Source organism: Cygnus atratus, chromosome 1 (assembly GCF_013377495.2).
Source record: "Cygnus atratus isolate AKBS03 ecotype Queensland, Australia chromosome 1, CAtr_DNAZoo_HiC_assembly, whole genome shotgun sequence".
Classification (NCBI taxonomy): Eukaryota; Metazoa; Chordata; class Aves; order Anseriformes; family Anatidae; genus Cygnus; species Cygnus atratus.
This window is the reverse complement of record NC_066362.1, coordinates 65,177,736-66,251,180: the sequence shown is the minus strand read 5'-3', so window position 1 is coordinate 66,251,180 and position 1,073,445 is coordinate 65,177,736. Positions and strand designations below refer to the sequence as shown.

Below are 1,073,445 nucleotides of genomic sequence, written 5' to 3'. Positions count from 1 at the left end.
ATTTACTTTCTATAGTTGTAGTTCACTTCCTTAGTTTACAGTACTGGCGTGAGCCCTGGTATAGTAGAGTTCAGCATAACGAGGAGTGAGTGACACCGAGTGCCTCTCTGCTGACTTCCCACTTTGCTTTAGGCCTCCACCACTGCATGCCCTTGCTTCACCCGCCCTGTGGCAGCTCAGGAAGGTCAACTAAGCTCTACGCAGCTCCAGAGCGGTCTCTTCAACAGCCTGGAAGGATTCGGAGGTGAAACCTCACCAGCGGGTGTCAAAAAAAGCCGTTTTACCCAGGTATCTCCTGTTTGAAAAGAACAGATGTTCAGCTCGAATGCTGGGTGTTGCATCCAGTGAATGCCAGGAGTTTAAAGCCCAGAGGAATTACAGCTGCTCCACGGCACTGCTGTGATCGAGTATGTGAGGCAAATCATAAGACTTGTGCCTTTTATTTAGCAGGCAGAGAACACGCAGGATGTGGGAAATCCCGGCCGGGGAAAACCAAAATGATGAATCTTACTTTCCTGCCCGCCCACCCATCTTCAAAACAAAGGATAAACTCTGGTGTTTGTAATGCGGCTGTTTAAAAGCAGACCTTCCAGGGCACCAGGAAGGGGATGAGGGGCCTTAGGGATTCCTCGATAGCGCGCATGGCCTGGAGGCTAGGGATGGCAGGCCGTGCTGCGGGTGGCAGCAGTGACATGGTGCTCGCCTTCATTTGTGCACCTTGGTAGGTGGGTGGGCACTTCTCTGAGGACATTTCAAACCCTGCAGTTGTTCCCCTCCTTTTTTTGGTCTCTTGTTTTCAAAAATAATGAGAGAAAGCTGAGTTACCTGGGAGGGATCTCTGGTGGCAGAAGGCCGTGATTATTTCTACTCTGCGCATGTCTCTCCCTTGTTATCTAATAAGAAGTGGGTGTATGGGAAGTGACCACTGGACCCCCAGACACAGGAGCTCAGCTCCCGTTTGTGGCTTAGGGAACACGACATCCTGCCTCTCTAATTACACTGCCATCTTGACACCTCAGGGGCTTCCCCTCAGCCTATGTCCATCAAGCACCCAGGAAGGCTGTCTGATTGCAGCCAGATAGCCACAGGTGCTGCTGTTTTATGAACGAACAGCCAGGCCCATGGGGAGACCGTCCTGCCTTGTTTACTCCGGCCAAGAGCTATGCTGACCCTGGAGAGCCCTGAGATGAGCAGGGTCATACTTCCCGTACAGATTAGCCATGTGTGGGTAGGAAATAACACCAGAAAAAGGCTCTCTAACAAAGCAATCCTGTCTCGGGAGCCCTGCACGGTTGCAGCTGTTGCTTTCAGTTTCCATGTCTGATGAACATAGCCCTCAGGAGCCCCGGCCCTTCCACACGTGGCCTTCCTTCCCTCGAAGCTGCCTCATGCTCTGTGCAGAGAGGGGTGAGCCAGTGGTGGGGTGGAGAACTGGGACCCTCCCCAGATCCTCGGGCCTAGCACCGAAAAGCAATGACCACAGAAGGAGCATGAAAGCACTGCTTTCTTCGAGGAGCAGCATGGGAAGGAAGATCTCAATGGGTTCGTTAGGAACACACAAAGTCGAGATGTGGCAGCGCCTTGTTTTGGAAGCAGAGGAGAAAGATCATGCAATACAGCTACTTTGCCTGGATAAAGGCAAAGATCTTTTTTTTTTTTTCCCACTTCTGTGTATTTTTCTCTATATTATACAACTTGCCACAAAAAAAATAGCTAGAGGGGAGTTGTGTCTAATAGTAAGAGAGAACAGCAGGTGAAAAACCTAGCATTCTGGCCTCATATTGAACAGTTTATGGAAAAAATGCTGCAACTGCTGCCTACATTAGCAACTGCACTTGAGTGCAGTTCTGCATATATAAGTTCTGCATATAGGAGAATGCAAACCTAATCCTCCCAGTATGTGACCTGCCTGCACATCTTTCCAGAAAATGGGACTGGAGGAGATTCACTTTAAAACTTTGAGCACGGCCTGAGCGTGTCTTCCTCCCTCAAATCCTAAGCAGCAGCAGCAGCAGCAGCAGCGGAGCTGTCACGAGAGAGAGAAGGGTCCTACAAGTGGCAGCGGGCAAAACCCGCAGTGCTGGCATGTGGGTGCTCGACCGCATCCTCCCAGAGAGAGGGAGGGGGCCTTCTGCTTCTCGTTAAGAGACATCACTTGATGGAAACAATGAAGTTGCCTCCTTCCTCTTACACAGCACTCAAAGGAAGAAAAAAAAAACCTGTCCAAACCAAACCTCATAAAAAGTACCATTTCTCTTGGCGTGTTTGCTGTAGATGCCTGTAGGCAGCAAGGGAATGAGTAAACAAAGATTTCCAAACCTGCTGAGTATGTGGTGCTTTTCTGAATGTCTCAGATGCGGAACCACGTGGTTTCTTTTAAATGAAAGATAACATCACTTTATTATTAATACTTTGTATAAAAGTACATGAAATAATCCGAATTACTCAGATGCCAGAAACCAAAAATATGCAGATTTCTGAGGAGAAATATACAGCTACTTTGACTAAGAAAAAAGAGAAAATAGGAGTTTTGCCTACGTGGGGCTAGCAGTGCTTCCTTTCCAAGAGCAAGTTCAGCAGTTTGCAAGAAGGAAATCTCCCTGCAGATCTTTGGAATTTAGAAAACTCGGCAGAGGCCTGGTCCGGTTTCATTTCCCTGCATAATTCCTAGTAGGAAGCCATCCAATGGGTGGACGAGCACATTACTGAACCCTGACTCAGAACCCGTTTGCCCCTGATTTTGCAGGAATCTCGAAAATACCGAGCCCTCCGGCGCCGCAGCCTCGGGATGCCCCGCGTCACAGAATCACAGAATCACCGAGGTTGGAAGGGACCTCCAAGGTCACCGAGCCCAACCTCTGACCTAACGCCAACAAGTCCTCCACTGAACCATACCACTGAAAGCGGTACACAGGGTGACTCGGCACGCTGGGATGGAGAGCGAGCGTGACAGGAAAACTCTATGAGAAAGAAACGAGCTTTATTTACAACGGTGCTAAAACCGCCGGGACGGATGTAAGCGCGGCGGGACGAGCTGCTAACAGCGGCACAGCCCTGACGGCGACCTTCTGTCGGTGCCCGTTGTTGGCCGATGGCGCCGGCCCAGCGCCCCCAGGGGCGGTCCGGGGCGGGGCGGGGCGGAGCGGGAAGCATGAAATGGCGGGCGCGCGGCGGGGGCAGGGCGAGAGCAGCGCGGGGACGGAGCCGCGAGGGCCGGGGCTGCTGCTGCTCCCGCGGGGTGAGTACGGCGCCGTGCCGCCGCCTCGGGAAGGGTCATCTCCGTACCCGGGAGGGGAGGGGAGGAGCGGGAAGACGGCGGGGCCAGCACCGGCTCGGGCCATCGCCGCTCCCACGAGGCTTCCGCGGCCGGGCCGGGCTGGGCTGGGCCGCCCCGGGCGGCCGCCGCGGTTCTCGCCCGACCCCCTCGGGCCGCTTCTCACCCCCCCCGGTCCCTGTCCGGCGCCTCTCTCCCTGCGGTTCTCCCCCTTCCTTTGTTCCAGCCCGCTGAGCCCTGCCTTCAGCCGCTTGTTTTTATTTTTATTTTTATTAATAATTCAGCCCTCCCGCCGCGTGCTGCCTGTCCACCCGCTGTCGCCGGTATCGCGATGGGGCTCCCCCCTTGCTGGCTCTGACCGGCCGCCAGGTCACCCCCGCCCCACTGCTGCTCCCGCAGCCCGGCTTTGTCCACCTCGGCTGCCCTCTCCCAGCCCGTGTGGGGCTGTGCCGGGCGCTCTGAGAGCGGAGGGCTGCTTACCGGGGAGTGAACCCTGCGGCAGGGACCCCCGAGGGGCCGCTGCTTTCCAGCAGGAGGGGTGGCTGCGGGGACGGGGGTGGCAGTGAGGGGGCAAGGGAAGAGCGGTCCCTGCCCGCTCCTGCCTCTCGGAGCAACAGTTTGCAGTGACTTTATTTCTTTAAGAACAATATTCTATAGCCTTAACTAAAAATCGGGGCACCAGCGCCTCAGAACTAGTTAAACTATGCCAGTCTTTGTGCGGAAGGCCCGGACTCCTTTCAGAACAACGTGCCCACTGCTCTGATGTTTCCTGGGGTATCTGGGTCAAAATCTCGTAGTACGCTTCTTTCACGGTCTCTCCGAGTTGCTTAAAAGCCCTTTGGTGGAGGAAGGAGCAAGGTGGTTCCCCAGCAGGAAATTATTTCTAAGGTGTGCTTTCTCTTTCCTTGTAAAGGACTTTTTGCAAAAGTCCACTTTTGTGTGTGTGTGTGGGGGAAATGATTGGGGTTCTCTTGTGAACTTTTTTTTGGTCTGTAGTCAAACTGAAACTTTTTTTCACCTGCTTATGAAAACATAACATTATGAAAGATACTGGTTGAAAAGGAGGTTTTTCTGCATGGTCTTTTTTTTCCTGGCTTTTTTTTAATATAATCTTAAACCTTTTAAGAGCCTTCTTTAGGGTAAAGCAGCATCCCCTCCTTGTCATCTCCTCTGGGCTGATGGTGATGTACAAAACCGCTGGGGAATGCACTGTATAAAAATAAGTCAAATTAATAGTTTATTCGCTGGAATTTCTGCAACCTGTCCCTTCCCATTTTCCTGCCTTCTCTTCTAGCTCTCCTCTGTCACTGAGTAACTGATTGGCAGTGCTTAAGGACCAGCCAGGACAAACTCCCATTGTGTAGGTGGAGAGTGTAAGATTTGACTGTAAATCTTCTGAATAGGTTGCCTCTTACTAAGAAAGATGTGAAGATCTTGTGTTCTTACTTGCTTTCTTCTTCTAGTATATATCTGGTCATATCTGCTGAATTTAGGAAGGGAAAACAAGGCCATTTAGTGAGGTGGCTGTTGGGTTTCCACTAGCCCTTTGCCAATTTCTTATGACCATGTTAGGCCAGCTGGAGCTGGCACAGCTGGGCTTGCTGTGAGTTCAGCTCCATGCCTAACCACACACCGTCAGCAGGATCATGCTGCCTGTGCAAGCCTTGAGTCTCTGTTCTCGGGACTCACGTGCTTGCACCCAGCACTAGAAGGCTGTGTTTGAGTGATGTGAGTGCCTTGTAGAGGTGCTCAGTGTGGCTTTTGATCTCCGTTAACTCCAGAGCAGTAAGAGCTGTGGTAATTATAATTAGGGAAGGCTGGTGTGTGTGTGTGTGTGTAGTCTGTGAGCACTCCTAACTGGGGTTGGTTAAGCCAGGTTGTTTCCTGGTATTGTTTTTCCTGTGTAACAGGATGGTGGGGGTCATCCTCACTCCTCAGAAGTCTAAGGAGCTGGCAGATCAAACAGACTATTCTGTGATAGGATGAAAATGCTTTATCTGGAAGCAGGCAGGTACATAAATCCTGTGACTGCCACCTCTGGAGACCTTTCCGGAGTGGCTTGGCATCTAGAAGTTATTGCTTCCCTAATTGCAGGGTGCATGGGTGAGTAGGACATACTTGTTACAGCCTTAAGCTTGTGATAGCTCCACACACGGCCTGCTGACATAACTGCGGAGTCGTGGCTGTGAGAGGTAGGTTCCTTGATAAAGCTGCTCCTGTTGCCCCTAGATATGAACTAATAAGCAGCAGGGGGTTAGGGGAATCAGTTCAGCCGATGGTTTTCTCTATTGAAAGGAATTGACTGCGAAAGAGCAGGTTTCATTTTGACCGGTTAGCAGTTCCTCAGTTGAATTTACCAGCAAATCTGATATTTCTTTGCATAGCACCTTCCTCTGGTTTTCTCTTAGCATGCTGTGGCTTTTTGTCTGTGTCAGATTGCACGTTATTTGGAGCTGGAGTTATCTTCATATCTGTGTGCTGTATCAAGCCAAATGCATGCAAATATTTCTAATTAGGGAGTTGAACTTGTAGATTGACTGAAGGTGCAAAACTCCTACTTGAAGTTTGATCCCATTTTAGTTTTGGATGGCTTATCTTGGGATGAGGGAGCTGGGCTAGTTAAAACTCATCAGTTAATGATTACAGGATGGATATAGTTGGTCCTTTCCCCAAAGATTTTGAATCTTTTTGACCCAAGCCAGAGAAGGGTAGAGGAAGGTAAAATGTAGAAAGAAATACTATGAGATGTGTGGAGCATCAGGTCTCCCTTTTGGGATTTGAAAGCAATCCGTTCCATAGCTTCTGTGATTGCCTTGATTTGTACCAGATGTCTATAGGGGAAGGTGTCCTGGCATCCTGCTGTTACCCTGACTATAATGGGAAGTGAACAGGACTCTGTAGCTGCCAGTGCCAGGCATTAGACACCTTAAACCAGGATGAGATGGCATGGGTTGTTCCCAGCATGATTTTTGGAGCAGTTGCTCGAGGGTAGGGCACAGTAGTGTGATAATGTCTTTTTTTTTGTACCCATTTTTGCAACAACTACTCTTAAGAGTCCTCTAGTCCCACCTCCCTTTGGTAGACCCCTGGCTTAGTGATAGTGTTGGGACTGCTTTGGGTGTGTAGTAATTTCTGTTTTTGATCCAGTCACCTGGTTTTCCTCGCTTTGCACCCATACAGCACTTCTTGGAGATGACAAAGTGTGCCTCCTGGTCATGGTGGGGTTTGGCTGGGCTGTCGTTGGTGGTGAATAAGAGGAAAAGGTGGTACGCTGCAATATATCCTTATATGTGACACTCCCCACAAAAGGGGAGAGGGGTCACTGTGGCTCTAAACACCTTTTACGTTGAGTGTTTTGCTCAGAACTTGACTTCAAAATCCCAGGCCTCTTACTCAGCTTTGGCTAAGGTGTGAGCAGGGAACCTGGGCTGGATTTTTGTTAGTGTCAGCAAGCCTGCTGTGTTTCCTGTCAAAGCACCCCAACCTTTGGTTAGTTCCTGCTACATCCTCACTGGTGAATGAACAGGCAGTGACCGTGTCTCCCTAACTTACTGGGGCGTTTCTTTCATCTCCTTAAAGGAGGAAAATAAGTTAATTTATCAGTGTAACCCCCGGTGGTTTGGTTTAACTCTTACTATACCCTTAGATTACCAGCTGTACAAAGCGAATTTGCTTGGATCAGCTAGCTGCTGTATTTTGGTTTTGTTTTTACGTTCACTTTTACATTTGGATTTGGTTTTGCATTCACTTTCTGGGACAAAACATTAATCTGTTTCCTCTTAAGCTAAAACTGAAAGTGAAATAGGCTGCGTTATTTCGTGCACAGTCATGCTTTTTCTCTTAGTAAAATCCACGCTTTTCCGCAGCGCTCACAGACCTACAGCCAGAGAGCCTGAAGCAGTGTCAAGGAGAAGATTGATGCGGGTGCCAAGAAGTCCTGTGTGGCAGTAAGAAATGGTGTTCCCCGGGCAGCTGCTTGGTAGTCCTGCTGCTGCAGTTTCTAAACAGCTCCTGTTGCACTCCTTTGGCAGAATATTCTCTTAGCTGTGTGTTCTTGTTTAAAGGTGCTTAACAGAGATTACGCTTTCTTTGTCCTCACAATGTTGATGAGGAGTTTCTGTTAAAAGGGTTTAATTGGATCTGTGAGTGCTGTGTTGTTACCATTGCTTTTGGTTGCACAGTTTGATGAATGGTTTGCTCTCTGAGGTTCTGGAGGATGCCTTGGCTCCTGTCTTAAGAGATTCCATCGAGGTGACTCTTTTTTTTTCCCTCTTCACCTGTTTAATTTCTGTGACAGGAGTGAGAGTTGGAAATAAAACACAAGCGGAGAGGGTTCTGAGGACCAGCACACTTCATATCACCAAAGGAATGTTGTCAGGCTTCTCTGAGGATCGTCTGCTTGTACTGATGCATGGTTGCTTTCTAAAAGACAGAGGTGTTTATAGCTGTGGTGTACTTGACCTTCAGAAGGAAGGAAGCCCGTTTAAAATGCATCGTGGTGTTTTGCAGAAGTTCTCAAATACTGAGATGGTGCTGTGCATGCCGTCAGAGCAGCTAAGCGTGCCGTTGTGAAGATCTGTCTTTGTACCTCTTTTTCTGTAACTGCTTAAGACCCTCTCTTTATAGAGGGCTTTCAGAGCTGGGTAAGGTGAATGGGCTCCACTTAAATTGGCCTGGGGTGTAGCAGCTGCTCTGCAGGAGGGGTGCTGAGAGGAACCTGTCCTGTGCTCAGCACTGTTGTGCAGTATTTTGGCCAGTGCCCTGCTGCCGATTGCATCAGCAGGCTTGTTTTTGTTCAGCAGGGAACTTTGGTCGGGTTCCCTTACGACGTACTGTTCCTTGCACACCTAGTCCCAAATGTCCCCTGCTGATCCAGCATTTAAAATTCTGTGCTGGAAGCATCTTTGCAGCTTCTGTTTTTCAGGAAGCACCGTGGATACTCCTTGTACTCCTGGGTCTGGAGTTCTTGTCTGGCAGTATGGTCTGGAGCGTGCCACTGGTAGTGTCCCTATGTCTGTCTTTCCTTACCAGTTCCCTTCCTTGCTCATGTGATGTCGCAGTTAGGCAAAGTCAGCTCACTTGCATTCTTTACTGGCGGTATCAGCTGTGAAATGTCCCTAAGTCGCAAGGTGAAGCGGCATTGCTGACTTTCTGACTGATCCGTGCTCATGCTGGCACGTGTTAACAGAGTATGGGTGTTCAAAACGAGGAGGTCTTGTCCTCTAGTTGGCATGACAGTTTCTGTGTCCAGTCCTCCTTTCCAAGGTCTCTTGGTTGCCAGCAATTGTCTGAGCTTGCCCAGGTGGCACCTGAGTTTGTCAGAGCCATTGCTGCCAGGTGGCAGAGGCTGCCTGCTCTGTCCCTGGGGCTGGGCGCTTTGTCCCTGCTCGGTTGCAGAGGCAGGCTGGAGCGCAAGCAACTGGTGCTCGTGCCCCCAGCAGGGCCATCTTCTAGATCTGGAAGAAAACCTCTAACCTGACACCACCATCTGCACAGGCTCAGTCTCAGATCAGCATAACCACATGCGCTGCAGCAGTCAAGATCCAAATCTTGCACCTTCCTTTTTGGGTGTGGAGGTCCCCAAAACACCGAGACCGCAGATTCCCTTTGGGTCCAGCTGAATCCAGGTTCTGGCTCTAAGCGTTGGGGCAGTCCAAGCTGCAGACTTTGTGCTGACTAAACCCGGCCCTGGTGCATCCGTAGGCTGGCTTCTGAGAAATGCTGAACGGTGTTGTCATGCTCCCTCCAGCACTGGTCTGATAGAAAAACCACAGTCATCACAAGGGCCTACTTCTTCCTTCTTTTCCTCTTTAAAGAGGACTAGCAATGCGGCAGTGCTCCTTCCTGTTCACTGACGGTGCCACCTAGGGACTGGGTGAGAGCATTTTGAGCTGAACGAAAATTAAGGCTGATGAGGAAGTGGGATGGCTTTTCCCACTAGGAAGTCACGGAACTGCCTCTGACAACTAGAGGATTGCTGTAACTCGTGTAGTCAGCATAATCTCCAGCCAAAAGCACAGAATTAAAAATAATGCGAAACCTCTGGGAGACTAAATGTATCTCTAATAAAAAGGTCAGTCTAAAACTGCTCTTTAGAAGGTCTCCAGTACAGCTTTTCTTTCAAAAAGTGGAAGAAAACCCCCACTGAGCCAGCTGCAGTGTGTCTGAGCCCACCTGCACAGCCGGGGATGCTTACTGTCCAGGCTGAGGCGTGCCCTTAGTGCTGTGTGAGAAGAAAAGAAGCCAAAGAGAAACTGTTCCAGCTAAGGAGCTTCTGTTGGTGCCAGGCCTTGGTGTCCCATTTACAGCACCAGCGCCACAGACTGCTGGGAGGTAAGTATGCAATGAAACTGTTAGGAGCAAAAGTATTCAACATGTTTCAATGTATTTTTTTATCAACAGCGTTATGGGCAAACAGCAGGCTTCTTCTTTTCCTTTCTTTGCTAGAGTGCTTGGAAGTGGTGTTGCTCACAAATCTTAGAGGAGGAAGCAAGCTGAAGCTGAAAGCGAGAGAAACAAAAGCCGACAATCTCAAGCAGTTTGCACTCATGCTTGGGAGTGGGAGGGATGGATGAATTTAGGTGTCTCCTGTGTTCCTGACGGGCAGGGTATCTTCCCAAAGAGCCTAGCAAATAAATCACGAGTCATGGGGTTTGTCCCGTGCTGTGCCACAGACTTGCTGGCATTTCAAAGTATTCTGCCCCATGGCTTGCCAGCTTTACCACTTCTGAAATGAAGCCAATGATATATCCTCCCTCTGAGACATGTGCATGGAAAACGCCTGTAGTTTGGAAGCTGCTGCCTATGATGGGAAGTTCCCGAGAAACCCGAAGCCAGTAGCTGCGGTATTAGCCAGAAGGTACCAAGCAAGTGATTTGGTTTCGTGGTAGCACGTGTACAAAGAGGCTTGTTCAGCCCCTCCTTCACCTGGCTGATACTTTGCGATATCTGTCTGCCCTCCCCAGCCCCTCACCTGAGCTCTTCTTTCCGAAGCCTTAATGAAATCCTTACTTTAGGAGGACAGCAGGTCTCGGGGGGTAAAAGCTTGGGGCCTTCTAAGAGCTGTTAGAGGCTGGCAGGTGCTTTGCAGGCTGAGCAGTGATGAGGATAGATCTTTGGTGGTCAGGATAACATGACTTGTTAAACTTGGTACTGCCTCATTTAAACTTTTTTTTCAGATCGATAATTTTCCTTTTTACTGTGGATTTTCTCCCTCTCCCCTTGCAAAGCCTGAGGTGCGTGTGCAGCTGCTCTGTGAGCAGTCAGGCTTCTTCCACAGCTAGAGTTACGGGGAAGGAGCCTGGTATCAGCTCCTAGCTGGGCCGTGCAGTTCCTGTTGGATTCGTGTGCTAGAAAGTGTGTGTGGCAGAGTGGTGGGGGATTCCTGGGGACCTTGGGCTGTATGATGTGGATTTTGTTTACACAGAAATGGCTCTGGAGGCGTAAAGGACAATAGTCTGGCACAGCTCAGAAATCCTCAAATAAGGAACTTGGTAGATCTGTGACATGTTTCTGACTTCGCAGCACTGACTCATGTAAAGCAGTCGTGCCTGTGGCATGCTTTGGGGAGTGTTGTGAAATCGAGTGGCAAAGGTTTGAAACGTGGATTTAAAATGTCAGGAGACAGGGCAGGTTGCATCAGCTCCAAGTGCCCCAGTGTCCCTGTCTGTAAAATGATCCCTCCTTCTGTAAAGGGCTCTGCAGCTCAACAATGAAGCGTTTGCCTGCCAGACAGGTAAAGGCCACCAGGTCCAGAGATGGACAAACAGGTACTGTTCCCTTTACTCCACAATGATGTCATCCTGACTGCCAAAAATAACTTCCTTATCTCCAGCTGTCAGGCAGAGAAATCAATGCGCAGGCTGTAAGCTCTCCCCTTCTTAATGACTGATGCCTTTTCACAGCTTCTGCTTTGGAGGCTTGAATTCGCTCCTAACCCAAACGTGAAACAAAGATAAGTATCTTGACAGCTCGCACAATAAGTGCTTTGACTGATGGCGGGGCAGTCTGGGCGTTTGTACAGGATGTGTCCTGGCATCTAGACAAGCTGTTACAGGAGTCAGTGCCACCGACTGCGGCTGAGAAGTGTTTGTAACCAGGCGGTGTCTGGTACAGCTGGGGGTGGCTAACCACAGGCCAGGCTGGGAGGAGAGGTGAGGGATCCGAGGGAAAAGTGATGGCAGGCAGGGGCATTGTTCGCGGCATGGATTCCTTTCTGCCTCGTCTTAGGGGTGCAGTGAAAGTGTGGAGGGGGGATGAAAGCTGATTTTGCTCAGCGCTATTGCTGTGGGGGTTCTGGGACCTATTCATCTTTATGGCTGCCCTGAGAATAATGGCTGCTACTGAGAATTTCCCCCAACAGCAGAACTCCGTGCTGCTCTTAGAGCAGGTGAAACCTTTGTGTGCTTTGCGGCTGTATCATGTCTGTGCATAGCTCCTCACCTGGGAAGAGGAAACCGTGTGCTTGCAGCGGTTGCTCTTGGATTAGCTAATGTGTGGCAGTGTACGACCCCTCAGGATGCACACAATACCAGCTGAGAAGTGGCGTTTGCCTTGGAAGAAGCCTCAGAGGCTTGCTGTGGAGGAAGCCACCACAGGATTCTCTTGTGAAAGCTGGGATGTGTGAGGTGACGACGTGAGCTCTGCCATCCTGTGCTGGCAGGCAGCTGGTGATGGATGTGCTGCTCGGCCTGCAGTCGTGTTCGTGTAGTGCTCAGCCTGTGTTGCGACAGACGCTGCTTAGGTGGGCAGGAGAGGATCGAATGTGGAGGTGTGTTAGCAGGTTAACAGTTGTGTATTTGTGCTGGAAGTCATCGTGGGACTTAAAAGAAAACAGAAGTGCCTTGGGAAAGTGATCACCGTGGTCATTTCCAGCTGTCGGATCCCAGGAAAAGCCTAGGGTGCGTGCAGGTACGTTTACATCCACAGAGGCCCATGCAGCAGCTTTTGTGCAAGAGCTACAGGGAAGCGATGCCCTTGCTATTTTAGACTCTGAGTTTATCTTTTGAGGTCAGACCCCTTGTGGGAAATCTGTTAGTCTTTCAGCACGTTTCAGTTAGGAGAAATGCTTGTTGTGTCATGTCCTTCATAGCCCCGCAAGAGCACACAGTGGCTTTTAAGAGGAATTTTGAATAACTTTGCCTCTCTATGCCCATGTGTTTTCTCCTTTTGAGCAGTGAGACTCCTTGGATGCTTTGCTCTGTGTTAACACAGGACAGCTTTTTCTTCTGGTGCACAGTTTGAATAGGAAGGGTTTCTTATGCTATTTTTTTAATGTTTTTGCTTGTTTTGTTTTCCCACCCGGAAGTTACCTGCCCTCAAGTTTCAGTGATTCAGCTCTACTGGTCTGGCACCGTTTCAGTGCGCAGCTCATAACTGAGCAGGCAGTGGCCACTGAGGTATGGAGGGGAAGGAAATAAGGAGATGAGAGAGATTTGCCACTGCATAAATGGTAACAAGGAAGATCAGCAGACTTACAACTGCAGATCTGTTTATCAGTGGCTGTTCTGCTGAGTGTCTTCTTGACACAGTGCTGAGCTGCAACAGAGACTGAAAGAGTAATGCATTTCAAATACATTGGTATTTTAACTCAAAAATCATCCTCCATAAAATACTTTAAGACTTCTAGCAGTTGTAAAGCAGCCTTAGCAGGTGATCTAGTTTTACTCTGAATCTGAGTACAGATGGAGTTTGTAGTCTCCATCTCTATCTTATTTTCACTTTCCTACTAAAGATACTGTTCATCCCATAATAGGCAACTTCTTCCATCCATTGGGAGAAGTCTTAAAATCTTGATCTACAGCTACCAGGATTCAAAAGCTTTAATGAATTAAAATATTCAGATGGCATTGGTATGATTGCATTTGATTGTTCAGGGGGTTGCTCTTTAAGGGTCTGATTTTTTTTGAGATGCCACTAAGGAGTTTGACTTCTCAGGATGAGCTCTGTGAATATCAAAACCCCTTGTATTGATTCAAGGGAGTTACCTAAAATTTGAGGCCTCTGGAACTACTAGTTAATTATTTTTTAAAAAAGCTTCCTATCTCTATAGTAGAGAGCCATTTTGTGGCAGGAAAGAAGTTTTTTTCCTGTTCTCAGGTGTGTTTTTGACTGCCCAAGTGAAACTTGTTTAGCCAAAGGCTGGAACCCCTCGGGGGCTTTCACTGCCTGGGTGGTGATTGCTTGATGTGGGAAGAGCTCATGAAAGTACCAGCTTCAAGCTTCTTTGTCTCAATTTTTTACCATATAAGTACTCGAGCGCAGTGGGGGGATTTTGTTTGTTTTGTCTGTTTTCTTTTCTCTTTATGGCAGTCCCTTGGCTCAGCCCAGTGGACAGGAGTGGACAACCTCTCAACTTGCAGTTAGGACAGGTGATTTTACTTTTGTGTTTTTTAAATATCTTTATTTTTGTGGGTTTGCCCTGATGAGCGTAACTTAGATAAAGTGGAGATGACTCCCAGAGGGAAAGGGGATGAGATGATCCTCCATGTATTGCAGGTCTCTCCCTGGGAGGAATGCCAGGGCAGGGGCTGCTCAGCCCTCTTCCCCCTGCATTGAGGCTCCTGTCCTTTCTGCCATGACCAGCTTATGTGCTTTGCTTCTTTGAAAAGCACAAAGAGCTTTCCAAATGTGACGATAGGATGGTCAGAGCTGTAGCCAGGGAAGCGAGGCTTGCTGCAGCTTTCCAGGAATTCATGCGAGCAGCGTGCACAGGCCAGCAGGCTCCAGCGCCCCTTACTGGCTTTGTGCGCTGACGAGGAGCGGTGCAGGCAAGGTACTTGCTTGGGCATGCCCCAAGCTACTGTGCCCTGCCTCTCCAGCCCTACCCAGAGAAATGCCTATGGGCATGCTCAGGGGGGAAAAAGTCTGTGTGTGTCCAGAACAGATCTTGGTTCTGCTAGATTTGTATTTGCTGATTTGGGGGTGGAGCAGGGTGCCTGGTTTCCTTTCCGGACTGGAGTAGTCTGTGCCCACTCTCTTTTAGAGCAAGGAGTGGGGGAACACAGTAGTGCGTTTCTCTCAGGCTGTCTCTTTTTTATGAATATTTGGATTGTGCCAAGGGGCTTTCCTGTCAGTGTGAACTAGCGTGCCAAAAACAAATTAAAAAAATCTAGGGAATCCAGATTTTTTAAAGCCACAGTTTGAGCTTTCCGTAGAAAGTTGTGACAGGTGACAAACACCGCAAGGTGTCTCGACTCCTATTTCCATTCCATCCTCCTTTTATAAGTAAGAAAGATGGTTTCTGTTCGGGCTGACACCTTATTTAGTCTGTTTATCATCTCCTGACTGTACTCAGCTGACCTTCCAGCAGATTTCTGGAATTCCTCTCCGTGGGGAAGGAGCAGGTCATCCTGTAGCGCTTTGTCTAGGTCAGGTGGAAGCGGTCTTCGTGTAAAGTTTTGCAAGAGAAGTCCCACTCAGCTAGTTTCACTTGCACATCTGGACGCTTACTTGTGCACAGGCTGTAGCTCCCGGGGCTTGAGTGGCACCGCACGCCTGTCGAGCTGCAGGACACCTGCCCTGCATCTGCACTGCTGTGCCCAGCGAGGATGGCCTCGCCTCTCCCCTCTTGAAAGAGGGGGAGATTTGTTCAGCATGTACTCGTATTCCAGAATTAGAACCTGAGCCCAAATTAGTCAGCGTGGGTTAGTCTGACCAGTTGTGCAGTAATGCTGTGGTCCCACGTGAAGCTTTTGGCATCAGCCGGAGCTGGGTGGGGATGACAGTCCTGGGGGAGCCCACGATCACTGCGGGTGAATGTGGGATTTGAGGCAGATGTGATGTGGGCAGCACAGGCTCAGTACTACTTCAAGCCTCCTGTGGTCTCAGCCATGATAGTTCAGGAGGTGGTGTTTAACTCGGCAGGCCTTTGTGTCAAAGGATATCCTCTTTTCCCTAGTGGTAACACAAATGCCTCTGTGGGCTGAAATGCTTTGAATGGAGAATGTTACATAAAAAATCTGCAAGTTGAGGCTTTGCTCAGCTTACAGGTAAGTTGCTAATCTGGATGACTCCTGAGGAGCTTGCACAAAACCAAGGTCCTGCCGCTGACTTAATGCTAAATTCCCAATTTCCTCTTGATTCTGGGGATGCTTTATCAAATTCTCCAACCGTAATCAATGTCTCTCTCTTCCAGCAAAGACAAAGCCCAGGAGAAGGGTCACCCTGTCTTGTTGCAGAGCTCCTGTCAGGTCCCAGGAAATCAGAGGGGACTGCGTTCTAACCAGGCAGCACCTCTTTAGGTGGTAGAGGTGAGTGGCAGCAGTATGGATTTGAACCGAGCAGAGAGAAATGGCGTGGTGCAAAGCGCTCTGTTTTAGGAAGCCAGAAGTTTAGCATAATGATTAAGTGAAAAGAAGAGACGATGGCTAAAAGGCTGATGTGGGCTACTGTGTTTTTTAAAGCATGTTTGAGGTTGTGTTTTGGTTCTGGGGACTTCTAAGAGTCTTTGAAAAGCTGGGAAATTCCTGGTCTCTAGAAGCTGTTACTGTAGTTTCCTTCAGAGTTTGAATTCATTTCTGCTTTCACTTCCTCCCTATTTTCCCACCTGCACACTTACCCCTCCACAACTGTGTTTTAAATAATTACTACGATAAATTAGGGTCTGTCGTTGTGAGTCCAGATTTTGGTGGCTAGCTGGTGATCTGGTCGGGTGGGCTCTTGGGTGCTTTCACCCTGTTTGGGGTCAGCAGGTACCTGTGCAGCAGCCAGGCTATTGCCTGGGGTGAAGAAGGCTGGGTGGGAATGCAGTGCCTGTTTTCAGCCAGGCCCTGCTCGATGAGAGTCAGAATTAATTCTGCATGTGGTTTTGGGGCTGTTGCACATGAGGCAGCAAATGCAGATTTCAAACTGCATTCCTCCCCTCTTGTCTTGGCCTTTGCTAGGTAGTCCTGTGTGCCTGGTGCTTGCTGTGCTGCTCCAGCACCTCTCTGCCCTGTGACTTGGGCTGCCAGGTGTGGCTTCTTGGGCTGCTGGTCTGGCCAACCAGCAGCCACACCTGTCTGGATGAGAAGGGAGCACTGCGCTCTTACCAGGCCCCTTTTTTTGGCGGGTGAGGGAGGCCACCCCTGAGCATGCTCTGAGACCCCTCCCTGCATGCCTCTTCCCTTGGCACTGCCTGGGTGTAAGACAGACTGAGGGCTGTCAGCCCTGAGCACCCACCGTGGGGGCAGGGGAAGTTGTGAGCTGTTGTTTTTCCCACTTCTGCCAATCAAACCTCTCTGGAGGCCTAGCAGAGTTTCGTTGGTGTGACTAAAAGCCTTTGACACTTGATGCCCTCCGTGTTCCTAGATATTTGTTGGAAAAGTGTTGAAACAAGCCTGAGTATATGCATGTATCTCTGCGTGTGGGGCCTTCTTCATAGGCAGCGCTTTCCAGAGGCGTGGATGTGTGACTGTGAGACAAGGGCGGACCCATAAGCAGGACTTCAAGATATGTGTATGTGGGAGTTATTTCTTGCCTTTCACCATTCATTCTCACTCTTGCAGGGCAAGGACTTTGATCTGAAGCAGAGGGTGACAAGAGTTGCTTTGTTTCTGAACCTATCATGGAACAGGTTGGTTTCAAATGTGACTGAAATCATTGGTTCTCTTGTATGCTTGTTCTGAGATGCCTTGAAGGGGATGAGTTTCAAAAAGCATGGGCTCATCTTCCTCAGAGTTCATGCTGGGGTTTCTGGTGCTGCTCCTCTCCGTCATGAATACAAACAAAAAGCAGATGGAAACATCTAGTTTGCAAGCTGCTTCCTCATCACCTCAGTGTGAGACTTGAGATGCAACTGTCTTTAAGAGCCTACAATGTCTGATTAAGCAGCAAATTATGAAAACTAATAAACCAACTGACACGTTGCTGCGATCAAGTAGTGTTTTGTGTGATATTAAACACAATCCTGAAGCTACTATTTATCTCACACAAGTCTTGCTAAACACTTAAATAAACCACTGTTGAAATGTCTGCCACTGTCTGTACCACACTTAATGTTAAGGTACAATTCTAGCCCTCTTTCTTCTGCCTTTCCTTAACTCTTCTGACCATAAATCTGATGACAAGTCCAGTGGGTTGTTCGGGGGATTGTTGCTGGTGTCCCAGTGAGCATTGCTGCTGTCTGTAGACACCCATGCTCAGATCATGGAAGGTGTGCTTTCTCTTGATACTTGATCGTGCACCTTACTTTCCATTTGTTTCCATTTCCAGATGTGTTGCCCTTGTCGTTCCACTTCTTTGCCCAGTCTCCTCCCAAGTAAATATGATGCCACAGGCATCTGAACGGGTTTATTGTGGAGCTTGTCTAGATCCCTTTCAAAAGGGAGAAGAAATGCAAACTGTAGATTTTGGAGGCTTATGCTGTTCTCTCCGTTCCCCACCTCGTTACTGCTCTGCTCTGATATTTAAATGGGGAGCTGTTGGCTTCCTTCAGTACAGGAAGCAGAATGCCCAATTCCCAAATACCTTTGAAATGCAGATCTGTGAAAAGAAGCGGGTGACTTGTACTGAGTACACAGCTGTGGTTTAGAAGAAGAGTTCTGATCAGGGATTTAGTCCATGCCACTGCTGGAAACATGCAGGAAGAGGTGAGCTGATGCCTCCACTGCGGGTTGGTAAGAACAGAGCCATCTGGTGTTAGCCATCAGACAGTTCTGTGTGCGCGCACATCCAGGAGTTGGCATCAGTTTGCTCAAGTCTTGTCAGTTGGGCATCATTATGCAGTGGGCCCAAAGGAGGCCAGAAGAAGGTGCTCACCAATTGGAAAACAGAATCTGCGCAGACCTACTGAGTGGGACATGGGCTTAACAGTGATTCCTTTATGTTTAGGATATCCATAGCGATGGATTTAACCAGATGGAGCGCATGCTATTGTTTGCTTTCCTGGAGGAGTCCTCTGGTTGTGAGTTTAAAGAGCAGCTGCCATCCCTACGAAGCCAGGGGATTGTGTACCCTCTGCAAGACATCCTCTACTGTGACGGTGATGGCGAACTTCAGACTGATGGGAATCGGAGTGGCCACTTTCAGAACGGTGAGCAAGGTGAGTGCTCTTTTCTCCTTCCTACATGCCTTCTCTGAAGGTCGCAGGCTTTTTTTCCTTCCCCTCTTTACTCTTCTGCAACCAAACCATCAGTAACGTTCTCTCCACTGAGAAACTTCAGAGTTGATGGTTGTGTTGGTTGGGATTTTAATCCTTGGGGTTAGACAGCTAGTGCAGCGTATCTCCCTGTGGATTTCAGGAGCACCTGTCACCCTGGGCAGCCTGTCTGCAGCACATCAGACAAGGGGCACAAAGCTGGCACTAATGATTGCTGCCCTTGCTGTGATCTTAAGCAGTTCTGCTAGCCTCACGCTGCTCCTCAAGGAGTTTGAGCACTTGAGCTAGGCTTTTGGAGCAACTCTTTCTGGTACTGAATGAATCCCTTTGTGCTGTACCAGTGTGGCAGAAATGGCTTCTCAGTTTCTTGTGCTGCTCCTGTTTCACTAGCCATGAGCAGCGTGGCTGTTGCCCCTTGCCCAGGATGTGTCAGCTGGCACACTGATCTCAACCCAAGTAGCACAAAGAGTAACTGCTACAGTAAATATGCGTCCATCATGTAAAACTGTATTGATTTCACACCCCAAAGCAACAACGGGAAGCTCTGCCAAAAGGAGATGCTATGTTTCACACTCTGTTCCCTTTCCCTCCCTAGACAGGGTGTTGGCTGTAGCTGTCCTGCACAAATCTTGGCTGGATATGTTCTGACTCCCCTCCTCAAGTTTTTTGTTTAGGGTAATGCAGCACTTTGCTTACACTACACCTTAAAAAGCTATTTGCTTCTTAAGCAAATGTCTGGCAAATGAGTTGTTGGCTGCACAAGCGACCTGTAGTACAGGCAGCTGTCACAATAAGGGAGAAGACCGGAGGTGGGTGGGGAGGAGGCTGGTAATGGCGATGGGCAAAATGCCATGGGTCAACTTACCTGCACTGAACCCAGTCTGACTGCAGCCTGTGAACTAAATCCTGCTGTCTGTGTTGGCAGTGTTTGACCCTGAGGTAAATGAAGAAATTGTCCGGACCATTGCTGCTCAGCTTGCTGAGATTGGAGACCAGCTGGATAAAGAAATCAAAGCAAAAGTAGTAAATGATCTAGTGCAGCACTTCCTGAATGAGAATCTGTCTAGAGAGGTGAGTGGAAAAACAACCTGACTAGTAGATCCACTTCCAGCTTGCAGATCCTTCCTGCTGTAACTCAGAAGCATCAGGCTTGTAACGTATCTATTTGCTGTTCTTATGCCTTAATTATTGCAATTTTAACATGCAGCCCTAACACTAACCTTTTGATGCGAAGATTTTACTCGAGCTGATGCTGTGATGGACCTGTATGCTGTGGCAGCCTTTGCCCTGCCAAGTGGGTTACTTGTGCTCTTTGTCCCCTTTCTGCAGATGGGGAAACAGAGGTAGTTGTGGACAAGGACTGACTTTCAGAGGTGGCTTGTCCTTTATTTTGTTGTCTCAAGGGTTTATCTTTAAAAATCAACTGTCTGGTTAAGGTTCAGTATTTGTCCTTAAGATCTTTGAACTCATGCTGGGGCCTGTATGTCTGTTGCTTGTCACATGGGCAAAACTTGAGCACTCCTAGAAGCTTGGTTTGCGTTTATTACGGTACACTGTGAGACAGCAAGTAGTGAAACCCAGTGCTTCCTTCTATAGCGCCTTAACCCTTTAGCTTACAGGCTGTCAGTGTTGGGAGTAGCACTGGGTTTGGCCTAGATGGGTGACCTGCTAAAGAGGCCTCTCTGGGCCGCACCTCCACCACTTCAGTGCCGTGTCTGTCCCACCAAAGGGTGTAATGTGGCTTGGTCCTTGGCCCAGCATCTACCGTGCCTCACTGCTCTGCACGGGAAATAATTGGAGGCCTGTGGTATTAAACCTTCCTCTTAAGGATTGGATCCACATCTGGATCCAGAAGCACAGTTTGCTTCCCCAGAGCCTTTTTGGCATCTTCAAGATATAACTGGTTATTTGGTTTGTTTGTCTTTCTCTGCCTGTGATGAAGTTTCCTATGCTCCAGAAGCTAGTGCTGCCTTTGATTTGAGGGTATGCCTTTTCTGAAAAGGCAGGACTGAATTTTTTGGGGTGTTTCTTTTGTTCTGACCCTAGCACTTGGAAGTACACAAACTGATAGCATTCCCCACTCCTTGGGTCTTGCTGTCCACCCAGTTAGGTTCCAGGCTTCATCTTTATTGCCTAAGCTTTCAGTCCTCGATAAGGCAGAGACAAACATGACCAGGCAGACCCTGATTTTTTTCAAACAAGTGGTGTAGCTTGATGTGTGCATGCACACGTCCTGCTTGGGAAACTGATCCTGGGAGCAAGAGAGTGTTCTGTGCCTGGACCCTGTCTCCAGCTCCTGCCTGTTTGAAGGCTTTTCTTTGAAACTTGCCTTGTTGTCCCCACCCGAGCTGGTGCTGCTGATCTTCCCTCTGTTTAAGGTAGGTTCCCCTCACCTGGGAGCCCAGGAATCCTGGGTCACTTCAGGACCAGGCAGGCTAGGCGCAAATCCTGGGAGGCGGGGTGGCTGTTCCTCCCTGAGCACCTGAGGCGCTGTCTGAATCTTCCAGTGTTGTTTCCGTTGTTTTTTGTCTTGGGTGAGCAGCTGAGCTCTGAGGTACCATCCTTACTGCCACCAGGGGGGTGCCTGGGAAGGAGCACAGCACCTCGTGGGGTGCCCCTACAGTCATGTGGGTCACTGGCATGGTGCTGGCTGTGCCAAGGCCCCTTTCTCCCACAGCTGCTGCACTGACACCCTCTCTTCCCTCCACACAGGAGATAACCCGGTGCCTGTCACAGGCTGTGGAAGTGCTTGCGAGAGCCATCCCCTCAGATCTGGAACGAGAGAAGGCCATGTTGGTGCTAGCAATGGTCTTAACTAAGAAAGTGGCAAATAAGGTGCCCTTCCTTCTACAGCGTGTCTTCAGCACCACTGTGAACTACATCAGCCAACACTTCCATGGCTACGTTGCCAGAATGGTGAGTGCTGTCACACAGCCCTGCGGCTCTGAGAGTTACAGCCAGGCTTGAATGGCTTAGGTCGTGTCCCACGGGAGTAACCAGCTGCCTGCGCTGGGCTCTGGAGGCTTGGTGGGGAGGAGCTGCCCGTCCCTTGCAGAGCTCTGACAGCCTGATGCGCTGAGCGGGGTGTCACTTCTGCTTGCCCCAGTCCCGCAGCACCAAGCAGGCAAGGGATTTATTTTGTAGGGCGGAAAGATGTGAGGGGTTGCCTCTCTTGTCCATGCAGTCACCCTAGTGGCAGAGAGGTGGCCTGGGTGTGGAGTGCTGCAGGGCAGTGGGACAGCAGCCCCCAGAGCGCCTGGATCGTGTCTGCCTTGCAGTGCTCGTGTTACCTGCCCGGCAGGAAGGGGCAGCGGCACTTCAGTGTTGCTTGGTGCTGCCCTCCCCTTCGCTCAGCTTAGCCTGAGGGGGCTGAGCTGCTGCAGGAACCTGTCGCTGCTTTAAGAGACCGGCCCCTGTGCTGCCACGGAGCAGGGCGGGCAGGCAGATGGCTGCGTGTTAATGGGGAAACAGAAGCGGGGCCCGGGTAGGGTCTGCTCCCCTGGGACTGCTGGTGGCCCCACACCCCTGCCATCACAGCAGAGAGCAGCGCTGGGGTGATGGCAGAGGCGCAGCACAGCAGGTGGCGGAGTTGAGGCAGGCTTCGTGGAGCTGGAGAGGCAGCGCTGCAACAGGCCCCTGCCTGCTCCCCTGCAGCACAGGCCGTGCTGCTGCTGCCTTACCCTCCCTGGGGGCTGCAGGCACAGGGCTTGTGGCTGGGGCGAGGCTCTGCAGCTGCTGATGCTGGTTCTGTTTCTTTCCCTCCAGCTGCGCGAGTGAGAGATCTCCAGCCCTTGGTGTGGAGAGTGGGTTTCTGAAGACTTTAACATCTGGATTTGCTCAAATTACTTCTGTTCTTAACTTCTGAAATACAGCTGTGAAAGGGAAGGCAGAGCTTTGTAGATAGGCTTTTGTAGACTAGCACGGCAATGATGGTAGTGTGAGCTGCATGACAGGCCTGCCAGTGCCTGTAAGGTAGAGTGCTTACCCTTGTCTATCTCACCAGCTTGGGTTTTTTCTTCTCCTTTTTCTTCCCCTGTCCCTGTTGGTAGCAGATGTAGTGCAGGGAGGGGGCGGGGGGCACTGAGCCATCCCTCCCTGTGTTTCTCCTCGCCAGCTGATGGGTTCTGCCGGCTGTTGTGCTGCAGCTGGGCCCTGCCATGTGCGAGCCCTTCCCAAGAAGGCAGCGAGCTGTAGAAGGGGTGATTTATCAGCACAGCCCACCGTGGCCTGCGTGTGTGTGGGGGATCAGCTCCATCTCAGAGGGGTGCTGGCAGCAAGCAGCCTTTAAGAAAGTAGGGGTGTCTGGCTGGGGATGGCTAAAGTGAAGGTGCTACATAATCAATCTACATCAACCCATGGTTGCTTGAAAAATCAAAACAAACTTTAGGTACAAGGGTGAATTGTCGGGGGGAATGCAGTCTGGCTATGCTGGAGGAAAGGTAGTCTTTAGCTTTAGCGCAGCTTGCCAGAAAGAGAGAGAAGGTAACAGCCGTGTGCCCGGCAGTGTACCTGGCATCTCTTGTCAGCAACCTCTTGTGTTTTGTGTCTCAGGTTCAGCTAACAAATGTGGACTCAGGGTCTTTGATACTTGTAGCAATCACACACAAGGTGGCTGAGGTTTTCCGGGTGATTCAGCTGCCCCTGAAGAAACTATGTAAATACTTTAGTGTTTTTGCTCATTGTTTTTTTTAAATAAAAATTGTCTGTTCTCATGGCAGTACACTTCTTAAGAATGTGAATTTCTACCTGTTTCTTTCTCAGGAGCTGTCAGTCTTTTGCGTGTGTTCTTGTGCCATTCTCCTTATGATGCTGCTAGTGGTAACACAGCTGCACTCTGGTCATGACCTTGCGTAATGAAAATGACCTTTATTGTTCGTTAGTGTCTGCACTTGAAGAGGGGGAAGGAGGAAAAAAACAACCTAGGTTTTGTTTTTGAAAACTGTACCATTTATTAAAGTGCAACCTGGGGGCATGGTCTTACAGCAGTGTCCCAGTGGCAGAGGGAAAAAGGTACATACCCCTTCCCTTAAACTGAACCTAGAACAACGAAGCTGGAAAGAACTTTCTTTTAAAGGTGGAAACACTTTTATTAACCAAATGGCACAAGAAGCTTTAGACAGTTTTCCCTAAGAGGGCTGCACTTGCATATTAAAAGGAATAATACGACCGGTTCCTTGGGCAAGGGGTGACGTCAGGCCCCTTCAGGGTCTCTTCCCCCAGGCAGTCCTCTTGGGAACAGAACCTGACATCCCTTAAGTCAGCCACTGCCTGCTGATACCCAGCAGAAGCCTAGAGGAAGATTTCCCCAACATACACGCAGCAGAGTCAGTCCCATTACACTTTGCTACTTCAATCAAGTGGGTTTTAGCTTGATACTTGAATAAAAGCTTATACTGCAAGTTAAAAATGGGGAGATACCCCCTAAAGGTATAGCAATAAGATGCATCCTCTGCAGCTTGCTCTGTCCAAATCAGTAGTGTTTCCTTGCCTCCCCTGCAAATACTGCAGGGAGATCAAAAGCAGCTTCCACTGGAAGCTCACTGTAGCTCCCTCTCTCCTACAGCATACCCATAGACTTCTAGCTAGGAGGAAGCAAGTCAGCCTACCTAAGAGACCGAGACAGGGTCAGCTCTGATTAGAAAAAAAAGCGATCAAGTCATCTGAGTGGGGCGGTGAAGCTGAGCGGTGTGTTCTGGTTCCCCTGGATGGGTTGGTAACACCACAGCCCATCCCTTCCGAGCTGCTGCAGGTTTCACTCCCCAGCCGAATACACAAGCTGAGAGTGTTCACAGCAGCAGCCCAGCCCAGGAGCCATGGCATAAAGCCAGCCCTGTGCTCCCTGCTCTGGAGGGGGCTCATGAGCTGGTGGTACTAGTGTGAATACTGGTGGATTAAATGCTAACCCTCCCCGCCCCCCTTTCCTTCTTTGCATGGCAATACCTAGCTCACACTTTGAAGCGCAGCACAGATGCACACAAAGCGCTGCTGCTCCTGTAACCGCCCTAGGTCTGAAACTAGGCAGACCGAGCCACGTGGCAGTCCTGCACAACTTCCACCATCAGCAGGCACAGGACATAACGTGCCTCCCCTCGCCATGTTTCACTGGAAACACGCTCTCCTCTTGTGCAACCTGCTGGAGTACAAAATGCATACAGGTGGGTCACCTTTCACTGTGGGTCATGTCTGGAATGAGGTGTCCTGCTGAAGGCCTGTGCTATACATACCCACGGCTGCTGTGGGGGGAAGGGTAGGGGAGGTGCTCACTTCTCTCCCGACCCCCAAATGTTTCACAGCAAAAGACTAAAGTACAGGCTCAGATACAAAGTTTGTAGCACGAGCGTGTGCTGGTTCAGTGAACGAAAGCCTATGCTGCCAGAAGCACTTCTACTTTAGCCAGGATACCAACATCTACCTTACTAGGGCTTTGCTACTCCTACCACCCCACTGTGGCTAAAGGTAGGGAAGGCTTTATGCTCTCGGATTGTTTTTGTCTACTACAGTCATTACAATGAAAAAAGACTAAGCTTCTCAACTTCAGTACTTTTTTTCCCCCCCCTCCATTTGTGCCCATCAGAAAGCCTTGGTTAGTTTAAAAATACAGTCCACATCGTTAGGCTAGCTGCGATCAGAGCTACATGAAAGGAAAACAGGCTTCCTGCAGCACAACGTGCCCTATGCGAAATTGCTCAGCACTACAGCTGCCAGCCTGCCCTTGAGCTGCAGACCCCAGAGCACAGATCCCCCCCCCCCCCCCAGCCCAGAGGCGGCTCAGGCAGGTTGGACAAAGCCAACTGCGAGCACCACACCAGCAGGCACAGCATCATCCATCCCACACTTAAACCGGCATCCAAAACCCAGTACGACACAACAGCAACTGCACTTCTGCTTCGTCGGCTGCTGTTCAGGCAGGTAAGTACCGGGAGCAGGCAGGTGCTTAACGGGTCAAAGCTGAACAGTCTGCAAGCGTGTGCTGCTCGCCTGGCTCTAGCTCGCGCCTTCATTGGGCCAGCTCCAGTACTTTAAGCAGCAGTTCTCTTCAATATTTAGGCAGCCACGTTATCCCTGGGAGCCTCTCCTGCCCTATTCAAGGGGCGCAGGAGCCTGCCTTGCGCTCACGCAGCGCACAGCTGCCCGCTGTGCTCCTTACGTCCCTAACTCGGGCCATGCTCCCAAGCCGAGTCTCGGCTGTGTCCAGAGGCACTCCAGAGGGCAGCATTTCACACATTTTGCAGCTCCAGCCCTTTGTTTTATTTCAGCTCGATGTGCTGCAGACCAGGATAAGGTGAAGAAGAAAGAACGGGTCTAAGGTAGATAATTCGTTAAGGTACAGGCCACTCAAGGACATAATCGAGGCACTTTTGGGAAGGGGATAAGTAACACAAGTGGGAGCAATTCTATATGCCTTTTCTTAAGTATATAGCTACTGCCTTTGCCAGCTGCAAGAGAGGTTGCATCATGAAGTTCATGGTAAATAGACCGTGCCATTTAGGATTACTTTACTATACTCAAAGATAGGAAAAAGCACTTCCATTTTCTAGTTCATGCCTGCAACAGAGCACGAAGCCTGGCACTCAAGTCAGTAAGAACGCTGCTGTCTGAGCCTACACAGCCCCGCTGGTGACTTCCAAAGGGCCTGTTCCAGCTCTGACCACAGGACTCCAACCTCAGTAGAATCCAAGTTCATAACCAACCCGTCTAGCTAGTGGAGTGTTCCTAGAGGAAAGAGAAATACATGACAGATTTTCTTTCTAAACACACAGGGACAGGGGAGGAAAAGGTACAAACGCTTCTTGAATTGTCAAATCTATAAGACCCTAAAGATGGGAAGAAAACAAGAAGAAGGGGCCACTCAACCAAATTACAAAGCAGTGCAGCTGATGCAAAACACCAGGTACTCAAGGCTTTCACACCACCATGAAAATGCTTAACAACAACCACAACATTTCTTTTCCTTACTACCGCTGCTGCCTTCTGCAAACTACTGCGTACAGAAAAAGTACAGAAAAAGATGCTTGCTTAATGTCCCATCAGGCTCCTCACATCAGTAAGCTAGGGACTTTTCCCTAGCAGATTTATTGTCATCTGTCCTGTACTCATCTCCTACACTACTAGTAAAATAACCGCATACAGAGAAGAGCCAAAGGAACAACTTGCCCCCCCCCCAAATTGCACGCAAGTTATCCATCATATCCAAAAAAAAACCATCTCTGCTTCAGAGCGGATTTAGGTACTTCTGCATAACCCACTGAGCAGCTGCAGACAGGGCATTTCCCAAACAGGTGCCTCACCTTCAGTAAGGAGATGGGGTTAAGAACAGCCCCATTCCCAGCAGCAACATGCCCGGCAAGGACACAAAGCCACCAGCAAAGCAGCAGGAGGGGAGGCCTCTCCTGCCTCACCGGGCAATAAAGCAGCCCTTGCCACCTGGCACCAGTCTCCTACCCTCAGAGCTCACACCACTCATCAATAAACACTGTTGTGACACGTGAAACGAAGCAAAACTGTAAACACTTGCATGTCTGTGACAAAAGGAGCATAAAGACGCCTCTCCCCAGAGAGGAAAGCCCCCATGAGGTACCAGGAGGGAGAACTTCGATGGAAGAAGGCCGGCACAGCACAGCAATGAGAGAGCACATGAAAAGATGCAAAAAAAAAAAAAAAAGCCAATTCTATTTTGCAACCTAGTGTATGTTTAGTTTTTATGCTGATTTTTTTTTTGTTTTGTTTTAAGGATAACCTGCTACCTCTTACGCGCAAGCAAAAGAGCCACCTATGATCAACAGTGGAGTCCAGAACACCCGAGCGAGCAGCAGTACATATGTAACACTCCCTCCTCTCTGCATTCAACCTCACACAGTTCAAAATCCAAGTTTTCTACAAAATCCACTCTCAAAAAAGCTAAACAAAAAAAATTCCCTAAACTCTGCCAGGTTCTTACTGACTTACCAGCATACTGGGATACGGGGTGGGATAGGAAAATGTGGCAAGGATATGCTAAAATAGAGAATATGCTAAAATCTCTGGATTATCAGATTACTTAAGAAACAGGCTCGTTACAAGAAATACTCTAGACAACGTTGTTTAGAAATAAAGTACCTTGTGTTTGTGCTTTATGAAGAGTAAGCTTATACAGGAAGCTCACATTTCAATTTCCGTATTATCCCAAGTCCCCTTTCACCTACCTCCATCTGTTCTAAGCCACAGTGCCAGCATAAACCCTCAGAGATGCATCAGTAATTCTGCCTGGAAATCTAAGCTCCGGCCCAGAGAGCTGCAGTGCAGACAAGGACAGACACAGACGTGCGCTGGAAGAGGACCACTTGCAGCATGATCTGATGTGACTTGTGCATGGTAACACGTCCCGGATTTCTCTTTACACACATTGGAAATGTTGTGACTGCAGGAAGAGGGGGTTGTATTTTTCCAAAGCAACTTCCTCATCATTTGTGAACCTGCAAATTTAGCCAGTTACAGTTTGGAATCGCGAAAGAAATTGCACTGAACAACACTGCAGGTCAGCTCGGGAACGGACAAACAGGAGACGTTTAATGCTGTTCTGTGTAGTTACTAGAACCCACTGCTCTGTGTGCCTGGGATTCCGTCACAGCCAAGACCGAGTTAGGACTAAACACACTGCACTTAACCTGGGAACGACAACACAGACCGCAGCAGGATACGGGGCAAAACAGCGTTTAACCTCTGAATTTCACAGGGGGCACCAGCGCCCCTTTCACACATAGTTTTCCAAATCTTTGCTAGATATACTCTGGTGTCAAAGCACTCATCAGAATGGCACCGCGTCCAGCATGAATTTGCATCTCTGGTAACTCGGGGGTGGCAGTAAGGTGGGCAGGCAGGAGCATAGCGAATGGATTCTCAAACCAGCGAAGCGCAGCGCAGCGTCCCTCCCGCCCTCCTCAGCGGCCGGAAGCGCCCTGCTGCGCCTCTCCCCCAGGGACACCAGGGTGCTCGGAGAGAACACAGCAACAGAGGCAGCATCTTTATAGGACGGGGGCTTCAAGAACTGTTAGGGGCCAATCCAGGTGTGAGCAAAGAGGTAAGAATAAGCACTCTCCCACTTGGGTTTAGGGGGAACCTGCGAGGTTACGAGGAGCAGTGCAGTACCTGAGAGGAAGCCGAGACAAAAGGGAGACCAGCCTCTCGCTACAGGACTCGGGTTCACTAACGTTTTGTTAGGGAGGGCTCGGGGCGCAAAGGGAAGTGACAAGACAGCACAGCTGCAATAGCGGTCAGTCTGAGAAGCCAAAAACTCCAGGGGTTGGCAGCAGCTGGCTCTCCCCTTCCCCTGGGGATTCTCCGTTCCAGTTCCTAGAGTACAAGCACCCCTTTCTTCAGCACCTGCACTTAAGTTCTTAAATTTGCAGAATTTATTATTATTATTTTAAAAATACCCCTGTACTTTAATCACGAAAAACCAGTCCCCGCCCCAATTCTACTAAAAACATGATTGTCCATAGCTGGAGGCTTATTGAATGACCTCACCCCGTCACCATTACGTTACTCAAATGTCCAATTAAACAGCAGGCGGCTCAACCTTTAGGTAACACAACTACAAAAATTGGATCGTGCTCTCTTCTCTCTCCCTCCTCCTCCTCCTCCAGAGAGCTCTGTTACTTTTTTCTAAGCGCCAGCGCTACTCCGACCGCCACAGCTAGTATCGCCACTGCAGCAGCCCCACCGTACAGCAGTATAGATTTCCCTTCTGGCAATAAGATAGGCTTCTCCTCTGCAGCGGAAGATTTCTCTTCTATTTCTTCCAAACGGCCCTCTTTCCCCACTTTTTTTTCCCCTGGTAGCAGTATTTTCTCAGGTTCTGGTGCAGCCTTTTCTTCTGATGGGGCTAACTTTGGGACAGGTTTACTTAATATGGGGATTTCAGGTTCAACAAGCTCTTCAGCCGCTTTTCCCTTTTCCTCCTGTTTTGTACGCGGAAGCACGGAGGGATGTGCTTTTTCAGCCACAACTTCAGCTTGAGGTGGTTTTACTTCCTGTAAAGAAGCAGGGGGTTCTGGAAACGCTGCCTGCATAGTCTCCGCAGCAACTGCAGACACCACCGCTTCCTCAATCCCCTCCGGTATCTCTTCCTTCTCCACGTGAACAATATCTGAGTTGGAAGAGTTGTTCTCGCTCCTCTCTTCGCCCCCTCCGTTGCTGTCCAGGCTTTTGACTTCTTCAGGATCCATGGCCACTTGCTGCCAGGACTCGGGTCCCAGGGAGACGGGCAGGCTCTCCGTGTGCCAGCTCTGGCTCGCTGACAGGGAGACGGGCAGGCTCTCTGACTGCCACGACGTGGTCACCGTGGGGGACTCCGGGGGGCTCACCTGTCCTGAGTTGTCGCTGGTCAGGATGTAGATGTCATTGCTGTCCTCTGCGATGAGGCCGGGATACTCCTCCTCCTCCGATTCCAAACTGAAGACCGTCCCCTACGAATGAAAAGGAGGAACAACACATGAGCAGTGGCTTCAGCATCACGTGCCCTGCACGGGGAGGAGGAAGACACCTGGGAATTTAGTAAGGCTGGCAGAAAACTGAGAGGGCCTCTGCAGGAGCGGGATTTGTCTGACCTACGTTACGGAAGAGATTACAAAACCCAGCCGGTGCAACTGGGACTTGCAGGGAATGGAACCCCTTTGAAGAGCTTTGCTGTGAGCTCCTCCTCGCCCTGCAGTCACCTCATCACTGAGTACATCACCAGAACACACCATTTGGGCATTATTGCTCAGAGAAGAAGAAACTGAAGTCCAACAAGCATGTGAGCAGAGCTGAACACCACTTCCCTCCCCGTTTTGTGCACATGCTCTGTATTGCTTCTCTGTCTAACAGGGTTTCTGTACGTTAATTTTATTGCATTTCCTGTGCTATCTGAAGCCTGCATCCCTAATTTGTACCAGCAAGCTGCAATCTACACTAATTCTAGTAATTTACTAAGAACTGATTTTGCTGTTCTTAAAATGTCACTTTCAAGTCTGACATTACAACTCTGGCCACGCAACTTAAGTTAAACCAGACAAATGAGCACAGACATCCTAACATGCAGACAGGGTTTCTTTGATTTTATTCAGCTAGGTGAAATCTGTAGACACCCTAAAAACCGGGCTCCAGTTAGAGAAAATGCAAGTGTAAAACACTGACTGATTCCCTCCCTGTAGAAGGAACAGCATTGTTGAACCTAGTCATGTATAGACTGCTGAATTTGTAGCATGGAAGAGATATGCCTTAGGGGGAAAATTAAAAGTGGAAAAAGAATTATGTGCAGAAGAAGAACCTAAGACGTGCACGATACCAAGAACATAAAAACAACAGCTAGGGGCCAAGAGGAACCCCAAAGTTTGATATGCCATATAGTCAATGTCTGTGAAACTAGAAGCAAAGGTTAGATTACTCCCTTGTTCCTAACAAAAATGATTTGAACATTTTACCAATCGCTGCAGTACTGGGAGCCTTTCCAGTGCAAATTCCTTTTTCAATTACCAAGCTTTCCTGTACAGTCCCATCATAACATGAAGCACTGGAAAAAAAATCCATTATTTTTCTTTCTCCCTGATCCCTTCTGCAATTAATAGTTCTCCTGTGCAGTTGTCCCCCTCTTTTTTAAACCCTTCCTGACACCTATGTATTTGGGCTTTGGTTCCAGTCCAGTCTCCTACCACTGGTCTTCCTGTTCCAAGATACCTCGTTGGATCTCCCACAACTTTTTTTGTGGATCCATGCGGTGATCCGTATGAGGAACTGATCCAAATTAAACATACTATTTATTTTGGTGAGTTGTTTTTAATCCTGATCACCTTCCAGTTAGGTTTGCTGAGATACCCCAGTGTGCTAGCATGAGGGTAGAAGGCAGCCAGCAACTGCTCTTGCTTGCACTGATGCCAAAAAATGCTGTATTTATCCCCATGCCCGGCTTCCAGAGTAGAAGGAAAATGTATTTCGGCTTTGGAAACTCCCGGTTATCACTTTGGTCCTAATATGCTAAGAATCTAGTGCCTACAAGGGAATGGTTTCTAGCTTTCAGTAGGCATATCAGCAGGGCTGATAACGACCAGGCCAGAAGCGAAGCGCTCTTCTCGCAGGGAAGCGCGAGGGGCCCAGGCTCTGCACAGACAGTGGCACACATTCCCAGGGCTGCCACACACACTGCACTTCTTCGCCTCCCTAGAAGGGAGAAGGATCTCCACACAAACGAAACAAAACCAAGTATACAGGCACAGGACAGAAAGTTCATCACTTGCACTAACTGAAGAGCACATGAAGCAGGAACAGAGCCCTGGCAAAAGCACTGAACTGGGACTTGAGAGATCTGTGGAGCTTATGGGCAGTAACACTTGGCTCTTTCACAGTGTAGGCTATCACTGTATCAATAAACTTGTGTTGATTATGGGAGCGAGGTTTCTCCATTCATTCCCCCCAAACACACTGACATTTTGCAAAACTAGACGGACTCATTCCTGGACGCTTTAGTACAACAATGCTATCCTGCACTACAGCCTACACTGGGAACATAAAGATTTCATAACATGTTTTGTCAGGGGCAGGATCTGAATATCCTCAGCCCATTGAGCTTTGGAAGATATTTGGAAGATATTTACGCACTAGAAGAATAATCTTGCATAATACTTTGAAAGGAACTTCTCTTCATAAAATCTCTTAAATTGCTTGGATATGGATACTGGTCACTTCAATACCCTCTTGAAAGTCATGCTTCACTACAAAAAAATACTTTTTTCAAATGCACCACACACCATTAAAACAAAATGGAGCTCTGTGACCTAGGAAGATGCAACAGGCATCGTACAGTAAGGACAACGAAAGAGAAGATCCAAGAAGTAAATGCAGAGGCTACTGTATCTGCAGAGACTGAACGCTGCAGGCGAAAGCTGCCCTGCAGTGTGCAAGGACAGAAACCCGCACAGCACCATCCGGTCCTGATCCACCAGGTGCTCAGGAGCAGTGGCACTGTGGTTAGCTTCTTGCATGCCGCCTTGCGCTGAGTGTGGAAAGGCAGCTTGCTGCCTGGATACACTCTGAGATCGTACACTTGCTCTTCTGATCATCCAGATTTTCTCTGGATGTTGATTAAGAAAGAAATATTCTCACTGTAATGCAAGCTGCTAACAAACACCTGTGATAATGGCATTTTTTTTTTTATTTCCACAGGTGATACAGACTCAGAACCACCACAATTAAACAACAAAATAACTAAGAGTAAAACCTGCAGTCTCATGAACCTCTGATGTTCCCCTCCTCTCCCCTCAGCACTACTCTTCAACAAATCAAATCAGAGTCAATGATTCTTTCCTGGCCTGCCCTCAGCACAACATGACAAACAGACTGCATTTGTAATCTGATGCTAGCAAAAAGAATGGGGAAGAAACCCCACACGATTGGTAACAGCTCTTAACATACTGCTGGAAGGGCACAGACATTATTATGACTGGTCAAATATGAAGCACAGATAAACATTCTGAAACCACACTCTCCTACAGAATTGTGAGCTGAGTGGTTGTGACAAACTTCTTTTCAACAGCAAACTAAAAAAAAAACACTAACTAGGCCTGTATTCGGAGGGCCAAGTTCCCCTGAAGTCTCTGTCTAGATGATGGCGGAAAGTCAAGTGCCTTTGAGCAGTGACTCAGCAGCCCACAGCAGAGATGAGGGAGCCGCCTGTAGTCCACAGGCACTACAAAGACTAAGGTGAAATTTAAGCTGTTCTAATGTTCCTCAGTACATGTTCCTCTAACCCCTTGGAGTGGGTTTACATGGCAAGGTTGTGGTAGTGGGGGGCTATAGGGGTGGCCTCTGTGAGCAGGGCCCAGCAGCTGCCCCATGGTAGATTAGGGCCAGTTTCAGTTGTCTCCAAAGGGTCCTGCTGCTGGCCAGAGCCAAGCCAATAAGTGATGTTGTTTGCACCTCTGGGAGAGCAGATTTAAGAAAGGGGAAAAAAATATGCTGCACAACAGCAGCTGGGAGAGTGAGGAGTGAGAACCAGCCCTGCAGCCCCCAAGGTGAGTGCAGCAGGAGGGCAGGAGGTGCTCCAGGCACGCAGCAGCAGTTCCCCTGTGGCCTGTGGAGAGGCCCCTGGTGGAGCAGGCTGTCCCCCTGCAGCCCATGGGTCCCACACGGAGCAGATCTCCACGCTGCAACCCGTGGAGGAGCCCACATGGAGCAGGTGGATGTGGCCTGGAGGAGGCTGCGGCCCATGGAGAGCCCCCGCAGGAGCACGCCCCAGGCCGGAGCTGCAGCCCGTGGGAGGGACCCCACATGGAGCAGGGGCAGAGTGTGACCAAGAAGGAGCAGCAGAGACAAAGCGCTAGACTGACCACAACCCCCATTCCCCCACTCCCCTGCACTGCTCAGGGGGAGGAGATGGAAGAGGGTGGATGGGGGAAAGGTGTTATTAGTTTTTCCTTTGTTCCTCACTTGTCTAGCTTGTTAGTAATAGGCAATAAATTTTACTAATCTCCCTATGCTGAGTCTGTTTTGCCTGTGACAATAATGTCGAGTGATCTCCCTGCCCTTATCTCAATCTTCGATCCCTTAATGTATCTTCTCCCCTTCCCCTTTGAGGAAGGGGAGTAAGAGGGCAGCTGTGGTAGAGCTCAGCTGCCCACCTGAGTAAAACCACCACACCCTTGCTTCTGCTGTTCCTGATCCACCACTCAACTCCCCTTCCTCTCATGAGGAAAATCAGAGTTGTTCTTTGATGAGAAAGAAAAGAAAACAAGATCAAAGATGTTCTTTGGAACCCACAGATGGGTTGATAAAGATAAAATGAACAAATGATATAGACAAAGCACCACCACAGCTACTATGTGGACCAGTAGCTTCCCAGACCCAGCAAAGTATCTTAGCTCAGCATGATATGATGCCAGGGGAGTCAACACTGATACACAAGGATCAGGCATTAGTTATTCTAATTATTCCCACACATCAGGGCAGTTTCCAAATGTGATGCGGTTTCCTGGAGCACTATCACTGGAGAGGTACTTCTTACAAAATACAGGTAAGATCTTGGCATGCGTTGAGGGCAACACGATAAACTCTTCTGGAGAGGGTAAGGGAACGAAGGGAAGGTATATGGGAAATACGGGCAATTTTCAGCATTTCAAATTAATGCATGTGCAAACCAAATGCTACACACCCATCCTACCTTCAGCAGAGTGGAGGGCCCAAGAGGGTCAAGCATTGTTCCTTTCCCACACTGTACAGACTGGACTGACCTCAAAAGAGTTATCTGTCACTGACTCCCCTATAAACCAGGCCCTTATAAAGCCCAGGTGAGCCTTTCGGTAGCAAGTCTTCACAGACAATTTAACTTCCACTTCAGTGCCTCAGGGACAGAACTCTACAAGCTTAAAGAAACAGACTGTCCAAGGTTGAAAACCAGGGGGAAAGCTTACATAATGAGTGTCAATGCATAATTTTGCCATGTTTACCATTGAAAGCATATGAAGTTTTAATTGAAAAGCCAAACAGTAATAGGCATTATTTAAAATAGATGACTTTTCTTGAGCTGAATTAAGAGTTAATTCAGAAAGTCAAGAGGACAAAGCTGTGCTTTCCTGCTGATTTGGTTGAGGTTTTATTTTGTTTTGTTTTTCTTTTAAAGCAGCTGCAATAAAAAATGAACGACATTTAGAACAACTCTCTTGATTTATCTACAGATGTGACCCAGAAGCAAAGCTTCCACAGACAGATTAATTCAGGACAGGATGGAACATTTGGGAGGATTTTTAGTAACCCGAGGTCTTATATAAGCCATACTCTTTAGATTTAATGGTAACTAAGGAATGTATGTATTTTTTTATTTGCTTTATTTATTGTAAATAGATAGTCTACTGCTCTAGACCAGAAAAATCAGAGTTGAGTTTTCAAATTTGGGACGGGACATTTGCAAACTTGGAGTGCTTTTCTTATTCTTACAGAATACCCATTATTCTTACAGAACTACATCACGTTTGCCCACAAAAGCAAGAATAAGTCCTTCACTGCACCACACTGCCACTTCTGACTCCAACCACTGCCACTTGAGGGAAGAGTTGGCACAAGTCATGACAAGAGGAAGGAGAAACAGATAGTTCCCTTCTTAGCCAGAACACAAGGATGGTCCACAGCACATGCGGCTGTCTTGAGGAGAAGGTCAACTTAATTCTGTTGAGGTGGCATCTGCAGATAGAAAAAACAAGCTCCAGAAGTCAATCACTGTCTTCAACCTACTGGTTGTAGAACTTTTCCACAGGACTTCTACAAGTGACAGAAAGCACCTTCAATAAACATGCTAGACTATTCCTCAGGACAGGCCATGGCCATTATGCTACAGGCCGAGCTACACTAGTCAACTGTAAACCAGTAACAAAGCAATGATCTAAGACCTCCTTCTCTAGGCAGAACCTATCAGTTTGGATTCAGCCATAGCCCTACTAGCATCAGTAACCTGAACTTTGAAAATCAATCTCAGCAGGGAATTCAAAACATTACCAACCTTTAACATATAGTCAGAGATTGCTACTTAACAACAGTTGTCAAGTTTCAACCATGACTTAAAGACAATGAAAAGCAAAAATATAAAAAAAATTAAGATTTGGAAACTGACGCTCGTGACAACTATACTATTTTACAAAGTTTTCTAATAGGTCTGTTATTAATTTCATACAGACAAGCTGACTTACTAACTAAAGAAGTTATTTTTGCTATAGAACAAAATCTTTAACTATACATAATGGAACAAAAATATTCAATAGAATAAAAATTACATTTGGACATATGTGAAGCTGCTTCTGATAGAAATAGGTATTCAAATTAAAATTCTGAATGCCTCAAAATACAACTTTTTTTTCCTACAAACGTAGTGTTACATCTCTAACAAAAACATGTTGATATCTGGGTTTACAGATTATCTCTGCAATTAGCTTGCTGAGTTGAGCTCCTCAAAAGTCAAGCTAGTAGACAAGGAAGTGCATCTCCCTGCTTCCAACTGAACACATCCTCTGTTTCTCTCCTAACACATCTCCAGAACAACCTGTTATATGATGCTAAATGAACTCTATGAGTAAGAGTTATCTAGATGTTAAGGTTTGCTCTAAAAACATATGAGGTTATAATAAAAGTCTTCCAAAAACAGAAGGTGGGTGGTGTTTTTCATTTATTTATATTTAAGTGTTCTGAAAAGTGTGACTGGTCTCTGGTTCAGTTCTTACAGAAGTTTAAGCAGGCAGGTAACAGCTAACTGTTCACACAAGGAATGATTTGAATAGGCAACTCATTCAAAATTAATATCTAATGACACAGACACAAAAAAGCTATACAGCCAAATGAGCCAGCCATACACCCCAGATCTTGATTTTGTCTAGAAAAGGCAAAACTTCTGTACACCGGTCAGAGAGGAGTGCCACCTTCCAGCAAAAAAAAAAAAAGTAAATATATGCTGCCTGAAACTTTTTTCTCCTGCAACTGAACAGACTCACATCAAATGGACTGAGAGCAGCCCTGAGGAGAAGGACTTGCGGGTCCTGGTGTATGAAAAGCTCACCATGAGCCGTCAATGTACGCTTGCAGCCCAGAAAGCTGACCGTACCCTGGGCTGCATCAAAGCAGCGTGGGCAGCAGTGCAAGGGAGGGGATTCTGCCCCTCTGCTCTGCTCTGTGAGGCCCCACCTGGAGCCCTGCGTTCAGCTCTGGGGCCCCCAGCACCAGAAGGACATGGACCTGTGGGAGTGGGCCCAGAGGAGGCCACGGGGCTGATCAGAGGGCTGGAGCACCTCTCCTGTGGAGACAGGCTGAGGGAGCTGGGGCTGTTCAGCCTGGAGATGAGACGGCTCCAGGGACACCTTACAGCGGCCTTCCAGTGCCTAAAGGGGCCTGCAGGAAAGCTGGGGAGGGACTCCTGGTCAGGGAGAGAAGCTGTGGCTGCCCCATCCCTGGAGGTGCTCAAGGCCAGGCTGGATGGGACTTTGGGCAACCTGGGCTGGTGGGAGATGTCCCTGCCCATGGTAAGGGTGTGGAACCAGATGGTCTTTAAGGTCTCTTCCAACCCAAACCTTTCTGTGGTTCCATGTAAATCCCCAAGGAAACACCTTGAAATACAGGAAGAAACGCTGACAGAAAGTGGAACATTCCAGAATAGCAATATTTACAATGATAAGAAATTCAAAACACAACACAGCCAGAAGTTTCTTAGGCTAGAGTACTCAACTTTACCTTGTAACATAATCTGTCTAAGACAAATGAGGCTCAGTCATTTCTTTCCTCGTCACAGCAATGAAAAAAGTACTAGGAACCCATTAAACACTTTTGTGCTTAAAATCTAGTGTCTGAAAAACAGGAGGCAATGAATTATGAACTGGCCTGCATCCAGGAATCCCAAAAGATCTCCCTCTAAGGAAATACACAAGTTTCCTGCAGTAACACATTTCCCCAGAGCTGGGAGTACACTTGTCATATGATTTCTGCTGTAACAGAGGTGTAGCCGTACACTGGTGAACCACTGAAGTGCCATCCATGCCGAGGGCTGAGCAGGAAGGGCTGTGCCTGCGGAGTTGGTGCAGCTTCATCCCCACCCGAGCCAAGAACTCGGGCGACAGACTCCATCCTCTCTCTGCATTCATAGCTGTGCTATGTCTCTTCAGATCCTTTCTGAATTCAGACTTAACAGCATTACCGTGCTCGTCCTTCAGAGGAACAGATTATTACAGAAGGGCAGCTCACAACACCCAGATCCAAAATAGTTCCAAAATAATAAAAATCCCCCAGTCACTCACTGTTGCATTCATCTTTATGAAACTCAAGATAGGTGGAGCCAAGAAAAACAGAGAAGAATTCACAAATAGGACTGTCTGACTTAAAACTTTCTATCAAAATACAAGAATGGAAAAAAAAGAACGCATTGTTCATCTGAACCAAATCATATCACGCTGATGTTACAGCCATTGCTCCTACCCCTTCGACGCCTGTTTGACTAGAACACTCTTCAGAAATTATCCTATTGATTCCCCTGTCCTCCGGCATAACCTCTGCTACCTGCAGAGTGGCAATTCCAAAGCAATACCCTATTAGGTTTTAGCTGTAGCAGTGAAAATTGAAGTAAATTCATTAATTTAAAGACCATTTCGTTAGAAAGACCGATCTGAACTTGTTGAAGGACAAATGAAAGATCTAGTTGCTCAGTCATTCACCGTTTAAGTTCCTTTTCCTTCAGCCACAGTGCCTAAAAAAAAAAAAATCTATTACTGTACTAAAGAACTTACATACACAAAAAAGTGGATATTTCATTGCCATTTTTCATGACACAAATACAGAGTTTTCCTTTCAAAATAATTATACTCCTTTATAGAACTTCTTTAATTAGGTTCCCCTTTCTTGCACCGCTACCGTATTAAACTTACTTATCTTTCCTCCAGTGTAGCAAGTCTGTCTATTTTTGCATTGTCATTCTTGAGGCAGACACCTGGACTGCTGCAGAAGATTTTGATCTCCAGTTGCGCATACTGACTGCCTTGCTTGCACGGGATGACAAGTGCCTCTTTATCCTTTCTCTCCAGATTGTTAACAGACTCTAGTACGTACATTATTCAATAAACAGCAGCAAAGAAAATGTCAAAGAGCAGAAAAGCCCAAACCAAAACACTGGAGATAAAGAACAGCCCTTCTGAAGCTGAGATAAACTGTAAACATTATGCATGCTTCCAGGAAATTTACTTTATCCTCTTCAACACAGGCAAATGACTAGTTAAATTCAAATCCAGGTCTGAACATCCTAAGACATGAACCCTGGGAAGGCAGAGTCGATTTCAGCTATGGGTCATAAATACAAACACAAGCCTCCTACTGAGAGAAGAAAGGTTACTGATTCCTGATAAACACCAACTGCATACATTTATTTCACCCCTTTCAACGATATGAAAGGCAGATGGGCTTGTAACATGAGAGTGAATCTGAGAAAAAAAGAAACATCACCTAGCTTCCAAGTAATCTTATACTTTTTCCCTTTTACAGACATCCCCAGACAGATGAAGTCTAACCACTGAAATCAGAATATGCAGAGCTTGAGAAGAAATAAATTACTTAGGAGGAGGGATGGGAAAGGAAGAGGAAAAAATCCTTACCAACTGACTGGCCTTACTGTGCACTTCTCCAGGAGATCAAGAATTGCTTCTGATGCAGCAACATTCAGCCCTGGAGAAGTCAGACAGAGGGAAAAGGGAGGGGAGGTAAGAGGAGGGGAAGGGAGGAGACAGGAGGAGAGGGGAGGGGAGAGCGTGTACACCGCACGTCAGTTTGTTGAGCCCTAACATTGCCTTTGGGAAGTACAATGAAATTACTGCCAAATCAAACTGGGAACGGGCTTGTGATGCTTCAAAACAATACAGAAACAAGATCCTAGCGTGACCACTGGGGTTCAGAACAGAATCAGAAGGAAGAAATGTGTATTCTCACATGTAGCTATTCAGAGCACTTGAAACACCAGACATGCTTTTTGCTCCAATGAGAGATCATACTAAAATTTAAAATCAAGCAGAGTAAACGTAAGAGCTGCAGCAAAACCTGTCACTGCAATTAGTGAAAAAGGGAGACCATCCAGAAGAAAGCAAGATTACCTTGCTTTCCTAAAGTCTTCCAAACTCAGCTTGCAGCTACTTGCAAACCTATGAGATTGTAAACAAGATGGAATAGTTATTTCAACTCTTCATACACAGACATTTCCATGACAGCTGCATCCAAACACAGCATGCAACGCGCTGAAGGCAGACATCCCTCTTCAGAAGACTTTTACCCTAAAGCAGTACAGCAGACTAAAAGGAAAGGGATCAACACACATTTTGATAGCATCAGAATATGATATACACTTTCACATGCACAAATATGACAGCGATTCTCCTACCAACCAATCATTACAACCCAGTCCCACTCTACCATTAAAAGCTAACAGAATTAAAATTTTAGAGCCTGAAGGAAGAATGGGAGGGGAACATTCATTGTTCAACTCATCTCATCACCACATCTCGACAGAACAGAAAAAAATCCAAAAGTTACTTCGCACCTTAGAGGTGCTACCTTTAGTTTAGTATCCCAAATTCCCCATTCCTCACAAGCCTGCTGATTTCCTAAAATACATTGCCTCACTATCCAATTTCTCAACATTTATTCCCTTGAGCTGGCAATTTTGCTTCTAATAATTGTTGTCTACTGTCCTCTATCAGATGCTTCCCCAGACCTACAAGACGCCCAAGCCCACAAAATAGTTTGAAACCTTGTAGACTGGCAGAATCTCCAGAGCTCTACAAGCTGTACAGTGACAGCACAGCTTTATGCAGCAAATGGTCCCACTGCATGATGCAACACCATACAGTTTTGACTCCACAGAACAGCAGTTTGTATAGAGGAAGGGCTCATCTAGCCCCTGCTCCTCCAACTGACTACTTTTCTTCTGGCAAAGGTAGGCTTCAATCCAAACACCAAGGAGGATCCCAAATTATACAGTGCCAAGGGAATAGACAGAACCTTAAAGACTACAGATTTTATTCAGGTTTAGCACTGAAAACCAGGCTCCTGTAAAGCTCTCCTCTTCTGCTGATCCACAGAACACCAGACATGCTGTTCCGATACCTTTTCAGTTTTAAATAAAGAGCTCTTGCCAGCTGCAGGAAAAACTTATCTGCACACCACTCTGGAATAACAAAAACCCAACCTCTTAGTGTCCTAGCAGTGTAATTCATGGAGACTCTTAAGTTTATAGATCACCCGTGGCTCTAACAAAGCATTACTGATAACTTGATCTGGCACACAGCACTCCTGTGGCAGATGCTTATCTTAAAAAAATGCAAAACACTTGCATGATAGCTAAAAGCCTGCCATGTGGCTCTCCCAAATCCTTCTAAAAAATATGAGTATCTTCCACTCCCTGCTCTCAGCATTGCCGTCCCCAGAATACCATTCCCAGTAAAACCACAAGCAAAGCAGGTCCCCCAACCCCAGCCCCACAGCAACTCACAAAGGGTTAGCGCAGCTATGCTAACTCAGTTGGAAAGGATTTTTGTCACCTTGCCTCTTTCCTCGCCTCTTCTGCTGTTTCAAAAATAGCTCTGGCTTGTTTGCTGTACCGCTTATGTCAGTCTGATTTTATGCCTGAGTGGATGTATACAGACAAGTTCGTAGCCCATTAAACACTGGCTACCCAGACCTGTACATACATGCACAGTCACACAAACAAAGCACACCCCCTCCCTTGGAGGCCATTCTGAAAAGCTGCTTGTTTTCAGAGGCTTTGCGCTGTATTAAGTATGTTTATAGCAGGCCTCAAATAGGGGCTAGAAAACAGACCACAGCCTCTTCTGAGGTTTAAAAAAAAAGAAAAATAACTCTGACATCTATCCCTCTTAAAGTTGTAAGTAAGGGCCTTCCCTGTGATGAAAAGGCTTTGAAATGGAAATGTATTTATCAAGTGACCTAAGGTCATTTGGATGCATGCTGTTCAGTGTTTCTGTCCATTAAACACAACACACACACCCCCGCCCCGAGGTTTTGAAAACCATTATCCACAATTGCCAGGAAGTGAAAGGATTTAGGTAGGTGCAGAAATACAGAAATTCTGGAACTACTGCTAAAGAAAATTTCAGGTAACATCCTGAAATCCGAGAATTCCTTTGAATGAGATTTTTCCTACTAACACTTTCTAATCACTAGGTTTTACTGAATAGCTTTTCTTTTTACAATAAATCAACTTGCATTTCCCTAATCCCAGATTAATCCCATTCAAATCTGGTATTCTTCCCAAACACAGTAATCTAAAGATCAGCATCCTTTACCAGAGCTCTGCCTTCAAGACCCAACTCATCACCTGTGAGTTAACTGATACATTTTTGATATATCTTGCTCAGTATGCCATGACTCAGGAATATTGGTTATCATGAATTTAAGATTTCCATAAGGAAATGCAGCACAAACCAATTTTGCTTTTTCCTATATAAAAACCAATATGCATTAACTATTTAATAACAAATAATAATAAATTAGTACCTACTGACATTTCTGTACTACGTGCTCCCCAATTACTTATCTGCTAAAAACCCTTTGAAATTTAAGAGAAGAAAAAATAACATTTCCAGCAGTCACTGTAGCATGAAGACAAGATTAAAAAGACGACCCTCTCAGACACTGTATCTCTTTTACTACGAGTCTTTGCATGTACATGTAATTCTATATGTATATTAACAGGAAAGAGCATTCAAACAAAAGCTCAACCATTAGCATACACAAAGTATATGAAAATTAGTTATTTTACTTCAGAGGACTTCTATTTCAACAACAGTCCAACACATGAGACATGCAAAGAACTGGAACAGACCAGCTGGGGAAACTGTGGGGTCCAATCACATAGGTCTTCAATACCAACATCAATAACAAACAGGTAAAAGTCAATTATGCCTTGGGGTGGAGAGGTAAAATACATTATTGCCCAGCATCTCTTTCCAAGTATATGGTCCTGACCTCCTGATTCTTTTCTCCCTTTTCTGAGGCATCCCTTCTCCCACAGGCTTAGTACTAGCAATTCCTCTTAGCTTTCTGCTTTACATAGAAATAGCTTTTCTACTATTAAGACCAGTATTACACTTAGAAATAAGCTTTGAACAAAATATGGAAATTAAACTTTGTCTTCTTACCCATCCTCCTTGTTGAATGATATAGTCTGCAGAATAGTCTTCTAGATATGTCACCCCAAAGTTCACAAGTGCACTCAGTGGTTCCTGGCCTCTTCTGGTTAACTCCATAAGGAATTGCTGTAGCAGAACCAGGGGTACCAAGACCTTAAAAAAAAAAACCAAAAATTATGAGTAAATACAGAAAGCCTTATCAATACTATTGTGTAGGTAAAACGAAGAACTCATGAGGTCTATGGAAAAGGTCTGAATCTACAAGTTCAGAGTTATCAGAGACTATACACTGTTTTTATAAAAAAGAGGCAGAAATACAATACAAAACAGTAGGAAATGTGACAAGCAAAACACCACAATGTAACTTCGGAGTTTCATAGAAGAGAACTGCAGTCATTTCTTGAGCCCCGTGTTTCCCCAACATGAGATACAGGTAAAGAAGCACAACGGGTCCAGAACTTACTACCCCAGAAGTGACAAAATGCAACATTAAAAGTAATTTGAAGGGATATGCATCAAAAATATATTCAAACAGCAAACTCGTTTACAATCTTTAATAGATGCACTGTGTTTTAGAAGTTCACACCCTGCTTTTAGACAGGACAGAAGCAAACAACTTGGGCTTAATGGGTTATAATAAATGGGGTTACAACAGGCTGGTCGGCAATCACTAGTGGGGTTCTGCAGGGCTCAATTTTAGGATTAATTCTCTTTTGTGTTTTATAAGTGAATTGGACACAGGACTAAAATACACATTAAGTTTGCAGATGATACTAAATTAGGAGGAGCTGTTGAATTCCTTGAGGGTAGAGAGGCCTTGCAGAGAGATCTTGATAGATTAGAGTACTGGGCAATCACCAACCCTGTGCAATTTTATCAAGAGCAACCACTGGATTCTGCACCTGGGATGGAGTAATCCTGCATCCATACGATACGAACTTGGGGATGAGAGGCTGGAGAGCAGCCCCACAGAAAGGGATCTGGGGGTTCTGGCTGACAGCAACTTGAACACACGTCAGCAGTGTGCTATGGCAGCCAAAAGGGCCAACCGCATCCTGGGGTGCATCAGGCACATCATTGCTAGCCGGTTGAGGGAAGGGATTGTCCTGCTCTGCTCTGGGGCAGCCTCACCTCGAGTACAATTTATAGTCTGGGGCACCACAATATAAGAAAGGCAAACTATTAGAGAGTGTCCAAAGAAGGGCTACAGAGGTGGTGAGAGTCTGGAGGGCAAGATGTATGAGGAGTGGCTGAGGTCCCTTGGTTTGTTCAGCCCAGAGCAGGCTGAGGGGAGGCCTCATGGCGGCCTGCAGCTCCCTCACGAGGGGAGCAGAGGGGCAGGTGCTGAGCTCTGCTCTCTGGGGACAGCGACAGGACCCCAGGGAATGGCATGGGGCTGGGACAGGGGAGGGTCAGGCTGGGGGTTAGGGAAAGGTTCTGCACCCAGAGGGTGGTCAGGCACTGGGACAGGCTCCCCAGGGCAGTAGTCACGGCACTGAGCCTGCCAGAGCTCAAGAAGCATTTGGACAACACTCTCAGACATAGGGTCTGGTTTTTGAGTGGTCTTGTGTGGGGGTCAGGAGTTAGACTTCATGATCCTTGTGGGTCCCTTCCAACTCTATATATTCTATTATTCTATGAACTCCCCACAGCAGCATAACATTACAGGCATGGTTAAAGTGATAAACACGTACCCCTCTCTCTGTTTAAACTCTCTCTCCTGCGCCAAATTTACCACATACAGGATTTCCTGCCTCTGTTCTTACTCCTATTTCTCCTTCCAACTCTTTTAACTGAATGTTCAGCCTTAACCCAAATGTGAATTGCTCTGGAAAATGCAGTAATCTGTGAACTCACCTCCTTTATATAACATAGTTCTAGACACTTCCTTCTGAAATTATGGTTTTGTTTGCCTAAACAACATGCAGTTGAACTTTTAAACTCTAAATTTATTCTCCTAGAGCAAGCAAGTGGCCCTCTGGGCAATGTTTATATGCAGTACTTTGCCAAGTTCAGAAAAAACTGGTATGAATTGAAATCATTAGCATCTGAAAAAAACACTATTATAACACAAGAGAAAAATAAATATCAATTTTACTGCATCTACTTTGTGACAACTGCATTGCACTTCTATTCTCTGTAGAGGCTGAAGGTCATTAGAACACTGTGCAAATCAGACCACTGTTTCCTGCCCACACAAGGTAGATACAGGTTAATACTACTGCACAGTTTGAACTCTAAATGCCTCCTTTCTTTCCCAGTCTTCTCCTCCTTTAGCCTGATCTTCTTTTCTGTAAATACCCTCTTACTATTCCCAAAAATCACACCTTAGGAAGCACAGCTAGAGGAAGAAGCATAGGAAAAGCAGTCTGAGTTTGCAATTAGTACTAAATCCATGGTGAAGTCAGACTCAGATGGACCGCTAAGAACAGACAGGGTCTTAAAAATGCCTGCAGTCTGATAAATTTAAAATGTTCTAGTTGATTAAAAACAGAGTCCAATACTATGAAAAACAGATTATATTACTATTCTGGGAAGAACAGTAAACACTTCATTCACTTAACTAGAAATGAGATGGTGCTTGAATTTTAAAAGCCTTGTGGTTTTTTGAGTTTGAGTTTCTTGTAATTAATTGCAACCCAGAGGCAGAAAAGATGCAAACTCAGTTACATGCACAGGCATAAGGAACAGGTCAAGGTGAGATAAGTGTCAGAGGAAATTGCAGTCTTTTTGGATTAAAGAAAAAAAAAATCTGTCAAGACTAGGTATCTTTCAAAGGCTTTGAACACACCCACATAATTCTACAAGGTGAACATTTCAATCTCATATTTGACATTTACTTTAAGATCAAGGGAGAAGAAACAAAGGCAAAAAAGAAGCTGCTTAAGAAATGGAGTTCAAATTATTGCCTTCTTCCTTTGCCAATTTAAACATCTAATCCATCTACTCCTCCCAAATTTAGCATGTCTTGCTGGTCCCTTACTCTTAAGGCCTAATTCAGATGCTGACATTCAGTTCCATGCAGACCAACAAACAGCCTGGTTTTTCTTTCCCACTGAAATTACAGACTTCTACCTTTGAGATCAGTAGGAGCAGGACCAGGTTTGCACAAAACTATCCCAAATTCAAGAAAGAAAACAAGTTCACAGTACTTCCATTAAGGCTAACAACAACTTTTTGTACTTAAGTGTAACTACAAGAATGGTGATAAGATTTAAACTAGACATAAGTAAAAATACAGCCTTAAAAACTCAAAGCAACTGCAATTCACTCCACCATTGCGCATAGAAAGGAGTAAGAGGGACCCTTTTTACTTTGACCGAAGAAAACAAATACAGTATCAAGCAGAGCATGCCAGAAAATAGTTCATGGGAGAAAACTTCTAAGGAATAATTAAAATATTTTATGATCAGAAGATTTCTAATTGTGTATATGAAAGATTTCTGCCAGTTATACTATTGCAATCCCACACTACAATATTACAATTTTGAAGAGAGACCTTGAAGTTTTTTTTATTTTGAAGTTATATTGAAAGTAATTGCCATTTCTGTGTAACTTTTTACTACTCCAACACAAAAAAAAATTCACCTATTTCTTTACATGATTAGTTCTTACATTTTTGTTTTATTGCCCTTTAGCTCCCATTAATCAGTAAAAATGGGACACTAAGATAACTGCTAACCTACCTACCAGTTCAGTTGGCTCTCAGTATCGGTATTTTTTATCCTTTTATCTGATGTACAATAGTGGGATTATGTACTTTTGGAGTATTTACATAATTTTCAATTTCAAGCAAAGCATAAAAAACAGTGAAGTATTTTGTTACCAGATTTTCAAATATATTCATTACAAAAATAAGATCCTGTTTAAGCTTGTTTTTAGCAGTTTTTAATTTGGTTTGTTTTAAACAGAGCCTTATCCTTTTCTTTACAGAATCCATCATATCTATTATTCTCACATCACAATTTCTGAGAAATACATGAAATATTTTTTTCTCCTGTAATTTACTGAGAACCAACACTTCAAATATCTACAGGTAAACTTTGCTTCTGTGGGATGTTAGTGGAAGAACTGATGTTCCTATGCATTTGTTTACCTGGCAATACTTTCTTATTCACATGAACGTTGACGTTTGAGTGACAGAAAACATTCTTTTACATTCCATCCCTCGTAAGTTAATCATATCTCTTCAGCAGTTCAAGCATACCACTGCACTCTAGAAAAGGTCCACATTTTTAAATGGAAAAAATACCAGCTACATTTAGAAGTGTCTTCTTTCTGCTTATGCTTGCATAATGAACAGGTTCTGTGAAAACTGGTGTGACTAAAAAATTGACACCTTGCCAATTGTAAAACAGATAGATCAAGCCCTTGTCCATATTAACTTGCAACCAGCTAACTTCACTATTTTAATCCAATACTTACCCAGAATTGTATGCTTACCTGTGTCTCATATACACCTAACTTCAAGCAAGATTTACAAAGACTGCTTTGAGTCTGCTTTGTGCCACAGAAGTACTGCACCATTAGGGGATCAGTGACACTCTCTGAGCTCACGTCATTCAATATATTAAATAGGTGGAGCTTTTATATATACACATATATGATAATAGATACCTATATACACATACACACACACACACAATATGGATCTGATAACTTGTCAAATGTGAAATCAGAGTAGAAAAACAGTTCATTCTGACTTGGGCTCCTCACCAATGTCCAGGTTGCTGAAAGGGACCATGGAACTTTCCCTTCTACAGCAAGGACTCAGAAATTTGAGGTGAGATCTTATATATTAGTTTATAGGATACTAAAAGTAAGAACATCTTGCTGCATGAGGTGCCACTACTGAGCACAAGAGATGCAGCTTACCTGAAACTAAAATATATATTTAATCTATTAGATTTAGTAATTTTATTTCTTCTAGTCTGGATCAAACCACAAGCCTTGATCACAGATGTACCGGCCAAAAGTCTGTCTGTGGGAAAGCACTTCTACATTTTTAACCCTTCATATCTGACAATTGCTGTCTCTTCTCAATTTCTGCTCCACCCAAGCAATTAAGGATGTGTGATGGCCAAAGCATATAACAGGGAGCGATTTACTATTCTGCTTAGCTAGCTCAGCTTGTTGTATGTTTTCTTAACTTACACAGTTAGTCATCATAGGACCTAAGCTTCAATTCAGCAATACTTCTCAGAGGGATGGAAAGTCTTCCTTCATCATTCTTAGCAAACTGACAAAACCAAATTCAGTAAGAGACATCTTTATGGAAAATCTGAGAGTGTCAAGAAACTAACCTGTTAAAGAGCTATCTATGGAGTATTGTATTTCTTGCTTTCTCTTGGGTTTTTCATTATAAAGTACATTTAACAAATTTAATTACTAAGTATATTTAGCAAGGAAAACACTTTATTCATTGTAAACTACTATTCTTATTAGTTTGTCTTTCCCCTTTTAAAGTAGTCACACCATGGGCATCTTCACTGCTTCCCACAGTCCTTTTTTCTTACAGAAATATATCAGCAGATTTATATATCAGTAGATTTGCAGGAGCAGACAAGTCTTCTGATAGTCAATTTAAATACAAATCCTTCATGAACCTGAGGCCAGCATGGCCCCATTTTGCTGCATGTCTGCTAGTTAGACCTAACACTGTATGTCTATTTATAGCCACTTTTAAAAATTATTTTACAAACAGCTTCTTCTTAGAGTGAAAATTAAGTTAGACTGAGGCTGGAGGAGAGATACCTAGATCTCTTTTGTTATAAAATATGATGCTGGTTAAGACGATAAAGGAATTTAAAAGGAAATGGAACTAACACAAATGTATTCCATCTCCTCAAAACAAGTATTATTAAAGGAACTGCTAGACATTCCTGAAGTATCAAGCTACCATAAAAACAATATAAATGGATGCTGTATTATTATACAAAGTTTCTGTTCTGTTTTGATTGTGGACTAAAAGTTTTGTAGCAACGAGTATTATGGGTAAGTAAAGATGATGGCAAAAGACAACATCTGACTGATATTCTCACTCAAAAGCTAATGGGGACCAAAACCCATTAATCACAGAGGTTGCACAAATGTATCAGCAATGGAGGAATAATAAAACTGAATCATAAAACTCTCAATATGGATGATCGATCTACCCAGTGCTATAGCTGCAACAGCTGTGTACCAACAGCACATGGAGATGCAGTAGAGAATAGATCTCCATCCATCTCCCCCTGGCCATCTGAGCCATAATGTTTAGTTTTATGCCCATTTATAGTTTACACCAACTGAAAAGAAAAACATACAATCTTAAAGAACCTTCTTGATAATCAGATTTCATGGTTGTTTAAGCTAAAACACTATGAGTCACAATACAATAAACCAAAAGCAAACACCAATTATAATTGACATAGCCATGGGCAGTAACTTGTCAAGAAACATTAACAAACTGCTTTAAAAGTGCCCCACACCCTTGCTTAGATGATCAGTTTCTGAAGCACGCAGGGAAATCTAGTTAAGGAGATGAAATATTTCTTTTAAAAAATTAAAATAGGAGAAAAATACTTTAAATTTAAGACTAAATTTTAAACACTGAATTTATGATTAAATTTGCAAATATTTCATTATTTTTCTGATGCATACTGAACCTGTCAGAGAATGATTAAGATTACAAATTTGAATGGTTAATGAAAGATTAATTTTGGGGGCAGTAATTCTACTCATTTTACATTAAAACTATTACAAGACAGGTCACTTACAAATTTACATGCTGTTCTACAATGAAGCTTCATACCATTTGAGACAACTACTTCTGAAACCAGGTATGCACACCCTCCTCATGTTTTCTGAGCAACTGACGCAATAGATATCAAAGTGAAAGTCACTTATTTGGTACCTTGTTCCATCCACTGGCATGAGCAGCTGTCTCTTGTGTGCGCTCGCGATATTCTTGGTATGTCACTGGCCTGCAGAAGTTAAATCAACACTGAAAGTTATAAAGGGAAACAAAAGAACAAGAATAAAATAAAACTCTCAGTTACCAGAGAACAAAATATTTTCACATATATTAAAGCAAATAATTTTCAAGAGCAAACAAGACTCGTATTTCAGGGCATAAAACACCATCACCACACAGGGGAAGGAAGATACCACCTTTTCCCAGGTACACAATTTCAAATAATTGGTTAAGTGAATTTTATAAGAATTTAATAGTCTACAAATTGAAGGACATTAGAAAAGTCGGTTCTCTGACATACAGACAATATTTCTGATCTCTTGCACATCGGTTTTTATAATCTAAGACTTTGAAGATAAAAAATCACTACGAAATTCAACTGTGAGATGGAGGTCAAGGCAGGGTAAAATTTTTATAAACAGTACAGACTACGAACCACCAACGTATGCTTAATAGTGTTAACATTATTTTAAAGCTCAAGCTTCTAGTTGCAAGAAACAGTACTTTTGATCAAAAAACTTTTTATTTTAGTAGACATCTCAACAAGACTTCTCATTTTAGAATTATCACATCTCTACTTCTCTGAATTCAGATGATAAAATTCCTCTTCCATATTCTTTCTTCCAAGATCTAATAATATCTTACAGTCAGTAACAATAAAGACTTTCTGACAAGTGACAACAGAAAATACACTCTTTCAAAAGCAGTTGTCCTGAAGCCAGACCATGACAGCAAACAAATTTAGACTTTGGCTTAAGGGAGAAAGTGGTAGCTGGTGTTGGACAGAAGAAACTATAACTGCTTATTGAACTTTAAGAATCTGTCACAATTTAGTAGACTTGCTATACTGTAACACAAAGATACTTGTCTATGTGCATGTAAGAGGAGAAAATATCAAATATAAGCAATATAAGTAAGTATTGTGCCAAATAACACTACTGTAGGAAACATGAGTGAAAGAACAGAATTAAAGGACGCTGGGGGAAATATAATTTGGGCTTGTCATTTTAAGTGCATTCTCTTAACTCCCTTGGTATATTAGTTCCTTTGGAATGCAAATCCAAATGAATCAGTAGGATGAGAAGAGCAACAACAGCTGGAGGAAGGATATTATCAAGAGATTAAACAGCAGTTCTGCTTCACCTTATAAAAAGGCATGCATGTCACCACATTTACATGTATACACACACACACACACACACAGAATGACAAAGTTTTCCTATAGAAAATACAAAAAACCTAGAACATCAGGCTACTACCAGCCATAACCACTTCATTTTCAAAGGCCTCGTCTCAGGAACTCTCCAAAGAGATCAACCTAGAATGCACCAATACCTGCAATGGGCAATACCCCATTATCTACAATGTATAAGACCTTAAAATTTTAAATACTGTTATTTGAATTTATTACTTTAGAAACACAAAACAGAGAGGTTGCAAGGCTTACTGCTGATTTTCCGACTTGTTGCCAGTATGTTTTTTTTTTTTTTTTTTAGTGTGCAGTAAGGTATTTTCCAAACCCTTCTCTCTTTATAAGATACTAAGTACAAGTTTAAGGTCACATGGGACAAATGCCTGGCTTGTAAAGGCAGATAAGCTTCCATCCCTTTTGGAGGAACATCTTTTGCCACTTAGGAAGAAATTTGTACCCTACATAGTATTTTCTGTGGTTACATAATTTTTAGTTTACGCAACACTGAACTTACTGTTTGACCCTATGAAACCTGCATATAGAAGCAGACAGTATATGTATTTATTTCTGAAAGCTAAATGGTGAATTGGCAAACTATTTTTCCTGTGGATAACTCATAGAGGAGACAACTGCCTCCATCAGTCTGGCCAGATGTTACACAGGACCTTTGATATCGAATGCAGGTTGGAGTTCAGTCTTAAATAAAAACAATCATACAAAGTCAACAACCATTATAGTTTCTATAAGAAGACGAGCTAGTTAAGGAATCACAGGATCACAGAATGGCTGAGGCTGGAAGGGACCTCAGGAGGTCATCCGGTCCAACCTCCCTGCTTAAGCTGTATCTCCTATAACAGGTTGCCCAGGACCATACCCAGGCAGCTTTTGAGTATCTCCAAGGACAGATGCTCCACATACTCTCTGGGAAACCTGTTCCATTGCTCAGTCACCTGACAAGAAAAAAGTGCTTCCTGATGTTCAGAAGGAATGACTTCCACATTCATAATCCCTCAGAAGTCTGCCATAAATGGTATTACCTTCACGAGAAGGCGAGATGCCTCTTCAAAGCCTGCATGGAATGCTTAAGCCCCATCTATGAGATCAGAAAGTTTTGCTAGATGCTGATATCTAGGCTTACAGTGATTCTCAGCTTCCTTAGAGCCATATTTATTAAACCAATCCACAAAACAGATTCAGATTGCTATTTGCTAATACTGTCTTCACAACTGCATGTATAAGTGTCCGTAAAGTAGCACTTTGCAACTCGAGCTCTCTACAAATACACTTTGGAGGTCATTTATAAAAGCCAGAAGTGACTCCACTAAAATCAGACTAGTAATTCATATCAGAAAAACAAGCAACCAATGCAATTTTACAAATTTACCGAAGACATTGAGACACTAGCATGCCAAGTACTGTGTGCTATTTAAACAAGAAGCTTAAACTGGAAGGACAGCTCCTAATACACCAAGGTTAGCCCAGGGAGCTACATTTGCTTCAGATGTGTGTCCTGAATGGTGGCCATAAAGTATTCTACCCTACCTTCCCTTCAGGGAAACTCTCCCACTCATCTTGGGTCAGACAATAATCAAACCTCTAGCTCTGCTCTTAACTATTAGGTAAGACAAGCTAATTTGTCCACAGCACAGCATTCATTTAGTTGGCAATGGCAATTGGCAGCTCTCAACTGCTAGCTTCACCAGCAACTCAAACTACTTAAATTAGTCTCATAAGTTCAATGATAAAAGCTTAGAAACCTTTCAGAATTTACACTTGTTCAAACAGAATAGCACAAAAAAGTATTCACACATCACAACACAAAACAAGAAACCAAACAGATAAAGGGATACTGAAAAAGAAAGAAATGCAATACAAAATGTTGTCCTGTCTTTAGCATTTCAGCATCAGTCACAACGCAAAACAGGAAACACCTTCCCTTACAAAAAGGAAATGGAAACTCACTTGCTAAGCAAGATCTCCAATGCTTTGTGCAGATGCTCTTTCATTTCCTGGGACACTTTCTCCCCCAAATGAGCCAGGCAATCTTCTATTGAGCTCTCTGGATTGGCAGGACTGAACACTGGTGAAGTGTGGCAGTCAAATCCTGTAGTGGTAAATGCTGAAAGAAAAAGCATACAAAATAAAGTAAACATACATATGAACAATCTCAAATTTCTCATCCCAACAGTTAAACACAATTCACGTAATGGAGGAAGAAATCACAACTCCATAGTCAAAGTATGCTATGAAGAAATTTTAGTAAAACAAGTATTTTCCAAATATATTCTGGAAGCGGTACTTAAAAACTAGAGATGCTGTTGAGCTACATTTCCCCCTCTAGCTCTTATCTCACAACTATATCTTAACCAGCAAGTTAGCCGATTGTGCAACTGTTCTCAATTATAAGCTAATTTTTAAGCCAACCCTGATGGAGCACCAAGAGACTCTTTTCTGTGGTAAAATTTGCTCATTTACGGATGTGTCTGCAGCAGTACTACAGCATCACTTAAAAACTATATTCTGTTCATACAATCTTTCCCTTCTCTGTTTAAAATTTCTCAGAAAGGTCTATATGGATGAACATAAACAGATCTAGAGTTGTTCTGCTTTGTATTTCCAGTCCGAAACACACATGCAAAGCAAAGATTATTTCCAAATTGTCCCTTGCTGCCAGTCCCACAAAAGCCACATCTATTGATCAAAGCATGTCACAAAAAATAAAACTGGCGAAAGTGAGAAATCTGATGGTTAAAGTCCACACGACTCTGAATGTTAGCTGCTTGAGTATGTTTCCACTTCTGTCATCAACCGGAGCAGCTTTAAGGCCTGCTTACATTTCATTATTTATAGTAGCCTATTAAATGCAGTTCAATTGCTTGCTTTGGCTAGACTTCACCACTCTACACCATCACATTTAACTATTTTACTTCATGTGACAATGGGTAGAAATGCTAGCTGGGGTGAGGAGGGGAGAAGATATTCAACCCATCCAAATATATCTGTAACTAGAGCACCTGCTACAAATTAACCACTATTATATGGCACAGAAATTCTCAAGTGAAATGGGAAAATCTGAACAGCACCTTCCAAGATCTCTTCATCAAGACGTTTTAGCTCCTCCTCGATTTCTATTTTAATCTTCTCCAAAGCCTCTTTCTCTGAAGCATGTTGTGCCATAGGCTGTTGAGTCCCTAAAAGAAATCAAAGAAATGTAGTATTTCAAGTAAGGTAGATAATGGAACACGCAATTTAAATATTAACTGTAAAGGAATTCAAGGTGAATATTTTATTTCAAAAAGCAACATGAAATGTGATCCCTTAAGCGCATTTATTATAGAAGTTTTATTATATGAAACCAGAAACACAAAATTCTAGGCCTGTTAAAGACAGAATACGTGCTTTAAATGCTAATATTAAAAAAAGGTCAGAACACTTAAATTTAAGATGAATTTGTATTTAAAGCTGTTAAGACCAAAATCAAACAAAAGGTACTTAAGCAAGCACTAAAACTAATGCACTCGTTAACAAACTACTTCAAAACAAAGTAGATGTCTTCAGAACTTACAATACCCAATCTTAAGATAGGCATAAGGTTTATTTTAGTAGGAAAATAAAAAGCTTATATTGAAAGTTTATACTCTCTGCAAAGTCTACAGAAGTACTCAGAGTAGCTACATCAACCAAGTGTCCTGAAATCTATTAACTGCGCATCATTTCATTGTTTGTGGGAAGCCTACAGGCCACAATTAAACCACTTAAGACAGGGTTCACAAGTGACAGCAGAGACAAAGGACACCACAATTGTCAGCCAGCTGTCAATTCTCATTTCCTAACCAAGTCATTTAAGAATATGAAATGGCTGCTATTCCCAGAAGTACACATGCTCTGGTTTGGGATCACAAATACACCTTCTGTGTGCTGACTCTCAGAATCTCGGCACAATAAATTGTTTCAGCCATATTACTCAGGATTATCTCAATCATTTTCGTTATTACACTGTAGAAAAAAAGAGATACAGACCTGTTTCCAAACAGGGAAAGGTATTTAAAGCATTTGAATCTTTAAGGTAATGCCTACTGAATGTCAACCTTTCCAATACAGGGCAGTATGGCAAGTTACTCAAATGCTCTCTAGGACAGGTACTGGTGCAAAGGCTAGACGACTGGGACAGTTCCAGCTAAAAACTCTTGCATCTAATAGATGCTTTTTCTTTAGGTTTGCTCATCTACAGTGTTTGCCTGGGTTTCTTCCATCAGCTTTCAAGCCCGTCTTTAAATACTGTTGTTAAAGTACACTACAGAAACTGTTCCACTAATTGCTCTCTTATTTTCACTATGTATCACTAAGTAAATAGCGTACCACTGAAATTTTCTTCTTTCTTTCAATTCCTTAAAATGTTCTCTTTAGAGGTAAAATAGAACTCTGTTATATCAACAAGTATATAACAGTGAGTTTTGCATCAACTTACTCCTTAAATACTTCAATAAAATTGGCCACGGAACTTCCCTTTGCTAATCCCCTTCTGGCCATTTCCTTCCCTAACTTTTGGGCCAATTATCAGTCCTCACTAGCCCTGCTCTCTGCTGCTTTCAGCAGTATCGGTGACTTGGTTACCCAAAGCACAGTTTCTTAGCTCTCCTACTTCTGAACATTCCTTAGAATTCTTTCGGGGGGACCTCACATCCTCTCACATCTGTGCTTTAAACACCACCTCCTGGCTGAATTTCCGATAATACTGCTCACGACCACTGTTCCTCACCCAACCACTGACAAGCCTCCAACTTATCTAACCCTTTCTACATCTACACCAACTGCCTGGAGCTCTACCTGGATGTAGAGACACCATTCCACTGTACACTAAACCATGATCTGGTGCTATATGAACAACCACCTGTTTTCTTTGATTCGTCTCTGTTTAAATCCACTTAAATTCACTATAGGCATTGTATCACCTTTCCCTTTTCTCCATAATGGGCACACTGTGTGAAAACCATAAAAGCAGTAATACCAGTTAACACACAATATTGTTAGTTTTCACATCAGCAAAGTCTAGCTTGCAAGGTCACCTACATTTGAAAAATAAGTTAAAAAATAAGTTAAAAATCTACAGAATCAACCCACCAGATGTGTACTAATGTTTACACATGCAATGTTCTCTCTAACAAGAGATTTGTGAGGCAAATTCTTGGTCAGTGTAAAATGTTTACATTTAACTGAACAGTTTAAAGGAACAACAGATAATCAGTCAAATTCCATTTTCCTTAACCACACAATTTTATCATTGTCACCACATGCAGAATTACTTTAGCTTCTGAAATCCCCTCCCAAACAGTCCGTCACTGAACCATAAATTCCAGAGGGGAGCAAAGTGTTCCTCTTTTTGGTTAACAAACAGAGGCTTACTAGCGCCTTGTCAATCCCCTTAAGGCTGCCTCTTTGAAGGACCGTACCACAGCTTCACAGCAAGCGCAACATGTATACGCAAGCACTAACTCTGATCTTAACCTGCACTTCACCCTGTATATGAAAGGGGTGAAGGTATTCAGAAGAGTTCCCGTTCTCACAGGACTGATGTGACGATGATCACACATGACAAGCTGTCATACTTGATAATAAGCCACCCAGAAAATGGGAGGAAGAGAAATTCCATTGCTACCAGCATACAAAAGAGCTGTTTAGATAATCAGTGCTGCAGTCAATGGTTTCCATCTCGTAACACCCACAACTTTGCAGCTGCTGCTGATTCCAATAGCACCTGACTATTCAGACGTGCCAAAACATCAAAAACCTACCCCTCGTGGATGAGTGACTTTGCACTGTTTGTCCCCCTAATTATCAACGGACTTGAATTTGCTGCATCTCCTGTACATTGACCCCTGGCAGCAAAAATTGCACCCAGTATTGGGAGAATAGTGTATTCCAAGAGCAAAGTTCCTAAGTGGGCAGTATCTTTCTCCTCCTTTATACATCCTCAAAGTCTGTTGGCAAAAAGGTAGAAGAAGACAGTAAAAATAGCTTCTAGTAGGTAAAAAAATCATACGTTCATTCTTTAATATTGCAAATGGTCGCACCAGAAATGATACTTGTAAGATACACAAGTGCTGAATGTTTTCCTACGCTGAAAATACAGGTTTGCCCATTAAAAGCTTTTGCTAAACTGACTCTGAAAAGCCTCTTCCCAACCCAAAGACACAAACTTGTTACACATTCTTACAAGAAGTTAATTTGTTCTACTTTCTATTTATGGAAAAAATGTTCTGTTTTGCACAATTTTGTTTTGTTAGGATTTTGTTTTTCAGGTATATGGAGGTAACCTGCAAAGTAGGGGAAAATGTCTTCTGAAAGTCCCTGTCTGTGCTTGATGATCACTGACGATCAGACACTGTTAGCAGCACTAAACAAATGCAGTACTTCAGTAAGACTCCGCCACTAGGGCCCCTACGGGTCAGTCCCAGTTCAAGACTGACCTGTTCCCCAACCTTCAGCCTCCGAGGAGGAGGGATGGGAAGCCATGCATCACTTGGAGAGCCACCACACCTTATTTGACAGTTTGTGTTGCACTAAATCTCACAAGAGACAACAGGAGCTACAGTGAAAGACTATAATGGTGTTTGCCTTTTTTTTTTGTCTTTCAACAAGAAAGCCTTTGATGTCACAGACTGCTCCCAATTTTTTCTTTTACGCCTGCAATTGTAATGTACCACTATCTCCATTCTCAAGTTTTTCCTGATATTTCTACATCAACTTCTATATAGTAGACATTCAATTAAAAACGTATTTTCAGCATGGCTCCAGCATTTCTCTAATATCTCACACTTTTTAAAATGACAAGAAAAAACACACAATTTCTGCAGTCACTGAGAAGTGACAAAAATGTAAGAAATCTCTTTATAAATGTATTCACTTTTTTCTTTTTAAGGAAAATATTTCCATTACCCCTGCAAACTCCAGAATCCAGACTGCCATACACAGAGGTAGCCCTTGATTTTAAAAGGTGTTTTAAAGCATCCCTTTATAAACCGTAGGAAGGCTTTGCTTTAAATAAACTGAAAGAGTTCAAAAACAGTAAGAACCAACAAGAGACGAGACATTGCCAGCTAGCAGTCTATTTTTCTTGTGGACAGTGAGGAGGCTTAACTAAGTGGGAATTCACATTCCTATCAGGACTAGCTCTTTCTTGTCCAATTCCCACCCCAAGACCTCCCTTTTCTTGCCTGAGCTGAGGAAATAGCTCCTCCATAGCCATGGAGTGGATTGCTCCCACATACAACATGTGGCATTTCAAACTGTGACTTTTCAGCCTAGGTACATATGTTTTGCCATAAGAGTGAAGTTTCTAAGGAATGAAATTAAACACTTAAACTTAAGATACTTCAAAAATGCCTTCATTTGTTACAGACCAGCAATAGGTGCTACGAAGGGTAATATACTCTCTGACAGCCACTCCAACAGTTACCTGAAGATGGAAAATTGCGCAACAACAGCTACCCCACCCGTAACAGTCAAACCACATAAAAGAGATAAAAATGTTACTACATTTGGGATGGCCACCAATGAGTCTTGAGATCACCTAAAATGCACAAATCCTGACCAACTCTGCATACAACAACAGTTCTGGAAAAATAACAAAGCATCTCTTTGCAACCTAATAGATAGGTAAGAGCTTCTACACATTTTAAATGAGTAGACTCCTCTGTTGCCTCAGACTGAATGAACTTGCACAGACGATATCTTATCATGTACATTACATCAGATTTCTCTGACCAATTTATGTTACTCACCCGTCTGAAAATCAACCAAAAAGGAACAGAATTTACTGGTAACGGACTTCAACTTAAAGAAGCTGAACTGGGTGCTATGCAGAATCACTATTCTGCCAAAAGTAGAGTAGAAGTAATCTCTAAAACTATTCCTCAGTTAAGCGTGCTGGATTTTCCTCCAGAGGCACCAAAATCTGCTGCAGAAGACTACCTGAAATCAACCATGGGATACTCTAAAGCTGTAATGTCAAATGATTGTGTTGTCCAATAAATCACTTTCCTTCAAGAGCCTAGAAATCTGCAGATGGTTCTCTCCTTAGTCCCTGCACTGAACAGCGGTTATCTAAATGAAACTTTCAAACTAGTAATCAGATGTTAACTTAAGGATCAGCCTTCTTTGTCTGAACTGTGTTTGTAGCTGTTGTAATTGAAGCCACATTTCTTGCAACAAAATCAAGACTGAGCAAGAGAGCCCAAAGGAAATACAGTGAGGTAATTCTCCATGTAATTTGTCTGAGATTTCTCTTTACTAAATGAAATGTCTCTGGAAACCGCCACTCTAGTAAACTGTATCATGTCTGCAAAAATTGAGCAGCAAATCTTAAAGATTTTACTCTTAGCTGTGTTTTGGAACAGAAAGACATGTCAGAAAAAGCACTCTCTAGCACGAAATACAAGAAAGCAGAGGTTTTAGGGAAATGCCTGTAGCAGGGGAAGGCAGGTGAATGGACAAAAGCATTCGATTTCTCCTACCAGTTCTAGCAGAGATAAAATAACACCACTGTTCTTAGGAAAGACATGTTGTTGTTGGCTTTTTGATCCAGATGCATTCTGTAGTTTAACTGGATTGTATAAGTTTCACTAAAATCTGGGAGACTGCTGTAGGAGGAGTCTCAAGAGAGGTATACAAATACTAACTACACCTGGTGTATCTCATTTCCCCATGTTTTAAATATATATGCAATGGAAAGAGAGAAGATCCTCAACGGGTGATTCAAGGTGGCTATAATTAGGATCCTGCTCTGAACCGCCCTCTAGAGGAGTCTCTTACTCTCCAATAGGGAAGGAGATTGAAGAGATTAACATAATAAGAGTAAAGCCAGCCTTTCTGAATACTCACCATAAATTTATTATATGATACAGAAATCAGACAAAGAGTAAAGACTTACTTGGATCTAAAAAAAAATATACGCAAAAAGAGCGTATCATGTACCAGAGTCAGTATTTCATACAAACGACACGCATAAAACAGAGGAGCATTGTGCAGCTAAACTGGAAATCACCAACAGTCAAACATCACTACTTTGTTTCCCATGAAAAGTCTATCAGCACAATAGCAGACTAAAACTAAACAAGGTAAGTGACAGGTACTCTGTACCAGAATCCTCTCAACTCATAAATCAGCCACAAAGAAAGAAGCACAAGTGACTGGAGTTTTAAAGTGCCACAAAAAAGCATTAAAAAAAAAAGGAATTAAGGGTCAGTCAAAATTTCGGTTCTATGGTAGATGACACCACATGAAAAACACACTGACAAGAATGATGTAGTGTCATATTACTGTTATGCCTCATGCCTTCATTAAGAAAAACAGAAGTTTTCTCTTCCCAATGGGATCCTAAACAACAACGATTCATTTTCATTTACTGGCTTTCACATCTCTTGCTCCAAGCAGGTTTCCCATACCACCCTTGTTACTGTAATACCCAACTACCTTCCAGCAGCACATTAGGCGGTGCAGGTAATATCCATTACAGGCTGCTTGTTCTCTCCCTGCCTCTCCCCAGGGGAGAAGCACGCAGCAGACTGCTTTGGTACAGCTTTCACCAACTGTGCACCAGCCACGTGCTAGGCAACAAGGAGACACGGACTGCATGTAGCTACTTAATATTCAAACAAGATGCATACAGCACTTCAAAGCAAACACATGGCTGCTACCACACAGAGCCTGAGAGTGTAGCTGACTGCTCAATTACAAGCGATGAGAAAAGAAGCAGGCAAAATGATAAAAAGTAAGTGGTGGACAAATTAAAGATGTTGGAAACAGGCAAAGCAGAAAAGTAGCAGGGAAAGTGAGTTTGGAAAGAATGGAATAAATCCTTAAACAGAAGGGTAGTCTTGGCATGGAGTTCAATAAGAGCCTGAAGTCTATCCAAGTCATTCAAAACAGAACGAGAAACAACATGGAAGATGAAAAGTAAGGGAAAATCATTTTATCCACAGTTGTTGATCATGAAGTGGTGAAAACACTGAAAGGGAGATCTAATTACAGCAAAAGATGACTAAGGGAGGAAAGGTTGCATTCACTTTCCGGTCTGGGGAACGAGGGTGGGGGGATATACAGAATTTCCTGTTTAGAAGGGAAGGTTTAGAGCAACGGGGATTACAGCACATTTGGAAACAATTAATACTTTTGAGTATTTTAATTGTATAGTTGTAACATATATTGTTGCAAATTGTATAGTTGTAATATATATTATTGCAAATGCAACTATATCCTGCCGTTACACAAGCAAAAAAATCTAAATAGTATCTGAAAAGTATATTTGTTATCTTTACTTAAGAGCTTAAAAGTCCTCTTAACTGATAATAAATTTTTTATTTAGGCATTTGTAGCTTCGTCTTTATAGTTTTATTATTGCTCTTTAATTCAAATATTTCCTAGAGGTTTCAGTACTAAGGAACTGTCAAAGTGCTTCCTCACAATTTTCAAACATTTCAAAGGTAACAAGAGCCAAATTATAAAAAGAAAGCCTTAAGACTAATTTTCCTTTCTGAACCTTGCACTTACAGAAGGAAGCAGACTCTTCCACAATGTAGCTCTGTACTTACTTGATACATTATCAGTTATAGACCACTTATCCCAGATAGGCTGTTCAGAATGAGATGTTATTACTAAAGTGAGTACTTTCTCCAGCAAATGGTTTTATGAAACAGCATGCTGGCACGAAGGTGCCTCTTCTTTCATGGACTGCAGATGCAGTCAAAGTGGAAGAAACAGACATTTCTTAAACGTATAAAGTTTAGTTTTACACTATAAATAATATAACCAGTACACACTATATGCTATAGTGCCAAACTGATAACATTATTTCTGTCATATCTTTGATGCTCACTTTTCAGGCATTTCTCAGTTCATAACAGATAACTTCAGTAAACGACAGCATACTTTCTCAAATGCTTGCTCAAGAAAAAAATATTCTGAAGACTGTCTTTTTTTCCTTTTTTTTTTTTTTTTTAAATATGCCTTCATCAGAATAAGTTCTGAATCACAGGAACTAGTAGCAATTGAAACATCATCAAGAACTGACAAGCAACCAAAACAATCTTGACAAACAACGTTGTTTAAGTGTTTGCCAACACAAAATAAATGAAGTCTTACTACCTAGAATATGAAACACCATCTATCAAACTTCTTTTATTCTGCTTAACCTCCTGTATGTATAAACTAGTTCTGGAAGAAACATCTGACTCCATGCAGTCCTTGACTCCTTAAAAATAAATGAATAAATAGATGGAGTGTAGGCCAGATTAAGTCTCACATCTCTACGCTACCACTGACTGACAACAACAGAAGCGTTAACATAATTGGGCAAAACTATTTAGTACATGAGATTGCTTAAGTAGTCACTCCAAGTTTATGCTGGTAAACACCACCTCACCCCTGTTTAATTCTACTTGCCTCCAAAAAAGCAAACATGGCCTGATTCTCAAAATTGCTCAATAAAGATAATCCATATCTATCCTTCCTAATCTGAAGACAACTAACAAAACCACTTATTTGCTTCATAAACACTGATCAGCCCTGGCATAACTCAAAATAAAACAGCAATCTAAATAAAACATCTGTTTCCATCAGCATCTCTTCCCATTATTTTAATGGAATAACACAATTAGGAACTAATTGCAAAAATAGTTTATGTAAATAGGTACACGTAAATGCATAAATATGTAGATATTACCTTGAGTTGAAGCAGGAGGATGCTCCTGTGGCTTCTCTTGTGATAAAAGCCCCAGGTAGCTGAGAACTACATATTTTGTTTCATAGTGAAATCCTACAGGCACAGCAGTAGAGGACGCCATCAGGTTGGCTTGCAATGTGTCAGTGCTCTTATTGGGCACGTAGGGTTTTCTCTGGGTTACTGATGAAAACTGTAAGGAAAAAATACAGTGAGGTCTTTTTTGGGTTGTTTTTAAAAAAGTTGCAATGGGTCATGAACTCGTACATAACAAGGAATTACGTAACAATCATGAAGTAATATCCAGAGTTTTGCCTTGATATCCTATGCATTCTCATTTTAATAAGAACTATGCAGAGTAAAACCAAATGCCCTCAAGTCTAGGGCCCTGTCTGACTGCTGTTAGCAGTGGAATTTCTCACTCCTGCTTGGCATACATACTCTCACATTAAAGCAAATTAAATAGTTCCTCGCCATGTGTTGGCCTTTTAAATGCCTCCCAACTCAACCACATACAAATATATGCACGCAGCCGTGCAAAGAGGTTTTAAGGATTCTGAAGCCTCAGTTAACTACAACTGAGAGTAAAAACATCAGCTTCAGGGGAATCTCCCCTCCCCTAAGCCTCAGATGAGTACTTTTCCAATTCTCTGTTTTCTCAAATTCTGTATTATGATGCTCAAGCATTTTAACGCAGAAAAAGTGTCAATTATCTCAACCACGATTGTCTCCAATTCATTTTATTGTTCCAACAGCAATGGAAAACACATGGTCAACACAAGAAATGCCACATTCATTGTAGGGACTGGAAGAACAGATGGTCATGTGTCCTGGATTTCTCACCCAGACATTAAAACTCTTAAAACAGAAATCTGTATCTAACAGCAACGTCTGGTCAAAGAATTTCCCAGTTTCATTATTTGTTTAGTTGCTTCTTCAGACATGCAAATAACATCAGGAAAAACTAAGGCAAAGAGAAAAAAGTAATAAAAAATAATAATTAAAAAAAACATAAAAGACAAGGGGAAAAAAAGAAAAAAAACTCAGAAGCCAACATAAGTGAGGAAAAAAAGCTATACAATTGACCGAAACAAAGTTTGAGACTAATAAGGAGCTAAGGCATGTTGATATTAGGAAGAGTCTGGATAACTACTTCCAACCAACTTGGTACATCAAGTAACAAACAGTAACTGGATCTTGCAGATGAATTTTCAAAATTAAGTTCTCCGTCACTTCAAAGAGTCAGTCCCAAACAAGTAGTAGTAGCTCACACCTGGCCATCAGAAGGGATGCCTAACTGAAAGGCCAACACAAGTGTTCATTCTACAGAGCAGATACTTCACACACACAGAAAGAGCTACAGAGTTTACAAGTGTCAGAGTGCAGCTGTGTTTATAAGAAATACTTAAGCCAAGTTTACAACTTAAAGCAGTGAGGATGAGAAAAACCCTATAGGTACATAGAACGTAAACTGGAACATCCCAAGAGGGCTCCTGATTATACTGGAAATGCCTTGATATTAAGAGAGAACAAGGTTCCCAAACCAAAGTGCAAATGGCAAATGAAACCTCAAGATGAAAAACAATCATAATAATAAACAGAGCAAGCAAAAGAAAAATATTGATCTGTTCAGCTATGCAAAATTTGTAGGCTAACTTTTAACTCCCCTCCTCCCTGGAAAGGAATCCAGCTTAACAGCAGCACAACTCCTTACTGAGCATAAACAGAGCCTCAGCTACACTGCAGCATCATTACCTTGTGAGTAGGTAGCTTGGCACAGAAAAATTGTCTGTCAAACTAAAAGCTCTAACAGGAAAAGAGTTGGTGGAAAATTGGCTAAGCATTCCTTAATCTTCAGTAACTCTACTTTCTGAAACTCATTCAGTATTGAAAACAGGAGGACTCTTTCATGAAGACTATGCTTTGGGAAGCTCTGCCTCTTCTCATGTATTTCAAAATGCTTGAAATGCTTCACCAGGAAGGGTCACTTCAGTCTTTGCTACAGCTTGAACTGAAGTAGTCATTCACACAGGAAAGAACCAATGTTAAAACTTTAAGCCAACGCTCAATGTATCATGCTTCAGAAACATAAGCAGCTATAGCAGAGGATAAACACAGCTTTTCTACAATATACAGCTACCCTTCAGCCGCTGTCACAAACTGAGATTTTAATAAAGATGGGAGATTTGGAAACAACAACTGCTTGGGAGACGATAGGATCATAAACAATAGATGTGTTCTTCAGAGCAGATCAACAGCTGTGATCACCACAGCACCAGATGTAAAAGATACCATTCAGCAAAAAGCGAAAGCTCCCCACTACAGCTTTGTTTTGTTCAGCAGAGATCCACAGTCCTGAAACCAAGGCACTTCCTGCGATGCCTACAAAATGAATGGGAGCCCTTCAAGGCAACTAACAGACCTATCTGGGAAGAGGCAGCCTGTGGGTGGGCCACAGAAATCCAGACACTACGCTGTGCATCAAAGAACAGGTCTGAATACATAACAAACACCATTCTTTAAATCAGAATTTCAAATCAACACAGAGAATGAAAGGAAAAAAATACAGTCTATCAAAACAAGAATGAAACTCCGTATCAGCACAGTGATCCACGTACAACAATGAGGCCTAATTCATGAAAATTTTGGCATGCTTAGCTCAGCACCTCTGGGGGGGGGAGCAGGAGGGAGGGAGGGGGAGAGAGAAAGAGAATCAGACCACAACTTATTTAAATAGTGTCTAATGTTTCCCTGGGAAAGAGTGGAGAAAAAAAGCTTCAGACGTAAAAAAAAAAAAAAGCGACCAGTTTGGTTGATGTATTTGGAGAGGTACTTTTATACTGAAATGACAAGGAAGACTTAAGGAACTTGAATGGAAGAACTGTCTTAAGCTTCACGTAAAACCATATCAGACTGGAAATGTACTTCAGAATTGCTGATCTTCCTTTGAGAGGAGCCCACAATGAAATAACTGAATTACTCATTTTAAATTGTGAATGATTATTTTTGTTTTCAAAAAGAAGTAGACAAATACTGACTCAGATACTGTAAATATTGCAGAAAAGACCATTTTTCAGGAATGAGTGGGTTTAGAACAGGACACACACAGCTTGAAACACCAGACCAGAGGAAGGAGAGCTTTCCATTAGTGGAACAAAATGGAAAAGAGTCCAGAAACTGTTTAAGAGAATAAGACAAACGCTTGTCTGGGAGGTGTAATGGAGCAGGGGAAACAAGGCACCGTAAGAATACATAAGCCTTCAAACCAAGTACAAGGGAGCTACTTCTGGTTAAACAGATTTATTTATTGCCTCTTAAAAAAAAGCTCAAAAATATTATTAATTATTTACTACAAAAAAAAAAATCACCTTTCTTAATTCCTGCACCCTTGGGGGAGAAGAACCTACACTTGTTTGAGATCACTTAGCTCTTTACTCCTCCAGCCCTGCTGTTATTTGTTTTATGTGGGCTGAGCTCCTCAACTGACCCGAGCATGGGAGTTTCAGTCAGACTGACATTTCCTCGCACAATCTGTCACATCCTAATCCACAGGAGAGTTACACGTTGGATAAAGGGCAATGCAAATCTACCAATGAACACGGTGAATATAATCCCTTAGTGAGGGGGCCCAGCTGTGTTTCAGTCCTCTCCTGAAAAATCCTAGTGTGCCCCAAGCTACGCTTACTGTGCATCGTTCAACAACCAAAATGCAATGACGCTGACCAGCGGAACAATTCGCCGACTGCCACTAAGGACTACTGCACATCTATTTGACTGCAGCAGATGAGGGACTTGCTTTATGAGTTTGGAGCTGTAACCTTACAAATTATTTCGTTTATACGCAAAATACCAGGTGGTCAATACCGCTACCAGTTTCTATCGGGTGCACTAAGACCAGTTCCAAAAACAACAGCACAGGCAGAGATTGCCTTCTTTAAAACACCACCACCACATCATCATGACTGTAGCGAGCCCCACTTGAAAACAGTCATTCCAGGGCTGGAAGCAGTTCCCATCTATGGCCCGGGACACTGAGCCTCACTTACCAGCTACAGACTCATGCCAGACCGCTGCTCAGAGTACGTCCCGCTGCTGGAAAGTTATTTCAACGTACGTGTGTTCTCGGTCAGCGAGCGTTCACCCAAGCACAGACAGCAAGGTTGAGGGAGGCAACAAAACCGCCGGAGTTCAAATTGTTTTAGGGAAGCATGCCACTGAAACACTCCCGGGTTTGGGTCATCTTCCTGATACCAGTCCCTGTAGCAGGTAACCTCACTCCCGCTTCTCTCGGTCCACCGTATCCACTCTCCCCTACAGCCTCACGTTCACACGGTGCTCTTTATTCACACGCACCCCATTTCAGAGAGTCGCTTGCAGGACATGCAGCTACATAACCACACCCCGCACCAACACCATGGGAAACGCTCGGGCGCCCCGCAGCCTTACCAGGAGGGCTGTGAAGGGATTCGGGCGAGACCTGCGTGCGCGGGCTCGTCCAGCCGCGCAGCACTTTGCCTCCCGCCACACCTCACAGAGCAGGTAGGGCTTCCAGAGCACCCGACCGCGACCAGGTTGGCAGACGAATCCCTCGGCGTGCTCTTCCAGCAATACACGCCGCTATGACTAAGAGATTGTTTTTAATAAACCGAGGACGACGGGGTTGAAACGTGCCAATCCCTGCTGGAAAGGGATCGATAACGTGTCCATTACTGATCCTCCAGCGGCACTTAACGGGCGCAAATACTGGAAAACAACGCAGCCCTTGACCTGGGCAGGGGCATTAGCTGACTGTAAAAGGAAACGTTAATTAAGCAAGTTTCTAGACAAATAGCTCCATGTCTTTCAGGAACTAGCCCAGGAGTGTACGGGTTCCCCATTTTCCCCAGCCGCCCCGCCCCGCCACGACACCCCCGAGCCCCGCAACACCCGGGCACCGGGTAATGGCCGCCCCCCCCCCATAACCGCTGCGGGAGGGGGCGGCAAACACAGAAATAAACGCACGCCAATAAACCGCCCCGCCCCCGGCCCCTGCTCACCTGCGGCGGCGGCGGAGGGGGCGGGGCCGGGCCGGGCCGGGCCGGAGGCCGCCTGCGGGGGGCGGGGGGGTGAGGGGGCGAACGCCCGCGCCGGGCGGTGAGGGCTCGGCCCTAATTTGCCGCCGCCGCCGCCATGATGGAGGGGCGGGGGCCGCCGCGTCACGGCGCGCGCGTCCTCTGCGGCGTGGGGCGGGCTGCGCGGCCGCGTCATGCGCCGGGGGGAGGGGGGGAATGACGCAGCGGCAGCGGGGCCGGGCCGCGATGGGGGGGCTTGCCCCGGGGGGGCGGCGCCTTGCGTTACTGCGCTGCGAGCGGTTACGCGGGTGGGAGTTAGAGGGTTTGGGGCTCGCTGAGATGAAAGTTACGGGTGTTTGTGTAATGCGTGCTTCATGCCGAGGGGAAAAGGGCTCGTGAGAAATTGAGCAAGCAGAAATAAGCCGGGGGAAGCGTGGATGTGGCGCACACGACGCGTGAAGCTGGTGTGTAAAGCACAGTGTGGTTTGCTCCGGTGAAATGTGCCCGCAGAATGCAAACAGAAGCGTCCAGCCAGTCAGAGTCAACATGTACTATTTATTACAGGTGACAGAGGTTGCTTTAAAACTTGTCATAAAGTGAACACAGAAGCAGTAACGAAACCCAGATGAGTCAGCACATCATGTGGAAATGGTCCTGAGTCGTTCTCGATCGGAAAATGGCAGGAGGCGATAATACAGAGGCTGTGACCCCCCCCAGTGTACTGTAATGAAACTGGTGCTGCAGTCGCTAACCCTAGAAAGTGCGCCCAGCCCCAGAGGCCCCATCACAACGCTTCCCATAAAACACCCCCAAAGCCCCTGACCTCACACCCCACTCAGTAACCCAGTCCTTCCCCTCACGAGGACTCCCTGTGGCCTTGGGGTTTTCTCTTTGTGCTCGTTAATCCTACACCGCATCTCAGGCACACATGAAGGACAGCTTTGCTGCCAGTCCAAACCTGAAAAATGCCAGTCCAAACCTGAAAAATGTGAGATTTCATAAATAGTATTTCCCAACTTTACACAGCTGGCAGCTGAAAGTGACCTTGAGATACCGAGAGCCTCCTATGATGAGCCTAAGGCATTGCAAAAAAATAAAAAAAAAACACATACACACAACACTTCAGGGTTTTCTAAGCACGCTTCTCTCAGTGTTTAATTTGACTTGAGAGACTAAATTAATTTTTCTCGGAAGCAGCTCGTTTCTTAACGGAAGCACGGTAAATATTTCTGTTCCGCCGGCCACGAAGCGCCCCCAAGCCGGGAGCGGGGCAGGGCGTCCCGCACCCACCACAAGATGGCGACCGGGAGCCGGCGCGACATGGCAGCGCACGGCCGCAAGCCCCGCCCCTCCCCGTGACGCCAGCGGGCTCCGGGGCTCCAATTGGCCTGGCGGAGCGGAGCGGGCGGGGCGGAGCGACGCGGCGGTGGCAGCCGTGACCCGAACCGGATTCGATTCGATTCGGTTCGGTTCGCGTTGGCCGCCGGCTCCCCGCAGCCCCGCCGGCTCCCCGCCGCCCGCCGCCGCCATGGCGCTCAGCGATGCCGACGTCCAGAAGCAGGTGGGGGCCTGGGGGGCTGCTGGGGGCGGGGGGACGGGGTTCGGGCCCAGCTCCGAAACGGGGGCGGGGGGAGAGGTTTTACACGGGGATCTCGGTGGGAAAGGGGGGTGATGAAGAAAGTGGGTTTTTATTTTATTTTTCCTTGGTGGGGTTGGTTGGCCGTCCACTGATAAACTTCAACTGAAGCCTTTTGAGGGTGTGTTATTGCCAGATCATAACGAGAGGGCACGTGAGTGGTCATCTGTACCATCCACAGTGCTTAACTGTGCTTCCAGGCAGATAAATGCACTACCCTGCATACATACCATCTCGGATATTTCTCTTTAAGGCTTTTTCACCTTTTCTACACATCTATCCTAAACCAAATTAGCGGTCGCTTAGCCCTTTTGTGTGGCCTTCAGCTCTCAGATGCCCTTTTCAGTTCTGTGTCCCAAGCAGAGCAGTGCAAAGCAGCTCCTGTGATGGAAACTTCCAGGGCTGAAGGCCGGCTGCGGACGCTTCCCCCTGGGTGAGGGCACTCTGTCCTTATTGACAGTAAACAGGGCCCCTGCCTAAAAAACTGCTCCTAGCCAGGCTGAAGACGGCGTGCGCTGTTAAAGGCTGCACGGATCCAGTCGGTGCTGGCCAGTGGGGCTCCTGCAGGTGATGGGCAGATCTGCCAAGTTCTACATGTCCTTTGCATCAGAAGTGCTTCGTGTCTCACTTTCTCATTCAGTAAACATAGTCTCTTGGCAAGGAAGCATCACATTGAAAGTAAAATCAGTAGGTCATCTATCTCCAAAAGGAGAATTGTGGCGTTACATTCCCTTGCATTTTATTTGGAACGCTTGCTGCTTGTATTTTTTTACTTCCTCTCCCATGAAGATTATAAAAATAAAGGTGACTTGCTGTGGTCTTGCTCAGCTGCCGTGGGTGTGAACTTCAAAGGTTATTTCAGGATCTGTGGATACACTAAACACCCAGTGCCAATAGAATTTCACACCTGCAACTTGCCTGTTGTTGCACTATTGAACCTGGGGTGATCCTGTTGACTGGAAAAGAGAATGCTGCTGATAGCACCACAGTTCTACATGTGCATAAATCCCGGTATGAACCTACCAGATGATCCTCTGAAGTCTTAACTACTGACCATGGTGCTTTCACTAATTTTCACATTGAAAATCATCTCTGTTTATCACTCTTAGATTTACTTGCTTTCTTCCGTCAACAGTGTTTAATCGATTGTTACATCTAATATCTTTAGGTCTGGAAGCCTCACTTAATATCTCTTTTCATTCCTATGAAGAACAAAACGGGATTTCAGTACAACAGACTGCGAAAGGAATAACAATGTTCGGTCTCACCAGACATGGCAAAACAGATGACATACCACCTTGCTTCCATCCTATTCTGCTTTGTTATACAGAGGACATTTCTTGAACATCTGAAACTGTTTAAAGTACTCTTCCAAAATTTGGAAACTAAACTGGAGGAAGTCACTCAGTAATAGAAGGGTTACTGCTGCTGTAGAAAAGTCCTTAGTTTCCTTCCACACCAGGGTATTCAGTGAAATTATTTACATGTTTTATCTGCCTCTCTTGTCATTTCTGAAATGCAGATAGATCTAAAGCTTGATTTGATCAGCCATCAGATCAGACAAGTGGGATAAGAAACTGACCTTGAGGTAGACTCACACTTAGAAGTGTTGCAAACTGGAATTAAAATAAAAATTGTTCACCTGATTTTGAGGATGTAGATACTATTATTCACTTCTTCCACTGTACATGCCTAAAATCTTCCGCTTGTCTGTTCACTTCTGGTTTTTAGTTTATATGGGCATGGTGCTGTCAGCGCATTGGTTCAGTAATCAAATTGGCACCTGTCTTATCTCTTTAAAATGTCTCATTTCAGATTGTATGAATTATATATGAGATTATATGAATAGAATCTTTCATGCAAGTTTATTCAGACCAGATTGAAAAGTGTCTCACCACTAAGTGCGAGCAAAAAGGAGGGTTTCATGGTCCACTTGAGTGTACGGTTCGCTCCATCTGCACTTGGAAATGGCTGTACAGTTAAAAGTTGCCATTTGGTTGGGCAGTGCTCTAGGTTTGAACCTAAATTTAAGCCTGGTCACAGAATGGAATAAGATAAATAAGCAGAACTTAGTATAATTGGTTTCCCTGTCTTTGAGCTCTTTGACCTGTGCTTTATAAAAGTGTTTCAGGATGCTTTCAAAAAGTTTCTTCAAGCTGAACTTGTTAGTGTGTATCTCTCTCTAAAGCAGCATGTGATATACTTGATGTGGTCTTGATCAACTGGTGCTGCAGGGAATATATTTCTTCCCATCAATATCCTTTCCAACAGAAAATGTTTTCTCTCTTATTACAGATCAAGCATATGATGGCTTTCATTGAACAGGAAGCCAATGAAAAGGCTGAAGAAATAGATGCAAAGGTAAAAATGGAAGTTCAATGTCAGTAAGTGCAAAAGGAGAACTGCCTCTGACATCCTGGTTTAATAGTTGCAGTCTGAGCAGTCTTAGAACATTTCTGTAAAGTACAATTTACTTTGCATTCAGTTATTATATAGCAAAAATGGTGCTACCAGATAAAGTTAATGTTTGCTAACTTCTGTGAAATCAGAACAAAACTACTGAGTTGGATCTGCCCTTTTGTCCAAGTTTTCTTCGTGGTTCTTAAATGTGAATTTATTCCTATCCACGTTCACTCACTGTTTTCACACAACCAGGAGCACTGAAGGGTAATGTGAATAGACTAAAGTAAGTGGAACACCTTTCCCTACCTCCTGTTTATAATTCTAATTTTTGCTTGATTTCCATAGCATGTTAGGCAGAGACATTAGTAAGAAATTGAAGCGAGGATGCTAATAATCTAGCACAAATGTTCGTTCATGCACAAAAATGAAAAAGGTGAAAGTTAAACTGTCTGAATTGTTTTGATGAAAGCTTGTTTTGTAAACTCTTTCATAACTGTACCTGAACCTGTGTAGCCACCTGCAGACTTCCTTCTAGGTGTGTTTTAGTAGGTGTCCTGGGAAACTACATCATAAATTTATATTTAAGGCACAAGTTGAACTCTTTGTGGAGTTCTTCACTTAGGCTAAACCACAAGACAATGAGTTTGATATTAACCTGGTGATAGAATATGGTTGTTCATTGAAGTAGGAGTAATGGTGCCTTATGACCCTAACAATCTGCATTATACTGACACTAAAATATATGCTGAGTCCAGTACAAGCAAGATGTATTACTATTAATTTTTATCTCCCATAAACTTTTTGATCAGCAGAACTGTTTAATAAGTTCTAAATCAGGTATTGCTGTTTATCTCCAAAGACAAGTCAGAAGTTGAGATTGGATACTACGGTATAAGAAAACTTCCCATGTGTTTGTGGTTTCATATGCTAACGGGCTAGGTTTTATGAAAACGTAATAGCTATACTGTCAGTCTCCTTGTGTAAGAATTAAGAATTACTTATAGTAACATACTTTGTGGACTCCAAGCGCTGGCTGGGTTATTTTAGGTAGAACCTCTTGTGGACAGAAATGAGACTAATTCTGTTTAAAAAGAAAAAAAATCATGCCTGGAGCTCAGATAGAATGAATTGTATTTCCTGACAGTGCATACTGTATCTGTTTTGTAATTGTATGCCTGAGGAATAAATAGTGCAAGGAAACATGTTAATCAACAGAGATATACTGATGAAAAAAGTGTATCTTAGCAAGGTTTGAGCTCAGAAGTTCAGTGGGACACATACTGAGTTCCCTTTGGCTTGCGTGTTGGTTGAAATGCTTTGTTTATGTGGAACCATAAATTGTATCACCCTACCTTATCTGTAAATGCATTCTTAAAGCATGGCCATTTCATTTGATTCTGTTTTTTTCAGCCCAGGGAATCAATTTCCGCTTCAGTTATTTAATTTTTACTGTAGGCAGAAGAAGAATTCAACATCGAGAAGGGTCGCCTTGTTCAGACACAGAGGCTGAAAATCATGGAGTATTATGAAAAGAAGGAGAAACAAATTGAACAGCAGAAAAAAATGTAAGTTACTTCGGTTAGATGGTTGGCTTCAGAGCCTGAGCTCTCATTTTATTACTAATTTCATATAAAACCATTTTTCCCTTGCACATGGGCAAATTGTAGCTAATGTATTGAGCTCTAATTGTGAGGTTCTAATTCTTCTGGGGAGTAATTATCCAGGGTGAGCTACAATAGTATAACTGGTAGGAGGTGTGGTGAAAGAATCTTTCATTTTTCTTTGTGTGGTTAATGTCTAAAACTCTACCCTGGTTTATTACTGTGGGAGAAATGATTGTGTTAGGTTTAGTTTTGGTGGGTCTAGTGCAGTATGGGGTTCTGCATTATAATCGTTTGCATGGATTCGGAAACAGGTTCAGACGGTTGAACAGGCTTTGTTATTAAACAGGGTGGTATTGTTATCTTTAAATGTAAAATATACAGTTGAACACTGACAGAACTCCAACATTTAAAGTCTGATGGACTGATTCAACTTTGTCATGAAACTTGCAGTCAGATGTCCAACCTGATGAATCAGGCAAGACTGAAGGTCCTCAAGGCAAGGGATGACCTTATTGCAGTGAGTATCTTTGTAGTAAAGACACAGAGGTTCTATTCCTACCATCTGTTGGGAAATGATCTTATCCATATTCTAAAGAAAAATATGATTTGTGATTGAGTAATATTTGCTTCAACATATGTTAGCTAGCTTTCCCAGTTAACCTGAAAAGTCTTTAAAGATTTAGTCTGGCTTTACTAATCTGCTTTAGCTTATTTTCAGTTTCTATTGCCTGTTCTTTTTGGGAAATCCAGCTCTCTGCCAAGAGCATTGCACTTACTAGTTGTATGTATCATTTAGACAATAGCTTATTTCATTAAAGAACAGAAACCTCTTGCACGGTTTGTGGAACTTGAAGTTCTGTTTGCATGATGTAACATCTGTTCATTAAAGCTGGTGTGGCTTAAGCAAGTAGGTTTAAAACACCACTCACTGTTTTTTTTTCTGTCACCTTTAGTGGCCCCTAGTATATGGAAAGGTTTGCTTCTTGTTTTAGTGGGTGACTGATCTGTGTGTGCATGAGTAGGGTGAGTGATCATTTACCAGAGCAGGCTACCTTTAGTCTTAGTTTAGCCTTACACCACGTGTAGTGTATTCTCATTTTGCTTATTATACAGCTTGCAGGTTTCCTGTCACTGCTTTTCTTATCCTGTCTCAGAAACAGTTTGAGTGTTCTGTATTTTAGCTAGATGGTGCTGTTGAGCTGTTGGAAAAACTGCAAGACCTGTAGAAACCAAGTATTAAAAAAAATGGTAATGTTGCTCGAGTCAATGCTGCTATGAAAAAGGAGAGTTAGCAAAAGAAAATGGCCAGTTTATTGGTTCTTCAAACCTAGTTTCAAATTTTTAATTGTATTTACAGTGGGAAGAAAAGTGGGTGGCTAAAGAGCTAACTCTATTGTGATAGTCTCTGCTGGGTAATCTCTTCCTCATTTATCAGCTGACTCAACCTCATGCTTCTGAGTAATGCATAACACTCTTCCTTATTTTAAAACCTTTGAAGTCACATGCTGCTACCTCTTTCTTCCCTTATCAGATCTTTCGCCTCCTTTGTGAACAATAGAGAGGAGCACTTCCAGAAATGCTGTGTTATTCTAGAGTGGACAGTATAACTAGATTTGACCGCGAAGTTGAATTGTGATAGTCTTATATTTTACTGCTGATTGTGTTAACATGCACTCTTCTCTTAAACTCCACAATACAGGACAGTAAAGAAGGGTTTATACCAAATTTTAAAATTCCTTTATCTGAAGTAATTATAATTATGGTTCAGTTCTAGGAGCTTTCTGAGTCGATTCAAATTTCTTCAAAATTCAGTCCCATCTGATGTTGATTTGCAGAATAAAGACATTCAGAAACAACTACTTCAAATTAAAAATAAGCTTTCAATTTTGAGTTTCTACTTGCATTTACTTATGATTAAAAATATCAAACCTGAATGTTGTTAGGTGTAAAGATAGGTTAGATTTCTTTACTTGACTACAAAGCTGAAAAGGTTAGTTATTTGGACAACTATATTAGTTAACATTAGGCAACCATTTATAACGTATTTAGTTTGTGTGAATTAATGTTATAAATACCATCATTTTACTACCGAGGTCCCCCTTTTTCATGAAGAAAGAATTGTTGTCTGGATATATTGGGTTCGGATCAGGGCAGGGAGGGGGGAACTGTTTGGAAAGGATGTTGTGCCATGCACATAGATGAAGGTCTAGCTTGGATGAACACCAGCTGGAGTGTACGTTTACGTGTTGGCAGGGTGTGATAGCTATAATAGGAGTACTGAAAGTTGGTAGGCATGAAACCAAATGCCAAACAGATGGGCTCTGCTGATCTGATTTTCTTCTGAATGTAGGATTTGCTGAATGAGGCCAAGCTAAGACTTGCCAAGGTGGTGAAGGATACTGCCAGGTACCAAATACTGCTGGATGGACTAGTTCTACAGGTAAATATTTAAATCGTACCAAATAGATGATTGCAGCTCTGTCCTCCCGTGCATCTTTCTTCAAACATAACCAACTGTAGATGTTACAGTTGTATTGGAATCTAGATCAAAAGTTGCTGGATGATCTTTGAGTTTTAAACATCACTTCTGCTATATCTTTTGATCTTAGATTCTGAGCAGATAAAGCTGCAGTTTATTTTGTGGTATAGAACCTAGTAGACCAAGCAGCTGGCTCCCATTATAAGAATGGTTGCAGATGTGCACACATACGTTGTAACATGCACATTTAGGATGCACACTTTAAACTTCTGTCGTAATTAGTTGGAATGAGTCGCTCAAATGCACCTTTGACTAAAGCTGTTCCTTCAAGCCTAGAAGTCAGTAGTTACCTGCAAAGCTAGTCCTGGCTGTGACAAATTTACTACATTATGGTGTGCATTCATGACACATACAAAGATAAATCTAAGCTTTGCTTACCAGTCCATCCTCTAGCTCTGGAACTTCACTGCTGGAAATCTAGTAAGTGTTGGCTAGGGTCACGTGTGCAACCACTAGTGCCACCCTCTGGTACGATCAAGTCCTTTTGCCATAAACTCACAGAAACCAGCCACAAACTCTCCTGTCTGTAGTTTAATGACAGAATGTTCTTAATAGTGTTCCCTTCCAGCTGGTGCTTCCAATTCAGTATTTTTGTTTCCTTGTCACACTTAGGTCTGCTGCTGCTGTATATCAAAAAAACCTGTCTTGTTCGTGCAAGCTGGCTGTTTCTGTCTTGGCTCATTAGATTTGATCCACTGTAGTACTCGCATGTTGCTACAGGAACTGCAAGGCTGGAATTATTAGAACAGGCACCTGAAATTGCAGCCTGTCTTCTCCAAGAATGAGCAAGCTGGCAAGCTGACACTCTGGTTGGACAGCAACGATCCTTACACACACATGTACATTATCTGAGCAACTCACTCCTGTGACAGACACGTTTAGTTGCACTTGAATCCCAGACTTTAAGCTAACACAAGAAAAACGTGATCTGTAGTTGCAGGCTCTCCCAGATATCATTGCCATCCTCTCAGAATGTCTGCATGGGGTGCACTTGCAAGCAAAGAACTCATTAAAATGAGTTAACATTGTCAGGTTTTGTTTTTCAAATTGATCAGCTCCTTTCCTTTCTTGGAGTTAAATAATTCTAAGACAATTAAAATGTCAGTTTTCTGATACTGTAACGGTTATCTTTTGTACAGGGATTCTACCAGCTGCTTGAGCCCAAAATAGTCGTTCGGTGCAGGAAACAAGATCTCCCTATGGTTAAGGTAAGACACCTAGAATTATGACAGTATCCTTGCTCATGAAGGCTGAGACCTGATTGCAAATATTTGCTGCTCAGATCCCATCTGTGTGACAGGAAAACAACTGAAGCATGTTTTCAAGCTGCACTTCTGTTGCAGGTACAATGCAAGACAGCAAGTATGTGCTTCAAGTCAGGGATCATTTCCTTGCTTGGGTATTACTTAGGAAACTTTAGACATTGCTACAGCATTAATAACAATTGTTTTTGGCTCAAAAGCTGTACTAAAATTTGCTTAATTAAAAAAAAAAAGCCCCAATTCCTTCATTTTAATTCCTACAAATGAATAAGCAACCAAATCCAAGCGATGTGCTATTGTTTATCAATGTTAATTGGAGGTTTATCTTGTGTCGTAGGCTGCTATACAGAAGAGCATTCCAATCTACAAAAATGCCACAAAAAGGGATGTGGATATTCACATTGACCAAGACAACTTCCTGCCAGAGGAAATGTAAGCAAAATGGGAGTCCCTTATAGAGAGTGCTAACTTAAATTGCAAGCTACAGCTCTTACTAGGACAGTCTTGGAAAATTATGTATGTAATATCCCTGCAGTGTCTACTGCTGTTCTAGTGGAATTTGGCACTTCTTTCTCTTAATCAAGTACAGATTCTGTAGCTTCCTCCAGAGAAGCACTGTCTCAGTCAAAACTGTCAATAAAAGTTTTGTGCAACCTCCAGCCTGTTCCACAGTATTGAAGTATACAATAACTGTGTGTAGAAACTTAACTAACTGTTGTTTTTCTTTAGAGAGGGAGAATGCAAATGTAGCTCTGCTTTCTGTCTCAAGAGGAAGCAAACTGAGTCATAAGGAATTATGTTTGGTGTTGCAGCATAATGACTTGACGGGGTTTGTGTCTGTTAGGTCTCGCAAGGCTTTATTTCCATATAGTATGATAAAGAACGTGGAACAAAACTGTATATTCTGAAAGTCAGGGATCGTTTTTTTATGTATGAACAAGCAAACAAAGCTTCTAGCACTCTTCTTCACTTCCCAAAACCTAAAAGTGTTCTATTAATAATAAAATACAGAGTCTGAAGCTGTTTTGATGTGACAAATTTCATAGCGCTATTTGTATTTAGATCATGCTAATGAGTATCCTCGTATGTAGCTATGGTACCCAGTAACTGAAGATGCTCTGCACTACTACTTTGCTGCATCACTTTGTGCTTACTCTCATTAAGGCAGGATCAAATGTATTTATTTATTTAACAAATGAATACCTACACCTCTGGCTTTTCTATAAGAACTCATTTGGGGTAATGTCTCTGCCAAATTATAGCTTTGAGACGTATCATAGCTGTCATGACTTTTATGTTTACTTTCCCTTTCTAGTGCTGGAGGTGTTGAAATTTACAACAGTGATGGTAAAATTAAGGTTTCTAACACCCTGGAAAGTCGGCTGGACCTTGTAGCTCAGCAGGTGAGTTTTTCTCACAACCAAGGTGAACAAGATGTAATTAGCTAGTTTTGTCTTGTAATTAAATCCTTGTGTTTTCAGTGCACGGTAACAGTCCCAATAGTGTGTGGGGTCAGATTTTCAGTATGGGTGACAAGAAGTTACTTTTGAATGGAAAGAAACAAATTACCTGCTGCTTGTGCTTCTCTACAACAAACATGGCTTTTCCCAAAAATGATACCTTTTGGACTAAGCATCAGCATAAAGATCTAGAAGTTATGGTACCAAAAGACACTGATGACTATACTGCAGTCAAGATGTTGAAATACTGAGTTTAACTTTAATTTCTGAATTCCGCTTGAGTACTAGAAACGTTGGCTGAAACCTTGTATTATAGCTGAAATTACTAGATCTTGCATCTCTTCCTTGTGATGCAGTATAGGTAGTCCTTTAATTTATAGACTAGCAGGCAATATGTGATCAGATAAAGGCTTCAGAAAACACAAATGAATTGACTTCTCAATTTAGAAGACTAGCCTAGCTATCAAACTGCCCGCAACAAGGAATGCTCGGCAATAGTATTGCATATAACTGATGTATTCTTCCTCAACAGATGATGCCAGAAATCAGAGTGGCTCTCTTTGGTGCTAATGCCAACAGGAAGTTTTTGGACTAAACCTCTATAAGAGAAGGTGGGATCTGTTCCACTGCCATACCGAAGGGATGCAAAAGCATCTGCTAATTCGAAGTCTTGAAATGTAACATTACTGTGTCATCCAATATCTCTTCTTCAGTGGAATAATTTCGCGTACCTGCTGTGCTTAGCCTCTCCACTTGTGGTTAGAATGTATAGCTTAAAGGATGTGAAGACATGTATTCATCCAAAAGTGACACTAGAAAATGGAGGCATTTGGGCTCTTTGCTTTCCTTGCGCTGTTGTGGCCCTGTAAAGACCAGTGGTCCGTTTAGGGTCACTCTCTTTGCTTTGGCCTCACCTCTTTCAAGTTGTCCAATCTGTGACGTAAATTACTGTGCTGCCCATGGGAAATCCCTTTTCATTTAAGGTCTTCAGTGTTACAGAGGGCATGCATTCCTTCCCAGGGTTAGTAGTTTGATTCATGTTACTTGATCAGGCAATTTTCTGTTCTGTATATGTGATTTAAAAAAAAAAAAAAAAAAGCCTGAGCCTGTAAAACTTTATTTATTAAAATAAAAATGCGTGTGTGTATGGAGTTCCTTGTAGTTTCTCTCTGGAGGATTGGCAACAGCCTTTGAAAAGTGTGCTTGTGTGTATAAGGACTTACTACTTGTAGGTTCTCTGTAATAACTATTCTGTGAAGCTAGAAGTCAAGCTTGTGGAGACTGTAAAGCTAATTGCTTGAGTAGTGTTGGACTGGAGGCAAGTCTTTTGCATAAGACTCTACTATGAGCTCCAGTCTTCCTAAAAATGAATCAGTAGTTTTGCTATGTGATCCCTCAATCGTCTTTCACAAGAGAAATACAACTGCACTATTTTCATACAACAATCTATTTACATACAACAATCTATTTCCAGTTACAAGTTTGTTGATTCTGTGAAAAAAAAATCCAAACCATACTCCTGTAGTAAGTATGACTGAGGACTCAAGGAACAGCAGCTGACTCTGTCAAAACTATTCTCTTAATTGTTAACCTTTAATACCTTAAAGTTTAAGTAACACAACTGTCTTCACTACCTAAACTGTTAAGATTTATTAACGCTTGTCCTTTGCTTCTGCAGTGATGACTAGTGTTGTCTCCACCTCCTCTGGCGTAGGACAGAAAAATTCTCTAGGTGACTTTCCACACTACAAGCCTCTATCAGAGTACCTGGCTCTTCACCTAGTGTTCAGTTCTGAGACTTGCTGAATGGAAATAAGAAACTGCACAAACAAATTACTGCTTGAATGTGTTGCAGTCATCTTCTCTAAATACAGCAGTGACGTAGGAATTCTATATTGTGCCATGAAGAGTACTTGCCAGGTTGCAGCACCACTGCATTATGCAGTGTTTTTAACCTGAGGCCCTTTCCTCTTAAGCTGAGGTGCATGCTCTCGTGTAAAGTATGTTAAAGACACTCGATGCTAGATAAACCGTTTACTGACGCTTCTTCAAAATGGTGATTTGACTGGTATGAAAATCCTGAATCCTAACTTAATTTCTTTGTGAAAGAAATGCTTTCAATTTTTCTTACAAAACAAGAAACATTAGCAAGTTGGTTGGTTTTTTTTCTTTGCTTGTTTGTTTTTTAATTCTTGTTTATTTTGTACTGCTCCTTACTTTTATGTTTAGTACTTGTTTTCCATGTAGATGGTTGTGGTATTCATTCTTTCAGTGCTGTGCCTTCTGTTGCATGGTTCTACGAGTAGGCACCGAGTATATAAGAATAGAGGCGTACTCTTCCTAGATACTTGGATAACCATTACAGCTTTCATCTTTGCACGTCAGTGATCAAGCTCTCTGACTAAGTACTAGACTGGGGTTTTGCCACACCTGTAGTGGAGGAAAAGCCTTCATGCATGCATGCTTCACTCTTTTGTGTCTTGGTTCATGTAGCACCGTTCAGAACAGATTTGTTTCAGTCCTTTCTGATGGATTCATCCCCCTCACCAATTGGCTGTCTACCAGTGCTTAGAAAATGCACTTGAACTTATCTGGGTCCTTATTTTATCCACAGCTAGAGCTAGAAAGAAATACTCTAAATGTTGGAATAGAGTGCAGTGTATGGAAATAAAATATGGGGCTAGACAAGAGGAGGTTATTACTTTCTGGCAGGTGATGTGTACTGTAAAGATTTGCTCCAATACTCAATGAAAAGACTTCAGTCCACAAGATCATCTCCGAAGAAGTGAATGGCCCACATTTTGCTGTCATGGCTGGAAAGTAGCTTTAATGTTGTCCTGGTGCTATTGCTTCCCTTGGAAAACTGATACAGGCAATAGTGTAACGCATGTAGATGAAGTCACAGGCAGAATAAACTAAAAGTCAGCACACACAAGAGACAGATGGCTCTGTTTGTTGTACATTATTCCACAGTTATGGGAAATGTTGAAATGTGATCTTCAGGTAGGTTTTATTCAGGAAAAAAAATGTATTAGCAATTATCAAGACTTTCTGTGATACCAGTAACCTAAACATTCTTGGCAGTGACAAAAAAGGATTGTTTATACAGGGTCTGATGGTCTACTTCTTTCATGAAGGAGTAAGACCTTCACCAATCTCCATCTTGCATGTTTTTTGAAAAGGAGAATAACAACTCACTGTCTGACTCTGGAGCTCACAGTGGAAGATAGTGGAGTTTCTATTTAGCGTGCTTTCCTCTGTTCATTTTTCATCTCCTTTTTGTATTTCCTATGCAGATAAGAGGAATAAGAAACCACTGTCATACTTGCATACGAACATTAGCAACAGTAAGAATGTTTTTAGTTTGGGGGAGTGTGTTTGTTACTTAATCATGCGGGTAGCAGTGGTTCAAAACAGGTCCTTAAGAAATGGTCTGAGCACTTTGTGTGTATTGCATCTGAAGTCTGAGACTAGTGGTTTGGTGCCCCCCACCCACCCGAACTAAAGCACTTATGCTTACCGAGTTTGTTAGCAGAACTGCATGCACTCTTAGCTTTAGCAATGTCAGCTATGACAAGAACTTCTGTCTGCGACAGCAGTTCCCTGCAAGTGTGTTACAAGAAAGCGCTGACTACCTTTAATATTGAGATAACACCACATGAGAATTCAACTACAAAAAAGTGGCGTCTGCATTACCAGGAACATCTTTATCCTTCATCTCGAGCAATAGGGGCAGTTATTAAATTTAGCACCTTAAAGAAAAGGGGGAATATCCAACCAGGCTTACCTAGTATAGTTTGCAGTCCTGTTGGGTCTTCGTCCAAGCCTCTCTTCAGTGTTTGGATGCCGGTTTTTAGAAATAAAAAATGAAACAAAAGCTGCATTTCAGGTGGATTTCAGAGTTCCTGCTGGGGTGTCACTGCAGCGCTATTTTATTAATTGAACGGTACTACTGATTTCAGCAAACAAATTAGGATATACAATTTTTGTTGGTGGTGGTGATTTACCAGCTGACCTTGGTCAAATCAATGAGAATATTGATCTTTATCCATCTCAGTATAAGCGTGCAAAATAATCCAGTTGTGTACAGTAAACAAGCTGCATCAGCACATTAAGAAACTGGACAAATACAGGGAACAAAGGAGGAGTTAAATCAGAGTGCAGGTAAAAGAATAAGTAGTGATGGCAGAAGCAAGCGTTGCAAATCAATGGAGAGTGCAGAGCTGGCTCTGTCTAGTGTTGGAGAAGGAGTTAGGGAAGGAGGTAATGTTGCACGTGTTCTGCACAGCTGGCAATGGAAAATTTAAGAGCAGGTTAGACGCTAAGTGATCAGCAGAGGACTTAAAATGTTACCGCACATCTGAGTCACAACCCTTTTTTAGTATTTAGTTTTCACACTGAGAGGTATTAACGTTAATCAGCGAGAGAGACGCTGTATGAAGGTCCCCGGAGGTGTGCACAAGTGTCAAGGTGAGAGAAAGACTGGAAGAAAACAACAAGAAAGTACCTGAGAACTGAGGCCTCGGTATCTTTATTATGGCAGTAAGAGATGATAGAACTATAGCTTTTGAAAGGAAGCTCTGAGGGTGAGTGCTGCCCACCAGAAAACGGGTGGTGAAAGGGAAGGTTAAGTGCCCAGCACCCTTCTGAGAGGCCGTCTCAGAGGAAAGCACGGATGTATTTTCCATAACAAGCCTTGTCTAAAAGCTGAAGTTGAGAATCCAGCTTTTGGGTGAGTCCTGCAGTGACAGCCTGGCTGTGGCCCCTCGGGTGCTCGCTGTCCCCAGGGGTCGGACATCTCCGTGCACTGCCAGAGATGAGCTGGCAGAAGGGGGGGTGCCTTATGCCCCTGCCCTGGTCTGCTGATGGTAGCAAGCTGTGGGAAATAAATAACAGAGAATGCACATCCCTGTTGGAATATAGACGGGTGTTAGGTAAGGCTTTACACAGGCCAATAGTGCATGCAGTACAGCAGGGCTGGAGCATCTCCACGGTCCCAGAATCTGCTCCTAAACCAGTCTGGGAGATTATGAGAAAATTATCTATTTAATTCCAAAGAAACTGATATAAATGAGAACAGAAACATTTGGAAATAAAAGAGAACTACCCCAGAGGAAAATTCAAAGCAAAATATTTTCCTTGGTTAAGTGGACTCTGAGCTGCTATTCTGGGGGGGGAAAGACTGAGGCTGCAGTAAGGCAACTTGGCAAAAGGTGTTTAGCCCTGAGCTAGAGGCCAGGCGGGCTGCAGCAGCATTTGGCCATGTTTGGCTATGTTTGCTGTTTGATATGGGCAGCTCAGAGGTGCAGGAGAAATGAATGGGGGCCTCAAACATGTTTGCAGGAACAGGCTGTGCCGAGATGGCCCTTCCAGAGCGGGGAGGTTCCTGCTGGCTTCAGCCAAAGTAGAGCGGGCTGGGAAAGCCAAAATCTGTCTTTCTAGGCATCTCTCAGAGCATCCCACATTGTTGCTTTGGCTTTGTTAGAGAAAGTAAGAAAAACATCTGTAAATGAGCAGTCTTAGGTTAAAAACCGTGCTGAACTGTGCCAAAAATGTAATTTCCCAACTCATGTTACACTATAGAAATAAAAAGCTGCAGAAATCAAGGATCCCAACATTGTTTTAAGTCGTTGAAGGCTGATGTCTTGTGAGAGGCTCAGGCTGCGTAACGAAACTGTTCAGGGTGGTCCCTCATGAGCTACTCATGAGGGACCGTGCGTCTGCTCTTGGCTCCAAATACTGTGAGGGCAAACAGTAGCATTGCTGGCCAGGATGGGGATGGGGGAGTGGGGAGGCTCCCCTGCACCAGCAGGATTTGTGCCAGCACCAAGTGACCGCATGGAAGTCTCTGCATGCATACACCGAAGCAACTGTCACCTCACCCTCCAGGATCCTGAGCGCTGAATTTCCAGCATCTTCAGGGAACAAGCAACTGCAGAGCATCAAGTTGTGACTCCTCTCCCCGGCACTGCTGTCTCAACTGTCTGCAGAGGGCAACCCAGGCACGAACACACAGAGCACATGGTGCTCTATGGTACATGACAGCTGCAAAGACACCGCTGCCCAACCAGTGCTCCCAGTCCCAGCCCTGCTCCCCAGTTCCCTGCTCCCAAAACACACTCTCACCCATGCACACCAGACTGAGGCTGCCCAGCAGTGGTGTTTCTTGGCTAAAGGCACACAGGGAAAAAACAACCTCAAAGTGGTCCTGAGATTTGGCATCACAGAAAGAAATTCCCTCCTGACTTCAGCTCTGATGATCAGCTTTAAGCCATGGTGCTCGAGGTACCTCTGTGAGTGTTTTTAGCAGTTTAAAATACAGAAGCATTGCCTTGTTCAAACACAAACAAAATGGCTTCACAGATGTCCTGCAATGACTGCCACAGATTACTTACATACTAGTTAAAAGGGCTTCATAATAAATATGTCTACTGGGATCATATCATTTGTTGACACTTAGCTAAACCTGTGTCATTAAAGCAACTATTTAATCGTGTACCTTCTAAGTTATCCTCTTTATTTAGGTCTAAACATTATCCAGACAGACATGACCCTCACACCCTGAGCATGCAGCAGCCCCACATAATCCCTGTGTGCTCGTGTCCTGATCAGCATGAATCCAGTACTCTGGAGGGAGACAGACACTGCAGGTGATACTGTTGGGGCCACAAACCAGGAGACACCCCAAGATCCCTACACACAGCCCAAGATCCCTACATGCCACCTGCACAACTCACAAACTCACCTGTGCAGCCAGCCACGTGGCTGTACAAGTGTCGTTGCATATACTCGCTATGGCACACTCATGGCACAGACAAAAAAAAAAAATATATGAATTTGTGCAATCTCGTTCTTCTCAGGAGAACAAGCACCAGCAGAGCGGGGAGGTCTCCCCGGGTCCTGCAGCCCCACTGGAGGTTAGGGATAGGCACATGAGAGCTGGTTCCTGCCAGAGGACACCCACAGCCTCTGCAGCAATAAACCAGGTGGAGGCAGCTCTGCCTTGCTGTGTCCTGCAGGAATCCTTCTTGAATGAGCGTATGATCATCACTCATGGTCTAAATCCTCGCACTTCTGCTCTTTTCATCCCAGAACAGCTGCAACTACCGCTGCAATGCAACTAAAGGTGAAAACCTATTAAAACCAATTAAAATCGTTATTACTCTGGCTTTGTCAATGCCATCCTGCAGCAGGACATCCTGCAGCCTCGTACGCATGAGGTGGGAAGGCACGAAGTGTTTGCTTTCATCCAGCCTGAACCATTTGTCTTTCAGCTCCACTAAGTGACCTCTTGCTAAGTCATCTGGAGCTGTAAAGTAAATTGGCGCAACCATCTGGCTCGGTCCTGTTCCTTATTTAATATATTGCTAACATATCTGCCTGCATCTGATCGCTTTTATTGCTCTTTACTAATTGTTCCTTTTTCAGCCTGTGTTTCCCTTTCCCATTAAGCGCCAGCTACACACGGCAGCAGGGAGTGAGGGCTGGCACCGGGCTGGGTCCCGTTTTCCACCATGGCCAGGGCATTACCCAGGAGGAGAACTCAGCAGAGGTGGAGGTCAGGGGGGCTCCCGGTCACTGTGTGGGGTGGGAGGTGCAGGGAGGCCACAGAGCCGATGGGTCCCTTCACCTCTGAGCCCAAGGAGGGGCAAATCCAGAAGGGATGCAGGAGGGAAGCCCCCGAGGCACCCCCTGGGTGCTGCCAGCCAGGGCAAAGGGTGCCTTCCTGCTGCGCCAAAGGGAGCAGGGCTTGGAAAGCAAACAAAGGGAGCGAGGGGAAATATCTTGGAGAGGAGATAGAGAGCGTGAGTTATAAGTCTGAGGGGATGTGTGTGCGCGAACAGGGGCTGCAGCGAGCGGCAACTTTGATCTCCCAGGACATCTGGCATGTGGGCATCCGCCGTACAGCTGCCTACAGGGCAGGCCCAGGGACATGCGTGACTGGGAGAAGGGGCTGAAAACCCACAGCAGGAGGGTGGCTGTTTCCCATGCTCCACGCTTCTGATCCTTCAAAGCAGGCAGGAGGCATCAGCCCTGGAGAAAACGCCGGCGCTGGTGGGCACAAAGCGGTGTCCGGCTCCACTCCCACGGCTGCCAGGGCTCCGAGCAGACACATCGAGGAGGCACCGGGGTGCTGGGCTTGAGGGAGATGGTGTGAAATGGCCACCGGGACAGGCCTGTGGCGGTGAGGGGCTTCCCAGCCCTGGCGGTGGTGCTTACCATCAATCAGGTGTCAGGCCCACCTGAACCTGTCTCACACCCATGGGCTCTCGCTGCTGGAAAATGCTTGTTTGATCTAGCTTTGTTTCTCTTTTCCCACCCCAGCACGCTGATCCACACAGTGGACGAATCCTGTGGCTGCCCTGCTCTGGACACAGCCGGGGGTTTTGGGGTGAGGTCGGTCTCCTATGGACTTTCCAGGGGGCTCATGCTCCCCCCCCCCTCACAAGTTGGAGGAGCTGCTCCGCACCGTGGTCTGCTGGGGCTGGACGTCAGCACATGGCTCCTTCACAGGCAAAAAGCACCCTACCTCCTGGGCGGGTGGGTGGGCTGAGAAGGATGGCCTGGGTGTTGAAAGCCTGTGTGTGGTGTTACACATGGGACCAGATGAAATCCTGAAACCCTCCTTCCTGACCTCAAAATCCAGGGGCTCTCCCAGCGCTCGACCAAGGGGCGCTTGCAAAAGAGGCGCTTCCCAAGGGAACGTGCGTTTGGAGGCAGGGAAGCGCAGCGGGACGCGTTTCCCTCGGGAAGCGGAGATCAGAGCAGGGGAGTGGAGGCGGGCGGCCAAGGGAAGCGGGGAGGACTGGTATGCACAGGCTGCGTGTCCTCGGGGGAGATCTGTTTCATATGCAGGTATGTCTTCAAAGGGGACACCTTGGCGCAGGGGAGCGAGTGCTGCCGGGATGAATTTCCCCTTGGGAACCTGAGCTGAGAGGCAGGCGCCTGCGGGAGCTGTGTCCCAGGGCATGGAGCTGGGTTGCCGCTTATTTTCCTAAGGAAATGTAGTGGTGCAGGATCTTCCAAAAGCCCATGCAGCCGGGAAACATCAGGGACCATTGGCAAGCAGGGCCATAGAGGTGATAAAAGGTGCCAGCATCTCCCATTTTGCCCACGCTCCTGCTGGAGCACGGCCCTGATGCTGGCTGCAGGCACAAACCGTGCAGGACGTCTTCTAGCACTCTGCCAAGCCAGCACACCATCGCCCTGCAGCCTTCTCAGGAAGGGCAGCTTCAGCAAACTCTGGCAAATCCCCTGGGCAGGAGCACATTGTGCCCCAGCCCCCGTGCCAAAAATCGCTGTCTGCAGCAGCAGCTGGTGCCCCGTAGCTTTACCCGTCCAAGGCCATGCGGGAAGGAGCCCTGCCCCTGCCCCCAGCCCGCAGCAGGGTGATGGATTGCAATTCTCCTCCGCCATGGCCAAAACAAAGGTCACGGCCCGAGGAAATTGCAAACAACTTTTGCCCACTGGCCCCGGAAGGATCCGTGCAGTCGTGACAGGGGGGTGAACTTTTTATGATCCCTCCATGCTGGCAGTCTCGCAGGGAAAGGAATTTAGAAACCACAGCAGGCGCTGGGCAGGGAACATGTGGCCGCCTGGTGCTGACAGAGGAGGAGCAGCCTCACCCAGGGGCAGGAAACACCGTGGCAGGCCTGGCCCCTGCCCACCGCCTCTTCTCCAGCAGGGCTTTCTCCATCTCCTCCCCGAAACATCCTCCTCCTCCATCAGGCACCCCAAAGGCCCCTTAGCTCCAGCAAAGCTGTCCCACCCTGTCGATAGAAGCTCAGTGCATGAGCTCTCTGCTGGAGCTGAGTTTGTTTTCAGGCGCTGAGCTGATCCCCACTGCAAGCCCCCATGAGGCAGCTAGGTGCCGTGATATGGCTGGGCAAAAAGGGAGGGAAGCAGCCTAGTTCTTGGGGAAAGAGAGGCTAGAAAGGAAGTCTGGAGTTTCAAGCCTCATCCTAGGATCTCAGGAAAGCTTTCTCAGGGTCAGCTTTCCTGATCCATGGGAGGAAGGAAGGAGCAGAAGAAAGGAGAATCGTGGCCAGCAGAAGATAGGAAAAAAGGTGAAGAATGAGGGGGAGACGTGGGCTGGCCTGACGCTGCCCGCCAGGCTGCTGATAGCATCTTGTCAAGGTTGGGACGTGGCATTTCCTCCAGCACAGATAAGCTTTGTCCTAGACGTAGCTGCGAGGGCGCTGTGAGCGCAGCGGCTTCCCGCCCCCTGGGACTGGTTCCAATTAGTGTCAGCGCCGCGCAGCGCCGGCTGCGCCCCAGGATTAGAAATCTCGCCCTGCCGCCAGCCCCCTCCAACCCACGCTTCCTGGGACTGGAGGAACGGCTGAAGTCCAGCCCTGGCACTCCCCAGCCTGCCCCAGGAGCAGGGATGCACTGCGGAGTCACCATCAGCTCCTGACCAGGCCCTTTATTTTGTCTTTTTCCTGTCCTCGTAAAACTCTGGCAGCCTGACTCGCTGCTTAGGGCACACAGGGGAAAAGAGGAGCTGCAGGAAGAAGATGAGGTCCTTGGTTTGGCCAGCAAGCGTGGGGTCCCCCCTCGCACGTGTCTTTCGTGAGCATCCCTTTGCAGAGGCAGCCCGGGTGCCCTGGATCTGGGCGCAGGAGGCGCAGATGGGCCCCGTGGCGCAAGCTGGCTACCCTGTGAAGCTGTTTTGGCAGGAGAGGAAGATGTGAGCAACAGCATCTGCTACCAGCCCGGGAGGAGACAGAGGGAGCTTTCACCAGCCACAGCCCAGGAGGGCAGGGGGGGCACGCAGCGTGCCGCCGGGAGCCCCCGTGCCCCCGCCTTCTGCCATCCATCCCCTGTTCCACATTTGCTGGCACCAACTTTGAAAGAAATCACATTAATTTTGCCCTGATGAAAAGCTGCTGGATCAGCAAAACGGAGCCACTTATTCAGGGAGCAGCTGAGCAGGAGCCAAGTGCAAGTCACCCCTGAGCACCTCCAGCAGCACAGCCAGGTCCTGGTTTTGGTGCCGAAACCCCTGTGAGAAAGGGCTGGGTCAGCTCTCAATGCCCCTCTGCTCAGAGGGCTGTGGCCGCTGCCACATTTCACACAGGAGGTTTATTAAACAGCAAATGGTCTCCATAGGGATGCGGAGCTGGCCATGGGCTCAGGCAGCTTCCCACTCCTCTGACGGCCCCCGAGGGCCTCCATCCCCTACCCTGCCTGGCACTGAAACAGCACAAAAGGGAACCACACCGGCTCGATCAGTTCGTCCTTCACAGCAGCGTGACACCATGGGCTTCACCCCGGGGCAGTCGCCCTTATTAAAGTGAAGAGAGGCTGGGGGGTGAGCGCAGGGCACCTGTGGGAAACCAGTGACACCACCTCGTTCCCACAGCCGGGCTGCTGGTAGGCAGACAGCTGTGCTTCAGAAGGGGAAGCGATCCCAATTAGCTTCCCAGGTGCTCTCCTGTAAATAGTTTTCAGGTGGTCCGACTACCTCTGACCACAGCCCAGGGCTTTGTCTCTCTGAAAAAGACCTCTGTGTTCCCTTCCCGCCCCTCTCCAATCCCCCCTGCAAAGGAAGAGGGAGGACATCCCAGAGACAAGAAAACACACGCACAGCAAGGGTGATCGCTATTTTAAGAATGTACTTTATACAAAATAACCAATTCATATGGAAATAAAATCTACAGACCTCCAAGGATCAAGCTTTTAAAAAAGTTCTTTAAAAAAATTACCCAACACACAGTATTAAACTAACTATTGAGGTAACTGTCGCTCTTGGGGAACAAAGGTAATCAGCAGACCAAGACAAAATATACACAATATAAAAATAAATAGCATTCCCCTTTCCAGTATTGACCAGGAAAGTTCACACAACTTTGCAGCAGCAGGAGAGAGAAGAGGATCCCTGACACTGTGCTCTACGGGACGGGGAGGGAGGCAGAGGGTGAGAGCAAGGAGCAGGGTGATGGCAGGGGCAGCGGCTCCAGCCCAAATTTGTTCTTGCACGCAGAAATGTGCGCCTCCCAACCTGGCCTTTCCTTGGCTCAGCAGCACGGGCAGCTGGCCAGCTGGGTTTCTACCTGAGCCGAAGATGAGCAGGACCAGCCCTCGGGCGTGACGTCCCAGCAGCCAGAAGATGACCCCAGGTCAGATCCCCCCGCCGAAGGATGCAGGCAGGGGTTGTTTTCACAGCTTGGGGGGACTTGTCTCTGCTGCAGCGCCTGCTCACCTCCCTGGTGCCCCGGGATAGCTGCGATCAGTTGATGGGGTCAAGCTTTTTCCCCCGTGGCTGCTGGGCCCCTCCCCACCAGCAACAAAACCCACAGCAATGTAAGAACAGCCTCACCCCAAATGAGAAAGGCCCCCATTTCCTCCTCAAGCCCCTGACAGACAGATTACATTCTTTACAAACTTACAATAATACAAAACAAAAACAGCAAACCCAACCACCCAACATCACCCAACTGCAGAAGAACAGACGTAGTGGCACAGGCGCCCGCTGCCTCCTGCCCAGTGCCAAGTCAAACAGCAGTGGGTCGCTCCGGGGTGCGCCCACCCCTCTCCTACCTGCTCTGAACCCAGGCTACGGACAAGGCTCAGCTCCAGCTTGCTCCCTTCCCACCCGCAGGAGAGTGACCGGCTCTCTCCTGGCCACCTAAATCAACCTGACAGCCACTGGGAAGGCAGCGGGAAGCACCTTGCTCCCCCAGAGAACTCGGGAGTCCCGCAGCGCATTTTATGGCTGTCCTCTCCCTGACACAGCAGAGGAAGGTCGAAGCTGCACCGCTGCACATTATTATTGCTCACGAAAATCAGGCAGCAGTGTTTGTTGAGCTAGCAAGGAAGAGAGGTAACAGGTTTCAGGGCTGTACACAGTGTGTATTTTTAACCAAAGCCACCTTGGAGGTAGACATGGCAGGGTCCCGTGCCACAGCGCCACTGCACGCGGGATCCCCGCAGCGGGGCCGGGAGCAGGTCCTTGTGCTGGCAGGGGGACAGACATCGCCATTCCAGGGTGGTGAACCCCGGGGGCACGCAGGGGAACGCTGCTTAGCCACCGAGGACACCTTCACGTCACAAGGAGGGCAACGTGTGCTCCCCGCCTGCTTCCTACATGCATATGCAGAGACAGCTGGCAAGCTCAGCTGCCTGCCCTGCCCTGGACAGCGAGCTCTCAGCTCCGCATCTGACAGCCACTGACCGCAGCAAAGCGAGCAGAGGGGAAGAAAGCGAGGAGAGGGGAAACGTCGGAGCATGACACGAAGGGCGACCAGAGGACTTTCCGGAGTAAAAGCTGAGGCCCAAGCTCCTGTGGCTGCCTGACTAGCTTGGGAAGGGGAGGTGGCTCCTCTGACGTGCTAGGCAGTGCTCGATACATGAGGTGTCTGCTGCCCCTCACTCGTCTGAAGGCCAAAGGAGCCTGTCCCAGCCACCTGGCTCAACTTTGTCCACCGCAATGGAATTTTGCCCACACACTAATAAGCGTCACTAAGTGTCACTTCTACCTAGATTTTTCCAATTCCTACCTTTCTGCCAGTGAGCCATGTGTTTCCAAATAAAGAGGCAAAGGACAGAGGCACCTGCTAGAACCGGTGACAATCCCAATTATTCCTTAGCCCTAATTAGTCCTTCATCCCCTCTTCCACTGCTAGATGTAGCTCTCTCTCACTGGCTCCTGGATGCACTGTCCTCTGATATCCTACTTTTCAAAAAGAGGAAGACTTTTTCCAAAAGAAAATCTAGGCCACCATTGCAGAATAAGGAGAAAAAACCCAAGTGAATACAAGGCCAGCTGCAGTAAAACCACAAAGCGCTCCATGGTCTCTCAAATACCGCATGTGAGCAAAGGCAGGACAGCAGCCAAGAAGGGCACAGCATCACACAGCTCACTACTCCTGTGCTTCGAAGGAGCATTTGGATGTTACCTCCTAGCTTCAAATACATACACCATCCTGAATTATCTTCTCTAGGGGCAGACTGAGCTTTGCTCTCGCCATCCCAGCAGCTCCTATCCAAAGGGTCCCCCCAACGCCTTTTCAGAGCAGTGTGCTGGAGGGAGGTGGGCAGCAGAGTGAACACCAGAACGCTTAGTTCATTATGTGCTGGTTAAAAGCGTTTTCCTTCCGCATGGGCGGCAGGGGTCCTGCCAAGCCAGAGTGTGCTCTACCCCCATCTGTATGTTAAACAGGTACAGATGGGGAAAGGCTGGAAGGTCAACGTTTGAGATGCTTTCTTGGTTACAATAAGCACATGCTCTTAAAGCTTGTCACATGGCCTGCAGCTGCAACACCACTTTCATAGCCTGCTATCTCAACCTCGGCCGTGCAGAAAGGATACGGCACTCACACACCTGCTGTTCAACCACCAGCACCGGCCTTAAAGCAAAACAGGAATTCTGCCAGAGCTGACTCCTCTGCTTCCCCTCACGTACTGTGGCACCTTCTCCAAAACTCCATAGCGCAACACCGAGGCGTCTCCTTGGGAAACAAACACCGAGCAAAGCCACAGAGAGCAAAGCAATAACCCTGGCTCCATGCAGAGATGCACAGAAGACTGACAGAGATCAGCAGAAGAGAAAAATGCAGGTTGTTGTCTAATTATACTTTCATTTTAAATGGAGAAGTGTTGGGGTGTAAAGAGAAAGGAGTTGCAGGGAAACTGCCTCAGTCAGCAGAATGAAAGACAGCCTCTGTGACTAGCTTTCAGATAAGACATCAAGCTGATAGCTCTCCAAGACCCTGAGAAACCACACTTACAAAAATATACACAGGAGATTTGCTTCAGAAAGTCTGCATGGGAAAGGCATTTGGCAGACGAGAAGGAATTAGAAGCTCTTCCAAGAAAAGTGTCTTCATGTACTTTAGAGTCACAAATCAAGCCAGTTGGGCCTTGAAACTTCAAATTTACTTTCCTCTTTTGTCCTCCTCATTGCAGACTGGTGTCTTGGACTGCTACCAAGTGGTTTGGTGGGTCACACCATGGAATTTATAAACTGCAAGCTTCTGCTGGACACAGCTAAAAATCACTGTGAAGCCTGAGCTACTGACCTTCTTAAAATACTTAGTTGAATTGCCAGGGTCTGTAGTGCTCAAGATGTCAAAAGCCACCAGAGTCCCAGGGGAAGCTTATACAATGGCATTTATAATGACAATCGAGCACCCAGGGAGCCTGTGAACACCACACGCCACTCGCAAAGACAGAGGTGGTGGGAAGAGCGAGAGGCTGAAAAGCCAGAAGACAAGTACAAAGCTGCTCTGGGAATACTGGGAACTTTTGGCATGCTCAGCATCGTATTTGTTCTTCCTATTACACAGCCTTGTTTAACATGTATATCCATAATTACAGCAAAACACATCCTCCATATGGGAAAAGTAAGGAAACTTTGCAAAGTCACTAGCTCAGTATGCTTTCTGAAAAGGGTCCAACTGGTAATATACTATATTACAACAACGCTGGGGGATGAGAAAGAGGGGTTCCAATCAGAGTCCAGAATATCTCTATATTCTGTTAAAATGTTATTTGAGAGAGTGATGCAAATACAACAGTCAAAAGCAAGGATATTTTAAAACGCAGTTCCCTTGTTCCTGCACTGTAACACTAACTTATGGGAAAAAAGTACCATCCTGCGCCTAAAGGGCTGCCATTCCTCTCTTCTAAATCTCTACTTAAACCTGTCTCTTTCACAATATCTACAAATCGTCCTGCACAGCATAGGTTAGGAAACCATAAACAATGAAATTCATGTTTTCTGCTTCTCTCCAGGTACTTTTGCTTCTGTTCTACCTTAGCTATCTGCTCCCAGTCCCTGGGGGCTTTGAGGAGTGCAAATTTTCAGTGGTTTGTTCAGATTGTACCTAGCGAGATAGAGCTCTCATTTTTGGGGGATGCCTCAATGTCATCACAAAATCACAAACAAACAAAACCAACTAAACCAAACCAAAAAAAACAAACCCACAAAACATTTATGAACAAAGCATTTGAAAGTCTGGAAACTCAGAGCTAAGGTTCCACAAGCAGCTCTTGATCTGAGCATGCCCTGTCCCCAGGATGTCCCCACAGCCCAGCCATAGTTCCCCCTACGCTACATTAGTACTTTTCTAATACAAACCATGTGTCCTCCCAATAGCAGCTTGTTAGTCGCTTTAATAAGAATTACCAACTACATCAAAAGCCTTTTACCTAGAAAACCTCCCAAGGGGAGGGAGTCAGTTTCACTACCGTTTCACCTACCCTCTGCAAGTCACCTCCTCCCCAGTCTTCCATTAGGTCAGGTAAGGGACTATACCTTCACATCTCATACTCCACGTAGGATCCTCACAGTATCTATCGCTGTCTAACACTCCACTACCCTCTCTGCACAGGCCACAAGCAATTCCTGCCTTCCTTATTCCTCCTGTTTTGATCTAGGGTTGGTACTCATCCAAATGCCATGACCACTAGAAGCATGTTTTCAGTGCTGGTTCCAGCTGAAGACCAAGAGTGCTTTGGCTTGTTCATTTTGTATAGCTTCAAAACCTCCTGTTCCACAAAGCTGACAACGAGCTGAAAGGCACTTCAAATATTTGAGTAGCTGTCCATGATACAGAAGACACAGGCTGAAGTATGGCAAGGGTTGTTTGCAGAATCTATGTTCACATTTCCAGAATTTCAAATACTTTGCTACAAGCTATATTTCACAGTTCTTCCGTTTTTAATGAAAATGAACCAAATAAAGTAAAGATTGCTTGAAAAAGAGATGCAATAGTTTCCTCATTTGTCCCAGGTTTATTGGCCTGAATAGCAGTTATACTTGCATGCCTTTTCATAAATACCTATTACTGCTTCAGTGAAGGAAAGGCTAAACCCAGACTTGCATTTCCTAGCAGCTGGGGCCCCTCTGAAAATCCACTGCCAACTGATAAGCCAGCAGTAGACCCTCAGATCTGGGACAAACTCAGATCAGCCACAGCATAGTTCTTGGCCGGGTAGAGCAGTTACCAGCTTCTCACTCCAAGGACAACCTTCAGGATTATCTATTCCAGTTTATACCAATCCACCAGTGACAGCTGTTCCCTGACTGATGAACACTAACAGGGAAAAAAAAAATCTCCTTTTAGTAAAGTAATTGACATTATGCTGAAGTCTTCTTTTTGGGAGGAGCCTGCTAAGCCAGGCAACTCACTGGACTGAACAGAGAGCAGCTGTAGTTCACAGGCTAGCTGCAGCAGTGAGTAAGGAGAAGTGAATTTATAAACACATTTGTGGGACTAGCATGAAGAAGTTTAACTCCTCTTAGGCTTGGAAAATGCCTTGGCTCTACACAGCTCATCAGAGGCAAAACTGTAGCAACAGGGACTGAGACTAATTTGTAAGGGTGGCACTAATATATCAGTCTTTCCTATTTCTTTTTCAAGAAAGATCATTTCTCATCTTCTAGGCCTTTTGTGTTTCCAGAAGCTGAGGACAGAAGGAGTAATGGCTCAGTCAGATGCTACCTACCATTTGCTCGAACAACTGTGCCAGCGCATGGTCGATATACACAGCAGGACAAAGGTGGTGTGGCCGTGCATGCTAGTGCAATCCAGCTAATTGGGGTGAAAGCACCATCCAAGGTGTTGGAGCAGTCAAAAATTCTCCAGAAACTTGGAGAATAAAACCTTCCCCTGGCTGGTACTGCTGACCAAAGGGCATACTGCTTTGTCCTCACGTGCTCACTTCTGCTGCCACTTGTGTTCCTGCAAGCACAATATGGCCAGCACATTGGCATGTCCTTCTTAACTATATATATACACCGCTGTCCTTCCAGAGCCAGCCTGCACTAGGGCTCTGGTCCAACAGACCTTGTTGCCCAGTCTTACAGTGTAGCAACTCCATCTTGCTTTACCCTGGCTCCCCCAAGAATATTCAGCTGTGCTAGTTTCAAGATATAGATAAATAGCTGGAGAAATACTGAACTGATTTGTCAATGAGGCATTGCCCATGCAGTGCTGCTGCTGGTGAAAAGTGCCTGCAAACCAAGTATTGCCTTTGATGGAAGCTGCCACTGGCCCCGTGGTACTTGCTGCTGCAACATCAAAAACAATGGAGGTAAACTGACTCAACTCAAGCACACAGCTCTCTCATCACTCACTGCCCAAGCTATTCCACCTCAACATCTGATTTCAAAATCAGTGCTTTCTGAATCACTGGCTTCTTGTAAACACCAAGCCCAACTATGCTGGCCAACAAACAGCTCACACTAGCAAACAAACCATTCCCCCAAAGCAGCCTTATGCTCCAACTTTCACAATCAACTGAGAGCTGTCAGGAATCCTGGTGTGGTTTCTGCTTTGCTGCTGCTAAGAGGTGAAAATAGGCAAGGAAAGAGAAAGAAAGGAGGGACTTGGTTCCCCTCCTCGGGCAGGGAGAGGTACAGACCTGCACATTTGTTCTGCTGGACAGGTGCTGCTCCACACCCAGCTGCACTGGTTTCACTGAAAGAAGTCTAAGATGACCAATTGTGCCATTTTCTGTTTTCTAGAGCATAAATTACTCCTACAAGAAAGGCAGGGAGGAGGGTACTACGCTAACAGAAGGGACAATGCCATGAGTGTCCTGTCCTGGTTTCAATTCCTGGTCCTGGTTTCCTTGTTCCCCCACGATGACAGGGAGCTGGAAGTGCACTCAGGCCCTGGATCCAGAGGGATGGAGGCAGGGGTGAGAGGGGAAAGAAGAAGAGGAGAAGAGAAAGAGGAGGACGTGTTATGCCCCTGAGCAATTCCTGCTATTCAGTCAAACAATTACCAGTTGGTGTCTCAGTTGCAGAGGACAGCAAGTCATCCATTGCATGTTCCCTCACCTCTCCCCACTCCCACGAAACCCTCACCCTTATCCTGAAAGATTTCAGTGTGATATGATTGTAAACAGTTAAGGATTCCTCCAGTGCTAAGCCCACTACAAGCTGGGCCCACCCCCTCCCCCATTATGTACAATACATTCACCAACAACAGAAATTTATTTAAAAAGGCAACAGGTTAAATTCTGTAAACTGGATCCAGCTCCAAAACACACACGTTAATACTACAAGTAAAATTCCATCATCGTCCTCTTCCACCCTGAAAAATATACCTGAGTTTAGCAGTCAATGAAAGTTTCAGCCCCCACCCCCGCCCTCCCCACCCCAAAAATCCCTCAAACCCTGAACGAGACGCAGTCTTCGGTCACGGAAAGCCACTAGTTTGGCGATGCTCGCCCTGTGGTGGCGAGCCAGCTGCTCGGCCGGCTGGGGCCCTGCACCGCTCCAGGTTTCCAACACAAAAGCCGCCGTGGCACCATGCTCCATCGACCTGAGAAGCTACGTGCTGCTTGGGTGAGGGGAGGGTGGGAGGAAGGCCTGCCCCTCCTCCCCCTTGTCCAAATCACGTGTGGCTTTCGTCTTCATGAGGTCCTTCCTTCCTTGGACTAGCTCTAGAAAAGGAAGAAGAAGAGTTGGAGACACTAACTGGCAGCTTTAGGACAGAACAGTCTCACGATTTCATGCAATTACTTCAAAGCTAGCACTGTCAGCCCAGGTTGCGTTTTACAGAGACATCCCCAATTCCTCTACCTAACAGAGGGCTCACTTCCCAGCTTCCTCCAATGCTTCCCACTCTTAGGAAATATTTTAGTCCTTTAACTGTCAGAAAGGAAAAAGGCTCTCATCTGAGCTCTACTCTCCTTGGTGACCCTTACTTGATCCAGAGGCAACGCTGATGGTTTTTGTGGCGTCAGATCTTCCCGGGACATGGTTGCTGTAGGCATCTTCGGGAAGGGAACTTGAGCCTGATGCATTTGCATTCTGGAGCCAGGTTGAATGGAGAGAGTTTTAGCACATGAACATCAAGAGCAAACCTCATCTACTTGACCGAATGCATACACACACAACTTTCACATACAAGTACGCATTTTGCATGTTTCTTTTTTAAGGCTTCCCCCCCAAACACAAACGTTAATTCCTGTCCCCCTCCCTCAATGACACAGCTGTAACCCCTCAACACTAGAACACTAGGAGAAAAGTCCTTTGGGTCCTTTTTCTCCATGTCTGCCTTACAAGATTTACTGCTCAAGTCACGATGGAACTATGGCAAAACAGTAACAGCTGAAGCACATTTATGAAGTCTGAACAAGGAATTTTTGACGTAGCAAAATTTTCCTTTTGGGAATAAAACATAATATGCAAAATCTCTATGAGAATTGATTTTCTTTAAGGGAAATACGAGACAGAGAGGAAGGGCAAAGAAAGAAGAGGGTGACATTAAAGTAGAGGAGTTCATAACAAGAGGCTAACTTCCACTTCAGTTAAGTACTCTGTTGCACTATGAGAAAGATGTAATAAAATTCTTGCAAAGAAAATAGTATGAGACCCTTTGATTAAGGGATGCACAACACTGGACAACACATTAACAAAATACTGTCAGATAAAACAAAGCACTGGTGTGGAGATGGACAGGAGAGGCTAACAGATCTCCATGATGGCTAAAATTGTGTGTTTTAAAAAGCTGCAGCAAGACTCTCTTCGTTTCCCAGAAAGGTCTAAGGGACCTCTTACTCCAAGAGTCTAAGAGTAACCTGTTAGCCTTTCATAGCACCTGCCAGCTCCTCCGACTTCAGCCTGGGCCTTTCAAGAATACCCAGCACACATTGTTACCCAGGCATCGCCCCCTCCCACCTTGCCTTCTCACAGAAAACACGCTCTTACCCCGATGATCTATACAAGTCCTGGGGTGGCCCCCCCATGCCACCTCCACTGCCTCTCTGCTCCATCAGCAAGGCCTGAAAGTGACCTATGTTCTCCTCCCGGCAGCGGTACAGGGGTCCCTCCTGAGAGAGGCCGTTGGCCTGGCCAGAGGCTGGATGATGATGAGACAGGTGGGCATTCATGGGCGATCCATATGTCCTGGGTTGGAAATGGCTGGCGGGATGCCGGGATGCATAGGGAGAGCCAGTCTGTAGCATTACCCCGTGGGGAGGGAAAGCCGATGGCCCAAATCCCATTCCCGAACCCAGGTGAGGCGGGGGAGCTCCGTAGAGGAACTCTCCTGCTGCCACTGAGCTTTGCCTCTTCGTGGCCGCGTTGTGGTTGTCCAAATCAAGGAACTCTTTGGGACTCTCCGGCCGCTCCTGTGATTCCTCGGACTTCTCATCTTCAGGCCCCAGATCCTGCCCGTCGCTCGGAGAAACCTCTTTGGCACTCGCTATGTCCATGCGGTTGGGAGAAGCCAGGGCAGCACTCAGTGCCTCACAGCCCTGCAAGCTGCTCACATTCCCCCTGTCGGAGAACGGGGGTCTGGCCAGGGGCGGGTGGCCACTGGGGCTGGCCTGGGGGTGCAGAGGCCTCTGCCAGTCCGAGTAGCCCTGCGGACAGGCGTAGTAGGGCGGTCGCTGGTAGTGGTGGTAGGAAGGTTGAGGCTGGGGCTGGTAGGGATAGGGCATGCCCTGGTGGGGCCGATAGCGGGGGAAGACCCCGGGGTGGGCATTGCTCGGCTGGAAGCCCCGCGAAGGAAAATGCTGTGGGTGGGACACAGGGGGAGGCTTCCCGCCCATCACCGGGCTGAAGCCTTGCAGCCCTGGGTTGATGTGGTACCGTGCGGCCGAATTGGGATACTCCAGACCAGGCATGTAAAGAGGGTGGAACTGGTTGGGGGCAGCCCCCACGGTGCTGGTGTCCATGGTGGGGAGGCCAGTGCCCTGCCCCATACAAGGCACTGCTGCTTCGGGCAGAGCCTTCCCCCCACCGCAGAGGGGCTTCTCCATCAGGCTGGCGGCCAGCCCCTTCCCCTCCGCCGGCCCCTCACCCACTGCCCCGTTCTCGGGCACGGGCCCCCCTCGCTCAGAGGCGGGCGCCAGGTCCCTCACGCAGCCCTGTGGGCCAGCATAGCTGCTCTCAGCCGACCAGGCACCCTTGCTCTGCCCTGCCTTCAGGTCGCTCTTCAGGCCGGAGCCATCCCCCTCCTCTGGGGGCAAGGCATGTCGGGTGCATTCCATGGGCAGGGGGGGCTTGGGATGAGGTAGGAGTTTGGCATAGGCCCCGTCGGGAATGCCGATGCACTGAGCCTTCTCCTCCACGCCCGCCTGTGGCTCCACTGGAAAGAGAGGGGGGAAGCATCAGGTGCTGGTCTTGTTTTGCACGTCAGCCCTCCCCACCCCACATGCACGCTCACCCAAGGCAAATTTGCCAGAGTAATTCCTGGTAGCTTAGCCAGATGTGCCAAAACAACCTCCTACCATCTACTTTTGACAGCAAGAACAGCAGCCTCAGTCATGCTGGGTCTCTCTCCACTTTGGCTGCTGACACAAAGTCCCAGCCCTGATAAATCTCCAACATTTGGATGGAGAAAGGATGGAGAAAGTACCCCATCTTGCTGAACTATTCAAAAGAAGAGGAGTGACTTTCTAAACCAAGAAGCTGATTCCATCAAAGACTTTGAAGTACTCCAAAGCCTACAACATCCCATCCTCTACTCAGACCTCTTCACAAGATGGCTGGAGCAAAGCATCATGCTAACTGTGGGCTTTGTGGGGCTGTAGTCCCCTTCTACAGCCAACACAGAGTTGCTCTTTCAGAGACCCATAGCAATTCCAAACTTTGCAAAGTTGGCTGATCTTTTGAAAGAGCTCTTTTAAAAGTTACTCACAGGGTTGCACACCTCTCTTAAAAAGATGGGGCATGTGAACAGAATCCTTATGATTTCCATTAAGATACAGCCCCACTGTAGTTTGCAAACCACTTCCACCAGAGAAACGTGGCATATGCAGGTTTGCTCTGACACATGGGTGTACAGAGGCTGCCCCATGGAGAGGCAGCTTTGGGAAATACTGCAGAATCCACATGAGAGCAAGCTAAGAGACAGGGCTTTTTTGACTTTACACTGTGTTGCCCCCCCTTCTGGTCCACAAAGCCTGCTTGCCCACAGTTGGGCAAAAGCACTACCACATAGCAAGGTACTGTGAAGCTGATCACAGCCATATTTTAACCAACTGTGATTTGGAGATGCAGCCACTCTGCCCTGTAATCACTCAATGTCCTCTTGCGGTCTCTGTTCTATATCCAGCACAGTTAAATGATAATGAGTTTTAAGCAATGCCACACAAGGAAAGAGTTTCCTCTTAGTCCAAGGCACACAAGGGATCGATAAAAGATACAAGGTTTTTGATCTCTAGTTTACCAGCTAAAATTAATGAAAAAATTTGTTTTTGATCTCTAGTTTTTTTTGGTCTCTACTTTAGGTTTGTTTGAAGTGTTTTTTTTTTTTTTGATCTCTAGTTTACCAGCTAGAATGAATGAAATTCAACTAGAAAGAAACTTGTGGTGGCACACATGACACGCTGCCATCTCATCTGAACTGACATGACTTTTCAGTGCCTTTCTGGCAGTCCTGTTCTGTGAAGATTTTGAGATGTAAAGCTCACAAGGCACATGTGCATTTCAGAGGAGAAGCCATATTGACATATATTCAAGGAAGTGTATTTAAACCATTTATTCGCATAATGTCTTCTCTCCTTACCTAACTCTTTGCAGATTCAATTTTTATATTAAATCCAAGTGAGTTCTAGAAGCATTACAGACTGTGCACCCAAAGGCAAACTGATAACTTGCAGGCATAAGTGGGCTGGAGGGGACCTCTTGCAGGTTACAGTAAAATGAAAAATCTTAGAAAAATCTAAGTGATGGCTGGAGCAGAAAATATATTCTGATTTAGAATTTGAAGGAAGAAAAGATGTGTATAAACTATGTGCCGCACAACTATTTAAACAAAAATTTAATCTTTTTCTAGAATAAAACCTGCTTTTGTTGCAGATCTTCAGCCAGTGTTTAAAATGGACCCCAGTGAGCCTGGAAGTTAGAGCATCTTTCACACTTCTCTAGTGGTGCAAATCCAAATAAAGCCATGTCTGCAGATACAGGCTTTGTGCATCTGCAACACAGTTAAGCTTAGAACCCCAAGAGTCTGGAGCAGCAAAGCTAAACTATGGGGGTGTTCCCCAACTCCTCACAAGCACCCACCCACTACGCGTGAACTCCCAACCCCAGGGCATAGCTCCTCACTCCCTGTGGCTGCTTGTGCACCCTTGATGTGTTCAGGACAGGCACAAGGCACATGGCTGCATTCTCTGTTGAGGTCCTACAAAGAGCCCAGCAGCAGCAAGAACTGGGGAGAAGCCTCTGGGTGGCTTCTACTCAGTGCCACGGGGAGTTACCTTGGTTGCTCTCCGGCTCCATGGTCTGATCCTGTGAGCTCCCGTTCCCCATGACCAGCTTGGGGGGTGGCATGCCGGCAGAGGCAGCGTGAGCCAGCTGGGGAAAGGGTCCGGGGAGGTGTGGCGGGGGCGGCTGGCGAGGGTGGTAAGGCACGCCCGGTGGGCACACACGGGAGGACAGCTGCTGCATCGCGATCATCTCTGGGCTGTCCATCATCGAGTCCCCACCCTGGCACCCTCTCTGAACCTGAGCCGGTCCCCCGAACAGAGCAGCTGGTGGCTGTGGCATCCTCTGGCCTGCGGCTTTTCCGGGTGGTCTGATATACCCTGAGGGAGGCACCCCGTGAGGTAGGAAGTTTGATTGCTCAGTCCACTGGCTGGGAGGCAGAGGAGGCCGTAAGGCCCGGGGCTCCATCATATGGCTGATGGCACGGGGCTGGAGCGAGGGCGCTGGCCCCATGGGTGCCTTCTCCTCTGGCCCCACAGCACCTTGGCTGGCAGCACTGTGGCTGCCATTCCACAGGGCTGGGTGCCCGCGGTTCAGATACTTGTAGGGCCGGTACATATGTCCAGGGGGCACCTCTGAGCCTTCTGGTGGCCTCACCGGAGGCCCGTTGTGCCTTGGAGGGAGGAAGCCCTGCTGGAACTGGGCTGGTGGGTAGACGGTGTCCGGAGGGGGGCCGCTCACACGCCCCAGCTGCAGGGTGCCAGGACGGGGTCCGAGGCCGGTGACATGGGTCGGCCCTGCACACACCTGCTTCTCAGGGGCAGCCAGCCTGTGCCCACGGTGCTCGCTCAGTCCCACGGCCGGCTGGGGAGAGAAAGAAAGAGGGGTGGCAGTGAGAGGGAGGTGGTGAAGGGCTGACACTGGTGTGCCAGCAGGTTGATCTGAGGAGAGGCAATGCCACCGCTGTGGCCATCGGGGCATCCCCACACCATGGGGAGCAGAGGGGACTTGCAGGGCACTGGGTGCCTTGCTTTGTTGTTATGCTGCTGTCTGCTTTCATATCTGGAAGCTTTTGTTTGTTAATTACCTGCATGGCAAAGTGCTGGTGCTGCTGAACCGGGTCTCCAGGATGGGGCTCTGGCACTCGCGGTGAGCCATACAGTTTTGTTGGATCTGATCCGCGCAGGGGACCAAACGTTCCTGGTACAGCTGGTCTCTGGGGGACAGGGAAGGGTGAAGGAAGGAGAAATAAACCCATTTGTGAGATGTAGAAAAGCAGCAGAGCTGCTTCAAGCAGGGGGTAAGCCAAAACCAAAAGAGCCACACAGAAGAACAGACAGGCTTTTTTTAGAGATACCATGAAAAACCTGTAGGCCTTTCTACAAGATGACGTGGCTCCCCTGCCAAAGTCTATCATATATCCCTGAGCTCAGGTTGTGATACACTCACCTACCACCCAGCTATTCGGAAGCAAGCAAGACAACTGGAGGGGACAGTGGTTTATTCCTGTCCTTGGAGCAAACCACAAGAGCACGTGAGCAGAACAATGGGGAACATGCTGGATTTCTTTCAAAATACTTACTGGCTCCAGCTCTCCTGTTGGCTTCTGCTATCTGCATCACAAGAATCACTCTAAAATGTTTGATTTCCAGCTAAAAAAGTGAGGAGTAGCCTGGATCTCAGAAAAGCAGCTGTCACACTACACCACAAGACATCATGGGTTAAAATGGAAAAGACTGTAAAGGATGGGTGAGGAACAGCCCATAGAAGAGGCAGAACAGGTGGCCCTCGGAGAGGAAACATCAGGCTAAAGAGAGGTCACTGCTGCAGCCCAGGGTGGCCTTATGTGTGGTTTTGTTTACTGCTTTTATAAATATCAAGGCACAGAATGCAGCAGTATGCAGATGGCACAAAGTTACCAGGCATCTGCAAACAATTGAGACAAAAGAAGGCTGGCTTGTTCAGCATCATAAACTGGAGGTTAAAAGAGGAAACGTGACTGCTTTACATGCACAATAGGGTACCTCTCTCCAGGGAAAGAAAGAACTGGGGGAGCCAGGACTGCCCAACCACACATGGGTACTTGCCTGTCAAAAATGTTAGCAGACCATTTCTAACTAGTGTGGTAGCGATCTAGTACAGCCTCCAGTTACTGAAGTAGCTACTCTTCTAGCTCCAGCTGCTCTTAACGTAGAGTATGTTATTTCCAATCCTGTCTCCTCAGCCAGCTACACAAAGACCAGGTAACACTGAACTATATTGGTTTAAATTTAAGGGCTGAAAAGTTTCAGTTTGAGAAACCACAGCTCCGACCCTCAATCTCTGGGAAAAGATCCTTGCCACAAAGTAGGGATTCCACAGGAGAGAGTTTAATTCCCTTTTTCCCTCCCTGCCTCCCTCCACAGGCAGGATTGATGAACAGCAGAAACTACTCCTTACCATCTGGCTGGGATGTGGCACAGGGCTGGGCATGCTGCTGTACTGCAGTGAGCGGGGGAAACCTCGCCCATTGGAAGGGCCCACTTCTCGAGACGGCTGCATGGGGTTGCCACTTGGATCCTCTGCAGAGGACGAGGAGAAGGAGGAGGAGGAGGAGGAGGAGGAGGAAGCGGGAGCCCTCGAAGTAGCTCGATATGGTGGAGGTTTCCCTCCATTTTCCAGGCGCTGCTGCCTCTTGCCTGTTCCCTCTGGGTCTCGTGACCGAGTCCAAACACTGCCAGCACTGGAGCGACCAGCCCGCCGGCTCCTCTTCTCCCGCCTCCCGTCTTCTCTGATCCAAAACTCCTCATCTGTGTCTCCATCTTCCCCAGGGAAGTGCTTCATCATTGCTCGGTGGAAACACCTCTCCAAGTTGTAAGCCATCTTGGTATATTCTGCCATCAAAAAAAACCACACCCAGCAACATCAAGGACAGAGCCTTACAGAGAGAAACAGTTAAGCAACACCAGACTTTCCTCGTTTCAACAGGCAAATCATCTCTCCCCACAATTTTTTTTTTTCAGGGAGGACTTTGTTCCTAACTAGTTGACAACTGGTCTATACTCTTAAACTCAATAAGCAATGCAGCATCAGATTTGTTCAGTAACCCCACCAGAGGACAGGCACACAGGCATGACAAAGTACCATTAGCAGCATGGCTTGCACAGTCAGCATTAACCTAACATCCCAGAATAGTACCAAGAATTACATTACGGCAAGCACCACCTCTGCTTGCAGAGATGTGCGTCCTGCACTGTTAGCCAGCAGTGCTGAGAAAAGAAACGTTAAATTCCAGCAATGTTATTTGATTCTGTTCAAGAGGCTTTTGCTGTACTGGTTCAAGTTTCTGCTGTATGTTACAAGACAGAGGAAAAATCAGCAAAGATCATTTATCCATTTACAGTTTTTAAAGCACTTGCTGACCATGACAAAAGCTACTGCAAATACCAGGGTCACGATTGTGCCATTTCCACGGGACAGTTCTGATCAGAGGGGCTCCTACTTTTCATTGGGGTGGATAAGAAGGAAAATACATGTGAGAGGTGTCAATCACAAAGGCTTGAAGCAAATGACTTTCCAGTTGTTTCCACTGAACTAAAAGTTCCTTGGACAACAGAGTTCTCCCACTGGCAGTGCAGAAATGCTTTACTTAGGGCCCACTGTGACAAGCTCTGTTTTCACTTTCAAAGCGGTGCTGTTGAGACATGGTCTGCAACAGTGACCTACCATATGGGGAGTGACTTCTTACCTAAGCAACGTGCAGAATTTTAATCAGTGTGGCAATTAAACCCAGGGTTTCCCATTTGTGGGTTTATGCTATTCATTCAATAGCCAAGGAACCTAAAAAATACATTTTCCACCTAAAAGGCTACAGACGTGGCTCATTTTTCACTTTTATGGGGGGTACTCAACAAATACTGGGGGCTGACCAGACTCTTATGTTCTTTAAAATGTGTTAGATATCATGAGACAAAGGAACACAGACGCATGCAAGCTCACAAAGGAATGAGCTTGTAAAGAAACGGAATTTCTTCTCTTTGTATGTCCTGCCTTCACCACCTATCAACATGGGAGTCCCTTAGTATGACAGGCCACATGTATCAGCATAACAACTGTGCTAAAAACCTGGCTAAATCCCCAGGCCTTATTACTCAGGAGCTTTCCTCCAGCCTCTCAAAAATATCCTGAAAGAGTGTAAGCACAAATCAAGTTCTGGTGAGTAGGTAGAGATCAGTGCCTGCTTTAACTCAGCACTGGAAATAGATGAACTTAGCATCTTACTGCTCTTACCACTGCCTTCACCATTGTACTTAAGACAGTTCCTGAACATGGTCTTCATATCGCCCACAAATTCTTCCTTGGTGCAGTACTGACCTCCATTCAACTTCTTCTCCATGCTAGAGATGTCCATGGGGGCCTGAAATTCAACAAAACTTCCCTTGAGTTACAGCAAGAGCAATGGGACTTACAAAGGTACATAAATTACTAGCTTCCTCACAGAGAGGCATGCAGAGCAGAGGCTGCTCTCCTGAGGGGCAGCCTCTCTTCTTGCATTTCCTACACCCAAAGGGACTACTGCAGCTTGACTGTGAGGATAACACAGCTCACAGAACTTCAAAACACTTACAAATAATTGCACCCCAGTCAACAAAGAGCATCGGTCAAGCACGCTGGGCTGCTTTCCCTACCTTAATGATCTGGTAGTAGTTAGGAGCATATGATTCATCAACAGGTTCCAAGAAGGGCCAAGAGTCCTTGTGAGCCTTTACCACATCTAGAACTGGTAGCAACAAAAGACAGGCAATTACACACACATGCCTGGGGGACTGTGTCACTTTGAAGAAGTCATGCAAAGAGGAAAACTGGGACAGGTGGACTAACCTTTGTACATGGCTGTGAACTCATCATCCAGTTCAAAGCTGTAATTGGAAGAACAACAGTGAATAACAGAGACTTAGGACATATAAGGCATTCCCTCTTACCTCATCCTCCCTTCCATGCCACATGCAGTGCCACGAAGTTAACAAACAGGCCTCATCACAAACACTCCTCTAGCGTGGACCAAATCCAGTTGTTTCTCAGCTTACTCCTTGCTGCTCTCCAACCTCACTTATCCCTCCTCATTCCTGTGAATGACCACACTCCTCTCCTCCCCTCCCCACAAAGGCTTCACTGCACGGGTGTGCTGCGTGCCCAGCTGTACACTCACAGATCCTTGGTCCTTCGCTCTTCCCTGGTAGGGGAACTGGGATCCAAGTGGGAAAGCTCAGGGGGCAGCTCCTTCCCCTGTGCCAGCAGCCAGGCCCGCTCTTCACGAAGCTTCCTCCTCCTGGCTCGCTCTGCAGCGGGAAGGGGAGACAAGCAGAAAAAGCCATTCAGCACTCCTTGTCAACATCATCTTGCAGAAAAAACTCAGACAGCTCCTGCAGCTCTCAAGAACTCTCTGTAAAGAAGCAGAGGATCTAAGCATACACAACAAACACACCTCTTCATTTTCCCTTGACTAATCCATCAGTGATTTTGGAGCATTACTGTGATGCAGATGCTCCCCATGCCAGCTTTCAGACAAATTCCTGACCACAGTTTGGTACAAAGAGAGAAGTTCAAAGCAAAGACCAAGGCATAGATCAGTTAAATGGAAAGAGATGACTTATTAAATTACCATCCTTTATCTGCTTGCCACCAGTCCCCATGCTGTCAAAAAGGCACAATAATTCCTCAGCCAGGTGAACTCATGGCAGCTGGTTTTGCACTGAGGTTGATGAAGAACAGTGCTGAAGGAAGGGTGAACTTTTACCAGCTGGGTGGCAATGAGTAGTTGGGGTCAATAATATCCTCCATCACCACAGCTAGCTTTGGGAAGATTGTTCAGGTAGGCCTTCACAGCCAGCAGCCAGAGAGAGCAAGCTACCACACAGGAGGGCCACTGGGACAGCTTTGGTTTAAGAGGTGAGAGACAGGAAGAAGCAACATTAGTAATATAACCTGTAGGTTGCAACCAGACAGCTGGCTAACAGATTGCTTCATAATAGAAAGTTTATGGACTCTTATGAACCTCATTTCCTTTTTGTTATAGGAAATCTGAATTCATTTGACTTGCTAAACACCTGTACCAACTTTCTGTTGAAGCAGAATTCTGTGAAAATGCAGCTCAAGGAGAGATGTCATAGATGTAACACCCCAGGAAATTGGCCACAGGGCCACACCAGGGAAATACCCAAGTGAAAGAAAGATTGGAGAGACTTGGCCAAAATCCTCTAACAGAGGCTCCATCTCTGGACAATGACATGGAGTTGAGAAGTACCTGATCTGGTAGAACAGTATTAATATGCTCTCCTACTCTGCCAGTCAAAAGAAAGCCTGTGATGAGGAGTAGGAGCACAAGAAAACCAGGAATGAGCATCTCCAGGATGAGATCTGTATGCATTTAGTCTTTACTCTTACAAGAGAATCACCACTCAAATAGACATTCTACTGCTAAATAAAGCCTTCCATGCTTCTCCTGTAGATACCGAGGAAAATGCAGGTACTCCTTCCCTGAAGAGGAGTTGACAGCCACACCTCATGCCCAGTCAAAAAAAGTGATGGATTTCTCTTCTGGAAAGGAACCTGAGATGTCAGAGTCACCAATGGCACCACTGCAAGTCATGGTTTTACTCCAGGAACAATACCCACATCTGAAAGCATGCTCTAATAGGATAATGGATATTGTTTAGCAATAGCTACAAGGTGTATGTTTTCCAGAGAGGTCCATGGCCAGATATATCAAAGATTGGTAAAAAAAAAAAAAAAAAAAAAGTCCAGATTTTCTGTTGCAAGACTCTGGGCTTCACCTGAAGTTGGGACTTTCATTTAAGATGTTGTACAGACATAAATCAGCATCTGTTACACCATTTAATAAGGAGAAGTCTAACATCAAACTACAGTTAGCAGAGATTATCAGTCAGTCCAAGCACAGTTCAGTATTGCACACTTCTTTAGTAAAATTAACCTCACTTAGATGACATTGTTATGGATGCCTAAATGAAAAAGCTGAGAAACACATATGGTAATGACTTGGGCAGCAAGAGGAAAATATCATGCCAACAGCAACCAAGAGGTAAGGTCACGTGGATATTAGAAATCCATCAATGCCTGCCAAGCATCTGACGTGGTAAACTGACAGGAATTGCAAAGTGCTACCCCATTACCAGGCTGGAGCTCAGTCGGGATTTATGACAGGTCCCAGTACCACAGGGAGTAATTAATACAGCATGTTAAAGGTAGAGTTTGCTGCCATACTGTTGGCCTGGATTGAGAGGCCGCCAAATACCAAAAGCTAACCAATGCCCTAAAGGAGTACCTCAAACAGATAGAAAGTCATGTATGTGAGAGGTAATGTTACAACAGCATCTGGAAGAGAACTGGAAGATTCTAACCTGCTGTTCTGGAAGAAATCTAGAAAGCTGCTTTAACTTGTAAATTCAGGAAAGTCCAGATGGGCCCAGCAGGAGGGTCCCTAACTGGGGTGTGCATTGGAGTGAAGGAAAGTGAAATCCCACACTGGAAAGAGGAATGTGATCTAAAAACAGGCATACAGTCCAAAACCAAGATGCAGGTGAAGTGCTGATAAAGTCACAGAGAGCACAGATATTCCACCCTGTGTTTCATATTACCTCTCGACAGAATACCTTACAAAATTGTTAAATCCTAAGCAGAAGGCAAAATACAGGAAAGTCTTTGTTACCCTAAAAATTTGTCAATGGATGTCCAGCTTTAACAAGTCTGAACCAACCAAAACAAGTGACTTCATTTTCAAATCACTTTCTGTCCATCATAAGAACTATCACAGTAAGTGTTAACAGAGGGTGTGCTTGACAGTCATAGAATCATTAAGCAATAAGGAAAGGTGGTTAAGAAGCCAAAGTCTTACCCAGATAGCTGCTGTTTCTATGGATGAAAAATGTAGCACTGATTTAAACGGAACAGATCATCCATTTAAATAACCTTTCCAAACAGCTTTTGCACCAGTTTAAAAGCAGACTTCTCTTGACTTAGCCTAAACTGACTGGGAACAAGTTTGAAGTAAATTGAAAGAAACTGCTCAAACCAAAATAAAAGCATGCCTGCCAAGAAAAGCACTAATGTATGCAAAATGGCTTTAAAACAGCTTATTGCCCAACCCCATGCCAGTTTTCTGAGTGGCTCTGGTACGTTTGTATCAGATGACATAGTTATTGTATTTACCCCAAAATTGACAAGGCTTTTATCAAAACAATACCTGACCAACTCTGAATACTAGATTTATCTTTGCAACTCTTCTGGATCTTGAAGATTAATTTTGTCTATACAGATGGAGAGTTAAAGCACAGAGAATACGCAATTTGCCAAGGTGATACAGATATCTGTAGCAGATCTGGAAGCTGGATGATTCTGAGTTTAAACTACCAGATTAGCCAAGACCGGCAACCAGAAATATCCAAGGGCCAAGCAAGTAATTGGATTTTCGAAAGGTTAGAAAGTAAGCAGGTAAAAGAAACTATTCTTAGATAACATCTGGTCTGCTACCAGACATCCGGTAGCAGACTTGTTTCATCTTGGAAAGTTTACAGGGTTTGAATGAGCTCTTTTTTCCCCCCCCTCCTTTTCTGATTCTTTCTCCACCTAAGGATTCACAATAGTGATACTGCCATGCATTGTGAGAACAGTTTTCTGACAATATTCAGCATTTCCCTGGAGCTGCAACAGCCCAGTCAGCCACTGTGGCAAAAGCAGCAAATAAAGAAATCTCTGTAAGGGAGGCTAAGAGAGGTGGTGGCTAGATATGAGACACCAGTACCTACATGTACAGGCTGAATGTCTCCAGTCTGTGTCTCAGACTTATGTATTAAATGCAAGACCATTGTTTCTTGCAGAACAGCCTATATTTGTGTTAAACTTAAAAACATGAAAAAACAAGGCCAAAACTTGAATTTGCTGCCTGCCAGTGCTCTATTTAGTCTGGTTCCCTCACCTTGAGTTCTCCAGCTGATGAGGTCCAGAGCGATACAAAAATACTACTCACTACTCCCATGTTGTCCCCTTCCCTTTCTCCCTGAAAGGAATCCTTCTTTCATCATGCAGTAGGCCAAAAGGACCAAATACTATTCAGTAAGAGTTAAGCCAGCTAATCCCGCGCAGAGGGAAATCTATGAGAACCCCAGTGAGGAGACAAAAGAAGGAAACTGAGGAACAATATGGATAGCAGGAGAAAAATACAGCTATGGCAAGGAAAAAATGAGTACGACTTGAGGAAGAAGACAAAACTGAAGGGAACACTAGAGAACAGCCATCAACACAGAGAGGTGGACAAGGCAAAAAGAAAATACAGTCAGGCCAATTTATCTAAGCCAAGTCCAAGAAGAGTTATTCCCATTAGCTTGCCTGGCAGGGGAGGGATGCAAATAGCAGATCTTAATTCAAGATCTCAGACTCAGCTTTGAAATCTCCCGCCTCTGCTTCACACTGGCCGCACATACCTTCCACTGCTTTGACCTTCTCCTCCATCTCTCTTTTTCTCTCCTCCTTTAGCAGCTGCTCCTGCTCCCTCTTCTGCACTGCTATAAGGATTTGGCGCTCCTCCTCTTCCTCCCTGCGCCTCTGCTTCTCCATCGAACTGAGCACATTCGGGTTTACCTGTGACAAAACAGTGCACAAAAAACTGTAATGCACTGGCTTATTCAAGTCTGAGCAGAGGCAGGTTTACTTTGTGCAAGTATTAAGGTATACCTACAGGGAATAGCTGGAACAACAAAGATGTACATATGAATTCTCAGATAATAAGCAACATGTGAAGGAAAGTTACTTGCCAAGCAATGAAACCCTACTGATTGAAAGGCAAAGGAAGGAGAAGTGATTGGTTAGGCAAACTGCTGCTCCACCAGGGATGTACCACATGGACTTCCCTTCTGGGCAAAGGAATCTGGCTGTTGTCACCCCTATGCAACACCTACACCCCTTCCAGCTAGCTGAGTCCCGAGTTACAAGTGCAAGCAGAAAGAACTGCTATGCTGAACCTTGCTCTGCTATAAAATACCCAGCACTTAGGATAGAAAAGGAGACCGGTACAGCCTTACGTCAAGGTATCATTTGGAGTGTTTTTCTTTCCCATTCAAACTAAGGCCCACCATATTTCTATGAGCTAATCTCCCATGAACTAGCTCTCAGTCATTTGTTTTGTTTCCTGCTGGGTCCCCTGGCCAGCTTTCTCATTCAAGTACGCCTGGCTCTTTATTGCCCCACTTCCTTACCTCCCCATGCCCAGCAGACTGTAAGGCTGTGTTTGATCCCACTTAGACTGCACGCTTCTCAGACCAGGAATTGCCTGCTCCTGTTTCTCCAATAAAGTGAGAGGTATGTATATGGCAGTGTGGAATTACCTTTATTGGCTTAATTTAATTATAAGACAAATGAATCAGCCATCTACTTCCACCTCTTTGACTTCTGCAAGATCAAGGTATGTGTGCTTTATCAGCAAGGAATACTGACCAGAAAAGAACAATGCGCATACAGTTTTGTCCACCTTCATTTCAGGGACTAACCGGCAACCACCACTTAAGCAGAAGGTATTTCCTGAGGATTAGCAATCAGCTGGGGTCCCCTGGCTGCTGCTCAGACCATCAACTTCCCTAGGCCTATTATTAATCCCCAGAAAAAATCTGGCACTATGATTACTATTTTGTCCTTGTTTTGTTGCCTAGAAGGGGAACCTCGGGGTGTTTTGATAAATGCCTAGAAATGTTGTCTGGTTTTACTGCACATTCATTCCCTCTCTGCCTTTCCTTCCCCTACACAATGCTGCCCTACAATCTCCCCCTGCAGCTCTCCGTGGACAAACACCACGTTATTGTCCTGTCCTCAGCAGCAAAAATACATTAAGAGAATTACACTTCAACCACCAGCAGCTACAGAAAAGTGTCCAAGGGAGCGCTATAGGATTCTTCACAATATCAAGTCCATATCCTGCCTTTAGAGACAGACTGGACAGCAAAAGCACCTATTCTGTGCCATCTTTTTAGGTGAAAGCCACAGCATGATGTCACCACAAGGGAACTCTGCCTATGTTCTTTTCCTTAGTTCTTTGCCAACTATTAGCACTTAATGCTTCCACTGCTTTCCTAGGGAAACCATTCTGCAAGTCCACACTCCTTTAGGTTAGCCAGCACCTCCTCACATTCAGCCTGAAGTTAATTTTTCATCCCCTCATTCCATCCAATTATTCCTAGTTACTCTTTTCTAGTTCAGCATAAATTCCCCTCTTCTTCAGTCACATTCCAATGTTTATGGGCTTCCTCAGACACTTGCACAAATCTTCTGTTTCTGTAATTAGGTTAAATGTTTCCTTACAAAACAATCCTTCCAGCTCCCTAATCATTCCAGTTGTCTTTCTCAGATATTTCCTTCAACTAATCAATATCTAAGCACCAGGATGCCCAGGACTGACACTGGTATGTCAAGTAGAAGAAGATAACTTAAAGAACTGGGTTCTACATTTTTGCTCTTTATTCTTTTTCATATCCCTTTCCTATCTTATTTTCTACTCATGCACTACAAACTTCTTTTCAGGCCTGATCCTGACAGTCTTTAAACATCTTTCGTCCTAACTTTCCTGTCCAATCTTTAAACTGCAATAGAAACCAAACAAAACCATCAACAGGAAGAGAAAGAGGTAAGCAGGAACCAGCCCTCAGAAGTCAGCAGCACACTAGATATTTAATTGAGGATGCGACCATCAGCCTTTGGACTCTCCAGCCAGTAGATCTAAGCCAACCTGACATGCCACACTAATTTGTGCAAATGTTGGTGCACAGGTAAGACCTCCCCTTCCCTTAGATTCATGCAGCATCCACCATTCACGACCTACATAAACACGAACACAACACCCAAGTCACAGTGGTCACACCAGGATCTCTCCAAGCCTACTGGGTGCATCGAGCACCCCATATATACTGTAACGGCGCAAGACAGAATCCATAGCATGTTCCGCATCAACCCTTCACAAATATCATGCTGACAAGACAATGAGACGATTTTAGCAAAGGGGAGAATGTCAACCTGGCAAATCTAGGAAGAGAAGGAAAAGGCAGAAACCACAGACTGCAGCAGATGCCCGTAACAACTGCATTTGCTCACTGTGGTGCTTGCAGGGCAGTGGCAACGCTGGGTGGATTCTTCAAGACACATCAGACACAGAAACAGCCTGAATTTCAGAGGGACCTACTGCCTGCTGCTGCTGTCCCAATTAAAGCCCATTGGAGCTGAGGGTGTTCATCTCAGGGTTAAAAAATAAGCAAACACAAACAAAAGATAGATAGCAAGTTTCAAACTCCTACTAGATGTGATGGAAGCAGACACCCATTGGCACAACAAAAGCAAGAAACCAACACAAGTTAAACTTCCTTCTTGAATGAAGAAGCAGCAAAGAGAACATTTCTCCAGCTTCATTCCCACTTGCATGAAAAAAGCCAACAATAAGCAAACCAACTCTCACTTCTGTGACCACCACCTCCTTCCCTCCGCCAGAGAGCACTCCAGGACACAACATTGCTGCCTCCCCCCGGACCCCAAAAGGGCCAAATTTCTGCCTTTTACTTTGCTCTCAGACAGCAAGTATCAGACTTCAGGAGCAGGAGGCATGGGCACCCTGGCCCCTCGCCCTCCAAACCTTCCCTGCTCCGGTTTCCGCAGCACTGCCCTAATGAGGGTGCTGCTCAGGCAGCTCTTTAATGAGGAGCTAATCTGAACCACCTGTTGAGAAATCCCCCACAGGATTAGGAGCCTACGGAACAGTTGCATCTCGGACCAACGCGGCATCCATCTAATGGGGCCGGGAGGCAGGGGTCACCCCTGCACGGGAGACAGTTTTCTCCCGGAGGCTTGCCTGCTGCCCAGCCCTCACTCAGCCAACAAGCCATCAGATGCCTGGCACCATCGCTGGCTCCCCTGCGTGCTGCATCCCGCTGGGTAGCCGGCACAACCGCCCAGAGATTCCCCATCCTCACGCTGGCTAAGTCCCCACTCCCCACTGCAGCAGGAGCCAGGAGGGCCCCCCGCTCACTGGAAAACGTTTCACTGGCCCACAGGCAGCAATTAACAGCCCTCTGCCGCCACAGACCTGGAGCACCTGCGGTACTGATTAGCATCATTCAGGCTCCATGTGTTTCCCACTCCCCTCCTCCCCTGGGATTTCTGCTGCCTGTGAACAAACACATGGCCCTGCGCTTCCTGGACAGTGGGCTTTGCAGAGGGCAGCGCTGGCCCCAAACTGACCATCGCCAGGGTCTTATTTTCCTCTCTGCAGGCTTTTATCTGCAGCATGATGAGAGGCTCTTCCTTCCTCTATGTATTTTAAGTAATCGTGTTTATTGTGGGGAACTGTACTTTCTCCTTTGTTTTGCAGGAACCCCTGACTCACGTGGAATATTCCCTGCAGTTCAATTTCCCAGGGTTTGACAACATTCTGGGACAAAACAACAGGTAACTATGTTTTCATTACATCTGCAGTGAGGGATTATACCATGGCCTGATAGAATCAAGCCATTTTTTCCTCTAGAGCTAATCCTGTGTTGCCTGACCAATTTCTTTGGGTAGCAGTTGCCAGTTCAAAGAACCCCCATCTCCACCGCACCATGCCCCTGGCTGTGCCAACGTGACTGTTGGGGGCTGTGTGGTGAACTGGATCGGAAAGCTGATCTATGTTCAAAAATAACTGACCAAAGAAAAGGGTTATATTTAACTCTAGCCGTTTTTCTGGGTCTGGTTCACTGCACAGACCCGCAAGTAGCAGCGCTTTTACACCAATGGGGTAGAGAGAAGATGAGGGTGAGGAGGCATGGAGGGGCTGTTTTAGCAGACAATACTACAGTTTGATGAGCATTTCTTTAAGCAGCCTAAATTGCGACTTCCATTTCCATCTGACCCCCTCCTAGCTCAGCTCTGTACTACATCAAGTCTTTCTTCTCTCTCTCTGCACTATCTACACCCTCATGTGTTTGCAGCCTCACGTTTTCCCCTTGGCTGAATTTCTGTCATTTCCCTTTGTAAGCCAGTTCTTCTAGCCCTCTCATCCTTCTTCAACTTTTCTTTGAACTGCCTCGAATGTGCCAGCACTTTCATTGAAGTGGAATTCCCCAGGCTGAGTACAGATTTCCATATGCAGCTGCACCAGCTTCTGCGGCAAGGCCGGTTACCTCTGCGATCCAGAGGGCAGCACCTCCCTGCTCGCCATAGAAACCCCGAGTGTCAGCCTGCGTTTGACGGGCATTACCACCCATCTCTCTTTCAGCACAAGCACTTTCAAACTACTCCTTCCCACTGAATAGCGATGCTGCGGTTTATTTTTTCCCCCAGGAGGCATCTGCTCTCGCCTCCCTCCGTTGTCCTCCCCCTCGCACCCCCCCTCACCTCCTGCTTGATTGGTTTGATGGGCTGATGGTCAGACATCCACCTGGGAGAAAACTCTGTCCGCTGCAGACGCTTCTCCTGAAACAGGGTTGAGAATTGAGGGAAGGAAAAAGAGAGTGGAGGAAATTAGGGCACATCGGTGATACTGGCAGGAGAAACTCTGGGGGCTAGAAGCGACCATGAAATCCCTATTAGCTCTACAAGGGCAGCAAACAAACAAATCGAACTCACTCCAAGAATATCACGCTGACTGCAGAGCCCATTTTACAAAGCCATCCAGACGAAGGATCCTGTTCCTGCTGTCCCACCTGAAAACGTTCCTTTGATGGACAACACCCTTTGGAGTCTAAGGGCTCTGACATACCATCTCAAGCAGACTTAGCTAGGACAGCTAAAGCAGCAACTGCCCCTTTAGCAGAGCCAGCCAAGAAACTGCAGTAAAAGTGAAATCAGAGGCAGCTTGCATAGAAAAGCCAGGCAGTAAATCGCAGCAGTTCAGAAGCAGAGTTTCCCTGCTAGCAGAAAAGGGACACACAACATGGATGAAGACAGTAACCCCTTCAGCCATCCTACCCATGCTACCGTGCAATCACCAACCAGATCTCTAGCCCTACCACTCCATGGGGAGAATCCTTCTCCCCATGCGTAAGCTAGACAGCCCCTGCATCCAGGGCACTTGCAGGCTGGAGAGGGGAGCAGGACGGGGTGACAGCTGCTTGGATTTAGCTCTCCTTCAATCAGCAAACGTCCATGCTCTTGGAAGCAGTCAAACAGAGGTAAACAGGATGTCATGTCTCCTCACCTTCTGTGCAATCATGTTGCAGATCTCCGGCAGGAAGTCTTCACTCAAGAGTTTGTAGAGCTGCCGCTCTCTAAGGGAAGTCCTCTCTCTGAAGCTCTCTGTGACCTGCCTCCACTCCTCTTCCGTCTGACACAGCAGCCACCATGTCCCACGGCCTGGCCCTTGGGACCCTTCAACAACATGAAAGGATGTTATCTCCACAGCAGTTATGACTAAACTTTTCTTTATCCCTTCTCTTCTCCTGCCCTCAGGGCTTGGGAAGAGGAAAAGATACTGCCCATGGTCACTGTTATGGGAAACATGCTCTAGCAGGGGAAGCACTGTCAGTGTGCCTAAAAACTGCACTGCTAGAGACCCAAAACTCTCAAGCTACCACAAGTATGGTTACTTCCCCTGGTGACACTGAAAGTGATGCCAAGACAGAGGAATTACATAGGTGAAGAAGTAAAGGTGGTGTGACATCCCTGCAGTAACCCTCCACTCCAGTTATGATGTACCAGAGGGAAGGATTTGTTTCTTGTAATGGAGGCTGTCAGCCAGAGCAGGACATAGGGCAATGCAAATGCCTGATTTAGTCTGGCAGCAGAATAAAAACAATGAAAATGAACATTATTTGAAAAAAGACTTTTTTTTTTGTACTGCAAACCTTTGCTGCGGTGAATAAAACCTTCCATTCTACCCAAATGAAACATTTTGTTTGCAGGCACTTGAAAGAACTGAAGAGGAAGTGAAGGATGGGGTTCATCGGGCTGCCAGATGCTGGGGAAGTTGCAAAAGTTCACATCCCATCCCTGCTTGATCCAGAGCTGGATCTGAAGCAGATCTCCCACCACTCTGAAGCATGTCCTAACTACCAAGACATTCAGAGCTGTTCCACTTTGTGTGAAACATTTGAATATTAATGGTGAAGGAAAGGCGCTCTCGCATGGTGGTTGGAACACCCACCTGGAAAGAGGGAACGCAGTTCCTGCTGCACAAATGTTTACACAGAGCAGAGAAGCCTCATCAGTTGCAACTTGCATGCTTTTGCCCCAGGATGCTCTCTAAGCAGAGAGCTTGTGGCTCACTTTTGGAGAGGGGAAGACGTTGGCTCAAATCCTTTTGGGTTGAGGGGTTCTCAGCTGCCTCAAGAAAAGTCAGGCTAAACACTGTCTACTGGAAAAAAGCAATGACCTCTCCCCCCCCCCCCAACAGCAAATGACATGCAGCTTCTCACTGCATTTTCAAGAAAATGAACAATGAAAAATAAAAACAAGCGAAAAAACAGAGCCCCTCTCTCTCTGAACATGACCCCAGGCCCTCTGTGGATTTGAGCTACCAGTGGCTCCTGCATGTGAGCTATCAGGTTGCCCCAGGAAGGACGGAGAGCTGCAGCCTCCCTCCGGCCACCTGCCCTTGGTCGGGAACCTCAATGCCATGGTAGCTGCAGGTCACAGGCCAGCAGACAGCTTAACCTGCCATCGGCTACAGCTCATGTTAACATACCAGGGACCAGAGAGGGCAAAGCAGCAACCATGTGCTATAGCTTCTGTCGCCCTGGCTCTGTGATGCTGTCTCCTTTGGCCGAAGGAGGCATCGGATAGCTAGGGGCTGTGACATCACAAGTTATTGCAGCTAACCCTGCAGTGGGGAGCTCACCTGCACGCTGCCCTGAAGCCTGCCCCCTCTTTTTCCCTTCCCCTGCCAGCTGCCTGCGGCTGACTGGCTTCAAAAGCAGCCAGGGCTAATGCACTGCTTTGTGCCACCAGAAGATTACTCCACAGCTGAAGCGGCACAATTTGCTAGAAAACAATGATCTGATAAAACCCAGTGTCTCACGCGCGTAGCTGCAGCTCTGCCTCCCAACTCCAGAGCAGCAGCCAGGAAATCTGAGCACAAAGGCAGAAGGGAATGAGGCATGGGAAAGACAATGCCACAGTTGCCTTTTATTGTGGAGGAACGGGCAGGCTGAGCCCGTGAGTTATGTGGAAGCCAAGGGATTCGCATGTATGACAAATGAGCCCTGGCCTCCTCGGACTCAGTTGCACATTATGTTGCCAACTCTCTTTTCCTGCTTGCCTCATTAACCCTTAGGTGGGTATCCCCAATCCCACAGCACCAAGCTCAGCCAACAGACACTGGAGGGAGAGGTGAGGAGAATCAGAAAGGTCCTTCCCTATCTTGGCATCACTGACCCAGCTCTCTTCCCAGCCCGTGCACGCGGCATGAAAGAAAAAATGTGCCTGCTACAAACAGGGGCTTGTGTTCAACTCCCCCCCAGAGAAGTGAGGGCCATTCACAACCCATTTCTATCAACTTTAGTGAGTAGGTGGGCCCCTAAGGCTTCATGTAACCCAATATGTTGCGTTTGTTCATCCCAAACTAATCCAGGATAAGATAGGAAGCAGGCAGGTGCCCAGGCTCCCAGCTGCAGGGCAGCCTGTAACACTAACCCCTCCTTCCAGACTCAGCTGGACCACTGACAGACGGACTCCCCCTTTCCTGAGAAAGGCAACTCCCTGAGCTTTGATAATTTCGGAGTCGTGTTAGCTGATAATATCAACCCTGACCCCAGAAAATCTCTTTACCATTTCTTATCTGAGTCTCACGGATTAGCATGTTCTCTTCTGCCTTCTCCCTACCAAAAAGAAAGAGAAGTGATACAATAAATACAATACTTCACATCACTGAAAACAAGACACTTCTGAGAAGAATGGGGATACAGCAATCACTGCACACAAAAAACATGCAAAAAGCCCATCCATTATATTTATGTACATACAAACACACACTTGTCATAGCTTCATAAAATTTTAAGAAGTGAAGGATGCAGGCTAGAATTTGGCAAGGACAGTATCTCAATTCTCATGGGAAGTATCCCAAAATCTATACTGACTCAAGCAGCCAAGATTTTGGCTTCAAGCACTGCACACTGAAAGCACTCTTTATCAGGAGCGTATCCCCTAGCACTGCACAGAGGAACTGCATCAAGTGAGGCAGTTGGAAGAGCGATACCCAGTGTTTCACCAAGCTTGGCATCCATCTCAGTCAGAATTTTCTTTGGAGAGCAATCAAAGCACCTACCAAGTCTGAGCTTGCTTCACTTCAGAGATGCATTGAAATTATGGCTGCATGATATATACATACTTACTGGGGGAACCCCAGAAGCACATTATATTATTAATTGCGAGAAATATCAGAGAGACTTCCCTCTGGGAACACATGCATCCTATGTCTCTTGCAGGAACCACCTTTCCATACCTCAGCAAATTTTCCTCCAGTAGTTTTTTCCGCTTAGGGGGTCGCCCTCGTCTCTTGCCTGTTTTCCCAGGAACATTTGGGGTGTTTGTCTGCCCCCCACACCCCCTGCAAAACAGCAAAACCACCATGAAATATCTACTGAGCACAGGAACCGCGGCTGGCAGGGAGGGAGAAGGGCAGGGAAATCAGAACAGCTGCTAGGAACCAAACCGAAGGAGGGATTATATCAGATGGGGAGGGAGGGGAAAAGACGAGGGCTTCCCCCTTGCTGGGAGCCTGCTCTGGGAGCCGCCGGTGTGGTGCGGGGCAGACAGCGAGGAATGCGGTGGGGCAGGCAGCATCGCTCCGCAGCAGGCTCTCCTGGTGCCACAAAGGCTGCAGGCTGGCTCCGGCACAATGCGCCACGCGGGGCAGCTCACAGTCTGCTTGGCAACTTCGCTCTCACCCCGCACCACCGCGGCCTCTCGTTCCCAGCCGCCCCCCCGGGACAACAGCAGTCAGGCGGAGTCCCCTCCGGTCGGGATGGCCTTGCCGCCCCCCTCCCACCATGCCCCTGCTTGGGCACAGGGGCATTTGAGGGGCTGTTACCTGTCTGGAGCCAGCTCTCCGTTGGTTTTCGCCTGCACCGGGTCCTCCTTGTACATCCGCGTGCCGTAGAAGTACCAGTACAGGGCACCGCTGCTGTCCTCGCCCAGCGGCTCCACACGGAGGCTGTCGGCGTCCAAGCCCTGTGCCCACAGGGAGCCCCCCGCCAGACAGTGACAAGTTGAAAAGCGGCCACATTGTCACACAAAACACGATGACACCCCTCCACAAACACCTCCCTCCCTCCCACCATGCCACAACAGCAGTACAGCTGCTCCTCCAGGCCGATCTGGGAAAATGTTACTCCAGGGGGAAGGCAACGTTCGCTCTCCGTCTAAGGAGGGATTGAGATTGGCATCTCTAATTTGAATGGCCTCCCTCGTTTTAACATTTCATCTCTGGTGCTCCTGACAGCGAAGGTCTAATTAGCTCTGGCGACAGTCACGCACAGCCCTGAGAAGCTCCCTCCCCCTCCCCACCACCCTTCCCCCAGCCCCCGGTGCACTTCAGCCCCATCCTTTCATCTCACACCATCCCTCAGCGGCACAGCCCCAGCTCGCCCAGCCCTGCCATCGCAGTTGGAGCATCTCCAAATTCAGTCTTCTCAGGAAGAGTAGCCAACGAAACCAATTTACTTGTATTACAAACACATCCCTGTAGAACAAGAGCCCTGGGAGCAGTCCTGCATGTTTGCCTTGGTTCACCTGCAAGGTAAGGGTTGGGGAACGAGATGGGGAACCCCTTCCCTACAGCACCACCAAGTACCTGGCCTAAAAATTCACTTAACAGTGGCATCCTCTCCCTTCTCAAGAAGATTCCCTAATCTGGCCCAGCTCCTGCAGCCCCATGTTTTTCTCCAGCTGCCCAACACACCTTGAGGAGGTCGAAGACATCATCTGCATCGAGCCGGTAGTCACAGAGGCGGTGCAGGATCTCGACCCGGGTGCGCAGGGGCAGCTCCTGGAAGGTGGACTCCCGCAGGGGGTTGGGTTTCCCTTCCTCCAGCTCCCAGCGGTAGTTGATGATGTCCTCCAGGTAGCTGTGAAACGTCTGGGATCTGACCAAGGAAACAAATGCCCACACACACTCACTGTAGTTTGCCTGGAGCAACTCGAATACATGCACTGCAAAGACAGGTAGTGCTTGAAGGAGAAGCGTGCCCTGCGATGGTTACAGTTAACTGCAGCTCTGTAACTCAGGTTTTCAAGACAGAGCGATCTAGTTGCAACACCATGGGATTTCACATTATACACAGACAGCTTAGCTTGCAGGACTCAATGACTTATTTCTTTCCAAGCTGAAAGAACAAGCTAAACATGATCCCACCCCATCCTCTTTCCGTTCCTGCAGGCCCTGCCTTGTGCTAGCACCAACATCGACCCTTTGCTAAACCAGGATGCAACGAAGCGCATGAGTCTGATCCCCTTCTGCCTCTCTCCATCTCATGCAGATACCCTTATCTTCACTTTTCCATTTGCTCCTCACATCTGCCATTGCTAAACCCTGCTCGTCCCTCTCCAATAATTTTCCATGCCCTAGTTCTGTGGTTTGAAACTTCTTGTAGCTGATCTTCTCTGCCACCACCACTTCCTCCCTGCTCCATTACCATATGCTTCCCACACTCCTGTAGCAGCCCCTGTTCCCCTCACCCTTGGTCCCCAAATGTGCTGACATTTTCTGCCCATTCCACCACCTGTGGCTCTGGCAGGACAACTGCGCAGTTAATGCATTCGGCTCGGGCCCTGCTACACAACAAGGTTTGCTTCCAACATGAGTGGACCTCCTGAGCAGGGTTCAGCCTAGAGGACTCTCTTCTCTCAAGTCTCCCAGGTTATCAAATTGAACATTTGAGCTCTTCAGCACTACCACGAAAATGGTCTCTCTCATTTGCCAGCTGGGCCACATTAAATCCTCTTTTCTTTGCCAGCAGTTCACCACATAACCCAAAGAAACACATATTTCTTACTCTCATCTGACATTGAGGATAAATGTTCCTATCTGACATATATCAAATTGCTGGTGGAGCTTAAGGCTAAAAGAGCTCCTGCCTATATTTTATGGAGAGCTTATTCTGACTGCTGAAAGTTTCAGGGGAGGGTATGAAAAAGGGCTGGGGATATGCATCCCTAAACATAAAATGTGTCCCTAAACATAAAATTTCATGCCAAGATCTTTCCATATGACTTTGACACCTGAGACTTTCCAGTCTCTTTTAGTCTGCTAGCACTGTGCCCTGAGCACAGAGAAGGGGACCCCCCCATACCCCAGCCATTCCTGCACACACGGGAAGTCCATATGCCAGCAAGAACACCACTGGGTACACATTCCCACCAGCTCTCAAAAAGGCAGCTCAACTTGATAGGTTTTTGGCACAAACTGATTACTCTATATGATTAATGGAACTGTGCCAGCACTACAGAATTGCATTTGCCTGAGAAATTGCTAACTACCACAAAAGCTATTATTTTTAAACAAAGACATAGAGGAGCGTGATCCAACTGGAAGAAGATCGTCAAAGTCAATATGAAGTTAGCTATTAGACAGGGGGGTTCACACGTTTGGTAAAGACTGGACTTCCTTTACAAGGACCGTGACTGGACAGTGAGACTGCAAGAACGAGGGAACAGATGCCACATGATTCCTCAAGCCACGTCCACCTGGCAGCGTTTCCCTTCCTCCTCAGATGGAGAGAAGTTGATGTTACCACCCCGCAGATTGCTCCCCACCAACCCGCTTCTTTCTGACGTCAAATGGAAACTTACCTCCCAGAGCTAACTCCTCTCACCGGATGAGTTTTATCACCCCCTGGTTGTATTTAACAACAGATGCTCAAATGTACCTGGATCTAGTGCCTTTTACAGCCTGGAGTTTGTTCTTTTCTGCATGACACGAGCAGATTGTTGGTATTTCCAAGTGTCATTGTTTTGCCCCACTAATATCAGCAATCAAACGCAACTTGAAACAATTCACAGTATTTGGTCACACAATAAAGACGACTGCTCCGTGAAATGATTTCTGTGCTGTCTCAAGTAATAATTTTAGGGAAAAAATACAGAAACTATACTTTCTCAAATGAAATATTCAATGCACAACGCATCTACCTTAAGTCGCTGTGCATTTCCACAGTGACTTCCTCATACCTCAAGACCTAATCCAACTTGCCAATGACTTCAACTTGGCAAAAAGCGTGATACTAGATTCTCTGTATAATCTTTTTGTCTTTGGGAGTGCTACTCGATCACAGAGAGCTTAAATACAAAATATTTACTGAAACCATCGCATATATGTATAAAGACACATTTGACTCAAGCTTTCAGAACAGAAACAGTGAGAATATCCTTTCCTGAAAGAAGGCCAACACCCATATTCAGATGCTTAGCCCTTTGTGGAAAGGGTATGTAGTATCTCCAACAGCATCTGAGTTACAGCACCCTGAGCTCATTTTGGCAGATCTGATACAGAGTGTCTGTTTATTTCCAGTAAAACAGACTGCAAAAACAGTTTTCCTAGGATCCTGAAAAACTAGTGGTGACATGGGATGCCAGGAAGAAGCAACAAAGGGAACAGAGCTTTGACCTGTTAGCCTTCTGGCTAAATCTTTTTCTACAAAAAACAGGGGAAAGGTATGCATCAGACAGATACTCTTACCACTTGCATGAGTTCACTGATCTTGCTCTACCATTTCAACTACTCTCAAAGAAAACTGATCCAGGAAGCCCCTCAATTCCAGAAGATCATCTGAAATCTTTGCCTATGTAACTCTCATTTCCCCTGGGGACAGGCTCTGTTGACTTAACCAATTTGGTTTGAGTTTGACTTTCACATAAGTGGCTAACACTAGAAATTTCCGCCATCCACCCAGTGTCCGATACATTACAAGCTCTGTTCTCAAGAGTACTTTGAGTTCCTACCCCCATCAATTTTCAAAGACTGCTACTGTGCATTTGTCGCTTTGAATAAGGATAGAAATGAGAACCAGAGATGGGAACCAGATGTCTCAAGGAATTCCCAATCACTCTCAATCTTACCCAATTTATATTTTCACTCTTCATGGGGGCTGGCTTCTTTTCTCCAGACAAATGCGGGGTGCTCGTCTTCAACCTCTCTGCCACACCTACGGTTAGTCTCACTTGGCTGGTCTCTATTAAATTTCCCTTTGAAAAGGGTTTCTGAAACAGACCCCCTGGTTTGGAGGAGAAAATCTACAGGAAGCATAGCAATCTGTGAGAACTCTGCCCTTGGGGTTCTTCCCCATACAAAGCAGAAATGCTTGCGACTAATTGTTTAGCATTAGCCATAAAATCTAAAACCAAGAACCAGACAGACAGGGTCCTGGAGCGGAATGACGTGGATGCAGGCTGTCAAATACTATTTTTCAAGCTCTCAAAAAAGACAGTGACACACCTGCATATTTGGCCAGTCCCACAGAGTCTCTGCTGCAGTTGAGAACCTCCAAAAACCTTTTTATAGGCAACAAGAAGGCAGGGAGGAGATCGCTGAGATGAGACAGAGGTCTCTCTTCTCCCAGGGTTCTCAGCATCACTGGGACTTTTAACAAGATTCAACCAACAAAAGCAATGTTAAACAAGCAATATCTTTTCTTTTCTCCGCAAATCACATGGAGGAATGGGTTGGTGCATGCACACATTCTGTCTCAGGAAACATATCCAAAGGAAAATCAACTCTTCCCTGAAGTAAATTGGAGTTCCTAGAAACTACTTGAGAGACCATGGCCCACAATGACTGTCACTGTTTCTCCCCCTTCTCTCTTCCCCTGCCACACAGCAATAACAATCTTCCACACAGCTCATTAGCAAAGGAAAACTATTAGAGAAATCACCTCCAAGAGGTCAGAAGAGTTACTTCAGAACATTCTGTGACTGAAATTTCTTCCTTCCCCCAGAGAGGTATTCTCCCCGTCCCAACTTCACTAGCCTCTCTCTGCACCTTTAATGTTTCAGAAAACAAGGCAAGGTTAACCTCACTTGTCACTGCATCGCCTACTTTGCAGTTGCCACCCAACACACAAAGCAATTTGGATAACTGCAGTGGGGAAGTGGTGGGATGGTAAATATGTATCTATGCAATACATCTGAGTGGATGCAGCTGATTTCTCTCATGAACCCAACATAATTTTCATCCCTGACTGTGAAACCACTGGGCTGTTGTCATAGGTCCCTACCTTTTTTGCAATGATTTTCAAGGGGCTCAAGCTGAATTGTACCTGTAGTTGAAAGTTTTTATCATACATTGTGGACCTCTATACATATAAAGGAAATCTGGGACACAGGGAAGGACACGACCTAGCACATCAGTGTCAAAGGGGAGAAATAACTGCAGACAATTCACAAGAGTACTGGCGAGGCTGCGGCTCAAGTTGCCTGTGATCTTTAGCAGCAGCTGCAAAAAAATCAGGGCATAAAGACGGCAAGAGCAAGGCTAAGGAGGGGCTCCTCCCCAACATGGGTATCAGCGTCCAGAACGGTCGGAGAAATTATACACCCCCCGAGAGCCCAGCGCCGCAGCCCGACCATCTGCCGACCGGCTGCCTCTCCGAAGAGGGAGGTTTCTCTGCGCTCCGGGGAAGGGGAGCTGGGGACTCCTCCCCCCTGGCCATCCCAGTTCTGCAGCCTGTCTCTGTGGCTTGCCCTGCTCTCGGAGGCACCCTTCCCACCGCATGGGGTTCTGCTGCTCTGGGCCATGTTCTGAAAAGCGAGGCCAGCGCATGGAGCAAGCCCCCGTCCTGGTGCTTACATGCCTCCCCGAGGGCCTCCTTTGGAGGCTGCTGAAAGAGTGAAAACCTCACGGGGTTGACGAGATACGTAAGAAAAAATTGTTCGGAGCTTCTGGTGAGCTCTGTTGGGAGAAGACAGCTGCTCGCAGGGACTCCAGCCCCACAGATGCCCTGTAGGGCAAATGCGACGTGAAATTCCTCCTGAGTGAACCCAGTACAGCTAGGGCTACAGCTACGCACATACACGCACGCACACTTGCTTGTTTGTTGCTTTTTTTTTTGTTGTTTCAATCCTCATGCTGAAAGGAAGCAAAGTCACTTGTGCTTTTAGTTTTAAAGTCTCCAAAGTACATCAAATCTTGGCTAGGAAACTGTAAACAAAATCAAGCCAAAAAAACAAAAGCAAAAACAAACACTGATTCAGTAAGAGAGTCCCCGTGTCAATCTGCACTTCCCGCAGGCAGGGTGCCACGGCCCAAGTATGGAATTACTGTCACAGCATACTTCCCTACGCGGTCTACTGCTGCCAATTTTGTTACAATTTTGTTACTCCCCCCCCTCACCACTTCAATTAAAAAACAAAACAAAAAAAGAAAACAAAACTACAAAACAAAAACAAACCAAAAGAAAACCCCACAAAATCCCCGACGCCATGAGAACAAATATTGGATAAAAAGAAACATTAGGATAAGGAGCTGAAAACACTGGAGACAAAAATCTCTCACCGATGCTCAGATACTGCTGGCACATGCAGATAAGCCTTCTGAAAGTTCAGATGCCATATAATTGCCTGGACCCACTAGCAAGAGTATCTATCATGTTGACAGTGTTTTAAGTTTCGTTTCATTTAATTTACAAAATGCAACGGAAGAGTAAATACTGGAACGCTCTTGAGCTAAACCTGCTGGGAAAATGGCAAGCCTGACCTATGTCTTATCCCAGACAGTGCATTGTTTTGCACTGAGATTAAAACCAAGAACCCTGACCAAACCAGAGGAGGAGAGAGAGCAGGAACAATAATAGGCCACCTCCACCTTCTACCTAAGGTATTTTCAAAGTAGTATGTGGGAGGGAAATGGAAAACAAGACTGGGAGAGCTCAACCTTTCTCTGAAAGACTATTTATTTGAACGGGAATAGAATTACTCTTGTAGTTCCCTTTACAGAGTTCACCAGTAAGAAAAATAATAGAGGTGATACATTTATCCTATAAAAGCTTTAAAAGCTAAAAAAGGCTTGGATTCCCTCAGCCACCCAGAATAACCAATGCTTACAAGGGTCTCAGTAATATGTGGAAAAAAGACTTATAGGGTATCTAATTCACACTGCATGAGAGAACTGTTTTTGCCTCTGTGATCTCTCTAGTTAAAAGAAACAACAAAAAAAATCAAGGTCTCATCAGAACAGACGTTTTATCACAGAATTAATTTTACGGACTGAAGATATTTCACCTTATGGGCTGGCACCTTTTAAGTTCTGAATTGGCAAGAAGGCACCAGCTTGGTGTTGGGAGTCACTCAGGTGTTAATGAGAGCACTAACTGACAGATGGCATTCAGGATATTCCCCCCTCTCCAGTGAAGACAGTTTCTTTGCTACAGTAGAGATTGGGAAAGCTTAATTCTTAACAAGCATACAATGCTTCGGCACAAAGGCAAGCCCACTAGAAGGTAATGGGAAGGATTCAGGGTTTGCTGGGATGACCTCAGTCAAACATCATTAACAGGGTCAGGAGAAGCAAAGCCTATTTCAGAAGAAAAAATAATGTAAGGGCCCCCAAGATCAATCTATCCTGGCTTGTCAGAAAGAGAAAGCTTAGGCTGACCTCAGAAGCAATATGAGTTACTACTACCAGCCTGACCTTGAGCTCTCATGTAACAATGGAGACTTTTTTTTTTACTGTATTAATGAGCTTTCTTATCTGAGGTGGGGGGAGGAAGGCTTATGGACCGGTTTGTACTTTACCTTCAAACCATTTACCTTACTCAGAAACTAAGTCAGGCATGATGCAGGGGGGAAAGAAGATACTATCTCATCCTTCTGGTAGGGAAAAAAGGGTTGGATAAGGTATATTCCCTATTTCCTTCCAAGCCCTCTGCGTGCAGCTCACTTGGAAGGTGTGCAAGCCAACATAAGGCACGTACTCCTCAGTCCATGGGCCAGCTTGTCACCAGGGCAATCAGACTGGCAGAGACTCAAGGGCAATAAGCACCTTGAAAGGCCTCTCCTCAAAATGTTTCACCACAGCAGAGCAAAGTGACCGAGGAGATGGAGTTCCAGGACCCACGACCTCAAGCTTTAACAACCATGTTTCGTTTCCAATCCAACCGGTGGCTTTCTGCATTGCTGGTGGGGACAGACCTCATGAATTCCAGCCAGGGAAGGAGTAACTCGTGGCCCCACCAAACCTGTGGCAGACCTCGGCAAGGTCCAAGCCTGACAGAACCCCTAGGATAGAGGAAACAAACACCCAGCCTTGCCCTGCTTTTTTCAGTGTCCTCTTGAGTCATACCTTGAGAAAACCAGCTGACCTACAAGGGGCTGTGAACAAAAGGAGGACAATTTACATTAATGGGCCCTGAATAAGACCACAAAATAGGAAAAAATAAAATAAAATAAATCAAACTGGACTGATCAAACCTCCAGAGTGAAGCTGCTTCTCCCGCAGTCAAAAAGAGAGCAGAGATTGATGGAGTACAAGGCCATCACAGGCATGTATAGGCTTGCCTCCTCTGCTTACTTTCAGCTAGAGCTAGTTTTCTGAATGCAGACACTGCCCAAACCTCGAGCAATTCTGTGGCTTACCTGTGTGGCCATTCAGGAGCATTGGCAGTGAGGGAGAGGAGAAAAAATATTGAAGAATCGGAGTATGGATTGCACTGAGCTCTAAACACACTGGTCTCTGTCCTCACCTTTGCTGAACATGCGAAGACATTCTTTCTACATTAAAACCACAATTTTGTCTCAAACCACAGTGACAAAAAGTAGCTGGTTAGTAAACACTATGTAGCAGCAGCTCTTCTCTAAAGTAGTCTGGTTTAACCCTGTATTGGGCAGTCTGAAGTATGAGTGATCAGAGGTTTCCACATCACCAAAAGATACAGCTAAACTTTCCACAAAAATACAGGACAGCAGAATAAACTCAGCATGTCCTGTTCCCTGCCACTCACCTGTCCATCTCACAACCTGCTCAAACGCGGCACTGAGACCACCACCATGAACAGGCTGAAGAAATGCCTAGAGGTGACATCACGGTTCTCGTGTAACTTAGGACCTTTCCTCCAACGTGACAACACAAAGCTAGGACAGGAGGCTCTCCAGCAGAAGGGCTGCTTGATCTTAATAAGGATATCTAATTGACGTGGTTGGATGCTATGGAATCCACCGTCTTCCCAGGTGAACTCAAAAGCTATTCATATTCAGGAGAAGAAAGAACATGCTCAGAAAAAAAAAGCTGTCAGCAGCTATAAGTACTCCAATCCTGCTCCTCATCTTCCTCCATCTTACTCTGAGCAATCTTCCATAGAATAAGCACTGGGGAAGCTGGAAGGGGAGCTGGCAGATATGCCGTATCCCACAGAGAAGCAGAATAGGAACAGCTATGGAGCGAGGCAGTGTCTCCAGGGAGGCTGAGAGAATGGAGAGCTGATGTGGGCTGTCTAGTCTAATAAGGGATCACACCACAGGAGCATGTGCTGGCTTGACAGAAGCAAGTGCAGCCACTTAACCTGGATATGACAGCAGAAGTGGGGGCGTTGCTTTGCTACCCCCTCAAAAAGGGGAGCACAAAGAAAGAAGGAGAAGCCACAAGGTCACCCTAGCTGTTCACCCTTCAGGGAGGTTCCAGGTCTGCATGTACAGACTTCTCCTCACAGCCATGACAGGGAAACTGAGCAACCAGGGAAATTTCCAGCTTGGCCTCTTTAGCACTACACTCACCAACACCTGGATTAGATGGAGATGTCCCTTACCTGCTGTGAGACAATGTGTGCTGCCTTCCATCTCATACAGACCTATTTTCCCCTCGTGTGAGAACCATGAGGCAGTAGGTCCATCCCTCAAAAAAGAAGCCAGATCTAAGAACTGAACTCATCTCACAAGCCAATGCAGCAATAAGGCATGCTCCTCAGCTGTCTACAGTCCATGCTTTTCCTGTGATTCTGCCTTTATCTAGCAGCCACCCTATGCGCAACACAATGGCCGAGAGTGACTTGCTTGTTGTTTTGCTGAGGGGAGACAGAAAAGCAACAGAGATACTGGAGCTGATATAATGCTGTCCCATATCAGCGAGCTCTGAAATGGCCCTTCCCTTCGGCTGGCAAATGCTGGGACAGGCAGGAGTGCTGAGATAAGTGTCTATTTGATCTTCTCTCCCCCATTCACCCTGGATTTCTCACTGCTTTATGTTCACAAACCGCCAAGGCAGCTAATCAGTGCTCTGTGACCCCTGTTAATTGGGCTGTGAGAGAGAAAGGCAACACCGGCAGGAGAAATCACACATACCTGTTACTTTGAACTGTCCTGCCATTTTCCGTCTCCCTGCTTGCAGCGGCTCCAAGCACCCTCCTGTGAGCCAGGGCTGCTCTATTTTCATTGCCAACCCCAGGAGCAGCAGGAGGGGCCACAAGCATTATGTGTAGTTGTCCTACCTCTAACATCTCAACGTACAGGGAGGCAACAAAGAGGCATGCTCTATCTCCACCCCAGCTCCTCCTTCTAAGTGAGAAGGTGAAAGCGATTTTTGGTGAAGGAAACAATCCAAAAGGCATTGACAACTCTTATTCCACCTATGCCAAGTTGCTCCTCACCTATGCCAAGCTGCTCCTTACCTGCATCCTTGTTGCTCACCCTCTCCACACCAAAATATCAGGAAGAAATGACTAGATGCCCGGCATCCTTTCCCTGCCTCAAGAGAACAGCAGCCTATTTGGTCAAGTAAGCCACAGAAAGAAAGCAATTGGTTTGAAGATGTGAAACACTGAAGGACAGATGGGGTGGATTTGCCAATTCCAGTGGATTACACAGCATTTGGAGGATGAGGAAGACATGTATGGCTAACTAGATGCACACTGGCTGTGGGGGGACTGCATTTGAATTTTAAAGTATGAGCAAGGGTTGCTTGCACGTTTTTGTTGTTTGGCTAGGGAAGGGAAGAAATACAAATATGAACAACAACAAAACCAGAGCAGCCAGGAACACCCCAAGCAACAACTAAAAGCATTTGGTGGCAAAGGAAGAGAAAGTCCTGGGGGCAAAGGGGATGAACAGGAAGATGTGTACACTGCCCAGACAGAGCAAGAGAACATTAATGAGAAAATAAAACATAATGACTGTTTTTCACTGCCAGCTCAACCCTCCACTCAGACTCAGTGAGTCTCTGCACAGTCTCCACAAAGGGAAAATTTGTGCTCTCAACTTATGCAGGATTTTGGTATAGAGCTATGGACAGAAAGTAGTATTGACCGTAACTGAATACAAAGAGATAATTTGAGACAGTTTTAAAAATATTATTTTTCCTTAATTGTAACAACTGCATAAACATGGTCAAGTGTGATTATGCTATTTTCCACAGGTATTGCTGGGTTTGATTCAGGATGACTATGTTCAACCCAAAGGCATGTCTAAACTCACCTGCCCAGTTTTGCTAGCATACTAACCCTACATATATTCTGTACCTCACAGTTGATTCAAGTTTACCTTTAAGATACCACCCTGAAACTATTAGTCAAAAGGTGCAATAACAAGTCAGTTGCATTCAAGCATGAAGATGTACAACCCATGAGAGGAGCAAAGAGAGGTTTAAACTCCAAAAAGGAAATCAACTCTGTAATCAGCCACTAATACGCATTTCCCTACCACCCAAAAATACAGATCTCATTTCCTTGAGATATGGCTGAAATTCTAAAATGTGCATCTGGAAAGTCCTAGGAACCTTCAGAAAACTCCTGGTAAGATGGTCTGTCAGATATCCTGCCTGTCTGAGAGGGAAGACGACTTGAGTGCCTGCCAAGCAATGAAAGGTTTCTGCTTCTTTATCAGGGTTTGCACTAAGAGCAAAGATCATTCCCGGAAACGAGCACTGGATATTATAAAACAACAGTTGCCAAAAAAAATAAATCTAGTAATTGATAGAGGCAGGATACTAGGCGTTGAATAACATGGGATGCTCACTTTGATGGACAGTCCATCAGTCACAGGGAAGACGACAAGATGCACATCCCCAACAGTGTCTGATGCACTTTACCAGCCTTAAAGAATCAATCTGTTTAGCCAAGGGAGCCCAAGAAAGAGGCAATATCAGTTACTGAAGCTTTACCCAGAAAGGGAGGCAGAGCTGATACTAGAACAGGGGGTTACCATCCCGCATTGTGTTCAAAGTGGAAAAGGATCAAGGAAAGAAGTTATCTCAGCCCAAGCGCCTATAGCAAGTTAATGACAGAATTGAAAATTTCTTTGTATTGTGCCTGAAGGAAGTTTGTTGTTCAGGTGGCATGTAATACTGAGGAATATCCCAAGGGAGATGTCTAAGTGTATGTCATCTCTTACTATGTGAAGACATGGATCTTGGCTGGGAAAGGGCCCAGGAAAATGGCTTTCATTAAGCAATTAATTCCCCGGTATGCTAGCAAATAGGGTTGGAGAGATGAAGAGAGCCAGAACCCAGTGCTTCCCCACCTGAACAGATCCATCACTGCAGCTAGACTAGTAACATAATTTTTCCCTGACAGTGTGGCAAGATAAAGTAGCAAGAATCTCCTGAGACCCTAAAGTGCAGAGTTTTCTGCCAGGCTCAAAATCAGAATATGAGTAACAGAATGGCAGGAGGAAGAAGAGATGTCCAGAGGCACAGCATCAGCACCAGGATGCGTACTGGAGGCACTGGTGCATATACTGGTACTGACGGACAGGAAGGTAATGGTGCTGCGAAATCACGATGACCAATGCTGAGGTTAGTGACACTGGTGCACAAGGCAGAGGTACAGAGTAGGAGAGTGAGCTGAAGAGAGAATGCACTAATCCGTAGGGCACAGCTGGGCTCCTGGTGAAACATTAGATCACCAAAAGAAGATTAAGCAATACTGATGCCAAATTGGAGACTTTACAGGCGCATCAGCAGGCAGTAGGCTTGACAACACTGACAGACTTAATGGTATCAGTAAATTATGTCACTTTTGGATGCAACTGAAAAGCAAAAGAACCTAGGTTCTCCTCAGAGCGCACACACACGAAGCAATAAATCTGAGACACAGCAAATCCCAGGGTCAGTTTTAGAGCTTAAGGAGCAATTCCTAGGCTTTGAAACAAAACTGTCCGACCTGGACATTTTTGAGCACAAAGTAACAAAGGAAGGTATCTTCCTTTTGCAGATACTAGGCCAGATTTTTTTTTTTTTTAAGGGAGTCAGACAAAGGCAGAAAGGTCCCTAAGCAGAGTGAAGTTCTGATCTTGAAAGGCCCTGAAGCAGCAGGTGAGAGAGAAACTCCTCCAGTCTCAGCATGGACGGATGCCTCCCAGCACCCCCCAGGAATTCGGAATGCTGCGTTCTTCTCTGTGCAGCTTATCAGACACAGAGGATGGGAATCACTTATAGGCAAAAGTGATGCCACCACCAGGACAGTGTTTGATGCCTGGGGGCTTCTGCATTGCTTCTCTGTCAAGCACCTTGGGCTTCGAATAACAAAACAGTACCTTGAGGGATCAAAAAGAAAAAAGGGGAAGAAAGAACCAGTGTTAGAATCATTTATTAATCAACCCAAGAATTATTTATAGGTTATTAGATACAATAAAAAAGGAGAGAGAAGGATCTGGGTGCTCAAGAGGCAAACAACAAGTACCTTGGAGAAAGCTAGCTCTGTCCATCAGTGTTGGGGTGATGGATAATGCTGGGGTGGAATGGGAGGCCTGGTAAGATGCAGCCTGACAGCTACCACCTTGAAGGGTCCTGCTAAGGCAGGCTTTGACTCATATCCTGGGTGTATAGCCAGAGCATACCGAGCTGACTTGGAAGAGATGCTCAGTCCTTAAGGGAAGGATCTCTGCTGCCACACAGACACAATTACATGTGAGAATTGCTGTTACACAGTCTGCTCTTCTTGCACTGCTTTCACGTGCATGCTTTGACTCTTAAGGCATCAAGTTATTTCCTCCTTTTTGTGTCTTACTGTGTTTGATCTTGACAACCAACCACACGCTGTGTACGCCCAACAACAAGCCGCTCCAGAGGTTATGAAGATTAAACCATAGTAGTTTCTATCTCAGGAGGGATGAACACAGCCTTCTGGATGGTCCAGGATAAAGGAACATACCAGGAACATACCTAAAACCCGACTTTCACCTGCTGACTTGATATGACAGCAAAGGCTTTGGTCCATTTGTGATTTCTCTTCTCCTACCGACTACCTTCACCTGCACCTAACCATGCTTCAGCTCGTGCTTGCTACTTTTTATCTGTATACTTCTTTCTTTCTACAACTGTTATTTGATGGTGACACTCTTTGCAAAGAAATGCAGATCAACTCCTTGGAGCTGATTAACTGAAGACCAACCCAAACACATCTCCTATATTCTGAAAGAGCAAATAAGAATAAGGCTCACTGTGCTCCACATTCAGACTGTAAGAGGATCATTACTTACTATTCATTCCTGGATCCTTGAAGAACAAGTGAAGCCAGCTTAATGCTGCATTGTTTATTCTTAGTGCCCATCAACAGAAAGCATGCTCCCAATTCATAGCCATAAGGAAACACAACAGTACTGCTGCACCATAAGCTCTTCTGATTGTTTAGGGGTTGTAGAGAGGACCTTAGGGTGTTACAGTGGATGGAGCACTGGGGGGAAGAAGCTGGAGTTACTGTGATGATGACGATGGGGAAATAGGACACATGCGTGTATTATGGCACAAGTCCATAGGAAACAAATCATTATTTGCCTTGCTGCTCATAGAAAAATATGCTTAATGTAGGAGAAAAGAGTCTCTTTTGGGGCAAAATTACCTAGCATGGGGTTGCCTTGTAGCAAACAAGCTTAACAAATTCATTTCCTAGAACCAGCCAAACAGATTAATGATTTTGGGGGACAATGAGTAACAACAAGCTTTTACAGATAAACAAGTGGGTCCTCAAGAAAACCCGTTCAGGATTTGTTTCAGAATGGGTTTTTCCTCTTCTTTTCTCCAAAGTTTCAGCTACTACACTGCTTGAGCCAGAAGAGAACTGAGTAAGGATGGAAGATAAAATGAGATAAAACTAAAAGCATAGATGACTTGGAACAGAGACTTGATGTGACACATCAAATCACTGTAGCAGCTTCACAGCTAGGCAACACCCATCCCAGCTGCTCATCAAGCTCACTGAGGTTAAAAGCCTTCAAGAAAATCTCAGAACTCCTCCAATATTCAACCTTGGGCTAAAGATTGGTTTCAGAACCTGGCTGAGGTACTGGGAGGTGGTCTGCAAAAACACCTGTGCACAAAGCAAGGGCAAAGGTTTCACATGGAGAAGACTTCCACATCTTGTCCCTCTTTTTCCATTATTCTTTTTGTCTTTTCCCTTCTGCCTAAGCAGCAGTTGTTTTCACATGCTTTCTCAATTTCCTTTTGTCATTGCTTTCTTCCTCTTGTCAAGGGTATTTAGTTTGCAGCATCAAGAACTTAAACATACAGCTGTCCATTTCATATTTCAAACAACGACAGCAGCATAATGACATTGCAGTCTTCAAGACTCTTCACTGACTGTTCTTTATTCATCCTTTTAAGTTTAGCCACATATTCCTTCTAGTCAATGTTCTGCATAACTCCCTCTCCCCAGCTATCCAATCTATTTGTCTCTCATCCATCCATCCACCCTGACAATAACAGAGCTTTCACACACACAACACTGCCTTTTATTCCATTTTCATTCTTTATTCTCCCCCCTACCTATGGAATAGCACTTCCAGAACGTGCCACCAACTTTTCTTCAAATTCTTCTTTAAAGATTCATTCTATCCATCTGAGAATCAAAGACATTTACTTAGCTTTATTTATACTTGAACTGTATAATTTTATTCCACTGTGCTACTCATTAATCTCTGAATGACCGTGTTGTTTTACTGCTGTAATCTCATCCTTCCTTTCCCAACACCTGCCAGCTGCCTCATTTTCACTTTTTACCCTTTAAAAGGCTCACCTTGCATGGCTTGGCTATTATTATAATAAATATTAATATTAGATTCAAGATGAGCAATGTAGCCACTTCATCTCCCTTGCCCCCTCAAGATATCTCCTGCACTGATGATACTGGGTCGATTCAAGGGGCCATCCACCAATCTCCATGATGTATGAAAGGCAGCACTTGTTAAAAGTCAGACTGTAAATAATGCTGATCTTGTTGATATTCACTTAGCATTCATGAATATGATTCTGAGTTAGTGAGGTGGTTTGTGACTGGGCCATTGAAACAGTTATAATCAAGGTCACTGGCACAAGCACAAGCGTTGGATCTTAAAACTTTTCCCAAGAGGTATTGCTCCCCAGGTCTGCTGTGATGGAGCTCAGGCTGTCTGCCCCAGATGCTATGGCACTGACTAAGGTGTTGGATCCGCTCAGACTGTCACGGTACCTTAGCTCAGGTATTTCTGCAGCCTGCTTCACCCCAGTATCCATGACACTGAAAATCTGTCACTGGTCTGCCAGCTATCCCAGTTAACCTGCAACGTTATTCCCTACAGCAGATCAATACACAGCAGTTCTTGAAAAGATGCAACTCAGAGTCATGTGCAGAAAGACAACTTCAAGATGTTAACCATTCTATTGAGGGCAATTTTACCAAAACACAAGACCTGGGGTAATCCTCAAAATACCCTTGAAAGACACAGTGCACAGAACAAAGAACAAGGATGGGCAAAAGTGACAAAGTAGAAGCAGGAAGCGAAATAGAGCTTTAAACACAGTCCTCAAAAACAGGCATTCTGCCTGGATGGGCTGGCAGATTTCAGATTATCCCTTCTCTCTTTCTAATGATCACTCAAATGAGTGATTAGAGAACAAGCATTAGAAAGTAAGCAGAATAGAGGCAGTATTCTGGATTGACAATTCAACAGATAGGGAATACAGTTCTTCAGAGGTCACACTGGGAATATTTCTCAACACCAGAACTAAGGATAGGAGAGAAATAATTAAGTCAAATGGGGGCGGGGAAGGAGTTAAGGAATGTCCTCTTGGTATTTACATTAGAGCGAAACAAACACAAACTACAGGCCAAAGACTGCAAGGTTAGTTTACGGATCCAGAAAGAGCCTAAGGTAGGCACAAAAGAGATGGTCCACTTGGGAAGAAAAAAATCCCAGGGAAGAAATGACAAGAAAAAAAATAATTGAGGTTCCTAAGTAAGCAAATGCCTTCTGTGATGCCATGAAAGTCAATTAGACAGTTTTCAGCTACAGCGATGGGCCAATCTCCTGAGATAAAAGAATCAATGTCTCATGGGTCATAGGCAAGAAAAGAGAGATTGTTTTGTTCCTCACTTTCTGGCACCTTTGTCCATGTTGAAAAAATCAGAAGTAAAACGTGTTATAACAAAAAGTAATTAAAATGTTTTTTCAAGAGACAACAGCAGCATACAAAACATTTCCCAATGAGAACTATGATAAAGTCACTGAAACTTTTTATGCCATCACATTAAAAAATAGCAAAAACACAATAACAGAGCAGTGAAGAATGAGTTTCACCCAAAGACATGCTGAACAGCAGGAGCTTTTCTGGATTATTTTAGTTGAGTGTACACATCCATGTCACACCATCACTTCTTACTTAAAAACAGCTGCAGAAGGCTCCTGCTGTGGCCTTTGCCGTTAGCTGAAGCTCTGATCTTCCTGTCTTGATATAAGTCATCAAGTCGCATTTCCTGCTGGAATTAAAGTGGCAGCCCCTAGGGACTATGCAGCTGCCCAATTTATATCAGAGAGATTCTGAAGCAAGCATGAGTGTTTTTTCAAACTACTTAAAAAAAATTGTGTATAAACCCAAAATTCTATAGAGACTTCTCTCCCTTGTCACTCCCCACTTTCCAGGCAGCTGCATTTTGAAACAATTAAAAGAAAACAGACACTTCGAAGTCTGTGCTTAAGAGCTAGAGGTTGGAAAAATGTACAGGTAAACTCACTGACATCAAACCAAATTGTGCCTATAGCACAAAACTGAGCAGAGAGATTGTAGAAAAGCTTCAAGGGTATTAGTTATTACATGGTTAGTAGTTAAATGATATGGATGGTATATGAATCCTACGAAGGACATTTAAAAAATAACAAAAGCTGAAGATCATGGCATAAAATTATTTGGATAGGAATGAAGGGAAGACAGCAAAAGGGAAACTGATCTGGCCAAGTCCTCTGACCACCCGGTGCCAGACAAGAACAGCCACTGGGTCATCACTAAAGATGCGGGAAACCAGAAATGCAGACTACCATCTTTAAGGTTCTTTACTTCTACAGTGCTTAACACACCAAGAATCGGGTCAACAAAGGGTGCTCCTAGCTGCTATCGTTATGATAAGTAACAATTTGGAGAATAACATGTGGCATCTCATTAAGGAATCTCAGTAGTTAAAAGCAGATATCCATAACTCAAATAAAGCTCTAAGCAGACAGTCAAGACGCCTTAACCATCAAGCAAGGCAAAAAAGTGTCTCTCTCATATGTAATTCCTTTTTAAAAAGTCTGTCAAAGAATATCAAAACCAAGGCAAAGCTGCAAACTACACTGCTCTACTTCAAAACCAAGAATCACAGAACCCTATAGAATTAATATTTTTTTCCAAGTAATAGGCAAATCAAATTAAAGTATGTTAAATTGTGCATTAGAAGGGCTCTCACAGTTAGGTTCCACTTCCAAAATTACTTGAGAGCACATTATAATTAGCAAAGGTATGTGACAGTTTTATACCCCTTTATGATGCATGATTAAAGCCAGGCAACCCAGCTCAGCCGTAAGTTCTGCATGCCGTCAAAACAGATGTGACAAGAACTGCAATCTACCCTCAGACAGACTGTGAGAAAGCATAGACAGATAACATTTTGGCCATCAAAGAGGTAAGATGCTACACAAAACTAATTAAAACTCAAAAACCCTCTGAGAAGTAGCTAAACTGTATTTTATATGGAAGTTATATTAAGCATCTTGTGCTTGAGCCTCAGTGCCCCAGCCCAAAGCCAAGAATGAAAACAAGCTCCTACTTTCCCCTCCTAGGTGCAACAAGGAACAAAGTTTACAGCCTAGAGGCTAACAGCTCACAGCCTCAGCATAAGGATACAGAGCACAAATGACTGTAGAAATTGCTCTTGTAATGCCACTTTGATGGTCTGTGAGATTGCTGATTTTTCCCACGCAAGAGAAATACCTACCGTTTGCAACAGAAAAATACATTGAGTCCTGGCCCATCTAAAAAAAAGCCAGATTTAAACTCATCTTCCACACAAATTCTGCCTCTTACATTTGCACATCCTTGTCCACTGAGTACTCACTCGAAGCTCAGTTAGAGGCTCAACTGCTTACCATTAAAGGAGGACAAATTTAAGAGTAGGAAAGCTGTACATGAGCCAAGGCTCTTGAGCTCAGCATAGAGGGAAAAAGGTTGTTAGAAATAAATGTGTAAGGAACAGTGAGAATTTTAGGCTTTAAAAATGCACATTTATTTTGGATAAATACTCCATAGCTGGTTGTGTAAGCATGAAATAAACAGCTGGATAAGTATGTTTCTGAGAAACATAACCACGCCATCATTTTCACTTTCATTTATCTACAGATTTCTGACTAACAATTAGTCTAAGCTTAGACTAACTAGACTAGGATTAAGATTCAGACCAAATCTTAATACTACTTCTTTCATAACATCCCTCTGCATACGATACCTTTCCTTCTGTTTCCAGGTACCCCTCCTATTGCTTTCATCGCAGGGCTTCCAAACCCACCTCCCCAGAGTCCCAGTAGCTCCAGACAGTTTTCTTAATACATTCCTTCAGCCATTCCCACCACACTGCTCCTGCTGTGCTCTGTTCCCATCTCCTCTGGGGAAAATACTCTTCTCATTATTCCCCCATCCATGGGTTTGTCACCTTCTGCAGGAGGTGCTGTTGAAAGGCTTTTGCTGGTTTCGCCTTCAGGGACCCTCATGCTTTCCCTAGCACAACTTTTTGGGTAAGGCATAAGTTCTCTGTAACTCTGCACTCCTCCATCCCCTATACGGCACCTCTCATACTTGGACAGACATGGAGCAACAGCTCCGTGGGTACCTAGCTACGCTGCACACACACTGCCTAGGCTGCACAGAAACACGCTTGGGTTACCATCTCTTCCTTCTGCAATGACATTATCTCCTTGCATCTTTTGCACCTCATTGTTAACCAAGGCTGTATTTACACACACACTAACTGGGACCTACACACAATATTGAATAACTACACACTGCTGAGCTGCTGGGTGAGTCATGTTACTCTGCATGAGTGCATACGCATGTGTACGTGTGCAAACTTCCCCAAAAGACAAACAACTCGCCAATGCCTAACAACTCACTCATGATTCATGCCTGATTTTTCTTAATTAAAACAGCTTAGAAAGGGGAGGCAATTAAACAGTGCAACTGCTAAATGGACAGTCTTAAATCTCAAGAGTTAAGGAGAACCTGATAATGCTGAACTTATCAAATTCAAATACAAATCTTCCTCTGCTTCTACAAGGGTGAGCTGGCTGGTTAAGGTTGGGAAAACACTTAAACCACTACCTTTCTGGTGTTTCCAGTGTGAAGAAACAAACTCGGCATGTTTATAAGCAGGTTTGTATTGCTCTGTGGCTATCTCAATGAAGAAGGCATATACATGATTGTATATATCGTGATACATCACTTTACAATCAGGCTTCTCATCACATCAATTTCATTCACAGACACTAAATGCAGTGCAGCTGCCTGGTTCAGGCCCTGATATACACTCAGGATGACTGTCAACACATCAATGCAAGAGAAACTACTTAATTGGCAGATATATATCTTTTTTGGTTCAATATCATCTGTTAATTCCAAATTGCATTTTCAGTGCAAGCACCTATGGTTACATCTACGTACCAGCCTAAGCCCTGCACAACAGGGGAATGTTACACAGCAGAATTGCTTAACACCTCTTCTAAGCAACAGCAACTGTTGCCAAGCTGTCTTCATCTCCCCAGTTATGCTTTGCTATTAACATGATTCACAGGAGAAGAACAAATGAAAAGCACTGCAACAGGCCTTTATCATCACTGGAAGCACGTTGCACTGTGTGAGCAGTGACCCTCTAAAGAATGATGTTCTACAAATGTCTCATTTTGGGAAACTACTTAGGTGGACACTAACAAAGTGTCTCTGAATGTTGAAACATCAAGAGAACATGTCAAACCACTTTCCAACATCCTGCAACTGAACTGTTTTCAATGCTTATTTCCAAGAAAAAAACTACAGTTGTCTCTCTGTAAAGCAGAGAGAACTTCCACGCAAGCGAGGTGGCTGCACAGCAGCAAGTGTTATTCTACACAACATATATAAATTGTTGAAGACACATGATAATTTAAATTCTTACTGTGGCATCATTAAATTGACCAAATAGAATTCAGAGCATAAGAGCATTTGTGAATGTTCTTCGTATGCTTTAGTGCTACATCAGAGCATCAAATAGATTTGCATGAGATACGAAAAATTTTTCTCTCTCAGAGAAGTTTGCTTAACAACGCGTCTGTAAAATTGAAAAACTGCAACTCAGCCCAGGAAGAGCTGGAATTCCCTTCCACTTAATAAAGAATCTGGCCTGATTGCTGGTGACTGCCGATCACTGCTATGTCATCACTCCAAAGCTGTGAAACATCCCCACGACTGTGTTAATTAGCTCCCCTTGCAAAGCGCTTAAGCCACAGAGCGAGGTTACTCACGTGATGTCCCTGCGCTGATAGCAACCTTGAAGAAGGCAGGCGATCAGGTCGCTGATAAACTCCACATCATCCCTGTGAAGAGCAGCTTCCAGTTCCTAATGAGCAGAAAGGAGAGAAAAAAATGCCACCCATCAAACTAATTCCTTAGAATATGCTCTTAGTTTATTACGACCAAAAAGAGCCAAAGGGCCTAAAATACATGCACAGCAGCAGGGCGTATGCTGGGTAAGCCGACCTTCCCCATCATTAAAAATACTGCTATTACGTCCTCACCACAAGAGTTTATGGGGAGACCTTGAAAAGCTTTTACTGAATAACACTCTCCAGCTTTTGTCCGTAAACAGAAAAATATGGTTCACTGAGGTTAAGATACTATACCCTAATAAGAATCGCATGATTTCTGCTGTGTTCAGCTGACAGGCAGGAACCAACAGTTTCATTCTCCTTTGTTTTCCACTTACTACAACTAGTGAGTTCATTTAAAAGATTTGCTCAGAAAGCGCATCCCAAAAAGCCACTCACACAGAGAAGCACAAATTTAGATGGGTACGCAGAAATGGGTGAAAGCTAGCAAGCAAGTGCCTCAAAGAAATAATCAAAATTGCCTGCTTTTAACTTATTTCTCTTCATTTTTTTTTTTCAATAAGGGAGAAAGAAAGGGTGGAGGGATGTCAGACCTCATGACCTGGCCCCAAAGCCTCAACCCTTCACAGAGCAATGGAGAATATTACAGCTTATTTCAGCACAACAGAGTTTGTATAAAGGTGTGATACAGAAACTCATCGACAAAAAGAATAAATTTCTGAAATGTAGTTGTTCAAAGTTATGCAAAGTTTGTGTTTTTCAGTTAGCAATTTCAAGCTTTTCATTTTTCATAATGCTCATAGATTAGCTACAGTTTTATTCATATTCAAGAAGAAGCACTCACAGTAAGAAAATCTATTGCCTGTAAGTGTGATCATCAGCAGTTACCTTCATAATAAGATTTAATATGGATAAATAACATAGCCATAAGAAGCTATTCTTTTTGGGTTTCAGAGTAAATAATGGATTGAATACAAATTCCTACTTGAATGTTACTCCACAGACTGTTACACAAACGGCTAAGCTAATGGCTACAGAATAAAGGTTAATGGCCAGAGAATAAAGGATAAACGTTTTGGCACTTACCCAATAAAGAAGGGAAAGTGCTTTTTTATTAGACCGCAGTAACTGCGGTAATAAAATTATTGATAATAGATTGCAGATTAAATGCTGCTTGTAGTTTTTTTTATTGGAAACATATTAATGGCATATTTTCATTATCAACAACACTCTTATTTACCTCTCGCATAGTACCCAGAGCAATTCATAACCAGAAGCCTGGCACCTGCCCTGTGAAGAATGTATTAAACATATCTATTATAAGGGAAAACTTAAGGCAGAGAAAGGACAAGGGGCAGCCCTGACACAGCATCTCTGCCACAGAGGTAGGAAAAAGGTAGGAAAAGTCCCAAAAATCTCAGTTCTGGCCTTGAGATGACTATCCCGCCTAATAAGAAGTTAACGCAAAAACTACAGTTACTGCTTGCCATCACTTAGGTAGAGTGATGTTATTGCTATACAAACAGCAATCATGCTATGTAAATAATAATTACCAAGTGAATTCACTTGGTAAGCAGATAGTATTTTGGAGGCATTGACTTCTTTTGTTTGTAAAGGACTTTGGTGGTCATCTGCACTCTAACAAAACATACCCGACAGAGGGGGAAGAAAGGTATATGATGTGCTAAAGCACCCCCGGTTATGTTCAAATAAGTTATCGCAATGAACTTTTGCAAAATGACACACAAGGAAACAGAATAAAGGGGAAAACAGTAAGCCTCCAGTTCAGGATATCCCTCCCCCTTTCCCTCACCCGCAGTACATTTGTGCACTAAAGCCGTCAGTCACCAGCCTGCCTTTGCCAGGATGTGACAGCCTTTTGTACGAAGGGATATTTAAATTGCTTCCCGTGAGCCCTTTCAGCCTGCTGTTTGACTAGCACTCATTAAACAGCAGCCACAATCCCCTCAGATAGCCCTGTATCACCAATGATTGTTTTCCAGGCCCGGGGGTGACCTTTACATTTTGGGAGCCTGCAGGTCGCTCGGGGAGATAGGGGACATGCCTCGGGCGCTGGGCAAGGATGGACACACAGGGTGGACCGGCCTCAGCTGCCTCGCCTCCCCCCGGCCACCTCTGGGTCATTATTTGGCTGGGGTGGTTAATTGTCGTAGAAAATGGTGCTGACACACCGTCCTGTGAAGCTTCGGTCTACTTCTCTTGGGTTGCTACTTGTGATAGGACAGGAGCAGAGAGGTGCCTTCATTTCCCAGCGATGGGTCCATTGGTTCCATTCAAATCAGTGCCAGCGCCACCATTTTCTATCCACACACATTTCTCTGGCTTTCTACCCCAAAAAGGTCTAAATGCTGAACTTTTCCCACATGCCCAGGGTGCTGCGGGAATGCCGTAGAGCATGACACAATGCAGACCTCAACATCTCAGGACCATGAACAAAGAGTTGGGATCCTCTTGCTTGGGTTCGCAGCCCAGATTGTGGAGGAGGAGGGATAAACCTTGTTTTTCCAGTCCTCCCTCCAACAGCAGCCAGCAGAGTGGCATGGAGCAGAGGTGGGCAAAGGACTCCCAGGAGAAAGAGACGACCAAGCTCCAGGTCCTGAGGGCAAGGCCTGCCCCTGGGCGCGAGTCCCTGCGCTCTGGCCAGGCCCGGGCGAGCGCCTGGGCTTCCTCCCTGCCACCATCCCTCCCCCCGGCGCCTGCAACCCTTTTGTTTTTCCCCTTTCTCTTTGAGCACTGAGCTGTGAGCGCAGAAATCTGAACCTTGCCAAAACGCTTTGGGGACAGAACAGAAAGGAAACAGAAGAGGCAGCAAATCAGCGGAGGAAGGGGGGGACACATCTCCTCCTCCTCCCTTAGCTGGAGAGAGCAACAGACAGGAGAAAAGCAGGATTCTCCCCCTCTCCAGCTGGCGTCACACCTCATTAGGGAAAAGCCTGTTTAACGTCTTTCCCTCCCCCAGCCCCGACTAAATCCCCTCTGAGTCATGCAATGGCTGTTGGGAAAAGGCGGCCGCAGGAGCAAGGGTGACCACCTCGCCCGGGAGGAGCGCTGGCCCACAGCAGGGTGAGCCGGGCCGGGCAAGAGGCCACGAACCCGTCCCTCTGCTCCCTGGGAAAGGAGCCGGCAGGGTGGGCTCCAGCTCCTGGCACGCTGGGGAAGGATGGCCTCACCGAGCTCCCGGCCCCGCTTTCAGAAAACAGGCTCCAAAATCGCAGGGAGGTCCGGCACGTGTCGTGGCACAGCTGGGCATGGAGGTGCAGGGCCACGGGTTTCAGCTCTGTGCTGGAGCTGAATCATCCATGGCTGGATCTGATGGACATAAACAGTTTAAGCATGGCTAAGCCTCGTCCAAGTTAGCCACCAGTTTAAAAGCCCAATCCCCTCAGCTCTATTTCTATACAGCTGCCATTATCAGCTTTCCATGGCAATGCTCCCAAGTGACTCAACAAGCTTTTGCTGAGGGGTTTAGCAGATCGCCGAAAGCCACCCGTGTGGCCATGCTGAGACAGCCCCAACTCATGTGCTGAAATTTCTGCATTGCTGCTAAATGAAGCCAGGATGTCCTCTTCCCCTCACAGATAATTAATGAGGGCAGGTACCCAGGCAAGAGTCTGGCAAATTCATGGCTTTCAGGGAGTGTGAAAAGAAGGGTACAGTAACCTAGATGGTGCAAGGAGATGAGAAGTCAGCTGCAGGTCTGAAGCACTTCCAACAAGCGCCACGTGTCCCTACTGTCCCTGAAGAAGCAGCAGCTCAAGATGCAGGATGCAGGGGTTCTGGGAGGGACTGACTGTCCCTCCTCAAGGCATCCCAAAGAGAAGAGCATGATGCCCTCCTTTTGGTGCGAAGGGCACCCAACTGATCCGCCTGAAATGGCAGCAAGAGGTCAACACAACAGCAACCAGGATGCAGTCCCAAGGCTGAGGTGACAGGCTTCAGCTACACCACAGGCTGCTTGCTGCGTCAGCCCCATAGCAAGCCTGTTGGTCTATCCATGGTGCTTGGTCCCTGCAATGTACTCAACCTGCCTAAACCCCGCACCCCCTGCAGCCAGATCCCTTTCTGCAGCCCAGTACCATGCACTCCTTGGATGTGATTGCTGCCGTTGTATGGAAACAGTGCTCAAAATATGGACCCTGTTGAGGCTGCCAGCCTGAGGTGACAAACAGAGAGGGTGTTGCACTCTGCCCCAGGAGTGCACACAGCGGTGGGTTTAGATGGCTGCAGTAAAGCAGCTACGGTTTCTGGTCCTGATGGAGTCTCCCAGCCACATTATCTTAATTTCAGCAGCTGGTTGGAGGCATCATCCGTTATTCAAGTATTTGAGAGATTACACTCCCAGCCTCACCAGTCCTGGGCACAAAGACGCTGCAGAAACCTGCATGGCTCCCTTTATGTGCGATGCCCTGGGGCTATATGGCTTCCTGAGCAAAAAGTGCCTCTGGCTCCTCCAGTCTGTATTTGTATCTTGGGGAGAGGGTTGGCAGCTCTCCTCAAGGAAACATCATCATCTACTTGTCCCCAGGGGGACCACAAGCCAAGCTGGTCTTCTATGGTAGCTTCAGGGGTGCAAGGTGAGGGGATTCAATGATACTTGGCACTGCAAGCAGCCTCTTATCTGAGACATCATGGTGAAAAGCACACACCTGATTGAGAAGAGCTGCCCTGCCAGAAAGGGACTATCATTTAGGGAGGGGAAGGCAGGCACAGCAAAGGTCTTTCATTTTCCTCTTTCTTAGGTCAGTCCTTAATGTCTGCCAGTGTCTTGAGAGACCTCTCTACGTTCCTCCCTCACCTTTCTGTAAGCAGACTTTGAAGGCTATTTCAAGGCCCTTGTAAATAGGAGCATAATGTTACGCCAGGGCCAAGCAGAGGTGTGAGATGACAGCTTTATACTAGGGAGATGGTTATAAACAGAAAGCCACAGAGAATTTCTCGTATTGCCTCCACATTATGGCTCCTTGCAAAGACCAAATCCCAGGGTGCTGGCAGGGCAGTAGGTAGCCATAATCTTCCTTTCCCCTAACAGCTCCCTTTGGCTAAGGGCAGGGCTGCACAAACACTGAATTCCCTTCACTTCAGCCCAAGTAGGTTTCAAAATACAACCCCTTTCCAATTCTGATGAGCATATTTGGTTAGGCTACAGCTGTCTAGGTTTGGTTTTCAGACATACCCTGGTTTTGTCCTTTAGCCTTTCTATCAGGATGCTTAAAAATCTGGGATGAGCACTAGAGTGCTGGTGACCCGAGACCACTGAGCTATCATCTATCCCACAGCCCCAGAATGGTGGTGTCATCTTGTACTCTGTGTCAACCTGCTTGCCTCTGATCCCCCTTGGGGACTGGGACTCTCCCCTGTTTGCACAGCACACTACAGCTTGCTCTGCAACTGGGATTTTTCACTACTGTGCAATACAAACAAATACGAACAGCTCACACTGGGTGGCTAAACTGTACTGAAAAGAGATTTCAGAACCATCAGTCCTGTCTCCCTCACAACCCAGCAGCCTACTGTTTATTATTAACACTTTCCTCTCCTCCTAGCTCACCTTGCCTGCAGGGTAACTGATTTGGGACAAGAACTACATTCGTTATGAGTTTTATGCACTGTCAGCACTTATATGATGTAAAACTGCTGCTCATTCAGTTTCTTCAACCTACAAAGTACCTTTTCAGATGGACAGGGTATATCTGAAGGTCTGAAGTAACAACTGATTAGTTTCTGCTTAATAGTTACACATTAGTACTTTATGCCTCCAGAGTAGCTTTCATCCTAGAGCATCAAAGCATTTCAAAAACATTTAATAAAGCTTTACAGCACCTGTGAAGGAAAGGGGGGCACACACCCACATACAGAGCAATTTTACAGATGGAGAAACTAACACAAAGCCCAGCATCCTTACCAGGGACACATTTCATTCAGCAGCAAAGCTAAGAGAGAACCCATAAGGTCTGACACTTGATGCCACTGCCATCTTTCTTTTTGATCAGTTGTATTAGCAGCCAACGCATTTGGAGATTGTGCTATTTTCCTCCACAGGATCATTTCTCCTTTTCAAAATAATCCCCTCTTCCTTCAGAGCAGATAATCTACATCATTTACCATAAGCCAGTTATGCTGGCTGAGGGGCAAGCATCACACAGGGCACCAAACTGGCTTTAGCATTGTGGAGAGACAAATTTCAGCCTCAGTAGAACAAATGGTCACCAGCCTGTGGTTTGCAGACCCTACAGAAAACTTCCAAGAGGCCCATGAAGGGCAATTAAGAAAAGCAAGCTCAACACCAGCATGCTTAAATTTCTCATCAGAGATCTGAGCCTTTATGGGAACGGTACTGGGGTCATGCCCTCAAACAAAACACAACACGAACAACCACCAAAAAAACCCCATGCAACACAAAACGCTCCCACATCGTAGCTGACCACTACGGCCCAAGCCACAAGTTCAGCTCCTCTAGCTGAAAATAACCTCCAAACACAACAGCATGAGAGGAAACCAAGTCCACTCAAATTGCATCCTGTTTGTCTCTCTGTAAGAAAGGTACCATTTGTTACTGCCTAAAGACTCTCTCCCGGTAGCTGCACAGGTATGGAATAACATGCATTCAGATTGCTAACTTACTTGTAGACTTCACCATTTTAGGCTTAGAATTCCCCCCAGATGGGATGTTTTAGACACCCCTGACCCCCTCTCTCCATAAACGCTGGATTTAGTGTCCCCATTTACTAAGTACTACCAGTGGCACTAAGTACTACCAGTGGCTGAAGACTAAAAATTTTAGTAACTGATATCGTGCCTTGGCTGAGTGAAATCAGGTAGGCAGGAACAACGCCAGCACAGCTACCTGCTCTTGACATTGTTTCTGGAAACAACATCGCCAGGCTGGCTATGGCACCTCCCCGAACAATTCTGCCGCACGATAAATAAAGAACAGCTGATCCTGCGATGTCACCGTCTCCTAGGGTAAGAGGCTTCCTGGGCACCTAGTGGGAGTTCTGCTAAGCTTTTAAGCCCATTGGCAACGTGGTGAACAGTCTGTAGCTCCAAAGCCAAGAGGCTCGAAGTAATAATCCGATTTCAAAGCTCCTCCTCTTCTCCAGCCAAAGGCAACAAGGGAGGATGAGATCAGACTGTAGATGCTCTTCATTTTAGGTCTGGCCATTGCGCTCATCTGCTCAGCATGAGCACAGGGAAGAGAAAGGACGAACGCCAAAATCTGGAATGGATTGCTTGGTGAAAGTTTCTGCAAAGATGTCAAGACTGACTGGGAAAATAACTTTTTTAAGGGAATTTTTGCCACTCTCAATACCTCTAGACTGAGGCATTTAGGGCCAACCTCCACTTTTCTAGTGCACAACCATCCAAAACTCCCGAGCAATTTGCTCTCTGCCAGCACGCGCTGCTAATGCATGGCATTCAAGCTATGCAGCTGTTTTGCACTCGTGCCATCAAAGTTTTCCTGTAACAGTGAAGAGTGATGCTCCGGCACTCACATGGCTCCCCCCACCCGCCAGGACGCTATTAGCTGCTGCTAGATAAGCACATCATGGAAAAAAAAAAACCACTATTTTCTTGTGTGCTGAAGCAAGCAAAAAGCACAGATCATCCTCTAAGAATTCAGGTGATTCCCTCCCAACCCTTTCACCCCTCTAGTGAAAACAACAGCCTGGCTTTTGAATGGGGAAAAGGTTCCTGCTCACCCTTGCCTGAAAAAGCGGGATGAAACGGTGAAATGCATTAAGATAAAAAAAAAAAAAAAAAAGGCTGTAAAGCCTTGCTTTTCTCTTTAATCTGATCTCCCCAGCCAGCCATTCTTCTGACTCCCCTTCAGCTGCTGCGCTGAGTGCAGTCCACAGAGTACCCATCGCAAACAAACCCTGGCTTGTGGCTCAGCGGGGAGATCGGCCTTAAAGTGCTATCAGCACGAAAAATTCTTCCTCCTCGCTCCGGGTCAAACAAAAGAAAAGCTGGAGAGAGCCTGTAGTGACACACAGATACTTTGTGGATTTCTACCAGTGCACGTGGTTGAGAGACGAATCTCGCAGTGGTGGTATGCTGAAATCCAAGTTCCAGCATTTTGTTATTCATTAAGCAAAGAAAAAACGGCAAAAAAAGAAAATAGCTGCCAACTGATATCCATCCTGATGATGTGGTCAGCCAGCCACCCAGATGTATAAACTGCCTGTTCGCAACAGGCCTAGTCTCAAGTCTAAGAATAAGCTTTAAAAATACACATCTATTCCTTGGCTTATCAGTTTGTGGAAATGGAACAAACAGTCCGCGTTTGTATTCTTAGATAACAGCCTACACTACTCTGGATAGCCAAAAGCAGCACCTTGCTTGTCTGTCAGAATCCAGGAGTTTCTTCCAAGCTTGCACAGTGCAGACACACTTCAATAAAAATTAATGGCTTTTATACATTATTATTATTATTATTATTGTAAGGAACACAGATGCTACTGTCTGAATGAGAGCTATATACTCCAGGGGATAGGCTTGTCACAGGAAATGGTGTTCCAAGTCTGTTAAATATCGCAGTGTGAGTCACAGCTCCTCACGCAGCGCCGTCTTTGCCATCTTCGTAACGCATGGCGCCGCAGAACCAAGTATCAACATAAATACAAGAAGTTACCTCTTTCAGTCCTCATAAACTTCAGTCCTGTCCAAAAACTGTATTCCATCAGACATGAGGAAAAGCACCCCCAGAGCTTTTAAAGCTCAAAGCATCCCTCCCCAGCAGCCGCTACCTAGCCCCCATCCAGCATTCGCTCCCAGCCGGCCGCCCAGCTCCGACAGGAATCCCACGCTCCCCGGGCACTCCTGCTCAGCACACAGACCTGCCCTGCTCCACTGAGCCCTCATCTTCCAGAGGATGCTGGTGAAAAACCCAGGGGGACCCAGCAGCGTTGCCTAGTGACCAGGGCGGCTGCCTAGAGCAGATGAGACGAGAGCCCCGGACCCACAGGAATTCACATCCCACTCGTGCAGCTGGGGGAGAGGCAGGAGGGAGAAGGGCCTGCTTGGAAAAACAAAGCCAAAAGCTGGGAGCATGCAGGGGTTTTAAGTGGAAAGTCTCAACAGCTGTTTCTTGCGACATACTCCGAATAACTCAACGCTAGTACAGATGGGAGAAGCGCAACCACCCCGACCATCGCCCCTTGGCCAGAGGTGGCAATGAACTACCAGGTCTGGAAGGAGCCCAGCTCAGGTTCGTGTTTGCCGAGGGCAACGAAACAGAGCCCATCGTGCCTTCAGGGGACGGACGCTCCATGTTTTACTCCACATCTGGCACTGCTGCGCTATAAAGAGGTGATGGAGTGTTTGTAGCTCTGCCTTTCCAGCACACAGGATGAATATCGTCTTCAACATACACACCATACAGGAATTCCTCTCTAGCTCAACTTGATGCTGCATTTACAGCCAATAAATTTGCGGACTGTTACAAACACTTGGCTATTTATGTAGTAATTGTTACTAGCCAGAAATGGCAAATTGTTGCTAATGTTAGTAATAATTATGTATATAAACGTTAACACTAACTACACTATTAAAACATATTATAAACAGTGCCAAATAGTGTCATAATTGGAGAGGACAGTAAACCATTGCCCAGATGCACAAGAAACTATGTCTATCGCTGTAACACTTATCCTACAGACCGTATTTCAGAGTACGTTTCTCCTCTCCCAAATTCTTTCTTCACATTCAGAGTAAGAAGAAAAATGCAGACTTGTTCCATCACATTTTTAAAAATGAAACAATGGTCTGTTATCTCTCTTACACCTAATAGCCAGCTTTGTTCCTGAAATTCAGTGATGACACTGGATTATCCAAAGATCCGCGCAAAACGCTTCAGTTGGATAAAATAGCTGATCTGCCTGAAGCGGGGAAAAACAACGGTAACAGATAATTACATAACCAGCTTGTAAAAGTGTTATTAGTAGAGGATGGGATCAGGAAAGCCCTGGCCTTTATTCTCACTTCATGCATTCAGTGATGAGAGCTAAACTTGTCTGTCTGTCTCTCTCCTCCCCCTCAACCAAAAGGCTGGATAATCTTTACCCAACCCTGTAAAACACTTGCAATCTTTGAGTAAAAGCAATGTTGAGATTAACTTACTGCTACTTCTCAAATACACTGTGTTCGATGGAGATAACAGAACGATACTGGAATTTTTTTCCTCTCTGCAGTGTGTTCAGATAAGGTAGCTCTAGTACTCGGGGGTAAACCCTGAAGTTCAACGTTTTGGTTTGAAAGGACATTTCCAGTCACTGGCTACTGGAATTCAGATCTTCAGATCTCGACTGAGTGATAAAATACAATAAAAAGAGCTTTGCTGGTAGGTGTCTCTTTCTTTCAAGGAAGGAATGGAATCATCAGCCATTCTGTATATTAACTAGGCAGAGCAAAAAAACACATGTGGACCTTGTTCTCGGTTATCTGCAACTGGACATCTCTGGAAATCTTTCCCCATGAGTACAGCTGTTTCCTCCTTTCTTAGAAACGATAGACAGAGGCAAATCCAAGCAGGAGAAAAATTAAACTAGTGGCAACAGACCTTGAAGGTCTGACAGTGACCTGCAGCACTAAGGTCTTCGAAACTGCTTTCATTTGCCAGAACATAAATTAGATTCTTCACTAGGTACGGCACCAGGGTTAATGGGAGCTTTATAAAGCCTTCTTTGAACATACAGATTATCCTTTTCAAAAAAGACTAATCTTGTGGTTTAAAGTACAGTACTGGGAGCCAGGAAACCTATTCCCATCTTTGTCAGGCTGGGTGACTTCAGGCAACCCACTTGACTATTCTCTGCTGTATTTCAATACACACAAAATAGGGACAAATACCTAAGTCTCCCATGAGGCTTAATATTTGTAAGACAATGAGAACCACCTTAACTATTCACAGATCTCCCTAAGCAAGAGAGGATGGCAGGCTCTCTTTTATACAGGCTTGCTCCAAACTCTCCAAACAGCAAGTCCCACAGATAACAGCGAGGACAGCTGCACCAGGCAGTTCATACACTCAAGAATCCAAAATTTCAACATTAAAAAATTAAGATCTTTCAGCAATCTCATCCTGTTCAGCACTTCCATCCAAAGGAGATACTCAAAGGGAGCAAAACAGGGGAACAAAAAATCCTAGTTTAGAGAAAGCCATGCCGGCCAAGCAACTCTCAGAGAACAGCCTTCCTCTGTGGGACCAGATTTCACTGCGAGCACATTACAAACAGCTTAAGAAGACAAAAAATTCAATTTTTTAAAAATCAGGAGTTTCAAAGGAAACGTACAGAAAAATACCAAGAAATGCAAGATGAAGCAGAGCATTCAGCACATGGAATACCAATCACTAAGTTTTGGAGAATAAATTCATCCCAGACATGTCCACTATGAAAATCAATACTGGTTTAGAGTATCCTTGCAGAAGGCACATAACATTCCTCCCCCAAACTTCCATAGCCACATACTCTTTGTATTGTGGTTTTGATACATTTGTGTCATTTAAACTCTTAAATAAAACATGGGAGTCTAAGCCATTCATAAAGCTGGTCCACATAAATACTGTAACTTTGTCACACTACCTTGCTTGTTTAAAATTAGACTGTATGCTGCATGAGCTGGGATTGACTGAAATATGACAGAGTGCCTAGCAAACACTTTGGTATAAAGAAATCCTACGATTTCCTTAAAAGAAAGCTCCTTAAAAACTCCTTAAAGGAGGGCATGCACAGAGCCTTACTTGTGCTACACACCACAACATCTGAAAGACTCACATCTTTCAAGACTGACTACACCTGTATTCTGCATACATCAACATTTTGATCAATGCATTTGTATGCTGCTAGCATTCAAAATATCTACTTGCCCATGGGCACAGGTGACTGTGACTTGGTCAGCCCCAGAGGACTGAAGCCCAGTGAGGTGATGGGTAAATCCAATCCCACTGCTGATGGACTTTGCATCTCTTGTAAATCAGCCTCACCAGTAAACCTTTAGCAACACAAGCTCCAATGACTGCTCTTACCTCTTCTCCCTTCAGAAAGATACAGAAGTCTCAGGAAGCCATTTTAACTCGATAACCTCCATGCCACTTCCACCCAATTGAAAAAGCAAAGGAAAAAAATCACTTTGTACTCCACAGACCACAGAATTTGCTCGTTGCAGGATGATTCGTACAGAAGAAAGTTATCAAACCACAGCAACAAAATGTCACTTCCTGTTCCTCTGAAATAAGTTTTGGGAATAAAAATCCCTCTTATGCATTTACTGTGGGCAGCCTTAATCAACACAGGAGCATATCCACAGCCAGCAGTCAAGAAACAGCATCCAGAACTGTTTCTGTACTGATTCCTACCCCGGATGCAAAGAATTTGCTTCCCCCAGCCCATAGACCTAAGAAATAAAAATCCCCCAAAATCCAGACTAATTTTTGTGTAAACTGAGGTATCATAGCTGTTTTACAATCAAAAAGCAAACTTTTTTTTCTCCTAGCAGCACTTGAAGAAGAGCTAAAGCAGATGCGGTGCTATTCTTTCTTTCAAACACACACCCAACCTTCCAGCCCCTGTGTGCTTATTGGCTATGTGGAAGGTAAAGCAGTGAGGGACACTGAAGGATTAATTCTCACAATAGCAGAAAGCAGGAGTCCCAGCTCCTGGGGAGGGGTCGGGGGGGAGAAGGATGAGCATGTCAACTGCATCACCCGTCTTCGGACTTCCTTTCTGTGATTTCGTATCTTAAAGCTACCTTAAAAGGGAGCTATCCAAGGAAATGGTGCCCCAATGACTCAGATGTAAGAGTGTTATGGGAGTTTTGTTAAACCCGCAAAGACCTCGAAAGGGTATTATATGTGAAATAAATGCTACGCGCAGAACAGCCTGGAAAAGAATAGCTAAGGCACAAACAGTTTGCAGTCTGTTTGTTGGGAGTCATATAGTATTGGAACAGATTTATGATTTAGGTGTTTCAGCATTAGTTAACACTGATTAGCTCAGACTCTTAGAAAGACAGAGAAAGATTAAGCTTTTGTCCACCCCCGCCCCTCTCATACTTCCCTTGCCTGGCAGCAAGGGTTACCAATTGTTTCTGTCCCTTTCTTAACATCAGAATGGCTCTGCACCACATGTATTAGAGGCAGATCACACTATCAATACAATCATAAACATTAGATTCAACAGATAATAATTTAACTGTAACATCAGATACTCAGGTACAACATTTGCAAGCGTTTTAGTGAGATATGGTTAAATAGGATTTTATTTGTTTATTTATTTGCCCCCACCAATAAAGATTATTTGGGGCACAGAAAAGCTGACAAAAGGCTGAACTTGTTAACTTGGTCTTCAACCTCCATATAAGCCTGGTAACACACGTACAAGAGGACTTCATGCATCTTTACAGCATGTAAGCTCACAACCACCACGTGGGCTTCTCACAGATAAGTGACTTGCCCAAGATCACACAGAAAGCCCAACGCAGAGCTGTAAAACTGTGTCTAACAGCTCTCAGACCAGACTTCTGACCATCGCAGCATTAATCTGCTTCTAATTCAGTTTCATTTAGCTCAGCTAACGTTTATTCCAATGGACTACGGTACATGGAATGAAGCTATACATCAGGGGAAGACATCTGATTTGGACTTTTCTACGAATCACATCTCTAAATGTAAATGTAACGATGCAGCCTTACAGGCAGTCATCGCCCTCAACCAGGGCGCTTGAAATACTGCTGACCTGCCAAACTGCGCCACAGCTGAGCTTGCTGGTCATGGAGGACAGGGGAGGAGGACACTGATCCTGCCTCACTGCACCTGCAGAATGCACACTGCCAGCTCCAACCAAAGTCCAAAGTCCACAAGGGAGCACCTAAACACAAAACCCAATTTTGCAAGCACTCATAGCCCATAGAAAACCCTTTTTGTTGAAACTGTAAGGGATGCTACACTTTTAGAGGACAGAGGGAAGGAATCAGAGTAGTTTTGCCATTGTAACGGGGATATAGCAACTACAGGTTATACTGCTGTGAGCAGAGCTCCCCTGCAATTCCTTGCTTGTGTTTAAAAGACGTGGCAATACAGGACTAGTGCAGAAAGGCACCCGATAGCAGATTCCTTTACAACAGACCCAGCCAGCACCACTCCTCCAAGACAACCCTGGACAAACACTTCTGAGCTGACAAAACGTACAACGTAGGTAGCAAACATGATGCACTTGGTACCTCTCCAGCACTGTGTGTGTTCGCCACTCGCAGAGCCTACGTACAATCAAGCGCGTCTGGAAGGCAAACACGCTGTACATCTGCACATCAGTGGCGCAGCGGGTCCAACACAGACAAGGAACAGGCTTATTATGCATAAGTTACACAGACCATCTGAGTGATTTCTATCCAAAAACTCCCAGACAGGAACACAGGAGGCCCCAGACTTCCCTGGACTGTTTCTTAAAAACCTGCAGTATTGCTTTCCTTGGGATGCTACTCACACTGTGATCAGATTAAGTTCTGTTAATATAAGACACTTAAACAGTGCAAACTGGAGCTAAACATGGAATTATCTGCACTAGTGTAAAATTATACCTTAATGCACACAGAAACCAGATTAGAAGACAGATGGTGAAGACGAAAAGGAGAAAGAAGAGTGGATTGGATATACATATGTGGATTTTCATTCTGTGAGCTTGGCACAAATCTTGGAGGCATTTTTTATTTCCAGCATAATAGAAAGTTGCCTGACAGTGCTGGTACACTAGATAAGGGGAAAAAAAGACAGCAGATGCTTTTGAATGGCTTTGTAGTAGTATGAATCTGGCAGGAATTTAGAGATCAAGGTGGGTAGAAGCAATGGAGGAAGGAAGCTCTTTCAGATAACAGTAGAAGCGTAAAAAGGGAGAAGCAAGAGGAAAAAGGAAATTCTGGTGAAGCAAGAGTAACTCTGAGTCCAGATCATAGGCAAAAGTGCATGAGAAATGCTCAGCAGAGATGCAGCTTGGGCAACAGTGTGCATAACTCTGAAAGGGGCAATAGAGTGGAAGCTGTCAAAAATGAATTAATAATAATAGGCAAGCCTAGGAAAGACTTGTAAAATAGCATTGTACCTCCGTATAAACAGAGTGTATCCTACACCTTGAACACCACATACAGTTCTTGTCCCCGCATTTGGAAAAAAAAAAGAACTGGAAAAGTTAGAGCAGGGCAGCAACAGTGATCAAAGGCATGAAAGCTTCTGCAGGAAAAACAATTACACAACAAAGATTATAAAACCAGAAATGGCATTGAGAATGAATGCTTGTAGTCCCTTCTGAAAAATGAGTGGACAAACATCAGACGAAATTATCAGGTAAAAGAGACACACTTTGGATGAGCAATAAACCATCTATCTGTTTCTTTGCCATGGAATATTATGGATGCTAGAAGTGTATTTGCTTTCACAGAAGAAACAGGAAAATTATCAGAATAAAAAAAAAAATCCATCAAGGACTGTTAAATACAAAAGGCAGTTGCTGAGCTGCAAATGTGAGCCAGAGGCTGAGAGCAGTCTAGGGAAGTCTCATTGCTCAACTGCCCTACTCTGACACTCTTCTCTGGGTATCCGCTGTACAACAGGAGACAGGATGCTGGGCTAGACGGACCTTTGATCTAACCCTGCGCATCCATTCTTGTGCACAAGGCAGAAAAGGGTTTGTATTCCATGCAGAATCAGACTGGGCATAGCAAAGTTCGAGCAGGAAAAAAATGCAATTTAAATGGCAAATGCAGAAAACACTGGCTGTCTGGAGTTGAATGTCACAGGGGAGGAAATAATGTGAAGGTCCTAAAAAAATCTTATGGCATTAAAACTGTAGGAATACAGTTTTAATAGGGATGAAACTTTTCATGGCAAGTATATATATGAACATAGAAAAATTCCTTTCAGATGTAGAAGGGAATAGAGATTTGATTTCACATGACTTGGGATGTAAGCAGGTAGAGGGGATAAAAGAACGGTATTGAAGAAGACTCCCAACATGTAAAAACTCTACTCTTCTCCAATGCCTCAAGCTATAAGCAGAGACGAGAGAAAGATGAAAAATGCAGTTTGACACGCTTGTTCAACTTCAAGAGATGAATTTCAGATGAGGCAGTGGAGATGATCATGTAATTAAGGTACTGGACAGGCACAGAGAGATCAGAGTTCATTTCCCAGCTGCACCACAGACTTCCTTCATGATATTGGGCATTCCCCTTTGTTGTTCCATAAAACTAAGAAAATATTTTCTTAATGCAGAGGAAAGCTGCGAGGCTGAATTCTTTAAACATCTGAGATGCACTGCAGTGTCTGAAGGAGCATAGCTGGGATAGCAAATGCTGAGCACTCGCATTCCCAGGACCTTGTCTCACCAGCTACGGGGACCATGTGCAGCATGGGATGCAACCACAAGGGGTGGAAGGACAGGGGAAATAAGGGCATCTCAAGGTGTCAACTCAGGGAAATTACACCTCCTGAGGTATGAGGGGATGGGATATTGAATCCAGTTAAATTATAAGACACTGAAAGCCTGTTTATGGAGCTGAAAAGTTTGCAATGCCTCTGAAAAACAACACTGCAAACAATGGGAAGGAGTCAGTGCGACAGCACAAGAGTGGGAGATGAATAGGATGATTGGGCATAACGTGACAAGTACTGTAACATCCAAGTCTACACTCAAGATGCCCTTGAGTACCTAGCAATAAAGAAACAATGCTCTGCCTAACATTTTCAAAGCTTTCTGGTTATTTCTCCTCACCCCGTACAATCTAGAATATAAGCTTTAAGTCATTTGAATATTAACCATATCATTAAAGGAAATATAAATAGACTCTGACTTGGGATAGCAACACTGGTGTAAGTTTATAAAAATCAACAATAGTCTTTTAATCTGCTGAAGCACTACACTCAAACACATAAGATACAGTAATATCTTTAAAACCATTATTATCTAAAATGAAACTTATCTAAAATGAAACTTGAAGTGACTACTAAACAGTAAGAACTGAGGTTTTCCCCAACTTTACCAATCATCTAGATTATATTTAAAAACAGACAAAAGAAGCATTTGCCAAGAGGCACAAAAAGACTCCCAGGCTGGCAGGGAACACAGGAGAAGACCCCAGACCAGATCTTCCCAACTGGATAACTGAGCCTTGACACGCATGGATCCCATCTGCGAGCAGCTCAGAGTACATTTCTTCATTTCTGCTGATTCCCCTCACCACGGATGAAGTTTCACATGTAACTTGATGGCAACACTGCCAGGCTGGTGCCACCTTTCCTGCCGGCGTCCCCCCTTTCGGCTTGTTGGCAGCTCTGCAGCAGCTCCTCCCCATAACTTGGTGCAACACAGCAGATCGGCCATTTCGTTGACCCTAAAACTCATCGGCTGGTTGAGTTTTCTTGGCTGTGCTCCTTCACAAATGGATCAACCTTTCTCCACCCAACTCGTGGTCAATGGTGGCAAACCAGCACAGTGCATGGGAGCAGGTGCCGGCTGGCACCGGAGCTAACTCCAACCCAGGCACCACACCGAATGCACAGGAGAGCACTGAGCTGCAAGCTGAAAACTTACTGCTTTCTTCCGATTTCTGAGTAAATACTTTATGTGAGAAGCTGAGATGTTGGCTTCCTACAGATCTGAAGGTCCAGAGGATCCAAAAGCAAGCAGGTCAACTGACTAACTCCAATGCCATCCTTTTCATTCCAATTTTACCCAACAGCACTTCCATACAGATCACAAACAAATGGTTTATGCTGTAATTATGAAGAAATGGTTCTGATTTTGTAACTTAAGCTATTAAAATGAATCCAAGTAACTGTACATTAACGCCATAAATTGCTTAAACATGTATAAAGAAAAAAATTGAGTTTATATAAAGCCTGAATTGGGCTATAAATCTGCAGTTCTTAGCAAGATCTGGAGATAATGGATCTTTGACTAACGTAAATGGTAAAAAAAAAAACACATTAAAATCATATTTAAATGAAGATTTACTGCTTGCTTGTTTAAATTAGGAAAAAACCCTACAATTTTAACAAAACTGCTTATGCTTCCCAAAAGCTTGAAGACGTGAAGGGGTTATAAGGATACTCAGAGAACCTTTTTAAAGCGTATCCAGAGTGAGTACCTTCAGAGGAAGGTGGCGCTGGCTGAGCCCCACAGGTCAGCGTGGGATGCAGAACCCACCGGTGCCGCGTGCCCTGGCTCTCCCCACTACTACAGCAGGCGCCTGCAGCCAGGGGTTGTAGAGCAGGCGCTGTAAGCACACAGGGCACCCTGCCTCTGCTGCCTGGAGTCACATAAAATTAATTTAAATTGGAAACAAACTGGCCCAGGTAGCAATTGCCTGGTTTTCAAGCAACGTAAGAGCGAAGCGACATATTACATATTTTGCTGGTAGCCCGATCGTTAAAATTAAATAGGAGGTGGCAAAGCTGCAGGGCAAGGCAACGCTACAAGTTCGTGAATAAAAAGCAACAGTGAGCCTGGGAATTATGGACACATAAACCCTACTTTAGCACCTGGTAAAATGGCTCAACTGGGTAGTTATAACAGTTATATTAATGTGATACAGGAGGCCCAGATTAGCATGGCATTTACATAAGAAAAATAGGTACTTCCATATTTTCTGTAGGGAGTATCAAGACCAGTTAGAGGAAAACCGGTAGATATAATTAATTTGAATTTTTCAAAAAGCCTTTGGTAATATTAATCACCACAGCCTATTAAGGAAACTAGTCATGGGGTGAGAGGTAAACATCTGTCAATAGATTAAAGCTAATTTAGAAAAAACGAACAGCATGAATAAATGGCCAGTTTTCAAGAGGGTTAATGGGGGAAGTCCCAGGGGCGGATACTATGATCAACATTTAATATATTAAATGATCTGGAAAGGGGCACAATATGAAACAGGGAAAAAGAAATGTTGACAATACTGCTCTATGCTAGTTAAAAGCAGAGAGAATTGTGAAAGAGAATCTGAAGGATCTACCCAAGTTAGAGCAAATAAATTTTAGTATATATAAGTGCAAGGTTATGCAAATTGGCAAGAAGAGTTTGAGCTAATTGTAGACATGGACGGGTTCTACATTAATTGCAACCATTCAGAGAAAGATCTAAGTGCTCTCGTGGACAACACAGGGAAAACATCTGCTTAGTGTCCAGCCATTGTCAAAACCACAAACCAGATGTATAGTTTTGTATTAGAGAGAAATAAAAAATAATATGGAAAACAATTTCAGTCTCAAACATGACATTCGATCCCTTTGTCTTTGTAATGAAACATAATATCAAAATTGCAGAAAGAGCTGACAAAAATTAGAGCCCCAGAAAGGAACTTGTCTAAGGATTTATTTACAAAATACATGCATTACAAAACAGACCTGCTGGACTCCAGTGAATTTGGATGGCCTACAATCCATAGAAGAAGGTTACTGAATAAGAACCCTAATGATTTTCAAATTTCTGGGCTATGTTCAAGGGTGATAAGTAAGAGGTGAAATGATCCAAGCATACGATACATAAAGCAGGCAAAGAAAGCCATCTGGATGCACTTATTCTCCATTCCCACCCCCCTTTTTCTCCCAATAAGACAGGAGCAAGCAGTTGTCCAACTAAATAAGAGACAATAGATTTAAAAGTGATCGAAGAAAATACTGCTGCACCCATACAGACAGAATTCTTCTCTGCAGGGTACTTACTGAAACAATAACCTCAGTAAGACCAAAAACCACAAAACATCAACAATGCCAGCAATTGGAGTAGAGAATTCTGTAGTTTTCCCACTTGGAAGAAAGGTAAAATCCCACAAAGACAAGGTATCTAATATTAGGCATTACTCAGGACAGGAAACGAGAACAAGCTGGGCCAGTGGTCTCTTCCAGAACCTGCTTAGAAGGTTCAATGCGAGGAGGCAGACAAATCCTGGACATGAAAGTACCTCAACGTGAAAGAGGAAGGAAATGCAGAAGACGTGATTTTAACTTCATTGTGTGAGCAGCATTCAAGGAAAAGATGGTTTAAGTCACCAAAAGAACAGCTGAAAAAATGCTGAGAAATGGAGCATTTCATGTCCAAAACCTTCAGCCTTCTCTAGGTTGGTAGGAGGTGATATTAACCCTTTCTGCTGTCACCCACACTTCCATCCGAGCCAAGTAGAAGGCTTTTTTTTGCCTAGGTCTTGCCTATACCTGCACATTTATTCAGATCAACGAGAGGACTTTCAAGCAGCTGTTGCTGATCTGCATCATGCACGGACAAAATTTGGAGTGGACATGGTCACAGTGCTAAAGGGGTGACGGGCTGCCTAGGGCAGCAGGGAGGGCTGTATTTCTGCCCCGCAGGTCACTAACGTGGCCCACATCACATGAGTTTAGGCAAGGAGAAAGCTAGCCTGCATCCTTCACAACAAACACGAAGGACTCTCTCACATAGGAGGATCACTGGACATTTGCCATCTAATCCCTTCTCACACCTTCCAGTAAATCCCAAGTCACTTGTTTAGTACTTAGTCCACTTCTGCCAAAAGAAGACATGCCCAAAAAGTGTGCCCACTCTTCTACTTTGTCAAATAATCCTGATGGCTGCTGAGATGAACACACTGCTGGTTCCTAACACTAACCATCCCCTGCTTTCCAACTCACTTTATTATGCATAAAACTCAGAGAGACAGAAGGCATATGAGATCCCATTTCTAACCCCGGACCATTTGGGGGATATTCTCTGTTACTTCTCTAACTATTTGCCTAGTACACATGCCTCGAGCTTCCTGTATCTGCTTAGGAGCACTTCCTTGTGTTCAGAATCACTTTTCCCCCACTTTCAGCTCAGCCTATGATTTCCATCACCCAATTTCCTTGGCTCCCTTGGTGTGTCCTTTACATACAGTTAAGCACTGAATATATCAGGGCCTTACAATCTTTCTCTACAATAGGATCATTCTTCTATTATTATTATTTTTAATACCCTATGACTTCCAGTGAGCTTTTAAATTTTTGGTATGAATGTTCAGAAACAGGCACATCACAGACAGGTGTAGTCACAGAAAAGGACAGGGGTTACTGCCAGTCTTAAATAAACTTTATGGTATAATATTCCTTTATATGCAGCCAGTAGCTTTCCTTTGTATTAACAAATATTTAAGATTAAAACATCATGCAACATATCATGCTGTTACAGCCTATCTTGAGCTGCTGGTCCGCTTTACTGCTCTAAAACATTCAAAAATAAAATGTCAGGCCCACAACAAACATGACCTATTAGATTCACAAGATTTTTTTTTTTTTTTTTATCTTTTAATGATAAACACTGGGTTAATTTTGATTCTCTACACTAGAGATAGATTTAAATCATAGTTTCAAAGTATCTTCAAGAACTGAAATTTCAAGTAAAATAGTAACTACTGAGAGATTTTGGATAAAAGTCACAGGACGTGGCACACTTGTTCTCACTTCTTGAATATCCCCACCAACTAGCTCTGGTTTAGATTATTTATATCCAAGTAGCACAGACTTTCCAACTTGAATTTCTTTTAATTTTAACTTTAAAAAAAATAATTTCTAAAAACAATTTTCTAAAAAAATTATAAATTTTTCTTTTTTTCTAATTTTTAATTTCTAAGCTCTTACACTTCTGAGTAATACTCCTTCAGCATTTTAAACATCCATGAATTTGATTAATACACTGTCAGTTTCCTTCTCTGAATCATTAGTAAATTTAAGAAAAACTAATTGTCATCCCTGTGACACCCTGATGTATATCCTCTCATGGTGCAGCTTGGTTACAATTACAGGTTTGCCAGGGTAGGGAGGGAGGACCTGAGTTTTTTTTGGTTATTGCTTTTTCAGTTCAATATAAATTAGGCAACATTGAGACAAAACAAATGCTTTCCAGTAACAAAGTAGCATGCATTATCTACCTTAAATGACAGCACTAAATACAATGTCATATTAACACTGCTTTACTTACATTTCTGGACCAAAGGAAACTGCACGAAGCATAGAACTAAAGGAAAGGCTACAAGCCAAGTTATTTTCCATCTGAAGAATTACTTTATCTATCTACATACTATTAATCAACATTAAGTCTCATTTTAAGTCCATTATAAAAGGCACTGCTTGTGCTTCGAACATACCAGAGAAAGCAGTTGGCAGACGAGGGCAGGTTACTGGAAGACGGGACTCACGCAGACACGCATTTTCTGGAAGCACACGAAGTGTCTGCAGCCCGTCCACAAACACCATACCACGCGCACTTTGCGTAGCATGTGATGTGGCAGCAGGACAGAGGTTGAGCAGCCCATTTTATTTTACTTGCCTTCCCACTGCTCCCCTTGCTCTCTGCCTCCCTTCCTTGTGAGGGCAGCTCTGTCACCAGAAGACCTTGCCCTGATTCTGCTTGCTGGAAGACTCCACAGGGACACATGAATCCCTACAAGCTGTTAGCATTTCCTTAGTAAAAACGTAGCACTGCATGATTCGTCTACAGCACAGCAGATACACTGCCACTGAGTCAGACCAAAGGTCCATCTAGCCCAATATTCTGTCTTAGACAGTGACTAGCAGCAAATACTTGGAGGGTGTGTAAGAATGGTACAAGCATACCATAAGGCTCCCCCCCCCCCAGCTTCCAGCAAGCTGTGGCTTAAGACTTCCTGTGCCAGAGATTGTATCTTTGTGTTTAATTGCCCTCGATGAACTTCTCTTCCATGAATTTGTTTAATTGCTTTCTGAACCTATCTAGACTTCTGGCATCCACAACATCCTGTGGCAATGAATTCCAGTTTAATCATGTCTTGCATGAAAAAATACTTCCCTTTTGTGTAGGAAATTACTTCCTTAAAAAACAAAACAAAAAAACCCTACCACTAAGTAAGTCTACAACTTCTGGTAAAATACTGCATGGGCTTGAAAAGAAATCACTGCATTCAGCTGTCCTCTCTGGCCCTCTGTAGAAGGTTACTGCCTGAATATTAGACAACGCTGCTGGTGAAAAAGGTGAAATGTTGCATGGTGACAGTAGAGCCCTATATGAACTGGGAACCTACAGTCAATGAAAAAACAAATAGGTTGCCTGCGTTCCTGACTGTTGAACTCACTTGCAAGAACCAAGATGTGTTCCTTACTGGATGGCAGGAAAAGGTCTACATTCTAAAAAGTTTCTGGTGTTACACTTTTATAACTCAGGTGCTGCAACGCGGTACAAATGATCATGAAGAACATTGCTCTCTGCCTTGCTTGTACTGTTATTCACCATTGTGTTCCCCCCCATTAATTACCAATGTTTCAGGCCCACAAGAAATAAACTGAAGTATAGAGAAAGAACATAGAGACATTATTACATGAAACTTCTTCCTATTTACCCCTTCTTTCCCAATAACAACTCAAACAGCACAGTCTTTCTACACACTGGGTTTTTCTAATACAAGGCAAGGTTGGCAAACTGTACCCTCTTTCCAAAAGTGAAGTCCGAGGATGCTACCAGGGCTGATGATCATCTCTATAACAAACCAAAGTGATGATGGTCTTTGCAGGACTGAGGAGACACTGTCATCAGCAGTTCCTCCTTTCTGCTAGGTAGAGCATTAAAAGAGTTGACTAATTCCCTATCATCTATCTTCCTAATCTGCAACATTGCTTGCACCAGAAACCAGTTCACTCAACACTATAAATAGGTCCTTACTTATATCAGCTGAACATTACTTCACTTAACGCAAAATGAGCAAGTGGCTACCCTGCAAGGTTACACACAAATTGCTGGATTCTTGCAGGGTCACCTCTCACAGGTCTTATGCCATACATGCTGCTGTTCCAAAATCATTTCCCTATAACCTGAGGGAGAACTTGTTAATTTTCTGTAGACACAAGATGAACATGGGGAGGTGCTGGGAGGCTTTGAGCACTCAAGTTCTTTAGCCTCTACCTTTACTGCCAAGTCAGAGAGTTAGCAGCCTAAGCGAATGCAATGCTTCCACCATAGGTGAGTCTTTTCTAAATGCCCTCCTCACAAGCAGCCTCCACATTTTAGTTCCTTTTGATAACACGCACTGCCAACTTGCTGCAAGAGTGAGACATGGGGCCAGCTTCTGCTTGGATGGGTGACAGTAACTCAATAGCCGGAACAAGAACAAAACTCAGCCTTCAGTTCTCAGGAACCCAGGCCCTTCCCCTCCATCAGCTGGAGGCAGAAGTACACCCCAAACCCATTTTATTTATAAGCGTGGCTGTGTTCTCTATTCCTGACAACTGGTGCTCGCGGCCGGTGGCCTGGGACAGGCTGGAGCAGAGCTCCGGGTCACCTTGCAAGTGGTAGCAGCAGCTGCCTCCTGGATCAAGCGCTTGCTAACCAGCAGCTCGGGACCGCTCTAAATTAAGTCCTCTGCTCCAGTCCCACAGCGGGGAGGGACAAAACACCACAGCCACTGCTGGCATCCAGCAGGGCTCGCTGACGTGTCCCCTCTGCCTGCTCCTTGTCAGGACAAGCCACCCAAGCCTAGCTTCCCTGCGGCAGCCCCTGGACCACGCTTAGGCTCCAGCTGCCATGATTTCCCACAGAAATACGATGTAGTAAATCAAACCCTCGGTAGGCAACTGTCTCTTTTTGTGGTAGTGGCACTCAGCTTCTTTCTTGGGAGGCATCCACACCTCCAAAATCCCTGTGGGCTGGGCGCTGGGGGTGCTGCAGGCCCGAGTGAGGAGGCCGCGCCGACGGCTGGCGCACACATACCCCGGCGCACACGTACCCCAGAGGAGCAGCAGGGGAGGGAGGGGAATGTGAAGTGTTGGGCCCCAGCTGCGAGCTCCTCTTGGTTTTGTTTTAGGGTAATTAATGTTCCCTTGAATAGCGCCAGGCCCTGGGCTCCTGTTTCTCTAGCTTTCAATGCTATCAGCCAGGCTGGGGCGGGGGGGGGGGGGGGGGCTATGTTTCCTGCCACCCCCATTACAGGAGGCAGAGGGGGCTGGAGCCCTCCCGCAGCCCCTCACTCTGCCGGGGACCGCAGCCCTCCGAGGGCCACCAGCCCCTGCATACTTATCGATGTCGCTGTCCCCGAGACAGCAGCACACCGTCCCCGATCCCGCCGCCCCTTTCTTCTCCCCTCTCCCAGCCCGAGCTCCCCGCGCGCCTGAATTGGACGCATTCCCCCTGCGCTCCCAGACGTCTCCATCCCCGCGTCCCTTGACAGAGCAATCATTTATCAAGTTGTTTCACGCGTTGTCGGGGAGGGGGGCCCCGGGGGACGGGGGTTTGTTTCGTCCCTTTGTTGAAGCTCCACAGGACCGTCCAGCTTAGTCTCCAGCCAACTGCTGAGAGTTGCCGGAGTCCAGGAGCAAATGTTAAAGGGGCTGCCTTTCATCTGCGTGCTGATCCTGCTGCCTTTTCATTTTATTCTTCCAGCTTCTGGGATGTTACTTGCTTGCACGCCCCCACGCCCGCCCTGCTATCATTCCGCATGCATGTTTTCAAGGGAGCAGGAGTTTATTTTCTGTGTGCTTGTCTCTTCGCCCCCCTCCCAGACCCGCAGTCTCTCCTGTCACCAGCTCGCTCAGGCTCTGGGAGTAAAGATTTACCACCGGCCCTTTCCTCATCCCTGAATGTAAGATATCATAAGCCAAATTTGGTTAAAGGCAAGTCCTGCCCAGGCAGCTCATCTCTTCCTTGAGTGCGCTTAGGACTACTGCAGGCTTTTATCCCCTCTCTCTCCTCCCATGTGCCTGAGAGATGAGCAACTTTCTAAGCAGTATCATCAAAATACTTTTCCTTTTTTTTTTTTAAAAAAGGAAAAAAGAAGAGACTTCTGGCAAAAGAACTAAGTAACACTACAGAAAAAAAATGATGCTTCAAGCGTTCTCGAGCTGTAAAAGCTCTTGTGTTTTACACATGTAGGACTGGAAGGCAGATGATCTGGTTTGCATTGCGAACTGCCCAAGGTCACACAGGAAGCCTGCGGCAGGGGTCACGTAACCCCTCGGCACAGCACCGCACCTCACCTGCCAAAAGAGAGCCCTGCCCAGCTCCCAGACCGTGCCTGCACTCATTAACCAGCCACCAACACCCACAGCATTCCTGGGAGGAAGGAAACATGGAAAGATAGAAGTGCATTAAACCAGGGACATCTACCTGTATCCTGAAACAGGGTTCATCATTACCTGCCTGCAAACAGATGAATAAGGAGAGCGGTGCCCAAAAAACCATGAATCCAAACAAACCGTTCCTGTCCTTACACCAAAATGCATATGAAGTGCTCGCAAATGTTATGGCTGCATTCATTTTTGGACAACTGTAGTAGTTAGTTACAGTTTGTTTTCTAGCAAACTCCCAAGATTGCCCTCTGTGCTCGAGCATCAGTATTTCCCAGCTATACCTTACTGTTGTCCTTAATTTAAAGGCTTGACAAAACCTTCAAGGCCAAAAAAAAATAATAATCTTACTTCCTTAGTAGCTAAGTAGCCATTGTAAATTCCACACATTTCACAGAAGAGAGCAGGAGCTGCCCAAGATCTGATGTATTCCTCTCACCACCTTGCCACCATAACTCACTCTTGCGGAGGAGAGCTGGATTCATTTGCTTCCCAAGTCAATCAACAGAGTTCATGAGTCAGCCAAGGGAATGCTGAAAAGCAAGAGGGTATGCTCCTGCCCCCAGGAGCTGATTACGCTGCCTCTTAATTGTTCCCAGATTCTATTATTCCAAGGAGACGGAGCAGCTCCAGCACCAGCCAGCTTGTTGAGAACATCCACTCCACACAGCCTACCTCATCAGGCATACAGAAATTTGCATTTTTCCAAACCGCAGACCTATTAAGACTACAACAGTTATTAAAGAGAAAAAGTTAGGTCTGAGGTATGCCCGTCAGAAAAATAAAGCCATCTGTCTTCTGAATCAGTGCTGCATATTTTATAAGTCTGAGTCTTTTGGTTATCATATGATCAGAAAGCAGGACAGTTCAGATCTATAATCAGTATGATGTCTAGATCAGTGATATGCAGAGTAATTCCCTCCATTCTCATTCTCTACCAATTCCAGTAGCTTTAATGATTATTTTTCCCCTGTTCCCTCCTTTTCTCACCTAAATGAGCACACCCTAAGCTGCATTTCACTCTTAACTCATTGTTAACTGGAGTATTTTTGGTTTTTACATTGCCATACAGCCTCACTTATTACTATTACTTTCACATCATCCCTGCAGGCTTTTGCCCCTCCATAGCAGTTCAGGTGACAGTGTGTGAAGCAAATCCTACATTTAGGACTGCAGAAACAACCTGAGGTCTGCCCTATTATTTATACCATTTATAATAGCTATTAAATGAGTAATCACATACTTCTCCATTACACTTCGTTCAGTACATGGGAGAGTGTGACTAGGAAGGAGAGACAGCTGTTCAATATTGATTTTTATCCTTCTCATTCTTTATGTATCCCTATGTCTAATTTACTAGAAGCCCTGCCACCAAATAAGCTATTAATTGCTTCATAGACCTTTTCCTGTGGTGTTCCTCTACATAGCATCTCAATCAAACGAGCATGAACTCTTTTCTCAACCTATTTACAAGTTAATGATTTTTAACCTGATTTGACGGATGAGAAATCAAAAAAGATAATGACCAATTGCTTGCAAAATTCACCGCTCAACATAAACATCCATCAGCTGCACCTCAATTTGAGATTGGTCCTCATTCCTTCAGCCCCAAAGAGTCCCTAAAACACCATGTGTGGGGGTTTGATGGCAGGATTTAGAACAGCACAGACTTTAAACTGTTGGTCTTCTCAGGACTGCGGGAGCGTGGGAAGGTAGCAGTATACCCCAGAAACAGGGAAAGTAAGGAAGAGAAAAGCACCCTGACCAAAGCTGCCAGGAGGACCTGTGCTACAGGCAGGCTCTTTCCTGTGGCATCTGGCTATCGTTACCAACTTCAGCAGCAAGACCTCAGTGCTTTCTAAAGCTACAACATCATTAATACAGCTTCAGAGAGTTTAACACTGAACCTTAAATGCCACCAAGCACTACCTGGCATAAACTCACTCTGCCATTTTAAATTAACAGGTCTCACCAGTTCAGCTTTGTACTGGCAGGTACCCACTGTTGTTCTTCAGCAGGCATAAACACTGGCTAATTCAGCAAACAAAAACCATGCCCTGTGCAGAGGGAACCACAGCCCCAAACTTCTGCAGCACAGCTGGGGGTGGAGGAGTCTTTGTCCTGTCTTCAGTTGATGCTGTAACCTGTAGGGCACATCCGTGATGCCACCTGGGACCCCTTGCCAGCCTCTCTGGGCACCCCCTATTCTCTCCCAGCTCTCACAAGATCTTGGTAAACAGCAGTGTTACCACAGCTGGGGTGGAAGCACACATCCAGAGCTGTTTCAGAGAGCACTGCCACCAAATACATGTAGTGGGAATACACCTTCAAGAGCGTGAAGTAGGGCAAATGAAGGTTTCTTGTCGGAAAACTGGGCACAAAGCCAGACTCAGAAGTCAGTCTGGGTCCCTGCAACAGAGATGAGTGCTGAGACTGAACATCAGTATGCTTCTGTCAGCAAAACCCTCCCTTATTCTTTTATGCCTCTTCCATTCCTTTGAGGGCTTCATTGTAAGACTAAAACAGACCACCAGAAATATTCCAGTTAAAGAACAATCAAACAGGAATTTAGCTTGAAACCTGAATTATTTTTTTCCCCACTTCATAAGCATAGCCCCACAAAGTAAAACTGGTGGACAAAAAGGGGATGTAATCTCTTGGGTGAGGAGCAAGAGTAAAAGAGGGGAGAGCCAAGGACCTCAAGGCTGCTTTGCCACGGCACTACACGTGCACTTAACCAAAAGACAGCCCTTTCTTTTCCTGTAGCAGTCCCAGTCTCTCATTTCCTGCCCACCTTCAAACTTCTTCAGTAAATGAGGTGAGAACCATATAGCTAACAGCTTCATTCAGTGCTCAGCCTTGATTTATACTCTCAGCACCATCTGTCCTACAAAGTGAGCACTGCCATTCTCCCATGGAAAAAGCATGTGACCCTGCAATTAAAAATGATCATCATCTGCAGGTACAAGGCGATGGATTAAAGGTTGCACAGGCAACTGTAAATCTATAGTTTCCTGTCAAGTAATTGAATTTGTAATCGTTTAGCATCAGATTCAACACAGAAAACAATAATGCACAATAAAACCCTCACTATCGAGTCACAGCAGCGTTTTGAAACAGACACCTTCTCTACCACTGCTACCACTTGAGCTCAAGTACAAATTACATTAGCAGGCAAGCAGAGAATATTGCTCTTTGAAGCACTCACTACAGGCCACAAACACTGAAAACCATTCAGGAACAGCTCCATTTTATGGGCAGCCTACCCAAAGGCAAGTAGTTAAGAGACTTCCCCCCCCCCCGAGAGCTAACAGTTAGTGCATCATGATATAGTTAGCAGTTGGATTTTCATGGTTTCAATACTGCTTGCACCTGCCCTGTTAGAAGTTTGGGATTCTGTTTCTAGCTGGTGACATTTTCTATACTTGCAACAGCAGTGAAGGAGAAGCATTATGGACATTAATTAGGCATGCTGATATTTTCATTTTTAAAACAGAATCAAAAAGCAAGGTTTAAGTTTGGTGTCTTGTGTGAGCTGGCTCATTCAGTTCCTCTCCATCATCCACGCAGAAACACCTTCAGAGTGATTCATTCTAGTCTAAAATAGACTCCTCTCATCTCTCAAAGATCAATTTCTCTCCACTGACAATGACGAAACCCTGCACAATCAGTCTGACATGACAGTCCACTTTCAACACTAAGTTATTCTTGCTCATTTTCTCATCCCCACCACTTAGTCCAAATCCTACACCATGCCATGACTGGCACAACTGTTTGCTGGGCCACTCTATAAGTCAACTCATAAAACTAACCCAGGTGAAAAATAAACTGGAGGGAAGGGAAGTTGAGTGGATTATTTATTTATTTTAAATCCACTAGCCAAATCAGCTCCCGACTCATTTGAGTGTGGCCCCACAAATATTTGTACACACCTAAGAGGTCCCACTAGGGATGCAAGGACTAAAAATTAACAGCCAGAACTCCTGGGCTATCTGTTCTCAAAAAATAAATAAAATAAAAATCTTCCTGTCTAGTCTAAGTTGTTTCTAGCAAGGCAACAGCTGCTGTTTCATGTGCTCCTTACCCACAGGTCCCATTTCAAGTGCTTGCATGGTGACTCCTGAAGTGAGGTGTCAATGCACAGGCAACAACTGTCCCTCAAAAACGAGTTATTCCCTACAGAATGAGAAAGAACTGGCAGTTTCCAACTGCCCCTTATTACCAGTTCCAGTCTGAGGCAAGTTTCAAGAATCACCAGTCAAAGGTGTACCACCACCTCAGAACTAAACACCCTTGTTTCCCAGCTCCTCCCCAGCCTAACCTGAACTTTAGCATTGTTTAGCTAGTTTTAGACCATGCCTTGCTAAATGTTGTTTTAAAACAATTGTTGTGACAATTCTGCTCTCTTTTTGGGGAGGTGGGAGAAGGGAAAAGAACAGAGAAAAGCATTATGCATCCTCCAGGCCGCGGTTAACCTGATCTACTGTTGGCAACAGTCTTGATCCAAGCAGAAGGTTACACTAGAGACTTCCAGATATCCTTTCTATGTATTTTTCATGATTCTACATTGGAGTTCCCTTATCAGTCTTTCCTAAAGTCATCTTGACAGGCTTTCCAGTCATAATGCTCTTCACAGATTATTTACACCTTCAACATCTCAGTCTCCATTTAGCATCACCCCTTCCTTGCTCAGCTGCCTCCGCTCTCTGTTCTCCATGCTCCACGTGTGACATAGCACAAAGCCAGTGGCACACTGCAAAGGGTTAAGGCCAAGCGACAAGCACAGCCGTTACACCCAGGGTAGGACACCAGTGTGACAATACTACACTCCATCACGACAAGGAGTGTGATGAACAAGCATTTGGAGTTGGATGCACGTGTCTACATGAATGCTAGGAGGTTCAGACAAAAGTATGGCTCAGTAATGTCCAACGCACCTTGAACCTTTTGATGGAGGAAAGGCACAAATGTACCCAGGCTGAAACAGACCCAAGCTGCAGCACAGGGTACTCCCCATCCTGCTTGTTTTTGTAACTGGAAAGTAAGAAAAAACACATCTGGAAGATCAGGGTGGTCCCAGCTATGTCTGACAGAAAGGCCAGCAGGGGACAGGATTCCTCCTCTTCAGTGGAGGAAGAGCAAGCTACTCTTCTGGGGACACACGTCAGGCCTGTACGCCCTTCCTGCAGGGTGCACAGAGACTCTTGCTGGCCCTCACTCTGGGCAGGAGTCCCAGAGTACAAATAAGAGGTTGTATTCGGCAGCTGGGTATTTCTCCCACAGAAGGGCTCTGCCCTAGATAATGTCAAGCATCTGTCCATTAGCCAGGAAACGTCACAGAAGGAAACATCACCCTGGTACATTTGCTCCTCTGCTTCTAAGGAAGCCAGAAACATCCCCAGGCAGTTCAGCATCCCCTAGCCATCCTATGCTCCTCACCCTGCCCTTGGCAAGCCACCAGGCTGGGCAGGCCAGGGTTCACAAGTGAAGCTATAACTATCGTGCAGCCAACTCCTCAACATCCAGGCTCATCCTCCTGACTCAACCATGTGCAGCGCTGCTCAATTTTTTTTTTTATTTTTATTGGAGGGTGGTAGAGGGGAGATGCATGCTCAAGAGAAGATGGTGGAACTTGCAGAGCCCCTACCATTTGTTTAGCCCAGGCACAGCTTCAAGCACTGCTGCAATTGTCTAGAAATCAAACAAGTGGCTGATAGCGCCAATTAGCACCTTCCAGCAGAACAATACCTCCATCGCAGCTCGCCCCATTCTCTCAGGAGCTTAACATATTGGCACCCTGAATGACTTCTCTCGCAGACAGCAGACAAACAGCAATGTGGAGGGAAGAGAGGAATCAAGGTGTACCCAGTGCTCTACCACCAAGAGAGAGGCAGCAGTTAACAGTTATAAGATCGCATACTGGAATAAAAACTTGGGAGTTGACTTCGGACAACGAAGAAAGCAAAACTAGTTTGCAGAAATGCTTTTTTTTTTTACTCAGACTTGAAACTTTTTTTTTTTTGCTAATAGCTACAAGCTAAAGAATTTTTCTGAGATGGACTTTTCACCAAAGATACAGTGCCCCCTTCAAAGAGGTGGAAAAAAAACCACGACCAATCTAATCAAACAAATGGGAAGATTTAAAATTTCTTCTGCCGAATAAAGAAGCAATAAGCATAAGAAATTACTTGCCTGTAAGTCATCCTCTTTAAGCTTCTTATGTAAACTTATATTTGCAAGTTCAACCACATGCATTACAGGGCCATACAGTACTGTTTCTACAGCACTCCGTATTCAGTATACGGATTGGGTACCACATCAAGCAGAAGTCATCTCTAGTTAGCAAATGGGATATCAAAGATAAAATTCAGCTTCAGATGAGAGGCTGTTTTCTGCAATTACAGCATGAATCTGGAGTACATCAGCTTGAAACTATTGGACTTACTCCAGATTTGCACCACTGTGCAGCATTATGCCTCACAAAGAGCAGAAAGGGACAAAATCTGTTATACTCAATATCTTGTTTTATTAAAGTAATAGGATCGTGGATTGGAGATTCCAAGGATTAAAGCAAAGGCAAGTCTGCGGAGAGTAATATCTGGTAATATCTTCTACTAAATCAGCAGATTCTGGATCAGAGCCTTTTTTTTTCTCCCACTCAAAACTTGTTCTACCTTTTAAAACAATAAAAGTTACCCTTGCCCGAGAATAAGGCTAATTACAGTTCAGGGTGACATTGCCCATCTACCCTAAGACTTTGCATCAGTGCAGCTGGATTGATGGCTGCAATTTGGGCACATTCCCAACACAGACAAGGCCTCGGGCTTTGCTCCTCACCAGATCCAGGGAAGTACCTCTGCTAGGACAGACCAGTAATCCCAAACCAGCTCAGCTCCCCAGCCTTCCACCACACCCCAAGGGCCTTTGCCTCAGAGGTACAACATTGAAATGCTAATCCGACTTTGTAAACCCATAAACAAAAACAAAGAGGAGGACAGAAGAGGTAAAAAGCCTCCCTGAGCTCCATCCCCAAAACAAATCTCTGGCATTCAGGCTCTGCCCGGTAGAGCAGGATTTTCCCCACATGAGGATGCCTCAAGGACTGATATCAAAATTGCTGGCAGGCAATATCTTTATGGTTAGATGCATTTAAATGGCCACTTCTACCACACACAACAGAATATTCTTTGTTTCAGAAGATCTCCTCAGAAAATATATTTTTTTTTGCAACAACAGACCAGGCACAGACCTGCTAGCCTTACTCACTGCTCTTTTACAACAGAATGACATCAAATATTAATAACACTAAAACCTAAACGGTTTCTGCAGCTGGGCTCAAGTCTGACCCCACAATGTGCTAACACTTTTTCTCCACCTCCCCCAGAACCCACACTTTTCCTTCCTATGCCTGCCCACAACTTCCCAGGGCCCCAGGCAAAGAGTAAGAGGTGGATACTGGGGCTTGGGGTCTCCTTTGGATGGCGTGGGGTGCATGGAAAGGACAGGAGAGGTCAGCCCAAGAGGCAGGCAGGTCTGACAGCCTCCTGTGAAAGGGGAGTATCAGGGATCTGATAATAGGGACGTGCTATCTCCAGGCTCTGTAGCCGTTCTCTGGGCTTACTCTGATCTTCTTTCAAACCAGGTCAGCATACCCAAACCTGCAGATAGTCAATGTGGGGGGGATCATTTCTCACAAACAAATGCTCCCTACTGGACAGGTCATCGCAACCATCTAATTACCCCAAAAGCTGTCCTTTTGTTTTCCACCATCCCTGTTTTCTTCTGTCTCCTGACCTGCTTTCACAGACATTTCAGGCTGCCTGTCGTGTGGAAGCCAGGTTTTACGGACAAAACAGTGCCTCAGATATTTATCCTTCCACCGAGAATTGGACAACTCTGAGGGCACCACCGGTACCACCGGGGAGAGGAAGAGGACAAGTCCAGCAATGGGGACTATAGGTAAGGGAAAAGCCATCCTACGTGCCCCGAATGGAAGAGCAGCGATTCTTTACTGGGGTAGCTGAAGCCAGCCATGGTTAACTTGGGCCAGAAGGTCCAAGGGCTTTTTACTGCCAAGTTAAGTCTTGGATGACAGTGAAATGTGCTTAATTTGACAGTTTCATTTTAACATGTATGGGCAGAGTCTAGAAGGCGACAGCAGTAAGGGAGCAGCACTGCATTACTATAAGGTGGCTTTCCTGCTGCATCAACCTAGCATTCAGGGCTACAAACCGAAACAAAAAATTATTATTGGTGTTCACTATTCACCCTAGTAATGAAACAATCAGTATTCAATGGTATAGCAATATTCTCACACGTATAGGCAATAGTTATAAAACATTAGCATTTCACTATAAATTTCAAACTGTGCCACACCTCTGGCATTACAGAAGCTGAGAGCTCAGGTACTGCATTGGGGTTGGAAAATGCAGGGAAACTCTCTTTACTACTCTTTGCACATTCATTTTTAAATCTTCAATAAAATTGTGGTACTAATATGACTGCGTCCTCCTCAAACAATAGGAGATACGCTTGCTTGTATTCCTGTAAACTTGAGCAAAGTGCAGTTCTTCAAGCATCCACTGAAGAGGTAGAGAAAAATAGTTGACCAACAACAAGTTTAATTAGTGGAATCCTGTCAAATGCATGAGATACCTGGCTTGCTTGGGGCTGCACATCAGTAGGTGGGGTGGGGGGGAAGACCACTTTGGAGATGCAGGAGACCATCTTCTGATCTCTACTTGACTGTTTCTCCTAAAGAACTGCAAAGTGCATCATTTGTCACTGATCCTTTGCTCTTCATCAGGTGAGACAAAGCTGTGACTGGTTTACAAAGCATGCCTGGGCACCAACTTCCATAAACCCAGGGCATTCTTTGGTCTGTTTGGGGTTAAGAGCTTTCAGAAGAACACTGCCATACATACGAACGGATCACTGACCCAGTAGACCAAACCCCAACTAAACTGGAGGGTAAAACTGCCTATCATCTTCTCTTTGCAAGGCTATTGATAAGAAAGGACCACCTTGGCTGTCCAGCACTGACTGCATCACAGCCATTTCCCCCTTCTGCTCACTGTCCCCCCATTGGAGAAGCTGCCCTCTCCATTTCACACAAGTGCACCCCAGGCATGCAGGGCAGTGAAGGGTTAATTTAATTAGTTCTCTGTGTTCTCAAAGAATTACAGGCAACTTCATTTAATTATTAAGTAGCCAATCAGGTAATCTCTGTATCTGATTAGCACGCTAATGAAATAATGTCTTCCAGTTCAAAGCTGTCATTCCAATCAGGAGACAGCCCTTCAGCTAGAAGGAAAAGCTGGCCAGGTTTCCATGGGCTCCAGGCTTTTGGATTTTGGGGAGGGGATGGGAGCAGGGAGATGGAAAACCCTTCCACCTTCCCTCTCTCGCCTCTGCCTTTGCAAGGAATATAGCACAGCTCTCCCTTCCAGACAGGCGAGCACATTTGCTCCAGAGAGGCTCCCTGATGCTCCAGGCAAGCGTCCAGCGTCACCACCACGCGCCCCTTCCCTCGCGCTCCCTGATGCCCAAGAATACCCCAGTTGGTCAGGAACCAAGAGCCCAGAGAGCACAAGGCCATTCGCATAGCGCCTAGGCACTGCCAACCGAGAGATCTGCTAAATATGTGGGGCATGACTCTGCTATGGTCCACATGGGAAAAGAGTCACACAGCAAAGCCATTATAGCACTAAGAGGAAGCCAGAAAGCCTCCTCCCTCCCTCCCCCACACCGCTCTCTGCTCCTGTGTCATATGCAGTTATTTCCAGCCTGGGGAAAAGTGCAAGGCGGCAGCTGTCACACGAGGCAAGGACTTGCCCCTTTTAAACAGGGATTTCAGGACTAAATGACCCATTACAATTAACACAGCTGCAAGAACTGGGACACTTCCACACAGCCCGAGAGGGGGTTTGGCGGTGGGGGAGGACAGGAGGAGAAGCAGAGGGTTAGGATCATACTCCCAAGACCTGGCATGGAGTCTCCGACCCCTCTGCTTCTCACGTATTAGCTCAGCTGTCCTCTCCCAACTGCTGCGGCTCAGCCTCTCCCCGATGCCAGCAGCCCAGCTACGGCACTGAGCCATGGTGAGCAGCCCAAGCCCAAAACAACACTTTCTGGAATGGCCCCCTGCACTCCAGCTCCTGCTCAAACCCCTTCCACTCTACTGGACTGGAGTAGCACGGCTGCGCCCATGCTAACTTTTAATTAGACAGCCCAGGTTTATCACAGTAGCTGCAGCAGGATGTGGTTCAGCACAACCAACCCACCCGAGTATTTACCCGAGGAGCCCAGCAGACGATGCTGTCCAAGCTCAAGCCTACGCTGCTGCAAGTGTACTTCTGCATGTCCTCTGCTGCCAGTTTAAATGCTAACTCAGCTAATATTGTCACAGCTGCCAGCACACCTTTGCTTTGCAGGGCGAGCATCCTCATTTCTGAGAGCAAGATCACCTTCCTGGTGACACTTGCCCTCTCCCGGCGCACTTCCCAGGAAAAGAAACACAGCCTCCAGAATGCTCACACCAAGCAGCAATAGTTTTGTTAAGCCACCACACCGAAAATGAATGTGCTTACAGAGAGAATCCCAAGAGGGAGCAGAAAAATTGCAGGCAGTCTCCAGACAGCCAGCTAGACAGCTGGCTTTCTATGAGAACGCTGAAGTGTTGACACTTTTTGTTGACCCTTTTTTCCCGAGCATACCCCATGAACAAGAAATAGGACTGCCAAATGGGAAGATGCATCTCCCTCTCTCCTCTCTGCTGACCGCAGCCATTCCAAGTGAAGGAAACTGGTTAGATCAAGAAATTCAGGCTTGGACAGCACAATGAAGCATCCACTAATAATCAATCCCTTCACAACAGCCTTCCTGCCAACTGGCTACAGACTAGGCAGTGATTATAAATTGTAGTTACTTCTCTGAGGAAAAACAACAACATCATATGGCGATCCTTTAATTCTGAAACCAGTCCCGCTCGCAATTACCAAAAGACAAGTTTTCCTAAATACCCATTCTGAAAAAAAAAAAAAAAAGCCCTGAAATCCAAAGCTGGGATCCTCCTGGCTCATGCTTTGCTAGCTACAAAGAGATAAAACTTGTGTCATTAACATTAGCCAAAATTTCTGAAGATGCTGAGGGGGGAAGTTTGTTGGCTAGGAAGATACCATCGTTATCCTCGTATTCCTGAGGTCCTGCTACCTCAGGAAACACGCACGACAGGGCCTGCCGAGGCGGTCCCACTTTACCACTTATTAACCAGCGTGCAGATGCAATTCGAGCCCGACTGAAGCACAAGCAACTGCAGCAGCCACCTGGGGACCAGCGTTCCCTGGCAGCCGGTGGCGGGGCACATTCCAGCCCGGGTCCCCCGGCGCTGGAGTGGGGCGGCACAGTGTGACCTGATCTCCACCTCCGATAGCACCGAGCCCCTGTACCAGCCCCTCTCGCCACCCTTGCCACGGTTGGGCCACGAGGAGCAGGATGCAGATACCCAACCACACACATGAAGGGACTCCCTTGCAATGCCATGGCTATTTGTGGATCAGCCGCCATCCAAAACTCCCCAAAATGAGAAAGTCCAGGCGTTTGGCAGGTCAGACACTTACTACAGCGAGTGGTTTGTTCTGCCGAGGGACTCGTAACACCCTCCCAAATTACACATTGCCCTTTACAGGACACCGCAGCAGCTGGAATCGGCTCCCTTCTCACATTCCTTAATAAGCACTTCCATCAGAGAGCAGGGTGGATGTAGGGCATCAGCTGCAGTTAATCATAACCAAGCACTGTGCTCCCTTTCTCCATGCTCCACAACACTATCTGCAGTCTAAGAATATCCAGCACCACCCTGCCGGGGCGGGGGGAGTCGAGTGCTCCGAGCTCCCCAGCACTGCAGGTCTCCCTGTTACAGGAGACTTTCACTCTGCCTCCCCCAAGCAACAACCTTCAGCAGGGCCCCCGATAGCTGGTTGAGATCCTACAGATCATGGAAAGATAATCCATTGCGGTACTAATGCACTACTGCAGCTGTCCATGGAGAAAATCCCCTTTCAACCAAAAAACCCCTCAAGCCCTTTGATCCTCTCCAACACACAATTATCTTAAGGGCAAAATAGTCTTCTGTGCCTCGGTACCTTGTATCAGGCTGAAAGAAAAGAAACCGAGACTGCTATTCCGTGTTTATTCTACACGACTGCCCTGTCCTACAATCAGGCTCCTTCAGCATGGGCAAGCAAATCCCGATGGATAGATGCCTGCATATGCTGGATGACCAGTGCCTAAGAGAAACTTTGGGGGGGAAAAATAAAGTGTGGTTTGTGTTTCTTTTTTAAAAAAAGAAAAACCTGAATTTCTAAGAAGGACTATCAGACAAACTTTTCATGACTGTTTTTGTGCGCTACAGTCAGCTACACTGAGATTAAATTAACTGATTTCAACTACATGGTCAGGTCTGACTTTAGAAGGAGCAAAAAACCACCATCAACTTTTAACTTAAAAACTTTTTTTCTTTAAGTTAACATTCTGGTTAGAAAAGAAATACAGCAAGCTTTCATTTAGTGCCAAAAACCAACCCCCAAAACCTTTCACAGAGGCTTGTCAGGGCTCTTCCCCAGGTGCCCCCTTTGCTGCGTGACCTCTTGCTACCTGTGCAGTTTCGCTCCACCTGCTACCCCCAACTGCAGGGTGATAAGCATTGCTTTCAGCAGAAGGGTCAGCTATAAAAAGCCCTTCCCCTCCCCACTGCCTGTTTCCATTCCTGTGCCACTGCTTCAGCCCTGCTGGTGCAACCCTTTGCAGGGCTATGCACCAAACCATCTTGGGGAACTGACCCCAGTTAAACATAACTCAAAGAAAAGCTGTTGATTTTTTTTTTTTTTTTTTTAACCCCAGTGAGCCATTTTACCATCATCAGTGAAGAATAAGGGACAAATGCTTGAGAATTCACATCATCAGCTTTTAACAGACACCATGTGTGAGCCCACACTAACAAAACAGCGAAAATGGCCATCCACTGAACAACACAAAAATAGAAAAACAATACAAAGTCCGTTCTCTAACCCCCTGAAATCCTTCAAATTTCAAAAGGTACTCAACACTAGACTTTATGTCAAGATTTTCAGAAAGCTTGTCTAAAAATCCCAAAGTATTACTGCCTGTGCACATTTCTCCATCCATCAGCCATTAATAACTTCTGAATTCGTCTGACTCAGCCATGAGTGATGGGAGTGCAGAAGTCTTGAACACAGTTTCTATACAGGTTGCTCACTGTATCTACCCCCTGCGCAATCACCTCAAACACATGTACAAGCCCGCTTGACTGCTCAGGGCTTGGCTAACAGGTGAGTTGCATGGGATGAGTAATGAGCTTTACAGGAAAGCAATGGAAGAGAGGAAAAGCAAAGAGCATTGGAAAAAGTTCGTTGTGGGGACGTACGAGGCTGTCCAGACTGGGAACCTGTATGAAACCATGACAGATTTTACTTTTAAGTGCAATGTCATTTGCCTTTCCCTTTTACAGTGCCCTTATTACTTATTCGGGTGTCTTGATGCAAGCGATATAGTGGGCCTAATTCAGCAAGGGTTAGGCCCAAGTGAGGTCTTAAAATACCACAGAAAACACGGCAGGGGTCTTGCTTACTGGGCTTTCTTCCTTATTTTTTTTGTTTGAACCTTCACAGCACACCAGAAGAGGGAGCCTTTCACTCCTGTCCCATGCTCATCATTTGTTTTATATTAGCAACAATGACAAGCTCTATTAAGAGTCAAGCTCTTAAATTAAACTCTTACCCTTTGCCTCCTAAAACAAACAAACAGAAAACCCAAGCAAGAAAGAAAAAGGTCTTTGCTTTATGTTATGGATATATAAATATTTTTTGCTGCCACAACTTGCTGAGTACAGGGTTCACCAGAAATGAAGAAGCCAGCTTTGCCTTCCAGTCCTTTGGCTGCACAAAGCTCTATCTCCGTTAGAGCAGGCTTCACTGGAAAGAGCCAGATAACTATCTAATGGCTTTACCAAAGAGGAGGAAAAAGACTGTCCAACGATCCTTCTGCATCACCAGCCCCAGGACCGAACTAAGCTAAGGCTGCAGTTTTAAGAGCCATGGTGGATCCACCTTGGTAGCTGATGGCCACCAAAACCATGAGGTCCCGCTTGCTGCTGCTGTGTCCCAGTATCATTCCAGAGCACCGGAGAGCCACAGCACCAGAAGCAAGAGCTTGAAAGGCAGCAGGATCTCCCTTCTGGCAGCAGAAGCCCACGGCACCAAAGCTTCAGGTCCCCTGGCTGCCTTAGCGGTGCCCATGCCATCCTTCCTGCAGGGCCTAGCGCACCAGCTGAACCACAGCAGTTACAAACCAAAGGCCTCATCACCCTGTCACTAAGTCACTACTTCAACACAGTTAAGAGCTGAACCAGTTTAAGTACACCTAGCATGAAGAGGTTGTGCTGTTCAAACCACCCTTAAGATGGTGTTAAACTGGTGGCCAGTCCCACAACAGAGGTGGTCTAAAACATACCCCTTGTGGCTCACATCTTTCGGTATTCGCTACCATGGAGTATACTAGCAGCATTGTTTTTTATTGAGTGGAAGGCTGGCATTTCAGCTAGGCATTTATAAAATGTAAAGAGTTTGTAAAGGAGTTGCCTGCCGCGTGTGGCTGTTGGGCCACCTCTGAGCAGCGCTCACAAAGCAAAGACCTGGGCTGCAGTAGGCCTGTAGTGTCGAACTACTCCCCCATCCCCCATAAAGGCCAACTTAAAAGCACACACATACACAAAGTGCATGAAAACACAGTAAAAACGCATATTCTGGAAACAAGCAAAATGCACTAAAATCACTTTTCCCTCTCAGCTGTTTTCTCCTCCTCACACAAAAGGCTGAAAACCCCTCCTAATTGCAGGAATACTCCACCTCGCAGAGCCTGCTAGCCCAGCCCTCCTTCCAAGGAACTGGGGAGAACTGGGACACAATAGGAAGGAGACTTGCTAAAGGGAATAGATCTGTTAAATTAACACATTTTCTGTCAACCAAATCAGCTGCCCCCAGTGCCATTGTTGGTGAAACAATGGAGACCCCAGGAATGGGCACCCATTAAAAGGAACAAGCCTGCTGAAAGGATACACTCTAAGGCACAGTGTTGTGTGTTTAACAGGATTCTCTACTGTAAGGAAGGAGAAATCACTGGGCTGCATTGTTCTCACCATCACAGCAGATGCTGTTTCTGCTGGTAACGAAGGGGAAAATTAATTTTCATAAATACCTACAATAAGACTTAAACTATAAACTTTTAATTCAGGAACTTTTAACTCCCTGGCTGTTGTTGTTTCTCCCCAGCCCTTTTCTTGCAGAGATTTTGCCTGAAAGAAGTCTATGAAAGCATCCATTGCCATTACAAAAGTTAATTCTTCACCCTTCATGCAGGCACTTAACAGATGCCAGGGGCAGAATGGCACAGCTCTGCGGTATTATTTGTAGGGAGAGAAAGACCACAGTTAAGCAGGTCTACACATAAAGCTGCAACACTTTTAAGGTGTTACTTTTAGCTGGTTTAGTTGGAGCAAATTCCAAAAAGAACAAACTCGAGGCCTAATTTAGATGCGGTATGCAGAAGTTTACATCAGCTTCATTAAATTGGTACAGGTTTGTGGTAGTCAAGACTCTGTAAACAAAGCAAACCGCTAAGTCAGATTTAAGCTACTACACAGAGCATATTTTTTTTTTCTAGCAGGGAAAGATTTACACCAGATTATCTTAAATTGGTTTTAAAACAAATTCAGCTTAAACCATTTAACTTGTAGGCACACAAACATTTCAGCTAACAGATACAATTTCCAGTCAGCGATGTTGATGGAAGAGGTAGTTAGTTGCCTCCAACTAACATCACCGTAGAAAATCTGTGATTATCAAACTCTACGTACTCTATCCAAATCTCTGAAATTTATACTCACTTCCTCTTTCTCTCTGCCTTTGACTGCTACAGTCGTTCTCTGACTTCCCTGTCACCTATCAGATCCATTCAAAATGTTGCTGTCAAAATAACCTTCCTTACCCATTGTTCAGACACCCTTTTTTCTGTGCCCAGTCACTTCTCATTTCTTTTCAGGGGCTTAAGATAATGTTTTAACTCATGTATCAGCCTCCTAAACCACCTATTCCTTTTTTTTGTATCCAATTATAGTAGAGTCTCATTATACAAAATGTAAACACTTGTTAAAAAGTTCAAGATCTACAGTTGTGAAAAATGTGACTTGCATTTGAAATGTAAACTGATATAATGCTTTCCAATTTGCAGACCACTTGAAACAACAGCTCTGAGAAGTATCTCTCTGCCTCCCCCTCCATTAATCTCAATGAACTCTAGAGCCCAATACTGACATTCAGAGTGCTAATGATTCTATTATGAACAGAATAAGTAAGGCAGCAAAAGCCAAGACCAGCAACGTAAGAGCTGCTGCTAGAAGAGATGCGGTAAGAGGGATGAGATGTTGCAGAGTCGTCAAAACCAAACGTCAATGGGACAGGTAGGAAGAACAATAAAAACAGTACTCACCGTGCATTTCATTCATTTTTTCCACTTGATACTCAAATTTCTAAGATGCCTACCACCGATGGGCAGATGGCAAGAGGCACATCCTGATGCCTGAAATACTCTACAGAAAAGGTGCTTAAACTAGCTCGGACTTACCTTGTACAAGTAGAGCTGACCTACACAAATTCACTTACATTTTAGTCAGCTTGTTACACCTACTTCTCACATTTATCTTAATTAGATCCTAAATTCTCCCGATCAGAAACTACCTGGCCATCTCAGCCATCATATGACATAAGGCAACAGTAGGTTCTGTAGGTGCTACTGTAACACAAAGAACAATGCAGTACTGGGCCAGAATAGCCACCAAGGAGCAAAGGCTTAGCACTCGGTTTCGGTAGCACAGTGCATACACAGTTGACTCCATACACACCACTGACAGAAGAGGAAGGCTGTGCAGTTGGTGCCATGGATCTCAAGGGACCCACACAGAGGACAGAAAGCGAGGGGCTCCAGAGAAGTTTCAGTAGGACCTAACAAAACAGGACAGCAGAGGTCAAAGCGCATTTGGCCATCCTCTCCTCACTAGGAAAAAAGGGCACATTTTCCAAAGCACTAAAATTTGAGTGCACCTAAAGGTTAGTGAGTTAAAAGTTTTTGGCTTTCCAAGCTGTATCTGGTTTGCGGGGGTAGAAGAAATCCCCTGTTCTGTGCTTACTCCTTCACACAGCCACAGCCTGCAGGCAGCAGCACAGATCCCCCTTCTCTCCACACTCTTCCTCCTCCCCCTGGGGACCCACGGGAGCAGTAGTAGCCACTGGTTTGTAACAACCACATCATATTCCCCGACAGAAAGAGCCTGTTCATGGGCTGGTATGGCAGATACTGCGCTGCAGGAAAAAAAAAGGTGTGCGGATACTGCGCTGTAGGAAGAAAAAGGTGTGCAATAGCAGCAGTGCCCTGTCGCTGGGCAGCAGGAACGTAGCTAAAGGTAGAGCTAGAGCCTGAAGCATAAGGAAGGGAGAGCAAAAGAGGAAAAGCATCTTAGAGCCACAGCGAAGTTAGCAGCAGAGGCAATTTGCCCAAAGGCGCTTTTAAAAACCACAGGAAAAGATTTATGTTTTCCCTACGTAATGTGGCTTTTCCCCTTTTCCAAATAAACTGAGTTAACAACAATGTTTTGACTATTTTCAAGCACGTTCTCAAAAGTCACCTCCCCTCGACCTACCAAGGCAGAAGTTCCCAAATGTTTTAGCCCAGAGCTCCCAGGAGCACATGCCAGAGAGCTGGGTGGCCACGCCACGCTGGCTGCTCTCCAGTTCTCCTGTTCTATAAGTTGTGCTGAAACACAGTTGAAAACGTTAAATTTTCTCCTAATATTTTTCTACCCAAACAATCCCTGCAGCTGCCAGGATGATATTTCTGTCACAGAGGGAAGGGCACGCGTCCAGGAGACACTTTGTCACGAGAGGTGTCCCGCATTACAGCCCGGTCTTGAAGAGGAAAACAAAACACTTCCTATCATCACATGCACCGACCTGACTGTGGAAAGCATCCTTTCTGTCCAACAGGGCAGGCCATACGAAATAAATGTATTTTTTAAAAAATGCCCAGTATGAACAGACCCTCTCCCAGCTGGAGCAGGTAAGGACAAACCCACCCCATCTAGGTTTCCCAAGGCACTGAGAAGGAAACCACAACCGAAGCAGCACGGCAAAAAGTCCACTTTTGAAGTGGCGTGGAAGTTTTGCATGGCAGATGGCTGACACGGCGGCCATTTAAGGGGGTGGCGGCGGGGGGAGACTTTAAAAAACGAGTCTGATGACAGCAGCACTCTCTGCCACCCGTGCAGACCCATGGGTGGACCCAGCCACGTCCTGGCACACACGCGTGTGCTCGCGGCTGTCCCACTGAACTTTTGACCCGGTGTCGGCTGCCCCCTCCCCAGCCCACCGCTGCGGCCAAGGTTTGAAAAGCGCAGGAGCCCTGCGCCTCCTCGCCAGGCGCCTGCATCTGCCGGAGCCAGCATGGGGGCCGCCTGCGCCCACCCCCTCCCCAGAACAATGCCCAGCGCCCGGCCTGATGGATGCGCTCCTTTATTCGAGTTTTGGACACCCCTTCCCTGGCCGCTCGCTGGTCCAGGGGAAAAGAAAAACAAAACATCTGCTTCCCAGGTTTCTGCTGCGTGCAGCTGCGGATGGCAGGCCACATCTGGAAGCTTCACTTTCTTTCGGACCAATAAGTGTAGGGCAAAAGGGCTGCGTTTAAAAAGGAAAAAAAAAGAAGAAAGAGCTCCGCGCTGCCTCACTGTACTGAAGTCCCCAAACTTCTCAAATACCATAGGCAAATCTGCTTGGTATGAGAGGGATGGGTCCAGATGGCCTATCATTACCGAGCCTTGCAACAAAATATGGGCAGACCTACCAGAAGAGAAATCAGAAAGAGGGAAGAAAGAAGAAAAATTAGCTACAGCTTCTTTTTATTTTTTTTTTTTTTTAAACATATGGAAGATCAGGTTTTGTCTGCTCTGGGGACTGCAGTGATTGCGGCTGAGACACTCTTACAGCATACTAACATCAGCGCAACGGGGAGGGCAGGGGATACTTGTTACAAACAAATCAGGGTTTGTTTAAAACTTTTGCCTTTGCAATAATGTTTTTAAGAGTTCAGAACCAAAGCCACCTGAGATACAGTAATATCGGCAAAAAACAGATCCACCAAGCAGGTTTTAACTAGAGAGGAGAGCTCAGCCCTCCCACCATCAGCAAGAGCTGACAGCACCCATCGATAAGTCATTAGAGATGAGGGACACAGTCAGACAAGTATTTGCCATGAACCTCCAGCAGTCTGAGCATCAGCACCCTTCAGACGAAACCCCCAGCTGCGTGAGCTTTCCATTTCCAGTTCAACATGGAAAACAGGCTTGCTCAAGCCACCTGTTTTACTTGGCATTAAAGCAGACCGGGGCTTGCACCCCTCGGTTGCCCTTGGGGGACGGTATCTTTTGAGGGAAGGGGCAGCAATGTCTCAAACCACTTCCCTTCAGCCACAAGCGGTCCCCTCAAGAACCAAAGATAAACCAAGAAAACTCCATTTGTGCACACAAGCACAGCTTGAAGCCTGTTGGCTGGCCGTTTTGTTTTCCAGCACTGCCTCAAGTTGTAGCATTCCCTAAATGCCCAGAACAGCCACCTCCATTTCATTCGGGCACCCCACAACGTAAAGCCCATCTCAGACACCAGCGTCCCCAGCTCCGAAACCAAGTGGGGAGCCTCCTTTCCGCAGCTGAGCAAAGTACAAACCAAAAGTCTCCCACAGCAGCGCTCTCAGAGAAAAGCAAACAAACAAACAAGAAGCATTATAAGTCCCTTTGCTGGCCACCGGTTTCATGCCACAAACTGTTGGTGTACGCTCTCTGTGGAGCATGCTGTTCCCGTATCCCCGAAGCCATGGATGGGACTGGAAGAGACACCAAGATGGTGAACTTCGAGAAAGAGCAAGCCCTAAAGCCGCCCGTGGTGGGCTGCTGGCGGCATGCGGGGAAGAGGGAGATTCACTCCCCATGCCTTTAGATGCCAGCTTCCGACAGCTGAATCTCTCCTCTCAGTGTATCCCGATTTTAACCGTGGTTTCCACTGTCCGTTGCAAAAATCCCATCTTTTAAAGCCCGTTTGTGCAAACCACCGCAGGTCATCACAGGCGCGGGTTCTGGCGATGTTGTCGGTGGGCCAGTTATGCTCTGCAACACCCTGGTGCCAACCTGCGCCCACTTCTCGTCCCCCAAAAAGCAGGCACAATTTGTTCCAAGCGATGGCAACTCCCCCGTCCTAAGCATGCTCCAGGAACCAAAGGGGAGCCCACATTTACTTCGCCTGTGAAGCAAGCCAGATGCTAATTGCCTCCAAAGGTGAAAGGCTAGTGCCTCGGCCCTTTTATCATTGTAAATTCAGGTTCCTTCAAGACTTTGCGCTGCTGGGCCCGGAGAGCCTCCCCCTTTAATGGGTTTGCATCAATAGGAGGGGGAGGGGAGTTCCCTTTCGCAAGAAGTTGCATCATTGAGAGACCTTATCCCCTTTCAAGATTTCGCACCGCATAAGGGATTCCCCCTCTTCAGAAATTCACATCCTGCTCCAGGAGTTTTGCTCTTTAGGGCTTCGCACATCCTATTGAACTTTTAAGCATCTTTGGAATTCGCATTCAGGGGGCAATTACTGTCTTAAGAAACACACGCCACCATGTTATTCACCCGGTTTATTGCCAATGTGCCGGCAAGAATAGCTTTTCACAGCCAGCACAAAAGACTTCCCACTACCAGGACGCACTTTGTTGGTAACATTTGCAGCCGGAGCAAAAAACACTCGCGGCGCGCGTACCCACACGCGCAGAAATTAACAACAACCATCCCAACAAAACAAAAACACGCACTCGCGGAGGAAAGTTGGGGAGGAAAAACGCGCAAAAGCGCCCCAAAACGCGCCGGTCCCTCGGGGCGGAGGGCGGGCGAGGTGCCCGAGCCCCCGGCACAAAGCGCAGCCAGGCGGGGACCCCGGCCCCAACAAAGGGCACGGCCCCTCCGCACCGGGGGGGCCCCGGGGAGGTTGGGGCGGGGGGGGGGGCCCCGTGCCGTGTCCTCCTCCCGCCTCCAACGTTTGGGGCCGGGCACGAGGACCCCCCTCCGGGCACGGGGACAACCCCAGCTTTGTGCGGCCGGGTGCCCGGCGGAACAATGCGGCCCCGCCGGCACCGGCACCGGGCGGGGGGGCTCGGGGAAAGTTTGCGGAGTTGCGGCACGGGGACGGGACGGGTCCCCCCGGGGGGGGCCGGGTGGCGGGGTCTCACCTCTATCTCGAAGTCGGGCAGGCGGAAGGCGGTGCGGAAGAGCGAGCAGAAGTGCGCGATGGCCGGCACTTCCCACCACGAGCGGAGCTCGTCCAGCGCCACCGCCGCCTCCGAGCCGCCGGTACCGGCCACGCCGCCGCCTCCTCCTCCTCCTCCTCCTCCTCCTCCTCCGCCGCAGCCGCCGTCCTCCTCCGGGCACATCTCAGCCGCCCGCTGCCTGCCGCTGCCTGGCTCGGCGGCCGGCTGCGTGCCGCCGCCGCCGCTCGGCGCTGCGCTGGGCTGAGCTGAGCTGCGCCGCGCTCCGCCCGCCCCCCGGCGCCACGCCGCTCAGCGGCCGCCCCCCGGCGGCACCGCGCTGCCCCCTCGCTGCCGCCCGCGCGCGGGGCGGGGGCGCTAGGGCCGGCGGGGGCGCTGCTGCTGCGGGTACTGCTGCGGGTACTGCTGCGGGTAGCGCTGCTGGTGATAGCGCTGCGGGTACTGCTGGTGATAGCGCTGCTGGTGATAGCGCTGCTGGTGATAGCGCTGCTGGTGATAGCGCTGCTGCTGCTGCCCCTGCCGCGGGCGGCCGCCACTCCGCGGTCCCATCCTCCGCCGCCGCCCGCCCGCGCCCTGCAGGCAGCCGCCGCGCCGCCGGGAGCAGATGGGCGCGGGGAGGGGGCGGGGCCTCGCGCGGGGTGAGCCAATGGGAAGGCGGCGCTGGCCCGGGGGGCGGGGCGAGGAGGGCGCGGAGGGGCGGGGGCGTGGCCAAGGGGGGGCAGCGCACGAGGAGGGGGCGGAGCCGGCGCTCATCACAACAACAGGGCACCCGCGCCCGCACGGCCACGCCCAGAGGGGGGCGGGGCTAACTTTGGGTGGGCGGGGCTAGCCGCGGGGTGGGCGTGGCTTCGGCGGGTGCTGGCAGCACGTGGCGGCGGGGCTGGCGGGAAGGGCTAATTGAGGGGGCGATTAATGAGGAGCCGCGCTGCCCGGGGGGGCGGGCAGCCCCATAGCGGCGTACGGCAGGGCTCCCCTCCCAGTGGGACTGGGAGGGAGCACGTCTGAAACGGTGCAAGGAAATGGTTGTACTGCATGTAATTAGCACAAGCGTTCGTTAGCACGAGGCTTCGTTGAGGCTGGGGGACTAGCAGCGCTCAGGGACGGATGAGGCGCGGGTACGGGCACCAGGAACACCATGGTCGCATTGAACAGGACACCCACGCGTTATTTAACACCATGGTCACGTTAAACGGGACGTCCGTGCGTTATTTACCTAAGTACAGCACCTGTGCCTGTTTCCCCAGAACTACCTAAATTTCTGACAGAGCAATTTATTTTGTACGGGATGCCATACGTTACACCAAAAGCCTGACTCTTGCAGGCACGGTGACTCCGAGACCTGATGCCGAGCAAGGCAGTGCCTGATCCCACAGGCAGCGCAGCAGCTCCAGCTGCAACACTGCTGAGGAACAGCGTGCAGGCTGACTTACAGCACTTTAACACCACATAGGAGGATCCCTGCAAAATGCCAGAAATCTCCGAGTGACAAATCCTCAGGCACAGCTTCCTTTGGGCCAGCCACAGCGCTCTGCAGCATTGCTTGCCGTGTAAATAAATGCCTGGTTCTCCCACGGAGCAAGCTTTTTTGTCCTATTGCCATGTAAGGGGAGTTTGTGTTGCCTTTGCTCGCTCCCTGACATTCCTCCCCGAATTCCTGCAGCGCCCAGCCGTGGCTTATCTTACTGCTGCATCGCTGCTTGTTCTTGACACTGGGTCAAACAGCTTTGTAGTATCCCCACTCTCTAGCCCGTTAAGAATTTTGTGAACCTTAATGAAGTCTCCTAATCTCTCGTTTCATCGAAAAGGCTACAGTCCTGTTTTTTTTTTTTGAATTAATTTGGCTCCCTCTATCGTCCCTATTACTTCTGACAGGCTGTGCTTTCTCTGATACTATTCTTTTTATGCAAGGATGCTGGGAGCTGCCCAAGATCACTTAAAGTAACTTAACATTGCCAGATTCTTGCACTGTTTTTAAAGTACTTCCCTGAATTTATTATTCAAACACTACATTCTTTGCTCTCTGACTGCTATTCAACAGAAGGCAAAAGACCTGGTGAGTACAATACAGCTTTTCCTCCTCTTTAATAAATATCTCCATTCACAAATCTGTGTGCTTCTCCCCTTCCATGCCACTTCTGGCTGAGTTTCCTGTTCATAACCAAACAAAACAGCATACTCTAAACACTGTCCTTTCCCAGCATGCTATATTCTTCCTCTCGACCATTATTTTTCTAGGCTATTGGTGAGACGTCACCTACACACTGATTATTCAGCTCAATATCCAGTCCTGGCTGCTTGCTTCCCTCCATACATGCTCTCCTCCCCTTGTCTCTTCTCTTCCTTTGCTGCCAACCAGGCTATAAATTGAGTGCTTGCACCACATACAGCCATTCTGGGAGGCTGGTGTTCCAAATTAAAGCCTCATGTTTTTGCTGTTTGAGATCATCTCTGGGTTTCTGAGCTCATTTCCTTAAGAAAAAATGCCAAATTCCAGGTGCCAAAACCAAATAAAAATATTGTAGGAGATAGAGGTTCCCATTCCTGTTGGACAAAACCTGTCACCTGGAAGCTAAAAGAAGGGAGGAAAGCTCTCCACTTCCTCCCAAAAGACCTGAATGATGTGTCTAATTTAGCAAAGATGAAATGTAAAACTTGGTTAACAACAAGTAGATTTCTCATAGCCTGCCTCTGGAAGAGAATGGATTACTGACAGTACAGGTCAGTTGCAAGGCAGCCAAAGTGACTGTTAATAATGATCTCTTCTTAAAACAAAGAAAACTCTTGCTGGCATTTCCATGTCACAGCTTGAAGCTGAAGCCCCACTGACTAGGTTTTTACAACCAAGGTAGAGGAAGACCTGCAGTCCTCCCTCACGAGGACTCAAAAGCACTTGCAGAAGGACCAGCCATACCTTAGACCCTATCCTCACTGGGAGCATGTTCCCAGAAGCTTCAGGAGTTCGTAATTCAGGGGAAACAAAGAACAGATCACACCCAACATTCCTTCAAAACAGGACTCCTGCGCTTCTCTGTGAGAATTGCTTCAGCTCCCTTCTGTAGCACCTCTGAATTTTAGAGCTCCCTTTCTTGCTCCCTCAGTAGTCTAGCACCTTGGCTTCTTTCCGCTCTCTGAGTTAAGTACTGATTTAGTCTCCTACATTCACCTCAAGCTGCTTCTACCTGTTAGGATTCTTCCCATTTTGCTCCATCTTGAAGTTCCTCTTTCCCTTTTGAAGGCCTCCTCAGCTGAGGGATTTCGTGGTTTGTGTAGCACTTGCAAAGCCTCCCAGAGCAGAGCAAAGACTGCAGCTGAAGGGGAGTGCTTAGCAGCAGGGGGCTGGCTTTTATCCCTTGATCTGACCCAGGCAGCAAGTCAAGGAGATCGAGGCATGCACAGTGAAAATCAGGGCAGGGGTTTTCCTGGGTAGTGCTGGGGCTGGGGTCATAGAGGCAGCTGGAGGAACGCAGAAAAGGTGTGAAAGCGGATGAGAAACTTGCCCTCCTGTAAGTAAAGCAGGAGAAAAGAGAGAAGAAAACCATGCTGGGTTTCTTATTTCTTACTTATTTTAAGCCTCTGCTTGTGATTTTATGGGTAAGGACAGCAGCGGCCCACAGGAGGCTGAGACAAGATGCACAAAAGCCAAGGGAAGGGAAGCAGCAGTAAATGCTGCGGGAGGTGCTACATGGGAAGGGGTCTCTGTGCCTGCTGCACGGTTTGGAGGCAGCGAGGCAATTTGTGCTCGCAACCACTCAGGGCTTGGAAGCAGTGGGAATGCTGCCAGTTGCTGTAAGTGACAACCCGGCATTACTGCTTATTACACTTACTGCCATCGGTGCTCCTTGCAGTGTCCCAGACAGTTACTTCACGACACACCAGCAGTACTTTTGGCTAAGCAAACTGTTGGAAAGTGTGAGCAATACCACTTACTACTGAAGAGCAGCCACCCTTTCCCTGAGCGCTACAGCAGTCACACACAGCACCGGAGGTTTAGGCAGAAAATTAGCAACATTGTGCTACTTTCGGCTTACGATGTCTCTCTTAGGTAGTTGAAAAGCATCTGCTTGCTGGGAATTTGGCCAGCACTGCTGTGGCAAAGCATCTTCCACCAAGGCTGCTCCCCTGTATGCTTTGCTGAGCTGCGTATCAAACCCGGAGATCTAAGCCTTAGGTCTCAACACATTTTCTGCTCTTAATCCATTGGGGCTGAAAACCACAGGTTGTAACTTGATGTTTTGTCCCCTGGAGAGCAATCGACAGGAGCAGGATAATCTGTGGCAGTGGATTTAGAGCTGGGGAACCTGGACCTTTCTAGATCTTCCTCCAGGAGCAGCACTGGGGGCTCCAGCCGTGTTTGTTTGGGGTCGGCTAGGTGCACAGATGCTGCAGGGCACCCATGCACACATCCGGCATGGGGCTGAGCTGGGTGCTGGCTGCTCCTGCAGCCACAGAGCGAGACGGGGAGCAGGTGGTCCTTGCAGGAAGCACAGTGCAGGACACATGAACTCAAGTGCTTTTGAGGCCCTCCATCCCCGCTGTCTCCACTCCTGCAGTCCGCAGCTATTCGGCAGGCAGTGGTGCTACAGCACAAACAGGTATGGTAATCGCAGTCAGCAATGGCACTGCTGTGCATGCTGTGTGCTCCGGTGCTGGTCCCTACAGCTGGCTTCCAAATGCCTGGCAAGGGGCTCACAGGTGCAACAGGCAGGCACGAAGAGAAGTCCCAGGATGAGGTGCAGAGGGTGCTTCATGGCAAGGCAGTGCTCTGCCAGGACGAGCTCTTCATCACTCACTGCAGGAGAGAAAGTCTGTGTTTCTTTAGGGGCATTAAGGGAACAGTTTGCTTGCAACCTGTAACCACTGGGTTCTCTGTCTCAACACCTTCTTGGATGGGGGTTTGAGTTATCAAAGCAGCTCTGGCGGTGCTGCTGAAATTTCCTTTGTCACAGTCTTCTCCAGTCGGGACCTAAAGACCTGATATGAAGGAAACCTCGATTTCTTATCTGCACCAGCTAATCTCAGAGCTACTAAAAGTTTTGTTCGGCACCTACCTGTGCAAAGCAAGAGGGCTCCTGTTCAGCCCCAGTGTTGCAGACGTGCTGCTTCCCACGGAGGTTTCTGGGCCAGGTCCAGTGTTGATACAAACTGCTAAGGCTGTGCAAACTAAAAGGGGGGGCGAGCACCTGCAAAGCAATTGCTGCAACCCTTGTGGGGGCTGGAAAGGCAGGACACGGGATGGTTTAAGCCAAGGCAGCTCTCTCCAGCACTGTGTTTGGTGCCCACCTGTCAGCTGCTTTTCCTGCTTCACGGCTTCTGTGGTGAGCGCAGCTCCTGGATGCCAAGTTGCTGCAACTTCACCTGCATCCATCCCTAGCCTGACCGGTACCTCTGCCTGTTGCTACTGAATTTGGCTAGGGAGGCAGGGATGCCCCACTCCTTCCATAGCAGTCAACAAAAATTAAGAACATTTCTAAATCCTACTAAGAACGGGATGCGAGGTTACACTTCCTGAAAACAAGGCAGAGCCTCGAGGAGGACAGAGCCACCATCCAGGCATCAGCAGTGCTGAGCTGTGATTCCAGCTCTTTCTCTGGATTGCTCTGTGCCTTGGAGTAAATCAATTCAGATAGATTTTCCTTGTCTATAAAATGGAAACCATCACATTTAGATACCTCAGGGAAGTTGCGAGGCTTAATTAGTTAATGGTAGTGCCTTGTCAGCTCTCATTACCATGGTATCTTAGTGTTTATTGCTTTGAAATTATAAAATGCTATTTATACGCTAAACATTATTATTCTAGGTAAGATGGAGAGACTTAATCCCATTTCTCTGTAAATACAGGGAGCTGACATTCCCAGCAATGCCATTGGTTTGAAGCCTGTCCCACTTGGAGAAAACTTTCCCTGGCATAGAGCAAAATTGAGTTATTTCCAGATCCCTGATGTAGATGCTCTCGAACCAGTTTAAGCTGCACTTTTACCAGTTTGCTCAATTCAGTACGTGCAATTAAACTCACCCAGCATAAACACAGCTGAAACAGGAGCACCTGTGTCTGGTGAGGGTGGGGCATGCCTGGGGGTGCAGGGCAGCGTGGCTGCTCCCATCACATGTGCTGCAGGGGACAGGGTGTGCTGAGTGGTGCCAATGGCCACGTGGGGTGCTACCGGCTCCCCAGGTCCCCTGGCTCACCCTTCCTCTTGGCACCACTGTATTGTATGTGCACCTGCCAGCTAATGCTGAGTCTGAGGTGCTTGGGCCACTGGTAAGGTTTTGTGTGTGCTTGTGCAAGGTTTTGGCTCCAATAGCCACAAAAAAACACCTTCAACACAGGCCACACAGTGACAGCTCCTGGTCATCCCTCTTAGTCACCAACCCAGTTCAAACCAGCAGCATGGAGGTGGACATGACAGACCTGTCTGAATAGGATTTGGGCAAACAGCCACAGCCAGGTGGGAGAACACCCCTGCCAACGCAAGGGAGACACAGCAGAGCACCTTTCTTCTCACCTCTGTGGGGAGATGTATGGTGCACAGCCCACACACCACAAGACCTTCTCATCCTGCTGCTCCTCCGGGCAAAGCTCCACAGACAGCAGAGAAGCAAAAGCCACCCTGCTCTTTGTAAGCATCACCTGCAAGAAGCACTGCCCAGCTGCCAGCCACATGGGGCATTCAGCTCTCTTGTGCTCTGCTCTCAGCCCCATGGCTGCAAGCAACACCTTGCCCACGAGCTGTAGGCTGAGGCGACCACCTAAATGATTTCTGGTCGTGTGCTCAGCTTTCCAAGGCCTCAGAAAGGGGCCCCACGAGAGGCCACCGTTTCCTGAGGAGCCTCTTTGGTTAGAGAGGCAGATCTTCACTTTTGCTTTCCTTGCCCTCCCCTCTCTTTCTGATGTAAATAGAGTTTCTAAATACCCATCACAACTCTACCCACACCTTACCAGAGCAAGCGCTTTTCTCAACTAATTTTTCTTTCCCCACAAGAGACAGGTACTGTTGTTGTGAAGCAGCATTACAGCAGTAAGGTTAAAAGCAAAAACAAGCAAGAATCCATTTAGCAAAACATTCAGATACCATTACAACAGTAATATTACATATAAACCAAAGTGACAGCCAGAATTCCCCTGCAGCCTTCCCAACCCAGACTTTGAAGACCATGGTAGGGAAGACTAACAAGCAGAGAGAAAGGGAAGGATGACTTGAAATAAAACAGAACCAGCCAGATTAATTCCTTTGATCCAGCTGAGGAAAAAATACAAGAGTATAAGTGCTAAACCCTTTTTTAATCCTGTCAGGTTATGTAATCCAAACTGTTAATATGTGATCTCTGTTCCCCAAGATCACTGTCTGTGAAATGAAGATACTAACATTAGTTACAGCTACCTGCAGTTTTATTAACAGGTCTGAGTTAAATGCCCTTAGCTGCTGCAGGCAGACTACAGACAGAGGCAGCATGTGCTGTGACAACCTGCTCGATACGACACTGTCCACTGCAAGAATTGCTTCACTGTGTGAAGTGGATCCATACCTCTAATAGCCGTGCTTTGGATGTCGGGGGCCTCATTGCTGGTTCCTTGCTGGAGCACTTCCAGCCAGTTGTGGATCCCACCCTGGGGAACTCAGGGGCACCTCCTGGGCTCGTCAGCACCCATTGCAAAGGATGAAGGGGAGGCAGAACAGCATATAGTTGGTATTCCCAGTATAATTACCAGTCCTGGGATAGGTGTTTTCCATGCCAGACTCCATCACTACCTTTCTCCTCCCCGTCCTCCTCCTGCCTGCAGGCTGGTGGGCACAGAGGCAGGCAGCACTTCTCTCATCCTTCATGAGGGATTTTAAGCCCCTCTCCATCCTTTTGCTGCATCCTCATCTGCTGCAGCTGCCATGCCCCATGCTGTTTCTTTGTACCAGGAAGCAGGGCCAGGGAGAGCAGCAATGTTTTCAGCACTCACTGCCATTCCGCACGCATCACCACCTCTGGTCTGCAGCCACAGGAGTTGCTCCCATTCCTCTCCTGTCCTTTCCCCGATAGATGCCTTCTGTGGTTTAGCACCAATTTCCTAAAAACAATGACCTTTGCTGGATGAGGAACCATAGGCTTATTTCTACTCTCCTACTGATTCAGAATGGGCAAGCAGGGTAAATCTTATGTACAAATGCCTTTACTTAAAGGCTACGAGCCGTCTGAGGCAGTGATTGATTCGTCTTGCACATATGTGCAGCACCCCGCTCCCTGGGCTCAGCTGGAAGCGCCTCATCCAAGAGAAGCTGTGACACAGGGGGAGAGAAATGCTTGTGTGATAGCACAGGGAGTAGTTTTGGTGCTCACTTACCCCTTGTGACCTAACATTAACAAAAATGTATCTAAGATTTTATGATTATTATTAAGCCAGCAGCTGGCTCCCTGAAGTTACAGCTACAAAACATCCAATCAGTGCCAAACTGAAGTTTGCTACTGTGGCTGTCCCCACCGTGCCAGAGCCTCCCTCTGTTCGCATGCAGAAATACTCTGGGATGCTGAAATCACAGCACTGTGCTTAGCACTACTGTGACACATCTCTCCCCTCCCAAATCTTCCCCACAGCCAGTGACACTACCCAGGGAAAGCATGCTCGCCATGCCAACAGCCCTCCCAGCACAGCCGCTGCCAAAGGCACCCTGCTTCAGGGCCAGGCTGCCTGGATAGCCAGCCCCAGCACAGCCATGCCCTCCGCCTCTTTATTCTGCAGCCGTGTGGGGGTTAATGCTCTGCTTTCCCAGTTGCAGAGTGACCCAGGTGGGGCTAATGAGCACTTGCCTTGCTTAGCTAATTAGAGGCGCTGAGAGCAGCAGACTGCACTTCTAGGCGTGGGGTACTTGCAGAGGGAATATGAGTGTGGGTTTTATTTCCAGCTTTTTTTTTTTTTCTTTCCTCCTTTGGTCAAATAAAAACCTCTGGCAGGAGTAGCACAGCACAGATGGGAAAGAGCAATGAGATGAGGCTCCATAGCACCCTTCTCTCCCTCCCTCTCCTAATCCGCATTGTTCTGGGGTTTCAGGAGGAGGCAGGAGCACAAGATTAGGAAGGCTGGGCCATTTGCTCCCCTTACACGTTAGATGCTCGGTATCTGATCCAAATAAGCACAATCCTTTGGAGTCTAGCCTACGTCTCCCCACTCCCCAAACTCTCCTTTTTATCACCTCTGCAGTGTCTAGCTGAGCCGCCCCGCTGTCACCTCCACCAGCTGGTGGCCGCCCCCTCTGTGCCCAGAGGCACCCCAAGCTCAGCCTTTGCTTAGGGCACTTTCAGGTCCCAAAGAGCAGGCAGGCCGCGAGGAGCTTCACCCAGCCACCTGCCTGCAGTGCAGCTGCCCACCAGCCATAGCAGGACACTTCCTACCTGTGAAAGCAGAGCCTGCCCCCCAAAAACAGAGGGCGATGCCCAGCAATCCCTGATACAGCTGCTGGGGTCAGCACCCCTGCCCTGTCACTCTCCCATTTGCACACCCCGGACAGAAAGACAGACAGACAGAGGGATGGGGTGTGCGTACACCTGCAGCTGGGCTATCCTTCCTTGCCTGCCCAGCCCCTGACACACAAACTGGAGTCCAAACCAGCTGCTGCTGGAGGGTGCTTGTTTTGGCTCTGTCTTGCACGAGCTGCATTTCCCTTGCCTCGTTCTCGCTGGTGTTTACTTCCCTGTGCGTTGTTTTCCCCAGGCTTTTCCTTTGTTTCTTGCCCAGGGAAGCAGCACATCATTACGGCCGGTCCTTCTCCAGAGCGCTCCTCGCCCAGGTCATTACTTGGCCGGCGAGCCCCAGCGAGGCTGCTGTTTGTCTGGGTGTGAGCCCTGGAAAGAAGCAGCTAATCAATTCAGCAAATCATCCGGGTGGTAACCCCACTGTCAGCTTATTTTCTTCCCTTCCACTTAGACATCAAACCAGCTGAAGAGGGCTCTGGGGACCATGGCGCACACAGAGAGCCGCTCCTCTGCAGGCACATCTGTGCCTTTCATCAGCGGGGCTCGGGGAATACCACTCACCGGCGCTCTTTGGAGCCGAGAGGCTCGCAGCCTCCATCCTCACCATCTGCAGAGCCTCTACCCAGCGGGGAAGCGAGCATTTGAAAGGTGGCCTGCACGCCAAGGTCCTTTGGCAGAAACCTTCAGGTTGCACACAGAGCTGAGGGGACAGGGGCAAAGAACACCTCTGAGGCACCAAGCAGAACCTGGCTGCAAAAATAGGGTGGATACGTGGGGTTGCAACTGGCAACATGCAAATGGTCTTCTGCCGAATGCACTGACTGTGGTTGCCCTCTGCTTTCACCCACTCCTTTTCTGCTCTCTGTCTCCATGGAACGCACGCTCGGAGCAGCAAAGCTTTACCTCCAGGTCTGGCAATTAGAGGTGTGGATGCACAGCACTTTGTGTGCTGGGACGCGGTGGTGTCACGACCGGTTCAGAGAAGTTAAGTCACATCTGAAAGTCATTCCTTGTCACCAGCTATCCCTTTGAAGGATGGGGGCAGGGGGTGTGCCTGTGTCCTACCCGTGGATTTGGCCAGCAGTCTGGAAAATGTCAAGGTTAGGAAAGGCTGAGCTTCATTTGCTTTTCACAGACCTGGGTAATGAATTTTTCATTTTAAAGTATTGTTCTCGCCTGAAAAGCCAGTCTGTAGCACTGGCATCCTGGGGTTCCACATCTGCCTCTCAGTTACTCTGGACCACATTTCCTCAATTCTTGTGTTTTGCAACCCTTCAAAATAAACGAGAGGCCTGAGACTTTAGTAGGGTTTTCTGCTTCACATGCCTTTATCAGCGTGGCAGATTTTGCTAGACACCCTTCATATTAACCTCTTACACTGGTGTTGCTTTTGCAAGGGAGACCAGGCAAAACTGAGGTGTGGGAAGGGGGAAAGCATCAGGAACTTACTTTTGTCCTGAGACAGAGTATTTGTAACTCTGAATACAAATAGGAAGTATAACCATGCAGTAAAAACAAAGGCATTTTCCTCCCCGGCCATAGCTGCATCAAAGGCCCTTCTCTGTGTTTGCAGTTTGATAAAACTCCGTAAAAGAATGAGCAACTTGAAAAAAATCATTGAAAACTCATCTCCCTTTTTCATTGCGTGAAATCCAGAGATGCTCAATTATGTTAGAAATAATAGCAGAACAATAAAAGGCAATATTCTTTCACACTGCTCCCAGTTTGCTCATGGATCTTGCCTCTCCTGTGTACGATGGAGACTGAGTCTTAGTCTCTAAGAAAGAGTCTTTCTTAGATTCAGAAAACACTTTTACAGACCATATTAAAAGCTATAATTAAAGCAACAAAAGCTTCTAGTGATGCAAGCCCTGGTTATCAAAGCTGTGGATTCGGGGCAGTTTTTCTTCAGCAGGCGTGCTTCCTTGCTCCTACTTGCAGGAAGCTTTTCTGTCCCTGACTGCCATGCTGACCTCTGGCAAAAATAAAGTGCTGGAGGAAAGGAAGAGTCGATGTGATCCAACCTGAAGCCCAAAGTTTGTCTGCTTCTACTATTCTTAGTCCACATCGCCCTTGTCCACACTGCACCTTCCTTTTGAGCTGCCCACTTGTCCCCCACCCAACCACTCGGCCAGCCCCGTGGTGGCTGTAGGGACTGAAGGCACTGGGGAGGAGGATGCAGGTGAAGGGGCACCCTGACAGGTGGCCAGCGGTATTGATCTCTTTTGTGCCTTGCTGCTTTTCATGTGGCAGGGAAATACCACACGGAGCTTTAATTTGTCCAAATGGCTTTAGACAAGGTTAATACAACTCATCGATAAATGCCACTTTTTATTAAGTTTTAATTACAATGTCATCTCTACACTGGACTTGTCCTGCCTCCTCAGCATAGGTAGCAGGGTTTTTGCTTCAGGTGTGCCCCCTTGAGCTTCGCTGACTGATTTCCATCACGGACCTAGGAGGTGGCACACAGCTGGAGAGCCCGATGGTCCCCAGTGTATCCCCGTTGGCCCCAGTCCCTGTGCTGGCAACTGGAGCTCAGATCTTTGAACTTCTCACACTGCTGTCCCTCCTATGTCCCTGCCTTGATACATCTTCACCTTGGCCCTAGAGAAGAGACCAAAAAGGCCGCTGGTGGCTGCTTGCACCTCTTCTACTCAGAGAGTGACTGAGAATGAGCTGAATTTTGTTTAACCTTCCTGCCTCTTCCTAAAAGCGGGCTTTAAGCGTCTGAGAGAGGTTCAGAGAGGGCCTGGTCCTGGTCCAGCTCACAATAGGAAGAATAAACAGAAACTGTTAGAATCACTGGAGTCAGGTAGAAGTTCAGCTTGGTTTACAGTGAAATCAGGAACACTGTTTTAGCATAAGGAGGTGCATGCATGCACATGCTAAAACACAGTTCCTCCCTATGCACTACGCTGCTTTCTGTCCCTAGCACTGCTTCAAAACTTTGCTAAAACATGGATATTTTTATGCTGTTGTCAGTTTCTCTGCTCACTCCCTTTTTCTGAAGCAACTTGCCATTCTAGCGAGATCTTTAGAGCAGCAGAGAACCTCATTGCTACAGAAGGCGCCATAGTGAGGACCCAGTGCTTGTTGCAAGGCTACAACCCACCACTCCCTCCACTGCCCTCTGCCTTCAGGAGGAGATAGGGAGGCAGCATCAGTGTTACCCAGCCTTTATCTCTGCCTTGCACAAAGGGGCAGGCAACTAGTGCTCTAAGCTGCTAAAATCCCACAGACATGGAAAAGAAATGACAGCCAGCTTTAAATGGTACCTACTCCCAGATCAAAAACAAGAGGTTAAGAAATCAGAAGCAAGGCTTGATAAAACCAACATCCCCAGTTTTTGCTGTGTGGTTTGCCTCAGGTTGCATTACAGCAGGGTCCGGTGCTGTTCAGGAAGGCAGAACCGAAGAGGAGGGTGCTGTGCAAAGCCTGGTTACAGCATGGCCCCATCCCAGCCAGGCAGTGAGCTGCTGCTGGGGCATTTCATTAAAACTGCCCATTGCTGCTATCATGGGCATTTGTGCTGGTGTGGTGCTTGGGTCTGGAGACTGTCAGCAGATGCATGAACTCCTGACATCTATACCTGCTTTGGGCAGGATGGCGCAGCGTGGCAACGAGTGGCAGGGCAACGGGCTCAGGGCTGGCCTAGGTAATGGTGTAGGTGTCTGGTCTTCCTTAAGAGCTCTCTTCAAAAGCCCTGCTGAGGGCCTGTCCTGCTGCTCCCTTTCAAGCTGAGGGTCTCAGCTTGGTCCCCACCTGGGCTATGTCGCAGCTGTGTTGCAGCCATGCCTGTGCCATGGACCCTTACGCAGAGCTTGGCCTGTGGATGTGAACCCCTGACCCGAGCTGGGATCCATCTTGTCATCAGGGACTTGCCTGGTGATGACAGCACCCTTGGATGGAGGTGGCTGTGGTCACCAGACCTGCTCTACTCTTCGAGCTCAGGTTCAGTGGGACTCTGCCTTCACCCGTTCGGCCACCGCCCTGGGCCTGCCTCGGTGCTGTCCTCAGCTCCAGGCTGTGTGGGCGGTAGAGCCGCCCTCAGCAGAGGGCCTGTCTGTCAGGATACAAAGGAAGCTGCTCTCACATATCATAATGCATGTGGTAATGGCTCCCCGGAGCTCCCGCCACATCCCTCTGGAGGGGCTATGCTGGATGTGGGGTAGGACGCCAGGATAAGCCAGAGGGATCGGTCCCTACAGCCATGTATCCTCCTGCAGCTAACAATCCAGGGTAGGCAGCGGGGCTTGTAGCAGCACAATCCCAGCGCTGTCGTACGGTGTGTTCCTCAGACAGGAGCCACTCCGAGAGCTGGCAGTGAGACTCCCAGGGTGTCTGCTCCCAGGGTGGGGAGAGACCTGGCTGTATCCCCTTGCCTACCCGAAGGCACGGGCTGTTTGAAGACCCAGCACAACATATCCTCAAAGTCTCTGTCTGTGCCTTATTTTGTGAGGTCAGCGGTAATGTTGCATCTTGCTGCTAAGGGGCTTCCAGAAGCAACTGTGGGCTTCATGCCCTTCTTTTTGCCTTTGTCAGGATGGGAGCATGGAGGACTTCTCTGCTAACTGTGGTGGTGCAGGCAGTGCTGTGGTGCCTCAGTGAGCAAGTGTATGGCAGGGTGATGTAGCAATTTAGGACAAGGTAAGATTGCACCTATTGCACTTGCAGGACGGGGCTGGGAGTTGCCAGGGGATAGCAAAGTGCTATGAGCTGGGCCACAACATCTCTGAAGAACAGGACGAACAAGTATAGGCATTCAGGAAATGCCCTGAGCTTTTTCTGTACTGATCCTGAGCCTGCTGGCCTGCTGGGCCTGCATGTGCCCTGCACAGGTGATGACTGCCATGGTGAGCACCCCTTGCCTTGATTTCAGCTCTGGTGCTCAGGTGCTGCTGTTCGAGACAGCAATATGGATCACTGTGCGGTGCTGCCCTGCCTAGGAAGCTGGATAAATGCCCTGGGGGGTGATGTTTTACGCCAGTGCTGCTAGCACTAGCTGGCTTGAGGCCAGTGTCTGCATTTGCTGTGAGGGTATATGGAGCTATTTCCAAAGGGAGCGAGGCAGAAGCCTTGTTTTGACATCTTGAGGCTTTAATAAAGTCTGGAGGATTGCCTAGGCAGGACAAAGCTTGGCTACAAGACAGACACTTTGGGGAGAGCACTCAGACTTTAACTCAGGAGCTCCTCACTGCTGTTAGTTTTGCAATATACACCTGCTCTAGATGTGGTCTTGCTTGCCTCACGCACAGGAGGAAAAGAAACCAAGGGTGTGTCATGGCCAAGGCCTTGTGTTTCTTACTGATCAGGCTTGGAGGCCGCTTGATGGTGGAGCAACACAGGTGATGTGGATGCAGAGAAATTGAGAGACCGTGAGACGAGGAGATGGTTGAGGCTGTGGAGACACTGGGTGTCCTGGCCGAGGTGACACTGACAGTAGCAGAATGACCAGGGACAAACTCAGCTCCTCTGCACTATGGCATGAAGGCCTCCTGTGGCACAGGGCAGGATGATGAGTCTGGGCAGAGGTGTGGTTTGCTTCAGGTGGTTGATGAGAGGGAGAGGCAGAGAAGAGAGCAGGCCCTGGTTTGGGAAGCCATGTGGATCGAGTAGGAGGCAGGGAGTGAGGGCATGGACTATGGCTTTTAGGAAAAAAATTTTGCACTGTGTGTTGTTGTAGGGCTAGCCCACTCAAAACCAAGCTGATCTGTGGGAGGCAATACAGCCTGGTGATGGACAGACACCCCAAGGCAGTCAGGAAAGCCGGTGTACCATTGGTAACCCAGGACGTTTCCATTGCTTGGTCTGCACTCATTTCTGCTCCTAACAGGTAGGAGAGGGAGAGAATCCAAATAAGAGACTCAATTTATTGGAGAGCTCAGCTCAGCAGCAGCGCAGTGCCAGGCCGGCCTGCGTGCAGGCTGCTGCAGGTGAGTGCTGCCAGCTTCACTTGCTAGCATGGGTAGAGCCATGGGGCTGCCGGAGCTGTGAGACCTGCTCTTGGGACCAAGAGCTGAATTCTTGTGCCTGTGCTGGGAATAGCCCAGAGCTCCTCGTCTCAGTCGCTGGTCAGAGGAATTCATGGCTATTCTATTTGGGAGGCAGGCAGTGATTGCAAATCAATGACTCCACTCACCACATGATTCACTGGTAACCTGGGAGCTGAGCTCTTTCCCTGGCTCTCCCCATTACCAGATCCAGCTCTTGGGGCATCTTGAGAGTCTTCTTGTTTTAAATCGTCAGAGAGTTGCAGATGTAGCCGAGGAGGAAGGAAGGACAGATGGACAGAGGCATGGCTGAGCAGCTAAGGGTAAGGCAAGTTCCTGAATGCAGATGGGGCACCTTGTGGGTGAGCCAAGTTTGGCTGTAGGCTGGGGAGCTATGCTGCCAGCATGACCCACAGCAGCCCAGCTTCCCCTCTGCTGCAAGTCTCCAACTGACCTCCTCGCTTGGCTGGTAAATGGCCCATATTTTTGCCTGGCTGGGCACAAAGGGGAAGAAAAAAGGCAAATAAAAAACAAATACCAACATGTGCCCAGCCAGACCAAAGCTGAGGTTATTTAGCAGGCCAGTGGGGAGGTTTTAATCATCCCAAACAATCTGGGCTGGTATATTCTTAACAACAATTTATAGCACTTAGCACTTTTGCATGTCACGAGCATTCACAGGCATCAGCTGGGGGCTGGAGACCATGTGCTGGGAGCAGGGACTGTCCCGTGAGCTCACCCAGCTCTAGCAGGGAGGATAGGGTGCCAGCAGCACAGGCTGCCCCTGTTCAGCACTGTCTGCTCACACACAGCCATCTTCCACCTCCTCGCCCCACTGCACAGTTTTCATTCAGAATTACAGGCAGACCATTGTGCCTACTGGCTTTAAAACTGCGGTCATCTGGCCGCTGGCTGCAGGAGTGTGGCTGTTTCACCAACAGATACTGTAAGTAATCAGTGCTGTGATCAAGCAGGGTAGCTAGGGAGCTGACTGCTCCCTTTTTACAAACGAGGCAGCTGGCACAGAAAGGATATCTAACTGGAGAGCTGGGAGCGCATCTCTCGGCTCTGACCTCCTCTCTCTGGCCTTACAGTGATATTTCCACCACACAGCTTCGATGTCAGCAAGCTCAGGAAGGCTAAGGAGCTGCGAGGCACCCTGACCCTCTGGGCTATCAGATATGCTCCCTGTTTTGGATCTGGCTTGCGCAAAATGCGTTGCCCACACAGGAAACAGCTGTGCGTGTGCTGCCCTTGGTCCGCTCCTTGGCTGGATTTGTCACTACTGTAGCTTTTGAAATCACCTAAATGTGTTGTAGGACCTTAATTTGGGGAAGGTAACTGCAGTGGCACACAGCAAGCAGAAGGGTGGACTTCACAGGATGCTGCAAAGCACTGTGTGATGTGCTGAGCTGGAAGATGGAGCGAGAAGCACGAGTCCACGAGCTCAGTGCTGCTGCTGCCTGTGGTCCTTCCCCTCTGTCTGCACCCCAGGGTCTGAAGGGTGGGAGCAGGCAGCCAGATGTGCAAACGGCTGGGAGGGTGCAGGAGGGACCGTGGGGAGACACGGGGGAGGAGAGCGTCAAAGACACTCGGGAGGTTTAAAAGAAACTGGTTGGAGTACAGAACTGAAACTGCACCAGGGAGAACTCACTGTGAGCGCTGCGTGGTGGCCCCCGGCTAATTAAAGCCCCGCATGCACCTGATGTGCAGCTGGGCATTCAGGAGCAGCGTGCCTGCATCTCACACTGCCATACCCACAGCAGCTTTGAGAGGGGCTTTTGAACCCACCTTCGCACGGGAAAAGCCTTCCCCCACCACGCCTTGGTTCCCAGGGAGGCTGAGCAAAGCATCCCGAGCACCTTCTTATTCCTTGGCGCAGTGCTCCAACATCTGTGCAGCACTCTCCTGGCAGTGGCTGCGGCTGCTTACGTGGCAAAGCCCCATTAAAGAAGCGTTCTAGCACCGGACCTCAGTTTTGTTTCTCAAACTTGCTTTGACAGGATGAGCCTCTGCTGCAAAACAAGCAAATGTCTGAGGCCCTGGCAGGCATTTCTAAGACTACCGCCCAGCTATCAACTGCTGCTTAAGGCCCTTCGCACGGCATTTTAACCCTTCTCTGTGCTCTTCCCCTGCAACCTGTCTCCGGTGCCCGCTTTCTCACTGCAGAGACAGCTTTCCAACTGCCTAGCCTGAATTTAGTTTTATGGCCCCAACTCCAGGCTTTAGTGCTCTGAGATAATTTGAGCAATTCACTTCCTTCCTTTATATTGTTCCTCTAAGGCATTTACAGGCAGAACACTTGTCCCTGCCAAACCATCCCTTCCCACTCCCCGTCCTTTGCCCTGCCCTCTCTCCCCAAACCTCTCACCCTTGGGTTGTTTAAATCAGCTGATGGTGGCTGCAGAGCATCGTGTGGCTGGGCTGTCTTGCTGCTCCTCTGTCTCCCTTGGAGAGCATCAGCATCTCTGGGCTCCAGAAGAATCCTGTCCTGCTGGAGGGGGTACTGCACAGCCACCCCCTGGACATGCCAAAACTCTGACCACGTGGACAGAAGCAGCCAGCCCTGTGGTGTTTTTTTAATTTTTATTTTATTATTATTATTATTTTATTTACCACCAGGGATGATGTTGATGACAGAAAAGGTGAGCAGATCGGAAGGGGCAGGCAGAGATCATGGGCATCCCACTGGGGTGCTGGGGGACCTGTGCACCCCGTGACTCAATCCATTGCAGTGGTCCCAGCTGATAGAATGGCACACGTCATTGACCAGATTTGACTTTCTATGCCTTGGAACCAGTGTCTCTGATTGCTGCAGGTTGTTTTCAATAGTTCTTGACTTACAAGATCTTTCTCTTATTATTAAAAAATTAAAATAGAATTTGGATTAAATTAAACCAAGTGGACTTCGTTCTCCACTGGAAGCTGTTTATGTAACATCTGTTTCAAATAACTTTAAAGCTCAGTCCATTCAACTGTGAGAAATAAAACGGTGAAATCACAGTATTTGTTGGGATTTTTCAAAAAATCAGTGCATACGCCCCCCCCACCTGACATAGCCCCCCAGCCTGCATGCCAAATGCAGCCCTGGTGAGTCCGGTTGGGCTGAGGCCAGCCTGCTTTGCACAGCTGGCAGAGAGCAGGCAAAATGACTTATAACTACCTTTACAAATATCTATATAACTTTTTTTTTCAGTTAAAAAAAACATTAAGTACAGCTTGCAGTGCTGTTGGCACTATACGTGTGGCGCTCTGCATCAGGTCAGGCAAGCCAAGCTGGAGCAGCCCAGTGGACATCCCTGTGTTGGGAACGGGTGGCCAAGAGTTTCTACGAAGATATTTAAAAGCCATGGAGGCATTTCATGGCGTGCAGAGGGTCTGCCCAGGCCAGCCCCGCTCGCTCGGCAGGGAGGGGTTAATGAGCCCACCGTTGCAGCAGCTGGAGGGGCTTGGTGGGCAACCCTGCTGCCTTGGCCTGCCGCACGCCTGCGCCCCGCTTTCTGCTGGCCTCCCCGCGGCCTCCCTCCTCTTTATATATTCATGAAGCAGCAGGGAGACAGCGGGTGGGGCGCGGGTAAATAAAAGCTGAGCAAGCTGAAACTGCAGCACAGGAAGAGGAACTTTCCGCGCAGTGCCTCGCCGGGACACAGCCCGCTGCTTATCGCGGCCGCGCCGGCTGGCCGGAGAGACGATAACCCTGCCCTGCTGCCTGCACGCTGGATGCGAGGAGCAGGAGAGCTGTCTGTGAGTGAGTCAGCCTGCCCAGGGACAAGATAATGCCTTTCGGGGTGGCTGTTGCTCTCGGTTCAGAGCCAGGCCCAGCAGATTTCTCCCCCGGTACCTCGGGACGGAGGCATCCCAGCGGGAGAGGCTGGGAGCAGGGGGCATGCGTGCAAGCGGGGAGATGATGTGGGATACATGCAGAACTGCTCCAAAACATTCAGACTTTTCCAGCCCGCTTTGGTCTGGAGGGATGGGCGTGGAAGGTCACTGAAGCCTGGCATTGAAAGATTATGTTGCAGCTGTGCTTTTTTGGGAAGCGCAGGGCTCTCCAAGTTCACATGTGCCTGCCTCCTGTGATCCCTTACTGCTCCCATATTCTCCCTTTCTTCCGGGACTGCAAGGAAGGGACATGCCTCTGTGGCTGCAGTGGGGCTTTCTGCCTGCAGATTAACCCCTCTGATAGCTGGAGTATACTATAAAGGCGCAACAAGGTCTTCTCTCAATAGCAGAGATCAGCCCTACAGTTTTGTGCACCCCATGTGATCACAGGCTCACCTTGAGCACTGTGGCCTCGCTTCCCCTTATCGGGCACTGGCAAGGTGCTAGCATTACTGCCACCAGTACCCCTTGCTCTGAGGTGGCTCCATCCCAGCTTGCAAGCCAGAGTCCTGACCTCAGCTATCCCCAGCTCCAGGGTTAGACCTTCCCCACCCCACAGCTCTGTGTGACATGCTGACAGCCTGATCCAGGGACTGGTATCTTCTCCTCACCCTGCCCACAACCTTGCCCCCATGCAAACAGCATCACTGGGGTGTGAATACGGACGCTGTGTATAGGGGACATCACCACCAGATGCTCCCTCCATTGAGCACCCAGTTAACCCACTTTTGCAGGCTAGGCCAGCAGTTTTATGTCCCAGTGGGTCACTGGGAAGATGGCACCTCCTGGCTTATGCTAACACACTGATTTCCTTCCCCACATGCACCAGGTGCAGCTACAAGATGAAGCCTCCATCTGGGCAAAGCATAAGGTTGGCATGCCTTCTCCTGAATTTGGCTTCCCTCTGCCTTCCAACCCCGCTCAGGGAGAACCGAGACTCCCTGATGGAGGAGGAGAAAGCCCACCAGACAGGTGGCAATTTGGTGCTGAGCAAACAGGAGCAGCAGCTCAGCACAAAGCTTGTCAGCCTCAAGAAGAAGGAGGTTGCAGCAGCCATGAATGTGGGGCAGTTCCCACCAAGTATGCACTTCTTTCGGGCAAAAAGCCTCATTGACCAGAGCACGGTGTTCAGCATCTTGAAGCACATGCCGAAAGGTAGGCATTGGCTTAACAGTTGCTCGTCTTACCCTCCTCTTGCCTTTTGCTTTCTACGCCAGAGCAAGATGCAGCAGACCTCTGCAGGCAAGCTCATGAACTGGGAGTAGTGCCGGCTGGGTCGCAGGAAGAGCCCTGCCTGTCAGCTGGGGGCAGGGGGAGAGAGGAAGAGGGGTGTAGGCTGGATGAATACATGTTTCCAGCAATTGTACATTTAGTGTGACCTGCAATGTGGATCTTTCAGCCTTTGAAAAGTGAGGCAAGCACAGAGGAGGTGAAGACAAGACACCACAGAGGTCCATGTTTGTTCAGCATGTTTTAGCCAGGGCCTTTCCTTTATCCACACAAGCCACAGCCATGCTAACAACCTTACCTTATCCCACATCTCAGCAGGAAGTGCCATATACCCCAACATGTTTTTCTGCAGGTGGTTCTGTACACACCCGGAAGACTGCAGGCACTAGAAGAGGAAGGTGCTGCCTCTAATACTGCACAATTTTTACTTGTTGAATGCAAGCCATAGCCTGTGTTATGTGACCCATAGAATACAACACAAAAGACTATGAGGATACAATAAGCTTTCTTAACCAGGCTCTGCTCTGTGCACTTGCATGAGACTTCTGCTTATAAAGGCAGACATTAGTCCTTTTGTCTTTAGTTTTGAGACCTTGCCTCTCCCTCATCATTCAGCATGCCCTGTGATGATGGGCTGCCGTGCCTTATACCGGAAGAGTCTCTTTGTACTCTGCAGCACACACTAGTTTTAAATGCATTTTGGAACCATTTACCTTCGATAACAGCATGAGATTGTCCAGTACCTTCAACATGCTGTACTGTGCATCCTCTGACAAGCAGCCTGGGACACAGCAGCATTCAAAGGCTCAGTTCTCTGGGTTGCACTGGAAAGGGGGAGAAGAGAGGATACTTTAGGCAAGTGCAAATCCAAACCACCTAAACTGGGTAGCAGCAGCAAGCCCTATGTCTCCACGTCTGAGCTGCTGACAGTTCAGTGGAGAGGTTGAGGTGATTGCTGGAGAAAGTCATTGACTCCTAGCTGGCTGCTTTCTCCCTCTGCATCTCTGGTTCAGACAGAAGCATTGAACAAGGTGCCTTCTTTAACTGAATGTAAGAGACAGTTGCAGTGAAAGTTGTCCATACCTCCATATGGCTGAACAATATATCCACCTTTCCAGTTGGTCCCTTTTTAGATGCTGAGGCCCATGACCTTGCCCACATGGCTGCCTGGAAAAGGTTGGTGACTCACTTGAAAAACTCTTGCATGGTGAAGCTGACTGCCAAATCTTTCCATTTGCCAGGCTGTGACACCAGCACATAAGAGCTGTCCTGCTTACCACCCAGCTTTTCCCTCCCAGTTTCCAGTGTGGGATGAGGCTCCTTGACCTGCAGCTCCTGAACAGTTACCATATGTGATTGGGATATCAGAGTTGCCCCATATCCCTTCATTGCTGAGTAGTAAGGAATTGAAAAGTAGTCCCCTCTTTGCCTCAAATGGGATATCTTTGATACTAAGGAGGAATCAAAGCAAAAATTTAACACCTTTCAACCCAGAATACAGTAAAATAGTTCTCAGAATCTTTGCAAGCACTCTAGGCTTCTAGGGCCAAGATCACGTCCTTATAATTGCTTGAGTAGGACCTCAGTCTTGATCACAGCTCCTAGGGATTACTGTTGGTTTCAAGCACTATTGCCATTTCTACTGCTCCTCACAAAGGAAAAAGGTACATATTGCAAGTGGCAGGAGAATCCAGACAATTGTGGCATGCCCGTTCTGTCACACCTGCTCTGGTCAGAGCATTATTTACAGTTGCTCAGCACCTTAGCTGTCAGACCCTCTATAGTGAGATATTATAGACACTATAATATATATTAGTCTCCTGTAGATTAGAGTCTTGTCATATGCATATCAGCGCTTATTGTTCCTGTTAGTCATATTCTCCCTTTACTCCTAAGGGCATTAAAACTATTTAGATTATGACATGTCCCTTAGACTAATAAAGCACATACCTGTGAGGCTTGAATTCTCAACTTCTTTCCTTTACAAAGGAGAAATTTAGTTCAAGCACCAATAGCATAAAAAAATCTCTGCAAAAAAAGATTTCACCAAAATGAAAGGATGGGCTGAGGAAGGTGAGTATGCAGAAGCTTCCTATGCCAGGAAGACTGGCCAACACACCACACAATAACAGAGCATCCCAAAAGCCCACGGTGCTGGCCAGCAACAGTTGCAGAATTTAAGTAAACATACATTTGGTAAGAGAGAGAGGTGGGTGCTACTTCTCTAACTGACTGCAGTTCCCCACTGTGGCATGGTCTGTGATTTTGGTGTATGCCACAGTTTCAGAGAGGAAGGAAGACACACAGACTAGATGCAAGAGTTGAGGCTGGGAACAAGCCAGCTAAGATGCAGAGGCTTGCCCCAGGCCCACCTTGTAGACTGCTGCCCACTGTGAGCGCACCTCTTTAAATCAGGTTGGTCTGAGCCAGCTCTCAGCAACACCAGTCTGAAAGAGCATTTTCCATCCCAGCAGGAAGCAGAGATCCCTATTGATTCCCCTTTTGCTCCCAGGGAGCCATAATGCTCTGCTTGCCCCACGCTTCGTGCAGAGGGGCCACATCCCCAGCACAGGGAGGCAGTCTCTGCTGGGAAAGGTCAGTCACAGCCATCTGGAAGCATCCTCAGATGCCCCTGGCTGGGCAAACTCAAGCTCTCATCACATTAAACCTCCTTTCTGCTCCAACTGCCTTGTCTCAATAGGATCGGTTCTCCTCTCCCCAGGTGCTGTCTTACACCTGCACGACTATGCCATGCTGAGTGTGGACTGGCTGGTGTACAATGCCACCTACCTCCCAGACTGCTACGTGTGCTTCACCCGCATGGGCACTGTTCGCTTTCGGTTTTCCAGGCCTCACCCTCCTCATCCAGTGCCAGCCCAGTGCTCCGAGTGGGTTTTGCTAGAGACTTACCGAAAACAGCTGCACAACGTGACTGAGTTTGATAACAGGTGAGTGAGCATGAGGTGTGAGCCTTCCAATACTCTGTGATAGCACTGCCAGGCCAGCAGGACTGTTCTGGTCCAACTCCCTCATTTGCTTGCTGCTCTGGAAGCAGGGAGCTCCTTTTAAAGCTGTGCATACAGAGCAAGCAAATAGCAACGTAAGAACTTGAAGGTTGTAGCATTAAGTACACCAGAATTACAGGCTGCCAGCATTTAGGTTTTCTGTGCACCCTCACTGTGGTCCATTGCACAGACATGCTGAAGACAGTGGTTTAAGCTGTATTACATAACCTGCCCCACCCTTCCTCAGCACCCAGGCTGGACGTGCTCCCAGCATGGGACAGGGTTGTATGGCGAAGGGCCTTGCCTGATCCGTTGAGACAATGAAGAACAGGATGAGAAGGTCAGGTAGCTGAGGAATTCATTCTCAACAGGGACCTCAGGCACCAGGGGCTGAGGATTGCCCCCAAGAAAGGGCAGGGGGGCACATCTCAGCCTGGCACCCTCCTTCACACTCACCAACTAACAGAGCTCCTCTCCCTACGGGGCAGACCTCCCATAGCCACCTAGGAGCTCACACCCCAGACTGCTCCCCAAGGCATCACCCTCCATCCTGCAGGAGCTCCCTCCCTGCAGGCAGCTCCTACCTCAACTGCTGGCAGCCTTTTATCAGGACCAGGTGTTAGCTGGCTGCCCAACAGCCACCCAGCATTTAATTACTTGCAGGTGGGTGGGAAAAGCCTGGCTCCCTCTCCAGACGGTGGTGACAGGAAGACCAAGCCCTATCTCCCCATCCAGGGGCCATTCATCCCGTGACAAAGCCCTGCTGAAAGGCCGGGGGAAGCGTGTGGTTCTGCGTTGTGTTCAGGGGCTTGATAGCATGCACTAAATAATGCATGAAGTCAGACACTGAGTGATGAGGACAAAGAAAAATATTGAGTTGTGATCTGTTCAGAGAGTACCACTGTCTGCTGAGCTCCGGGGGGCTGGGGTCCTGTGGAAAAAAAAAAAGCATGTGGTGTAATGTAGTTAAATCAGTGTCACGATGCTAACGTACACGGAGAAGGCGGGATGAAGGTGACGAGGGTGACCCTAATTGTGGCATTTCCTAAGAGAAACTTCATGGTTTGGGCTATGGTGCTCTGCAGCGAGAGCGTGTGCATGTGTCTCTAAATAAAGACCTCTTATCTCTGGTACCGCCTGCACATGGAAGCAGTCTGGGCTCCGTGCCCTGCAGATCTAGGAAGGAGGTCGGGCTGGGAAGCTGAGGAGCTGTCAGATCGTTGGCATGGTGTGGCCTTCCCGGCCCGACAACAGCAAGGGGAGCTCTGCCCTGCGAGGGCACACCCAGAGCACCCACTGCTCCTTCCCTGCAGAGGTATGAGCACTTCCAGAAGGGAAGGAGAAGGCAGTGCCAGGCCCAGGGCTCCCAGCCTTTCATACCCTCAGGCACCATTGCGGGATGGAAGAAATAAGATCCAGTGAGAAATCACTTACCCACTTCTTTCAAAGAGAAAACCGGTTCCCCATTATCTCCCTTCCATTCCTACTGGGAGCGATGAGGAAAGACCATGGCACCAGCACTCTTCAGCCCCACCAAGAGACCCATAAATAATGTGCAAGAGATTAGATGTTGAAACAGCTTCACTTTCTTAAAGCACAAGCAATTGCACTGGGCATTTGAGGCCCTTGTCAGGAGCAACCCATCACTGTATTTGGTTTTAGTTGTATTTACATAGTGTGACATCCCCTCCTGGCTGAGCTAGAGGCGATGGCAACCTGTACTCCTGTGAGGGTGGGGCTGTGCATGGCTTTGTTCCCAATAGTCCTATTTGGGAACGTGACTTCTCAGAAGCATTGTTATCCCATTCCTCTCCTTTTGTGCTACTTATCAGATGATGCCACAAGTCAGAGCAGGGCTTCTGAGACACAACACAGACACAGCTTCAAAGATCTTACAAAGGGCTGAAGGGGAAACTGAGGCAAAGACCAATGAACGGATTTTCCTCAGCAAATGAGTTCCAGAGCCAAGTACAAACCTAGATCTCTTACATCCTGGGTGCTCAGACTTACCTACTTATATTGTCCTTCATTCCTTGCCCTTTTGTGCTCACCACAAAATTGCAGAGAAGTCATTGCACATAATGTGCAAACACAGGAACACCAGCCACGTTGAGGCTCTTCCCCTCCCTATTTTCATCTAATCCCTGGGTACTAGTCTAAGGGTTAGGAATGTTTTTTGGCTGCCTGGAAATAGGTCTCTAGCCAGGAATCGGCCCCAATCTGTTCTGCTTCTCAGTTTCTGGAAACTCTCCCAGTCTCTTGAACATGTGCATCCCAGGCTACCTCTTTTCCTGCACTCCTCTTTGCCCTTGAGCACTGACAAGCTGAGAGAAAGCAGATGTCAGAGGGAGGAACGGATGGATAGTTGGGTGGTTTCAAGGAAGTATCAAGGGAGTATGGCTGCAGGGAAGGGTTCTCAAACAGGATAGCGTGGATCAGCAAACACAAAGAGAACAATGAAAATGTTTCCCAGGGGCTGCACCTCTCTTACCTTACCATGTTCCTGACTGGGAAGGCAAGAGGGAGGGAGATAACTACATCACGTTTTTGCTGTTTGTATATTTATATATATATATACATATACACACACATTTATATGTATATGTGAGTGCATCTGTTGGAAGTAAGTCTTTTTGTTCATTCACCTCAAAAGAAGGTTTTATCATTCATATCCAAAACACAAATTGTATGCGCCAAGACCCTGGAGTATCCTCTTACTGGTAAGCTTCCAAATGATGCTATTAGGAGAGTCAAGAGACCATGGGTTAGGAGACAGAGAAAGGCAGGGAACTTTGCTTTGAAAGTTTAAAAAAAATAAATCCTCACTTATTTACTTGGCCACCAATTATGATACAGAAGAATGCCATTTTCTTCCTCAAGGAGCAGCATAATTGCCACAGCCTCTAAAGCAAGGGCTCCCAATCAGCATGACCCCCGATATTTAAGGGAAGCAGTGCTGACATTCCAGATATTTGTAAAACCACCCCTGCCCCGATTGCCTGGGGATGGAGGCCATGCCCCGCAGCGCGGCTCCCACGGTGGCAGCGCTCCTTGTCGCAAGGATGAAGTCATCTGCGAGCGAGCTGACACTGCGGCTGGCTGAGTCCCCAGGCACCAGTGGACCTCCATCACCTTCCCCTCCCTGTCCTCCGACTGCCTTATCTAATGGGAAAATAGGGCAGTAGGCACATTGCGCAAAATATATTAAAAACCCCAGTACAGAAACAAAGCGCTCCACTCCCTCTACAAGTCTCCCCTTGGGGAGAAGAATAGGGGAAAAGAGAGAGAGAGAAAGCAAATGAACCACATGTGACAGATGTTAGTCACACTATTTAATGCACCACTGGAAGACATTCAGATACTATGGTGAGGAGCGGGGTATAATTACCCATAGAGGACAGGAAAAGAAGCAGGAAAAAGATACTCTTTAAAAACAAGACAAGAAACCGTTCACTTTTGCATTATATTGTGCGAGAAAGCAAAAGAGAAAAGAAAGCTGGAAAAGAGAAAAACAAAAGCATGGTTGAAAATAAATAATCCTTAGCTGGTCGTTTTCGTTGTGCCCCTTTGGGCATACGCATTGCAATAGCATTGTTCACTGCATATATGACATGACATGGAAGGCTATTTGTAGTCTGCACCTGATCACTGGCTAGGGCCCATTCCAGAAAATAAGCAGAAATGCCTTTATGAAGCTTTGCTTCATCTGCATGACCTCCTCGTGGCAAAAAAATTACCAGCCTGAGCCCTTAGGAGATTATCAGGTTATCAAGGCTGGATCACCGCTACACAATAAATCTCCAACAGTTATAGGGATCAATAATCAGTCTTAAAGGAAAGGAGATTATAAAAAAATGTTATTTGATTTATGTGCTTTTAGGAGCAGGGTGGTGTGTGGATTTATTGCTGTATCTAGCCCAAGAGCACGGGCTAGGTAAACAACCTTGTGTTCATACGGCTCAAGTTTAAAACAGGGCATGGAGCAGTGTGCGCGCTCCTTGTTGAAGGATACAGGGAGAAAAGCACTGGGATCCCCTCTGGATGCTGTTTCTTATCCGAGGCGAAGCTGTGTGTGGCAGCGAGCATGGGCTTGTGTGGCCTTTTGATCCGATCTGCAGGGAGGTTCCTCCTGTGGTGCCGCGGGCTGGGGCGAGCAGTGGCGGGGAGCTCCCCTTCGGCCAGGGCTGGGGCGAGCTGGGTGGGATGGTTGGCTCAGGTGGCACTGCTGCATCTGTTTTCCTAGGGGCTTGCTGCGGAGCCGGGCTCTTCCCACGCCAGATCTCCTCCAGCACACCCTCTCGCTGGAGGCCACTGGTAAATAAGCTCCTTAGAGGTGCCCCTGGCTCTTGCATTCCTGGTTTCTGCGGTGATGCTCCAGTGTCCCTTCCCATGCCGCGATGCAGATGAGATGCTGCATGCCACAGCGGCATGGAGCATTGACCCTGTGCCTCCCTGGACACAGCTGAGCTTCTCCATTGGGTTGCGTTGTTTGCTGGACAGTATCTGGGGGTACCCAGCCTTGCATGATACTGCAGAAGAGGCCCCTTTGTAATGTGCAGAAGGGCAGAGATGAAGATGGTGTGGGAACCCGAACTCTGAATTCCCTGACTGGCCAGCATTTAATAACTCATCCTTAACGTGGTACAAATATCTTTGCTTATGTACAGTTCTGTTTCTGAAATTGTTTCCAGCAAAGAAATTAGCTGAGTGAAGAAGAAATGAAACTGCAGCTGCTGGAAGAGGGCCTGCGGGGAGGGGAGTGGCAGCCCACAGGCAGGTGCTGGGGGAGCTGGCTCCATGGCATGGTCAGGATGGAGGGACGCAAAAGGGATGTCCCTGCCCGGCATGTCTCAGTTTACGGGTCTGGACCAGGTCACATTTTGAGTCTGTGGGAGGGAGGTTTTTAATCCCATCCACAGAAGCCTCCTGGAACAAGATAATAAGAGCTCAAATCAAACCCACATCTCCCGTATAGCAGGAGGAAGTACGGCACTAGGATGGGGGGGCAAGACTTCAAACACCAAACATTATTAAAGATCAGTAGCTTTATCAAGGGAAACAACATACTTGGACGAAAGATGAAGTGTGGCCAAAGGTATTTCTATCTGAACATGCTTAGCCTTCAAGCCTAGATAAACATCAGGCCTGGTCGGACTGGCAAGCCCACCTGTCTGCAAGCACCCAGCTCCACACCTCGCTGTGGTGGCTTCAGGCTGTCCACCGAGGAATGAAGTTCATCACCCCCTGCTCTGCCATTCAGATGTTGCCCCCCAGCCTGATAAACTTATTACAAACCCTTCTTTGGGTGGCCAGTGAAGGAGAGCTGCTGCCAGAGGCAATGCTTTGCATGGGACAAAAGCTAAAAGCTGGTCAAAAGACAGCCGTGTGGTTGCCCTGTCCTGAACACAAGCTGTCACCGCAGCAGTACCCGCAACCATGTGGTCTTGCAGTTGTTGACTGCCTGAAACTCTGCTTGATAAAATGACCTGTTGCCTCTCTGGGTTTCTTAAAGAGGCTTCCAGACCAGCAGATTCAGTGAAGGACATGCATGTTTCCGTCCCAGTGAGAGAAAGCCATGACCTGCGATTCCTACCTGCTGTTTCCCAGCAGACAAACCTAAAGAAGTTACCAGCAAGGCAAGCAGGATGCTAGGTTTGTTTCACTGGGGAGGGGGAAAAGGCTTCTGATTCTCAGTCATTTCCCCTCTGCCCATGTTAGATGACACATTTTGACAAGATGAAGATACCAGGGAGAGTTACAGGTTAGTAATCACATTGGTGGTAGCCCTAGCATCTCCTGGAGATCGTCTAGTGGTGAACAGAGGGACAGGTGTCAAAATCTCTGAGATGTATTTAAAATGTTTGGGAGAATATATTGTCTGTACGAGTAATGTATTAGCCTACTTCTGGATTAAGTATACTCCTGGATAGCAGAGTGTAATTCTTATGATGTAAAAATGTCATGATTGCTTTTCTAAGTCTCATTACTTCTCAAGATTTTGTCCGCAAAATGGTGGGCACTTTGAACATCAAGTCTTACCCGCCTTATAGCTTGACATGTAGCCTATGGCTTTTTACCTGTCAGAGGATACAGGTATTATCTGTACCAGCCATTAGAGGAGTAACTATAGGTGGCAAAAAAATGACCCGCATGCTTCCTAGTTGCACCAGTCGTTACACCTATATGTATTACCCTGTCATTGGTCTCTGGGTTAGATATTGGGCCCCTGTTGTGGCAGGCACTGCTCTGCTCCTGCTCTTGGTCCTCCCCAGAGAACATGACCCTCTTGAGCACAGCTGGGTACTGCTGCCCGACATCACCCCACAGCATACAGATGGGAGAGTGTCACATCTGCAAAGCTTGGCCTCCGGGAGCAAAACTCACAGCGACCTTGAGGAATCCTGTTTCCTTCTGTACCAAACACTAAGCTGCCAGCTGGTGCCTTTCTGCATGCTAAAAACCAGTAAACTTTGCTCTCCTTATTCTTCCTCTTCCTTTTACCCTTTTCTGCAGCTTGATGAGGAACTTGACTCTGGTGACGGATGCCCCTGAGCTGGCCTACCCTTCCCAGACTTTCATCTGGAAAAGGTTTGAAGAAGTCTTTCTCATTGCCTCTGGACTTATCTGCTATGCACCTGTGTTCAAGGCCTACTTCTACCAGGGGCTGCTGGAACTCTATGAGGATAACGTACAGTATGCTGAGATAAGAGCTATCCTGCCTCCGGTATGTATTTTTTGGCTTCTCTAGTATTCCTTTAAATCCTTATTTCTCCCAAAGTTGTCTCAAGCCCTAGCTTGAATTCAGTTTTTGGATGTTTGCATACCTTGCCTTGTAAGGATGCTGGAAAAGCTTGATCGTATTCAAAGGTCTCTGCTGGAGATTTGCATGCTCAAGGGCTTGAAAGCAAGAGACACTTTGTTCTTAACGGCTAAGGAAGGTACTGACTGTGGCACCAGTACAAACTGCCTTGGACCACCTGGCTGGGAGCCATGTCTAATCTTGTTGGTTGGGAAGATGCACCTCAGCTCCGTCTGCGCCAGAACCACCTGTTGTGCTGTACCTGCTCGGGAGTAAGTTCCCACCTGGAGCAGAGACTTATACTGGAACAGATGCATTGTTTTAAACCCACAGCTTATTTCAGGATGACTTCTCTGACCAGCATACTATACTAACTGCTCCAAGCCAGGGAGTGTGGCCGTGGGGGCTCTGCAAGGCTGGGACAACAGCACCAGTGCTGCAAAAGCTTGCCTTGCAGCAAAGCCCGCCAGAAGCGGTCACCAAAGTAAAGTAAATGAAAGCTGGGATTTAACACGAAACAGCAAACATTGCTGAAAAGCACCCTGGCCCCAGCTGTGTTTGCAAGTTCATCTGTGCAAAGCCCCAGGTTCCTATGAGCGGCAGTGGTGGAAACATCCCTGCGATCATCTGCAGCTGCCCCGTGGCCCCGGGTGCTGGCAAGGGGACACCAGGAGGTGACGGAGCACGGGGGCTTAGCCAAGGGCAGTGCAAGGCAGCAGCACCCAGGGGCAGCAAGAAGGTGGGCTGAGACTGCTGGAGGGTGCAGGGGGAGGGCGAAAGGCAAAGAAAGGAGAGAAGGATAAAGGGAGAGAGGACAGAGCGATTTCAGCCTCTGTGATGGATCCAGGCAGGGCCTACATGGGTTAGTATCAGCTGGGTCATGCAGAGTCTAAACCCTGCAGGCAAAACCCTGCGTGTAACCCTGCTAGCAAGGAACTCACAAAGTAAGCTGATGAGACAGAGTGTGCAAAACAGATTATTTTCCCCAGTTTGCAGCCAGAGAACTGGGAAACCGTGGCAAGACTAAGTGACTGATGGAAGGTCGCACAGCACAGCCCTGGCCTGGAGCTGAAGCTCAGCCCTTGCACACGCGGTGGCTGCTCTTCTCCAGCATGTGTGAGCAGCCACGTGGCTGGGAAAGATGCACCAGCATCTGATATGGACAAAAGGCAGAGGCTGCAGTCTCCTTGGGATACTCAAGAGCGCTTGCTTGCCGTGTCTGAGCATGGGGAAACTTGTTTCTTGCAGTGTTTCTAGGCAGGAAAACTGCTCCTTGCTCCTCACCAGCCAGTAAATGCTTCAAGAAGAACATGTCCTGAACAGTTTTAACTGCTTTTGCTGCCCCGTTGAGAGGACTGCAGAGCACTGCTTCTCCAAAGTTTTTCTTCAGTTCCTTTCTCCCACCTGCTAACAAAACTCCTCTTCTAACTCCTGCTTGCCACGTGCTCTTTGTCCTACAGGTGTACGAACTGGATGGCACTCGGCACAATAAGTCTTGGTCGGTGGCGACATATCGGGAGGTGACGCGGCGCTTTGTGGAGGAGCACCCCGACTTTCTCGGAGCAAAGATCATATTCACAGTGCACAGGTAGAGGCTGAGCACGGCTGTGCGTACCTGGCTGTCCAGTGGTGGTGGTGGGAAAGGTGTCCAGGCGGTGCCAGGAGAAGCGGAGTTTTCTGAGGGGCGGGCTAGAAGCACTACCATTGCTTAGCCATGCCTGTGCACGTCATCACACCTGGGGTTTTGACTCCTAAAGCATTTCCCTGGCACGTGGTAAAGGCTGGGGGTGAGAAATCATCTATATAGATCTGCATACGTGTGAAACGACTGGGGTCAGCTCATGGCATATGCCCAGGAGACAAACATCCACGTTAAGCCCCTGAGTGCAGGAATGAGCAAGGGGAAGGCATTTGCTTGCCCCAGCTCCCATGCCCAGACGTGCTCTCCCTCCTGGCGGGGGCCGAGGCAGGGACAGCAGCTCCTGAGCGTGGGCACCGAGCACTGCGGAGGTCCTCAGGGGACCCTGCAAACGCCGTTCCCCCGACAGCCTTTGTACGGTATGTTCGTGCTGCTGTTCATGGGCAGACACAAGGCTGCTCTCCAAGTCAGCCAGATGCCACAAAGTCATGTGAGGTGATCCTGAGCAAATATAACATACCTCTCAGCAGTACTTGCTCACTCTGGCCCGGCACGGCGTGGTTTCCAGTTCAGAGCTTGCCTCTGGCCGGCTTGGGTATGGACAGAGCCTGCCTGTGAAACACACTGTGATGTTCAAGTCCAACAGAGCTGGGGGAAAGCTAAATGTAAAACGCTATTGAAATGCAGCGGCTGTCCCACCCCTCAGTGTAATGGTAGAGAGGAAAAAAAAAATTGAAACATTTTCTCTCCATGCTGTTGCATTCCCTGCTTGGTGTATGGGAAAGCCAGCGAGTCTTAGACAAGCATGCCTCACCTCAAGTGACTGAATTGTCTAGCCAGGCATTTCCTGGTCATTCAGGGGTTTCCTTTCATAATATCAATTTTCTACTGCCATTACTCTGGAGACCTGAAGCTGGCTGTCAGATTCAGGAGCAACTTGCATTTTGGAAATAACCCTGAGGGCCCCTGTTCTCAATTCAAACAAACCCAAAGAAGGCAGGCCTGTGGATGCGAGCCTCTGCACTGCTTTCTCTCTCTTGCTTTTTAGGATGCTGAATGTTTCCCAGATTAAAGAAGCCATCGTCACTGCCATGGCACTCAGAGCCCGCTTCCCAGACACCCTGGCAGGGTTCGACCTGGTAACTGGATTTCTTCCATGGCTTTGAGTTAACCCCTAGAGGTGAAATATAACTACACGCATATATGGCATGTGTTATACCAGAGCCGGATCTGCTGCTGTCCTGAAATCAGTGTGAAAAAATCAAAAATCCTCTAGCTAAGGATTTTACTGGCAGTAATTAACCACAAAAAATAATTATAATAATAAAATAAAAAAACACTACCCCATCCTGAAATAATCATCCCCTTATCCGACACCTGAAACACAGCATTGTACTTTCAATGCAGTTGGCACTCTGTAGTGATTTCTCACTGTGAGACCCACCATCTTCCAGAGCGTGTTCAAAAATACTCTTCCTCCTCCCCAGGTTGGCAATGAGGATGAAGGTCATTCTTTGTGGGAGCTGAAGGATGCTCTGACCATCCCATCTTCCCTGGGGGTCAAACTGCCATACTTTTTCCATGCTGGAGAGACCGGTAAGCATGAGGGCTCAAGGCTTGTTATTGCTTACAGAGGTAGGAGCTGAACTCTTGCAAAGCACAGAAGCAGCAAGTCTGGCCACATCAAGATGATGGGGGTGCATGGTCTGTTTTCCCTGTGCTTCTCCCAGCATCAGCTTGTTGCTGCAGCTTTCCTACATGGCACCTCCCCTACTTGCTCCCTGCTCCTCAGTGTAGGCTTCATGTTGGTCAGCATCTTTGCCCCGTGTATAATATGGAGTCATGCCACAAGAGCTGTTGCTGCTGTGGGTCCCAATATATAGTTCAGTCCATATGGGTGCGATTTATCTTGAATATGCATGACAGTTATATCTGACTAGTGTGTTATGCTTATTAAATTTTGACATCTACAGAGAAAATGTCTAAATCTGAACTAGTTACCCTGGGCTCCCTTTATAGCCATGCTGAGTAACAGGCACTTCTAAGGTATGCTGCCTCTCCATCGAAAGCACAAGCTATTCCTCAGAAATGATTACTTCTCTCCCTTGACTATGAGCAGAGACCAGCAAGGTTAGCTTAGCTGTGAGAGCAATACTGCAGACACCTACAGCTAGGTGAATGAGTGGCTATCTCCATGCTGAGCAATGTCCTCAGCAGATCTGGATTCCCATTTCACTGAAAAAATGAACTTGGAACATGAGCAATCTTCTTACCTTGCAACTGAGACACATATTAACAAAACCATTTAGCAGTTTGAGAAGACGTGTTTCCCTATAGCACTGCAGTGATTCTCATCTGTCTTTGCTCAGACTGGCAGGGCACCTCTGTAGACAAAAATGTGCTGGATGCTCTGCTGCTGAATACCAGTCGGATTGGACATGGACTTGCCCTCATTAAACACCCAATAGCCAAAAAATTGTCTCTGAAGAGGGATGTTCCTGTAGAAGTCTGTCCCATCTCCAACCAGGTATGTTGGTAAAAGCTTTGGGACTGGGACATTGGAATGGGATCTGCTTTAGCAGCGAGGAGCAGCAGGGAGCTGGGGGGCAGCAAGATGTTTTCTTGCACCCAGGCTGGCTCAGCTTCCTTTGCACCACATTATGCTGCAGTCTGCTCTGTAGATGCACACTGCACGTGTATAAGGCTTGTAACACCAGTTAGCTCAAAATCATTTAAATTCTTATCCAGGGAAACCTGGGAAGGCAGTCCTCCCTAGTGGAGATGAGGCCCAGAGCCAGGGAGGTGCCTAAAGAGACATAATGAAAATACTTTAAAGCCAAGAGGGCCAGAGGCTGAGAAGCTGGGATGGCAACTGAGAGTCCTTTTGGTTTTGTAGAACTCTTAGCCAGGAGAAACTTTTGCAGCACATTAGCGTGGTGCACATTGTCCCCTGGGCACAGCAGGATGAATGCTCTGGGGCAGAGAAGCACTGGAGTGGGCCTTGAGGGAGAGAACCCTGATACCAGCTCCAGGTGCCCTGGGCTAAGCGTCAGGGCAGAGATGTAAACAAGAGAACACTACTGAAATGCTCAGTTAAATTATTATACATAAACAGATGTTATTTGCACCACTGGCCTTGATTTAGGTGATTAATTTAAGAAACCAATCTCCTTGTATAGTCAGTGGAGAAAAGTAGGCTCCTCCTGCAGCAGTTCAGAGCATTATGCCCTAATGTGCTCCTAACAGCCCTCTGCTGACTCTTTCCCCCCTAATGACTACCTGCTGGCCCAGGTAGCTATAGCAGGTATACAGAGTGATGGGTGCTGTAATGCAAACGTGGCTACAGCAATAACCTGACGTGGTGTTGTCTCCTGCCCTTCCCCACTGAGGTCCTGCTGTTGGTATCTGACCTGAGGAGCCACCCCGCAGCCAGCCTCATGGCTGAAGGGCACCCCATTGTGATCAGCCCCGATGATCCCTCTGTCTTCGGGGCCAAGGGCATCTCTTATGACTTCTACGAGGTATTCATGGGCATTGGAGGGATGGATGCCGACTTGAGGACCTTAAAACAACTTGCACTCAACTCCATAAAGTAAGTCCCTCATCTCTCTCATCTAGCCATAGCAATGCTAAGGGGAACATTAGGCTGCTCTCTGAAAATCCACCTTATTTGTGTCTCCTCGGCCACATAAACTGGGCTTCTGTTTACCCAAAGCCTGCTCTGTGTGTGTCTCCTCTGAGAGCAGGACACAGGACCCCAGATTCTTCTCCTGTCCATGCCCTCGAGTGCCTTTCTCTAACCAAGTGTCTCAGTTTTCTTCACCCTTTTTCATCCCTTGCAAAGTTGCCTCCAGTGCCTGACTCTGCATAGGAGAGAAACGTTATGTCCTCATACCATTTGCCTATTTCTGCCCGAATTTGACTTTTTCTGGTGTTTGCCATGGCCCTCTTGGGAAACACAGGATTTACTAGCATGTAGTTCTAGTGCATTTAACCACTTTTTCTGTTTACCCAGACAGCTATGAATGACCCAAAAGAGTTTAGCTACGGTGCCCAGGGAGTTTCTCCACATTCCTAGAGTTCTGACTGTTTGCCAAATCCCATGCCAATCCCAAATCCCTGCATGGCCAGGGAAACAACAAAAACTCTTATTTCTTACCTATTTGGACCAAGTCCATGGGGCACCTCAAACAACAGCAGAGTCTTCTCTTCTATACTAGGCACTCGGTGCTCCTCAGCGAGCCCCCAGTTTAAGGAGGCTGAGCTGTTTTGTTCTCACAGTGCAAGACTCAGTAGCTTTTGGTATGCTGGGATGCTCAAGGCTCTTTGTATGGTGGTACTCTGGGCAGCCTAGGTATGTCCTGAAAGAGTTAATCTGTTGCTGCTTCCTGCCTTTTCATTGTGGTCACTGATCTTGAAATAGCTGCCCCCTTGTCTCCTGGCTGATACAGGCTTTTCTTCTCCTCACAGATACAGTGCCATGCTACCGGATGAGAAAGCCAAGGCCAAAGAGGTCTGGCAGAAAAAATGGGACCAATTTGTGGCTGACCTCTCTGATAGCTTTCTGAGGGAGCTTTAGAAGGGAGGAGACCCGTCTCAGAAGGCATTTGGCAAGCCAGAGTGAGCCAGGCTTATTGCTGAGAGGGAGCCTGCTTCTTCCATGTGACTTGAGCAGACGAACAAACCCCTAAGTCTCATCTGGCCATGGGTTACTCAGGTAGCTAGGCTTAAAGCTAGGAATGAGCTGCATTACCCTGTGAAAGTCTAGGACTGGAGGTGAAATGAAGCAGAGAGCCTTTGTAACAACAACAGCAGAATACACTGCTCAAAATAGTCAAAACAATTAAAAATTGCCAATGACCAAATCCTGACATCCTCATTCAGGAAAAACATGCCTTCTAATTAGACTTAGTGGGAGATTGCCAACATGAGGATCTCTGAATTTCGCCTTATCATTACAAAACGCAGACCTTGTCCGGAAACAGCTAAGACAAACATCCAGCCATTTGGGCCACTGACCTTCAGGAAAGCAAGGACTGAAAATGACTCTTGTTATGTTTAACCCTGGGCCTGCTGCCAAAATAGCACTGCTGGGTCGAAGAACCAGTCATAGGTCTGATGTCTGCTATTTCAGGACCTACTATGGCTGGAAACAGGCAGATGGACCCGTACAAATGTTCCCAGATTGTCTAAGCTTGGTCATACAGAGATCACAAAGCCAAAAAGAGGTGCCTCATTTGATGACAGTTGTTTCTTTTTCTTTTTTTTTTTTCTTTTTTTCCTTCTTCCCTGTGCTGAATCCTTTCCTGTCCTCTGGTCATAGGGAAATTAAAACAGTTTTCAGCTGAGAAAAAAACTCCCTACCTTCCCAGACCCAGCTTAATTAAGCTCTCAGCCTGCCCTGGGATGTGCTAACATAGGCCTCTCTGTTTATAGGAAGCACCTTTTGATTCTAGGGGGTTCCACTACCAGCTTTTGTTGCCTAGCTCAGCACACAAACGTGCCCTTATTCAGCACATCAGACAGATACTCACCTTGGCGGAGAACCACTCTCACACTATGGATATCCAATATATCCACTCAGACCTTTGTAGTTACCAGTTCTTTCACAAAAAGGTATTGCAACAGCTGCATGATAAACAGTGCCTAGACAAGCAGATTCCCTTGTTTAACAAGCCCAAAAACATCAGGGAAACATCTCATTTCAGGGAGATTTAAAAATAAATAAAAAAAATCTTAAGTGGGGTGCTAAATAAATTCAGCAAAATCCATCAGCACACATAGCTCAAGCACACAGCCAGGATCGACCAGCACCTGTCTGACGTCAGTGCAATTGCCCTGGTTACATCAGCTAAGGGAGAACTTGCAAAAGTTCTTGCTGAAAGATGTCCCTTCTTAACATGGGCTGTCATTTCCTGATCTGACCATCTTAAGCAAATTGCCTCTCTTGATGTTTCCTGCTAATTTTCCCAAGCTGCCTGGTCACAGTGCTTATTTCCACCAACCTCAGTTAAAACACCTTAGCAGGAGACAAATGTACTTGCTACAGAAGTGGATCAAGCTTCACAACCTGTGCATTCCTTGTGTGCCCAGCATTCAATTGCCCACATTTCACAGCCTGTAAACTTGTGTCTGGTTATCCCATGCAAAAACAACAAAAAGACACAGCAAAATGAAGGTGTTTGGATTTCAGAAGCCAGCAACATAAACCCGAGATAGCAGAAGTGAGAAGGCAGTCACACACCTCAGACTCAGTGCCACGCTCTGCTTGCCCCTTCCAGCTACAGCTGCCTTCACTCTAGCTCTCTGCCCACACAACCCACACCTTCCTCTGATCTGCCAGCAGCTGCTCTTTGCTGGCAAGCCTTCCGTGGGCCTTCATGCAGATTTGGTAGTGGGATGAGCTTTATACTGGAGGAAGAGCCAGTGTAAAAGCACCTTACCTTTCCTTCTCCTCCTCAAGTACGCAGAGCTCAGTCCCTGATGTAGGCATTCCTTGCAATCCCATAACCACTGACTGACAAAATGCCTTACGTGTAATCCTGCTGAGGAAAGCTGCTGTAAACAGGTAGGATGAATGACTGCTAACCAGTGACCTAAAGCCAAGTCTCTCTGAGTGTGTCCCGCCCCCTCCCCGATATTTCAGCTCTGCTGTATGTGATCGGAAGAAGATCTTGTGTTTACCATGTGTTGCTTCTCCCTTAGTCAAGCCTTTGTGCTGCCAAGGTGAAGCTAATCATTAGAGAGTTGGTGTGGGAGGAGCTGAGTTCCCTAGCACAGGTTGATCTGTGCCTCTTCCTTTTCTTCCACATTAGAAAGGTTTCAGATGATCCTGCATATGGTGTCTTGATGGCTTGAAGCACTGGTGGCCTATTGTTTACCTGTAGTTCTCCCTCCTCATTACCTGCAAGTGTTAGCAGCAAGGATAGCTCCTCTATTTGCCAAACACTTGTTGGGACCAGTATCACCTTCCTAGAAAGTGCCTGTTGTGCATTAGGTCATTCGCCTACTTGGCATCAGCAGCTGTGGCGTGACATGGCCCAATATCTGGAACCCCCAGTGGGTGATGTTTGGGATTACAGCACAGAAGTCACTGCGGGTTTCAGATTGTACAGGTCTGAAGAGATCTGCAGAAGAGTCATAGAATGGGTTGGGTTGGAAGGGACCATTAAGGATCATCTATTTCCATCCCCTTGTCATAGGTCAGGGCACCTCCCACCAGGTTGGCTAAGGCCCCATCCAACCTGGCCTTGAACACCTCCAGGGATGGGGCAGCCACAGTTTCTCTGGGCAATTTGTGCCAGTGCCTCACTACCCTCTGAGTGAAACATTTCTTCCTTATACCTCATCTAACTCTACCCTCTTTTAGTTTAAAGCCATTCCCCCTGTCCTATCACTACACTCCCTGACCAGGATTCCCTCCCCGGCTTTCCTGCAGGCCCCTTCAGGCACTGGAAGGCCGCTGTAAGGTCTCCCCAGAGCCTTCCCTTCTCCATGCTGAACAGCCCCAGCTCCCTCAGCCTGTCTCCATAGGAGAGGTGCTCCAGCCCTCTGATCAGCCCCGTGGCCTCCTCTGGGCCCACTCCCACAGGTCCATGTCCTTCTGGTGCTGGGGGCCCCAGAGCTGAACGCAGGGCTCCAGGTGGGGCCTCACAGAGCAGAGCAGAGGGGCAGAATCCCCTCCCTCGCACTGCTGGCCTCGCTGCTTTGATGCAGCCCGGGGTACGGTCAGCTTTCTGGGCTGCAAGCATACATTGACGGCTCATGGTGAGCTTTTCATACACCAGGACCCCCAGGCCCTTCTCCTTAGGGCTGCTCTCAATCCATTCTCTGCCCAGCCTGTATTTGTGCTTGGGATTGTCCTGGCCCAGATACAGGACCTTGCACTTGGCCTGGTTGAACTTCATGAAGTTCACACAGGCACACCTCTCAAGCCTGTCCAGGTCCCTCCAGATGAAGCCTTTAGAAAGGTGAAACCTGACCCTACAGGCCTACGTTCAGACTTGTGACTCCCCTTCTGCTGGAGGTATATGAGGGCTGGCCAGATGGAAGAAACTTTCCCATCCTGATCAATTATGTTTAAATGTGAACCTAAAGTGAATGGAGGTCTCTGACTCCACTGGTATAGCCTTCCTCACTTCTCTTCTTGAACAGGGCATTGCCTTATGTGGGGCTTCCCTGGAGTCCTCTTGGAAGATGTGCTGTAACCACTTTTAGGGCTGTAGAGAGTCAGACAGGAGGAAAGGCTGGCCTGTTTTACGGCTAGGGATCAACTCTTCTTAGGGCTGTGACTCATTTCAGAGGAAGGTGATAACAGCAAAACCCAGACTGCATCCTCACCTCTTCAACTCTAGGTGTGCAAAAAAGGAGGGACTGCTGCAGTTAAGAAAGATGAATCCATTCAGATAACCTCAAAGCTTAGGGCAAACTTGGCTATGGGACTTGGCTGAGACTCAGCTTTTAGAACTTGCAGTAACATTTTAAGGATTTTGCTGCCAGTGCATTTCCTTACTCTCAGTACCTTAGTTCCTTAGTTCCCTGATCACATTTATTGTGCAAATACATCATATATAATGCTCTCTTCCCCATTTCCTTCAGAACATAGGACTTATTTAAATCTTTAAGCCTGTTTTCATTATTGGGTTCCATTATTCTCCTTTTTTTTTTTTTTGGGTGGCAAAAGTGCTGGGGATACCAGTACTTCATGTTAAGTTTTTATTCTGGAATGTGCAGTGGAGGGGGGGATGTTCCACATCACCCAGTGGAGTATGATTACGAGGGAGCCTGCAGCATGGTGCAAAGGGCAATTTGACCCACAGGGCTAACACACTGTGGAGCTAAGCCTCGGCCACCTGGCAGAGATGTGACACAGCACTCCCAGAAACCTTTCCCCACTCCACACGGTAGCTGCACTCAGCTCTGGGCCACAGTTTCATACAGCGATCACCAGATGGATGTGATCTGCCTGTGCCACCTCTCCTCCTGTTATGGCTTTGTACCATCTCTGTGGTAGCCACAGCATGAGTGGCTAAAAGGAATTACTGCAGGTCATTTTACTTGCTTTTAGCATGATTTTAGCAGAGGAAGGCAAGGAGAAGAGTAAATACTGTGTGACCATCCCATTCTTTTCAAAGCTGACAAGTGCCTGCTAACTACATGGTACAGTCTGGGGCTCTGTTCCTCATGTCCTAGTGGTGGGCATGGGAAGAAAGGGCCAGCCAGAGAACCTGAAAACACTGAGATGAGAGAGGCATTGGGATGAACAGGTCTAGAGGCAGCCACGAGGGTGGTGGGAGGCTGCACTGAACAGAGCAAGAGCTAATGGTGCAGACAGAGACCCCCTTCCATGTCCATCTGGGCTCAGGAGCAAGGAAGGAGAGCAGAAAATCCCCAGAAGTTTCTGTACTGTTTACTTCAAGTGGTCAGAGGAACATACCAAGCCTTATGCCTGCTCCCTCCCCCACCAGTCACTCCCTGTGGCCTCTTCAGGTTTGATTTGTGTAAAGGGGAGGTGGACGGAGCTTTGTTAGCAGCACACCCTGTCACAAATCCATCGCTGTTTTGTTCCACAGCAGTTTAGACCACCTTTGGGGCACTCCAGTAAATGAAATGTTTACCTCCTGCTCATTCACTGGCAGGAAACGGCTGATCCAGCACTAGAGGTTGCCGTCAAAAATCACGTCAACAAAAACAGAGAAGTAAAATAGTTGGTTGAAAATAGAGGTAGGCCCAAGAGTGCTGCTGGGGCTATATGTCACGTGAGCCTCCATCACCGCAGTGAGACCACGCAGAGGCCAGGTGCAAAGCCCTCTATCTGGCCATAAAACACCACGCTGGAGAAGCTCCTGCTGCTCAGCCTGCTTTAGGTTCTTCTCCTGCAAGTCTCTGAATTAGTCTTCTTACAGGTAGCAGAAGGACGTTTCCTTGGCCAGAAACTTGTAGCTTTAATCGACTAAGTACTTAATTCCTTTCTTTACGGGCTTGCAGCAGTTGCAATCACGGCAAGTGGATCAAGCATTTTCTGTCTGCTGAGGAAGAGGCAGGTGAAGGGTCTGGCTCGCAATTCTTCTGGCTTGTCATTTTTATCAGGCTGTGTCCTCCCCCTTGGTCATTACAGGATAAGAAAGGCATTTTACTGTATTTTCTCAACCTTTAGGTTGTCCATCATTCCACGAGCAGGCTGTAGCAGGGAAAGAAAAGAGATAAACTGGGGGGAGGGTTGGCTCAGGCCACCAGAGCCTCTGCAGTAAGAAAAGAGACTGAAGGTAGGGCTGCTTTCGAGGGGGATGTTAGAAGGTCAAGAAGGGGGGTGGGTGGGAGGGGGTTGGTGATGACAAGGCTAAGAGTCCAGGGAAAACAGAGCTGCAAAGTTTACACAGGAACCCACAGGAGAAGGCTGCTGGCAACTGGCTGTTTTGCTTGTCTTTAAAGCCAGCTCTGAAAGGGGGTGGGGGAAACTCTGAGGTCGGGGTAGAGAGAGGAAAAGAGAGTCTCCTGTGGACTGGTGTGAGAAGGGCAGACAGGCCGTCCCTGGGGCACTGGGGGTGTTAGGGGATGCAGCTGTTTCCAGATGCGATGTAGAAGAAATCAAAAGGCGCACGTATAACATGCAAAACCTAGTAGCGTTGCCGATGAAATTTTCCTTTCTTGAAGGAAAATGACATGGCTGGGTGTTTAGCACAGGGACGAGTTGGCTAAAGGCTGCCTGCTGGTGCTGGTAGTGCTGGGCTCAGCAGCCAAGGCAGGCGCTGCGGGGTGCAGTGCTTGGCCGCCCTCAGCTCCTGCCGCGTGTGCCAGGCTCAGCCTGTGCCTGACCGCTGGCAAACTCCCTCCGCGGTGGTTTAAAAATAAACACTTGAGCCTGTTGGACGGCCTTCCTCGTAAAAATAAATACGGCATCTCTGCCAGCCCCCTGGGAGCTGGGGCACATGTGCTCTTTGGGGGCACCTCTTCACCCGCCTGGCCTCCGCCGCATGAGTCACCCCATGCGGGGAGCTCAGAGGCCGGGTGGGTGCAAAATCCCCCCACTGACCCCAGCCCCAGTGCTCCAGGAGGGCAGGCAGCCCCAGCGACATTTTCTGCTGATTCACAGGAAGAAAACAGAGCCCACAAACCAAACAGCAGCAGCAGGGGCAGCAGCTCACCCCCAGCCAGGGTGTGGGAAACCAACTCTCCCATGCACTGGATCTCCAAAAGTTCACTCCGGTTCCCCGCTATCCTCCCCCACCCCTTTTTTCCCTTTAAAGCAGAACAAGCCCTCCCTCCAGCGAGGTCCCCCTGCTCCCCCCGTGCCGAGAGCCCTCTGCCAGCCGGACAGCAGCGGGCCCGTGGAGCAGCGGGGGACCCCTGCCGGCCTCTGCGGGCGATGGGGGCATTTACACGCAGTTGTGCTGCTGCAAGCGGATTTAAACCCGGTGCTGCAGGGCCTGCTGAGAGGCTGCTGGAGCAGAGTACTTTCCGTAATGTCTCCGGGCCGGCATAAGTTTTGCCAGGGCAAGGAGGAGCTGCAAACGCTTGTAGGAAACTAAAGCGGTGCTGGCAGGTTGTGGAAACGAGGTGAAATAAACAGTAGGTAATTCAGTTAAGGCAAAGGCACTTAAGGAGGTATAACCATCTGTACAAATGCATAACCCTGTATTGCCAGTGCTTTAACAGTGCTGCAGAAAGGGCTCTGGGTGCTAAAGCGGGTCAAAAACTAACAGTGATATTTGTGGTGATGGAAATGAACACAATTCCAGTCTTTGTATAATTGATGCTTAAAGTTGTATGTGTTAAACCTGCCGCACTGCAAGAGTTGGGAGATCTTACACCTATCCAGAAAGCAAGCAATCATTGTTTCATCTCCACGGGCACGGAGTGAACCTTTTGCTTTTCTCAGGTTTGAAAAGGCCTCAGCAGAATTCAGCATTGAGATTTCTGTCCCACGCTGGAAGAAAGAGGGAGCCACTGGGACACATCATCGGAAAGCAAGGAAAATGATCAGGGCTTTAGAAGATTTTATGATCTGTAGGCAAAAGACCATAAGACTTGGGTTTCTATAGAAAAGACTGAGTGAAGGCAGGGCAGCAGTTCTCATAGGTGTAAAAAATGGTCATGGAGCTCCTCCTTTGCATGTGCACTGCAGACAGGGTAAGTGGCAGCAACCTCTGACTGAACTCAGGTGGAGTGAAACCTTTGTAACCCACAAGACCAGACCACACAGCGCTGGAATAGGCTCAGCAACAAAACCAAGAGCCTCCCACCACCGGAGCGTTTGGGAAGGGGTTAGACAAACCACCGTGAGACTCGGTATAACTGATGTGGAGGGGTCTAAGCCTCTAGCTGTCCTCCTGCCCTTGTGACTTTGCACACCTCTCCCACAGCTGGCGCAGGCTGCACCTCTGGCTCCCCCGCACATCCCCGTATCACACCCAACCCCGGACCCCTCCCGCACTGCGGGGCCGCGTCCGCCGCCGCCCCGCCCCGCCGGCCCCGCGCCCGCCGGGAGCTGTAGTCCGGGAACTACGAGCCCCGGCGTGCCCCGCCGCCGTGCCGAGCCGAGCCGAGCCGAGCCGTGCCGTGCCGTGCCGGAGGCAGGCAGGCGGGCGGGCGGGCGGTCAGGCGGGGCGGCATGGCGCTGCGCGGCTGCCTGCGGGCCGGGCGCGGGGCGCTGCGCGGTGCGGGGCCACCGGGGCCGCCCGGCCGGGGGTGCAGCGCCGGGGGCCGGGTGAGCGGCGGCGGCGGCGGAGGAGGCGGCGGGGGCCGGGCTGTCCGGCGGCGTCCTTCCCGGGGCCCGCGGAGGGCTCGGGGCGGCCGCTGGGGCTTGGGTGGCGGCCGGGGTCGGCAAATGGCGGCTTGGCGCTGACCGCACGCTCCTCCGCTCGCCTTGCAGCCGCCGGCCTTCGGCTTCCTCTTCGACATCGACGGCGTGCTGGTGCGGGGCAGCCAGGTGGTGCCCGCCGCCCGGGAGGCCTTCCGGAGGCTGGCGGGCGCCGGCGGGGGGCTGCGGGTGCCCGTCGTCTTCCTGACCAACGCCGGCAACTGCCTGCGGGCGGCCAAGGCCCGAGAGCTGTCCCAGGCGCTGGGGCTGCAGGTGAGGGGCGCCCGGGAGAACCTCGGGGCTGGGGACGTCGGCCCTGTGTGCCCCCCGGCAGCCTCTCCTTGCCTCTCCTCTCCTCTCCCCGCAGGTGTCTCCGGAGCAGGTGATCCTGTCCCACAGCCCGCTGCGGCTCTTCAGCCAGTTCCACCAGAAGTGCATGCTGGTGGCCGGGCAGGGGCCCGTGGAGGAGAACGCCCACAAGTATCCTTTGCTGTGCTTGTCCCGCTTCTTGCTGCTGCTTCCCCGCTACATGCTGCCATTCCAGCTCTGCCCCTACACATAACATCTGCTTGGTCAGCTTGTGGAGGTGCAAGGAGACAGAAAGGCCTCCACTCTTGTCTTATTGGGAGGCACCCGTGTGGAGAGGCTCACATGTAGGCACTTACTGTCGATCTCCATCTCAGGCCCTTCTTGACTTTCCTTGGTCAGCGTTTCACTTCTCATGCTGATTGCCTCTCCTGTGAGCTGTGTTACTCTTCTTGCTAGCAAGATGTCATCGGGGGCTCACAGCCTTTGGGTCTCTCTCACTCTTGAGATAAAGTTACGCTCCTTCCAATTCTGGCAACATGCATTATAGATCAATCCCAGCACTTCCACAACAAAGGTTTTCCCCAGCAATTTAAAAGCAGTTGAAGCATCTCAAGTATCACTAGAGCCAGAGCATCGCGGTACAAACATGGTTTAAAAGACAATCCCACACGCATACTGCCTTCCCAAGGTAAGGGTCTGACATAGCTCATACCTGCAGGGAGGTAAGAACTGCCTGCAATATCTACAGCATCTTGGTCCATGCACCTACTCACCATTTCAGCCCGTCAGCTTCATCACTGAAGTGCTTTGGGCAGCTTCCCCTCATTTGCACAGCCCTGTTCCCTGGGCCTTTGAAGGCATATCACCTTCGACGCCAGGGTTAGCTCTGGAAGGAGAACCTAATCCTAACCTGCTCCTGCTTGCTTAGCTTCTCTGAAGGGGTGGATTTGGATCATGGTTCTGTCTCTCTAACTGAGGGCTTTAATGGCTTCTTTGAGTTAGCTTAACAGGTCCCACAGAGAACAAAATGAACTGGAACAGGGAACACACAGAACAGACCCTCCCCTTTTGTACACGTGTGCAGTCACACCTTGTGCTTAACCTCTGCCTGCATTTGGTACAGAACTTTGGCTTTGCTGTGCTTCCCCAAGACAAGCAGGATGAGCTAATGGAAAGGTGTTCTGCAAGCGAATGCAACTTAGCCTTCCCTTGTGTCTTTTTACCAGCACGCACCATTGTCTTTTCACCAGCTAAGCTGACCAGAGCTTCACTGATTCTGCTTCTAGCCAAGAAGCCTGACCTGCAGTGCCTCAGTACTAGAGCGCTGGCCTTAAAGGTTTCCTGAAGCACATCCATTCTGTCTTGGAGCCACCTCTGTGCTCTTCCTACTTGCAGGTGTTCCTGATTACAAAGTAAATCACTCCAGTCTGTGCTTTTTTTTTTTTTGGTAAACCTTAAGGCCACCTTTAGGTTGAAGCATAACCTACAGTTTGATTGAAAGCCCTGAAGTTATGCATTACCGGGTTTATGTAACTGCTCTGCTACTAGGACTAGCATTTCTTAATCCTATAGATGCCTTTGCTAGTAACTTAAAAAAAATAAATAACAAAACATAACCAAACAAACAAAAAACAGAACTCATGTGATTCCTTGATGAACGGAAATAGCCTGGGGTTCAAGCATGTGGTCACCATAGAGGCACTGAGGAAGGCATATCCCTTATTGGACATGGTGGATCAGAGCCGGAGGCCAAAGGAGTTGGTAATTTCTCGACACATCGGTGGAACAAGTGGTCTGGTGTGGTGTTTCTTAAAGGATACAACATGAGGTGGAGAAGCTGCAAAGTCGCAGAGCAGACTTCGGCTGCTCGTGACCTTTAGCGAGAGCCTGGGATTGGTGCTGTGCAGCCAGCATCTCTCTGCTGTTCCCTGTGTTGTCTCCTGCTGGAAGGACAGTCTGTTTCCCCCTTGCTTACTAATGCCATGCCTATGTTTCACTACTATTCCTTGCAGTGACTGGTAAAATGGCTTGGTTGACACCTCCAGGTCTGAGAGACAGGAACGCAAGATCTGCGAAATCCAATCTGGGATGGGAATGTGGGGGAAATCTTTCTTGGGATTCAAGGTGGCCTTGTCCTGACCCTTTATGGGACTGCCTTGGCAGTTTCAGAGGAAGCATTTTTAGTTTTGTTTTGGAGACTGCATTAGACTTTGCATTACTAACCTACTCCTTTTTTTTTTGGCAGCCTCCTCCAACCACTGGCTTCCCCACTATAGAAGGTAAGCAGTGGCCTTTGTTTACATATGAACAGCAAGCAGAAATAACAGTAAGGCAAGCCAGCTGGGATGGGAGCTAATGACGTGCTGTCAGCTTGTCGGTATCTGCGGGCAGCTTATTCAGAGGGTACAGCCAGGTGGCAGCCAGGCAGCCCTCATGCAACATGAAGCACAAGCCAGTAAGAGTAAAGCCAGCTTTTATGTGTACTGTGCTTCAACATCTGGAAGCAGTGGTGAATGTGATCCAGTGCCATGCAGACTAGCACTTTGGCATCAGCTGCGTTTTGATGGTAGCTGTATGAGCCAGGACATTCCAGCAGAGGGATTGTAGTGGGTAGCTTTTGGTAGCAGGTCGTGTACATGGACACTGAGTTTCCAAGCATCTCTTGACATCTTCCAGGGGTGATTCTGTTTGGTGAGCCAGTGAGGTGGGAGACAAGCCTGCAACTTATTATTGACGTACTCTTGAGCAATGGGAGCCCTGGGGCAGAGCTGGAAGAAATACCATACCCCCACCTGCCTGTCCTTGCCTGCAACATGGATCTCCTGTGGATGGCTGAGGCCAAGATGCCCAGGTAAAAAGCACATTTAAAAATTTTAGGGTGGTTCGTACAGCTCTCCTGCAGACGGCCTTTTTTGACACAGTATTTTTTTTAGCGTTAGTCTGACTGTGTGACATAATTAGCAGCAGAAACACAAAAATTGCATGAGAAACTAAGACAAACTTTAAAGAAGCAAGAACCAGATCACTGCATGTGTAGGAGTCTGTGGGCAGATGCCACGTCCAAACGCTGCAGTATCCTGGTTACAGCAGATGGATTGTCCTCCTCTCTGAGGAGTGTTTGCCATGCAAGTGGTGTGACTGGGGACACTGATGACCTTTCTGGAACAGGTTTGGCCATGGCACTTTCCTTCTCTGCTTGGAGAACATCTACAAGAAGGTGACAGGCCGGGAGCTGAAGTACGAGGCCTTGATTGGCAAACCCAGCACAGTCACCTACTGCTATGCCGAATACCTGATAAACGAGCAAGCCAAAAAGCAGGGCTGGAACTCTCCCATCCGACGCCTCTATGCAATTGGGTAAGAGACTGATTTACTTTCTGGTTTGCTTAGGGAGTTGCGTACTGATTTAAGTGGTTTTATTTAACGGAGATATCTAAAACAAATACCGAAATCCCCGTGGTTAAGTGTGCAGCCTCACATCTCAGAACAGGGGATGTTATCTTTTTGCACCCTACACTTCTAATTTGAAGGGCACTGTCAGCCTAGCAAAGCTGTTACTGGGGGTGCAGTGTGCACGTAGCATGACTCGTTTAAAGAACAAGGTAAAAGACCCAAGTGTAGTACCATTAGCCCAGTTAGGCCAAACACTTGGGATTGTAGGGAATACATGACAGTAATGGCTAAAATTGCTTTGGACATGACCTTTTCCCTTTGAAAGAAGATATTTATGAAGCACGTGGCCTTTACCACAGCCGAATGGGACACACCAGTAAGTGGACTGCCTAGGTGGCTCTCTAGGTGGCTAGTCTAGGTGGCTCTCCTGGTGTTAGCAAATATCTCGTACCCCTTCCTCCCTCAGTGCTGCCTTACTCCCAGACTGCCAGAGCCAGAAATCGTTGTGTGGGTTGGTTTCTCATTTCTGTTTCATGCTGTGACCTTACCCAGGGACAACCCTATGTCTGATGTCTATGGGGCAAACCTCTACAACAACTACCTCAAGTCAGCTCAACGGAACCAGGTCCAGGCTGGGCTGAAGAGGAGCCCACAGGCAGCCAGTCCCCAAACCGAGGACTGCCTTGCAGTGGAGAGCTGCAAGTCAATTCTGGTCTGCACTGGGGTCTACCGCCACAACGCAGAAGTTCCCAGTAAGCCAGAGGAGCGCAACACAGAGACTGTGTTCCACGGCCATCGGGACTTCGGCTTCGACCCCAGCCTGGTGGAGGCATCATACATTGTGCAGGATGTGAATGAAGCTGTGCAGCTTGCTTTCAAGAAGGAGAACTGGAGCTAGGGTTGAGACAGGTGTGCCTAAAGGTCTACTGTCAGGAATTATATATAGTGGAGAGGGGAGGAATGGGGAGAGACCTGGGGCGATCTTTTAACCTAGCCAACATGAAAGAGAACTCTCCATTTCAGCACTAAAAGCCCCTCACTTTTATTGATACTCTTCTGCAATCTTGCCAGCAGGCTTTTAACTGTGAACTTAAATTGCTGTAATCACAAATTGAGCCATAATGGAAACAGGATACAAGGAGGACTCTTGCCCCAGCAATCCCAGTTTTGTTCAGCTATGAGAGTTCTTTCTTTTCCCCCACTTTGTCTGTGAGGCTCAGGCAAGCCCACGCTCTTCCTTGCAATCTATTTGGGGATGAAGCTCTTCCCTGTGCAGGGAGCCACCATCAGTCAATGTGCCATTCATACCATGTGCCATTTGTCCAGCCAGAAGTTGTGTTGTGGCACTCTGCCAAGGGAAGGCTTTAAGTCTTAGCATTCTCTCTATAAAGAATAAGTGCCTGTGGACTTTAACAAATTCTTGCTTGGGGATTTGCCGCTGTATCACTGTCGTTCTGAAACAAAGTCCCATTTTGCAGTCCTCCAGCAGCTATGGAGGGGCTGGGCCCCTTGAAGCAGCAGTAGCCAGAGCAGCTTGCTGCAGGGCCACGTGGGAAGTCATGTTATTCCCACCCCCTCTTTGGCACTTGTGAACACTTCTGCTGTGTTGCATCCTGCCTAGGGAGCCATTAGCCTGTTCTCAAGAGCGGAGGAAACCACTGCAGAGTCTGAGTTTCCAGAGGTGTCCTTGCCCAGTACTCAGTGTTGAAGAAAGAGGGTGTTGTGGTGCCCACCCTGTCCCCAGCTGGTGCAAGGGACATCCCCCTGCTCCAGCTGACAGCTTCCAAAGAGGGGCCCCTGAGAGCAAGGGCCAACCAGCACAAGTCACAGCCCAGCCGTGTTCCTTCTCTGCATGCAAGGATTGAGATAGGAGATCATCAAGCCAGGACAGTACCTGAACTCAAAATCCCCGTTCTTCATCTCTGATAGTACAAATTTATCTGTCCCTCACTTTCTTTTTTCCTTTCTTCCCTCATGTGGTTTGCAACTCTGGAATACCCCATGTGGTCTGATCCCTATTCCCTCCTTTTCCTGTAGCATGCAGGTAGAGTCCCCCTAACATGAACTGGGACTTCCCTGCTGAAGAACATTTCCATATCCTTAATGGCATGCCCCTTCTACTGCCTCTGTTTTCCTAGCTCAGGCTATCCAGAGGAAGATCAGGCCCTGTGTTTCTTTAGACAATGCAAAGACGTTAAGCAAGTACTGCTCGGGAAATCCATGTGAAAAATTGGATTAGCAAGGAGCGTCTTAATTCCAGAGGAGCATCATGATTTTAGAAACATGTCAGTTTTGCATATGCAGTAGAAAGCCTTTGGAGCCAGCACAAATGAGTCAGTGTTCCTAGTTATATCCAGCTCACACCACGCACAGATCAGAAATAGGCCTGCTCTGCCCTCACTTCCCTTCTTCCTTCTTAGCCAGGCAGCTCCAAGCACATGGTACAAGCAAAATGTTCTGTGCAGAAGAACTGTGTAGATCTTAATATCTCAGCATCCATCTGCTTCAGCAGCTTTCTATCCTCTTGATACTGATGTGTCTTCCTAGGAAGGTCACACTGCAGAGCAGGCTCTTTTCTTAAGTTATGGCAGGCTCTGTGTCTGAAGGGGACTGGGTGCACTCAGCGACCCAGGCAGAGAGGCCCTTTTACATGGCTTATTTCTCCAGGCTTTATGTTCTGAATAGGAGCAGAAAAATACCTCTTGGGGTGAATTTACCTCTTGTGAAATCATAACAGAAAAGAGCCTCTTCACTAGCTGGGATTCTTCTCCTTTGTCTTACCAGGACAAGAATCATTTGGCTGCTTCTAAGAGCAGCTGTAGTGTGTGAAACACAAATTTAGATTTGAATCCTTTGCCTTTCACTGGAGAGGAAAAAATAATTTCATCATCTTGCACAAAACAAAGGCTTATCTACAGTTCCCAGAAGTATAAATACAGGGAGGGACTTGGCATATAACTTAGGGACATCTTTTAGATTTCAGAGCATCTCCAGAGTCACAAATGTGCTGTGGACCCACTGTGTAATACTGGAGGCCCAAGTCCCATTTATTCATAAACTAACTGTTGCGTCCCTCAGCTGCACTTTTCACAGGTGATATCCAGTGCAGGAAGAAGAATGCTCCTTTTCCTTGCAATATTTGCAAATTTGGGTGATAACTTTCATAGGATTAGTTGGGAACCGTCTTTTAGGCCATAATTAGGTAGACCTCAGAGAGCTGATTGCTGGTGATAGCTCCTGGCCATGCCCTCCAATTGTTAGGTACTCCTCTGCAGAAATACTGGGGTCTGTCCATCTGTGTGCGCAGTGGCCTTTGGTAGAGCTCTCTTACTATTCATTAAGACCAGGTGCTGCTGAACCAACGTTCCCTGAGGGGTGTAGTGCTACCGAAATTGCTGTCCCAAATGGAATCTTGTACACTGGTGGCTGCTGATGCCAGTGATAGCTTGTGGAAGGAACACACAGAGGGATTTTGAGAAATCACAGGCAGTTTGTAGTCTCCTTTCAACATGTGTGGCACTTAGCTGGAAGTGGAGTAGGTATCAGGAGGAAGGAGGTAGGGCCCTGTGCAACAAGGGAACAGGTTTGCATTTGCACAGAGAGTGAGAAGGCACCTCCATCTTCAGAAGAGTAGCGATGGAGATCTGACTGATGTGAATCTGCTTTGGATTAGCTCCAGATTTTTATTTTTTTTTTTAACTATGTTAGTGTTGAAGCAGTGCTCTGGGAGTCTTTAAAACGCGTAGGAGGAAATTCACTGGTAGGGAATTCAAGCAATATTTCACTTGCAAGTTGAAATCGGGCAGAGGGGAAGAGAAGAAATCTAGAAAAATCTTGTAGCCTTTCTCCAATTCTTACCAAGCAAGGTTGTATCAAAGGCTCTGCTTGTTGGTCTGTGCACTAATTAGATAGGCTACCCGTGGTCTGAGCAAGAGACCTTGCCCTTCTTCCCCTGCTCACCCCTTGAAACTGCACTTTGTCAAAGTCATTTCCCAGGAATTGTATAGGCACAGTGGATGGAGTAGGAAATCTGGGTTCTCCTGCCGCTGATACCGACTTGGTTACTTCTATTGAGGAAAGTGCTTGCCAGATCTCTGTTCCATCAGTGTTGGGGTAGGGCGCTGTGCAGGCTCCTAGCTTATCTGCAGTTCATCTACAGGACATGCTAGTGCTAGAATTCAGTGAAATCCTTTTTCCTTGGAAATGCAGTTTCCTGGAATTAGCTTCAAGTTTGGCTGGAACATATCCTTTCGTTTTTCTCATGTATTGCACAGATGTGGCGTTTCAGCAGCTGTTATTTCTCTGGTTCAGAGTAAGCATACTTCGGTGCAGATTTTTGGACCAAGAAGGAGAGGGGACTTCACTTGTTCTCCTGATTCCTTAATGTTTATATGGTGCACTACCCTATGCAATGAACAGGGTGAAGTCCTGATCCTAACAACTCCATCTTCCACAGATGGATCGCTTTTAGTCAAGCTTAGAGGGGATATGTGGTAAGAGGAGACAACTGAGAATAGCAGGGAGGAACAGACTTCATTTTGGATCTGAAGCAGAGAGCTTTTACATCATGTAATAACATGGTGGACAAAGAAGACAATTCCTTTATTCGACAGGGCACATGCAACTATTAGCCTGGCATTCAGGGAATCATATAACACTACTGTACCCTTCCTTCTAATCTTAATCCTGGTGTGTCTTTCTGCCCTTCCCTCCCCTTACTCCCCATAAATGGATAATGGTTCAGATTATGTCATGTGCACTGTAGCAGGGTGATTATGTATGGTACAGAGAAATCACAAGCTGTGATTGTTTTACCTTTCAAATTAAGTTTAACCCAGTTCCAGAGCTGCTTCTTTTAACTAGCACATATAAAAATAATAAAAGAGGTTTTCTTTGAAATAAATTTTAGCATGTGGTGTGTGCATTTCATGAGTGTTGTCCTGGCTTCTTTCATACCTTTGCCCTAGAAGATTATCAGCACCAAACTGTCTTTTGTTCCGTTCATCAAGGCAATATCAGATTGTCTTGAGGGAACCACCCTGAAAGATACCCCTCCAGCAATGCTTTTGATAGGACTGATCTGTAATTCCCTGTAAACTGTACGTCTGCCATACTCAGATGAGATGAGCGAGACTTTGACCATTCCTGCTCTGTAGGGAGGAGGGGGGAAAGGACATGCCACGTCGCGTGATGGCCTGATTGACTCTCCGCAGTCGATTTTGGTATGCCACCTGTATGAGGTGCTTTCACACTAGGCACTTAGCTGTGACCTGACCTAACCAGTTGTTTGTAATGATAACTTCTACTGGGTGGGGAAGCAACAAGCTAGATACCACCAACTTTGTCTGCTATTGCAGATGAAGAAAAAGCCTGAGGGCATATTAAAGCCATCCTTGCCCTTAGAAGCTTCCTTGGCACTGTGTGTTAAACCCTTTGTGATCACCTAAGAAACCCACCCTGTTTGACAAGAGCTCTGCTCTGGTACCTTTTGAAGAAAGTGAGTGAAGTTGAGACAGATACTGAGAGAAAGTCACGTTAGAGCCTAAAGGTTCCACTGACTTCAGCAGATGGAAAACAAAAGATCCTCCTAGGTGAAAACTATCAGCTTTAATGGTCTAGAAACTACAGATGTGCAATAGTTCACTTGTGAGCTTTTCCACCAGAAGGTTTTTTATCTACAAAGCTCACTGCTCGCAGGAGGCACATTAGACCACAAAACATGCACGCACGACTCACAGCCCTGAGAACTTGATGTTGAAAGGAACAATCGGTTCCTTGCAGTAAAAGCAGTTGTGGAGGGAGAGGACAAGAATTCCTGTTCTCAGCAGGGAAGGAATAGAGTAGTAGTCCACATCCTGGAGAAACGACCTATGGCTTGGACTTCAAATAAATAAATAATAATAAAAAACATGGACCAATCCCCTCATTTTATCCAGTACTCTAGTAGCTGGAGCATTCACCAAATGTAGGGCAGACCAAGGTTTAGAGATCGAAATCCAAACCTCTCAAATGCATGCTATTAATCACTGTACTGTTGTTAAAACACAGGAGCAGATCAGAGCAAAGGTGTCCCTTCTTGAAGGAGACAGCTTAGCTGCCAGCTAGGGTCCCACAGACACCCTTAACCAACATAAAGAGCACAGTTAAACATTGGCATTAGGAAACACTGAAGAAGGAACAACTCAAACAGGAAGGACTGAGTGCACTGTTCAAGTTGGAGTTGCCTCCCAGGTGGATGCTGTGGGAAACACCTACTAGAGTAAGCCCTGAGAAATGCTTAGTCTGTAGATTTTGGTGGGCTGTGAACACAGACTAAGCAATTACCTCCTCATAGACCTTGGCCTTTCAGGGGCATGCCCACACCCTTTGTCCACTGAATCTAACTTCATTTATAAAAATGCAAGTCCACATGGACAAATCATGCAGCCACACAAACAACGTAAAGACGTTTATGGATCCGGTCTGCAACACTTTAAAACCCCACACCAGCAAGACAGCTACACACCCTCTCAGAACCAAGCTGCCTCCATCAAGTAATGCCTTTTTCAGTGATTCACTGTAATAAACCAGTTCAACTACTAAGATATTTCACTTTCTCCTCAAGGCTAGTTCCAATACACACTGTATGCTAAGACCTATTAAGCACAAAATACTGAGAACAACCCTCAAATTCTCTTCACACCCCTAACCCACTACAATAAGCATGAAAAGAAAAGGTCTCCACATTTTATGCTGGTATCAAAAGCTCTTTGAACTGAAATGTAATTACCAGTAACAGATAGTTACACCTTTATCCCTTTTTGAAGAGTATCTGTATTCCTCAAATCATAATTCTGGATCAGCAGTTTAGTTACAAAGACTCAGTGTTTGGAGGTGGAGAAGCTGAGGAATCTTTGAATTTTGGTGCTGGCCAGGTGAAACTGCTCTACACTCACTGTAACTTCAACCCTGAACATCTGAATAGACTAAGTCAGTGCAGTACAAAGCCTGTGTTGGAGAATCCCAGAACCTTCCTTTCCCACACAAAAGGCGTTTTAACCACGGTTACAGCAGATTATGCTCAAACTCACTGAAATCAGCTTTGCCTCTTTCCCTCCCTCCCACTGCTGCCAGTTTCTGACAGCTTACTGCAGGGTATAATTAGGGTTTTAGCTTCTAGTCTTTCTTTCAGGCATATATTTGTCCCCCCACTCCTTTTTTTTTTCCTACCAAGCAATTGAGTCATTAGTTTGTTTACTCTTGAGTTCTGCCCTCAAGAAGTTTTTGTCTTTCCCCCAGCAGGGGTATTTTTGAGGGCACACTACTCATTTCTGCTGGTAGTATAAACTAGAACCAGGAGCATTTTAGATACTCACTACAACTATTTCACAAAACTGTTGTCTGCTGCTTGCCTTTAAATGTATACATACACACACACACACCCTCTATGTATTTACTTAAATGTATAAAGAAGCCAGAAACATAGCTTTGGAGCTGCTGAAGAGTAGAAGCTATTTATAGTTTAGCTTTTTAATGTTTTAACAGTAATGGTTAAGCACTAACACTTCCAAGGGCTGCACATTGCATTAAGTAACTGGATCACACGGGAAGCATCAGCTTGTCATATCTCAGCCTACAGTGTGCTACAAAAACTCTTCAGTGCTTTCTCACGTAGAAGACATTTCTCTCTTCACTCCCCTTTTAAGGTACAGGCACAATTTCTGCTTCTTTCCACACAAATAAGCTCTTTTTTTGTTATTGTTGTTTTTAATTCTCTTTGTTTGGGTTTTGTTTGCCCTGCTGAAGCCATACTCAGCCCTAGGAAGCCCTTGAACTCCCACCCTCCTTGCCAGCACCCCCCATCCCTGCTCACTGCAGGGCCCCCTTCCCACTTGCCTACCTTCAATGCCGGGGCCTTATCCAGTCCATCAGGGATCCCTCAGTCTCCCAAGATCTGTTTCCAAAGGCTCCCCTTGCCCTGCTCACACAGCCCCAGGCCCAGCAGGCCCAAGCTCACAGGGAGGACACGGTGCAGGTCCCTCCACCTTGCAGGTGCTCAGCCAGGTGGGTCCACTTAGCACCCCGCTGCCCCACTCCGGGATGCTCAATTTTCATTCCATGTCCTGTCACAGAGGTTGAAAATCTTTCTTGCGGTGGAATAGGAAGTGTGTTAAAAGCAAGACTGATACACTAATCTTCAGGACTGACCAGTCCCTGTCACATTAATCATGCCAGTGACTCAAATGTTGGCTTACCCTGAGAAGGACCAGGTGAATGTACCCACCTTAGATAAAGCCCAGGATTCAGTACGTAAGAACGTGACTTCACCCTCCGCCTTTGATCACACACCCTTACGCTGCCACTGAACCTAGTGTGTAAACCAAAATGATGAGGCACAGCTGGCGACATTGCCAAGCCCTCATGGCCTTGCTGAGGCCGAGCCAAATCAAACTGTGAGCCATGGCCGCAGCGAGGGAGCTCCAGGTACTGCTCACAGAGGAGCAGCACTGGTCCCTACCTGAGCCAGGAACAGCAGCGCAGACAGCAAACCTCCCCTTTGCCCATGGTCTCAGGACTCATGCTCTGTATATAGCAGGATAGCCACAGAGCCCTAAGCAAGCTGTTTGTCCACTTGTACAAAAATTGCAGTCAGAGAAATCATTTGGACATCATTTTCTTCTTTGGCAGGCAAGTCTCTCAAAGAGAGAAAGCCTTGCAGGTGAAACAGTCAGTGCCTGGTGTTGGAGCCCAGACGTGACGCTTTCAGCTCCAAAGTCACACACCTTGAAGGGCCGGAGTGCAAACATGGTGGGAGCGTATCTGGCAAGGGAAGGAGAGGCGTCTCTCTGCTCGCTGTCTTCTTGCATGTTGAAAGCCCTCAGAATAAGCTGCTCAGCTGAAAGCAGCACTGCATTATTTCTGCCACTTAAAAGTGAGCGGTTTTCCTGCTGGGGCCACCGGCTGCCTGGCCTAGATACGTGTGGTGATGCCCAGAGCTGTCTGGGGCCTGCTCTGAGAGCCCTCAGGCTCAGAGGGCCACGCGGTTCATCGCCTGCTGGAAAACGAATGGTGACAGCCCTCTTTGGGCTCACTGTGAATGCCAGTGACACTTGTGACAGTTACAAGGCCAGGGGTGCCTCCTGCTGCACCCAGGCCCTCTGTGAGCAGCAGCACGGGTGTCGTGCTTGTCCTGTGCTGGGATCAGGCCCCACGTCCTCCATCCTGGCACCATCCTACACACAAAACGTCCTACTCACACACTCCAGGCTGGACTGCTACTTTGAACACTCCTATTTCACATGATATGCTACAGTTACTGACCTTCTTAAATGAGTATTTTTTACTTGCCTATAGAAATGTGGAATTAGAGAGAAAGGGCTCGTAAATAGCACCCGTGTGCATGCACGCTTGGTCTCATCTCACACTATGCACTGTGACAAGGTGAGTTAGAGGAATGCAATGGACACAAGTAGCACAGGTGCAACGATGAATCCTGGCAAGTGTACCTGAGCACTGAAAACACAGTGTGAGCACAGCAGAAAACAGGTGAAAACAGGTGACCCAGCCATGCAGGTAAGGGCAGCAGAGGTGCGGTAGCATGGACTTTAAAGCAGGACAGCAAAGTGTGGGAGACCATGGGAACACCTGAGGGTTGCTGGCCCAGTTTAGAGATTGTACCACCTCTGTACTGTGCTGCCAAGGAACTAGACTAAAGCTGCATGGCCTACAGTTATCTTAGCTGGTTTTCTTTTTCTGCTGTCTTGACCATGCTTTTAGAAAACAAATTTATCTGTGCCCCTTTGCTCCAGTCTCCATTGAACGTAATACTTCTGCTGTGATTCTTCTTCTTCCCCTCCTTTTTCTCTTGATTATTGTCTGTGTAAAGAAATCTTCCTGTCAACCCACCCCAAATTCTCCCCTTCCCTTGCTCATTTTTTTTTCCAGCATCAATACTCCTGGAAGCCCCAACTGGTTTTAATTTGTCATCAAGAGCACCCACTGGTATTTACTAGGACAGATCTCCTCAGGGAGCCTGCACCGAAGTGTATTAGATGGCTGTAACTTCTGTCCTGGCTGCCCTTTCCCAGTACTAAGCACTGGGGTCTTGCTCGGCCCCACACTTTGATTAGCATTCACCTGCAAAAGTCAAGCCACTTTGGCTCTTTATCAGAAATCATAGTTAATACGACGTTTGTGGGTACAGCTTATTCAGGAAGCTTCACAGGGCTGACAGGTGATGGCATGGGGAGGAGTGAGGGGCTAATGATGCTGAGCACCAGGCCACATTGGGACGTGGTGTGCCAAGCCATCAGTACTGGTGCTGTGGCAGACCCTAGCTCATTTCGAGGACACTGCTAGTGGTTCAGTAAAGGCCCCGAGAGGTGCTTTCAGTAAAGTAGGAACTTGAGGGCTATTCACATCAATTTGAAGCAACTGCCCCATCAAGGCAAGCTGGGCAGAGCCCTCAGTACTTGGCTTGGCTGAACTCAAGAAATCCGTGCGGTAAAAGCCACTTACTTTGAAGCTCAATTACTCACGGCAGACTGAAAGCGAGCACCCAGCACCCAGCACCACGGACGAGGAGCCTCAGCTCCGTGCCCTGCTGCAGGCTGTGCGTGCCAGGCCTCGTCTTAGAGGCACGGAGGGAGGCCAGCGCCACTGGAGCACCTCCAATTTTTGGGGGGGCCGGGGGCTGTGGCGTGTGGCCCTCCCAGGGGGCTCCGCTGGCGGGGGTCTTGGGGCAGGCACTCCGAGATCAGGCGGAGAGGGGAAGCCTTCCCCCTCCCCTCTCCTCCCCTCCCCTCCTGGCCCCCCCGGCGCACAGCCGCCCACCCCTCGCCCCCCCCAGCCCCAGCCCCAGCCCACCCCCGCCGCCAGCGGAGACGCCCGCTCCGGCTGCCGCTGCCGCTGCGGTTGCGGCTCGGCGCCGCCCCCGGCCTCCCCCGCCGCCTCCCGGGCTCTCCGCGCCGCCGCCGGTGCCGGTGCCGGTGCCGGTGCCGGGGGCGGGCCGGGGGCGGGCCGGGGGCCGCGGCTCGTCCGTCGGTCCCGGCGCGCCGGCTCGGGGGCCGGCTCGGACCATGCACCGCGCTGCCTCCAACCAGCGCTCGGTCTCCTCCTCCTCGGGCTCCTTCCAGCCGCCGCCGCCGCCGCCGCCGCCGCACGCCGCCGACCGGCAGCCCCTCTTCCCGGGGGGCTCCAGCAGCGGCGGCAGCCGGCGGGACTCGGGGTCGAGCTCGGGCTCGGCGCGGGCCCGCCGCCCCCGCAGCCCCCGCAGCAGCCCCGGCGAGGAGGAGGAGGAGGAGGAGGAGGAAGAGGAGGAGGAGGAGGAGGACAGCATCAGCATCAGCAAGCCCCTGGTGCCGCCGCCCGCCGCCCCGCCGCCCGCCGCCGCCTCGCCGCTCCCCAGCAGCAGCAGCAGCAGCAGCGGCAGCAGCGGCAGCAGCAGCGGCAGCAGCAGCAGCAGCGGCAGCCCGGGCCGCGGCATGACGGCGGCGGAGCTGTACGGGGCGGCGGCGGCGGGCGGCGGGGCGGCGGGCGGCGGGGCGGCGGCGGGGGCGCTGCTGGGGCCCGGCGGGGCGGCGGGCGGGCGGCGCTGGGGCTTCCAGGCGCTGTCCCTGGTGCTGCTGCTGGGGCAGGGCGCGCTACTGGACCTCTACCTGATCGCCGTCACCGACCTGTACTGGTGCAGCTGGATCGCCACCGACCTGGTGCTGGCGGCCGGCTGGGGCATCTTCTTCTGCCGCAACAGCCGGGCGCGCCGCCGGGAGCGGCCCCCGCCGCCGCCCCCCCCCGGGCCGCCGCCGCCGCACCCGCTGCTGCTGCACGGCCCCCCCGGCGGCCGCGGGGCCGGGGGGCGCGGGGCCGGGGGCCCCCCCCGCGGCGGAGACTTCGCCTACGCGCACCTGGCCTGGCTCATCTACTCCATCGCCTTCACGCCCAAGGCGGCGCTGATCCTGGGCACCTCCATCCTGGAGCTGATCGAGCTGCGCCTGCCGCTGGGCACCACCGGCTTCCGCATCACCCTGGCGCTCTCCGCCCCGCTGCTCTACTGCCTGCTGCGGGCCATCGGCACCGAGGGCTCCGGGCAGCTGCTGCTGCCCCCGCAGCCGCCGCCGCAGCACCGCGCCGCCGCCGCCTTCCTCGCCACCTGCCTCGACCTCCTCGACAGCTTCTCCCTGCTCGAGCTGGTGCTGCAGCCCGGCCGCCCGGCGCCGCTGCCCGCCCCGCTGCGCTACCTCCTCGTCGCCGTCTATTTCCTCTGCCTGGCCTCGCCGGTGCTGTGGCTCTACGAGCTCAGCGCCGCCCGGCCGCCCGGAGCCGCCCGCCTCGCCCTGCACCTGCTGCTGCCCGCCGGGCTGCTGGACGCCCCGCTGCTGGCCCTGCGCTGCCTCCTGCTCCTGCGCTACCAGCAGCCGCTCTCCCTCTTCATGCTCAAGAACCTCTTCTTCCTCGCCTGCCGCGGCCTCGAGGCGCTGGAGACCTGCTGCCTCCTGCGGCCTGCCGCCGCCCCAACGCCCGCCAAGTACGGAGCCCCCGCCATGCCCCCCGCCGCCGCCGCCCCGCTGGCCCACGGGCTCTCGGACGCCGACGTGGGTCCCCACGGGTATGTCAACGCCTTGGCGGTCACCGCCCAGGGCTGAGACCCCACCACCGCCGACAATCCGCTCCTCACCACGAGGCTTCTTCCAGGCCTCCTGCCCCTCCGCGATGCTCGGAGGAGCCCACCCTTTCCCCCGCCAAGACACCGGGTTGCTGCATGACCATCGGGGTCCAGTTTCCCTTTCCTCCCCTCAATGGCAGGGGCCGTTGAATATTTTCCCCCTCGTTTGGGAAATCCTGCTGACTGTGGCGATGGGATGCGAGTGGGGCCCAAACGACAGCCACACGCCTTTGGGGTGCACGCAGGGCAAAGAAAGCGCTCCCTGGTTCCAGCAGGTCTCCCAGCACCGCCACCTCTGCTTCAATGCAGAGCCTGAGGGGGTTGGGGAGAAGCAGCAGCCGGGGAGCCTCTGGAAGCAACCTGCTCGTTTCAAGCCTAGGAGACCCTTCCTCCTAGCTGAAAAGTCTACCTCTGTGCTCCAACCTGTCACGTCTTATGTTGACTTCACACGCTGTGGACCAGGTCTGGGGCTCACACCCCATTTCACTACCCCCGAGACATTTACTTCTGGTGAGAACAGGGTTTTACTGCAGCCTACTGCTTATTTCAGACAGCAGCACCCACTCGCTGGGGCTCTCATTTCTCTGTGAATATGCATGTTTACAGGATCAGTGTCGGTTTTCTTTTATGCAGAGTGTAGGGGTTCATTTGATGTAGGCCGGGAAGGCTGGAAAGATTTCCTCCGCCCCCTCTTTCCACGTCTGTTTGAGTGCATGCTGAGCCTGCAGGCTGCCCCTCTCTCAAACCAGGGGCCGGGTGCTGCTCAGGGTGGCCCTGCGCTCGATGCACCTCGCAGCATGGAGAGCAAAGCACTACAGGAGTCTCTGAGGGGCTCATGAGCCTTGGCGAAAGCCCCCGTACCAGCATCCTGTCCTCCATGTGCATGGCCTTGGGGGGGACAACAGTTAATCATAGGCAACGTCTTGTAGAAACAGAGTTATCTTTGGTTTTAAGCTCCATGGATGTTTGGTGCGGGTTAAGGCCTGCTCTTCCGCCTGGCTCATGCAGCTCCTGAAATCCTGCGTGGAAGCAGGAGCACAGAGGCCACGCTTGGAGGAAGGACTTTGTCCCTCACAGGCTTTTATTTTGTTATCCGGGCAAGGCTGCATGCATTGGAAATATGGCACAGCTTTCTGTCCAGGGCCTTTTTTTCAAGCTGTCCTGATGGCAAGGGGACCACGAGCACAACCAGCTCCTGTACAGGGCCCACAGCAGGCCCGCAGGCCCTGCCTGGAGCTCTGTGCCCATACCCACCCTCTTCCAGGGCTCCAGCTTCAGCGGGACAGAGCCCCAATCCCACCCCCTTCCCCAGAGCAGGACCACCACCACAACCTGTTTACAGCCTTGCCAACTCCCAGCTCCTGCGGGCACAACCATGGCTGCCGTGGGGCTCTTCCGCCAGCCCTGGGGGCTGGACAAGATGGGGCGACGGCGCTGTCCTGCTCAGAGCTGCAACTAGGAGAGCTGGCTTGCTGCTCTCCCGCTGCCAAACAAAGAGCCGGCAGAGACTGGGCTTAACTTTCCCACCAGTGCTTTATTTTTAACCTGAGCCCTTGAGTGGGCAGTTGTGTGAATTTTGGCCAGTGGCCATCTCTTGTGTAACTTCTTTTTGTCTGGACAATCTTGGTGCTGTGAGTGACTGTGATTGTAAAACTAAGTACTGTAAACTTTTCCTATGTGATGTGAGCTGTGTCTAGGGGATGCTAATTTCCTGGCCAAAGGGGGTGTAGTCACAGGTCTGTTATGGCTGTACAGATACTAGTTTCCTCACACCTTCCTTTCTCGGTGTTAGGCAGGTAACAAAAACTCAGAGCTACAGTACTATTCAAGAGAGAATGAGATGCTACCTGCACCTAGAAGTACTCCCTGCTTCAGTCAAACAGCTGAATGATAATGATAAAAATATGTGCCCAAAATAAGGTGAAGCAAAAAAAGCTATCCACCCCCAGCTATGTTTTGCTGCTCCTATGATGTGGTTTGTGATAGCACCAGAAGTGAGTGAAATCCCTAATACACTGAAGCATAAGCATAGTTGAGACACTAGAAGAATCACAGCAGAATTACTAATGAGTAATTCATGCCCCTTCATAGCGCACAAGCTGCCGTTTCAACAGGGAGTGCCTTTTTTTTCATTTAAGACATTAGTGAGAAAATTGCATAACAGAAACTTACGTAGCCATGGCATATTCAAACCTTTGACTATATTGAAATTAGAGTTCAAACTTGTCTCCAGATACAAAATTTGCCTGGGACAGATGACGCTACAAAACAATGCTTCTATTGTGTCAAGTTCCTCTGTAGTAGTAGTTCTCTATAGCCCCACAGTTTCTAGGTTGTTAGTAAATATGTTGTTTGGAAAGCATAAAGCTCTTGTAGCAGCTGGCTGTACCAAAGCCTTCCCCTGCAATTAAAAGGGCAGCGCTGCTGCTACTTCAATTACTTATTACAGGGAAACATTTAAAGCTCTGCAATTCCCAGTTTATAAGCCTGCTCCACCTTTTGAATTCCCTTCCCTTTGGTAATTGAGCTCTCACTTCCATTTACACCCTTCTGCCACAACATAGATCTGTCTGTAGAAGAAATGCTTAGTGGCACTGTCCAAGTGCAAACAATACCTCACCCAACGCACCTTGCACACCTACTGTAGATTCTGCCCAACATTAGTTACTGGTCCAGGTCAGTAACACTTTGCTAAGGTTGTGCCACACAAAGACATACGTCCCTTGGAGTCCTGTTACAAGGCCTGTAGCAGAACTCAGCTCTTTAGCATTTTGTTGCTGTTTGCTATCCTGGCAAAAGAGATGGCTACTCCCAGAATGAAAAAATGAAATGAAAGATGAAGCCTGTGGCCAGTGCACATTTGGCATCCCCTGGCATTAATCAGAACTTGTATTTTTTAAAAAGCAAGATTGTTAAAATAAAATTAGAAACTTGTGACTGATTTTGCGCTTTTATTCCCTCCTTTGAGTCTTGCTGAGCTTTTCAATTTTATGTTCAGGGACCAACAGATGCATTAGAGTTACTTGCTTTCCTCACATTGGATTGCTAAAATAATGTCTGGATTTTTCCGTCAAACAAACTTCTTGCAAGTGAAACCGAATCCTAAAAGCTGCAACACCACGGGGACTACTTGAGAAGGGAAAGACAAAGGCAAAAAAATCCAGATGACACTTCTGAGCTTCCTACTTAAATGATTTACAGAAGTGAATACCACTTGAAAAGGGCTCATGGAAGAAAAAATATATATGAATGCTAATTGCTGCAAGATAAAAAATTTCAAGAACTGGGATCAGCAAGATGACAATTATTTACATAATCTGAGAAATGGGTTCCCACTGGAGAAACACCGAGCTCACAGTTGTCACTTGCTGAGCTCCTGCTGGATTAGGTCTTGTGTAGACATGAAATGAAGGTGGCACCGAGTCTGAACTTTGGATGTGTGCAGAGACTGTCCCTCTCTTTGTTTTTCTAGGCATTTAGCTGCAGAGAAAGCTAGCTCTCTTAACAGCCCTGCCTCACTGACAAGCCCTGCACAGAAATTACAAACATTCCACTTCTGTAACACCCATTTTGCAGGGACACACACTGCCCTCCCACAAGAAGGTCTGCAGCTGTATTCATAAGCGCCTTGCAGGCACGGTTTGGTGTTTGCCAGCTGGTTCAGTTATGGTTCTGCCTCAGGTTTGTCTCAAATTTCTAGAAGAAACACTAACCTAAGGAATTAGGCAGCATTGAGGACATGAGAGTAGTTAAGTAAATATATCAAAAAGTATTCTTGTTTTTAATTTAAGAAACAAAACACAAGTTATAAACAAATACAATTACAAAATATGCATAATACAATATTGGCTGCAAGTCAAAAGAGCAGATTATTTTCTGAGATCAGACTTTCAAAATCTGAAATAAAAAAAAAGCTCACAAGATTTGACAAGTAAACATAGACAAGAAGACAACAAGCTTGTCTGAATGCAAGGCAGAAAGGCTTTGTGTTCAAACCATTATCCAGCAGGCTGGACTGCAGAAACTGGTAACAAGTAAGGTAAATGCTTGCCTCGACTAGCCCACTGCCCAGTCAATGCTACGGGGGCCAACGTGCAATTACTTGCAGGGAACAACTCTTTTTAGTGCATCCAGCCCAATCTTTTTGAAAGATTGGGAGTTACCATCACTGCTCCGGGAAGATCAACCCCTTAGTCTATTATTAAGAAGTTTTCACAATGGTTAGCCTGAAATACCCGTGCTTGAGTCTATACCCACACAAGGAACATCTCACTCATTTTCGCTCAGCCACTGCTAACTCCGCTCTCAAACAGTATCTGCTCAAGGTACACATTCCCCTATCCTAGCATCCCAGGGAGCAATACTGGCTCCAGTCCTGTTTAAAATTTTCATTAATGATCTGGAAGATAAGGCAAAGCTTACCCTCGGCAAGTTTACAGATGACACAAAACTGTGAGGAGTGGCTGATATACCAGAAGGTCTTGTTGCCACCCAGAGGGACCTCAACAGGCTGGAGAAGTGGGCCGACAGAAGCTCATTGAGTCCCACAAGGAGAAGTGCAGAGCCCTGCCCCTGGGGAGGAACAGCCCCAGGCACCAGGACGTGCTGGGGGCCGCACAGCTGGAAAGCAGCTTGGCAGAAAAGGGCCTGGGGGTCCTGGTGGACACCAATTGAACTTGAGCCAGCAACGTGCCCTTGCTGCAAAGAAGGCTAATGGCATCCTGGGCTGCATTAGGCAAAGCATTGCCAACAGGTCAAGCTTCCCTCTACTCAGCACTTGAGAGGCCACACCTTGAACACTTATCCAGTGCCAGTCTCCTCAGTACAGGAGAGACGTGGACATATTGGAGAGATTCCAATAAAGTGCCACAAAGATGGTCAAGGGCCCTTAGCACCTCCCTTATGACGGGAGTTGGGACTGTTCAGCCTAGAGAAGACTTGGGGGGGATCTTATCAATATACATAAATACCTGAAAGAAGGGTACAAAGAGGACAGAGCCAGGCTCTTTTCATTGGTGCCCAGTGACAGGACAAGAGACAGAAGGCACACACGAAAACAGGAAGTTCCTTCCGAACATCAGGAAACACTTTTTTATTGTGTAGGTGACTGAGCACTGGCACAGGTTGCCCAGAGGTTGTAGAGTCTCCCTTCTTGGAGATATTCAAAAGCTGTCTGAACATGGGACCTGTGCAACCTGCACTAGGTTGCCCTGCTTGAGCAGAGGTGTTGGACCAGAAGACCTCCAGAGGTGCCTTCCAACCTAAACCATTCTGTGATTCTTTAGAGACAGCCCCAATCTAGCAAGTTTAAGGCACGGATCTTTAACACAGTATTTACAACAAAATATTTAAAATATTTATTAAGTTGGCAATGCAAAGTTTGCCATCCTATGTAAATCTACTCTCTAACTCCTGGCCTTGATTTCTGTCCAAGTACAATAAAACCAGTACAGTCGTAGGGAGTTCTGAAGGCACAAGTGGATGAACCGCAATAATTTTTCTGCAGTCAGTGAGTGAGGATTCAATACAACACATTTCTCCATGTAAACTGCCTCTGCTCTCACAGTGATGGCTAGTATTTGATGCTTCTCTCCATACAGAGACTAGAAGCAGAGATTGTTGCCCACGTGCCAGGCCATCCTGCCTCCTGGCAGCAGACAGGAAGAGCCCACCGAGTCATTTGTAACACCAGGACAAGAATGGTGCTGGAAATGCAGTTTCAGCATTGTGTGCGGTACTACCTTCCATCTGTGCATTTCAAATGGAGCAGATCTCAGATAAAGCCTAACAGCCTTCTGAAGACTGGCTCATGTCTATCAGCTCAGCTGGATAACCCCACTCAGAGCTCCGCTGAATGTCCTGGAAAAAAAGCTGCTGCTGGAGGCTCTTTAGACTGTTCAAGACCTCTGAAGAGAGTTCATGAAAGGCCACCTGGTTTTCCTGATCTTCCTCTTCCTCCTCCTCATCCTCCTCCTCCACAAGGTCATCGGGAGGCAAAGGAGAACATCTAGAGATGTAGCCCTGGTCTGACTGGACTGACTGTCTTTGGTCTTTGCACTGGTCATCGAAGACCAACTGGTGCTGCTTGTCAGCCTCCTCTTGGCAGAAAGATGGATCTGAAGGAATGACGTTCTGCTGATAAAAAGAGTACATGAGTCCATTCAGACGGTGCCTCAGTTCACCTGAGAGGTTTGCATGACTCTGGTCATCTCTTGCTGGAACTTCACAGTCATCATGGAGGATGACGTTATTCCTCATTGGAAAACTTGCCTCTAGAAGAGGAACTCCTTCCATGCAGTCCTCGTTACTCAGCACATGATGACCAAGTATATTTTCATCTTCCATGGAAGAGAGAGGCTCCACTACGTGAACTTGAGGGGCCTCATCCATAGGAATGACCATCATCTGAGAAGTTGGATCTCCACACAGATTAAGCTGAGGCTGTAGTTTACAGCCCCTGCTCTCACCTTCATGCATGTGGAGGTTGACGACATAACAGCAGTTAGGGTCAGGCTCCCGTAGGTGCAGCTGCTGTTTCACAATTCCACCTGGTTCGCTTAGCAATGAATCCACCTGGCTCTCTCTGTTTAGGGACTGCAACTCTTCTTCATTATCCAGGCAGATGCTTTCAGCCTCAAACCAGTTTGGGTGCTCCATCTGCCAGTTCCTGAATTTTTGTACCGCTTCTTTCAATTTCCTCCCACTAGGGGTATCAATGTAATTTTCAGCTGTGATTTCCTGGATTCGATGGATGCGCCCAGGTTCAAACTTCTCTAAGTCCTGAATCCGAAAATAAACATCCTCAAACTTGTCCATCAGTTGGTACCTGGATGTGACGTTGAACAGATCAGGTATATCCTTCTCACTACTTATCCCATCAAAATAGCAGACTATATACATTCCAAAACAGGCTGGCTTCTTGAAATCTGGCAAGATCAAATTCAAGGCAGGGGTGAACAGATCTCCCGTTGGCTTTTGCTGATCTTGCTTGAGACAAACAGGCACACTCCCAAGCATGGCCTGCCATTTGGCCTGGGTGCCTCGTGAGCATAAGACGATGATCTTTGAAGATAGGTCTTCCATTTCCTTCTTCTGTCGAGTAAGCCAGGGTAACGGCCCCAGCTCTGAGATCTGATGATCTTCTAGCAGGTCTAAGGCTACAGCGGTGCCACAGACAGTCATCAGAAACTCAGCAAACTTCAGTACCACATCCACATACAGCAGGTGATCGGCAGAGTACACAATCCAAACTTTTCGAGGCTTTAAGGGTGGCAGAGGAAGGTCAGTAGATGGTACTGCTGAGAGACAGAAAAATATCAATCCCAGCCACATTCTTGAAATTGTAATGATGCAAACCAGTAGCAATCAACACAGGAGGATATTAACAAAAGGTTCTAGCAACTACCAGTTTTGAAGCTATTTTAGTAACATATGCAGGCAACACCTCATTGCGGAACTTTTGTATTAAACCCCAGACAGTGGAGCTATGATTTATAATAATGCTTGGGTGGTTCATGGAATTTCACCACACAAAAGTAAAACACACTGGCTTCAAGAGGCTTGAAAATATATGTTCCCTGCTGGAGAGCTGAGTGCACCCCAAAACAATCTCCTGTTTCTATTGCTTAAATGATTATCAAGGGTTCTTTTGCCAGTACAGCCTCAGATGTGTCAAAAAACCCCATCACTTTACAAAACAATTATCTCAAATCTGCCAAAGACAGCATTCCAACTTCCATATCCTCTGTCCAATGCTACAGTAGAACCCCTTTTTAGACAACTGCCCAAGACTTCCAGAATATATTACATGCATGTGATAGCACACAAGCAGGACATCTTACCAGTTTGCAAATCACGGTGGCTGCATTTCCCTTGCTGGTGTCCTGGAAGAGAGAGAAAGTCACTGTCAGTTCTGAAAACAAGAAATAAAATTAGCCCCTTCAAATGACAACCCCTTCCAAAGGCTACTTTCAAAAACCAAACTCTTTAGCAGCATGGGGATGAAGAAGACATGGGGAGGGAGAAGCCTAATAAGTATATTAAATGAACAAAGACTCTTCTACAGCCAATTTTACTTCATTACATTTTCCCTTGGAGAGGAGAAGGAATGCACACACAACCCATTTTCTCCATCTTCCCCAGATCTGGACAGCCTCTCAAAAAGTACAGAACCTCCAAACATTCTCCTACTTCTCGTTAAAGAGAAGAGGCTTTTTTTTTTTTTTTAAGAGAGTTTTTTTCTTAAGAGGCTTCTCTAAAGAGGTGACTAAAATGTCCCCAGCTAAATGTTACAGTTAGATTTTATACTAAGAATTTTTCCAAAATATCTCCAATTACTCCTCTCAGGTAAAAGCACAGTTGCGCAACTCGCAGTTGTGAGTTGCACAGTTTCCCTACAATAACTGCCCCATAGTTACAGCACAAAAGACTAGGAATTAGTTCTTAATCACTCAGTTTTCCAGCCTGCACAAAGCATATCTTTGTGACCTATTATTCTTCTTCCACATTCACTGAAAAACATTACTTAAACTCAAAATAGTATGAAAATGAATTTTGCAGAGACTTTGGGGGACAGGGGAAAGACCATGTTCTGGACAAACAGGAAGCTTCTGCCTTGCAAAACTCTTACAAAATGCAGAAGAAAAATAAATGGAGAGGAGATTTGTAGCAATCTGCAGGAAACAAAGGGCTGAACTATGAAGTTTATTTTTCCCCTTATGAGCTCTTAAGCTTTATGAAAACGGAGTATCAGACAGCATAATTCACTGACAGCTTTACTTAACTCGGTGGATGGTATTAGGCTGCTACAAGTCCCACGATATAGAACAGAATAAAGTGTTTACATAGGCATTATTTTAGTGGCAGTGCATCAGAATGGCAAGGAAGAAAATAGTAAGAGGAATAATTACGGAAGTAGGAAAAATATTTTTAGCACTGAGTCTTTTGTTTCTAGGTGGTATGAGTCTTACCTGCTCGCTTTTTGGTCATACAAATGACACCTGTTATGACTGATCCCACAAGTAATACACAGATCCCAGTGATACACCAGTAGAGCCATATAATCATATCATCTGTGGTACAAAAAGAGCACTCAGACATTGTTTTATACAAATAATGAATTTCACTCAGGAACAGAAGCTTCTTGAACAGCAGGGGCCAAGGCAGAAGGACCACGGCTTTGCCCAAACCAATGGGTAATCCAGTACTTCACCCTTACAACATACCGCAGGTGGTATGACATCCTGTTTTCATGATGATGCTCTGCACCACAGACTTGCTCCACAAAGAACCATATGTGCAACACATTGAAAACACAAACCAATAACCTTCCTCTGTACACAGCAATCAGTGTTTATCCAGCTTTGACAGGCATGCTGCCCATGTCCTGCCTGTTTCACGTAATACATCTTCAAAAAATTTTTATGATTTTAGGTGAAGCATTTTTTTTTTCAAACTCAGGTATTTTTTCCTTTTTACATCTCTAGCAAAACCAGCACCTTACAGGTCTTGGTGCAGCCAAAAAAAGATGTTAAATCATTATGCATATGATTTATCTTGACATTCATAAAAATGAATATATGCAAGCTATTCTCTCCAAGAGCTGCTTTATATTATGCAAAATTTTTAACACTAAGCAAAGTGACAGATAGTGCTTCATATTAAGACTCTTCTTGTCAAAAGTGTTTCTCAAAGAATTTTATGCAAGTGAAGTACCTCTGAAAAAAATTGCTCTCAGATTCATGCTGCATAAAAAAATTCATGCTGCATACAAATACTTGCCTTCTTCAAGCATGGCGAAGTAACTCTAATACAATTCATTTTGAACTCAGTGGTACAAGGGAACATTTCCTGCTCATTGGGTCAGGGAGGATCATTTGGTACTCTATATGACAGTAAAAGAGAAGCAAGAGAAGTTTCAGGGTACTGGAGGAGCTTCTTACCTGATGGGTCTGTACCTGCAAAAGATTAGAGTTTCATTAAAAATCCAGCTCTCATCTGTAAAACAATTAGAATCTAATTTAGAGAAAAGAAGTACTCACTTGGAGCTGGTGTACATGGGATGAAAGTAGAGTGTCTCAGGCAGTCTGTGCCACAGTTTGCAAAGAATGGCTGAATCTGCAGTCAAAATAAATTCAGAATACAGAAGCTATTCTTAAAAGCAATTCTGTTATAACTTGACTTTCCCCTTACCTCTGCAATCCCTGTGTTTTAGCACAGGTACACAGAATTCCCATTTCCACTTCAAAAACAAGATTAATCAAGAATTCTTATGTTATTCACTATACATTAACAAGGCAGTGAGCTCCTGGGGTGGCACACCTGCCATTCCCTGACTTGGCAACCCTACACGAAGAAAGGCCACTATCTACAGAGAAGACATTTATATATAAAAAATAAAATCTTTTTGATAAAATCATTATTTTCCTGATGTAGACAACGGCTAATCTCCAAATCTCAGAACAAAACACTGGACAAAACCGTAACATTCCTAAACTGCACACTGCCTTGCTGAGGAAGGAGGGACATAGGGACAACAGTAAGACCCCACCTGTACTTCATAGTTGCAGCAAGCTTTTAAGTTCTTCTCCATTTTGATTGTGACATTCACTTGTGATTGTAGTTCGCCCTGCAGAAATCAGATGTGAGTTAACAGGTGCAAGAAGAAAATGGGATGAAAGCAGGAAAAAGAAAAGAAGTTGAGATGAGAACATGGAGTGTTACAAAGAAGCATAAATTTCTTTCCTTTTTTTTTTTTTTTTTAAAAGGGAACGACAGACCCACAAAGAATGAAACAGATAAATGGTCTGGCCACCATCACTGCAGGTGTCACATATGACTGATATGGTTACGCAAGTGAGAGAGCAGGCTAAGGCTGCACAGGTAACAGGAAACATAATTAAGTTTATACACTGCATAACTTCAAATATGTTAAGCTTACAGTTTCTTAACAATGTTAATGTCTTAAGTTTTTAAATGTGTAAATGTATGATTAACAAAGTTCCTCATGTGTTTAACTAAAAAAGCTGTCAACACTGATGCCTCTGGACACTTGAACAGAGGACAAGTTGTCCTTGTTACCTGCAAAATAACAAAATAATAAAATGATAATGTAAATACATTCTTTACAACGCTTCGTAGAGATACTCAAAAATGAGGCATATTACTCTCTGCCAGGGAAACGTGCACACAGCAGTACCTGCTTGTGTCAGTAACACCACCACCTATCAGTACATGGAATACGAAAACTTTGAAGTATGGAAGGAATGGAAAGATTAATTAAGCTGAATGCCAGTTTATTTGCCCTCCCCCAAGGAAGGGTGGGGACTTGTAACAAATATTCAGTATCCCTCCTCCCTCAGATGCCTGAAAAGGGAGTTTTATGTCAGAAAACTGCATCTACTTTGAGCTTCTCAGCAACACAGGCTGTAAAACCTGCAGGAATTGATTGTCAGTTTAAGTGAAGCACCTGTTACAAATGCTCATTCTTGGTCCAACCTCGCTGCTGACAGACTGCTCCATGCATTAGAAAACATATCTTTGAGAACCTCTTTTTCATCTTTTATCCACCAAATTGAAAGAAATTTTCCTTTTCCAAAGGCAAGATGATAATCTGAGAAGAACACCTTGAAAATTGCAGTTCAAGTGCATTCAGTAGATTTTGTACACCTTGGCTCCAACTCCTCGTTTAGCAACTCTTACAGAAATGCTTAAATTACCACAGAAGATATAATTGATATCATTTATAAGGTAATTACCTGTGTGACTTCGTGTGTGATCATTTTACATTTCTTCTCATTCAGGAAACTGGTCACATGAATTTGGTATCGGGTTGACTCCATCCATGGGTTAAAGCTCACAAGCAGAGTCATATCATCTAGACTTTTAGCTTGGATCCTGGGCTCCCACAGGCTGCCTGGAAGTGGTGCAGATATTCCCGTGTTTCTTAACTGTCAGAAGCATTTCAGCAGGGCACTCATGACTACACGACTCAGACAAATTCTTACCTGTCTTTATACACGGGGTGGTTCTTTTCATCAGAGAGTCATTGCAGTCTGCAAGACATAACACCAGTGACCAGTCAGAAACATTGTACTGCCATTTAGGAAAAACACCCATTTTCTTATCAGAAGCCAGACACCTAATTGAGCCTTCCTTGATGAGTAGACCTTTGTTTCAAAGCAGTAGAAAAATTCTACAGCAGAATAATATCAGTTTCCAATGTATAAACTAGCCCCTCCACTGATTTTTTTTCCTAAATAGAGATATTAATAAGAAAAGTCTAAAAACATGCAGTATTTATTAAGACAGTAATATTTGACAAGCCCTGCTGATAGAAGACTCGTACAGAGAAAGTCACAGTGGAATGAAAACTTCATACTGAACTCTGGACCCTGAGTGTTGCAGCCATAGTTTCCTCTAAAAAGCATTCTGCCTCAGGAAAACCATGAAGTTGGAGTCTTTCTTGATCCCAAAATACTTTTCCACATTTACAATTCTGAGCTTAATTTAGCAGATTGGCCCTGCTCTTCGGGACCTTTTTCAGATTCAAATCTGGAGTCACACATTCAACATTTAGCAATGTGGGATTTACAAGTCTAAACTTAAACTGTGTCTCTCCTCCAGGGCTTGGACACAAAGGAAAAGAAAGAACTCCCTACAATGGCTTGCTTAAACAGTTGAAAGAAAACATTACAGATCTTAGTTTCCAACTTTCAAGTTCATGCCCCTGTAATTCACAGGTAAGCACTAGCCAGCAAAGCTCCCTGCCACTGCTGACCTTGACACAATGCATTAGGTTTCTGAGGAGCAGCACAGGACAAAACCAGAAAGCTCAGTATGACCATGTATGATAAAATACAGGATGGCTGAAAACTGAGTGCCCCCTTCTCCTTTTCCAGCTGACACCGACTGACACACCACATATACTGTCATTTTATAATGAAGTCATGTTGTCAACTATAAGCGAGAAGAAAATTATGAAACATTTTTTAAGCTGTATATTGAATGTATTGATAAAGTAGTCAGTGCAGCCAGAGAGCACTGCAGATGCTCAGCATCTTCAGGGAAAACAAGGTCTTCTTTAGTTACAAGAAAATTTTCATATACACAAGAAAGGGTCAGGCAGTCAGCTCTACCAAGTTTCTCAGTAAGTCATGGCCAATTGTGCCTTTGAAGTCAAAATTCACATGCCTAAAAACTGGTATTAGGAGCCAAATTTAACTTATTCTGATTTGGACATTTTGGTCTGTACTTTCAGTTTCTACAAGCAGAGGGGCAAGTCTGAAAGATTTAAAATTAAATAAAAGCAGTGATGATAGTCTGCAGAGAACATGAGAGATTAGTCTACAGCCCTACTCACGTAGGCCAAATATCTTTGTACCTTTTCAGTAACAAAATTCAGGAGATGTAACCTATCTTCAATGAGCCCTTCAACGTGGCACCTGTACTAGTTTTCAGGTTTACTTACGACTTTCTGTTTAGACATAGCTGTAGCAGAAATCTTAATGAGCTACAAACACAATGTCTCAATTCAGAGCCCCAAGTCCACAGCTTTGTCTAGCTTTCTATAGAGCGTAACACATTTTTTATAGCAGTATCTTCCATGCAGGAACTACTGTCAAACAGAATCAAAATGTCTCGTCTTCACAGTATTGTCCTTCCATGTGCACCTTATTCCAAGTAGAGATTTGACAAACTGCTGGACACAGGATCCCAGAAAAAAAAAGGACAGTCTTGTAGCGCAAACGATACATGCACTTTGGATATAAAACAAAAGAGTATTGTAGAAATATTAACACCACAGACATTCAAAACAGCAGTATTCAGAAAGGACGCCAAGTTCTTATAACATTATCACCTTATTACCAAACTTGCTCACAGTTCATGGGCTTGGTCTGGAAAAAAACAGGTACATAAACTATCAAACAAAGCCCTAAGTTCAAGGCCCGGGAAAACTAGAGCATCTCTTACCAGGCATTGTGAGAGATGTGGACTTGCAATTGTAGTCTCCATCTACGCTCAATTTGGGCAGGTGGTAGACAGTCACTTGATAAGTTTGGCCGGGTTCCACCTCAAAACGGTTAAAAGTGAAATTCCACTGAAAACAAAACACATTCAAGGATGTAAATTGAGAATGCTGCGCTATCAAGGCACCGAAATTAACAGCTGAGGGTTACAGTCCCATCGTGTTGCCTCATCTTATATGATCTTTTTTCTAAAGCTTGACTGTAAGAAAAAAAAAAAAAAAGGAACTGAAATTCATTAAATGTACCAGTCCTCTGGTCTGTCTCAAATTCTTGTGTTTGGAATGAGGAGGGAAAAAAAAAAAAAGCAAACAGCTATCTCTGGGGATCCCTGAGCTGATACAAGGGTCTCATGCCAAATAACTTTGTGCAGTTCCCATTGAACTACATTCTGAATTGACGTAAGGAGATTAGGCTAGAATATGCAGTTTTGAGACTAAAAGTTTAGTCCTGTATAAATCTTGCCGTGCTGTGCAAGTGCTAAGCATTTAGAATTGCACTTGCACATGCACTGTTCTGTACTTGGCCTTTCCATAGATATATATTGTTAAATTTATATTGTTTTCCATGTATCAGCAGTGCTGTGCAAATTCTGGGAGAGGCAATGGCTCCAGTGGGTAAGCCAACCTTCATCCACTTCTGGGTGGTAAAGACCCAGCTCCAAATTCCTCTTGTTCACAAGGGGAGCTGTGGATGCTCAGCACTTTCCTAAGCATCCATAAATCCTTCCAGCTTATGCTCTCTCCCTAAAGAGAGCATAAGCTGGAAGGACCAGGTTGGCACTTACTCCACAGCAAGAGAGTACATGAGAGAGAGGATAGTAAAATGAAAGACTGAGTTACAGAGGCTGTTAAGTGTCATGATGATTAAGCAGAACACAAAAACTTCCACAATCGTTTGCTTTAAGCAACACCTAGAACAGTGACACATACTAGGCACCGAGAGCAACAATACTTAAACCCTGAGAATGGTAAAAGTAAAAGAGAAACCAAGGTAAGCAGGCAGATTGTACATTGTTACATGCAAGCATAAAACAAACTGGAAATGAAACCAGGTCTCAAGGCCAATATCCTGATCGTTACATCAGCTCTTCTGACTAACCAGCCTGTACTTAATGGAAAAAACAAGAGGTAGCCTTGCTATAAAATAGGGAAAGCAGAACCAAACCCCTGGACTAGAATTAGTAGTTTGAGGTCCTTGGCACTCACCCGGCCTCCATCCGGACGGACCTGAAGTGGCAATTTGTTCTGAAACTCAAACTGGGCGCAGATCTGTTGATTGCTGCTCACTTGCATCACAGCCAGCTCTGCCCCTCGGAGGTACCGGATGCTAGCTGCAGGCACAGGGCAGAGAGAGAAGTTTTCCTTTTCCTGTCAGCTGCACATGTACAGGTTGCAACCCCCACAGAGACCACCACCGTGCTTACTCTTGTCACAGTCTGACTCCTTTTGAAGCGCTGGGAACCCCAACACAGAGATAACTGGCCATGAAAACAGCGAGCGTGCAGGGCTGACTGACACCACTGCTGGTGACTAACACCACTACAGGTTGTCCTGCACAGCAAGAGCTCCACCCTGGCAAACAAAGGGACAGAGCAGAAAGCAACTGCATCTTCCAGATGCTCTGGCAGTTCACAGGTTTGGTGCCCTGTTTAGCTCTGCCTCTCAATACTGCTTTACACAGTTTTGGCACCAGAGCAAATATTGGGATTGTTTGTACCAAATAAAACAATGAGAAAGTTCATAACCATGGCTACTTCAACTGATAGTGTTACCTGAGTCATTCCTGCTTCTGTGCTACTACAGCTATACTGAGATAACTCTATACCGCCCTCAGACATAGGTCCTGCAGAAGCAGGAAACAAATGTGCTTAATTCTGTCTTGAATCAGTGCAAAAATTATGGATGAGAGCATGCAAGCACAACACCATAAACAAAAAAGCATCAAATTTATTTGGAGATGTTGTGGTTTAGCCCGGCTGGCAGTCAAACACCACACAGCCGTTCGCTCACCCTCCCCCCTCCCTCTCCGGGATGGGGGAGAGAAACGGGAAAGTGAAGTCTGTGAGTTGAGATAAAGACAGTTTATTAAGACAGGGAAAAGAATAACAACAACAATAATAATAATAATAGTATTAATAGTAATAATGTGTACGAAATAAGTGATGCACAATGCAATTGCTCACCACCCGTTGACCGATGCCCAGCCTATCCCCGAGCAGCCGGCCCCCCCCTCCACCCCGGCTAGCCACCCCTATATATTGTTCAGCATGACGTCAGATGGTATGGAATACCCCTTTGGCCAGTGTGGGTCAGCTGTCCTGGGTCTGTCCCCTCCCAGCTCCTGCTGCACCCCCAGCCTGCTCACTAGCAGGACAGAGCGAGAAGCTGAAAAGTCCTTGGCTTGGTGTAAGCACTGCTCTACAACAATTAAAACATCAGCATGTTATCAGCGCTCTTCTCATCCTAATCCAAAACATAGCACCCTGCCAGCTACTAGGAGGAAAATTAACTCCGTCCTACCTGAAACCAGGACAGGAGAGTAAGAAAACTTGACCAACTGGTACTTGTTAAGCCTCCAGTAAGACAATTAATCCTTTACCAAGACACATGCATATAGGAAATTTAGAAGTTACAAGGACTAGATTGCCCTAAATGGGAGGCACTTGCACTGGGTTAACAGCACATAAACTACTACAGGCATGCTCTCAAATGAATTGTCATTTGTTCAGTTTGTAGATGTAATTCAACTGCATGAGAATGCTGCAGTCGCTATTATTGCCTTGAAAGGGCACAGCTTGCACTGCAAACCTCCTTTTTCCCCTTACTACTGTGGGAAAGGTACATGCTGTTCTTCATTTTGTTTTTATCAGCCCTTCCCATTTTAAATGTCATTATCCCACATGCATGGGAACATTTTCAATTCTTGAATACCCTGCATACTCAAAGCTCAGATTCAGTCTTCAAAACAAAACACAACCAAAAACAAAAACAAAACCACTCCTCAAACGAAACCAAAACAAATCAAAGCAGCCAAACACCCAAATTTCAAAGTTGTCCTTCCACAACTGGACCAGTGAAAAAGTTTTCACATCACAGTTCTCCTCCCTGTCCTTACTAGACCGCACCTCATTGCTCTGCTCCACATCCCACAGCCACCTCTTACCATCGGTGGCCACTTTCCACTCTATCCGAAGCACGGGGAGCAGCTCTCCATCCATCTGACGGAAAACTTCAGAGGAGACACGAAGACTGCTGGGGGCAGAAGGTGTCCAGGTCTGATTCTGCAGCCAGCTTCTTTCTATGCAGGTACCTGCCCAGCAAGCAAAAGCTGTTATTCAGAGCAGGGCAGAGGGAAGCCTGCTTAATTGCAGTTATTGTCTGCCCTTTTGGTGAGGGCAACACGGAGGGTAAATCTGCATGACAGACTGCTTCACTGCTCAAAAAAGTAGTTTTCAGCATGCAAATACTTTATAAATTACCTGTAATATTCTGAACTCAGTGTCTCCTGCAGCAAGTCAATATCTCGTTGCTAAAACAGATCTGTGTTAGAAGACCAGTGCTAATTTCAAGCCTTCCAATGATAATGTCAGATGCCCAAGCAGTTTTTAAAACAATGTAATTAATTTTTAGAACCTTCCAGTGACTGCTCGTTACACCTCGCCTAAACTAATGAGCCCGCTGGACAGAAAAATGATTTATGTCCGTCTGTACAGTACTAGGGAAAACAGGTCCCGTAATCTCATCAGAAATCAGGTATGACAGGCATTAGACAGACACGATCTACTTAGACTTTTGTCAGACATTTCACTTATTACCAGAGCACATTAAAAATAGCTCTGCTGAGTATCAGTGAAGCACAAACACAGGAAGAACCAGGCTGACAAACCAAGGAGGAGTTGCAAGTGGGAAACCATTACTGTTTGGATGTTTTAAATAGCTCTGTGGAGGCGAGCGTAGGCCCAACGGTATGCATTTTTCTAAAAAAAGATTTAAAAAATAAATAAATCTAGAAATAAATAACAGATGCTCCATTATTAGGTATTTGATAACTGTCAGGGTGGGAGAGGGGCAGAACTGTCAATAAAAACATATCTGCGTCATTTGGTATACAGGACCATTCAGACAAAACGCTTCTTGGTGTACATCTGAGCACACGTAGGGTAGGCCACATCTACCTAACAAGAATTTATAACAGTATTTATTTATAACAGTACTGCTGAAAGACTAGCAGAAGAGCTACTGAGCATGAGCTGTGCCGTGTAGTCTATGAATCATACGAACAGGCAAGTGTCATCACTGAATATATCAAAAAAGAAAAAAGGTAAGAGGTGAAATGATTATAGAGGCTTTGCAGAGCTCGGTATGTAATTCTTTAGCTATTTCGTGCATCCACACAAACACTAACCTTCTCATGACAGCCTGGCTTTAGGCTAAGGAAATAGACAATCCTCACACGCTCATTTTACCAAAGAAGATCTAGAGAAAACCTGTTAAAATTGAAGTACCTTATGGAGAAGTATGTTAAGCACTAACAAATCTTTTCCCTACAGGAAAAAAAACATAATATGAACGAAGAGACAGAATTTAAACCAAATCCTCAATTAAGGCAGCATTTTAATGGTGGAACTGCAGTTTGGCTTCGCTGTTGCCAAGCTGTATTCTTACATCTAGCTGCCAATGGGAAATATGACCCAACCCAATCCCACCCAACCTCTCTCCTGCCTAAAACATTAAAATCTGGTTATTTTCAGCAGTCAGCTCCCCGGTCTGGAATGCCAAGCATGGCTCCAGAAATACGCGTGCCAATACCAGAACACCAAGGAGTTCTGCCGCGCCCCCAGATGCCTCCACATACCTAATGGAGGAATGCTGAACAGGCTCTTTTTTTTTTTTTTTTTTTTTAACATTAACAGAAAAAATATAGTGAAGTGTGTATCAGGTCTGTGCTATTGGTAAAACTTGACCCCTTATGCCTGGTATGTCCGCTGACACCTGCGTTCAGGAGGACCTACAATAACTCCGTTCCTTTTCCAATTCACTGTGCTTCATGCCTGACGATTTACTCATTGCTCTCAGTTGCACCCCTTTACACCCCCTTTTCATTTGAGTTCATACCTTAACTTTCCATCAAGTACTAACATACATGTAGTAGTTTGTAATGAACATATACTGACAAATTTGTCCTAAAATTCCCATTTCTTTACAAACGGACCGTCCTTCTTTTAAATACAAACTAAATGAGTTGGGTTGTATGTTTTCCACACACCCCAACCGTACCCTGGAAAAGAGACTGAACTCCCCATTCTTCTTTTAGCTGGAGCTGACCATGGATCAAACTGAAAACTCCCAAAGCCAGGCACGACAGCAGTGCTGTTGCACAACAGCGACAGAGTCACTTTATATCTCCCCAACTTCAGTAGAAAGAGCTTGCTGTATGAACCCAGGCAAAAGAAAGAAAAAAGCATGATCTGATAAGAAGACATTAACAAAGAAAAATCGTAACTTACTATTTTCTACGAGGCAGTTTAAATCCTGTTGGGGAAAAAAACAAACAGGAATATTACTCGCAGAATAGAGACTGGGTTGACAATAATTTGCTTCTGTTTGGTGGCAGAAACAATTTAATAGCAACGCTCCCTCTCAAACCTTGAGCAAAAGCTGGCAGATGTGGCATTAAGGTCCTGGTGCTTATAAAACAAGTGTGCCACCCAACCAGCCAACTCCCCCTGCTCCCCAGGCGTCAGCAGATCCCATGCAGAGCCCCCGCCTTCTCCTGCCCCATCTGGGCTCACAGCCTGCTGCAGGACCCCCAGGACAAGTGGCACTGACAGCCCTGCAACCATGCCCTGCGTTGGGCGGAGGAGCTGCCGTGTAACCAAGAGCAGAGAGCATCTGCGTGCTTGCTGTCGGCCTGTGAGAAACACACGGGGAATGTGACTGGTTTTGTCGTGTTCAAAAGGTCACAGCAGCCACAGCCAACCTGACAATTTGAATATCAGGTACCAGGTTGGTCTGAACCGTACTCTTTCAATTACACCCCACTTAACCATTGTGGAGAAATCCTCCATCGAGCATTTATATCCTGAAGCACTGAAAAACAGGTTATGCATGTTTAACAGAAATTAAGAGTCGCAGCCTCTGCCTTCCCAACTAGCTGTCACACGTGATGAGGCTGTGCTTTCCTGGAAATGGATAAACATCTGCCTGCCGGGGGAAACTTGTGAACAAAGTCCTTATTTTGCTTTGCTTGCTTTGATTTACCAATTAATCTGTCTTTATCTCAGCCCAGGATTTTTCTTGCTGTAACCCTCTGACTGTCCCCCATCCCGCTGTGGGGCTGAGCCCACGGCAGGCGACAAAAATAATGGGCTACTAGCCATGTTTTTTTGTTTGTAACTTAATGACTTCTGTTAAAAACTGACAGTATTCAGTCATTTTGTCCTTCTGCTGTTTCAGTTATCAGCAGTTATTGTAAACTGCACCACGATACAGCCCTTACATAAATGATGAGGCATTATTTGCCTGGAGGGCAGCAGTATCTGCTTTCATCTGTGTGTCAGTGTCTCTGTTTATTAGCAGACAAGACAAATAACCAAGCAACAGTTACAATTCCTGCTTTTTGTTTCATTATCAATGTGAATACTGAACCAGCACAGCACACCAGTGGATTCTCTCTCCCTCCAGGTGTATTGTTCCAGGTGGGGTGTTTGCAGTGATGTTCCCAGCATAGATGAGACTCTTTCCTTGCTGGCCACATCTGCCACCAGAGGCGGAAAGGATCCTCCCTCCACAGGGCAGCTTGCACCAGTTCAGCTGTTAGCCCACTCCCTTCCCAATCCCCAAAGCCTCACAGGGGCGACCCAATGACTCCAAACACCTAGAAGAATAATTAATCCAGCCAGGAGGTCCTCGCCGTTGGCATAAGGAAACCGAGCGAACAGAAGATGAAGCGACAGCGCAGACACAACTTTACACCAGAAAATGTAACTCCAGAGAATGGCAGCCAGAAAACAGGAAGGAACTATAGACAAAGACAAGCCAGTTTTGCAGTAAAATAAGTCAGTTACCTCTAGATTTGCACTGGCTACCTCCTTAGCGCTGGGGAGAATATTGCTGACTTTCCCTGGTAAAGGTCCACCCGACCCACTATCTGATGCACTAGCTCATTTAGGCTACATTAACAAAGCTGTGGTCAGCAGAAACAATTAACCTAGTTTCCCTCCTTGAGCAAACACAAATTTAGATGATACAACAGAAATCAAGTTGCAGTGGTGATTTTCTGCTCGCCCACGTAGAAGTGGAAGCATGTCAGAAGCATTGACAGAGTCAAGACGTGTGCCAGGCCGCACACAACAGACAGGCGAGCTAATGGGAAGAAAGGGAACAACAAATGCAGAGCTCTGCATAAAGGCTGAAGATAAAGCCCACAGTCACACAGCGTGCTTGCTGTGCACGTTGTTACAGAAGAGGCCTGAAGCGAGATGTTCTCTTCTCAACATTTTCTTATTGTCTTTCAGGCCCGACAAGCAAAGCTACAGACATAAATATGAGAGCAAGAAGGTTGTGAGGCTGAAACTGTTACTGGTAGAAAAGGACAGGCACAGTCAACTCCTCTCAGTTACTTGTTTCCACAGAAAGCTAAACAATTGTTTTGTTTACTTTTTGAAGCCTTTTTCTTCTTTTTGACATCAGAGAAGAACAGGCCATATGTCGTAGAGATCATACGAATGTGGAAAAAAAAAAAAGAAACCGATTAACAGCACCACGTCATAACAATTCAATTAAATTAATTGGAGGCCAAGATTTCCCGGCAGGATGCTGTGGTAACTAGCAAGAAACTGAAGTAAGCTGGGCAGGCATCCAATTTTCCTTTAAAGAGCAACTGCTGAATGGGAAGGGCTCCAGCTTCCCAAAATCTGCCTCTCACCTAGGAGCCATTCTGCATATCTCCCGAGGCTTGGCTGATATGAAGTTTACTGAAGTTTCCTTGTCCGGATTGATCGGTTCAAAGAAGCAGAGATCAATAGGACATGAACACATTATATTAATAATTACTGGAAAATGATTTGTTTAAGGCAACCATCTTCTGCAAAAATGGTTTGTGGCTTTTTTGTTTATTTGCTTTGTTGTTGTTTAGTTTAGAAGCTATGGAGAAAAATGCCCTCTCGTACATGTTCTCAGCAAAATAAAAACCAAACTCAAAAGTTGAAGTTCCTTCACAAAAAAATATAAATAAATAGGGTTTTCTTTATCATGTTTTGGTAACTTTGATCGCTAATCTTTTTTTACGCCACGAAATCCAGAAATATTTGAAAGTTTGCAAAAATGGACCAGGAAAAGTCTTTCACACATATATCACCACCACTCATCTTCGTGAAAGATGCTGCATCCATTCTTCTCTAGACTAGTAGCGAATACCCACCAAGGCAGCAATACCGACTTCCAAGACCAAAGCAGGCACACGCCTCGCCAAACCCTTGAAGCTGGCGGGGCTGTTACAAACACGGCATCCCTCTGGGACGTGAGGCATGCCCCGTCAGGAAGCGGTTACAGCCCAGTGGCTGAGCACCGTGATTAAACACTTCACAGTGAACAACCAGATGGGTATTTAAGTGTGGGTTGATCTTCCCTGTGCCTAGCAAGAAAACCCAGCCCCTCCTCCCTGGAGATGACACATCCAAGTAACAGTTACTGGAAAGAGCTGGGTTTGCAACCGTGTTATTCAGCCTTACGGCTGGGCAGGTTTGATGGCGCAGTAGTGAATAAGGCCCATTAAGGTCATTTGCTGGTGTTTTAATAAGATGAGCTCCTGCTAACGAACACTTTGTTTTACTTTTGTTACAATTACAGGTGTCTACTGATACAGACACGGCACTTTCACTCCTCAGCCCCGAAACAGCCTCTGCCACATCAGAGTTTGGCTTGAAAACCGCTGCTGCTTGCCCTGACCTACCCCGAGGCAGCGGGAGCAGGAGGGAGCGGTCTCACCGCCCCTCGCCGCAGCCACCCGGAGGGGGCCCAGAGCCTCCCCGGGTGGGGCGCAACCGTCGGAAAGGGAAGGGGAAATGGGCTCTCGGCTGTCGCAATTTGGGCCGATCGCACTCTTTCCAACGTGTGTCTGCAGCTGTGCTGGTCCTTTCACAGAAGCTGCTAGAGGGTTTCTTTCTAAGCCGACACATTTCTCACACGCCCGCCTGCATTTTGGAAGGCGGCCTGTTGAAATAACGAGCACAGCAGCTGGCTGACATCGCCACTGATCTGCGAGCGCACCCTGAGTGCGGGGCACCGTGTTTCCTCAGTGAAAGCTGGTGATGTACCGGTGAACTCCTCCCTGAGTTACAGTGGTTAACGTTCCCTTTAAAAGGGAAAGGAACACAGCCAGGAAGAGAGTGTCAGTCAAAGCCCAAGCACCAGGGACTCGCAGGAACTCCACAACGTGCGACTGACAGGCTCCGTGTGACGAACAGTGTTTGGGATACCCACTGTTGTGTTAAATGCCTAAGCAATTTTGTAATATCCTCTCTCCCCTTTGCTAAGATCTTGCACTTGGTAATTTCACAACACCCAGCCTTAAGTAAAATTGCAGAAGTGGAACACATTCTGGAGGCGTTTTTAAATAGGATTGAAAGCAGCACTGGGGAGGTCAGGTAAAACCAGCATAAGTACGTGGCCCAACTTTAGGGGAGCGGACAGAGTAGACAAAGGATAGGAAACGTGTACAGGAAAAGGTTGTAGAAAAAGAGTGTCACAGTTTAGGAGGGGTCTTGGCCTCTTGCAAGGACAGGCAGACGGCACAGGACACGCTTGTCAGCTCAGCACCCCGTGGGTCAGAGCTCACCAGGAAGGGAGGTACTTCTCTGGCACGCTGCCCGACAGCAGTAGTGCCCTAGGCTTCACCCCGTCACATATGTACGGGACTCTGAAGCGGGAGATGTGCCAGCTGGGATTCGTCTGTGCTCCTAAGCATCACATTTCCTTCACGCAGCTGGCCACGCACACCCCGATTTCACACAGGGGGAAATTCCTTTCTCAGGAGAGCTCGGAGCGCTTCCAAGAAGCGAAAGCAGGCGGACTGCGCTACACGAAGCACACCACTTCAGTGCTCGTTTACAGCTCCACCACCCCACAGCGAACAAACACTTTGGGTTACACACACGCGCGCAGCCACAGCTGAGCGGTGCCCCCCGCACTGCTGGCAGCGCACCGTGACACGGGAGGCTGTCCAGCCTGGGAGAGAGCTGCTTGTTGTCCAGTCCTTACGTACGCACTGCTACTGTTAGTGGGGAAAAAATGGAAAAAAAGGCAAAGGCAGACCTTCCCCTCTTGTACGAACTCTTCACGGGCACCGTAGCTAAAAGGGAAGAAATAAAACCAGAAGAGCAACGAGCTGTGCTGGCAGCCAGCTCGGTGGGCTCACTCCCCACGCCAACACCTCCCCGGCTCCCCTCTCGCCCCGCAGCGCCTCCTCCTGCCTGCCGGGGGGCAGCAGCACCGGGGGCCGCCCCGCGCCCTCTCCCGCTGCCCGGCGGCGCCCCGCAGCCCCGCTCGGAGCCCGCCGCGCCCGGCCCCGCCGAGCCCCGGCCGCTCGCCGCGGAGGCGGCCCCGGCGCCTCGCCCCGGCCCCTCGGTGCCGCGCGGGGCCTTGCCCCGGCCCCCCGGCGCTTACCGGCTGGGAGCAGCTGAAAGGCGGCGCGGCGGCGCCCAGCAGCAGGCGCAGCGCGGCGGCCGCGGGGAGGACGAGGAGCAGCAGCAGGAGGAGCGGCGGCCCCGCACCCGCCATGGCCCCGCCGCCACGGCCTCGGGGCTTCCGGGCTCCGACCTGGGCGCGGGGCGGGGCCGGCCCTCACCTGAGGAGGGGCCGCGGCGGCGGGGCGGGGCGCTGGGACGGCCGGGGAGCCCCGCAGCCGGCCCCGCAGCACGCCCCGTGCCGCCCCCGGCCGCGGGGAGCTCGCCTCGTTCTGCTTCGCGGCCCCCGCGGGGCTCTCGCACACAACCCGAGCCCGGCCCGACCCGTGTACCTGGACCAAGTACTCTCTGATTTACAGTGCTCTGGCAGGAAATGCGGCGCTCAGCCGGCACTACAACGTTATTGCTTGATAACCGTGTTGTGAGAGCAACTGTAGTCAATCGAGAAGTAAATGTGTGATAACATTACTTATTATTGTCCCATTAGCTTCGTGGCTTACGTAGGGACTACTGGCGCTGTGTTTAGGCTGCAGGCATTCCTGTTTTTGATGCACGCAGTTAATAAAAAAAGAATCCTATGGAGAAAATGGTAACTGGCTACACGCGAGTCACGCCTCGGACATCGTTGCAGGGTAGCATTTTTGTGGTGATAACAGTACAAAGAGTGACTGGGTTTTCTAAGTTACTGTTTAGCAGGACAGTCTGTGACTATCCGAGGCTGTTCTGCAGCCCCTTAAACACAGGAGAGACCCCACGAACTGCGAGGGGACCGCCGCTGGGAAATGAGGGGCTGCAGGATGCCGACTTAGTTTGCAGCCACCGCTGAGAGAAGGGAGCAATGTCAAAGGAGCTCTGATAACATTTACAATACTAAACAAATCTGGACATTGTTTAGAAATTTATTAGCAATTTTAAAATAACATCATTCCTTAGATAAAAATGCAATCTTACAGGAATATACATTTGTCCCACACAGAGATGACCCTATAGCTCGCTTGTGGGCCATTCGCTCTAACTTTCCTCTGTTGACTTTAAAACGTGCGAGAGGGCAAGACGGACTCTGGCACTGATGACAGGCTTACATGACAGTTACAAACTGTACAGCATTATTTACAAAAGCATTTCTGTGGGTTCATGAAAACTAGATATAAAACTGTGGAAGGAGGTAAAGACTTGAGAGAGGAACAGGCTCGGGTGGAGGTGCAAGGGAGGGCTGGGGCGGGCAGGGGACGTAGGGAAGAGTGGGAGAGGAGGTTTATATCTGGACTGCTTTATACTTGAGAGAGGTCATTTTACAGCTCTGGGCAATTCAAATGAAGGCAAAACACTTATATTTATCAACAGTTATAGCTGATGATCAGAGCAGGAAATGATGCTCCAGGGCCTGAACTGAAGAGGTGCTGAGGAACCCCATCTTCCCTGAAGTCTCTGGGAAACGTAGGTGTGCAGTACCTTGCTGGGCCAGACCCGTGCCGTACAGATAAAGGCCGGATACGGCACCCCCCATGCCTTAAACAGTTTTGATCCTGCAGTGCTCAGTCATAGGTGCAGATGTGAAGTCAGACTGAGTGAGAGATCAGCTCCTAAGTTACATTTTCACTTCCAAACTTGGACCAGATTCCAACCACTTCTTCCCAGAATTCACCCAAAGTGCCTTATCCCTTGATCTACCTGTTGGCAATCATTTGGAGGGAGACTCCATCATTCGGAATTGATTTTTAAGGCAGTTTTAAAAGTATCTCCCCCCTCTTTTTGTGTGTGATGCAGCAATGTTTGTCAGAGATATTTACAATCCCACTCCTCCTCCTCCTCTGAAATCTTCCCACATTCAAACTGTCAAGACTGAAGAATCCTGAACCAATCACTCCTGTGAGCGATCATGAAGCTGATGATGTTTAGGTAGTATTGGTTGCCAGTCTACCTGCTTGAGATGGGAGCGGACTGGCTTAGGATGCTTAAAATATTAAAAGCATTACAGCCCGTTTGGGGAAGAACTCGCTTTTTGCCTGACTGGACAAAATGCAAAACGGAATGGAAAAACGCAGGTATTTCACCACCTGAACAATGAGGCTAATGAATGGTGTCTGAGCTTGTGGGTCTGTCTTGAACAGGAAAATGCTTTGGAAAGGGGCTGTGTGAACACTGGCAGAAAAAAATATCGGTGGTGGGGTGGAACCACGCCTGGGCTCACCGCGGCCCCGTGGGGCTTGGGGTGCAGGTCCCAGCCCCTGGACATGAGGGCTGGGCTGCAGAGGTTACCCACACGACGTGGCACCGGAGAACAGCGGCATGGGGGCGTGGGGGTGGGCTCCTGATCACGCCTCCCTAAGCCCTTGGTAATGCTAGAGAAGATTCCCTTATTACTTCAGCCATCGGTGCTGCTCCTCTCAATTAGCCCTTTGGAAAGGGACTTGGTTAAGTTGTCTAATTGTCCCCTGCCACCTGAGGTCTGTGCCACCTGTGTGGGGCTGGTATACGAGACACCAGCCCCAGGGAAGAGCTGCGTCCTTCTGGACCTGCGGCTGCAGGCCAGGCAGAATACTGTAGGGTACCTCAAATGGCAGGAGATGCACAGTTAGGCAACTGAATCGAGCCCCATGCCCCTAAAGAAGGCCTGTTTTTTATGCTCAAGTGTTAACAGTTAAGTCAAGTTCCCCGTAGGGGGTAGGGGAAGAATGGAGGATTGAACTAGAACACTAAATTCTATCTCAGAAGAGTTTTTTTTTTATTATTTTATTATTTATTTTTTATTTTGTTCCCCATTCCAGTGTGATGCTACTCCTCTGAAAGCAATTGCAGCCCAGTGTTTCCAGTACAGGACATCTCCCTCCGCTGTGCTTCTGCCCTCACCCACCCCATCTCAGGTGCTGTAGCAGCGAGGCCACAGTGGTTTCAGCTGTCCAGAAGCAAAGCAGCAACAGAGAGCAAAGCTCAACAGAGAGCAGACTGAGAATCCATTAGAAACCTCCTGGGCCCCGGGCTTGCTAACCCAGAATAACACTTTAACAACTTTGCAACATTCAAAAGAAGAGAAAATAAACCCTGTGCAGCTATTTAAATTTATATTTCTTAGTCTTCTTTTGAGAAGAAAATAAATGCAAGAAAAATATAATCTTTTTTTTTTTCTTTTTTTTTTTTTTTTCTGCGCCTAGTTCTGTTTTCCACATTCTTTACATCGACAAAACTTCCCTGGCCACTAGTGCACTCTATCCTTGTGTTAACAAGATGGGAACTGGGGCTTCTGATGACCAGGCATATTTTCCTCATACGCACTACAAATTTCATTATCAGAACTAACAAAATCTCACTGCTACCAGAAGTCCCCGACTGTATTCTGCTTATTTCAACAACTTCATTGAGCTCCAGATTTCCAATTCAGTGTTTCCTCTCCCCCCCGCCCCTGCCACCAGGACAGTCCCAACGGGACCGTGCGTGTATCTCAGGATACTCAGTTCTGTCCCAGGGGGGCTGCCTTACTTCAGCTCGCTGGTTGGGGTTTCTCATCTAGACGTACGAAGCAAGGCCTCCAACTTCATCTACGGCACAAGGCAACAACCCCACGGGCTCGTGGTGCTGCCACCTTGTGCAATTGTGTCTGTGTGCAAACGTGCATACATTTCGTACAGCGATCTGAAACTATCAGGCAGAAAAGACACAGGAGCCTGGCTGAGACCCATACAACTGTTATATTGGCGTCAGTCTAAAGAAAGCAATGATACATTGCTTTGGAAATTATCAAGAAATGTAAAAAATGCATTTGCCCTTTTTTTGTTGTTGTTGTTTTCGTCATCGTTGTCATAGTCATCGGGGGCAGGGTTCTGAGTCAGAAAACAAAGCAGAAATAGATGCGATTCTGTACATGGCGCCTCTCTGGCTGTCCCTCCGTGCTGGGGTATGGTGGGCAGGGTGACAAACCAGGTTGGACCCCTGCAGTAGCAGCAGCAGCATTGAAACCATCATCATTCATGTGTCCAGCTGAAAGAGGCAGATGATGCAGAAAAGGTCTGTGGATAACGAAACTCCAGCTCCGGACCGTGAGTTCCACTTTCTTCTCCGTCACATCAGCCACACAGAATAAGGAAGAAAAAAGAAATGCACCCAGCGTGGCTGGCCCAGTACTGCCTGGAATAATGAGCAGGAGTGATAAAGGGAGGAGGTTTGTTGTTTTGTAAGAAACGTCTTTAGTCTGCAGCATACTCTTGCAAGTCAGAGATGCTCAGTGACAAACAGCAGATCATTTTCCCGTTCTTTCCTTTCCTTCCATGCCACTCCTCGGCCACCGGTTCCTCCACAGCACAGTGATCGAACCCACCGTCGGCTCCCAGGCACGGGGAAAGGAAGGACACTCCAGGAACTGCACCTGCCCCCTGGCCTTCCCACTGTCCCCAGGCTCCACCTCACCTACAGGAGGCAGTAGCTCTTTGCTCAGGCTTGTCACAATGTGCATGTTGGAAGTACCTCAAATGGAAAACAAAAACAAACAAGCAAACAAAAGCCACCCTCCCTGGAAAGAGGAATTTGCACAGCTGGCACCAGCAATTGCTGAATTTAACACCTGTCCCTCAGACCCACAAGGCATTGGCATGCTCTGCTAGCCAAGTTTTCCCCACTGCAGGGCCCAAGCGATCCTCCAGTGGAGCGGGGATTGTCCCCTGCCACTGCTGGCTCTCATCCCTTAGGGAGTTACAGCTTTCATGGGGAATGCATGGGGTGTAATCCTTTCCACCCTTTTCCTTCCCACCAGGAAAAATCCTAAATGATGACACGCACCATCAAACATCCAGAACACCCGTTGCCTTTGCTAATCTAGATCTGTACTTTGTTCATCAGGTGGAAGAGCACCTCTGTCTCCTCCTGGAAGGGTCCGGGGGGCTTTATAGTGGAAGAAAAAGAGAAAGGGAGCCCTTACACTGCTTCCATTTTCAGGCATGGCCAGGCACAGCGTTACTTCCTGCCATGCTAGCTTTGGAGCACTGCAGCACTACCAACAGCCAGCTCTCAAAGGGATAGAAAAGAAAAGAGACAGGCTGACATCAGGTGGTTGCTTTCTCCAGGGAAGTCTTGGATTAGGACTTTGATGCCAGATTGTTTAAACGGATTCAACTTTCCCTAGTTTAAAAGGATTTGTTTGCGAGGCATCTTGAGCTGCTACTGGCCAGATCAAAGTAACACTGAAAAAAGAACACCGTCAAAAATATGTTTCACTATTTCTGCTTTATGGCCCCAACGGAATCAAGAAATAAACCCAAGGGCATTACAAAAATAATGTAATCAGCATATGTAATAAATGATGTTCTCAAACATCTGTGAAGCTCAAGATTGGAACGAAAGTTTAGCTCTGAGTCAGATCACACCTCCTAACTCAGCATTGATCTGCAAGTTTGTGAAACAACTTGAAAAGGGGGAAAAAACAGCAGTAGTCTAGACAGAAATCAGCCGCGTAAAATCTAATAATAGCTCCCTGTTTTTCAGCCTCTGCCACTGGTTAGGGCCATGCACCAGCGTGAGGAAAATCAGTAGAGGTTCACGCTCAGTGGTGGGGAAATACGTCTGGGACACGCCGTGCCATCAGATGTTTTGTGACTTGAAGCCTGGCCTGTACACTAAGGTCTGGGAAGAGGGAATGGGACCACAAAAAAGTCACTTCACATCTGCATCTTGACCTGAGGTCGGCCATTTTCCTAAGCAACAATCCAGAGCTCCCTCCCTCACTCCCCCTGTGATTTCAGTCCAGAATTAGGTAATTTTATTTTGCTAACGGTTCTGCTTTTTGCATTTGCTTATCCCAGGATCCTGTTCTAGTCCATCAGGATGAGCTATTTAATAACAGCAATTTGAAAGCAGGTATTTTTCCCCACTCCCTGAATTGCTGGTGCCAGCTGAACATGCAGGATGGATCTGCCAAATGGGCTTGGGGATCTTGCCACCCTCTAGTGGGAAGAGACCTTTAGAGAGACTGAGCAATAGGATAGAGGACAAAGCCTGAATAAAATGTCCTGGTCTCAGGAAGAAAGATTCTCTACCAATAAAGTCATCGTGCATGTTTAAAGGGGGTGAGGAGGAAGGATAATGAACACAAGATATGCAAAATCAGTAACGTTCAACCTGTCAGTGGATTGCAGAATAGTTACTTACACCAGGTACACTTTGTTCATTGTACAAATTAAAAAAGGAAAAAAATAAAATAGTACCCCTTTCCCCCAACCACACGTAGAAAAGCACTTAAAAGTTCAAAGGTAAAGCTTGGCACATTCCAAATACGAAATGATTCACTTGACATGCAGCAAAATATACAAGAAGTGATTCTGGTTTTTGTTGTCTTTTTAAACAAACTTAATTCGATTCATTATATTTGCTTGGCACAATTGCAATTCATTTTAAAAAAATATTTGAAAAATACTGAAACTGACCTGAATTCAAGTATAACGGTTTCTTCAACAGAAACATTATCAATGCAATAAAACATCACACAGAATATATCGAAGCGTAACGCCTTCTGTTTTTTTTTTTGTCCCCCCCGCCCCCATAATTTTTTTGTCTATACAGTTTTAATGCCAACACGACTTACAATTGTATTTTTAAAATTAACATTATTGCATTGTTTTTGCATATCTTGTGGAACAGAAAATGCAAAGAGTTACTGATTCCCCTTTCAAAGCACAGACAGTGGCTCATTTTCGCATCTGGACGGCCCCGGGTAGGGATGTCCCGTGGCCCAAGCCAGGATGCGGAGAACTGCCCGACCTTACACATGCGTGTGCACGCTCGCTCGGCACTGCTCCCACGCTCACAGCCACTAAGCGTGGCACTAAGAGGAACCCAAACCGACCACTCGGATGTGCAAGACTACATCAAGTGCATTGCCTACTGCCGTTAAATTACAAAACAACAACAAAAAAAGGAGCTGCCGCTTGCGAGCAAATCAAGTTACAAACTCCCGGTGTACATAATGGTTGGTAAAACGCAGCTATCCTTATACTTCTACCGAATGCCAATGGAGAAAGAAAACCAAACCAAACCCAACCCAACCCGGTTTAAATAACACAAGCCGGCGGAGGGCGCGGCTTGGGAGTCCGTGTGTGGGGCGGGCGCGGGGCGTGCGAAGGAGCTGTACAGGCTTGGGGCGGTGTCCTGCCGGCCTGTGGGCAGGCGGCGGTCCTGCGGCAGGGACTGGGAAAAGGGGAGCTGCCTCTCCTCCTCCTCCTCCTCCTCCTCCTGGCTCTTCCTTCACGGCCACGTGCCGGGGATATATCCGCTCCTGCAAAGCTCTCTGACACCACCCAACTCCGCGACTCGTCCCAACAGAAATGAATGAAGAACGCTGTTCCGGTTACTCCAGGTCACGAGAACAGTGAGGCACTTCTGAAACAAACCCATTAGGAACATTGAAACAAATAAAAAACCAGCATCGCTTCCAGCCCTGGCAACTACAGGCTGCTGATATAAATCCTGCTGTCCTTGAGCTCCTCCTGACTTTTTCTACAATCCGGGCTCTGCACCTCTTCCTCTTCCTCGCCTGCACTGTCCTGCCCTGCGTCCCTGCAGTTAACAAAAGGCAAGAGGTTGCCATTGGGGCTCTGCTTGCTGTTACCATTGAGAATGTTGTCTGCTGCATTTTCCATCTCTTCTATCGTCATGTCGCAGGCGTCTGCGAGCTCCTGGGTTGTGACCTCAATGAATTTTGGATCTTGAGCAAACTGCATCAGTCCTTCCGAAATCAAGACCTTCAAAAGGAGGCGGGGAACCAGAGACAAAGACATGTTAGCACTGTGCACCACCGGCCCCGTCGCGCCCCTGTCATGCACACCCCTCCGTGTTATCTCCGGTGGTCCTCCTCCTCCTCCTCCTCCTCCTCCTCCTCCTCCTCCTCCTCATCTTCCTACTCTTCCTCCCAGCCACCCTGCAGACCCCTGCATTGAGGGGGCTTCCCCCCACGCCACCCGTGTCCCTCCTGCCGCAGCGGCCTTACCGCTTCCACCAGGCTGCCGGCGCTGCCGTGAAACTGCCTGCTGCTCCCTGCGCTCTGGCTGGGGACGGTGAGGGAGACCGGCCTGGCTCTCCTCGGGCTGCTGCAGCCGGTGCCATCGGGGAAGCCGGAGCTGCAGTGCACTGATGGGAAGCTGCTGTTGAGCTTCTCACTGGACTCTGCCCCCTCGAGACGCAGTGTGGGGATGGCCTGCTGCGGCCAGCCGCGGCTGCAGGGCGTGGCGGGCGGCGTTGCGCACAGCCGGGAGAACATGGTGGGGGAATGGCTTCGCTGCAGGAGGGGGCTCAGGCCGGCCACCGCTAGCGCCTGCGGACACAGAGGAGCAAGGCGAGTGAGGGACGGCTCCCGTGGCAGGGCCGGAACCATGAGGTGACGGAGAAACAACCCGAGAAAGGCCTGGAGGGCCTTGAGGCCTGGGAAACAGCTTCTGGAGTACCTCAGATGTTTCTCGTGAACTCATTTCGCAAGGCTGCCTTTAAGCGGTGTCGACTGCGCTCGTGCCTGACCTCATGCCAAGCACCAGGCTGAAAACTCTCAAGGCCTCTTCAGCCCTGATCCCACTGCCCTGGCAGGAAGGACAAAGCCCCGTTCCCCACGGCCCTGCCAGAAACACCACCTTTCCTCCAGCAGATACAACAGCCATTCAAGTGATTCCTTCTCCCACCCCTGCCACCATCTATGCCGCTAGCTTTTACTGCCAATTGCTGTTTTCTCTAAGTATCTGCTGTAGAACCTGAACGGATACCAGATGTGAATTTTAGATGTGTCTGCAGCTGGTGATAACTGTAAATCCACCACTGGATTTTAAGGCATCTGCTGTTGGTGGGAGGATCAATATCTGATGGCTATGCATTAAGCCATCCGCTCCTTCCCAAAATCATGCACACAACTTCTTAGTCATCCAGCCTCCTTTGATAACGTAAATTTCTCAAGAAGCCCCTTATTGCAGAGGGATGATCGGATGCCTCATTCATGGCAACCGCTGCCTTGTTCTGTAAGCAAAGCCATCAGAGTTGGGAGTTCATCTCACAGAGCTCACGGTTGTCTAATATGAGCAAAGAAATAAAGGCACAGAAAACACAAAAGTATGTGGATGTGTTGCAGAGAATCGTCGTGTTTGGGTTTGGTTGTCTCCCCCAGCTTCAGCTATCTACAAGCTCTGTGTTTAGTCTCAGCTAACTGTGCAGAGGGATACCAGCAAACCTCTGGCCTCTTCTGGATACTTGAAAATGCTCTCTGGAGGATGAGACTTAGACAAAACTCACACTTGCCTTTTGGAGATGCTATTTCCCTGTTGACCACAGTGGACTGAGCTGACCAGTTGAACTAGACAGCTAACTTTTAGATACCTGAAGTTCAGTGAAGCTCAATCCATCTGCCACTGAAATTCTGTACAACCGCTATCAGCATGCTGTGCTGATAATTTCAGTGGCAGGTGAAAAAAAGAATAAGCTGTTGGTCACCAACAAAATTCACCAAAATTTTCAGAGGAATTAGGTGTCAGACTCCTACCAAATTTCAATGATGAAGAAAGCCCTTAAAAATTAATCTATATAAGTCACACCCTGCAGGCTACGATGGCCTCAGCACATCCCTTAAACTGCTGGGACTTCAAGGAGAGCCTTAGATCTGTCAGGCAGGACAACTGAACCAGTTTTTCAGCTTGTTGGTAGAAACACATACAAGGTGTTTATCCCAAGTGTAAAGTACTGAGGAGGCTGAAAGAAGCTCGTAGATATTGCTTCAAGCTTCAGCTGCATATATTTACATATCATTATGTATGAGTATTTCATGAGTATACCCCTTCAAACTCTCCTGAGCAACTGAATTCATTGCGCTTAGCAGAGGCAACCTTTCTGCTTCGTGTCCTCATTTTAAGCAGTGTTGTAGGCTGATGATTTTGTAAACGGACTGACACTGCTGGGTGTTGCTGGCCAGAGGCCAGATGCCTACTTCAGGGTAACCCTGCAGTCCAGCTTAATGATGCTGGGGTGGGTAGAGCCCCGTCCCTCTAGGCTTGGGGCTTCATGGTGGGATGAGGAAGGGTGTAGCGACTCCATCCTCTTTGTACAGGTTGGAAGGAGATGACTCTGACAGCTGGGTGGGCTGAGAGGGTAGGAGGCACATGTCCCCTCTATCTGCACTACTGTGGGAGGGCAGGAGGTCTCAGGAGGGCTGTTAGTGCTATGGGGAGGGTGGGAAGCTGTTCACAGCCCTCGTGCCCCAATACATTCACTGCTTGTCCCTGCCACAGCTGTAGCTCTGCGGATCACTGCTTTCTGGAGCTTGATCCTTACAGTATAACTGGCTGCTGCTGCTGGGAATGGAGGTGAGAAAATGCAGAGAGTCTCAGGCGTGCTCATCTCTCACTCCTCCAGCTGCTATGACTTCTCACTCCTAGCACCCCTGCCCTGTGGCACTTTTTGCCCCTGTGCCACTGTCCTGCCCTGCCCTGGGGGACTGCACAGAGCAGGATGCCCCATGTTGCAGGACTGGTGCTGCCACAGCACCTGTTTCTTTTATGGTGACAGTGGTGCCATCCAAATAGAAGACATAAATCTACTTTGGACCATGACAGCTGGTTAATCATCTAGATAGGTGCCAAAGCATACATTTGGTAGGCTGCTGGATGCAGTTATAAAGGGCTTAAGAGGTTGATTAATTACATGTAATCAGCTATTTTTTAAATGATTAATTGCCGTTACTGGCTACCTTCAATTAATATAAAAGTAGACCCTGCACATTTTATTCATATGTGTACTACCATCAAAGCCAGTGTAATTGCACTTTAGAGTGCAATTGCAATTGCAATTTGAGTGGTTATTTTTATCCTATAGATAGGTTTTTATTTTGCTCTTTCATGGACATCAGGTAATGATAACTCCAAAGGACATGTCCCTGTAGCATTCTTCCGGGAATGATAAAAATCCTGAAATCAGGATTGAGTGTGATGGCAAATACAGTTTCTAAAAATTGGACCTTTGATATGGGTGAGAAGCTATCTTAAATGGCGTTTCAAGGTTGTCTGGGATGGAATGGGAGGGCAGACAGTAGATTCTCAGTTGCATTGCCAGGCCTTTTGATGTTATTAATGCTTACCTGATGATGTACCAGATGTAAAGGCAGAACTGTCTTCTGCGAGACGTCTACGCCCTGGTTTTTCTGTCTTTTCAGACACTCTAAGTGAAAAGATGCTCTTCGACCTGAAACACCAAACACAAACAACTATGTCCATCACTCATACTACACTACAGGTAATCTGACCTCAATTTCATTTAGTGCAGTCCTGCTGGAGAGACAGCAAAGACACCCACATTTTAAGCTCTGTCTGCTTCCGCTAGACACCTTGCCCTTTCCAAAGTACTTGTATTTGCAAAACAAGTTGAATATTATGGACCAACCAACACTATCTTGCAAGCAAGCTGCGAGATAAAACTCTGGATGATGATTTTTATTTTTCTCCCTTAAAAAATGGACCTAGCAGATATTGTGCAGCTGACTTCCCTCCTAAGCAGTGAAAGTGTTCTCAAACCTTTCTGGTTCAGGTAAAGCCCTCGGCAGGGCTTATAAGGGCAGCCAAGGTTCTGGCACTGTACCTGGCTGTACCCAACATGCAGGAGGAGATGTTGGGTTGCTCAGGTGACATCAACCTCCCACATGCATGTGATCTGGGCCCTTAACTGCCAGACATACCACAGTTTTTGAGGCTGTGTCTATACCAGGATCAAGCGGAAGTGAATTAATTAATGGTTGCATTCATTGGTGAATGGAGGCTTGGGTGCATACACATGTGGTGCTTTCAGAACTTTGGAAATGGAAGCAAAAAAGTCATTTAAAAAAAAAAAGGGAGGAACTATTGAAATATCCACATTGTTTGCTTGGTATGAAATTAAACTTAACTTCTGTAAGTATGAGAAGTATACTCTCTATAAAGGAATTTAAAAGGACTGCAACGTATATTTATGAAAAATTGCACAGGCTTTTCTTCTGAAGAATGGCAAATAAACACATTATTAAAGATAGAGCTGCATGGCACATGAAAATATTTTGTCTACTTCTTGATCCCATTGACATTTTTGTAAAGTAAGAAAGAAAATTCAAATTCTGAAAATAGTAGGTATATTATTGACTTGTTGAGAAAAGGGCCTCTCAGGGAATGGACGAAGTATCTGCTACAGAGCAGCGAACCGATGCTACAATGCAGATAAAAAGTATTTTCTCCATCTTGAGGAAAAAAAAAAAAGTATTACATCATTCTACTAATATTCATTAAAATGTAGTTAATGCAGCATTGTATCATGGGCTGACTGCAAATCTGACCTTCCAGATAGATATAGGAATTCTCATTGCCTAATATTTTAAGTGTTGGAATGAAGTAAATGCTTTTAACATACTCAATTGCATAAGCATCTTGAAGAGGATTTAAGAGGTTTTAAGTCAAGTCTCACTTTAAACAATACACTACATAGACTGTCACTGTTTTTTTTTTTGTAAAAATCAACACCTTATATACACGATTCTTTTTAGCTTTTCCCCCAAATGTCTTTTTTTTTCTTTTTTTTCCCCCCCACAGGAAAAAGGATGAAAAGTTTGTCCTGATACCTTCATAAAATCTTGTAATTCATGGTTTCCACCTGAGCATACTTGCTCACTTGAAACGCTTGAAAATCTTCAGGTACAATCAAAGCAGAAAGCAAATTTGCATTGTGTTAACCTAATCTGAAATTCACTGTTTTCCTTGTAGCAGACAAAAGAGACAACCTCTCCTTTTTCCCCGCTGAACACACACGGAACAGAACACCATATACCCAAGGCTAGTCAATACAGTGACTCCCTGGTGATTGTTTGGAGAGCCTACAGTGCTCTAATAAACTCCCCTAATCAACACACAGGCTTAATCAAACAGACCACATGGACTATCCAAACAACCAGGGATTATCCAAACCGCCACAGATTCATCTACTGACTGAGCATAAAGTCAGTAGAGTCACCTGCCTGGTCAGGATTGCATGCACACCATGGGATTCCTGGTTTCATGAGCTAAATGCAACAAGCATCAACACCCAGGCCCACACACCCTGGGATTTCTCCAGCAGGATGTGAGAACTCAGACAGGGCAGAGGAGAGCACAGCCCACATGTCACACTGAGATGTTACCTAGTGCTGAGGAGCGCAGAAACCCTTTCTTTGGAGAGTGCCGGGTGTCCTCTCCTTTGTTGTTTTCTGGTGGAGTAAGTTGTCTGTTTTCATCATCTTGGTATGAAAGCCTGCAAAGGAGACAACACAAGGATTCTAGAAAAGCAGCTCGTGTTGGACAGAATAACCCCTCTTCCAGCAGGAAAGCCAGGAAGATCATGCTATCAAATGGATGCAGCTACTGAGCTTGCTAACGGGTCCAGGAGAAGCAACTGAGACCATGAGACAGGAGATCTGGGAACATTAGGCCGTGGAAGTGAATGTGGAGTGGGGGCTGCACATCCAGATGTGTCATTCAGAGAAGCAAAATCCTAGACAAAAGATCTCCCTTTCATTTTTTTTTTCCCTCAGGGCTGAACTGCTTTTTTTTCTTTTTTCCCCATTATTATCTGATATTTGAGTTGTCTGACTAAAGTGTTCTGGCCTTATCCCATAAATTGAAATAATTGAAATTTTTGTAGAGAAATGTCACCTCTTCCCACCTCTCCCCCTTAACTCAAGAACCACCCAAACACCTTGACTAAAGCTGCAAAGCTCACATTTCAGTAGAGAGCAGACTTGGTTCACTACAGTACTCAATGTCTTCATTCAAATTTTCATCATAAGTCTCATCCTGAGACACTTCCTCTTGGCAAACAATTGCCAGCTGGCTGTCTCTGGAACTGGAGCTAATGAGCAAAAAAGACAAGTCAAGATACAGAGATGGTAAAGAAAATCTGTTATAGAGACAAGAATGACAGGTTCCATCTGTCTTGGTTTATTATAATGTTGAAGAGCTACCATAGAAAAATCAATGACTGAACAGAACTGCAGAGTTCACAAATACAAAAGCAACAACCATTGTCTGTGCCCTCTTTCAAAGGAAGTTTCTTATCAATGTTGAACAATACTGGAAACATATTACCGTCATTTGTGACTATATGTACTCTATAAATGTGCACATCACAGTGCCAACTTTCCCAAAGTTGTGAACTTGAGGTAAAACTTGAGATGGGCTCTTAGAAATACAGCTGTTTTTTCTTGTAGCAAAAACCTTGGTTACAGATTTCAAAGAGAAGCTTCCATGACACCGATAGTACCCTCTCAGCTCTGTGTAGCATGGCCTCTGCCTCCCAAATCCTTTATTCTGCACCATCTTTCCCTTCTGTTCCTGTTCATGCTCTCATTCCTGTTCATTCCTTCCTGTGTTTTCCACCTCTGGTCCCTTTTTTCTCATCAATAACTGCAGAATGCTTCTGCTGCATTCAGCAGGATCTGTTCAAACTCTTAGGCATGACTGCCCTTATTTCCCTGCTTGCCTTCTCCTTGTCCCTCTGGTTCAAGCCTCAGCCCTCAGAATTCACTTCATTCTGAGTTTGTGTTTTCTGAGGAGTAGAGTGAAAACTGAAGGTAGCACAAATCTTTGAAATAGTGACATGAAGGTATTAGAGTCATTTTGCTACTTGCATTCACAGAAGAAAGCAGTGTGACAGAGTTTTATTATTATTATTATTATTTTAATCTTTCAGGGACCTGATAGAAAACATTATTTTCTCATTTGCTTCAGGCAAAAAGCACCTGGAGGGGTGTGTATACGCATAGTATAAAACAGTCTGAAGGACAGTGCTGGAATGACCTTCCTGCTGAGATGGGAGACAAGTAAAACTGCTAAGCTGCAAGGTGAAGAACTCGCTACATGGCAGCTCCCCCTTTTCAGCAACCTGTGTTTAGCCAAAACTATACATAATTTTGTGTGAGCATGCCAGGGTGTACTGCTCTGTGCTGTGACCAGAGAGTGCCTAGATGTGTAAGCCCAGCTAGAAACTCTAAAAAAACTCCACAAATCAAGAAACCAGCTAGAAATGGTCTGTGCATCGCTATCTGCCAATGGGCAGAAGAGCCCTAAATTGGGAGTATGTCCTGGAGATGTCATGGCAATCATTAAAACTCTATTCCAGCTTACTGACACCAAAAAGAAGAGCTTATCTTCAGCATTAATTGGGATTTGGACTTTCAATGGGACGAACAATGGGTCTACACCCAGAGAGTGTTAGAGCATGAGAGAGAACACATACCGTCCCAGTGTTTCGTAGTAATGCGTCCTAATTCGAGGAAGGTGCCCAAGGAAGCAAGGAGAGAAAAGAACACCATGTTAACAGTGTCACAACAGCACGAATCAGCATGTGGGGGACAGATGATAACACAGTGTGTTATCAACAATTCCTGCAGCCTCCCTAAGGATGGCAGGAAATAAAAAAGCTATTGGTTTGTTTACTTGAGTAATGCTGCACCCACTGAATTTCCTCCATCTAATTGCCATATTCTGTCCTATCCTGGAGCAGCATTTCTCCACCTTTTCACATCGCTCACTGTCTGCATTGGAAACAAATTTCCATCTCAATCCTGCTTTTACTGAAAGGGTTAAAAAAACATCGCACTGATAAAAGTGATATTCCTCTTATATTAGTCATCTATGTGTAGACAGCCTGAAGGATGTCAAGAGAAGGGGATTTTCTTTGCTTTACGTGGCATTGCATGTCTGAAAGCCTTGCCCCCCTTCTCCCAGAAAACCTTATGTGACCTCCTTATGGATGTGACGCACTAAATGAAAAACGCTGACTTCCACAGAACTCTCAAGTGGGCTCTTAAGAGATGAAATGCAGTTGCTTTTCCTTTCAATTACCAGTTGATAAAACCTGTGGTGAAGAAAGGGTAAATAAGACTTCCTTTGGTCCTTATAAAAGGTTTTTCAGGATAAAGCCCCAAAAAATCAAGTATGCTGGTCAGTGAGAGTGCTGCTTCTTTGCAGTGGTCAGTGCATCTGCCACACCGTGGGCTTTGGCACCAGTGGAAAACCAAAAGGCTCAGTCCAGGCTTCAGGCAGGGCAATATCTGGTGGGTGACTTTAGCTAGGCAGCTGTGCTTTGGTGTTTGCATGCACGTTCCCCTCCCTGGTCCCTCAGCCAACGTTCTGCTGTGAAGCTTACCTTTTGGAGGGTAGTTTCCAAGGAGCTTCCTGCACACGGATGGTGGGTGACAATGGGGCCCCGTGGCCTTCCACTGTGCTGACAGTGCTGGGGTAGCTGGGTGGGCTGGGGAAGCGGCACAAGGCAGTGTTGTTGGCATTGTTGATGTTGGCATTGGAGCCTGAAGATGAGTAGCTGCTGGGAGTGAAGGTGGAGTCCACCAGCTTCTCGTGAGATGGAGACTCAGTGTCTCCCTGGTTGTTGCCAGACTTATTGATGTGCAGAGGTCGCTGGGTGGTAAATGTCTGGGGGAATGCACTCCTGCCATCACTTTGGTAGTAGCTGACATGGTTTCCAAACAGGCCTCCAGCTCTCTGTCAGAGAAACACAAACTATTTTTTCCCTTTGTCAGTATAAAGGTATGTGGGGTGTTCCCTGTCGAGACTGTTGAGGGAAAGAAAATGTGAGAACCAAAAGTGTGGACTATGGACTGGTGCTCTCACTGCCAGAAAATGCAGTGCATAGACTTCTCTGTCAGAGAGACTAGGTACAGGCAGGCTGTGAAAGCTTCATCTTTCTAAGATATTTCAGAGGACTGGCCTTAAAGAAATGAACAAGTGGATAGGTGAGACAATCGTGTCCAAATAACTCCCACCAGCCCTGGGAGTGTATGACTGGGTGAGGTGGCAAGAACGAGGTTACTGCTCTCTGGTCTTCACAGTGCAGTTGCAAAACAATATCTAGACATAAGAGGGAATTTGAGAAGAGCACCAGAAGCTATTAATCACCTGGAGGAACAAATGAAGAAAGATTTAATAAGCCAGTTATCTACTGTTTGGATGATGAGTTATGAGAGGGACAGACAGCATCTTTCTGTAGATGATTTGAAGGAGAGAAATGCCAAAGGAGAAGAAATATTACCAGAGGATACAATTAGTAGGAACAGGAATGAAATAAGAAAGAGAAGATTTAGGCAATTGCCCTGGAAATTTCCTCCAGGACTATAGGGTCTCTGTTCGGCTCTGGGGTGCTTTTTGAAAGGACACTACTTGTGCCACTGAAAGGAGGACTGAATAAAAAATTGAAGTGTGCCTGGCTGCTGCTCTATGGACTGGAAGATGGCTTAACTTTGCAGTTCTTCTGACTCTTTGGCCATTGCCATTATGATTTTGTTTAGGTTTAATACAGGGCAAACATCCATTGAGAAGAAAATGGGATAAAAGTCATGTAAGATTCTCAGGATCTGGCACCCTGACTCCAACAGTCTGTTTTCCAGTAGGGTGTAGAAAACAAGAAGGAGGGGCCAGCTGAAATACAGAGTACATGCAAAAAAACATAGGACTCTTTGAGCTAAGCTACTGATCTAACCTCAGCTTGTAAATTTGTTCTGCACCTACCCGGAAAATATCATCTTCAGAGGCAGCAGAAACAGCTTCTTTCATGGCCTTATCTAGCTCTTCTTCAGCTGTCAGGTCTCCCGAGATCGCCCGTCGGATCTCTGGCCCGATGTCGTGAAGTGTGCGCAAACCAGCCTGCAAAACAGCAAACTATAGAGCTTCATATCTCCGAGTGGTTATGTGAGAAACAAAAGCGATGTTATTCTCCTAAGAACAGTGAGGCCTTTCTGCTTAATATAGCATCCACAGCTCCTAGAAAAATACTAACAAATTCTGCTCTTTCATCTCCAGTTTAGAGAGGGAAAAACTCTTAGTAATCCAACCCAGGAATGCTCATTGCTAGTCCCTCGGCTTCTTCAAAGCAGGTCATAGCCATAAATCCATGGGCCTGACTGTGCAAGTCTGCATGCTTTCAACTTTGGGTTCTCAGATCCACTACCAGAAGCCCTAGAGCAGCCATAATTCCTGCTGAACAATGTACTCAACACCTCTGAAAAATATGTTCTTTTTAATCAGCATCTTAAATACATATTTCATAGCTAAACTTCTGGCATCTGGATCTGGACAGTCCTCAAACCCCTCACTGACTGGAATCCACTCCAGGGAGGTATGCTGTGGGTATGTGGAGACCTCAGCCTGTGTCTATGTCTGTGTCATGACACTTCTTGGCTTGCTGCAAATCCAGAGTCACCCTTCTTCCTTACTCTACAGTTGAAGGACAGAAACGGACAGCCTGTACAGTCAGGGGGGATTTCTTATTGTTTCACACAGCCTGGCAGTCCACCAGTGAACCTGTAGCACAGTGATGAACAGATCCCAGGCACTGGATAGGTTTGGCATCCAGGTATGCTTTTTGCTTTGTAACTGATTTTGCCTCCTGGCAACATGCTCTCCCTGGTCCTGTTATAGTGACTCCCTCAGAAAGGGTCAAATGAATGTGGTAATAAAAAAAAGTCTGATGGACACTTCATACCAGCTCTCCAAAAGAAAGCCAAATTTCAAATATTACCAGTGGATTGATAAACAGTGACTACACCTCACGTGTGCCTTCCACCTCCAGAGCTAAGGGATGAGGCCCGTGACAGATAACCACCTATCCAAAAAGATTGATGTGGTAAAAAAAGTCTACAAGCTCCTTTCTAGTGAGAATAGCCCATGGCAGCCCCCAGAATGGCTGAGAGGGAAGTGGGGTCAAATGCCTCAACTGTACCACCCCTGCCCATCCTGTGCCCATCTGTCACCTGTAAGGAGAGGGCATTGCGCTGGGACGGCTTGCCCACCAGGCCCTGTTCTTTGCGTTTCTTGAATTTCCGGAAATATTCTTGAATCAGGAAAGTAGCGTAGAACTTCCCGACGGTCACCTCATCATCTGGAAAGGGGTATTTAAAAAAACAAACACAACACACAACAAAACAAATAAGCAAAGGGTTTTAAGCAGTGTGTTTGCTAATGTGAGACTTGCAACTCAAGGCAGAAACACTAGGCACCACAGTACTTCTCTGCTTTTTATGGCTTCAGTACACAGGGCTGAATGAAGGAAGGGATTGCTCCACAGCCAGAGCTTGCTGTAAGTAGTCCGGAGGTGAGGTACATGTGGCATTTGGATAGACTGGCTCCGCTGGCAGAGAACACCTATAGCTATGCACCTCTGGATGCACTTTGGTTTTGGCGAAGTGCCTCTATGCCTCTAAGCTTTGCAGTGTCTGGTGCTGGTTTACTCATGATCTTGCTATAGCAGTAGCCTCCCAGTCTGGGTCAATGCATGCTGCATTCTCTTGTGACAGCCTTGGGTAATGCATACTCCAATTCTGGTCTCACTAACATCACATGACTGACTATCCACCCCAGATGTGATCTGGCCCTTCTCTGCACTAAAATTCTGTCTGGTTGTGTCTAGCATGGGTGTGAGAGGACCAAAGTGATCACCTCTCCCCAGAAGTGCAGTTATTGCTCAGTCCTTGCTGTATTCTCACTCAATACAAACTGTTGATGAGCCAAAATGTGCACCCAGCTTTTATCCAGGTAACTCTCCTCGCTTCTCCAAACCTGCTGTAATACAGCGCTGTGATACTGTCCTCTGACTTCAGAGGAGGCTGAGCAAGGTTTCAAGGTCTGGCTGCAGCTGTTAACTAGCTGCCAAGTGCTGTTTTGTGCAACAGTCCCTAGAGCCACCTGGAAGGCCAGTGAAGGTCCCACTAGATGCCCATGCATCTGGGCTTCTAAGGAGCATAGCAAAGAAGGAGCCTGCAGGCCTGGTAATTACAGCCCACCAGGGACGCTGCATAGAAATCTACAGCAATGAGACAAGGGACAACCCTCAGCCAGTCTGAACTGGTGTAACTAGTTGCTGGACAGTATCTTACAAAATTTCTACTTAGACAAGTAGAAAGCAGTTATGCGAGTAAAAAAAGGAGTTATATGCCATATATGCCCAACAAGGCACTAGGTAGTGTCCAAGGGAACAAATCCTACAGCTGAAGTGGGTGAGATCTAGGAATGAAGATTTCTCACTCCTATTTAAACACCTTTTCTTCCTCCCCTGATTTTTCAGCAGTAAGAACATGATATATATGTTCGTACAGGCAAAAACAGATCTCAGCCTGATGAAACATCCAGCCAGGTAAACAGGTAATAACAGCTTGTGGAAGAAAGCCTGTCCCCTGTACTCCACTTGATGTTCACGAGGTGCAGTAGGACATGTCAGGTGGGGAAAAGACAGACATTCACAGACTGGGACAGGATCCTGCACTCACCACCTGCGGGGGGCACCACCTGGTCCAGCAGCTTCATGCTGGTGCGCTTCCAGATTTTCTTAATTATTGCTCTAAGCTCTTCATTGGCTTGCTCCAGGTTACCTGCAGGGTGAAAATCATCAGAGACAGGAATTAAGCCAGAGCCTGTAGAGGAGCAATTTCGCAAGTCTAGCATGGCAATCTCAGGAGGAAAATACCAGGGCTTTTGCAGTAGTGGAAAGTTTTGGGCAAACAGGAACTCAGACCATTGCTGAAGTCCCCTCACAAAGAGAGTGACTAAATATGCACAGTCATCTCAGAGTAGGAAGGTGACTGTGTTACTGTTTGTCTCCAGAAGCCAGAAACTAGGCAACTACAATGCTACTTTGTCCTGAAAAGTGAAAATCTCATCCAGTACTTACACATTCTAACTGAGATCCAGTGAAGGTTAAATATGATGAGAAAAGAGGTCAGTTAATGGGAAAACACTGCTTGGGGAACAGAAATAATTGTTGGCAAAGATGCAGCTAGAAATCTGAAGACCTGGGAGTTACCTGTCGCAATCCCTGCATCTCAGCATACATCAACTTCTTCACATGGTACTAAGAGACTTCCTTGGAGAGAGTCTGCACAGGCATGTGAGGCACATGCAGAGCTTCCACCCTCTTGCTCAGAGGGCTGTCCCAGGACATTTGTGTTTAGTCTCTCAAGAACAGCATAGGCTATAACAAGCGTTATATATAACCATTTGAACTTAGACATTATGTGTTCCTCCATGGGGCTCTAATCTACTGAGGTATTTATTAATCAAGCCACACCACCCCTTTGAGAGTGAATGATTGAAACAGATTCAGTTTATATTCTTTCTTTCTAGATACATTTCCTCTCAAACTAGTCACCTTTGATTTCTTGATTTATGTACATTCAAACCCCTTATACTTGAAGCTCTCTTCTCTCTGGGTGTACTACACCATTATCTTCTCCTTCCAAAGGTGCTGTTTCTCCAACTTTTCTTATTGCTCCCCAAGCACTAAGGCTCCTAAATATGCTGCACAGAGCTCTGCACGCCAGTAGCTCTCTTAATATGATGCAGTGAAGACGGTGACATTAAACAACTTGCTGAGAATGAAACAGCTGGAAAGCATCAAAGGCAGAAATATGACTCAGGAGGGTGAATTCCAAACTCCTGCTCTAACCACTTACAAGATCCTGCAGAGGAAAGAAACCAAGCAGTTTGAGGCTTCCCAGGAAGGTTGATGGTTTCCCAGCAGTTCACTGGCAATGACTTTGAGAGTTTGAGGCTAAGACAAACAAGAAAATCTTGTCTTTTTTGGGTCTCTGTTTCACAGGACACAAGATGTTCTACAGGGTTGCAGTTGGCTTTCTTTCTCAGGAGAGCCTCTTTGGCTCTAAAAAAGAATTTTAGTGAGGTGAGGCCTTCTAGTCCAAGCTCTTTTGCCTTCCATGGACTGGAAGATTGGTGGTGACAGTGGCGAAAAATCCACCCAGCTCTGGAACCAATTTGCACAGGGGGAAGCTTCTTTGCCCCTCTTACTTCCCCTGATTGCCATTTCAAAGGATGTTGGTCTAAAATGTTTAACTTGCAGCTCATCATAAAGAACATGATCAATAATCTGAGATGATACCATGAGAAGCACCAGCTTTCTAGATGATACTCAGCTAGAAACACTGTTCTCTTCCTAGGACACTTTATTCCCCCAAACATCTTTACATTGATTTTTGTACCATGTGCTGCATGTTAATAACTGGTATCATTTTACACAAAATGTCCTTATTGTTGCATTCCAGGTCAACACACTTGTGTGTTGAATGTCACTCAGCTACCCGTGCACTCAGCAAGCTTGTTACCTTCTGTCTTGATCCTCAGTGCTGTTCTGACCAACGCAAAGAGAGTGGCATTGAACATCACAGTTCCATCACTGTTCAGTGGCATATTCATGGAGACAAGGCGCTGTGGAGTAAGGAGGAGAAAGACAACAATCACACTTCATCAAGGACTCAATTTTGTTCTTCCTTACACACTCATGATATTCTCCAGATCTGCCACCCCTTTCACCTCAGCATTTGTGACCTGTGGGTTTGGTTACACAACTTTAAGAGTACTTCTCATATCCATCATTTGTCCCAGCTATGGTGAGAGATTGCCCTGGGGTCTCTCTCCCACTGGTAGATACTCTTTCCTTCAATGCGGCTATCACTTTCTAGACTTTGTTTTCCTAGTTGCCAGTAAGCACTTGAGCAAACTGATTTTTCATACCTCACAAGGCACTTGCAGGCTCATCTGCACTAAATATGTGACTGCTGCAAATACATATAGAGTCAGAATCTTTCACTGAAAAAGGGGGCAGCCTTGAACAAAGGGGATTGGCTGGACCTGAAAGCTGGTCTGCTTTATCCAGCTATTCCTCCTCTCCCTTTTAATACAGGGCTGTGTCCACCTTGCAGTAATTCGGTAAAGCCAAGGGCAGGGAGTGGGTGCTCAGTACTGTTGCAGCTGCAGGGTGAACTTCATTGAGACCAAGGACATATACCTGAGGCAAGATGTAGCCATTACCAGATCTTACATCCTTATTTCTGTCTCAGGAGGTGACAGACACCAGGGACTTGGTTTGAGCTTTTATGCTTTAAGGGGCTGATTTTGTCTGAGCTCTGCCTAATGCCACTTTCACGCAATGGGCCTGCTTCTGTACTAAAGTGGGGAAAGGATGTCATCCCCCATCACTATCATTGCTTTCATAGACTGTGGGGTTTGAACCAGACTGAGACAACAGACAGACAGTTCCTAGACAGCAGACTGAAAAGGATCGGCAGTAGACCACAGAAGTCACATATTTCTGTGTATATGCCCCATATGCCCTGGCCTTTGTGTTTTGCTCTGAGATTGATAAAACAACTACATGAGTCACATACAAACTCTGGGACTTGTGAGGAGGTGAACAAAGAACTTCAAAGCAAGGAAGCGTAAAGGTTATAAGAATGTCATTATTCACTAGAGAGAGTCTTTTTCATAGCTGGAGTCTCACAACAGAAGACATGAGTGAGACATTTTCACAGAAAATGTGTACTTGTTCTTCCTGTATTTTAATATTTTGCTCACACTAGGATTTTTTTGTGTGCACTATTTAGTCAGAAGAAAATCTTAGAGATATATTTGCTTGCCCTGTTATTTCTGTCCACCCTGCTTTGTCTTGGTATGTGTGTTTGATACCACAACCACGACTGCTTGTGACTCCCAGCCTTCCCTGAGCCGCGGTGTGCCTTACTTTGCAAGCCACTCGGTGGGGGCAGAGCTTCCCAAAGCCCAGGGGGGGCTGAATGCGCCGGAGCAGTGTCACCACGTCCAAGTGCTTGATCCGCCCCCTAAGGAAGAAAGCACAGTGAGGGTTGCATCCTTACCACAGGGTGACCTGCTGATCCCTCTGCAGAATGCAGTGCTAGAAGTCTCACTTAGATCTTTCCAGGCCTGCCACTCCCTGTAACCTGAACATATCTGAGAGGGTATTTCAGACCTCTTATACTTGGTGCATTCCTCAGGATTTGCCCTATACTCACATAACTCACTAGCTCAGTACAGAAATCACAGCTGTCTGTGATTCACAAGTCAATACATTCAAGAATTGACATCGGTGTTTTGAATGCTGCAGTTCCCCTGTGCACGAATGGACACTTTGGGGTTGTCCCCCCACCACTGACATTCTCAAAATCTATGTCTGCTTGTTTGCCTCTTGGCCACAGGGCTATGGCACAGGTACAAAGGGTCTTTTTTTTTTTCCTTGCCACTTTCCCTCCCATACACATAGCCCTGAGCTACTGTCTTTTGATACTTGTTTATGTTTTGGTCTGTCACTGGAGCCAGTGCAAAATAAAGTCCTGAAGTTTCTCAGCTGAGACAGCAGCAGTTGGATTTCTTTTAAATTTTATAAATGTTATCTCAAAAGAAGAATTCTCTCATGGAGGGAGGAGGGGGTTCAACCATGGGACAGTGATGGGGAAGGGGAAAGAAAGAGCACATTTATAGATGGGAAGGAACAGAATGTTATCTGGAGTGAGGGGTTATCTATTATATGGCTTCCCCCACTGCAGTCTTGCCTTCAAACCAACACAAATAGTAGCATCTGTTTTGTTATTTAACTGCATATTTATTAGAATGCTGTGCTTACCCCCTATCTATATTAAAAGTCTCTCTGGACAGTCACCCTGAATGGGAAGAAGGGTTTCAATTTAAGTATCATTCTGATAAAGTGATATGGCATCACATACTGCAGAGCCTGAGCCCAGATTAACCTTGACACTGTTTCCAGATCCAGGACTAAAGAGACTAACTATAGAGACTAACTAGAACTAACTGCTTTTCATTCATGCTAAGGTCTCTTTCCACAGTTTTTGCATTATGAAGGGAGTTTTGCAATTATCAACTAGACTGTAATGCCAGAGGGATCTAAACGTACTTTAAGCCAAAGCATGTGTCAAGCAGAGCATATAATACTGGATGTCAGTTAAACTCTTGTGTGAGTTGTTCTTGTGTAACTTTAAATCCCTGCAAGTCTGCTGATGTGAATAACCTTGCAGAGCATGTAAAGCAGTCATGTGAAGCTGCAGGTTGTGATGGGTCTATATGACACATGACAAAATGGAGATATCAGCACAGCAGCTCTTCTGTGAGTAGAAAGCCAAATAGAAGAGTCACAGAATGGATTAAATATCCCTAAGACATGCAACAATAAAACAACCTGCTAACCTCCTTCTCTAAATTTTCTCCTGTCCCCTCCCTAAGCAGTCTATACTTGACTGAAAGTGAAGCAATGTCCAACCAGGTAACAGCGCAGCCTAGATGCTGTGATTTTTGTGTGTATCCTTGCATTGCTGGCCTCTGGATTCACCAGTAATACTTTGTGGAGGTATCTATTGTAAGATATTTGCAGAAAAAAGGTGTTCCTACAGGAGGAACATGGCACTTACTGCACTGGGTCTAGAGAACAGAAAATAACAGGCCTGTTCTCCTGAGAGGCTCTGCTGTCCAGGCTGGGTTACTTACTTGGCTTCAGGGTCATACTCTGCCCAGATCCTTTTAAACTCATCCAGGTGGTGTGGTCCTAAAATGGACCAGTCCCGCGTCAGGTAATCAAAGTTATCCATTATAACAGCTACAAAAAGATTGATGATCTGCAAACAAGGATAAAGATGACTTGGTGGATGAGGCAGGTAACAGAATACTTTACCGTGTTCTCAGTTCAGAGTCTGGATTTGGACTCATAAAACTAGAAAGTCATGGGGGGTGGTTTCTTTGTTCCCCCATGTCAGCCCCACAGTTTAAATTGGAAGATCACAGAGGCAGGATGTCCTCAGCTGGTCGTATTTTTCTCCTTGCAGCTAGATGGCTGAGGCTCAGGTTTGCTGTAGGTGTGCTGTGATGGCTTTTTATTTACCTGTCTTTGCCCACCAGGATGGTATAGCAGTTGGAGAACCTGGGATTTATCCTCTATGGGCAGTGGGACTGGGATAAAAGTCCTTTCTTCTGGCCCAAGACGAAAACTTTTAAAATTTTGCTGCTGTTCACTGGGAGAGTTTTGGGCACTGATGCCAGCTGCAGAGCATGTGCTGTCGCTCTGAGCAATGCCGCATTGCCAGCACGGAGCAGATGCAATATGTGTATTCTCACAGTCATTGCTGCTGGCAGGGGAGGAAAAACCTTCTCAGCAGCCAGAAGGAAGGTAGGAGGGAAGGTGGGAAGTGTGGCTGAGGCGTTGCTAGCCTCAGCACAGCCCACAACACGCTAATTTGGTTTTCTCATTCAGGGGGAGGAGGGAAGAGCACTCCTTTGCTGTGCTCAGAGGACTGGATTGGGAGCAGAGCATCCCCCAGAGCTGCAGGGAGAGGCAGGAGCTGCAGAGACTGAGGGGCTGTTGTCACAGAGAGGGGGCTACTGGGGAAGGCCCCATGGGGAGATTTCCCATCTTTGAAGCCATCCTTCTGCTGTGCAGCGCTGAGGCAGGGGGGCAGTGTAAAGGGGGGTGGGTTTTGGGTGCTGGGGTGGACTCACCAGGAAGGCACAGAGCATGTAGAAGCTGATGAAGTAGAAGACGGCGAAGCTGCTGCCGCAGGAGTGGTCGGCTTCGGTGGAGTTGGCTGGCTCCGACTCCGGGTCGCACTTCTTGTCTGGGAGACATGCCAGCATGATTTCCTGCCAGGCCTCGCCAGTGGCACACCTGGGCACAGCAGAGGGTGAGGGAAGACAGCAGTGACCTTTGATGTAGGATGGCAGGGACTGGCACATTAGCAACTTGCTCCTGCTCCACTGAGGTTGATTACAAGCCTGTCAGGCTGACAGACAGGCTCTGACATTCACTGGCATGTCTTGCTCCTCTTTGTTAACTCTATTGCCATTATTGGTGTGTACTGACTGTGCCTAGTCTGGGTATGGGGCTGTTGTGGTCTGGCCAGTCAGAGTCACTGAGATGTGTGTGACATGGCTACGGATTGCAAGAAAAACCTCCATGGAAAGAAGGAGCATAGACTGTTGCATTTACGCCAACTCCCTGCCATCCTCTCACCACCTTCAGAACCTCTCCCTGGCGCTGGCACACCTGGCCACAGCTGGAGCAGGATGATGTGCAAACTGAGCTAGGCCAAAGCATGTGTGGGAGTTCATGCCCCCCTCCCTGCTAAAATTAGCTGGAAGTCATACTGCCTCGATTTGAAATAGAGGAGGAGTTCGGGGTGAGTATCAGCGCTTGAAAGCACTGAACAACTGGCCACCTCTCTTTTGAGTGGGAGGACTTGCCTCCCTCCCTGGGGCACTGAGGGCCGGCCAGCATTAGGTGGCAGGGCACGAGGCTTAATGGACTATTTGTTCCACCTGACGTGGCTCCTAGGCTCTCCTACTACGGGACAACATGTTTCCACTCACCTCGCGAGCATGACATGGTAGAAGGAGATAAGCTGTGCCCAAGAGCAGAGGAATCACGCTCGCGGGCTGACACAATGCAGAGCTGTCAGACACCCACCTGAAAAGCAGCAGCACTGCTTGGGGGAAGGTCTGGAAGTTGTTGTTGCGGTTGATTTCTGTGGTATCGTTCAGTGCAATTTTACCAAACACCTGGCAGAAAGCAGAGGTCTTTTCAGGTTAGCCTTGCAAAGTCCCCAAACCTCTTGTTGCCTGTAGCTCTTGGCCTCACCCTGACTTTGGAGACCTGACATTTAACAGAAACTGCTCTTCTCTTAAACTGTCTTTCATATTTACCGTTGCTTCCCTTGCTTGTGCTTTATCACCAGAAAAGCACTCATATTTTACAAGAACCCTCTTTCCTTATTTCATATACTGTGAATGTGTGATATGGGGTCTTATGTTAACAGGCACTCACAAGGGGAGGGGGTCCGGCTGAAAGAAGCTACAAACACAGAAGGAAAGTCTCCTTCCCTCTTCGCTTATCTGTTTGCACCAGGAGGAAACGATAAGCAGAAGACCAACAGCTGCAAAGCCTTGAGGTCTGCGTGATGCCTTGCATCTTCCCAAAACAATGTAAAGCATGTTGCCTTGGATCTGGAAATTATCGAAATGCCTGCCCTTCTAATAATCATGCTCGTCACCAGGAGGTGTCTCAGGGCCACTCAGAAGGCAGCAGTGTGAAGATGATGACTAGAGTTGTCCAGAGAAAAAGGGAACGGAGCATTGGAAGCGAACAACAGATGAGAAGTAATCATGTGAGGTGTATGACAGAGAAGATCTAGTTTAAAAGCTTTATAATCTGACCGAAAGAAGTGGCTCTCCCTGCTGGAAGTGAAACAGACTGGTGGCTTGTGTGCTGTAGAAGCGACGCTTTTGCAGAGAAGGTAACTTGAGAATTACAGCTTTTGTGGGGAACTTGGTCTTAGGTACAAAGTGATGGTAACAATTTTAGTGACTGCATAAGAAAAAACTCTGCTGGCTATTTCAGCCTGCTTGGGGCTCTCTCGGCACCATGCCTGAGCTGCTCTATATTATAATGGTGATCTGACAGCCCTTTCCTTAAAGCCACGAAAATGGCATACAGCTTCCTCCCAAGCCCAACCAACCACTGCTGCACCAACTCATTCATCCATCCACAGCATGAAGCCTGCAACATTGGCCAGACCTTTTAGAGTCTGCCCTCAGATGCAAAGCCTCCGGTGCAGCAGAGTTTCAGGCTCCTTTGAAAAAATCTTACATCGCTTTTGTACTTGTGGGCACTGGGGCTAAGAGCTTAACAAACCTTGCCCGGCAGAATAGTCTCTGCCCAGCACAGTCGGTCAGGACTATTTATTGCCACTCGACAGCAATGTGACAGAGATCTCAAGGACTGAGCTCCGTTATCTCATAGCCAAAATGAGCAACAGGAACAGAGCAGCTCTGAGAGAACGTGGAGCTTCTTTTCAAGCAAATGTCACCAATAATTAACACTCCAAGACAAACAGCGATGTGGAGAGGAAGCCTGTGCCAAGAGGGAGGGAGGGTCTGAACGTGGCAGGCTTTCTGTAGGGGTTCCTCGTGGACATGTGGGCCTTCCTCAGCCCCGACCGCCCCCATGCCGTGGGTAGCAGTGACAGCCCCAGCTGCACTAAGGAGGAGCAGGAGGACAGCTTAAATGCTCAGAGGCAGTTCGAGCTGAGGCAACCCATATTTTTCACTTCAGGCAAGCGTAGGCAAGGGAACTTCCCATGCTGGAAGTCTGATTTTTCCTTTCTTCCCTGCTGCTTCCCTCACACTTGATGTACCAGCAACAGCTTCCATGGATGTTTTGCATTAGTCAGCTGCAAAGAGCTGCAGGTAGAGGTTCCTCTCTCATAGCCTCTTCAGCCTGCGCCTCTTGAGCCATTATGTTAGTGGCTCCATCTGTCACCATCACTTTGGATTTTTCCCCTTGGGCATGTTGGATTACAAGGCTCAAATGTTGTTAGGTTCCAAGTCAGGGGAGTAGCTGAGATAAAATGGAAGGTCTTGTTCATGTGGGTAATTCTTACAATTCCATCAGATCTGGTACCTCTCAGCCTTCAAGGAAGCTGCTCAATGGAGTGGGGAGGGAGTTTCCTTCCTATGTGTCCCTGTGTGTGAAGGAAGTCTACCTGTCTGCAGGTTCAAGAGAGCAGCACACAAAATGTTAAAATGCCATTTTGACAAAAAATATAAGTAACAGGCCTGTGGGCTACGAGCAAAGAGAGGAGATGAGAAGAGCTGGTTTTCTTGTTGGAAGGCAGGAGGTCAGGAAGCAATCTAGTGACCTAGATCCATGTGAAGGAGAGATGTATGATCTTCAGGCTGATGAGACTGTTAAAACAGAGGTTTGAGCATTTGCTAAGGATTAAATAGCCAGCTCAGAACTTGCTGATAGAATTACAGAATTACAGAACAGTCTATCTAGCTCTGGCAGTGCCATGATCATTGTAACCCTGTCTGGGTAGGTGCTGGGAAGTCATTTTTAATGTTTCATGTAGCTACGTAACACTAGCATAAAAATCTCAAGTGATTTTCTGTATAGCATAGGTAATCCTGTAAAGATCTTGTCCACTTGAACAAGTTAGGTATTAAAGGCAAACCAGCAAGTTTAAAGAATGAGCCCAGTAGATTAAATGACAGCTGTAATTACTAGGGGCAATTGAGATAACCTATGATAGTTCAAGAAATGATTAGTTTTATTTTTCAGACTGGGGGAGGGTGGATGGAGTCTGTGAAAAGATGTGATTATAATAACAGGAAACAAATTAAAATAAGGTCACAGAGGTGAGATGAATTTTGTTACAGATTCTTTCTGAATCGTGAAACTAAGAAGCCTGTCATGTTTAAAGGCCTCTGGAAGTAGTTATGCCTTGTCTTTCTATAGTTTGGTCTCTCGTCCCAGATGGCTGACTTGTCTGAGATCTTTGATTAACACAGAAGTGGAAACTGAAGCTTAGTTTGAAAAGCACAGCAAATGAGGCTAGGACTGTCACAGACTGCCTGCATCGCATGCTGTCTTCAGTGGTCTGTATGCAACATCAGTTCCTTGCACAGATGAATGCTCGGGCTGGTTCCAAGTTCATTTTGCAAACTGAATAGGATATTGTATTGATGCAGCTTCCTGAAGAACTGGCACAAACACAGGGTTGGTATGTTGGTTCTGATCCCATATTTACCTTCACGGGTGTAAATCAAACGCTGCTCTTTACAACCCAATGGAGTTAGGCCAGTGTGAAAGTGATGCAAGAGAAAAATGAGGTTTGTTCGTTGCAGCATGGCCACGAGCCCACTGAAAAAACTCTTCTAAGCCAATGAGCAAGGCACTAATTCACCTTTGCCAGAGCTGCTGGGTGTTCCTTTGTGAGCATGGAGGGCTGGCACATTCCTTTTATTGTTTGCATATTGTATTTTGCCATTAAATGGATCGATTTTTTTTGGTTTTGTTGGAGCGTGTTGTGATCCTTTTGGCAGTGCATAGGCACACAATGCATTCCAACCAAGTAGCTGCCTTCTTACCTTGCTCGGAGAAAATGTTCTTGTAAACCTTTATAACCACACATTGATCAGTGACATTATGGATCACCCCCCCAAAACTCTAACAGGAGGAGAAAGACACAGTTGAACCTTTAGTATCACTTACCTGCATCCCTATCACAGCGTAGATGAAGAATAGCATCACTATTAAAAGAGCCACATAGGGGAGAGCCTAGAAACGAAAAAAAGAGAGCACCGTGTCTCCACCAAGCCTGGCATTACGGAGCCGGGTTCTTGCTCCTGGCTTTGGGAAAACTGGGCAGACTGACCGAAACGTGGAGTCTGTAATTCATCCAGGTGGCCACTAGATGCCTCTACAGGCCCATATTTGCTTGCCCTCCGCGCCACCACCCTGCTGCCAACCAGCCCAGCCAGACTCCCATTCGCGATGCTGTAGCTCTGCCTTTCAGGTCGCTCCTGCCCTCGGCAGTGAGGAAAGCCAGGGTAGAAACAGCGTCCACAGCTGCTTACCGTGACGAGAAAACTATTGTAACTAGTATGATTCTGTCCCAAATGGCAGTGCCCTTTGACTGTGTTTTTCCTGGATCCAGTCTGGTGAAATTGAAAATGCAACAGCTGCCCAGATCCAAATTCAAGGCTTCTACAACGGCTGGTGCCATCCTAAGTATCTAAACCAGCATCAGCTTTGTCTTCTGCTCAGTGTTAGGTGTCTGTGATGGTGTCTGCAACTCACTAAGTGTCTGTGATCAGCTGTTGAAGAGGAAATGCAGAACCCTGATTTGCAGAGCTGCCTCAGGAGGGAGAGGCCAGTGCAATCAGCAAAGTGTTGAGTGCTATCAGTTCCCTCCACCACTATCAGGAATCAAGGGGACAGCTGAGGGCCTCGCTGTCTTGGGTCTTTGAGAAGGAATTTTCTACTCTGTTGCTTTTGAAATATAGTGCTCAGGCCAGAGATTTCCAGACCTTACTTCAGAGGCAATGGGCAGAAGTATTCATCCTGAGAATGCCAGTACAGCCCCTGGTCTGGATTTTGAACATCGCATTTCATGGAGTATAAAAAGCCTACAACATCATCATTATTATTTTAAAATATGATGTTATTTATACATTTCCAGTTTATGTCTAAATTGACAATTTTCACTGACCACCATGGGGATTTGACTAAGACATGCAGAAATCATCTCAAAGAGATCTGAATATCAAAATGGCCATAATTTAAACCTTTAAACAGCATCTGTAATAATCATCTCAAGACCCAGAGGCAGATTCCTCTGTGTTTTATATGGTCAGATGAATCTACATGGTTACCCCACAATGCCAGTGGAGATGCACTATCTCAGAACTGGGCTCCATACATTTTGTGATGATCTAGTTGGAACTTAATTCACAGAGAACCTCAGTAGAGCTCCCAAGGTAGTGTCCAGACAGGACCTCAAGGACATAACCTTACCAGTTCTGTCTTTCACACGGGGCTTGGAAGAGCATCTTCCCTCTTGCCCTCCATTTTCTTTCCATGTTTTTCTGTTCAACCTATTGATGCACCTTCCCACTCATGTCAGCTCCTTATTCCCCGTGGCTCCTTCAGCTCCCCATCTCCCACATTCCATTCTCCTGTCAGTGTCCTCCTCCAGCCCCATCTTTCCCTGGTTTTACCATTCTGTCCTTTCGATTCCCATGGCCTCGCCTTGCTCTCAGCACCCCTCTCGCTTCCTACTCCTCCCACTTGCCAGCCTGCTCTTTGCCGGCGGAAACCCTGCCGAGTGTTTTCCCACCACATGCTCCCCTGACCAGTGCTGCAAGCTACATGTAGGGCGTTATGTGCACAGAGCACATGGCAGTTACGATGGGATCTGAACTCCTGCATGAGTCCATTGCTTATGAGGCTGCCCTGTGTGAACGACGACATTTCCTGGACATGGGAGAAAAGCTTGTGCCAGACACAGTCTGCAGGGATCCCAGATTTTCATGGTGAGAGTGGCCGAGTTGAGAGCTCTGTGCAGGGGCTATTCTTAGCTACTAAAGCAACCTCCCAGAATTTGCAAGAGGAGGAGCTTTAAGCAGAGAATACCATGTTATAAACAGCTAAAGGCTTTAAAGGGAAAAGACACTTGCTCGCAGTGCTTTTTTATTTTTTATTTTTAATTCCCCCCTGCTGTGGAAGATACCTCCCTTGATACTTTCTCCCACCACCTTTCAACCCTGCCTAAAAGTGACTCTCCAATCAAAGAGGTCTGGAGGTCACTGGAGGGAAGTACCAGGCACTCCCTTTCCCATCCATCTCATCCTCTCCAGCCAAGAACCCTGGCAAGATGAGCTCAGGATAAGAGCGAGCTATTGCTAAGGAGGCTGGAGAAGCGCAGGGAGCACGGGGAGGGGAAGCAGGAACTGGAAAGTGTGACTCTGTCCCCTGCATTGGGGATGCTGAGCTGTGCCAAGGGAATCTCATTCCTATGCATGCAGACAAAATGGTTCCCACTGCAGCTGCTCAAATAACATGAAAGTTAGCAACCGTGTGAGCAATGGAAAAATGGCCACATGGTGCAGCTGTGTCAGAAAACTGCTGCGCCATATCAGATCCTTTGGCAGTCAAGGAGTGAGCAAAACGAAAGTCATTTGCACAAGCCCAATGCTACAGCTACACCTGAGAACTGCACTAGAAAAGGTCCAGATTTGATCCCCGGTGTAAACATGTGCTGCTCCTGCTGACAGACAGAAGTCAGGGTGATCCACAGCACTGCAGGCTCTGGTCTCAGCTTGTGTCATAGCTGGTGAGGTTCCAGTTTTAAAGTATTGGTCAGTTGCTTTCTCATTTGAGTCAATAAAAATGCAATCAACCATTTAAAGCCTGAATCTGAGGGATATGTGGTAGCTCTTTCAAGATTGCTGAGTTGTGCAAATCACTCTTTCATGGTTTTGTAAAGTGGTGTGTCCCTACATCTTTCCTCATGTTTAGATCACCATTTGTATTACTGTGCCATCCTTTCCTGATGCTTCCCCCAGATCTGCCCCAGCTCTCGGCCAGGTTGTGCTGGCCCACGGAGTCTGGTTCAAATACTTGCAAAATGCAGGAACATGCCATGCTTCATCTCTGCCTAGCATTTTTCTGCAGGTTAGTGGCTGGTTTAGAAGCAGTTTTTTCTAGAAATTAGCTATCTCTTGGTGTTAGTTTCATCTCCAGAGGTGATGATTCTCATCTTGTCTGGATTCCTTTGCCTTCTGCTATCTACTCTGGTACTTCACCTAGCACTGAAATGCACCTGCTGCCAGGGCAAAAGCAGCATCAATTTAATAATTGTCATTGTTACCAAGGCTAAAGGTTTAGGGCCAAAAAGGTTTAGGGCCAAAAAGGTGAAATTCTTCATCGATGAAAACACGGGGGCTGCACACCTATAATATCAACTGGAAAGCCTCAAAACAAGGCTTAACGGAAATTTAATTGAGGCCCTTGCCTTCCCCATAGCTGTGAATTTCACTTAAATAAACAGATATAAAATACAGCTCAAATGAAAAAAAAAAAAAAAAGATTGAATGGTTACAGTCAGACAGTAATTGAGCTGAACAGAACTATCAAGGCAGTTCAGGAAGGTCTCAAGCAATTACTCATGCTTTAAAGATGAAACACATCCACCCTGAGCCCCATTTACTTGAGGCTCACTCGTGCCATGTGCAGCACTGATGAGCGTCCTTTCAGCTCGGGCAGTGGCCACGTCAGTGAAAACCCTCCCCAAGGGGCAACTGAGGGGAAAAAACAAAAGGGTTATGTCCGACTCCGAAACAAGTGAAGGGATACCTGGAAGGACTTGATGAAGGTCCAAAGCAGCGTCCGGATGCCCTCCCCTCGGCTCAGGAGCTTCACAAGACGCATCACGCGGAAGAGTCGGAAGAAGGTGATTGAGATGCGAGAGTTTTCCTCTGCGTTCTGGAAGCCATTGGCACAGAGGCAGGAGTTACAACAGCACGGGAGGAACAAGGGCCCTGGGCCACAGAGGACGCTACGCCGAGAGCTCACTGCACTGTTCCTTGTCCTGGTAATGCTCCCTGGCCTTGCACTGCCCCAGCACGCCAGGGATGGCCGAGGCCGCTCTCTCCTGCCTTCTCTCCCACGGTGGTGAGGCTACCTATGAAGGCTACCAAGGCCATCGGCCTCTCCCTTCAGCTTGCCTGGACTTCTAAGGATCAGGGGTTGATCATGCTCCCTCCTCTACATTCCCCCTAACACGGGAAAGATGTGTTTCTCCTTGATATTTTACTGGAGGAGAGAGACACTTTCTTTTTGTACCTGCCTTGGATGTTTTACCCCAGCAAGACCCTGATCCAGCCACTCTGCTGAACCTGCTGTGGGCACCAGCCACGTGCTGCTTGCTCTGCTGGGAAGCAGTAGCAGGTCCCAGGCCTGCTGCGGGGTGCGAAACCCCACCAGGGCCAGCCATGTGCTGCCCCTGGCCCCGCAGCCCTGCTGTCCCTGTGCCACCGCGGGCGTGCCGCTGGGGGCTGAGCTGTGGTCACCAGCTCCCGCTGCTCTGCTTCTGGGCCTTTCGCTTTTCTCATGACCCCTTTGTACTTCCCACAGTCTGTGCACTGCCTTTTTTTTTTTTTTTTTTTTTTTTCTAAAGAAAAAACACAAACGTTTTCTTTTGGCTTCACTGCTACTGTTCAAGTGTGTGGTATTTTTAAATACTCTTTTTTTTCTGGCTTGTTTTTTTTTCTTTTTTTTATTTTTATTTTTTCCTCACAGCATCTGCTTTGTCCCTATGCATTTTCCCTTGGGCTTGCAGCCGGCCCTGACATTCCTCAGACTGCACACGTGTGAAGGCAGTCTCCTCCCGAACGCTGAGCTGCCAGCCCGTGTACCTGGGCCTCTGCAGAGGACTCACTGTCTAGCTTGAGGGGAGGCAAGGCAAAGAAAATGCGATGCTTCCCAGTTCACTAACCCCCTAAAATGCTGTGCAAAGCCTGTGGAGCTGGGGGTTTCCGCTAGGAGCACTGTGGGAATGTAACCTTCTGTCTTGTGGGGAGATAACACTGTCACCCTGCCACTTGACCTGCCTGTGGAGCAACGGAGTGCCCAGAGACCTCCTTCTGTCCCCACCCAGGCTGCAAAGACCAGAGTTGGAGTCTAAACACCAAAAGAGCAATGTTTCGGAGGAAGAAACAGTGCAGATCACCCCCTGCTGTTAACTACTCACCACTGTGTAAACCAAGAGAGAACAGACCCTTGGGATTTCCTGCCATGGGGCAGCAAAAGCTGCATCTGCCTCTGCATTTCTGATAAAATCTGAGGCACAGAAACTGCCCGGATGTACATTTCTGGAATTAAAACTCCAGCTGTGCAGATGAGGATGTGTACCTGTGCTGTAAGCGTGCTCCCATTTCCCACCTGGGACATGCAGGTTTGTGTTCGGCTCCATCTGCCCTGGCTGCATCTCAGGCCTGTCTGCTGATGTGTGTGCCTGTAATACTTCAGGACTGCACTACAGCTGCAGTTTGTCTGTCTATCCATGTGAATCACCAGTGGATATTTTGGGTAGCTTCCTCCAGTCTGCAGCAAAGGCTGACGCTAGCTGCCCACGCAGTAGCGGGGCGAAAAAGATTAGGGGAACAGGCTGTGTCACAGAAAAGCCTGAGTGTTCCCTAAATCTCACATCATTCTTATTTTTCTGACTTGGACAACAGTCTGGAGGCTTCAGTGAACTGGAAGGAATGGTTCTGAGGTAAAGGAGGGAATGTAGCTACCAAGAAATCAAAACTCTTGGCAATTAATATCCTCAGAACTACAGTCCTAGAGGGCTGGCTGTAAGGTCTTTCCCAAGCCTACAGAAGTTTTATGGCCACCTTTTGACTTTCCCTAAGGAGCTAAATTCCAATACTACCTAAAAGAGAATTGAGGTTGAAATTTAAAAATTGTGTGGGCGTCACTACTGCTATGGTTGTGACAAAAAAAAGAAGTTTTTTCTTATTCTACCTGCTGCTTCTCCTCGTGGGCTTGACCCTTCGGATGGCAGACAGTTGGGACATGAGTCTGGACAGATGTTTTAGTATTGCTTTGTCTTTCCTTGCTGAGAGGAGGCAGGAGATGTACACAGAAAACTTCCCATGCCCTCCAAATGTCCTGTGATAGACAAAGTCTACACAGTGGACAAAGTGAAGCAAATTCCTCCCTGACACATCTCTCTGCAACTCGCTGGCATCAAAACTCTTAGTCAAAAATATTCAGCGATGCCTCAGGAGATTACAGTCATTTTCAAACTAGGTGGCTACACATTAACCACTGTCCCCGTAGCTTACTTTCTCCTGACTTCCATCCAGCTTTTTGAAGGCACATCTTTGCCAGAGGAGGGAAGTTCTCCAAGGTGGCAATCAGAGAATGGAGTTACTGCAGTGCTGTTGGTGTAGCTTAGGAACAGCCTTGTACACCAAAGCAGCATAATTTGTGTGTGCCATTGCACAGCTTATTCTTATTTGTGCAAAGTATGAACTCAAATGTTACATTGACAACATCTCATTGAAAAGGAGCTTTGGAGTTTCAGTCCTTTCTAGTCTGTAAGCTTGGATGTGAAATCGCATTGCAAACTCATTCAGCATCACGTTGGTCGTGATGTAGTGTGTTGCTAACAAGAAATCTTACCAGGTCTGGTTCTCTCTTGGTGATTCATTAGAAGGCAGAACGACAGTTAACTTGACCAAAGGAAAGCTCAGGATGCACAAGAAGTACACATGTGCAGCATATTCACAGCTCATGTGAACACCAGACTCAAACACCAATACACAACATGGCAGCTTCATGCACAAATAACTAGGCTGGGCTTGGAGAGAGAACTCGTGATCGGGGGAAGAGAATAAAGGAGTGTGTTAGAAAGAGTGTCACAGAAGCTGGGAGGGTGGTCTGTATTTTTGGTCTTACCATAGAGGAAGAGCATTGGGTATGTTCAGCTGGCTTTAAAGAAAGGCAGACAGAAATAAGCTGTAATAAGTCTCCAATCAAGAGCCCTAGTAAACTAGGTCTTGGCTAACACAGGAGCAACAAAATGGCAGAAGAGGGCAAAAGGGAGTGTGAAAGAAATGCACAAGAGGCTGGGCTCATTTCCCTGGGATGCCCAGGATCAAAGCTGGCCATGGCATTAGTAGGTACAACTCCCACTGAATTCAGTGACGTGAGCTGTATCCACTAATACCACACATGAATTTGACCCAGTATCTTCTGAGTGCTAGACATCCTGGAATCCAGGCAGTGGAGGCACTTATACTATTAAAATGTTTCTTGTATCACTACTACCAAGTTCAGTACAGGGGTTGATTTAGCTCCTCAGCTCAGATCCAGGCAATGCCTGCATAGGGAGCAGCCAGCTTCTAGTGCATCAATCTGATCTGTAAACCCATAATATCCTGGTACTAAAGCAACACTTTCTATTTATATACCCCTATTCCTCTACACATAGTTCTGGGTGATTACGTTGTTGTTACTAAGAAAATGGGCTGGGACAGTGTAATCAGCTCTTGGCAACCCTTCAATACCCACCACCGGCTGTGGAAAGTGTGTTGGTAAAGCTGGTTAGCGTGCTCTACCTTCACCCACCTCACACCAAAGCTCCAGGGACCCATCGGATGCATCCTTTGAGGCCAAGCGGAGCTGAACAGAGCCCCAGTCATCCCTGAAAGGGTCTAGTTGCTGCAAACACTCTGCCTGACACTCCCTGATCAACTTCTGGGGGCCACTTCCACTACTGAAAGCAATTCTTAAAAACACCCAAGGCAGCAAATACCTTTAAGTTTAAAAAGCAGAATTGAAAATTAAATAAAGGCAATGTCATCAGGAGTCCTTCAGTTCAATGGTAGTGTAATCCTTCAGGCTTAAACCTCAGTCATATGCCAAACTGGTCTGACATTACTTGTGACTATGCTACCAAAGCTGAAACTGATGTACTTCTGCCAATGGCAAAAATCACTTCTAGTGCCATGAAGGACTCCTGCAGTGTGCTTCTGCTCTCCAAGGACACTGTACTAACTAAGCTGGCACTGTACTACCTAAATAAAACTGTATGTTGGATGGCTAGCCTATTTGGTGATATAGGCAAATGAGACCAGCTAAAAACCCAAGCTATTCCTAACCATGCAATATTTGTTTGGATTAACTCATTGGTTGGTAGTGTCAGCTTCCACTGCTTTTATCCTCCTCTTTCATGTGTTTGCTCTTACGTTTTCTTTTCAGAAGAAACTTTCAGGCAAGTGTTGGCTTGAATACCAAGTAAAGGAGCAGTGTCCATAGGCATGTTTCTTACAGATTTTGATTTTGTGTTGCTGGGCAAACCTCTCCTTTCCACCAGTGTGTTTCTCTGCCCCATCTCCCTTCCTTTTTCTATGAGTTTTGCCAATCATCTTTTCTAACAAAGGAGGATCCTTATTCTGCTGGTTTCTGCTTTCCTGGTACAAGGTACAAAGCTCCTTCAAGCTGACTGAAGGAAGTCAAACATTTTTCAGCACGTTTCAGGATTCAGGATCTTTCCTGGCTGACAGTGTCGGTGCATCTGTGACCGATTGTTTGAAGAAGCCTTGTAAGTTACTGTGGAATACTATACCTTAATTGTCACTTTGATATTCGCAGTATTTCATCAGAAAGGGAGGATAATAGTAATGTAACAGTAAAAAAAATCTGTATAAAACAATATGTCTGTGTAATGAGCTAAGATGACACTGTTGATATGAGATGCTCAACTTGGAGCAGTTGGCAACATGTTGAAAAACTAGGAACCACTGTTAATCTTTGGCACTACTAAGAAAGGGAAGTAGAGGTTGACTTACTCCACTCTTATTCCCTTAATTAACTGGCCTATATTTCAAGATGGGGTCAGATATGTAGCATGTTATATCACTACCTACAATAAAGGCTCAAAAGCAGTGCAGGAAAGTTTCTGCTAATGTTGGCAGGTGATAGCTGTACAAAGTCAAGCAAAATGGGCAGAGGTTCTCAATGTGCTTGTGCTCATACAGTATTTTGTGCATGAGTACATGGGGGCAAGGGGAATCAATCCCCAGTTGTGGGTTGCTGAATACATTTTCTGATGTCCACAGTAGTCTGAAAGAGGAGCCAAGTCCTTCCATTTTCCATGAGTGCCAAAGAGTCACCATTCAGACCTGAGCACAGTTATCTGGGAACTTCTTACTGGGACTTTAAAGTGTGGCCATTCCTAATGATAATACAGAGAGCTATTGCTAGATTTTCTGAGAATTTGTAACATTGCAAATGATGAGGGTATGCTAATTTAAGGACAAGGACAGGCACCTGGCACCTGAGAACTTAGTAGGTCACATTTGTTCACAGGGATAGAGACATGGTGATAGGTACTTGGATTTGAAGTCAGTGTCCATTGCCCACCTGAAGTGGATTTCATTTTTACAAATCTCAGAACAATGTACAGAAGCAAATCCTCATCTGTTTATTATATTTGAAGGAGGCTTTATAGAAGCAATACCACTTAACAGAAGGTGGCTTTGGCTGTACTGTTTTACTTGCAATCACCTCTTCCTCTGCATGTGGTTCAATCTGCCAAGGAAATTCACCTATTCTACCCTGTTCTTGTCATTTGGGGCACAAGTAGCATGCACAAAACTGAATTAAGAAAAGGCAACAACAATAACAGTGAGATCAGCCAAGAGATGATGCTCTGAGCAATTTCTATCATAGAGGAAAGGGACCTGAAGTATATGTCACAAACACATCCAGGGACATGGTAAGACTGATATAGAAGGGGACCTACAGGTTAAGATGGGTAAGAGGAGAAATATCTGAGGAACGATGCTTCTGTTTTTTTTTTTTTTTTTTTTAAATTCTTTATGTTACCATATTTAAAAAGGTAACAGACATTAAGGAGCAGAAGAGGTCAAGAAACAGAGAAGCAGGTACTAGAAGCCAAAGTAAAGATTGAGTAGGACAGTGACTGAGGGATCCCTGAAGCATGTCTGGAAAGCTCCTCAGATTATTGTTGCCCACATGTACCTCATTTTAACTATGCTCAGTGTGTGTCAGAGAACACACGGACACATTGCGTGAGCTGCTGCTCACCTGTTCACATCATTAAAGCTCCTGCAGGCACAAAAATGAAAGGTACAGCTTATGCCTATCATGAATTCAGGATCCCAGGTAAGGAGGTTTCCAGGAAAGAAGACATGCTTATTCAAGAGACAGATACTTAAAACCTCAGAGGACACAGCTCAGAATAAGGTAACTGTTCTGTCTTCCCGCCAGTCTTGCTCTCTGGTTAACCAATAAAGAGTGCTCCACCTGGGTAGGTGGGAGTGAGTCTTACTGGTGGCTACTCCCAAAGAACATACCACCTCCAACTGGGTACAGGGAGCATCAGTCTCCTGGATATCTACACTGACTCACATATGAGTCATATCTGATCATGCCACAAGTCAAGGAAATATCGCTTAACAGAGGTAAGAGGACTGCTGTGTTTAGGGGCTTTCCAGGTGCTGAATATAACACAAATGTTTTGAAAAATAGGAGAGGATAACATTTACACTTCAGGAGATCCAATGGTTTAAGGGTGATGTATAACAGTCAATATTGTACTACAAAATGCTGTTCTGTAATCCATTTTGAAATTCTGAAAATTTTTGAGAAGGGGTAACTTGGCCATTCAGAGCCATAAAGGCAGAAGCCAAAGCATAAGCAAAAAGACCAAAGATTGTACCATCGTGGTGTTTTTGAATTCCCTTGAAATAGCCATGACTTAGAATATCTTCTGGATAGATCACGATTTGGAAGATAATAATAAGGTGAGTTAATAAATTCAAATGAAATTTTCAGTAGAAAAATCCTGAGAAGAGGCATAAATCCCTCCTTGTCCCTGTGGAACACTAGAGATGGAGGACCAATTTGAGAGGTTTGAGCTCCCTGTTTTTTTTTTTTTTTTTTTTTTTTTTTGGCTGGTTTGCTGACAAATACAGGTCTTTTCAGAGAAACAGCACCTAGAAAAAGGGAAGCTGCACAAGGTTGGTAATTAATAAATCCAAGGAGGCTCCTTAAATGCTCAGTAAGTATGTTTCAGTACTTGTAGGAGCCTGACTATCATTGGGATGACAGGCAGGTGGCATTCCTGTTACCAGCACTGTTGATGGTATTGATTTTTTACACCATAGGACACACTGAATCTATTGAGCACAGTCGCAGTCTGTGCTACGAAGTCCATGATGAATATTCCCCCAGCTTTGAGGAGTAAAACTTCCTACTTTCTAGTAAGACTCATTCTATGTGTGGGAAGGAATCCCCTTTTTTGTAATTTTTGTAATCCCCTGCAAGGCAGAATCCAACGTTAGGCCTGGCTTGATCTAGGGAACCTATAAGCAACTCGAATGCAGTCACTATTGCTTTGTTTGCCACAGTTGTCTCAGTCAACACAGTGCTATAATGGCCACATCCTGATGTTGCCTGGTAGCCTTAGATCTGAAGAGATGAGAGGAAATCTGTTTAAGACTTTAGCACGATGATATGATAGAGCATCTTCATATGCCTCAAGAAAACAAGTTGGTGAGATGCTTACGTTGCCTTTTGTGACCAACAATTGCTAATGGGATTTCTCCATTGAGGAAACCATAGCTTGTGGATGAAGCTCCTAAGAGACCACTTGCAGTAGTTGGCTGTTGGTGACAGTTGTCTCCTGTTTCCTTGATTGGTGTTGATGATTGAAGAATGAAAAGTTACCCATGAAGATGCTGTATCTGTTGGAAGCTTGTCCATTGGTTCTTCAATGAGGAAGGGGGTGATAGGTGATAACCTCTTGTTTTTTTCTACGTATTGCAGGAAGGATGCCTCTGAGAATCTGCATTGTAGAGTTCATGTGAGCAGGCTGCAGTGCTGTGTAACTCATTTGCCATTCTAGGATATCAGTCTTTTCACACTCGAGTTCTTTGTATCTTGAAGTCCTCCAAGACTGCTGCCTACCATAGCCATACTGCAGCTGTGACATTCTTGGACACGAGGTGAAGATGACCACATCATACAAACATGGATAAGATTTTGAGGGGAATTAAAAGCAGTTTCATTAGGAATAGCTGGTGGGCAACGGCGCTTTGATTTTGTTGCTACAGGGAGTGAGAAAGAACTGAAGGATTGTTTCAGATGGTTGGCTACTTTTATCTTGACTGGGTGTAGAGGCCACAAATAGGGCAACTGCAAGCCAACAGCACTGCTATTCTGGGGATTTTTATTTGACTCATGTGGGTCACTTACAAGCAGAGACAGGATCTGCAAGGCCATGAGCTTCAAGGAGAACAAGACTTTACTAGGCTACAGGAGAAAGAGAGATTTAGAATTTATCAGTGCCACAGAGATGTGATTAAAGACAAGCCACTAGACTTTGTCTTGTGTTTGTAGTGTCAAAAGGCTGAAGGACCTCAGGAGGCTGAGTAACACAAGTCTTTGTGGAGAGAGAGAAAAAGTTAGGGTTTCAAAACAAGCTGGCTGCTGGCAGTACACCGTGGAGTTACCACAACCCCCCCCAGAGTCATCTGTCTGCCACTGCTGTGTGTGGTTTTATTAACAAACACTCTAGAGATAATCTACCTGCCACCAAAGTCTGTGAAGTTATTATAAGGCCAGGCAGAAATGTATCTGGTATTTCTCTGACAAGGAATACTATTGGATTGCAGATGGCATAATTCTCAGTTCCCACAACCTTACAGTGAAACCAAATTATTAGCTGGAAAAAAAAAAGCCAGGCAAGCTGTTCAAATGCTGCATTCTTCCATTAAGTGTGCATTTCTTGAGAATTTCTGGGAATATTTTGAATAAAACTAGACAGAATTATTTTCTTTGCTACAAAAATATTTTCTGTTAGAAAAATGCTGATGCTGAAAGTGAAATGTTCTGTAGAAACATGTCAACTTTGAAAAAAAAAACACATTTCAGAAATGTTGGTAAGACTGCAATCTCACATTTTATCCTCGCACATTTCAATTTGAGTTTTCATTTCAATTATAAATGTTATATAACTATGAAAATAATCAATCCTGGACTGAACTGTTTTTACTTTACTGAAACAAATGTTTTGATTTTCCCCATCTATTTCTGCTGGAATGTTCTTTTACTGGAAATCTTGTAATTTTTCATTTGTATTCTATTTTAAAACAGAAAAGCATATTAGAATTACAAGGAGATTTTGTGAAACAAAGAAAAAAAATCAAGCCTCCTCATAGCTCTAATTTGGGTGAAGCAACAGAGGGTTTTTGGATAATTTCCATAAGTTGAAGTTTGGTTTTAGCATCTATTGGAAAAGCGCACCATCTTACAGGAAAACAGGGAATCATAGTGTATGACACTGCCTTTACTGGGGCAAATGGTGAACACCTTGCTGATTTCCCTGGGAAAAGCAAAGTAACGGGCTTCAGACATCTCTGCAGAAGAGACTAAGATCTCTTGCACTAGGGGATTAAATTTTTCTTTGGTACAATGTGGGGAATTAGCAAAAAGATGACACCTGCAATGAAGGTTATCATTACATTTCTGCTGGCACTAAACCATGTGGGTCAATACTCATTCAGGGCTAGTTCATGCAAATACAACTATATATTATAGTTTCCACAAAAACCTCAGATCTTGGAGAAGACATTAGCATCTCCAAGTGAACAAAAGCCTATTCCAAAAATAGTTAATAAGTTCAAGGTAACTTTTACAGCAAGCGAGTCTTGCAGCTATTGTGCGTGTTCTTTTTTTTCCTTCATTTCCTATGTATTCTAAGATTTTGAAATTCTAGAGCTTGCTTTTCTAATTAGCTTCAAATATGCAAATCATACCAATTTGAATAGCTTATTAATTAATTTCATATATATATCCATGAAATTGTGAGATAGTAATCTTATGGTTTCAAGTGCTTAAGGTAAATATAAGGGAAGTCAATTGCATTAATTCGGTTATGCAAATTACCTTAGATTGACAATTACTGGACCATTAATGAAAGAGTCCCTTTTTATACAGCTGAAAGCTCTATTTTTTTCATGACTTTCAGAGGAAAAGCAGAACAATTGGTAAAGTATGTCTATGCAAATTATTCTTAATTTTCAGGATGTTTTAATAATCCTTCTCATTAGCTCTGGGTAAATGATGAGTTCAAGTCTTATGGTAATTAGGCCTAGGGGGTTGTTCCTGAGAAACAAGTAGATATTAAACACTGTCAGAGATGCAGTGCTCATCTCCAGGCACAAGGACTGGTCTGACTCGGAGAGGCAGGTGCGGCTTGCCTGTGTATTGTTATTTGCATTTTATGGGACGGGTAATCAAAGAAAGGCCTAGAACATACAGATAATGAAGGCTCCGAAGATAGTGAGCCATGAAAATAAATGTTGAAAGGCCAGCTGTGTGAAGGACTTTTTACTTTTCACTTTAAAGGTGGCGTGATTTTAAAATTTTTCCAGTATGAATATCAGCTGAGGAGAGGTTTTGCTGATCTGAACACCATGGCCAGGAGCCATGTTTGACAGAGTGGACTTTTCCCATTCTTTGCATTTACCCCATCCTTGATTCACAGGACGAGGGTTTCCATGGAAGGCAGTGAGGCTGTCCCAGCCCAGAGCAGACTGAGGGGGATGACCTTGGGAGCAGACCAGACCACTGAGCAAGACGGAGACAGTGCGAGTGTGAAAACATGGAGTTCACAGGTCTCCAGCTTTCCTCTGCTCCTTTACCATCAATGCCAATGGTTTCCTCATTGCTGTTTCTAAGTAGTCCAGCGGGTCTCACTATCTTTCCTATGGCAAAATTAATATGGCTTTTAAACACCAAATTCATCACTCTGATGGAAAGGACAGTCTTCTTTTCCTGCACCTCTTTAGGAAGATTTATGTTCTCTCTTACATTGATCCTTTTTCTCTTTCTTTTTCTTTTTCATTGTCTGGGAGAGAGGAAGGAAAATCTGAGGCTGGTATTCCACACGGAGCACAGCCTGGTTCTGGTTTTGACTCATTCCTAAGGACAGTTCATTTTAATCTCCAGGTTCTCCCATCCCAAACACCCAGATAAATCCATCACCTCATCTTCTTCTTTGTAGCAGTGCTGTGAAAGCACTGCTGCTCTAGAGGGCTGCAAGTAGAGAGAGGACTTTCTGACATGGCTTGTCTGCTAAGGGTCTTGTAAGACCATGCCACTGATTTTGATCTTGAACTGAAAAAGAAAAGACTGTTCAAAGCATTCGTACCAGTCTTAGCTACTTTAAAGAGATGCTGTTGTGTACTGTAAAAGATGTGGCTTTTTCCATTCTTCATACGCCTTGCCTTGGAAAGGGTAATAGCAGCAGAGTTCTTCTCTGAGATGAATTTGCTGAGGAGCTTTCCTTGTCTCCAACACCTTGCGATACTCCACAGCATTGAAAACATGCGTATCATCTACGGACTTCATATTCCTTGGGGGATGATGATCTGATGAATTAAGCAAATTCCTAAAAGCATGTCCATCTTCTGTCACAGCTGTGCTTGTCTTCAGTGCACTCAGCATTTCAGCCACTTCTTCTACAACTATTTGTTAATTATTTATTTATTAGCTGATAGGATTGCATGGTGTGGGAAGAGGATTAGGAAGAAGAAATGATGAAGAACAGATTGAAACTTGATGCCTTCTGCATAATGGTGTCACGGGGGCTTCTCTGAGCAGCCTCAACTGCATATAGCAGAAAGGAAGAGACCTTCGTGGTCTCCATCTGTGAAAAGGTTTGCTGGAAGCTCAGTATGAAGGGTTGGTTTACTGAGGTGTGCTTGGCAGGAACGCATGAACCCAGTCGGCTGCATCTTTACAACTCCTGTGCAACTGATGGAGAATTACACTGATGGTGTTAAGGCCAGAAGCAGACCTGTGGTTTGCAGCAAAATCTCCAGTTCCTTCATATGGTAACTCTTCCGTGCACTAATGGAGACAGATGCAGACTAGATCATGAGTAGGTTTTCCTGAAGAGGAAGGCAGACAGTCTACCAGCTCCAAGACTCTGCATTGTTGCCAGGATCCTTCCTTTGGCAAGCCCAAAGGTTCTTGGGCAGGGTGAAGATGAATGACCAAGTTATGCTCTGATGAATGTGCTGAAAGAAACTGCACATCCCATTGACACCAGGAGAAAACCCAATCCACCTTTGTTCAAATGCAACAGGACTGTGCATTGCAAGAGGCAGTGGATACAGGTGAAAGGGCAGCCCCCGTTACTTCTTAGTAACGAATCTCTGCTCAAGGGATGCTAGCCAGAGACACCAGCAGCCCAAAGAAACACCAGCAGCCCAAAGAGAGAGTTTGTTATGGACCATTTTCATTCGAGATTTGTAGCAGTTAGTATTTAATTCACAGGCTGTGCCTTTTCATTGCCTTTTCAAATAGAAAGTTATTTAATGTTGATGCAGAACATGCAATTTCCTAGAAATGTGGTTTCCAGAGGCATACTGGATCTCTGTATGTTAATGTGTGATACAATAGAGCCTGTGAACCATTCTGGGATAGGAAATGCCAATCACAGGCATTATCAGAGCATTTTAGAGGTGGTCATATGGAGATTGCAGCTAGCTGTTACAAAACTACCGAGAAACATTTTTTGTTCTGCACCTCTTTCCAAGAATAGATGATTATTGATTTTATGAATTTGTCAGTTAAAAAAAAAATAGTAGGGATGGTTTGGATGAAATGCAATGCTCACTGTATGTGATTTACTATGTTCAAGTCTGAGCAAACTGATGAGACTCAAAATCCCTAGCTCCAAATATCAATTTGTTTCAGTGTCTTTGTATTAACAAGTGCTCCTTTACTGCTGAGGCATCTTTGCCTTCATGTCTGTTCAGCTTAGGAAAAGAAGACACTTGAACTGGCTTTGGGTGAAGCAGATTTTCTCCTAGTCACTCAGACAAGGCTCAGCAGATAGCACCGATGACTGGCATCTCCCAGTTTAAAAATGGATTTTGAGACAAAAGACTGGGATGGGACCAGCTGGGATGTCCCACTGCTCTGCGACATGGTCAGTTTTACTAGTAATTAGAGCCAGACACACATTTTTGGCTATCAGTCTGCTGACCATAAGCAGCAACCCAGCATAAACAGCTAGGTCATCTGGATGCAGCTGGGAATGGGTCCCATTTAGCAGATGTCTAGGAAGATATATAAAGCAGAAGTCATTTTGTTGGCATGTTGTGCCAGACAGTCCCCATGAAGAACAGACCAGTGAGGGAAGGTAAGAGCACAGCTATTTTAAAAACAGTTGTCTAGTGAGAAATAAAAAAACAACATCACCCTTATGTTTGTCTGGTTGGTACATATGAGCATGCATGGAGGGGTGTTGGAGCTAAAAGAGTGTTATGTTGTCTACATTAGAAAGAGTAAAACTAGTTTAGGTATGTTTACCTTCGATTACAAATCTGGCTGGGAGGTCACATTCTCCTGCCTACCAGCCAAAAAGCACAGTGACAGCTTTATATAATGGGAACCTCAAAAATTCCTGTTGATCTGGGCATTTGGGTGTGCAGAATGGTACCCATCACCATGCTGAACTGCTGCCGCGTGCCTGGCACAAAAACCCTCACAAGGGGCAACAGCCTCTCCTCTGGACTGATCGTATCTTGGCTGAAGAAAAACAGGGAAAATCACTGATACTGTAGGCAGAGGGGAACTACTTACTGCCTTAATGAAAACTGATCCCAGTGCTCCTGAGAACGGGAAACATGATCTCTGCTACCCAACATTTTACCTAAATCTGGGGAAAGTAGCTGGGTAAAAGATGAGGGAGAAGAGAAAGTTAAAGAAGAAAACACATAAAGTGCTTTTTTTTTTTTTTTTCCTTCTCCCATCACCTTTGCTGCTTTCATTGCAACTGGCAGTGCAATCTGGAACCAGTTAGCAGATCTCTAGCTATGCATAATAGTAAGAGATAGTGCACGCAATGAGGTCTTGGAGAACTGATGTTAAAAGCTCTTGTAAATTGGATGAAAACCAGAAGCTTTTACAGCAAAACTGAATGAGTAAAATACAGGGGATTGTGCAGCCTTTAGTACTGCAATCTGTATATGCAGATCAGCAATGCTGAAAAATTCCTTGGGTGTTCTAAGCAAAGTAGGTGTTAGAAGAAGGAGAATAAAATGCCAGAAAGCATCTTTCACTGCTTCAAGAAATTGCCTTAGATGAGAAAACTAGCTGGGTCTGAACTCAGCCAAGCACCTTTTTGAACATCTAGCTTATGGTGCTTATAACATGAGTATACTAAGAGAGGATCTAAGGAGTCAGAGATTTTCTGTGGTTTCATAGAAAGATACAATCTCTATGAGAGTTCAGTCAAAGTTAAAAGAAACTTCTACGCAAAAGGAATGATTTATCCTGGCTAGCAAAACAATGGAAAATATAACGAGTTTGGGGTAGTTCTAATGTTATTTACTATTTTTTTCTTTTGAACATTTTAACTAGCTTTGTAGAAGAACATATTGGCATTAAAAGGAAAATGAAATATAAGCATATCATATTGCAAATGTTGATACCAGAATAATGTAGAATTTTTTTTTTTAAAGTGATGTGATAGAAAAATTACAACAAAAGATAAATATTGGTCAGAAAATCTGGATATAGCTTTTTAAAGAGCTCTTTATACTTAAATACATGTGCCACACACTTATGTCACCATCGAGCCAACAGAGGACAAGGCCTCTAGTACTTTGTGTTCCACCATTAGCTATTATTGCTATTGTAACACTAACTTGCAGTCAAATATGAAATCAGGACTCCTTCCCTAAAAGCTTTAAAACCCACAAATGTTTTGAGTATGTGAAAGCCTGCAGTAATTAAAAGCATGACCCAGTCCCCAGTACAGCCAATGAGACATGGTGCCCCACCATTTTAAAGTGAGCTCTGAACATTTTTACTCAGAAAGATTCCAGACAGGATTGTGCATCAGGCCTTACAACTATAGGGCTATCTAACTTTCCTTTTACTGCTTTTACATTTAGGTTACAAGGATTTGTCCTCCTATGTTCTGTATCTTCTGTTTCTCATATTTTAATTAACTAGCTTGTGTGTGGTTATATTTACACAGCAAGGCAAACTTAATTTTATGCTGCTCTTATAAGCAGCATTAAAATATGTCCTGATTATTCCATCTACCTGGAATAATGTTTAAAGCAAGTATAACTAGAAGTTTTGTGGAAATCACAGTATCAAGGTATTCCCTCAAAACTGGGTCGTAAGGAGAGTCTTTCAAAGTGGGAACTACATGCTTTATTCTTGTGCATTGCTAAGATTGGTAGTCACTAGTAACAGCTTGAATACTCAGGTAAACTGAGGAAGGAGCCATTGGCATTCATTACTCCCTTTTCTGCAAAAAACTCACATTTTTATCTTTTTGCCCATATTTCATATATTTTTTTTTTAAACAGAATTTATGCAGTTACCAAAAGCAGTCTTTTGAAGGGGCAAATCATATTATAAACTCTGGAAATGCACTCAGAATACCAACATTTTTTAAACCAAAGGAAAAAAAAAAAGGCCCCATGTTCATGACAAAAATACATAAATTAAAAACAAAATAACCTTGTTCAAACATGGTTGTGGTCAGACAGTCTCACCATGCTTCTTTCTCACCAACACAGGGTGAAAAACATGCACTGGAATTGTTGGCTAGACATGGAAGGTGGTCAAATTTTAATTGATGTAAGTCTAATTTAGGAAGAGCTGAGGGCACCTTTCCTGATGCTCACCAGAGGCAAAACAAAGCATTGTGCACCAGCATTTGCCACTGCTACAGCTCACAACCATGCTTCAACCTGGCTTCCTACACAGAGAAGCTGGGGCCACAGTGGTGTGTTACCTGCATTACTCTAGTGATAAAGAACACCACCAGACATTAAAAAAGACAAACCTAATCCCTCCCACCCCCAATCCATTTTATCAGTAGTTTTCCCCAAAAGAAAACAGGTCATATATACATACATATACACGCACACAGGGATAGCTCAGGACTACATACAACTTCTAGGATGGCAGCAGTAAGGGTATGACAACACGGATGTCAAAAGAAGCCGCTGTGCTTCTCCAGCCCTTTGCTACATAATTTGGAGGCCTCTGCTACCCAGATGGCATTTGGGAAAGAGAGAGAGGGAAGGAGAGAGGGAAGGAGATCTTTTCTGCCTTTTCCAGAAGGCAAATGAACTTGCAGGTTCTAGGAACTGCAAAGGTTTGTGTCTGGTGGCAGCTGACGGCCAAAATCTGAGCAGCAAAGGGCGTGGAAGCGAAGAGAACCAGACAGGCAGAGACAGAAAGACAGACAGACAGACGCAGCGACAGAGATGAATGCCAGTCCCAACTGAGGTGCAGGCTAGATGTATGTCGTCCTTCCACTGATCCTTGCTCCCATTGCGGGGTGTGTGTGTGTACAGGACCGTGTCACTGGGGCTGCCTGCTCCAGGCCTTGCGCAGGCCGAACGCCCTGCGGCAGTTCTGCCTGGATAAGGACTGCAGGGTTAAAGCCACTGGTTCTCTGCCTTCAGACACATTGATTGAGGGTGAAAATGAACTTGTGAGGTTTAGTGTGGCTGGAGATGAGGGAGAGGAAAGCAAGGGAGAAAAGGAAGAAAGGAGGGGGGCGGGTTAAAAGGGAAGAGTGCAGGAGAAGATGATAAGGAGACTTAAACATAGGCTGTCAGATATTCCAAAGAATGGGAGCAGGAGCCCATGACAAATCATATGAAGCCTCTTGACACCAAAAGCAGGATGACTGTAAGGAAAGGCCTCATGCGTCTGGTTTAAGCCTGAGCTGTTTTACGTCAGAAATAAAAGAGACTAACGGGAAAATCAATGTACAGGTCTCCAAGTATCCTTGGGATCTGAACACCCTCCCTGGCCTTACTTCACCAGTACTCAGGAATCAACAAAACTGCAGCCCTCGGATGACTTCCTACCAGTAATTTGGAAACTTCTACAGAAATGCAATGTATAAAGTATTCAACCCTCATGAACCTGATGCATAAACCACTACCCAGCAGGCCTGGGCACAACAGACCTGACCAGCATTATCCAGGGGAAGAAATACAGCAAGAAGGGTTTTGGATCTCTCTAACCTTCTTCATAGGGCTGCAATTTCCTGAAACCCCTAGGTACTACGTCTCCCAGATGCCACCATGGATCAGATCACACACAACATAGTACCTCCGTGTTTTCTCCTCCTGTCACCTCATTAAAAAAATAAATAGAACCATTTCTATTGACCCTGACACCTGATGCAATGCTCTCTGTTCAGAAAACACGTACTGCTTCAACAGGAGGGCAACGTACACAGGGAAATACTCCATTATTTCACACAAGCCGCAGGTCAGCAGTTCTTTATCCCCGGTAGTGCTAATCTTGTATCTGTGCTCACCCCCTGGCTCTTGTCACATCTGCTGTATCACACTGGGTACCTGTCATGCATACATCCTCCTCTGTACATCCTCCAGCATCCACAAACACACTCAAAACACACAAGTACTTTTATGGCCACTGAATAGCACAGGTGGGATGTATACCAGTCCAGATATTCTGGCTCAGTCATCCTCATGCACTCCCAGACATACACAGCTGATGTACACAGAGGTACCCATAGATGCAGACACACTCAGAAGCACTGGCAGAACCCCTTGGCAGCAGGCTCACAGATTGGCACAATACCTCCCTCCACAACATCCTTTCAAGACAGACAGAATCAAACACAAGACATCCCCACTGTCACTGGTATCCACACTGGTGCTCTGGAGACACGCATGCTCCCACCCGACCATGCCTCTGTAACTCACACATCTGCATGGGAGCTGCCCGCTGCAGACTTGGCTGGCCACAGGAACCCATCCAGCTCAGCAGGCGCTGCTATGAGCATCACTTTGGTGGCAAACAAAGATTCAGCCACAGCGAGTCTGGTCTGACACTGGCAGGAGAAAGGATGAAGGAAAAAGAACCCTATTGACCAGAAAGGTGTTGGCTCCTCTCTCCAGCTGAGAGGAAGGACGTTGCATTAGCAGCTTTCTCAGTGGCTCAGGGTCTGGTCATTTTTCTCCCATCACTTTGGGCACAGTCGTGCAGAGCAAAAATCAGACTTGATTTCCCCCTCTGACACAGCACAACAAATTGGAATGAGAAACTTTATTTGCCTGGAGGAGGGGACAGCAGGCTGTCAGTCAGCTTCACAGTACTGAACTCTGGGCTGTGTCTGCTGATGTGGAAAGGAAAGAAATGCAAGCCTGTGCTTGGGGCTACTTCTGGGATGATATAATATTCCAAATTTGCTGTCTTTTATTCAACTCCTGTAACATTTTCACTGCTATTATTGTTATAATAGATAGTAATCATTTTTTTATCACCATAATGTTTTCCTCTGAGGAACTTAAAGTGTTTTGGAAACAATAATGGCAATCTTTTCTTAACTGAGGGAATAATAACAATCTCCAATTTACTGATAGGGAGACTGAGGAATGGGGATCTAGGCAGAGCCCAAGGAATGCAACCCACAGGCCCTACCTCCCAGGCTCTATATATTACATCATCTTTAAATTTATTATCCAAACATCATGCTTGGTCTTAGCACTTAGAGAGAGTTGAAGCATGGTAATGTGCCTCAGTTTTTTTTTTTTAATAGCAGATTAACACCCTCCCCTTAATTTACAGAAAATTCTCAAAACTCTTCATTTTGTGGCTAGGAAGTTAGATGCACAATGCTTACTGAGAAGCAAAGTTCTGAAAATGCAATTATGGAGCAAGTTTGAAAATAAAGCAACTTACAAGTGAATTTGGCAGAAACTGCATCACTCTGAAATTTTCATATCTGCCAGATTTTAACCTGTGCTTTGCACATTATCAGTGGTGTGAGATGAATCTCTGTGTGCCTGTGGGGCTGGCTGGAGGGACCTGGGAGGTGTTCCCAAGTTGCTGTAACCAAGTGGGCCTAATGTGATGCAATTGGACTTACCATAGTTCCATGCCATTGAGGTGTTAAAAGTGAGAGCTCCCCAAAGGACTCAGAAGTGCTGAAGACAACCTGGGGACCTGCCTGATCAGTACATGCCTTCTCACTGTGTGTGAATGCACAGCCATGCTAACAAACATATGCTGAGTTTGACATGCAAGTCTACACTCACCCACAGGCATGCAGATGAGCATGCCTGCATACAGAAGACTTTCAGATATAAACACCCACCCATGAACAAATTAAACTTGCGCATTAGGACAGCCACAATGGCTGAGAAAACATGTTCACACTCAGTTATATACAAAACAACTCGTGTTTCCACCAGCAACTGCTCACAACACATATACGTGTGCTTGCATACACACACTCTCACATACAAACATATTCATATCTGTACACTCTCCTATGGATTTGTAGCCCATACACAGGCATCCAGACACATTCAGGAATATGTACTACAACCAACAGAGTACACACACAAAGACCCACACATGCACACTCACATATATCTTAACGAAGGTTTTGGTCTGGGAAATTCCTTTTCAAGAAACAGAAATAATTGTCAGAAGGAATAAAGGGGAACTGCACAATAGATGCAAATGCGTACCTACGCACACACCGTGGTGCCTGTCAGTCAGGGTTCCCATCACAACTACAACTATGGCAGCTCAGCACCAGCTGGGCATGCTTCCTTTTAGTGCAGATGTCTGATTAACCTCATAGAGATTCCTGTCAGACAAGCCTGAGCCAGGTGTCTCTGTCTTTGCTGACTGACCTCAAAGAAAGCTGTCCCTTAGCTCCAAGAGCAGCATCTTCCAGGACACTACCACAGATGTCTGTCAGGTTCTAATGCATTGGGCAGAAACATCTTACCTGCACCTGACCAGGCTAAACATCTCCAATTAGTGGAGTTTGGTGGCATTTTTTTTTTTCCAGACTCCAGGTCTACTGGAACAAGACAAGACAGTGTACAGAAACACAATGCAGGGTTTGCTCAAACCCACAAACAGCAAGAAAGCAACAAGCTCCTGAGGAGAAGGGGAGAAGTGTGTCTGATAAACTGCCTCACACTGCTTGGGAAGATGACAACTGTCCATCCAAGATGGGCTGCTACTTCCAAAGCCCATCTGCCACTGATGTAACATATCAAGTGCTGCTAGCAGGAAGGGAATCTGACAGGACAAACCAACATACAATACATTCTCTTATTCAATAAGGGTTATAAGTGCAAAGGGATTTCAAAACATTTCAGAACAAACTACATCCATAGCTGCTGCTTATTTATCAGTGCATCAAAAGATTGTGCAAGTTTTTAGTAACAAACGTTAGAAACTAGTAGCAAAGGATTTGCCTAGATAAAAAGAGAAGATTTAAACATGCCAGGTAACAAAAAGACGTGTGCAGAAATCTGTAAAAACTGTATAGAAGGAAAGGATTCTTTAGAGGAGACACAGGGACCATTATGAAATGCTGTTCATAACCCCTATTAAAAGAGTCAGGGCCTCTCCTGCTGCCTTCTCAACTAAGACAGGCATTGGGAGTTTAGACAGAGGCACACCCTCATTCTTCCCAGACATCCGTAACCAGACACTGGGTTCTGGGCTTTGGTTGACATGAACTTGAATTTAGACAGGGAATGGAAAAGAGAGGGAGTCTTGCCAGTGGTAATTAAACACACTAGTATGGATAGCCCTGGAGACTGAAGACGTGAACATAGCACAATTAGCAGCAGCGCGACCTTCTTGACAACATGCCGAGCATGAGTGTGACTTATCTTGCTTAAATTTAATGTCTGAGAGCTGGGCGTCTAGACAAACCTAACAAACCTAGACAATCTCGAGTCACTGGATGGGCACCTCCAGAAAGCAATTCATTTCCCCTGTCATAGACGGGGAGGAATCAGTTGGCCTGGGAAGGTGTATTTCTCTCCACAAACTGCAGAAGGTGACAGTCATCCTCTCAGATGACTGAATATTAATGGGACGTATATCAAAGTGATTTAAACCATGATATAAAAAGTTCTTGAATTTACACAAAATTACTGTGAATTTCTTCAAAAGAATCCATTAGATTTTCCTGCCATCAGGTTGCCCAGAGAAGCAGTGGATGCCCCATGCCTGGAGGTGTTCTAGGCCAGGCTGGATGGGGCCTTGGCCAACCTGATCTGGTGGGTGGCATCCCTGCCTACGGTAGAGGGCTTGGAGTCAGATGATCTTTAAGGTCCCTTCCAACCCAAGCCAATCTATGATTCTATGATAGGCCCCAATTTATTTGGAAAAACAAAAGGATTTCTCTCCTTTCTACTTGGAAGTCTTTTCTACAGACTCAAATATGAGGAGACTCAGGAAAATCTTGCTGATGTTTACTGTCATTCATCTCCTATTAAATGTAGTTATTTCCTCACCTACCATGTACAGTTCTGCCTGTGTGGATGAGAGCTGAACATTTCCATAGTCTGAAGGCTACTAGCAGGTTCCCTGTTTAGTTTTCTTGCGACAAGTGTGGCATAAAAAGACTTTTATGCTGTTCTTTTAAATTAACAACTTTGACCTGCTGATCATTGTAATTTCCCTCTACAAACTTGGCCCAGTCCTAATCTCTCACTAGTAAAAGGGTAACCAATATTGTTTCCAACATTCTGGGTGAAATTAGAACAGAAAGTAGGACACTTGAGAGATGCAAAAAAGAAATAAGATTTAAATGTTACAGTTAGAAACTATCTTCTATTCTCTCAAAAGACAAGAAAAATCTGTGTCAAATTAAATATTTAATTTGTTCAATATTTCATTTAATTTCTTTGTTTCAGAATTAAAAAAAAGGAAGTTAAACAGAAATTAAAGTAGAACCAAAATAGGAAAACATTTTGTTTGAGAAGTTCAAAGCAAGGCATTTTGACTTTTCCAAACTGTTGTCTACATTTTCTCCTAAAGACAGCACTGAGTGAAAACTGCTGTCACTTTTCTGCTTGTGATGGATTGCCTCTACAGTACACAACAATTCCAAGCTGGAATGTTTATTCAACAGTAACATCATTCTGCAAATTGATGATTGATTTGCTCTTCATTAACATCTTTACAGCAATCTTCTTTCGACCTTGCTACTTTCCTGTCTTTACTAAGCTGGATTTTGTAAATTTTTTTTTGCCTGTGCTCATAATGTCAGTGGGTCCTTTGTAGTCTTTCTTTTGGGAACCTTTGTACATCCTGCCTGTCCTTTGTCTATTTATTCAGTAATTCTATTCCCATCCACCTCCAAAGAAAGAGGAAAAAGCTTGCCTGATGTGATTTATTCCTTTGAACACCAGCTGTTCATTTCAGTCTCCATGGCTCATTCAATCCTTCACCTGTCTGCTGAGATGGGCACCACTGGGGCCAATCAGTGTCAGTTGTTCTGCTGGAGTTTGTGAGATGGAGCAAACCAAACTGGGCTGAAACTCTGGTACTTTGTTTTCATTTGGGCTTTCTGCTTTGTTTTTATTTTATTTTTTATTTTTATTTTTCCAAATTAGAAACTAAACATTATGAGCAGGATCCTTTAAACAGAGGTGATTTGGTCTTTATTTCTTTTGGAGGAAGCCTGGGTGAGGAGGCACCAGGAGGACTGTTGGTTTGGTTCCCGCAGTTCCACCTCGAAAGAACTGACCTTTAGATCTCTATGGAGTGGAGGGTATTGAACTGCCATGGGAAGCAAAGCATAACATTGGGTAGACCAAAGTGCTGGCCTGGGACTTTTCTAGAAGCTTCCCATGGCAAAAATAGCTTTTTCACTTACGCTCCACATTTCCCATCACTTTTCCTGCTATACAGTTTAATTCATGCCAGGCGGATTATGAAGGGAAGAGAATGATGCAACAGTCAAAAAGTCCTTTAAGTCGTTCCAAAAATTAAAAGAGAATAAAAACAAAACAAAACAAAATAAAAAGAGAGAGCTTCAAAACTAAACAAAAAAACCTCTGAAAACAAACTCAAAAGAAAGGAGGAAGGGGGAGGAAAAATAAAGAACCCGGGAAAGACAAATGAATGTTAGAGCAGGCACGATCATGGACAGACGCCAGCTACTTACGTTCACCTCGGTGATTGCTATATCAACAATGCTACCCACAACAATCAAGGCGTCAAATGTATTCCATGCATCACAGAAATAGTGCTGCATGTGGCAGAGAAGCCAAGGAAAGAGAAAGAGAGAGAAAGGAAGAGAGAGAAAGCGAGAGAGAAAGAGAGAGAGGGAGAGAGAGAAAGGGAGAGGGAGAAAAGAGGGAAAAAAAGGAAAAAGTAAAATAAATTAAAATAAAAAACAAAACAAAACAAAACAAAGCATGAAAGAGGGAGAGAAGAGGAAAAAAAATAAGAAAAGAAAGAGGTTACGTGGGCATATTAAATAGTCTCTTACCACTCTACAGTATTGGTTGCTCAAACCTCTGTAACGTTTCACATGATGGAGGGTATCAACAAAAGCCTGGTTAGTCAGAAAGTTACTCTCAAGCATGTCTACCTTTTGGAGGGAAAAAAAGCACACACACCCCAAACTCTGTGCGCTTTCACCAGTCACAGCCTTGGGGCAAGCTATGACAAGTGAAAAAGAAGGAGGCGTTTCCCCCCCTCCTTTTTTTTTCCCTGGGAGAAGGAGAAGGACGACGGCAAGTTCAATAAAAGCATGACTAGAGGGAAAAAATCAGAAAAAAAAGAGAAAGAAAGAAAGAAAGAGAGAAGGAACAGCAGAGGAGGAGGAGGTGGTGGTATCCTGGGGAGGGTAGAGTAATACTCACATTAGTTTCACTGAGAATGACGTCTATAATGCTGCCAATTACGATGAGGAAGTCAAAAACATTCCAAGGATCACTAAAGTAACCCTACATAAGGAAGGGGCAGGCAGGATGGGGATTAAAAAGGAATGTTAGACAGACAAAAACAGTTCAAAATTACCATTAGAATTACTGCCCTGATACCTCAAGGGGTTTTCCTCTTAAGTCTACTTGCTGCTTCTCAAGCCGTAGCCCAGTCCTGGCATCCCTGACTTGTGTGACCAGCCCCTATCCAGGCAACGTGATCCCAGGCCAGGTATCCCTCAGCTCCGACTCTGAGATAGGGGAAAAGGGGAAACCATGTAGATCACTTTGAGCATGGCTCCTCTCAGGAGTAGGGGTTGCAGGTCCAGATCCTCCAGACATCTCTGATTCCTAGCAACATAGGTTCCACATCTGGTTTAGATTTGGCTGAGGGAAGAGGGCGGGGATGGTGTCATACTGCTTTCTCAAAAAAAAGACTCCACTTGTGCCAGGGTGAATATTAATTCACCAGTCTGCATTCCAGATACACTGCTCTGTGCTGGTGCTGAGAACAGCCAGGTGGTGTGGCACGACAGAGCAGAGGGCACAATCAAGCTGGGGATGTGCTATTTAAACCTTACAGGTTCTCACCTTTATCTTTACCCAGCCACAATAAGTATTACGACAGCCATTAGCCTAACAGTTTACTAATGCTCTTCTATTACTAATGCTTTTTTTGTCATAAAACTACAGAGCAGGACTGGTATTTATGTTACTCTGAAAGCATATCTGCACCACAAAATGGAAGTGTGAATGTAGCTTGTGATGGTGCATGCCACTAGGAAAGGGGAAGGATGGGAGCAAAGTCAGTTTTAACATGTACTCAGAGTGAGACCTGCTCACTCACTCTAAAGACAGTGCCACAGCATCACTGTGACATTAGCTGTGTAGGACAAGCCATGGCAGATCTGCTAGCACATGCTAAACTCATACCTTCACGTTACCGTGCAGAATTACTTGGAGAGCTACCTCAAACATCTCATCGTCCTAAGCTAATCAGCACTGCTTGTCTTCCCCAACCTGCATGAGTTTTGGCTGGATGATTCATAAGGATACAGGACCTTTTGAGAAAAAGTCCTGTTCAGCCTAGAAAATGAGTTTCTATATGTAAACTTCCTGTCTAACTTAATGTCAAGAGCAAAGAAAATGTGTCTTGGCCCACTGAACACCTGTGCCAACCTCTCCCCTTGTTCTGCAATCCTAAAAGGAGGTAAGTGCTCCGTTTGTGTTTTGGTTTTGTGAGCATGGGCTACTCTGACCTCTCTGTTTCCCAGCTGCAGCATGTCTCCAGTGAGACTGAACCCAAGTTGCACTGCTCCTGCTATTCTTAGCCAGAGAGTCAGGTCATGGGTAAAGTGTGAGTCTGCGTTCCCAGGCAGTGTGTAGAAAGCAAAAAGGAGAAAAGAAAAAAAATCCCAGTACTGGCACTGTATAAGCCAGGCTTGGGAATCTTAAAATACTCCAGGCTCAACCATTATACGGAGCAGGCACTGGCAAAAAGTGTCTTTCTAAACTCTGAAACACTGCCTACCAGGATGCTTTGAGACTCATATTTATTTGAGTGGGGCTGGGAAAAAAACAAACAAACAAAACAAAAAAAAAACAGAGAAAGCCACTGCCCACGTGATTCCACAGCAGTGAAGGGAGCTGACAGAAAGGACTTTGAAGTCTTCGCAACACCAGAAAAAAAAAATCCCTTTAGCCTCCAATCTGAAATTGGCGAATCTTAGCAGATCTACACTGGGAGGAATAATCATCCCATGACTAGTCATTACTACACAATTAGCTACAACAGGGAAGAAGGAAACAGGAGCAAAAGCAAATTCAGAGAATATTATTATTCAGCGTCCAGCCTAGAAAATACACAACAAATATTAGAATGAATTCAGCAGTGATGTCCAGCATCATTAGCAACCAGATGGACCTGGAATAAAACTGTAATTAGACTTCACCAAGAGGAAGGGGAGGGAGAGAACAGCAGATTAAATTGTAGAGGCAAACGCATTTTGAATAGATAAGGGACAGACACAGATCGTACAGAGTTGCAAAAAGTGCCTTTGCAGCCTGATGCGACCTTGGCAGAGAAGACACTCGCAGGATCAAAGAGAATGGAGTAGAAAACAGACCCAATCCTCCTGCCCCATTCGTGTGCACATTCCTGCTGAAGGCAATGGCACCACTTACATGCCAAATTAATACATGCATTGAATAGCATGGCCATCTTTCCCTTTCCTTCTCAAATTGAACAGTTTGGGAACTATTAAGGATGTCAACAGGAACCCAAACAACTCCAAAAAAAACAGAGTTTGCTTTTGGGCAGCTGCAAGGGTGAGGATCCAAGACACGTTGGTCATGTGTTGCCCATGAAAATGATGACTCTACTTTAAAATTTGTGATGATGGATACGTGGTTATTTTTACTATTTTTATAATAATTGGCATCATACTGTAAAAAATATTTTGGGGATAACCAAATTCACAGTTTCTTTTTACTGAGAAACTTTGGACATAAAGCCCAATAGCCATTGCTGCTGTTAAAACAGCATTTGCTGCTGGTACAAAACCCAGGCAATAAGCAGCAGTGAATCCTGTCCTCAGATGACCACTGCAACCAGTGAATTCAACATTGCTCCCAGTTGCAGTAATGTAACCTCACCGGAAGCAATGACATTGCATTAACATAGTTGGCACATCTCAGGAGAGATTCAGGCCTGGAAAGAAAATGTCCCTTTTTCATTGCTGTCACAAATAGCTGCTTTGGACTTTTGTGAGACCACAGAGTATCTGGAGTCACTGCTAAATTCTGTGGAGTTTCTCCAGATTTACACTGTGAGCTCTTCCCCCTGGGATGCTCTGCTGAGTCTCATCAGCCAGCTCCTCACTTGAAAGTCATGGGCTGGCCTGCTCTGGGGTCACAGAAAGACCAGCACAATTGCATGTTACTGTGTGGCTGTGAGGTGGACTCAGAGAGCTCTTCTCTTCCTCCTGTACCTCTTAGATGAATGATCAAGAGGAACCACGGATATGAATGCAGTTTTACTCAACCCCACATCCAATATGCTAGTGTTGAATTAAAGAAACACATGAATTTAAAAACCTTCCTTTCCTCCTCACCTGCTCCCTCTGTTTCAAACAGAAGGGTGAAAAATGGGAAGATATTATTCACAGTAAGAGAGCTTAAAGAAAACAGAGAACATAGATGCTTCATTTGTGTGCAAGGTAATGGAATCCTTCCTAAAAAGCTACCCTCTTTGGAGACATTCATCTACGAATGGCCATTACTCAGGTTTGATTCAGACCTCATAATCTTGTCAGGAGTTATGAGCACATATTAAGAGTGAATTACACCCCTGGCCCGGGGACATGCTTCTTGTGACCTCAAAGTACCTCACTGGAGCGTACCAGGGTGGCTAATGACAGACAAGCTGAATGAAGGGAGAGCTTTCCCTCTAGTAAAGAGGTTGTATTTCTAAACTATTTTTCCCACCAGAAAGTTCTGTATACTTTTCCCAAGGGGAAGGAGGTCTGACTGGAAATGAATTGATGGCACTGTTTGTTTTTGCAGTACAGGAATTTAGAGTGCAATACCATATTTTACCCTTAAAGGGAGACACTTCACCCTGATTTAGCTGTATAATTTCATGTCACATTATGGCAGCCCAAGGGGCATGCTGGGGAAGGGTAGTCACCCTCTCTTGTGGGAGTTCTCTGGAGGTCTATGAAGCTTTCAGGGAGAAAGGAGGACAGAAAGAGACCAGGAGGATTGGATTGAATATTCAGGAAGCATGAAATAACCCCACCGTTAGAGCACTTTTTTTTTTCTTCCCAGTTTTTATTTTCCCAAAGGTAGCAAAGAATAGTGAATCATCACATGATCCATATGTTAATGAAAGGCTGAGCATAAATATGCAGTAGCTGACTGGAATGGAATCTCATTTGTGTGAGGGGAGCAGACATTGTAGCATTTCAGAATGAGTATGCCAATCATTTTTATGTTTCCTAGTCACTGAGATTAGCTATCAAAGAAGCTGGGGTTTGTTTTGGTACTAATGGAACCACTGAAATCTCTGGAGACCATTTCTTTTACTTTCTGCGAATATGAGATCCTAAATGCAGTATCTAAGAAGCCTCATTAACAAGAAGGAAAATCACCCACTGGAGCCTGTCAGAAGGTCTGAGCTCAGAGTCACCTAGGGCCCATAATAAGTACAGGAGGTGGCTGGAGAGCTATACAGCTGTACTGAAGCACAGAAATCCTCAGTGGAAGGGTGCTGCTTGAGTTGTGGTACCAGCTGGGTTATGAGCATCCAGGCCTGTGGGAGCTGCAGGGTCATTTCTGTATTAATTAACATGGAGTTATTGGTCTGCTTAGTCCCAGGTTTTCATTTCTGTCTCCTATGAAGTGGTTGGCAAAATTAAAAAAAAACAAACAACAAACAACACAAACCCTCTGAGAGAAAAGCCACTAAGGATGAAGAGCACAGCAAGGGCCAAGGGTATTCATTGGGTGGGATCTAAATGCACTGGAGAGCATCTGAAAGGGTCAGATACTCTCCAGTGGAAGAGGGTGCCACAATGTCATAGGATAACAGGGAAAGATATGCATGCATGCATGTATGTATGCATGTAGGAATACAGAAAGGACGTATCAAGGCAGAGAAAATGAGACATATAGATAACTACAGGGCCTAAAAGGAAATTAAACCTTGCCACCACTTATCTGAAGTGAACCAACATACTCAGATGACAAAAAGAAACATTAATCTTAACAAGTAAGAGTATATAGGAAGGAGAGAAAGGGGTTGATTGATATTCAGTGTGATTCCGTATCAAAAATATCCTGCTGATCATAAAGGGCACCAAAGCATACTTTGCTGGTGACTTGAAAAGTGGGATGAACTGCCACAGTTTGGCTGATGCTTAATAGGGGAATTATTTTCTGAAAATGCAGCGCACTATTTGGAGTTGTGAGAGTCAGTTTTCAGACTCCATTAAAAGAGGATTTCCTGGAAAGAATTTTTGTAAGGGACAGTTTCATTGGAAAACAGAATAAAATCAAATGACATTTACACAGTACTGTGACTTTTGGCATACCTTCTCACAGCAGATTGGAGAGATTCGCATATAACCTGAGAAATCTTACAAACCTACTATAGCTGCTACCAAATGGAGATAATGCAAGTACAAGTTCTGTTATGCTGAGATACCATTTAGCCATAACAGCAATCAGAGAAATTAGCAGAAGCTAATAGAGAAGGAATAAAGTGGAGGATGCAGCTGCTTGAAGCTCCTGACAGGCTGCGGGAAAACAGCATCTATTTGCATACTATCTATCAGCTCTCATCCATTGACGGATTAATTCTGAGACACAGGCTCCCTGCAGTTCACCTACCAGTCACTGTAATGAGTCACTGCTGCAGGGAATTGCACAACTCTCCCTTGTACTCCATCAAATCTTTCTGCAGACAGGGAGCAAGGAGAGGAGCTTTTCAGCTCCCCAGGCAGTTCCAAAGGTTTGCTTCATTCTGAAGAGGTCTCCTGCCTCTCTCTGCTTATTCCATAAGAAAATAAGACCAACTTGTAGAACAAGATAGGTGCTCAATAACGTTGATATTTAACTTTATCCTCTCTCACTCTGTTTCATGCTCTCTCTCACAACTCCCACATAAAAATGTCAGTAAAAGCAGACAGGTGTCCCTTGGTGCCTGAAAGCCTGTCTGGACATACTAGACACTGACAGAAACAAAGGAGTGGTAGGACTTGAATGGTTCTGTGATCTGGATAAAGACCCCAAATGTTTATTTCAAGGTCACTGGTACAAATCTAAGGTAGCTTGTTACTGGTTAAAAGTGACCACCTACTGTTTATCGTGTGAGAGCCTGTAGGTCCTAAAGTGAGTTATCGGTCTCACAACTTCTAGTGGACAAATATCTCAACCACACACAAACAAGAAAAGAACTAAAAGAACAGAAAACCACCATTGCCTGAACAGAGATTCCTAACTCCTGTTTTACAAGCTTAAACATTTACAGAGGCTGGAGCTACATAATCTCTTGTGTTAGAACATTTTTTTATGCTCTCTACACCTACAGTTAATCAACAATATTGTGGAGACATGCTTAGAGAAGTCTTCATCATATCTGTTCTGGGAACTGGGAATCCCCATTTCCAGATCTTGCAACCCAGATCATTCCCCTAGAACTGTATTTTCTAGATGTTCCTTTGGGCCCCTCCATTCCCACCTATGTGGTGGTACAGTCATCTCACACCTCTCTGTATTTCATCTCCTCTAAAATGGCTAGTAGTATGCAGCACTCAACCACGTGGGAGGCTTTAAGTGCAATGTTATGGCCACAGGTCCTCCAAAGACTGGCGCAGAAACAGCACGAAGGCAATGTGGAAGTATGTATTATGATGTATTATAGAAGCATCTCTTATTGTTGGGACAGATTATATTTCAAGGCAACATGCTGGGAAGGCCTAAGGAAATGATAACAGCAAAACATGCTGAAACTGGATGATTCAACTAGCTGACCCTGATGTCAGAGCTAAGAACCTGGGTCGCTCTTAGCTGCCTTTGAAGAAAGAGTGAGCTATGCCTCAGAACAGTAATGCCTAAGGCCTTCTTGGTATAAATGCATGAAAATTAAGCCAAAATAAAAGAAAGCTCTCTTATCAATGCTGCTGGCCACCTAGAAAAAGTGAAATAAACTTTCTTAGTTTTTCTACAGGTATGTTGTGGCACAGTGATACCCTATGAGGAGTTGGGCCCTTTTCCTTAGGAGCAATAATTACACCAATCGTTTAGCAATCACTGCCCCGCAATCAAAACCAGACTTGCTCTCAGCAAAAGGAAATGAAATCAATAACAGTCTTACTGGAAAGACTGAAAAGTGAATGTGATGGCTTGCTATATCTGAACAGATCATTTATCACAAAATGGATTCTGTGAAAATTTTGCTGTCAAATTCCATTAGGAAAGAGTTGTAAATACTCAAAGACTTTGCAAAGTCTATAAAAAGTAGGTCTTAATGAGAATGAAAAAATAACTTCTGAAGGCAATAAACCAAACCATCAACAAGAAAAAGTGTCATGAAAAGGGCAAAAGGATAGGCTTTGCTATCTAAGACAGTCTGTCTTCTAAAGTAGGACTGACATCCCAGCTTAGGGAAGAATGATTCAAAAGAAGTAAAACAAAACCTGTAAGAACATAATCTTTCAGTCTGAAGAGCCATTTACTGTGTGGGAAGATGAGACAGTGGCAGGAAATGGTTGAAGAGGCACTCTGAATACAGGGCTGGACTTGGAATAGTTTCTCTTGTTTCTGTATGCACCATGGGAAAAGGCTATGGACTGCTCTGCTGTGGTTGCTGCGAGGATAGTGGGTACTCACTGGAAGAAAGGCAGTGTCTTCCAAAAACAGGCTAGTAGATATGACTGATAAATATAGATACATTTTAAGGTAAATTTAATGCAGGTTAAGTTATCTCCATTTTCAGAAAGGCTTGATTTTATATGGATTAGAGCAGTTAGTAAAACAACGCCTACTTTCATGTAGTCCACCAATCACAACTTTCAGAAAGAGTGTGGTTACACTCATTTACACTTGGGGAAACAGGAATATAGAAAACAAAAGTCTCCAAAATCCTACAAAAGACAGGTGGATGGCAGAGAGCAGAAGTCAACCCTCTTAGACTTCATTTCAGTGACCACTTGGCAGTGGAAATGTTGTTTCCTAAACCAATGAACAGTTCTTAACAGGGGCTGTATCACAGTCTGTTATCTGATACCATTCTTACATGAAAAGAGGATTCACATCTACGAGAACTTTTGACCCTTTAAAATAACCTTACATGAAGTGATAGAAGATTGGGATTTTTCTTCTGTGAGTGAGAGCAAGTCACTTTTTCCTGGATCTGTTCCCTTACATGCTGCTGCAGACGCTGTCTGTGCTGTTGTGAATGAGACCCCAGTGCACCATCCCACTGGGCTTTTAACACTGTGTGAATAATTTTCTATATTAAATAATTAAGTGTAATAGCTAATACAGCACTTCCCACACTGTTGCATTGTGCAGTCATATCATTATTTTTGATCATTTATAATGACATTAAAACCCTCAAGTGCCAGACTGAAAATAAATCTGTCACAATGTTGCAGTAATATGCAAATTCTCTGGGTACATTTGCTGTGAAGGAAATGGTCCTCTCTCATTGAAGCTCTTATGAGGTTTCTTTAACATTTTTTTCTGCCTGCTGAATTCTCCATTGATCCTCCAGAAAGCTGGAGGATTACACAGCTCTAGCTGATGAGTGTTAGAAATGTCATACATCCTATAAAACAATATTTAAAGAATCTATTTGCGTGCAGAGAATTGTTGGCTTCCTCCTCCAAGAAAGAGAACATCCTGCAGTTAAACAATGCAACATGGGAAGCAGCAGATCAAATAGCCTTTTTGTCCCTCATCAGTTGTTTCTACCATGATGTGAAAGGACCACTTTTTTGCACGAAGAGGGAAATTTGTTCTGTACACTTATTTCATTCTTGGCCTCTTCTTTGGGGGCGGCAACAAAGAAGCCAACTGGGATCAATTCTGCTGGTGCCCTTCTGTGATGTACGTTTTCCAGGAGGGAATTGGAGAGACCAGTATACTTCATTCAGGATGCCAACCAGCCCTCAGAAGGAAGACTTTGATGCTTCCTGACCCAGATTCCACAAGAGGTATGAGCTAGGATTTACTGCAAAATTCCACTTCTCATCATCAGTCTAGTTTCTTCTGTTACATTCACCTACCAACTGTTTTCACACTGCGTGACTTGTTTAGGTGGAGTCATGCCTATGCCATCTCAGAATATAAGCATATGCACAATAGAAAAACTTTAGTCTGACACTACTTTCCTTTCCTTTGAAGTGTTGGGAATGGCCAGACTTCCCCTCCCACACATACTCAGGAACTGGTGAGGGACTCAGTGAAATCTGGAAGTATCAATGAGGATTTGCTGTACTTTCACAGTTATTTGCTTGCTGACTCCTCATTTGTGGAAATTGTTACTAAAACAACCAAATCCCTGAGCGTTCTGATGCAAATTTCTTTTTCTGTACTAAACTGGAGAATTTGTTGTTTAAGGCTCTACAGCTACATCAGGTACACTGTTTAACTTAATGGGTCAGCACAGTAAAACACCAGGATGTGGTTCCTTTTTTTTTTAATGTCACTTCCATGTCAGGTGTCTCCATAACAGACTCCCGAATGGTTTCAGTTTAAGGCCTGGAATAACAGCAGCGTTGTGGCCCTGGGCTAGTGGGATGCCCTTCCACATTCTGCAAGAGTCTCAAAGCCAAGCTGCTTAGAGAGGGCAGTGGCACAGAATGTGCTGCAAAAGACCCACTTCCTTTCTGAGCCTCTCTTTTCGCTCTTTTGGATGAAATTCAGATAGAAATTCCATCAAGCAAGCAGAATCAAAAAGCAAGGCTACCTGATGACCCTCTGTTCCAACCCACAAATGTGTATAAAGGATTGAGATAACTTTATCGTCTATGTCCACAATAATTATTACGAATATTTCTTGACTTTACATCAAAGTCACCTAAAAATGATGCTCTGACATACAATATTTTCGGTATCACTTAGCGAAGAGGCTCATTCTTCCTCCCAGACCTACAGAAACGAAAGGCTATATGGTCCGCTCTCCACGTGACATATATGCCATGCAAGATGCATGAAACTCCTGGCAGAGAAGTAATCATAGTGAAGAGAAAGCAGAGGACTAAGTAACGAAGAATTAAGATTTTTCCCTTTTCTAGTGTATTTCTGAAAACCTTGGGCCTGAATCAGCGGTTCTTTGGGAGCCTCAGACTGACTGCATTCATACTGTGCAGTGTCTGGACATGCATTTCAGAAATGCCAGGGACTTCTGGTCATGTAGCTGCAGGGTTTATTGAAGCAGCTGGCAGTAATTCCAGCTGGGCTACTGGCTATATAAAAGATGCAGAGGAATGTTAAACATATTCAGACTTCACCCAGAAAAAAAAAAAAATGGGGTGAAAAAGAAAAGCATTTCTGGGGAATCATGCTGTTGTTAACTTTTTGCAACAGAGCTGAGATTATTCCAGAGAAGTGGGGAAATACACTGCACCTGATTTTTGTTGCAAATTATTTTGATGAAACAGTACACAGGAAGGTTCTGTGGTTGAGATACTGATGTGTTTGAACATGGAGGCCTGGGATGTCTGCCAGAGAACTTCAGTAAAATGTTGAAACACAAAGAGATGTTCATTAGCTTAAAAGCTATGAATTTTAATTCTCTTTTTCATTTTTAGAAACCTCTTTCCATGTCCACTTTTCCTTTCATCTCTATTTCTGTTCTTCTTTTCCTTCCATTTGTTTTGCCCAATCATTTATTTCTCCATTTTACTAATATCTTCCTCTGTCTGGATCTTTTTTTTTTTTCTTTTTCCTTCCCCCTCTTTTTTCTTTTTCTTTCTGCCTTAAGGAATATTCTGTCATTTCCCACTTTCCATAATCTGTGTATGGCTTTTCTTCCCATCCAGATTTGGTTTCCCTCTCCTTTTCCCCCAGACATTGTTCTTCCTGTATATTTAGTTCTCTCACTTCCTTCAGTTCACATACATTATTACCTGACTATTCCTAGTTCTCTCCATGCTGCTTCTTACCATCATTATCAAACAGAGCTCACTCTTCCTATTTGTTGAATGAGGTATATTTTTCCCAACCACAGATCCCAAAATATATTAGCTTTCTTACCCCTTCCTTTGCCATTTCATACTCTAACAGAGGCAGGGTTAGAGACTGCCCTTACTGTTGCGCTGAGTAGACGAATCAATCAGCAAATGCTCTGTCTAGATGCTGGCTGCCCGAAACAGAAAGGGTAATACTGAAGCCGAGGAGATGAAACAATTAGAAACCAATTACTTAGGTTATGAACCTGCCAAAGGCAGCAGACAAAATCTACAAAAAGACCTTTGACAGCCAGAATTGTGTATCTGAAGCCCATGAGAGGGAGGCAGCTATCTGCACCGTGGGATCTGCATGGCTCTTTTTCTGAGCCTGTGGATAACCCAACAAAAATTAAGGCTTGCTTATACTACCTACACATTTACACAACCTACACTACTAATTTATACCACTATACTTCATCCTAGACCATGTGATTTTTAACCAAACATGATTCCTATGTCTGTTGGATGGAACTGCAGTGCTTTCAGCAGTGGGCAAAAGTCCACGTAATTGTAACCAGGTTTCCTGGTATTTTTATATCAGTGCAGAATGTCTTTGTTTTCTCCATATAAGCTGGAGAAATAAAACACTGTGATGAATGGTGCCGGGGCAGCATCCTAAGGTATTTGGGTATTTCTAAAGGTACTAGAATGGAGAACTACACAAAGCATTAGATTTCCAAAATTAACCCACCTTGTTTCAGTGGTGCAGTAAATAGATTGAATATAAATCTCAGCTGTTTGGAGCCTCTATCCTGATCAAGGAATGACTGATTATGATCTTAGTGAGAAAGAAGAATGTAAGTAGTATCAGGCAGCCAGTGTGACTTCAGGAGAGACTGCTCAGAGGTCTGTTTATAAGCATAAATGTACTAGAAATGGAGTAGTAAAAAGGGAACAAAAACAGATGAGTCATTGTGCAGGTTTGAGAAGAGATAACAGTGCATCAAATGCATGATAAATGCTGAGTGAGAGGTGCTTAACGAGGAATAAAGAACGGCAAATACATCAGGAGAGAAAGAAACACTAAGGACAGGTAGATCCATCCGTAAGCAGAGACTAAGATATAACCATGGCTGATATCCATGACTTCCACAACTCAGAGGGTCATAGCCCTTCCTGGGATCACATAGGATTATCTGCCTTGTACTGAATGTGAAACTTGTTTGAAACAGTGCACAGAACTCTGAACTCTGCTGCAGGAAAATGACATTAAAGAATGGCAAGAATTTGGAGCAAAGTAGCAGTGATAAATGAAGGACTGAGCTAACTATCTGAGGAAGGACAGATGGCGTTGTTACAGGCTGCTTTACAAGTAACATCCATAAACACCCAGGGAAGAAAGGTGCTGACAGTGTCTGGCAAAGGGAATAGACTTGTGATCTGTAGTCCCTCTGATAGTCATAATTCCAAAGAGGAAATCCCCAAGATTCCCTTTCCACACACAGACCTGGATTTGACAAAATATATGATTGTGTAGTTCCACTGGTATATCTTCTATGCTTTGAGATGACAGAGACAGTGGTAGAAAATCCAAAATTCTCAGATTACTAGTCCTGCCCTTGCTAATAGGAGGATGTATGAAATATTTCCCGAAATAAAATTAGATATGGTTCATCAGTAAAACAACCCATTCCAGGGAGCTGGAAAGATCTGAAATTCCTGCAGGAGGATCCATCCCCATATTAGCACTTATGTTGACAGATGGTGCAGCTTCATATGAATAGGAATTTTAAGTCATTTTTTGTAAGCTGAAAAGATAAATTCCAGGCAGATTTTGTAGAGCAGCTGGTCCTTTGTAGACCGCTCCTTGTGGTGACATTGTTAAGAAGCTAGGACAGTGGTAACTGTGAGCACACCAGACAGCAGAGCACCTCTCATTCCCTTCAGTAGTTTTCTTTGGAAAATGCACGAAGTAGCAGCAGCTTTCTCCATGCAGAAACTGGAAAACAGCTCACCAGATGGGCTGGAGAATTTATAAAATTAGAAAAACAAAGCAGCAAAAGGCCTTGGCTCAACAGCATTACTTCTAGACTGTCTCTTTGAAGTAACTACTTTTGAATCAGTTTATGCGCTTTAGCCAAGAAAAACACTCAGGTCCATTTGGGAATTTTGCTTCAGAGCAGCGCGTTAATACTCTGTAAGGAGATGGAGGGCATGTAGTAGATGTTTTCTATATCAGCAGCCCTAATCAACCCAAATCTCTCTTGCGCATCGTTAGCACACCCTCCTGCCAAGACTGCATCAGACACAGATGAGCTGTCTTATACTGTGCTTATATTTATCCTGCAAGAAACCTGGGAGAACTGATCCTCTCCTCCACAAAATGCACCACACAGAAACACGTGGGCTCTCAGAGGCTGGCCTTGTCCCTGCCCAGCATGTGCTACCTATACCCACAGATAGCTACTACAGTTAACATACCTTTCTTCTCTACAGCCTCCCTGGAGACTAAACAAACCAAAACACTTCACAGAAGATGGCCCATAAAAAGCTGACTAGGGCAACCAATCCCAAAAGTAACAGTATGTTTAGTTAGGAGAACCCTTGCCTTTCTACCTCCTTCACATATTTTCTCTAAGTGTTAGAAGATGAGCGCTGTCTCAGACGTGGCTCCTTATTCCTACAGCTGGCTTTTCAATAAGTAAATCTCTGCTCTTACCAGAACGACTAGTTGCAGGGCTGGATTATCCCAATCAGTTCTTTGCAGTCAGGCAGATATGTGCTCCTACTTAATGTCTATGCAACTGACTGTGTATTTGCTTTTTTCCACCTTCACTATCAGGAGCAGCAAATAAGCAGGACATGTCTCTTCACAGAATATGAGCAAAGAAATAAAAACTGTATGCATTGAAAAATCTGTGCACTCAGAGACTGCCAACTCTTCCATTATTACACAGGTAGTAAATAGCATTGTAGTGGCAATAAACTGCTATTATTTTATATAATACTGAGCACCACACCACTGCCTGCAGCAGGAATTCCGCATATTGTGAACTCCAGGCTTCCCTCCAAGGCAGGGCATGGGCAAGTCCCCGTGGTGACTTCTGTAAGGAGCTAGGGTGGTAGCAGCTCTTAGCATCCCAGAGATCTCTCCCAGTTCCCTTACCAATTCTCTGTAGTAAAGGTATGAATAAACAGCAGCTTGTTCTAATTTGCACAGATGGAAAAAAATGTGATCCCATATTGCTGCTGCAGACCATTCATTCCAAGGTGCCTTTAGGAAGCAACTGTGCAAAGAAAAACTCTGTGGCAGCTGCTTCAGAGTTACAAGTCAGTTAGAGTGCTGCTTGCTGTAGTGGAGGGTTAGCTGCAGCATCCACTGCTGGGCTAAGCACTGCAAAATCGTGGAAAATAGAGTGGAGTTCACCACTTTCAGTTCTGTGCTCAGTTCTGTTCTGCCACTTTCTCCTGGGCATTGTCACTAAGGCAAGAACACAACACCTTCAGTTACCTAAGTTTCCTGCTTTTTTGCCAGTTTTACTGACAACAAGCTTACAGCTTCTTCATTTTAGGTACTCTTCAGACAGAAAAAAAAAGTGATGTTGGAGCACAAAATCAAATTGAGCAAAGGAGCTTAAAGTCTGGTTTGTGTTTTACTGCTCTGGAAATTGCAGACGATTCTGCATTTCTGCATTCAGCATTCTGAAATTGCCATTTGGTACCTGGGAAACACTAAAATACCGTTTTGCATCTCATTTCTTTGTTTGGTGAACTTGGTTGGTTAGAGGGTAGGGGATGGTGACTGCCAAAGTGATGTTCACCCAGGTGAAACAGTGAAATCTTTCTGGACTTTTTCAGCTGTTATTCCTAGGAACAACCTCCATCTGCAAATGTAGGTAGGTTATTTTATATCTTGTGTGATAGGAGGACACAAGGTTAGGCCAAGCAGAGGGCTGTGCTAACAATTTTCTTCTTGCTGAGAGATTCCCACATCAGAACATATTCTAGGCAGGTTCAAGTTCAATCCAAAAGGGGAAGCCTAAATATGAGCAGACTGTGCCCCCAAGTGTTGGTCCACATTGGTCCAAATAGTTTTCTGAGACAGGTGGTTTCCTTCTTTGGAGAGCAGGTTCAGTCAATATGGAGCACGGAATGAGGGCTGCAGGCCAAATCCTTGTACTGAATGGCAAGTTACACAAAGCACTGGTGCTCAACACAATCCAGTGTGAATACAATACTGGTGACACTACTTTTTGCTGTACTAGTTGTTTTCACAAGCTCATTCCTGTTTTTCTTCCCTGTAAAACCTGTGGTCCCATTTAAAAAAAAAATATTTTCCCAAAGGTATTTAATTAAGCTATCAGTTTAAGACAGTTTAATTAAATAGATTTGAACTACTTTTGGCATACAGTCCAGACTGTGGTTTTAAACAGATTTATTATTTTATGTGGCTGTTCTTTCAGGATGGGCAGGGCCCAGTCTGAGCTTGGTGTCTCATACTTAGTTGAGAAGACTTTATTAATAATCCACTATTCTGGTCACAAGGAAAACTTCTTTTATATACTCACTTTTACTACACTGTAGTAGCTGGAGATTTAAATTGGAAATTACAAAATCATGGAAAATTGGGCTGAGAGGAATCTTGTGATATAATCTAGTCCATCCCCCTGTACCAAGGCAGATTATACATTGCTAAAGTGATTCTAAGGAAAAGTTCAGCTAACTTAATCTTAAAACCTCAAATGATAGAGATTCCACAATCTCTTTAGGCAATCTGTTCCAGTGGTTTTCTATCTGGAGGATACACGTTTGCCCTCAGCTGATTTTGCTTAACTCTTTGTGGTGCAGCAAAACTTGAAAAGGAGATTGAACACAGGAAAGTAAGGCACAGGAAGTAGAAGGGACCTCCAATATCATCAAGTCCAGCTCCTTACTGCTAGAGGCAACCATGTCAGGTAAAGCTTTTCCTGCATATGTACAGAGCTCAATATTTGAAGTGGTTGGACTCCTTCCCTAAATGGTCATAACAAATTCTGCCACAGAAACTCATCTTTCTTAAAGTTAAGAATCTCTTGTAAAGTAGAACCATGAAATCAGAAGAGAAGTGCAAAGCCTGTGAGATACAATCGTGGGTATACAATGTGCAGACAATATTTTTCTCTGCCAGAAGATTTGCTCACTAATAGAGCACGCAAAATGTCAAAAGTGAAAAGTAGATCCCTCCTGAATATTGAAATCCCATCTGAAACAGATGATAATACTTCTAAATTTCCCAGCGTAGCGCTTGAGATCTCACAAAAACGTCAGTCCTTCACAAGGACAGCATGAGATGTTTCTAACCTTCAAGATAAATACATTTCAGAAAGGAGATTGATACTGGGTTCAGGAAAAAATACAAAATTGTGACTCTACTAAAAGAATTCCTAGATGCTGTGGAAGAAGGTGAGAGGCCAGGTAGATGTAAAGTCAACACAGAAATAACAAGAGAAAGACTGAGTTCAGTAGAATGGGAGAGCAATGTTTCTGAGTTGAGGATGAAAAAAATATTAGTTTAGAGCTGGGAGCTCTTAACTTCAGTGAAACCCTACATGTTTAACGGGAAAGACATTTTAGTCACAACTGATGTTTCAGAGAGTATTTGCCAACCTTAACATTTCAATATATCCTTCAAGATACAGAATGCCATGGCCCAATGGACAGGACAATACTTTCAGACAGGACCTGCTGGGCTGCTGAATATTATCAATGAAGTCTTGAACTCAAAACTAAAGGAATTCAAACTAGCATTAAGCCACAGTCCTCCCAGAAGAAACATTTTTTTCAAAGGCTCATAACCCAAAATGAGTCATGCTTGATTAGCTTCACTTAGGCCAGGAGACTAATCATAGGATGATATTTCTATTTCATTTTAAGAAAGTCAGAGAGAACATCAGAATAATGTTCAGCATGGAAAACATGTTATAGCCTTAACATAGTGTCACTATTATAACTTAATGAAAACAGAGAACTAGGAACCTTCTCTATTAGCAGGTGTCGCTGTTTTTCCGTATTTATTTATTTATTTAGCATGTCTACTCTCCAGTGAAAAAGTTATTAAATACACATGAGACTCCAATCCAGAGAGCAACTGTCCAGCTCATTTTTCAGTGGGGTGATAGATCAGAGAGTTTCACCTCCTCCTTCTCCTCACAGCTGCCCCGCACACATGCACACACACACAGAGGCTGGGAAACTCTACACCTAAAGCACCTACCTTAGGTTTGAAGGCGATTAATTTCAGGACCATCTCGACAGTGAAGAGGCCAGTGAAAAGCATGTTGAGGATGTTCATGGCTTCCTTGAACATGCAGCTCTGACCATAGTGCTGAAAAACAGTGTCCCGGCAGCAGTGTGAGGAATGGACATGCCAGCTAGTTGGTTATCCACAGGACTACTACTAATCTCCCTCCACATCAAGGTTATCTAAAGGAAACCCCAACATGCTCCATTTTTTCAATTTAGAATTCCCATCTCCCTTCAAACATAAGCATTTCTATACCTGTAGCCATTTTTGTAATCTGACTCTGGATCTCTTCTCTTTTAAAAAAAATATTTTTGATTGGGGGCTACCAAAATCACATTTATCATTCCAGTTGAGGGCTATAAATCTGCATAATAGTACAAGACAATTTCCAATTGTGTTTGTTATCTTACCCTTCCCTAACACCTGGGTTACTTTTTTTGTTTGATTGCTACTGTGCAGTGAACAGGGGGTTTCACTGAGCTGTTCATAATGATACCAAGGCACTCCCCGAATAATTGCACTTGATTCAGGATTCTGCAAAGTACATCAACAGCTCACATCATATCTTTCTAATATGCATTATCTTGCATTTGCCAACTCTGAATTAAATTTGCAATCATGCTACCATTCACTTAACTTCATTAAGATCTTATGAAGTTACACTCTGTAATCTATTGATTAATTCAAATAATGTCTTCTGCAGATTTTGCCACCTCATTTTTCATATCCTTATTTCAAAATCTTTATACTTGGGACAGATTACCTTATTTTGAAGTTGTCTTTCAGTTCAAATTACAAGACCTTGTTTGTAGTTGCTTAATTTTGACAGTTTTAACCACCTGGACTGAATTTTCCTATTCTGCATTGGATCAGGGTGATTTATTTGAAGGAGCTTTAGTTAAAACAATTCATATACAGATGAAGGACAGGCTAGGGAAAAGGTCCATTGTCGAGGAACTTTCAAAATTGCTCATGACATTTTCCTTGAAAGACTCTAGTACCTGCAGGTCTTTGGTTAAAAACTTGGAATTTTACTGGAATGTGGCTTTTCTAAGTTTGAACCAAAGTGTAAGTTTTTGAAAAACTGTGCTTTTCTCGGGATGGATATGGACTTCCTAGAATCTCTGGAGATGCTGTCCTGCCTGTAGGCTCACAAACATCTCACCAGCTTCTAGATCTATCTGCCCTGTGCATGCCCCAATGTCATAGTAGCTGAGCATGCTCCAAAGCTTCCAAGTGAACATAACAGTTCCCCTCTGTTGCTTCATGACAGTATAGGAGTAGATGCTTCAGCTGAGAGAAGAGTGGGACTGACTCAAAACAAAAAGAAAGGTGATAGAGACCAAGGGCAAAGGCAGAGTGGAAGGAACAAGCCAGAAAAGGACAGGCTTGGGTAAATGTACAGAACTGTTTGTGTCTATACAGGCTCATTCCCTGCCTGAAAAGAACATAGAACTTCCTTTTTGTTAACTGACCACTTAGTAAAGGTTATGTCTTATTCCCCTTTACTGCTCTTCCACCTGCACATGTTAATCTACTACCTTTATTTGCTTTTATTTTATTATTTTTTACATTTTATTATTTTTTATATATTTATTATTTTTTATATTATTCTCATAGATCCAGCTGCAGATGTTTCTTTGGTGGATTCCCACTATATGTTTGGAAAACCCCCACACATTAAGGAAAATGAATGCACAGTGTAGTGGGTAGTAGAGCAATCAGTAGCATCACTAATGAAGCAAGTTAGGCAAACAACTATCAAGAAATACTTTAGGTGGAGTTGATCCTACTTTGTGGTGATGGAGTAGAAAATACAGCTTCTAGAGGTTCTTCCTTGACAAATTTCCAAGATTCTTAATGTAGAACAATGGAGATAATAGGGACCCTCAATTCCCACTTTCCTTGATTGCCTTGTTTACCAACTTATTTGCTCCCTACTTTTTAACATAGAAAAGGCTAAAATTTGAAATTCAGATCTTAGGCGAGTGACAGTTCAAGGCTTATTCTTGCATTTCATAGGAGACAAGTCAGAATTGAGAAGTCACGTGTTACTACAGAGGCCACTGAATTTGCAAGTGATATAACTTTTTAAAATTTTGTTTTAAAACAAGATAAACAGGATTGTTGAAAGCATCACATTTTAGCACAAAGAGGAGAGGCAGGTTCCTAATTCTAACTAAATATCATCATGAGTGAACACGGTACAATGCCTTTTATCATGTTCCTCTCCCTCAACACATGGTGTGAAGGTGAAATTAGGTTTCAGCCTCTGTTATTTCTACATTTCCCCCAACAAGGTCTAATAATTCACCACCTGTGAGGTTTTCTGCTTGCTTACTTACTTGCATGGCCAGGCAGATGGTGTTCAGCAGGATCAAAACGAACATCAGGTATTCAAAATAGGTGGAGTTGACCACATACCAAACTTTGTACTGATACTGGTTTTTAGGGATGTATCTCCGCAGGGGCCGGGCCTTCAGGGCGTATTCTACACACTGGCGCTGTGAAAGAGGCAGGGTAAGTTTAAAAATCAAAAACAAAATACGGGATTGATCAGATACTCCCAGATATAAAAAAGCACAATGTGTTTCAAGTTATTTTCTGAAATGACAATGCCTGGAAGAAGATTTTCTAATCTTTCTAATCTGAATGCATTTATTCTACCTGTTGTAGAGATCCATATGTATTTACTTTGACCACAGAGTGCTGTCACTCTCATTTAATCTCAGTGAACCAAATGGGACAGCACACATTTTTAAGTAAATACTGTCCTTTGTGCAAATCTTACAGCAAGATTTTTTTTTTTTTTTTTAAGCCAGATTTCTTAAAGATGGTAGTGAAGCTAGCTTATATTTTTTTGGCACTTTCACATGTTCCTCTATGTTTATATTTCTCTCTTAAATGCTTATTCTCAATTCTCAATGTATTTTCTATCCTTAGTGGCAGTAAGTTATTGTAAATTACCTGGTTCTTGTCCAGCTCACAGTTCTTGTATTCTTGTTCTCCTTGTTCCTGAAATGTGACGATGACGAAACCAACGAAGATGTTCATCATGAAGAAAGCAATGATGATGATGTAGATAATAAAGAAGATGGAGATCTCAACCCTGTGATTATAGATGGGTCCCACATCCTCCATGTGGGAATCAATGGACCTATACAGCAACCTGAAAGCAAACAGGAGCCCAATGCAGAGAAAATCTGCAGCTGTCATGAGACCTTACAGGTGATGTTATAAAACTCAGTTTTGTGATTTTCTTAGATTGTATCAAAATTACCTCACTCACAGATGCACTGATTTGCACTGATCTGAGTATAAACTCTTGCAAAAGAGAGAACACAGCTTTTATTAACTTTATATGTTTGAACCTGTTCAGCACTTTTAACATTTGTTAACACTGCTGTTGGCATCACCCTGTGACCCATTTCAGGGGCAACCCCATGATAACCTTGCATGCCCATGTCACTTTGAGTGGAACTGTGGGAGTCCTCAGCCCCTGTGACAAGGAGAGGACAGCCTGGTGAGATATCCTGTGTCTACCCATATTGCACAGTTAGCAGTGCTGTATTTCAAAGTGGACCACTGGCTCCACGGGGAAATCTGCAGCACCTAGCAATACTGGTAAGTGCCTGACAGGTGTTTTATATCCCTTTATATACATAATGTTTGTATCAAGAACCAGAGACAGTGCTATACACTGCTTACAAGTACAGGAACCACAATTCCTACAGGTCCTGAGGAATTTACTACGTACCTAGTACTACAATGACTGCTGCTACTATTGCTACATATAATGTTTTAGACTTTTTAAATACTTAGAATGGGAAAGTCTGTTCTCTGCATTTGAGTTTCCTCTTTTGAAATGAATGAGGACATTACTAGTGTTGCATCATCTCAAGAAGCACTCACTCTGGCCAGCCCTCAAAGGTCGAGACAGTGAAGAGGGCCATCATGGCAGTCAAGACGTTGTCAAAGTCAAACTTGCTGTTCTCCCAGCTCCGGGGCTGGATCATTGGCTGGTTGACCTCACCATCCTTGTATGTAATGTAGTACCCTCTGTGGGTGGAGAGGAGAGAGAGAATGTGACAGAACTGCACTTCCAGTGCCAGGCCCTGAGAGCATGTGGCCAGGGAAAGGGGCTGAGTGGGAAAGGTCAGACTCACCTGCATTCTGCTGCTGTCTGCTTGGAGCTATCAGTGCAGCTATAGAGTTTGCCCTTGAAGAGGAAGAAAGAAGAATGAAGCCTCCTTTCCTGACAGTGCAAGGGTTAGGGCAGGTCATGTACCAAGGTGGCTGCACTTACTACTTGCTTAACTACTATGGGTATGTTTACATGCTCTTTTGCAGGCAGATGTGAACAAACTGTATCAAGAGTTGCCTGCATCTAGGTAGTTCAAGAGCACAGGCTTTCATCTGCTTGCACAGTGTTTTTGTGTGTGTGTCCTGAGGTGCATGTGCCCTGAGTGCTGCCAAACACTAATTGTCCGAAGGGTGGTGAAGGGCACAGAAATAAAAGCAGATGTAAGGAAGTGAATGAGTAACCTCCAGTAATTAGCTGGCATACCCCATCTTCTGTAAAATGGAAGGTAGACAGCCTGTAATTACCAATCCCTTAGAACAGCCCCCTTCACTTGTCATGCCACGAGCAATTTGGAAAATAGGTTTACTGATGTTACTGGTGATTTCTTACAGTTACAGGTGAAGCACAGCAGTTATGAAAATACCTGATCCAGTTTTGGGGAACTCCTGGTAGTAGGAGCCCAGGTAACTACGATGGTGCCCACACTTCCTTTCACACGGGAAGATTCCATCTCCCCTCCTCAAGGTTTTTCATATTTTTCTTCCCACCCGAGAAAACAGCTTAGTGTGATGGTTGGATGAACGGGTCCAATGGTTTTACCTTGAACAACTGAACTCCAATGCAGGCAAACATGAACTGCAGCAAAGTTGTGACAATCACAATGTTTCCGATGGTTCGGATGGCGACAAACACACACTGGACCACATGCTGCAAATGGAAGATAGGAACAAAAGTAACTTGCAGGACTGTTCTGAGCTGCTCTGGCTAGGAGTGAAGCCCAAGGCTACAATGACAAATACAAATATTTCATTTAACTATTACCCATTAAGTAATGTCTCAGGAAAGGTGAGAGAAAACGAACTTGTTACTTTTATCATTGTAGAAGCAAGCAAAGAGTGGTAGGAAAATTCCAGAGCTTAGCTCTCTGAATGGTCCAGTAGCAGAGTCTTACATAGTTGGGCACCCACCAGGCCCACAGGAAGGAATTTAACTAATAGAGTAAGGCTTGTGAGCCCATCTGTAACCCTAGAAAACAACATCATATAATCTTTGTGGTGAGGCTTAAACACTACTTGAACTGTTGCAAAAGTCCTTGCAGCCTGAAATAACTCAGATTTATACTCTACAGAATGCATTGGGACTCCTCTAACCTTTAGCCCTTTGGCTCTGTTGATGGCCCTCAGTGGTCTAAGTACTCGCAGAACACGCAGGATCTTCACCACATTGATGGCACTGGACCTGGAAGAAAGTATTGGAACGCTTGAGACAGACAGCAGTATAGGGGGTGTGCTGCAAGGACAGATGGATTTCATCCACTCTTTATCATCTGAAGTCCTACATAACCTTAGGATGCTTAGGATAGCTAGAGAGTAAATTCATTTCTACTTGCTCTGGCATCTCAGGAATAAGGAAATCACTCGCTGGTGCTACCTTCGTAGGTCTTGCTTCCTGATCTGTGCGGCATCAGTATACATTCTCCTGGCTTTCACCATCTCTGTTGTATTACTGAAGGGAATGCAACGTGAGCAGGGATTTTTATTTATTTATTTTTATAAACATGGCAAGTTGCCAAATATTCTATAGCTTTCTGATGGAAATTGTGCCAATATGTAGGCATTGCAAGACATTTTCAGATAGGGCTCATAGAGAGCTTCTCTGCTGAAATATTCACAGAAGAATGGACAGTCCAGGTGACTCAGGCATTACAGGTATACTGTCCAGGTAGGTCCTATAACTTATTAAGCAAATTAGCAAATCAACCAATACGAAGTGGAGAGACAGAAGCAGGCTCAACTGATGCTGCCACCAGTGCTCTGCAGATTCTTACGTAGCTTTTGAAGCACTTGATGATCTTCCATTGACCAAGACTTGTGGTATATTAGGAAGTAGCAAATCACTATCACCCCATTTTATAAAGAGGTAATGAGAGCTCTGGGAAGGAACAGTAAGTCACTTAACTGCCCTGAACTGATAAAGTGACTCAGAAATCTTGGAACAAAGCTGAGTGTTATGATTCCCAGTGGATCAAATTTCTTGTTCTCATTTGCTCTTTCTGGAAGATGTTCCCTCCAGGTCATTAGTATAGCATTTCCCAATTATCACATCCCCTCATGAGAATGAATTTTAATGCGTCTTGAATCATCTGAGAAACATACCTCCAGGCTCATGAGAAAAATCTTACCCAGATAAGAGAATGAGATTTAGGTATCATCTCCCAGCCCAGCCCTCCTATCCCAAAAAAACAACCAATTGAAAACAGTTCACTCACTGGATCCCAAAGGAGATGAGAGAAACGCTGACCACCAGCAGGTCTAAGATGTTGAAATAGTTTCTGCAGAAGGAGCCCTTATGGAGGAAAGCTCCATATGCGGTCATCTGCAGGAAGGCACACGACACAAACACACTTTGCCGTTAGCATCTGTTCAGAAACCAAACCCATCTGGTTGTGCTCAGAGTATATATTTGGGTAGGGGTGGTATTTCTAACATAGACAAGACAATCTACCCTCAGGCCCCAAAGCAGAAGTTGAGTCCCCATGGAGAGCAGAGAGAGTGAAGAAGACAGTAAGATAACTATGAAAGACCTAACTATGGAAAGCCAACACTAGGTGCAGTGAGAAAAATACGCACTTAGACTGCACAGAGTATATAACATACTGAATCAGTAAAGCAGCAAAAAGAGTGTTTGCAAAAACTACTCATTGCAATCCTATGCATTTATTTTTTTTTATTTTTTCATTTTTCCAATTGCAGAGGACACTTGTGAGTATGATACTAGTATTATATAAAGGCCTCTTTAGTTAAATTGAATAAAACAAAAAGGGCTCTTTTGTGATGTTTTTCAATGCTTATACCATCTGCAGTGGACAGTTGAGCTCTCTTTCTTCTTTGAAGAAAGAACAGAATTCCTCCAGGATTTCATGCTTTAGAGCTGCACTGAAGCATCAGGCAGAATTCCTGTTCTCTTCAGTTTGCTACTTCTGTTCAGCTCAATCCCATATGCTTTTTCCTACCTCTACCCAGTTTCCTCCCTTTTTATTCTAGAAGCAGTTCCATTTTCTCCTTTGTTTTCCTAACAGAACCCAAGGTAATGTTCCTTGAGACCAAGAAGCCTCTTTGTGGACGTAGTCATTATGAATATCACCCAGATGAGGAAGGGAAAGATTTTACATATTTTACAAGGGAGGCTCTGCCCCTTCTCCATACAAAGGGTTATTGAATACTTGCTGGCGCTGAGGAGGATGTCACAGCTCCAAAACTGGATTAAGAACCAGTATAAACAGAAATGGGTCTCAGTCACAATGTCAGACCTAAACCCTTCTGAGCTCAGGAGAGCAAAGGTCCTGACTCTGAATTTTAGAATGAGCTCAGTTTTAGAATGCGACTAGATGAGTCTGGCATGGTGAAAGAGGGAGAGGTGATAATCTTATTTTTACCACCTACCTTAGCATCAGTAAGTGATCTAACAGCTGCTTTGCAGAAACCCCATTCCCCCAACTGCTAATCTCATTTCATTACCTGGGTTAGGAACACAGGCTTGTAAATTCAGTCCTCTGAATCTCATCTAAGTTAGATGTCTAAAGTAACCTGAAGCAGATGTCATTAGACTGTTCCTCAATGACCAGACTCTCCCAGCTGAGAAGTATGAACTAGAAATTAAAACGGGAGTTTTCTGGCTAGTAGCTCAGGATGGCATAACTACTAGTGGCTTCCAGCCTTGCCTACCTGTGACAATTAGGTAGCCAGAGGATGGTGGAAGGGCAAATGGTATATCAGATAATTTTTTCACCAAACATCCATGACATCAGGGAGCCAACTATCAATCAGTCAGACAGAACTGAGAAGGGGAGGAAGTATAAACTCATCTTGGTTTAGAATTTATACTTATAGACACATTTGATTCGGGAAGGGGGGGTTCTTGCCATAACAAAGGTGATAAAGATGCCCTTTACTGATTATATTTTGTATGGCAAACTTGAAAAAAAGGAGACACCATTGAAATCAGGAGGGGAAGCTCTGTTGAATTTAAGTTCTATACAAACTGTAGTTGGGAGATTTTTTATTTAAGAAGAGACTCACAAAGAGTATGTAACCTGTGTCTGCCTCCCACCTGGTACACTGAACAAAACTCTTAGGGTGCCATTTAAAACTAAACCATAACTATCTTCAATGGCATGTTCAAAACATTGCAAAGTTGGTCACCTCGCTAACGTTCATCAGACTCCACCATGGCAGCGTGGGCTTGTAGGTGTTGTCAGCAACATGGGGGCAGATAAGTTTGTTTCTCTACAGTCTTGATAATCATATAGTTGTTTGTTCTTTTGCTTCTTACTATTTACATCAACTTTTCTGTTGTGCAAAAGACTGTGCTTAATGAAAGGCAGCAGAGAAACAGGCCTGGAGAAACCCAGAAACTTGTGTGGCAGGAACTGATGGGGTAAGAACAGAAGAATTTATTAAATATTAGTATTCTTTGTACTCCTCTCCCACTTGTACTTGGAGTAAATCCAAGGGTGGTGACCTAAATTAATGGGAGAGCATCAGGAAGCTCGGAAACAGGTACTATGCAGTACGCTTTCCTGATGAAAACAGAGCAATACACCAGTGGGTTAGGTTACGTTCTGATTCCCCTAAAGTCGTTAGGAGTGTTACCATTTGCTTCAATGGCAGCAGAATTGCTACTGTAAATTCGAACAGGTGGGAAGGTGCCCTGGTATAGAAAGCTAAGACTTGAACTACAATTTTGATTTTAATTGTTGCTGTTAAGATGTTTTCCTTTTTTGACAAGCCTTTTTGATAGGCCATTTGGCGTGTGCACATTCAGATTTATTGTGTAAACACAGATGCACACTGCACAGCAGCATAATATGCACAACTCTTTGGAGAATATTATGGCTTTGCTGATTTAAAATCATGTCAAAAAGCATTCCTCTCTACGAAAATATGTAGGGGCCACCCTACTTGCCAGCCTCCAGTATGGATACTGTTATTAGGGTCTTGAGTTGCAAGATCTGAGCAACTCTAAGGTGCTGCAGGCCAGCACTTAGAACTAGCCTGTTGAGAAAAATAAACAAGCTGCCAAATGAACCTAGTATTTAGAAAGCCAGAACTTTGCCCAATTACTGTTATTTAAATTATTAGCCTACAAATTTGGGAAAATTAGAGTTAAGAATGAGGCAGCCTATTTTTATTTTCTTCTGAGCTAAAACATTCTCATGCACATTTCCTTTGGTATAGAGCATGTTTTCTGGGAAATGTGAAGCCAGGTTTTAAACAGGCAGTGCAGCAATTTTCATTTGTAGCCACAGTCCCTCATGTTTTGGTGATTTGTACTCTTGGTTAACTCTCTGCTCCTAAAACATGAGCTTTTGCACTGTACTCCCTCGTAGAATCACTGCCTGGCTCCTATTTGGCTGTGCACCCTGTAACCTTCCATAAGGCATTGGCTGCTCTTTGGCCCAGCCTCATGACTTGTGCAGAACTGAGACCTTCTCTTTGAGTTGTAGCATGTATAACAGGAGCATGAGCTCGGGATTCTTTGTACAGCAAATAAGTCCTGTTTTGGAAAGACATGGTAGTGAGAACAGTTTCTGGAGTGAAGGCCTTTTTCTTGGTCCTCTTACTTCATTGCATTTCCCCTAAAAAAGCATTGTGTTGATATTCGCCTTATAAGTCTGAATATCAAAACTTCACATAAGACTTCTTTTTAAGCAACTACCAAAAGCATAAAACCAAAAGATGAGCAATCTTTTGTGTACTCTTTTTACTGGAGTTAAAAAAAAATAAAAGAGAGAGCAAGAGAGGGCAAGAGAGAGAAAGAGACAAAGAAAGAAGGAAAGAAAGAAAGAAAGAAAGAAAGAAAGAAAGAAAGAAAGAAAGAAAAAGAAGCAGAAAATGAGTTTATTGCTCAGATTGGTTACCTTAAGAATAATTTCTAATGTAAAGATACTAGTGAAGACATAGTCTGCATTGCCTAGGATCTGAAAAATAAGCACAATCGGGTTAGTTGTACTGAGCGTGACCCAGGAACAAACAGGCGTGTGTGTTAGCAACAGATAGTGGCAGAAAACTAGTAAGCTTGTGAACAGGTAATGGTAGAGAATATGGGCACTTTACCTTCAGAGCAATTTCAATGGTGAAAATGACAGTAAAAACTATATCAAAATAAAAGAGAATCTGTAAAAACAAAAGGGAATAGGAGTGGGGAGGGTAGATCAGTGACTGGCCACCAGAATGGGAAATCACAGTTCAAAATCAAATGCACAAGTCTCCTAACAAGGGAACAAGGAGGGCTATATAGGAAATGGTTTTGTAATGATGTCCTGTTGAGTGCAGTGAAGGTCCTGGCACATAGGACAAGCAGCACATTACATGAAATCTTTTCTGAGTTAAAATCCCATAAAGGCTGTGGAGGGAAAACAAGCTTTTGGTTGTTGTTGCAGGATTTTTTTTTTTCTATTTTTTTTTTCTTAATGTGATAACGCACAGACAATTCAAGTTTTTTTTCACAAACAGATTTCCAAACCGAGGATACAAGAATATCTGGTCTCTCAGTGGAAAACATGAGATTTTTTCTCACTAACTGCCATTCAGGCTTGTTTTGTGTCTCTTGTGAAGGAAGAAAAACAGACTGCAAATTGATGCTCTAGCTCATTTTTTTCTATAACCTGACTTGCCCTGGATTAGGATGAATAACAAATACTCTGCCAATTGAACAGAATCACAGTGACCATAATTTGATCATGCACTAAATGTGCCTAACTTATATCTTGCATCTTTCCATTGGTATTCTGTGTAACAGGCAAGCTGAAACACCCCTTGTTCCAATAAACTTAGACCCAGTGGTGGGCATACCTATGGCATGCATAGCAGACCACAAGAAGGGGCCCTAAAGTGTCACAGAAGGCAACAGCAAGTCTGGAAGGGTTAAGTGATTTTTCTAAGTAACAGCATCAAGGATGGAGGTGTCTTTCACTGCCCATTGACCTACAGCTCACAAAAGTAAATGGAAACTTTTAAACTTACTACTGGGACCAGAATTGGACTCCATTTGTTACCAATATATTCCAAAATCCCAAACCATTTTGACATTATCTATACTGCAAATGGTTAAAATCAAAAGTATTGTGCCCTTGGATTACTGTTGTTTTAGCTTAACCAAGTTCTAAACCTGAAGGCCAATATAAGGAAGCAGTAGAAACCTGATCATTTTCAAATTTAATCCTTTAGTGCTAAAATACTAGTAAACATACAGAACTATCCTTCCCATCCCACATCTCTTTATTGTATCTAGATGGTCTTGCTCTAATACAAACTCAAAGGTGGCTAGATTCTTACAGCTTGGTATGCCATGGGCAATCGGTAGCTATTGCAAACTACAGGGTTAATTTATATTGCCCCATTTAAGCATGACCCCAACCTAGAGTGATTTGCTGACGCTGAAGGTCAAATGGGGACATATATCATTTACTGCTACTGCGCAACCTAAAACCCCTCAGGTTACTGCTGGATTTTTGACCCCAAGACTTATGCAGAAGTTGTTTTCTCTTCTTCAAGGATGGCTTAGGGTCTATAATTTTTTTTGCAAATTAAAAAAGGGCCATTTCAAGGATGGACAGACCTCAGTTGCATTCTATATTAATTCCCACACATTATAGCTGGAAATGTCCCCTTGCATTGCTGCCTTCTAGGTCCTGACATTTGGTTATTATATCAATGGAATAATTTTATAATGTATGTGCCAAATTCATGGGTACTCTAAGGCTGCTTTGCATGACTCCATTGACATAAAGAAGCCATAAACTTGATTAAAGTGGATGATTAAGCTGGGCCTGCAGCTGCTTTACATCACCAGAGCACTGCAAAGCAGCTACAGCATACTGGTGAATCTGGCCCCAAAGCTGCAGCTAGTAAAGACATTCCATATAGATGAAATCACGCCTAATGGAAATGATCACTTCCCACCTGTGCAGGTGGTACCATTTACCAGCAGGCATACTTATTATTATCTAAATATATATTTAATCCAGAATATATTAAAATGAAAGAACACCTTGCCAGGATGCAAACAGGAGAATATTGTGAGACCATAAAGTTTTATGTCTTGCTTGGGATTTGAAGGCTGTTTGATCAGACTGGAGAGGCACTTCCACAGACTTGCTGCCTGAGCCCTGTGTGACACAGGAAAGATGCAGCCACTAGCCCACCCCAGGACAGCTGCAGTATCCAAGCCTCTTTGCTAGCCCTCGCTGGAGGAGGTTCTCTCTGTTCCTGTCTTCCTGCTCTGGGACAGTTTGTATCAACAGCAGTACAGCGCCACAGAAGGTGAATGCCTGATTATGTTGTCCCAGCATGAGGGCAAGGCAGTGTGTTTGTATTCATCTTGCTTGCTTTCCCTCCCAGGCACTGAGCAGGATCCAGTCTTACTGTTCTACTGTCAAAGTGTAAAGGCAGACAACATTTGCAACCCAAACATCTTGTCAGTGTCCCCTTGCATGATACATTTTAAACACCCATTCCTGTAAAAATTAAACACATCAGTGCAACATCAGTGGGTTCAAATACACAAGACAACACTTTGCCACTTTGCACCAAACCTTCAGCTCTTTTATCCAGGACAAACAGCTTTCACTATTCTATTTCCTTTCCTTTCCTTTCCTTTCCTTTCCTTTCCTTTCCTTTCCTTTCCTTTCCTTTCCTTTCCTTTCCTTTCCTTTCCTTTCCTTTCCTTTCCTTTCCTTTCCTTTCCTTTTCTCTTTCCTTTCCTTTTCCCTTCCCTTTCCTTTCCTTTCCTTTCCTTTCCTTTCCTTTCCTTTCGCCTTTCCTTTCCTTTCCTATTCCCTTTCCTCTCCTCTCCTTTCCTTTCCTTTCCTTTCCTTTCCTTTCCTTTCCTTTCCTTTCCTTTCCTTTCCTTTCCTTTCCTTTCCTTTCCTTTCCTTTCCTTTCCTTTCCTTTCCTTTCCTTTTTTTTTTTTTCCTCATTTAAATATCTCTGCTATAGATTGTACAGCAGATTCTGTGGAATGTCAGAAGCCCATATGCCAGCTGACATCATTCTGCAGTGCTAATACATGTTGACATACATTTAGCCCTACATGGTGGGCGCACTCAGCCATGCACAAGTGGATCATTACTGACACATTTGACTACTATTTAGTACCCTTCTTCAGGACAAAATGCAAAGCAATGCTGAGATAAGTTCAGGAATCAGCTTCCATTAACACCTTCTCTGCATGCACATGTGCATTTAAATGAAGGCTCAGGCCAGAATTATTTTGCTAGGTAGAACAATGAGCATTAAATTAAAGTTTTAATATTAATAAGTAAATAAATGGCCCATTGTTTATGCCTAGAAAGTTCCTCCATCTTAAAGGCACCAAAATGCCACTGCAGACAGCAGAGGTTGTAAGTCTCATATATGACTGCTGACAGTTGTGATTTCTGTATGACCCCAGATAAATGGAAACTACCACTGGCAAAGTTAAGTACTGAACATTTCAAAAGGCTAATTTGAATGGTCAGGAAAAAGGTGAGAATGTATCTATGTGATGAATGCCTTCCTCTTCTTCCCCCAGCCTGGCAAGGAGAGGAGCACAGCATATTTTCTGAGGATTATCTCAAACTCAGTGATAGCTTTGCAGGTTGCACTCAAGCAGCCTGATTCTAAACTTGATGACACCAATTTCCTCCAAAGTGACTGCATCAAACTCAAGAATTTTACTCCTGATTCACAACCAGTGTGAACAAAGAGAAAATCAGGCCTTGGGCTTTTTAGCTCAAAAGAAAAAAAAAACAAAACCAAAAAGAAAACAAACAAACAAAAAAGTGGCAGGAGAGCAAACATTCCAAAGGGAACTTGTAAATCCCCTGAATTTGAATTATCTGAACCCCAATCAATGTTTCTACAGCCCATTTTTAATGCCTTAAATTCCAGGGAGCAATAATTTTGTTTCAGTCTCCTGTCCTTCTACCCCTAACAGACACTTCTGAAATGAGCTAGACGCCAAATTCTGCACTGATTCATGTTCCCTGCAAAAAACAATGATTTTAAACACAGTGTACAAAAGGTAAAAATCAGGGCAGAGAATCACTCCCAAAGCCTCTGATGCAGTATTTTCTGCCTTTCCTGGCTACGACTCATGATCTGCTTGTACCACGCCTCTAATACACAGCAAGGGAAGGAGTATGGTAAGCATACTTGGTTCCTAAAGGAGAGGTGTCGGACGGGGTCCTCAGCCGCCAGGGAGATGCTGCTGAGCAAGATGAAAAATAGGATCAGGTTGGTGAAAATGTTATCATTAACGATTCGATGGCAGTGGACACGAAACCTGAAAGAGAGAGGAGAGGCATAACTTTATCTCTCAGAGAACAGCAAAACCTGGGAAACATTTCCCTCTTCCTCTTTTGCTGGCAAGACTGGCCCTGGAGGATTGCTCTGCAGAGCAGCTTCCCTCTGCCCCAGCAGCAGGGAGACCAATGGCCCAGGCAGCTCTGCTTTGCCCTGCTAGGTGCTGGGCAGCCTTGGCTCTCTGTGTCATGCAGTGATGGTGACTGGCTGCCTGCAGGACTCATGCTTGGTGTGTGATTTAGATATGTGCCTTCCATACAATGATAGCAGGATATGAAGAGTTAAACTTCATAACAGTCCTATGGTTAATTCTAGAGGTACTTCATTAATCTATTTACCTCTACTTTTGGCTGTTAAGCCTCCAAGCCACTATTATAGCAATTTTACAGATGATTGCAGAGGTTAATTTACTTTTCCAACAAGCAACAGTGGGTGGGTGGCAAAGCTGACATTAGAGTCCATGAGTCCCAATCATCATCAGGCTCTCCCTGTTGCACATACCAAGGAGGAGTGGCACAAGCCCTGCTGTGGGAAGACAGGCTCTGAATTCTGCTGTGCTTTTACAGCCCTGCCTTACTTTCAGACTGTTTGGAGGCAAAGTCCCCAAGGGAGACATTGGGATACATGACACTGTACAGACCACTGAACAGTGAGATAATTTCTGAACCCTTAAAAGATATATTCCCTTGTGGGCCCTGCTCAGCCCTCCACTCATGGCACTGGTCTCACACATTGGTATTGGAAAGAGAGGTGGGGCAATGTGAAGCCACACTCCATGGAGAAGCCTGAGGGAAGAATGTGAGAGAGAGAATTCTTCTCAGCCTCCCCTCAGTTCTATGGACTCTACTCCTCCTCGTTTCTTTTCTTGCATGCTTGTTCTTGGTCAGTGACAAGCAGAAACACAGGAACTCCTTACTGGGAGTATTTTTGAGAAGATATTAGGACAAGAAGCTCCAGCCTCATGCTTGACTGACTGCACGATGGCTTGCTTGCAGTTTGGACCTGAATTTGTTGGGTAGTTCCAATTACTGACTTGCCTCTGAGTCTGTTATTTCCAAAGCTTTGATGATTTGTGTCTTCAATCAGACTTGCAGGTGCCCTGTACTCCCACTTAATGCTGTCAGAGTGCTTTCTACATTTGTGCTTACACGGAGATTTTATACCAGGGTGAAAGACAGAGTGGTCAAAGGTGGTCTCTGATATTAACTTTTGGAAGGGAGTTCTGCACAACATAACCTTTGGGGACCACTGCGAAAGGGGTACCTGCTCTTCTCCTCCTTGCTGCAGCTGAGCAGCCTCTTAAATACCTGTTGTTAGGACTGAAGATGAAAAAAGCGCTGGCATCAGGCATGGGCACAGCCTTTTCCTTGAGGTGCAGTTCAGACATTGGGCGAGGTCGAGGGCCAACAGGCATCTCAGGTTCTTCCTCATCTTCCTCTGCTGCAAGAAACATTTTTATTTTTATTTCACACAAAATGGTTTTATTTTATGCATAATACTACCCCTTATGGAGTACTGTGGCATTTGTTTCTGTTGGAACTAGAGCTAAAAACTTAGAATCGTCAAAATAAGATGATGAAAGCCTGAGGTTCCTTGTCCACTTCCCTTCTCCAAGGCACAATCCACTGCCCAGTGTCCATCCTGGCAAACAGAGATCTAGTCTGTTTGCAAAACCATCAACGCTGATAAATCCACAATATCCTCACAACAATCTCCTCAGATGCTTTACCGTCCCTTCTGCAAAACAGCTTCCCCTAATGACTAACTTTAATCTTTCTTGCTGTAGTCTAAATCCATTATCTGTTGTATTTTTTTTCATGGACACAGAAAAAGAGATAATTCCCTTCCTCTTGCAGAAGGCTTTTACATAGTTGAGGACCATTACTATGTTTCTGCCAGGCTTTCCTGTTCCTAGACAAAAACAAGTCTTTCCTGAGGTGCTTTGTTTTCTAGATCTCTGATCATTCTCACTACTTTCCTTTGGATTGTCTGCAGGATTAACCTGCAGTTGAGGTCCTACTGGTGCAAAGGAGAGTTAATTACCTCTTATATCTTATAATACTGTTTTCCTGTTTAAATGTTCTTCATGGACACTTCTTCACATTCTTGTATTAATTTGCCATCAGTTTCTGATTTTCATGAACCACAGATTCTGTATCACAGAATGGTTGCCTAGCCTGTCACTTCCCCCTGCATTTGTGCTGCTGACTATTCCCAAGAGTGACACTTTGACCTCATCCTTATTGAACTGCATCTTATTTTCTTCAGACCCTTTCTCCAGCTTATCAGGACCTTTCTTTCTCCTCTTTGTAAGAGCTCTTCATGAAGCCATTGCCACATCACTGAGTACCCTCAAGGAAGAAAATGTAGAGATGGAAGCTAAGTGGTATGTGAAAGAGAACCTTCCACCTTTGAGGATTTCTTCTACCTGCTGAAATCAGATGCTGTTTTGTAAATGATATGATAGATTTTGATATTTTGAAGTTTGCAATCCTCTCACTTAATTAGCAAGACAGGAAGAAATATTTTAAGAAGGGTGCCTGACAGGTAAGATACAACTGATTCATCTTCCAGCCAACACAAAGGCGGAAACACTAGTTAAAAAGGTTTATCTTAACTCCGTGAAGTGAGATAAATTCCAGAAAGAATCTATTCCTTTAGGATTGCATATGGTACTTGATCTGGTAATGGATGCATCAGAAAGATGCTGGTGCGTCTATCAACATAGATCCCAAATTAGATGTCAGAGACAGGAGAAAAGTGGCCTTTTCAATGCATGTCATTATGGCATGCAAATAGGATTCTTTCTTTACACTTCTGGTAGCAAGAGTTCAGCTCAAATTCACTTGATAGATCTTTGAATAAATGTTTGATCTGGTACACAGAGTTTGGACTTTCTAAGCAGGTCCATTTTTTAACAGCTCAAATTTCATGTTGTAAAACACTTGATAATACTCATTCTACAGACTATTCTTTCAGAAGCGCTTTTGTGCATATTACTTGAAAAAATGTTGTTAATGTTAATGCTTATATTTATATAATATTACAACACTTTGCACTTGCACCTCTTATCTATAGACTTCAAAGTGGGCTGACAAGGACCGAGGTAAGCACATTCCTTTTCTTTAACAGTCTGGAGTACTTATGTCCATGATCATGTAGGACGTTTGAGAGCTTTCACTTAAAAGACTAATATTCTGAGACCCAGTTCTGTGCATTCATTATAGGATCACTCTTTTTCTTAAAGAAAGCTTTTCTCAAAGTGTTTTTTTATTTTTTTATAAAAAAACTTTTTCAAATGGGTATGAAACAATGCCTCAGGAAAATGGACTCTTAGCAGAAGGATCAGCCTCATAAAGACCATAAGGAACATTGCTTCTCTCCTCTTTTTCTAATGTCTGTCACAGAGCAAGAAATATATTAATGGTTATAACAGCCACCTAGCTTCAGACTGGAAAACACATTCAGTCCCTCAGTTATGGAGCAAGAATAATGTTCTAAATAATTTTCATATAAAGTAGGGTCTAGGGCACATAAAAAGGCAAAAACTGAGGGTCAAATACAGAAAGGATAACATGATTACAGTTTCAGCTCAGGTCACTGCCTAAGCTATCTACCAGTATAAAGAAACAGCATGCTGCACAGTTGCTGGCATTCATACAAGCAAAGGTCAACACAGTATTCCCATGTTGGCTGGGGAACTCATTATCTGCAATCTTACACTTTTTCTGTTTTTTCTATACCTAAGGGATATTAGTGTTTAAAAAGTGACTTTTCTATTCAAGCCTCCCATGGAATCATGAAGAAACATGACTGTGAGCTTCCAAGTTCAGTTCTAGTTTTGAACTCTCCTGAAGTTAAAGGAAATTTAAATCTGGGACTGTCATCTTGAGTTATACTTCATTAGAACAGTTACATCCTTTGGTTGTGAAGCCATAAGCACAAACAAGCTTCAGTGCAGCATCAGTGATATATTCAATGATGAGGATTTTTTTTTCTTTTTACTATACAAAGACCAGAACTCTTGGGCAAGGACATTGCTTTGCTTCAAGCTTCCATGAATCATCCCAAACTTTTACCTTCATCTGACGTTCTGAATTCTTTGTCTGTTTCTGTACCAGACTGCAAGACTTGCTCCCTGTCTTCCTATAATAAACATGTCATCATAATAATCCTTCTAGTGTACACAAATCTCTGGAAGAACTAGTCCCTCCCTCCAGCAAAGTGGCTAGGTGAACTGATGAGCTGCAAGTACACAGTGTATTCCGGGGGCTAAGAGCTACACCATGCAGCAAATACAGTTAGAAGAGGTTACTGAGAAAACTCTGATTGAGGCAATAGAAACTTAATAGGAAATTGAGTGGGGTAGATTCAGAGAATAAAGGGAAAGCAAATAAATTGACCTTTTCAGTTGTTTCTGTACCCTGGGTTAGTTTGAAGGTTGTTTTCAGGGGATGGAATGATACACAGCCATGGGAGGGTTAAATCATAATCTGAAAATTGGTAGAACTTGCTCACTGCATCTAAGAAGCAATGAGATGTTTCCCTCCAACAACAGTTGAAATGGATCCACATGTGGGAAACGGGCAGAAAAAATGTTTTCCCAGGTGGGCTATATGTGGCTGCACAGCAATCAGCAGAAGGATTCTGGGCTGGTCTGTGGCCACAGGAGAGCTGATGAAGGGACAGGGTACATGTGGGGATCAGGAAATTCTTGCTTGCTAATGCCAGAGAAAGCCTTAGAGCTTTGTTCCCCAGACCTGATTACGCAAGACAGATGTGACGTGCTATATCAGCTCTGAGAGGGCCTTGGTGTTTCTGAGTTTCATATTGCAGAATGGAGTAGATGACTATGCTAAATAGTATCTAACAAGTGATTTACAAAACTTTACTCCATCTGAGACTTATGGTAACTTCCGTGAACTCTGAAAGAAGTGGTCAGGCAATTATGTGAACCATTAGAGATTATTTTCAGGAAAATAAAAAAAAGAAAAAAAAAAGTTTTTCAGAGTTCTCTTTTCAGGTTGGAAAAGAGAAAAAGTAACTTCACTCGTCACAAAGAGTAGAAAAACAATTCTGGGAACAGCCATGGGGGCCTGTTTAGAAATGGCATTATAAAAAGGCAAACCAAGATGCTGTCCCTTTGCATTGATAATGCTTTAGGAGATAGGAGCATCCATTCAAATGTCAGGTTCTGTTGAAAAATATGCCAGTCCAAGGATTGGTACTCCAAGGCAGGAGTTTTAAAATGTCTTTACTTAATTTTCTGCCTTCTAATCCTACACATGGCTGCAGATAAAACATCGATGACATGAATTGTAGATATAGCTTTTGTCAAATAGACAAAAATGTAGAAACAGCTTTTGTCATGCTAGGCTATTTCTAAGCTGTCTACAGAAGGTAACTAAAACATAATTCTATTATCAGTAGGCTTAAATTTGCTATACAGGTGGGTGTATCCTCACTTGAAAAAATATAAAGGTCTGCAAATCCAAGCCAGCTGAAAAACAGAAACAGAACTACCTCAGCCTGTTTTAATTTATGCTTGTGACTAAAGACTCCCCAGAACACATGAGCAACTGGGGATGGGTGTGCAATAACTGCCCTGTGCCTACAGAGGTGCTTGGAAGATTAAAAACAGTGAACTGCTTCAGGAACTGCTAAAACTGTATTGCATGGTATTGGAAACAGTCTGTTACTGATTAATAGGCTACAAATATGGATCAATACAAGTATAGCAAATGCACAGATCTTTTGTACTGAAAATCAAATTCAATGAAGTTTTCCTTTTTGCCTGTCTGAAACTCTTGTCCATCTATTTAAAGTGAACTATTGTGTCTTTTTTTCACTCTATCACATCGACCTATTAACAGACATTTATTAGGAATCACACAATAGAAGAGAATGTGATTTATTACTTATTACAGCCTGTTACATTATCATAGAAATGAAGAAGGGCAGAGCAGGAAAGGACAACAAAAGGCCCTCCAGTTCATGCTTCTGCCAAGCTAGGATCAACTTACTATTATATTCAAGCTTTTTCTGGCAGATTTTTTGACTTTTCTGACCTGTTCTTAACATGCAGGGTTTCCACAACCTTCTTCACAATCTTTTCTAGTCTTCACTGTTAGAAAATCCTCCCCAGGTGTGAATCCGTTACTTCTCTTATTCACAATGGAGACGGAGATAATTTCCCTCCTGCCTCTAACAGCCTTTTATGCATTTGAAAATATTTCTCCTGTCTTTCATAACTCAAACAAGCACAATTCTTTCAATCTTAGTTCCTGTTTCCTTCCTGTATTGCATTCACCATGACCTGTTAGACTCTTTCCAATCCAGCCCCACTTCTCTTTAGGAGGAAATTCTTCACTCAGAGGGTGGTGAGGCACTGGAACAGGTTGCCCAGAGAGGCCGTGGATGCCCCATCCCTGGAGGTGTTCAAGACCAGGTTAAATGAGGCCCTGAGCAAACCAATCTAGTGGGTGGTGTCCCTGACTATAGCAGGGGGGTTGGAACTAGATAATCTTTAAGGTCCCTTCCAACCTGAGCCATTCTATGATTCTCTTAGGTAGAGCACCCAAAATAAGACACAGAATCTCAGTTGAGATCTTACCAATTGCTAACAGGAAAATAATTGTTTTGCTCTGGTTAGCTTTCATTGGCCTGTTAGAAGAAATCCATAAAGGGAGTAAAGAGTCTTGTTTTCGCTGCTTATAATCTCAATACTTGTTTGCCTTTTGAAAGACAGTAAAATGTTGTTGACTCCTGTTGAGCTTGTGATCACAGGATTTAGATTCTTTTCTCAAGCACTGTTACCTTACTACTATCACCTAAGATCCTTTATTTTTGAATTATTTACTCCTGCCTACGTAGATCCTAGTACTTTCATTTTATTTAGACCATTTATCCAGTTCCTCAGCAGCTCTTTGAATTCTAATGCTGTCCTCCAGCATGCTTCCTGTCCCTCCTAGCTTCATGTCATCTGCAAATGCAATAGGCATATTTCCTCTTCAATCACTCAGGTCATTAACATTGAACTGAACTGAACGCAGGACAGGCCTTTGAGCCATAGTACCTCACTTGTGCCATCACTAATCTCCACATAAAGGGTCTGACCAATTTCTCTCCCAATCACCTAAGCCATGCTTACCTAGCTGGTTTATGAGAATGTTATAAGAGACATTCAGAAGCCTTAGCAAAGTTAAAGCATATGATATCTATTTCTCTCCTGTCTTCAAGTTTTTTCAGCCCCTTTTAGAAGAAAGTGGTTTGATGTGATTTGTTCTTGGCAAATCCATGTTCCTGCTAGTCTTCTTCTTATCTTGCAATCTTATACGTTGTTTAATCATTTCTTCCAACAATTTTCCAAGAATGGAAGTTGAACTAACTAGTTTATAATTCCTCTGCTGCACCCCTACCCACTATTTTAAAGACACAGCCTTCAAAAATTCTAAGAGAAAAACTGCTCCATGTTCTGAGATTGCTTCAATCATTTTTTTTAAAGTATTTGAGGACAAAGTTAATTAGGTCCAACTGACTTGAAAACTAGTCTAATGCTCTAGCTCATTTTTTTCCAACTTTAGGCTAAGAGCTTATGCCTTTGAATTATATTAATAGTCACACTGTCCTTTTTAATTAAAAAAGTGCAAAAAGGCATTCAGCACTTTTCCCTTCATAAGTATCTGTTGTGGGTCTTCCCTGACCTCAGAGTAATGAAAAAGTAGACTGAAAATAGAGTTGTAGTCATGTATTGCGTGCTGAACAGAGAATCAAATCAAGTACAACTAATTCCTATAGGGATTCTGAAGGAAACGTGGGCAAGTGAAGTGTAGCTAGCAGGTTGAGGGAGGCAATTCTCCCCCTCTACTCTACTCTTATGAGACCCTACCTGGAGTACTGCATTGAGGTCTAGGGCCCCCAGCACTAGAAGGACACAGACCTGTGGAGGGCCATAAGGATGATCAGAAGACTGGAGCACCTCTCCTATTAAGACAGGCTGAGGGAGTTGGCGTTGTTCAGCCTGCAGAAGAGAAGGCTCCACGGAGACCTTATAGCAGCCTTCTTTTACCTAAAGGGGGCCAGCAGGAAAGCTGGGGAGGGACTCTGTCAGGGAGTGTAGTGATAGGACAAGGGGGAATGGTTTTAGACTATAAGAGGGTAGATTAAGATTAGTTTTTCAGGAGAAATTCTTCACTCAGAGGATGGTGAGGCACTGGAACAGGTGGCATAGAGAAGTTGTTGTTGTACCCTCCATGGAAGTATTCACAGCCAGGTTGGATGGGGCTGTGGGCAACCTGGTCTAGTGGGAGGTGTCCCTGCCCATGGCGGGGGGGATGGAATTAGATGGTCTGTCTTTAAAGGTCCCTTCCACCCAAACCTTTCTATGATTCTAAGTGCATCATCGTGTCCCATCATGAAGGCATTATATGTTCAGCGTGCCTGTTACCACAGTTTGGTTATATATGCACTAGCAACTGGAGCTTCAATTCTTTGAATCAAGAATAAGAGAAAACTGAGAGATACCTGGTGCTTCTGTTGTGGGATATGGGCTCTTTTCTTCGTTTTCATTGGGTTGATAATCATCCATATTGATCTAACAGAAACAGAAGAAGAGAAAAAGCCTTTATCAGACAAGGCAGAGAGTTTTCATTCCCTCAGAAACCCAAGCTGTTCATGCCATCACTGCATAGAGAGTGGTGGCTGGCAGCAGACCTTGGTAGCAGGCGGGGATTCTCCATCAGCAGTGATTGATTTCAGCTCAATTTTCTCCTCCTTTGTCTCCTCCTCCACAGCTGTTTTTTCAATCTCCTGTTTCTTTTCAGGACTAGCAGTCCTAACAATTTGACAAGATAAAAAGCAAACAGTTACAAAGGTGAAAAGCTGTTTCCCTTTCAGGAACTTCATGTAGTACAGCACACACCATGAAAACGATCAGCTGGCTGGCACCTCCATTCTGAGTCCAGCTTATATATCAGTGGCTCCACCTTGTCCTCATCTGCAGGCAAAGGCAGAGACTGCTCTAATTTCATTTATTTTATAGCTTTCTGGATGGCGTTTGTGTATGTGTGTGTGTGTACGTGCGTGCATGCATCTGTGGAAGTAAGTGCCTGTGTGTTTGTGTATATGCATACTTAGGTCTATGACTAGGTATCTCCTCTTCTTTCATCCAGCAACAATGGCATGAAACATTTTCAAGCCCTCTCTTGTGGACTTCCACTAGGTTGCCTACAAAGTTTTGCCCCTCACTGCATTTCCAGAGGGAAGGAAACCCTCCTGACTGGTGTGCAGGACAGAGCAGAAAGATCTGCACAAGAGAACCCCTCCAAGCAGCCTGGAAGAAAGTGAGGAGAAATAACCAGTAAGGAGAGGCTTCCCCGCTGTGGCAAGCAGAGAATGGAGAGAAGCTCTACACCCAGCTCATGTCTCCTAAAAGTCTGCAGAAACACTAAAAGAACTGGTCAGAGTCCTTTGCTAGCTTGTGGCATCAAAAGAGAAGGAAGCCTCTGAATCCTGTGTCATGGGAATCTGAAAATATGCCTCGTGGTTCTGAGCAATCAAAAGGCAAGAGGAAGATTCAAATGGGGTTGTCACACTGAAACCACTTCACACTCATTATCTACTGATGCCCTGAAATCTCATCAGTCACCCAGCCTTCATTTCCTCTGCTCACATCTTTGCAACTGTGGAGATTCCCAACTCCTAACAACATCTTGTCTTTTAGTTTGAATTCTTTTACTTAAAAAAAAGTACATAATTCTATACATAGTTTTATTAATCATATATATGTAATCTATCTACGTTCACAGAAAAGTTACACATATTACATATATGTACATACTTGCACATATATATGTGCATAATGTGTGTATATATATACATGTACAAATGTATGCATATGAATGTAGATAGATGTATGCATATGGATTTACCTAGCTAACTTTTTCCTTTCTTTTTCCTCTTCCTCCTCTTTCTGTGCAGATGTTAAACTCTCAGCATCAGCAAGGTTGTCCACAGCAATAGCCAAAAATACATTCAGCAGGATATCTGTGTGCTACTTAAAGAAAACAGGCTTTGAAAACTGCAGAACAACATTATACCAAAGGTGTCTTAATTGATTTTTTTTAGCAACTTGTCATCAGATCTTTTCGCTTTTCCAAACTTTCAATTCACACAAATGTTCAGAGCACACATATTGAGCATGCACAAACCTACACCTTCCAACCAAATGTCTAACACACTATGTGGGGTTTCCAAATTTTACAACAGAATGACTGATAGGAAAGATCCAAGTCCAGACTTAAGCACTTACATTTCAGTTTTTGGTTTCCCCAAAGAGCCCTGTTTTGTGCAACAAATCCCACTGAGGAAGGATAAGGGGAGCTCTAGATGCTTTCCATCTTTGAAGGCTCAGGTAATTTTTTATTAAAGCACTCATACTAAAGAGCCTCATGCCATTAGGCACCTGGGTTTTCCAATTTTGGACTACATATTTGAGCTGAACAACCTCATGATAGCCTTTCCCACAGTCATTGGTAGGTTTTAAGGACAGTAAGGATAGCATTTCTGAGGGGACCAAAAAGAAATTCATTTGAGTTGAGTATTAAAGTGTTGAGCTGGCAAATCTGCCATCTCCTAGCAGAGAGCCCATGTATGGGAGCCACATTATAAACCAGCCAAGCACATGCAGCTGAAGGGTAAGGAATCAACTGCTTTCTTGTCATGCCAGTCATCGTTCAGATCTCATGTTACAAATCTGAACACCATATTCTTTTATAAATTTCTTGACAGTGGGTCTTATTACACCATGATAACTTCAAAGTAACCTCCAGTTTAAGGCTTAGCTTGGAAATATAGCCACTGACCTCACTGAGATCCAAGGTCTAATGGCTACAAAGTCAGCCAGCATTTGAAGCTGGCTCACATTTTCCCCTGTAGTTCATAAGGAGATCCAAATTGTAGCTTTTTTAAGATGTCAGGCAGACTGCCTCCCTTGACCTTCAGATAAGTGGAATTGCACCATCTCACTTTGAAGAGAGGGCATGCAGGTCAACTAAAATGTCACATAACAGGGTTTGAGAGATCTAAATTATGAGGAGAGGCCAGAAGAGCTGGGCTGAGACTATGAGGTGGCTTTATAGAAGAATCGGTATAAAAAGAGATGTCACCTCTGACACAGGAGGGCTATCTGTTAGGGAAGCAGAAACTAAACATGAACAAATTTGGAGCAAACAGATATGGAACAGAACCATAGCACTATGTTATATGCAAATTCCTATGAAAAGACACTCATAGCCTAATCATGCAATGTGCTTTGTACCTCTGGGTTATGTACAGTGCCCTCACTTCACCTTGAAGCCAGAGAGAACTGAAGTTACTTAATATTATTTCAGGCTGGTAGATAACAGAGTACACGATTTTCTGTTTGAAGAACACACAGATTGCGGTAAGTGAAATGGAACATGGTTCCTGTTCGTTTATACATGAGTTAATATATGATCTCACATAAATCTATTATGTCAAACATATGTTACTCCTATTACAGCATTTGTATATAGCATATTGTAGATTATACATATTTTTATTCCACATAAGGTTTGGATGAAAGCACATGGAATATATTACTGAAATGGCAATTGAAGCAAAAATACATAGTAAGTACCGCAGGTAGACAGAGAGATTAGTTTATGAGGAAGGCAGGAAAGGAAGACCTATGAGTGAATTAAGGCGAATAAAAAATAAAAACACTAAACACGTAAAGATACTAAATAAAAGCTGGCGTACAGAACTGGCATGTAGTTGGCTCTTACAACTGTTTATATGCCTGAAGACTTAGCACTAGCTAAAATTAAACAAACTTGTTTAACATTTGGTAGTGCAAAGCCAAAATCCAGAGCTAGGGAAAAGGTAAAGATGTAAGGCATGAAATTCATTATTTTCTAATACAACAAAGTGGTAAAGGGTGACTTTAAATTCAGCCCCACTTGGAGAAAAGAGTAGCATCAAAGGATACAGTTTCCACAGATGAAGAGGATGATGAAGTAAATACAGACCAACATTCCTGGAAAAGAGGGGCCGCCATAAGCCATGATCCCATCATACATCACCGAATTCCAGTCCTCCCCAGTCAGGATCTAAATGACACATTCCCACCAATAAGGGACACAGTGTTAGACCACACAGAGAATTTGAAAACCCCATTAACACAAAGATATCTACTATCCTAGAGATCACCCCCTCCCCCAAGATGTTTGGAGACTCTGGCTGTATCCATTCAACAAATTAAAAACAAAAAGAGAGAATGCGGAAAGGGCGCCCAAAGTGTTAAAAAAAAAAAAAAAGAAAAAAAAAGAGATGTTCCCTTGAAGACTGATGGTTGAAGCCAAATGGCTCTCCAGGACATCTTTGTTTAAGTCTCCCCACCTCTCCCAGGCACTTCCCTCCCACGTGTCTGTTGTTTTGGACAAGCTGTGCAACCTACAGCTTTGAGGACAGCACTCAGCACAGCCTGACACTTCCCTTCACCTTGCACGTGAAATCATGATCCTGATGCTGTTGCCTGATCACTCTCAAAACTACAGTCAGCTTAAAGGCTGTTTAATTTCTTCTCTGGTGCAGTGAGCAGATATTTTTTCCCCAGAACTATGGGAGATGAAGGGTTGGGCTTTGGCATGCCGGAAATGGGCTGGGACATGACAATGGCCATTCTCTTGTATGACGCTGATAAGCCCTGGTGGCCTTGCTACACATGGGCCTTAGCTTATTTCCCCACTTTGGGAGGGAATATCCCCATGTTGGCAACGTAGAGTGGTGCCATGCTCCCAGAGCATGGTGTACAGTCTCTGGGACTGCCAGGTGGCAGAGGAATGGTGCAGGACCCGGTCTGTGTCTCTCCGTGTAAGCACAATGTCTTGGTCCCATCTGCACTGCTTATGCTCTTACCTGAAACACAGTGAGGAGGGATTGGGGGAAGTTGTCAAATGTACTCCTCCTGGTCTGCATTTCGTCAAAGTTAAACTTGCCCCCAAAGAGCTGCATCCCCAGGAGTGAGAAGATGATAATGAAGAGGAAGAGGAGCAGCAACAGGGAAGCAATGGAGCGAACTGAATTCAGGAGTGAAGCCACAAGGTTGCTCAGGGAGTTCCAATATCTGGTAGGGAAAATAGAGGCAGTTAAAATTTCTTCACTACAAGACAGGTGCTCATGGCCTGCACAGGATATTGGTTCAGGCTGCCTTCTGTGTATAAGCAGGCATTTCCAAACACCCTGTTAAGCAGTGAATCATTGATGTTCTTCCCTAAGATAATGAGACCTACCACAGCTAATGAGTAATTTTACTACCACACATGTACATGCACAATTCCCTCCACCCCCACCCCATACGCACACCCAGAAGATTATTGCAGCACTCTCCATCTAAGTCTCTGCAAATCTTATATCAATATACAGTGATTAGTTCTTGCTGCTTCAGTGAGTTACATTCTAACCAACTTCATTACAACACTCACAGATGTTATGGCATGCCAGAATACCTCACTCCAGAGAATGGCCTGTAATAACTAGCAGGAGCAGATGGGGAAACAGTTTGAATGCAAATACAAACTTGTCCAAAATCTGGTGTGAGTATGCACTTGGGCTCACTCACAAATAGAGGTTGCAACACTTTCTGGGACTGAGAAGAATGAGGAAGATACTAAAGGTCCTTCACATCCTGCAATGCTTGTTTTATATGGATGCTTAAAGGGAGACTCCACATGCCTAAGGACATTAGTTTCTTTTGCTGTTGGAAGAGCACACTGTCACTGCTTTTTTGGGTACCAAACCCTTTATACTTTCTCAGGCAGGCTGCAGAACATTTTGTAAGGGCTTAGAGCTAGATTCAAAGACAGCTGGCCAAGACATTTCCAGGATCCCCAGGACACCAAGGTACCAGCTGATCACAATGACCAAAACTAGGAGATGTTTCTTCTGTTCTCTGGGACTAGCATTAATTTATTGTATATGACTAAGGTGAAGCCCACTCAGACCAGCTCCTGAGAAAAGGAAAAATGATCTTTGACCTAACACAAATGACATACAATTGACACTTCTACCTTTGGAACAGCTTCCATTAAAGAGAGAATACGGCTAAGACCTGCTCTCCCACAGTTTATTCAGGCTTGTGCCCAGATCAGGCTGATGTATGCTACAAGGAAATGATCTTCTTGCCCTTGTGGTCCCACTTAATGGTTCAAAGAGATACCAGTAGCATGTTCTACTTCAACATGTCCGTTTGCTTTCTTTGCCAGCCAGCACAGAAGCCATGTGTTGGAAAAATGCCGGATTTTTTCTGAAGAATCTACCATATCACCCATGGAACAACTTCCACTTCAATCTTGCATCTGCTTGACCACTCTCACCCTGCAGCTTACTATGTCATGAACACTTTTACTGTATGCAGTTTTGAGTCTGACAGAGCTTTCAGACTAGGTTTAAGATTAGCAGTCATCTCCCAGTCACCTGATTTTGAATGCACATTACTAGCAAGCTTTGGTGGCTTGCATGACGTCAACAAGCCAGTAATGTTTCCTTGTGATCCCTAAGTCTTCCTTCCAGCACCATCTCTTGTGGCCTACCACCATGATATGAGATCCCACCATGGTCAATATCCCCTACTTCCTTCTCCCAAAGCCCATAACAATGAACCTTTCTGTCCTTAAAAGACTCTGAATTTTTAGACATATTTTCCTTAGAGAAATAAGCTCTACTTAAGAAGGATGGCAGACATATCTAACACTCCCTCTTCCTGGAGGAAGCCTGATAGTTCTTACATACAGATCTGTCTTTTCTGAGGGCAGTTTAGTCAGTAGAGACAAGGTCTCTTAAAATCCCCCTTAAATTAGTGTTTTTACAATGTTAGTGTAAGAAGGTTTTCCTTGTCCCCTTGCAGAAATGTTTGAGTGGCCCAAATACTTTGTAAAGGCTAGCAATCTGATGTGCAGAGGGGACACTGCCATGTCCTCTGAATTTCAGCAACTAGTTCATCTCCTAGAGCTGAACTTCGGAGAGAACCGTGATGACTCCCTCCAGCCCAGATTCTCTTCTGAAGCACTTCAGAGAAAACAAGAATGCTTTAAAGTTCAACTGCAATTAAAGAGATGAGCAATGTAAAACTACAGAGCAAAGGTAAGGGCGTGGAAGCTGTGGGCTCAGTGGCACCAAAGGCCTGTATTAAATGTGCAATGTGACAGCTCACTGTGTCTGTGTTTATGCTTACAGCTTCACACTTGGGGAGGAAGGGAAAATGACACAGAAAAAGGGAAAAACATTTTCTGATGAAACTATACTGAATTTAGCATCCTTACACCAGAAAGGGATGGGGCCCAGAACATCTTCAAGCCCTCCAATGTCAGCCAGGACACACATTTTTCTAGATCTTTCTAGCAGTGTCCTTAAGAGGCATACAGTAAAGCTGTTACACATCTGAATAGTCTCAATGACTCACTTAAAGCCTTGCTATCTCAGAGCACAACTGCACAGACTTTTATCAGCTTTGCATTTCTTACAAATGGCTCAATACCTGAGATTCAGTTTCTTATGTAACTTACAAACTTTAAAGCAATTAACTGAGATGACCTGGTGATAAGATTAGTGCTGTTTTACCTGTGCTCTGAGTGCTACCTAGAAATACAGCACCATTGGAAAAGTAAACAAACCAATAAGGGGAAGAAAAAAAAAAAGAGAGAGAGGAAAAGGAAAAAGGAGAAGATAAGGAAGGCTTGACTTGACTAGGATGTGGAAATAACGATGGTCTTATCTCAGCATTCTTGAAGCCTGAACTGAGATTACCATCTGCAACATTAGGTGGTTGCAGAGCTAACTTGAACACCCCCTCAAAGTGAGATCCAGGATTACTCAACGAAACACAAGGCTCTTAGGTCAGGAATAGTAAAAGTCCAGACAAAGAAAAAGTCTCTGACCACTCTGTTGTCTTTAGTTAATATACTACAAAGAAAACAAACAGACAAAAAAAAAAAAATCTCATGGCACTGCAGGGTGGAATTGGAGAATTTGGACCAGGCAGCATACAATGGGAGGTAAAAAAAAAAAGAAAGCACTGATGCTTCCCCAGACCTATAGGGAAATGAATGTGTTTCCTAGCATCTCCCAAGATGCCAGTGAATGAGGCACTGCAAAACCCCAGTGAGTAGGACATGATTATGATCCCTGTTTCAAAATGGAGAAATAAGATGCAGAAATGTTAAATGGATTGTTCAACATCTCACATAGAAATCAATTGCAGAACTGGATTAGACCTTAATGCCGTCTTTAATTCTCTTCCCTCTCCTCTTCATTGCTTTCCACTGTGGCTTTATGATACTGGCAATCACAGATGCAGAGCTTAAAACAGTAGCAACAGCTGGCAGCCTCATTGTGGGAAAGCTTCCCACACTGTTCATCCAATATAAAACCATTTTGAAAGCAGGTACATAAAAAGGTGCCCCGTCTCTCCTCCCTACAGTTAACAGTGACATATCTAGTGACAGGATTTAGGTTTAAAATAACAATTTTCAGTACACTGTTGCAAACAAGTTGATTTATCTTCAAAGTATAAAGGACTAAATACAAGGATTTATAAAGCAGTAAAGTACTATGTATAAAGAGAAAATCATTTGTGTTCTCTCAGTAAAGGAAAATTTTCCACACAGCACTGTAAAAATTAGGGAGAATAAAACATAGATTATATTGACTGCCTCTCTAATGTACAAGACAATGATTCAGAGTATTTATAATCTTGGAAGAAATGTTTGCTCTTGAAATTCTAAATGTGGTTTCTAAAACTATGTTTTGTTCATCTGATGGTGTCTTTGTTTCTTTTATATTAGGGAGTTGTATTTGGACTTTTCCTAGAAGTGTATCATCTGAAAGCACCCAGAATTTGTTTGCGCTTGGTGTTTATCATGGAAAATCCGCACAAATATATAAAGATTAGGCTACCTACTGACATACTCTCACCAATTTCCCTGCTTTGTGCCTTTTTAACACAGCTGCTGATCACTACTTCCATCTCCGCTGTATGTCCACGTCACTGCTCCTGAATACACATCTGACATAAAACATTACACTATCATCCCTCCTATTCTTCCCACCTTTCCAGGACTGTATCTTTCTGTATTATCATTTCACTCAGGTGGCATTTTCCACTAGCATTGATGATGTCAGTGTCACTAAATTGCCATTGTGTTTAAAGCTAAGTGAATAATGGAAAAGATTATAATTTACTGGAGAACATCAAAAGTATAAGTTTTACTTTAATGTCAGAATATTCTCTCCTGCAGTCAGACATGAGTGGGCCTGAAGTACTGCTTTGGAGGCTTCTGCTAAGGCCTTCCACATGAGCATGAACTTCACCCACGGAGGCAAAAAATCATGGAGAAAATTATGAATAATTAAAAAGCAGATAAATCTGAGACTACTGCAACCTACTTGCCAATATTTTAGGAACAGGAAAGAAGGCAAAATACTATTAATACGTTATTCATTGCAAGTTGTTCCTCAGCTCTGACTGTGCTTTACACATAGACCCCTGTACAAATTACAAGACATATTCCAGGTAACATTTTATTCCATGTAAAACTGGATTTCAGATCTGCTACAGAATGAAGGTAAGTATAACTACTCCTATTGCTGGCTGTTTCCTACATTACATCTCCACCAGAAGCTTTAGGAATATTTGAGTATTCGAATAGATCAAGCTTCCTAAATTATTAATGATATTCTCTCACCATTTGCCTTTCTACTAGCTAATTCTTCTAGCACGATTATATATTTTGTGTAGGAGTGGAGAAATGTCTTGAAAAAACAATGACCTCTCCAGGATGCTATGTTGAAGCTTATGCTTTTATAGCTATTGGTATGTTGCCCTGGGTGTATCTGATTACCCAATGCCTGAAACAGCTACTAGTTCCCTCAGAAACCAGGCCTGGGACTCAGTGACGATAGCTTTCAGACCCAAAGATCCAGGAAAAACAGTCCCTGGACCAGAGATCTCCACTATTTCTGAAAGGGCAAAGATGTGTCTTTTGCTGGAAACTCTTGTTAGCTGGAACATTTTTCCTCACCTATTACTACATGTCTAAATAGGCCGCTTTTTTTCTTTTTTTTTTCTTTTCTTTTTTCCCCTCTTTTAGTAGTTACAGGCTTGCTTTTGCCACTCCCTCTGAGATTGCAAACTAATTTTCTGTCTCTGCCATCTGACCCTGAAAACAATCCACCCTGCCAGAGAATCAAGGCTCAGAGAAGCTTTAAAGGCAAATGTACGATGCAAGAGTCCAAGTCTATAGTTTTTTCTGCCTCACAGCTCTGCCATCTTGACTGTCTTCCAGTTCTGGTCTTGTTTTTTCTCATGCTCTGTGTTTTTTATCTCATATTTGTCAGAAATTTTCTTTGAGGGAGTTTATAGCAATTCTAGGCACTTTTTCGTAGCTGAGCCTGCAGAAAACTCACTCTTTCACCACCTCAGTTAAGCTTTTCATAAGGTGCTGACTGGTGCCCGCATGGGAAAAGGCAGGCCCTGGGCTGCTCTGACTGACCACACGGTCAGATTTGTTCCAAGAGCTCCAATCTGGGTAAGTCAGGAGCTGACCTGTCTTATAACCTCCCTTCAAGCTGAAAAACTCCTGCCATACCAAGCTGGTGTTTTGGAGGTATGTGCATGGAGGAAGAAGGGACTATTAAATAGGTACCACTGTGCCTTTATGCAGAGGGAGAGGAGGAAGGAAAAGGAAAAACAAGGGAGTCTGGAGCGTGGAAAAGTCTGTCTTTGTAGAACTGCTGCTTTATGCTGGACTTCTCTGAAGGAAAAGGGCTGGCAACATCTTTTGCCCATTGCTGCTGGTGTTGACACTGTCTCCCACTAGGCCACTGTTGAGTCTGCTGGAGCTGGCATGGGCTCCTCAGTGTCACCATAAAGCAACAGAAAAGGTCACAAGGCTATCTCCTGGTTTGTTTTCGCTTTGTCTTCTGCACAGAATTTAAGAGCACAAACTCAGCTCATGTTATTGTTCCAGATTCCAGCTAATCTGCATGGTATCAAGTGTCTCCAGAACCCTATACCAGACTTCTCCCCAGTCCTTACCACTCATATCATGGACACCAATTCTGTTCAGCCTTCCCCATCCTGCCCTGGTCTTCAGATGACAACCAGCAACCTAGCACTCTCACTACCCAATTAATGTTAAAAAAAAAAAGTAAAGAAAAAAGAAAAAGAAAAGGCTACCATGTGAGTGACTTGAAACTATATATGATGTGCAGCCCTCTTACATTCCAAAACAAGCACAGAAGTACCTTGTGATTTTAAATATTCTTAATAGCCGAACACATCTCAACACTGAAATGCCCAGTGGTGACATGATCTTTGTCTCAACCAGAATCGTTTCCAGGATTCCTCCACACACGATGAAACAGTCAAAGCGGTTGAAGAGGGACACAAAATAGGCCTGCAGACCAAGGCTGTACATCTTCAGCAACATCTCTGCCGTGAAAAGAGCTAGCAGCACCTTATTGGCAGTGTCTCATGGAAAACAAACAGAAACAGAACGAAGAAACTTAGTTAAAGGATCATCACAGATAACTATTGACCCTTGCCTGTAAGAACTCCCTTCTGGGATCAGCCTGAAAGAGCAACCTTATCTAAGCTTGGGTCAAAGAATGGACTTCAAAAGTGTGGGCAGCTCATTCACAGAAATGTTTTACAAGGATGGTTACAGCAATTCTTATGTATTGCACATACAGCTGTGATGTGTTACACAGCCTCCATGGCAGGGATATGCCTTCCCCAGCTCAACCTCCCATTGTAGTTGTCATCTGCAGATGGGAGCGGGAATAGAAGAGCTGCTGTGCTACCTGCTGTTGCTTAATTAAGCCTTTCAGCTGCTCTCACCTCCAGTGAGGATTCAACTGCTCTGCAGACTGAAGAACTTTACAAATCTCTCTTCCTTCCACACCTCCTTGGTAGCTAGAATTTATCATAAACACCATTTCAGGGAAGATCTTGGAGAACTTGTGGCTCCCACTAGCCATCCATAAATTGGAAATCCAGTAGCTGCAGATATATATTCAGCATAAACTCCTGATTTCATCTACACCCAGCAGAAAACTGCTTTGGCTAGAAACCAGAAATTTATGTTTTCCCTGAAACCTCTCCTAATCTAGGCAGATATTTTCTTGTATTGGTTAAGGTCCTCCTCAGAAAAAGGACTATCTGCAGCCGTGTATGCTCCTTTTACACTGTGTGGCCCAACACACCAGCTCCTCCCTCAGCCCCCTTTCTTGACACTGACCATAATAAACAGCACCATCAGACTCTCCTCACCTTGAACCTCAGTGAGCCAGTCAGGCTGGTTGTAGTGTTCAGAGGCAATAGTAAGGGTGTTAAGAAACACGAGGAAGATCACCAACCAGTAGAAAACATTGGACTTGACAGCGGCACGGCACTTTCTTCTGCAGAATCGATTCCACCGGCGCCAGTAGCGACTTCAAAAATTACAAAAGAAAGAGTGCTTTTCAGATAGGGAACCTTAGGCTACTGCAAAGCTCTGTCAAGGGAGACTCTAGTCTTGATTCATTGTCCAAAACTGGTAGAGAATAACTTTGGATTTCACCCTGAGAAATGTTTTCTCCCTATCATCTGAGTCAACAGTAGTGATCATGCTTTCTTTAGCTCTAGGAATAAAGTTAGTCCTAAGCCAATTTGCAACACTTAATGGTGAAGAAATCTCTTCAAGCAATGTCTTAATCTGATTAAGACATCCATCACGGCTATCCTGAGGTCTTTTAGCCCAGTTCTCACTGAAATCTTTATTCTTCCTGTACTTAATGCTTGTGGCCTGAACTCAGAATAGTTGATGAAAAGATGTCCACTATATACCATGGACCTCTGGATCAAGCCCTTGGAGAGGTGGGATCAAATAAGTTCTGTGGAAGGTTTCCAACACTCTGCAAGGTTCACGACCTAGCCTAATCCCAGAGCTAACTCTGATCAGAAAAACTTAGGGGACCTCAACATCTCACCTTCATGCCTGGAACTAAGGATACCATTTGTTAATCAACAAACCTTTTAAAGTTTGCCTGCCATGAACACATCCTCTTATGTCACTGATTTCTGAGGGTAATTACTAACCACAGAAGATATTTAAAGCTAATTACACACCTCCTACTCCTCAGAATTTAACTTGCATAGCAACCAGTTTCCAGGCAACATTTGCCACTGTATAATAAATCTAATAGTTTTTATATAGACGGTATATACATAGGTGTGTGTGCTCTATAGAGATGCACACATACACAACATTACAGGACAAAGGAGGAGAGAACTTTTCTTGGCTAGTCTTCTCTTACATATCATTTCCAGAGATAAGCTGTGGCCGTGCTTCATGTCAGGGTTCAGCATCTAGATAAACTAAAGCAAGGCAACGTGAATGTTGCACACTGGCCAAGAACTTTGCAACATTTTAACAGGTAATCAAATACAAGCCGTTTCAGCTATGTAATTTGTAAGGGCATCTAGTCTATGTAGCTCAATCATTTAATCAATGTTGTGTGTTTTGCAGTGAATTGGAGACAAGAAACGATCTTTCAGCTTTCAAAAGTCACAACACATATGCATATACATTGGCCTTAAATCGTCAGCAATCCCCCACACTTGTGTGTACTTGTGCATTAGTGTGCATGCACATCACCATGTGGTGATACAAGTGTTTTCTTGTGCTTACACTCAATACTTTAAAACCATGGATTGTACAAATGTGATCATGTATGTAATGCTCTGCACAGGGATGCAGATGGGCAATATGTACACATATGTGGATTCCTGAATTGACCTTACTGTTTATTATTTAATTAAGGTGAAGGACAGAGTTATTTTCTTGTCCCAGTTACTGTGAAAGTTTATTTACTTTTTTTTTTTGTAAATAAATTTGAGTCTGAATTCAGAGCGAGGAGGGCAGCTGCTCCTACCGAAGATGTAGAAGTGGACTGGACATCAACAATCTAGTTACATGTATTCAGTCAACCCTTCCAATGGACGCCCACAAATGACCACCTGAGGACTACTTCACATTGTTAAGAACTTTAAGTCAACAGAGAAGGAAATATCACCATCACAAGATTGTGCCTCATGATAAAAGGGAACACTTCACAAATAACCTGAAGATGCAAACTTCATCAGTTGAAAGATTTACAATCAAGCAGAGTAGAGTACTGGAACAAAGTGTAGAAAACAGAACCTTGAGCTGACAGGGTTGATATTGATGAGTGTAGTATAATTATGTGGTTGAACTTTTTTTTTTCCTTTGCTTTTATATTTCATGGTTCAAAATGTGCAGATAGCAATCAGATAGGTACTTCTGAGTGAAAATATTCTCAGTAGTCCCTGCGCCTTATTTCAGTATGAAATTTAGAAAAAGCATGTTGATATTTGGTAGACGATTGACTAATATCTACCAAGTTTGACAGCATGTCCTAGAATCAAGATTGTGTCCAACAGATGCAGGAATAAACACTTCACAAGGTAAGGTGCAAAACCAGTGGAAAGAAAGAAAACAAAAATCAGTTTTACTTACCTAAACTTAGATTTGGAGATCCGATGCCTGAAAGATAAAAATTGCCATTAAAGTTTCTGAAGCTGTCCCATACCTCCTAGACTTTTATGAGAATAGTGACAGAAAGAAGCAAAGTTAAGCTCAATTATTTTTTTTTAAATGCATGCTGTTTTCCTTTTGAATCCCCTGTGAGGCAATATAGGCACTGGGCAGGGCTAGGATTCTCTGATATCTAAACCTTGTTGTTTGGTGGGAGTCATGAAGAAGGAGTCATGCCACGATGGGATTCTACCACTTACAGATATTAGTGAAATAGCCTTTCTCTTGGGTAAAAATCTGGCCTAATGCTAGGGGTATTGTACATCTGCTACCAAATTTATTTTTCAAGTATAACTCTCTTTTTTTCCTTTTCACCACCAGTTTTTTTTTCTTATATTAAAATATGTATGACTTTATACAAACAGACTTGTTGCTTTCACACATCACCTGTCACTTCAGGATATATAAGCACATTATGAAACCATGGGGAAAATAATGCTTTCATTCTTTTTTTCCAGCAATTGAGGGAAAAACAGTATATGGAGGATATTTTCATATTTACATACCAATGATCATATATATTTGTCTTTATTATCTACGTAAAATGTCTTGAAATTAAATAGGACTGAACAATCAGCAATTCTGTTGCTATCAATGAAATTTGGGGTAACAAGCATTCCTGAAAACTGGGCCATGTTCCCACTAAACATGTATTTAAATATTTAATTCCATTCACTCAGGTTCATTCACCTAAATAATCTCATTAGCCTTACACAAGAAATCACAGGCAAAACTAGGGACAGATCCCAATTCCCAAGCATGTGTCTTGCTCTGCTTAACACTTGTCCTTTAAGTCCCTCAAATGTCTTGTGGTACGTACACATTGGTGCACAGAGAGAAATAAAGGTATGTGTATGCAATGATATTACTCAGAGTTGATTTAAGAAGCTGCAAAATCCACTACCAATAACAAAAGAAATGAAAATCTGGAGAGTGACTATGAATAAGATATTTCTGCTGAGTGGAAGCATTTCTTAAGGTTCCCTCTATGGTAAGAAAGTGATTGATTGTTGACAACAGTCAGGAAAGGTCTTCCTGTACTGGCTTAAAAATGGATTCACTGTTAGCTGACATAGGAGAAAGTAATTCTCAAAGCATCCAACACTACTTTCTCTAGCAGTCTTAAAACTGGTCATGTCCCTCTTTGAGGACATCAGTCACTGACGTGTAGTCCATGATGGGCCAGTTTCCTTACGTGGAAGACATTTTAGTGATAGAAACATTTCACCAGCAGATAGTCCAAGAAAAAAAGAAAACAAACAAATAAACAAACAAACAAACAAAAAAAACAACAAAAAAGGCTTTGCACTGAATTGTTGTGTCATAGGCAGCAGCATGGTTACAGACATGTGCAAGAACTCTTTCAAAAGAGAAGAAGAATGCACTGGCTGCACAGATGATTGCTAAATTATACTGCAAAGGCCATGGAACTTTAATAAAGGTGCTTCACTAGTCATCCACAGAGCATATCCTTAATGTTAATACTATCCGAACATCATACTGAGAAGTCTTGCTTAATAAGCCCTACCTACTGTAATGGATCAGATTGACAAGGAACAGGAAAGAAGGATCAGACAAGGCCAGGAGAAAAAAAAAGAAGAAAAAAAAATGCAATGACAGAGAAAGCTTGACACTGAAAATGAGATGGCGAGGACTTTCACAGGAAGAAGTTGGGGGGGAGGAAAAGAGACCAAGAGAGATGTCATGGGGGATTTGCTCAGTGTAAGGTGAAGGAAGGACAGGGAGTGTGAAGTCCTCTGATGACCTCTCTGGCTGATGGTTTCCCAGTAAGGGAGCTCTGCTCTGTTGCATTTAAGGAATCTTTTGTTTATTTAGGCAGAAAGAGATGTGGCAGGTGTAGTACTCATCACGCATGTGACAATTATCTTTGGAGCATTATGAGCAGCAGCCAAGTGCATTCAGTGCTCCAACAGGTTAGCTACAAACCACTGCCCTCCCCCCCAGCGCCTTACTGCTACAGCAGAAGGCTCTATCACATGTGGGTGTGCTGTATATATAGAACAGAACAAGGGAGGAGGAATAGATTTATATTTAGAGGCAGAATCCAAAAGCAAATTTGAATTCTGGAAACACAAATTGTACATTAACTGGGTTTGACAACATTATGCCCTACTCTGAAACATATTTTTCAAGTGACCCTTGTGATCCAAGAAGCCTTTGTCTTTCAAAACCAGTATTAACTACATAGTATACAAAAATGTTCTTAGAACATTTTTCAGACAGTCAAATAATCTGAATTTGGGGCCTTGACACGGCCTCTTTGTGACACTCCAAACTAGCACTAGCCAGGGATTTGGTGGACCAGATTCTCTGCTATGGGTTTAAACAGGGATCTCTTGCACCCCTGATATTCTGGATGCTTTATGTATTTGGAAGAAAGAGAGCTTCTTCACTAGTGTCCTGCTCTGGAATGTAAATTTTTTTTTTTTTTAATGTCACGATATTGGAGTCTATAAGAAAATTATTGCAGATCACTACTGAGTGTTTTTGTCATAGAGACCACGTAACTCAGATTATGTTTTAGAAAGGCAAACACAGAAATCAGATTTTTATCATTTGACTAGATATCTTTAATTCTCTAAAATACTCGTCTAGCCTTACCTGGTTATATACCACATACAGATAAGACAGTGAAATTTAAAGATTTTATACGCATAAGCTCAGGATAATCAGTGTAATTTAAATGTAGTGAGATAGCCCATATTCTGAGAGATAAAGCAACAAAACAGATCTTTGGAAAGCCATCTTCCCTTTCTGTCTTCATGCTGATGGAAGGCTATTTCATTGCTTCTCGTCAGGATGCTGGAATCCCTGAAGAGAGGATGCCCACCCTGAGGTCCTTCCCCCCTGCCCTCACATTCCTAGGACAAGAGCATATAGTGACATAGAATCAGGAATTCTGAATTCATTCTCATTCAAAGGAATCATTTTCAGGAATGCATGCTGCATACCTAATAATCTCTCATCCTAATAAAGTCTTAGGGCTAAGTTCTACCCTCAGCTACTTCTCTGCAATTCACACTGAAACAATGGACCTCCATCCTTCCACCTGCTCTCCTCTGTACAATGCAATTAATACCGCAGGGACATACAATGACCATTTCTAATTTTTGACCATTTATTAAAAGCTCTAGCGAAACAGAACAGAAGACTGGCCCTGGAGAACTTGAGCTCTGAGATCCTTCTGCTTGCCCTTCTTGCACAAGCACTGAAGAACATACTGACCTGAACAAGTGATGCTGGTTTTAAGAGAGGTGGTTGTTAGCCAGCAGCAATAAGAATCTGCAGAACATCCTTAAGAAAACTGGATCTATCTGTCTTAAAATTGAGCTGCTTTGGTATTTATCAGGCCTTCTCGGGCTGGGAAACAGACTGGGAAAATAAGCCAGCACTTCAGAATTTAGTGAATAATCTAGCTCTCCCTGTGGCAAGTCACAGGTAAAGCCTGTCACAGCACCTGATGCAGGAAGAAATTTCTCCTCCACAAGGGCATGCTATTGTCCTTTAGACACATACCTAGAGCTGGCTGTAAATATCAAAAATGTCGTGCTTATAAATAAATTGGAGAACAGCAGCTAAGGCTGACACACAAAAGTTGATCCTGTGTGTTTTCTGCTGAAGTCAGCACTGGTTTCAGAGCTTTTGGCAGACTTTTCTTATCACTGCTCCTGATGTGCTTGGGACTTTGGTCCTCAAAGGAGGCCATCTTCTCATTTAGGTCAAAAACATCAGCAACTGTAGTGAACCTGCAAGTAAACTGTCTCTTTCCCCTTTACCATTGGCTCCTATGTTGATTATGGCAAGAGCTGCATAGGAATTATTTTACCAGAAAAGCACCAAGTGAAAAATCAGTGATGGTTCAGCTGCCAGGGAAGCTTCCATTGTTCATAATATTTTAAGGATAACTTTTTTTTTTCAGTTAAAAAGCCAGCGTAGGCTGTTCATTTTGTTTTATCATCTTTTATTGTTTTAACTCTCTTTGGTGGAAAAAACAATTGAACTGTCCCCTAAATGTATGGAAATCCCAGGCAAGGTGAAAATACCAAATGGCTTATTGTTTCAGTGAAAGCAGATCATTTTAAGCTGTTTTTCCCTTTGAACTCAAGTGCTTCAGTTTTCTACTGTGGCTCCATGGAACATTAGTTTCCACAAAGGTTTTTCTTTTTTTTCTTTTTTTTTGCTAGTACATATGTATAAAAACAAGTTCTATTTTGGCACTCCAGATCTGTATGACTGTATGACTGTATTAGAAAATTAGCATTCTGGTTGTATTAGAAGATTATATACACTGCCATCCTGCACAGAATAGATTACTGTTGATTATAAGCAACAGCCTGTCCACAGGAATCTAAGACCTGCTGAGCAGTAACCATAGAGGTTTTGAGAAATTACTCGCTACTGGAAAGTCTTGGGTATAAAGCTATCCTGTAAACAGAAACCCATTGCTCCTAGTTCTGGGTTTATCTCACTGATACTTTTAGAGGAAATACATTTCTTTGTACCTGGAGGCAACAGGTAATTAGAGCTGTGATACATCAGAATTAAGATAAGTTCCACTTCCAAACATTGGCCTTGAGGATAAAAGCTGTTGTGTTTCTACTACAGGGCAGATGTCAGCACAGTACAAGGCAATATCATGACAGGGATGATATACTGTGGATATTCTTGGACATTTTTCAATGTCCAGTGGAACCCTACAAAACCTCCTTCAAATTCAGACACCTGATGAAGGTAGCACCCACCTTAGGAAGGGAACTACTCTTGGCCACATCTCACCTGATGGCAGCAGAATTAAACTAGGGATGAATAGGAATGAAGCTTTTGTTTTAGTTTTAAGAAACTGGATTTACACAATAAGCAAAGAGATTAGATGTTATATTCCTCCTGAAACTCCTTCTGCTGGTTTGAAGGCTGGCATTGCTCCAGACAGCACAGCTGATGAAGGCAGTTTCTATAGTATGGATACTATAGAAATAAAAGCTTCTTTGAAACAATTCATCAGTAGGAGATAGCATGTGTTTGAGAGGTATTCTCTTGATCTCACATAGCATATGTCTTTGTGGAGCTGAGAAAGGCTGTCAGGGAAGATCTCCTTTTCCAAAAGGCATGCTTGAGCCTAGCTTCTCAAGCAGATCTTTCTGTCATCCACAGACCAAGCCTTTCAAAGCTCTACAGCTTTTTATACAAACAAAAAGAACAGCCAGTAATTCTAAGTTATCTTCACTGAAAATGCTTTTTCTTTCAGTCGCCTAGATACTTTTTATCATGAGCCCATTCCAAAGGCAAGGTCAGCCTGTAACCATGGTGGTGGTGGCAGTGCTGGGGTGGTTAAATGCCCTAGCAGCCTGATGCCACTAAATAAATAAATGTATTACCTTTGATTTGAAATCTCCCTGTTGCTTCAATCATGTCTGGTTGCAACTTGCCCAGTGCAGTCTCTGCCCTCTGGGAAAAAATGTGTTTAGAGCGACAATGGGGACTCATGGCCACTAGGTGATTTTAGCAGGCTGGTAAATATGAAGACTCGTCTGCAATACATGAAACTCAACAACTGAACAAAAAACTTGTCTAGCCATTTCAACTGTAAAAACAAATTCCAGAGGGCAGATGACTGCTCAAAAGTCCAGGCCTAGACTTCAACTAGAGTAAATCAGGATGGCATGACCATAGTTGTTAACACTTACTGAAAGTCACTAGTACTACATGAGGAACTTATTTGAAAAATTCAACTGACTTCTGCATGAACTATTCTTATCCTTAAGTGACCCTGAAGAATTATTGGAAGCACTGGGCCAAATTCTAATGCTCTGAGTCAGGTTCCATTGAAGTTACATACTATTCAAACCAATTCTGAAATCCTTACTTACATTTTATACGTTCCAGCAAGGATATTGACCTGTGAGAGGTTTAAATGAAGGCTCAGTGAGAAGAGGAGGACATAATAGTTCTTGAAACCAGGAAAGCTGATTTCTCTGTCCACCTGACTGTGTGATACGTGAAACAAGCAAGATAGAGAGGAGTCCAAGCCTTAGAGTGCTAGGCACATCTGAATATACCCACAACTGCAGAATTTGGAACTCCACAAGTTTACAAAATCAGAAAGCATTGAAGAAATTTGTATTTAATTCCAGACTTTCAAATACAACGATAGTCATTCATTTTCCTGGTTGAAGGCTCCCATCCATCTCTGAGAGATGAAAAGCAATCTCAGTAAGGCCTTGAGGATCTTGAAGGTCCTTGGGTAAGGAGTAAAAAAAAACCCAAACAAACACAAAAACAAAAAACAAAACTCACCCTTCTCAATAACAGACTTCAATTTCCCTACTATGCACCACCCATTTTCAATGGAAGTGGAAAGTGGCAAGGAAACTGTTTATCTCCCTGAATCTTACACGTCCTGCTCTGGTGAAACAGGGTGCTGTTTTAAGATTTACAACACAGGAAGAAGAAATGAAGTTCTGTTTTCCTGTCATCTTTCTATGTTCTCTTCCCCAAAATGTATCAGACATAGCTACCCCTTCTCCTAATAATGTGGGCATGGTGATCACTGTGCCAGACCACAGTACTGTTATTTTCCTGTGGACATGTTGGACTGTTTTAAGTAAACTCCATTCTAAATCATGATTACATTTAGAGTTGGGTTAAACTTCAGCTCTCTTGGCCATATTCCAGCTAAGGTAATTATGTTCTGCATGCCAAAAATCCCCATACAGTTCTGGTGCAAAACAAGCTACCCTTCTTCTACATCTCCTTGTACACTCGTGTCCTTTCTCCTTAAGCTTTTAAACACCTGTCACATTTTACCCTGAAGGTGGCTGAACTCTAACACTATGAAAATAATCCTTGTGTGTACAGCTCATAAAGTGTTTTAGGATCCTTTGGGATTAAGGGCATTAAATGAATGCAAACTGTAATATTAAAAATATATGCAACTTTATAGTAACAGTTGACATTGTTGTTGGCACTGTGTAGCACCAGGGGACCCATTGTGTTAGGAAGTGTAACTGCAGAATAGAGATGGTTCTCCAAATTAGATCCAGCTGGAAGATGTGGTCACATATCCAGCTACTGCTTCCTACAGAGTGACAAGAGCACAGGCATCTCAGTGGGGTGCTAAAGGGAGCGTTACAACTGCCTTAGTGCTGTCAGTAGACCTAGCCTGGCTCCTTCAGAAAAAAGTTCCTAATCTAAACTATAATGCCAGACTCAGCATGTACACAACAGCAGACAGGTGAAGGAAAGCTGTCACAATTTCTTCTGGGGTTTGTAAGTCACTGGCTGACACTTCCAGAAAAGCAGATTGAATTTATATTTCACATATCACATCGTGTAATGCAGATAAGAACCCCTCCTCTTCAGTTTGTAGAGGAGAAGGCCAGGGGTGTGCGTGGGAGACACAATCAAAGTTTATGAAGTCATGAAAGTGATAGATAAGCTGAATGAAGAACTGTTGATCACCGGATCTCACAGTATAAGAAGGAAAGGGCATTGACTGAAAGTGGCAGTAGATCAGCTTAAAACAGATACACTAAAGTACTTGTCTACACAGCAGGTAGTGAGCTTCTGGAAACTTGTTGCCACAGGAGATTGTGAGGGCAGGCAGCATTAGCAGTTTCAGATAAATCCATGGCTGACAGGTCCATAGATCGCTGCTAAAGGCAAAAAGAAGTGTGCCCTCTAAGATCTCTAATATGATAAGCATGAATTCAGAAGCAGTAAAAGCTGAATGAAAGGCAGGAATTGATCAGGCTTGCATACTTGCCCCCCTGTCACTGTCAGGACTTGAACATTGGAACATATCAAAAATAGTATTTTGGCATCAGTATTTCTTATGTCCTTATGTTCACCAATTAATCAACACTGAAGGGCTCAAAGTACACCCAAGGACAGGACAGAGTCCCAGAATACTCCAGAAGAGTGCTTTGTCCATTTTTCAAGGAAATTTTGGGAGATTAACATATTTCCCTGCAGCATAAGGTCCATTCTTGTTCAAGTCACGCAAAAAGCAAGAAAGCATTCCTCTTGTCTGTTCTTGCTCTCTGTGGTGTTAAAAAATGCACCATAAAATATAAATGTCTTCTATAACTGCTATCTCATGTTCTTGAGCATGTCTATTAACAACAATGGTGTGATTTTGAGGAGGCATTATTCCCTCCCCAGTGATGCATTTCTTTGTCACTATGATGTTGTGTTCAGCACTTAAAGGGTGTAATTCAGCTGAAGGATGAGAGTTACCATATGTGTATTTCTATTACAAGATACCATAAAGTGTAGAGGAATCATTAGTGAAATTAAAATATACCAGTCAATTCCACTGCTTGGTCTGTATATTCTGGATTTGATTATCCATCACTAAAGATAAATTTTAAATTAAGAACATTTATCCATCAGTTCTTCTTTTAGCTACTACGCAAAACCGGCTCTTCTTATTTTGGGAATTCTATGATTTATTTGTATCTATGTAATCCCAGAGGCTCTCCACTAATGTCCGGAGTGAGTTTACATTGCAATTAAGATAAGAAGTGGGATCAACAGATCGTCTCCATCCTCTCCTTTCACCCATACTGTGGTGTACTCCCCCTTAAAGAGACTGACATTTGCCTTGGCTTTAAACCCACCAAGCTCAATCCAGCACCTACATACATATAACTGCGTATATGTACTCACGCTAGCCTAGCACCGCAGTTTTCGCCTTCAATATCTGCTCCAGGGACGTTGTCTGTGTTCACGGACTCGGTCTCACTGGTGGGCATGCTCACTGTAAGAGTCAAAGGGAAGAAAAAGAGAGGGTTGGCCATTAGAACCTGACACATCTATTAATGAATCACATCAGTGAAGGAACTGGTGTAATGAAAAGACCCTCAGCTGCAGCTCCTGAGGATTAGCTGATCAAGTCTGCTGCCTCCCTGCACAGGCCAGGCTGGGCAGGTAGACTTTAGGAACATACATAGGTTACTCGAAAGCTAAAGGAAGGGGAAGAGACAGCTGCTTATTTTCTTTCTGAGTTGGCTTCTGGAAATGTTATGAATGAGAACCACTGAAAATTAGAGAACCTTCAAAACCAAGAAAGAAGCTTTTGCTTGATTCAGTGAATGCTTAAGATGATTCCCCTTTATTTGCAACCAGCCCAGCCACCTTAATGCCCTCCCCAATCTCCTGTGGAGAGGAGTGCAAATAAAAAGTACCAGTGTGCTAGATGTTCAAAAGCCTTCTGTTAGCCTGATAGCAAGTACCACAAATAATACTGATGGCTCATCTATCATATACTACCAAGATGTGTTTTAGCCCTACAGTTACAAACTGGGCCTATAGGGATAAGAGGGAAATTCAGACTCCGACTCTTTCAGACATTATCAGCAAAGGAACTAATTAATATGGACTGTGGCAGAGATTTCATGTTGACACCCATCAACCAAGACCTGGAAAGAATTTCCCACACTTTTGCGGAAATGTCATGGAATAGCCGTCAAATGAAAGCAACCTTAGCCATCAAATGAAATGAATGCAAACCTACTTCTTCTGAATTCGAGGAGGTGTTATCTTCTCTTATGAAACCTTAATATTTTATTTGCTTCTGTTGATCACAAAGATTCATGGTTTCCATTCCATGAATTGCTCCCAGCTCCTATATGAGCTTTAATAACTCCTTTCATATACAAACATTCAACTTAAGGTAGAAGAAAAGAAAGGATAGGATACAATGTGTCCTCTTCCCTTCCCTCCTTTTTTTTTTAAATTTTACAGAAGTATACGGAAAATGTTGCTTCAAACTGAATAATGGAGGAGTTAGATCTCTCAGATGCCCAACAGGACTGCAAAACATGACCTGCACTGGATGTCTATCTCAGATGAGATTTGACAGCATGCACTATTAGCTGTTGGAGAGGCTTCTAATAGCTTGTCAAAACAGGTTACTCATTAATAAGAAAATATCTATTTTGGGGTCAATGGTGCAAAAAGAGACAAAACAGAATAAATATGCTCTGCATTCCAATTGGACAGATGTTTAATGAGCCATGGGTGCAGGTCTTCTTTCAGAAACTAGAAAGATATCAGAAGGTTCTTCCAAAGATCTAAGAAATCCCTGGGTTTCTGCTTTGAAAGCATTATGGTAGAAAAGCCCCTCAAAATCTTTTCTTCACCCCATCCCAATGATGCAAGTGCTTCCGATGTGTATCTTTGGAAATCTAAAGCTCTTGTACAGTTTTCTGTAGGAACACAGCCCATAGGAAATAATGGTCTCTCTACCACTCTTGACATCATGAAATACTGTACTCTAATGGTGCTCATTTCTTTGCAAAGATTAGATGTTTTAATAAAATTATCTGTTCAGAAGGATGAATTAAGAAATCAACTGAATTAATATTTTGATGCACATGGAAGAGTCAAGTAAACTGTAAGAAAAAATGACATTCGTAATTCAAATTTTCAGTCCAGATTAAGCCCTTCAGAGAAAAAAAAAAAACAAACACTGATATTTAGCAAGTCATCTTTGAAGATGAGGTAAAGCACTTTCAAGACATATTTGAGCTTATTTGCAAATGGAAAACAATCTTGAAGACATTAGCAAGAGATTGATTTGCAGAACAGCTTATTATCTTGAGTGCATGAAGAGGACACTGCACAAGCAATAGAAAAAGCAAGGCACGCACATGCAGAAGTATACAAAGATACATTATGTGTCAGTCTGCATAGAGACATATAGACACACATACAGACAAATATACACAGTGTGGACACAAATTGCAGTCGAACATTACCATGGGTTTCTGTGGAGTGACTAAACCAAGCAAACTTTCCTTTCTTCTTATCAGGCAAGCCAGACGGAGTGCTTCCTTTCACAGACAAGATGGTCAGTGTCAAGTACCAGGAACAAGACATCAATAGAGAACATGCAGCCAGTGACAGGCAAAAGAAAAAAACAAGGAACTCAGCTTGCACATGACATCCACTTCTGTCTGAAAACTTCATCATGTGAATTAAAAGTACAAAATCAAAAACAAAAGTATACGGAAGTAAAAAATATTATAACAGATCATTGGAGGATAATGTTCCCTTGCTTTCTGCTATTTTTTAAATTTGTCTTCTGAGAACATGAAGTGGCAGAATTTAAGTTTATACGTCAAATCCTTTTTCCAGTGATATCAATGGCAAAACTCTTCTTGTTTGACTGCGTGACCTACTGAAATCAGTGAGACTAAGGCAGTCACAATTTGTCCCAAAGTTATCCCCTGATCCTTATTAGACTAGCCTATTTTTGAATGATATGTCTTTTTTTTTTTTTCCTAAACTTTTTCAATATCAAGAAACTCTTGCAAAACTGATGGAGCTGCTAACGGAAAGTAGTTGGAATAATCACATTTCTCTGTCTTTTCCCATTTGTAGAGATTAACAACCTTCAAGCACTCAGATTTACCGTGCCTTACTCAAACTAGGACATACCTCAGCTATGCCTCATGATTTCCATTTGAGTTTACATTTGGCATTTACCCTCCGATGTTCTTCTGCTGCATGGCTTTTCATGGCATTACTTAATGTTGATCCTCTGCTTATTATGTATGCATGGAGGTCCTCAGCCCACACATATCAGAGGTGTATGTGCAAAGGTGTCACAGAGCATACTTTGCACTTCCCTAATCCTACTGCTGTGGAAGGCCAAATTAAGGCGAGGGATACAGGTCCAGTGACACACAGGCTGAAGAGCCACCTCCTGTGGTTTGAGCTAGCTCACTGGCATTAACTCCCAGGCACTTCCTACACTGCACTGATGGAAAATGTTAAGGACAATAAAAAGTATTAAGGTATCGCATATAAGAAGAATGATGGCCTAGAAGTTAAAGGTCATGACAGACAGTAGACTAGGACTGTATTCTCAAATGTGATATGCTCTCAGCAGGGCAATCACTAATTTTCTGTGGCACCTCACTTCATCTTCAAAATCAGGGGATAATCATGTGCAGAGCTGCTGTGAGGTTCATTCAGGCCAGCTAACAAATCCTAGAAACAAAAGATGCTGCAGAAGATGTGTGTATAAACTAGGGCTGAATATGAGATGAAGTAAACCAAATACTGCCTATATGGCTTTCTTACCTGATTCAGTTCTCAGGGACACAGACCTTCTGCCTGCACCCTAGCTCCAGCACAGAAACAAGGCAGGCATTTTTTGCAGTCAGGGTAATAAATTACTGCAACCATGTACCGAGAATGCTGGTGGTGAATCTACCACAGGAATGTTTTAATCAGGAAGAGATGTTTTTCTAAATGGTGGGCTCTAGTCCAGACCAGAGTTATGTTCAGGCTCATACTATACAGACTATGCCATCTCAATGGCCACTTCCTCCTTGTAATTTTGGAAGCTGAGACAAAAGCAAGAGAGAGATAAATGCATATTTCCTCCTACCTGGGCGCAAATGATTCAGGGGGAGAAATCCTGGTGCCTTTCCTCCTTTCCCATGAAGTATGCACTCTGACAGAAGTGGTTCCCTGTCATCTTCAAAAATCCTATTGCTTGTACCCAGATCAGAGGTCCCCATAGGGCTGGGTTCTACCAGACGCAGAGGACATATTGTTTCTGTGTGGGACCCCACCTCCCTGGCCTTCAAGCAGACCAACAGATCTTCCATCTACCACATGCTTTGCATTGCAGGCACTTCGGTGTCCAAACCGCAGCACAGACACTATCCCTGTGCATGTGATTCAATTGTCCACCTAACACCTGAGGGTATTAGGTTAACATCTAAATGCCTATGTCATACATAGGCGACTCCTTGGCACAAGTGAGAGCAAGTTGTTAAAGGAGTGAGACGACATTTTCACTGGGCAGTTTGCCTTTGCCTGGCTGCACCAGGAATAGCAGTGCAGCTAACAGGGCAGTGAGCACAAATTGTGGGCAGCCTGCTCCAACCAAACCAGAACAGTGAACTGCTACCAACAGCACAGGAACAGGTCCCATAGAAGATATTATGCACTTCCTTGGGGCAAAACACAGCGGCTTTGCTTACATGGCAATCTTTTTTTTTGGATTTATCCTTAGTCATCACATCCATAATTCTCTCTGGTTGATGAAATCTATTAATTACACATTCTCAAAGTTGTATAGCAATTTCTTTTTAAAGGGAAGTGAAACAACCTTTTAAAGGCATGAAAGTATTTCATGGTTTCAACAGAATGCAAACCTTAAGGACCAGTATGTTTTATACTTTACAGTCACTTCTGAAATGTTTGCACTTCTTACATCTCTCCACAGTGTGGCTCATCTCTGAATACAGAATTTTCCTCCTGGACTGCCTAAACTCTGATTTCATTTTACTTACATAGCGTTCCTGCAGCAACTGAAGTAGCAAAGGCTATCTAGCTGCTTCCTTAAAAATAAATCTGAGATATGCTTCATGTTGTGTTAATTCTAGCTCTGAGACCCAGCAGACAGAAGTAAGGACAAAGAGTCCGCAGTCTGTGACTGGCTAGATAGACAGATGTGCAAGACCCTTTGAGAGCCTCTGTTCCATGTCACTGGCATCAAGCTTTGATACCAGCTCTCCACTTGCACTAACATATGTCCCTCCTCCAACCAGTGCCCTGTGGACATGCAATAAATTATTAGATGGCAGGTTGCCAAGAGACAGCCAAACACTCAAGCAGAAAGCTAGCACAAGCAAGTACCCTTCTCTGTAGCCCTGAAACTTTTTTTTTGCTTTACACACTTAGATAATATATGCTCCCAGTTCAGGAATATCACTACCACTGATGCATATTGCTTTTATGGCACTTTTGTTATCTTGCCAGTGGAAGTAATTTTAATATTCAGATTTAGCTCCATGGATTATAATGTTGCCACGCTTTCTTGTTGCTGAATCTGACTTTAATGAACCTCACTGTGAGAACTTAAGACACAGAGAAGATGAAGCCTGGGCAAAGGGTGTCAAGTTCCACAAACATCGATGAAGCATATACTTTTCTCAGGTTTTAATGGGACACACTACTAAATGACTTTGCAGACTTGGTCATTAGTTTTAGAACTGGATATGTTGGAGGCTATTCACTTTGCCTGACTTCACATCTCTGATTTAGCTGTTTGAGTTAAGCTCCAGAGGCAGAGAGGTTTCTATCACAGGTTTTCTGAATGGCTCACTGATGGCTCCCTCAAGCACATGGACAGGCTGGACGTTTACAGTAGGCCCCTAGTTAGGTACCTGACCAAAACCAGTGTGATTACTCAACAGTGTGTTCATCCATATTCAAAAAGACTTGCTGTGGGTTTTCGGATTAAGAAAAGGAACAATATACTTGACTGTGTATTCTGATATGTTCACCTGGACTACAATTTCCTCAACTCTCTAATTTCTGCTGGTATTGAGTGACATTGTGAAATATCGACCTAAATCACCCCTTTTGCCCGTGTTGGTATTTGAAGTCAGATGGACCTGATGTTACTTTTTTGTGTCACCTTGCTCATGTGATCAAGCCTTTCTACATATCTGTTCAGTTTCTCTGAAATGGGGATTGTAATTCTGCTCTCACCTTGCAAACCTCTCTGAGATCTGCAGATGAAACACATTACAATAGGTGCTAAGTACTATAGTTATTACTGATGCTAATGTCTCCCAAGTGGGACACTGCAGTACTATAAAGCAAATCTAAAGAGCAAAGAAGTCCTGTGAATTCTCCAGCTGAGATTTAAGATTTCTCTTTTCTATCAAGCACAACAAGAATAAATTGCAATATGCAGGCTGCTTCCTTTAACAGAATGTGCATCAAGTGAATGACTTTGTCTCCAGTAAGAACCTTGCTTCCTGTGGTGCCTCTCATGCCCGTCATTTCATGAATGAGTTTATGGGCAGCTGTCAGAATATCAATTGACTCTTTTTTTTTTTTTTTGGTGGAGAGTTCTCATTTTAATTAATATGTGAATATTGTCTAGCTTTCCTCTTCTCATTGCCTGTTTGGAAATGCTATACTCATTCATCATATTTATTAATTTAAATTAGATACAGCATTTATTCTGATACATGCATACAGTGTCTTGGGAACAATCCGTGAGTATGTTCTTAAATGGAAGCAGCATGCAGAGAATAAACTGTGCAGAGGCAAATGAATAATTTTCTCTAGATCTCTTCCTGATTTTTTGACTGGGGAACATTTTGGGGGTTTCTGTTTTGAAAAGAAGCTCTGCAATAGGAAGGCTTCTACAAGAGAAGAGGAAAGGGAACTTAAACTATCTGTAGGAACTTGGTGGTTACACACCTCCCAAAGACAGACAGAATGCATCAGTGAATCTAGCACAAAAAAAAAGAATCCAGAAAAATTGTGAAAATGCTTTCAAAATCCTTATGGAGGGCTCAGAGGTCAATGCCCATACAGACGGTATTATACACACAGTACTACATAAATATATGCAATACATACACTTTCAATAACCTAATTTTGGGTTACATACAAATGACTGCAATTAGAAGGAGAGAGCTTGAGTTGCAGTTTCACACAAGGTCAAATTGAGGATAGCAACAAAGAGCCATAGAGCATCTGTCAGTTGCATCTGCTTCAATCAAAAACAGAGAGGCTTTTGGTAAAAAGACCTTTACACCAGCAAACCAGCAGCAAAGGTGGAGCAGCTAGTGTGTAGTAACAGGGTTTGTCATTACAATCATAAAAGCAGGCTGAGAAGACTAATGCAGTGTAGCACAGGTTACCGACTTGAGCAGAAGTAGGAACATTGCCAATACTGAGATGGAGTATTGTACGTCCAACATTTCACTTACATATACATTATGCATTTTATAATAAATTGCAATATCTATCTTTCATATAAAGAGACTTGCTTTCTCATGTTCTCCTCTCCTGGAGTGTCACCACAGGCACATATACATCCCATGATGTTGAGGGGATGCAGTCATGGGCTAAGTGAATTTATACCATACACAAAGAAGAACGGGAGACGGAGATCTGTATCAGCTGTGCAGGCATGTGATTAACAGATCTGTCATTAACACATGCAGATTACTGCGCACATATGAATGCATTACCTTGCCACTACTTAATTTTCCTGAGACTTATTTTAGTACAACAAACACCCCAGCTACCTTAAACAGCTGCCATTTCTTTCTACTTTTTTACAGTAATATTGACAGTAATACACAGCTCTCCACAAATATTTGTTCATTTCAGCCATCGAGTGGAATGCACATTATGCACAAGACACATAATGAGCACAAGTGAACTTCTGGCCCTGACGAGAGGTGGCCTTGCAAGTCTCTGACATGCTCTGTTCTGTATTTGAAAGGAAAAACTTAAAATCCTCTTTGCTCTTCGCTGCATGGAGGGCAGGGGTTATTTTTGCATAACTGTGGTATCTCAAATGTCTCAGAAGCACAGGATGTAGGACCTTTCAGAAAGGAGTCTAACTCTCTGTTAAAAAGGGCAAAATGAGCAGTTTCCCTGGGTAACAGCTTGTTCTGCTGAGCTAACATCTGAGTCTGCATTAGGAGCCCATTCACTGTTCTGCAGAGTTTCTGCCTGCAAGGGCTGTGGAAGTAACCTGCTTAATCCCTGTGGCTGAGGAAGGACAGATGGGCCAGGTCACAGGGTGACCAGAACAGATCTTCTACCAGAGGTACCAGAAGATTCTGGTACCAGAATCAGATTCTGGTACCAGATTCAGAATCAGAAGGTACCAGAACACATTCTGCTACCAGAACAGATCTTCAAAGATGTTTCTCTCCTAAATCTGGGTGCTCCAATGACATCCTAAACTTGTTTTCTTTTTTGATAAATGTCTTGTATTGTTTGTCTCACTAGGAACAACACCTAATGTGCCAAAGTGCAAGGCATTCACTTGCCAGGATATGGTTTATAGCCTAAGTTTCTGGTGTCAGTCTAATACTCTAGTTCCCTATAGACTTCTGGAGCCATTAATTAAAAAAAAATAATTAAAAAAAAAAAAAGAAAAAAGAGAGGGAGAGAGAAGAAAAAAGGAACTGAGGCAACTGAGGATATATAACTCTTTCAATGATGAAAGAGTTTTGATTTGAAGAGTATTTTTTGGTGGTGAACAAATTACAACAGCACATTCTGAATGGTTCTGCAAGATCTCTCTCATTCTTTAAAATTTTTTTACAAAAGAAGTTGGGACAAGCAGCAGCACCATCAAATGTTCTTGATTCTACGCCATAAATGATACAAGGACACAAGAAGCAGGAGCATCTCACTTGAAAATCAAAACGATTCTAGTATTGCAGTGTGGTCTGGCAGCCATCTAAGAAATGGGTGCATGAGAGCTACTATCACACTAGGTGTTGGAAAGTGATACAAAGACTGATGAAACAAAACAAATAAAATAATTAACCACAAAGAAAGTGCCCTCAAGACAGTATAATCAACTGAAAAAATAAAATCCCTCCCCCTTTGATCACTTTTGTTCGTCTAATAATCACACAGGTACTTATATTTTGCTCACTAGCATTGTTATAAATGAAAATTATCAGCACATGAGCTTCAAGAACAAATGTGGTTTTAAGGCAGGTCATGTGTTTCCTTAAATTTCTGTGCATGGGGGAACTTTTGCATCTGCCCATCCACACAAACATACACCTGGGTGGTGAATCAGTAACTTTGATGAGGATCTCTACTTCAGCAAAAGCATCTTTGTTCTTTCAGTTCACAGCCCTGTCTTCCCTGCAGAGTCAGGGAGAAGCAAAAAAATTACTGAAGCTAGTTCTCACCTGATCTGCTTAGGTCATCAGAAACTCTCTGGGGAGCGCTGCTCACCACCTCGATTGCTAAGCTTCAAAGTGGCTGAGATGCAGCTCTAGCTGTTTTATGACATCCCTGTCTGGCACCAGCCGTTCCAAGGTGGGTGACACCTGAAGACTCAGCAAGTGGCCTACACTTCGTGAGCCAGAGCACATAAGATGATGTGTCAGGACAGCGGCGACTGTATTTGTGTTTGGATGGTTCAGTGGGTCAGGGGCTCACAACGCAAATCTTTCCCCAGGGAGCTCCCACACCCTGCAGCCAGGAAGCTTAGGCAGGGATTGTGCCTGGGCTGAGCCAACGGGGAGGAAGGTGTCTCTGAGGACCACCTCCTGCAGAAGGAGGAAACTACGCCCCTGGAGGCTGGCCCTTGTTGGCAGAATATCACACAAATAAAAAGGAAAAGTGAACGTGGGGGGCAAATTTTATTATTTCAAAGGACAGGCAGGGCAGCTGGGCAGAAGCCGGGTCATAGGTGAAGAAGCTGTGGGAAAGAACAACAGTGACTGAATATTTCATCTGAAATACTGCTCTGCGAGCTGGAAGAGTAGCGTATGCTTATTGCATGATGGAAGGCATAATTTAGGAGTGACTTACTTAAAATATTTGAGCATTAATATTACCAAACTTAGAGAACAGCAAGGCCTCATCCATCTGAGCAGTCTCATTGCACATGCAACACCTGAGACAGATTAACTCTCAGCAAGTGCAGGCATTTTCTAATAGCTGTATTCACGTGGGATGTGTAAGAAGGCTCCTGGGTGATGCATTCCTGATGGTAAACGATCAAGCAATTCAGTTCACTGATCAACAGGTATGGTAACACACACATTAGGTATAGGTCACTTTCAAGCCAGGGCTGTGTGAAAGCGCTGGATCCTTGGAATTGTACTCATGGATCACACTGGACAGATTCTATTCAGCTCCACGATCTGAAATGGAAATCACCTCTTCTATTACAAAATGCACATAAAAATCTGTTTTTAACCCCCGGTCTGTTACATTTCTTCTGTCTTCTGTGCCTAGTAAATAAAATGCTTGTGATTTTGTGTGCTTCTCCTGCATGTGGTGTTCTTTCAGACACTTTTGCTAACATAATGACTAGTCTGATACTAGACACTATTATCACAATATCATGAGTCAGAAGCATGAGACATGCTAGCTGGGCAGGCTGTGTGTTACTGTGCAGCCAGGAGAAAATCAAAGAATTCAAGTTAAAGAGTTTTGCCCTTAAAATCAGCTTGTCAAACCTGTAATTAAAGCTTTTACACCTCTTGAGTAAGGCATTGAGAATAGGTCAATTACCCCAATTCAAAGAAACAGGCAGTTTATAGTGGCCTTGAAATAATAGATTCTTAGTTTGCAAATACTTCTAGCATGCAGGAGAGCGAGGGACTGATAACAACAGCTTGAGTTAAGCTTAGTGTGGGCAGGTGTTATGCAAGCTTCCCTCACACAGCTGTGTTAAAACAAGTCATTCGTGACCTGGCATAGCCCTGTTATTCTGCTTCTGGTTCTTCAAACAGCTAGATAATACACTTACATTTTGATCAGCACATCTGTGAGGATCCATGCAGCTCTGCCACTGCAGCCTTGCTCTGATGTTTAACCCTTTTGCTACTTCAGCCTCTGGGTTTTAATGCAGTTGATAACACCACCATTCTGATCTCCAGTGACACCTGTATATATATACCTAACCTTGGGCCCCCTGCAGACCTCCACAGTTTGCACTTAGAGGGACACATCTGACTGCAGCCCTTCCTCAAGCAGACAAGGAGAAGCATGCACCATGCTGTGGCTTGTGAACTGCGTGAATGGAAATAAGGATGCGAGCAGCACTACAAACACCCATGGGCCCTTAAGCTGAATTGGAATGTAGGCCTCAAGATTTGAAAGGCCAGTTGTCTAATCTGTTGACTTATCTCCACAATCCTGCTAACTGAAGAGCTGCTGTAATCAGCAGGCAGACTCAGTGCCACAGCTATTTTCAGTTCAGTTCCCCAGTTGGAAACATTTTCCTTCCCCCGCCACCTCTACAGGCTTGATGTTGTTTATGAGATAACTGGAATGGAGAGACCAGCTTTTCTTCCCAGAAGCAAGTACAACCAGAGATTTTTACCCTATTAGCAGACTGTACTGGAGCAGATGGGAAGTTTCTCACCCAGTAAGTAGAAGTGAGCGGTCACAAAGCGAGAGTGTGACTACTCCTCTGTCAGAGCTGTACCTGTACAAGGGTCCTGCTGCAAGCTTTCCAGGCTTCCCACCAAAGCACTGAGAAACGCTAGGTGCCACTCACAACTGTCAATCCTCAGCTGTGCCAGCACTGGCTATCAATTGGGTAACGTACACACTAGCTCAGCTATGTAATGTCACCCAGCCTCCTTGTCTCTGTGCTCTGCTGCAGGAAGATCACAGCATCACAGACCGTCTGTCAGCTGCAGCTCATCGTGCTGCTCTACTGCACTGCCATCACAACAGCAGGGTCAGCTTTCGAACCCTACTTGCATTTAAAGCAAAATATTACTAATTTTGTCTTTTTTTTTTTTTTTTTGTGGGTCCATTTAAGGAAGCAATGGACTGCTCGAGCTATCTTGCAGTTGGGGTAGGGAAGGTGGAGGATACAACAATTTCCCCGTGAGAGCTTTGCTAACAACGCCCCTCCTGCCTCTCTCCACCTGTCCTGGCATCTCAGAGGTTTTCCAGTTCCATCCCACATAGCTCTTGGTCTGGGCCAAGGAACACAAGGTCTGGACCTCAGTAATTATCTTCCTGTACATATATCTTCAAGCTATAATACAAAACTCAAAAGGAAAGAAAAAGACAGGTAGATAGTTCCAATGAATATGAACTTCGACCCTGAGGAAAAAAGCTCATAGCAGAACAGCTTCTGCTACAGTTGGTCCTACCACATTCTTCTCTCTACCAAAAACACTTTTAGGATGTCAAGCTTACAAGATCCATACTGAAGTTTCTAGCAGTACTAACTTTTTTCACATATGTCATTGGACAAACCACACTCAGTGCTTATCAGGCTCTGGATGGCATTTTTTATGTCCCACCTCATATATGCCATATTTTATCTGCTGGTCTACAGTGAAAGTCTCGGGTACCATGAAGTGCCTAAAGTGGCATTCCCTTCTGTACCAGCTTTGCTTTCCTGTTTAAAAAAAATAAATATAGGAATTATAATACCACCTTTTGTCTGTTCAGACTGTAAGCTCTTGGAGCCAAAGCTGTCTTTGATTTGTGTACATACACCTAAATTTTATTTGTGTATATAAGGTGTCAGGCGTACTGTAGCTCTGATGTCATCTGGCACTGATGTAATACAACTAATTCTCATCCCCAACAGTTGTTCCTAACTCCAAACACATGCTCCCTCTCCCTCTGCCATCATTACTAAATGTCTCAGCCTCTCTCCTGACAGTTTGTTATATCACATTGAGGAGTCCTTGGGGTTTCAGCTGCTATCAGTCCTGCTCACTAATGCTTTTTCTCAATGAAGAAGGCTACATCTGTGATGATAACATTTTTTTTCAAATGTTCATCACTGGTCTTTCTCACTGTCTTCAGCAGGAAATGCTGAATACTCCACAGTTTGGAAAACCATTCTATAAGTGTCCTTATAAAAATTTAAGGGCATGTTTTAGGCCTCTACTTAAAAAATTGGCCTTGCTCTACATGTATGCAGTTTGGGGGGTTTGTGATATTTCTTAAAATCTTCTGTAGAAATCCTGGCACTGAATGCCTTCTATATCTCTCTAACTGTGGGAAATAAAGCACATACAATCTGTCACAAGGTATGGTGATGGCAGTTTTCTCATAGATGGTCTCCTTTAATGTCCCTTCATGAGAACTGGAATCCCAGTGTCAGTGGATGAATCTTGACAGCTTCCAGAAGTGCTTCCTAACAGGGCAGTTGGAGATTAATTTATTTGCACAAAGGTGTCTTCCCCAGCTATATAAACAATGGATTCCCTCTAAACCCATACCTTTAAAGAGATATTTCTCTGTAACACATTAGTACTAAAGAGGATTCCCACATCAACGTAAGTCTTTCTTCCAGCAGGAAAAACAGAGGTGTTATCTCACCAAACACTCTTTGCTAGGGAAATAGCTTTTATAGCAGATAAACTTAATGCCCTATCAACATTAATGCCAGCCTCTATATACTGTAGCTGGTCACACATCACTGCTCTAGCAGTACTCAGCGTAACATTGTGCTCCAGGCTACAAGAATCAGGGAAGGGAGAAAAACTGAAGTTGAACAACATTAGCCAGATCTTCAGTTGCAAGACAGCAGAGCACATGGATATCACCACAAAACTTCTTCAGTCACAGAGGATCTGACAGGAAGAGCTTTATCCCAGGCATGAACTACAGCAGCCTGGCAGCTTATCTAGTTTATGTAACTTTTGATAGTGTAAGGGAATAAGAAGAAAAATTGAGCCTACAGGCAGAAATTTGCACAGTTTTGGACATTACTCTCCACATTGCCCTCCCTTCTTCCACACAACAGTGGCAGCAGCAACACAAAAGATTTGTTAGCTGCTCCTGGCGGTAGATTTCACTCAAGGAGCTGGCTGCTGGGGTCAGTCGCGTACCTGAATTTGCCCTAGCTCCCACAGACTGAAGAGTTACTCCGCTCTACTTTCTGGAAATGCTTTTCCTGCTTTGCCAAACAATACCAGGCCTTCTGATATTACGTTGGAACAAATTACTTCAGAATTATAGACCGTAATGCTGGCCATAGCTTTCTCCTGAGGCTTCCTGAATACCAGCAGCTTTCTTCTATTTGCTCTCCATTCAAAGGCAACAATTTGTCTTCTCCATACTGTGCTTTGACATAAAATGCAGGCTTGAGCTAAATTGCTTCTACATTACATTTGCTTAGATGGGATTTACCTACCCTCAGCAGTAACTATCAGCAGAGAAGGAAGGGGAAGAAGGATTTCAAACAGTTGCTTGCTTTTTGTTTTATGATCAAAGCTTTCTTTCAGTCAGAAAGGGAGAAAGAGAAACTGGGAAGTTGCAAAATCTGCAGAACTATGAACCTAAATGTTGCTTTTTCATAAAAGCTGGGTTGTTACATTGTACTACCAATTAAAAACAAACCTGTTGATTAACTTATTTATAGACTGAACAATCCATTCTTTCAGGGAAACAAGAAAAGTGTGTCTACTACAGTGATTAATATGACTACAGTGATTTCCCAAAGAAGGGAAATAGTTCAAAACCACCCTGATCAAATCTGTAAATGCCTTATATGATACGATACAAGGTCAAAATTCTGGTATAAAGGGCTGAGCAGTGCTATGAGAGACTGGCACTGGCACTGAGAGGGTCGGTGACCTTCAGAACATCATTTAGCCTTTCTGGGACTTTTTCTCTTAACTAGATGAAGCAGGCCAGAATGTTTTCCTCTCTCCAAACCTGCATACGTATTTTAAGGAATCAATCTAGTAGATGAAACATTTCTAGACAGAGCTTAAAAGCAAAGTTTTAATTTCACTTCGTTCAGCAAACTAATCTTGTTCTTCTTTTTAAGTTTCTCCTTTCTCCTTTTGGAAATGGTGAGGAAGACAAAACAATTAAGGATAAAGGCTCTACAGCTTCCTTGCTTTGTCACTGGAGAAAAAGAAGAAAAAAAAAAAAAAGGCAAGCAACATGTGAAGACAGTCAGTAGGGAACTCTACTCCCAGTTTTTTTTTTTTTTTTTCCCAATAGGGAAAAAGTCAAATGTTGACATCCTAGTTTTGGTGACATTGATGAAACATGGAGCAAAAGTGAAAGTAAAGTCACCCTAATATATATACATACATATATATATATTACTTTTAAATGGCAACATTACCTTGTGTCATTTAGAGGGCTGAATAGGTAGCTACCACACTACCTCACTACGGAGTCACTACGGAGTCTCACAATGTCTTCTCATTCTTTTGTGATATCTGTCATTTCTCCATTTCAGGATATAAAAGTTTGTCTGGGCGTGACCCCATATTTCCATATACAGAGCTGTGGAATCAAAATGCTAGTAATGACAGTGGGTCAAATTCATGACAGATACAAAGGCATTTTAGCCAGTGGAATTATGCACTGGGCAAACAGTACTATCTGGACTATCAAGTCTTGTAAGTGACTTCAGATATGAAGTATCTCATGTTCTCCCTTTGGTGGATGACAGTTACGAAACAGTAGAGCCATGTGTGAGCATACACAAGCCTCTGGTGCATCACTACCTAATATTAGGCATTATTCTCTAGTGTTGACACTTGCCTGTTTTGTTACTGACCTCAAATAAAACAGGTTAGGACCCAAGTCCTTTTTGCCTTACCCAGGCAAAATCCCCAGCAACTCCAGTAAGATTTTTGCCCAAGGACCGCGGGAGTGATTCAGCCTCGTGTGAGAACTAATGTCCCAGAAACTTTTTCTAGGCAGCATGCTAATTATAGACTACAGCTTGACATCTGAAGCACAAACCCATGCATCATTTTGCAACCTGAGCTTCTCTTTCCACACAACAAAGCTGACTTATCATTTAACAAGGCCTTTTAGCAAGTGTGTGCAAACTGTAGTAGTATTTGTATTAAGAGCAATGTTTGAGCTACTCTAAAAGATGGCGAGGTACAAAAATACCACATGGACTGTTTTCTACAGTGCATGCTTTGGGCACAGCACACAGCTGGGAGCTGCTGTCACTCATACCCAAGCAAATCACGGTTTTGGACCTCTGCAGCTGAGTATATGGGGCTTTTTTTGTTTTTGTTTTTCTAGGAGAATAAAATTTGTGCAAACACCAGAAAACACTTCTTTTGTCCTCGTCTCCAGGTGAAAAAGAATAAATCTATCACAGCTGCTAAACTCCTTGTGAAACACTTATCAGGTACCCTTGTGAAATACCCACAATTGTTGGCACTTCATCTAATCTTTTCCTAGTTACCAGATGATTATTTTCCGCATCAGTGGACAATGATAAAACAAGATGACACTGTGCTTTCTGCCTCTTTAGATGAGGTTTTGACAGATAATAAATCATTTTACAACACTGACTTTTATTTCCTTGCATTTATGCATGGAAAGCAAAATGCAACCAGGTTGTATGACACAAGTCAAATCACCAACTGGTTTAGGAGTAACTAAACTGATAAAGGTTTCACTTTCCAGACTGTGCCTCTTACAGTTTTTGCTAAGATGATCTTAAATCCCAAGTAAGCACCCTGTGTTTTTTTTTAACTACTTTTTGATAACAGGCAAAAAATACTCTCAAATATCAAGCTGTACATGCCTGTTAAGGAGTGGTTGCCCATGTCCTTCCATGTGTATGTGAGATACACTGGGACAAATTCTGTAGGTGAAACTAGAATAAATCAAGGTGAACTGAATTACTGTCAACAGACAACTTCAGGTGTTTCAAGTGTGTTCTGGTTAAACAAGACATAAAAATTAACTCAGCACACCACCTTTTTGCTTGTAGAGTAAGAAGACACGAGTTTAAAAGGCAACAATGATCAAGATTGAATTTAAAATAAGTATCTTGTAAATATACTCCCTCTCATTTTCCGCTCTGAATCTTCCATGTTAATTCCTTAACTGTGCAATTCCCCATTAAATTTCATCATAGAAAGCAGACTAAGAATTTTTTAGGCCACCCTGAAATTTTACCCTGTAACCAGATCTCTGAAAATCCTGTTATGTGCTTTCTGCCTCAGACATTATCCCACAGTACCATGCTATTTTTCAGGCTGAAAGTAATAAGCCACTTCCTTGTCAGTACACTAAGCACAAGATTCAAAACCCACAGAGCAAGCTGACATATGAAATTACTAAATGTGAAATTTGAACAACTTGGTGTTCTTTTATCTTGGTATCCTGACTAGATCCGTAGACAAAACTCACCCTAGCCAACAGCTTCAAACCACAATATTTTCCAAAGGGCTGCATAGGATTTAGTGAGAACTTTCACTAAAGTCAATGGGACTTATTTAGTACATAGCCTCACTGAAATCAGTAGAGTCCCCTTATAGTTTAAAAGTTGACTTTGTAAAAGGAAGTCAAGTCAATAGGAATTGGATAGATAAATCCTAAAAAGCCTCAACTTTTAGAGTAAGGTGTTCATACTTTTATCCCTGTTATGTAGTAGAGTCAAACTACTATTGGAGCTCTTGGGAATAAAACCCTGTTTGGGCTGAAATTACTGAGGCTGCTATTTCTAGAGTTCTCAATTTTTATTTTATTTTATTTTATTTTTTTCCTGTTTGAACCACCAGCTCTCCTGTTCTCTGTATTTCTGGCCCAAATTTCAGAAGCACAAAGTCTTTCTGTGAAACACACAGATTTTCCAAATGTTCTAATTGTCCATAAGCTCCCAATTTTTTCTAAAAAGTTTTCCTTTGCAGCTGAAAACTTTGTCCCTGTTTCAAAATCATTTTCACCTAGGGAAGACTCTCACAAGTCTGAGATTAAATTCTGCCTAGTCATGACAACATAATGCTGTTCACAAGAAACAGTGATTGTAGGCGTAAGACAAAATCTGTGGTCCACCTAAAAATTAGGCTGCAGCTGATTCCTTAGAGGCAGTGAACTCAGATGTTAACAAATATTTCCAAAGGTCACCAAGACGTTGCAATAACTGCTCTGAAAGTGAAAACTGATATTATTTCTTTTTTAACAGACTACTTTTTACATATTTTAGAACCTGTCTGTATTTCTGTACTTTTTTTTTGCCTTCCATTGTACATTTTCTATTTCCACTTTAGCTGAGGCATAAATCTGAATGTGCAGTCAAGCCTCCCTCCCCTATACCTTTCATTATTTAATGTACTCTCTGAAGTATTGCTATATGTTTTGATAGGCAACATACCGCCTAGCACTGTTTTTACTGCTGAGTTACATGAAAACCTGATTATCTACAGCCATCAGTCCCATTGAAATAGAGCCCTGGAGTATGATTAGACTTTGAACTGTTGTAGGGTAAGCTACTTGCAAATCAGCCCTTAAATTTGCAGTACCACCTTGGATATGACTTAACTAGAAGAATGAGTTGTCTTGAATCACAGAATGGCTTTGTTATCAGACCCGAGGCCAGGCAGTGAGCTGTTACTACTAGAGATTCTCTTGATGTTAATGTGGACATGCTCACATTGCAGGCAGCAGCACCAAATAGGACTGAAGCACAGGAAAACAAAGGGAGTGCAAAATCTGAGCAATCAGAAACATCAAATTACTTCTCCCTGCCCATTCACAGCTTTTTACTGACCCTGATGCAGTCAATGGGAATTTTGCCAATTAACTTCAATAGGAGGAAAATCTGGGTTGGATTGAGGTTTCCTGTTTCTGCCCACAACAACACAGATGCATTCCAGACCACTCTTCGGAAGAATAAAAAAGGGCAAATTCCCAGTTACTGTGACAACAGAAGGGGTGATTCTCTTCACTATCATGTAATTTTGAAATTCAGTATCTGCTTTGTGCCATGACGTGTTTCTCTCCTCTGTCAAATTAACGTTTTCTTCCCTTGCAGAAGGCCCATCAGGGAAAGAGCATAGAAGAAAACCATCAACACAAACAACCCCTAGACGCCTTTTGACATTTCCCACCTCATATCTTCCAAAATGGAAAAATCATGTTTTTAAATAACAAGGAAAAACTGCCTTAAACATGCACTTCCCAAAACACAGAGGATGAATTCAGACTGAACTGTGAATGCTCCTCAATGAATGCGAGAGGCGACCGGTATTAAACTGCCTCAGAAGAACGCTAAGGCCACTGCTATGGAGCACATCAGCTGAAGGCTGCACAGATTGTCCAACCCTGGCTACATTTATCTTCTTTTCTCATCCTTTCTTCCACAAGGGCTCTTGCTGCTGTAGTACTTGGGCTTGTCGACCATTTCATTAAGGGCTGTAAACACCCAATGAGACTTGGGTCAAGGTTTGACCGCTTCAGGAAAGCTGTGGAATATACAATATACAACTGATGATGCCCAAAAGACTGGCACAGGCAGTCAAACCAAAGGGGATGCAAGTGCAATTCTCTTCCCTTCTGCCTCATGTTCTCTGTCTTACAGGAGGCATGTTGACAGGCAGGCAGTCAGTCTTCTTTACAGAGAAAGAAGACAGCGAAACCTGGCTCCGCAGCCAAGGGCAGAGAAGAGACTGGAAACATATGTTCTCTGTGTCTGGGATGATCCAGTTTAGGTAGCCTACCTGGGCCAGAGCCCAGATGGTGTAAACTGCTGATTCTCAGAGTTGCAGATTTACATTAGCTGAGACTCTAATTTAGTAAGTATATATTAAAATGCTGAACTCATACAATATTATTTATTAAAAAACAACAACCAAAACCTGCATACAGCTTCCAAGGGGAAATTGAGGAAGTGAAAACTAACATGACTTCTTTAAAGTAATGGTGTAATTCACTGGCTGGAACCCAGATCTGCTGAGCATCAGTGTGATATAACTGAAACAAACCTTTCCAGTATGTTGAACTAAAACAACCACTTTAGGAGTACCGAACTGCCCTATGTACTTCAGTGAAATGTTATTTGAAATGTTCAGGGCTGATACCTCAAAAGTCAACACTGTTAATTAATTCATCACTGAACAAAGTGTGTTGGGAAGGGGCAGAAGCACTCTGCTGTGGACCTCAGGACATTATACCAGAAAGAGAAGGCAGTGAGCTTTGAAGAAAACTCGAGAGAGAACCACACTGAAGCTGTATGTGAGGCATCTGTGCTCCTTCAGCAAGAGCTAAACACAAGAAGACAAGGAAGACATTGGAGCCTCAGCAATGCAAAACCAAGAAGCTCAGCATGGTTAGTAGGTGTGATTCAGATAGGCTAAGGGCAATCAGGCCAGATAGATTCCTGAGGTCATTTACAACCATGTCTGAAATGCTGTGCCATCTGTCCTTTATAGTTGGAGCATGTTCTGTAGATGGTAGTTGGAAGAGAACTAATACCAATCCTGAAGTCCAACCCCTACTGGTGATTGATGGCTGGCATGAATGCCAAAACATTCAACACAGTAGAAAACACACACACACAAATAAAAACAATACCTTATCACTTATGGCACTTTTTCTATGGCGTTATCTTAAACAGAAGCCATTAAAGAAAAGACCTCTATTTCTATTTGATTTGTTACACAGTGCTCCTTCACCTTATTTGCTAGCAGATCCATCAGCCCCCAAGAGCAGCACAACTTGAATGCGATTAAGCTTCAGGAGAGCAGATAGGCCTTTTCAGTGCTGCTCTCCATCAGTGTATCCCAGGCAGATATTGGTCTCCAGCATCAGAGTGGGTTGAGATGGTTCTGCGTTAGGTATGTTTGTACACAATAGGACATATAAGATGTGTAACCACATAGGTAGATACAGTAAATATACAGTGAGTTTCTTCCTATGTGGTATACATGACGGATAAGCATGTCAACAAATGAAGTGAGCATGACATCTTAGGAGAGGATGCCTGTAAACTATTTTGCTTTGTCAAGAAATACAACAGAGCTTAAACAATATGGTACCCATAATTTGGCAAGAGTAAATACAACAGCCTACTAGGAAAGAAAAACTAATGTGGTTTATAAAATACAAAAGGCCAGAATGAAAACTCCTCAACTCTGCTGGGTGGGGGCATGGATCCAGGTATTTTTGTTGGTTGGGGGGCTGGACCTGGGTGTGGGAAAGGGGGTGTTGCTCTTTACCATCTGTGTCTAGAGGCTATTTGCTTCCCCATCAGAGGAAGTAAGCACAAAGATCCTTTACTTCCATAGTTAAAAAAGCCTTTGGCAGGAAGGAGATCAATGCACAGCACTGGAGAGTATGGAAAACTATAGAATAGTTCAGTTGGAAGGGACCTACAAAGATTATCAAGACCACCTGCCTGACCACCTCAGGGCTGACCAAAAGTTAAAGCATATTATTGAGGGCACTGCCCAATTGCCTTTTGAACACTGAGGGGCTTGGGGCATCAACCACCCCTGCAGAAAGCCTGTCCCAGCGTTTGACCACCCTCAAGGTAAAGACATTTCTCCTAATGCCCTGTCTGACCCTCCCCTGGCAGCTCTGTGCCGTTCCTGTGCGCCCTGTGCTTGGTCCCAGGGAGCAGAGACTGGCACCTCCCTCTGCGCCTCGTCTCCTCAGGGAGCTTCAGAGAGCATGGGACAGCCCAGTGTCCTCACAGGACATGCCTTCCAGCCCTTTCACCTGCTTTGGTGTCCTCCTCTGGACCATTTCAAGAACTTTAACATCCTTTTTATATTGTAGAACCCAAAGCCTCACACAAGATCATTGTTATCAACAGCCTGTTCTAAATGGAAGAAAAAAAAAAAAAAAACAAAACCACAAACCAAACCAAACCAAACCAAACAAAAAAACTTTTAGAGGAATAAGCAAATAAACTTCATAGAGTGACCTGTTTGCTTGGTCTCTCCTATTCTCTTGTTCAGAGACTTTTGTTAGCATGACTTTTGTCCCTTGTACATGGCCAACATCAGTCCACAGCCTTTCTTCACATCCTGAGCCATTCCTCTCAAAGATGTGATTCTGCTATATAACACTAGGCACTGCAGACATCTGTTCCCAAGCCTGGTCTGTCATGTAACACGAACTGATTAAGTGTCCCACAACGATGTCAGAGAGAAAGATATGCTGTGTGGTTGGGACTGGTTAACAACCACTGTCCTTAGACCTGCCTCTTGGAACCAACAGCACTGAAGACACTGCATTCATAAACAGCTTGGAGAAGAAATGGGTAAAAAGTTAGTTTGCCATTAATAGCCGACTAGGAGAAACTCTTGAGAACTTGTCAGATGCAATATTACGGATTTTATAAACCCTGTCTTACCAAACTCACTTTATTAATCTGAAGAAGAAGCACTGTAAGCTGAAGATATGTTATCTTTCAGTTCTTAGTATCACCAGTCAGAAAAGGAGCTTGTTAGCTCAAATTTGGACTGATCCCACCCTGTTGCAATGAATACAATGAAACTACATCTGACCTATTTCAAAACGCTTTTACCAGAGCAGCATTATTTTCATGTTAATTAAAAAGGAAAAAGTTCAAATTAGCGAGTAGCTTTGGCAGGTTCTCATCATACTATCTCAGCAATGTGGCTACACTTTTTTTTAACAGGCATGTCTCTAGGAACTTCCCACTGAAGTCAAGGGAAAGCCTCCTGGTGACTTCAGTAGAGTGGTGTGACAATTGGCCTCCCCACTAAGATGTCATATAAGGATACCAGAGTCCATTACAGTGGTGCTTTTTTTTTTCTTTTTTTTTTCTTCATAATAGGAAATTCTGCCTATAAAGAAAGGAAATGGGATCACCAGACATGATCTTCCATTTATTGTATGCCACACAGCAGCAAATTTTGTCTATGAATAACAAATTACTGAGGTTTAATTGTGAAAGTAAGCTATGAGCACTTGAAGGCACCAACATAAAAAGAAAAGTAACCTGATCTGGGGAGGTCTGAGCAAGTCCCCCCAATGACTCCCTCAAATCCAAATACATAGGTATCAGGGGTATGACTTGATATTCATGACCCCACAAGTGATTTTTTTTTCTTTTTTCTGAAAGAACTTAAGTGTTCTGGCAGCTACAGGGAGTAGTGCTTACTTCTCCAAAATATCATGAGCATCTGATAGAAATCTTGCTTTTTTTCTGCAGGAATAACTTTTCAGTGTCTGGTCTTCCTGTTGCTGGAATATATGGTTCTGATCAGATCACCCCATAGATTTTGTTTATTTGGTAGGAAGGGTGATCTATAGGGAAATGCTTCATGTCTTCTCTTCCAAAATCAAACTGGGATAATGCACATTTCAGCAATGAAAGCTGAGTAGTATAGGTGTCCATTAACTGCATAACTGTCTAAAGGTTCCAACTCTGACATTTCCCAAGCACATGACCTGTAATGATAACTGCTAGGTGTTTCTGAAGTGATACAGAGCCTGTACTAGTAAAAGATGAGGTGGAGTGAGAAGATTCAATGAAGATAATGAAACACAAGGAATCTCCGCTTTCTTCAAACCCGTCATTCTTCAGGATTTGTAATAAGAAGTGATAGTGAATTCTCACTTTGCATAAACATTTTCTCAACTCCAGAACAGAAGAAAAAGAGGTACTTCTCTTACAAGAAATGCCTGAAAGCTTAATTCCAGCCTGGCAAAAGCAAATGCAATTCCGCTGATTTCAATGGAGTTACAGATGGTGCACTTAATGTACAACAGGGTTGACTTGGCCCTTATCCCATACTGTAGCATTGCTTTGCCTAGAAACCTTTGCTTTCAAAGTAATTAACCATGTGTCAATAGCCTGTAACACTGAACTACAATTAAATAAACAAATAGGAGACACATGTATATTTTAAAACTTATCCCAGTAGCGAACTTCCAATGGCAAGTATTGATCTTTTTTCCTGTTTAATATCAGGTTCTAATGTCAGTATTATAGACAAGAAACTGAGGATCTGCAAAACAATATCCATTATTTTACACATATTTCTCCCTTCCATAGTTTCCAAAAAAGCATTAAACTTGGATCACGTATAAGCATAGTAAGAGTCTCAGAAAGAACCTGTTCTGCCCTATATGCAATCTCAGCGCTAGAGCAGGTGGGCACAGGCTCTCTTGGTAAAAGCAGAGAAAGACAGACAGACAGAATAAAATTGCTTACTGTTTCGAGGCTTCTCCTCATCCATGCCTTCATCTTCATTTTCTGGGTCAATGTCTTCAGCTTGAGTTATCCAGTCTAAATATCCCTTCAAATCCTCCTCCAGCTGTTGTTTTTCCCGTAACTTCTGGAAATCACCACGAGCCTTAGCCTTCTCTCTTTCTTTGGAAAACTCCCTAGCAAGAGGGAGGGAGGAACGGGACGTGGGTGGAGGGAGAGGAAGAGATTGGAAAACAATGGGTTAGATTGATTTCCACTAGAAAGTCTCCATATCCTCTGTAGCACACCCAGCTTTCTCTGTTCTGTCAGGACAGACACATGAAAGGAGTATCCTTGCACTTGTAAAACAGCTGGAGTGTCCACATTTTTACCAGTGCTTAGGAGAACACAATTACCTTTTTAATCCTTTCATTCTCAACATTTGATTAATAATTAAAATAAAACTCATATATAATGTTTTTGTACAATACCACACACTTTCTAACATTCTTTACCACTTGATATTCTCCAAAAGCTATCCATAAATATCTATATGGATAGTGGTTAATTCGAGACAATGATGAACTGTTTGACAATAATCTGACATCTGGAGAGTGAGATGGTGGCTCTAATTTTTAGTCAGGTCTCAATCTGTCTTTAAGATTATAGGTATAATCACAACTAAGTTGTACTAATTGTAAGTGTAAGTAATGATACTCACAATTCTCTACACAGATAATTATGGGCAATTTCACCCATAGTACTGAACAGTATACTTGAAAATTTAAACCTCAATGTTTTATTGCAGGCTTTCAGTATTCAGGCCTGTTATCTGACATGAAATTTATTTTTCAAGTCTCCAGCTGGGTAGACAAACATGAGCAATAATAGATTCTGCCAGAAAGTGAAACAGGGTAGGTGTTTGATTGTGTGATGAAAAACCACTATTGGGAATATGGGCTTAAAAGAGAGGGCATAGGAACAAGAATTTAATGTTGCTTAGTTATGATCCAGGGTGTCTGCTTTGCCTTCTTTTTGACTGTGATTCTTTTTCTTCCTATCTGTCAGACATCTACCCTGCACTATTTTTTTTTTCTAGAAATGCCAATCTACCTCCATTTAACAACTCTCCTGTGGTTCTAAATCAGGTTTTAATGTTTGTATTTTTAAAAGTAAGCTTAATGATTGTGAAAAACATTGGACTAAGAGTACTTAAGCCTTATATCTATTGAAGCAGATCACTACACAAGGTGCACACAGCAGATAACACGGCCCACTGTGTCTAGATATGAGAGGAAAAGTCATTCTCTCAAATACAACATGCATTAGCCTCGCTGATGATTGTCAGCAATGAGTGAAATTAAAAAAAAAAAAAAGCCTAATATTAGTCTTTGTTTTGCTCCTCCAAAAACAAATGGGAAGCCTTCCACTAACTTTGGTGGGATAATATCAGGAGTATGAAAATCCTAATCAAAATATCAATGAGTGCCACATGAAGTGTTCTCAAGCAACTGAGACAGGGATGCATTTCCAGTAGTGATGGTTTAATGAAGTACTTCTGTCTGGTCAAAACCTGCTGAAAGATTTCCATTGACTTCAGTCTTTTGATCAGGCTTTTTATATTACGAACTGCGCATGATACCAGCACAGAAGCAGAATGAAAGTAGGAAAAGTAGGAAGATATCTTTATTTCAAGCCAAACTATGTGACAAAGGATGCGTGTGTGATCCTCACCCTCTGTCACATTACTGAAGTTTCAGGCTGTCCCATGGGACAGTGATAATGAAGGTGCAAATGATGAAGAGAATCACTGGTTTTCAGGCCTGAAGTTAGATCACAGTCAACCCTCGGACCCAATAGCCACAAGGCCGAGAAACAGCTACTGCAAATATGGCAAGAATGACCCCAGCAACAACAATAAAATCTGTACAAAAGATTTTTAAAAAATCCAATCAATTCCAATTGTTTTTGTTTATAGCTTCAATAACATCTTTCCTCTGGGTCTTACATAGCACCTTATCCAAATTAATGAATGAACTCCAGAAAAATCACTGAATGAAGCTATGCACTATTAAGGCTGTTTGAAAAATCAAATCCTAGTATTTCAATAGTTGGCTTGTAAATTGGTATTTTAGAATCTTCAACAAATAGGTCCATTTTTAAAAGGGAAAAGGCTTTCAACTCCAAGTGAGAACTATGTATTTGCATTGCTATAACTTGCAAGGGTCAGTTTTAGAAACCAAAGTGTGGAAAACGAAATGATCCAGCTAACAGAAAATGGAATTTCTACCGTGCACTGAACTGGATCATTTATATTAGATGCATCTAAGCTGCATGCCTGCTTGGGTCTTGTCAGCTCCATGTACTGTCCCTCTCAAATGTGACTCAGGCTGGAAGAAGAGCTGACTAAACTGAAATGAGCTTTTAGCAGCATGTCATTATGCTGTCTGCATAGAAGTTAACTTGTTACCTGGCTTTTTCATGGCACAGCTGAAAATACTGTGATCCCCCAGTCTAAATGATATGAATTCACCTGTCTCTTTCCTTTGTACAATGTATGGGTTTCCAAATCTTGTATGACTCTCCAAAGAAGACAACTTATTTAAATTATCTTAATTTCTATGCTATACGAGCATTAAACTATTGAGAACAGGTGGCTCAGGAAATTGCTAATACAATTCCAACCACTTCCCATGTGGAATGCCAGCCTGTATGCAGGCAAATGTAGTTCACAATCAAGAATTACTATCCATGTCATTTACTATCCCATGTGAAATGAGTTGGTGACCTCAGTCCAGTTCCTACTGCAGGCAGGTGTGCACATTACCTCTGCCACCATCACAGTTGGCAGTAAACGTTCATTGTTTGCAGTTTCAGCAGGGAGGCCAAGGACCAAATAAGCTTTCTGACAGAAGTGCCATCTTGAGTCAGGAGGTGGCCTTCTCAAAAAAAAATTGCAATATCATGTGAGGATAAGGTCAATAGAGGCTTGCAGAACTACCAAGCAATCTGTCTCTTTTCAGTGAAGAAGACAACATCTGTTCACGAGTTGGCGAATCTCATTGTTTTTCCCCAACTCAGTTTGCTTCACTTTCTTTCACTTTCCCAGGAAACTCTAAGACATCTGCCAAAGGAAATACCAATCCTTGAAATAAAAATATGAAATATATCTGAAACATAGGTAATATATATATATAGTCTAATATAATATATATAATCTGAAATATAGATAATTCATGTCTATATCTGATCTCAGTATGAATTCTCTCATTCAGAGGAGTGTTGGAAAGTGAGGAAAATGGCAGAATTCTAGCAGTTCAAAGCTCTTGCTTAATGCAGCACGAGGCTTCAAACCTCATCCACCCTGACAGATACAGCAAAGAATGGAAAGGGTTGGAAGAGGGGACAGAAGACTAAAGAAGAGCCCTGAAATATCAGGAAAACTACTTCTGCTGTCCTTAGGAGGAGCTACAACTACAGACAGCCTCCTGTTCACTCTGATCTCTTCCTTGGCAGTAACAGCATCAGAAGCAGCCAACTGGGTTTCCAGGATCCTCTCATATCAGAAGAAATGGCTGTTCTCTGGCCCTCCATTTGCCCTAGGAAATTGCTTGTTTGGCATCTATCCTGGAATTTGGATCACTGATTGGCAAAATGTAAAATAAATCTGAATCTATATGCATCAACATACAGGTCTGAAAGTTAAACACACACTGCCATTTTTTCCCCTCACTAATCAACTGAAACAGGTAGCAGATGCGAACATCTCTGGTCTCAGAAGACCTCTAACAGTGGCTTCACTGCTTACAGCAGTGACGTGGACTCCTTTTGCCTAGACTTGAGAAGGTCCACTGTGTTATCTGCTGACTAGGTTTTTCCTTTGGAACACATCGATTTTATAGTGTGCTCAGTCAAAATACAAAAAGGATTATAGCTCTACACACTAATACTCTGTCATACTATTTAGCTTAGCACTTGACTAGCAAATTCACCAGAAGAATCATGAATGGGTGAAATACCTGAGGAAAAACAAATTACAGATGAGATCTTTAGGCAGAGCAGAACTCGGTATTTGATTTTGCAGGTGCAATCAAAGTGTCTTTGTGAGTACAATTAATTACACTTACGTATTCAGAAGTGATTAAAAAAACTAAGCTAATCTGTCATTGACGAAGTCTACCTACACAACATGCTTGTTCCTGAAATAAATGGGGAGAAATCAGAGGTGCCCAGAATGGATCTACAAAGATGCCCAGGAATATTGCTTTGTGTACTACATAGAACAGACAGGTGGATCATCTACACAAAACAGACTAATAGCAAGTTTATTAAAAAAAAAAAAAGCTTAATCTGCAAAGCAACGACACTTTGCAACTCAGCAGAATTTAGAATTGCTTTAGAAAGTTAATTGTTTAAGAACTGCTTATTTAGCCCAAAGAAAATTTAGAACATTTCTGCCATCATTTCTATTTTTTTTTTCATGGATGCAAATTCTTAAGTTTCTTTTTACTTTTCTCCAGTTGGGAGAAAAACTGCAGAAACAGTGCAGCTGTCATAATAGTGTGAACACAGCCAGAAATAGTGACTCACAGATTAAGCAAGGTGAACTTCATCTTTGATTTCAGTTCTCCCTACAGACAGTTTCCATCTCTCACCACTAGCTGTGGTGCTTTGGCTGCAGTATCTCAGGAGATGGAGTATCTAGGCCCCAAAACACTTTCTTAGGTTAAAAAACAAAAGAGAGAGGAAATGCAAATTTCCACTATGTACAGACACAAATCCAAGTGTCGGTAAATTGAATCAGCAATGCTTCAACAATATGCACTCCTCAAGGCTGGGCTCTCAGGCACTGTTTTATCAAATCAGATATTACAGAATCTTCAACCACCGTCTTACATGGTCCTCGAGTGCATTTCTGATACAACAGACTGCTTACCCGCTGTCAGCTGGTCATCCTCCTCCTCTACTGCTGACATCCTTACCTGCTGATTTGAGCATCCGCATGGAGAAATGAGGAGCTTACATTTTAAAATTGTACCCAGAGTATCACTCTCCAGAAATCCAAACGCAGACTATTGCCTGACACTTCATTACTGGGCATTTTGTCCCTCTCCATTTACTGCTTGGAAACTCTTCTCTTTTGCAGCAGCTTTCTTAGCTGCATGTCTCCTTTAATGAAGTAATGAAGACAATAGCAACACCTTCTGTAGATCTGCTATTATCTTTCTCTTCGCAGGATGATCAATGGAGGATTTTCTTCTCTAGTCGTACTACTGCCTTTCCTATGTTGTTGGCACAAACACTGAGGACACAATTTCTGTGAAGCATCAAGGCTTCCCTCCTGCTCAGAGATGATATTCCCCCTCTTATGATCAAAAGACAGGAGATTTAAGGGTTTCCCACTGAGGCAACAAGTACAGGCTCTGACCAAATTCATTTAGAACTCATTGAGAGAGGCATGATGTTAGAAACAAAGAAAAAGAGGATGCATAAAAGCCCTCACAGCATATTTATCCATCTACGTGGAATGGCTATAGGCACCCAGTCATGCCCAAATACAGAATTCGAAGCTTAATTCTAGGAGATCTGTAAAAAAAATAATTGTGTGAGGAATGTTGACTGGCTTGATTCCTCTAATTATCTGGCTCCCCAGGGGCAGTAAGTTTTTATCTACAGGGGACAATATCAATTGTTTTTAATCATATCTACCAAAATGCTGCTTCGCAGTGAGGGTTATACAGCAGAACTGAAATACAGCTACATGTCTAGATGACTTAGGGATGTTTAAACACTAGAAGAAATTATCCTGCTTCTCTGTTCATCCTTAGGAAAGGTCAGAGAGAAATGATCTTTCCTCCCTGCATAATTTTAGGCTTGTAATCCGCACAACAGAGAAGATGTGCTTATTGAAGAAGAAATGTGCCCAGGACACTCTTCAGGGAAAATAGTCTCCCATTAGGCTGTGGTTTAGAGATATTAAGCAATGTTAAAATATCTCATGTGAGAAGACATAATTTGGCAGGAATCTCATCCCACAACTGTGAAGGGATTTGTCTCGTGCTCTCATTCCTCCTTCAGTCCCAATGACTCTTCTAGAGATTTTACTGTAATCCCCTTCCATGGTGAATGGTATGCTTCACCCACAGGCAGTTAAACAGTGGAACATAGTATTGTCCTCTTCCCACAGAGAATAGGTAGAGGATTTAGGTAGAGGAAAGTTACAGTCATAGTTTTTTTTTTTTTTTATTTTTTTTCCTTTGGTTTAATCAAAAGACTCTTTCCATGCCATTAGGAATGCCATGTTTTGCTATTTGCACAGCAATAGCCCAGGTCTTCTATAAAGATTCCTGAGATCAACCCACCATTGCCCGTTGTTTTGGTAACAACAGAGTTGGAATAGAAATACAAATTTTTAAAAATAAACAATAACAAAACATTTTCCTGGTACTGCTTACCCGCTAAGTACACCGAGAACCAAGTTAAGTACAAAAAATGACCCTATGATGATTAGTGTAACAAAATAGATCCAGGGCCAGTCCCTTCCTATGGCATCATTGACCTGGAAGAGTGGAATGATAATTAGTGAGACAAGCTCAGTTTCTGAGCATTGCAAGGCTCCAGCCAAAGAGATCCCAAGTCACCAGCAATAAAATTTTCAATAATCATTTTTCTGGAAATTTATGGAAGGTTGACATTAGCAATTTTGGATGCCCAGACATTAAATTTCTTTGTCAGCATACCTATTCTGTTACCTGCATTGTTATTTGCCAAGTTTGAATATTTGGTCAAGATTTTTGAGAGCTGATGTGAAAGCTTCCTTGGATTCAGATTTTTAATCCCTCCAAAAGAATCCTGGTGACAGGGAAGAACCCTTATTATGGAGTCTTGCCCTGTAGCATTGGAAAAAGGACACCAAAACTGTCAGCTTACCCGCTCAACACACCAAGAACCAGATTTAGAACGAAAAAGGATCCAAAGATGACCAGACTGACAAAATACACCCATGGTAACTCATAGCCCATAGCGTCCTGCATCTGGAAAGACGAAGGAAAGTTAGAAGACAGAGAGGGAAAGCAGAAATGATTAGGCAAAGGAACAGATGGAAAGGTTTGTAAACAGAGCCTGTGGTTGGTTTACACATAATCATAGCAAGTGTTTCTGTATGTTCTTTCTGGTGTGACCTCTGCTTTGATTGCTTTTTTCCTCCAGCTGTTTCTTTACAGGCAGTGATTAATACAGATTGAGAATACAACTATGTGCTGTACTGGCACTTCTTTGAATGCTCAAAGTTGCAGACTATCACTTTCTGGAGTTTACCCACAGCACCACAAGGGTCCATCCAATGACTTCTAAACTTCTGTTCTAATCTCTGTGCGTGTGCTTTCTGCTTGTGAAAAAGTTGCTAGGTTTTGCTAAGCATTACCTCAGTGTGTTGTCAGATTATATTTATTTCCCATTTGCAGCACAGGTACACACACTTCAGAGAAAAGTATGTGGTAACTGTGGACATATACTTACCTTTCCCTGGCAATTCTCTGGTAATCTTTAGTTTTCCACAGTCAGGGCAGTAGCTGTATGCTTTTGAGAGAAGTCCTTTCAGGACTTAAAGTTTGGACTAGACAATCTAAAGGTTGGACTAGATGATCTTAGAGGTCTTTTCCAACCTGAATGATTGTGTGACCTAAAGCTTTCTCACAAACTTCCTTTCTCTCCTTGAAGGATGAATCTCTCTTTCAAAATGTGATTCCTACACAAGTGAATACTCGAAGAATTTGAGACTGTAAACTGAATGGCATGAACATAGATCTGTCTTTAACATTGCTACAAAAATCTGCAAATGAAGCCAGCAGACTATTATTTTAGCACCAGAACCTGTATTATGTGTACAGCAACACTAGCACATATTTTACATATTCTAAAAGCATGTAGCATATAAACACCATTTTATCTTGAAGAGTCCTCTGAAGTTCAAAATTTTGGAAAGTTGCTGGATACCTCAATATCTCATTTTCATGATGGTATCAAAATACCAAAACCCCTTCTTCATTACTTTTCATAAACACTTATCTTCTGAGCCAGACACAGCATCATTAAAGAAACAGATGGTGGTTAACATATTCAGGAGCACTAAAATGATTTATGAACTTAAATTGCAGACTTGAAAGTACCTAAAAGGCATAAAGCAACTTAGGTTCCTTTGTTTTCCACACTTGTAAAATTCTATCGTATGTTGTTCTCTCCTTCTAGGAAAATGCTCTCGTCTTTGCAATCTAAGCATTTGTTGTGATCCCAGAAGAAATATTCTTCCATACATGGGCACTGAGACACACTTTAGGGGAGGTGATCTGACTCAAGATTCTTAACAACTCAGGAAAGGAATTTCAGACCTTCAGCAAGACAAGGCAGGAGAGTAACACTAATATAATCAGTTCTTTGTGGATGGAGGTACATCATCCATTTTACTTTCAAAGTACAGTCATTAAAGTCCATGTCTGGCAACAGTCCACAGTCAATGGGCCAATACAGAATTCTATCTCTGGGCTCTTTCAGCTGCAACTTAACTGAAGGAGACTCATTAAAAAGGAAGTTCAAAATCTACCTCTGTGAAAACAGTTCATCAGCTGCTTCCTCACAGGACTGATGGATTTTGTAGTCAGAAGAGAGTACCTGAAACACCTCTCTTCAGAAATTCAGGAGTTTCTCTAACAGTCCCTAAGTATATTACCCACTTTCCCTTTGAATACTGTTGTAGAATTGCTCAGTTATTATGGGAATATCACTAATTATTCTTTATGTTTGCAAGACATATTGCATTCCACATGACATGACCATCCCACAGACACCTCTGCTGTGAAACACAGCAATGCATTAAAGAAAACAAAACACTATGATACAAGATGGAAGCAAATATTCACCCACAATCACAGCAGATAAATCAGGCAGGCAAAGCATAACTACCTAAGCTGGAATTAGGTCAAGAAATTGGACTTAACATCCTCTCTCTCCTACAAAGAATGCAACTATCTATATAAATAATTCCACACAAACAATGATTAAGAATGACTGAGAAACTGCTATAAGAATTTATGCAGGCACAATGACGACTTGACTTCCTTTTAATTATGATGGATGGTGATAAAAAAGTCTCAGCTATGTGGCACTTATCTATTGGCAGTATTTTTCTTCATCTGGGAAAGTCAGCTGGAAAAGTAGAACTTATAAAAGTTGTGGTATGAGTGAATCTTAAATAACAAATGCCAAAATTTCTGGTAGAGAACTTTCTACTGCTCTGGCATGAAGAAATTTCCAGATGACAAGAAGCTTCCTCTGTGGTCTGGTAAGGTATATAAGTAGAATACAGTGTACTCTGGTTAGTCCCAGTGCCTGCACAATTGCATAACGATTACATCAGCTAGCATCAGCACAACTTGGTCCTGAAAAATAGACCTACTTCCTGGTATAGCAGAGCATTTAGGACTTTTCAGACTGAACATTTGTGAGGTCCATTTTTCACCTCCTTTTTACTGCTCAGCCATATATGTAATGGGTAAGCTGAGAAGCAGAGACAGTGGTATCTTCTCAAGAGCAGAGAAATCATCAGTACTTGGCAGATAGCTGAGTATTTACTCTCTCTCTTTCTTGCTGGACTCCATATGTAGGATACTGTCACATCTTGTTTTATTTAGCAGAAGGTGAGATCATTCCAAATATTGTGAAACTGACCCACAGGTGCTAGGAATGTATGTTATATGTTGATGTAACATTAGGTATTTGGTAAACTATGTAAAAACACAAACAAAAAGCTTTGGTATGGAGACAGCACACTGTGAGTTTACTATTTGATCTTGAAAAATATTTTCAAGAGAAATGCAGAGATGTAGGCTGTTTGGCAGAGGTTTGGGGAAAAAAGAAGTAACACTTACTCAAAACAGTAACAGTAACGTATCAACATTTAAGAAACGTTAAATCCTTGGCTAAGATTTTATCCTTCCAAATATCTGGAAATGCTTCCTCTAAAATGGAAGTATCCTAGAAGTCCAGGATAGACTACCCACAACTGAACAATGCTCCCATACAGTTATCATTAAAAACCTTGCATCTGTCTTTCATTGAAAACGCTTCTTGGAAACGTCATTATTCTGCAAATAAGGAGCTATTAATCACATGTGCATGCATACACGTGTCCTGTTGACTGAAGCTGGAGGCTTTCACTGAAAACATAACTTAGGTGGTACAGATGATTTTTCCTAATTATGCTAATGAAATAGAGAAGCTGCACAGGGTCATGACAATCAGAAGGAGATTTACCATTTACACATTACTGAGTGTAGAAAATTAGGTCTACAGAATATTTTTTTGTAGTGTTGCCTACAGTGAACACAAAGGGGATCTCTTATAAGTTACATCACTAGGATAGACAGTACAAATGCTGATAGCCAGTTTAGCTCCCTGGTTGCTGAGTGCACTTTTTCTCTGTTTATTTCTCCCTGGGGTGTTTATTATTAAACATATGAATCTCAACAGAAAAGGAAGATCATTTACAGGTCTGAACAAAGACTATCAGCCAGTGTAGATTTGAATGACAATATTTCAGTTACAGCAGTCAAGGTGATTCAGCTTGGTGTCAATTTAAGTATGTGTGGGATGATTGCTAGGTCAGCTGGAAGCATAGCATTAGTATAGATCTACAGATGGTCATTTATAGAAATAATTCTGCTTTCTGAGTCAAACTGCCTGACCTTTTATAGCTCACTTCTCCACGCTTACATCTCACTACTGTCAACAGTGAGAAAGTTGGTACAATTCTGAACGCTGCTGATGTGTCACCTCTTAGGGGCACCTCAGAGATTAGGGTCTTAGATTCCTTCTCTTGATTTGCTAGATACCTTCTCTAGCACTGTGGGACATCATTTTGGCTCACTATGCTTTAGCCTTCCAATCTACAAAGTGAGATACTGCCTTGCCTCACTGGGTACTGTACAACAAAATGTCACCATTTCATCTCAGTATTCAGGTGCAGACTCAAGATCACTGAAGCTGAATTAGGCTGAACCTCTGTCCCCTCTAGGAAGAAGTTTGCTCAGGAGACTCCTTAGTGACCAAATGGCCTCTGAAGAATCCAGCTTAGCCCCTCATACAGCAACGCTCTAACTTTGCTCTGGGCTCATGTGGATGGGATTGGGACTAGGACCAAATTACTGCACTTTGTAAATGCCTGTTCATACTGTAGTTTACCTACTCACTTGGGCTGAAAGGAACAGGACAGGATTTTTCTCTGAAGGGCTTCTAAGTTTTCCCTCTAACATCAACATTGTTTTGGATAGTTTCTCAATTTTGCGGTGACAGAAGGGACCACTACGGTCAGTAACACTCTGCACCACTTCTCAGCCTTAATGAATGGATTTACTGCCTGGTCATCCTAGACACCTACAATAAGAGGACAGAGATATGCATTCCCTGACATACAAGACTGTGTCCTGTTTTCTGAACAAGTTACATAATCAGAATTAAGAAGATCTTTAGAACATTATATTTTGAGCAGGTCTATATAATTAGAGTCCTGCTTGTTATGCTTGGAAATACTGTGATTAAAGGAACACACCTGGCATTCTCTTCAAGCATTTCTGGATCTGTGTCATTCTTTTGCCTTGAGTCCAGTCAATAAATACTCGTAAGAAGCAATGATTGCTCCTATAGGAGGAACTATATTAGCTTTAAGTACCGTGAACCAAGTTGGGATGGACATACACAATTTATTCTTTTGTCAGAGACTGAGAAGTAGCCTGTCATATGTTGGATACCCACTACACACTTAACTGCCACATGACCTGGTCTTTGTTTTGGTGTGTTTTGCTAAACTATCTTTCTGGGAAAACCCATGTCTCCCATTGCATTGGTTGCAACACATATCCCTTGTTATAAACAAACTTGGAGTCATTTTTTCCTCTCTGGACAAAGCAAATAATTTCACTACAAACAATTTCACCAAACACAAACAACTTCACTACACACAAACCAAAGGAATTGGATTCTGATACTTTTTTTTTCTTTTTCTTGCAAGTCAAAGAAACTGCTCAACATCAAGATGAAGAAAAAGCATTTCAGCATATCTCAGGAAGTCTGATGAACATTGTGTATTGTGGGAGACCTCTTCTTTTCCAAGCATCCTTAATTGCTATGACCTTAGCATTGCAACCTCCAGTTGAAGGCTTTTTTCTCAATGACACAGATAATCGCCTAGCAATAGCACCAGGATTTTTAATTCTGTTGTTTGTTAATCACAATTACAACCAGCAGTTTCAGTATGGGCCAAGCAATGAAAAGTCGATTTGTCTCCATAAATACACTTTTATGCCTATATCTTTTGGTTCTTCAGAACTAGGTGAAGACATATTATTGGAGCTACATGAGACATGGGTGCTCTGGTTGTTTAGAGTTTTTTTTTTTTTTTTTTTTCCCCCCAGGAACAATAGCTACGCACATTTTTCAAGTTTCTCGTTCATTACACTAGCATCATAGTTCAAAGATAATGTTAGAGGCATATTTTCTATTAATATAATGGTCCAGCATCACTAAGCACACAGTGGACATCTTTCATCCAGATAATAGGAGAGGAAGACACAATTCACTAAATTCTGCTGACCTGGCAATTCACATACCTACACCCTTACACTTTGTGCCAAATGTCTTTCATAAACAACTGACAAGCTCAAGTTACAGCAGAAGTTTAATCCATTGTAGAAGGGCAGCTGTCACTGGAAAGCAGCAAGCCACTCATACTAAATGGACAGTTGAAGAAAAAATCTGAAGTCTATCTTGTTCAGTGCACAATACTGGAGAGCAACGGCTTAGCAAGTTATCTGGGACACCAGGGTTAGCCTTCTATTTCTTGAATAAATTGCTAATTGATTTTTAATGACTATAGAATGTTATGATAGCCTTTTTTTATATACAAGTCAAGTGCTTCAAGTATTCTATAATGAAGTGTATAACCTTTCACAGAGTGACATTAATCAAGAAGAGCAGAGTACTCAATAAAATTAAAGGGCAGTAAATTGGGAAATTTTGAGTAGAAATGCTATTTTTTGCAGGCTAAATCCAATCTGTGGAATTCACTGCCTCAGGAAATTATCTAGCCATACACAATGGTTATGGCCAATAGCAAGATCTCTAGCTGAAACTAAATATTGCTTGTAATCATATAGGGAAATAAAATTGGAGAATATATGTTGAAGGAGACAGCAGAAAGAAGAGGAGGTACAGGCAACATTTAACTGTCTTTGAACATAGCTTCCTGCTTGAAGCCTTCATTTTTAAAACCCTCTGTTTTGGGAAAAGTACTTAAGCACCTTCAGAATTTAAGGATGTGTAGAAGTTGTATCCTCGGCTTTGATTATAGATCAAATGGTACCCTACTAACAGGTGATACATAAAGGACCATGTATATACATACTAACATGAGACCTAGATATTTATCACTGATCAATTACAAAATGAAAAGCTTTGTATTATTTTTTTCCCTTTTCCACTCCCTCTTTGCTTCTCTTCCCGCGAATATTTAGGTAAATGCAATTTATTCTCATATGCTTATGGAACTATGACTTTAAACTCTGCTCAAACAACATTAGAAACTTTTTTATTGGATAATGCATTGCCTTGCATTGTGAGGGAAAAATGTTTCCCCCAAACTTCTTTAGTCAGAATTCAAGCACAAAAAGAATTAAAATAAACCAAGGATGGAGCCTCACCCTTCACAGCTACAGCTGCGTTGAGCATATTCAAAAGGAATCTACATTATAGGTAGTCAGTAAACCCTAGGTCTCAGGCAAAGGCTATGTGGCCCATAAAGCAAAGTACTGTTACTCTTCTATTATTTCTTCTTCTTCCATTATACTTTCATACTGCTTCACAATAGTTAAAGGTTTACTTTTTTTTTTTTAAACTTGACATTGACTGACTAAAATGCTTTGCATTCATCCAGTCAGTGAACTAAAATGATCTGATAAAATTGATGCAACCCTTCAGAAGTAATTAAGGCAGGGTGATTTGCTAGAAAGTGTCCAGGTAAATCAATACAGTGAAGAAGCAAAACTTTGAAAGATTCTTTTTGATACCTTTCCTCATTCTAGAGATATCACATCTGCAGAAATATCTGCGGAAAAAAATACTCATCCCAAATGAACAAAAGGATATTGCTAGCAGCTCCTAACGACATCCAACTAACGACTGTAAGTGGTGATAGCGTGATTTTTGAGGCTGCTCAGCAAACAAAAAAGAAACAATTTGTTCAATAAATCCTTCTTTTCTGGTTAACTTTTCAACTGCAAAGCTGATTCAGGCTTAGGAAAACCTTGGCTCTGACGTCCTTGTTCTCTTTACTTTAAGAGCTCTTGCTAGTAGACAGAGCACTCTGAGGACTTGTAATGTGAAAGGTCTGATTCCTTCCTTTCTCTCAATGTCTCATTAGAGATCTAAGTCATCTGACAACTGGGTCTTTAGTGGTTATGCTCTTCTGAGCATGTTCTTCTAGTTAATTGGTCTTTGACCATTCAGACTGTGACGCAAACAAACCAACCCCTGCATTTGCAGGAATTTAGCTTTGCTGGTTAGATCTGGTAACAAATCCTGCACACGGTATTCTTCTTTGACCTCTAAACAGTCATAGAATCACAGAACAGCTTGGGTTGGAAGGGAGCTTGAAGATCACATAGTTCCAACCCCTCTGCCATGGGCAGGGATGCCACCCACTAGGTCAGGTTGCCCAGTCCTGTGTATGTTATACTGCTTCTTCCATGTAACGTGCTAAATATATTAATTATGCATTTTGCAACTTATTATAAATCACACTAATCTAGCGTTACTTTTAACAAGGAAATTACTCATTGTTATTCACAATTCCTAACTTTTTCACAAAACTATTAATGCTAAAAAGAAGCCCCAAGAAGATTTGAATGAGGGATTATAAAGAGACACAGTACGAAAATTGGCTTTCTATATATGTCAAGTTCCATAAGCACTTCTAACTTGTGGGACAAACTGTGGGATTGATTATATAGCACTGAAATCCTACAGATTCCGAATCTGCTATTGTGCTTGGAACCTGAATATTTTAAGACTCATACACAGCTTGTCAATAATGACATGAAAAAAAGCACATTTTTGCTTTAGAAATCCCTGGTTGGTCTCTACATACACCTCAAGTAAGTCTATATACAGTTTCTGTCTGTCTGACTTCACCATTCACAGAAGGAGCAAGAAAAGGCACATATTTATTACCCATCATATGTCTTTAAAGATGGATTTAGACTTACTGCATTATTATCCTAAGGATGAAGATTCCACCTTGCAGATCCTTCAATATTTGAAATCTAATTAGTTGTCTTCACTTGGTTGGTTTTTAATCTAGTACTCATGTATGTGCATAATTTACAGCATATGAGTAATTCCATTAAAGCCAATGGTCAATATTATTGTTACCAGCAGAATTGAACGGATATGCATAAGTGCTCTGCTTGAATGGGATGAGGCACAGGACTGGGAGAAATATATGATAAAGAGCTCATTTTCTGAAATTCCCAGGGGAAAAAAGCTCCATAAAATTAGAAGTTTTGTGTACACAGTGACTAAGAAATTACAAAATCATTGGTTCAAGCAAAAAGATTTAAGCATTTCAGTCTAGACATTCTAGTGCATCATGAGAAGTATTATCATTTATCTTGTCAACTTGAAATACTTTAAGCCTTCCTGAGTCTTAAAGACAGGTGATAAGGAGTGGGAATTGAAGGTCTCGGAGCTGACTCAAGGTAAAGGAGAGAGAAGGGGGTGAAAAAATTACAACCTCCCCAAATAAGCAAAAATATATATTAAAAAGGAAGAAAAAACAAAGGAACTAGACTTACTTTTATGGGCTTGGAATCAATAGAATAAAATTTCTTACGAATGGCATAAAATATAAGCAAAGGACTCCAGATGCATTTGCTCTTATTCTGGGTAGAATTTCTTTCTAAGCATTGACATTCTAATGGTCTTAAAAGGACTGTAGGCCACAGGTGCTCCTTACAACCGTTCTGAAATACTCTGTATTTTGTAGCTGATGCTATCAGATGGATGCAAAGAAGAGACTGGAGTGTTCATCCCAGGCTCAGTCTGATGACACTCAAAGGAAGGAGCAGCACTTGATCAGTTGCTCATGCTAAAAATTATTTGTTTTGACAATCACATTTGCTTTATTTTGAAGTTCTTAAGGGAAAGGCAAGTTTTAAGCTCAGCTGTCATCTCCAAGCACTTATAAGTCTCTTCTTACTGTCTAACCTCAATTATGGAATTTTACAAATTTTGTATGTGCAAATAGACAGCTAGAATCCTTTTGCAGAGTGTCTTCAGGACACAGGCAAGACAGAACTGGGTGAAGACAAGTGCACAGGGATCATAAAACAGAGCAAAAAAATGCTCCAGACAGGTTTTTCTGGTATATGGTCACTGTAGATAAAAGCAAATAATGTAGGCAATAGTCATCATACATGGCAGTGGGAAGAATAATATGTAGTGTTCCAAGATTCCTACATGCACCTTGGTTCCCCAATTGTTCTATGTGTTGTGTAGTGACAGAAAGAGCAAATTGAAATTCCACCCTGAGCCAGAAGTATTAGCTGTTTGTTCAGAACTCACCACAGGAGCTAAATGGAGACATTTACTGAGAAAGGACTGCCTTGATAAAGACAACAGAAACATCAAGGGAAACAATTCAAGATGAGTACAGAAGAGAGAAGGGGAAGCAAGCAGACATATGAAAAGATGGAGTCTGCAGAGGTTGCCTCTTCAACCCTGTCAACAAAGACTATGCTGAATCTGGTCTAGATGTCCTCACCAAAGGACACCTTCTCTGATCCAGAAGAACATTAATTCGTGATTCATTTCAGAAAAAAAAACTTTGGGTATAGCTATAATTCACTGCTATACTGCCCAATTTTCTTGATAAGACATTGAAGTATCCAGAACTGACCAAGCTTCCCACACTGCTCTATGAAGAAGACAATTGAAAGCAGTGCCAGGCTCAATTTCAGAGTCACAAGAGCACACGCTTCAGAAAAAAGCACACCTTGACTGGCTTGAAATTCTTGGTCAGTGTAAAAGCAGGAATCCTGCAGAAGGGCCCTACCAGGCTATGGTAATCTGTGCAAGAACAAGGCTAGAGTAGAGATCCTGAAGCACGACCTTCTAACTGTCAGCTGCTTGATGGCAGACAAACTGAAAACATGTAGAATAGCTACTTGAACTTCTCTGCAAGTATACAATCACAGTGGAATGGCATTTTGTCTTTATATGAACTCCCTCCAATGAAGAAAACATAAAAGATATGAAGCAAATGGTATTTTATTTTTGTTGCACATAGTATGCAGGAAGTGCATTGCTACCGATAGAATATGCCAAGCTTGTTTCTTTATAGCAGCACTGAGTTATATTTTCATCACTCATTAAATATGGCCCCACCTTTCCATGGATATGCCCCCTTCTGCAGCGGGAAAGGCTGTATAAAGTCTGAGACATAAAAAAAGCAACAATTTTAAATCATCTAGCCCCAGATTGCTGATACCATAATGTTGACAATGAATCCTTCCACTGCATTTTTTACCCGCCACTGTATAGCCACTGGACTCCATGATATCATTTCATTCTTTGGTAACTTTCTATATTCATATTTCATCTGTTTTTGGTCTGGGTGCACATTGTTTTTTTGTAGCTGGCTGTTCTTTAACAGGCTGAGCTATTATGGGAAATATGAGGTCTCTGTCTGAGAGTGGGAAGAGAATTAAAATTTGCATTCAAATACCGGCAGGTCAAAATGTCTGTGGTACACAATGATTGAGCTGAACTTTTTCCACTGCAAGCTACTTGTTTTGAAAATGCTCACTGATCCCATATTTCTATGGCATGGTAGTTTGTGCTTGCAGAAGAGGTAGAGGGAATATTTACATGGGTCTGTTTACTACTGTCTTAATTAAACCCATAATTTTAAGTGGCCTTCACACAAGTCTACTGTCCTTCCTTCTACTGCTAAAGGTTGCTGGCATTTGACTTCACACTTATCATTTCAAAACAGATAAATAGAAAGTTAGGCTCTCCCTTGATTTGAAGAGAACAACAGTGTTACTTAGTTTTGATTTCACCTAGTTGCAAGATCTATTAGTACCAGTAATGTCCCAAAGGGGCACAGGTTACCATGGCAAGTCAACAACCTCAAAAGTGGATTTTGCTGACATAACCTAAGCATATTGAAATGTTAGTGCAAGTATCACTGGGAAATTCCTGTAGTCAATTATACTAAGGGTGGGAAAACAAAAATAATAGTGGGATAATACCACCTGTGCTTTTAATTTTTTTTTTTTTTTTAAATGGAGGGCATTATGTACCTCTGCAGAGTGTTTGGCAATACAGGGATTCTGAACTCCTACTGCAAACATTATTTACACAGCTAGAATTTCTTACATCAAAGGCAATTTAATTCAGAGCTCCAATAAACCTCCTGCTTTGCCACCTTACCCTCTTTCTCTAGGTTTAATATGTAAAAGAGGGGAAAACAAAAAGCAAAATAAAAACCAAACAACCAAAACCAGAAAACCACAAAAACAAACAAACTTTTTTTCAATATATTTCAATTCAGTTTAGCATAGAACACTTGTCCATGGACTTTAGAATCAATCAGACCATGTCTTCCACTGAGATTTAAGGAAGAACTGTTGGTATCATAATTGATTACTCATGGTTGCTTCTGTTCCTAGTTAGCTAGGAAATAACTGCTTCCTTCTTTAAAGTTCATTTTGGAAAAGTAGTATAGAAAAGTGACTCGTGTGGTCACCGCCAGTCCAGATACCCTGACATTCCAGAAACAAAGTAAGCTAGATGGGAATCAGTTTCAGAAAAGCAGGCCTGAGAAGGATTTTGCTATCAAAGAGGCCATCAATGTTTGTGGCCTGGCCAGTTCATGTCAGTTCCCCCTCCAGTTTCAGCTACATGAACTGTTTCCAATAAAACCTATAGCACTGCATAGAAAACACAAGCAGATTCATGGTGTTCTGTATCACAACTGTCTTTGCAGCCCTCGGTTTCTGTGCTTGGATATGTAGACCTCTTTTGCCAAAGTGTTAATTCTAGACTAACTTCACTGAAAGCAGAGAACTGAAACTGTGCCAGTGGAAGATCAGAACTCATCCTTCAGTGTACAGAGCACACTGACATCCTTGAGGGCAACACTGGAGAGAGATGAATGAAAAGCATTTAAAATGAGTCAGCCATGAGCTGATTCTAGTGCTTCAAGAACAAAGTAGGAGGTTGAACGAAGTGACCCACTGATTTCAGAGTATTCACCCCTTCTGAATTACTGTTCTAGCAGCCTAACAATAATTCTTTGGAACCCAACTTCCAAAAACCCCAATGCAAACTTCCAAAACAGAAATGCAAACGGACAACTAACTCCAAATCAAAATCCCTCTATATAGCAATATCTCAGCTATATATTTGCATACATGCATTTTAGTTTTAAATTTTTCTTTGGCCTGTTTTTACCCAAAGACAAATCTTGATATTCATTTATTGCCAAGTTATGAAGCAGCTCTTATTCTGTAGTGCACTGGATCTGTCGCATTTTGAGGATGAAAATAATCACCTCTAAACGAAAGCGTGTTTTTTTTTGTTTGTTTGCTATTTTATTTTTATTTTATTTTATTTTATTTTATTTTATTTTATTTTATTTTTTAAAGGTGTTTCAGGTCACCCTCTGTCTGCATTGAGACTGACTGGGCCATACAGACCAGCTGCAAAAGAACAGATGATACACTGACCCAGGCATAACTCCGACAGATAAAATGCCCAGACTGGGCAGGTCTCCATGACTTTCCACAAACATAGCCTGGAGTCCAGTATGCCATGCCCCTGCTCTTGATCCATTTGGCTCGTTGATACAGGTAGCTGACAGACCATTTTTCCTTATCGTCCCTACTGAACAGCTAACATCAACAGTGGCATTACCTTTGCCTTCTTATTGCACTACTCTTTTTGCCTCCTGAGCAGTAGATCTACTTAGAGGAGATTCATGTTATTGAACTGTCTCCAGTGTTCTGCTGAAGTCAGATCCCTGTACAGAAACCATCACCCATTAAGGCTCCCCATGCTCTCATGCGGCTGATTACACGACTGGGTTAGCTTGTTGGGTGAATTTACAAGTTGCAGAAATGCTGTGTAGTGACCTCCAAAAATTATTTTGACTTGTGTGACTTAATCAGGATTTGAATTTAGGCCTCCTGAGGCAAAAGTAACAGAGCTTTGCATGTGTTGCCTTGTTCCTACGTTAAGTGCATACGGCTTTTTTTTCCCCTTGAAAAGGAAAAGGTTGATCTTTGAAAAAGTCATCCAAAAGCCCAAAGGCTATTTAGCCACAGGGCTCACAGTTCTTTCATTACAGCTACTGCAGCGGTTCCATCTCTTACTGCTGCTTAGTTATTTAAAAACCTTTTCATCTTTTAAAGGCTTTGGAAATTCACTCCAAAAGAATAAAACGCTGATTTCAAGCATGAAAATATCCCCGATGATGGTGAGTTTCCAAATCTGAAGATTTCATTTCATCTTAGAATTCTGGGCTTTCCCTTCCTGTCTCTGTTTATTTTGTATTTATGTTTGCAGGGCTGATTATCCAGAAAGGATTTTCTGCCTGTTTTATTGTACTGCTATTTAAGAAAGGCTTCTATTTATCTCAGTGCAGTCTGATAGCAAATTCTACCACAAGTATATCAGAACAGCACTGATTGCTGCATGCATGGGAATACACGAACACATACTGTTCATTGATTTACATAGTCAATTAAGTCCTTAAAAATAAAGATAATGAAAAACAGTACTGTAAGCTGTAGATAATCACTACCTTCTTTACTAAGGGGAGGCACCACTATTGATTCTTTTTTTTTGCGCTTGATCAGTGTATCCCACTTGCATTTGTAGCCAGTTCCCCAATTTATGATATTGCTAGAAATCCGTTCTATATTTCAGATGATGAATCCACCTTTCAGTTGTGAAATCACACCCAAAAATCTCAAATAAAATGCATGATATTTAGATCTCATAGCACACAGCTAATAAGTCTTCATCTGATAGGCACACTACCCACTTATGCACTAGAGGTATACTGAAGAAACAACTCTCAGAGAATATGAACAAGGTGCAACTGTATATCAGTCGACAAGGCTGCCCCTTCTCTTTTCCTTGTGAATCTTATCAGAAACACCATGTAGACAAGATGAGCACAATGTCCAGGACTGACTTCTAGATATGCTTTAAAAATCCACAGTAGGGATGTTCTGTGGCAACAAGTCCCCTGACTCAGTCCCAAACCCTTCATTTAGTAATTCTGGTCACTTTGCATCTTCAGGGAAACATGTCTGACATTTTTAGCCCTTCAATTTGAACACAGTTCATAGAATTGAATTTTGAAGACAATGGCTGTAGAGGATGCCATGAGAGCAGCTAAACTATATGCTATGACATCATGACCACCTATCAGAGAGCCTGCAAGTTCTGCTTAGGCAGAAATCCCGCTGAAATCAATGAAAAAAAGACAACAGTGGTTAACCAATTCTCTGCACAGGCAGGAAAAGACTTATTTTTTCACAGTGAGATTGGTGAAGGACTGGTTGTATTGCCTTACATCTTGAAAACAAGATGTTGAAACAAAATTAAACTCAAGGATTATAAATCGTCAGTATTTGAGCCACCACTTGGGTTCTGACCTTAGGCATATCTTCCACACTTTTTCTTTCCTGTGGACTAGATAATGAACCAAAGCCTGTTATTTGTGAAACTGCCTAGTGGATCTGGGTCCAAACTTAACTCCTCTGAAGATGATTACTTCAGAAGGCAGTGATAATCAGTTCTTGAAAAACTGGTAGTATGGCCCAAACGGCGCACCCACAAACATAGGCACTCAAAATCCTAAGACACTTAGAAGTGTCCCAGTAGCTTTGCTCTTAATTTTATAGCTCTGGGATAAAAGATTAAAGAATAAAGACAAGAAAGGTCTCTGTGGTGATTAGATAGCAGTAATTAGGAAAGAGCCTAAGGAAGAACAAAAGAAGAAAGAATAGAGAAAGGGCAACAGAAAGACAGAGCAATTAAAGAGGTCCTTCCCACGCAGGAGCACTGGGCAGAGGTCTCCACTAACACCCGATTAACCATCCCATGAAGAAGCTTATTTTTAATAGATAGCTTCTTTTCATACAGAGGAAGAGGGCTGAGAGGCCCAAAGTTGAGGCCTGAAGGGCTCATGAAAACTTCATTTCACAAAATAACTGTCTCTTTTGCATAAAGCAAATGTTCAGCAGCAGATTTTTTGTGGCAGGTGGCAAACAGCAAGTCACTGCTGTTATGTTCAAGGCAGCAGTATAGGCAACCATGACAGTTGCATGTGCAATTGTTCATGAGAAAAAGGAAAAAAATTCAGGTCAGCATTTATGCAAATTAAGGATGGACACTGCTTTTTTTTTTAGTGCATTAGTGCTGTGGCCCTTCAGTGCTCTGAACTATGGTCCCTCTTCCCTTACCCACCTCTGTTACAGCAGAAGGAGAAGAAATAACCTCTGCAATCCCAGAGATGGGTTGCTCATACTTGCGTGCTTATTCTTTGTTAATTTTTCACATCCATGCCAAAGCCTGCCAAAAAGATGATTAAAAAACCTCAACCCCACAACAATAAAAGCCGAGCACTTTCTTGGAGGGATGGGGGTGGATGGGGAATAAACGCCATGGAAACGTAGACAGATATATTCTTAGAATCAGATCATTCTCTTGTGTGGAAAGCCTTACTAAATCAAGACTAAGCGCTGCAAGAATAAATGGTTAGAAGGAAAAACACAGCTGGCAAAAATTGGGGGTTGCAGCTCTGCGTTTAACATCTTCCACTTTGTGGCAATATCACTGTATTCCTCATATCTTCCTCATTGGCTGCAACAAGCTGTGGAGGGATGAGAAAAGCTCAGGATATTTCAATGCTGTCAGCAAAGTAAATTATACCTGTTGTCCAGTTTATTTCCTATTTTAATTTAATCTCAGGTATTGTAAAGGTGACCATGAGCTCCAGTTTCAAGTTCCATTTAGTGACTCTTGGAGGTATGATCTCTCAGAGTCAGAGATAGAAGGGTCTTCCAGTACAGCCTGTCTAACCCACTCCATCTAGCATATGCAACACTTTGCTGTCTTCGGGGATGTGATGCTTCTGAAAGCTTTGACTGATTCAGTCTCACTCCACTGTGGCGGCTCTGCTGTCCTATCTTAGATCACTAAAATGTTTTCTTGTCTAGGGACTGGGCAAGTCTACCAAGGATTGTACACTTAAATTTGAGGGAGTCAATCTACTATGTGCCAGTTCAGGCATTTATTCCAGAGACAGGTTAGTGCTCTGGATCTGATCCAGAGCTGGCTCTAGTCCATCTATAATAATACCACAGTCTTTGGTTTACAGTCAGAGCCTTGAGGTAAACTGTCCCTGGAGGCACTGCATGTTATTTTCAGGGACTCAACCAAGCATTCTGATGAGTTTCACAAACGACATGGGACAAAGCCAATATTCCAGAAACGATAGCAGGCTTGTGGCTGCTCATTATTAATATTTAATAATCACGGAGTAGATAAAGTAGAATTATTCAGTCCTAGAATTCAAGGTGCAATGGCCAAGCTGTATGCAAAACATCCCAGGTCAAGGTTCTCCATTACCCAGCAGTATGAACAGCCCAATGCAACAATGTTCTGTTGCGTTTTGCATTTGCTCTGAACTCTGTTTTCATTTATGTATGTGATTGCTTAATTGCAGGGGAATGGAGAGACCAGGCACTTAGGATTGAGGCGGCAGTAGACAGTCTTGCATGCAGTGTCACAGGGCTCCAGCTGCAGAAAGCAGATTTCGCACAAAGATAAAAGCCTTTCTAGAGACAGGGCACAGTCCAAGTTGTATTTAACTCAGAAGTGAAACTTCCCTGAAGGACAGTAACAAATTGATTAAAAATAATTAAAAGGAAGTGCCATTAGGGAAGGTTGAAAGAACCAAATCTGCTCAGATTAGAAAAAGATTAAGGGGACACAACAAATGCCTACAAATACTTAAATAGGTTGTTAGAAACTGCACAGGGATTTATTTTCCTCCTGAGTCAACAGGACAATAAGAAATAACGGACTGCAGCAGAGACTGATTACTAAACACCAAATGACTCAATTTGTAACATTTAGCTTTACACTTGCTGCCAAAAGCTCCCAAGGCTGAGGGGGTCCTCAAAAATGGGCCTTGGTGCCTGCACAGGGGAGCAAGCTGTTGAGGCTGGCTGATCACACTTTAAGAAGGGTCTTGAGAATAATAAATTCAATCTTTCAACAACACTTAAGAAAAATCATGATGTGTAGAGGTGTCTGTCAGCTCAAATGATTCTATGATCTGACTGCATGTGTGACGAAGCCACCCAGCAGTTATATTGGGACAAAATATGCCTCGAAATGTTGAGGCAGTGTAGTAGATGTGCTCCTACAAACACTTAACACCTCCTTCAACAAAGATCATTTCTTTAGCATAAAGTAAATGAGGTTGTTTTGCAAAGATTTTCATCTTGTCCAACATGGTTATTTTACATTTAAAAATTGCCTCCTTATAAGCAATTATCTTACGTGACACTATAGAAGTCTCAAACCATTTTTCCTAACATTTTTCTTTTGCATTTCAAAAGAAGCCAATCTATTCACAAATCTTATCTGTTGACTGAGAGAGGAGATTGGAAAGTGTATTGATCTTATTGATGTCAAGTCCTTCTAGGGAATAAAAGTTTATTGCTTTCCTGTCTCTGATCACCTTTTTGTTAGTATATGGATCACAGGCTGGGAAGCAGTACTCCATGAAAGAGACAGGCTTCACTACAGATGTGAAAAGCTGAAGGAGACATGAGAGGAAGCGTGAAGAAGGAAGCAGAAAACTGAAGGTAAAATTTGAAATGCTACTTCAGTGGATTAAGAGTCCAGGGTTTGTGGAAGGTCATATAGCTTTCTAACTTTTAAACATGCAGGCTTAACCTTGAAAAGTGTGGCATAAGACAGACATGAGTTTCATGACTTTACTAGTTTATTTTTCAGGGTAACATGCTGAAATATTCTAAGGTACCTCCATTCTCACTGAGAGGAATCTAGGTATCTTTCAAAAGCTGTATTTCAGGAAATAGGAAGATATAATTGAAAAGCGCTTACAGAAAAGTTCAAACCAATGGAACTGCTCCATTGGCTAAACATTTCCAGCCAAGTAATTCAGCCCAGAACCTTCTCTATGGTTCTACTGAGTTTTAGGTCAGGGTCTTATTTTCAGATTTAAGGAGGGAGCAAAGAAAACTCCCTGCATCAACATGTATGTCCTTGGAAGACCATCAAAACAGCCACAAAGGTCCTGAACAGCCATCTGTAAGTCCTCATGTTGTACACATGACTGCATGTGGAACATCTAGACAGCATAATGAAGATTTTACAATGTAGAAGGTGAGATCCTGACTTTTTGAAATTGGAAATTTGACACTGAACTCAGCAGTATTGGATCCAAAACGTGTCTAAATTGAATTTCAGAAGAGCTAAGAACCTAACAGTCAGCTCAAAATCTGAATGCTTAGAACTTTTAATATTAATCCAGTAGTTTATATCATTAAGTTTAAGGAATGACTTCTGAAAATCACCACCCAAAAAATTCAGCCCCATAATTGTATGAATTGCAGAAACCCTTTCTTATACCAACTCTCTAGCTCAGGGCGCAGTTGGAGAGGGGAGATATATGACTAGATTTTTAATTTAATTAATTGTGCAGATATATCTCCTAATAAAGCAAATTTTAATTTCCATGACCTCGCTGTGGACGCAGGAGAGCTTTCAAATTGTTGTTGACCTGAGAATAGAATAGTCTCCTGTCTCTGCTCTCTTGTGGAGACGCAGCCCCCAGTGGGTTTCTACAATGAGTCCACTCTTACTGGCTTAAAAAGGCAGAGGATGGGAAGTAGACTTATGAGTGAATCAGTCTTCACTAAATAAATGGTGGCTCACACAAAGTTTAAAATGCATATCTATATCCTACCCCACTTACTAAAACTTTTCATTCACTCTCAGAAATTGAAATGCTGCATCTTTTGTATTCTTTACCATCCAGAAATATTATTTCTGTTGATCTGGCTAGCTTAAGCAGGAATGCCCTTTGCATGGACTATAAAACTTACTGTATAAAACGTATCAGAAATGGTTTGAGAAATCCACATATGAATTGCTGTGTGAATGCTTAGAGATGGTTTCTACATATGAATATTAAAGCCACAGTGCTTCTCATAGGCATGCCCTGTAGTAACTTTCCAATCAACATTTGCCCCCAGAGTAGCACAAACCTCTTTGCAGAAGGAAATACTCATCACATCTCAGATACCTACTCTACTGTATGGCAAACACTGATCAGTGCTGTCTTCTATCCACTTTGTCAATATATAAAACAAAGAGGTAAAAAGTGACATGGGACAATAGGTTCTTAGAATTATTTACAGCAGCTTAAGTATGTCTGTCATTTTAGGTGTTCAAGCATTTATTCAAACTTGGTATTTCACAGCTTTTAAACATAGGTGATATATATATATATGCATATATATATTTTAAAAAACACAAACTGAATGTACTCCTCCTGTTACTGAAATTGTGTCTGCAGCATTAATTCTAGCTTTTGTAGTGTTGTCTAGGAATAACTGGGAACTGAGGATAGCAAATATTTTTGTTTCCACGGCAAGTGTTCTATCAAAGCCATATCCTAAAAGTCTAACAATATGGTTGCCCTTAAAAATAATGACCATCAATTTGTATTAATTCCAGGTCTCAGTTTACCATATCGTCTCTTAAGGAAAAAGAACCACTCAGAAAATTAGTGAAAAAAACTGGCTAAATATCAAACAAAATCCAACAGCTAAAATCCAGGTTGCTGCAGGGACACCATAAAAAATCAGACCATCTGCAGCAGTCATGGTGGAAAATCATTTAGCAGTGAGTATATGCTTTTGGCTTCTCTTATTAGATAACTGATAACTGAGTTCTGAATGATTCACATCCAGTCATGTAAATGACGCATGGACCCAAAAGTGCAGGGATTGGAAGGGTCTTTTGTAAAAAGTGCCCTTGGAGAAAATTATGATAACTTGTGGATAGCTTTCACAATACTAAATGACATACACTGCCAAAGCTATTTTCTTGTTTATTTCTGATATCTTTTACTCTCTCCTATTTCCTCTGAACTACCCATAAATCCTCTCAATCACACAAAGACAGATGGTGCTAGGAGATTGGAGGAATGTGAGCTAAATGTGACAAAAAGACAGGTATATCATATACAGCCATAGTAGAGCAGTAGAGTAGTTTTGCCCAGTTCCTATTCTGACCTAACCTCTATTCTTCTCCATTATTTTATTAATTTATACCCTTTCTTCAAGTAAAGCTAATTTTTATGTTCCGAGCCTCAGACTTTCCTTGTGGTTTGATCTCTGCACTTTATCTCAGGCATTAGAAGGAAACTAGAATCACAGTTCTAATCTAAATTTAAGAGGATAAAGAGACAACTGTTAGCTGTTCCACACAGAGAATATCTATTGCAGATAAGCTAAATCTTCAAAGGAAAATCTTGTAAACCCTAACCCACTGGTGGGTAGAATACAGCTTCAGGCTCATGTTTAAGAAAGAAGCTGATGTTGATTAACAATGCAAGCCTGCTTTAGTCCAGATTACCCTTTCACGTGTTTTGGGTCTTCAGCTGAACTCCATCATGTGTTGTAGCACAAGTCCTATTTACAATGGAATTCCTATCATCTTGGAGAACCAGGTGTCATAACATGCCAGTTGTCAGATGTAGTCATAGTCCAGGGTTACCCTTATGCAGTCAGGACTCAGCTGTATGTGGATTAAATGCCTGGACCATAACATATTGCTGCAAAAGTTGATGGCAAGAGCTGAATACAGGAGTGTTTATATCTGGTTTACAGGTAAAGGCCAAATCTGATTTTAACTCCTATAGTATAATTGTATTGCCACTGAATTCCTCTAACAGGTCAGGGATTACAAGGGAGAAACAAAAGCCATTGAATTTTCCAGTTTTAGTGTAAAGGACAAGACGAGATTTAATTTAAAAATCTGCATTTAGATTAAAGAATGCAATCTTTTGGCTAAAGATGTAACAAAGATTTATACTAGTATCAGAGTAAGGAGAGAGTTAAGAATTAGTGTTAGGATAAAAGTCATAATCAGGAGTAGTGCTGGCATGAAGAGGGGTTTGTGAGACCTGTGAGCTGATCAGCATAGTGCCTTTGTTACAGTAATGCCACGGGTAAAGCACCCAGTTGCCTTTTACAAATACTTCAACATCAGTAATCTGGAGACGTAAGGAATAGTTCACCCCTGCACAGAGGGTCTTCATATGGCATTCTGGTCAACAAAGGTACATTGCGTATCTTCAAAACAATAAGCCATGTGCCAACTAGTAAGCCATGTGCCATCTTTCAACATAATTTCAATGGAAAGTCAATGTTTACATTTAACTGCACCATATAAACCCTCCCATTTCACTCACTAATATGCTGAGTTAATTAAAGCTCCATGCTAGCAACCATGCCTTCACTATCTAGAACAAGCATGAAAAACAAAGATCAAGCTAAAGCCCCAGAGTTTCGACACAAATGGAGCACATGAGCATGCCTTTTAGCTTATCATTTTCGGATACGTACCCAGTAGAGTACATCTGTCCAGCCCTCCATCGTGATGCACTGAAACACCGTCAGCATGGCAAAAGCAAAATTGTCAAAGTTCGTAATGCCGTGCTTGGGTCCCTCCCAGCCTGCTTTGCATTCGGTGCCATTCTGACACTGCCGCCCATGTGCAGACTGGGGGGCACAGGGAGACGGATCATCTTCTGCAGGTGTATCTTAAAGGAGAGGAGGGAGAAAAAGGAGATGAAGAGAATTGATTGCTATTTGACACACTGATAATCAAGTGAAGGATATCTGATTTTAACAAATGTATTTTGCAGTGAATTTGACAGCTTTCTCTTGAAATACACATGGAACTGTTAATTTTAATGGGCATAGGGATGTTTTGTTGTGCTTTTCTTTTTGTAAAGAAAAGAGAAAATGGCCATGTTGTCAAATTTTACAGTCAAAACTGAAATGTGTATTTTTTTAACATGTCCTCCTAGGAGGAAGAAATAATGCCCTTCAACATGAGAGGGAACATTAGGTCAAATCTATTACATTTCTTTAGGCTGCATGTTATGACCAGTGTTTTCATATTGCAGTCACCTGACCTCTGGGTTAATCTCAGAAAGGAACTGCAGCACTGACTGGCACTTTGTTGAAGAAGGCTGAACCCCTGCAGCAGACAGGCTTCAGTGCTCTGGAGATAGGATGATATGGTGCTGGGCACTGCTAAATTACAGCTTAGAGTCTCTGGAGCTCTGCTCTTTTGGAGTTCAGAAGCTATGTGGCATTTTATCAATAGCCCAGCGGCACTCAGAAACTTTATGACTCTAATGCTCGATTATCCACCCTTTATTCTGTATAGGTGTTACCAAAGATCTCAGAACCTGTCCAACAAGCCTGCCTAAATCCCTTGGTATATGAAAAATGCTACAAAAAAAAAAATATATTCTTATAAGCGTGAAATCTCCCGTAAGTTTTTTTGTTTTGTTTTGTTTTTTTCCAGATATACAGACTTCAGAGTCTCATGCCACATCTATAACAGAAGCAGATATCTATGTGTGGGGGAGCAGATAATTACATTTTTTTTCTTATTCTATATGGCTAAAAAGTAAGTTTCCAAAATTTCTGATCACCAAGGCATGTCAGCAATAGCTGTATTATAATTAGATGCTGTTGTGTAATATTGACAGTATGGAGAAAGATATATACACTTCAAAGATGTAAAACAAGACTGACAATTCATTACAGTTCTCACATTTGTAGAAAATGAAATTTGCCAACATTAGAAAAGCAGAAAATATAGAACTTCTGAAGCAATTTCCTGTTGTACAATATTCTCTTGATTATGAGCACAACCGGGTCCTAACATTGGTGCCCACCACCACACAGGGAATCATTGCTGCTCAAGTTGAATAAATCAAATGAAAAAAAGAGCAGATGGTTAGATGAGTGAGTGACAATACAAATTAATTATTTTGAAATTCGAATTATCATTTCTGTGAATAATTTCAAAGTTCTTTCCAGATAGATTGGTGAAAAAACTTTCTATTAATATACTTTTGTTTTCTTATTAGCAGTACCTCTAATGACAGTCACAGACTGTGATTTAAAAAGATGGGTACTGTTGCTCAAGTAGATATTCCTTCATAATGATTCTGGTTTAAAACAGAGATGTGTTTAGGTACAGGATTAATAATAAAATATAAGCATTGATCATTTCCATGATGCCATTTCATTTCCAGCTCAGTCTGCTAGTGGTGAAATCATCGTAACTTTATTGTTGCTTGAGACTGAGGATGGCTTTTAGTGGCAAAGGGCCACATTAAAGAATCCACTACTGTGTTCAGCAGGAACTGCTTTTCTTGTAGCCTTGACAGACCAGCCAAAATCTGAGTGCTCAAGATGAGCAAGCTGAACTCTCACCGTTACAGACAGTCTCTCTACATCAAAGGTGATTCACATCCAAGGAGCAGAGCAGAAAAACCACTACTGTGAAACCCTGAACAGGTACACAGCAGGGAGCAACAGCCACCCATCTTCTGTGCTAGCACAAATGCTCCATTGTGCCTGGAGTCTCCCTCAGAAAATCTTTGTATGTTACCAACCTTCCTTTTCACATATACACCTAAGCAAAGGGCATCTATGATCTTGCTGCTTCATCACTTTTTAAAAAATCTGGACCTGAGGGGTCTTCATCTGTCTTTGTCTGCCTTTCAGCAGAGCACCTCCAGTTTCTGCCATTGCTGCTGCAGTGCATCACTCTCCACACACTGGCATAAGTAAATGACAATGATGTCCCCAGCAAACACAGTGTCTGCATAATGTCTCAGTGTCTTCTGTTTCTACACTACAGATGTGAGCCAAGAAAGCTGTTTAAATGGTTTTTCTTTCACTGAGAGGGATGAAGTTTGGGAGAAGAAATGAGATTAAAGGCAACAAACCAAGTATTCAAGCAATGAAGGAGCTAGTCTTGTGAGAAAGGACATTTCCATTCATCCTGGAGATTTCATTTCACTGCAGCAGGTAGACCAGCAGCACCAAAGTACTTTTTCTCCCACTCCCTGCACTTAAGGATCCTAATAAGTGTTTGTTTCATACTTGGCTGTCATTTGCACTAGGACATACAGACTGTCAAATGGCTGCATAAACCTTCCCTCCTGTCAGAACATCAACACCTGAAACTCGCTTTGTACTGGTGAAAATCTTCACTTGAAAGATAAAAAGCAAAGGAACAGGGCTCCATATCACAGAGAATTCTCCTTACCTATCAGCCCCCCTTGCACGTGGTAGCAGGTCTTATGCATCTTTCCCATGAATAACTCCAGTCCAATGATGGCATAGATGATAATGACAAACAGCACCAGCAGGGCAATATGCAACAAAGGGACCATGGCCTTGATAATGGAGTTTAAAACCACCTGAAGACCTGCAGAGAGAACAGAAAGAAGCACTTATTAGCAAGTGAACAAAATTTAGAGGAAGTACCTAAAAGAGAATATAAGTTGCACAATAATGTCATTTTTAACTTGTTCCTCCTCACCTGAACTCATTTTCTTGATGATGCAAAGATGTACATTTACAGAGCATCTTCCCTCCAGAAGATTCCCAACACTTCACAAATTTATCCCTGAAGCCTGAATTGCAGACTAAAGTAAAACTTGTATTACTTTCCCTGCCACTGAAATTCCACCACTCTGGAAAAGGAATACCTTAGCTGTTTTGCCTGTTCTTGACCTAAGGTGTTTCCCAGATTGTATTCGGGAGGTTAAAGCATGGGGAAAAAAAAAGAACAACCAGAACTGAGGCAGGACAAGAACAGTGAGACATACAAGAGGGCAAATGGTGGGTTGCCACTGAGCCCCACCGGCGAGGATGGGAAGAGATGGGAAACTGAAGTCATGTCCCTGCTCTGATTCTGGGTTCTTCCAGAGGTGAAGCCAGTCTCAGGCAGAGTCTGAGCTGCTGAAAGACCACCAAATCCATACTGACTGAGAGTTTGTGGCCATCTTGGGATCTCTCTACACTTCAAATCCACCTCATCTTACTTCAGTCTGAACGAAGGGAGAGTCAGAACCAGCAGTGCTGCTTTTGCCCCAAGATTTAGGTATCACTGTAACAGAGGTGGTCCAGGTCCCCAGCAAGGGGTATGAACAAAATGTTATTATACAGATATCATTAACACATAAGTACTGTTCACAATCAAGCCATACATTTTCAGCATGGCCTCGTGACTTGCAAACAAGGTGACTCGTAGCCTGCTTTGCTAAAGTGCTAAGCAGCTGCACTCTCAGATGCAGTTGACACAAGCTGCAGAGTCATGTGCCTCTCTGCCTCCTTCTTCTCATTTGTACAACCAGAATAACAAAGCCAGCCTCAGAAGCTTTTAGTAGGGATTTGCATTTACAGTGTCTTAAAGTTATCATTGCTGGTGGCAGTGATGGCAACCACTGTCATTGGCAAGTTATTAATGTTGGAAATATCGAGACCTCTAGAACTCCATAGTCTACAAATAGCCGGATCGGAACAATTAGAAGATCATGATTTTGCAATGACTGAGAGCCAGAAGCCATTAATGTCTCCTGCAAATGCTGTCATCTCCTCAGAGAAGTTGATATTAGTTGTGATTTTTGAAAAATGTGATTCATGAGTTGGAAACGTCTGTTTTACTTCTGCCAAGAGAGTATGTGATAACAATTAACTTTTAAAATCTATCATCTAAGATCTTAGATTCTGTTTCTCTCTCTCTCTCTCTTTTTTTTTTTTTTTTTACAAATAATTTTAATACTTTCTAATAAGAACGACATGTCTCTTGACAAGCACTTTTACTCACAGGCAATCCGCTCGTCAGCTCACAGCTAAGGCTGAGTCTTTGTGTTTGGTCCCCAGCCATGATGGAACTCAACAGAAGCAATCAAGGGTGGTGTCAGCTCCCAGGCAAGCAAGATCATTCACTGCCTGCTAGTAATCCAAAGTGGGCTACTAGCTTCCTCCAGTCAGAACATTTTTTCAGGTGTCTGCAGTCAGTGCATCTACCTGTTAACAGGTCATGCTAACATCCAAAGGGGGCAATATTCTACATGAAATATTCTGGATTTCACAAAGAGATCCTTACATGAAGTATAATACTGACAGGATCAAAACTCATCCTATACAAGAGTAGGATGCTCTGCTTGCTCAGTTACCTCAGGGAACTTTGAATAGGTAATGTCACTGGGAAAAAATCTTGCTGTGATTACACGAAGCAGTCAACCTTTTCCCCTAGCTGCTCACCTCATTCAGCCTATTAATTCTAAATATATACAGAAAATGAACTGCAGTGTACATCAACATTTCTCCAATACTTTACATTAGTAGAGAATGTGATGTTCACCAGAAAGTTAAAGCAACGTCCCACCTTCCCCCAGACAATGAAAAACAATACAAGGAAGTTAAAATACTGCAGATGTCTATGAACCTACAAAAAACAACAACCAAACTCTGAAGATTAAAATATTTGTGTCTTCAAATAAATCTATGCAAAAGCACAGAAAAGCCTTCATTTTCAGTGATTTTAGGAACCTTGCTAATCTAAAACATAGCCAAGATTGCAAGGTCGAGAGTGCTAATACCAGGTCTTATGTAATTTACACTTAATTATTTTGCTTAATTGATTTAATATTCATCGTAGGATATACCCAGGGCTCTTGAGAGGGTAGCGAGGACACATACAGTGATGAACAAAAACCTCTCTTGTTTTAAATATAGCTTCATTATTGCTCATGCCATGAAAGTGCTTCATCGTACTACGGATGTCCAGAGAAGATAATATCTGTACAAACCAATGCCCTTTCTGTTAACAAAGCAGTGCCTGTGAAATCAAAGGCTTGCACCAAAAGCATGAGAAGACAAGGTGTTCATACAGCCAAGGGAACATGTACCACCAGAAGATTTACAGATGCTTCAGCTAGACTAATTAAAGAAAAGCTTCTCGAGGATAATAAATCAACCTTGTAGAAGAGATGAGCTACTGAACACTGTTAGCATGAATTGATGTGTGTGCTGTGCAGCACCCGATTCAGGTACTATGGCTTCAAATCCTGATAATTCCAGTAATTAGCAAGCATACATATATTACCATTAAAGCATTCAGAGAGTTTCTTAAACTTAAAACCACTAGCTGTGTAGCAGCTTTAGAAACCGTAGAATGCCCTCTCAGATGTACTAAATTCTACTTGTAGAAGGGCAACGGTTAGATGCGCATGACCTTGCTCGCTGCATTGTAGTCAATGTAGTTGCTGCAATGTAGTTGCTGCGAGTAAGTTGCTTCATAATTCTCAGTTCAGGCAGCCACTTGCAACATGAATAGCTGTTGCAGGGAATGGCATGAGGAACTGGGCCCGGACAACCAGAAAACTCTATGTAGTGGCAAGGGAGGAGAACAGGGAGAGCAGATGAATGAGGATGAAAGCACTGGGGAAAGAGCCATAGGCAAGCAGAACAGAAACACTTTATTTTTTTTTAATAAAAAACACATACTTCAAAACACAACAAAACTGTGTTCTGAAAACTGAGAGGTGCAGATCAGCGTCTGAACTAAGCTGCAAATATGTGGCTGATCAAACTCATTTCTGATCAGGGTAAATCAAGGTGAATCATCCTCTTACATGGAGTCACAAAGCCTTTTCTAAACAATGATGAGAACTTCTGCACACATCTATATGCTCTTTCCCTGTGCAGAGGAAGAAAAGACAGCTGAACTTACTAAGAAATGAATTCTCTGTCCCAACCCATGCATGCTCTTAGTCTTTGCACACTGCAACACATAGATTGCATCCAACATTGGTGCTCGCAGCAACACAGTCCCCATGGCCTGATGTTCTCTGTAACAAACAATGACACACCTTCTGCACTTCATCCCTTGTGGAGGTAAGGCTGGCAGTCTTAGGAATGAGCTGTGCAGCTTATAATCGTAATTAAATCAGAATGCCTGCTGACCTGCTCAGACCCAAAACCTGGCCTCTGGATTTCAAGTAGATGATGCCAATAGCCACCTTCCCACAGCAGAGTGAAGGGCTGTGTTTTCACACTGCTTCACAAAGGCTGGCAGCGCTATCGCTGGTCAGTCATAAACACAGAGCCCTGAACTTATGTCCTGGCAAGTAAATATAGAAAGAAATGTTTTTCAAATATTTGGCATTCTGAATGTACTTATTCATTCGTGGAAGCTCTCTCCATGTGCTAGACACTTTCCAGACATCTGAGAAGGCACAGGATCTGCCTTGGGAAGCTCACTCTGGGCTGGACAAAGAGATAACTGAGCAGGGGTTAGGGAAAGCACCACAAAAGGGATTGCTTGCCATTTTTCAGCCCATGCTTTTCTTCTGTTAATAATTGAAGATCTTAAACAGCTCTTAATATTTATTTTAAAAGCACTTCAGTTTACCTTTTAAAAAAAAAAACTTCTTGGCTGCATTCTGTTGGCTGACATTGACTCCATAAATGTTTCAGTAAGCCAAACATGTTAATGTCATTCCCTGGGCTCACAGAATTTAGCATTTATTTACTCTGATAAAATGTTTTAAATATTTATTACATAGGAATGGCATTGCTTTTTATGCCAGGTCAAGCCCTTTTCAGCCTCTCAAGGACTGTGTCAACCCAAAGGTTTAGAGCACAGCTGGGGAGTAGGGAGGATGGGGAAGAACAAAGGAAATGAACTTGTACCAAGCAACATAGATCTTTCTCAGAGCTATGGGAAATACACTGGTAGGGATGCTGCAGGGGGTTTAGAGCTATTATATGGTGCTGTATTTTTCTCTCAGGAAGACAATCATGTGAGAGGCTGGTTGGTGTCTTGTCAGTTCAGGCAGTTATTGAAGAATGCACTTATCTGTAAGCATGCAGCTGTTTGCACCTAAAGCAATGGGATTGCCTACATACCCCGTTGTGTACTTACAAGCTTTTTTGGATTTCGACCAATGCTCAGCAAGATGGCACAAAAAAGTGCACTGGACCCAGCTGCTAAAATGTACTTGGCATTGTTGCGCTCTGGAACATATCCAAGGAAACTAATGGTAGGTTGGTCTCAGAAAAAACATTTGGGCCTTTCCAAGCACAGCTCTGTCTTGCATTTTCACGTGCCTTTAATTTTGGATCAAACTTGGTTTGCTGGAGAGGGTGGTTTCTTCTTCTAGTCATATTAGCAGTCCAGATCTTCAGAGAAAGCATATTCTGAGTCTGCTCCTTCTTTGGTTTTGAGAGGTTATATTTTGTCAACACCATAATGTTGCCTGACCCAGGAGTACAAGCAGAGTCTCATACACACGACGTTCTGGGAACAAGCAGGAATAAAAGGGAAAGGAGAGGACTTTCAACTCTATCCATCCCTCCCCTCCCTCCTGAGACACACACTCAGATTTCTGTACTTAAGCCAGTGCCAAGGGTGTGGGAGGTAATTATTTCTCTGCTAATATAGTTCAGAAGAAAACTACTACTTTCTGAGAGCAAGGAGGAAGCAGAGGAGGATTTGTGACTCAGCACAGTGCCTGAGTCAGACCACTTCTGGGAACCACTCTCAAGAGGCAGGGTTGATGCACCGCTCCCCGTCGCCAGCCGGGCCTACCCGCTAGGCGCAGCTTTGCCTGACAGTGTGCCAGGAGACGGCCACCACGGTTATCTCCATTTCCACAGCACAAGCTTTAACAACCAGCAGTATTCCCTGAAGTGGATGTTTACCATTTAATAAACATAGGCATTGGCTAGGAAAATTGAAAAACATTCAATATTCATAAATATGAAAGGTTTTATACCAATTTTTAAGGCAGCCTGGAAAACGACAGACATTTTGTCACAAAATGGTCCACAGTCATGGCAAGATATCTGAGATAATTGCATCTGAAATGATTCATGAGGGAAAACATTGAGAACTTCCTCACCACTGTTACAAAGGGAACTCAGATGGCACAGTTCAGTTAAGGACAACTGTACAGTAACAATTCAAGGAGGTATCCTTTCCTGTCTTGCTGGAGTCTCAAAATATTAGTGGCAAATTGCTGGATAAGGCAAACTCTGTGGGTGTAGTGTAGTGTTCTTGGGGCTGCAGACATTGTTTCTATTTCAAGAATAATAAAGAAGGGCTTGGAATAGGAAGGAAAGACACGACACTAGCTAAAGTGCTGGTAGCAAAGAAAACCTAGGAAAGACACTTTTCAAGCTGGAACAGTGACTGTTTTGGAGTAGGTTATGCTATTTAAACATATATGCTATTTAAACATATACTAACATATAATTCACAACCATGTGCTGGAATTAATAGAAAAAGAAAGTTTTGGCATCTGCTCCTAGTGTTCTCTTTGCTCTGTTTTCAAACTGTTTTCATTGACTTTACAAACTGAAATCCACACACACACAAAAGGGAATTCATACAAATGGGCATGTGTTTGTGAACACAATTGTTACATATTTGTGAAGTCTTGCAATACTACCCTCGCCTCGTCCTTTGAGGCAAGAAAGGAATAGCAGAACAAAAACAAAAGCCACAACAAAACCCATCTCTTCCTTCTGGACCCTTTTCTCTTGGGAAGCAATTCATCTCCAGTATCCCCAGCTTGTCAGAGTGACCTAACCTAGACAAACAATACAGCTTGTCTTCAGCCCCAGCTTTTGGCGGCCTGAGGAAGATGACTGGATAAATGTATACTCTGCCTTAGGCTCTTTGCCTCTCTGCTGGAAGAAGCCTCAACTTCCACTCATGGAAGCATCCCCGTTCCCTCCTGGCACGGGCTTTAACACTTTTAATAGCTTGTTGTTCAAAGCATCTAAGTATTCACTTTCTTATAAAGTTGCTTACTGAAAAAAAGACCTCGCTCATCTTTCCAGCCCCAATAATAGTAGTCGGCTTCTACAAGCTAAACTTAATTCTCTAGACATTTGATCCTAGCTCAGTTTAGCTGAGGGTGTGAACATGTAAGATCTACAGATGTTCAAGATAAAACAAACGAACAAAAAAAACCCCAACAACAACAACAAAAATAAAAATGTTGTAGTGTCCCTCCCATGCAGTTACCAGTGTACACAGAAGAAGTATGGGGAGAAAAGCAGCAACTAACTGCTTACTGAAAATTGCACATCACAAAAGAAAGCGCATGTTGGTCAAAAACACAAATGAAGTGCTGTGAGTTAATTTTGAGGCTACCTTGAACTCCCCAAAACAGGCTGAAAGCAAGGCAGGTGAAAGGCAGTCCCCAGGCCAGCAAGAATCAGCTATCACCTTTTACCAAGAATTATCTTTGACTTTCTGCTGACTGGATGATAATGGACTCTCCAAGAAAACTGTTTGTGTGCTCATTGTAAAGGTTTTATCTATACTTAAATCCCCACAAGGGATCACAAATAGGGAGAACTTTTATTCATCCTGCTCTCTGCACATCTATGCAAAATCAAAGACAGTCTGGACAGAAGATTGTACTAGTTCTGAGTGAAATGATCCATCACAGTTACACTTTTTAAATTTCTTCCCACTCAAGCACAGCTGTGATGAAGATCAGCCTTTCAAACTCCAGCAGAGGAGCAAATTCTGGTCCATTTCTGTGCTACTGGATTCAGTGGGAAAACTTGTATATGAATGCATCAAAAAGCTGTGCTGCCTAAGTCTGTTCTAGTGTACATAAACAAACAACAACAACAAAACAAAACAAAACCAAAACCAAAAGAAAACAAAAAAACAAATAACCACACCACCAATAGTTAAGACATCTCTGATCTGAGATAACGATGAAAAAACTTTGCTTCAGCATGACGATTGCTGTTTGAGCACAGCTCTGGATAGCAGCTACACACATTACTGTGCCCTAAAGGATGTAATTTTTGAACCAAGGAACTACGGCCACCTGTAACTGCTAAAGCATTGTGGTAACAGAAATGGGCTCAAGGCACTTTGGTCTGAACTGTAAATACATCAACATTTAAGTGGAGAACTAATGAATTTATGTTACAATTACCTTTCCAAAGTTGCCAAATTCTCATGGCCATGAAGGGTGTTATTTTTACCTGCTTATCCTAATGGCTCCCCAGGTAAGTGGACATTATCCCTTTTGTCCACCACTAAATAATCCTTTCTGTCTTCTAAATAATAAGGATTCTTTTAGCTGTCTGAGCTTCTCCTCACTTACCATTTGTGAACCGGTTTATAAAAGGTAAAAGCTAGGGAGGTAACAAATGTTAACAGCAATCCTGCAAGTGCAAGTGTATCCAGGGATGATAACATTACTTTTTTTTTTTTTTTTCTTGGAGAAAAATATATTGATGACAAAAATAGATCTTCCTGGGGCCCTGTGAGAGCTAAATGTTCCAAGCCTATCATAACTGGCATACCATGAGCTACACTAAGTTTTACCTTCTCGTGAAAGAAAAAGTCCATCAAAATGCTGAATAAACCCTAAAGCTTTGTCTTTAGATGGCTGTCTATGTAGAAGTGCAGCATCATCTATGCCAAAATCAGGATGTATAGCTCAGGAGAAGAAAACTCACTCCATCTCTTAACTTGAGATAATGTTTAATGAGCATCACTGGGACTAAGCTCTAGATAGACATAGCATGACATTTTCAAAAACACCATGATATGGGGTATTCAGGAGTATTTGAAGAACATAAAAAACAGAAAGTTACTTGATCAGGTAATGAAAAAATTATTCAAACCACACAAAGTGGGATTACTGCTGTGTTACTGTCTTCATGCACTTAAAGGACTTGTTTCCACTTTTTTAATCACTGAAAATGCTGTCAATGAAAGTGCATGGTATGATGATAACATCCTTGGAAATATATGGCCAGACAAATCTAAACAAATTTGCCTCTTAATTTTCAGAGGAGAGTTTGGATTTAGGGACTTATTTGTTGAGTTGTTAATTAGCCCCATCTCAGAATACCTAGAAATCTAGCTTTTTTTTTTTCCTTTTCTACACTAGAAAGACTGCTGCTTTTGATTTTTATAAATCTGATTAGACTTAAAATTCTGTTTGAAGGCATCAGATAATAAAAATGCCCTTGGGGAAAAAATGTCTTCTGATATAATAAGCAAAACTTCCTTCAGCTCTCTAGGTAGCTCCAGTATGTTTGGACACAAAAATTAACGGTTGTAGTTTTTGCAAAGACATATTTGTCAGAAAAAAGAGTGGTTCTTTATTGATATTTACTTCCTTTGTAACTTTCTTTGTGGCTTGCACAATTCAAAATATTCCTGTGCAAGCTGTGTATGTATTCTTGGAATGCATTGGTACTAAACATTTATTTATTTTGAATTTCCTTTTACATATAATAAGCTGTCAAGAGGGATTCATAAGGCTCTCCTGCTGCAAGAGTAGTGAAAACTAAAAGGCTAAATTAAATTCTTTATAGGTACAGACATCTGCAAACATAAATCTGGATGGCATTTGGCCTCCTCTGAAGTAAAGATTTTAAGTGCAATTAAGATCTCAACACTAGACTGTTAAAGCAAAAGATGGGCTAAAATCTAAAGATTTATTTTCACCTTCACTGTGAAGACAATGGTGAGACTCAACCATAAGCTGTTTCATTGGGTGCTGTTTGTACTAAACAGCTGAACTGCTAGGTAAAAAACAGGCCTTCATAAATCTTGTTTGTGTGGATACATGGACACGTTGGTTTGAATTCTGCCCGAGATATCAAAGTTGATTAAAAGGAAATTTACCTTTTGGCAACTTCCAATACACATTAAAGACCAGTGTACAGTAACAACCTATGAGAAAATATCAGCTGCAGAAATATGCTGAACAGCAAGGAATGGCAATTATTAGAGAAAAATCATGAAACCCAACACCCAAAGCAAAACAAGATAGAAATATCAACCACGCTCCAATTTAATGTGTTAACAGCAATAGAAAACAGAACAACAGATGATAATTTTAAGATATATAGCTTGCTATGTCCCAGCTCCAAGTGTACTACTGCCTTCAAGAAGGGGCACCCTCTGCAAATATCTGACTGAAAGAGAAGAAGGTTGAAGAAAATGTACAGAGGAGGTTTTGTAATTTGATTATGAAGTCGAATTTCTAAAGAGATTTCCATTCCTAAGGCTTACTAAATTTTGTTTTCTTTATGAAAAAGTGACGTGAATATAACTTTGATAATTTCTTCTATTTCTTTTATTCCATGAGCTACTTCCTGTCAAAAATGCTTCTGTTGGAAAAATGTTGAACAGCTTCAGCATTACTACAGTTGAAAAAAGAGATTCTTTGCAGAGGGCTAGCAGATGTTTTCTGAATTGTGATTGATGTGGCAGGACAAACCAGGAGAACATAATCTAAAACTGAAAAAATAAGAGGCATAGCTACTCAGACAACTCAGAAAAAATAATTGCAACAAAGGGTAAAACACATATGGGATAGGTTATTGTTACATGTGTTAAACAGGAATTGGATTTGCTTCTGGGAAAAAGGGAGATTAAGACAGACATCTGATCTCCTTTCCTTCTACCCAGTAGAAACCAAACTTTGATAGAATGTTAAGAAACTAGGCAGGCTAGGTGGGCTGTTGTTCATCTTTGGCCAACAGTTACTTCCCTATTGCTTCCTTCAGAACAAGAAATTACCTGTTCTATCAGTGAACATGTTAAACATGGAAAAGTTCATTAGTTGTTCATAACAGCTAATACTCCTGTGTACTCAACAAGCACACTAATATCAAGCAGATATAACTCAGAAGACAGTAGCTGATTTTGGAGAAGAGGGAAGGTCTCTGGCAGCCATTCAAATACTTAAAATATTTCCTCAAATTTGTCTCCTCTCAGTTCGGTGTACTTTCACATTTTTCCTCTGATAGCACTTATACAAGAGGTAATATCGATATAAATCTAGATCAACACTGAAAAAAACCAACAAACAAATACCTTGGCTAAACGGAGACTTAAAATGCATTCACTGGTTGAGGCAATTATTTGGTCTGCTGCTCTGTACTTTGTTGATAATGCTTTGTGAAAACCACAACAATGACCACAGGCATCTAACAATGCTGGGATAAACAGAATTAATCCAAATGATGCCAGAGTCACTGGAACATCCATGTACCTCCTCGTGTCCTGAGCTAACAACCCTTCTACACATTCTTGTGCCTTAATTCCGAGACAAATGCTACTCTGGGTGGGTTAGTCATTTTTTCCCGAGAGGATGGGAAGGCTTTGGGTCTATTAAAAAGTCCCAAAACTTCATTTACAAGTTAGCAGATGTACACTGATTTTAGAGAAAATGAACAAAGGATTTCAAACCATTCCTTACAAGTTCTTAAATGAATAAGCAATGTAAAATTTAGCCAATTAGAATCAAAATATAAAACAACACTTGATGTAAGCTTGGGACGACATCAGATGTGGTGGAAATGTCAAGGGGGAGAGAATGTAAAAAGAAAACAGGCTAGATAATATCCTTACTATTTTGATCTGGAACAGCAATATCTTCCCTCACCCATCAAGGAGGCAGCAACAGCCAGCAAATACAAGTGAGCAACTGGGAACCCAACGCACTCCTGCTGATACCGTTAGCTACAACCTGTACATATACTTCTGCTTCTTTATGATCCAGACAACAGCATATCTTAAAAACAATACAAATTGTTCTTGGGAGGTGATAGATGACATTCCTAGATTTTCAGATGCTTCAGAACAAGCATACTGATGGCATGGACTCTTACACAGACATGCCCTACTCCCATTATTCTGAATGAGACCTTTGGGCACTACCTGAAGAAGGAAAAAGCGGTGCTGGAAAGAGTCTGATCCATCCAGAGCACTTCTGACAAACTTCCTGCTAAGCCAAGCTAGGATTCTTTGACTATCTCCTTATCTTTGGTGTCAGTGTGGGGTTTATTTTCTTTGGTTGGAAGGGACTACCTACACTCTGATGTAGTGGTCCCACATTGATGGTATTGGGATTTTTTGTTTTGAAGACTGCTGAATAATCATGCCAGTACACATGGTAATGGGTAGGATAAAGGCTAACAGTTATTGGGTACACTCATAGTTAGTGCTATTTTTAAAAGATCTGCATAGCAAAGATCAAATAATAAATATTTCCTTGTTTTCATTGGCATTCCTTAAATATGAGAGAAATCTGTATCACAAGACGTCTGTACTTCTGTGAGTAACCTTTTCTAAGACAACCCCCTTTTTTTCCTACACTGAGTTAACCTCTTCTGTCAAAAATAACAAAATTACATCAGTCTGCGGGTTGTAACACTCAAAGAAACATGCTTTAGGTCCTGATTATGTAAGCCCTACTCACAGGAATGATCTTTACCTATAAAAGATGCTGTGCTGGAATTAGATTACTCCCTTGAGTAATGGTGACCTAAGTAAATAAAGGACTTGCAAGCCTGCCTAGAGTTTTAAGTTAAATGTGAAGAAATAAGCTTAATGAGGACATTTGGTTCAGACTGTTCTCTCCTTTTTTCTCCACACCCTTCCCATTTATAATGAAAGCACAACAAATTGGCCACTTGAGATTAAAAACAGCTAGGCAATAACATGGGAAAGGTGGTGCAACTCGTCCTCACATGGTGCTGTATGTGCTGGAGAGATGGTACAGATGGTTGAGAAGCCTTGTTCAAGAGTGGAGGAGCATGTAAGAAATCTGCACGACAGCACGTTTCCTAAAGCTTTTAGAGCCCAAGAGAAAAGAAAGGAACTGGACTTGGCAATAGCTGACATAATTAAATGCAACAACAACAAAGTTTAAGACAGAATTAAGATTTGGAAACCAAATTTTGCCTGAAGGTATTTGCAGCAGTTTCCTTTATCATGACCTTGGCTTTGGTGGAAATAAACTGTTAAGGATACGGTCTCCTCCAGCTTCCTCTACTCCTTTGTATCTATGCACAAACCTTTCACGTGTTGGAAGCTTTGATCAGGCCACTTCTCATATCTTGTATCCCCTCTACTGAAGGCAACACAGAATTCTCCATTCATGTGGTATTTATACCATAAACTCATATGCACCAGGAGGATGAACTTAAGCCCCTAGCTCCACCAGTGACACTGTATAAATGCAGAACAGATGACTGTCAACTTCAGTTTGCCAGAAGAATATATATTTTGAAAAAAAAGTTATCTTCCTAACTGCTAGTTAGTATTTGCATAAAACTTGAGACTTACTATGTACAATTCAACATACAGAAATCGGCAATGGCTCACATTTCTTTGCCATATTGCAAAAATGTCTGCCATCTCAAAAGAGATGTCATTTTGGATTTCTTGAATTCTGTGTTTATTACCTCAATTACATTATTTCTTCAACTATATAAAGTGGTGTTAATTTTCTTGAGCTGTCTGGAAAACAATGAGAAAGTACAGTTGAAAATTTGGATTATGCATTCAAAAAAACAAACAAATAAAAAAACAAATGCAAGCCGAATAACTGCACTGGGTGTGTTTATTTCAATGACTGCAAAATAGCCATTGCAATAGATTCAGCTGTGATGTCTCAGTGGTGGGGTAGGGAATCAAAGGCTCAAGCAGAAGAGCAATCACAGGTGAGAAAGGCATGTGCAGGGCATGGAATAAGACAAATGTCACAAGCTGAATGCTGAGATACAGAAAGAACTAAGAACGTGTAGAGTTGCTGTATGCCCCATCCTCACCTTCCTGAAAAGAGGGTTGGCATGTCCAAATTGACACAGTGCTACAAATAGGAGGAACGAATTTCCTCTTGGAAAGGAGGAATTTGATGGTTATTAAAAATCACCATTCCATTCCCCCTGTTTTATACAGGACAGGCAGAACATGGGGGTTCAGTAGCAGCGTGCCTGCAGCAGGAACTGTGCTCTCTGCATGATGCTTGATCCTTATTTACTTGCATTGCCTTCTCCATGCATCAGCTGGCATGGCTTTGAGGCTGCTTCTATTGCTCTTGAGCCCAATTTGGTCTGTAAACAGATTAATTTTTACAAAGATTGCAGCAGAGAGGAAATATGATGCCTGTTCTCCCTCTCGTTAGGTATACTACCTCCAAACCAGGTGTAGCTGAAGACTAAGCCTTCAAGAACCAGTTTCTAGCTCATGGCACTAAGAGGTCTTTCCATTTACAACAAGCAACAAAACCCCTTTTTTATAAACTGTTCCAGAGCAAATTCAGCTTCCTGGGTGAAGATCAAACATGAGACAGAGGATTTGCTTAGACTTACATGAGGAGGACTACCATGGTGGTTTGACCTGTCCTTATTGTCTTAAGCCCTGTAAGTTACATTTTGCCACAAGTCCTCTCATATTTTTCTATCAGACAGTGGGATCTCTGAATTAAGAGACCACACAAATGGATTTCAATTATGATTTGAAATTATTAGATCATATGCCTTAAAAAAGCAGAAAAAAGAAATATTTCCAGTTTTGGAGTTAAGAATAATATTAATTGGAAAATGTGGACTATAGCCTAAATACCTTATAAGCATACGCAAGCTTTTTTTCTCTTAATTCTTCCCCCAAAACTGACTGCAATTTAGTATCCACAATGTACTTAGTGCAGCGTCCCACACAGACAAAAACCTTGACGGAAAAAAATTCAGTGCTGTCACTCTAGGGTTTCCTTGCTTCACCTACCTGCTGCAATATGGCAAATTAACAACAAGCACAGCTGGATGACTTTGCCAATCCAAAGTTAGTTATTTAAATGCATGTAAATAGTAGCCATCTCTAGGCACTCATGAATGAAAATTCTGGTCTTATTTCATTTTAACTAAAAAATATACTCAAGCCCGTTACACGCTGTTGTCTCCTAGACAGAAAGATGTTGCACTGTCATGAGAAGGGTGAGGAAGATCTGCCTTAGGTTCTTCTACTCATATTCTCTGTTTCCCAGTTTGCAATCACTGCAGCTACGCTGTAAGTACTGCAGGTCATGTCAGTAGTGGTGATAAAGACCTACCTATGCTGCCTTTGAGTAACTCACAGGCTTAGCTTTCTACAAGAAAATTAAATGCAATAAATGGTTGAACAGTTGGAAGTTTTTGTTCTAGTGGAACAAACAAGTTTCCTCTCTAGCCCTGGAAAAGATATCATGTTTTTCTGCCACATAAATTGGGGTGGGGTCAGCAGAGGATCTCATTGAAAATACAAGTATGGAGCACAACACTTACTGATCAAATTCAACTTATGTAGAAGAGCATATAAATTAAGTTTGGCAGATATCAGATAGGCAATAACTAGTGGCAACAATGCAGTTACATGAAGACGAAGTACAAGATAAAGAGGATGAACAGAATGTATGAGGTGATATAATTGAGCAGCATGAATAAAGGGGATAGAAATGGAATTTAATAAGTTAAATGGGCATGAGTTAGCATGTGTGGGAGTAACTGATTGCCCTTTCCAATAGTCAGGAGTGATTTTCTTTTTTAATTGGATCATGCTTCTTCACTGCCAAATTGGATGTTTCTTTTTGCCCTCCTCTAGAACAAAATGTTTAAAATAAGTTTTAAAATACTTAATAATGTAAAATGGATATAGAAGAGTAATCGACAGAAAACTCCTGCCACAAAGGGCTGACTTGATTCTGTCCCTCAAAAGCCTTGCAATATTTTACCTGTGCCAAAGGAGATAACGGGTAGCAGTTTCTAAGACACTTAAGTGATTAAGTTTTGGTATACATGCTGATTTTGCACTTGTCTACTTATGTCCATCAAGGGAACTGTTTTCCTTCTCTTTCCTTTCTCAAACCAATATATTGATCTTACTGCCACATTAAGATAGATGCTCCAATGCACATGTGAAGTGTGTTTTTGTTTTTTTGTTTGTTTTGTTTCGTTTTTAAACAAGAAGGCTGTGTTGGTACAACAGGAGGTATGCTGAAATAAAGTACATACTACAGAAATGTATGTTAGTATGACTGTAACAGAATAGTTGAACAGCGCAGTCTGGCCTGTGTATCGAAGATCTAAAGTGCTTATGTCTAATTTTTGGACATAACTTACCACTTTGAAATCTAAATCATCCATGCGCTTTTGAAAATATGCACCATTCATTTAAATGTTAATTCCAGGCTAAACAGACTGGATGTGGATTATATTTCTAGAAGCATTATGACTTTAAAAAGGGTTAAAAAAAAAAAAAGGTTGCTCAATGATCCCTTTTTATTTTTATTTTGTTCACAAAGCAACTGCCAGCACTGGGATGAGAACTGTGGGAAGTACCTAACCTACTGCCCTGCCTTACACCTCACACAGTCACAACAAAACCTGTACTTCTCACTCCGAAATATGTTTTCAAGGAAGGAACTCAAAATCCTTATTTAAAAAATCAAAACAACAACAACAAAAAATCAATCCCTGCTGCACTTCTTGGAAATGTATAGATACTTAACAGCAATTTCAAAAGTTGTAATGTGAGCCCAAAGGCACTAAATTCAGTGCCCCTGCAGGCTTCTCCCATGATGCTACAAATGTTTTTGTGACCTGGGTACAAAATGTCTATCTCATGTTTTAAACAACTGTCCACCTCTTTCCTTATGACAAGTGGTCTTGTGAATGTCCATATAACCAAGAAGAATAAAAATGTCATCTGTTCTCTTGAAGATTATGGAATATTTATGTCCCCACAACAGTCATCCTGACACAGTCTTCAGGCTTTGTTGAATTCATGACCTCAAACCCTTTTGATTTTAGGAGGCACTAAATTAATTTGGCACCTGGAATAATTTGAGCTTAAGGACTGTTAGTGGCACTGTTACCTGTCTGCCTGTGGGTGAAGTGACTTGTCTGCTTGCAAATGAACCACTTCCTGCGTGTGACAGTCCCTGAATTTTCTGCTACGCAGCTAAGAGTTTTTCCAGCAGGAAGCAGCTGAGTCCCAGTCCATAAAAGGGACTTAGAGAAAAGGGATTCTTAGCTCTGATGCTAATGTCCTTTACCCACCTATCTGAAGCTCTCAGATACCTATGTCAACCCAGGTGTCTAGCACTGGTAGCCACTATGAGGCATATAGAGTTAGAAGACACTTAAAGTGTTAAACTTTGAACTTTTGTTTCAGTTTCTCCATCTGCAAAGCATGGAAATTAGTAATTTACTTCAGAGGCCAATTCATATGTTGTTTCTCCCACTTCTGGCAACACTTATGTGGAAACTCTCTTTATTCTCAAACAGGTCACTGAATGCTTCAATCTGAATACAAAAGGTGTCCCTCCTAAACTAGATTATTTCTTATGGACTGAGCCAGAGGAAAAACAAACAAACAAACAACAACAACAAACAAAAAAACCACAGAAAATCTTCTTGACTTAGAAAAAAATTACTCCATCCTCTCTGCTGCCATGCCACAACCCAATCTCTCCACTCTACCTCAGACAACCCATTTCCTAACCCCAATACAGATGAGCTTAAGATTTGCATGCAAAAATTCACCATGTGCTTCATAATTTTATTTTAAAAGAACCATTGTGCTTCAGAATTTCCCCCTCCCCCCCAAACAGTTGTAAGTCGACTTGAACCTCAATCCAAACAGCAGATGTTGGGCTTTCCATGCAGAATAAGGCTGCCAATGACCCAGAGGATCCCCTCCTATTAATCATGCTGTTGCCACACACATACAGAGTCTAAGTGATAAGAAACTGCAGTGCATGCTACATTCATGTAATTTTAGAACAAATCTGTGCAGGTAGTCTCCTCACAGTGAAAAAGTCTGCTACATTTTGTGAGGCAAATGAAGGAAAAGACAATTTTTAATGGATGGCAAAACACAGCAAGTACAATGCTTATAACCCTTTCACTGATGCTGACAATATCTCAGGGACAGCACTTGAATGGGACCTAGAGATCTAGCTTCCAAAACCTCTGTGTTAACTTGTTATGTAATAATGTAACCCTGCAATGTACTATTTATGGTTGGCTCAGCCAGTCTTATCTAAAGACCTCATAAGAAAAGTTATGCTCTAATACATATGGATTTGATAGCATCTATCTAGGCTGATCAACAGGCATTTTTACAATTCAAAAACTCACAGTGAGGCTGTGTTAGCTAGAGACCTCAGCAGGCTTTCTAAAAGCCACATCAGCCCCATAGAAGCCTGGTTCAATAAACATGTCCCTGATCAGAAACATAAAGACTATAATAGAAGATGTCTGTCAGGAACTGTTGATGGTTTCCCTGTTTCACGCTGGACTGGCATCTTGTTCTCTAGAGCAAGTATTTGTTAGCATGCACCAGGCTCCCTGGCTCTGTTTTGGTGCAAACTAAATACTTCTCTTGATGAGAAAAGCCACAAATGGACCATTAGATAGTTTATGCTAGGACTGAGGTCATATAAGCAATACGGATATGAATTATGTGAGATTTGGCTCCCTCCCCAAGACTTCAAGAGAAGTAACAAAAGCCTTTGTCTTGAAGAAAGAATGTTGTCCCCAGGAGAACAAGAAGTTTAAGGGCAGTTAAGCTCAGCCCATGCCAGAACAACTCTCGGAGCGCATCCCACCATCAGCAGCATCTCACCAAGAGTGCCCCAGTTCACAGACTTTTAAATCCGAGCATCTTCCCCTTACCATTAGGTGGGCACACAACTTGTAAATACCAAAAGGCCTAGATTGGAGAAGGACTAGAAAGAACAACAAAACCTTGATTTACAGCCAGGAATTAAGTCAGTGCCGGTGCAGACTACACTTCATGAGACAAACCCTGCCACAAGGAGAGCTGCGTTCTGCACTGCCTGCAGGTATTGCACGGTACATGACTGTCTGCATCAAACAACACTGCAGTAATCCCTAACACAGGTGGCATGAATAGTGTGGATCATGGTGGCTACGTATCAGAGGAAAAGTTTTTTTGTTTGTTTGTTTGTTTTTTTTAAATGCTTGCTACATGCCCAAAGCAACCCCAGGTGGGCACAAGCTAAGGCCTTCCATCAGGTTACCAAGCATGGCTCTTTTGTGAGACCAATTAATAGTGCTGTTAATTACTTTTGTTAATGTTCAGCTCCTCTACAGAGATTCTCACCGTCCATTTAAAAAGTTGCTACTTTTTGTGCCTGAAAACATGTCTCTGATATAGTCCATTGGGTCAGAAAACAAGACAAAGAGCTTCACAATTCTTTTTAAATCAAATACATCATAATTTTTAAGCTAACATCACAGAGGGTATGGTAGCCTGACTTAAGGTTTTTGAATGACTGTGGTTAGAAGTACTTTAAGATATCAAACTAGTGGGCTCCCCAGGTGAAAATAAACACAGCTCTCTCCACAATTATTCTGGAGATTAACTCCTTTCCTGCTAACTGCATCTCTCATTGCTATGAACATGGAAAGCAATGGCAGCTTTCAACTAACTGTCTCTCTGGAAGGCCAATAGGCCCCATCTAAAACTCTCAAGCCAAAACAATATAAGTGTCCCACACTGTGATGGCCATATTCCACTTCCACAATAGAATTACCAGACTTCCAGTTACTCATACCTTTACTGTAAATAAGAAAATGGATATTAGACTATCAAAAGCTGCTCAAGGGCTTTCTTTGAGGCATTACAAATAATTTAAGAAAATAAGACTAACAGGGAACATGACTGTGTCATTGCCTGATGTCCTGTTGATTCTAAATTGTTCCCAGCACTCTTGATGAGAACATCACGTGCAAAGAAAATGCAATTTTAATGAAACATCTCCTCTCCTTCCCAAATCAACACAAATGATCATACAGCATTTCCATCAAGGTCAAATATTTATAATACCAAAAATGCACCGTGACTTCACAATTGTTTAAAGGATCTTCTGCTTGAAATCTTGAAAACCTTGGATCTCCCACTTCCACTGTTTACTAAGGTTGCACAATCGCATCTGACACGCACAAAACTTCCATTCCCCTTCGGCTCTGGGTTGGTCATCCTTTGATTAATACCATGTTTACCATGAAGCTACGTTCATTTGAAAAAAGGCCTCCTCCACACGCCAAAAACAATCTGCATCACGTGCCATCTTCAAAATTGTTACACGAATTACTCCTGCTCTGTGCCGTGCCACAGACATGCATATAAGAAAATCAATGATGTTACTTACTAGGAACTCCAGACACCAGCCGTAACGGACGCAATACTCGGAAAGCCCGCAGTGCTTTAACATCAAATCCGGCACCTTTTCCTCCTATTGAATTCCCCCCATCTGCTTTGGTTGCTTGTTCTAAAATTGCACTAAAAAGCCTGTAAAAAGAAAGAGGAAACAAGCTGTAGGCAGACAGCAAGGCTTGGGCTAAACAGGAACAGAGATCATCATCATCATAGCACACAAACTATCTCACAGACCTGTGAAGAGTGTCACACATCTCACTCGACATTCGCATATGGTGGAGGAGAGACAGACTCTTCCCATATGCAATAGCCTAATGGTGATGTCTATACCATTTGCAAAACACTTGTTTCTGGAACAGACATAAACACAGCATGCTCCTCCTTCAGCCCAGTGGCTCCTTGCAGCCAGCTACAGACTGCCCCAGCGGCCAGCCTGCCTGGTGGCACCTAGTCGTGTGCTCCCTGCCCTGGATGCTTTGAGATGGCCATTCTGGCCATGCTTCATGACGAGTTTGAAGGCTCACCAACTACAGAGCATGTGGGTCAGGTTCTGAAGGCAGCCTCCAGGCTGCCCTTACCAGACAGTCAGGACATGCTCCCTGGGAGTTGAGTGGAAAGGCAAGAAACCACAAATTGTAGGGTTTGCCCCTTCTGCTGCCAATACTTTGCTATCTTTATTAACCAGCCATCCACCTTGGGGAAAAAATCATCATTCATCGTTAACCCAATCGTTAATTATCTGTCACCCACTTTACAAGAAATTTAGATTCACCAAGGTCACTGCAGGTAGAACTGGATTTAAAACTCTGGGATTCTTCAAGGTGCAAATGTTTAGATAAGGGAGTGTGCTCACATTATGTGCTTGTGTATCCATTTGTAAATCCCTTGATGCGGTGGCTATGGAAAGCACAAAACTGTAGGAGTCTTATTATTAGAATATCTTATTATACCAGTCTTAATGTTTTATCTTGCTAGTAGGAGTAGCTGCTTTAAGGAGAAGATGTCTCAGTCAGAACATATTTGAAAAGGCAGAGCAAGGCAGGAAAGATAATGTTCTTCTGTGAAAGAGCTGAAGGCTCACCCTATGTGTTAATAAGAACTTGATTTAATAAGTTAGCTTTCTGGAAGCAGCTTCCATTTTTCTGGTAAAACATTAGTACCTTTGGGGGAGAACGGATTCCTCATGAATTTGCTAATGACATTGCTTTCAGCCTTGAAGTCATCAGCTTGAACCCAGCCAAATTCAGTAGAGGTTAAAAGCTGTTCCAGCCTAAATGGATGTTTGGGGCTCTGTAGAAAACCTTGCCTGTGAGTGGCAGAGCCCCTGTGACCGGTAGCATGCCATGGAAGTACCAGATGTAACTTCAAAGAAGCTGTCTGGGATGCAAGGAACAGCCTGGTTGGAGTGCCCTGGATTCAGCACTGGCTGATTTCTCTCAGATGCTACAGTCTGCAGTGCCTCTCTCAGGATCTCATCATCAACATCTCAACTGGCAGACTCCACAAGAGCCCCCAAACTGCATATAAAGCAGAGACTGAGCTGCCTGGTTGCTTTGCAAGGGGCTCCAACCCCTGCAGTCTGTGCTTGAAACCTACTGATAGGGCCACAAATATAGGGAGCTTGTCCTGGATAGAAAAAGGATTCATTTACTGAAGCATCTAAGCCAGCACATTTCCCCAGCACTAAATCCACACAAAAACATGGATTAGTAGAGTGCAAATGTGAAATTAGTTTCTTAAGCAGTTGGTATTTTTTTTTTAATTTTTTATAGAGAGTCTTATAAAACTTGTCAGCTGTGACTGAGGAACTCCTATCTGAATCTATTCAAAGCCTCAACCTCAAGCACTGCAGAAAGATTTAACAACTAGGTAACAAGTGTGGGAAAAACTGTATGTGGGGAGGTTGGATGCTGAGTTTGTAGGTGTTGCAGACAGAGAAGCAGGATGCAGAGAAGACAAAAACAGAGCCTATGAAAAATACTGAGTTGACTACAGACATCACAGAGAGATAAACAAGGGCTGATGCAAGGAACATGAATTATTGGAACATATGTATTCCTTGAGCTATGTATACAAATTATACAGAGTCACAATTTTCTGTTGGTCTTCATAATAGAAACACTGTAGGTCAAATTTGGCCTAATATATTTCCAGAAATCTAGCGATTAAGCTCTAGCAATGTGCTCTATTTTGTATTCAAACATTTCTATCTTCCTAGTCAACACAATTCCCATAGTAGATGATGAGTGACATTCCCGTACAACAGTCCCAGTCTCCTGGGATCTGCTGGAGGAAAAAGAATTCACTGCAAAAGGTTTCCTACACTGTTTTTCAGCTCTCTTGCAATGCTGAAAACAAAAAAAAATCTCAAAGAACTGAGTCAGCACTTGCGCATAACTGAAGGTCTGGTCTCCTGCTCCCCAGTATCACTGGACCCCTGGTTTTACCAAACAGCAGCTCTTGCCCCTGCACCAAGGGCATTTCTCCTGCCACTAGTGCAACGAGTAAATCACTGGCTGCTCTGGAATTCTGCATCCTAGGAAAAGCTATGCGTATCCTAAATTAACTCCAGGGAAACAGAAACACAGCCAGAAAGGCCACTCACTCCAGAGGAGCTGGAACCTGCTTTCTGAGACTAATGCAGATCTGCTGCAGGCCAGTTAACCCTGTTTGTGTGCTCCAGTACCAATCTGCTAAATGTGCTATCTTGAGGTATCCACAGTCATCTGCCTACTCCTTCAGGAATAATTTGCATCAATTCCCGCATCTCCTCATTTAAAAACCCACATTTAAACTTGAATTGCATTACTCCTGCTAATCCTGCTTTAATGCATTTAACCCATGGTTAATATCTCCCTCTATACTAATCCCGCTTTTGTACTATTGCAATACAACTTCTTGCTTCTCTTATGTAGTATTTCATGTCTTTCCCTTTTATATTGAGGTCTACACTGTGTCCAATCTGACCTACTGGATCTCTATTCAATATATCTCTTCAAATTTACAGTACGTTCTGCCTATCATACTTTGTTGTCCATATTGCCTCCTGAGTTAGGGCATGGGCAGATCTATGATTCATAGGTTACATCTACCACATACTTTTTTGGCAGTAACTTCGTTATGACCCAGAGGAAAAAATAAGTCCTCTTCCTAAACACTACAGGTGATGAGATACAGAAGAAAGGTAAGGCTTCTGACTGTCTCTTCCATCATCTTCTTTCAGGAGAAAAACCCACAACCACATACAATTGGTACTTTCTAAAAGCTCTATAAAATCTTCCTAGTTTGTCAGCTAATTGTTCTACAGTCCTAAAAGAGATGGATGGATGTTAAGGTACTGATATAAAATATGAGGCCAGAGTCCTTCTACTATGTATTTATATGGCAAAGTCTGCTCTTTGATGAAAACCTCTGGGAAAAGGCATGGTGGAGAAAAATGCTGTTCTTTCTTTTCTCAAGTAGGTGAGTTAGCTGAAATGCATGCTTCAAGCAAGGTGTGAGAGAATTCTGTGCTCACACAGAAATCAAAGTTTGGATGGTATAAAAATGCAAGGGGGTTAATCTCTTGTGGCCACTGAAAAATCTCACTTTTTTTTTTTTTAAAGAACACAGAAATCAATCTTATTTCTTTCCAGCTACCTACATCCTGCCAGCCTAAATTCATGTCCCATTTTCACTTGGATAAAATACTTTCCCTTGATGAAGCACAATTAACAACATTTTGATTTCTGAATTTCATCCATGACATGACTACACCTGAACTAAATTCATTTGACAGGCATAAGCTATAAAGCAGAAAATAAATTTCTGTCACACTCAACGCATGTATGGGCACAGTCCAGTTTTGTTTGTTTGTTTCAGATTTACTTGTGACATATGAAGCCAGCCTCACTGTTTTTCTTGCTCTTACTTTTCTGTTTCTTTTTTGACATCTGAAACATCTAAAAGGCTTTCTCTTTGCTAGATGATTCCAACAGCAACATGGCAGGGCTGTAACCTGCTCTACAGCTCTTCATTTCCTCTGTGGGGAAGGCATGCTGATTTTTATAGCATCAAATAGAACTTGTCAAGGGCCTCCCAAAAATAAAAACGAAACAGAGATCTTGGTATTTCTAAGGCCAAAACTCAGCAGAAAAACACAGCTGAATGAATCCTCATAGGTATAAATAAATAGTAAAGTACAGTGATTTTTTTTTTTGTCACTGTGCTTTACAGTTCACCTGTGATTTGAGAATGTGGAAGTGTTTGGGTCCACCCTTTAGAAACTCCCCACAGGCCTTTGGAAAGACATATACTCTGAACACATTTTCCAATATGTTCTTAATTTCAGATCCTTTCTAAATACCTTCACTGCTTACTTTTCCAAGTAAGAATGCCTTTCAAATTATGACACCTCTTTTTCTGGCAGAAGCTATGGGTCCTTGGAGGATGACTGTACTTGGCAGACAAACCACAGCACTGACAGGAAAGACATATAGTCTTCTAGAACAACGTTGTCAAGTTAGTGCTCTCTCACGAGAAATTTCCTTCAACAGCCCAATGTTAAAGGACATCACTGTTTTATCTGAAAGTTTTATGTTTTCCAAAAGAGGAACAGTAAAACTGAAAGAAGCAGGAAACAATTTGACTAATAGTGCTTGTGGGTTGTGCCTCATTAGGCAGCTTATGGGTGTGATCTCTACTCTTAACTAATAATGTTCTTATCCACAGAGCCTCTGATTGATACCCACACACAGACATTTTTCTTCAAAGCAGCATTTAATGGTACCGCTATAGCAGGGTCATAGGCTATTTAAAGATAAGCTAGAATCAAGCTTTAAAAGACTTAGCTGATGAATAAGCAGATCTCCCACACTGCAAGAATGATAAGCTGTTACAAGCCTGCAGGTCTAAAGTGCATCCTTTCTCCAGAAAATGTAGCGGTTGTCTTCAGTTTCCCCTAGAATTTACACTTGGCCCTATATATGATCATGTTCCTTTTACTCTACTCACTTTATGTTAAAACATACAAGGAAGCCAATTATGCTGTATTATCTCTTCGAGACATATTAAACTGATTAAACTGACCTAAACAGAGAATCATTTAGGTTGGAAAAGATCTGTAAGATCATCAAGTCCAACCATCTACCTAACATTACCAACTCCACCTTCAATCCACGTCCCTAAGCATCACATCTACATGTCCTAAATACTTCCAAGGATGGGAACTCCACCACTTCCCTGGGCCTTGTCTGTGAAGAAATTCTTCCTAATATTCAATCTAAACCTTCCCTGGCACAACTTGAAGCTGTTTCCTTACATCCTATCATTTATCACCTGAGAAGAGACTGACCCCCACCTTGCTACAACCTCCTTTCGGGTGGTTGTAGAGAGCAATAAGTTCTCCCCTCAGCATCCTTTCCTCCAGACAAAACAGCCCCATCTCTCTCAGACACTCCTCATATGTCTTGTTTTCTGACCCTTTCACCAGCTTTGTTGCTCTTTTCTGATCATGTTCCAGCAACTCAGTATCTTTCTTGCAGTGAGGAGCCCAAAACTGAACACACGTTACCCAAGCTGTGGTCGCACCAGTGTCGAGAACAGAGGAACCATCATACGTGGTATACTAGGTATACTAGCAGTGTATACTAGGTGGATTGAGAGACAAACAAGTATATAAAACCTGTCTTTTTCTTTTCTTTTTTTTTTTTTTCGCTTCCTTAACTTCCAACAATACTTAAAAAGGTATTTCACTCGTAGCCTTTTTATTTTTTGTAGCAAGAACAATCACTGAAAATGAAGGTGCTGCCTAAGGCAGAACAAGCATGAATGGCAATTACCACAGTCACTTTTGATGCTTCCAGTATTAGTTCCACATCTTCCCTTCCCTCCCAGACCAAATAACCCTCTCTGCCCAGTGCTACAGCTCAGTCCAAATCACTCAGCTTTCTTCAACAGCTCCATCAATGGTCAGAAAAAGGTGTCACGACAAAATGTTATGAGCCTGTATTTTTGCACCTTTCTTCCACCTCTCCTTCTCTATCTCTCTTTTATTTTATTTTATTTTATTTTATTTTATTTTATTTTATTTTATTTTATTTTATTTTTTATGGGGCTACCTCTCTTACAAAATATTCAAACATGCTGAAATTTAAATATGATGTCACTGAGGGGTTTCTGACAGCCCCTGGGAAAAGACGACAGGGCAGAACAGGAACAGATGGTATTGCCACATAGATTTTGCAGAGGGGTTGTGGAGAGAAAAAGCAGTGCACAAGGCTAGTCTGCAGTAGTGTATGAGTGAATTTAAACAGATAAACATCAAAGGAACCCATCTGGCCTTGAAGTGGAATCTGTCACTTGAGATTGTTACTATTTAACAGAGACCTTGGGGTCTTGGCCATGTTTATTATACTTGTGTAATCCCTCCCCAGTTACATTTTTTGCTCCCCATCTAGAGACTGAGAGCTGCTGGAGGCAAGAGCAGCTAGAAAAGCTGAGAGATGCAGCTTCTATCATTGGCAGGGGAATTAATTTCAGCCTGCATCTCATCTTGCTGATTAACTGCCCTAGTAGGAAAATTGAAGAGGACTGTACTTAAACTAGATATAATGCCACCCTGTGATTTCTGGAGCCTTGCTCTCTTGCATTCCAATGGAAGAGGAAGACATAACACATGCCCGCTCTTTAAAAGGTCTTTCTCACAGAAATTAAAAGGGAACAATCATATTCATAGGACTTCTGTTTTCCAGTCTTTCTTCACCTTAAGCAACAATCCCCAAGCAGGTGACATGTCTGAGGGCTTTCAAAGGCAGAACCAGCTACACAATCGGACAATGAAAGGGGAGAGGTTGGGGATTTAACAATTTCTAATGACTAATTTGCTGTGGGATCCTCTGACTGTGGGTAGGAATGAAGGGCAAAGGCAACCATATACTGCTGCAGGTGGAAAAGTTATGCCCAAGTAGGAGATGACTTGTCCTCTCTTCCCCTCACTGGAAACTCTCCTTCTGCCCACTTTTCCCCAAGATGCTGAAAAGCAGTAGGGAACACATAGCACAAAGCAAAGTTTGCTGACATAATTATTTGGGACCATCATTAAAATAGTCAAGATGGACTTTGATTGGGAGCAGAGATTATGAGGAGTGTTGATCACTGGGACTGTCCCTTTTAATGCTTTTCCTAGGACCTGATGTAGGATTTCCTTATGAAAAAGGTGAAAAGACGGAAAGTTTTTGTGAGCAATGAAACGTTTTAACAATGGAGTGGTGGAAGGATGGGACAAATTACTCGGGAGAAGAAAAACATGTTCTCTTTGTATTCAGGGGCAGTTTATTCTTCATTCCTTCCCTTCAACAACCACAATTCAAAACCCTTGTTTCTCTCTTACCCTCGGCTAGAAAAAGTAGAAGGTGGTTTATTCTGTTTTTATTCAAATAAATTAAATGCCAAGCCTGAAAAACACAGAGAAGAATAAGGGGATCAGAAAGTTGCATCTTAAGGTGGCAATTTGATCCACAATAGTACAATTAGTCTTTAAAAAGGTTAAAGCTTCAAAAGGGCCAAAATCAAAAGTGTTGAGATCACCACCAGAACAGTGTGATTGAACAACAGAACTTATTTCTGTATGAGTATGAAAACTTAAGATTTAAATTTTTCATCCTTCTTTGTGAAAAGTTTGTAAGATGGCAGAATTTATTTCTCATTCAACTCTGAACTTAATTAAAAGATTGCACCTAGATGTTCTTAATACTCGCAGACATGCAAAAAAAAAAAAAAAAAGGGATTTTCTTCCACCACAGTCATGTTTAAGCACTTTACTTTGCCCAGTAGTTTTGCACTACTCCTGTTTTTATTCCTGTTACCAAAGAGCAGTTTAATTTCCATGTCTCGCAAATCACTAAAAGACTTGGAAAAGGCTAAGCAGCAAGGGATACCAGAGAGAAAATGTACATCAACTGAATGTCAATCCTTATGAATCAAGTTATACCTGCAGAAAACCAGTGGGAGTTACCTGCATTTTTAGATTGGACAGTTACACTTGGTAGAAGGTGTGAAGTCTGTAGGGGGGTTAACAAGGTAGGGACAAGCAGTGGTGGTCATGATGGACAGCAACCCCTAACATCACCCGTAAGTAATGTTCCAACACTCATCCACCCTCATGCTCCCACAGGTTCCCGGTGTTCCCATGTGTGCAGTGCATTCAAAGACAAAATGCTGGTACTCACCCTACGACCACGATTATAAAATCTAGTAAATTCCAGCCATTGCGGAGGTAAGCGTTGGGGTGAAAGAGAAGTCCATATGCTATTACTTTTAAAAATGCTTCCACTGTAAAAATTATGAGAAAGAGATATTCCACTCGTTCCTGGAGAGAAGAGAACAAAAATGACAACAGTTAGCATGAGTTACAAATGCCGGACAAGGATGTTTTCTTCTCTCACATTCCACCCATGCAGCCTCCAACCCACTGACTTATCACTTGGGTACATCTAACATGCATGACTTGCCAGAGGACTTCCCTCCTCAAACCTGCATATTCAGCAGCAAGTTTGACAGGACAATGGCAGCAAATTTTGGTTTGACTCTGAAATTTGCTGCCCTTGCCCTGGCAGAGACCGACCACGACACAAGTGTGTGAAAAAGAGGAGGGCAGAGGGCCTGCAGGCGTGTTGCAGCACTCAGCTCTCTGCAGAGAGCAGTGCCAACTGCTCCCTCCAAGGTTAAACTGAGGTCCCTCCAAGGTTAAACTGAGGTTATTAGAAGTTATTAGAAGTTCCCATTCAAGAAACAAAAGTCTGAAAGAAATACAAATTTAAACAGCCTAGGAGGCATTCTTAGTCATATCTTGTAGACACCCAGCAAGACAATCAGTCAGCTCACTTTTTTTTTTTTTTTTTAAGCTCCAAATTGCAGTTGCCCTTTACCTCTGACCAGAAGTGCTGCTAAATGCATGCATGACACTTTTCATATGATACAGCAATACCAAATGTGCAGGTTTATGAAAAATCATTTCATCATTTGACTGAGTTGTCCATTTAAACCTCTTCCACTCAGCTCCAGGTAATTAACAGGATCTCGCTAACAACTCATTAATCAAAAACTGTAATACCCAGTTCATCGGCATGTTTGCATTAACATGTTATTTTACATGCCTGAGAAATTCCACCTGATCGTAGCAGACACGTGCTTGCACTTTAAAATATTTCTGTCTTCCCTGACATAGTGCTATCACAATGGTTGCAGTATTCCCCAGTGTTTACTATGGGGAATATCTAAAGAAGAAAAAGTATTGCTCTGTAGTCATCTGATCCAGTCATAAAACTTTTGAACATGCCCTCAATACAGAATTTGCTCATCATTGTCCTACATAGAGATAGATCAGGTCACTAAGGATTTTTCTCCATTGAAATCAGAGAAGGAAATAACAGCATATAATACTAATGACTACTCAGCTCTGCTTATAGTAAGTGCATTGGTGTCTTAGCTCAGGAACTAGCATCTAAGTGCTAACATCCAGCAGTCCAGCCATAGGCTTGGCTGCAGAAAAGAGCTTTCATACTCCTAGAAGGGACTGACCTGGCAGCCCCTACTTCCTCCGCTGCCCCTGACAACTGAACATGTACTAAGTGATGTACTACTCACAGTAAAACAAACACCACCAATCAATCTCGATGCACCCATTCTAAAGTAAGCCAAGCTGTCAGGAGATCTCTAAAAAAAAATCAGACCAAATCATTGTGTGACGGGAAGCCTTGGTGCAGCATTTTTGTGCTGCTGCACCTCTCTATCAGCACGGCAGGACATGGGGCCAGGCTTCGACCTGTGGGACAGGCAGGCAGGCAGCCCGCGGTGCCTGTGGGACAGTGCTGCCACCTGCTCTGCTCTGGTTTCCGCATCTTCTGTGGCTGCAGCATCCTGCTGTGCTGGTCTGCCTAGCCAGAAGAGCCTTTCCGCTCCATGAATTTCATTGAAATTCCTATAGTAATACAATCAAAAGACCAAGGAAGCAAATACTTGGGAAAATTCTGGACGAAAAATCTTTTTTTTTAATTATTATTATTATTTAATATTGCACACAGCAGCCAGTATTTCAACACCTAACAGGTTCCATTTGGTTGGGTTTAGGAGCCTCATACCTTTCTGTCTCTGAAGATGCCTGTGGGATGATAGGCTCCTGTTTTGCTATTGCAATAACACTGTTTGTTGAACCATGTTATTGAGGTTATAATATGCTGAAATCTTACACATATGCATATGTATATCTATACACAGATATGTGCATATATCCATATACAACTATGAAGTGTTTGAATAAAGTCTTTACAATGCTCTGGTTAAGGGGGAAAGATCCATGAAAATAACATTCTATAAAAGCCTCTGTAATGAACATAAGACACAGAATGCTGAGCAGGGGAGAGAAATTTTATGATCTTCTGCACTTACATTACGATTTCAGGATCTAAAATTGAAGGAGAAATACTGCCCAACTTAAACAGTGCAGCTGCTCCAAGACCATTTCAAGAAGCTATTCCTGCTTGGAATTGAGGAGAATTTGAAGAGCCTGCTAATTAATTTGTTCCCTTTCTTCCGAATACTGTACAACTCAAGAGCTGTAGAACTCTGTGGCGAGGTAACATCAATGGGCTCGCAGAACCTTGGGCGCATCCCAGTTCTGGTGCCACCTTGCCTGCCGAACTTACTGGTGTGACTCAGCCGCTCCTTGCCTCAGGTTAGACATGAGAGGCGCACCTGAAGCACTTGGCAGCCTTAAAACCATGGACCCGTCTCTGCTAAATGGGATTCTTCACTTCTGGCTGCTCATTCAGAGCTCTGCTCCCACAGATTAGGCAGACTGGGCCCCGGTATTTCAGGCTCCCTTCATGTCCCACAGCATCACAGTGTCCACGACTCCAGCTCCTCTAAGATACCAGTTTGGCGCCATTTCAAAAGAAACAAGGCTAAAGAAATATCAGGGGTGCCTCCTACCTTCTGGGCAGGAAAGGAGATACCAGCAGCTCTGCCCCTTAAAGCTTGTAACCAAACCACAGCATCAAAGGAGAGCAAACATTTTGGAGCTGTACGAAAGAGGGTACAACATTTTTTCAATTGTGTTTTAGAGAAGGGAACGGTGCTGATGTGGCTGGGACACATGAAAAGTACTGTAGGTTGCAGAATTACAAAGCAGGAGCTTCCTGCTTGGACAGTAGTGATGAAAACGTTTCAAAAAGGAGAGAGAGAGAAAACAAACAAACAAACAAAAAAAAACAAAAAAAACTATGAGTGGAAGAAGAGGAGGGACAAAAGTTTTCTAAAATTGGCCTGTCTCTGGAGCATACACAGATGTTTGGGGGCTGGCTCCGCCACCGTTCCTTTTTGTTTTTGTTTTTCATTAGAGATACAGGACATGAGCATCAGCTACCCTGGCTGACAGACTAGCCAGCACTAACACTGCCAAGAAACAAATTGTACATTGTCTTACTCTTAACAGAGAAACAAACAGTAACTTACTGTTGAGCCTGTAAGACATATTTCCGAAAGAGGATTACTGTATTAAGTACGAAGCCTCCCTAATCCCATGTGCTTTCTGAAGACGTCATTGGTTTGTTTTTGTTTTTAATTTTTAAACCGTACCTAATAACATCTTGGGTTCATAGGAGTCTGAGAACAGGAAATCCCAGTAAAGTACTGTAGGGTGCCATGAGGTTTTCCTCCCGTCATGACAGGGGTGAGTAGACCAGCGCTGTTTCTGAAAAAACAGCCTCCAGAATCATTCGCTCTATCTTGATCCTTGGCTCTCCAAACCCCAACCACACAGCAGCACTGCTAGTTCATAATATTTTCTTTGCAAGAGTCACTCAAGGCTCCAATCAGTCACGTCCTCGCATTTCATACACCCCAGTCTAGAGAGGTGGCAACCTGAAATTCAGTCACTACAGGTTTTCTCAAACATCGCTGTCTCTCTCTGCTGGCACCCAGCTCTGCTTGCTACAAACCATGCTTAAAAAACTAGATCTTATATATTTGAAGCAATGCGCAGCAAGTCCTGCGCAGCTAGGACCTTTACAAAGCTGCCTGTTTGACCTTAGACCAAGTTACGTCAGTGTCTGCATTATTATTCCCCAGTGTTTCCCTAACATAACGGAATACATTTCTTCAGTAATGCAAATACTCAGTTATCCAAGGAAAACAACAGTATTTTAACAGCCTCTGTCATATAGGATGTTTTGGCATTAATTGTATAAATAGGCTCTGAGAGCACTCAGATGTTTTCCTAGTAGGGAAAACAAACTTTTGCTGATTGGAAGTAGGGAGACTGAGCTGCGGAGCTGGGAAAGATGGTCCAGAGGCTTTGCACAAAAGGTGCCTTGTTTTTGGATTACAAATTATCATTTCATCTGAGCTATGGAGACCCTCGCTGTGTGAATATGCTGACCTGAAGGCTACCGTTAGCATTAATATATGACCTTCAGTGCAGAAGAGCCACATATGTGCACTTAAGGGATCAGTTCAACAAACCAGATGTTAGGACAGGTTTGTTGACACCAAGTTACTTCTGAATGTGTCTGGTTACTCAGGAGACATTTCCAGCTAAGTATGCACGAAAATAGTACAAAAGCACATGAAGGAATAAAACTTAGAAGAGCGAAAATGTTTGGACTTTTTTGACTCCTGAAAACTACTGTCACTGCAGAAAGCACTGAGCATTTCCAATTCATTTGATAAAAAGAAAGGACTGATAAGATAGCATATAGCTGAACATAACCTATTTTGCTGTTATACTGTGGTTCCTAAGACAATGTCCCTGCTCCCCAAAAAATCAAGCAAAAGAACACTATCTAATTTTACCTGACAAGGACAACAGAAGCCTGAAGAAGGAAGCTGGTGGCTATCACTCCACTAAACATAACCCCCTGTGCTGGTGAACAGAAGTCAGAACAGCTTCTGAAAGGCTAGATTTCCAAATATGATCAGCTCTGTCTTCGGTCCATTCCAACCAAAGGCAGTGCCTATATGACAGGCTTTTCTGCAAGCAAAGTTAAACACATACCGAGTGCTGCAGAAATACCACCTTCAACTAATAGCCGTAAATGGGAGATACTGTCATCTGCTGCGACTTTGAAGATGCACGTTAGAAAAATAAACCAGATGAGTGCAGAATTCTTGCTAACCTGAAATAAGCAATTATAAAACAGGTATGTAGTGCAAGCCAGCCTTCAGTAGTTGGTAATTCACAACATGCCCATGATCCACTTAGAGAACTTCCATGGAATTCAACAGAAGAGAGGATATTAATAGTTTTGAATGATCACAGACCTGATCCACATGCACTATATCCAACTGTTCCTTGGCAAATCAACAAATACTTCATGCGTACGCCTGAAGGATTGAGTCGAAGCTCAGGATCGAGTCAAAGCTCTTTTCTCTCTCTCTCTCTTTTTTTTTTTTTTTTTTTAACACAAAATTTTGGCTAGGATCAAATGGACGTTATATATGGGTTCAGCAGAACTACATTTTGTGTCAGAATCCAATTGTAATACAAAGCCAAAGTACAAGGGGGTCACTCCCCTCTGCTAGGCAACTTGCACAAATACACTTCCCCTTTCAGTGAGCCACACGTACCTTATAAATGCAAAACAAAATACAGATGATAAATTCCATTACTGTTCTGTTTTATCAACATTTCACCTACAGTTTTACTAATAGAAGTGGAGAAACAGGCTCTGGCTATACAGAATAATGTAATTATTGGGAATCCTACATTTCTGAAGGGGTTCACATGCCAAGATTATTTGGACCACAATAGGAGGAGAGAGATTTTGAAGCCTTTATGCTGGAGAAGATTCTGAGCAACTTTTGAAGACAGCTCTGCTTTGAGCAGGAATTTGGACTAGACAGGCCCTCAAAGTCCCTTTCAACCTACAGTTTTCTAAGAATCTATATGCATATTCAATCATTCTAAATGGATCTCTAGTCCTCAAAATAACCTAACAAACCAGCTATTTCCTTTCCAGTCACACATCAGTGCTTCCCAGCTGAATGCCTCATTCTCTATCGTCGAGATGGTCAGACATATGCCTTTCTGGGTTCACATAAAGGATTACACATTCAGTTGGACTTCAAATTTGGACTCTGGTGCTGATTAAATGATGTCTAACCAATAGAAGATTTTTCATTATGGTCTTTGGCTAGCAACAGCAGAAATCTCTTGGGTTTTCTTGCTCAAGATTTTTTCTTTTTTGTACTGAAAGAGAACAATAACATTCTACCTATATGTAAATGAAAGCCAGAGAATATGCTCCTTATGGGCTCAGTTTTATTTTGGTGCAACAAAGAATTAAAGCCATCCAGACAACCTATGTACAAACATTCAAACCTGAAAGGCTCTGAAGAGTCAAAAATAAGTCACGTCCTAGTTCCTTTTGTTTTGGTCCACTGCTCTGATTAAATTGAAATGAACTGTCACTTTATATTCTGATCAGACCAATAAAAGATTACCCTTCCAGGGGAAGCAACATTAGGGAAGGCAGCATAAGGTTTATGACTCATTTTTTTGTGAGAGCCTCATTTAGGGTCTCTGGATAGGAATTAAAAGCTGGCTAGGTGTTGTGCTGTTACCATGCCTAGGAACAAAATTCACCCCCTAGAAGAAAGTTTTTTACTAGTTTCCCTTACGCAGTTTCAGAGGCAGTCTGGCACCTTTTCCCAAGGTTAAAAAAGCCATTTGAAACACCACAGTCAATTGTCCATCTACCAACCACTGATTAAGGACAGGGTACCAGAAGCATCCATTTAAATCAGAGCAGCTTCAGCATGACAGCTACATCTAATAGATCATCACAAGGCATATCATGTCTCACTCAGTTCCTAAAATGGCTCAGATAAGTTAGACATTGACTATTCAACACGCTCAGGTGTTTGCATTTGCTCATGTGTGCAATAAAATATACAAGTCTATCAGCCATAAAACATTTCAGTGTCCATTTTATTAACTTAAAAAAATTATTATTAATATTTAAAAAACACAGCTCCGTCTAGCCTAACCTTGCTGGGCTCAAAACCATGTTAGTGTTAAATTTTGAATACTTTGTTGGCAGTCAGAACAGTGAGTATACATCCCACTTCAGGGGGGATTCTAAAAAAAAAAATCCACTTAAACAACATCGGCTCATTAGGACTGTTTCTAAAATGCCTTTCAGCACAAGATACATGAGCATGCTTGCTTTTGGAAATAGGATACATGATCTTAGAAATGACTATTATAACGATCTTATTGCTTTGTTCCATATACACCCTGAAATTCCAGGTGTGGAGTTCTTCTCATCCTATATTCATAATCTGATCATGATTATATGATCAGTGCTTTGAGCACATTATTTTTCAATGAGTTTCTAAACTTTATTGCGGCAGTAAAAATGCTTAACAAAGGCGAATCCCTGTCCCCAAGAGATTTATTGATTTTAAGTCAATCACATGGTTTCAGGGCCAGACTGATGATGTTTTAACTGCCTGGAATCAACGTTATCACAACTACAGTTTGCCTACCTTGCAAGTTTAAGCTGCTATCACGTGCAGTGGTACACTGACGAACCTTCAGGTTTGTAACTAGTCAACTTTTCTAAGAGCCCACTAAAAATTGGGCTGCAGAACGAAGGACTGAATTTCCAACAGAACTCAACATGTGAACAGTGAATTCCATTGGAAATGTGCCTATAAATAAGACTTTCTTTGTGCCAAGGGTTTTTATAATCCCTTCGTGGACAAGTGGTGTGGAGTTGCGTTCCATGATATTAACTTAATGAAGCATCTTTTCTCTGAGAAAGATTTTTTTTTCCTCTTTTTTTTTTTTTCTTTTTAAAAATGATATGGACCTACAAGATTTTGAGTAATTCCAGTGCATGCCAGGTTAGACTAAAATATAGACTAAATCAGGTAGAATTTTGCTACTAATTTTAACACGGAAAATACTGTCCTCTTACAAGCTGAGTCAGTAGTTATCCACAGACTGAATTCCCCATTTCTCTAACTTCTCAGGAAACCTTCCTGAAATGGCCTTGCACAGGCGGCCCCTCCACACACCGTGCCGTGCACCTCTGGTGGGGGCCCTTGCCACAGGGTGTGCTTTCAGGCGAGGACAGGGCTAGCAGGGGAAGGATGAGGACGGATGTCAGCAAACGTGAAACCACAGCCACATCCAGCACGATTTAGACCCTCTCTGAGCTACCCCCAACTACTGTATGCCCAGACTAGTAACTACAGAGGCACAAGGGACCCCCTGCAGAAATCCTGCCCTGAGCCTCTGCTGGAACGCACCACTGAGCACAGACTTTTCTCTGACTGACCACCCAGAAGAGCTCCTCAAATCCCACATTTAAAAGATTTCTCTCAAATGCATTTTAATCCAATCACTCTTGGGCATTTTATGATTCTCTAATTTATGTTTTTAATCTACTACAATTCTTTTATAATTGTTTGTGCAGTGCAGTGACGCCTGACAGAGAACGCTTTATAAATAAATTGAATTTATGACTATTTATAACCTCTCCCTCTTGAAATTTCTAAGCTAATAGATGGGTCCCACAGTTCAATTTATCGTGCTCTGGGGTTGGGGTCTCTCTGTGCACATTCATATGAACACACAAGAGACACACAATAGAGAGAGAGAGAAAAAAAAAAAGAGATTGAACGTGTATGTGTGTGACCTTTTCTTTCCATGAGTAACTTAAGGGCATATTTAACATTCTGTTCACACTGCTCATGGCAGACAGGAAAAACACAACTGAAGGGAATGAAAAATGAAAAGTCCTTGCAGCTTCTCCATCTCAGCCTCTATCTTTCTTTCTGTGGAGCAAAGGATTCGAGGTTTTGTTTACTACCCCTGAGTAAGTTTCTGTTCGTTTGCTTGCTGCTTGAATGGACAGGGCACATAAAATGAGGCACCTATAAGGACCTTTGACAACCAGCACATAAAACTCATTTTATTTCCTTAATGGAAGTCTAATTGGTGATTAAAAACATGACTGTGACCTGTGCAGTACCCAGAGAACAGAAATGAACTTCATTTTAAACAGATAAAGCTCACAAGGCTATACAGCTCTGCATAGTAGCAAGATTTCTTCTGGGCCAGAAGTGAAAGAAATGGTTCAGTTTCCTGCAGGTTTTGCTAATTTAGGATTACCAAAAATCCCAAGCAACCGATATTCGTTGCCAGTTCTCCTGTTCCTTGGTTTGACTGCCACCAGCCACTCTGCCCACCCTCAGCGTAGTGGCTGCGGGCATTGAGACAGGCCCAGGGCCTGGAAGCTGGGAACCAGAATTCAGATTCCACATTCCTCCTGTCAGACTGTGGCACTTATTTTCATTTCTTGTAAGACAACCATTTATTTCATCCTCACACGTGCGTGTATTGCAGGCGTAAAGGGGACGAGTAATACTCTTGCCAAGCAACACCACCTTCCATCCAGTTAGGCCAGGACTAGGTGGCAATGAGGTGTGACCTCAGCCTGTGGCAGAGGCAGGACACCAGGTTACCCTCACACAGCTTGCAGCAGTGCTTGGGTGGGTGCAGATTAATGCAGGGTCGTGTCATAACAAAGTATCTGGATTTGTTTCAGCAAACCCAAACACATGGATAAGGAATGTTAAAACATTTTTGTTCAATAGAAATATTTAAATGTAATGCTCTGTTATTTCTGCACTAAAACTAAGAATTTCCCTTTAAGGATGGGTAAGAGGGCAATATCACACACAGAATACTTTAACTTATCATTCACGTATTCAGCAAAACCAAATTTTGAAATATCAGAATTTCCCAGAGAATGCAGATTTCCACCAGTCTGACTGGAAAACCAGCAAAAAGCAAGACGGAAAATGGAAAGAAGAGAAACATCTCTGAAATGGGTTAGTGCATGCTAATACATTTAGTTTGTTTAAAATTAAGGAAAAAGGATTTTAATGAAGTTCAGGCATTAATAAGGAATGAACACTGCACTGGTACCATCTTTTCCAAGCGAAAAGTCTGAAAAGAACTGCAGTGAGCTACCAATTTTCATGCTGCTCTGAGAAGAGAGGCAAGCAATGTACTTGTGTTTTCTCTTGCTATGATAAACCCTTACAACAATATTTATTCTCATGGAGATAAACTTAAAATTAAAATTGAGAAAAATATTGCACTCTGGACAGGGAAAGGTCAGGAATGTTATTAATATCCTATAATGCTCTTTAATTAAACTCAGCTTGATTAGCTTCTGGCTAGTTTGCAAACAGGCGTGCTCTTCCTACATTCCCTGGCTTCAGGGGTGGCTTTATCCCCTGCAAGTAATGCAGGCTGCAGGCTCTCTGTCTAAAGGGAAAAGTAGGTTTCAGCCGGCCTGTCTGAAAAACCTAAAATCCCACCCCTAACCAGAATTCCCTTTCTTCAGTTACAGGCAAATCTTTATTAAGCCCATTGCTCAGGAGGTCACTCCCAGTGAAATGATCTTGAAGAACTCAGCCAGATTTCCTCTACGTCAGACAGACCACTGCTCCGGGCTGGCAAACATTTTGCCAAATGGACTTGGATTTCAAAGATTTTGTGTTCACTTGATGAAAATAAGATGTTACACACTTTGTGTTTTCACTTACTCTTTTCCCAAGGCTCCCTCTCTCCTCAACCACCCTCAGGCTCTAAGCAAACAGGATTCATATTGATCTGCCTGAAAATTATTTTTAATGCTATTAATGTTATAGGCTGCTGTACTGGCTGTCTCCCAAGTTTTTGATCCTTACTAGTTGTTCTGACTGATCTATAATACACTAAAACCATCACTTTTACCTTGCTGCTGGCCAAATCCCTAATCACACCACTGAAATAAAAGACAGCCGATGCCTGCACTGGAACTCATTTTGGTGGGGCATAAGTGTTCTCTTGTGCTCAGTACATACTCTTCATGGCCTTGCAGACTCTGCACAGTCTCATCCTATGACATTTTTTGGCTTTTTATCCCTCCCTTCCCCCACTCTGCTTTTAGTACATTTTAGGTCATGCACATTAAAGTTGGGCTCATTGCTGCCAGCACAAAAGTGACAGAAGCTGGATGAACTCCTGGATGCTGTTTTAAGACAATTACTCTCTTATCATACCGTTATCGCCCAGTCAAACATGCAATGATTACTGTGTTTAAACAAAGACTAACATTTTAAATTCAAAAACATCAAATCAAACTATACATTTAATATTGGAAAAAGTAGTACCTTAAAGAAATGGTATGATATGGCATGGCATGGTGTGGTAAAGCTTTTAAGGTGCATCATATAATAAGCTTAACCTCACTTTTCAAAAGAAAGTGGGGGGTAAAAATACAGATTTTGCAAACACTGAAGAAATCTGTCATGGAACAGATAAAAAATAAGTTCTTATTTGGACAAAATTTTCGCCAACTTCTAGCAGGTCTGCATGATCAGGAACCAAGTAGGCTTTGGTCCACTAACACCAGAAATATTCTCCTACAGAGACATTAAATAGAAATGCATAGTTTTGAGGATTTTGATGTTTTCTTATAATCATCTACAAACTGTGCAAAGGCAGTGTTGTGCTAATGTTTGAGAACTCAATGGTGAAACTGCCTAAAAACTAAAATTAAATAGAATAAGTTGTTATTATTTACAGAACAGCATAAAGGTTCTGAAAAGGAACAGACACAGAAATGGTGAAAAAAATTTGATATAAATTTCATTCTGTGTTAACTAAAATTCTGTGGTACCAGTAGTAACGTACTAATAGAAGGAGAACAAGTTGTACAGATAATAAGCATTGCCTAGTCTAAGGTTTCTTGTGATCCCTTCAAAGGCTGTAGGAACAAATTCAGCAACCTTTTTTTTTTTTTCATAGAATATTTTATTGATGGAAAAGGACTTTGTGATTAAGTTTTACAAACATTTTTGTTCTGCTGAAATCTTTTCATTTTAGTCAAACAGTCTAAAGTGAAATTTTCCAAAACTATTTCTCTCTCTTATAACTGTTCCCTCCCTACAGGATAATCAGGCTTCGCAAAGATGAGGAAAAACTTTAGTAGGACACCATGTCACAGGGACTTGTCCCATGCCCCATGAGCTTGACTCCACTAGCTACATTCCACAACTCATCTTCTAGGCACACTATCTGTCTTGCATGTATTTTCTTTCACTTTCCCATGAAATGCAGCAAAGTGAGACAGCAAACTACGCATTTTCACAAGGAGATGAAACAAAAGAAGCAAGTGCAACTATGAATTCAGTGGTCTTTGGCAAAGGGGATAAAAAATAACTAAAGAGAATTTTTTAATTTTAATGACAGACATGAGGAATGACAATGAAATCTCTTGTATAACTTGACAGATGTGAGACTGGTAGGGCTAAATTATCCCACGTCTTCCAGAACTGATTGAAAGGATGGGATCACTAGGAATAAGTTTGTCTCATCACCTTAGTAGTGCTTTAGACCTTCAGAAAAGGCTCTAGAGGCTACAGTTGATTACAGACTATGACTCAAAGTCATGCTATTGCAAAACAAATAAAAGCACACATCATGCTGGGATGCGTAAACAAACGTACAAACCACAAGACGCAAGAAAAAATCCTGCTGTAGTCAGAGGTGAAAGTTCTGCTGAAAGTCTGTGAATGAAGGAATACAGGGATGGACTGGAGAGGGTGCAGGGGAGAGCAATGAGCACAAGGGGACCTTGTGAAGCATAGAAAAGTGACCTGAAAGATTGTTGTGAGGCTGATCTGCATAGAGAAGAAAAGACAAGACAAGGCTACAGACTGCTGCAGAGATGCAGCAAATAACCCTTTTCCCTTCATTGACTTTACACACGGCAGAAAGTAATGGCTTTATGATGGGACAAGGGAACTTTAGGATGGACAATGAGGAAGCCTTTCCTTGAGATGCCAGTACTGGTAATAGGGCTGTGCCAGAGTACAACGGCCAGGAAATTCATGGAGTTTAAATCACTGAAGGTTAAATCTTCTTTTGGTGCCAGAAAATGGACTAAATGGCCTCTCAAAGTATCTTCTAGCCTTAAATGTTGCAGTCCTGAGGATCTAATAGGCCGCAACCCAGCCAGATTTGTCTCATCAGGGAGGCAGCTATCTATTGGTTTTGGACAGAAAGACACCAGGGACAATCCTTGTATTCATGAGTAAATAGCCTTTCAAAAATGTCTTTGACACTCTTACAACTACGCAGATCTATGCAAGAAATCTGTTAGTCGTTTGGGATTTCAAGGAATGCCTCCGTATGTCATAATTTGAAAAAGTAGCTCAATAGCTCTCTTCGGGGAAACAGAATTCAGGCTTCTCCCCAGGGCTGATCAGTTTAGAAATGCCATTGCCATCACACTGGAATGGAGTATGCTTTTCTGTTCTTATGGCGTAGTTTCATAGTTTTCTAAGATTACATTGTAGAAGTCAATTCAACTGGAGGGATATTCCCTCTCTGGGAAGATGCTCCATTATTATTGTTCTGACTGATTCTCATCTGGACTGCTGATATTCATGGTGGAAGGTTCACTTCCTTAGAAGATCTGCCTCTGAAGGGCTTTTAGGAACATGACCTTGTGAATGTTTAGTCGTCTTTTGATCTCTTCTGCTTTGGGTCCCCAGAGCCCCTGTAGCAGAAACATAGGAGCTTTGCTGAGCATATTTTTAATTAATCTTGGACTTAGAGAAATTTGAGGATTAGTGGATTGCTGAACTCCTTATGTCTCTGGAGCAATGCTGGAGTTTCCCTGTTACAAACAGCAGAGAAAAATCAGCAGTTGTTGAGAATTTGGCTTAGGCCATTGAATCTACTGATTTCCGTAGATCTGAGAAGCCTTCAAATCAGCATACTACTGGCTTGCATAAACACAGTTTCCTTCATCCAATGATTGCTCTAAACTTCACAGACTGTAATGAATGAATTAAAATATAAATCATACCACATGGGCAAGACAGAAACTGCCTCCAGTTCATAACTGGGAAAATTGAGAAATACACAGGATAAAGGTATCTGAAGATTTGAGGTCTTCAAGTTCCACTATGGGACAGGCTGATTATTTATTTATTTTAGTTTTTCGGAGACACCAAGTGCTTTGTTGACTAATTGGAGTGAAGATGCCTCAAGGGATAGGAACTTGGTGCACTGGCTTGGCTGACTTAACCAGCTAATGAGCTAATAACAATTTAGAGAAGATGAACTTCTGACAAGCATAAAAAAAACTTTGTCTACATGTTTGGAAATCTTCTGGTGGATGAAAACTATGATGTTGCTGTCTTTGCCCCTCTTTGTCCCCCTCAGTTACTACCACCCTACATTTTACCTCCTGTTTCTGCCATCTTTCTCTCCTTTTACCTTTTGTTGTTGTTGTTTCTGTTTTGTATTCCACTTTTCCTCACATACAAGCATTTCCAGAGGTTCAGCTGAAACTGCAGGCATTTGGGTATACTAAAAGCAAGCTGTCCAAAGCAGAAGGACAAATTTGGAAATTGAACCTTCCTGATTACCGCCCTTGTGACAAAATCACGAGTGGAGTGGATGGGAGCCTGGGGGAATACACTGTTATTCCACACTGTAGATGAAGTCTACGTACCAAGGTATGTTTGTGAGGTGTCAAAGAAACTTCATTATCTGAAAATATTTTTTTGGGGGGGTCACTTCTCTAAGCTATTCTGATCTATAGTGCTATACCAATACATTTTTAGTGACGTTTGCATTGTTACAACAAAGGATACCAAGACATTGTAAGTGCAACTACAGTGCTGATAGAGATGAGAAGCACCAACATTCCTTCTCAAACAGCAAATTATACATGACCAATACCAAGGACCAACATTCCTTCTCAAACAGCAAATTATATACGACCAATAAAACAATTGACTGTTTTCTCAAAAACAGTCTAGCAGCCTTCCATTGCCATGCTGGTTGCTGGTTAAATATGGGGAATATATGATAATGATATATGACAGCATAATAATTTTATCATATCGTAGCTGGTATGTAGTTTCATTTGCTAAGAACTTACTGCTCTTTAGTCCACAGCCAAATACTGGCTGGGGTGCAGAAGGTGTAGATAAACCCCATTTACCCTTGCCAGGGAGGGAGCTGTAGCCCTTGTTGGCCCAGCAGAGCTCTGCCACTCCATTTACAAACCCCGCCTCGGATGGGCTGCAAGGGTCACAGTGCAGTTCAGAGCCAGACCCTCTGTGTCAGTCTGCTGCTCCTTCTGCCTGTGGTTGTGTGGGATTTTTGCTGAGAGACCAAAATCTCCCTTGCAAAATTATGATTTGGTTCGACCACAACAATATCTGATGGGAAAACAAACAAACAAACAAAAACAAATAAAAAGAAAGCTCACATCCCTGGATCTCTGCTGAGAAATAGGTACAGTACAGCTCCCTCTGCTAAGGCCTTGGCGCTTCTCTTCAAAAGCAATCAGAAGAATTCACGATGTGGGCGAATTAAGGAGAAGGGGAACCAGAGATCAAGCTCCGTGCAGGGTCACAAATGAGAGTGGGTACTATTGACTTTCTGTTGACGCCAAGCTTCCTTCCCTAGTGCAAACTCACCAGACCTCTTAGAGACGCGTCCTGGCAAGCCTCGTGGGTCCAGCACTGCATGGCATAACTGTGCAAGTGAGGCAGGACTGCACCAGGGGAGCATCGGGGCCCAGCACCCAGTGGCGGTGCCTGAGGAGGGGGAAATGGCGACCTTCCCTCACCCAGCTCCTGCTCCACGCTCACCCAAGGGAGCTTTACAGCCTCCGAAAATAATCTTTATGGGGCTGCGCTTTACAAGGCAGTAATTTCTGAGTGGAATGCTGCAGTTGTAGCAGTTCTTCTTGGCTGTTTAAGAATATGCTGGTGTTCAGGAAAAAGAGCCTGAGAGTAACAGGTACTATCAATTTCTGACTTTCACTGTCTTTGAAATTCAGCCCGGTTAGGAAGGAGGAAAAAAAAAGTGTGTGCTGTCACACATACAAATCTATCCACATCAATATATTTTAATGGATACTTTCTGTTTCCTCTTACAGCTTTTCACCTCTGAGCAATGCCTAAGAACATACAACACCCTTGGCACTGCTCTGTAAGCTGAAGCCCCAGGCCTCCCTTGGAAACTTTCCTTTCAGAGCAGTTTAATAAGACGTGATATGAACACCCCAACAGCTTCTTCCTCATCGGTTGGAAGTATTGCACATGCTGTTTTGACTGGATTCTTGCTAGATGAATACAGCCTACCTCTACCAGAAAAATACCCAGGCCCTGCATTTTTTATGGAAAGGCTTTCTTTCCTTTGGACCCTGAGTAATTCAGTGGCTTTGCCTCCTTTAAAAGCTGCATCCGCCTGCCCGGCGTGCTCGCATGCCAGCGGAGAGCTGCTTAATCCCTCTGTATGCTCCCCATCTTCCTGTCAGGAACACAGAGCATTCCCAGGCCTTTACATGGATGCAATGCAAAAGTCAATTTTTTCTATTTTTGTTTTTATGCTAAAGAATCCCTGTACCATTAAAAAAATAAGACCCAAGTCCCCTCTTTTTCAGTATTATCCGTTTTCCTGCTTTCCTTAGTTATGGCTGATTGGTTATTAACTGCCATGACATATGAGTCATGCAGGATCTAGGACACAGGATGTATTCAGAGTTGCTTAATCATGTTCTCATATTTAACATGTACACTTGTTTATTAAGTAATAGAGATGTGCATGATATTTACATTGCACTATATTAATTTGGGATGTTAATGCTAGAAAGGGCCAGAGAATGGTAAACAAAAATGATACAGACAAATGAGGAGGAAGAAAGGAAAGCGAAAACAAAGCACAATGAGAAACAGACCCCCAGGGCACAGGAAGAAAGGCTTCAAATTCAGAGTTCTCTGCTGGGACACTTGGAGGTCTCTTCTCAGCTATCCCAATTTAAGTTCAGAGTGATTTTTGTCTTATGGTGCACTTCTAATTTTACCCTGGAGTAGCCAACCTTTCTACACCTCAAACTTTCCTCAAAAACACCTAGCTTTCAGATGTCCCTACAACTACTTGAGTGTATGAGGACAACAGTCTGTGCACCAAATCATAACTTCTGCTGCCTGTTACGAGAAGTGTTCGCATTGGCCTTTAATTGCATAAGGAAAGGGACATCCTATATGAATATATATATGTTTTCCTCTCTTCACTCTCATTCCAGTAGTTAGCTCTCAGTCAGCACAGCAGACACAGCTTTCGCAAGAGCATGCAGAAGGAAGCCAAGCTGTCTCAAGGTGAAGCAGATGATCGCATTGTACTGAGTGCTGGTGCATGAATGTAAATGAAAACACAATTTAGCCTGAGGGGTTCTACTCTAAAGAATTACTAGCTTTTTCATGGGGAAAGAAAAAATCTAAATAAGATTGCTTGGTTGTGAAACATATCCAGGAATCACAAAGCTATATAGATAAGATGGAAGAAGAGAAAAACAAGATGCGCTTAGTATATGCAAGGGTATTAGAGTTCAGGATACTTAAGAAAGGTAAAGAATACATGAAAGAAAAAAAATGCTATTTGACCAACTTCTCCTGGAAGCACTTGACAGCTGAATGTGGTTTCAAAAGACCTGAAGGCAGTTTACTGTAGGGACTGAGTCAAGGAAGCTTTGCATCAGAAAGGAGGATGGCATTCTGCAACACACCGAGGGTAGACACCTATTTTAAGGAGACTTTGCTGTCTCCAGAGACGCTTGATGTGGATACAAGACTACAGGGAGGACTGCAGCAGGAGAAGTCCTAGAAGCAGAGCCTAACTTGGATACTGTTTTACAAATGAATTCTGTGTTACTTCAGCTCTTCTTTGTTTTTGTTCCTCATGCTTGATGGTCTTTGTCTATACTGTTCTCTTTCCTGTGACTTCTCTCATTTTCATCCCACTTTATCACCACCTACTTAAATGCTATTGTTTTGGCTTCTCTCACACACTGACGGTATTCCTAAACCACTGATAAACCGCTACAAGCACCTATGGTAACACTGTAATCCCTAGACTGTTTTGTTTAATGAAGGCCTACAGGAAAAATGTATTCCTTAGGAGTCATCACAAGCTGACAAGGAGGCAAAAAAATTCCAAACAGTACAGTACCAGGAAAGCATAAGGTACAAAAACAGCCTGAAGAAAAACAAGTGGTCTGAGAATCAGTGGTGCTCTGGCTCTTCTTTAACAGCACTCATGGACTGCTGTTCCTGGCCCCATGGCTCATTTCAAACCTTCTTTCCCTGACTTGCAGAGAAATGCTGTGATGAAATCATGTTACTCGTCAGCAAAGAATTTCAGCAGAGGGTACACAGACAGAAAAGTATTCCCAACTGCTGGTCTGGACCTTTGGATGCAAGCACTGCTGAACTTCTAACCTGTATTATGGTCAAATGACTGCCTAGCAATTGCCAGAAAAAGCGATGACCCCAAAGTCCCACAGCCACGTTTTCCCATGCTATTACTACTGCTGCTATGGACACAACAGTGAATCAGAACCAATGTTTTAAAAAACACCTGTCCGAAGCCTAACTTCTTTGTTTGCACCAAAGCACATACCAGCATATCCTGAACTATTTAGTAGCTCTCACGGTCTTCAGTAGGAGGGAAAAAAAAAAAAAAAAAGGCTGTTTTCCATTTTCATTTCCATTTTTTTCTCTTTTTTTTTTTTTTTAACCTTAGCCACCGAGCAGTTTTCTCATTAAGCAGTTTCTAAAAAAAAATGCATTTTCCCTTTCCTACATTACAAACATTTCAGTGACATGGCAGAAAAGCTAAAACACACAGCAATTACGATATCACTTCAATTTATTTTCTGATTCAAGCTATCAAGACCCACACACCCCATGCAGTTCTCTCATAAAACAGGATCTGAAGGGGACAAAACTCATACCTCATCTCTGCAACACTTGTCCAGAGATGTTACCACTTTAGTGCATCACAAGAGATTGTAAAAACAGCAGCATCCCCAATACCAAAATACAGAGGAGCGTTATAAAAATTAATTAGATTTAAGGGAGGAAAGACAACCGATATCTGTGTCCTCTGCCAAACTGCTAAAGGAAAAAGAGTAAAGCAGAGTGGTTTACAACATTGGAAAAGAATTAATCTGACTCATACAATTACTGAAGGACATTTGTCTCCATAACCCAGTAGGCATCTGCATTTTTCATCCTGTTGAACAGGATTTCCAATTTTTTATTTCTTTGCCTTGTTAGCAAGAAGTCCTTTTAGTCTTGTTGCTTTTTAACAGTTATTTGGCTAAAAAAGAAATATGAAATAACCAGAACGCCTATGTAGGATATTTGCTATATAAGGTGGATGATGGAGGGGAGACACTGAAATCCCTGGTTCCTACAAGGAAAGAGGAGAGAAACACTGCTGTCTTGAAGCTGAGAGACGATGTGGAAAGGACTGTGGAAATATAGAGAGGATGCAGAAATTAAGGCATGTCATTTACCTTAGGTATGCCTATGGTAACAGAAATTAAGAGTACATAATGTTTTGAAGCTAGTGGACCTTCTTACAGCAAAACACTTGTTCCTTAGGTATGCCAAGAGTTCCCAAATGAACTAATTTGTCTATATGAGATTAAATTCCAGCAGAAGTTTGGTGTTTTGCCTGGACTTTAGAAACTGTCATTAAAAACTCAGCGTTGACATGCAGTCACCAGGGAAAGATGACTTTTATATTTAAAAACAAAAACAAAAAACTACAAAACTAGTTTTTACCAATTTGCAGAAGATGCACTAAATTGTAGTTCAACTCTAATGGCCACATTAATCAGGATGTTAAGATCTTTCATAACCTCAGAGTTTTCTCAACTTATATTAAAAGAAAAGGGGGGAGGGGGGCAGGGAAGAGGGGAGAGTGCTGGGGATTTCTTCTGTCCTAAGCTACAGATGAGCAAAGGCTCGTTAGCCACACTGATGTTTTAAATGGGCCACTCAAACCACAGCAGCACCAAATTAGGGCAGCTACTCTATCTACAGCAGAAAATAGCACCGCAAGGCTGATTTTGTGAGCAGCTTTTCTGCAGTTCTTCAGGCCCACTCAAAAGCTTCACATAAACGTGGAAATTGTTGCTTTAAAAATGGGCATTAAACTATAAAAACTCTGGCCTATGTGATTTACCCAAAGAGTACACAGTGAACTGAGGCTATCAGAGGGCACAATCCAGAAGTCCCCTGCCAGTCCCCTTTTCTGCCGGGACCATCTAGAGAAGTGCTGAGGAGGAGGTAAACATCTTCTCACATGTGGCCTTCTACCAGCAAAACAAACATACTGGTTGGCTTTAAACTGCAGATATTGTCAAGTTAATTATTGCTGTCAAGTTAATTATTGTTGCTGTTCTTATTATTTTCCACCCATCACCTCTCCTGTAACGATTCACTAGCTTACTTGGAGAAAGAAGTGTGTCTGTGGGTAATGATTTCACTGCTTTTCCTCCTCTGCCCGCCTCTTGATCACTCTTTTATATTGAATAATCATTTATATGGTAGTTTAATTAGCTAATTATGAACGTGTTTGGGTATTTTAAGGAGGAAGAATCATTGTTTACTTGCTAGTAATTAAGTGGGTTGCATCTGATTTCAGTGTCGGGAAATTTATGAGTATTATTTTTCTGGGTGGCAGTACCAAAATATTAAAAACATAATTATTTGCTTATATCATGGTACCCTGAAGGGGGAAGTAAATTTCCATGACTGTAGGCTTTCAGCTTCTGGTGGATTATCATTAGTATAACTGATATGGATATACTTATTAGGATGTAGAAAGAGCAGCTGAGAAAGGGACACCAGTTACAGACAGAAAGCCTTGCTGCATTTTAAAGGCTTTGCAGAATACTCAATTCACCTGTCTGCCATCAACACCCACACAAACAGCTTCCGACTCCTTCCTCCCCCTTCAAGGGTATAGGCACAAGCTATCATCCAAACAGGTCTTCCACGGTCCCTGTGATCTGTATGCAGCAGCTGCGCTTGGAAAGTCAACATTCATCTTGTGAGCCCAGGAGAAGCTCTGTGTACAGGAAGGCTCCGCTTGATTCTCTTGACACTAACAAACAAGACAGGTTGCCACAAAACAGCAGCAGGCCTGAGTGGAAGGGATGGGTGAGAGCGGTGGAGGCCAAGACACAGCTGCTCACACCCCTCACCTTTTGGCACCTTCCCGAGAGAGGCAGCAGTGCGACTGCTGCAATTCTGCTCTGCCACGAATGGCAAGCCAACAGATTTTTAAATGCACAGACTATAAAGCAGAACTTAAAAACAAGCAAACAAAAACAACATGTGAGGTTGCTCATGATGTGCCTCTGAATGTTGTTATTAACTTCCAAGGACCAGGTCCTACGTGGGGCACTCATCCTTCCTTTCCAACAGGTGACAGCACGTAATGAGACAAATGGTGCAGAAACAATACAGTATGAAGCCTCTGGCCTCCTCAGCCTTTCCATTTGAGAAACTCATTACTCAGTCACTCCTACTTAATTGAACATGCTGTTTAGACCTCTGCCACCTGCAGGGAGAGCAGAGCAGAGCAAGGCTTCTGTCACAGATGAAGCCCCTTCTATCCTCTGTACTCCATAGCTTAGACCATGAAAGCACTTAGGAAACAGCAACAGGAGAAATATTAACTTCAATAATGCAAAAATAAGGAGCAAAACATTTAGTACATGCACACAAGGCAAAAGAAACAACACACGTTCCTGCCGGGGTGCTTTATAAGAGAGCACCAAGAAAGAAGAGATGCTTGGAGGATACCCACAGCTGAGTTCCCTCCCAAAGGCTGCTTTCTCTTCCCAGTGGGCAGAAAACCAGCACAGCTCCTACAGTTTCCAGTAGCACTGCTTCTAGCTTCATTGATGGATAAAAAGAGGGCTCATTGCTTTAAAAGCAAACAAACAACATTGGCATACCCCCACAGACACATACTAACACAACTTTCCCCATTTTGCTCCTTTTCAAGGTAACTTTAGAGGAGGTATGCCAGCTCTACCACACTCCATTTTGTGCTTACTTCTATGCTGCTCATTGCTCTTTGCAGATTTATTTTTTCTAAAAACTCTGTGTCTATTTCAAACTAGTACATACTACAAACAAGTAAGTGCACAAGCCCTGAATTTGCCATAAAAGGACCTATTAATAACAATAGTAATGGGCTTTTAGTTTTTTGTTGTTGTTGTTTTTTTTTTTTTTTTTTTCTTTGATTTATAGTTTCTTAGGCTTTAGTGCACAATTCTAACTTTGCTCCAAAAACTACACAGGCTGGAATTTTACTGTATTTCAGACCAAAGCAAAAGACAACTTCAGAAGACTGGACTATCATAAAATAATCAACTACTGTAAAACCAGAGGTAAAATTGTGAGATATGACTAGATATGCAGATTAGAATAAGCATGCAAGAGAAGTCCATCCTAGCCCACCAGAATTCATCCCTACTCAAATTCCTGTTTCCGAAAGGTGTCCCAAACGAATCCATCGTGCAATGCCAACTGAAGGTCATTAGGGGTGGGCCCAGCTGCACCACCAGGGCAGTGAGTCCTGGAGCCAAGGACCCAGGCTAAATATAACCTGCCACCAGCTTCATCCTGCCTTAACCTTGAGACTATTATCAAAGCATTCCAGTGAATTACAAGTGCTTTGGTATCACGTGAAAAGAAAGTTGCTCTCAGGTATTCGTGCCAGTGTAATTCACAGCTTCACAGTTTATTAATGACACATGTGCTGTGAACTTAGATGTATGAGCCTCAAGCCTCTGGGCCCCTACACCACTTTGTCACAAGTTTGATTATCTTTTTTTTTTAACCCTTCAGTGAAGTAAACTGAAAGCAGAGCCTGTTCCAGCATCTCATGGTTAATTAACATCTTGGCCATTTACTACCTAAGCTCTTTTAAAACCTAGTTTATGTAACATTTTCATAATCTAATGATCAGTTATTGGTATTCCCAGTCATATGAACACCTGAACTGACTAATGAATATTAAAGGCTAATACTTGATCAAACATCTTGAGGCCATATATCATTGAGATCTACAGCAGTGACAGCTGCTAAAGTATGCAAACCACATAAGCATACATCTAGTAGCTTTGAGATATCAAGGGGCTGGCCAGAATTGCACAGCCACAACTGTAAGCTGCAAGCTTACAGCTGGAGTTTCATTCAGATTTGGGGCAAACCCCGCCAAAATTTAGAATTGCTTGGAATCAAATAATGACACAGTTACTTTGTGCAGAGCCCCAACCCTCCCCCCCCCCCCCCCATTTCTGTGGGATCACTACATTTCACAGCAGTAGCACTACTTGTATATTTGAAAAAATCATTTTGGAACAGGAAGAGCAATTCTGTAACTACTCTCTCAAAAACAGATGTATGTGAACAAGAGTCAGGAAGAGATAAAATTAATGATATAAACTTTTTAAAGCTTCAACCTCATTAAGAACGTTTCTCATTCTGTCTAATCAATATAGCCATGGTGTCCCTTATGTTTCACCCTGGGCATTACAGTCATTATGACTTGAGACTTGTAGATTTCTCTCAAGTCTAATGTCTCACAGATATTAACACTAGCAGCCAAGGACAGAGACATTTCTACAATGCCCCATTAACCATTGTTTTCGAGCCTCAAAACCACAGAGAATGTGCTGCTGAGCACAGAGGCCCCACAAATGCTATATATAAAACTTCCATTTCTGTTCCTATTGTTGACAAAGAGTAGGGGAGAATGGGAGAACAAGAGGAGGTGGGATGCCTTCAGAGATGAACATATAAAAGAAAGGAGATATTTCCCTGTTTTTCATCCTTAGCCCCTAAGGAACCCCATTTTTCTCCTTTGATAGAGAACACCACACACAGACATGCACTTCTTATCTTGGCAGAAGTCAAGCTACTAACAGCATGGAAAGGAAAGTCAGAGAAAACTTAACAGTTACAGATGCAAGAACAGGACTGAGCTCTAAAGCATATTTTCCTCAGCAATGTCCAGTCTAATTCTATTATGGTTATATTATACAGATGGAGCTTCTACTATTTCTCTTCCAAATCTCTTCTATAAGCCAGGAGGCCTCACAGTTAGGATGTTTCCTAATACTTGAGTCATCATTTTATTTGTTAAATACTGCTAGTTTTTACTCTATTTCCTTCCTCTAAATGAGTTTCCAGACTGAAAGAGTTCTCTCCTTTAAGTTTTTTGAGAAAAATAAGAGCTACCCAAATGCTTCAGAAGTGTTGTATTTTTTCTGCACTGAGAAACCAGTCCTTTTTTTATTCAACACTTAGTAGCAAAAAAAGAAGTCTACCAAAATAGGATAAGAGATTTTTTAAACTAGGGCGGGAAAGGGAGGACAGATGCATCCCCTGAGTATGCAAAACAGAAATGAGATTGAAAAGCGAATTAGGCTCCAATAAAGTCACCTTGATTCAACAGACACAAAGCAGTAGCATTAGAGCTGGGGCCCTGAGCTGTCTATCCAGAAGTTATCATTCCCTTATTAACACAGCATACTTCCCTGCCAAAAATATCCAGAGATGGATATCATATCAGATGTACTAACATCCCCCCAAAGTGTCCATACACGCAGGCTACGGCCCACATAGCACCAGCAGCCACATGGGCCAGCCCAACTGATAGCTTGCAGCGAACTGCAGCTGAGCCCAGGCTGCTCAGAGGCAGCCCACCTCTCAGGGAGGAGAGGAAATACCATGCCAAGGGAAAAGATCAGTTCTGCCCCAGCAATGGACTGTAGGATTTCTTCTTGACTCAAGGTTCACCTACCAGTGCAAGGGCAAAATTGGTGAGAAGGTAAGCAAGACCCAAAACACAAGTGGTTTTGCTGCTGCAGCTAGAGGAAGCTTAGCACCCTCCAAACATGGGGCTGCAACCAGGGCAGGATGGATCCAGCACAGAAGGCTCGACCATCCCTGGGCTATAAGAAAACCACGATGCCCTACATAGCATGCCTCGTTCTTCTGGTCCTGTGTTGTCCACATCAGAGCATGCCAAAAGCTCAATCCTTGAGCCTGGATTTCCTTCCCAGGCAAGGACCACATGCCTCCAGGCATAGGGGTTGGGAGCAGCCAGGGAATACATTTAGACCCAAGCAGTGCACAGCACGCTTGGATCTAGCCGTTTGTTTATAGCTGGAGTGAACACAAGGACGGATGCACATTGAGCAATGCCCCAAGGACTGGGATTCAGCCCAATGCACTTCTCCTCTCCCTCCCATTCCCAAAAGAACAAGAGCCCCTTGGATCAAGGCTTGTCGTGCAGTCTGGATCAATGGTTATCCTCAAAAGTATTTCTCTGTACCTTTACACGCTATGAACTTGTTATTTGGGGTTATTACTAAGTGGAAGATATATGAAGCTGCAGATGAAGCTGCTATGTGCAATGTGCGAGTATTTTAACACAGAGATGAAAACAGTAGTTTATAGATAAGTGCATCAACCTTTTCCTTCTGAAGCTAAACCCTGCCTCTTCAAAGACAACAGGAACCTGGGTCTGGGAGAGCCAAATGGCATTCTCTGATGTGGGCAATAAAAGCATTTCAAAATTTTAATCAGTCTCAGATATGCACACCTCACAGCTTGTACAAAAAAAAAAAAAAAAAAAAAAAAAGGGACACATAAGAGAAGTCTTTTCCGTGCAGTCGCCTGTCATAGATTCATCTTGAATCCATTTCACTTGGGACCTGAAGACCGGGTGGTTGGAAAAGGTTGCACAACTAAGCATAGTGCTTTGGGGACTGCGACTTTGCAGCCCTTCAGTCTCTGCAAAACCTGTCACGAAGCAATGCTGCGTTGCATACACCAGCACATCACTATACAGGGACACTAGGCAGCTCTTTGGTGGCCTCAGGCCAACTAACCTTGTCTGGATAGGAGGCAGCAACCTCAAAGTGTTAAAACCTCAAAGTCCTTACCCCATTACTAGTTCTACAAACAAGCCGGTCCTGCATCCTTCTTTTCAAATTGATTTTTTGGCATGTTTAAGTCTGCATAGACACTGCAGTTATGATTTGGTGATACAAAGGTTTTTCAAAATTCTCTTTTAAATAAAAATCAAATCCAAACCAATTGTGACCTTACTACTGGACTGGAAGGAACTTAAAAAGGGGCAGGGCTTGGTTCCTTAATTTGTCTTTAGCCTCTCCAAACCAGTGTGTTCTGGACAGTCATCAAAGGAAGCAAGAAGCTGGATTTAAAGTTGTTATGGCTTCCAGATGGGGATAGAAATGAACCAGAGAAGATTACTGTGTGTCATTTACATACTATGGAGGGGGGGATGCTTGCAGTGACATGAAATTTGGTGAATTTGTCAAAGGATTGCAGTTTCCCATGACAAGCTGAGGCATCACACAAGGCTGAAAATGTTTTTTGCCTTGGGGTTAAAGTTTACTCTGTTTTCAGCTGAAACACTGCTCATGGTTTTTCAAGGTTAAAAGAAGTGACTCTGTGGAGTCCCACATGTGAGGTCCCACTTAACCTACGGACTGCTGGGGAGGCTGGAAACGGCTGGCCTCCTGCTCTGTGGTCACATTTTCTGCAGCATCTTCCATGCAAGTAGGCATCCATGTTAGCTGGCTCACCAGCTTCAGTGGGTGGTTAGGCAGCACTTGTTGGCAAAAACTGCGTGTTGGGGGATCTGGAGCCTCTGGACTGACTCTCTGGGGCTGTCATAGCTGGTGAGCTCACTTCCCAAGTGGCCTGGCTACAAATCCATGTCTGTTCTCTCTACACTTACACGCATGCATACTCACACCGACATTTTCTTAATAGGCAGCTGCCAGGCGAGCAGATTATTTCTAATAACTTGGTTTATCATCACAGCTCCTGCTGACATACAGCAGCCCACGTGGAGAATAGCATGTTCATCCATGATCTTTACCCACGTCAGCATGAGGAAGGACAAAACAACCAAGTGCAAGGACAGCAAAACGCAATATGCAGCGCTTTAGACCTAAAGTGCAGCCTGGAGGGAGGGAGCTCAGGTGATCTAACCAAAGCATCACAAAGCAGAGACAACCTGGACTTTCCTTTGGCTCGTTGCTAATGCAGCAAGTGCCAGCAATTTAATTCTGGGAATCCTCCAGGCCAAGCCTCACGACAAGAGATACCAGACCCAGCAGCTGCACTGGCAGAACATGCTGGCATGCTGTTCTCCTTTTGCTGTCCCAAGGTGGCTGGGTGAATGCAGTCAGTCTTGTAACAGAGAGAATTTTCTCAGGACAGTTCAAACAGATCTAGGACATTCTACAAGCCAAGTTATTTAACTCCTGCTTGCCCAGTCTGTGGCCAGCAGGTGACCTTCTTCTTCTCAATTAATCCAAGAAAATCCAGCCATGTCAGATGTTGGGAAGGTTTCAGATCAGCCTTTAGACAGCAGAGACCAGGCTCAAACAGAGGTATGTGCACTTTAGAAAATACAACTTATCACCTCCTCCCCAAACTCTGACTCGCATACCTGGGGGGAAACCAGCTGGGGCAGGGGTGCAAGCATCTTATGAGACAGCCAGCACAGAAGCAAAACCAAGGTCCTTTTTCAACAACAGCTTTGAGGTCATCTTCCTGGTCTGCTTTTGCTCTGTCTTGTCTTGAAAAGGCCCCCTTTCCGTCCTTCCTATAATGTCACCCATCATTTCAATATCGTTCACTGCGGCCTTAGTTAGCTGGAAGAGCTACCCAGTATCTCCCCGCTTATAGTGACTCCTTGCAAGTCACAACTCACCGAAATATGTGCGCGAGACCTTGAAAGTTGGGGAAGGTGGGAGAACAGTATATAAACAAGTAACCAGGGAAACTGGCTTGCTGGTGCAGAAACAGCAGACAATGACACTTTCTTTCTGTCATGGAGCTTAAGCAAATGGGGAAGCTGCTAGCTGAATACAACCTGGGGAAGTACTCCTCTTTCCCTCAATGGGAACTCAGCAGGAGCTAAAAGTTCAACAGGAAAGGATGCCAATGTGCACTAAATAAATCTCTTAGGATTGCAGTAACAGGAGCAATAATATAAAATTAGAGATACCAGCAGGTGAAAAATTTACTCAGAAAAACACAGGGTGGTAAAAAATAAAGACACACTGGTTCCCAGCTGAGGACAGCTAACTGGGTCAGAGCCATATAAAGATATTCTTTATGTGGCTATCTTATCTGCCCTCACTTGTGAAAGAATTTGTGCATTATTTGTTTTAATGGAAGACAAAGATATGCTAAGAAATAGTTTTCTCCATGTCTCTAAATTTATTATGATGGCGTAAGATTTTTTTTGCTTATCTAAGTTATTTTTACAACACTAGTCCTAGGTCAATAGTTTACTGATCTTTGTCCTAAAAGGGGCTTTAAAGAACTGAAGTTAAGAGTGAGTTTCACTGACAGTTCTTGGAGGGTATTTAATGAAGAAAACGAGGGATTACAAAGTCAGGCAAAACTTGTGGTAATCATTTGCAGTAGATAGATCTTGCAAAAATACCCTGTCCTACTTGGTGAAATGGAATAAAATATCTACTGTAAGCATGAACTTGGGAGAGGAAGGTATATCTGTGTTCTGCAATGTGAGATTCTGAAGAACAACTTTTAGGTGAAAATCTCAAACAAACAAACAAACAAAAACAGATCCAAAAAAAATGCAGACATATAGAAAGATATGAGAAAGCAAAACTTCCAGTGTTTGAAAAATCTTGTATCAATTTCTGGAAAAGGGAGAAAGAAGGACAAAAATGGATGAAGAAATCTCATATTCAAGCTGCCCTGTTTCAGTACGGGAACTTTTGATTGAGTTCGCAACATGATTTCAGAGTTTCAGGAAGCATTTTGGGAAAAAATGTATTGATCTGGAAAAAAAAATATTGGAGAAAGAGTCATAGCCAAAAATGTGTAGTGAAATATAGCTACAGCCTGCATCTTACTGCCTCAGCAACTGTCTCCAGATCAGAAAAACACAGAACCACCAGAGCCAACGTTTCTTTCCCTTTACCATGTCTTCCTTACGGGCATCATAGCACTGGTCTTTTGCAAGGCTTTACTTGCCTCCATGATAAGAATGGATCAAGCGGAAAGTTGAGGAAGATGGGACAAGGCCAGTCAGTACTTGAGAGGTTGAATGACCCTCCCTGTGCTGAAAAATGGAGGGCACAAGAAGGGAAGAAATGGAGTTGTGGGCCCCTGCACTCAAGGAAGGAGCGCCTGGAGCCCGGAGCACCTGCAGCCCCTGGTGCAGACAAATCCAAGGAACAAGCTGGTATTTGAGGGAAACCAAGGATGCCAAACTACAGATGTAGGAAGAAAGAGTACAGGAAGGTGCACTGAGCCCACAGCAGAAGGGAACTGAAGAGATGGGCAAGTCGCAGAACTGAAGAGGTGGGCAAGTCACCCAAGTTGTTCGGGGGGGCAGGAAAACAGAAGAATGCAAGAAACCCTTGGAGTGTGCACTGCACTTACAGAGCTATAAAGCACAAGCTACATAGCTGCACTGCCAGTTACTCTGTTTTGTTCTGTATGCCAACATACCCCTCAGATAAAAAGAGGAAGTGCTAAAAAAAACAGTAGGAAGCAAAAATCACAATGACAAGGACAGTATCTCACCCAGGCAGCAAGAAGAACTCAAGGATGGAGGTATCTGTAGACCAGCTAGCAGAAGGCCAGCATGGTGGTCTTTGTTATAGTTTTCTCTGCTCTCCAGCACCCAAAGAAAAATATGCAAGCCTCGCAATGCACGGAGGAAGAAGTCTCTCCATGCATAACAGGGGAAGGGAATTGCAACAACTCCCAGCAAAAGCAGTGGTTATAAAAAGTTTGGAAAACTCCTTTGTAGCTCCCCCTGTACATCTTCAAAGGCCAAAGTGATGTTGAGCTTTCTTATCAGAATGTATATTCCATTCTGCAGGGAGGTCAACAGTTTAATGCAAACTAATTAAGATGCAACACCATTTCCTCTTGCTATTATACAGATTACTTTCCCTTTTATTGGTGATCACAGTCCTGTAGGAAATAGAGCAGGTTATGCATATGACTAACATTAAGAAATGTGTTTAATGTACTCTAACTTCCTGTAAAAAAAATTAGTGTCTAGGGGAAGAGACTGCACTTTGTGACCAGACAATTCTTTGCCGACCACATGAAACAAAACTTGGCTGGCAGACCACAGTCAGTCAGCTCTAATCTACAGAATAATAGAACCACTCTTTCAGCTGCACTGGTTTCTAAAGGATAAAGACTGCCTGAAAAAAAAAACACAAACTGAGCACCTTTTACAGAACTATAACGTTAGTGGCTGTAGGGAATATGGTATACATGACGTATCTCAGTTACAAACATTTGACAGAGCATCTCAGGAAATATTACAGAATTAATTCACTTCAGTCTCGATAGGAACAAAATCATTCAGAGCGAAAACAGACTGGTAGCAAACAAAATCCAGTCATTGGCACTAGACCAAGTTTGCACACTCAGCTTACTAGGAGATTACAGGGAAATATGTTAGCCCACTCTTTACCTAACATCTTCATCATTGTTCCAGAAAAAAAATAAAATGCCTATTAATAAGAACGACATGGTTATAAACTAAAAAATGGTTGAAAACATTCGTCAGGTCAGAAAGCAGAAAAAGAGAAGAAAGGTAGCTTTAAAGGCTGAAGGCACAAATGGAAAATGGGAGACTGAAATGAGCTCTATACCAAGGCATTAGCCACTGTCACAGACTGGCTGCAAGAACCATATCTGGTGCTGTGGACTGCAAGAGTGCGGGATATCACTGCCAGGCTCTCTTCTGCCTATGCTGCATGAATGTCACTGCCCCTCCTGTAACCTTGAAAAACAGCTTTAGGGCTCAAGACAGGCAAAGTAACCCCGGCATAGCTGAAGGATTGGGGTACAGCTTTCTTAAGGGTCTTGGTGGCCCATGACACAACCATGATTAAACACCTCCAGAACTCCAGATAGATGCATGCAGACAGAAAGGCTGACTACGTTCACACAGCATGTGACACACAGCTCAGATGAGCCTCCACGGTAAATTCAGCATGCCAGATTTGCTCTGCATGCATAATTTATTTGCACAGGTACATTAGCAACCTTTGCAAACCATAAGTGCTGGCTTCCCCAGAAACAAAGGTAAAATGATATCGAGTCTTTTTACACAATGTATTTTATATGTATGGGAAATTCTCTAATAGGATATCTGGGAAAACACACATTGGTTCAGGGATCTTGTGACCTTCTTTCAAGCCCATGCATTAAGATGAGTTTGTACTTGGGGCCAGCACACCAGAGAACAGGGAGACTTAGTTCCTATTTCTAGAACACTCAGGAGTATTTCATTCACTTTGAGACATCTCATTAACTTAAACAAAAATCTAACGTAGAAGTAGAGGAGAAACAAGAACATCCGGGGGCTGATTTAAAAGGAGACGCTAAGAAAATGAAATACACAGACCTTGGCTTAGAGACAATGAAGAAGGAGAATATAACGAGAAATGACAAATACTTGAAGGCTATAAACACCAAGAAAGGAGAGGAACTTTGGGTTGTGCAAGAAGTAGTAAACCTACGAGTAATGACATTAATTTTAAAAAAGATAAACTTGCATCGAAACATCAATTTGTCTTTACAAGTAGTTCTAGTATGCTATCAAGCATTCTTCTAACGGAGAGTTCAGAAGATCCATTGCTTTGAGCATTTAAGAGGATTTTGGACAAATACTTGAAAGTACTCCGTAGGGAAAATATTCTGTACCGAGAGCCAGAAAACTTGCATGATTTAGTAAGTTTTTTCCTTGCTGTGACTTCTCTGAATCTCTATTTTGAAACAAAACATTGGAATGAGATTTTTCTAGCACACAAAGATGGTGAAAGTTAATTTGTCTTGTTCTGCTAAAGAAATCCTACAAATTATAAAAGTATTATACATTGTTTATTGAATACTGTTGACATCATTGCATATAATCTCAATGCCACTGATTTAAAAGGAAAGACCAAGTAAGAGCTAACTATACAGACCTTAGCAAAGAGACACTGAAGGAGGAAAACTCAACAGATGACAAATATCTGAAGAATATAAAATGCAAGGAGCCAGAGGCAAATGAACCCAGGCAGTGGCAGCTTAAATGATTTCCTCTGAGTGCAGAACTAGACAACGGTGAAGCCAAGAATCAAAGTCAAGGGTCTCTCAAGAAGCTGGGCACTCTGGATTCCCTCCTTAAATAAATGGGACATACGTCTGCTCATATCACAACTAAATTTCATTCACTCTAAACAAAAGGTACTTTGGGTAATTCTAAGCTATAGGGGGTACTAAGAAGCACGCGAGAAATCAGAAAATGAAAGACGTGTTCAGCTCTGAACCAGTCACATGGTAGAATGGACACATTGAGCTGCGCTGATGTAATGCAATAACCAAAGTACAAACATTTTTATATTAAAAGCAATTAACAGAGCCTTTCAAATGAATGGAAGCTTTATAGCCTGAAGGGTAAAAATAAATGACTTGTACCATGTACACATGGCCAAGGTCGGAGATACGAAGCACATTGTCATTCAGATATTAAAATACTTGGAGAATTTTTATATCTGCTGGAGAATGGAACAGACACCTTTCTGACCTTAGATAAGGTCATTTATGCTTTGTACCAGCAAAAACAAACAGTGTAGCTAAAGAGCACTTCCCAAATCTCTCATTCTTATAGAGAGAGACAGTATGTTTGCAAGTGCAGCTGAATGTCAACCACATCCCATTCTGCTAAAGTTTCTCCTGACAGTGTCAGCAATGGTTGCAGATAATCCAGGCAGCTAGACTTGGAAATCTTCTTTAAAAGCCTAATGATTAATCAGGCCTGCTTTTGCAGTATTAGTATTGTCAGGGGTCACAGACAGGCTGACGAGAAGAGCCCAATCGCTCAGAAATTAATTCAAGTCCCTCAGAAGGAATGAAGCAATTGCATCACCAACAGAAACAGAAAGCATCAGTTGGAAGTCAGTGCTCAATGATTGAAAAGAGGTGCAGCAGCTGGATCCCACTGGATCCCTTTCTAGTGCCTGCAGTTCTGATGCAGTGTTTAAGCCTCCAGGGTGATGATGTGCAAGTACCACTGCTGGATGCTATGAAGCTATGGCAGCTTAAAGGAAGCTCAATCTCCCAGGGAAAGAAGTTCAGGCCTTGAACTTAAAGGCTTTCTCTTGTCTGTAAAATTTGCCTTTTCCTTTAATTTAGCGTTTTTTACAGGGAAGTTGAATGGATGGGAGGGTGAAGGGAGCAGCACTATTTACATCTGTTGTGTAAAACAAACAGAAAAGGAAGCATCTGAGCTGTTGGGGTCTCATTAACATACCAGAGCCCAGCGCTGGCAATGGGGATACCACACAGTGTGCCAGCTCCTCTTTGCTTCCTTCTTACCCTGCGCTCATCCTCAGTTTCCCCTCCATGTCACTTGTGCTCGTGTGTCCTTCATGATGCCATAGGGTCAGGGGGCTGCCACGCTGAGCCTGTGGGGCAAACCAACCCAGGCTGCTTTTATTCCTCGAAGCTCCTCCAAGATGAACAACCTGAAAACGTGCAGCCACAGGAGCCTCCCTCCAGCACGGACCTGTCAGGGGAAGCCCAGCTCCAGCCCAGCCCATAGCTGCCCATCAGGACATGGCCAGTGGCTGCTCTGTGCGGCAGGAAGGGGAGCAGGGTGATGGGGGAGCTAGCTGAGGCTGAGCTCTGAGATCAGCCTGTGAGCAGGGCACAACCTCTAGGCCCGACAGTGAAATCCATCATGAAGCTGGGGGCAGACTGACAGGCCAGGAAGGTGGCAACTGCTGCCTCTGTCACCCTGTGGAAGGGCGCTGGGAAGTGACCGAGCAGGTCTTTGGCCAGCAGGGCTGATCGCAGCCACCAGCCACCCCCGTGTCGCGCCTTGCCTCCCCTCCTCTCCCTCCCCAGCAGTGCAACACGCGCCTTGCACAGGTCAGGGTGGGCAGCAGGGGCAAAACACGACGTATCGCCCGATTTAGATAGTGACAGCAGCTAAACGCAGCAGTCTTTTTAACGAAAAGGCTGTAAAAGGCTGAAGGCCAAGCGTTGGCCAGGGCATGAATCAGCACCAGACTCCCTCACGAAGATCCCCTTATAAGGCAATCTGAGCCATCCTCCGAGCCCCCCGCACGCACGGAGCCCCCCAGGCTCATGCGCCGGCCGGCCTCGCTGCACCACATACATGCCTGGCTCTGCATACACGTACACAGGAAAATAATAAAAAGGGAAAAAGAAATCAGGGAAGAACACAAGAGTAATGCTGGGCAGTAGTGCCAGAGCGGTGAGCCTGTGTTACCACCCTATTCAAACAGGAAAGTCATCTATGAGTCTTGGAGAAATCTGCAAAGTAAAGCTCGTCCCCACTGGGTTTCTGTGTAACTGTGCTTTCCCACTCGGAGCAGCAGCACATGAGCTGCCTTGGTGTGAGCTCCCCATGCCACACTCACAGCCGCTGGGGGAAGCCTGTGCTGAGCAGTGTGGAGCCCTAATGCAGAAGGTGACAGCACTACGCTCGCAGGGAGACTGAGCGCAGACACCGTGCGGCTTCTGCCCGCTTTCTTCCGAAAAGAAGATCCCCATATAAGGAGAGAGACCCGAGGCTTCCCCTTGGGGCTGAGGCAGTAGGTGGCTGTGCAGGGATTACACGCACACACCAGCTCTCAGCTCAACATTTTAACTCTTTCCTTGGTGATGAGGACTCGAAACTGCTCGGCTTCCCAGTGGAGGAGGCCAGGGAGGGAAGCAAGCAAGGAAGGGGCAGCTTCTGGGGATGCTCACGGGAAGCCTCAGGCTTCTGCTGGACAGCCTGGCTGCCCTGACCTATGTGGCAGCAGGGCTGAGCAGAGGGCACAATGGACACAGCCACCTCACGCGCCCTCCACCCCATAACGGGGGCTGTACGCTCATCTGGGTGCTCAGAAGAGCCCCAGTGTACAGCATCTGTGTTATTCTCTAAACACAAGGCAGACAGAAGGAGGAGGTACAGAGATGCGCTTGATTCAATACAAACAACTATTATTGGAAGATGATTTCATTAATGAATTATCCCAATTGCAGCTTAGCTAGTGGGCATATGAGAAGTACAAAGTAATCGGGTAAAGCTGAAGCGATTTGCTTTATTCTGCAATTTAGCTCCTCGGGAACTGCCAGTCTCCCAACAGTGTCTGGTCGCACACGTGCACACAGACCTCACTGTGCATTTTGCCTGCTGACTTCTGCACACAAACTGCAGGTACCTCCTGTACTCCAGATGATTTTCTGATAGAAAGCCGACAGCACACATGGAAGAAGGGAGGACAGCCACATTACCAGCGTCAGGGGAGGGGAGGGTATGAAAGCAGGGTGAATAAGAAACAGAGAGTGATTGATAAGAAGTGAAAAGAAGAGAAATTCAGAAAAAGAGAATGAAGGAGAAACTAGTAAGGGAGGTATGTAGAAAAAAATAAAAACTGCTAAAGAAAAACAAATGTTTTAAGGGTGGGATTCAGTTGTCTGAACAGGGACATTATGAAAAACTCGTATTTTCTGAGTCACCCATGCTGGGTTGGCAGATACGACACGGAAGTTATGGAAGAGCCAAGCTCTCCTGGAGGCCAGGCAGGATACACTGGGCACCTAAAATAGCACAACACGCCCGAGCCTACGCAGATGAACTGCAGGCTGAATGTCAAAGACCAGAAGGTAGAGCCAGATACACAGTGAGAAAAGGTGAGAACCAGGACTGTGTGGACCAGAGGCAGAGACAAACACTATCATTCACAAACAGCCTTTTAAGAAAAAAGCCTAAGCTACATGGAAGTCACTAGCTACTACTGTGCAAAGGTGGGCAACCCTCAAAAGGGTGGGTCAGAAAGATCATAGTAGCTGAAAACAAGGGAAGAGCATACAAACACTTGAATCAATTAGCTGCCAGATGTGGTTGGGTGTGTAATGAAAATGTTGGCTTGAATCAGGAGCAGCCATTACATTTTACAAACAGGTTCATATTGTTTATAATAGGAGTAATACTTGACAGCATTGAGGGCTTGGGAAAGAGAAAGCAAAATACAAATACAGCAAGCATCATAGCTTGCAGATCAGTGAAAGAGCTGTCTAGATCTCATGGTCAACAACAGCTGCTGCTCAGCTAAGATAAAGGCATGCCTCCACAGATGTGCTCTGTGGAGTGCAGCTTGTAGCGCCGCAGTCTTAGCTTAGGGACTTTAGAGCCACAAGTAATAATTGTTTGCATCTAATGGCCTTTGGTGGCCTCTCAGTATCCACAACATCCTGTGTGAAGGAGCTCCACAGATAAATCCCAGGGCATATTAAAAGCCAACTCTCTTTTTGACTGCTTTGAACTTGTTAATTTCGCACAATCCTTCATCTTCCACAATTTATGTACAGGAAGAGCTGGTGAACAGTTATTTCTTATATCCCTTTCTGGTGCCACTCCTGATTTTAAAGACCAAGCAGAGCAGTTATACAGAGGTCTGGTGTTTATCACACATACTTTCCTGAATGAGAAAGCTACTTTATCTTTTCCTTCTGTACAGCTGATATTGTACATCATTAACAAGTCAACATAGAGGGCAATCAGAAAATCATGTTGATGAAGCAAACTGCGGGAAGGCAATATAAATATATTTCCTTACACCTTCCCCCTTTTCAGTGGACTGATCCTTTCTATTAACTACAAACTTTACTGAGCAGCTTTACACAGACTTCTATGTCCTTTGCTAATGTTACCCAATTCAAAAAGGTTTGTTTTTTGTTTTTTGTGTTTTTTTTTGGACATGCTATAATGCCATACTTTGCCTGTGGTAGATGCATACTCTTGTACCCAGAATCTATCCTGAACAGAGGGTAAGGGAAGAGCTGCTACCAGCACAGCCAGGCAAAAGAGATTTTCCTCAGCTTTAGCATCAGCACCTGCCATTTTGCTACAACTTGAGTAGGAAGGGAAAAGTATGATTTATCATTGACTGAGCCTGCTCACTGCACAGATTCACTAGCTTTCTGGGCATTCCTGGAAGAAATATGAAGGGCAACCTTCATTCCTGCCACCACACCAACATACATGTGCACTCATCTCTGCACACCACCACTGCTCCTTCAGTCAGAATGGATTGCACTTTGGGGTGAATCAGACCAGGCATATGTATTTTCTGCACATCCCACCTCAGGAGCAGGAATACAGTATTTCCCATGGAAAGAGAACAGTAGAGGCTAAGATAGGACATGCAGGCATTAACAGAGCAGAACTGATAGATCAAAGGAAAGGAAGAAAAAGAAGTAGAAGGAGTCTGAGGAAAAGGATAAAGTGGAGAGAACGGGCAGGACAGCTGCTCACGTGATGCAGAACAGCTCGCATTTGGAATTAGGTCAGCTGTACGAGGAGGCAAATGACAGTCTGTTTTTACTGTGTATTTTTGAACTTACATAACCTTAGCATGCTCCCAAATTACAATACATTTTATTGCTAATCATTTCCATCTGCAAAAGAACCTCTTTCTGAGACAAACTGCATGCAGCATACTGGAGTTGAAGTTGCAGCCACTGATTTGGTAACTGAGTCTGGATTTTGTTGGCATTAGATAACTTGATTTCTTTTTTTCATTACTAAGAAGAGAAATTCACAATTTTAAAATCGCTTTAAAAATAGATCCATCAAAGGTATTGTTCAATACCTACACTCATGAATGCAAAGTCTTGAGAAATATAGTAGGAGTTAATTTTTAATGCTTTTAGACCAAGGCTAGGTGTGATCAAGCAGCAACATAAATAGCCTAAGAGTTATAAAATTAAGACAAAAAATATATTGTTAATGCATGCACAAATACGGATGTGCATAAAGGACAAGCTTCCCCGGAAGACACTGCTTTATCTTTAGTCAGCTACTACTAGTAATGTATACAAACACACAAACATCAAACACGCTGTGGAAGAGCTTTTGAAATCATTACCCATCAAAACCCATGTGAGCATGAAGTTTAGATTTTGACTGCACAGAAGTCAAGAAATATCTGTTCTGTAAAGCTGTTGACCTGGTAAACACCGATATGAAATACCAAACATCTTTGCTGAAGGTATAAGTGAAGCTGCTTGCCATGCAGCTGCTCCCCTTTGAATCTGTCTTGTTCATTTGTTTGGGTCTAGAATAGCTCACTTTTTTCCATAGACATTATTGTTATAGACCTTTATGTCCCACCTGCACTTACGTCTGCTCACTCAAAACCTTTCTGGTTTGAAATAGCTAGGACAAGAGAAAAAAATGAACCTCCAACACATGACATGTTAGTATAAATATGAGAAGGAGTCTCCCCATTCTAAGGCAGGCTTCCTACACAGCTCTCTTGGACAATGTTTATTCCTATATATTCCACCAGTTCAACTTAGAGCAGCATTAGATCTTATTTTTAAGCCATGTCAGAGCTCTCCCTGGATGCTTGTATCAATGTAAGTAGCACCTGTTCATTTCCTGATGAGTGATAAACTGCTATGTGCTGTGTTTAAATGTGCCAATGCACAGAGCCAAACTTACCTAGACATATTAAAAACAAACAAAACCAATTTTCCACTCAGTTTCCACTGCAGAATCTATGAAATCTCACAGCAGTTAATGCAGCGTAACCCTCAGAAACACAGTTCAGCTGTGGCTGAGTGCTGCTGGCTACGCAAATTACTGCTTACCTCCTTTTGCACCTAGATAAAGAGCCAGGCCATGACTGTGGACATGAGCTGGCTCAACAACCGAGGAAAACATTTTCTTGTGGGAACACATTGCTGCTAAGTGAGAGAAGGAGGCTCCTTATATAGGAACTGAGGTTGGAAACTGCAGCTGTGTCCTAAAACTGAGCCGCAGGTCCTGTGGCTTTGGTGGTTAGACCACTTCTAGCACCGGTAGCCCATCTGCCAAATTAAGGACCACAACAGAGAGCTCATTCAAGTATACCTACAGGTTCAGGTAGAAAATAGAAAAATAAATATTCCTGACCTGATTACAAGGCCCCTAAGCACTTTCAAATCTCGTTTGACATTAAGAAAGCCATAGGTGATTAAGTCTTCAGTGGCAGCAGATGTTTGCAGAGACTTGTTTCATACACCTCAGACTAGTTGGAGAAGAAAAATAATTTGGAAAACAGCTGCCTAAAAGTGAAATGCGGTCAGAAATATGTGCGTGATGTGTGAGTATAAATATATACCGAATGAGTCTGAATGAAATATTGTTGTTAAAATACAACTGAGAATGACATTAGTTTGCATCCTGAGAAGAAACTGCATTCCTTTGTATTTTGAGCACTAGCAATAAAACTGTTAATCCAGGTCTAATTGTGCCTCAGAACAATACATTCTGCTTGAACCAAAAAGAGCCCAGCTTGGCACTCAGATCCCACTTTCAGAACTGACTGTTATGTCAGAAACAAAGAAAAACGTTTCTCCACTTACAGATCAGAAGATCTGATCCTGAGGAGGGGCTCTATAGAACCCACATAATACGCCTTTGAATCTTTTTCATTTTATACCCAAATACAACACAATGAGGTTCCTCTTTAAAATATAGTACAAGGCATCAGCAGAACAGGGACTGAATATTACTGGGAACCAATAATTAATTCCTAACGACTTCAGAGAAATTACTAGTGCCATGTATCAGGCCCAAGTCAGTTCTCAAACTGAAGAAACATGATGTATACAAGAACTATGCCGGAAGAAAGCAGCAATGCTAAACTCACAATACAGTTTGAATCCCTTCAGTTTCCCCTTCAGGATTTCAATAGCCACGTGCCCTAGGAAGTCTGCAGCAGAACTAGAAATGGAAAGAAGCTCCCCAAGAAAGCAGGCTCTTTTCTTAAATTACAGTATCTTTTAAATCTAGTCAATGGGAGGGAAAATGAGGTGCATAGAATTATTGATTAGTGAAGGAGGAGCTGAAACTAAGAGCCAGGACTCATTTTTGTTCTTGGATCAGGCCTCTCCTCGAGCAGCCAAGGGGCATTTTGCCGCTGCTCTGTTCTTGCCTGCACTTGCCTGCTCTGGGACTTGCTTCTCCTTGGGAGCTGGGGAGGCCAGGAGCCTGCTTGCTGTGGCTGACGCTGCACTGCTCAAGGAAACTTAATACGGAGAATAACAGGGGATAGAGATTTTCAGTACAACCTCCTAAGCAGAAGCAAAGTGATCCAGTAGTCTAGAGTAAGTTCTTTCTGAACTTTCATAGACAACAGATGTGAGCTTCATCTACCGATGTTGTCATCTTAACTAGGTATTTGAGATCACATTTCCTAGTAGCCCCAAAAGAAACCACGACTTTTCCCAGTATGTTTAGATGCTTTCAGCTCACATATGCAGAAACTGTCCCTTGTTTACACCTGCCTAGTATCTGGAGAGACAGCCATGGCCTCCTCATGTGCAAACGTGCACTTAAATGCATTCAGGCACTGCACTGCAAGCGTGCTCATCTACTGACATTCTGCACAGTTTTGGCAACTACCTGCACATTTGACTTTAAAAAGTCAGTGCCAAGAGCAAAAAATGAACTTGGACTGAAAGGTCTACATTAACATATGTCCTTACTTTATGTCCTGGCTTGTCTAAATTTGGGGGATAGTTATATATTAAAGGAAAAAGAATTAACAGCTAAAAATGTATCAAAAATTCCACAAGTTCACATATTGTAGAACCACAAATTTGATTGCAATTTATGCCCACTATAAACTTAATGTTAATAATTGTAGCTAATCCCTCTCTTCACAAAGGAAAAATGAACATTAGAATAAGAAATGCGAAAATAGTTAAGAAATCCTTATGCCTGCTCTGTACGCAGCACACCCTTCTAGAAAGCACACCCATTCCAACTTGTCTGTTCTCATGGGGGCAATTTTGTTTTAATTCCAGCCCCTTGGCTTTTAGCATACATAGTACCTCCTGGTACTCCTGTCAATACACCCATACTCTCCTCTCGAATGTGGATGTCCCAGTGTCTGAGTGTCTCTAACCAACACACACAGCAACAGCATAGAAGCAAAAACCTGGAGATAAGCAGACAAAATCCAAGACCAAAATGCATCCTGCAACTCACCAGTGCCTGAGAATTTGAATAAATATATGCTTAACCTAGAGGGGTCAACATCTCCCAAGCAGGAGGGCTAAGCCAACTCTTAGAAGGGGCTGCAGTGCACCAGGATGAAGTGGAGGGCTCACGTGGCTTCTGGCTAACCTGAGAGATGATGTATTGGGACCACAAAGCATTTGGTGCACAGAGCTGTTCAGTGAAGTGTGTGCTAGAGGAAAAAAGCATTCTTGGGGATACGCAGCCTTGCTGAGCTCCTGCACAGCCACAGCTGTGAGCCGAGGCACAGCCTCCCACCAGCAGGGTGGAAGGATGGATGATCTTGCGGGGCTGCTGAGACAGAAGTTGCAAGAGCGCTGCAGGGCATCGCTGACTCCCCACAGTGGGTGGGCTCATCCTTTCCCTATGTACCATGGGGAAGTCTTTGCACAGATGTTCCCTAGAAGTCACCAAGCCTGGCAGGGAGCTTTGGGCTGGAATTTATGCTGTATGATTAAAAAGATCTGCATAGAGAAAAAGCAAGTCAGAATAGAGGGACAAGTTTCAATGCCATCCCTTGCATGTAGGCTCTGCTTCGGAAGGCCAGCTACCAACATTCCTGGTATTTCATCTTTAACAGCTTTATTGAATCCTGACATCTGTGGTTTTTGTTATTTATCCATCAGACCTATTTACCTCTTCTCTAACAGGAAGCTTTTTAACTCTGCAAAATTCCTTCTCTCTCTTCAGCTTCAGTGAAGCTCAGAGTTAAATGCCATGGTGAGCTGTAGCCTTACATTCCATGACTTGCCACCCCAGTGCATAGAAAATGCTATTTCTCAATCAATAAAAATTATATGTATCCAGTTAAGTAATTCCTGGCTGCACCATGCACTTCCCTGCAACAAGAAAATCGATTCTGCTGCCTAGTCCTGTGACTGCGAATTGGGGGCAGATTATTTAAAAAGATTCAATAGGGGAGGTCTACAGATACTCTGAACGAGGTCTAAAATATCATGTTACTCAGTCTCAGAGATAATCTTGCATCAGCTGGAGCTATCTATGAGCAAAAATGCTTTTTAAAAGAATCTATGATTGGCAGGGATCTTCAAGGAGTTTCACATAGTAATTCAGATAATTTACGATTCAGCATAAATATGCTGGAACAGCAGAACCCTGGATACATGTATGGCTGCCCAAATGACCTTTGGAGTTCTCTGCAGACAAGCACGTACAGCCGTTTAGGTGTCCTAGCCAGTCCTTTCTTGATACTTTGTTTTAAAATATCAGTCTCAGCTCATTATCCTCATATTTTTGGATAAGTAGTAGTCTTGCACTATTTTTTTGTTTTACTTTGTTTTGTTTATCCTACTCAAGCCCCCATTCAAATTCATACCCATTTATCAGATTAAATAAGGAAACCTAGCTGATTATCTCAGGCTCAAAGGCCCGAGATTTTTTCAAACTGAAGGCAATTAGTATGGCATATAAAACAAAAGTGAGGACAGAAATGAAACACCTCCAGGAGTCTCTCATGAACCACAAGAAGACCTAACCATTGTTCTCATAACAGACCCCCCCATGAGAGCCACACACTGCTCTGGTATTTGCCTCCAGAAGAGCAAAATGAATATTAGAGTACAAAGAAATCAGATGTTTGAGGGAGTCACTTCAGAAAGGACAGGTACAGGATGTGGTCATAATATTACCAGAAAAGGTAATAAGCTACTTGAGCATGTTTTGGTTTCAGTCCTGAAAACTGCATGAGTTTCTAAATCTTTAATTCATATCCTGGACTGGAAGTCAGAGAGCTGGAGCAGCAGCTGTGGGAGAGTTTGAAGAGCCACAAGTAGTCCACTGTCAGGCACTGATACCTGCCGATTCAATGATCACGCTATGTGCACCTACAACACCTACAACTGAGGTAACTGCCTGTGCCCTTCCTTCTCCTTGGCATTTAGTTCAGAATATACCTATTAAGATGTACCACTTTGGGACCCGTGCACTTCACATCACTGCCTCTCCAGGGCAGGTATCACATCCAAATGTGAATTTGTAAATGACTGTAACATCATATAACCCCAGAAACTGCCTTGTAGATCTTGTGCTTCCTTCAATTTGTCCCCATTAGGCTGTACACACGTACACAGCAGCTCCTGCTGGTGCTACCTGCAGCTCTTGAAGACTTCCCAGTCAGTGACACTTACCCACATCTTCACCAGCAGTAAGGAACCCCAAAACCCTTGAATCTCCCCACATAAAACGTTTTTTGTTCATAGCAAACAAAACCATTCATTTGAATTTTGGCTTGTTGTATATTATATTGGGTAACATCAATATAGCTGTTAAAAACAAAATAAACATATCAAAATGAAAAAAAAATCAAAATATTCTATTCCAAAAATCTGGAAATAAAATGCTGGAATGGTCTGCCTCTGTTCTTTCTGTGCTTTAGCTATTTTGTCTGATTTAACACATATCTTTGAAGCATTTCAAGTTTGCTGAAATTACCTTTATAAAAGGGAAATGCTTCCAGAAAATGTCCAACCATTTCTAGCAGCTGTGTCAATCACTAGTACTTGTGTCTTGGCACAGCTGGGTAAAGATACCCAGTGAGAGTCTGAAAGCCGCGAGTTTCAGATAGCTATATTGGTTGCTTGAGATTAACTACTGTTGATTAACCAGAGTACAACATTTAATCATCAGCTGACTTGGTGCAAGATGGAAACTCCAAAAAAAGCTCTTTGATCTCTAACTTCTTTTTTTCTATCTAGTAAGCTGAGATTTTGCAGAAATTTAGAATGAATTTCACAGTGATATTTAATATCTTATCTTTTGTGTTCATCTTTGCATGGCAGCAGTTATCCTTGAAAGGTACAATGAGTATTAGATTGCTCAGCAAACAAATAAAATACATTCCTGTATACGAAAACAGCATGAACACTGAATTTGGGGGGAGGAGTTGTTTAAATTTCCAAATACACCACTCTCATTTTTTATTTACTGTGCTTGTCCCTAATCATATAATGCCAATGCATCTATAAATTAACTTGTCAAAGAGTGACTGCTGAAAGTGATAAAAGCTGTCACTTAACCCAAAAGCCTAAATTAATCAAAAGGAAAGGAAAGCAGACCCAGCACCGCCATTAATGCTATTTCCTGCTCCACCAGGGATGACAGACATGACTGAGGGAGCTGCAAAGTTAACAGTGATGACAAAAGGAGAAGGAAAACTTGCAGGCTTTAACGCAGAAGCAGGTACACCAGCTGTGCCAGCATCTCCTCCAAAACACCTAAGTCTACCCCGCTGTTTCAGGTAAATTTGATCTTTGCCTCCTATTCTCAGGGTGGTAACAAAATGCTCTGCTACAGAAGTGCTGCATTCCACCCCAGAGACAGGGCTTCATTTCAGGAGTGGACAAATAATCCTCATGTCTGGTTTGAGCATCATTTTGCAAGCTGCTCTAGGACTCTGCGAGATGAGCAGCACCATGGAAGTGAACAATATTTCTTCAAAACCGATTCTCTCCTAGAAGCTGCTGACAGGCCCCAGGACTGGGTTGGCACAGGAGGGTGACTCATCACATCTGATTAGAGGAATGAAATAAACACCACTTTTATCAACATGGGAAGTTTTACCACTTCAAGTCCTTTAACGCACAGTTCCAAATTACAGGGCTACGTTGTTTTCTCTCGTAAGCGATTGCATTTCCACTAATGCCAGGGTGAGCTTGGTATGTAATCTCTTCACCTGAGGCTAGCCAGTAATAATATTGTGCTTTGCTGCCTATACACAAATCACAGGAAATACTAGGGAAGGAGGAGACTTAAGCAAAAAGCACACTGTGGCTCAAGCAACAGCACGTGCGTGTGTTTCAAGCAGGTGTTAGAAAAATATTTCTGACCAGAACTGAAGTGAAGTTCTAGGATGGCCTCTCAAGTAAGCGTTGTCAAGAGAAAACTATTTTAACATGGAGCCGGATCAGTTTATAAAAGGTATTATTACGTGGCTTGCCTGCAGCATAAGGAGACTTGGATTCAGTGGTCAGGAAGGTCTGAGACATTCCCAAATTTTGCTTTCAGTCTTTCTTTCGCAAGAACAGCAATTAAACCTACCCAGACAGAAACTCTCCAAAAACAAGGTCAGCTACCCTGTGTGCAAATGCAATAAGAGCTTTGGAAAATCCACATCTAATTACTTGACCTCCACAAAGCCTTGACTATTGCAGTACTGTAAACCAGCTGCATACATGCATGATTTCTTTCTAATGCCAGCTGAAAGTTCCTTAAAACACAGAGAGCTGACCTGCTTGTAATCTTACCCAAACCAGATTAATCATGGTTTTTATTCAAATGCAAGTCCAATCCTCTCTACCTTACTAACCTATTTGCCTATTTGTAACACAAGTCAAACTGCATGTTGCACAGAAAAGCATCTTGTTTTACTGTGTTAAATTTGCTTCCTTTCTTCTAAGCCAGGACATCCACGCTCAAGTCTCTCTGACATCGAACTAAGATATTTTTTCTATATGGGTCTGGCAGCGACGGCGCTGCTGTGTGATGCCACATGCCATGGAGAGCCAGCCTGGGTTTTGGGGCCCAGAAAATGAGCTCAGCTTAATCAAACCCTAAAGGAATCCAAACCAACCCCCCACTGCTCGCCCCTTTCAGGATACTCTGGGAAATAAGTCTCACACAGCCGATTGCATAATTTCAGTAAAAGAAGCAGAATGCTGGCAGATGTGGGCCAGCTCTGTGCAACATGCATCTGCGCAGGACACTTGATTACATGATTCATCCAGCACTTCATTGTTTTAAAAAATGATGCATGTTAACCTCTCTCCAAGAAATACAATAAGCAGCAAAATCACTAATGAAGCCTCGAGTCTGCCATACAAATAACTAAGAATGCCCCAACCTCCCTATTCCCCTGGACATTTTCCAGTCACCTCATCCTCTCTGCTTCCTTCTCCTAGAGATTTTAGCCAGAAACCCCTTTTCCTGAGGTTGCCTTCCCATTACTCAACTACCTCCTTCATTCACCTCAGGCTCTCGTGCTCTCCTCCACTTCCACTCGCCCCGCAGCCTCCACCCCAAGCCTGTCAGCATTTCTCAATGAGGTAGCAGTGACAGCACAAAAAGAGCGCTCCCTCTTCTTTACATATGTGCCAGATACACACTTTTCTATCACAAACCTTGCAAGAGGCTGATTTTGAGTCCCACTAGTACAGAAAAAATCTGTTAGCTATTCTCTGCTTTCCAAAGGTGTCACCAATAACAAACAACGTGGCATCTGCTGTGTGCTTGCTGCTAACAAAGCCGATGGGCTACCAGAACTCAGAGTTTTCGCCATACAGATTTCCAAATCAGCAACGTTCTTGTGTTTCCACTGATAAGTGATAGACTATCCAATTATTTGGCGTATTTTCTTTTGGAGATATCCTACCACGTCATTCGGCAATATCATTTACCACTTCAATTCTGCATCTAGAGGCTGTTGGTTGTTCCCTTTACAGAAACTGGCAAAAAAGAAATGCTCTGCCTGTAAAAGCTGCTGTAGTTTTCAAGCTTCAATCACAGTATGCCCTGTTGTGTCTGCTAAGGAACTCTCTCATATCGCCGAACAGAAAAAAGGGTATTCTCATTCCCTTTTGGTTCCCATGCCATTTGGGTTAAGGCTATTTAGCAGACCATTCCCCCCACACACACCCAAGACTCTGAAGCTGTGTTGCGCATGAGCTCAAAGACCCTCCTAAGGGACTCCTACAGCTCCTATCATATCTTGCAGCCAAGCTAAAAGGACCTCCTGGATTACAGGGACTCTGTTGCAAGTTGTCACTCGGTGTTGCTAAAAACAGAAGAAAGCCTAGCTGCTAGAACGGCCCTGACAAGAGAATGCTGTTTCTGACAGCCAAGCTACATGCCTGAATCACCCAAACCACCCTGCTCAGGAGTGATGACGACACGATTCATGACTCTCTCTCTTTTTTTTTTTTTTTTTTTTTTTTTTTTAACTAGGTATTCAAAGCTACCTCCCAAACCACTCTCCCTTTAGCAGAGAAAACCAGAAGAGCAATGTCTAAAACTGTTCTTCCATCCACCCAATCTGATTTACTAAATGTGTTGCTCTAAGCTCAGAAAGACAAAGGTGTTGCTGAGACCCCACAGCCTCGGGTAAAACTGATTGTGTGACTGCAGATTTTGCTCTGTGGGTTAGAAATAACCTACTAAAGTAAAGGGATTTTAATTCATTTGAGACTGTATTTTTCAAAAACAAACAAACAAAAAAAACACAAAAAAAAAACCTGCAAACTTCCTATTTTGAGGGAATGTTGTTTTCTGCTTGCAATAAGCCACCTATAGCAGGCAACAGTAATTCAAATGTCTTTGAAGAGCAATTTTGCTCTCCAAGCAACCGAGAGACTGAGGAAGGAGGATGTAAGAAGTGATTGTATCATCTAAATACTGAAAGCAGTCAAGGCCAGATTTCTGCATACAGAGTGTAGAGAAGCAGCCTGGGAAGAGACAGTGTGGAAAAAGGGAAGATCAAGGCCCAGAGCATAGGGACATTTCTCTGGCTGCAGGTGACCACCAATAATGTGAATTTTTATCAGCTGAAATGTCAGCAAGCAGCTTTAGTTTTACTATTTATATTCAAAGTAAACAGCACATGAGCATATAGCTCAAATCAAAACCAAATGATCAGAACAGATCGCCTTCTCTCTTCTGCACAGACACAAATATGTATGGCTCTCTTCTCTCCCAAATTTACCCCTACCAGGGAAAACATGACACTGATTACAGAACTCTGTGGTTCTGAACCACTCTTGTGACTCGGTGGTTCTGAACAAGAAAGCCATTTCCACATTGAACAGCCAAGCAGTATGGGCAGAGAACTGGGAGTTTCACATCTATTGTAATGCACAAACACACCTAGCATAGAAAATATGCCCTGAAGTAGCTAAATTTGGTGACAGAAATTAAAACTGCTTTTCAGTCAAAGAGCAAATAAATTTTTTTCTTACTAATAATTGTTGACAGAAATCAGAGTCTCTGCCAAAATATTTACACTCAATTTGATTACAACAATGATCAGAGTATTGTCAAATGTACTGTGTTCGCTTGGTTTTGGCAACAACAGAAATATGACATAACTCTCTCTACAGAGAGATGTGTATTTAGCACACTTTGATTTATATATTTGTGTGTAAACATACATAAATTTTTATATAGATCCCAGTTTATTCTGTCTTTTCATTTAGCAAAGGTAGAGTCATCCACAGCATTTCTGACTTGAAGCAGCAAGCACTCGGGGTAAGTTAGCAGGTCTGCAGCTTCACCAACCCTGCACTATCCACAGCTGCATACGGTCCACAGTTGTTGCTTTTAAGTTGAGAAGAAACGTGTTGTAACTACATGGGAATTTCAGCTTCCACAATACTACTGTACAGATCTATTTGAAGATTATAATAATCTGTTACGTTGCACAATATAAAATAGCCATTTGCATGTAACCCTCTCAACCTTAACCTGACTGCAGACCTCACGTTAATCCCTCTGGAATATGTGAAGTGAGTGAGGTAGGTAGCTCATTACCCCACCGACACACTTGGTTGGCAGCAGTTGTCCTGCTAAAAAGAGCCTATCATAGACCGGAGCCAGCTTTGTGAAGAAACCTAAACCAAGAACTGAGGCAAGCTTCGCTGCGTCGCACTGAAGCTCTTTATAAACAACCCAAATGCCAGAAACAGACTTTGACTGGGTGCCGCTGGGTTGCTCTGACTCTGAGGTAAGTGATGGGATTCACCTGCCTGCTCAGAAGGCAGAGAGAGGAAGGAGACTGCTGTGGGGCTGCACGCTGCCCTCCGAGGTGGCTCCATACCATGTGCCCTGTGAAATGGAGCCCAGAACTTAATCCCAAACACCCACCAGTATCAGAAATACCCTCTGGTTAATACCAACCTAGCTCACTTCTGAAAAGGTTAGCTGGCACACAGTGACTGATGAGTTGACGCATACTTTGGACTTCAGGGGGGAAAAAGGGTTGGCGAGTGGGAGGATTAAACAAACTGTGAGGAAAGGGAAGCTCTGGGAGAGGAAGGACTTTTCTTTGGAGCTCTTGCAGCAGTCACAGAGCGCTGCTGCAGAAACAGTCCAAGGTGCTGAGGGGTTTTCCTTCATCATCATCAAATAGCGGCTGCCAAGACATCTACCTGGCTCCAAATGATTTGGTCATTAGAGGAAGCTCTGGCACTTCTCCACCGCCACAGCAGAGTAAATCTTTTAAAGAGGATTTCTCACCTTGGGGTGCATTTTCTGCTCTGTTTACAGTAACAGCCTGTTGTGAGATCCTTTGCTCGGGGCCTTCATTTCTCATTAGGATTCTCAGCTTCATGGAAAAGGTTTGAGCAGCAAAAGCTCCAGGCTCTGTGCATGTCACAATGGTTTCATGGCACGTTAAATTCAAGCGCAGCCATAAACTGAGACTTCTCTTCAAGCAACTGGAGTTTCTATTAACTGCAGCGATTACCGAAAAGTGTCTGCAAACGTTTCAGTGTCTGGCTCAGTTCTTTTTTCTGGCTGGAAGGTTCATATAGGATGACAGACTAAAACAGCATGTGGCTTCAGTAGCTTGCAGAAGATTTTTTTTTTAATAGTTACAAAAAGTAGAAATAAGGAAGGTATGTATGTAGTGTTAAGAAATAATAGCAGCACTTTACTATGTCTCATATCTGCATTGTCCAGAACATTTTTGAAACGCTAATTAAACATTTCAGCAGCCTGGAGGATGAGTAAGAATTATTCTTATTTATGGATGGTTAAACATAGGCTCTGGAAGTTAGATGTCTTCTCCTGGTAGACAAGGCAAACAACTGCGAATGTGGGCCTTGTTTTTTTCAGTACTAGATTCTTGTGTCCAAGTTAATCTTCTGTCTCTTGGAAATCTAAGTGCTGCAACAAAATCATTTTTGCCACGCTGAGTTGGGTGATCCCCTCAGTAGGACAGGAACCTGCTACAAGTAGTACTGTTGATAGACGTGCTATTGCATATTAAGGTGAAAAACTGCAGCAGATCCTCCTCTAAGTGTTCTGCCGCATGACTTCAGAATGAGCATCTTCCCCAATCAGAAAAAAATCACTTCTAGTGGATTCTTCCATGTCCTTGCTTTTAAATATATTACTCTTTGGCCTTCATCTTACCATGCCTTCAGCTATCCCGGACATCCACACCCACCCACCCACCTCCATAGCTCCCTTAACTTTATGAAGGCTTAAAGCTTTATCTGCTGTTGTCCCTGCCCCATCACAAAGAAACACAAAGAACATCTCACACACAAGCAGAAAGAAGAATCTGAATGAAGAACTAAACAAAACAACCAGCATGGATTTGACAGGAAAGAAATATTATACATAGTTTCAGTTTTCTTACATAAAAGACATAGTACATCAAGGTTATCACTGAAGGCACTACACTGTGGAAATAAAGAGTAGCTTTGTGAAGATAAAGAGTAGCTGGCGGAACAGTATGAACCTCCACATCATACCACATGAAAAAAAAAACAGTTCAGAAAGCATTGCCTTAGGAGCTTAGTGTGTCCTACTGTTACTTGCCATTGATGCTGCAATTTTGTCTTAATTTCATATGATCAGTGAAAATATACTAAAGTAGATAGGAAAATGCAGACTAAATTCCATAAAACAAACTTATTTGGCAAGGATGAGTGAGCAAGAAGCTAGAATCTATAGCCATGATTTCCAACTATGCTTTTGAAAGTGGGGCTTGACAGCAGTTAACTGCCTTCTTCCTCCCTGTCCCCCCACCACCTTTTTAAAAGCAGTAACAACAACAACAACAACAACAAAAAACTATTCCAACCTTTATTTTCACTCCTCATCCTAATTCCAGGATCCGCGCAATGTCTCCAGGACACAGACTTCAGCCTTTAGCTACATAATTAGCAATCTTGTCTCTTTCAGAGTTGAGACCTCGTGAACATTTAAGGTATCTATCCATGTACAGCTTATTAATTCTGTCATTTGTGACACATGGAAGGCATAGACATACCAAGAGTCAGCTATATTGTTGTGTGCCTCCCAGGCCAAGGAAAATGGGCGCTCATTAAATCACTATGTCTCTGTTGGTGGAATGACCGAAAGGAGCCTCCTCCAAACTTCATGCAGTATGCTGGACTTCAACAGTATCTTTTTGTTACAGAAAGTAAGAGCACATGAGCAAGGAGGCTTTTAGGTGCTAGGATCAACATACAGCAGCTTGGTAAGCATTCGTATGAGGAAGCTCTACCAGGGCTATCTGAGGCCTCAAACAAAAGTGGGTATTGCACACTGGTGAGAAAATACAAGACTGAATAAACATGGTTTGATGTGCAAAAGAAGTTTCACGTCTTCTAGACACAGTGCATTGGAGAACCTGTGTTAGTCTTCATTCTGGCAGATGTTGTTGGGTAAGTACACGGTTTTGGAAAGTATAGCAAAAATAGCTGCTTGTTTGCTGTAAGGTAACTGAGTTCATCTAGAAAAGCTTTCTGCAACAAACATTTGCATATCTTTCTGATACTTATTTACTCTGTAGACTGAGCTCTTCCTTTGGTTATCCCATAGGAATTTTTCAAAACATTAATACACTTGTGCACCACCTCAGCCCACGGCTTAATAAGCACTCCCAGAACACACATGAAATCTCATGAGAAAACGTGGGAGAGGAAGAAAATTGTTCTTGAATGTGTGTGCTGCAGTTATGGCAAGCGTAATTCCTGATTTAAGGTTGGGAATGTTTCTGAAGATGTTGCTAGCTATGTTTGTGTAACTATAAAAGGCCACAGTAGTTATCTTGTTGTGCAATGAGTCTCCCCCCGAGGTTACATAAGCGAGTAGAAAAAGACCACAGGCTTCTCTCTGTGATATCCCCCACCAAAATATGTGTCCTTAAATGCAAGCTTCTAGCTTCCATGCTGGTTAGTGACCAGGCAATACATAAATACAATTTTCTGTCCCAGGATAACTAGGAGGATATATATAAAAAAAAAAAAAATCAGTTCAAGTTGCTTAAGATCAAATTCTGATTTTTTTAGTTTTGAAAAGTTTTTAATGATAGTTGGTTTAACTTTCCAAGGGAAAGGGCATTTTTGAAATGAAAAAGCACTATTTTTTAAACCTAAAAGGTCAGAATACATGTATTGGAAGTTCTGAAGCTTTCCTCTCCCCAAAAATATTTGCCTTGAAAAAATATTCAAAAATAACTTGTGCCTATGAACTGATTCAGTTTTGATGAACACTTTATCTGAAAAATACCAGTTTCATGGAAATATGAATGACTATCTCCATGGTGTCATTAGTACAGTACACGCTGTAATGTCTCAAAGCTGAAGCCATCAGTCTAGGTGGCCTATGCTTTGTTGACCTAGGGAAAAAAAAAAAGATTAAGGTATTGGAAAATGAAAATGTTTTTGCTAATTTGGCCTTTGCCAACAAACTGAAAACCCATTTTCATTGAAATCATCTAAGAAACTTCTTAAAACTGCTAGATAGGTGAGAAGCTTGATTTCTCTATTAATTTAGGTACTTAAATAATTTACCTAGAAATATAGCCATTAAATTGTACTAACACGACCAACCAAATCCACAAAGCAAGAAGAGAGGAAAGTTAAAGCCCAAGTATTTCTACTATTAAAGTCAAGGAAAAAAAAAAAAAAGAATTGCTCAAAAACTGAATTAAAGCATCAGTAAGAGAGCCTTAAATTTTGCAATGAGAGATGACATTTAAGCTTCAGATCATACTGAGGAACGGAAAGCATTCTGCTATTACAAGTACTCCAGAGGAGACAACCCACCCCTCGTCTCTCTCTCGCACTGGTCCCTCAAGACTGCCCATTAATAATTTGGGTATGAACAACCGAATTTAAGTAGCTGATAATGCAGGCTTAAAACTGAAGAGCTGAGTTAATTCTCTTCATTTTTTTTTTTTCTGCAAGTTAGTTGCATGGTCCCTGTGACCCTGTCAGCCAATTTTTCATTTGAAAGGAGCCCTTCAGCTTGTGTCGTGAGGAAGCGACAGGGCAGGAGACAGGGCAGCAGGCTGTGGAGCAGGCGCTGGGACACTGCTCCGGATGGCACTGACCGCAGGGTGCAGGGACAATGACAAGGTACAGCACATGAACATGCAGTGTGAAGACATATGCCATTGCTGAAAGGCTGAGAGAACTCCATCCAGGGAAAAGCCAGACTGTTGCTCTCTGGTGGCACAAAGATCGGTCTCAGATGTACGAGAGGAAAGGCAAGCCTTCCTTTTCGGAGCATTATGTGACATTCAATTAGCTGTAGTCTCTTGCGATGCACAAAGACAATCTGTCGCTGCAAACAGCGCTGATTATTTTTCTTTTTCTTAGATTGCCTCTTAACATGATCACAGTGAAACTCTCAAGGCTAAAAGCTTGCTCCATTTATGATAAAATGTGAATAAAAACTGACAAAGAGATAAGAACTCTTTTTTAAGACTTCCCTAAAAGGCTGAGGAATCCAAACAAAGGGGTCTTGATTATTAGCTCGGGACAGCCTATCATCACTGCTCCACGGACAAATTGCACTGCATGCCAGAGCACACTGAAGACACAATAATTTATCAGTCAGAGTGCAGAAAATTGTAGAGTGCATAGTGACTTTCCAGATCACATTTCTCCTCTGCAGGTCCTCCATTTCTGCCTTAAAGAGACAGTGCCACACAGCATTAGGCTAAAACGCGCTTTGGGAGAGAAAGGAAGGAAGCAATCACACAGAAAAGTGCCCAACTTTGAGGACTGGGATTCAGCCTCCCCTTGCATCCCCTGGAAAACAGAGGGGCCCCTGGCTAGACGGTAACTCAAGGCCACATTTGAGGTGGTCTGTGCCCCCTGCTCTGGTCACACGCATGTGTGCACACTTGCACAGCCCACCTCTTTCCATCCAATAGCCAGGGAGCCTGTGGAGAGGAGCCTCTGAGCTTCTTGCACCAAAGTAAGGCAGTGGGTAAAGACAGGGGATGTGATCAACCACCCGCTTGTGCATCGCTTCTGGGACACCTGCACAGAGCTTCTATAAACACACAGGAACAGGGAAAAATCCGGTGGTGGTGCTTGAACAGAAAAGCTGTGCTGTACATATTCAGAGCTCTTCATTTGTCCACTCTTAGCAATTTAGGATGGGAAGGAATAACACCAGGAAACTAAAGTAGCAGATCTCAAGGCACCGGACATCTGTAATCCAGAGGACTGTCAGAAAAGTCCTCGGGGTGTGTGTGTGCGTGTCTAAGGAAAAAGACACTAAAGAGAGTTGGAAGCTCTTTAATGAAATAATTCTTATGGCCTTAAGTGCCAGCTGCTTCACTGTGGAGGAAAGACAAGTCACACAGTAACCTTGACTAGACTGTGGGCTCTTCACTGATCTGAAGCATGAAAAGGAAGCAAGCTAGCAGTGAAAACCAAGTCAGATTTCCAAGCAAAAGTAAAAAAAAAAAAAAAAAAAAAAACAAGATTACATAGTATTACAGAGCATTATCCACTAAAAAGTGTCCAGCGTGCAAAGCTGCATGTAACCAGCAAGACACATCAAAAAATCATCCAATACAGACATTAACAATAAAGGTAGGCTCAAGACTAGTCTGACATGAAACTGAGAGTGAAAGATATTGATGGGTGATGTCAGAAAGGTCAAGTCATTTAATGCTTTGTGTGTTGATCTTCGCAAAAGATGAGCTTTCACGAGATGGCTATCATCTCTAATTCCAGTGACAAAAGAACAAGAGCCTTTGAATAGAGAAAACAACCTTCTCCCCCACCTCCCCCCCCCAAAAAAAAAAATAAATTAACAAATATTAGTCAAATTAGATTTTTTTATTATTATTATTATTTTTTCCCAAATTGCTCAGACCTAATGAGCTTCATCCCAGACTAACCTAAAGGTTTGGCTGATGAGATCTAGAGATTTTACCAGCTGTTTTGAGAACTACTTGAGAATGGATAAGGCATTAGACATCAGATTTACCTTTCTTTTATTTTTTTAAATACATGAAAGGAGAAGGAAGGGAATTAGAAACAGCCAGTTTAACTTCAATTCCTGGAACAAATTATGAAACATTTGTAACTATATGGGAGGTAATTACTAACATCCAGTAGGCATTGGTTGTGAAAAAAATCATGTCACACCAATCTAATTTCTTTTTAGGACATGGTAACAGGCCTTGTGGAAAGAGGAAAGACATTAGATGTTGTACAACTTCACTTGTGTAATGCATGTAATGTGCTTTTATGTGCCATAAATGTAGAAAACTAGGGAAGCAAGGCTTCAATGCAAATAGGTATAAAACTTGTAGGAACACTGTTTTAGAGATTATATATCAATATTTCACTCTCAGTGAAAAATACTGTTTGTATATTGAGATGTATAATAATGATAGCATGCATAATCACCCTTCCATTCTACTGAAGTGGTTGTGTGCCCATTTGTGGGTTCCACATTGGGTCTGATTAAAGAAAGTTCAAAGAGAGCAATGGAAACTATGGGAAGACTAAAAACCACCATTCACAGAAACCTACCAAAGGCATGGGCAGTGATGGCAGATTCTAAGCACCTTCCACATCAGAAGTCTCCAAATAATAACAAATACATTCTTACAATAAACTGAAGATACATAAGTAGGGACAGCCACTGCTTTTATTTTGCATTTTAAGGTCAATTCTAGTTTATCTACAGGGGAAAATTAATCTTTTGCATGACGTGTTTGAGTCAATAAGCCCAAAATGATTAGATGCTATCTTGGCAGCATACAATTTTATACTGTATTTTATATAAATATGCATGTATATATACAGACATACAAAACAACATAGGTTGGTATTGCCTCAGAATAAGCCTTGTGTGTTTATATTTCTTATAACCCTCCTTATTTGTGCTGAACTATTGATGGTCAGCCTAAAATAGCTGGATGAGAGAAAATTGTGGCCACATATGCTGCACTCTGGTATGAGGGCTCACACTTCCCGTTGACAGGAACATCCCAAATCTCTAGGAACAGTTTCTGCCTCGTCCCCAGAGCTCTGCATGGTTAAAATCTGCTGCTTAGCCCTAACACTACGTCAACATTCAGCTCATGAACTCAGAGCTATGGGAGACCTGCACATCCTCCAACTTGCAGCTCTTTACCCTGCTCTCTCATTATCCTGGTCTCCATATCCCCTCCACGTTTTGCAATCTGTTACACCCAGCAGGAGTCATATTCTTGAATTTACCATTAGCAGTTACTATTAATAAGAATAAAACACATAGGTTGTTATGGTAATCTACTTTTCAATATTTCTGGACTTGCAACAATGCCCCTTCCTCTCCCCATCGAAGGGTCAGAGTTCCAGGTAGAAAATCTTCCCTTCCACACCCCCAGCTACCCCTGCAGTTAAAGCACTGCCTGCTAGCTCAAGCATCGCCCCCAGCCTAGCTCTTTGCCCCTCTGGCAGCGCAGGACCACGGGTTTTGCCACCCCGAGTTATCTGCGGCAGCACCGAGCTAGAGGCACCGCTGTCACGGAGGATGGCAGCAGAGTGCAGAGCATGGCAACAGCAGCAGCAGGTGGGCAGAGCAGAAAAGGCCAGATTACCGTCTCTGTGATTACTGTCATTTATCTCAAGTCAGGCAGAAAGCAGAGCATGCTCTGCCTTTGCTTGTTCCTTCCCCCTGTCACTACAGAGCGATTCCTGAAAACACTGCACAGAGCTGTTAGGCAGTTGTTAAGCATTGTTTTAAGCACCGAAAACCATCTCAGTCAGAGCAAGTAATTGCCCCTTACAGCAGGCAGACATCTCTCTCAAAGGCAAGTACTACGGGAAAACAGACAAGGAAGCTTTCAATGTTAGGACCAACTTGAAAAGCTGTTGGATTTTTACACATGTAGATATTTCTCTCCCAACACACTGGGCAGAGCGACGTTTGAAATGTAAGCAAGACCTTGATCCTCACGGCTCTCCTTCCTGAGGCAGCAGGGCCACGATGCTGTCAGGGCAGCCGTCTGCAGGGAAAGCCACAGGGAAGGTGCTGAGCGCCGGTGCAGAAGGGCCAGCGCAGGGGCGAGAGAGGAAGCACTCCCCTCCAACGCTGGGATCAGTCCAGAGCATGCTCTTGCATCTGGTTCCCATCTTTGCTAATTCTTCTCTTTTCTCCCTGATATTTAACAGGGTAATCTGTCATAGCTAAGTGTTTTCAATTCTGACTGTCAAATCTCTAAATGAAATCCATATATTCAGAAAGTATACAGATTTATGTATCAATGCTTTGTACAAAAATGTCATTTCTGAATCTTAAAGCAGACTTTCTAAATTTAGCCAGAAAGCTTAACACCATCATAAATACAGCCTTCATCGCAAACACATACTTTCCCCCTCCAAAACTGGATCCAAACTTTGCTCCTTGGCCTCATCATTAGGTTAAGAACAGATGATAAAATAAGACTCAGCTAAAGCCCATGTCCATATGAAATATAAATCTATTCTGAGGCCTGAAAATATTCCATATGCCCTCATTTTCATCCCATTGGTCTTGAAGTAGAAGCAAAATTGAGAAGAGATTTGATTCTGGGGGTAAAGTTTTTCCTTTCACCATTAAGGGAGCAGAAAACTCCATAGCCCAAATGAGATTTAACAAGAGTTTACTGAATAAATCCATGGATCTCTTGAGGGTTTTTTTTTTTTTTTAATCACCCACTCAGAGGGGAAGAATAAATGCATCTCAAAAGGCAGCTGCACGAATCCAAGTCAATACATATAAAAAATGGAGGTGTATTTAAATGTATTGTAACACTCATTTGTCTATCAGCTACCCAAAATTTCCAGAGCCGGTAGTTTCATAGGAAGGCTCATGAAGTCTACTCATCAAATCAAAACTTATTTGCTTCTGCAGTTTATAGTACGTTCTGCTTCAAAGCCAGGCAGTTAAGCTCACAATTAGATTACGAAGAAGGAAGATCCTGGTAAGATAAACCATTCAGAAGTGACTGTTAATGTGGGTTAAGCATTGGCCTTTTTTAGTCAACAGTGTGAGTAGAGTGGCTTCACCTCACACTACCTATAACTGCTGTTAGACAACTTTTGGTTGCCTATGCCATTCTGCCCTGAGGGCACACAAAAGCCCTGAGAAGATCGTGACGAGTTTTTGGTCTGTTCTGGAATTGGAAAACATTCCCTTAAATCCTGGCTCTGTTGTCAGTCTTCCTCACCAGCCTGCTCTCACAGCTGGTACAATTCTAAGGTGAACAAGGAGCAAAGGTACGGAAGCTCACCTGAAGAAGCTCTAAGCACTAGATTGCCAGAGCTTCCCAGCTTGTTTTCAGCCAGTAACTCTTTTGAGCTTTCCAGGAACAGGACCTGAATGTCACCAGTCAGATTTTGCCAGACCAACCCAAGACCTCAACAGAGGCAGACTGCCCAGGGCCTTCCTCTGTTCCCCCGCCTTTTGCAATAACCATCCCCTGGGCATGGCAGCCTGCCATGGAGATGCTGGTGCATGCAGTGGTGGTAGGCTTGCTCAGATGGCAAGGCCCTGTGCTCTGTGGGGCCAGGCAGCCCTTGGACCACAAAGGCAAGGGGCAGATTCTCCCTCTGGCCCTGGATTTCACGGCTACAGAAGTCCAACTGTAACAGCAATAGCTGTGCCTACAGGTGTGTCCTGCTCAGCTCCTGATAAGCAAGGACAAGGTCCCGTACAAGCACAGCACGGCCTGCACAGCTGGGCCAGAAAACCAAGGGGTTCCCCAGTGCTCTCTCATCTCACCCTCCTTCAGTGCCAAGGCTACCCCAACCCTCCCCTCACTGCACCGAGGCAGCAGACAAACACCCACCGACACCGCCTCAGAGTGGTGGCGGAGGCTGAAGCCACAAGGGAGAGGAAGGCCAAGGGACAAGGCCGCACACCGTGACACTAACAGCAGGGTCCAGAGCGCTCACTACCCACAGGCAGAGACAGCTCCCGAAGGAATATTACACCGCAGGGTGAGCAACGAGCCGCTGGAGCAATCGGCTGCCAAGGGGTCCCAAAAATCATGTGGAGCCATGGCTTCCAGCTCTGCCTGCTGCTCCCCAGGAGGGTAAGGGCAGCCCAGAGAGGCACTGGGAGATCGTCCCCTGCCCCCGGAGCACCCAGCCTCCTGCATGTCCACCATGCAGCGCCGCCAGCTCCTGCCAGCCGCCTGATTAGCCGCAATTAAAAGCGTGAGGGAAAAATCCAACAACCCAACACAACCACCAACCACCCCTCCGGTAACATATCTGCCTCCTCCTCGACATATTAACTCCAGATCACACAAGCTGCTACTTTCAGTCTGCATAAGATAAAAGGTGCGACAAGCAGACCTGAGGTTGCCATGGAGACTGAAATCTTTCCCAGTGCCATGGTAACTGACTCCAGGATGTGCTATGAAAAGCTCACTGCATACCCTAGTTGAGCGTTTTCGTATTTTTAAACCAATTAACTGAGAGTTCAGTTAAATTAGTTTCTGTTTAAAGAAAGGCACTGTCAAAATGGAAGATACATTTGTTGGTATATTGTGCTTAGCAAAACAGAAGAAAACAAAACCCTAGGGATATTACTGAGGTCCGTCTGATTGTTTTTGAAAAGCCAAAAGCCTTATCTTTTCACATAAGAAAATCAATTTTATATATTTATACTGAATTATAGGGGTTGAGCAGTTCTAAAACAGCATCCCTTGCGGCTCTGTCTCTTGCATTTCCAAGGCTCTGACATCACGAGAAGTTTTGAATGGACAAGAAATAGGCTTCAAAAGGAGAAAAAAAAATGTTTAACTGAAGCATTTAAAATAAATATCAGAAATCTGTGACAGCAGCTGGACATGATACAGCAGGCATCAGCTGCACACGTACCCAGGTGAGTGAAAATGGGAATCCTCAGTCAGCCCTTTGACTCCTCTATGCCTTGGTTTCCCCAGCGTTAGTAGGCAGTGGCTGTTCCCCCTCTCCACAGCACACTGTGATATCAAGGACTGAAAACTTCAAGATATCAGGTATTTCAATTTTCTTCTTTTCTTTTAACTTTGAGCACATGCATCACAAACATACGCTTCTTAACCTGGAGCTCTCTGCACATGAGGCTGCTACTGCTGAACCCGGAGCTCACACACATGTGGAGCGAAGGTGCCGTTGCTTCAGGTTAGTGAGCAAGGAACACAGCACAGCTAAATCTTTATCACATGATGGTGAAAGGGAGCAGGCACAGGTGAAGTTCTAACATGACAGTCATACATCCTTCGGGGCAATGCTGAGAAAGCTCAGCTATGCCTGGGGAACTCCTGCCACAGCCACACGCAGCATTTGCGATGCTGTCGCAAAAACCCAAGGTGAACAGAGCTCACCTTACAAGCCTTGTTCCCCTGGGTGGCAGACTGCTTCCCAGAAAAGTCTGCTAAATCAGAAATTTGTTTTAAATCCAATTCTTGTATTTTGGGGGTCGGAAATCTGGCCCTTGGAATTGAGAAGAGTTGTGAAGAAATAAAGAACATGTTGTTCATTTGGGGATGTAGGTGGCAGAGCTCTCCTACTGAAATCATGTAAAAGACTGTCCTCATTTGACCCAGTTGTAAATGGATACCTGGTCATTTGTGCTGTGGACTGAAAGCTGGGCAGGCGCAACAGCAGTCCCAAAGCACTCCACAAAAGGAGAGCACAAGCCTGATCTTGTGGCACTTGGAGGTTTGCCTTTTACTTGCTAGCTTGTTCTTCAAGCTCGTTTTTACCCTAGCAAAAGCTTCAGCGAGAAATGTCTCTGGGATGCAAGAGTCAGTACTGCACAGCTGCTCCAGCCTGCCAGCAAGTTTCATGAGAGGGGCCAGGTAGAAGGTTACTGATCCTGCAAGTTTTAATAAATATGAAAACTGTCATTGTTAATAAACAGCCTGTAACAACTAAGAACGTCTTCTCAGAGTTTAAAGTGAGCAAACTCGGCTTTCTATATAAGGCAGCTATTGCATCAGGAGAAGATGTACTGGGTAGGCTTAAAAAAAAAAAGAAAAGAAAAGAAAAGAAAGAAAGAAACCCACCCTAGAGCCTATCTTTGTTCACAACTAGTACTTTTAGTTATACTGAAAAAAAAAAATAAAAAATCCCATTGCATTAAATACAGAGAAAGGTTATTTCATCAGAATTAGTTTAGGTTACATTCCTGTGGTATCACAAGAACCCACGCAGAGAGAGAAAGGGACCTCTTACACAAGAAAAATACAAGACAGATACTACAGTAAACATGTTGCAATCACCATGGAAACACACTCCTAAAGTTTTTGACAGGTATTTGAACAGCAAGAGTCTGGGCAAAAGGCATCCAAGAGTACAGGCTAGAATTCATAGGTCTCCTTCCTCAAAAATAGAGTGAAGGCTTGCTATGAGATAAACATTATGGACCATCAAAAAGAAAAAAAAATAGGTGGGTAAAGAGTGCCAAGGAAACAGATAGAAGATATTTTGATGGCAACTACCGGCAAACGCAGCATTGGCTGATCAGCAGCAGGAATCCATTTCAGAGTTTTTCAAGAGATGCTAAAAATACTCGCAAGTATAAGATGCCAAACCAGCCAGCTAGTCAAGGAGAAGCAAGAACAAAAATCCCCACATGCTAGAGGCAGCTTATGAAGAAGAAGCACAGAGAAGAGAAGGCAAACAGAGTGAGAATGCACTCCCATCTCCAGCTCATGCTCTGTCCTGCATTATATTCAGTGCATAATTTATTTAGCAAAGGCTTTTTGTTTTGTTTTGTTTTGTTTTTTAAATACTTCACTGAAAGTAAAACTGTAGAATAGCCTTTTGATGTTAGAACAGATTCTGTAAAGAGGTTCCACAGGACAGAGACAAGTAGTCTAAATACAGGGTTTAACCACAAGGCCTAAATATGCTTAAATGTAGTCTTATCTCACCAACCTGTACAGTGTAAGTCCAGGGCAAGTTTCAGTGGTTATCCTCAGTGATGCACATTCCTAGTTCTATGAAAAGAGTGAATTCTCATTCTGTGTGGCTTTCCTTTTATCTGTCTAGGATGCTAGTGAAGTTTGTCTTTAATCAAATTGCTAACCCAAATGATTAATAAGAGATTTAAGCATGTCAGGCTGAAGTACAGGTTGAAATATTGGCTGGGAGGACGGATCTGTGCTTTACTAATGAACCTACAAAAATCAAGTCTTATTTTGTACTGTAGATAATATTTCTTGAGATTCAGAATTAAATAACAGACGGAGATAGATGAAATACGCCTGTCCCTGAAAATAGCTACCCATTCTTCTTTATCATATTATAAAGTCGAACATACTCTTCTGAAAATATCCTGTGTCCTGAATTGCTGTAGCTATGTGGGGAATTGCCTGCAAGTTCTTTGTGTACTATGAATGTTCTTGAAGTGGAAACTTTCCAGATGTAAGATAAATGACCAAAAAGAGATTAATAAAAAAAAAAAAATCACATCTCCATTTCCTCCTCTCCTTACTAAATGCAGTGCTAATTGCTGGTCAGGAACAGCTGGACGAAAGCACTACTGACTTCGAAGACAGAAAGTTCATTTTAGAGTACTGTGAGTTTGGCATTGGCAAATGCTGTCATAACAAACAAACAAGAAAGCCCACTACCTGCACCTTTGTTTTACCCTAAGGCGATCTCAAAACTTCCACAGCTGTTTTATGACCAGTCAAGAACCCCACATTTATGCCATCTGAGTTTCTATGCTTCTTTATTCGTCTTCAAAATACCTTTATATTCCTCAAAAATACTACTGTCAAAACACTCTAGCCTCCTTAGAAGGAGGCAATTTCCCAAGTTATTACAGGTGAGTTTGTTCCTTGGGATCTCAACCATACGAAAATCAGTGGCAGAAGCAACCAACTATAGTCTCTTCTGAGAGGACCCTACTCCTGCTTGGTTTTTTTTTGACAAAATACCTCCAGGTATGGTCTGCCTCCCTTTATACCTGAAATCTCCCTAACACCTGGGTGCTTGGTCAGGCATGAATAAGAGTAGAATTTCCCTTGTAGCTTTTCTATCAGAATTACTGACTTTACTGCTCTTTCCTTTTCAGTTACTCTGACATTTTACCTGTTTACATTAAATACATGTTAAGAGCTGTATCAACAGTAAAAGGGCAGCTAGCAGACCCTTGTATTATGCATCAGCAATCCCTATCATCACTTTAAGCAAGCAAATGAGCAGCATCAGCTAAGAGAAATAACAGACTTCCCCTCATCTTGGGTAGAAAAAACAAAGGAATGCGCTGCAAACTGACATCCCAGAAAGGGGAAGAAAATTTTCTTGCAGGTCCATTTGGTTAAAAAAAAAAAAGAAGTACCACCTCCAGGTACAGAAAAATTGTCATCCTGAGCTGCTCCCTTCAGAGCCAGCCGGAAATTAGTCATGGGCAAACCATTAATACCTTGAAGGTTCAGACAGGCATTCACAATGTCTGATACTTATCATAATCTCTTGAGTCGGCAGAATGGTCTTTATTGTGGTTTCTTGATGCTTCTGCACAGAGATATGAAAAATACGAAGCATTAAGGCAAAAAAGTGGTCGAACGTTTCTGAATGACAAAAAGAGTTCCATCTGAGTTCTGTGGGAGGACTGCAGCTAGCTCTTTTATCTAGACCAGCTTATATATCCTGAAGTACTTTCATGGCAGGGCAGTTTGGAGCTCTTATAAGTCTTTAAGCAACATACACTATCCTAATCAGATTCTAACCCGATCTCTCAAAACACTGAATTACCATTTTTTAATACAGAAAAACAAAAAATAAATGCCCATTTGTGTGTGCATTGGCAGAGAGATTTCACTGAGTTAAGAAAAAGGTGGGGAAAAAGTGTTCACAAAAAATCAGTGTTTTTTTCTTTTTAACTTGGGAATAAAAATATAGTGAAATAAGTCATAGCAGTAAATCAAAAGAAAGGATCACTGCTGTGTGCAATGCACTGCAGCATCTTATTATAAGAAAAACGAGAAATAGACTTCTACAGCCTACAGCTCAGTGCACAGAGACACAAAAGTGAATATAATAATAACTGTTCTTATTACACCATCCACATACTAAACTTCACCCACTGGACTATATTCAAAACATTACTCAAGCAAAAGAGGCTTCATAGAAACATACAGCACGGGCACATTTTTTCCATGGTTTATTGAAACTGTAGCAGCGCTCATGGGTCTGAGAAATGAACTAAAACATTATGTGAAATGAGGGGACAACTGCAAGTTCAGAGCAATACTGAAGTGATGGGAAGTGGGGTGGCAGGTGACTCTAACCCTAATGGGCCAGTCTCCTAGACAGAAATATTGATATGTATGCTCGTAAGAGAAACCTGTATTATGAAGAGGAATGTAAAAGCAGAGAAAATGCAAAGACATATAGTAAAACAGGAATAAGGAATAAAAGGAAAGAGAAAAGAGCTATCACAGCAGGCCAATCTTTTCTTAAGAAAGTTTCTCATATAAAAAATTATGTTCTATTTCTTGTTCTGTACAATGGTAACAAAAAATGTTTTGCTGAAAACAAGCAAAAACAAGTTTTTCTGATTGCATTACTGGGTTTCTAAAGATATTCCCTCAAAGAATTCACAGAAGAAGAGAGACTGACAGTATTCTGAGCCACACACAAAAAAAATTCACACAATATTTAACTCCTTGTACTAAATATACTTGCTCACCTAGTTTGGTATCTCTGCACCCTCCATTTACTCCTTGCAAAAGATTTGTTAAACTTACCTGAAAAGAATATTTTTGAGGAGGGATCTCTTGCTTTTTTGAGAAAAGCCAAAACATTTTAAATGATTCTTTACCTAGAAACTGCCTAATTTGACGATTTTACAAGGAAAGGTCAGAAGAGCAATGAAAAAAAAACACACATCTGAAATACAGACAACATTATCTTCTGTGTAGTTCTACTGGTAAGCTTGCCTGTGCTGAGTGAAGTGTTGCAGGTACATCCTGAAACCCATTCCACATCCTCACAGTTTATAACCATCATGAAATAAAGTCAAAACTTTTCTCTTTAGGATCTAATATTTAATTTAGGAAGCAATACTCCAGATAATGGCACAAATTTAGAAAGAGATGTTCCAGAAGACAGCAAAACCAACTTAAAAAAAATAATAAAGTATCTTTGAAGAAATTATTTGCCTTCACTGTCATAGTACTCTTTCTGATAAGTAGCAAAACATTCAAAAAAACAAATGTGTGGTAGCATCTTGCTGCTATTAGGCATTTTTCCTCTAACAATGACAATGATGTTTCATTCAAAACGGTGTGTTTTTTTTTTTTTCTCTCTGAATCACATGATAAATTAAAAGAACACACTCACTACAGACTTGTATAATATCAGAAAGAGAAGAAGTAGGCTGCAATATTGCTGAACTGCTTAAAATACAACAGTGCAGTTTTTCCTCATGCTGATTTAACACGAGAAGCTCAAGTGAAGTTATTGCAAAATGGACAACACACCCTGCCCTATTGGACTAGCAAAATGAAGATAAACATCTTGATACTAAATGCCTTTGCTGAGAAAAGAATGACCAGACTTTGCTTCCAAGCACCAGGAGAAGTTTATAAAAAACAGCAGGAAAAAAACAGAGTCTATGACAGTAAGCCAGCATGAGTTTGTGCATAAAAAACATTTAAGAGCTTTTAGCTCCTCGAGCAGTTAATGGTCCTGTGTCCCAACTTTGTGGGTGTTTTTTCACGTTACTAAAGCAACTTGCAGTTTATTGAAAAGTTCAAAAATTCAAGTTCCAGAAGAGGGCTGAAAAACATGCAAATCAAATATTTTGACACCAACTAACTCTATGACAAACTGCCGAGAGCTTGATAGCAAGACAGATTGAGAGAAAGTACTAAGCACAGGTTATTTTGACTACAAATTGCTAAACCAGTGTTTCCTTCAAAGACACAGCTGCACCACGTGGGACAATTAAGAATAGTTTTGTTACTTCCTGAGCTTAAATTCTGCAAGTGTCAATGAGATTATCTAGGAACAACTCGGGGCAAAGTTTGGTTCAGGCAATTTTTACTTCAGCTGCCTGTATCCAAAAGGCATATTTAATCGTAAATCCACATCCATCCCTACATTTATTGTACAGGAAATCCAAAAAGAAAAACAACAATTTTTATTGTATTTGAAGTATGCAAAAACAGATGCCACAGACAATTGAGTAACGGCAAACTCCTGCATTGTTCAGGAAAATTTAATTATAAACAACCCAAAGACCCATTTAAGCACATGTTTTGATTTAAAAAATAGGGATAAAAAAAAGATATTCTTCTTGCTACCTTCTTGCTTGAGGCCACATTATCTAGGGGTAATACAATTACCATCTCAGGACTAGAGCTGATCAGAAGTTTTTATAATTACATTCAACCCTCACAAATCAAGTGCCTTTTTCTGGGTTTGGTGTTTGGTTTTAGGTTTGAATTTTATGGTGTTATTGCTGTGATAGCCTCCACACACACCTCCAACCCCCAACTCTGTTTTAAAAATAATTGCTATTAGGTAGTTTCTTCTTTCTTTCTTTCTTTAGTCCTCATTACTACGAATCCAACCAGCTAGAAAATCCTATATGTAGCAGAGAGACTCTATGTACGGTTAGCTTGGGATTACTTTGTCTCTTTTTCTTTGTCTCCTTTGATCAGTAACATTTTATTGAAAAAGCATAACTCAGTATTATAGAAACATAGCACAATGAAGGGTTTTGAAGGCTTGTCTCATCACCTCTGCGATTATGGCATTACTTCTACTGACCCACAGACTCATGGGATGGCCAAAATACATGATTTTCTGTCCTTGAGTTTTCATTCATTATTTAGCCCTTAGTATTTGTGGCTTTTACTTCTAGTGCTTAAGCACTCATGTCATCCATATAATTCCCTTTTATAAAGGGATATCCATGACCAGTGCTCCTGGGCCAGGATCATGCATTGCCTGACCTTATTAATGAATAAAGAAAATAATCAGGCAGCTTCCTTCAGTTCCAAGCAAACATTGACAAAGTCCACACTAGTTGACAAGTCCACACTAAGAATGGAAGACTGAATTGAATCCGTGATTTACGAATAAGGGGAACACCCCCCCCACCACCACCACCACCCCCATTTATACCAGGTACCAAAGTCAGAATTGGAGAATACGAATGGAAACATCAGACTGCCTTTGACTGCTCCCTGGTTCGACTGAGAGCCAAGGCAAGAACAGCTTGGGAAGGCCCAGGTTTTAGTTTCCCTGTGAATTGCTGAGGTGCAGATCAAGTGAAAGCAAGTTTATGTACTTATCATGCTTGCTAACTCAGTTTTCCAGAACCAATAGCATATCCTATTTTCTTATGCCTGCAAATTGGTTCATATGAGAACATATGTACCTCACAAAATGGTTTACTACATCGAGCAGATACTATCAAAACACAAAAGAGAGGGAATTCTTGGCTATCATAATGGCCTGCACTGGAAAACATGCCTATAAACCAAGAGGACAGATAACTAAATCTGCCTGTTAGAAATCACTGGAACTTCCCCAACACACAGGGCATGCGGGACTTGCCAGGTTTCTAGAACAGAGAAAACAGATTTTCAGCTCCCTGAGCCAAAGTTTTAAAGCTATTGAGAAGACTCAAAGAGCTAATAGTGCCAAGTGAGATTTTCAGACACAACTAACCAAGTAAGGCATACATCATCTCCCAGGCCCTAGCCTCCTTAGGCACTTTAGAAAATGTCATTAGGCGCATATCTGCATTTTCAGATATGTATGGTTTGGAAGTCTGGTCTCCGTTCTCTGACAATTCAACCTTTTATCTACTTGTTGCCTACTTGTGCTTACACCTAGGCTTTCACAACAAATGCAGTAGATTGTTGACCTTGGAAAAGGGATCCTAGAAAGCTATTTTTGCTGTGTTTTAAAGGAGGAACTAAGCACAGAATAATACCTTTGGAAATAATAGACTGAACAGCATTTTTTTCTGTTTAACCAGCACAGCCATAGATTATAGGGAGTTTGGTTTCATTATATAACAACCCATCATTGTTCCCTAATACATTATCTCATCAGGAGGTCCCATTTCACAGGCTACAAAGACACACATTTCTTAATAGCAGAGCTAAGTGGCGCCATGATCTAGTGGATTAATTATATAACTGGCAACTAGGCTTTCCTGGTTTTAATACAATTTTAAATATACATCTTTACATAAAGCTTTTGGACACCTAAAAAGCACTTTAAGTTAAGAGATCTGTATCTAGCTCCTTTGCAGAAAAAACATTCATGTTCTTCCTTAGGAGCTCCATTTCTTATATTTGCATTCACTGCAATATTTGGGATATCAGTTACTTGAAAAGCATACAAAAAACACCTCACAAATATCAGATATGGAAGCAGGAGCTAAAATCTATGAAGTAAAATTAGATATTTGATAAAGCTACTCATAAGGAAAAGAATAAGCAAAACTAAGTTGAATCCTAAAGCGTTCTTACTATTTTTTTTCCTTCAACAGTAATTTGTCTGTAAATGTCCAAATAAAAAGGAATTCTATCAAAGCTACACTCATATGCTGAGGGGAGTAAAAACAGTGATTCTCGAGACCTTCATGTAGCACTTTTCCTTCCCTACCTGGAAAAGCTTCACATTTTTTGTTATGAAATACTGTATGAGATTATGCATTTAGCACATCCTTTTAAATCTTCTCCATATGGTACCAATCACTCCACAAATACAGACCATGTGGCTATCAGGATTTATGAACAATGTGTGCAGGCTGTCAGACCACTGAAGTGGATTCTGAAATAAAGCATGGTAGATAAGTAGATCCCATACGCATTCTTCCCCAGGCTTGTACTTTTTCTAAGATTTTTATTCAAGCTCTGCTAAGAATCAATGCAGAGAGGACTTTTACTCTTCTGGAGTCAGAGCACCTTATCAAATTATCCTAAATGGTTTTGCTATAAAATTATTTTAGTGCTCTAGACAAGGTTTCATGCTGGTATTTGTGAAGGCTTACAAGAAAATTTCACTTTTAAATCAATGCTATGATTTACCTTTGCATATTGGGAGTGGAAGAAAATACAGAATATAGTCCACTAATTTTTACAAAATCAGTGGTAAAGCCAACCACAGTTACAAGAGTTGATCCAGTTTTGAGATCTGAAAGCTTTCATCTCACTTTTTTCTGACATACATCTTATACCTTTGCTGATTCTGTTTATTACCTCTCTGCGAGTGTAGAATGATGAATGTACTTTCACATCTCTTCTTGTTGCCTGCAGCTTCCATTTTGTTCTCTCCACATTAGCAACTGAATAACAATAATTTCATTCATTGATGCATATGTCCTATCTAGACAAACTTATGAAATGAAATCAAACCAACAACTCTCATGGTCAAGGTAGCTGCTGCCAAACAGTCCGCAACAATCCACACTCCCCTACTTTCCCTAACTCACAACCAATGCTTGCATATTCATGACAAAGATCATCTCGTCTCCTACCTAGGCATAAATTAAGCCTGAGCTAGATTTTGGATCTGACAGGAAAGAATCATTTCCATTCCACCTGATTCTAATCTCATTTGCATCAACTTTTCACTAGTGTCCATTCTACTAGTTTTATTAAGGGTGTTTTTAATAATCATCATTATAGAAAAAAATCAGGAACTTACATTTCAGGTTTGAAGACCTTGCATCTTAAAACATTTGCACTTCTCTCTAATTCTATCTATATTAGTGAAAACCTGGAGTAACTCCAGCTGAAAACTATTGACTTTTTGGCAAGCAAATAGTGAAAGAAATTTAGCAACAACTTCTTTTTCTCATGTAACAGACTGCAGCTCCAGTAAAAGAAAACAGTATTAATGGTCGTAACTGTAAATTCTAAAATCTTTCATTTCTTTCACCATGGAAAAGTAGTTATATTACATGATAAAACTATGGAAAGCAGATGCTTTTCCATTTAAAGACTAAATTGACATCAATCAAGTGATAATGAAACTTCCAGAAGATACTTTTCCCAGATCTAAAGAGTACTAGCACAGCATATTCAAGAAGAAAACTATGATTATTTTTTTTTAAGCGAGAATTTTGATTATCTCAAATTATTGATGTGTCTGTTAGGACTTGGTGCTAAATCTTGCATAACGGAGGGGGGGAAACGTTGGCTTAAATGGAAAACCATCCCTCCTACAGAATCATTTTAGATAGTTAAGATTACACACAGCATGAGTTACAGGGTTAGTAATGTAATTTGAATAAAACTTAACAATTATCTCTGAGCTACAGATTGTCACAAAGCAATGCTTGATGGACAGAAGAGAAGAGACATAAGTGATAATATTTAATAGCAACGAATCCTCTACTTGTCTAATATTTGAAAATAATCTATTAGGTCATCCTTCCTTTAAGCAGATATATTGGTTCCTGTCATTACTATTCCAATCTCTTCCTTTTAGACAGAGAATAGTTTGTCCAGGGAATCTTGTGGGTGTTGGAACAGATCCAGGCTGGTTGCTAATGAAGGAGCAGGCAGCACACGTGCAATAGACCACAGACCAAAGGACCCAACCGATAGGGTCTGCCCAAAGGAAGAGGAGGAGAGAACAAGCCCTAGCCTGAGGTCCTACCCCTATGGCAGAAGTTGGAGTCCATGCTCATTTTTTTTTCTCCAGATATGCTCTTAACATGTTCATTTTCTTAATTTCTCCTAAGTTGTGCCACCCCGTCCTTCCCCCCCGCCTTTTGTTAATTTACATTTGGCTATGAAAGTTAAGGGTCCATGTCATTGCCTTGACGGGAGTGCAGTACAAACTAGTGATGGCCCATTTCCATAAGCTTTTCTCTCTGAAGAACTTATTCACAACATGCAAGATCTTCTAGCCCCCTGAAAAGCGTTCCCCTACCATTTTTTGCTATGCCACATCAATATCAAATATTAAAGTTTGTTCAGGTATAGAAACAAGAACCCTTGCACATCTAACCCTGTGCATTCATACAGTTTTTCCAAAGTACAACAGCCCTGAGCTCACTATCACTACATCCTCAGCCCTTGTTCAGTACTATGCTGACAAAAATACGTAGCTCTTTTGAAGAGGTGAGTTTAGGATCACTCATTCACTGGAAAAGTGATTCCAATTTGACTGCTTTTGCAATTCTATATTACTGCTCAGGATTATTACAGACAATTCATTCAACAAATTGAGCAGTTGTTCTGAATTTTATCCCACAAAGATGACAACATTCACACTTTTCTCAACTGTTCAGTGTATTTCAAATCCATGGATTACTGGTTATCCACACATCTAATATCAACCAACTTGTGTTGTTTCTATTCCCAGATGACCTGGAATATTAGTATTATAAACTAGTTACCCAATGGTAAATTAATCTTTTTTTTTTTTTCTTCCTGCTTCCACCTGAAATTATCACATTTAAAATTAATTTTATCTCTGAATCCAAGATTAGTTTTTTGTTTTTTTTTTTTTCCCCAAATATCCTTATGAATAAGATTTCACTATTAAAAGAGTTACTAGCTTTATTTAATGCACCTATGAAGATGTACAGTTTAGGGATGAACATGATACTCTGCAAAAGAACTTGTAAAGAATATTTCTTATTGTTTTCCCAGCTTTAAATGTTTGTCTTTGCTTAAGTCTGTCTTTGACATGGGCATTGTTATGATTTAAATAGCTTTGGTTTGAGATTGACTGATGGATCAACAGGAGAACATCAACAGGTAGACAGATGAGGGCAACAATTTTGAAATTCACCAGAGGATTAAGTGTCAAACAAAACAAAAATGTGACTGGTCTCAGTGTAAAAGCCCAGGGGAACTTCTAATATTCCTTGTATCAATTTCATTGTGTTGGAACGTGAAGTCAGATGACACATTTGTGATGAGATGATAGACTGATCGACCACTCCTTGAAGAAATGACCATGCATTTATACAGAGCTCATTTCTTTTCATTAATCTCTTTATAGCTTATGTTGACAAGTCATCAGAAATGGGCATCCATTGGCTCAAAGCTGAAATGACTGCCATCTTTAAAGACACTTTTCATGAGACGTGCCATATTACAGCATGTATGTGCCAGAGGGTGTATACAAAGCACAAAAGTTCCATTTATGGGAACAATACAGACATGCATCACTCACTGTTGTATAGACCCTTCTGTTGGACTTGCATACTCAGCAAGATCTTTCTGAAAATGCTGGCTCTGATTAGTCCTCTTTACAAAGGCAATGCTTTCTAGAATTTTTGTTGAGGGGGAAGACAATTGAAATTTAGCTGAGGTTTATCCAGTGAAGTCTGGATCTGTGTTCCCTATTGTTATATATGTGGGAAAATACTAAACTGGGATGAATTTTGTCATACATCTTGATGCCTCCAGCAGTGAAAAATTTGGATGTACCAACTGTGTTGTTAAGAGCAATCTCTTTATCTCAGCCTTTCAGTTTGGACATTCCTGCATTACCAATTGCAGAGCTCACTGTACTGTTGGAAATAACACCCAAGTGACCACAGGACAGAAAAGGAATGGCTCCCGAAGAACACATTAAGAACAGACAGCTCCAGAAATGTAGGCAGTTAGGACAGGTTTTCTTGCTAGTAATCTCCTTGTCACATGGAAAATATTTGACTGAAAATAAACGATACCCCACAAGTCCTAAGAGAGCTTAACAGGTAATATGGGCATTACAGGCATCAAACTAAAAACTAAATTAAAGATCAATTGCTTTTATTTTTCAAAGACAATTGGACTATTTTACCACAAGCTAATTCAGTTCTGCTTCATTTACAGGCCACTATTTCTCTAAATAGAGAAAGGTAATAGCTCCACGAGTTAGCTGTACAAATCACTTCATGAGCCTTGTCTTGAACCACATACAAAGAGGACTCTGAGCATACTAAAAAATATTGAATCCTAGAGATTCATCTGCTTTCTTCATCCAAAGAGCGGGTAACTTATTTTTATCCTATGGCTTCTGCTAAAGTTGACCAAGAGGCAACCAGGTGATGCTTTTTGAGTTCCCCATTGGTCTAACGAGACCTAAAATCAGTAATGTAAAATCAGTTATCCTCTGAACAAACATGACACCTCTATGAATTTTAGACTCTTGTGATTTAGGTGGCTTTAAACCAATGACCTTTGAGTAATGGTATACTTGTTTCATTCCAGAACTGTTGAACTGCCAAAGAATTGATACTCCATCACTAAGCATTCTAGAGTGGATTTGTATCTTGCATTTACTTATTAAACTTGATCCTCAGCTCAGAATCCACCAAATTTTATAGCTGGTTCAACATTCCTGCCATCCTCAGGTAAACTCTTAAGAGGCTGGGGCTGACCTGAAATACATTGCAGAAGGAAATGTGAGGACCACATATACCCTTTTGTCTTTGCTGCTTTAACAGTTTGCCCTTCCCAAAGAGCCCTTTTTCAGAAGATAAATTTAAGTGATTATGAAATTCTCCTCCCTGACCCACACCCCTTTCTCTAAGCTTCTTACTTGTCCCATCTTTTACTGTGGGAATAGTTATGTCACAGTGAGAGGATCGTGTGTCCTAGAAATACATTAACTAACCAATAGAGAAAGGATATGAAAAGAATAAGAAGGGTGACAATCTAGCCCTTCTCATATACAAATAGATAGCATAGTAAGTAGCAATTTTGGGACAAGAGTTTCCTGGGAAAAGAATCCAATGTGAAGGGTAAAAGGATTTCTATTTATACATTATGTTTCCATTTGTATTGTTCACTAAGTATGAAACCTCCCTTTAAAATCTATGTCTCCTGGTGTCTTGAAGAAGAACAGACTATTCCTGCCTGTCTGACTCATGTATCTCTGGGCACTCAGACCTTCTGACTCATTGGATAATCAAAAATCTCAGATTAACAATAGTGCGTGGCTGCTAAAAATAGGAACTGTAGACTCTGGACTGAACATAGACAGAAATAAACACATTTCTTCCGAATATGTGCAATCAGTGAAACATGAGCAAAACTGTGAGCTTTATGCTTCTTTCCTCGTATTTCATTAATTTTGTTAGAAAACAAGACAGATCTCAAACTGCCTCTGCAATTGTTTCAAAACATCAGTAGAAGAGACATCTCAAGAAGCAATGACTGTGCCTTTTTGACCTGTACACCTGGAAGTAACTTGATTATGTTTAAGACAGAATGCCTGGACTGACAATGTAGTGGTACCTTACCCTACCACTAAATCCTCAGTACCTTTTACAGGTCTTTCAGAATATATGTTCGAATGCTCAAACATATAAAAAGTCTCTTTACTTAAGTCTTCAGAAAAACACACTAAAGAACATCTGTCTATACAGTTTGTATATTTCGTTGCTAATCTTTTTAAGTGATATGATCATTATGATATAAAGTATGAAAGCAAATTAAGCATCATAACCTGGAAAACAGTCCTGCAAAATTTCCAAGAAAGTTCATCATGAAAGGCAAAAAGACAATTCAGACTACCTTTTATCCTGAATCTGATGTTGATGCCAAAACTGATAGTTAACTAACTTGTCCTTCAGCATGATAATTTTGTATTAGTATTTCTAGTACTCTCACTTTAATCAACAACAAAAAAGTGACCCACCTGTATGACAGAAATTTTACAGAATTGAAACTGCAATTGCCTCTGAAGTGATATCATGAAAGAATTCTGCCCAGAGTTTGGGTGCATGATCAGCAGGAACTCTTAAATCTCTACCTTCTGATCTCCTGCATCATTTTGTTTTCCTCCTCATACTAGTTTCAAGAATACTGAAGCTGCTAACATGCTCCTATCTTGTAAAAAAAAAAAACAACCCACGACTGACTTAGAAATTACTATTACCAATGCCAAACAATATCTAAGCAATCAAATTCATGGATGAGAAGGCTGGAGAATGCCTTCAAATCATGAAAGAATGCAGAAGAATTTAAGTCACTTCCAAAGAATCCAATCAGATTGCCAGTCCCGGGAACCAAAATTTTAGGCATTAAAAGAGATTTCAAAAGCTGTCAAAATTCAACAGGCAGCAGTTCTTTAATCATGTTTTAAGCTGTAGCCTCAAGAAACAACAGGAAAAAAAAAAACTGAGCAGAAAAACTCTTCAGTCATTTTAACTTTTCCTTATTTTATCTAATGTAACTGTTCGTACTCATGACTGCCTCAGTTGGGCAAGCCTTTCTTTTATAAAAGATAATTCCACATTGTTTTGAAGAGTCTATTTTTTGGCTGTAATTAGAAATAATGCTCTATCTGGCAACCCATTTTTGTTGGTCCCTGGAGTAGTGCTTTAAAGGAGGCTAGGCTAGAGAGTAAGAGAAAGAATGTGATCATGCATGGCCAGCAAGCTGGAAAATAGATATTAAAGAAAAGGTGGAATAAAATCCATAGAATTTTGAAAAATGAAATAAGATTGGCAGGGATTAAGGTGATTCAATGCCAGAAAAGAGTTCTGCAACCCAATTAGTCCAATCTTTGACTGCTTTCTCAACTCCTGTCAAGTCTAGGCATCAATGCAATGTAAAAGAGTGCCGAAAACTGCCAAAAATTATCAGAGATTGACTAACAGGCTGAAATCACTTCTATTCAGTGCACCACTGAACTGGCTCTTGAGAGATGTAAGTAGACAGCTATTTGGACATAGAACCTTTGGCAACAGCATCAGTTATTGTATTTATGTCACAAGTAACAAAAAATGAGGTGCTCCTTCTTGGAGTGCTGATCTGCCCCAGACAAGAATGTCACCTTCGTAAAGAGTGTTCATAGTTGATTAGAACATCAGCTTTCCATCATCTTTATGTGGAATTCAGGTTGAAACTATAATCCTGCTGAATTAACTCAGAATTTTATCAAAGAGACTCAAGGAATTAAAATCTGGGAATTAAATCTTGCTCATTCTGGCATAGTCCTTGTTAGAACTTGAGCATGTGCTCTCATGTTTTGAAACTTCCAGGGGTTCCAGTATCCAAATGACATTCAAATAGACCTCTCTACCCCACCCCCAACACACAGACACAGTTTCTGCTGAGAAAATTTGGAGATTACAACCAAGAAAACAAGACGAGGTACCTCTAGAAATTACTAGATAGCACTATTGATCAAATTTGTCCATTTTACATTAGTCAAATGAAGTGACAAGATGATAGGAAAGAGACAGGTGCAGAGGTCCACAGAAAATCATTCATTAGTTATTCACAGACAAACTGATGGCTGGAAACAGCAAGAAGTACTATCATTCTGCCAACACAACTTACACCGTATTTATAAGAAGCTTGAGCTATTTCCTATCATCTTCTATGCCTGGGCCATATATCGAAGGCTTCTGTTGCAAAGGGCTTGTCTAAAGATGTATTACTATAAACAAATAAGTTGAATTCTTGGTTTCGTTTCAGTTCCTACCAGACTTTATCCATACATCACAGTCATCGTTATTGCCAAGTGGCCTTCTTCCTGGCAATCTTAGCAAGAGACAGATGTCCTAGGTCAGTAATGATACTTTCTGTGTGATTTATGTTGAGGCAGTTTGCACTATTGCATGCTTGTCCTGGACCCTTCTTATTAAAGCACATGTTCAGCATGAAAAACTCATGTCAATCACCTCTACTAAGCCAATGTCAAAATATACATTTCAAACATTTTAATCTCTAAGAACTCTTAAAGAAAAAAAATCAGTTTAGAATGAAGTCTTCTTTGTAGTTACCACTGTTTAAGACTATAAAGCAAAATATTCACAAAACACACTGTTGCGAAGACTAGATTTTCCAGAGAACATCTTTGTAAAAGTATTAAAACAGACAATTAAATTAAGCACACCTTTACTAATAAAAATTCAAATGTATCTATGAAATTATGAATCTCTTCTGAACAATAATCAAAAGCAGCTAAAGGTGTTCGCATGTTGATAGCTATAACTAGGTTCTATATCAAACATAATCAGTGCATAGCCCTCTGGCCAGGTCTTCCACATTCAATGGTTCAGACTTTCCCACATCCCAAGATTATTAAACAGCTCCTGTTGTCTTCATTTGCATCAAAGTTTTGTAGCATTTAAGTATAGCATTTAATTTGGTGTGCGTTTCTTTTTTTTCGCAAACTCTCTCATTAGCTTTTGTGTGTTTCATACAACTTGTTGTTGTTGTTTGTTTGTTTAAAAAAAAGACAATTGTTAGTACACCCTTTTTGAAGTCCAAATCTCTGACTACACCAGAAGTTGCAGCCATGCACCTTACATAAAATGTGACTGGTACATTGTTAAGGATGAAAGCAGAACATAAGCAGATTCTGAATTTCAGTGGTGTTTTTTTTTTTTTTTCCTCTTTTTTCCTGTGGTGAGATGACTAGACATTAACGTCTAGTGTCAAAAATTAGCAACTCTTGACAACAAGCCCTGACCATTGCTCAGTTACCTTGAAAACCTTACAGAATTAGAAGCTTTCTGCTGCTTACCTGGACACGCAACCAGGCACAGCTGGTGATTTACTAGCAGTTATGAATCACTACACTAAAGCCAAAGTGATCTAGATGTCTCTTTTGGAGGAATCATGCCAAAAAAGTGATCCCCACACACATGCACACACTTCCCCAGGATTTTCTTCTGTGGGTCATATGTTAAAAGCTAGTAATAGTAATAGAGATAAGCCATTACTACAAAATCCAGATTTAAATGGTCTAAATAAATGCATGGTATTTTCCTAAGGTATGGGCAGTGATCAGATAAAGTTCTCACACCAGCATTGTTCTACTGAACGAACTGACTAATTTTGGCTCACTCATGCAGTCTAGAGATGCTTTCATTTGCATCCAAGTTTCAGAACTAGCCAGCCTTTATTATTCCTTCTAAGGAGAAGGACTGTCCTGTCTGGTGAACTCCACCTCTACTATTGAGATGAAAAGGAGATTTGCTCATGGTAGATTTTCTAAACTTCCTACATTTAGCCATGCTCTTGTCTTACACAAACGCCTTTTTAAAGAATTCTCTAAGGTAGAACATTTAATTATTGTTCTTTGTCTACAGCAGTGAATTCATGTTTCTAGATGTTTTAAAAATTACACGGGGAGAAAAATACAATATTTTTGCACATTTTTCTGGAGAAACATTTTGACTAGCAATAGAAAAATGACTCCGACTTTAAACACCAATGGCCACTTAGCTTAAATTTTGACAGCAGTGACCATTATGTATTTTTATCCATTAAAAATGATTGCTAGAGATTAACCTAGATTGAAATCTGAATTTCAGCTCTGCTCTGCCCACTTTGCTTTGTGTTGCTCTAGTGGCAGTTCTGTGGGATCACAGAATCAGAAAGCCAAGAAAAACCTTCAAAAGCCATTTATTACAGTGATTTTCATCCTTTGAAAAGCACAACTCCCTTTTGGGTTACATGTCCTGTCACAATAATTATGTGAATAGGGGGCAGAAATTTCAAGGTCAAATACTATTAGATATAGCCACTACTAACACTTTATGGCTCCTTTCGATTTAAGAGTAGCATGACCCAGAGTTTGAAAATCACTAGTTTATTTCATCTCTTTAAGCATAATTTACTCCTTCCCTATGTTCCAAGGGAGAATTGAATATACTTATATCATTCCTAACAGATATTTGCTTAGTCTATTTTGGAAACCTTCATATGAAAGACACTCCACAGCCTTCTTTGGCAATGTATTTCAGAGTTTCACCATCCTTATTGTTAGAATTTATTTCCTAATATCTAGTCTGCACTTCCTAGACTAAACATTCCTGAACTGCAGGTTATGCTTTGATCATGACAAACTCCCAACCAACCCTGAACATGTGCGGGATTTGCTGCTCCACTTGGATCCATACAAGTCCATGGGTCCAGATGGGATTCATCCCAGGATGCTTAAAGAGCTGGCTGATGTCATCACGGGACTTCTCTCAATTATTTTTCAGTGATCTTGGGAATCTGGAGAGGTCCCAGTGGACTGGAAGCTGGCAAATGTTGTGCCAATTTTCAAGAAGGGTAAGAAAGAAGACCCTAGCAATTACAGGCCTGTCAGTCTCACGTCAGTGCCTGGTAAAATTATGGAGAGGATGATCCTTGAAGTTATTGAAGTGCACCTGGGGGACAATGCAGTCATTGGTCCCAGCCAACATGGGTTCATGAGGGGTAGGTCCTGCCTAACAAATTTGATTTCTTTTTATGATAAGATCACCCATCTAGTCGATCAAGACATCAGCTGATGTGATCTTTTTGGACTTCAGCAAAGCTTTTGACACGGTTTCCCATAGGATCCTACTGGACAAAATGTCCAACATACAACTTAACAAAAACATCACACAATGGGTGAGCAATTGGCTGACGGGCAGGGCTCAAAGGGGTGTGGTAAATGGGGCCACATCTGGCTGGCGGATGGTCACTAATGGGGTCCCTCAAGGCTCCATTTTAGGGCCAGTCCTCTTCAATGTTTTTATAAATGATTTGGATGTAGGACTAGAAGGTGTTTTGAGCAAATTTGCCGATGACACCAAACTTGGAGGAGTTGTGGACTCGGATGAGGGTGGAAAGGCCTTGCAGAGAGATCTGGACAGATTGGAGAGCTGGGTGATCACCAGCCACATGAAGTTTAACAAAAGCAAGTGCCGGGTCCTGCACCTGGGACGGGGCAACCTTGGCTATACGTACAGACTGGACGACGAGATGCTGGAGAGCAGCCCTGCAGAGAGGGATCTGGGGGGTTGTGGTTGACAGCTAGTTGAACATGAGCCAGCAGTGTGCCCTGGCAGCCAGGAGGGCCAACCCTATCCTGGGATGCATCAAGCACGGCATCGCTAGTCGGTCGAGGGAGGTGATTGTCCCGCTCTACTCTGCGCTGGTGCGGCCTCACCTCGAGTACTGTGTGCAGTTCTGGGCACCACAGTACAAAAAGGACATTAAACTGTTGGAGAGTGTCCAGAGGAGGGCAACGAAGATGGTGAAGGGCCTAGAGGGTAAGACATATGAGGAGTGGCTGAGGTCACTGGGCCTGTTCAGCCTGGAGAAGAGCAGGCTGAGGGGGGACCTCATCGCAGTCTACAACTTCCTCGCAAGGGGGAGTGGAGGGGCAGGGGACCTATCCTCCGTAATCACCAGTAATAGGACCCGTGGGAATGGCGTTAAGCTGAGGCAGGGGAAGTTTAGGCTGGACATCAGGAAGAGGTTCTTCACCAAGAGGGTGGTTGCACACTGGAACAGGCTCCCCAGTGAAGTAGTCACTGCACCAAGCCTGTCTGAATTTAAGAAGCGATTGGACTGTGCACATAGTCACATGGTCTAAACTTTTGGGTAGACCTGTGCGGTGCCAGGAGTTGGACTTGATGATCCTTATGGGTCCCTTCCAACTCGGAATATTCTATGATTCTATGATTCATTCTTCCTCCTCAGTTGGTTCACACCTTTCTTAACACGTACTACCTAGCATTAGCCTCAGCATTTCAGCTGAAGTCTTACCAATGCCTGGTAAAATTGAAGGGCTCTCCTTTCGACTGCAGGCTGTTGTCCTGACCTTGCATCCCAAGAGGGCATCTACTCCCTTTACAACAGCATGATGGGCTCTTATTATAGCACTGCACTGGTCTCCTACTACTGGCTTCGTTGCTTTTCCTTTGCCTCAACAATTTCTCGATGCCATAATATCCATTTGGGTCCTCAGCCATCAGGGATATAATTTACTCCTGGTGTGAGCTCTTTACAATGGGAACTAGAATAGTTCCCAGCTTCTACCAGAGCTGGAGGACTACGCCCTCCAAGAGCTCTGAAGAAAAACAGCCTAAAATGCAGTGGAGGACCTAATCTTTGTAGCCCGTATCAACAGCAAAAAACATGAACATGTTTCCAGGTACGTTACTCCCCACTGCACTTCTCTAGATGCGAGGAAAATAAAATGGTAAGTTGTACAGCTCCAGGCTGGGCTGGTTGGGTTCTTCCTAAACCTACAGGTGCATACAGGCTACAGAATTGCCAAATAATGATTGTGTCACTTCCCAGTACTAAACCTGTGAGTGTTCTTAAATCTTTCTTCGCATTGAATTATTTCAAATTTGCTTTTGGGAAGTTAAATGCAGAAATCTAGGATATTATAATCTTATTTTCTTTATTATTAAATGTTCCTTTACTAGAAAATACAGATATTAACTGTATTAAGGTAATTTGACCATACTACACGTTTTGTTGTGGAAGACTGGTAGCAAAGTGAAAGGTGCAAGATAGGATATAGTCAGTGCTGTGCAGGGAGCTTGATGTTATAATAGAAAACAACTTCAATGTTTCCTCACCTGCTGGATTCAATTATGGAATCTTAACATGAGTTTTGGCAAGATATAAACATTCTCCTCCTTTTTCCCTTCCTTGCTCCCTGCCCTGCTTTCATCTCTCCTCATTCTTCCATCAATTCTTTCCTTTATTTTGATTTTTTTTTCCCAGAAGGTGGAACAAATAAGTCTTCTCTGGCTTGTTCTGAACAATATAGCCACTTGCTCAGCCGAGGAAGGCAGCCCTCTCTTGACTTCTATGGAAAGTAGCTGTTGTTTTGCTTATCACACCTTTAATTTAGAGTAATGAAGCATTGTAAATATGTGATTACGGGCTATAAAATCAGCCCTTCCAATGCTTTAAATACCTGCTGGAGCCTTTTTATATTCTTAATGCCTCTTATCACATTAAGAGGTTTAGCTGCAGCTCCCATCAGAAATGGAAACATTTCAACAGCCCCAAGCAAGCCTTTGGGATGGCTGCTGTCAGACTCTAGAATAATTTTCATACAGCACACATTCAGTAAAATGGCCACTTTTTTTTTCTTTTTTTTCTTTTTTTAAGTTTCTGAAAGGAAATAAGGAGCTGCACAGTAAGCAAACAGATGTAAGTAAACATTCTCATGGGAGGTTAGTGTATAGTGCACAAGGATCAAGAGCATCTGCATACTGTAAGTAATGATGGGAATCTTAACTGTTTTCATAAGCAAATGTGACAATAATTCCTCAATTCCTTCATGAGTCACCTAGTCCTGTTCTTGTGAGCAAAATTTCATAGATATTAAGGGCAAATGCATGAAAAATGTTCTTTATGAGATAGCTTGGAAGTGCCTACAGAGATATAACAATTCCAAGATAACCAATAGATGTAGCAATAAAAAGCATAAGAATAAACACCTTTCTATAATGTGCATGTAATCCAGAGCAGATCTGGCAGCTACACATTTTCATCCTGCCTGCAAGAAGTAATGATCTGTAATTCTCCACTATTTTTCGATTTCTGCAAAAAGAAAGCCTTCTGTACAATCCAAGGGACTATTTCCTATTTATTGATAGCTTTCAGCATGCAGGAAAATGTTAGCATTGATTTCTTGAAGTGAGTCTGGGACAAAATTTCTTTTCTACCAAAAGCTTTGAGACCTGTATGAATAATAAGTACTAAACAGAGGATCTCAAATCAAAATAATTACTATTGTGGAAGAAGGTTTTAGACTTCCCTCTAGTGCATTCGTCAACACAGAAGAGCCTGATGGCTTTAATCCTTCCAGAATTTACTAAAGAAAACAAAGGTCTATATCTCATACTTACTCTACAACCATTGCCAGAGAGAACTAGCAATGATCAATAGCAATATTGGTTTGCTTCACTTGAGCAAGAGGTCTTCATTTCAGAAGAGATCTTGGAAATTGCTCTTTCAATTTTAGAGTCCTCATCAGAGGAGACCTCAAGAATCAGATCTCTCCTCCACATTACCCACTGTCTGTATGAAGCTGCTGGGAGAGCTGGTAAGATAACAAACACTGCCGTGCTGGCAGTCTGTGAGCCAACCCACAGCTCTAAAACTCCTTTTTATCACATGTAAACAGCACCAACCCTCAGCTTTCTCAGTGCCTCTATGAAAACAGCATGTGGAGGCATGGTAGCTACCTACAGCTGAACAACCTACACAAGACTGAGTAACATTGGTAAGAAACAGCTTTTTCTCTCTCTCCTCTCAAAGAGATTTGTCCTCGGATTTACCAACTGGGTTTTAGTCTCATCTGGACTATCACCCAAATAGCCACTGAACCAAAAAAAAATATATCCACCTTTGTAAGTGTCTAGAGAGAAAGATAAGACCTTCAGCCCTTCAGAGAGGAGAATATCACCTAAATATCGGTAGATACTGCCATGTTTTTCTTGGAAATTTCTGCAGCAACTGGCAACACAAATCACAAAGACACTTCCCTGCAATACTCTGCTTCCTATCCCAATGCTGGATATAAAGGTGAAGATCCATCCCTGTTCAGAAAGACAAATCTTCTTGGAGTTACTCCTTAGGCCACCTTAGAGGTGCTCTTCTCCCTTTGTCCAAGCCTTCCCACAACACCTACTTTTCCCTGACAGAACCACAAACGAATGAGCAAACAACAACAAAATCCTATGACTGAAACAAGCAGTTCCCGTATTCAAACTGGAAAGGAATTGACAGTACTAATTTTTAAACATTTTGTAGTTATTCAGACATGATGGTCATATAGGCTAGACAAATGTTCAGGTGGACAGTCTCCAAATTGCACTGCAATAGATAAGAGCATAAAGCCCAAGTAATCTGCGCGAGTCCCACCGCAGTGGTCCCAGAGGAAAGACTGGCCCTTTCATTCTAGAGAAATCAGTTTATAGTAACTAGGTCAGATTAGTGGTTGCAAGGGATTACTTTTAGAAACCTTATGAAAAACAGAGTTGTAAGCAGAGCCAATGGTTGAGACTTATGCGTCCCTCATGGCAGGGATAAGCAGGGCCTCCACAGTGCCCTTCACTGGAGAGTGTGTAAGCTAGAAAGAGAGGAGCCAAGGAGATTTGCCATTATTAAAAGGTTTAGGGAATACGCAATTCCATAGGACCAAGCTGCAGTCACTTTCAGACTCAACCATGCTGCAGATGAACCGCCAGCTACCAAAGCTTCCAAATAATGACTCAACTCATTAAAAGAAGCTCAGTCACTGTCAAAAACCTCTGAGTAAGAGCTCAAATAGCTGAAGACACCCATCTCTTTTTTCCTTGTGGCTTTCCAAATATTTGAAGCTGTTCACGGCAAATGATGGTTTGCTCGTTTCTTTTTGTTTTGAAAAGGTAACATGGCTTTGACCAGAAGGTAGAGAGGACTATAGATGTACCAGGCAGCATGCACAGCTTTGACTTTTCCTGATGAGAACCAATCTGGTCTGGGGACAACTCTGTGGGAAAGTGTTTTATTTGTGACTGATTCATGGTTATTATATAAAGCCTTCTGCTTTTCCAAATGGTATTGTGAGAGGATTTTAATAATACATAGTGACCCTAACAGGGATAGGTTACAATGCTATTAATACCTCGGAACATGAACATCTTTCGTACAGCAATGGGTATTGTGGACTTCTGTCTGTTCAGTGCCAGCTGGGTAACAAATTGAAGAAACCAAAAAGGAAACATCATTGTTTTGTAACACAAACTTCTGAAACCCCCCTGACTAATTTTTCTCAGCTGTTTTTATCTTTTATAGATAAAACTATTTACAGATTAAAGTAATTTTACATAAATATTTGATGCTAGACTTCATTATGAATCTGGGTTTAGTAACAGAGACTAAGACAGAACATTTCACAGGCAGCATTTTCCAATACAAAATCATTTAAGCATCTGCCGGCTGCAAGAATAAACGTCTCTACCAACTTGTCAGAGCCTGTCAGGCCTATAATTATGTTCTGCAGCACTAAGGAAACTACTTTTGATTGTGTGGGTATGAACTGCAAAAACAATACCAAATTATGAAGGCTACAAGCAGAAAAGGCTCAGTGGCAACATGCACACTGTTCTCTTGACCAAGGGCTCCTTATCTGTTGCCCCTCTCTGACATGTGCATGGGCCCTGGCAACCTCTCCTACACCATCCTACAGCAAAGGATTTTTAATTGCAGAGCTGATCTGCACCTCCTCTGTTACAGGGACTCCAGTATCTCAGCATACCACCGGCAGCCTACAGACATCCCACCTGACACCGCTGTATCACGAGGTCCCACGAGCTGAAGAAAGTAATATTAGGTCAGCTGCCTAATGGAAGCCCTCCAGAGAACATTTAGCACCGGTGATTTAGGAGGCAACTGTTTTCTGTACGTGGCAGCATGGTCTCTGTTCCCACTCACTTGATTAGAGAGTGCTTTTTGAAATCCTCACCGAAGTTTCGACTGTAAATGGTATTCAGCCTTACCTCTCATCCCAAACTCTTGGTAGCATTGCTTTTTGTTGTTGTGCAGCTTTCATATTCATCTCCCTTTTCACCTCAGTCCAGTGGCTATGTTTAAATAGCACACAAGCAGCTTTCTTATATCCTATTACTACCATAAGAAGGAAGGGTTACAAGTTTCACTATTTACTGACTTTAAAGAACATGAGCAAATATACCTTTTAACAGTGTTATTTTTAAAACTGAATGCACTTCTAGCACACTAATCCAAAACGCCTTTTTATTCCAAAACTTTTTGATTATACCTACACACATCTGCATTTCTCTCACTTGCAGTAGGCAAAGAGAACGTACTGAAAGAATTAGTAATTTTTTGCTTGTAATTAGCATAACACTGACAGTACAGATAAATGGTACAGTATATGCTAATTATATGGGCAACATAAAGCTACTCATACACTAAGCACTAATCAACTTTAAATACTTTACCTCCTAACAACTTCAAGGGAAAAAGGAAAAAAAATATAAAAATATTAATTTTTACCTAGTCTCCAGAAATACCCATTACTTCTAATAAAAAATGAATTTCAAAAGTATGCTGTTAGAATGTATATTATTTTGTTTACTATTTATGCCTTTTTAGAAAAATTAGCCTGCACTTCAAAGAAAGAAAAAAGCCCCATGCTGTCAGATATTAAATGTCACTATAAGAGAATATATTGCTCCAATGCACTTTTTAAAAAGCATGTAACACTATAACACTATGTTAGGCAGCAGACTGAGTTTAGTTTTGCCGAAGCCCCCACAACACTGTAAAATGAGCAAAGAAAAACCCTCAGGAAGTCCCACCAAAGAAAACCACTCCCTCTAATCTCCATCCTCAGAGTCATTTATCTGGAGCCTGATTCCTCTTGCACAGAATTCAGTGTGTGTGGGGGGGGGGGGGTAACAAAAAAACCACCACCAGTTGACTTCAGTCAAAGTGGAATTAGACTACGAGCATCCAAGATCGGAGAGTAGTCATTTTCTTCCAAGAGACAATTATCATTCAAGACTGGGTCCATATGGTCTTGTCTTGTTTTGTTACGATTCTACCTGTCCTTAAGGAAGTTCTGTTACAGATCAGAGTTCTTATAAAGAGATAAAAAATAGCGTTGCAGGGAAAATAATATTCAAGAACTATAATCGCTATTGTGAAACAAATGGAAAAATCTATATAAGTAGCTGCACAAAATTTGCAGTGTGAGAATTTTTTCTTTCTGAGAATTCTTTCATTCTTTGCTGTGTTGGCTGTTTTTAGTCTTGGCATACAGTAGAAACACTGTTCATGGCTACATGATCTCAATTTCTTTTTGTTGTTTCATCACCTGCAAAGACTTTTTGTGGCTTTATACACTCCTGTAACTGAACAATGCCCATTAACTATTTCTAGAAAACCCTCAGAACTGAAAATGGACAAGTATGCTTTTAGAAGCTACAGTACAAACTGCTAAACAAGTCAGAACTCTATGACCAGCTTAAGGGAAATGATACTTAAATGGAGACAAAAGCTTTTGTCCATTACTTTTAACAGCAGCTGAAGAAGAGAATTTCATCAAGCAGCCTGATTGCTATAGCGGTCCATATGGCTGCAAACTGAGTCACTAGTCAAAGGTCATTTGTATGGAAGCCATCCTGCTCTGCCTAACACAAGCCTGCAGCAGCACAGAAACGGGCAGAAGCAATCTGTAGGAAGTCAATGTTTTCTGTATTTCGCTTAATGGAGAGTTAAGCTCATACTTAGGCTATTTGCAATCATCCAGTCACCTCTTTTCTCAAAAGTGTTTCTTTTACACAGAAAAGAAGGCCAGTCAATGACCACCCTGTGACTGTCAAAATGAGGGACTTCACAGGGTACAGCAAGGTCCTCCATCCATGAGTGCAGATCTGATGACCTTCTCTTTCCCCCTACCCGCTCCTCCTCCATCCATACTCCCTCCTATAGCATCTAATGCATCCTGCCCAAGCCTATTCCCATCTATGTCAAGCACGGTCAGCTACCAAACATATCTCCTACAACATCACAAAGCTGTGCCACTTCTGGGGACATGGGAAATACAGGGAATGCTTGCTGATGCTGTGTGCGCCATTTCCCCTACTAGCATCTGCCCTCTCTTTTTTAGTCTCTCTCCAAGCTGCAGCAGAAATGGCAACAGCAGTAGCAGACAGCGTGCTCAGGCAGGCAGGGAGGAATTGAAGCGCTATATAATGTATTCAGCTCAAAGGGCTCTGCCCTGTCCCCATTGAGGGGGATTTAATAGGCTGAATGGAAGTGTTTTCAACCAGTGATCAGGCTTGCTGGCATAAGCAATCAGTTATTTTATTCTAGGAAAGAGTATTCTTCCACTTTCTTGTAAGAGATTTACACAAAGTGCACCCCGAGATTCTCAGTTTTTTAGCAGAGAATGGTTAGGATTCATCTTTATTACAGGTCAGCATCTGAGACAATCAATTTTTTTTTTTTTTTTTTAAAGTTAGTGGCAAGTAAGAATCACTCCTGTGATTCATCCAGTCATTTGGGACATCTACTTTCAAGTAGGTGATTCTCATCTTAGACACGGTCAGCTGAATTCTGCTCTGCAGGAGTTAACCACAGAAGTCCACATGTGTATGGTTAGAGAGGCACCTGTGCTCAGCTCTGCTGCTTGTTTAGACAAGGCAAGAGATTAGGATTGCAGTAATCATTCAGGAAAAAAAAATAAGGGGGCAAGGGGAATAGCTGAATGTATCTTGGGTTATTGGACAATCTTGGATTATTAACTGTTCTAAATAAGGATATTTTCCTAGAAAACCAGGAATAAAAGCCTTGAAAGATAACTTTTTTTGTTGTTGTTGTTAAACTGATTCCATTATATTTCAGATAGGTCAACTGAATTGTGAACTAGCATCAAAAGACAGTCAGGATTTTGAGGAAAAGTTATATTTTCAATTAAGTCTCTTTAGAGCTGTTACGCTATACAATTAAGAGACCATTGTACACAATACAGCATTACAACCACAGGAGAAGATCTCAGTGTTAAAAGAGTGCTGCAATCAGACTATCAGTATGTAAGAAGATGCAATACGAACTGAGAACACAACATATGCATCTCACATTTCACTGCAGCTGCACCTTGTAGATATTTTGCATGGGACCTAGAAGTTGTATGTTGTTTTCCTACTACATGTCTAATTAGGAAGGTAGAAAACGTACTGGCCACAGAAAATAGCACCATCTGAGCAGAACTTATTTCTTAAAATGAACTGTGGCAATTAAAGCAAAGAATAGTGACCTTGACTGAAATATTTGACATGTAAACATTCAGGAAAATACAGTCAGGGAGGTGTACAACTCCAGTATGGAAGGCTTCTCTGTGGGCCTTTGGAGCACTAATACACATCGAGTGACAGAAACAGACATTAAGAGAAAGTGATGCAATTTCCACCAAAGGAGAGAAGAAAAAAAAAGAGAAAAGTAAAGCAAAAGCAGTTTGGTTTAAGAGATGGGAGAAAAGTGAAGACAGCTATTTGAACAGTTATCTATGAAATCTTCTCTTCTGAAGAAAGAGACCACCTATGTTTAAGTCACTTACATGGGTGTGCTACTGATGTAACACTGAACTGAGGATGCCACTACTAGCAGCGCTTGCTATCTGCTACTATTTACTTTCTACTACTTGGGCAATACGCATTTCCTTCTGTTGTGGTAGGAGGTATATATAAGTTACTGCACATACTGAAATCTTGATGGAGTTGATTAGGAAAGTCTGCTCTCCAGCATTACAGAGAGCCATGAGTACACTAAGGCTGGAATAGTGTAAACAAAGGCTAGAACTATTCAGGAATGGGAAGTTCAGTACTGTCATCTGATATTTCAGCATCGCTTTTCATCTAAGATTTGTGCCAAAGCTCAGTCAAAGCCAAAACATCATGCATATTTTGTAGAACATGAAGTTCCCGAAAATTTCAACTGGAAATGCCAATATTTTTCATTTAGACATTAATGTCGTATTGAAACTCAAAGCTACACTTTGAATAAGATTTTTTTTTTAGATGTGGAATATGACTTTCATAATATATTGCAGTGGTCAAACAAAGGCTATCACAACAGAGAGAGCACCAAGGAAAGGCCCAGCCCAGCAGGAGAAGAGGAACACAAGCCACCCAAATTAGAACAATTGCAAGGAATGACACAAACTCAGGTGAACAGAAATTAACATCAAATTGACCCAAATTACATCCCTTCAGTAGCTCGAATTGATAAATTGAAACATGTTTTTGGATTACAAAACGAAATCACATGTTGGCACAGTTGTAGTTCCTTCCCCCCCCCCAGAAAAAAAAAAAAAAAAGAAAACATTCCTGAAAAATTGATAACACCTAGGGAAAAGAAGTGTGTATATGTATTTACACACCTATTATGTATACACACAATCTAGCATTTTTTTCTTCATCTCTTCCCCTCTACATATCATTTTCCCCAACATCCATAGAGCAGAATTGTTTCCCAGCTGCCATGGAAGTAGGTAGCAGAGGAGGGACCAGCAGAGGCATCAAGGGGCTGTTGCTTTCTGCTCTGCCCCCAGAGGCACCCTGCAGGTCGCCTGGCAGGGAGGGGCAGCAGCAGCACCAGGCAGCCTTTGACCTGCACCACAGTGGCTGCTTGCTCTGGGGACGGCACCCTCCCGAAAGGTGGCTGCTGTCTGGAGCACCTTTTTTATGGAGGGCTTGTGACTAAAGCTGCTGCTGCCAAAAACTGTTGTCTTTGAAACGGTTTATCTCTAGGCACCAGCAAAATGAGTTTGGAATTTGCTTCATCTGATGCATATTGTGAGTCACACAGCAGCTTATGTTTCCTCACATAGACTTTCAGAAGCAGGCTGATGTTCGCTAATTAGTGCTAAGCCCTGTTTTTTGTCAACATTTGTTTTCCATTGTTTTCACTAGATGTTATTTGATCCTGTGTCTTAAGATTTTTAACCTTTTTCTTTCCCTGGAAGACTTGCTGTGTTTGTTTTCTGTGGAAACGCTGTGTTTTGCTTCCTCTGCACAACACGCTGCTTGCTGGGCTTGTGTGGGTCCCCAAGTAGGTTTTTTCATCTTTAAGAAACATAACGGGAGGCTGCAAGCCTTCTCTGGTGTTAAGGTAGAAGTAGTTTTAGTGGGTTTTACCCAGTTGGACCCCCTTAAGTAACCTCAGATCACATCACCCCACAGCCTGAGCATCTCTCAATTCCAAAATAGAAGTGAAATGCTTCAGATTTCCACACTCAGCACTCTATCTGCAGCACGGCACAATTAGAATGATCATGTTAACGGGGAAAAAAGAGGTGTTTTTTTGTTAAGACCCACCATAGCACATCAATTTACTTGCCCCTTGCAGGTAGAGGAACAAAGCCACTCCATAGTGTTTATTTTTATAACAATTTATTTCCCTTGCTTGGTATTAATCTAAACAATTAATTGCAGGTTTACAGGCCTAGTGGTGGTGACAGTAGTTAAATCCTGTGTGCACCCTGTAATGATCACATTGCACCTCACCAAGTCAGGCACATGCAAACCCAAGTAGGGTTATGGCACAGGAATATTTAGGAGCACTGAAGTCCCACTGACCACTACTGGCAACACCTAGGAGATGTTATGAACCTAGCCAAGGACACTTCCTGTTAGAGAAAGCAATTTCCTTTAGCAAAGAGGAAATAATTTTTCCTTCTCCCATAGTCTGTGGTACCTTGCAGAATCAGGTCAGGAAGCATGCAGACGCCAACGAACAGGATATATGCATTGAGCTGCAGCAATGTGAAGACTAGGTGGGCAGGGGGAGCAGCAGAAGCAATTCCCCCCTCCCTCTCCCAGATCGACAGAAAATAGGAAAAGGGATTAATATTCATGAGGCACTTGTTCATTTGCAGTGCCAGTCTTTGCCTGTTTCTTGAAAGGAAAACTATTTAAAATTATTTAGTTTGGCAAGTATGGGAAGGCTTTCTTTGTTTTAAATCTCTCCAACGCTTCCCCTTCCCTATTATTTATTCCGTGAATGCTCAGAAACACTTATGCAAGGCTGGCTTTTATTTCTGCCTGGAGGAAGCAGCACATGAGGCAAGTAGCAGAGTATCTGAGACCTCCTCTTCTCTTTCTGGAGACAGCAGTGAATTGCTTAGCATTGCAGATCCGGGACAGCAGTTTCTCCTTCCCTACACACCTGGAGACGGCCCTTCACTGCACTAATTGTTTTCAAATTTCCTAGTCCAGTCAAACTTTAGCCAGCCACTGCCTGCAGGTAAAACAATGTCTGACAGTGTTACCTCAACACTTAGTCTGGTCCTTATCACTGCTGGCAGCCATGCACTGGCAGTCTGGTTGTGCAGTACTCCCCCCTCAACATTTCTGAATGTGCTATCATCCCGGTGGTATTTCCAGATGAAGCACCCCCTGCCACAGCCCTCCGTGCAGCCTGCAGCAATGAGACCTTGCTCACAGGGCCTCTGCCCCAACCATGTAGGAAAGGTACTGGTCCAATTGAAGTTACGGACTTCAGAGCCCATGACTTATTTTGTCATTATTCAGAGCTGTTAGCAAATAGATGCTGAGAATTTTTTTATTTTTGGAAACAAGAGGGAGAGGTATCAATATTTTTTTCCATATGCTCTAAAGTGCTGCATATGAAGGACAACTTATAGCAAAAAGACACTTTTAAAAACTAAATAGACTAGGCTGATTTTAATGTCACTGCAGTATTTCATAACACAGAGTGAAATCCATTGTCCCAATATCATATCTCCTCAGATCACCCCCCATTCTCTTTGGGTCTTAGTCTTCAACAGTATATATGATCATACTACAGTTATACCTAAAATTAGTAGGACCTGAGAAGCAGCAAACCAATTAAGATATATTATACCCTTTTAAGTGTTCATTAGTTTTCAGTGGTCATGGAAAGATGTTCCTTTCTTCGAAACTGCAACTATGTCCACATAAGCATTAGCTATACTTGTGCAAAGTCAAACATCATTAGTGCACCCCAACGTCTCTTAGCAATAGTGAGATAACATGGTTGCATTATGTTACCAGAAGGCTCAACCTTGCACTTGAGACCACAGTCCCTCAGGTGTTTCATTAGGCTCAGCTTTTCTGTCTACTGGCAGAGAACCTCAGGAGTGCAAAGCTGTGTTCATGTGCAACCTCTGCCTCTCTGGCCAGTAGGATAAGTGTCTGTGAACCTGAGCATCCAATAACAACACAGATGCATCCACAGTTAAGTACATCATGGAGTAAGGTGGCAATCAAGTAGCTGTAGTGTAGCAAACAAGACAAAAAGAGCAACACACTTACTTAATCAAGAAACAGAACCCATATATATGCACACACACAAGCACACACATACAAATGGTATACATCTCTCTTTGCCTAAGTCCTGACTTCCCTGCAATGTTATTAATACAAGATGTAGGCTTATGAATCAGTGCTAGAACTTCATGCAACTATTACAGAAATATATCCAAAATGCTCCCATGGCCTATTTTAGAATGTGAAAGACAGAAACAAAATGGATGAAAATATGACTCTCGCATTTGGGAATATTTACCAAATAGTTTATATATTCTGAATGAATCTTATGTAAGAGTCAACATGTTCAAACAACTAAAAATAGGTCTAAAATTTTGGTGAGCAAATTCACAATATTTCTTTGAAGTTTTATTTTAACTCATTAAAAGCTTTGCATAGTTTGCCCATTTCCTATAGTTCTTTTCGCCTCCTAACAGCCTTGAAAATATATTTTGAAGGATTTAAGCAGGATGCTGGGTAGAGTTCTGTGTCTCAGTGTCTGATCTACCACCCTGACAATAATAGGATTAATTCCACTTACTTAAAGTTCAGTAAGTCCCCCGAAGGAGGCATTTCGAATTTAGGGAAAGAAGAGATATACAGGAACTTCTAGTTATTCTCTTATTAATGTATTACTAGAGCAAATTAATGGATCACACAAATGAAACAAGCTAGATTAAAAGGAAACCATTGGACATGTTTCTTGCTCAAGGAAATAGGTGTTACCATATAAAGTCAAAAAAAGAAGCAACACCATAAGTAAAAAAAAAGCTGCCAAAAATCCATGCGAATGACATAATTTGATGTAAAAGTCAGTGTAGCTGGAGGTATTGTTTCTGGTTGCATTACTATTAGTTAGAAAAAGGAATCAGGTTACCAGCATTCTGACAGGCATGAATGGATGTCATTTAGAACCACAGAATCATGAAGATTGGAAGAGACCTCGAAGATCATCGGGTCCAACCAATGTCACCCACTAAACCACGTCCCACCTTTCCTTAAACACCCCGGGGACCGTGACTCCACCACCTCCCTGGGCAACCCGTTCCAATGCCTGACTGCTCTTTCTAAGAAGAAACTTCTCCAGATTTCCAACCTGAACCTCCCCTGGCACAACTTGAGGCCATTTCCCCTAGTCCTATCACTAGTTATCTGTGAGAAGAGGCCGACCCCCAGCTCCCCACACCTTTCTTTCAGGTAGTTGTAGAGAGCAATAAGGTCTACCCTGAGCCTCCTCTTCCCCAGACTAAACAACCCCAGTTCCCTCAGCCGCTCCTCATAGGACTTGTGTTCCAGTCCCTCCACCACCTTTGTAGTCCTTCTCATTTACATGAAAAACAGAATAGTAATCAGAAGCTGGAAGAAGTAACAATCATTTCAGATTGGTACCAATTTCAATATAACATTCAACCAATGTCCTGGAAACCCTTTCCAGTGTTTTCCCAGATCCCGGTGCCATAAATTGAATAACCAAGGAGCAACTTAAGCTGTCTTACAGCAAAAACCCCAGTCATACACCTAGGACCAGGGTCGCAGCTGAATGACTAGCAGGACATGAACTCCCAAGGCAGTCCAGTGATGAAGCGAATATTAAATTCGGATACATAGGAAAGAGTATGTTGAGAAACCAGAAAGAGTTTTTACTGCTGTGAGACTAATGTTAATTAGATCATTAACAGAGTAGCACATTCAGTTGTGATGCCTACACTTTGAAAAGGACACAGAAAAATTATAAAGGATCCCCCCGCCCTAAAAAAAGAAGCTCCAGAGATGTAGAAAGAGAAAGCCTGCCTTTTTATGAGAGTTTCAAGAAGAGGAGGCTATAAAAAGAACATAAGCAAAGGAATATTTCTGACACTATTGCATCTACTGCTTAAAGGCCAGAAGCAGATGACAGAAGTCAGACCACAGTAAGCTTTTAAACAATGCTTAAAAGAAAAAAGTAAAATACTTAAGCAAACTACTGAGAGGTATAACATAGCCTTTGTCCCTTGACTTCATACATTAAGCCTGGACACATTTTCTAGAAGTTATGTTCTAGTTTAAGGTTGCCTTGGTAGAGGAATTCCCTCAGTGAAACTGTGGCCCATGTAATTCAGGAGGTCAGAGTAAGTGTTCTCAATTGATCTTAATCTAGCTACCCATTAATATAACTATGATGGACTAATATTCCCTCTCACAGTTACTAGAGCTCTGAACACCTGTGGCAGACCTGCACATATTGCCTCGCTAGCAAAATCTTATGGAGAGAGAATGTTTTTAGACTGTAGACTCAAACTAGAGAAAGTTAAAAACATAACCAAACAAACATTTCAAAACAAACAAGGGAGTTCAGATTGAGAAGGACAGGGCTAATATGTTCATTAATGAAACAACAAAAATCTTTCCTGCCTGCAAATCACTGCTATCCTCAGTTTTACAACGTAGCCTCACCTAGAGGTCAAAACAGACTGTTCTCAAAGTGACAAAGGCATTAGTAGACCACACACCTCACCTTCTCAGTTTCTATTTCTAGCCCCACTAGCAATGCTGGGAAGAGGAGGATTTATAGATATTCTCAGAAGATCTTGCATACTTTCAGATAAGTACTGTTCATATGGAATTGATTCACAGCATAGACAAAAGAGAAAAAAATATAATGAGCGTTTACATTCCTCTAGAAAACAGGGATTGTATTACATAGAAATTGGCGTGATGTGATGCCCAGACAGGAGAGTTACCAGTAGTTTTTGAAAGAGATGAAAGAATATTTTCTAATACTTTATGTTAGTGGTAACACTTGCTGTACAGTAAACAGCAGCTTTTACTTTCAAAGATTTTAGATTACTTTACACGACATACTTCCAGAAATCATTGCATTCTTCCTTGAAATACATACACCCCAGGGGTACAAAGTGACTGTAGCACAGGGGATTAAGTGCACATACATGAGGAGCTGGTACAAGGCAGACTGAGCTGCACAGAGACAGGAAGGAGGTCAATAACCTCATTAACATCATCTCCAAAAATACCTGAGATGCTGCAAAGGCTGTGATCATGGTTTAACCCTGTACGGAGCTAACCAATATACTACTCTGCTCCCAAAAGGCACAGAAGAGAAAACAGCAAGGTTTTAAGGCAAAACTCAATCTGTGGAGAGAGCAATTTCCAGAACACATTCATAGGGAACAGGCCGATGTCCCCAGACATTTCACTATGATTCTCAAGAAATGTGCCCCTTCTAATGCTAAGGAGTTTTTACGAAGCTCAGGAAAGTTCAGTGTGCTGGAACATCTTAAGTTATTAAAAGCATTTCCCTCTTACACTCTATTCTCACCCCCACACATACACACTTGGTAAGAAGCCTTTGTTTAAGGAAAGCATTACAAGCAGTGGGAATAGGAGGGTCAAACTCAGGAAGAGAAGCAAGCAAAAGCTTGGAGGAGGGGAACCAACAGCTTCTTTGCTAGAAGGGATCTGGGAGGCAGAGGGGCCTTCCCAGGCAGGGCACACAGCCAGAGGACGGGGGCCTGACCCAAGCTGCCACCACCCCACAGGTATGGGCACAACGCTGTAAGACTAGCAGCAAATACAATGCCCTGGTGCAGCTCCACAAAGAGTCAAGAAGGGGAATTTAACTTCCCAAATTAGAACACACATGCATACAGATCTCCTACCCTCGTGAGCAGCTCCAAGGAATCTCTAATTGCCAGAAACTCATCTCTACATCCTACCAGGTCTCTGACAACTTGGGGTGCCCAAAAGCACTACAGAGACCACAGTTTAGTAGTAACTTAAAGCTAACAAAAAGGCTATCACCGACACGGCTGTAGCCAATGCACTGAGAGGTAAATGTTGTGTTACGTCCAATTTTTTATTTTTTATTTTTTTCCCATTGGGACTATAAAAATAAAATCAGAAGCTAAATAAGAAACTATTTAAGAGCTCCGATCACCTGCCTGCATTCCCTGCATTGCACAGGCCAGTGCTGCTCTGCTTTGGCTACCTTTATGATGTGCCTAAACTATTCACGGCAAACTTTTGAACTGTCATTTATCTGACATGTCCCAATGTTAACCTGAGGACAATTTGTAAACCAAAGGGCACTTTCTGCTTATATTTAAAGTCTTTATAAAAAGCAACTATTTTAGGCTACCAAGGATAAGAAACTAGATAGTTTATTAGACAGTTTATTCTCTTCAGCCATAGCTGTGTAACAAGGGAATTCCTCTAAACAGAAAGTTGAATGGAACAGCAGTTAGGACTGCTTTACTCTATAAGGCTTGAATTTTTTTTTTTTAATTTTTTTTTTTTGTGGAAAGGAGGGGGAAAACATTCTGGTTCACATTAATGGCTTACAGTAGTATTTCTTCCATATATTTTATTGAAACAACTTCAGACTTGACTCTGATTTCCCCCTAACTGGTCTTATAAGCAGCCTCCTCCAAAGCTGTCATCATCACCCTTTGTTAAGCATTTGCTTGCACAGCATCAGTGCGGCTTCTACCAGGAAATGTGTTTGCACATGCACACACTGATGGGACTTTGAGAAACCCAGTAACTGTACGCCCTGCATTATACCCCTGGTTCCAAAGACACTACCTTCAGGACAGTTCCTGGAGCCGAAAGGCGGCAAGAAGCCCTGTCCTTGTTGCCTGGGCTGCAGATTGTCTGACCCAATTTCTACACTACCATTAATGGTCTCTTAATCCTCCCCGACACCTGGATGAGCCCTTTCACTTGCCACTCATGCAAAGTATAATCTTATGGTATCCCTGTAAGCTCATCCTCTCAGGCTTCTTGTTAAATCCTTTTCACTCATCCTAACACCTCAGAATAGTATAAAAACATATGCAAGATCCACACTCATGGATAACATACAGAGTTTGCTGATTTTAGGTGTTTTTGCGGGCTACATCCTTCAGGTAAAGATCTAATGCTGTTTGCCCAAGTCCATAGGAAGTTTCCTATTGGATTCTGAAAATTTTAGGATAGGTCAAGCTTGTAGTCTCAGATATAATACCTGACAGCTCAACTTGAATAGTTGTGCTGAGGTTTGAAAGTAAGCCCAACATGAAAAGAAGTCTGATGAGACTTTTAGAAATACTACAACCCAGTACACCCTAAATCCCTTGTGCGCATAAAGTATAAGCAGGCCAGACTCATAACTTCCCTTGCAACTAACTGTGGAAAAACAAGATTGTAGCATGGACCAAGAGGGTCTCCTGAACCTTGAGGGCAATTTATTCTGAGAGAGAGTGACCATGATAAGGACTCCCACTGATGCACGGGGTCAGATTTCTTTCAGACCCAGAAGGCATGCTGAAAGAGTCCATTACAGCAGTGCTCCTTCTTTGCCAAGCCCCAGTGACTCCGGGCTTGTTCTGCACACCACCTTCCTGCCCTGGCAAGGATAAAGCCTGTAATCTAAGTCTGCAGCCTGGGCAGTCTTTATTCTCTTGAAATAGGTGATATCATAATAAGAAAATCCTGCTACGAATGTGTAACCTAATAACAGTGTCTGTTTCCGTCAAAGGCTTTGTATTTGTCAGTTTTAGCTTGCGTGAAAGATTACTCTCTCTTTTATAACACAGCCAATGTGGCTGATAAAGCAAACAACCTTTAAACACGCCTGGTAAATGCTCCTTGTCAATAGCGCAACTCATTGTGCTGACAGCTCGGGTAATTTCCCCTTCTCGCCTTCCTCATCACTGTGGGTAATTGACATTAAGAATTTAGACATGTCAACGGAGAGGAAATAAGTGAGCTCAGAAAATTTGCAAATACAATCAAAATTCAACTTGCTTACATTACATTATCCGTGTTTGTTCTCCCAGCAACTAACATGTCTCTTTCCACTCCCATTCCCTTCTTAGCTAGGGGATCACCACACCATTCAGAAGTCATCACAAGGAAGCATTGGCACAGGTTTTGGGGCACCCTAATGGAAACATTACTGACTCAGGCTCCTTCCTCTATGTTCAGAGCAGCCAAGTTGCATGATTCTGGTTTATGCATCTCAAAAGTCTTCTATAAAGAAAAAAATCTGACATTCTTCTTCCCAGCATTGCTGCAGCAAAAGCCTTAAGGCTCCCCAGCTATTTAGAAGGGCAGTTTCACTGTTTGCTAGCTTACTTAGACACCTTTCTTCAGATTCGTTTACTCGTATTCTCTAAGCTATGTGGCAGAAGAATGATTACAAGACCTAAAACCTACTTCTTTTTGTGAATCCTGCTGTCTTCACACCACGCTTCCTACATTTATAGACCACCATGCTGGTCACAGAGGGTAAGGATAATTTGATATCTTTGCATACTGAAGCACCCATGTTTTTGGGGCAAATGTTTGTACTAACTCCAAAACAAACCTTCATTTCAGTAGGAAAATAAGGATTACTTAGTGAAAAAGCTCCAGCTTTTCCAGCACACGTTACTGGAATAAAGGATTTTACCACCACCTGGCATAGAGAGGATTTACAATGACAAAGCAAGCAAGCATACTGAAAATTTCTACACATTAAAGTCTTAAGCAATATTTTTACATCTACATAGATTGAGTACCTACCCTCTCAGGCACCCAACACTGACAACACTACTCCCAACCTTTTAGCACTGGAGTTGGAGTGGTTTCCTCATCTATTTGCCAAGAAGCTATTGCTGTTTCTTGGATGCTCAACATATAGGCAAAGTGCCAGATTCATCACCAATGAATAAATCAGGTGAGACAAATGGACTAGCTCAACATAATCGAATCTTCTTGACAAGAAAAAAGGAGCTCACCTATTCATTCGTATTTGAGATGCTTACACGAATGCTTATGTCCTGGTGACAGCTGTCTGTGCACACACAGCCACACACAGTCCCAGGGAAGAGGCAGTTAAGCTGCTTTTAGCACCTGAGACAGACAGGTCCTCTTAGAGGGTAATTCATGCCGAGCTTTCTTTCCCCTAGCACAGCCAGTACTTAGTTATCTCACTAGGATTAGCTCGACATTAAATAATGGAAATTGTCCTCTGCAACATACCCAGCTATTGCATATTTTTGACCAGCACCTTGCATCTCACAACCTGTACCAGCTAGAAAGTCACTCTGCAAAGATTAATAGTAATGTATTTTACTAAGATTACTGCCATTATTTCCATACCAAAATACACACATTAAAGACAGCACTGCTAATAAGGACTAGTAATTTTGCAAGCTCATTAGTGCTGGATTGCAGAGGTATCCAGACCTGCAAGCCACTTCTGAGAACTCCAGTTTGCACGACTGGACAGAGTGCACTGGAAGGAGGCATCTGCCACAGCCATCAGAACTAAAGTGTCTCCCCTTCTCTGTTTACATTAATTACAAAAAGAAGGGGCTCACCAGTAGATTTAGCAGAGCTAACTAGGCACATCTTTAGTTATAGCCAACGTAGTGTTTCTTATTGCTAGAAAATTCTGTATCAATGAAGCCAGAAGTTACTCACAGAAGACTGGTTCCAAATGTACATTTTTGAGGGTCTGGATGTAATTTCTACGCCCTTGTGTTTATTCGGGAAGCCACTGATAACTTGTGAATAGATGAAAAAGAAGGATCTCCAGGGTGCAAGTCAATTTGCTTATGGCAAGGAAATTAGAAGGGTTCTCTCTTTGGTAATGAAACTAATAACTTCAAGTAGCCAGTACCAAAGTCCACTAGAAATTCAGAGATTAATATCATCCCACCCCAAACAGCCTAATGGTTTTCCATGAGTTGTGAGTACCCCTATACAGAATCTAAACATTATAGTAATATAGCAGACATCTGTAGTCTTCTAAGTACCACATATAAACATGCCCGATCAGCCCGAGGAATATGAAAAAAGCTTCTCAGCCATCATAACTATTAAAAATGGTAGAGCCAGGTGGATTTTGATTATACATTATCAGAATTTTAAAGCTAGAGTCAGTGGGCTCTTTCACAAGAGTTCTGTAGAAGAAAAAGAGGTGGCACATGGTCCTTTTTTTTTTTAGTATATTAAGTAATACCTCATCTGAATATATGCTTATACGTAAACTTAAGAGATACTAAAAAGATGTACCTGAACATTTTTAGGTATTAAATTAGGATTAAAAGATAAAAAAGATCTTTGAAATTAATCGAGCCAGAATTTCTCCAATGTCATTCATTTCAGGTACAGGGGTCGTGTTACACCTGGCATCAATGAAGATCGAAAACAGAAAAAAAACCACAGAAAAGATGGAGTGGAATGGGAGGCAGGGAAGGAAAAATCCATTTTAAAGAGTTCACCATTTAGGGTGGGACATCACAGACAGAATTCAAATATATTTAAGCAGCAAGACACTAAACCAACTGCAGTAACTGGCATATCACAGACAATTCATGGGATGTGTTACCAAGGAGATAGTGTTAATAGGGAAGAAGCAAGAGAGAAGGAGTGGAAATAAATAACTATTCTTTATGCCTTTCGTGTCAATTGTGTTCCTGTATATGGAAGGATAAATAACCTATTTAAAAAAGTGAAAAGCAGAGCTCTATTTTAAAAATAGTTACTGAAGAGCTAGAGCTCTAGCTCAGCACAAAGGTTTTTTCAAAGAAATCAGCTCAGGCAGGCTTCCCCCCAAATGCCATTTATTTAGGAAAGGATGAGCACAAACAATTTAAAAAACAAGCACATTTTGTCAAAAATAACAGATGCACTAAGCTCTGAGTACTGCCTCACGTCCTCCCCCCAGGTGATAGCTATAGTACTTGCATGCACAGCCCAAGGATTTTCTAAGTAATCAGCAGCATTGGGTATATTCCTACCATAAGAAAGCTCTCATGCTGCAGCAGTGAAACCCTCATCTTTCTCAGTTCTGGCAACTAATTATTAAATCACTATTTATTGGAAGACAGACAAAATGAAATGTCCTGTTGAATGCTGTCTGTTTAGATATATTTCAGCTTCAAATACTCCTTTTGTACAAAAATTAACGGGAAGGATATAGATTTAGGAAGTATTTCTCATCCAATAGATGGTGCTAGCATTTTCTTGTTATCTACATAACTGGCATAAGTAACTTAGAAAAAAAAAAAAAAAAACTTAGTAACTTAGGAAAAAAAAAAAAAAGTCCCATTAAACAGAACCAAAACCCAATACTCTGCCAACAACAGATTTTTGAACTATACTTATATTTGATATTTTAAAATTATTAATTTCCTTTAAAATGAGTTAGTTTCTTTTAAAAGTTTCTCCAGTGTTTTCAACAAAAGTGAGTCTGATAACATTTGCCTGCATGGATGCATGCTCGTATTCCAGCAAACTGCTATTCCACTTCCAAATTTCTGCTGGTATTTCCTTAAAGTAAACAGGAATTTGATGGACACATAAATGATACTATAAAATTTGATTTCTAGCTTGCTAAAATACTATATCCTCTTTCCATGTACTTTTTTTTCCCCCCCAACCTTCCAATTGCAACATTCTTGAAACAAGAACTGCCTTCCTGACAAAAGCGTTAAACAGGGAAAACTAGTATGCAGTTGACTGATTTTTGTGTCTTGTCATTTTGTTCATCTTTCCCCCAAAACTAAAGGCACAAGTTTATTTAGGTACAAGGCCAAGACTACAGTATGTCTTTATGTAAGATTATTCACATAAGCTGTGCCACATGTTTTTGTTGTGCTAGTGAAACCACTAAATCTGGTTTGTATGAAATCAGAAAGAGGGGTAAAACAAAGAAGACAAAAGTTAGACAGAATCAGTTTTGTGGCAAAAACAATCAACAAATGATTGGACAAAAAAAAAAGAGCCACACACCACAAAAAAGCCACATCAATAGCTGAAATAAAAAATTATGTCAAATATTCTATTCTGCACACAGAAATATTTCATCTTCTCATTAACTTCCAAAAAAAATCAAAAAAAAGTCAGGCCTACAACACAAAATATTTTATTATAAAGTTTCCTGTTATTGGAGGAAGCCCAAAATAACAGTTTTTCTTCTTCTTTTACATCTACTTATTACCCATACACAAAACTATTTAATCACAGAGGTCAGTGGAGCTACCTGCCCATGAGGTCAAACTGTAGTCTTCAGTCTCAACATTTATACTTTAAATTGTCATTTTGCAAATCTTTCATTATGAAACACATGGAAAATTCCTGAATTTTCTTGGGTACTAAGTAAACAAACAATACTAACACAAACATGAGCCTAATGCGTCACATGACGAGCATTGTTCATTTATTTTGCAATTATCATTGATAGCATTATTTATAAGATTTCATAACATAGTAGTGTCCTTTGGCATATTTCTAAAAGCAACGAAGTCTTCAGTAATGAAAACAAATAAAAAACCCCACAGCCTCACTGCAGCATTTTGCTCTTACATCTTTGCTAGAAGTGGCAGGGAAATGGGCATTTTCCTGCACGTACATTAGCAAAAGGAGCATTAGTGAGGTTCCTTGCATCTTGTAAGAGCACTCTGGATGTCTACATTACTTTAGATTCACCAGTTTCCGAGCATCCTTGAATCATCAGCATCACAACACCCCTGAGACACAGAGATGAGAGACAAAAATCATTATTTCACTCATTACTGAAGCCCTCCCCACCTGAATTCAGAGAGAAGAGTATTTGTAAGAACACTAGAAGATGAGATGCAAAGCTTATTGTATCCAGACAGAACAGCAATTTTGGGAAGAGGAATGCACGTACTGAAGTCAGAGCGGTTAGCACTCTACTTCTTGCAGAGATGCAAAATTCTTGACCGTAAACAGGCCAAATGCTGTAGCTTTCAAGCTCTTGTCCATGAAGCTTATCGCCAATATTTAAGCCCAGGCTGATAACCAAAGGGGCAGTCCTGCCCCCTTAGCTCCTGATCCCCAGTCACACATCCCCAGACTCTCCCCATTCACCTGAACAGGGATCCACTCTGCTGAAAACCAGCCCTGGCTCTCCTGCAAGTTTAGCTTTCACCCTGCTCTGACTCATCACAGAGCTGCAAAAGCAGTAAGTTCTGGCACAGAGATATATAGCAGAAATATAGAGGCAAGAAAAGAGCAGGCCTTCCTCCTTGGTGAGGACCACCAAGTACCATGGAATCACAATTTCGCCTTTTTTGGTGTATTTTTAATATAAAAAAAGAACAAGTTCTTCCACAGCTTTCAACCTGTCCATTACCCCTCGATGTTCTGAGTTTTTTTTTTTTTCTGTTTTGTTCAACCTTTCTTCAAGTTCACAACATAGCGATCTCAATAACACTTCCTACATGAGAAAACAGTATCTTGATCTCTGCTTCGCATTCCCCAGCTGTTGTACACCTACATGGCCACTTGTGGGCCCTTCTCAGAGATGGCAGTGATTCTCCAATGCCAGGGTAAGCAGAAGAATCACCTTCCTTATAGCCACGAGTTATGACATCAACTCATGGGAGAAGCTGACTTTGCTTGTAAGTACAGGGAATGTGACCTAACAATATTATGTGATGAAATGGTGGAAACTCTAAACCTGAGCAACTACATTCGGTGTTCCCAATAGTTCCCTTTCTTATAATAAAGATACTGGTAGAAAACTTTTTAAATAAAAAAAAACAGATGCAGCTTTAGTTGACACTGGTAGGAGCACAACTGCTCCAGCACAGGTGGGAACACATTCACACTTCGTTCGTCACAGCTGTAACAGCTCTAGCAAGCACATACTGAGCAGGCCAATCTTTCAGATGTTCTTGATAGTCTGAAATTGCCCCAGCATTTTCAGACCAAAGCCCTGAAAATGGGTTGGTATTTGTATTGCTGGAGAGAAAGAAAGGTCCAGTAGTCAGAGTACTGGCCAGAAACCAAGACACCAAAGACAGACTTGGCTACTAAACCAGAGTCTTTCTGTGCAGCTCTGATCATTTGGTTTCCTGCTGTTTATAAAATGGACAGTGGAAACGTGCAAACCTGAGAATATCCTTCATTTGAAACATCCACAGCAAGAACTGTTACCACAGTACAACAGGCGTTTTGCTCTTTCATTTTTCTTCCAAGTTACTGCTAACACAACAGTTTTCTAGAGCCCCGTCCTCTTAAGAAGATCAGAACACAGTAATACTCTTCCTCGGAGCTGTTTAGTAAAGATAAAACATATCAAAACTGTCACAGTTTGATACCACTGTTAATATCAGACCTATTAATAACGTTGAGTTTGTAAAGGTAAGACAGAAGAAAGTGTTTTCAGTTACTAATGGGCTAATTAATTAAATCCAGAAGTGATGCTGTTGATTTCCTTAGACCTCTTTGTAAATCAGACTTGATGTTATTTTGCACAGAACCCAAAGAGCAAGCTGAAAATAACTTGTAATAGGTTAGATTTGCACTTCCATACCACCATTAAAATTCATCTGCCACAGATACTCCCCTGGAATTACCTTAAATCTATAGTACTGTCATACTCCTGTAAGCAACCCAAATACAACAACATTACGTAGCCATATCTGTAGGCAGCCCCATCACACCTGCACTAAGCCCCTGATGCCCATGAGAAATCTCAAAGTTTAGAGTCCGAAAGAACTCTTTAAACTGGCAGCGATCCACACAGTGGTGACCTTGCACATCCAGCCCATTTCACTGTGCATCACCCCACCTGCCCCTTGCCCTCAGGCCCTCCTAACACACAGCCTGTACTTGCCTCACATTGTTTTTCTTACCTAGGGAGCTTCAACTCCATCCATGGTGGTTTTTCTTCACAGGGCAGACATGTAGCACATAAATATTCAAAGGCGCTGAATTTCAATAAGCCCTATTTTTCAGATAGGTTCACTTTGTTAGATGGAAACCCTTTTAGTTTGACTGGCAAGTTGACAACTTGGCATCCCTTCATTTTAATGAGCTACATTGCTTTTGAACAGAGTTTAATTAAAATTGTCTATACTATATACACTGCCCAACAGTTTATAGTATAATTTTCAGGTCAGATGTACCTCTTAGCACTACCTTTTGACAGCTACAGTTCTTCCAACCAAGTATACTAAACATTGCTCAACAAATGTTATGAAAGCCACTAGATAGCAGAAAATCAAGCAGCACTTTCATTAGTATGTACAGCATCTTCTCCCTGACCCATTTGTTGCATACACAAGCAGCTGTGCTGTTAACATTCACTGTGCAGCCTGTACAAAGGAATACTTGTAGATAGAACAGAGCACACAAAACATACAGGCTTTCCATAAGCTAAATCTGCACCAGAAATACACGTAACAGATAACAGTCCAAGCCAACTAGCAGACAAAACATCAGCAGCCTCAACAGGAAGAGCAAAAGCTGCAGAAAGCATCCTAGCTTGCAGATCACCAGCCAGGTGCTGTACTCAGCTCACACAGAGCTCCTGCAGAGGAGCCAGGGAGTGCTGGGAGCTGCCACTCAGCACATAGCTTCTCACAGGGAAAATGTCCCCGAAAAAAGGAGGAGGAGGAGACTGCCTGCCCTTATATCCCACACTGCCCCAGGGAGAAACAGCTCTCACACACCTCTGGTGGGAACAGAGATCATCTCTGCAGCCCCTGGTCCTCAGCACAAGCCTGCAGTACCCCTGCCCCAGCCTGGGCTGCAGCAGGAGACCTCTCCTCGGTGTGGATTTGCTCTTAGTAGAGAAACCTGTGTTGGCCAAATCATCACAAGCTCCTGTGCTCATTTCAACTTAGCAAGGAATGCAGCACTCTGAAGGTCAACGCCGTGACCTCCTGTGATTTCTAGAACCGCAGAAATGAAGATAGAAGTGTTTCTTTGCCCTCGTTTTTCAGTCCTTTAGCTACTCCCAATACTGTGCCACAGAGGGCAGCAAGCAGACTTTCACTTTCCTATTTTACCAGACATCAAAGCTAGTGATGTGCATGTAAAATCCTTGTGAAACGAAGACAGCCACAAAGACTCTGGTAACTGGTATGTCTTAGCAGGTATGACAACAAGAAAAAGTAATGTGCAGCAGGGCTATGACTCTGGTACCAAAGAAAGGTCAACAACAAGCAAACAACAACAACGACAGGGGAATTTCACTGGCTTCCCCAAGATGTTGCAAAGAGATTAGATCAAAGAACCAAACCCAGTAGTGACATTATATAGTTCATACCGCCTTGTTTGGGACAGCTGGGTCAGGCCTGTCTGCAACCACCTGGTCAGTGCTTTTTACCTCTCTAGGATAACTGCTTAGGAGACATCAGACACTCAGGCCTTAATTCATCCTAGGTAGATAGGCATCATGAAGTAATGTCAATACCGGCTTTGAAATAGTCAGCTGTATGGCGGGCGAACCAAAAGGTGCATTTCTTCGCTCCACTGGAGGGAGGAAGCAAACTGCCAGAAAAGATCAATGAGGAATGAAATGTTTCCTGTTAGGGATGTTTACAGCATGAAATATTTAAGATGCTTTGACCATATTGGAAGTGGCTTAAATTAAGACTGACATACACTTTGGAAAGCAACACTTCCTTAGACGAGAGCCTCACCCTGAGCCTCTGCATTTGAAGACCACTTTAGCTGCCAAGCTTCAAATCAAATACTTGCTTTTTCCAGCTTCAAGGTATTCAGATATGGACTTTCACTTCAAGCAACTCCTCAGGATGCATCTTTGAAAAAGCTGGTATGCCATTATGCAGAATGATTGGCATGTGAAGATAAGGAAGACTTTCTAGCAGTTTCATCCACAAAAAGAATTGTCTGTGTGCTCATGCAGGTGCCTTTGCTGTATGCAGGTGGGTGTAAGAATGCATGGGTGACTCTGGGTATAGGCAAGCAAGCAAGTAAAAGAGATAAGAAAAAGCTATTGTTGCTAGAGAAAATAATTTACAGATGTTTGTCAATAACGTAGAGCATTATTGAAGAACGCAACATAATCCTACAAAAGAAAACACAGTAGCATTATGAAATGTGCTAGACATGGAGGAATAACGAGAGCAATTAAACAAGAGCAGAGACTGATCTCTGTTCCATGCCCTATCTCTCATACAGGTTCTTTTAACCCCTAAATAAATGATTCAATGAATGAAAAGCTTCAGTCTCACTGCAGGGACCACAGACCCATCAGTACATGCAATACAGTACTAAATTTCAGGTTACCTATCAACAGCCATCAGACCACATACTGCAAATGCTTCCTACTGAAACTATTAGAAGAAGCAACTAGTAAGGCTGCAGTATGTTATATTCACATCTTTGTGAATTCTACCCTCAGTCTTCAGGAGACTGAAGCAACACATAAGGTGAAAATAATCAGTAAGCTGAGGATACAAATACATCCCTTCATGAACTCAAATCTCAAATTCAAAATGACTGATCGTGGAAAGAGATACACACACTGGGTAAGGCTTTTTTGATGTTTTGACAGCAAAAGTCCATCTGAGTCAGTCAACTAAAAATATAGCTTAAAAAATGGAAGAGGTGTGACTTACTGACAAGTCTTCTCACCCACTCTTTTATAGACTTAGAACATGATAGATAGAAAATGGAAAAACATTTTGGTAAATTGTAATTAGGGCTCCACACACAAATTAGTAATAGAACAGGGAGGGAGCTCCTGCAAGGCAACAGCTCAGGTCCCAGCCAGGAGACACTGCGGCAGGATGGGAGGATGAACCAGAAGAGGTCCCACAGGGAGAGGGGTTAGAAGGAGAACTCCTTGATCCCGCTTTAACTCTAAAGCCGACTGTCCTGCCACAGCAGTGATCTGAATGGAAGAAAGATCTCTTAAAGCAGGAAGGAATATAAAGGTGAAGCCAGAAGGATTAGGTTTCTCACACAATTATTTTTTCTCTCCTCCCTCCCTCCTTTTTTTTTTCTTTTTCTTTTGGACAGCTTTTAACATAGGACTTTCAAAAACAACTGTTCTAGGACTCCAAATCCCTCTGACAACTTGAAAATCTCCACCTTGCTATCTCCTTTGTTTACTTTAGCAGCTATTTCATTTGTCTCATTCATAAAGAGGGCTAATAACTTGGCTTCTTTTGCCCAGTTAAAGCAACTGAAAAGCTGGAGTCCACTCCCAGGTGTTTCTGCTCAGCTTGAACACTTGGAGAGCAGCAATATCAAAGAGGACATTGCTTCTAAACTACACCAAAGGAGGACATTCTCATTCCAAACACCTGAATTAAGTCTGATCCTTATGTAACATATAAACCAAACAGATTTCTTGTCAGTGGATTGAGGAGTTTCCCAGTCGGTTCCTTTTTTCTTAAATCTTTAGGGAAGGAGGAAAAGTTCTAGTTTTCCAAATAACCTACTTGGAAAGGAACACAGTCACCAAATTCTACTATTGCAAACAATCCTTGTTCACTAAGGGTAGAATCATGTCACTCTGATGGTGAAAACAGTTTGATAACAGCTCATGCAAGAGAACTGGAAAATTAAACTGAAAAGCAGAGAATCACTTTCCATGTCTGTTAAAACAGAATCAAAACTAATATACAGGATGCACTTTGTGCTAGCAGGAGTTAAGGCAGCTAACCTTGACAGGGTAAATTTTAAAACAGTAGTGAAAGCTATAGAAGACTGAAGGAAGATGAGAAAACTTGACAAGTATATAACTAGCTCAGGAATGTTGTGATAAGCAAAAGACATCTAAGCTGGCTCATATGCTTTAGAAAAGGAACCACCCTAGCTGCATCCATTGATGTTTTAAAGTGAAGGCTATACATATCTGTACCTGAGCTGGTTGGCCTTAGGATCAGCTGGAAGCTGTCAAGCATTCTCCTTAAATCTGCCTCCCTGGGTCTAAAGAAGGTTACCTACTAATCCCATCTGTCCTTACAGCAGGTGTGTTTGGCCTTTTTCCAGAGGACCACAGGACATCTCCTATGACTAGCATCAGTGGTACTACAGCATGACAATGACAGATGGATAACGTGGAGTTACCTGGGTCACGAACAGTGTGGTAGTTGTTAGCGCATATGACAGCTAAATGCATGGCAAGCCATGCTCAGTGTTTTCACCCTTGAATATCAACTGTTTCACCCTAAACCCAACCCTGAATGTAATTCTTGTCTTTAGTACCAGTTTTAACTTTGGACCAGAACCCAAAGCAACTCTCAAAATGCAGAAAATATTTATTCTCGGGGAATTAGCAGTTTCATTCATCTTTCTTTTTCGGTGCTAGTTGAAAAGCTAGATCTGTTCCAGAAACATCATTGAAGAGTTGAATAAATGGGAGAACTTAATTAATACACGACAAAAATAATGTTGGCAAATATCTGAGGAAAGAGGAAAGTCCCAAGGGCAGCTAGTTATTGAACTAACCACAAAAATCAATACACTAACAGCAATTGTGTGCTTCAGAAATCGCAGCCTACCTGCCAAGGCAGGGTGGTCAAAGGAATTTGAATTATATTTATAGTCTTCTAATAGATGTTCTAGTCTGTATTACAGTATTTCATACCAAGAAATGTGGTTTCTCTTGCTTTTTTTTTTTTCATTCTTGTCCACTCAGAATGACAACCGAAGCCCACCTCTCAGCCAATCTAGTATATAAGACATGGTGAAGCATTAGGCTGTAAGACTTAAATTTTCCAGCAACTGTTTCAAATAACTTGGAAGATCTTAAAAACTGTTTGGAACTATTGAACTATTTCAGTTTGTCATGTGCCAGTGAAATGAAAACTCTTCAAGTTTCATTTAATGTTAGTGTGAACTCTTGCAACTTGTCAGACGCTTCTTAGATGGGTTTCTGGTATCTCATGTCAGTCACACATGATAGCCCATACCTAGGGATTACCTCTCCCATGATGGATGTTCAGTATACAACCAGAGAAAAGGCTGGGAGGCATGTTGTAGACCAAGGCTGGTCTCTACAGGAGCAGAGGCAGGAGTTATCTCAAATACCTCTCTTGTAAGGCATTAAACCAGCTCAAGAAATTTAACAGCGAACAGACTTAATAGGAAGATGTTCCTGTTAAATTCAAAACAATGAAATACTTTGTTTCAGGTTAACCAGATTCAAAATAAAATATTTTGTTTACTTTTTCTTCCAAGAAAAAAAAAAAAGGAAGTACAGGTAAAACATTTCTCAAGGAAAAAACAAGTTTTTGAAAAAGCAAGTTTCTTGTTAAAATGATATTTGCAGGAAATGTTGTAATAAATAGATATGAAATCCTCTTTCATTTGCAACTGCTTGCAAGACATAATCCGCTCAGGAGATATAAACAAAAACAACAAAAACAAATCACTTGTGTCATTTTCAAAGTATTTTAGCTTCCAAGTTCAAACCAGAATAACAAAGAGAGTTATTCCAAATTGGAAGCTGTAAGGACAGTGTAGTCAAAATTTTAGTTAAACAGTATCTCAATTTTTATTCTTTTCTAGGCTGGGTCAAACATATTTTATATACTGTCAGAAAATTTCAGATATATGTCTTATCAGATACCATACCATCAGCTTTACAATGTGTTCTCAAATCACACTTTTTAAAAGCAGGCCCAAACTTGAAATAAAGGAATGTGTGAGATGTTCAGTGCTATATTAATATGTGAATATCCAAACAAATGTCCATGATGAAATATTGCTGCTGAGACATCATACTACAAAACAAAACACAAAGATGTCATGTATAGAAACAGAACTTAGCAACAAAAACTAAGTGGAAAAAAGAGGGCATGCTACCAAAACCTTTTAAACTGCTGTGGTAATAGTTGTAATAAATAGCAAAGCTCTCCTTACAGCCACAGAAGGACAGACCTAACAGGAGTCCTTTCCTTTGCCATTCCTTATATATCCCATTGTGAAAACTCTCCTGTAAACTTTGACTTAAGCCTTTCACCCAAAAGCAAATACTAAACAAAGTAATATCTTTTCCTATATATTTCTGTGTTACATCCACCTTTTAGTTATGCACCCACAATTTCCAGAACCATATGCAAAAAGCCTTCTATTCCTTCAAAAACAGATTCCACTGAAAGATGGTCCTCAGAGCCATGAGAACATTTAAGGGTGATTAAAGTATGCTAAGAGAATTGTTTTTCTTGGTTTAGCTTCAACTTGGATTCCAGCTCTGTTCGCTTTCTGAAGGGACATTACAGACCAACTACTTGAACAGAAGAAAACCCCAAATAAAGCTTGTTAGGAGGAGCTGTCTCTTTGGTTCAGACATTTTGACTTTAGCATACTCACAAAAACAATTTGTGCCAGACACTCTGGGTATAAACATTTCAAAATCAATCAAATCATAGTTTATGATAGGAGTTATAATAATATTTAGGTAACATCATTATGGTCAGATTAAGGGTTGACTGTGCATCTAATTTTATATTTAGAAGGTCCCTTAGCTATTCTCTTAGTGCTGAGGTAATAGGATCTTTTTGCTAATTAAACGTTAATATGCAACAAAGGAAAAGTACTAGGAAACAAATCCATTTGGGGGCTTCAAATAAACAGCTCTCTTTGAGTACAATTAAAATGTGAGAAATCTAAAGACAATCTTAATGCACTAACAAGAGAGGAGATAAAGCCACAGAGCAAACTCCAGACCTACTGTAACCTAAATGCTGGATGGGCAAACCTAATTAGCTTAATAACCAGATGCAGACCATCAGGCCAGTAGACAATCATTTTCTAAACTGAGTGCTTCCCATTTAAAAGGAAAACTCTCAGGGTATGGTTCCTACTGCAGCCTGCCCAAGGGAATGAGCATAGCCCTGGAAGCAGGAACAGGATCTGAAAATCCATCTCTATCACTAAGTCTATCACCAAACACATCTTTTTATTTCTCTGACTCAGTGTCTCTATTTATGCTAAAGAGCTAAGAATCGCAGAATATCCTGAGTTGGATGGGACCCACAAGGATCATTAAGTCCAACTCCCGGCTTTGCACAGGACCACCCAAAAAACAGACGCTATATCTGAGAGCATTATCCAAACACTTCTTGTACTTGGTGGGCTCGGTGCCATGACCACTGCCCTGGGCAGCCTGTTCCAGTGCCCGACCACCCTCTGGGTGCAGAACCTTTCCCTAACTCCCAGCCTGACCCTCCCCTGTCCCAGCTCCATGCAGTTCCCTCGGGTCCTGTCGCTGTCCCCAGAGAGCAGAGCTCAGCGCCTGCCCCTCCGCTCCCCTCCTGAGGGAGCTGCAGGCCGCCATGAGGCCTCCCCTCAGCCTGCTCTGCTCTGGGCTGAACAAACCAAGGGACCTCAGCCACCCCTCAGGCATCTTGTCCTCTAGACACTTCATCAACTTTGTAGCTTTCCTTTGGACACCCTCTAATAGTTTCATGTCTTTGTCTATTTTGTTCTATTTTATAGAAATAGTGTCAGTGATATAACCTGAATATTAAACATTGTTAGTACCCCCCACAGGTCTCACCTGGGTTCAGAACTTCACAAGGAAGGGCTTCCAACACATCACAGAATACAGTTTCTTATTAAAAAAATACTGTTTACAAATATTTGAAAACAAGTGGGAAAGGGAAGATATAAGTGAAGGTTCACCATGAATGTAAGGAGGTTTTATCATTGCATAGACTTAGGTATATAAAAAAGGAATGGGGACATGTTTTAATAATAAAATATGTATTTAAGTATTAATGCCTCACATATATGAAGTGGAAACTGATCAAATATTTAAAGAGGACAAATTGAGCCATTCCACCTTTATGACATAAGGAATCATTATTGTTTTTATAGGAGTTAAAGTATAAATGCAGGTAAATAAAGACAATAGATTCAGATGAAGGAGCCATGGCTGCTGAACTCAGTAGCAGCCCTGCCACCAATTTCAATCAAAGCTAGGGTTTCACTCTGTACTGTAAGGCTAGAAGGGTCTTTTTATAATAATCAGATCTGTCCTTGTGGATGAACTCAAGCACATTTTTCCCAAAGACATAATGATGAGTTGCAAATCAGCATGACTTTGGGATAATCATATTACTGAAGACAACAAACAGTGCTTTGTTTTGTTTCTAAGCTAGAGGCCTCTTAGTGCCATTGGCTTGCTGAGACGTAGGTTTTGGTTCTCTTCACTCTGCAAGAAACCTCTCACTGGAGTTGGGCTCCTGCTTGAGGGGCACCCACCTGCATCAAATCTGTCCCAGAGAAATATTCCCCATCTGGCTATTGCTGTTTTTTACCATGGAATATTTCAGATGTCATCTTTCTAATAATCTTGTGGAGCTGCAGAGCTCAAAAGTCATTCTAATACAATAGGAAGATACAAGGGGTAGTTCAGTACTTCTGAAAGTGCGCGCACATATATATGTGTATAACACATGGAAGTGTATATTAGAATGACAAAGTTATAACTTGATTATAGTAAACAATTCTAAGTGTAGGAATCCTTTTGATGCTGCACTAAAAGCAGATTTCACCAAGTAAATGATAGCTGACAAAATATCTTTGTAGAATGATTAATGAAAAAATCAACAGAGAAATCCAAAAGCAACGCTGGCATCGACCTGTTTAATTTGGGAAAATATTATATGGGGCAAACATGGCAAGGTGTAGGGATATGAAGATTCCTTTGCAGGAGTGAGCAGCTTTTTGGAGGCTCAAGCACATTTGCATGGCCAATGTTCAAGGAAATACTACATTAAAACATGTGGGATGACCTTAAAAATGCATGCAGTGAAATTTTTCATCAGTTTGCTTTTTTGTTTATTTAAAGCTGTTTAGGACTCTGTTTGGAGATTAGCAATTTTCCCAGTATGGGGTCAGCTTTTCAACAACTTTTTCTACGCAAACACATGTTGCTAGCAACATAAACATGCTAAGCTTCTTTAGCTAGAAGTTACACATTTCATTTTTGTAATAGTGATGAATACTCCTCATCTGTAGAAAAATAAAATAAAATAAAAATGAAGTAACTCACTCCAACTGCAATACGTATTATGGAATTTCATAAAATATATTACATTTCAGAAATAAATCAAAATAGGAGGTTGAATGTGTCCTTTATTATTTGTAGCTTGCTTTCTTAAAGAAATATTAGACTTTTGCAGCCTTTCAGATTTATGCTCTATGAGTTATGAAAGCTCCAATATTCCCTTGAAGAGAGAGAAAATGCCAGTAGATCAGTCATTTAACAATCTTAAACTCCCAATCCAGATTACTAAGATCTTTCCTTTTTTATATATATATTAAAACAGGATCATTTACATGTTAAATGTTGAGATTATCCACAAATAATTCCCTTTATTTTAATAACTACATTAATTTTTTGACCTTTTTCTGCTTTTAATTACAGTTTTCAGTTATCTGCAGACTCATAGATCTACTCCTATATTTCTTAAGAAAACTCAGAACCTGCGTAACATGTAACTATTATACCCATTGAAGGAAACTAGAAAAGGCATATAGTGTACTCTTAATGTTTTAAAAGATGGATTGGAATAATAAAGGATTTTCATCTGTTCTTCTGCTTAAGCATCACAAGACCAGAAAAGTTATTTTCCCTTCAGAGACCTTGCATGGATATTTCAAAGGGACAGACTAGGATGGTATCATCTTAGTTTCCATTTATTAATTTTACAAATTCAGAGTTTTAGAGATGGCCTGAAACCCAGGTTTACGACATTAATTGCTCTGCTAAGGAACTGTGGCTTGTGGCTGCATGCTTTATAACTGTGGACTGTTATCAGCTTTGGCAAGATTTGACACATGTGACTAAGTCTGTTCAAGAAAGGCCTGAGATTCAAATAGCAAAGCTATTACACAGGTCAGAAGTGAAAAGCATTAGGGACACAATATGAGAAACTGTAAAAGGAACAGAGAAGGATTTTGCAGATTACGTATGGTAGACGTAGTGCACATATCTAGAGCAGTGGCAATGAGGAAGTTTGAAATCAGAACGTGAGAGATGGTCACAGAGCCAGGTGAAGGTCGCAGGCCTGCAGCAATGAGATGTCATGGGCCATGGAGGAGCTGCCTGAGTAGCTCTATCTGACAGCAGCTTTGACTACATAATAACCCAAGCCATTGCAAAAGCATATTTACCCTAAAAATGTCACGGAGGAAAATCTGAAAATGTTGTTAAGTCTTATAGTCAAATGATGACTGTTGAACAGCAACACCAATTCTACTTATAGAACATATGGCAATAACTAATTCATAGGCAGATCAAAATAAATCAAAACAAAAGATATATTCAAAACAAAGCTATCAGAATCTAGCAGCAAATATATTAAAATAAAATTATATCATATTCTCTCTCATTTCTCTTTTGTGAGTTTCTCTTCTCCACCTAGACAGTCACTGATAAATACACAGTGTACAGTGAGGCAGCTGTATACCCCAGCCTGACTTCCAGAATACTTAGTCATGTCAGCATGAAAGTGTCCAGAGCAATACTAAATCATACCTCCCCACTCAGCCACCCACTGGCACAATAAGACATCCCAGGTCCCAAATAACAAATTTAATATTTTTCAGTATCCTAAATCATCACATTACAGTACTAGCATGATCTAACAAACTTTCAACAACACAGAAAAAAAGCACAAGTGCACAAGCAAAAAGTTCCAATTGACATCCAAGAAGAGACTTAGAGTTCAAAGGGTATGTAATCTCCCTGAGTTTTCATGAGCTCTAAAATCTCTGTGATAAGATTGTTTTCTGACAAAAAGAAAAAACCCTTTAGATATGCCCTGCAGATGAAAGTTGAGAAGTTTTGCTCTAAATATTGATAATATTTTAAAAATGCTTTGCAATAAAAGCTGAAGCATTCAAAGTACTTTACAAATGAATTGTCTACTTTTTAAGGAGAAACCGAAATAAAAGAATGGCAGGATGAAAAAAGTGAGGATGGAAAGAAGGAAATCTGCAAGTCATTGTTGCACAAGTGACTCACAGATTATCCTTCCCTCTCCTGACTCTTTTCTGTAAAATGTGGCAGAAGAAACGTTGCAAAGCAAAAGAGCAGAGGGATGAGCACGGAGCATGTCAGACAACCAAAATTAAAAGAGGGATCAGCAGTATTTCAAGGCTGATATGCCAAAGTGCAATTTCCTTTTCCAAACTGGAGGTTAAGTGGTCCCATAGGAACTTCACAATAACTGGAAGATGTAAAGGATGGAATGGAAAGGAGAATAGAGACATTTATTTATGGAAGATGCATCCAAGCAAAAGAGCTCAGGGTGGCAAAGAGGACAGGAGGTTTATCTGCAAAGAAACTTTTCTAGACTGTAATGAGAGCACTCTCTACAGAATAGAGAAGATTAAAAAAAAGAAAAAAGACTCAAGTGGGTTTTACATATTATCAGAGAGGAGGAGGCACCTGGGACAACAGCTGCAAATGATTAACTCAAGAAGTTTTCAGATTAAGCAGAAAGGGTACCGGGTGGAAATGAGAGGAACAAATGAAGCCATAGAGAAACTGTTTAACCTGAGACAGAAAAGAATTCAACTGCACTTTGGGCAGAGGAAGTTGGAAGAGGACAAGTTAACGTTAAGGAATGGTGGACAGTTAATGTCTTCTTTTTCTGAGTTTGACTGTATACCTACATGCACACACAGGCAACAGTTTTGGTCTAGTTTCAAGACACATTATAAATCAAGTAGTAATCCCTGTTACTATCTCTCTGAATTAGCATTCCGTCAGGGCATCTAAATTTCTTCTGTGTGTTGAAGTCACTTTGCTCATTGCCTGCTCTCCAACAAGTTACTGGCTGGAGCATTTTGTAACTGTCAGGATTTTGACAGCACATGAGCATTTAATTATGTGCCATCCTTACCCTAGTGAGTAAACTTCTCGCTAGCCTCTAGCACGTTGGCCAAGAACCCATCAGGACAGCAAAGAAGAATGTGCACACACACATATACAGCAGCGTACTTGCTCTTTTAGTAGACATACAAGACATTATTAAAGCCAGAATAAGTGAAATTAATCTATTTACTTACATGCTGAAGTCAAGTTTAACTAAAAAACAGAAAAAGATCAACAGTTCTGGAGAATAACGAAGAGCAGGTATTGAACAAAAAGCTTGTGCAACTTTCAATTGGTTTCTTCTGCAGCTCATGGGAGATGCATCTAGGGATTACTTATGAAATCTCTTCCTTCCCTTCTGAGGCTGCCAAGAAGAATACCTTCTTGTGCCAATAATGCTGGTGATTTATTGTAAAGTTGGTACTGGATAGAAACCACTAACTCACATGCCACGAACTGCCTGACAGACTTGTCTCATAACATCCAATCTCAGTACCTTGACATGAGTCTGGAAATGTGCTACAACAGTGTTTGATGCTATTATTAATCTAAGCTTCAACAGCACAATGAAAATTAATGAATCAATAAGACAAAAAAGCATTTTGTGTTAATAAATTATATGTTATACTCTTTAAAATATGCTTATTAAATTCTAAAGAGGTTAATAAAAATATTAAAATCTTTCATAGCAACAGGTAAAGATGTTCCAATAAGCACACAAAGGTTATGTTTGTCTGTGCTTCCAACTCTGTTGAAATTTCAGGCCACATACATGTTTGATGGATCTCCTCAAAGATCCAGTGAATCTCTATAGGGACACCTTTGTAGCCCTTACTCATTTCTCACAACATGTCCTTGAAAGTGAAATTCCCAATAGCATAAATGATTTTTCATTATTGTCTCTGTACCTGGTAGGCAAAGTTCTTTAAAATGATTCAGGGTTCAATGAGGAATGAAAACAATATACACCATTTTGAAGGGGACATCTTACACTGTACAAACAGAAGCAGCATACAGGCTCAGACTCAAAGAAATAAACATCAGAAGAAGACCTTCTAAATCAAACATTGCCTCTCACATTTTACATGGACTCAACTCCAGAACAGTTCAAACACTCATTTTTAAAATATTAAAATGCCAGTCCATTTAACATGATATTAATCTGCAAATTCTTCCTGCGAAATTCCCACTAAAACCAAAATTCTTCCTCCAGATTTTAAAGTTGTGGATATTTGAACTACCCTAATTAAATACAATTTCTGAAATCCTCTCTCTCTCTCTCTCTCTCTCACACACACACACAAAAAAAAAAAAAAAAAAAAAAAAAAAAAAAAAGGATTTATAAGTGGATTCCAGCAGAGCAGAACTAGGCAGACAGAAACAGAAATCAAATGCCTGTATCCTAGTAAGAGGAAGCTGATGGTGCACATAGTAAAACTGCTTTTTTGCAATGTCATTTACAGGTCGTTTGTGTATATTGCCCCTTACCTATGTAGTAAATCTCCGCTGATTTGGGGCAAATAGGTGTGCCTCCATTCCCTGGCTGATGGGAGCCCTATTAATTTTATGTGACAGAACTGGATTTAGGAAGTTGGTATTTCTGCACATCTCCCTTACATAGGAAGCATGCTGCATTCTTATAATAGGATTTTCAAACAGCTGATTCAGAAGGCCTCCGTTAGCAGACAACAGCATAAAACCACTGATTTTTCTGAAAGCAGCACTCCCCAATAGTGTGGATTCCCCATAACTGAAGTTGTCAGCCAGAAAATGTTCTGTCTGTGTGTATGGCTTTGAACTGTCTTCATTCCTTTCCTTTAGTTAGCCAGGCTTCAATATTTTAATTATCTTATTTCAGGCACCTTTATTTGAAAATTCTGGAAAGTATGATTTACCTGAAGTTATGGAGCAAGTTAGTTGAAATACCAATTTCTGTGTTTTTCACACTTCTCACACTGGAATACATTGCTCTCTATAGGGAAAAAATACCTTTTCCCATCTATTTCTTTAATTCTCAAATGGAAGCCACACACTACCGATAAACAACATATCAAAACTGCCACAGGAAAAAAAAATAATTCTGCCACTTGTTTTGTAGGCTCAAGTCAATGTAACAGTAACCACTTATCCTTTAATCTTCTTTTCACAGTAGCATAACACTCAGAAACATATTATCCTGAATTTCCTTTAGGAGGTGTTCAGTAGCAGCAGGCTCCCATTAAACCAGGCTACCTTTTCTTCATGCTGCAACTGTACTCGCACCAAGGACAAGATGGGAGCATCTGTATTTTAATCCTGAATGACCTTCCAGAGCAGGAGTAGTAGCAATTACTTGTTACCACTATGAGCCCTCCCACTAGGAAGACAGGTTAGCATTTTATATGTCATTTAATTTCATTCCATAGTGGCAGCTGATAACTGTTCTTTGCCTGCAGAGTTGGAAGGAAGAAAGACTATTGTCCTATGAAAATATTTCCCATTTTGATCTTCTATGGCATACTTTACTTTCAACCATCAAGTGCAGCTCTAGAATGCAGTACAATATCCTATCACGCTGAGGTAGAAAGAAGAAGAGAATGGATGGAGATAGTTTTACAACAAAACTGAAAAACCACTGATTCTGAAAATGATTTCTTTGACTGTATCTACATGACAGAGTTTTCTAACTCAACAGAAGAAGATCAGTAGGGCAGAGCAGTTGGTACTGAGGTCCCTACATCTCCAATATATGTAGTTCTAAAGTTACTTCAGATTACATGTAATCTGTTTTTCCTGGATCAAAATAAATAAATAAATAAAAATCCTTCCCTACTGTGTATGTGATGTGAAGGTGTCTAGCAAACTGATCCTTGGTTCAGACTCCCACACGTTCATTGGGAGTTGAATTTCTCTTGATACATACCTGGACTTGAGCTTGGGGTTGCTTTTCTTCTAAGAAGAATCTGTTTGGCATGAACCAAAACCATACAAACATACCAGTTAGAGAGAAGTGGGGACAACCAGAGGACTTCAAAACCACACCACTTCTCTGAATCAAAATGCTAATATAGGGACACATTTTCTTTTGGCTGTAACAATTATGGAACAATTAAATGGAACAATGGAACGATTAAAAGGAAACTAATAGGATTGAAAAGAAACAACAACAACACATGGTTGCAGAATGGGGAGAAGACTGGATTGGATATGGTGAATAGAAAGTCATATAGCTGTGAAAAGATGGACTTACACCTGAACACTGTGACAATTGCATAGATTTATTCATATCACATGGGAAACCTGTGGCCCATCACCTAATTGTAAGTTACGGTTCACTCATTTTTTCTGTTACAATGTACACACTAAACTCAGATTGTTTGTTCCATTTCTTCATCTGAAAAAGTCCTATCTAAGAGATGCATACAAAATTTCACAAATATATCTCCTGCTTCATTTTATAATCAACAAAGAAAGACTTTTATGACCTGAAAGTCTGACCAACCGTTATAGTCCCATGAATATGCTAATGGGAATATTATTTTCCCAGCCTGGGATCCAGCAGTTTTCAATCCTGTTGGTTTTCGAACTTGTTTATTTTTTCAATCCAACAAAGCCGTAATATTTGCTAAGGACATTCAACCCTGATGGGCTAAGACATTGCAGTATGTAAGAGCTAAATTATTTGGCTGAGTTTCGGAAGTGATTTGTGGTCCTGGGAGTAACTAACTGCCAAAATATTTTAAAAGAGTTGTCTCTACCAAAAAAAAAAAAGGGGGGGGGGAGGGGAAGATGTATCTATCAAAACTATTCTTATCTACGAAAAAAAAGTCTCTTTGCCATTAAACACATGAAATTATTTCTTTTAAGATACTTTGTAGATCAACAAAGAGAACATGGAAATTTTTTGTTAATCTTTTGTTAAAGCTGATGCTTTATTTGTATATTTTAATGTTAGTCAAGAGTACTGTTATCAGAGTTTATGAATGGACTTATGTAAATGCTTATGTAAATGGTATTCTTATATTCTCAAAAGATTGACAGTGGTTTTGCAGGATGTAGAAATCATAATTCATACAATACAGTGCCTAACACATCCTTCCACAGACAGAAGCACTTCAGCTGAAAATTAGAGCTTTTAAATCTTTTAAAATCAGCTCATATGCAGTAATGTCATTAAAGACAGTACTGGAAATGCTAATGCAAGAAAGACTCATTTTGAGTAGGACAATGAGATAAATTCCCTTTGTAGAAACACAGCATAAAGCTTGAGCCCTTGCACTTTTTTGGCTCTTCTATAAGCATTATAAGCGTGGTGGATGTGATGTGCAGGTCCTAGGTTGGCTCTGAGCACTGGCTGAGGAGATTCTGGAAGTCAGATAACAACTTCTGTTTAGACCTTCAAATGACCTGCAGAGGTCTCAAAAATATTTTCAGGAATGACTGAGGTTCTTCTCAGTTTGACAGTTTTGCAATAATACAACATACATAATACATACATAATACAACACATTTGAGTCATTCTCAGCTTATAGGGCAACCAAATCACTAACGACGGGACAATATGGAAAACATAACATCTTGAAAACCGTTATGATAGAAACACTATATTGAAATTTGCACTTAACACCATAACAACTTTCCAAGAAGGAGGAAAGAGAGGTGAAGTAACAGAGTACAGAGCTGTGAAAGGCTATGGTACACTTTGGTTCCAGCAGAGGTGTTATCATTCTTAGTTGTTTGGGCTACACCAAATGCAAATAGAAATCTACAAGAGCTTGGAGGTCTCTAGACATTAACTAATCAATTTAGTACATAAATAAGAGTTAGAAATGGAAATACAGAGATTTAATGATAATTTAGAGCAGTCAAACCAGTTCAAAATTGCAGTCAAGAGCAGCACTGAAAACAGAAGCATGGAACAAAGTATGCAGGTCTATAGGGAAGAAAGCCTACTGGTCCGAAGTTCTGGTCTGAGCTGATCCAGATCTACAGTTCAAGTCATTGAACTTTGAAATAGATAATGCAATGACAGGTATTACTCACTGCAGACATGAGGCTCCTAACACCATTTTAAAATTAAAATTCAGTAAAATCAAAAGAAACTTCAGTGTATTTTCTCTTACTCTTTCTATATTAAAACTGAGAAAATAATTCATCACAAGAGGAGGCCAAAAAATATGCAGTAGAGACAGATAAGTTTATTAATAACTTCTGAAAAAATGCAAGCTAGTATCAGCATCCAAAATACAGCTTTTTGGAGAACGGGAGTCCCATTCCTCGCCCCTGAAAGACCACCACAACCACTGAATATATATATTTTTTAATGTTCCTCTGATAAATCAAAATGATGGCCACTCCCAGGTAAAGGTCTTAGATCAGAGGAACCAGCAACTTGATTCAGGGTGGCAAATCCAACCATAACCTCCTGTGTTCTTCAGAAATAGCTCCTAATTCTTACAAAGAAACTTAAAAACTAAGGGAGACATGAGATCCAGATCGCTGGTGCTGAATTCTGTCATCATCTGTTCATCTAGACACAACTATCCCTTTGCTTCTCTACCTTTCCCAGAGCTTCAAGAAGGCTTTTTTGAAGGTGGTAAATTCCTGGGGAAGATGAGGTTCAAAGCAACGTGAGCAACATCCAACAGATTCCAGATGTGGGGAATACACTTACAGCCTAGCCAGGATCCTATAAAGGTCAAAGATAATTTGTGGCGTTCTTTGTTACATATTTGGGCATATTTATTATTATGGTCCCTGCTTGGGGTGTTAACTGAGAGACCACCAGGTGCATATTAACTATGGGTAAAATACTTTCAAACTGTTTGGCCAAAGCAGCAGCTTGTTGCAGCTTTCATCTCACTGCTTTTATTGTTATTTGTAGCAATAGAAGAAAAGTCAGAGAAAGGGCATGAGTCATTTTCCAGAGGGACCTTAACAGGTTTGAGAGGTGGGCTAGTGTGAACTTCATGAAGTTCAACCAGGCCAAGTGCAAGGTCCTGCATCTGTGCCAGGGCAATCCCAAGTACAAATACAGGCTGGGCAGAGAATGGATTGAGAGCAGCCCTGAGGAGAAGGACCTGGGGGTGCTGGTGGATGAAAAGCTCACCATGAGCCATCAATGTGCGCTTGCAGCCCAGAAAGCCAACCATACCCTGGGCTGCATCAAAGCAGCGAGGCCAGCAGTGCAAGGGAGGGGATTCTGCCCCTCTGCTCTGCTCTTGTGAGGCCCCACCTGGAGCCCTGCGTTCAGCTCTGGGGCCCCCAGCACCAGAAGGACATGGACCTGTGGGAGTGGGCCCAGAGGAGGCCACGGGGCTGATCAGAGGGCTGGAGCACCTCTCCTATGGAGACAGGCTGAGGGAGCTGAGGCTGTTCAGCCTGGAGATGAGACGGCTCCAGGGAGACCTTACAGTGGCCTTCCAGTGCCTAAAGGGGCCTGCAGGAAAGCTGGGGAGGGACTCTTTGTCGGGGAGTGCAGTGGTAAGGCAAGGGGGGATGGCTTTAAACTAAAAGAGGGTAGAGTTAGATTAGGTATAAGGAAGAAATGCTTCACTCAGAGGGCGGTGAGGCACTGGCACAGGCTGTCCAGAGAAACTGTGGCTGCCCTATCCCTGGAGGTGTTCAAGACCAGGCTGGATGGGGCTTTGGGAAGCCTGGTCTGGTGGGAGGTGTCCTTGCCCATGGCAGGGGGTTGGAATTAGATGATCTTTAATGTCCAGTCCAACCCAAACCATTTTGTGATTCTTTGATAGCTAGAAGACTTCTTTATATCATAAGTTCTACAAAGGTTAGGAGGACATATAAGAAGGACAAAGGCTGTTTACAAGTGGCTAGGGTAACAAATTCCCACTGAGATTCCAATTTCCAATATAGTTAACAAACGCCATTTTTCAGAAAGAAGCTTAAGTTGCCGGGTCAAACAGGCGCCAAAGTAGAAGCTGGGCCAAAAAATATCTTGGCACAAAAATATCCTCATTTGCTAACTCTCCCAAAGGAGTGTTTGTTAGTTTGTGAGCACATGGCTTCTGAGAGCAGAGTGAACAGAAATGTTTAATTTTCAACTCTTGAAAGGGTTGCTATTCCATATCCATCCTTAGTTTTCTGACCAAACGTTTTCCTCTGTCCTAAGAGAAACACTGAAGCTTTCTTATTGAACTCAAAAAGTATTTGAAAGTTTGTAGCAAATTCCATGTTTTGGAGCAACAAAACTAGCTACAGTACATGATGTTTAAACAATATATTATTCGTGCTTTTTCTAGACCATTTCTATGTCTTGCTCAAATATAACTAAGCTCTTTCTAATGTCATGAGGCATTCTCATCTATCTTCTAACCAGAAGAGCTGGTAAGTATAAATTCCATGTCATGGAAACTTCTGGTATTTCTCCCTATTTTGTCCCAGATCAGAACATAACACAGCTCTTACCTGCAGTAATTTTTGTGATTATACCACTCACACGCATTGGAGACACCCAGGTTTGAATACATAGCCTTCATCAGAGAGATGGAACCTCAATCTGTAGTTTCTTCATCAGTCTGAGAAACCGTCAGAAACCTTCTTCAATAAAAATGTAAATGAGGATGGACAAATATAAAACAAAAATTATGCTGGGGGAATGTATGGGTCTTACATTCCCCACCTCAACTTTTGTTTTTACACCTAAGCACAGAAGACAAGTTAGTGCTCAGGTAGCTATATAAACGCATGACCAGGCAGAAAGATTCTGGGAAATGATTCAGCAAGCTCCATGTAGTAGATTCTTATTTAACATCATTTTTAGTGTGTAAGTTTAAACCCTTAAAGATGGAATAGCACACAGTTTATCTCTCAGCACCCCCAGGCCCAAGGAACTATTTTATTGCTAGCTGAGAGGGGCATGCTGTTGGTTCTGAAACACTCCTTACAGGCAGAGCACCAAATATCACAGCAGAGGTGGCAGCCAGGCACTGGCACTTGAGACAGAAGATAAAATGGACTAAATTCCACAGCATTTTGTCCTTTGGCAGCAGAATAATCAGTTTTTCAACATAATCTAAGAGGATAAGACTGTCACAGAGCAGTGTTAGATATCCAACAAGAAAATAGCTTATAATGACACTGTCATTAATTGGCACCTAATGTGTATGTTACACCAATGCTTTCTGCTGAATAGAACCCACATTTTTTATGTGTGTGCAACAGCCCTTCCACTTCCACCAATAAGAGACAAAGAGTCTCATTTAACACGTGCTCTGTGCTGTTGGAACTACAAGATATTCTTGGCCAGTGCCATGAAATTCTGACTGGCCATGACAGGCAACAAAATTAAGATGGTGAGGCCCCAGCGTGATTAAAAACATGTCTGAATGCCTTCAGGTTCTTCACCAGTGACTACCCTGCTGGTCATGTGTATAACTATGTAGAGTTACACAGGAATCCAGAACAAGGAAAGAAATATAAACAAGAAATAGTCAGAGAAGAAAGGTTTCTGGAGACCCTGATGTTACACTGTTGGTCTTGTATCCTAACTTAGGTATTTTCATTTTCGTTTTTCATAAATAAATCATACTCTTCCTTAGAGCTAAACAAATATTTGGGCTATTTTTTTTTGGTTTGGACATTAGCTGTAAGTAATTTTTTTTTTCACCAAAATTAAAAGCTGAAACCTTATTTCATGTTGAGTGAAAAGTTTTCCATCATTTTGTGTATCAAAACACATACAACATCTCTTGAAAAGATTATGATTTTTTTTGTAGTTCTTAAAGTTGAATCAATTTACTGAATTCAGCACAAATGCAAGTAGATTTTGGAGTGGTTCAAATCTAGCTTTTTATAGGCTAATACTGACCAAAATTTCAATCATTTATTTCATTTACTGTTTCCTCCGGTGACCTTACAAACTCAAGACTATGACTCACACTTGTAGCAGGTATATGTCTGTGGATATAGTGTAAAGACTCTTGACTAATTCCCTATATATAATTATCTGGTCCCTCACTGCCCTGAACACTGCGTAGTCTAAAAGATACATTACAAAAGTAAATCTGTGGATATGACACCACTTTCAGTGCAGCTAAATTAAAGCTTTAAAACTAAACTTTTTTATTTACCATGCTTTCTTTACATGAACTGTTATCACCAAAACTAAGACCTTACAATATGTATAAGCAATATTATATAAAAGATAGATAGAAAGGTAATGTTTCATAAAAAATTTAGCTCTCTGAAACAAAAGTCACCAATTCAAAATTAAATTTCCTGACTTGATGTAAACAGAGGCCTCAGACTTCAGTTAAGAAAAGAAAAAAAGGCTGAAGGTTGAAAATCTAATTTTTTTTTTTGTATGTGATTGTTTTGAAAAAACATTTTCCTTATAATTGTATTTTTCACTTTTGCAAAGATTGGAGAATTGAAATGCCTTTTCACTGTGTGGTAGGTTATTTTTCTATCAATTAGCTTCCCAATAAGGAAAAGAAAGTTTAATATAAGAAAAAAAATGGAAGGAATATACCTTTTCCATATATTTTCAAACTTTCATCATCAGAAAAATTCAAATAGCACATGAGAAACTAATTCATTTTCTAACCTTTCAAATTTTACCTTACATTTTTTTCCATTACTAAAAGATGGAGAGTTTCCCATCCTTTAATAATGAATTGTAACCTTCGTTTTCTACTTCCTTTCATTTTCTGCTTCTTGGTTGAAAAGAGGAGTCAGTAGCTAGCAAGGAAAGGGAGAAAACCCTAAAATAGTCCTGTCCTTTATACTTCTAAGCACAATGAAAATTTTAATTTAAAACAAAGGAATAAAGTAATTTCACTTGTAAGTCTTCCAAATAAAACAAATACTACTTTTTTTTCAAAAAAAAAAAAATAATAATTACCCATTAGAATACTCTAAAGCAAGAGAAAACCAAAGACTTAAAAACAATTGCAAGCCTAGATTTCTTCTTGATGTTTGAAACATTGCCACAGACTTTTTCAGCAGTTTTGGCAAATCACCCTAACCATTTTATTAATTGTCCTTAAAACAGATGTAATAATATTATCTTGTCTAACAAGGAGATGATAAGGTTTAACATATTAAAGACAGTGAAACAGTTGAGGAAATTTGTTTTGAAGTCAAACTGCTGGGCATTATAGATAATCTGAAGAAGCTGCAAAGTAGTGCCATCTTTGTTGAAAGGGGGAATAAGACAAAAGTTTGCATCACTGCCTTATGCACTTCAATCACCAGGTTTCAGAAAATAAGCTTTAAAGTCATATTTAAATATTCAGAAAGGCAGCCTGGTTTTAAAAGGCTCTGATCTCAGTAGCTCCCTGTCCTAGATGCTGAAAGATGTAGAAGCCTAATTTTCATCACGCTTGAATTTGTCTTAAACAGACCTAGATTTTCTTCTAATTGTATCAGTTGAGTTTTCCATCACCTGAGCATCTCAAATATTTCACTAAGCACAGAAGAACAGATGGACATCCTAAAACCAGTTAGCCTTTCCACTGTGCATAAGTGCATTGTTACTTTCAGACTTCAGTGCGGTGGGCAAGATGTGCCACCTGCCATGACTCCTTGCCCCAGGCTCCCCTTTTGTGAATATCCAGAGACCAAAGGCACAGCCTGGGTGTTTCCGGTAACTCTCATCAGGCAGAGTATACCCCGTATGTGGACAGCAGAATCTGTGCGGTAAAGGAAAACACGTCTCATTCATCAGACAGTGCCACCACCTTTCTGTTATGATCTATTTCCTCTGTAGGATGCCAACTAGCAACATATATCACCTGTCAGTTTCTATGGTACCAAGGACCCAACTTTCTGCTTGCAGCTAGAAGCTAAATATATTGAGGAGCGTGAGTGGAGGAAGGGCTTCAGCTTTGTTACAAAGGCAAGGAAAGTTTTCCTGCTCAGCCATGCCATGGAGAAATGTTCCTTGGAAAGAGATCAGAGGGATTCCAGGCATTCCAGCACCAGCACGGCTGGGTCTGCTCACCCTTGCACACACTTTGGACTAAAGGTGGGAACAGAGGAGAGAACGCCTCGAGCCTGATTTATTATTTCTTACAAAGAAGATGGCACTACAGTGAGTGAGATTAAGAGCATGCTCAGCATAAACAATCTGAGGAGGAATGCAAGATGCGTGGATGATTATCCTGAAATGGAGACTCTGCCTGAGCCATTTTAGGTACTTTTGGATTTCAAAATAGCTCAGGAGTGTTAAAGTCTAAATCTGAATCTTTTCTGAGACAGGATTGTAGGAGCTAAGCCTCTGTGAGTAAGGGATGCCCTGGTAAAATCTGAGAAGGGGAGAACTCAGGGCCTAATCCAGAGCTGAATTTTAAAGAAGGTTTCTATATTTTTCTCTTCCTTATTTTTGCACTGAATTTCAATAGTGGTTGCATTTCTGAAAAATCAAAGGAAGATGAGGACAGATGGATCTAAAATAAACACAGAGCTCTTACTTGTTTGTGAGAAGTACACAGATAGCTGAAGGCAGAATCTGTACCTAAATTACTGAAACCTGTAAGTTTTAATTAATACTATCATAGGATCCATTTTCAAGCAAAGCAAAAACTATTGCAATGCTTGAGGTCTGTGACCATTAGCCAACTATATATTCACTCAGTGAAAAAGACAGCAAGTGCAGTTCTGCATAATGAAGCATCTCAATGCCCCAACATCAATATGATGTGCTGTCATACCTTCCTGTAAAAAAACAGAATCTAACCAATCCCTGGTGGGCATTAAAAGAACTGATTTGGAAAGCTCACAGTAAATGCTTTGGGACAGATTCTCTACTGCCAAACCACTCTTCTGCTGAGAACAGTCTTAAAACGAGGAAGCCACAGCAGGCAGAGAATTGCCCTGGCTGGCGTCCACCGCCCATCCCGCGGCTGAGGGGGGCTGAGCTGCAGCAAGTGGGGGGAAGGAAATCATTGTGACACTTTGTGTGCCAGATAGTGTGCGAGCCCCTATGAGCCAGAGCTATCAGAGGCAAGTTAGAGCAGCCCCAAAGTTGCTACACTCTCTATCAAGATCACCACCAAGATTCGGTGGCACAGAGAGCATATCTCTTCATCATCATCCACTCTGAGAGAAGGAGGCAGGAGCCAGGAGGGGGAGAGAGAGGAAGCAAACACACCCCGAATGATGGGTTTGAAGTATAGAGGACAGAGGAGTTCCCTACTCACCTGAGCCCCTGGGCAGACCTCTGCAGACAGGGGCCAGCAGCAGCAGCAGGTCGGGCACTTAGGATGCAGTTTGCAGATGGGTTGTGTTTTTAGCTGTTGGTCTGACTAAACCAAACAGAGCTGTCTTTGACAGCTGCAGCTAGGAAGGCATAAAGCTGCACAGCTCGCTCACAGGTTACAGTATCCCCTGCATGCAGAATGGGGCACTCATGGGAAACAAACGGGGAGTCAATGCTTTCTAATATCTCTCTGTAATAGTGGAGCTGATCTGGATTTTTCACTACCAAATCATCAGGTCCAGTTCAATAAGTTTATTTCCCATTCATGATCCATTCAAAACACTCCTCTCAAACCATCATGAACAAGTGTCACACTGTTGATCCAAAGGGCACTTTCCAGAGGGAACTCACTGGGTTCAAGTTGGCTTTGTCAGCCCCCAACACAGCTGATTACCAGCACTAGATGGAGCAGAAAGTCTGTTGCTGCCATTGATCCCAGCCAACAGCTTTTTAACAGTAGGAGAAATTTTTCAGGGAAGAACAATACACAAGGTCATATGGAACAGCTGACCAGAAGCTGCCCGCCCACATAAAAGTGGTGGGAGAATTCAACAACTGTTTTCAGCCTACCTAGAAACTCAGATTGGCTTCAGGACAGATTTGATTTAGATAGCCTAGATGATCTGTTTGCAGTCTAGGAGATTCTGAGAATCTGACACTGAAGAAGTTTAATCACCTCCATTCTTTGAGAATTTGTCCAGGATTCATGATAGGGAGTTAACTTTACTTGCTGGAAGTTGCCTATAAAATTAAGGCATTTCAGAAGCTGAAGAAATGTCCAGATTTAAATTTGGAAGAGAAGCGAGAGACAGAATTAAAAACTCAGGAAATCAGGGTAAAAACAGAAAGAAATAGGAGACCTTTTCTCGTTCTGAACATTTCTTGGATTCATACACCCTCTGTTAGCCATCACCCAGACATGTGTCAAACCCAATTCTATTAGGCCATACACCTCTAGAGGCTGGCATCATCAGACAATATATCTTTTGAACAGAAGATAGGCAGCAAGGAGAATGGAATAGTATAAAGTTCACAAAGTCAGACTTCATTAGAAGGCAAGACCATCTCATTACCCGACTGTTAGGACTGAATCATCCTAGCAGCTCTCACGTGAATGACATTAAGAAAGGCCTAAATGTCACATTTGAAATATATGTTCTGAAGATGTAGCTCCAAAATAGGACTCAGTTTCATTGTTCTTGATAAGCACATCTCAGTCCTCTTATTAGATTGTTCCTGTTTTGTTTTGATTTTCCTTTTTCATATACAAACAAGGAAAATATTTAAGAGCCATGCTATTCAAACATGGAGCACTGCAATGGTGGGGGGGACACGGACACGACTCTTAAAATCAACTGTGAAATATTTTTATTTAAGCAAGGGAAATTAAACTTTAGAACTAGGAAAGTCACTAATTCTGCTTGTAACAGGAATTTGGGATTTGAGATCTGTCACAGCCAACCATGATGGAAAAAATGTTGTTTATTTGTGCATTTTGATCTGTAGAGGTTGGTTATGATATTCTTAGACTCCTCAGCATCCATGAACATGACCACCTAGCCATTTTATCCTTGGACTCATTTTTGAATATATCAGAGCTTTTCACCTGTAAACCAAGCTGACAGAGATCTTGGTATACTTTTACTTTAAAAAAATCTCTCTTTCTTTGTGGATCAAATCCTGTACCTACTGAAGTGTATGGAATTAAACTCAATAATGTCAGTAGGATTAACCACAAAGCCCGTGAAACAAGCTTCAGAGGTCTGAAGAAACTGGTGACAGGTCTTCACTGGAAAGCCAAAACAAATGCACAAGAGAGATGAGCTAGCAAATCACTGTTACATACCCCAATGGCTATGGATCTTCCAGTTCAGTCATATTGTTCTCACTGTATTAGGTGAATGAAGTAGGAATAGGTCACTAGTGAAGGGAGGCCAGCCAGAAAGAAAAAAATAAAAATAAAAGTGCCACAAGAATTGATATGGCCAGAAATGTCTCCTTTAATATTGTTCTATTACTGTAAGTACTTTAAAACAATGTCATTGTTTCACTATACAGGTGACTTCACCTGCGTATTTGTGTTTAACAAGGAAACCCAACTTTTGCTAACAGTAATTAACCTAAGAACTTTGTTGGGTGAAGTATGAACATATGCTCGTCACCCTATGTTGCCTTGGATTATACAAGTTGGGGCACTGAAAGGACAGAAAAGACAGAAAAGACAGAATTCTTGGATATCTTTAGGCTTGAATGAAAGTGATTGCATGATGTTTTGCTGTCTCCCCACTGCATCTTGCTCCATATTACACCAGTCTGAGATGATGAGCATCTGCACTCCTGTGATTACAGAATTTGGCGACCACTCATTGGAGCACTGATGAGCAGCAGAAATGTGGGAAGGGTGGAGAAAGAAAAAAGCGCTTTATAGATTTCCTATCTAATACACTGGACAGACAGGCAAACTGCCTGGAAGGGTTGTGGCAGAGCCATCAACATGAATACAAAAGAGAATGTTTACTTCAAAAGAAAAGAAAAGAAAAGAAAAGAAAAGAAAAGAAAAGAAAAAAAAGGAAAAAGGAAAGGAAAGGAGAAGAGAAGAGAAGAAAGAAAGGAAAAAAGAAAAGAAAAGAAAAGAAAAGAAAAGAAAAGAAAAGAAAAGAAAAGAAAAGAAAAGAAAAGAGGAAAGGAAAGGAAAGGAAAGGAAAGGAAAGGAAAGGAAAGGAAAGGAAAGGAAAGGAAAGGAAAGGAAAGGAAAGGAAAGGAAAGGAAAGGAAAGGAAAGGAAAGGAAAAGAGAAAAAAGAAAAGAAAAGAAAAGAAAAGAAAAGAAAAGAAAAGAAAAGAAAAGAAAAGAAAAGAAAAGAAAAGAAAAGAAAAGAAAAGAAAAGAAAAGAAAGAAAAGAAAAGAAAAGAAAAGAAAAGAGGAAAGGAAAGGAAAGGAAAGGAAAGGAAAGGAAAGGAAAGGAAAGGAAAGGAAAGGAAAGGAAAGGAAAGGAAAGGAAAGGAAAGGAAAGGAAAGGAAAGGAAAGGAAAGGAAAGGAAAGGAAAGGAAAGGAAAGGAAAGGAAAAGAGAAAAAAGAAAAGAAAAGAAAAGAAAAGAAAAGAAAAGAAAAGAAAAGAAAAGAAAGAAAAGAAAAGAAAAGAAAAGAAAAGAAAAGAAAAGAAAAGAAAAGAAAAGAAAAGAAGGAAAGGAAAGGAAAGGAAAGGAAAGGAAAGGAAAGGAAAGGAAAGGAAAGGAAAGGAAAGGAAAGGAAAGGAAAGGAAAGGAAAGGAAAGGAAAGGAAAGGAAAGGAAAGGAAAGGAAAGGAAAGGAAAGGAAAGGAAAGGAAAGGAAAGGAAAGGAGAAGAGAGGAGAGGAGAGGAGAGGAGAGGAGAGGAGAGGAGAGGAGAGGAGAGGAGAGGAGAGGAGAGGAGAGGAGAGGAGAGGAGAAAAAAGAAAAGAAAAGAAAAGAAAAGAAAAGAAAAGAAAAGAAAAGAAAAGAAAAGAAAAGAAAAGAAAAGAAAAGAAAAGAAAAGAAAAGAAAAGAAAAGAAAAGAAAAGTGATACAGCTGTGTTGTTCTATCCATTAAGTTACATTAACACAGATACAAAATGTGCACTTCAGGACCTTGCTGGCACCAACCTCTTTTATTCATTAATCTTCTTAATGTAGCCCATGAACTTTAGAATCAAAGAATATGCGTTGGGTTCTCTCATTCCTTGACTTACTTCTTCCAGTTCCACACAGCACTTTATCTGATCAGTACGTATAGGCCCATACATATGTACGTACACTTCTTCAAACTTTTGGTGAGTGAGGAAGAGGTCAATTTGCCAAAAAAAAAATGATCCCATACACCAAAATGATGCTCCTGATCCAGACGAATGAGAAATTAAGGGGCTGGGAATATCCTAAGACTCTTTGGCACATCAGGTGCAGGTTCAGCTGTTGGGACAAGATGGGAAAAAGCATACCCTGTATATCAACATCCTGCTATCACTGCAAGCACATATGTTAAATTCAAGTTGTTTTTTTCATGGTTAAAAAAAAAAAAAGTCAGAATAGGGAGATCAAAACAAATACACCATCTCAAACCTACTGTAACCTACATATTCATACACTTTCTCACATGGATGCTCTTATTCCCATCTACCCCAGCAAGTTTCCATCTACCCACCTGAATACTATCCTCACTGCCACTACAACGTATATGCACCAACACACACATATGCTCACTTTCTCTCTCACCCACATACACACGTGTAATCCATGGGCTGTCCGTGTAACTGTCACTGTGCCTTAGCCATGATGCAGTGATTTTACAGCTGCTAAAGGACAGAGAAACATTTGCAGCGATGCAGCAAATTGACTGTAGTTGTTTATGTGTTAGAGAGCAGGGGCAGCAAACAGAAGATACCATGCCATCCTTGTTCATCCTGTGGTACCACGGGACCAAGGACACTGGCAACACCCACATTCTTCATCTTCTGCACTAAGAGCCAACTTTTCTGTCTGTCAGTGAAGAGTGAACCAGGGCAAAACTCATGCAGAGGAGGCCCAAAGCACTGAGTTCCCTTAATCAGTCATTTTTACTACAGACTGCCCAAAGATTTGCCTCCAGATCCAACCTTGCTTCAACCAATGTAGTAAGGTCAGCACTGACAAGGCTCTTTGAAAGTGCAAAAACAGTTCAAGAAAAAATGTCCCCAGCTCTGAACTTCCCTGCAGTCACCAGGAGGCCAGCTTTAGAAAGCCTGACCTACAGAGAAACTGTATATGGCATTAGCCTAAAGTCATCTTAGGATTTTTAAGTTCACTAGTAGGAGATTTGCAACTGAAGTGACAGCAACAGAGAAAAATTCGGCATTGAGAAAATATGATTCTTAGGAGTAGAGCAATCAAGCATCCCAATTGTTGGTATTATGTCTTCTTTGTAGACTATAGATCAAGCAGAGCAAAGAGTTATCATCCTGAGCTATTTGTGTTTCATGTAATAATGCCTTAATGATTCAATTAGCATTGATTCTTCAGCTGCAACAATATTTTCTGACTGATCTAGTAATTTAGCTCTCACTGTTGATTGATATTATTCCTATGAGTAATAACGCAGTTTGAAAGAAATTTATTTAATAATTCACAAATTGCTTTAAAGAAGATTTTTATTGCCTTTGCCACTAGTAATCCCTAAAATTTCAGAAGGTGGGATATTCCCTTTAACAGTTTGGCATTTGTAATGGTGACTCTTTCTTTTAAGCAGCCTTTTTCCTCACCTGACCTGGCTGTGATAGCTGCCAGAATACTTACCAGCCTTTAGGTGGAAGAGATTAAGACAAGGATGGGTAATTTGAAGATGAATGTGCAGTGCACATAAGAGTTACAGATCACACAGAAACAATATGGCTAACATGTACAAAGTCAATACATAAAATCTGTTTTTGAATCTCAGCCAGAAGTCTCATTAGTTATAAGAAAATGCCTTAATATTATGTGTAATCAGGTGTTAGAACAGATCCCCAAAGAGAAAGGTAAAACTAGCACTGAAGGTTGTCAGAGAGATATATTCAAGCCGTATGGCACAGAGAAAATTCTTCTATTATGGAAATGGTAGTATATAAATTAATTACAACATCCTCGTAAGTGTTTTGGGGAATAATGACTGCTTCACAACTTCTGTGGCACACACTGAACCAGTGACAGTTTCATGGTCCAATGGGCTACCTGACGCAGTCGCAATAAATAAATAAATAAATAAATCACAAGGAAAACTTCATCAGCCTTTCAAAATAGCATTCTTCCCATAATTTGTGTTTGTCTACACTCTACAGTGCCTCACAAATTTCCACACTGATAAGTAGATCCTGTCCAAATGAAATTGTCTTAATGGGTTTGTATGTATCTCTTTGTGCACGTATTTATACACACTTCTTATTTCATGATGGCTCCCTAGGCAAAATCCCTCATCCTGTTCTATTAATTGGCTAGAATTTCCTGGGGAAAGCAGACAGTTCTGAAACACATGGATTTTTCTTTAAGTCATATTGTTTGACACTTATTTTTAACTCTATAGTGAACAATCCAACTGAAGAGACAATGTGAGAAAAAAAAATATCTAGCAAACACTGAAAACAAATCAGAGAAACCTACACAAAGCTCTGAGTAGGATTAATCCTCACCGGGATGTATCAGCTTCCCTGTTAATTTTAGTCTTTCAAGGAGGATGAATAGCTCTATGTTTAAAATACTGTACAGGGAGACTTCAGACATCAGTTCTTTTCCTTGTTCCAATTAAAATCATTATGTGACCTTGAAGGAAACAGGTTTGAAACTACACTCAAGCTACCTGCATGTACATGTATCAGCCTTTTGCAAATACACATATTCAAAAGTTGATTGCTACTCTGTGAGATTGGGTTTTCACGATGTGGGGGCAAAATCCAGAGCCTTAATCTGCCTGCTCTGTAATGTCCTATCTTGTCCCAGCAAAACCCAGAGATAATGACTCTTACCCAGTTGCACTTCACAGGCATGTTGCGAGGCTCCATTCATTCATACAAAATTCATAAAGCTTTCTGAGATCCCTAATACAAGATTCTACATAGCTACAAATTATTATTTAATGATGGAAAATTGAAACATGGCATGCGGAATGCAAATGAGAGGGCGATATGGTGGTTTTGCTCTGAGAAACTGAGGTTGTCTCCTCAACTGAATGTCGACCAGCATGCAAACATGAACGCAACAAAGATCTGTCTAAGTGCTGTGCTACAAAAAGCCTGTTATCACCAGGCTCTCAAGAGCAGCAGCAGTTCTTTCAAACAAGAATGTACAAATGGCAATTACACTATCAAAAAGGAAAGCAAAACTGAGTATCCATTGTAGGTTTGTTTGTCCCTCTCCTCCTGTCAGCTAAGGAATTCACACATAGGGTCACATTCCCCCCTCCTTTACTTTTAATTGATATTATTAATATATCTAGGTCATTTAATAAAAACATTTCTAAATCAGGCCATTATGCTAGGAGCAGGAGGTGACACAAAGAATAGGCTGCTATACAGTTGCTTCCACACATTTTTAAAATTCATGTAAAGTGCAGAATTTTAATTAAATAAATTTTATTTTTTTCTTGCTTTTTCCTCAACTTGTTTCTGTCCCTGCTACAGAAATCACTATCTGGCAATGAACAGCCTTCTATTTTGTCTTGCTGTGTTAAATACAGTGCCCTGTGAACTCAGGATGTCCCCAGTTTCCTGCACTTCCTTCACTACAGCTGCCAACACTCACCCGTCCCAAACATTTCCCCTCATTCTACCTGATGTCTCCACAGAGCAGAACTGCTCCTCACCTCCAGGTCTCTTCCCGCCTGCACAACTTTCATACTTGGCAGTCAGTCACTGCTCCTGAGCAGTGAGGCATCCTCAAGCCTTTCTCCTCTCCTTATGTAAAGCTAGAAAAGAATCAAAAGCATTGCAGTACGTGCTCTCAGATTCCCTGACACTTGCTGCGGTGAGTGTGAAACTGCACACGTTGTAACCTCTCCATCCATGCTTGCCAAGGCAGAAATCCCCATATAAACCCACAAAAGAGCCTCTACTGCTGCAGTGGTAACATGCACTTCCATGCATCACTTGCACCATACAGGCATGACAGCAGTGGGGCAGATCTTCCTCCAGCCCTCAATGCTGAAATGTCCCAAGTGAAAACAGATCCAGAAGAGCCATTATCTTAAACAGACTTCAGCTGCAACCCCGACTGTTTAAAAGACCGTAGAATAAATGTTTACAGAGCCAAAGCCCTTCCAACACAAAAAATGTTCCTTCCACATTGGAATTGAGGCATGGGATGCTCACTTCATGAGAAGTGAGAAAAGCTTAATATTCACTGCTTTTCATGTAGGATTAGCAACTCCTGCATTAATGCTCAACTCAGTTTAAAAGAAGGAAAAACTCTTCAATACCAGTATTTTTAATCATAGGATCTCATCTAAAATTCCCTCATGGAAAGGTATGACCACGAATTAGGTGAAGAGCACTGTAAAGGAGAAAATGAAATAAGAGACAGAGTGTTAGGTTTCCACAAGTATGCTTCCAGTGGATTGTCTATTAGCAGAACTGCAACACTGAACATTTTCAGTGCTTGGTTTCTTCAAAAATAAGCTCAGAGGAATACTATGTTTCTTTATTTTTCATCTTGGATTACTACATACTAGATACATACTATCACGTATCTGATAAATATTTTGTCTTTTCTTGTTTCTTTCAAACAGGTTTCCTACCATATAATCTAGTCAAGTATTTTAAGAAAGAGAAAAGATGTATGCAACACATTTTTGCTGTATATAATTTAGAGATAATGAAAGTTATATATGAACAGGAGAACACATTTTCCTCTTTAGCACTGTGACTACAAATCTTGAAACATACAATATCACAAAAAGGTGATTCCCTTTGATTTGCTACAAAGTTCTCAAATATCATCTATAATTTACTCTCAAGATCTCATATGACTGTAAAGCCAAGCCACACATTTTCAGAAAGGTGGCACTACTCTGGTTGATATTAAAGTAATTTGGATACCTTATAATCTCTTTTGAACTTGTGGACTCCACCTATGATTTGTAATGTTCCACATTCAACGAGGCATGCAGCAGCCTCCCAGAGGAAGACGCCAGCTTGGTGGCAGCAGGAGACGGGGGAAGAGCTGGAAGTATGTGCTAAGACAGGGATGTGAAAGTGAGCAGCAAGAGCTAGTAAGAAGGAAAACCCCAAGTTAAAACAATTTTAGTGAGCTGCAGCAAATACATTAGAGAGAAATATTTTTTCAGACTTGTCAACCTCATTGGATCAACCTCGTTTTAGCATAAGTCTCTCTTGCTGCATTCTTGGTATTAGCAGACAAACTCTCTGGATGATGACTGACTTCTCTTTTATCTATAGGATATTGAGGGCATTTTGCATGCCAACAATTTATGAACAATTCATAACTATTAGTGAGAAGTGGAGACCTAGTCAAATATATGGTAGCTGCAAAATATCTGGACATTCTTCAGGATAAAAAAACATCAACAATATAAATTATTTTTGTATGCCATTTAAAAGCTACTTTTCTGTAAATTTACACTAAGATTTTACACTTGACCTACAACATCAATGTCAAGAACCATTAATTATCTTTCAACATGTTATATGAAAGCAAACACAGTTTTCTGAAGATTTGCTTGAGTTCAAAGGATAAACTAAATTAGCACAATTCAATCATTTAAAAAACATATTTGTTTGAATGTATCTTTTCCCAAGATGGCAGCTCCACCACTCTCACACAGTGTCTTACCTGCAAATTAAAAATGACCTTTTTGACAGTGCTGATCGTTTTCAACAGCTTAGCACTGGTGGCTCTTGACTGTGGGACACTGAGAGGAGGTTCAGAAAACACCAAGACTAATATCTAATGGATCCTTCTGATTGCTTCCATAAAAGCATTCATCCTTTCCACACTTCCATTGGATTTTTAAATACAGAGGAATAAATATCCAAATGCCATTCCCTTGTCTGCAGCTACTTCTTGAGTGATTTACTGAAACCAAGCAGTTTAGAGCCTTTAAGGTACAAAAAGATAAATTACTACTGTCTCTGCATTCACTAGGTGCAAGTCAGCAGAGAGTCCTATGCCCTACAAGACAAGCAAGGACAGTGGGCTGAGCTCAAAAGTGTAATGTTTGAATGAATTAAAAAAAAAAAGTGTAAAACTTCCTTGATAAATAGGACAAATTTGGCTGTATTTATGTTATGTATAAATATGTTTAAAGTAAAATAAGGTTCACAGTAAAGTATATAAGACAGCCTGGCAGACCTTTTTAAAAGACTCATTACTGCATCCTCTCTGTCTCCTTGAGCACAATGTCAAATTGTTCCCTATTGTACATTTATTAACATTTTGTCCAGTCTATATTTAAATGTGTCAACAATAGGGTTCCCACCATTTCTCTGTTCCACAACCTATTCCCCTCAGGTCTAAAATTACTCTGTTATAATTTCCTGTCATTATCTCTATTTAACCCTCTAGTTCCACCCTAAAAATGTTCTCTCTGGTGTTAGATTTATATCTTTACAGTGTGTTCCCACTCTTCCTCTACTATAGGACAAACAAGCTATCAGAGGTGGCAATATCCTTTTCAGCGATATCTATTTTAAGTCTGTTAAGTGCTTCTTATTAGATTTTTTTTCCACTGCTTATTACTGAAATAAAACTGTTTTGGTAGAAATTTTTCATCCTGCCTCAAGCTGAGCTTGTGGAACTTTTTAAATTTCAGTTGAAATAATTATTCTGTTGGCCAATGGGAAAATATTCTTTTCGCTATGTCTAAAACTCCAGTGACTTTTCCTTTGAGCAGCCCTAGCACAGCTGTTTGAGAGCTGAAACTTTATATTTGAACAATCTGCTTTTTTATTATTATTATTTTTGTATATAAATACTCTGTTCAAATAAAACTTTTTTTCAATCTCTCAAGACTAACTCAACATGAAAACCTGTATTTCACAGACAGCCACCTATGGCTTTCATTAGCACGGTGATTACCCTTCTGCGCTCCAGTTGCCTGTAGCCTTCACTTATGGCCTGTCCTGCAGGGTACTGATTACCTTCAGCCTCCACTGAAATCAATGGAAGCCGAGCACACTACGCACGACGCAGGAGGCCCTCAGCTACTGACAAGAGCAGGTACTTACAGATTAGCAACATATTGAAAACATCACAGGAGCAGCCACTTGCTAATATTAAAATGGCCCATTAAAAAAAAAAAAAAAAAAAAAAAAGAGGTCTTATTACTGATGCAAGCAGTGCCTGCTGTATTTAAAGCATATTATTAAGGGCAGTGAGACACAGCCAAGCTGTTAAAGCAGCAATGAACTTTGGGGAAAAAGCAAAGGAGAGGAAGTGTGATATATAGCATGTGCTTTGCATGTTGCATCGGCCCATCCATTACGGGATGCAAACTCTTCCCTGATCACGTGCAAATAACTACAATGCAAATCAGCTGCTGTGCACAGGGAGAAGGACAAGTTTCAAACGAAGCACGCTTCCACATACCTTATAAAGCAATAGCAACAACGTGAAGTACCATGGGACAAAAACCAGTCTATGGCCTATCAAGTCCAATTCAAAGTTTATTTGAACAAATTCATTCCTGCCTACAGCTGAGTATTTCCTTCAGACCAAGGTGACATCATGTGGCTGTCTAAATATTGTTTGATCTAATTGAGTCACTTTTCTACAGCTCCTGATCATGGATGATTTATTCACTGGGAGAGACAGGATAGGCTGATGGACTGCTAGTCCTTCAAAAGCAGCAGAGATGGATAAGAGTGAATATAAGACCTGTATCCAAGTCTTGCAGTAGATAGTTCATCTACTATTCAGACTGCGTGAGAATTATTTACTCAACTGCTGCTTTAGGAGTATGTGCAAGGTTGGACATGTTTCCCACCAGTTGTGTAATGGGTTTCAGAAAACTAAGGGAGAGAAATGATAGCCACTGTTGTTCCACATGAAATGCTCAAGGCAAACCACCATGGAATTCAAATGTTGCATGCATCCCAAGAGACTGAATAGAATTAAATCTGCATTTCAAAAAAAATACCTTGGGATAGTTCTGTTATTACCTGATTTTGCTCCATAGGGTAAAGAAAAAAATGTTCCTTGACTTGCAGAATAGTTCAGGTAAGTGAGGTTGTTTTGCAAAACATCAATGTGATCTTGCCAGTAGAATTTTTGTGGGGAAAGTCAGGAAGATTGGGTTGTGATGCCTCCAGATGTTACAGAAGACTAACTATTCTACTTTAAAAACTGTGATTCATGTTTGTAGTGTCCTGATGGCTACTGACTCATTGAAAACTGTGGGGACCACATAATTTGCAGGCATGAGAATCCCTTACATTTGTTAATATTTTACTTTTTAAGAAATGATTCAGAACTGCACAAAAAGTAGGAATTATAAAAGTCAAATTCAATGTAAAAGGAAAAACAAGAAACTACTGCAGCAACGGTGGGGGGAGGGGAGGGGAGGGGAGGGGAGGATTCTCATAATCTCATGTCACTGTTTACATTCTCAATACCTAATTATAAAAGACAATTAAGAATTCTCAAAAGACAAAATAGAAAATTGGCTATCAGTCTTATAAGTAAGATGGAGATGTTATTTAATGCATTTCCATTTTGCAGATACAATAAAAGTCAATTAGATGTAAAAGGTGTAGAATAAATGGATGGTCTGGATTCACACCACCTACGAGCAAAAAGTGTTCTTCATCACCAAGTATTGCCAATACAATGCCAGGAACACCACCAACACATTTGCTTGGAAGAACTTTGAGTTTCCACTACATATCAGCTCACGGTAACTGCAGAATATTACAACCTATTTTACAGAGGAAGAGAAATGGACAAGCTAAACTGCTTTGTTTTTGCAGTAGAGAATGAAAGCATACATAAAGATACCACTCTTAAATGGTGCTAAATATATGAACTGCATTTTCAGAATTAGATAAACACATCTTTTCAGTAGCTTCCATGCACACAGATATACTCATAGCCACATGCACAGAATTATGACTGAGCACAGGTTACAGCTGTTCTGCTACCAGCACAGCCGGGGAATCCCAGGACACAGAACAAGCTGTAAAGATTTCCTTAGAAGCTCAGCAAACACTCGGGCAGTTAGCTTGAGCTGAACTCTGTGCTGCTGTGGTTAAAGAGCTGTTGCTAGCCAAGCTATTTAGTTTGAAAGCTGGCTTCACTGCAATTACACAAGCTGCTGTTATATATATCATTGTCCAGAGATCTGTCAGCTATTTAGATTAAATAGGCTGCTTTCCGAGTCATTTATAACACCTGAGAGCCTTCACATGTGCATATTTGGAAAATACTTCCCCCTTTACAGCCCTCAGCAAGTCTAGAAGCAGGTATTTTTTTTAAAGCTGCTGCTGATTTGAACATATCAGGCCAGCACTTCAGTGTGGAGCTAGACAATTTAGTAAGCTTTACCACTTCCCTTCCTGACTCCCTCTTTTGTAATCCTCCAACATCTCATCTCACAGAAGCTGGAAGTGAGTGAGCTGAATCCTGACGTCAACTTTGACTCTTTCTGGAAAGAGATGTGAATACATGATTGAAAATGTTTATTCTGTTGCACAGTTTGCCCGTGCTGTGCCCTTACTCATCCCATGGCAACCTCACATCAGCAACATGTGCCTCAGTCACCACGTGGCTGGAGGTGCTGTAATTCTGTTTGCAGAGCAGCTCCGAAGCGTGCAGCTTGTTTGTACCAGACTAGCCCGTCTGTTCTGTTCAGCAAAGAGCCAGCAGATTTAGCCTGCCCTGAGTGCTTCCCAGGGGCTGCCCGGAGTGGTATTTTGACTTGAAGGTGATCTCATTAACTGCTAAAACCCTGTGTAACAGAGAAACCTTTGTGCTGCCTGGACTCTGTCCTTGTGCCAGGGCCCCTGCTGCTGGCTGTGGAAGCGGTGGGTCTCTGCACTTTGTCACGGCTGACTTCTTGACAGTGGAATTCACTACTCTACCGCACCCGTTTTATCCTAGATTCCTACCCATTTTTTATTAAACAAAAGCCTCCAGCATTTTTGAAATATCAAGGGGATTTATTTAATGATATTTATTTAATGATTGCTGCTGGCCTTATGTTTATTAATGCTGTGTGTTTCCCAGCCTCCCTCCTGAGCTTGTGCATGTGTAGGAGACAGGATAGCAGGATGCTGCCTTTGTTTTCAATCTGTTTGCATTTTAATACTATGTTATTTATTTAGTGTTATGAATTTTTCTGTTTAAATGAACAATTCATTGTTTAAACAAACAGAATAAAACAAGAAAAGGAGTACTTTATAAATAAGAGCATGATTCTAATTCTGCTGGCATCACAGAGATAGTCTACGCAGGACAGGGCTGCTTGTCTTCAGTGTTACTGTATATAAATAACCACATCTAATGCTGGTAGTGGCCCCGAGGCTCCGAGGCAAAGCTGAGTGTTTTGCCATCAAGAGCTAAATAACACCTGCGCTGAGTGGCTCCTTTCAGAGCTACAAGGTGATCCTGAAAAAGAAATGCAGCTGTTACCCAAACCAGGGGCTCTAAGAGCAGTTCTGCTCTTAGAGCAGGAAAGAAAAAAAAAAAGGAAAAAAAAAATCCTGTTGGAAGCCTAAGGGGAAAACAGGTAGACAAATTTTAAAAACTCAGGGACTTCAATGGAAGGCATGGAGAGAAATACATCTGACAAGAGACCGCTGCCACCAAGATCAAGTGGATGAGCAAGCACAGCCAGGACTGAAGAAGTGACTGAAGAAGCCACCTTCGTCTTCCGTGAGACCCCAAATTCTGGATGAAGTACCCAGGCCTGTGCAGACCACAGGCTGCACAGGTTCTGCCTTCGGCCTGATTCTGCAGCACTGCAGGGAGTTAACTGAGAGCAGGTTCCTGGGTGCAGATATTTTGCATGACAGCTGCTTTGTGAGAAGGATCTTTCATCTCCTGCCACACAAAAGGCTGGAGCTCTGAACGTACGGTACTTTTGACCGAAGCCCTCTCATAATCTCACAAGCATGTTTCCATTAGGAGAAAATTCACAATATATTGAGATGTTTTTCAGAAATATTCTTATGCCTAAAAGCTCTTCAGATCTACAGTGCAAGCCAAAATGAAGGCAGATGAATTATGGTACAAGCTAAATCATTTGCAATGATATAATGCATTTGATTTAGCCATTAGGTGTTACTACAGCGTCAGTGCGTACATATACCCTATCTGTGCTTGTGTCCACATACATAAATACAAATATTTCATTGCATAGTAAAACACATAGGAACAACAGAGTAGGAGAGACGACAGACTTCCAAGATAGCAATAAATCCTGCTGAAACAACTCTACCACATCAATTTAGAAAGTAAATGTAGAGCTGCACCCACCCTCTACAGCACATCGCGTGGTGAGGGGACACACTGAGTAGGTAAGAGACGTGCATACAAATGCAGACAGCCAACACCCAGTGCTCAAGCTGTGTGCAGCGCATGCTGTCCCGAAGGAGTTAAGCCCAGCATTGATTTTAAGGGATGCCACACACATCTGTTTAGCACACACTGACTAATTGCAGTGTTGGCAGAGCTTGGCCGGACGCCAGCCCTTGCGCTCATGCGCAATTTGCTGTTTCATACATTGATCTGCTTGTCTTGTGTGGGCTTTAAATATCCAGATAAGCCCGCAAAGCTGCAAGAAGATCACATCGATATATTTACCCCACAGGCTCCCCTCTCCCTTCCCATCGTTCTGTGTCTACCAAAGGTCTGTTGTGAAACAATCTCCTGAGCCCTGTCGTGTTGTAGCTTTTCCTAATGCTAACCGAATTTCCCTTGGTAACAGAGCTACAGTATCTCAGCAGTATTCCCACTCTCTTCTTTCAATAGCTTATCATTTGATAGTGGAGCTATTCAAAATGGCATCTAGTGTTTTCTTCGTACGACTTCACTGCTGAATTATTGATGAATTACAGTGTAATTTTAAAGGAGCTGCAATTTAGCAAAACAGCTGGGTAAGTGATAAATGGAGGGTTGGCACATTTGCTCTGTGGTGAGTTTTGCCTCTAACAGAACTACATCCAATTTCAAGGTCAGGACTCTCATTCTCAGGCAGCATTTAGCTTTAGGAAGAATGCCTAGCAAGTCATGAACATAAATTCATTCACCCTCACAACTTCTCTATGAGGCAGGCAGGTGTTAAGATCTCCATTACACAATAAAAACATCTTCTGAGACATAAAGAATCCTGTCCAAATTCTGACTCCAGTCATCAGAGAGAAGCCATTTCAACCATAGTACCTTTGAAAGCTGGCTAAAAATTTTCTAAAGAAGGACTTGCATTTTTTTTTTTCTTCCAGAAGACGTTGGTAAATTGAAGTCAAAACTTCAAACAAACATCTATGCCTGAATCAAAAGATGGGTTCTCTGACCCAGAAAAATAGAAAGGCTCAACTAAGTTCAGTTTGGCAGTAAGAGAAATCTAGATAAATACGAAATAAATGGGACTCTACAATGAGAACACAAGAGAGAAAGGTTTAAGTCTTTGTTCCCTGCAAGCACAGACCTCTATATGGAAAGCGAGCATGTTGTCTGCTGCTCTAGCAGGAGCATCTTTTTCACTTTGAAAGACTTGTCCAGCTATAGAATGGGTAACTATCTAAAATGTTTCAACACCTCACAGGATGTGAAACAGCTCTTTCTGTCCAGTTCTACTAATTGTTTCTGAAGTTCAGATCAAATAATCTCCATAAATATATAAATATATTACAGACATATATAATATCAGAAAGTATGTAAGTTATTAAATATATATAATATCCACAAAGATAAATGAAGCTGGCATGATTGGAGAAGAGTTGTCTTGATATGAAACTTAGAGATGTATTTTAGAAAGCTTATTAAAAAAAAAGGGGGGGGGGGGTGTAAAATAAAATTGGCTTACTTCCTCCAGCAAGTGTTGTGGCACCGGATCAGAATTAAAGCAATTCTACCTCACTCTGAAGTGGGGTAGCATTTGTACAACAGTGAGGAAAGTATTATGAGATAGGGATTATTTCTAACTAAGAGAATCTAGTTGTAGGGCATACAGACAGAATACAGGTAGGAAAAAGGCTGATTTAATTTCATGCTAATGTGAGCGTACAGTACTCGAAATTGCAGGTTTAAATTTATCGGCATCTTTTTAAGTTATAAAGTAATAAATACACTTAGAAGTACTCTTCTTGATCAGTTTTCTCCTAAAATATAATTGTTTAGGTTATGTATTTAGCAAAATTGTGTACATTTTAACTCTTGTTTAATTCATCTCTTCTTTTGATCAACTTGTAGAGAGTCGTCATATTTTTAACTTGTTTTTATTCGTGGATGAGTTAAGTTAGAATAAAGAGTCAGAAGTTCTTCCATCTCCTATACCAAATTATACAAATTTTAATTTTATCGAGTATATCTTTTTTTTTTTTTTTTTGAAATGAAATGATTTTGTAAAGAATTTTCTGAACTACGCTTACTTATTTTCCTGGGAAAGGGTACCAACAGCGAGACACTGACATAGCTTCTTTTAAGCTTATTGTGTTAACAAAGGTCGGTCCAAATCAATCCTGTAAACTCTGCCATTTGGCACATGTCATACAGTCCCTATTGACATCCTCGTGATCCACAAATATGAGTCTCTGTGTCATCCTCTCCCTATAGACTCCTGAAACTGCCTTGTTTGAATTACTTCCCAATAAGTGACAACAGTACATCATGGGAGACATGTAGTGAGCATTTCTATACCTCAGCTTCTTTGTCTGGACTAACTTGCCAAGCTGTTTCTTAGACAAATTGTCAAGTTTCTTAGATTTCTTAGATTAGGTAGTTTTTACTTTAAACACTCAATTTTAATTTATTTGTAGTTATTTGTTAATATAATTCCAGAATATGACTCTGGTAATAGTATGAAGAGAACGGTAATGGCAAAAGGAAATCTTAAAAATAGAACAAATTCTGTTGGCTTTAGTTCCTAAGTTACCATAGCAGTAATTTCAACACACTACCTGTAGACTGGAGAGCAACCGATAAACAAAAGCTAGAGATATCATATTAAATCCTAAAGGTCTGTTCAGCAGATTTTCTATTTGTATCCATTACAACAAGCAGATCTGTGTATGGTTTTGATTCCTGGCACCCCTAGCACGACAGAATCATGCAGAAGGTCTCATTGGACCTCATTTCCTGTGGCAGTCGTCTGCAGGCATCCTCTGTGAATTAATTTCTGGTAGGTTTATGTAATAATACAGCTCCACAGAAGCCATCCTCTCTGATGATGAAAGAGCGTTTCTTTTCAGTTTCCCACGAATGAAAAAGAATGCCTAATCCCAGATGCTATCAGCTCACTAAGAATAACCCAATCTTACGTGAGATCAGGTTGTTCTCCAAGTTGAATGCAGACTGCTAATGCTTATCTAATGACAAAGTGATATGTGTTTACAAGACCGGAAGGATACCTCATACATATTTTATATTTTACATCCAAATTTATACGGAATTGAAATCCGTGATACATCTGAATATCATCTGGATATACAGTTTATCACTGATCTTTTACATACTGATCTAGTTTGTTTTAACACTTCAAAGCCCTGTGGCCTCGTTCAAGAGGCAGAATTGAGCTGGATGGTGAAGCAGATGACTGACTACAGATCATATCATTGTAAAGTATGTCATCCAACAGATTAGCTAACCCAGATTAGACCATGGTTGTATCAAGTTGTTTGAGCCTATAGCCCGCCCATAGTATTATATAGTTATTATATAGTAAGTTATATAGTAAAATAATTCTATTTCTGAAGTCAATAAAAATAACAGACTAAAAGCAAAGGTAAATATCAAACAGCCATTATTGATGCATAGCTCAAACACAGTTCAGTTTGGCTTCAGAACAAAGTTCTTGCCCAGCTTCAAACACATCCACAGTACTGTGGATTGATCCTTGCTTGAAGTTTGTTGTTTTTAAGAAGCAATTTCCTCACTGTTACTTTACTGGGTACAAGTGAACAATACAGGGCATAAACAGACCTTCCCAAAGGTTAATAAAGAAAATACTGAAACTGCATGGCTGAGATTCTTCTCTGTTACCAATGTACACGACAGCTCTCTCTCTGTGCAAAATGAAAATCAGGACAGAGATTAGCCAGTTCAGTTCTACAAGAATGTTAATGAGATTTTAGTCTCTGTGGGGCTCTCTCTGCATGCGTGTCAGTTATGCCACTTTACCTGTCCGTTTGGCTTTTATTTCTCCAGTGACTTCTCTATGCAATTTGCCAAATAACAAAGGATAATAGTGATAAAAACTTCTGTTTTAATGCAGGTTTTCATTTGAAAAAACAATCATGCAGCAACCAAATATAATTCATGCTCTGGATACAGAAGATTGCTTAAGAGTATGATTAACTTTAACTTTAGGCCTGTGCAGCAGGCCTAAAGCGTTTAAGTCTTTCTTGAGTAGGTTTTTCAGAAGTTTTAGTCTGCACACTATTTTTCCATATCACCTAAGGTGCAGGAATTATTACTTTCCCTGAAGCTTTATCTTTTTACCACTGAGAGTGCCTATGGAAGTTCAATTTCCCTCTCTTCAGAGATCATATTTCTACATCAGATGAGACTATCCCTGCTTCAGAGATATTATGATGTTAAATGGACAAGGAAGACAAATGCAAAAGAACTGAAGGCAATAAAGCAGTAAGTAACCACCAAAAGAAAGAGAGCTGGAAAAATGTAAACAAACAAAAGAAATATAATATGTTTTCAGGTGAAAGAAGAGAACTGAGCTGAAGAATGCATCTAATGGTAGGAAGGGAAGTCCAACCTGCTCTCGTGCATTCCCATTGACTTCAATAAAGGTTATATCTGGGAGTTTAGACTTAGATTTTGGCTCCTAACTTTTTGCTTCTTTGAAGAGTTAGATCTTCCATATTGCAGTGTGAACTTGAATTTGAAAACCTCTGTTTTTGCACAGCAGTGCTGTGCAATTGCTTAGCAGGACACTGGAAGTGTGTAGCAAGCATTTCACTTCTCTTGACAGATTCAGCTTCAGCCACTCTTAGGTAAATTTATGCAACTTTTCTTCTGTGAAAATTAGTGACAAAAATTTTACTAAATTTAATAGTATTTGGGGATACTATACTCATAAAAGATGCATTGAAAACTCGTAAGTAAACCTAGGATCCATCAGGACAGTAAAGGAAAAAAATAAAGCCCACATACAGAGGTCAAGAAATCACCCAAGTGTGAATCTGTTCAGTCATCCGAAAGCATTGACGTCTGCCCAACAGCACTTTGAGAAGATATAATTGCCAACTAGTCCTAAATCTCAGTTTCTGCAATGATTGCACATTTGCATAATTAAGAACAGCCACCACAAAGCCCAAATGGCTGTCAGTGTAGAAAAATCTCACTGCAATCTGCTAAAGTTTGTGCGCTAAAAACAAGTGTCATAAGGATTGGCAAGATGGTCTTGTGGTTTAACTGGAAAAGAAAGTATATTTGTGAACTTAGATATGCCAGCTTCATTTGAGACCTTAGACTTGCACTTCAAATACTATTTAATTCAATTTCCCACCTGCAAAGCGTGGATAATAGTATGTGGCCTTTTTCATAAAGCACTTCATGATTCTTGACCAGACCTATAGAAGTGTAAACTATGTATTATTACGCAAACTATTATTGGGAATGACCCTGTGACACCTAACTGTACTTCTTCATATGAAAAATACATCAAAAACCTTCCAATAGAATTCTCTAATTCTAAACCACTTTCATTCTGTGAATTTATCATGAAGAAGCCTGAAGGGGCAAGACCCAATGTTTTTACCCATTTGTTCTTCAATCAAAATGAAGTTAGTGAGGTCTCTGTTTAAATAACTACCAAGTCAAAGCTGCTTAAGGACATCAGGATTGAGACAAGAGGAAGTATTTTGCTGTGCATCTGGAGAGGAAAGAGGAAAGGACTGGCCTTCTTAAGAAATTATTTTAGTTATCATGCAATAAAATGGATTTGGTAATTTTGATTATTCTGAGTCAAGAAATATACACTTCTATGCAGCACACAATATGCATTCCAGCTGTCATCTAACATACCAAATGTATTCAAATAGATTTTAAAAAGTGAAAATGATTAACTCAGAAAATTGAGTTTATCACAGAAGCAAAACTGGTTTTATTCTTAAGATCTTTGGGAGGCTTCTCTGAACAGATTGATAAAGAATAATCAAGATTAGAAGATCTGAGTTGAAAATGCATCAGGAAAAGCACAGAAGCACATCCATTATAACGTTTTTATTTTGTTTCAGTCTGGCACTCCCACCTGAAAACAAAGCATCTTAACCACAGCCCTCTAAAGCTGATGAATGTCTCTATTTTGACTAAACTAGATTTGATAGCTAGTCCCCAATGCCTTTCAAAGTTCACTGGAATTCAGAATTTTATTTGCAATATACAATCATTACTCTATTTCCCATCTCTCATTTCAGTACAGAGGAGCTGCTAAGCAGATGACAAACACTAACAATTCCCTGGTACATAAAGTTCTACCAAGTGATAATCCACTTGCTTTCTTGTCTAATTTCACATACTCTAGCAGCCATGCAGAAATGCCTTGAATTCAATCTTTGATCTTCATGCATTCAGATTATAAAAAAAAAAAAAAAAACCTACACACCGCCAAGAAGCTTTAAAGCTTCTTCCAAGACATTAAGACATTCAGCGCTGCAGTTAGCAAAGAGGAAGAAACTGCAGATCTTCTTTCTGCAAAAGATTCTTTTCTATGAACAGAGTTTACTTCTGCTCCTGGATAGTAGGTAAAAATCCAAAATTTCTTGGAAAATAATCTGTCCTCTTGCTTCACAAGAAAAGGTAGCAAGTTCATTTTAGTCATAAAACTCACAGAAGGCTCAAATGGTCAAAAGTCAAAACTCACAGAAGGCTCCAGCCAAATTCTGCATGTTAAAGCATACAAAGAAAGGCCCTGTTTCAAGTGGCCTGGAAGAAAACGGATATTTCCACCAACCCAGCACTTTCTGAAGGGGGTGCGATTTGATTAGTAGGCAGTTACTAGGAAATTCTTCCATTTTGTTTCGTTCGCTTCTTTCCATGCAGCCTAAATGGTCTGAATGGTCCCTGCTCCCTCAATCCGTTGTTTGAATGCAGATCATCGCTGACTGCTTGGTTGCTTCTCCTACCCTGCCTAAGCCTACCCCAGTGCTTGCAGACGGTGGGAGAGAAAACAGGCCTTCACAGGAGGGTGGAAGTGAACAGGGTCTTCTAGTAGCCTTGGGCTAGGCACTGAGATACAGACCCACTTCCTCAGATTGGGACAGCAGCCAGCAATAAATTCTCAGCGACATGGCTGGTCTGGGTTTACTTGCTGTTGATTAGCAGACGATGGTCTTTTTCTTCCTGTGCCCTCCCCAGTGCTTGCAGTTTTCTCCCAGATCCAGCCTTTCATCTCTCCATCTTCAGACCTCTGATGGCTCTAAATTTTTCAGACAATCCCCATTCTGGGACACCAGTTGCGATCTTACAGTATCCAATATAGCATCTCTTTGACATTTTATTAGATACGCATCAAAATGTGTATAATAAACACATTTCAAGATACTTCACTCCTGTGAAAACATTTTCTTCTAATCTCCCTGAGAATACTGTCAACCCTTACTGTGTAACATTTCACTGTAGTCTTAACTCCTCAGTGTCAGGACCTGTTGTTTTATTTGTCTGTAGAGTGCTGCAAACAGCTGTGGCTCTGTACAAAATCTAAAAACTCATAAAAATACAATATTCTTGTTTTTTCTTAACAGCTTCTCATCATCTCTCTCTCACCTGTTAATGCACCAAAGCTAACATGACAGCTTATCACAAGCAGCCTGACCTTTGCCTTAGGATTTGTCTTAAAATAGGCATGGAGTGCTGCAGAACAAGTCAAAAGCATCGCCCGGTCTTCTGCTGGTTTGCTACATGGCGATGGCTCAGATGTCTCACTCTGCTATTTCAAGTGGTTAACCGTATTATCTAAAGCAAGCCTTGATTGTCAGAGCTTGCGCCCGTATTCTTCCCTGTTTTATTTGAAGGTAATGCAATTTCAGATAACTGATTATTTCATCTGATGAGAAAAAAAGAATGACAATGCTGTGTCTAATGCACTGAAACGATCTGAGCACTAATGTCTTAATACACTGTAATGAACATTAAGAAAATATCTTTTCATCTTGTGAAAGGGGAAATTTTTGATTGTAAAAACGCATCTGTGATAGCAACAGTATACAGCGTTGTACATTCAGTCTGGCTTGATGATACTTAGAGCACACACAGCAAAGCACTTTTCTTTTCCTTTTTTTTTTTTTTTTTTAAATATGCTTTTGTCCCTGGATTTTAAGTAAGACGTTCAAGGAAAGCACAAGGGCAATATTTTGAAGTTACATAACGTACCGCCAACCCTTCACTGTTAAAAATAAAAGAATCCAGGCTCTCTTCTGTAATTGTAATTTACAATGAAGAATAGCATGGACATGTTGTCCTAAACAATTTCAGTATTAATTCCCTTTTTTTGATACTTGGAATCTTAAAAGACCACTGGCTCTCTGTTTAGGCAAATTACACACACAGTGACTTTAATGGATTAGGAATTAGAAAGAGCAGTCCCAATGTATCCTTATTTTCTTCTTTTGTTGCATACAGATAACTGAGAGGTTAAAAACCAACCTGTAGATACACCCCTCACAGTTACTGCTGGAATGCACCTCACCTTCTGTTTCTGCCCAAAAATGTCCTTTACCCTTCTCCTCTCTCAAGACCTCCCCCGCAGTTTCAAAGCACTGTACATTTGTAAGCTGTATTTAACTCCCAGCTATGGCGAGAGGTTTCAGGATGTGAGAGGCAGAGTGGGCCAAAATGGAATTCTGAAAGAAATAGTAGAAAGCTGCATGTAGCTGGCAGAGCAAACTCCTAGCAGAAAGGTCTGTAGAAATGAGACAGAAGCAGCTTTTCCTATTTTTCAAGCATCCAGTTTCAGGAACCAGGGTGCTGAGAGAGAACACACTGTGGCTCATCCACAGTTACAATACTGAATATATTACTAAAAGCCTACCTGGACAGCTGGCCTTTCTCTCAGCACCAAAGTCCTGTTTGTAAGAGCTGTATTAAATATTTTTTTTTTCTATAAATTCTTAAGACTTTTGTTCTCAAAGGACCGACGAACTACAAGGAGCCACCTGCAACAATACTATGACTGCAACAAGAGGTGTAGCTTGAATGTATTCTGAAGCATCTTCCTTCCTGCCAACAGCTTGCTGGACAGATTATGTTATTGAGAGAATAAAGGGTTTACTATGGCACCAGGGTAACTATATCCAGCAAAAAAAAAATACATGATGTCATAAAATTTATCTCCCAAACTGATTTATGTGCAAAAATAAAGAATGATGGTTGTATGAATAATCTCAACTTTAAAAGAAGTTTCTCTTCCAAAGCTCACAGCAACCTATCTTTTCCTCCCTATCTTCTGAAGGTGTCAATCGTCATCCTTTTATCACTGCGAACACAATGCAGCCCAGTACTGCCAACTTCTTACCCTGGAAGAGCATTTCTGTGATAGAGGTTTTTCTTTTGTACCTCTTTTGTTTATGTATAATTTCCAATAGCTCCCTCGCTCTTAAATATTTAGAGAGAGATGTATTTTTTCCACCAGAAAGTTTATCTATGTATGGCCTCCAGTGACAACTTCTACAGATATCAAAAAACTCCCAAAATTCCCAAACCTTGTGTTAACAAGGCCTTAAGCTGACTTCTGGAGCCCTGAAACTGAAATAGAGGCAACAAAAACCATAACCCCACGTTTTAAGTCTTGAAATGGAAAGACTCTTGGTAGTATCTAAGGAATGAAATACGTCTTTAACATACGACAACCTTCAACATTTCCAGTGAACTGAATAGGATCAACAAACAGTAAAATTATTACTGAGCTTTGCAAAGACCACCCAGTAGCTTCAAGTTCTAATGTAATTTTTTTTTTTTGGATCAGAGAGGAAAGGAATCTCTTCATAAATATTTGATTCAGCCTTTTAAAATCTATTGTACTAATTAAACTGTTTTAATCTTTCTGGCTATTATGGCTTCCACAAACCCTTACATGAGAACCTCAGCAATCTACCAGCAAAATCTAGACTCAGAGTAAATTTCTGATGGAATGAGAGTGTAATGATTGCTATATGACATAGCCAAAAAAATTAAAATAACTCCATGTATTCACAGGTTTTTTTTAAAAAGTAACCTCTCATAAATAAGCCACTATTTTACTTTAGGTAATAATTTCAACTCACGGGGTTCAACAATGCAGAGCCCACCAAGAACAAGAAACTGGTTTTACTCTCACTGATGCCAAACACTATACTCACAACCAGTGAATATCAACCAACATTGTCAGTAGTTTTATATCAATCTTTAGTTTAAAAAAAATAATAATTAAACTAGTAACTGCAGCTGTGAGGACACATAATCAATGTATCTCACATATAACATAAAACAACATTTCATCCATGAACTATGAATGATGAAAAAGGAAATCAAATGGTACAATATTAGATCTCAATTTCTTTAATATATATGCATGCACATTCAAAATCCCTTTCAGATATTAAAATGAGATATCCCCAAAATTATCTAAATAAGGACATGTACTCTACCAATTCATTACTCCTTAGTACCAATCCAGGAATTTCAGTCAAGTTCAAGCACTGAATTGAGCATTAAGTATTTTACTACTGCTAATAGAGGTATTACGAGATGACAGTTACTACAGTACCAGACCAGCCACAGAATATTCTATTATATTAACAGATATGGAAAATAATTATACAACAGTGCTTTTTTTTTTTTTTTTTATGCTCTCAGTCATATGGTCTGAATTTTTGGGTAGACCTGTGTGGAGCCAGGAGTTGGACTTGATGATCCTTGTGGGTCCCTTCCAACTCGGGATATTCTATGATTCTATGATTCTTTTATGGGCAACTACAGGCCTCAAAGTGACATGACTGGAAGCATATCTGGGTTTTAATAGCGCATATTTTGGTATAGTTGGGTAAAAATGAAAAATTTTGCACTTCTACGTGATCAAGACCCTCGGAGTGGTATTATTAAAACATTACAAATAGTAACATTGAGGAAATCTAAGACATGAAAATGGAAAGCTATAAAGAACCTACCAATCTAGACTCACGATGAGACATTTCAAGGCAAACATCCGTGACCTACCAGCTAAGAATAGCATATCAAATGGCACGTTTCTTTCCCAGGTAAGATGGTGAAATACGCTGGTGGAAGCTCAGCAGGACCTGAGAAACACTGCTTTTACTCAGTTCATGAGTACAAGGCAAAGCCTCCCACTGAGTTCTGAAAGCAGGACTGTGGAGGCTTTGACCCCCAAAAATGTTTTTGGAGGGTACCTGTGTGCTGGTCCCACTCTGTGCCACTTCAAACCTGCTGCGTTTGACTATTAGCATATGTGTGACAGGCTGCTCCATTGCTCTAAGGACACTTGCTTTACAGCTCACTTACACACTCAAAAAGGTGGTGACATCACCACCAAAGAATGTCATGATACATTTTTTGATTGATTTGATTATGCTGACATCAGTCCAAAGAATGGCAAACCAGCATGTATTGTATTTAAATGAGGACTGTTTAGAGTAGTCATTTGGTCCCCATGGAAACTTATGTGAGGAAAATCAAGTTTTGAATCCAGCAAGCTTTCCAGGAAAGAAAAAAAAAAAAAAAGTCTGATTTTCTGTAGGTAACATTGGTTCAGTTTGGACATAGAGTACTTAGGTTCAGTTTTTCAGAAAAAAATAAAATCAGCTTCTCACTAGTTTGAAAGCATTCTTGAATTTACTTTTTCTCTATGATTATACTAACTATGCCTCTCCATTTCCACACTACAGAAGACAAAGCGTTGCATGTTCCAGTCCTCAGGAACCTCCCCCAATTGCCAGTACCTTTTGATGATAATCGATTGGTCTCACAGTGGCAGTGTCAGATCCCTCAGCTCATGAGTGCATCCCATCAGGTCCCGTGGACTTGCATCCTTTTTAAAAACTCCCTAACACAATTCTTCTCTAATGATAAGTCTTCATCACTCCAGACCTTCCCACCAATCTCACGAGCCTGGGAGTCTTGAAGGTGGTCTCACCAGTAAAGACTGAGGCAAAGAGGGAATTTAGTGCCTTGGCCTCTTCCTGTACTTTGTAACCAGGTCACCCACCATATTCAGCAGGGGACCCACATTTACCCTCTTCTTCCTTTTGCAGCTGATACACCTGTGGAAATACTTGTTGCCTTTCACTTCCTTCTCCAGATTCAACTCCAGTAGGACTTTGGCTTTCCTGACCGCACCTCTCCATGCTTGGACAGTGTCCTCCTGGAACACTTGACCCTGGTTCCACCTTTTGAACGCTTTCTTTTTAAAATCTGGGTTTTGTCAGGAGCTCCTTGTTCATCTATACAGTCCTCTTGCCACCTTCTGTATCCTGCACATTGGGATAAATTGCTGTTGAGATTCATGGAGGTGGTTCCTGGGAAAAATAACCAGCTCTCCTGGAGCCCATGCTCCCCAGAACTGTCTCCCATGGGATTCTTCCAAGCAGATCCCTGACCAGGCCAAAGTCTGTTCTCTCCTGAAACTGAGGGTTGTGGATCCTGCTACTTGCCTCATTCTCTCCTCTCATAATCCTGAACTCCACCACTTTATGGCCACTGCAGCCAATGAAGCTCCCAGCTTTAACATCCCTGACCAGTTCTTCTTGCTATCGCCTCTGGCGGTAAGTTATTGCCAATGCATTCCAGAAATTTCCTGGTTTGTGGTCTCAATTTTTACCCTTGCTGCAGATGTTGGGCTGGTTTAACTCCCCAGTGAGGACCAGGGCCTGTAAACATGAGACTTTTTTCAGTTGTTTGAAGAAGACCTCATCTACCTCTTTGTTCTGATCAGGCTGTCTGCAGCAGACACCTATTGAAAGGATGCCCACATTGGGTTTCCCTATAGCCCAAACCATAAGATCACAGCTGGCTCATCATATATTCCTAGACTAAGCTCCATTCATTCCCACTGCTCCCTCACATGAAGAGCAACTACCCTCCTTACTGCTCATCCATCCTAAAAAGTCTGAATGCACCCACTGAAGCACTACAGTTGTGTGAGCTATGCCACCATGTCTGTGATGCAGATGAGATGGTAGCCCTGCGATTGCACACAGACCCCTAACTCCTCCTTGTCTGTTCCCTATGCTGTATGCATTAGCAGACAGACACTTCAGATGGGCAGTCATGTTGATTTCACAGAGAAGGCATGAAAACTTTTCCTATAACACTTTCCTATAGGCATTTCCTTACACATAGGCTTGAGGTGGTCCCCCTTTACTTTTGTGGATTAAGAGCTCTCTCCTATCTACAAAACCCTGTACTCTTTGCTTACAAACTCAGCCCACCCCTTGACTTCACTTGACTGTTGGTCATCACCCCCATTCCCTATGGTTTTTAGTTTAAAGTTGTCATCTGGTTGGCCAGTCTGTTGGCAAAAATGTTTTTGACCCGCTTGGTCAGTTGGATCCTCTTCCCAGAAGTCCTCAATACTCAAGGAAGATCCTGTGGTCATAAAAGCAGAATCTCTGCTATTGACACCAGTTGTGCAAACAGCCATTCACCTGCAGGATCCAACCCCCTCCTCCTCAAGCCACATGGAAAAGGTTTGCAATAAAAATACATTTTTCTAATGCAAAGAGTCCAATCATTTCTAATTTTCATTAACCTTGGAAAGAAGAGCAGCCAGGCCTGAGTCATAGCCTTTTCGCTGAGTTAAAACCAAGATATGGAAGTTGGAGCAATCCAAAGCTGGTAGCAATGCTAGCAATATGTCCCGACATTCAGGGGAGAGAGCAGGCTTTCTCTAGAAGCTTTATCTAGCATGTTGTCTTGCCAAGGTCCCAGAAACTAAAAAATGGTAATTTTTGTGTTTTGAGTGTTTAGTGAGATAAACACTCACAATAAGAAATAAATCTAACCTCTCTGAACTAGTATATTAATTTACAGAAGGATGAATAGCTCTTTCCTGTTGTGCTAGTCCAACCTCATTACATTAAATGGTCAAAATGATGGTCAGTGATAAAACTACCACCAGTGTCTCGCAGAAGGTACGATGCCAGGCCTGGACCACCCGCACATAATCAGGACAGGTTCTGGCCTTGTGGATTGGATGCCTCTGGCTGAAAGAAATATTCAGAGACAGTAAAAGAAAAAGATAGATATTTTCAATAAGCACAGTAAGGAACACAAACAGGCACCGGTTGTGAAATGAGCACAGTAAATGCACACATTGAGCTCCTGGATAACGACTCCAAACAGGAGGTGAACTCTGCAGGAATAGCTCGCTATTCCCCAACAAAAATATGAACTCCAGGCAACAAGCTCCTCCCTTCCTGCTCCTTCCAGCTCTACAGCATGGACGAGGTGCCCAAAGTGAGCAAGTCGCGCTGTGCCGTGGGGCAGCTGCAGGCCCTGCAGCCTCGCATCTACCAGGAGGAGCAGCCTGAGCAGGCTGAGCTCCAGCCACCAGGCCCGTGTTGCCATGGTGATCAGCTGTTGCCAGGTAGCCAGCAATGAGGAGAAGGCTGAGAAGCAGCAAGGCCTAAAAATAAAGATGTCGGGGTTTTCCTAGATGTTCGTGTGCAGCGCGCAAAATAATAACGAGGTGCCCTCATGCTCTCCACAGTTATAGGGTGCTTATATTCCACAGACTTCAGTCACCTTTTGAAATTAGCACATTTTTCTAAGCAGCAAAAACAACCAAATCATGACAGTGGTAAGATAGTCCAAATCAATGAAAGCAGAAAAGGAGAAATATTGTCCTGAATATTCTAAGAAGCTGAGAGGTAAAAGATTAAAAACCTTCTAATCAGAGTTGGAAAGCATGGCAGCTCTACTGGTTTATTCCATCTGGGTCAAAAGCATCCCATAGTTAAGGAACAGGGAGAGGTGGATCTCATTTCCACACCTAAACAATCCCAGTCCATAGGGACCCCCCAAAATAAAAGAAAATGCAACCAAGAATACTGTTCAAATGAATACCTCAAGGACATTGACATTCTCAGGCTGATGATTATGGGAATGCAGTGTGGGCCACATTCTAATTGGAACAGAGTTTAGGAAAGCAAATGTTATGAAGCTTCATCAGCAAGGAACGGAAGGTGGTCAAAGAGAAAAAAAATTCAACAGAAGTCAAAGCAACAACTATGAAAGCAAAAGGTGGCTCTCACTACTACTTCCTGGTCACCATGTGAAAGCTTGACGAATAAACAAAAGTAAAACAAACCACAACAACCCACCCCAATGTAACATAGAAAGACAAATCTGCAGCACCTTTCTTACAAGGAGCAAATACTTTAAAGGAGAGAAAGCTGTATGAGTTCCTGTAAACTGAAGTATCAAAATCAAACCTCATCCTAACCAGTAATGTTTCACTGTTAGATTCCAAGACCTGGGTGGTTTTGTGCTACCAAATTCTAAGGAATCATTCCTCTGAGGTTTCAAGGGAGAGGTCAATGGCAGAAACACAGCTGGCTTGGGCCAAGCTGCTTGTCCAGCTGACTCCCTTCACAGGGAAAGCTAGACAGAGAATGAAATATCAAGTCTGAATCCATTTTTACATACAAAATAAACAATTCTTTTGAGTTTACTGAAAAAGGATCCTCCCCCCCCATTTGTAAGTATGGAAAGTCTGAAGAAACATTTTTTTTCTACTATGAATGATATATTTTTTCTTTTTTTTTTTCTTTTTTTTTCTTTTTTAACTGAAAATGAAATGGAATGACAAAACTAAACAGAATTGCAAAATAGGAAGTAATATCAGATTAAAATAACAAATCTTCAATGTCTAAAATGATAAAACAAAAGAATTGGTGTTTTTTGAACATTGTTGCTTTTTCTTTGCAAATAAATAACTTGGCAACATAAAATGATTTTCTAAATCATCTTGATGACGCAAGATCTGTATGATCCAGTAGTAGCAAAACACCTGATCAAATTACTGTCCTCTTCTACTCTGAGCACCCAGCCCAGAAAACATTTTCCCCCTAAACTCCATGCTGCACATGACCCAGTGATTAGAACAACATAGCACTTAGCACATCAGTTGCTATCAGTTGTAATATGATGAAAATGGTTCTCTCATTTTCCCCCTTTTTCTCCATATTTCAATAAAGAAGATATCCCCTTCAGAGTATATTAGGCAGCAACAACAAATAGAAAATGTCATAATAAACGCTTAATAGTGGTATGGTGGATGTGAGAAACTGGAAGAACATCCTTGTGCATAAGGACCTTTCAAACAGTGACAAAGAAGCTGTGGATTTACTGAGAATATTCTAAAAATATATTTTAGACACCCTGAAAAGTCACTAAATAAAAATAGGCCAAATTTGAGTGAAAAATTACGTTTTTAAAAATGAGAGAGAGAAAGCTAAAATAATGAGAGCTGGATTTCTTTCTTGTGACTGTTTGTTTCCAGAAAGGACTTAAAATTGAAATGTCTCTTTTAGTTAGGAGAATCATTCTTATCCTCTTCCCTTTGTTCTGGCACACATCACTGAATTTCATATATTTTGACTTGCTGAGTATCAGATAAGATTAATTTGTACAAACATAACCAGACACACAGAACACTTAAAATAACTGTATCTTAATTCTGCTGATTTCAGCCCAGAATTTGATTTTTGTCCGGATGGGCTTCAGCTCTAGAGAGAGATGAAAACAAGAAGGAAAAAAAAAAAAAAAGGAAAGAAAAATGGGGAAAAAAATCAAAGCAATTTCCCACATGATGATAACCTTTAAAGACGACAAATTCAAATACCAAAAATGCTGGCTTGCTTTTTGCCTCTTGTTGCCCCTTGGGAAGTACAAGTATCCATTCAGGCACGGTTTCCAGAGATACAATGTTTTCTGAAGTTCAAGAGAGTTATTTTGAACTCTGAGTTACTTAGTTTTGTTTCTAAAATCTAGTTAGCGATTCTCTGGCCCCAGCCAAGTTCGTGCATATATGGAGGTGCCAGTTAGCAGCTCCCCTGAAGAGAAGCGCTAAGTGGCATGACTTTATAAAGGCATTCTGTTCTCTGTGACACGTGCAAGACCCCATCTGTCTCCATTAGGCTTAACTAGTTGGAAATGCTTCCCCTGATGAGTTTTCCATGGCAAATTCCTTAGCAGCACCCAAACGGAGAGCCTGAACACTGCCTTAGGTACAGAGAGCAGTGCCAGCAACAAATGATAGTTACACCAGGGCAGAGGCCCCTCTCTTGGTATTATGGAGGTGACTGTGAGGGTTGGGGGCTGAAGGGAGAGGTCATCTCTTATTGCATATACAATACTAATGGCAAATAAGGGAACAGGACAAAGCCAACAGCAAGTGCTCTCATTGTGCCTTATTTTGTTTCTGCTGTACTACTTCTGCTACCTATACTGAACCTTTCTTTCCGTATATTTTAAAGCTAACAAAAAAAAAAAAAAAAGGAAAGTTCTCGTTTGAATAAATATAATTTTATCAAAACAGAAATGTTTTGCAGATGTGTTGTTGGTATCGACTGAAGTTTTTGACAGAAAATTGTCAAAGCTTTCCATTTCAGGCGTTGAACATAGCAATTAACCTACTCCTGCTCATATTAAACTGTTAATTGTAATCATATCTGTAAAAATAATATATATTATACTTAGAGAGAAAATACTGTACAACAGGGGAAACAAATTTAATCTAAATGTTTTGACACAATGAAATAATTGCTATAGTACGATTCATTCAAAATGTTGGATATATATTCCAACTTCAAATTATTTTCTACTCAAATTTTGGAATTTCATACAGAAGAAAACTGGTACTTCAGTAACAAACAAGCATCAGACATTCATATGAATCTTTTGGGAAACAGAGTAGCAACCCAGGAATGTTAGCCAGACAGAATACACACACACACACAAAAAATCATTAATTTACCTCCAAAATACAGGCATTAAAATGCCATTTAAATTCAAGGATTTCTGCATGTATTCTTTTAGCCTCAAAGTGTTTTAAACATTTTTCTTCATATTGTTATTATCTTTTCAATCTGCTCTATATTTTATGGTTGAAACAACAGCTACCCCAGAAAATATTTGAAAAAGAGTTGCCATAATATTAACATTTACCTACTCCACCACAAGAGAGAAATGGAAGCTTTGTGTTCAGCTATCAAATGGGGTGAGCTGTTGTGGAGCACCTGGCAGGAGTTAACACAAACAAGCATGCAAAACACAACAAACATCTCTCTACTATTCTGAAATTTGGAGGTTGTGTACTGAAGGAAGAACTGCTGAGACCCGTAACAAAAACAGAAGATGCATCACATTCTTGTGCAGCTCAAGAAGGAGGATGCACTGATTACATCTCAGATTGTACCTGAGAAACCATTGGTTTGAGAAACTTCACCTTAAACAGACAGTAGAAGTTTTGGTTTTTTGTTGCTCTAATTATGCTGGAATTGCCTTCCAAATGACTATTTTTGTTTTGAGCAATTAAGTAATGTAACCAACTCTACACCATTAGTTAGGAAGAAAGGAGCATATAGTCACTAGAAGGCTAAATCTCTTTAAAATGTCACCATTTGCCTATGCGCAGAAGTTGAACAAAGTGCCAATTTAAAATATAATAGGTAATTCAGAATAGCTTCCCGTGAGACTACATTTCCCATTTTTCTTCACTTTTCTGTATTTTTGCTCAGTTGTAACTAATTCAGTAAGTTATAAGGTTCTCTTGTCCCTTGACTGGATAAGAAGATCAAAATTTCTGACCAAAAAGTACACATCTAAATCATTTATTCTATAAAACTGTGTACGTTTAGATGTGAATGCATTTTATGCCAGTTGAACTCTAATAAAACCTAGAACTTACAGTAAAATCCTCCCCAGAACCCCAGAATTGCAGCTAATTTTCACTAAGAACTTGTAATTGATTCAAATATACTTGAAAGATTCACAAATCTCTTTATGCTTTCTCCTCTACAAAGTAATCCATAAAAATAATTCTATCAACATGAACACCATCTATATAACCCTGTTATAATGAATTGCCTTAGGTGTTGCTTTAAATTTCTTTTCTTCTATCAATGAGGAAGAAATCTGTCCATCAAAGTCAGACAGGTTCTATTTTGGCTTCTATATCAACTTAGAAGTTTCAATTGAGGTGCCAGAACTGGCAGTTCCTAGCACCTGTAAAACTACACTGAGACAATGGGCTTGTATAAGTTTCATTGAGAGTCAAATTTTGCTGCAGAATATTACTGGTGATGATGCACAAGGAGGAAAGAATCAGGTTTGTCTTTCTTCACCAAGTCTGCAAGGCTGACAGCAAAAATATCTGTAATCTAAATATATTTGATCTGAAGTTATATAGAGAGAAACATGACAACCTATCACATCTTTTTTCTTTTTAAACAAAGTCACATTTTTGAGGAGAACTGCAATTTAAAGAGCCTTTCAAGTTTTTAGGTCTGAGTCAGTTATGAAAGCAGAAAGCAAGCATAATGAACATGCAAGGCTCCAGAAGAAATATTTAATTCATGTTAAATGAACAAATAGAACATTTTAGGTGCCCTTTAGAAGTGTGGCTTTCCCTCAGAAATATACAGGAGAACTCAACATAACTGTCCTTCAACAGTGATCAATGCATCCCACCTTCTGGGAAGTTTTCTAAGATGGGCTGGAAATCAGCCTGTTGATCAGTTGTAGATCTGCCTCCATTTCCTTCCAAGAGCTACTATGTAAGAGAGGCCAGGAGACCCACCAGCCTCCAGCCAGCCTCCCTCTTGTCTCTCCATCCTATGGCTTCAATCTAACTTCTTCTTGAGACCCCCAGTGCTACACAGTCATTTTTTTCCTCTATTATATATAGCGTGCTACAATAACTTAGAGAAGAATGCACTTTAAAAAACAGCTACACCATTTTGAAAGACTAAGATCACACAGAGATCTATACTTTCTAGAGTTTGTTCTATTTTTTAATTATTCAAGACTCATTGAAACAGGCTCATCACTTTCAAACAACAGACTCTATTATCTGTAAGGAATATGGGTAAGGCTGGCTGGAAAACAACAAATTTACATATTGAGAACATTTGAAGTTTTGATTTCTTTTGTTTCTCCTTTGATCTGCAGAAGAAGGACTTGATCACAAATCTCCCACGCCTTGCGTATGCACTAATTTACACTAATCTGTACCTGTTTTCCTGAAATTTTATCCAAGATGTGATGTAATTGGCATCAAAACCAAAAGTGTCTTACTTTTGGGGGGAGAAGGTAAGAGATTTAACCAGCTTTAGTTATGACTTTAAGAAGGGAATAAACCACCAACGATAAATTTAACATGGCCTTCCAAGTATGGCCTCAAAGATTTAAAAAGGAAAGAAAGGAAAAGAAAAGTAGCCTGATGCATCTTTTGACTTCAACTAAGAAGAGGCACAAAGAAAAAATAGATGTTGATCAGCATCTGGAGGACATAAGGGACGTGGATATATGGATATTATGGATATATGGATATGGATATTTATGACTTTTCATAGGTCTCTGACATAGCATAATTCTTTAATTTATGATCTTCAAAGAAAATTTGAGTGTCAGAAGCAAAATAGGACCAAATTACCCCCCCCAAAAAAAAAAAAAAAAAAAAAAACACTTCTATGTCAATAACACAGTCTGCAAACGTGCATAATTTTTAAAATAAAAGTGGTAAAATTCAAGTCTGTCTTTGGGATGAGCACCCTCACGCAGAAATCCAAGTACTAAGAGTCTACCATATCCAACTTTACCTAAAAGGAGGGGCAGTGCACAACCTGCTCCCACCCCCATAAAAGGGCACAAATGGCTTCTGAGGCAGGAGAGTTAATGGAATAGGCTTCCAACAAAATTTAAACCTCATGTCTTCTGCCTCCTTCACTTCCATGGCAAGAAGCTCAACTCGATCCGTCTTTCCCATTGTACTTGCAATAGATCTTCTGCATTTCACCAGCAACCTGCAATCCCAGCTAACTGCAAAATACCTTTTGTTCCTCCCTATATTCTCATTGTTTCTCCATGTTGTTCTCAATGTACTCTCCCTCTAGCACTCCTTGTTTGCTCCAAGCCTCATTGACATTTCTTAGTTTGGGCAAGGCATAGCATGAGCTTATCTGAAGCCATACATGCTCTTTACTGATGCACTGCACATGTGCTTGTACACTTGTGCTGACTGACTGCCAGCTGGCTGTTGCCAAACTCAATGGATAATAACAGAATTGTCTTTGCTGTTCTCTCAGTGGGTCTGTAAATGGGATTTCTCTCCTTTAATCAGCTCCCCTTTTTCAGAAGTGTTTTAGGAACTTAACGTCTTTGAGACCTCTGTGTCCATGCTAATTTTGATTAAGATTTGCCAATGAACTCAAAACTTAGCAGAAGACTGACAGAATGCTTTTTTTCTTGAAGAACCTATGGCAAAAAAAAAAAAAAAAAAAAAAAAGCAGTTCAAAGAGCTGTCATTCATGGTGTTATTCTTTCTTCTACCATGAAACTCATCTCAGATTCGGTACAACTTTTCTTGCTATATTACACTTTTTTTTCCTGACCACATCAGCTAGAACTTCATACAGAGTTACAAGAAATTGAAAGGCATTTTGTGCAAGGTCGTACAATATGCTACTGACTCAGGTGCAATTAGAGTTTGTATTTCCCTATTCAGCCTCCCTTCCCCTTTTCTTCTCCTTTCTCTCCTATACTAAAAATCATCAATTTTCTTTTTTTAAGCACTGGAAAAAACAAGGTGTAGCCCTGCATTGTTTCTTCTAAGAGGACATGAATTTCACCTTTATAAAACAAAGGTAACTGTAACAGTGTACTGGAAAAATCAGGATAAATGTGCCAAAAAGATATTATAGGGGTGGTGGAATCTTTTGAAACTACTGAAATGCTGCTGCAGCTTTTGGATTGGATGTGCTCAGGTGTTTTGTTTCTATTAATTACTACTTTTAAGCACTTCAATTAATGATTCAGTATAAAATCAATAAACAATCAAGAATGTTGGTCATTTTCTCCCCCAAAACTTCCTGCAACCCTTTAAAAATAAATAGTTCTCCCTCTTACTTCCAAAGTGGCTTTGACTCCAATTTCAACAGATTGAACATGTAGCACTGTCTCTTTGGATTGAACACACTACACCTTACAGTCCTCAACAGAGCCACACAAAAAAGTCCCAACATTTCATATCCTTCCTTGCAAAACAGTCCACAGCATAAATTTCTATTGTATATCCATCGAATACAAACAGAATGAACAACAACAGATGAAAATACTGAATACTCTCCCAGTTTCATTTTATCTGATTTATTTTTGGGGGTAAATACCTCATATTTAATGGCTAGATAGTTCCTAAAGTTTATTATTTTAACTGCACTTGTCATAGGACTACTCTCAGTTTCTGTTACTCCAGGCATATAACTGTTTTCTGGCTAGTCCTCCTCTCTGTCCTTGTTGATTCTCCAGGCGTAGCACCAATAGAAAGTCTACAACAGCCAGTACTGAAAACAGTAACTTGCAAACTATATCCCACAGGCCACTAATGGTCCCTTCAGACTATTTGTGGAACATTTTCTGACTCAGGTGAAATATTCTTCTAACATGCAACACTTCACCTGTAGAGAATGACTTTTTTTGACAAGTCTTTCCTGCTGTGTATAATTTTTAAGATTTTTTAAATTGTCTTAAAAAATGCAAAAGATCCAATTTTTAATTTAAAAAGAATTGTAGGGCTACAAGAATTGTAGGGCAGTAAGACCCTCCTATGTACTGGGCAGAGAATGCCTCTGACATGTAGAATGTGAGAACTGAAAGCTCTACTCACAACCAAGACAAAGTTTTTAGTCCTACATAGTCTAAACTCAGCTGAGGACTTATCCATAGCTGTTCCTTTCCAGGTCCCTCTGGATGGCATCCCTTCCCTCTAGCACGTCAACTGCACCACACAGCTTGGTGTCGTCAGCAAACTTGCTGAGGGTGCACTCAATTTCACTGTCTGTTTCACCAACAAAATGTTAAACAGGTCTGGCCCCAATACTGACCCCTGAGGAACACCATTTGTTACTGATCTCCACGTGCACATTGTGTCGTTGGCTAAAACTCTTTGAGAGCGACCATCCAGCCAATTCCTTACCCACCAGGTGCTCCATCCATCAAATCCAAGTCTCTCTGGTTTAGAGACAAGGATATCATGGGGGACAGTGTCAAATGTTTTGCACAAATTCAGGCAGATTAAAAAAAAAAAAAAGACCCGACCAGCCCTATTCACAGTACTTGTGCAATCCTCTTTAAGGGATTTGCAGACCCTTATAAGAAACAAGAGTCTAAAAAGCAAGCATTTCTTATCGCTTTGCTAAGTTTAGATATCTTTTAGTGCTCCTTTAACCCTGGCCTTATTTGTTCACAAAATGAAAGGACCTGGAAAACCTAGTAAAACTTCAAAGTGACCTCAAGATATTAATGTCTCAGAGATGCTATCACTACTAGCAAAGAAGAGGATACTGGAGAACACATTCAAATTTTTCCATTTTTGTGGAAACCTATAGACCTACAGAATCTACTAGATGAGCTCACTACAGTTGTGACCCAAGTAAGCAGAGAGATCTTGTCTAAGTTAACTCAAGTTAAGCAGCACTACAAGTAAACCAAGGTCAAATCAAGGAGTGGGTCCAAAAGATGCCTAAAGGGAGGGAAAGTTGTTTGGCTAGAAGAGTCTTACTAACAAAACCAAAATATAGAAGACACACATCTCCATTCCTTATTCCACAGAAACTGGAAAATACCATGAAAAGGTATTTAGATGATTTACTCTCTACCTAGACTTTGTTGCTGCAGAGAACAGTGTGATTTTCAGGTATCTATTAGCATAAAAATATTAAGTATTCTAAGTGCATTGGATGCTTTTCATCTTTTCAGTGCAATTTTGGGACCATGGGACCTCATATGTTCATTAAAAACTGGTGCTAATGAAAAAGAACCAAGCTTTTCTGTAAGAAATAATACCTTCCATCTTGGAATCCCAAAGAAACATATAGATGTTGGGGACTAAGAGCGAAAGAAAAAGCTAGGTATTTCTGAACAGTTCAAACACATCATTTGCTTTCTCTCTTGACTGTCATGTGCGTAAAAACTATTTAGAATGTAAGTATTTCCTCTACTTTTGTAAATATAGTTTGCCAGAAAAACTGGAATGGGATGAAAAGAAATTAGTACTGAAATGTTCAGACATTACAATAAATTGTAAACAATTTCAGACTGCATATATATTCTTTCCGTTATAGCAGGATGCAACTCAGACCAGATTTTACATACATAGAAAACCTCATCACAACAACCCTGATATTAGCAGGGGAAAAAATAGAAAAATAAAAGAAAACCATGTCACAAATGTGGTCAAATTGGAGCAGTTTGCCCTGACAGGTTGTGGAATCTCCATCCTAGGAAATGATCAAAACTCCCTGGACATGGCCCTGAGCAATCTGATCTAACTGGGAACTTCAATCTAACCTCAAAGTTGTTTCTGACTGAGTAGAAGCTTAGACCAGATAACCGTAAGGAAGCCCCTACCAACCTAATTTATTCCGCAATTCTATTTTCAAGGTCAAGCTTTTCAGGTTAAGAACAGTAGCATCTTATGAACTCGTGAGTACAGGATGCAGTTACCACCCTGCTACAATAGTTCTTCTTTGAGTTTTGCCCACTGTTCTTTCACAAGGCCTGTTTTCAAAGCACATCTTACATTGTGTGTCCATCTCCCCCAGCCAGTCATTATCCAGTCTCCCACATAGTGCAAACTCCTTTAGCTTTTCCTATGAACATCCATCATCTCATACCCCTTCCTGAAGGTGGAAGGACCCTGATGGGGGAGCTTTTGTCCTAAAACAAAACAAAACAAACAAACAAAAAAAAGCACCCCACTTTGCACTAACTGGTGAACTAATGCCAAAGTTCATTTTCAATCATTCACCTTTGGATTTCTGAACTTCTCCTAGAATTTGCACTGAACCTGTTCTCCTTCCCAGTTCTTAGGCATTCAGCCAACTGCATCTGCACCAGATGTGTCTGTGCTGTGGTTCAAATGCTGACATGTAGGTGCAGAAGTAAGAAAATCCTGAGTTTGAAACTAGCTGGTGTGCACTTCATCTCCATTTCTGCACAGCTCCTAGGCTTCATTCAACTACATTCATTACAGATTTAAAACCACAGGAATCTCTTGTAAATAGATTATGGGCTATAATGTAACTGAGTAGACATGACTGAGTTAGCTTGCTGTGGTTTACTCCAGTTAAGCCTATATGACCAGTGGTATTGAGCAAGAAAACAACCATCCAAAATCTAGCCCTTAAGTATTTGCTATGGAGTGGGTGCCCTTGTGCAATTCCCCTTTTCTCCTTGTTCTGATTTTCACCTGACTGCCCCAATTAGACTAAATATGTTCATATAGTAAATACTGAAATAACCTAATCAAAGTACCATTCATAGCATCGAGTCTGTCACACCACTCTGAGTCTTACTCATTAATTATCTTGAACAGCATATGGAAATAAAGTAGCATGAGGCCACACAAAAAGTACTATGATTTCAACCAACTCCTTTCTAATGCCTTAGCGTTCAGATACCTCCTCCAATGGCTTTATTCTTTTAATCTGCCATAAAGAAAAAGACTATACAAATGTAACCATCATGGGCTTTGCTGCCACTGTTTCCTAGGCACGTGTAAATCACAGATGCTTCTTCATTAGTGTTTCAAGAGAACCAAGCAATTCTCATTTCAAGAATCAATATTACGTTTCTCTGTGGAACCTAGCCTTTATGGAAGTGTCACAGTGTTTAAAAAAAAAAAAAACAAAAAACAGAGATTGACTTTCTGATCCAGATGCACGTGCATGCATGCTCACCAAAGAAAAACAAAAAAAGAAAACAAGAAGTGCCCTTTCCTTGGCACTGTGGAAGCGTCAGCTTTGGTTTTATTTTGTTATCACTGAGGGATATGCTTCTCTTCGACTTCATCTGACCTTTAAGAGAATTGTCTGCTAATGCTAATAGCATGCTACTGTGTCTGAAGCACACTAAAAAAAGAGACTGGCTGCTGGATATACATAGTACTCTCAAGCAAGGAAAGTCTTTTTAACTCTGAACAGTGACAGTCAAACCACTGGAGGCTTGAGGTTCCATTAAGTATACCAAATGGATGATTACCCAAACCTTTACCAAACCTCTTTGGCCTTTTAACACAGAAGGAAGCCTCTCAAGAGCAAGTACAGGAATTTATGCTTCCTGCTTTGTTGCATTTGGTTGGTTTGATTTTATTTTTTCTTTGGGGAAGTTTTAGGTCTCTCCACAGTCTGGTCTGGCTGGAATAGCTACCCTCCCATGACGCAGATTTTGCACAAAGGTCCATCACTAGAACAAGGCAGTGCAGAGTGCATGAAAATGAAAAAAAAAAAAAAAAAAGGAGGAAAAAAAAGAGGATTAACTTGAAGAGCTTAAAACTGCAAGATCAAAGTCCTGAATGAGTGATTCCAATTAAAATCTGTGAGAGATTTGAGAGTTACCTCAAAAGTAGTCTGATCTAGGTTTAGTTCAAGGACTTGGTAAAGAACAGACTCAGTTCTAATTTTATCTGGACTGATTGGCCTATTTGTAATAGCCTGTCCTAAGTGCTCTGTTAACACAGCCCTGTGGATCTTACACCCACACTGATACTCAGACATCAGATTTTAAGATCCTGCAGAGCTCCCCCCGCCCCCCTCCCCCCCCAATGACAAGCTGGCAGCTTGACCAAACATATCTTACTAGCTCCCATTAAAGAGAACATACTGTGGAGATTCCCTAAGGCAAACAATAGGAAAGCAGGCAAGACAGTACGTATCATAAGGAAAACTTAAAGCAGTAGCCAACTCGGAACAAAGTACGCACAAGTCTTACTGTATTAAATGTAAGGAAAACACAAGCAAGTGATAGCACAAAGTACAAAATTGCAGAACGTTTTCTGTGAACACCCAGAAATGGAAGTACTACTGATAGCACCATCTATACCATTGATGAGACAACAGTAAAAGAATGATTGAAACAACTGCTATTAGAACAGGAAGAAGCCAGGACTGTATACTCCAATGCCTTTCTTTATGTTCCTCCACTTCATTTACACTGAATTTTAGTTTGGACAAAAATGAAACTTTTGCAGAAATAGAAATCAAGGTTTTACCCAAAGAACATCTGCAACAATACTTACCAAAATCCCCCAAATTCCTTGCCAAAGCTTATCAAAATTACTGGGGGGGGGGGGGGGGGAAGGAAAAAAAGAAAAATAGAAAACCTCCTTTCAAAGGCATTGAGGACAATCCTGCATGAACATGTTCACTCAGCCAATTATGGTCAAATATTAGCAGTGACTTTTCTGATGTGGGCACTACTGATGATTTATAGAGAGACTATTACTGTAGCAGCGAAACATTTACTAGAAACTGGACAGGGGCCACCAATTCATTTCACACAAGCTATTGAAGCAGTAAAATGTTCTCTTGTCTCATTACTAATTTGAGCCAAAGTTACTCAGTTCCTTTAAATCAATGTTTCTCATTAGCCTGCTTTAGGTTCAAAAAGGCTGCTTACAATCTTTGTGACTATTTATATGGCTTTTAAGCACTTAGTTTAGTGTAGTTCATTAAATAAGGCTTAAAGTAATTGAAATATCCTTGTGAAACATACACAGGCCTTTTTCTAAAACTTTTCCTGTTGCTGTACATTTGAAGCATTTTGAAACAATGAAGGCAGTTTTATAATGTGAACAGTATTGCTGTTATTCTTGTCTTTCATCGTTCTTTCTGACTGTTGATGTGGAGAACTGCAAGGAGAAGCCAGCTACTAGAAGTCTGGGACATAGATGCACATCCTTTGTCCAGAGGTTCATAATGAAACAACAGCAACAAAAGAACATGGATATAAGATGGAGTAGAGCCACCTATTATCTTTAACACCATCATGTAATGCATCATCAAGACCCAATTGGCTGATTCTAAGCATGAAATAATTTCAAACTTTCACATTCAGAAACTAAGTGAAACAAATTAAGATGTTATAGATGAGGGCATTCTTCAGACTACAAGAAAAACACAGCACCCTCACTCACTGCGCAACCACTAGCTCTTCAGCTAACTACAGCATTCATCTTTGATTTGGGAAATCCTGATTCAGATCTTTACTCTGCTTATTTATGGATGTGAACCTTAATTATTTTTAAAAATAATGTCTTAGCAACCAGACTATACAATTATTTGCTCCCAGGCTTTCTTGTTGGAGATGCCTCATCACGTATAAATGAGTAAATGGACTCTTTGCAGCGCAGATTTGAATCTCGTTCACACCTCTCCAGTTGTTGCCCTAACCGTGAACATAGATTCAGTCACCCTCACATTTTGTCACTCTTTGTTCACCAAGAAGAATAGCCCTGACAGGCAAAAAGTCAGGAACTATTCTGTGATTTGGTATTTGAGACATTTGTTGGGAAGGGGAGCCACTGCTTAAGCTGCTGATCTGTATAAAGACTTGAATCTAAATATCTCAAGTGAGCGCCCTGGACACTGAGCCCTCAGTGGCTGTTTCAGGTCGCGTTTGTGAGATTGTATGGTTGTGTGAGATGTTTTCTCATCTTAACCATAGATTCCACCCTGAACCTGAAAAGCTTTTCTTGCAGAAACTGGTAGCATACTTTACCATACGAAGTGCCCATTGTGACGCCTGTGCTAATCAAAATTCCAGCCCGACGTTTATGCAACCTGTATGTTGGAAACTCATGTTTCTCCGAGGTGGATCTGAGTTAGAGGACACTGCTGCTGATGGCACTCTCTCAAAAATGAGGTTTCCAACACAAAATTCTCACTTCCTGCCTTGGTTCCTCCCTCTTTGTATAAACATGTTGTTGCAAAAATCTAGGTGGCCCAGGCAAATGGCTAGCAAATATAACGATGCTGTGTCTGGTGAATTCCCCAAACTTCCTTCTACTCATCATTTTAACACACATACTCTACTGAACATGTTATTAATCTCCTTGCTCCTCATGCAGAGAGGAATATGAGGAGTATGGAACTGCCAAAAGGAATTACCTCCTACCTACCCCTCTACTGCTTAATTCTTTCTCCCCTGCAGCCCATACCAGGACAATAGACCAACCCAAAAGCAAAGCTTGCAAGCAAATCAAAGACAGGTTCAGTAATAGATAACGTACATGTATTTCTCATTGAATAAGGCAAACTTTAATACATAGCATTTTATTTTACAGATGCAAGCATTAAATTTGCTTAAAAAATACTGCAGCCCAGTTTAGAGTATGTTTTGGAAAAGGGAGATAATCAGCAAACAAATGTCAATTCTCCACTTGGCTACTACGTTCAGTCACTGTCTGAAAGAATATTTGCAGAAGATCTTTTCACTCAAACAGCACACTTCATATGACTCAGGTTTATGTTTGTACTTAGTTTATGTTTGTACTGCATCAGCCAGTCTCTGAGGAAAGTCTCCTGAAATGTATTGTAACTGTGCAAATAGATTTTGTTTCTTAGTGTGACTGTTTAAGAAAGACGACGACTACGTAGGTGGGGAGACTACAGAAAAGAAGTAAAATAAGGCAAGTCCCAGGGAAAAGGAGCTTATAGGGATGGTGTTCTCCACCCTCACCACGGTTGTTTGTTTTTAACATGACAGCCATATTTTCAAATGGCTGTAACCTAGTCCCATCAAAATATGTGTCATTATACCAGTTTGCAGAGGCTGAGGATCTAGCTCCAAGACTGGTACTCTTTTTTATTGTAAACCACTTCATCTTCACAAATAGCTCATCATCATAACAGTCTCACATGGGCAGAAAGAATCTCATCTCACTAGCTTTCCATGAACTGTAATCAAATACCTTATAGTAGGAATTCAGAGGCTCTGGTCTCGTCTTAATTGTGTTTTCATTAAAGCTAGTATTGTCATTGTCCAAACAAACTGCAAGCTCTACAGTGTGGCCTGACCTGCCTCTGCAAAACCCATGCGAACTACAAGTTCCAATATACACTAGCTGGAATACAGTACTGTAAAGAAATTAAATGTGATGGCTAGAAATATAGACGGTCAAATTTTAAAGCTACTTGATTAAAAGGAAAGCAACACACAGTCGTTATTGCCAGCAGAAATAATAATGCTAAGCCACTACTGAGGAAAGCAGCCTTATGCAATAGACAAATGGCACTTGCAAATTCATACACAAGCCTCTCGATGCTGCCCAAGTAATACAGACACAATGCCTTCCCAAGAGACGAAGAAAAGGACAATAATTAACAACATACCTTCCAACTGAAACCTGGCAAAGAAAGCAAGTACTCTGCACAGAAGGTCCAGGCTATGCAGTTTTGGTTTGATATCTGCTGCAAGAGTAGATTTTCCCCTAAAGCCCCTGCAGTTATTAATATTGAGAAAATAGGATTATTGTCTGAACAGCGTGGAGATGAAAAACTGTATCTGCAAGCTGTTTGCTTATTTAGAAAGCAGTGAAGGATTTTTTTTCACTTGATAACACATTTGAAGAACAACTTGGGAAAATAAACCTTTTGGACTATTTTTCACTTTCTCCTCCTCCCCACAGATGACCTGCGATATTTTCTAAGTGACATGGAGCACAAAAATTCTTGCATCTTCTTACCGCATGCATGGGAATGGTTTCTAAGAGATTAAATCGAAGGATTCCAAATCATATTAGAATAATAAAGAATGATTTGGAGGGCTTCCTACCCATGCAAGCTGGCCCTGAAGTACATAAAATCAGCCATTGCCATTACGCACAGAGGTAAGTGTCTCTCAGGTGTTTATTTTGTACCCTAGCTAGAAGAAACTGGAAAACACTTCAAAGGGAGAGTGGATGAAAATACTACTGGCCCTGATGACGGTTGCTAGGCACCAAGCAATGCGGAGAGGCCTACAACATGCCAAGTTTCAAGCAGATTTAGATATTGTCCTAATGAACATGGAGTGCCATTAAAAACCAAGGGTTGCTTTAAAAAATTTTGCCCAGACTATTCAAAAAAGAAAATGATTTCATCTTAGCTTCCTCTTCAAAAACAGATACAAAGCCCATGTAGGTGAACACAATGACAATTGCAAACACGCAGCTCATCATACTTAATTTCCAAATAAAGGAAGATTAAATGGCATTCAAGACTCCTGCTGAGCACAGGCTCAGTGGTTCACTTGCAAAGCATCTGTCACAGATGGGAATCTAAATCCTAACCCACCCATCCTTGTTTCACTCCTGAAAATATCCACATCTTCATGGCTCTTGGCCATACATCCAAGCGTTCTGGGCCCCTACCCACCTTGTGTGGGGTTCAGGCCCACTTCTGAGAGACCTCCGCTACTCCTAGAGCACCTGAGAAGAAGGCTTACATGTGGCACACTGTACCTTACAAAAAGGCATTTCCAGGGGAGCTGCCATCCCTTTGAGTTCATCTGGCAGGAGTCCAGAGTACAATGTACCTCTGTGTCTTCTGTAAAACGTACTAGAGGGAATCAAAGAATCCTAAAATAATCCAGGGCGGAAGGGACCTCTGGAGGTCGTCTGATCCAGCCTCCCACTCAAAGACGGGCTCTTGGCTCAAAGCAGACTTCAGGTCTTTAAGCAGTTCTATCCTTAGATCAATTAAGCTTCAGAGTCTACAGAGTTTGGGGGAATTTTCTGTGGGGGTAAGTTCAAGTCTTTGATCACAGTTGTTTTTGTGGATGCATGACATTTCCTCACCCATATCTGCCATTCTCTTTCATACTTTAGATCTAGACATTGGTTGGAAATAAAATAAGATCCTAAATCTTCCCAGATTTTGGAATATAAATACAATCTTTCCAGTTGTTTTCCGTCTGCTTAAAATGTTTCTGTGAACGTAATTTGATTCTAGTGCTTTCATTCCCTCTCCCCCCATGTGCTTGTTATTACTATTGGTACTTAAAAGATAATTAAAAATCAGAAAACCACCATCACCCCCAACACAAAACACTCTGGACAAGCCCGAATCAGTCACAGAGCTGATCAAAATGCAGATACATAGAAAGACATGAGCTCTATTCCAGAAGTTTTATGTTCAGCTGAGGCCATGATAAGTTTCTCTATAAAAATGCTCGAGGATCCTCAATATTTTTTGCAATATAAAGAATTCACCAGGTCATCTGCTACTAGGGCAGAAGCCTCTGCTTATACTCTCAGTTATCTTGCACCATACCTTCAGAGCATTTATGGTCTGTATTTATCTTCCTATATTTTAATAAATCCTATTTTCAGGTTGTATCAAATCTTGTGTTTCCATCTTCTAATGATATTTGGACAAAATTTCCATTATTTAAAGGGTTTGGTGTTTTTGGTGTGGTTTTTATTTTTTATTTATTTATATATATATTTTGGCTGTAATGAATTAGTTCTTTTCTGTGATTTATTGTGTCAAACTTATTACCTCTATTTTGTTACTCAATTTACTCTTGTAGCAAAATGCATTTAAATAGCCTTCTCCAGTATGATTTTATGGCTGAAGATTTCTCTTGCTTTTCCATAAAACTTTCAATCTCATCTTAACTATTTTCCTTCAAGCCTCACAATAATGGAACCATGTAAATTGCCATAGAAACACCTCTGCTAATAAATTAGACCTCCCCTCACTTAATAGCCAAATTACTTTTAGCCCTCTGTAAAGAGAACTGGTGTACAGATTTCTGGCTTTATGAGCTGGTAAAAATTACCATCATTACAGGAAATACTTATCATCCTACTATCTCCAGCTCTTCTGCCAGTTCTTCAGTTAGGTTGTGATCCACATAGCAGCAGCATTAGCACAGGGAAGAGAAATAGGTGATAGTGCAGTTTAGAGTAGCTGAGGGGAGTTATCCCTTGGGACCTGCATGGGCTGGAGGACTTGAGGACAAATGGATCCTACTCACTGCTGCCCCGGGTGGGGAGAAAGGAGAGGGTTTGATTTCATAGGCAAACCTGGTGACAGCTGAATTTGGCAAAAACCTGGATTCATCCAGTGTAAAAGCCACTGCTGCACCAAGCTATCTACCTGCTCTTCCATTTTCTACAACTGCAGAAAACTTCCCCAAGGGTTTGGGCAACAGCATGCAGAACATCTGCCAGTTGCGTGTCACTGTGCAGTACGCTGCCATGATTCCCAAGGCAGGCGAGCTCCCCTTCACATCCCAAATTGAAATGGGGTGGTGTGGCCAAGCGAATGGCACATTTTGCTACCATTTGGTAGCTTCTGTCATGCCCTAATTACCTCCATTATTCCCAGTAAAGGTTCCGAGTCTTCCTTCTCTCTTTATGTGCACCAAAGCCAAATATTTGTTATTCACACACATACAAAAAAAAAAAAGTTTCCTTAAAATGTATCCTCATGTACCATTCAGTGATTTAATAACATTTAATAATGATCATCATAACATTTCCTTGATGATTACATTATAGGTTTTAGCGTATTATCATATAAGTCTTTTCATCATATGGATTCTGGCATGATGTGCTACACTTCTGCTATTACCTGTATTCACTGATGTTAGTAACCAAAGCCAAGAACTCGAAAAGCAACTGCTTGAAGTTAGCATTCTAAGTCTATATTTAGGCTTCTAAAGCAGCAGTTTGATTTTCAGAAGTGCTGAGCATACAGCTGCTACTTTAACTTTCAGGATAAAGGCCACTGAAATTTGTATTTCTTTTTCCTTTTTTTTTTAAAGAAAGTGGTTTTTCATAGTTTATCTGCTTTTATTTTCATGATACAGCTAGAAAATTTGACAGGTGAAGCAGAAAAGTCTGACTAAATAAATAAAAGCTTTTACAGCAATACTTGAATTCATTGCCATAGGAAATGAGGGAGTTCAGAACTTCAGTGAGTCTTAAAAGGAATGCACATAAATAAAATGTCTTTTAGAACCTCACTTGGCTTAGGTTCTAAATGAACCTAGTATGAGCATTTTCCTTCTCAGATAGGACTGCACATCATTATGTATTTTCCTCTTCAGCTCTTCTATTCAGACACCACCACACTCCTCCATCAAAGGAAAGATAGCAAAGAGACCCAGTATGTCTTTGGTAACATGGGAATTGCCATGTTCTCATTAAGCACCCTAAAACTCACTTTTAGCACTACTTTATGCTCATTTTTAAAATCCCACCTTCCCATTCTTTAGTTCACAAATCCCTCTTAGATTGCATAATATAACCACATGAACAATATTAGGTGTATTCTTCATTTTTGGACTTAATATAAATGTATATCATCCAGGAGTTTATGAAGAATACAGATTTGGCATTCCACACCAAAGGTAACAACATTCAGACTACTGAATTTCAAGCATAACCACAGTATGATAGCTCCACCATGACGATATGTAGCAAGTCAGAGAAGACAAACTAAATACCCATGTAATATCCAATACGGTAATCACGAATCTAGTCCAATAACCTATATTTGGGTAGAAGCCAGTTTCTGAAATTTCATAGGAAAGCACCAAATCCCTATCTGATGCACAGCCAGTAGAAATCTGTAAACATGCGGGAAAGTGGAGGAAGTAGAAGAACTTCATTGATACCCACAGGCAACCCTCTAATGTCAAAATATGTGGCAAAACTAATCTGTGATAGTCATTATTTTATTGTATTGAAGTCCAGCCACCACACTGTTTTATCAGCAAATCCTACAGATTAACTTAAATCTTTATAAATGTTCCATAAATTTCTGCAAACTTTCATACACAAAGCAAACAAAAATACCTGTGTTGTTAGCAATCATATTTACCCTTGATATAATCATATACTATGAAGTCTGTGGAAAACAAAAATAAGATAAATCATACTCAAGGTGTTCTTCTTTATCCTGGCACAAACTAGAAGTTGCCCCTAGTCAGTCTGCTAATTTTACCTAATGTAGCTGGAAGAGTGTCAAGCCTGTCAAGGAGACAGACATGCTCACACCTCTTCTCTGCCAGCTGCGCAGTTCTTCTAAATGACTTGTCGTGCATGAAGAAAAGATGGAAGACTTTCTGCCTTAATCCACTACTGTGTCAGAACAAAGTCTTCAGGACAGTGACTCACTACAATGACTGAAATTGCATTATTACTTATTTTAAATATATATTTGATTTGAATAACTTTACATCTAGCAGAAAGTTCTCATCCTCTGTCCTGTTCCTACATCAACACTTTATACCACATGAATTTGTAATAACAAACATCACTGAATCTTAGACTTCAGTACTTTTTCTTTCAGGAATGGAATGCAGAATTTAAAACATACATATCTACTTTGATGTGAGAAAAGGAAGAGAAAGCAAAACTGCAAGGGCCACACTATAAAGGTGGAACTTGTCTCAATGACATAATTCCAACTTGTCAGCTACAAATGTTTCTCTTAACATCAGAAATTCTCACTATTTTTGAACAAAATTATCATGACCCATAGATCACAAGAAACTGTGCTTCCTCCAATCTGGAATTATTATGCAACTATAAGCTATCTGAAGGTAACGAGAGACTACTGTCTTCTTGCCCATTTTTTTTTCTTTTCTCCAAATAGAATGCTTCCTTTATTAATTTATTTTAATTCCAGCATTACAAAATTAGAAACTTCTGGTAAATGAACGGCCATAGTTTCAAGACAACCACTCACAAATTAACCTCAAAATACAATGGCTATATCCATGATTCTTGGAGCTTAGCTGGTTCAAGTTATTAAATCACAAAAATTAAGGAGTTTTGGGCACAAGGGCTATCTTAATACAGAATATAAGCAGTTTTTGTTTTTTTTTTTTGTAGGAAGCAGACTGGGTAATTATAGTGGGAATGCTCCTTCCTTCTCAGTGAGACAGGATAGGACTAGAAAAAAAAGCAAGGTTCTGCACACTTGTCAGCAATGTGACAGAGTGCAGTCTCATAACATTTACTTCAGGCAGAGGGATAGGGTCAGAAAAGCATCGGCAAAATCCCAGTTTAGTGGAGTTTTGTTTTTATATTTTATTTATATATATGTATGTATATATTTTAAATATACTTCATCCTTCTTCTGAAAATTAAATACAATATTTTTTCTTCTGCAATCCTACCACATTGTCCTATCTGTACACAAACTGAGTAAGTCTGCAGAGTACTTCAAGGAAATCCTAAGATGAAAGCAACGAGATATGCCCATCTCTGCCAAAACTCACTTCATGCCAATGGCCATGGGTATCGTGCTACCTTTTCAGAACAGCTGATAATTGGAGAATTAAACATCAGAGAAAGCATGTGTAAACACAGAGGAGAGCAGGTTCCCACAAATACATATCAGCAACTTCAAAGCTAGCTTTATTTACAACAAGATGGGAGCAACTGCACTTGCCACTGGCTGGAAACTCAGGAGCAACAAGCCCAACGGTGCATGGAAGCAATGCCCTCCATCAAATCTCAACCTGCTGCCTTTCATTTAAAGATGAAATGCTGTATAGGTGGCAAAAAAATTTCTCTGTGGAATATTAGGTATTACAACTAATAAGGATTCATCTTTTGATGAAAAAAAAGGAAGAAAATATTAAGCATGGACTAAAGATAACACTAGCACCAGTTTCCTTCTCTTCACAAAATGAAGAGTGACATTATCTACAGGCTATTTCATTTGAAACAATCTAAAACTATTGGAGCAATGTTGTGTATTTTCTATTAAAAAATTTCTTCCCCTAACATTTTTCATTAGATTTTCATTAGATGTACATGAAAATCTTGATTCAGAACTAACTTTATAAAGCTCAAAAAATGCCAGTGAAATTCTTATTCTCATATTTTGTTTCAATGCAACAGTACTTTATTGTACTTCTAAAATGCAAGAACCACCAGACACTCTTCTTCCAATTGTACCATATAAGAAAAAAGTAGCTGAAAAATCAATATTACACTGATAGATCTAGTGCTGTGACAGAGGAATCCTAACCCCACATCTCCTGTTCTGGTAATTTTGCACAGTTAAAGAAAGTGAAAATGCTATGTAAACTCACACATTCTTAGGTACAGACATGTAAAACAGTAATTTGCTATGATAAATGCCACTTGCTTTGAGAAAGCTCTTGATACTCAGATACCAGCTGGTGATGATATATACATTTTCTGTTCACATTACAGAAAAGGAACCTAGTATCTGGAGAAAACTCAGCTTAGCAGGATTGCTTCTTCCAAGCAAGGGGCAAGATCGTCTTTTATTCTTAGCAGTGCCCAGCACAATGTGCACTGAGCTACCACTAAGGCTCCTAGCAGCTTTAATTCTTTAAATAACATTACTGCAATCTAATGGCATAGATGGCACAGATCAATCTGACAACTACTCTGAGCTGCTAATACAAATGCTGTGTGCCACTCAAGTGATAATGCGCTATGTGACTGCACTACTTAAGATAGCAAACCCAAGAAGACAGCTTTACCTAGATCGGTATGGAAGATATTTTCATAAAGATACACAAAATGCTTCTAGAACCAATTCCAGCCTATTGAAGTTCAGCCCACCCCTCCCCTCCAAATCTGAAACCTATGTCAGAAGAAGACCACTACTATACTGGACAACAACGACCATGGACCCTGGCCCTCCTCCATCCTCCCAAATGCACATGCAGACATGCTATCCTGAACAGCAAGCATGATCAGAACCGATACCTTGACAACTGATACCTAAGCTTGTGATTCAGTTGGAAGGGACAAAGCATCTCTGAAAACACCAATATCACTTAAACCTACAGACTCGCTCACATTCAGTGGTAACAATTCAAAAATCAGTATTTGTACATCTTGCTCATATTATTTGTTATAGTTCCATGTCACTTAAAAATAGTTCAGATAAGTATTATTAAATGCAGCTTCCTTAATTTATCCAATAAAATTCTTTCAAGGAAAAGAAAATTTACTTTGCTAACGATTGTTTCTCTAAGGACATAGTTTAGAGAGAAAAACAAAAACATTTTCTACTACAGTCTTAAATTAGTCTTAAAAATTGGTTGGCAGCGCTCCTCACATAATATGCTTCTCACATAATAAGTATTATTCATGTAATTTAGACAGTATTTTTACAGGATTTATTTGTGCTGGTTGAATTAGCACTATCAGTTTGAATCACTTTGCAGAAAGTTTCAACTCAAGGATTTTTATCTTAATTTTATACCTCCTTTGTTTTATGTACAACCAAAGTCTGCTTAAAAATGTATAATTAGCGTTCCTATTAGGACTGAACTGCTTCAAATCACTATATTAACTGTTATTAAAATGACAAAGGCATTGTCATGATACGTACACTTAAAATCTACAAGTGGAAAATAGTATAATACCTCACAGATCATACTTCTATGGGCTTTGTGACCTTCTCTTGACATTGCTAAAATTGTTCTCATGCAGCAGTAAGTGTCATACAGAAGCTGATATCTGTCCTAAATTCAGGTATCCAACTCAAATGCTGGAAGTGGAAGCAAGTGTGGTAAAAGAGTTAGCACACCACTCATTTTCTTATTAACTGAGACTGGATCACTTTTTTTTTTGTTGTTGTTGTTTTAACGCCAGTATTATACTTAGGAAGAGTTGTGAAAACAGCAATGAAATAACAAGAAAGGTTCTCGTCATATTTCTAGGCAATAAAAAGAAAAAGCAGTTTCATCAACATTTTCACATAAGAATTGCACCTAGAGTAGAGTCCAGGAAGAGGATCTGGTGACCTGAAGCCACTGTAGGATCCTCTTGATCCTACGTTACTTATTTCCACGTTCATGTCCTATTTAGAAGGTGAACTTAACAAAAGTTCACAGGAGTTCAGATCTGGAAAGAGGTTCATACTAGTCACCCTCCACATCTGCTGATATAGAGAAAACAATGACAAATTAGATGTCAAGTGGATCCAACCACAGATTACATTACAAACAGCAGTTTTGCTTCACCTGGCTTTAGAAATTCAAAACTGCAATTCCAAGTTTCACTAAATTACTTGAACACCCTCAGGAGATCAGTAGCAACCACTAGTGGTCTATAAAAGAAACCTTATCAACAAAAGATAAATGTAACAGCAAAAGTCAATAAAACCCTGGAAAAACAGAAGCATGCATATAAAGAAGAGATCTCAATTTTGAAAAGCATCGTGTGTGAAATCTAATGGCATCTGGGTGATATGCTAGTGTGCTTAAGAAAAAGGCAAAAACAAAAAAACTTTTAGCTTCTTTTTATTGTCTTTCAGAGTAATTTTGCTGAACTGTCTTCCTAGAGAATCTGAGAAGTGCCAAAACAAATGCAAAACACAGCAGGATATTTTCCAACATAAAGTGCCAGCATTCAGACAACACTGGAGACTGACCTAGATGCCACAGAGCTCATCCCATGCTAGCTCTTGGGCCCAAAGAAATTCCATTTCATTACTAATATAGACCGAACACAGTTACCTCAAAACTCACACACTGGTTATTACATACTCTGGTTTACATGGGATACAGTATCTCCTCTGTACAGTTGGAAAAATGATTCATGCACCTGCTTTACCTAATTTATCTTCAGGTACCACTAGCCATCTTTTGGAGCACATTAGAAAAGTCAACTCAAAAGGCTTAAAAAAAAAAAGTACAAAAAAGCAATTTTTTCAGCCACTTGAAATTTAGCACCACTCTAAAACTTTCAAGTAGTGAAGCATCAGCAGTAGAACAGCACAACCTTACATTGCTAAGCCACCTTAGAAAGTGTCAAATTGGTGCTCTGCTTCCTTTTTCTAGAAAGCGGAAAGGCTAACAGGGAAGCAGATACTTTGCTAAAAGTGAGTAGAAAACCCACTTGTGATGAGAGATGGCACTTGTTGTTAATGTGTCCAAGTAATAAACATAGCCTGTTTCTGTAACCTGTCTTCTAAGGAAGTTTCCCAGCAAGGAACTTTATTGGAAAGTCTGTGAGGATTCTGCTCTGATAAGGTTTCTGAGGCCTTATAGAGATCCATTTTTCTAATATCTGGGACATTTATATCTGGACTCAAATTTGCTAGGGAATTGATGAAAATAGGGACAGTATCTAGACCATGCTGCTAGGTTTGTTTTCCTCAGAGAGAGGCTGAAATGTCTTGGGCCCTGCCATCTCCTTTATAGTCCTTATATATGACTCTCCACTGAAAACTCCTTGAAATAAAGCTACCAAAGGACATCATGAATAGAAAAAGTATCACAAGTCTGATGCCAAGTTGTCAGCTTCTTTGTGACACTACATTGCCAAGATTCTAGTGCAAGTTTCATTGTGCCATTTCACAGATTTCCAATTTCTCCTGCTTCACACTGCTGTTAAAACAAAATTTGACTTCAAAAGAGATGTTTTGAATAGAGAGCTATATCACAAATAAACCAACATGCTGATATTTTCTACCTTTTCTCCCCCCCTCAGTTTCTAGCTGGGATTGCCATCTCAGCTTAGTACCACTCTTCTGGCTCTCTGCCACCCTGAGATGAAGAATTTTTGCTGAATACTCCTTCACAATTACTGAACTCTCAGCAATGAATATTCTTTATAACAGGACAACTACTGGGGGGTGCTTTCAACTCCAGGGTTCCAGATTCATGACAGCTTCTTGAAAGGTCCAGAAAAGCACAGGATTTAATTTTGCCAATAGCAAATAGCACCTTAAATGTATCTGCACAGCATTATTTCATAGCAGTAAGCACCATTACTTTGGGTTTACAAGCCACAGCTTTAACGGCCAGCCTAATTAGCAAACCCATAAGAGGGGACTAAAGTGATGTTCTTAAAGTTCTCCTTTATGAAAGAATAAAATTCACTATGAATACTTGACCCAGTCAAATTCAGATTTTCAGATTTTCCCAAAGTCATACAGATCCAAGTACACAATCTGTATGAAGCCAAAGATTATTACCAACTAAATGGGCAATTTGAGGCAAAAATGCATTTTCAGATGTCTACCTGAGTTTGGCTGTTCCTACATTACTGTCTCAAGGTGAACTTCTCAGCTGAAAACCTTGAACCTTCCACTTTCCTTAAATTTAATTACAATAACAAGATGTAAGTCTTCAGCTTCAGTTGTTTTCTTTTAAATCAAATCCAGTAAAAGAAGAAGACTACTGACCAAAAAAAAAAGGTTTCAAGAAAAAGCGTTGAAAAAAAACTGTTTCAGCATTATGAGTCTCAGGTATTCCCAACACATTAATTGATCTCCTTTATTTTCTTCCCCTCCAAGCCAGCAGATGACTGACCACAAAACCATAAACCAAACAAACAACGTCAAAAAAAATCTCGTCTTTCTGGATTTTGAATTCCAAAGTTCTGACTTTCAGGTTTTGCTTCCCACCCCTGAATGAGGTTTCATTTAATCCACTATCATGCTTCCAAGAGTGAACATAATCAAATGCCAAAGGAAGATCAATTACTGGACAGGCATGTAGTTCTCCCAGATTCTCTCCCAGCTTTCAATTATTTTTGGTTTAGGGGGTTTCTTGAGCCTGATGAAGTGTGTCTATTTATTAACCCTCAATGGACCGCTCATCCAAATTCTTCTTCCATTCTCCCCTTGAGTTCATGTAAACTTTCTCTATTCTTATAGAACAGTCATACTTCATACTAAACCTCTTGGTTGTTCATGAAGTAAATGTCAAAGGGGAATGATACAAAGAATGAGTCATTTCTCTCTCCTGACTCAACTTTGCCTGGGAATGCTATTTTCCTGTAAGGCTACAGGGAAAAGGTGGAAACTACTGCTCCTTGCACAAATCAGTTAGATTGCAAGTACAAAAACTAATTTTAATAAGCCAGCAAAACAAAAAGCTTTACTGAAAGTCATAAAAGGCTTCTATGTGTTGGTCGTTTTCCATCTTTAAAGCTTAGACTATTCTATGATTCACTGAAAGCAGGATGAAAAAAAAAAACACTGAACATTTGTTCACTAAAACATCACTGAAAAGCATGAAAAATTCCACCAAGAACTCAAGTCTACTTATCAGCAGTGTAGTCTAAGCTTACTTGACAAACTAGATTCTGTTGTTGCAGGATTATGAGTATTTTAGCATGAAAAAATTAGTTTAGGTTGAGGAGTCATCACAACCATCATATCTAATCCACATATAACACAGATTCTATAACTGCATTTGAAGTTAGAGTCTATCTTTTTCCAGAAAATAGTGAGAAAAAAGGTTTTAATTTTTAAGTAAATAATATCCCTGTAAGAATACAGTGCTTTTACTTTCCTCCTTCCTCCATCTCCCTGTTCTAGCACTCAGTGATGGAAGCAAAGACAAGTATAAATCACTATATGCCATCAATGCAAAATTGTTCCTGAGAGTCTGGCTACATGCCCAGGTTTTCACTTGCTCCATGATAAGTGGCATTCTCTTCAGCTAGGATTTGTCCAGCCTCATCAATAAATACCTCGAGCATGGTCATGTGATGGACATGATGAGATTAGATTCCAAAACATTTAGGGCTGTGTGCAGTGTTTCAAAATTTTAACAAAGATGGTAAATATCCTGAAGCACAAACATATTTTTTTTTTTCTGGCATTAAATGCCTGAACAAGTTCTTGTACAGTCCTTATTGGCGAGCCATAACAAGAGGGCTTTTTAAAATTCACTTTTTTTTTTTTTCCCTGTACATTATTCTGTGGGCTGTTTTTCCCTTGGTGTTTGCTTTACAATCACCATTTTTCTTACCTATGCGTGATGAGGGAGGATACATTATCATCTGCTTCTTAGGAAGCCAGATCTGGATTTGTTTACAAGCTTTCAGTTCTTTCTTTTCTGATTTAGACCAGGGGATCTAAAATAACAATTTTTAATATGACAAGTAAGTACAACAGATTTAATGCCACAATCAGTCTCTCTCTCTCTAGTCCAATTAAAATGCGTTTGCTGATAACAGAACAGAATAACTACATAATTATTTCTATACTATGTGGGGCTCCAGCAGGTAATGCAGAGAGAAGATGCAGAGACATGACAGAAGTATCCAAACAGCAGAAGAAACACAACAAACTGTTTGCAAGCCGTTCAAATGAGACTCACCAACTGAGCTCAATTTGAATGCTTCTGGTTTTGCTAAAGCAATGCAAGCTTAAAAGTATTTATCAGAACTCAGAACAATTGAACAATATGTTTCAATATAGTCAGAAGCAAAGGCATACGTCTGGAACCAAAGAACGCAGGCCAAACTTATCAAACTCTCATTACATATGAGAGCAGCAGGTCTTCAGGGTGGCTTCCAGATCATGTGCAAGGTCAGCTGATCACAAGCATCTGGGCAAAGCTTTTGGATAAGATGGTTGATAAGATTCCAGGATGTCCAAGAAAAAACACTGAACCAGAAAAGTATTATCAACTTTCTATGCCATGTTAGTGAAAGCATCACTGAAAATTTGATCTAATGTCCTTCCTTCAAATATGGATAGAATACTCATCAGTATTCCTCAGTATTCTTCCCTGGCTTTGTTTTGTTTATTTGTTTTTCAGGTAAGAATAACAACGCCACCAAAAATCAACAACCAACCCCCCCCCCCCCCCAAAAAAAAAAAAAAAAGAATTATAAGGAAAAAAATAGTGAAACTACCGAAAGGTTATGGTCCTTATCACAAAGACAATTAAACTATGACTCAAGCGTAATCTGTCAGAATTTACATGGAGCTAGCAAACGTTTTCATTCTTGATGCAAATTTGTAGTAGTAGTAGGACAATGTATGGAGGGATTAAAAGGATCCACTATCTTTTTTTTTTTTCCTCCAGGTTACATTATTCCTAAGCAGCTTAAAATTAGAGCTGAGGTTATATTTACAAATATGCTATACATTTTTCCTTTTCTTGATAGGGGAATCATTACATGAGATTATAAGATCAGTGGAAATCAAGATTAGACGATCACCTTTACAATATGGCCTGATCACTTTACAATATAGCCTGATCAAGGCTGGACTAGATGATCTTAGATGTCTTTTCCAACCTAAATGATTCTATGATCTATGGAGTTTGGCTCCAAATTTGAGCTTGTGCTCACCTCTGGGTCCTGCAATTGTTTAGTTCATTTGGTCTCTACCTACTCCCATAGGGTCAGACAGACTTTCAGGAGGTCATAGGCCAATTTATTTTAAGCTGATCATGGAAAGAGGCATTGTGTTAAGCTCCCTATGGATTTTCATTCTTCCAAAAGGCCAAAGGCTCTGCTGAGGCCAGTTTCCCTTCTGGGCTGGAATGGTAAAGGCACATCAGCTTCTGTAGCCAGGGGCACACAGAGTGCAATGTGGTTATCATTGTAGCTTTCCTCATTCAGCCCTCTGCTCTCACTGACTATATACACTTACGTATATGCATCGATTACAGGCAATTTTCAACACACTCCTAATCAAAGCTTAGAACTGTCACCCATGGGACAACAGCGAAAAGCCTTACCTGCTCTGTCACTATTTCAAAAGCTGAACAGCCTTGTCTCCTGCACAGGCTGTCAGAGGGACCTGCTACCAATCCCAGCAAGACAGAAGGGAAGGTGCAAGGAAGACGAAGAGGCACCCCTCCTACACACGCAGCTGCTGCTCTGTCTGCACACAGAGACAAGGGAGAAGCCTCCAGACGGGTGCCTGCTACCCAGAACGCCTGTGTCAGTACAAGTGCGTGCTTTTGTTATAGATGTGGAATGACAGGGACAAGGCATACCTCTGACAATTATGCAGCCTCTCAGTGATGTGAGATGCTATCAACACCACCCAGAAACATCCACAACTCTGGTCCCCAGGAAGATCTCAGAAGTGGGATGCAGCACTCCTGTCAAGGGCAGAACCAAGCTCTTATATTTCAATGTATTTGTTCAACAGAGGCTTTGACAAAAAGCCAAAACATACTGAAGAGCCAGTGATTCAGAAGTCCTTCTTTGGCAATTATTATTCTTTTAAGAAAAGGAAAGCTATAACAACTTACACACTTTATCATCCAATGAAACCTTTCTTTGTATTCTATTGAACAGCATCAGCAGGCACACAGGCTAGGAGCCATGTCAGTTCAGGCCTGGATAGCAGAGGGAGGGAATTAACCATAAAAAACACTGACTGTTTTAAACACACTCCTATAAATTCATACCAGAACCCAACAATGTTACTTGCCTACCATGGAAAATGACTCAAGTAACTGAGATGAATAGAGCAGAGAAGCACATGAGCAGCAGCTTGAATACAAACTGTGATCTCTGTTCCTTTGAAAGGAGGATATCTCTGTGGTAACCTTTTTCAATACACAATATGAAAGCAAAAGTAAACACTTCCAAAAGGATCTGTCAGCCATGACTGAATTTATTTAAGGAGATATTTATCAGAAATATTTCCATAGTAGCATCAACACTTACTTCTCTCAGACACTGCATTACATTTTCCCTAGATTGGCTCCTGTTCTTAAAACCTTTAAACCTTATGTCCCTCATGTAGCCATACCTTCTGTAAGGTGACTACTGTCTACACACTCAGAACTTTGCGGAACTAGACCTTCCGAGAGTTACAAATACTTTTCAGCAATTTTTCCCCTCTTTTTCATTCACTCCATAAGATTTAAGTATGTAAAGTTCATCTGAATGACTCAAACACATTCTCATATTTCATAGCCTCTGAAAGGCTAAAACACTCAACTTCATCTGCTTTTTCTTTTTTCCCCTGTAGGCTGTCAAATACTTTCATACAACAGCCTGATGCTTCAGACTGAACATAAAGTAGCTGCAGTGCTGGTTTTTATCATAGGAAAAATGGAAAATGGAGACAAAATAGATTGGATGTTAATATTTATATCCCAGATTAAAAATAATTCTGAAACTGCAATGTAGTTTTAAAGAGTGTTTTAAAATGTATTACACACTTACTTGTAGTAAACAAAAGGTAATGCTGAAGTTCAGACTGCTATAAACAACAACGTATTTATGCCAGGATGAAACCATTACACTCTTGAGACTGATAAAAGTTATATAATTGTCAAATGAGAAGTAGAATTCAGTGAAAATATTAAATAAGATTAGAGCTATAAAAGACATCGGTGACTTGATTCACAGCTAAATTTTGATTTTGGGTTGGATAAGTGAAAAACAAATTATGGTTAATGATTTATAAAAATTAGGATACAAGTTGTTTGCTTTAAAGGAGATGTATCCATTTTTTGATGGTAGAAGTCAATGCAACATCAAGTGTATACCAGCTGTCCTGGGTGGGATGGACATGCCAACTATTACCTACTGTTCTCCCTACTTTGCGTGCTTGGTTTTACAGCAAACACCAAGTGAAAATACAGTACTGTTCAGTTAGTATAGTTGCAGATATTATTCAGTATTTGCATAAACAGATGCTTATTTAGCTTCTAGGACTCAGGAGGCACCTGAGGCATTTGATAGGAGTGGGAAGCTGGAAATCCTTTCTTTCCTTCCTTTTGTTGCAAGGACAGCAGGGACTTTTAAGAACGGAGGCAGCTGAATTTCTTATTCTACAGGAAAACAATCCTTAATAGTTAAATGCCCCAAGATCTGTCAATACAGTGGTAAAAATTGTGTGCTTGAGATCTTAGTTTGTCATTGTTATGATCCAGTGTTAACAGCTAAAGAAGGTGAATAGGAACTGTTCATTCTCTTCGAAGCTATTTTATGTTACAGTCTTTCATCTCAGTCAACCACTCCTGAAGGGCATTGATGTGTCTTTTGTTCAGATTCAGACATTGTCTTGAAGACCATAATGAGGAGAACCTGTTTGTTTTTAAATACAAGTTTAGATTGTGAAACAATTATGAAACCAGATCTTTAAATATTTTTTGTGGCCGCATGTTCAGCTGAGTAATCTCATTTAAACAGGAGTTTTTGTTTTAAAGTTACTCTGACAAACAACAAGGCCACACAAGGATAACACTACTATAAGTGGCTGTCAATGAATAAAAAATAATAATAAAATAACATGCAAGTTCCGCTTCTGTGTGAGCGTATGCAGTAGAAACAAAATATTTTTAAATGTCCATGTGAAAAGCATTCATCAAGCTTCAGATCAAGGAGAAATAGTAATAAATTGGCTTACTCTGTTACTAACTAGAAAAACATTTCAACATACCAGATGAGGATAATCATATGCAAAACACGATTTTGTCAGTTTCTAATATAAGCTACCGACAAGTACATTTTACAAGCAGAAGACAATAGCAAGCCAGCATAAAAGGAAGAATTCTAAAACCCCAACCTCTCCATCAATGTGAGTGTAACAGGACAGCCTGAAAAACAGTTGCACAGCTGCCAACACAGCTAGCTGGGGAACCACATACATGCCACTTTTGGAAAGCATATACTATGGGAGTTGAGCACCTGCTCCTGCCATCACCAAATTTAGTTCATGTGGCTAAAGGTGTTGACACCACTGTTACAGAGACTGAAAAGCGACTGTTGTAAGTACTATCAGCAACAAGAGGAGGCTAACAGTTTTACCTGTAACAAGTATGTGCCTCGGATCACGGGATTCTGCATTAGAGACCAAGATCTGCATGCATAAGCCCACTGTGAGGATCAAGACATCAATTTATGCCATTCATGTATAAAAGTTCTCAGGTATAAATCAAGTGGTTTAGCTAAGCAAATACAGCTGGTCTAGCTCCCTTGCCTAGGTTTAGGTGCAACACAACTTACTAAGGATGTCGTAAGGAGAACATGCTGTGCCAGCTTTCCAGCATCTGCCAGAAATGCAACATACTGAAGAGATGTTAATGAACATTTCCCACTGCTTACTGGACATCTTCCCCTAACTGGAGAATGTCCAACATTATATTCTTAATAGAAAAGTATCATTGATAAGCATGAGCTTTTCGTGGTTAGAATACTGAGCAGAAAATAAAGTTTGTTCCATTGGATGCAAACAGACTCATTTCCAGAATTGTCCAGCATTTATCAATAGTGAAATTCAAGGATGGTCTTAGCTTGCTTTGGACTACAAGCTGCCATTCAGCCAGCAGAACTGAAGAGCTGCAATGGCATAAGAACCCTCAGATTTTAGGAAGTAGAAGACAGAGAAAAAGAACGAATTGTCCCTAAGAGGAAGAGACAATCAAAACTTTGATGGACATACAAAACATTTTCTTCCCTTCTGGGAATTCTGCCCTCTTGGCAAGCAGCACACCCATTCTTTTATTTCCAAGGGAATTATGCAAAATTGTTGGGGGGGGGGGGGGGGTTCTAGTTTGCACAAGTACAGGGAGTATCACCTTTACAGTCAATGATTTTGCACATGTCAGCAAAGCCTGAGGTTCCAACAATTGTTTGTCAATAGCATAAAATAAATCAGTGGATAGATGTGGGTCACTTAGTCAAGCAGACTCCGGTGAGGTCAATGGGAGGTACTCCAAACCATGGTATAATACTAACTATACATGAAGGAATCTAAAACTATTGAATTTCTAGGCAGAGTTACTTATTTCCTAATATTATTGATAGGATTCTGATGAACTCAGAAACAAAAGTCTAACATCCCACAGACTTGCAGAGGGATGATGATACTTGTACCAAAAAGACAATACAAGTAGTACCTGCCATTTTGGAAATTTCCACTGTTTTTAAAAGACTCTGTTACTTTTGCAGGAACAGGAATTAAACAGTGAAACAGTGAAAACAACAGCACTTAAAATCTCTTATTTGGCCTGCTTCCATATTTTTCCTATCTTTCCTGAACAGCATAACAAAAAAGGCATCCCACAGTGAACTTGAGGTTTGATAAACAGGAATAATTACCACCTGGAAAAGAAAAAAATTTGAACATGCACTTGATAAGTCAGATTTAGAAAGCTTACACAAAGAAAGGAAAATTGGTAATCAGGGCTGTCTAGAGAAATAGGATAAATCACTGTTTGGACTAAACCAATAAACTTGCCATCAATCAGAACCAAAACATAGTTAACATTTCAAAATATCTTACATAAAAACATACAGCCTGTTTCAAGTGAATATTTCAACGGACTTGGACCAGTTTGTGTAACAGAAATGTTCTTCCACAACTTCTCTTCCATAGTCCCACTGTAAGCGAATAGGAGTCTCTGTTTCTTCTAACAGTCTTGCAGTCGTCTGTACAAAGGTCCTTCCTCTGCAGCTCCTCTAAACTAGAACAACCCTTTTTGAATAGTCAAATTTTGTCTCAGGGGATTTGAAAGATAAATACATGCCTACCTGAAACCCACTTTTTGCCTTGGTCTGCACCTCTTAAACCTCCTCTCCATACTACTTTATATGCTGCATAATGTAAATGTACTTGAATTGTTACAGCATTATATATAATTCATTATTTAATTCTGAAAGCCTATTATGACACTTCTCAGTATCTTACTGATTCAGTGAGGCACTGTTACACTTTAATAGGGAAGATGCTAATGGAGGTGAATCTCTAGCATTACTTCTGTTAAGGCTAACCAACTCTTTCCATTATTAAGATACTGTTTTCAGCTGCTTTTAATTGTGATATTCTCAAGAGTTAATACAACAGTTTTGTAGGCTGGTTTCTGCTTCAGGCTGAATATCTGTGCACTATTTCAGCCAAAAGAGTTTAACAATATCCATTGTTCTAACCCAGTCAAAAAAAAAACCTCATCACCTATTTTCTTTAGTGACCATACAGTTTGCAATAACATCATAAGAACTGGCAAATTAATGGCCTTTGTGTCAGTGCTGCATCTTTTGCCTTGCCAACCCACTTAAGGTTAGCCAGATGGGCTCTTAACTCCATCTGCACAGGCTTCACAGAGACTTGCTAAAACTTAACACTTAAATTGTCATTACAAATACTAATCTGGCATCTTACAGCTTCTGCGGAGCAGCATGCATGCGTCACACCCACAGAGCCGAACAAGGGCTACAAAGGCGTACAAGGACTCATGTAATAACTGTTCTACACTGGTCTGAACCAAGGTGGAATAAAGCAACCAACCTTTGAGTTGGGCCCACTCTCTGAGTATTTCTGCTGCTGGCATCCAGACATCATTGGGAAGGACACAGCTGAGTTCAAAAGCAGAAGGGCTAAGACCAAATCAGGGGCAGATTCAGACTGGGAGAACAGTGTGCTGACAATGGAATTGGAAAAGGAGAAAGAGGAAGCTGGATGGAGCACTGGGATTGTTTGGTTACAGAAATGAGGCCTAAGAGCTGAACGGAATATCAGACCAGTGTTAATTAGAGAAATGGTCAGGGGTCCAAAGATGAGGATGGTACTGAGATCAAATGGGAAGATGGGCAACATATGGAACTACTGTGGAGGGGAAACCATACTTAAAAGCACATAGGAAAAGGGAAAGGTCTAATGGAAGTTTGACTGGAATGAAGAAACTAACTTGGCAAAGCACAGGTAATGAATCTTAAAAAGGACAACTTCATCCCCAAAAACAAAAACAAAACAGACACAAAGATGAGCGAGATCTCAGAGCAGATCAAGAGCTGATAAACAAAAACAAAAGTACAGGGTGGATGAGGACAGTGGGACCACTGGTATAAAGAGAAGCAGAAGACTGGGATTTGACTGAGATGTGGAGAAGTTCAGAAGGAAGCATTTTTGGAAAAAAAGCACTGGAAAGAGCCCCTTTTACAGAGATGAAGTCCTTCAGTCCCTTCCAGACCCTGGAATAAAACCAGGCATACTGCGTGCAAACATTTCTGAATCCTGTGAAAGCTTTCCCAATTATTTTTTCACCTGGTCCACACAGAACAACCTCTTACTACTGCCAATTACCACTCAAGTGGCAGAGGTCTTCCCAGGGAATCCAACATTTTTAGCCCTGCTAATAACACTTAGAGGTGTTAATCTCTGCTTTACTAGATTCTTCCTCTCAAAGCCTAGGAAATTACACCACTATGTCAGGAATGATAGAAAGGCTGTAGATTTCAACATTCAGAAGAGGTCCCCTCAAATAATTCATCACACAAGATGAAATTGTGATGACACAGTCCTACACACTTCATAGAAATTAAGATTTGCTGCACCCAGTACAAAAGAAATGAAGGCTGTCCTACCTTTCACCCATCCTTTTTGATTAGAGTCCATGGGCTCAGAACAGATCGCTACAGATTTTTTTCTTGTCTTGACAGTCTTTCTACAACATTCCTCATAACAGTCTGGATGATGTAAGACACTGACTAATTACATTCACAGTGGAAGCTGTAACCGACTCACTTTACAGATGGGAAAACTGAGACCACAATTTACCCAAGGCCATACAGTTTGCTAATACGAGAACCAGCAGATGGGCTTGAATGTCTTCCTCTCAACATTGAGTGCTTATTCTTCCACCCCTGTGCTTCATTGCTGTTAGGGATGCTGAGTTGAGATGACCTCCCCCTACCAAAGACAGGAATTCTGAGGACTCTTCGCAATGTTGAACATAAATTCCATTGTCTTCAGCTTCCTTAGCATCACACACAACAGCAATTCTCAATCTTTCGAGAGCAAGTCCTCAATGATTTTTTGAATGATCTCTTATCTTCTCCTCACTCCAGTCCCTTTCCACACTCCTCAAGTCCTCCCTTCCAGCTTCTGTTGCTTACTTCTCACTTTTCAAATTACATAGCATCCTCCAGCTGTAGTAACACTGGCATGGGGCCCAAGCTAATAAACCTATCAGAGCTTATTAGCTTGGTATCCAGTCTACCCCATCCTGCACCTCACCTCTAATGTGAATGTATCTCATTACTGTACAGTACTATATTTTTTATTACTATACAATACTATACTATTACTATACTATATATTACTATCACTCACTGGTTGGGAACTGTCACACAGAAGATGATAGCAGTGAGAGAAGAGAACCAAAAGCTTTTGAGTAGTATTTTTCCTTATCTTTATGCAGATAAAACATCCCTTCTTTTCTTGACCCCTCACCCCCATTTTGCTGTCTAACACTTTCTGGCTTTGCACAAGAGAAATGGTTACAAGCAAACTGCTCAATATGCTGACTTCAGAACTCATCAATACAGAAAATTATGAAGTTTGTTACGCCGTTATGTTTGTTATATTAACTACAAATACAATAGCTATCTAGCCACATGCCCTTCTACTGTGCCGGTCTGTTTCAAATGCAAAAAGATTTAATTTTTTTTTTCTTTTTGTACAGGAATCGCCCACTCAACTGGATACTACCATAATCACCAGTTAATAAAGCAGCCACAGCCCCCTGAAAGGCAAGTCCCCTTCCACACGCAGGTATTCACACAAACACCTCCTGGCACAAGCACTGACAAACAAGCACAAATCCCATCTTCCCTTTCACAAGGTCTTATTGCAAGTTTAACAAATTAGTCTGAAGGTAACATCCAATTATAAACTGACATAAAAATGCAGAAGATTTTTTTTTTTAAATTTAAATATTGTACAACAGGATTTCCTTCCTGTAATAAGGATAAGGGAAAGTAGAGCTATCAAAACCACACAAGGAATTTTCTCCTGTTATTTATCCAATGTATAAACAACTGACTGAATTGCCTTCCATGGAACGTGCTGTAAACCTTGGTTTTAACCTCATTATGTTATCGCCATGCTGTGACATTGACCAGGCTTGTGCCATTTGCGATTGCCAGTAAAGTGACAGAGGCATTTTCCTCTCAGCTTCCTACCTCAGGCAGTCTATAGTTTTATTCCTAAATGTACATTATCTCTGTTCTAATGCATAATTGCAGGGATAACAAGCAGAAAGCCTCCATATCTGTCACAGCCTCTCATGCAGGCTAGCTTCAATTCCCTTCCTACTAGCTCCAATTTTTCTGACTGCATCAAGAGAATACAAAATTGTTATTTGCACAGGGTCATGCATGAGCTTTTCTACTTGCAAATTTAAGCAAAACCTCAGCAGAGTTCATTAATACTAAAACAACATTGCACCTAATACAACTCCCCTCCATTTCTGCAGGTTTAATAGTTTTCCAGACAACACATTGTAGAAGTAAAACCAAAAACTGCCGGAGCCAATTTCAAGCTTTTGTTATTACTACATGATATCATTCTAACATATTTCTTAAAGCAAGTGGCAGAAATAACTCCAGTAAGCACAAAAATACAAAATCTGGGTTTTAGTATACATATGTGCATCTTGAAAATGAGAGTCTAAGCTACCACCCCTAAACTTGATATAAGCGGCTCGATAATTTATAGGAATAATTATGGAAAGTCAGATTGCAAAAGAACAGTCAGTATGTGTGTGGTTTTTTGGCCTAAACTTCTAATGCATTACAGTTAATCACAATTTCTCACTAACACAAAAGACAAGGGATTACTTATTGGAAACTTCTATATTTAGTTCCAATGCTTATGTAAGTTACTGTGGCATAGTAACAAATAGGTCTTGCACCTAAAGACAAGGTTTATGAAAATGGAGATATGAACCTATATTATTGGTTTTTCGTACACATGAATGAAGTATATATCCCTTCAAGACTCCTATGGAAGACATACAGCAATAAGTATGCCCCATTGGACCAATGGCTGATAACATCTATGAAACTGACAAAGATCATAGTTATTCATCAAAACATTATTTATCATTTTTCTCCTTTTACAGAAAGAAAACAAACCACTCAGTTCAGAATCTCTCTTCTCTCACTACCCTTTACTCAAGGAGCTTATTCAAAATGACTTTTTTTTTTTTTTTTTAACCTCAGACCTGAAAGAAAACATTGTTTGAAAAGTTATGATGAACACTTAGAAGAGGAACTTTTGGACTCAAAGGGAAAAGTGACAGATTATTGAGAAAGTGTTGTTCTGTCACTTTCAGATCTTGTAAAAACAGTTACTATCCATCATATGTTTTCCATAGGTGGTTCCTCTGTGTCTCAGAAAGTTAGGGATGGCTCAGGAAACCAGGGATGTGGGAATTTCTGTGGTAGCTTTACTGCTGAAGAATTAAATTGTAAAATGGAAGTGAAACAAGTTCTTACACAAGTGAAAGTTTCTTCTGGGCAGCTATATGTTCTGTCAAACTCCTGTTTCTGCACAAGACACACATGTGCATGCTATTAACTCAAATGCATGTGTTGCAGACACACTCCATTTCTGTTTCAGATTAAAGCCTTTGGAGCTCTAGACTTCATGGCTACAAAATACCAAAATACATCTGATTCAAAATACATGCTCACAGGTAGAAAAAATAGTCTTGCAACTTCTGTAAAAGCACCAACATTTAGAAGAAGTTATCACCAACCCCAGCTTCCTTCTAGTCTGTTCCATGTGTAGTTTGGCTACTTGAGAGTAAGGCCTCATTCTTCTGCAGTTCTTGCCATCTAGAATAGCTTTCCTTTCACTCTGAGTTTCATCTATTCTTTCATCTCATTGCAAGACTTTTTTTTTGTTTTTAAGAAAAAAAAAAAAAACTTTATCACATCCACTTGCCTCCGCTTTCCCTCCCTATTGCTCAGTACTTTACTCACTGATCACTATGCAATCCTGTGAACAGTTTGGTAATGCAGTGAATGATATACTCAAAAACTTTACTTCCTGACAGCAGGATATACCTGCCAATACATATGACACCCTGAGGAAAAAAATGAAATAAAATAAAATAAAATGAAATAAAATAAACTAAAATGAAATAAAGGCTGGGACTAACAGGAGATAATGCTGAATTGACTCCAGTGGAACATGAAGCATAATTCAATGTCCTGGACAAACCATGTTACATCCTGTCACCTGCACATTTTTCAAATCACAGAACCAAAGGCTAGTGGGCAGTCAGATCTCTAGGGTTTGATCTATAACGTAGAACAGAGTCTTAATTCCACTAGTGCAAACCTCTCCTAGGCCAGTTGATATTAAGTACCCCATTTGCCATTTTTAATCAGTTTTTCATTGAGATCCAAAGAACAAAATGCAGTTGAACAGAGTCCCCATTTCACTTTCTTATCCCCTTACTTCTATGAAACAGCTAGATAGATATCTAAGATAACCATGCCGCCTCATCCTCAAAGCCATTACACTTCTAAAGTCTCCTGAGATTGTAAACATTTAGCTGTTTTGGTTTTGTTTGTTTTTAAATCTAACTCACAACTAACATGGATGTTTTGATGGATTGACTAAATGACATAAAAGATGCAAAAGATGCCTTGGAAAACAGATTCAGAGTAGCAACTCAGCTCACAAATTGCATATATTTTCTAGTAATAGAGAAGTTTCAGTATACCTCATTCAGTTATGAAGTTATTTGAACATACTTCCAACCTAGTACTAGTTAGCAGTAACTGAGATTAGGAAATACCCACACCCAATTAAACTCAAGACAAATTAGAGCTCCCCTAAACTTCAACTCTGCTTCATTTTTCTCTTTCAACCTTGTAAGATAGAATGTGCAATAATCAACCTATTATCTTCGTATAGCCAGAGGATCAATTGAAACTGTGTTTTTATTAAAATATACTAATTTCTGAGAGATGCCATGCTGAGGTGTTCTAAACATACACACTATGGTTCATCATTGTTAAACACTATGTCAAACTAGCAAAGAGATGGCAGCAAAAAAGAAACAACAAACCACAAATTCCCTTTATAAAAAGATAGTATGGGTGTGAAATTAAATGTAAATATTATCTAATATTTAAAAAGTTAACAATTGCTTATCTCCTCCTGCTACTGTTTTTAAAGTTCTTTACAGAGTTACAGTGGAAAAGCACTACACTAAGATTAAAAAAAGTTCCAAAGAAGTCCTGAAGTTTGCAATTTCTTTTATGCAACTTCAAGAGATACATAATAAGATTATTTTCTTACAGAGAACAGCATAGATCATTTCAATTATAATGTCTGTCAGCCACCCCAACTATCCCTACATTGGAAATATGGCTCTTACTCCCTCCTCTGTTGCTCTAAAAATTCTAATGCCTAGGTACATTTTAAATCAGGAAATAGCATGCCAACTCTTAAACTCTGGGAGTGAGTTTTCATTACAATCCAACTGCGCAAGTAGCAGATTTGTTCACATGTTTGGGGGGAAGAAAAATGTCTTCTGCTAATTCAACGAATAGCATTCCAGAACTGTTTTGCATTGTGCCCTTACTGAACAGAATTATTTTCTATGACTTCATACTACGCCAAAAGCAAACGCTCTCTCCCCTTTATCTGTGGTAAATATACTATGCTCTATCCTAAAGTACCAGCATTAGCATCCGTGGTGACACAGGAAAAACTATATTATCCCAACAAGAGGGATAACATTCAACAAGACGTGTCTCTGTGAAATGCAAGCATTAACACACTTCCCAGAAATTAGTCATCAGACTGTGCTCCCGTGCATCACCTGACAGGAGGACGGTATCAATTTCACAAAAGCACTTTATAAAACAAAAAACACCATATAATCCATGATTAAAGGATTTCTTCCACAAACACCTGCAGTTTAAACTTACCAAGCACTTTTGCAGCATGCAGGAATTCGCTAGCCAAAACATCACGCACAGCACCCGCGCAGTTTTTGGAACAATCTCTTCTAAAGCCAGCTCAACTGAAACAGGTGCTCACATGAATAGAGGAGACTTAGCACTCAAAACCAATTTTTACTTTATTAGGTTATCATCTTTGGTGGATATATTTACATTCTGTAACTTCAACAGTCTCTCTGGTGACTTCTAAAAAGGACTTTCAAAGTAATGAGATTAGACACCATCAAGGACTTACCAGATTGGAATTGGTGGCATTGGAATCATCTTCTGGAAAGGGGATATAGATAGCTAAGGCCACACAATTGGCAAAAATAGTCAGTAAAATAATTATTTCAAATGGTCTGAGGAACGGAGTTAAGGAAATTGTTCTGAAATGTGCACACAAATAAAAAAAATAAAAGACTTATAAGAATTCTGTTTAAAGAAAACATTCCAAGCCCCTTATATTCTGAAAAGAAACATATGCCTTTTTAAGTGCTTTTAGTTGCTCCCAGCCAAGAATCTTCCTAATATGTCAAAAGCAGTGTAGGCCAGTCGCGTGCCAGAGTAAACACAGATTTCTTAAAAGTTTTTTCTTCTTTTATTTATTTAGATAGCATTTTCCCTATTTTCCTTCAAGTGTGGCTGTACTATTTTTAATAACAGAAGCCTGTTCTAGAAGGACCATCATCTGTCCTCTTACAATTAGTTTCTCCATGTCTTTTCCATCTGCATTTTCAAACCTTGAAGTAATTTTTAATAGAAGCTTATACTTTTTTCAAATTCTCTCATACCTTAAAGTTAAATGCAAGGGCCCAAAAATACATGTACACATTCTGCTAGAAGACATTTAAATAATAAAATTGAAGGGGATAAAAAGGGTTTTATCCAAAGTGTGCTTATACTGTTCATAGCCACATATACTTTTTTTTTCTTAAATTATTTGAGGTAGTACTTCTTTTTCTTGTGTTTGCATCCTGTCATCAACCTCCTTCAGTAGAGGAAAAAAAAAATCAACAACAATATTTGGGATGTGCAACACACCAACCCTGCACAACCTCTGCCGTCCCACTGTCTGTGGAAAAATCAAAGAAAATCAAAGGACTTTTGTACTGAATTCAGTTTGCTGGCACTGTATTTCCTTTTTTTTTTTTTTTTTTTTTTTTTTTGTGGACTTCTTACCCTTAGTAGCTGTGAAGTATCTCCAGTCAGACTAAAGACCAAATTTACAGTCTGTCTATATTTACTTGCCTGCAAGAATATCCTGTAGGCTAGCTCTGGGATACCTCACCAGTACTCTGGAGGGGAATGAAAAGCAGGAGAGAACAAGGAGAAAGCCAGGTAGTGCACTCCATGACACAGAGTGTGTTTGAGCATGAGTTTATCTACCACAGGATTGGTTTTGCAGCATTGCCAAATGTCAACAGAGTATGCATGCTTCTGGTCAGCAGACTACCATTCTCAGCAGGCTTTAGCAAGAATGAACTGGAGATCAGGACGTCCAGCAGCCTGAACTGCAAGACACAAACAAACCCCAGGCACCTGACCTGCTCAGATACATTCTATATTTCACTTGTGGAAGAGCCAAAGGCTTCCAAAACCTACTGAATTATCCTGCTTAAGCCTATGAATACTATGAGATATACAATAACATGGAGGAAGACAACAGGTAGGATCCTTTCTGGAGGAGATTAATTCAGATGTCATTGTGGCAATTATGGCCTGTAGTCAAATAAAAAGCCAGAACAAATAAAAGGATAATGTGACAACTACACAGACAGTCTTGGGAAATTCTGGGCAACCTCAGAGATCTGAAGATCAGGGTAGATACATTAGAGGTGAAATCAATGGGATTTCTCATATACCTCAGGTTCGATCCATAGTACTTACTGCATAAAGACCTCAATGTCCATAGGCTTTCTTTCTCTTAATTGCCTTTTTGCCTACATTTTTTTTTTCCTCCTAACAGGAATATTATCCATAAGCTTATTACTGTTTATGCATTTGTGTTTATTTTTCACTTCTAGTCTCTTTATACATTGTAAAAATACAGTGATATAAAAACTGTAAGTGCACTGCAAATCCAACAGAATAATAACATATTTTGCAAAGATTTACCTGTGTATTCACTTCATTTCACTTTTTCTTACATGCAGTTGTACTTTAAGGCTCTTAACACTATAATGTTTGGGTATGAAACACCATAGAAGTGCCATTTGATATTTAATATCTACTGTGCTTAGATTTCAGAGGTTCAGAAAATTAAGCTAAGTTTTCCTCAGTAATTTTCAGCAATTAGGAAAAGTCTGTGTGCAGAATAAAATTAAATCTTATCACAGCCCTTTGATATTTTTATTTGTCATTGAAGTGCTTCATGTTTATAAACACTGTACGTCCAATGAGAGGTTCTGATGAAAAAATATTTCCACCAACTCACCTAAAACCAAACAAACAAAAAAATGCAAGCATCAGCATCTTTGGATTGCTTTAATCACATTGTTTGGCCCTCCTCTTGATCTCAGCAGTGCTGTATCCTGTTTTACAACACATCATTCCCATCGTTCATTGCTGATCTTATTCATTTATCAAATGTCACTCTGCTCTTTCTCTAAAGACATGGTCACTGGGGTGCTGGCAAGTAAACCAATATTCAGCTTCATCCTGTTAGTCATCATCCATCATCTTATGCTTAAATTATGAGAGCTATGCCAAAAGGAATGAACAGTAGCAACCTTAATCAAGGGGATTAAAAATTAGCATCAGAAGAAAGGAATAGGCAGGCAGGAACTTTAAGGATATCTAACAATTGACAAGAGTATTTTTAACAAGTTCTTCTGAAAAAAGATATCCATGTCAGTGAGACCTAATATGATCATATTCTGCTTACATCTTTATAATGTCCCACCAGATCCCCAAAGGAACAATATCATCACATTGTCTTAAATGACTTTTTTTAATTAGTATTTATATATTTTTTAACATATTAACTACTGCTGAGTTCTGTACAGCCTTTCCCTGAAGTGCTTATCTACCCCTAACAATACTTTTGCTTCTCCATTTACTGAAGAATCCTATTAGCTTGTGACTTACTGATGATTACTGTTCAGGGTCAGTCTTGGTTTCTCTTTGGGGAGGCAGGAGAGGTATATTTTTATTTCTGTTTGTATTTCGCACAAAATTCACAAATTCCAGCTTTTGTTGATCAGCCTTGGCTGACTAAAAAGACTTTGCTCCTTCCACATGATGAAGCCAACAGCCAAACTCTCGTTGACTTTCCAGGAAAGCAGCACTGACCCTTGCCTTCTGCATTTCCGTGTCAGTGGTTATCATCCATCATCTGTGACAGTCTGTCTCTTGTTCAGCCTACTAGATCTGGCCTCATACTGCATTTGAGCATGTGGCAGGATTACTTTAGCTATTTTTCTTTTTCACTACTTTCTACTTCCCTACTTCGTAGTTTAACTGGCTTCAGATACCTCACATATCTCCCACTGATTTAAGGTTCAGGCACATGTTCTTAAAAGAGTAGAATTCAGCCCCTAACCATTATCATTTAAGCTTCCGGCAGTTTCTTACACATGGGTATGGTTACAGTTTCAGTCTGAAACATTTTTTCCCCAGCATAAAATATCTCAGTTAAAATATCAGATACTACTCATGTACTTTACGTTTCCAGTGGTGCCTTTCCACTTAATGTATTGATTTCCTCATACTTATGAATAGCACCTGACATACACTAACAAGTTGCTGTTTTTCCAAATATGATCATCAAAAAGGATATTTCCATTCGACGATGCTGATGCATGCCCTCCGGATGGGATTTTTCAGTGTTAAACACAGCAGTGCCCGGGGAGGACGTGTAGCTGTGGTAGTACCCTGTTTTTTCTGTTTCCCGTACTGCTGCCGTTTTCTCTGCGTGGAGCTAGCTGTGGATATTGTTGCATTGCCAGCACTACCCATCAATTTGGCTTGCCTGGCAGCATCAATTGCAGCTTGCCAGGACAGAGCTGCCCCTGGAGTAGGGATATGCTCTGGGGCAAGCCCTGCAGCTGCATTGGCATTCATGTTGGCATGAGCTGGACGGGGACTCCCATAGTTGGAACCTGTGAAAGGAGAGGAGAAAAAAATTGTGATGATTTTTTTTTTTTTAAACAGCAGAAAAGAAAACCATGCTTTTTTGTTTGTTTTATTTTTTAAATCATAAGTATAAGTAAAATCAAACTCTGAGGTTAAGGGTAAGTGTAGGTTATCTGCTTACTAGGAGCTTGCTCCTCCAATTCAAGCTCCCCATTTTAAAGAGCTACTACTGTCCAGTCATTCATCTAGCAAGAGTCTCCCAACAAGACCCAATGGGCACTGCTGTTCAAGTGCCTCCAATCAATACACACTCCAGAGCTTCAACAGAAAAGAAATTGTCTCTCTTTTCATTTTTTAACCATACTTTCGGCAAGCTAGATTGTTTGAAAGCTCAAAAAGTGAGGCTAGTTCTCATCACTATCACACAGGCATTGAATGCTATGCTATTTGGTATGTGGCAAAGAAGCCAAATGATACTCTCAAATCTATCATGAAAAAAGTTACGTTTTCAATATTACTTTAAGATAAAGTGAAATTTCAACAATGAAATTGTCTCTGCAAACAGTGCATATGTATAAGCCTGACTAGAAGGAACACTGAAGCAGTAACTGGAACATAAAGGCAGGGTTCACAGCTTCTATGTCCTAAAAGGATGCTGTACATATAGCTTAGACCAACCAACATATGTTGGAACTAATTCCTTATCCTGAAAACTGATTTTAAGACAGCTGAACTACTGAAAAAATCAATAGAGTAACACTCACTTAAAAAGCATGTATTGACTCTTGTCATTCTTACGCTGTGACCTGGCAGCCCCATGTATTGCACCTCTTTTGGCTGAAACTGAACAATCATATGCTTTCTCACAATCTTAATAACAGAATATATATGTCAGCTGATGTGTATGATACGTCTAAGGTCTTAACAGTGCAATAAATTAAAAGCACCTTCTCAAGCTACTGCAATCATTCCATTGTTTCAGTAAAGACAGTTATTAAGCCATCTGTGCCTCTTCAATGAGAATGTTTCCCTTGCCTCTGATCAGAAGAGACTACACTTCAGAAAAGTGCGCATGGACAGGATGAATAGTAGAAAGCCAGGGAAGGAGACAGATTACCTTTTATTTCAAAGCAATTCAAAGTCTACTATTGACTGTGTTCGACTTTAGATTAATGTAGAAATACGGTGCTATCAGATAGATCAGATGGGCTCCTATAGACCAGTGGATAAAGCAAACAGAAGAATACATGACTATCTGCTTTCCTTAAACTCTTGGATGAAAGGTGATCAAAACCAGGGGAACAAGCACAACATTTCAAGGTTTTGAAATAAAATAACTACCCAAGATGAATATTTTATAGCCGGATGTGCAATGCCAAGAAATCACAGCAGTGACTGCATTACAAATGAATTAAAGCAGGTAAGATAAATATAATTAGATTGACAACCACAGTGCTACAAGAGATTTCCCTCCCCAGAAAGCATGCAAGATCTTGAAGTTCATCTCACTGAATTGCAAGGAAGGACATGATAGAGTCAGACGTTATTTTATGTCACGCACTACCTTGAGATTTGCAGGCCGTCAAAGTTTCACTGCATAGCGAGAAAATCGAGAGCTTGTCTCTGTCACTGAAAAGCCTCCTAGCTGCAAACCAGCCAAAGGAAGCTAGTGAATAATATGACTGATATGTGAAAGAGAAAGCTGAAAGAAGCAAGAAATGGGAAATAGTTAATTCAAAATTTCTCAGATTTTGAAACTGAAGAAAAATAGCTTTAAGAATCACATGGGCTAAGCAGATTTCCTAGATGAAGCAGGCAATCAACTGGCAGACAAACTTAGTTAGTTTTCTAAGACTAAGCAAATTGTACAGAGCACTGCTACTAGGATACATATTTTTTTTTCCAGACTAGTTCCAGATGCAGTTTTCCTCTTTAGCATCCATTTGACCTTCCTAGCCTGATGCAGGCTGGGAAGAAATAAATGGAAAATTACTCTAATTATTCTCCCAACTCCAGCTCTTCTTTAATACTAACCCATTAGAGCAGATAAGAAAGATGTGTGTATTTTCCAGTAAAAGTAAGCTTGCTGATCCATAGTCACTGTGCTGACTATCATGCTGACTAGACCATGTGGTCCTGAAAATAAACAGCTGCTGCATCTTAATGAAGAGGTTTTTGCAATTTGGGAACATGTTAAGCTTCTCCATTACTATTGCTTATTAGTTACGTTTCACACGAGGATACGGGTCTATGCGTTTTGACTTTGATGTGCCAGCAAAGTTAAGGATACAGCTTCTGGTGGTTCCGTTACTTTTGCTTCTACCACAATCACTAGTCCCATAATAAAGTGCTTTATCTCAAATTAACTTCAAAAGATGAGCCAGTAATGACAGATTTATATCAACAAATATTATAAATATTGATTACTGATAAAGATCTGTCTGTTTTATGAAGCTCAGAGGCTACAGACTATCTACTAGATAACTAACAGCAGTGACAAATGACTTGATCTACAGGCAGTTTAGAGAAATGGATTAAATTAAAAAGAGTGAAGCTCACACAGCTCCACAGAAAGTACATTGAAGAACTGAGCAAACTATTTTCAAGGACGGCATAGCCAAACTTGCAGGGAGAAAACACCACAAAACTGTAGTGCAGCTGTAACTTGAGAGCTGCACTTACTGGAACTGCTATTTCATTTTGCAATGTAGCAGTTAAAATACTTCATTCTATTTCTCCACAACAAATAAAGTTTCAGTATACCTAAATCACTTTAATCACATTTATTTATGCTGTTATGAAGCTGGAAGTTGACCAGAAATGGGAAGTGGAGATTCAGCCCCCACCCAAAGGGAATAACTCACTAAGCACTGGGATATGCAACATCACCTCCCTGCTAATCCCTATCAACCTTTAGCAAGAATTTGTGCCATTGACTGTGTCCAGCTGGTGCACAAAACTCTTCTCTCTCAAGTACTTCTGTTATGGATCATGAATTTAAATGTTTGAATATTAATTAAACAGAAAAGTCCATATAAATGAACAAATTAGATTCCAAGGTCTTTGGTATAGACTTGAATTTCTGCAAAGACTTAGAACCATTTCAAATGTCAAAGTAACAGAAATACAGCTTTCAAAATCAGAATTAAGTCAGAAAAGCATCAGATAAGGTTGCTATACAACAAGAAATGAACCATGTTCTACAAAATGCCTGACACTGTAAGCCTACAACTAAATAATCAAAATGTTGAATAGTGATGACCATTAAAGCCTTTAAGTGCCATTTGCATTCTAATAATGTACATCTGTTATGCCACCTATTAATTAACAGCAGCATTTAAAGAAAAAAAAATCTAAGCAGTGACCATTCTGTATGAGAAGTGGTAAAGTTAATGGCATGATGGAATGGCAACTTGTAAATTTGTTGAATTTATCTATTTAGCCACACATTTATTATAGAGAAACTTGTGCTTAGATTAATTCTTCAAAAGAAAATAGAGCAGTGCCAGTGTGGGGCTTCGCTGTTTTTCCCGTCCCTCCATCGCTAGAAACAGCAGAATCCTAAAAATGCAAACCTTGAAACAATGATGTTGCACAATTGTATTTTTCCCCAAAGCAGAGGGAAAATGAGTACAGTAAAAGACAAAATTTATTAAATCAATACCTTAGCTGAACACCAAGAACAATCATACACAAAGTAAGAAACTGGTAGCGCTACAAAGATCATGTAAGGCGAACTCAAGCACACAGGGGAAATGTTTACAAGACTGAGGTAAGAGGTACCTAACAAGGAACACGAAAAACAAAACTATCATATGTTATCATCTGTTAATAATACAAAGAACATGGAAAACATTGATCCATTAACCAATGGAGACAGAGAGCATTCAAGAGATGATGTCAATAAGGCTTAAGTGTTATATGTCCTTTTTGCATCAATTTTCACTACAGAAAGAAAAAAAAGACTGCTGAAGAGCTGGTGACTAGCACAATTAATTTTCAAAATAAAACAGGTATAATTTCCACCTGTAAAGGGAAAGAATAAGTTTAGAAAGTGCTTAAATAAGTACGATACTAGCTGAAAGCCTGTACATTAGGTACGGCATCCTAAAATATTTACGATTTCTGAAATAATCTCAAAGCTGTTAGCTGCAGTTTTCATCTCAGAGTACAGGAGAGATCTGAGAAAGGGCAAACGTCAATCCCATTTGAAAAAAAAAAAAGTGGGGAAGGGGCACAAATTTACATTCAGTTGAGCTTCAGTATCCAGAAATAAATAATAATACAGAATAAGTAGAAAGTGTTAGCAAGTGCCTGGAGGACAAGGGAAAAAAAACAGCAGCAGACATGCATCTGTCATGAATACACATTAATTTTCACATTGCATAAAAGGAAACTAACTCCTTCCACAATAGTGTAACAGAATTCACAGGCATGACAGAAGCAGCAGTTGCCACGTCTCCTGACTTTATTAATAATTTCATAAGCTGTTGTATAACAATTTGACAAGGATGCTAGGAACATATGAGTAAGAAAAAAAGAAATGCTACAGTACAAGTACAATGACCATACAGTGGGTGCCTGAGAGCAGTTACCAATGGTACATAGTCTAATTTGGAGGATGTCATATGGAGATACCCAAATGCCTGCCCTGGATTTAATCCTGTTCAATGTCTTCATTAATGGTCTGGATGATGAAATAGTGAATAGTGTTATTAAATGTGTATGTAACTGTGAAGCTCGGAGGTACAGCAAATACACAGAAGGACAGAATTTGAATTCAAAATAAGATTCATGAATTGGAGAGTCTTAAAAATAGCACAGAGTTCAGCAGGGGAAAACATAGTGTATTTAAGCGGAATGAATCATCTACCCAAATTACTTTCAGAAAGGCCTTGGGGGTTATATGGGATGCCAAAAAGAACAGGAGTTGATACTGTCATACTGCTTTCTCGCCACAAAATGCAAACATCTCAGTGTAGTACATATAAGCAGGTATACAATCTATGCAACACAAGTGATCCTTCTCTTCCTGTGCTCAGCATTGTCAGGGCATCAGCTGAAGTTTGGTGGGCAGCTTCAGGTTCTACACTTCAGGAAGGATGTGACTCAGTTCAGGCTGTCTAGAAGAGAGCAATGAGATCAACCAAAGATCAACCAAAATATGAACTCTAAGGCAAAGCAACAGAAATGAGAATGCCAGAACTTGGACTGATGGAGAAGAGGACATGGTAAGTTAAATATTATATATGAAACACATATGTATAAAAATATTTTTAAAAACATACGTATGTTGTTTCAAAAAACAGAAGGGGAATAATCTATCACTATACTCACAGTGAGTTTTCTTGCTTAAGAAGCAATGCCTTTTGCAATAAGAAAAAAATTAGGATATACATTAGGAAAACACTTTCTAACAATAGTGACAATGTCATCTATGTATTGATCTCCTGGATTGCTGGTAGTACCTCCCACACTCTAGGTCTTTTAAACCAGGCCAGCCATTCCTCTGGCATCACATACGTGAGTCAAGATTTGTAGTGAGTAGTCATTTCTCCTGTTAGACTTACACGAATTTGACTGACGAAGGGCCTTTGCACAGAAATTTTCTGTATTTCTCCCCCCCATTAATTATCTATCAAAAAGAGAACCACCACCACCTTCTGAACATATCCTGCTTGACTCAAACCTTTAGGTAATCACAGCTCTGTCAGCACACTGTAAGATTTATACGTGTGCTCAACCCTCAGAGAGAGGGAGAACCCTGGAACTTCATTTCTTTGGTTTTAAGACCTCACTCTACAAACATGTTTTTCTAAAAATTCTTTCAGCATCTCAGCACAATAACTAGCCATGCACAAAGTTTAAAATCCTGAAGTGAAATAAGCCAACTTATTTTTATTGAGAAAACAGTCTTCTTCAGAAAATTAAATCATTAAATTGTCTGTTGACTTTCCTCATTGATGCAAGGCTACACACACACACACACACACACAATTCAACTCCCCAAAAAGATGATTTGTATATTTTGCCTTTTTTTTTCCCAGTGGCTAAGAAAAGAAAGACATTAATTCTGACAGTTAACTATGAAAGTGACTTTTTTTTCCAGAAAAAAAAAAAATCTTTTGGAAGTAATTTGCAAGTAGCCATAGCAGATACAGTGAAAGCTGAATTGCAACCTTAACTGTGGTTTTTGCTACAACAGACATTTTAATATACACATACACTTTTAAACATCACGTCAGACTAAAATTCTGTGTGTAGTAGTTAGCCCAGATAAGAGAGTTAAAGAATTTTTGCTGTAAATTGTTTTGGAGTTTCAGAACACACACAAAGGATACATGATTTAAGACAGTTCATTCACTGTATTTGAGACTAAACATTTTTTAAAATCTAAACAAAAGATCTTATTCAAGAACCATACTTCATTTGCAACTAGATCTTTGTTTTCCTTTATCTCCCCCCTCCAAACTGAGCTTTCTTTTTGCTGCACACCATTAATGTAAAAAAGATGCTGTGAGCTACCAGCAGTGTGAAAAAACAAGTCCATCTCAATGAAGAGAGCAAGTGCACAAGCTCCTTTCACATCAAGTAATGAATGCTTCTAGGTTAAATATTTACACTTGGAAATTAACTGGGGATTCTGCATGGTAAATTTTTATAGCTTTGCCAACTTTATTTAGATTGTGAATTTTCTAAGAAAGGGACAGACGTTTATTCTACATTGGTAAAACATCCAGCACAATGGATTCCTAGGTTGGGAATAAGCAATAATAATTCCCTATCAACATCAAATTAATCTTAGGACAACTCTTCCCTCTAAATTCACCCTATATACATTCTTTCCATGTGAACATATCTTGTTTCACTAGTTTACTGGAAACCCTCTGCCATCCTGATAAGATCTTTCCTCGATATGCACTCTCTTAGACATGCAAAAGATATGGGCACTGGAATAGAGATTTCTATGATTTCCCCTCCAAACACTGCGACCTCCAAGATTACTCTAATGCAGATGTGTGTGCACAACGACCCAACTGTTCCTTCTGCTATACAGCTTGTTTGCGGTAGGAAATAATTAACTCAGGTGAGGCCCAGGAGAGCCCAGAGCACAGTATTCTTTGCCACCACTGTAACCAGCAGGCCTTTATGTAGGCAGTTGTGCTATCTGGACAATACCCACCACTCTGAAAAAGGTTGGACAGATTTGAGCAAAATCTGACAGATTTGAATGGAAGTATTTTGAGAGCCAAGCTCAGCCATATAAGATAAATATATGCCTAGTAAAACTGATCAGGCGCTTGCAAGGCTTTTCCAGTATCATTTCCCTGTATGATACAATTTGCCATCTTCTGATAAGAAAAGGATGGAGAAAACACAGCAATAGGAATAGTGTTAATTAAAGGATATGATCTTTCATACTCCAGTACAACCATAGTATTTTTTCCAGGAGTACAAAACAATGTATTTTGTTTTCAATTACGACTTCTATTCACATTTAAAAGAGGCAATCTATGCCTAACGATTAATGAATGAACAAGTATGAAATTCACTATAGTATTGCTATAAAAATCAGTAATTTATTCAGCAGAACAATGACCTGAAATAATATTTATTGTCTGTCAGTCACAGAATCACGGAATCACCTAGGCTGGAAGAAACCTCCAAGATCACCTAGTCCAACCTCTGCCCTAACGCTAACAAGTCCTCCACTAAACCATATCACCAAGCTCTACATCTAAACGTCTTTTGAAGACCTCCAGGGATGGTGACTCAACCGCTTCCCTGGACAGCCCATTCCAATGCCTAACAACCCTTTCAGTAAAGAAGTTTTTCCTAATATCCAACCTAAACCTCCCCTGGCGCAACTTTAGCCCATTCCCGCCTCCCCCCCCCCCCAAAAAAAAAAAAAAAAAAAAAAAAAAAAAGCACTCACACAACCCCCGAGAATCAGCAAGAGTTGTTTATTGCCGAGACATCTTGCAGGTAAGCCTGCAGGATGTCCATGGTGTTTGGTGGCTCGAAGCTAATGTTTGCGATGGAGCCTGAGCAACGAGTAGGGGGCTCGCTGGGCACTCCTGCGATGCTGTTGGTGCTCTCAGATGGCAGAGCACAAAGACATGCCACAGTAGTCCCAGGTCTGTTCTGGCAGAGGTGGATCCACTTCCATCCATTCCTCCACAACTGGTGGATCCAGCTCCATGGGCTCCATGGTGTTGGGCAGAAGGCTAAGCCAGTCCTTGCCCGGGACTGCCCAGACGGGATGCTTTCCATCCAGAATGTTCTCAGGCCAGGGTGCAGAACCAGGGGGTTGTCGGCTTGATTTTCATGCATGGGTCCGACGTTGCCCTCTGGCTTACGGCCATTACTGGGTCCCGCACTGTGCTCCAGACTATGGGCACACCTCTGATCCCTGCGGCTGTCTGCCTGATGCTCCAACCTTCGCCCCACGTCAAGGTTGCTCCTATGGTAAGGCCCAGGCCCCCTGTCACTGGGTGTTTGAGGGGCCAGCCTGTTCCCCACATCATTGTGGTGCCAATGGTACCATCTATACGTGTCTGTGGGCTGGGCGCCAGAGGTCCCTTGGGCACTGGCGTCTCTTGTGCCGCTGGCGCTATCCCTCCACCCACGACACATTTCCTTCTGGTCAGGTGCATTCCTTCTTGGTGCTTCACCGGACTGCATTGCTGTCCTCACACACCAAGGAGGCCTGCCACTCGCCTTGCTCTTCTCGTCTCCTTCCTGCCGCACAAGCTGGCAGTCAGAGGGCCTAGATGCTCAGCGAATGGTGGGCCAGCTGCAGGGGTCCTGTTCTATAGGGCCCGCAGCAATGGCGGGGTAGTGGTGGCCGCTGTGACCTCAGCAAGCCTCTGTGATGGAGTGGCCCACGCAGTCAGTATGTTTCATTTGAAAAGTGAGCCTTTAATACACATGGGCTCAAAACCCCGTGGTAGAATGTTCAAACATGAAGTAGGCAGAACCACCACCAGTCTTCCATTACTTACTTCAGAGAAAGCAATCACAGAATCACCTAGGTTGGAAAACACCTTCAAGATTATAAAGTCCAACCATCAACCTGACCCATCAAATCCCATCACTAAACTACATCCGTTAGTGCCATGCCCACATGTCTTTAAATACCTCCAGGCATGGGGACCCCACTACTTCCTTGGGCAGCCCATTCCAATGCCTGCCTGACCATCCACCCTCTCTGTGAAGAAATCCTTCCTAATGTCCAGCTTAACCCTCTTGTGGTGCAATCTGAGACAATTTCTTCATATCCTTTCATTTGACAGACCAACACCCTCACTGCAACCTCCATTCAGGTAGTTGTAGAGAGCGATGAGGTATCCCCTTAGCCTCCTCTTCTCCAGACTGAGCAGCCCCAGTTCCCTCAGCCACTCATTAAATCTTGCTTTCTGGTCCCTTCACCAGCTTCAGTGCCTTTCTCCATGCATGCTTGAGGAACTCAACAACCTTCTTGTAGTGAGGGGCCTGAAACCGAACACAATATTCAAGGTGCATCCTCAGCAGCACTGAGTACAGAGGAACAGTCACTTCCCTGGTCCTGCTGGCCACACCATTGCTGATGCAGGCCAGGACAATCTTGGCCTTCTTGGCCACCTGGGCATGCTGCTGGCTCACATTCAGCCAGCTGTTGACCAGCACCCCCAGGTCCTCTTCTGCCATTCTTCCCCAGGCCTGTACCACTGCATCAGTTTAGGACCCAAGTACAGAACCCAGCACGGAGCCTCGCTGAAGCTGTGCTCGGATGCGGCCCATTGATCCAGCCGATCCAGATCCCTCTGCAAAGCCTTCCTGTCTTCAAGCAGATCCACACTCCCACCTAACCTGATGTTGTCTGCAAACTTACCAAGGGTGGATTTTATCCCCTCATGCTGATCATTGAGGAAAATGTTAAACAAAACCAGTTCCATGACTGAGGCCTAGAAAACACCACTGGTGACCAGCCATCTGTTGGCTCGGACTCCATTCACTGTGGCTTTTTGAGCCTGGCCATGCAGCCAGTTCTTCACACAGTGAGCCGTACTCCTGTCTAAGGCATAAGCGGCCAGTTTCTCTAGCGGAATACTGTTGGGAAGGTGTCAAACACTTTACTAAAATCCAGGTAAACAGCATTCTTACCTACTAAGCAGGTCACCTTGAGATCAGGTCATTCAGGCAGGACTTGGCTTTCATAAACCCATGCTTCTGGTCACTCAATTGTCTCGTACATGCCATGTGACAACAGAAGCCTCTAAAGACTATTTTTCTTTTTGAAAATGCTATGTTTTTCAGTGAACATAATTCAGATTGGTTTTTTTGTTTGCTTGCTTTTGTGTTTTTTGTTTTTTTTTAATGAGACATGATCCTGTACTTGTAGTAAAAGTAATTTTTTTTTTTTTTACTGACAAATATTTTTGTTTTGCTTGTTTGTTTTAACAGCTCAGTCTACTATAACAAATGATAGAATCCCCCTTATCCCCCCTTCTAACTAGCAGGGCGATAACAAGCTATCATCTAAGATTTCACCACTCAAGTGCCCCTTCCTTTAATTCTCTAGTTTTATCTTTCTGTTCTGAAAGAAAACCAAAGCAACAGTCTCTTTCTCCTCCTTCACTAAAGAGGCACCTTGTCAAATTTTGCTCAGAATAATCTAGGAAGCCACAAGTTTGAAAACTTTTAGCACTCACAAAAATCTATCTAGCTTCTTCTTTGCTCTTCTGTGAGTATGGATTCAAAGAGCATGGAAAGAATCAGAAGCACGGTCCCTTTTTTAGGAGGAGGAAGAGGGAAAAAAAAGCAAGGAGCCTACTAAATGTTAAGCTACTTTCTTCTACCCCAAGGCAAGTGTCTAATAGGAAGTCTGATAATTGATACAGATATCAAGAGAGACAGAAGTCCATAGGATAATTCAACTGGTTAAAACAATCTAATTGGAGATAATTTTATTGGTGGGGAAGATCAATTTCCTTTGAAGGACTTCCATTTTCTTGTAGCTTTTAAGCTATAGTATATAAAATGCAAAGAAACCCACAAATAATCCTTTTTGGTTTCCTGATGCACACTTCTGGTGGAACCTAGATTAAGTTCTCAGAAATCAAGCCAGGGAACATTTTCTTTTCCTTCAACCATAGCTCACTCATGAAACTGAAAAATAGCGATGGGAGACCAGTGACGTAAATATCATTTTTTTCTTTTAAACTAATAACGGTTTTGTATTCATCTCAAACAAGTCTGAGCGAACCAATTAGCTACGTATTTGAAGGAATGGCGAGCAAGAACTTTTACACAAAACTGGAGTTCTGCTGTGATAATGCAATCTCTCACAGAACGCAAAACACAGGCATTTCTAACATTAGATGGAATATAAATTAAAAGCCATGTTCTTCACTTTTAGCAGTTATATAGAACCTATCAGGACAAAACCTGGGCTATAACATGCATACAATGTCATGGTAAATTTCTTGGAACGACATACTGTTTAGACAAACTTTAGGCACACTTCCTCAAATAGGGACATCAGAGCAAGCTTTCTTGCTTAAATGCCTCTTTTTGCACCATTCATCCAAACTAAAGCTACCACCATGAAAGATGTTGAGATCAAGTACATCTTCAGTAAAAATTTCCTTGACATCAGTAAAATTCCTCTGGAGATTAACTGTAACTCAGTAGAGTGGATTCTTCTGACAAACTTGTCAGCTTAACTGCTCATCATTTTCTTATTGGTGAATAATGATTACTCTTCACTTAGCAAGTAATCTAAATATAACTGTTTTAAAAAGCAAGAAGGTTCTTATAGGTTTAAAATAGCCTTTACTGTATTAGATGGCATCCAAATTCTTTGTCTGAGAACACACAGTGGGATAACAATCAATACAGAAAACTGTTAATGTGATTTGCCTCGCCCTACCCAAACCATCAGAAAAAAAGTGATCTTGTCTAAGCTCCCTCTGGGGTCAGTGCAGAGGACCATTCCTTCCACTCTTAAGACAGATGTCTGAAATATAAGTGAAACCAGCCTCTGGAAGTACCAATCTTTTCACGTTGTACACAACTAATTGAAAATATAATTTTAATTGCACATCAAATTTAAGTGGATAAAATGAGATGAAATGACTCCCACATGTGTGGGGAGTTACACGCATGCACATGTGCTTGTGCATAAGGTACAGAGCAACTCTATTGTTGCTTTTCTGCAAAAAGAGTATGCTAAATGTTGTTTTTATTATGGCCCAAAACATGTAACATGGTCTGGAAAACACAAATGTGTGACATCTAAATAATTCAAAGCCTGCTGTTTCAATGATTCTTTATCCTAGAAAAATCAATCTCAGTTCTTTATAAACTGATACCATTCTCAGTCCCAAAATAGCAGTCTCTTCCCAGTTGCATCAGGTAGATGACTGCTAAAAAATACACATATAATCACAAAAAATAGGCCTATATAGAGATGTCTAAGCTATGAAGTATGAATTTCAATAAAGACCTAAAAAAAAAAAAAAAAAAGACAAACACTTTCGCATACAGAACTAAATGGAGATCAGCCCTGATAAACCATACACAGTGCAAATTCTTCTGGCTTTTCAGGCTGAGATTTTTGCTTCCTCTTGTTGTTTATGGGGTCAGTATTCACATGTGTAAAACCAGACAGCAGTCAAAGCTTGTTGGAAGAGACTTAGCAAGTATGTAAAAGAAGAGCACACATCTGACCTTCCTTTACATGGTATAAGTACTCCCTGCCAGCCCTCTCTCCCAGTGGTAAAACCCACATTAGGAAGCCATTAATCCACGCTATCATACAACAACTTAGGCTAAAAGGGACCCCTGAAGGCTATCTGGTCCACACCCTGCCTCCTTTTTTGCCCCCCTCATTTGAAGTGGGCAGATTTCATCAACCCCTGTGGCTACCCATGACCATACTTTGCACTAGTACAGTCTCTGAGTCTGTGGGACAGGTTGCAAGGGCTGAGAACACAGCAACCACCCGAATCAAAGGTACATGAATGAGTAAAGATTCATAATACAAATGATACAGATGAAGGACTCATAATATGAATTATCATAAGATAATATGGTGCATAAGATTGTGTCAAAGTATTTTTCTTCCAAAACAGATAGAGATTCTCAATTGTTCTTGTATTCCTGTTTAATCCAGCCACCTAGTTTTCAAATTCACTTTCTGTTCAGTGGCATATGTGTTGTCCTCTCAGAGGATATGGCTAGCTTCTCATTCTACCCACACTTCCCCACAAAACATACATAGTTTTAACTTTTCTTACTCTCCTGGGAGATACTGAATCAGATAGCTTTCTCCATAAAGCTGATGACATTAACTTTGAAAGGAGGGATCCTAAGCACCATTAACTTCTTAGGCAAAATCAACTTTCGGATACATTCCTCTTGGGTAAAGTAAGTTTGATCTAAGTTTTGAGAAGTGACTACTGATTTTAGATGCCTCAGGCATTGAGCATAAAACTTAAGAGAATAAAATGCATCTAATTTTCATAGGTACCTACAACACTGTACTTTGTGAAAAACACATCTGTAAATTATATCATTAGCACCCACACAAAACAGAGTTCCCTAAAAACTATTTGTTGCTCTTCAGAAAGACAAAGCTTAGAATTTATTTTAAGCTTCATTTACCTAATTTTAGACTATGTACGCAATATCCTAATAAATTAAAGATGCACTCACTTCTTGAAATGCAGTCAGTTACAAAGGAAAATATGTTAAAAGATATTTCAAGTGTCAAAACTGACTTTGATTTCATCTATTAATCTTAGCATTCTAACAATCACATTTTTCTATTTTTAAAATGTGCTTTTTCCTTGCTGCTTGGAGTAAGACCAAACACCAGAAAAAAAAAGCAACAGTAGAGGAAAGTTTTGAAACCAACCATACAAAAAGTTCTACCAAATCCACAATATTAAGCAAGTGAAAATAGACACTTTTTCCCCCTAATTTCAGCACTCCAACTAATGTAACCTGATTTTTGAATAATTTTATACAAAATGAGCATTTCAACAGGAGGGCTCTTTTTATATTGGCAGCACTAAGGTGCTAGAAAGAGATCATGAAAAAAAAAAGACAAAATGTGAACTGAAGGAAAAAATGCTGCCTCTGTCACATCATTCTATTTCCTTTCTTCCACTGCATCTCAAGAGGATGCTCCATGTGCTATGGACTCTGCAAAGCAAGAAAAAAAAAAAAAAGCCCTTTTGCTTGGGAGCCCACATTACAACAAATCTACAGAAAATTACTAACTGCAGAATTACAAACCACGATATACAACAAAGCAAAACAATGTCTTGTTTCAACTTCAGGGTGACAGTGAAAGGCAATTTGAAAAAACACACTTTTATTCAAAGTAGGAGTTTGTGATCTAGAGGCATTTCAGCATTAACAGATTTATAGCCACATTTTTATAGTCACTTAGAAAATAATTTTATTGAATTGTTTGGGTATCTAAAGCAGTATTTTCCATCTCTAACATACAAATGTTCCTCTACCATTCTTTTTTATTTACTGGTATCCTCTCAGAGAATGTTCCAAGTCTGAATACTAAGCATTTGCAACATCCAGATGCAAAAACAAGCACTCGACTTGCTCGGCTATTCAAGAGCATTCCCAGGCTAAATAAGGCACTAAATCAGAAAGTTGCAACTGCAGAGAGGAGAAAAAAAAAAAAAAAAAAGAAAAAAAAAAAGGAAAATCGGCAAGACACTCTTTATATGCACCTTTATGAGAAAAAACAGCATCTGACTTGCATCTTATGTTTAACATTAAGATGCAACACTGAAATAATTCTTATGTCACTGGCTGTCTATACAAACATTGTTAACCAGCTTCTCTTTGACCTTGCCTCGAGTAGATGCAGACAAATGTTTGAGACTGGCTTCACAGATTCTTTCTAAAAATAAGAAATCCCACTTACATAAAAGCAGATCATTATTAAATTTACACGTACCAGACCAAAGGTGGCAAGAGCAGATGTACACCGAGTTGGTAGAACCCTCGTTTAAAAGTCAGTGGGCAATATTTCTGCACTGCCACAGAGGTAGGGCTGCAATCACTGCTCCAGCTCCCTCTTTCTGACAGTTCTCAGATCATGCTGAAGGAGAAGAAAGCTAAAGCTTTTGCATCCCTTTCTTGGGGCACTCCGCATTTCATAGGAACAATATCACAAAAAAGGCAAGAAATTTCACACAAGCCATTCACTCTGATAATATCTGAACACTGGTTATGAGATTGTTCAGTTTTACCACTCACTAGTAATAAAAAAAAAAAAAAAAAAAAAAAACATCCAGCCTGTTTACCAAGGAATAGGCATCTCTCATAACCTCTGGAATTTGGCATCAGTATCGTGCCCTCCCTGTTCGGAGGCAGAGCTTGCATGCGAGTTCTTTCTCCACTTTCCTTCGCAAAGCTCCTCTTTCATGACTGCTTTGGCCTGAGAGCAGGTTTGTTGGCTCTAAGTGATGATGAGAGAGAGCCAACACACAGACAACATGGACTCCAGTGAGTTTCAACCTACCCGAGAGCCTAAAAGTCCAGGTAATGGGACTGTACAGACAGAGCCAGAGCATTACTGTGAAACACAGCAGTACAGCCTCCAGTTCTGGAATCCATGCCTCAAACAGAAGAATACAATAGTTTAAAGAACTCAGAAAAAAAGACATACAAGAATGTTTAGACTGGGACAATATCTTACAATGAGAGATTAAAGACATATGAGTCATTGAGTCTTATATAAGAGATGATTTTAAAAATTGATCATAATTTCCCAGCATGAGCACACGAAAGATTTTTGACACCAGGCAACTTTTGCACCTAACAGGGGAAAAAAAAAAAACCAGCCACTTATAGATTAAATATTTGATAGCTGTAACTAAGCAAACTCAGGTGTCTAATAAGGTATATTTTGCTAATGAGGAAGCCTAACACCGGAAAACTGGGTAATGTCAGGGGTCACATACACTTTGTCTCCCACGCCAGACTTGGATATTTTTCCAACGCCCACATTGATGCTTAAACAGGAGGATTTAGAAACCACTGGGTGAGATTCTTTAGTTTGGCAGATGTCCCTTCTGCCCCTAAAACCCACTACCTACAGACAGCCCAAGGGCAGCAGGAAACGCAAGACTATTATGATGATATTTAAAATACATCACTTGGACATTTTTCTGTAAAATGATGTCTTGTGCAACATATTGAGACCTGTAGTGGGATAAATTCAACATTTTCACACATAGACTGGGGATCCCCATTGTTGTCCTTATTTCAAGTTATTTGCAGCACAATGGCTTAATCAGAAAACTAGTGTTACAAAAACAGTTATGATATTTTAAGCAAATTGCTCCCACTTAAATCTATGCATTTCCTGAGACATTCTCTTGTCTCAAGTTTTGAGTCATTGTATCATAACCAAGCACTGGCAGTAAAAGAGCATTCAAAAGCAAATGGTGAAATGATGACAGAAAACATTGTAGACAATCCTGTGCAAAATTACAGAATAGCTTCCCATAGAGGCACAGCATATGTTTGTGATTTCTATAGAAAGCCCAAACTGGAAGCCACTGACAGGAAATACTACATTTTTTCCTTGTTATTGTTTGTGGAAAAAACTCCCCTTGCTTCTCATTTTCAAAATTCAGATTTCAAACATGAACTAAAAAAAGGCAATTGTTTTATGAGCACCTCACGAGAAAGAGCTTATTTGAAGAAAGGCAAGCATCACATTGAACTGGTCTACTACACTGCAGTTGACAAGTTCTGTGAGCAGAATTTCCTGCTGATGCCCTTCAGGAAGTCATACCTGTTGCCTCGCATGTTGTTGTTGTCACAGCACACCCCTTCTCCCAGGACAGGGCAGGTATTCCATCACTACACAGCCCATGCAAAGGGTAATGCAATAAAATCAGCATTCTGGGAAAGAGGCTCTGAAGAGGTAATAAGATGGTACATAAAAGACTTGATATCCCTGCTTGTGGCAATGAGGGGGCACAAAATTTCAAGAAGTTGCGTATTCTTTGAGATAATAAAGTATTACATAAAAAAAAAAAGTGTGCGACCTTTTGGGAGGTGATGGAGAAAAGCTCACGCTGCCAAGGCAGGTTAACCTTTTCTCCTTATGTCACCAGAACAACATCCTTTCCCATTCCTCCTCTGGATGCATCCTAGAGGGATGAGGGCTTTCCCTCTTATTTGGGTCAGAGACCTGGCACACTCTGCCTGGTACTCCAGGCAGAAACATGTTTGCTAGCATTAAGCCCAAATGAATTTTGTACCACAATTTATCTTCTCTTTGCTGTATAAGTTTGCAAAGGTTCAAAAAGGGCACTTTCAGAACTGGGCATGCTCTATTTGTTCACCTAAAAGCACAAAGCACACAAACCAAAGAGTTAAACTCTCTCTACATGACTGTTACCTAACTGTTAATCTTTCCTTGTAAATTTTGTACATTCCAGTCAGCCCAGTTAACCGCACTTGCTAGCTAGAAGAAGCAGATTGAACTGATTACAGCACAATTTCTCTGATGTTGTGTCTTCTGGCATGCTTGTCATCCTTCACTGACACTGCCTGGAAAGTCCCGTCTCCTTCCTGAGGCTACCTATTTGTGCTCACAATACTCTCCACTCCTACCCAGTCTAGGGAGAAGCTGGTTGTTCTCACCCCAGATGGAGACAGAGATACTCCTCAAAAAACAGTTTCCCTGGATTTCTATGAGGAATCTTTCCTGAGTTATTGTTTTTCTCATCATCCGTTGCTTTAACCATCTATTTTATATAATGGCATGCATTCATGCAGGAAATATGCGTCGTTTAATGTATTTGCACTCACACAGGTCACCAGAGGGACAGGTGACATGAAAACAAACTGGAGGCACATAACTCTTTTCTCCACACTATACTTTTGTTGTTGACTGTCAAAATTAGAAATCAACACACACGCAGAAAGTGGAGTTCATTTCACTAGGTCTAGCAATCCAAAATCTAGCATTTATTCTAGCAGCCATAAAATCTCTCTATATACAGTCAAGGGTCCCCAAGAAAGCAATCCACCCCAACAATCTTAGACATCTATAAGGTTCTGTGGCCCTGACTGCCTTCCTCTCCACTGACTACTCTTGGACTCTAGACAATTAGGTCCACCTAGACAATTTAAACACCTACAGAGAAATAAGATGAAACCTATGCCAAATTATCAGTTTTACTACATGAAGAATAACAATCTGAAAATACATCCCTAAAAGCCTTAAGTCTACACCTTTGGAGTCCCTGGAGCGAAGGCCTTCCCACTGTAAGATGACCTGGATCACAGGGACCACAGCTCATTTCTCTCTTCTTTCGAATCATTTGATTTCTTTCCAGAACATTCATAACAGCTAAATCCCTTCCAAACACAATCACTTATTCTCGTCCACTGAGCAAATTATACTTCTGCTTATATATACACATACTTATGCACAGTGCAACCACAGATGACTCCACGATGTTCTAATGGTTCCAGAGCAGAGATCTTTTTCCAGCTGTTTGAAAACAAAAACACAAGTGCCCCATCGCACATGATGTAAAAATGGCAGATAAAACCAGAAATGCAAGATTGCTATTCAAGCCCCAGTGGTGCCTACTGATAAACACATGTACTGCTGGGAAGGAAAAGAGAGGCATAGTTCACCTCAGCCATTAGCACTAAGCCTTCTGTGTGCGCACCATATTCTACCATGTGGAGTCTCCGGAGAGAGACCAGAGAGCAGTTCCCTCTTCTGACAGATTCACATGTGATCATGGTGACATCTACGCTTGAGAGAAGCACACTTGATCTCTGCAGCTTGCATCCTTCTGTGAAACCACACACACTGGTGATAGAGTATCCAGTTCAAAACTCACACTGACATCTCTGCACTAACTCCTCATAAATCCAAGGCTCTCTGACCATGTATTCCAGTCCTGCCTATTTGTTTCCATTTACCCCAGATACTGGTTTCCTTCCATGACCACTGTCTCTTAACTATAAAGGCGCATTAGCAGGAAAAGATCATAAGTACACAGACAAGAATCTTTTATATATATAAATATATATATATATATATATATATATATATTAATATGCAAGACTCACTTCCCAAAGTTCAGACTACCCGGAATGCTTGGCATTAGGCTGCAGGAAGATGACTATGTCATGGCCTAGGTCCTGGCCTGAGGCTAAGGTAACTGAACAAGACAGGGAAAACTACTGGATACAACAGAAGAAACTTCTGCACATGACAAATAGCTGAGCGAAAAGTGGATGAAAGTTTCCAGTGATATTGCAAGGAATGGCCAAATTTTCCACACACAAGTAGAGGGGAATGGAGTCAGAGATGACCAAATTTCATGTTTAGTCGAAGGAAAGTACTGGATTGCTTCTGAGTAGTATTGAAAGGCCAACAGTGCCTCAGTAAATGTGTCAGTAACGCTGTATCAGGCCAGGGTTACTGGGTACCAGTATAAGACATACCAAACTTGGTTATGGATGTAGAAAAGCTGGGACCAATGGGGACAAAAAGTAACTGGGCATGGGGGTGGTTCATTCTGGAGAAGATTGAGCAGAGAAGAGTTACTAAGGCAGAGAAAAGGAGAGTCAGCAGAACTTAAAAGGGATAATGCAAGTCATGGGGCACCCATTGGGAGCCCTGTACTTGACCACCCCAGCTGGAGGCGTGCAACAAACCAACAGGTATACTGTTGTTCTGATCACAGCACGAGATTCAGACCTGCTTGTGCAGCCAGGAGGACCGGAGCACAGGGTGCTCCCCGTGGTCTGCACCCAGGCAGATGGATTGAGCATCCTGCTGTCACCGTGCCCATGCCTGCTCAAGGCTTGATAATAGCTGTAACACCACACTGTTTCATATCATCCATCTCATTAAAATTAAATGCCATATTCATTTCTTCACCTGCGTCTCCCAAAGTAATATCTTCACATAAGCACCTACTCACAACATAGCTTATAAAGAAAAAGAAAATAAGTTTTCCAAGCCTATTGGCCTGGTAGGTGTGGAAGAGTAATAGAGTGTTTAAAATACAGATGTTCATGCTACAGGGATCAGAACCATATAAATATATAAGGACACAGATAAATAACTTCAAAGCAAACATTTCTTCGCCAGTATTCCAAAAGGAAAGAAATACAGCCTTTGTGGAAAAATGATAGACTTTCTGGAAGTCTACAATCAAACATAAAAATAAATTAAAATACAGTCTGATCCTCTAAGTGTACATACTCCAGTCTTTACATTAATCTCCCAAATAGCACCTGACAATCTGTCAAATCTCTCTGGTTGGTGTTTTGAAGCTGTGGAATCAGGCCTAGATAGTTTCTATCACTGTTATTAAAATGACTAGCTACACAAACTAGAGGTTTAGATCCCAAGATGACAAGTGGGGCTTTCCATCTTCTACAGTAATTTTGTCTTTAAAGTATTTTAAACTTGTATTTCAACACTGACATAGGACGATGAGTAATAAAATTCACCAATATATTAAGCCATCTGTGTGAGCTTACATCACACTCCTTCTGAAGTATGAAAACACCGGTATGTGCTATAAGTTTCCTGCCCTCTGATGTTTGTAGAATGGGCTCCACATAGGATTTCCCCAGACATATTTGGATGCATCCACTGACCCCACAGCATTCATGCCAAAATGCTTAGCAACTTTCAGTCAAACCCACCTCTATATTCCGTACATTAACATTCTCCATGATAAGCCCCCTTAAAGCACAGCAGACAAAACCTCAAAAATGCATGCCCCAAAATAAAAACACAAAGATTTTCTGGTGAAATATGAGCAAAATCAAGGCAAAGCAAGGATGACTGAAGTTCTCAACAAGAACGCTAAGTACTAGGGAAAAAAAAAAAAAAAGGTAGAAAACTGGGCCCAACTGTACCATCAAATCTGAAGGAAAACTTTGCACTTATTTCAATACAAGCTTTGCATTAAGTTAGCAGGATATATATATTCCAGTCAAATATTTATTAAAATACTCTAAGTTGTGTAACTCACATTGCAAATTGAAAGCCCTTAGGATGTCTAAGCACAGTCTTTCATAAGAAATGGTGGACATTGCATTATCAGTGTTAGAAGGGTTTTAAAGTATGGTGTTGAACATCTCATATTCTAAAATCTGATCCTTTTTAAAGTGATTCCAGTCTGATCACATGCCAAGACACTTCCCTAGACATGCTGCCAAGCACCTGTAGAGCTCAATACTTAACTCTTCTGATACCCAATTTTTCTTGTTTTTTTTTTTAAAACATTTAAATAGTTGTTTTTTTTGGAACCACCAGTAGCAAGTACCTCTAATTATTTTCTGACTGACTTCCTGGTATGCATAACAGCTTTTATCACTGCATATGAGTTAGGACACAAGTTTCCATCTCTTATTTTCTTCCTTGACACCCTTTGCCTTAAAGCAGATAAAAGCCTTCAAGTCTTGTTCACCTTATTCTTTCACTCTCCACTTTTATTTCTGACTTTTGCTATAATGGCCACATTAACTAGAAATACTCTCTTTATTCCTGTCACAGTGATGTCATTTCATTTGCTTTCAAATACAAAATTAAAATCAAACTTACTCTTTTGGTCTCAATACAAATCCAAAAACCAGATTGAGGATTAAGCTTCAACATAGTTCCTCCTGAACTTCCCACGAATTTGGCATTCTCCCATATGCAATTTAATCAATAAGCTCTATTCCATTTAACAGATAACCATCAATTCTCTTCAAAGACGACCACAGAGAAATGTGTACGAGAGCTCAGAAGACAGCGTGCTGCCCTGTGCAGTACTAGGACATCCCAAACACCTACTAACACTAACGCTGCACATTCACAGGATTTGTGCAATAGAACCAAAGCCAGTGAGATCCTATCTGACAGACAAAAGACCTTAGAGTTATATCACTCAAGCCACTCACCAATTCATGAACTCAGTTTCAAATCCACCTGCAGCAAAATCATGTTATGAGCATGAATCTCAGGTTTTTCACTTAAATTTTTAATCAATGTGAAAGTGATATAAGTGTCACATAATATACTTGTACCTGTTGCTCCCAAATAGTCATACAACAGTTCCACTCAAATCACAATTAAAACCAATTAATTTTAATTTTCAATGAACAAATGCATTTTATTTCTCTGAAGACACCAACTCAAATGTAAATTACAACTGAAAACACTCTGTTCACCTACACAATTCAAAGATCAGCAGTAATAGGCAATTTAAGTATCAAATAGGAATAACAACACACAGGTGAAGTTTTCTTCTCTACACACAAGTCTGTTTGTTCACCAGTCATGAAAATAATGAATGTTATGGATTTCCTCTGCTTCCTTAATAGCAGTTGGGTTTATCTAGCTTAATTTGCTAACTTTGCTGTCAACGTGTTAAATTCATCCCAAGGAAATCAGATCGTTTAAGAATTAACTAAATCCAAACTTCTAATATTTACATACAGTGCCTGCACGGAAACTGTGGTCTTTTGTAAACTATATGAAAACTACAACATAGAAATCACAGTAAAGTTTGAGATTGCATGTCAGGAAGCTAAAAGTTAAGACTGTTATTTGACAATCTGTATCAAAGTTCAACATACTATGCAGTATATTTAAGTGCAACCTTTTTTCCCCCCACCCCAACATCTTCAACAAACATCATTCTCCATTCCTGAATTTACCCAGATTCCACTGCCTCTCACACAGTCCATTGTAGTGTTTCTGCATCTAAAATTCATGAAATCTACTGCTAACAACTATATTATTTAAGACAAGTTTCAATTTCAGAATAACTATTGTTGTCAATAATGCATGAAACGGAATATAGCTGGTACCTAACAGAGTTGGACTGACTTGCAAGAAAAGAGGCACAGGTAGTCTCTTTGTATATTTAAAATCTTAGTTCATCTGAAAAAAGTGTTAGAGAAACATCTGATGTATCAAAAATACGTATTAAATTTAAAAAGTGGAGGAATCCTAAGAAGTGTTGCATCCATGCAGATATATTGAACAATATAAGTCTTTTTTCCCTTATTTGGAATAAAGGATCTGAAATCTGATCACTAACATGAATCCATTCCTACAATGCCTGTAGGAAGAAATGTTGAGTTAATTACTCAATTAGAGCATATTTACTTTGTAATTATAATGTCATGTTCAGTCATATTTAATTGTTTTTTTCCAAAATACCCAAAGGCAACCATCCACATCATGGGCTGAAAACCTGAAAATTTTAAGATAAATAACAATGCCATCTACAGAAGATATTTTAAACATATGATAAAGCATCCTTTAAGGTTGGATGGAACTCAGATAATATTTTCCTTAAAACAATTAACTCTAAGATTTATGTACAAGATGCAAAGAAAATTCCCATAGGATTAGACAGGTTTTTAGTCTCATTTCTGGGTCTGGTTTGAAAGTCGTTAAGTCTCCAGTCACCCTTAAGAATGACTTTATTTTAATCTTGCCTTCCACCAAAGTGGCAGAATTTCCCACTCTCATAGCTATGCTGGCTAAACATGTCAGCGCCCAGTTCAGAAGACTGATGAACCCTATGGATTTTTGTTTTTCCTTACAGGTGCAAGGATGAAAAACTTTTATTCCCCCCCATCATGTTCAGTCAGCCACTGAGATTTAGAATGTAATATCTGGGACTAAACACACACACAGGGAAAATTACTGAAGTCATCTACCAATATTTGACAAATACATAATCTTTGAATCCTGTGTAAGCTTCTAACATCTCCTAGAACATCCATGAACAGTTATCTCAATTTCCTTTAGTCAGCAGGAAAAAAAGGAGCCTAAATAGAAGTTAGGACTGCCTTTTTTTCTTTAAATCCAAGCCCTACAGTCATCACTTCCACAGTGATTTTATGTGTTGGTGTATATATATATCCCAAGAGTACATAGTTAGATTCAGCTGCATGTTTGTAAGTTATAGCAGGATTCATCTATTGACTGGATGCATTAACAAGTATTGGAACATTAAAGTGAACTATTTATAGATTTCTACTGCCTCATCAGTATGTGTGTGCTGGTCACAGTCTATCCACAGTTCAGCATTCATGCCAGTGCAGGAAAACAACCCACTTACAAATTCAGTGATCAAAACTCCAGGCTTGTCTCACCTGATCTGTAAACTCTAATAACATAAGACTTCTGCCCCAACAACAACAACAAAAAACAGCCCACAGTCTACTCTGAATTTGGTGTGAGACATTGAAGCAAGAGCCCCTCAAATCCCCCATTTCAACACAAAAACATGGTTACAGTTTAACTATTGGCTTATATAAGTAAATTAGCTCTCAATCTTAAAATATAAAGTTTAAATATACAGACTTAATCTTTAATTTATTTATTTTTAAACCATAAGTGCAGCTAAATACTGGAATGTGCTGCCCAGAGCATTTGTAGAAGCTCTGAGATGTCCAAGACTTGGCTGGATGTGGCCCGGAGCAACCTCATATAATTACACCTGTTCTGAGCAGGGGATTGAACTAGCTGGCCTCTGGAGATCCCTTTCATCCTACATTATGATTTTACTTCATTCCCCAATCTTTAGAAATACAATTCTTTGCAGTGAAATATATAACAGTTAGGGAAGTGTCTCAAAACTATCCTTTACGGGAAAGACAACTGGAAAGGAGTTTTGCAGAGCAGATTGGTTTCAAATCCATTACCAGCAGCTTCCCCTAAATCTAAGCTTCTCTTGAGGAAGAACCATGCTAATAATCTCCTAATTGTAGATCACAATAATTCATCTTTATATCTTGACAAGTGCTGATATGACAAAACCAAGATCAAAATTTGATTCTACCAAGTCTTCTGCTACCTTTTACCTTACATATTTTTTCTTCATGTTTTCCCCACCACCACCACCTCCAGAGCATCAAATTCAACAATCCAAACAGTACAATCTATTAATTGTGTATTTAGCTATCTGTGAGAAACTCAGCTAGGTCTTCTGTTCTGGAAATCTATATACATAGCACAGAGACAACTGCACTCTTCTAGGTGAAAGAGAGCTACCATGATCCCTGTCAAGTTCTTAACAAGGTTTACATTGCTATCACTGGTTTCTGTCAGTTCCCATAGAAGGGCATGACATTTCAAGGATTCTTCTGGACAAAGATTCATATATACCATTGACCTCACCACCATTTATTCCATTAAAGCCTTACAAGATAGGTCACAATTGGTACTCTTACAACCATAAGACATAGTATTTCAGAGCTCCCAGCAGGACCACTTTACCACCTAAAACTCTTGCTGACAGCTGCAAAACACCTGTTCTCAGGCACAAGCACCGTATGCTCATCACACATGTCCTCTGCACAGAAGGCTAACTGTCTCTTCCTCTTCCATAAAAAACAAGCAAAAAACAAAAGCCAACATACAGAAGGAAGGGGAAGAAATCCTCATGTAGAATAAGCATGCAATGTTTCATTTACTCAAATACAGCTGAAATGATCTAAAAATGATAAGTACTCTATTTTTTCAACTTCCATTTGTAAAAGTTACAACAGGAAAAAAAACAATTTTATGCTAGGTAGTAGATAAACTTTGTTGAAAGAAAAATAATTTGGGGTAATCAACATGTCTGCGTGCTCGAAATTGTCTTTTCTTACAGTTAATGATACTGAAACAATAATAAACATTTTAATTAATAAACTCTCTCTCAAATTCATCTTATTTCCAATATATAAATAAAAAATACAGTGTTTCAGAGAAATGAAAATATACTGAGTTGGTCTACAGGCTTTAAAAAGATAGGCATTTGAATGATTTAATGACATTATGTTTTGTAAAGCATATATCTGCCATTGGTAAAAGCTTTTTTCCAGTGTTGATCTGATTTGTTGTTTTCAATAATTTAAAAGAGACTTTTACTGCACATAGTCACATCTGTTAATGTTGGTTGATAGTCAGTAAATTTAGAGGAATCACTTGCGCAGAGGAGGTCTTGAGTTTGCTATTCCTGAACTTCAGGGAGTGTGTCCTTTGAGTTAATTCCCAAAAGGGGTTAAACGAGACAGTTTGTAAAAAATCAAATGGCAAATTGATATTCTCAACTGGCCTGTACAAATGATGACAAGTTGCACACATACACGCCCACAAGAAGTAAATGTAAGAGCAATTACCATTCAGATGAATATTATTTTAAGTATGTATGCAGACTCATGTTCAATAAAATTGAAAGAAAATAAGAGAAAACCTAAACACAGACAGGCAAAAGAAAAAAAAATAAACAGACAAGCAAAAGAAAAAATAGATATCAATAAATAATTCAAAGTAGATATCTTGGTAGAATAAATTAATTCCACACAGCAAGAGTACGTCACATCTGCTGACAAGAATTATAAAGAGGTAACCCCCAAAACATATTAGACTGCAGAGCAGATATGCAACCAAGAGGGTGTTCACAATGGTGAACAGGATACAGAGAGCTCCAGTGAGATCTTTACAAGTAGGTGCTTGTGATGGGAGAAACTCACAAACTTCAGGAAGAACCAGTCAAAAGCAATGCTTTGATAGTGACCTGACCCAAATCAGCCCCTATGACCAATGACCATTTAAAAGAAAATCTTTCAAAAGTATATACGTCAAATTCCATGTTTCTAACAAGTACTTATACTTTGAAGGATAGGAAATGGTTGAAAGCACTTAAATACTTTTCTGAAGGCTCTACTGGTAACTTTCAAAGTAAATGCAGTGCACTGTATTATGCAGAACACTTAAGTACCATTATTTAACATTATCTATTATATTTAATATTTTCATATATTTTAGTTCATATCATATTGAATTAAACACTTAATACACTGAATGTTCCAAGTACTTTGAGGTAGAAGATCATATTTTATAAATGCCAACATTTATTGTTAAATCAGTGGGGTTGGAATTTTAGTGCTTTGTTTCCAATGAGTGATTCCGGGTTTTTTTCTCACCACAAATCCTTGTTTTCCAATTCCTTACTTCAAATCAATTCCCAGTATACTTTATGCCCCACAACTACTGCCTAATGTGATAAACCTTTACAGCAAAATGAGAAGACAATACAAATACTCAGAACTGAAGATTCAGTTTGCCAACCTGATGACTTTGTCACCATGGAAAGAGCACAGTTTCTCCTACATGTCCAAGAATTGCCCCAGAAAAATACAGGAAATAGAACTGGCATTCTGAAAATAAAGTATAAAATTACAACAAACATCCAATAAATTGTATCTACAAGGGTTTTGTATTCTAGCACAGCATGAGACAGATTTCTTCCCTTAAACTGAAGTCAGCAGTGAAGTGTACATAATCATCTGTGTATTTATACCTGCAAAGTTAAGGGGAATATTTATGGTTTTGACCCTCACTTCAGGTCAGAAAACGCATTAGGAAGTACGCTTGTGACTTGACCCTCTCACTATCAACAGGTTTCTGACAAATAAAGGGAATGCTAATTAGCCCCATATCTGTAAAATTAGGAAGATACGAGGACTGCAAAGAGAGCGTCTTGCAGAGGAAGACTTCAAGAACAAAATACATGCGGGTTAGGAAAGGAGGTTGCAAGAAGACCTAATTATGGTCGACAAACACCCGAGGGGGTTCTTTTCACAAGCAGCAGGTAGCAATCTGTTCAAAATACGCAATAAGGACAAAGCCCAAAGGCATTCGCTGAAACTGAAGGAAGGGGTAGCTCGGTCGCGCTGCTTTCGTCTCTGGAGGGAACGGCCGATCCCACCACCACCATCGCTCCGAGGCCCCGCGCCAAAAAAAACGCCGCCCGCTCCAGCCTGCCCTGCGCCCGGCAGCCGGGAGCCGGCACCCCGGAGCCGGCCGCGCCTCCGGGCAGCCGCCGCGGGGCTCATGGCCGGCTCCGCGGCCCCGCACCGCCACCTCCTGGGGGAGGCAGCGCCCGGGGCCCCGCGCCCCTAAACCCCGCGGATCGAAAGCAGGGCCGGCCTCCCCCCTGGAAAGGCTGGAAGAACGAGCAGAGGGCTTTAGCTAGGTGCTGGAGATGAGCTGGACGTCTGAGGTTCAAACTCGCCACACCGAAGGCCAGGTTGACTCATGCTGTTCCCTCCCTCGGGAGGGCTGGGAAACGTGATTTTGCAGACCGATTTTCCATTTTAAATTGCGGGAGCAGGTTTTTCAAAATATTATGAGGGAGTGCATTAAAGACGCCCATCTAGGATTACACCAAGTCCCACATGTGCATTAAATGTGATGTAGTTAGTTTTGAAAGCTTTTTCTGGGATTGGTGGGTGGGATTTTTTTTTGGTTTTGTTTTTAACATTTTCTAGATAAACACATACTCTGTGGTAATAATGAATAATTAATCGTTATCAAAATATATTCCATTGTGCAGCAAAAATAAACGTTGAAAAGTATCTCAGCATCAACAAATAATACTACCAAGCTCCCTTTTCTTTGTGTAACATGATACTGCACTGAAAACACAGCAGGCTCATATTTTAGCATCCAAAAAAAAAAATAATAATAATCTTACTTTTGTGTAATAGATTTCCAGTGTGCTAAGTGGCATCCAAAAAAAGTGCAAAACAAGTATATCACAAGCCTACTCATATTAGCAGTTGAGGAGTCAACAAAGCGTTTTCAAGCATCCTCCCTGCAGCCCTCACCTTCTAAATAATGGTCTGTAGTACATCTTATTTATTTTAGGGAAGCCACTGTTGTCTTACCCCCCCCCCCCCCCCGCAGTACGGACTCCTGAGCATCAGACTGCCCAGGTAGCCTGATAAGCAGTTAGCTATAAACAGACGTGCAGAAAGCAATGGCTGGCGGAGGCCTAGCTATGTCGCTCACAGTTCAAGAACAGATACAAAATTGTCTTGCATCAGTAGTACCTGCAACATTCATCCTGCTGCCAGCAACTGAGAAGGATGCACGAGTGAGACACTTATCTTAAATCACTCCTCCCCCTCATATACGAGGAGCAGACCAGCACCACAGACCTAGGCTTGCCTTCTGCTCATCTTTTTGATCTCCACCTTGCAAGTGGAAATCTGTGGTTGCTTTAATTACTCTGTTCCACATCCTGATTGGCTTGCTCTGATCTCCTTGCCACCAGGTTTTCCTGACTACTGATCAATTTAACCTTTCAAGAGCTGTTTGCACAAAACAAAAATAGATTGTAAATACATGGCAGCCTGAGCACCACCAGGAAACAGAACTTTCTTCCACCTGCCTGATTTTGTTTGCTTTGGAAGTTGCCCTTTCACCTGGCAGAAATGACAATCCGCATCAAGAGACAGATGCAAAACTGTTCCTCCAATTATATAATCACTGCAGCTGATAAGGAGGGAGCAGAATTTGGGTTGCCATAGCATTGGCATATTGCTATGGAGGCTGAGCTCTTCGTCCACTTTATCAGCTCCGGTCCAGGAAGAGCAGCCCAGTGGCGGCTGCCGAATGCATGTGCTGCGGGCTTGCTCCCGCTTGGCAGGAGCACTCTGCATCGGGGGCCGCTTCCTCCTTTCCCCTCCCACCTCCTTTCCATAGAGCGGCTAGGGTGGGAGTGCCGGGCTTGGGGTTTTTCGTTTTAATCTGTATTTAAGTGGGGGGGGACACGTTCTCGCTGAACGCTGGTTGCGGGCAGGCGAGGTGGCCCCGGCAGCGGTGAGAGGCTGCCCGGGAGGGGAAGGCCGGGGGCGGCGAGGGGGCAGCTGGCCGCGGGGGGGGCCCCTATGGAATGAGGGGGGCTCGATGGGATGGGGTGGGGGCCCGGCACCCCATTCCCTCCGGAGGGAGGGGAGGAAATGGCTCTGGCGGCTCCGCAACACCGCCGTGGGTGTGCGGGTAGGGCTGGCGGGGAGGGGAGGGGGCGAGGGCACGCAGGTAGCTAGCGGGATAAAAATAACTTCAGGAACAGCAGGTCGAGGTTGGGCGGAGGAGGGTGGCGGGGAGGCTCCTGGAGTTTGGACAAACAAAGTTGTACTACGGGGAACAGCCGGCGACGTTCGCTGGTGCCGAGGAGCAGCGGCGCGGGTCGGGGTCCATGATGCGGGCGGTGCTGAGCGGAGCCGGGCGAGCAGCCGCTGCCCCAAGCGGAGCCCAACTCCGATCCCCATCCTGCCGCTACGTGATAATTCCCCCTTCCCCTCTCCTTTCGTGCGAGGGATCAGACGCGGCGTAAGAGCCGGGAAGGGCTCCTCGGGAAGCCGGACCCCGACGGCGGCAGCGGGCACCGGCCCTAAAGGCGGCTGCACCCCGAGTTCGCCTTCCTCCAGCACGGCGGAGCGAGCGGCTCCGCAGCTGCACTTCGCCTCCGGCCCCGGCGCACGGCCGCCCCTGCTCGCCCCTCTCCTCCCGGAGACGACGGCGGCGCCTGAAAGCAACTTTTCTTCAGCCTGGTGACACGGCCGCCCCCCGAGGGGCCGCGGGGGTCCCCCCGCAAGGCGGCCGGCCCCGGGTAGCTGCGTGCTCCGCAGGGAGACGGGGGGCGAGGGCTGTCCTCTGCCCGCCCCACGCCTGCCGCCGGCGGGGGCAGCGGGGCCGAAGCGAAAAAGATCACGGACAAAGGGTAGGGGAGAGATGGGCGGCTGGAGCCTCCGAGGTGGATCTCGAGCTTACCTTGATGGTTTTCTTCGGGAATGTACATCCTCTTGTTTTCATTGACCATTTAAAAACGAGTCCAGATTAATCCCTCCGAAAATCGGCTTGGTAAGATTCAAGGAAGAATGGAGCTGCAGAATTTCCCCTTTTATTATTACCTGATTCCCATTATTGCATCAAACACCAAAAACTGATCCTTTCCACTACTGCCTCCTTTAGTGAAATTGCAATGCATCCTCAGTACATCCGGGCCCCTTCCAAGAATTTAGCACAGCACCTCTGGCTGTTAAACCATAAAAAAAGAACAGGAAGGGGGGAAACGGGAGAGAGGGGGGGCGGGGGGGGAAAGAAAGAAAAGAAAACCCAAAAGCATCCAGGACAAGCCTCTGAGGGTTAAATGTCTTTTTAAAATCCACCAACTACAAGAGTAAGAAAAGGAGGAGGGGAGAAAAAAAAAAGAGAGATGTTCAAACGCTGCTGCTCCTCCTCTTCAAAGCCATTCTGAGCGCGTTGTGTTGGCAGGGAGCTGTTTCTGCAGAGGAAGAGAGCACAGTCCCAGCCCCTTGCTCCCTCCCTCTCCCCCTGCCTGCCTGCCTCCCTCCCCTCCCTCCCTCCCCGCTGCCTGCTCGCCGCCTCCCGCCGGCAGACAGCCGCGCTGAACGCTTCCAGATGTTCCAGCTGCGGCGGCAGCGCGCAGCCACCACCGCCGCCGCCCCCCCCTTCCCAAAATTGCGCGCAGCCCGCGCTCACCGCCACAGACGTGACGTCAGAGGGGGAGCGGGGGGACAGCGGAGGGGAGCGGGGCCGCGGCGACAACCGGCGACACGGCGGCGACGCCGCCACCGCCCCCCGGCCCCGCTCCTGGGCGCCGCTGCGAGGACGGGGCGACCCCCGGCAGGGGCGCAGGCGACAGCGGGTGGGGGCAGCGGCAGGAGGGCGCGGGGAGATGCCCAGAGGATGCGCAGATGTTGGAGGAGATTAAGCAGGGAAGGATTTGCAAAAGCCGTGCCGGAAGCACCGAAGCGCCCCGGCGCCTTCGTTATCCCTGTCGTTCGGTCCGCCGTGCCTGGAGCCTCTGCAGGGAGCCAAGAGGACTTCTTCGAAACCAAATGGGATGAGAAGGCAGCCCCAGGTCAACAGGGCTGGAATCAGAGGTGCCATGTTAAGGAGAGATGCAGGGCTCGCCGCCCAAGAAGCGAAGGGCACTCCAAGTCCCCCAAGGGTCACCACCTGGGGTGTCACATCACCTGCAGGGCCCGGGCTATTGACTTCTGGGTCAAGAGAGCAGCCCTCAGAGCCCTCGAGCACCCAGCACCCTGTCTGCAGCTTGACGCAGGGGTTCTCCCCTTGCTCACGGTCTCCTCTCCCACCTACACGAAAAACAGATCATTTTTCTCCAAGCATCGCAAAGGTGGCAATACCTCTCCAAAAGAGCTGCTTTAGAACGAGCTTAGCGCCTTCCCTACGACTGGACTTCAGTGGGATTTATCAAATATGTCTCTTTCCGAAACTGTTTCCCCCACCACTTTGAAGTAGCTGTCTCACAGCTGCAACTCAAAATAGAAAACAGCAACACCCAACGCAGTTAGCCAAAGCAGCAAGAACACAAGTCCACTTGGAACTACAAGAGAAACTGGAATAGGCATAAAGCACTTACCAAAAACTGGATGCAACCAAAGCACTTGTCCTAAAAAGAGGCCATTTCTGTTCCTAATAACCACTGGCCATCACAACTTCTGCTTTAGATGGTATCCAAAAGGTAATTTGGCAACACATTACCATTGACAGCACGTAAAGACGCGGCTTTGTTTCTGACAGAGGAGGAAGAATTCCTGTGAGCAATTAAAATACTCTGTTCTCTATTGTCTAGTTTTTCTCTAGTAACGTCACATGCACTTACTCCATTTAACTTACAGGATCAAGCAAGATAGCAGCTAGAGGTGGAATGGCAATATATTGGATTTCATTTTCAATTCTGGTTGCCTTTTTTTTGTTAAAAAAAAAAAAACCTCCTCCCTTCACCATTATAGAAGGACAGCAAATCCTTCCCTACCTAAATTTGCTGTGTAAATACACATTTTATTTTTCTCCTTGTGAACAGAAACTCTTGTCATTTTGAATTGTGCTAATTCCATTTTTTTCAAGCCATGAGTCAACCAAGAGTTATATGATTCACCCCTGCATGGACATAATCTCTGGGGAAGTAATCAAGTTCACGCTGATCACTCTTGCACAGAAATCAAACACCGGTGGGGCACCTGTAAATACATATAAATATATACATATATATTTTTGCCCTCCTTAGGTCACATTCTCAGCTAGCTAAGGATTTATATACTGCATTAGTTAAACAGTTAACATCCACATAGCCTTGCCTTATGCCAGCTCACATACGTATGCAGCCACATACACAAGCTGTCCCTGCCACCTACAAATCTTTTTCTCCAGTCTTTCTCCCTCTCTCTGCCAAGCTCCCACAATGGGACACAGTTGGGCCAGTTACCAAAAATCAAATCCAGAAAAAAAATAGAACAAGAAACAAGAATATTAGCTAGCATTAATTTCTTCAGCATAAATAAAATTGTACTACAACTTGAGGTTTTCTTACTCAGCATTTCTGATGCAAATAATTTTCTATATGGAGAAGCAGAAAGAAACTTCAGGATTAAGATGGATCCTGCTAATGAAGGAGAATCAGGTGATATAACAGCAAACATCATGCTTTCCCCTAAAGCATTGGTACTGTCAAAGTACACTAAGAAGTAGTTCATGAAAACAGGTTTGGTAAAGAGGAGGCATTTGAAGTAAAAGGTGCTTGTAAGATTTTTCTTAACATATTACTGAAATTCACATTTAATAATAATTCTCACAGGAGATAACCCAAGGCTTTTTCCTCTGCAGAAAATGGGAAAAGTCAATTGGCCTAAAATTCATTTCTTTCCATTTTTTCCTAGAAATAGTGCAGAAAGGATTTCATTAGATGCCAGAGCAGCACCTCAGAGACTTCAGAGAAGACAACAGCCCTTCCCTGCACGGTCTCTGAATCCCGAGTTCTCTGACTGGGTACGTTTGGGGCCAGTACTCCAAAGGCAGAGCACACAGCTGAAGCAAGTCAGCAGCTTTCCTATTGCTTTTGGAGGACTGATGCTCTAAAAAAGCTTTAAGGCCTTCTGAAGGGGAAGCACATTTAGCCCTCATCAGTCAGATCCCTCACACACAGCCCAAAGATGGGTGTACAAGTGAGAGAGGTCTTAAATTATGAAATAATACTTCAGTATTATACTTCAGTACTATAATATTTCAGTACACACACAAAGAGAAAGATAGAAAGATCTTAGTCCTTGCCTGATACAGCAACCAAGAGTCTTAGAGGTAGGATGGATAGGGTTATGAACAGACACAAGAGTATCTCACACCAGCCTGAATCTGTGCTCTTGGACTTCCTCTACGCAGATGACCCTAGCTTGGACAACCCATCCAATGCACATCTGGCCTTAGGCCAGCCATAAAGCGGAGGTACTAGTTCTCTGATCCACAAGAATGCTAGGAGGAGAATTGTTCTGCAATTGAGAACAATAGTAATAAGGGCCATATAAAGCACCAAGACACAGATTTCTGAGGAATATCTATTTAAAGTTACAAAGTGTCAGAGATGATTTGTAGAGTCATGATGTTCACATGCAGCAGCCCATTCTGCATATGAGGACTTTTTTTTGTTGTTCTGTGTATGATGCAGCACACCTTCCCTCTTAACCAGCCATATATAGAGCGCACTGGGCACAACAGCTTCTTCAAAATCCAGCATCAGAAGCCACATCCATCTTCAGAACAGAAATCTCCCAAACAGGTTGCGGATGAGAATATCTTGAAGCAAAAAGGAAGAGCTCCTGTCTTGCTCATATTTAAAGCTGGGGCTAGAAAGTAATGGGATGAATACAGACAAGGATGTATAACAACTCTGCATTGAACTGCTTTTATAACTTAGAAAATTATTTGAAAGGCTCTTTTCAGCAGTCTCAGTACTTTTAAAATGATCTAGGGTTTTCATTGGGCCTGCATAAGTTATCTAGCTTTTTTTTATTATTAATTATCATTGCAGTACGTTCACTCTATTTTGGCAGTTGTGCCTGTTATTATAAAATCAGAAGGTAAATGATTCAAGAGTAGAACAGAAGCATATTTATCCCCAGAAATAGTGTTAAGGCTTACAATACAAATGTGATTATTTCACATTTGAAGGGCCAGCTCAGAGAAACAGTACCAGAGATGTCCACTACCTTGCTGAACATGATTTCCACACACACACACACACCAGGTTTAAGGCTTTGCACCTCTAGCAACTAACAGAGATGGCTTCCCTTAAGAATCAGCACTTTCTTGCACTGAAAGTGATGGGATTTTTTTATCACCCGTTTAAATAGATGGGATACAAACACAGTGCAATCTTTCCAAAGACACTGACCTTCCTTTTTTCAAGGGTTAACAAGTTAATAATTCTGAGTTCTATCTAGTGTCTGTTCCCTTTACCCTTTAAGCACTCCAACCTAAAATGATAGGCTGATCAGTCCTGGATACATTAAAAGAATTACCATGCATGAACAATATAATACCCTTAACAACATCTGTCACTCCGACAGCACCACCTTGCTGATCCACAGACAGTATAATGGAAACACAGGGTGTGTTCTGGAGTTGCATGACTACAACATATTTATTGTAAATCAAATACTGATGGTAGCAAATTCTTCTCCTATATCAAGACCGCTCTGTTTAGAATTGTTCTCAAAGCTACTTGTGATTCTTCTGAATGCCATGTCACCTAAAAGCGTGAATATCATATTCTATTTGTCTTTACCAGTTGTTACTGAAAAAAATTCATGTTCGCATCTATGAGTGTGGATTTCTAAAAATATTATTTATCTGACAATTTTGCTTTAGTGGCTTAATTTTAATTGGAATGCAAGCAATTGATAGTCCTGTCTAGGGGTATTTCAGAGTGCGATCAGGAAACTGGAGACCTTTCAAAACTACCAGCTAGCTGAAACAGAGGGAATTTCCTCAAGAAAAAAAAATATATATATATATATATGGGATGGAAGAGAAAAGGAAGGTTTATGATCAAGATCTGTAGATGATTTCATTTCTTAAAGTCTGGAACAGTGCCATACACACAGGGTTTTTTGATGTTTTTTAGTCAGAAACATTGATTTTCAAAGGCAACTTGGAAAACTTAACCATATCTTTCATATTGAAGTTTTAGTCATTAGCTTTTATATGTACATTAAAATGTCAACAAGCAACAACAAAATGTTAAAAGGAAAATTTATCAGCATATTGGTATGGTCTAAGGCCTAGTATTGGTAAACAACAGAAACTATTAGACCTAAAGGGAAATAAAGGAAAGAATGAAAACACTGGTAACTGGATAGGAAAGTTGCTAATAATTACAATAAATTGTCATTAGACACAGAAGAGGGGTAAGTAGAAAATAAGTAGAAATTGAGAATCTTTAGGTAGGTTTTGATTTTCTAGACTGCAGAAGCTTCTAGAAAGTAAGTGGGATATCTAAAAGTAGGATTTTATTCAAATCATGTGAGCTATCTTAGTTTTCAGCTGTAATCCATACAGATGATTTCAGTAGGTTTTGGCAGTGGCGATTTTTTAATTCCAATCGCAGGAATGAAAGAACTTGCCATTTATCATTGTAAATAGGTGATTAGTCTTTAATGATTACCGGGTAGTGTTTAATGAATTCATGGACCAATTTGAAGTGTAGCAGCAAACAAATGCTTAAATACACTGAAACAGGAGACATTTATCCAAAGCAAAATGTAAATGCATTGCGTTTCTCGGACTTGAGAATGTGACAGTTTTCATGACTCTGTAAGGTAAGATTCATTATGCCATGGTCATCACAGACATCTGGCTATAGCGCTAATTAGTGACTAAGGCAGGTCTAACAGCTCCTCAGAATTTTGATACAGAAGTCATCCCTGCTCCTCAAAAATGGAAAAGGTCAGTTAGTAACTGTGCCATAAAAGCTTAAGGGAAAGGCTTGAATTTAACAGTGCTGTACTACTTCTATTTTGTAAAAGAGAATCACTGGGTCTATCCAGATTGGGATATGTACAGATAGAAAGATTTAAACCCAGCAGTTCATTATTAGCTATTAAAATAAAAAATTAAAGAGAGAGGAAAATAATTACCATCAATAATAGCCTAAAATCATCAGTTAAACAAAAGAAATGACCTAATAATGTCTACAATAGTATCTACAAAAAGAAATGTACTTTTAATCCAATCAGCCTACCCTTGGGCCAGAAAAAAATCACCCTCAACAGTTTGAATGATATCTTAATTGTCATTGCTTACACAACTAAGATTAGAATAGTAATATTTTATTCATTCTCTAATGTAGTTCTACAAACTACATATTCCTGAGTATTGTGTATCCTACTCGTAACCAAGTTCCACACATAAACTGAGATCTATGGCAAATATGAAGGACTTTTTTTTGAAGGGGTGGATTATTCAAAGAGTAAATTTACACAAGCTGTTGAGGAATACTTCGCAGTGACTAGAAGGATTACAGGACATTGGTGTTTTGAAACCACTGTGGATCTAATTATTAAACAATGAAAACCACACAAAGGCAAAATAAGAAGGCAATGCAGAAATTACATTTAGACAGTACAACCAATTCCAAGTATAAGAGTTATAAGCTGCGAGGGAAAGGAAGGGAGATGTAGGAGCAGACTATAACACCAGGTTCCTTCTTTTTAGCATCAAAAGTAGATTTTTGGAACTCCTAAATCTTCTTTGTCAAACATAGGAAGTCATTGACAGACTCGCAGAAGGTAAGACTTGGGAATTCTGACAGATTCTGGAGGATCTTCAATAGTCACTAACAAGATGAAATGGTCTAAAAATACATGGTCTTAAGTATCAGCTGCAAGGAAGGTGATTAGATTAATCTATTAGTATAGTTAGTTACTGAGATTTTGGCCTTACATACAATGTCAAGCATTTCATTTTGCACAATGGATCTTTCTATTCTATACTGAAGGTCTGTATTTGTTCTGTAAGTGAATGCGATTATACTGCAGCCTTTGCGGTGTTCTTGTGTGTGTGTGTTTTTTTTCCCCAAAAATTGTTTCTTTCAAAAATGGAGACAATCATAACTCACCCAGCAGTCTGTTTCAACTGCGGCACCTTTAACTCATGGAATCTTGAACCTGGTCTAAAACAGTTCTCCTACTGCATCCTGTTTAAATGATTGGTAATCACATTTAGCTGAATAACAACACTAAGCTAAAGTTTTATTCCATATGCAGCCCTGTGAGATTTCAATCCCATTTTCCAGAACCGTATGGTTACAGACTATAGTCAGTCCAGGGTTATTTCAGCACTACCTAAGCCTTGCACTGAAGTGAGCAAAAGCCTTTCCTTGCAAACCATTCTTTAAAACAAAATTAGTTCCAATAAATTGCTCAGAAGAGCTCTCTCTATTTCCATAAAAATCATCATCAAAACACCACAAGCAAATGCAATGCAGACCCTAATTGAATTGGTTAAATCATCAGCTATATAACTGTACATTTCATTATGGTTTCATCTTAACTAATTGTTCTCCTAGGACATTCAAAAGCTCATTTAGTGGGACTTTATTAAAGCATTACAGAAATTCTGAAAGTGTAAAACGAAGTGTTTTAAAGTGTATCTTGCTGGAGAGATATTAAAGACATCCTGGAAAGATTCCTGAACACTGCATAAATTAAATCCTCCCCAACAGCATGGATTTGGGCTTGCACAGAACAGTTGTTCAAATTGATTTAATTTTACATTGATTGTGTGGCTATCACTGTTTGTAAACTCTATGACTGCTGCAGAATATTCCAAATGCTTGTAGCAATATGTAATGGGTGGTCTCCTGAATATATATATATATATGTATATATGTATGTATGTATATATATATATACACGTCCTCCAAAGCTTCCTTAGCTCCAGTGGAACTCTAACGGAATGGAAGCAGTAAAATAGATGGATTGCCAGGCAGCTAAGTTGAGAGTATTATCTGATTTGGGGAATAACACAGTTACGTAGGTTTTGAATCAACACAGCATAAGAGATGTTTGTTATGTTTACGGTTTCTCAAAAAAAAATCTGTAACTTTAGAAGCTGAGAAAAATGTTCTACTATTATTTAAACGATCCTTCCAGCATGCAAACAGAAGAGTTTATTTATGTCTCCCCTTTCGTTTCTTCCCATCTTCGCTAAAACATGTAGACAAGCAAAATGAAACAAATAAACAACTCTTCTCTAAAATCTTCACTCACTCACTAATTCCACATGGTCTGAAGGAAATATTTATATTTCCTTAATATAAATAGTTAAGAGTTCAGTTATTTTATAATGCCATCAGAGGTGTACACTAGTTTGAGTTGCTTCTCAAGAACTGCATGAGACCAAGAATGACCAGGTTCCTAACACACACGCACAAAAGAAGGCAGGTTTATCTATGAGCAGCGCTTTTAGGGTGAGAGTAAGCAAGAGGTAGAGGAAGACCACTTTCTGCTGGAACTTAAATAGTAACAGAGTTTTACACAGGGGGTGAAACTCGTTGCCTTCTCACCAGCTAATCAAGACTACAGTATTCTGCAAAGTATCAAAATAGGCAGGGTTCAGATTAGGCTACATGAACAGCTAAGGCTGCTTGAGCTATTACTCATAACAAAACCTTTTTCAGAGCACCATAGAATTTTTCAGTCCTTATTTAGTTTCCTGTTTTAGACCTTGGGAAAAAAAAATTCATAAGAAAAATAGAAATCAAAAGAGAATGAAAAGATTATGCCAATCATATATATAGCATACACATGTAAATACATTACCTCATTCCTTGCCTTTATCCCTCCTTCCCAGTCCATGCTCCTCCCTTTTCTACATTGTTTTTTTAAATCAAAAGAAATAGGAGTCACATCTTATTCTTTTGTAAAGAATTCAGACCTTGATCCTGATTCAGATTTTTGGGCATTAAACCAATAACCTGATAAACTATGGTGATGCTTATCATTGAAATCTTACAAATGAGGGGGGGGGGGAATGTCTGGCTTGAAGTTGCACATGGATTAAGTTGTGAAGAAAACAGGAACAAAAAGTTGAATTTCCCACTTTGTTCTCCTATTGCTTCCTTTCCAGATGTCCTTTATATCCCATATATTCGTGCTTTTATGAGACAGTCTGAGTCTTCCAACTTCAGAAGGAGATTGACCAAGTGAAAGCAAGATGAAAATTTCAGGCGTAGCTCCTGAATGACGAAAGCCCTGAAGAAGTCTCCCTATCTAGTTCCTTAGTTTCTTTTTCTAGATTTCCAGAGCAACACAGAGCTAGGCTCTTTACACTAGCCACAAGCAACAACGGTCATAAACTAAAACACAACACAGTCCAAGCCAGCAGAAAGAAAACTTTTTCCACCCTGAGGACTGTCAGACACTGGATTCTCAGAGGGGCTGTAGCATCTCAAAGATGAGCCCAAAAGATGAGCCAGCGTGGAACTAGACCGGCCTGGCTGAACAGAGAGTTGTGGCTCAAGCTTAGGAGAAAAAGGAGGGTTTATAATCTTTGGAAAAGAGGGCGGGCTACTCAAGAGGACTATAAGGATGTTGCGAGGCTGTGCAGGGACAAAATTAGAAAGACCAAAGCTCATCTGGAGCTCAATCTGGCTACTGCCGTTAAAGATAACAAAAAACGTTTTTACAAATACATCAACGCAAAAAGGAGGACTAAGGAGAATCTCCATCCTTTACTGGATGCGGGGGGAAACTTAGTTACAAAAGATGAGGAAAAGGCTGAGGTACTCAATGCCTTCTTTGCCTCAGTCTTTAGCGGCAAGACCAGTTGTTCTCTGGATACCCAGTACCCTGAGCTGGTGGAAGGGGATGGGGAACAGGATGTGGCCTTCACTATCCACAAGGAAATGGTTGGCGACCTGCTACAGCACTTGGATGTACGCAAGTCGATGGGGCCGGATGGGATCCACCTGAGGGTACTGAGGGAACTGGCGGAGGAGCTGGCCAAGCCACTTTCCATCATTTATCGGCAGTCCTGGCTATCAGGGGAGGTCCCAGTCGACTGGCGGCTAGCAAACGTGACACCCATCTACAAGAAGGGCCGGAGGGTAGACCCGGGGAACTATAGGCCTGTTAGTTTGACATCAGTGCCAGGGAAGCTCACGGAGCAGATTATCTTGAACGTCATCACGCGGCACTTACAGGGCAACCAGGCGATCAGACCCAGTCAGCATGGGTTTATGAAAGGCAGGTCCTGCTTGACAAACCTGATCTCCTTCTATGACCAAGTGATGCGCTTGGTGGATGAGGGGAAGGCTGTGGATGTGATCTACCTTGACTTCAGTAAGGCTTTTGACACCGTTTCCCACAACATTCTCCTCAAGAAACTGGCTGCTCGTGGCTTGGACTGGCGTACACTTTGTTGGGTTAAAAACTGGCTGGATGGCTGGGCCCAAAGAGTTGTGGTGAACGGAGCCAAATCCAGTTGGAGGCCGGTCACTAGTGGTGTCCCCCAGGGCTCAGTGCTGGGGCCAGTCCTCTTCAATATCTTTATCGATGATCTGGTTGAGGGGATCGAGTGCACCCTCAGTAAGTTTGCAGATGACACTAAGTTAGGTGCGTGTGTCGATCTGGTGGAGAGTAGGAAGGCTCTGCAGGAGGATCTGGATAGGCTGGACCAATGGGCTGAGGCCAACTGTATGAAGTTCAACAAGGCCAAGTGCCGGGTCCTGCACCTGGGGCGCAACAACCCCAAGCAGAGCTACAGGCTGGGAGATGAGTGGTTGGAAAGCTGCCTGGCCAAGAAGGACCTGGGAATACTGGTTGATAGGCAGCTGAATATGAGCCAGCAGCGTGCTCAGGTGGCCAAGGCCAACAGCATCCTGGCCTGTATAAGAAGCAGCGTGGCCAGCAGGTCTAGGGAGGTGATTGTCCCGCTGTACTCAGCTCTGGTGAGGCCGCACCTCGAGTAATGTGTTCAGTTTTGGGCTCCTTGCTACAAGAAGGACATGGAGGTGCTCGAGAGTCCAGAGAAGGGCAATGAAGCTGGTGTGGGGTCTGGAGAACAAGTCTTAGGAGGAGCGGCTGAGGGAGCTGGGGTTGTTTAGCCTGGAGAAGAGGAGGCTCAGGGGCGACCTTATCGCTCTCTATAGGTACCTTAAAGGAGGCTGTAGAGAGGTGGGGGTTGGTCTATTCTCCCACGTGCCCAGTGACGAGGGGGAATGGGCTAAAGTTGCGCCAGGGGAGGTTTAGGTTGGATATTAGGACGAACTTCTTTACTGAAAGGGTTGTTAGGCATTGGAATGGACTACCCAGGGAAGTGGTTGAGTCGCCATCCCTGGAGGTCTTTAAGAGACGTTTAGATGTAGCCCTTAGTGATATGGTTTAGTGGAGGTCTTGTTAGCGTTAGGACAGAGGTTGGACTAGATGATCTTGGAGGTCTCTTCCAACCTAGACGATTCTGTGATTCTGTGATCTCTATGCTTGAAAGTTTTCAAAGGCAACTGGATAAAACCCCGAGCAAGCTGGTTCCTGCTTTGGAGGGGAGCTTGGAGTAGGTGACTTCCCACGGCCCCTTCCAACACAAACTGTTCTCTTTCTACTTAGTTAGTGAAGGTGGTAAAACTGCCTTTTTTTTTTTTTAAGCAGACACTGCTGGTGTCTATTTTATCATGATCAGTATAAAATGTCTACTGGTTTGCTGTGATTCTGAAACAAGAACAAGTGAAACAAGGTTCATTCGCTTTCAGCTGGACCTTACCATCTTCCTTTAGTCTGGAGGGTGCTTCTCTTACATCGAAGTAAGAAAAGTATCAAAATCTCAGTTCTGTCTGTATCATAATGCAAAGTCTTGATCGTTCTGCTATTTAACTGAGCATCCGTTGGGCAGAAATAGGGTGTGTTTGGTGGTTTGTTTTCTTTTTTTCCCCCCCTTCCTTTTCAGTCTCCTAGGCAAGCCTCTTTTACAATTACTGTATCATCTGCTGCCATCTCCTGCAGAAACACGGCTTGAACTTTGGAAGAAGATGGAGTTATCAGTGGTCTGAACTTTCTATGAGTCAGTGCTGTCTGTCCATCCCAAAGGAAAAGTATTGCCTGCACGTTCCAGGCTGGTACAGTTTGAGGACATAGAAAATGAGTAGCTAAATGCTATGGGACTACTATGTCCCTTTGATTCCATTTGTCTTCCATTCAAGTCTGTAGTGCTTATGGCAATAGCTGCCATGCACAACAGGGGCTGCTGGTTTTCCCTGCAGCCTGAGGAAGGAGCGCTTATCAGCACAAGCACAACAGCGAAGCTTACGCAGTATATAACAAAGCAAATCCACAGTACATGGGATGCACAAAGAGTACGTGATTTAATAAGACGTGACTGTTGTTCTAACATGAGCAGGTATAGACTGGTGCCCAAGGGATGGACTGACAGATTTCACATTTTGTACATCTGTATTTAGCAGTACATTACTGTACTGCTGCTTTGCAGCCTGACTGATGTCTAGAAGTGAAAGACACCAATGAGCTGAAGAAGGAAGAAGCTAGAAGGGAAATTTTGCTCTCAAAAATCGGTGGATAGAAAAATCCTAAAGAAAAAAACCTGTATGACCTAGTGACCCGAAGACATGGCAGTAAGATTATTCTGACCACAGCCAGAAATGACTGTCTACTTACATCAATCTTCCCTTTTATGCTACTCTAGGGTATCAGATAACTTCAGTTTACCAGAAATAGCTCTACAGAAATAGGTCTATAACCATATATAAACATTTTTTTCTTCTGTGCTACTCCAGTTTTCAAAAATCACTTTAAAATCATACCGCTATTTTTAAGCCAGATTTTTGCAGCTTAACTGGCCTAACATATCAAAACAAGGTAGTCATCAAGACAGTTCCAAAGATGGAGGATTGAGCACACTATAGTATGTGGTATTAGTGTCAAAATGGAAGCGGGCTGGTGGTCAAGCCTGATTGTTCACTGACAGCAACACCGTGCCTGAACTTTCACACAGGAAGACCACTTGGCTTAAACATGTTCAATTAAATTATTTTGCAAATATTTTATTGGAGAATAACAGTCAGGATCCACATTTGTTCCCTAATCCGTTGGAAATATATGTACTTTTCAATTGAACTAAATAAACGCTTGCTGAGAGCAAACCTATTTCCAGTGAAGCTGTCAAGTGTGACAAGAGCTCACACAAAGTGACACTGATATAGATCTATCAGTTCTACCAAGTGACTCCCAACTTACTTTATTATAAATGAGATCAGGATTCTTTTTTAGTCTTCAACAGAAGTAAAATCTAACCCATAAAAATGCATCTGCACTTCAGTATTCAGCAAAATGGAAGTGATGAATCACACTCCTGCCCTAAGAGTGACACAAAGGAGCAATCAGCTTGAGCTGATGTTCTGGCACTAGTAAGAACATACTCGTGATTCCCCATGTTGTTGGTTTCTCAGTCTTTCAGAGAAAGATGAAAAAGATGATGAAAGATGATGATATGGGAACTTCATAGTTCCCATAGACTGCAGTAGTGTCATATACAGTCACTAATAATATTCACAGTGCCTTGCAACCAAAAAACTTCAAAGCATGGAAAAAAATGTTTAAAATCATTTTACTAGTCATAAAGATAGAACTGACACTTGAGTTACAGCTTCCTTTTGAATTAATACCGCATGGTACTTTGAGACTTGGGAGTGAGAATGCCTTGTGAAGTTCTTTAGCTATTGCAAAAATTTAGTCAGAATATAATTATGAGAACAGGAAATCAGGTTGGTCCTCTAAACTTGACTAAAAAGTTCAGTGAGATCTATAACTACCATAAATTGAGTTATCAGATGTATGTGACAGTTGAAAGGTAGCACATTAGGCAGCACAGAGAAAACCAAAGCATATAGGTCTGTTGGCTCAGTACTTATTCCAGGAGAAAAATGCAACCTGCTCACTAGCTTCACTACACCTGGTATCACCCTAAATCCTACTTGAAGTCTCATCTGATTAATAAGTCTCAGCTGCTTATTTTGCAAGAGTACAATTCCAGGTAATGCAGCAAGCAGAGAAACAAAAAGCTGGACTACACTAGAGCGGAAAACCAAATCATAATCCCTATATAGTATTTTAACTCTTTTAGCCCGTGCCTTGCAATGCTTTATTAATTTACAGCATCTATGAAGACAGTGAATAAGATCTTGTTCTTCATGTTCAGATTCAACCAGACCAAATTGCAGGGATCATGGAAAAATCGCTTATAACAAGACCATACTTATGATGGTAAGATCAAATGTATTTTCAAAGAAAGCCAGGGTACCAGTTTGATTATGTGTTAGGAAATGAACAGATGAGTAGGTGGCTGCCTAGCAGTACTCTTATCTGCTAACATTCCCGTGTCCATAAATTACCTCTGAGAATAAATGTTAAATGGACCCTCACAGAATAAAGTCATTCATTTCTTCAATTCTGTAGTTTAAAGAGAGACAAACACTCGTGTATGTTTTTTGTGTGTGTGTTTTTAAATTATTTTCTGCATCATCTTCTAACTAATCTTTGTTCTTTATATACTTAGTGCTCCAGCATACAACAAATATTCTCTTCTTGCTTAATCAATCAATACAGTTAGAAGCATTAAGGCTTTCAAAGACAAAATGAATGGCAGACCATGGAGATTCAAGAGTAAGGGGTAAAAGGTAAATCACAGTTGTAATTCCAATTAATTTGCTGTTTCCTGTCAGCAGTGACTAAAGAATACAGGCCATCATTTCCAAGCTGGTGTAGCCAGATGGTGCGATGTGATGCAGCTAATATTAATGGTTGCATGCTGCCTTCTCTTGACTAATCAAGAACGCTGTGCCTCACTCTTTTTGAGGATAGGGCTGCAGAGCCAAGGAGCTCTGTCATTCTAAGGAAACCTGACACGGGAATTTCTCTGTATTCAGATAGGCTTTGGTGTCCATACTTGGTACCTAAAGTTTTAGAAAGACTCTTTCCTTCAGAATTTTTCTGAGCGCGCTATCATAATACTGGGAATATTTTCAAATATTGAAGAAAGTGGAGCAAAAACCCTCTTCAAAACAGATTCCAATTTAAATTTTTTATTCGGGGCTGTGGATCTTTGCTTTAAGGGCACTTTCCTTCTACACTCCAAAATATGCTCTAAGGCAGTATTTGGAAAGCCAAAGCAGAACTCACAACAGTCATCTACTTTACTCCCCATCACAATTTGACACTTTACAAAGGACGAGGAGTTTCTTTCATTGTGCTGGAAACAAACACAGTATGTTATGTTCTTCACCTGATCCTTAAAAGAGAATTACAGGATTCTTTTCAACTCTTTCAGTCCCATCAGCATCCGACTGCTTCAGTCAGGAAGCATTTCTAATATCATAACTCAGCAGCACCTTACGCTATGAAGCCTTAACACACATCTGGATTGCACTACACTAATAATGGATAATTAGTAATGGAAAATGAAAAAAACCCTGTTAGAGTATAAGCCTTGCTCATTACATCTGCTGTATGTGAAGAATATACCAAGGTTCAGACCTTCATTCCTGTCATCACTTACTGAACATCCGTTCTGATGAACAGCAACTCAAAGTTGGATATATTTTTGATACTACAGCTCTATCTTAAATGAATTGGGCCAATCCCTCAGTGCTTAGCAATCATTCAGATAAAATATTAATCAACTTCAACAGTGACTTCAAATCCATGACGACCTCAGGATTCCTTGTGTTTTTTTCCATTTTCAAAATCCATCCTTAATATTAAAAGTCCATGTAAACAACTACAGGCAATCAAGGAAATTTTCGATCGTAGATAATACAGTTTTTAATTTTGATCTATTTCCAAGACATATTTTCTTCTTAATTTAGAGCACTTCACTGGTGGTGGATGGCAATGCCATCTGCCCATAGTAAGCAATATTATTTTTCTAATATCACTTCCCTATGTTTTAATTTGAAAGATTTAATGTCTATGGTATATGTTCTGATACTCAGCATATTTTCTTCTTTTGTAAACACTAAGCCAACAATTTGTCTTTGTAACCTGTACCTATAAAACACAAAAAATGTATAAAGATTTTATAAAGATTAAAAAAAAAAATCACATCTTTATATTTTTTTATTTTTTTTAAACACCATTTAGTAACAAAAACACTCCAAAACCTAGACTGGAATATTTTTAACTAAATTACATTATCAAATTTCGTGCAATTTCTATTAATAATATCAAGTAAAATCTGGTTTTGTTTTTCATACTGAAGTGGTACATCTGATCTTCTCAGGCACAAACGCTATTTTTAAATAAAAACTGCTTCTATAAATATTTCAGTTTTAAACACCCATAACTCAGTTTCTCTCTTTTTTTTTTTTTTAAACATCTATAACCGCAGCAGAGCCTTTGAGAGGTTAAACATCTACAAAAAACGAACGTCCACATAATGACCGCTAGTAGCATTTCCCCATGTTCAAAGCAGACTGTCCATAATTCAAAGGACACGACAAGGTCACTAATAAACATCAGTGAACTGTGCCTGCTTTTGCAAGTTTCACATAAAAATCGTGCATCCCTAAAAACACAAAGCAGACATAATAGATTGGTTTAATTCACATCAGAGCACACAAACACAAGAAACTAATCATCTTTCAATTGCAACAGGCTCTGACTCAATTATTTTGCAACACTAGCAGCCCCATCCTTTGTATAGGGTTAAAAGAAGGGAAAAGAGATGTTTTGTAACTTAAAACGATTAGAACTAGTGCCAAAGACTAATTCAGCTTCTTTCAGACAAAAGTAAAGACTATTTTGCCTGTCATGGTCTGCACATCTGGCAAAACTGGACATGGAAAAACTAAAAATGCACATCATGAACACGTCACCAATTGAATTATCTCCCACTGGAAATCACATAGGTAAGCAGGGTGGGACTAAAGATTTTTATTCTTAATTTATTCTTATTCTGAATATTATTTATTCTGAATGTTACATGTGGCTGAGGGGACCACTTTCAACACAGCTGTGTCACAGAATATTGGATAAAGAAAAATGCACTCCATGTTCCTCTAAGTAAGCTATCTTCAGTTCTGAATGGAGGAAAACAAAAACAGTAACAACAAACAAACAGGAAAAAATTAACAACAGCAACAAAAAAAACACCAACCAAACTGAGCCATGAGTTAAAAGCTGAAATACTGGGGGAAAACACTAGGTACTCATGAATTCACTAACTGTAACGTTGGCCTATGAAGTGCCAACACATGGAAGTTACTTAGAAGTAGTACAGAGAAGGTGCTCCTGAATCATTTACTTGATTAAAAACAGAACAGCGAGGCAGTGGAGCGTGGTCATCCTTAATACCCAAGTGACAACTACCGTTAAGTAATCAGACAAAGATCAATGACCTCTGAATTACTTAAGACCTTCATTATTACAGACACCTTCTCTTGTTTTGTAGCTTACCAAACATATGGAAACTGCCAAAGTTCCAAAGGATAAGAGTATATCTTACAATAGGCCAGAGTATATCTTACAATATAGTCAGTGCATTTGAATAAAAGAGATGTACTAGACATCCCTCCTTCCCCCCGAAAAAAAAAAGAAAAAAGAATGTTCAATATATTTTTGTGTTTCTTCAGTACTTGACACTATTTAAGGTACCATAATGTTTGCATCTTCTGTATACTTTCTTCTTAGTCTTTCATTTTTATCCTTACTTAGCTTTCCGGGTTCAAAACACATTCAAAACACATTCAAAGTACCCTAAAGAAAGGACAAATTCTTCCTTAAATATTGGTTTCAAGACACACCTTGACTTAGCTACTGCCATGTCCTCCACCCGTTCCTCCCCAACCACCGCACAGAGCCACTAAGGATGTTTGTGCCGCCATCTCCGCGCCTTTCTCCTCCCTCTGTGAGGCAGGCACAGTGGAAGCTGGTATCCTCTGGGATAAGCTGGGAAGCACAGACTGCTCACTGCAGGGTAATTTTAATATTGAAACGTGCAGAAATGGGAAAAAGAACCACTCAACATCTCCTCGCTAACTGCATCTCTGCCTAGGTACACCCCCAAGCTTTTTAGTCTCTTGTAACACTGAATCAAGTCAACTCCTCTCTCTCGGCTGTGCTCTGCATTCCTCTCCCCAAAGACCCAGGTCTCTACATTTCAGGGGAAGGAGAGCACCAAGGAGACAGTTACAGGACTGAAACCTGACCACAGCATCCGTGTGGCTTTCTGTGGCTAAGCCTATGCTCCTCTAGAGGACGTGCAGTCTTTTTGCTAACCTCAGGTGGAAGAGATTTGGTTTGCTGTAAAAGTTTCAAGGCTCTTTAATGTAATGTGGTACACAAGGCTTCGAGCACTCTTAGTCTTCAGGCAGATTTCCTCATGACTGGATGCAAAGAGCACCACAGTCTCTTTGTATTGCTTTTCTCATCCATCACTTCCTCTCTGAGACTGAGTTTTGACTTACCAGTTTTGTAACTTTTTGCTAACATCACCCAGCTATTTGGATAAACAATGACAGGGGCAAGTTCCTCGCAAGTAGGCCTCCCTTCCTCAGATTAGAAGAATAATGATCAGAAAATAGATTTTTCAGTGAAGTAACATACATCCTAAAAATCTTTGAAGGCACCTAAGGATGATTTGGGAAAAACAGTATCCCCACAAATTCCAATAATTCACTAACATCTCAGTGAGGGAAGCTGCATTGTATACTTGCAATAAAGCTTATTTTTCTGTGAAATATTGCCTTCCTGAATCCTGAAAATATTTTGGAAGTTTTCCTCGTTATTTTAACACCAGCAGAAAAATGTCCAGACAGATGATGTTTAAGTCTCTTGAGAGGTATTTCACCAACACAGGCAAATCCATGTTTGCAGAGAGGTTAAATAACTTCACCAAGCTACAAGGAATGAAGAAGCACATAAGAAATAAAAGGTGGAAGTGATTATAAATGAATAATGGCACTGATCAATAAGATCTAATAACTGATGTAATAAGAGAGAAAAGCAAAAGGTAAATAGTATCAAGTTTTGTGGGTTTTTTTTTTTTTTTTTTAATTATTTCTAAAAGATGCAGGTCTATGGCCAAAATACATTAAAGATTCTCTCCATACATTTTTTTCTCTGATAACATTAACTTACAGTCATTGGATTCATTGGATTCTATTCAAAGAAAGTGCACCAGAAGTGTCCTCTACTAGGAAGTACCCAGAATTATTTCTAAGTTAGTCTGTGTGTTGACAAGTGCTTTTCCAGACAAAAAGAAGTCACAGGTGTTCATGGGCTTGTACTAACCACCCAAAATGTTAGAAGTAAGTATCCTAAACTACTTGTAGATACACTGGCAAGGCTTCTGGGCAGGCCATAAACAGCACTACCTAGAAAGGAACGTGTGGGGAGAAAAAAAAACACAGATTCTTGTCACTAAGCAAGATATTGCAACTGTAAGAGACCTAATTCAAAACTTCCTAAAGTCAAAGTCACATTTACTTCAGTGGCTAATGCAGCAGCACTAAACAAATAGGGAACTACCAAATTTTTCTGGAGATCCTTTGAGAAGGAACGGCTGCAAGTTCAGAGGTTAACAGGGAAGACTGGGTAAATTGTTTCATCTCTAACCTCCAAGCTATCTTGCCTCTTCATTCATATTGAAGAATTGTGTCTTCTTTCCCACCTTTTTTTTTTTTTAAACTTAATAAAATGAGTGTAATATTTCTGCATCTCACTGAGACTGTTTGTGAAATTATTTTCGATCTTGTAATAAAAGAACTAAAATCCATACTAGTACTCTATGCACTCAGCATCTAAGGTATTACCAAATGTCTCCCTGTAATTTGATTCTCATTCAAAAATAAGCCTGTTCTATAGAAAAAAAAGAAGTAGAAGGCAACACTACCTTAAGACATTCATTTTAGATTTTGATAGCAAAGTTTTAAACGGCTAGATTTAAATTTCTCAGGTTGAATTTTTTCTGCAAGTTTCTAGGGTAGAAAAAAAAGAGATCAGTCATTTCTAAGGGAAGGCTGAAAAGTGCTTTTTCCTGCAATGCTCAAAAATTCATATACTATAAATTCCCAGCAAGAATGGGTAATACATGTTTCAGAGCTAGAACTTGCAATCCAACAAGCAGAATAGCCCAGATTTCAAGGCCTTCAGTCATATATACAACTTATTTTTTGTCAAATTAAAGTTATATGAAAGAGTTCCATATGCTCAGGATGGAAAAAGAGCAATATATGGGGCCAGAAACATCCCAGATCAAGAGTCACTGACCTAAGAAGCTAGCCTAGAACAGCAGCAGATCTCTGCCATTCCTCTGCTCAGAGAGAATAGCTCCAAAATTCTGTGCAGGTGCTATCCGTGTTTTCTCTTTAGGACTGACATAACAGAATAATCATCTACATTTGTTATCAGTTACCCCCATTTTCCAAATGGCAAAATAGGTGCTATGAATAGAAGTGTTTCAGCTGTTTTAATAAACAATGCTGCAATAGCATTCCATATATTTTGACTTAGGGGTGGTGAAAGTGTGCATGTTTTAGGAGATGCATACCAAGAAAATTACATCCAAAAGACTCCATGAAAGAAATGAGAATTAAGCCTGGCTGAGTAACCTTGTAATTCTGTTTCCATGGAGTTATGTCTTACAATATTTAAATTATGTTCAAGTACTACTTTCTGACAGGACCAGAGGAATCCCTTTCTTCTGTGATACTGATTTATCTCCTCTGCCTTTAGAGCCAAAGGACTGAGCAAAGAGGTCATATTTCCAGCAAAATCTCTGCCCCTACGAAAAAGATGCATCTCCACACAGAACTAAGCTAGTGTTACTGTAGCTCCAGGCAGACATCACATCACAGTCTCTGTTGAAGGATGACCAAGCAAAAGCATTCTGTATACAGCTATTTTTAACTATGACATGGTTGTTTGGAGATAGCCACCCTATTCTCTGATACTGCATATCAAAATGCCATCCTTCTCCATATGCAAAATCTTCATGATCCTCTAATGAAACTGAGTAACAACAGTGAATTCTCCATCAATTTTAGTGTGATAAAGACTTTTCTTGCCTTTATATTTCTAGCAGAGCATGTTTCTCTCTTTGGAATGGCATCATGATGGACAAGTTCATTAAACATTGAAAAAAATTGGAATGCAGGGTTTGGGAGACAGAACTCAACTTTTACAGTCATCCTGAAAATGTGACTTGTCATTTGCAGATTATCAGCTGTTCTTCTGGGACATTAAATATCTCTATGAGCCTGGGCCTTTATGACCTAATTAATTCAGTCATATTTTTCAGTAATCTGCTGTTTTTCTTGTCCTTTGGTAGGATAAGAAAATGTCCTACTTTTCAACAGCACCCTCATGAATGTCCTGTCTTCAAAGAGGGATGAAAAATAAAAATGGAAATACTTCCAATCGTGAATGTGTATATAGATGATGTACCGTAGTAATACATTGAATGCTGTTTCCCTTTTATAACTTGATATACTTTCAAGTTTTTAAACATTAAAATGAGTACATATTTCAGTTATAATGTTGAATGTGTAGAACTTTAATATTCAGTGCAAGAAATAGCATTACAAGATTGATATGGCTGTGTTAAGTATACACTTAGTAAATCTATGAAGCTTTTTTCCTGAAGCTTTACATCCTTTTAAACATGTGCTAGTCTGCATTATATCATGTCCTAATTTTTTATCTGGAAGTATATAACGTGTATAGTTGACATTTTTCCCCACAAAACAACTTTCTCGAGTGCGGGGGGATGTAAACTTCATTTTTCAACTCAAAATATCAAACCCCTTCTTCATTTGCTTCCCTTTACTTTGTTTAGAATGAAAAAGCAAAGCAAATTGATCATTTTCATAATCCATTCCTTTTTCCCTGATACAACACATGAAAAAATATCTTGAAGAAACAAATATTTGCATAAAAACTAGCACATGGCCAGAGAAACATTTCTAATCTAGTTGAAAGAGGGTTACTAACTGCTCTGAACACGCGTATAATAGGATATTTATATAATTGTATGACATTTCTTAGAATGCTATGTGAAGAAAAAGCTTAATGTTTGATTCCTTGGACCTCTCTTCTCTAAGGCCCCTATCCTAACAGGATGCTGGGTCTGCACTCCAGAAAGTCACCTTTTGGATGTCTCCTTGTAGTCCACTTGCCTGGGATAACGCCCACTGATACATGGCTCAAAAGCAGGTGCTAAGTTACTCCTTTCTTGGGTAATTCAACCGTTGACTATGAGCAGTAAAGTCAGTTCACTTCCACAGAAGTGACAGCAATACCTGATCTTATCAGCCTTTTTACTCTCCTGAGAATCTTTATGTAATGCTGCATTAGTAGCCTTTACTAAATTAGAAAACCAAAAGGGAAGATAAATCAATATGAATGTACATTTGCTGATATCGATTTTTCCCCTCATAGTCAGCATGGGAATATTGTGGCTCCTATTAATATAAAGAGTGGGAGAACTTTAAACAGTTCGGTCTGGCTAATTACCCAGTAGCTTTGCAGACTTATTCAAACTTCTTTAATCTGTGATTTTGAGCTATACATTTCATGAAATGAAAGCCTCCTCATGAATAATCACATGAAGATCCTGATGACAATTTCTTGATGCAGATTATCAACGAGATGACTAGGACAAGCATTCAACCCATTACTTGTGAAAGGTCAAGGACAGCCTAGGCTGTAGCAAACACGATATTCTGCAGTCTGAAATCCTCAACAAGTGAGCAAGGGACAGAGTGGAATCACAGCTCTGGATTTCAGGAGAAATTTCAGCTTGCTTATCAGTCTGCTGGGCAAGATCCTGCAGGAAACTGTCTTGCAAGGCAAAGTGGCCCAGGCCCATTGGTTGGTGCTCATGGGCAACCTTCTCAGTGCACAGGTCATTCTGATAGGCAGGAATTGAGCAAGTGTGGCAGAAAGCTAGCATGGATGAACAAGGAGCTCATGACTCTGCTCAAATGGGGGGGGGGGGGGGGGTGTGGAAGGAAGCATGCAGAGGGTGGAAGCAGAAAGAGGGTGTTCAAGAGAAATATACAGTCATTGCCCAAGAATGCAGGGATAGAGTCAGGAAAGCCAACGTTTAGAGGCAGCTGGAAACAGTGGGAGAGGTGAAGGGCATGAAGACTGCTATAAGGCACATGGAAGGCAAAAGGAACACTAATAAGAATGTGGACCTACAGCTCAATGCAGCAGGAAAACTAGTAGCACATTTCCCTAAGGTACTGAAATTGAGGCCAATAACGTGTAACACATTTATTAAGAATCAGGTTTATCGGAGAGTGCACTCTCAGCTACCTTGTGGAGGATGCCAGACTGGGAGAGCAGTCTGTGCTGGAAGGCAGAGCTGCTGTTCAGAAGAACCACTTGTCCTGGTTTCAGGTAGGACAGAGTTAATTTTCCTCCTAGTAGCTGGCAGGGTGCTATGTTTTGGATTAGGATGAGAAGAGCGCTGATAACATGCTGATGTTTTAATTGTTGTAGAGCAGTGCTTGCAGCAAGCCAAGGACTTTTCAGCTTCTCGCTCTGTCCTGCTAGCGAGCAGGCTAGGGATGCAGCAGGAGCTGGGAGGGGACAGACCCAGGACAGCTGACCCAAACTGGCCAAAGGGGTATTCCATACCATCTGACATCATGCTGAACAATATATAGGGGTGGCTAGCCGGGGTGGGGGGCCGGCTGCTCGGGGATAGGCTGGGCATCGGTCAGCAGGTGGTGAGCAATTGTATTGTGCATCACTTATTTCGTACACATTATTATTATTAATACTATTATTATTATTGTTATTATTTTCCCTGTCTTAATAAACTGTCTTTATCTCAACTCACAGGCTTCACTTTCCCGTTTCTCTCCCCCATCCCAGAGAGGGAGGGGGGAGGGTGAGCGAATGGCTGTGTGGTGTTTAGCTGCCAGCCGGGCTAAACCACAACACCACTGCATCAGGCTGGAGAAACGGGCTGACAGGAACCACGTGAGTCACAGTTCAGCAATGGCAAATTCAAAATACTGTCTCTGGGATGGAACAAGAGCCCAGGAAGCAGTTCTGCAGGAAAGGACCGGCAGATCCTGGTAGACAACAAGGTGAACGTAAGCAAGCAGCAGGACCTTGCTGTGAAGAAGGCCAACGATATCCTGGACCATATTAGCACAAGTGTTTGCATCAGGTCACAGGGAAGCTTTTCTGAGACAACTGGAAAGGTCAAAACTAGACACAGTAAAAGACACTGACACACCAAAGGAAGTCCAGAGCCTTCAAGAAAATGAGGAGGCTGAAGCACAAGAGATATGAGGGCAGGCTGAGTGAACTGGGCTGGTTAAAGCCTGAAGAGGTGATTAAGGGAAACCTTGTCACAATCTTCAAGTATGCAAGGGAAGGATATGGAGAAGCAGGAGCCAGCTTCTTCTCAAAGGCTCAGAATGGTAGGACAAGAAGCAACAGACAAGTCACAAAGAGGAAACTTCAATTAGACAAAGAAAATAATTCTCACTAGGAGGGTGATAAAACACGGAAACAGACTGCCCAGAAAGGCTATGAATCCTATTGCTACTATTTTTGCTTTAAATCAAAGGTCTGTTCAGATTCAATTATATGGAAAGGGCAAGTGTGGAAGCAAGTTTTTGTTGTTGTTGCTCTAGCAATTCATATACGGTGTTCTCATTCACAGAACAGAGATGATATTCCTCAGCACCTTAGGACACATGAGAATCAATGAAACTACAAACTTAACACAATTATAATTCTAACATAGCAAGATGGATTTGCAATGTGAAAAGAAAAACCCATAAGCCAAGCCATCTTACATAGTTACATTAAATGAAGGTGGAGTTGTCATTTGTGGACTTCATGCATATAATTAAGTCCTAGAAGGAATCAAACTTCAGAAAATCTTTATATCATTACTTGATGTGCTTTAAGGACAGGTAAAATTAACACCCCCTACCCCCACGCCTCTTTTTGATTAAAAAACAAATATACTAATTAAAATTCAGACAAAACAACTTGATTTATATATTTTTGCAAAAAGTAATAACCAAGATATGATATTAAACATAGCATCTTCCACTTTTTTCTCCCTTTACATCCTTAATCACATTTCAAATTCCAGTCTGAATTTATACACAGCTACTTTTAGTACATAATATAACTGCTATTTATCAGTTGGAATTAATGACTCTATGATATTTGAAAAATGCAGAACTGTCTCCTGACATCGTGCAGGGGGCTTCTACATCTTGTGGCAACTGTTGCCAACTAGTAGGAAAGACAGAGAGGCTTTCTAGCAGGCCTTATCCTTTGACATGCTTCCCCAGTCATCATTACAACATTTCTCTCGATGATCCAACTCCTCCTACAACTATTAAGTCTATGTCCCTTTCCTCCTCAAGCTGTCAGAGCAAATGCCTGTTGTTCTGTATCCCTCAGAAACCACTCAGACACAAAGACAGAAACGTACGTGATGCAGTAGCTGTCTCCTAGTTGCTCAGCTCTGGGTGAGGAGAGACTCTCCATACATCCTGTTCCATAACAGCAACTGCTTCCAACTAGGTCATATCACAAGCAGTGATTGAAGTGACCTAAAAAATGGTCATGGCAGAAGGGCAGCTTCCAGTAGGGACAATACATTGTTTACCCATCCTTGTGCTCAGCATTTCATTCCATCTAGACCCCAAAACATCCCTCTTACTCTACTCAGAGTTAAACCTTTTTTTTTTTTAACCCAACACCTTTACCAACTCTGTCCTTTGCATTTCCTTCCTTGGTTGTCTCTCCCCTGCCACAAGCCTCCTTCACTGTTGCCCCCACGCTAGTCCTGCTGTCCACTCCACCTCAGCTCTGCCTCCCATAGTCCAGCCGGCTCCTCCCTCATGTCCTGTCCCCTCATTTTAGCAGCTGGGACTGCCATCTGTATGCTTGGACACTGTATCAACAATAACACAGTACTATCTCTACTTCTAATCCTGCTCTCTCCTGTATAATCCAGCCTGCTAATCTGTCTCGCACATTTCCTCCCCCTCCCTCCCACCAACTTCTCCTTTCCCCTCTCCTTCGGGCTCAGGACTAAGATTCTTTCAGACTCAGAAAGAGATGTGCTGTTTTTTCCATTTTTTCCCCAAGAAAAATCCTATTGATCAGAACAAGGACCAAATGTGTTTCCTAATGTTTTAACAGGTGTTTAACATCTTCATTAATGACCTTCACAATGGGGCAAAGTGCACCTCCAGATGTCAAAACTGTGAGGAGCAGCTGATACACCAGAAGGTCTTGTTGCCACCCAGAAGGACCTCAACAGGCAGGAGAAATGGGCTGGCAGAAGCTCATCAAGTCCCACAAGGGGAAGCGCAGAGCCCTGCCCCTGGGGAGGAACAGCCCCAGGCACCAGGACATGCTGGGGGCCGCCCAGCTGGAAAGCAGCTTGGCAGAAAAGGGCCTGGGGGTCCTGGTGGGCACCAACTGGACATGAGCCAGCAACGGTAACCTGGGCTGCATTAGGCAGGACATTGCCAGCAGGTCAGGGAGATGATCCTTCTCCACTCAGCGTTGCTAAGGCCACACTCAGAGTTCTGTGTCTGCTGCTGGGCTCCTCAATACAGGAGAGACATGGACATATTGGAGAGAGCCCAATGGAGGTCCACAGAAGTGGTCAAGGGACAATCTCCCTTGTGATGCAAGGCTGAGAGTTAGGACTGCTCACCCTAGAGAACTCTAACAAAGGTGTCCTCAATCTCTTTTGGGCTTGTTAGGTTTACTACAGTTTAAATGACACAGCAATTTCTGTATACATCACCAAGCAAATTCAACTGAACACTGTAGGATTAATTTGGGATGATAATAAAATTGACAAATTTGCACAAACCAGCAGGAAAAATAAGAGGAAGAAATAAACCCTGTCTCACTACTCCTATGGAAGGTTTTTGTTGAGAAATTCTGTAGTTCACATTTCTGCCAAGCAAGGTAATATGCCTCTAAATTTAATCTGACAGAAGACATAGCACAGCATCACTAGAAAATGACAAAATCAGATTGTAGAAGAAGGACTGCCAAACACTTTCAGAGCTCTCAGAATTCACCAGGGGAAACAAATTCACAGAAGTGTAATAAGCCCAGACTCAGATACCCACTGGAGTTTTGTGGCGCTAATACCTTTAGTTTCCACTTCAAAAATCTCATTCAAAGTGCTTATATCTTCTATTGGATGCCTGCTGGAAGCTGCCTTTGCCCAGATCCATCCCTCCTAAAAAAATGGATAGATTGCATTCATTGTTTCCAAGTGAAACACTTCAAATGTTACCAAGTTTTATTGTCTGGTACAGTTACACAAACGTGAATTCCTTTTTCTACATAGGCCTTTCTTCCCATACCCACAACTCCGGATCAACACAAAATAGAGAAATAAAATCACAAAGAAACATCCTTAGCTTTAAGAGGCAAGTAGCTGCATTTAAAGCATAGAGGTAATTGTGGATCTTGCCTAATGAAAGAAAAAATAAAAAAAGATAATTTTCAATTTGAAAAGAAGTCTACTTTAAAACATCTCATTTACATATGCCAGCCAAATACAGCTTGTAACAAATAAAAGCGATCACCCAAACTGGTAAACAAAGTAGAAAGATCACACTGTTACAGATCAGGTGATCTCATATTATGAAACACATACAATAGGTATTAAGCCTAATTTTAAATACAGAAGATACGTTTTGGGGAACCTTTACAATCTCTTATCACCTGCAATAGCATGTATTTAGTAGCATCAGCATCACAAGCATCTACCTATGGGAATTCTTGCAAGCAGCTATCAAGTCCACAGAAAACTAGGGGGGATACTACAGAAGACTTACCTTATTGCTCAAGTATTTTAGCTTTAAGGATCTGTGATTATAGAACCATTTGTATTAACTTCTAGAGAGCTATAACAGATTTGTTATAACACTGACTGTCTTTATTCACCCATCCTACATCTAAAAAAAAACTACAAAATCCTTTATCGGAATTCTTAATAAGCACCAACGTTCTTCATTAACACGAAACATACATAAATATTTTTGCCAGTCAACAATATAATAATACAAATTTCCTTCATAAAGTAATACTGCAACAGCTACATGTATAGCAGCTGTTGCTACTAGATATACATGCATATAGCAGCATATATGCTATACTACTATAAATATATAGTAGTAATTCAGAGCTTCTTTTTTCAACAGTTAACTCTTAAAAAAAGATGATTTGAACGCACAGCACACTTTCACAAAAATATACTTTGGTGCTAAGGACACGTTCCCCTCCTCCCAAACTTGCTGCCCACCTCTATCACGCTGACCAGCCCCAGTGCTCCTTCAGGCTTACTACCAGCTTCTTAACAGCAGCAACACAAGCACATCCTTCTGCTGACTCCATTTCTTTAATATGGCAAGAGCTACTATGCCAGGTGAGGTGTAAAAATGAGGTCTTGGCTTAATGTAATTACCTAATGGAACTTTTCATATTAGGAATTAATTAAATGAGGCCATCTTCCCTGTAGCTGGTTGGAAATAACCCTTTTAGAGCTACAGGTGTTTGATTCTGCCAAATTAAATGGTGATTACCACAAAGATGTGGTTGGAAAGGTATTCTCTTAGGCAAGATATAAATACTGTTACGTGTTATTAACTTATGGGGCATAGCAGGTGTGTCCTAACCTCATTGGTATTTTGGTAGTTTGTCTGGTCAATCAACAGTGTAAAGAATGAAGTTGATGGATCAAATCAGTTTATTAGGACAGCAATAAGTTAACAGAACAACTTAGCAAAATATGTGTCAAAGAAAGAAACAGTCTTTTGGTAAAAACCCAGGTTCTTAGACACAGAAAAAAAAAAGAAAAAAAAAACTTCCACTGAAAATCATAATAAGTGATAGGTAATTATTTCATGCACAGCATGTATAATATCAGAACTTCAAAACCAACAATGCCAAAGAATACAATCCCATTTTTCTGTGGACTAACATTTTGCAGAACATCTCAAGATGGTCTCACAAACTTCACCAGGGAGCAATGTTACAAACACACGTGCATGCTAATAGCTTACATGTGCTGGGGTTTATTTGGGGGCAGAGGGAGAGTTGTTTTGAATCTGAATGAAAGTAACCAGATTTAGTTTTAATCTAGAGATGGATTTTTTGAATAACTGCACCAGATGAAACTAGGTAGTCACACCCTATGCTCATTAAGGAACTTTTAGGAAGTAATATGTTGTTAACAAAAAGACTGAAATTGCTTAAACCATTTAGGATTGGAGTTAAAAAGTGGTCCAAAAATACAACCAGAAATTTCAACCTCTGAGCATGAGGGAAGCATTCAAGAGCTAGCTTCTGAAAGCCTGTAATAAATGTGGGCTAAAAAGACTGTACCTTTCTACTGTGCCTGGGAAGAGGTGCAGACAGCCTCCAGCATGAACCACTGGGTTCCCAGGTGTGAGGGGTACCAGGCTGCGGAGCTGCGAGCATGTCCCAGCAGTATATGGAGCACGGGTAAGCAAGTGCTGCGGGATCAGCCTGGCTCCCCAAGGGCTACCCGCTCTTCCCAGGAAGACGGCACACTGGAAAGCACCCTACGAGGATCCATTGGAAGATCCTCAGGTAGTTCTTGATGCAGAAGAGGAGCCTACCAATGCTACCTCAGCACCCTTCTTGCCAGCAGGGGGGCAGCAGGGTTGCTGCCAGACAGCGAGAAAAAATTATGGCAGCCTTGGGGAAGGAATAAAAGGAAAAGGCAACTACTGTGCAATAACAACTCCAAGGGGGCTGGAGATGAGGAAGTGGAGCAAATGAAGTGCTCAACACTACATTTTCTCAAGTGAGTCCTGCTGTTTATTTTAAAAATTGCTGCTCAGAGGAAGGCCTGAATGTGAACAGACAGGAAAGCGGTCAGTCGAGGCTGTGATCACAGCAGCAGCATGAAGGCTTGTTTTTTCAATCAGTTCACTTCCCTGGTCTGACTGGTTCATGCTGTGGCCACAAACACACTCTTGCCAGTACCACACGGAGGTGCCAGAATAGCAGGAATGAATGGCTGGGACCTGGGACAGGGGTGGCGTATACCCAGCACTGACACCAAACACACTCACATGAAATCACACTCTCAATGTCGATAATTTGCTGTAGGAAGCAAGCCTTAGTTCTTACAATTGCATAGATTCTTGAATGAGAAGCGAAGGCTGAATGTGTATTTGAAGAATCCTTGCAAAAAGGTTTGAACTAAGCATGTTTATGTTTATCCTTAAAAGAGACCTTAAGAACAGCATACTGTGTAGATTTTGCCTTATAAATAGTTTGGATATTACCTACGCAAAAGCCCTTTTATACAGTGGCAAAATCAAAGTTTTTTGTTTGTTTGTTTTAACAGAGTACTATCCAGGTGGGTGGGAGACAAAAATGTGACACTCTAATTATATACTTCATGAAATTATGACATTTTCAAAGCTAGAAAATGACTTTGTTTCATAAACAAGTTACAGCAAAATCATTCTAACTTTGATAGTTATTATGGACTTATTATTTGATAGTTATTATGGACTACTGAATTACTGACTGTAAGCAAATAACTACAGCTTAAGGAATCAACCTTTTCAACCTGTGACATTTTTGCTAAAAAGTCCTTAGCTTTAGATGCGGTGAGAATTCAGAGTCTTTCTCTATTTAACAAGATTTTGTTTCACTGGAAAATTTTTAAGTCCCCTATCAAGTGGTACCATAATGCATGCCAGAACTAATGGTTTTATTAATTACCTTTACTTCAGGCAAAATGAAAGGAGCAATTATGGCTCACTTACACAGCAAAACAGTTGGAACCAGCAGAAAGGACCACACAGTGCAACAAAATACACAAAGGCATGATCAGAAGCTTGACGGGTTTGCTGACTCAAAACGCAGGGCTGGGGAGCCGTCTGCCTAGCTATGTTAGAAAGTAATCCAGGACGAAGGCAGTACCAAAGAAGCCACAAGCTGGATACTGAAAACAGCCAAAATTTTTGTCAGGCTTACTTCAAGATATTTAACCTCACAGGTGTTTTTGTTTGTTTGTTTGTTTGTTTTTTCCACAGAGTTCAAGGAAACAGAACCATCTGCAATCTTTGTATGTCAAGAGAAGGGCACAGGAGATGCACTTGACCCAGTCAGGCTCTCTCGCTCACATGAAGAGGAATGTGGTTATGAGTGCCTGGAAACTGGTAACTGAAAACTATTTAAGAATGATAATTTAAAAAAAAAATGTGCATCTGTACACTACTTGATCAATGTGAATTATCTTTCCCACTTACATATTTTTCTCTTTTTGCCATCCTACCCTGTTCCTTTCCAGACCAAGGACAACAGTTTCTCTTGTCTACCATAAGCCTATGCATTTTCCTTGCTGTTACAGGATAAGCCAGCTGGAGCTTTGCAATGGAACTGGTTAGAGCCTTTTTCTTGCCACATCTATACCAAAACCACCTGAAAACTTCTAAACTCCAAAGCTGTGTTTCATTAGAGGCCCAGCTGAAACAAGGTGGCTTTAGAAAAGGCAAGCTAGGAGTGAGACCTTATTATAAGAGGGTATGTTAGGAGTTTTCTTCTTCCACTATATTCTTGTCAGGCAAGCTGTAGGTCCTTATTCTTAGGAAGACAATTTTCAGCAGCCTTTGGGGCTGCAGCAAAACCTACACATTCTCTCCTGGGTCCCAGAGAACATTTTCTGTGTCCTCTCTGAGAACGTGTCCGCTCCTGACTCCACTCAAGAGACTCGCTGTCCCTACATTACATACTGTGAATTCTCATACTGTGTATTCTCAGCTTGCTGCCTCTCAGTTCTCTTCTGTCCCCACTTTCACACTCTGAAAGTTTTTACATCTGGGCTGACCCAGTTGCTCTTGGAGCAGATGCCAGGGCAAGCTCACTCTAACCCACAACCTTCATCTGGCCTGGAGTGCAAAAGTGCCCTTTTAAAAATGTCACATATGGGATACTGCAAACAAGCAAAATAGCATCCATTACATTGGCCTTTCGTACTTCAGGCTATCCCATCTCTGGAGGGAAATATGTTGCCCTACTGCTTCCAGGTACACATGGTGGTAACTCCTTCCAAAACTGCTACATGGGTCATGTGGTGAAAAAAATATTTGCTGTCGCAGTGGGTTCAGGCTGGACTCTTAAGCAAGTCCTTTAAGTATAAATGTACGTATTGAGCGTATCTGCACGCCACATAAAGCTGATATACCCGCTGTAAACTGTTGGCATCGATAGACTGATAATAAATGTGTACATTTGACAGGAAAATATGGTGACTAAACTCGTGGTCCTGTCCATCTGTTCCTCTGCAGCTTGTGTATCTCCGTGTCAGGGCACACTTGTTTGTTTCCTCTGCTCATGTCATATGTATGTGTGTGTAAATATATATACATGTATATGTATATTTATTAAAAGGTTCCCCCCTCAGGCTAACGGGGCACCCCTCGTGACGAATCGAAGCGCTCGGCGCTCGATTGCGGCGGCTGGGGGCGGGAGGAGGGGGAGTGCGAGGGGAGCTCCGCTCGCTCCCCTCGGCGCTGGATTGGCTGCGCCTACAAGGAACCCTGTGTTGTTGTCGGGGGCAAGATGGCGGCGGCGGTGTCCGGGGCCGCCCTGCTGGGCAAGGGGCTGGACATCAGCCTGGCGGCGCTGCAGCAGCACGACCCCTACATCAGCAGCATCGTGGACGTGGCCAGCCAGGTGGCGCTCTACACCTTCGGGCACCGCGCCAACGAGTGGGTACGTCGGGGGCCGCTCCCCCCCCCAGCCCCGGGGAGGAGGGGGCGGGGCGAGAGGGAGCCACGCCCACTGTGGGTGGGGGATGGGGAGGCCCCGCCCCGCTCTCGGGGGGGGGGGATGGTGGGGGGTGAGGGGGTGTCCGCCATGTTGAGGTGTGAGGGCTTTGTGAGGGACCCTGGGGTGCCCCAGGGGGCTCTGTGTGCATTAAAAGTCCTGCTGAAGGGGAGGTGGCCTGGGGGGTCGTCTTGGTCTCCTTGAGGGGTGGTCAGCACCTGGCTCTTGGTTGAGCACTGCGGGTTTGAAGGCTGGGTGCTGGCTGCCACCCATGTGCTGTGCCCTTACCTGGCTACATCCAGGCTGCTCCCGGGGTCTGGCAGCAGAGCAACCCTGCTGTTTAACCTTACATCATCTAGCCTTTATCCCGTCCACACCTCCTCACAAAACTGGCCCCCACAAACCCTGCTTGCTCACCACCATCCCATGGAGCTGCGGGGCTTGTTTCATGGCTTCACTGAGAGATGTAACACTGTCAGGGTTAGTAAAACAAAGAAAAAGGGGGCTTGCTTATGTTTGGCAAACCCTCGCTTGAACTTTTTTTGATGTCCTTTTATTCAGGAGAAGACAGATGTGGAGGGAACGCTGTTTGTTTACACAAGGTGAGAGTGTTACGTTTTAACATCTGAAAGTAATCTGTGGATGTGGAAAAGCTAGCTGGGATGGAGCTTGGCTGAATGAAGGAAAATGCTCTGAATCACCTTATAGTCAAAGGTGAAAAGAAACTGACACTAGCAAAGACAAATGCAGGGAAGAAAACAGGGAAGTAGGCATAACCGTTTATGTGGATAAGACTAAATCTTGATATGGGTGAACTGTAGAAATCTGCACAGCTATCTTAAATAGAACACAACATTTGCAGTTCTAAGGTGTCCAAACAAAAAACAAATAGTGAAATAAATAACGATACTCCTTAAAGTAAAGGAATAGTAGAATTTCTGAAATATTGTGCTCCATATTTAGGAGTTCACGTTTCTTGTCTCTGATTACTAATTTTTTGTGTATATTTCATCCAGCACGCTGTTTTTTTTCAATGCTCGCTTTTTGCATGAGGTATGGCTGTAACTTTTCAGAGCTTTTATTTGATCACTTACTCTACCATTTACCTCTGTTGTAAAGCATGCCCTATGTTTGGGTTTCCGAGGTAGTACCCTAGCATTTCCGTGTCACTAAAGTCAAAATCAGAAAAAGACTTGATGAGCAGATCATGCGCTAGCTGCTCAGATGGGACACTGAAGTAGGAACTTTATCCTTCAATGTTCATGCTTTTGAGGATCCAGTGGGAGAACTGAGAAAGCAGAAGATTGTTTTCAGTGGTCAAGAGGCGTGTGTGAAGTGAAGTGACAAATAGACAGGGAGGCCCAAGAGACTGTGAGCTTTGTGTGAAGTAGGAAAGCCAGTTTTAATATTTTTGAGCTCTTTTGTGCCAGCAGTTGAAATAATCATCAATAACTTTTCTAAGCTTCTCTTAGGTAAGCGGAAAAGAATGAAAAGGTGAGATAAGATGCTGTTACAATTACCACTACAAAATTAAAGAACTGGCCCCTGGCTGTGCTAGCAGTAGGCAGAGGTAGCTAGTTCCGTGCTGCAAAACAGAGGTAGTATTTCTCTGGTATGTTGGATTTAAAACTCCAGAAGTGACAGCATGTAACCTGGCACTTCTAGTATCTGTGATCTTTTATCGTTATTCTTGTTGGTTGAGGAAGTTTCCATTTACAGCCAGAGATAGCTACCCTTTCTGCCATGTAGGCAACTATACAGAACAGGTTGTGAGCTGTGAGCAACATTATACAGGGCCCTCCCCATCAATTTTAACTTTATGTCTTGTGGCTTTGAGCAATGTCATAAAATCATGTGGAAAAAAACATTGCTAACAGACTGCAGGTTGGAGTCTACTGGTGTTTTTGTCACTTCTTATTACTGTTACGACAATGTAAAGTAATGCTGCCCTTTCACTGGAGTTGATTTTATCACAGATTGCAAATTCCGAGGAAGAGTCAAAAATCAGACTTCCCACTGAGTTAACACCAGTGGAAGTGGACTTTTTTTTAAGTACTGATTGTTGCAAACAAGGATTCTTGTTAAGGGTTCCACTTGTGTTTAATTTCATGTTGCTTCCTACCCTCTAATGCAGGTCCCTGTGCTTTGGATTTTGTAGAGATGTCTACCAGCAGGCAATTACCGGAGATGGCAACATTACCAAAATTTCAACTATCGTTTTCTTTATTGCCATAACATTGTTTGAAAGTAATGTTTCCTGTCTGGATGGTGATAGGGTTAACAACTCACATTAATAAAAATCATCTAACTGGCTCGAAGTGTATCCCTGATGAACAAGCATAATGATATACATACTTATGTAAGTCCCAAGTAGGAATTTCAATACCATTCTCAATTGTTAGCTGAACGTTAAAAGTAATAAAACACTGTGCTCTTTGCCCATGACTGAATCTTACTAATTGCTGTTTTCTACACTAGCAGGAAACTATCAGGTATCAGGTGGTTGGAAAATATGGTGCTAGTGATCTGGAATTAAGTGGCACTTAGTTACATCTTGCCTGTTCAGAAGTTTTGTAGGCCTTATAACTTGAAACAAAAACTGGACAGGCATATATGATTAATGCTATGACTAAAGCATTGCACCTCAAATGGTAGTATCACAGTTGCTGCATGCTCTCTGCAACTATTGTGAAACTGTCGTGGTGCTTCTGTCATTTCTCAAGTAGAGTATAGGGTTTTGAAAAAATTAAAAAGCATTGTATGAAAGACTATGAAACTCAATAGTACTTTCCTTGGCAACAGAATTAGATTTTTATAGTGTCTCTGAGAAAAGAAAAATAATTTTGGAGAACTATGCAACGGCAAAAAATGGTAATTTTTTTTTCCTTGACTTGATGTGATTTCTACTTGATAATTTTCAGATCAGCTTCTCCAAGGCATGGCTTCACAATTATGAACAGGCTGAGCATGGAAAATCGAACAGAACCAATTACTAAAGACCTTGATTTCCAGCTGCAGGACCCTTTTCTACTTTACAGAAATGCCAGATGTAAGTGTGTGATATGTTGGGTTAAATGCTAAAGAGGTGAACTCTTCTTCAGAGTCTATTCTTGGTTAAGGTAGTACAAATGATGAGACTGCAGATTTCAAGGGCTGAAACTAGCTGGTTAAACAGTTAAAATTGAAAGAATACATCCTTTTTGATATGCTGAAAAAGTCGTTCAATGCTACCTGAAATATCACTATTCAAAAGAAAGTATTAGAATGCGTTCAACAGTAATCTCATCACTTAACTGGCTAATAGTGGACTTTTATGGCCGTGTATACGTGATGGGTGTAGAGGCTCGGAGATAACTGTGTTCTGAATATACCCTGCTCAGTGCTGGGAAGTCTCGTCATAAAGCAAATCCACCAAAGGTTAGAATAATACTTGTGATCTCAGTGTTTGTTCTGCATAAAGTTAAACAAATGCAGCTAATTCAAAGCTTTGTTCTTCAGCTCTGGTATGCTGTCCTTACAGCAGACTGGAAGGTGTGTAACTTCTCAACTGTTACGGGAAACTCCAACGCCATAGTGTTGAGCCTAATTTAAACCCTGATGAAAGATGAAGATACTACTTTGAGCTCTGTCTTTATCCTCTATCTGAGAATTAGCATGCATCAGGCAAACTCAGACATGAGTGGAAGCCATGAAAGCAGTACTTTTCATGCAGATAAACACACAGACAATTACAACATGCAATTATGTAAGAATGAACATTTATAAATATGCAGTTTTATATCTGTACTTGGAAGTAGAGCTGTAGTATGATCTGTACTTTGTGCTTGATGCATAAAAGTTGATTGCAAAAATTCTTTATGTATATATACTGTGTTGCAGAAGTGTTCCCTCTGGATGAAGTAAAAGCAGAGAAAATTCATGGCATACAAAGCAGCACAGTTTAATAATCTGCTAGACCTTTTTATTTTATAAACTTAATTTGGAGTTGGAAAGTTAATATCAAGAGGGAATTCTGTTGCTCACACACACTATGTGGTAGAAACAATAGAGATACCATTTTAAATAATCTAAATAAAACTTCTATTTTTGAGAGTATTAGGCTGAAAAAGAGTTGAAATTCTCTCTTTGAAAATCCATAAGAAACTGAAAACAAATACAGCTCTGTCCAAACTAGCCTAGGCTAGACCAGACATTAGGATTTTTAAGTACCATGAGACTTATTTCACCCGTCTTTTTTTGAAGAGTCTTTCCTATGTATATGTAATTTATTTTTACCTCATTTTGAAATTCCTTTAGGAATTATATATATACTAATATCTGCTTTTTGAAGTCTGATCTATTTATTTTTCATTTTTGTTGAGACAATTGGTGTAGAGTAATTAGAAGCTGTCATAACTATACTGACATGAAGTAAGATAGTCTGTAGTCTGAATACTACGTAAACTGATTTATTTGGGAGAGGAATCTGGTGTTTGGAGGTGGGAGCATGAGCCATTTGTTCAATAAGAGATGTCAGAATTTAGATTTGCAGTGTCTCAAATACAGGTACTAACGTGCTTCTGAGCAGCAAGTCTGTGTTCAAGTAACACGTTTGGGGCTTTTTGGCCAATTGTGCAACAACAAAATGCAAAAAGCTTCTTTTCTGGGTTCTTCTGTCTAGACAATGGTTCTTTTAGGGTAGGATTTCCATCTGGCAACTTAGAGATGGATTTTCTTGAAAAATTAATTGCCCGTCCGTCTTTATGAAATTTAGAGTGGTTTATTGATGCCTCTTTGCATTTCTGTGCAGTAGAATTTTATCACATCTTCCTTTGTTCATAAACACACCAAAAGATTCCCCTTTGCCTAGAAAAAATAACACTCCCTTCTGCTAGAGACTTTGTAGATCTATACTAGGAGGCGCTACCATAAAGAATTTTGGCTGTGCATTGAAGAACAAACCCAACAAGTGTAACAAGTGAACTAGGGGAGTTAGGGGCAGGAGGACTGGAGCCAGGGAGGTAAAAAGGAGGTCTTTGGAGCCAAGATAATGGGCTGGTTTTGGCTAGAATAGAGTTAATTTTCCTCATAGCAGCTGATACGGTGCTGCATTTTGGATTTGTGACTGCAACAGTGCTGATCACACAGGGATGCACCAGCTACCACTGAGCAGTGCTCGCACAGCATCGAGGCCTCATCTGTTCTTGTGCAGCCCCACCAGCAAGGTGCTGGGGGTGCACGGGGAGCTGGGGGGGACACAGACAGGACAGCTGACCCCAGCTGGCTGAGGGATGTCCCCAGCATGTGGTGGTAAGCTCAGCAACAAGAGCTGGGGGAGAGCCCCAGAAAAGGGGGTGGAAGAAACATGATTGGAGCTACAGTATTTGTCTTTCCAAGTAACTGTTACACGTGATGTGCCCCTACTTTCCTGATGCAGAGGGCTAACTTCCCTGCTGCTGGGAAGTAGTGAACAAATTCCTTGTTTTAATTTGCTTGTGTGTGCTGCTTTGTTTTACCTATTAACCTTTCTTCATCTCACCCCATAAGTTTTCTCAATTTTGCCCTTCTAATTTTCTCCCTGGCCTCACTGAGGGGAACAAACAGGTAACCCCAGCAGGCAGCTTGCACCATGCAGCTAACTCACAACACCCACACGGACAATTTGCCAGCAGCAGCATGAAAGTACCAGAATTTTTCTTTCAGTTCAGGATCTCTCAGCCACAAGGTCTAGTAGCTTTTTGGCCTCGTGGCGCTCTATGCTGTATCATTCCCTTGAGTGCAGGCATGAAAAAGGGTGTTACAAGATCCTCAGCCACTGTACTTCTTGTTTTAAAAGTCTTCAGCTGGGCCTGTATGTCTGTTTTTTCCAGTGTTAGCTGCACCATCTAATCATGGAGAAACCTATATCTGCAATTTAATTGGATAATTTAATTTTGTAAGAGAAGATTCATATCTGCTTTCCTAAAATAAATAAATAAATTAATTAATTAAAAATCTACTAGCTCAGGATTTTTGTTAGTATCCGATGTGTTCCGTGTTACCCCTAAATAAGGATTTTATTTTCATGAAATATTCTTATAAATGCTTAATTGTTATTTCTCCAATAACAGCTCCAACGAAGCTCTTGGTACTTCAAAGGAAAAACTGTTGTTTTCATAGATTTTTGTGGAAACATCTCTGTTTTCAGAGCAAACTTGGATTACAAACCCATAAAAGAAAAGTTATTTACCATCTCATTTGACTTTTTCACGTTTACTGGGCCCACTGAAATAATTTACATGGTGATTTCTCCACCGAGACGCAGATAACTCTAGCCCTTCCTTCCTTACCCTGTATTTCAAAGCCTTTGCTACATAAAATAACTTCCTCAGCATTATGGATCTGTTTCCACTAGGGTCTTATCCAAATGCGTTGCTGAGTATCTATCCTGAACTGTCTATATGAGTATTTTCATTGGGTTTTGCATTATTATGCTTTCGTTTATCACTTTTACAAAACGCAGGCCTTAGGCTTCTTTCTGGGGTTTTCATCCCAAATTTTTTTTAGGCACTAATGTTGTAATATTGCTTTTATTTTCCCGCTTCTAGATACTAACAAGGAGGATTCGATAATAGCTGCTTTTGCAGCGAAACAGTTGACAGGTTGCCAGTAATACTTAATCTAGATCTGGAAAGTAGTTATCTTTTTCTGTTTGCTTGATGTTCCTTACTCTATTTTTTTGTACAAATTAAGTATAACATAATTAGGTATATAACAGAGCTTTCACTGCTTTTCTAGCTGGTATGGTTGCTTTCTGACATAAGAGGACTAGTATTTGGTTTTTGTGATAGTGTAAATTTCAGGGGAAAAACAAAACAAAAAAAAAGCATTTGGAGGAGTAAAGACATTCTGCCCAGTGTTTTGTTTGTTCTCATATTCTGGATGTTTGCTGAAAGCAACTTTGTTTTAGTACAGCTGAATGTGTGTGGCTGATTGCATTACACAATCTAAAATAAATATTCTGAGCAGCAAAAGGTGGTACTTGTGTACTGGACAAGTCCACCAGCATCTTTTCAGGTTATACGTATCATTTTGGAAAGATTGCTTTGCATCCAACACATAATTACAACAGGAAAAGCTTTCCTCACCTATATACAATAAAAGTAAATTTTATGAATACTTATAAAAGGAATATTTGATCTTTTTACTTAATTGTTCTTCATATTTCTCCTGTAGTTCCATATGATCTTGGTAATCTAGACTCAAAATAATGCCTAAAAAGCTTTTATGCAGATACCTACAGTCTGTTCCCACAGTCTGGGGCTAGATTTTGGTTCCGTGCCAGTTAATGTTTGCACTGATCCCCTATTTCACAGAAAAGCTTAGTTTAGGAAATGTGTTTGTCTGGCTAGCACTAGGGTTATTTGTGTGAAAGCCAGGAGGGGAGCTCAAATTACTGCGTGCTTAATGCCAGCAGAAATCCGTGTCTAATTACACCAAGAAACAAATGGCTTATCGGTTAAATAAGTATTTTCAGTGTGATCTCTAAGCTTCTGTATTTAACTGCAGTTTTAGGCGCTTTCTTTGTGTGACCAAGTAAGACAGTACTTCTCCTTTTTTTAATCATCTGATGATTTTAAAAATTAAAAAATTTCCTGGGTTTATATTTGAGTAATCTTAACTACATAATTAATACTTTTTCCCTTATATTTATTCCCTTGTATTTATTGTGAAAAGCACCATTTGGAACCTGTTGTTTAAAGCTTGACGCTGGTTAATATGAAATAGTTCAGAAGAAATGCATAACTGTAAAACATTGGTTAAAATAACTTCAGTTTCTTCTTTAGTAATGGTCAGCTGTATAATAATTTACTTGCAACTATTTCCAACGATGTATTTGTACCAGAAGTATATGGATGTGTGCTAGGCCGATTAATTATTTCTTGAATTGACTGATTTATCATTTCGTCACCACTGTGATCAACATCACTTAGCTGTTTTTCGTGTTTATAGGATATGGAGAGCTCGAGGAAAATTAAGTTGCGTATCTTAGAGCTCAGTACACCTTGTGCGTTTCAGCTGACAGAAAAAAATACAAGATCCTAGCTTATAAGGAGCTAGTATGCTAATTCTCACAACAATCTGTGTCCTGGTTTTGGCTAGGATAGAGTTAATTGTCCTCCTAGTAGCTGGTGTGGGGCTGTGTTTGGGATTTAGGATGAGAAGAGCGCTGATAACATGCTGATGTTTTAATTGTTGCAGAGCAGTGCTTACACCAAGCCAAGGACTTTTCAGCTTCTCGCTCTGTCCTGCCAGCAGGCAGGCTGGGGGTGCAGCAGGAGCTGGGAGGGGACAGACCCAGGACAGCTGACCCAAACTGGCCAAAGGGGTATTCCATGCCATATGGGATCATGCTGAACAATTAATACGGGGTGGGGGGGCCGGCTGCTCAGGGATAGGCTGGGCATCGGTCAGCAGGTGATGAGCAATTGCATTGTGCATCACTTGTTTGTACACATTATCATTATTAGTACTATTGTCATTATTATTATTTTCCTTTCTTTTCTCTCCTAATAAATTGTCTCAACCCACGGGCTTTCATTTCTTTCTAATTCTCTCCCCCATCCCAGAGAGGGAGGGGGGAGGGTGAGCGAACGGCTGTGTGGTGCTTAGCTGCCGGCCGGGTTAAACCACAACAATCTGATGCAGGTTAATTGGGTGCTTTTATGGTACAGGAAGTGGAGAAAGAAACTGCATAAAAGTGCAACAAATAGTCTTTATCTGACCAGGCTCTATACCTGTTTGTGCATAGATCTTGTTTTTCATTTCTGTGCCACATGTGTAACAAGACCTTTGATCACATCATCTCCTAAAACTGAAACTGAATGAAGCTTTCTAGCCAGATATGACACATTCTACCGAATATGAGCTTTTGCAGAGGTTCAGGAGTTGCTACGCAAGCAGCCCAGACGTGCCTGCTTTTGGTAAAGCTGTCTAGACACATGGTACGTGTACAACCTCATACTAATTTCAGTTGTCCAGTTTAACCTGCCACCCTGTGTTCATCAGAACCATGAACAGGGAATATCGTTTTCCCAGATTTCTACGCTGCAGAGACTTCCAGTAGGTGAGATTGGAGGGGAAGAAAAGTTTCCCAGTTGTCCAAAGAAGTAGCCTAAAGTTTGTTATGTGGTTTTTAAGTGTATTTTTTTCCTATTTTTTCCCATAATTATTTATGTATGATTTTATTTTTCCAAATACATGTTTGGCGACGATTGTAAAATGTTTAGGAAAAGATAATGGTGTATATTTTTCTAAAACTATTATTTTTCACTTCTAGATTCTGTTACAGCATCCTAGAGTACTTGCAAATAGAAGAACTCGTCTTCTTGGAGACTGATGGGTTCATTTTGGTTTACCCTTCTAATAATTTATTTATAGTATATAAATATATACTAAATAATGTTGCAGTTCTGTAGGCATGTCGGAAGACCCATTGATCGTGCAGGTACACTAATAGTAACATTTCTCTTGTAAGGAGCATCTTAGTTAGAAGAAGAAGTTTACATTTCAAGAGAAATGAGGAAACAACAGTGATAGTTTGAGCAATGTATAAAAACAACATGGCATGAAGAAGATCTTTTAGATGCCAAAGTGTCTATTTTTACCCTGAAACCTATTTGTTGGTCTATCCCACATCATATATTCCAGAGGTTGGACTAGAGATCAAGATCATCTGAGGTCTCTTCCAACCTAGACAATTCTGTGATTCTGTGATATATTCTATAATTCACTATTTAAAATCTCTTCTCTCAAGTGTTTTAAGAACGAAGCCAGCATTTGGTTGTTAAATTTACTTCATGTGCATGTTTAGATTCAGTATTACGCGCATTGATCAATAGACAACTACTTGCTCAATTATTTTCATTTAGATGGGCAAAACAGGTATTTCGGGCTTTCTTTTTACGATGTAATACAGTTTCTGTTTGGGTTTTGGTTTTGGTAAAAATGTCAGTTTACAATAGAGAGCCTAATTTATCAGTCTCCTACCTGCCAACATACGGTATCTGGTCCAATCATGGGAAGAAAAGAAAGTTGAACACAGTAAATTGAAATACGTATTCAGCTGATTATTCTCCAAATGCTCATTGGACATTTTGAAACAAATACCATTACACGTTTTTGATTTCATTCAATTTGTATTAGTTTCCTCTAAACTAAGTGGTCTGCTGATTTAAAAAAAAATAGTTTGTGGCTTTCTGTTACTGCATCAGTAAGCAAAATGCAATGTTTCTGTCACAGCTGAATAACTTAAAAACAATGTTGTTGAGACTAAGCTTGGTTACAGAATTATTCTGGCCTGCTGGAATCTGTCGGTTCTGCTGAAGAAAATATATTTGTAGTGTAAAACTTTGAAAAACTATTTATCAGTTTGGAACAAAAGTGTTTGAGAAGTGAAAGCTCAAACCATACAAATTCAAAGCAATTTTGGCAGAGGGGCCTGCCCTCATCAGAGGTATGTTCTTGTCAGCTAGTTTGCTTGCTAACCAGATTTGGCTAAAGGTTTTCTAAAAGCTTGTCTGCACCAACCGCTGCCATTTGTTCAGAATACAAATGCACGTGTTTTACCTGAGGTGCTGTCCTTGGGAGAAATTTTTGTCTCACAAAAATAAACAAGTAGCTCCTCCTTCTTCCCCTTCCACCATGGCTCCTTTAATCAGCCTGATAAAAATTCATCGTGTCTCTAGCTAGCCAGGAACAGCAGAAGAGGTCAGGATTGTCTTTCCTGGATGTTATTCACCTCTAGTTGAAACCTCAAATTTGCTGAGAACATTTTAATCCTAATACTCCTAAGAACATATACTACTTTTCCTTCTTAAATTTAAAAGGAAATATAAATACTGAAAATGCATCAATGTTGTAGTAAGACTTGATTCTAAAATCAGAAAATAAAGTTGACTGACAATTAACTTTGTCAGGTTGCATGCATGTTTTCCAAGACCTGTTTTAGTTTGTGTTCAACTTAAATATTTTATAGTTTGTCATGTGCAAATATTCTTGAAGCAAATTCCTTCCTGCTTCTAGTTATTTACTTATCTGATGCATAGTGGCTATATTTTTTTTTCCTGTGAAATACTGTCTAGTGTTCAGTTGGGTGACTTCTTTGTACCTATATGCAGAAATTGTGTTCTTAGACTGGTTTATAAAAGCATATACGAAAGTATTGGTACTTTACTACTGCATTTCCGATATAGTGCCTACCTTTGTGTTCTATACTTCGGTCTACTAAGGACTTTAATGTACTTGAAAGATAACAAAAAATACTTCAGAATGTCAAGAAGAGTAATAATCCATCCCTTTAGAAATGGCATAGGTATTGCGTTACATTTTTATATGCAAAATATATATGCTTATATATTAAATGTCGGCCTTTCTGTCTCTTATTCTAATTTTCAGGGAGACCTAAAAATCCTTAATGTTTACCTGTAAAGATATAAAAATAATGTGATAATTTTATGGTGTAATTAAACAGTATTTTGGTGTAGATGGATATGCAGCAGTTCTGGCTCAAGGCAGGAGATTTTTAAGACTGGGAATCCTGATCTTTTGTTTGGCGGTTAGTTAGTTTGCATGTTGTAGAATATACAACCTGATGCGTTTGGTTTTGAGATCTGTAACTAAACTCTGCTTGATTCTTCGGAAATAGGATTGGATTTTTAACACAATGTGATTTCTGAAGGGGACAGGATCTTTTCTTTTTGTAGAGAAAGGTATGTATATATGCAAATCACTGTAAAAAATAAATAAAATGGAAAAGTGCAGTAGGATATACTTTTGTTTGGTAACTTGTAGTTGATAATAATTTCTTTTATTTTCCTAACTCTTTATCTTACTGAATTTAGCCCTCTTTTGAGCAGAAGGGTGGAGCGGCTGACCTGCGGAGGCCTCAGCCAAACTAAATTGTTGATTGAGATTTTAGGATTATCAGATATTGGTTAATTCTTCTTTAGGGTACTTGAGATTTTTTTGTGCTTACTGTGACGAGTAAGTGTAATTCTGTGATTTTTAGGTTTAAGTTTTTAGAGTTCAGATCAAAAAAGAGGAGGAACTGTAGTATTCCGATGTGGTGGTTTGTTTTCTGTTTTAAAGCAAAACTCCTTGTACTGGTAAGTATTTCTGAAGTAATCCTTTTTATTTTTCCCAGCTCAATCTTATTCTTCATGTGTTTCTTTAATTAAAATATATGTTTTTGAGTGGAAATCAAAGGCCTTGATCTTAAGACACCAGTTTTGATGAGTAAATCCATGTCCCTTGTCGGCCCGCGCAGTTCAGTACGGATATATAAGGTTTCGGTTCAGACCTGCCTAAAAGAATGCTTTTGTTGTTTCCTCCTCACCCTTCCTACCCTGAGGAATTGGTCCCAGTTCTGGAAATCTTTGACTGAGAAATGCAAATGACATAGAATGCTTCGTGTTTGTGAAGTGGATTTTCTAAGGGTGGCAGACCTTGTAACTCTGATGACTGCAACCATCTCTTTGCTCTAATGATGAGTTTCAGTTGTGATGAAGGTGGTAAAAAAAAAAATACAGGGGAAAGAAATGCAGTACTTCTAACAGATTTTCAGCTATGTGGAATGATGGATTTCAATTTGAATATATGTCATGTGAGGAAAAAACAGCCTAAGGAGCTAAGAGAACAAAGCTATGCAGTTTTTTTTGTGGCTAGTAATTATTTTGAGTATGGTGGAACCGTATCCCAGCCTCAGCAAGTGAATCGGTAGGAAAAGTGTATGGAATAGAATTAAAGGCATCTCTCAAGCAACCTGCAGTTGTATAGGGGTTTCTGAGCAGAATGGAAGGAATATAATGCTGCGTATATCTGCTAAGCACAGTCTTTGCTTCCCATTTATGGATGTCGGCACATAAGCAACGTATTAGCTTGTCTGGACGTTTACTGCTGAGAGTGTACTGCCAGCACTGGCAATTCCGGACATCTCTTCGAGATAAGATAGGCATATGATGTGGTAAAGCTCAGGAGTTAAAGTTGGAACAGATTTTTTATTTTTAAAGAGGGTTATCTTCATGTGACTACCTGTACACCCTCTCCTTCATACACACCCTCTTGTACAGCATAAAATATTAGATGTTTCCAGACAAGTGTGAATATATATGTGAATGCCTACATACTTATTCTGCAAATATTGCAAAACTAGTTTCTTTTTAGAAATCACTCACATAACCCCCTTTTTAAATTAGTCCCTTCACACACACATATGCATTTAATATTTTGAGCTTTTGTATATTCTGAACTTCTTAGCCTCTTTTTGTCTTTTCTTTCTTGTTTCTTATACGTATGTGCCTTCCTGTGCCTTTATTTTTTGCTCCGCTGTCAAAATCCAAGTGGGAAAGCAATGTTCAATATATGCTCAAAAGACATACCGTTGCCGAGAAAAGCTGTCCTTCTGCTTAACTCCACAGATTAGAGAATTAACAAAATTCTCTGAATCCTGCGGTAGTGTGATAACACATACAGGGCTTCACAGTACATTATCCCCAACTGTTAGTTTGTTACTGATGTTATTTCATACATTATACAAACTGTTCTGTTTAAATAGAAATGCAATACTTGTCCCACCAGATAGACACCAGTATAGTTTGCATACACACTAATGTATAATGCTGTCTTACCTCCAGGTTTGATGTAGAAACAGTTAAGCTGAGTTTCATGCACCAGCTTCCCCTTATACTTCGTTTCAGGTTCCCCTTGCTGGTGGCTGGATAGTGGTTGATATGCTTGCCGAACAAAGGCTTGAAACATTTTTAAATTCCCAGGAGCGTTGAAACCGCTGAACTTGAGTATATTTCCTATGTATACTGAAAGTAAATTCCTTTTGAGCAATTGTTTCTTACTTTGGAGTTACTTTATATAATAGCCTTGTACAGAAGTTAAAACCAAAAACCAGAACTACTGACAACTCTGTCCTTTCATCTAGAAACTACTTTCCAGCTCTTTGAAACCTTTGCAATATCTTGTGCATTATCCTTCCTTTCCTTGCTCTTCACTCCTGGTCCTTTCTTGTCCTCTGTGCTTTATGCTCAGTTGGAGCCTTCTCCTCCCCCTGTGGTTTTTCAGGAAAACTTGGATTGAGAAGTGGAGATAATGGGCGCCATCCACCCGTCAGCTCATCACCTCACCGAGCCATGACGATCTCTGGTTTCTGTATATCAGCACGGACTTCTCTGATAATATCCTCTTGTGTTTGAAAAAAATAGGTTTGTCTAGCAAGGGGTGGACTTCGGTCCTGACATAGCCAGAAAACTTCTCTTGGAATGTGAGCTTGCTCGCTCACACTCTTTTATGTGTGTGTGTATATATATAAAAATATTTGTAACCTTCTCTCAAAACATGAAAGATAAATATGGAACAAGTGTATCCCACAGTGCATATACAAGCTGCCCACTTCTATCTATTATTGATTTAATACAAGCTCCTGAGTGCCTCATCAGCTCTGTCTTCATCAAAACAAGCCTTAAATCGGCAGTAAACAATACTCTTCAATTACAGGAGGAAAAAAGAAAGAAATCCTTCTGAAGTATAAGATAGCATACCCTTTAAAGGACAAGGAATGTGTTACATACGGAAAGGCAGTGTAACTGTTCCAGTGGAATTCCACTAGGGCTGCAAATGCAGTGTTGCTTTTTTTCTTAAGTGGCATATAAACTGCTAACAGCATTGGGCTTAATATTTGGTATCTGCTCTGCAAATAGTGGTTATGGTTGCAGCCCAGTTGTTGGTTTTGCAGTGCAGAGCTTGCTGTAATAAAATTTAATAAAATATAAAGTCTTCATATAATAATATATTTCTTAAAGTATACTAATACAAGAAATATATATTAATAATATATTTCTTAAATATATTTCTTTTCTCCACAACAAATGTGGTTTGTACCTGCTAGCTTCGTTGTTTTGGACACATGTACTCTTAAGTCTTTTAGAGCCTCTTTCAGTAATCCTTTTGCATAGCAGAGATATTATTTATATGAATAAAACCAGCCAGAGATCCTGTAGCCAAGAAGAAAAAAAAAAGTGATATAATACACATGCTTCAGGTCAGAAGTCAACAACAGAGGGACTAGGAAGGTTCTTCCTGTGAATCATCTGGTGCTGGTCATTGTCTTAGACAGGATATGGACTTGCAGTTTGATGAGCTACACCAATTCTTCTGTCTCTGTCAAACGAACTGCCTTTCTGTAAAATTTCAAGATTATTTGCATAACAACATACGGCATTAAATCTTCTTCACAGGAATGTATAGCATCTCTCAATGGAAAGGTTCATGAAATTTCATAATTAAAGAAGCAACAGTGGATTTTTATGTAAAGTATTGCATACCTTCTTGCAGTGCTTTGCTTCTTTTTTAGTTGTCATCTCTTCTGTTGTTTTTTTATGTCTTCCCTCAAATTAATATTTTGTATGTCGTTATCATAAAGAAAAAAATGAGGTTCAAATTTGCACTGAGAGTTAGATGGAGGGGAGAGAACAGGGAAGCAAAAGATGATAATGCTTTATTCCTAAAGGATCATGCATATGGTAAAATACTGCTGACTTATGAAGCAAAATGTAACGATGCACTTTCACTTTGTGTGAGAATAATGCAGTTGTTGTAATGAAAATTGCACAGCGCGCAACTCTAAATTTTGGTATGTATTGAAATGTATCTCTATAGTTAGCAATTCATAAATTGCAGGATATGTCCTGCTGTTTCAGTACTTTTTCAGTGCTGTTTCAGTATTTTGAAACATCTAGCTTCTTATTTAAAATTAATTTGATAAATACAGATTTTTCTGATGCTTTCATGTGTTGGATTACAGTTTTAAAATAAGGAAGTTTTTACCATTCAAATTTAATTTTCATGGTGACACACTTCATCTCAGAAGTACATTCTGTTTCTCCCTCTGTTCAAGTAAACACACAGAATGCCTTGTGGTGGAAGAAAAGTCAGTAAACTGCTAATGTTTATAGTAATCAGAACACTAACTTCAGTAGTTAAAATTAATTTTAAAAGATACACAAATACTTTAAAATAATTACACTAAAAGAAATAAGTAAGGTAGCTCAAAGATATTTGAATCTTTATGAAATAAGTTACTAAGTTGCAACTTTCACAAGAAAAAATAGGTCACAAAATATGCTTTAAACACTTCTATTAAAATCTAAAGGATAAAATGTAATGATCCTTCAGTTTTCAAGCAAGTAAAAATACAGTGGTCGTATGTGAATGATAAAAGGTGCAGCTATCCACTGAAACTTAACCTGCATGAACCTAAGTTAACTAACTTAACAGCATGAACCTACTCTCAGTTGGAATAGACTTAATACTTTTCACCTGCAATTAATGAGAACAGTAAATGTCCTTTCTGTTCCAATGGAATTGTATTGTATTCCTAAAAGTCATAGGTACTTAGTTTCCAACAGCAGCTCGCTCTACAGGTGAGCAGATGTCATGAAGTCAACGTAACATCTGACTATAACGGAAGAAGAATTTTTTTAATGTATTTAATATAACATGTTACGAGACTGTGGAAAATCAACAAGAGAAAATACATAAGTGGTGCTGTAAATATGAACTAAACATTTGAAATGTCAGAAAGAGTAGTTCACTTTACAGTTGCCTATTTTATATTATTTTTCTGACCATTTCAGTAATAAAGAGATGGTGTAGGAAACAATAAGAAATTGTCTGTCTCCAAAATGTTAGAGCGTACAGAGTGTAAAAATGGGAAAATACATTTTTTTTAAATTATGTTAATATTACAGTATTTTTAGGTGTCACTTACTACAAGAACAAGTGTGAATATACATTCAGACAACATAGATTTTTGTTGTTGCAGGTTAACAGCTTATTCCAGATCTGCAAATGTATTTCCATTACTTAGGATGGGAAGCTATGCAGTGGAGAGATAAGAGATGAAATCACAATTGTTGGAATTACAAGTATCTATAGTTGAGGTTGCTTATTTTCTTCATGAAGCCCATTTTCAAGTTGTTCATTCTTTTTGCTGGAATCAAACCATTTGGAGTAATAGCTCATCAGACTGATTATAGTAAAAATACAGAGTTCAGGAAAAAAATACATGCTATTGAACACTTTTTAAAGCTAAAATATTCCTCCTTTTATTTTTCCCTTCTTTTTCTTTTTTAATGGGAGAAAAAAAAATGCACTATAATGGACACCAGCAGAGTTTGGAAAATTGCTTGCCCTTGAACTTTACTGTAGCTCCGGTATTAAAGATGTACTTAGACCCATGGCAGGTATGTCGGAGATGCACTTTAAAATCATTGGAAACATTATCTTATATTTCACTAAATTATAAATGAAAACAGCAATATTCAAATCCTGTTGAGTCCTCTACCACACAATCATGTATGCCATTTACAGCGGAGGAGGCTGTATCCCCAAATAATGGGGATGGTAATAAGGAAATGGGAAGTAATAGAAATGTATTTACAGATCTGGAATTAGCTGTTAACCTGCAACAACAAAAGTCTTAAGTTGTTTGTATGTATATACCCCAGATACTTGACAAGAAACATAACAGAAGCTGCCACTTTCCTTAACCTTGAAAAGCGGGATGTAAATATAAAGGCTGGACACTCAGAAGGCGAGGGTAGAATTCCTTCCTATTCTTTAAAATAAAAGACAGCTTTTTTTCATCCTTCAGAATGGGGAGAGCATTGTCGCTGCCTCCTTGACTGTGGAGCGTTCTCATTGCTTTTAGCTACGAGGTATAATTTTGTACTCAGCATCAAGAAGAGAGCGTGTTTTCTTGTTTTCCTTCTTTCACTTGTGGCAGTGTTATGTTGGTGTAAGCTTTTCTGCTAAGAAGTTATTTATATATATTTAGCCTATATTTGCATGATGGCATTTTTGTATTATGTTGAGATCATTTATGTAGACGAGGGCCTGATTTCATTTCAGTGTGCATTGAAGGCCTTTTTAATGGTTTGTAGTAGAAATTGGCAGAGATAATAGGGTAAGCTGGGAGTGCTAATAGTTTCAGATTTTGGGGAGTTACACTTCCTTTCCACTGAGCCATCCTCTGAGAGTTTTTTCACAGGAAGGATACTTTTGTTGGCTGAGAATATAGGGATTTTGTTTTCAGCCTTGCTAAAGACTTCCTCACTTCTCAAAGTCAGCATCTATCACTTTTCTGTATCAAAAATGGAGTGAATGGTACTTTCACCCACAATTTGTTTATCTTACTATCTCTTCACTTAGCTGTTAGGTTCCTTGAGTGAGACTGTGTAATCATTTCTGTTGTAAAAGGCAGTGGAGATCTAGTCTGATGTGGATGTTTCAGAAGTCCACTGTGAAACAGTAATAAGAACCACTTTTTACTTATAAACAACTTAACAATAGCGGATTTATTAAGAACAACTTGTTATTTAAAAATTGATAGCCTGGCCCCTGTGGGGGTTGTCTTGTCTTAATTTCAGAATCATGCATCATCATGATTTTAAAAGTATTTGGAACTGATGATGAAATGACAGGGCATGCAATTGGAAACCAGTGGAAGGGGAAAAAAAACACTAGGCTAGATGGATCATAACATAGACACTATTCCTGCGTAGGGACTAAAAAATTCTTGTTGTATCAACAGAATGTAATATTAAAGGAAATCTTGCAAATTGAGTTTGCCTTTGGGATATTTTCCAAAAAATAACCTGCCGATGGACTCTTGCATCTGTTAGGCTTTATGGAAATAAATGCATCAGTGGGACTTGAAGTTTCCTGCAAGGCTAACGTAACTTTAGCTTTGAGGCTATTTAGGGGATATTCTTGTCAGACAGTCTCTTTTTTGTTTGTTTGCTACAGAGTTGATTTTTTTTTTTAAGGCATTTCCTATATATTTTGATTTAAAATCTGCCAGAAGTCAGGCTGTCACCGTGGAGTTGCAGACATGAGTTTATAAACAATCCGCTGTCTCGGACTTGTCCCTTTTTGCCTCATGAGATCAGAAATATTTGCTGGCTCTGTATCTGGAAGTCTGTGAATTGGTCAGCCAACTTTCATGACTGTAAAAGATCACAAGGTTATTTCAGGGTCCATTAAAAAAAAAAAAAAGTTTCACGTGTTTAAGGCATAGTTCCAGGTACAATTAAACAGATGGTGGTGAGGAACCTATTCTTGACTTCTAGCGTTGCCAGTCCCTGCCCACTCTATAACCATCCCTTTTTGGGGAAAGAGGTTTTCAGGGGCTTTTACATGATGTGGGTTGGTTTTTTTTTGTTTGTCTTTTTTTGAGAAAGTTACTTGAACAGTTCCTCCTTGCTTGAATTTGACTGGTAAAGCTAAAAAACAGCTTTTTTCACTCTCCAGATGTGATTATTTGCATTAAAATGTCTCTGAGCAGGATGCTTTTCCTTTTAATAGCTTTTTTTTTTTCCTGCTTGTTTCGTATATGAAGTTTTAAACATTTGAAATAATGTAAAGACCAAGCCATTCTTTTCCTTGTCTGTGTTAAAAGATACATAAATAATGGGATCAGAAGCTTTATCAACCTGTAAACAAAGGAGCAAGTATTCGGTGATTTGACAGGTTTGTTTCTTTTACCAGCTTTTTAGGAAAAGTTAAGCTCACATCAAAATACAGTTTCACGTTGGTTGGAAAATTCTTGCATTGTTTTAGTTTGGCATTTTTGTGCCTGGGACATCATAAAAATTTTGATTCCTCTCTGGGAACCTCCAGAAATAACAGGATATATCTAATCTGAATTTCCATCATTTAGAAATACATACGTACATACATACATACATACATACATATATATATAGTGTTGTTCTGCTTTCTACAATGTAGAGGAAAAAGAGACATGAAAGTTCAGTCCTGTGGATGAACCACATCACTATCAATATGGCAGTTAAATAATGCAATTTTATTTTTTTCTTAGCATTTTGTTTTAGCTAAGCAAAATGTTGTGTTTAAAAGGCTGCAAAATTGAGCACTCCTAAACAACCAAAGAACAAAGTTAAGGTTGCTTGTGCAATCTTTTTTTTTTTTTCCTCATGGAATTTTTAATTACATGTTCATAATCATTTGCAGTACAGTCTTTGCTTCAGTCATCAAATAGTCTGAATGACATTCAGGTAAACAGTGGCTACTTGGTATTCTGGCTTTTCCTCATTACTTATGTGTGGGCCTCTTGTTTTTTTAGGCACTGCAGAAGTTCTGCAGTAGGGGCACAACTCTTCATTGTTGTTTTTCTCATGTTGTTTTGTGTGATACTCATTGATGTAATAGCTGGTGACTTAAAATAAGCAGAACTGTTGCACCTTGCTCAGATTAGAAATATTATTTTTCCCATTTTACAAATTGGGATCCTGGAACAGAGTGGTTACAATTACAAAGATCCGTTAAATGCAGAGTGTCTGACTTCAAGTTACTCCAGCGTAACTTGTCCAATATATTTATTGTTCGTAAGTTCAAAAACACTTCCTACAGACTTCAGCTGTGATTATAAGTAGCTGGCGTTTTGCAGGTCATGCACTCAAATCTTACACCCAGGTCTGGGATCTCAAATCAAGAACCGGACATGAAATGTACACACTCAATGACAGCCACTTAAGATGACATTTCACAATTCGCATATCGTTGCATAATATCTCTGGGACAGCGTCAGAGATGGTATTTGTCTTTCTGAGATAGCATGCAGCTGTCTTAACTGCAGATTTTTCCTTTGTTGCAATCCTGTCTTGCTTTGTCCTGTAGAGCAGGATGTCAAACTTGAACAGACAGGCCACCTTCACTACTTGAACCTGAGTAAAGTGGAAGGAACATCCTGTGGTTGCATCATAATTATGACGACTTAATTGTGGACAAAGGGATCACATTTGCATTAGAGTAGAATGGTACAAAATTAATATGGCATGCCTTAAGTCATGCTTTAAGTTAAGAAGGCATAGATTAAAAATACTATCATGGGTATAAACTACTTTGGGTCTTTTCTTTTTCTCGGTAGGTCCAGCATCATAGGTCCAGCAGAATGGATGCTGCAATTTTTTAATGTGTACCACAAGAAGCCGCCTACCTGTTTAAAAATCTAAAAATTTTAAAGATCGATGCTCTTTAAGTGATTGCAGTTAGATGATTTAACCTATGTAGCTTACTCCAATTCAATATTAACTGCATCTTGTTGATTTGATAGCTGCATTATATCTTTATAACTTTGTTCAGTCTTGTTAACAGCATCATAACTTTTTGTGCCTTTTTTTTCCCTTTAATGGGATCAATTCATTACTAAATCTCATTTCCTTTAGTAAATGAAATGAGTTGGGAACTGTTGAATGTGGATGACTAGATGCATGCCGTCTTGTCTGGATAAAACTCTCTCTCCTTACTGGTGTTTTGTTGGCTACTTTTCATGTAGCTGGTTCACTTGGGGAGCAGAAGATACTTGATTTTGATTTGTTCTTTCTTTCTCTGTTTTTGACAGTAATCTCTTGTTGGATAACTTGATAGCTGAATCTGGGCCTAAAAGTGAGACAGTATTTCTTCAGTGCTGCAGTGGAAGAATTCTTTTTGTACCTCTGCTGTTCAATCATTCAGTTTTAACATGTAAACGTTTACCATTACCACTCTACAGATGATACTTAGATCTGAATTTCTATTTTTGTCACACACAGCCTAAGGATGGAGAGTGAAGAAAAAAATAATCTGTTTAATACCAATAAGACACAAGGTGTAATCATGCTGGTAGAAAGTTTGCAGTGAAATTTGTATTCTATGTATATTTATCTTTTTTATTAGTGGAGAGCATGACAGGTTCCTAGCTTGATGGTTGCAGTTTGTAATCATCTCAGGTTCTCTGCTGGTCCTGGGTTTTTATGTGTTGGCATACAAAAAAAAAAAAAAAAAAAAAAAAAAAAAAAAAAGAAATTTTTTAAGGCTTTTCACCAGGATGCTATATTAAGTAGTTAGTTGAACCATTTTTAGTTGTATAGAAGACAACACATGGCTGAAAGTCTGAAGGGGGATAGAGATAAATATTACACTTGCGTCTTGCAAACAGCTGCACATTCAGTTTCTTTTCAGATGTTAAGAAAGCCAGCTTGTGCTTTGTGTCTCGTAGTTTCAGTTCTTTGGAAGTGAAGAAGAAGTGATTGTTCTTGGACTCCTGTGATTAAAGGAAATGTTACATGATCAGGGTCGGTGTTGCAATTATTTTAAAATGGATACTCCATCCATTTACGCCGCTTTCAAATAGAATCCAGCCCCTACTGTGTCAGAAGGCATGCTAGGAATTGCCTTATCTTAGGAAGATTAAGGGAAATCTCTTGCTGCTGTAGGAGGGGAAGAAGGGGAGAAACGTGGTGCCTACCCATTTGCTACCGTATCATAAAAGGGGAACGTGGACGTTGCACAACGTTGCGGGGGGGTTGCAGGGTACAGAGGGGAAGATCCATGTTTACCGTGTAAGCACTTCTTCCTTCTCCTTCACAGCAAATTTGTGCAAGAGGTTAAAACTGAAAACCGTGGATGGATATTTGTGAAAATACGGCCAGACAGTGTTACAGATTGATTCCCAGGCTATCTTACCAGAACTGTATTATACAGTTATGAGTGGAAAAAAGCTTCCTGTTTATGATGTTTGTGGAGGCTGCACTGACTACAGTTGCATTATGCCTATTACCGTCATGGTGGTTTCACTAGCAGTGCATGCATTTGAGAATTTTGAACTACTGGTAGATTCAAATCTGTTGTTTCTGGGCAAAACTGCAGGCACTTACCTTTGTGAAGGACAGATTCTGAAGTCTGAATTTAGATGGAGATTTTCTAATCCTGGGTTGGCTACAGGTAATTACTTCTTTGGGGGTGAAGCTAATGGACATCGTTACAGGAGATTTGCAAGGAGGCAGAGGTTGGTTTGTACTACCGTAACAACTTTGATGATGTGTAAGATAGGTCTGATCGTTGTTGAAAACTAAACAAATCTTACCTGCTTATGTTTGTGTGCAACACAGCCTGTAGTACACTAGCCACTGGGGTCCAATGCTTATGATATGACAACTGGAAAATTGACAGAAGTAAAGTTTTTAAAGGAGAAAACACACAAAAAACAAACCTCTGGTCTAGTATTTTGAAGAAAAGGATCAAACGCCTTTGCCTGTATCAAAGGTTCAGAGCTGGTGACATATGTCAGTAGAGATACACCTTTTGATCTTTTTTGATTATACTGGAGGATTTGAGTTGTCATGTTTTTAGAAGGGGAAAGCACAAGACAGAAATAAAATTAAAAATTGCTTTACAGGTCACTTTTAAATATCTACCAGGTAGAATTGCTGTTTGAGAAGATTCTCATAGTTTGTGTTTGATGTGCATTTGCAGTGTCCATATATGGGATTTGGTTTTATGATAAGGAAGAATGCCAAAGAATTGCAGAGCTCATGAAAAAGTAAGTGATGGGTAAACAAGACTTTTTGTGCTTTTTTATGTATGTATTTCTGTACATACATGCACATTATATTACTAGGATGGTTTCTACTTTAAGCCTATTTTCAGAGAATTTGTTGCAAGTAATATTGTCACACATCTGCATTTTATATATACAGAAATAAGTCACTGTATTGCAATACTTCTTCCCTAATTTGCTACGCAGGTTTCCAGCTACATCATAATATAACAGTTCAACTGATATGTTTCCTGATAATCCAACTCTACAAAACAGATATCTGAATTCTTTGGGAGGTGGGGAGGGGGGGGGGGTGGTGCTAATGAGTTTCTCAGTTTGGGGAGATTTTCTTTTTCAATGTAGCTGTTACCTTTTTCTTCTCATATCAGTGTAAGTATGGACTATTACAAAAGCATATTACAATAATACAGTTTGTGTTTTTTATCTTCTTTCTACGCCATGGCTCAGTTCCTGCTTCCTGCTTTTTTAGCAATATATGTAGAATTCACCTGGTTTTGGAGTATAAAGCAAGACTTCAATTAGCTTTGAATTTATGACTCTTATATACATATTAAGGATATTTTATATATGTTATACAGGTCTAACTCTGCAATGAAATCAGAGATTAACATTTCATAAAAAACTGTATTCTCAGCTGAATTTTAATCTAACAGCACCATGGATAGTTTTTTAATGAACGTTATCATGGATGTTTTTTTCACTGCCACTGCTTTCTCCACGTGTCCAGGATCAAGGGCTCATCCTTCTGCTTTACCCTCTGCTTGGTCTAACAACTGACTTGTTTGCAATGATTCCTTTCTTATGACTACATTCTGCAGGTTTTTATGTTTGTTTGGAGGAGGAAGGAGCTGAAATTTGAAGGTTTTATCAACATGTACAATCTACATTTTTTTCAGAGGTATAATATGGAGGATATAGTAAAGGGACATGATAGGAATGGGCACGTTAGATTTACTAACTCTCTGTGGTATGTAGGGTTGGACATACCATTGTGTCACAATTCTTGTAAGGGATAGGAGGAACAATGATGTGGCCTGGTCTTTGCCATCCCAAGGAAAGCCATGGGAGACCGATGCTGTCAAGCCAACAGCATTAGGTACGAACAGAGTGCAGCGCAAAGGCACAGTCAGAGCTGTGAATCTCTCCTTTTCAGGTCATCTGTACCAGTCTTAATAGCCTGGTTAGCAAACGTTTCTGTAGCCAGAAGCGTGCTGAGGAAGCAACATCAATTCTGATTGCTAAAGTATCAAGTGCCCATTTAGATGTCCTGCAGTACAAGTCCAGCCAAGGCTCATCCTCGCACATCTTGATCCACAGCCAAGTGCTTTAACTCTTCTACCAGTATGATCCAGGTTGGATTTGTTACAAACTACTGGATGGAAAGTTAGTCATGTTTCCTCTCTGTCTCTTTTTAAAGAATTACCTGCTGCTTTTCATTTTGCAGTGACAAAACATTGTTAAACAGAGACTGTGACAATGATGGGGTTTTGTTTGGGGTTTTTTGTTGCTTATGCTGTATGTTCTGCAGCTCTAAAATGAGTCGGTTGTGACCCAAGAAAGAATTGATGGGGATGAATTTACAGAAATAAGCAATGAACCCTAGGAAATCTAGTTTTTTTGACAGCTAATTTTAGTTAACTAGCTCAAGTTGCAGTTGGTGGTGATTAGCTACTCTCAAACTGGTAATTTACTACAATAAAAACTAGTTTTCAGAGGGTTCATGCTATTGTAAACCATGTGTAGTGGTTTATAATAGCAGTGTTGCATATAGATATAAAGAAAAAAAACACACAAAACCTGTCGCTCAGCCAATTGGCTGTGTGTTTAAATTCTCAGCACTCTACAATAATAATAAAACAGCTGGGGCAGGAAATTGGTCATTTGCTAGCAGTTAATGACTGATTTGTGTGTGTTTGCCATCCTCCACCACCAGCCAAACTGAATAACTTTACAAATTCCCTGCTTCTTCTGGGAATAGAAATTGTGACCGAGAAATGGAAATTTTAGTCTATGACCTAGAGTATTCAAGATTGGGCAAAATGTTTCTCACACCTGGTCAAATTATTCTTTGATATAGATATTTAAATAGTGGTGGTTGTTTTTTTTTTTACTGTTTGTTAGTATAGTTGTGGAGTGAAAATTGGGGTGTTGTGTTTTTTTAGTTATTCTAAAGTAGCTGTAGTTAAACTTTTTATATTTTACGGTTTGTTTTTTTTTGTTTGTTTTTGTTTTGTCTTGTATATTCTTCTCTCGTCTCCTACTTTCAGCCTAACTCAGCAGGAACAATTCAAAGCACAGCAGGGCACAGGAACAGGAGTGTCCCCAATGATCATGAATTCTGCTAATAACAAAGAAGTGGATATCTTACGGATGCTTACCAAGGCCAAAGATGAGTATACCAAGGTGAGATTTGCTATCTATAAAATGAGGACATTTGTTTTTGGTGATACTGTAAAGTCTGAGTAAATTAGCATCACATTTTAGAACATAAAAGATTTTTTGTAAAATAATTTTACTCAAAGTGAAAATGACAGCATAATCTGTCGTTTTGTGAAAGAGCAGCAGGTATAAAAAGTTTTTTGTCAGAATTTTCTAAAGATTCGAAAGAAATGAATGTTGTCAATAAGAACTTGTGAAAGGAGAACATGTATGTGATTGATTATTTGCTGGAGGCTAGGGGGTAAGAACAAGTGTAAATTTGCTTTCATTTTGACTCTTAGGGCTCCTGTGCTTATTGCTTATTGAATGGTACCTGAAAGTTGTGTCCTCTTTTTGGGCAAAGTATTCAAATCTGCTACTAGTTTCTGTGGTTTGCACAAATAATTTACCTTAGGGAAAACATCAAACATAGAAATTACCATTTTTGTTGTGGTTGTTATCTACTTCAGACACTACTGGAAGGAAATGAAAAGGTTGAAACCTAGCATGATTTCAACCCATGTGCTACTTTGGTCTTCTGAAGCTTCTAAACAAGGAAGTAACTAATGGACTAATAATGTTCTGTATTATTGAGCAATCAAAAATGTTTTACTTTAGGGAATAAAAGTCTAATAATTTTAACTATTCATATATATGCTGCAAATTGTTTCAGAGCCTGCAGGTTCCTACTGCTGTTTCCTGTATTTCATATGTGTTGTCATGCAGTAATAAAGCTCCTTACATAAGTGTTTTGAGGCTAGAAATACGTATGTCTTAAGCAATCTAAAGAGAGGAAAAAGTTATTTTTTCTGAAATGTGGCTACTAATAAGATCCTCAGAAAGATAATAACTATTTGAGTTATGGTGAAATGTATGCCTTTTTCACGTTGGTATAGCTTCTTTCGAAGCTAGGACCTTCATATTTTCTGTAATAATGCAATGGATTTAATGTGTTATAATCAACAAATACTTCCAAATCCTAGTATATTGTCATGTTTTAAAACTGGACCAGTATGAAATCTCGAAATAAGAGTGTGATTTGATTGCTTAAACATTTCTTAAAATAATTTCATTAAATACCCCTAAAATACTGTAAATGGAAAACTGGAAAATATTAGGCTGTCTTCAGATACTATGAGATTGATGTAGTACATTTTTAAAAAGTTACCTTCCCCTTCTACATGAACACATCGCAAATCAAGACAGAGGAAAAGATTCTAGATCTGTTGTTTAATAGTTTCCTGATTTTTTTTTCTGCAGATAAGATATTTAGCAAATTTGCTTATTACCTCATCTTTAATCTTTCTGCATATGAGTGATTGCTAAGGAAATAACAGGAAAACTTCCTCCTTGTCCAGGACATGTGTGCTAGGAGTATCTGACTTCTTAAGAACTAGATTTGTGTTTTTTCTTGTTTGGTTGATAACACAAAACTAGGAAGGGCATGAGAAATATAGGCGATGACAGCCATTTTTGTATTTTATGTCAATATGTTTCAGAGCAATCGTGCTTTTTGGCTGCTTTATAACAAGTATTTCCTTGCCAGCACACGTCTTACAACTTACACTGCTAACGTGTTGAAATCAGTTATGAATTATGTTGTTCTCCTTTTCGAATTCTGTGTGGCTTCATAAAATAAGATATTTTAAAGTGTTGTGAACCATAAAATAAGAACATCAATTTTGAAGCATCTAAGGGATTCTGCTCAACTAGCAAGTCCTAGGGTAAGTCCATTAATGATCACCCATTTAATGCACTGTCCTTTAGTCTATTAGAGGTTGTATTAGGGGGACATCCTTTGTCTCATTGATAAGACCAGAGTAACTGAAGCTTCCTGCTTCATTACTGAAGACACACAGACATTTGATAAGAACATCATTTCTGATAGGGCACGCATGGCCTCTGGGCGTTTATTTCTGTTGACTGCTTTTTCACTGTCTTCAAGCAAAAAGTTCCAGTGGTACTGCCCTGCTTGAACAGAAATATAGTTTCTAAGATGGCAGGTGTCCTCTTAGATTTTGATTTGTTAACTGTATGAAAGACTGGATAGTACCTTATCACCTCCCCAGAAGGATGCTCTTTCTTGAGGGCACTGTGCCATACTCTGGCTGGATGACACAGACCATGTGCTGCTATTCTTGTACAGTCTGAATTTTGTCTGAATGTCTCACTTAAGCAGGGCTCTGGAAATCCTTTCTGTTACTGCTTGCTTTGAGGTGGTTGCTGTCCTCTCCAGCATCTGTCTTTGAGAACGCTTTGTGCATTTTCATTTGTCTGTTCAATGGTGTTTTCTTGTGGCTCCTTTAGATCACCTAGATTGAAATCCCACATTTCCAGGGCTTCTTAACTGCGTTTGAATTCAAGCAGCTTTGAAGTTCTCTGTGTTGCTTTCAACATAACCATCCATCCATCTATAAAGCTCTACTAAGTCCTATCAAGTATTGGCCAACCTTCTTTACTCGTATCAGGCCTTCTAGCATCTCCTTTTTGTACTTGATAGGTCTTTGCAACTCATGTTTCTCAGTCAGGTTTCTCCTACAGAGCATGACATGAGGATATGACGTGGAATTTGTGTCAGGAAATCTGTGCTGCTCTGGTCCCATGCTTGTCCATTGTCCTTCCTTTTGGCAACATCCTGTTCAGCTTGAGCATATTGTACAGGTGGACTATGAAATCTTACAACATGGAACAGTTGTTTGCCTTAAATGTCTCTGACTGTACCAGACTTGCCTAAAACATCCGTAGTGGTGTTTTGTTCATTTTGATGAATGTTTTTCACATGTGTCTTTTAAATATTGCTTAGCCGTTCTTTCACTTGATCTTAAAACCTTTTAATCTCTTACGCATCCTTTGTAGGAGCATAGCTTTGAACAAGGTACATGACTAAAGGACTGAACTGTGAAGCAAGATGTAGTAATCATCAAGTATTTTAGCTGATCAGTACTCTGCTGGTTCTAGGACTAAAGAACACATTGACATTTCTTTCATACTTCTTTTTGCTGTTTGTTGATGATGATGGCAGATGATCTCTTTCCTTACCTGTCCATGCAACAGTGGCTAAAATGTCATGCTGCCTGATTTATTTGTCAGCTAGGCCATGCTACTAGTGTGCCAAAATGACCTTATATTTTAAGCTCTAATAGCTACAGGTTCCTTTGAAATCAGCACAGTGTATGTGTGTACTGTTCTTCAGTATGCATCCCTATATCAGATGCCAGCCGGTTAGTCATGTTAGCAAATCATGGGAATGATACCAAGTCAGGTTCAAGTCATTCATTATATACCTTTGTGTATAGTTAGTATTTTTTCATTTTGCTGAGGAATTTAATCCTAAAAAATGTTCTTAATGGTGGTAAACGTTGAACTCTACTACTGCTTTCCACAGTTGTATTCCTTTAGGGCTGGCATCCTGTAAAGTATGGCAGTGGCATCTAAAGTACTCATGGTTTCTGAAGAATTCAGCCTATTAAAATACCCTGGAGAAATAAGGTCCTAATGCATTTATTTAAATTCTGCTGAACTCATAATGAAATATACAAGAGTATGTTATCTGTCATGTTGAAGAAGTTTAAATATGTCTTTATATGATTTTTCCCCAAAAAGCTATGCTGAAAAATATCAATGAGAAGGAGGCATATTGAAGAAAAGGCAGCATCCTGTAGAAAGAGAAAATTCAGGAGAGAAAAGATTTAATCTTACTAAGTGTGTGTTTGTCCTATGTAACAGCATAATGAGTTAGGCTATGTGTGAACTAAAAAAAGAAAATGATCTCCACTTGTTTTAATATAGGTCAAATAGTGGCTACAGGAAGCACTTAATTTGAACTATGAAAAAACTTTCATCTGATAATTAACTAGGTAAGATGCCTATTTGTCATTAAGCGAATAAGAGACAACAAAAGTCACCAGTCAGAAATTGACTGAGACAGTGAGGTAAGAAAGTGATTTAAGGATAATTCAGTCATTTGTCCTAGTGTATTTTAAAAAAAATGTTAGTGAGTTGCTAAAAGCTCAATACTAAGGCTGATATTGTTGCGAGTCCTTGCGAACTGCCTGGAAATAAGGAGAAAGGTTGGAGGGAAAAAAAAAAAAAGTTCCTCAGATTCAAGGATAACAACATGTAAGCTCTGAAGAACCAAGAACCTAAGAAAATACTTTTTTTTTTTTTTTCCAGAGAGCGGAAAAATGTAGCTGAGTTTAAATATATTTTCATGTTGAATGCAGTCTACTCAGATTAGCCATGAAGAAGCACTTGATATGCGATTTTGTATTAATTGAAATTCAGTTTTGCATTGCTGGCAAAGTCAGTACTTTTTACTCATTTTTTCCAACCTAGTGCTTGAGGTTGTTTCTTGCATTATGCAGTAGGGGTACAGCTGGAAAGAAGATACAGGTGCTTGTTGTTTACTCAAATTGAAAAGCAGACCACCCTGTGGCATGATTGTCTGGTGCATGTGTTAAAGTTATTTCTAAAAGCAACATTTGAAACAAATTCATTGCAGAAGTCTGAGACTGTTCAAACGCCCATAAAATGATTTTTGGGCAGAGACTGGCATAATCGCTGAGGTTGGAGGGGACTTGTGGAGACAGTGTTGTCCAGCGCCATTGCATTAAAGCAGTATCAGCTATAGCAGGTTGCCCAGATCCATGTTAATTCAGGTGTTGAGTATCTCCATGGACAGAGACTCCACAACCTCTATGGGCCATCTGTTCTAGTATTTGAACATCCTTACAGTAAAGTGTTTTCTTAAGTTTAAACAGAATTTTGTATGTTCTGTGTTTTGTCTATTGCCTCTTGTCTTCAGTGGACAGAAGTGTCTGGCTTTGCTGTCTTTACAGCCTCCCATCAGGTATTTTGTACACAGTAATATACCCTGAGTCTTCTCACCTGGATGCTAAGCAGTCCCAGCTCTCTCAGGGTCTTCTGGCATGACAGATGCTTTACTCCCTCAAACAACTTCATAGCCTTTCAGTGGACTTCTGCTGGTATATCCTTCTTGTTTTGGAAAGCTCAGAACTGGACATAGTACTCCATTACTCAGTAGACATGGCACACACCAGTGCTGAGTAGAGGTGAAGGATCACCTCCCTTGACCAGCTGTTAATGCTGTGCTTAATGCAGCCCAGAATGCAGTTGGCTTTCTTTTGCTGGCTCGTGTTTGACTTGTTGTCTGGCAAGGGCCTTGGGTACATTCCTGAAAGATTGCTTTTCAGTCAGGCCCATCCTGTACTGATACATACAGTTATTCCTCCTTGGTTTCCTTTTGTTGAAATTCATGATGTTCCTGTGAATGGCAGCACAACCATCTGGTCTATCAACTGCATGTTCCCATTTTATGTCCTCTACAAGCCTCCTCTCTTCCATCATTTAGGTCATTAATGATGTTAAACAGTATGGACCCAAGTATCAAGTTCTTGGATACATGATAGCAACTGGCCTCCAGTTGGGCTTCATGTCAAACATATCTTGAGTCCAGTAGACCAGACAGTTTTCAGTCCACCTCACTTTCCGGTTATCTAACCTGCATTTTATCATTTTTTCTTAAGAGTACATTATGGGAGATAGTGTTGAAGGCTTTGCCAAAGTCAAGATAAACAATATCCACTGCTCTCCCATCATCCACTGAGCCAGTCCATCTCACTGTAGAAGGCTATCAGGTTGACCAGATGTGATCTCCCCTTTCTAAATCCATGCTGGCTAATCCCAAACACTTTCTTGTCCTTAACGTGTTTGTTAGAAATGTCTACCAGGAGGATTTGCTCCAGCAACTACCCAGGTATTAAGGTGAGGAAAATTGGCCTGAAGTTCCCCAAATTCTTTTTCTTGCCCTTCCTTGAAGACAGGAGCACTACTTGCTTTCTTCCAGTCCTTAGGAACCTCCCTCAGCTACCATTACCTTTCAAAACTAGTCAAGAGTAGTCTCACGAGCTCAGCTCTCAGGGTGCATTCCTACAGGTTCCATGGACTTGTGTCTTTTTTTTTGTTTGTTTTTCCACATGCTCCCTAACCTGATCTTCCAGTGCTGAGGGTAAGTCTTCATCACTCCAAACTTTCCCACCAGTCTCAAGGGCCTGGGATTCCTGAGGACAAATGTTGCAAAAAGGCACTGAGCACATCCCCAGGACCCTGTCAGGACAGCACCCCTCGAGTCCCTTCAAGGATTCAGCTTTGGTTTTACTGAACAGTCCTGGAACCAGTGTGTATTTTTTGTTGTGGTATGTATTAGAAATGGATTTAACAGTAAGTTTGATATATTTGGGGAGATAGAGGAAGTAATTATTTTCTCACCTAATATATTTGAATCCTAAGGATTTTTTCTCGGAAGGTTCTGGAGAGGGCACTGATGTTTTTATATCCAGACAGCAGTGGCTCTGCTTTGTATCCAAATGGTAGCAGAGTTCAGTGATGCACAGGATGGGGCTCTTAGCTGGAAGGGGTGTGAAACTGTCCTGGTTTCAGGTAGGACAGAGTTAATTTTCCTCCTAGTAGCTGGCAGGGTGCTATGTTTTGGATTAGAATGAGAAGAGCGCTGATAACATGCTGATGTTTTAATTGTTGCAGAGCAGTGCTTACACCAAGCCAAGGACTTTTCAGCTTCTCGCTCTGTCCTGCTAGCGAGCAGGCTGGGGGTGCAGCAGGAGCTGGGAGGGGACAGACCCAGGACAGCTGACCCAAACTGGCCAAAGGGGTATTCCCTACCATCTGGCGTCATGCTGAACAATATATAGGGGTGGCTAGCCGGGGTGGGGGGCCGGCTGCTCGGGGATAGGCTGGGCATCGGTCAGCAGGTGGTGAGCAATTGTATTGTGCATCACTTATTTCGTACACATTATTATTATTAATACTATTATTATTATTGTTATTATTTTTCCTGTCTTAATAAACTGTCTTTATCTCAACTCACAGACTTCACTTTCCCGTTTCTCTCCCCCATCCCAGAGAGGGAGGGGGGAGGGTGAGCGAACGGCTGTGTGGTGTTTGGCTGCCAGCCGGGCTAAACCACAACAGAAACTGAAACTGATCGTTCCTTATCCAGTCATTAGTCCCAAGGCATAAAATTTTGAGCCCTTCAAATTCGGTTACTTAATAGTGAATATTCTTGCTAAATAGTATTAACTTTTTGTTAAGTAACTCTTTAAAAAAGAAGATCTTCTCCATTTCTTGGTTTCAGTCATACCTAACGACAACAACTTCCAGCATACTATTTCTTTTCTATTGACAGTAGCACTCGTTGTATACCCATTGTTTTCTAGTTTCATTGACTATATCCTTATTTTTGCTACAGTGTAAATAGGACTTAGTCATTCATGTTTTTCATTTCTCTTTCATGCGGTGTTTCTGCACGTTCTTTCTGAATTATGCCCTTCTCTCTTCATACATCAGTCATTCCATGTCCCTGACTTCTTTTACTCATCTGTCTCTGCCTGCCCATCACTTTATAAATACAGTTTTTAATCCTGTCATGTTTAATAAGGTAACATACCAATTTGGCCACTTAATTAACTCTGTAATTATTGTTCTATGTGGGTATGCAAGTTCCCGCATTGTGGAATGTTTATATAGAAGAGTTTGAGTTAGAATTTCAGTTTTTAGTAAAAAGCATTTTAAATGGTCTTCGAGTGCACGTGAATCCTTTATGTATCTAAACTACTTAAGGCTGTTGAAGGAGTAGCTGACTACTGATGCAGGAAAAGCATGCATGGTTCCTTGGTTTCTGAGGTGTCAGATTGATTTTGTGTTAAGTGCAGGAAAAGCAAAAGATGAGAACTGAGATTTAAATTAAAGGGAAGCCTCATACTCAGAAAATCTTGGAATCAAGTGTTTATTTTTACGTATGCTTTGTGGTTTTAGAAAATTAGCTTGTAGATATAGTTCTTTCAATAGCGTAACACTTCATAGTCAGTGCTACAACTGTTATTTTTGGTTAGTGACTACCTAACTATGTCTGGATTTTACTGTGGTGGAAAACTAAGGGAAAAAAATATTGTTGCACTTAACTAGAAAATACTTCTTTTTTGTTTCAGTGTAAGACCTGTTCGGAGCCAAAACAAATAACCAGCTCCTCTGCAATCTGTAACAACCCCAACCTAATCAAACCAATTCCTGTGAAGCCTAGTGAAAATCAGCATCAACGAATATCTCAGCAAAACAAGGTAAAGCGTTTTGCATTGTCTTCTGACCAGTGTCGCTGTAATCATGTAGTGAACTAGGAATACTTACTTTGGTTGGGAGGTCAGTGCAAGAACTTGAGGTGAAACCACAGTAAGGAATTTTTTTTTTAATGCAAAACAGATCTATTTTTGTAAATCTGCTCCCATCCCCACCATCTGATGTAGAAGCACTTAAATTACAGATAGACTGTCCTTATGCAATGGAAAAAACACTAGTCTTTCGATGTTGGGGTGCTGCTTTGATCCCAAGCCGGTCTGGTCAATTGCTGAACCACATTTTTTGTGTTCTTTGCCTTCAAGGGAATTCAGGTAATCTAAATAAAGTCTTTTGATATATCTTCAAACTGCATCACATTGCAAAATCCTAAAAGCTGAATTCAGTCAACTGTGAGAGGGAGATGCGTTAAGAGTGGCCCTACTTTGCACAAGGGGAGATTTTTGTCTCTTATTAATATTGTATGGATGACTGAAAGGAGAGATGCTCTTTCATGGTATTTAAAGTGAAACCACTGCTATCTTCCAGATTCACTGGTTTTCTCCCACATTAGCAGCTTGACAACTATTTTCTTGCCCTTATGATGTGACAGAACTATTAAAAATTCTCTTGGGAGAAAAGAGCAGTTTTCTTGGCTTTTCCTTGAATACTGCTGGCTAAATATTGTCACCACTTAATGTGGCTTTTCATGCATGAGACAACTATGTTTACTTCTTTTCTTTGTCCCCTCACAGAACGTGGATCCTGAACCACAACACTTGTCTTTGACAGCGCTGTTTGGAAAACAAGAAAAAACAGATGTCTCAGAACCTCTTAATAAACAGCATCAAGAGAACCTTCCTGTTAGGCAGGGTGTGGTACGTTCACTCTCCTACGAAGAACCTAGCAGACATTCTCCCTGTGCAGAGAAGCAGCTTTGCCCTGCCATTCAAAAGCTTATGGTGCGTGGGACAGACCTTCACCCACTTGCTGAGTTTCCTGAGAACCGACTCTGTGAAAATGGCAATATCCACCCTGTGGGTGAGACTTTCACAGGACTTTTCCAACCTGTGACTTCTCGTGGTATTGCAACATCTCATGTAGTACAGGATGCTGCTGGTACTCAGAGTTTATTACAGAAATTGCAGAGTCAGTCAGGTTCAGTGACGAAAATGGATCCCAGTGCAACAGGATCTGTGAACTCAACAGCTTCTGTGTTCAGCAGGACTCCTGCTGCTGTTGGAGCACCAGCAGCACAGATAAATAATATGACCCAGCCACCTTTGGTATATTTCAATGGTACCCTGCCAGGTCAGACTTTAGAGTCTCAGACACTTGGTAAAGAACAGCCCAAACTTCCTAGACAGCCAATTTCTCTCTCTGGCAATCAGTCAGCCAATTCTGGGGTGATATCACCTCAAGAGCTATTGAAAAAGCTCCAGATAGTGCAACAAGAACAGCAGTTGCATGTATCCAGCAGACCAACGTTGGCAGCTAAGTTTCCTGTTGTTACTCAGAACGCCAGTACACTGAAACCACTGGATTCCTGGATAGAAAAGGCACCGGGTACAGAAAAACAAAACTCTCTCTTTCAGGTAAGTAAGCAAGTTCAGATTTAAAAAAAAAAAAAAATAGCAGTTTTCTAAACTTGAACTTTATAAGGCTATTCTCTGTTTCTTTTGGCCAGTATATTCATGTTTCTGCCATACTAAATTTTGCTGTCTAACATGCATTTTTCATTTTGCAAGTGACAATTTAAGAACAACATCAAGTAAGTTCTGATTTACTAACTGTAAATTATTGCAAATACAAAGGGGTATGTCTGTTGTACATCACTAATGACCAAAAATACTGCAGTCCTGTTTTCTGTTTGTTTGTTTTTGTGTGTGTGTGTGTGCTTTTTATCCAGACATATTTAGAAAAGTCGCTTAGTTTTCAGTTGCCATACTTTGTCTCAGGCTGTTGTGAGTAACTGCAGGTAATTGAGTGTAATGTTTTGGGTTTAATAATGTTTTTTCTTATAAAATTAGTCAAGATTTTCTGTGGAGGTATGCTTTTCTTTGTATGCCAGTTGCTAAAAGGACACTTACTTCAAAAAACTGCTGTTAGAAAGTATTTTTATATTGCTGAATTATCTTGTACCATAACAGCTACTCCAAGTTATTCAGTAGTTTTGTTTTTCCACTTGATACATATTGTTTTGAAAAGTTGCCTTGTATCTGAATGTCTTCAAAAAAAAAAAATCCCCCAAAACCCTGAATTCTGTTGACTGTGACCCTAAGATTGGTGTCACAGAAAAATCAGGATATGACAAGAGATTGTCTCTCAAAAGAGTACATTTTTCTATTTTTCAGGAGAACCTCAAATGCAATTACAAAGTCCTCCATCCTAGACAACTAATATCTTTGCTTACAATTTCATTCTTTGTAGGAGCTTCCACACTTGAATGTCTTCCTATGTCTTTTGGGGGGATGTACATGCAAGCCCCTTTTAACTTCCTTTATTGTGGAAGACTATCCACAAGCATTATGTTGTGTTGGAGTCTGACATTATAAAGCAGTCTAGAAGTTACTTACCCAAATGATAAACTATTCATCTTTTCAGCATAAAATTCCAAAGCTGCTCTTCTACTGTTACTGAGGAGTGAAAAACTACAGAATGATTCAATATCCTCCTTATTCCTAGGAAGTTATTCTACACCTGAGGAGGCTGAAACAGCCATTTAACAATTAAGGGCCACATGACCACAAACACTGACAGATCAAAATTTCTAATTCCATGAGAGAGCTCAGGGAAAAATGAATTTGACAGAGCAAATAGCTATCATTATTTTTATTCTTTAAATTAAACTAGTATGATGTTGAATCTGTGTGAAAGAGTGTTTCGTGGTTTAGTCACTAAAATTATTCAGGATTGGTTGCTCACGGATGGTAATCTGACTTTCCAGTGGAGTGCTAAGGAAAAGAAAGAAGATCCAGAGTCACAATAATCTACTGTTTTCATGGGGAATGGAACTTGCCTGCTATAAGTGAAAGAAATTTTCTGATTCACTGGTAAATATGCATAGCATGGAGACATAAGACATTCCTACTTTGAAGGTAAAAGTGCAATGAGGCAATTGCCAGGATATAAGCCAGTACGCAGAATAAAAAATGGCAGAAATCTTGATGCACTTTCGAATGAAAAATCCATATCGATGCTGATGAGGTTAATGACTTTGTGTATATTTGAAAAAGAAACTGATTCCAGCATTAGTTGCAATATGGAAAGGGAATTAGAGGTCTGACTGATAATGCAATTCCAATAAATTTACTGCTTGAGTATAAACAGAACAATAGCTTGAGAGAAGAGAACAATTTTCAGTGGAAGAAGCATCACCACTGGGATTATTGCTGCAATTTTGCTTTAACACATACAAACAAAACAGGAAAAAAAAACAAGCAAACAAGTAAAAAAAATAAAGAGACTCTTAGTCCCCTTTTGCAAGGTTGTGAGCAGACCAAGAAGATTGGCATTGCCTTGGAATGACTTTACTGACACAGCCACAGCTGCTATAAAACAGTATTAGGTGCAGTTTTTCTGACATATTTAGCGTTGTTTGTAAGACTTAATACATAGAATAAAAATGATGAACGTGTGACTAAGCATTGTTTAGGACACCTAAAGCTCTGCAATCTGGAAGGAATGCACCCACCCCCAAAACAAAACAAAACAAAAACCTGGCAATGAAGGAATGAGTCTTTATTTCTGTAGAATGCAATGAATTAGCCATATGAAAAAAAATTGAAGATAAAAATTTGAAACTTTTAAAATCAACATTAATCTTTTTATAATTACATCTTTGCTGTAGACCGAAGGCTTTAAGTGCTGCCATGCCTGCAGACAGACATTTGAGTGAAATTGAGTTGGCACAAATATATCCACACATGCTCATGCAAAATTGATCAAAGCAAATTCTGATGACAAATGCAGCAAAAGGTTTGTTCTCTGTAATTATCTTTTGGTATTGCATCTTTTACTGTAACGTAGCATACAGAAAAAGCAAATTCTAAAAAGTCTGACAGGAATAGAAATGTATCTGGACAGTGTCTTTGTTATTTGGAAAAATCACGTTAAAGGAACATCCCAGATCCATCAGCAGTGCTAAGAAAATTAAAGCAATAGTCTTCTGCACAATTGACACGTTACAAGTCCAATTTTAAATTGGCTTGTGCATCTCCATCTGGTGTAAGAACTGCGATCTCCCACGTGGAGAGGAAGAGACCAGTTACAAAAAAAAAAAAAAAACACGCAACCACACAACAAAAAAAAGCAAACTAAGGAATAATACTCGGAAGCATTCAGTCTGGTGCCAGCCCTATTCCGAGAAGTATTCCTTATGCAGATGATGAGTAACGCGTGCTTAGGATGCAATAAAAAAGCATTAATCTGCAATGGGCTTTTAAACATGTTCTTAGTATTAAGCATAAGTTATCCTGATTATAGATACATGCGTGCTTAAGAGTTTATGTTAATCAGAATTACAGTTTTAAAAGTGCTTGCAATAACCTTGACACAAATCTATATTTTCTTCAGAAGGCCACTTACATTGCTTGCCACTTACTTTGCTTACCACTTATTTCTTGGAGCATTTTCCATCAAAAATGTGTTTTCTACCTAGTATGTTACATACTCTGAACAAGTGTATAGTACATAGTAGCTAAAATGATATGATGCTCTCATCAAAGATACCTATTATCTTAACTGCTGTTTCATCATGAAATTATAAACGTGTGCAGGAGGAATACAGTAGCTATGTTAAACTTGTCTTGAAAAGTAATTTAAGATTCTGTAGTTAAGCATCAATAAAAATGGTCTGGATTGTACTTGGGAGAGACAAAGCAACGTTAACATTAGCATTATAGTCAGCTGTATTTTAACAGCAGCTGTCTTTAAAGTTCCTGAACCATTCCTAGATTAAATGTTCTTAGTTCTAAATAATGACTACAACGAGCGAGAGGCCCACAGCATCCACTGGGTGCTGATGGTCCAGAGGAGCACCTGATGCGCCTGGAATTGTGCACATGTGGGAAGCAGCACCAGGTCCCAGTGTCCATTACAGGAGATCCACGCACCAGGTCCCAGTCTCCATTACAGGAGATCCATGCATTTCTTAGTTCATAGTGTTAGGGGAATTTGTCAGCTCTAATTCTGTCTAGCTGCCGGCAGCCATGAAGAATATCAAACATATCGTAGTGAGCATTTGTGCTTCAGAGAAGGTATACTATGTGCTGCAACAATTATCTTGCACAGTTTTCATTGTTCTTACTTCATTATGGCACAACTGGTGGTAGACTGCTACGCTGTTGTTAGTGACTCAGAGATTTAAGTATTGACCTGATAAAGCTGGAAGTAATCCAGGGAGGCTGCAACCCACAAGCAACTCGGGTTAGATTCTGTGAGAAAGGAGTCGATCAGCACTGTTTTGGAAGGGCTGTTATGTCTTGTGAAAAATTACTCAAAGCTAAAAGATTGGCTTGAAGGCCATATGCCCCTACAGAGTATTTTCAGTGCTTGCAGCAAGAGCTTGCTGCCATTGGAATTACACTAGTAATGTCACTCTAGCGTCCCACGTTTCCTCATGGGCATCAGTTGTCCAAGTGACTAAAGGTGATCTGAACTCTGAATCCGAACTGAAATTTTGCCTTTATGCTTTAAAAAGCAACCATCCTGTTTATGTAAAAGCTTGTTAAGTGTCAGAAGCTTTGAGCACAATCTCTTAGGAAAAAAAAAAAAAGTGCATTTTAATGTTTAAACACAAAACCAAATAGTATGCACTGAAAAAACGCCTGCATTTTCTATTTGTCTCCTGAGGCAAATGATGTTGATTATAGCAGTAACCTGTAGGCATTAGCTGTGTCACCAGTAGATGGCAATATTGCTTATTACATATAGCTTCCATATGGTTGGCAAGTTCTACCAAAAAGCTGTTTTTATCCAGGAAAAGCAAATAATATTTGATATATGTGTTGTGGTTTAACAGATGTGTGTTTGACAGTAGTAACCATTTAGTACTAAGAATGTGGTTTGTCTCAGGTTTTGTTTATTTGTCTCAGACTAGAGAGAAGTGTCCTTTGATTTCAAAGGACGTCATTTAGGTCTTTGACATAGTCTGTCTTAAACTGTCTCACTAGTATAAGACAGACCTTATCTCCTTCAGCTGCTCAGCACCGTTCCTTTGCTGGAGGTTCCTACCCTTGCAGGGCAGTTTGTATACGAATTCTTTAAATCCCATTAGGAGAAATCAACTGGTTTAAGATAACCGTGCCAGTTTCACTTGACGTAAATTAAAGAGGAGTTACATGAGCTGCATGGATGAGTAGATCAGAAGTGTTGCAGTAAGTGTCTGGAAGCAGCCAGTCTTCCACGGGTACTTTTACAGGAAAACATGCGTGCACAGCCTGAAGGTCTCGCTCTGCAGAAGTATGTCTCTATGGACTTGTGATGGTTTTCTTTTAAAATGAACATTGGTTTTGAAGCATAGGTGCACAAACGTACATACTACCTTACTGTTTTGGAAGCAAACCTGCAATAAGTTAGGAATATCTTAACTCATTCAGGAACTTGAAAGGCAGACTTGATGATTTCGCTTGTGATCGCATGTCATGGGGTAGAAAAAAAGCTGTGGGTAGAGAGTTTCATTTCTAAGTAGTACTCTGTATTTGAGAAAAAATATTAACTTAAAAGCATACTTGAAGATTTTTGCATAAGGTGCATATTGCATGCTTTCTATATATGTGAGTCTTTCCAGGCCCCTAGTCTTTTTGCTTCCTTTAATTTAGCATAAATGAACATGAGATCTCATTGATTCTCATTGATTCTTTCTATATCTTTTATATTGCAGCCAAACTAATATTATTCAGAAACGTCTCGTGTAGAGCATTCAACTAGGGGTAAGAAGAGCTACCCCCAAAAAATGTTTTTTAATATTGAACTACATTGTTTTGCCTACCTAGGAAATCAACCTCCGATTTATTTCCTTAGTTTTAATTTTTCTTGAAATGTTTGAAACCCGGGAGACAAAGTGGAGTGCTCCTATAGGCTTTTACCTTCATGGAGCAGCAATAAATCATGCTTCAATTCCAAGCATGGTGGAATTTCTTTGTACCTTTTGTTCTTTGGAACAAAAAAAATTGAAGATTGGGTACTTGAATACTGAGGAGATGGCTGATTAGATTAGGATTTATTACTAGTTACATGCAGAAAGCTCCAACATCTACGAACTTAGTGAATAAACTTTGTTATGTCATATGTTATATCTGCTACTATTGATCAGTCCTGCATGTTTTAAAGTTGCAAGATGTATCGCAGAATTTAAACATAAAAATTCTTTGACACCTATATTTGCAGGTTGGCATGGATATGACACAGAGAGAACTTGCAGAACTACAGCAGCATCTGGGTTTTCCTTCTCTTTTAGGGTCTTTTTGACTTTCTGAGCTGAATGTTGGTTAGGAGTCAGTTTTGTTTCTGACAGTGCCACCAGCTCACTGCAGCTCTTATAAATCACTTACCTGTTTTCTTTTCCACTCTCCTTATATAAAAGGAGGACATGTGAGTGTGTGTTTGTATGTATATACGTGTGCTTGTATGTACATACATATGTGTGTATCCACATATAAAAAGTAATCTGAAAGTTAAAGTTAGCAAATGCTTTCTAGTACTGGGTCTTTAATATTGGTATTTGTATGTAGGCAAGCATATTCTCGAAGATCAAACTCAAGGACTTACTGTCCCTATGTGGAAAACTTTACGTATGCATTTTCTAAGAATGCTGATTATTTAATAGTAGTCTGATTTCTGTTATAAAATGCTACTGTACTCAGATTATTTGCCTATCAGACTGTATCATATTTGAATCCATTATTACGTTTTACTGCGAGTTGGATGGAAGACCTTTTAATTGGGAATTGGACCATATAGGGGTCCTGAACAAGAGTATCATGTAAGTGGACCAATCTCCAGCAATTTCTGTACCTGTTGTAGTTTTAATCATCTTAATTCCTTTGGAATTAATTAGATGAGTTAATTGGTTACTTGGTTTTTATATGGACAGGTAATCTCACCTCAGCGCATTCCTGCCACTGTGACTCCTACCTTGTTGATGTCCCCAATGGTGTTCACTCAGTCCACACCTACTCCAGCAAAAGCAAATGAAAGTGGGCGGTTAGCAGCATCAAACCAAGAACCTGCTGCTAGCTCAACCAGCCTTCTCCTGCCACTGCAAACCCCAGAGCCAGCTGTGGTCAACAGCAGCTCAATGACAAAGATACAGCTGCAAGAAACACTTTTACACCTGATCCAGGTAAAATGCGAAGAATTCTTCTGCTTTGCTTTAAATCCTTATTCCTATTTTGCTGTAAGCACCTGGACACCTAATCAGTTGCGTCCATCTGTCTAGAGGCTAAATGGATAATTAAAATATATGCTGGAAGTTGTGCTACTTACGGCTGTGCGTTAATGGAGCACTGTGACATATACAGGGGAGGTAGTAACCTCTCTTTGCACACTGCTGGCTTAACTGCATTTTGATTAATGAATGTAGTTTGGGGATCAGGAAAGATAATAAATTTGAAGGAAAAGAATAAAAGTGACTGAAAGCTTCATAAGGCTGGCCTATGAGCCAGAGAGATACCTGTTATATTTTTAGCTAAGGATAAATAAAGGGTGATTATTCTAGCTGTCAGATACTTCAGAGATGCATCTTAGCAGTGAAAGAAACTAAGATGGGAAGTGTAAGCAACTTTAAAATATGGGTTAGATAACCTAAAAATATACTAGTTCAGTCTACTCAGTATAATTCTCTACTTCAAATGCTAAAATTCCTCTTGCTGGAGTTATTCAGGTTCAAATCCAACAAAACATGTCAACATATAGGAGATGATTGTTACTGCTCTGAGATGGTATGAATGATTATGATTTATTTTTTTCTGTGACTTGCTCTGAGACGAATACCTGAAGAGCAGAGGTTGAGGAGAGGCTGTATAGCTAAAGAACTGGCTATAACTCATAATGAATAGAGACACAGGTTTAAGGGTCCAACTTGTAGGCCAAAGCTGTGCCTATATGGCTTGGCATTAACATAAAAGTCTTTATTGGAATTCTGATTTGTCTTGCTTAAAATGCAGTTTAAATTATAGACCCAGAAAGAAAATAGTATCTTTAAGAAATTAGAGGTTTTTCTCATTTTCTCCTGTGTTTTTAGTTTGCAATTAAAAACCAAAAATATCACATTATCCTGTCTTTACATACTAAGAATATCTGGATAGTAGGAAAACGATATATAAAGTTAAAAAAGAAATTAGTCAAGAAAACTTAGATTCTGCATTCTGAAACTGTATTTGTAAAATGTATATTCAATCCTGCTGTTCTTGATAATAGTTAGGATTAACTGCATTACCTGGAAATTACTTAAAGTTTAAAAATGTGATGCTGATTGCCAATTGTTTAGGTGTTATTTTCAGTTGTATAAAACTACAATCTCAGATGCTCATGATTTTCTTCAAGGGGTATCTTGATTTTAATCACCTTCATATATTTATGTAAGCTACATAAGACTTTCTCTCTTAATGTGAGTTGACCAGTTCTTGCAAAATGATCTTCAGAAGGCAAAAGTTAAACAAGCATCAGAGGAAAAGGAGCAGCATCAGTTAGGAGAGTTAAGTCTAAAAGAGCTAAACAAGGTGCAAGGATTGGCTCAGGTAGGATTTGGTGTACCCAGGGTGTTTCACTGTTCCTTCAGACATACTTGGAATTATCACTGAACTAATGGGGGAAACTACTTAAGGAAATCCCTAGGTAAATGAGGAGAGAAGAAATGAGAGTGTTGTATAATCACTGCAATATCATGCAAGAATAGTATACTCAAATCCAATGAGAGTTTGGAATGTCTGCTTTCTGTGTATTCATTACTACTTACAGAGATATTCATGCTTGCCACGACAGAATTTATATTCCCATGCAGTTCCTCAAAGTCTTGGAAATAGTACATGTATATATTTTTGGTAAAGGAAATAGACTTCCTATTGCTTGCTTCTTAAGACAGAGCAAGGTTGAAAGGCGTTTTGTACATAAAACTGGAGAAGAAAAAAAGAACAAAACCAAAACAAAACAAAAAACTGTACTCAGGGATGTCTGCCTTGCAGTAACAATTGTGTTTTGTTTTTCAGAATGATGACAACTTCTTAAATATTATATATGAAGCATATCTCTTCAGTGTGAGAAAGGCGGCAATGAAGAAGTCCATGTGAAAGATGATTTTTTAAATTACATTTCTATTATTTCCTGAATCCCAGGAAAAAGGTTTCAAAATTTTCGAGTGATGCAAACTTTGTTTAAAGAAACGAGTGGTCTTAGGCACTTTGCATACACATAGATTTTGCTTGTTGTAAGGTACATGCTGTACTGAGAAAGAAGTGGGCAGAAACGGATTGTGCCTTCAGGGATGAGAGTGTCACAATGCTGAAGACTTAATCAAAAAATATCTTAAATTATTTTTCTTAGAGCGGCCCATGGTTAGAATTGGTTTTCCTGCATAAAGTCTCTGTTCTCAGAATTCACTTCCCTTTTTTACTTATAGCGTGGTCACTTACTGACAAGGTATTTGACATGAATTTTCTCTGAGAAGTCATACGCCACTTTCACAGTAAACTATGCCCGTTTCTGACCACATGGTGGCAATGTTGGACTATTTTTAGGAAAGTGAAAATGCTGGTGAAATTCTGGAACTGAAAGTCGTAGGTAAACTGTTATGTCATCTTACTTAGTTGTCTGCAGAGCAATTTAGAAGAAATGTCATGACTTTTCCCCAAATTTTTGTAGAAAAATCTTTTTCTATTTTAACAAGAATATTTTTAGCTAGCCATAGAAATGGGACTCTGCAGGTGTTTTAAAGAATTGGTGGGAGGGTTTTGTTTGTGAATGTACTTGCTATCAGCATAGCTTGGGGGGGGGCACTGGATTCATGTTTCTATTATTCTAGATCCAATCTGTATTATTATAAGCAATGTGCAACTTTGTTAAGGGGGAGACTACATGGTGTACAAGTCCTATTAATTTTTTAGCGCGTTCCTGGAGCACAGTGATTTCATTGACCCATTTTTAAAGAAAATAAAATGGATAATCCCTACAATGTGGTGATTTTATTTTATTGTACCATGGACTGTGTATTTAGAATTGTTGGGATCACTTATATTTCTTTGACTCTGAAATGTTTTTACACTTGGCAGAAGAGACATTAATGAGATCTTAATTAGAATAAATGACTGAAAGAAATTTGCTGTATATTCTTATTAACATCTACTGCTGAAGTGTGAGTTTACTACAGTTTAGGAACCCCAAGTTGTTGCTGAGGAGATGTTTCTTTTGTGGGTGCCAGGAGCCTGACATGTAATGCATAAATGAGTATATGCTCTTCGTGGCTTTAGGTAGTGATGTAGGCACAACTCACTCGCTTTGTCTGTGAAGAAAAGGTTCTTCAGTGTAAATTAAGATGTAGGTTTCAATTCATATGTAACTATGGTGGTAAATAGTTGCCCCTATTCCCTGTATATCATGCCTTTTTCAGGGCGGGATGATGGTGGTATTACTCACGTTCCTTGGGAAAGCCTGTAAACTAAATTTAAAAAAATAATTAAGAACTACTCTCTTTATACAACACAAGTGAATAATCCCAAGAGACTCGTGCCTGTGATAATGCTAGACTTTTCCTACATGAAGTAGCTCATAGAAAGCAAGGTGTATTCTGGTTCTATTTGTTACCAAATCGCTCACAATTCTTTCAGATTCAGTGAAAAGGACATGTTGCGAGGGTATCAGCAAGGGCAGGCCTTAAAGACAGGAAGCCCTGCAGCCATTATGATTTACGTGATTCTACTGAACTAATTCGAATAACTTCTGAATGAACTGGTGTGAAAGAAATTGGAATCTGCACAAAGGAGTTTTTGAGATACATAAATACATGCCTAATGTCTGTGATCATGGATTATTTGACAGTACAATTTAGAGATGGTGGGGATGCATAGTTAAGACCTCATTTGACATGTAGAACTTCTTGTAAATGGTGGGTAAAAATAATCCCTTAGTATCTCTGACTGTGTTTGTGATTGGTTTTCTGCTTACGGGAGAAACACTTATTTACCAAAAAAAAAGCTATTTTGATGCATGAATTTTAAGAACATCCTTATTTATTGCTTTTCAGAGTAAGGTGTCATTTTAAAAAACTTATAGGAATTTTTTTAAAAGATACCTGTTAACTCTTGATGTGTATGGTGACAATATTATTGGCACTACACTGAACAAGCTGAGGCATATCTTAAAGCAGACAAGGATAAAGTTAGTTCAGGGTTTCTACTTGCTGCCCTCTCTTCTGGTTATGGCTACACTGAATAACAATGATGGAACTGTTTTTCTCACATTCTCACTGCTCTAAGGGGTATCTGGGATTCTTCAGGTGGTGTAAACTTGCCTTTTCGAGGTTTACGAGGGTAGTTGCTACATGAAGGAGATGTCATTTTAGTTGACTTACTTACTTACCAAGAACAACAGAGGTAAGAATGTAGAACAGGCTCATAAAGAAATATTCTCAATTCTGTGATAACAATCAAAAGGGGAAGAGCATCGAAAGAGCTGAATCGAAGCCAAATTTGTTGCCTAGCTTTCTATTTCAGATAGCCAAATCTGCATCTTCAGAGGCATTTGGGAATTGGATTCATACCAGTGTGACCTTTATCACCTTTATACATTAATCGCAGTCTCAGCATCAAGGTTTTCAGTGTATTTCCACTTAACTACTGCCCACTTCCTTACAAAATTCCATACCTATTGAACTAGAGAGAGAAGATGAGGAGTAGAGAGTCAATGAAATGCTGGAACATAATCTCTAATTCTGTCGGTGTTTATCATGGAAATCCGTAATGTTCAGTGAAAGCATCCAAACCTTTCCTCAGGCCCTTCTCACAGAAAAATCAAATCCTTAATTTGATTTTTATTCATTAGCTCTCTGCTCCTCTCTCTTCTCTTCCTTGTTGTTGTTGCAAAGGGGATAATTAAAATTGCACAGCAAAATAATTTTTTTCCAGGAGCAGGATGCAGCTGAATAAGCAGGGTGCTCCATCTCCTCTGACAGCCTATTTACGTTGTGTTGAGCTTTGAATTTCAGTCACAAGTGCAGTGGGTATTCTAGATATCTTTGTCCCTCTAGGATATTAAAACAATAGTTTAATATTTTAGCAAACTTGGAGAAATTTGCCACAGAAAAGACAAAAGAGATTTTTCAGCAAACATTTGAGGCTCTAATGTTGCAAATGTTATGAGAAGACAGCAGCTTTACCCAGAGGGATTCCTGAAACCTAGAGAAAAGGCAAAATTCTAGTCATTGAAGTGAATAATACACTAAAAAATTAATTCTCAGTCAACATACAAATAACTTTACTGCTAATCCTGACTAAGGACTTTTAAGAGACTTGAGAGTGCCAGCCTTTTCCAAACTGTTATGGCTATCTCCAACAGGTTTGTTCTGACCTCTGGGCATAAATCTGCATGGAGTGGAGTTGGGAGTACAGAAGGGAATTTGATATGTGCAAACAGGAGCAAAGTGCAGTCCTGCAAGACACTGAAGAAACAAAGGCTGTAGTTTTATAAACACTTTAAGCTGGCTGTGCTGTTGAAGAGGCATCACATCCCAGCCACCCACTCTTGGCTGCTTACTCCTGCTCCCACACTGGTCTTTCCTTTCATTTTCCATTATTTTTCTCCTTTTTTGTTTTGATTAAGGCAGCTACGTGGTAAAATGTGTTGCAGCAGAATGAGTTGAGGTTAAGACTCCCTGTGTTCAGAGGTTGGTTTAAACATAGATGGATTTAGTGGGCAGCAGCACAGGCACCTGCACTGGTCTGAGGATGTGGGTGTGAGGCATGTGGATAAACGAGTGGGATCTGCAGGGAAGAAAGTGAGGCAGGAAGGTTGAGCTGCTCTGTTGCCTTAAACTGATTTGAATTTCTGTGAAACTGATCTAAACGCTGTTTGCCTCTTCATGTAGTACTCAGAAGATGCCACAAAGATCGAAACGTGACTTCTTGCGCCCTACCTTGGTTGTTTGTGGAAGTCCATGAAAGCATTTGCAGATACCTCCACAAAGGTTAAGTATTGTTTGTGAGCCTAAGCTCTCTAGGCTTTGCATAGAGGCAGTGCAAGGACAGGATCCTCTTGAGGGCAAGCCTGAGTACAAATCTAATTTAGCCAGGGAGATTAGATTGAGTGGGCTAAAGTTAGCCTCTGCAAGCACCTTCCACAGCACCACCACTGTCTTGTACTGAAACTACTGACAGCTGAGCCAGCCCCTACTTCTCCTCACAATACAGCAGCTTTTTGGGTGAATTTTCCCTTGTTATTTTTGTTGTTGTTGTTTAATTTAATGGAGACTACCATCAAGCCTCAACAGACTGTTCAGATACAAATCTTCCTGGTATGGAAGTGAATGAGAAATGCAAGAAACAGATTGTTTTTGTGTGTATGGCCGAGAAAACTACTGAAACGAACAGGAAATGAGCAGTGGTAACATACAGGGGGGAAGGGGAAAAAGTATATATATTTTAGGTCATTTTAAAGAACAGGTTTTTGAGAAAAAGTGTGTCCTGTATATGATCACCTTTACATTTTAGCTCATGGAAGGAATTCTAGTTGTAAGTAATCTACATTCTTACTTTTAAAGCTGAGTAACACCATAAAGGCTTCCAAAGAATGAATTTAGAATAAGCATCTGGTATACACAATAGGAAGTCATTACATGGGTTTTGGGAGCAGCAACCTCAGTCACACATAATAAATAAATAATTGAAACTATTTGGGTCATGCATTGATTAAAATCCTTCTTATATTAGGGCACAAATTCTACAAAAAGCAAAGTAAGTTCTGAGTTCATGACAATGTGTGTGCACTAACAATATTTTCAATAGAGACAGGAAAAAAAACACCTCACATTGTGTGGTAGCTAACCAAAAGTCAAGCAATTGAAAGTATCACAATTTCCCTTACTATCAGTAAGATAGCAGCCTGCTTTCAAGCCGTGAGGGAACTAGGGGAAACGATGACAACGTCCTGCAGCTGCTACCCTGTACACAGCTGGATGCTAAACCTGTGGCTAGATCCTACATGATTACTAACTCTTCTCTTTGCCATGTATCACCACCCTGCATTTTAGGCCCATAAGTTGAGTGCAGAGCTCCTGTGCTTTGGCTTGAACTCTGCTGGTGTGCATCTCTCTTACTGCAAATAGCTTTGGGTACGGCTATCAGTGCCGTATTTCTTCACCTGGTACCTGAAATCTACTTACAAAACCTACTGAAATAGAGATGGATACTATTATTATGTCACTTCAAAACCTACCCCGTGTGTTTTTCTCCAGCACTTGCCTGTAAACACGGCATGTAGCAGGCAGGCAGGATGGAACATGCAGGCTCTTGGCAGCACTCCCAGTGTAGGGCTACTCGGGCTGGGAGCAAAAGCTCTGCTTTCCTTCATTTTTACTGCTGCTTAGCTGTCTGGCTCACTGACGGTCTCCTTCTTTCCACTTAGAGCAGTAGCCCCAGACCTACCGCTTAGTAAAAGTGTCTGTGGTTCTCATTCCTCTAGAATTTTTATTATTTATTTGTTATGCCTGAGGATCTCCCCTTGGGTTCTTACCAGGCAAATCCTGCACTCCCTGGCCTCTCCCACTGATGCAGCGAGCTGTCGCTGAGAGTTTGAAGAGAGTTTGAATTAGAGGATGAGTCAGGGTGTAGTATCATAGCCTAAGTCTGGAATCCCATGCTTAGTGCTTACTGTTTGGCAATAGAGGTAGCAGTTGCCACCTCTTTTCAGAGCTGTGTTTATATGCACAATTCACCGTTTGTTCCCACTGTCTTATCCTCTTATGATAGCCTTTTCCCTTCCTGCTTCCACACCTGAGACACTAAGCTAATCCCTGGCTGCAGGGGGCTGTTAAATCCAGCAATCGAAAGTTCTTCAGTGTAAAGTCCCCTGAACCAGCCAGATGACCAAAGATGAAGAGAGTAAGCACTTACTTCTGAGCCATCAGCAGGCAGTCAAAGCAGAGCAGGCTTTGCAAAGAAGGGCACTTTGCAAGTGCTGCTGTGCATACCTTGAAGAAATCAGCTACCAAAATGAGAAGATTTCAGAGAGAAAACACCAGTTTAGGAGGTAATAGAAAGAGAAAAGTTGGGATTTCTTCTTGTCACACCACACATAAAAACGTTTCATTATACTGGTGCTGGGGGAGCACGTCTCAGTACAGAGCTGGTGGGATGAGGAAGATTGGCAGGGTCAGGTACTGGATGGAGGGACACCAAAGTTGTGGTCAATATTTAACCCACAGTGGTCTGCTCATTTTCAGGAGGATGACAGAAGTGGTGATTTCATAATCCACTTAAACATCTTGGGATGAGAGCTCTTGGATGATTTTAAAAGATTTCTGTTTCTTATGTACGTTTTGTTTGTCTTCAGCATTGCTCTAAGAGTGCTCTTCTAAAAATAGCCAGATGACACAAAGTGCTTTTTATACAAATTATCCTTGCAAAGAAGAGAGAAAGAAGTATTATCTCCACCTAAAATTGCGGTGATGAGTGGTTACAATGGATTTATGGTGGTCACAGAAGAAGTCAAGAGGCACAGCCAGAGACTCAGCTGCACACCACTGGGGGCTTGCTCCTTTCTGCATCCCATAATTGTTGTTTGTGACAAACAGAGAGATCTCTCAGTCCAGCCCAAACACCTCTCTTTCCCAGGAGCAGCTCTTCATGAGGGATCAGCAGGTTGTGTGGGCAGGGAAAGCTGGAAACAGCAAGGAACAGATAGAGGCAGCAGCACATAGCCAAAACTGAGCCCCAAGGCATGTGGGGGTTCAGGTGTTACATTTTCCCCTTCCCCTTCCCTGCAGCATCCCTCAGGCTGGGCAGGTTGTGCTGCTGAGGTGGCCTCCTGTAGGGCAGAACTGATGCAACCAGCAGGAGTGAACCAAGCAGCAATGGCGTTTCCACATGCAGTTCCTGCATCGATCAAAAAATGAATTACCGCTGCTCCGAGATGTACTCTCCCAGCTGCACAGCAGAGCCTGCGCCAGAGGCCACCCAGAGCAGGGCTCCCGTTGTCCTTCCCGGCCCACTGGCGTCAGCTCCTCGCTCGGCTCTTGTCTCGGAGCCTCCGCTGTGATTTGTGAGGTGCTGCTGCGCTTCCTCCCTGTAAATGTTTTTCTTCTGCCAAATGGCTGCAGCAGCGCGATGGGAGTCCTAAAGGCTTTCTGATGGCCTGCCAGAGGTGAGCGATTGCTGCTGGCATTCCAGAAAAGAGCAGGGTTAACAGAAAGTCCATTTTCAGGGGGAGAGGAAAAGCGAAAAGCATCCCCTCTGTCAGCTGCTCCCCTACAAACACAACTTTGCCAGAACAGGTGGGACTGTCAGGCTGTCGAGATCTGTTGCTGACCCTTTCCTTGGCCAGCACAGCCTTCAGAGAAGCCTGGCAGCCCCATACAGCACTGGTCAGCAGTGCTGGAAACCCCTGTGAGTGACAAAATGTCCTCCCGGCTCCTGAAGACAGCATCCATTCACCTTGTCTGCACAGAGCTGCGGCACAAAGACTAGCCTGGCTGCGTGCTCTCCAGCACAGTGTCTGTGTTCGTTTCCACAGCTTATTGGCCCTGAACAGCCATCTGCACAACCTGCAATTTTCTAGTGCTAATAACAATTTTCTACTTGGTTAGTGTGTGCAGCACCATACTAAACCCAGCTGATCGCTGTTGTCCCTGCCAAAAAGCAGGGAAAGGGCTCCGCGGCTACTCCACCCCATCAGCTTTCCTCACCATCCTACACAATTAATCCTAGGGAATTCTTAGTTGCATCAACCTAAAATACTTCCTCTATTTCCATCTTATTCCGTACTGGATGCGTGAGGTTATTTTTTATGTTTTAGCCTGAACCTGAGCAGCAGTGTGTAGTACTTCAGAGCGCGCTGGCCTCCTCTCAGCGTTTTAGGAAGCATGTGAAAGCAGTGAGCTCTGTCCTGTGCTGAGCACCCTCGGCATATGTGTGTCAGCAAGAGGAGGAAGAGCAGCAGCCTGCCGCTTGCTGCTGGAGACATCCTCAGAGGGAAGGCTTTGGAAGTGAAGTGAATAACCTCCACGTTTTCTGTTGCTGCCTGGGCAAACAAGGAGAAAGCAGCTGCTGGCAGATGTGAAGCCAGACATTAGCACATGGAAAAAAAAAAAAAAAAAAAAAAAAAAAAACAGCACAACTCTGGAAAACCTCTAGATGACAAGTGAAAGCTTACGGCACTTTAAAGACAGGACAAAGCTGACCAGAAACCAAAGACTTGCAAATAGCAGGGTTTGGAGTTGCCCCTTGCTGAGTCCCAGGCACTGTGTCGATCTCAAGGGGGTGATGAGGGGCACCAGGGCTCCAGCTTTGGCGCTGACAGAGCCACTGCCAGCCTCAGCATTGCAGCTCCTGAACATCCTGGGGCTTGCAGGCTTGGGGTATGAGCTGTGTAAGGGGAATGTGAGGTGTCCTGGTGAGGTGTCCAGGTGAGGTGTCCTGGGGGTCCCGGTTAGGTGCAGCAACTAGCACAGCTCTCACATACCCTGTGAGAGCCTCCTTGGGGACCTGCCCCTTCAGACCAGCAGTCACTGGTGTGCCCGGGCTGGCTGTGCTGGCTCCATCCATCATGGCTGTGGTCTTCATCCCTCGCAATGCTGTGCTTTGAAAATGGGCAAAGACCTTGTGGTCTAGTACCTCTTCAGGGCAGAAGTGCTCCATCACCATTACCGGTGGCAAGCTGTAACATCACACGTGTTTCACTGCTGCCTGCTATGACATTTTGGCCCTTACACAGACATGAAGTAGCTCAGTGGCTGTCAGAGCGTAATGCTGCACAGCGGAGTACAAGAGGAGACAGGAAATGCTTCTTCTTTCCAGTGGATTTATAGACCTGGCAAGCAGAGCAGACCTAGGTTTAAACTGCAGCTAGGAAAGGGAATCACTCCAAACCAGGAACACCAATTAACTCCGTCATCACTTGGACAAATTAAGCTGGGGGTAGAGCTGCAGCAAGCAGCCATTACTAACGAGATTTCAGCAGGGGTCTGCCTACTTGCTGCACATCAGATTTCCCATGCAGGAATCCCCAGGGCACGACTATGCCTGGCTTTGGTCTGAAACCTGGGAGCCTCTGGCTCAGAAAGATGTTAGCTTCAGCCTTCGTGCTGTGCTAACCAGAAGGCAGGCAGTTGGAGCGTGTCTTTAGGAAACAGCGAATGACTTTAGACAGACATCAAGGCTTGGAATAAGGATTTTCTTTTTTGTTCCTTATGCATGCATTATCTATTTATCGATAGCTCTGGTAAACCTAAAATCCATTTTTTGTCACGTGAAGTGAATGCATTTCTCAAACTCATCTCAAGCGTGCTGCAGACTGCCCTGTCCCCAGTCCAACTAAACGGTTTGCCGCGTTGCCACTCTTTCTGTCGAGTGTCACATGTGCTGCCCAGCTGCCAACAACAGCAGGAAGAAGCGGAATAAGCGAAGCTGCTAGAAATTGATTGTTTCAGACATAGATTTTGCACGTTGTTACATGTTCTGGCAGGAGGAGAGTGGTGATTTGCTCTCGTAACATATGTGTCTGTGTCCTGGTGAGTCACTCTTCCTTCTTGCACATGTTTTCCTGCCTGCCCAGCACCCCTGTGGGCACAGACCTCACCCTCAGTGGGGGTCCCATGCTGTCAGACAGTGCTCAAGGGGTTAAAAAAGCAACAAAAACTGCTAGCGAGGAGTGCACTGGGTTGCTTCCTCAGCTAATTTGAGCTCCTTGAAGGAAATCAGGGGAGGCATTTAATGATTCTTCTGCGCTCAGCGTGATTTGTATCTTCATCCTCTCAGGGCAGACTCGCAGCATTAAATCCTCTGGAGTGGAGGGGAAAATCTCTTTGAAAGCCTCTCGCTGAGCGAGACGCTGTCAGGCAGTGAGGGAAGGAAGGGTGAGTGTGTGCTACGAGAGCTGGCAGGTGACTGAGCTAATTACGGGCTCGGAGGCAATTTAGGGTGACGGGAAGTGACTGGAGTTGTCACCGGGGGTTCAGAGAAGCCCCCGTCCCACGGGCTGAAGGCCATTCCCCCAGGTCATGTCAGCAGTCGTGAATCAGGGAAACACCTTCCACTCGCTGCAGGGGAACAGCGGAGCAAAACGCAGGCTCCTTTGAAATGGTACTAATCCGATGCGGAAAGCTTCTCCCAGCCTTTCTCTTCCTCAAGACTGTCAGGATATTTTTAATAACAATTGATGGCTGCCTAAACTCACAAACATGTTTTCATTAATATTCATGAAAGAATGGACTGTTTTTATCTACACTTACATCAGTGTGTGGTAAAATGTATCCAAAGCCCAGCTTTTATCTTTAATCGCACCAAAACTTGATTGCCTGTGATTTTTATGGGGGAAAAAAAATAGTCCTGTTTTCAAAGGGAAAAAGCATGAAATGTTTTAATTTGTGACCTAGAATTTTGGCAAAGCTGCTCCCTTGTGTGAAATCAAAATGAAAGGAAAAAAAAAAAAAAAAAAAAGTAATCAAGCCTTTAAGATTTTTAATTGAGTTCTGAATATTCCAGCCATGCTGATGTACATTGTCTGCAATAGCTCCTGTCCGGACACTCAGTATCAGAAGCAAAAGAAAATAAATTAAAATTGCCAGAAAACTTTAAAAGATTAAAAAACAGTTAAAGGAGGCTTTCTTCATAGTCATTGCCCCTTATTTGTGCTATGGTCGCATGCTGCAGCTCTCTGGGGATCAGGCAAGGAAGCTGTATTTACTGTGCAAACCCACAGCCTCAGAGCCCGCTGTCATTATATGCTACACGGGGGGCAGCCCGCTCCTGTTTATTGATGCTATTTTCCCAGACAGGCTGGTGCTGATGCCCAAATTGCTACAGAGGTCTGCAGAGCCCTGCACCCAGCTCTGCTGCTCCGAGCCCAACCCGCTGCCATTGCTGGAGCAGGGACACCACTGCCCAGGGCTCCAGCTGACAACGCGGGCCAAATAAATCAGGGAGGGACACAAAACACGGTGGATTGCTAGCTGTGCCCACAGATCACCTGCTGAGTGAGGAGGCAGCCCCCAGCCCTGCAAGAGCACAGAGAATCAGTGAGCATCCTGCACTCCCAAAGCAGCCTGCAGCCGTTCTCATAAATCCTCGTCAGGATTTCAGAAAATAGGTGAGGTGGTAACATCAGACCACAAGGGCAGGTAACTCATCTCTTCCCCCAACATCTGCTGACCCTGACAGGGACACAGGAAAGGAGAGGAAGGATCTTCCTTTCTTCTAGCCCAGCCAGCCTGGAGCAACCCTAATTTAGCCCAAACACCGCCATGCTGTTAACCTTGCAAAATCCCAAATCCTCATTGACACACTGAGTGGGGAGAAGGAGGTATTTGTAGCATGTCCTCTGAGCAGGGTCATTGCATCATGCATTTAATACAAAGGATTTGGCAACACGAAGGATGTTGTGAGACGCGCCCTGAGTCAAGTGTTTTTGTGGCTGTGGAGATTAGCAGATTAAGTGGCATCATTTGGTTAGCCACTTGATGCGCCGCAGTTCCTGGGGCTCCCCGGAAAGCGAAGCCTCCTCCCTCGAAAAAGCTGTTCTAGCACAGTCGCTTTACCAGGAGAGGCTTTAAACCCTTTTAAAATGGGGTTTCCCTTCCTCCTAATCAAGTTCCTTCAGGTCATGTGGATTCGAAATGGAGAAGATTAAGTTTAACCCTTTGGTAGAAGAGGGAGAAAGATAAAGCTGACTCACTATGGCTACCTTTGTGACAGGACCCTGGAAAGCTGCTGTCTGCTCACAGCTCTTCCCAAACTGAGCATCTGCTTTCACTTAATACTTCTTTTTTTTTTTTTTTTTCCCCTTTTCCTTTCTTCTTCTTCCTTATTTTTTCTTGCCTTGCTCTGCCTTCAGAGATGGTGGGAGATGCTTCAGTGCTCCTTTTCTCCAGATTTCTCTCCCTTGGTGTCTCCCTGAGTGTCCTGAATGTCCTGCTGCTCTGAACACTGAGGCTGCACAGAGTTGTTTTTTTTGTTGTTGTTGTTGTTTTTTTAAATCTAGTTTCGTCTTGGGGTATTTAAACAAGTCTAAATTTAGAAAAGAGCTGTGGAAAAAAAAAAAAAAAGGAAAAGGAAAAGTAACCAGCCAAAGGCATTAATTAATATGACACCTACATGGCTGCTTCTATAAACAACAGGGAGAGCGTGCAGCCTGCTGATGAACAATCTCCAGGCAGATATTTACAGAGCAGCCGGGTGGAATGGAGGTCTAAAGGGCCGCGTTTGGCCAGACATCTGATGGTGCTCTGTAGGCCTGATGTTCATCCATTATTCGCTACTCCATGAAATGCAGAAAGTCAGGTACAATACCTGCCTGTACACCCCTGGCGTTACACCAGGGGTGAATCTGTCCTGCTCTGCAAAGGGCTCAGTGAGGTATCAGTGCACCTGCTCTGTGGAGGGACGTCAGGGTCCTCTTGTGACCACTGTGACTCGTCAGCCTGGTCTCCAACAGCAGAGGAACCCTTCCCTGCACCACATCAGAGGGTATTCAGCATCCCCCCTGCAGCCAGATGGTACTAAAAGCAGCTAGTTTAACCCAGAACACACCCGGGAGTGAGGGGGTTGCCATTTTCCCATCAAGAGCGGTGAGAAAGGGGCAGTCAGCAAGACGGCTCAGCCAGCACCACCCAGAGCTGCACAGCTTCCAGCTCTCCAGCTCCCAAACCGCCCAGGTAGGCCGCCAGCTGGGCAGACACCAGAGCCCCACATCCACCACCCCACTGCGCTGACCTCCCCAGGGCTCAGCTGGCCCTGGCATGGTCTGGCCAAGAGGCAGGGCAGCACACGGAGGGGACGGGGATGGGGGCAGAGATGCTTCTCCAGACCCCAGCCTGGGGGCCTGCCTCAAGTCTGCAGCCCTTTTCGCCCACTGAATCCACACCTCCACAAACTCGGCTCGCGAGTGCTAACCCTCCACAGCTCTGAAACCTGATCAGAAGAGATTTGCACGGCCAGCCAGTAAAACCACAAAAAAAAGTGCTTTTCCTCCACTGGCTCTGGTGAGGGCCCCCCTCCTCCTGGCTGCTGATGGGACAGGCAGATCAGATTCTCTGCTACTGGCAAAACACCGCACGGCTGCTTTCCAAACCACTCCAAGGAACAGTTAAACCCACTCAGGCAGGCCAGAGACATCGTCCTCATATCTCACAAACAGGATACAGGCTTCAGCACAGCTGAGGGAGCAGTTTCACAAGCACAATGTTTGAGCAGGGTAGAAAGGAGCTTTTGTACACAAATACTTAGCTAAGGGGTCCTGCCATGAGACAGAGAGAGGCACGAGGTTATGATCTCAGATAAATGCATCTGCTGTGAACAAGATCACATAGTTTATTCCCATCAGTCCTTGTTTTAAGTTTTAGAAAATGAAAACAAACAATTATTATTAAGCAATGATGCTGCTTTATGTTCAGGATAACGATGGAGTAAAGACTTGCTTTGAGGCATGAGGTGGTGGCAAGCACGCAGCAAGATCCCAGTGTCTCCAGAATGAAAATCAACTCAGCACACACATCCTACACCCTCTTCCCTGTCCTAATATCTAGAAAAGGTCCCTGATGCTTGCTCCCTGTGGGCCCCAAGGGACTGCTGCAGAGTGCCCAGAGGATGGGGGCTCATCCCTGCCTCACCACATGGGCCACCTGGGAGGTGCACAGGGGAAAGAAGTGTCTGGTGACTAGCTCCTGTCAGACAAAGCTGGCAACACAAGCACCAGCACATGGGCTTCATGCCCAAGGAGGCTGAGACAGTGCCCCAGCTGCTCTTCATCTCCACGAAGCTGCATACTCTACCCTTGTCTGTGTTCAGGGCTGCTGCCGTGTCCCCTGTTGCAGCTGACTTTCCAGCAGAGACACTTGGTGATACAAAATGTGCCCTGGCAACCTGTACTGCATGGATAGAGGTTGCCTCAAGAGGTAGTGCCATGCCTGGCAGTTTTTCTGGTCAGCTTTTTCTGGCGCTCCGTGTAGTTTCCCTTTCTTCATTTTACCCCGTTCTCCGTATATTTATCCTGCAGTAAGACTGCACTTCAATCTGCTCTGGCATTCCCAGTTTAGTGTCATCACGTGAATGCATTAAACAAATGAGGGTTCCTGGTGTCTTTAATAAACTGTCCTCATGCACCGCTTACACCACAGTTTTGACTATTTGTTCTTTCGCTGGTCCTGACATTTGCCAGCACCTTCTCATAACAAGATAATCCAAACTGGGCTCAGTCAAATCAGAAATGAACAGAGCTGGTAAATCTTCCCTGTGCCTGTGAATACAGCACAAAATCACACTGGCACTTTTTATTGCCCTGTGGTTTTGCAAATTTAGCTCTAATTTTCTCTACTGTCTCACCCCATATCTCTTGCAACCTTCCTCAGATCCCCACACCTCGTTACACATTTGTTCTCATTCTTTTTCACAGGATTCATTTTCTTCCTTCCCAGGGTGACCCTGCCGTCGCTTATCTCCTTCCTATGCTCCAGCTGTGCTCATGTTGCAGTGCCTGAGCTCTGCAGAAGCATCTCGACAGACACTAATCCCATTAAGGGCTCTCGGTCACCTGGTGTCTTCTAGCTTTCCGTGCTATTTTCATTTCACCTTCAAATCCCATTCCCTTGCAACTTTAGATCATTAAGGAGTTAAGTGAGATACATCCATTAACTGATATCCATTAAACGAGATCAATCCAAATAAAAGAATTTGGGTCTCCCACTTCAGCGTGTTGCTGCATCTCCTTGGTTTTCCAAACACAGAGCAGGGCTCTTGCCAGAACCCATCTGGATTAAACTGGGTCCCAGCTGCAAATAGCACAAAATGACTGGAAAGGTTAGCAAAAAGATGCTGCAAAAATCACTCAGAATAACTATTTGTTTAGCTCCTTGCAAAGTGGAGAGAAAATGCCATCTGAAATGTGGATTCTCCTGCCTTCAGATCTCTCTCTTTTCTTTTTTTTTTTTTTTTTTCCAGCATGTGAATTTTTATCATGTCCTCCCTGAAGTATCCAGACAAATATCCTGTTAGGCCTGGACTCTACCCCTCATTTTTAATCTTGGTAAATGAGAAATGAGACCTTGGGGGGTCGGTCTTCATAGCCCCTCCTAGAAAAAACTTCTTTTCTTTTCAAGATGTAGAGAGAGGAGAAAGAGAAGGAGGAGGAAGAGGAGGAGGAGAAGGCAAAGAAGCCTGGTCCTGTGGCCCCCAGTGCCAGCAGCATGATCGCAGTCCAGGGAAGAGCAACCAGCTCCTTCCATTCTCACAGGCCTTCACACCCCTTGTCTGCAATGACTATTTATGGGAGGAAGATGTTTCTCCATCTTCAGGGTCCTCGTGGGTAGTCCGTGTCTGTGCTGGCCCCTGTTCACTGCAGGGCCCCCACAGCGCATTTTGGACATTTGAGAAATGCGTTGGTAAGATCCAGACCTGTCTGTCTATTACCTTCGTCTGCTAACAATGCCATTTGCTGTACAGCCACATGGTACCCTGAAGGCACTGTCTATAGAGTGTGAGTTTATGTGTGTAGAAATTGATTTTTTGTAGATTTTAAGGTCTAAAAGAGTCATTTCAGCCTTCCCATGTAACCCTTTGCACAGCACAGATTTAAGACCATCATCTGGAAATTTCAGCCCTTCGGGCCCACAATATGTGCTTGAACAAGATTGTAACTTAAAAGACACTCAGTCTGGAGTAGATTGCAATAAATGCAGAAAACATACTATCCTAGGGTGAGTCAGCCTTGTAATTATTTAATTGCTCACCCTGGGCTTTCAAGCCTCTACATCATACAATTTAACCTCGATTCCATGTATCACCATTTTATTCCCTTCTCTGTATTTTCTCTGCTACTTCTATTGTTCCATTTAATGTGTGGCACCAAAGCTGCACTCAGTAGCACATCTATAATAGGGGTCTTGGTTTTACTTCAGTAGTTTGACAGGCAGCTAACCCATTCAAGTTCTTACCAGAAACTTGACAATCTATTATGGCTTTGCATTTTATATAAAACAAACCATTTTTAAAGGTGCAAAAGGTGATTGGAAGATATTCTAACAAACGGGTGAAAACATAGCCACCGGCTGTTCAACAGATCGTTCTCATCATTTATAATCTTTCCACTGCTGTATCTATAGTTATTTATAATTCATACTCCCCGTGATGATAATGAGCTTTTGAAGCCTGCCCCTCATCTGAGCGTGCACTTTGCTGCTCTCTGTTGTTCATCAAGTTCAGCCGTCGGCCTCCTTTAATTCATTGGTCCCCAGACACAGATCAGGGGATAGCAATCTCAATTGAGTGTTGCCCAAATGGAGAGGTTCGGCTATTAATAAATAATCGCTCACATTAGGAGGTGATTAATGGGCAGAGTCCTTCCTTGCTGCCCAATTCCTCTCCCCTCTGCTGGCCTGAATGAGGCCTCCAGACACCATGAGATGACGAACCAGTCTTGGGTGTGTGTTGGACACTGCCAAGGTGCCCGACCAGGGCACTCAGCACCCCGTTGCATGGGAAGGAGAGATCAAAGGTCGGGGGGGGGGCGTTCAGGAGTGTGGATGCAACCCCTTTAAACCAGGCCACCCTGACCTCCGGCTGGAGAAGCCGAGACTCGTCTTCAGGAATCAGAGTAATCCCGGGTGATTTTATCCCACTCCACTTCCCTAAATCTGCGGCTGCTGCTGCTCGGCCAGAGGATTAAGGGGCTGGCGGGGGATTACATAGATGCTGCGGCTCCGGGCACAGAGCTGCCTCCTGGTGCGGCCATTCCTCGGGGTGCCGGGCCTGCAGCATGGCGGGGGCCGCGCGGGGACCCCCCTGGGGTGGCAGGAAGAGCAGGGACCCCCCGCATCCTGCTGGCTGGTCCCCTCGCTGATGGTTGCCGCATGGAGGATGGGGCGCAGGGCCGTCCTGACGCTGCTGCTCTGCCTCTTCTGCCTCCTGCCCTCCGCCCGGCCCCAGACCAAGATACCGCTGGAGACGTGAGTGCTTCCCTCGCATTTCGGCGTGGGGTGGGAGGGGGCTGGCATTTCCCCGAGGCATTGTGAAAGGTGGCAGTGATGACCCCTGGAGAGGACACGGGCACAGGAGCCATGGATTTGGTTCCCAGCTCCAGTGCTGACACCGAAGCCTCATTTTCCCTACTCGCCAAGCAGGCCAGTGACACCCATCTGCTTTAGATGAGCACTTGGACATCTTTTAATGCTCCACTTGCTGCATTGGGCGGTGGAAGGCAAAGTCAGGGCACAGGCACATTCACAAGCCCCCAGCCCAGGTAATTCGGCCATGGAGACAAACACAGGCAGCCTCAGAACCTGAGCTGAGGGCTGCTCCCGCGGGTGCTGGCGTGCAGCCTGTGGGGACACAGCACTGGCCAGGGTACGGCCTGGGGAGCCATAGGTGTGGCGTGTTAGGACGATGAGCCTTCTCTTCAACCCTTGAGCCAGATTGTGCAGAGCAAGGTCTGCAGCTCTTTTTACTGTTATATATCACTGGTACTGATCCCTGTGCTAGCCTGCTGCGCTGGGGGCTGAAAAAAGCAAGGGTTCACTGGTGCACACACGCGGCCTGCGTGATACACACTCGTATTTATTTGTGTGTTCTAATTCGTGTCAGTGGATGCTAAAGGGGGAGGCTGAATAGAGGACAGGGACTACGGCACCTTGTCTTGCCACTCTGCTCCACCTCAGTGCCCGCCACCAGGCTAGCAGGGCCCAGCAAGCTGAGCTTGTGGAAACCTCGCCTTGTTAAGCTGATTTAGGCAAGTTAAATCCTGTAAGGATTAAAAACGCCAGCAAGGTGGTTGGTAAAAGTGCTTGGGGGGCATCTTCTCTAGGGCTGGGATGGGTTGGTCTGCACAGGGAAGGGGGATAGCACAGGGAGGAGACAATGCTGCCATCGAGTTTCAGAAAGAGCTATGTCCTCTAGACCAACCCAAGTCCTCCGGAGCCAAAGTCAACACTTTGAGAAAGCATTTTATGTTCAAAAAGTACCAGTAAGACCCTTGCAGGTGTGCTCACCAGCATGGCCCATGTGATTACCAAGCGCTGCACCAAGGGTCTCTCAGGTCACTTTGCCACCACCTTCATTTTGGCTGCCCTTACCAAACCCTGCCTCAGCAAAATTCTTCTCATTTGGGTTTCGCAGAAGGGATGCCCAGGTTGTGCAGAGCGGTGCCCAACTCACCCCACACCTCCACCTCTCTGTGCACCCAGGGACGACGGCCTTCAAACTGCAGCAGTGTCCCTGTGCTCTTCAACGGGGCCTGGAGACAGGACCTTGAGATCCATATATTCCTCTCTCTCTTTGCTTCATAGAATAAAATCCAGCCTCTATTGTAGAATAAAATTAAAATACTACCTCAGCTGTAGAATAAAATTCAATCTCTAATAATTTCAGACTGTGGAAAAAAAAAAAAAAAAAAAGACTTTCTGTGCCCAGAGTAAATGCTGCATGGAAATACCTTCTGGCCTTGAAATCTGTGGCATTAAGAAGACAGCCTGTCCTTTCTGCTGTTTTTGCCACTGAATACAAGTGCAGGGATTACAGGCAGGCAATCTCTGACCAAATCCTTTTCTGATGTGTTTGGTTATAATGTGATAGCCCTTTGCTACTGAGAAAACAGTTGCGTCACTTTGCACAATCTGGAACTTACTCATGTAAAAGAATAAAGAATAAACAATGGAAAAAGAGCTTTTCTCCCCTGGTACTGAAACCAGACCAAGAGCTGAATTAATCCCTGGTGTTTCAAATCCACTCATGAATTTGACTGCAACACAAAAGTTGCCCTTTTCAAATGAAATTTCAGAAGTGCACGTTGGCCAGAGGAGCAAAGGGAGTAAATCAGCAGAAAACAGACCTGCTTCATAGATTGCACAAGGACATTCTGAAGACATAAAACTAAAAGCTTTTAAGCACCATCTGAGTCTAATCGCTGTAAAGTGACACAAAGCTAACTCAGCCTCTTCTGCTCCTAAGTCACGCCTGGCTTTGTGGCACCGCACTCGGTCCATCAACAACTTCATTCATGTCTTTGCAAAGATCTCTTGGCTTTAACTCCAGGGGTGCAAAATTCTGCTGGGCCAATCGCCAGAAATGCTTCTGGTGTGCAAGTTCGCCATACAAATCACCTCCTCTTGTCTTCCAGACACCGCTTTTTTTATAAGCTGGCCATGGCATGGGCTTGCTTGCAGTCGTGAGGATGGTTTGGACTGGATGCTCAGCCTGTGCCTGCTGGGCACATCAGGAAATGCTGGTGGGAGAGGTGAATATCAGTGTGGTTCGGCCTCTTGAGGCTGCCCCAACCACCTCTATCCATTTGCTCCTGAGCTCATGGAGTCAGCGGAATTGTAGACTGACCTTTTCTCTCACTTATTTATGTTAAAAAAAAAAAAAAGTCACAAACAGGAGACACTGTTGAGTTGAATGCTCGGGCTAGCACTTAATGCTTCGGAGACTGGCTTAGACATTGTGCCAATCCTGAACTCTTCCTTTTTTTTCTTTCCCTTGAATTCTGCTGTTACCGCATGTTTCAACATTCACGTGTTTAGGCTTCTTTTGACATAGCCTCAAAGGCTAAAACGCAACCCCCCTTTCCTGTTTTTATGAAAGCTGAGAATCCCATGTAATTGCATGGCACCAGGACTTGACGACTTTACAGCCAAGCAGTTCCCTGAGCAGTGGGGCTTGGTTTTCCATGAAGCTGTGCCTTGTGCTTGGCTTCTCCACTGATTACTAATTGCTAAGCTCATATTGCAAAACTTTTGCCTCAATAACTGCGTCGTTCTGCTGCAGCTGCCCAACTACACCCACTAGTCAGAACCTAATATCTCTGAGTCTTCCACCCTGTGGAGTAGAAAAATTACTAGGGGTAGTAGGAAGAGGGTCACATGCATGGCCACAGATGCAGTACAAAACAAAAAAGGGCATGACCACATACCCCTGATTTTTTATTTTTAATTTTGAAAACAGGTAAAAATAAATCTCCCTGATAAACTTACTATCCCAAACTTCATGTTTAGGTTCTCTCTTTCTGCAGTAGAAGGTGAAGAGATCTGGAGAATATTAGTTAATATCAGCACAAAATATCTCATATATAAAAGCTGTAAAACCAGCTGCTGGTGGGGCATCAAGTTAATGTTGGCTCATACATCCTCAGGCAATAAGACAGTTACTACAACAGTCAGGAGAGCATCCCATGGGGTGTCTTTTTGTGTTATCCTCTTCTTTTTTTCTGGGTATGGTAGAATAAGTCTGATAAGCAGCAATAAATCCTGGTCTCCTACCAAATGCTTGTACTCCTTTTGCTCTAAGAATGAAATGAAGAGATAAAAGCTCTGGCTGTCAAAGTAAGATACATCCCACAATGTCCAAACGATGGAGTTGTACTTATTGGCTTTAGCTGGTGCTCGTTCACACTCAGCAGCTGGAAATGAGCACCTTGTTGCCAATTAAGGAATAGTTACAAAGGGCACCTACTTGCATTGTGGTCCCTTTGTAGACAGTGAAGAGAAGGGCTATTAAGAGAAGCCTTACAGAGGCTCTAAATCTCAACCCATGGCTGCCCATCAACCTGCATTTGCAATTGAGGACCCTAAGCAGACAGACTTCCCTAGGCTAAGGCTAGCTGTTGTGGTTATTCCACCACTGCTGTGCTGGCTTTGCTCTGGAGCTCATCTTTATATCTGTGTATTATTCTGCCATAAAAATGGTGTGCTGTGCTGGGCCATCAGGCCCTGGGGTTAAAGCCTGCTGGGAGCCAGGAGGCATCCACTTAGAGCCTTAGGTAAGACTCTGCAGCCCATAAATATGTGGTGTTTTCTGGTAAGTGGAGAAGGCCATTTATTCCATTAAATAAATCTCTCTGAAGTGAATCCTTGCTGAAGGAACTGCATGTAGGTGGAACTGCCTAATGTGAATCATGTAACAGATTTCTGATGAAGTGCTCTGTCAATTATGAGAGCCATCTATTTCCATTTGGATGGCTGAGTGTTCAGGCTGCTCTTCAGCATCCTTATGTTCTCCATGTGGTATTGCTATCATCAGTTATTTACAGGATGGCACAAATGTGAGTAGTGTTTTACAATGAGGAGGTGCATAATCTCCTCTGGCATTATGAAGCTGTAGTATCTCCTCTGAGAGCAGTGAATTCATCTGGCTCGTTAGCCTCTGCCCCACACAGCTCTAGCAACTGAATCCAGGGCTGAGTCCTGACAACTTCCTTCAGCACTGATGCTTATTTCTGTTCAGCTGGCTTGACGTTTGGTGTCTGCCCCTTCGTTCTAGGTTCCGTCTGTAATCAGAGAAGACAAGTGTCTCCAGAGAGCTATTTATTTTGCTTTACTTACAACAGAGGAGACCAGATGATATCTAAGACTAAATGTGCAACTTTAACACCTCTAAAGTTAAGTGAGACAGATTCCACTCTGAGTCAACAGGCAGTGGCCAAGACCAGCAGATCTCCCTGCTGCTACTTGCTGGCCAGTGTCTTAAGGCTGAATATTCAAGACCACCATCTCTTGCTTCTATTACTGCTTGTCTCACAAGCAGGTTGGAGAAAAAGTGTTATCATTCTCACTGTAGAGACTCAGAGAAATATGGGAAGCTTCATACTTAGGAAGATGGAATTGTCACTGTCTGAAGAAGTAAGCAGTCCTCTTGCCTTTGAATTATTAATACTGATTTTCCCTTTTTTCCTCTTTTTAGGGTGAAGTCTTGGGCGGATGCCTTTGGTGAGGAGCTGTACTCCATTGTGACCAAGTATTCAGGATCTCTCCTGCTGCAGAAGGTAGGCAACAGCTGTGAGGATTCCTCAGGCCTTGCTGCTTCTCCCCATGTAGCCTTCCAACCTAATTCCCTCCATAGAAAATCTGGGGTGGAAGAAGACAAGCACGCAGTTCTCTAGCTAACTTTTAAAACCACATGGGTTCATATCCATGATAAGAGATGTCCCATAGCTATGCTGAACTGCAGAGAGGGTGATCTACTTCATGCCTTTCCTGACTTCACTAGCTATGGACAAATGCCACCCAAATTGTCCAATTGTTTAAATAAAAAAATAAATAAAAATATATATATAAAAACACACCACCTTTTTAACAGTACTTGTCAAGTTTTCCCTGTGATCACTTCACTCCCTCTCATACTGGCCTTTCAGTCCTCCCTTCCTAACTGCACATCAGTCCCTCTCTGCCTGCTCATCACTCATCTGCTCATCATCAACCCACTGTCCCCTCCTCTAGCTCTCCAGCTGATACTCTTGTTTATTTCTGCTTCCTCTTCTGTCTCCCTCCAGTGACTCATCAAGGCACTTTCCTCTCTTTGAATTGTCTTTAAAACTACCCTTTGGACAGGGTCTCTGAGGCACGTGTCCTGAAAAACACACTGCTGCGCTAAACTCCCAGCACTGAGGGTTGCGACTCCAGGGACTTTAATTAAATTTTCCTGTTTGCACCCATAGAGAATCTGCCCTGTAGCCTTTGATTCCTTAAGTCAGAGGTGAATGGCTGCTCCTCTTTTCATCTTTGTGATCTCTGCCCAAAGCTGCGGCAGGCTGTATTAATCAACAAAGACACCCAAATTAGGGTTATCTGATAGTCAGATATCTGTGCCTGGTGCTGGATCAGTATTTGCTGTCCAGCAAAGTCTGCAGATTCCAGATTTTTTTCTGGAAGGTGTCAGGGGTGCTACCTTATAGTGTGAAGAAACACTGCCATCACTGTCTTCTCCTTGCTGCTTCAATACAGCTAGCCTGCACTATTTCTGTGGGTACTGTTCTTAACAGATTAAGAGTTTGCATTCTTTAAGGTCCAAAAGTCAGTGGGGATGTGGAGAACAGGTTATAGCTTGAAAATGCTGGCATCATTGAAAATTAATTGTGGAGGCCAAGGATGGCAGCCATGGCACAGAGAGGTGGACGTTGAGATAGAGAACTGTGCTGCACTGGCCCTCTGGAGATGTTGCACTGGGTCTTTTTACCTCCCTCTGACCGCACTGCATGCTTTGTTTCTTGGGATCTTGATCTTTTTTGGAGGTAGGAGTTGCAGGAGACCTGTAGAGGTTGGTACAGAACCACTAGGAGTGACAGTCATGGCAACCAGATCTTGGAGAAAAAAATATAATAATAATAATCATAACTATCAGCTTTTGGTGTAATTCACTGAAAGAGAAGAAAACTGATGAAAAAAGTCTGAATCTAGCCAAATCCAATCTAGCATTCCTCCTGAGGGGAGTTGAGGCAGAGCTATTTTTCACTGGTGACCTGACAGATCTTTTGGCCTTATAAAATGACATGTGCCTGCCCTAGTCCAGGTTCCTTCTCGTAGATTTGAAGGTGTCTGAATTGCAAGAGCATATCTTGGGGCCTGGATGCAGCACAGACAAATAGTGGTGTCCAGAGTCTGTGCAAAGCACAGAGCGGGACAGTGTCACCCATGACTCAGAGGGAAAATGTCCTCCAGTGAGTCACTGTCACCACTTCCAGCAGGGGGGACAGATGAGCTTGATCCAGGCTAGCTCTGTCTACACTCCAGCAGAGTCATCTCCCAAATGCACATCCTGCCCTACGCTGGCCGAAGCAGTTCAGAGAGGTCAAGTTTACCTTTCACCCTTCAAGTCCCCCTCCTTAAGCTTTCATTTCCCCCTGTTTTCATGGGATAATGGAGAAGAGGGGAGGAACACTAAACACCCATGTCTTCAATCCTTCTATCAGCCTCAGCAAGCACTGAGTTGGACACCTCACAAATCAGCTTCTCAAACCAGGGACTGTCCTGAAGGGCTCCCTCTGAGCCCCTGATACAATTCTGCAGACTGACCTCTTACTAACAGGCAACTTTTTCCATGCCTCATGCTTCTCGCAGATGAACCTTTGCAGACCCCAAATGTCTTTATGGAGATCACTGCCCTGGTGCACAGACTACAGACAAGTCCAGCCAGGGGAGCCAAATGCACCCTGGAAATTCAAATGGTTTTTCTCCCCAAATGCCTTTCTCATTTTTGGGCCATTGCCTCTTGCTCACATTAAATATTTCTTTGTGTGTTAGTATGTGCAGGCCAGCACAGGGGTGGGGAATGCAGTGCAGAGTGCCAGACAGCTCTTTCCTTGGGGCTTGTTTAAATCAATGGGTATTTTCTCTTTGAGAAAACACAAACAAACAGTACCTTTCAAATTTTACTTCATGTTTCCCTCGTGCCTGATAGGTATGAAGTAACTAGTTTATTGTTCTGAGAGTCGTAATTCCTCAGTTACCTGAATGTTTTGCATGTAAACCTTCTCTTAATTTAGCATAAATTTCCTGCTGTGGTTTACACAGTTTGTTTCAATTCCTATGGGGGTTTTGTGTTATTTTTTTTTTTCCTTCAGAAGAAACTAAATGTCACATTGCAAACCCAAACACTCAGTTTCCTGCCAGGTTTTATTGCTCACAGAGTCCTGGTGAGCCAGCAGCTGCCTTTGAATCTACAAGGGTGGGTTCTCACACTGGGCCAGGGAGTTTTGAGAAAGCCCCCCGGAGGCTCTCAGTCCCAAGCAGACAAGATATCATCAAATTAAACCTCACAGAGGTAGCAAAAGCCTAAGAGTTGCTTTGACTTGATGGCTGAAGCGTTTGTTGCATTCTCTTAACCACTGTGCAGCAGGGATCAAGACAAGCTTGTACACCTGTCTGGCATATCAGCCTGCCTTGCTGATCATGGATGTGTGCCAAAATGTTGGATGGGTTCTAGGACAGCAGAGGGCAACACAGCTGGAGTGAAGCAGAGCCTGAACCTGTGGCTTGTTAGGTCTGCTCACCTCTGTCCTGCTGCTGCTGTTGGCTGCCAGTCACCAAAGACCTGGGGCCACCAACTGCAGCCACACAAGGAGGTCCCCATGGTGGTTCTCCTCTTCTCCCCAGGGCTTGGCTTGCCTCTGAGTGAAACAAACACCACTTGGCCTCGGCGGGCCCCAAAGTTAATTTTTCCCCTGCTATGTTAATGATGTATTATAAATGTTTCTGAGAATTAACTCCTGCTTCCTTCTGAGGCTGAAGTGCCAATTGCTTTCCCTGGTGGATAGGGCTGAGAAAGGACAGTAGGGCTTTGCTCCAGCTGTGTAATTACTAGAAAGCACTACAAATAACTACATGGCAAAGAACAGACAAATAAGTACAGTCAAGACATTTTTCTGGGTAAAGATGAAAGGAATGTCTTTCACACTCTTAATATAGTTTCACTAGCAGTGAGTAATGCAACACTACATACTTCAATGGGCTTAATTTCATGGAGGTGGGAACGAGAAAATATATTTGGTGACATCTCAGATCACAGATAAAACTTCGGATTCTGAATTCTGGATCTTCCGCTTTTAAATTGCCACCCCCACGGAAGGAGAAGCGTAATGAATTGTCCTCCTTCTTTTAAGGGAGTAAAGCGCTAGATGTATGTGAGAAGATCTGTTATTTCAGTTGCATGTTTGGTCCCTTCTTAACATCAGATCTCTTCAGCTGGTTCTCCCTAGCCTGTGGCTGATTCCCATACCATAAAATACAGTGATCTGATAACCAGAGCCCTAAACTTGGGCTGTGCTTGGTTGTCTACAAGCGCCAGTGTTGATGTTCACCATCTTTCTGCCATGGCATCTGGTGACAGTGCTGAAATAACAGGTATCCTGTTGCCTACCTCTAGGAACTCTTGCAATAAATACCCATTAATAGCAGAAGACTTTAGTGGCAGTAATACAGATACAAAATAGCTTGCTGGATCATCCGTAGGAAAAAAGCTCAAAGGGGATCTGAGCCCAAACCTGGTTTATCCCTCACAATAGCCAACTGAAATTTTGCAGGGAAAATTTCTTTTGCCACATTTTCCCAGCACTAGCTAGTTCCCAGGGCTGAGATGTGTATGATATTAGCAGGCTGTTCATGCTTGCTTGTGATTGCTTTTTCCTTGTTAACCTCTACTTGTCAATGTGTCAAAAGCACATTAAAAATAATTGAGGGGCAAGAGCTTTTCTTCTTTTAATTCAAGACATGACCCAAGGTAAATGATGGCAGGTCACTTTGTAAAGCGTGTAGTGGTGCAGCTTCCCCTTCACCAGCTCACCCAGGAGAGATTACTCTCCTCCCCCCGAGGAGGGCCCGATTAAAGCGTGGCATGGCAGGGATCACCTCCCTCCCAATGAAACCGTGACACGGAGCTAAGTGGGACAGGCACCAGCTGGGATGTGTGCTGCAGTCTCGTCATCAGCCAGGGCCCTCGCTCAGGGGGCTGTTGCACATCCATCTTTCAGCAGCGTGGTTGGGCTAACCTTTGTGCTCATCCTGACCTCTTCCTCCTCATCCCCTGCTGTCCCAGCTGCAGCAGAGGGGATGTGAGGCCTGGCATTTTTAATCCAGTAAAACCCTCACTGTTAATCACACCAGGCAGAGCTAGCAGCTCTGCCATGCATGCTGCAGGCTGGATGCTGCTGCTATTTCTGTCTGACCTCCTCAGCCTGCCCCATCCTCAAGGCGTTCTTCACTTTGCTTCTCAGCTGCCTTCCCTGGTGGTCAATGAGATGCTTGAACAAAAGGAGCTCTGCATGCTCATCCTCAAGACATGCAAAGTCCTTCCCCCCACACTTCTAAATTGAAAAGTGCTGCTAAAGCCCCAGGCATCCCCTCACCCTTTTTACCTCCTCATTTTGTACCAGCACAAGAAGCGCAGCCCTGGCTGAGATTGCTGCTAATGCAACATGGAGATGGAGGGGATGTGTACATACTGCAGAGAAGTGATGATGAGGGATCAGGGAAATCCAGTCATTTGCCTCTACCTTTCCACTGAACAGTTTCATTGCCGGGGAGACAAGGCTCTGTCTTTTTCTTTTTTTTTTTTTTTTTTAGTGTTATTCAAATAGTGTCCATTGCAGGTTTTTTGCCCCCTTCTTTCTGCTTATCCCTGTTAGCCTTAGGACTTTTTTGAAAAGAAGAAATAAAGATCATTGTATGCAGGCTTCGGGAAGTAAATTACAATTATCCAGTTTAGGAGTACTCTCAGGTTTTTTATGCCTACATTGTACAAAACATGGCCAGAAGAAACTGTTCGGTTCTGAAATTATCAGATCCAGGTCGTCCTCCGTATGGTGTCTTTCCCAGTGGAGACAGCATGAAGTAGCCATGCTCATAATTCCTAGGTACGCCACTTTTTCAAAAGCCACGAGCTCATAATTGGATCAGTTGCTTTTAATTAGAATGCTTCACGTTCTGGTCAATGATCTGCGTGCTCCCAAATTACAGCGTATAAAGGAGGAAATGCAAGGATGGGAGAAGGTGGTAAATCAGGCTGGACCCTTCAAGGCACCTTTCTTTACCCATGACAATACCCAGCTTACAATAACAGTCTCACCCTCTCCTTATGGGCCTCCTGCTCAGCAGGATTTTCTGCTTTCCCTTGGGTAGAAGTACAAAGACGTGGAGCCGACTCTGAAGATCAAAGAGGTGGACGGCTTGGAGCTGGTGAAGAAGTTCTCGGAGCAGATGGAAAGCATGCTCCGCAGGAAGGTCGAAGCTGTTGAGGTACGACCACGGGGGCTGCGGGAAGGAAGTCCCCTCGTGGTGGCCCCACAGCAGTCACCCCCTCCTGCCTGCACCAGGAGTGTGTGGGCGCAGAGGTAGCACGAGGACTTCCTCGCCCAAGCAAGCGCCTGCTGGTGCAGCTGGCTCCTTCTGAGCTTTAAGTAGACACTGGTGGGAGGGCGTGGGCGTTCAGACAAGGGAATGCTGGCTTCTCCGTCAGTCCAGAGTAAGAAATAAGATAAAAACAAAGTCTAGGAATGAATATGAGGGAACAAACGCTCTTAGGAGAAAAGATGTTTAATTCTGTAGCTGTTTAAAGAGCGGGGGAAAACAAGCCTATTGCAAGTGGGAATAAAGTTCATCCTTGCCCTATGGCCATTGAAGACTGGTAGCTTGTTTCGGCTGTGTGTGTGGCTCAGGGGAAATTCCTGCAGCCCCTGAACACGATCTGCAAGGAAGGTGCTTGGATTTCCAGCTGCATACAGGGGGAAACACGGAGAAGGTGGCAAGTGGACTTAGGATGTTGCTGTGTTGGAGGCCAGAGCAGGTAATCATTACGGCCCCTCTTACTTCTTGCATCTTAGGATCTATCATATTCCCTTGTATTTACCCACTGTAAAAAGCCTATTTCTGTAGTCACAGAGCCTTGACTGTTTAAGGCATCTAATGTGGAAAAGCCATCCAGAAACACATCATTTAACTCTCAAAGTGAAATGTGGGCATATTTAGAGTCAGGGCTTTGGCCCATAACATTAAATTCACAGCCAGGCCTTTCCAGTGTTTGGATTGCCTTACCCTTTGTGAAGGAACAAAAAGTAGCTTTGCTGAGACCGTCACTAATTGTGCATGTGCATGTTTAGCTGGATTCCTCCCCAGTCTGTGCGAAGTGAGAATTGGTGCCCTGAAGTATCGTACTGGAGAATACTAGTGCTTGTATTGGCACCCATAGATGGTAAAAGCTTATAATGGCCCTAGCATCGCTGAGCCCTCTATGAAATCAAGTCATGGTGTTTCAGTAACAAAAGCAGGCTGAGACTCCCACAAGGCGTTTTCCTTTGACAAGATACTGACATCAGGCTGGGTCTGGGATGCCTTTCCCATGGCTTTTTGGAAAGGCTCATGGAAAATGAGATATGTCTATTGTTTGTCTAATTGGACATGTTTCTGTTTGTGTGTACATGTCCTGTGATGCCTGAGATTGCTTGGGACCTATTAGGGACTCCAGGGTAAGCAGGTGTTAATACACTCAGCCATAAATAGTTGTGAATATACCTTCCAAGTTGTAAAACTGTGGCACAGGATGACAGGTCAGCAGGAAAGGAAGTAGAAAAGAGGGTTTTTAGCCCCATGACTGTGTTGTAGTGAAGGGAGGTGGTCACGTCTTCTCACTATGTGAATTCCTGGTAGTGGTGAAAAAGTTTCTGGGGACTTCCCACAGCAACCCTCCTCTTTCTTTATCTGTTTGCATTAGCGATTGGTGGAAGCAGCAGAGGATGCAGATCTGAACCATGAGTACAACTCCTCACTGGAGGTAAGTTTATCCCTGTAAGTGACAAAATATGGCTCATATCCTCAGAGGGACCAGTCAAAAGACTGGCCTAGAAGCACCCTCTCACCTCTGATACTTGGCATAGCATGCTTAACCTCTGTCTAGGAGCCAGGGTAGGGGTTTCTTTGTCTTCAGGACATTCTGCTTGTCTAGAAACCGGTGCAACTCCCGTGGCAGATCCCAAGCCTAGCAACACCTAGGAGGTTAGTCCCTTTGGCTCAGGAATGGGAAGGATTTGGGAAGACACTGGGTTGCACGATGTTATTGGCGTTACCTTTATTGCACACCAGCATTGTTATTACATGACACATTAGTGCAAATTAGCTGGTGTCTCCTGAGTTACTTCCCTGGAGAATGAGCTAAAAATCAAGGGTGTATGAGCAATGAGGAGGGTGCTGTTGCAAAGGCCATAATGTTACAAATACCCATAGCAAACCGTGAATCCCAGTGAGAAGAATTTCTCACCAGTTCCAATCATCTTTTCTCTACCCTGCAGACATGCGTGCATCAGGACTTCCTATTGGATGACAGTTCGGTGCTGTCCATGCAATTAAGATAATTGGCTTTCTCTTAATAACTGTTTGTAACTAAGCTAAGGGATTATTGCTTGTGAAGGAAATTGGAGTGAAAACTCTGATTAATGAAGTCCATTATCCATACTACAAACGCTCAGTGTGTAGCAGAAGTACAAGCTACCCCTCCAAGTACAGCTGTCAATGTTGGAAAAGGCAGGGAATGAAAATCCTTCTTGAAACCAAGCTACCTATCAGTTTTGCCTCTTTTACCTCTTTGTTTAAGAATCACATTATAGTTATACTATAGTATGACTATATAGTATAGTCATATAGTCACTTGGGTCAGCTGTGTTCACAGTAAGGGTTTTGTGTGAGTCAAGGCACATGGCCCTATTCACACACCATTCACTCCCCTGAGTACTGTTACTGCTTGAATATCCTTAAATATACTTTCTCTCAGGTAAACTGAATAAAACACTTTAAAACTCAGCTGTTATCCGTACAGTGGTAGGTAAATCCTACCATCCATCCATAGGTGGTAAATCCCCCACTGGGATTTCACAGGGGAGAACAGTGTTGTCTTTGAGCACTTTCTGCTCTGTCCTTTGCTCTGGATGTCCTCCTGCTGCTTGGAGTGACAGTGAGGGGATACCCCTGGCTGGACGTGCGTCAGGATTTAACTCCAGTAAATGACAACAGTAGAGACAGGGCAACTAGAATCAGCATAGGCATGCCCTGTAGCAAACCTAGGAGACAGATACAACGAGAATCATAGAATATCCTGAGTTGGAAGGGACCCATAAGGATCATCAAGTCCAACTCCACCTCTCCAGCTAGAAATTCAAATAGTGCTGAGGGACCATGGGAATCTGTCACTGTGTCCCTTTGCTCTTAGGTGGCTCTTCGGATGCTGGCTATGACCATGCCTGCAAGTAACATGGGTACCTGACTATAAGAAATTGGGCAGAAACCATCATTTGGGCAGCTTTACACTTTTCCTTTGGTAATGGCTATCATTTGTTGCTCATCTTGATCCTATTCAAAGCCCAAATTCTCCAGATGTCCCATTTTTATTGTTTAAAGTGTTCTTTTGTTTTTTGTGTTGTTGGTGTGTTTTGGTTTTTGTTTTTTTCCAGGTAATACTGATAATAATGTATGTTATTCTCTCTCATTGCCTTTCCCTTTCCCATTGTTTTCATCAACAGTTTGATTACTACAACTCCCTCCTGATTAATGAGAAGGATGAAAATGACAATTACGTGGAGCTTGGAGATGAATTCATTCTGGAGCCAAATGAGCATTTCAATAACCTGCTGGTGAACACAACATATAGTGATATCCAGCTCCCCACCAATGTCTACAACAAAGGTAATAGACCACTGGCCTTTACTTTCACACTGCTAATATGTTGCTGTGGAAACTACCAGGGAGTAATAACACCAAAATGAAGGATGGGAAGGAAAAAAGACAACTGAGTGAAGGTGGGGGGTGGCGGGGGGGAACATGCAGATCTGGAAAGGTATTGTTTCAAGGCATGATCATGTCTGTGTTGCAGTCTATCACTGTGACAGGGCTTAGGTATAACTTGCTCTTGGGAGACCTCTAATGATGGACAGTCCTCTGTTTTAGGCAGGCAACATAGTCTGTTAGGGTCCATCCACTCAAACAAAGGAGCTGTGAAATGAACTGTGATGTGAATTTATTGGAAATTGCTATTCTGTATGAAGGGTCGGATCTATCAAGGTCTTTAGGTGTTAATGATAAAACTGATCTCAGTTGAGAAATAAACATTTGTGTTCTGAGGCCCTAACACCTCATGGGAACACTCTAAGCTCCAAGTGATTGTATTCACAAGGGGATGCAACTCACAACTGCTGCTGGGACACGACTGTTCTGGGATATCTTCTTATCTCAACAAGTCTTTGGCACTCTGGCAGCTGCAGGAGCCTGGGAGGCACTCACTTGTACACAGTCTGTCCTCTCCCCCTTGTACATTCACACTACTCCAGCCACATACCAGAAACTGACCTCTCTTTCAGCTGGTGGGCGCACTGTATAAGCTGCAGGTTGAGGCATCAGTTACAACTGCTCTAAGTTTACTGCTCTTTACTGCCAAAAAAAAAACACACTATTATTTGTTTCATAGATGGAGCTCATTTATAAGCCTCAGGACCAGACGGGGCAGGCGCTGTTGACTGATCTCACAACTGGTACATTATTTAGAGGGACAATAGAGGGAGCATTATTTCTTGCCAGATTTTAGATTAATTTTATCTGGTCTGAGAGCCCCAGACACTAAAACCCTGTGCGCAACAGAGCTGGCTGTGGCTGAACGAGGTAGGCTGCTGCCTGCAGTGACACACAGAAAGGTGGCCAAATGGCTGCTGTCAGAGACAGCAGGGACGCAGTGCCCTGCTATCTGATTTCTTGTCTGTATGGCTAGACACAAACAGTCCAGCTGCTCTTGCTATGGCTGGAGGGCAAACAGGAGAGGGAGGAAGCAGCAGAGGCTGCGTATGTGCCGGGGCTCCTCCTGGGAGCAGGTCTGGCAGTGCAGGGCCATGGGAGCAGCAAGCTTTGCTCTCAGCAGCTCTTTTGGCTCCATTCCTGTGTGAGTTACTTTGGCCTCGTCGCTGGGGAGCCACAGTTCAGTTATGCACTTCCTTTGACCAAAACTGCATTTACTGAAGTGACTAAGCAGGAAGTGGTGGGTCAAAGTCCCATCCCGTTTGACATTAATACAGTTAATCCTGTGATGACCACTTTCCTATAATTCCCTTCTCTATTGCTGCTGCTGTTTTTGGCCCCCTGAGGCAATGAGTCAAAACAGACGCTGCATGTACACTGCCTCCTACAAGCTCATGCAAGTCTGCAGCTGTGTATTGGTTTGGAAGAGACCAGGGGCAAGGGAGGACAGCTCAAGCTTAGTGAAGGAGAGGGCAGACAGAGAAGAAACATGAGGAAAAAGAGGAGAAACAGAAACAGCATGTGAAGCCTAGGGCTCCTCTGTCTTTGGTAATTGCATCATGGGCACTAGCACACATTTAAGCACCATACAAAGGCCGTTCCACTTAGTGGTGCGTCAGGCAGCTGCCTTCCAGCAGCTCAGACCTCCCTGCATAGTGCACCAGCTGTACTCGGTGCTTGCTGGTCATCCTGAGTCTCTCAGAGCCTTCTTCCACCTGGATGTGAGAGTATTGGGCATATTGATGTGTGACCAAACTGGGACCACCTGTAGCTACCAGGCATGATCTGCCCTCCAAGGTCTACTTGAACCATGCATTCAGTTCCCTCCACAGCTTCTTCTGGAAAGCTGCTGCTGAGGGGACAGGAGTCATTGTGAAGGGAGGCACTATGATGAAGGGATGCACCTTTGTGCAGGACAGGAGGAAACACCACCACAGAAGGCTGTACTCCTACCTGGGCTTTCTTTGTTCCTGTTCCCCCCACCATCTTGGAGGGGTTTGGGGGGTGTCTTCCCCTCTTTTGCATTCTTTTTTGCCCATTTTCTCTCCTTTTCCCCCAAAGACCCTGACATCCTGAATGGCGTTTATATGTCAGAAGCCTTGAATCCTATTTTCGTGGACAACTTTGAAAGGGATCCCACGCTGACCTGGCAGTACTTCGGCAGCTCCACGGGCTTCTTCAGGCTCTACCCGGGTAAGAGAGCAGCCATCAGCCTCGCTCCTTCAGCACAAAGCAGGACGGGCTGAGCCGTGCCAAAGCCCAGCTTGGGAAGCCTGGGGATCTTCCACAGCTGCCGTGTGGCCTGGTGGCCCCTCTGTCAGATGGCTGAGGTCCTTAGCTCTGTGACCTGCCACGTGCTGTGGAAGGGAACATGGGGACGACTGAGCAGGGAACGTGAGGCACGTCCCTCTCTCTGCATTGGCCTCCTTATGCTCTCAGATGTCCTTAGGGAGAGAAAAAATTGGGGGAACTACAGAACGTTTATAGTAAGTTCAACTGCTCCCCAAACTCTACCAGATTATACTGAGACACCAGCCAGCACTGAGGTATATTCTTTAACAGAAATTGAATAAAGCTTGCTGAGAACTGTCAACAGCCATGCAGCTCTGTTTGTGCTTTGAATACATCAGCAGGGAGCCGATGCCTGTTTGTGCCTGTGCTGATTGCTCCCTTTGCTGCTCCCCTCAGGAATAAAGTGGCTACCAGATGAGAATGGGGTCATCTCCTTCGACTGCAGGAATCGCGGCTGGTAAGCATACTGGAGGGACATGGCCAAAGCACCTGTCTGTCTTCCCCTCTCCCTCTTTTCCAAGGTGACACTTGGTGAGCTGCTAGCCAGCAGTCACTGCCCCAGGCTGCTCCTGTGACAGGAAAGGGGTACATAAGCAAAGGCAATACCCAGTTAGCGAACCTGCCTTGCCACCGGCCAGTGCCAGCTTTCCATAAGGCATCTGATGTGCCACATGGAAAACACCACCTGTGCATCCTCCCCCTGTCCTATCCATCCAAATTCTGCAGCCAGAGGGATGAGGTTGTTCAAACAGAAATTCAGGGCTTTTGTTCAGTCTGTTCTGCACAGCTAAATGATGCGTTAACAATCGTCACTCTTGGCTGATCCTTGAAGCACGTCTGCAGCTGTCCCAGCTCTTGTCCATGTGGGAAAAGAGAGGCTGGGGCCAGCAGGAGAGGCAGGTGGGTGGGAAGGACCCCATCAAGTGCCCAGCTGGACCCTGTGGGACAGCTGTGCTCACAGCATGTGTTATGCTGGGGCTTGCATCATGTTACAGCAGTACACCCAGAGATCCTCCTCTTCATACACTCCCTGTGCTTCCTCACATTCCTCTTTTATAAAGGTACATCCAAGCAGCCACCTCTCCCAAGGACATCGTCATCATTGTGGACGTCAGTGGGAGCATGAAGGGCCTCCGGATGACCATTGCCAAACACACCATCATCACCATTTTAGATACTCTGGGGGAAAACGATTTTGTGAACATCATTGCAGTAAGTATGTCCTATTCCCAGTGCAGAGCTGTCTTCCTTGTGCGTCTTATTGATCCCTCAGTCCACTTAGCAAGCTGCAGGCATTACGGTGGCATGACAATGCATAATACCCATGTTGGATGGCGGATTAAAACCAATTACCCCTTGGAAGTCAGCTTTGTGTGGTCAGCAAGGTGACTGTCAAGTCATCTCACCCCCCTGTGGAAGGTGTCAGCTGCATCTTTTGGCTTGCTTAGGCATGTGACTGCAGCAGATAACGAAGTGCTATAGAGAGACACAAGAGATAACACGGACCTGAGCCAATAAATTCACCTAGCAGAGAATACCAGAACACTGTGCTTGGATCCAGTAGGAGTGCAATCCTCAGGATAATATTTCCAGGTTAGAAAATCACTGCCATATGACTTTTTGTGCCCCAGCATCCTATAAGGCTGCAATCCAGTTCAGTCAGTCTGCAAAGGTCTTGGGTCAGGGTCTTGGTGTTACTCTCTCCCTTTTCACAACCCTGCCAGGATGAGGATGGGTTGGTTGCCCATACAGAGCTAGTACCACTGACCACAGAAAGCAAAACTTTCCTGTGTGTATGCTGGCCTCCTTAAAACGAATTCTTGCACCACCTCTATCTCAGGCCCTTCCATATAAGTTTGCAAGGGCACAATCACCAAGATACAAAGCTTATTTTTATTTCGTGACTTCCCATTGTACGAGATGGTCAGAAATTCTAGCGGTGACAGCTCTGGCTTCATATGTCTGGATGAATGGAGGAGTGAACTGGGTTGGCAGAGAAAGGAAGGGAAGTCATTAAGGAGTTGTAAATATGGTCTGTTTAAAAAAAAAAAAATCACAGAAAGATCAGGCAAGCAATATACACTCTGTTGTTACACCAAGAGCCTTCTGGCTTAGACATGTTATAGCCTGACCTAAGCTCCTATTGATCAGCTGAGCCTCGGTAACCATCAGTACCCTCTTAGCCCATGGCAAAACATGTTCATCTGAACCTTAGAGGAAAAGGTTTACAATGACATCTCTTACTTCGGGTACGTATGAGGCTGGAAGCATAGACACCACTGATTATCACAGGTCAGTGGATGTGGGGTAACTTTATATGTTATTATTCAGCTGTGTGCCAGAGGCATCCGATATCAGGCTACAAAACCATTTACAAGGTTCAGCTGATGACCAGGGATTCAAAGTCTCCAGAAGTCAAAAAATAAATAAATAAAAAATGTGCAAGCAGTATAAGAAGCAAGGCTAGGGGCACAAGCTTGTACAGTGTGGAGTGTGGAGATTTCTGGAGTGTCTGAATGGAAAAAAATAATTTTGTATGTGTGGATATGCCCAAATAGAAGTCAGTAAATGCTATAATTAACACAATACTTAAACAAATATGGGATTTATCAAAAATATAATTTAATAAAATATAACTACAAACAATTCTAAAGGGAAACATTTATAAAAATCAATAACGCTTGATACTGTTCTTAACGTCCACCTAGGACATGAACCCACTTTGTGAATTTTCTCCTATTACAACACCTTTCTTTTCACTTTGTATTTGCAGTACAATGATTACGTTCATTTTATTGAACCCTGTTTTAAGGGTATCCTGGTGCAAGCAGACAGAGATAACAGAGAGGTGAGTAACAGGCTCCTGCTGATGTATATCCAGTCTGCTCCCTTAATGTGATAAACATGTGGGTTTAAGATGCTGCAACATGAAACTCTAGGGACAAGAAACAGCTGTCTCCTAGAGGTATGTGGGTCTGCATTTCAGAAACAAGCACCACCAGTTCAGTCGTGTGCTGGCTCCTTGGTTCATCTCTGGTTACACAAAGCTGTCATGACATAAGGGTTAGCTGGTGGCTATGTGCTGCATCATCACTGCTCGAGCACGAGTGGACTGGGCTCAGCACGCAGAGGGCAAAGGCTCTCCACCTTTGAAACCCTGCATCCTCAGCCTTCTCCCAATGAATGTCTTCTTAGCCCAGCCTGACCCTTCTCCAGGGTGTGTTTCCAGCAAACAGCCTCTGATTAGGGGGCTTTGCTGCTCTGGCCCAGCAGGGCTCAGCAGCTGCAGCCCAGAGGTGGTCAGCCTGCATCTGACTGCTCCACCACCCACTGGGCCAAACAGTATTTTTAGCTCTTCCTACTCTTTGTTTTTTTCTTCATTGTCATCTTTGTATTAATACCACAGAGGTAACACATCCCTCTGTATCTTCAAAACCCAGCTTTTTCTCCAAATTTTTCCCAGCCTAGCTCTGGGTCATGGAGCATGACTTCAGAGGATGACATCTCCTGCAGTGTTTCCCAGAGGATCCACAAACCTTTTGGACACTGTCTGTCTTGTGGAGTGTGCTCTCTCGGTGTTTTATTTGCAACCAGATCAAAGCCACTTATAATTTGAGTGCTTGTTTTCCTCTTTCCCCATCCTGTTGCTCTCACGTGCGCAAGAATATGCTTTGTTGTTTTTTGTTTGTTTGTCTGTTTTCCTGAAGGGGTGGAAAAGGGAAAGTCTGTTTTCTAATAGTTTTGTCCCTTGCGTGATATTTCATGGACCACTAATGGCTCACTGCCCACAGGCTGAGAAATGCAGTCCTGTGGCTGCGTGCAACACGATGGCGCTGCCAAGAGAGCAGCCACTTGACCTTTCCCCATCTCCATCCATCGCAGTGCAGCAGATCAGTGCAGGATGGGCAGCCCATGTGTCGGGCTCTCCAGGTCACTCTTTTTTCCCCGCTCCAAGGACAATCCCTGCCTGCAGCTCACTGCTGCCTTTCTGTCTTCTCGCTACAGCACTTCAAGCAGCTGGTGGACGAATTGCAGGCAAAAGGAGTGGGGACGGTGAACAAGGCCCTGACGGAGTCATTCAAAATCCTGAGGGAGGTAAGAGGCTCGGTGCCAACACCCACATCGGGCACATGTGTCCCTGCCCACCCCTGCTTTCCCCCTTCTGGCTTAGCACAGCCACAGGAGGGACATCAGTGGTATTCATGGGTCTCAAACCTGTGGCAAGCAGTGTGCAAGAGTGACCAGGCGTCAAGGAGGTATTGGCTTGTGCACGATGCCCTGGAGCTGCTGAACCTGCCCAGGATGGCAGTGCTTCTGGGTGTGGGGACCCCATCAATGGGTGCCACTGTGGTGGTCCCATCTGGCCCCAAGCGATCAGCCTCTCCTCACCATCATTGCTGTATTGTGCCAGCTTGTCGTGGGCCAGGAGGATTTTGGCTGTGATAAGATTTGAAAATAATTAATTGCTGTATGTGAACAATTTCGACTGCTGCCTGGAGGTAGATATGTGACTTAACTCTGTTTCTGAAAGAATGTTAACAAAAAAGGTCTGAGAGTCGCTGGATGCCCTCACCTCCTCGATCACCCATCTGTAGTGGTGTAGGCGTAAAAATGTCCATGTCTTGGATGCTGGCAAAAATATGTGTGCAGTATGATGTTAGTGGCCATAATGATTGGGATGATGTTAGAGTTGCTGTAATAGAGGACTTGGCATCCTGGGAAAATTTCTCCACTTTCACTCATTTTACAGACTATAAGTTTAATTGACTATAGTGATGGTGTTCCAAATCTATACAAGGGCAAGCATGATCAGAGTTGAACCCAGCAGTGGTGGTGGCTGAGCTGACTTGTCGGTGGTAACAGAAGCATAATGGATTTAATGGCAACCTGAGAAGAGTAATGTAGCATTGGCACTGCAGTCATAGGGTGGCAGCTTGCATAGCAGTAATGGTTTGACATCTTTGGGGGAAGATAATTGCTTAGATGATCACAGAATTTCTGCTAGATTAATCTAAATGTATCCTTGCATTTTATGGCACAATTAATTTTATCTTCAAAACCAAAGATGCAGAGCCAATGCGCGCCTGAGTAGTGTAAGTCAGAATATTAAAACAGTTGTTCCACCAGAGGAAAACTGGTTTCTTAATGTCTAACATGCCACTGGTTATGTAGAGTGACAAAAAATTAAAGAATTTTAATGCAGTTCAACTGCTGGCTCTCTCAACCAGCACAGCTGTGAAGATCTCAGTGGAGAAGGATGGAGCATAGCCCCAAAGGAAGCCCGCTTGCCTCAACTGAAATAGCAACTGGTACAGGCACCGGTCGGGTCCCAGTAATGAGGAGAATTCATGCCTCCTTCCTGGCCTGTATGGCTCACCCACTAGTGCAGGCAATCCTCAAGCCTGCAAAAGGCAGAACCATTACAAAACCCATCACAGTCTGAGCCAGGCGTGCCCCTGGGAAGTAGAAGGTACATACAAGGAAAGCTAAGACTGAGAAAAAACAGTCCTCTGCTGACATAAGTGGCACAAAAATACTTCAGAGAGAGTCGTGTCCATGCAGCTCAGTGGATCAACACAATTCCATGGTGGTAACAGAGAAGAAACTCACTGGCAGGTAGAGAAGGATTTCCTCTCTATTCAGCATCAAAAATGCAGTCAACAATTTAGGTAGCCATCACTTCTCTTGATCCTTGTTGATTCTTCCTCAGCTAATGAGGTCAAAATTTCTCTTAGACTGTACAGCACCCAATGGTGATTAAAAACAAAACAAAACACCACCGTCTGATGTCTATTACTCAGAAAGTGAGGTGCTGCCTCTTGTTACGACTTGAATTAAAGTGACTAAAGAATTTGACACTGTCATGCAGGCAGGACTGCAGAAGCTCCTCAGCAAGCAGAGGGGTGCTGTTGCCCATTTTGTGGCAGCATGAATGTCCATGAAATAGGGGTTCAGATGAATTTGTTGTCAAAGAAAGATGTGAAACAGGGCTATGCATCTCCGCTGCCCAGTTTTCCTTTCTCAGTAACACTGGTTGCAGCCTTCTCACAGTGTGACAGAAGGGAGCTCATTCACTAGCATGGACCACGGCTGCCTCCTCTTAAGCAAACAGGGGGTTAAATCCACAGCCACAGAAGCCATCAGCTGGGAGCCCTGTCTTCAACCAGCTGTGGAAGAGCTGCACATGCAGCAGAAGGTCTGCAGGACCTCCTGCAGCCACTTTCAGCTTCATCCCAGGATTTCTGTCTCCCTTAATAACATTCAGAAGAGGCAGAGATCATGTCTCAGTGCACACACAGCAGCCCTAGAGGCAGTGTGCACCGAGGATGCCGGGGTAGAAGCACCCCTGCTGTCCTGCAGCATCCTTCACAAACTGTGAGTGTCCTAGTAAGGGCTCATCACAGAGGGCTGGGGGACCCCAGGCTATGCAAGTACCTCAGCTGGCCTCCTTGAGGCAGAAGAGCACCCTTTGCAAGTGCATGCATGCTTTAAGGACTCTCTGAAATCTTCTCCTAGAGCCTGTTAGATCCCTATCAGTAATAGGGGAGAAAAAGGGGTTGCATCAGTGTGTCCTGCAACAACCCCGTGATCCTGCTGCAGCCATGCAGGTAAGGCCCATGGCAGTGGGGCTGGAGGGCAGTGGGGAGAAGGAATCAGCCACCCCCTTCCAATCAGACAAAATTCACATTCTCAGCCTGTAATCGTAGCTGTTCCTCACAGACTGTCCTGTTGCTGTTCATGGGAGCGTACACAAGTGAATGAAAATTGCTACATCACACTGATGAAACAGGCTTTGCTGATTACAAGAGACAACCAATAATAATATCTGTAATGAAAGTGACTGCAAAATTTCCCTGGTAATTTTCCTTAGTCCAATTGCTCGTAAAATTAATAGCCCAGCAGAGACCTATTCAGCGAGGTATGAGCAGCAGAAAGGAGCTGACGAAGAGCGCGACATCTCACTGTCTTTGTTTTCCTCCATTATGCTCCGGGATAGGCAGGGTGTATTTTCATCTCTGACGCAATCTGCATGACAGCTCCAGGAGCACAGCTAGCCAGCTTCCCCTGCCTCTCTCTGCCATGCTCCGTAAGCCACTTGCACACTTTTTCAATTTAGTCACACACCGAGTAGTTTTGATGAAACATGCATCGCAGGGAAATGATGGCGCTGAGCATACATTCACAAAGCACTTCCAAATTCTCGAGTGCCAAGTGCAGTCTTTCAAGATTTCTAGTTTATCAAGTTTTAGTGTATCTCGCTGCTGCCCTCTCTTCTTTGTTCCCCCATGCTGGGCACGTCTTGTCCTCTCACTCTTTTCTGGCAGGATTTATACCCCTTTGTTCTGGCCACTGCTCTGCTCCACCTTTCCTCAAATGCTGTGCTCCCAACAGTACTGAGTGCTGCAGCTGAGAGCTATCAAGTGCTAAGCAGAGCAGAATAATTACTTTCCTTGTCTAACACTCCACAGTCCTCTTAATACAACATAAGACAACAGTTACCTCACCTCAGACACTGTCACATTGTTAATTCATGTCCAGCTGATCTGCCTCTGTGGTATTCCTCTCCAGCCAGTGCTCAGCCTCCTCTTCCTTATTTCAGCCTCTGATTATTCTTTCCAATGTAAACAAATTGTAAATATATTTTTATAGACATGCCATATATACACGTGTGTACACACATACCTATACAAACACATACCCCTAATTCTAGATGGGAGAGTCATTCATATATTCATTATATATGAACTTCTTAGGGTAAGGCAGTACAAAATCTGCAACTCTCATGGGTCCTTCTTTCTCATGGCCAACTCGGTAAGCAGATGATTTGAAAGCTGATGTTTTTCTGACCCTGTGGAGGAAAAGAAACCCCAGGTTTTGCTCTCTGAAGCCATCATGGAATGATTTCTGCTCTCAACACCAGGTTGTTTTAAAAAGGTACTTTGACTTGCTGCTGCACTCAGACGTGACATAAATTGTGAGGTTAATAATGACTAGGTCAATCCAAAATAGCTATAGGTGGAAAAAAAAAAAAAAAGGTGAAACTGTTAACAAACTGGCTTTTGGTGAGATGTAAAGATTTGCATAACATGAGCAGAACTGATGTCATAGAAAGAATAAACCTGTCCGATGTAAGAAATCAAAGGAGTTTTTAGCCTCTTATGTTCAAACTGTGTGGGACATTCCCTCTGTACATGCATGAGAGGACAGTCTTAGTCATTTTTCTAGCACTGCATAGATGCTCAATGGGAGTTTACCCATCTAGTTTATTCCCTTCTTGTAAAATGTACTTTCTGTTGATTTCTTGTTTTCCTTTGGGATCTCATAGACTCCCAATCAAGTCCCAGCCCACAAGACAGGTAGTCCAGCAACACCTCCTGCCATTCTTTTCCCTTCCTGCTGAGCACAGATTATCTGAATGCTTTCAACTAACTTTCTTTAACCCTACTAGTTTGTGATCCTTCATGTAATCCTTTCTTTTCTTTGTTTCTTATCATTTCAGGCTGTACCCAGCCACTACAATATTGTCCTTTTGATGAGGAAGCATGGAGGCTGTAAAGCATCTCTGCCTGGCAGTTTCCCTGTGCTTTTTTATCATCTGCCAACGTGCCCTTTTTACCCACCTTATTGCTTTCTATCTGAACGTTTATAAGTCTTTTCTTGATTCCACTGACATCTTTCTGGATGTGGATTCTGCAGCATATCTATCAGGATATGGAAAGTGCAGAATTTCCTATATACCAGCTTATGCCATTTTGCCTAAAGTCATCTCTCATTTCTTCTTCAGTGGTTTTCCATTTCTTTCTCTACTGCTAACTTTCTCATAGGGGGGATATTTGTCTCTAAGTTTGAACTTCTCAAAATTCTGGAGGCAAGTCTGTGTGAATGAGGCAAAAGGAAATGGAGGGGGGCCACTCGGTCCTCTGGACAGATGTGTGCATCATCACTCAGTGTGTGAGTATCATAGAATCATAGAACAGCTTGGGTTGGAAGGGACCTTAAAGATCATCTAGTTCCAAGCCCCCTGCTGTGGGCAGGGGTGCCACCCACTAGATCAGGTTGCCCAAGGGCCTTATCCAACCTGGCCTTGAACACCTCCAGAGATGGAGCATCACCCACAGCTTCTCTGGGCAACGTGTTTCAGTGCCTCCCCACCCTCTGAGTAAAGAATTTCCTCCTAACCTCTAATTTAAATATCCCCTCTTTTAGTTTGAAACCATTCCCCCTTGTCCTGTCATTATTTGCCCGAGCAAAATGTTGCTCTCCATCTTTTTTATAAGCACCCTTTAAGGATTGAAAAGCTGCAATGAGGTCTCCCCAGAGCCTAGTCTTCTCCAGGCTGAACAACCCCAACTCCTCAGCCTATCTTCACAGGAGAGATGCACCAGCCCTCTGATCATCTTCGTGGCCTCCTCTGGACCCGCTCCAACAGCCCCACATCCTTCTTGTGCAGGGGACCCCAAACCTGTATGCAGTACTCCAAGTGGGGCCTCACAAGAGCAGAGCAGAGGGACACAATCACCTCTCTCCCCTGCTGGCCACCCCTCTGTTGGTGCAGCCCAGGACACAGTTGGCCTCCTGGGCTGCAAGCACACACTGCTGGCTCATGTTGAGCTTTTTGTCCACCAGAAGCCCAAGTCCTTCTCTGCAGGGCTGCTCCCAATGAGCTCTTTTCCCAGTCTATACTCCCTGGTCCAGTTGCAGCATCTTGCACTTGGCTTTGTTGAACCTCATTAGGTTTATGTGGGCCCACTTCTCAAGCAGGTCCCTTTGGATGGCATCCCTTCCTTCTGGTGTATTGACCGCACCACTCAGCTTGGTGTCACCTGCAGACTTTCTGAGGCTGCTCTCAATCCCACTGTCAATGTTGTTGATAAAGATATTAAACGATACCAGTCCCAAGACAGACCCGAGGTACACCACTCATCACCAGCCTCCACCTGGACATTGAGCCATTGACCACCACTCTCTGGGTGCATACTTCAAGCCAATTCCTTATCCACCGAATGGTCCACCCTTCAAATTCACCTCTTTCCAATTTGGAGATCAGGATGTCATGTGGGACTGTGTCAAACGCCTTACAGAAATCCAAGTAGATGACATCAGCTGGTCTTCCCTCATTGACTGATGCAGTCACTCCATCACGGAAGGCCGCCAGATTGGTCAGGCAAGATTTGCCCTTGGTGAAGCCATGCTGACTGTCTCAGATCACCTCTTTGTCTTGCACGTGCCTTGACATTGCTTCCAGGAGGATCTGTTCCATGATCTTCCCAGGCACAGAGGTGAGGTTCACTGGTCTGTAGTTTCCCAGGTCCTCCTTTCTATCCTTTTTAAAAATGGGAGTGATGTTTCCCTTTTTCCAGTCATCAAAGACTTCACCTGACTGCCAGAACTTTTCAAATATGATGGAAAGAGGCTTGGCAACTCCATCAGCCCGTTCCCTCAGGACTCTGACAGGTACAGGATGCATATATGCCAGAGCTATGCTGACGTTTGTATCTCTCCACCGTTGCTTTTGCCAGGCTAAAACTGCAATGTAAATGACAATGAGCAAACCAGGGAGCACAAGAGACTATGACCCTGAATGAATTAGATCATGTCTGTTACTCCTGGCAACACGACTGAAGCTATACAGGAGAATACGCAGCTCCCTGCCTCCTTTGCCAACCGCAGCTCTAGCCCACACCTCTTCAGACATCTGGTCTGTGGGCATCTTGTTCCTCATCGTGCTCTTCTTTCATGCTCCTGAGACTTCAATCAGAGCAGAGAATTATTCTCAGAGCTTCATGTGAGTGCTGCCAGATCATTTGCTACAGCTGCAGCCAGCCACAAAAGGACCTAAAAATCAGGGATTACCTCCTGTTCATTTGTTTTCTCAATCTGTCTTTTTAATCTCTATTTCTATGACACTGATGATCTCATTTTCCCTGTTGAAAATATCATCTACTCCTGTAATTAGGAGATTGCTGGTTCTGATACAGCATCTAATTTCCAGTATCTCAGTATTATGAGATCTAAAGCAAGCTACATGAAGAGATGTCTTAAGTAGTTTGATAAAATGGTGGGTGACCTTAATTAAGCATTAACTTAATAATCACCTAAACAAAGCATGTTGTAGATTGCAACAGCCTGTTGTTCCTGTTATGAAAACAGCTGGTTTTGTAATTTCAAGGTTTGCGTATCTGTGATTTGAACCTCATTCTGACAGCACCTCCTGCACCACCATAACTCTACGCCTCTGTGATGGAAGCTCATGCTAGCTAGGCTGTCCTCTCTGCTAATCTGGACACAGCTGATATGTGCCCTGGAATAGCTCACCTGAGACTCCTTGTCATCTTCCTATCTGGTGGTCTGTAGCACAATCCCACGTGGCTGTCAACAGCTTTTCCCCTTTCCTTTGCGCCTAAGGACATCCTATGCTTGTTCCTGTTCCGCACCCCCAGCCTCTGCCTTGAATCTCCTTGCTGAGCAGGGGACACTTCTGCTCTGACCCCTCCTGGGGTACCAGCTACCCTGTAGCTGGCACTTTTTGTTTGTTTGTTTGTTTTGTTTTGTTTTCAATGGTACAAGGTATAGAAGCTTTTTGTACCACTGGAAATATCAGACTTTGGGGGCTATGTACAGAAAGACATGGAAATGACCACATTGCATCACTCTTTTCTCTCACAATCATCTGTCCTAACTCTGGTCAGTGATACAAATAATGGATTATACAACAGAGAAGGATGGGATCATACATGTGAACTAATACTGGGTGTACAGAAACTGTTGAATCCATAATCATTGGAGTAGAGTAACAAGTACTTCACTGACATTAAGTGTAATGTTGAAGAAGGCAGGACTGCTGACATAAATGGCAGTGGATGGGGACATTGTGGTGACATTAACACTGAACCTGGTATTTTATAAAGAGGAATAAACATAGAGGTAATGATAGGAGTGGTGAAACGACTGGGGAAATTTGGACTTGCAGTAGGCTTCCAGGTATCAGTGGTTATGATGTTGATCTGCAGATGAACCACAGTGCCATCCATGTTGGCAATCACACTTGCCTTCTGTCCTAACAGCATTACAAAACCAGATGAGATTTGTGAATTGAAACCTGAAACACCTAACAAGTCCCAGCTCACACCCTGCATGCTGTTCTGTCCAGTGCTTGCTTTCATTTTATGCAATTGGTCTTGCCACTTGAAAGCCTTTTGCTAATTTATAAGATACGTCTATGCTCTCCCCATAAAATTGAGGCAGTTTGATGTAAACCTAGTCACCCTTCAATTAGTCTCCCATATGCTCTCCATCTCATTCCCTTGCTCACGGAAACAGTGAGGCTCTGCGCAAGGGAAAGGAGCGCAGGCTGACACAGAGCTAGGAGCCACAACAAAGTCCTCGCTTTTGTTCCTTGATGCCCTCTGCTACCTCCTCTGGTGGCTGCTAATTCAACACCTGTGCTGGTGCTGCATGAGGCTCTCAGATCTCCACAGCCAGTGTACCCGAGGGCACGAGAGGCACAGGCTCTGAGTTTGGGAGCTGTAGATAAGCAGCAGCCAAAGGCTGTTTTTCCCAGCTAACCAGGCTGGTTCTGGCTTGCGCTTCAGAGCGCACCCAATCAACTTCCCCTTGCATCTTTGGAAACAGAGCACTGGTGTTTGCACCAGAGTCCTACCATACCTCTACCTTAAATGCCACTTATGCACAGATAACGTCCTCTCTTATTACAGCGTGTGGTCTTTCTGTCTGATACATTCATAACCTACTTCGGTGCTGATGGCAGCAGCCTTCTTTTTTCATGTTTTCCTGCTTTTCCCTGCTCTTTTTGACAGATTGATGGATTTACCCTGAAATAGAGTCTGATTCCCCCCTCCTCTCGCATTTTCTGCCATAAAAAATGACAGTTATTGCTGTCAAATCAGAATGGCAGTGTTTATGGTCAGTCTACAGCCATTTTGCATAAATGAATGTGACTGCACAAGCTGTGAGGCAGCAGGGAATCGAACCCTTCCTCCACAGCTCTTTTTTTCTTATTTTATTTTTGTAAAGCCTCCTGTGTCCACATGTGCTAGGAAGGGCTGTAGAAATAATAATAAAAAATAATATATGCAGCATCGAAACACTGTCCTTTTTCAAGCAGAGCTCTTTCTGAGCACAGTGTGAGACTTTCAAGATGAAATCAGGATCTGGCCCATCATGAATAAATGTGTTGCAGTGACACAGAAAGGGCCTGATAACTAATGCTCTTCCACTCTGCAGTTCAGAGACGCCGGTCAAGGAGGCTTGTGTAACCAAGCCATCATGCTGATCACAGACGGAGCCGTGGAGGATTATGAAGCTGTGTTTGAAAAGTACAACTGGCCAGATCGGAAGGTTTGTCTGGGAAGTGACAAATAGAAAGGGCGAGGAAAGATGCTACCCTGCTATGCTGGGAGTAGAAGAGGGTGAGCCAGGATGCTGGGCAGAGCTGAGCATCCAGCACCTGCATGCATCCTGCTGTAAACACAATAAAAAGCAGCCAGGCGGGAGCCTGCTGCGGTGATTTTAGTGGTGCTGGGATCACAAATGGGTATCTGTAGGGCAGGGCAGTTTGTTTTTCATACGCATCATTTGCCACAGGTGTGGGCAAGCAAAGCGTTCTCCTGATAAGATTATGAAGACTGAACTGAGTATTTTAAAACAAAACCAAAGCACTTCTGCAAAGAATTTTAATCCCATCCAGGACTGTGTGTAATTGGTCCTGTCTGGGAAAGGTTCGGCTATTACCAGTCCTTATGGTGGGCAGGGGAATGCCACAGAATCTCTCAAGGTGCCTTCCAGCCCTATTTGCTTTGAGGTCTGCGATTACATGCTTGTATTAACAGAGCAGACTGTGAAAGAGGGGTAGACCGGGCTCATCCTAAGCCTTCCTGATTTATTTGTTTACTTCATCCTAGCTAACAGCAATGCACAAAGGGAGAGAAGCAACCTGCTGAAAGACCAGAGTGCAGGCCCATTAGAGCTGTTAATTTCAGGATTCACTCCTTTGTTGTTGGTCAAACATGAGAAATGGTGAAGCTTGCTTTAGACGATTCACGTGGCCAGCTGTTCCCCTGGGTGAAGGATTTGTGTGAGCTATAAACCTCTCTGCATGTGGTTGCTGAGTGCCTGGCAGAGCTGCTATCATAAAATAAAACAGAATTTGCAGTTCTGGCTTATTATGCAGATGATCCTGGGTGCTACTTGGCTTTCCGAGCTTATTGTAATTGGAAATGAAGTTCCAGCCCAGAAAATGCAAAACAAATGGAGCAAGAAGCTTCCATCTCTGTGTGAAGGCAGAGCTCTTGCCCTGCACCACCAGCGCATGGCAGGGAGTCAAACCTCAGCCGCTAGGATTTGGTAGCACGTGACAGCCTGCTGAGGCTACCTTTGCATTCTTGTTCCCAGGTCCGGGTTTTTACTTACCTCATCGGACGGGAGGTCACTTTTGCCCCCAACGTGAAATGGATTGCCTGCAACAACAAAGGTGCAGTATTGGCATCAGCCCCAATCACTCGCGTCACGTGTGGACCGCAGCCACAGGGCCCTGGGCCCCTCCAAGGCTTCCCCACCATAACTGGGGCCCATTTCTGCATAGCTTCCCTCAGCTGGAAGATGTCTTAGGGAAAAAGCAGGCCCTGCTAGTCTGCATGGAGTGTGCCTGTGTCCAACTAACACAAGTCCTTAGTGCTGAGCCACCACATTTTCCTGTCTTGGTGCCAAGGGACACTGTGACTGAGATCCATGCTGGCTGTAGTCCACCTAAGACCCTGTGCTTATTGTGTCCTGGTTGCTGGCTTTTGACAAGCTGTCTAAACCTCTGTCAGCAAACCTGATGTCTTTTGGCTGAGATGTAAAACAAACATCTTTTTTAAGGGTTTTACAGCATTTTTCACAATGTCTGTGGGTTAACCCCTGTACCCCTGCCAAATTCTTTTTGTGCCAGTGGTTTCACCGAGGTACCAGGACAGCTTGTTAATCCTGCCCCAAAACCAATATCCTCTGTAGCTGGCATGAATGGGAAAGTCCATTCAGAGTAGGTGAATCATCCCTATGCATTTGGGGCCAGTTTAAAAGTCCAGTTAGCCCTATCGGAGTCCACAAGTGTGAAAGAAGAGGGGGATAAAAGAGTCTTCTCTGTTTGGGCATGACTTGGCCTTGGTGCTTCTGTAGATGGCCAGCGACCTGCAATGCTTCCTATGTCAGTATCTTTCTTCAACGGGGAAAGGCAAGGCAAGGCAAGAGAGACAGAAGTTGGGGGCTGATTAGCTAGGGATATCAGCTCTCTGTCTCAGCAGTGTCTCCAGCTGACTATGAAAGGCATTGGCGCATTTGCTACTGAAAATATTTGACAGACAAGAATTGCCGGCCTGTGTGTACATGAGCTGGGGATGTCCAAGGTTCATCTGTTAGTGCTACGAATCACATGTAACTTTTTTATTTTTTATTAGATGAAACAAAAACTTGGATTTCAGATAGCATATGCAGCTGTAACATTTGTGACAGGGATTTCATGGTGCTGTTGTTTCACCATAAAATGTGAGAATGGATTCTCCTTGAGAACAAAAAATATGCTCTTAGCACTTGAATTCTCACTTAGCAAACTTGATCTCCAAGGAAGGCTCACTGATTTTGGCTCTTCTGTTTCAACACATTTTATAGCTCTTGTAGTCCTCATTTTCAAGCACACAAAATGTTTCCACATCACAAGGCTTATCAAATCATGAGTCTTTTCACATGGCAGTGATTTCCTAGTGATAACATCATTTTTCCATATATCTGGCATACTCGGTGCTACAAGTGCAACCAATCAGATCCATCTGGTGAGAAGCAGGACAAGAGTCCTTGGGACATTGCATTGTTTTAACATTTCTTACCAGTTAAGCAGCTATTGTTGACTGTCTTTTGATAACTCAAAGACATTCTTCCATTGTACTCCTTGTTGTACGTTGGACTGTTAACTCCGGAAGAGAAGTTGGACAGGGTAAGCAGGCAGCCTGGTAGAATACTTTGCATATGTTTGGATTTTGGGACCACAGGCAGCCTGGTTAGTGGATATTTTTGCCTAAGACCTAAACCAGCCTTTTACATCTGTGTGTCATGATTGTGATTATATCGAGACTCTGGTCTTGAGCATTGGTCCAGTGTGCTGAGAAGAACAGAGACAGAGTTTCGAAACTCTAGATTTCCACAGAAAGTTGTATCCATAGAAAAGTGTGGATACAAAGCATATCAAGGCACTTTTTGTAGAGCAGACTAAACTGTCTGGGCAGATACAGGCTTTGGCACCCGATTTTCTGACTTTGTGTGGACACATTTATAAATATGGGAGATATATCAGAAGAGTGACTCACAGCTCTGTTTCTCCGTGAAGGCTACTACACTCAGATCTCCACGCTGGCAGACGTCCAGGAGAACGTGATGGAGTACCTGCACGTGCTCAGCCGTCCCATGGTCATCAACCATGACCATGACATTATTTGGACTGAGGCCTACATGGACAGTGCGGTAAGAACTGACAGCACAAGTCTTTAGTCAGCAAACAGGAGGGCCTATGAGCCAAACTGGCAAAGGTGTTAGGCATTCAGCTAGTATGTTAGGCACATAACTTAGTCCAGCTTCCCCTCTAAATGTCTTATGTGTGTCAGAACCTAAATGAAATCCTGAAATGTATGTAAAACCAGGAGCTGTTTGATTGATAGAAATTACTGGTCTCTGGCTGTGCTGAGACAGGCAATATTTATTTTCTGCTTGCTCCTGGAGTTGAGATGTATATGTAGACTCAGGTCTGGACCTGAAGTGACCCAGGAGCCCAGGACTAATCACACAGACACAGTATGACATAAGCAGTACTCCTGCGAAAGGAGGCTAACCTTCTAAAGGATTATTCACAGGAAAGACTATTTACAGCTCAGGATATGGGTCACAGAGATTTATTTCCCCCAGCCCAGTAGCTAACTGCACCGTGCCAGTCAGAAATACGGGTCTCAGTTTGTCACTCCCTCATTCCTTGGGCTAGCAAGACGCAAGGTCACCCAGGGCAGAGCCCCTGTGTAAAGGGCACATCTCGCTTCCTGGGAGGGAAACGGAACCAGGAAGTCAGGGCTCCCAATGCCCCTTGCCTGGCCTAAGGGAAGACTTCAGGCCTTAGGACCACAAACTGGTGCCATCGTGGTGTTATATTGCCAAGGCAGCTTTGAAATCCAAAGGAACAAGGGGAAGGACAAAGGAGATCATCACTGAAGGTGCTTTCCCCTGCACTTCCCCAGATAGAAGGTGCTCCTCAATCTCCATCTCCATCCCTTTTTACACTGCAGAAATGTATGCTGGCATCTTCACCACAGAGAGGTTTCCGCGTAATTGTGACAGAGCTGACCAGAAGTCAGGTTCCCCTATTCCAGAAACAAACCTTGACACTTTGTATGCTTTCCTAGGGGGGGTGGAAATATTTTCAGGAGACTCTGGTGGGAAGAGGCTGTCCCAAAACTCTGTGCTGTGGCTGACCATTGCAGCTGCAGTCATGGCACACTGGCTCTGTCAGGGTGATGTGAGGTTGCCTTCTGCTGCAGGGGTGGTCCCAAGCAAGAGGTGGAACTTGGTACCTGAGTGTGCTAAGCAAAACCTCCAGAAATGCTGCCAGCTACCCAGCAAGTTTACTCTAGTAGTAAATGTGCCATCCCTGGCACTGGTGTGGGGTGCCACACTTACCAAGGCAGCAGCAGGGATTTGTTTTTTGCGCTTTTTTTGCTGCATTTCTTCTTGGCTTGGCTTGCCATTCTCTTCCTCCACTCCAACCTCTCCATTTTTGTTTCATTCCTCCATTCATGTACTCATTCATCTGTTCATCCATGTCTCTCACTAGCTGCCACAGTCCGAGGAGGTAACTGCTCCCCTGTGTTTTGTGAGCGTGCCCTTCCCCTTGTGCCAGTTGGTGTGTCGGTGCAAGCACTCACAGCCACAGCTGGCCTGTACATCTGGGGGCAGGGGGCTGCAGCTCTCGAGGAGCCCTCTTACACCAGCAAGAGGAGAGGCAATGCTGGATGTACTGGAGAGCTGTGCTGTGGGTCCAAAGTAGGGGTGTCTGTGTTGTGCAGTAGCTTAGATCACTGGATTTCTTCTTCTATGTGTCTGGCAAATGCTGGACACAGGTACTTGGTGTGTGTTAGCAAGAGTGTTGCTGTGAATGGGAATTTTCTACTTAGAAGCATCCAGACCAATAACTCAAGATACCAGGCTCAAATCTCCATCAGGCAACTGCACAGAACATTGGCTGGCTGCTTTATGGCTCCTAGCGTGCACACTAATGGAGACAGTAGGTCAGTTCTGGCCTCGCTACTTACTTGACCAAAGGAGAAATGGAAGGGAGATGCTACTGGCATTGAGGGAATAAGCCCTTTTTAGTGCTAGGCAGATCTGGGAGATTTCTGTGCATGTGTCTTGCCTGTTTTACCTCCTTTCTTGTGTGTTTTTAGAGCATCTGCAGTACTGGGAGCCTCTGCTACCCCAATGCATGTGCATGTCTTGTGTCTGCTGTAGAGACAGCTCACTGTGTTGTACCTGTTTGTATCATGATTTTGCCTCCGTCTTTCCTATGCTTAGATGCCTGAGTGACAAGTTTATATAAGCAGGCTGTGTGTGTATTTGTGCCCTTTAAATATTTGCCTGTGCTGTTTCTCATTCGTGCTATTCATGTGTCTGCAATATAGAATATGTTGTTTGTGATTTTGCTCATATTTGTGTTGTTTTTCTTCATTCTGTGCTCTATGTGTTGGTGGTTTTTACACTTGTTGCATAAGCGCCCATGTCTACACACCCATTACTGTCTCCTCCTCAAAACAGCTCTTTAATGTCTCCTGCTCATGGTGGGTATACATGGTGCCACCATTTCTACAGGTTCTCAACACATTTCACTGGCTTTCAGCCCATCCTCATCACCCCACATGAGCAAGCATCCATCCTACGAGCCTCTTGGATACAGAGTACTGAAAAGTGCTGCCATCTGTTTTCGGAGGGGCGTGGGAGGCGAGGAGGTGTCTGATTGTACCCAACATCTGGGCTCCCTGGGAATTCCAGCGCCTTTCATTCGGGTTATCTGTGGTATTGCACCTGCTAACACACGGCTCGTTGTTCTGTGGCAGCTCTTTGCATCTCAGGCTCAAAGTCTGTTGCTCATGACAACGGTGGCTATGCCAGTCTTCAGCAAGAAGAACGAGACGGTGAGTGCAACGTGGGCTTTGCTCTGCCTCCCGCCAGCAGAGGTGGAAGGCTGCAGCAGACCTTTGTGGGGTTTTAGAGCCAGTGCACCTCTGACAGACCGCCTGGCCATCAGGGACCATGGCAGACTTTGGACAGGATGTGCAGATGGTAATTTGTCTGTTGAAATGATAGCCTGCCATTTCCTCTGAATGCTATTTCTTCCAAATACCGCTTAAATATGACACTTCTCCCTGTTTTTATCCCTTCCATTTTCAAACCCAGCCTAATTCACAGACCCATAAAGTTTCAGACTGGAAGCGATCATTACCTCGTCTGGTCTGTGCATTTTATTGCGGACCTCTACATTTCATATAGACAGTCCTTCATGAGCCCAATAACCTGTGTTTGGCAAAAGTGTCATTGAAGAAAGGCATCCAGCCTTGAGCTCTCCATTGTGGTTTCTCACTCCCTGTTAAAAACTGGTGTCCAAATTCCACTTCGAGTCTGTCTGGCTTCACTTTCCCATCATAATGACTTTCTCTGATGGATTAAAAACCCTGTAGCCCTTGGTATTTTCTCCCGGGAAGTATCTTCTGCACTTCAATAAAGTCAAACCTGTCTTTCTTTTGATAAGATAAAAAGGTTGAAAATTTTCGGTGTCTTTGATAAGGGCATTTTCTCTGGATTTTGAAACCCTTTAGACAGTCTTCTCTGTACCATTTCTAGCTTCTCAGCATCATTTTAAAATGGCATCTGGTACCTCACCATTGCTGTATGAGGAATGAAGTCTTCATCTAGGTCCTGTGAGCAATTGCTTGCTAAATTTCTTTGCATGCTTGCCTTGTCCTTTTTGTTATTTACACACACTGAATGCAGATTTTTGCCCTCAAATCTTGTTGCCAGTCATTTTATATTATTTCTGAATCATTATCAAAAATGCAGACTAGTATTGGATAGAAATACTTCTCTCCATAAACAGTATGTTATTTGGCTTTGAATGAATGTACATAAGCTTAAAGAGAACACAAGAAAGGTCAGTAGGAAGGTAACAGCCTGTGTTCAGGCAGAACACTACTGAAGTTTTGCTTCTGAAAATGGGTTTTCCTTTGTTTTCAAGAGATCTCATGGCATACTGCTGGGTGTGGTGGGCTCTGACGTGCCCCTGAGGGAGTTGTTAAAACTTGCTCCACGGTATAAGGTAAGACTGAAATAAGGCAATTTTATTTTACACTGCAAAGTCACTAGTCATTCTTCCATGGGCACGATTCTGAAAAATCATTCCTCTTCCTGTAGGAAGAAGTATGAGTATAAAGCAAGGGCAGTCAGATGTGGTGATGCATATAATACATGCAAAATCATTCACCACTAGAAACACTTAGGCTGCTTCAGAAACACAAGGACTGGATGATCCAGTGGATTCACAACTGGTCATAGAGTCTTTGCACCTTTGTGGTCACCAGCTTAGATCCTTCAGAGATGAGATGGATCTGATAGCCTGTCTCAGAAGAATTAATGTTTTATAGCCAGTTCCCAGTGGACAACAGCTGCCATACCAGCTGGCAAAAAATAAACAAGCTTCACTGTCAGCATTCTTGGCAGAAAAACTGAGGACTAAATTCATTTCAGAGACCGAACTGTTCTGCCATGTCTGAAAGTCTTTCTCCACATCAGCGTGAAGACTTCTTGGCAGGACAGTGTACAGGAGGTTGGCTCTCACCCATTGATGCTGTACCTAGGGAGTGTATTTGCCCTCCAGAATGTACTGTTACAGTTACTTCTAGCTCTGTAATCAATATATCTAAAAAAAAAAAAAAAAATGTTCATGTTCATCCATCGGAAAACACCCCAGAGATGCACTATTTAGTTTGGTTTCTGCTGCGAATTGTGTGCAGTGACCTTTTGTTCAATCACTCTCCATACCAGGCGACATCAAGCACATCTGAGGATTGCCAAAGTTATCAGGCAGTTTGAGCCATCATTTCAAGTTTTCAGTTTCTCTTAAATAACTATTAAACAACAACTACCAGTTGGGCAGTTGTCCAAAATCTGATCACTAGAGACCTGCAGGACTGGAAGTGCTGTCAGAAGCTATGCATCTCTGCAGTGCTTCCAGATCTGGATGCAGGATTGGCAGACCGTTGGCATGTAGCTGCTGAAAATGGCCCTTCAGGCAACCCAGGAACCAAGAGCATCAGGGTGCAAGTGCTCAGCAGGCAAAAGCTAGCTGGTTTAGGTTTGGGGGAGTCTTGTCTAGGAGCTTCAATTCTTATACATGTTTATTTTCTGTAAAATACTAATAATACCTTTTCATCTTCCTTCCCCCGTGTCACTCAAAAGCCGTATGTCACAATAATCTTTCTTCTGAGCCAAGAAGGGACACTGTCCTTTCCTTCAAGTAGTATCATGGAAGAAGAGAAAATTATTTGAAGGATTTATTTACATCAGAGGCAGGACATGACTTCCCAGAAGTTCTTTCAGTTCCAAACCGGTTCATAAACCTCATATTCTCAGCTTGAATCCTTTGGCATATGTGCTGCAAAGGACCAGCTCCAAAGCCCTTGAGAGCTCATACATTTATGATCCCACTTATTGGGCTGGGAAATTTCATCTTTAATAGGCCAACAAGGAAGTTTGTCATAGTCCTGATCCAACGCCTTGGATTCACTCTGCCACGCTGAGCTGAGCTCTATGTGATTGCAAAAAAAAAATGTTTTGTATAAAGTCCAGAGTTTTGATCTGGGATATGTGTGATAAGTAATTCGTTCCCTCCAAAAAGGTGCAGGCGGACTGTGAAAGACTTACCTCTCTGCTTCCCTGTTGTTATCCCTCCAGGATTGACTCTATAGGAATATAAAGTTGCTACGTTTTTTTGAAGATAGAAAACTTAGCCATTCTTGGTTTCCATGAGACACCTCATATTTTGGCAAGCACAGGCTATCTATGAGTTTTCAGCAACTCAGGCTTTAGCTGGAATTTGTATTATGTATGGGCTTTATCTGAGCAATTGCTCTCGTGGAAATTTCTTGCTGGTATTTGCTAGCAAGGCTGATCAGGCTCTAAGAGGGTGTCTTTCCCTGCTTGGGTGCAGAGACGGACTACCTGCCCATCCCTGTGTGCACCCAAGCACAGCCAGTCTTTTCTGAGCAGCCAGAAATGCAGGGTTAAAAGGGTTGGGATGGAGCCTGTTTTCTGCTGGTCAATACCTTTAAAAAAGAAAATACTTCTGAATATTGACGGGGCCAGGGTATCAGCAGCACCCACTACACAGCGGTGTTTCTAGCTAAAGCAGAGCTAATTATTCTGTTTCTCCAGCTGGGTGTCCACGGATATGCCTTTCTGAACACCAACAACGGCTACATCCTTTCTCACCCAGACCTCCGTCCTCTGGTACGTATAGCTGTGGAGATCCTTGCTGACTTGGGAACACTGGCTTTTAGGGATGATCCTGATTTCTCATGTTTTATTGATATACGGGCCCTGGGAACATGAGGGACAGAGAAATCAATGTCACACCCATAGGTGCATATATGTGTACGGATGTACACGTACACATATATGTGTACGGATGTATGAAGCGGGAGGTAACCCGCCTGTCTTCTCTGTAAGAATGCGTGTGGGTGCTGTATTTCTGTGCACTTGCTGTACTCTGGGCACACATGTATGCTCCTGCTTGTGAGGCTCCACTGGAGAATCAAATCCCCTCACTCGGGCACATCTCCTACATGAAGATTCAGCATGGGTATCTCCCCAGTAATAGCTGCCCAGCAGCTGTAGTGTTGGAAATTTGGGGAATTTGAGGCTAGCAAGGTGGAGTAACACAAATCCTGGTAACATGGGATGTCAGAAACAAGTTAGGGACCAGTGTGCTGCAAATACTTGAGGGTCAGAGTGGACACAAGGATGTTTCTCCTTCATGGTGCCACCTGGAACTCCAGACTGCACATATCTGCAAACACACTATGGGCTTTCTTACCCGGGCATGCAATACATTTTCTGTTTCACACACGTGTCTGTCTGCACAAATCTCCATGTGCACAGCTTATAGGTGTTAATGTAGTTACTGGCAAGAGGAATTGCCACCACAGGGCTTCGCACCAGCTGTCTTCATAAAGGCAGCTTTGCACAGAGACCTCAGACACGGGTAGTTACTTCACTATGTGAGAAGGATCACATCATGTTGCCAGGATGAGGCAAAGCAAAGCTAGGCAAGGTCGTTGCTTTATCCTCCACCTGAAATTGGCCCCTCTTAGTCTACTTTGCACTTTTTTCTTCACCAGTAAGATTAGAGGGAAATAGCTCTCTTCCATCAGTTAACCTGAGGTGAAAAGCCTACTTTTTTGTCAGTGAAGCCAAAGCTTAATTCCCATCAGGAAAGATCTCCTGCTGGTATTATAGTGTTAATGGGATTACACTCTTAGCTGTGGGGAAAAAAAAAATATTTCCTGGAGGTAAGCATAGTGTACTGATCTATTTAGCTGAATATTCTCGCAAACCAGGCTGTAGCTTTTACCTGCAAGTTCACCTATGTTCCTGCTTGTCCCTTGCTCCTGGAACAACCTTTCCCACTTGAACTCTCTCATCTTCACACCGCTCACATAAAGAAATATGTGGCACGGGACTGAGAAATTATCTGCACCCAAAAACTGCCTTCCAAGTCAGAGAATAAATGAGACTGAAAAATGCTTATTTTTCAAATTAGAAATTAATACTAAATTCTTAAAGGGTTAGTTCAAAAAGTTATCTAGCCACTTACTGGGGTGTTTTTTTCTCTTTTTCCTATTTTATCTTTTTTTTTTTTTTTTTAATAAATGTCAGTATAAAGAAGGAAAGAAACTGAAGCCTAAGCCAAACTACAACAGTGTAGATCTCTCGGAAGTGGAATGGGAAGACCAGGACGAAATAGTGAGTATCAGAAAGTGAATTTAGGCTTTTGTAGCCCCTTCCTTCTATTACTAAGTGTGCCTTCATGGAATGAGGGGGAGGGAAGGGGCAATCCTGTTTTTTCTGTGCAGATCTGGCCCTGACTAAGAGAGACTGGTATTCTACAAGAGGACAAGACCGATGCTCACCTGCTTGCCTTCCTTCTCTGTACAAGTTTTCCTTCCCATGGAACAGGGAGAGAAAGTGCTGGCAGGAGGAAGGAAGCAGTCAGAGGATGCTCCAGGGAGCTGGTCTGTCTGTACCTGACCCACATGCTGGTGGTAGCAGATGCACCTCTGGACATAGCTTAACACAAAGCCAAAATAGCTCAGTAGTATGGAGGCATCCCATGATGTTGCCCATATGTGTAGTATGTGAGATATAGCTGAAACCACTCAACTAATGAGATCTGCAACAAGAAAGAAAGTGCAATTCCAAAGAGACTAAGTTTTGCAGTCATTTCTGATAATAGACAAAGAGCATAAGGAACTTAGACACTCAATAAAAGCAGTTTTCCAGGAAACACCTTATTGCACATCTTTGGAAGCACTGAAAACAATAGCTGACAAAGGGAAATGATTAGAAAATCCCCTTTTTACTCTCTCAAACGAAACTATTAAAAAGTGGTAAGCAAGAAACAGTGTGTACCTCAACAACTGCATGTTGCAGTGTTTCAGAACTGGGTACCCAGATACAACAAGAAGGCAGAGAGGTTCCTCTGTAGCTGGCTTTCTTTTACTCAGAAGAATTAGAAGAGAATAGCTACTTAAGATGCTAAGGTAAGAAAATAATTTGGAGTAAGATAGAATTAGCTGTGGGATGCATGCTTCTGGATTACAGGGGAGACCGCGGAGATAAAGGGATCTGATGCTATAGGTATCACATAAACAGGTGGGACAAACGAAGTGCCCAGCAAGAGGATTACAGCAGCTACTGCCGCAAGCACAGGGCAAGCAGAAAGGGTCGTGCCAGCAGAACTCAGCAAGTGAAAGGGTGGCAGACTGAGAAAGAAAGCACAGCAGGACTGTGTGTGAGATGTGGAAAGTAAGACAAAAATATGAGATTTTACATGCAGTGGACTTGACAGGTTATCTATGGCTTTATCTGTGTTTACTAATGTCTTCTAGCAGCTCTGCCACTGAAGACACTTTTAGAGATACTCCTCTCTACAGTTTGCTATTTTACAACAAATTTTTTTAAAAAAGCATTGATACCTGAATGTATATATGATGCAGTGTAAGGTTTCTGCCCTTAGGCAATCAGAATAAAACTATCCAGAGTGAAATATATACATATATCAAAAGAGGCATACAAAAAAAAAGCCACTTTGTGTTCCTGTACTGCATCTTCCAGAAGAAAGAAAGGTTGCAGTCACTGATATCTGCAGTGTGACTTCAGCAAGTTGAGAGTCTCTCAAGATACACCCACTGCAGCAGAAAGATGCCAACGTTTCAACACTCAGATTTGCAGCTATGGTATTAGATCAATGACAGACTCAACATCAGTTGCAGTATAATCTCAGCAACACTGATAAGCAGCAAAATCAGACTGGAAAAATATGCCCAAGTGCTAATGATGTGTAATACAGCCAGCTGCTGAAAAGAAAAAGGGAGGGAACACGGCACTGTCTGCAAAATAGAAATTCATGTACAACAGTGCTATTTGCAGCTGGGCAGCAAGGAAGTTTGAGGTTGCTTTTAAAGTTACACAAGGTTATTCTCAGTGTGAAGGGAACAGGGGTTGCGGGGTCCTGCCCAGCAGTCTGGGAGCTGACACCTGAACAAGTTTCTTCAGCCTTGACAGAGCATCTGAAGAAGAAATTAGCCTGCAAGGAAGTTGGGACTGAGTGGCCAAACACCTAGATGTTATGAGAGCCCCCAGGTAAACCGTATGTCTGTGTTGGTTTGAAACCACACGAGTGGATGGGGAAAAGGAGTCAGCAGCAGACAACTCCTCCATCCAGACTTGGTTAGGCATTTGTCAAAGTGAAGGCCGTCTGCTGCCAGCAGTGTCCAGCGTAATGAGGACTGAGCATTCCAGGGACTCCCAGACACCAGGACTGTGGCTGATTGAGTTCTCCATGCAGGAGAAGCTGTCAAGGAAGAAGCAGCAAGCTTGGGCTGTGGCACTGATCTACAGACACTGTCACCTCAGCGCTGGGCACAGGCCTGGAGCTGGAGCTGAGGAGATCCAAAGAGATCTCATATCCACTGGTTTACTTCTCCACTGCCTCATGGGGCAATGAAAGACAGCTGGCATTCGAGAAGATATGGACGAAACAGCAATAACCGAACTAAACCCAGAACCCAGAGAAATTGCTGCAGGCTGTCAGACCAGAACAGAGCATGCCGTGGCTCTGGCAGGAGGTCAAACTCTCTTAGCAAGAAAGGAGTTAAAGAACTAGTGAGTGTTTTGATTTCCAAGACATGGGCCTTGGAAAACACAAGCTTTATATTCTAGGTCTGTAAATAACCCACATCAAACAGCCATAATAAATAGAGCTGTGGCCTTGTAAAGCAACTGCAGTTGAGTCTGGCCAGCACCTGAATGGAAGCTTGTCTCTGGAAGTACGGAAGCAATTTGTGTGAATGAATAAGCTACTTCCCACCTTTTTTTCTATCCAGGCTGAAGCAATAGGTTGATATGCTCTGGCAGGCTGGACCTGAAGTCAAACCCTCTGCACTTATGGAAAAATTCCCTGGCTCTTTCTTGCAAGAGGCTGGGAGTCACTGTGAAAACTACACTTTGCCTTTGGAACCTGAATTGAACGAAGTGGTCTTCTCACTGCCTCCCTGGCTATCACACAGCCTTGCTTTGCTGTGTTAAACAGCTGCTTTGCTGAACTCAGAAGTGGTGCTGAATGCAGCCTATAATTTATAAATCAGTTTTAAAAGATGCCAAAGAGCTTTGTACTCCGTCTGGGGGAGCCAGCGGGTTTCTCAGGTGTCTCTTCTTTCAGGCTCTCAGAGCACGGTGCTAATGACTTTCTGGCTGCCAAATGGTGAGGTCTGAAATGTGGACTGTCAATTTCATAGCTTCCAGGTCCTTTCCTTTAGCTCAAAAGACATCAACAAGCTTTCAGCATAAGCCATTACTATTCCATGTTACTGATTGAACAAGGATCCTGACCACTGAGAACAGGTTTTCAGTTTAAAAGAAGCAAGAAAGAGCTGTGAAGAGAAAAAAAAAATGACAGCCACTCTTTCCTGTCACAGCCCCTGTATATTAATGTCAAGCAGCTCTATTAATTCCTGTCCTGCTCTGCCCAGAGATGCTAATGTTGATCTCGTTCACCTCTGCAGCTGAGAACTGCCATGATCAATGGGGAAACGGGCTACCTTTCCATGGATGTGAAGGTCCCTGTGGATAAAGGGGTAAGAAATTATCAGGCTTGGGTCACATGGAGGGATGGGAGGGGAAATGGATGCTGAAGAACCATGAAGGATGTGGTTTTAATGCTCAGCATTTCAGAGTGTGAGGATTTTATTGTTTCACCGCATATATAACACATGTGCTAAAGGCATAAAATAGAACGTCGTTAGAAGTGCTCTGTATAACTACCGGCATTCCGTGTGTGCAAAGGTGCTGGAAATGCCTCACAGCTCCCTACTTCGTCCAGGCAAAGCCAAAAAGCATGTTGTTCATTGTTTATAGGGCTGTGAAGTGAATCTGAGATCTTCAAGAGTTTAGAGCAGGGGAAGACATGTTGAGCTGATCTAGACAGAAAGGTTTGGAGGCTTTTTTTTGTCTCCCTTTCCTTACCCAAAAGCACTCAAGAAAACTGTCCTTCACTCTGTCAGAATGATTTTCTTTATCCAAGTTCGGGATTAAGTTTCTATGCAAATATTTACAAGCATCTTATGAAAACTCCTAGTGAAATGGAGACTTCTGAAGGTTCCCTACCAGCTCTAATGTAGGGTTATACATCTTCCCTTGGAATCAGTGCAAAATGGACTTGTACATTTAGGTTCACTGGTACTTTTTCATTCGGGTTTATTTAATTCTCCCAAAGAGTTTGGCTTCCATCATTTCCTCTTAGGAAGTATTCCAGAGTCCTGCAAGTTTAACTGCCCAGAAGTCTTCCAAATTTGAGGAAAATTTTCCATCTTTTGTAGACAGGTTTTTTTCAGCCATGAGGCTGGCTGACCTGCTCCCATGCTAAGCCACAGTCAGCACCAATTCCAATAAAGCAAGCACTCAGCCACTGTTGAGATGATGCTCTTTCCCAGTGAAGATACCCCTCTGTTTCCCCTGGATGGTTGTATTGCTAGACTTTAAATTATCTGTCTCTATTTTTGGTGTTTACAACTATTAAATGTCAATGGATTTGCCCTTCCCCAACATCTGCAATTGAAATACTTGCACACGTTTCAGTCCAATCAGTTCAGCAATTATTTCTATTCCCTCTGTCTCTTGTATCATTTCTCTTACACAAGTACCAGAGCTTCACTGAATTATTTGAGCACAGTTTCCCTGTTGCTCTGTAGAGAGCTTCTTTTCTCTGCAGTTGGTTATTTCTGAACAGGAAGCCCCAAACTTCATTTCTGCCGTCCCTTCAAATTTTTCTCCATCACACAGTTGACCCAGAATTACTGCCTATGTTTCACAGAATCACAGAATGGCTTGGTTGGAAGGGATCTTAAAGATCATCTAGTTCTGACCCTCCTTCACCTAGTTCCAATCCCCCATTTTCCATGTTTCTTACCTGTTTTTTAGGTTTCCATGTTTCTTAGCTATTTTTTCCAGTTGCCTTTTTTTTTTTAACCTGAATCTCACTTCTTTTTGTCCCATCTTTCTAATTTTTAGAGCTGTTGGAACTTTTTCTCAGTATACAGAGAAACAGTGATTTATTTTATCTTACATATCACTGTACAAAATGGCTCCTAAGATACAGTCTGTCTGTTTCTCTCAATAGATCTTTTTCTCCTGATGCACCGTTGTTTACTGCTTCTTTCTGGTTTCAATACTGCAGTTGTTTCACTTCATATCTTATTTAAGCCCACATTAATTAAGTCTTTAGAATAAAATTTCATGAAAAGCTGTTTTAAGTGCTTTATATAAACCCAGATACATTTCATGTCCTTTATTCCCTTCATCCATTATCTTTGTTATTCTGTCAGAAAAGCAAGATCTATTCTTTGTAAGTCTAGATTGCTTATTTCTCTAACTTAACCTCTTTTCTCACCTTTTCTCTGTGCACTCGCAATAACATACCTTCTGAGTCATCCAAAGATGGCTTTTTAGTTCAATATTTTAGGGATATCTTTCTGTTCCCCTACCCAGGAAAAAAAAAAGACAACAAAAAGTGGCCTTGGTAAGAGATATTACCTGTTTTATTCTGCAACTCTGCAAGCTTTATGAAGCATAATAGGAGACTGAAGCTGAGCAAGTCACAATTTTACTGTTATCTGAATACACGCAGAGCAGGGACAAGAAGCGAAGCTTAGCAATTCCCACTAGTACTGTGGTAGCTGATGAAGCAGAGCAGGAGCCGAAACAAAGAAATTGCTGACAGAGCCTGGAAACAGAGAGCATGAGGCAGTCAGCAGAGAGAAGGGCTGAGTGAAGTAGATAGGAATTATTCTGTCAGCCACTTAGAAGAAATTCCACAAGTTGATCTCAGGGAGGTATTGAGAGCAGAGTGAGATAGAGGAGGAAAAATAAAGTCCAAAGACAAAGGGCAGTCATTAGAGAAATCTGGTGGCAAAAACTGCTTTTGCTTTCAGCTAGGGGACAAATGGGTAGGCCTGTGGCAAACCAGTGATAAGACCATTAGTCAGGAGTGGCTGCCTAGAACAGCTGCAATACCAACACTTGACCTACATGTGTTGCCAGACCGCCGGTGCTGGTACTGAGCCACCCTGCGTGCCCATGTCCTCTTCTTCTCCCTCGCTCTGTGCTATGTGGCACAGTCCTGCCTGGCTGTCCTCAGCCCTCCTTGGCTCCAGGGTGCTCTGCTGCTCCCCCTTCCCATGGATGAGTGGCGATGCCTACAGCTGTCTTGGGGAGGCTGTGCATTTCCCCATCCTGCAGAAAGAGAGCTCTGCCTGCCTCCCACAAGCACCAGTGCTGAGTGGCTGCATGCACAGAAGAGGGGCAGTGTGTGCGGAGCAAAGGAAGAACAGAGCAAGCCCTGCTGAAGCCTTCCTTCTTCACCCTGCCTTCCCTCCCAGCAGATCACTCTGGAAACAAGGAAATGGAGGCTCAGTACCCCTTGTACCTTCCCCACAGCCACCAAAACAGCACCATGCCATATTGCTTGGGGGTGCCATGGCAATGCTGGTACATCTCAGCTGAGCAAAAGACTAAGCCCCTGCTGCTCCAGTTGTGTTGCAGTACACACTTGCCATGCAGGGAAAAAGAGGGTAGAGAAGGAGCTGAGCTGCCTGCCACCTTCTCACCAAACAATAACCCCATCTCCATCTCCCATCTGCCATGTGCACTAACTCGGGGCACACTGCGGAGCTGGTGCTGGCTTTGCCCTTTGTGCATCGTGCCTCTTCTGCAGCTGCACGGCTCAAGCAGGTTAGAGCAGGCATGGCTTTCCCCGGGGAACAGTGAGCTTTCTGTATTCACTCCGTCTCCCACACACATCCTCTCACCTCGTTTTCAGGCTGGGGCTGGGATTTTAAACATATTAGGGTTCATATACTGCCATAAGGATTGAATAAAATTTTCCAACAACTTTTCTCCTTTGGAAAAGATTTCCACTGAAATCAACACTTTCCTACAGGAAAAGGCCAGTCTGGCAAGCAGCTGAAGTTCTGAAGCAGCTTTCAAAAATCTGAAATGTCTTGAGTTGAAATGTCAGGCTGAAACAAATATTTTCATGTGAATCAAAATGTCTTGGATTTGAATCAGCACTTTTTTCATTTAAAAATGTAAATTGTTTCTTTCTTTTTTTTTTTTTTAACAAAATTGGAATATGTTAATGTTTTGTCCCCATTTGGCATGAAAGGAAGTGTCAGGAATCTCAGCATTTCCCACAGGAGTGGTGAGAGCTGTCCCCAGCTGCCCACTCATGCAGTGGATAGGGTGTCCATCCTGCCTCTCCTCCCACCTCACCTCTAGAGAAACGAAAGGTTTAACCGAAGACCTAGATGGAAAGACAGGGTGGCTGCATGGACCCTGAAAGTCACGAGTTGCTGAATATGCTGAATTCCACATATTCATTCCTGTCTCTGGACAGTCCTAGATGAGTGCAAAGTGTTGGTGATGATCACCCGCTTCTGCTTATCCCTGGGGATGTAGATCCCAGGTCACCATCACTGCTATGGCCTTGGTCTGTCAGACAGTCTCTCACTCTCTTATTCCTGCTCTCATTCCAGAAACGAGTTCTCTTCCTCACCAATGATTATTTCTTCACGGACATCAGTGGCACACCCTTCAGGTGAGCATGGGCTCACACGTCACCAATACAATGCATCTGAAGTCTGCCATCAGGGGTGGGAAAATGGTCTTTAAAATGGTCATAAAACATGACTCATGCGTAGAGCAGTGTGAATAACTGATTTCTTTGTTCCCATAATCATTAAAAAATTATTTATCTGAGTCCAAAAGCAACACCTTAGGTGAAGCACATCATTTCATTTCAGAGAAATGAGATATCTTCAGTTTTCATTTCCATTGAATGCTTGATATGCTGGTATTGGTTCTAAACAGAACATTATTGTAAACTGAAAATGCTAAAACATCACATAAAAAAATCAAGCTAAACTTTTTTGTGTTTTTTTCCACATCCAAAATGTTTTGAAATTGTCATAGATTTGATACATGTTATTGTTGATTTGAACCTTACAACTTTGGCCAAAAATGTTGTCACCAAAAACGTCTCACAGCTCTACAGACAGGTCCCTCCTGTGCTGCAATCAGATCTCACTTAATCCTCTTTTGATGATGTTCTTTTCTTTAATAGCTGTGGAGGGAATTAACATCTTTAAGGGTTGTCACTACAGTGTCGTGTTTTGGGATTACACCCCACCCTTGCTGACAAACCCTCTGTTTTCCCTCCTGCGTGCAGCCTGGGGGTTGTGCTGTCCAGGGGACACGGGGAGTACATTCTGCTGGGGAACACTTCTGTGGAGGAAGGTAGGTGAATCTGGAACAGCCCCGCTGTCCCAAAGGTCAAGGTAGCTGCTCTGAAACTTACTGCTTTACTTCTTCACAGCCTGTATCTGTTTGTCTGCTACCTAATTTAATACTCAGTGTATTATCTGGTTTCAGGTTTGCACGACCTGCTCCAGCCAGACTTGTCTTTAGCGAATGAATGGTAAGTGGAGGAAATCTTGTCAAAGGCGCTGGACTTTGTCATGAGCTTTTGGCAAAGTTCCCAGCAGCTCTGCTCGAGTTCACCACCCTCAGTGGCCCAGAGGAAAAGCAGTGCTGTTCAGGGACTGCACCTGGAAAGAGCTGATGGCCTCAGGGTACGATAGTGGTACCTCCAGAACTCAGTTCCATCTCTTCCTTTGTGAGATCCCACCAAGGCCTGGGACATCCCCCGGTAGGAAACATCTCCTGAGATTTATTCTCAGTCTTCTGTACTCAAACTCATTTTGTTCTTCCTCGTGTTGCTCTGAATTGTGCTACAAAACCCACAGTATGTCAGACCTGTCAGTGAATTTTGTAGCAAGGTTAGCGAGACACTGAAACATGTTTTAAAATCCTAGCTTATTTTTGGTTGGCATTCCTCTGAACTGAGCCTAGACCTAATTTCTAGTGAACATGGGGGTGATTTATGACCGCTGTTTCAAGAGCATGCATAATTTATGGTTTTGCTTGGTTTGGATATGAAACAGGGTAAAGCATGGCACTTTCCATTTATTGCTGTGAGGTTTGGGATTTTCATGAACCCAACATTCAGTTACACTCAGGCCCATGAACCCAGCCTGTATCAAAGCCAAAATAACTATATTCAAGAAGCCCCACAGCCCTTCACACCTCTCATTACACTGTCAAGTTTCATAGGCAGAGCATTTGAGACACATGCAGTGACTTCTCCTTCTTCTACTCCTAACTTGGGGTGTCAGCTTACCACATTTTACATATTCATTACTCTTAGGCCTTGCTCATAAATCATTCCTTTCAGTCCCTTAATGAGATGTAATTCTCTCTCATAACCCCTTCCTCTCCCTTGTCCTGACAGTGAAGCAGTCAAAATTGAAGCAGGATTAGAAGACTGGTTTATTTTATCATACAGACACCCACACTTGAAAAACGTTCTCCCATTTCTCCCCAAACTGTGTCCTACAGCTGTGTCCCCTTGGGAAAGTTTTTGCTGACACCATATCATACTGCAAGCTCATTCTTCACCTCACATTGCTTCTCTGTCTCCTTTTTTCCACTCCCAAACCAATGTTACTCGCATTGCATGTGGCCCCCTGCTTTTCAGGTCTCTCCATCACGTTGTTATTGTGTAGAGATACACAGGTACACACACTACTCAGTGTATAATATAGATAACCTTACAGAAAGGATTTGGGAATGCTAACTACGTTGCATTGTGAACTTAAGCTTGAGAACATACCAGCAGCCCTACTAAGTGCAGCAGTTAGATTAATTAATGTTTGGTTTTATTGGTAGGGCTTGACTTAGAGCCACATTGTTAGGATTTGTGTGGCCATGGCATGCAGCAACAGCAAAACCTTTGCAGCCCATTTCTCACTGTATTTTTGTTTGCAGTTGTTATTGTCATGGAGCATTTGACTGTGATTCTTTTTGCCCTTTTGGGCTTCTTCTCCCCCCACCAGGATTTACTGCATCACGGACATCGATCCCGACCACCGGAAGCTCAGCCAGCTGGAAGCTGTGATCCGTTTCCTCACGGGAGAGGAACCTGACCTGGAATGTGAGTGCTGGCCATCAGAAGGGCCCTGCTGGGGTTTTCTGTAACCTCACAGGCGAGCGGGGACTGTGAGAAACTGATTGGTGTCAGACTGAGCTCCCGTGGCAACTGCTCCCACAGGCAGGGCTGAACTCAAGCCCAGCTTAATTCACAGGTGGAAATGAGCTGAGGATCCACTTCCTTGTCTCCAGCAGAGGATTTTTTTTTCAATTTCAAAGCTGTCACATAACCTAACTTCACTGAAGGTCTCAGCACAGAAAATAGCGAAGGACAAAAGGCTTGAATGGGGTGTGGCGGGGGCTGCACACCATGCTTAAGAGAGACCGACCAGCTGGGCTAGAGGATGGCAGGAGGAGGCAGAAAGCTGCCGTCACTATTCTGCTCCCCAGGGCCCCAGCTAGCATCCTCCGTGGGCTGTACTGTGCCGTGTAGACAGATGGATTCTTTCACAAAAAGGTTATTAATTCTGTTTTCCAAAGACAATCAGTAATTGATTTTTTTGGGGGGGGGGGGGGGGGGGGGGGAGAGAAAAAATGCTACAGAATGATTATCCTCCCTACTCACCCCTTGCAGCAGGTCCCGCTCTCCAGGTGAAGTGTAGGCATACAAGCAGCTGATGCAGCACCACTACAGAGCGGGACCTCTGTTGAGGGGCAGAGGTGGGCAGCTGTGCATGGGAACTCCCTGCAGGAATTTAGCTTTAGGATGTCCTTAGGTTCACCTCACCCTCCATGGCTTCAGCCTTCTTAGCTGTGCCAAGTGCTGAATCAAGATTTTGTGTATAATGCTTCAGAAACCTCTGACACAAGGATTTGGATCTCTTAAAACTAAAAACAAATGTAATCCGATAATTGCTTCTTTACTATACCATGTGAACAGACCACTCCTGGCTGAGTTTTGAAAAGGCTGAAAAGAGATGTAGCAGTTGAAGAAGACAGGAAGAAGAAAGAAAGTTTTGGAAGAGCTGACTAAGAGAACCATGCAGATTTTAAGTGCTGTGGAGGAAAAAGAAATATAATTAGGACACATCCTAGGCATACAGGGCCTGAGGAAGGAAAGATCTGCTGGTGACCTCTGGTTCTGAGTTCTGAATGATAGCAAGGATGGAGAAAGGGATCCTGCCAGCTGTGACAAATAAAGGCAAAAGGAAGTTGGGATTAGGTGATACCTGGGGCCTCAACCCAGAAACCAGGGCCAGAAACACTGAAACAGATGGGATGGCTCTGCCTAGACCAGCACTGAAAGGGCCTGCAACATGCATTAATCCCTATCTGCAGTATGACAGCCACTGCATTCTCACAGCATGAGACAAACGGAAACAGGGTGGTATAGAAATGAAGCAGGTTGAGTAAGGGGGATTTTTGAGTATGCCATTTAGCACAGGATGGTATCTCGAGAAAGGTAAACAGAGTAGAGGCCATCAAGAAGCCACTAGGGGCTTTGAAGAAAGCTCCTTGAGTGGAATGGGGTAGCTGGTATCCTCACTATGGGGCACCCAGAATAAAGGTCAAGGGAGGGATCTGAGGCAATGGCTATAGACAGACTGTTCAATCAAGAAGGCTGGAGCAAAAGTCTGATGAGTAACTTCATTTGAAAGCCTCTCATTTGCCGACGCTTTCAAACCTAAATCCTTCCACTGAGCAAGGGGAACCATTGTTGCGATCTTAGCTGCTACATCTCTTCCTCTGCTCTCCTCCATCCAGGATGGCAGGTCATGTTCTCGACCCTGCAAGGGGAGGTCTCTGTGCCATGTAGCCCCAGTGCCCTGGTCCAGGCAGATGCTCGGTATCTAAGACATCTAGTGGGACATATGTATTTCTCTCCTGAATCTTGTTCTCCTTCCTCCTTAGGTGATGAGGAGTTGGTCCAGGAAGTGCTGTTTGATGCCGTGGTCACTGCACCCATGGAAGCCTACTGGACAACACTAGCCCTCAATATGTCCATGTAAGTGTATGAGAAGCAAGTATGGGTAAAACACCACTGAAGCTGCATTTCCAGATGCTATGGGCTTACGTAACGGCTGAAAAAGTCCTGGATTCTTCCAAAGTATATAAGAAACTTCAGAAATAGCTCAGAAGTCTGTTAGAAATAGCTAAATAGCTTTATAGATAGCTCAAAAAGTGTCTCTCAGGAGTGGACTCCAGCAGGTTGGGCCTCCTCAGGTAAGCCTTTAGTTTGGTGAGGGTTTTTTTTGGTAACAGAATATTAATGCCACCCATGTTTGAATTCCACTGGAGGTCAGCAGTGATTCGGTGAACAAAGATCTTCTTTCAGCAGACAACCTGCAACTTTCACAGATGTGTGTCTGTGGGAATCCTGTCCCTGTTTCAGTTACCAGTATCCCTACTACTAATGGAGCTTGAGCCAGGAGCAATCATGCTAGGACACCCAAATACCAGTGCACACACCCTTAAACAGCCAACACCAACACACACCTCTTACTTTAAGGTTGTGCCATACCACCACGCTGCAGCAGACTCTCTACCATGTAGCTCTCCCATCTGTGCCCTTAGTAACTCCAGCAAGGCACATCCAAATCAATCTACAGAGTCAGTCTGTTACCCTGCCCATCCTGTGCTTGCCTGAGACAGATATTCTCCCTGCAGTCCCTCTCCCTCGCTTCAGCCTACATGCAGGCAGCCTAGAGCAGGGCTAGCAGGAGGAGAACAGCTCACATCCTCCTTCCAAAAGAAAGCAATGAGCAAATTTCAAAGGTGTCAGTCTAGGCACAGGTCTAAGCCTAAGGTCCTCACTCAGGCAGAAGGATGGCTCTTCTAAGAACTGTTTGCTTCTGCTCATATATTTCTGTTCCACAGGGAGACAGAGGCAGGGGTCGAGATGGCATTTCTGGGCACTCGAGCTGGACTCATGAGGAGTGCCCTGTATGTGGGCTCTGAGAAACTTTCCAACAGGTAAGTCCCTAATCCACATTAAGGGATTTCTCTCAGTGTCTCTGAAGGGGCAGCATGAAATCACCACCAGGCTTAGCAATGTATTTGGGGATGCAGAAACAGAAAGGAAAGGAGCAAGACCTTGGTGGGATGGGTGCTGATTTATGCAGGCAGGGAAGGGGCCCTTTGTGTTGCTCTGGTCCTCTTGAATTTTTCTTGAAATACTGTCCCAAAGTGCATTAATTTCACTGTAAAATGAAGAACTTTGATTATGGCCCGAATTCAGTCAGCTAAGAGAGGAAATGTCCACAATTACTCTATATCCCCAGGACCATTTTGCAGTGTAAAGGCTCTGCACTCCAGTGCCCCAGCGACGTTCCAGCTTGGCTAGGTTTGATCTTTCTGTCTCACCTCCTTTCTCCCAGTTTTATTCTGTTCTGACTCTTACATTGCTCCCATCATAGTATCCCAGTGCCTTCCAGTGATGCATTAAGTGATGTGACTGACATCTGTCACATATGATTCATTCTCTTGTCCTCTCCCTAAAGGCAAAAGTACATATTCAGAGGAGGTTTTTGACGTGGAAAGGGCACAGTTTTCATTTTAGTTGAGTTTTGAACATGCAGGCTGGTCCAAGCTTCTGTAAAAAAGGACAGGCTGCAAAGGCACCACCAGCAAATGGAACAAAACAGGATGGTGGTGGTCCTCAGCTTTTTGGCAGGTGTTTCGCTGTCTCCCAGTTCTCCAAATACAAATTGCATATTCAAGGCAGAGAGCTCCATTGTGCCTGACGTGCACACCCTGACAGCCACAGTCTTCATGTTTCTGAGGAAGTCTTCGATAACTCAGCACAGTCAGGATCTGGTGACAAGGAAGAAAAAAATATGTGCTAAAGGAAGCTAATATGATGACTCCCTACCCCACACAGTGTTGTTCAGTGCTTTTGAATGGTTGCAGTCACTACATTTCAATGACAGATCCCTGCTTGTCACAGGAGAGGCACTTTTGGAATCTCCTGAAAGGAAGGAACTGCATAAATGAGTAATTATTGTTATGTCGAAACATATAGCAAAAGGAGAGCCTGAAAACAAAGGGGGTGTGTCAGCCAGGAAGGCTGCCCATGCCCGTAGCGTCTCCTTCTTCACCCCCAGCCCTGCCCCGTGCCCTCGCAGCATAACCCGTGGGTGCACCCCGGAGGAGAGAGCGACGGGGGGGAGGGACACCTCTTCCCGTGCCTCGGGGCCCCCGGACGCCCTCCGCAGCCACCAAGCCCGGGGGCTGTGGGGCCCCCGGGGGCTGTAGGGCTCCCCGCGGGGCCCCGACCTCCCCTCGCCCGGCCTCGGGGCCGCCGTGGAGGCGGTGGCGGCGGCGGCGCCGCCGAGGGCCTCGGCCTGGGCAACAGCGGCACCTGGCGGGCAGCCGGCGGCGCAGCGGCGGCCGCGGTGGCCCCGGGGCGGCGGGGGTGCTAACAGAAAATGGCGGCTCAAGGGAGGGGGTACTCCCTCGCTGTCAATTGCCTTCGGGGAGGCTGAGGCGCCCCAGCGGTTAGCAGCGGGAAACTTGGCTCCTGCCTCTGTGGGTTAGATGTGGCCCGGAGGTCTCCCAGCAGGGGAAGCGGCAGGTGCTGAGGTGCCTCCAGGGGGTGTCCAGCCCAGGGGGGCTGCCTGCAGCGTAGCCCCGAGGAGAGCTGCCCTGTGCAAAAAGCTGCTCTCTGCTTTCTTCTGGCAGGAAATTCCTGACTCGGAAGGACAAGGAGAGTATCTTCACCATGGACCACTTCCCTCTGTGGTATCGCCGGGCAGCTGAGCATCCCCCCGGGAGCTTCATCTACAGCATAGTTTCAGAAGATGATTCAGGTAACCTCAGACTGAACACAAAAGGAGAGAAGAGAAAGTTTTTCATGTATAGCTTCCAAGGCCACACTTATCCCAATCCCTTTATTGCCACTCTTGCACAGTGGGAATTACTGAGGTCCAGCCTCATGGCATTTGGTATACCCTGCGTAAAGGCAGAGGGACAGAACCATCAGACTCACAGTCAGGTCTGATGAGGAGTCAGCAGGGACTCAGGAAGAAGTGACTTTAGAGGGTGTCATTTTTTTCCATCACTGCTTTCCATGACAGGAAAGGATGGGTTTGTTAGGGAAACAGGAGGAGTGTTTATCCGTAGTTTTCTCTTGGTGAGGGTGTCTCATTGGTGCCCTATGTTCTTTCCATCACATTACTAAAATATGGCATTTCCTCCTTAGCAAAGGAGCTCAAACACAAGAGAAAAAGCAAAGATTGGCTTTTCAGTGTCCCTTGCTTGGGGTGTTGGTTCCTGTGAGCTTGCAGAGCCAGCCAGGACTTCCTCAAAGGCTGGAAGAGAGCAGAAGAGCCTAGAAAGAAAAAAAAATCAAAACAAGACCCTGTTGTGAGACTCCTACACAGAAGGCGAAATACCCTCTGTGCCCTCCCTGGCCCCTTGCACTCAGTCTCTGTCACAGAGCTCTGCACTTTAGCTGGTAAAGCTTTTTGTGGCACAGTGGTGGGAGGCTGGTGGGTGGGAAAGCAAGTAGCAAAGAGAAAACCAGACTGGGAGGCTGGAGATGAACCAGGATGTAAAGAGAGAGGGATGGGAAGAGAAAGTACTTGAAACCTTCCACCAAAGCCTCTCCCTCTGCACAGCACCCTTACATCTCCCTCAAATGGCAAGTGAAGAAAGAGGAGGAGGAGGAGGCATGGCAGGAGAGACCTTTTACTCCCCTGCACGCAACAGCATTTGCTCTTTGGAATACAGTTTAGAAAAACAGGCAGGAACACCCTGTGGGACTCCCTAGGATAGCTGTTATCCAGGCCCTAGTAGTCACTGCTGGCTAAACATTGGGATTGTGGCTTGATGTGGCTTTATTTGCAGTTGCAGGTAGTTTTGCATAGATAAAGGCAGAATAAAAGCTGCCTATCTTTTTTGTGTGGCATTGCTATTGGTCAGGAACTTCAATCAAGTCCAGGACCCCATTTGCCCGGAAACCCTCCAGGCACTGTATAAGAAGTAATGCCTGCCTCAGAAGACCTTATTCTCTAAAATGTACAGGAGATTATTAGTCTCTTTAGGTGTGAGCAGCTGGGCTTAGTGAGACTGATTCATGAGATCATACAAGATGGCTGTGAAGTGCCTGGAAATAATATTCAGTTCCTCTGAGCCACTGTGCTCCACTGTCAGAGCAGACACTGAGCCCTTCACTTGACATCCTTAGAAGCAGAGGTGCCTCACCTTTTGGTCAGAACAGGCCACCCAGTTTCTTAAGAAGTTCTTGCTGATTAGATGCCAAAGTACCCCTTCCATGCTTTCCGCATGAGCCAGTGTATGCCCATGGTGTGACAGGGGGGTTCATTGCTGATGCTCTTCTTGTCACATAAGAGGGAAGAGCCCAAAGACCTCCCTGCTGGTGAGGAGTCCAGCAGGGAATGGCTGCAGGTCATCAGAAAAATTTATCCAGAGTACCTCCATCCAGTGTCCAAAAGTCCCAGAGAGAAGACAACAGAAGGGAAAGCTCTGCAAGTCAAATAAAACTGTTCATGCAGTTCAGATGTGTCATGTGATGTTTGTTGTTTTTTTTGTGTGTGTGCTGGGTTTGTTTGTTCCTTTGTTTTTCTAAGGGACAATATGTGCATTTTGCTTATTTGTCCCATCCTAGCAGTGAGCAAGAAATTTGGGGTTCACCATAAAGGCAGGATCAGGCTCAAGACATGTGAGCATAAGTTGGCTGGGTATTTGTTTCACAAGGGCTTTACTGGTTCTGACATCCTTGAGCAAGCTAATCTGGCTTCAGTCCAAAAAAAAGAAAAAAAGAGAGACTCCAGGCTAAACTGCAGTAGCCACTGAATCATGCTCAGGACATGCTGGGTACCAAAAAGAGTGATGACGGCAGAAGTGGAAAACAGTAACAAAATGCTGTAGCTCTGGGAGAGGAAAGAATCCCTGATCCATCCGTCTGAGCAAGAGTTTTCCATACAGCATGGAAGCAAGGAGTCAGTTGTAGGCTAAATTGATTGTGCTGACCTTCAAACTGTCCCCTGGCAGTTTCAAAAGAGGTGCTCCAGCTGAAGCTAATCTAATCACTTTCCATTTCTGTATTATTATTTTTTAATGTAACATGGGCAATTGCAGGCTGAAACAACTGCACTAGCAAAGACAGCAAGTGGGGTTCAGTTGCTTAAATCTATCCAGTTGTGCTGTTTTAAATGCCTTGTTGGATCCGAAAGATCTGCGTGGGGCTGGCAAATGTGACACAGGACCTACAGGGACACTTGAAGCAGCAGCTAAATGATAAAAGGGATGCCCTTGGGCATAACAAAGTTTAGGTAGCTGAATCTATCCCAGAAGACTTTGTTTTTAAAATGGAGTGCACTCTGGAAGTACCCGTGAGTATCGTGTCTGTCTCCAGTTTGTAGTGGTAGCCTGACTTGGGCAACAGAGCTGGGTATAAGCCTGGCCTTTGCTGCGCAAGGGTCAATGCCAGAATTCCCTGTCTTGCTTCTCTGCCTACAGAGCTTAGCTGGTGTGTGAAGCAAAGCAATCTTCCAGCCTAAGAGGAGTTCTACCTGCCCAAAACACAGGAGGCCAGTCCTCTATATTTTATGCCAAGGATGCTACTTTCATCGTGAGAGAAACAAGTCTACTCATTAGCCTTTTAGGTTGCTTATTGGTTCGAAAGATGCAGTCCTCCAAATTCTTGGATCCTTCAGGGCTGAGGCATAAGTATGTACTGATCTGGATGTGAATCCTGCTGCATGTAAACTAACCAAGCCTGCTGGTTTTGTGTCTTGACAGAGGGAGGAGGCCTTCCAAAAGTGGTGACAGTGAGCACAGCAGTGGCTGTATCTGTGGATGGGAAGATGGGTATTGCTGCAGGTAGGAAATTCTGGTTTTTCTTTTATCTTGAATGAAATGGTAGCGTCTAATATTGAGAGTGGGAGTTGAGAGCTGTTAGATTGTCATTCAAAGAAGGTGATGGGAGCCACAATAGATTGTCATGTTGAAAAATAGGCAAAACAGAGAACAGTGGAAAAGGTACTAAATGGCTGACATGCCGTTGTAAGGGAAATGGGCTGTTCGAATGCAAGCTTTCCATGTTCAGCACCAGTGATTTCTGTGGATTGAGACTGCCTGTTTCCTTGGAGCATGAGTTGGTTAAGAAGTCAATGCAGGTTTTGAACCACTTTCAGGACGCACTTTTGGTTTTGGAAGAACAGCATCTCTATTGTTTTCTCCACTGAAAAATAACTTTTGCTGGTGAAGTGGGTTTGCTGCTGGATTTCCAACTCGTACATACAGATCTCTAAACTTCTCTTTGCATCTGAGCTTTGAACCCTGTTTAACAGACCTTCACCAGACTCTGCATCTACTTTTGGAATACTCGTAGAGGACATTGTTTCCCTCAGAACCTCAAAGCTTTTGAAACTTTACCATTTTCTGTAACAATTGCTTCAGGCTTTACAACAGTACAATAAACTCAGAAGTGAATCAGAGTACCCATTTAACAAAACAAAGCAACTTTAATCAATAGTGTTGGCTTCATACCCAAACTAAAATCACTGCGTAAGAGTACTGGTGTGAACAAAAATGTAGCTAAATGTGAGTGGATTTTGTTTTTTAGATGTGGAAACAGTAAGGGAATAGGTTGGCAGAACAGGTAATGGAGCAGTTATTAGCAGAAACATGCAGAGATGCAAAGCTACCTGTGAAGGAATGGTTGGTGTTAATGGAGTCCCATCCGGTGGAAGGAATGACTGCATACAGCAGATGCTGAACAACAACTTTGAATTTCCAGTTATGTGGGAATCTGTCTTTTAACTCTTAACGGTAAAATCACTTCCAGACTTTTCTTCTATACTGAGTAGCATTACAATAGATGTTCTCTAAAGGAAAATTGTGCAATGTTTATCTCAGCATGAGGTTATGCCAATTGCTAAAGAAATACCCAGTAGAGAGAAGGTCATATTGCAGATACCTTCAGATCACAGAGTCAGCTGCTGCTTTTACCTAGGCTAGGTAGGACGCAATGGATGGTCTTCAATCTACTGTTCAGTTAAACTACAGCAATTTAACTTCATCTGATGAACCATTCTTTAATTTCCAGGCTTTCAATAAGTTCCAGTTGAGAGTGGTGCTACATATCACCTGGGGATGGAGAGAGTACTTACAAACTGAGGGAGTGGTGATATAAAATAGTGCTTTTAACTGCTATAACACCATTTCAAATCCAAACAGATTTATTGTGAAGTGAAGCCTGTCCAGAGACCCGTGTGAAATAGAAGAGGTTTCTGTACAGTTCATTTAAAGTAGGTGCTTGGGTCACAGAAACTGCCCCCAAAACTGATGCTAGCTGGCACTGTTACGAGAACGAAACAGCATTGAAACTATGCAGCACTGGGGCATTTTTCTGGGCATTGATTTGGGAGGAGAAACAAACACTTTTTTAAAAAAATATCATTTTTCGTGTTTCTTTTTTTTTCCTTTCCTGAGCTGTGAGTTAGAGCAGAGGCACACAAGTAGTTGATTTGGCACCCAGCATAAATACAAGGAAGGAAACTTCTGTGTGGAAGAGCTGGAGCAAGAACAAGTGGCAGGAGGAGCTGCCCCTGACGGAGCTATTTTTCTTCTGTCAGCAGCACTTTTCAAAACCCCTGTGGAGATTTCCACCCTCTCAGTTATGCTGAATGTGGAATAGACTCTGTGTGGACATGCTGTGAAGGGGCAGAATCCTCTGCTGTAGGAAGATGAGGGTGGGAAAAGCAGCAGAGGATAGGGAAAAATCCTGTCAAAACAGTGGTATTAAGGTAAAGTTTCTGTCATTTGTGGAAATTATATAGAACAAACCAGTTTGCTCACACGTAACCACAGAAGCTGAGAGAAATGAATTCTCAATTGCTTTCATTCCTTAGAGGTACCATGGCCCCTGTTGCTAGTCGGCATGCTAGGTGACCTGACCATAAGCATCTTCTGCTTATTTCCATACGTGGTACATTCAACTGGGTGTTCTCCATTCTCTGTTTCTTATGTGTTGATGAAAAATACTCATGTTTCATCCAAAGTATGGGCTGCATGACAACACTAAGAGAAGTAATTTCTCCCAAAGGGTCCAAAATCCTTCAAGGCCCCAGCTGTAGCCCCTCTTGACTTCAGTGGGAGTGGAAGGGTTTGCTGAGGTACATCCCATCTGCTAGATTGGGACGTACATTTACAACTTGGTTTTGGGGCATCAGGGAGCAAAGTGGTTCTGTATCTATATTACCATTTGCATTTTTTTAGTAGTGACTTTTTAGTAGTGACAAGGTTCATCATCTGAATCTTTCATAATACCAGTAGTCATTAAAAAAAATATTGTGTTCATGCTACCTGTTGCAATACTATTTGATGTTGAGGGTAACAACTATGAGAGGAAGGATAAAGGCCTCTCTTCATCCCCCTCACACTAACATAATCATGGTGAGTAGCTAGGACCTGGTTCTGGGGGACTTTACCCACTGGTAGAGGCTGCAGCGCAAATGATGGTGGGCAGTGCTGCAATACCATCCTACCCCCATGCTGGGTACAGGAGAGAGGCAGAGGAAGGGGAGTGAATGGAGACACAGCAAGAGGCAATCAGAGCAGAATGGGATGCAGATTGTTATTATTATTGTTATTTGGATGGCATCAGCCCTCAGAGGGCATGATAATCGTGTTCATTTAGAGTCAGGATACTACCAGAAATCAGCTTGATTCCCAGCACAGGTTCCCAGGAAGCCAAATACCTGGATAGGCTTGCAGTTTCTGGATAAATGCTGTCACAGTTCTGTAAAGGGGGGACAGCAGAAGGCTTTTTAAGTGCCCCTATAAAAGTGTAATTTGTATGAACTGGCCTGTCATTCTGCCACTGATTGTTACTGTCAGTTGCTTGACTTGATGGTGCTTGGGGGGAATTTGTAAGCACTCTGAAATGTTCGCTATGCATGCAGTGAAGAATTAAGCTCTAGGATTTACAGCTCTGCCCGTGGGGAGGGGGCACCCCCCGTGCCTCTGCCAGGAGGACGCTGGTGACAGGGCCCCTTTCGTTCTGGCAGCTGAATGGCAGTCCCCGGCCAAGGCGGAGAAAGGCAAGCTCCAAAAACCAAGCGGCCAGGAGGATGACATAGGCCTGGGCTCTGTCAGAGAGCAAGGGAAATGTCAGCTGGGATTAGAGAGCAGCCGGCCTGGAGGGCTGAGGGCAGCAATGGAGGGGGGACACGGGCGCCTCCGTCATCCCGGAGGCCTGGCATGGCCCAGCCTAAGCCCCTGCAGCCGGGGCATCGTGCAGACTTTTGGAGGGTTGGAGGAACCCCCAGAGGACACCACGGAGCTGCTTGTGCACGCTGAGTTGGGGTGCTCGCAGAGCTGCTGGGGCTTTGGGGAAGCCACGCAGGCAAATCTGATGCTATAGCTGTTCCTTTGAGTTAATATTATCTACCTGCTATATTGTGCTTTGGCAGTTCAAAGCACTATGCAAACATTAAGTAATGCCTGGATGATTAATTATAATTAATTAGCAGGCAGCTATTCTCCTGGGATGTCAGTCCGGTGCCTTTCTCTAGCGCTAACTTCGTTGGAAATGAAAAATAAGGAATTGCAATGGCACTCTCCCCAAGCCAAGTCCTGCCCCAGATAGCACTGTCATCTGCTCCCTCCACTGAGTCAGTAGCCTGGGGCTTTATGGTCCTCAGGGGGTGCGCTGCAGAAATCACATGTAGTTGCTGACAGAAGCTTTTAGTGATTTAAGGCCCCAGTGAAACTGCTGGAATCTGCACGGGAGTTTAGCTGTCTCTTTGGGCAGGGTATGACGTCTCTTTTATTGCCTGACCTTCTCCCTGTTGGAGTTAGGTGGTAGCCGGCTGGCTGCTGGTCAGACCAGGGACAGGTAGGGGGTTCTTTCTGGGAGGTTCCTTGCCACTGCTGCTGTGTCTCAGGGACAGGAGATGGCCGATACCAGCAAACCACGGGGCATGGCATGCACAGGCTCCACCGTGCCTGATAAAACAGATAAGTCATCCAAACGGGCACTTGGGAGATCCAGGTTTATTTTATACAATACCACTCTCTTCTGTTTATATTCAAAGTTAATTTTACTTCTTATTTACAATGATTGGACCACACCGAAATTGTTACCCCATGATGACAGCAGTATATACAGATGTGTATGGGGAGAGCCTAAGACAAGCCCAAAGAAGGGTGAAAGAAGAGAAGTATCTTTCCTACTGTACAGATAGGGCTTGGGGACATTGAGTAAGGACAGTATTAAGGTCAGTATTTTCAGAAGAACTCTGTACTCACAGCAGGAGCAGATTTTCAAAAAAGCTTAGACTTCTTTTTCAGAAGTATTTGAAATCAGCCAATCTGAAAATGGATAATGGAAAGTAATTTTGCCATTAGACTGCTGGTTAAAATCCAGCCTTTGTCAGTCTGACGGAAGCTCCTCATTTGAAAACTGTTTACTGGCCAGCTTGACGTCTCTCCATCCTCTTCCTTGGTCCCCAATTTTGGCTACCTGCTGTCTGTTACCAGCAAGCAGAGAGAAGAGATGCAGGTGTCTTTTTCAGCAGTTCTGTTGCTGTGGCATCTTTTCAAACTAATCTACACACAATTCTGTATTCCTACGGTTTTGTTGTTTGGGTGGATAAAACATTTCAACCTCCTCTTTATTCCTCTCCAGAAAGTGACAGTTGCACCTGTAAAAGCAATGTAAAATGCATGGAAATAAGCTGAAATAACATGAGCACCTTTTACACTGGAATAGTTGCATCCAAGCTAGAGAATTAAATTTATTTTACTACACTGGCTTGAAAGCCAGCATGATATTGCCTATACAAAATCTGAGAGCAGCTGATCTCTTGAGGGTGTGCTGCCATATACAGAAGGAACGCTGTCCCTCTTTTAATGCTGGATGTTGTGCCAACATCCTCCCAATGCAGGAACTTTGCAAGAAACTTCTGCAAGCTCCTAGGGCATCACCTGGGTGCCTTTATGGAAGGGGCATGATCTCCCCTGCATCCAGTGGTAGAATGGGTAGAAAGAAGGAAGACCTAGCTCATTTTCAGCCCGTTACCTGCTACTTCTGGTTGCTGCCTAATGTCATTGCCTCCTGGCAATCCCTGAAGCCCAAGCAGTTGCTCAGGCATCCCTTTGATCTAACAAACCAAGAGACATCTGAGGGGGCAGTACCTTGCAGCCCAGTCATAAAAAGTGTCAGAGGCACTCAGGCAGAAACACTCAGGTTTTTGGTACTACCAGCAGCCGTGCCTTCTCCACCTGCCAGGACATCCATCTGTAGGCTGTGAGTACACACTTGACTGGTCTAAGAGTTGATCCAGTCCTCTGCAGGCCAGGTTATGAACCTCACACAGTGCCACTGGTGTGCCAAAACAAGTCTCTCTCCATTCACACTGCTTCCTTGCCTTTGTGCAAAGAGACCTGTAAGCAAAAAGGCTGGGGTCTCAATGTTCCTGGGGCAGACCCCAGCTACTCTATGAGCCAGACAAAAGTAAGGTGATTGCCTTATTTTTCATGGGAACTGTTCTTACAAAGTCAGCTTTTTGCCAAGGTTTGGAATCGGTGCTGGAACCACATAGTTCCCTGCTCAGAGCTAGTTATCTTCCAGCCAGATCAGTGAACAGGCAGAAAGAGAAGTATCTGCCTACAAAATTCCACATCTCCGCACATAAACAGTATGCCAGTGGGGCCAAATATCTTTATTTTATCCTCAGAAGAATGCAAAAAATAGTAATGTGGGACATTTTCCATAGCATTCTGCCTACTCTGGCTGGGCATCCATCAGCAATTTCCTTTTCCTCTATGCTATATATGTTCTCTGCATAGATTTTGAGATCTTCAGTGCAGGGATTGTGCCTCCCGGTGTGTGTGGACATTGCCTGTTGCCTTGGGAATAAGCCCTTCTGGGACATCGAGCCCTCAAACGTCCCCAGCTTTGGAGCCTGTTCCAGGCTGGAGCTCCAGCCCGGGAGCCTGTTCTTGCCTGTGTGTAGCAGAAATCTTCTAGCCTAAGGTTATCCATCACCGCCGCCTCTGTAGCTCCTCTGATTGCCATGGTTGTCACGCTTGAAGGGAAGAGAGCCCTTGACACTGACTCAGGAGAGGCTTGCATATAGCTGGATTTTTAGATTGGCACCCGGTGCCTTCGCCGTGTTCCCTTTGCTTGCAAATTATTTGATATCATTTTAATTCTGAGCCGAATTAGAGCAGTGCGAGAGTTGCCATAGCAACCATTTCCTTGTGCCTTTTGGTCTGACTCATTGCAGACAATTACTCTCGCGCTCCAGGATTCACAGATGTGATAGGAGAAGAATCATGTGCTGGGTTTTCAACTTTTTTTTTTTTTTGCTTTTAATTTCTTTCCCATCCTCTCTTGCATTAACTCCTACCTAGCCAGGATCATCAGGGACCTATATCTCTGCCCAGGGCCATGTGAGCCTGTGGGAGCATCTTGCACGTAGAATATGTGGAGATGCGCAATGTGCGAGGGAATTTGTGCATATGTGTGTGGTTTTGCATATGCAAACAGTTTCTCTGCAGCGTGTTGTGTGGTTGTGATACCTGTCTGCACATATAGCTATGAGCATGCACAGATGCTTATATTCATGGAGTGATTTGCATATATTCTTGCCTGTGGTGGGGCTATGTACTTGCACATGTTTTCTGTGTGTACACAGAGGTATGTACATCAGTAATCCATGTGGATGTGGAAGTGTACCTGGTGTGTAGTAGATGCAGGTGTGCAGAGATGGGTGGCAGCAGTCCATCGGGTCATGGATGGGCCAGGGCCTCCCATTCAGAGCTGTGTGAAGATGCAGAGGCTACCAAGCAAGGGACGTTAACACCTCTGACCAAGCAGGGTGCAAACCGAAATCTCTGTGTGAGTGCAAGGCCAGGGCTTTGCCTCACTCACCCCTATCCCCCCACAACAACCCATGTCTGCACATCTAATGTGCTTGGAGTGAAGTGGTGTTACCCATGCAAGGATCATAGCTTTGGCACATTCGTGACTTGATGCCATGAGCTGTGTTAGGGCCCGTAGTTCAGCAGAGGAGCACAGTCGTGTGAGAAGATGCTAAAAGGGTCACAGAAGCGGTCTGTGAATGTGGGGAATGAGGGTTGTAAATACAGCACAGCAGGTTATAGGAAATACTTTGTGAGGTGATTTGGCTTAATTTCAGCCAAGGCACAAGCAAACAAGTATTGTGGGTTGATAAACATGGAAACTTAGCAGGTCTGAGGCATTTCCAGTCTATTCCTAAGATGTATGACTTTTACCACCAAACTCAGCCTATTTCCTTCCTAAGTTCCTTTTCTGCTGTGCCACCCCCTTAAGGCACAAATCTCCCCATCACAAGGCTATGTAATGAGACTCCCGCTGCCAGGCCTTTTCCCTCATAAGACCTTTTTCTTCCGTTTCTCTCACTGGGATACAGAAGTCCCATTTGCAGGATCATAGGATACTTCAGGCTGGAAGGCACCTCAGGAGGTCTCTGGTCAACCTCCTGCTCAAAGCAGGGTCAACTAGGAGGCCAGACTGATTTGCTTAGGGCTTCATCGCAGGAATATTCCTGATAACGTTCCCAAAAATATTCCTCGTTCCTCCCTAATGCAGTTACACTGCAGTCTCAGTCTGTAGAGAGGCTTTACTGGCAGCAATTCTCTTTTTCTCTGCCTGTCCTTGCCCCGTACAAGGGCTCACTAGGGGCGGTGGAGGTGCTGAATGCAGTGGGTACGAGCCCAGCGTTGGGTGGTGAGGCCTGGAGGGTGTGAGAGGAAAGGAGAGAGTCTGCAGGAGAGCTCCGGTAGGAGCTCTTCTCTGGAGGCCCTGGGAAGGGCCTGGCCTTCCTGAGGCAGCATGGAGGCAGAGGAGGGCGGTGGGGTGGGCAGGAGGTAGGCCGGCTGTAGACAACCTCTCCCGGAGGGTGAGGAGGGGTGGTCTGCCCCTGGCCCCTGGCACTGCTACAACAGGCAGCAGTGCAATGTCTGGGGTGCGGGGAGGGAGCTGGCCTGCTTTCCGGGACACTGTGGAGCCCACGTCTCAGGGAAGAGTCAGCAAATGGCAGCGCCTGGTTCTGCTGCCCTCCATCTGTCTGCCACCACAGGCAACTGCTTAGGCGGCTTAAGCTGGCTCTGCAGAAGGGCCTATGTGGAATGGAAAAAAGAAGAGACAGCGAAGAAAGCTGTGTCTAAGAGGTCGGGAAACGTAGGGATAAAGTGAAGATTGCTTACAAATCAAGCTGAGTTAGACCTTGCAAAGCAGATTAAAACAAACAGCAAAAGATTCTTCAGCTATTAAAAGAAAAAGAGAGTAAGAAGTGGGGCCGCTTCTGGGTGATCAAGGAGACTATAGATTGAGCCAAAACCCAAAAGGGCTCTGCACCCGAGTTATTGATAAGGACAGCAGTATCGTCCTTGGGGAAAGAAGCAGTCTGACTGCCGGAAACAAGCCGCTCAAGCTGCTTAGTGCTCTCAGTGCTGGGGCCTGGATGCTCTCCCTCCCTGGTAGAACTGGCATATGGAAACACAGGCTTATAGCAAGGGTGATTTTTTTCAACTCTGTCCACAGTTGTGACTCCATGTCGGCTGGAAAAGTGAAAATTCAGCAGTCAGGATTAAGGAAGGGGGAAAAGTAAGTTTGTCAGTCTCAGACCTGTAAGTGTGACCTCTGTAATGTTTGTAGTGCTTTAGAGGAAATCTGGAAGGAAAGTGCAATTATTATCATGTGGTTAGGGGAAAAGGGAGTCAGGCAATATGTGTTCAACAATGCTAGCTCATGCCAGACTAACCCATTAGCTTCCTTTCAGATGATTGTTTTCCTGGAAGGCATGAGAAATTTCGAAGGTCTTATCTTTGTGTATCAGTAAGGCACTTGATATGGTGCCCCATAAGAAAGAATTTGTTAAACTAGAGAAGATAAGGAAAGACAGAGGAGCTGTAAGGGACAGAGAGGTAGAATTGAGTCTGGAATGATGGCAACAGCAAGATCACCTGTCCATCTAGCACAAGATTACTTGTAGCACTCCCCCGTGTTCAGCCATGGTATTAGTCTTTGCCATCATTAACCTGAGACCCTGACGCTAATAGGAGTAGGTAGTGAGGAAGTGTCCCAACGACTCAACACTAGAAGGCATTGCTAGTACAGGGAAGGACCAGGATATCATAGAGAAAGCCTTATTTGACCTTGGCAGGAGTACCAGAAACAGAATGAATTTCAGTAGTACGACAGACCAGGTCATATGCTTGAGAACTAATATTAGAAATCCATGAGCTGGGAACTCTCTAAGATCTGGCAGAGAGCACAGCAAGCAGGACTAGAGGCAGCCCTTGTCTTCTGGGAACTGCTGGGTCCATTTTGACAGGTCTCAGTAAGGATCCTCAGTTTAGGCTGTGTTTGCCCCCTGATGCCCACAAAAAAAATTAGGGAACCTTTGCCTACCACAAGATCTGAGATCCTTGCCGAAAGGCAACCAGGCAGACTTGGTGGCTCCCAGCAGCTTTAGCCAGGGCTCAGCAATGTCCTGCTGTTCTCAACCCTGTTCATCACCAACCTTTGGCTCTCAAAAGTTCGTGTTCTGAGGATCTGTCTTCCAAATTGAGGATTAAAAAAAAAAAAACAAACAACTCTTCAGGAAAGAGTTGGTAAATATGTCCTTAGAAAGCTGAAAGGAAAAATGCTGAGAACTTTATTAGCTGACGGTAGGATGATGGCAAGTGATGGTGTGATGCAGTTGTGGAAGAAGGAAAGGTTATCCTAGAATGCACCTGGTGAGTTATTTCCAATGGGAAGTAACTCAAGTATTAGTGCTACTGCCCAAAGCCCTGTGAGACCTCTCTGGTTTGTGTTATAATTCGGCCAGAGGAGTACAGGCTCAGACAGGTACAGACAGAAGGAGAGGAAAGGGAAGCCTGTCGTCATGAGAGTGGCCTGTGACAGCCCAGCTTGTTTAACCAAGTGGAACCAGGGCTTCAGCAGATAGGCTTGCTGTAGTGAATGCATCCTGGAGGAAACATTTAAACTAAAGGGCACTGCTAGTATGAAAACAGTGTAGTATAGATAGGCCATGAAATTATTTAGGGTGGAAAACTCGAGGAGGGTTTCTAGCCATTAGGATAATATAGCTTTAGAACAGCTTTCCAGACAGAATCTGAGGTAAAAAGCCACATGGGTTTAATGTGAAGCTTGAAAAGTCTGTAAGAGGGTGATGGTGCTTATAATGGAGAGGTGAGACTACGTTAGCTTGCAGCCCCTTCTCTGTCACTGAAGACCAGCTGAAGTCCTTGGTCTCACCATTCAGCAACACAGACACAAGCAAGTATGCAAGCCACGGGACAGTCACTCGTGGTACTCCCCGTTCACCACAGCCCTCCCTTCAGGTACCAGGCTGGGCTTTTTTGCCATACAATTCACGTATTCCATGATTTTGATCATGATTGAATAAAAATACTCCTGCTAATGCAGCTGGAGGCCACAGCGCAGTGCCAGGAAGGCCGCAGGTTGGACGGGGCTGACCTAAAACCCTCCCTCAGCCTTTGACAGTGTGATGGCTTCTCTTGATTGATTTGGGTTTTGCAGGGTAAAGAGGAGGGAGCGGAGAAGCCCCAGCTTATGATAACAAGCCTTTAAAAAGCAGATGGGGATGTGGGGGCTGGCATGTGTGTGGCAGCTGAGAAGTGACAGTTGAGGAGATCAGAGAAGGGTGAATCTGAAAAGCAGCTGGTCAGAGGCAGTCGCTGAAAGGGGATGATCAGTCACAAGAGAGTGAAAATCAGCGGGAGGGAGGAGGAGTAACCGGGGGATCAAAGACATTTATGTCCAGTGGGAGAGATCTGAAAGGTATCATATGAGACCAGGAGTGAATGAGAAAGTGGGGACTGCTGGAGGGGGACCATAGGTTTAGATAAAAAGCTAGGTCTTCCTCTTGCCAAGAATCGTAGAAATCTGGAGAGTTTTGTGAATCCATGCTACAATAAAGGTGGTTACGAGTGGGATCAGAACCAGTTTACAATTAACCAGCTCCCTCAAAATGACTTACAGGGTTTTGCAGTAGCTTTTCCTTCTGCTGGCATCTTTAAAGTAGGAATAATGCTCACACAGCCTAGCAAGTGTGTTGTGAGACATGGCTGGTGGGTAGGTGTAGGGAAAGGTGATATTTACTATTGTGTGGCAATAGCTATGTATTATCTACAATACAGGTCACAGATTTTAATGGGTGAGGAGCGTACTTTTAAAAGGAGGAAAAATTGGAAACAGTGCAACACAGGGCTACGGTATTGTTCCAGAGCTGAGGAATTGCTTTATAGTGAAAATGAACTTAATGAAAATCTGCTTATCCTACCAAAAAGAAGATTGGAAGGTGATTTGATTAGTGTATAAAGTACCTTCACAGGGAGAGGTGCTGGTTACTAAACATATGTTTTTTAATCTACCAGAGAGAAGCATAACAAAAACCTATGACAGGAAACTGAAACCAAGCAGATTCAAGTGAGATATTCAGCATGAATGCTAACAATGAGCATGAGTAGTTACTGTAGTAAGGTACCAAAGGAAGAGGGCTTTATTTTTTCAACTCTTGCGTGTTTTCAAATCAAATGTAGATGCCTTTCTGGAAAATTCGACTTAGCTGCATGTAAACACACACTGTTGGACTTTGTACAGGATAACTTCTCTATTTTCTGTTTCATAAGCTAAACAAATTGAGCTCTTTAAGCCTTTCACAGCAAGGCATTTTCTGCCACCCTCAAATAATGTTTGTGGTTCTTTTCTGCACACTTTCCCAGTAGCGTGCAATACACAGAAGGTCAGACTGGATGATCTAAAGTCCCTTCTGGCCTTTATACTCTCTGAATCTCTGCCTCTGTGAACTCATACAATGTTTGCAAGCTCCCAGAGAGCTGCCAAAGGCAAGCACTATAGAAATGCAAAGCATTGTTGTTACTCTGGGTATTTCCCTTGAGCTTTATGCAGAGCTGGGTGAATATCTCAGTGTATCGTCTGTGCATTTTTTCTCAAATGAAATTCCTACATTTGTCGCTCTTTCTGTGCCCTTTACATGTTGACTTTCTGCAGATGTTCTAGCAAACAAGTTTATTCCCAAGTTAGAGCACAGAAAAAACAAATGTTGAAGGGCCAGATCTCGACCTAGCGCCCCGAGCAAGGAGTTGCACGTTGTCCTGCCTCAGAAGCTCTGTGCAAGACAGGTTGTTATTCTTAGCATCACTCTTTGCTTTCTCCTCGGCTCCAGGTGCCCTGCAAGTGGCTTCTGCCTGGCAGCGTCACCGTGCCACCGTGGGAAGGAGAGGTCTATCCCTTTGGTTTCTTCTCTCTCACCTTCTAAAGGGAGAAAAGCTGAGAGGATGCTGCCTTGTCCCTGTCTTTCTAGGGCTGCTACTGTTGTGAGAAGCTCCCCAAAAATGACACAGGAAATTTTTTATTTACTTCAACTGTGTTCTGTAACTCTAATCATCAGGGGATGCTTATCCTTTGTCTGCATTACACAGTGTTCTCCAAGGGAAAGCTTTTCGGTCTTCAGAAATCCCATGCTAGGACTTGCCCTTATCTAATCAGTGGATAGAAACTGACCCTCTGACCTGTGCTCCCAATCAGTGCTAGCAAGCGCTGTGCAAGCCTCTAGATCAAGCTGCCAATGATCAAGATACTGAGGAGGAATTCTATCTTATATATTTTCCATGTATTTTATATATGCATATACATAATTGCATGTTTATCTATATGAAATTATATGTGTGTGTGAGTAGATATGTATAGGGGGCAAATAGATTTGCCAAATGAAAGACAATCAAATTGCAGAAAATCATAGGCTGCTCCCAGATGATCTGTGAACCAAAAAAGCCTGGAGTCATCAGATGAGTATGTTGGCTTTGCCTTTTCAGCTCTACATTTCTGGTATTATATGAACTGCTTAGTGGTATCTGTGTGCGCTCCTGTACCTGCACGGTAAAATTAGATTAAACTATGCGTCATAGACACCATACTGTTAAACAACAGCGGTGATTCTCTCATGGCACATACCTTTTCAGAAGGAGAGATGCCTCAGCTGCTACCAGATGAGGAGTATTGGGGTTCTGTTCCCAGTTTCTCTCTGAAGATCAGGCTGAGCACAGCAATGTGACTGAATATAACAGCACGAATATGGTGGCACAAGGGTTTGCTTGCGGTGGGGTTTAACATCTTTTGTGACTCCACGTGCCTCAGGATGAGCTTTTTCTCGCAGGAATAGTATGTGATGAATTGTGTGTGGATAACACCAGGAGTGGACGAGTAGGGAATTTAAACATCTTAGCTGCGTGTGATAAACCTAGCTAGTGAACAGCTGGTGGAGAGACTCATTTAGCTCTAGGGGTGACAGCTTGTGTACTTGGGGGTGCAATAAGATTAGATAGAGATTTCCACTCATTTTAAAATAACCTTGCTCAGGAGGGTAAGAAATCTGGAGAGGTAGGAACCCATCACTCACTATTTGTTACAGCAAGTTTTATTGAACATTATGCTCTAATTAAAAAAATAATAAAAAAAAGCTTTTGGAATCAAATATGACCTGAATATAACTCCATTGGCTTCCGCATTCTTACACTAGGGATTAATTTGGCCCTTTCTACTTTTATGTAATGAGCTGATTGCCACAGTATCTTATCCTTGTTACACAATCGCCCTTGCCTGGCTGTGTCCCTGGAGCCGTGCCTGTGTGTTTCTAGATCCAGGGTCTCACCTTGACTGACTGCATATTCAGTCCTCCAGCCTCACCCTGCCTACGGGCAGATGCTTGCCTGGCACTTACACACACGTGCAAACGCTGTCAGTGTATGTGCATGTTCACTCTACGTTCAGGCACTATGTATAGGCAAGCATAGGCATATGGGGAAATTCAGAATTTTTTCATTTAGCTGGCTGTATCCCTGTGGTGTTTGCTTTAGCAGGGAGCAGGGGAGAGGGAAAGTTACTAGCAGAGATCTCATTTAAACAAGAAGGAGCATAGGAAAATACATTCTTTATTATTCTTCTGTAACAACAAGCCAGAAATATAATATACCTTTAAAAATGATCTGTCTCATGCCAAAGAAACCTCCATTCAGTCATTTTAGAAAATCTTGCTGCTCTTCCTCAAACAGTAACAAAAAGAAAAAGAAATTACAAGTGCCATCTGTTCCCTGCAAGAAATGTGCCTGCCTGTGCCACAGGTGGGTGTGTGGGGCCGGGGGGTGGCGGGGAGCAGAAGGGGTGTTTCTGGTGGGCTTGCCAGCCCCTAAGGGACACATGGCCCTGACCTGTTGGTTGGACCTGCCTGCTCCAGAAGACCGTTTCCTGAGGGCAGGTACCTCCTCTTGGCATCGGTATCCCTGCCTGTGGCAAAGGGTGGTTTTACTGGGGGTTCCCCCATGCCTAGCCATGCCTGCAGGGGCACTGGGAGCCCCTGTCCCACATGCCGGAGGGGAACCCGTTGCCTGGGCGTTCAGGGAGTGCTAGGGCTCGTTCTGTATCTGGCATCCTGCAGGAAACACTCATTTCTGCCCACGTCAGGCGTCGTGTTCCTGATGTGCATGCTGACAGGGTGACAGCTTCCCAGGTGTGCTAGGAAAGAGAGTAAGAGCCTGTTTGCCAGCAGTGGTACAAAAAGGGCATTTCCCCGTGAACCTTGTTACTCTGCTCTGCATGAAAGAGGACAGGTCCTTGTCCTTCCACTTGCTTTCCAGTGGGACTCCCTGTAGCAACCAGCCTTCATGTTTCTCAGCAACTCTTTTCTCCCCTTCCCTGTCTTATTCTTTCCTGGGTGGGTTTCTAAACATAGCAGTCCCTTGTCTAGGGTTGAGATGAATCCAGACTTTCTGCCTTAGAAATGAAAACAAATAGGAAAGGATGGGCGAGGTCGTCATCAGCCCCACAACACAAGATATAGAAAATATTACTAGCAACAAAGAAAAATTGGTCAGGACAGGAGGTCGTCACAGGGAAGGTGCAGATTCAGGAGGATTTCCCCCTTCCCCAACCCCTGCATTGTCCCCTGCCTCCCTCCTACTCATTTTACCTCTAGTCTATCTCCTTAAAAACAATCTCTCTCACTCTCTCTCTTGCTCACTCACACACACATACGCACACACACACATATAGATCCCATTGGTTTTGTGCAATGTTTCACCATTATTTGATGCAAGTAAAATATAGATCTATAAATATACCTCTCTGACTCAAGTCCCATTTCAAGTATGATTGCGGAGTCCAGTATGGTAAAGGGAGAAGTTCCCCTGAGAGGGAGGTTGTGGGGGGATTTGGATCCAGCAGGCAGTCTAGTCCCAGCTTGCTGGGAATGTGGAGCAGCAGTAACACACATAAGGAGGCTGCAGTGCACCAGTTCTGCCCTTCAGAGCGGGCTATGGTTGCAGCAGATGGGATGGTTTGAGTGCCTATACAGTGCATGGGGGAAGAGTCCTTCCTCCTCACATCTTGCCAGCCCCCCTCCTCCTCCTCCTCCCCACAAGTGGTGTGCTGGGAGAGGGGGATGCGGTGTGTGCACGCACTCGTGGGTGGACTGCTTCTCCCAGTCCTTCTTCCAGGGCAGCCTGGTCTTCTGCTTCCTGAAGAACATCCTCCTCTGTCCCATGCAGCCCTGCGTCAAAGGGAAGTCACGCTAAAACAGTCCAGAGCATCCTGTCTCTTTGCCTCTGGTGGCCCTGGGAGGGCCATGAGGGATTTTACCACACCAGGCTTTGATTAAAGACTTGGCACGGCATGTCCATGGGTCAGTACAACAACCTGTCCGGGACCAGAAGGGGTGAGGAGCCAGCGTGTATCACTTCCACAGGGGTCCAGCAGCAGCGAGCAGGAGGGCCGTGAGGTGTCCGAAGGCTTCGGGATCCAGCTGGAGCAGGAGGAAGAGGTGGCGTGCCCTGGCAGGGTCCACCTGCAGTGCCTGCTGGCCTCTGAGCACAGGTGACTCGCAAAGCACCCTGCAAAGCCGGGCTCGCTGCCAGCCTGTTTCCTGACGGCAAGCATCACACCATCCCCAGGCACCGCGGATGCACGACCTCCAGTGTCATCTTCCTAGCCCAGGAATACCCACTGTGACGGGTTAGAGCAGGTTACCATGGCAATGTGCGCTCTCCCCTGGAGACAGCATTTTATCCCACTTCCAGTGATACAAAATGAGTCCTTATGTTGGGTTCCTTTCATTTTTTCCCCTCTCACTTCTTTTTTTTTTTTTTTTCCTTTCCTGTCAGGGTGAAAAGAGCTGAGACTAATAGGAGGCACTGCAGTCTGAGGGCTTTAAAATCTGTTTTGGGGAAAGTCACCCTGCATCACAGCATCAGTGTGCACAGTCATGTGCATGGGCACACTCGTGCAGCTGTGGATGGCAGTGAGCACAGCGGTGGTGAGGTGAGCGTATGCGGGCTGTGCTGCGTACCGTGTCAGCCCCATTGTGGGCTCTCTCACCTGTGCCACGCTGTGGTCCAGGTTTCAGCCTTCACTTCAAGACCCTCTAGAAGTCACCCCAGCTGCATTACCCTACTCTGTGCGCCATGCTTGCCCCTCTGCCAGCAATGCTGGCTCTCAGGCTGTGTTTCTTCTTCTCCTGCCACCTCCCCCTGGGCCCACGCTACCCCTCAGCAGCGCTCACACTAGCTAGGCTGGTGAGCCACGTTCTCCTCTGTGTCTTTCCTGATGGCCTACATCTGCTGTGCCTATCAAACATTTCCAAATGGAGGCTTCATATCTTTACCTTCTCTTTTTATCGCAGAAAACATAAAAAAGATAACAAAAATGCCATTTTTTTCATGCTGTGTAGTCATTTCCACTGACTCATGCTCTAACCTTAATAACTCTGCCTCTCTCTGTCCTCTCCTGCCCATTTCCACTGGCTCTGCACTATGGTGAGATGTTTGTGTTAGCTCCTCAGTGGCAGAGTTCATGTATTTCATCTGAAGCAGAAGGTACTGTGCAGTGTTATGATAAGAGTAAGGTACAGTGGCTAAATGTGTTCATGGTTGCATGCACAGGGCGGATCAGCATGTGCACATGTGGCTCTGCACGCACAGATGAGGTGTCTGGATGTGTGGAGCTGAGGCCGTGTGTGTGCATTAGGATCAGAATGAGTCAGAAAGCGTGTACAGGAGGATGGCTCTGTGTCTGTGCACCTGTAATGGATGATGTGGCCGCTGGCAGATTTGGAGTTGGCCAGGAGCAACAAGAGGGACGCTGTGCTCTCTGGCAGCGTGTTAGTGATGTACGTATCTCCACCTTTAAAAGTGCAAAGGAAAATCTCCCTCTGCCTGTTGTCACCCCCAAGGGACCTTCCCTCCCTTCCGATGTGCTCTTAGCCATACTGTGGGTAGCAAGTTACCATCACACAGCAGCAGTTACCCTAAACGACGAGGCATGGACACTTTTGGTGTCCTGCTCCTCACGCAAGCTTTCACAGAGTTGCTCTCTCTGTTTGCAGACAGCTCTTGGCAGGATACAGGACAACTCAAGACTGAAGCTGAGAGGATGACACAGGTTCCCAGAAGGTGCCAGCTGCCTCCACAGCAGGCATGTGAGGGAAGCTCTGTGCGAGAGCATGAGGCACAGCAAGCACTCGAGGTCTGACTCTACTTTATTTGTCTGGGCCCAAGGGTGAAAGGGCACAAAATGGGCCTGGGGCAGAGGAACAGAGATTAGAGTCAGGTGCCCTGACCCCCCAGAAGCATGTTGCACTGCTTGGGTGAGTGGAGCAATAGCACAGTCTGTCTTTTTGTCTGGGAAGATGTATTTTGGGAGGACCCCATGCTTGACTGCTCTCAGGTATCTTTGTTCATTGCTGTCCCTTCCTTCCTAGAAGAGTTTCATGCCACAGAAGAGATTTGTTTTTGCTCTTCATGTTCCCCCTCTGTGTCACCCATCAGCGGCTGCCTCTTCTTCAGCTCCCGGTGATACTTGGCCATGAGGGAGGCATAGATGCAACCGTAAGCAGCTGCCACCACCATCATGATGCAAACAATGCCACAAACCACTCCTGCGATGATCACAGTGCCAATAGCCCGGCGCACGCTCACAGGCCTATATCTTTGTTTCTGAGGGCATCCCACACTGGGCTCCACTTCTGGTTCTGGGCCTGATTTAGATTTGGAAGGAGTTGGGCTTCCTTTTGTGCAGGGTGGGCCAGTATTGTCCAGCACAGTAGAGCTGTTCTCATCATCCAGCTGTGAGCAGTAGTTAAACATCTCCATGGGCACCATTCGCATATCCTTCCCTTTCAGCTCCTTGGGCAGGGTACATGCCAGCTGGTCGATTTTCCCACCTGTCCCAACAGAGATAACAGGAGTGAACCAAGCTTCATCCTGATGCAGTGCTAAGGTAAAGCATTTAAAGACAACAGAGCTAGATCCTCAGGTGAGAAAAGTTCCTATGACTCCGTTCGTACCTGGCAAGGATTTGCTTTGCACAAGCCAGGCACAGCAGCATTACGATTTTCAAGTGGGGAACTGCTTTGTTATAGCCGTGGAGCCATAAATCCAGTGCCTCATGTGTGAATGCATTATTGAGTAAAAAGAGTATTCAGAGAGCTTCTCCCTCCCCCAAAAGGCAGCCATGACCTAGCACAGGGTGTTTCTAGAGTTCAGGGGTAAGAATGAAGTCAAGAAGTGCTGCAGACCTCCATGTGTTGCCAGATCCACAGTGCTTGTGAAAGGTGGAGGGGAGGGAGGAATGGCTGCACTTCCATGCACCAGACAGAAAGAGCACGTGGTATCCTTTAAAATGATTGTTTTGCCTGATTTAGAGACATTTTGCATGCCTTAGTCCTCCATTACTGGAATGGCTTGAACCATGGCAGCTGGCTGGGATGCTTCTACCTAGGTGGGACTTGACAGTAGAGCTCATGGTTCATGATACCTGTGTAGACATCTTTCAGGCAAGACCTGAAAGCCCTCTGAAACCATCTATTAAGTCAGCCTAATGCTATTTACTGAATTACATAAGTGTCAGCAGAATCATTTTAGAAAAGGAGAAATTAAAGCAAAAAGGTAGGACTGAGCTCTGTCTTCTCAAAATAACAACGGACACACAGCACCATCTTCTAACAACTAATCCACTCTCCCCCCGGTGGAAATAGTGACAGATGTTGAAACAAATGCTTGAGTGAGTTTGGGCAATTTCTTTTGAAAGGGGAAAAAAAATTAACTCTATGCTTTTTATGGATTGTGGGATATGAGAGTCAAAAAAAAAAAAAAAGAGAAAAGTGGCACTCGTATCCTTGTTTGATTCTGCTCTCACACATGCATATTTCAGACTGCAGTCTAGCCATAGGCGTAGATAATCTCTTTTCAGCATGGCTGTGATCAGCAGGGATGTGACAGCTGACTGCTGCTATCCACATGATTTGAGACCCTTTCCTACTCATTGGTGCAGTGACGGACGGTCAGGCCTTCAATCGTCATTCCTGCAAAATGTGCTATTTTGCTCTGGGTTGCAGGTCCTGAAATCGTGTCAGTCCGTCAGAATTCCTGCACCACAATAGGTACCTTCCTAGCCTTCAGGGGAAAGCTGGAAATACAAACTTGTCAAAATATGCTTGTTTTGAAATAAGGATTTTATAGCCAGTCTGACCTAGGGACTGACTTGTTAATTTGAGTGTTTGGGTTTGCCAATATTAGTTGTAATATTTTCCCAAGTGGCACTGTTTCCTGTGGTCCTTTTGCTGAAAGCAAACCTGATGCTTTGCAGCCAAATCCAGCTTTTATTTCCCCCAGCGCAAGGAAGAGAACCGGACAGTTGTTTCCAAGCTTGAAAAACATTTCTTCTCTTTAGGCATAAAGGGTGAGGGGACCTTATACTTCTAAATTTTGAAGTTATTTGAGGAAAGTTCTTTCCCCTCAAAAAAAAAAAAAATTAAAAAGAGTGGTCTTTGGGATTAGAAACAAAGCAAGGAGGCGGGGAGTCTGAGGCTGCAGAGGGCTTCTCGGGCCTGGCAGCGTTACTGTGTGAAGTGCAGCAGCACTGCACTGTCTCTTAGCCTTATAGTACTGTCCTCCTCGGCTAGGGTCTGGAATTCAGGTCAGCCTGATCTGCTGGACGTGTCAGCCTGTGTTTCTTCCCTTCCCATGAACAACTAGCACTTGCCAGCTCCGCTCCCACTGCGTGAGCACCTACCTCGGTAGGAGAACCACTCCATCCAGTGCTTGAAGTCTCGGAGATTGCAGTCGCATTCCCAGGGGTTATCCCCAACTTGGAGCTGCTGCAGGCTGGTCAGTGGCTCAAAGGTCACCCTGTCCAGGCTCTGCAGGCGGTTCGACCTGAGGGAGAGGGAGCGGAGAGCGGGCAGGTCATCGAAGAGGCCCGAGGGTATCTGGGCCAAGCCGTTGATAGAGAGATCCAGCTGGCGCAGCAGGGCCGTGTGCTGTAGCAGGTCCTTGTCCAAGGCCCGGATGCTGTTGTTCCTCAGCTGCAGCTCCGTCAGGTTCCCCAGGTCGCTGAAGATGTTCTGAGGGAGCTGGTCCAAGAAGTTGTTGGATAGGTCCAACCTCTGCAGGGCAGAGAGGTTGGAAAACACCGGTCCCGGCAGGATGCTGAGTTTGTTGTTGAGAAAGAGGAAGGTCCTGGTGTTTGGGGGGATGTCTGAGGGGATGGAGGAGAGGCCCAAGCCACTACAGTCCACTTCCAGGTTACCGCTGTTACACTTGCAGGAGGAAGGGCAAGCAAAGAAGGACTCTGCAGCACACAGCGACAGCCAGCAGCCGAGCACTGGTAGGTGAAAAGCAGGGGAGAGGGAGAGAGAGCGCACGTGTTAGAGCAGTGCTTTCCCATCCTCACCCATCACCTCTTTGCACACAGCTGTGGCTACAACATGACCCTCACAGGAGGACTCTTCGCCACAGTGCCCCGAGTGAAATAAGCTTCCTCACAGACAGATCCTTTTACTGCCAGCCTGCACCCTGAGAGCACAAGTTTCCTGTGAGCCTTTTTTTATGAGCAAGTAAATAAATATCCTCCTAGTTTCACATAGAGGTAAGGACAGTGTATCCCAGATGACTTTGCTGCCAGAGCTGGAGCGTTGGATCCTGTCAGAAGAGGATGGAGCAGAGAGCAGTGGGAGATGTCACCTCTGATAAAGGACAGCTACTTCTAAAAAGTCAGAGTCAAGAGACAAGTCACTAGTATGTATTTAAGAAGCTCTATTATTTTTTTTAAGAAATAAACATGAATGAAAAACTTTTAAGAAAAATCAAAACTAAGCAACCAACATCTCAGTTTTAATCCTCTGGCTTGGATCACAATCTTTGTGATGTCAAGTTCAAGTCTAAGTTAGCCACTAGATCATTTGCTCTCCATATCTACAACATCTTTTGTGGGTCTTGTGGCAAAAGACTTTTTTATTTTTTTATGAATTAGATTACATTACAAAGGTATGACCAAGAAAGCTATTAGGAAGTAACAATGAGATCCTAAGCCACCAAACACTTTGCACTTGCCATTGCTCTCAAAGTAGTTTCTGAGTCCCACAGCAGTAGCCCCACAACCATCTCTCTGCCCAAAATTACCCATAGCAAGGGAGAAATGATGAAAACATTGCAGGCTTGTAATTGAAGAAAGGGGTGTTTGGAAAAGGTTAGCGTACATCCCCTTTCTCCTATAGTGCCTCAAATGTAAGGTCGGACAATCCACAAGACAGCATTTTTCAGAGCTGTTCTGGATCACCGTTCCAGACATGGGTTCGGGTCCTGTGAGCAGTGTCAGGGCTCTAATCGTCAACCCTCCTTGGGAGCCAGCAGCTTTTAAAACTTTCCTTTCTGTGACAAGGAAACATCAGCAACAAGAAAGCAAGCTTTGTGCCTCCTGTCATTAGAGGAGTGGGAGTTCTGTTTAAGCAGACTATGTAAAACATTTGCATCCTTCATCCTAATTCCTTTTGTGGAATTGAGATTAATTGCTTCAATGTGGGAAGCAAATTCAGCTCCCTTGTGCTTTTTAAGATGACGAGTTTAATATTTGACTAAAACTGAAGTAGGCTTGTCTCTGCTTCACGCCCTATCACTCCTCTTCAGAGAAGGCAGTCATTTGGTCTTGGTAATCTTTAGGGGTGAATCGTGGCTAAAATAGATGCATTTATTGTCTTGCTGTTCCTTCTTGGACTGGAAACTAGATTCCTCTGCCCTGCCTGCATTCCTGCTTTTTTTCCCCAAGAAACAATAAACAAGTGTTTCATTTCTTGACCCAAGGAGAATTCTGAAAAGACTGTCGTAGGAGAGAGGTGTAGGTGGAGACCCGTGTTGTGGAGAAGCTCTGGCTGGAACAGCTCTGCAGTTAGTCGTGGTTCTTCTCTCTTCCCTCATGCCACTGTCTCTGGAGTTTAGTCTGCCTCAAGTCCTGTCATCCTATGTCAGTTCTTTTTGTGTTCCCAGTGATCCTTGTGAGAATTGGCAGATTTTTGGACTGGTAGCCTAAGGAGAGCTACACAGTTTGGATCCTGAGATATATGACTTTATTAAGGGCCAAGGGATAAGTGCTCAGAGAGAATGTCTCTGCCTTTTTTTTTTTCATCCATCTTTCACAGTTCCTTCAAGAGATTTTTCTGGCCTACAGTTGAGATCTCAGGTGTACATCAGCCCAGGCCATGCCAATCTGTTCCTTAAATGATAATTATAGATCGTTGCAGTGAAATATAAGAGAGATCCCTATCCTGGGCACCTCTGTGCTTTCTTGTCACGCAAAAGTTGGGGTTAACAGCAAAGATTTCCATGAAAGCAGATGATAGCCTGTGAACTGGTGCAGTGCAGGTACTGGCTGGCTGGGCGATATTTAATTCCATTCAGAATACATCGCTCTCTTGTTGTAGGAAAAGAATTAAAAGAATGAGAGCTAGAGTGGGGAGGGGAGAGAGAGACATGAGTCACTCGAGTGACCCCATCTTTTCCTGGATGCTTAACAAAAGTACAGTATTAATAATAGATTGACAGCTGTGATGATGAGATAACACTTAGCTTCTTTGTTTACTGAGAAAGGCAAGAGCAGACTGTGTAATGCGATACAGGTGGCATTCTGTTCAGGGCTTATCTCTCAAAATACCTACCTGCCACTGGCCCCCGGCTGCGTGGCTGTGGGGTGCCACCAGTGGCGGGTAGGAACAAAGTCTCAGGCATCTGGCTGTGGTTATGTTCAGGAACTGGACTTAGGCCAAGTTTCTGCAGCCATAAAGGATGTGCCAAAAATTGTCTTGTTGTTACCCATATACTGCTCTGTGCTCTTGAAAATATTGTACTAAAATCACAGAGAGGAGAATGTTTGATTTTATTTTAGGTCCCTGTGAGAGATGCATCCTCTGGAATATGAGCTGAGACCAAGAAATTCATTGCACTGGTGAGGATTCAGCTTTACAAGGAAGAGAGGGAAGCAATAGGTGGAACTTGAAGCTCTCTTCCAGCCCTGCAGAAGGATGAGTAGTGTCTGTTTTTGTGTTAGGAGAAGATGAAGTTACTTCGTATGGTGTTTGGTGACTCTAGTAGGTGGCAGAAAGCTGATCCAGGAATATCAGATTAAGTCAGGACTCAGTAGCATTCATTGTAAATAATTCATACAGCAGCCCAGTCTGTGAGGATGGATTACAGAAATGCCTGTTTTCTGGAGAAGGAAATAATTCACCCAGCTTCTTACAGTGGCAGCCCCAAATTTGATGGGATTGCAGGAAAAAGGGAAACCACAGGTCTGCTCAGCTGCCTGGCCGTGCAGAAGTGATGTGCACTCTCCAAGTGCTCCCTTTCCTCTGCTGTAGTCCCCAGGTGCTTCTCTGAAATGCAGGTACATCCCCTGAAGGCCCTTATCACCCTAGCAGTTCTGCTCTGCACTCAGGAATGCTGTAGCAGATGCCCTGGTCCACTGGGAAGAGGCTGAAGGTTTACAATGTAATTTGAAGCGTATCTTCTTGATTTACTCTTTGATTTTCACTACAAGTGGCCGTGCCTAGTAGGAGAATTCTGCATTTGCATCCTGTATTCCTTTCTAAAATCTGTCATGACTTCTTCTGCCATGGAGAGCTGGGAGCCTTGCTCAGCAGCCTACGTGCAAAGCCCTAGCACAGAGAGGAGGCTGCAGCTTACGTGATGCCGATCTGAGAAACGCTCAGGGTAGATCTTTGTGCGGTGGTATCTGTCTCACTGTTTCTCACCTGTCAGGCCCACTGGAATTCAGAAGTAATCATCACTCACTGTCCCACTTTAAGCCCATCTTCAGCTTTAAAGTCTCGCTCTCCCTCCCAGCTAGCCTGGCCTCTAAAGGAATCAGGAATTAGTTCAAACATCTCCATTCTTAGCTGTCCCTCTCCCCTATTCTTAACCCTGGTGCGACCTATTTTCTTCCCACTCCCTTGACAAAGAGGATCATTGTACTTAGTACCCGAGTAGACGTTACTTACGGCAAGCCTCCTGCCACCTCATGAGGAACCTGCTCCTCCACCGGTGGCCGGCAGTTGCAGGCAGCATTGTTGTCTTCTCCAGCGTGTCTTCACATCCACCAGCCAGCCTGGCGCACGGCCCCACAGAGCGGAGGAGTGAACCTTGTAGCCTGCCTGCCTGGTCCTGGAGGGGAGAGCAGAGCAGAATGGGTGGGATCCAGTTCCCTGCCCACAGGATCCAGGGCTGGACTCAGTGCTCTCCTTTCCCCTCCCCAGCTAGCTTTGCCTTTAAGGCCTAATCCCCATTTGGGAGGAGAGCTGGAGGATGATGCGGGAGGCGCGGCATGATGAAGGCACAACACGAATTCACTTCTACCCTCGCAGTACGGAAGTAAGGCCTAATTCTCATATGTGCCGAAGAGACAAGCCTGTGCTTGAACAGCCTGCTGCGGTAGCTCGGTGAGCCTGATGCTCAAGGTCAGCCTGACGAGCGGCTGAGGTGACCCTGCCGGGGCTGCCATCTCCAGCTCGCTCCCTCTCGCTGCCACGCGGGCTGGTGCCACCTGTGCACCCCGCGCCCTGACGCACGCTCGGGCTCACGAGGTCTGGCTACCACCGGCTGCCAAGCCGCCTCTCCCCCCGCCCGTATTTCCCACCAGCGCTCCCTCTCTGTTTCCAGGTAAAATGGATGTGGTGCCTAGAGCAGGGCTGAGCAGAGCACAGCTTCAGCTGGGGGATCTCGCACTGCAGCAACTGCAGGAGCTGAGGAGCGAGCGAGCCTCCGAGGAGAAGGGAGGACCTGGGGCGGGGGAGACTGAGTGGGAGTGTTGAAAAGAGAGGAATTACAGCTTAATTAGAAAAAGGAAAAATGCTCAGTCTAATTAGAAACCCAAAGACCATAAACTCTCCCCTGACAATAAGTGACTGACAACAGGTCCCTCCTACCCTCCCGCTTCCCTTTTGGATACAGGCAGGCAGGAAAAGGGGAAACACCACAGACCCTCCTGACCCACGGGCACTCTCTGACATGCCACCCACCCTCACAGCAGCAGCTGGATGGACACGTTTCAACCAGGGCACAGAAATAAACCATCCTCCATCCCCTCTGAGGGGCTCTGGCAGCATCCGTAGCCATTATGTTAGATGGGCACTGCACTCCCACCGGGATGCTCTCCCCACACACGTGCCAGCTGCTCCCCTCCCCCAGGCTCCTGTGACTGATTTATTTGGTAAACTACCAGGAGATTTTTAAATTAGCATCTCGGTGAGACAGATGAGCAGGTTCGGTGCCTGGACTAGTACATTTTGCGAGGCTGTTCAGATCATTTACCCAAATGCCAGTGCACCAGATAGATGCATGCCTCTCGCGGCACCAAATCCGATCCACCCCTCACGCACTGCAGCTCCCCGCTCCCAAAACTGAGCTGGGTGCCTTCCTGCAGCCCCTGCTGAAGGAGAAGCCTCAACAAATAGCTGTCCCCATTCAGTGCTCGTGCTCGCACCGGCTGCGAACGAGACTTCCAGCCTCCCCCGTACCGATGGCTCTGCCCTGAATGCCACCCTGAAGTCTCCTCTCTCCAGCTGCCGGTATCAACAAGGGCAAAGAAAAGCCGCGAGCACTTACCTGGAGGGGCTCTGCCCACTGCCACTTCCACCCGGCTCCCCGGGCACTGCACAGTTACTGCCTCTTCCTTCCCTCTCCCTGCGTGACTTTCACTGCCGGCAGCAGGCTTTCCGTGTGCTCTATTTAACTCCCTACAGCACAGGAATAAACGGCAGAGTTAAGCTGACAGCCACGGAGCCTTATCTGGCTGCTGGATAGCGGGAGTCGCTCACTTCCAAATCCTGTTGCCGAACCATCACGTCCTGGCTTTCAGCATCAGGGGCTGCCTGCCACGCTCTGTCTTTCCCTCTTCCCCACCTTCGCTCCATCTAACTTTGTCTGGGTTATAGATAGCTCTGTTCCTCGCGCTCTTGCCTTTTGGCTCTGTTTTGTAACACCCCATCTGTATCAGCTGGCTGAGCTCCAAGCAGGGGGGCTAAGCTTTTGAAAAAAAAATATATATAAAAACAGCTTCCTTTGGGTGCTTCGTGACACCGCTTCCCTCTGCGATCCCCCCTCACTCAGCCCAGGCCCCCGCTCGGTCCCGGGGCTGGTGTTTTCCCCCCGCTTGCTGCTGCTCTGCACGATTCTGCCACGCCATACCCAGGGGACCAAGGGCAGCACCCGCGTACCCAGGCACGAGGATGCTGAAGGAGTCAGGGTTTGTGCCCCTGCTCCCTTCTGCTCTGGCAGGCAGAGTCCAGCTCCTGCGCTCATCCCTGGTACCTCGCAGGCGCCTCTTCCTACGAAGCAGTGCCAGGGCTCAAGCACCGAGTGCAGGGTGGGAGGAACAGACGTGTATAAATAAGCCCTTTCCCTATGTTTAGAATTTATTACAGTGCATAGTGATTAACACCTGTTCAGGCTTTAATGCTGTCTCCTGCGCTGCAACATGCACAAAGATGGAGGCGCCTTGATAAGCCCATGATTATTTTAAAAGCGTGTCACACAAACACAGCGCTCCCTGCCCCACAGATAGCATCCACGCATTTGTGCACTCAAACACGCTTCTAAGGCTTAAAACCATGTAGCGTCATATACATATGCAGATAGGGTTGCTAATCTAGCTTACATTTACAAATACGTCTGCAGAGTTGGGCTAGCACACATACTTTAGACTTTTGTGACCCATATTTATGGAGATCCATGTCTTGCACAGAACTGCCTGCTTCTCCAAGCTTAGCATATGCTCAGGTGGAAGGGCATTAGCGCTGGAATAGGTAGAGGTTCCGGAACGCTGAATTGAAAGGGCCAGCGAGCATTTTTACCTTGAAGTAGAAAGGTTTTCTCTAATTTGTCTTGAATTCTGACTTAATTAGCTGTTGTCAGGTGGTCCAAGAGATGCTTTCTGGTCTGCAGAGCACCAGCCAGATGCAAATGCAGCACTGGGAACCTCACAGCCCTTTGGCCAACCAGCACCTGCCCACAACCCAAAGCTTTCCAGAGCATCACCAAAGCTGCCTGGCTGCTTTCAGCCTTAGAGCTGGGGACATTTCCAGCAGTGGGGACTGTGCCAGACCTAGGAGTGCCCCAGCCCAAGAGGAGAGGCACCATGCCATCCATTCTGAACTAGTGTGGGATTGATGTGTTTGGGAGCTTAATGCCAACATGCAGGGCTGGAGCTCCAAATGCTCTGAATTCTCCCAGGGGCTCTACAAACCCAGCGTTAATCTTTCTTCTGGGCTTATTGGATGGTTCCTTCTCCCTGGAACAACTTCTCAGCTGAATGCCCTATGATCTGTGGGACACGGAGTCCAGAGCTTTCTTCCACATGCCTGGAGTTGAATCTCTCTTCCAGATTCTGGAGAAATGAACAGAGTACCCCGTGGGGCTGGTAATGGCCTTTTCTTCTTGCCATTTGGTATAGGACAGTAAAGCACAACTTTTTTAGTTTCAGCTCAGAGCAGCAGAATGAAATCATCCATTTCTTGCCGTTGGCTCCAGTGGCCAAAAATACTCTGAGCTGAAGTGCCACTTGGACATTTGGCCTGCTGTCAGACTTCTCAGAGGACTCTAATGAGGATTCCCCTAATTAGCTTAAACAGGGAACTTTACTGGGGGGGATGCTGGGAAGATTGTAATGACTCTACAGCACTTGCCAGGGCATAAAAGGTACAGCAGGAACTATCAGTGTCGTGTTCTTCCCTTCTCCCTGCCCAGACACCAGTAATGTTTGTGGTATCACTCTAAAGCCTTAGCTTTCGTAAGTAGGGTCCCAAGGAGCATGCTGAGAGGATGGGGAGGGTTTACTGTTTACTGCATCCACATACTGCTTTAGTAACACTTCCAAATTCTGTGACACCTTCTATCCAAAGCTTTCCATCTGCTTTACAAATGGCTTTTACCATGGTTGTAGGTGTTGCTGCTGTTATTTTGTATTTAATGACCCCCAGAAGTAAAGCTGCGGTGGTAGCCAGTAGTGCCTCTGCTCTAGGCAGGTGGACAATATTATTCCATTTTCCCAGCAGGGACACTGAGGTATGGAGGCAGGTGACTGTCCCAGCGTGTCACTAGGATAAGCCACAGTCACAAGCAGGGCTCTGTCAGCAACCAGCCGGCAACCTCTGTCTCTGATTCTCCCTCCCAGTCCTTTGCACTAACGCTTGGATCACGGCTTGTGGATCAGACTCCTTTAACAGTCTGGCTTACTAGCATCGGCAGGGCATGTGGGTGACCTATATTATAAAAGGGTAGGTAACAGAGGCTGCAACAGATGCCAGTGATAAATTATGAGAGAGTACACGCAGACGTTCATCCCTCCCCCGTGCTCTCCCTGATGACTGATGGTAAAGTCCCTTTCCAGTGCTGAATTGCTCTAGCCTTTATCAGAAAACCACCAGTGCAAGGGAGGGCATGGAGGACATTTAAAGGAGATTATTCTTTTTCCCCCCTTTTCTTGTTGCTTCTAGGATTCCTGTTTTATTGCCGTGGGAGGCAATATTATGGAGGGGGACAGCGGTACCCCAGAGCCCAGTGATTAAAGTATGTTGTTGTATGTCTGTTCTTCCATCGGTGCTCGGAGGGCAAGAGTTTGTACACAGAGGGAAGGGAGATGCGTCAGCCATGTCATCTGATTACAGCAACTGGAAGTTTGTTAAGTAACTTGGCTGATGAATCCTAGCAGGGAGTTGTACTCTCCTGCAGTACCACACAAGGGTTTAGATGGCGTGTAAAAGATATAAGCAGCACTGTAGAAACATACAGTGTGTGTCACTGCCCCAAGTGAGCCTGGAAGCTAAATAGCTGGGGGCTTCATTTCCAATGCTTGCTGATTTATTAACGCGTGTGTTCAGGATTATTAGTGTTGTGCTGTCACAATCAATGGAAAGCACATTTTAAATTCACACCAGAAACCCAGCTGCACAAGAAACGGTGCCATCTGACTTGCAGCGATCGATCACAGCAAAGCAAAACACCTCATACAGAAAGCTGTAAAGTAAGTACAAAGCATGCAAAACCCACTCAGTGTTGTAAGGGAATCTGCCACATTCCTGACTCGGTGTGAATAAACCTCACCCTATTCTCTGGGATGTGAAGGGGTCAAAAAGCTTCTGATCTTTGAAATGACAATGTGTAAGCACCTCTAAAATGCAAATATGGTTGGTGTTAAAAAAAAAACATTCCCTCCCCAAACGCTGCCAAGAAAGGTCAACTTTATCCCCATTTCTTGTAGGGGTAAACTATGTTAGAGGTAAAAATGACTGCTGAATTTGGCTGTCTGAAATATCAGCTGCCCAGCCCTTGGTACTTCATCGTGGGCTCACATCAGTTCCCAGCTCAAGATTTTCAAAGCTGCCAAGTGCAGTGCTTGCACAGAATCACATGAGCTTGAGAATGCTCTCCTATCCTGCCGAAATTTGTAAGGCTTAGCAAAGTTACACAAAATAAAGGAGTTTTGGCAGGGCTTCCCCAAAGCTGCCTGACTGGGCTGCACCGGAATCGGGAGAGGAGCCAGGTGTCTTGATTCCTCATCCCATACCTTAACCAGGAAACATTATTTGCATCCCCAGTCTCCCTGACCAACATACAATAACAAGACTGGGAAAGGTCAGAGGGGCTGGAAATCCCAAGGGCATCCGTCCTCCTGGAAGCCTCTGAGAAAGCACAGAGCATCCCAGGGGGTAGCACTGGTGGGAAAGACCCAGATTGCTGTGGAGAAGTGGGATTCCTTGGGAGGCTGTGGAAGCAGGTGGGGAGACCGGGATATCCAACGCGAGAGTGACAGGAAAGTCCCAGCACAGCGAGAGCGCGGCATATGGAGGAGGCCCAGAGCAGCAGCAGGAGGAGAGTTGAGGGGGCAGTTGACAGGAAGAAATCCAGCCATGTGTGTGCCAGCATCTTCTCTGAGTATTACTGAACGCGACAGACCACGTGCCTGCTTCCTTCAGCAAAACGGAGGCAGATGAGAAGGGAAGCGGGTGAGGGAGTGGGAGGGGGCCTCAGAGGAGAGACACGTGAGCTGGCTACCCAGTTTCCTCCTCTTTTTTTCTTCCATTTTTTTTCTTTTTTTTTTTCTTTTTTTTGCCACAGAGTGATGTTTTTGTTCTTCTCACGCTGTTGGCAAAAATTGATAACCAAGTGAGATGTGGAGGGGGGTTCTGCATGAAGACTGAGATAACATTTTCTGATCCAGCCGGGAACAGTTGGCTGTGGGTGGTGGCTTGTCACCAGCTCTGCCAATTCTAATCCAGATCCCAGTTTTTCTCTCAGCTGCGAAGAGCCTTCTCTACAACTTCAATTTCCTACAGGGGTTAATCCCGTGGCCAGCAGTAGCTCAGACCCTTAATCCTTCCACACAGCCCTTGGCAAAAGGACTGCGGCCACTCCCAGCTCAGCACATCCGAGGGAGGCACAGTTCGGCTCCCAGTCCCTCTCCTACACCCCACGAGCGTCCTTCAGCTTGTTGGCATTTAAAATGCTGCTCCCCCCTTCCTGCCAAGCCTCCCCTGTGGCTGGGTGCTGGGTGGGTGGCGTACCCCAGGGACAGGCTGCGGGAGAGAAGGCGGCTCGGTGGGAGAATCCCAGCTCGGTGGTACTCATCTCCCTCCCCGCCCCACACACAGATCCTTTTCACACTTCTTAGTTGGGTGGTGCTCTGGAACCAAAATTAATCTCTTTCTTGTGTGGATTCTTTTTTTTTTTCGGCTTGTGTTCAAGAAGAAGAGTATGGGCCCATGTTTGCGAAGGGTTCTCTGAGAGCTCAGAAATCTTGAGATGACCCAGTGCTCTCCTTGGATCCCTTATTAGGGTCAAAGGGTGCAGCAGATCCTAACAGGGAAGGTACCAGCCTGTCTGAGATGAGAGATACATGCTAAGAGTAGTAAATGGAGGTGCGTCAATTTAACAGCCAGATACGAAAATATAAGTTTCATTATCAAGTGCTGAGTAGCTCTCCATTCACAGTTGTGTCCTTGGAGAGACAGACGTCTGTCAAACAGTACAGCCAAAGTGCCAAATCAGAGGTCTTCCAGATCAATGCCAAGACACCTGTTAAGTCTTATTTGGACCAAAGTGCTTCAAACATAGGGCTTTCTCCTTGTGCTTCCTAGTTCCTACGGTCAGGTGAGGTTCTGCAAGCCTACGTGGTGCCATGCATGCATGCAAAGTGTCCCACACCTATTTATCTGCTACCATTCCTGTATGCAGTAGCCCAGGAGCTGGTTTTGCCTTTTTTCATAGCCTGTCTTCTGAAATGTGTCAGGCCCCCAAGCACTAGCCTTCCTAGTGCTTGACTCTTGTTACTTTTGCTTCTGGGAGCTGAGATAGTGCCTGGTGGAGAAGCCAACGTGATGCAGGATTGCTGCCACCTAAGCTGCTGAGCGAGAGCATCCCTCCCACTCTTCCTGACCCAGCACCTTGGCTGCCCATCCCTGGCTGCTGGTTCCTCAGAATCAGACCATCGGCTGCAAGGGTAGCAGCCTCCCACCTTGGCAGTTGGAGCAGGAGGGAGAGGAGGTAGAAAACACTGGGATGAGGGAAGTTCACTGCCATCTCACTCCACGAGCCTGTGCCCCTGGCGTGTTCACGGGGGCTGGGGTCATCTGTGCGTGTGCAGTGGTGGGGCAGAGCACGGGACGCCAGCAGTAAAAATCCTCTCTGCTCTTACCGTAAGGGGATCAGTGACCCAGCACACACACGGCTCCTGGCAAACCTCCCAAGGAAAGGCTGACTCTCATTGTTCACACATGATGCATTTATACTGAACTCTGAATGAGACCTTTCGCTGATTTCTTTTTCTGCCCTAGTGAGTTGCATAGATCTGTTTCACTTGGTTGCCACTGTGGCCTGAGTACCATGGTGCTGCCTGTCAGAGAGAGCCGGGAGCTCCTCTCCCTCTACCCCATCATCCCCCATCACCTTCTCAGAGCATCCAAGAGGGGCATCCCTGAAAAGTCCGTGCAATCTGCACAGGGTCCAGTCTGCTGCCTGCAGCTCCAAGGGTGCCTGAGGCTCGCTGGGACATGCTTACGCTCTTTACAAGCTGGGAACACTGCCCACAGCTCAACGAGATGTGGTGACAGCTATCACAGCCCAGAGCTCCAGCCAGGATCCTCAGATGCATCTGGGCCAGCACACACATCACAGCCCCATGCTATAGGGCTTGCTGAGCCTGGGGAATGCCTTCAGATCTGAGGGGACTTTAGGTTTTCTGGGGGGTGATACAGGCATGGCAACATTCACATCCCATCAAAATCACTGGATGCAGAGCAGGGCCCACTGCAGACCCTCTGTCCTTACAGAAGCTCCTCTCCACAAAATCTCAGCAGCAGCAGCAGCACACCCTACTTCGGGGAGCACTCAGAGGCAGCACCCCTGCCTCCTCCGAGTGAGGAGGAGTGTGATACCAGGGCCTGACGTCGGGGTGGCAGCCTTCACCCGCAGCCCGTCGTGGAGCTCAGACCTGTATGGCCCTGACGTAAATTTAGGTCTCATCCTTCCCGTGGTGGCTGTGAGGTGTCGCAATGTATAAATATCAGAAAGTATCTTGTTTTCCCATTCATAAAGAATCAAGAAATTATTATTTTCATTTTTAAAAAGATGGCTACCTGAAAGAATATGCCACTAGGTTTGCAAGGGCAGGTACCTAAAAGTGAGGCAATACCTGCACAGCCTTAATTCATGCGTTACAGCAGAGCCTTTGCTTACCCGAGCAGGTACTGCTCACGGCCCTGTGCCATCCTCAGAGCAAACGACACATGATATTCAGGCTAACAATGAAGATGTTGTAACAAACAAGGCTATTTTTATATGGTCAGCATAAGATACTAAACCACAGCGTTGGCAGCTGGCCACAGTCTGTACATTCCTAATTTTGCGGGTGCCCAACACGAGACCCTAGGGGCCATTTTCCAGAACTGCTGAGTACTCACAGCTGTTTTCCAAAATGCTGGCAACCTAGCCAGTAAACTGGTACGGTCTGAAGGAATTAGTGGCACTGAGAGCCAAGAGGCCCCAAGCTCGAGTCCTGCACCTGCTGCTCCTTCACTGGCTGGCGAAGGGAGAAGTCTCTCTCCCCTTCAGCAGCGAGGAAAACAACCACCCTCTCTTGCCTCATCAGGAGCACAAATTCTCTATCATCTGTGAGGCAACTATAGCAGCCAATGTCTTCAGAACACCACAAGACGATGCACGCTGATGTATTGCCCGCGGGGCTGGGATGACAGGCAGTAAACAAATAGGAGAGGCACGCGCTTCAGTACCGAAAAAATAACAGCCCCCCTGCTTCACTCGCTGAGCACCGTGGATCTGGTGCCCTGAATGAGGCAGCCTCACGAAAATAAAGAGAGATCAAACCAGTCAGGACTGCAACCCAGCACAAGCGGCATGGTGCCCTGAATCCTGACATTTCTTAACTTTCAAGTGCTTGTTTTTTCAGTGGGAATAAAACCATATTTTACGTAAACCCACACCTCACAGGTAAAAGAAGCAACTTTCCCTTCGGTCTATCCAGCCTGCATTTGAAATGGTATATAGAAAGAAATGCTGCTTCTTGGTATTAGGGTCTCCGGAGCCACACAAAGCATTTTTGTGAGCCAGTAAAGCCACGGCAGGAATCAGGTATGCATTACGAAATGTTTTCATGCTGGAGAGCCTGCAGCAGGGACAGAAACAGCCCAGGGTGCTGACTCCAGCTCCTTCCCACTGTGAACTGGCGCACGTGTCGTGATGCAGCACTCTGAGCGTTACCCAGCTGCCAGGAGCATCCCAGTATGGTCATCTGAATTACTGCTTGAGCCACCCAGGACTGGGACAGATGTCAAGCACTGTAAGCAGCTGCTTGTAACCAAACATGGCAAGTGAGGGAAGCTGCTTGGTCTCTCTTTTAAGTCAGCAACAGGCAAGTGTGGAAGAGTCACTGAAGACCTGCCCAGAAATACCCTGCCATGGGCTTGAGCCTTTCCCCAGCTGTCCCTTGCTCAGCTCCAGCCTCTGCCATTCTCTGAGAGAATACATTCAATTGCCTTCGTGACCCTGTGCTGCTGCTGAATCTCCCCTCCTTGCCATGCTGGGGGTCGCACTTCTGCCTCCAGCAGGCTCCTCTGCTTCTGGAGAGCTTAGAAAACCCTTCCTGTGTCAGGGTTAGGAAAGCCATGGGATGGGCAGGGAGCTTGATGGAGATACCCAAGCTGTGAGTACACCTTGCTAGCATGTGGCATTTGCTTCGCTAGAGGCAAGGGTGAAGCTATGATCCGGTATAAAACTTACATAAGAGGGCTTCCCCCCTTTCTCCCTGCAAACCGCCCCTCTGCTGAGATTTGCCATAATTCCTCCGAGAGGACAAGTTACACCAAGAGAGGCAGCACTGATGTCTGATGGGGAGACAACTCCCTCAAGCCTTTTGCTCATGTGGAATAATTCCCTTGAAAATGTTGTTTGCCCTGAGCGGTTAGAGGAAGATCCTCCCCCCGAAAAAGACCCAAGTGACAAAGCTCAGAAGAAAAATGGTCTGTGATCACGGCAAGGCACCCCCTCCTCACCGCTGCTAGAAACATCCCCCGCTTCGTGACAAGTCCCTCTGTGCCTCTCAGGGAGCCCCTGTCTTTCGGGGTTTCCTTCCTAGCATGGTGCGATAGCATGCTGGAGAGCAGCTGCCCCAGCTTCTGTCAAAACGAGGTCTTCGTTTCTCTCGCCATCCTTCACTGGCAGATCAGGCACCGGCGCAGAGCGATGCTGCGCCCTGCTACCTGCAGCTCGCAGCAGGGATGCGCTGGGGTTGGCACGTTCGGTCTACCTGATGATGCACATTGTGGTCCTGGGGCCTGGCTCCTCAGCCGTGACCTGGTTGTAGTGACAACGCCAAGCATCCTCTCTGCCCGGCCCAGGAGAGGTCTGATTTTACACGTCTCTCTCAATTAGAATGAGATGCGGTGGCAGCAATGAGCTGGGCAGGCAGCGGGAGGAGGGGGGCAGGATGCCCCGTGCAGTATGGATGTGTGCACATGTCTGTGCATGCGTACATATGCAGGCACATACACACACCCTAACACTCGCATATATGCTCCCCGCCTCAGCTGAAATCCGTAGGAGGCTTCACGTCAGCTCCTTCGGGATGTATGCAGTTCTCCCTCTTTTCTCCCAGGCAGATCTGCCCTCTGTGGCAACATTGGGAAAGGCTGTGAAGTTTCCCTGTGCTGTATTTTCCCCCTTCCTCCTAAAAGTTCAGAAATCACACGCTCAGCCTGCGGGGATTCTGGAAACAGCTTGGGGACTTATTTTTGGCTCCACTTGTGATAGGGCATCCTTCGCTTCATGTCCTGTGGTGATGTCCGTGAGCTTTGTCTCTGAAATTGTACATGCATACACACACACAGGCGCTCTCACACATATACACACCCCCTCATCCTGAAGCCTGTTTACTGAATGCTGGACCAGTCACCTATGCAGTTTTGGTCCTCATTCCCTTCTCCATTTTAGGTTGCTCTTACTGGGACAGCTGAGACCTAAATGATACTCAGCCAAGCCACCGCAGCTTGGGTGAGCGGCACCTCATGTGCTGGACCCACAGCACCAAGGGGGGACACAAAAAACAGGGCTCACCAGGACCTGCCCGGTACCTGGTGACCGCAGCACATCGTATGTAGCCCGCAGGCTGCACCTGAGCTGTCAGAGCCACGGCGAGGGATGCCGGTGCCATTCACAACTGGGAGAAGTTGCTTCCAGCTTCCCACCCTGAAACTGGACTGGGACCAGTACCGTCAGCCTCCGCGGCAGGACGGTCGCTCTGCCTCATCGGGGGGTTCGCTGCCCTTCAGCCTTGCACTGAGGACCTCGCGGTCCTCCCCAGGGAGGCTGCTGGTTCCCCGCGGGCAGCCCCCCTGCTCTCACTTGGGCTGGGGTGGAAACACGGCGGGGAGACGGCTCTACTTACCGTGCTCGGGCTGGGATGGACCCTCCTGTGAGACGGGCAGCTCTTCCAGTGAACCCTGTACAATCCCAAAGCCAAATCCAGCAGAAAGTCCCTCCGTCACCTGGCGAGCTCTCGGAGGACTCTAGTTGGCACGAGCTCGCTGGCTCGCTGGCCAGCCGGCCGGCCCACGCAGGGGGCCGAGGAGCTGCGTGCTTAGGTGGCGGCGTGGGCAAGGGGCCGTAATCCCCCGTAAATAATAAATAGGGGGAGAGGGGTGGCGAGCGAGAGGCAGGAGCGGCTGAGCGCAGGGCAGCGATGGCTGGGGGGACATCTGCGACGGCAGCGGTGCACGCACAGGAACGCGCACCCACGGTGCCGAGGCATCACCCCGCCAGGCGGGCAGGGTCCGATCCGGAGCGGCCAGGGGAAGGGGCTCGGGAGATCTTCATCTCTCTCACCCCATCCTGGGGAAGGAGCAGTCGCTTGCCTTCAGCCTCTCCATCTCCCTCCTCCCCCCCTTGCTCCCTTCCCTCTCCCGCTGAACGAGGGTCGAGGGGATCGAGGGGGGCGAGGAGGTGCTGGGGTGGGGGGAGCTGCCCCAGCCCCTCGCCAGGCAGATTGGTCCTAGGCGCTGAGGCTGGAGAGGAGCTGCCGAGCTGGACTGCCTCCTCCCCGCCTCCCTCCTGATGCGATGGCTGATCACAATGAGCGCGGGGAGAAAGGCGGGCGAAGAGATGCGCCGCTGTGTCTGCCGCGTTTCCTATAGGGACGAGGAACCCTGCAGGGGAGAAAGCGTGGGGCTTGGGAGCGGGACCCCCTTCCCATCCGTGCTCCAGAGACGGAGCAGGAGGCAGGGCAGGTCACACGGGGACCTCACCCCACCGGGCTGGATGCACCCTGCCCCGGCTGCCGTAGCACCTCCGTGCGTGGATGGAGCACATCCCGGCCTCCGCTCCCCTGGGGATTCAGGGAGAACTTGAGGGATGCTGGCAGGGAGCAGGGAATAGTGGTAGTGAGGGGAACAGGTGAGAGAGGGGGGCGTTTACACCTGCGCTTTACTCCCCTGGGCTTGGTGAGTGGTGGGCAGAGCGTGCTCAGCCAGGATGTGCAGGGTGTCGCACGCTCTTTCCCCTCACCGCAGTGGCAGGGGCAATCCCTGCCCGCCGTGACACTGCCCGCTGGTGAAGGGGTGCAGGAGGGACCCCAGTGCAAGCCACTGCCTCTGCGAGGGAGGCGTCCCTGCTCTCCTTCAGGCTCCCACAGCCTGCCCTGACGAACTCAAACCCCTCGCTTGCCTTTCTCCTGCTTGCTGAGGACCTCGGTAGCTAACATTTGCAAGAATTACCACTTTGCTGAGCCACTTCAGCTGCCTCTTCTGCGTGGCTCAGTAGCATAGGCAGGCTGCCTCGGATTTCAGCTCTTTGTTATTTTTAATGGGTCTCAAAGTTATTTTTTAAGTAACATTTTCAGCGGGCTTCTTAGACTGAGAGGGGTAGCCCCACTGCTGGCTTGAGCAGGAAAATGGGAATATTTCAGAGACAGGGAGCAGGGAATGCAAACGACAAGTACTGGCGGGGCTGTGCTGCTGCTCTGGCACGTTCTTTCATTGGAACCGCAGTTTTTATTTAAACATCAGAGCGGCCACCATGAAAACAGGTTTTGAATGGCAAGGTACATCTTGATAAGCAGGCCACAGGATGTAATCTTGCAACCCTTTGTTACGCCTTTGTGTGATGCGGCAGGCCAGAGAATTATATCTTGAGAAAAGCTCCTTATGAGAACAGCATATGGATAATCAAAGAGACTAGCCAGGGAAGGCAGACAGAACGAGAGACAAGCAGAGGACGAGCTAATGAGGCAGACATGCTCAACGGAGGCATGAACAGGTGGAGGGGAAGGCTATTATCTCCGTGCTGAATGGCAGCGGGCGACGCCGGAGAAAGCCGGCTGCGGCAGTGCAGCGGGTGCCACTTGCTGGGAAGCCGTGCACGGGTCTGGGTAGCTCGTCTGCATGGTGTAGCAACAGATCTATATGCAAGGCACGCAGCATTGCTTGGCCTGGTGTTTTATTTCCTTGCTGGGGAAGTACGGTCGCACAGGTTATTTGCACATTAGTGGGAATAAAACAATTAGCCGTGGTCTCCTCGAGGACTTTATGGTTGTTGCTGTGCGGCACACTGGGGCCACTCATAATTTCATGGACCTTGGTCTCTCTTGCAGCACACACTTTGCCACGGGAGCCAAAAGGCCCATGAACAGTCAGTTGTACTTTGGAGGAGCAGAGGGGGATTATTCCAGTTTTCTCCCTTCTCATCTAAGCTGTGCAATCGTTCTTTTCCTCAAACTGAATCGTTGCTGTCCTCCTTTTTCCCCATCCTCACCAGAAGCCCAAAGGCACCCAACCATTTGTGACTAGCACCAGGAGGCTGCTCATGGCCTGTTTCTCCTGAGCTCATGTGTCTTCCTCAGGTCGACTGAATGCACGGAAGACTCTGAGTCCTTACCCCCTGAATGGCGAGGAGCCGTGGTGTCAGGCAGGAGCATGGGGCAATCCTTCTGCCACGGTTCCCTCTGACGGGTGTTGTCCAGGCAAACTTGACTGCAAGTCAGAACAGCCCCAAGATGTGCTTTCAAGGACCCCTTCAGACAGGGCAGTGACACAAGGAGCATGGTGCTCGCAGCCTCCCGAGGAGCAGCCAGAACCGCACGCAGGACCGCTGCAAAGGAAGGAAAGGGCTGGTGCACAAGCCCTGCAGAGAGGTTAGAGCTGCAGAGATGGCATCCAAAGGACAAGGCTTGCTGGCGGGTGGCACAGAAGGGTTAGACGTGGCTGTGGGTGACGTGGATAGAGGAAGGAGAGAACTGGGGACTCTGCTTTCTGTCCCTGCCACTGGCCACCAGTGCAAGCCCCAGCTACTCTCCCTTCTCGTGCTGCGGGCAGTTCTGCCCAAGTTAAGCAAATGCTACTCGTGCCTGCGGGGCAGAGGCAAGGACTGACAAGCAGGGGCTGAGATCCCTTTGAGGATCAATTTGAGGATAGGTGTTCCCTCGGGCAAAAACATGAGCCACTCGGTTAGTCTCTGCTTTGCAAGGTTAGTTATCTAGGTGTCAGCTCCTCTTCAGGTCTCATAAAAACTATATGGCCTGGGTAATGCTCAGTCCCACTGATGTGATCTGCTGTGATAACGGGAATAGCTCTTTCTTAAGATGTTGGAAAGGATAATGGTGAATTTATTTAAAGCTATGTACCAAATCAGATGATCTCAGCAGCATCAGCACCATTTGCCTTCTGTCATGGACTGCTGCTTTGTCTGTGAGAGCACCATGCCAAGCTGTGATAGCCTGTGATAGCCCCACTGGAGATGATGAATCTTCACCAGGGCTGGACTTTCTCCTTTCTTTAGGTTCCTGGAAACAGATACAGATGAATCTCAAGTGAGCGTCGTGTCTCGTCCAGTTTGTGCTCTGTGAGGCTTAGGGCAAGGCAGCAGTACAAAATAATTCCTTTCCCCCACTCACAGGCAGTCAGATCCATCCTACAGCAGGGAGGGCTGGATAAGAAACATGCCAGCGATTGGGATTTCATAAGACATGCCAGCGATGGGAATGTGACAGGAAGGACACCGACACTGGTACAAAAGGCAGGGCTGCTGTACCATGGCTGTGATCCCAGCTGGTGCCAGGCTCTCTGTGCGTGCGGCACGGAAGTACACCACTGCATACTCCGGTTTTAATTCACATCCATCTGAATGAGAGCATCAGATCAGACTGCTGACTTAAAAGCACCCACACAGTGTGTAGTGTGGTTCAGGTTTAAAAGCTCCTTAGCTAGTTTCCGTCCCCGCTTTGAAGCTAATTCAGAGGAAACCTGCAGCAACCAGCAACGCTTGACCCGCCCAGCATTGGTGGCTGTGAAAAAGAGCTCAAACCTCCCCTCTCTGTACTTCCTCTTCTCCCTCACTGCCACTGCATTTTCTATTTCGAGGTCCTGCTTGAGGCTGTAATTCCTGCAAAGCTCTTTGATTCAACTAGTTGACACGCAGCCCCGTTGTTCCCCATCACAGCACTGGGATGCGCACGACTGCACTGGTTATTATCTGTGCTTGTAGGCAACCGACCCAGGGAATAGCTGTGTTATTCGGCCAGGGAGACCCTGCACGGCTTCTGCTGGTGTGGAGCTGTGTCTTGCTTTAAGAACGCGATGCTGGGAATAGAAGAGAAATTAAGCTGAGAAATTAGGACACACTTCATTAAGAAACACATGCACTTTTTCTTAGAGGAGCATGCACGAGGCTGGATGGGGTACCTGAGCAGTTCTAGCCTACGTGCTCCCATCAAGGGGCATTGATATTTTTGTGCTTTTGGGGTGGTTTAAAAGCAGCCTAAATCACTGCGGTCTCCCCTTGAGACAAGTGGGTTTTCGAATCCCTTCCTCACACTGCCCTACTTTTGTCTGATTGATACCGGGTTGGGTAGATGAGCCTGGGATGATCCGAAAAGTCAGTTCTGGCCGGACAAATCCACAAAATACAAAGATGAAAGCTCACATGCTCTCTCTTTTGTTGTGTGTTTTTTTGGGTTTGGGTTTTTTTTGGTAAATTTTTTTGGGGGGAGGGTGCAGGGGTGTTGCTGTTGCTGTTAATGTGTTTGTAGCTCCGTAGTGTTCAGTGGGAGGGAGGTGTCAGCACCTCGGTACAGTCGGTGCCCGCTTCCCCCCTGCCTTGTCAAACCTCTGACTCTCACTTGGCAGCCTGACTCAGTGCTGGCCCGGCAGTGCATTTGCACTCAGAAGCAGGTCGCAATCGCAGCTCCGTCCCATTGCTTCGAGCAAATATTTACCCCTCCTTTCCTAACTTGTGTTTGTCTTTCTCTCTCTCTCTTGCACATTCCTCTGTTCATCCTCGCCCCTTTCCTTTCCCGTAGCGGTGGGTGTGCAAATTAAGCTGGAGTTACTCCAACGCAAGTTTTGGATGGCCATGCAACAGGTAGGAGCACCAGTGATCACGCAGAGACAATTTAATGCTCTTTGTCAGCGAGGTCGATGCTACATTACATCGTGTGTGGTGCCATTTTGGTGAGGGCTTTAGTGAAATTCATATTAAAATATTTCTCAAGTAGATTAGCCGGAAGTCACACGTTTCCCTAATCCTTCGATGGCACTAATGCCGCGTGAGCTGTGAGTCTGCTCCACAAATGGTGTGTTGACAGTGTCAGCATCCTGGCCTGGCATTAGCTCCGCTGCATACGACGCATTTAATTGTGGAAATATGTTTGTGCTCGGTCAGCCTTTCAGAAACCTCATGGAAATCTGAAATTTTGGGCACATGGGGAAAAAAAATCTACTGCCTTCTTTTATCATCTTGGTAATGGTAATGAAATGCTACTAGCTTGCCAAAATAAAAACGATTTGCTCCGGGGATAAACTTTCAGTGCTGTGCTAATTTTGAATGCTTGCTGGCCCACGAGAAGTGGAATAATTAAAGCAGCCCCCTGGTCTGAGAGGCAGGAAAGGTGAAACACTGCCCTGTTACCACCCGGGGGCTTTCCCGAGAGGTTTTGCTTTTGGGTGGGAGTAAGCACACAGCAGAAGCAGCTCTCAGCGGTCAGGAGAGGGAACTGCCAGCGGATGGGGGCTGTGCAGACAGGGGACCAGGAGGATGCTCGCAGGGGCAGAGCACGTGTGAGGAGCAGGGGCATCCAGCGTGGTGGCAGGAGGAGGCAGCCTGGCAGGAAGGAGGCAGAGGGACCTCACATAAACACTGCCTGTGCTAAAAGACTTCCTTTCTAGCTTAAATATAAAAATCCCCTGAGGGCCGTGCCCAGGCAGTTCTCACACAAACACACGCGCAGGCTTGTTTCAGGTGTTAATTGAAACTGGGGATGCTTATTACAGAAGCTGAAAGGAGGCTTATGTGCCAAGTGCCTGTACACCGCGGTCCTGAGAGGTACTCGTATGAAAAAAATCCCTTGCCTGGCTTCCTAGGACGTGACCGCAGCCTGACGGGGGGTGACTAACAGATTTTCTTTCTTCTCTCCTGCTGCCACACGTACTGTGCCGTGCTGCTCTGGATGTCAACGCTGCTCCCCCGTCCCCAGCCCAATGACACCGATGTAAGTAGGCACAAGCTGGGACAGGGGGCATCGTGGTGTGCCTCGCCACAGCTCTGCTTTGTGGTTGTGTGGTGTGTGTGCCAGCATGGTGCAGGCACTGTCCCTTGATTACATTCACTGGAGACAGCCCAAGCCTGCTGTAGCCTGTACATGTGACCCCCCCAGGCAGTAATGCTGCCTCGTTACGGCCATGTTTCTCTGCTCGCCGAAGAAATGATCCCAGTGGGGATGAAGTCCAGAGACACCGCTATGCGTATGCCCAGGGAGACACAACCCAACACTGTTTTGTGGAGAGGCGGGGGAGAGGCTGTGCTTGCATCTGTGGGCAAAGGGATGTGTTTTAACATCATCCCTCGAGCCTCAAAGAGCAAGCTGGAGTGTGAGCGATACTGCAAACAGACTTGACCATCTTTGACCCTCCTTTGAAATCGAGCAGTGGGATGGAAACCTGAAAATACTGAGTTTGTTCTGCAAAACTTAAAGTGAGAAGCAAAGCCTAACTTAGAGTAATGGCTCTGTTGTGGTTTGAAATGGCAAATTCACCTCTTCATATTCAGAATCATCCAGAAGGGGGGCCGGGACTTCTGCATGAGGGTTTTGCAGAAAGAAAGGACATTTGTGGGAGAGCAGGCAGGCTGTGCCACACGTCAGCATCCTCCCCTGACCCTGGAAAACCTCTGGCAGGAAGGGGACCCCATGTACAGAAACGGCAACACCGTGTCAGCTTCCTTTCCTCAGCTGCCAGGGAAAATAGTATTGAGAAATAACACAAAGAGACAGACACACGCAGCCACCGCAAACCCAGAACAATTATGAAATCAATAAGCACCTGAAGGGCTTTGTTACTCACCACTTAACCCCTCATGTCCCCACCCGCTTCAGTGTTGTGAAACAGATGTCAAATCCGGTACCCAAATCCTAAATGAAACAAATGGACGGTGCCTGGGGCTACACGAGCACCATTCACATCCTATTTTATCATTAGCTGTCCGGAGAATAAAGAAACCAACAGCAACAACAACAAAAAATCACTGCCTGAGAGTAATCCTGATCTAAAATACCATGCCATGTACTCAGACCAGATACTAGCAGATGCTGAAATGCATGCTGTTTTCTTGCCAGTGCACAATAACTTCTGTTAGCACAGCCGGAGAGCTGGATGCTGCCCCCTTCCTTCCCAAGCACAGACACTGTGCACAGGCACTGACTGGCCGACCTGGGGCTGCTTCTTGTCTTGTTCAAGATGCCAGCGAATTTGCAGGGCTTTATGGGGTGCTTTTCCTTAGCAGTCCCAAGGGGGAGCGTGTAAGATGAGAGCATGCTGTGATTCAATTCCTGCTTTTTCTTTCCAGTGCAGTGCCTTGGATGGTGCCTGTCCACTGAGCTGTCAGGATGACGTAAGTTTCCCAGATGTCTTCTCCATATCTGTGATGGAATGACTGACCACCTGCTTGGTGGAGGTCTTTGTCTCCCCAGACATCAGGTGTTGCCCCTCATCTCTCAAAACGTTGCACTGCTAGGGTAGGACCTTGTGCTGTTGAGACAAACCTGCAGCTTAGGTCTTCCCCTAGAAGCGGTGTCAACTGTGAGATGTCAGCTGAGCCCAGCAGGGACGTGTGGACTCCAACCAGCGACTCTAAGGAGAGTCCATCTCTTCTAAGGCTGTCCCACCAGTGTTCTGGTCTGCCAAAGAGTGGCTGGCGGTTTGACACGTGTATTTATGCCACTGCTCTGTACGTCTCAGGCATAGTCAGGACACGAGATGCTGTGTCCTGGATGGTGCGATCCCCAGAGAATTATCCTCCTGTGTTCATCTAGGATCCTGATTTTTCCTTGTGAGGCCTGAAGATTTTCATCTAAATTCTGTGCCTCCTTTTCCTGCTCCAAAAAATATATAAATAAAAAATGATAACACCAGAGGAGAGGGTTATTTCATGAGTGTTTATAAAACTCCCAAATCTGAAGGTGGAAAATAGTTGATAACTTATTATTAAGGAGGGGTGCTCTCCAAATATCCTGTCACTGCCTGCAGGATGTCTCCCTAAATATGGTTTGCAGTTTGCTAGAGACCATCTCTGTCACAAACAGCTAAATACCTCAAAATGGAGGCAGAGAGGGAAAAATCAATGGTCCAAAGCCTGCGTTAGCTGAGTGATGGGGTGAGGCGTGGCAGTGCCGGGGCCGAGGCCCCGCGCTTCACCCTGCAGACAGCAGCGCACAGCAGAAGCCACCACTATGCCATCTCTGATGTCGCTTCTCTTTCATCTCCACAGGTTCTGAATTGCTTCCTCATTGATAATAATGGCTTTATACTCATTTCCAAAAGACCTGCAGAGGTAAGAGAGCATAGGAGAAGAAGGGGAGGGTGCTTTGCGTGTGCCTGAATAACACACCAGAGCTGGTGAAAACCAGTGAAGTCCAATTGTGTGACAAAGGTGGCCAGGGTATGATGAAACTCAGCTGTGTGGTGAGGGGACGCCTCCAGGCACGGTGACAGCATATCCTAGGTAAGGAAGGAGTTTGCGATGATAAGGAAGGAACTAGTCATACTATCTTTTTTATCAGAAGTGAGGAAATTAAAATCCGCTCCCTCACTGCAGATGCTACTGAAGATGATCTGAGGCAGCCCCAGGAGGCAAGCATGATCTGAAAGGGACAGGGAGGGAAGTGGCACTTCTGAGCCCCAGCGAAGATGAAACAGTCATTCTGCAGCAAAGGAAGCGGAGGGGATGGTAACAGTGAAATGCCAAAGGCAAAAGTGAAAATGGCATCATTTAAGCAAATTGGAAACAGGAGTACACCTAAAGAATTGGGGCATTTAGTGGACTCGTGGAGGTAAAATGAGTAAGGAAAATTACTCAGAATATTAATGAAAATATGAGCAACAGAAGTTGCTTCCTTTTTTCCTGCTGCCAGTGCGTCCATGAGCAGTTCTGGAGTGCTCAAGGGGTGCAGTTTGTGATGAGACATCCTGTTCACCTTGGGCAAAATCAACAACACCGGTCACTGCATGGTTTAGCTATACTTTTCTGCTCTCTGGTAAATGCACCACAAACCTGTTCATTTCAAAGTAATGAAATTCCATGGATTTGGATGTCGAAAAGTGACATGTGAGAACAGTCTCATAAATTACAAAGCAGTATGTCAATGGCAATAATGAGCTTACAGAACAAATGGAAAATGAAGCATTTTGTTCCTAACGGAAGTGTGAATTTCAGTGAAATTGTGTAGTACTGGAGTTAACAAATACAGCGTGCATATTTCTAAAAGGCAGTACATCTGATTCTAGAAATTACCTACTTCAGGATGAAACAAACAAGTTGAAATGGTAATTAAAAATAAAATAATAAAACACCTGGTGGATTTGACTGGGACGAGCAGTGCAGCTTCTATAAAGGTAGAAAATCTGTCTTATCAGCTGTAGTTCTTTGAAAGTGTCGGCAAAAAATGATAACAGAGAATGAATGGCCTACTATATCTCAGTTTTTCAAAAAACCAGTAGCAAGGTCCCTCACAAGAGGCTATTCAAGAGGTTGTAGTTAAGAGTGGAACATGAAGTAGCATCATTGATCTCAAAGCAGCTGGGACAGAAAAGAAAGAAGAGGAATAAAACAGGATTTTTAGAATGAAAATCTGCGAGTCCCATAGTCTCACATCTGAATTTATCTTGGTTAGCATACCCATAACAGGCTGGCAAAAGAAACAAGTGAGACTGTGAATCCTGCAGACACTACACAATAAGTTCAGAGAGGCCAAAATGGGCACTGCTGAGGCTCACAAAACAAAGTGAATCTGCACCACGGTAGCAGCGAGGTGATACAGACGTATAAAGGGGGCAGGTAGCAAGGAATAACCAGTCTCTTTTCTGTCAGGATGGTGACCTGCCTGGCACAGTGAATATTTCAGTAAAGGTTCCTGGTCAACAACTTGTTGTGCCAAAAAAATGCAAATAAAACTTGAAAAGTAAGGGAGGAAAATACTGCAAATATGTATTGGCTCCCTACTCTGGGGGGCCAGGTCCCGCTGTGTGTTCAGTATGGGTTAGTAGTCACTGTTTTGTCCACTGACTTCCGTGGCATTTTCAAAGGTGCTTTACTGAGCCCTATCACGTGTCCATAGATAAAGGCAACTGCACCCTTTAGGTACCACAACTACTGTTCGTCCTCAGCATCGCCCTCCTGGGTTCTATTTTTCCTGCATCTTATGAAAAATGGGTTTTTCAAAAAGCTCAGCTCTGAAAGATCTGACAGGCAGAAACATGGCATTATAGTGGATTTGGGTAAATTACAAACATTATCCACATGCCCCTGAGATCAGACATTTGGGCAGGCACCAGCACTGTCATCTTCTCCAGCTGTTACCTCCCCTGACCTTGGAGAGTTCACCACTGCTTTTCTTCCCAAATGACTTCTTTATCTTGATCCAATTACTGATTTTATTTCCCAGTGGCACCACTAGTGTCCAGACTCTTAAACCCTGTAGGGAATTTGAGACAGCAGCAGCATTAAATCAGTAGCCTGTGTTCCATAGCCTTGAAAGCTGAATGATGCTGCATGGGGCTAATTGCCACTCCCTGCCTGCTGGGGACCCTTTGGGATGGGGAACTGGCTCCTGAAAAGATTCAGGACTGCTGCCTTCTCCCTGGGGCATCTTACAGGGTTTTTCTACAAGCTCTGCTCTGGTGGGACTCCAGGGACAAGGGGCGGGGTGGCAGCTAGAAGACCAAGATCCCACCGAGCCGAGTGGAGGTTGTGGAAAATCAAGTGCTGACTTTGTCTGAGGAGTCAGAAAAGCTAGTGCTTGCTCAGATCCCTTCAGCTATGTCTGGGATGATTAAAATCCAAATGCTCAAAGGGGAGTTGGTGTTATGTACTGATTTATATAGTGGAATACCTTCTAAGGCCTGTTAGAAGAGGCTCATAACCATGCCAGGCTACTGGTAGATGATTACCATATGATCTTAGGTAAACTTGCCTAATTTTTGTTTTTTGGTTTTGGGCTTTTTTTTAGTGGAAATGCCCCGCTCCAAAAAATGAAGTCCTCTGACATCTGCTAATGCATGCTAGATGACTGGGGACCTATCTGTGGAACAGTAAAACGTCCCCGCAGACTGCATGGGTGGTTCTGTCACATATGGGAGCTATTTGCTGTGAACCAGGAAGAGACAGAGGGCAGCTCATATCTTAATTTTTATTATTCATGAGTATTTTATTTAATTGCTTGTAAACTAAGCAGTGGAGTTAGCAGATTCTGAGAAATTCTGTAATGGATTTGTCATAATTTAGTAATCAGGAAAGCCAGAACTCTCATTTGTTTGAAGAAGTCTCTAAAGCAGTGGTTCCTGGATCTAGGGTTGGGACTATATTTGAGGTTATTGACTCGAAAGACAAATGGGTCCAGAGGGCCACAGACTCCACTTTTAATCCAGGCATGTAAGTAGAATTTGGGGTGTGTATTAGGCCTCTAGACAGACTGGATCAGCTGGAGCAGGAGAGAAATTTTACTCTAGACTTGGAAATTTTACACCTGACAGCTTTTTTGTTTGTTTGCTTTTTTTTTTTCTTTTTCTTTTCTTGTGTTTGCAGACTGGAAAATTTCTTGGTGCAGTGGATGGCTCAGTAATGACCCAGCTGTTGAACATGGGCATGTTCAAGAAGTACGTGGGTGTCCCTGCTCTGTGCTTCTCCTTTCTCAGCTCGTGTGTGGGGCAGAGCATGTCAGGCTCCTTCTATAAGCAGGGCAGGATGAGTGAGCGGACACATGTGGCTCTTACTTTGCATCCAGAGCGCCTTTAGCTGCCCCCCCTCTCCCCTGATGTGCTTGGCCATCATCACCCCACATCCTGGTTTTTTCCCACCTGGAAAGCCTTTCCAAGAGAGGCCACCTGAGAGGCCTCCAGAGCTGGCATTGCAGTTGGCTGAGAACATTTCTCTCTCTCCTAAAATACCTCTGGTCACCCCACTCCACTCCCCCAGCGCATGTCAAAAGACAGTTCAGATTTCTGGTGGCTTGAAATTAGGAACTAGAGGGACTTGAGGTAGATACAATTATAATTCTTCAGCTTCAGACTCTGCTTTACTCGTGACCTGTAATTAGGGACATATTTCCTCCTGTACTGACCCAGTTACATTAATCCAAGGCCTGTATTTCTTGCTTTTCACAGTCCAGCCCTGGTCAAACAGCCAAGACACATTTAAGCAGGCCACTGCTTTAGTTCTTCCACACAGAATTTTTTTTGTACAATTGCGCCCAAATAGGAAAAAGCAGTGCAGGCTGGCGTAGTTGCCCCATAGGTGGTTGCATTGCTCAATTTTGACTGCTTGCTTGTCTTGTTTTGATCCTAGGGTGACCATGTATGACTATCAAGCGATGTGTAAGATACCCTACCACCACCACAGCGGTGCCCGGCCGCTGCTCAATGTACGTATCTCTCTGCACACAGCCTTCCCTGCTGTGACTGTCGGTGGAGGCTTTCTTTTAGGACATCCCCAACACTGTGGTGTAGCATACTCCCCCCAGAAACTTCATAGCTGTTTGCCTTCAAATGCTGGGAAAGTCCAGACTCGTCTGAGGCAGGTTTCTGAGGCAGTGGTGGCCACTGACAGAGGTTTCCAATTTGGGTCTCTATTGGCATGTAGGATCTTAATGAAAATTGGAAGGACCAGGGGGAGGACAGGAACCATACTATGCCAGGCTTCTTCTGCTATAAGCTGTGACACCAGCTAGCAGCTGAAATCAGCAGAAATACTTTCACAGGGCATAGTTTTTCTCAGCAGCCCGAGAGGGAGAGTTGACCTGAAAGTGAACAGAGCATCTGGGAGAAAGTTGTCATCCTCTGAGGGAAGCGTGAGTGGGCTGGGAGTAACAGAAAGAGGGGTCAAAGCTGCTGAGAAGAGCTGGTAGCCCAGAGAACAAACTGTCAGAGGGGAAGGCTTGCCAGCACCCAAACACAACCTCTCTATTCTGATACAAACTGATAATCTAATCCCACTCTACCTTCCTAACCTCACCTCAAGCAGGCAGACCTAAGTAATTAATCAAAACTCAGCTCAATTCAAACTAGTTAAAGTAACCCTGAACAGAGATCTGTTTCTTATTGTTACAATCATTTTTTTGTGTTGCGCTGAAAGCACATCTTATGGCATGACATCATCATTTTTTCTAGCAAAAGAATTTTCAAGCAAATATTCCTTTTCAATAATGTTTCACATTTTTTAACAATATGTCAGTTTTGGCAATGGCTATACTGAATCTGGATAGATAAAATAATGTGATATTAATTAAAATATTTGCTTGATCATATCCTTGAGAATTTTCGTTAAAAAAAAAAAAAGTCAAAAAATATGAGCTACCAAAACCAGGTGAACAGGGAAGAGAATAAAAGGGTGAACCTCCAAACTTCACCTCTCTCTTCACCCTCTTAGCAAAATCTTCAAAAAGGAAGAAGTCCATTTTTACATATACATTGTTGAAAGGAAAAATCAGTCACATCCCCAACCATTTTACTATTTGCTGACTTATTTTGAAGATAAGCCAGTTAGCAGTAATTGAACATTCTCTTGTGACTGATGCATGTGTTTTGGGTTCGAGGACATGGTAGTGATTTGTGAGAGGGAGAGATGAAACTCAGCCATGGTTACCAAGAGAAGAACCAGCAGGATCCTCTGCTGAGTAACTGGCCCTGGGACTATGCTGGATTTCCAATTTGTAGCTGAAAAGAAGAAAAATGATAGAAGTCATGCCATCTTGAGGAAAAGCTGGATGAAAGCACAGTTAAGCATAATCAATCAATAGCAGATAACACTAACTCCTGGACAATGCTGTAGCTTGTCCCAGAAACACCACTTGCAATTGGAATATAAAAGCATCCTACACTTGTAGTGTCCCATTTAGCTGTATTTCTCTCCTGCTCTGAGCTCTCAAGGTCATCCATACTGGAGAGAACTCATCAAGCAATTACATCTTCAAAGTCCTTCATGCATTTGTCATAAACTCCCTGACCCTGACTGGGAGGGGTGAGAAAATATTATTAGCAGCAAGGCAGCTCCGCTGGCTTTTGATGTATTTTGAGCATTTTCCAGTGATGCCCAGACCTTGAATTTCCAGCCTGTCTTTAGGAGAGCTCTGAGTAGTGGAGGGAATTTGTCTGAAACGTGGGGTCCTGCCTAACAATTATAAAGTTTCTGACCAGGTCCTTATGGTGTTTCTCATTTCTTCTTTTGTTCTCCAGCCAATTTATGCCTTTCTAACTGCAGTGAAATGGCTGATAAGTGATTTCCTCATGTGAGTACAAAAAGATATGGGTATTTGGGAGGCTCAGACCAGCCGGGGTGAGAGCCGAGAAGGCCATGAGCAGAGGCCCCCACATAGGACATTGCTGTCAGCCTTTTTGTGACATTCAGCCCGGTGCCTCGCTCCCGGGAGGCAGAAAGCTATTACTATTCCCATTTCACAAACACAGAGGCAGAGGCCCTGAGCGGGTCTGGGACTTACCTGAAGTCACTCAGTACAAAGCAGCAGAGTCAGAAATAGGACTTGGGTCTCTGGAGGCCCCGTGCAGGTCCTCGATGCTGCGTCCTCCTCCCTGTCTCATTCGCCCACGGTATGCGAATCCTCCGCAGGGGCGAGGGCTGCCAGGAGGAAGCCAGGAAGCTCAGATCTGAGTGGCAGGCAAGGGAGAAGAGAGAGGAGGAGAGGGAATGCTTTGTATCGAGCTCTGGATTCAGGCTCACCTCAAACTGGGGGGGTGGGAATAAGAGTTAGAGCTCAAATTAGGACCAAGCTCAAATTGGGACCAAAGCTGCTTAGCTTGCTGGGCCCAGGCTGAAACCCTGACCCTGAGCATCTCAGCCTGAGAGGCTGAAAAGACCCAGATCCTGGGCCTTGAGCTTATTGGCACAGCATAATTCAGCGTGGCTTGCAGCTAGTGCCAGCTCCCTGCAAGCCGCCTGTGCCCACTCAGATGTGTCTACAACGACTGGATCCAGCTTCAGCCTCGAGGGCTGCCACGTTCATCCCTTCACTGGCGAGGTACCCAGACAGTGTGCCCTTCATGAAAAGCCCACTCAGTTATTCCATAATATAGATCCCATGATACGGAGACATACTGTGTCACGTTGAGCAACCAAAAACAAAAACAAACAAACAAAAAACAAACAAACTGGGAAAAAAATAATCTCAGGCTTCCACTGCCTGAAAATCCACAATAAACATTTTAGAGCTGATATTTGCCAGGCCACGGAGGCATCTCACTGCCACCTGCACCCTTCCAGGCTGCTGAAAAAGCATCCTCTGTTCTTGCTCTTTTGACAGTTTCCTTTTGGAGTTTAACATGAGTAGCTTCTGGCACTCAGACAACTTGGCAGACGGTGAGTACACGGGAGTCCAGCCACCCCTTAGCACGTGAGTGTCACAGCTGCTGGTGGCAGCAGAAACTGTATGGGGAAGCCAAACCTCGTGCAAGAAGCTGCCATCCCATCACATCTCTCTGTGGACACTGGAAGCCAGCTTCCAAGTCCCAACACCACCTGTCTCCCTCCCAACCCCATTTCAAGCTGCCCAAGCACCAGAGCCATCAGGGGGAAGCCTGTGCAGCTCAGTGTGCTTTCCTCAGCGTAACTGCGGTAACATGGGGAGGTTTTTCTTTCTGAGCACCCCACCCTGTGCGTCTATCAGCCGCAAAGCCCTTCGGTTGGAAAGACTTCCAGTCTTTCGTGATGATGGCCCGAGGGACAGGACAGAGCAGGGCTGGAGCAGCAGGCTCTGCAGAGCTAGCCAGAAAGCCTGTAAGGTTCAGCTGAGAACAGCGTCCTTGCACCCTTTTCTTCAGCCATCCCACTGAGTTGTGCTGGATGGCTCAAATAACGCCTTTACTTTCCCACTGGACTCTCTCTGGAAGGCAGGAGGTGGTGGCACATGCTCCTACAGGCGAGGGACATCAATGGCCCTGAGGTGACTGTAAGGGACAGGTGAAGAGTGCACATCTACGTAGCAGTGTAGACGCAATTATTGCTTCCTCACTAACTATTCAGCATTAATGGTACTTTGAGTGGGTGGACACGGAGGAACCTTCCCTGCTAACAGTGGGGTTGAGTCCTCTGCCTTAAGTTCTCCTGGTGTAACAGGGAACCACTTGTTTTCAGAGAGCAAGAAGTCCTTGTAGTCAGAGAGCCAGCGCAGTGTCTGGGTGCTGTCCATCCTACTTACCTCCTCCAAAGAGGCTCTCCAGACATGGCACTAGAAGCTGCAGATCTCCTCTGTGTGGCCCTGGATGCTGCTTTAACTTGTATCAGGATGAAGGGAGTGTCCCCATGCAGAAATCAGTGAGGAAGAGATAGATGAGCAAGTACAGCTCTTCTATAGTGCAGGAGGGAGACAGACAGGCGTGGTGTTCCTGTAGAGAGCTGTTACGGATGCTAGATGGCTGCAATTTGATTTGATTTTTGCTAGAGGAGATGTGAGGGAAAAGGGAGGGGGTTCTTGCTTCTACACTGCTCATCACCATTTCCTTTTGTGCTTTCCTCATCATTCTTGCATCACCTCCATGCCCGCTGCGTGCCAATTCATCTCTTCGCTGTGCTGCCATCATGTGAAACTGTCATGTGGCTCCATCTTCATTGTGTGTGTGTGCATACTGCTCCTCCAGCCAAGGCTGTCTTCCATCACTGTAAGTAGAACCACCATGTAGCCAAAAGAGGAGGGTCTAGCTAGAAATCCCAGGCTAGGAGTGACAATTTTCCACCTTTTGGACAGTGGGGAACTTAGAGAAGGGTGTCATGGTTGCATGGCAGTGCCTGGCTCTATTTCCCTGCACTGCAGGGAATCAGGAGATGCTGTTGCTGGTTTAGCTCGCTGAGCTGGTGATGTTAAAGGTCTGTCACTGAGAGGCCAACACAAGAAGGGACACACCAGCCTCCTTAGTGACCACAGCCCCAAACAAGACCATCACTTGTGGCTATAGCACAGATGGGCTGTTAGCCACTCTAACGTGGTTCTTCCTTCACTCTGGCTCCCTGCTGCCCCCATCTTTTCAGGCGTTACACCAAAACCAAAAGCAACTTGTGCCTTCTTGCAGAAAAATCTGTTTGGGTCTTGTTGTCTTCAGATATTCAGAGGCAATTTAAGTCTTCTTTTCCACACCCCATGGCTTAGCCCCTCTGATGAATACCAGCCCAGCTCCAGGATAATGGAGAATTACTTTCAAGCAGTTTAACTGATAAGTATGTGCTGTAGCTCATAAATCCACTCTTGCAGGCAAGCTAGAAATCCCTCCAGACAGAGTCCAGACTGTGGCTGTGTTTGTATCTCATTGCTTCCATATCTAGCTCGTGTTCACTGGTTTGCTCTCTGCCCAGCAAGACGTATGTGTGAGACAGAGATAGAGAAATAGACAGTTGGAATGTGCCTTGCTGTGTGAAGAAGAGGAAGACGAGGAGAGTGTGGCTGTAGATGAAGAAACAAGGGTCCATGCGTGGGGGAGGGAGTGGCAGAGTGGAAGGAAACCATTGGGGCTGGAGGGAATGGGTTGCACGTGTTGTTAAGAACAGGCTGAAGATTTTTGCCAGGGATGTTAACATTTTCTTGACTGCCTGCCAAGGCTGGCGAATGCAAAACGTATGGAGAGGAGACATTTTCTGGGAGAGAAACTAAGTATATGTTTATTTGAGGTTATGTACAGAGGAATTAACAGTTGGGGATCTAATGTTCACCCCTGCTGTGTGCACCTCCGGCTCTGCAGCACTGGTCCTATTTCTGCTTCCCAAATTCTCGTGCTTTCTGGAAATGTGAGGCTTGCCACTGGAGTATGGGCACGATTGATTCAGATTGCAGTCCTCATGCAAATCTGCTTCTCAGAGATGGTGAGAAGACGTTTGCTGCCACAGATTTTTCACTGCTCTCAGCATCTCTTTCCCCTCTGTGTTTGTAAGGGCTTCTGCTTTTATGGACATCACCACAGATTTGAAGGCCTTTAATTAAGCCAGAAACACTTCCAGCCAAGGCACGCAGCCTAGAAAGGAATATTTCTAGAATTCTGGAGCTCAGAAAAGTTTCTTTCTGACTGCATGGTAAAGCGCACAGAGGATAGTCATTTGAAATCTCCGTTTTGTATTTGTCAGTGGCAGATTTTGTCTCATCCGTACCTGAGTAAATCCTTTGACTCGGTGCAGATATTCATGATTTATGGTGGTGGGAAAGAGTTCACAATCTGGGCTGCACTGTGTGCAGCAAGGAGCAGCGGCTGCCTTTGCTACTCAGAAGGATTGGTTGCCAACTGTCTGACAAAGTCTTTCTGGAAGTGCAGATGGTAGCAATGACAGCCAGGAATTAACTCACACTTTGCTATAAAGTTTGCAATTTGTTATCAGCTTCTCAGACTGTTTACTAATCCCTGACCACCAGACTCTCAGAGCTGCTGATAAGGTTTTGATGTCCAGCCTGTGTGCGCAGAGGCTCAGCCCCAGCGAGCTGCTGATGGTGTGCATGCTGCCGGGCTCCTCTGAGCTCCTGAATACTGCTGCAGCTGCATTGCCTCCAGGCAAATTAAGTGGCAGTGGGCTTAAGCATAATCTCTGTCTCAGGTCTTGTCTCCGTGCAGAAGTCAGGGATTTTAAAGTGGCTTATTTTCATTTAGCCTGTGCCAAGAAACTGATTTAAGATGGTCTGTGCAGGGGACGTGTGCCAGTTTAACCGCGTAGTGCATGTGATGAGGTTAACCCAGAGCCAGTCTAATTGCTGGCGTCTGTGAAAGGCTGCAGAGAAACGCAGCTCCTGTGAGGGACTCAGCCCACACTGCCAGGGGCTGAAGAGCCCCTACAGGGTCCAGCCCCGGTGCACTTCCCGTCTCTTACCTCCCTGGTCCTGTGCGGTAGCTGAAGCAGGGCTGGCGTAGGTTGGGCCTGTGAGCGGGGCTGGGCTTGCCGAGGCTCCAGGTGTGCCCTGGTGGTTGGGCATCTTCTTCACTTGCCTTCTCATTAAGACCCCCCTTCTCAGGTCACCTTTGTGGTCATCACAGCTGTTCTTCTGAGAAAGAAACATCACAGCCTGCCTCAAAAGATGTCTGCTGCTGTGACAGCCCTGGTCAACACCACCATGAGATTCCAGAGGTTGACACAGCGGGACCGTGATAGCTCATGGCTCAAGGACGGATGTGGGGTCCTGCCACACGCATGTCCCTAAGACGGGCTGTGCCCGTGGTAGTCTGGCTGCAGGTTACGGAGTTAAAGCATTGTTTTCCCACTAGTACAGCAAATTAAGGCTGAAGGAAAGGGCTCCCATCCCATTCTTCAACCGCCTTTAGTCCTTCAGGAACTTCGCTGGCCAGTTTATGGTCATCCAGTAGCTGCTCTGAGCTGGAAAGCACTGGTAGCTTTTGTCATCAGAGCATGAATGAAGGTAGTGTGAGGAGTGCTGAATCTTGATGCTGAAATCAAGCCCTCTGTGCTTTTGGATTGGCGAACAATGAACTAAAACATGGTGCTGAGAGGTGGTTCCTACAGCGTGAAAGGATTTAAATAGGAGGCTGCCTCGTGGGGGGTGTTTTCAGAAAGGTCAGGAGAAGAGCACAAGACACAGCCACAGGGGCTCTGTGCTGCAGGGAGGTGTTTAAATCCCCTTCACATCCACCCGGGGAGGGCACTAGACAGGAGGCTGGGCTGCAGCCCCTGGCTTCTGATGAATGCCTTATGTCTCTGGATTGCCAAGGCAGAGAGAAGAACCAGGGAAAATCATCCTGCCTTTGTCTCTCGCGTAGTCCCCATTGTGCAGACAGCGAGCTCCGTGGGGTGTGCCTTCCTCTTCCTGTGCACTTCAGCACTGTGAGGGGAGAGGCGTCCGTAGCGCTTGGTGAGGCCTTGACCTTACCCCTCAGGACCACGAACGCCCTCTCGATGCCTTCTTACCACACACTGACTGATCAAAACCTCTGTGGCTGCATTTTTCTACCAATATTCCCTGCAGCAGCTGCAAGGGACGAACTGGTGGTCCCCAGGTCAGGGGGACTGCAGCCCCTGGGTCTGGGGGCCGTGAGGTGAGGCCTTTGTGCCCAGCGCCTGCAGCTGGTGTGGAAACAGTCCTCATGCTTCTTGTCTGCGCTGCAGCCGCTTCTCCCCTAGCAACAAAGCCTCACATTTCGATCGGAGACGTTCCCCTGTGTGCCACGGAGGCAGGAGCTGCCTTTGCTACCTCCAACTGCAGAAAATAATTGCCGGCTGGCCCGATCAAGCGAGGCAAGGAGGACTTTGCTGAATGCCTAGAAATGATGCCCTTGCTTCTCCAGGGAGGCTCAGCGAGGCAGTTCAGCTCACCCTCATCCCAAAATTAGTGTGGGAGCCCCACAGAGTGTGACTGGGGAGCAGCAAGGCAGTGGCTCTGCCTTGGCAGAGGATCCTTCCCTGCCACAGCCAGCCCCGCGCGCTCGCCAAGGCTCGGCCAGGCCCTCACAGCCACCTTCTGTTCCCCTGTGGGCGCATGCCAGCCCTGTCTGCTGGCAGTGTTTTCTTTTTAAAGATGCGACACGCTTTCAGCCCATCCGTTTGCCTGCCATGGGATCTCTCTGAAGCGTCAGAGGACTCCGAAAAGGTCGGAGGCTGACGGAGAAGTGGGAACGCGTGAGGTTGCATTAATTTGCAGACCCGTTTTAGACAGGCTGGCAGGCCTCACCGGCGAGAGGGGGCACCCTCATTGGTAGTGTCTGGGAAGGATTTTCCATGTGCCCTCTGAACACAGGGCATCCCCACCAGTGCAGATCTCCAAGCACAGGCACCGAGGACCAGCCTGTGCGTGGACCTGACGTGTACAAAAATACATGACCCAGTGCCAGGGCAGGCAGGAGGGACTCAGGAGGGACTCTGAAAGGCAGCAGGTGTGGTAGCCCCCCCCCCCAGCGGCCCCACACCCCGGTTTCTGCAGGGAGAAGGGATGGGGAGTAGCAGGAGCACTCCTCGCACAGCCTGGTTTTCCCACACCACCTAGTGGGAGCCAGCATCACTACAGCGCTCCGTGGTGCTGCTCCTTGCTCCTCTGAGCCCTGGTAAGCACCTGCCCCTGTTCGAGCCCCTCTGTCAGCACTGCTAAAGTCCCGTGTCTCAGGGCAGATGTCCCCGTTATGGTCCTCTCACCCTGCCTGTTCTTGTCCCTGCCGCAGCTCACAAGCACAAGAAGCACGACACCCTGCAGCCCTGTGACACAGAGTACCCCGTCTTTGTGTACGAGCCGGCCATCAAGGAGACCAACGGGCTGATCGAGTGCGGAGACTGCCAAAAGTAAGAATTACAGCTTCCCTTTCATTCAGGCACCAGGCCACGCCGGCACCACAGCCTGGTCACAGCCCAAGAAGAGTCACCTGCTGCTGTGCCTCCCGTGTCCTGGGCTGGGGGCAGCACAAAGGGAGAACAACCACGTTACGGCTTCTCGATAGAGAAGGAAGAATTAAAGCCATCTGTTAATAAGCAGAGGTGGCTGCAGGAGGAGGGAGAGAGTGTTTAAAAAGAGAAAGTCTCTTTTCCATTCCGCAGATTTCAGAAAGGAGCTGTTTCTGTTTTTTCACGTTTCTGGCAAAAGTTTTCTCCTTAGAAAACTTTCCTTTTCGCAATGCTTTCAGCTTTCCTTTCCCCTTTTTATTTTCCCTCTTTTCTGTTTTTCTACAGAAAAAAAAGGAGGGATTAGGGGAAAAAAAGAAGTGTTAAACCAAAAGAAAGCAAAACAAGGGGAACCTTTTTTACTTTCCATTTTCATTTTAAGAGAATGAGCAGTCAAAACTAACAGAAAAGTCATTGTGAAAAGAGGCCATTTTCAGCAGTTGCGTAGCACCATCAGTAATCATGCGTGGAAGGGTGAAAGGAGGATGAAATTTCCACTGGTCCGGCTTTTCCTAACGTGCTGTTACGTAGACCCGCACAGAGGAGGCCAAACAGATCTGACTGGAATCCCTCATAAAGAAAAGAAAAGCCTTACCTGCCTTGGGTCTTGGACCGACTGCTGGAAAGAATTAAAGGTCAAGAAAACAGCCTGTGCTAGTCAGCACTGCTTTATGAAAAATGGGCCTTGCTGTGCGTTGTCAGAGAGCAGAGAGCGGGTTTGGTGACAAAGGGAGCTGTGTCGGTGCTGTAACCTCTGGGAAGAGCCAGAGCAGTCGCCTGCCCCAGGCAGACCTGTTTGTGCCTTACACTGTCACTGCACAAACCAGCGGCTCACCTTGCCTTGCTGTGGGGCACAGGTCAGTGCCTTGCCCCAGCGGACACATGGCCTGATTCATATTCACCTCTAGTGAATACAAAGAGCCCTGGAAGCTAGGAGAGGCTGGACAGTGAGCACCCAGGGAAATAGGGCAGTTCTCCAGAGTGGTTGGGGTGGTCAGGGCAGCCTCACAAACCTCTATGGCCACAGCCTGATCCAGAAGCCCTCTTCCTTGGCTGAGAGCAGGAACAGGAGAGACACAAATGAGTCATCAGGCAGGGGGTGACATAGGACAATGAGTGCGACCACGTGGCCACGGGCACAGCAGCCTCCTGTGTGCAGAGCCACACCTGAGCTGCCCACTCACGCACACGTGCGTGCACACTCATGCACAAAGCTGCACACGTGGCCAAAACACGTGGCTGCCCTTCTGCCCTGCCCACAGGAGCCCTCCAGCTCCCACACAGCCTGCAGCCCCTCGTGCAGGCCCTCACATGGATGCCCTCGGGCAAATGCTTGCATCCAGGAACATCCTCGCCTGCACGTGCCCATCACCAGGACTTTCTGTTTGTCTCATGGGGAGGGGAAGGGAAAGACAAACTGTTGGCTGCAAACTGAAGCTTTACAGGGAGACTAAGCACCAGGTAGCCAGTCCTGTCACGCAGGTGTAATGCATGATGTTACCGAGCTCCTCCATTTGTCTCTCACTTAACATGAAATTTAGCAGAACTCTGCCCCCTGAGGATCACAGTGTGCACACAGCCTCATGTTCTGCACGCACATGTGTACATACACATTGGCCGGGCACTGGCACACCTCCACGTGAAGCCAGGCCTTCTCACACATGATCCTCTGAGACGTGCTGCCCCACTCCGGTGTGCCTGGGGAGGGCCTCTACTGGGTTTCGCTTGTTTTTTTGGTTGGTTGGGTTTTTGGTTCCGATTTTGGCTTTTCTGCTGTGCAGAGTTGTACTGAGCCAGCTGGGCGCTTCCTGAGGACAGGAAGGTGTGCACTGCTCCTCTCCTGCCTTCTGCTGATACCCCCTTCCAAGCTTCTCTGTTTCCTTTGGCCTTATTTGCTAGGGTGAACAGGGCCAGGCAATGCCAGGGCCATGCCGGGGAGGGCTGCGATTTCTCTGGTGCGCTCTTTTTTCCACAGGATGTTTGTGGCACAGCAGATTGCCAGCAGCAACCTGCTGCTCCTTGTCACAGATGCTGCTTGCGACTGCAACATCTTCCCACCTGTCCTGCTGGATGCGAAAGAAGTCAAATATATCCTTCTGCTTGCCCTGGGGCTCTGGGTTTGCTAGGGTGGAAAGCATGTGGTAATTCCCACAGGGAAAGGGGTGGAGGGCATAGCCTGGCTTGTGGGCCAGCCAGGAGGCAGGGGAATGGAGCCAGTGTGAGGGAGAGGAGGCAACAGTCCTGCTGCTGGAGCCCAGCCTCCCACCACGGGGCAGCCCCCAGCTCCGTGCTATTTTGCCATTTGTAGCTGCCGGCCATTCCTTGCCTTTCTCTAGCACTTAGCGGCATCCCCAGCCCATGTACCTGCAGCACCGCAGCTGGGAGGTGGCTGCCCGGCCCCGGTCCTCCCCTGTCCCCGAGGCTGTCCATTTCCCCAGGGGAAATGCCCCAGGGCCCCATCTCTGTGTGCGGCACTTGTGCCCTTTCCTTCTCACCTGCCCGTGTCCTTAACTGCCCCGCACATAACGCCTCCGTGAAGTGCGACCGGATGCGCTCCCAGAAGCTGAGGCGGCGCCCGGACACGTGCCACGCGTTTCACCCCGAGGTGCGGCCACAGGGCATCGTGGCAGGCGGGAGAACACAGGGGCTGGGCTTCCCCCCACCCTGGGCACCGTGGCTGTGCACACACGTCCCCTCTTCCTGCATGCATTGTGCCTATTTTGTGCCCATCCCAAGATGCAGCCTGGTGGATCCCCAAGGGGCTTCCTCACAGGAAGACATCACACTAGTGACACCTGGGCAGGGCTTGAGCTCCAGCGGTGGTGGGCTTTTGGGTTTCCTCAAACCATCCCTCAGCACGCCTTCCTTCAGGCTGTGCTACATAGCTTCTGCAGCCCCTGCTCTCCCTCCCAAAAGCGAGGGGCACACTCCCACCATGCCACCATGGCAGCACGCACGCTGATACCTTGTCTTCTCTGTCCCCCAGGAAAACGCCCAGGACTGCGGCGGCGCTGCCAAGCTCTCCGTCTCTCTGACGCTGCTCCTCCTGCCCCTGGCACTGCTCCTGCGGTGACACTGCCCGTGGCAGGGACACGGCGAGGGACAGGGCTGCGGGAGGAGAGGAGACAGGGCCGCCTTTGGGGACGCCCTGTGTGACTCCCTCCAGCTCCAGGGACAGCAGGGGTGGCCAGCACGGCTCAGACACGTGTCGCACGTCCCCGTGGCCCTGCCTGTCTCATGGCCATGGTGGAGCAGTGTGCCCTGAGAGGCAGAGGGCTCCGCCGGGCAGCTCTTGCCTTAGGAGAGCAGGTGGGCAGGAGACCCTGGCTGCTGCTGCTCATAAGAGCTGCCGGGATTTTTGAGCACCCAGCTGTCGGGGCCAACATCTCCTGGTCTTGGGGTGTTCATCAACCAGGACCCCAGGCTCAGGACATGGCTCCAGCCCCGAGCTGCACTAACTGCACCCACAGTGGACCACAGGGGATGGCACGGCTGGCCTGGAGCTGCAGTTCTGCCGAGGGGAACACTGCACTCACAGCATCCAGATATATCTCCAGGCATGGGCTTGCCTTGAGAAAGGGGCTGTGTGTGATCTGCCGAAGCAGCAGGAGGTCCCCCCTGCCTGCTGGTTTCACGGCAGGAGCAGCTCGGGTATGGGCACTGTTCCCTCGGAGCAGCGCTGCCCTGCCTGGGGAGGCTGCCTGTGGTTGTCTGGGGGTGAGCAGCCCCTGCCCTGAGCCTGGCATTCCCGGCTGGGGGGGCACAGGCCGTTTGTCACAGAGCTTTATGAACAAGGGGTGGGGAGCACCCGTTTTTCTTCTCTTTTTGTATGAACTGCTCTGTACCACCTCATTAAAAAAAAAAAAAGTGTATTTTATATAGATACTGAAGTTTCATCACGTCACGTTTGGTGCTAAATGCAGCCCTACATCCCAGGAACCCCTCTCCCTGCCAAACTTATGGGAATGAGGTGCAGGTGGAGGGAGCTGCATGGGCAGGAACCCCCAGACGCACCCCCAGGTGTGCTGGGGCCATGGGACGCTGCCCCTCCTACCAGTGGCTCCTAGCGGGGCCCTTTGAGGCCAGTGGGTGGCTGGCTTTGCTTTCCCAGAGGCGGTGTCACAGCAAAGAGGAGAGGAGCGACTGCAGTACTAGGAGTGAATCAGGCTCTGGAGGGAGATTTGATTTCCATCCTGCAGCTCCAGTGACCTTATCAGAGTAAGACGCAGCCGAAGAAGATGAAGACGGCGCGGGAGGAGAAGGGGCTCTGTCAAACCCAAGTTGTTCAGAGCTCAGGCTCAGCTCCCCGCTGGCAGGACCAGCTACCCAGGGCTCGGTGCTGCTGCCCTTGGCGAGGGTGACCTCGCTGTCAGAAGGGATAACGGCCCCAGCTCCACGCAGCTTAACGAATTTGTGTCAGCACACATTGCCCTGCCGTGGTTGATTTCAGGTGCATTAATCCACAGCAAACACGGTCCCATGAACAGAGCTGCGCTGGGAGAGTAAAGGTGTTAATCATACCCAGCTCGGTTTCTTCAGACAGTGCATGGGTTTTAACTGGAGGGAAGAGGACAGAGGTGAGAACCCCATCATTTCTTAAACTAATAACTAAGGGTGGAGGCTTGCCTTTAAGACCTGACCTTAAACCCAAGGCGGCACTGGGAGACAGGAGAAACGTCCCATTGAGTGCCCCCAGCCACATCTGGGTGCTGCCACCTGCCATGAGAGACGCTGTGAGCATCAGCACGCGCTCCCCACTTCGAGTCATGCTACCAAGCTCGTGACAGAGCGAAGGCGGCGACTGGACCTTCAGGTATGACCAGACACGGGTGACTACATGCTACAGAAAATCATTTACATCAGCTGTTTGCAGCTGGGAGAGGGCAAGAGAAGCAGCAGCTTTCCAGCAAGCTGGCCTGAGTCAGCTTGTATGTAGCAAGGGCCAGGCAGATCCCAGACTGGGGGCAGCGAGGGGCAGTATGTGCCAGAAGGGCAGGCGAAGGACCCATCTGACAGCCCTGCTGGGTTTTACACACACCTCTTAGGCCAGAGCCGCAGGATATTTTCCAGGATGCTTTTTCCAGGGGAGCCCAGCTCCAACCAGCTGCAAGGCAAAGCTCAAACGCGCACCGGTCCAGCATGGCTGGAGTCAAACACAAAAGGTACCTATAACAATTTGCCTCTGTCAGGGAAACACATCATTTCTCTGGGAACACAGCCAGGCATATGATTTTTCTCATCTCGTTTACAACTGGAGCAGTTCAGTTTTTACGCCAGCTGTGAGCAGCCTCTGTGCCCAGTTGTTATGTGCCAGCGCTGAAGCTGCTAAAAAATGAGATCAGCTTGAATCTCCAGGGCAAACACCTCCGGGCTCGGAAGCAGCAATAGCTCTGGTGTTCAAACACGAGCATTACAGGAGGGGAGAAAGGCAAAAGCGAAGTTCTGAGCTAGTTCTGGAATCACCAGAGTTAAGGCTGAGCAGGCAAAGTCCTCTTGTGTGCACACAGGAATGCCAGGGTAACTGCTCACTCACAAACAGCCCCCGTCCCCAAGGCCTCCCTTCCTGGGGTGAACAGGATGGTCCACACCGAGGAACCGGCCCCACAAGGCTGCGCAGATGATGCTGGGCAGAGGAGATCCTGCTGCGCCTTTCCTATCTGCCCTTTGCTGAAATACTCGAGGATGACCACACGTGGTGCTGTCGTGAGATCAAGGCTGGTATTCCTTCATCTGTAGCAATTCCAATCTAGGGATCTCCTCCAAGGAGCTGATTTTTTTATTTTTTTTTTTAAGGAACTTTATTCAAAGCACATCAGCTGGTGCTCAGCACTTCTGGAAATCAGCCTTGAGAACTGGGACTTGAGCACTAAAGACAAATATAGAAGTACTGACCAGCAGGAGAGGTTGGCTCGAACAGATTGCTTGATGGCACACAGCAGGCATGGGAATAAAATAATAAAAGGAAAAAAAAAAAAAAACTTGGTTTTGCAGGGAAGCCTCTAACAGCTTCAACTAAAACAAACTCAGCTCCTTCGTCCTGATCATGCATTTAACTTAATTTCCAGATCCTTTTAAAAAGTTAGGCAATGGCCTTAGATGTTCACCTTGATTGCAGCGCTTCAGTCCATGCTCAGGACAAGTTCACCCTTTGCAGTGAATGAAGCAAGTGATTCCAGGGAGAGGGCAACGCATGGCCACAACTACACACAGAAGAGGTAGGGCATAAAATTTAGGACTACCTATGCAACTTTTAAGTATTGTTCCAATTTTTGAAAACAAAATAAACCCAATTCATCCTCAAATGCGGTAGCTTTTTTTTAGCGCAACTCATGTAATCTGATGCTGAAGTTCTCCACGCTCCTTGAATTTGCTTTTATATAAAAAATCTATCCTGAGATGTCAAGCTGACACAGGTTATTTACTGGAGCTGACCCTCATACAAGACTCTGCAAAACATGTATCTCGCATCAAGTAACTGATAAACAGCCCAGCTGTAGATGCCCAGACTCAGCGTGAACCACCACAAGAGGAGGATTAGGCATATCTTGTTGAGGCAGTTCGCAGATGTTTGCTGACAGCTGAGGAAGGGAGATGCAGGAGCACCAGGAGGAGCACGAGGCTCTGCTCCAGGCACAGGGCTGTTGGTCGGCCTCACTCCATCCCCAGCCGGACACAGCTCCTTCCCACATCTGCGTGCCAGGAGGAGACAATCAGTCCCTTACATGGGTACAGGCTGGGAGACATTTCCTCTGCACCACTGATTCCAGCCCAGCCTTCCAGGAGAGCTCTTCCCAAGCTCAACTGACCTAAAAGCAAGCCCACACCAACTGAAGTCACCAGCACCTGTCCTCCTCCCTCCCCGCTCCTGTTCTTCTGTCCCTCCCCCCCCCCCCCCCAATCTTCCTCCTCACAAGCTCTCAGGTGCTCACATGAGAAATGTTGCCCCAGGCTATTTCCCTTGGGAAGTTCAGAATAGCTGCGTGCCAGGGGATATCTTATGACAAGCAGCTTGATGAAATGGTGGCACCAGGCACACCAAATAACACCTCCCTCCCCCGTGCCGCTGCCAATACTGTACTATAGCTGGCGACTCCAGAGAGCACAAAATGAGAGTCTAAACTAGAAAAAATCATGCTTCTCTGCCAATTAGCACTGTAACTAAAAGGCAGCACGGTCCACAGACATCTTTGACAGGCGTGACGGCACAGCAAGCAGCAGTTCAGCACTATGTGAACACGCCCTTAGGCATCAGTTTGGTTTCTGGACTTCTACCTGTAAACAGTGGGAGGGCAGAAAGCCAGCACAACTCTTTCAAGCTTCACACAGAGCAAAGACAGACCCAAGCTAGACAATATTCCATTTGGTTCTTTTATTAGCGAAGTTAAGAATACAGCAAGTAATAAGATCCCATCTTACATGGAACCATCACCGGAGTCCCCAACCATCAAAACCCCAGAATGTGCTTCATTGCTTTCAACAGTAAGCAATTTTTAAAAAGAAATATACTGAACAAGGCCACTATTTAATGGGGAAGGAAAGAAGCTGTAGGTCCTAACTATTCTATGGCAATAACCTGCACACAGAGCAAGCAAGCCTCTGACTGCTGAGAGTAAGGCATTCAGGTGCCAACCTGGGAAGAGTTCTCAGCAAGAGCTACAGAAAAGTGCACAGCTAGGTTGCTTTTATTGGAACACACAAACTTCTTGAAGGGAGAGACTGACTGGGTTAAGAATAGCAGGTGGAGTACTGTGTTTCTGTAGTAGTTCTGTGCTGTGTAGGACCAGGTTACAATCACCCTTCAAGGAGTGAACGCGGGATGATCCAGGATGGAGACTGCCGCTTCTGCTGGTACTGTTACAGAGGTATCCCAAAGCGCCGTACGGACAGGTCTGATTCGGATATGCTTCCATACCGTGCTTCCCTCAGGCACCAGACTGCTTCCTGCCAGGAAACTCTACACCTTTGTCAGGGATGCCAGTGCTGCTAGCCCTTACATCCAGCTAATACTGCTCTTTATTTCATCTTAGTACCACACAGACCCGTGATAAGCTGTTTCTGGCCCTACTGGCATCCAGCGTAGTGATCCTACTGAGAACACGTCCTTCTAAGCTCACAGACTCTGCTGCAGCACCTCTTTCTGCAGCCGACCTTGCTCTCAGAGGCTTTACAAAGACTCCAGTCGAGCGGTAAAGCCTTAATATCCACCAGTCAACTTTACGAAGGCATTCTGCTTCTATTTGACTCCATTAGGCAAAGTAACTCCCCGAAACACTCAGTAATACCCAGCATACTAGAAGATCTTCACAATCTACATTTTTTCCCCTTGAAGGGCAAAAAAAATCAAATTTGTATTTCATTAAAAAAAAAAAAACCCTTTTACCTCCCTTCTTTGTGAACTACAGCATTTTATGAGCTGTTTAACTCATCACGAGATGTAATTGCTCTGAATTTCCAACTAAACGCTCCAAGCAATACCTGTGCCATAACAAACAAAACGTTCAAGTTTCATCTTACAACTCCAAAGATTCTCCTTCAGTCTGGCTTCTGACTAGGCTCCAAAGATCAAGCTACATCAATTAAGCAAGAGAAGGGTATATACCTCCCCTTATACAGGAGGTGTGTCTGCTCCACAGCAATCCAACTGAACTCTTAGTTTCAGGTTTAAGAAATACCAGCAGTCCCATTGCTAAAGCACAGATGGGAAGCAGACCTAAGAAAAAAAATGGTACTGCATTGGGCTGATTGTGGATTTTTCCTCCTAAAAAGAAAAACCTGCAAAAACTTCCTTGGCATATGGAGCCTGACACATGAGAAGGTAATGTGCTTGAGGTCTGCAGTAACCGTTAACTCCAAGCCTTGGAGCACACAGCTTCCTCTTTCCAGTCCATCTTAACCCCATCTCTGTTTCCCCTCACATGCTCAACTATCTTTTGACAAGTGCATTACCATCATTTGTTCAGACAAAATAGGGCAGGACTCAGACGGCAGCCATCTACTCAACAGGGGTCTTTGGGTATAGGCAGGCACTGATGGAGTCGGACCTTTTGCCATTTCACGTGCAGTTATCCCATCATGCTCCGATTCATATGATGAGAACCAAAACAACTTACTGTAAGATCCAAAACTATATTGGCCAAGCAAGCTCGGAAGGCAGTTGTCCCACACAGTTAAGCAGAGCATAGATGGATCTTTCAAGTTACTTGAGTAAAATTGGCTAACACTGTGACCCAAATGACAACGTGATTAATCCAGCCTTCACAACCCTTGTGTACACATACTGAGCCTACTCCAAGTGCTGGCCAGGACCCCACACTGCCCAGGGGCATGCCCAGGGCATGCTGGCAAAAACGCAGGGCCAACATGCTTCACTCCTGGGAATTTTACCTGGTCCTCCTGCAATCATTCATTTTGTGCAAAATTGAAACAGTGTGTGGTACTTGCATGTTGCATTCTTTACAAAAACCCTTTTCCCCCCACCCATTGTTTAAAACATTTATATAAATTTATTTAAACAGAAAGTTAGAAATCTTATTTACAATTTGCTTTTCTCCCAAAAGAGCATCTAAAATCAACTCCCAAACCCTCCAAGAGGATATAAATTTAACCTCAATTTTTTTTTAAAAAAAAAAAAAAAGGAAACTGCTAAGCTATCCCTCCCCACTTCTACAAATAAATATGGCATTGAACAGAAGCCGATTTGGAAAGGGTCCTCTGTAGCTCAATCTGTAGATCCCAAGAATAAATTAGGGTTTCAGAATTTCCTGGTCTTCAAATTGATTCATTCCATTGCTTGAGGTATAGAATTTATCTTGATTAGTCAGAATCCCCATGAAGCTCCGTGCTCCATCAGCTGAAACTTGGATTCTTCTTAGGTATTCATTTCACTAGCCTGTATGCTTCAACCGCGCTTGCGGTGCTGTTTTGGTTTTGACCTTGGGCTGAAGCCTAGTTTTACTGCATCCCCTCTTCTTCTGTGCAGCCTCCTCCGACCGTGAAACGGAACTCCTGGAGGTTCGAAACCCCGTGGAAATGCACAAAAGCGCCAGCCACTACAAAGACGTGGAACAGCTGATGGGAGTGGAACTGTGGAAGACAAAACACTTGTGTTCAGCCAGGGTACTTTGAGTACTAGGGGCTACCCTGTCTCCAAAAAAGCCATACATTCAGCTGAAGTACACAGTAACACGTAGCAGTACCTCAAACCACAAGCTGCAGAAAGAGCTGTGTGTTAAGCCCGTCCCTCTCCTACCATTAGCAAAAGGATCAAATTCTCCACACGCACATCCCCACACCATTTTCCTTCAGTCATCTGAATCAGCTGATCAATCAACATATACACTACATAACTGTTATAGCGTATCTTTGTTAAGGGACAGGAATAACTTCAAAGTTTTCGGCAAAAGTCTTAAAAATAATACTGTTTTTTTTAATTAGCTCCTCAACAACGCTGGTTGGTTGTTGATAAAAAGGGCTACCTCATACAGCTAATGCGTACAAACTCTGCTCTGGTCACAGGTATAAGTTTTACCAACTAGATTTTCAGAACATTATTTTACTTCTCTGCCACAAAGAAACAGAGCAGAAAAAAACAGTATTATGTGAAAACAGAAACAACCAGATGTTCTCAATGAATGCCCAGGATGCTATTGATTATAATACAGCAAAATGAAAACCATGAAGGGGCTACATGACAAAGCACAGCCTTGTTCTAGGGAAGCCATACCGATATGGATAATGCTCCAAAAATTTCCATAAACGTGTATTTGTAGGCTCCATAGGAAGCTTGGAAAAGAGCTGGTGGTACACCAGTGCTCCTGGATCATACCTTACTATTGTAACAATGTTTAGTTTGGCCATTTAAATTATACGTCACCGATGTTTACACCTAGCAAACTGGGGCCATGCAAAAGTTACTAACAACCCAGGCCTTACTCTCGCTTCTAATCTTCTTTAAGGGCCTTAAACTATTTTAATGGAAGCACAATTACCTGACATCTCTTCCCAAAGGTCCGCCCTCCCTCTCATCTCTACTCATGCTCCACTCAATTTTTTTCTTCGCATCTTTCCCAGAGATCTCTATGACAGTCTTCATGACCCTAGCCCTCCTCCCAAGTTTTACTCCCTACCCACTTGCCCACACCACCTTTCTTTCTTCTGGGCCAGAGATCCCTCCAAAGTTTTATCGGTTCTATCCAGCGTTTCCCCTGGCCTCACAAAACGAGAAGCCAGACATGGTGAAGATATGAAAGAAACAAAAAAGTTTGCAAAGTTTCTTATCCACCTATTAAAGCTATCTAGCACATGTGCTGGGCTGAACTTGTATAGCAGCAGTTAACTCCGACCAGCTAGCCTGTGATAACTCTACACGAGAGGCACTAGGTAAGCTGGGCTCAGAGAGCCCACAGTTGTTTGGCCCCTTAAGATCTGTATGTCTGGTGCAGTGGTTTAGTACTTGCAATAATAAAAAAACACCACTGATACAACATCCTCCAGCCTCAAGGGGAACCAGCTTTCACATTGGTCTCCTCATCCAGTCATTCCGTAGACTCACCCAGATGTCACACTTGCCAGGGAAGAATCTCTCCGGGATGCGGGCAGCATAGAGTGCAGCACCAGTGATGTACAGGCATGCCATGAGTGCCAGCCAGCCTATCTGCCCCATAGTGGCTGCTTTCAGGAGCCCCTCAGAGATGACAAAGTGCAGGGTGGGAATAACCCCACTAAGACCCAGACCTAGAAATACTCCTGGGAGGTAAAGAAAATGTGGGAGAGTCAGCTTTGAACACACTGGCAGTGAAGGGAGACAAAAAAAAAAAAAGGCAGTGGAAGGAAAACTCAGTATTCGCCAAAGCAGAAGAAAGGTGACAACTCTTGAAGCTGGAGGTCCCTGAGGTAGCTTTAACAGAGGGAAGTTAAAGAATGCACAGATTTCTTTCATATACCAGAAGCTACTTAATTAAATGTTCCAGCAGATATTAAAATTTTTCATTTAATGATAGTGTCTGCCAGCTTTAACGTATATTACACCAGTTACACAGCTGGGACTGTAGAGGGCACTGAGACTACATGAATTATGTCACACTTTACCAAATCAAGAGCAGGACAACAAGGAGAAAACAAAGACATTATTTATCATATTCTGTGCAAATGATCCCAGTAAACAGAAAAACATCGTATGAGCCTCGCCTGTCATATATGAGAATGTTGTTTACTCAGATTTCATCAGCAAGTATAGAAATCTTGGTGAAAAAAGGTTGGGAGGGGGAATAGGGGGGAAAATAATCATGACCCATCATCCACTGATTATTTTAAGTATAGAAGGCTGAACTCTCTGAAGGTACACCAACAGCTTGTCCAAGAAAACTGGATTTACTGACACTCAGATTAAGCAACAAGAAATATTACTATTCAAACCAGCTGTATTCATATTGTATAACTACCCACGACAGCTTTCTCTCACTCCCTACCCCAGAATAGGAAAACAAATTTGTTTTCATTCCTTCAATCCTGTGACAAGAAAAACTAGGCTTTTGGTCTTAAATAAGTATTTTACCTAGGCAAATCATTCAGATTAATAAAAATCATTGAATGATTTACTAGTGTGAGAGCTTGGTGTTAAAGAAAAAAACAAATAGCAGAAGGAATATACACATACACACACCAAGCAGTCAACCATTTTTTGAGAGCAAAGTTGCAAGGTATAGCTAGAAATGCTTCATACTACCTTTCTCACTGCGTGTGTTACTGTCCATTTCAGGAATGCACTTCCAGGACTCGCACCAGCCCTTATCTGTGCATCCAGCTGACTATAAGCAACACTGAAAAAACCCATCAAGTTCCCGATCAGAGAATATTATCTCTCTCTAAAATTAAGCTCTAAGTCTTCAGAAGACTGTTTTTTGAAGTGACAAGTAAAAAGCAAGGAAGGCAGGCAGACAAGAAGCAAAACAATTAACTTCAGGTCTTACCTGCCCTTACACCCCGGTACTGAGGGGTCGCAAACATGTCCCATTGTGAGACAATTATGGCTGCGATGCCCAGGACACAAATCACAATCAAGTAGATGAAGCAAGGCTGCGGGTTGCAGTAGAAGGAGTAATACAGCCATGGTACAAAGCTGCCCATTATGAGAAGTGCAATGCCAGAATAGTCCAGCCTAGAAGGAAACAAAAATCAGTTTGACAGGAAACGTAAGCCTTTCGAAGTTCCCGTACTAACACTCTTTCTAGCAGACCAACAGACAACTACTCACCACGAAAGCAAGTTTTTCTCACTACTGCAAACTAACTTCCTGACTGCAGCTCCTCCACCAGTGCCCTCCTACAGCAATGTATCATCTTGAGAGCACGTAAGGTCAGTTTTGAACAGTCATCAGAAATGTATACAGCAGCCTTTAGATCAAGGCCTTTTGAAGGAAACTCAAAATTTAAGCTTTGGGTGAGGAAAAAAAGCAGCACAAAGTGCTCTGAACACAAAGAAGGGCACAGTATGTTGTGAGAGCACAGCCAACACAAACTCTTAGAATCTGACAAGTGAGAGTTTGTTAGGCATCAGTTTAAGTGACCGCTGGGGAATAATGTCACAATTTTTCAACCAAACTGTTTTTCTAGACACCAATGAACAAAGGAATTCCCACAGCCACTGCTTATTACCACACCCTGATAAAATGCTCATACAAGAGAAGATTGAGTTAATTCTCTAGTATGGGATTATAATTGCTGGGTTACTTTATAGGTGGTCCTGCAGATTACATAATCCCATGTTGAGTAATCTTAAGAGATATTTAGCAGCTAGTCAATGGACGAATGTGTAGTAAAACCAAAAGACCAAGGTATCTTAATACATATCACAGCTGTCTTACATAAGAAAGTTTAAGATTCAGAGATACCCAGAATAATTGAAGTGACAAGCAGTGACAGTTGCATTAAAAATTCGAAGTCCTACAACTAAGCTCCGGGTGTATTACTTACAGCAGCAAGATGCATGTGCACACCTGCTGAACAGTAGAAAAGGAAACAGTTTTAAGACTAAAGAGACAGCACAAAAACCCCATGCTGAAACAAAGAATGATTAGAAGAAACTGCAGTGAATCTCTGCTCAATTCTGTTCCAAAATTTTCACAGCAGTCATGCAGTGAACCACTCCTACACTGGGGAGCCAGGCATAAATTCCAGTCCTGTTTTCCCAACTGTTTCCTATTTGGCTTGCTCTGTCCTCTAGGCACTTACTTGGAGAAGAGCCGGGAAACACCTTCTGAGTGGCAATAAACTGTGTGGAAGAGCCATGAGAAGGAGAGGCAGAGTATGGCTCCCAAGAAGAACAATCCAACAACCACTTTCTCCTGCACGGGTGCTACAAAGGACATGTTTGGCCGGAACATGTAGAATATTCCCAGACACAGGAAGAACACACATCCTGAAAAAACATAAGGCAGAAAGGCATCAAGTTTGTGCATACTGAAAGCTTTTCTTTCAAAAATAATGACTTTAACGTACAGGAGTGTGAAGCAGGGGAACTACATGACAACCAGTAGCACACATGCAGAATAAAGTTCTTCCATACTTCAGTTGTACATTCCAACCACATCTGTCTCAAACTGAACCCATACAGACTTGCATGGACTATGTATTTTCATTCATTTTGCAAGATGCCTGACAACTAGTTGCACACTCTCAAACAATGAAAAAAATCTGCTGCAGAAAGAGAATGGTATAGTTTGAAGAAATCCTTTCCCTTCAAAGCTGTTTGCAAGCTGAACACCACTCATACAAGCTGCAACTTAAGTGTGTTCTTGTGGCAAGGAGGATCTCAGTTAACACTTACACACTTGGAAATAAAGAACATCTACTGGTAATTTTTTAGTGATCAGGAAATTCCTTAATTATGGCATTCAGTACAATTGAATGCATTAACAAACCCCATCCAGCCTTGGTGGAAGAAAATAAGGAGAGGGACACCAAGCCGATTTAACAGGTTCCTAAAGGAATGATAATGCTGACCACCCCACGCCCCCTTCTATCTTGCTCTCAAAGCATTAAGGCAAATTGAAAATACCTAGAAGATGTGTCCAGATGTTACCAGTCTCTGTATGTATTCTGAAGATACTCTTGAAACAAGCCCGGAAGGAAGGCATGGGTGGTCTGTGTCCATGCAACAGGTAGTCGTTGTCCTTCAACCAGTCAGGTAGAACATCATGGGGAATGACTCTCCATCGGCCCTCCCATACCTAGAGGATAGGTTTTGATTAAATGCAGGAAACTGAGTTCAAATAAGGCATGGCAAAAGTCAGAAAACCCATATTAGTAGAAGTGTTAGAGTTAATGTAGGAATGCAATAAACTGAAAAGGGTTTGATGGGATGTCTCTGGGGAAAAGGCTTTACTCTTGAAACATAACGGTTAAGTCACACTTCCCTATTCAAAACAGTATCATGAAGTTGAGATGCACCACCAGAAAGAGAAGCACTGCAGTACTTCAGGAAACAAATCTATTGGGCTTTTTTTTTTTTTTTACTGCTAATGAAGGGAAAGCATTTAATTCATTTCCATGTTCAGTTATGAAGCAGATTTTCACATATCAACCTCTCCATTTAATTAAATAAGCCTACACCTAGCTCTCTCCAAAAAATAAATACAAGTGAAAACATGTCCTGTGAACCACAAGACAACCTATGTATCTGCTAGCATTTGGGGGTAGTCTAGTAAAAAGGCTATCCATCAACACTAATATAGGACAGAACACATGAAGTGGCAAGAGCCTAGCAAGAAATGTCCAAACCCCTGTCCAAGTTGGAAAAAAAGTTCTCCCACACTCCCAGAGCAAAGTGACAGGTGAGTTAGGGCAACAGATCCATGACTCTCAATTCCATCAGATTTCTTCTTTAAAGGAAGAGAGAGAATGTAAATGCACACGTCTATTCTTGTAGCTGGTAAGTGTGCATGGCTGTTAGCGCTGCTTCAGTGACTTAAGGTACATGTAGTCTTCAGTCTGGCTTCAGAAGCAGCACCGCCAAGCAGAGGGGTATCGGGGAAGTGCTTTATGTACCGGGGTTGTTTCTGCAGTGTTCGTTGGATTTGGCGTCTGGCTAGTAATACAGGTGCGGGCCTGAAGAATCCTGCAACACTAAGTTTAAAAAACTACATTCTTATTTCAGTTTCAACATAAGAGCCTAGAGTTTTTAAATCCATTCTCCTCACTCCTTCACAAAAGGAAGACTAAAATACTTAGAATAACCATCCCAGTTAAAGACTAGGTGCTTAAATACATTCAGCAAGAAAAAAATAACTTCTACTTTATGAAACAAGGATTTCAATTGAGGTAGGAACAGCAGGAGGGAATTAATTTTACGCAATCCACCCTACAAAGCATCTAAAAAGGAAAAGAGATGCATAGCAGACAAAAACACACCACGAGTAATTTGGGTCCCTCTGTAAATATATTAAAGTATTTCATAAAACCAGTAGGAATAAGTATATAAAGGGATAGCATCTCCTTTATCAAGAAAGGAGGTCCAGGGACTGATACAGACCACACCCCGTGGCTTTAAAAAGTAACAAAAATTGAGCCAAGGTCAGTAATTACAAAATCTACAATGGATTGACTTATATATAGTTTTAATACATCCTCATTTTCTATTCGAGTCAGGGACAAAGCTTATTCTACAATGGATGCAAATGGTACCAGGAAAGCAAAATATTTGCAAGTCTAAAGAAGCCTGGAAAAAAATGACCTTGTAAATGAAAGTGCCTTGAACCAGAAACAGTGGAAGCAGAAGGCTTTTATTCTGCTTTGCACTCACAGGTGTTTCTCAAGACAGGCTCCTCAGTTGCATGATCAGCTTTAGAGTCTCTTTTATAATCCCTATTGCTCCATGCTTTACAATTTATTCATTCATGATAGACTGAGATCACGTGAAGTTGTAATGCTACTAGTTATAACAAGAGATGCCCATTCAGGGATGGTGCGTACCTGCTCTCTCACATTAGCAGTACTGTTGCTGCACGCATAGTCTGTTTTCCACTGGAAGTTCCTGAACAAGGAAGTTACCTTGGCAGTTTCCACATGCCCTTACCTTACACACGAATTCTTCCATTCTCTCCATAGCATGATGGGCTTGTAGAAGAGGTGACATACCCATAAATCCTTCTTCTTCTTGAGGTGACTCATCATTGTGGTTATTATCCTCAGAACTCTGGGGAGAAAAAAAAAGAAAAATGCTTTTGGGAAAACGAACAGAGAAAGGTGTTGTTTTCCATACAAAACTATGATTACTAAAGGTGTTGGCAAATAAAGAAGTTTTGTTTCCTTGTCCTCCACTGAGGAAGGAATTCAAAATAACCAGCCAAAAAAAACAAGATTGCTTTTACATATATCTGAGAACAACTCACATGCCTGATCCATTTTATACTGCTTTCTTCCAAACCTGGTGAAAGTATATGTTCCTCTAAGTTATGCTTCGTCAAAGCCCAGATACGGAGCCTGAGGCTTGCCGTCTACCCACCCCTAGGGAAGGATTACTACCTATTTTATGTTTCAATGCTGCTACATCTGCCTTAATACCACTATAACATATCTGGCATTTTAAGATAATAAAAGCAAGGCAAGGAAAGGAATCCATTTACCTTGCTATAAATGCTTTTACTTCAATTTTTAGTTTGAATCTGAAGATCGATTCTGTTTAACTGAAACTTCTGTTCAGCTCATAATCCAGCAATGGACATTTACTCGTTTGTTTGAAATTCAAGGTATTCTAGAAACTACTAAGCTACTTCCGCCAGTTAGGCAAAGGCAAGTTATCAAATAAATGCAATAACAGACATCGAAGTTTTAAGCAAAATTAAAGAGAAATACCCAACATCCGTATCACAGAACAGTTGAGGTTGAAGGGACCTCTGGAGATCATCTGATCCAACCACCCTGCTCAAGCAGGGTCACCTAGCACACGTTGCACAGGATCATGTCCAGGTGGGTTTTGAGTACCTCCAGAAAAGGAGGCTTCACAATCTCTCTGGGCAACCTGTGCCAGTGCTCTGTCGCCCTCACAGTAAAGAAGTTTTTCCTCATAATCAGAAGGACCTTCCTGTGTTTCAGTTTGTTTTCAGTTTGTGCCCACTGCCTCTTGTCCTGTTGCTCGGCTCCACTGAAAAGAGTCCAGCCCCATCCTCTTGACACCCTCCCTTCAAATATTTGCATACATTGGTAACATCCCCTCTCAGCCTTCTTTTTCTCCAAGCTAAACAGGCCCAGCTCTCTCAGCCTTTCCTCCTAAGAGAGATGCTCCAGCCTGCTAATCCTCTTCATAGTCCTCCACCAGACTCTCTCCAGGAGCTCCAGGTCTCTCTTGTACTGGGGAACACAGAGCTGGATGCAGGACTCCAGAGGTGGCCTCACCAGGGCTGAGTGGAGGGGGAGGATAACCCCTCTCAACCTGCTGGCAACACTCTTCCTAATGCACCCCAGGATACCATCAGCCTTCCTGCCCACAAGGGCACATCGATGGCTCATGGAATATCCCGAAGGCATACCAAGAGATTTGTGAAAACAAACAAAACCACCGAGCCTGGATAGTCAGTTGATACACGTTACTAATAACTATATAGGAAAGAGTGATTTAGTATAGTAATTTTCTACCCTACGTTGACTTATCACAACATCCGATGCACTATAGTTTTCTTTTTTTTTTTGGGTGGGGATGGAATAGTCCTACACTCTTGTTTGCTCATCAATGCTCACAGCCCATCAAAGATTCCATTCAACGCTCCAGCTTCCAAGGTAAACAAGAAAAGCCAGAAAAGAGAGAATGAGCCTTTTGTACACTTCAGGCTTGACGTAGAAAGCCACCACATCTTATGATCAAGCCAAAAAGGCCCCACAGCCCCTATGGAGACTGGCCTCTCCTATACCACAAGCTAAACACTTATTTTCCCTCCTATTCCCATATCAAGATAAATGTTTCGTTATCAATAATGCAATCTAAAGTGACTGGGAATCTAGTATATAACCTCACACAACCAATGAATTATTACCAGTAACACTAAAGTCAGCATCCTGAGTTTTGAGTGAAGAGATCTTGGTGTGCATTTGTCACACATTACACTGGGAGTAAGGCATTCTTAGCTATTTCCATCAAGCAAACTGAATAAGCCTCCTAAAATTTTATTTTTTTAATAAATAAGACTTCTTTAAACCTTCAGAAAGCCATCTAGAGTCTTCAATTTTCTCTCTCCCCCACCCCCAGAGGGAGGAATAACGTGCTATTACTTGCTCATATCCCCACCAGCATGGGGTATTGGGACACGAGCAACGCAGCAGCCATTGAAGCTTCATCTTTCAAAGAGGTCCCCTGAACAAATCATTCTTAACACAGTCTTGTTTATCCAGAACACAGATCTCCACTACATAATACGTAGCGTACATCCTTTGTATGCTGTGTACGACTTCCTGTTTGTCCACATTAGAACAACTCAATTGACTAAATGAATCTTTGCACATAAAACCATGTCACTTTTACTGTCTATTCACCTTCATTTATCATTCCAGCCAATAACACCTCTGAGCAAGTCTGGACAATTTTATATCATATGATTCTTATCTTATACCAAATGATTGATATAAATATTGATCAGCTTTAGGCAAATCCTACAGCAGTATAAAGCAGCAGTAGATATACTCCCACTGCCTAGATTATCCCATTAATCCTAGTGAGAAAGCCATCAGGCAATATGGATGCAATTACATTTAATACCCTTCTAAAATAGGCACAAGTCCTGTTGGGCTAGATAGCGTATTATTAAAAAACAAATTTGGTTTCATTCTGACTCAAAGACGTATTTCCCACACTGCCAGTTCTACTGGCCTTCTCGGCTGATGGAGCTCTTCTGTTAGGGTTCTCAGTTTCAATATCATAAATAATTTACTCAAGGTCTGGATTAGATGTTCATTATGATAACCTGTGTAATCTTACAAATCAAAGAAATCTTCATGTTCCAAGAAAATCCCTTATAGAAAAGGGAGACTGGTATCCACGGCCCAATGCACTTGATACAAGAAGCACTGGTATGGCTTCAGCTGCCCTAAAAGTCTCTCCCCCAGCACCACACACAATGACCAGCTGAAACGGAGTGATCAAGTTAGTAATCCTCAACTTACAAAACCGGGTGGACTAAAGGAAAAAAGATCCATTCCCTTACTGAATCAAAGCCTGTATTCATTGCAGTCTGTCCAGTGACTCAAAGCCAAAAAAATGTTCATTTCCCCCTCTCCACATACTCACATTTCTAGAATGATGGGAAGGTTTAATTTGAACAGACTGTAAAGCTCGAAGAGCACAGCTATTTATGAACTAGTCCAAAATCTTTGCATTTTGGCAACATGCCTACAAACAAATCATTAGTGAGCTTTTTAGTGATAAAAAGAATTCATATCATATATATACAGTCCAGATTACTGCCAGAAAATGGAATTGATTTTACTATCTCCTTCCTGCCATTAAGCTGCAAAATTAGCATTCAAGGAAAAAGCTAAAGCTCAGCTTCTTAGTCCTTTTCTTGGTAAGGAAGAAAAATGAGGTCTGTTCTGGAACATCTGTCCTCTCTCAACTCCTTCCCCCCCATGTGCCATTAGGAAGAACAGCAAACTGCACTTTTTGGAAGCTGGAAATGTATAGTTGGAGCGCAACACCAACGCCAGTTTTCATCCGGAAATCTGAAGGAGTCTATTGACTTTTCATTCTTCAGACAGCAACTTAAGAAAACGATACGATTTCTCTGTTCAGAGGGCTTATTGTCCCGTTGGAAACCTTGCAAGGAGCTCCTTTGTATCTTATGATTTCCATGTTTTCTCTCCTTTGGCTGACCGTATCAGAAATGCAAAAATAATTTTAGATCATATCAGAAATTCAAAAATACTTCTAGAACATAACATAAGCAAGCATATGCTTTAGGACCCATTTTCAACTACTACTAAATTCTGCCCACCGAATCACTATTTTAAAACTGGAGAAAACAATGGCCAAATAATTCCACTTGCCTGACACCTTACATTAAACAAGAACCCAGAACAAAAACTTTCTTAATGCAGTATGGTATAACCTGAAGCAAGTACTTGTAGAATCATTTTTGCCTTTGTACCTTCCAGGTTGTTGCTTAGGAGGATTTCTAGTTGGGTAACATTTCAGATGCTTTTTTGCATTGTCTAACTTAGTCAAAAGTTAAGAATGCTCTTAAAAGAAGCAAGCCTTTAAGTAAGTAATTCTGTGAAGTCTTTAGAGCATTTGGAAATATTTCATTTTGAAACAAAACCCCTCAATCTCTTGCAATGAGTAATTATCAGCTGTCATTCTTCTGCCACACATGCACAGCAATGCCTAGAATCAGTCTTTCACACAAATCTGAAATCATGGCTTCCATATACTTATACTTGAGAGGGCCCAGACACTTACTTCTATGGAAATACTAAGCAATCCTTCCAATTTTAAACCGACCACCTTTGCAAATTCATAGTGTTAAACCTTACAACATAGTACAGATACCTAATGATACATAAATTATGTAACAGAAGTAAAAATGCATCCTGAGCTGAATAAATTGAGCCAGAAAATAAACTAAAACTGAAGGATGAGTGACAATGGTTGGAAGAAAAAGGTTTTACTGATTTATCCATACGCGCTTTATTTTGGAAAGCTTTCCAGATTCTTTTTGTGATAGCAGTGATGGACAAGAAGGCAAAAGGAAGGTGGAAATTAGATTTGATTATACTGCTTTGTCCAGAAGCCGAGGCAGCACACTTCCAGAGACAGATCATCTTTTAAACAAGAATTTCAAAGTACTTTGCTAGGGATGGAAAAGGCTTAGTGCCAAAAACAAGACTTACAGCAGTGGAGCAAACAAGAGCAAGAAACCTCACTAAGAGCTCAAATGCACAGTGCCTACCCTGAAGTAAGTTTATTTTAACATCAAAATCTTATTCTTCTGTAGCACTAGCACAAAGTTGCTTGCTTGTTTTTTAAAAGAAGTTTACATTAAGGACAAGAATCTGTTGCCTGAACACCTTCCAAAAGGCAGTCCACATAGCCAAAGATCTTGTTACAGACAGAGAAACATAGTAAAACCTGCTCTGGTAAAATCAATATACTTCTTGTCTACTACAACAGCTTATCCTTCTCACACAGATTAACATTTTCTGTACTATCCCCTTCATAACTGTTACCAGATACTTTGTTTATTAATATACTCACTACAGGAAAGCCTGTCAGAAGTCAAGCTGCAATGGTAGAAGATTTCAGAAACCCCTTACCTACTTTTGAGAAAGTTGTGTTCTCCGGACTTCAAGTGGTAGAAGTATAGCTTACTGAGGTCTGTAGTTTCTTAACGTCAGTTTAAAGATTTACTGAAAGTCTGAGAATTTACACGTCTACTACCTCGCACAAGTGACAAGAAAGCTCTTATTCACCACTTTAGACTTAATTTTCCTAGAAAAACCTCAATCTGTTCATTAGTGTGTGCAAACTGAAACAAGTCAGACTTAAAGCAAGCAAAAAAGCTTATTCTATCAAAAGTGATGATCCCCCTCACCTCCATCTCCCATTACACTGCTTCTGGCACTCCTCCGACCCTTGGGTTGATTTGCTGATCCAATATTAATCTGGCAGAAATTGCTCACGTTTTTTCTAGGTGAGCTTCTCATTAGATAATTAAGTTGGTCCAGATAACCAAGAGATTTAAGGAGTTCAAGCTAGTGCAGCAACAACATTTTGCCAAGATCCACTACAGAATACCTTCTGTTGAATATATTCATGGCCATATTTCAGTTCAATACATATTAGTTGGATACCAGATGATTTCCACTCCCTCCTGTACTGTTAACCAGTTTAGAAAGAAGCATAAAAACCTAGGTAAGCATGGATTACGGAACGTTAAACTAATAAACACTTCCACAGGCTGTTATACTCTCAAAACTTCCAGCAGCTTTTATGACTGCACTTTGAGAAAATTGATGGCTTTAATTGTTTTTTTGTTTGTTTATTAAGCAGCAATACTAATAATTGCAATACTAGTCACCAAGACCCTGGAAAGGGCTGGACTCTGCTGTGACAGGTTCCTCTTCAGACAAAGTCACCCCTCAGCTACTTGAGGGCTGCACACATACCTTAATGTGCAGGTATTAAGGTCTGGAGCTAACGAAAACCCATGTCTCAAAGCTCAATTGTTTGTGATGCCAGTTCATTATCGAGATGTCACTGGTGCCCTGAAACTACTATCACAGGAATTTCCAAGGCACAATGCTGTCTGAATCTGTTTTAGAGTTCTTGTTGCTTCGTTCAACAGCTGATAGATGGTCCCCTGCACTCTTCTTGATCTGTGTCCAGCCAGAACCCTGCCTCAGTATGAACACACCGTTGTATCATGAGCAAGACAATTAAAAAAAAAGCAAACGTCTTGAGTAACACTCAGTCATGGGACATTATACAACTCAGTACTCGTATACAATTCTCTTCTTAAAATAAAGTTAGAAAACATACATTGCCTCATTTACAATACCACTGTTATCTCCTATATTAAACTGAAGTCACAAAGTCTAGACATGAACTTGGAGATCTCGCTCTTGTTTATCTTGATCTCATCAGATGAATGATTAATAGTGTTTAACATGACATCCAAGTCATTTAATGTTTCTTGGGGCAACATGCCAGATTCAGTAACTCGAGAGCATTGAGCATAATGGCCAAGATATGTTGAAGGCTATAATAAAAAAAGCTATTTTTTTCTGATCGCAGCCCTGTAACATTTTTTTCAGTTACCCAGACTGCTTTCTTCAGCAACTCCTGTGTGCCTGTCCCGCCAGCTGACCTTTTACCAACTGGCCTTTTGAAAGGGGAAAGCAGTGATAGGCAGTGCCATGCAATTTCTCCTAAAAAAGCTGCTGCACATTTTTCAGAGTTTTGTCAGCTTATGTTCTTTGGATTATAAGTAATTAACTGGAAAAGCACAGCACTTTTCCCTGACTTCCCTTAGCTTTTGTACCTACCAGGTTATTCTAAAACTCCTTTGTCATTTAGAGTTTGCGTCTCTCTTTATCTGGCAGGGTTGTAAACATCCACACACCAAAGTTTCCAAAAAGGCTAACCACCATCATCCTCTAAGCTGTTTTTTCTGTCACAGAACCAAAAAAAAAAGTCATTCATTAGCTCTGCGCCAAAGACCCTTGCAGACTACTGGTCCAAATATTAAGTTGGAGGTTCCTGTAGTTTGGTATTTTTCCTTTGTGGGTCACCTTCCTATAAAAGCTACACTCCATTTAATATAGCACTTGGAAACAGTTTTATACAATTGGTCATGGGTGACTGCTTGCTGGCACCTATTAAAAACAAGCACTAACGTTTAACACTTGTTTAGCAAACAGGACAAAGTCACGTTGGCTTCAGCGAGCACACCCTTATTCGAACTAGCTCCCTCATTAAATATCTTCAGATGAATAGGATTTGTTGAACGTATAAGCTCTAGCAACTACGGATTTTATATCAACGCTCAGTACTTGACATGGACCAAAGACCTCAGTGCCCACACGTCCTCATCAGTACGCTTCACAAAAAAGCCTGCAAAAATTGCATCTACTGCAGAGGATTCTTGTGTGCCATTTTCTGCTCCTTTATCATGTTAATCCTGACAGCAGAAAAAAGAAAACAAGTGTGCTGGGCTTACCAGGAAAAAAAACACGGGAAAAAAAAACAACTGAAAGTGTATTGCTGAACTTAACAGAAAAGTCAAGCAATTTAAAACACTTGTCAGGTTTTAAGATGCAGGTTTTAAGCCACCAGTACAATACTATTTTCTCTTCTATCACTCTGAAGGGCTGCCACTTCCCCCACTACTGCCCAGATCAGGCAGATACAATCTCCCTGAGAACAAAGGGAAAAACTGTGGAATCTAACCTTTGTCCAGGAAAGCAGCTCTACCACTGAATTATAAATAAAACCACTCCCTCCCTCCCTCTCCTAGTTTCAACACAGGACACAGCAAGCAATGGTTCCAATCCCAGCTGACAGGCAGCAAACTCAGCAGAGCACCAATACTCCCCCTCTCAAAGAGCTAAGGCTCCCCAGACTAGGAGGAGACGGTTGAACCCAGCTAGCGTAACCTACTGCAACCTTCTCGGCAACTCACGAGAGTTTTCTGGAAGACAGGGCAGGCACACGGTCAAGGCTCTTTCCCGTGTTACCAGCCTTCTGGGCAGAAACCTGTCTACTCATGGTTGACTAAGTCAACATTTCTATTTTTTTTTCCCCCTGCCAACATTCAAGCTCTAAAAGCCTGTTAATTAACCAGGCCCATTAGTAACTCTCAGTGAAAGATACATCAGCATCCAACCAATTCAAGCCTGTGGTGCCTGGAAACCATCTCCATAGATGCATCTCATGTCTTCATACTGTTCAAACAGGGATACTCGGAGATACTCCGCTCTGTATATCCAGAAGTGTTTTGCTGTACAAAAAAGGGCATATTTGTAGGGACAGATACTAGATTCAAGTACTTGTTTCAGCGACTAGCAGTCTGCGCAAAATATGCATTACTTCCAGTGCTTAGAACAGCAACTGAAGGAGAATTCAGACGTTAAGATCTTTTGACCTGAAATAAAATGCCAATTCACGTCCTTTCAAATAGCAGCATTCCTTCCCAAGAGCTGCAAAAATGGACATATATGAGAAGTCAAAGAAATCTGCAGAATGAGAAGTTTTGAGTATGATCTGCTTTGAAAGGAACATTTTGGTAGGACCTCAAATTCTATTATGCCAGGCCTCTCCCATACACACTCAAAATACAATCTCTAACAACAAAACCTGTAGCACAATGCAGGAAGCAAGCAAAGGCAGAAGCAGCAGCCAAGTTTTTAATCACAACTCCAAGTAACAACAGTAAGTGCTAGATGGAAAATAAAGTGGTTTCAAACTGAGCATACTTGCAAGCAAGTCTATAAAGGAAAAAAAAAGTTAAGACAGTCAGAATTTAAGAATGTAAGTTCCAGAAAGACTACTCTTAAGACTCGCTTTGGCCTGCAAGACTATCTGAATCATTTTCACTCAACTAGCATCCACCATAAAGACAAGTTAACAATTCCATGAATATGCATGCATGGTTTTGTCACTAACCGAAACTATTTTTGTAGTCTATTTTTGTAGATAATACACTTCTTTAACAGAAAAGGCTCTGAGTAAGTTCTGCAATTCAAGTTAAATCAAGTTAAACCCCCAACTTATTTGCTCACCTTCCAATTATTCTAAACCTTTTCTTTTATACCTGGAAAATCTGGTATATCCTTCTGTCTTCCTCCTTCACATCACTTCAGTCTTTACACCCTGGAAAGGCTCTTGTAGCCACATGCTGGTACCGTGAATTTGTCAGGGGTCAAACAAGTTCCACTTGAAGTCAAAACCCATGCTCCCTGAGAAGCAATACAGACAAGTATTTTCCCAAGTTTCTTCTGCCCATTTAGATGATTTGAGAGCTATGCATACCTCCTCCCAAACCCTTACTGTTTGTTATCAAACACTTCAGGGCATTGTGTCTCAACTTCAAGAGCACATTTCTGTGCTGCACAGCACAACCGCACAACACAGCCCAACTGCCTGGAAGGGAGCAACGTTTAGGAACGTGAAAGCCTGACGGACGGAATAAAGAAAGAGAAAATGGTTCTTCTGTTCACCTCCTGTCACTGACAGATTATAGTAGAAAAGAAGAAAGTCAAGCACAGGTTTCTAGGGCTGCATAAAGAGCCCATTCATCAGGTTATAAAAAGTCACCCATATTTGATTACATCAGCGTAACAAAGCCACAGTAAGAGGGATTTCTTTAGGAACTATCACTGCTGGAATTACGCAGGCAGTTGAGACACACTAGGAAAGGAGAAAGGATGCTGTCAGGAAGGCTAGGCAACCCAGCACGCGACAAGAGGGAAGCACCTGCTGAAAAATGCTTTAGTTGCACACATACACAGCACATGCAAAAAGTTTACATTGCTGAAAGGAAGAGAAGACTTATTGCAGCTTGCCTGATCCTCTTCTCACCACCGAATCCTTCACATTCAGATCCAGTCACTATTTTTCAAAGGTACAGAGCATACACCACTCATCTGCACTATACTAATTACATGTTTAAACAAGTTAGTGAGAAGTTTACCTCCCTTTCAAGTGTATGTTTCAAATAATAGATAATCTATGAACATATAAGCACTCTAGGAGAGAACAGAACTATGGATGAAGGAGACTAAGAGGTTCTTGTGTAAAGAATATTAATTTTATATGATCCACATCTTCTTGTAAGCATCACTATAAAACTGGCAGATTTACAGCACTGGTAAAAGGATGCAGCTGTTTTACTATTATTTTGGGTAGGCATGCTCAGTACAGTGATAAATCTTTGCTACATGTTCTCAGTGAATGCCACGATTTACAGGAAGCAGGATCTTTAGTACTATTTCAGTTCACAGCCACGCAGCCACCCAGGTACATCTGCCGGTACCAAGGCCTCAAGAAAAGCTTTTAGGACTATGTCAGAATTTGCAAGACCACCTATATTTTTTTCCATAAAGATGCTTCATTCTAAAGACGACCAATATTTTGGACCATCAAAATTATAAAGAGACAGACACTGCAAGCCATGGAGGAGGTAGAGAAGTAATTCTGCACAAAATACACGACATGCATCCATAAACCTCCTTTTCTAAGGAAAGACTACTAAAATAATTCATTAAAAGCAATTACCACCTCTTACGAGCTCAGATAGTTTCCTCCTACGAGTGGAGTACAAAGTGAATATGCAAGTAGGCAGAAGAAATGGAATCCTGTAGGAGAGTTTGTGGCGGATTTAACATAAATAACGGAGCTGCAGTGAAATAAATAGGCTAACAGGATCAACAGTTAGCATGCAAGCAACAGAAAAAAGGAAACAATATAATTTTAATCACAGGACAAAAATACAAGTATTTTACATTAGTGCCTCAAGCTTTATGCCCAGTAAATTTTAAGGAAATATCATAACGGTTAATATACACCTGCAAGGCAGTATTAAAGAAAGCCAGTATCATTAGCTTGTCATAAGTAGATACATTTAAAAGCCCAGTAAAATACAATGGATGTTCTGATGAATATGCTACATAGCTCTCATCCACTCTCCCTCAACAGCATAGGAATTCCTAGATTGCTGCAACCACATCGAAGCAGAAAGTATTTGGCAATTAAAATACTAACATATTGGGCACCACTTGAGTCCCTTTATAAGGCTGTATTTAGCTTATGTGCCTGTAACCCTTACGGGTTACAATTCCATCTAAAGCAGAGCAGTAACCTTACAGTTCTGTTCTCTAAACTAGAGCCTCTTTAAAACCAGAGGAAAATCATCTTTTTGAAGTCCTCTCTAAAAGAGTTTCACATAGCCAGAATGTACAGTAGAGTGGAAAAAGTAAATCCTAGCTTGTACATCAGTGCTTCTGAGTAACAGCTGTGTTGAACAACAGCTTTTGAAGACAGAGGAAGACACATAGCACAATGCATTTTCCAGATTTAGAACACTGCAGTATGTCACATAATAAAGGCCATTTGGCAAGCTAACGTTGGTACATTTGACAGCAGAGAGTTTTGGGATGCTCCATCTGAAGCATCAAGTATACAGTTTTTTAAAAGGAAAAAAAGTCTAAAAGACACCAGAGTTCTAAAAGCAAGAAGTCACAAAGAACAGGAATACAGCTTTAAGCTGAAAAAAAAGTATATTTATATATATAAAAATAAAATTTAGGCCATACAGGGCAGAGAAAGCGTTGCAGTTCAAGACAGAACAGCCAGGTCCAAGAGGCAAAAACAGATTTCTGTGGCAGCATTTTAAGAGACTGGGAAAGAGGGAAGACAGCAAACAAAAAAGCTAAATATTCCTAGTGAACTAAAACAAAAGCAGCATATACCTTTGTCATAAGGACAAAATCATGCTAAGAATGCCTGAAAAAGTAGAGGAGAGAATGAAATTACTTCAACCATTTTACTTCAAATTCTAAAAAAAAAAAAATGAATACTTACTCATTGAAACACTTTCTATTTAGCTAAGCAAATGTACTGAATGAATTGCAGACTGCACTTTTACATTTGTCTATTCCATCTCCAGGTAACTCATATTATTCAATCAGGAAAGTCAGAGATAAGAATGAAAACAGACTTCACGAAGGATGATACCGAACACTTCGTAAGAGAAATGTACATCTGTTCAAGATACCTGCTAGCACAGCTCAACTTTTCCTTTCTAACCTTAGCAAATTCAACACTATGCATATTATACATTTTATGACTTTCCACATAATACAAAGAAAAAGACTGTTTATTTCCTTTTATCATGATACTGAGAATGGTCTGTAGAAGTTATTGCACTGCACAACCATTGACTCAGCTTCTTGGCCATGAATACCTGACTTTCATTACACAGACACCTTAAGTTCAATTCAGTAAGGGCTCTTAGACTACTAACGTTGAGACAGCCTAATACAGACTTACCATGTCAACTAAACCATGACTGCGGTCCATGCACACAAACAGAATCTGTGGCAAAAGCAATTACAGCAACAGCCCGACTATTCTGCCTTGAAGACTGTTACGTAGCATCAGCATGTTTTTGCTGCTGGCTAAACAACACACAGTTGCTGTAACTAAACCGATACTGTCAGCTCATTAAGCCACGATAAGTGTAATAGTAAGCCTAAGATGAATGCCTCTTCTACTTAACTGACCCAATATTCATCTGTATATATCCTGGGAGAAGCACTAATTACAGTTCTGAAACTCTCTAACCAGAAGGTACTTCTGTCCAACACTCAGACATTACGTTCCTACAACATTTAATTAAGCTGTGGAATGCCTTTCCACAGGATGCTGTGGCTGCTAAGATTTCCAAAGGCTCACGCACCAAAAATTCAAAAACGTTGCCACTGGCTCAGAAAATCTGCGAACATCCTATTGCTAAAAGTTGGGAGAGCATCCTTGGGGAGTAACACTGCATGCTTCTCCATCCTTGTACTCTCCACAGAAGTCTGTTAATGGCTACTGTCAGAGACAGGATAGTAAGCACTTTGGAGTTTTGGTCTAATCCAGTACAGTCATTCCTCCAACGAGATTGCTTGCAAGCAGATTTTTCTGCCCTAATCCCCAAGAGGATAGCAATTAGTCAAGGTTCAGATTATATTCAGCTAGAGTCAATATTATCTTCGCCTTTCACTTGCGATTAACTGGCCATTGCAGAACAAAAATCTGTTGATATAAGTAGCGTCTCAGCAGAGAGCAAACTAATATGACCTCCGTTCTTTGAGGCAAGAGTAAGCAACACAAAGCTGCTAAACTTACACTTATGCCCAGGCTTGTCACCTAAATTCTCATGCGTTCAGCTGAGTATTTCTGGCATCCTTCTGGTTTTACTACAGTTATTTAACGGGCATAAAGTGGTTGTAAACTCTCTGTTCACAGTCCTGCAACTTAAAGCAATGAAGCACTTGTATCAAAACTCATTTATCTCAGCAAACCTAACGGACAGTCACATAACTTACATTTTCCTGGTCAGAAGACAAAGGTGGCTCCACTAAAAGAAGCCTCTGCTCAGAGCTGTCATCTTCAAAGGCTGCCTGGGTTGTTGTCGAGTCAGACATGTGTCCCTTTCTGAGCCGTAGAACCGGCTCTGGAGAACCAGCATTATCGAGTTCCGTTAGTTCATTCATGAGATGCTGGGAGCCGTCTCAAATATTCTGCCTCCTCTTGATTCGGTTCGGCTGATGATGTGTTGACGCTGAAAGACAAACAGTTCGTATAACTAAACTGAAGTTACAATGGAGATCATAAAAACTAGCTGGAAGAAGAGCATGCCGAAAAGCTGATAGACAGCTACGATGATTGCGTTTACATGTGCCCAAATCCCCACAAAACCATCTATCTAGACTTTTACACTGCTGTAAAGTGGTCACAAGATGAGAATTCACTAACACTTCAGTATCCTAACACAAATTAAGCACACCTTTGAAAGATGACAGAGTGAGCTCCAGAGATTCACAGTAAATTCACAAAAGCACAACAGTGTTTTTACAAATTATTTTTATTTTTACTAACTTGCAAACACTGGACTGTTGATACTATTTATAAATAAATTACTTGTCACAGGCATTCTAGAGCCATCAGCTTTTCGTGGCTATGAGACTCATTTCAAATCATCTGGGCTAGGTTTCACTAAAATCAGGACATTAAGTACTGGTATAGCTGCGTGGTTGGTAGCAAGCAAGCAGAGCTCAAGGAACAACTAGCTATAGCCAGACTGAAAGGAGGGCAGTAGTACACACAGTGGATATGTTGTTCCCATTGCTTAAACTAACATGTTCACAGTTACTGCAAGGAGTGGGTCTGTACCTTTACCTGTACAAGGAATTACGCCAGAAAGCTTTAGACACCGTTCATCTCATCCCACCTATTGGAAACTGATAAATTCCCCCAGAAAACCACGACCCATACTATCTACTCAGAAAAAAAAACAAACTATATTTTACATTTATAAAACCGCAAAAAGAATATGGGTTAAGTTTAACTCAAGGTGCCAAAGATTAATTAAAATTGCAGAAAATTACCTGATACCAGCCTGTTAATCTGAGCCCTTGTCTAAGAGTATTTTTGGTTACCTATTTATCTGGTACATCACTGCACGGTAGTCACTTCAGCAGCCAGCCAAAAGTGACGCTGGCTGTCTTGGGAGGCACAGCAGCCAGGGCACTTTGCAATCAGAATGCCAGAAACCAGCAGGATGAGTTAGTGCTCCGCTGAGACTGCAGAGTCACTTTGAATCAGAAACTGTTTGTTTTGTACTAATACTCACTTGGTATCATTCTATTATTGTAGCATTTAAGTACTTAGATGTGACTAACGTAACATTACGATAACCCATCTAACAAGCTCTACCTTGCCAGAGTGCATAATTAGACTGGAATTTTGGCATTCAATAAAAGATGCTGAACTTTGTCAGAATGGAGAACAAATTAAAAAGATAAGCTGGGGGGGTTGATACTGGCTGTCTTGTAGTAAAACGTCACCTCCAAAAAGCCAATAAACCAAGTACCCCCTTCCTCTAAGGGATCAATCTCATTTACATACGACCACGGCAAGATAATTCTCAGCTCTGTCAAACGTGCTATAGTTAATTTTGCTGTAGCACTTTGTAACCTTACATCCCTGCAGCTGCCTGGCAGTCTCCAGGGGAGAGAGCTGCTAATGAGCAGGTAACAGCCTGCAGAGCCGCAGCACAGCTCAGCTGTCGGAGGGCAGCAAGCACGGCATGCTGCCTTCGTCACCCAGGAAGGGGAGCTCACAGGGTGCCAGCAGAGCAGATGGCGTGCCCACCTTTCTGCTAGCTCCGCTGCAGGGTCTGTAACCTCCATCGGAGAGCTAACACCTAAAATGGTCACATCTGTTTGCTTGGTAAACTCGAGAGCCACGGGACTTCTCACCCCACGAGAATTAAGCCAAGGCTTTAACAATGTTATACAGGAAGCCCTACGAAGAATTTGAGCACGTGGATTTTAAGAACGAGAACAAATATTTAGCCAGCTACAGAACAACTGAAATCTTTTGTGATGCTTCAAGCAGCCAATTCACAATTCTATTTTTATGGAAGAAACACGGGGACATCGTCACACTGCAGTTTGCCAAAACTGATCTAGGGGAGAAAGAGAGAAGAGTATGCAATAAGAGCTACATTTTAAAAATGAAATTTACTGGGTAACTAAATTTAAAAGGTAACTTAAAAGATTAATTTCAGTACAGTACTCTGTACCACTGAAGCCGTAGCTAAAGCAAAAAAGGCTACAAAAGCAAGTGGCCATCTGCAAACAAACGGGCACACGCACCCCTGCCTGAGTTCCACACAGCACTTCAAACTGGTAGGCCACAGCTGGTTTCAAACTATTCAATTTGCATTAGCCATTTAACCAGCAAGTTATACTAGTTTTTCCTTCTACCAGCTTTATGCAACAGAGCCACCAGCGTACTGCATTACCTGCTATATTGCCTAAGAGCATGTCCTTACTTTGCCTACACCTCTATGACATTGCGGGAGCAACGCTCAAAGGCACACCAATCAACACAGCAGGCTTAGCCACGCTTGGCCAACGTAGTTATGAAAGGTTCTTCAAATACAAAAAGATGCAAGAATGCCATGAGACTGCTTAACTCAGGCCTTGACGACTTACTTAACCAGCACTTGCTGCCAAGCGATCACTAGGGTTAAAAATAAAAGATGCGTTTCACCTCCTGCCAGGGAGATTTGCATTCAGCAGGAGGGATGAACTCTAGAGCTTCATGTGAATAGAAGTCATCGTGTCTCGGCATTACAGTGGACTTGCTCAATCCAATTAAGCTGCTTCCATGTTGCCCTTGATGCAGTGTCGTTTCAGTGCTGCATATGCTTGGCCTTACTGGGTATGCAGGGCAAGCTAGTCAAACAGTAGTCCAAACCCATCACTGCTAGTTTTTAGTCCCTTCAGAACTTGTACTACAAAAAACAAAAACAAGTACCTGAGTGCAACATGGAATTGCAAACAGAAGAGTGCTAACAGCCAAAAACTATTGGTTTACAGGTGAAGGAAGGCAAGCTGAGATTATGAACAAGAAAGGCATAAGCAGTCTTTAATTTCTGTTGGCGTTTCTATGACTCCATGGCTCAGTGAAGGGTTTGAATGCCTGGGATGACTTTTTCCTTAAGAAAAATAGGAAGTCTAAGCATGAAGTCTGAGTGGGGTCAGCAGCACCCAGCCAGAAAATGACAGGTAGAACACTGTGAATGAATGAAGGCAGCATGTTGTTCCATTCTGCCTCTCAGACCGGGCAGTTCATAAAAAGAAAATCGAAAAAAAAAAAAAAAAGACAGAAAACTATAGAATACTCAAGGTGTTGGAAGAGGTTGTTTTGTGTTTGAGATCTTAAGTCTCAAATATAAGGCCTTCAACTTTTTTGCAGCATGCAACAACTTAAAAATATTCATTAAAATTAGCTCCTATTTAAAAAGGAAGTTTAGCTCCTATTTAAAAAGGAAGTTGCCAGGTACAATTAAAACTACTTAATGACTGCATATATAATAAGCATGATATCAGCATCTAGATCAATTAGTGAGTTCCTGCTGCGTTTCAGATCAGCTGAGAAAAGCATCTACAGAGTTTGGTGTGTATATATACTACTTCCTTTAAAATATACAAGACTTCTAAAGGCAAAGTCAGCTTTTAGAAAGGACTTACGACTTTAACACTACCCTAAGCTCTAAAGCAAAACGCAGCACTCCACTAGTCCGTTGCCTCAGTACGCTGCTGCTGCCACCACCAAGCCATAATAGCCCAAGTGGTTATCACTCCCAGCTGCTCACTCCTCCCCAGCTCAAAAGAGGTCAACCCTACAGTGACAACAGTCAGCACCAGTTTCAGGCGGAAGACAGAAACTTGTCATCTTTCTGGAAACAAATTCAGAAGGCAAATCTATTGCAGCAGCTCACCGCAGTTGTGCAATAGCAGAGTCGTCAACATCCAGAGCTACAGAGCATATTGAGGACACTGCTTTACTCCTCAAGATGACAAGGAAAGAGTAGTTACACAAGCCTGAGTGCCACAGGATGATGATGCTGTTCTTTGTAAGCCCTTCCTGGATATTCCCAAGAGAAAAGCCTGTGACAGCTTACTAACCTTCCCCAAGATAAGTCATACAGCCCTTATAAGCTCCCATACTTCGCCTGGCACAAGGACTGGCTTTTTACCTAAGCTAAACACCACCACATGGTAGCAAGCGAACATTCTAAGGGCAGTTTTGTAGTTAAATGTTATCACAAGGAGTAAAGATCGGCAGCCTTCCAAATATTCTCCTGAAATACAAGGTTTAAAATAAACCAAACAAAGGTGCATATGGATCTCTTAAACAGTCCCCAGATGGTCACATTACCTCCCACTACCTAGGCAAAGCAACCTCTCCAACATGCATGTTCCTCCTCTAAACAGCACAGAAATCCCTTACAAGCCATTTCATTCTGTCTATAGCCAGTATTTGAAGGAAGGAAGATGTCATCTCTCTCCATTCCTCTCTCATTGATCAAGAGCCTGATAGAAGCCTTCCTGTTTGGGAAGGCGGTGACATCCACTCTATGTTCTTTCCTTGTTCATCCTCTTCCAGCCAACCCTTAGACTAGCATGAGCAACGTTTAATGAGCAACACAGGACTAATCTTCATAATATTAGTTCATTATCCCCAACAGAGCTTAGTTATTAAAAGAATGAAAGGTCACCATGAAATCTCAGGCTACACCGCTTCTCACAACATCAATTAATTTTTAAAGAAGGGCTTAAGTGCATGAAAAGTCTCATACAAGGTGCTATTTCAACCTACAAACTTGGCCTCGCCTGCGTCCCTGTACCGTCACGGCTACAAGAACATCGCTACTTGGTTAGCTACATCCACAGCAAACCATCTATGGGCTGACTAACCTTACAAATCCTGAATTGTTCAGTCTAGGCCCTGACAACAAAATAGGTCCAAGCCCACTTCCAGAACTGGTAGCACAGATACAAAAGGCAAAGTACTTCCAGTACAACCTATGGGCAGACTGTGCTAAGAACACAGCTTACCAGGGGGAACGGAGGGGATTTCTGCCTATAATACAGCTGATTCTGGCTATTTTAACTGCAATGTGGTACACTAAATAAAACAGTATAAATGCAGTATGTCAAGAAAGCTATAACCTGCTAGAGAGGTTCTGACAGGAGTAGCCCCTCCCAAAGGATACAGCAACACCAACAGCACTCAGTAGCATCACACAATGGCTTCAATTACTCTCAGGTGACACTGGCATCATCCTATCAGCCAAGTCATACAGCAGGTTCCCTCACTTCCCAGCACCAGCGCTCAGCTGGGTTTATCAACAGTGAACTGCTGGCATGTTTTTTGTTTAGGGTTGTAGGATTTTTCGGTTGGTTGTGCATGGGTTTTTCTTTTGGTGGAGGTGAAAGCACTCAATCTAGGAAAGGGGGGAGAGGGAGAGGAAGTCAGAAAAGATCTGTCTCACATGAATTGCCGTTGTTGAGCTTCACCCATATGTGTGGCCTAGCAAACCCACGCTGGGTCACTTACTAACTGTACGGGGTATCCACTGGTTGGCTGCTTTCTTTGTCATGGATAGAGCAAAGCAGAAGAGATACAAATTCCATACATTTTAAGCAGATTTGTGAATTGCCCCTTGGAAGACCGAGACTAGAAAGTTTACGAGCAGTAATATTGAAAGATCCAAGAGTATAACTTGAAATAAAGGATTTTTTTTAATTCCCATCCCTTCCTTTAAAAAAATAAAAAGCCTTTTGACGATGAGCCATGTCTTTTTCAATTAAGGAGTAAAGATCGGCAGCCTTCCAAATATTCTCCTGAAATACAAGGTTTAAAATAAACCAAACAAAGGTGCATATGAATGAGAAGAATGAAGAAAAATCACAGGAAACCTTGTTTTCTTAATGTACCCTGAAAGAAATGTAAGAATCAGGCTGTAAAAGTTCTTTGGCGGTCATCTTCAAAAGTGTCAAACAATGAGGAGGCAATTCAACTCCTCTTCTCTTAGATGCAACTTCCCTAGATAAAGGGGCATCTACAACACAAAGATTAGACTCCCGCCGAGGGTCAGTGGCCAAAAAGCTGTCTTTGTGACTTGTAAACTGTCACTGGACACTGCAGCCTAAGCTATTTCACAGCAGGCTGCAGAGGCAAACAATCAAGCACATTCTGATGCATTTGGATCCAAAGAAAGGGAACAAGCCAAGAGCCTGCCTACGTTAAACTAAACGCATCCATTTCAGCGGATCCTATTACAACCTTACAACGTTTGCCCAATTTGTACTGCAAATTGGGCCCCAGTTTTGTAACTGGGTTAAAGTGTTATGTCAGAGGTTGGCCCACCCCCAGCGCACAGGGTCCAGTTGTTACAGACAGGGATGGCTGCTGTAAATTTGTTTGACTCTTCAATAAACCAAAGCCAAGAAAATTGTCACAAAAGCTCCATAAAATGAGGAACAGAAGTTCAAGTTCTTTTCATATTGCATTCCACAAAAAGTCACAGCCCAGGCCTGGAAAAATCGCTTTTGGTTCATTTTCTGTTAAATGGTTTAGTTTCTCCAAGGGAAAAAACACTCAGTCTTTGTGCCCTTTTATGATTTTATTCTGAAGACATCTTACAAACACACACCAACTTGCTTCACAGTTGCCCACAGTAAAAAGATGCACTTGGTTTTCATTAGTAACACTTTGGATCGCAGGCTGTCTACAGGTGGAAGACTGAAATTAGACACAACTTTTCATCTTCAGCAAAGATCTAGACTACAGCCTTTGAACTCCTGCATCACGGACACTCAATTCACAGAAAAGCTGTTGGGTGACTATGAAAAAAGTGTCTTTGGAGCAGGCACTAGAATCCACAGCTATAGTAGTAGTAAGCTTAAGTGACATTCATTTCTCCCCTCTGCAGAGGGGATGTTGTTACATGAGAACGTAAATGGCCCAGATCAGCAGCAGCAATCCTGAGAGCAAACACTCCTCCACCCTGCCAGGTACAACGCTCTCCTCCCAGCACGCGTGGGTTTCAATCTCCAGAAATTGAACTGAGATCCTTCACAACTCGAGCAAACACTCTAACGCCTGGAGCAACTGTACAAAACCAAACACTACCACCTTGCTTTTACAAAGCAAGAGGAATACACGTGTTTCAGGCTGCACACTCCAAGCAGGACGCATTTAAGACCAGGCACCAAGGATGTTAAATCTGTGTTTTATAGGCAGCTGTCAGTCTGTAACTGATTAGGAAAACGCTACCTGTTGACCAAACCATTTAATTGTCATATACACACAAACCACAATCTTTACTATAACCTGTTGGCCAGCTGCACAGCAAACCAGACACTTGACCAAGGCTACCCATTTTAATATATTGGTCAGGACCTCAAAAGCTGGTTTGCAAAATGCTGACCACCACTCTTCCCAGTTCTTGGAAGCAGCTGCTCTCCAGTTTTGCTGACCACCTCGATAGGCTTTCTCATGGTGTTGTGAGCTTGCTCATTGGTGTTTTGTTTTGAAGTTGACTGCTTTGGTCTACAAAACATGTTCACATTCCTGGATTTAAAAAAAATAAGCAAATAAGTAAGGTTTTTCATATGTTCAACAATGGCATTTCTTCAGCTGAAAACAGCACGTACTCATCACCCTTTAAAAATATAATGTAGTTTTGCAACAAGTAAAACAATGCTAAAAATCTGCTACTTTTCCACAGCAAAAGCGTTAGAAGAACATTGCAGGAATAACCAGCCTCCTTACCCACAGAACCAAATCAGTCTAAGATCAAAAAAGCAGCACACCATTTTTTGCAGACACTTTCTTAACAACCAAGAACCCAAGAAAAAAAAAAAGATAGATCTACTGTAACTAGACTGCACCTAATTTGCATCAATTAGAAGCAGACTTAGTCAAATGGGCAAAGTTCTAGCCAAGACCAGCTGAAGTTACTCATTAATTATGTACCTTAATGTACTTAATGCAACAGACAGAGAACACAGCCTGTTTTCTGAGAAGATCATCACAGCTGAGAGTTAAGAAATAAGCTTTAGTGAACCTTCAGTACACTCTATTATCTAGTAGCACTTGTTCAGATGAAGATTATTACCAGGAAAGAAATGCAGGACATCATCTCAAATTTTGAAACAAGACCAGGGACACTAATATCCCAATACACCACTGATATAATTCAAAAGCAGAAAGGTTAAGTTAATCATTTATTACTTTCTACTGTCCTATAACTAAGGAGAGAGAGAGCAAAAGACCACAGTTTACTTATGATACTCCATGAGATTACTGCTAAAACTCTAAGAATCAAAATTATTATTTGAATATGTGCAAGGCCTTAAAGTAGAGATGGAGCTTGAACTCAAAACACATTGTCAGGATCTAAACTAATGCAGTCTCACAAAACCTCATCTTGCTGTGGTTTGTTTTACCATCTTGGCGTAAGAATTTTAGCTGGTATAACTGTATTCCCCATAGAGGTTTTTGCTAGTACAGCTGTGGTCTGCAGTCTAATCAGCAGAGCTACACTAATATAAATTTTAAGTTTGAAACCATGAACATGTTCTAAGCTAATTTTCAGGTAAGCAGGAAGCACTGGGGAGTAGACACATTAGATGTGACGTAACATCACTTACTGATACATCCAGGTAGCCATACGGGGCAGGAAAAAAAATCCAAGTCTCTTTCAACTCACAAAAGAAAAAGTGCTGCTGGTAAGCTGTGGTGATATGGAGCGCTTCGTATCTATATACTGAAAAATACACGGTCCACACATCAGAGTAGGTAATTGCAAACCACCCTTTCACAGAGCTCCGTTACTTATTTAGTAAGATGAATAACATTGCATGGATGACAATCAGCACCACTAAAGCAAAATAAAGAAAATTTTGTTCTGTCAAATCTACCTACAGTAGACACCTCCCTGTTGTCACTGAATCTGTATCTTCTGTTGTGAGGTTAAGAAAAAAAAATCTCAGAGGAAGTAGCTAGTATTTACAGTAATAAAAATGTATTACTTTAAAATAAAAATGAAATAAATTCCACATAAAACAGAAGTTGGAGTTAAGACAACCAGGCTGTCCTTGCTGCGGACAGAACATGGCATTACTGTAATTGCAACTCACAAAACTATTACCTGAAGCACCTCACGCTAAGTAACGAGGTCTATAAATCACAGTAAAGTGCTACGGGCCGCCCTCAGACCAACACCGGTCTTCACAAGGCAAGAGACGATGGAAAACAGACTGCCTCCATGACCCCTTACCAGGCCCCGACCGGGAGCCCTGTGGCACAGGAGGGCATGCAGCGCCCTGGCGGGATGTGTGAGCAATAGACAGCGGCCTGAAGACATCAGAAGCGGGGACGTGTGGCTGTGCAGCTTAGCCCTAAGCCTACCTGTCCTGCCTCATAGCTTCGTTTTACTTGGTGTAGCTGGGACAGCAAGTTCACTAACTGACTAAGGCTAGTACATGTTCCTTTTGCTCATCTTTGTGTGAAAAAACGCAGTTTTTAACTGATAGCAGTAACAAGCAGTTATTGTCTGTAGAGTTATTTACACGGACGTACAGAAATGCAGGACAAGCACGACAGCAGAGGCTGTGAGCAGGACAGACAGGATGCGGTGTAGAGGAACACAGGCACAGGATAAGAGGGCACAGGCTTGCCACCGAAGACCCCCAGCTATAAACAACTCTCTAAAGGTCAGTTGAAAAAGGCAGACCTGAAGCTGCACAAAACCAGCTTTAGGGGCTACAAAGAAACAGGAACTAACACACAGAAAGGGCACCGTATACAGTAAATTTAGATGCAACTGAGAGACGCAGGCCAGTGAAGAAAAAGGTGTAAAACCATGGTAGTAAACATACAGAAAATAACCCCAAGTGGATCTTAGAGGTAGGAAGAAAAACAGGCAACGTCATAGTCCTCCCAGCAGAGGACTCCGGAAGCTGACAACTTCGTGGTATCCTCTCCAGCAGCCCAGAGCTGCAGGCTCAGGGGAGCAGTGCAAGGGTGAGCATAACAGAGAAGTGGCAGAAACCAGAGAAGGAAAAAAAAAATAGCCACGTTTCCACATTTGACAACTTTTTCCTGTAGCAAAGCATTCTAACTTCACTATTCTTCCTTCTCTAAGAAATCTATCTAGACTAATGAATCTTAAGTCAGACTGTTAAGATTATTTCCATTAAACTACTAACAAATTCTTGGCTTTACGTACACACACACACGCAGCTTCCTCTTTGCCCATAAACAAGGATGTACCAATGAGGGTGGAGTCCTCCATTCCTTCTCCCATTTTGCAATTCTGCAGAGCATTAGTTGTCTTTAAAGCACTACAGGAGAACTACAATATAATAACAAAGTCCGAAAGAGCTCCAGGAAAAGCACCCAACTGGGCCATCTGAAACTGTAATACCCTACCCCCCAGAGGGAAATCCTTATACCAGGGTGACCCAGGCAATGTTGTTTTGTACCAAAGGCCCTTCCACGCATTTGTATATATTCCAATGACAGCACCTAAACACAAAAAACAGCGAGCTAAGCAGTCACTGACTATCTGCACTTTCTAATTTCAGAAAGAAGTTCTAGACAACACAGCAGACACCCAATTTCTTTAAGAAACCCTATGAAAAGGAAGGAAATGTGGCCAAGTTGACAAGCAAACAAGCTCTTAAGAATACGAAGGGTAGGAATTTGGGTTGATTTTCTGGACAAGGTCCAGAAAGGAGGAACACAAGCAGAGAGCAAGAACTGGGTCAGCAAACTACTGAATAGTTATTTGTCCTAGTTTTCCAATACCCACTGAAGGTACTCTTAATCTAGCCCAACTGCATCTGTTCGGGGTATTAATACACGTGGAACTATTCAGATAAACTGTTTTGGAAAGAGGTGCAAGTACTGGATACTGGCTCAACACCTAAAAGAGGGATCCCATTCCAGTATAAGCTTGGTATCTTTCCAAAAGAGAAATAAGCCATTTAATATAATTTTGATGCAAAGACTAACTACAGCATCCACAGCTGCGACTGAAAGGCAATACAGCCAGCCAGTCATCATCAATACCGAGAGAACGCAGACCAAGCTTCTCACTAGAGGCTGAGTGCTACACAGAGGATCCAAACGCTAGTCAGTGTGCCAGAGACGTACATGGAAACCCAGCCAAGAACTCCACATAGGGGGGTCAGGTATGAAAAAGAAGATAAACGCTGCCTCATCCACTTCTAAAGTCTCCAGGGATACTGTTAGGAAAGGTATGAAGGGTTCTTATCATATCAACAGCATTGACAGTAGTTGTATGGATGCTTTCAGGGAAAAAGTAGGCACTGAGAGACGTGCAAATCCTAAGAGAGTCAGCAAGCCACGTTGTGAATTTAGTAATATCAGAACAGAAGTAAAATCCTGGATGACAACCGACCTGCCCTGATGAACAGTCATGCTCTGACCCACATAGACAAGCAAGCAGTTGTAGCTAGGGAAACAGGAGTAAGAAGTGACACAAGCCTTGCACGTACGAAATACGAAATCTGAAATCTATTTTTATCATGTCCTAGCTAACCAGCAATAGTTCAAATGTTTTTGCATCACATTTTATACATTTGGTAAATACTTTGGGAGAGGACTTGCTTTGCAATAGCACGGAAAGTTTTATCTTAAAACCAATGCTGGCCACTCAAAAGCACAGTAAGATTGCAACACAGCGTAAGCTTTCTCAATCTTCACGTCTACAACACCACCACACCATCCAAAACACCAAGTATTTTCTGTAGACAAGCAAAGGTCACAGAGTTAGCAGATGGCAACCTCAAACACAGAAAGCTGTTCTCGGTGCAGCAAATGGGTAAACCTTTGAAATCCTTGCTCCAGAATTGGATTCATCAGGAGACTGGTCAAATCCGTCAAGGGGGTGTTAAGCACGTGAAGTCGCCACTAGCTCCAAAAGTCCCTCGATGTCAGTGCATGTTTTCTAAGCACTGTTTTTATACTCATGTTTAGAAGCAATTTTCTTTTTTTGGGAATGGGCATGCTTACTAAAACCTTAGAGCTCTCCCTGTGAAAGAACAGGAAGGGGCCTAATTTAAAACAAAAACCAGACAACAACAACAAAACCACCACCACACGCAACAACAAAATAGGAAGAAATCAAATGATTACAAAACAGGAAATTGAAAACCCCACTGAAGAAAGGACGAGGGTCAAACAGGAAATTTCTCAGGGACACCAGGCCGAGCACCCTACCAATGCCAATAGCTCCCCAAAGGCATCCAAGGAACACCGTAGGATAGTGCCTACTGGTTCTGGCCAGAGATGTTAAGAGGACAAAGGAACAGAAAAACCCTATAGCTGCCAGAATCTCATTTGCCAAATTTCCTCCTTCACCCCTAAGTGGTCAGCTTGGCTGGGACCAGGAGGCGATCCTACGACTTGGCTGGGCTTCAGACACGAAAGGTATAAATGAAAAGGTTAGGGACAAAGCACAGTCAAACCCTCAGTAAGAGGCAGGCTTGCCAGGACTTCTTACTGCAGCAGGGAGGTGCACCAAGTGAACCGTACCACAAACACACCCGTAGCACCACCCGCACACCACCACCAACTCATCTCCAGTGAAGGTGAGAACCTGCTGCGCACAAGCCAGCCCAAAGTTTCTTGTCCCCCCTCCCCCTGCACGCAGGAGGTCTTGTCGCTTTGGGCATGGGTGGGACACGAGTGCAAGAAAACCAAGCAAGCAGAGCATGAGCTTGCAGAGATGTTTCTGCAGCACAGGTTAGAGGCAGGCTTAGGCTACATGCAAGCGGGTGGGAGGAGAGACTCACAGTTGAGAAGCTTAAGCAGCAGCTCTGCAGGCAAGGTAGGATCCTGAGGCAGAGGGATTTCTGGTTTGACCCAGCCTGGCTTACATTATAGCTATTCTGGAACTCCAAGTTTCATTGGAATGACTCATCTTCTTCCAGAGACTCGAATCAAAACGCTCAACGTGCCCCGATTTTGATTCTTTTATGCAGATTAGACAGTCAGTCAGCTAATTGTGATTTTTAACTTCAATGAATAGTGTGCACACTGTCACTCAGCAATTTCATGTCACCGATTTCCATGGCCACTCGAAGTGAGAGCAAAGGTTTAAGGTAAAAGAAAACAAAAATACAAGAACTCAACACCCCACCAAGTATCTGACACATCGCTGCAGTTTCCCTCCTGAAATGGAAAAGAGTGGCTAATTCAAGACCTCTGACGGGTTTATACTCTCATACACATACCTAGCATTCACCTCTGCTACCAACTCCACATTAGAAGCCAAGCTTGTTCTATTAGAAGTCACCTCATTTCAGAACACGTACACATTTCTTGCAAGCCTCAGTCCTGAGAAATACAACTTAAAACAACGAAACAAGAAGATCTGACACCTTTGGTGTGGGGTAACACACAGCAGTCATTTCAACCACTAGAACACATTTCCTCAAAACACGAGTGTAGCACCCAGTATTCCTAATCTCAAATTTGTTGCTGCTGTCTGACAAACAGCTGTGCTACCTATGAGGAAGCATAGATCAGTTTCTCTCACCTCAGATTTGTCACTGGCTCTTGGCCTTTGTATTCAAGCTGGGGTGGGTTAGTCAGAAATTCCTACAAGAAGGATGTGGAGAGACAGCCTTCATGTTGCTTTCAAGTTAGCTTAAACCTAAATAAGTTTACACTTAGGAAAAAATCCTTAGGTTGTGTGCTGCAGAGCAGCTATCAAACATTTACACTGGATAATGAAACACATGCATTCTGTTTACATTAAAATCCTTTCTTTTTTGTAGGCTTGCCAACCACAATAACAACTTCGACTTAAATAACATTGTCTATAGTTACAGCTAAATAAGTATACACACATCAGCACAAAACCAAGGAAAGCAAGAAATTTTTCACCATCTCAGATACAGCATTCTCCATAAAATGTTCAGTGTAACTATCATTTTATCCAAACTTTTCGCTAAACTAGTACTTGTTAAAACTGATTTATTACTGTCAATTACATTAAACCACACGTCAGCCTGTTTCAGGCCACAAAATGAGACAGAAAGGAGTTTTACCAAACCATATACAGCACTGCTTTTAGCCCGCATGGGAGTTTGAAATCATAGCTTGGGAGAGACCTATGACAAATGCTGCAGCATGAAAACAGCGAGGAATGCACAAGGCTTTTCCTGTAATTCACTTCCATTCTTCTCTGCTTTGTCTGATGGCATGTTGTTAGAGCCTAAAAACATCACTAAATGAAGTCTGAGTTTATCTTAGCATCTTGGGTCACTGGAGTTGTAAAACACACAGCACTCCCAAGCCAGCTTCAAACTGACATTCATTGCGCTCCAGCAGAGGAGGGAATGTTTATGAGTTAATCCAACCTACTTCACCCATACTTCACATCGTACACAGAACAGACAAGCTGGCCCAAACATTACACTTATTACAGTATGTTCAGTAAGTGCTGGTCCTACGCCTGCACAAAGTTTAATCCCCAGCAGCTTGTTTAAAGCCTTCACATCGCATGGCTTCCTTCAATATTTCACACGGAAAGCAGAATTGGTTTCACTACAGACCACTCGCCTCCTAGTGCAATCAACTCTCTAGACCACTTACGATACGATCCAAGGTCTTCAGCACGATCCAACCAGAAGTTCAGAGGCAGAGAGCGCTGGACAGTCACTGACGAGAGGCAGCTTTAGTGAACACATCCTGCATGTCAGCTTAGCGCCTGGGTGGCCAGCCACACCACGTGCTGACACAGCTCCTCTATTATCTGTCACATCCCCTGAAGAAGCAGCCTCACAAATGCAAGCAGCAGTAATGCATATCTTCTGCACCTTTCCTTTTTATGGCTGCCTAGAAATTAATTTTAAGTGCCAGCAATTTGCAATTACGCCATCACTGGTATGACTAACTGTCATTCTACAACAGGAATTATGCAGCTATGCTTTGGTCAACCCCAAATACCACCACTGTCACCTGTGACTTTGAGTGCTGTAACAATATGCTTCAGTGTTCATTTATAACAAAAGCATAGCTTAAATTACTATCTAATTCAGGAGTCCCTTTGGCTTGAAATGAGAAAGCGTTCAATACATCCTGCTAGCTCAGACCAGCACCTACAAGAAGGGAGTACCGAGTTTGAAGGGAGTTTCAATCCCTCCGTAGAATAAAGCCTCCCAAAAGGTAGCTCTTTTAGTGCCACCTGAAATCTCACTACTGCACACACAGCACGGACTGCTAAAGGCACAGGAATGCGGAATTGTACCTTTTCAAGGATGACCTTAGCCTGCACAAAACATTCATGTGAGTCTTGCAGGCACACAAGCCCTCAGGCACTTACATAATAATGAACTACTGAAACAGAGCCAAGACATTAGTTTTCAGAGGAAAACAGTCATGAGTTCTGTGATCATGCTTTGTTTTTCACAATGACTTTACTGTGATGTGTAACAAGGGGCTGCTTTGAACCGCTTAACCAGTACAGAAAAAGTCAGCTGGAAAGGGCCTACACTGAAGAATGAGAAACCAGCGTCCTTCTGAGAGCATCTTGTACCACCCGTCCCACAGCACTTCAAGACTCTGCTGCTCAAAATCCAAAGCAGACCTGGTTACTTACAGCCACGCAGGGCAGTACTTTTACATCAGCCCTGACCTTACCTGAGTTTTTTTAGGTTTGTTCTTCAGTATCACCTCAGGCAGTCTTGTGTCATCTCCTTTCCCCCACGCTGACCCGCACGCTGGAGTCCTTCCAAATCAGTTGACATAACTGGCATTTTCAACAGCATCACGCGCTGCTTAGATATTTTGGACAGAAACATTTCTGCAAGCGCTGTGAAACTTGGCCAGCCCCTCTTGCTCTCCGTCAAGGATCAGCTCAACCTGAAATTCTGAGTTTGCCTTTATGGCAGGGCACAGGGAACACCCTGCCTTTAAACTTCAGAGTATAGGACCAAGTCCAAATTAGAAGAGAGGCGTTTTTTTTTTTTTTTCTCTCAGTTATTTTAGCACTACATCTTTGCTTACTGAATCAACCATTACACCCTTCTGGTTACAAAAATCTAACGTTTAATTATCGATCTTCCCTCTTTATGGTCCCAGTTGATACAAGAACGCCAAGGCAGCTATGAAAAAAATCCTAATAAATATCTTACAAAATCAAATCTAAGCGACCCAGCAATTTCCTTCGCTGCATTAGTGAAGTCCACAAAAAGGAACAGATTTTTATAACCCATTCATTATTGAACTATTTCTATAACGCTGCAGAATTACTATGGTTGCCATTTATTAAAAAGGTCACAGAGCAGGAAGTCAAAGAGCCGTTAATCTTCATGTCCATGCTTAAGTGCATGAGGACACAAGCCTTTTTCAGCATTCTCCTCTTAGCTCCGACCACATAAAGGTCAGAAAGCCACTATGTAAAGCTTTTGTTGACTTTGTTATGTTTTTCCTCAACTCTCAGCACATCCTCCTCGGAAAACAATCCATTTTGTTCCCCACTGAAGGTACAGCAGGCAGAAAGCCAACAGTTGGCACTTCATCACATAGCTACTTCAATGATAATTATGAATAGGCCCTTCTTTTTATTTCTACAGCCACATTCCATTAAAAACTGCCTAAAAGATTAATACCGAGAACAGCACGATATTGCTGTTCTCGACCTTGCAAAGCTATAATGTTGTTCTCCGGAATATATAAGGAGACATAAACAATCGCTTAAACGAAAGCAAATACAACCACTGCTTGCAAAACACACTGTTCTGTCACATCCCCAAATGCCAGGAAGCACCAGGCTCCACCACCACCACCTTACCCCACAGCTCTAGCACTTGCCTACATAATACATGCCCACAAATTCCATCAGCTGAGGAGGATGAGACAAAGCATTAGAGGAGAGAGGTGGGGGGACACAGAGAGAAGAACATCCTTCTTCACTTTACGCAGACAAGGGCAACCAGCGGGTGTCACAGAGCAGCCCGCTAGGAAACACAGCGAGGTATTCTTCACAACAAGAGCATGCCTCAACTGCCTGCTGAGAGAAGCTGGAGTGCGCGTTCAGTGGCACTTCAGCTCAAGTCCTACTAGGTATCCACCTCCTTGATCCAAAAGCGAAATCGCTTCCCCTGAAGGTACAAGCTTGCCAATGCTCTCACGACTGCTAACTGGCGTTGGCTGTACTGAACTCTGCATCGCGTGGCTTTTTAGAGCAGCTCCCACTGCAGACTGGGAGGCAGGTATCAGTACATCTAGTGGAGGCAGGAGTTTTATCACTCAGATGAAATCTAAGAAGCCAGAGGTGCATTCGCCCTCAGAAGACTGCTTTTACTGCCCGAGTTTGATTATTCCATTTTCATCACAAGTTCTCCATTTTTCAAAAACTTGGGAACAGCTTATAGACACATTGGCTTGAGGTCCTGTTATGGCAATAGGTCCCAGAACAGTATCACCCACCAAGCAGTTTGTACGAGAAATCAAAGTTTGCACAAGTACATCAAGAAAAAGTTTCATACAGCATGAAGGTTTGTGGTACATTCCCTCCAAAAAGCTTGACTGTTTATTCAAATATCCATAAACATCCCATTTACTAAATCTCACACAGCAACATTTTGAGGAAATTGTACTCGTCAAGCACCAGGCATATCCACAAGCAAGGAGCTAGAACAGCAACCTCACCAGAGTGCCGTCATTGAAACGGAGAAGCCCATAAAAGACTCCCACCAGCAAAATGACCCTTAACTAAAAACTGCACCAGACCTGCTCAACGTATCCAGTGATCACCTAACTGAATCTATAGCATAAAAGCTGCTATCTTCTAGACCTAAACAGGGCAGCACAACTGACCTTGCCTTCAAACAATGAACAGCAGTCTCTGCAATCCCCTAATCAAATGGAACTGAACAGGCTGGGGAAAACAGCACTTAATTTGGTTAAGAGAGGGGGGTGAACTGAGTGAAAATGTATTAAAAACAGCTTTCACGTACCTGTAAGTCAATCTAACCGCGCCTTTGACTATATGCAAATGATCAGGACTGCATTCAGCAAAACAACAATTCACATTGCAAAGACAACAACCGTAGGCAATGCTGTAACATTACAACACTTGCATCGAGCGTACGTTCAGCTTTCAACATCACATGAAGCACCATGAGCGCTAACTGCTTTGACATAAAACCCTGCCAGGAAGGAGAGAGTAAGGAAGGGCAAAAAAAGGAAGTAGCCTTCCCCACGGCAGCACCCCGCGGAGGCTCGCTCGTAGGGTGCTTAGGTCTACCCCTCGAACGCTGCAATACCCACTTCAGGTATTCAGAACGGACTTCCAGCCCACTCTGCAAGTAAATTGTCTGCCGTCTTGCTTACTGCTATCTAAAGGTATCTGAGAGCTGATGATTACAGCACTGCCTATTCCAACACTTTCTTCCTGTTAATAGTGCCTATTTTCTGTTCTCACAAGAGCTTAATTAGTCCTGTTCAGAGCAACAGCAGCTGGCACACCCCAGCAGACTCCACTGCGTTTTCCCAGCTAATGAAATCCAGCTGAACCATGCTGCAAGTTTTCTACACTGACAATTACGTGGTCCTGTGAACCTTATTCCTACCTACACCTTTGAAGACATCTTTCTGCAAGCAAGCCTGCAGCAAGGAAGTCCTGAAGCAGCATGGCAGGAATACATTTCCCATAAGGCCAAAGAGAGCTGAGGCCAGGAAAAGAGACCCCCTCCTCCACTAACAGGGCAGCAGAGGTCTGTGACACTGGAATACAAGAGTAATCGTGACTACATGTAACAAATCAAATATTAATTTATACCTGTCACCCCTACGACATATTTCATCTGCTCAAGAGATCGTTAATATGCACACACACTGAAAAGGCTACAAAATACTTCCTACTCTGACCACATCACGACTCAAACAGATGCCACTTAAAAAAAAAACACAAAACAGCAGGGGACAGGTAGTTCCATACGGGGGTGAAAATTCAAAAAGTTATAACTGAAATCATATTAAACCAGATGACAAGCTGGTATTAAACATATATTTCCTCTTCCAATAGCAACCTCCTTGCTTCGAGTTATTTGCTACTTCTCCAACAAAGCACAGCGGTGTAAGCTGCGGCACCTCCTTCTCCAGGAGAGGCTGCCTGCTTATCGCCACCCCAACTGCCACCCTGCGAAGGGGAGAGCAGCTGCTTGCATTCAAAGAGACTGTCACTGAGCCACAAAAGGAAACCTTGACATTTGTCTTCAAACTGGGCTAAGACGAGTATTTTTACATCAAAACAATCAGACAAACTTTCCAGAAAGCATACGTACTCACTGGGCAAGATGAAGTCCGGCTCGGGTTTACAATTACCTAATGGTACAAGTCTGAAGCTTATACGCCAAGCCATTGCCACACACAGAAGGTTATTTTTTTCAAAGTACTGCAACAGGAACTATGTGGAAATAACTTCTGCTTTTTATTATTTTACATCTTGACCTGCAGCATCCTACTTCTAAGAATAAGAAAAAAAAAAAGTGTTCTGGAAGTCGGAACATACTCAAACAAGCAGAAGTTAAAAATGTTTTCAGAAGCCTGTTTTCTGCAGAAGCAAAACTAGTGCTAAGTTTGTCACCGGATTCCTGCTTTTTACAAACCAATTTCTTTGTTGGACTTCTCTTGACAAATGTATTGCTTTAAAAAGCAAAGGCAGCCAGTCACTACGCTCCGTGCAACCAGTGAAACACAACGTCTTGCAGAAAGGATGGGCGCTTGTTAAAAACAAGATTTATCAGAAGATGATACAATTCAAAGTAATAGCCTTCCCTGTAAACTCTGTCCTGAGTACTTTTTTGCAATCACTACCATTATCTTGTGTAAGAACATCTTAAAATCTACCAACACTGTCTGCCAGAAAATTCACTGAATGACTCAGACACAGACACTTTCAGACCATAAATACTCAGAATTGCTATTTCCATTTCAGAACTACTGCTATTTAAGCATTTGAATTGACGATGGCATAACAGCATAATAATCCAACAACCGCCTGAAGTTTCCTTATCAAGATTTTCCTCATGCACAGACAACATCTCCACTGACGAAAGCAAGCCTGGTTTCTTTGCACAGCATCTCGGACAATACAGTTACACAACCAGAAACCTGTAAAACTTGCAAAATTTTAACTGCCTCACATTGAGCATCTTTGTACGGGAAAGCTTGACACAGCTCCTTGAACCTTCAACTGAAAGCATAAGATGGCAACAGAGATCCAAGCGTTAACATCACTGGCATTACATGCCCTGCCAATTCCCATTAATTTTCCTTCATGACAAATCAACAGAACCGCTCGCCTAGAGCGAGCGCAGGCTTTTCAAAGCCCAGCCTTTCCATCCTGCATCCAGGAGTCAGGCTTCAAGTCTGAACCTCACCCACAGCTGCCCAAACCACGGCTCACAAGGCACTTGGGCAGACTTGCAGTGAGGCCACCGGTTCAACGGCACCGACACCACTCCATCGGTGCAAAGACAGGGGTGGGGAGAGCCCTTTGTTTGGCTCAGTTAAAGACCTCACATTTTACGTTTGTTATTGAGAACATACACATCATAAATAAAAATCTGTTGAAGGAATATTCACCATGAAAGGCTTTGTTAAGAACTACGCCAAAATACACTCTTTTCCTTCACGCTAGATTATGTTTTCATATCTGATACATACACAGAAAGCATGATTTTGAAAACTTGGGCAGAGTCTGGAAGCAGCTTTTAACTCTGCCATCACCAGCTCTGATTCAGTTTCTGCATTAGTGACTGTTCTCACAAGTTTTCACTACGAAGCTGCCAACAGCCTTATCCACAGGCTTTTTAACAATATTTAGTTGTCAGCTCAGACGAGGGAGTCGCTTCCATATAATCACCTAACGTTACACTTCCAGCACAACAACAAACTTCTTTTCAAGTTGTCTGCTAACCCCCACTCGCAGTCCTCACACAGGATGAGGTGTCACGGTACAGCTGAAGTTTGCATACATAACAGGTTTCTCTGTGAAGCAAGAACCACAGCCTAACATCATCATAAATGGAACTGGCTGGTACCCCTACAGGAAAAGAGAAAAACAAACCCAAAATACGATCACTTCCCTTTCTGCATAAAGAATAACAGTTCCGAGCTGAAGATAAGAAAAGAAAACAGGCTGTGCTTTATGACTGCGCTGCACCCTAATTCCGTGACACAACACCTAGCTCTGTCAGTCACAAAGATATTTTCCTCTGCTGCAGCGGCTACCACCCAAATTTGAAGTAGTCTCGTTAAAAAAGACGGTGTCTCACTTCTGAAACGCCACAGAACGGCCCCTGGAAGCCGACGGATCTCACAGCAGAACTCCAAAGAGGGGGGTGGTTGGGTGGCGCAGTTCTGCGACCTCCAGGAGAGGCGAGGAGCACAGCCAGCACACGGCCTGGAACTTAACACTCCCTGACATCAACTACAGCAAGGGAGGGAAAGCGAGAGTTTAAATTACACGTTGGGACCTCAACTCTTGGAAACCAGATTACGCCCAGAACACATGCCCAGAGGACCTGTCCGACTTTATAAAACCTGGCCTGTTTTAAGAAATAAACGAAATATTTATGGTCCATGAGACAGTTCAACCACCTGAAGAGCTTCCACGCAGCGCTAGGACTGAAAAGTATCTCTAGATAAGGAATATCTACAAGTTTTTCTGCTGTGTGACAGGTGTACGTTACCTTACGCTGAGTTACAATGCCCATATGTCAAAGACGTTGAAGTTTAATATTAAGGATTTTCTCACACATACACCAACACAGCCACCCACTAAAGGCACTAAACCAACCTCCTAAGGTTTTAATTAGGAGTAAAACAGACACAAGAAGAAACCAACACGCCGCCCACGAAGCTCGCCACGAACAGCAGCTGTCCCATCTTATTGTCTCCCGGTTGCCTCCCATACCCTCCAACACCCTCGTTTGTCCCGAACACACTGGGGACGAGCGCCCCATCGCCTCCTGGAGCGAAAAAACTTGCGAAAAACTTTATTTAACCCGCTCTCACCCGGGATCCGCGCTCGGGCTGGCCTCTAGGGCTTATATCACTGCGCAGGCAGGGCGAGCCCCCCGCACCCCTACCGGGCCCGCAGCCCTCCCGCGGCCTCAGACCCGCCTCACCGAGCGGCCCCGGCCGGGGGGGGGACCGAGAAGGGACCGAAAGGGGACTGACGGGGGACTGAAGGAGACCGAAGGGGGACCCAGGGGGAACTGAGGGGGTCCCAGGGCCCAGCCGCCGCCCCCAGGGCCCAGCCGCCGCCCCCCGGGCCCGTCCCGTGCCCCCCCGCCGCTCACCTGGCAACGGCCGGCGCCCGCCCGCCCGCGGCCCCCGCTGCCGCCGCCGCCCCCCGGCCCCGGCCCGGCCCCGGCCCCGGCCCCGCCGCCTCCTCCCGGCCCTACGGCGTCAGCATCGCACGAGGCCGCCGCCGCCAATGCGGGACGCGCCCCGCGCGCCGGAAGGACCGGAGGGGGGGGGGAGCTTGGACCGGCCGCGGGGCATGCCGGGGAATGTAGGCGCTCGGCGGAGGGGCGGCGGAGGGACGCGGCTCTGATTGGCGGGGGGGAGGCGGTGACGCCGCGGCGGGGTTTTGTCCGCCGCTCGCGCCGTTGCTATGGCAGGGCGGTTGGGGCGGTTGGGCGGGGCGGGGCGGCTGCCTCCTGTCACAGCTTCCTCGGGGGCTTTGCCACAGAAATCCCCCGGCCACGCAGCCCTTCCCCGTGGTGGGGCAGAAAGGGGCCTGCGATGGGTCCCACCAGGCGCTGAGAAAGTTAAAAGAGAGGCGTGGTGGGAGCGTTTCTGGGGCACCTTCCTCCAAGGGAGCCCAGGCTAGGTGTGGGTTCGGTGCTGAACAAGTGCCACCACGGCACCGTGTGCACCCACAGCCGTTAGCGCACCAAACACACAACTAAACCTGATGCTGGTTTCTGGAGGCTTCTGGAAAGCCTGGCTGTTGTGGTGGCGCTGGCATGCCTGACACGGGGTGTCTTTGTTAGGTGATGGGAAGTATAGGCGGAATAGCAGGAAAACCCATGTTAAGGTAACTGCTTAGTCCTTGGGGAAAATAGTGGAAACCCTAAGCCTGAATGTTTTACATCCAGACTGGTCAAAACACTAGGGAAACGGACTGCCAGAGGATGATCTTGCGTTGTCAAAGAGAACAATTGGATGATCTGGCAGGACTCATCTAGCTCTAATTTCTGTGGCTCCACTCGCTTCAGTGATCCTCAGAGGCATGCTCCTATAAACTCCGATCCACACCCAGAAATTTAATCGCAAACAATTGAGTGTAAACAAGATAGTTAATGGAAGCAAAATTATCCCCATAAATTAGTATTTGAAACACTTTGGCCCCAAATGCCTACCAACATAAAATAAATCGTCCATTCCTTAAAACCTTGTTTACAGAAACATGATTCCCTCTTGCCTCCTTTAAAATATTTCCCAACTCACACATTCATTAAAATCTTGAGGGATTGTAAGGCATCTGGGCAGTTACTGAGCACCAAAATGGCACTATTGCATGTATTTAGAGTATCTATCATCAATCAGAATGTATTTTGACAGCCCTAGGGCTGTACAACAGCAAGCAGCAGCTGCAGAGCCTGCTCCTGGCTCCACCCTTGCCTGTCAGATGAAGCATTTCCTGCCCCATGTTCATCTGTAAAATGGCGCTAATGATTTTAAAATATTTTGAGCTCCAGTGAATAAAAATCTATGTAAAAACTACATGTCATTTTCATCTGTCATTTCCTGTCAGCATAACTTAATGCCTACTCAGCCAGTTAAGAGGGAAATTGAGATAGGAACACTGTTTCATTAAATATTAAATAAACTGAATTAAAGTGGTTTATTCTGGTTCAAAAGCCTGTAAATCAAAAAGCAAAGCTGTGCTCTGCCATACAGGGCAAACTACTCGTTTGGAAAGACACATTTTTAAAAATTGAGTTATGCACTTCTTGGGCATTTATAGATAATTCCTAGAACTCACGGCATTAATATAAAATGTTCACCACCTTAATTCCTCCTCTGACTGTTTTAGTCCTAACTACACAGTCTCGCACTTTGTGAAAGTTGGCAGGTCATTAGTTAACTCTGTTATTGTTCTTGAGCAAGAGGGAACAAATTTGCCTGTGGTAAATGAAACTCAGACTGGCCAGAATAACCACGGTGAATTGCAGAGCGGCTGCCGCTCTAAAACCCTCACCTAGGTGTTTTCTCAGCCAGAGAAAGGTACCGGCTATTTGGGCAGCTCCTGCAAGCTGTGAGCCAGGCAGGGGCTACGGCCAGCTCTAGCACAGTGCCAGTGACATTCAGTAAGTGACACTGGGTCCACCCCACCTCTGTTGCTTTGGTTTGGTTTTGCTTCTGTTTTCCCCTGAAAGGCATAACTGCGATGGGCCCTTGCATGGTGATGCCCCACCACGCTCATCCTGCCCTGATCACGATGCTCCAGCAGTCATGCAGGAGACTGACACAACTATGTGGCACTCTAGGAACAGCCGAAGACAAATCGTGATTCAGAGTAAAACTGCCCTAGGGTGCGGAAGAGCCTGCACATTTTTTTTTTACAGGATATGCCTTATTTCTGCAAGCCTTTAAACTGCTTCATCTATTGGCAAACATATTTGAGAGGCTGCTGTCTGAATTCCCCAGGCGGGCTGCATCCATGTGACACCGGCGTGGGGCAGCGCTAATGGGGACAACAAGGCCCGGGGTGGGGGGCAGGTGTCACAATCTCCCCATCCCCCAGTGAAGCTGTGCCTGCTCATTCTCTTTGCATTTCCTTACAACAATTAATTAGCTATCAGATCTTCCTTCCCCTCTCAAAGCACGAGGGCATGCTCATTGCATGCTGTGGCACTGTGCCGAAGGGTGGTGCTTGCTGCAGGAGCCAAGTTCAAAACAGCCAGCATGATGGCTGTTGGCAGCACCACGGGACCATCAGACCTGGATACCTTTGGGCACACAGCATGGAGAGGTAACTGTGACATTTTTGTGGCCAGCCTGAGTGTCACGCTTCTCCCTCCAGGTTAACAGGGCCCCTGAATCACCACTGGGCCATCTCAGGTGGGGTAGCCTGCTGTCTGAGCATGGTCTAAATCCAGCCCACCATTCCCAACCCATGCAAGGAGAACAATTTTAAAAATGAAATGCAAAGAAGAGACAGATGGATTCTGGCCCAAGTCATAAAATCCCTCAGTGAGGGGAGAAGCAAGAGTGGTGAAGCAGGAGTGAGGGTAAAAGAAGGTGGCAGCAGTGACGCCTTCCTAAAAAGTCCGAAGAGCCACTGTTGCAGCCAGTAATGGTACTCTACCAAGAAAAAAAAAAAAGAAAGAAAAAAAAGAAAGAAAGAAAGAAAGAAAGAAAGAAAGAAAAAGAAAGAAAGAAAGAAAAAAAAAGAGAGAGAAAACTGATGTCTTAGAGGCTTCCCAGCGCCTTCCTAAGCACTGTTGAGACCTCCCAACATGTACTCTCTATTGAGAAGGAAAAATTAAAGCGGGTCTCTCTCTTAAATGTAAAAAACAAGCTCCTTAACATAAGCCTATCGGTGGTGTTCTTCCAAAATGAAGTTATAAAACCGTGGAAATAAATCAAGGAAAAAAATGTTTTCGTAACACGCCCCTTCTTATACGTGCTACGGGGATGCCTTGGTGTAGGTGTGCCAGTGGGCAGCCCTGCTCTCTGCTGGTGCGGTACAGAACTGCTGGCATCACTAGCCCCAGGAGTACCTTCAGGTGAACCCCCGGGGTGCCCAAGGTGTCCAGGGCAGATGCCTCGCTGGCCATATGAAAGACCCGGGTCCAAGTGACTCTGGTATCACCAGCTGGAACTGCATCTGTGTCAATTTGGCCTCCTATCATGTCACATCACATCAAAAGAGGGCTGCAGGCACTCTCTCACTGCGCTCCTTGAGGCTGAGGCAGTGCTCAGAGATCAGTACTTCACTGGGGAGCATTTCTTCTAGGGATGCTCGTGATGGAGAGACATGGCTGCAGAGTGTTTACCTGCTCGGAGGGGAAAAAAAAAAAAAAAGGCCTAAAAAATTATTTTGGCTTTCCATTTTGCAAGGAAATTCTGACTCTTTGTAGAGGACAGGTGGCAAAGTCCAACTAGACAAACAGATCCTTTAAATCTTTTAGGTCTTATAGAAAGCTCAAATGCTCTGGAGAGGGCTGGTTTACCCTAGCACAGGGCAGTATCTACTACTCCATTTCATGGCTGCCCACCAGCATGGGGAAAAAATAGAGAAACAGCTTCTCCCATCTCACAGAGGCAGGAGAACTCCTGACCCTACTGTTTGTTCCCTTGTTCTTTCTTTGAGGAAATTCTATGAGTAGGTCGTGCCCTTTTGTATCCTAATGCAAAAATAGATTTCAACTGTCATTTAAACAGAGCTAAGAAAGAAGAGGGAATAGTAACAGCTTCAGGCGCTGCAGAAGATTGACAATGGGGAATTCGGCAGGAAGGCGTGAGCATACTGTGATCATTGTATTACGCTGTGGGCTTTTATTATTGTTATTTTGGGATTTACAACGGCTGATCATGATTCCTTTTGTCCCTTCTGGTATGTGTCCTGTTGGCCACAGAAATCTGTTTTGCTTATCTTTGAGGCTGGTTATATTTACACTTCAGAGCTGGTATGCTCACGAAACGGCCCCGTCCCTAATCCACCAGCTATCCGTGCTGGAGCTGGGACAGGCTACATGCTCAATGGTCTGTGCATCCATCAGTCTTTGTGCACGAGGCATAGGTGCCCACACGGCCCTGGCAAGGAGGGCACGGCCAGGATACACATCTGGACCAAGGAGGTTCATGCACCCCCGGGACCCATAGTTCTGATATAGCTAGAGTCTACCTTTGATGAGAAGTGTTCCCTTTGATGGGAACAATATTATGTTCACATCTGCCCCGTCTGTTACACGACAGGTCCTTCAGAGCCTGCCATTCGGTGAACTTTATTTCCTAGAATACCTTCTAGAAACTATTTAAGCTGAATGTAGTTAATGTAGTTAAACAAAAGCTAAACAAATGACAATGAATGCCTATATAGGCAGCTGGTTCTGGACAACCTTGTGACAGACACTTGAGAAATGCCCTTTAGCTGCTGGAAGGTATTTCCCAAGGCCTCCTTGGGATGTTCTGTGTATGTGTCAGCTGATGAAAATACTGTCTGTATTTCTGCAGCCACAGGTGATTAGGAACTGCTCCCACAGCGTAATTCAAACCTCCTAGGCTTCTCCCCGGACAGGGTCAAGTGAGCAGAGAGAAACCCTTGCATGTTTGATTGTATGAGTGACCAAGATCTGCTTCGTTTGTGCTTTGTCAGGGCTATAAAGCTTGGGTCCATATAGGCAGCACGAGGTACACTTAAACGACACGTCTGGGTTCAACATTGCTGTTTCCTGAGCTGCAAAGGCAGCAGTCTCTCTGTTCGACATCTTGGAGACAAAGAATAGGAACTTCCAAACAATGCAAACAACCTCGACCCTAGTGGTGTTAAAAGGTGCATTTAAATTTTCTCACAGCCCTGCCATTACCTTTTTGCTATAATTACTATCAAATGAAAGTTTCCGTTTGTTCTGGGGTCAGCTATTGCTTAGCTTACCTTGCAGCAGAGTATACTAAGGCCTCATTCATTCACTTTATAACTTATATATTACTAACCAGTTGGAAAATGATGACAGATTTGCATCCTGTTCTGCTCCGTTTAGGAGCTGATGTGCACTGACTTGCAATAACCGTATATTTGCATAGTGCCTTTAACTCCAAAATATTTTAGTTTTACATGACTTACGGGTGGTCATTTCTATCAGCCTTGAAGTGCAGTGACTTCGGGGTTGGAATGTGGCAGTCAGTAACCAGCACACGCTATAAAATAGCATATTGTTCGAATGTCTTATCCATATGAAACTGCAAATAGAATTTAAGTAGACAGGTATTTGATTCAGAAACCAGGCTGCCTTCCTGAAGCCTTACTCTTACTACAGGACATTCAATAGCCATAAATAAACAAGTCCTGATTTTTTTCACCTCTCTTTTGTGAAACTGTGCCTTTCCTCTCTGGGGGTCCCACTGAGCCCCCCAACAATCACCTCTGCACATCGACCTTCTGGGTGCCGCCGAGCCTCTTCGTCCAGGACTGACCGTATCACTTCACCGTGGGGACGTACTGACTGCCAGAGTTAGTGAGTGTATGGAGTAGGCCTTCAATTACCTTTATTCATCTGTATTTTTCAAAGAGTTTTACAGAAAAAGGAGGTGTTCCGCTCCTGTTTTTATATAGGAGGAGGCTGGAGACTAAAATGCAAATAAATTAAGTAACGTGTTGAAGATTACAGAGCAGGCAATTGGCAGAGCTCACAATCAAGCTTAGCTCCCCATCCCCACATCCCCCTACCGCTTTGTGTATCTAACAATACACAGCTTCAAACCCACCACTTTTTAACTTTCATGGTAAAGCAGCAGTTTTGCCAGTCTTCTCTTTGACTTTCTTTGGCTTTGCATCAAACCCAACTGGCCATGCTCTGACTTATTTTATACTTACTGCCACCCTAAGGAGGTTCTCGGATGTGTGGGTGCCATACAAATCAAGGTTTAAGCTAGAGCATAGTGCAATCACATTTTTTGATACAAAACAGACAGAAAGTTGAGAAGACTGAAAGCTAGATCTTGTAAAAAAAAATTAAAAAATAAAAATAAAGTGTGTGGGAGAGAGGAATTGATAGTCACTTCTCCTGTATTGATATAGCTCCTGTCCAGTAGGAGCTACTGGCTCCAGGCAGGCTGCAAGAGATCCAGAGTTCTGGGACAAATAGCCAAAATCATCTTTTTTTCTATCCAGACAAAATTTTAGGTGGAAAAAGAAGGACATGTCCAGGGACACCCAGATGAATAGCAGCCTTAACAATGCCAACTTTTCTGCTCCCAAAGTTGTTTACACCCACAAAATTAATTGTGGTGCCAAACTGCAAGGAGATTTGGGACTCCCTTAAACGTGTGGTCTTTATTGGGAAGGCCAAATGAAATCATTTTGAATTATTAGACACATTAACAATGCCTAAGGGTGCCATATACAAATAGCTGACACCTTTAAGGACTGATGCAATGAGGATGGACAAGAACATGAGGTGAGGGTGGTGGGAGGAAAGGTCCTTTTAGATGTATCCAAGGTAGAGCAAGTTTTATTACCGGGCTAGAAACGTATAGTATCCCAGGAGTGAATAGCTCACACATTTGATCTGATCTTGGGCTCAGTCCAGCTCCCACTGAAGTTTAATGGGAGTTGGATCAGGCCATTTCACTCACATTTTTTCCATGCATGGAAAACTATTTCCGTTACTTTGAATTACAATACCACTGGCTTTGGATTTTATATAATAAAATAAATCTAAGCCACTGTTTATATTCCAAGAAACTGCATTCTGGGATGCCAGCAAATATATTGCCTGTTGGAGTAAAAAAAATAAAATAAAAACTGGACACATTGGTTAAAAAAACAACAGCTCCTAATTATTAAACATAATTTTTCTTCCTTGTGCTTTTCTGGAGTCCTCAAATATTTGAAGTATGAAAGGTACATATAAATTCTTCTCTGGTGGTTGAAATGGTGGAATCTGTAAAACTGCAATGCTTTATAAGAAACAGAGGTTTAATATAAAAATAATAATCTTCATGACTGCCTCTTTGCTTATTGGCATATTTTGTGCATTTTAAAATTTACAGTTAAAAAAAACCACCTTGGAATGTCAGTAAGAAAGAGGGTGTACATTAGCAAACTCTTGTATTTTTGGGACTGGCTTCTCTTGATTGTTCTCTGACTGCAAATGAACTCTGCAGATGCTGAGAGGCACAGGAAACGTCTTGTGCTAGGAACAGCATTTGTTCCCTGCTTTATGAACTGGATTCTGCTGAAATTCCAAAGTGGTAACACTGATTAGCAGGCTTTGGTGATGGCTTCTGCCCTACTATGATTTTATTATACCCTCACACTACCAACGAAAAGCACAGAAAAGACTCCCGTTGGCGGCCATATGCCCACGTTCTGGGAACGTACTTAACTGCGGAGTTTATACTGGGGAAGAGCACGGCCTCCAGACTCTGAAATACAAAGCAGCAAAATAAAAGACTCCCCAAAAGAATAAAACAAAAATACACATATACACAAGCAACAGAGGGAAAGGAATCTCATGGAGGGGTGTTTAATGTTAAAGAAAAACTATACATCTGGGACGGTGGTGAGGAGGATTTAACAGAACGGAACAAGGTGAGCACCGCATCCACTTCAAAGAGGAAGGACGGCAGCAGCACAAGGCGTGCTTATGCAGTCATGCGCGTGAAAAACTTCTGACCACTGAAAAAATACGAGGTATATTTCCTTCACAAATGTCCCTGGGCACCAGCAGCTTCTCCTCTACAATGACAAGTTAAGTTTCAGCATGGGATTAAAGGAGAAAATGTTCTCCCTCTTGTATATAGCCATGTAGACTGAGCTGGACAGATTTCCCCTTTGTCCAGGCGGCACCAAGGAGCTAGGGGATGGCTTCAGGTGGACTCCCAGGCTGTGCGCCAGCCAGCCACAGATCACACCATCCTTCCTCACAGCAGCATGCAAACCTTCCACCACCACGTTGCTGGCTGTCCAGCGTCCAGGAATGGTTTACAAGACTCTGCATTTTAAGCTGTATTCTTGTGCATGAGCCTTGGCTAACTTTCCCTCTCATGTGACAAAGCCCTTTAGAGGATCAAGAATTGTTTCCAAAATCCCCAGTGGGTTTAGTGGGGCAGCAGGGCTTGAAACTCAGATTACCAGGTCTGCCATGCCTGGCTGTAATCTAAGATGTCCAGTAACAACACAAAATACTGAGATGTAATGCCTAGATAGCAGAGAGCACCCACCCTTCTCCTTCCTGCTGATTTTGTGTCTGTAATGAAATGGTGGCGGTATGCGTGTGTGTGCACATGTGTGTGCAGGGGGAGTTCGATTTGTCAGCACCTCCTCAGCCTCTTTGCCCCGCCTGAAGCCTCCAAGGGGAGATGCACTGAAAGACAAACTCCCCAGCAGAATGGGAGGGATGGCAAACCTGCCGGCCTGAGGGGGGAAATTTCAAAACCAAAATGTCTCTTAAATAAGCTTCTTTAATTATTATCATCATCTGTTTATTTATACAAATATAAAATATATCTATATAGATTTATATAATATAGATTTGTTGCTTTGGGGGCTCTTTTCATTTACAGACGTACTGGTCAACGATCTCTGTGCACTTTTTACACTTGACGTAACAGCACCAATGGAACTTGCAGTGGCAGCGCTCCACCTGGACGCTCTTGAACTGGTCGTAGCCCCGTCCGCAGCACATCAGCTCGCACCCATCCATGCCCTCCGAGGTCTTGTTGCACAGGCGGCCCTGAGTGCCCAGCGAGCCGGTGGTCTCGTTGCGCAGGCAATAGTCCGGGCTGGGGTCGACGTAGACCAGGTCCTCCTGCGTAGGCATGTTGAAGCGGTTGTTCACCAGCTCCAGCTTGCCCTTGCGACTGATCCGCATGGCGGCGGCGCTGTCGTACTTCTCCTTCAGCAGGTCACCCACCTTGCGGAAGTCGGCCAGCTGCAGCCAGCAGGTCTTGAGGCTGCAGGAGCCTGACACGCCGTGGCACTTGCAGGCCACGTCCGCCAGCTTGTACACTGCCTGCGGGGAAAGGAGCGCGGTCAGGCAACGCTGCATTCATTCGCGCTACGCCGGCAGCTGGCATTCATTATAATGAATTCATCAGCACATTTTCATAACTGCTTTGATTATCCCCCCGTTTCTGTTGTTTCGCCCTTCAGAACAGACAAAAGTCTCCTCTTCCTCCTGCTGCGATCCCGTTCGCTAAATATTTCTGTGTGTGGTCACACTGCCTCTAACCAGAACTCCCCCACCCCACCTTTTCCTTTGGCAGATTGCTAGCTCGATGGCACGGCCAGGAACAGGAAAGCCCTATACTTGTGTTTCTGGAAATTCCCCACATCTCATGGACCACCACACTGCATGTTTTTCCCCTCATAGCTGATACAAGGGAACACCTGGGAACCTGTTCATTTCCCGTCAGCTAAAACAGGAACTGATGCTATCGCTCTAGAAATACATCTGCATCCTTTTGAAACAAATCCATGGAGCCTTTCCCCCTCTCTCTGCCGAGGATCTTTTCTCCTGCGGTTCCCAGAGGAGTCCTTGTTTTTCAAAGAGCAAGGAGCAGAGATGGTAGTGGAGGTGTGAGAGATGAACGCCTTCACACGGACACAGGGACACTCACAGCTCTTCAGTCCCTCTGCTTGAGGAGCAAGCCCTGGCTGCAAATCTGCGCCATCTCGTGTCCAGATACTCCACTACACTACAACCACCAGTGCTACACAGGAGGACATACAGTCCAAAAAGCAAACACAACCTTTCACTGCCGTCTTTTTCTGAGACACTTTAAGCTCCGTTTTCAGAGGTTTATGGGAGCTGTAGATGCATCATACCCCTGAAAAGGCAGCATCTCGTGCAGCAAGGCAGAAAACCAAAATTAACAAAGAGCCTCAAGAATTTAGGCCAGTGAGTGTTAAACCCTCAGTAGAGCAAGTATGCAATGTAAAGGAAAACAGTCCTTCCTCCCGCACTAGCTGGTAGGAGAGAGAGAAAATAAAAAAACATTTTAGAATAACAAAGCTCAAAACCTACGAAAACAAACTGAAGTGCAAGTCAGGTTTGTTCTTTCCATTAATTTCAGATACAGGTTCCACACTACAGACTATGTGAGATCCTGTCAGCACCAACAGGAACTTACAGAGTTTACAAAGTGAAGAGCTGGCATCCACATTCAATCAGAGCTACCAAGTGTTACAGCATTTGACTTCCAGAGCTCTTTACGCTTTACGTATGAGGCTCACATCTGCTCTCCCACGGCCATCCTGCCTCTTGCACGTTTGCAGGGCAGCGCCTCTGCCAGATCCCACATGCCAAACAGAGCTATTTGGCATCGGCTGCCAAATTAGCGCCAGCTGTATCTGGGGTGGGGTGATCAAGAAACATGAGAAAAATAAGGATGTTTTGAAGGAGATGGCAATACATCTTCTAGCAGGCTTTCTGCTGAAAAAAAGCAGCCAAAGACTGAAGCTTCTTTTCTGTCTCACTCATTGACACCGAAGAAAGTTTCCCAGCTCTCTGCATTCACTTGCCAAGGAATGGGTGATTAAGGCAATCCTACAAACAAAACCTTCTGCGTATGACTGCATTCTGGACCAGCAGGGAGAGGTCAGAGTTCTCCTGAAACAACTGGTTGCTCCCAGTCTAACAAACACCTAGTGCTTTTGACAGCTAGTGAAGATTCAATTGGGCTTAATGGCTAAATCACATGGAGGCCAACCCAGCTCCCAAGGAAGTCAATGGGCTGAGTCCTTAAAACAGAGAAGCTTTAGTTCTGCTCCTTGGAGCTCAATTTACTGAGGCAATGCCTCACAGCACAGTGTAACAGCTACGGGCTGGGAGTTAAGCGCTCGCCTTGGACTGAACAGTAATTGCACAGGACCAACCACGCCGTTACTTAAGGACTCCTGCTGTACTACCACCAGACAGAGCTACAGCTGAATTTCCCGAGGCCCAGACACTTACTATATCCTCGCTGCATTGCCAGCCTGCTTGTTATAAGCTTGTGTTAGCACTTTTCGGTTATGGTTCTGTCAAATCCCAGGCCACTCATGCCTCTCTTGCCCTTGCATATGTTTTTATAAAGTATTATGGTTCTTCCTAATCCTGGGCTTTGTTCCTTTAGAAAAACACTGCAACTTGATCCCTCTCAGCTAATGTCATGGGACTGAGTTCACTCTGGCTTGGCTTTAAGCAACTGATGCTCAAAACATCTGGCCCATGTGGGTAATAGCTGTGCAGGGGAACGCGAGCCCTACCAGTTATCACAGGTAAGCATGGCGCCGCTCAGCCCCCCACAGCTCCCACTATCAACGTCCCGCGGAGGTAACCGCAGCTTTACCCTCTAAATGGCTCTCCCCCTCGGCTGCCTGGATGGGGAGAAAGCGGAGGAAACCGGAGAACTCCTTTCTGACTGGGCGAGGGTCAAGGTAAAGAATAACAGACCCCACGTGTAGTTCTGAAGGCAGGGCCTGATCGATGGCCGTGCCACTTAAGCAGGTTGAAAATGCCTCTAATGGAAAGGCTTAAAGCCCTTTCCCATAAGCCCAAGTTCTCTTCCAATTCTTTTCTCGCAAGAATGGGAACGGGAAGAGAATTAATGGGGAATTCCTATGTGGTCAATTAGCCAGACCCCCTTCCAGGCTTTTCTGGCACTGGGCTGAGTGACTGATGACTGAGGCCTGCCATATGCTGACTGGGTAAATAGCGCGGAAGGACTGACCGCCACAGCCCGCCAGACAAGGGCAACAGATAAGGAACGCGGGGGAAAGAAGAGAGGGTAATGCAGCCCAACTGGAAAAAAAGAGACAGATGGAAGGAAAGAGCGTATTGAGATAACAGCCAAGGTAAATAAACAAGGGCAATAAAGCCAGGAGCACTACTACAAGGACTGCAATGTGGAGTGAAAGGGTGATGGGGTCAGGAGTGCCTGAAAGCTACAACGGCTCAGCTTCCTTCCCAGCCCTGTCGGCTCCTTCCAAGAAGCACTGAGAGCAGGGACAATCTTCTCTCCTGCCATCAAAGCTCCTCAGGGTTCAAGGAGAACCATCTCACCTAGATGAAACCGAGTGGGGGCACCTGCCAAAAATCAGAAGACATCATCAACTCAAACATTGGCCAGGAAGTCAGGGCAAGGCTGCATGAGGGACAGCAGCTGGCAGTCACTTAGCAAATGCTCACTGCTGTGTCTCCTTCCCTCACCCCTTTCTTGCAGCACCGGTTTCAGGAATATGGAGTTACACATGCATCTTCCTACTCCCAAAACCAGAATCTCAGAAGTGAAAACTTAACATTTAGGAATGTAGGACTAGACGGGGCCTTCTTGGTTACTAAGTACGATCTCTTGCTATTGTAGGCACCACTTCAAGTAACGTTTTCCTTAAAAGTATTGAGTGCCCTTTTAAAAGCAATTTGGTTTTCAGGCACCATTATTCTGATCACTGTTTCAATGATAAAGTATCTTTTTCTAATTCCCAGCCTAAATGTATTCACTTTATGCCCATTTGCCATTGTGCCAAATTGGCCTTTTGCTTAAAAAGTACTTTTCCTTCCCTACTATTTCTCTCACTAACATAGACATCAGTCACATCCTCTCTCAGCTTTCACTTTGCTACGCTAAACATGGCAAGCTATTCTAGCCTGCTTTCTTAGGAAAAGATTCCTATCCCTTGGGTCAACCATAACAACCCTTTTCTAGTCTGAGGTCATTTTGCTTGGGAATATGAGAGCACACAATATTTTGGGGCCTTACGAGATCTTAATACAATGGCATTAATATTCCCCTATGTCTTTCAAAAAGACTTTCCCTAGTACATTCCAGGATATTTGCCACCTTACGAGCCACATTACATCTGCAGCTGGCTGCTGCATCCCACTCTTTTCTACTTATTTCCTAATGACTAAAAACGTTTTGCATACAAGACCTTGAAATGACAGTCTTAACGTTGTTTTATTGGATGTCACTAGGTGCTGTACAAAATTTAGATTCTCCTCTATATTCATAATACCTGCCACCTCTGCACCATCAGCAGCAAATTTCATCGGCCCATTCCAACTCTTGTGTCAAGGCCAAGAAACAAAAATATTAGGCATTGGCCTTCAAGCAAGTCCTTGAAGAATTCTGCTAATTAAGCTCTGTCAAGATCAATATGCATCCTTTCACACAACTTACTGACATCTTCCCTTAAACCAGTTTCTCATTCATGCCACAGTTGCTGTATTTTTCCTTATCTTTTCCAATTTAACCATGTGTTTCCACATGGGAAATACATGAATTGTCTCACAGAAGTTCATCTAAATGAGACCTACTGGATCTGTTTTGCCTTTCAGGAAATCAGTGATGTTCTAAATGACCAAGTGATCAACCTTTGAGAAATTCTTGTCAGATTGTTTCCCTTTTTGCCTGAGATGTCCTTTCCCCCACGTCCTCCTGTAAATGCTGCCAAGGTCACACTGCCTGTGCTGCCAGGTGACAGCTCTTTCAGAGCGCCAGAGAAAAAAAAATGGGCACTCCCTGTGACTTGGGGGCTTCGAGCTTCCTGATTTTTGCTTCCATCTTGGTGGCAATAATTTCAATTTCCCTTCACTGCTATGTCAACACATTTTTAAGAGACAAGAGCAAAGGCTGCCCTGTACTGGCCAAATATGATCCTGACCAGACAGCCCTGGAACCTGTAGCAATGCCATCCTAGAGCTGCCTCAGGCCAGGTCGATTCATATTCATCTCCTTTCCTGATCCCAGCATCTCCATTTCTCACTACCCCCAATTCCTCATCCACTCAATCCACCCCAAAGCCACTGTCCCACTTACTCCAGAGCCCTCCATTCTTCCAAACCTTTGCTGCCACCATTTGACTCCCACCTGAATCATTCAATCCAATCCTAAACACCTCTCTGTCAGCAGCCCCCTGCACAGTCCCACCCATCCCAGGTCTCCTGGCCCCAAACTTCAGTACTCACTGCTCAGCTCCTCTTTCTCTACCTGTCTGAACACAACAGCTGCCTCCTCAAGCCTTCCTCACCTCCACAGGGTACCAGCATCATCAGCCACTGCCTGCCCCCAGAGCACTGTGCCTGGCTTTCCCCAAAAATACAGGCCCAGGGGGATTTACAAATCTACACCGCAACCATTGACTCCCCTAGGCAGGAGTGCTGAGGACAGAAGAAGACATCTCCGCTGTGCAGCAGACATGGCACAAGCAACACCCCATTCTGCCTTGAAGCCCCAGGTAAAGCACTCCTTTACTTCAGGGACCATAACTACTCTGTCTTTAAACTCAGCCCCATTCTCAATGAATAGCAGTCTCTTCAAAAAGTTAAAAAAAACTTTTGCTATTTCTGTTACTACCCTTTGCAAGGTCTGACTCAGCTTGCTTTTTACTGTTCTCACTTCATCTTTACGCTTCTTGAACTCTAAGACAGAGCGTTTTGTTATTTATTTGCTATCGGTTCTTTTTTTTCCCATTCTTAGTAAGCTCTCAGTCTATTCCTAATAGCTTCTCTGTGGTAGTTATTCATTCAGTGAGGTCTGGATATTCTTCCTACAAGCTTTTTCCTCTTGCTTGGCATGCAGAATTGTAATGGCTTTAGCATCTTTGACTTGAAAAAGTTCCAGACCTCCTCCACATTGAGCTCCTCCGCTGAGTTTACTAACCGGCTCCCTTAGTTTATCAGAGTTTGTTAATCCACAAGCTTAATTACACACTGGTTTATAGTTCCATTCAATTTAATCTAAAATGACTTCTGTTCACCTAATCTAAGGTTATTTTCTATGGCCATCTGTTCTCAGTGTCTACCAAAACCAACCTTGAAATAACATTGTCTTTTGCTGGGCCCTTAGGAAAGCTTTTGTTCAGGTCCTGCACAAACTGCAGACAAAGAAATCACCTTGAGGGTCTCGTCTGCAGAGCCCAGAGAAGCATGTGCACTGTAGCACTCCAAGCACAGCTTATTCAACTTTCTGCACTGTCGTAAAGGCAGGACAAAACTAGTTTTAGCTGCATCCCTAAAAAAGGACAAAGCTTTCTTCCATCTAAAACCATGCCATAGTTAGAAATCACAGCTCGGTTTCTTCCCCGTATAACAAGAATAACACGACATGGTGATGTTTTAGCCATGCTGCAGAGCAAGTATCTTCTAACTTGATCTTCTAATTAAGACATTGCTACAGTTCAGCCGTCCATCAAACTATTGGTCATTTTCTGTCTGTGGTTCTCTCAAGGCCATGGGGCCAGCTGATAAAAATGCTGGTAACACATTCGCTTCCTATTTTACACAGGACTTGGATTTGTAGTAATCCAAGTTCATGACTCCAGATACACAAGATGTTCAAAGTACGTAATGTGGCGAAGAACATCCCATGTAGGCTACTGCTCCATGGAGGGACGGTCATCCTTTCTAAGCAAACGCTGACCCTCTGCCCTCCCAAGCCTAAATAAATAAATACATAAATACCCTAACCAAAAACCACTGAGTTCCAGAGCTTTCAAGTCCACCATTTTCCACCTCCTGCAAGTTTACCTCAGTTTGAGTTTGCGAAAGGAGTATGGAGTATGTGCAGAGCCTCAACCTGACACATCAATTCCACAATCAAAAACCAGAGCAAACATATTTGGTGGCAAAAGGAAGCTGAAATTATATGCAGAAAAGCAACACATGAATGGGAAAGGGGAAGACAATTCAGTAACAATTAGAAGTTTGAAAAGGCATAAAATTGCTAAGGAAACTAAGGATATTAGTTAAGAACATGTAAAAGAGCAAGGCTAAGTACGTCTAATAGGATTTTTTAATATGGATTAGAAACAAAATTAACTTTAGAAAAGCTTGCTACTAGAGAGGAATGGATAAAATTCTTAAACATTCTGTGGAGAAAGCAAAAACATTCAGGCATTTCTTCCTACATTTGGAAAGAAGCAGGGTTATAGAGTTGTACAGCATATGAATGATGCTACACCTTCCAGGCTATTAATCACCAAAGGAGGAATTGCATGAAAAGCAGATGCACAGACACTGAATGCATTACAAGGGGACAACTTCACCTATGTTTACAGCATCAGTGAGACCAATACCAGAACTCGACAGGTAATTTTAGTACCTGAATTTTAAGGGATATGGGAACTGGAAAGGGTACGTTGAAGTGACGCAAAAATGATCTGATGACTGTTGAAAACATCTGCAAGTGAGAAACACTTAAGTTCTCAACTTAGTTTGTCAAAACAAGGAGTGGTGAATAAACCACAGTAGATAAATATTTCTAAGGAGAGGAGATTCTGTTTACTAAGGGGTTTTTCAATCTATCTGTAAAAGTCAGAAAAAGAACCGACTGGAAGCTGATGCTGGATAAATTTAAATTACAATGATGCACAGTGTTGAAAGAGTGAGGGTGATTAATGACAGTAGCATACTGCAAAAGGAGGTGATGGATTCTCCATCTCTAGAGGTCTGCAGATCAAAACCATGCATCTTCTCAGAAAAGGTCTGTTGCCTTCGTGCAAATTATTTATTTTGCCCAATATCAAGTTGTCTAAGCAAGGTGTAAGTTTAAGAGACAGCCAGGCAGCTTGATTCAATGTTTGCTTCTGGCCTTATATTCCCCAAAATCTTAATGATGGCAGTAGAAAAAAACTCCACATGCCAACAGACTGTCCTCTTTACCATCACCCTGTCCTTTTGGCAGCTCTGGGAAGCACATTTCTGAGACTTAGACCTGGAAAGTGGGCTGTTAGAGCACCTGGTTTATTTAGTAAGGGCTTACATGTCTGCACACGTGCCATCCAGTATCTCAGAAGACCCCAAACTCACTGGCTTTAGCTGTGAATGGAAGCCAGCCTTTAGAGCTGGAACATCATATTGTGCGTTGTCTGTGCTATCCGTAAAAATAGAGGAAATGAGACCATACACTGTTTCAAGGGAGTTACTGGGGCACGTCTGGACTGTCCCTCACCAAACCTCCAAGGAACGTGACATCCAGCTACCTCACAACCTCTGCATCTGCCCCTCAGAAACAGGGAAGGGTCAGCGTTCGTCTTACCCTGCGACCAGCCTCGTTGTTCTGCAAGTTCATCAGCATGCGCGCCTGCTCCTCTGAGCCTCTCACGTAGTTCTTCTCCCGCTCCTTGGCATCCACAAACTCCTTGGCGAAGCGGTACCCGTACTCCACGTTATCCCCGCAGCCGCCCCACAGCCAGTCTCGGGGCAAGTCCTTGGGCCGGGCAGTCCGGCTGCAGCCACAGCTGGAGAGCTCTCCTTCGCGGCAAGCCCGGCTGATGGCGTTCACCACCCCGGCAGCACTGACGGCGTAGGTGAAAGCAGTCTCTCGGCTACCTGCAAGAGGACGTGAGGAGGAAATTAATAACAGGCGAATCCCTTCTAGCAAACAAAACGCGCATTAAGATGCAACCAAGCAGGCTCAGGACAGTGGGAAGTGCTGTTCCCTGAGAAAGTGCATTAAAACTAACTGGGTGGCCAAGCACAGGAGAACCACCCTGCTCTGGTAGAGGGGGAACTGCCGTAACACATCCCTCTTTTGTTTTCATTCCACAGTAACAGCCCCAGGCAATTGCCTGCCCAGTGCTGGCAGTTTGTGTGTGACCAAGATCAAAACCAAAACCAATTCTGACACACACCAGGGAAGGGGCTGAGATTCCTGATATGGCCTGGAGAAGTATCCTTGGGAAGAACATGTTCTCCATGAATTTTTAGGTGCTGCTCCTCAAAGGTTATTATTTTTTTTTAATTTTATGTTTGTCCATTTAAGAGCCTTGGAAGCCCCAAGCCTTGCCCAAAAGAAACAGCATCACCATTGGCAAGGACTGCTCATCCTCTTTCCCTTTTCTGCCTCAGGTCAATCCTTCAGCATGCTCCGATTTTAACCCGGAGGAACCTCTCAAGCAACAAGAGGGTTATTCATTTGCTGAAAATACAACTGCTGCCACTGAACCTGCCAAAAATCGTCGAGAACAACTGGTAAGGTTGGAGCAGTGCAAGGGGAGCGTTCCCCGCCAGCCAGATACCTCTCTATAACTGTTTCAATCCAACTGGGACAAGTGCTTTTTATGGGCACCTCACCTTCAACTAGTTTCACTTGGGTTAAATATGTCCAGCTGAGACTTGATTCAAGATAAACTGAAGGAAACCATTTTTACACTAAAACACCAAGGCAGAGGCTCTCCCGACACCTACAGAACCGCAGTGCTGGAAGGAGTAAAACTTTCCCATGTAGCCAGTAATAAATGAAAAGACTTTCCGCTTGCACGTGTATGAGAGGCTGCCCTGCTTGGAGGCCAAGCCGAGCAGCTGGAGCAGGTCTCCTGCTCCGTTCCTGGTTCAGCCCCAGCCTGATCGGGGCACCAGCTTAGCCAAGAACACGGCACGAGGCCAAGCATGCAGCACAGTGCCCCGGTTGGAGAGGGGAGAGGCAATCCACACCTGCACTATCACCACATGCTGTAATAAATATCTAAACCAACACCTCCAGAGTCATCGTGTGCGTCACCACACTTCCAGGTGATAAAGGAAACAACTGCCAAAGCTTCACTGGAATAAGCAGCCCAATCCTGAAGAGCTACGTACACCAAATCCCAGCAAGAGGTGACCTTTGGATGCTCTCGAGCAAATTAGGCTGACTTCAGAGGGCAGATGCCCCAAGAACAGTTTGTCACCAGTGCTCGATGCCAGCTCCCCCAGCAGGACCCAGCTGATGCTTTTGGTATGCTCCTGTTCCAATTTGCATGTGCCAACAACCTGCAATTATTAGCAGCTTATCACCAGCTTAGCGGTAATGACCCAAGACAAAGGCAAGGCTGTGAATGGCACCCACCTTGCAGAACAACTTGTGGTTTATTTATTTTTCCCTAAATGAGGGCTGTATGCTAAGGGCTTCTGCCATGTGCACGAGGACTGATAAAATGCTAGGGGACACACGGCGTAGAAGGGAGGGCCTCACTAGCAGGTCATAAGGAAGAGGACTATGCCCCCAGAACCTTCCTGGTCCAAGAAGTAAAGAGGAGTGACTCCTAGTCAAGATAATTCAGCTCAGAGGGAACGTGTGGTCCTTCTGCAGCAACCAGTGTCGAGTTTTTGCACATTACATGCAGTGTTAAGGTAACACCCGATGTGCACTTTACCACTACCGGCCTGTGCCCATGTGGCGGGAGCCCTGTGGCTGTACCAGCCTTCATACTGACTTGACGTGAATCACACAGAGGAGCTCCCAGGGTTGCACTTTGTTCAGAGAGACTGCACGACTCCAGGTGCTTAGGATCCTCGCAGCTTGCTTGCAATTCCTGTACCAGACGTGGAGGCTGGATCTGCACTTTCACTGCCCGTGCTTTAACCATCTCCGTGTTTCAGATGCAGCAGCACCACAACCCAGCCTGCAGTCCCTGGGTCTGCGTAAGGAGTTCAGGCTGGTGGTGGGAGAGGCTGAAACGAGCAGCAGTGGTTTTCCTTCCTCGCTGCACTCGAAGCGGAACAAACCACGGTGCTCCGCTGATGTACTTCTGGTTTGGGAGGCAGGATCGGATGTGTGTATGGAATCCCATGCTAATACAAAGCAAATTTGTAGCTGGCAACTGTGGGCTGATACATCCTAACTTTCGGTTAGATCCCTCACTGTCTTGTCGCTGCTCTCCCACCACACATCCAGCCTTGAAAAAGTGTTAGGATGTTAGCTCATCTTCTCAAAACTCACCCCACTTCCACACCGCTACGCTGTCATCTCAGTGCTGTGTTTTTCCCTAACCTTGCGGTCACAGCGAAGGTTTCCTGTGCGGTGGGTGCCCTGGGGGGGGTGGTGATGCCCCGGGGGGGCTGCAGCCCTGGTGCTGCCAGGTGTGGGAGGCTGGCGGTGGGGCTGAGCGCGGGCTCTGCTGCCCTCCTCCGCCTGCCGCCGGCCGGGCATCCACCCAGCCACTCGACCTTCCGGAGCTGGAAGAAGGAAAGGGGAGGAGGACTGACCCCAGAGAGGAGACCGAAGTGAAAGAGATAAAAATGTGTTGCTCTAACTTTTTTTTCAATGGAAAAAACGTAGTTTCAAATTATTATTTTTTTTAATTCCCTAAAGTTTTCCTGTCTGGAGGAAAAGTATTTCTCTTTGTTCTCATCTTTTAAGACTCCTTTTCTCCTTTTTGCATTTGAAAAGGCAGAAGAGATAAAAATCTTTGGCTCCAGAAAGGGCTGGACTAACCTGGAAACCCCAGTCTTGCACTTAGGATCGTGCTGAAGGAAATTACAGGCTGTATATTCTCTTCTCCCCCAAGAAAATACTAACACTACCTTTTTGGATGCTCTGTCTTCTCCCACGTAAGCATAGAATTTAGGACTGTATCTTACTTAAGTTACTGTACGTAACTTACAGATGTATATATACACACATACTCAGTCTAAAATCCATATTGACAGGGCAAGAAGCAACTTCAGAAGGATAATTTTTGTACACCAGCAGGTATTGTTATTGAATAAGGCAGAGGGCATGTCCAAAAGCTAAGGGCAATTCTCACGATGATACAAACACTAGGAAATATCTGTTAAAAAGAAGCTGACTTCTGTGCTACAGATGCCCCTGCAAAATGTTTCTATCATTGGCCTGCCTCACCTCTATAAAACACACAAAATGAAGGTGTAATGATTAAACACAGACCAAGCAGGTCTCTCGTTTCCGAGCTGAGCCAAGCTCTGTGAGGTGGAAAGGAAACGAATCACCTAGGTTTCTGAGAGAACACTCTCCCGAATTTCTCCCAGGCTTTGGACTTGGCCAGGGCAGGTTCTCCTCCCCTCCCATAATCTAGAGCAGCTCAAGAAATCACGTAACATATGCCATGCCTGCATCAGTGGGTGGGCAGCCTAAGGTTGTTGGCACGCTACACACCTTCTGGGTCCTTATCTCCTTCCCCCCCCCCCTCCACGTCTCTCTCGCATGCCTTTGCACTCTCGCAGATATTCTGGTCTCCAGACCCTTCTCGTGCCGCTGGCACAGCGTACAGCAAGAGGGCTGTGGTCCAGAACTGGGGCTTAGGGGTTGAAAACAAGAGAGACGCACACGGTGTGAACGAACCCAGGGAAGAATGACTTTATAGCTGACATGACCTGAGAGACTGAGAGGGTTTTTCTTCTCTAGCATGGAAAACGGACTTGCTGAAGTGATGACCAGTGCCCCATTACAAACTCAGAAAAAGTAAAACTGGGGGTGGCATCCCCCTTTGCAGCGACTTATCGCCGACTTACACAACAATGGTGAATCTTCATAAGCCCTGTAACACTCCAGGCCACCTTTGGTGACAATTTTCTTGCACTAGAGAACAAACATCACCTTCTGAATGTGCTCTGACTGATCAAAGTAGGGGGTCTAGAGGAGCCAGATTGAAAAGTCCTTGCTAGGATAGGTTTTTGAACGGGGGCAACCACAGGCCATCGCCTCACAGACACCACCATCAGCAGATCCCTACCAGAGGTCCAACAGTACTCCTAACAGGCATGTACACACACAAGCCAAACAGCAGGACTACTGGACACAACCACCACATAACCACAACGCCTCTTTCCCCATCAAACCCCAAATCTACTCTCAATTTAAGCTAACAGCATCAAATTAGTTTTAAAAAGGAAGTATCATCTGTCTTCCAATATCCATGCTCTTCCCTTCTTCTCATACACCCGCTGATCCTTCCTGGCTGCTTTTCATCCTCCAGCTCTGATCTTTATTTTCCCTTCAGATCACACTTTTTTCTTTTTTTTTTCAGGTTTGGACTTAACCACTTGACCGAGCTGGGGCTGCAGGAAGGTACTTAAGAAGAGGATGAGGTTTGCTCTTTTCATGCATCCTTGTGGGGTCACTAGGATCTCTTTGGGAATCTGAATTGTGCCCCATTCTTTGGGATGTTAAGTTACATGGGAGGGAGGGAGGGACGCCAGAAGGGAGAGATGGAGGGGTATTTGCTGTCCTTTTCCTTTGGTGGCTGAAATTTCAGTGTTTGTACCCTGAAGCATGAGCTTTAACAGCCTGGGATTGCACAGAGCCTCATCTGGCCACCACCCTTGGTATCGGACAGCAAGAGATCAAGGATGCGCAGATGCCTTGGATGTACGTCAGCAGCTGAAAGTATGTGTCAGGAAACAGCACTTCCCAAGAGAGCATCCCAGAGAAGCAGGGATTTGTTGGGGTGTGAGCTGGACAGATGGGCAGAAAGGGAGGAATTGAATGGCTCTGATGGGCTGGATTAGGGATTCTGAGAGACAGAGCAGCACGTGCAGAAAAGTCCCTGAAATTCTCCAGGATGATGCCACATAATTTCAGGAGTGAATGGAAGTGATCACAGGACTCAGTTACCCCAGTGCCCTATTGCCTTGACACCCCAGAGGCATTAAAGATGCATCTCCTGGTGTTCTGCTCCCCGTGCAGCATTTTGAGAGTGAGGCCAAAAAGGTGTAAGCAACGCTGGGGGCAGCTGGGGCCGCAGGAGGTCTTTTTCCATCCCCTATTAAGTGTTTTCCCCGACCTTACAAATGAGGCATAGTGCTGGCCCTGGGTTCTTCATTGAGAGCTTTGTGGGTGGGAACAAAACCCCACCACACAAAGGCTGGTGCGTGTGCGTGTGTGTGTGTGTGTGTGTAAGCGGCTGTTTTAACACCTTTTCTTTATTGTCCTGGCTGTCGGACACATCAAACCGAGCCCGGATTTCTCAGTTTCTTGCCATCAGATGATTGCATTTCAAAAGGAGCCGGGACAATGCAGCTAGGTCACACCTCAATTCAAGTGCAGCAATGGCCTGTCAATGCGCCTCTTTTGGCCAGCAGGGCAGGAATTATAAAAATCCCTTCGGTTTACACAGAAAACAGAAGAAAAGGGAGGAGGGGGGAGATCCCAAGCCAGGGAGTCCATATTTCCCACATCTCAGGGCTGCATTCCCTGTCCAAGGGCACTCCAGATGCTGGGAACGATAACATGGGTCCATTGTTCCTGGCTCCAGCTTCTTCCCTCCCTACCTCTAAGCAAGCACACGGAACAAAAGCAGCCCCCTCGTCCTGACCTCCCCACGGCCCCCCCAAGGGAGATGCCCCCTGCCCCAGCCGCGGTTCAGGTGCGCTGCTGCCTCCACTCAGGTGCGGGCAGCACCAGGGGATGGAAAAGCTCATTAAAGGGAGTTTTAGGAGCAGTGCTAACAGGGCTTGTCTCCCAAACACACATTTGAAGGAAGGCAGAAAGCCGCAGGGGGACACCCAGCGTGCCCCCACCACTGCTGCCCCACGCTGGGTGCTCCTACCTATCTTCATGACCCGCCCAAAGACGGAGGTGTTGTCCACTGTGCTGCAGTTCCACCTGCGCTGCCGAAACTGGTACTGGCACTCCTTGATGGCGCTGCGGGCCCCCTCGCCGATGAACACCATGTGCTCCTGGTACAGCTGGCACAGCTTGCGCTGCCCGGGGGAGAGCCCCGGCAGCTGGCTGCAGACGGGCTGAGCGCCAATGATGTACATCTCGGGCCTCTGGATGGGGTTCATGGCCAAAGACCTGCGAGGAGAGAAGAGCATCCAACAGGGGCTGCCGGGGGAGGCCCGAGCACCTTTCCCTGGCCTCGCTCCCGAAGGCCGGCCGCGTTTCGCCTCTCAGCTGCCTCCCTCCCTCTGTGCTCGGCCAGACACGAGCCCCTGCCAGGGCTCGGGCGGGAGGAACGGGGCTCCTTCGAAACCCGAATTTAACCACCCGGGATGGGGAGGGGGAGCAGAGGGAAAGCTTGGCTCTTTCTCCACAGGAGGAGAAAGCGGGCTGCTGCTTCGTGCGGGACCGCCGATGGGCGATGCCTCCAGCACGGGGAGGTTCCCGCTGTTTAGGGGAAGGGGCTCCGCGGCCGCTTTTGGCAGCGGATCGGAAACCTTACCCAGCCTCTCCTTACGCCTCCCCCCTCACCCAGAGCCCCGCACAAAGCCCCCCTCGAAACTCCTGCGGGAGAGGGGCCGCGTCCCACCTCCCCAAAAACCAGGGGAGGGGCAGGAGAGGGAGGGGGGGACCTCGCAAGAAGCGAGCAGCAGCGAAAGAAGCCCGGGACGGAGCAAGCAGCCAACTTCCCCAGCGAAGCCCCCTCCCCGGACCGGTCCCCTCCCCGGCCCCCAGCCCGGGACAAAGGCTTTTCGGGGCTGCCCGGCGCCCCAAAACTCACCACCAGGAGCTGGCGTCGGCCACCGGCGAGGTGCAGCTGCAGAGGAGCGCGGCGGCGAGCGCCAGCCTCGGCCCCGTCATGGTGGGCTGCGGGGGGCTCCGGCGGCTCTGGGGCAGCCCCCGCGGAGCCTGCCGCCGGGACGGGGCGCCCTGCGGAGGGAGAGGAGCCGAGGAGAAGCCCTGCAGCGGGCCCTGCTTGCGGCGGGGGCGCGGCGAGCACGGCCCCCTGCCGCCGGCGGCCGCCCCCCGGCCCGCCCCGCCGCCCCCTCCCCCGGCCGCGCCCCCGCGACGGCAGCCCCCGAGGAGCCGGGGCCGTGCGGGGGGGGGGGGGGAGATGTGTGGTGTTTGGGGGTTATTTTTTTTGGGGGGGGGGGGGGGGTGGCCGGCTTTGATGTGCCCCCCCCCCCCCCCCCCGTGCCCTTCGGCGGCAGGTGTGCGGGGAGCCGTCGGGGCGCATCAAAGCGGCCCCGCCGCCTTTGTAATGCAGGGGGCGGCTCGGAAATGTCGCCCCCCTACACACACACACACACACACACACACACACGGCGCCCCGAAGTGGCCTTCAAAAGCAGCCCACCCTCAGCCCTGCGCCCCCCGGGCAAGGGGGGTCCGCAGCCGGGGGCTGGCAGCTCCACCTGATGGCTAAAGGGGCTGGGGAGGTGGGCGAGAGGAAGGCTTCAGAGGCTCCCCTCGCCCCGACGCCCCTCTCCACTCATCCCACTGGGGACCTCGAGGGACGCAGCTGCACCCACTCCATCCCCATGCGGCCTCCCCCCGCCGTGGTGACCCCACAGGCAGGCTGGACGCGGGGGTCCCCGGGGGTCCCCTCCTGCGTGGCCCGAGAGCGGCGAGCAGCGCCCAGCCCTTTCCTTCATTTCGCCTCATAAACACCGCCCGAGACGTGAATCACCAGACTCGGCAGCTCAGGCCGCCGAAGTATATTTTCTATCGAATTCCTCGCGCCCGCCACGGTGAAATCGCAGTGTTTGTTTGCAGCACGCTCCGCTGCCTGCCCCGTCCAGATGTGCTGTACCTGCAGCTGGTGGCCGCCTCACCTGGCAGGCAGATGTGCGGCCGCGAGCGCCAGAATGAGCCGCAGGACAAAAAAAGCCTTGTGTGACCCGCCGCCTCCACGGGAGGGGAGCTTTGCTGCTCGGGCACAGCAGGATCCACGTCTGAGGAAAACAGGGTGACTTTATTCACATCTTCGGTAGCCTCCCTCTCCCTCCTCCCACAGCCCTGAGCGTGACGGAGGGATGGCGAGGTGTGTGTGTGCATGGCCACGCATACGCGTTTGGGGTCTGTTTCTATAGGGGATAGGCAGAATGGAAAGTTTATCTCTGGGAGTCTGGGGAGGAAGGAAGTTGTGTATGGATGAATGGCTTTTCCATGACAAACAATGAGTCTGCACAGACACGGCGTGATGTCACCTAAAGAATTTCCAAGCCAGCGTCAGATACAGAAAATCTTTTTGCTGGCAGAGAAGAGCGCGTGCCACCTTTCCATTTCAACACAGCCAGAAGGAAGGATTAGGGTGAAAAACAAAACAGAACAAAACAACAGAAAAAGACCTCACTATCTCACACACATATACAAGGCACACACAATGTAAATAAATGACATGATGGGAGAGGCGTACCTCCGAGCTTTGCCCTCACCACATCTCCTCATGGGTACTGAGAAAGGAGTGAGGAGCAGCAAGGCGTCCCGTGTCCCTGCCGGGCAGGAATGCCACATGGCACCTGCCGACGTGCTTCCCGATCCTCACGGAGCACAACATGGATGTGCCACCAGCTGCCGCGGTCATCCCATGGCACCAAGGTGACACGGAACTGGAAACCCTTCCCTTCAGTAAAGCCTGTGAGATGCTCACGTGGAGCCTGGTCTAGAAACACAAGGCATTAAATAAATATCTCAGTTATTAATATTCACAGGCAGCTGATGATTAATGACAGCTAAGCGCTGTGAATACTACTAGCAGTGCCCTGACCACCAACAAGCACAAGCAAGGCACGTTTCCGTCTTATCTTGAAACACGAGACACAAAAATTGCTGTACTGGATAAGATCACTTATCCAGCCAAGCTAATATCCTGTCAAAGGCGGCAACTGAAGGAGATGCTTCAGTGGAAAATGTCTGAAACTGAATTCCAGCTCAAGTCTGCCGCTGGCGAGAGTGGCTGTGGATTACGGAAGTGAGTCGTCTTCAAGGTCCTGGAAATAATTTCTTCACTGACTGTGTTTATGACTCCAGATAAAGTGGTAATAGCAGGTGAGGTGTTGTTGCAGGCGTTTTGCCTCAGCCGGCAACTTCCAAACCAAAACCAAAAGCTGAAAAGTATTTGGCCGGTGGTCTGAAGAATGCCACTGATCCCCCTACCTCACGGCTTTTTGTTTCTACCCGCCCTGCAAGCCTTTAAAATGAGATTTCGGTTTTATAAATAAAAGGCCTGAGTTACTTTTCAAGCCCCAAAGCAGGGCTGATTCAAACAGCTTTGGCAAGGGTGTTTGCCAAAGCAAGGCTGGGTGGGAGACGTCGGTGAAATTTTGCGCAGAAGAGGGCTGAGGGGCAGGGGGCTGCTGGGGGGCTGAGATGGAGGTCAGCGAGGTGCTGGCCAGGAGAGGGAGGTGATCCTCCACGACTGCCTGGGGTGCTGGGAGGGCCAGCAGGACTCGGGGGTTCAGGGGAAGGAGGCTACGACTCCAAAACCACTGGCTGCTATTGCTTCTGCTGGAAAAGGCCTCATCCCACCCCTTCGGGGGGGAGGGGGGGCTGGCACACTCAAAGGTGGTGGCGAACCCACTCTGCGTCTGGTGCTTGCACCCAGAGCACTGAGGATCATCAAACAGGGAGCTGTCACCCGCAGAGGGGACATGAACCTCAGCCCTCAGGATAAAGGTCTGATGATCCCCTCTCAGAGCAAGCAGCAGCGGCATCAAGCCTGCATCTCAGCAAAGCCTTGGCACCCTGCAGCATTCAAGCCCCTGCTGCCCTAGGCAACTGTCTCCTGTGCTGCCGAAAATTAGTGCCCCAGTTTTCAGAGGTGACAACTGTGTGTGAAGTTTGCACATCGAGTTTTGAAAGTCACGCTGACGCGGCTGGAGAACGATTGCCACTTTCCCAACACGGTTCATGCCGCATGCGCCGGAGCGAAGCTGCAAGGCTCCAGGAAAGTCCAGGGAGGTCGTGTCCATGAGATCATTCCCAAAGATTTGGCAGACTGTGAAAAAGTTGAACCCTGGCTGGAAGACAGCCCCGATAAATTGGAAACGGAGAGTTATTCACGCAAACTCCTTGTCCTATACTTACTGTTTTTTAAACGTTTGGGATGTCCCCAAGTGCGACGCAGACCTTTACTGAGTGCCGTAAGGAGAGCTGAAGGAAAATGTAAGTCTCTTTCCATGCAACTTAAACGCTCACCATTTCTGCATCTGGTCCAGTTTCTCCCAGACTGGGGAGAACTGGACATGCATTCTTCCTGTTATGATCAAGAGCCTCTTTCAAGTTCCTGTTTATTTTTGCAACTTGACTGTGGTTCAATGCCTGTTTCTCATGCCTTGCAACATCCAGTGCATCCAGAAACATTTACTGCTCTCTCCCTCTAGACTGACATAAGGCACTTACTCAAGATGGGAAAAATATTCACTTAAGTAGAGTCTCCTCTACTTGAGGAGCCAGTAGAGATGCGTAGGGAACCATTCCCAGGAAGGAGGGTTTACATGTGTCAGTCCCTGCCCTCTGTTTCTGTGCCGGGGACTCGCGCGTTGACAGCACTGAGAGATGCACCGTACTGCCCTACCACACGTCTGCTTCTGCCAGCCAGGCTTGGTTTTAACCACAGTTCTTACTAAGACTTCAGGAATCTCATTAATGTCACACACCTGCCCATTCAGCTCAACCAGTTTTAGAGGGAGTGTAGATTTTTTTTTTTTTTTAAAGAAATCCCTTGAAGCTAAATCGCAGCCTTCACCCAGAAGCCCACACCATCTTTTATCCCCCACCCCACGCTTGTTTGGGATTGTGCTGCTCCCCTGCTGCTGACCCTTAGCACTGTGCCACCATGCTGATTTTTTCCACATTTCCTGACCTAAATGTGCTATTTCATTTGTATCACGATTATTACTAAAACCAGAAGTTAGAGTCACCTCCGCAGGCCCAGGCCCAGCTGGGGCGTTACAGGTGGTGTGATAAAACCTCCTCAAAGCATCCCAGCACATCAGTCCTTCAGGCCTGCCTCTTTGTCTTGACATTGACTTGTCGCACTGTCTGTCTCTGCTGGAAGGGCAGATTATTCCTGTCTGTGTCCCGCTTGTTTCTTTTGGTACTTATGAGCTCAGTTTTATCTTCTGATGTGCTCGTGTGCTACCTTCTTCTGCATCTCATCACCTGTCACCCTTGCTGACAGATCCAGATTTCCTTTCACCGCTACCTTGCTCTTTCATTTTTCCATTCCTCCCCTGGCCAATGACATTCGGTCTCACTGCCACCGCGCCGTGTAGAGCACAAATGCCAAGATATACATGCCAGTCTCAGCAGCCCCGGCAACAGCCGTCCCTGAAGGGCCGGACCAAGGAGAGCAAGAAGGGAGGAAGGCAGCAAGAAAAGCAGAAGTACTAAAAACAACAAAAGAGGCCAGATGTTAAATCTTTCTACCATTTGAAACCATATTTAAAAGGATGGTGATTCTACAAATAAAACAGCTTCTCATTAGCAAAATAGACAGAGCATATGTAAATCCTTACGAATGCTGCCGCTCACCCCACAATACTTCACACACCAGGCAACGAGCTCACCGGGAGCAAGACCATCACACCTGCTACAAAAAAGGGGCAAAATCCAAGGATAAGCCGGGACATGAACTTCCTATCTGCCAAGGTGGTTCTGTACTCTTAGAGAGGCGAAGTCCCCATGCTGAGCCAGCCTGGCTGCTGGAGACCTGCACCCGGTGGTCCACAGGAAGGTGCAGGAGACTCAGCCACAACCTGTGGGGCACCCGCAGCAGCTGCCTGTGCTGAAGCAAGATCAGCTTCACTCTGCTGTAATACCTCGTGCCTGAGACTGGGTTTGGCCCAAATTTTGCCCTTTTTGTTCCCATGACTATTACAATCCCAGGGTGTATAGTGCTGCAGCCTTTGATCTCAAACCAAAACCTTCCTACTGTCATTTATTTACATGGACGAGCCTGTATGAAATTAGACAAGCTCCACTACACGTAGCCATAATCTTACAAATGCATGTATTTAAATAAAGTAGAACAAGCATTATCTGATGGCTGTTCCATGGCTTATTTACCATGCACGCGATGTCACTGTTTACTTGCCAGACAGACACCCCATCTCAGCTCCTTAATTCATACAAATATATAATTTCTCCTTCAGAGCTCCCCAGGCTCCTCGGAGCAGACCCAGGAGGCCAGGGTGAGGATGCCCAGGCAGGGTGAGGAAGCTCACGCTGGTGCTCTCCAGCTCTGTAGGCTTCTAGGAATGAAGGAGTCCAACCTTTGAGGCCATCCAGCCAACAACACCTTCCACAAGTGTTCAATTTATGTGGATCATGAGCCATGATGGAAGAAGACACGAGGCAAGCAAAGAGAGGAAAGTGCATCCCTCCTTTATTTGTTTGCCAGGGGCCAGCTCGGGGAGCTGGTGATGGCTGCAGGATCTGCAAGAGAGCGGAGAGGTCTGGGCTCAGATTATGGTACCCACAAACAGGTATGTCGGTCCTTCTTGAAAGTCAGGCAGGACAACAGGACAAAGTTCTCCATCAGCATGAACAACATAGCAGTGAATGGCAAGACAAGTCAAAGCCACCTCCCTGCAGAGGTTTCAGAACAGGCCAGGGGAAAGCAACAGCTGGGTGACTTTAAGTATTTTCCTCCTCACCCTGACCTTGCGAAGCACAGAGCACCCTTCACCCTCCCCAAGGCGGTGTGTAGCTCCCCCAGTCCCTCCCAAAAGGATCTATGTCTCTGCATCCCACAGGTCTGGACCTCATTTTTGCTCCGAGTATATTTTCCTTTTCAGTTTGTCCCACGCTCTGGAATAATTACATTAACTGGCAAAGGCAGTCGAGAATTTAAAACACAGATCAGCTGCTGCTGCAGTGGTTCTTAGCTGCCTGGGAGTGAAAGGCCAGGGGAAAACACAGTTACTGCTCGGCCCTGGACCTCAACATAGGTCACAGGGACCGGATCCATCCGACTTGGATCAACAGCCTCCTGTCAGCCCCTTTTATTAAATCGTTACCAGTAAAGCTTGATATACACCTTTCCAAAGGAAACAGTAAGCCATGGAATAAATTCTAATCAGATTTAATTTCTCTCTCCTTCCTATTCATCTTCAAAGATGTTCTTATAAAGTCCAGTCTAATGAGAATAATATTAATGATCAGCTCTTCCTCCACTCTAGAACTGCCAGGCACCATATATTAGACCCCACAGCACTAGCAGACACTATTTTTTCCCTTAGCTTATATGAGGGGCAAAAGAGGTGCAGGAAGGGCTGGCTAAGAGGTTCGAACCGGTCTGTCTGGTGCAGACTTATCTCCATTCAGCAAAGCTTTAAACCAGGCGCTTAGAGGTGAGCACACACCTACCCCTTCTGCTGAATCAGGGGCAACATTAAAATATACTTTCTTTTTCCATTCCTCAGACCACCAGATACTTCTGCCCTCAATTAAACATTGTTCCTGCTCAAGTGCAGCGCATTCAAAGCCACAAGTAATAAACAAAACATTTTGGGAATAATGTCCCAGTGAACTGAATCATCTACATAGTTATCGCTGTTTCCAAAACAAAGAAAAAAACATTTTCCAAGCATGCTTATTAAGTTTGAGTATTAAAAAAAATGCAGAAAATGCTGAAACTATATACAAAGCACTATCTATATCAGAAGATTACACCAATTTAACCAATTTCAGAACGTATCTATCTTCTCTACATCACATTTCCATCCAGGGTATCCTGTTAATTCTGGATGCAACAGATTTAAGCTAAACCTGCTCAAACTGTCTCAGAAATAGACTAGACTGCATATACATTTGTATGGAAAAGATCATTTTATATCTCACCCTTAGTTTAGCACCAGTCACACATGTACAATTCTAACTGCAGGAAAAAAAAAAAAAAGTGTTGTGTCTAAGACTGTTTCTAAAATACTATTGTAACATCATTACCTTCTTAAAGAAAGAGTTTGAAGATAAAAACGCTCAGCAAAATGTGCATTCATGCAAACTTAATCTGAAAGAGTTGTATCAGTACATCAACGTTGTGTAGGTTAGTTATCCTTTAAACTAAAAGCAAAGCCTTCAAAAGTAAGATCTGCACTGATTTAATTAAACTGTTGAGCTAAATCACTACTTTTTTTTTTTACTTTTTTTTTTTTCCACTTTAAGTGGATATTAGGAACAAGGAGCTGTGCCTCTTTTTGGGAATACATTGTGTGATCCCATAATACAAACTTTTTGAGCATCCTGAAAGCTGCTTGTTTTATGTGGGGTCCCTGTCTGCAACCTCACCATGCAAAAAAGCTGTGACTCCTTCTCCAATTTCCAGTCTGCATGTATTCACGGTCAGCTCACACCCATTTGTTCGTGTGCCAGCTCGTCCCTTCAAGCTCAGTACGCCAAGACTGAGGCTGCAGCCTGACAATATGGTCCTGCTGGCGGCATTACCGGGGCAATAAATACCTCTCTCCCACCTCCGGGAGCTCATCCCAGCCCTGTGCCGCAGGACACTGCTCTTCCAAGGAGATGGCATAAGCAGATAGAAGCAGATCTGCAGTTATATACACAGATCTACATCGGCACTAGTTCCAGGCTCCCGTCTGCCTGCCCCCGTTCCTGTACTGGTACTGATTTTCATCTGCCCCACAGTGAGCAAGGGCAGGGCATTAAAAAGGTTCAGAACTGAACTTACAGAAAGAAAACACTGTTTTTTACTTAATTTAATTGCCTTGGCTGGTTGACAGAGTGGGGCAGGAATGCGTGGCTGGGGGCCTGAACGGTGACAGTGCCACTGTCACCCGATGTAAACTCACATGGAGCCGTGCTGGCACTGCAAGGACAGTTGTATTTCTTGGCGGTTTGGGGATTGTGGCTCCAATCCCTGACCAATTTCACAGCACACAGCCAGGCTGAGGCACAACCGAGTGCCTTTGGAAAGGGCACTGCAGAGAGGCTGAGCACCAGCATCTTGGACGGGAGCTACTTAGCCCAATATTGCTACCAAAGCCCTTGTGGTATCTGTCCTAGGCCTGATGTGCAAGAACATGATAGTAAACACCACCAACAAAAAATAATTAAATATAAATCTTAAAAAAATAGTAACAAAGCATTCAATTGGAAGGCGCTGCTGTAAAATCACCTACTTGGAACAGACGAGGTTTCCAGTGTAGCAACTAGCATTTGCTGCTTTGTAAATCCTTTCCTGAGCAAGAAAGAGAACAGAACTGGAAAAGTAACCAAAACCACTGGTGCACTTTACTCGAGTTTATTCCTTTTCAATGACTTTGAATTTGACTCAGTTTTCAAAGCATATTATATAGATATTTTAACTGCCAAAGCTATCCAAAAGCTTTCCAAAAAAAGCTATGTGTTTTTTTTTTTCTTTCTGCTTCTCTCCTCAGCATGAACTGCAATGTGACATTTTTGCTGCTGGTACAGACACTAGAGCAGAACCGGTCTTCTCCTCCCACAGCACTGCTGGCCCAGCAGGGCTATCAAAAGCAAAAACTTGCTTTGTATCAACAAAGAAGCCACCATGAGTTGCCACCAGGCTGGCTCTCCACCCATCCTGAGTGTTTCTGAGCGCAGCGCTACCCTTTGCACATCCTGCACTCCACTGGTGGGGGCTTTATCCTCCCAAAAGCTCAGCTTCAAAATGAGGAATCCGATTTCAGAAGTGCCTGTGGAAAACTGAGCCTTCCCTTTCCTGCTTTTGACACAAAAAAAATGCCATAAACCACCAGAACCAAAACTCCAAGGGTTAAATCCTCTGGAAAACGTGGGTGCTTATCTAACACCTCACCTACTCAGAAAGTGCTGTGCAGGATGTACCCCGGGGAATTTGACCCTAGGCTGCTCTGAGCATCTAGTCTGCAGCACCCACATTTAGCAGTCCCTGACATCCTGAACTCCCAGTCACCCTTCCTGCAGCAGCTGTGGCTGGGCTGGAGAAGGACGCCCTGCCTGGATGGCTGTGATCCTGCAAACTTAAGAAAGGCACCTGGACCTTTCACTTGTACCACCAACTGGCTTTCCAACACAGTTTGCTATCAAGAGTTGAAGGAGGGCAGGACTGCTTCTTTCAATGCAATGTGGGTCGATGTCATCTGTGAATGACCACACCACTAGAGCGTCAGATGGCACGTGGCTGTCACCAGCTCTTGGGATCATACTGGTAGAAGGCAACAAGCTACTACTGAATGATTATCATTCACAGTGAAAATCCACGTGTTTACATGATTATGTGCCGATTTATCAGAGGGAAGGGGGGCCTTCCTTTGTCAGGGTCTTCAGAAGCAGACCAAACTTGGAAGGAGGAGGCTGAAGTCCTCTCCCGCAGCCATCGGGCCGGGTCCCTTGGGACAGCCTGCCTCCCCTCCCGGTCACATCAAGGCTGCATCACACCCGTACGCTAATGGTGCTTGTGACCGCCTAATGTGCGGCACTGAACTGGAAAGCAGTGGCATTTCCAGCAGGGAGCACGTACAGAGCCCACACTTTGGCACGAGCAGCCCTCACCGTGGTGGCTCCGTCTGGAGCTCGGCTGGGCTGGAGAGGTGGGGCCCAGGCCCTGAGTCTGGTGCCCACAGCACGGGGCCAGGTCGGGACCTCGTCCTCCCAGCTCTGCTGCTGACCTGCTCAGCCACCCCGTTTCGGTTCTAACTGCAACTCCGAAATGTGCTCTCCTCATTGACCAAGGGGAGGTAGATTTCTTTCAGACCAGTATCGTGATATTGCCTGTGGATGCTGTGATACACTATAGGCTCTAGTAGCTTTAAAGATCCTTCAGCGACACCATGTAAACACAGTTATTATCGACCCCATATTCACAGAGACACCCCACGCAGAACTTTCCAAATGCAAGAGAACAGTCTATAGGCGACAGCTTTTTCCAACAAAAGGAATGTGCTTGCTCTTCCCTTCAAGCTAAAAGGAAAGCATGTACCCAACAGGGGAAATTAAGTGGGTTTAGGCCTTCCAATTGCCACTCAAACAGAGAAAACTAAAACCACCTCTTTTATCCTACCATACAAAAGGACATTCACAGTACTGTAGGTGGAACGGCTTTCATCAGGAATGCAATCTTGCTTTTGTTGGACAAATATGATGTCCTTGCAGTGCGTTCTGCAAAAAAACGGAGCATTTGCAGAGAAGGTAAGGGCTGCTTGTCCTGCGGGTGAGGAGAGCACGCTGCATTGCACAGGAGGCTGATGTGATGTGTGTGCTGTCTTGTATGCTCGTTGGCAGGCGTGGGCCACAGAAAGCTGGTGAATGAGGACATACGCACCCACCCCTATAGTGGGCAGGGCGTAGGAGGAGAAAAGGAATTGCCTGAGTCTCTATATTGCAGGGAAAGCAAGAAATCCTATTAAGGATTTATGCTGTTGCAGCAAAATAACTTCCTCACTTCCAGTAGAAGCCAGCTTTCTGATTGTCTTTACTTCACTCGTGCTGACAGGGTGTAGTTCTTCGGTCAAGCCCAGTGCCGTGTTTGTACGGAGAGATTTATCACTATCAGATGGGCTACCAGCATCCCCAGCTCCTCTGCCACTGGCCCTGCTTTTCCAAAGAGCTCACAGCCTTTGAAATGGATTTCAATGGCTCTGAGTGAGTGGCCCTTATATTGCTAAACACTTATACATCGAAAGCAGAGTTATTTAGTATGTGAATGTGTCTGAAAATATAGTGATGTGCACGTTCACAAATATGTTCAAGAGAAAACATGCATGGGAGATGTTTGAAAAGAAATTTGTGTGTGGTGCATAGCAATTATAATATGTTTTCATTTACGCAGTGTCTCCTCCACGCACAAGGGAACACAACAAAAAAAACCAACCCGCATATCCTTGCAAATAAAGGGAGAACGAGCATTTCATACAAAGGTTAAACAAAAAAATCTGTTTAATGTCACTTTGGGGATTAGAGGAACTGGAGTAAAACAAACATGCAGAACAAACTTTGAGGGGTTGCTTCAGGAAAAGCACGTGTGTGAGTGTGTGCCATCACATCTGCATATTCAATACGTCTTGCTGGGACAGCTAGGGGAAAATAGGAAGCTGGAAATTTTCAGTGTGGGAATTAGATGGAAGAATGTGAACCATTTGAAACAAAACACGGCGAGGCTGCCAGCTGACTTGCTAAAATGCCAGCGCTCTCTAGGATCCACTGAAACCCAGCAAAGGACCAGCCCTGCAGCTCGGCGCTGGGTCAGCAGCCAGCAGATCTGGGCTGGAGCCCTGGTCCTGCGAGGAGCAAAGCACGTGAAGCTGGGGCCTGGATTTCCAAAACCTGATCTCGTGCCTGTAATTCTGGGCACCTAACGCCAGGCAGCGCGAGCCCAAACACCCAGCACCCAAGCAGGCAGGTACGCACCTCCCATCCACGTGGAGATACCTTTGGGGCCTCCGTTTCACCGCAGATGCAACGGGACTGGCTCAGAGCAGCCAGAAACACGACAAAACTCAAGGTACTAAGCGCTTACATAGAGCTCCGAGCCTGCCAAACGAAAGGCACTGTGGATATGCAAAGGAGTATTATTTAGTTACCTGCTGCTTCCCACGTCCTGGCAACCATTGCCATTCTATAAATATTTTCACAGGTTTCAATATATCTAAAGATTTTTTTTTGTTGTTTATGTTTCCTGCTTCAGGGCATTAAGGAATAATCTTCAGACGAAAAGATTCCCTGTTCCAAGAGGAACGTAAAGAATACAGCCTGGGTTTGCTGGCAAAAAGCATGGAACAACAACACCAACAAGACTAGGAAAATAGTAGATCTCAGGGGTGAAATAGTGGAAAGAAAGCTGCTTTTCCACATTATTCAGTCCACTTGTATGCTGGAAAAAAAAAAGGACTAAAAGCAGTATTTCTAACTTGTGTTCTCCTGTGCACGCACTTTTTTTTTTTTTTTTAATGGGGAACCATCTGGATTAAGGAAAGTTGTGTTCTCATTGTATATGACAGAGTCTGGCTACATAGACGATTAATTAATACAGAATGAATGTATGGTAGGCCAAGGATTCTGGTGTTTTTCTGAATGGTACAGAAACAAGTTGGAAGAAAAGGTAAAAAACAACAGACTTCGTTTTACCCATTGATTTTCCACCTCCAACACCATGAACTCCATACATTCCCCCCAACCTGCTCATGTCTCCCCTTAATTTCACCCCCACACTTTTGCAAAGACGATTTTCAAGATTTTTTGTCATGCACTGCTAGATAATGCATTTTGGTAATTGTAGTGGCTTGAATGAGGTTTTAGAGTGTCTGCACATACCCAGGGGTGGAAGCGAGAGTGAATGCAGGTTCTGAAAGGCACCTCCTTTTGCTACCACTTCTCTATGTATCTACTGGGGTTGCAGAAAAAAAAAAAAAAGACTTTCTGAAAATCAGGCAAATTTAGCACCAACAGTTTCTGCACTGTTACTTCTAGGAACATGATATTAAAGTAACTTTCCTTTGGCCAGGACTAATACGAATCCTTCATTCTGTATAAAACATTATTTTTCACCTTTCTCCTGCATTCCATATGAAATTTTATTTTGTAACTCTCACCTGCAGTTTCTCTTCTATGCGGGGCTGAAATTGTGACTCTGATTTTCACAGAATTTTTCCAAAACAGTACTACCCTATTTTTCAGTTTTCCTCCAAAACCTTACTTCAGAGCCAATGCTTGTAGGGCAGGTGACATAACTTTGTCCAATTCTAGTGAACTGCCAATTTTAGAAGGCTATTTACTACCTGAAAATGTGCTGGTGGCCGCAGTCCAGAGAGGGAGGAGTTAACAGTTAAAATCAACACTGCAGTAATCCCTGGGTACAGAAATAACGTGTTTTAAGAACCGTACAGCTACAACCGTACCTTCCCCGGGCTGAGCTTACCTTCTTGTGAGGTTACCTCTAAATCTGTCGCAAGAACATACATTACTCTTCCCTGGACCTTGCTCCCAGGTGCCCCTGGAGAGGGACCAGCCCAGGTATCGATGCCTTCCCTTCCTTGGAGCTTTTGATGGGGGGAACCAGCTCCCAGCCTCCCTGATGGCCACATAACCCTTTCTTACAAGCTGGCTAGTGCTGCTGCCTCTGCCCTCGCTGTGTGCAAACCTGTTGGGTAGCACCCACTTTTCTCCCATCTCTGCCAGCAGCCGGAGCATTTCCTCCGTCCCAGGCTACGTGTGCTGGATGTCAGCAGAGTCACACAGCACTCGGCCTTCTCTGCTGGGTTTTGGACAAAAGGGCTGTCAGGGGGAGGCTTCACAAGCGTGCTGCTGTAACAGGTACAGTGCAGCACATTGGATGTGCACGTCTGCGCTGTGGCTGCGGGGGCTGCCGGCTTAGCTCCAGTTGTAGAGGTCTCAGAGTTCAATCCCCAGGAATGGCTTACGAAAGCAAGTACTACCTGAAAGGCCTCTTTGTTTTTCTGCCACTGCTTTTAATAATAATGATCACATCGGATACTTTCTGCCATCTTGATCGTCTTTGGTACTGCTAATAAAGGAACGGCAAAGCCCAGCACTTGCAACAGCACCTAGTGCAAGGAACTGGAAGTGTTGAGGTTTGAGATTTTACATCCTGCCCTCCCAGAGCACTTTCCCTTTGATGATTTAACCGCCGTGTACTGAGGTGCATAGCAGCTACTCAGGGTGTGACATGCGTGGCGGAGCTGTGGCCAGGGCCCCAGCCGCTTCCTCCAACCACCAGGCAGTCCTGTCACACGAGGGCAGATGAGACGTGCACGACGGGTACATGACATTCGAGTGCAACTGCCTGGACCATAATTATTTTGCTTCTTCAAGCAATCCTTTCATTTATACTTTAATGAAAAACTGGGAATATAATCCAGAAATCCCATGCTTTACATCCTCTGAGCGTTCCTCCCCATATGAGCACAGTTATATTCTTGTTGGCTACTGGCTGACAAGTAAAATCAAAACCTAAATAATAATAATAAAAAAAAAACTAATCCCATAGGCTCAAATTCACAGCTGGTGTGTGCACTAAGACAACTTTGAATTTTGCCCTGGCACCTAACCACATATTGACAGCACACTGTATTTTGGTGTAGCCATCCCCGACACCAGAAAATACATGGTAGAGCAGAATTACCCTGTGCAGGAGGAACCATGTAATCCTAAAACGCAGACTCATATAGCACCTCACCATATCAGAGACACGATAATTGTACAGTAAAAACATTGTTTTAAAATTGTTTTTAAGGAAAGCTTCATTATGACCCAAGCTTCACAAAAAAAACCTGCAATGCAAGCGGATCCTAATGCTACAAGTTCTACATAACCCCTTAACTAGTTACACTTTCTTTATCCCAAAGGGAATCCATTCACTAACAGCCCCATCCTGATTTATAAACGTGTGTATGAGTACAGTAATATATTTATATATACTTATGTATCTCAAATGTGCACATTACACGTGTTCTGCCTACATTTAAATGTGCAAGTCTTAATAGAGATCTTTGTCACGTAATTACTGGTTATATCACAGAAGAGTTCTAGGGGATCGTTTTTGCTTCACGTTCAAGAAAGGAAAGGAACCTCTAAGTCACCCCACCTACTTTTCTGACGCTTTGCTAAGTGCAGAAGGGCTCTGTAGCAGCAACCAGCCTGACTCGGCGTGTAACACTGACAGCAGCATGTTCTCTCCACAGCGAGCTGGCACCCTCGTTTTGCTGAGCCAGAGTATCATGGTTTTGTTATCAGCAGTGCAAAAGGATGGGTTTGATCTTATCCTTGTAACAAAGCCATTTTCCAAATTAACTCTGAAGAAGTTCCACTAGATCAACTTTAACCCAGTTTAAGACAACGGGCTGTTCCAGGCTTAGTTGATTTTTGTGGACACACTTCAAATCTGAAGAAGTATTGGAAACCAACTTGTGAAGGACAACTGCAGCCACCTGGACATTTGACAGTGAACTGGTGACATTGGAACTTGAACCGGTCCCAAACCAGCGTCAGCTGAACTACTTGTTAAGCCAGGTACAAATTTTTTTTGGAAAGAAGAAATTTCCCCCCTGTACCTTGGGCTGTGGAGAAACACTTTAAACTGAGAAGTAGTGTAGCAGTGGGCTGGACAAAAAGACTGAAAAACCCAGCGCTTGCCAGTCACAGGAAATTAGCTAACGGATTTTATCAGGCTACACCCCAAACAGCACAAGCCTGCAACTTCTGCAACAAAACGATAGAGGCTGAGGCCATCCATGCCTTGTTTTGTTTCAAGGGTGGGAAGTAAAGCACCGCCATTTTAAATGACAACCTAGATCTCCAAAGCCACCGGCATGAATAAAGGACACCTTGGGGCTCCTACTTGCCTTGAATCACCTTGGAGCTCCTACCTGCTAGCCCCGGAGAAGGGCTAGCAGACCCTGGGCCTTACTGTTTTAGCAGTTTTGTGCCATTTCTCTCCTGCAAACCCAGTGGCCACCACTGATTGGTAAGGAAAAGCCAAATGCCACGAGATTCCTGTGAATAAATTCACAAGTTTTCCATTCTGTGGATGAAGTTGTAAAAATGCACAAAGCGTGTGGAATAGGGTGGCAGAAGAAAAAGAAGGAGAGAGAAGGAATATGTATTTGTTGTCTCTTAAATGATCAATTTGAGCTAGGTGCGGAACAGAAAAAAAAATGCCATCCTGCAAACTGGGAAGCAAAAGAAACAAGTAGAGAGACACTGAGATGGGAACTGCAGAAAGACCTGGCGGACGTTATCCCCAACCATGCAATCAAAGATAGGGGACAGACGATGGTGCAGCTTTATCGGCACCGATTGCTCCCAGTCATTGAAGCCACAAGTGAGTTATGCAGATCCTCCTGAACCAACGCCAAGGAAAACTGTCCAGCCTCCACTGAACACCGGTGTAATTGGGGAAAAAAAGAATGAAACATTTATCTGGCAAGTGCTTTCAAAAAGAGAAAGCGGCTGCTGGGAGCTGCTCAAGGGGCTGGAATGTCAGACATGGTTCCAGCGGGACAGATTAGCTGTCAGAGCGCGTATGAGGCAGGCAGAGATTTTTAATAAAATGCAGTTTATCACATGGTGGTTACCACCTCCTATTTGTACCATGAGATCACGGTAAACATGGCACTTATTTCTTTACTCCTGGAAATGCAAAATCAACTGAACAATCATATGATAAATTGCCCCTTTTCATGTACTTTTACTTTTCTTTCTATGCTTCTGTTTCCAAACATCTGTCACTTAGAGAAAGCATACAAAAATCTACTAGAAAAATATTTCGTCTTCCTTCCCCCCCCAAAAAATGTAGATTAGGATTAGGAATCCAAATTCCAGGGCAATTCCATTTAACACGTAAATCTTAACTGCTCACAAGGAGGCACAGGCACTTGAAGTATAACGTGAGAAAGGGAACTTCAGGGTCTCCAAAAAACGCGTCATCTATTTCTAACCCTTGCTGGTTACGCACAACAGGCACTTAAAGACACAACACAGTAAGATATAAAGAAAAAAGTACTTTGTGTTAACTTTTATGCCTTACAGTATGCCCTTCCCCGCTTCCCCCAAATGTAGTTTCAAAGTAAAAGGTTAAGAGATGGGAAATACAGCATTACTTCCATGGTAAGATTCTGTAACCAAATTCGGGATAATACGGTAAAAGACTTCATTAGCACTCTCTCGGAATGACTTGTATAACTTGCTTGTAGCTTTGCCAGTTATGAGTAATGCACCAATCACTGAGAGATACCAACACCACCTTTGTGCTGCTTTCTTTTCACGTGTTGCTTGATCTCCACAGACTCATCCTTCTTGCAAGCAATCCCCATCTTCAGCTGAATGACTCTCCCCGTGTCAGCCCCACGCAGCCCATGAGGTGCAGCACACGCCGTACCTCTCGCCTGCTCCTCACTTTACCTAAATTTTCCCTTTTGGGATGCAAAAATTCCCTTTTAATGTTTGAGATTTACCGTCCTGCTGCTCAGCAATACTCACCTAATCATTTTCATATTAACCCTGTGGTTAACCACCACCCTTGACAGTGCAAAAATATATAAATAACACCACGAAGATAAATTCCTATCAGGTGATACCTGGTGCAGTGTCTGTGTGGAGCCGTGTCTCTGTGATCATTAAAACCAGACCTACACTTCGCTGGATCACCCAGGAGTACAAATTTGATCGGGATCAGGCCAAGGCACATGATCACACTTCTGCTGAACGAGCCAGAGCACACGATATGGAGCCAGTGCCAATTTTATGCTGGCTTTATGCCAGCTGCAGGGGTGCAGACGATACCTGATCTGGCTGGAGTTGTGTACAGCGATACCTGATCCGGCATAAAGTCTGCTAGTAAAATGTTAACCTGTCAAAAACTTTGTGAACTGACTTGAGCAGGCAGAGTGAATGAGTACCAGGTCAGCACTTCGCATCATGTGGCCAGAGTGTCTTTGAGCCAACACTCGGAGTTCTGCCGCTGGATCGCGTGCGTTGCCAAACCACAGCCTAATGTCAGTGGCGATGCTTATACGCACTGGGATCTCGCTGCCGGATCACGGCCTAGCCGTCCTTCAACTCTTGTGGCCTCCAACTTAAAGCAGAAAGGAAAGAAGGCAGAATGAAAACAAAGCAGTTAACCTCTAGGTGGTCAACAGAGTCTACTAATGTGGGATCTGTGTGAAGATGGAGCCGCAGGTGTTTCTGTGGCAGACAGATTTAGATGACGAGCATGTTCTTTCAGGTTAGTCAAAGTCTTGGTAGAGAAAACATGCTGGTAACTAGGCTGATTTGAGTATTTTGGTAATCCAAACATTATTAAAGATGCAACCTGCAGTGTTGAACAAATTCAAACTTTATTTTTTTCTTTACTGTTCTTTGGCACGAAGTTCTTTGGCATAGCACCGCTCCTCCTAATACTGTCCTGTAAAGCCTTACCCGGTCTGTAGCAGCACTTGACCCACATTTTACGCTCCTGTGGCGGTGCCCAGGCCCGGGCACACGGGGCTGCCACCACACGAGGCTACAGGTTCAGACACTTCTCCCCTGACACTGCTGCAACTCCCCGAAGTCGCCCCGTTTACGCGAGCCCTTCAACCGCTTCCAGCCGCAGCAGACCGTCACCCGACAGCCATTTTCGCAAGCTTTCCCATTTCCGCGGAGGCCGCAGCAGCCGGGCCACCAACCCTACCCCCCCCCCCCCACCAAGCTCCCCCGGTCCCCTCACAGCCACACGCCCCTGGGGGGCGGGGGGGGGGGGGGGGCGCCTCCATTTTGTGCGCCGGGCGGCGCCGCAACGGTTAACGGCGGGGGGGGGCGCAGCGGCCGGGCCGCGCTGTTGCCGGGGCGACGGCTCGGAGTGTTCCGGACCGTACCATTGCGCAAGGGGCGCGGGGAGCGCCGGCTCCTCCTCCTCCTCCTCCTCCTCCTCCTCCTCCTCCTCCTCCCCCCTCCCTCCCGGCCGGAGCGCGGCGCCGGGGCCCAGCAGCGAGCGGCGGAGCGCGGCGCGGCGCAGCGGAGCAGGCGGCGGCGGCCGGGCCCGGAGCGGCGGAGTCGGTACCGGAGCGGCGGGGCGGGGCCGTGCCGGGCCGTGCCGAGCCGTGCCGCAGCCCAGCCTCTCTCCTCCTCTCCCCGCCTCGCTGCCTCCTCCGCGGGATGCGGGCGGCCCGGGGCCGCGGGCTGTGAGCGGCGGCAGCGCGGAGACAAAGGGAGGCGGCGGGGCTCGGCGGCCGGCGCCGGGGACGGAGCGCGGGGGCCCGCCCGCCGGGAGGCGGCACGATGCGGCACGGCGCGGCGCGGCGGCACCAGCAGCAGCAGCAGCAGCAGCAGCAGCAGCAGCGCGGCGGCGGCAGCAGCAGCGGCAGCGCGGCCCGCCCGGCGCGGCGGTAGAGGCGGCCGCAGGGCGCAGGGCCGGGCCGGGCCGCGCAGCAGCGTCTCCCGCGGGCCGGGCCGCGCCGCCCGGGCCGGCGATGTGAGGGCGGCGGCGGCGGCGAGGAGGAGGAGGAGGAGGAGGAGGAGAGCGGAGCGCAGCGGAAGGCGGGCGGGCCCCGAGCGGAAGCGGGCCGGGCCCGGCGGCGGAGCGCGGCGCCGGCGGGGGCGGCCGGGCGGGCGCGGGCGGGCGATGGAAACGCACATCTCGTGCCTGTTCCCCGAGCTGCTGGCCATGATCTTCGGGTACCTGGAGGTGCGCGACAAGGGCCGCGCGGCGCAGGTGTGCACGGCCTGGCGGGACGCCGCCTACCACCGCTCCGTGTGGCGGGGCGTGGAGGCCAAGCTGCACCTGCGCCGCGCCAACCCGTCGCTCTTCCCCAGCCTGGCGGCGCGGGGCATCCGGCGGGTGCAGATCCTGTCGCTGCGGCGCAGCCTGAGCTACGTGATCCAGGGCATGGCTGACATCGAGAGCCTCAACCTCAGCGGCTGCTACAACCTCACCGACAACGGGCTGGGCCACGCCTTCGTGGCGGAGATCAGCTCCCTGCGCTCGCTCAACCTGAGCCTCTGCAAGCAGATCACGGACAGCAGCCTGGGCCGCATCGCCCAGTACCTGAAGGGGCTGGAGGTGCTGGAGCTGGGGGGCTGCAGCAACATCACCAACACCGGGCTGCTCCTCATCGCCTGGGGGCTGCAGCGCCTCAAGAGCCTCAACCTGCGCTCCTGCCGGCACCTCTCCGACGTGGGCATCGGGCACCTGGCGGGCATGACGCGCAGCGCGGCCGAGGGCTGCCTGGGCCTGGAGCAGCTCACGCTGCAGGACTGCCAGAAGCTCAGCGACCTCTCGCTCAAGCACCTGGCCCGCGGGCTGGGCCGCCTCCGCCAGCTCAACCTCAGCTTCTGCGGCGGCATCTCGGACGCGGGGCTGCTGCACCTGTCGCACATGAGCAGCCTGCGCAGCCTCAACCTGCGCTCCTGCGACAACATCAGCGACACGGGCATCATGCACCTGGCCATGGGCAGCCTGCGGCTGTCCGGCCTCGACGTCTCCTTCTGCGACAAGGTGGGGGACCAGAGCCTGGCCTACATTGCACAGGGCCTGGACGGCCTGCGCTCCCTCTCCCTCTGCTCCTGCCACATCAGCGACGAGGGCATCAACCGCATGGTGCGACAGATGCACGGGCTCCGCACCCTCAACATTGGCCAGTGCGTCCGCATCACCGACAAGGGCCTGGAGCTCATCGCCGAACACCTCAGCCAGCTGACAGGCATCGATCTCTACGGCTGCACCCGCATCACCAAGCGGGGCTTGGAGCGCATCACCCAGCTGCCCTGCCTCAAGGTGCTCAACCTGGGACTTTGGGAAATGACTGAGAGCGAGAAGGTCAGGTGAGAGGAGGGGGGTGCCCCGAGACCTCCGTCTCCTCTGGAGGGACTCACGGACAGACTGACTGACTGACTGCTGCAACGGAGGAGAGAAAGAGAGAGAGGGGCACGCACAGAGCCATGCTACCCACGCACCCTGGCACTGGAGGGAGGAACACGGAGAAAGAGTATATATCCTTGAACCTTCTCTGCTGCCTAACGACCCTTGCTCTGGAGGAGGAGGAAGGGGGGGCAGGAGGAAAGAGAGAGAGCACCTCTCCTTTTTCCAGGTCGTGCCTCCAGCTCCACAGTGGGGAAACAGAGCTCCCCCACACCCACCCCCCAGCATCCTCTCCTACAGAAGAGGTAGAAGCCCACACTTATGCACTGGGGCTAGAGACACCCCTCTTTATCCCCACTCCCTGATTCCATCCCCTCGTGCACTAAGGATGGATAAAGATCGAGACCCTTGTTCTGCCATGTATTGAGAATAGCTTATTTTTGGTTTATGTAAAGGAGAGTGGGAATGGAGATGGGAACAAACAACAGCGGAAAAGGCTTCCTAGCTACACTAATGTACCCGGCCACCCAGTCGTCCTGCACTGGGCACAGACATGGCTTTTGCTTTTGGTTCTGTTTTTTAAAAGGAAAAAAAAAGCTAAAATCCCCACAAAAAAAAACCAACAACCATTCCACCTCTGCGCTTGCCCCTCCCCCATCAACTGGGAATTGTGACAGAAATACTGCTCCCTAGGTACATTGATTTTTTTTTTTTTGGTCTGTTTTTAATCTCCAGTTCCGTGTTATTCTCTGCTGTGGGTGGATACAGTTTCCCACTACTCCAGTTCTCCACTGCACTGAGAATAGGGATAGCTACAACCTCTCCTTTTGTATGTTTCCATGTCATCCTGCACTGTGGTGAAAGGAGAAGCCTAGGCACTCTGTTCTTTCTCCCCATCTCTCTGTACTGGAGAGGAAGATACCATTTCCTCCTACTCCTGTTTCTGTAGGGACTGGACACAGACCCCGGTTCTCTTAGACCTTCCCATGTACTGGGGGACACTGAGAGTTACCGAGAGACTCGTCTTCCCTTTCATCATTCTCTCTCTCTTTCTCCCCTCCTTCTTCTTGGCAACAGGGATAGACATATCCAGCTACATATCCATTCCTCTTCTTCGACTGGGGGCGAGTGGGTGGAAGGGGTGGCTAGCTGCCCTCGGCCCAGGGGACTTAAGGAAGAATCTCCAGCTTCATTTCTGCTTCATTTGAGATACTGTGACCTGTTTTTATTTTGAAATGCATAAAAAAAATTACTGCTACAAAAACAGCCTCTTACTCTCCCATCTATCCCTTGCTTATATCCTGTAACTGATCCCAGTTTTCCTCATTCATTCTCCTCTTTACAGTATTCGTTTTCTCACATGGTTTTATTTTTAAAGACATTTGAAGTTGCTGTTCTTGTGGATTTTTAAGTACATTTTTTTTCTGCTGAATATATTCTATATATATAAATATATATATGATGTCTGGCTACCTCGTTTTAATTTGTTACTTTTTTTTTCTCCTCAAAAACCCTGGAATTCTTACAGGAAAGAGATTTTGAGACTGAAACATTTTTGTGCCTAGACTGGAATAATGCCCCTTGGGTTTGTTCTTCTTTTTCTCTCCCCCCCCTTTTTTTTTTTAATTTTTGTTTGCTTTTAAGCTTACCCTGCTGTGTCCCACCCTCACATTCTGGTTGTGCCTCTCCGTCCCTCTTCACTGGGGATCGGGGACCCAAACTGTGCTTCTGCATTTTTTACTCTTCTAGCACAAACATGTAACGTGAGAATCCATGCTGAGGATTGGGCTACTGTTAACGGAAATGTGTAAAAATGCAAGTTGGTTTAAAAAAAAATTTATATATATAGATATATGCAAATATTTCCCCCTCCCCTCCCAAATCACCTACAAAAGGTCACTATGTGAGGCTTCCTGTTTGTGAGTGGAGAGAGGAGCAGAGCAGGCCTGCAGGCCCCGAGGCTGTAATGTGAAGGGGAGGAGACTGAAGTTCATCTGTCTTATCTCTGTTCTGTCAATAAAATGGAGCTGGTTCTTTAGATTTTTTTTTATTATTATTATTATTTTAAAGAGGAAGAGTAAGTTTTTTTGTTTTATTTTTTTTTTTAAGAAAAATATCTTGGCTTTTTTTTTTCTTGTGTGTTCAAAATCTCAAATCCTCCACAGTAACAGGCCAGACCACGGAGTTAACGCAAACCCAGAGACCCCTATGGATTAATTGTACTGTTTGTGAATTTGTATAAAAATAACAAAGATCCTCTTAAAACATTTTATATTCTTACAGTAAAAGGTTAAACTGATATTTATATAATAAAAGAGGAAATATGAAGTATGTTTTTGAAAAAAAAAGCCGTATCTGTGTTGTCTGTGCTTTTTGAAGAGGTATCGACCTGTCTTGGTTTCGGTAAGCGTGCTGTGCAGCTTGTGCAGAGGGGTTGGGGCTGCTCTCAGTTCAATGAGTGACCGCTGAGGGAAAGGAAGTGGAGAGTCTGGTCCCTCCTGTGCAGGATGTTGAGTAACATCATAATTAAAAGTTTCTAGGGAAGGGTTTTGGTAGGACCAGCGCTGTCTGCAGGAGCGTTCAGCATCTAGAGAGAAACCGAGTAGGACTGCTCAGTGTGAGGCGTCTGCTCTGTCTGAGGTCAGACAAGCTGCACGTGCTGAAGTTTGCTGTCAAGCGAATTAAATATTTTGTGGTAGGGGAAGCCTGACATTTGGAAGGGGGAGCAGAAGGACTAGGTTTGTTAATTCTTTAAAGCTCCAGGAAGATGGCAGAGGTTTTTTGTGCCTAAATTGAGGCCCACCCTCGCCATCCCCTGTGGAAGAGCCATCAATAAAAACACTTCCAGCGATGACAATCACCTAAAACTGTGCTCTTGCAAGCGCACGAGAACCTGGGAAATCTGAAATGGCTCGGTTGGTTTCCATTGCCCAAGCAAAGATGAAAGTAAAGAGAAAGTAAAGTGGGGATGTTAAAAGAAAAAAAAATCTAAAGGTATCCTTTGTACTATACCATAATCTTTCTCTTTAATGTATGACTTTTAACCTGACAGGGTCCCTTTTAGACTTCCACGATGTGGGTTTTTTATTGTTGTTTGAGATGGAGCTTAAGCGGTGTTTATAGGGCATGAAACAAAGCTTTTCTCCCTCTAAGTCCTGCAGCAGGGCTTTCTCTCCCCCGCTGCCCCCTTCCTTTCTTAAAGGAGGAGTTGGGGTAGACAGAATGCGAAATGGTGGAAGAAGCTGGAGCCATTGTTCAGGAAAGTTAAAAGAGGAGCTGTCCTTGCTTGCTTGTTCAGTCATGCATACTGAATCTTGCCGTGTGAGGGTCCCTATGGAAAGGAGGAGGGTGATTCTTCCCCTCTTTTTAACATTCCTCTCCAGGCCTGGCTGTATTTAAGCTGCTTTCCTCTATGCCGAGGAGGGAGGGGGATGGTCTGAAGTTCCTGTACATTTGCATTTTAAGCACTTCCAGCACTGAGCAGGCCACTTTGTTCCCTCTGCGCTATCCCGCTCGCTCCGGCAGCCCGGGCGCATCGGGTGCTGCTCCAGGTGAGTCGGCCGCCCCACCAGAGGAGGTCCCCTGCGCCTCCAGGGCCGGCCTGGCCTCCATGCCAACCTCCTCGTCCTCAGACACTTTCGGCTGAGGCTGGACTATACGCGCTTCTTTGTCTCCAGCTCTAGCCACCTCTCTCTCCCCTCGAGTGCCGGTGCCTCATTTCAAAGGGGAAAATCATTTCTTTTTAAGCGGGCCACAGCTGTGCACTGCCTCCTCCCCACCATGAGAAGGGCCGACACCCAGGCTATCTTGAGATTTGGGCTTTGGGGGGATGTTGTTGTTGTCCCCCCCCCCCCCCCCCAACTTCCAAGCTTTCTGCTGGGAGTTCATCACAAAAGCTGCATTGTTCGCTGTAGGGAAAGCCACCACAATTGGATCTAATTGAGCCTGACACTATATCCATCTTCCTTCACTTGCAGGGAGGTGTGGGGTCTTTCTTTCCTGCGTTAAGAAAAAAAAAGTCTACAGTAACTTCTTGACTGAAAAAGAGGATGTACGAGCACTATAAACAACAGGAATTCAAGATCAGGTTCCCACTACCTCTGAAATTTAAATTCTAATAGGGGAAGTCAGCAGTTCTATCGAGGGATGGAGAATGATAGAGCTCTCACGACAGATCCCCTATATGGTTTGTTTCTGCTGGATTTGACTGAAAACGCTATCTCCTTATTAAGGACCATGTTCACATGGGTTGGATATCCGTGTCAAAAATGCCTAATAATTGAGTTCTGTAATCAGAAATAGGACAGTTTGTTTTTTTCCTTCCCTAAAAACAAAACAAACAAGAAACAACCAAACTTCCTTTCCCCACTTAAAAAAAAAAAAAGAAAAAAAAAAAAACAAACAGCCCAAAACATTGCCCACATGGCTCAGTATGCTATTTAAACGGAAGCCAAGCCTAAGGACACTGCTGAAACCGAAGCCTCCCTGAGGCCCCGCGCTGAGACACCACGGGTTGTTCCCACAGAAGGAGCAAGTGCTCCTCATGGACTGCCGTGCTCTGGTGCCCGGGAATGACACTTCCTTGGGCACAGATGCAGGCCTTACTGTCTGGCGAGGCCAGAGCTGGAAGAATGCATGTGTTTACTAGTGAAGAGAAGGGTTTCTTAAAATAAATAATCCATTGCCAACAACCATAGACCAATTACCATATGACTCCTCAGGGTAACAAGGAAACTTAATTCTCACTCTCCAGCCACTCTTGAAGTTTTGAACACGACTCAGTTGGCAACCGGGGTAGAAAGCCATAAAAACACTATTTGGAAGCGAGCTGGAAGTCTCCCTTCTGTGTCGCCGTGCTCACAGTGCCCCCACACTCCTCAGAGCCCCAGCGGCTTTGCCCTACCTGCCCCAACCCTTCGGCCCCTGCCGTGATGCTGAGCCCAGCGAAAGCGCTGCCAGCGCAGCCAGCCTCGCTGGTTGAGGTGGCCGGCCCTGCCCTAAAGCACCTACAGCTGTGCAAGCTGGGCGTTGAAACGGGGCCAGCCTGCTCCGAGCACCACGGCTCCGGCGAGCAGAGGAGCCACGCTTGCAAGGTGGTGGCAGGAAGTGGAGCAGGCGTGACATGGAGGGGAGATGGGCACAGGCTGGCAGCAGAGGATGCTGGCTCATGAGCTGCAGCGAAGCGCTGGTGTTCGTGGGGTCTCTGCTGCAGCAGCTGCGCCCCTGGCCAGAGCCTGTGGCTGGCTCCTCTCCTGTCCATCCTCCAAGGCCACATGTGGGGAGGGGGAGATGAGGAGGAAAAGGAGGCTCCACCTGGGTCCTACTGCCCTTGGACTAGCATATGGGAGGCCTGCATGTGGAAGATTTATACGTTTTACGCCCTCCTGCCCCACACCACAGTTTCGGCTGAATCCATTTGTTGCGGTGATTCTGGGGTCCTTTGTTTCCCCGTTAATAAATCATAGGGGACTGGGGACAGGTGTAACGCAAACTGCCTGGGGTCTGTGCTAGGATGAGAGGTTGTCTCCATGCAAATATAGCTACTGAACCTGCCCTTGGACTGTCAGGGAAGAGTTAAACTGAGAGCTGGGTGACCGAGACACCCAAAGTTTTTGGAACCAAAGCTAGAAGTTCACAGAGGCTTCCATTAACAGCTCAAAGGTAAGCGTCCCCCGAGTCTGCCAGCATCTCTACATATGTGCATGGGTTGCTTCTAGCAAAGCAGACTCTTTGTCTTCTCTCTCTCGATCCTCTACCTTAAATTCCAGTATTTCAGCCAGCAGCAATTTAACAGCGCCTTCTGTGGAGAACAGATAATCAATAAACCCAACTGGGTGGCTCTGGCTGTGTTCGAGGACCCCTAAGGACATCAGCGAGGCACCATGCCAGAGCTGCTGGTCGGGTTGCATAATGCTCCCTGCTGCGGCCAGCCAGAAAGGCCGTCCCACTGAATTCCCCAGCCCTAAGCTGCACGAAATAAAGAGCTGGAGAGGGTTTGTCGGGCTCCTATGCCAGAACTTAGATTCCAGCCATGTTTGGCAGTGACACAAGTGCTTCTCCCCCTCTTTAATTAAATCTACCAAATTCATTAGCTAAATGCCAGTCCAACCTGAAACAGCACTGCAAAGATTTCAGAAGATCTGAGTCCGATCTGTCCTTGTGACAGAACGATGAACGGAAATGGGATTTTCCTAAAAGACTTCCTCAAATCTTGGGTGTGTTTTGGAAGGGGTGTCAGAAGTTTAATATCAGGGACATGTGCTCCAAGCACGTATTTCCATACGAGGGTTTCTGAGACATAAACCAAGCTCCTGTTCTGCTATAGAAATGAAGGCGGTCAGATCTAGAAATGGCAATTCCTTGTCATTTTCCTCCCCTTGATTCTTGTGTCTCCAGGATTTGAAGATGAAACGATTCCCCCTGCCCCCTCCAAGCTTAAAAAATAAATAAACAAACAACAACAAAACCCTATAAATAAAATCTTTCTATCCGAGGTTCACCCTCTTCCTCCCCTTTTCCCCAAGCGCCCAAACTTTACAACCCCCAGGTAACTTAGGCGGTCTGGCAGGTTGGCACCAAAGGAATACAGACAGCACTACGAGGCCACACCGATCACAGCTATGTAGCCAGCGGCCTCTCTTCTTGTTCAGTGAACTAAAACGCCAAGCACTCAGCAGCAATAAAAACCTGCCATTATCTCCTTTCATGACAGCTACAGTTGCACTCCCGGCGCCCCAGCTTCAGAGTAAAGCACACGCATCCTTCAGCGCTATAAATTCCCCCTGCCACATGTCAAAGGGAAGTCCCGTAAGGCTGCTCGTGCCACCGGGGAGCTGGCTTCCTCCTCTCCTCCGGGCTTGTGACGGCGTCCGAGACGTGACGCCTGCTGCTCAGGAAAGCCCGCTCCGGCAAACCTTCGGCAATTTGCCCACAGCGCCCTACGTGCCACCGATCCCTAGGCGCGGTGGCAGCGATGGCGCCGCTCCCCTGGCAAACACCCAGTAAAGCAGATGGGATGAAACGATAATCCAGAAAACTAAAGGCAGCCCATGCTACAGACATGCTTTTCTCCAGAGCTTTGGGACAAGCCCCTCCAGGCCCTAGCCTCTTCTCAGATGCCCTGCCAGGTGGCCATGCGCTGTCCCCACCTCAGCACAACCCTCCCTGCGCAGCGAGCCCCTCAGCGCGGGGACACGCCGCGGACACCCGTGCCTCGGTCACCTGGGGCAGCCAGGCGGCCCTGGGGGGCTGCCCCCACCGAGGCAGCTCTCGGCCGGCTCAGGCAGCAGGGCAGGGCCCCAGCTCGGGGCTCAAACACGCCGCCGCCTCACGGCCACCCCCGGCCGCCACCGGCTGCAGGCGCGGCGCCGCCCCGCCAGGCGGCAGCATTGCCCGCCGAGTGCCGCCCTCCTCGGCCCGCCCGGCCGCCCCTCGGCTCGTGGCCGCGCAGGCGGGTCCCCGCGGCTCCCCGCGCCTCGCAGCTTAATTAATTAATTAATTAACTAGCACACGCTGGCGAAGCCGCTCCCCAGCGCGGGTGAGGTGCCAAGCGCGGACAAAGCCCGCGCGTGACCGCGGCAGGCTGAAGGTGTCAGGGACGCGTCGTCCCCTCTGAGGGGACGCCTGCCACCTGGGAGCCACCTGCGGCTCCCAACGGGCTGAGGGTGCCCGCTGGACAGCCCGGTAGCCCTGTGGGCATGACCGGTGCTGTGGGTGAGACGGCCGCCATCAGGGCGCCATTCTGCCACGAAACGGAGTTTGTCATCGTTGTCACCAACCCTTGATTTCCCTGGGGTTCATTCCAGCGAGAGCTGCGGCGTGCGCCTCCCGCAGATGAGGCTGCTGTGGGTTTACACCTTAAACCAAATGGGAAGCCGCAGCTCCTGTAGAGACAGCCGCCAGGTCAACCACCAGCACACCTTGCCCCTGTGTGAGTCCTGTGTGTCCGGGCCCGGGTTGGCTGCTGCTGGAAAAAAAAACTAATTTCCACAGCAAAAGCCCCACCTGGTTCAGAACCAGCACCACCTCGCTCCATCCCAGCCAGGCTGGAGGCTCTGCCACAGCACAAGCCACCAGCGAGCCTCCTCACTGGCTCCAGGTCTAGTGTAGCACTGTCTAAAGCACCATCCAGGACAGTCTGCATCTCTTGACCTCTATAGCTTCACACTAAGAAAATTATGATTATTTTTATAAAGTGTGCAAGTATGGGAATACGAACAGATTAGGATCAAAATAATGGTGGGATTATTTTAGTTCAGTGCAGGGCTTGGTTATGTTGTTGGCAGTTGCTCAGTGGCTTACCTCCTTAGTGATTAAAGTATCAAGGGGCTGTATGCACATGACCTTTTTAGGACCTAAACTGCTTTTTTTTTTTCACCCTCCCACTTCTAACACTGCTGCTACAGGTAGAGTTATGGTGTCCTTTTCAGAAACAGCTGTAGCCAATAATTTACTAGAATTAGTAATTAGCTTCTGCATGGCTCACGCCATGCACAGACATCAGAAAAGGAAGTATAGTCACTAATGGGGAAGGAGGGGTGGAAGCAACTTGACTAAGGTAATGTCCCAAATCAGCGAGTGGCCAAACAACGTCTGGTGTCCACTCTCTGCCTCCAGTTCTGCTCGCTCCTGGCATTTGGAGAAGCAAAGCCTGAAATGAGCTTTCCAGCCTAATGTAGCCCTGGAGAGGGAGAATGAGGACAGAAAAACACTATGTGCACATGGCATCTTTCTAATGTTCTCATAACAGGGTCTGCCACCCAGAGTCCCAGAAGTGCCGATGTATGAACGTAGGTTGTAGAAGAGCTCCCAGCAACAGGAACTACTCCTGCAAAATATCCCTCTCTTCAGATTCTTCAGCCATTGCAGCTTTTATTTCAGGCAACGGCTCAGCTCACAAAACAAAGACAGAGCTGACAAGAAGCGGTGCCTTGACAGTCCTGAAGGCAGATGTCTAGTCACAACAACAGGTACAGCTCGGATTGCAGCGGTACCAGCTGCTCTATCTACATCTTCACCACAACTGTCTCTGCAGTGACTCAGAGGGACCACCCATGCGGATCAAAGGCACAGGCAGGACATGGTCCTTAAGGCTGCAAATGGTATTGCCCATCACGATTTTCCATCCCTAGGGGCACCTGTCCATTAGCACACTTGAACAGACCACACCAAAGACCGATCAAATGGCAGCAGCTTTTGGTTTAGAGACCTAGACCACACTGCGCGAGAACTTGCGTTTGGGCTGTTGGCTCCCTTCCCCTTGTCTCCGTCCATTTGGATGCGGCGTGCCGGGATGACATCTCCCTCACACACCTGCCAGGAGCTCAGACAGGCAGGGGGAGGCTGCATGTGAGCGGCTGGGTGTAACTTCCACCCTGTCCCTAGTGCCAAAAACAAGCATGTTAAAGCTAATCTACCCCTGTCTCAGCTCAACTGCCTTTCTGTGACTAAGCCCCTTATAATGGTTTTACTAAAATCCCCTTTTGATGGAAAAAATCCCAGCTGGAAGTTTCGGGCAGCGGCACAATGTGCAAGTCTGCGTGTCCCTTTCCCCGGCTTCACAAAAGCCTCTAATCGAGTGGAAAATTTGCTGGAGGCCAGAGGTTTAGGCCTGCAATTATTTTTTAAGGGATTATCAGGAGAGAATGGGGGGACTTACGACCCTCCCTCTCTTTGTGTTTTGGTCTGTGCCGCTTTCAGACAGACTCAGCCAGAAACCAAACCACTGCAGCTGGATACAGAGAAACCACCACCGCTCATATCAGCAGCAAGCCTCCTCCCAGTCCTACAGCCAGACCCCAGGCTCAGAGTCCTGCTCCTGCACTGTGCACCTAACAGAAATTCTTTTTCACAGAAGCAACACTGCACACAAAAAGTTTTGTTTTTTTTTTTTAACAGCTCAAGGAAAAGCAACCGATTTCAGTTCTGCGAGCCTCGCTGAACTGAAAAAAACAAACAAAAAGAAAAAAACAACAAAGAGCAGGCAGTGATATGGTCCTCCGGACAGGCTGTAAAGGCTAGGCGTTGGCTCTGCAAACCCATTATACAGGAGGTCTTGCACAAGTTACTTAAGACAAGTTCCAAAAAAGACTTGGCACTGAAGATGCATGCACTGCAACACCCAGCCTTCCAGAGCCTTGTTCCAAGGGTGGGACCCAGGGTTTAGGGTCTTTGGTGCTTTCACAGCTGACACACAAGTCAGACACTTCAGAGGCTCCAAAACAACTTCTTGCTGGGCACTGAGCCACTTGTCAGCACACTCAGCGTGGGGCAGCCAGAGGAGAAGCACTGCCGGCTCTCCTGCCTGAGGAGCAATGTACCTTCCCGGTAGCTCTGAGCAAGTGCCTTCGCTCACACGCGATCCAAACCAATGCAATTAGGTGCTTCTCCTCTACTGTCAAATTGCTGCGCTCACACCTGTGTACAAACAAACAAAACAAACCCAGAGGAACGGTGCGCCCTGCTTTTAAACAATAGCCTAAGGAAGCAGGAGACCTGCTTTAATCCCTTCCTCTGTCTGTGGCACTCCAAACCTACACCTCCCAGAGAAGGTACTAAGCACTGGCCCTCAGGCAAGGGCCAGGAGAAAGGGCCACTCTTTATCTTTCCCCTCTAAGCCACGTTGTGGTACAGATGGTCATTTGGGATTCGTGGCAAGAAGAGTACACAAGGAAAGGAATGGCTGCAGACCATGAACATTTACTCTCAGTCTGTCCTTGTGGAAACCTTTCTGGGTGTTGTGTAAGGCAGCTGTTGAGTGAAACAGAAGCAGGTTCTGATCCCTGAGCCTTCCAACCATTTGGTTGGTACATAAGATGTTTCAGTACAAAGCTGCAGCCGCCACTGTCTCAGATCTTATCACATCCATGTGTGCTAGGTGTGCTCTGAAAATGCCTGGGGAGGCTGAGGGGCCAGGGTGTTCTCCTCCTGGATCATGATCAGACCCAAGCAGTTTTGGGCAGGCACGTAAGTACAACACTCTCAGCACCCGAGGGGCGTTAAAATAAAAAACAGACAGACAAACAAACACAGAGGAAAAGGCAAATGAGGCATTTGTGGAATTTAGATGCCCCCAGGAGCTAGGTGGTGCCTAAGCTGGGGATTTTGATTTTGCAATTTTGAATACTGCCTAAATGTCATTTGTTTTGCCTTTCTATTTTTTTTTCTTGGATGAGGTCTCTCACCTCCCTCTTGTTCTCTCTATCCACACAGATACTGTTTTTGTGAAGAGTTTCAAGATGGTAAGATAAAGAAAAAGGCTAATGGCCTAGCATTTTCAAAATTGCTCATTAAGGCTGATGTGCTTCAAGATAGTCCGTATGCGTCTAACTTTCAGAAGACAGATGAATCCACTCTTCAAGACAGCTTGACAGCTTCAACATCCAAAGATAAGGAATCCAGAATCACCAGTAGCTACTAGTATAGTATGTGACCTGTATGATTCACTAGGGTTACTAGAAAAGTAAGGTCAGGTAAGGAATCAGCTCTGGTTGCATCTTCTTACCCCAATGAATTGAACGCCAGGCATAACGCCACAAGACAGCTATCTTCTACTACTCCCTAAAACGCGAATCTTTCACCCAGCCTGCTGCTCTAAGCACCACAGGCAAGCCTTCCTCCTGGAGTTCCCAGTCTATTTATACACAGCCCGTTGTCCACGGATAACCTTGAAAAGCCCTCCTTACAGTGTCACTGACACACAGGGGACTTCCAGAGATCACTGTCCAACATCCTGCGCGGAGGCAGGATCAAGTATACTTGGATCATTCCTAAGAAAGTTTATCTCACCTGTTCCTAAAACTCTGCTGTCGAGGCACAGCCTGCAGCCCTCTACCTAACCACTTCCAGTTTCCTTCTAATAATTCTTCTCCAAGCCCACCTTAAGTCTTTCATTCTTCCTGCAGATTAAGCTCTATTTATTTATTTTTAAATGCTTTCCACAATTGACAACAGAAAAGACTTTACCACTCTTCTTCTGTTTAGGGAAGCCTCTTATGGTCTTGCACACTACTCCCTTCCCTTCTCAGCTGTCTGCTGATGCACTTCAAATGCAACATGCTTCACCTCTGTGCTGGGTCTGCCTTGCAAAGAGCCTAATTATTGTGTTACGTTACACAGGTAGATCTTTAGATATATGATAAACATGTCTGGAAACTATTACAGTCTTCCCAAATCTTTGTGGCATGCAAGACTTGAATCCAGAATCCCAACAATGTAAAGCGACTTCCTCACAGGGATGTTGCAAAGTTTTCATATATTACTATATTATTATATAAAGATGTTATAAAGACACATTTTGCCATTACAAATTGTTAAAGATTCCTACTACATGTTGGTAACTCAGTATTCCCCCTCCATCCCAGCATTCCTACTACCTTCTCTTACAGATTCCTGCAAGCCTTGCTCCTTTATCTTTCTTTTCGGTGATCTCTCATACCGCTCCCCACTAATCTAACTGCGGCAGTCTCCACAGGAATCACCAGAGACAGTATTTCTGTCCCCTGCCCAGGGGCTGCTAGTGGTTACGAGATGATGTGCTCAGTTCAGTAAAAACTGAAGATAACCAGCATGTCACATACAGCTGTTTAAAGTTGAAGGAACTTCTTTTCCTAGGGTAGCTCTATAACGTAAATGAATAGAGAAGACTGATGGGCCATGATGACTAAAACCACTGGAGTTGTACACAGCACCAAAACTGTCTTACCACGAGCATTACAGACTTTGAGCTTTACAGGCTCTTGCCATTTCTCTTACCATTATAGGATGTCCTGCAGTCCTAAAGAAGGGAGAAAAAAATTCCTTTCCAGCTCTCAGCAGCGAGGATGTGCTGACTGTCACCATGCTCTAAGGAGGTACAGCACACAGACTGGTACCTGTTTGCTGCTTGTGCTATCACCACTATTTTCAAGACACAATTGCATCTCCAGTCTCATCGCTAGTGCAGCAGAACAGAGGTACTGGGCTACCATACAGTACAGTACATACCATACAGAAGTGTTGTTGCTTACCCAGGAACTTACAACTGCACGTCTTGAACTGTGTATTGCCCTCTCATGTAGCTATGGAATGCACTAGGCATCAGCAGCAGTGGAGTGAGGTAAGTGAAGGGGCTTATGGCTTGAATTTTTCAAAGTCTAAGTGTTCAGAGATGCTAGAGTGCCACAGGAGCGTCTGGTGACTTGCACCTCTGAGGAAAAATAAGACTGTAGATTCTGCTCCAAGCTCACTGCCTGACTGCAGGGAAGTGTTGCCACCTGGCTGCACCTCAGCTGCTTCGTGCATAGATTGAGAGTACCACCATGTATCTATGAGAACTGTAAAGTTAATCTATGGAAGTTCAAAAAAAGAAAAAAAATTACTTCAGATCTCTGCAAGGAAGCCATCAGAGACAACTCAAATATAATCACCGATATCCCCGTGCCCAGGACACAACTTCAGAAAGCTGTCAGAACCTCCCAACAACTCTGGAGGAGGTCCTGGGGCATGTTCATTTCTGTTCCCCTTCCACACCATTTCCCTGAAGAATGGTCCTTGTAGAAATAAGTATTTCAAAACACAGCTTGAGTGCTGTAACTGCAGACAAATTGTGTCAGACGGGGCTTCTGTGTTGAAAGAACCGTCTATATATTCAGCTGCGTATTGTTACAAACATTTGAAGAATCTGCTTTACCCGAAAAGGAAGGACAAGTTCTTACTATTATGAAAACTGGGGGGCTTCCAGTGTTGCTAGTATGCCAGCAAGTGATCTGGAGCCAGAATAGATAATCACGGTAGAAATGATAGGAAAATCTCCAGGCATCTGAGGACCACCTACGCAACATCTGCACATGTCTCACAAACCAGGTGTTGCTCCCTGGAGCACATAATTTGGGCATGCATTCAGTGTGCCACTCCTACCACCTCCTGCCTCAGACAGGATGTCGCTCCCACCAGAACAATGTCACGCACTGCCTACAGCTACGTGCAAACCGAGGGGTGCTAACCCCAGCTCAGAGAAATCTGTCATTTACACAAGAATATGTTGTGTCAGTATAAAACTAGCCCACAGCTGGGAATCAGCAGGAACATATTTGAGGTATAACACTCACAGAGGAGGAACAGAAAGCTGCGTTGCCCACAACTGCCCAAAAGCAACCGTGGCAGTTTAAGTCAAAGACCTAAAGGAAGGCACGCAGCTGCGAGGGATCAGCCTCCACAAGAGACACAGATTTGTACTCCAGAAAACAGGCTGCAAAATACTAAATGCAAGCAGGAATTTATCCCAGCAGCAAGCTTCACACTGCGTACAGACATGCTTTCTTTGCAAAGGCAAATGCATCATCTCCATGCATCCAGCATTCACTGCAGCCCTGTGGATCCCACCATGCTTCAAGGATGGGAGAATTTCTCTCCACCACACACCAGCTGTTCTCAGGAGCCAAGGCTGAAATCCAGGCAATAGTTCCCCACTCTTGTTAAAAACAAAACAAGAAAAAACAAAACCCAATTCCTACTCAGGAGCCTGCTTCCACCACAGAATGAAAAAAAAAAAAAGTGCTTACTTTTCTTCAGGAAGAGATTACATTTCTTGTATCAGATTGAAGGTGGTTGTGAAATGGGGTTCAGCACATGGATGTAGTTCTACAGGATTTTGTTTTAATAAATAAGCATAATTCTGGGGGAAACCTCTGTCAATACAGACCCTATGGAAAATATTGCTCCTGTAGACAGAAGAGAATAGTGCTGTTTGTGTATTCAGGCACTGTATACATGAAGATATTTTAGAGGCCTCTATACTTAGCCATTGTGGTTTTCATCTTTCCCAGGCCAGAGGTAGCTGTGTAAGCATATAGTCAGCATTGGCTAAACAAGTACTTTTAAAACCATACTATTATTACCAAGTTAGTTAGAGAAGGCTTTTTTTTGTTTTGTTTTAAATGATTTCATCTTGAATTACAGATCTTACCAAAAAAAAGGGGAAGGGGGATGACACCAACAGCCTTCTAGCCCTTAAAATGAGCTGTGCTTTTTTTCAGCATCTCTTTCCGTTTAACTGCAGCCAGACCACTTCAGGTCACGAGCTCATCTGATCTCACCAGGACAGCAGTGCTGGGTCTCGCCGATACTCCCAGGAAAACCCAGGGTCCCTCAGGAAGCAATGCTGGTGACTTAGTCAGTGTAACTCTTTCCTCTGAGTCAACACTGCCCCAGTGTTTCAGCATAATGCCAGAGGGCGCTGACCTGCTCGGCGTGTTGTCTTTCAGAGGAAATAAATGGGTGCCTGACCACACTTGCGGTTATTAAAGACAACATGTCGCTTTACACAAACATTGGCATTTGGCTACGTGACCGCTCCTATGTGCATAATTGCATTTCTGCCTCCCTCCACTTTCTGTCCCAAATTGTTTCAATGGCTGCTGTGTTTCACCCAGACCCAAAGGCACTTCAGCGGTTGGAGAAGCAGTTCCAACAGAGCACAGAACTAAGAACCTGAAATTTTATTGCAGACCCCACCTTTGGTTGGCCACATAACCTTGAACACATCCCTTCTACCTTGCCCTTCTACCTGGGTTTCCCCACTTATAAAACAGGCATCGTGAGAAGAATCTCTTCTGTTAAGTGTTTTGAGAGATACTGATGGAAAACTCCATGTAAGAGAGATTAAGGATGAGTTATGTGAGATGGTACTGTTAATTAGGTACGTTGATTAAATATTCTGGGATTTTTTCCAGTAGAAAAGGCGTTAGGGAAAATAAGAGATTTCTAAAGACAGTAATGAAGTTTTCTGCATTTGATATAATTGTGACCTATGATCTTTGTATAATGCAAGAGTGTGCTGGATTACAGACCAGACTGGTATTACACCCTTTGATGTACAGGACTTCAGGGATGCCTGCACTACAAGGCAAGTAAGTACTCTAAAGGTGCTGAGCATTAGCAGCATTTTTGTCCACAGGCAACTCAGCTGCCTATAATTACCTGAAGAAAAATTCTTCCTCTTCTTCCCTAATCCCAGTGCCCCGATCACATACTACGTTTGCTCTGTGGACTAAATTTCAGAGCCACGTGACATTTACAACACACAGTCCTAAAAGCACATGAAAAATACACCTGGTTTGGGGATTTGGCACAAACTCAGCCCAGGTTCACTGAAAGGTTTGTGACCCTTCTGAGCACAGCTGGGACCAAGTTACAGTTTTGCATAATACCTTGTGGCTTGAACAGCAAGATCTGATCAAACTTGGAAGCTTTGACTGAGATGCACTTGGAGAGTTTGAGTTCAGTGCAGGCATAAACTTGGTTCAAAAACTCAGGGGCCGCAGACTGCACTGAATGGAGATCAGATGGAGTATCTGCAGTCACCTGCATTTCAAAAAGGGTCAGCCTGACGCTGGAGGTAGGGACTCCATAGCAGACCTGACCTCTACCAACAGTGAGACAGCCGCGAGCATGCCAGTAGCCTAGTTCAAACCAGGATTCACTTCCTAATTAAGTCCTCCATCATTCCCACTACCCATGTGTTGATCTGCAACTTGGAGCAGCCTTCGAGCTGGCAAACTGGATTCCCTTCAGATCAAACTGAACTGGCAAACATGCTCAAGGAGGACACCTCACACACCTCCTCCATACCCATGGGACCAGAACAGAGCCAGACCAAAACAGGAGCCCCTCACTTCACTGTGCTGCTGTGCAGTTGCCAGGTCTTTGGCACCAACCATTTCACTCTGCAGCCCTGCTCCCACTGGCCCACTCCACCTGGTAGCCTGGATGCACCCACCCAAAACTGGGGCTCAGATGCAGGAGAACCAGTGTGCAGAGGTACCCGATTGCTCAGGCTGTTTATCAGCACCCTCTGCTGGATGTTACAAAGCTTTCTTCCCTCCAGGCCAGCCATGCCAGCAGGCTACTTGGGCTAAACCAGCAAAAGGTCGGGGCGTGGAAGCAGGAGCCTACCCCGAGTGTCCCCCTGTACACAGCGCCCCGTGCAGCAGCACTGCGGGGACTACTCTGCACCGGTATATCTGCAGCAGTATAAGTCACTGTGCATCAGACACAGAGCCCAAAGACATAACAACAAAAAGGTAAACCCGGGGAGAGCCTTCGCTACCTGATTAAGTTGCTTACAGCTCGTTTCAGTCTGAATGAAACAGCTTGCTGACAAAAGGTGCTGATGGAACACCTGAAATGCATCATCCCCCAAGAGGAGGGGAACGCATAGGTTCTGCTGTCATCAAGTTTTCCACTGCGCCTCAGACCTGCAGAGGTCACCTATCCCCTGCAGCACTGGGATGGATGACAGGCAAAGAGGTAGCGGAGCCAAGTGAGTTGGTGGTTTGACATGGTGGATAATTATCATCTCAAATCTATGGTCTGGGAAAAACAACATCCTCATGTGCTGCATATCAGCCTTCAGGTGATTAGAAACTTGTGGTCACCTCTGATTCCAGCCACATTTATAGTGACCGTTTGATGCAGAGATGCTCGGGAATGCAAGGCTCTGAACTAGCGTCCACTGTCAGACAAAGGAAGGTACAACACACGATGGAGCCAGTTAAACCAACTACAGCTGGAAGACTGTCCAGGAACAGGAAGCATGATACCTTCTGAAACAGCTAGAGTAAAATTCATAAACTGTAAGAGTCTTATCCATATAAATGTCTAATCCTTTCCGAATTCTACTAAATTCTTGCTCTCAATTATTTATGTGCTGCAAGAAAAAAGTAAGTTTCACCTATGTCAGATGTTTTGTTTCAATTGAAAACCTTGTACTACGTAAAAGTACACACAGGAATGCCTGGTTTACTTCTCTGTACTTTTAAGTTTATATACCTCTGTCACGTTGCTTTTTATTACCCTTCACTCTAACTACAGATGCATAATCTTTTCAGTCTCTCCACAGCTCTAAGCATTTTCATCACCTTTTTCTGCTAAATATTTGTAGCAGAGTGACCGGAAACGAACATATGATATTTTATTTTAAAACCAAAGGCCAGGCCAGCAGAGAATCACACGTCTTGCACCCACAGAGAGCCAGCACATCCCCATGCTCAGCAGCCTTCTAGTCGCCTAGAGCCAGGGGAGCGATGGAGGAAGCAACGCCTATTACATCAGACCCTTTCACGCTGCAAAATTCACGACTGCTGGAGAGGTTCTGTACTCCAGCACCATGGCAGCCAATGTCAGCTGTGGTAATGCAAACGAAAAGGCATTAAACCCTGTTCCCCACTAGAGAACAAAGTCTCCCACTCATTCCTTCAAAAAATTTAAAGGTACTCATTTCTGAGGGACTTGTGGGGTGGGCAGATATGTTCACGGTGGTTCTCCAAAGATAGCTCAGAAATAACCTGGGAGGATCCCAGATGAAGGCTGGGTGTCTTCTTACATCTGTCTGGTTTGGGAGATGGAGTGTAAACAGTGGCACATTAGCTTAGATTAATTACAGACTGCCGGTATTTTCCTTTCATGTAGTGAACTCTGGGAACATAACACCGCTGATAATTAAATAGCGCCTTCCATCAAAAGGCTCCAAACCACCCAGCAAACCAGTCAAGCCGTTAAGGTAGGACTGCTGGAGCAGGACACACGAACACAGCACACCAGTTCAGGAAACAAACAAAAAAAAATTGACTGAAGCTACAGAAGGAATTATTATATGTTTTGCATTACGTGCACCACAGCAAGACCTGGGCAGGATTAGCAGGAGTGCCAGGAGACCTTCATTGGTCACACACAAAGTTTTATATCCCCTAAATAAGACTTTCTCCCATGACACAACACCCATTTTTTTTTTTCCATTTTCCTGGAACACCGGTTCAGTACTGATGAGGGAAATATAAAATATCTCCTGCTCTGCCTTCTGCAGCTATAGGGTTTCTTTGCAGCTTTAGTAAACAGAATATGAGCAAAGCCCTGTTTTAATTAAAGAGATGACAGCCCTCAGGTAAGTATGGGTGAGAAAATACAGAACAGGAGGTAGGTGACAACTGAGAAGAGCTCATAGCAGTGGGGTTAACCATCTGTCTTATCTCATTCCCTCCTTCCCCACACAAGCACTGCCTGTTGGTTACGTGGGACTTCACACTGGGGTCACCACCACAGCCTGCCAGTGTGGTGTAGGTACGTGGAGATGGATGACCAAACCTGCACCCTTCCCATGTGCCACATCCCAGGTGGGTTACCACCTCCCCTCTCCCTGTTCTTTTCCTCCTCTGTCCCTGCTCTTTCCAGCCCAAGACTGCTTTTCCTTCCTTCACCCCCCTCCTCATCCCCTGGCACTAAATGTCTGCAAACTGAGGAGAAGCTCATGCTTACTCCCACTGGCACAGCCGAATGAATTGCTGCTTTAAAGCCAGACCGCTCCCAAAAACTGCAACCCCGACTTGTCAGATGTTCTTTCAAAGGCACGGAAACACGAGAGCCATGCAGAAGGCAAAGGGAGAGCCGGGCTGCCAGCATCTACCCCGCTGTTTTACATTCACACTCACAATGGGCAGTGGAACTGGCGGATAGGAGCAGATGTGAGTTTCTCCTGCCCACCACATCCTTTGGCACACTGGGACCCTGCCGTTTGGGAACTCAAAATCTCCAGACTGGCTGCCCTTCGCAGGATGTTTCTTGCCCCTGTGGCAGCACTGATATACCAAAGCACCAACCAAAACCCTTCAGTGCTCCAAGAGCCACCCTCAGTCTCTCCTGCTGGAGCATCAGCAGATTTTCTGTCAGGACACAACACCCTGCCCTCGGAGCACAGCGTTATCTCTCTGTGTGCTCACACACCCTGCCCTCCACACAGGCATGCCAGCGGATTCAGCCGATGCTGCTGTCCACAGGCAGGATTCAGGGCAAAGCCACGGCTGCCTCTTCACAAACCAGACACCAAGGCCTCAGCCTGCCCACCGCTACTAGATAGCGGGTGCACACAGCCAGTTGTTGTCCTGAAGGGTTACAAGGGTAGGGAGAAGGGCTTAAGGGGGAAAGAGGGAAGGGGGCAAGCTTCATACAGGAGCAGTGCTTATTTCTGAAGGGTTAATTACACGTTATTATGGCTTAGTTAATAACCTGAGGTGGACTAGAGAGACGCAGACACCATCCAACCGGTACCTCCTCACCAAATAAACGTACCTCTCTGACACACTGCGCAGACAGGCTTACTTTCCACATAACCATTGAACAAAAACCATGAGTATTCAGCCCACACCACAGCCCGTGGTGCAGCAGGTGGAGCACACGGCCACAGGACAGCTGCTTGTGATTTCCCCCCACCACCACCAGGAAACCCTCTTCCCCCAGGCCTGCCATTCCCCGATACAGTAAGGCCTCAGAAGCCATGCAGATTTGAACAAAGCGCAAGAGATCTGAAGAGACATAAAGCTGTCAGATATCTACCATAATATCTGCTAGGACTGTTCATTTACCTACCTCCTTCCTAGGGAGCATTGGGCAGCCAAAAAAGCAGGACAGATGCAGAACCCACAACAAAACCTGAAGAGAAATATTTCTCAACTGTTCTCCCAGCACTCCTCTGTTACAGAGAGGATAAACTACACCTGGGCAGGCTCGGGTGGTAGTGGTAATCCTCTGCCCTCCCTGCTGCTCACAGCCATTAGTGCCAGATGAAGCCCATGAAGGAAAAGAGGCACTCCATCTTAGCAGAAGTCACAGAGCCAGGGACATACCCCAGAAATCCTAGCCCTCATCCTCACAACTGAATCCTCCCAGAGAAATCAGGAAGATTTTATTGTCATTAGCATGAAATGCACATCAGGGAGATGGGGTATCCCTCGCTGCAGGTCAGGACCCCAGCATGCTCGGTGCCCTACATAGGTAGAGCTGAATGGCCTTGGGCTTCAAAGCACAGCTCACACTGTAGGAATGTCCAGAGGCCCCAGTGTGCCAGGCGCTATAAAGCACAAGACAAGAGTTACTTCATCATTATCCTGCTGGATAAATATAAAACCTTATACTGAACAGTCTACTTATCTCCTATTTTAGTAAGACAGCCGTATACAGACACTGACTTTCCTCTCATTTATAACAGCATAGGCAAGAGAGAGAAAAATATATACGTCAGCCAGAGATTGATTGCCATGTGTTACACATACAGGCAGGAGCTCCTGGCTAGCTCTGGACAGACAGTGAGGGTTTCCACCTTCCTATTTGCCTGGGCAAGTCCCCAAGAGTCCCCAGCAGATTTGTGTCACCAGTGCTACGTTTGCCTTGCTGAGGGCAAATGCACCAAAGCTAGTTCAGGTGCTGGACCTGCACCTTGGTGCTTCCACACTCTGGAAGCATGGAAGAAAGACAAGCCAAAAGTCAGAACTAGAAATTGCAAATCTGAACCTTCTTTAGATGCCAAGTTGCATCTGTTCATCATGTATTTTCTTGTAGGTATGTATTTCTGACCCAACATCATCAAAAGCTCAAGACTTCACTTGTCGGTGTGCTGCCAGAGCTGGAGTCCTTCCTGATATATTTAGAGGGTTCAGCATTACACCAACTCCTCTACTCAATAAACTATGATATTTGAGCTATGATTTTTTTGTTTGTTTTAATGTGACCTATCCAAAGAAGCTCTTGGATCTTAAATCTGGTTGCTGAACAAGAAAAATATGGTTGCTCCAATGTTATTTTGTTGCTGCAATTAGCTCGTTTTTTTATTTAGAGAGCTGGTTCTGTGTCTCTTTTTCAAGGACAAGCTCCTGATCGAGACTAAAATTCTGGGTGAGACAACTGACCAATGCATCTGACCCAAGGCTGAAAATAAAAGCTGGCTTCCCACCTTAGTTTCCAAGTAAACTCCACCAAATGACGCAATGCCCCATACTGCATTTCACAGGCAGCGCGGATATATTTAGCGTGGGATGCCCCTCCCAAAGCGCAGCTTGGGGCACAACTGGCCGAGCAGAACCCAGGCAGGAAGAAAGGCAAATGAACCGCGCAAGCCATCCTCTGCACTCAGTAGCGTGACTTTTGTTTATTTGCTTTGCTAAAACAAAATAAAACAACTTTGGAAGAGGCGTTTTATTTTCAGGTCAGGCAGCAAACCCAAGAAGTGTAATTAGGCCCTGGAAATTAGCAGTTGAATTTATTTGTGCGGTTGAACGTTCTTTGTGTTTCCCACAAGAAGAGAGAACATGGGACAAGACCACCATCTACACTTGCTTCTCAAGCTTGCTGCAGGAGAAAAGGGAGTAAGGACCACATGGGCGTCACAGAAGCAGCATGCTGGGACTCCCCTTTCATAGATGTGAAACCAAGGGACAATAAACCACAGTAACAGCGATATTTAGGTGTCTGAAGAAGCACGCTGGTTGCTTTGGAACCTACAGAACTGCCTGAGGAAGATGGATTTCAGCGGTGTATAGCTGGCTAACTTGCAAGTGACTCTGCATTTCAGCAGACACCTCCCTGGAGAGATGCTTCTGGGGGTGACCACAGGGCTGTGGTGGTCTCTCCTTCTGTGGCCACAAAGACAGCTTAGCTCTAGGAAGCCCACTTTTGCCCTGAGGACCCCAAGAGGTGATCTCCTTGGGCAAATCAGGTAGCCACTAAAACATGTGAAGGTGGTCAGAGCGATAAAAGGCAGTGGCTACTCGTAAGCATCCACCAACCACTGGGATTTGGCAACAACACGTTATATATGGTGACCCCCTCCAGCCCTATGAGCTATAGGGACAGCTCTTTGCCCTCTCAAGAAGGGCTCCCAGCTGCAGTGCAGTAGCCCATGGTGTCTTCTTGACTTCTACGCTGGTAAATCTCTTGGCCTCAAACTAATCTGACACCAAATCAGACAAAATCAGACACCAAAACCTTAGCTGTAAAGGACTTTCTTTTCAAATCAGGACAATAATCTATTATTACATATTACAAATTAAACAAGGAATTAGGCCAAAACTTCACCCCAAGTTTGTGTAGACAGGAGAACCCAGTCAAGACCCTTACCCTGCAGCTTTCCCTAACATGGGTGGTTTTTCTGTAAGCCTTTGAGAACCTTTTTTTGTTTAAAGAGGGACTTTCAGTTCAGGGTTGGACTAAGCAGAGTGTGATTCATTAGGGAGACCTCAGTGCAAAACACAAAGCCATTTATCTTATTTTCTTCAGCCCCAGATGGGAGGTGGATAGGGCCAGGGAACGTTCATGGCCATGAAAAGTCTTAAATGTCTGAATGACACCACAAAGACAAAAAGATTTTTCAGAGTTGAACTGCTTCATCCTCTCCTGTGACAACTTAAGAGGTTGAGTAGAGTAGCTGTCTCCTAGATTTCCCAGTCTTTCTTTCCTTTCCCTTAAACAGTGCTCTGTTGGGGGCTCCTTCCCATGGCCTTCCTTCAGTCAACAATGGCTGAACATAGCTTTTTGCTCCTAGGACATGTTATCTCTGCCCCAGGCCAGCCTGCAAAGAAAGAAGACTGTTATTTAAAGAGGTTCAGAGAGGAACTGGGATGTGATCTTAATCACTGACCCTTGGGTATTCTAGAGCAAAGGACCACAATATGCTGAGACATGAATACCTCTCCTCTGGCAGGGAAAGTTGGGCACTTGCACTATACATGACAACGATCCAAGAGTTAACTAGGTTTAGAAATCCTTCCACATCGGTGTCCTGTTTCACAGTCGTGCAACTGAAGAGAGGAACAGTAGTTTGAAACACACAACTTGAGGAAACTTCTTTTTCTTCCCAGATTTTTAAGAAGCAGTACAAGTTTTTTTCTCTAATTTGAGATAAACACTTGTTTATGAGAACTCTTGCAAGTAATTTTTTCCCATAGATTGTTTGTGTGCACACTGCTGAAACTTTCTGATAACTGAATACACCAGAAAAACAGACATGGATTCCTATCCCAGAATGGATGAGTGCCATTCCTAGAATCAAATTTCAGATGCAAACATTTCAAGTTAAGATATCAAAAGTTAGGTCCCTTCAGTAACGTTTGCTTTAGCATGTTAACGTGGTATCTATGAGCATTTCCGTTATTAAATTCCTCCGTTAAAATATTCTCAAAGGGCACGGAAGAGTCTTCAAACACAATCAAACACCCCTGTAAATACTGGCCAAGATCACAAGAAAAGTTTAAAATGTTCACCTAGCTCATCATTGTTCCAGTGATGTAATGTTTGTAGCAGGCCCGCCAAGGCAATACACAGGGGAAGCTGCTGTGAGAACCGCTCTTTTCTCCTTCAGGAATACGTCTCCTGCTCGTTTAGACTAATTGATTTCACACACAGTTGTTTATGTGTGTGGCCTCCCCTGATTTTCTGAGCTCTCTTTGCTCCAAACAAAACAGCTTAGGGATGTAGATGGAGCCAATTGCATTTTGGAAGAGTGGAGATAACACCTCAAAGCCAAACAGAAAAAAAAAAACATTTCTTGGTTCAGAGGCTCTCTCTGGATTATGCTTTGAGGCAACTTTACAAAAGCATGCTTCTGAGGAACACCATAAAACTGCTTCAGAGACACAGCGCGCAAGAGCCCGGCAGGGAAACGTTCCCCACAGTGGTGGGAAGGGGAAAAAGTAACTTCTGAGCAGAAAGATATATGGCAGCTTGCAAGATTGCAAACAATAGACAACCAAGAAGCTGTCTCAAATTTTAAAACATCCTGATTTCATAGAGCTCGTAGCTGCACTGAGAGAGCATCAGAGTCCTACTTTGTGCATGGATTGTGTATCAGGAAACTGCACTGATCTACCAAACACTGGTTAGAAAGGAAAATTTATCTTGGGCAAGAAATCTGGATATTAATTTGAAAGCGCAAAACAGAGCAAGGAAGATTAACTGCCCTCAGCCTCTCCAGACCAGCCATGTGGACGCACTGCAGATTCAATCTGCAGTGAATTACAAGTCATCACACACAAAGTATTGAAGTAGCCAGCCAGCAAAACCAGTGGAAATACACTTTTGTGGATCTGGTCAGAGAATGGAATCTCTGTTCCCCAAGAAGGCCTGGGATTTCAACATTTGCCTTCATCCCAAAAAGAGATGAAAGGTCAAAATATTATAATATTTCATGCCATGAACAATTCCAAATGCTTTTGAATTGAAAATGCGGGGGAAAAACACAACACATTATTGATAGAAACAAAACATTCAACATGAAACGTTGATCCAAAACAAGAGATTTCAGTGTGTTGACCTGAAATTTAAACTCTTTTTTCAGGTTTCAACTTAAATATCATTTTAAGTCTGAATGTCAATTGGAAACAGAAATTATTACATTTTGAAACATCACTATGGAAAAACATGTTTTTCTTCTGGAAATTTTATTTTATACCAAAGCATGTTTTCTAATGAAAGCTTCTTTACTTTGCTTGCTCCGTATTTGTTTGTGTTGCTGCCTGGGGACTGGGCATTTGCTCCATGCATATGGAGGTCCCAGTGGGCATATTCACTCTGGGGACACACCAGGAACCAGAGGAACCTCTCAGAAGCTCAGGAAATGGCACACCTTCATCCAGACTTGTTTAGGAACATTATACTCCAAAATATTACAGAGTAATTGCAGATTTTGATTTCAAGGAAAAGGTCCATGGTGTTGGACGGGCACTGGACAAACAGAAACCCACTTCTACACACAGATGATGGGTAGGGTCTGAGGATACTCCTAGATGCCCTACAGAGCTCCACTTCTTATTCAGCATACTGGATTACAGACCACTTTCCAATGGTCTGCACTGTGAAACTTTGGAAAGGAAAAGGCAAATGGGACTCCAGAAATTACCTCTAATCATTTGTTATTTATTTAATATTAATTCTTTGCATAGAAAAACAAGGAAAAGCTCTAAAAATCCAGAACATTTCTGATGTGTTCATTCTGTCTGAAGACATCTCTAAGCATACATACAACCAACAGTGATTTCTGCCCCATGCAGAAATAACCAACCATTGTTTTCTGTGGAAATTGGGACAATAAGAGAAAGCAGTGTATCACCAACACGGGGTTGTGAAGTTTGACCAGAAAGGCACCCACACCACTAACGTCTGCTGCTTCTGACAAATGGGATGATGGGCATGAACACCAAGTCTGTACTGCGTAAAAGCCACACAGAGAGTCAATTCACAGCAACTAGTCACAGACACAGGATTTCAAATTACATGGGATCAAGACAGTCTGGAAGTGCAGCTAGAATGATGCAGAGGTGTATTGAGAGAAAGCACTACCAAGGAAAGAGTGAGAGGATCAAGTGATGAATTTAACACTGTTGGCAGTAAAAGCCAAAGGCTCCTGCCCACTTGGGCAGAGGAGCTGACAGGATAAGCAAGGCTCAGTTAGCAGGAGGTCGACAGTGCTCAGCACAGCAGCAGCATCTGCCTGAGACCAAACATGTGAAGGTGACTCTGTGGCTTTCAACATCAGACCAGCATCTGTTATGTTGATGGACCTTCTGGATGACAATCCATGACTTGGGAACGGTCACTGGTTCTGAGCTCTTGCAATCCCACAGGAATATATCCTCCTCCTGGGACTTCTCCATCCCTGGCCCAACTCCAGCATGCCCCGAAGGCAGGCATAAAAATGTCCTCTTGCACACAGGTTCAATGGATAACCCGAACAGGGGTTGGGGCCCACTGAAGATCACCACCTTTTACCAGGTGGGAGAATGAGTTACTAGACCAGCTGGGAAATAAGAGGATCATCTTCCCTGTTACATCATGGAGGTGCAGGAGCTTGTACAGGTGCCAGGCAACACTGTTTATCCCTCCATCCTGTGATGGTGAGCGGCACCTTCAATTTGTCCATCTCAGGAAGGATTGCATGAACCACAAGGTTCACCAACCCAGATCTCAAGAAGGTTTACCAAAAGTGGCAAGGAACTGACAGAGCCTTATCTCTAACACATTTAAAATACATTTCCTACTTTGGCCTTGTCCATAAGCCAAAGTTAGGCTTAACTAACAAACTAACTTTGTCTAAACATACATAACCACTTTCTTATTGCTCATAGCTGCATTTTATGCTCGACTTGAAGCGTCACCTAGCATCTATACTATGGCCTGGTCCAGACTATCAAGTTTACCCCATAAAACTTCATTAGGTCATGAAGGAAGAAGAAAAAAAAGTCCCATGCCTCTGTACACCCCAGTTAACACCATTATTCTGACAGAGATCCCAGCAAGGCCACAGCAGGAGGTGTTGTTTCTCCCATGTCACCAGTTCTGGTGCTGCTCTGCTGTGGATGGGACCTAACAAAAGCAGTCAAATTCAGACAGAGGCTGATCGGAGTCTATTGTTCCATCTAGGCAGGTCTGACCTAAAATGGTGCCATTTTCTTAGAAAATACAGAAGTTTTACATGTCTTGTAGTAAAAAAAAAAAAAAAAAAAAAAAAAAGTGGCTATTATGTGCAGCGGGTTACGATGATGTTGGAGTGCAACTGTAGTTATGCAGAAATGCAGACTCGTAGATCATCTCAGCGTGCTGTGGAGAAGACAGCCAGCTCTTGAGTCTTTCAGGATTGCGCAGGCTCCTTGGAAAGCACCAGAGATGCTGAAAGAGCCCGAGCAGCTCCAGTAAAAACTGCACATAAACAGCGCTGCACTCACCGAGCTCACCCAGCTGAAAACTTTCTTGCCATTAATAAAGAATTATTAGAAGTTCATTTTGTCCTTTGGCAAAACTCCCAAACAGCTTGTTAAGAATGGGTGGAAATGGGGAATAGTTAGAAAAACAGAGGAGAAGTCATGACAGGCAATTGGTCATAATTCACGCAAGCACTAACGCGGCGCTACCTGCGTGGCGGGCAGCGAAGTCTCCGCAGGTGGAACAACAGCTGCAGTCACACACAGGGCTGCAGATGTCAGGGAGAAACCTGGTCTGTACACACCCTGCACTTGAACAAGAAGCAACGCTCTGGTTCAAACCCTGAAGCCTCCACTACAGCAAGCAGGATGATGGGGCTACCCCATGAATATCGCCTCGATGCACGACAGTAGGATTCCAGCTAGTTTTTTAGCATCCAGAGATGGGCAGAATCAACGGTGATGACGGTCACAGGATACTCAAACCCTCCCAATTGTGGCACAGAAATGATAATGGCAACTTCTTTACTAAACAAAACCCTGGCATTCTGCCAGCTCTGATATTTACAATAATTATAGCAAATCTGGACCACAGAATATAATCGGGAAACTTCTACACTGCTCAATCTGTAAAAAGCAAAACAAAACAAAACCACCTTAACACCTTCATTTTCTTTTGCACAGTATCAATTTTTTCTGACTACAGCCAACTCTGGAGTACTTAGGAACACCTCAGAGACTAGTGAACCTGACAGCCACAAAACAACGTTTTCCGAAAAACATTCTGTTAATGAAGACATATTTGGGCTCACATGTTTTTCTTGACATTCTTTGATGTGTACCAAAGCTCAGAGAGGTTGTAACAGCTAAGCGAGGGATATTCTCAGTTTATTTGCTTTCAAACTGACTCGCACATAATAGAGGTGCTACAATGCTTTGGGACTCAGTGAAACAATGATGCTGAAACAGCCAAGAAACTGAACAGAGAACAATTGGAAGATAAATTTAGGGAGACCACTGAAATACCAGTATTGGTATGACTTTTGTTAACCCTCTGCCCTTAATGACTAAAATAAACCCCAAACACATGCTCCACCCAACCACATCCAATTGAGATCATCCACAGTCTCCACATCCAATTGAGATGGGAGAAGATTTAGAGAAAGCACATTATATTTTCCCCAAATCCTTCAAATAAATTAAAACTTAAACTGTATATATATTTTAATATTATATATATATAAATATACATATATATATATACACACACACAAAGATACAATGCTGTCTCCTTTTCTTTCCCACAGAGAAAAACTATCAAACCCTTCGTATGACCTACTGAAAGCCAAAGATTACACCCAGAACTCTTTTTTCAAGTCTCTGTATGCAACTGTGCCACAAGCTCTCTGGCCATGAACTGCTGCTCACTCTGGGATGATTTACCCCACCTGTGTATCCCTGCTAGTCACCTAAAGAGTTATCTTATCTAATTTTGTTTTTCTTAAAGCCACTCCAGAACCTGAGACAAAGCTTTGCAAAACTGACTCGCCACTTTGAGCAATCAATCCCTGACTCCTTAAGCATGCCCAAGCATCAGAAACAGCTGAGCCTCGGAAAAAAAATCGGGACCTTTGACAGCATTTCAAGTCGGATACCCCAAATCACTAGTCACTGCTGGAAACCTTGGCCTTCAATACCTTTCTTCTAAATACAAGAGCATTAAACAGAAGGCCACCGGGTTAGCTCAAAGAGTGACAGAGGAGGCCAGGATTCAAACCATCTCTCTCATGTGGTAGACCACAGCATTAACTGCACGACAACCAGGCATGCCTGGAAAAGCAGAGATCAATTAGGGGTCTCTTGCAGGGTTATGCAGGACACTAATGGTCTGATCCTGCCGTTTTCATTTAGATGAATAAGGCTGCCAGGTCAGGCCATATTTACTGTACCAAGCTCTGAAACTCTACAGAAAGTTAATTCTGCCCAGCCTGACAGAAATAGGAACGCTTCCTCTCCTCGGCTTTGCCCTCTCGCCAGCTCCTTTGAAGCAGAGGTGTACATCAGTAGGTTCCCAAACAAACTGGGACCAACGCCAGCCCAGGGAAGCCCAGTTCTGTACCAAGCAAAATAAGGGAGATGCATCCACCAGGAAGGACCGACCGACCACCCGTCTCGGTCCCGACGGGGGCCAAAAGAGGCACTGTCACTCTAGAGATGGCCACGGAGCCCTTCAGCATGCCGGGTCTCTGTTTGGGAACAACCACAGCTAGAATGAAAATGGCTGTGGGCAGCAATGGGACAAGGGGAGATTTCCCAAAGCCCACTGCAGCATCAACAGAGCAGGAAAAAGCATCTAGATATGACAGAGCAAGAGACCCTCCAGCCCCGAGGGCTCTGAGGTGCTTTCTGCACAGCCAGAATTAAAAATAAAACCAGGAGCGGGGAGGACTGGCTTGCCCAGGACCTCGAGAGAACCAGCGTCTGCTGGAGAGAGGGACTGAGCAGCAAACCGCCAGCCTGAGGCCGCCAGGAAACGCTGCAGCACGAGCCAGACCCACAGCTCAGCCACAAGAGAACAGGTCGGCTTAGGAGGGATGCAGCCGGCTGGGGAGTTAAATTTAGACAGGTAAACAGACCAAGGGGAAGAGGCAGGGTTCATCACACAGCTCCTACTGCCCGTCTTTGCCTGGCCCCAGGGAGGACACCCCAATAACCCTGCTGGGGGGCTGCAACCACAGACGGGGGCTCCTCCACATGGGCTGCCTGGACGTGCCGGTGGAGGAGCACTGCTGGCATGGATGCTGTTTCCGCAGGGAAGGTGGGCAGCCGTGCTGGGACGCGTGCACAATTGCAGCCTGAGCTGTGGAGCCACAGCCCCACAAGCTGGGTACCGACGGAGGAGAGCTGGGGCTGCACACACAGGGAAGGCACCAGAGAACACCCAAGGAGAAGCCAGGAGGCCACAGGGCTGGTGTAGTCATCCAGGTGCCAGAGCCCTGCCGAGCTACCTTTCTGAGGGAAAAAGGCATGACAGAAGAGGCTTGGCAATTGCTTGTGACACTTAATGAAAGAAGAAGGAGTTAAAGTCTTGCAAACTCAGCCAAATTTTAACTTGAGTCTTCCCGGCCCGGAGGACTCGAGGGGATACACAGCACTGCCTTCCCCAGGCTGTCTGCAGCCTCGCTGCAAGCCATCAGGCTTCACGGCATGTTTTACAGCGTCCAAGGACAAGTGAAGGATCCCCACAGAAGGGCAGGCTGCGCCGTACAATGGTCTCAGCTTGCAAAGTGCTTCTGCGAAGAAAGGCTGCGTAATTACAAGGGACACGGGAGCATCCCTACTTTGCGAAGCAGCTGTGCTGCAAAGCGGCAATCTGCTTTCAATGACCCTGTTGCTCTACCTCCCTCACAGCGGAGGAAGATTTGCGTAAGCCTCGTCGATTTGCAAGCCAAGGCTTGGAAGGGGCAGCGGATCGCAGGGCCCGGTGCCGCCCGTGGCTCTGTACGTGTGTTTCATCCAGTTATCTCTGCAGCCAGCCCCACAACTCACACGCGAGTGAAGCGTGTTTTCCAAAGAGACGGTCGGTCCTTATCTGAGGGTTTTAAGAGCTGGAGAAGCTAACGCTTCCTTTGGTAGTTTGTTCCAATGGCTGATCACTCCGCTGTTAAAAACGTTGCCTACTGCTAACGCGAACGTATATTGCTTAAATGCCAGCAACATGCTGGTTTTGTGCTGTTCTCTTCTTGAATCGAAAGCGCTCTCCAAGTACCAGCTACCTCCCACCACTGAAAGCACCCAGGTATCGCACCAAGCCACTGCTCGGCTCTTTCTGAAATGCTTCCTAGGCCCACATTTCTTAAGTCTGCCATTAGAAAGGATTGTTTCCTGCCCAGGAACAATTCCCGTGACTCCCGTCTGCACTGCCTTCAACTTTAATGGACCTGCGTTCCTTTTTCCATCAAGCTAACACCCCTTTCTCTGTAAAAATGGAAGCAAATCATGGACTGTGCAGTCTTACATGACAACATGCCTTGGCTATCCGCATCCTGATTTTAAAAGTACTGTGCTTAAAAGTCTCTCTGAAACACTCATTGTGTGTGTGTCCAATTAATTTTGAAATGATGAAATGCTTTTCACTTGAACTTTGATCAGCCATTAGGAAAAAGATCTTATGAATAGAAACAATTTATATTCATTTAGATGAGCAATCATGCAGTCTTCAGAAAAGACTGGATTCCCTGCACGCCTTGAAACCCAAGCCCAACAACTTCAGGACAAAAGACTCGAGATCTGAAGCAGTCCAGAAACACAGAGGACCACTGGGCTACAGAAAAGGACAAATAGCATTAAAGGTGACTGCACTGATTTATTTGTTGTGTAAATTTCACATTTGGTTGCTCGCTAAGAGCCCAAACTGCTGGAAACTTCAGTACACAAGAATTTCCATTTTTTCTGAAACAGTTATGTTTCTGGCCTTTGTAGAAAAAGCCTTGAAAAGACTTTTCAAGAGAGGTATGTCCTCTTGAAAAGGGGCATACCTTACTCCCTAAAAGCAATAAATCAAGAAAACCCAACTTTTCAGACCCAGCTCTTTCAAGACTTCAATTTTTTTTTTCAACTGCTCTCACGAGTTCTTGGAGACTGGGAGGGAAGGGGCTGAGAAAGAAGACTTCTTAGTGCTGGGATCCCACAGCAACGATTTCAGCTTCAACACGCCCCGAACGGAGGTGTGTTAGTTTTACGTACAATAGAGACAGAGGAAAGGACAAAAGGACTGCTTAAAGCTACCAGGAGGAGAGGTGAAACATTCCCCAAGTCACCGAATGAGCTAGGGAGGGACTCGTTTCCAAAAAGGAGGAATCTCTCACCGACACTCCTGGGCACAGAAACGCGAGTGAGGGATGGAGCCTGGGAGCACAGGAAATCCATGGCTGGGCCGCGGCCAGCTCTCCTGTCCAACTCTGCCTCCTACCCTCAGCTGGCAGTTGAGCCTCATGCTTTTCCCTTCATATATTTGGCTAATTTCTTTCAAGAAGGGAAAAAAGAGTGCTCGGGCTGGCTTTGCTGCCACACGTGGTAACTTATTCCCTACAGCATACACTAGGAGTAAAAAAAATTCCACCTGAACTCCTTCAGCGCCCAAGATTCACCTACAAATCCGTGTGCCCATGGATGGGACATTGGTTTAAGAGGAGTCTGTCCCTCGTGTGAAGAGGAGAATCCTCTTCTTTCTCTCTTGGGAAGAAGAGCGTGTACCAAATTTTGTTCTGCTTTTAAAACACGGTGCATGCGACACAAGACAGGAGCGCACCTGTGTGTTAAAACTGCCACCACGGGAAAAAGAGCTTGCTTCAGACCGCGTGCCGATGTGCCGTGGTGAATGTGGGAAGGAAGGGCAATGTGGGAAGGAAGGGCAACGCCAGGCTCAGGTGTGAGTGCTGGTGCCCCCCTGCAGACCGGAGGCCTGGGGAGAAGGACGGGGAAGACCCTCGTAACATGCACATACCAGATGGGGTAAAGGGCGCACAACAGGCAGACACAAAGAAGATGAGTGTAAAGGAAGGAGGTACCTGAGCCCAAATAAAGAGCACAGGGAAAGAGCACTTGATGTGTAGTCAGCAGAGGAGGCATTGGTGTAAAAAGGCAGTCCCCACGTGCTGGTGAAGTGTGGTAGAGCAGATTATGAGAAACGTGCAAACCACGAACGTGATGTTTCTGGCTACGAAGAAAATGAAGCAAGAACACAGATGCTGGCACACGGGTGAGCAACAGCACTGCTCTGTCATGAAAAAAAGATGAACAGGTGAGTATGTGTGTGCAGAAAGCAGAGCAAGAGTGGCGATGAACACACGCTGGAGAGTGCATGCAGGAAAGCATTAAGAGGGAGGAAAAAGTTGGATAGAGAGACGGACAGGGATGCTCAACTGGTGGCAGAGGGAAAACACGAGGTAACAAAGTGTGTCACAGCACACGACAACATGTTTGGGGAAGTTCTTCTGCCGGTACTGCTAAGGGAAGTATTGCGCCATAATTCCCAGAAAATAAAAAAAAAAGAAAACAAGTTTCACGAAACACGATGTTTGTTACGGGTACAGCGGGGATGCTCGCGCCCCGGTACCTTGGGACCACGCAGGCCGTCGCTGCTCGCCCGTGTCTCTGGGTGCACGAGCACCTTCTGCCGTGCCAGCACCCGTGCGGGTGCCACACGGCAGGTTTGGGGCGAGACCGACAGCACGGGCAGGGGGCTCGGGGGCTCGCAGGGCAGCTGGTGCCCACCCCGGGGAGAGAGCGGACCCTCACCCGCCAGCAAGGTCCGTCTTACCGGGGCAGCATCTGCCTTGCCGGAGCCTCTCCTCTCACGTCAGAGGACCACCCGCCTTCGCACGGCCGCGGCTGCCACGCCGAGGAGCATCCCTCACGCCACAGCAGCCTCCCTCGCGCCAGGGCGAGGCCCGGAGCTCCCCCCACCGCCGCACCAGCCCCGTCCCACCACGGGAACCCCTCCGAGCCCCCCGAGCACCTTCTCCCGACCCTCCAGGCCGAGCCGAGGGGCTCCCGGAGCCCCACCAGCGCCCCCGACCCGCTCCCCGCTCTCCCCTCGGCGCCCCCCGACGGCCCCGTCCCCTTCACCGGGCGCTGCGCGGAGCCGCGGCGGGGGTCGCGGGGACCACCGTGCCGGGCCCTCCTCGGAGCCCCCCGCCGCCCCCCGCCGGCCGGGGCCGCCCCCTCCCTACCTGCATGTCCCCGGGCGGCGGCGGCAGGTGGGCACGGGGCTCGGCGCCCCCCGGACACCGCGAGGGGACGCACCTGCCCCGGGGGCCGCGGCCCCGCGCCGCGCTGAGCCCCCCGCCGGCGGCTGCGGGAGGGGAGCGGGGAAGGAAGGAAGGAAGGAGGCGGAGGTGGCGGTTTCGGGAAGGGCAGGCTCCCGGTGCTGGGCTGCCGCGGCTCCGAGGGCGCCTCCCGGCCGAAGTTGGCGGCGGCGCCGAGTGCCGGGCCCGGGAGGTGCCGGCAGATCCCGGGGGCTCCGGCCGCCTCCGCTCCGCCTCCCCCCCGCCCCGCGCCCGCCCCCCGCGCCCTGCTCCCGCCCCGCCGCCGGGAGGGGGCTCGCCGGGGCCGGCCCGGGGGGCTGCTGCCGTCGGGGGGCTCCGGAGGGGTCGTTGGGGGGGGGGATCACGGAGGGAGGGGGTCGCCAAAGGGAGAGGGGACGAGGGGAGGTGGCTCGCTGCTGCTGCTGCTGCTTCCCCGAGGGTCGGCGCGGGTGGGGAAGGGGGCGAGGAGGAGCCCGGGTGCTGGTGGAGAGGCCGCTGGAGGCAGGAGGAGAGCGGATTTCGGGGGGGTCTCGGTGGGGCTGGCTCCCCACCAGCGGGTCACACCACCGGGAATCGCGGCGGGGGCTCTGCCTCCCCCTGAGCCCGTGAAACTCGGTGGGTTCACAGCCGGGTCCTGCTCCCGCTTCTCCTGGAGGAGAGAAGCAGGAAGAAGCCGCAGGGGCACGGGCAGGATGGGTGCACACTGACACTGGTCGGGGAGAGCGGTGCCCAGCCCTCGGGACGGCCTGAGGAGCAGCACACGCACACGGGCAGGGTTTACGTGAGCTGGGTGGCAGCTCCGCAGCCGTGCACGAAGCCACCATTTGCACTTGTTGCGTTGGGGTCCCCATCTCTGGTCCCCACGGCGTCTGCAACCCAAGGTCTGGAGCTGCGGGGCCTGGTGCAAAGTGTGAGGAGCAGCCAGCCCCCGCCTCGCTGCTCCTCCGCAGGCATACGGAGGGACGGGTGTCGGGGGTACATCTGGGAGGCAGCTGGCCCACTGGAAACGCTCTAATTTGGGCCAGGCTGCAACAGTTGGCGCAGCTCGAGGCGCGTACCCGTAGGTGAGCATGTCTTTGCAGCCAGCTCTGAGCATCCCTTGGTGTTCGGAGTGGAAACGCTGCGTGAGCGTGTTTAGAGGAGCAGGTGAGGGTTTGACTCCAGGATGCACGGTGCAACTAATTGAAGGCTCTCAGTGTCTTAATTTACAACCTGCTATTGCAGTGCTGCCCACCACGGTAGTCATTAGTGATACTTCCCTTTAATGTGAGCAGGGGATAGAGGAGGTACAGCTGGAGGTAAATAGCAACCTGGTGTTTGTGGTAGGAAATAAGGAACCATTGTCCCCAGCACTACGTAACCAGGAAGATAATAGTTGGTATAGCAAATACCAACTAATTAGAGGAGAAATGCCATCCCGAAATTGCAGCTGGCTGCAGGAAATTTTAGGTGCCAGCTTTTCTCCCTCCAAGGTAAAGCTGCTTTGTGATGCTTGTCTGCTGAGCTTTTAGCTTGCATGTTCGGGCTTTGCAGAGCAGGTGCAGGGTGCTCCTGCGGGGAACCAGCAAACACCAGGGTCCTCTTTTGGGCACCTGGAGGCACGAGGGGGAGCATCACGACACGGGGCTTGGTGACACACTGTCGAGTGATGTGCTTTTCCGGTTTTGGCCTTACAAGGGACAGCTAGCCACAGTGGGTTAGCAGGCCTGAGCTCCTCATCGGCACCTTCTGGTACAAGGCCACGGGAATCCTGGGGCTGGCACTGCTTCACACCCAGAGATGCCTCAGGGTCACAAGTGGCAGAGCGGGAAGGCAGAGCTGCTGCAGGACCAGTGGCAGAGACAGACAGGCAGGACTGGATAGATGTGCTCCTTGAAACCTGCAGCTAGGAGCTACGTGGGTTATTCAGAAAGATCTTGATTTATTGCAAAACCATGCTGATTTCAGTCCAGTCCATGAGGAGAATGGGACTTCCTGCAGCTTTACTCCATCCTCACTGTCTCCACGCCTGCTTTGGTGGGACAAGAAGAGCAGGAGGGCACGTAGACATGTGGCAGCCTGGTGGCGGTGCTGGGTGCCAGGAAGGGCAGCAGGGACAGCTGGGGGTGTGTGCCAAAAGCTGTGTGGCTCAAAAGCAGGCCACGGGCTGGCTACGTGAAGGGCTGGAAGAGAGGAAAGAGGTCCCCAGCCAGCAGCAATGAGGTGTGTGGCCTGTCTTGTGGGGCTCAGAAAGGGGGGGGGGACCTGGCATCCCTCCCTGCCAGGGCTGAGGGCAAAAATCATGGATGAGTTGGTCACAGCTCCCTGTGGGGCTGGGTGAGGACAGCAGGTCACTTACTGCTTTACCTCACGTTGTCTTCTCTGCTGAAATCACTCTGCTAATTTTATTTCCAGGAGAACAGATAGTTGTCTATTTTTCATCTGTTTTTCCCCAAAAGTTGTCTTTATCCTCCACAAAAACACGAACTCTTGAATATCTAATCATGGTTTATCCTAGGAGGATAGAAGAGGAAAGAGGCACTTGTTCCTGGCCAGAGCTGATCTTCACGAGGTACCGGGGGCAATAGCTGCCGGTAGGAGGGGCCCCTGTCTAGCCTCAGTTGCTGAAGATGTCGTCCAGATGTTCTCTGCAAGATGTCCTGATATGATTAAGCCTCACTGATTTAATAATGAGCCGTGTCCACAACTGGAGCTGGTTGCGGTTTGGACTTTATGACCAGAGTCTCAGATGTGACTAATATTGGTGGGAGACGGTGTCACAGCACGCCCAGGGAAGCTCTTACATCTGAGCATTTGCGAAAAGTACCTTAACCCACGCAGCTCCCTGGACACCACAAGCGCTGCTACGGCTCCAGTCACCCTCACAACACCCTTTCTCTTCTCCTACAGCAGTGGGTGTCGTGTCTCTCACCTGGCTGACCTCTGCTGTTGGTGAGCAGGAGGAGGGCAAGGAAGGTGCTGGAACAGCTTGAGATGTGGAAATTCTCAGCTCGGTTGGCAGAGGAGAAGAGTGATTTAAAATGCACGTAGGTGCCTCTCTGTTAATGGCACAGCCCTGCAGAATGAGTGCAATTCAGAAGCTGGAGACCTTATCACCAGAAAATAAGCAACATGGCTCCAACTTTCTTTTGATGTAGATGTAGTCTAGCATTTGTGGTGCTCATAAGCCCTTATCCCTTGGGAAGTTTCTTCTGTCCCTGTTGCCTCTGCACAACCAGCTTCCCCCCAGGCAGAAGGTCCCGTGTCCTCTCTGCAGGCAGGACAGAGTGGAGACCAAGCTGATGCCCATCCTGTGACACCTTCCAAGGAGTAGCTGCTTCTCCTTGCTATGCTTCTTTCATTGGGATGGACTGGACACTTTCTGCCCTTTAATTAACATTCGCCCCACTCTCCTGTGGTAGCATCAGTGGAAGCAGTAGGAGCAAGTCAAAGGAGGTGAATTTGTTCAGAGGAGCTGAACAACTTTCCTGCAGTGAGATTTTTATGAGTCAAGGTGGAATTCATGGAATAGAAATCTGGAAACAGAAAAAAAAAATATCTCCAGCTCCTGCCAAAGGAGGGCTTATTCCAGATGAGTTACCTGATCTGACCTGCCTCGCAGGTGTGAAAACCTTCATTGACCCACCCCATGTTCTCTACCTGCCCCTACAAACCCCGAAGAAAACCACCACCTTATTCCCAGCCACTGCCCTCATGGGAAGCAGCCAGTTTCCCGGAGGCATAAAGCTCACGACCTGAGAATTTGTGGCACTCCACAAAAGGAAATATAGGCTAAACTTCTGAAACATTTCCTTATGTTGACGTCTTTCAAGCTGCGGAATCGTCCCCCCAGGGACACGTGGATGCTCTGGAGGCTCCTTGAGTCAGTGAGACAGGACCGGACAAGGCACAGGGGGGACACATTGTTGGGAACGTTACTGCCCCCGTCCCTGGGAGAGACAATGAGGGGGGAGAGAGGAAATAAATTAGATGACTTGAATCATTTCCAGCTCTAATTGCTATGATCGTGCAGTAGTTTTCCCAGCCTCAAGTATAACATTAACCATCAAAGCACGATTTCACCCACGGTCAATTAAACCAGGATTCATCTGGCCTGACATCACCAAGTAAAATCCATCCTGGACTCAGGGACACACAGCTGAGAAGAGGTGGGAGCCGAACGGGGGCTCTGCAGGATGGACAGCAGCTGCTGCCTTCGGAGGTGGACGCTCAGCGTGCTCTTCCCCTCCACCAGCACAGGGCACAAAGGGTAATGCAGCAACTGCTGCAAATTTGCCTTTCCTCACCTCGGCAGTGTGATGTCCCGGGGAGTCCTCCAACACACATCACGGTGCGCCCCTCAGGTGTCCACAATGTCTCTGAGCATCCAAAGCTGCGTTTTGCAACGTCGAGCTCCACAGGCTGGAGGAGAAGTCAGGGCATCAGGGCTTTCTCCTACAGCTGCAGCCCTTCTCCTTTTGGCTCCTTTCTCTCCTTCCCCTGGTCCCTGGACGAAGGGGTGAACTGAGACGTTTATTAGGTCTTAAATACCTAGAAATCAAATAGTGAGACACCCTCTGCCAAACACAAGGATTTAAAGGATGCGGTCATAACCAGCTGGACCTGGCGGCTGCAGCGAAGGCCTGACTTGCCTGGCTCCACGTAACCCGGCAGCAAGGCTGGGGAGAGCACGCAGAGTTCATGCCTCCTCGTTTAGCGCTTTAATCATTAGACAGGCGCTCCCGACAGCGGGCTCCGTGGGCTCGGCGAGTTAAAGTGTAACTGCCCCCCTCGGCAGCCCCTGGCCAGGAGCCCCGGCTCGTGTGACCGCGGGCGCCAGCTCCCTACACCGGGCCTGCCAGCTCCCACTGCCTGCTCAGGCAGGGATGTGGGGCAGGCCCCAGCTGTGGGATGGCACACGGGGGGTGGCAGGTGCCCCCAGGGCCAGCATGGGCACCGAGCCCATGCTGGGGGTCTGGGGCTACGTGGTTAGTAGAGGCGTGAGGCCATGGCCACGGCCATAGCCAGACAGTGAGGTAATCTGCCCCCGGCCCCCTCCTCTCAGACCAAGTCTCTCAGTCTCTTCTACTTGGCTTAGACCCCGAGGCGAAGAGTTGTGCATCCTTTCCAAAATTTTTATCGGCATGAATTATGACAACTCTGGATATTCTTGTTGTCTGTTCGAATGGCCAATCCCTTCCTCAAGTCTTACTTAATTCTTGGCCTCGGCTGCTTCCTGTGGTAACAAGCTCCGCAGCATAATTAAACGTGGTCTGTGACAGCAACCACACCAATGGCTTCAGCAGGGGCAGCAGTGCATGTGTGTGCACGTACACGTGTCCATGCACGTGGGTGTGCACACATGCGTGTGCAGACCAGGGCATGCAGGAGGTGCAGGGGGAGCAAGCATCACTTTGCCACAACAGCAGCAACCCCAGGGAGTGGCCACCCCACCAGGCCCTCCATCCAGATCAGTGCCACAATACTGATGTCCCATGGATGTGGCAAGAAGATGTCCCCAAACAGCTGAGCATTCACTGCCGGCTTGGGGGAAAGGACACGTGGGGCCCTGTCAGAGACAACGGAGGGGCTCACATCAGTGGGTAGCGGCAGAGGTTGGGGCTAACAGGGGCAGCCCCTTCTCCCTGCCCAGGCCCCAAGCCTCGTGTCACAGCCCATAGCAGCTGTACCCAGCCCTGGGTCTATCTATCCCTGGGTCTACCTATCATGGGTCTGATGCCCCATGGAGGTTTCCTTTCCTCAGGGACCTCCCCATTGCTTCAACTGTGTGTATACAAGGTCGGTGGGCATCCTTATCCTCCCCTTCACCTTGCTGAGAGCCTCTCCACGCCGCTGCTGGCGTGGGGTGATGCAAGCTGGCTTTTGGGGCAGGCAACACGCTCCTGGCAGGGCAGGTGACCGGGAATGTGCTGACAGAATCAAGCCAGGAGGGTGCGACTGGTGCCACTGGGGTGCTGGGGAAGCGGGCAGTGCCTGCTCAGGGTGGGAAGCATCACCATGCGGGAGGGTAACATGGGGTGGTGGTGCAGGGGGTGGCTGCTAGAGACACAATGTGTGTCTCCTGGGTGCACAACTGCCCATGGGTAGAGCTCATACAGCCTCAGGACAAGCGCTACTTAGAGCCAGCAAAACCACAGCACCCTTCCTGCTTTTATTTCTGGGTCCCACAAAGCCCTGAGATGAGCTGAAGAGCGTAAGCGAGGCTTGGGATGATCTCCGTAGCTGCTGGTTTGGCTGCTTGCAAACCAAACAAATGACAATAAAGCTTTTTTGTGAAAATCATTGCATTCTGTTGGCTCCAGAGCATCCTTTGATGACAAATGCCTTTGGTTAATAGTCTCACCTTCACAGCTCAGCCCAAGGGGAGCATAAAGACAATTCTTAGACACAGTGGTTTTTAAACAAGTATGCATAGCATTGGTAATATTGGGCTTACACAAACATCAGCATTAAAGTTTCCTTGTCTATTTTGTGTGATATAACAACTGAAGCAGCAACGCAGCCACAAGATACAAGGAGAAGAAACCACATGGCAGAAGATGGTTCTCTTCATAGGCACTCAGATGTTATGTTGACTATGGTCTGAGGGCCCAGGCACTAGACAAAGGGCTGCACACAGATACTGGTGCTCCCTGGCACATTTCAAGGGCTCAGTCAGAAAAATAGTGCCCACGGTGTATATTTATGCACTCAATGAACTAAAGATATAAGACAACAAGTTCCAGCTCAGATTGCAGTCATTTATGCTTGTAAGGGTAAAATTAAAGACAGAGTTGCCCCATGTAGTTTAAGTTTAATTGTTTTTGTGTTCCACATTTTCTCTGGTCAACTTCCTCAAGAAAGTCATGAATGAATTTGCAGCTTGAGGCACTGATCTTCCAGGATGCACAGAACACCTACTGGCTAACACAAGTCATGGCATCTAAAGTTGAGCCAAAATCACTAAATACTTGAACAGATCCTGGGACTGTAATTATATACACCTGCCAAAGAGAAAAAAAAAAGAAAATCTTGTGATTCATGCCCCAAAACATGATGCTTGCTCACATGCACAAGATCTTGTTTTCACTTGGGAGGCTTCTTGTTTGGTGGATTTGATTCTTGTTTCTGAGGCTTTCAAGTTCAGAAGCTCCATTTTTCTTTGCCTCTCTCCAGCAATGAGAGCTGGAATTTTTCTTTAATTTTTTGGTACATGCAGATGGGGACCTTCTTTCCCTTGCAGGGCACTGGGGCTGTGTTTTGAAGAACCAAGCATCATGAAAGATCATCACATCACGTTCAACACTTTCAACTTTTGGCTGGTATATCATCCATTTTATAGAAGCATGAATAACCTGTACACAAAGACCTATAAAGAGTGAATGGGCTTTTGGGTAGTGCAGAGGGCCCAGATCCATCTCTGTTGATATTTAATGAATGTATAAAATTGGGCTGTAGGGGTGACTGCATCACTCATTTTCAGAGAGTTACAGGAACCTTTCCAAGCACGTGGAAGAGATACTCCAAGGATCAGTCACCTTTTCATTGCCTGACTTGCAGATGGTATGTGTGCACAGAACCCTAGCAAAGGCAAGGAGGAAAAGTGACCTTCAAGTTCTTCTTCTGTTGATTTGCCCTCTATCCTCTTCAATTTCCTTGGCTCTTCCTTACTGAGAAGATGCTGGGAGTTAGTGGTGTCAGCATTTTGGTGAGGATGTGCTTTGAGACACCTGAGAGGCAGGAACCTGGTCATGCCTGGCTCTAAGCTGGGCACAAAGCAATTGCTGCTCCCCTTACTCTTCACACAGTCAGGTTCCCAGATGATCCCTTACAGCCTTGCTGCACAGTGCCAGGCTGCAACACGCCACGCAGCTCAAAGGTCTCCATCGCGTCTGAACTTGCTGAGATATCATCTTAAGATTGCACACGTAATGATGAGCACAAGCGATATTGTTGTGCTGAACAAGGTCTCTTACCAGAAAAACAAAAACAGGGAAAGTTGGCGTCATTGTCTCTAACCCCTGTCGCTACTCAGCTGTGAGCGAGTGCAAAGAAAAGCTCTGGGTCAGCATTAGCTGGGATGACTTTGCTGTGTGGATCTAAGACTGATTTCCCAATGAAGTCACGCTCCAGTCTGTCACCTCACACAAAGGAAGCCTCTGGGTCATCCGTGGTGATATTTGTCTGCAGCTCTGTAGATAGCTTTGATCTACTCTTCTGACAGATGGACATAAATAATTGTGCTGCCACTGTTGTTTTCAGGAGTCATCACTTCATGCACAATGGGATCAAATTAAAGCCTCCAACCATAAGGGCGCGGATCAGCCTTTCACTGCCACCTTGAAGTCATTACGCCCCATTTGGGTCACTCACAGGCCAGGGAAGGTTGCAGGGGCTGATGTGGCACCAGGAGCTCCATGTCTGACACCAACTGCGTGGCAAAACACTCGGTCCTGCCACTGGTGCTCCTCTGCCTTTCCTGGGCTCACAGGCTGGGTGGTGAAGAGCTGTGGGTGTACAAACAGGTGGCAGGGGTCTGAAGGCACAGGGTTGGTGGTGGATGCGGATTCCCCGTGGAAGCTATGAACTTGTTGTGTTTTGCTGACAAGTCCCTGTTTTCTTGGGCTGACTCCAAGCTGCTGCACCCCAGTCCAGCAAGGAACCTGCTCTGGGCTCAAGGTGTTACTGCCAAACTAACACGGGAGGACCCTTTGGAAGGCACTGGTAGGAAGTTTGTGGTGCACAACATCATCACCGTGATGGAGGACTTCAAAGGCCAGTTTCTTTTATGTCTGCTCAGAACAATGCCTCACACCTCTAAAATCATTGGAAAAAATAGGGGCCTTACAGCACTATGTAACTTAAAAAAGGTCACAGAAGAGTTTGCAGAAACCAGAGAGGGCTGAGCAGTTTGGTTCCTGTTTTCACTTCAACCACCAGCAGTACCATTTGCTGGGGGGCAGCAGTTCCTCCATTTGTCATGCCCATCCGATACCTTTGAAAGTAACCGGCAAACCCCTCCATTTTAAAATTCAAAACTGTTAGACTTAAAAAATAAGTGCTGTTTTCTGAGACACACCAAGAGCTGACAGTACTGAAGAGTTGGAAGCCACTGCCTTAGAGCATTTTGCTAGCCTGTCATCTCAGCAGACAATGCAAGCAGTTGAGTTACTGCCCCTTCACAAATTGCTGCAAGTTAGCTGAGCTTTAGTAATTGGCAGAATGCATGCTCTTACCCCAGTGCTAATCTAAGTCAAGTACGTCAGCCTGAACAGTAGCTGCCAGCTACCATTGTCCTCTCCTCACTTGCTGAGTAGCAGAAAGACCTTGCCACAGTCATATATCATTCTCAGTGGAGATTTGTTTGTCCATACAATCCTCTGTTGTAGGACTTACTCGTATGCAGAGAATCAAGGTAACAGCATGACTTCCCACTTATCCCGGTTCATTTTACATCTCTGGGAGCCCTGAGACTCTGCAAAAACACCAGTACTCACCGGTCACGCCAAACACAGTGAATAGGACATCTTGGGAACAGAGCCAAGCCCCACACAAGCCCATTAATATCTCTGTAGCATAATGCAGCTGAGATGGCAGCAAAGTATTTAAAAAAACAAAACCAAAAAAAATCCCACCCCACTTAACAACAACAAAAAAGAAGAAGCTAAAGAAGGGCCAAGCAATCTCACTCCTGTCTTCAGTAGATTCCTGTCCTCTACTGAGCACTGAACTTTAATGAAGCCAGTCTTCTCTGGGTGTGCTCTGCCCAGGACAGGCAAAACCAGCCACTAACTGCACTCTCTGGCCAGAGCTTTGGATCAATCCCCACCCACAATAACCCAACACAATGCTATGTTTCCTAAGAGGAGAAGAGAGCAATGATTTTTACATTCTGGTAAAAATTGTGGTGTTTTCTGCTACAGCTGGAAGTGTCTACTATTAAATATCAAGCAACTGCTGATAACACTCAGGTTGCAGGCTGCCTGGTCCAGGTGGGGTGACAGTTTTATTGTGCTTTCACATTTGATCTTATCCACAGTAAGCAATGCACAAAGCGCCTTCCCTGTGAACAGCCAAGCATACCTTGGCTCCGGTGGGTGCCACGGATGGGTGCTGCTGAGCCCCAGTGCCTGTGAAAACAGCCTCACACAGCTGCTGCTTGGACTGGGAAAACATCCCTGAAGCTGAAGTGTGCTGCTTTACAGCACTCAAAGGTATCAGCACAACATACTCCTGATTTCAACGTAGCAATAATTCAAAGTAACCTTGGTAGCCACACTTTGCTTGCTCAAACTTTAATGATTATCACCACTAAAATACTAATAGAAACTATTAATGGTAAATTAATCCAAACCACAGTGGCTTGAACTGCAGACTGAAGTCAAACAAGGACCAAAAAATAAGATGCTGGAATCACTTACCTCCTTCTGCACTCCACACTCAGGCTTTAAGTCACACATGCATGTATTTCACGTGTCCTCCAAGTCATTAAACACCTGATAGAGCATACCACTGCTCCTACCAGCAGCAGTGTAGAAACAGATGCAAAAATTTGCCCCTTCTGTAGGACAGTGGTCACTCCAGCAGGCAGAGCCTCACATATCTTATGCAGGACTCTGTAGGAAGATGGAGTAACCTGGAAAAGCCTGGCTGAGAAAGGCAATGGATTTAAAAGCCAGTAAGGAAAACTAGAGAAAGCACATCACTATCACCACACTAACATCAAGTCAACTCTCCCTCTAAGTCTTTGCCTCCCTAGCAAGCCTCAAACAGCAGATCTGCTAGAGGAGGATTTCAGTTACCAGACCCATTGCAAACAGGTGGAGGCAATTCACTCTCAAAGACCCATCAGGTGGGGAGGTGCCCATGCGTGGAGGCAGAATCAGGGCTGCTCACAAGCACTGCTGAGTTGTGGAGGGCTTTGCAGCCTTGCACATCCCTGCTAGGTGTTTGGTGGAGAAGGGTCAGACACCTCTGCCAAGAGGAGGAGATAAGCACTGAAGCACAGTGAAGGCTTGAGCATGTGCAGGGGTATGGCTGAAGGGAATTAGATCGCATTTTTACACCTGCAAAACTAAGCTGAGACAAACACCCAAATAAGCGCTTGATATACATATTCCCCAAATAAAAAGATTTTTCTCATTGGCCTGAACAAAGGAACACAAGCACAGAGAGAAGAGATGATCCCAAATTTAGCTCTGGATCTGGATGATATATATGTGCTTGCTGTGCCAGACTAAATCCCCTGTTCCAGGCACTTGTGAGCTGTGGAATTTGAAGTCCGGGTCTTCCCAAATGTCAGGATCTGGTTCATTTTAGAGTCAAGTCAAAGCAGATTTGAGTTCACATCTCCTGAAAAGTATGGAAGGACTTTGAGGCAATTCCTTCTTTATAGGAACAGCCTACTTGGTGTCTAGGAGGTCACTGATGTGAGGGACAATTTACAGAATCAAAGCAGTGAGAGGCTTGCAATGCAGAACTGGTGGCCTTGGAAAAAAAGCACAGATGACAGGAATGCTAGGGCTTATGTAATTACTGATTTGAAGAAATCATTGCATCCTGCACACTTAATGAAAGAAAGGTTCAGCAAGAGAACAGTTGTGTAAATACATCACTGAAAATTGCATCATGGACCTATCAAGCATGGAGTCATGTAGACTTTCTAATTTCCAGACCTTTGGCATTGCAAGCTTAGCATTCTTTAAACATGTTTTTCTGTATGCAGCTGTATATATATATATATACACATACACACACTATCATACAGATGTACACAGATACACAGAGATGCATGCAGACATGCACGTCAATGCATTGAGCTACAGATGACATGCTGTTTAAAGCTAAAAACAGTTTCTATGTGTTATATAACTGAGTTTAAGTGCGTTCATATACATTCCAAGACTTGTGGTTCTCCAAATGGTGCGCCGTTACAGAAAATGAAGGGTTTACTCAAGCCGAACAAAAATCCTTTTAGGAGGGGCTCTGGGCTAGGGCAGCAACCCTTCCTTTTTCCCAACGCAGAAAGAAACCGAGTGACTTAACTTGCCTTGTCACAACGTTTGCGTTCATAGATGTTCCAGGAGCTGAATTCCCATGAAAAGAGCAACACGCAAAGGGGCTGTGGATCCTGGGCCTAAATATTTAACTTCTTGGTGACTCATCCAGAACAGTCCCAATGTTTGCAATTGTAACCCTTTGGTAAATGTGACTGGTCACGGATTTAAAAACACATGGATTTAAAGCCCACACCCACAGAATCACTTGCTATAACCCTACTGCTACACCCTTCCTGGTCCTGACTGGCCCACACTGACATGACAAATCACCAGTACATTCAGGAACGGAGTCTACCAACAGAAGATATTTGGCTCTGTTTGCTTGACAAGGAATTGTTGTTCACAGTTATTTTTATTATATGCAGCTAAAATGTATCTGGTTTTCTGGAGCATGCTCCCTTTCTTCAGTTTGAGGGCCTTCAGAGACGGTTAAGGGAGGATTTTGGCCATTTGCCGAAGATTTCCAAACACCCTGAAGCCCAGTGAGAAGAGCAGCTACTTGATATCTCAAAGCCCTGCTCTAAAGGTCACTTGCCATATGCAGATCACCTCATTAGCGCAGGCAATTAGTTTGCAATTACTGTTTTGGGTAATCCTGCACACGCGCAGTCCAGCTGATGTGTCCCTACAGCATCAATCTGCAGCAGCAAAAAGCATCTACATAGCACAACTGCAGCTGACCCCATCGGAAACAGGAGATCCTAAATACATTGCTCTTCCCAGCTGCTCACTGCTGTGGCTTCAGCAGTTTCCCTGAGCAGTGTAATTTAGAAATGAGATGGGGCAAGTGTCACACTCGCCAGGAAGACGCATGCATGGGGATGTGAGAGGCCGGTCAGCAAGGAGGGGAGCCCTTCCTTCCCTGTAACCCACCTTTACAATGCCCACCAAGCAAGAGAGGAAAACATTGCAAACTTCTGTGTGTTTGATCACAGGGCTGACCATTTTCCGTCTTCACTGCAGCCTTGCCTGTTTTTTGTCACAGTGACAGCAGTCAACACGGACAATTTTATTCAGATGCCTCGTTGCGTTTTACTGCAGATTACATGAACTGTAACCTGATAATGCACAAAAGGGATTTGGCATCTTCGCTTTGTAGTGTGAACAATGTTATTGTTACGGGCCATCCAAGATATGAGTCAGCCTGTGGGGATATGGTGGTGTGGCCCATGGAGCAGCCCGGGCCCTGCAAGTCCTGCCTTGGGCCTGCTCTCCGCCGCTGGTGGCACCACCCTCACCTTTTGCTTGTCCTCCTGCTGGATGGGAGGAGCCCCTCAGAAACGGCACCAGGAGCGCTTGCAGGCTTGCCAGCTCTCCCACTGTACAGCAATCGGTTAAATTTATGTGGCATGTGGTTTCATTCAGCTGATCTGGGCTCTGCTGTGAAAGCCAGGCACACCCTGGCCTGACTGGAATCATGAACCCCCTTCCCAGCCAGACACTTAAGTGAACATTAAGCAGACTAGGCACCGAAAGGCCGATGGACTCTTCCTTTCAAAGCTCCTGAGACCCTTAATCCCCGTGTATCCTTTTTCCACACGCAGCTTTGTGCATTTGATTGAAGACCAAGTGATTGAGATCCAAGTAGCAGCGGGAAGGGACCCTGCAGGCACTGGGACCAGGACGCCTTTTCCTGTCACGTGCGAGTTCACCCTGATGGAAGGAGCAAGCTGGGACCTTAAGAGCCCCTTGAAATGATAAATGTAGTGTGAGCAGAAGGGACAAGGCCAGCAGAAAATCCCAGAGAACAATCTGCTGCATGGATAGACAAAAGGGGGAAGGAATGGAGAGGCTTTAAAAGAGAAATTAATTGGAAAGTGTCCTGACATGGGGAAGTCTTGTCTCCCTGGGCTTTGGGATAGCTGCAGAGAATCTGGTGGAGTGTGTTTAAAATGGACATTGTTCTACCGCTGGGACCTGGTGTTGCAATGCTATTCTCTTTAGAACAGTTAAGAAATGCCAGAAAAATGAGATTTTACAGTGACATTACTCAGGCAATCTCCTGTGTCCTCAAAATGCAGCTGGAAGCTGGACACTGGGTTGAATTTGCTTCCTCCAGTGCTGCAGGGGCGCACGGGACACCTCAGGTGACAAAGCTGCAACTCTCCAGTAGTGGCTGGTGCCATGGGGACAGGACCCACCTTCAGGTTTCTTGTGAAGCACGCTGCTGCATAAGACAGCCTTGCTGGCCTTTGCACAGCAAGTCTTTCCAAGCACATTACTCCATACGACGTGATCCTGAAATTGGCTCAACGCTGGATG

The 1,073,445-nt window shown here is 43.8% G+C and overlaps 14 protein-coding genes across 39 annotated transcripts; 7 read left to right on the top strand and 7 right to left on the bottom strand.

The window, feature by feature from the left end:
• The first annotated feature begins 3,135 nt into the window (after positions 1 to 3,135).
• BID (BH3 interacting domain death agonist) lies at positions 3,136 to 23,070 on the top strand. 2 transcript variants are annotated; one of them, XM_035550761.2, is made up of 7 exons: positions 3,136 to 3,238; positions 15,411 to 15,525; positions 16,762 to 16,829; positions 18,086 to 18,296; positions 19,279 to 19,424; positions 21,066 to 21,269; positions 22,119 to 23,070. In XM_035550761.2, the coding sequence occupies exons 3-7, from the start codon at positions 16,821 to 16,823 to the stop codon at positions 22,128 to 22,130; spliced, it is 582 nt and encodes a 193-aa protein (XP_035406654.1). In that variant the 5' UTR covers positions 3,136 to 3,238; positions 15,411 to 15,525; positions 16,762 to 16,820; the 3' UTR covers positions 22,131 to 23,070. The 2 variants fall into 2 exon arrangements, with proteins under 2 accessions (XP_035406654.1, XP_035406656.1); XM_035550763.2 differs by lacking the exon at positions 3,136 to 3,238 and adding an exon at positions 9,248 to 9,607.
• Positions 23,071 to 27,081: 4,011 nt separating this feature from the next.
• On the bottom strand, positions 27,082 to 68,097 carry BCL2L13 (BCL2 like 13). Of its 4 annotated transcripts, none has more exons than XM_035550757.2 (7): positions 67,918 to 68,097; positions 62,885 to 63,074; positions 54,249 to 54,356; positions 53,128 to 53,284; positions 49,914 to 49,983; positions 43,028 to 43,171; positions 27,082 to 29,797 (listed from the first exon to the last, which is right to left on the bottom strand). In XM_035550757.2, exons 2-7 carry the CDS (start codon positions 63,003 to 63,005, stop codon positions 28,985 to 28,987), a joined length of 1,413 nt encoding a protein of 470 aa, XP_035406650.1. In that variant the 5' UTR covers positions 63,006 to 63,074; positions 67,918 to 68,097; the 3' UTR covers positions 27,082 to 28,984. The 4 variants fall into 4 exon arrangements, with proteins under 4 accessions (XP_035406650.1, XP_035406649.1, XP_035406651.1 ...); XM_035550756.2 differs by lacking the exon at positions 67,918 to 68,097 and adding an exon at positions 67,328 to 67,917; XM_035550758.2 differs by lacking the exon at positions 67,918 to 68,097 and adding an exon at positions 66,928 to 67,040 and having other exon boundaries at positions 27,088 to 29,797.
• Positions 68,098 to 69,327: 1,230 nt separating this feature from the next.
• ATP6V1E1 (ATPase H+ transporting V1 subunit E1) lies at positions 69,328 to 79,987 on the top strand. The gene is made up of 9 exons (XM_035550865.2): positions 69,328 to 69,493; positions 71,864 to 71,929; positions 73,427 to 73,536; positions 74,026 to 74,092; positions 75,926 to 76,015; positions 77,254 to 77,322; positions 77,714 to 77,808; positions 78,692 to 78,779; positions 79,369 to 79,987. Exons 1-9 carry the CDS (start codon positions 69,461 to 69,463, stop codon positions 79,429 to 79,431), a joined length of 681 nt encoding a protein of 226 aa, XP_035406758.1. The 5' UTR covers positions 69,328 to 69,460; the 3' UTR covers positions 79,432 to 79,987.
• An 18,185-nt stretch (positions 79,988 to 98,172) lies between these two features.
• On the bottom strand, positions 98,173 to 191,410 carry LOC118250102 (chromatin remodeling regulator CECR2). Its single transcript, XM_035550799.2, has 19 exons — positions 191,210 to 191,410; positions 143,641 to 143,735; positions 122,855 to 123,038; positions 121,985 to 122,124; positions 121,397 to 121,501; positions 120,724 to 120,773; positions 118,157 to 118,326; positions 117,355 to 117,432; positions 112,431 to 112,587; positions 108,143 to 108,272; positions 107,815 to 107,852; positions 107,622 to 107,713; positions 107,224 to 107,350; positions 105,394 to 105,827; positions 104,042 to 104,170; positions 103,008 to 103,818; positions 99,508 to 100,891; positions 98,502 to 98,607; positions 98,173 to 98,237 (listed from the first exon to the last, which is right to left on the bottom strand). Exons 1-19 carry the CDS (start codon positions 191,408 to 191,410, stop codon positions 98,232 to 98,234), a joined length of 4,437 nt encoding a protein of 1,478 aa, XP_035406692.2. The 3' UTR covers positions 98,173 to 98,231.
• An 18,815-nt stretch (positions 191,411 to 210,225) lies between these two features.
• On the top strand, positions 210,226 to 228,495 carry ADA2 (adenosine deaminase 2). 2 transcript variants are annotated; one of them, XM_035550770.2, is made up of 10 exons: positions 210,226 to 210,438; positions 211,406 to 211,731; positions 214,529 to 214,754; positions 221,325 to 221,535; positions 223,071 to 223,198; positions 224,298 to 224,388; positions 224,737 to 224,845; positions 225,619 to 225,776; positions 226,639 to 226,841; positions 227,720 to 228,495. In XM_035550770.2, the coding sequence occupies exons 2-10, from the start codon at positions 211,419 to 211,421 to the stop codon at positions 227,826 to 227,828; spliced, it is 1,548 nt and encodes a 515-aa protein (XP_035406663.1). In that variant the 5' UTR covers positions 210,226 to 210,438; positions 211,406 to 211,418; the 3' UTR covers positions 227,829 to 228,495. The 2 variants fall into 2 exon arrangements, with proteins under 2 accessions (XP_035406663.1, XP_035406664.1); XM_035550771.2 differs by having other exon boundaries at positions 210,288 to 210,442.
• Positions 228,496 to 235,859: 7,364 nt separating this feature from the next.
• On the top strand, positions 235,860 to 244,674 carry HDHD5 (haloacid dehalogenase like hydrolase domain containing 5). Its single transcript, XM_050709935.1, has 8 exons — positions 235,860 to 235,955; positions 236,121 to 236,321; positions 236,416 to 236,528; positions 238,025 to 238,118; positions 238,603 to 238,636; positions 239,034 to 239,208; positions 239,526 to 239,714; positions 240,303 to 244,674. The coding sequence occupies exons 1-8, from the start codon at positions 235,860 to 235,862 to the stop codon at positions 240,646 to 240,648; spliced, it is 1,248 nt and encodes a 415-aa protein (XP_050565892.1). The 3' UTR covers positions 240,649 to 244,674.
• A 6,133-nt stretch (positions 244,675 to 250,807) lies between these two features.
• Positions 250,808 to 252,370, top strand: TMEM121B (transmembrane protein 121B). The gene is made up of 2 exons (XM_050709903.1): positions 250,808 to 250,972; positions 251,327 to 252,370. The coding sequence occupies exons 1-2, from the start codon at positions 250,808 to 250,810 to the stop codon at positions 252,368 to 252,370; spliced, it is 1,209 nt and encodes a 402-aa protein (XP_050565860.1).
• Positions 252,371 to 256,141: 3,771 nt separating this feature from the next.
• Positions 256,142 to 277,230, bottom strand: IL17RA (interleukin 17 receptor A). Of its 5 annotated transcripts, none has more exons than XM_035550895.2 (13): positions 277,082 to 277,230; positions 271,924 to 271,948; positions 269,580 to 269,726; positions 267,623 to 267,747; positions 266,362 to 266,488; positions 264,396 to 264,443; positions 264,147 to 264,304; positions 262,940 to 263,017; positions 262,431 to 262,506; positions 262,332 to 262,346; positions 261,360 to 261,461; positions 260,232 to 260,273; positions 256,142 to 259,688 (listed from the first exon to the last, which is right to left on the bottom strand). In XM_035550895.2, exons 1-13 carry the CDS (start codon positions 277,193 to 277,195, stop codon positions 258,175 to 258,177), a joined length of 2,571 nt encoding a protein of 856 aa, XP_035406788.1. In that variant the 5' UTR covers positions 277,196 to 277,230; the 3' UTR covers positions 256,142 to 258,174. The 5 variants fall into 5 exon arrangements, with proteins under 5 accessions (XP_035406788.1, XP_035406789.1, XP_035406790.1 ...); XM_035550896.2 differs by having other exon boundaries at positions 256,148 to 259,685; XM_035550897.2 differs by lacking the exon at positions 277,082 to 277,230 and adding an exon at positions 270,822 to 270,903 and having other exon boundaries at positions 256,148 to 259,688; positions 271,924 to 271,946.
• A 7,298-nt stretch (positions 277,231 to 284,528) lies between these two features.
• On the bottom strand, positions 284,529 to 763,508 carry CACNA1C (calcium voltage-gated channel subunit alpha1 C). 4 transcript variants are annotated; one of them, XM_035550683.1, is made up of 50 exons: positions 763,278 to 763,508; positions 685,809 to 686,132; positions 682,286 to 682,389; positions 481,778 to 481,917; positions 473,563 to 473,702; positions 453,816 to 453,977; positions 451,082 to 451,278; positions 428,741 to 428,844; positions 422,310 to 422,482; positions 398,555 to 398,645; positions 389,789 to 389,815; positions 387,541 to 387,701; positions 386,514 to 386,739; positions 380,130 to 380,337; positions 379,201 to 379,321; positions 377,120 to 377,234; positions 375,903 to 376,023; positions 375,714 to 375,783; positions 368,498 to 368,630; positions 367,041 to 367,170; positions 362,961 to 363,020; positions 362,765 to 362,824; positions 359,114 to 359,220; positions 357,996 to 358,083; positions 357,445 to 357,552; positions 356,708 to 356,760; positions 356,454 to 356,600; positions 355,509 to 355,710; positions 354,887 to 355,045; positions 352,512 to 352,622; positions 335,520 to 335,603; positions 334,817 to 334,900; positions 314,725 to 314,757; positions 311,614 to 311,742; positions 307,969 to 308,034; positions 304,384 to 304,475; positions 303,420 to 303,585; positions 302,415 to 302,542; positions 300,643 to 300,739; positions 299,228 to 299,330; positions 297,380 to 297,481; positions 295,868 to 295,995; positions 294,627 to 294,761; positions 293,251 to 293,603; positions 292,339 to 292,365; positions 290,824 to 290,952; positions 290,246 to 290,355; positions 288,188 to 288,291; positions 285,071 to 285,394; positions 284,529 to 284,825 (listed from the first exon to the last, which is right to left on the bottom strand). In XM_035550683.1, the coding sequence occupies exons 1-50, from the start codon at positions 763,405 to 763,407 to the stop codon at positions 284,529 to 284,531; spliced, it is 6,663 nt and encodes a 2,220-aa protein (XP_035406576.1). In that variant the 5' UTR covers positions 763,408 to 763,508. The 4 variants fall into 4 exon arrangements, with proteins under 4 accessions (XP_035406576.1, XP_050564594.1, XP_035406577.1 ...); XM_050708637.1 differs by lacking the exon at positions 292,339 to 292,365; XM_035550684.1 differs by lacking the exons at positions 292,339 to 292,365; positions 334,817 to 334,900; positions 362,765 to 362,824; positions 428,741 to 428,844 and adding an exon at positions 429,216 to 429,319.
• Positions 749,393 to 794,793, top strand: DCP1B (decapping mRNA 1B). Its single transcript, XM_035550686.2, has 9 exons — positions 749,393 to 749,577; positions 750,193 to 750,233; positions 752,553 to 752,680; positions 772,975 to 773,041; positions 775,327 to 775,462; positions 783,502 to 783,630; positions 784,378 to 785,217; positions 791,718 to 791,966; positions 793,831 to 794,793. Exons 1-9 carry the CDS (start codon positions 749,425 to 749,427, stop codon positions 793,909 to 793,911), a joined length of 1,824 nt encoding a protein of 607 aa, XP_035406579.1. The 5' UTR covers positions 749,393 to 749,424; the 3' UTR covers positions 793,912 to 794,793.
• Positions 794,794 to 810,672: 15,879 nt separating this feature from the next.
• Positions 810,673 to 930,686, top strand: CACNA2D4 (calcium voltage-gated channel auxiliary subunit alpha2delta 4). Its single transcript, XM_035550703.1, has 38 exons — positions 810,673 to 810,761; positions 815,485 to 815,566; positions 821,193 to 821,309; positions 822,781 to 822,840; positions 824,579 to 824,741; positions 826,902 to 827,033; positions 827,529 to 827,589; positions 828,194 to 828,344; positions 829,906 to 829,980; positions 831,138 to 831,227; positions 840,378 to 840,491; positions 841,545 to 841,623; positions 843,511 to 843,644; positions 846,275 to 846,352; positions 847,450 to 847,530; positions 849,645 to 849,719; positions 851,148 to 851,234; positions 854,555 to 854,626; positions 858,581 to 858,642; positions 859,273 to 859,340; positions 859,476 to 859,521; positions 860,999 to 861,096; positions 862,944 to 863,037; positions 863,910 to 864,005; positions 865,713 to 865,840; positions 868,797 to 868,877; positions 910,276 to 910,337; positions 912,816 to 912,860; positions 913,737 to 913,799; positions 917,049 to 917,119; positions 917,808 to 917,883; positions 919,694 to 919,746; positions 920,776 to 920,831; positions 922,109 to 922,129; positions 926,606 to 926,723; positions 928,795 to 928,907; positions 929,342 to 929,424; positions 929,806 to 930,686. Exons 1-38 carry the CDS (start codon positions 810,673 to 810,675, stop codon positions 929,890 to 929,892), a joined length of 3,261 nt encoding a protein of 1,086 aa, XP_035406596.1. The 3' UTR covers positions 929,893 to 930,686.
• Positions 886,863 to 893,489, bottom strand: LRTM2 (leucine rich repeats and transmembrane domains 2). Its single transcript, XM_035551038.2, has 3 exons — positions 893,423 to 893,489; positions 889,168 to 889,758; positions 886,863 to 887,317 (listed from the first exon to the last, which is right to left on the bottom strand). Exons 1-3 carry the CDS (start codon positions 893,487 to 893,489, stop codon positions 886,863 to 886,865), a joined length of 1,113 nt encoding a protein of 370 aa, XP_035406931.2.
• Positions 930,687 to 934,173: 3,487 nt separating the features above from the next.
• On the bottom strand, positions 934,174 to 979,914 carry ADIPOR2 (adiponectin receptor 2). 13 transcript variants are annotated; one of them, XM_050714472.1, is made up of 9 exons: positions 979,781 to 979,800; positions 966,080 to 966,195; positions 957,389 to 957,624; positions 943,890 to 944,009; positions 941,874 to 942,045; positions 941,048 to 941,234; positions 939,788 to 939,975; positions 938,371 to 938,564; positions 934,174 to 936,902 (listed from the first exon to the last, which is right to left on the bottom strand). In XM_050714472.1, exons 3-9 carry the CDS (start codon positions 957,554 to 957,556, stop codon positions 936,771 to 936,773), a joined length of 1,161 nt encoding a protein of 386 aa, XP_050570429.1. In that variant the 5' UTR covers positions 957,557 to 957,624; positions 966,080 to 966,195; positions 979,781 to 979,800; the 3' UTR covers positions 934,174 to 936,770. The 13 variants fall into 13 exon arrangements, with proteins under 13 accessions (XP_050570429.1, XP_050570423.1, XP_035406665.1 ...); XM_050714466.1 differs by lacking the exons at positions 966,080 to 966,195; positions 979,781 to 979,800 and adding an exon at positions 979,886 to 979,914; XM_035550772.2 differs by lacking the exon at positions 966,080 to 966,195 and having other exon boundaries at positions 979,781 to 979,846.
• Positions 979,915 to 988,604: 8,690 nt separating this feature from the next.
• On the bottom strand, positions 988,605 to 1,059,227 carry WNT5B (Wnt family member 5B). Of its 2 annotated transcripts, none has more exons than XM_035550777.2 (5): positions 1,059,071 to 1,059,227; positions 1,004,305 to 1,004,453; positions 1,003,411 to 1,003,658; positions 997,182 to 997,474; positions 988,605 to 989,173 (listed from the first exon to the last, which is right to left on the bottom strand). In XM_035550777.2, the coding sequence occupies exons 1-5, from the start codon at positions 1,059,074 to 1,059,076 to the stop codon at positions 988,715 to 988,717; spliced, it is 1,155 nt and encodes a 384-aa protein (XP_035406670.1). In that variant the 5' UTR covers positions 1,059,077 to 1,059,227; the 3' UTR covers positions 988,605 to 988,714. The 2 variants fall into 2 exon arrangements, with proteins under 2 accessions (XP_035406670.1, XP_050570417.1); XM_050714460.1 differs by lacking the exon at positions 1,059,071 to 1,059,227 and adding an exon at positions 1,023,664 to 1,030,270.
• Between the last annotated feature and the right edge of the window lie 14,218 nt (positions 1,059,228 to 1,073,445).

Coding starts and splice junctions, on each gene's coding strand:
- HDHD5 (XM_050709935.1), top strand. CDS start 235,860: ATGGCGCTGCGCGGCTGCCTGCGGGCCGGGCGCGGGGCGCTGCGCGGT. Junction 236,529..238,024: donor GTGGAGGAGAACGCCCACAA/GTATCCTTTGCT, acceptor GAACGGAAATAG/CCTGGGGTTCAAGCATGTGG. Junction 238,119..238,602: donor GCCGGAGGCCAAAGGAGTTG/GTAATTTCTCGA, acceptor TTTTTTTGGCAG/CCTCCTCCAACCACTGGCTT.
- LOC118250102 (XM_035550799.2), bottom strand. CDS start 191,410: ATGTGCCCGGAGGAGGACGGCGGCTGCGGCGGAGGAGGAGGAGGAGGA. Junction 123,039..143,640: donor TATCAGCGCAGGGACATCAC/GTGAGTAACCTC, acceptor TTCCTTGGTCAG/ATCCCAGACGTTTCACAGCT. Junction 118,327..120,723: donor TGAGACTCAGATAAGAAATG/GTAAAGAGATTT, acceptor ATGTTGTTGAAG/GGTCCCAAGGGCCAGGCCGT.
- IL17RA (XM_035550895.2), bottom strand. CDS start 277,195: ATGGCGGGTGCGGGGCCGCCGCTCCTCCTGCTGCTGCTCCTCGTCCTC. Junction 271,949..277,081: donor CTTTCAGCTGCTCCCAGCCG/GTAAGCGCCGGG, acceptor TTTCCCCAACAG/GATTTAAACTGCCTCGTAGA. Junction 264,444..266,361: donor CACATCTCTCACAATGCCTG/GTAAGAGATGCT, acceptor TATGTCTTGCAG/ACTGCAATGACTCTCTGATG.
- ADIPOR2 (XM_050714466.1), bottom strand. CDS start 957,556: ATGAATGAACTAACGGAACTCGATAATGCTGGTTCTCCAGAGCCGGTT. Junction 942,046..943,889: donor TGGAAGAATTCGTGTGTAAG/GTAAGGGCATGT, acceptor CCTATCCTCTAG/GTATGGGAGGGCCGATGGAG. Junction 936,903..938,370: donor CTGGCAAGTGTGACATCTGG/GTGAGTCTACGG, acceptor TGTCTTCCACAG/TTCCACTCCCATCAGCTGTT.
- LRTM2 (XM_035551038.2), bottom strand. CDS start 893,489: ATGCTGCCTGCAACTGCCGGCCACCGGTGGAGGAGCAGGTTCCTCATG. Junction 889,759..893,422: donor GAGGTGGCAGGAGGCTTGCC/GTAAGTAACGTC, acceptor TTCACCTACCAG/TGCTCGGCTGCTGGCTGTCG. Junction 887,318..889,167: donor GGAGTGGTTCTCCTACCGAG/GTAGGTGCTCAC, acceptor CTGTTGGGACAG/GTGGGAAAATCGACCAGCTG.
- CACNA2D4 (XM_035550703.1), top strand. CDS start 810,673: ATGGGGCGCAGGGCCGTCCTGACGCTGCTGCTCTGCCTCTTCTGCCTC. Junction 859,522..860,998: donor TTGTCTTTAGCGAATGAATG/GTAAGTGGAGGA, acceptor TCCCCCCACCAG/GATTTACTGCATCACGGACA. Junction 861,097..862,943: donor AGAGGAACCTGACCTGGAAT/GTGAGTGCTGGC, acceptor CTTCCTCCTTAG/GTGATGAGGAGTTGGTCCAG.
- ADA2 (XM_035550770.2), top strand. CDS start 211,419: ATGAAGCCTCCATCTGGGCAAAGCATAAGGTTGGCATGCCTTCTCCTG. Junction 214,755..221,324: donor GTGACTGAGTTTGATAACAG/GTGAGTGAGCAT, acceptor CCTTTTCTGCAG/CTTGATGAGGAACTTGACTC. Junction 223,199..224,297: donor ATCATATTCACAGTGCACAG/GTAGAGGCTGAG, acceptor CTTGCTTTTTAG/GATGCTGAATGTTTCCCAGA.
- DCP1B (XM_035550686.2), top strand. CDS start 749,425: ATGGCGGCGGCGGTGTCCGGGGCCGCCCTGCTGGGCAAGGGGCTGGAC. Junction 749,578..750,192: donor GGCACCGCGCCAACGAGTGG/GTACGTCGGGGG, acceptor CCTTTTATTCAG/GAGAAGACAGATGTGGAGGG. Junction 775,463..783,501: donor CCAAAGATGAGTATACCAAG/GTGAGATTTGCT, acceptor TTTTTGTTTCAG/TGTAAGACCTGTTCGGAGCC.
- TMEM121B (XM_050709903.1), top strand. CDS start 250,808: ATGCACCGCGCTGCCTCCAACCAGCGCTCGGTCTCCTCCTCCTCGGGC. Junction 250,973..251,326: donor CGGGGTCGAGCTCGGGCTCG/GCGCGGGCCCGC, acceptor GGGCGGCGCTGG/GGCTTCCAGGCGCTGTCCCT.
- WNT5B (XM_050714460.1), bottom strand. CDS start 1,025,130: ATGCTGGGGGGTGGGTGTGGGGGAGCTCTGTTTCCCCACTGTGGAGCT. Junction 1,004,454..1,023,663: donor CCCTTGTCGCGCACCTCCAG/GTACCCGAAGAT, acceptor CTCCCTCCGCAG/GGCGCCCCGTCCCGGCGGCA. Junction 1,003,659..1,004,304: donor GCCGACGCCAGCTCCTGGTG/GTGAGTTTTGGG, acceptor CTCTCCTCGCAG/GTCTTTGGCCATGAACCCCA.
- BCL2L13 (XM_035550757.2), bottom strand. CDS start 63,005: ATGGCGTCCTCTACTGCTGTGCCTGTAGGATTTCACTATGAAACAAAA. Junction 49,984..53,127: donor TTGGAGATCTTGCTTAGCAA/GTGAGTTTCCAT, acceptor TAACTTCTGCAG/GCCAGTGACATACCAAGAAT. Junction 29,798..43,027: donor TCATTCAACAAGGAGGATGG/GTAAGAAGACAA, acceptor TTTCATTCGTAG/GGGACGGTCTTCAGTTTGGA.
- ATP6V1E1 (XM_035550865.2), top strand. CDS start 69,461: ATGGCGCTCAGCGATGCCGACGTCCAGAAGCAG. Junction 76,016..77,253: donor TGGATGGACTAGTTCTACAG/GTAAATATTTAA, acceptor TCTTTTGTACAG/GGATTCTACCAGCTGCTTGA. Junction 78,780..79,368: donor TGGACCTTGTAGCTCAGCAG/GTGAGTTTTTCT, acceptor CTTCCTCAACAG/ATGATGCCAGAAATCAGAGT.
- CACNA1C (XM_035550683.1), bottom strand. CDS start 763,407: ATGTTTCAAGCCTTTGTTCGGCAAGCATATCAACCACTATCCAGCCAC. Junction 359,221..362,764: donor CATTAGAAATTATTCTTAAG/GTAACCAATCTG, acceptor GCCTTCCTGCAG/ATGACCGCATATGGAGCTTT. Junction 356,761..357,444: donor TTGGAGTTCAGTTGTTCAAG/GTAAAACCATTG, acceptor TTCCTCTTCAAG/GGCAAACTCTATAGCTGCAC.
- BID (XM_035550761.2), top strand. Junction 18,297..19,278: donor CTTTCAGAACGGTGAGCAAG/GTGAGTGCTCTT, acceptor CTGTGTTGGCAG/TGTTTGACCCTGAGGTAAAT. Junction 19,425..21,065: donor ATGAGAATCTGTCTAGAGAG/GTGAGTGGAAAA, acceptor CCCTCCACACAG/GAGATAACCCGGTGCCTGTC.